At 43.4% G+C, this 1105339-nt stretch overlaps 11 protein-coding genes and 3 long non-coding RNA genes across 50 annotated transcripts; 9 read left to right on the forward strand and 5 right to left on the reverse strand.

Moving 5' to 3' along the window:
* The first annotated feature begins 4881 nt into the window (after positions 1–4881).
* SLC28A3 (solute carrier family 28 member 3) lies at positions 4882–106508 on the forward strand. The gene is made up of 18 exons (XM_053293077.1): positions 4882–4968; positions 36341–36433; positions 39356–39438; positions 45574–45665; positions 48287–48476; positions 52939–53083; positions 60647–60760; positions 69291–69368; positions 73642–73722; positions 74841–74921; positions 81373–81498; positions 82416–82546; positions 85235–85403; positions 92042–92239; positions 99019–99100; positions 101262–101360; positions 102875–102983; positions 106015–106508. Exons 1-18 carry the CDS (start codon positions 4882–4884, stop codon positions 106115–106117), a joined length of 2061 nt encoding a protein of 686 aa, XP_053149052.1. The 3' UTR covers positions 106118–106508.
* Positions 106509–208337: 101829 nt separating this feature from the next.
* On the reverse strand, positions 208338–213531 carry RMI1 (RecQ mediated genome instability 1). Of its 2 annotated transcripts, none has more exons than XM_053293947.1 (2): positions 213393–213531; positions 208338–210520 (listed from the first exon to the last, which is right to left on the reverse strand). In XM_053293947.1, the coding sequence occupies exon 2, from the start codon at positions 210480–210482 to the stop codon at positions 208755–208757; it is 1728 nt and encodes a 575-aa protein (XP_053149922.1). In that variant the 5' UTR covers positions 210483–210520; positions 213393–213531; the 3' UTR covers positions 208338–208754. The 2 variants fall into 2 exon arrangements, with proteins under 2 accessions (XP_053149922.1, XP_053149921.1); XM_053293946.1 differs by having other exon boundaries at positions 213328–213460.
* On the forward strand, positions 213501–233011 carry HNRNPK (heterogeneous nuclear ribonucleoprotein K). 4 transcript variants are annotated; one of them, XM_053293949.1, is made up of 16 exons: positions 213501–213638; positions 215934–215997; positions 216101–216173; positions 217042–217139; positions 217802–217858; positions 219217–219260; positions 220132–220204; positions 221267–221380; positions 225693–225821; positions 226092–226393; positions 226751–226805; positions 229746–229796; positions 231079–231100; positions 231180–231262; positions 231604–231773; positions 232489–233011. In XM_053293949.1, the coding sequence occupies exons 3-16, from the start codon at positions 216125–216127 to the stop codon at positions 232520–232522; spliced, it is 1281 nt and encodes a 426-aa protein (XP_053149924.1). In that variant the 5' UTR covers positions 213501–213638; positions 215934–215997; positions 216101–216124; the 3' UTR covers positions 232523–233011. The 4 variants fall into 4 exon arrangements, with proteins under 4 accessions (XP_053149924.1, XP_053149923.1, XP_053149926.1 ...); XM_053293948.1 differs by lacking the exon at positions 213501–213638 and adding an exon at positions 213852–213986; XM_053293951.1 differs by lacking the exon at positions 213501–213638 and adding an exon at positions 213852–213986 and having other exon boundaries at positions 232549–233011.
* Positions 233012–234655: 1644 nt separating this feature from the next.
* QNG1 (Q-nucleotide N-glycosylase 1) lies at positions 234656–252150 on the forward strand. 3 transcript variants are annotated; one of them, XM_053303809.1, is made up of 6 exons: positions 234707–234964; positions 237900–238059; positions 241577–241929; positions 245518–245777; positions 248544–248739; positions 251597–252150. In XM_053303809.1, exons 3-6 carry the CDS (start codon positions 241593–241595, stop codon positions 251827–251829), a joined length of 1026 nt encoding a protein of 341 aa, XP_053159784.1. In that variant the 5' UTR covers positions 234707–234964; positions 237900–238059; positions 241577–241592; the 3' UTR covers positions 251830–252150. The 3 variants fall into 3 exon arrangements, with proteins under 3 accessions (XP_053159785.1, XP_053159784.1, XP_053159783.1); XM_053303810.1 differs by lacking the exons at positions 237900–238059; positions 251597–252150 and adding an exon at positions 249104–249458 and having other exon boundaries at positions 234656–234964; XM_053303808.1 differs by lacking the exon at positions 237900–238059 and having other exon boundaries at positions 234721–234964.
* A 3333-nt stretch (positions 252151–255483) lies between these two features.
* KIF27 (kinesin family member 27) lies at positions 255484–326990 on the forward strand. 5 transcript variants are annotated; one of them, XM_053304038.1, is made up of 19 exons: positions 255484–255786; positions 262520–262935; positions 265373–265573; positions 266380–267359; positions 269697–269780; positions 270610–270753; positions 273255–273467; positions 289155–289330; positions 290570–290694; positions 294513–294668; positions 295799–296004; positions 298179–298376; positions 298811–298918; positions 302854–303030; positions 303810–304025; positions 321123–321329; positions 322269–322467; positions 323265–323429; positions 324443–326990. In XM_053304038.1, exons 2-19 carry the CDS (start codon positions 262626–262628, stop codon positions 324874–324876), a joined length of 4299 nt encoding a protein of 1432 aa, XP_053160013.1. In that variant the 5' UTR covers positions 255484–255786; positions 262520–262625; the 3' UTR covers positions 324877–326990. The 5 variants fall into 5 exon arrangements, with proteins under 5 accessions (XP_053160013.1, XP_053160015.1, XP_053160014.1 ...); XM_053304040.1 differs by having other exon boundaries at positions 323265–323423; XM_053304039.1 differs by having other exon boundaries at positions 270613–270753.
* Positions 326991–332851: 5861 nt separating this feature from the next.
* Positions 332852–403813, forward strand: GKAP1 (G kinase anchoring protein 1). Of its 5 annotated transcripts, none has more exons than XM_053304044.1 (12): positions 332852–333077; positions 339063–339321; positions 340020–340163; positions 341866–341943; positions 343366–343498; positions 353156–353178; positions 368700–368852; positions 369495–369596; positions 373728–373791; positions 374119–374189; positions 393825–393902; positions 403484–403813. In XM_053304044.1, exons 2-12 carry the CDS (start codon positions 339103–339105, stop codon positions 403529–403531), a joined length of 1113 nt encoding a protein of 370 aa, XP_053160019.1. In that variant the 5' UTR covers positions 332852–333077; positions 339063–339102; the 3' UTR covers positions 403532–403813. The 5 variants fall into 5 exon arrangements, with proteins under 5 accessions (XP_053160019.1, XP_053160022.1, XP_053160021.1 ...); XM_053304047.1 differs by lacking the exon at positions 332852–333077 and adding an exon at positions 333098–333244; XM_053304046.1 differs by lacking the exon at positions 332852–333077 and adding an exon at positions 333361–333514.
* On the reverse strand, positions 394306–402708 carry LOC128348259 (uncharacterized). Its single transcript, XR_008318039.1, has 3 exons — positions 402489–402708; positions 400923–401053; positions 394306–395969 (listed from the first exon to the last, which is right to left on the reverse strand). It is a non-coding gene; the product is annotated as an uncharacterized LOC128348259 (long non-coding RNA).
* Positions 403814–408432: 4619 nt separating the features above from the next.
* LOC128344815 (uncharacterized) lies at positions 408433–409987 on the reverse strand. Its single transcript, XR_008316069.1, has 3 exons — positions 409417–409987; positions 409113–409193; positions 408433–409006 (listed from the first exon to the last, which is right to left on the reverse strand). It is a non-coding gene; the product is annotated as an uncharacterized LOC128344815 (long non-coding RNA).
* Positions 409988–410133: 146 nt separating this feature from the next.
* On the forward strand, positions 410134–463274 carry UBQLN1 (ubiquilin 1). 2 transcript variants are annotated; one of them, XM_053295713.1, is made up of 11 exons: positions 410134–410463; positions 428223–428374; positions 432830–432942; positions 452548–452810; positions 455671–455829; positions 456769–457015; positions 457301–457443; positions 458663–458746; positions 459280–459395; positions 460075–460258; positions 462105–463274. In XM_053295713.1, exons 1-11 carry the CDS (start codon positions 410299–410301, stop codon positions 462258–462260), a joined length of 1782 nt encoding a protein of 593 aa, XP_053151688.1. In that variant the 5' UTR covers positions 410134–410298; the 3' UTR covers positions 462261–463274. The 2 variants fall into 2 exon arrangements, with proteins under 2 accessions (XP_053151688.1, XP_053151689.1); XM_053295714.1 differs by lacking the exon at positions 410134–410463 and adding an exon at positions 410853–410876.
* A 2642-nt stretch (positions 463275–465916) lies between these two features.
* IDNK (IDNK gluconokinase) lies at positions 465917–478282 on the reverse strand. 6 transcript variants are annotated; one of them, XM_053295718.1, is made up of 5 exons: positions 477899–478282; positions 473704–473734; positions 473000–473082; positions 470598–470641; positions 465917–466421 (listed from the first exon to the last, which is right to left on the reverse strand). In XM_053295718.1, exons 3-5 carry the CDS (start codon positions 473027–473029, stop codon positions 466067–466069), a joined length of 429 nt encoding a protein of 142 aa, XP_053151693.1. In that variant the 5' UTR covers positions 473030–473082; positions 473704–473734; positions 477899–478282; the 3' UTR covers positions 465917–466066. The 6 variants fall into 6 exon arrangements, with proteins under 6 accessions (XP_053151693.1, XP_053151690.1, XP_053151691.1 ...); XM_053295715.1 differs by having other exon boundaries at positions 473000–473086; positions 477811–478282; XM_053295716.1 differs by having other exon boundaries at positions 473000–473086; positions 477899–478247.
* Positions 478283–496605: 18323 nt separating this feature from the next.
* Positions 496606–722028, forward strand: FRMD3 (FERM domain containing 3). 10 transcript variants are annotated; one of them, XM_053292927.1, is made up of 16 exons: positions 497897–498026; positions 534934–535151; positions 594896–595000; positions 620738–620780; positions 646429–646507; positions 660986–661083; positions 661753–661876; positions 679389–679476; positions 681102–681190; positions 690915–690978; positions 694411–694499; positions 696068–696142; positions 696614–696682; positions 697950–698071; positions 699840–699977; positions 715931–722028. In XM_053292927.1, exons 2-16 carry the CDS (start codon positions 535149–535151, stop codon positions 716527–716529), a joined length of 1785 nt encoding a protein of 594 aa, XP_053148902.1. In that variant the 5' UTR covers positions 497897–498026; positions 534934–535148; the 3' UTR covers positions 716530–722028. The 10 variants fall into 10 exon arrangements, with proteins under 10 accessions (XP_053148906.1, XP_053148904.1, XP_053148907.1 ...); XM_053292928.1 differs by lacking the exon at positions 497897–498026 and adding an exon at positions 530647–530703; XM_053292929.1 differs by lacking the exons at positions 497897–498026; positions 534934–535151 and adding an exon at positions 496607–497156.
* Positions 722029–731394: 9366 nt separating this feature from the next.
* Positions 731395–826745, forward strand: LOC128347663 (uncharacterized). 6 transcript variants are annotated; one of them, XR_008317648.1, is made up of 14 exons: positions 731395–733518; positions 735365–735473; positions 741685–741764; positions 743986–744108; positions 747938–747996; positions 749899–750046; positions 772990–773159; positions 780936–781090; positions 781727–781804; positions 800614–800803; positions 807011–807138; positions 808657–808711; positions 815443–815553; positions 825816–825951. XR_008317648.1 is itself a non-coding variant. In XM_053302595.1 (14 exons), exons 1-14 carry the CDS (start codon positions 731418–731420, stop codon positions 825940–825942), a joined length of 3696 nt encoding a protein of 1231 aa, XP_053158570.1. In that variant the 5' UTR covers positions 731395–731417; the 3' UTR covers positions 825943–826745. The 6 variants fall into 6 exon arrangements, 4 of the variants coding, with proteins under 4 accessions (XP_053158570.1, XP_053158571.1, XP_053158573.1 ...); XM_053302595.1 differs by having other exon boundaries at positions 808657–808773; positions 825816–826745; XR_008317649.1 differs by lacking the exons at positions 807011–807138; positions 808657–808711.
* Positions 768545–773094, reverse strand: LOC128347665 (uncharacterized). The gene is made up of 2 exons (XR_008317650.1): positions 772972–773094; positions 768545–769100 (listed from the first exon to the last, which is right to left on the reverse strand). It is a non-coding gene; the product is annotated as an uncharacterized LOC128347665 (long non-coding RNA).
* Positions 826746–833733: 6988 nt separating the features above from the next.
* RASEF (RAS and EF-hand domain containing) lies at positions 833734–886747 on the forward strand. Of its 3 annotated transcripts, none has more exons than XM_053303582.1 (17): positions 833734–834522; positions 846554–846700; positions 849326–849416; positions 852547–852642; positions 854724–854801; positions 856883–856998; positions 857101–857169; positions 858906–858990; positions 860562–860647; positions 863209–863443; positions 865926–866063; positions 866242–866389; positions 867005–867086; positions 876728–876842; positions 877533–877652; positions 878480–878556; positions 882448–886747. In XM_053303582.1, exons 1-17 carry the CDS (start codon positions 834074–834076, stop codon positions 882554–882556), a joined length of 2241 nt encoding a protein of 746 aa, XP_053159557.1. In that variant the 5' UTR covers positions 833734–834073; the 3' UTR covers positions 882557–886747. The 3 variants fall into 3 exon arrangements, with proteins under 3 accessions (XP_053159557.1, XP_053159558.1, XP_053159559.1); XM_053303583.1 differs by lacking the exon at positions 833734–834522 and adding an exon at positions 837388–837420; XM_053303584.1 differs by lacking the exon at positions 833734–834522 and adding an exon at positions 841164–841198.
* The last annotated feature ends 218592 nt before the right edge of the window (positions 886748–1105339 follow it).

Consider the following 1105339-nt stretch of genomic DNA (forward strand, 5'->3'; position numbering starts at 1 on the left):
TGGGCCCAGCAACCGGCCCTGCTGCCCTTCGTCTGCCGCTGGACCGAGCAGGGCGCACCTGGGCCTCGGTTGCTGCTTGCCGCCGGGTGCACCTTAAGCACAGCACCCGGCGAGCACCTGTCCCCTTTCGCCGCAGTTCGGCCATTCGGGGCCTCGGCTAGGCCAATTGGGCCTCCTGGGGCCCCAGGTGAAAGCCGCATTGGCTACAGCGCCTTTTTGGCACTAGGCGGACGGGCTCCTGGGCCCCGGCTGACCGGGCCTTACTGCCGTGCTGGACTGGCGGCTTGGCTGCCTGTCTGAGCAGGCCCAGTGACCTGCAGCCTCCGTTCCCCCTAATTTGGCCATTGGGAGGCCCAAGCCGTGACTCTGGGCTGTTGGTAGCAAACACACACACACACACACACACACTCGTTTTCTTCTTCCTCGCTTGTTTGTGCTTGCCCACACTCAGTCGCTGGGCCCCCGTGGGCTTCATAAGGGGCCTCCGAGTGCCCCAGCCACCCTGCGAGCTCCGTGGGATCAACAGGCTGTGTTGGCCCGGCCTGAGGTTTGGAGGATGTTTGGGGGTTGTGGGGCTGGAATTGCCGCATGGGAGCGGTAGTGCTGAGCATCACATGAAGGGGTTCAGACGGGTGTTAGGGTAAAGCATAGGCTTGGCCCTGACCCAAAGGTCTAACGGGTACCCCAGGAGCATTAGGGGGCTATCCCGATGCGTAAGGGCTATCACGACATCCTCGTCTGTGTGTGGGGTGATATCTTTTTAGCATGGGCCCAAAGAAGGCCTCAGTCAAGAAGGGCAGTAGGCCCGTACAGCCTGTTAAGAGGCCGCGCAGACCATTAGATTCTTTGTCTGATGACGAGGGGGATCCTGAGCTGGGGGCTATCAGGGCGCTTATCGCACGCCTCCAAGCTTTAGAGAAGCAACGCGTAGCTCCTGCAGGGGATGGGGACGGGGATGGCCCATCTAGGGCCCTGGCACACCATCACAGAACATCCAGGGCAGCCAAGAAAGCAAAATTAATGCAAGGTTTCGCTGAACGTTTGGCAGTACTTGAGGCGGCTGGGCCACGTGCATCTGGCCCAGGAGGAAATGGGACACCCCAACCTGAGCATGTGCTGGGCGGTGGCACAGAAAGAACTGGGACCCCCCCCCAATCTGAGCCCATGCCGGGCAGCAGTGGCGAGGACCTCAGTGGCGATGGGTCTGGCACAGGTGAGTCTGGCACAGGTGAGTCAGTGGGCCTTATGGGTGGTATCCTGGCCCCATGAACTGAGCATTGCCACATGCCACCTGCAACCAAGTATGGCAAGGTGGGGCTAGCTGCGGGTCGACCCTGGAGGGCGCCACTGCTGCCCCCTGTGGGGTGTTTTCTCAGGGATGTAACAGTAGTCACGCAGGTGATGTTCCAGTGCCGTTTGGCGATCACTTGCTGCCATTGATCAAGGAGCGCATTTGGAAGGGTGAATGCATGGATATATTCCAGCTGCTTTTCAAAGAGCCTGACCCAATAGACAAAGACGGGGCACAGGGGAAGGACAAGGAGCATACTAAAAGAAAACCCATTGAGCATAATTGGGCCAATCAGGGTTCACAGTTTATACAGGGGTAGTCACGCAGAAGTATCCTGAGAAGGGCCCTGCTCTCATCATATATTTTGACATAATACATAGAGCCTTCATGGACTTCACGGGCAATGCTTGGGAGCACTATGACCAGGCGTTTAGGGAGCATGCTTCTAATAATGCAGCTATATCTTGGGGAAAACAGCACCCTGAGCTCTGGCTCCAGATCATGACTCCTGCCAGGCCTTTGGCCGGGGAACGCGCAGACAGTGGGCATTTGATTTCCAGGACCCCAGCAGTGTCAGAGGCCCCTGCCGCAGGCGCCCAGGTGGTTCAAAGTCCCCTGGTCGGCTGGGAGTTCAATAGAATTGGGAAGTGCACACGTTTCTCGTGCAAATACAGACATGATTGTGCCTTCTGTGGAGGCCGTCATGCGGGCCTCAACTGCCCGCGAACGAAGACCTTCAGGGCAAGGGGGAGCTACCAACACCCAGGGGGTGGGAAAGGACCTGCAACCACCCATTGGGGCGTGCAGGAAAAGGGCCCCAGCCCAATTAGGATTCCTGTACTACGGCTATTGTTGCGCGACTACCCGGACAGGTGTTGTGAACTATACCTGGTTTCGCACTCTGTACATGCTCAGAGGGAAAGAGGCAAAGTCACATCATACACAAACTGAATTGGTTCTTGGAGATGGTGACCATATATGATCTGGGTGCGCAAACAGAGATAGAGAGAGACACACTCAGAAAGTTCAATGGGCTTTATTATAAAGAGTTGCTCATTAGGATAAAATAATCCACATTGAAAAACATATTTCCGATTCAAGGTGTAGTGTAATGTGCCTAACTAACATATGTGTGTGCAATCAGTAATTACAAATATCTAATAATCTAAAACATTTAGAGAGAAGCAGAGAAAGAAGAAGGAGGGGGGGTTAGGAAGGGGGGGAAGCAATGATTAGTAAGGGGGAGGAAAATAGGGATCCAAGGCTCGTGAAGGCAGCATAGTACCAGGATCAGAGGCTTTAAGAGCGGTGGATCTTTTCAGCTGAAGGAGCGAGACTGTAGCTGGGAGCAGCAACAGAGCGATGGTCTGGTTTCTGGTGGTCAAGCAGACAGTTTGTTCAGAGCGAGGCAGAGAGTGAAGGTGCCATGTGAGCAGATCTTGTTGTAGGCACAAGATAGCTAAACTGCCATGTCCAGAAACTCCTTCTTATAGTGGTTCCATCCTTTGATGTCCACTTGAGTCTTCTGGCTCACAAAAGGCATTTATTCCTGCTATCCTCTGAATATTGTCTTTTAATTACCAAAATTTAGCTCAGGATATTTGGTCAGTCCAGAGAGATCTTAATCCCATCTTCTGTTAGCTGCTATCTTGAGGAGGGGACATAGCCCAAAGCAAATCAGTCCAGAGAGACCTTAATCCCATCTTCTGCAAAATGTGCACTTGGAAGGGAGCGGGAGGGGGAGCAAGTGTTAGTAGAAAGACTAAATCTACAGGTGTTCTCCCAGGATGGAATTTCTATAGACAGCAACTGAGCAATCCCCCTTGGGGCATGGCAGAGCCAATCATTGAAAACAATTAACATAGATTTCTTCCACAGACATTATCTGATAGTGAGTTACATTTTAGCATATTGATTAGCTCGGGCCCGGCCCTTTGTGTTTTGTGTTTTCTTAAGTATCCAGTTCACAAGGCCAGGCTGGAATGCCTCTTCACCCAGAGGCCGAGCAGGCACTTCACCCAGAGTTCAGGTGTGATTTCATCTCTTAATATAAAAATGAAATCAGACACAGGCCTATATTCCACAAACTTCTGAGTGGTGCATTACATAGGGAACACTCACGTTACTTAGAGGCTGGCTTCACGAAGGGCTTCCGGATACCATGTCAATTCACACGCACTCACAGTACTGCTCGTAACTTAAAATTGGTAGAGGGCTTGGAACACATAGTGGCTAGGGAAATTACTAAAGAAGTGGCACTGGGAAGGGTATTAGGCCTTTTACACGGCTCCCGCTTGCAAATCTGAGGGTATCCCCATTGGGTGTGGTACCCAAGAAGGCTCCCGGGGAATTCAGGCTCATTCACCACCTGTCCTACCCCAAGGGCAGCTCAGTCAACGATGGTATACCAACTGAGCTCTGCTTGGTCCGGTATACTTCCTTTGACGAAGCAGTGGCAATGGTCCGTGCGTGTGGACCTAGGGCCCTACATCGAGTCAGCCTTTTGCCTGCTCCCTGTACACCCTGATGACTTCGATTTATTAGGCTTCACGTTCAATGGTGGGTATTACAGCGATAGGGCCTTATCCATGGGGTGTTCTATTTCCTGTGCAGTCTTTGAGGCTTTCAGCACAATGCTGGAATGGGTGCTTCGCCGCCGGGCCGAGCTCAGCTCATCAGCTCCTTTTCTACATGATTTTCCTTTTGGAGGAAGGGTGGGGACCATCCAATGCACACACTTGCTGCACACTTTTATGGCCCTCTGTAGCGATCTGGGGGTGCCCCTGGCAAAAGACAAAACCGAGGGGCCGGCCACCAGGTTAACCTTTTTGGGCATTGAGTTAGACACCGTAGGCCAGCTTTCACGACTCCCCGTCAGCAAGCTCAATGCACTAAAGGAGCTATTGAGTCTTTGCACTCGGGCCAAGAAGGTCTCCCTACGCCAGCTGCAGTCGCTGATTGGCCACCTCTACTTTGCCTGCTGCACGGTGGCCCCTGGCTGTCCCTTCCTGCGGCGTCTCTGCGACGCCGTTGTCGGGTGCAGGCAGCCGCACTTCTTAATCAGGGTGACCACCGCTATGAGGGATGACATGAAGCTGTGGCAGACATTTCTTGGCTCATTCAACAGGGTATCGTTTTGGCGGGCACAGCAGCTCTTGGAAGCTGACTTTCAGGTCCAGTCGGACGCGGCCGGCAGTTTAGGCTTTGGCCTGTACCTGAGAGGGCGTTGGTGTGCTGAGTGCTGGCCAGACAGGTGGGCCAAGGAGGGAATCACGAGGGATCTCACGTTTCTGGAGCTTTTCCCTATAGTTGTGGCCGCACACATTTGGGCGGAGTCTTTCAGTAACTCAGTGGTCTGCTTCTGGTGCAATAATCTGGCAGTTGTTCAGATTGTCAACAGTCAGATCTCCAGGTCACAGCGAGTTATGCGGCTTGTTAGTATTAACCTGCTTGCACCATGACATACTCTTCACTGCCCAGCACGTGCCAGGGGTACAGAACGATGTGGCGGATGCCCTGTCTCGTTTTCAGATGTAGCGCTTCCGGCAACTGGCACCCGAAGCTGCCAATCTGCCAGAACGGTTGCCCGAATGGCTGTGGAGCCTTGGAGTGTAAAGGCTTTCAGGGCCATTGAGGCTTCAATAGCGCCCCAGACACGGTTAGCCTACGACAAAAGGGTTAGGGCCTTTCTCCACTTTAGGTCACAGGTAGGAATTGAGCACGTGTGGCCTGTCCCACCTGAGCAGCTCATGCGATACCTGGTCCATCTTCGTGCGAGGGGCTTAGCGGTAAGCACCTTGGTCAGCCATTTGGCAGCGCTGGCTTTCTTTGCGAAGGCCAGGGGGCTCCCTGACCACTCTGGCGATTTTAGGGTGAGGCACATGCTGGAGGGCTGGGCAAGGGAGGGGCCAGCCCAGCCCGATCGGAGTCGGCCAATCACACATGAAGTGCTGCAGCGCGCCCTCCAGGAACTGAGACAGGTTTGCTCATCTCCCTAAGAGGAGGCCCTGTTTCGGGCGGCGGCCTTAGTGGCCTTTTGGGGGGCCTTCAGGGTCGGCGAGATGTTCCCCAGGGGTGCCCATGGGGCAGTGGACAGGGCTTTGCAGTTTGGTGATCTCACCCTGCAGCCTTCCTCCGCCGTGCTTCACCTCCGCTTTTCAAAGACCGACCAGAGGGGCCAAGGCCAGAAGGTTACCTTGCATGGGGCAGGTGACCAGGGCACATGCCCAGTGCGGGCACTCGGGTCCTACCTGTCTGACCGGGGTGAGGGCGGGGGGTGCCTCTTCATCCATGCTGATGGGCAGCACCTGACTCAGTTTCAATTTTGGTCTGTAATGAGAAAGGCCTTTGCCGTGGTGGGTGTGCCCACGCATCATCTGTCCTCCCATTCATTCCGCATTGGCGCAGCCTCGGCGGCCACACTCATAGGCTACTCTAGCGCCGCTATTCAACATCTTGGTAGGTGGTGGTCTGGAGTTTGTGCGGTAGTTGAGGGGTTGTGCGGGAGTATGTGCGGTAGTTGAGGGGTTGGGATGGGTGGCTGTTGGGGTGAGCCCCCACTCCTAAGGCCACATCCCCCCCTTATTTCTCTCTACATCACCCCCCCACACACACACACACACTCACCATGTTTCTTCTCTTGTGCAGGGGCACAGTTGACGGCAGGACGCGCCAAAGTCCTCGTACTGGGCCACTCTTACGTTTTTAGGGTGCTCAAGTGGGCGCAGGGCGCAGAGCTGGGTCTAGGAGGTTGGGCCTCAGTGGATTGGAATGGACGGCGGGGCATGAAGAGGGCCCAGCTATTGCCAATGCTACGTGAATTCCTGGAGGAGAATCCGGCACCAGATATCCTACTGCTGCATTTTGGGGGGAACGATCTAGTCAGTCAATTTGGGATTTCACTCTCCCAACAGATAATACAGGATATGGAGGTTATACAGGGCTGGTGCCCTGGTCTGATATTAATTTGGTCCAATATCACCCAGCGCAGAGTTTGGCGGGGAGCCAGAAAACAGAACAAGGTGGATAGGGCCAGACGGGGGGTTAACGCGGCAATCGCGTGCTTCTTGGCCACTAAGGGCAGCGGCTGCATACTGCACGATGACATCAGGTTCTCACTACCCCTCTTGTATCGGGGCGACGGGGTTCACCTGTCGCCTATGGGCATGAGGCTGTTTGTGGACGACCTGCAGCTGATATTGGCTCTGGTATTGGAAGGCTTGTGCAGCGTGCAGGGCGTTAAGCTAGGCTAACACCCACTGTGGCAGGTGCAGTGCGGCAGTGAACAGTGGAAAAAAGAGGTGCAGCACCTTAGGTATGTGTTTGGCTTTAAGGAGGAGGAGCTGATCCCTTGAGGCTTGGCAGATCAGGGATGCTGCTTGACTCCTACCTCTCTGCAAACCACATCCTTTTGTATGACTGGACAGCATCGGAGGGGTGGCGTTAAGAACAGAGACCTGACATTAGGTCGCCGAAGAAGGGCGCCCCCTGCTTGTGAGCTGTGGGCCACCTGGAGCCAAGGTGCTCGCGCCATGGGTTTTTTAGGCCAGGGCGGCCTTTGGCGTGGCTGACCCAATAGGTACCGCACGGTTGCCTGGGGGCAGCACCAATCCCAGCTCTAGTGAGCTCTAGTGCCTTACGGGTGCTATTTCATCTGTAACCCAATAAAGTGGCCAATTTCACCAAAGTTAAACATGTACGTGTCTCCTTGGGTCTGGGTGCAAACAGGTATGTTTTTAGGTTTCTTAAAAACATTCAGAGAAGGGCAAACTCTAATTTCATTAGGAAGGGCATTTCCAGATTCAAGGGGCAAATCTGGAAAAGGCCCAGTTTTGAGTCGCCACTAACTGAGCTGTTGGCAACCACAACTGGACCTCCTCAGATGATCTTAATGGGCGGCGGGGTTAATGAAGAAGAAGGCGATCTCTTAAATACCTTTGACCAAGCCATTTAGGGCTTTATCGGTAATGACCTGGACTTTGTTTTTCACCTGAAAACTTATTGGCAGCCAGTGTATTTCTTTTAAAATGGATGTAATATGATATTTTCAGGCAGCCCCAGAGACCAACCTGTCTGCTGCATTCTGTACTAACTACAGTTTCTGAACTACGTACAAAGGCAGCCCTATATAGAGCGCATTACAGTAGTCAAGTCTGGATGTTACCAGCATATGCACCACTGTTTTAAGATTATCTTCAGAAATGGACGTAGCTGGTGAATCAGCCAAAGCTGATAAAAAGCACTTGTGGCCACTGCCTCAACCTGAGATATCAGCGAGAGGTTTGGGTCCAGAAGTACTCCCAGACTCTGTAGCTGCAACCCCATGCAGAACAGGCAGTTCTAAACCACTTCCTAAGTCTCAACCTCCCACAATGAGTACTTCCATCTTGCTTGGATTCAGCCTATGTTTGTTCTCCCTCATCCAGCCCATTACTGCCTCCATGCAGGCATTAGGGAAGTTAAGCTACTTCCTGATAGAGTTGACATGGAGAAATAGATTTGGGTGTCATCAGCATATTGATAATACCCTGCACGAAATCCTCAATGATCTCTCCCAGAGGATTCATAGCAATAGCAATAGCACTTACATTTATATACCGCTCTAGAGCTGGAAGCTCTCTAAGCGGTTTACAATGATATAGCATATTGCCCCCCAACATTCTGGGTTTTGCTCAAATATGAGATATTCTATCTGCAAAAAAAAAACCTCATTTAAAATGTCACAACAGGGAACTGTTGGATCTAGTACTCATTCAGGCAAGGAGGGCATGTATTAGCCATCTCACAACCCTAGACAACTCTGCTGGACATGAACTTGCAGAAGCAATGCAGGCAGAAAAGAACTGTTTCTTTGCTGCACACATTGCCAGAGTATAGATCTTAAAATGTGCTCTGTTTTGTAATCTGTCGGATTTGAGCTGAGTCTTTCTCAACTTGCACTCAAACCATCTACCTTGCCACTTCAGCCCCTGTAGTTCTTCCATTTACCAAAGGAAAATGGGTCAGAGAAGGCACTTAGGAGCAATCATGTCTACTGCCCTAATAAGTTCATTATTCCAAGTCTGAACCAGGACATCAATAGGATCACTGGCAGAACCAACCTTATATTTGACAAATAAAATAAATAAAAATAAAGCCTTCTAAGGCTTCTTGGAATCTTCTGGGATCCAATAGTCTTTTGGGGCAGATCATCCTAATAGGCCCTTCATCCCTGCGAGTCCAACTTTAAACAGATGGTGGTCTGTTCATGACAATGGGGGAATCACAAGAGTCCCCACCCATAGAATACCTTCCTGATCAGAGTAAAAAACCTAATCAAGAATGTGACCAGCAACATGTGTTGGTCCTGAGACCACTTGGGATAGGCCCATAGTTGTCATGACCGCTATGAACTCCTGAGCTGATCCAAACAAATTGGTTCCAAAGTGAACATTAAGGTCTCCCAGAATTACCAGTCTAGGAGACTCCAACGCCAACCCTGCAACCAAGTCAGTCAGCTACGTTAGGGACTCTGTTGGGCAGGGGGGTGAACAGTACACCAACAGAAGTCCATCAGTCTATCCTTGGTCTCCAGACGTAGGTACACACATTCAATACAGGACAATTCCCTGACAGGAAACCAGGTAAGGGAGATATTATTCTTATAGACGCCAGCAACTCCTCCTCCCCACCCACGTCCTCTCACCATCTGTACAAGAGAGTATCTTTCCAGGAGAAGCTGGGCCCAAACTGGACCACTAGCCTCCCCCATCCAGGTCTCTGTAATACATACCAGGTCAGCGATAACACCAAGCAGGCCCTTCAAGTGAGAGTGGAGATACAAACCTGGGCAGAACTAAAGCTTCCCTGTATAAATAAGTAGCCACCCTTCTAGCACAGGGGTCCCAGGGCATGGTCTGAAGGCACTTGAAACAGAGACACCTTGCTGAAGCTAAGTAGGCCTTGGTTTTGGCAGTTCCTAGATGGGTGACTGCCTGGGAACCCTGTGTGCTCTGCTTTCAGTTCCATCATGGGAGAAAAGGCAGGCTATAATTAAAAAATAAGTCAATTTGGTAAAATGTGTATTGTCAGGTAGCCATGCTACCCGAAAGCCTTTAAGTGTAGGTGCTGAAGGGCTTTATACATCAGCCTGGTTTTTTACCTGTAGAGAGAAAGATTCAGGGAAAGGCTTCGGGTTAGAAAAATGTGGCGAAAAGAATTGTGGAACTCTGTGCAAGTTGTCATTTTAGCCCAAGTCTAGGACAGCATTATGCAGCCTATTCATTACTAACACTGTTAAGTTAAGCTACCACCTCGCTTTGACTTAAAAGGACACCTGCTTGGTGGCTAATGTTCCATGTCCCTCATCAAGTTGCTTTGTGACATATTTTCTACAGAGTTGAGCAGTCGCCATAAGCATAATCACACAATGTAATACAGTTGGATAACAGCATACTGCGCATTCTGAACCACTCCTACTGCTGTGGGTTGCCGTTTCTAAAAATAACCAACGTCCTGTGTCTTATGTGGTTGCCTTTTGCTTCTTGAATACCACATTTTCACAATTTTTGACCAGAATTGTGACCTTGGCAAGACACTGGAGTTATCTCCCATCAAAAATATGTATCTGACCATACCGTACAGCATCTATTATCTGTAACCATTGTTATCTCCCAGGAAATGGACGCTTAAGCCCAAACCAGCAACAGGAAAGGAGCAGAGCCCTTGTAAGCCTCCATGAAATTGACAATACTTTATTACTATTGCTGTGTTTCAAAGGCATTACTTCTTTTTGCTTGTGAATAGTTGTTAGCAGTGGAAGCATTAAGCATTAATATCTACTGAGGAGACCCAGCTCAAAGCCCCACTCATAAAAGTAAGAACAGCTTCAAGGCAGAGCAGGGTCTTCTAGGCAGTGACCCCAGAGGTCTCGAATATGCTCGTTCCTGGTAAAATCTGTAAATGCCCATTATTGCTGACCTTCAGAAACTGTATGGTAAAGCTCTGTTTTTTCGTTTCAGTTATCTTTCCAGACATTTTGAGAGTTAATTTACTTCAGCTGCCACTGGAGTATTGCCAGAATTTTGATGATGAAATGATGTCTTAGTGTGCTATGTACATTTACTGGCTTTAGTGTTGCGTAAGCTCCCTTGAAATTTTTAAGGAGACAGAGAGGCTATTCACATGATTGTAGAAAATCAGGCTAGCCTCGGGATGTGCTCAGAACCGTCTGGCCTGGTTTGGTTCGAGGCCGGACCGGCCTCGAACAGAACCTGGCCAGTTCGGTCTGGCATCCCTTGAACCACCCCTGGTCTGGTCCGGTCCGGGGGGGGGGGGTTCGTGAATTTTAAGTACTTTAAAAAAATTATACGTTTAAAATGATTGTTGAGGTGGCAGGGGGGTGCACGGAGGTTCCCCCTCCCCCCGCCGGCCTTCAAAGTGCTCCCCTCAGGCCTTTTAGGCCCATTTTTTGTCCCTTTTCAGCCCTTTTTCAGCATGCGCTGTGGACATTTTTTTTTAAAATGGCCACCAAAACAAAAAGGGCCACCACACATGCGCAAACAGCCTCTGTGAGGCCGTGGGTCATGCCAGGCCTCACAGAGGCCTTTTGCGCATGCGCAACAGCCACCATTTTGGCCACCGTGCTGTTTTCAGCAAGGCCCAAACGGGCCGAAAAATGGGCTGAAAAGGCCCGAGGGGTGCACTCTGAAGGCCCGGCAGGGGGAGGTAGAACCTCCGCGCACACACACCCCGCCACTTCGACAATCATTTTAAAGGTAATTTTAATTTTTTTAAAGTACTTTTGATTTGCGAACCCCCCCCAAACCATCGGGGTGGTTTTAGTTCTGGGGGCTATCGAGCCGGATGGTGTTTGGTCCGGGGGTCGAACCATCGAACCCATGAACCAAAACCACGAACCTCGAACTCCCAAACCTGACTGCACATCTGTAGCTATATTCAGCTAGCCTGATTTTCTACAATCGTGAGAACCACCAGGCTCAGATGCAATCCGCTCAAGTAGCCCACCCCTTAAACTGGGTTTGCGAAGCGAGTGCTCCGCAAACCCGGTTTTGGGGATTGTGAGTAGCCATGCCACGGCTCCGTGCTGTGGCTACTCATGAGTAGACCCCTGGCGGGAGGCAGAAAAGCAGCCTCCCGGCTCAGGGGTCTCCCCAGTATGCCCTGCGCGCTCGCACAGGGCATACTGGAGCTTCTGGGGGCTGCACAGCCCCCAAATTCCCCAGCCCCCGCCGGCTCCATCATGGAGCCGGCAGTTGTGTGGGTGGCCGATCCAGCCGCTCAGGGATCCCGCCCGGCTCATCTGATCGTGAAACCCGGCTCAGAGTATTTTACATTGTAAAATAAAATATCTTGCATCTTTAAGTTCCATGGATATCAGCTGTGACGTAAATGCACAAGCTGAAGTCCTGTGCATACATATTTGAGAGTAAGCTCAACTGAAACTGTGAACTTTCTTCTGATTAAACATGCATAGGATTGCACTGCAAGGCCTTAGTTCAAGGAGACTTAAGTATGCTTTAATGGCACTTTAAGTATGCTTTCTCTGTGTTGCCCTCAGTAGCAGCTGTGAGCCACAGTCTGCCAGTGTCCTTTATGCAGATTGTGTTTAAGTGTCAATGAATATTTCACATGCACAGACACATTGTATGTAGTACAGAGCATTCATCGGCATTGAAGTGTACAGAAAAGCCTATGTTTTTAATGGGACTACAAGAGCTTGTAGGTCAGAGTCCCACATATTGCAAACACATTTGCCCCACTCCAGTAACTCTGGAACCCATCTATAGTAAGTGCTGATACAGAACATGCTGAAGGCACACTGTCCTAAATGACTGCCAAATAGAAACCCAACTATTTGATCTGGGTCCCTGGTCTTCTATACATCACACATTGTGAAGCTATTCTCACAACTGGCCAAAAGCGGGCTAAGGGAGCCTAGCTCGCTTTTGGGTGAGCGTGAGAACCACCAGGCTCGCAGGCGAGCCAGGTTTCCTCAAAGCGGGTAACCCGCTGAAGTAGCCCTCACCTAAAACGAGGTTAACGGAGCGAGTGCTCCATTAACCATGGTTGTTTAATCATGTATTGCCGCAGCGCGACTCCGCGCCATGGCAACACATGAGGGGACCCCCCCAAGGAGGCTGCAAGTAGCCTCCTGGGCTCAAGGGTCTCTCCAGCATGCCCCACGCGCTCATGCGGAGCATCCTGGAACTTCTGGGGGCCACGCAGCCCCCGATCCCCACAGCCCCCGCCGGCTCCATGATGACCAATCCGGCCACCCAGGGCTGCTACCTTGATCGTCTGCGCGGAGAGTGGCCTAAGCCCACTCTCCCCACAAACCCCCTTATGGCATGTCTCACTGATCGTGAGACTCGCCTCAATGTGTCAGCCCTATAATCACTATTGTTGCTTCCAACTCACATGTAGAAACCAACTTAAATGCAAGTGATGTTGATTCTCAAAACTCAGGAATGAGAAGATTCCACAGGTCTCTGTGTGCTTGGCTTTAGGAGAGGTGACAATTTAACAGCAGCTGTGAAACAAAACGTGATATATTCTGGATGGCTCAAAGCCTTGTGTTAATCATTCCCTTTTTTAGAATTTCACAAGCTTGAGGTTTTACTCTGGCCTGTGTGAGGAAAGCGACTTCCAGGAGACAAGGAGGCGGGGCAATGAATAATGTTAGAACTTTGGGAGTGGTTTCAGCAGTCAGGTAAATTTCAAGTACAGTAGAAGGAAGAGCTGCTGTACACACAGTTGAACTGAATGTTGTTGCCGGTTGCATAGGGTCACTGCCCTAGTGCTGAAAAGAAGCTAAAGCAAAAAATTGCTTGTTCTAGCTAAGCAAATGGCTCTTCAGGAAGCAAATGGCACTTTCCCCAATAGCTACAGAAACCCTGCATTTGAGGTAAGCCTAAATAGTTATTGTTCTATGGAGGGCTAAATTGCCATGAAAAGGTTTTGGGGAGAGATTATAAAGGCACAGATTTCATAATCATTGATAAACCTACAGCGATGGCCTGCCAGGGCAAAGTGCTCTTGGCCAAAGAACGGAACACAACTGGGTGACTTAGAGCAGAGACTCCACTTTTTGCTTCCCTCTGTCAGTGCTTGTATTGGTATAGCAGACCAATCCTTTGTTTGTGTTTTGACTCTGGGGCAGTATCACTTGCACTCTTAGGTTTTACTCTATCCTCACCGTTGCCTTTTTAATTGCTCAGCATCTCAGACTAGAATTACGTTTAACAGATTTATCTTGCTGTACATTTGGTGGTTTTGTGCCTGATTTGGTTGTAACAAAGATTGCTTTTGTCTCAATGCAAATATCCTGCTCCAACATACCCATTAGAAACATAACAGAAAAATGCCATCCTCTAAAATGCACATGCATTGTCAAAGCCATTGAGTGAAACCATTCCCATGTCTTTATGTGCATGTAAGGTGTAAGCCTGGAATCTTAAGCCAACCACATGAAACCCAGCTCTCTGGGATAGTTTACACATTCACCCCAGCTGAGGATCCTTTTCTTTGTGGAGTCCAGTGCATACCATGAAAAGAAAAACTATATTCTTATTTATACATACATACATTTCTATCTTGCTCTTCCTCCATGGGGTCCATAGTGGTATACATGGTTATGTTTATCCTCACCATAATCCTGTGAGGTAGGTTAGCCTGAGAGATAAGTGACTAACCCAGAGTCACCCATGATTGTTCCCCCTGGAAAAACAGAGTAAGCATTTGAACAAACCAAGGGTACTGTTAATGGAACACAATACAACTTAGAAATGGTGAACAACTTGCCTAACTGAACTTCTTTAACTTTAAAACTTCGTCTCAACAAAAAGACCCCTTTCACGATGCACACAAAAATAAACCAAAAGTTGGCAAACACAAAAACACAAGACATGTGACACACCATCCTCAGTTAAGTAAAACAAATGAGCACAGATGAAGACCTTGCTTCCCCAGGTGTTGAATTCCTTTAACAGAAAGAAGGTACATTTTGAAAGTTTTGATGTTGAGGCACTGTATATCAATGCAGGCAATGAAGGGGCGAGACAGAGAGGCGGGTCTCATGATCAATGAGACCCGCCTCCAGAGGGTTTGCGGGGAGAGCAGGTTAAGCCCGCTCGCCCCACAGACGAGCAGCAAGCCCTGCCTGGGCGGCCGCTGCGGCTACCCACACAACTGCCGGCTCCATCACGGAGCTGGTGGGAGCTTGGGAGTTTGGGGGCTGCACAGCCCCCAGTAGTTCCAGCATGCCCTGTGCGAGCGCGCAGGGCATGCTGGAGGACCATCGAGCCAGGAGGCTACTTTTTAGCCTCCCGGTTGGGGGTCTACTCATGAGTTGCTGCGGCGTGAAGCCATGCCACAGCAACACATGATCCAAAAGCCGTGGTTAGCAGAGCGCTTGCTCCGCTAACCTCAGCTAAGGGGAGGGGGAACTAGTGGAGTTTCCTGCCAGGCGCCACATGGCTCCCATGGCAGCACACAATCCACTAAAAGTGGGCTAGGCTCCCTAGTGGATCATGAGAATCTCCTCAATGTCTTATATGGTTATTGGAAGAGAATAGTGATGTCATTGGCAAATGTGGTTTTTCAGTTAATGACATTAATGCAGTGATGACTGTATGACTGCAATGTAACACCTTTAAATTTGATGGAAAGTATTATGTGCAAAGACAGGGGCTAGCAAGGGGAAATAAACTAGCACTTTTACTGGCTCATTCATATATGAATACCATCAAGAGAATGACTGGCCCAGTCATTTGAGCATCAGTTCTGATGTAATTTTGTATTAAAAGTACATAGATGATTCGATTATTATTACTTCTACTGAAAAGCAGGCAGATGAAATATTTGAGAACCTGAATATGGGAGGGAGTGTAAGATTCATGAGGCGGAAACCAAATGAGGAGGGCTGGCTTTATTTCCGAGATATGGAAATTAAATTAAGAAATAATCATTTAGAGCCCAAATGGTATAGAAATACAGCCAAAAAGGACATTTTATTAAAGAATCAATCAACACACCCCAAAATAGTGAAAATAAAAAACTATGAAAAATGTGATGAAGAGGGCAGAGGATGTTTCCATAGCTGAAAATCAAAAGGAATCTAGAGAGAAAGCTGAAATCCTAATTAGGAAGAATGGGAATGAACTGCCTGTTGGAAAAAAAAGAGTTGGAGAAAAAGTTAGATTCATTAAGAGTTTGCAGGTACATAAACTACTATTTATTACTGATAGATTTACATGGCAAATCCAGATAATCTTGGAAAGACAGGGAATTAAGGTGAAAGTGGTTTGCACAGCACCAATGACACTTAATTGTTAGTTAACTCTAGATTGTATAATGGGAGATGTGATGTACAAGACTGTGAAATTAGTGAACAAGGAGGAGGAAACTGTGGAAAGAAACGTACAATATATAAAATTCAATGCTTAGGTTGTACTTCATTCTATATTGGGGAATCTGGCAGGTCATTGAAAGATAGATATAAAGAACATCTAGCCGATATGAGGCATTGTACAAAGAGAACAAAACCCTGGTCATTACATATGAGGATTAAGCATGAAGGCCAAATGGTGCCCACTAAAATATCTATTTGGGGATTGAAAGGAAACTACGAAGTAGGAAAATCGAGGAAGCATTATTTATAGAGAAATTGTGACCTGACATTAATGCTCGGGAGGCACTGGCTGATGCTATGAAGTTTATTAAACTCTGAGAAGAATCAGGTGCTTCTCTCTTCTCTCCCATCCCCCTCACTCATTATCTCTCCGCCAGTCAGGGAACTGTGTGTTATCACATCTAAGGAATTTAACAGCTGGGGAACTGAGGTTTTCATCTGTGTTCATTTGTTTTACTTAACTGAGGATGGTGTGTCACACCAAAACATCTTGTGTTTTCATCTGCCAACTTTTGATTTTCTTTGCACAGTGAAGGGGACTTTTGTTGAGAGTTTGGAGTTAATATGCGCATTGAATCACCAACATATCAACTTATTTAGAACATAGATTAAAATACTAGTCTAACTTTCTAACAGTTTCTGCTCTACCAAACATGTGTTGGACGGTTGTAGTGCATTAAGAGGAAACAGAAATAAAGCAAGAAAAAATCCAAGATTTCTTGTGCCAAACTTTGCACGACCAAATTTTAGGGTTCTTTGGCTTAGCCCATTTTAGGGGTCCAAGTTTACTGCCTGCATTCTCTACCAAAAACTGTTAATGGTACTGGCCCTGGGGTGTTTTGTCAGCACCCCAATGTTCAGGCTTTGTGGGGGAATTAACACTTTAAGGGAGACAGCTCCACCAGTTTTAATTTGTGCAAACATTTTGACTCAAGAAATCACTAGATTGAGACAAAGTTATAGTTTCAAAATATAAAAGAACTTATTTTGAAGGAGGGGGATACAGGGAGAGAATTGTGTGATTAGAGCAATTATAATACGGTTCTAGATAAATCTACAACTATGAGGTCTTTTTGTTTAAAGTTTAATTTGTATGAGATCCCAGGTGGGCAAGATAATAGAGGCTTGAGAGATAAATGTAGAGGGAATTTGATTTAAGAAAGGGGACTAAAGATAGTTTAGGCACCCAAGGAGGAGTGAAGGCTCATACTCACCTGATCTGGACAACGAGAACCAGGGATTCCTGGAGGAATTGCAGAGTCTTGCTTCTCAGCATGATGGGAAGCAGGAAGGGTGTAGAGGTTAAAAGAGGGAGAGGTGCCCACAAGAAAGCTCTCTCTGTGGGTCCAGCTTCCTGTGGGTGCAAGACAAGCTGGCACAAGGACTGATTCAGATAGTGATTTCAAGCTCTTTGTAGGTTGCAAGAGAGCATATGGAATGCTCAGTGGAGTCCCAAGTATAGCAAATGAAGGAGCACAAAGGTGGTTGGATGGAATCCAGAGTGGAGCACAAGAGAGTGCTTGTTGAAATGGAGTCCTAGACCATTGGCAAGACCAAAGGAGCACACTAGATCATGGAACTGGGGATACGTATATCCGAAAATATGCCTTGGGGGCACATTCCCACTGTCATGCTTTGCTTTCTAGAATTGTCTGAGAGGACCTGCATGGAATGTATTGTTGTTACTAATGGTCCTTCCTGGGTGTGACAATGTGGGGTTTGCCTTCTGTATGCAAGGCTGATTGTGATGAAAATCAGAGTATGCAGGTGTGTGAAAGAATATCCATGCTGGGAAGGGCTCTCCAGAAATCCTATCAATCATTTCAATGGTTATACCTCTAGGTCCATGTCACTGACTCATCTCCTTTGTGATGGGGAGAACATTACTTCACCACCTTATCTACTTTCCCCCTGCTTGACATAATTGGCTCATTAGCGTGCTGCTATCTCCTGTGAAAGGAGGGAGGGGGATGAAGTGGTTCACTCTAAGTTTAGAGTGGGCTTAGATGCCAGTTAACTTGCTATAGTTAACTCTCAACTTTACTTAGCTAGGGACCCCAGTGTAGGGAAGGGGCGTGCATCTTGATCCCCATTCCAATTTGCTTTGTTTGTAGCCAAATCTAGGAGTGACTAGCCCATTGCAAACTAAGTGACCTGTCCCCATGTGTACCATAAACTGAGAGCTCGCATTGTGGTGCAGCTACTAAGCATAAGCAAAATGCAATCTCCAAGCCTGGAGATGTAACTGCAAACAGGGAGGCTCCTGGGGGCTGGGTAGAATAAGCATAGCTGGTAACAGCACATACATACAGCCCTATGCTTGGAGTGCTCATGTTACCCTATGAATGAAATGTGAAGGGGGTATGCATTCATACTGTACTTCCCCCCACCCAGTCAGAGGATTCACCCTTGCTTAAAGTAGTGAGGAATAAAGTAGTGAGGAATAAAGTAGTGAGGAATAAAGCAGCCTTTGATTGCCAAAAATAAGTGGCAGATGATTATTTGTAATGTTTAAAAGTTCCTATTCTGTTTGTTAAAATATCCATAGTAACTGTGAGAACTGTAATTACATTTTGAGTGTCTTCACACATAAAAGTGGCAAGCAAGACGATGATGATGACAATGTTGATATGATGATGAATATTTATATACCACTTTTCAACAAAGGTTCCCCAAACGGTTTACATAAAGAAATAAAAATAAATGAATAAAGATGGCTCCCTGTCCCCAAAGGGATCACAATCTAAAAAGAAACATGATAGACACCAGCAACAGCCACCGGAGGGGTGTTGTGCTGGGGATTGATCGAGCCAGTTGCTTTCCCTCTGCTAAATAAAGAGAATCACCACTTTTTAAAGGTGCTTCTTCGCTCAGTTAGCAAGTGCTGCCAACTGCCAATTCCTAGTGAGCACTTGCCCCCATGTTGTCTGAACATGGGGGCAATGTTGAGCAGTGAAGCAGCACTTCCTTCCACCACCCAACAACTTCCACCCATCCGTAATCTTGGTTACAGGTTGGGCACTGGAGGAAGTGGAGATGTTGGACAGTGGAGGCTGCTTGGTCACTTGACAGTGGTGGGTTTGGATAACACAAATGGTGGGGAACTAGCAGCTCATGCCAGGGCCACACGCTTGGGTTGGCAGCATCTTACTTGCCATTATTACATGCAAAGCCATCCTTTGAGAATGTAAACATTCAGGACAAGCCACAACATTGGTGGTTGCGGCTGACTCCTCATGCACGCAAGCTCTCTCTTTGATATTATGGTCATGTTAGATGGCCTCAAAACTGGAGACCTGGATCTGACTGGAGCCCAGTCCACCAGTTGCCAGTCTTGGGACTACCACCACTTATTTTGCTTAATTTTCACGTTTACAAGTTTTCTTCAAGCCAGTGAAAAATAAATTAAAATTTGCATAACAGACAATGATAAAAAGATGAACTAATGTTCAAGAAGTCTGAAAGAAAACATATTGCTAAAACAAAATATCACTAGCATGGATATAGCAGGGTCGGTGTGGGCCTTGGGACAAAAAGTGAAGATGGGTCCCTGGTCCACCCCCTGCCAAAGAGGTACCTCTCCCCCACCCCCAATATCTTTACTGCAGAAGAGCTGTAAGGACAACAAAAACAAAACGTTCTCAGTATGTTTTTCTCAGTATGTTTATAAAACATGCAAGGACAATGGAAAACAAAACATTCTCAGTATGCCCTTTCTATCACTCTATACAAATAATATACATGCAGACTCTCTCTCTCTCTCTCTCTCTCTCTCTCTCTCTCTCACACACACACACACACACACACCCCAAGACACAGACACACACACTTGCATGTGCATTTCCCTGGCTCAGAAACATTTTTTAACTTCTATACCTCAGCTTAAAGCTGAGATGAGTCCTCCAGTCAGGAACCAGCAGTAGATTGCCAGTGAGTCAGGGAGAGGGAAAGCAAAGAGTGAGCTGTTGCCCAGCAGGTACCCCTGCCCCCCAACCTCCGCCCTCCACCAGGGACATCCCAGGGGCATCCCCCCCTATTCAATTACAGATGCATCCCTGATAACTAGATACACCCCCATAAGATGGGATAAAGTTAAAGTCATGCCATTGAGTCGGTGTTGACTCCTGGCACCCACAGAGCCCTGTAGTTGTTTTGGTAGCATTCAGGAGGGTTTTACTGTTGCCTCCTCCCACGCAATATAAGATGATGCCTTTCAGCATCTTCCTATATCTCTGCTGCCCAATATAGGTGTTTAAGCTGACTCCATAATGAAAGTGGAACAGATTTGCTTTAGCACTAACTGTACTTCTGAGAACTTGTGTGTGTGACTTGGGAAGGAACTATGTGGGAAGGGGAGATGTTTAAGCCTTTTCTACAACACTATTTTTGCAATCTGAATACCCTCTGAAACTGCAATGAGACCCACAGCAGAAAAGATGCAAGTATCTGTATAGGATATAAGAGGCCCTTGCAGCTGGGATTTTTATTTTATTTTTTAAAAAAAAATTAAGGGTGGGGAAGAATCCTATTGCAGATCTCCCATATCCTGTGTGGTTTGGCCTCAAGTTGTACACATAAGTTCTCAGAGGTGCACAAATAGCTTAATAATTAAACCTCAACAAAGAGCATCAGCCAATGCTAAAGGAAATCTGTTTTGAGTAATTAATCATAGAAAGTAAATAAGAGAATTTTTTTTTAGCATATCTCAGCGTCCCAGTGATTGTAAGCTACTGCCTAGTGATCAAAAGAAAGAAGGCTTTACATACAATCTGTGTGTAGAGCCAACAGGGGTTCCGCGGGGAGAGCTGGCATGACCCGCTCTCCCAGCAGACAATCCCTGGGTGGAGAGGAGCTCCAGGGGTTGGGCAAAGGGAAGCACCGCCATGGGGTAAACCCCCCCCCGAGCCCCAGTAATGCACCACACAAGTGCACAGTGCATTGGGTCCCCCCCCCTCCTCTCCCCTCTCCCTCTGCAAACAGCCATGGCAGACACACAACCAAAAAAAATGGTGTTCACTCCATTAATCTCATTTAAGAGGGAGGGCATTTAGGCAGACTTGCCGCCAGGAGCTGCATGGCTCCCATTGCTGCACACGAGCAGTAGAAACAGGGCTGAGCTCCCTTAACCCAGTTTCTGCTGCTCGTGAGAATTGCCTCAAAGTCATTTTTCTGGCACTAGTTCAAGCTATCTGATAAAGTTAATATATTGCTCCCTCAACTCTCTTTTTTTCTCTAATCTATACCAACCCAGTGGCTTCAGTCTCTTTGATATGCCCTCTAGACTTTATGCCCATCCTCACAGTCAACATTTTTTCACATTTTTTAATCATCATCATCATTAATTCAATTTCTATACCACCCTTCCAAAAATGGCTCAGGGTGGTTTACACAGAGAAATAATAAAGAAATAAGATGAATCCCTGTCCCCAAAGGGCTCACAATCTAAAAAGAAACATAAGATAGACACCAGCAACAGCCACTGGAGGTACTGTGCTGGGGGTGGATAGGGCCAGTTACTCTCCCCTTGCTAAATAAAGAGAATCACCACATTAAAAGGTGCTTCTTTGCCAAGATAGCAGGGGACTAACTAGATCTTTATTTAGATCCATAAAGTTGCCAGCATTTGAACTGACCCCTTTAGTTGTCACTTTAACAGCAGTTTAAGCTGCAGCAATTAGCAAGTGATATTGGGTGGGTTTTGGAAATGTATATTCTGCCTTTCCATAATAGACATAATGCCCAAGGCATCTATGAATGTAAAAACCAGTATAACTACAATATTCATCAAAATAATGAAACAGCAGTGAAAAACACATCAGTTGACAGCCCCACTATCTCACCCTTCCTTCAAGGAGTTCAAGGCAGAACACACAGACGTCTCGCATAACTGGAAACAGACAATAGTTGCTAACAGCTGGAAGAGGCATGAGAGGCTCAGCATCTCAAATGACACACATCTTGCATAATTTTATATTTCTGTTGCTGCCTGAGTTATTACTTATTAGTGAAATGGATTAGCACTGAAATAATGCATGTAATGCGGATATAGCATGTTCTTACATTTATGAAATGAACTGTAATTGTTCTATTTTGATATGCTGAAGTTGTATTTTGCTCTGTATCCTTGACTTATTATTGGCCTTCTATTAAGCTGTTTTGGACACTACCTTGTGGAAATCAGGAAACAAACGAATGGCAATTGGTTGCACCTGGCTTCTCCCTTTCTGCCCTGAGAAAGCAAAAAGACCGGCCACTGCAGGCAGAAACATGAAGCCCAGAAATGGGAACAATCACCCTGTGGGGAGGAGCCACAGCTCTGTGGCTGAGCAAACACTTTGCATGTGGTTTACATTGAAAAAGAGGGAAATTGCTCCCTATCCCCAAAGGGGCTCACAGTCTAGAAAGAAATATGAGTTACAGCAATAGCCTCTAGAGCAGTGGTTCCCAAACTGGGAATCTCCAGATGTTGATGAACTACAACTCCCATCTGCTCCAGCTACAATTTATTGTGGCTGGGGATTATGGGAGCTGTAGTTCAGCAACATTTGGAGGCTCCCAGTTTGGGAACCACTGTACTAGAGGGATACTGTGCTACAGTTGAATAGGGACAGTTGCTCTCCATCTGCTTGAAGGTGCCTCTTTGTCCAGTTAGCAGGACAAGTGAGCAGGATGCTTTGTCCAGTGCGTAGGACGCTCACGGCCAAGGACACAACAGATTTAAGGACCATAGGAACATAGGACACTGCCATATACTGAGTAAGACCATTGGTCTATCTAGCTCAGTATTATCTACACAGACTGGCAGCAGCTTCTCTAAGGTTGCAGGCAGGAGCCTCTCTCGGCACTATCTTTGAGATGTCAGGGAGGGAACCTGTAACCATCTGCTCTTCTCAGAGTGGCTCCATCCCCTGAGGGGAATATCTTACAGTGCTCACACTTCTAGTCTCCCATTTAAATGCAACCAGGGTAGACCCTGCTTAGCTAGGGGGACAAGTCATGCTTGCTACCACAAGACCAGCTCTCTGTCCTGGACACAGTTAGACCTCCGTTAGCTGGTTAGACCAACTAACCGATCCTTGGCAGGAGATTTCTGTTGAGCCTTCTCTTTATCTCAGTGGAAGATCCAAAAGGTCATGAAAACAAAGGCTTGAAAGATAGCTATTACAACTTTTGCTTCATGGGTTAGGAAGTGAGGTGCCAGAACCACAATGCTTCTTTTTCTCCAAGCTTTGGCTGGTCCCCAAAGAGCTAAAAGTCCCTTTGAGTAGCATATTCATTTTCTATGGTAGGCACTTGAGATTTTTTTTTTTAATGAATGTGGAAAATATTCTTAATAATAACACTAAATAAGAATCTGTTTAGCTCTGTGGAAGCACTAATTGGTGCTTATTGGGACTTGGGCCAAAACGGATGGCATTTAAAACCAAATTACTATAGTGCAACTTACATTATGAGACATTAGAGATTTAGGGGGGCTATAATTGGCTGACATCCTGACTAAATTTACTGGAGGAAGTCCTGTTGAAATTTAGTAGTCCTTTCAAGTAACTCCTGAGGAGCACTATTGATCAATTCAGGATGTCAGCCACTGAGTTTTTTCCCAAGAGTTCTCTAAATCATTGGTGACCTACTTTTGAATCAAGCTGAGGTAAGTTCACCAGAGACACAGTCCAAGATGGTATTGACTTTTGATCTAAACAGGGTTATGACATCCAAGAGACTTGGGAACTTGTGATATTGTTCAGCATTTGGTTAGACTCTGCTTGCATTACTCAGTTAGGCTTCATTAGTGCTTAGATTCAAAAAGGGTATCAGAGTGCTGCACAAGATCATACATGGGTAAGGATAAAGCATGTCTAGCAGTATACACAGTCCATACTCCACATTTTCAAGCGGTCTGGGACTGCTATTTACTTTGAAAATGAACACACATGCATATGTATAAACAACACTGTCTAAACATGTCCAACTTAATATGTTGAAGAGCGCTACTGTTCAACTAGAAAGGATTTTAAGGAGAACGATAAGAAAGTACAGAAAGTACTAAAGCTTAATCTAACCAGAAACCCACTATTTCTGTTTCAGAACACCTCTGCATATTTCACCATATTTTGAAATACTCTTGGAGTACATTCCACTTAGAAGGTCTCCTGTTCTGCACATGTGGCTACTAGTTTGGTGGCTATAGGCCACCTCCAGCCTCAGAGGCAAGATGCTGCTATATATCAGTTGCAGGGGAGCAACAGCAGAAGAGAGGGTGTGCCCTAACCTCTTCCCTGTGGGCTTCTCAGGGGCATCTGGTGGGCCACTGTGTGAAACAGGGTGATGAGCATTCGGCCTGATCGAGCAGGGCTGTTCATATGTTCACATTATTTCAGTATTAAGCCCTGTGAGGCAGGCCAATGTTATTATCCCCATAACGATGAAGGAAGAGGACTGAAAATGATAGAAAACTGGCTTGCCTAAGGCCATGTAGGAGTTCATAACATTCATTACATTTGAACTGGGGATTTTCCAACTGATTCATGCTTAGTCACTACACTGTACTCTGAAGAAATGTGGCCTCTTTCACCTATGAGTTTCCCATCAGCATTTGTGCAACTAAAATCTGTTGAGGAAATTAAGTGTTAAAAGTTCAAGTTCCTATCCCCAAACAGGATTACTCACATAGGAAGTCCTGAAAGATAAAACCTGGTATTCAAGAACACGGCAACATCCAGACTAGATAGTAATGCCTAAGCTCTGTTGAAATCAATGAGACATGTAAGGCTTGACTAATTTAACTTGCATTAATTTCAGTGGGATTTAGTCATGACTAGCTTAGTCTGGATGTTGCTCAAGTGTTCAGAAAGCTGAGAGCAGCAGTTAACATCACAGCTGAACAGTGTCAAAGAGAGTACCAATGTTGCCAGATTCTAGGCAGCATTAGCAGATCTAATCCCATTGAATCAAAGGAGCTAGGTATACCAAACACAACACAGGATCAGCATATGCCAATTTATGCTAAACATTTAGTGGCAGGTTACACAGTGCACTTTTAAATCCAGGTCTTACCCAGTCACTGTGTGATGTTTGATTTAAAGCACAGTGAGAACTTGGAGAAGGGAGGAGAGAAGGGTGAGGCTGGGTGAACCTGATTGCAGAGAGAGGGAAAGAATGAATTAATCATTGTCTCTGCCTGCATATCCCTTTTGTGCACAATTACATACCACCTATGTAATTGTGACAGGCAGGCATCTTTCATCATTACATGTAGTTTGACCTTCATTGGCATTACTCAAACATCATCAACAAAGGAAGTGCTTAACAGTAAAGCTACTGAGGCAAAGAGAAACTGTTTTAAACACTGACCATGTGATGTTTTCCTGTTGTTTTATATTCCACTTAGAAGGTCTCCTGTTCTTCTGCACATGGGGCTACTAGCTTGGTGGCTATAGGCCACCTCCAGCCTCAGAGGCAAGATGCCTCTAAATAAATTTTAAAACTATTATTTGGAACCATGAAAGCTAAACATTTAACTACACTTTTTTACAAGTATGAAGCATCTTCCTATATCACTTTCAGCATCTTCCTATATCGCTGCTGCCCAATATAGTACCAGCGGGGATTCAAACCAGCAACCTTCTGCTTGTTAGTCAAGCATCTCCCCACTGCACCACTTAAGGTGACTCACTGGATTATAAACCAAAAGCTGCCCCAACTATAACCTGAAAAGGAACATAGACTTTGCATATGATCACCAACTTTGGAACCAACCACTGCAATTGTGCCTTTAACGATAATTTAATCAGCTGCAATTAGTGGACTACATCCAAACTAAGAGTTGCATGCAGGGGATGCTTCTACATGTGTAAGTAACAGAGGGGCAATTTTCAGCAATCCCCTCTTCTCTCTGCAGCCATCTATGCCTTCTGAAAATATGTCCCAGCTGGTTCTGCAACTTTCAGAGACATATTTTCAAAAGGCACAAGTGGCTGCAGAAAGAAAGAGAAATTTCTCACCAGAAATCACTCACCTCCCCATGCATGCATGCATGGAAGCATTCTCTGCATTCAACTCTTAGTTTTGGATGTAGGTCATTAGGTGATCATATTAGCTTTATGGCAAGAAAGGCTTCACCTGGGCCCTTCCCAGGAATGGAAGAGATTATTATTTTACTTTGCTTCACCCAGATGAGTCAGTGTGCATTCATACAATAGGAGATTTACATTGAAGTCTGTGCAGGACATCGAGAAGATGCCGTGCCTTCCATACATGATTCAGATTTTCCCCTGTGCATTGGAGCTTAGCCTGCATTATCTCCATGCTAAATTTCTTTTTAATTTTTAAAAATAGATTTACTCAGTGATCTTGTGGAAGATTGACTGCCTGAAGGGGGAGCAATTTCACCCATTTATCTCTTCAAACTTCCACAAGATTGACTGCCTGAAGGGGGAGCAAAAGAAAAGAAAAGAAATCCACATACAAGTGAACCCCAGAATCCATGGGAATCCCATTCTCCACTACTACAGCAGATAATGAAACCACAGATACCAAGTCATTGAGTCAATGGGACTTGAGGGTAAGTTAGGTTCCTGGAGACGCCGAAAAGTGAGACAGACAGTGACAAAGGGTCCCAACAACTATTTTTAAAAAGTGCTTTACTGTGCTCTGCAGGTCTCCTGGTGTCCAGCAATGCCCTCCGAGGTCCCAAATCCAGCATTTTTGTGCTAAATATTGCGGTGGGGTTTTTTAGGGGAGAAATGAGCCACAAAATGGCTCTGCTCCTCAAAGCGGTGGCTGGAAATGAACTCAGCTATCATTTTTGGCCACCCCTGACCCACAGATATGTAAACACAGATATGTGTTTATGGGAAGAGAGCTGGTCTATGGGAAGAGAGCTGGTCTTGTGGTAGCAAGCATGACTTGTCCCATTAAGCTAAGCAGGATCAGCCCTGATTGCATACAAAAGGGAGACCAGAAGTGTGAGCACTGTAAGAGATTCCCCTTAGGGGATGGAGCCGCTCTGGGAAGAGCATCTAGGCTCCAAGTTCTTTCCCTGGCATCTCCAAGATAGGGCTGAGAGAGATCCCTGCCTGCAACCTTGGAGAAGCTACAGCCAGTCTGTGTAGACAATACTGAGCTAGATGGACCTATGGTCTGACTCAGTATATGGTAGCTTCCTACGTTCCTATGTTCCTATGAAATTAACCCTTTATGCACCATTTCCCCCTGCCTATGCCAAGGTTGGGTATCAATTTCCCCCTGCATATGCCAAGGTTGGGCATCAATTACCCAGCCACAGATAGGCGAAACCGCGGATGTCGGATCTGCAAATGGCAAAATTCACCTGTAAATCAAACGCAAAACCCAGCAGAAGACAGAATTGCTGGCAATAGACAGAATTTTTGCTGCAGGCTTTACAACAGGGGGAAATGTGTCAATGTGGTTGGTCTGGCAAGTTTTTAGTCTTGTGGAAATCTCCCCCAAAATAAGTTCTTTTTAAAACAAAATTGAAATAAATTTTCATGGGCCCAATGGAAAATTTTCAAAGAAACAAACCACAAATGTGCAGGTAGGAAAGAGGAGGAGCAGCATCCCAGCTCCTCTAGAAAGCCATTGGCCAGAAGGGCACGAAGAAAGACTGGGGAGCAAACGGTATTTATTTGTTTGTTTTTCATATTTTTATACCACCTGATATATGCTTCTCTTGGTGGTGTACAAAGTTAGAAAACACAACAAATGTAAAAACAGTGAAAAACCTGTTAAAATTTACACAGATAATAAAAACAATATCTTAAGCTAAAAACACACTAAATAGTCTCTCTCTGGTTTATTAGACTGAGGAGTGATTTTTATCTGCTTCGGCTGATATGTCAGCTGTGTCCATTTCTGGAGGTAAATGACCTTAAAACAGTGGTACATATTCTGGTAACCTCCAAGCTTGACTACTGTAATGCACTCTATCTGGGAGAAGTCTGGTTATGGTTGCCACCGGCTCAATTGGTGGTGACCCAGGACTGGACTTTCTCCGTGGCTGCCCCAGGGCTTAGGAATATGCTCCTTGCTGAAATAAGAGCATCTCCTTCTCTGTTTGTTTACAGGAAGGCCCTCAAGAGTCACCTGTTCGCACAGGCTTTTAATTAGAATTAATTTTAATAATTTGTTTTAATAATTGTTTTATGCTACTGTTTTAATTGTATTTCTGTTTTATGCTACCGTTTTTAATTGTTTCATGTATTTTAATCTTAGTTGGTATTTAAATATTGTTAAATTTTGTACACCATCTAGAGATATATATAGCAGGTGGTATAAAAATGTGATAGATAGATAGATAGATAGATAGATAGATAGATAGATAGATAGATAGATATGCTCCTATTTCCACAGAGAACATATTTCAAAGCCCCGGGGCAGCCACAGAGAAGGCCTTGTCCTGAGTCACCACCAAACAAGCTGGTGGCAGCTGTAACCAGACCTCTCCAGATGATCTTAATAGGCAACAGGGTTAATGCATACATACATGTATATCACAGTTATCTATTATCCTAATCCAGAGCAGCCCCTGAAGTTTCTTAAGCATGGTTTTAAACAATGCATTGAATATAACATGTATTTGCCCTAAGACATATTTGTTAAATGTTTTTTGTGGAAATTTGTGTATGGTTAAAGACTCCCATTTAAGATTTATGTCCCTTAAGTTATGTTGTTGAGCTGAACAACACTCTCTGAAAAACTTGATGACATTAATGAAACTGGCAGAGAGTTCCACAATCTGATTCCAGATAATTCAATTTAAAATTGAAATATATGCTTTAAAGTAATAAATAAAAATGATCTTCTTTAGGAGAGAGAGCCAAATTTCTTATTAATCATGCTAATTCATAAGGTGCTTAAAATAGGATATAATATGATGTTTTAAAGTTTATTTATGGTAATTTTAATCTGTTTAATATGATGTTTAGGTTTCAGTTGCTATTTGTAAACCACCCTGAGATTTTATATAGGGTGGTATATAAATGTGACAAATAAATAAATAGTACTTCCAGTTGCCAAATGGCAAATTCCTGTTGAAGTTTAAGTAATGTTTGAGCCCATTGTTGCTGCTTAACAAGAGGTTTGATCTGCAGAAATCAGCAGGGTCTTTCCCAAATGGCAGGCTGGGGTAAAGTAGAGTGGGGTAAAGTAGAGTGAGTTATGAGGTCATATATTAGCCATGTATAAGCGTAGTAAAGGTAATTCAGAGAAACCTGGGGACCATTCACATCGGTGTTGTTTTAATAGGGTTCTCAATTCCTTGCCATTTTTTCCCATGCACCATTCATACCATGCCACACACCAGGCAGTTTTGGATGACACAGATTATCTAGACCCATTTCAAACTGGCTTTCGGGCAGGCTATGGGGTGGAGACTGCCTTGGTCAGCCTGATGGATGATCTCCAATTGGCTACCGAAAGAGGGAGTGTGACTCTGCTGATCCTTTTGGATCTCTCGGTGGCTTTCAGTACCATCAAACATGGTAAACTTCTGGGTTACTTGAGGGAGGTGGGAATGGGTAGCCCTGTTTTACAGTGGTTCTGCTCCTACCTCTCTGGCAGATTTCAGATGGTGTCGCTTGAAGACTGTTGCTCTGCAAAGTGAGAGCTAAGGTCTGGAGTTCCACATGGCACCATACCGTCTCCAATGCTTTTTGCATCTACATGAAACTGCTGGGAGAGATCATCAGGAGGTTTGGTGCAGGGTGTTATCAATAGGGTGATGACACCCAGATCTATTTCTCCATATCAGTTTCATCAGGAAAAAACATAACTTCTCTAAATGCCTGCCTGGAGGCAGTAATGGACTGGAAGAAGGATAACAAACGTAAGTTTAATCAAAATAAGACAGAAGAACTGACAGGGCGGGGTTGGGATCTGTGAGATGATTTAGATCTGCCTGTTCTGGATGGGGTTACACTCCCCCTGAAAGATCAGGTATGTAGCTTGGGAGTTCTCCTGGATTTCCAACTCACTCTGGTTTCTCAGGTTGAAGCAGTGGCCAAGAGCACTTTTTCTCAGCTTTGGCTGATACATCAGCTATGTCCATTTCTGGAGGTAAATGACCTTAAAACAGTGATGCATATACTGGTAGCCTCTAGACTTGACTACTGTAATGTACTCTATCTGGGACTGCCTTTGTACATAATCCGTAAACTACAATTGGTACAGAATGAGGCAGCCAAACTGGTCTCTGGGACAACCTGAAAGGACCATAGATTTTGAAAGAATTGCACTGGCTGCCGATACATTTCCAAGCAAAATACAAAGTGCTGATTATTATGTATAAAGCCCTCACTGGCTTGGGTCCAGGATACTTAAGAGAGTGCCTTCTTTATAGGATCAGGGATAACTTCAGGAAATACCAGCTTCAAGATGATTTTTGCCAGGAAAAGGTCATAGAGGGAAATGCGAACCTGCTCCCTGCACACCATGGTCTTTATCTGGATCAGGCCCTTGTGGTTCGTTTTATTAAAGAAGAGAAGTTGCCACTCTTCTACTTAAGAAACAAGTGGGCGGGAGTGCTAAGTCTATGACAGTCTAGTTCCACCAGTGATTGGAGAGAAGGATAAACAAAAGAAATCCTTGCACCCAATTCAGAGGGTTAACAAACACTATATTTCTATTCTATTCTTCTAAAAATATATTGGACCGGGTCTCACAATCAGTGAGACCCAGTTTTAACCTGTGAGCGGTAAGGGAGCCCTGGGCGGCCAGATCGGCCGCCCACATGATGACAGGCTCAGAGATGGAGATGGCGGGGGTGGGGGGAGTGGGGGCCGCGCGCCCCCCACAAGCCCCAGTATGCCCTGCGCAAGTGCGCAGGGCATACTGGGGAGACCCCCGAGCCGGGAGGCGGCTTTTTGCCTCCCGGCCGGGGGTCTACTCATGAGTAGGCACTGTGCGAAGCTGCGCCGCAGCTCCTCACGATGGTAAAAAGCAGGTTTGCTGGAGCGCTCACTCCGCAAACGTGCTTTTTACCAGGGGTTCTCAAGCGGGTTTGCCGCTCAAGAACCACCAGGCTCGGCTGCGAGCCCGGTAGTTCTTGCGGTCACCAAAAATTGGGCTAGCCTGTGCTAGCCCAATTTTTGCTGATCGTGAGAAGCACCCCATTATCTTTTTATTTCCAACACACATGTATGTATCTATATATGCAAGTACCAGAGTTTGTTAGCAACAATAGTGACCAGTTCCAAATGCAAATTCACAACAGAGCAGGTATAAAAATCTTGCATAAAGTAGTATCACGTAGCCAAAATCCTTCTTCTATGATCATAGAAGAAGGAGGTGCCTTGACAATGCAAACAAAAGAAAAGCAAACAAAACAAAAAACCCAGCCATTTTTCTTTAGCAGTGTCCCAAAACTACCCAGTTATAATCCATACCACACCCATAAGAAATCTTGAGAGCATGCAGAACCAGAAGAACAGTCATGAGACAAACTCCTCAGGCTTGTCCAGGGCTTTGAGTTGAGTTGGTGCACAAATTTGATTGCAGTGTGAGAAATAAGCTGCAATGATATAAGCAAATGAATAAAGCAGAAAAGGTCCCCTTTTCCCTCTTCAGATCAGGAGCAGCTTTGCCTCCTTTTTCTGCAACAGGTTCCAGAAGACTCTCTGGAGCCTCTGAGCATGCTCCAAATTCCCTTCATAAGAGAAGGGAATTTCAGTACACCTTTTAACTGCCAACTGTTGGCCCTCTATTACTAACACTCTCCAGTAATAATATGGATAATAATAGTGGATGTTACATGTGCACAGTGGCTGACATTCAGATTAAATTGTTCCTAAGTAGTCCTATCGAAATTAAGTAGTCCTTCTGAATAATTCCTGAGTAGTACTATTGAATAACTTAGTCTGGTTGTCAGCCAGTTTCCTTTGGTTGAGGCACTGAACAGTGTCCGTTTTAATTTTTTTCATCTGTGTGCGGAATTAGTTTAGTTCTGGGTGGCAATATCAAGGCAGTGTATGTGCAAATATATTCAGAGTGGGACCTTCCTTATTCAATCTGTGTGGAATCTAAAATTAACTGAGCGGACATCAAAGAACTTGTGTGTTCACACACATGTGCATGCCTTAAGAGGAAGACTGGCACTGAAATTAAACTAATATCTACCACTATTTCAGGAGAGTTAAATTTCTCTCAGATCATTTTGGTAAAAATATTTGTTATTTTGATATAAATAACAAATTGTCCTCACAATCTAAAAGCATATCTACACCCAACTTAAACTAATTTAGCAATAGCAATTCATTTCCCTAGAGATTCCTGGGAAATGTAGTTCTTTGATGCAGAGATCTCTAAGGGATACTTTTTAAAACCCTCACCAAACTTTAGTTTCCACAATTTCTTGGGGAAATGGAAAACTATAACAATTAAATGAGTATGACACCAATAAAAGTTCTCAGTTAGGTCTGACTCATTAGTCTTAATGTTGTTAATTGTGAACCAGAGGTGCACCTAGGTAATTTTGGAGCCTAGACCTAAAGGACTTTGGAGCCCCCCCACCCTCCCTTTCAAATTAAGCATCATCATGCTCTGCTGGGTGACCACACCACCCAGGACAGACTAAAGAGGATTGGGGGGGGGGCAAGGGCTGGGGAGGCCCTGGACTTCAGATCCGATGCCACAGCAAAGCCATGGGTAGAGGGCAAGGAGGGCAGATGCACACTACCCATTGCTCATCCAGTACCCACCCTCCTGCTTGCGTCTGCTGTGGCCAGGAGGGCAGGCGATGGGGTGGGTGCACCCAGTAGGCTTCACCTGGGGTGTCCCGACCCTTAGGCCAGCCTTGTGTAGAGAGCCACATCATATATGCAGAAGTACATGCACGGGGCCCTTCACCAATGTTCTTACTAACACATGTAGGCCAGGGTGAAGCCAGCTTCCACAATAACACTCCCCTATATGTGATCATTCTGTCCTGAATGAACATCTATGAAGGACTCTGGTTATGCCGAATGAAGTGACTACTTTGCTTCCTTCTATTCTCTCCTCCAGCAGAATGATGGCCGCACCATTCAGGCACCAATTCTGCAAACCAGTCACCTCTGCAGAACAAAGAATCTGATGTACCTGTGAATGTTCTGTTTCTATAACCCCTGGGTGACCCACAGCTTTTATTTCAGTATCATTCTGACAACAGGATTACTAGCAATAATCCTCTTGTAACATGCAATGTGCATGTTGCTCATGCATGAGCAATCAGTTGCTCTGATGTGAGCAACTTCTTTAAATGGGTGGGATCTGTTTTGCATGATTTATAAAGCTCAGGATAGCAGACGACTCAGAAACCACCACTACTAGTTAGTCCAGTTCTGGGATGTGTATTAAATGCAAGTAAAGGGATCCCTGTATAGCACAGAGCTGATGTCATGTAGAATTCTGCTTTTCTTATGCAAAGAGTGGAGAGTAAAAACAGAGAAAATCCAGTTAAAATTACATCTTTGACAGAGCCTCAACTCTGTCAAAACCCTACCAACTCCTGGTGTGAAGCGAGGGTCCAAAGAAGTAGTGAATAAGCCAGACATCTCCCTGCCACCTAATAACTACAGGAGGGGGACCCAACTTTGCTGAGTAGTGGGTTCAAATGCTGAGGAGAACAAGATTCCTGTAACTTGAACAGCTCTGTAGAACTGGAAATTTCGGCAGTTGCAACTCGCCACAGAGAAGTGCTAAAAGCAGCCCCTTCTGAAATTGCCTCTTTTACATGACTAATAAAGGTAAAGGTTATCATCTTTCTTTGCCTTTTTTTTTTTTTTTTGCCCTGGTCACCTTGTTGCAAAAGAAGTATTCTAAGTTTACATCATTACACTACTTCTCCAAGTTCTAGGCAAAGTTACAAAACATACATATAGGGTACAGTGGAGGCCACAGTTTTCAGTTTCTATAAAGCAATAGCACAGCTATCAATAGTTTGAAAGCATCCCGAATACAATCAAGTTCCTGTCATTTAATCTCATTGCTGATGCTCTAGTACTTTCATAACTGAATCCTACATGACTTAACAAGAAAGAAGAAAACTAACAGGTGCTGCTGGAGGTGTAAATCCTAACATATACAGGCTCATTCAAAGGAGTTGTAGTCATAAAGAGATGGTTGAAATACAGCACAATCTTATGCATATTTACTTGGAAATAAATACAACTGAGCTCAGAAAGATCACAGCTGAGAGTCAGAATCCCATTTGTTGTTTCCTTAATGGGCTGGTTCAGACATCATGCAGAACCTTGTGTAAAACTGGAGTCCTCGCAACATCTCTAGAACTTGAGTGAACATTCTCCTCCTTCTCATCCTCATATAAGTGTCTACTTCCTATCTAGGTAAAAAATAACCAAGATTGGTTGCGATGTCTGAACCTACCAATCTTGGTTTATTCCATACTTGCTTCAAATATGCTGAGATCTTTCTTAAAGTTACAGATTTTGGCATATTTGAAGCAAATAGGTTAGAATAAGCTATGATTGGTCATAGGCATGGAGTCAGCCGGATGGTGGCCTGTGTCTGTCCCTGCCTGGCGGCCCCTCTAGTGAAACAGAAATAAAGGCTGTTGGGCAGTAAATACTGTATGAAATGGACGGGGGAGAGCTTGCTTGGGGCTCTGCAGAGCCCAGGCCTGGGCAGGGGAGAGTTTGTTTGGGGCTCTTCTGGAGCCTGAGCCATGCTCCCCCTGTGGGCTTCGGCGGGCTTTTTCATTGGTGGCCTGGGTTCTTTTGAACCTGATGGCACAATGATGGCTCTGCCCCTGATTGGTCAGTTCGGACATCATGACCAATCTTGGTTTGTTTTAAACCTCAGTAGGAAGTGGACACGTGCATGGGGGTAGAGAAGGGGAGCAAGTGCATCCAAGTGAAGCTCAGAGGCATCACATGGAGTTCAGTTTTAACTGAGGTTCAGCATGACATCTGAACTGGCTCAATGATTTAAAATGAGTTCAATGAAATCTACAGAAAATTTCAACAGCCAGGGCAGTTTCTCAGACTGGCAAAGTTGTGCCGTCGAGTCGGTGTTGACTCCTGGTGCCCACAGAGCCCTGTGGTTTTCTTTGGAGGGGTTTACCATTGGCATCTTCCACGCAGTATGAGGATGCCTTTCAGCATCTTCCTATATCGCTGCTGCCTGATAGAGGTGTTTCCCATAGTCTGGGAAACATACCAGCGAGGATTCAAACCAGCAACTTCTTGCTCCCTAGGCAAGTTACTTCCCTGCTGCGCCATCTATCAGCCAAAACCACATGTTCCTCAGGACTGCTTGAGCTCACCATTCCGGTTTGAACTTCAAGCAGTTGCCAGATCCAACATGACAGAGGATTTTAATGGGATTGTATTAAGGGGAAACTTATAAGCTTTTACCATGAGTGAAGAACTAGGGCTTGTGAAATTGTACCTTTCAGAATTTGTTTCAGACAAAACTATTATATACATATTAGCTCATTCCTAGATAGAATCTGGTAGGGCTGACAACTTTTGAACCCATTATAGAAGTCCTTGAGCAGCAGTCTGATGTGCACAATCAGCATGTGAAGCTTTTCATGGCATTGAGAAATAAAGAGAGCTGTTTGGCATCCAGACATTAGTGGGCAATAAAGGCACAAAAGTAGCCCAGGCTGGAGTGTGGGTTTTGTTTTTTGTTTTTTGGGCATTTGACAATGCCAGAATCTAGCAAACCTCATTCAAAACCTTGCTTGATAGATCCATTGATTGAGGTAGACATTTTGTCATTGGTAAATTGTATTAGATAAGGCTTGGATAATGTGGATCCTTTCTGCAACTGTCTCTTTATTCAGAAAGCTCCTCTTGAGTTTCCTATGATGCAGGCTTACTGAATTTACAACAGTCCTTTTCAGTTTCACAACAGGTCCTGTCAGACCAGATGTGGAAGCTTCTAGCCAAGCTCCCCCAAACAAGCAGAGAATTCCCTCTCCAACAGCAGCATGGTTTGTTTTGCAGTTGGTAGTTTCTTTGGCCCAGCCCTCTACCGTTCTTGCCAATCGGCATCTGTTTCTTGGCTACTCTGTGCCAAGCCTCTTGCATCAAACCGGGAGTGGGGGGGGCTGGGGGCCGGTTTAGATGCACCATGATGGCAAATTCATCCATGCTTAAAACAAACAAGCCAACCTGAAAGTTGGTTTCAAAGCTCAGTTTGTTTGGCCAAACTGAACCTTGGGTGAATCAGAGAGGTGCATTCAAACAGAAAAGCACAGAGGGGATTCTCAAATTCAACTCAGGATCCACATTGCATCTATGCAGATTCAGTGTGTATTGCTGGGAGAGTAGGATCACTGGTGCTGATGCTTTCCTATGGGAGTTCATTGGAAGGCTGGAATAAAGAGTCCATATCCAACCTTCAAATGAATGTCAGGATTGCAGCATAATTATTCTGTATTCCAATTTTCAAACTAACAAGTGGGATTGCAGCAGAATATCAGGAGCAAGGTCTTCTGAAGCAATCCTGGCCGCCCCTGCCCCCCGCCAGCCTCCACCCCACTCCATTCTGTCTGGAAAAGTTTGTTGTCTGATGATGCCTTCTTCTTAAAATGTTACAGTGTGGTCAATGTGCAGAGGAAGGTCTGTTATAATCTCCACATTGAACCCATCATTATTTTCAATTGTTGTATCTTCTAGGATGATATGGAAAATGGCATCACAAGCCCCAAAAATGATCTCACAGTTAGAAACAGGAACTTAGAAAAAGACAATTCCCTACATCCTAAGCAGGTAAGAGCTTTTGTTTTCTAGATTACACAAACAGCTCTGAATCTGAACCACACTAAGGTTGAAAACTAATGCAGAGTAGGGATGTGCACGGAACCGGCCAGGCCAGTTCACAGACTGGTTCAGGGCTCTACTCATAAAGGAGAAGCCAGTGAGGATTCCTTTTATGAGTAAAGGGGCAGGGCAGCTTCCTAGAACTAGAGGATGCAGGAGGGGAGCCAGGACTACTTACCTGAATGGTCAGCAGTGGTGGCAAAAGCAGCAGCAGTTCCCCCCACCCCAGCCTCCTCCAGAGCCATTTTTGTGACCTCATTTAGGTCATGTGCAGAGTCCTGAACTGGTCCGCATCTGGCCCAGGCTTCTCTGGAGGAGGCCAGTGGGGATGGTGAGGAGCCGACGCTACCCACGATCCCAATACCAACCATTCAAGTAAGGAGCCCTGACTTCCCTCCTGCATCCTCTTGTTCTAGGAAGCCCCCCAGCCCCTTTACTCATAAAGGGGAATCCTCACCGGATTCCCCTTTATGAGTAGACCCCATGAACTGGCCCAAACCAGTCCGGTTCAGGCCGTATCTGGGCTGGGCTGGTTAAAACTCAGACCAGTGTAAGATGTTTTTAATATCAAACTTCCCTGCTCCCCAAAGGTGAAAAGAACATTCAGAAGTATAGGTTCTTTTATCTTTGTCTGGCTGATTTCTATCCACCTGAGATTCAAGAAGCCACAGAGAGAGATAATAAAAATCAAGAATGTTTATTCTCACCCAGTTCTTTGATAATCTTAGAAGACAGCAATGCAATGTAGCACTCAGGGCACAGGTAACGCATCCTGATCATAAGTTCTAGATGGAGATATTTCAGGGACCTCGCTGTTCTAGCCGGAAGCTGCTTGTCCATTTTTTTCCTTGCTTCTTTTCTCTCTACCTCTGTCTTGCTATCACACCCTTATATCCTGTAGAAGACCTCACCCCCTCAAACTTGTTCCCTTGCTTGCTTTAACATTGATCAGCCAGATGAATTAAGATTACTCTTGACCTATACAATAATTTGTCAATTAGTCTTGGACCATAGTTTACATAGAATTTACACAACTGCTACCGGTATATTTGCATTTAGGTGTTTTTATCAAAACTCTACGTCAAAGGATGTATCATAAGAAAACCAGACAGGGACTTCTATGGTTTATGCCCATCCTGTCAATATATGTCATATCATCTCAATTTCTTTGATGTAGGACCTCAACTACGGCAGAAAAGCTACTAAGTAGGGGTGTGCACGGAACTGGTTAGTCTGGTTCAGTTCAAGTCTGAACTGGCCCTGAACCTGTCCGGGCCAGTTCAGTCCGGCACACCCTTGAAAACCCCCGCCCCTCATTCAGTCTGGGGGGTTTCACATTTTTTTATTACACTTACCCCCTCTGGGGGATTTGTTTTTGGCAGTGGGGGGTCTGCAGTTCCCCCTCCCCCCACTGGGATCTCTTGTGCTCTTCGGCTGCTCGTTGGCCTTTCTTTCTCAGCATGCTGGCCATTTGGGAGGCTGCCACGCCTGCGCAATGGGCCTGCCATGCAGAGGCCCATTGTGCAGGCATGGTGGCCTCCAAAAATGGCCACTGCACTGAGGGGGAAAGGCCAACGAGCAGCTAAAGAGCATGAGGGCGGCCAGCAGGGAGAGAGGAAATCTCTGCGGACACCCACCCCCCGCCACCTCAAACAACTCCCCCGGAGGGGATAAGTGTAATTTTAAAAAAAAAATTAAACTCACTTACCCCCAGGGAGTTCAGTCCGGAATCAGACCAAACGTGGTGGTTCAGTTTGATCCTGAACAGTCAAACCAAACATCGAACCTGTTTGCACATCCCTACTACTAAGGTGTGCCTTCTGAAAGGATGCACCTTCTGACATTTGGAAACTGTCTGAAAAACAATTTATATCTGAAATAGACTGACAATTTTGACTTCACGGGCCCCAAAGTCTGGATTTTCCTGAAACCTTAGTCAAGTCGCCCGGTCATTTTGGCCATAGAAAATACTCTTCCTCTATTCTTACACCAGCACCCACTTTACGTAGGGGGTGGGAGTTCAGTTCAAACCCAGATCACTCGAACTGCCCCAGTTTGAGTCAAACACCGGGGTTCAGTTCGTGTGCGGGATTCATATACCAAACCAGTTCGCATACCCCTAATGCAGAATTGGCAAGCTTGAGGCCAATGAGCATTGCTGTACATAACTTTGCATAGGTTTAGAGCAAGAATGGAGCTTGCACAGAGAAATGTGGTGTATGAATTGGCAGATTAGAATTATAATTAGTGGGAATACCAACAAAAATTACCACAATGTTTGCAGCTGCTGAAAACATGCTTACAACAACTTTCAGCCTCAAAGGCAAGAAGCCTCTAAATACCATTTGCAGGGGAGCAACAGCAAGAGAGAGGCCATGCCCTCACCTCTTGCTTGTGAGCTTCTCAGAGGCATCCGGTGGGCCACTGTGAGAAACAGGATGCTGGACTAAATAGGCCTTGGGTCTGATCCAGCAGGGCTGTTCTTATTTTCTTATAGTGAAGACCCCCTAAACCCTACAAGGATGTGAATGGTAGTTACCAGGTCTAATCACAATGGCATATATTGTTTTATGCTTTTTATGAATAAAATGGCTGAAGAGTTTTTAAAAAGAAAATTGGTATTATTTTGTGTTTGTATGAACCACAAATGTGAAGACACAAATTTGAACAAAATGTTGGCTGATTAGGTTAGGCTAGCTAGTCATTTTATTGCATCTTCTTGCATATTAGTCCTTGGTTGAGTAACATCTTTGTGTGAGATGTATGTTTGTTTTGAGATATATGTGTGTGACATATGTTTTGAATTGTCTTTCATTTTTTGTAAGTTAATTTTTTAAAATATATAATTAGAAAAAGTTTTCTTCTTTCCAGAATGATGCAAACTTCAGTATAGAGAGCAATCAATATGTGAACAAAGATGAATCAGAAGAAAATGAGAAAACTGGTTGCAAAGGGTACGAATTTCATTTTGGATTCTCCACCTACATCTTTTCTGTTGCCAAAATAGCCCTGTTTTTGGGGTAGCCCAGTTTCCCACCACACCATTCAGATTTTCACAGCTCCCATTTTCAGCAGAAGCCTTTTTCGAAGATCTGCTGAACCATGCACTAGTAGTTTATCATATTTGTACCTTGCCCTTCCTCTAAGTTACCCAGAGGAATGCATATGAGATTGTCCCTTTTTATTCTCACAAAATTGCATAAAGTAGGCCATGTTGAGATCCTGAACACACAAAGGGAATTTCACGACAGAACAGGAATCTGGAAATGGAACTCTGCATTCAATATCCAATATCCCAGATGCTATGCCACATTATCTGTTATTATGGATGGACACTATGCAAATATTGTTAGAATTAATCCCTAGAATAATAAATTTTAACCATAGAAGCTATTCAGACGAGCAGAAAATAGGGTTACTTCCTGAAAGCAGATAGAACCCTATTTTTACCTCATAGCAAACAGACGGGTACATGCTGCAGACCCAACAGGGAGTGTGAGCAACACACGATTAACATTTTAAGGTTCGCCAGCCCCAGGTAGCATTGTTGGTCCTCCAGCCCCGCCCATGGCAACAGCAGTTCCCTGAGTGGACGGGGCAAGCACGTGACCCAAGGAGACCACTCAGAGGGCTCCAAGCTGCAGTCCCTCTTTGCTGCTCCCTGATTGGTAGCCTCAGTTAAACCTTTCCTGGCAACTGCAGCACTGTCAAAGGCATTGAACTCTGTCCCCATGCCCAAAACTCCCTGCTCACAACAAGGCAGGAGAGAGAAGAGAGCAGCTGCAGCTGCAGCTGCCAGCAAAGGAAAAGCCAACATGAACACACACAAACCCCAACACACACCCCAGATCCAGGAGGGACACAGCAGATGCCCCCTGGAGCAGTTGCCAGATGCTGGTGAGAGCAGCTGCCAGATGCCCCACAACTAGCCCAGGCACTAAGCTGGTGGCAAGGGCGATGAGATGTGTCTCCTACCACCCCTGTCCAGTTGGCCCCCTGATCACAGTGGATGGGTAGACAAGCAGGCAATGGGGAGTGTGCACCTGCCCTCCTTGCCACATGTGCCACCACCCACTTCAATCTTGCTGTGGCAGCCCCCATCATCCCATCCTACCATACAACAGCATGGTTTGGGAAGGCAGAAGGGGGAACCTGCCCCGCCCCCTCACCCTCCTCGCAGCTGTGGCCTCCGTGCCACCACCCCCATCCCACTATATAGTGTGTGGAGACGGTAAGAACCCCCTTGCCCCCCACTGCCGCCATAGCCAAGTGGCAACTCTGCCTCCCCATCAATCTGCCACTGCCACTCCCTGACAGCCTCCCAAATAACAGGGAAGTCAATCTGCAACCCTTTTTGGTCCTCTGCACGTGCACAGAGGCCACTCACATTACCAGGCGAGTGGGTGTAGGAGCTGCTCTGCCCACTGCTGAGCCCCCTGCAGCCACCGCAAGCCCGCCGCCACTGCCATTGCCACCATGAGGCCGAAACACTTTGCAAGTATCCCAGTCACCATGTGTGCACCGCTCCCCGCCGCCCCCCCCCCCCCGGGCAGTGGCGGGCAGAGCTGGAGCGGCTGCTGGGCTGACCATCCACCTCCGTGACCCTTGCATGGACAGTCTGTCAATCCAGTGCTCACGGTCACTCCTGTTCTACCCCCTGCCACCACAGGAGCCGGCTCCAGCCCCCCCACCCCACCCCGCCATCCCTCTTGGTGTGCAGGACTCATGTCACACCGGAGCAAGCACACGTACTCTACACATGCAAGCACATACATATTGGAGTTGCCAACATTTCAGTGCCAGAATGAAAGACACATGTTTGGGGCTGGGGCCTTGGGGAGAGGGCTGAGAGGGGGCAAGAGAGTGAACAAGTGGGTGGGGAGGGGCGCGCAATCATGCAAGTGGTGGAGAGGGGGCGAACGAGCGGACGGGCAAGTGAGTGAGCAGGCAAATGAGCAAGGAGTTCCTCCACACTCGCATCACCCTATCAGTGGTGCCCCTTTGCCACCCATCCTTCTGCACTCCACCCATCTATGGGTGGGGATTATCTTTCTTCCCAGGGATCTTGCACCGGGCCTGCACCGTCTCCCTTGAGAAGAAGCAGCCTTATCTCTCCACAAAGCTCACCCTGTCATGCCATCCTGCAACACCCTGCGGTCATGCCTATCCCCCTACCAAAGGACCTGAGGTTTCACTGTCCATACACCTCTCTCCTCTCAGGCACGGGTGCCCATTGGGCAGGCTAACACAAATAAAGGGGGCTATGTTCCAAGAAGTTGGACCCAGCATCTTTCCTCAAAGGGGAAATTCACATGGATTACAGTGTTTCAGAGTGTGTGCAGACAGCAGTGCCTGAAGCCAAACATCTGCATGGCTGCTGTCTTGAGCTCCTGCACCTTTTGTGCCTAAATGTCACCCACAGGCAAGGAACACTCTTTGCTGTGTGCACTGGTCCTGCTACCTCTGGGAGGGGAGCACCGGTGGGACCCCGCTAATCGAAGCCGTTCTCCCCAAGGCAGCTGCTCTCTCCTTTGATGCTGCTGCCCTGCTGCAGGCTTCTTCTTACCATATAGTAGACAAGCGTGCACTCCCCCCCCCCCAGGCACCAGGACAGGAAGGGGAGAGCAGCAGCCCCATCACCTGTGCAGTTTAGGAACCAGCGGAGCCCAGAGCAATGTACTACACACTCAAGTTCCTCCACACAACAACCCTGTGAAGTAGGTCAGGCTGTGAAAGAAGTGACTGGCCCAGAGTCACCCAGCAAGTCTCATGGCTGAATGGGAATTTGAACTCAGGTCTCCCCAGTCCTAGTCCAGCACCCTAACCACTACACCACACTGCAGGCAAGGGCAGCTGCTGCAAGGGCAGGGACACTCCTGCTCTTGTCCAGTGACTTGCAGGGAACAGGGAGGAGCCCAAAAGTCCCCATTCAGCCATAAGACTTGCTGGGTGACTCTGAGCCAGTCACTTCACTCTCAGACTGACCTACTACAAAGGATTGTTGTGAGGAGGAACTTGAGTATGTAGTACACTGCTCTGGGCTCCTTGGAGGAAGAGCGGGATATTCTATATTATTAATTCTTCAAGACGGGCCATGCATCCTGCGGGGCGGCTGGAAATCAGTTTGACAGTTGGATCAGGGGCGCCATGAAGCATCAGGGAGCTCAGAGGCTGGGGGCGGCTTTGGAAGCTGGGCAGTTGGCTCTGGGGGAAGCAGGCGGTTGGCTGAGCTGCACCGTGAAGCAGCAGGGAGCTCGGAGGCTGTCAGGCAAGCAGGTGACAGTACCTGGCAGTGGCAGGGGGAAGCAAGGACTGCAAGACAGAGATAGAAAGACGGAGGACAGAGAGCATGAGTGAGAGAGTTGTGGGGCGGGATAGCAGGCGAGAGAGTTGCGGGGGCAGCGAGAGAGAGAGAGTTGCGGGGGCAGCGAGAGCAGATGAGAGAGTTGTGGGGGTGGCAGAGAGAGTGAGAACATTGTGGGGGGTGGTGAGAGCAAGTGAGAGAGTTGTCGGGGGTGGTGATAGCAAGCGAGAGAGTTGTGGGGGTGGGATGCCACAGGCTCAGTGCAAGACTGCACAGATGCTCTGTGCAGGGTCAGCTAAGCTGGATGGACCAATGGTCTGACTCAGTGGAAGGCAGCTTCCTATGTTCATATTTTCCCTTGGGCTCATTAGGAAGGTGCCTGCCACTTTAAGGAAGCTCAGTGCTGTTTGCTGGACAGGCTTTCCCCAAGCAAACTTCTGCTTGCTTTGCAGCCCACTCTGGTATGCAGGCTCTATGGTAGCTCCGAATAGGCAGCCTTCCGCAGCGTTCCGTGGCTTCACACAAGTACTGGGAGAGGGTAGGCAACTTCCCCTGCTTGCTAAACCTGGTTTTAGTGGAGGGGCTGGGAACTGGGTGACCCTTTTTTGACAGAGCCCTGTTTGAGAGCTTGCCAAGGTTTCACACAGGAGTGCTAACCCCGCCTTCAGACCTCAAGCCCTGTTTTTGCTGGTTGTGAGAATAGCTTCATAGTCTATTCTTAGATTCTGAATGATATCAAGACAACGGGGCTATTCTCACGATTAACAAAAATCGGGCTAGGAGAGCCTAGCCCAATTTTTGTTAATCGTCAGAACCACCGGGCTCAGCTGCGAGCCCGGTGGTTCTAGAGTGGATAACCCGCTCTGGAACCCCTGGTAAAAAGCAGGTTTGCGGAGCAAGTGCTCCGCAAACCTGCTTTTTACAATTGTGAGTAGCCACGCCGCACCTTCATGCCATGCCTACTCATGAGTAGACCCCCATCCTGGAGGCAAAAAGCCGCATCCCAGCTCGGGGGTCTCCCCAGTATGGCCTGCGCACTTGCGCAGGGCATGCTGGGGCTTGCGGGGGCCGCATGGCCCCCAAGCTCCCCTGCCCCTGCCGGCTCCGTCTCAGAGTCGGCAATCATGTGGGCGGCTGATCCGGCCGCCCAGGGCTCCCTCCCCGCTCACCCGAAGAAACTGGGTCTCACGGATCATGAGACCCGGCTCAGTGTCTTCAGTATAAGATCCAGAATCTATAACTTTTAAAATACATTGAAGTACTTTATTTTCTATAATGATAGGTGTAAATTGGAGGGTATCCAATGAAATCCTCAAAAACAATGTCTCACCCATCCCAGCAAGGTGGTAGACACGGTCTTAACAAAGTACCTTTCCCCCCAGGCATTTTTCCCCAGTTTCTGCAGACATTTTGTACCAATTTATAACAGGGAGCAAAAAAACCAACAAAACCTTATCTGCACTTGGAAGTTATTGTAATTTTTAACGGATATGTGATAATGATGTGTTAGTTTCAGTTAATTGTTTTATGTTGTATTGTTCACTGCTCAGAAGACTCTGTGGAGCCACACTGGCAAGATATACATCTCAAATAAATAAGCAGCTGTAAGATACTGAAGCACACTTAAAAGAGATTCTGAGAAAACCAGTTCAGTTTAAAATCCTCAAAGAGTTCCAGGGCACTTTCCAGATTAGACACTGCAACGGGGTCATGGACTATCTCTGAAGTGTGCTTCCACACTTTCTGTGTTGTGACACCACAGTCCATATGCAGACAACAGGGTGCCGTTCACCCTGCTGTCATTTCCGATGCCTTGTTTTGGATTTAAGCACTGTGATTTTAAATGAGAGGAGAATTGGTATTGTGGTAGCAAGCTTGACTTGTCCCCCTAGCTAAGCAGGGTCCACCCTGGTTGCATTTGAATGGGAGACTTGATGTGTGAGGACTGTAAGATATTCCCCTTAGGGGATGGAGCCTCTCTGGGAAGAGCAGAAGGTTTCAAGTTCCCTCCCTGGCTTCTCCAAGATAGGGCTGAGAGAGATTCCTGCCTGCAACCTTGGAGAAGTCACTGCCAGTCTGTTTAGACAATACTGAGCTAGATAGACCAAAGTTCTGACACAGTATACAGCAGCTTCCTATGTTCCTATTTATTGATAAAATGTTGTATGTCCAGCGTAAAAAGGTTGCTGTTTGGGGGGGGGGGTGTTAGTTTTCGTGAGACTGCTCCCCATGCTGGGAACTTTGCGATTTATATTTTGAATGCAATTTGCCTGAACAGAAGCATTTTGCCGCTATCGAGCAACTAATCTGGAAAGTGCCCTGGCTACAGATTCTAATGTGGATGTATGGAAAACGTTTCATGCTGAAAGCGCTTCACATACATCAGCTTACTTACCCCTATAACAATTTTGCAAGATACTCCTGATAGTATCCAGATAGAGAGAAAGATTGAAATGTGTTTGCTTGCCAAAGACTATCCAGGGAGTTTGTGGCTGAGCTGAAACTTGAAGTCTCACATGTTAGGCATGGTTCAAATGTAGGTGCTTCAAACACATTGCTTTTAATGGGAGAAGGTGAATTGGCATGCTTAACTTTCCCACTGAGATTGAGGTGTCAAAGTGCTTTAACTTTGGCTGGATGATAACCATTATGCTAGAATCAGACCTTAAATGCTTCAGCAGGTATGGATGACTGAGAACAAATTGTTGTTGTTGTTGCTCTTTTTCATTATTTGTTGGAATTCACTGTTTATCTTCCCCTATCTCCTTTGCTTTTGTTCTTCCAGGTTTCTGGGAAAGCATTACAACATAGCCTTTCACTTTTTCAGGAATAATAAAACCACAATTCAATATGTGATTTATGGAATACTGATAGCAGGTATTTATTGGGCATTAAGAAAAATGGGGGGGAATTTGTAGGCAAAGTTTGGATGTATTCTCAAAAGCTTTTAATTAGAATTAATTTTAATAATTTTAATAATTTGTTTTAATAACTGTTTTATACTATTTTTCATTGTGTCTCATGCATTGTAATGTGTGTTGACTTTTAAATATTATTTTAAATTTTGTACACTGCCTAGAGTTGTACATATCAGGCAGTATAGAAATATGATCAATCAATCAATCATAAATAAATATATATTGAATGCTTGAAATTCAAAACTATCTATACAAAATGGAATCAAGTTATTAGACAAGAATAGAAAGTAATTCAATAATTACATTAGCAAAACTATTTCAAATATTTTTGAAAGGCAGGCTTGTAAAATAAAAAAGTGAGTGTTACTTACTAGTTGACCCTGCAGAGTGAATATTATTACAGTATATATACTGTATCAATAAAACTATACTAAAACTATACATTTATATTTTTAAAACCTCAAGACATTGCTCCCCTTCCTAAACTGACTTGTGACATCCAAATGAAATGTTCTTTGTTTAGGAAAGGGCTTGGCAGTCTTGGATCCTCAGATGTGGTTGAGACTGCAGCTCCCATCAGTGGCCTTGACGGGAGCCTAGACCATACTGCGATATCAATCAATACAATTTTGTAATACTGCTATTGAAGGAAATGCAATGTTACATCACACATTAGCACTGCAACTTGTACAATGAAGTTCTAATGAAGTGGACAGTTCCACCCTTTGTCAGGTAGATCCTCCCACCTCAGACCTTAATGAAAACACACAGAGGAGAGGTTTCCAAGAATATATCAGCACTTGATGTATGAGTCTCATATTATCTCACATGTAGGCACTTGTCTTACAATGTAAAGGAAAGCATACGTTATTTTTAAATGAATGTTTTGCAACTTACATATTATGTTGCCCTAGGCAACAGGAAGGCTACCTTGCATCAAGTTATTAGCTTGATAACTCCATAAATCAGACCTTAGTATATAGTTCAATTTATAGAAGAAAATCTTTGCAAATGTCTCCCCAAATAAATAGTTCCCTTTTGGAAGCAATTTTTTTTTTTTTTTTGGGAAGGACTTGAAGACTTCTATACTACTTCAACAACAAAAACCATATGGATCTTCTTTTATTACAGCGATCAAAGCAATTTCCTCCATTTAATACACCATGGAAATCAGGGAGCCAACATGTACCCATAAGTGGAAGCCAATGCTGTTCAGACTGTCAAACCAGACAAACAAAATGAAGTTTGGTTTTAATTTTCATTCATTCGATTCTTTGTTTCTTTCAGTGGTTTTCCAGATGTTGGACTACAACTCTCTTCATCCCCAGCCACAATGGCTGGGGCCATTGTGGCTTGGATGATGGGAGTTGTAGTCAACATATGAGGACCTGGTCTACAGATAGCGGGACCTAAACTGGGCAGGTATCATTGAAATGCTTCCAGTGCTTCAATTTCCACCATAACCATTATTTTTCCCCTTTAAAAAGAGTTATTACTTGCTGCTGCATGCACTTGTGCAAAACAATATCTTGTCCTTTGAGCATCCCATCTCCCAATATCTTTACCTACTTGCATTTTAAAAACACACGTAAGGAAGAAGTGAAAGATCAGAGAGAATGATCAAAGATGACAATATCTGTAATGTCAGAAATGTTCAGATGTACATCTTACAAAATGCCATAGAATATGATTGAATTTAACATTTGTTACATATGTATGAAAAAAGGCATTTTATTAAGAAAAACTATTGGTTTCTATAGTAATGAGTTCTTAAATGTTTTGTAGCTTTCTGAGAGTCATTATATGACTTGAAATTCATTGGATTGAGTCAATAATCTTTTGTTTGAGTTGTACTGACTGGTGCAGCCTTTTCTTGTCTGAACTCTGACTATCTAGAAATGTGTGCTTTTGGCTAGCTATGGTGGTGACCCTACACATATTTTTGAGGTGCAAGTAGGGGAATGAAATGCTTGAAACAATCCAGATTCAACAAGTCTCTAACAAGGTTAAGAAATCAACTTTAATAATTTTCTTTTATATGCTTCGCTCTCAACTTTTAAAAATCCTAGATCTGTCCTGACCCTCATGCAAAATTAACTTTGAGCCTATTTGACTTGGATACAATATTATAGTGTATGTGCATAGAACCATCACACTGAAGATCCTCTTGTTATGCCTGATACTGGACAAGATTGTCCTTGATGCTTGGCCAATCAAAATCTCTGTTTTTTCTAGCTCCCCCTCTTGGATAAGTGATAGGAAATTTAAAAATATGCATACATATTAAACATAAGTTAACATTTTATTTTTTTGGTCAGAGGAATTTGACAATTTTGCTCTGTAGATCAGTTTTGGCTTAATGAAACTTGGGCATTATAGTGCTGCCACTACTATCTGCTTTACAAAAACAGGATTCTTCTAGAGTGAGGATGCTCTCCCAACTAGATGAAGACCATCTAGTTAAGATCACAGAGTGATCATTGTAGCAAAGATATTTGTGGGTCATTTTGGGGATTCTGTAGAGATAAATATTGTACATGATGAATGTATCTGATGTGATTATGCTTGTTTCCATGACAGCTTACCTGGCAATGGTAACTGCGGCCTGTATCTTGAATTTTCACAGAGCCTTGGCCCTTTTTGTGCTCACTGTCCTTGGCATCTTTTTTATCTTCTGGGACTTACTGATGGCCAGATATGAGGACAAAATCTCAGAATCTCTCAGTCCTTGCCGAAGGTTTCTGAAAGTACAGTGGTTTTGGCTGAAATGGTAAATATTATGATTTATTCATTTTTAACTTTTCAGTCTCTGAAACAAGGTCATTCATTTGTTCAAGATCTTTATCACTGTGCTTTATTCACTGAAATCACACTCTGAAATAAAGTTCTTTCAGTGGAAGTAAGTACTGTATAACGCAACACTAAGGACCTTGAGTTGTTGGATACTGATACATTTCAGGGTTCCCTTTGCCCTGTAGCCAAATTTATAATGTTTTTATAAGAGAACTACAACCACAAGAGGTGTACTATAACATATGCAGGGCTGTTCTTGTCGCTGATTCCTGTAGCAGTTTGATCTGCAACAATTAGCATTTAGCTCCATGCCATGAAAAGCAAAGCACAGGAAGAGTAGCAGGTCCAGTCAGTTTTTTCCTGGTCATTTGACAACATGTCCTATTTGTTAAGGAAATGTGGGTAAATTTCAGAAAGTAAAGTGTGTGAGAGAGATATTTTTTTCATTTGTGGTATGAGATTGATACTTTCAGATATTTTTACACATTTCTGTAGGGTACATCATATATTAGTTAGGACAGCATGACACTTAATAGTCATATACTGTTAAAAAGTAAAAGCCATATGCAAGGTGTGGGGGGATCAAATGCTCTAAGAGAATGTCTGCTATGCATGTTTACTTGAAAATTTAAGTCCTTTTAAGTCCAATAGGCCTTTCTTCCAAGTATTATGCAAAGTAGGACTGCTATCTCTGACAGAAGCTATTCCTGGGGATTTCCCCTCCCTTTTTCACAATAACAAGTCTTTAAAATCTCCAGCAGCTTTCAAATTCGACTTTTATTTTGAATACCCGCCAGAAGGGAGTGAGTGCATTCACACATCAACCAGATTTATCCCAAAGTCCATATGAGATCTTTGGAAGCACTCCCCACACAAATCCAGCTTTTCCTTCTGAATTTCACCTCATCCTGATTTATGTCTGAGTTTTAAAAATCCTGTATTTTACTCAAGTTTCCTGGAAAATCTGCAGCAAGTCACTGTTATCAGTTTTTGTATTTATGTGAGCAAGTCACGCCTGTGGAATGCATGCACATACAAAAAAAAAAAAACACAACAGCCTAGCCTTTGACCCTGAGGCAGAGTGGAAAAACCATTTTTCAGGCTTTTTGGTCTTTGAAAGTTTTTGGAGGGGGAAGATCCAGAAGGAGAGTTTGCAGTCTTTTGCAGAAAATGAGCATTTCCTTGCAGAAAAAGAACATATAGCTGACACATATTGGGGACGCACGCACACACACGTTTTGGGGTCGTGGCAGGGGGAGAATAGAAAGCCAAGGCTGATGGCTAACAGGCAGTCCAATCCACAAACCAATTAAGCAGGTGTGTGTGTGTGTGTGTGTGTGTGTGTGTGTCTACTTCACAGAGGGTGCTTTAATTACTGAACTCTTGGGGGGAAAGGGAAGCTCCTCTAGGAAGCCATTGGCCACAAGGAAAACAGTGGCCAAGGCATTGAGACTGTGAATCACATCCTTTTATATTGTTCACTTCATAGAGATATTCGTATTTCCCTTATCTCCCCCCTCTTATTAAATATCCCTGTTAGAACAGATGATGGATATACTGTACATCCTTTTTACTAATTGATCGTTGTGTACCCATAATGCCGTGTGTGGCCAAATTCTGTGCGGCTGCATGTAAGATTAGGGCTGAGCTGGTTTGGGTTATTGGTATTATGAAGGCGCTGTCATATTTTGTATTACTTGTATTATCATTATTGTGATTTGTACTGTTTTTAGCCAATACGCTTATGAGATCACCCGGCATTCTCTGTGTGTGTCCGTGTGTCCCTCGCTATCAACTTCGCAACACCTGGACCAAAATGAACAAAATTGGGTACAATTGTAGGGACACATAGGGATACCTCAACAGTGTAGTTTGTGATGATGTCATCTACCCCAGTTCAAGATGGAGGATGAGTACACTTTTGAGGCACAAGTGGGCTAACTTGTGAACCACCTAAACGATTTGAACCAAATTTGCTACAGCTGAAGGGACACATCGGGATGCCCTAATGACATGGTGTGAGATGATGTCATCTACTCCAATTCAAGAGGGCGGTCATGTGAACATCTGAGGCACAAGCAGGCTAATTGTGGACTGTCTAACCAATTTGAACCAAGTTTGGTACAGTTGCAGTGAGTGACACACATGGAAACCTCAATGGTATAGTTTGTGATGATGTAATCTACCCCAAACCAAAATGGCAAGCGCATGAATGTTTGAGGCGTAAGTGGGCTAACTTGTGGACTGTCAAACCAATTTAAACCAAATTAGGTACAGTTGTAGTGAGTGACACATAGGGACATCTCAATCGCATAGTTTGTGATGATGTCATCCACCCTGATTCAAGATGGTGGACATGTAAACCTTTGAGGCGCAAGTGGGCTAACTTATGAACCACTTAACCAATTTGAACCAAATTTGCTACAGCTCTAGAAACACATAGGGATACCTCAGCTACATAGTTTATGATGATGTTATCCACCCTGATTCTAGATGGCAGACGCGTAAACCTTTGAGGCACGAGTGAGCTAATTTGTGCCTCAAAAGTTTGTCTCAAACCTAACCAATTTGAACCAAATTTTCTCCAGCTGTAGGGGCACATAGGGATGCCCAAATGGTGTGGTGTGTGATTCTGTCATCTTCTCCAATTCAATATGGCGGCCGCATGAACATCTGAGGTGCAAGAGGGCTGATTTGTGGACTATCTAACCAATTTGAACTAAATTAGGTACAGTTGCAGTGAGTGACACACAGGGACACCTCAATGGCATATCCTGTGATGATGTTGTACATCCTGATTCAAGTTGGCGAGCACGTAAACCTTTGAGGCACAAATGGGTTTATCTGTGAACTGCCTAACCAATTTGAACCAACTTTGCCACAGCTGTACCTGTTGTTGGGTCAATGACTATAATAAAGTATATCTACACAAAATAAACTCTCAGTAGAGAGGGGAGGGGCTGCTTCCTCAATGTTGCGAATTTCATTCAAAGTGGCTTTACTCATCAGATAATCTGAGAGCTGGAAGCCCTGTGTGGGAAAGCAATCCCAAGCCAATTGTGGGAAAGCAATCCCAATTGTGGAAAAGCAAACCACAATTGCTTTCAATAGTCTCCTGGAGATTGATGCTGATTCCTGAAAACTGCAGACCAATCCTGAACAACTGACAATGCTAAATGGTAAACAACTCCAGATTTAAATGAGTTGATGACTTCAATGAAATATGAGCCACTTAAGCTGTGCACAGAATTGGAGCTTAGAAAAAAATGGTTCCTCAACTTCCTGGACCAATATTTTTTTAAAAAAAACTTCCTGAAAACAGCTTTAGTTCACCCCTATATAAGCAAGAGCAGATTAGGCTGTTCAGTTACAAATGTTGAATATATCAGCTGACATCCTGACTAATGAAGCACTGATACAATGGAAGAATCACCAGTATAGCACTAGTGCTTCTGAAGAGTTCCAGATGAACCCTGCACTGGTGCTACTGTGTATGTCTGGAAATTTCAACGACCTCCTCTTCCCCTGGAAACCTTCTGTGTCACCCAAAAATATGTTCTTGAGGGCTGCTGAGCCCTCAGGGACATATTTTCAGGTGGCACAAAGTGCTTCCTGGAGAAAAATAAGGTCTTTAAAAATTTGTCCCTACTGCTGAGACAGCAGTGTAGCTGGGTTAGTTGGACTTTTCAGAAGCCCTGGTGCTTCTCCTGTTGCATCAGTGCTTCACTGGTCATGATGTCAAGCCACCTTTAGTTGTGTTTTCATCTTTTCTGACAGAAAGAATCTCTGTGCTATTAACTACTGAGTAACAGAGAGAATTCTAGAGGAGAAATTGCTTTTCATTACTGCACTTTTTGAATAACTGCCTGCTTTAACAGATACATAAAAGGTATAAATGCAACAGGGGCAATTCAACAGGTGCAAGATACCTGTCTCTACCCCCCAAAAAGTAATAGTATCTATAAACACACACACTTCAATATCTGCATTTTCTCTCATTTACATACATATAAGGCATGTCATGTATTTAGGGCTGCCAAATAGCAAGGAAAGAACAGGCGCATACTCTACCATGAAAACATTACTTCTTAAAAAATCTTAACCTGTAAACGTGCTAAACCTCTATTTATTTATTCATTGCTTGAAACCCTTTCTAAATGATGCATGGCAGGTCTGTGCAACGTCTGACTCAGCAGCCATCTATAATGGCTTGCCAGGTGCTTGAAAGTCCTTCCCCCCACCCTGTTTTTGCAGTCTTAGGCAAGGGGCAGAAATGAGATATTTGCTGTATGCCTGGTGGGTAGCCGTACATGGATGGTGGGCTGTATTATGGCTTGTCTGAGTGAGGCTGACTCCATAGGGAAATAAATGAGATTGTCAGGTGTGGTTTTTTTCTGTGTTTTTCTCTCCACCGCATTATTTGATATCCTTTTAACTAGGGTGGTGTGGATAGCTCTAGCAGCTGCCCTTGTATGCTGGCTTGTCTTTGACACCGCCAAGCAAGGAACCAACCAGCTTATTTCCTTTGGTGGGCTTGCAATGTTCGTGTTCCTGATGCTGATATTTTCCAAATACCCAACTAAAGTGAGTATTCACAATTTCTTTCTTTTTTCTTCCTCTGTCTTTTCAGTTTAATGTATCATTGTTGCGTGTTAACTGTAAAAAGAAATATTTGGCTCCCTGATAAAACAACTTACGTACTGTTTCTGATACATATTTACTGCTAGAAGTAGATAAGGATCACTTTAAAAACAAAACTAAATAATTATGGAAACAAATATATTCATCATACCCTCCAACAAGTCACCAATAAAAATAGGGACAAGCACATGAATGTGTAGGGGGCATACTGAAGCAATCTATGAGGTATGGTGTGCCATGTGTAGGGGGCATAGCCAACCAGATTAGGGGGTATAGCATACAATTCTGACTGCAAGCAAGCCACAAATGAAGAGCAGGTAATAAAGTGCAGGCACTGCCTGTTATTCCAGACTGGCAAAGCAAATGAGTCAAGCCTATATCCTCCAACATTTTGCAAATGAAAACAGAGATACACTTGTAACAACCAGTTCACACACCCCAAGGATTTCTGCCCAAGTCCCCACCCACTATTACACATTGTTGAAGACTGGATGCCCCCTTCTTTGTGCTGTGCACTGCATAATGCCTTGGTGTTTTGCACCCACTGACATGCAGCCGGACTAGAGACATTGTGCAGCCACCCTCTCACTTGGAGATTTAATTCCCAGAGACTCTGAGAAGGCAGCTAAATTTGACACTTCTAGCAACTAATATGAAAAGCAAAGGAAAATAGGGAGAATGATTTACCAGGGACAGGTTCCAGAAAATAGGGTTGTTGGAGCCTATGACTCATTCATAATCAATATATTCTGCTAACCGAGCAACAACAACAAAAACACCTTATAAAGTTTTATGTTTATCTTTTATATTTTATATCTCCCCTTTAGGGGGAGAGTAACTGGCCTATTTCGTCCCCAGCACAGCATCCCTCCAGTGGCTGTGGCTGGTATCTGCCTAATGTTTCTTTTTGGATTTTTGGATTTTGAGCCCTTTGGGGGAAAGGGACCATCTTATTTATGTATTTCCCCCCCTATGTAAACCACTTTGGGAACTTTGGTTGAAGTATATAAATATTTGTAGTCGTATTCACAAGGAAAGGAAAGGAAAGGAAAGGAAAGGAAAGGAAAGGGTTGTGTTTAATTTTGACACGTCTCAGCAGTCGCCCTGTTCAGATGTTATCCAAACATGGGGGTGGGGAGCTGTATCATATGTTCATAAGCCCACACACAACATCCAACAGCACTCCTGGAGGATTCCCTCCATGCAATCGAGACCTGGCCTTCCTGATGACACAGTGAAAGTTCACCATGCATATATGCGGAGGTATTGTCCAAACAAGCAGGGGCGTAACTACTATTAGGCAAGGGGAGTCAGCTGCCTGGGGCCCCCCAAGCCTCGAGGGGCCCCCCAGAGGCAAGTCACATGACTCCCCAAAACCCACAGAGCTTCCTTCATTATGATCCTTCCTTCGTATTTCTTCCTTCGACCTGGCTAGTATCTCTCTCTTTGTCCCTCAACCCTCCCTCCCTGCCTCCCTCCTTGCCTCCCTTCTTGTGTGTGTGTATCAGCGAGGGGCCCATTTTAAAATTTTGTCTCTGGGCCCACTCCAGCCTTGTTATGCCCCTGCAAACAAGGCTATGATATATTGTTGTGCTTCTTGAATCATTAGAGTGCAACTAGATATTTGGCAGTAAAGACAGGATTTCAAATCCCATGTTTGTTCTTAACAGACAAACGAGGGGAGGGGGCATTTCCAGGGGAGAAAGTGGGAGCAGATGCTTAACTCTCCCCTCCTGCTGCTTCAACCCTCCCACAAAGCTGAGTTCTTCTACTTATCTAGATTTCTAGTTCCAGACACATTTTGGGGGGCAACAGCATCTTCCACTCCTCACATTTACTGCATAACTTGGGCTGCAACATATCCAATATGTAGTGTTTCCTTAAAACTGTGTTGTTGTTTCTCCTAAAGAATGACTCCCAAAAATATACTGGTCTATGTCCATAATAAATATTTGATTGACTCTCAAAATGTAAAGAGGGCCATGTGAGAAAACAAAAAAATGGTTTATTAGGGGAGGTGAAAGTTCTTCTTGCAGTTTGGGATCAACCTAAGGCAGGGGTCTAATGTGGGTAGTGTAACTACCACTAAACCCTTTCCAGGTAGATTATCTTTGACCCAGGTCACCCAGAAAAAGATTAGGCTGCTCCAGATTGCTGAACATGAGGACTAAAAAAAAATATAAGGGCTCCTGAAACAAAGAGAAAGAAATGTCAGAATGCAGGCTGTCACATAAGGTTTACCAGCATACAGAAACGCCAAAGTACATCTGCAATAAAACCAATTTCCCTCTTCATCTTCTTTTTGGCTTTGTTTTCTGTAGAAATGCAGTGCCTGTTACAGTCATAGGTGCCACAATGACATTAGAAAAAGGTTGTCCTTTGATCACCAAAAAAAAGCCCAGTTTACTTTTGTACTGTGGCTATTATGCCCAGTACCAGTGCTTTCATCTGAGTAAAGTATTAATTCATGTCCTGGTTCATCAGATTTCACAGAGCTACTTTCTAAGGCTTTCACGTTTCTTTCTACCTAAGGAAATAAGTAATACAGCAATGAACTCCATTCTGGGAATAACGCTTTCTTTTTCAGAACGATGACTAGATTGATTTTTAACCAGTAATCTTGCACGCCACATTCTTAAAAGCATCAAAAGTTAAGATTAATGTGCCAATCATAAGACGTTCTCCCACAGGCTTCATTGCTCCTAATGGGCCAATTTTATTATATTTAAGGTGGGCAACAATCAACAGAGCTTCACCCAACCCCATTTTTTAAAACCTCTTTAGAATTATAAACTGGGAGATAAAACCAGTGTAGTGGGGTGGGAATCTGTTCAGAGTGGACTACTTCAGATTCTTAAATAAAGGGGTCTAGGCCAGTTTCCACTACTACTACTACAGGTAATCATACATAGGGATGCATAGTTCAGTGGCAAAGCACATACTTTGCATGCAGAAGGTTCCAGGTTCAATCCCTGGTGTCTCCAGGTAGGGCTGGGAAAGAAACCCTGAACAGCTGCTGCCGTCAGTGCAGACAATACTAGTCTAAATGGACCAATGAGCTGACTCACTAGCCGGATTCAGACATTATGCTGTACAAGTGTAGAAATGTCTATACACTCATATAGGTGTTTGGGTGAATGACTGTACCTGTGTTCATTTTAAAAATGAACCCAGATACAAACCCTTCAATGATACAGATAGGAAGTATACTTCTGTACTGTACCTGCATTCAGCATAACAAGTGAATGTTATGATCTGAACCTGAGCTCACTGCACACTCGTACAAGTGTTGAACATAATGTGTGAATGGGCCTTGTATTAGGCATGTATTTGGGCTGGGCTTGACAAATTCCAGGTGCCAGGGAACCATGGTGCATGGACATTTAACTGTGGCACCTAGTCTAGGATATTCAAAAGTAGTTCATTTACAAAATCTTTATCTGTCCCAGGCAGCCTCATTTCTGTTCTAAGTAGGTTACTTATGAAGAGAAGCCCATTTACCCTCCTCCTTCCATAATGCCTCTTATTAAGAGGTCATTCACACAGTCAAAAACTGTGTTCAGCGTGGGTTTGGCAGCTGTGTGTACTCCCAATTTTCAGTTGTGTGGAAGCAAGGTAGGAGGAAAACCTGGGTAAAAGTGATTGTGTGGAAGCAAGCTAGGAAGAAAACCTGGGTAGAAGTGATAGTGTGGAAGCAAGGTAGGAGGAAAACCTGGGTAGAAGTGATTGTGTGGAAGCAAGGTAGGAGGAAAACCTGGGTAGCGTCCCCTCCTACCTTGCTTTCACACAATGAAGCTCTTCTCACGATTGTGTCATGCAGATGATCAAACATGTAGCCTTGGGTGGCCGGATCGGCTGCCCACACACTGCTGGCTCCATCACAGAGCTGGTGGGGTCTGTGGGGATTGGGGGCTGTGCAGCCCGGCCCCTCAGAAGTCCCAGGATGCCCCACGCAAGCATGCAGGGCATTCTGGGGGGACCCCCAATACTGGGAGCCTGCTTGTAGCCTCCTGGTCAGGGGTCTACTCGTGTGTCACCGTGCATGGCAGTGGCATATGTGCAGGGAAACAAGGTTAACTGAGCTCCCGCTCCGGTAACCTGTTTAAGCGGAGGGTGTTTTAGGCGGACATGCCCGCAAGCCCGGTGGTTCCCACGATCACTGGAAAGTGGGCTAAGCTCCCTTAGCATGCTTTCTAGTGATTGTGGGCAGGGGCGTAACTACAATTAGGCAAGGGGAGGCGGCTGCCTGGGGGCCCCCACACCTCGAGGGCCCCCCCCCGAGGCAAGTCACACGACTCCCCAACACCCACAGAGCTTCGGTGCCGTGGAAAAGCCAACCCCAAGTTCGGAGCAAAGGCGGCATGCATGCAGCAAAGTCCTTGTCTGCAGAAGCAACTCTGAGCCGGGAGCGCTCTTTCCCATGGGAGGGTGGAAGGATGGGGTTAAAGCGAGGGAGTGGAGTTTTCTAGAGAAGCTGGCATAATGTGGATGTGAGTGTGAGTGCACTATCTATTGTGAAGTGTGTGTGTGTGTGTGTGTGTGTGTGTGTGTGTGTGTATCAGCGAGGGGCCCATTTTAAAATTTTGTCTCTGGGCCTACTCCAGCCTTGTTACACCCCTGATTGTGGGAATAGCCTCACTCACTTCTACCCAGGTTTTTAGCCTACCTTGCTTCCACACCACTGAAAACTGGGAGCACACACAGCTCCCAAACCCAAGTTGAACACAATTTTTGAATGATTCTGTGAATGACCTCTAAATCTGGTAATTTTGTCAAGTGTCCATTGCGCGGCTGTTAAATTCTGGGGCTGGCTCCTAGATTCAGAGAAAAATTGTCAAGGCCTGTATTTGTGTTCCAATTGGTGTGCATATATGTAAACAAACAAACAGAAAGAGACCAGTTTGGCTCGCTCGTATGCCTTTAAGAGCTGCTGCATGTGCAAGCATTTGTCAGTGAAGCTTATCATGGAGTAAAGGAGTGGAGGGGATGATGGGAAGCGCTGCCCACTGGGGATTATGAAGGATGCAAAATAGGACAGAACCACGTCTTCAGATGAAAGCCTGCAAATTCCATCTGGTACAGAGGATGTGTACGATCCAATTCCACATAGTGCAGAGGATATGTAAAATCCAATGAAGATAAACCTAAAGTACAGCCTTTAGGCTTAACCCCCATAGTAATCTACTGGAGTTTCAAATTATGATTCTCTGTTCTCATTCTCATGTAATGCAGAACTACAGGTCCAATGGACCCACAGTTACACACTTACACATTCTCCCGTCCGCATTTGGACATTCAGGAGAGCATCCTTTCTGCAGAGAGGTGAGATGAGCTGGCTGTGTGAGCTGCTAGAAGGACAACTGGCACAGCCAATCAGGGAGAGGGGAGAGTTTCTTCCCTCAAATCCAGTCCGGCTGAATGCAGCCTCCATTGCAGCATTTGGATAAAAAGGAGGCTACGGAGCAGTGAAAATCACTACAAACTGAGGATTCAAACTGAGGATTCAAATTGATTCCAATTCAAACTGAGGATTCAAACTCATCAGTGTGACTTCAGGTTGTGCTACAGATGGGACCAAAGTTGGCTGGGTTCAGACGTAACAGTAAGGAAACTGTGGGTCCCTCCAACTCTGGTCCCCCATTATGTGCAAATGCTGCCACTATAGCTGAGACTTTAGCTTTATCTGCAGCAAATATCAGGTGATTATAGTTCTATGCAGATTGTCAAATGATGTAGAAATGAATGCATTGAGGGGTGGGAATGGGATTGTACTTCCTGATCTCACCAGAACCTCCACGCATTGATTGGGACTATGCAAATACATTCTAAGACTCTAAATATGTAGTCTACACTTTTCATTTTGCAGGGCAGTTAAATGAACAGAAAGTGCATTTAAAACATAGTGTATTTGGGTGTATGCACCCAAAGTTCTGTGGGGGCGGGGTGAGGCCCACAAGTGTGATCTCATCTTTCTCCCTCCCATCCATGCATTCATGTCTCTCTTGTCTGAGCACCTGCACATGGCTCATTTTTATCTCCTGCGAAAAGATTCACCTGCCAATTCTTACATACCCAGTGGCTATTAATGGCACAACAGGAGACTAGGCCAGGAGTTCCCAGCTTTTAAAAACAAGTGTGCCACTTCTGCTGCAGACCTTCAGCTTAGGTACCCCCTTGGAGATTTTGTGTGTGCTTATGCATGCAAATTTAAATGTAAGTTAGGATGACAGACGCTCCCCACCTTCCACCCAAATAAAAGGACACAGCCACAATCAATATAATTATCTGCTTGTAACACAGGAGTTACTAAAGGCTCCCCCAACCAAGATTGCCCTCCATCTACCTACAACCAAAGACTACTAATCTATGAATATTTACATACCACTTTTCAACAAAAGTGGAGGGAGAGGAGACAAGGAGGAAGTGGGCAGAGAAGGGCACAGAGAGGATGCAAAAATGAGACAGCCTTGAAGGGGCAAGGAGCTTTGAAAAGGAGTGGTGGTGGCAAGCAGGCAGGCAGGCGGGGAGGTAGAAGGTTGGCAGAGGATGACCCAGGGACAAGGGAGAGCAAAGGGCCTTGGTGAAGACAAGGAGCCTTGAAGAAAAGCAGTGGCGACAAACATGCACACAAGCAGTATGCTTCAGGGCACTCAGCCTCTGAGTTAGCCAGCCCACTGGCTGACCAACCAGTAGCAAGCTGGCTACACACACCAGTGACAGAGCTAGCAATTGGCCGAGCTCATTCAGAAAGATTCAGGACCAAATGTGGAGGCGGAGGAGGACTCCACTGGAGACGTGGAGCAGCAGAGAAGTTTGGAGGAGACATGGGGACAGTGGACAGGAGCAGGGAGTTCAATCCAGCATATAGTTGAGCCCCTGCTGAGTATCACCTGGGACTCTTCAAAGTACCACCAGCGGTACCCATACTACTGGTTGGGAACCCCTGGACTAGGCTGGGGTATTTTTCTGGTCAGTTAGTAAGCCTACCTTGATGCAACAAACTGCAGTTTAATTTCTTCTTTATTCCCATAAACATGCGAACAAAAGCAAGAGTACCTCAGGTAAAGTGTTTACCCATACATAACAGTATAGGAGAAAAGAAGCCCTGAGTGACAATGATAATAACAATTCAAAGATAATATAATAGCCTCAGAGGGGATGAACACAGAGAATAACTGAACATATACATTTTTTTTTCTACATTTAAGAAAAACCACAGACCAGTAGTCTTGGTTTAACAACATACAATTATAAATTATTCCTGATTTCTACAACTGCCCAAAGGAGCTATAGCTTGCCCATTTAATTATACTTTTTCTGGACATTTCCTTCAAAACTAGAGATAGAATTTGTAATTTCCCATCTAAGAAAACAATTTATTTGTAAGGAACTTGTAGGAACTTGCTAAATGAAACACAAGGGAATTATCTCAAATGTAGTAATGTTTGTGTTGTTTCTATATCCAGTAGTTTTCATTTGTTTGCTTGTTTATAATTTCATTGCTAGGTTGTGTGGAGACCCGTAATTTGGGGGATTGCAATGCAATTTGTTCTTGGTCTAATTACCTTGAGGACAAAAGCTGGATTTGATGCGTTCAATTGGCTTGGTGTGCAAGTACAGGTAAGCCCCTGGATGAAAGATGTTTTCTAAACATACAGTTTTATTCTATATGGTGGAGAAGTAGCCCAGTCATACTTCAGGGGCTGACAGAATGAAGAGAAAGAGACAATAAGATAGAAAGGATCTAATACTGGCAGAAATTGTCTGTTGGCACTGCCAGTCCTAAAGAATGCCTCCTTTCCCTCTCTAAAATCAACACTTCAAAGCATTTTATTTATTTTCAGTGTAAGATGCATTGTTTATATGATTATAGTGCATTTTATGTTTTGTGGTTTTGGAATTAAACCAGCAAAGAAAGATTCTTGTCTGAAATCGTAGAAGGTTTCTGCCAGTTAGGTAGCTGGGTTAGAAAGATAACTGGTCTGACTTGGTAAAAGAAAGCAACAGTCTTGCACTAACATAAGTGCAGCCTAGTCCTATGTATATTCACTCAAAATAAAATCCTGAGTTCTGTTTTCAGTTGGACTTACTCTCAAGTAAATATTTATGGAAGGGCTGTCATCCAAACGAAGAAATCTCAATTGATTAATCACATAAGATTTAGCTCATTCATCCATTGATCCAGTTTGCCTATGGGTTCTGAAATAATAAGCAGACTTGGAAAAGCCACTGCCAGTCTGTGAAGACAATACTGAGCTAGATAGACCAATGGTCTGACTCAGTATACAACAGCTTCCTATGTTCGGTTTTTAGAAGACATATGCAGGTTCCATATCCGGGATCCTCCTGGAAGAGGCATTCCCTCCTGTGTGAGCGAAGAAGGAACATCTCTATATATAATTCTCTAAGGCGTATTTGTGGCTAATCCCATGTGTGGCAGCTCTTGCAAGATTTCCTTGCAGGGCAGAACAGAGCAGAGCACAACGGGGAGCCTCTCTCCGAGCCAGCCTGCCGAGGAGGGAGGGAGGTCGAGGAGGAGGAGGCGGTAGCACATGTTGGCTCCAACTGCTCACCTCCTCATGAGGAGGATGGCCAAGCAGGCAGCGGCATAGGTGGCGAAAATGGGGCTGAAGGGATGGGGGAGAGAATGAACTGACGCAGCCTCTGCACCAGGTCAGCTAGTCTTTTTTGAACTGATTAAAAATTATTTATTTATTTATTTAATATATTTTTATACAGCCCAAAACTTACGTCTCTGGGCGGTTTACAACAAGTTAAAAACATTAAAACATTAATTAAAAACAAAAACAAGAAATTTAAAACACAACAATTAAAATTTTATTTTAAAACAATATTCTAAAACAACATTAAAAGCAATCAAAACAGTATCAGTTAAAAGCTTGGGTGAAGAGAAGTGTCTTTAAAGACTTTTTAAAAATTGTCAGAGATGGGGAGGCTCTTATTTCACTAGGGAGCTCATTCCAAAGCCTCAGGGCAGCAACGGAGAAGGCCCATCCCTGAGTAGCCACCAGACGAGCCGGTGGCAAATGCAGACGGACCTCTCCTGATGATCTCATTGGGCGGTGGGGTTCATAACGAAGAAGACATTCTCTTAAATACCCAGGGCCCAAGATGTTTAGGGCTTTATAGGTTATAACTAACACCTTGTGTTTTGCCAGAAAACATATCGGCAGCCAGTGTAACTCCTTCAATACAGGAGTAATATGGTTCCATCTGGAACCTGCCCAAGAGGTAGGAGCGGAACCACTGCAGAGCAATGCCTCTCACTCCCAACCCCCTCAGACACTCCAGAAGGATACTATGGTCAAAAGTATTGAAAGCTGCCGAGAGGGCCAAAAGGACCAACAGAGTCACACTTCCTCTGTCCATTCCCAGTTAGAGATCATCCATCAGGCCGACCAAGGCAATCTCCACCCCATAGCCAGCCCGGAAGCCAGTTTGAAATGGGTCTAGATAATCAGTTTCCTCCAAGACTGTCTGGAGCTCGGAGGCCACCACCTTCTCAATTACCTTGCCCAACTACAGAAGGTTGGAGACAGGCCTGTAGTTACTCAGCTCTGAGGGATCCGAGGTAGGCTTCTTCAGAAGTAGTCTAATAATTGCCTCCTTAAGACTAGGAGGCATCCTACCTTCCTTAAGAGACGCATTTATAATCTCTACCAGGCCTTCTACAACAACCGCCCTGCTAGACAGTATAAGCCATGTTGGGCAAGGGTCAAGAGAACAGGTGGTAGGCCACACCATTCCAATCAGCTAGTCCACATCCTCAGGAGTCACAAACTGGAACTGATCCAACCTAACCACACAAGAGGAGTCGCTGGACACCTCCACGTCAGACACTGAAGTAATTGTGGAGACGGAATCTAAGTCGGCCCGAATACGAGAGATTTTTTCCACAAATTCATTTTTTCCACAAATTCATTAAACACATCACAGCGGGTAATCGATGGTTCCACATTCTGATTCAAGGGAGGAGGGGCACATATTAGCCCTCTCACAACCCTGGACATCTCCGCTGAACGTGAACTTGCGGATGCAATACAGGCAGAAAAGAATCGCTTCTTTGCCGCATGTATCGCCTGAGCATAGGTCTTCAAATGAGCTCTATGTTGCAATCTGTCAGATTCAAGCCGAGTCTTTCTCCACTTGTGCTCCAGCCGTCTACCTCACCCCTTCAGCCCCCGTAGTTCTTCCGTTTACCAAGGGGCCAGTTTTGAAGCAGGTCAGAGAGGACGCTTAGGAGCAATCATGGCTACTGCCCCAGTGAGTTTGCTGTTCCAATTCTCCACCAGGGCATCAACAGGATCACCAGCAGAGCCAACACTAAACCCTTCCAAGGCTTCTTGAAATCCTAATGGATCCAATAACCTTCTCGGGTGGACCATCCTAATAGGTACCTCACCCCTGCAAAGGTGGGAAGTGATTGTGAGTCCAAGCTTAACCAGATGGTGGTCCATCCATGACAATGGGGAAATCACAGGATGCCCCACCCACGGAACACCACCCTGATCAGAGTGAAAGACCAGATCAAATTTGATTTTCTTGTACCTGAAAGTTTTCTCTCAAAGTTGTTTCTTTCTCATACCTTTCACTATGTAAACTACTTTGAGAAGTGTTTTTTTTGAAAAGCAGAATATTTTGTTAATAATAATAATTTATTAATCTAACACATTAATTGCAGTCTTCATTATCAGAACAGATTTTATGGACTAGGACTGCAAAGTAAGTAGGCACAAAAATATTTATTTATTAAAATGCATATGCTGCTTTTTAAAAAAAATTCTCAAAATGGTTTAAATAGGAAAAGAAATCAGATAGTTCTTATTTCTGTCCCCCAAAGGCCCACAGTCTAATGAAAAACATAATTAGACTGTTTTATGCCCCAACCACTGAAGCAGTGCTGTGCTGCAGTTCATTAGGGACGGTTGCTCTCCCCTTGCTAAATATAAAAGAATTGCTGTTTTAAAAGGTGCCCCATTGCTCAGTTAGCAGGGGGTTGTTTGACTTTTTGTCTTTGTCTGTCTGTCTTGTCTGTCTGTCTGTTTGTTTATAAAATTTTTACCCCCATACCTTTACTATAATCTTAGGGCCACTGAGACAAAAAGGAGCAATGCCTATTTCAGTTGGTGCATGCCATCTGCAGTTTAATAAGTACTTGGATTAAAAATCACTTTTTCTTAATCTGCTGCCTGCCTGATTAATCAAGGACATGTTTTTAATTTATTAAAAATCTGATCAGTCAACTAAACTTTGCAACTTTAGTTTATAGTATTGCAGCCTTAGGCATTCAGATAAAATAAACATTCAGAAATGTTTCCCCTCATCTAAGAATAAGTTAAATAAGGAAAATGGGAGTGGAATATGCAGTGCACCTTGTTTTCGTGGGGAAATGAAGGCACGGAGTCCCTTGTTATCCACAGACCTATACAGCTGATTAAGTGGTGTGTCTTAGTAGCTGCTTACAGTGATTGAGATCCATTCACTTCAAAGCACTAGAGCTGCAACTATGTTGCATAAAAAGTTTTTAATGTTTTCAGTCTCCTGTTCAGAACAAGTACATTCTGTCTCATCTCTCTAAAAGCAGTAAGCTAGCCAGGGCGACATTTAATCGGTGTTTTCACAGTGCCTGCATTTATTAGTTTTCTTCTTTTCATACTTCCAGCTCCTTGTTAGGGAAAAGAATCTATTGTGCTGCAGAACAGCAGAAACAATCTGAAACACTCCTGAGCTTACCTATGAATTGTTTGTTTATTATAATTTCCCCTTGGTGACTGCCACTAGGCTATGGAGCTCACTCGAAGTTGAGATCTGCATGACTCCCTCTTTTGCAATCTTTCAAAGGAAATTGAAGACTGCCCTTTTTATCCAGGCTTTGACCAACGAGTGGCCCTATGCTCTTTTTTTAGGACATAGCTGTGTTTGTTTTATTTTGAGGTTGTTTTTATTAAACGTTTAGGGTTGTATTAATCTTGTTGTTAACAGCCCTCAGGGCTTAGGATGAAGGGTGGTATAAAAACTATAAATAATAAAGAAACAATAAATATAAAGCTCTCTAGAAGATCCAGGGATAAGGAAAGGGGCAGGTGGAGGCAACTGCTGCTGCCCGCCCCCACCACCACCATGGACACCGCCCCATTGGCCTCCTAGCAGCCATTGACCTTCCTTACCCTACTAGGGCATGCTGTTTGCTTTCCCCACCTCACCCCACCAGGGCATGCTTCTTCTTTCCTCTCTTGTCCCCACAGTGTGAGCGAGGAATGTCCCTGCCACCACTGCCTGTTTTGGTGGCACAGTCTGAGAATGTTTATGTGCCTCCACCACTGCCTTGGCAGCACAGCCTGAAAATGCCCACAGCTTTTGCTGTTGCTGCCGCTGCCACAGACTGGCCTTGTTTACATGGCCAAACTGGGGGGCAGGAAACTAGAGGGAAGGCAGGATCCTATCTTCCTGCTCCCAGATGACCAGAGCCTGTTCATGGCTCTGCCACCCACATGCCCACACAAATGGTGTGAGCAATCTCTATAGTTGAGATTGGGGGTGGTGAGTGACCAAGCCAAGTCCTCCAGTATCCCACAATGCACCATGCAAGCAATAGAAAGGTAGCTCCTCTCCCTGGCCTCGCAAGCCTCAAAACATTATGTAAACATGGCCACCAGCCACACAGGAGCAGTTTAAAAGTGGCTGTGGCACAGATGACCTGAACAAGAGGCAAGACAGGCTGTTTGTAGCTTGAGTAGCATATCCGGGCCACCCAAGTTCAGAGCTGCTGGGTCGAGAGGACTCCCAATGCCCCAGATGACCAGAGATTCCAGGGTTAACCCTCTCCTACCCAGGAATCTCTGGTCATGAGAACAACCTAACTCTCTGGGCAAAGAGATTATCCAAGCACCTCATTTATTTTACATTCTGTTTTTATATTGTTGCTACTGATTTTCAAATTTCATAAATCCCCCTCTTTTCTGATCCAGTAAAAACAGCCTCCTCTTTTGGACTGACATATGAGGTTAAATCACACCTAATTCGCCTACAAACAGAAGCAATCTGTTAACTCTAGAACGTTCCACTCCAAGAATCTCACTGACCTACATCACTTACAGGAATATCTTCCCACTAAATATCTGGAAATGATAGAAGTAATAGGTCACTATCAACACTACTCAAGCACAACCACTATCAGACTGGTATCCTCTCTTCCTATCTTTATTAGCTTTGGCTTTTAAAGTTCACTGGGAGTTTAGCATTTTAATACAGAAATATGATGGCCTTTATATTACCCCACTTTGAGGTACAAGGGGTAAGTGTGTGTTTATATATTAAAATGCAGCACTGTTTCTCAGAAAACGTACAAAAAATCCAGTTTGCCTATCCCCTAAATTGTGGGATGACTAGCTATTAGTGAGAAACACGAGTCATGTGTTTCAGTAATATATTGCTCAATTCTGATCATTCTGTGCTGAGCCTTGCCTATGGAAAGTGTTACAGTCCAGCAATGAACTAAAACTGCCTTTAGTGTTCAAAGCACAAAGCACAATGGTGGCAACCCTATGCAGTGAGAAGGAAAGGAAAGAGCATCCGCTGAGAACCAGAAAGAAGTGATGCTCTGGTAATTCCACAGTCTAATCCTCTGTTTATCTGTGGTTTCAGAATATTTGTCTTTCACCCCAGCAATATCTGGGTAGCTTCCTACTACTGTGGGGAAGTCTCAGTTCAGAAAGAGGGGTATAATACTATATTCTAACCCACTTGATGCCCATTTAAAAACACTAACACCTCTACTCACATTATTATTGTAGTATGGGAGCCACACAGTGAAGCTCTTCTCATATCATGGAGGTAACATCAGAAGTCACAGATCACAAGGAAGGAAAACCCATGCCATTTCTCCTCCCCTCTCCACCAGCATGGCATCTCCCAGAAACTGGTATCACCTGAGCATTGTGCCAGTACCTTTGGTAGGGATGTGCACGGAATCGCAGCAGGGAGGCTCGAAGGTGGCGGGGGTGCCGCTTTAAGAGGGGGAGGGTGCACTTATCCCTCCTGCCGCTTACCCCCCCCCCCCACCGCCGGCGCCAGTCTTTTAGAAAGCCTATCGGGACAGCAGCATACCTCCCTGCCGCCCCATTGCCCCCGTATTCCAGATATAACCGGAAATCACCAACACACCTGCACACCCTCCCTCACTCTTAAAGCGGCACCCCCACTGCCGTCAAACCAGTGGAACCACCGGTTCTTCACACCAGTTCGGAGGCCCATAAAGGGCCTCTGAACCGGTTCCGTGCACATCCCTAACCTTTGGATACTCCCATCCCATAACACTAATGTAATATGAGCAGAAGCCTTTGGTATGTTTATATGGGCAACAGAGAATTAGGATACATAGTATTCAAAAATTATTCATAGCCACTTCCTGTACTGCACCTCGGCTAAGGAACAAGGAAATAATCTAGATACTGCTATGATGAAATCAAATATGCCAACTCTGCAGGGGAGGTAAAGATGAAACTTAGTTCCTGCTCTTGTATGAGACACCAAAGGAAGGAGAGAGGCCTACGGGTGTTGTCCTCACATTTTTATTAGTTGCAATATTTTTCTTCATGAACTCACATTATGTTACCCGGAACCACTGGTTACACACAATTACTGCCAAGTTCTTTGCTCTTAGAAAAAGGATAGAAATAAAGTCCTGCCTCTTTAGTGCAACATATTTATTAGGGATGTACAGTCAAACCAGTTCAGTCTGAAGGCTCGGGGTTGAGGTGAACCACCCCCAGTTGGGCTCGACCCCAGACCAACTCCCTTCCCCTGTTCCTTTTGGGGGAGTTGCAAACAAAAAAATGTAGTATTTTTATTATTATTATTATTATTCATAATAATAATAATAAACTTACCCCTCCAGGGGGGTTCTCCAAGGTGGAGGAGGGTCTGCAGTGGTGTGTCCCCCCACCAGCCTTCCTACCTTAAAAAATGGCCCCTTTTGGGTTTGGGTCTTTCCCCTGGCATGGTGGTCATTTTGGAGGCTGCCACACCTGCGCAATAGGCCTCTGCATGGCCTGGGCATGACCAAAGAACAGCTGAACAGGGCCATTTTTGAAGGCAGGAAGGCCAGTGGGGGAAGGGAGAACTTCCACAAACTAACACACATACCCTGCTGCCTTGGAGAACCCTCCTGGAGGTGGTAAGTTTAAAAAAAAAAGTTCGTGAACCACCCCCCCCCCCCCCGCTCAGACCGAACTGGGGGAGGTGGGGTGCTGGATCAAACTGGTCCAGTCTGGTTCAGGTCTGGTTTAGACTCGAACCAAAACAGACCAGCCAGTTCCATGCACACCCCTAATATTTCTAAAAGGCTGTTATTTTCTGGATAACAGAGAAAAACCAAGTTGTGAAAACCTCCTTTCCTTCCATGGTGCAAAAAGTGCAAACCATTAACTTCCCTCTGACAGACTGCAGGATGCAGTAAGCTGCTGCCCAACATTCCTACTAAGGATGTGCACAGAACCATGGCGGGGAGGCTCAAAGGTGGCGGGGTACTGCTTTAAGAGTAGGGTGCAGGCGCATCAGATACTTCCAGTCATATCCAGAAAACAGGGACAATGAGGCGGCAAAAAACAGGCGCTGGCAGGAGGAAAGCGGCAGGAGGGGTAAGTGTACCCTCCCCCACTCTTACAGCTGGACACCCCCCGCCATCAAACCGGTTCCATGCACATGCCTATTCCCTACAGCAGGTTGGAAATGGTGCTTAGATCTCTCACACTCCACTTCCAGTCCTGTCTGGCCTGCTTCCCAGCACAGGATAAGAGGGCATTGGCCTGTGGCATTACAGATGGCTGTGAGGTGGGTGGATACCCTCTTATTTTGTGCACAACTGTTTCATTATCCAAATGACTAAAATGTTTAAATCATCAGCCTACTTCTAATCACATACTGTACTGTTCATGATCTCTGGCAATGTCTCTGGCTCTACCAGTTAGTCCTACCTACTAAACAACAGACCTACCTACTAAAGTATACCTACTGCAACACAGGCCCAATGAGTTGAAGATAACTGTGCAGAGTAATCACTTCTAGCATGCTATTGCTTAGGAAAGACTGTCATTTATTCTTTTTAATTTTTTTTTCTTTTTCTTTTAAGACTTTCTTGGGGTACACTGATGCTGGAGCTGAGTTTGTCTTTGGTAAAAAATATACCGATCACTTCTTTGCCTTCAAGGTAAAATTCCAACCATGACTTACAATGTTTACACTGTTATCAACAGAAATATCCTGACATGTTTCAGTGGCTCTTTAGTTTCACTATGGAGATTAACTGTTTAATAACATAACAAAGTTGGGTTCTCTACTTTCTACCCGCTAAACAACATTTCAAAACAGCAGGAAATCAAATATAGATTTCATTTTCCCAGTAAAGTATTTTTCATGCAAGGTGTAACTGAAATATGAGGGAAGGATGCCAACGCATGTTACCTTGTTTTGAGGCTGCCATCCTTTTTAAATGACAGAAGCTGTGGCTCTCATCACATGCATCTACAGCAACGGAGTGCAAATGCCATTTGACTCTTGGGTGCATGTCACTTGCGCTTTCCCCACTCATTTGTTGTGTGGCTATAAGGGAGAGAGAAGATCAGGTAGGAAAGGCCTAATCAATTGGCCCTACCCATGCAGTTGTGTCTTTCACACAGTGCTTGGGAATGTGTGGGATTGCACCATGGGGAAGTCGTTCCCATACTGCTATGGGAGAATATCGATCAGCCCTCAGCGTCTCCAGCTGCATTTAATATGTCGTTTTTCAGCATAGTATGATTGGGAAATGGCCACATCTCTTGACCTACCATATTGCTGTTAAAGGCACAGGGAGAAAACGGTGACAAGCCTGTTTTACTGATTATGTTGCTTTGATTAGAATGCTACTCTTTGTGTGCATGAACTGCACATTAACTGTGAGCTACCCAGAGAATGATTTATTCTGGGACAGCCATATAAAGTTATTATTGTTATGCATTATTACATGTCATAGCAGCATAAGAATGATTGAGGAGAAGACGGAACAAAGAAAGATAGGTTGCCACACCTTCTCTGAGAAAGAAATCTACCCTAAACTGTCTTTCAAAATATCCAGTATGAAAATATATTAAATGCACCTTCATTATGCATGTACAAATGTTACCCTGGCATTACATCACTACTACAGTATTTCCTTAAAGCAGAAGGTGGCATACTCTTTCTCTATTGTGGCAAAAAAGTTGATTGCATAATTATATTGACAGAAATAAGAAAAACTTTTTTAAAGATTAGTTAATATTCTCTTAATTTGGTCTGTCATCCAAATTACACACAACTGTTACACTGTGTCAACTATATTCATAAGTTTAAAGGGAGAAAATCTGCCTTAGGGACTAAATATATCCTCTGTGTTCAGTTCTGAAAACTTGGAATTGTTTATTTAGAAGTTCAGAATATCAGTAGGAGCCACCCATTTGTAAAATTCCATTTCATAATTATCAGGAAAAGCTCCACAGGTGTCCACCAGTAACAAAGAACATACAGTTCCTTTGCATGCTGATCAAAGGCCCACTCAGCCTGCTGCTCTCTATGCCGTGTGAGATAACAACAAAGATTTATCCCTACATTCCTCACAGCATATTCTGTAAAGTTTAAAACCCATTAACGGAGAGCATATTCTTTATAATCCTGAAAGCAGCTTTCATGTTCCAGCATGCAAATGCCAGGCTGCTGCCCAGTAAACTGAGGGTACTTTCTAGTGCTGCTGAAGAAGTTTCTGGAAAACATTTTACTGTATAATAGCAGCAGGTTGATTTAAAACAGTTTAACTCCTTAAATGTTCACATCCATCTGGGGATACAAAAGTTCACACTTGGATAACTGATAGCACAATCTCTAGACCCAAAATAAATGATTTCTAAATGCTTGTCTCTAAATTTATCTGCACTTTTAAAAAAGCGATGAGGTCTCTAAGATCACACTGCAAATAGTTTTGCTCTGTTATCACCTGAAACAGGGGCATAGCTAGGGGAGAGGGGGCATGTATCCACTCCTCTTTCCAGTGGTGGGCGGCCCCTTGGAGTGAGGAAGATAATGAAGAAAATAGGGAGGAGTAGAGTTGGGGGGACCACAGGAGCTGGGTGGGCCAGGTTATTTGAACCCATTTGCTTCATTATAGCAACACCCCTAACCTGAAATCAACTTCAGGCAATTTGTCCCCCCCACCCACAGCAAACCCTCACTGCTTCACCCTCATCCCTAGGATCTGTGTTCTTTCCCTCTCACAGAGAAACCTGGCTGAAAGCTCTTACCTCTTCCTGCTCCTTTCTGTGCTTAGCTCCTCTCCCCGCCTATACCAGGGCCTCGGTCTCTCTCAGCTCCGCAAACCTGCTTTTTACAATTGTGAGTAGCCATGGCGTGCCTACTCATGAGTAGACCCCCAGCCAGGGGTCTTCCCCCAGTATGCCCTGCACGCTCGAGCAGGGCATACTGGGGCATATGGGGGCCGCATGGCCCCCGAGCTCCCCAGCCCCCACCAGCTCCGTCACAGAGCTGGCAACCATGTGGGTGGCCGATCCGGCTGCCCAGGGCTCCCAGCCACCTAAGGCTTCCAGGCTTAGCCCGCTCTCCCCGCAGTTTCTAAAAAAACGGGTCTCAAGGATCATGAGACCCGCCTCCCTGTATATTTACCCTAAGACATGAAATAAGAAAGCTAACCGCATGTTGAAACCATTGCTATAAATGATCCTCCCTTGCTCCACATTGTGCACTAAACTTAAAAATCTATTTGCTACATACATTTTCTATGTCAATAAGAGAAGTTGGATTGTGATTAATAGAAGGTATAAGCATGTGTGACCTTTTGGCAGAACAAGTTGTGGCAAGGGGCCATTATTGTAATTTGAAATCTGGTCTATTTCTCACTGAGGCCATAAACCCATCTTTGGTTTGTATCATGGGTTTACTTCAGCTTGCTGGTGGGGGCTCATATACCTGGATCTCTTCACACACACATTTCCTATACAGAGAAAAACTGGCATATCAGGGAGAAGAGAGCTAGCCTAGCTTCAGCCTTATGTGCTAGTTTTTCTATGTGCTGGACTTTTTTCCTGTGGTTTTGTATTGCGGCATATTCCATGATGTGTGAGTTCCCATCTACAGTTTGAAGTTATACAATCCAGAACAGGCTTACCACTTCAGCAAGACAGGCCAGAGATGTGACCATCTAAGTAAGGTAGAAGGTATACTGTGATCAGCATTGGCTTCAAAACCAACTTAATTTACCATCAATATTGTAGGAACCAGGTGTTCCATGTGCTGTACCCATTATTTTTTCTATTTTTGCTATGTTTATCAATAAAGAGTACATCTTTCCATTAGGAATACATGTCCCCAAATCTGCTGCTTTCGAGAAGTACCAATTTGAAATCTCCTCCTAAGATCCCCCGCCCCGCCGGATTCCTGCTGCATAGGAGATGGTGAATTCCTGTGCTCTCAAAGTGCAGTTCTGCTAAACATTCCACATGTAATTTAAAGAGAAGGGAGAATGGCACACCTAATCATCTGCCAGGCTCAGTCAGGGTCATAAACCTGTTCCTCCACTTTATTTTAAACCAAAGTGCTTTTCATTCTGTGCCACCAAACAAGAATGGAGATGAAATATATTTTAAGGAAATTGTTTTGAAAAACACTCCATGTTCCTGCTCATTCTTGCTCAGTCTCAGAATACCATGCTTTGATACAATAATTAAAAGCATTCTTGAGGAGGACTGCTGGCTCTAAATGATAAAGGACTGGACCTTTGTTCATGTGCTTTATTAATAGGCCAACATCTTGGATGGGGAGATAGGATACAAGTATCCTTGATTTTATTATCAGCAGTAAATACCCTACATCCAAATCTATGGCCACATTTGCATGTAACGTGAAACCACAGTTAAATGGGGCAGAGGTTGGCATTTGTGGGATTTGTCTTCTTCCCATTCTGTCCCTTGTTCCTCCCTCCTGGCAGTCAGGAGCGAAAGGGGATGGGATGGTAAAATGGGCACTATGTGCTTAGCTCTCCGAAAATGAAGCAATCAAAATATATGTTCACAAGCACATGCAGTTGTTGTGGTGGTAACATAAACATGGCAGCCCCATTAGATTGCTGGGATGGCAACATCTGGCAGAGTAGTGATACCCAGAGCCATGTTTAAAAGGCAGCCCCACCCAGGAATTCTTGAATGGCTGAGGTCTATTTTTTGCACAGTGATGCCTCTGCTAGCCCGATTTTGCCCCATCGTGTGAATAGCCTCACAATCCCCCACGTGAATACATAATACAGAACTGTGGTTGACTTCAAAATGAAAGCAAAAGCTTTGACTCTTCTCTTCTGTGCTGTAAATGTGTCCTTAGTAGTACCAACCCTTTCTTTGTACTTGCAAACGAGAGAAAGGAACATTCTTGACAATAAATGTTGTTACGTTTTGTCTCCAATTTAGGTGCTCCCTATCGTCATTTTCTTCAGCACAGTGATGTCTATGCTTTACCACATTGGATTTATGCAATGGCTTATTAAAAAGGTAACAAAGTCCTGGGCACTGTCCCAAATCCCACTGAAGTGAATTACAAAATTTCTTATGCTCTTTATTGTATTCAATCTTGTTTCAAATATTTATACACTCTTTTCTTTCCACCACTCATGTTTCTAGAAAGACTGAGGGGGGTGGGCATGGAATCCCTAGAGATCTCCCAGGAAGTCAGACTATTCAATATTTATAAGTTTGACCTTACCCTGAAATTCTTATTCTTCAAGCTGTGTTATCTGAATTCACGAGTGTGCCTTATGCAGCTCCTGTGACAATGTAACCCTACCTAGACTTATTCGTTTGTTTTAAGAGCTCAAGCCAGATAAACAACTTCTAAAGTACAATTTAGATCACTTTGGCTCAATCTAAGATACTTGCTGGGACTCCTAGGTAGCTGACCTATGTTTTATGAATTGCTGCATTGTCATAAAATGGTACATGCATGGTATGCCAAAATGAATTCCCTTGTTTAGCCTTGAACGTTGGATCACTTAGGGAAGAGATATAATTATTATTCAAGACACAGAAATGGTACTCTAAGCACTTTATGAGATGAGTCTCACAATCAGTGAGACCCGCCTTAAGGGGGTTGCGGGGAGAGTGGACTTAGCCCGCTCTCCCTGCGGATGATCACTACTGCAGCCCTGGACGGCTGAATCAGCCGCCCACATGACTGCCAGCTCCATCACAGAGCCGTTGGGGGCTGCGGGGATCAGGGGCCATGTGGCCCCCAGAAGTTCCAGGATGCCCACGCAACTGCGCAGGGCATCCTGGAGAGACCCCCCTAGAGCCAGGAGGCTTGTTTCAGCCTTCCAGCGGGGGTCTCCTCATGTGTTGCCATGGCACGGAGCCGTGCCGCGGCAATACACATTCAGAAAGATGAGGTTAACGGAGCACTCGCTCCGTTAACCTCGGCTAAGGGAAGGGGTACTTCGGAAGGTTTGCTGCTGGTGGCTGCGTGGCTCCCGCGGCAGCAGACGATCAGCAAAAAGCAGGCTAGGATCCCTTAGCCCACTTTTTGCCGATTGTGAGAATCTCCTCAATGAGTGTGGACTAGCTAGAATACACACAAAAAATAATTATCTGTATTATTACTCTCTCTTTTCTCTTAGGTTGGATGGGTAATGCAAATAACTTTAGGAACAAGTCCAGTTGAATCTCTAGTTGCAGCCGGCAACATATTTGTGGGACAGGTGAGCTGTGAAATAGAAAAATAAGCTAATAGTTTTCGGGTAGATGCATTAAAAATAAGCCATGTGTAAGTAAAGTACCATTACACAAAATCATTCCCTTCCCCTAGGAGGCACAGAATAATTTTAAAAAATTAATGTTCCCTTTGGAAATATAAAAATCCAGTAGTTCCAGCAAGAACTTTTACAGACTTAAGACAGGGGCTGAATGTTCATTTGAAGTCCAGCCTCCTCCTCCTCTCCTCGCCTCCTCTTGATCGAGCTGTACTCTTTGTCAGTGGTGATGTGCTCTCTCCGTTTGTGAGGCCCAAGGCAATTGCCCCATTGTCCTCCCCCAAAGGTCCTGAATTCCAGTACTAAGGCAAAAATATTCTCTTTAATTGCTTAAAGGTGTAATCAGATATACAAAACTGTCTGAAGAGCAGAAGACACACTCTATTTTGAGTGTGTCTCAAAACAGATAAATATAAAATAAATATATATAAAATATTAAATATTAAATAAATAAATAAATAAATAAATAAATAAAATTTTGAGGATCCTCCCAAAGACGTAGCAAAGTTGAAGTGGGCCTTGGTAACATTAGTGAAGATGGGGCCCTGCCCCCGCCCCCCTCTTTTTCTCATTCTCTCTCCCACGTCCTTGACTGATGTATCAGTATTGTCCAGGTTAGCACAGACAAGGATAAAAAAAGGAGAGGCAATCATAAACCTGTTCCTTGGTTTGATATCTGCTAGTGTGACCAAAAAGGCCATCTAATGGCGCAGTGGGGAAATGCTTGACTAAAAAGCAAAAGGTTGCTGGTTCGAATTCCCGCTGCTACTATATCTCAGCAGCTATATAGGAAGATGCTGAAAGGCATCATCATCATACTGCGCTGGAGGAAGCAATGGTAACCCCCTCCTATGTTGTACCAAAGAAAACCACAGGGCTCTGTGGGCTCCAGAAGTCAAAATTGACTTGATGGCACACTTTACCTTTAGTGTGACCAAGAGCATGAACCTACTCAGAGGGAGACAATGCAGATAAAATGTAATTGCTTCCCAGTGATTCTTGTTAAGCTCTAGATTAGAAGACAGAATAACCAAGTGCTAAATATGTGCTTAACGTAACATGTAGTTTGACTCTCATGTTTCTTGGTGTGGAGAAGAAGGTTTTGCCCATCCCCTAACACAACCTGTTTGTTTGACAAACACAGCTGACGTGCTTGTTTTTTTCTTAGCTACATAGGAAGGAGCCAGATCCAGCCCTTTAGGAACTGTAACTACAGCATGGGGAAAAGAGGGCTTTGTTTTGTTCTGCTGTGACCCCAATTGCTCCTCCATGACTATTTGCCTTGGAAATGGAACTATTTGCTATTTGCCTTGGAAGATAAAATTCCTTTATTTTTATTAGTTTTCTGTATACCAATGTGATTTCCAGTTCATCTTTCAACATAGTTGTACTAAAAATCCAATTTGCTCTCATGTAAATATTTTCTTCATATTTATATATCTAGTTGTTATGTCCTAGTCCTTATTTTCATCACCATAGTAATCCTCTAGTTTCATTACTATAGCAAATTCCCCAACTGTTATTTTTACATTTCAAGCCCCATTAATAAATCCATCCAAATTCACATTGTTTTTCATATGCCGCAGAAAGGGTTTCCAATTTTCTAGAAAACTTTCTATATGACTTTCTCTTACTAAATACAGTAAGTTTTGCCATTTCTGCATATTCATATCCCTTCATCAACCATTCTTCTCTTGCTGGAATTTCCGCTGATCTCCATTTCTGAGCAAGAACCATTTTAGCCGCCGTTGTAAGATATAAAAAGTTTCTATTTTCTTTTGGGATTTCTTCATTAATTATGCTCAACAGGAAGGATTCAGGTCTCTTGTGAAATACACATTTAAGAATCTTTTTGAATTCATCATAAATCATATCCCAAAACCTCTTTACCTCCCTGCAGGACCACCACATGTGGTAAAAGGACCCCTCGCTTTCTTTACGTCTCCAATGCTTATTAGATACATTTTTATACATTAAAGCTAGTTTCTTAGGTGTTAAGTAGCACCTGTACATCATTTTTATAAAATTTTCTTTTAAATGATAGAACGCTGTAAATTTGAGGTCTTTCTTCCATAGCTTCTCCCAGGCCTCTAGATTAATATTATGACCTACATCTTGTGCCCACTTTACCATTGTTGATTTTACCACTTCATCTCTTGTTTCTTCACATAATAACAGATTGTACATTTTGGAAATTAGTTTTACATCACTTTCACATAACTCTATTTCAAATTTTGATCTCTGCTCTTCAAAACCTATTTTCAACGCAAGATAAGATTGGCGCCAATGAGAGCTTCCCTTCCAAGGCAAGTAACAGTCGTGGAGGCGGAGTGATCCAGACTGGCGCTGTGGCAGGCACAAGGGTTAAAGCCCTCCATACTGCAGTCCTGCTCCAAGAAAGCATAATCTAGCTGCTATCTAGATAAGGGAGACGGGGGAAGCATATCACAGTTACGCACATGCTTAATGTAATGTGAAGACTGACACTCAGTTCATTGTGGGCAGGTTCTAGGCCCTACCTCAGAGTACACACCTTTACTTTCTTCCATAAGCTAGTATGCACTCTTTCATGAAGTGTCACTGGAATTAAGGAAACCACTCACAAAACTCCCTCCTTTTTGCCATGGTCTTTAATGTCCCCCCCCCCTCAACTTACTCTTCTGAGCTGTCCCGTTCCAGAGTTCCTCACACTGCAACCAGTAAACATTTTTAGTCCTTCTCAAAGGGTAAAGTATCAGACCAATCTTGAAGCGCTCCCCTTGCTCTGGGTCCCCTGAACTCCCCCCAACCCTTACCCCACTCCTTTGCAACCAGTAAGGCTGTTAAACAGTTAATCAAGTAGGGTATTAGAATGTGAAGATTCAGCAGTTTGGAAAGCTTGAGCAGGAAAGTATTGTTATTGATTTCACACACAGAAACAGAAAAACATAACAGGAATCTGTACAAAATGGAGCTAACTTGTTGATATAGAGGCGAGGCACACGAGCAGTGTGAGGCTCCGAAAGGAGGTCTGCGGGGAGAGCGGGCTTAGGCCACTCTCCTCACAGATGATCAAGAAGCAGCCGTGGGTGGTTGGATCGGCTGCCCACACAACTGCTGGCTCCATCACAGAGCTGGCGGGGGCTGCAGGGATCGGGAGCCACGCAGCCCTCGGAAGTTCCAGGATGCCCCGCGCGAGCACATGGGGCATCCTGGAGAGACCCTTGAACCCGGGAGGCTGCTTGCAGCCTCCCAGTCGGAGGTCTACTCATGTGTCGCCGTGCACCGCAGTGACACATGATCAAAAATATGAGGTTAACGGAGCACTCACTCCGCTAACCTCGTCTAAGGGGATGGGTACTTTGGGAGGTTTGCTGCCGGGAGCCGGGCAGCTCCCGTTGCAACACACAATCAGCCAAAAGCGGGCTAGGCTCCCTTAGCCTGCTTTTGGCCGATCGTGAGAATAGCCTCATGGACTTGCAGGGAAAGTATTGCAAGCAGGTCCTGTAAACTTAGCCAGCTACTCTGCAACATACACCTTCAGCTGAGACTTTTACGCACAGCAGGTTTTACCACGAGTTTACGGGGAGGCTTTACTGCAAACTCGAAGTTGTCCCAAAAAACCACTGCAAATAGAGGATTGTTTACCCTGGATATAAATCGGGCTACACTCTTAACGTGTAGTGAAAAACCCAAATTATGTGTGAACTGCTGAGTCTAGCTGACAGAGCTTATCACTTCAAAGCAATGGATGAGCTATAAAGATTAAGAAGGAAAGAGGTATTTGTTCATTTATTTTATTATCTAGTTTCTATATTGCTTTTCATAAAACAGCCCAAGGTGGTTTACAAAAATTAAAATACAATAAAATTCCATAAAAATCACGTTAAAACATTAAAATCCATTAAAACAAAAACCATAAAACACCAGAAAACAAACATAAAAAGAGACAGAATAGCAAAAAAGTTAAAAAGGCCCTAAGGGGTAAACGCCTGAACAAATAAAAGGTCTTTAGTTGTTTTTTTAAAAAACAGTCACAGATGTCACGGAGCAGACACCTACTGGGAGAGCATTAAAGAGCCTGGGGTCAACACAGAGAAGGCCCTGTCCCATGTACATGACAATCTGGCCTCTCTCAGTGTTGGCATGAGGAGCAAAAACCCCTCTGATCAGGGGTGTAACTAGGGGAGAGAGTGTTTGCCCCTTTCCCCGGTGGTCCCTCAGAGTGAGGGAAATAATGAAGAAAATAGGGAGAGTGGAGAAGGGGCCCTCAGGAGGTGGGGACCCAGGATCTTTGAACCCTTCCACTCAATTATAGGTAAACCCCTGCCTCTGATGACCATGTTGGATGGGCAGAAACCCTTGGGAGCAGGCAGTCCTTCAGATATTCAGGGCCCAAACTGTTAAGGGCTTTAAAGGTAATAACCAGCACATTGAATTTGATCCAGAAACAAATCGGCAGCCATTGCAGCTCTTTCAAAATAGCAGTAATATGCTCTGAGCAAGCAGTTCCAAAGAAAACTTTGGCAGCTGTATTTTGCACCAATTGAAGTTTCTGAATAGTCTTCAAGGGCAGCCCCACATAAAGAGCATTGCAGTAATCCAGTCATGACATGACTAAAGCATATGTAACCATGGCCAGATCTGCCTTATCAAGAAAGGGATGCATCTGGAGCACTAGCAGAAGCTGTGAAAAGGCACCCCTGGTCACCTTTTTCACCTGAGCATCCAAAAGTAGAGCCAGATCCAGCAACACTCCCAAGCTACACACTTGCTCATTCAAGTGTGGAATACAACCTCATCCAAAGGCCACCTAATGGTGCAGCGGGAAAATGACCTGATTAGCAAGCCAGAGGTTACTGGTTCGAATCCTCGCTGGTATGTTTCCCAGACTATGGGAAACACCTATATCGCACAGCAGCGATATATGAAGATGCTGGAAGGCATCATCTCATACTGCATGGGAGGAGGCAATGGTAAACCCCTCCTGTATTCTACCAAAGACAACCACAGAGCTCTGTGGTCGCCAGGAGTCGACACTGACTTGATGGCACACTTTACTTCACTCTACAACCACATCCAGAGCTGGTTGAATCACTCTATCTTGATTGGCTTTTCTACTGATCAGCAGCACCTCCATCTTGTCTGGATTTAACCTCAGTTTACTAGCCCACATTCAGACCATCACCACCTCCAGGCCCCCAGTTCAGTACATCCACTGCTTCCTTAGGATCTGATGTCAGAGAAAAGTAGAGCTGCATCTCATCTGCATCCTCTTTGTCATGAGCCTATTAAGATCATCTGGGGAGATCCGGTTACAGTTTCCACCAGCCCATCTGGAAGCAACTCGAGTCCAGGTCTTCTCTGTGGCTGCCCCAGTGCTTTGGGATGCATTTCCTGTCAAAATAAGTGCTTCTCCATCTCTGATTTCTTTTTTTAAAAAACCTTAAGACATACCTGTTTTCTCAGGCTTTTAATTAAAATTAATTTTAAACTGTTTAATTGTTTTTATGCTGTGAAATTATTTTGTTTCACTCCGTGAATTACTTTTAGTTGTTTTTATTCTGTGAAAGTGCACCTACACAGAGAACAGAAGATGGTCAAAACTGTTGTGAGCGGCCCTGAGCAGTAGGGTACTGGAGGGGTATAAACATAAACATAAACATAAACATAAACATAAACATAAACATAAATATAAATAAATAAATAAATAAATGAAAACCACCACTCTCCTGTTGCACAATAGAAAATGCTGGCATGTCGATGCAGCAGCATTAGTCTGAATGGCAGCCGCTATTTTCTAAGTGCTTAACAAACGTTTTTGGACAGCCAGCCACTTAGTCAGCATCTTGTGGGTCTAGATTCATTTCTGGCTCCAGATACTGCTTGGCATGCATTCTTCAGGTTCTTCAGGTTGGTTGTCCTCCATTTAATACTCTGGGAAGTGATGAAACCCGGCTGCTTCTTCAAGAAATAAAGGTTTATGCATGACCTGAACAAAGAAGCCTTTCAGTGAAAAGAAGCTTTAACTCTCGTCTGGTGTGTGACAATATGGCCTAGATGGCACTGTGCTATAAAATCTCTGCTCAACATACTTAACTGTCACAGCAAAGGAAAGGGAAGACTGGTTGTATAAAAAGGGGCAAAAAGTCAATTGTGCAAGAGCATTTCCGCTTCTGAAGCTACACGGGCAAGTTACTGAAAGAGAAGCTAGCAAGAAGCTCATTAGGAACAACTGCATCAGAGCAACCAAGAAATTGAATACATAGTTCTGAAAAGGCCTTCTACAAATGCAAGTCTTTCCAGCTTACAAAAAGAGAAAGTGGAGTTGAAAATTGAAAGTGTGGATCCTATTTCAGCAAAACTTTGAGGTGTACTGTACATAGAATTCATTTTATTTGCTTTCTTTTCTTTTGTTCAGACAGAATCTCCTCTCTTGGTGAAACCTTATTTGGTATATGTCACAAAGTCTGAACTGCATGCCATTATGACAGCAGGGTTTGCCACCATTGCTGGAAGTGTCTTAGGAGCATATATTTCTTTTGGGGTAAGAACTGAAACACACTAACACCTACTAATGTTTTCCAGGTTATTCCAGACTCCCATTGCCTTCTTTCCCACCCCCACCCATGGTTAGTAGGAAGAAATGTTAAACTGAACTTCATCAAAAGGGGAACAAATAGTTTAGCATCATTCCCTGCAGCATATATGAACTGAGGAAGAGGTTTCACAGCAAGTGTACTACCATTTTTGCAAGCACACTCTGTTACATCAAGGAAACACTACTCTGGAACACAAACCCTTGACTTAGCAGAACTAGCTAGTGTGACATCCTTGCATCAGTGCAACGTGTTTGCACTAGTCTGGATGTCAGTCAATGGGCCTCACTTCTAAGCAAACATGCATAGGACTGTATAGTGCATTAATGTGGTTTTCAAACTTTCATGCTGACTGGTGTTGAGTTCTAGTCATGGGGAAGAAAATCATTTGTACGATGGTGATAAAGGTAAGATGGTCTTAGTTAACTTCCTCCAGATCATGGGATTCGCTCTCTGTCCTTGGAGAGGAATTTGGAAGCAGTTTCTGAATCCTCTCAGGCCTTCATTTAGCCTTTCTACTTTCCACTCACAAAGCCCCTGTCTACAGCCCTTCTACCAGGGGCATAGCTAGGGGAGAGGGGACCCATGTGACGGCCCCTCAGTGAGGGAGATAATGAAGAAAATAGAGAAGGGTGGAGCTGGGGGTCCCTCAGGAGGCAAGAGGGCCCGAGTTCCTTGAACCATCCACTCAATTATAGCTACACCCCTGCCTTCTCCAATATTATACCACTCCCCTCTTTTCACTGAGCTGTACTGGAAAAGGTGGCCACATGAGAGTACTAATTCATACTTCTCAACTTTTACTAAGGGTCACACGAGTGCTCATTTTCAAAATGAATGCAGTGATATCTTTTTTAAATTACAGGTTTCAGCTTCCCACTTATTAACTGCTTCTGTGATGTCAGCACCAGCAGCTTTGGCCATCTCTAAACTCTTTTGGCCCGAGACTGAAATTCCCCAGATAACTGCACAACAGGGTACAAAAATTGAGAAAGGGTAAGTAGGAATATACCTGCATGACAACAAAGCATAGCCATAGAAAAAGGTGATCTATACAGATGCTCAGTTGTTATTCTGGTCAGTGGTAAGGAAACAGCTGTAAACAATTCAGTTTTAATGGGTATTAAAATAATCCTAAATCAATAGGTTTGTTTCTGAGGATAGTTTCACAAGCATCCTAAGAAAGCTATACCAATTCACATTAAGTTAATCTGGGTGGCATCATTTGTTGCAGAGAAATTAGTTATCCTCTATAAGTAATTGTACAGGAAGCAACTTTAACTGAGCATCTGTATATCTATTTCAGTTAGTTATTTATTACAAACTAAAACATAGGCTAAGAGGTTAGTTATTTAATACTAACTAAAATACAGGCTAAGAAAACAATAAACAGACTCACATTCTCTCATGCAGAGAGAGAGAGAACCTCTCAGTTTGAATTTAAGTCAGCAAGTAAGGAAGAGACAAACACAGTTACTTCACCCCCAAGCCAGTACATAGACACGTTCAAATATATACAAACATTCTGCATATAAAGAACTGAGACAATATGCAGGGCAAAATGCCAACATTATTCATGTGAACAGTGATGTATGCAAGTCTCCTTAATTGTGTCATCCCTACAGTCACAGGTGACCAGCTAGATTTCCCAGTTCAGTACAACTGCCATGTCTTTTCCTAACAGAGGATCAGTGTCCACATTACTCACAATGACAGGGAAAAGAGCACCAACTGAAGTTCTGCCTGTCACTGCTTATCTGTGCTAGAACAAGTTGCACCTGTGGATTTCTGAGTTCCAAACAGCTGTTAAAAATACAGAACATTGGTAAAAAATATTTTTAAAGCTTCATAACTCTGGTGTCACAATAATCAAACACCAAAAAAAACTAAGGGTAGATGTAGGGTAGTAGCTACACTTCCTCAGCCATGAATTCATAAGATGGCTTCAGATCCATGATTATTCCCTCAGCTTACCATACCACATTTGTAACATAAAGATAACCATCTTGGTCTGCCTTACAGGGCTATTGTAAATACTGCCAAAGGCCAAACTAAATGGCTGGTAGGAGATCTGTGATCGTAGTTCCCAGGGGTGTAGCTATAATTGGGCAGATGGGTTCAAAGAACCCATAACTCCTGAGGGCCCCCAGCTCCACCCCTCCCTATTTTCTTTATTGTCTCCCTCACGCTGAGGGGCCGCCATGGAGAAGGGTGAACACGGGCCCCCTCTCCCCTAACTACACCCCTTGTAGTTCCTGAAATCTCTAGTTTTATTTTACAGCAGCTGCAGGTGGGAGTTAGCTGTTCCTGCCCTGATTTTCCTGATCCCTCTCTCCCTCACATACACATACATGCACACCTGAAGCTGCTATATGCCCCACTAGGGAAAGCATACAGCAGAACAACAACATGGAAGAACATTTGGATCAGAAAAACATCATGAGGTAGAAGGATTTACACACACCCCTAGACTGCTGTTCCAATCAGATATGGAGCCCCACATCAACAATTGTTGAAGAGTAAAAATAGAAATGTTGGGACATCCAATCACTGATCTCACATATCTCATGTAATTTCACTGTGAAATAGTATCAGCTCTACAGGAATCTAGAGATTCCTGTGGCACACATGCTCCTGTACATTGATTGTCTAAGCCCAGGTGTTTCCCCTGATCTCTGGTTGGCAACATACCAACCTGCCATGAAGCTGATACCCATCATCTTATATTTGAACTCAATTTGACAATGTCAGTTTCATGTTGAGTTGGCATGTTGCCAACCGGAGACTGGGAAACATTTCTGGAGCACACACACTGTAAGAATTTCTAGGTTCTTGCAGAACCAACATTAGATATGTCAACTCTGATTATACAGATTGTGTGAACTGACCCATAGTGTATGACGTCTTTAATATTTACAAAGAGCTATAACCACCTAATGGCATGGTGGGGAAATGACTTGACTAGCAAGCCAGAGGTTGCCAGTTCGAATCCCCACTGGCATGTTTCCCCACCATGCCATTAGGTGGTTATAGCTCTTTGTAAATATTAAAGACGTCATACACTATTCCCAGACTATGGGAAACTCCTATACCAGGCAGCAGCAATATAGGAAGATGCTGAAAGGCATCATCTCATACTGCGCGGGAGGAGGCAATGGTAAAACCCTCCTGTATTCTACCAAAGATAACTACAGGGCTCTGTGGTTGCCAGGAGTTGACACTGACTTGATGGCACACTTTACCTTTATCTATATACATGCTAAGTATTTTATAAGTATTAATTCTAAAAGGTTAAAGGTTAATTTTTTAAAAATGTAAAGTGATTTTTGTCATGGCAGAAAAATATTATTTTATTTTTTGCTATTTTTGTCCTTTTACATGAGGAGATGCCACATTAACATGCACATTAACATTAACATTATCATGCCAGCGTGGTGTAGTGGTTAGAGTGCTGGACTAGGACCAGGGAGATCTGAGTTCAAATCCCCATTCAGCCATAAAACTAGCTGGGTGACTCTGGGCCAGTCACTTCTCTCTCAGCCTAACCTACTTCACAGGGTTGTTGTGAAAGAGAAACTCAAGTATGTAGTACACCGCTCTGGGCTCCTTGGAGGAAGAGCAGGATATAAATGTAAAAAAATAATAATAAATAATAATAATGTTCTTCTTGTTTTCCTGGCAAAGAGACTCAAAGAACCTGTTGGAAGCTGCAAGCCAAGGTGCTTCTGCCTCCATCTCACTGGTGGCAAACATCGCTGCGAATCTGATTGCCTTCCTTGCCTTGCTGTCTTTCTTCAATGCAGTCCTGTCATGGCTAGGAAACATGTTTGACTACCCACAGTTGAGCTTTGAGGTACTGTGCTAGAAACCTTTAGCTGAGCTGTGATAATTTCTCCAGGGGTGGATCTACAGTTGAGCACCTGTGTGCTCTGCACATGAGCTGCCATGGAGGGGGAGCTGCCACACACCACCTCCCATCACCTCTGCAGTGGCTCCCTGCTCACCGCTGGCATCACCACTCGCTGGTTGCCTCCAGTTATACCACTGCAAGGCGGTATAACTATGCCCCTGCCCCGGCACCTGTTATTGTTGGGATGAGCTCATGCTGGGGTGGGGGTGGCACTGCAGAGGCCGGCAGCAGGTGAGCAGGGGCAGGGGGCGGTGAGCCACCAAGGAGGGTAGCAGGGCACTGAGGCGGGTAAGCAATGGTGGCAGTCTGCCAAAAAAACCCCTAGATATAAGCTGCCACTGACTTTTCTACTCTAGTGATTTTCTCCCTTGCTTAAAGAAAAATAATTATATTTTGATATTAAGATGGTTAGCAGGACCAAGCAAAATTGGAGATGCAACTTATGAGAAATCAATCCCCCCCGCCCATGACCTGCAGCTGACTGACGCAATGGCTTTCTCAAAAGAGTTGCCCCCTTCCTTTATCACTTTATGCTGGTCATAGATCAAAATAAAGACTTGGCTTGACTTTATCACTTGTGCCCAGTCCTTAGCCTGTGCAGTTTCCACCTTCCAGGGGCAGAGCCACCATTGCATGAGGGGGTTCAAAGAACCCAGGCGGCTGTGTTCAGGGGCCATGCCTGGTGCTCCAGCCACACACCCTGCTTCTGATGTCAGATGCAGGGGGCGTGGTTTTGCTCACAAAAGGAGCCATGTGCTCCATTTGCTAGCAAATTCCAGCCAGTGCCACATTTGCAGGTCGGCCAGAAGTGGCTCTCCTTTAAAAGGCTTTAAAAGGTTAAGAGATTTAAAAGGCTAAGAGATTTAAAAGGCTTTAAAAGGCTAAGAGATGCGTAATTGTGATTATCCACTAAAAATGGTGGAGTTGTGCCTTTTGAGAAGTACCACTGGACATCTGGGGACCTGCAGAGCACATTACAGCACTTTGTTTCTACTAATTTGACCTTTTTGGCCATTTTTAGCCTTCCCCCCACCCTGCTCCAGGAACCTAACTCCCTGAGTCCAGATACTGGAGTTCACCTGTATATACTTGCCAAAATCTTTCAGTTCAACAGACATGAGAAAGAACATAATCATCCCCTCCCCTTCTTTGTATCCCAACCATTCAATTCACCTGAGACAAGCTCTTCAAAGTTTACAACAAACACACATGCACACACCCAATGCACACATCACTCCAAACCAGGCTGTACTTTATAGCAACAAATACTAGTGAATGGAAACTCCCCAAACAAAGAAAACCTTACTGAGCATGTGCAGCTCTGAGCACATGCTGCTTAAAAGTGTTGCTTCTTCCTATGCTTAAGGGACCACACACATAGCAGGATTGCACTTACACTCGTTTGTGTCTGCTCCTAGATCCAGCACAAACTCCTCACCTTTAGAGGCACCTTTTACCATGGTGATTCTCTTTATTTAGCAGGGGGAGAGTAACTGGCCCTATCCACCCCCAGCACAGTACTTCCAGTGACTGTTGCTGATGTGTGTCTTATGTTTCTTTTTAGAATGTGAGCCCTTTGGGGACAGGGAGCCATCTTATTTGTTATTTCTCTTTGTAAACCACCCTGAGCCATTTTTGGAAGGGCGATATAGAAATCGAATTATTTATTATTATTATTATTATTATTATTATTATTATTATTATTATTAATCTTCAAAGTCCTCCAGGGAGCCTTTGTCCAACCTCTCTACACTCCTGTTCCTGCTCCTCAAGGTCCACAATTTTCAGCTGACCAATGTTATCTGCCCTTTCTTAAGGCCTGGAACTCACTTCCAGAGCATCTACATTATGTCATCCCTCCCTCATCCTTCTAATTTCTCTCCAAACCCATTTCTTCTCTAAAGCATTAGGCTTAGCCCATTTAGTCCTAATCCCCTGCTGAAACTAAGGCTGCATTCACATGTAACATGGAACCCTCTTCCCCTGTGCTCCCGTCTGAATTTGAGAGGGAGAGCTCCCTCTCTGCAGTCAGTGAGACTGCAGAGAGGAGGGGGAACTGGCTGCCTGGACTTCTTTCTTGACTGAAGGACAGCACCGGCAGCCAATCGCAGCTGGAAGGAGGGAGGAGCTTCCTCCCTCAACTCTGGTTGCCGACAAGAACCAGAGTTGAAGGTAGCGAAACCCTCTACAGACGAAAAGTACAAATCGGAGTCTGGGAAGGGAAACCAGGGTTCCATTTTTCATCCAAACTGTGGGTGCATGCATTCGGACGTACACAAATTTCAATCATAGGTCCCTTTACCTCTGATTTCATGTTACATACGAATGCAACCTAAGTATGTGTAATGAACTTAAACCCATATTCTTCTCCTGTTACTCTTGCCTCCATCTTCCTTTGTTGCTTTTCCCTGTGCCAGTGTTTAGATTAGGAACATAGGAACATAGGAAACTGCCATATACTGAGTCAGACCATTGGTCTATCTAGCTCAGTATTCTCTTCACAGACTGGCAGCGGCTTCTCCAAGGTTGCAGGCAGGAATCACTCTCAGCCCTATCTTGGAGAAGCCAGGGAGGGAACCTGAAACCTTCTGCTCTTCCCAGAGCGGCTTCATCCCCTGAGGGGAATATCTTGCAGTGCTCACACATCAAGTCTCCCATTCATATGCAACCAGGGCAGACCCTGCTTAGCTATGGGGACAAGTCATGCTTGCCATTACAAGACCAGCTCTCCTCTTCATGATTGTAGGTTACCACCCCAAGAACTTACCTTATTTTGACCTAACTGAGATGTTAACAGCATAATTGGACTGTACTACAGGTGAGGGTCACATGATGAAATGCCCCATCATGAGAAAAATTTTACCTGCACACAGAAAACAAGGTTGTCAAAGAAAGGTTGGGCTATAACCCTTCTCCATGAAATGCTAGTTTTCTCTGTGCAGTGGTTTGTTTTTTAATAAAGAGGATCATTCAATCATGTGAGCTTCCCTGCCATGTAGTTTAAAGTAGTACAGTTCAGACATTGCTTTACTGCTTTAGTGGGAACTAGGCCTTTGTTTGTTACTCTGTAGTGTGCCGTTCATATTGAAGGTATGTATATAAATGCAACAACGGACAGGGAGCCATCACATACAGGGAGGGGAGCAGTCTCCATGAACTAGGCACTGGTCCTTATAGTATACAATAAACCGAGGGGCCTACAGAACAAAAAACAGCTTCAGTGAAATGATTCAAGCGCTTCAAAAATAAAAGGGCCAAGAATTTAATATGTACAGCTCCAGCCAATTACTTTGTGTATCATTTAGTTGTGTATGTGCCTAAGGTGGACATTTCTCCAAAGTGGAGCTTTATTCTCAGTGTATCAATGCTATCACTCAATGCTGCATATTGTGGAAAGGGTAAATCACTGAGAAAACATCATGCATACTTAAAACAGAGCAATAACAAGAGAATAGCTTCCATTCATACTCAGAATGAAAAGAGAGTCACTTTAAGCATGGAAGAAAATGATGACAATCTGTGCAGATATGTACTTTGGAAATGGCAACCTTGATGCATATCAGGAAAACAAAATTAATGGATTCCTTAACAACCTACTGATGCCTTGCCTATCCAAATACAAAGGGATAAATTATTAAAAAGCATTGGATGAGGAGTCTATTAATAAATTAAACAATGGGGAGGCAGCTGGCCTGGATAGTTTCTCAAGAAAATTCAGTGAGTTTTTTAATAAAGTGTGAGGGCTTCATTTTACATGCCATACTAAAAGTGACCCAAATGTCTGTTCTAAGAATTTGTGACTAGTGAAGACATCCTTTTGCCATGTTTAGCCTACTTTCCTTAAGGTTAAGTAGGTACGCTTGTGAGATGCAAGCCGCTCACCGCCCTTCTAGGAGGAGCACGTGACACCGGGAGTCAGCTTCCACTGGTTGCCGCGTGCATCCTGGGCCGGCAGTTCAATCCGTCTCTCAATCATGCAGAGAATGGACATGCCGGAGGCGAGCTCCGAGGCCGGTCACGAGCACATGGCCAGTCCTCTTGGAGCGGGTGGCACCAAGGGCTGTATTGGCGGGATCTGGGCTCTTAAGCCCACCCGCCAAAGAGGCCTCCGAGCCGGGCGAGCGGCAGGCGGGTGAGCTTTTAAGCTTGGCCCGCAGCACACACACCCCTTTTGTTGCATCCGCAGCCACCATTTTAGGCCGCTGTGGCTGTGCGGTGATAGGCCCGTGGCCAGGCCTCTGGACAGCAGGCTGCGCCAGGGGCTGTATTGGTGGGCTCTGGGCTCTTAAGCCCACCTGCCAGAGAGGCTTTGAGTCAGGCGAGCTTTTGTATGTGTGTGTGTGTCCCTCTATCAACTTCGCAATGCCTGGACCTATATTAACCACATTGGGTACAGTTGTAGGGACACATAAGGACACCTCAGCAGCATTGTTTGTGATTATGTCATCCACTCCAATTCAAGATGTGTGAACTTTTGAAGCACAAGTGGGCTAACTTTGAACTGCCTAACCGATCTGGACCAAATTTAGTACCATTGTAGGGATAAATAATGGTGTAGTTTAATTGTGTAGTTTGATGGCAGATACATGAATGTTTGAGGCACAAGTGTGCAAACTTGTGAACTACCTGATTTGGACCAAATTTGGTAGAGGCGTAGTAACACATAGGGACACTTCAACAGCATAGTTTGTGATGATGTCATCCATCTCAATTCAAGATGGCGGACATGTGAATGTTTGAAGCACAAGTGGGAACTGATTTTGACAAAATTTAGTACAGTTCTAGCAGCACATAGGGGCACTTCAACAGTGTAGTTTGTGATGATGTCATCCATCCAATTCAAGATGGTGGATGCATGAATATTTGAGGTGGAAGTGGGCTAACTTGTGAAGATGGTAATTATCAATTAAGATTAAAGTGAAAGGAAAGTAGGCAGATTAGTTCTTACCAGAACTTCTTGTTATAAGATTATTGCCAGAAGACTGGATTAGGTTTTTCCAAAGCACTGAATATCAGAATTCAGCTTTGATTAAAATACAATATGGACATAAATATACTTTATAGTGACCTTAAATAAGTCACCTTAAGTGGCGCGGTGGGGAAATGCTTGACTAACAAGCAGAAGGTTGCCAGTTCAAATCCCCACTGCTACTATATTGGGCAGCAGCAATATAGGAAGATGCTGAAAGGCATCATCTCATACTGTACAGGAGGAGGCAATGGTAAACCCCTCCTGTGTTCTACCAAAACAAAACCACAGGGCTCTGTGGGCACCAGGAGTTGAAATCGACTTGACAGTACACTTTACCTTTCGTGACCTTAAATATGAATTTCATATTTCCAAACATATAAGACATGTAAAAGATGGTCATGGAAAATAAGGTAGGATTTAGCCATGAGGAAGAGTAATTAATAGGTGGGGTTTTTCATACTTACAACACTACTTTAATTATAGCCACTGTTTCATGCTCTCCATTACCTGAGAAAAAGCAAGTTCAAGGCAGCCTTTACAATGTTTTATTGAAGGAGAAAGTGCTGAAGGACTTATTTACTGATGTGCAGTTTGAGGTGGTATTCCAGGGTTGCAGTGCAGAAATAACGGCACATGCATAAAGTGTTAGCCATAACATTCCAACAAACACCACATAATTCCATAAATGGATTGTGCAATATGTAGAGAAGCACTTCCTTTAGTCTGTACTGGAGGGCCCAACTAGATGCTTGAGGGTAAACCTGGGGTCAAGAACTCCACTCAGCATCTAAAAAAAAAGTGAGGAAGGGCACACTTTGGAGAGGAAAAGGAATAGGCAGAGGAGGAATGCTTAACTCTCACAGGACCCCCAACCCATCACTTCTCCCAGGTACTCTCCTCCCCTAGCTATTTTTTAGCCAGGATTCTAGGGGCATCCTTGTTGCAGCTGAAATAAAAACATCTGTGGGATGGGAGTGCATGGGAGAAATAGTTGTTAAGGGAGGGGTCAAGCATCCTTCCTCCATCCCATCTCTCTCTAAGTTGTGCTACCACTGCTTTTTTGATGTTCAGTGGAAACTTAGGTACCAAGGCTTAGGTTTCTGCTCAATATCTCGTTCAGCCCTCAAGTCATTCAACTTTATTGGATGCTCCTGCCTTTAGTGTTTTGAGAGAGAACATGTTTTCTTCCTTATTCAGGCTCTTCATGCCATTTATAATTTCATAAACCAATATCACCTATCTCCCCTTAGGCAGTGTTCAGCTTCCCTTGGTGTCTCTCGGTTTTGCAGTGACCCTGAGGGTCAAGGTTGTATTAGTTGGCAGGAAAGCATTTTTACCAACTGCTCAAAAAGCAACAGTCTTTTCTGTCTCTTGAAGACTCAGTGACCATGATGCAGGCTTGTATAACTTGAGGTTAGATTGCTGGATGTAAGCCTTCCTTCAGTCATCCTCAGAGCTTTAGCTACTAGTACAAGACACATACAAACACACTTTTGCTCCTGTATACTGGCACAGTTTCAAAGAAACTGTTTTCAGAACAAGGAGATGTGTGATTGACAAGATATTTTAGTTTTAAGTCTCACCTCCACTTTTCTTGTGTTTTCTGTAGATCATTTGTGCCTATGTTTTCATGCCATTTTCCTTCATGATGGGAGTAGACTGGGAAGACAGCTTTATTGTTGGTAAACTCCTAGGCTACAAGACTTTCTTCAACGAATTTGTCGCTTATGAACACCTTTCTAAACTGATCCACCTGAGGAAGGAAGGAGGACAATTATACATCGATGGTGTGAAACAATACTTGAGTGTGAGTATTCTTGTACTATTTTTGGATTTATTAGACCCAGCTCCTTTCATAGATTGCAGCAGAGTCATACCAGATAAAGCTGATCTGTAATTCAGAAGCTACTTTTGTTAGACATGTGTTATTACAGTAGTGGAGACTGAATTATTAAAGAGAATCTTTTCTAAACACCCATTTAATCCTGTTACCTCACTGCACTCAGTCTGGGCTATGTGACATAATCGCCCACTTAGCAACAGGGGGCAGAGTAAGTAGGAAGGTGAGAAAAATGAAAGATAAGTACAACATGTTGATTAATTTTGCTGTCCTGCTCTTCAGAAATCATTTTACCAAAGGATGGGATGGAACAAAATTGCCATTGACCTTATTTCCTGTAGTTATTTGAAAGGAACTTGAAGGGCTAGGTGAAAAATCACTGGGCTGACAGCTTCAACACAAAAGATGTTGTCGTTTGTGCTTTTATTTTAATGCTGCCATGAGAGGCGGGCTCTGAATTTGATAGCAGCTGTGTAGAGGGGAAATGGTGCTTTTCTAATGGACTGGTTTTTTCCTGATCAAAATCAACTTCCTCCCTATGATGTAGGGTATATCCTACATCATATCCCTGTAGGGATATCTCTTCCCTTACAGGTGGTGGGGATTTTGCAGGAAAATAAATTTTGACTGTGAAAACAGAGGAAAGAGGAAAGCACCATTCCCTCTTTCCCTCCTCTGCTGCTCTGATAAAAACTGAAACACTCTGCAGATTCATTCAACTAAAAAGTCCACATTCCCCCACATCACAACTACTGTAGTTTAATGCTAAGAAAAATCATGGCTGGACAGCATTGATCAAACCATTTTTTGCTGGGCTGGAGGTTATGAGGATCATGCTTTAAGCTTCCTCAGGAAGCGATACTACAGAAGAGAACAGATAGTTGCCATGCTGTTCCCCTGCACAGTCAGATCAAGTATAACAGCACAGTGCATATGGCTTTCCTTACTGCTCTGTTAGTGGCCACACCACGCAGCAGAATGAGGAAGAATCTGCACCACTTCAGGTTGTAGGGGAGGGATGCCATTTTGAGTATTCTCTAATGCAAAGGCGGGGGGGGGGACAAACTAGTCCATCAGGAAAGACAAAAGTCCTAATCCATTCCACTCCTTAGTTCCTTCTGAGCTAGTTTTCTATTTGCAGGGAATCTGTAATACTATTAATTATACTGTCTCATTCCCACTTCATTCTGTTGCATGTGCAAGCAGTAACACATGGAAAGTGCAGCATGACAATCCTCCTTTGAGTTTTCTCCTTTCCTAGCAACCCTTTCTAGGATGTTTAAAGCAGAGCCCTGCAGGTCTTCATGGTCCTGATCTCTTCTAGCACAAATAAGGAGCCTGGCATATATGCAAGTGTGTAGGGTATCTGGTTCAAGGTGAGCAAAGACTGGCTTAAGCAAACCACATATTCCTTTCCTGTAGCATGCTGAAAGTATATTCATGGCTCATATAAAATAAAAATATAAAGATGTAGGAGGAGAAGGGATGGGGAGGCCTAAGATATTTGGGCGCCTAAGGTAAGGCACAAAATGTCACCTCTCCTCAGCACCCACTCCCCACTGGGGCCAGCCCTGGCTCCTGGGTTGGAGTGGGCTGCTGCCACTTCTCTTGCTGTCTCTTTCTCTCCTCACCCTCCCAAGATACACTCTGCTCACCACTACTGCTCCTGCCGCAGAAACAAACTTTCCTATCATTATTTCCTCCAAGAAGAAGAAGTGGAGGAGACAAGTGCAACACTCACCACTCTGTGCACCCTTGCTTCTTGAGGTAACAATCTCATCCTGCCTTGGCCATCCAAGGAAAGAGAGGGAGACAGAAAGAGTGAGCAGTTGAGTCTCAGTGGCAAGGCATTGCAGGAAGTGGTAGCATCCATTGAAGAAACAGGGAGCTATGAAAAGGTCTGAATCAGGGGTGTATCTAGGGTAGGGCAGGCAGGGCACGTGCCCTGGGCGCCACTTGAAGGGGGGCGCAAATTCTTAAAATTAATTTTTTAAAAAAAATGGCCACCAAAAACAAAATGGCCACTGCATGTGCTCAAATGGCCTCTGTGAGGCCCTAGGCCATGCCAGGCCTCACAGAGGCCATTTGAGCATGCGCGGTGGCCATTTTGTTTTCAGCAGCCATTTTTAAAAAACCAATTATTTTTTAAAAATGGCCACAGCACATGCTCAAATGGTCCCTGCAAGGCCCTAGAGGCCAGCAGTGGGAGGGGTAACCTTTGCAGATGCCCCCCCTCCCACGGCCTATAGGTAGCGCCCCAAAGCGGCTACAGGTTTAAAAAAAATTAATATACTATAAGTCACTGTACACATATTCAGATTGGCACTATGTACAGAGAATCAGGGCTTGTGAATACTGAGCTGAAGCTTATGAGCTAGGATGGTATTCATTTGCTCTTACTTTGCTTCTTATGATAAGTGAGTTAGATGTGGTGTCTTAATAATATGGCTATTAATGGTGACTTCTTTGAATCAGTGTGAAATCCTTAGTATTAAGGCCCACTGGGAGTTTCTTGCTCTCTTTCTCTCATTTTAACTGTCTTTCTGAAATACTAGAATATATTCCAAGCAGTGACACAGTTTACTCTGCGTAGCCTTTAATTATTTTCAGAGTATCTGGGAAAAGCCAAATTCTCCATTTATTTTTAAAACTTATGTAATAGTGATGCTATAATGCATAGTAGAGAATTAGATAGGCACTTCTGTTAAGTTTTCCAAGTACACCTCCACATAGTATTTGGGTATTTCATGAGCCCCAGCATACTGAAATTTGTAGTTTCCCAGCATTTTTTGGTCTGGCTATGTCCACTGCTATATAGTTTTTGAAATTTTAAAAGATTAACGAGCTTGACATATTTTTCAGCTGATCTTATAGTAAAGTTATCTGAAAGATGGGTGTCAGATGTTTGGACAGGGGGTGCAATTTCAGTGCTTGCCCTAGGCGCTATTTTCCCTAGATACGCCTCTGGTGTGAATTTATGAGGGTGGGTTTACCTATAACTTCTTGGCCCTTTACAATTTATCTACCATTATTAACTGTTTCTGTCCAGGGAGCTTTTCACAGTGGAGCTAAGTTTTCCTAACTAAAAATATTGTCTGATATACTAACAGTATGTGCATGCTTCAGACAACAGCACACACATTATCACCAACCTCTGTGCTAGTCTCCACACATCTAAAGTGCAGGTGCTTTTGTACAAGTGTGCATCTATTTCTGAGCTCTCCTCCGTGCTCCAGAAGCACTCTGTTATCGCAGAAAGACTTCCCTGACCTCAAGGATGTGTTTCTGCTGTCACAGATTGCTTTGGGGTCATTGGGACAGCTCTTGAGCAACAGAGCCAGCACTTTACAAGTGTGGAGTCTACAGCTGTGTGTACGCTTTTGTGTGAAGCACTCATGCAACATTAGTTAGCGTGTCAGCCATTATATTTCAGGTTTAGCTGGAAGCTGCAATTAATCATTTCATACTGAATCTGAACTGGAGGTCAATTTACATGAATCTCTTGGAGTGTTGGAAATAGACTGCAAGATTTGGGCTGTGATTTGTCCATGTTGGATTGCTTCACCACAAGGAATCTGAAAGTATGCTGTGTGCTTGTGACAACAAAGCACCTGGACAACACCAAGCCCCAACAACTTGGACTTTTTTAGCCCATTTCTTGGCAAAGGGGCTTGAATTAGCACTAGAAGTCACAATTTGGAAACCTTGGAGATCATTACGGAGTGCATTGGGGAAACCCTTCTCTTTCCCTGCAGTGTTTGTACTTATGCCTAAACCTGTGTCTGCTGGTGCTATAGTTTGGCAATTCCAGTGCCAAAATGATGGCATGGTGATAAGAGAGTTTGGAATGTTCAATTTTTTAAATTTTGTCTTCAGAGCCCTTTGATAAAACTAGGTATGTCACTGAAAGAGAGAGTACCCTGCACCATGTCCACCCCCGCAACCTGCAACAATGAGGCTTCCTGCCTTTCATCATTTCCAGGAAAAAGTAGGCTGTGTGAGGCCTTGAAATGCATTGTTCTGTATATGCATGGAGCTAAAAGAAATATCTACAAATTGCTCCTTAAAAACATGAGGGGGAACAAATGAGCATCTAATCAACTGAAGCACTAAGATGATTTCATTGTGAGCAGGGAACAGCAGGCAGGAGAAGCAAAGATATACTCATATTATATTGCTTTCGCTCACCTTGAACTAAGATGATCCCTTTTAAAACCAGATTCACTGTGGAGAAGGCAGCATTTGCTAGCTACTGGCATTACAAAGTCCGCAGTAGAGACAGCTGCATAAAGTTTTGAATATGGAAAGTAATGTGGTTATATGATTTTGTGTGTTGCCTCGGGCTACTATATTTTCAACTTTAAAAATTAGGACAACTTTCTCATTATCTTTTTTTTAAAAAGTTGGGAGGCCAGGTCTACCAATTAATGTGAATGAGACAGCCACAGTGGTGGCAGTAAACCTGGCTGCTGGAATGCTAAAGGCCAGGTCTACCCATCTATTTGAGTGGTCTGGCTCCAGCAGCAGTGGTAGACCCAGTATCAAGTGCTGGGCTGCCAGGTCCGCTCATTGGCTTGAGTGGGGAGGCATCCTGCCCCACCTGTGCCCCACCTGTGCAGAAGACCAGGGTACAAAAGAGACCAAGTCTATCCAGAGCCTTTGGCACAAGGCAGGTAGGCCTGGCCTCCTATGCTGCAGTAGACCTGGCTGCTGGCACAAAAGTAACCAGGTCTGCTTGGGGGCTTTCTTGCTTGAACTGATAGCTCTGGCCTCCAGGAACCAGCAGACCTGGTCACTGGCTTAAAGGGGGCATGTTTGCCAGGCAGGTTCACATGGGGCTTGCAAATACCAGATAACTTGCCTTTTCTCAGGAACAAAGACATATGCTAACCGGGCAAAGAGGCACCTTTTACCGTGGTGATTCTCTTTATTTAGCAGGGGGAGAGAAACTGGCCCTATCCACCCCCAGCACAGTACTTCCAGTGACTCTTGCTGGTGTCTGTCTTATGTTTCTTTTTAGAATGTGAGCCCTTTGGGGACAGGGAGCCGTCTTATTTGTTATTTCTCTTTGTAAACCACCCTGAGCCATTTTTGGAAGGGCGGTATAGAAATTGAATTATTATTATTATTATTATTATTATTATTATTATTATTATTATTATTATTATTAGGTAGCCCTAGTGGTACTGGCCTGCTTTCTTTAAGCATTTTTAATAAAATGGCTGACTACTTGAGTCATCTGGCCAAATTTTATATTGGTTGTGCAACAACTGCAAAATTAGATATCTGTGTCTAAAGCTGAAGATAGCCTTAGACAGTTTTCTGAGAGCTGGAGGTGAGAGAGATTGGTGCTTGTGCTATGTATAGTCATATAAAAGCTCAGGAAAATAGATAGATAGATAGATAGATAGATAGATAGATAGATAGATAGATAGATAGATGGGTGGATGTTTGGTTTTGTTGTTGTTTTTTTTAATGGTACTTGATAGAAATACTTAAGAATTAACAAGGACTTTTTAAAAAAAACCTGTAGTATATAAGAAATCCTTTAAAATATGCTGGTTAATTCATTGATTCTTGTCTAAGAAAAACTCCTCAGGCATATGCTGACTGAATCATATAATCTTGTGGTTCCTGGTGAATTCAAGTCCTTGTAATTATTTAATACATAAGGTGTTTTTTTAAGTCCTTGTTAATGTCTAAGTATTTCTATCAAGTACCATCAACTTCTAATATTTATTTTATTTATTTGATCTATATTCCACACCTCCAAAAATGGCTCAGGGCAACAAACAAAAATTAAAATCAGTTAACAGTTAAAATCAAAACTAAATCAAACAATTTAAATCATTTAAACATTAAAAACATTAACATTAAAATGATTTAAAACTAGCATCAAAAATTTAATTCATTTCACCATGAATCTAATTAAAAGTCTGGGTGAATAAATGTGTCTTCAGCACCTTTTAAAAAGTTGCCAGAGATGGGGAGGCTCTTATTTCAACAGGGAGCTCATTCCAAGGGCAGCAATGGAGAAGGCCCATTCCCGAGTAGCCACCAAACGAGTTGGCAGCAACTGCAGACAAACCTCTCCAGATGATCTTGACAGGCAGTGGAATTTAAAATATATTAAAATATCCTTTTATATTGTGTGTGTGTGTGTGTGTGTGTGTGTACACACACACATACACACTAACTATATATCTATATCTATATCTAGGCAAGACCAAAACAAAGAAAAGAATGTTCACCATGGGAAGAAGTGCATTTCAAACCACTTTAATCTCTTTTAAAAGTCTGTCTGCAACCTAAGGGTTATTCAGACATGGCAAATCTCTTAACAGCCAGATGGCGATGGTCACATCTGATCTTACATATTTTGTATACATGGGATTGAATTCACACATGGCTTTCATACTATTTCTTCTGAGAATGTTTTCTGTACAGGACTTCTATCACATCTTCTGCCCCTTAATTTTAGAGTCTTACAAATGTCTGTGAATGAATCCAGGCATGTCAAGTATGAAAGCAGCTGTCTTTTGAAAAATCCCAGCTATGAGAAAGAAATTACTTTGCTAAGCAAGGAAGTTGTTTTCATCACTTTCCCATCATATGCATATAAGTATGCGTGTACATTGTACATTGGATAAAGAACCAGGATGAATCCAGTTCTAACTGATTGTACTGTTTCAAATGGTTAGGTAATTTAACTGAATACAATTTGTTTTTATTTGCTTGGTTTTTAGATTCGGTCTGAAACTATTGCTACCTATGCCCTCTGTGGATTTGCAAACTTTGGCTCTTTGGGATTGGTAATTGGAGGACTGAGTAAGAACAGTGTTCTTGTTTGGACATATTTATTGTTTGGAGACAAATATAATCCATTGAATTTTAAAAAAACACACACACACCCAAAGCTATAAAACATAGAAGTCAACAAATGCATTCTCTGTGGCAAGTGTCCCTTCCTGCCTGCTTGATGAGCCCTTGCCCTTCTCCCAAGCTTGGAGCTGTGTCCCAAAATGCAGCAAGAGATGGCTGAGCCTCAATATGTGCTCCTCTTGAACTTGGAGCTGGTGGTCAGAGTCTTGGAACCTGGGCTGCACTTTGACAGCACTGCAAGCATCTCTGAAGCTCAGTGTGATGTCGGATACAAGACCCCCACCTCTCCCCTAAATTGGGGTGATCAAGGTTGTGGAAACCACAACTTTTTAATTGATTTATACTTCTCAAGGCAACATAATATGAATATGACCAAGATTTCTATCTCACTTTTCAACAAAAGTTCCCAAAGCAGTTTAGATAGATAGATAGATAGATAGATAGATAGATAGATAGATAGATAGATAGATAGATAGATAGATAATGGCTCCCTAACCCCAAAGGGCTCATAATCTAAAAAAGAAACAGAAGACAGAAAACAGCCACTGGAGGGATGCTGTGCCGAGGTTGGATAGGGCCAGTTGCTCTCCCCCTGCTCAATAAAGAGAATCACCACTTTAAAAAGTGCCTCTTTGCTCAGTTAGCAAGAGACATAACAGCCGCCCCACCATTTAATCCTCATAACAAACCTGTGAGGTAGATTAGACTGTTCAGAAGATATGTATCTAGATGCAAGGCTAGTGTGAGTGTGCCAGCAGCATGCTCCATAGCCACACACACACACACACCCCTGCTCTCCTGCAACTACAGCACTGGTCTGCAGAAGCAGGAACTGTATGAAAGTTCTTTCCCATGATCTGGAATGCTGGGCACCCAGCATTCCAAATTACAGGGAAAAACTCCTCTCCAGGTACAGCATTTTCCTTTGCAAGCAAACTCTGTACTGAGGTACAGATAGGAGTGTAGCTACGGAGCATGCTACCATAGTGGCAGAGCTAGCCAGAACACTCACTGACTTCTGAACAGGGTTCTTGTGACTGGCCCAAGGTCACCCAGTGAGCTTTAAAGCTAAGAGAGGATTTAAACTCCATTCACTACTCCTAGGCTGACACTTTTAACTACTATATTAACTTGTGGACCCTTTATAATACATGTATGAATAAAAATGCATCAACCTGGCCTTAGTACCTAAGGTAGCAGTTATACCAGGAAGGCAAGCCATTATCTTTCTGTCTTAGTCCCCACCAGCTGCAATCTTGGAAAGTCAGTGTTATTTAGGTATATGAAGTATTAGAATGATCAAAAAAGCAATATAGAAATACAAAGTATTTCTATCAGTGTCATGTCATACTGCATTTTTGAGGTGCTCAGAGTGAAGCCATCAAGTATAATGGTAGAGAAATGACTCCTAGTTTACACTCCAGGGAATGCCAGAGGATATTATGAGGAGTAAAAAAGAATGTAGTTAGGATACAGTACAGCATTTCCTAATCACACTCACCTTAGCAGCCTGTGCTTTCATATCTAGTTATTGGTTCAGAAAGGTGACTCCTAAGACATCATGTTTTGCTCTCATGTTAAAGCAGAGCAAGAACCGCTTTTGTAAGCAAATGTGAGGTTGAAATGACAGTGGGTTGGTTCAAATGAACACAATCCTACATACATGTTAATGCCTGGACCACACTGAGAACGTGCCTGCCCCAGTGTCATTGGCAGATATGCCAATGTGCTCTCAGCATGTCCTTTAATTGCATGAGGAATGTTCATCTGAGTCGCCCCTCTACATGCATTCCAAAACCCTGGGATGATATCAGGGCGGACATGTTCTCAGCACGGCCCTAATGTTATTGCTTATAAAGAGCTATGTTCGTCTGAACTGGTCCTTAAAGAACTCTGAGCTGAGGAAAAGTGACTGTATAAACCCTGAGCAAGTTCTGGGAACCAACAAAGGCAACAACAAAAGTGTGTTAAATCATCAGTGAAGCGGATACTGAATGCTTTTAGGAGCTTGAATGGAGTAAAATGATTTGTATTTAGGCAAGTTAGGCGGGTGACATGTTGACAAATTGGCTATGCTCTTCATTATTGTCCTTGCATGTTTCCTCAGCATCCATGGCTCCCACCAGGAAGAGAGACATTGCAGGAGGTGCCTTAAGGGCCATGATTGCTGGCACTGTGGCCTGCTTCATGACCGCTTGCATTGCAGGTAATATATCTCTAGGTGCCACAAGGTGGCAGTGTTTTGGTTTGTCCATTTGTGTTCTCTCGGGCTACTAGTGCTGTACTAGAACAGTTTTGAAGTGCACTCCGTATGATTGCAAAACTCTGCTCAAGACATAGTGATTTGTGTTTGGGGTTTTTTAAGAACAGCATTCCTGCCTTTACATTCTGGGCAAAGAGGGGGAGATTTTTAAAGTAGTGATTCTCTTTATTTAGAAGGGGGAGAGCAACTGACCCTATCCAACCCCAGCACAGTACCCCACAAGTGACTATGGCTGGTGTCTATCTTGTTTCTTTTTAGATTGTGAGCTCTTTGGGGACAGGGAGCCATCTTATTCATTCATTCATTCATTCATTCTCTACATAAATCGCTTTGGAAACTTTTGTTGAAAAGTGATATATAAATATTTGTGGTGGTGGTGGTGGTAGTAGTAGTAGTTTTATACAAATTAAAGATGAAACATGTGTGACTCTTTTACGTTACACATGTGGATGGTTGTCTCTCCCATTGAAATCAGTGGAACATTTAAAAAGTGCCTAATTTTGAGAAGATAATGCCCTATTGTCAGCAGTCAATTGATTCTGACTAGGGGGAAATCAGGAATCACTGGGTGACAGCCAGGCTAGTTATGACTAGACACCATTACCATATTCAGTGCAATTGTACTTTTCTCTCCCTAAGACTGAACTCCTGGAAAAGCTGCAGTTCTCTTTGTAGCAAACACCAACTGTGGGCAGGATTGATTGGCTAGTACCCACCCATCATCCAGATATCTTCAGCTCCTGGAACAATTTTGTAAAAATGGTCTGTGTGTGTGTGTGTGTGTGTGTGTGTGTGTGTGTGTGTGTGTGTGTGTGTGAGAGAGAGAGAGAGAGAGAGAGAGAGAGAGAGAGAGAGAGAGAGAGAGAGAGAGAGAGAGAGAGGATGAGCATATACAGGTAAACAAATAAATGGTCATGTAGCACTTTTTAAAACATATAAAAGAATAGTTGAGATAGATGTAGAATCAATTTCTAACTGCTATGTGCATAGTAAAACCTCAAGCTTACAGCATGGGTAAAGGTCCTATTGTAACATCTATTCAAATGTTATATTTGTCTTCACCCTTTGTGTAGTTTCCAGTACTGTAATAATCGGAAACATTACATACTTTCTGATGGGCTAAGCCCCTTCCCTTTCCATACAAAGTTTAACGTTCAGGGTAAAATTCAATGTGACTGAGCATGAATAGTTCAAAAGAGGCAACTGGGAGCATAGGGGACAAGAGCTTTTCTTTTGCACTATCCACAAAATGGATTCTCATGTGTACCTTTCACACATGCTATCTCCAGTTCATATTATTCCTCTTTTTTCGTCCATCTCTTATTGCGGTAAATCCAGTGGTGATGTGGAAAAACTGTGAGAGGAGAAGTTCTGCAAGCTATTTTCAATGAATTTGACACCCAGTCCAAAAACATTAGTATTTCTTAATACAAGTAGCTTTTCTGCTCTGTTTTCAGGAATATTATCTATCACGGAAGATCCATGCAATGCTGTATTAGAAAACAACTTCAACACTACTAGTAATAGCTCAGAAATTGTTCAGTGCTGCTTAAACCTCTTGAACAGGTAATTATACAAGAATGGTCTTTTGATTTACAGAGATGAAGTCAAATCATTGCTCTTACAGATTATAGGAATACTGTATGTGATACTGAGAAACAAATACACTACTTTATGAAAATACTACAAGGTAAGGCCCATCACTGACCAGGCAAAATTGTTGACCGGGCATAGATTACATAGGAAAGTTCAAGAAATTAAATATATGTAATAGAATTTTTCACTAATGTGCTTGCAAAAGGGAAGTAAAGGGACAGTTTGAAATTTTTAGGACTTCAACTTCAAACATAATAATGTTTAATTATTCATTTTATTGAATAATTACCATATGAGGTAAATTTGAATCATAATAAAGTTGTATCTGAGAAAGCTATTTTGCGTCTCTTTGACACAATGTCATTTTGGAATTATTGATCAGATTATTGATGTTAAAAATCTGTTCAGAACTATAACAGTTAAAATATGATACTTATATTATCAATTTCTTCTAAAAATGCCTCCCAAAATGTTTAAACCTTTCCTCAAGCATATTCCAATGTAGAAAGTAGTGCATTCAGCTTAAAGCAGTGCATTCAACAAATTCTTCAAAATATAGAATAGAGCTCATGAAGACTGCCTGATCATTTTTCAAAAAAGCAAAAAACTATTGACTGGAATTCTGAAGTATTTGAGTTTGTTTCCATCCACACTAGGATGGAACAACTAGGGTTGTTTCCTAGTACTATACATATCCAGCATTAAAAATTTGATATATATTTTTCTTTTTACTTTTGATATATATCAAAAATATTTGATATATATTTTTCTTTTCCTATTTATTTATCATATCATTTATTTATCATATTAGCAATGCTTTATAGATCCTTCCCTTTGAAATACAATATAGTGACTTCTGCTTAATGTCTACACCCAGAAAAGCCTTAAGCATTTGTTTGTTTTTAAGTACAGAGATGTTATGATATTGTACAATTACATTGCCCATTCAACCAGTTCTGCTCAATGTACACCTTCAGTTCAGTTTTATAGCCCTTTCAGCCTAGAGTGTGGAATAGTAGCTGATATCCAGACTAACACTACACCAGTGCTTCCATAGGGAAGGGGGTACAAATTTGATGACCTCCCCCATAAGCACTCTATACCTCCCAAAAAGATGTCCCTGAGGACTGTATAATCCTCAAGGACATACTTTGAGGTGGCACAGAGAGGGAGTTTGTCGAAATTTGCCTCCCCCACCACTGCATGAACAGTGGAGCTGAGTTAGTTGAACTATTCAGAAGCACTGGTGCTTCTTTCATAACACTGATACTTCATTAGTCTGGATGTTAGTCAATTACCCCATTCAGAGAGGAGCTCCTGCATGCACAAAGGCTTTCCTGTTGGGTCAGTTTCCTGTGAACATCCTATTAGCTACCTGGCTGACAACTCATTTTCTATCTATCTCTCTGTTCTGTTTCTGTCTGTCATTATGTTCTGCCCATCGCCCAGCCTGAAGCAGTCATCGGGATGCACCGTCAAGGGCAAACACCTTGGTGGATTGAGCAGTGACATATTAAATTGCATATTAACTTTACAATAGAAGAGCTCAGACAACCACTTTCCCTCAAGCACTCCATATGTGTCATCACATACTCTGGTATTCTAGTGTATCATGAATATTTATCAAACAAACAAACAAACAAAGTGGGCTCCCATCATGCACACAAATGGTGATTCAGACTGCTGGATGTAAAATAAGCGGCTAGCCATGCGCTCAATAGTTATGTGACCTGATCTTTATTTAATACATGTATATATATCTCTCCCCCCAAAAAATTACCTTTAGATGGCTCATCAGCCTAAATGCTACTTTCAGGTTACTAGGCTAACAAAGCCCAAATTATTTATATTTAGTTATTTATTCAATTTCTATACCGCCCTTCTAAAAATGGCTCAGGGCAGTTTACATAGAAAAATGATAAATAAATAAGATGGATCCCTGTCCCCCAAAGGGCTCACAATCTAAAAACAAACACAAGATAGACACCAGCAACACTGTCTGGAGGTACTGTGCTGGGGATGGATAGGGCCAGTTACTCCCCCTGCTAACTAAAGAGAATCACCACATTGAAAGGTGCCTCTTTGCCAGATTAGCAGGGGTAATTACATTCTGCTCTCTAATGTTATAGAGTGATGCTATGTTTTTGTGTCTGGGGGTGGGGTGGGGGGACAGAGAGAGGGAGAGGGGGAGAGAGAGAGATTAGTAAGCTTTAAAAGCCAGCTTGTTGCCTGCTCTTCTGTTTCCCCACTGCATCAACTAGTGGTTGTCATGGAATGCTCTGAAACAGTCTAACCACTTGGGATGAATGCTTTAGCAGCAGAACATTGGTATACTGTATAGTGAAGCTTCTGCAAAGTAGTAAAAAATTTTACTACTTAGAGAAAAATGACATTGAGGGCCAAGTCTTATATTTTTACATTGTAACTTGGATTGTATACACCACCTAGGGATGTACTGTATATATCAGGCAGGCAGTCAATAAATTTGGTGCTATTAGAATGACAGAGGTTGGAGGAGACAAATCTGGCCACAGAAGTTAAAAGGTCGGGAACTGACTAAAGTGGGGGAGACCCAGAAAATAAGGGCATGTCCTACAGCGGTTGCTGCAGTTTTTCTGCTGTTGGGCAAGCTGTACCTCTCCCTACTATTACGCATTTAAAATCATTCAGATTTGGCTCCATATCCCATGCCAATATTTACTCCTCTACTCATGCGTAGAGCAAGTTTTGATCTTCTTCTCTCTTTTTTTAAATTAAATGACTGGCATGTTTATCTGCTAAAACATCTTTTCTACTTTTTAAAAAACCAATTGCTTGTGTGTCTTTTTTATTTTTAACTTCAACCACTGCTTTGAACAGGGGCAGGGTTCAGGGAATCAAAGAGCTGAGGCTATATAAGCTGGGCAAACCATAGATTCTATGCAAAAGTATCCTAATTGTTATAAAATGTTCTAACTTATCTTTGATTATATTCTTAAAACTTCTTTCCCTTCTCCATCAGTGCCACTGCAAACAATTCAACAGGAAACTACAATGTGACCACCTTGTCTGGATGTTGTACACTTCTGAACTGGCCTACATTTAACTGCAGTTGGACTGCTTAAGATGAAGCACTTTTATATAAGAAATAAGTGTAGGAGTTTGCCTCATTTCTGGACTAATGAGAAGATCGGATGGCAGTGGAGTCATCTTGTTGTTACAAACAGGACAAACCTAGTTTTCAATTTAAATTAGCTTGGCAGCTATGTAAATCTTTCAGCCACACTGAAGTTATTGGGTAAGTATCTGTGTTCCATTTAACATAGGAACATAGGAAGCTGCCATATACTCAGTCAGACCATTGGTCTATCTAGCTCAGTATTGTCTACCCAGACTGGCAGTGGCTTCTCCAAGGTTGCAGGCAGGAATCTCTCTCAGCCCTATCTTGGAGATGCTGCCAGGGAGGGAACTTGGAACCTAGCTCTTAGGTCCTAATAGCAAGAACTAATTGTAATGAAGGAGATATTGAAATATGAAAAGCTGCTCCAAATATTTATTTTAATGTTGTTTTTTCTGGGGGGGGGGGAGTGAGAGTGAGGAAAATATCACTATAAATGGTGGCAAATCTATCCGCTGCCAGTACCCAGAATGGTCTGCAGGATGAGGGCACCTGACTCAGCATCCCACGTGGAGACTGCTCCATCCCCGCTGCTTCATTGACCTGTGCACATGCAGAGGTCAACTGAACAGATGGGGTGGGGCAGCCTCCCTGTGAGATGCTGGGTCGGGCACCCCTGCCCTGCAAAGCATTCCGGATACCAGCTGCGGGTACATTTGCCACCATTTAAATTGCTATTTCCCCACTTTCCCCCCTCCCTGGAGTGGCAGAAGGCCTGACTTGAATGTGAGTTTCAGCCTGTTTTAGACAGGGTTGTGATCTCTCTGTAGGAGAAAGTTAACAGCTTTGGGGTCCTCCTGGATTCAGTGCTTCTCCAAGAGAAACACAGGTGGCAGTGGTGACTAGGAGTGTCTTTGCATAGCTTCATTTGGTGTACCAGCTGCACCCATTAGAGGAGACTCATCTGGTCTCTGTTACCCATGCCTTAGTCATGTTACGTGTGGGTTATTGCAATACACTCTGTGAGGCTGCCCTTAAAAAGTATTTGGAAACTATAGGTGGTGCAAAATGCAGCAGCCAGATGGACATCTGAAGCTGTCCACAGTGCACACATTGGTACAGTTAAGGTGCTGGTGATTAGCTTTAAAGCCTTAAATTACTTCGGCTCTGGGTACCTTAAGGACCACCTGCTCCAAGAGGAGGTCATCCAGGAGGACTCTGCTCCATTCTCTGACACCTGTTGAAAATCACTTGTCAAACATGCAGTTCTTGGTGATTACCCTCGGTCTGTGGAACTAGTTCTTGGATGAAGTCTCCCTTACTCCAAGGCTTTTGACAGAAGCTGAAGACTGCCCTTTTTATTCAGGACTTTGGCCAATGAGTAGCCCTCCAGATTTCCTTTTAGTTGGTCACAGCTGTCATCGTTTATTTTGAGTGTATTTTTAATTTTAAAATTATGATTGTTTTATTAGTTTATTGTTTTTTATTTGTTGTTCATTGCCCTGGGGTTCCACAACAAAGGTGTTATATAAATGTAAATAATAAATACACAATTTAATCTGGTCCCTGCTCACTGTGATCCTATGTATGTCTACTCAGAAATGTCTCATTTACTTCTGTGGAACCTACTTGCAAGTAAGTTTCTTAATGATTGCTCTCAGCTTTCTTACAGATCACTGTAGTTTCATGATTACATGAATTAAGAGATCTATTCTTGAATTGGCTTTGGATGGTATCAAAATCTCGCCAAAAGTCTATCCAGACATGACTTAATTTATACACAGAACTGGAGTGCACAGAGCACTTTTTAAAATTCTACCTTATAGTGTCAAACCATTATCGGAGTGGAATCTGTTGAAAACGTGTTGTGGGTTTTTTCTCAGTGCAGAACATTGATAGAGCCTGCGAGCCTTTGTTTTCAGGTGGCAGTCCAAGAAAACAGTCCAAAACAGTTTTTGTTGGAATTCAGCAAATGGAGCAAGATTTTATTAATTCTGGGGCAGATTGAATAAAAATGCAGATCGATTGTTGGAGATTAATAGAAGGCCAGTAATGGATTAGGTGCCAGAAATCTTTACTGAATCAACTATAAGAGCTGCTGCTAGCAATATAAATATCTGCTGTTATATTATGTGTACAAGAAAAGCCTCCTAGGATATACCCGCGTAGGTACAGGAATACCTATGAGATCTCTCAGTAACAGTTTCCATGACCAGTGTTTTGTTGTACAGGCATTTTTACCCCATTTTTTTTACCCCAGAAGAATTAGAAATTACCCATTGCAGGAATATAGAAATGGTCCTTTATGTTTGGAAACATTTTCACAGCGAATACTTCAGATCATTCTTACAGTGAGAGAACATGTCAATGGCAAAGATCATCATGACCGACCATGTTTTTAAAACTTTTTTTGTTGTCATTTTATTTCTTTTTCCTTTTCTTTTTTCTTCATTTTTAGTTCTTTCAACAGCATGCACAAATTTATTGGTCACATCCTTGGTAAAGATATAATTTTAGAGGTGAAGCCTGACATGAGGAGGGAAATTATTCAAAGTACTTTACAACTAAAAGTACATTGCATCTAAAAGGACAAGTTAGGCATTGCTTAACTTGTCCTTTTAATTTAAATGGGACTACAGTACTTTGAGTAATTTGCCACATGTCAGCTGGACGTGTGGTTTTAAAGGCCAAACTAGGGAGCATCAAACTAAGCTGTGCCTCTAAAAAACAAGATTTTAGTGCTGCTGTTCTAAAAGAAAACATGTCAGTGACTAAGAGCTGAAGGAAGTTTCTCAGTCAACCCCTATCTTATAACCCATGTTTGCAAATCCTCAAGCAGATGTGCCAGAAGATGCTACAGTGAACAGGTGAAGAAATGCAGACTAGCAAAATGACAGAATATGAGGTCATGCACACAACCTCTTTTCTTGGAGCTGGGGAGGGACAGGGTGAAGCCAGGATCGCTCCTGCCTACCCCCACACAGTCTGTGCCAGCACCCTGCTTGCTGTGCTGTGCTTGCAGATGGGCACTGCTGCCACAAGCTGTGCGGCAGCAGGGAGGCTGGGAGAAGGATGTTCGGCCTCCTGATATCCCACAATGCACCGCACGACAAGCACGGTGCCTTGGGGGATTCCTCCCTGAGTCAGGCACTCTAGGCACCCACTCTGGGTGCACTCAGGCTGCATGCAGCCCAAGCACACAGGCAACCCTGGCACTGTGTTAAGGGCACTCTCACGCCCTTAACCCTGGCTAAAGGCCGGGGTTAAAAGTCAGGCTATCTGCGAGGGCAGTGCCGGGATCGGGCTTGATCCTGGCACTCCACACAAGCAGCAAACCCAGGCTAGGCAGCCCTAGCCTGGTTGGGCTCCTCATGAGAACAGCTTTAAAATGTTGAGCAGGGGGATGGCCTACAGTGGAAATAAATAAATTAAAGTTTTTGTACAGTACGTTTTCAAATAGAGACATAAATGTTCCAGAAATATTGAAGTCATGAGAAAAGCGTGGAATAGTTCCTTGAGATGAGAGCATATCTCCAGAACGAACAGTGGCCAAAAAAAGTGCATAATATATCCACCACTCTCCAGATCAGAGAGGAAAGCAGGCCAGAGGAAAACAGGCAACAATTCAAAAGCAAAGGAGGGCCCTAGAAAGGGTCTAGGCCTCTGTGTTCCCCTAGTAAGGATGATTGTGCATCCAGTGAGGGGCAAAAGCCAAAATGCATCTGGGATTTGAAAGTTATCTGTAACTCTAGATTATACAGAATTAGAATGATAATTATTTAATCTTTTTCAGTCATGGTCATACATGGCACATCTTCATATTACATAGACAACATTCTGAAAAAGCAATAGGCCTTGACATCTCTAGTTCAAAATATGTTTTCACCTGTGTTTAATGGTGGCATTGCCACATTTGTAAGCCACCTTGTGAGACTTGTGTACCTAACAGATGGGATATATTTCCCTCAAATAAAGAAATAACCTTTGCTGTACTCTCACCCATGTGTGCATTGGTGTAGTGGAGGTACATCACTCCTTGGCATTTTGCATTGCTTCTGAAAAGCCCTAGGTCATGCATAAAAAGTTTTAAAAATCACAGCTCTGCAGCATTTTCTATAGCATAGTGGTTAGAGTGTTGGACTAGGTCTGGGAAGAGCCAAGTTCAAATCCCTATTCAACCATGAAACTCACTGGGTAACTCTGGATGAGTCATATATCTCTCAGCCTAACCTACCTCACAGGGCTGCTGTAAGGATAAAAAATAATCATGTGCACCACTCTGAGCTCGTCAGAGAAAGAGCGGGATGTAAATGTAAAAATCAATCAATCAACAAACAAACAAATATTGCAAGACAGGCCCGTCTCCACAAAGACTGCAATGTCTGCATTTGCATCAGGTCCAAAATGTCCTCTATTTACATTATAATGTCTGGTGTTATGCCAATTGCTGAAATGAATTGAGCCAAACTATTATTTTACTGAGGGTGCAGTGGTAAGGGGAGGAGTAGTTAATCCTTCTGCTTATGCTGTTTCCCTAAATTAAATTTCTACCCTTGAAGCTATTATCCCTGCTGGGAGAAACACAAACCCTATTCACAAGTTATGTTCAACGCATGTGCAATCCCTCTACAGTGAGTGCATGCATGTACAGACCTTAATTCATGTACAGTTATTCACACATTATATTCAAAGCATGTACCGTAGTACACTTCCTATATGTACCCTGCATTTGAGGGGCCCCGTACACAGGTTCACTTTTAAAATGAATGCATGTATAAATGCATTCATACAAACACATGTCCATGTACACAGACACCTATGTGCACATACAGTGTAATGTCTGAATGGAGCTATAAAGCTACCCGTATGCTGCTTGTATTTCCCCCCTCCCCCACTAGTACTGATGGCCATTTCAAAACATCATTTAGCGTGTGGGGATCAGCATGGAGGAAAGAATTAAGCAAAATTCTCCCACACCCAGGGGTGTAGCAAGGCTGGAGTAGGCCCTAGGACAAGAAGTGAAGCTGGGCCCCTGCTCCCGCACTGCCTGCTCCTCCCCCTCCCCACCATGTAGTAGCGGCAAAAGAACAGTAGGGACATTATGGAAAATTAAACATTCTCAGCATGCCCTTTTTCTTGTTTCTATGCAGAAAAAGAACATACACTCCCCAGACATGTTTACATGTAGACACTTTTACACACAGTGGCATATCTTTAATTGAGCTGATGTGTCCCATTAACATGAGCCACCTGAGAAGAGGGGCTGTCCAACACCACTCGCTTACTGCCTCTCCTCCTCAGATCCCTGCTCACCTCACCTCAGATCCCTGTTGCCTCTTCCTGTTGCCTCTCAGATCCCTGCTCACCTCAGATCCCTGCTCACCCTGTTGCCTCTCAGATCCCTGCTCACCTCACCTCAGATCCCTGTTGCCTCTTCTTCCCCCACCCCAGGTTGTCAGGCTGTGATGTCATTGTTTCCGAGCAAATACAAAATGCCGGTTGTTACCTATAAGGCCTTCAGCAGCTTGGGTCCAGGATAGTTAAGTGAGCGCCTCCTTTGTCATGAACCCACCCGCCTATTAAGATAATCTGAGGTGGTCTGGTTATGGTTGCCACTGGCTCGTTTGGTAGTTACTCAAAAGCAGGCCTTCTCTGTGGCTGCCCTGGGCTCTGAAATGCACACCCTGTCAAAATAAGAGCTTCTCCCTCTCTAGATGTTTTTAAAAGACTCTAAAGAGACACCAATTTTCTCAGGCTTTTAATTAATTTTAAATTGCTTGTTTTATATCATAACATTTTTAATTGTTTTATCCTGTTCTGTAATTGCTGTGTTTTAAATTATGTATAATTTAGGGATACACATATCAGGTGATATATAAATATGATAAATAAAGTATAGCACACTGCAGCTGGCAAACTTTAGCAATCTGGCCATGGCTACTGTGGGCTTAATGGAACTGCTGTGGAGGTGGCATGTGAGTGGGGAGAGGGTCAGGGGAAGAAGTGGGGGGAGGTGACAAGTGAGCAAGCGGAGTGGCTGCGGTGACAATACTTGAATACAGGCCACCACCAACACTGCTATGCCACTGCACATTTATGCACAGTTATGCACATGCATTCCCTTGGCTGAAAAACATCAAGTAACATATATACCTGCTACAGTCACCTTATGTATTCATACAATATTTCTATCTTATTCATCTGTTAACTCTCTCTGTCTGTATCTTTCACAAACACCCACACACACCAGTCAAAGTTTTCCATGGGAAACCAAATTCCAGATTTTGTCCAAGAATTTAGGGGTAAACTGAACCCAGTTGCTAAGGAATGTTTTTGGGAGGTGGAAATAGAGAAAAGGAGTATTATGGTTTTACCCTGTTCTTTTTAATGAGGGCAGTATTCCAAAAAAGACTCGAAGCTCCATTAATTGAAGGTTTTTTTCATTTTCATCCCAGCTTCAGGAAGGAAGGGAGAAGAGAGAGGAGAGGAGTGTCAGGCAGCATCCCTCTCTATACCTCTCCTTGTGACAGGCTGGTTGATGCTTAGTGAGATTCCCTTCACTTTGGGGCCTGTTAGTCAGGGTGAGGTAGAGTGGGCTGAACCTGAGCACTACCCAGCCAGCTGGGAGGAGAGAAGGAAGGAAGGATCCTCTCTGACATTCTGAACAGGAGTAAGCAGGATGCCAGTGAGTCAGCTCACATTTTTATTTAATGCCCGTAGAGAAGGAGGCTAGTAGTTGTCAAAATTCTCATAATATAAACAAATTATTTGAGTCACTGAGGTGCAAGACTAAATAGAAGGGTTTGTGAAAGAGTCTTCTAATGAGAGCAGAGACAAATTGCCAATGTGGTGATAAGGGGAAATTGCTATAGTATATGTTTTCTAGAATTACAAAACGTGACTCTCTAAACATGGTTTTCCCATTCAAGAAAGAGATTTGGGTTCTGCTATAGGCAGATTGAAGGAAACTGGTACCAGCCTTGACATACTTATATGTCATAAAGAGGTTATCATATTCCATTACTGCTTGGTGGTCTTATACTTTCTCTGGCTGCACTGTGTATGGATTTAGGAAAGAAGCAGGCACTAGGTGGCAGAATTTCCTCAGGGAAATTTAAAAAAAAACTGTTTCTGCAACAAGTGCAGCTTACTCATTTTGAAAATGTAATTGTGTGTTGTTGAATCCAAGATAAAACCTTTGAAACTGTCAGTCCAAAGAGGGGATGCTACTTGCTGCTCAAATGCAAAGGAAATGCCCTGGCAACAGCATCCAAATGACCAAGCAGCATCTGAATGCTCAGTAACATCCCCCAACACAGTTTGTTGCCAAGCAGAGGATGGCACTTGATCTCATGTCTTATTAATACCCTGCCGTGGACCAAGAGTCTTGGTGTTCTTCTAGGAATCTGTGGGAATAAGCCCTGTGGTGGGATTGCTGGTAACATTTATCTTTTTGTGTACTGGGATTTTTGGTGATGCAGGGATGCCAGGGGCATAGCTAGGGGAGAGAAGGCCCATGTTCACCCCTCTCTCTGGCAGCCCCTTGGAGTGAGGAGATAATGAAGAAAATAGGGAGGGGAGAAGCTGGGGGGCCCTCGAGAGCTGGAGGGCCTGGGTTCTTTGAGCCCCTTCGCTCAATTATAGCTATGCCCCTGAAGGATGCCCTGATTCAGTATCTCCAGGCCACATAAGCCATACAACTGGCTGATTTCGATTAGTCTACATGGTAGACCATGGGAACTGTATAAAGGGAAGGAGGCACAATCCACATGGAGGAATGTTGCTTTTAAAGAACCCCATAAACCGCTTAGAGAGCTTCGGCTATAGAGCGGTATATAAATGTAAGTGCTATTGCTATTGCTATTGCTATAATATGGTATCTCCTTTATGCTAGTGATGTTTCACATACTTTGTATTTAGCACTGAAATGCCAAGCTGGTAGGGTAAGAAATCCCCACTGGGGAGGAAAACTATCCAACACATGGTCTGGGATAAATATGCTATACATGGCATGCAGCCCACTTGCTGAAGCTAAGGAGATCTAAGTCTGGTCTGTGCCTGGACAGGTGACTGTCAAAGAACCCCATGGGTGTCCCCTTGAGTTCCATGCAGGAAGAAAAGTGGGATATAAATGTATTAAATAATGAATAAAACCTTAAATTTGTAGGCAAGGTCTAAAGAACGGAGGAATGAAAACAAAGTGGCTCAGATTTTTGCACTTCCATTCTTCATATCACTTTTTTGCTTCCATTCTCCAGATCACCACATTGAACAAAGTATTCCCCTCACATGGCATCCGTACACAGGTCTGGAAAACCATGATACATAGAGTCAGTGTGGCATAATGAAGGAGGAGCTAGAAGATCAGGTGGAAGTCAAAACTACACATAGAGTAAAATCCTATTTCACATGACAATGTTTCTCCTGTTTCATTTTCTTCATGCATTGTGAGCACAAGACTAAAGAAAAGAAGAAAGCCTTATCCTCTACAGATGCTGAAAACCCTATTGAGGAGATTACCTACTTACCGGGGCTAAATGTGGTATTGTAATCCACTCCATGGATGAGTAACCTTTGTGTGATAAGATTCAGAGCCAGAACTGCACAGACAGAGAAGTATCATTCTTCACTAACCCTCTTACAGGACTAGGGTATTTCCATGCTAAAATATAATGGCAGAAAATCATCACTTTGTGATTGGATATTCTGTCATGGATATAGCAATGTAAATTGTAATTTTCTTGCCTCAAGAAGAAAAACCAACTTGAGAGAGAAGGTTGACTTCAAATGGAGCAGTACTTGCTAGCTGATGGAAACACTTTACAAAAAAATCTTAAAGAAACGTCACTACAGAGTTTCAAACATGACATTTGTCCTATGTGAAGGTAGTCTCCTATAGGTAAAAGATACAATGCCATGCCTTGCAGTGATTATACCTGCACATAGTTTTTCACAAACAGCATTTTATCTCCTAAGTGTCCAAATTCACTGTAACCTATCCTTTCTCTGCACTCCCTTGTAAACTTGTGTTAGTTGAACTATTTTTCTATATTGCCAATTATCTGACAATTTTGGCTGTCATAGGTGATTCAACAAAAAATGCGAGGTGGAGTTTTACTATATACCGCATTATGCATCAGCCACAATTGGGTAACATAAAGAACAGCCTTTCTGGATCAGGCCCAAAGCCCACCCAGTCAGAAGTGCACCTAGGTAATTTTGAAGTCTGGACCTAGAGGCCTTTGGAGATCCCACTCCCCTGCAAATTAAGCATCATCATGCTCAGCTGAATGACCACACCATCCAGAAGACCAAATAGGATTGGGCGGGGCTGGGGCTGAAGAGGCCCTGTACTTCAGCCTGGACATCCAGGGGTAAGAGCACCTCTGCATCCAGTCCAGCATCTTGTTTCACACAGTGGCCCACCAGACACCCCTGAGAAGCCCACGGGCAAGAGGTGAGGACATGTCCTCTCTCCTGCTGTTGGTCCCCTGCAACTGGTATTTAGATGCATCTTGCCTCTGAGGCTGGAGGTGGCCTATAGCCAGCAGACCAATAGCCATTGATAGACCTGTCCTCCATGAATTTGTCTAAGCCCCTTTTAAAGCCATCCAAGCTAGTGGCCATCACTACATCCCATGGCAGTGAATTCCATAGGTTAATTATGTGCTGTGTGAAAAAGAACTTCCTTTTGTTGGTCCAAAATTTGCCAGCCTTCATTTCATAGGATGACCCCTGGTTCTAGTGTTGTGTGTGTGAGAGAGAGAAATTTCTCCCTATCCACTCTCTCTACTCCATGAATAATTTTATACACCTCTAACATGTCTCTTCATCCTGAAGAGAATCTATCTATGTAGTCACTAAGAGTCAACACCGACTTGACGGCACTTAATCAATCAAGTCTCTCCCTGTAGTCACCTTGTTTCCAACCTAAAAAGCCCCAGATGCTGTAGCCTTGCCTTATAAGGAAGGTGCTCCAGGCCCCTGATCATCTTGGTTGCCCTCTTCTGCACCTTTTCCAGCTCTACAGTGCTGTAATGTCCTTCTTAAGACATGGTGTAGTGATGCAGTAATCCAATGTGGCTTCACCATAGATTTGTATAAGGGCATTATAACATTAGCATTTTTATTTTCAGTCCCCTTCCTAATGATTCCTAGCATGGAACTTGCCTTTTTCACAGCTGCTGCACATTGAGTCAACCCTTTATAGACAAAGTGGGGAGTGGGGAAAGAAATATGTGGGATGGAAATAAGTTAAGTTGTGTGTTGAAATGTTTCTACTAAAGCATATTTGCAGATATATACCTGTTTTATATTCTTACATTCTTGTGAGTTCAGTTGCTGTTTGTGCCCTCAAGAACCCACATGTTAAAAAATACAGTGGAGCTATTCCCACGATCAAGCAAAATTGGGCTAGGGGAGCCTAGCCCAATTTTGCCTGATTGTGAGAGCCACCGGGATTGCCGGCAAGCCCGGTGGCTCCCAGGCGATTAACCCGCCTAAGTACCCCTCCCCTAAAACCAGGTTTGCAGAGAGAGCGCTCCGCAAACCTGGGTTTTTTAATTGTGAGTAGCCGCAGAACGGCTTTGCGCCGTGGCTACTCAGGAGGAGACCCCCAGAGGGGAGGCAAAAAGCCGCCTCACGGCTCTGGGGGTCTCACCAGCATGCCCTGCACACCTGCGCAGGGCATGCTGGAGCTTCCGGGGGCCAATTGGCCCCCACTCCCCCCAGCCCCCGCCGGCTCCGTCACAGAGCCAGCAATCATGTGGGCGGCTGATCTGGCCGCACAGGGCTCCCTCCCTGATAGTCTGCGGGGAGAGCGGGCTTAGCCTGCTCTCCCCGCTCCGCTGCACAAACCAGATCTCACTGATTGTGAGACCTGGCTCTGTGTGTGTCACAGTGTTATGTGTAGGGGGATGATGCTTAACTTGCAATGTGTGTGGTTGGGTGGGATGGGTTATCTTATTTTCTTTTTCAGATTGTCAACCCTTTGGGGTTAGGGAGCCATTTTATGTATATAAATTAACTGCAAATCTATGTAAACTGATTTGGGAGCTTTTGTTGAAAAGTGGTATATAAATATTTGTTGTATTCGTATTCAGGATGGATGTTAAACAAAGCAACAGTGGCAGTGGAGACATAAAGCTGGTCATGAGTGAAAGTCTATAGTTTGTAACAAATAGTCTGCCTTTTGTAAGAGACTTGCGTGCAGAAGGTGTAATGCAGACTTAATTAAATTAGGCCATGCTAGCTGCAAAATAGATTTTATGCTGTGCCATGGGCTACCTATTATTATTATTATTATTATTATTATTATTAGCAAATAATAATATAATAGGCATTTACTTAGGCAAAGAAACAACATTATCCATGCTTCACATTATTAATTATAAACAGCAGGTGTGGTCAAAAGTGCCTGAACTCAATAGCCACAAACCAAGATATTGTTACAAGATTAAACACTGGATATTATGAGCGGCCTCTCACTATGCCTGGTTAGTGTGTCTGGGTCTGAAGAAAGAATGCTAATATTTCTTATTGGCTGGGAGGAAGACCCGTTCATGTTGCTTGATATGAGCCTTTGGTTGAAAGTTTTACAGAGGCCTCTCTGAATGGGGGAAGCTATCAAAGGTGACTCATCTCCTCCAACCCCAGCTAAGGGTGTGTGTGTGTGTGCACGCAAGTATTCAGTTTGGTATTTCAATTTAGTATTTGAATGTACTATTTTATCAGTATATGGATTGCCCCTCCTTATTTTGTATTCAGATATGCGGATCCAAATATTCAGTTGTCCACATAGTCATCCATAGGATATAATGGGTGAAAACACTAACATGCCCTATCCATGCCAGGGAGAGCAACTGGCCCTATCCAGCCACAGCACAGCATCCCTTCAATGGCTGTTGTTGGTATCTACTTTGTAGTAGCAACAGCAACAGCATCTTTCAACTCTTGGATTCTCTCAAGCGACTGTTCACTCCCTCCAATACATACCTGAGTCTGAGAGAGAGTGGGGTGGGAAGGAGGGAGGATTCTTAGGGAAGGGAGGGAGGATCTTTGGGAGGGAGGATTCTTCTTCTCGTGGGAGGGAGGGGGGATTCTCTGACCCCTTGTGTGACTTGGAGAGGAAAAAAATTGGGTGTAGATAAATCTCTGTTGTGTTCCTACCTAGCAGCCCTAAATACTAGGAATCATTACATCCTCATTCTATGAACTTCCTTAAACTGCCCCAGGGCATCCACAGCTGGCATAAGCCAGAGTTGTGTCCCTTCTCATTTATCATATTGGATATTGCATTTTTATTTGTGATATTTCCATTTTCTTCCTTCCTTCCTGAGACAGGTTTATTGCTATGGTAACTGAAGACCAAGCTTCCTTAATTTCACATTTCGTAAAGCCTACTGCTTCATGAAGGCTGTTTTTACAGGCAGACCTTCCATAGAAACAGTTTCATACTACCTTGTAAGTGAATGGCATCACCATTTATTTAATGCTATACTCTAAGGAGGCTTTGGAGTGCTACAGTTCAGAACTGCTGATTTACAATACTGAAGCTGCCAAGTAATTTTTTTTTAATTGCAGTATAAGATGAGGTCGAGGGTAGAGCACTCCAGTTCAGTACAGAACTCTCTTTCCTATACACGTACATTCTAGAGCAGGGATAGGCAACCTATGGCATGCATGCCAGAAGTGGCACGCAGAATTATTTTGAGTGGCACTCACATTGCTAGATTATATATATATATATATATATATATATATATATATATATATATATATATATACACACACACACACACACACACACACACACATATATATACATACATATATATATATATATATATGAATGAATTTTTAATATACTAGCTGAACCCGCACAGAGCATCTGTGCACTATTTGGGGCTGGCGGTCCCCCCTCCCCCCTTCTGCCCCAGTCTCTCCTGCCCTCCCCCTGCCTTCTGCCCTAGTCTTCTCAGCTTTTCGGCCCCGGCCACTGGCCCCGTCGCCGCCGCCTCCATTTCTGCCACCGCTACCTCCCCCACTGCCGCCACCTCCCCACCACGGTCATTGCCGGGCTGCTCTCTTTCGTACCTGGCCGCCGGAAGCGCTTTCCTTCCCGGCCTGGCATGGCTCCACCTCCCACCTAGCCGGGCTGCTCTCAGCTGTGCGGCTCTACTACCGCCCACCCCTTCCTCCTCTTCCTGGTGGCCCAGTCGCCTCCCCAGGCCACTGCCTCAATTTCCGCCACAGCCACCTTCCCCGCTGCTGCCACCTCCCAACCACATCCATTGCCAGGCTGCTCCTGGCGGCCCAGCTGCCTCCCCAGGCTAGGCTGGGCCACCACCGCCATTACTGTGGTTGGAACTCTCACGCGACCTTCCGAGAGTTCCGCCACAATAACACGAATCCCCACAGTGGGCGGCCAAGAGAAACACACACACACACACAAAAACATATATATATATACACACAACTCTGTGTGTGTGTATATATGTATATGTGTGTGTATATGTATGTATGCGTGCACACACACACACAGTGTGTGTGTATGCAAACTTATCCTGCGAGGTATTTCTCTCTGAATCAGCTCAGAATCAGCTGACTCACCCTGAATCCAAGGTTGGTTTTCAGGGGTGTCATGCTGGGAATTGGGGGCAGCAGGAAGAATGGCAACCCCTTGTTATGGTCCCTCTGACCCTTCGGGACCCCAGTGCAGGGTTGCCCCCAATTTCCAGTATGAAGCCCCTCTAAACCACCCCTGGAGCTGAGTCAGAGTGAATTGACTTGGCTCCAGGGATTAAAATGTACTAGCTGACCCGTGCAGCCGCCGCCGCCCTGCGGGGGCCGAGTGCAGCCACCGCCGCCTCGCCTCCGCGGCCGGGCCCGGCCAGTCCCGCTGCCTCGCCTCCACGGCCCGGCCAGTCCCGCCGCCTCGCTTCCGCGGCCGGGCCCGGCCAGGCCAGGCTACCTCTCTCTCTCCTCCCGCCCCCCGTCTCCGGTGTGGCAGAGTGCGGCCGCCGCCGCCAGCGGGCCTGGCCGGCCCCAGAGTGCCGCCGCCGATGCCGCGGCCGGCCCCAGAGTGCCGCCATCAGGCCCGCCGCCTTGCCTCCGCGGCCGGGCCCAGCCCGGCCAGTCCCGCCGCCTCGCTTCCGCGGCCGGGCCCGGCCCCGCCACCTCGCTGGGCCCCGCCGCCAGGCCCCGCCGCCTTGCCCCGCCTCGCTGGGCCCGCCGCTCGCTGGGCCCCGCCACCACGGCCTGGCCCGCCGCCATCGCTCTGGGCCCACCGCCTCACTGGGCTCCGCCGCCGCGGCCCTGGGCCCGCCGCCTTGCCTCCGCAGCCACCCAGCAAGCGAATTCTCCTGGGTGTGCTGCCAGCCAATCAGGCGCCCCCTGCAGCCCAGCCAATCAGCTGGGCTGCCGGGACGCATTTCTCCTGGGCACACCCAGGAGAATTATATATATAGATTGTCAGCACATGAAACCTTAACTTAGAATGAATAAGTGAAGATTTGGCACATCACTTCTGAAAGTCTGCTGACTTCTGTTCTAGAGGGAGATTATATTGAGAATGCTTGTTACCTTTGTTGTTCACAAAGTCTTTTTTTTTTACTGTGTTCTTAGATATAAACACCCATTGGACATATTATGGCAGTATATGCTGATCTATAGATCAATGAATTTGTTCAATATCTATGTACAATTGCTCCATTCAATATTTTTATCTCATGAACACACTTCACTGAAAAAGGAATCCAAAGTAAACTGTGGCTGCATTCTGGGGAAGTTCATGATGGGTAGCATATCTCGTGAATGTATTGTTGTCCTCTTTACAAAGTAACCAGACTGAGTTCTCTTTCATATTCTGCTCCTTTAGGAAAGTTTTGGACAGTATACATAAGTAGGAGGAGAAGACAGAGAAGAAGGGAGGGAGGGGACGGGAGGGAAGAGAAGGGAAAGGAAGGGATAACCTTGCTTGGTGTACAATTAACTTGAAAGCCAGTGTGACGCAGTGAAGAGACTACATCACACTTAGACTAGATTGTAAGGTCATTCACTTAGCTGCTGGGGCTGGGGAAGATTGGGGAGGGGGCTTACCTGCCTTCCCCCACACAATCCGCGCTGCTCCCGGATCTGCTGATAGGCATGTGAGTACTCCTGGAGTGGTAAGGAGGACAGCGGGAACCCAGCTGTATCCTCTGGGATCCCACAATGAACCACACAAGGAGCGTGGTGCACTGAGGGATTCCCCACTGCCAGGTCGCTCCTTCTGCCCAACTCTGTGGAAGCTCAGGCTGCTGGCAGCCCAAGCTTTCACACGACTGGGCAGTGAGGTAGGAAGGCACGTGCACATGCTCTTCTACCTCACTTTTAGCTCAGGTACAAAACCTGGGTTACCCCAACAAAGGAGTGCAGGGATTGGTCCCAATCCCAGTGGTTCTACCAGCCCTACCTGGGCTAGTGCTGCACTACCTGGTAGGGCTGGTCATGAGAATGACCTCCTTGACTAGGAAGGCCTGGGTTCAAATCTCCTATTCCCCACGCTCACTGAGTGAGCTTGGCCCAGTCGAACCTACTTCATAGAGATGTTGTGAGGATTAAAGTGGGGAACCATGTCCATCATCCTGCATAGGATGAAACGGGGAAACCATGTATATTGCAGGAAGGGCAGAATATTAATGAAGAAATAATCATATATAGAATGCACTTGCACAAAATAATAGTTTTTAAAATGTGGTGATGGCTTTTCCTACTCCATATGTGTACATGTGCTTGGAATGTGGGGGACAGCTGCCCACATACTATGGAATATACACACTGCCATGCTGTGAGCACATAGATGCGCAACTGTGCTCTTACACAATCAAAAGAATGCATTTGCACAAGAGTAATGGGATTACCATTGTGTAAATGCATTCTTGTGGTTCTGGAAGAGCATGCTCACAACACTGCAGTGTGGACATTGCATTGTGCGGTATGTGGGCCAGTGTATTGTGTATGTGTAGCGAACTGTATATTGTATTAGTGTGTTGTGTGCTAGTTGTTGACTTGACTATGGTGGTTGTGTACTGACTAGCAGTATGTTTTAGGTTAATCTTTATGCTTCCTGTGCCTAGCATTGCAGTAGCAGCACATAAGGATAGGAGCACATAAGTAGCAGCACATAAGGATGACATCACAATCCATCCTTATATGTCACACACAGCTGTGTTGATCCTGTCCCTGCACCAGTGCAGCATCTGGAGCTGCTGGTTGTACAATGTGACAATTGGCCTAAGGTAGAATCTGTCCTTGTCAGCAGATAGTATTAGTCTGTGGGATGTGTTGCTGGAACAGTTCAGCTGGTGGAGGCAACACTACTTCCCACCAGGTAAAGTAATTGATTAGACTACCGCTTTTGTTTCTGGGAAGCAAATAGCTCATTCCAAAACTACTTAATTCTCGTGCAGTGCTCCTTGTGATATCTGTGTTCAGACATCAAAGGAGCAACAGATTGCCTCCAGCAAGCATGTCACTTCAAGTGGCAGGCTAGAGTAAGTACTTTTGAGAAGATCTGTTCATGGGTAGGTGTCTCAATCTGCTGTTTCAAGCAGTAGACTGGCTAGTGTCTGGGAATTCTCAGCATGGAAATAAACCGTAAGGAGAATTGGAAACAAGAAGAGGAACAATATTTCAGAAGTATTACTTATTTCACAATGCAGAGAAAGTGGCCCCCCAAATTTTACAAACTGAATTTGTGCACTCTATAGGCATGCATATTTTATTTAATACGCTAACCCATGGTAGTTCATTATAGATAGAAATAGAGATCATACCCTCAAACTGGTTTGGTTTCTGCACTTTGTGGAGGTGGGAGAGGGAGGAGTGTAAATATCCCACTTCAAAGCACTTGCTTCTTACATAGCTCTATTTATTTCAATGGAACTAACATATAAAATGCCTGAAAAGAGCTTTAACTGGCAATGTCCTTGAGCTGATGTCGGATCTAATTTCAGAACCATGCAGAAAATATTACAGAACTTCCATACACATGAAATGTGAATTTTTTTTAAAAAAAAGATATAGAAGCAAAAAAAGACTCTTGTTCTTTCATCTCAATCAATATATAAAGGTAAAGTGTGCCATCGAGGTGATGTCGACTCCTGGTGGCCACAGAGCCCTGTGATTTTCTTTTTGTAGAATAAAGAAGGGGTTTACCATTGCCTCCTCCCATGCAGTATGAGATGATCCCTTTCAGCATCTTCCTATATCGCTGCTGCCCAATATAGGTGTTTCCACCAGCAGGGATTCGAACCAGTGACCCCTGGCTTGCTAATCACGTCATTTCCCTGCTGTACCATTAGGTGGCTCAATCAACCTATAGTTGTTCATTAAAAACACCATGTTCTCACCACCTACTTTTGGGAGTTAATAAATCAGAACAACTGCTCCTAACGGACTCTGCTCCTTTTCCCACGTAATCTGTGCTATCAGCTACTTTTTAGCCTACTTTCCAATAGGCTTATGAGATCACCCAGCATTCTGTGTGTGTCTGTGTGTCTGTGTGTACATATGTCCCCCACCCCCCTCAACTTTGCAACACCTGGACCAATATGAACCAAATCAGGTACAGTTGTAGGGACACATAGGGACACCTCAACGACGTAGTTTGTGATTGCCATCCACCCCAATCCAAGATGGCAGACACCTAAACTTTTGAGGCGCAAGTGTACTAACTTGTGAACCGCCTAACCAATTTGAACCTAATTTGCTACAGATGTAGGGACACATAGGGATGTCCAAAGGTTGTGGTGTGTGATGATGTCATCCACTCCAATTCAAGATGGCAGCCACATGAACATCTGAGGCACAAGCAAGCTAATTTGTGGGCTGTCTAACCAATTTAAACCAAATTAGGTACAGTTGCAGTGAGTGACACATAGGGACACCTCAATGGCATAGTTTGCGATGATGTCATCCACCTCAATCCAAGATGGCGAATATGTAAACTTTTGAGGCGCAAGTGGGCTAACTTGTGAACCACCTAACCGATTTGAACCAAATTTGCTACAGATGTAGGGATGCATAGGGATGCCCAAATGGCATGGTGTGTGATAATGTCATTCACTCCAGTTCAAGATGGTGGCCACATTAATATCTGAGGCTCAAGCGGGCTAATTTGTGGACTGCCTAACCTATTTGAACCAGATTGGGTACTTTTGCAGTGAATGACACACATGGACACCACAATGGCATAGCTTGTGATGATGTCATACACATCGATTCAAGATGGCTGACAAAAACTTTTGAGGCACAAGTGGGCTAACTTGTGAACCACTTAACCAATTTGAACCACATTTGCTGCAGCTGTAGGGACACCTCAACAGCGAAGATTGTGATGATGTCATCCTCCTCAGTTCAAGATGGTGGACACGTAAACTTTGGAGGCGCAAGTGCACTGACTTGTGGACAGTCTAACTGATTAGAATCAAATTTGCTACAGCTGAATGGACATGTAGGGATGCCCCAATGATGTAGTTTGTGATGATGTCACCCACCCCAATCCAAGATGGTGGATGCATAAACTTTTGAGGCGCAAGTGCACTAACTTGTGGACAGTCTAACTGATTAGAATCAAATTTGCTACAGCTGAATGGACATGTAGGGATGCCCCAATGATGTAGTTTGTGATGATGTCACCCACCCCAATCCAAGATGGTGGATGCATAAACTTTTGAGGCACAAGTGCACTAACTTGAGGACTGTCTAACTGATTTGAAGCAAATTTGGAACAGCTGTAGTGAATGACACACAGTGACACCTCAATGATGCAGTTTGTAATCCACCCCGATCCAAGATGGCCGACACATGAACATTTGAGGCACAAGAGATCTTACTTGTGGACCACGATTTGCACCAAATTTAGTCCAGATATAGAGACAGTGAAAGGAAAGTAGGCTGATTAGTTCTTACTAAAACAACCTGTTTCAGAACCAAGTGTGTCTTTGCCAACATTTTAAGGGGAAAGGTTCCTGCTTTTCTACTTCAAGAAACTTACAGAAGATACACTTCAGAGAGGATTGAATACAGAGTCCTCAAAATGAAATATAATTATCAGGGAGGCCATCATGCTACTTTTATTATTTAGTTGTTATTTAGGTGATTTATAGTCAGCTGTTCAAGCAAAAAGATCAAATTAAATTTTAAAAATCAGTACAGTTTTTTTAAAATGTACAAATAACATCATAATCTACAATGCAATTGGAGGATGACAGGATAAAACAAAAAGCTGACACTAGAACAATTACACGGAAACAGAACTAGTTATAAAATGGCTATCTAAAAAGGGAGTTCTTAGCCACCTGTTTGCACAGTAGAGATGTGCCCAAATCATTTTGGTACCTCCTTGGAGAGGTGCCAAAACTATTCAGGACCCTGCAGCCAAAATGTTTCGGCATGGGGTGAGAGGTACCTTTAAAAGGAGGCAGGCAGGTCCTACCTGCTCCTCCCACGAACTGCCACTGGCCCCTGCCACCCCATTGTGGTGCTGTCATGCTTCAAAGTTAACTTTAAAGCAGCAGCCATGCTGGGTCCTCTTTGAAATGCTGCACCACGCCAATGGGATGCTGCTCCCAGCGGCCCTCATGTGGCGTCAGCATGCAAATAGTGTCAACACATGCACTGACACCATTTGCATAGACAGCAACACCATGCTGACCATGCAAATAGCATTGATGCATGCACCAACATCATTTGCATGTCGACGCCACATGAGGGCTGCTGGGAGCAGCATACCATTGGTGCAGCACAGCATTTTAAAGAGGACAGCAGCATGGCTGCTGCTCTTAAGTTAACTTTGAAGCATGACAGCGCTGCAGTGGGGCAGTGGGGGGTGGCAGCAGCTCATGGGAGGAGCAAGTAGGACCTGCCTCCCTCTTTTTAAAGGAACTGCTCCCCGCAATGTGCAGAAAGCATTTCGTGCACATCCTTGTGAACAGTATTAGGAAGCTGGTTCCAGAGCTTAGGGGCCACCACCCAAAAGGATTGTTCAGCAGTGGCCATCAATCTAACAGATTGCAGCAAAGAAGTAAGGGACAGGAGAAGTCAGGCAGGCAGCACTGATATGAAAAGGGACCAAAGGTATGCTTCCCAGCTCTAGCCAAAGAGGATAATGGGAGGAGTTTGAGTTTGGATTTTTGGGATCCCTTCGGAAATCAGAAGGAAAGCACACAACACTATATTCTACTCTCAGGACTATTCTGCTTATGCAGGGCTGATGCAAACACTTAACCTTAGACCCAAAATAAAGCTGCGGGGGAGGAATAAATATAGGTGGAATTCAAAATACTTGAAGAAACAGCAAAATATAATTCTTCACAAAATGTTCATCTGAGAAATGCTTTCTAAAAAAAGGAGTCCTTTGCTGTACTGAATTGACTGAGGCATCAAATTCATTAGTATTATAAATTTGACTTTTATTATTGTCCTGGAATATTGAGCACTAAGTAATATGGTGGTTACCCAAAGTCTGAATAAAATGTTTTTTCCTAGAAAATTAGAGAATTTTTCCTAGAAAATTTTAAAATTAAAATTAAATTTGTTCCTGTTTATGAGTACAGAGTGCTGAATGTTTAAAGTATAGCTTGCTAAAGATAATATGCTGACAGTAAATATGTGACAAGGAATAGTATGTTGGGCTTGGAATCAAATTTCATTTTAGTAATAAACTCAGAAAGCTGGCCTTGAGAAATGTCTCAATGTCTCAGATGTCCATCTGTGAAATGGAAATAAAAGTAACCAGAGCCACTTCCCAGGGAGGGGAAAGTACTATGTAAGTTATTCCTAAACAATCTGGAGTTGGGAGTAAATAGTGACATAGCCAATGTTGCAGATGATCCTAAATTACTCAAACTAATATGATAAAATCCCAAACTGAATGTGAAAAGCTCCAAAAGGATCTCTCTCAATTAAGTCTCAGCTCATCACAGAAAGGATATTTATTGTAGAGCTGAAGAAGGTACAGAAAAAAGAAATTAAAATAATTGGGGGTGCCAACAAATGTTTGATGCATCTTCCCAAGGGGGTGTGTCTTTATGAAGAAAGGCCTAGGGCAAAGTTGGTGACATTTAGTTTAGAAAATGACAGCAAAAGGGAAACATATTGCACGTACCATTATAACATGATGAATGATACAGAACTGGTGAGAATGAATACAGAGAAAATTATTCTCTCTGGAAACACTAGTAACCAAATTCATCCAAGGAAATCAATTGACAGGAGGTTCAGGGCAAACAAAAGGAAGTCCTTCTTCAGGCAGCACACAATTAAATTATGAAATTCATTGCCCCAGGATGTTGTGATGGCTGCAAGCATGCTCGGCTTTTAAAAAGGATTACACAAAGGCAGGAAGGATAGGTCTATCCGTGGCTATTAGCCATAATAGCTCCAAATGGAAGCTTCATGTTCAGATGTAATAGACATCTGATTAGCAGGCTCTGCGGACAAACAGCAGAGTCTGTGAGCTCCCAAGCAGTCCCTGGCTGGTCAGTGCTGGAAAAGGAGTTCTGGATTACACACCCTTCCCTCCATCTTCAGGAAGCTGATAGTTTTCAGGTCCGAAAAAAAGTGCAACTACTAATGGAGAATATGACTGAGGTTTATCAAATGTGGGTCTGATCAAGCAAAACAAAATAAAAATAAAAATTACATATTTCATATTTTAAAATTACATATTTCTCTGAATTCATTTGTGTCCAGGTAAGTGCAATGTGGAGTATCTTTAAGGAAAATGATTAGCACGTTTGTTTGTTGTAGCATATCCAAAATAAATAGATTAACAATCAAGAGAAAGTATTGTTTACATCTTGCTGTGCCCAGATATTCATATTAGCTTCTTTTCCACCTCCAGCATGTAAGAGGCAAAAGAGAGAAATAGTTCTCCATTTTATGATGTTGGATGATCTCCTAATTCTAAGTGGTTATATATGGTATTACAAACTGCATGGTGTTATGCAACTGTGTAGCTCCTTCTAGACATCGGATTAGTAGCCTATAATTCAAAGGTACAAAGAGCAATTAATAGGCCACCAGTATGGCAGATAGCCTCGATCTATTTGTATGGTCTCTCACCTCAAATGTATTTTCACAGCCACTTGCAGCCTGAAATTTATTTCCCCATGATCAACAGCAAGGACAACTGTAAATAAGCACTTTTTTAAAAATGGCAAGGGAAAAGTTTGTTTTGGATTGCAAGCACTTGACTTGAACTGGACTAGAATGAGCACTGTTTGTTTGTGCTGTTGCTTCTGTATACCTGTAATATTTATTCAGCCTGTATAGTATATCTATTTACGGCTTGGATTCAAAGATTCTGCTGCATAAGTGTAAAGAATTTTCACCCACACAGGAAGGCTGCCAATTCCCCCTTTTTGTAAAGGTAAAGTGTGCCGTCAAGTCGGTGTCAACTCCTGGCAACCAGAGTCTTTGGTAGAATACAGGAGGGGTTTACCACTGCCATCTCCATGTAGTATGAGATGATGCCTTTCAGCATCTTTCAGCTGCCCAATATAGGTGTTTCCCGTAGACTGAGAAACATACCAGCTGGGATTCGAACCAGCAACCTCTGCCTTGCTAGTCAAGTCATTTCCCTGCTGTGCCATTAGGTGGCCTCCCCCTTTTCATAGTCCCCTGAAAACTGGCACCAGAAGGGTTGGGGGATTTGGGGCAAGCCTGCAACAAGAAATGTTGGGGTGAGAAGACCTGGAGGGGAAGGAAAACATTGTAGAACAGCCAAAACATATACACATGTAGTCCAATATGTTTAAAATCATTTAATTGCATATGCATAGCATCCTATTGAACAACGGGATAAAACACTGCCTGCACACTTTCCCTTCTGTCTCCACAAGTGGCTAGATAAATGACTAACTTGTCCTATTTATTTCAATGGGACTTCTGTTGAGTAATTTAGTTAGGAAGTCAGCATTTGGGCTTTGCTGAACATTCAAAGAGAGGCCTGAAGTGTTTCTGTGTGGACTAGTCCTGCCCTGTGGCTATGGCCCTGAGTGAGGTGTGGGGCACAGATGGCAGAAATCGTAACACTCCCCTCCATGAAAGTTGAAGTATCTCCTGCTAATTCAGTGGGAACTTTGAAGTTAACAGCAAGTTAACAATAGCACAGAGAGTGAGTGAAAAACCCACTCATTGATTATTGTTCCCCAGACCTGCAACCTACTTTACTTCACTCCACTTACTTCTTAGAAGTATATCAGACTCTTTTGTATGGGTAGGCATATGGAGCTCACATTTTATAGTTTACATACCTGCCAACATGTCCCTATTTTCTCATTCACCTGAATGGAATGGGGAAATAGGGACATGTTGGCAGGTATGAGTTTAAAGTTGGAAAGTTGTGCTGTCGAGTCATTGTCAACTCTTGGCAACCATAAAGCCCTGTGGTTGTCTTTGGAAGAATACAGGAGGGGTTTACCATTGCCATCCCCCATGCAGTATGAGATGATGCCTTTCAGCATCTTCCTATATCGCTGGTGCCCGATATAGATGTTTCCCAAAGTCTAGGAAACATAGCAGCGGGGATTCGAACCGGCAACCTCTTGCTCCCTAAGCAAATTACTTCCCCGCTGGCCATTAGGTATGAGTTTATTCACCACCAAAAGCCCTTTTAATCAAATTTGAACAAGTGGTACAGTTGCTAAATTATTCCAGTCTTCTGGTAATGTTGACACCTGGTTCAAATGATACCTTACTGGTTCATAGAGCAGACCTATTGTGACATCCTCCATAGACATCCCAACACCATTGGTATAGTTGAGCAGGGACAGGGGGTTGCCAGGACCCAGGACTTATCCAGCTCATGGGACGGGACCCCCGGGACAAGTTTAGCATAAGAACATAAGAATAGCCCTGCTGGGTTATCTAGCCCTGCAAGGCCTATTTAGTACAGCATCATGTTTCACACAGTGGCCCCTCAGATGCCATTGGGAAGCCCACAGGCAAGAAGTGAGGGCATGCCCTCTCTCTTGCTGTTGTTCCCCTGCAACTCATATTTAGAGGCATCGTCCCTCTGAGGCTGGAGGTGGCCCACAGCCACCAGACTAGAAGCCATTGATACACCTGTCCTCTGTGAATTTATCTAAGGCTCTTTTAAAGCCATCCAAGCTAGTGGCCATTGCCACATCTCATAGGAACATAGGAAGCTGCCATATACTGAGTCAGACCATTGGTCTATCTAGCTCAGTATTGTCTTCACAGACTAGCAGCAGCTTCTCCAAAGTTGCAGGCAGGAATCTCTCTCAGCCCTATCTTGGGGAAGCCAGAGAGGGAACTTGAAACCTTCTGCTCTTCCCAGAGCAGCTCCATCCCCTGAGGGCAATCTCTTACAGTGCTCACACTTCTAGTCTCCCATTCATATGCAACCAGGGTGGACCCTGCTTAGCTAAGGGGACTTCATGCTTGCTACCACAAGACCAGCTCTCCTCTCCTAACTCACAATGGCATCTCCCCCACCGCGGCCCCTGCCCTTTGGCTCTGCTGCTGCCACCCCCAAGGGAGTAGCTATAATAGGGCACATGGGTTCAAAGAACCCAGGCCCCCCCAGCTCCTGAGGGGCCCCCAGGTCCACCCCTCCCTATTTTCTTCATCTTCCTCACCAAGGGGCCGCAGGGGAGAGAGATTAACAAGCCCCCCCTCTCCCCTAGCCATGGGCGAAGTGTTCATTGGACAAGGGGAGACATTTGTCCAAAGGCCCAGAGGGTCAGGGAGCTCACAAGCCTCAGGGTGAGCCCTGCCACCACCACCCTTTCTGCGCCAGGCTCTGGTGCCCTGCAGCTTTGTGGTGCACACACACAATGGGAAGAAGTGCTTCTTTTCCTCCCCCCATCCATGCTTCCTCCTCCCAGGATGGCCACAGCAGACTGCCCCTTGCCGCCCTTGACACTGCTCCACCCCCTGGCCACTGCAGTCATGAAGGAGCCACCGGAGGAAGGGCTGCCCAGCTCCAATCTGCACCATCAGGCCAGCGCAGCTGTGACTCGGAGCCTTGGCAGGCTCCCCCAGCAACAGCTCAGTGGCGGGCAGTAGCCGCCACCACAGCGGCGGCTGCAAGAACGGGACCACCCCCAAGAAGCAAACTGGTGGGAAACAGGGAGGTGAAGGCTTAGATGGGTTATGTTGCCCTGCCCCCTTGTGTCTGACATCAGATGCAGGGGGCATGACTTGGGGCACGCATGCACTTTGTGCACATGATGGACCCCCTGGCTGAAATGTGTTCCCCAGCCACAGGGAACCTCGCTATGCCCCTGCCCCTAGCTATGCCCCTGGTCACCCCCACCGGCAAGGAAATAGTGCACGGAGAGCTATCTTGGAGAGCAGCTCTAATCGGCTGCCTCCACAGTAGAAAGCAGCAGCAGCTTGCCCTCTTTGCAGCAGGAATCAGCTAGAGAGACCAAAGCAGCAACAGTGGGGAGGTAGAAGCCGGCGGGACTGTGCAGCAGCAATCCCTATAATAGGCTCTGGCTGCCTCCTACTTGCCAAAGCCTGGCGTGGCTCTGGTGCCTCCTGAGCAGAGCCTCCTCTGATTCTATTACCAAGCAGGCTGCACCAGGAAGTTTTTCACATGGGGCTTTTGAAGCCCTTGAACTTGCATCTTGTTACGGGCACTTAAAGGTACCAACTCAGAAGTATGTGGAATTCAGGCCTGTGTCTGATTTCATTTTATATTAAGAAATGAAATAATACCTGAACTCAGGGTGAACTGACACCCCAGATCTCAACTGGTCTGTGAGGGAAGAGGCAATCCAGCATTGTATTGTGAAGTGGGTACTCAAGGAAGCACAAAAGCCAGGCCGAACTATCCAAATGCTAAAATGTGACTCACTATCAGATAATGTCTATGGAAGAGGCCGGAGGCTGATCTCCCTTCTCCTGTTGCAAGAAGTCAGCGTTAATCCTTGTCTATGATTAACTCAATTGCTCTCTATAGAAATTCAACATAGGTAGATGCATACAAAGAAAACACCTATAGACTGTATTTCTTACTTTACTAATGCTTTAATACCTTTTGGGATGAGGCAAGCAAAGAGAAGATGCCCATTTTCAGCTCAGAGATGCAGATTTTCTTTGGGCAATGTCCCCCCCCCTTCCTAAGCGCACAGTTTACAGAAAATGAGATTCAGATCTCTCTGGACTGGCCAATATCCTGAATAATTAAAAGACATTATCCAGAAGGTAGCAGTAAGTTGTCACCTTTTGGGATCCAGGAAAAGATGAGATTTGAACAGATCAAAGGAAAATACAACTATAAAGAATGAGGCTACTGGACAGAGAGCTAGCAGTCTTGTGCCTACAGGCAATCTTGTGCCTACATGCAAGACCTGCTCACAAGCAATCCCAGAGTTTGCTGCTAAGCCACGGGGCAACAAGCAGGAACTCTGTCCATGGACAGGAGCTGTCTGTGACTTCTACTGTGCAGTGAGAAGTCAAGACTTCCCCAGCCATGGTGCTCTGACTCTCAGCCGTGCTCTGAGCAAACTGCATGCTTGATCCAAAGCTCCTGTCTCCAACCAAAGGCCTTGCTCCTTCAGCTGAAGAGATCCACCGCTCTCAAGTCTCTCTGATCCTGGTAATATGCTGCCCTTACAAGCCTTGGATCCCTCCATCTTTTCCCCTCCTTCTCCTCCCCCCCCCTTTTCCTCTACTAATTCCTGATCTCCCCAAACCATGCCAGCCCTCAGCCTTCCTTACCCCCCCCCCTTTTTCTGTCTATATCTGAATTATATTAGGCTTTAGGAAGATTTAATACACACACATATGTTAGTTAGGAACACGGGTTGAACATTGGTGCTGACTAGGATGTTCTGTTTAAATACTGTTAGTAATATTGATAGAGTGTTCTGCTTTCTGCTCAGCTAGAATTGATGTTGTTATTCTTTTATACTCAATAAAGCCCATTGAATCCTTTTAGGAGTGGTTTGATCTCCTTTCTTCCTTGCGCCCAGATCCTACATGGTCACTATATAAAAGAACTTGGTCACTTGGTGACACTATGGGACAGGCCTAATTTTGTATGCTAGCTAATGAGCATATTTGGTATATAAATCAGGCCTGGACAGTAACAATCTCCTCCGGAATGGAGGGGGTGCATTCACATCTCAGCCAGATTTACCCCGAAGTCCCTGCAAGTTATTGGGGAGCATTTCACACACAATTCGGGTTTTTCACTGCATGTTAAAGTGAAGCCTGATTTATATCCAAGGTAAAATAATCTACTATTTGCGTCGGGTTTTTAGGACAACTTCAAGTTCACAGTAAACCCGCAGTAAAGCCTGCTATGTGTAAACATCTCAGGCCACTTCGGAGCCCCACACCAGCGGATTGAGCTTCTGCAGCCTGGAGAAGGAAGAGACAGCAGTGGCTGCTGTTGCTAGTATTAGCTGCTTTCCTTAAAGCAAGGCTCCGGATTGTGCCCTAGAGCAGCGCCTCGGGGAAAAGCGCAAGGAGGGGACAGAGCTGGCCTAGCCAACGCATGGCAGTAATGGGGCAGACTCCTCTTCTCATGGGCAATCCAGCCAACTTGGGGAGCCTGGTGACAGGAGTGGCAGATCAACCACCCACCGCCTGCCAGATACCCTCCTCTTTAAAGGGACAGCACCACCTGTCCTGACACCGAATGGGGGCAATGGCTGCAGCTAGGATGGATCCCACAGGCAGAATGTGTGTTGTTTTTTTGTTGTTGTTTACAGGCCAGTTTTACAACCAATCAAGTGATCAACCTATAGCATTTCAGGCTGAAGGTGTACATGTTCGAATAATCTCCTACAAAGCAATTTCCTTGCCATGTGGGAACATAGCTAGCCAAAGGCTTAGTTAGGTCAGGCTTCTCAAACATGGGTTCCTAGATCTTGGACTACAATTCTCAAACATGTGTTCCCTGATATTGCACTATAATTCCCATCATTCCCAGCCTCATTGTGGCTAGGTATGATGGGAACTGTAGTCCAACAACATCTGGGGACCCAAACTTGAGAATCCATAGCTTAGATGAATCCTTCTCCCTAACATGGCCTGGGTACCAAAATGTGCTTCCACCATATGAATGTCGAGAGCTTTCTGCCCAGCGATTCTGGATTTCTATCATAGGGTACAAAAAAGAAGAGTACTAATTTAAGAACAGCACTGCTGGATCTAGTCCAGCATTCTGTTTCCCATAATGGCCCACCAGATGCCTCAGGAAAGCTCACAAACAAGGGATAAAGGCACATCTTCTCTCTTGCTCTCGCTCCCCTGCAACTGGTATTCAGAGGCATCTTGCCTCTGAGCCTGGAGGTAACCTATACTCATCAGACTAGCAGCAGCCATGGATAGACCTGTCCTCCATGAATTTGTCTAAGCCGCTTTTAAGGCCATCCAAGCTGATGGCCATCACCACATCCCATGGCAGAGAGTTGCATAGATTAATTATGCTGTCTGTGAAAAAGTACTTCCTTTTGGCAGTCCAAAATTTCCTGGCAATCCGTTTCATGGGATGACCCCTGGTTCTATTGTGATAAAATGAGAAAAATTTCTCTCTATCCAGTCTCTCTACACCACACAAAATTTTATAGATCTCTATCATTTCTTCCCTTAATCTTTGAAGATTAAGGGGCAATTTTGGGCAGGTTTATTTTTAGAAGGGTTTAACAGCCTGCAGAACAATAAAAATGCATTTAAAAGGCAAATAAAAGGTATTGTGTATTGGGATGGGGCCATTTGGGGGTGTGGCTATTGAGGTGGGCGTGGCTGTGGGGGCTATCATGGAGAGCGCCTGCACTTCTGAATTTGTGACTACACTACTGCCCAACACCCTCCCAGCTCATCCCTTTATCACATGAGGGGGCTGTTTATTTGAATGGCCTGTCTGCATGCACTCCAAATACTTGTTTAAACAAGTTAAACTCCAAGTACTCATTTAAACAAGTCACAAACGTGCTTTCAGTGCATCCCCTTCCAAATCATAGGGGGCAGTAAGGTATCCCCTGAACCAGCCCAATAATAAGCTAAAGGGTTCGCTTTAGTAAACTGGAATTTCCCAGAATGGCTCAGGCAATTGGCCACCGTAAAAAACTAAACTGCACACAACACGGGGGCTTTAATTTATTTTCTTTAAAGAGATCACAGAATTTTCTCGGGAGTTGGGAACCATCCAGGCCAGCTGTTTGTTCATTATTTCATTCACCAATGGCCTCCTCATCCAGTGCTTTTTCTAAATTATCCCTTTGTGGGCCATTGGTGGCTTGTTTTATATTCATCAAGGATGCCATTTACCAAGGTTGCCTCTTTACAGACTAGCCTACAGGCTTTATTGCTTTAAGGTTACTTCCTTTCTATTTTGAGTCTGAATAGAAGCTATTCTATTGCTGCTACTCTGTCTTTAGGCACACATAACATTTTCCCCGTTAATGTACTAGCTGTAAACATCAATAGTGCTCTTCCCTTGCTCAAACCAGAAAGGAAGCCTGATCCAGAAGCCCTTAGGGGCTGGGGGTATCAGATGATCTGTTCTGGCCTATTGGTGCAAAGAAACTTCCTTGGCGGTGTGGTTAGTGTCTCCCTCTCTTTGGCCAGAATGCTTACTTTGGCACAAGCTAAATCCGCATTTGCCATCCCTCAGGTCATCTCCTCAAAACCCATTTGATTTTGGTTCCTGAAGTGCATGGTAGAATGATACATAGCAAATTTCTTTAGATGTAGAAGAATGTACTGAAATCATTGCCAACACATTTTGAGCTAATGGCTTTTCTCCAGGGGTAATAGCTCATAAAAGCTTGTCTTTAAAAAGAGTTAACAGATCATAAAAACCACTAGAAAAAAATAATTTGCTTGCAAGCCCATTTCTCTTTAGACAAATAGGGTATTACATTCTTGGTGCTGAGCAGCATAAAATAAAGCCACACTGTTAGGAAGTTTCTTCCTAAAATACATACGTGGCCAAATGACCTGCACAGTGCTTAAACATCCTCTGATGATAGGATCAGACTGTGAGGTATTCATGCCCTTTCATCTGCTCTAGCTGTAGCAAGGGATAGGTTTGGTGCTTCCCTAAAGAGGCACCAAACTGGTTCATGCACATCCCTAGTGTGATTCTACTTTTTTGAGGAACCCTGACTGGACATGGCTCTTGCTAGTGGTAATAATGGCAAAATCTGCCACAAGTCAATCCTGTCTGTGGAAGCTACAACAAACCTGCAACAGTCATATCTTATCCTCTTCCCAGTCCTTATAGTTGTGTGGCAAAGCCAAGCTAGATGGCTCTGGTCTGCTTATGTGGGAAATGATGCCTGTTGGGTTTTCAGGTCCAAAGATGATGTCATACTTTGTATTTGTTTAGAATAGGGTCTGTATTCTTCAGCTGGAGGTGTGGTTTTATCGTCCCCTGCTAGCCCATCTGAGTCTGGAGACTCTGGTGGAAGTCTGATGCACTGTCATAATCTGTTTTGGAACCTTTATGTGGACTATGTGCCTTGGGTTCAGTATGTCGACCATGTGCCTTGGGTTTAATAGTGGTAGAGGTAGAGACTGATTTTGTAGCCACCTGGGCATCCTGTGTGTTAGGCTTTGGTTTGGATGTGGGATTCTTGGTTGGCTTTTTCTCTCTAGATGCTTCTGTCTTAGTCTTTTGGGTTCTTGGAGGTGATCTGGATTGTGATCTGTATCTCTGCCATTCCTTTGGTCTCCAATATGTACAGCCTCTGTGGGGGTACCTCTCCATCCTGGGTTCCACTAGCATATATTCAACCTTGGGTCTATGGAATCCCAGGTCACTCCTGTCAGGGGAGACACTGTATGCATAGTCAGAGGAGTAACGATATTGCCTTCTGTCCCAATAATATAGGGGGTGCCTATCCTCATAATTCATGCTCATGTGCCGGTCTCTGTCTGGGGATTCCAGTCCCCTGTATATGGAATTCCAGGTCGCTGTCTGGATCTCAATCAGGGGGAATCTCAAGTTCTTCTTCACCCTCCGTATTGGGTTCTCGGCCCTGGTCTGAGTCACATTCAGAATCTGACTCAATTTGGAGGGGTGAGGTGGCCACCGAAACTACTGCCGTCTTATGTATAGGTCCATCTGGTTTCTTCTTTTTCTTTTTGTGATCTGTCTCAGTGTGCTTGGTCTTTTTGACAGCTTTCCCCTCCCATCCCAACGTGTGAGCACAGCCCTCAGGTTTGTGGCAGACTGTGTGAGAACTTTTGCTGGTGGGAGGAAGGAGCCTGGTTTTGTTATTGCGAGTGCCGTTAATGAGGCATCTGGGGTTAAAGCTTCCAATTCCTCCCTGGTCTGAATTTTAAAGGAGTCGGTATTGTGTTCCTTAAACTCAGCATCAGCAGGGTTTCCATGCAGGCTTGTATTGGCCTTCAGTGCTCACTCCCACAAGAGGGCATACAAACAGGATGTGTGATTCCTCCTAGCCTGCCTTGGCACTTTCCAGATTAGCTGCTCAACAGCAGCAAAATGCTTCCATTCAGGCAAATCGCATTCAAAATGTAAACAACAGAGGAAGCAGTCTCGCGAAAACTAACAACCCCCCAAAACAGCAAATTATTTACGCCGGATATACAATGTCTATATGTCATAGCACGATATAGCAGTGATTAAATTCGAAACAAGGCATTGGATATATGAACAGCACCCTGCTGTCAGTGTAGGGACTATGGTGTCACAACACAAGACATGTGGAAGCATACTTCAGAGATATGTCCTGACTGCGGTGCAGGATCTAATCTGGAAAGCACTCTCGTGAAGGCAAGGCAAATCTTACAGAGTTCGACCATATGTGCTTCCCCAAGGCACGCCAGGCAGTCAGTGTGTCCATCTGAGGCAGGGAGTTTACTGGAGCAAGTGTGGCAGTATTTCTTGCCATTAGTCCAGAAGCAGTGAGGCAGGAAAAATAGGAGGGGGTCAGGGGCAGGGCCAACAGAAATAAAAAATGCTAATTTATAGATTGGAAGAACAAGATGACAGAAAGGAGGAATAAATGAACTGATAAAGTGAAGGAGACTATCTATCTATCTATCTATCTATCTATCTATCTATCTATCTATCTATCTATATCTCATGAACACAAGCGACAAGGAAAGCTCTCTAGCTGTTGCTTGTAAGGCAGTCAGAAATAGACTGTGGGAGTGGCCGGGTGAGTGCCTCTGAAGGGATAGGCAGCAGGGCTACCACCAAAAGACATTCTATCTCTGGAAGGTTCTGAGGTGTTGCCTGTGCAGGCGCAGACATCCTAGTGCGATTGGACAAGTTGACCACCTCCTAGAAACAGCTTTGTCCACTGTGTACATGGATGTGACAAACACTTGCTTCCTGAAAGGCCAATAAAATCTATTTGGTGGGAAGGATGTTTAATCCTTTCTCCATCTGCTCCTATTCTGTTCCAAATGATCCTCCCCGCAAAGCTGTTCCCCAGTTCCATGGGAATTCACATTTGCCTTTCCTCAGTGTAGAAACAGATATACCAATCTATGCCAGCACCATATCCCAAAATAGGCTGTTACAGTCACAGAGGCCAGCACAAATGTTTAGAATAAGAAGGTCAAATCACAAAATGCAAAGAGGATATAAGAGTTAGGTATGTGCAGGACATTCTGCAGCTGGAACATTCCAAATCAAAACAGGCCATTTCAAGTGTTCTTAGCTCAGAACAGAATGCCCTTCAAATGAAGGGCCTGTTCCGAGCCCAGAATAGAATGAGCTCACCCCATCCTGAGAAAATTCTGACTGTTCTGAGCACCTCTGCAAATGCCTCTGCAAATGCATGGCGGCCATTTGCATGGTCAGCACCACCAGGTAAATGGCTGCTGTGTGTGCACAGAGGTCAGAAGAGCACCATTTTGGGTTCCAAAATGGTGCTTAGAACAGCTTGGAACATTTCAAGTGTTCTAGGATCATTCCATCAAAACAACCAATTTGACCAGTTGTTCCAGCGGAATATTCCACTCATTTTGCATTCCGTTCCGGGCTTGGAACAGATCACAAAATGCATTTCATGCATATCCCTAGTAAGAGTGAACACCTCATGATTTACAGATGAAACCTGATTTTATCCAAGGAACATCTCATAAGGCCCCTTGGGTGTGTGCTCTTTGCCTTCATGTGCAACCTATAGCAAGCTCACCCATTGCTTCCCAAATAATTTGAGAGAGATGGAATGGGACAGAGATCTAATGGGAATGAGCCTGCCTCCCTGTTAGCCCTCCGCCCCACCAGGGATTGTGGTCATGTGCACGACCTTAGTGTGGATTCTGAAGAATGAAAAATGCAAGATTCTGAGCTTATTAATTGTACACTGAGACATGAACCAACTGGAACCCTTTTGATTAAGAGCAGTGCACATGGCAACACTACTGAGGCCTACAAAAATATTCGGATTAAGCAAAAATAATGTTGTACAGGTGAAACTCGGAAAATTAGAATATCATGCAAAAGTCCATTAATTTCAGTAATGCAAATTAAAAGGTGAAACTGATATATGAGACAGACGCATTACATGCAAAGTGAGATAAGTCAAGCCTTAATTTGTTATAATTGTGATGATCATGGTGTACAGCTCATGAGAACCCCAAATCCACAATCTCAGAAAATTGGAATATTACATGGAACCAAGAAGACAAGGATTGAAGAATAGAACAATATCGGACCTCTGAAAAGTATAAGCATGCATATGTATTCAGTACTTGGTTTGGGCCCCTTTTGCAGCAATTACTGCCTCAATGCGGCGTGGCATGGATGCTATCAGCCTGTGGCACTGATGAGGTATTATGGAAGACCAGGATGCTTCATTAGCGGCCTTCAGCAATTCTGCATTTTTTTGTCTCATGTCTCTCATCCTTCTCTTGGCAATGCCCCATAGATTCTCTATGGGCTCAGGTCAGGTGAGTTTGCTGGCCAATCAAGCACAGTACACTGTATACTTTTCAGAGGTCCGATATTGTTCTATTCTTCAATCCTTGTCTTCTTGGTTCCATGTAATATTCCAATTTTCTGAGATTGTGGATTTGGGGTTCTCATGAGCTGTACACCATGATCATCACAATTATAACAAATTAAGGCTTGACTTATCTCGCTTTGCATGTAATGCGTCTGTCTCATATATCAGTTTCACCTTTTAATTTGCATTACTGAAATTAATGGACTTTTGCACGATATTCTAATTTTCCGAGTTTCACCTGTAAGTTCATTGCTCCTCTCTTAAAGAATCATCCTGGCCATACCGATCAATTTTACTTGGATTTTTTGCTGTCAGGTTTTAAATCTGTTATCTCTATTAATGTGGCCAAGTTTTGTTTTGTTGCATCAAAACTTTGTAGAGCTTGTATTAGCAACATGAATATTTTGTAAATTATAAATGCATTATTTTAAATATTAAGCTGGTCTAAGGACCGTAATAAACTTACTACTTCCATAAATGTAAGTGCTATTGCTATAGGGGGCAGCAACACACAGGACCTCAGGACCAGCAGAGCACAACAGGCCATGAATTCCTGACCTTGGGTCCCCAGATATTGTTGAACTACAACTCCCATACAAAGCTCCAATGCCCTTGGCCACAATGGGATCCAAGGTTAAGTACCCCTGGTCTAGATTATTCTGGCAGCCATTTAGAGCTTGTTTTGGTTACCATGTTTGTTTTCAGGTGCCAAATGAAAACCTATGCATCTTCCCAAGTGCTGTATGAGTGGAGCCTTTTGTACTTTTCCCATCAAAAGTGTGATGCAGATTCAGCCACACATAAGAACATTAAACCCAAATGCTTTCCGAGTAATTTTGATTTTACAATGCAAAACAAAATATCCACGGTCTAACATTGGCATCAATATCTACAGTAAACATCCTATATATGTTTACAGAAGTAAGTCATCCTGTGGTGTTCAGTGGGGCTTACTTCAAGTAAGTGGACATAGGACTGCAGCCCCAGTCTTCTCTTCATAGTGGTAGTGGGTGGGTGTGATCAGTGCAACCAAATGATTAGGAGCACAGAAGTGTGCTCCTAAGTGGTAGAGACCAGATACTGGTTTGTATAAACATTGTGGTAAAGCCTGCAGTCTGCGAAAGCTCCAGCTCTGCTTTCCATCCTTCATAAAGCTATCATTTAAATCAGGGATTCCCAACATTTGGCCATTATGGCTGGGAAGCCATAACAACATCTGGGGACCCAAGGTTGAGATCCCTTGGTTTAAGCAATTACTTGTGACATTCCCAAGGTTCCTTTCATGCAGTAAAACAAGTTCTCTAGCTGGAGCTTTCCAGACAGCAGGCTTTACCACAGGTTTATTGCAAGGCTTTACTATGAGTTCAAATTTGCCCCCCAAAACCAACACAAAAAGTGGATTTTTTTTACCCTAGACATAAATCGGGCTATGCTCTAATGCACAATGAAAAACCCAAATCATGTATGGAGTGCTCCCTGATAGCTCTCAGGGATTCCGGGGTAAATCTGACCAATATGTGAATGCACATCCTCCATTCCGGAGAAGCGAGCTAAAAGCTACGTCTCGAAATGCTCCTGGGTGTTTATTATTTTCCCTTTCAACATTTTGCACGTCATTTTAGCCAACCACCCCACCCCTCATTAAGATGCTTAAAATCAGCAAGATATTACTGTCTAACCTCATGCCTCTCTCCAGTTAGCTTTTCTTGTTTATACTAATAAGAAAAACACTAATAATAGATTGCTTTAAATTATTATGTTCCTGGGAGCCAGAGTAGAGACTTCTGCTTCAGCCTTCTGACCAGGTTCCTCACTGCTTGAGAACACACGTACATGATGCTTAATTATGAAGTAAGGCTCCTGGTGGCAGGGGGAGTGGCGGGGGTGGGGGGAGAGTCTGCAGCCAAACAACTGACAGACATAGAAATGGTTTATAAGCTCTGTTTAGGCCAAATTATCAGTGTGGACAACAATACAGCTCTGTGTTTTCTTCACTGGTGCATATATTAACAGCTATACATGGAAAACAAATGAGGCTTTGTGGCAAATGAATTATGTAAATGCAATTTATAGCATTAATTTAGACTTGTAAATTTAATCCACTCAAACATAAAAAGGAGTTTCGTGCAATGAATATTTCCAAGGCAGTTTAATACATTTAAAATAAATATTGAGCAGCTGACAGGGAAAAAACATGCCCTCCACATCACAAAAGCCACTTTAAAACAATCATTTAAGTGCCTAATGAATATTTACTACCTAGAGACCTTAACTCCTAAGTAAATGCAGCTTCTAAAATACTCATTGTGCAGCCTATCCAGGTAGTAGATATTGATGGCTCCAAGTGCTCAAGCGTGCACACTAGAAATGTATTAGGGAAATAAGTCCGACGACATTTAAAAGGTAGTTTTAGCAGAGCATTATTAAATAGAAAGCAACAAAACATTCCAAATACATTTAGATTTCAGCAGCAGAGCACAGACAATTGCTCTTCAGACAATCTTAAAATTCAAAAGGTTTTTATGTTTATACATTATGTAATATCAGGTTTATAATCAGTTTACCTGTCAGCCCCCCCCCCCCCCCCGCCGCCCTTTGGTAGGTCATACTCTTATGCTGTGAGTGTGTACCCTACTCTAACCTAAATAAAATAATCTGGCCACACTTGACTGTTTTGGAAGCCCTTCATTCCCAGCAGGATGTGCCCCAATACATCTAGGACTTTCCCTTAAGGAAACTCTTCATAAGAAAGTTAGATAGTGTTTGAATTCAATAGTTCAGTAATAGATTAACAATGTTTTGTAGTTTATTTCCATTGTGCTGGTATGACCGCATTTGTTTTGGGTGACATTGACTACCCATTACATAGGCAAAATCAATGTAACCAGGGGCGTAGCAATGTTGGAGTGGGCCCAGAGGCAAGATTTTAAAATGGGCCCCTCGCTGATATACACACACAAACACACTTCACAATATATAGTGCACTCACACTCACATCCCCATTATGAATACGGTGAATATCTAGTTCACAGGGGCAGATCCAGCAGGAAATTACAGGGGGTGTAATTCTCCCTGATAAAAGATTCCCCCCGCCATATAAATATTGAGGCTTGGATTTTCTCTCTCTTGCAAATGCACTATGCCAGGGGGTGTCAAACTAAAATTTGGTGTTGGGCCAGATTAGATTCTGATGCACCTCTGGTGAGCCACACATAGCCTTGCGTCCACCTTTTCCTCCACCGATCTTCCTCCTCCTCCCTGCTCTTTCTCTCATTCCTTTTCTCCCCCTCCCCCCAAATTAGCTGAATTCACTACTTTTTACACTAAAATACACTCAGGGAAAGATTGCTTTTTTTATTTTTAGAAGAAATTTGGAACATACCTGCTAATACCAGCTTTTTGCATGGAAAATCCTATCACTCTTCCTTGTGTCATGTGATGCGCCTCTGGGGGGCCCCTTGAGGCAGTGGGCCCCAAGACAACGGTCTCCCCTTGCCTAATAGTAGTTACGCCCCTGAATGTAATATATACTAGTTTGCCTCCATATGGACGGCCATCATATTTACCTTTTCCATTTTTGACCTTGCATCTTCTGGCCAGTCCTCCGCATTCTCATTCCACTTCTGACATTTCCTCTTGGATACCACACTGCACTCTCATGACAAATGCTTTATTACACATAAAAGGCCACACTTGCTGCACCTCTGCAAAGACATGATAGCTTCTCCAATCTGCAGTGTTTGGGTAGGTAATTTTATAAAATGGAAGCTTTAACCAGGAAGCTGAGCAGCTACTCTATGAGTCTGTTTGGATGTTATGCCAACTTTTACACTTACTTCTCCTGGCCAGTGCCTTAGACTTTATAGTAAATGTCGTCTATGTCCAGGATTGACCCACCAATCACTCTCCCAGACAAGGAAATTAGTCCCATCACTTCTAGCACTACAGTACCTCCCACCCAATATGATCTGCCTGTTGGTTATGGTATTTTTGGTTAATCAATTTTTTGATCCAGGCCAGCTTTTGAATGGGGCTTTAGTTATTTGTATTCTAGTCCTGGAGTAGGGGTGGGCCTAACAAACAGCCAGTAGCAAGAGCAAGAGCAAGTGCAGACTGCTTTTCCTCTCTGTGCATAATATATATTTCATTAAACTATTAATATTCCTGATTCCACTCCGCTGCCTTGTCCTTTCGTATCATAACTCTTTCTCTTGGATTCTACAGTGGTCACATACAGAGTATCTGCAAACGAGCAGATCTTTCTCAAGCACCATTTTAGAGTCTGTCTTAAAAGAGCCAGCCAAGTTCAGGAACTTGAGCTACCCTCTCCCTTGTTCTGTTCTCTCAGTAAAGAAGAGAAATGAATAATAACCCTTTACTTACACTTGTGTGTGCGCATGCACATACACACACATAGAGCTATGGGAGGCATATTGCTATAGATTATGAATTAACTGTACGGGAAGGACCAATTACATAGGTACTTCCCTATTGGCACTTTCTTTCTGAGCTAGGTGCTAATCAGGTGGAAAAGACTGAGTGATTTGTCCTGCCCACATGCATGTTTAATTCCTAGGCTACACACACAGCCAGTGATGTGATAGCTACTTTGGCCTGGTGATGTCCCATGTAGGGGTGTGTGTATGTAAAGATAGCAGCTATGCAAGCAGGGACAATCACATAGTTCTTTCCCACCCAATTGGTGACCTACTGGCACAGAAGATGTCAATTGGTAGATGTCAACTTTTGTCAGTACAGAATATATTTCACTAGGAGGAAAACTCAGCTCAAACTGGGGGATTTCACATTCTTGATAAGAATCCAGTTTATTAAAATAAATTATATGATCTATGATACACTGTTGACAATTGCCACAAATCCACCAGTAGCAGTGCATTATCCAACCCCCATGGAATGGACAGGAAAGACCCTTGTTTCAGATAGACTATAAGCTTGATGTCGGGATAACAGCACTTTGCATTTTCTGTTTTAAAAGAGAAAGTGGGAAATATGCATGAAGTATTACAGGAAGGGGTACAAAGTATTCAGAGTCATGAACAATATATTTAAAATAAATTAAAAATAAACCAAAACAATCAAAATGAAACAGGATACTATTGTGTGAGAAGGAAGACATCTTGCTAGTGTTTATTACTTTTTGTTTGTTAAAGGAATAAATGACCATGGGTAGAATCCTGACTGAGGTACTCATGACTCATTTATTTCAATGATGTTTAGCTATAACTAACTCCATCTGGATCCTGCCCCATGTTTGAATTTGTATAGTAAAATGTTCAGCCTCTTTGGGGCTTTTTAAAAAATCAAGATACATTTGAAGCTAGTATCAGGGAAGAGGAGTTGCATTACTCAGCACCATTAATGCCACAAGCCACAAGCCCATGACACATGCCATATAGCACTCACAATGCAATGGACATTCTGCCAGGGAGGGAGGGGAATCCCATTTTTCCAGAAACAAAATACTTGCGTTTGAGTATTGGAGGGTGGGTGGGATCTAAATTTCCTCCAGTTTAAGTATTATGGAAGTATTACCTTGACTGAAGAACTTATGAAGCTACAATACATGGAGTCAGATCATAGGAACATAGGAAGCTGCCATATACTGAGTCAGACCATTGGTCTATCTAGCTCAGTATTGTCTTCACAGACTGGCAGCGGCTTCTCCAAGGTTGCAGGCAGGAATCTCTCTCAGCCCTATCTTGGAGAAGCCAGGGAGGGAACTTGAAACCTTCTGCTCTTCCCAGAGCGGCTTCATCCCCTGAGGGGAAGATCTTACAGTGCTCACACATCAAGTCTCCCATTCATATGCAACCAGGGCAGACCCTGCTTAGCTATGGGGACAAGTCATGCTTGCTACCACAAGACCAGCTCTCTTCTCCATCATCAGTCCGTCTAGCTCAGAATTGTCTACTGGCAGCAGCTTTTCAGGATTTCAGGCAGGAATCTTTCCCAACCCAACCTGGAGGATTGACAACCTGAGGATTGTCAGGGATTGAACCTGGGACCTTGTACATCCAAAGCAGCCTACCACTGAGCTGTGGCCTCTCCTCCAAGTAACAATTGTACGGCTATTGCATATGCACACACACACATATTTCCACATTGCTTGAAATAATCTACTGTATTCTCCATTAAAACAAATCATACCAAATTTTAATTGGAAAGTGTTGTAACAGTCAGAATGAATGGAATATATTGTTGCTACTTTATCTTCTACAATTAAAATGTATGTTGCCTCTTTTACCATTCTCCCAGCATAATTTGTGATGGCAACATAATAAGAATTCCACTTTCCTGGGAAAAACACAGAATCCAAATAAGCCAGTCTCTCCTAAATTACCAAAATATATGTTATACTCAAAGGAGATGCAGAAAGGTAACATGCAACACAATGCTCTAAGAGAAACCATAATAATTAGAAATGAATTAGATGGAAACACTCTATTTCCAGCTGACAGTGGAGTAGGTTATTCATTCCTCTTCAAAGATGAATACAGAAAACCGCCTATGCAACTTCAACCTTTTGAAATGCAGAAGAAAAATATCAGATTCCCCCCTTCTTTTAAATATAACTTTTAGGGTGTTTCCAGACTTGTATAGTGTCTTAAAAGGCTCTCAGACACATTGTTTCAGAATTTTAAGGAAAAGAGTTTTGTTTATCTAAGTGCATTTGGGCACCAGGAAGTAATGACTGTCATTACTGATCCTTTTCTTGGTATTCACAAGTAATTTCCACATTACTCCTGAAACCTGATGGTGAACATATCTTAAATACAAAAACCACTGTTCTTCATCAGCATATGAGCCCTCTGCTTTGCATCAAGGCAGCATCATCAGTCCATTAAACACGGACTGGAGGTTTCTGGAATGCACTCATTACAATATTTATCTATGGTACAACCCCTCCATTGGCACCACCACTCCATTGGGCTATTCAGTAATAATTTTATGACATTTGACCGTACAATAAGCGAGTAATAACAAATAGAAGCTACTCAAATTTTGAACAGAAACGCACACACACAAAATCTTGTTTTTAATGCACGAATAAGTGAACTCTCTGCATACAAAGAAATGTCCATTTATTGAGTAAAGGCACATTGGCTGACATCCTGAGTAGGACAGTGTAGATGCATCAGGAAGATGTGTCCACACTGTGGAAAGCTTCCCCTTGTCACTGTGCCCATGCATGCGGAGGACGTGTGATTTTCATCTATCTTCTCTGCCTCCAGAAGTGTTCCTTGCCTTTCAAAAATATGTTCCTGAGCTTTGCACAGTTGTCAGGAAGACACAGAGCACTTCCAGAGGCAGAGAAGATTGCCAAAAATACACACACACTTCTTGGGGGCACAGCGGCAGTAGGGAAACCTTCAGATGCATTAAGAGCAGTCTCCTACTGCAAGGACGCATCTCCCCTTATGCCCTTGCTGCATTAGTCAGGATGTCAGCCACTCTTTTAGATTTCTACACACAAGTCCATTATAGGCCATTATTTCCAGTTATAGTTATGTCTAACTTAAGGCCTTTCATACATTTGGCACAAAGATTTGTTCATGGTCAATAACAGGAACATTCATCCCCAATAAGAAGTAATGGCCTTTCAGGATGAGGAAAAAAGTACATACAAACACTTGAGTAACCACACAACACCTTAAGTGGCGCAGAGGGGAAATGCTTGACTAACAAGCAGAAGGTTGCCAGTTTGAATCCCCGCTGGTACTATATTGGGCAGCAGTGATATAGGAAGATTCTGAAAGGTATCATCTCATACTGCATGGAAGGAGGCAATGGTAAATCCCTCCTGTATTCTACCAAAGAAAACCACAGGGCTCTGTGGGCTCCAGGAGTCGAAAGAGACTTGATGGCACACTTTAACACACAAAGATTAAGGACAAGACTGCTGATGAATAGATTTGGAAAGTGTAATGTTTTTGTTACATATTTGCAATAAATTCTGTTTCCTAATAGCTGCATGTTATAGAACTGTGTCCCTAAATAATTTCTACATGATCCTCCGAACTAGATTTCCCACTATGCCAGTGGCAGCTGGTGAGGTTTGAAGTTGGTGGGGACAAATTGGGTGTGTGTGCGCACACCAATTTTGGGGTTTTTTTGTGTCACTTTGAAGATGTGGCTATGCAGCAACCTCCCCTCACAGCCACACATAAACCTCACAGCAGGCTAATCTTTATTTATTCATCGTTGTTGTTATAAATGCCTGGCATTTTTTATGATGGATAAACCTGATATAGCATTTTATTAAAATTATCCATGCACTGTATCAATTCTTTTTCCAGGGTATTAAGTCTGTCCTGGCTCATTGTGCTTCTTGGAAAGATTTTTATCTTACTAGGCCTACCTTGAATTCCATTCACTTGGCGTCTATGACAGGAGCTAGGCCCTTCCACTGTGAAAAAATATTGGAGTAGGGGGAATCCTCCCGGAATAGCTTCATTAGGGAAGTGGCAAGCCTAACTGCAATATAAATTTGAACATAAAGGCCCAAGTTTACTAGGCTTACCTTAAATTCCACCCACTGGGATTCCTGTTACAGGAGCCAAGCCATTCCATTGTGACTGGGAAGAGCGAAGCAAGTGGGGAGGGGATAACCCACTTTTTAGACTTAGACTCCGTCTCCACAATTACTTCAGTGTCTGATGTGGAGGTGTCCAGCGACTCCTCCTCTTGTGTGGTTATGTTGGATCAGTTCCAGTTTGTGACTCCTGAGGATATGGACAAGCTGATTGGAACGGTGTGGCCTACCACCTGTTCTCTTGACTCTTGCCCAACATGGCTTATACTATCTGGCAGGGGGGTTGTTGTAGAAGGCCTGGTAGAGATTATAAATGCATCTCTGTGGGAAGGCAGGATGCCTCCTAGTCTTAAGGAGGCAATTATTAGACCGCTTCTGAAGAAGCCTACCTTGGATCCCTCAGAGCTGAGTAACTACAGGCCTGTCTCCAACCTTCCGTGGTTGGGCAAGGTAATTGAGAGGGTGGTGGCCTCCCAGCTCCATACAGTCTTGGAGGAAACTGATTATCTTAACCCATTTCAAACTGGCTTCCGGGCTGGCTATGGGGTGGAGATTGCCTTGGTTGGCCTGATGGATGATCTCCAACTGGGAATTGACAGAGGAAGTGTGACTCTGTTGGTCCTTCTGGACCTTTTGGCAGCTTTCGATACTATTGACCATAGTATCCTTCTAGAGCGTCTGAGGGGGTTGTGAGAGGCACTGCTCTGCAGTGGTTCCGCTCCTACCCCTCAGGCAGGTTCCAGATGGTGTCCCTTGGAGACTGTTGTTCTTCAAAATCTCAACTTTTGTATGGTGTCTCTCAGGGCTCTGCAGTGTCTCTGATGTTGTTTTACATCTACATGCAACCACTGGGAGAGATCATCAGGATATTTGGTGCAGGGTGTTATCAGTATGCTAATGACACCCAAATCTATTTCTCCATGTCAGCATCATCAGGAGAGGGCATAACCTCCCTAAATGCCTGTCTGGAGTCAGTAATGGGCTGGATGAGGGATAACAAACTGAGACTGAATCCAGATAAGATGGAGGCACTCATTGTGTGGGGTCAAAACTCGGGAAACGATTTTGATCTTCCTGTTCTGGATGGGGTCACACTTCCCTAGAAGGAACAGGTACGCAGTCTGGGTGTGCTTCTGGTCTGGTGTCCCAGGTTGAGGCAGTGGCCAGAGGTGCCTTCTACCAGCTTTGGCTGATACGCCAGCTGCGTCCGTTTCTTGAGATGGTAGAAACAGTGGTACATCTGCTGGTAACCTCCAGGCTGGATTACTGTAATGCGCTCTATGTGGGGCTGCCCTTGTATGTAGTCCGGAAACTACAGTTGGTTCAGAATGCGGCAGCCAGGCTGGTCTCTGGGTCATCTAGGAGAGACCATATTACTCCTGTATTGAAGGAGCTACACTAGCTGCCGATAAGTTTCCGGGCAAAATACAAGGTGTTAGTTATAACCTATAAAGCCCTAAACAGCTTGGGCCCTGGGTATTTAAGATAATGTCTTCTTCGTTATGAACCCCACCGCCCATTGAGATCATCAGGAGAGATCCGTCTGCATTTGCCACCGGCTCTTCTGGTGGCTACTCAGGGATGGGCCTTCTCCGTTGCTGCCCCAAGTCTTTGGAATGTGCTCCCTAGTGAAACAAGAGCCTCCCCATCTCTGACAATTTTTGAAAAGTATTTAAATATGCATCTGTTCACCCAGGCTTTTAACTGATACTGTTTTGATTGATTTTAATGTTTTAGAATATTGGGGGTTTTTTAAGATTAAATTGTTGTGTTTTAAATTTCTTGTTTTTGTTTTTAACTAATGTTTTAATGTTGTTTTTATCTTGCTGTAAACTGCCCAGAGATGTAAGTTTTGGGCGGTATAAAAATATGTAAAATAAATAATAAATTATTAAAAAAATTAAAATGTGCCTTTTCTTCCCAATTTGGCAATTGGTTTCTGTGTGCATGGTCAACCCTCACAGTGCAAATCTAACCAATCAGAGAGGGTATCCAAGGGGTATCCTACTACCCAACATTACCTTATGCCAATGTGATTGAGGCTGGCTTTATAAAATTAGCTGAAAATTCCTGTTTACTGAAAATTCCTATTGGCTGATCATTTGCCAGCTCAGCAGTTTCCGTGGCACCTTTCCTGCCAAGAGGGACCTAAGTCAAGAGAAGCCAGTTTGGCCCTCCCTGTATTGAAAAGACTAGGACAAGGAAATCTTGTCAGATGATTCTGTAATCTATAGATTTCATCCCCTTGCTCTACCAGCAAGAGTGAAGCCAGAATGAAAAACCAGCAAAAGGCTAGATTCAGACATGAGAAAAGCAATGGAAAAGCCAAAAGAAAACCAGGATTAAATAGTCAATGAAACTCTTCTCATAATCAAGTGGGAAGGGCTACCCTGTTATGTGGGGAGGAAGCCCGAAAGTGCTTACCTCCCCACAGACAATCACATGGAACTCCCTGGGCAGGTGGATCACCCGCCCAGGCAAGCGGCAGCTTCAGTCCAGCAGCTCCAGGGGTCAGGAGAATGGAAGCACCGCCATGCAGTGCCCCACCCTCCATATCCCCAGTTCACCCTCTGGATCCCCATTCCTGGAGTCCCCCTCCCCTCTCCCTCCCTCCCCGAGTGTATCCGTTGCAGCTGCAAGCAGCCACGGCAGACACACGACCAAAAAAACAGGGTTAATGGAGAGCTCGCTCCATTTATCTAAGAGGGAGGGCATTTAGGCGGGCTTGGCACTGGGAGCAGCACGACTCCCATTGCTGCTCAGGAGCAGCAGAAACCAGGCTGGCTCCCTTAGCCCAGTTTCTGCTGCTCGTGGCAATCGACTCAGTGACTAAGGTCACACAGAAGTCTTTGATTGATTTAATGCAATTCAGTATTTCACTTCATTTCTTTCTTTTTTCTTTGGGAGGGCCTGGCCCCATTTGTCCCTAAAGAGGAGCTTCCCCTGCACTATGCTCAGGAACAAAGGAGAGGGAAAAGGCATGGGGAAAGATGGAGAAAGGAGAAGGAAAGGAAGACTGAAGAAAAAAAGACATAATGGAATTGGAGAGCTGGGGAGTGTTCCTAAATTCTACCAAGAGCATACTTGCTAGTAGGAATAAGCTACAAAAGAAATTCATATAAGAACAGAGCATTACAGGGACTAAAAATGTGTGTTGGATGGTGTCTGAACTGGAGAGACAAAATGTAGCAAGAGATGAAGGGGAAACTGAAAAAGGATTTAAAAAATAAAACTGGTTTCCCACAATCAGTTCATATGCTGGCCTTGGGCCGAAATAAACCAATACATACATACATACATACATACATACATACATACAATCAGTTCACTAGCTGGGAGATGGCATTTGGAACACGCTCCCTCCCCCCGCTCAACTACTGTGTATAACCCCTCTCCAATAACATACCTGTCCTAAAAGGCCTCAGGGTCGCTCTGTACATTCAGAACGAACATAAGAGCCCCAAAACCTATCCAGCAGTCTTTATGTTAAATTTGTCACTTAGCTATTTTGGATGTTTGTTTTGAAGTTAACTAGCAGCCACGCAGGTGTGTGTGGTTAGAATCAGCACCATATAGCACATGAGGAAAGGGGTGCATTTTCCACTGGGGTTCCAATGGAAGTTTCAGTCTAAGTTGGAACTAATAGCAGCTTTGGGAAGATACAATTTTCATCAGGACTGTGGCATGAGAGGAGATGCTTAAACACACACACACACACACACAAACCCCTTTCTGTGTGCCATAGCCTCTATCCTGCTTTGTGCCATCCCCAGGGCAGTGGCATACCTAGGCAATCTGGGCACCCGGACTGCCCTGAAGCAAAACTACACACACACACACACACACACAGCCCGCTGCTGTGAGACACACCTCTGAGAACTGCGAGGTGCGCCTGCGCAGTTAGAATAGAGTTTTGCAAGCCCATGTGGACAGTGCTCTCCACAGGGAGGGCAGTACTTCATAACAGCAACTGTGTCAAATTCCTTCCCCTTCAGAAATATAATAGGGTTACCTGACTGGTGAGGGAGCTACAGAATTTCAGTTTTTTTCTCCTGTAGAGACTGTTAGACCGCTTTTCTTCCCCAAACCCGCTAAACACGTGGTGGGGTCGGTGGCCAGACAGTTCCTCAGTTACCGCCACCCCCACAATGGCACCACACGGCCTTTGTTCAAGCTGGGAAATTTCCCGCTCTTTTTGTTTTTCTCCCCCCTTCCCCACTCTGCCCACCTGCGTAACTGTCTGAGCTCATGAACATTCTGCTATCCTGTTGACTAACATGGGGCAGTCTGAGGTGGGGTGTTTTGTTTTTTTGCCCCCTTAGGTTTTTCCCCTTCAGTTATTTTGTGAAACTGAGGTATCTGCAGGTCACCCCAAGTCCATCACTCCCCGGCATGCACTCCAAATATCCATCCATAAGGACTGTACTGTTTCCAGCTCTTTTGGAAATATTATATAGATTTGTCTTTGCTTCTTTCCAGTTAAGCACACTAGTAATCACATCTTCCATTCAAACAAAGAAGTACAAAACAAATATGATCCAGTGTTTCTAAAAAAGGGAAGGACTTATTTAGTTATGTGTAACAAATCATACTACAAAGTTCACAAATGATTGAACTGATAAGTGTAGTATTTTAGTAGTAGTAGTAGTAGTACCCTGTTTCCCCGAAAGTAAGACCTAGCAGTAATTTCTGATGTACCACTAATTGCCCTAGTGCATTTTTGGGGGCTAAAATTAATATAAGACACTGTCTTATTTTCGGGGAAACACGGTAGTAATTCGATTTCTATACCGCCCTTCCCAAAATGGCTCAGGGTGGTTTACAAGAGAAATAATAAACAAATAAGATGGATCCCTGTCCCCAAAGGGCTCACATTCTAAAAAAAACACAAGATAGACACCAGCAACAGTCACTGGAGGTACTGTGCTGGGGGTGGATAGGGCCAGTTACTCTCCTCCTGCTAAATAAAGAGAATCACCACATTAAAAGGTGCCACTTTGCCAAGTTAGCAGGGGTTTCCAAGTTAGCAGGGGTAGTAAATAGGGCACTATGAAAAAAGCAACATTGGCAGAGGTTATGTTCATATAGCAGCTGTCTGACAATGAAACCAAAGGAAGAAGAACATATGCAAATGGACAAAAGAAACAGGACCATGAAACTCAGAAATATGCATGGACATAATCTTATATGCTGTAAGTGACAGACTCTGAAATGATACATAGCATACTGAGAATTCTGTTTGTTCTCCTGTCTGAAAGAGCAAGTGTCTAGTTCTCATGATAATTTAAAATGTTTGAAATGGGGAACTGGAAAAGGAATAAGGAGAGACTGTGTAGATGTTTTTGGTTCTATTTTTGACTTGGTGAACAAGAAACAGAAACTACTCCATATATTGCAGATCTCTTTATTTTTCCCCAAAGCTGTAACAGGAATAACTTAATAATGCCTCATGCATTTGTTTCATCTTGCCATCAAATTTGCTCCCACAACATAATTGTTGTTGTTTTTTTAAAAATCTCAGACTTAAAAACTTTAATGAATAAGAATGGAACAGGTTTATGCTTGTTAATTACATTTAATTATTCTGATCACAAAGCATTATAGTTGTAAACTCTATTCATTTTTCTAGGGCAGAAATCTAGTAAGCCAAAACCTTAACCATTCCTTTCATTTATGTATTAAATTATGCATTATTAACAATAGTTATAATTTCCTTTCAGCATAGCTTTTCAACGTGATATACAATAACTCAGAAAACCAATTAAAACAATAGAACCAACTATGCAAGCAGGTAAAAGAAACAGTAACACTGACCTCAGCTCATCTGAAAATGGATGGTAGGATAAATACTGTATGTCTTAACCACTTCTAAAAAGGAGGCTGGTAGGCATTCTTACCGTTTTTCTACTTGCACACAATTCTGCAGCACCATTGGCTAGGCATTTGCTGCCAATCTGTGAATAAAGGTTTTAGAGACTACTTTTAAGGTACTCTCAAAAAGCTTGATTCTTATCACGAATTAGCAGTAAATGGACAGCAGATGATGCTGCAAATTGCAAAATGGCAAACTTCTGTTTTAAAATGAAGTATTTCTCCATTCAGATATACCATCTAAAGCAGAAGTGTTCGAGGAAGCACTTTCCTAACCCCTGGAACCATGATAGAAAACCTCCGTTCCTTGAAGATGTCGTTCTTTCCTCACAACCAGAGGTGCACCTAGGTAATTTTGGAGCCTGGACCTAAAGGCCTCTGGAGGGCCCCCCTCCCTTGCAAATTAAATATCATCATGCTCAGCCGAGTGTTACGATCACACCACCCGAGACAGACTAAAGAGAATTTGGGGCTGTGGAGGTCCTGGACTTTGGCCCCAAAGCCCTGGGGTAAGAGCGCCTCTGCTCACAACAGGATGGGATCCAAAGCAGGACTTTATTAGCACATCTCAGGGCCAAACCACATGTTGCATTTAATGCATCCTTAGCCCTGATAATTTCAGTTTTGCTTTAGGGCTGAGCCCTTTCTCCCTGCCATGGTCCTTGTCTGGATCATTCCCCACTGCTGCTTTTTGCCACAGGAAGGAAACTCTCATTGGCATCAATAAGTGAGTGATGGCAAGTCCACTACCCTCATTGACTTAGTCTTGTGAGTTTCACTTATGTTTATTCACTCTCATTCAAACCACCATAGCTGTCATTCAGGGGGAAAAATCACCTCAATGGTTCCATCAAAACAGAGAACCAGAACTGGATGTCATCAACAAACTGACAGCCCCTAACTTCATTAGCCTATATAACCTCACCCAGCAACTTCATGAAAGCATTTGGGACAATATTGAATCCTGAGGAACTCCACAGTGTAACTCACATGAGGATTTCCAACAGTCTCTCTCTCCTCATAGCACTCCTACAATTTGTTCCTTAGGAAGGAATGGAGCAGGAGAAGTACAGTTTTGTTGCCACTGTCAGGGCATGGCATACACCTTCACAAGGGTCCCAAGCCACATTTTTCTGCCATTTACACTCTATCCACCATTTTCAATAGTTCCCTAGAAATCTATGGAGCTGCTGTGATTCTAGTCACAGGAACATAGGAAGCTGCCTTATACTGAGTCAGACTACTGGTCCATTTGGGCTACTGATTTGCAGCAGCACCCCAAGGTTTCAGGCAGGAGTCTCTCCTGGAGGTGCCAAGGATTGAACTTGGGACCTTCAGCATGCAAAGCACTTCCTCTGCTCCTGAGTCTTGGAGCAATCAGGTCAACCACTAAGTCAATTCAGTATTACTCAAAAGTCAAGTCTGTCATCACTTCCTGTCACTCCAACCTCCCCACCCCTCTGCCTTTTCAACAAGCAGAAGGCAGGATGCAGCATGGAGGGAGAGAGGGAGAGTGGTGGTGATGATGGTAGTTGGCACAGATATGTGCTGCATAAATGTTTTAGGTAGTGGCAACTCTGGGCTGGAGGTGGTGGCTGCAGATGCCAAATCAGCGGAGACAGCCAAACCATACCTGCACAACTCCTTTGCCTGAGGTGACCAGCTCACTGCAACTCATGAGTGGACTGGTTCTTTATCAGAGATTGCTCTGATGCAGAGGAATGCTGCTCTTGTGTTTCCTTCTGCCAGTAGTTTGTAAAGATGGTTTTATTTTTTCCTGAGATTCAGTCTGAGCAATACAGAATTAATGTTCTCTCTTCAATAACTTTTGTTGTCATTATTCTTGTAAAATTGAATGCACTCAGGATTCTGGATCATTTTATTTTTTTTTAATAGAAACTATATTAGAACACTAAGAGTGGTGCAGCGGGGAAATGCTTGACTAACAAGCAGAACATTGCCTTCAAATTCCTGCTGGTACTGTATCAGGCAGCAGCGATATAGGAAGATGCTGAAAGGCATCATCTCATACGGCACAGGAGATGGCAGTGGTAAACCCCTCCTGTATTCTACCAAAGGCAACCAAAGACAACTTTACCTTTACCTTAGAAACTATATTAAAATAGATTTGAATGTTTCATAAGAACAATTCTGTCTTGGAAAAATAATATAAAGAGGATGAAAACCAGCAGCTTGCCTAAGGCCACCCAGCAGGTTTGTGGCTATGGGCAAGATTTGTACTGCAGATTTCCAGTGTATACAGTACCTCATATTCTTAACTATTCTTTTATGTCCTCTTTTCTAAAGCCTTTTCAAACTTGAAATGTGATGCTTAGATCAGAACATAATACTCCCAAAGGCTGGTCTATGGTACTATGCTACTTCCAGGCTCAGTGGCAGTCTATCTTTGAGTACCAGTTGTTGGGAACAACAGCAGGAGAAGCCTCTTTGCCTCTATATTATGCTTCTGGAGCCCCCAGCAAAATCTGGTTGGCCACTGTAGGACAGGGGTTCCCAATCTTGGGAGAAGATGGACTTTTGGTCTGATACAGTAGGGCTCGCTTCTTATGTTAAATGATCTCTTACTAGTCCTGATCAGAATAATACTATTACTTCCTCAAAACAATCCAGTGGGAAGTTTTCTTTCACAAACCCCATTGCAATTAATAGGAACTGTGTCAAGGTACAACTTTTTCATTTCAATGGGCTGTGCTGGATAACTTCTTGCCGGATTGTGCTCTAAAACTGAAAATGCTTCTCCTGTTGACAGAAGGCCTTTTAAAAAAACTTCATCACCCTGATTCATATTTCGTTTGTCATCCACTCTAACCCCTACACTTTGCTTTCCAATACTACTGTCTTGTCAGATGTCTCCCATTCATTATAACATGTACATTTACAGCACTCTGACATGCAACATGTTATGGCCATTCTCATGACGAGCAGCCTAACCCGAGCTTCACAGCATTGCTGCTTGTGTGGGTGCGCAGCACAGAGTGGTTTCCAGATTACACACTGCAACAGTTTCATAACGTGTCCACTAAGTGTGCTTCTGTACTGCCTGCGTTCCAACATTACTGTCAGTAAGGTGACATCCATATTTCTGATGCCCTATTTCAGGTTTTATTGCTGCGCTGCAGAGGTACAATGTTGCATCTGCGTTGCACGAAGGTATCAGTATTTTTTTCTTTATAGAAGGGTTGCAACGATGTTTCTGTGGTGTAAGTGATGTGTTGTGGACGGCTCATTCAGCAAGGGGAAGTGATCTGTCCATATTGCCCCTTCCCGCTTCAATTTTATTTTTATCTTTTTATTCTGTCTTTTATTTCTTAATTTTTCTTATTTTTCATTGTGCAAAGGGAGAGCAGCAGGCGAGCGGGAGGTCACCCCTCCTTGCTGCCCTCTGGAGCCCTCCTCAGTCCTGCCTCCCCAGGGCTCAGGGCAGCTCTTCTGAGCTTGCTGCAAGCAGAGGTGGTGGTGGCAGCTTGTTGCAAAGGGGCTCTGAGAGGCTGTGCCTGGACTTGTTTTGCTCATTGCTTTTTGGGAGCAAAGCAAAGTGGACAGCTGCCTTGACTTCCCCGCTGCCACCCCTCTCTACTATTTTTGTTTGTTTGTTTGTTTGTTTTGCTGGAGTGCTTATGCAAGGGTGCAATGCTGCAATTAAATTTTTGTTTTGGAGCAGTGCTTTCCCCTCCTGATGGCTTTGCGCAAGGCAGCCAAGATGTTTTTTTTAAAAGGTCATCACATCATCCCTCCCCCATCCCCTCCCCCATCCCATTGACCCAAAATGGAGCAGGAGGAGGGGGCAGATAATGAAGATAATGAAGAAAATGGTCGACAACCCCCCGCCGCCTAGAAACTACATTGCAGTTGACAGCAGTATCAAGGCCACCAGCCTCCCACGAAGCATTGAGCAACCCTTTACTTTGAAACCATTGCACCATTCCGTCGCACCTTGCAACACTTTTACCGGCACAAAGCTCGTAAACTGGAAAATGCCCAGCAGAGGGAAGCATGGCCACCACTTGTCTGCCAGGGAAAGCAGGCAAGCTTCTGTCTTCCCCACAGCCCTTGGAAGCATAGGCCAACAATCACGTGTATCACTCTGTGTGTCTCTGTGTGTGTTTCATTTTGTTTAGAGGTTTTAACTGGGTCTGCTCAATTCCTCAGCATCACTGCTGATAACATGTGTAAGATTGTCTTGCTCTGTTGAGGAAACAACTCTGCTTTTAGGAGCAGCAAAGAAAAGTGATCAAAACACAAAAACATAGGAGAAATGTAAAATTTAACTGGGTAGGGAGACCCTAAGGAAAATAATTGCTAGATGCAAAATCCTAACATTATCAACTAGGCCAAAAGCTATCAAGGATCTGAATTTACCTACCATACTAGGGTAGTGTTAATACATCAGGATAGAGTACATAGTTACTCCTAAGGTTCATACTGAGGCTGTTGGAAGAGAATATGAAATATTCTCAGGTGTGTTTGGAGTCTTAAAAAGATCTCCTGATTATATTGTTTTCATTACATGTTTTTAAACAAATCTATATGATGCCGAGGGCTGGATTCATTCTTATCACAGTGATATAGCCTGGCCATTTTTTGTTCAATCCTTCAAATGTTAAAAACAATACAAGCAGTTATGTGATGACAGATTCATCATAGTATCTGAGAGTCAATGAGGAAGTCACATAGAAGTCACACGGAAGAAAACCACATCATCTGTCCTACCCATGTGGTTCCTATATCCAGACAATTCTGCTGTGGCATAGGATCCTGACAGCATGGCACTAGCAAGCATACTGCAGAGACAAATATAAAACAGGCCTTGGGTAATTATACAAAACTATGAATATGGAAGCATTATTAAGATAAGGAAACCATAACTAGGGGAAAAATATTATACTGCATTCAATGCTGAATTTTCCCATGTTGCTTTTAAAACAATGTATTTATCTATTCCTCATTTTTAAGCATTTTCTCCTGCTGTGCAGTTATAATTTAAGAGTATTATGTACTGTCACTTCTCCATTTGTAAACACCCAAGGCCTGCTGAGAAATTACTGAATAACCTTCTAATGAAATGCAGTAGAGGGTTCTAATTAAGTTGTAAAGTTGCTTAACAACTATACCACTTAAACTGAGACTTTGCCAAGCATGAGTTCTAATGAGTTCTCGGAATACATTACTAACATGTATAAATGCAAGGTCAACACAGAATATTGCCTCCTGGGTGTTTGAGAAGAGGTTTTGTAAACAAAATAAGTATAATACACAAAAATTAGGATGATATTATAGTTCTGGGAAGAGAAATGATGTGAATTTCTGTAATATTTGTCAAATATGTTTACTTAACTAACGTGTATGCTAGTTACTATCAGAGTTCTAGAAGCAATACATAATAATAATACATTTGGTTCAAAATGACATTTTAATATAAAAACAAACTGTATGGCAAACTCCCTTTTCCTCATTAACAACCAAAACAAAACTAGTGATCTATCAATTATTATTAGCTTAGTTACTATTTCTACCGATTGGCCATTTTCCACACAATGCATTCTCCACTAACATTATAGAGTGAATTTGACATTATATAGTGAATTGTTCTGTTGTTATGAATTTATTATTATTATTAATTATTATTATTACATTGTATATCCCGGTCTTCCTCCAAGGAGCCCAGAGTGGTGTACTACATACTTAAGTTTGTCCTCACAACAACCCTGTGAAGTAGGTTAGGCTGAGAGAGAAGTGACTGGCCCAGAGTCACCCAGCAAGTATCATGGCTCTGAATGGGGATTTGAACTCAGGTCTCCCCGATCCTAGTCCAGCATTCTAACCACTACACCACTCTGGCTCTCTTATAATCTCTCTAATAGTGGATTAATTATAATCTCTTATAATTCTCTCTAATAGTGACCACAATTCACAGAACTGTTCTCTGTCCAAAGGGGTATCCAAAAGAGCATAGCTGGTCTTGTGGTAGCAAGCATTAATTGTCCTCTTTGCTAAGCAGGGCCCACCCTGGTTTGCATTTGAATGGGAGACCACATGTGAGTACTGTAAGATATTTATTTATTTATTTGGTTTATATACCGCCCTTCCAAAATGGCTCAGGGCGGTTTACAACAGAATAAAAACAAGTAAAACCAGTTAACAATTAAAATCAAAACTATAAAAACAGAATAAAACCAATTAAATATTCAAACAGCTAAAAACCCTGAAGAACCAGGGCAAACATTAAAACAATTAAAACAAATTAAAAACCCTGAAAGGCCAGGCCAAACAGATGGGTTTTAAGGGCTCTCTTGAAGGTCAGTAAGGAAATCAGATTACGAATTTATGCTGGAAGTGCATTCCACAGCCCGGGAGCAGCTACAGAGAAGGCCCACCTCTGAGTCGCCACCAAACGAACTGGTGGTAACTGGAGATGGATCTCCTCAGATGACCTTAATGTGTGGTGGGGATCATGTAAAAGATTATAAGATATTCTGCTTAGGGGCCGCTCTGGGAAAAGCATCTACATGCTTGCATGCACAAGGTCCCAGGTTCCCTCCCTGGCATCTCCAAGATAGGGCTGAGAGACTCTTGCCTGTAACCTTGGAGAAACCAGTCTGTATAGACAATACTGAGCTAGATGGACCAATAGTCTGACACGGTAGAAGACAGCTTCCTATGTTTCTAAGGCTTGTGTATTCCCAGTAGGACTATTGACTTTTTTCCAGGAAGCAAAAATCTGCTCCCCATATCATTTCATGAAATAATTTTCCAGACTCCAGTCTTAGTATTGGTGTGCCATATGATGGAGCTCAGGTGATTGTGGCTGAAAACAGAAGCCCAAAGCCCCATTGGGTCCATGGAGCTAGTCTTTCTGTTCTCTGGGTCCTGGATTTCATTATTTATTATTACTTATTGCAATGCACTCAACATGGGGCTGCTTTTGAAGATTCTTTGGAAGCTTCAATTGGTGCAGAATGCTGCAGCAAGGATGCTTGTAGGAGCTACCATTACACAGGAGTTACACCTATCTTGTAGTAGTCTGTTTCCAGACCAAATTCAATATGTTGGTTTTGAAGCACTGCCTGGCTTGGAACTAGGGCATATTTTCTTTTTTCTTCAAGCCCTACATGGCTTGGGACTGCATTCACCCATATGTTAGCTGCCCAGAGACGTATGTTTGGGCTGGGTATAAATGTGATAAATAAAAAACATAAATATGAATCTGCCAGGGCCCTCAGATCTCACTATACACCCTGTTCTCAACCCACCACTGGTGCAGATTTGATTGGCAGAGACCAGGGACAGGGCCTTCTCAGGGTGGCTCCCCATCTTTGGAATGCCCTCCCAGAGGCACTTCATCAGTCTTCTTCCTAGATGAGTTTTTATTCTGAAAAGAACTTGAAAACTCTCATTTTGCAAGAAGCATTTTAAAGCTGGCTTAATTTGGTTTCCAGTTCTAATTGCTTTTAGTCCTACCTGATACTGCCCTGCTTTGTTGCCTGTCTGTTTTTATGTTTGTTTTATTATCATTTTTTGGTTTACATGTTGTGCAGGCTTCAGAGGATGGAGCAAGAGGTCTGCCCTTGCAAGAATCTAACGAACAGCACACAAGGCTTGTGGCACAGCTGCAACACACAAGTATGGGGTGACTGGAGTGATTTTTGCTTCGCTCCCCTCCCCAGTCAGTCCCCACAGACATCTTCCTGGATGCAAAAAAGGACTTTTGTGGGGTGGGGAGAAAAGGGGAAAATCACCTGCCCTCTGCCTAGTGTGCTGTTTGTTAGATTCTTGCGAGAATGGAGCTTTTGCTCTGCCCTCCTAAAGCTGCACAGCATGTGAGCCATTGTTGTTTTATTGCTGCTGTTTGTATTATAAGCTGCCCCAAGCAGCAGTGTGTTGGAGGAGCAGGATAGAAATATTTTAAATATTATAAAAGAAATAAATATTAAGTTGGTTCACACGACCATAAGAGTTAGGGCTGGGGAGGACTGGGGGAGAAGGCAGGATTGTTTCTACCTCCCCCCATACGATGGTAGTGATCCTCTAGCCGCACCACTCACCCGCACACACAATTGCTGCTGCAGCGAGTGGTGCGGCATTCTGAATGCCGGGGGCGGGGAGCCTGGGCTCCAAGAACCTCATAATGCACTATGCAAGCAGTGTGGTACATTGTGGAAATGCTAGAGGCTGGGTCGCTCCTTCTCCTGGCCTCCATCATTTACATGGCTGCCAGCAGCCTGAAAGGAGCTGCCCACATGACTGGACAGTGAGAGAGGAGGGTTCACATGCTCCTTCTTGTTGGGGGTTGTAATTTTTATCCCACAGTTAATCAGCAGAGCACTAAAGAAGCTACCCACTCCAGTTACAGAGTAGAATGCAGAGTTTAGTTGTTGCAGCTATTTAGAGAAGACACATGGAGATCCTTCTAGAATAAGATACTATGTAGATTTATTGGTGAAGTACACTTTGGATAGGAAAGACTAAATCCCAGTCTATAGAACTACATAATGAATAGGTAGGTAGGGGAAGGGGGAGGGAGAGAGAGAGAGAGAGAGATGTTTCCATCTGCTCTCTAAGAGGAAAGGAAGGGATTCTGACTCTCAAAAAGAAATACTTGAAGAGTCACAACAGGGGTCATAGAGTAGAGACAGGCAAAACAGCTAGGGAGACCCTTACTCACTCTCTCTACTCCCAATGCCCCAAGTGGTCATTAGGATAGTCGGTGAAAAAGGTCAATTCACTGGAACTCCAACACCCCTTCTCATTGCCTGTCACACTGGCTCACGACTCCCATCTTCTCACGGAGCATCTGGAATCTGTCTCTGGACAATGGCTTGGTTAATCCATCTGCCAGCATCTCTTCTGTTGGGCAGTTCTCCAACTGGACCACCCCTTTCTCTTGCAAGTCTCAAACATAGTGATACTTTATAGAAATGTGCTTGGTTCGAGACTTCATCTTCTCCATTTGGGATACAACTTTGGTTATTCGCAAACATCACTGTGTGCAGGGGCATAACTATAATAGGGCAAGGGAAGACAGTTATCTGGGGGCCCATTGCCTTGGGCCCCCCCAGAGGCAAGTCACATGACTGACTCCCCCAGCCACGCACCCGCCTGGGCTTCCTTTAGTTGTATTCATCCTCCGGAACTGATGTGAGTGTTAAGACCTGGAATTGATGTGAGTGTTAAGACCTGAAGTTACCAGAACAGCATGTCTTTCTCTAGTACCTTTAAATGACTTGCATCGTCCACAATTTACAAAACCTTTTAAAAAAATAATTTAGGATGATGTTCTATTGTGGCACATAGGGGTGTGTGTGTGTGTGTGTATGTGTATGTATGTGTGTGTGTGTGTGTGTGTGTGTGTGTATACACACACACACACACACACACACACACATATACATACACACACACACATACATTTTACTATGCTTTTTGTTACCACTATTCAGCCTCATTTCAGATTTCTTTACTTCATGAGCTGAGCTTCAGTGAAGGGGGGCCCATTTTAAAATCTTGTCCATGGGCCCACTCCAACCTTGCTACGCCCCTGACTGGGGGCTTTGGTTCCTCAATCCCAAAGTCCGATAGTAGTTGATATATCCACATTACTTCTTTGCACGCTTCGCTTGCAGAAACATATTCTGCTTCTGTGGTTGATTATGCAACAAGTGCCTGCTTGAGGCTACTCCAATTTATGGTTCAGTTATATATCCATATAAGAACAGGTGTCCACTTGTGGATTTGTGGTCTACTCTGTTTTTGCCCCAGTCTGCATCCATATATCCCACTAGTTTGGGATTGCTTTTTGCTGGAATCTCCAATACATAGTGTATAGTACTTTTTAGGTATCTTCCTAGTCTTTTGACTGCTATCCAATCCTTGTTGGTTGGTGCACTTACTTTTCTGCTCAGGATTCCTACTACTGAGGCACTATCTGGCCTTGTCATTGTGGCAATATACAGAAGCTTTCCAATTGCCTTTCTGTATTGATTGTTGGCTAGTAAAGACTCGCTGTCTCCATCTTGCTTCCAGAAATTTGCATCCATTGGTGTACTGACTTCATTGGCATCTGTCAGTCCCAGGCATTCTAGAAGGTCCTTTATCTTCTGCTTCTAGTTGAGAAGGAATGTCCCATTCTCTTCTCTATTTGGATGCCAAGGTAATAGGAGATGCTTCTGAGTTCCTTCGCCTCTATTTCCTTGTTCAGGTGCTGTACAATCTCAAAACTACCTTGCTTTTCCTCATGTGCAGGAATCAAGTCATCAACATAAGTCAGGATGCAAGTCCATCTATTGTCTTGAATACAGGCAGGGGTCAGCTTTTTCTTGTGTGAACCCCTCCTTATGTAGCAATTGGTTCAGTTTCTCATCCCATGCTCTGGCTGCTTGCTTTAAGCCATAGATGCTCTTTTGTAATTTGCACACTAGCCCCTTCTTTCCAGGTTCCTCAAAGCCTGGTGTCTGTTGCAGGTAGATGTCTTCCTTGATTTCCCCATGTAGAAATGCAGTCTTTACATCCAAGTGTTCAGCTTGCATCTTTCTGAGTGCTGCCACACTGAGCAATGTTCTAATTGAAGTGTGTTTCACAACTGGTACAAAAGTCTTGTCATAGTCCTGACCATAGATTTTAGAGTATCCTTTGGCTGCTAGTCTAGGTTTGTAGTGCTGTACATCCCCTTCTGCATCCTGCTTGACTTTGAAGACCCACTTGCATCCCACAGTCTTTTTTCCAGCGGGTAGTTTCACAAGTCTCCAAGTCTCATTTTTGTGCAAGGAATCAATTTCTTCCATTGCTGCTTTTCTCCACTTTTCCGCTTCATCAGTTGGCAACTTTTCTATTTCTTGCCATGTAGTGGGTTCTTGTATCTCTCCTCCTTTGACCATGAATGAGAGTCTTTTGGGTGGAACCCCTTTGTTGGGCCTGTAAGCACCTCAGTTCTGGTTCAGGTTGGGAAACCCCTTCTGAATCTGGTACTGGTTCTGCCACCAATTCTCTGGTTTCACTGTCTGGTTCAAGTTTAATTAGAGTCCAATCATGTGGTTTCTCATTCATCTGGATTTCTGGTACAAGTCCTGGCATATCATCTCTAGTTGGCCTTTGTCTTTCATTAAAGTACCCAACATTGCAAATTCTGACCTCTCTATTTGTTGCGTCAAGAATTCTGTATCCTCTATGGTTAGGTGCATATCCAACTAGAATTCCCAGTTCACATCTGCAATTGAGTTTGGTCCTCTTGGCCTTTGATACATACGCATAAGCCTTTGAGCCAAACACTCTGATGTGATTTAGGGAAGGTTTTCTCCCATGCCATAATTCAAATGGGGTTTTATCTACTGCCTTGGTTGGCAGTCTGTTTTGCAAGTAGTTTGCAGTCATCACTGCTTCTCCCCAGAATTTGTCTGCCAAGCCAGAATCATACAGCATACATCTAGTCATTTCTAGCAGAGAGCAATTTTTCCTTTCTGCTATCCCATTAAGTTGGGGCAAATATGCGGGAATATTTTCATGAAAAAATCCATTTTCCTTCATAAATTCTCTCATATCATGTGACATATATTCCCCACCATTATCTGATCTCAGTCTCTGAGGTATTTTTCCAAATTTGTTATTCACCACTGCAACATACTCTTAAGTTCTTAAACACTTGCCTTTTCTCTCTCAGAGCATATACATAGCAAAATCTTGAAAAATCATCAATAAAAGTCAGTATGTATCAATTTTCAGCCATGCTTGGTTGCCATGGACCACAGAGATCCAAATGCACTAGTTCCCAAATTTGCTTTGACTGAACATGTATCCTAGCAGGAAAACCCAGTCTTACTCCTTTATTAAGTACACAACGCTGACATCTGCTGGCCGTTTCTTTACATTTAAGTATCTTATCAATCCTCTCATTTGAAGATCAGCTTTAATATTTAGTTTTCGATGAGCTAATCTTCAAAGAGATGACAGTTTTTGTGTTGGCATGTGCCTGCCACATTTGTTTGTGCAGTAACAAAGTCTAATTGAAAAAGTCCATCATCACGCATTTGAGCAGTCATAATCAATTCATCATCTTTGTAAATATAACATGCTGCATTCTCAAAAATCACTTTGCATCCTTTCTTAAGTTGATGTCCAATTGAAATTAAATTAGTTTCCATTTCTGGTACTAGGAGTACATCACATATTAAAACCTCTTGAATTTTATTATCTGCTCCCTTGCAGGGGATTTTAGCAATTCCTCTTCCTTCCATGATTAACACTTTGCCATTGACAATACTGACTGCTGATTTGTAACTTCTGTCCAATTCAATAAACCAATCAATAGTACTGAGGATATTTTTGGTAGTGCTGGAATCCACAATAAAAACACACTTTTTGTCTATAATCAATCCTACATTATAGCTTTTGACTTCAGGTAAAGAAGCATTGAGGTTATTCCTACAATCAGCCGAAATAGGGCTAGGGGAGCCTAGCCCGATTTCAGCTGATCGTGGGAGCCACCGGGCTTGCAGGCGAGCCTGGTTGCCTCCTGGCGGTTAACCCACCAAACAACCCCTCCCCTTAAATCAGGTTTGCGGAGCGAGCACTCCACAAACCCAGTTTTTAAAATCGTGAGTAGCCGCACCGTGGCTACTCACGAGTAGACCTCCAGAGGGAAGGCAAAAAGCCATCTCCTGGCTCCGGGGGTCTCTCCAGTATGCCCTGCGCACTCACGCAGGGCATACTGGAGCTTCCATGGGCCGTGCGGCCCCCAAACTCCCCAGCCCCTGCTGGCTCCATCATGGAGCCAGCAGTCGTGTGGGTGGCCGATCCGGCTGCCCAGGGCTCCCACCCTGCTCGTGTGGGGAGCTTAGCCCGCTCTCCCCACTTAGCTTCACAAACCGGGTCTCACTGATCGTGAGACCCAGCTCATTGCCTTTCCTCTGTGTCTCCAAAGGGCTATCTTTGTTTTGCTTTCCAAGCAACATTTGTCACATTACTGAGCTCTGTGTTTACTCTATAGTTATGGTAACTGGGCTTGCAGCTTCCAGATTTCATGCTTCCTTTATTTGCAAATGAATGGCTTTGTGTGCTTGAGAAAGCTGCAGCCTTTTGTCTTTCGCTTTGGGAATTTTCTTGCTCTCTCTTTAAAATAAAATTCCTCAGGTTTGCTACTACATTTTTTCAATGTAAGCCTGATACCTCCAAAGCCACAATTAAAGAGTCAAAACTTTTAGGCAATGATTACAAAATTAGTCCAAAGAGCATAGTATCATTCAATTCACATTTATGTTGTCTTGAAATTCAATTTATCTCTAAGAGACTTGCCATTTGGTCTGAGAAATCGCCTCCTTCCTGTAGCTGCATCTGGCATAGGCTGGCATAGTCAAAAGGACAGCAGCGTTTGGAGAGGTTTACCCACATTGCTCTTTTAATATTGTCCATGCTTCTGAGGCTATCCTAGTATCACATATGTGGATTAATAAATCATCACTCACATTCAAAATCAGGAGTCCAAAAGCGTGCTGGTTTATCTTGCCCCACGAAGCTTGGGCAGCTGCATCTTGATCTGGATGTTGTTCCTTGAGGACTTCTATAATCCCTTTTGTCATGAAAACACCTTCCATCTTCAAAGCCCAAATTTCACAGTTGCTTCCATCCAACTTGGGAATAGGAGAAGCTGTTCCTGGTAGCAGGGAATGAACTCAGCTGCACTTTCAAAGGAAAATAAACTCTGCTGTAGGCATTTTAGGATGCTGACGCCCATAAACCCTGTTGGGGGTTGTAATGTTTATTCCCCAATTAATTAGCAGAGCACTAAAGAAGCTACCCATTCCAGTTACAGAGTAAAATGTAGAGTTTAGTTGTTGCAGCTATTTAGAGAAGACACATGGAGATTCTTGTAGAATAAAATACTATTTATTGGTGAAGTACACTTTGGATAGGAAAGACCTAATCCTAATCTATAGAACTACAAAATGAATAAGGAGGAAGGGAGATGCTTCCAACTGCTCTCTAAGAGGAAAGGAAGGGATTCTGACTCTCAACAGGAAATACCTGAAGACTCATATCAGGAGTCATAGAGTGGAGACAGATAGAACAGCTAGGGGGACTCTTACTCACTGTCTCTACTCCCAATGCCCCTAGTGGTCATTAGGATAGTTGGGGCAAAAGGTCAATGCACTCCAACACTTCTTACCTTGCTACTAGCCTGAGTAAAAACCCTGGACTACACAGCTGTGGAGTGCTGGGATTGTGAGATCCTGTGATTTTCTCATAAGGAAGGGTTTCTCCAGCCAGGGGCATATCTATAGGGGGGCAGGGGGGGCAAGTGCCCCGGGCACCACTTGAAGGGGGGGCGCAATTTCTTAAAATTAATTTTTTTTTAAATGGCCACAAAAAACAAAATGGCCACTGGGCATGCTCAAATGGCCTCTGTGAGGCCCTAGGGCATGCCACGCCTCGCAGAGGCCATTTGAGCATGCACAGTGGCCATTTTGTTTTCAGCAGCCATTTTTTTTAAAAAAAATATTTTTTTAATGTCCACCACGCATGCTCAAATGGTGCCTGTGACGCCCTAGAGGCCAGTGGGAGGAGGGGGAAACTTTGCCTTAAACTTTGCCCCACAGCCTTTAAGATGTCCCCCGAAGGGGCTACAGGTAATTTTTTAAAAAAAAAATTAATAATATGTCACTGTACACATATTCAGATTGGCACTATGTACAGAGAATAAGGGCTTGTGAATACTGAGCTGAAGTTTATGAGCTAAGATTGTATCCATTTGCTCTTACTTTGCTTCTTGTGATAAGTGAGTTAAATGTGATGTCTTAATAATATGGCTATTAATGGTCAGTTTGTCTTTGAATCAATGTGAAATCTTTAGTATTAAGGCCCACTGGGAGTTTCTTGCTCTCTTTCTCTCATTTTAACTGTCTTTCTGAAATACTAGAATATATTCCAAGCAGTGACACAGTTTACTCTGCATATCGTTTAATTATTTTCAGAGTATCTGGGAAAAGTCAAATTCTCCATTTATTTTTAAAACTTATGTAATAGTGATGCTACAATGCATAGCAGAGAATTAGACAGGCACTTCTTATAGTTTTTCCAAGTACAACTCCACATAATATTTGGGGATTTCATGAGCCCCAGCATACTGAAATTTGTCGTTTTCCAGCATTTTAACCTGAGCTATCCAAACAAATTAATGATAGCCCCACAATTTGGATAGTTTTAAAAAATAAATCTGAAGTGGTAGATAGGAGCTTGACCACATGTATGATATTGGTAATTTTTGTAATTTTTTAAATTTTTAAAATAAAAGTTTTCTGAAACATGTGTGTCAGTCAGATGTATGTTGGGGGGGGCGGTGGGGGGGGGCGCAATTTCAGTGCTTGCCCTGGGCGCCGTTTTCCCTAGTTACGCCACTGTCTCCAGCCCAGGTAGAGTTGGTCATAAGAATAATCTCATTATTTACTTTCATTCAGTGGAGTTTTCAAAGCACTGCCATCATGAACCTCCCTAAGAGGCAAACTATGTGTGATGTCAGTAACGTAATGCCAAGTATGCCAGGACTATTTCCTTTTGTAAATAGAGCACACAGGGAATGGATCTGGACAATGGGTGGAGTAGGGGGCCCCTGTGTAGGTATTGTTTTACAAAGAAAAGGAAACTTCCAGTGGCCAATTTTCCAAGTCAAGATGGAAACCTGTTAATTAGGGTTGTGTGTTTTGTTTTGTTTTCCTGATTTGCTTTTGGCCCGAATCTGAAACACCCCCATTTTGTTCTTTGTTCGAAACCAGCCAATCCGAAACACCCCAATTTTGTTCTTTGTTCAAAATTGCAAAATCCGAATCCGAAACGTTTTGGATTTTTTAAAATGGCCCCAGGAAAAAACTAGTGGGTGGGGGTGGTAGCGCCCAATGGGTGGAAACTACCACCCAGATTTCAGAGGAATTGGGCAAAGGGCTGGTTTTGGTAAATTTTTGAAGTATAGGATTTTTCCCATAGGGAAGAATGGAGGTTTTAGCAAAAGTATAGCTTCATGTTGGGGGAATAGGGGTGGCCCAGAGCAGAGTAGGGTGGGTGGTAGTGCCCAGTGGGAGCAAGGACGCTGCCAGAATTATTTCAAAGGAATTGGGCAGAAGGCTGAGTTTTAAAGATGTAATGGAGTTTGTGTGTCTGTAAAGTTCTTCCCCATAGGGAATGATGGACCTCCATAATTCCTGCCCCATAACTGAACTTGGGGGGTACCAGGGTGGCCCAGAGCAAGTGGTTGTGTAGAGCACATAGTGTGCCAACCACCCCCATGGGTTGCTAACTCTTGGGGTACTGGGTTCAGTTGTTTCTGAGATGTTTTGAGTGTAGATTCAGATTCTCTGGTAGCATATGAGAGTGGATTCATGGTTTGTCATTGAAAATCTCATATGCTACCAGAGAATCTACACTCAGAACACCTCAGAAACAACATAACCCAGCACCCCATGGGTTAGCAACCCATGGGGGTGGTTGGCACCCTATGTGCACTACACCAACACTCACTCCTGGCCACCCCAGTGCCCCCAGGAGGAGTTATGGGTCTGCTGAAACCTCCATTATTCCCTGGGGGGGGGACATTAAAGAAGCGTAAACTTCCAACAATTCCTAAGAAATCAGCCCTTTGCCCCATTCCTTTGGAATCCCTTGGGGCACTGCCACCCAACCCACTGTTTTGCCCCTCAGGCCCCCTTTCTGCCCCGAATCTGCCCCAAAGACATGTCAACTTCAGAAATTTTTAAAAAACAGCCCTTTTCCCAATTCCTTTGGAATCCGGGTGGCAGCAGGCACCCATTGGGGAACCACTACCTGAACCACTCTTCTGCCCCCAAAGCCCCCTTTCTGCCCCCAATCCACCCCAAATAACATCAACATCACACATCAACAACAGCAGAGCTTTGGAAAAAATCAGGCAGATTTCCAAAGGTCATGCACATCCAGATCCCCACACCCGAAATGCAATTGAGCTACACACAACAGTGTGAAACAACAACAATGAAATGCACACTGCCCCACTGGCCAATGAGGGTAAAATTTACCCTTAAATGTGCTTTAAAGTATTCCTTTTAAGGCAATTGCCAGCAGATCAGCCCATGCTTTCACTGGCCAATCTGCAGGCTGGAAGGGCTGGAAATTCAAACAGATGTCAAAACTCAAAATGGAGACTGAAGGAGAAAGACTTTTCGCGATTGCAAAATGGAGTTCCAAAACAGCCGAAAGAACAAAACGTTTTGTATCCGAAACAGGGACGTTTTGTTTTGGCTACAAAATTTTCTGTTTTGAGCATTGGGTGTTTTGTTTTGGCTACAAAATAGCCAAAATGGCCTGATTTGTGCACAAAACGTTTTGTATCCGAAACGAAACGCACATCCCTACTGTTAACCCTCCCTACCTATGAATTATGGCCAAGTCAAAATGGAGAAGAAAATGCCCCAACCATCTTCTACATATGGAGAAACATGCAACCCACTCCAGTGCATGAGTCCTCAAATATAAGTCCTTCTGTAGTCAGTAGGTCTTGCTCCCTCATTAGTGTGCATGGTATTGTAGCCCTAGACAAGCAAACCAAAGGGGAAGGAGCAGTGTAGTAAGTTCCAGTCAAAGAGGCAGACACACATAAATACTAGATAGACACATAAATACAGGAGGGCAGTGATCTTGTATAGTTAATCATTTTGTACAAAAAGGAATTTCAGCGTGTGCAAATTTTGTCAACCTTACGTAACACAGCTTCTTCAATTCCTTAGTGAACCCTGTTATTAAAAGTATAGGACTTCAGTTCTGCTTTGGCTTAGGTTGCCCTAAATTTTGAAGCAATGGGTGCATTCAGACATAACATGGAACTACAGCTGTCAGGGATTTTGCTGTCATGGAGAATGAGGGTCTCAGGGAAGGAGGACATTGGTCTGAGTAAGAGGGAAATACTCCCTTAGCAGGGACCCCTTCCTTGGGTGATGCACCCATATCCTCTTCCACAGAGGAAGCTCCTCCAGGGGGTGGGGGCCTTTTAGTAGTGAGTGATTTGATCATTAGGGACATAGAGAGATGGGTCTGTGACCAATGTGTAGACCGCATGGTTACTTGCCTGCCTGGTGCAAAGGTTGCAGACGTCTCACTGCATCTAGGTAGGCTGTTGGGCAGTGCTGGAGAGGAGTCAGCTGTCATGGTGCATGTTGGCATTAGTGGTGTGCATGGTTTGGTTCGGGGCCATTGGGAAAGCCGCCAGACCGGTCCGGAAGGGCGGGGGGTGTCTCTTTAGGGGGGGTAGTAGTACTTCCTCCCCCACCGCTCTTGCCCCCACCTGCCGCTCTTCCCCCTCTGGCGCTGGTGCTTTTAAAAATCTTCTTGGGGTGGCAGAGTTCCTCCCTGCCGCCCCTGCCCCCGTCGTTGTCCGTCTATGCCTTAAACGAAGAAGAGCTGGCGGAGCGCATGCGCCCTTCGCGGCGCGCGCTCATCTCCGCCGCGGGCGCGTGCACACCGCATACGTCACACTGCACACGCGTGTGGCACAGATGAGCATGCGCGCTGCGAAGGGCACATGCCCTCCGCCAGCTCTTCTTCATTTAAGGCATAGACGGACAACGACAGGGGCAGGGGCGGCAGGGAGGAACTCTGCCGTCCCAAGATTTTTAAAAGCACCAGTGCTGGAGGGGGAAGAGTGGCGGGGGGTAAGTACTACTACCCCCCCTTAAAGAGACACTCCCCCAAGTGCCGGATCACGCTTCTACCGAACCATGCACACCACTAGTTGGCACCAATGATGTTGGGAAATGGAGTCAGGAGGTCCTAGAAGCCAAATTTAGGCTGCGAGGTAGTAGGGATGTGCATGGTACCATAGAGGTGAGGTCCGGCGCCAGCGGGGGTGGTTCTTTAAGGGCGGGGGAGCTGCACTTACCCCCCCCCCCCCCCGCGCCAATTTTCCCCTGCCAGCGCTCCACTTTTTGTAAACAATTTTGGGGCGGCAGTGTTCCTCCCTGCCACCCCTGCCCCCACCATTTGCAGGAAATATCGGAAGTAACAAGTGCGTGTGCACATGCCGCTGCGCATGTGCCACACACATCGCACATTGCATGTGTATGTCACACACGCAACGTGCGCACACAATGTGTGCACACAGTGTGCGACGTGTGCGGCAGGCACGCGCACTTGTTACTTCCAGTATTTCCTGCAAATGACAGCGGCAGGGGCAGCAGGAATGAACACTGCCACCCCAAAATTGTTTACAAAAAATGGAGCACCAGAGGAGGAAAAGTGGAGGGAGGGGTAAGTGCAAACCTCTCCCCCACCCTTAAAGAACCACCACCACCCCGCCGGTGCCGGACCGCCAGACCAGGCCACGTTCAAACTGGTTCAGAGGCCTTTATCATGGCCTCCAGACCGGTTCGTGCACATCCCTACTAGGTAGCATACTGAAGAGGAGAGGAGAGCTGGTCTTGTGGTAGCAAGCATGATTTGTCCCCTTAGCTAAGCAGGGTCTGCCCTGGTTGTATATGAATGGGAGAGTAGAAGTGGATGGAACGGTTCTGGGATGGAACGGTTCTGGGAAGGGCAGAAGGTTTCAAGTTCCCTCCCTGGCTTCTCCAAGATAGGGCTGAGAGAGATTCCTGCCAGCAACCTTGGAGAAGCCGCTGCCTGTCTGTGAAGACAATACTGAGCTAGATAGACCAATGGTCTGACTCAGTATATGGCAGTTTCCTATGTGAAGTCCAGGACCTCCAGGGCAGCGTTCTCTGAAGTACTACCTGTTCCACGCACAGGGACAGAGAGGCAGGTGGAGCTGACAGGTCTCAATGCATGGATGAGACAGTGGTAACGAGCAAGCTCGGACTGGCCCACAGGGCAACAGGGCATATTCCCGGTGCACCCCACCCATGCAGCGCCCCTGCGCCCCAACTCCCACCCTTAATTACCTATTCTGCTCAAAACTTGGCGCCCTCCCCACATACATTCCACCACCCTCTCAGTTTCCCCAGTCTGGCCCTGGTGCTGAGAGGAGGGGTTTAGATTTGTTAGGCACTGGGATTCATTTTGTGGGGAGCGCAGCCTGTACAAAAGGGACGGGCTCCACTTTAACCAAAATGGAACCAGACTGCTGGGACTAAAAATCAAGAAAGTCGCAGAGCAGCTTTTAAAATGACACCAGGGGGATTGCCGGTGGGAACAGGGTAGTATCAGCTTCAGCTGGCAAAATCCTCTAAGGTGTGAAGTGAACATGTTTCAGATAAACCAGAAGGGGACAGAGTAGTGCCAGGAGTTGAGCAGAAGGAAACACAGGACAGCTTGCCAAATAGGTCAAATGATGGTAAGAGGGATAGCACACGCCAACACCAGGTGAGGGACTTGGTGTATAGGTGTCTGTATACCAATGCCAGAAGCCTCCAAGCCAAGATGGGTGAGCTGGAATACTTTGTTACTAATGAAAGCATAGATATAGTGAGTGTAACAGAAACCTGGTGAAATGGTGAGAACCAGTGGGACACGATTATTCCTGGATATAAACTCTATAGAAGGATCAGGGAGGGTAGGGTTGGGGGAGGAGTGGCACTGTATATCAAAGAAGGGATCGATTCCAATAAGCTAGAAAACCTAGGTAGACCAGAGTCCTCCATACAATCATTATGGTTAAGATTACGAGGACTGAATGGAAATGAGTTACAAGGACGTGCTGTCGCCCTCCAGATCAGTGCTGAGAGTGACCTGGAGTTGGAGAAACAAACAAGAGAGGTGGCAAAGAGGGACAGGGCAGTAATGATGGATGACTTCAACTACCCACACATAGACTGGGTAAATTCACATTCAGGTAATGACAGAGAGTCCAAATTTCTAGATGTGCTAAATGACTGTGCCTTAGAACAGTTAGTCATTGAACCAACCAGAGAGAGATGGCAACTTTGGATTTAATCCTGTGTGGTGCCCAGGACCTGGTGCAAGATGTCAGAGTTGCAGAACCATTGGGTGGCAGTGACCATAGTGTGAGCCAATTTAGCATATACAGGTGAAACTCGGAAAATTAGAATATCGTGCAAAAGTACATTAATTTCAGTAATGCAAATTAAAAGGTGAAACTGATATATAAGACAGATGCATTACATACAAAGCGAGATAAGTCAAGCCTTAATTTGTTATAATTGTGATGATCATGGCGTACAGCTCATGAAAACCCCAAATCCACAATCTCAGAAAATTAGAATATTACATGGAACCAAGAAGACAAGGATTGAAGAACAGAACAATATCAGACCTCTGAAAAAGTATACAGTGTATTGTGCTTGATTGGCCAGCAAACTCGCCTAACCTGACCCCATAGAGAATCTATGGGGCATTGCCAAGAGAAGGATGAGAGACATGAGACCAAACAATGCAGAATTGCTGAAGGCCGCTAATGAAGCATCCTGGTCTTCCATAATACCTCATCAGTGCCACAGGCTGATAGCATCCATGCCACGCCGCATTGAGGCAGTAATTGCTGCAAAAGGGGCCCAAACCAAGTACTGAATACATATGCATGCTTATACTTTTCAGAGGTCCAATATTGTTCTATTCTTCAATCCTTGTCTTCTTGGTTCCATGTAATATTCTAATTTTCTGAGATTGTGGATTTGGGGTTTTCATGAGCTGTACGCCATGATCATCACAATTATAACAAATTAAGGCTTGACTTATCTCGCTTTGCATGTGATGCGTCTGTCTCATATATCAGTTTCACCTTTTAATTTGCATTACTGAAATTAATGGGCTTTTGCACGATATTCTAATTTTCCGAGTTTCACCTGTATGCAAGTGGAGAATTGTCAAGGAAGTCCAACACAGATGCGTTGGACTTCAGAAGAGGAAACATCTCAAAAATGAGGGAACTGGTAAGAAGGAAGTCGAAAGGGAAAGTCAGGAGGGTCAAATAACTCCAGAAAGCATGGAACTTATTTAAAGCCACAGTACTAGAAGCACAGTTGGAATGTATACCAAGAAGGAGGAAAGGTACCACCAAGTTCAGGAGGATGCCAGCATGGCTAACAAGTAGAGTCAGGGAAGCTATAAAAGAGAAGAAGACTTCCTTAAGAAAATGGAAGTCCTGCCCAAATGAAGAGAACAGGAAGGAACATAAACTCTGACAAAAGAAACGCAAGGACACAATAAGGGATGCAAAGAGAGAGTCTGAGGAGCATATAGCTAGAAGTGTCAAGGGGAATAACAAAAACTTCTTTAAATATATCAGAAGTAGAAAACCTGCCAGGGAGGCAGTTGGACCTTTAGATGATGAGGGTGTGAAAGGGATTATTAAGGAGGATAAAGAAATTACCGAGAAGCTGAATGAGTTCTTTGCATCTGTCTTCACGGCGGAGGATACTGACCATATACCCTCTCCAGAATTGAGTTTTTCAGGTTTAGTGGCTGAGGAACTGGGTGAATTTGAGGTGACAAGGGAAGATGTTCTAAACTGTCTCGAGAAGCTAAAAATTAACAAATCACCAGGGCCAGATGGCATCCACCCAAGAGTTTTGAAGGAACTCAGATGTGAAATAGCTGATCTCCTAGCAAAAATATATAACTGTCCCTACAATCAGACTCTGTACAAGAGGACTGGAAAGTAGCCAATGCGAGTCCAGTTTTCAAGAAGGGATCCGGGGGTGGGGGGATCCAGGAAAGTACAGGAGGGTGTTAGAGGTTGTTGATTTTTACCCACAATAGGTAAAACAGCAGAGCACTAAGAAATGAGCACACTCTCCAGTTACAGAGTAGGTAGCAGAGGATGGTTTGGATATTGCAGCTATTTAAAGAAAACACATGGAGATCCTTGTATGACTAAACACTAAATATTTATTGGTTAAATACACTTAGATAGGAAAGACCTATCTCTAATCTAAAGGACTACATAGTGGATAGGTAAGGAGAGAGAGAGATGTTTCCATCTGCTCTCTAGGAGGAAAGGAAGGATTGTGACTCACCACTGGAAGTGCTGCAGAGTCAGTTCAGGGGTCATAGAGTAGGGACAGAGAGGGAAACCCTGACTCACTGTCTCTACTCCCAATGCCCCTAGTGGTCATTAGGACAGTTGGTGCAAAAGGTCGATGCACTGGAAGTTCATCTCCAACAGAGGGTCATCTTAACTTTGGTGCCGGGTAAATTTATGGAAAGCATACTTAAGGACAAAATTGTTAAGCATATAGAAGAACAGATCTTGCTGAAGGAGAACCAGCATAGCTTCTGCAATGGAAAGTCTTGCCTCACTAACCTTTTGGAGTTCTTTGAGAGTGTCAACAGGCATGTGGATAAAGGTGATCCACTTGACATAGTATATTTGGACTTCCAAAAAGCTTTTGATAAAGTTCCCCACCAAAGGCTCTTGAGTAAACTTAGCAGTCATGGAATAAGGGGACAGGTTCATGTGTGGATCGATAACTGAATGAAGGTCAGGAAACAGAGAGTAGGAATAAATGGACAGTTTTCACAATGGAGGTAGGTAGGAAGTGGTGTCCCCCAGGGATTGGTACTTGGACTTGTTAACTTGTTCATAAATGTTCTAGAAGTTGGGGTGAGCAGCAAAGTGGCCAAATTTGTAGATGACACTAAACTATTTAGGGTAGTGAAATCCTCAACGGATTGTGAGGAACTTCAAAAAGATCTCTCCAAACTGGAGGACCGGGTGACAAAATGGCAAATGTGTTTCAATGCAAGCGTGTAAAGTGATGCACATTGGGGCAAAAAACACCAACTTCACATATACGCTGATGGTATCTGAGCTGTTGGTGACAGACCAGGAGAGAGATCTTGGGGTTGTGGTGGACAGCTCATTGAAAGTGTCATCTTAGTGCATGGCAGCTGTGAAAAAAGCTAATTCCATGCTAGGAATCATTAGAAGGGGGATTGAAAATAAAAATGCTAATATTATAATGCCCTTATACAAATCTATGGGCGGCCGCATCTGGGGTACTGCATACAGCTTTGGTCACTGTATCTTAAGAAGGATATTGCAGAACTGGGAAGGTGCAGAAGAGGGCAACCAAAATGATCAGGGGCCTGGAGCACCTTCCTTATGAGGCTAGGCTACAGCATCTGGGGCTCTTTACCTTGGAAAAGAGGTGACTAAGGGGAGACATGATCAAAGTGAATAATGTATGCATGAAGTGGAGAGGGTAGACAGAGACATTTCCCCCCCTCTCTCACCACACTAGAACCAGGGGTCAACCCATGAAACTGAAGGCTGGGAAATTTAGGACCGACAAGTGGAAGTACTTTTTCACACAGAGCATAATTAATCTATGGAATTCCTTGCCATGCGATGTGGTGATGGCCACCAACTTGGATGGCTTTAAAAGGGGCTTAGACAGATTAATGGAGGAGAGGTCTATCAATGGCTACTAGCCTGATGGCTGTGAGCCATCTCCAGCCTCAGAGGAAAAATACCTCTCAGTACCAGTTGCAGGGGAGCAACAGCAGGCGAGAGGGCATGCACATACCTCTTTCCTGTGGGCTCCCCAGAGGCATCTGGTGAGCCACTGTGTGAAGCAGGATGCTGGACTGGATGGGCCTTGTGCCTGATCCAGCAGGGCTGTTCTTATGTTCTTATGTTCTTTTTTAATGTGAGCATTACATGAGAATGCAGGCAATTGGAGGTAGGTACAGCAACGAAACCAAGGGTTCAGATTTTGAACTCCAGTCTGAACCCTTGAGTTGTAGTGAATTTCATCACAGTAACCTGAGGTTGGATGCATAAGTCCAAATGTGTAACCTCAGGCTGCGTCCCCTGGAACCAGAGTGGAGGGAAGAAGCATGATTGGCTGTGCGGGCTGTACTTCAGTAAAGAAGGAAGCCCGCACAGCCAGTTCCCCTTCCTCTCTGCAGTCTCCCTGACTGTAAAGAGGACACTCTCTGTTATGGCCAAAATTGGACGGGAGAGCAGGGGGCAGGGCGTGGAACTGCAGGGCCATTTGGCCTGCGGTTACGCATTACATGCGAATGCAGCCAATGACTTCCACTAGGGTTCCCAACCATTTTAATGGTGGTGGTCCTATGGCTTTAACAGCTTTAACAAACTCAAATCCGGCTTCCTCTTCACTGCATCTTCATGCCAGGATAAGCATCACCTCTGGAATTTCTAATAGTCAAACTTTGTTTGACAAACAACTGTCAGAAACAGAGAGGCCCTGCCAGGGGGAAAAGGGGAAAAAAGCTGACAACTCTAGCTGCCACTCTGAAACTGGAGGCCAAGAAGGAGCTCCTGCTTTTGTCAACTATTGAATCTGCCTCTTTAGGGACATTTGTACCCTATATTTGGAGTAATGTCTTGTTAGCCAATACAATCAGGAGACGGAAGGACAGGGCTCCTGTATCTTTAAAACTCTGTAGAAGAGGAAATTTCCCCCTTCATAATTAAGAGCCTAGTAGCCTTCTTGTCTGTTGTATCTGATCACCCAAACCTGGTTGAATAAAAATTGAATTTTAGAAGTGTCCAAAAATTATGCCTTTAAACTGTATCCTTCCTGCTGCGTTACTCTATGGTCATTCAAGAAGTAGCCTTGTGGACAAATTAAGACTTGCTCTGTTTTAAACTAGGAAGACCATTTGGGCAAACTGATATCTCTCTGCCTTCTAAAGGTAAAGTTGTGCTGTCGAGTTGGTGTTGACTCCTGGTGCCCAATGAGCCCTGTGGTTTTCTTTGGTAGAATACAGGAGGGGGTTACCTTTGCCATCTCCAGCACAGTTTGAGATGATGCCTTTCAGCATCTTCCTATATCACTGCTGCCCTATAGAGGTGTTTCCCATAGTCTGGGAAACATACCAGCAGGGATTCGAACCAGCAATCTCTTGCTCCCAAGGCAAGTTATTTCCCTGCTGTGCCATTAGGTGTGTAATCAGTGGAACAAACACTGGGCTATTCTTATGAAATGCTTTGTACTTAGGTACAAATGTCCTAGTGCAAAACATATGCATATTATGCTTGCTGTATGTTTGTATAAAGTATGGCTTTCCCCTTTAAAATACATGTAAGTGTGGGGAAAATATATGTAAGCATTTGCTTGCCTGGAAAAAAATGTAGTTAGACTGATGCAGCCTATTCACATTATCTGTATTAGTATTTATTGGGTAGCATCCAGTTTTAGTACTTCTCTGAACAAAGGTTCTGCTTGCACAAGGACAGGGGTGATATTTGCAAATCCTCCTTCCCGCTCCAGCCCACTGTGTCTCTCAAAAATATGGCCCTGAGCACTGGGAAACTGTTGTATTCTATCTAGCAGTCCTTTATCTTTTGTTGATTAGAAGTTTGCCCTAGTGGGGATCCTGTAGAGAGTGTGGAGCATGCAGTCAAAGAAAAGGGAGGGAAAGGAAAATGAGAAACTTGAGTTATTTCTAGAATAACGTCTTAGTTAAACAAACATAAGATTGCTTTGGATTTATGAGGGAAGCAGCTATACAACAGAAACCCTCAGGGGCAGATTTTTGGTGGGTTCAGAGGGCAGCAGAAGGAAGGGGGATCAACAAAACTTTCCTCTTCCTCCTTCCATGAGCTGAACTCCTTCTATTTGTGAAAGTATGAGTCTGGATGCTACTTATTGTTTTCAGTAAGCAGCTCTAATGGCCTTTTCAAAATAAATTAAGTGGTATACCATGGACAGTGAGTCAATCATTAAAAACAAGAGTTGGTTCTTTGTCCTTCTCAACCCATTTTCTATGTAGTTCTTCCATGTTGCACAGATTTTGCGCTTACTCCTCTGCCTTGGAATAGTTTTGTACATCCTCATTTCAGTCTCATTTCAATGGTTACATGCTGCTGGGTTCAAAGAAGGAGGAAGTGGAAATAAATAAATAAATGCCTGGCAACTTTCCCCCCAACAAAACAACACGTGTTTCTGTTGGGGGCAGTGTGCCCCAATTCTTTTAACGTATATGTTCCTTGGATGAAAAAGAAGGGGGACACTGCTCTAGATTAGTAACTGGGGAGCTGGCCCCAGAAGGCCAGGATGACCCAGGTGCCTCTGGTTGCTGAATCATATTATAGACTTGAGTGGGTCCTACTTTTAAAATGTTAGTGATCTTTGCTTTCTGTTCTGTTTCTACACAAAAGTAATATTAAATACCCATCTTCCAGCCTAGTCCTAAACATATTTATTTCTAAGTCATACTGAGCTGAACCTTTTCCCTAGTCATCATGCTTAGGATTGCAACTGGCTCCAATTATGATCCCCCACCTCACTCAAGCGTTCACTAACAGACTTTGCTCTGTAGATAAATGTTCCAGGGCAGATGCAACACAAATGTCAAATGGTAGTCAGATGTGGGTTGTCACTATGCTCTTGTAATAGAGGAAATGCTATTTTCTGCTCCTGAAGATGTGGATTTATTAGACCTTTTATCAAACAATTGGGTTTGACAATACATTACCAGGAATTAGTGAGATTGGTTAGGACTCTAATTATTTTTTTCTCTCTAAAAAAAATGTTCTTGGTCTGCTCTGAAAAATTTTAAAGTGGGCCGTTATTATAGTTACAAAATTGTATAAAAGAGCACTGCCCTCATAAAATGAGGGTCACAGGTGGAGTGTAGCAGGGCTAATAGGGAGGGTAAATAGAAAAATCCACTACTTGTGCACCCTACTTAAATGACATGGTTGGGTAAATGGATTTCTCTACTTCCTAGGAGTGTGCTTCTACATTAGTCTAGCAGCAATTAGAGGAAAAAGGTTGCTCTGCAAATTGGCTCCACGAACCCGAGTAGCTCATCTTTTTATTGTGCAAAACATAAAAATTGCTCCTAATCAATCCACTTCAAGTTTGAGTCTAAAAATTATTTATCATCCCTTTCATCCTAGGGTACTTTGGCAATGTTTTCCTTAAATTAACTAAAGGGAAGGAGGTATTTGTATCAATAAGTAGATTATGGTCATGCAGCATAAATCTTACTGGGAGAGGAGTAAAAAGATCTGCAAATTATTACTCAAGAGTTCTTAACAAATTGATTAATGCTTTTTGAGTAATTAGCCCACATTTCAAGTGTAATAGCATTTAATTAATTAAGGCAGGGATGCAGTACTTGAGGGCCACAATGCTAAAATAATTCATGTTATTCTGAAAAATAGGAAGTGAATTGTGTTGAACTTTCCTTAGGCAGCCAATGGTTAATGAGAAATTTGTTAACATCTGTCTCATTTGGGGGCTTAACTGGGCAATAATATTTACACTCGATGCAAGTTAACAAATTTTATAGTAGTGGCAATGCAGAATGCATATGTTTTGCAGTTTCTGTATGACATCCTGTATTATGGGACTGGGAAAACATTCATGTCACCTCTGCCGCAAGCCACTTCTCTAAACTGTGGACAAGTTGTTTATCTCAAGGGTTGGATAAGGTGAGTACATAAAGGAGGGTGGCAGGAAGGAAAAGCTAAACAAAATAAAAGCTATTTATAATGGAAGGATGTACAAAATGGTGCATGTAAGCCGGGATATGCTTCACAATGTTCTTAATAACCAACGGGTGTCACTGCTATCAGCATAGACATCTTCAAGACAATAAGATACAGTCATGTTTTGCTAGGAAAAGAATCCCAGTTTACTAGCAGCCTGGGTTAGCATTTTGAGTGCTAGTAAACAGAGATTCCTCCACAATGGGCACATTTGTTGAACGTGAAGTTGTCTGCTGGTAGGGATGTGTGAAACGTTTTAGTTACAGAACGATCTGTACCCAAATCTGCCTGTTTGGGGTGATTTATGCACAAAACAAATCACCCATCTGCAAATCCTGAAAGATTCGGCTCCAAAACAAATCACCAAAATTTCAGAGCCAAAGGTTTTGTTGTTTCGAACCTCCATTTTGTGCCGATCTCTGTGTGTAGTCTCCATTTTGTGTTTGACGTCGATTTGAATTTCCCACCGTTCCAGGCTTCCGATTGGTAAACGAAAGCATGGGCTGATCTGCTGACAATTGTCTCCTTGTTCCAGATTGGCTCTTTTGGCTCAAGTGCTAAATGACCCCGCATTGGCCAGGGGAAGGTTGAAGAAGGGGCAAGGGTGGGGGGGAGTTCAAGGAGGGATTTTCAAAAAGAAAAAGGCAGCAGCCACCATAATGCCTTTCTGCCTCGTGGGAAGAGAGAGACAGAGCTTTGCTTTGCTTTGCTTTGCCTTGCTGCCTATTGTTCTGCCCTGCCAGCCTGCCTTGCTTGCCAGTGCCACCCAGCCTACCAGTGCCTGTGCCAGCCTGGGGTGGATTCTCTGCTGCATTTATTGCTTATTTTCTAGAGAAGAAAAGAGAATTATATCTGATTCTTTTTTCACCCCCTTCCTGCTGCTGAGAGAATAACTGCCTGCCTGTGACAGCCACCAGCCCTAGAGCGCCTGCGGCCACTGGCCACCTGGTCGGCCAGCCATCCCCTTCTCCCACCCAGATTTTCAGGCTATTGCCCAAGCCGCCACCCAGCTCCCAATCTGAAGACTGAAGAAGATTGAAGAAGAAACTCTCAGAGACCAGGCCACAGAAGTGGAATACTGGACGCAACGTGGGTGAAGCCTTAGAGTGAGTGAGTAGTACCCACAAACACCATACACACACGTCTCTGGAACTGTGTATTCTTGGAGGGGTTTTTCCTGTTTGGAGGGAGGTTTTGGTTTGCAAATTATTTTAAAAGTTGTGTGTTGTTTAGTTTAGAAGAAATTTAACTAGGGGTTCTGACTGTGGGAGGGATCTCCATTAGCTATTACTAGTAGGTCATTAGAAAGGTAGTGTAGCCTCATGGTTTTAAAAAACAATTCTGTCTTTTTTTCCCATTCCAAAGATTTTTTTGATTTATTTATTTATTTATGCATTTTTAAAAAACAGAAGCCTGTCCTCCAGCCCTTTGTGCCCATAATATATATTGGTATTCATACTCTCTGCCCAGCAGCCTACAGGCTCTGAGTGGGCACACACTCCAGCCTCCTCATTGCGCCCATTTACCCCCCCCCCCACTTTGCTTTAAACAAGCAAAGCCTTCAGCCATCACCCCAGGCCAGTAGTCCAGCAACAGCAGCCTATTGTTTCTGTCCCCTCTCTAATGCCCAGCACAGCAGCCTACAGGCTCTGAGTGGGCACAGACTCTAGCCTTCTCCCTTACCACCCGCCCCCACCCCAAACTGCAGGGGGCACACTCTGCTGAAGTCAGCCCAACCCCAGTCTTGGCCCTTCTCCCAACTGAGTGTCCCATTCCCTGAAACACTCACCCCACTTCTGTCCTTTCCCCCCCCAGTTCTTTCCAAAAAAAGTGTTTTTTTAAGTCAGGGTTTTAAAAAGAAGCCCCAAAAGAGATGGCTGGGAGGGGAGGAAGAGTGCCAGGTAGGGGGATTTTTTTTTTTTCTGGTCGTGGTGGGGGGTGGCAACAGGGGCCTATTCCTCAAGTTACCCCCACCCCTGCTTTGGTGTGCAGGCTGGACTTCTCTTGTCTGCCTGGCCCTATGCCAGTGCCTGCAGCCAGGCAGCAGTTAGGGGGGAGGGCCTCTCCTGCCAGAGAAGAAGTTCTTCCCATGGCAGATGTAGAGGTGGTGCAGGTGGAGCCAGCTGCCAGTCCAGCCGGATCCACCTTGCTGCCCTCCCCACTGGTCCATGTGGGGGGGGGGCAAGGTTGTGTCTGAGGAGGCCCAGGAGGAAGCCTCTGTGTTTACTGTCCCTGGGACTTCCCAGGCCAGCTCTGAGGACAGTGGTGGTGGTGTACCTCTGAAGGAACCAGCAGAAGTGCCACCACCCAAGCGGCCCCATGTCGTAGGAGAGTCCAGCAGTGGGATCACTTTGAGCTTTGCCCTGGTGCTCCTATTTATGCTGCCTGCACCCACTGCAGGACCTTGTTAGCAGAGGCAAGGACCCTAAGCACTTCAGCACATCAGGTCTGCTGTTGCACCTGTGGTGGCAGCACCCGGGGATCCAAACCTCTGCTGGCAGTGGCGCTAGGCCAAGTGCTGCTAGGCTCTAGAACTAGCAGCAAGCAGTCAGTGGCTCCTGCTCCAAGGGAGGAAAAGCTGACTGAGAGGTAGGTGCAACCTCTGGGGAAGCGGTCTGATTGCCCAAAACCATATATGATTACCCTGGCCATTGGGGAGATGATGGCTTTGGACGATCAGCCTTTTAATATCGTGGAGAATGTTGGCTTCCGCCATCTGCTCAAGCTGCTTGCCCCAAAGTACATAATGTCCCCACGCACCACCTTCAGTAGAAGGGTGGTGCCCTCCCTGTACCGTGCGTGCAGGGAGGCTGTGTTGGCCTGTTGCGTGCAGCCGGGCCCAGGACCAGTGTGCACTTCACTGCAGATCTCTGGACGAGCCACAGCGGGCTGCACATTGCCTTCATGTCCCTGACAGCCCAATGGTGGGGCATGAGAGTGAGGGGACATCTGGCTCCACTGGAGCTGTAACCATCTCCTCCCATGCAGGCAAGCCTTCTTGGGCAGTGTTGCATGTGGAGGCAATGGACACAGACCACAAGTCAGATGAGTTGTCAGTGATCATAGACCGACAGGTGGGGACTTGGCTAGCCGGGGATCCAAACCTCTGCCGAGGCTTCATGGTCACTGACAATGCAGCCAACATTAGTAAGGCGGCCAGGCAGGTTCAATTTGTGCACATTGCTTGTGTTGCACACACTTTGAACCTGTTGGTGCAGGATGTGCTTGGGCTTAAGGAGGCGAAGTCCAAGCACCAGCAGAGGTTAGGTATATTTTCCACCCCAGGACCTGCTGCTTCCGTGACCGCTCTTGTGGACCAGTGCTGCAAGATTTCTGGCCACTTCCACCTGAGTGAAAAGGCAAGGCGTCTGCTTAAGGCAAAGCAGATTGAGCTGGGCCTGCCTGAACACTTGATTGCCCAGGATGATCCTACCCGGTGGAACTCCACCTTTCTCTTGCTCCAGCACCTGCAAGAGCAAGAGGGAGCCATCCACAGCCTGGAAAGGCATAGTGGCTTGGATGTGTGCGACCTTCCACTGCGGACTGGCAGCTCATTTCTGAGCTGGTCTTAATACTCAAGCTGTTCTATGCTGCCACGAACAGCTTGTGTACTGAGGCAGCTATGCTGAGCCAGGCTTTGCCCACCGGTCTTCTCCTCAAGAAGACCATGGGTGATCTCTAGGCCACTCTGACCACTGGGGACACAGTTGCCCTGGCAGGTCAGCTGAAGACTGGCGTAGTGGAATGGCTCACGACACCCTTGGGTGCATCTGCATGGCATGTCCTGGTGTGCATCTGCAACCCAAGGATGAAGGCCAGAGCTGTCACCCCTGACTAGCTGCCCAGGTGGAGGGACCTCCTGATCGAGCATGTCAGGCATGCATAGGAGAAGAGGCTAGGTGCAGACGATGACCAGGAGGAGAGGGCTGGTACGTAGCCTAGCAGTGTGCATTCCACCCCAAGCAGAACTGCCACCACCACTTCTTCCCAGTGTAGCAGCACGGTTTCTCTGGCAGTGGCACCACTGGAGCAGCCAGTGCCACCTCTGCATTCTGCCACCCGGTGGTTCACAGAGGGCTTCTTTGGTGCCTGGCTAGGGGGACAGGAGGAGCCTGCTGCTCCCTGCAGCCATGCTGAGCAGTCTCTTCTGCTCTACCTGCAGGAGCTGGTGGAAGGCTGGGAGACAGAGCCGTGCCAGTTTTGGGCAACGCGTCACCATGTCTGGCCAGACATGGCAACCATTGCTGGCCAGTTCCTCTCATGCCCGCCAACCAGTGAGAGTGTCTCAAGTGAGAGGTTGTTCTCCATGTCCGGGGACGTGGTGACCCCTCTACGCTCACGTCTGGATGCTGAGTTGGTTGAGCAGCTGGTCTTCTTGAAGGCCAACCTCCCCCTGCTGGGCTACCCTGAGCTGGCCGTGGAGAAGATTGAGTGACTTGCATCTCCCCTCTATGCAGCGCCTCCCATGCCACGGCAGCTCATCCCGACCAAGATGTGTCACAGTCTCTGCCCCTTGCTGCTGCTGACACACCCAGACACGCACACAGGCAACGTGGCACTACCAGCCCAAGAATGGTGAGATGGGCCACTGCTGCTGTGCTGGCACTCAGGGCTAGTAAGTGAGTGCTCCCTGCATCAGGGAGGGGTTCTCCCAGATGTTGCTGAGAGAGACTACAACTCCCATTACCCACTGTTGCAATGGCTGGCCACCACTGAGACTAGGGACAATGGGAGTTGTAGTCACTCTCAGCAGCATACATCTGTGGATCCCTCCCTCTTGCAGGAGCATCTGCTTGCCCAGTCCTGAGGGCCAGAAGGCACACCATCCATCACAGAGGCAGGCTGCTGTGTGTGCAAGCACAGGAAAGTTTCTGGGATGCTATGTCTCATACATGCTTACATCGAACTACACACACACACATGAAGGGAACACACTGTCACAGATGGTTTGCTTTGTTGTTTCCCTTTAATGTTGAATAGTGTTTGTTTGATTTGTTTCAACCATGCATGACACCACAAGGTCCATGACAGAGGTGGGTGGCGCATCCTGGCCTGGCACCACTATGGCCCAGCACCACCACCACTCATCCACAGAGGCTGTGGTTGTGGACGGGAGGCAGGAGGGAGGGTTTTGGAAGATGCATGCATGATGCTGATATGAAATAATTGCTTTCATTGACTATTTTGAATTGATGCCGAAATGAAAACGATGAGTGTCAATGTGATAAAAATATGATGCTTGCTGATACTGATGATGTGATGATGATGAGTTGTTGTTCATGCATTTCTGATTTGTCATGTGGCTTTCACTTGTCTATTTAATGTTTGTTGTCTGAGTCTTTGCTTTGCTTTTTTCCACCCATGGAAGGACTGTGACTGAAGCCGCAGCACATACACACATGCACCCACCTACCCCAGCCGTGGCCAAGGATGAGCTTGCTGCTGGTGCCCTCACAAATGTCTATCATGCAGACTTAGAGAGCACATAGCATTCTGAGACCATGGCCAAATTTTTAACCCTAAACCCACTAACCCTTTTGCAGACTACACACAGGGGCATAACGATAGGGGGGGCAGGCAGGGCATGTGCCCTGGGCACCACCCCTGCGGGTCACGTGGGGGGCGCCAAAACGTGGCTTCCCCCCACCCCACCCTGGATCGCCCGCCGAGTGTGGCGGCGTGCGTGCGGCGATGATTTGGCGGTGGCAGGTGGCGGCGGGTCACCCACGGCCTGTTGAGTGCAGCGCTGGCTGGTGGCTGGCGGCAATGGGCCGTAGCGCGGCCCGAGCAGCGGCGGATCGCCCGCCGAGGAGTGCAGGCAGAGCGATGCCGAGGCTCGGCGTCACTCTGCCTGCACTCCTCGGCAGGCGATCCGCCGCTCGGGCCGCGCTACAGCCCATCACCACCAGCCACCGCTGCACTCGGCGGGCTGCGGGCGACCCACCGCCGCCCACCACCGCCAAATCGCCGCCGCCGCCGGCGATCTGCCACCTGGGGGGCGCCGCCGTGCCCTCACAGGTATGTGGGGGTGGGGGGCACCATTTCAGGACCAGAGCTTGCCCTGGGCGCCGTTTCCCCCCGATACGCCACTGACTACACACGCACAGTTATACTATGTTCCCCGCCCCCGCACATAATCTGAAGTCTAACAGTATATATATTATGCAGTTCAGATAACTTGGTTTGGCTTGTTGTTGTGCCTGTGTGTGGGGGACTTCATTGATGGGCACAGGACAGATTCTCTTCTCTGTGTGTGTGTGTGTGTGTGGACTTCTTTGCCATGCATATTGGGTCAGATTGTGACTTGTAGCATCATAAGCATTTTTATTCAAAGATTGCTTGCATCTACAATCAGTTGTGCTGGTGCCACAGGCTCCGATCCATTGCAGAAATGTTTTTTTTTTTAAGCGCTAAAAAAATTGTGTGCCATTGTTGTCATCATCACTCTTCTACTTGAGTAGGTGGGAGGGGGCCAAACCTCACTGTTCCACTGGCAAAATGTTGTTTTGCATACTTGCTTAACCCGCTATTATGGCCGGGTGCCATAGATGTAGTTGTGTGTTGCTTGTTGACGAAATGCTTGGGGGAGGGCAGGCAGGGTACATTTGATGCTGTTGTTGGCCCTAGTCTACTGCCCTAGTCTGCTGCATCTGTGATATGCTTGCTTGCTTGCTTGCTCGCTCGCTCGCTCATTGCTGGCTGCTGCTGTTACCCTACATTGGGAGGGAGCGCGTGGAGCAGTGCATTTCATTGTTGTTGTTTCACACTGTTGTGTGTAGATCAATTGCATTTGTGTGAGGAGGGATGGCGGGACACAGTGGATGTGGTGAGTGACACAGTGGATACTTGGAAACCTTGTTCTTTGCAAAGCTCTGCTGTTGTTGGTGCATGCTGCATGCACCCTATGGGACAATGGGGAGAGACAGTGCCCATTTCTGCCTGTGGGTGCCTCCTAGGAGTGCCACAGTGGGTCGGGTGGTAGTGCCCCAATGGGTGCCTGCTATCACCCAGATACCAAAGGAATTGGGCAAAGGGGTGATTTTAAAAGAATTTCTGAAGTTTGTGCATCTTTGGGGCAGAAAAGGGGCTTTGGGGGCAGAAGTTATCTTAGAGAGTACCTTTTTCTACATGATCCCCACCACACGTTAAGGTCATCTGAGGAGGTCCATCTCCAGTTGCCACCGGTTCGTCTGGTGGTGACTCAAAGGCAGGCCTTTTCTGTAGCTGCTCCTGGGCTGTGGAATGCACTCCCGGCAGAAATCTGTAATTTGAGATCATTACTGTCCTTTAGGAGAGCCCTTAAAACCTATCTGTTTGGCCTGGCCTTCCAGGGTTTTTAAATGATTGACAAACTGTTTTGAATTGTTTTAAATTGCTGCCCCAATTTTCCAGGGTTTTTTAGCTGTTTGAATTGTTTAATTGGTTTTATTCTGTTTTTATAGTTTGCTTTTAACTGTTAACTTGTTTTAATTGTTTTTATCATGTTGTAAACCGCCCTGAGCCATTTTGGAGGGTGGTATATAAATCTAATAAATAAATACATAAAATAAATAAATAAGATGTTGGGTCTGGTGGTAGTGCCCCAATGGGTGCCTGCTACCACCCAGATTCCAAAGGAATTGGGCAAAGGGCTGGGTTTTTAAAAAGAATTTCTGAAGTTTGTGAGTCTTTGGGGCAGATTCGGGGCAGAAAAGGGACTTCGGGGGCAGAAGATTGGGTCAGGTGGTAGTGCCCCAATGTATGTGCCAATGGTATGTGCCCAATGGTATGTGCCCAATGTGGTCTATGCATGGGCTGCCTTTTAAACCCAACCCCGTGAATCACCGCCTGCCATTTGTTGCCATTCCAGCAATCTAAAGGGATTGCCCTATTTATGTCGGCACCACGATTGCACATGCTTGTGAACATACAACTTGATCACTTCATTTTTGGAGAGCTAAGTACATAGTGCCTATCTTAGATTCCCGTTCCCTTTCTTTCCTGACTGCCAGGAGGGGGGAACAGGTATCAGAGTGGGAAGAGGGCATGCCCCATGTGACTTCCCCATTTGGCAGGCTTGGAAGCTTGGGATGGGATGAGGCAAAATCCCTGTTGCCAGGCAACTGCTTTATTAGATCAGAGATGGGGCAGGGCAAGTGCTTGGAAAGGTGGCCAGTGAGAAGCGCTGCAGGCTTGGAGCGGGCACAATCCCGGGTAGGTCTGGGCCCCTCTCTCTATGATTAAGGTTCTAGAAAATGCATGAAACTGCAGTTATGGCAGTGTCCATGTTTGGATGTAATGCTGCTGCCGAAAAACCTCAGGCTGGGGCAGTGAAATTCACTACAAACCCAAGGTTCAAATTGGAGTTTGGTAAGGCAAACCACAGATTGCTTTTGTTGTGAAACTGTGGTTGCATGCATTCAGACATTCACAAATTCCAACCTCTGCTCCATTTAACTCCGGTTTTGCATTACGTGCAAATGTGGCCAAAAACTGTGAGAAGTGTAACCCACAGTGCAAATATTCCCCTTTCGTGACATTCACAGCAGAAAATGTTACATTCAGACATGAATGTTTCTTTCACAAGCAGAGAATTGAACAGGTCCTGACTTTCCTTAAGAATTTAATTTTTCAATTGATATTGATATTGGAGCTGGATGTTACCAGTACGCTGATGACACCCAGATCTACTTCTCCATGTCAACCTCTTCAGGAGCTGGCATATCCTCCCTAAATGCCTGCCTGGAAGCAGTAATGGGCTGGATGAGGGAGAATAAACTGAAGCTGAATCCAGATAAGACGGAGGTACTTATTGTGAGGGTCAGAACTCTAGAGACAATTTTGATCTCCCTGTTCTAGATGGGGTCACACTTCCCCAAAAGGAACAGGTTCGCAGTCTGGGAGTACTGCTGGATCCACACCTCTCTCTGGTTTCTCAGGTTGAGGTGGTGGCCAGGGGTGCTTTTTACCAGCTTCAGCTGATACACCAGCTGCGCCCATTTCTTGAGATCAATGACCTCAAAACAGTGGTACATTTGTTGGTAACCTCCAGACTGGACTTTTGTAATGTGCTCTATGTGGGGCTGCCTTTGTACGTAGTCCGGAAACTTCAGTTGGTTCAGAATGCGGCAGCCAGGTTGGTCTCTGGGTCATCTTGGAGAGACCACGTTACTCCTCTGTTGATGGAGCTACACTGGCTGCCAACAGGTTTCCGGGCAAATTACAAAGTGCTAGTTATAACTTACAAAGCCCTAAATGGCTTAGGCCCTTAGTATTTAAGATAACGTCTTCTTTGCTATGTGCCCCACCGCCCATTGAGGTCACTTGAGGAGGTCCGTCTCCAGTTGCCGCCAACTCATTTGGTGGCTACACAGAGACGGGCCTTCTCAGCTGCTGCCCCAAGATTGTGGAATGCGCTCCCTACTAAGATACAAGCCTCCCCACCTCTGACAATTTTTAAGAAACTTTTGAAAAGACATCTCTTCAACCAAGCTTTCTTAGCTTTTTAAAACTTGTTTTAAATTGTTTTGGCTATTTAATTGGTGTTTTATGATATTTTAATTGTTAATTATTATTTTATGCAGTTTATAATTTTTGTTTTAATTGTCAATTGATTTTAATGGTGTTTTAATGTAAACCGCCCTGAGCCTTTTGGAAGGGCGGTATAAATTTGTTAATAATAAATAAATAGATAAATAGATAAATATTGAGGAATCTTTTCTTAAAAGAATCAGCAACTGATGTTTGCTCTCTCTATCCTTGCATTCCGGGAAAAGGGAAGTGTTCTTTTAATGACTGCAGAATGTCTGTGAACAGTTTGTGTGTAGTCAGAGGACTCAGGTGGTCATTAAATTTTGTTTGCTTTTCAAGGGCTTATTACATATAAGAAAGGGAGCAAATCAGAAAGCTATTTCTCTGAAGAAGACCCAGTGAAGTCAAGTTTCTGCTGCTTTGCTACTGAACAAATGGTTTTATAATTGCTGATAAAACGTACTGTATGTAGTATACTCTATTGAATGACCATTTCATTGAAGCTTTGGGCAGTCACAACAAATATGTTTCATATTTTAGAAATTCACTCATCTTCTGTTAAAAATATAGGCAATGTGTGATCATATTTATGAGAAAACATTTTACACTTTGTGATTTAAAATATAGAGAGACACATTTAAAGTATTAAAGTATGAATTTGTGCTAAACATCTGCACAATTAAAGCTACTCAAAAATATTTTTATTTATGACATTAAAAAATCACTGAACATTAAAATAAGCATATGAGTTTAGGGACAAAGATTACTTTACTCCCTAGGACCACACTAAGACCCTTTAGTGCTGCTAGGAGTTGTTCTTCCGATCAGCTGGATGCAGAATTTAAACTATGGTTCCACATGGCATTTAATATAGTGCTATATTCCCCATTGCAGTCCTGCAATACACATCTTCATGGCAAAGGCAAAAGTGGTTTTTAAAGTGGGCATTACAGATCTGGGAGTATGGCTTCTGACTAAGAGCCCAAGTACTCAGAAGTGAGTCCCATTAGGCAATAGGGGTACAAATTTACTCCCTGAAAAGTGGTGTTTGAGATTGCAGTCTTCTCCTAGCCACCAGTGTTCTTGTAATCAGCTCTGTAATTACTCTTGACTGATGCTTATTTTATTTTTTTTATTTCTACAGTTGCATATTGCACACCAATAGGAATGGGATGTTTATATTTCTTAATTAATTAATTAATTATTATTATTATTATTATTATTATTTAATTATTAGAATTTTAAAAGTAATGGAGATCGGTGACAGTGTTGCTCTATCAGTCATTGCCTCCCATCCCAACAGGAACTCTGCTCTTGGAGCTTGATAGGCTGGCAGTCAGATGTTGTGGAGGGAGAAGAAGTTCTGCTTCCCTCCCTTTTTTTAAAACCACAACAACAGAGGCTAGAGTGTGGGGCAGGAACTTTGCTTCATCAGCTTTGCTACCCCCACCAACTGCTGACTGTAGGATCTGGTGTAGCCCTCCCTTCTTTGTGAGTTTAGGCGGGGGAAGTCTGGAGTAAAAGGAGAAAGGAACCTCACTGGCCGTGCAGCCAGGAAATGGGGTGTCACCAGCCAGATCACCATTTGTAAAACAATCTGCATCAGTGAAAAAAAGGTAAGTAGCGGGGCAGCTTCACCCCCCTTTTATTACACTCCCCCCCACAAAAAAAAAAACACAAGCAGGAAGTTCTCAACCTAGAACTTTTGTCTCAGCCTTACAATTTAGTGCATTGTTATCTCTACACTGGACACTAGAGGTCAAGAAAATGGTTACAAACTAGGTCTGAAACAGACAAGAGATCAACAGGAGAAACTGTGGCATCCGCTCCTCAGCTCCCACCACAGTTTTTTTTAAAAGTAAAGACATGGCTCTTCACCCAAGCTTTTAACTGAGATTAGTTTTTACTGCTGCTGCTCTGTGTTTTATGTATTATTGTTTTATAGAGGTTTTTATAATTTTTAAATAGAGATTTTTGTATTTATATTAATAGCTCTACTTTTTGAATTTTAATTGTGTATTGTTTTAACTATATTGTAAATCACTTTGAGATTATTTTAATGAAAAGCAGTATATAAATCAAATAAAGAAACATTGAAATATAATGGTTGGGCAGTGGCATCATCTGGATTGTCTGCAATAACAGAATGAATGAGAGATGTCACGTTGGAACAAGCAGTTTGTGGAGAAGCAGGCTTAAGACCATTCTGCTGAGTGAAGGCAGTCTCCTCCATGCACCAGCCCACACCTTGTTTACAAATCCCTGTTGTCCAAACATAGGCCATAATTCAAAGGAGATATATGTGTGCAAGAGTGGAAAACACATGTAAAAGGTTTTTGTTACACCAAGCTTTGCTACTGAAGTATGAAGGTAGTGTTCAGTTTTAAAAAACAGTTTGCCTTTTTGGCTGTCTGAAACACTGAAGAAAATATGCTAAAGTTCCATCTGTGTGTTGTTCTCATGCATGCATATAGCATCTTTGATTTGGGACCCCTGTATGCTCAAAGCAGATGGTACTTCCTTTGCTACTAGATGTGTTGTTAAAATATGACATATACAGTATGCTCATAAACAGACTGTTGGGTTAGAAGTCTCTTCTGGCAAGTAATTTCCTAGTTGCCATTGATACTTCTTCGTTAGCTAATGGCTGTTATACTTAGCATGCTTGAGATGAAGCTACAGATAGGGACAAGTTGTGAAAAGAGATACTGACTGACATCATGTTCTTACTCCCTCCCTGCCACGTTTCCCCTATTGGTGCTGTCCATCAAACCCAGAGGCGTAGCAAGGTTGGAGTGGGCCCAGAGACAAGATTTTAAAATGGGCCCCTTGCTGATATACACACACAAACACACTTCACAATATATAGTGCACTCACATCCCCATTATGAATACGGTGAATATCTAGTTCACATTGAATCTGGTTTTTTTACTCTCTGCTATGGCCGATCTCCAAGAAACTCAACATAATTCATAGGGGGTGCAACACGGGTGGGTGGGGAGTCATGTGACATGCCTCTAGGGGGGCCCTTGAGGCAGTGGGGCCCCAAGACGACTGTCTCCCCTTGCCTAATGGTAGTTATGCCCCTGATCAAACCAGTTCTGCAGGGCAACAGCATACCTCCTTGCTATCCTGGTATGTCGCAGACAGGAAGTGTCGAACCGGCAGAACCACTGGACATTAGAACTGGTTCAAAGATCTGTAAAATGGCCTCCGAACCGGTTCCATGCACATCCCTACTGCAAGGCCCTTGGGGAACTCCCCTGCATGTGCAGTGTTTCACAAGAGTCCTTAGAGTCCAGGGAGTGCACTAGATCCTAAGGGCTTTTGTGCAACACTGCACATGCAGGGGAATTAGGGAAGCTGTATGAGGACTCATGTTGTACCCCTGTAGTCTCTTGAAGTGTGCATGCTTCATTACTCAGGATGTCCGCCATGGTCTCATGAATCACAACTATTTGCAGTGCAAAAGGATTGACAAATAATTCAAAAACTTTGAGCATTATTGTAGGGGGAAAATGGCAGTTCAATCCCAAATAGCAAAGCAAAACCAGTTTGGTGAGAAAGCAGCAAAGCGAGAGGTCTTGAGACAGTTCTTTAGTACTGAAGAACTACAAGGATTTATTTACAGAAAAAGTTACAAACAAATGTGGAAAAGGCTTCAGCTTAATTTCAGCTGTAGCTCATGGCTGAAGAGAGGGACCAAAACAAACATCCATCTCTGGAGAGACAAAATGGAGACTAACACTGGAAGAACAAAGAGGGAAGGAATCCAGCACTTTTATCCATTACCCTAACCCCACTCCCTGGTCACTATGAGACATTGCAGGTGAGAGCTGATGCTGCCAGGGTCCTAGCTCCAACAATCATGACCAGCTATAACGGAGCACAGATGAAAGCTTGGGAATCAGGAGTCTAATGGTTGGACTTTTATCAAAGGGAGATACTTTAGGTTCCCCAAAGTGCATTAACAACAATGATTCTAAGACCACGATCCTCAAACAGTGGATGTTTTCTTTGAATGAGACAATTCATCTGCCAACCCATTCCCAGCTTGTATTTTTCTTGATTTAGCTAAGGAATAAAGTACCTACATATCCACCCCATCTCTTTATCAATGTAGGAGAGGCGATGTTGTAAATTTCCTGCTTCCTGTGAGGATAGATAGGCCTCCCGATCAACTACTAGTCCTAACTTTGCTTTTGTGAAGACTCCCCTTAAGGGATATCACAGGCAATTCTTTTTCATCCAGTCTGCCTATTTGATCCAAGACAATTGTGACAGCTACCAACAAAATAGTCCAGCTTTGTATAGTTTGTGCTGGTGAAGGCTCAAGCCGTTTCTTCTAGACTTTATAATATAAATTATAACATTTCTAGTATTCAATTTCATTTTGCAGACCCAAAACTAGGCTTGAGCTGACCATTAGCTTGTGGTGTGAATTCTCAATCCACTGGTCTAGTTTTCACTGAAGTGTAAAGCTGTATTTGAGTGGAATCACTTCAGACTGCTGCTGGAGGCTCACATGATTGAGTGGTTCTCTGTGCAAGTATTCCTTCCAAACACAAAACACTGGGCTGGTTCTCCCAACCAAAAACCCCTAACTTCACATATACACTAATGGGGTCTGAGCTGTCAGTGACTGGCCAGGACATCTTTGGGTCATGTGGGCAGCTCATTGAAAGTATCAACAGTGCATGACAGCTGTGAAAAAGGCAACTTCCATGCTAAGGAACATTAGGAAGGGGATTGAAAATAAAAATATTATTTTTATAATAATTCTAATGCCCTTCTATAGATTATATATATATGCTAATATTATAATGCCCTTCTATAAATCTATGGTGCAGCCACATTTCGAGTACTGTGTGCAGTTCTGGTCACCATATCTTTAAAAGGTCATTGCAGAACTAGAAAAGTTGCAGCATCTGGGGCTTTTCCATTTGGAAAAGAGGTGACTATGGAGAGACATGATAGAGGTGTATAAAATTATGCATGGGTAGAGAAAGTGAACAGAGATGGTTTTTTCTCCCTCTCTCACACCATTAGAAACAGGGGTCATCCCATGAAACTGAAGGCCAGGAATTTTTGGACCAATGAAAGGAAGTACTTTTTCACACACCACGTAATTAATCTATAGAATTCTCTGCCACGGGATATGGCGATGGCCACTAGCTTGGATGGCTTTAAAAGGGGCTCAGACAAATTCATGGAGAAGAGGTCTATCAGTGGCTACTAGTCTGGTGGCTATGGGCCACCTCCAGCCTCAGAGGCATGATGCCTTTCAATACCAGTTGCAGGGGAGCAACAGCAGGAGAGAGGGCATGAACATACCTCTTGCCTGTGGGCTTCTCAGGGATATCTGATGGGTCACTGTGTGAAAAAGGATGCTGGACTAGATGGGCCTTGGGCATGATCCAGCAGGGTAGTTCTTATGACCAGCATCTGGGTAGAAAGAACATCAAGCTAAGCCCCATGTGCACTCCTGAGAAATGGTCATGTGTTGACAAAAATCAAGGTAGGAGCAGGGGGAAGTGATTGTGTGCTAGCCACAAGCTGGATAGGACAGTAGTGGCCAAACACATCATGCACCCAGCATTGTATCAACAGCAGATGAAAAGCACATCCTGTGCCATTTTACCCAGATTGTAGCCCACACACATCACTTCCTGCCTCCTCCTATCTCAATTTTTACCAACACACAACCATTTCTAAAGGGGTGGGGCTTGGAGCCTGGCTGGACACTCCTCCTACCCAGATGTCAGTTGTGTGAACCAGCCCAAGTTATTGGGGAGAAGGGGCCAGGCCTGGCCTGGCCTACAGGGGCGTAACTATAATAGGGCAAGGGGAGACAGTTGTCTGGGGGCCCACTGTCTTGGGGGGCACCCCCAGAGGCAAGTCACATGACTGACTCCTCCAGCTGCGCACCTGCCCGGGCTTCCTTCAGTTGTATTGATCCTCCGAAACTGATGTGAATGTTAAAACCTGGAGCTACCAGAAACAGCATGTCTTTCTCTAGTACCATTAAATGACTTGCATCATCCACAATTTACAAAACCTTTTAAAAAATAATTTAGGATGATGTTGTATTGTGGCACATAGGATAGATGTGTGTGTGTGTATGCCTTTTGTTACCACTATTCAGCCTCATTTAAGATTTCTTTACTTCATGAGCTGAGTTGGGGGGGGCGCATTTTAAAATCTTGTCTCTGGGTCCACTCCAACCTTGCTACGCCCCTGCTGGCCTAGCCTCATGACCATGCTAGTTTTCTATGTGCCGGGATTTTTTTGTATGGAGGCCCATTCAGTCATGTATTTCTCCACTTGCATCCAGGGATGAATTAATCTTTTTGCCACCTATAGCCGCGCTTGAGTGAAGACCTCTTTGCTGCCATCCTCCAGTGCCCAACCTCATCTCTGCTCCTGTGATGGTTTAGGAGGCGGGCAGAGCCTCCGGTGCTACACAGCAGCATTTTTAAAGGTTTTAAAAAACAGAATTAAGTTGTCCTCCAAGATGCCACTCCCCAGGATTTGCTGCCATAGGCAACTGCCTATACTGCCTCTGTGGTAATCCGCCATTGCTTGCATCTGAAGTAATAGGCCAGACACAGGTTTACTTCCTCAGTGAGAGCTAGGCACATGGTAAACAGGTTCTGCAGGGCTTTCTTGGGCTTTACTAAATAGCAAAACCTGGGTGACAAAGACATGTGTGTATAAGACATGGGCAATGATGCTTTGGCCATATCTAGAATCTCTTCTGTCATGCTTTTAATTGGAAGAAGATATTGAGAAATCTGTTGTGCTGTACAAGTTGAGGCAGAACTAACACTGAGAAGACGCATCCCAGGAACATGCACCACCCTGCTTCAGGCGCCTCCTCACTTGCCTTCTTTTGCCTCCCCTCCCCCACTGTTCAGCTCGCCAGCCACTCCTGCTATGGCCTGTCCCTGTGCTGCTCCCTTCGGTGCAATGCAGTGCTCTTCCCCGTGGTGTGGCACGCTGCTCATCCCCAGCAGAGTGCCATGCTCCTGCAGCCTGCTGCTGCTTCCCAGCCACTCGGGGTTCTGATCCCAAGGTGGCTGGAAATGAGGGCATGCACCCACTCTTCACACCCAGCTGCTTTGGGGGGTCAGAGCTGGCTGGAGTGTGGGCAGGAAGAACATGCCTGTGCTGGGGAGTAGGGAGGCTGCCATCACCGGGGTAGGGGTGTGTGTGCCACCACTGTGGGAGAGCTGCCCGTGACAACACAGGCCACTTGCATTCTTCCTACACCACTGGTACAAGCTAATATCCTTTGTTCATTTTTTTTTCTTCCGTTCTTTGTTGGAAGGAGGATACAAACATTTTTGAGAAAGCATTTTATGATTTTTCTCATTTTGTTTAAGAAAACATGAGAGGGGAAACACAGCTGCTTGTGTCGTACATAAACAGCTACACAGGTATTCTTGCACATATGAGATCAAGTTTGGGTTAAGTAGTGAACTTATCAAAGAATACTAAGAAAGTTTAATGAAAACCACAAAAATGAATACAAAATGCAAATCCTAGGCCTTCACCAAAGAACAAATTTTGCAGAGTAGGTACAATAAATGAAATGTTTATGCCCATGATAACAGGGTATTTACCTATATAGGAGTGTGCTGTTTGTATAATCAAAATGAGATGTACTTCTCAGCAATTTACGTGCTACTTGAAAGAAAACTGTTTCCATGGCAACTGTGTAACAAACAAGAATGAATTACGTGTGGATGAATCACAACATTACATGCAAGACAAAGAATCAAATGTAGTTTTTTCCCCAAATGGGACTGGTTTTAAAATTATAAGAAATATCTTTAATTAGGCTTTTCTTAACTGCTTTTTACTGTATGATAAACAAAGGAAGTTACGAAGAGTTCAGATAAGCAAAGGGCAGCTTTAGGGTGGTAATGATGAGCTGTCCTGTGCAAAAACCTATTCATATTGGGATTCAGGAGCTGAGCTCTACCTCTGCAGAGCAGATGTGATCCTCCTGGCTTAATTTCCATTTGGCAACCATATTTGCAAGGATGGATTTCTCAGATTCAGTTAACATGTTCATTATTGCCTGGTAGATTTATAATGGGAGATCCCCTTACATATCAGAAGGTGTTTTAAAATCTATTTATTATATTATTAAATTATATTATTTTTATTAAAACAATTATTAAATGAAAGGACAAGAAGGTTGCTCTTTCATGAGTGGAAATATGTTTTCTGTATGGTTACATTATATTGATGATAGATGGGTACTCTGGATTATTGAGTGTATCGGTCTTGGATTATTTAAAGGTTCTATATCTTGCCAAATCCTCTCAAAAAGCAGCTCAAGGCAGCTAACAACTAACATACACAATAAAATCAACAACATTAAATAACTCCCACAAAAAAAACCCAGTATTAGGAGCAGCAGGTCAAAAGAATTGAGAGATTTTGACAGAGTGGATCTAAAAGGTCTGAGTAAACCAGATGGTCTTCAGGTTCCTTTTAAATACAAATATTAACTGACATATTGTGCAGCCTTACGAAGATGGAGCAAAAGCTCTGTACTTGCAAAAAGCCTAGCTGTGTGAGACACTTATCTTGCAGTGCAGGGGGAAGTGATTTTCACTTGTCTCCCCTCCCTGCAAAAGCCTTTTTCTGCCAGGAATATGTTCCTGAGGGTTGCACAGCCCTTGGGGCATATTCCTAAAAGGGCTTTCGAAGGGAGAGGAGAGAAGCAAACATTGCTTTCTCTTCCCCCTCTGCCCACACTGGGCTGCAAGGTAAGCCTCTCACACAGCTAATTTACTGGCTCCTTGCAAGTACAGAGCACTTGCTCTGCCTCAAGCACAGATAGTTTACTGGCTTCTTGGAAGTAAAGCGTTCTTGCTCTACCCTTGTAAGGCTGCACTGTATGTCGACCGGTGATGGGGCCAAGTGTACTTCCCAGGGGAAAGATTCTACATTGGCAGTCTAATAGGTTGGGTAGATTCATATGTGAGAAGACCTCAGGTACCTTGGCTCTAAACTGTACAAGGCAGACACATGATCACAGCATTTCAGTGCCTTAGTGCTCTCTGCCCAGGCTGCTGTGGACTCATAAGGCAGCCTCAGTGCTGCTCAGAGTAAGCAGTTGTGCAAGTGGTGAAACTTGTTATTCTCGTTTCAATGAATGGGAATAGCTGTGGTGATGCTGCTTGAGCAACCGCTCATTCTGCACAGTGTTGGGGCTGTCTTACGAGTTTGCGGCAACCCCAGCATGGAGAGTTATGGCACTATTATGTTGTGCATCATGTCGGCTCTTGAATTGTCACCTGAAACCTACTGGTAACCAATACAACCAATGGAGCACATGGGTGTTGTGTGCTCCGAGTGCCTAACACTCTGCAGCACTCTCACGGTTGCATTCTGTACAGGTGTGGTTTCCAAAGAGCAATGCCATGAAGAGCATGTTACAGTAGTCCAAGGCAACAGGGGCAGGGATCACTGAGACCAAGCCCAAAAGGTCACTCTGTGGGAGCACCAGTCAAAAATGGACATATGTGCCCCCTTCCCTGCAAAAGCCTCCAGCTTATCGTCTAGCAACAAGGCTGGGTCCAGTACTCCCAAACCATGTGCCTGATCTTTCAAGAGGAGTGCACCCCTATCCAGAAAAGGCAAGTAAGCTGTAATTGGGTCAGTCCCTCCCCTGACCAACCTAACCTTTGATTATATTTCAGTTTGTTTACCCGCATCCGACTCCAGACACTTCAGGCCAGCCACTACCTCTCCAGCTGAGGCTTGTAGTGAGATGTATAACTAGGTATCATCAGCATATTGATCACCCCAAACCAACCCCCTTGATGACCTCTCCCAGCAGTTTTATATAGGTAATGAACATAAGGATGGACAGAAGAGAACCCTGGCCTGCAGGGTCTTCAGGGACACTGTAAGCACATGGCCACAATATCAAACAGGAATTCCTCAATACTACCTTCAAAAAGCTATGCGTCAGGAAGGAGCAAGCCACTGTAAAATGGTGCCTTACAACCCCATCCCCACAGGCCAGTCAGGAGGATAGCATGGTTGATGGTATCAAAAACCACCAAAAGGTCCAGGTGTAGATCAGGGCAATTTCTATCCTCAAATCAGAAAAAAAGTTGGAGTGAAATGGGCCCAGATAATCAGTTTCCTTCAAGAATTTCTGGAATTGAGCTATCACTAACCACTTGAACATGTTGCCCAAAAAAGATGATTGGAGCTGGTAAAAAAATATCCAATATGGTGGGATCAAGAGAGGCGCTTTTAAGCAAAGAGCAGACATCTGTCATATTTAAACTTGATGGTTTCACATCCTCTGATAAAGATAATTTATTACCGCCCGAACTCACCTGGTCCCCTTTGCCAACTTCAATTAGCCATAAAGTTCAAGGGTCAAGTGGGCACAAAGACAAATGTACACTTCTAAGAATTATGTCTACATCCTTAAGGTTCCACAGGCTGAAATGAATTCATCAGCACAGGGCTAGTAGGAGCTGATAGTACCTCATTAACCACTGACAACATGGAAGGCAACATGGGATTAAGCACCACTCCCCAGGTTTTCTTCGCAGAAAACATTGCTCTGGCTTCTACATGACACAGACCAGGGGTATAGAAAGAAGGAAAGCTTGAGCAGCAACTCCTCAATTTTTTTGTGTATGGGAGAAAAATATCAGTAAATTCTTATATACAACTATTCTACTTTTAATTTCTTCAGCCATTCATTCCCTCCCTCACCCCAGCACCATTCCAAGACTGCAATCCTGCACACAGAGGTATGCCACATTGCTTTCAATATATACACTCATGCAGCATTGTAGCCAAATGGATTGCATCAAATAAAGAAAAACATCGATTTTTCTTTGAGGCTAGTAATTCCCAATATTAAAACACCCGACAGACATTTATATCTATGTGCCTTACATCAGTTTGAAACACACAACATTCCATACCTGATATTAATCTATTTTTGATCCATCAATATATCCAAGGAAAGGATTCTTTAAACATCTGGTCTAGCACCTGTAGCCCATATTCTGTACAAAGTTAACATTCAAATTCACACTTTCTAAATATTAAGTTGCTTATTATGATGATGATGATTTTTACTTTCCTAATTTCCCCCCACTAACAAGGGGAAATTGGTGTGCTCTGTGGGGCAATCAATTCAGAATGGAAGCAAACAGCCATCTCACTTTCCTCATGCCAGGTGTTCACTAATTGTAGAACTGAATAATGAATAATAGCACATCCTAATGTATTTATCAATCCACATATCTTTTTACAATGCAAAAGAGGTCATTTGAGACTGTACGATTCTGTCCCCCCACCCCCACCCCAAACATTTTTATTCATTAACAAAGAGCTATCTGTAAAGGCTGTTGCATGAAAAAAAAGAGGCCACATTACCTGGAAACAATAATGGAGTGCAATACTGCATGAAATTGTAATTAGGTTTAACCAGGGCCAGAGTATAGTTGCTATAATCAGTATCACTCAAAATTCATTTCACACTTATGAAAGGATGTGAGGCGAGATTGATTTAATGGTGACCAAAGCTCCCGTTTCCTATAAACCCACCACCTTTTGAAACGGGAGACAAAAAACATTGAGAAATGATCATTGTATTATTAGCCCCATAGTCTGCATCCTGCCCCTTTCAAGAAACAATGTGCTGCCATTTTAATGAGCTCTGTGGGAATAATAATGGGATGATTATCATCTGAACTTTCAGACTTTTATATTACCTCTTAGGTTTCTAAGAAACTAGTATCCAAAGCAAATGCTAGAACTGTATTTTTACCTTTGAGAGAATTCCATATTTAATAAACAATGTTATGTGTTCTGAAAGCAGTATTTAAAATCCAGCGTGCAGATGACACAGCCAATGCTAAGCATATGCATCTGTCTGGAGAAAATGTGATCAAGTATCAAGTTGTACATCTTTGTTTTTCTGTGCGCAAATAATTCCCTGCATAAATGGTGGGGGTGGGGGGGAGTGTGTGTGCACACACAAAAGATATCAATGTTTGACAGCTTGTATGACATGGGGCTTAAGAGCCTGAGCTGAATTTTCAGTCTTGCCCAGGAGCCACCCTAAACTAGTCTGCAGCATCGAATGCACTTCTCACTTTTCAGCCATTTATGGCTGCTGAATCTTGCCTTTGAATCTAGTCACCAGATATAAGGAAGAACAGGGCCTCCTACACCTTAACTAATTGTGTAGAAAAGAGCATTTTAGCAAGTGTTGCTTATCCTTCGGGGTGAAACAGCTGACATTCTGTTTTCTACATATTCAAGGCACAGGAGATCTTGCCTCTGGTCATTTTTTATATATCCAAAAAAAAAAAAAAAAAGGAAACTGGTAATGCCCCTTCTATTATTTATTTATTATTACATTTATAAACTGCCCCATCCACATTTATAAACTGCCCCATCCAACAACTTTTAAAAGACATAAAACACACAATTGAAAACATAGTGCTAAAAACAATATTAAAAAATTCAAAAACAATTTAAACCATTTAAAACCAATTAAAATACTTTTAGAAAACAACAACACTTTACAAGCCTTGGAAGGCCAGGCCAAATGAATAAGGTTTTTAAGGCTCTCTTAAAGGCCGACAGTGAGTGCATTCCATAGACCAGGAGCAGCTACAGAAAAAGCCCGGTTCCGAGTCGCCACCACACGTACCGGTGGTAACTGGAGACGGACCTCTCCAGATGACCTCAACGAGCGATGGGGATCATACTGAAGAAGGTGCTCTCTAAGGTAACCTGGACCCAAGCCGTTCAGAGTTTTAAAGGCCATAACTAGCACTTTGTATTTCACCCGGAAACAGATCGGCAGCCAGTGCAGCTGTTTTAAGACAGGCATATGGTCTCTCCGGGTTACGCCAGAGACCAATCTGGCTGCCACATTTTGAACTAACTGAAGTTTCTGAACTACGTACAAAGGCAGCCCCACGTAGAGCACATTTCAAAAGTCAAGCCTGGAGGTTACCAGCTGATGCACCACTGTTTTGAGATCATTCTCTTCAAGGAATGGATGCAGCTGTCGAATGAGCTAAAGCTGATAGAAAGTGCTCCTGGGTATAGCCTCCACCTGAGGTATCAGGGTGAGGCCTGGGTCCAGGAGTACTCCCAAGGTGCGAACCTGCTCCTTCTGGGGGAGTGTAACCCTATCCAGCACAAGAAGAGCTAACTCATCCCCTAAATTCCAATTCTATGACCCACCTTAGGTCAGGGCGTGTCCCATTTGTAGGTCACAAGCCACCAGTTGAAGATTAGTGTTCTAAAGTAGTAAGATATGTAAATGGATCTTTTAAACATTTACAAAATGGTGTGTGCAGGCATGGACTGAAAGTTACATGGATCATCACTAATGGTGCCACACACACTACCCAAAATATGCCCATTATGCACATTCCACACAACTTTCACAATCAAAATGAATATGCTGTGTGTATGGGTGGTCTCATTTTGCCAGTGACAAGGTATTTAAACTGATGATGCAAAATACTTAATGATATCTTCAAGATATCTTCATCTCTCATCAGGTTGTCGAATCAAACCAAACAGTGAACAGCCTAAATATATTTTTCTCAGTTTTGGCACTATTATGTTGTGCATCATGTAAATTGTATAAGGTAACTATTGAATTAATAGTTTAAGTTTTCTTTGGGGGAGATGAAGTAGCCATGGTTTCTCATTTGCTCACTTCTTGCCACATGAGGTAGCAAGTCGGATTCTAGTGTTCCCTATTGTATATTGGGAAGATGAACAAGAGAGGAAACGGTCGGAAAAGGCATAGCTACTTCATCGGGGCTTAAAAGTCCACTCACGTTACCTGGATTGTTGGGAAATGTGCCATCTCTTCTACATGTCAAAATTTCTGGAGCCATTATCTGTGTATCATGGGGGGGGGGAGACAGACCCCTAAGCTTTCTAGATTGCTCAGGCAATCTAGAAATGTGCTACTAGTGTCGCCTCACCCTTTGTAATCAAATATAAAAACAAAATTTTCCCCTCCATTTATTCTGCTATTTTCAGATCAGAGGAGCCTCTTAGAGTTTCTAACAGAATTTGTGTGTTGTTACTAACAAAGCCTGAGTAAAGCAAGTATTGTATTATCTTTGGCTCTGGTTTCTGATCTCTTAGTATGCATGTTCTTTAAAGACTTGTAATGCCCACCTTCCATCCCTATTTGTTGTGGACAATATACTTTTTTCCAGTTTTGAAATAAAGAGATCAAGATGTTTGTCCACAATTCAACATCCATTTTAAAGAGCTGACTACTTTGTAACTGCACATGTCAAAGTACTTATTGAATTAGAAAGTCAAACAGGTGTAACATTAGCTTGTCATAATTATTGCTATTATATAGTTTCTTTTATATGTATTTTCTTTTAAATGGTACAAATTATGATTGCTTTCTCAGTGGAGATCTTCTACCGGTACATACATTCCCATGTAACCTCTAAAGAATCTGTTATTCAAATTTAAGATTATCTGTTCAATAATCACAAATATGAATATGGAATTCTTAACACTCCATGTGAACACAGCAATTTTGTCCTTAGTTAATGTTTTTTTTCTTATCCATGAAAGGACAAAGAATGTCCATTCAAATACAAAGCAGGGCAGACCCTGCTTAGCAAAGGAGACAATTAATGCTTGCTGCCACTAGACTAGCTCTCCTCCCATTCACATGCACGAATGGGTACTGCATGGCAAAAACCAAACATCCAGTCGTCTGGCCAGCTTTCATGGCAATCCTTGTGAATTTGATCCACAACCATCTTCCAACATGGCATAAAAGCTTTGATAGTACCAATTACTTGTTTTGGGGAAATGATTGGTGTTGCTGGAATCCATCTTTCTGATGTACACATTCAGAGAGATCCTTGATGCAGAGGCATATACATAGCTCACTGTTAGGTGGTAGGACTTGTGGACCTTTGGCTTAAAAAAAACAACAGAAATAGACACAATACTCTGCTGAATAGTCTACAAACAGCTCCAGTCAGTCAGCAAATTATTATTATTATTATTACATTTATATCCCTCTCTTCCCCCAAAGAGCCCAGAGCAGTATACTACATACTTGAGTTTCTCTTTCACAACAACCCTGTGAAGTAGGTTAGGCTGAGAGAGAAGTGACTGGCCCAGTCACCCAGCTAGTTTCATAGCTGAATGGAGATTTGAACTCAGGTCTCCCCGGTCTAGTCCAGCACTCTAAACAAGAAATTAACAAACACTAAAGACTGCCACAAATATTTCTGTGGCTATATGATCTGTAGACAAAATTTTAAAATGTTGTCCACACTTACTGATATCCAGACTAACCTTCGATGGAAGTGTTAGGGTTTTTTTCAACTTGCAAGGAGGGGAGAGGGCAATTTCTGGAGCTCACCCCTTTCTTCTGCAGCTGTTTGTACCTCCTGAAACTATGTCCCCAAGAACTGAAGTCCCTCAGGAGATCATTATGGGAAGCACAAAAAGATGCAAAGGGGATGGAGGCATTGCCGAGGACCATCCATTCCCCTTTTACAATGGAAAAACTGTGTGTGTGTGTGTGTGTAATTAGTTTGGACATTGGGCTTTATCTATAACTGAGTGTACTAAATTTTTTTAAATTGAATTTCTCAAATCTAGATATGAATTTTTCAGAATGTGTACCATAAACACTGTAGTAATTAATAGAAAATGACAAGATGTTGTTGGCTTTTATAACTAATCTACACTGTCAGTAATATATAAGACACAGACACACTCACTCTCTTAGGCTACAACTAGCATAGGCACTCTATTTTAACAGAAACTGAAGAAAAACCTCACTTTCTGAGAAGACCTTAGTTTGGTTACTTTTTGTATTTCTGAGTTGAGAAATTAATCTAAAGGTTTATGAACAATTTTATTTATTTCATTTCACAATGAATAGGTTACAAATGCACAAATATCTTAAAAATGGAAGAAAAATATACCACAGATTGAATAACTCTGACTTGTTCATTTCAACTGTCCACACATTCCTTTACTTTCAATAATTCTATAAAGGATGGAAAGTTTTCATACTGAGATCCTTCAAGCTGGATTTTCACATTTCTGAAACCTTGTATTCCCAATATTTGATGAAGTTTTTTTTTTGTTTGGCTAAAATAGACAAGTATCCTATGTATAGGAAAACTGATGGAGAAAAATGTTCCAATATCAAAAGAAAGTTTTTCCTTTCCCCTTCAATGTTTTCTGAATTCAAACAGCAGCAAAAAGGCACCTGGCCTCATGACCAGACACCAATTCTGAAGTTTTCACTTAAATGCTACAAGTATTTAGGCGCCTTTTTAAAGTATTCAAATCATTGACATTAATGTCTTGTAAAACTATTACTATTGCTTTTGTCTGATAGGGGTTGAATTCAATCGTCATTAAACAACAGAGATCTATCAGTTCTCTCTGGCAATTCTGTAAACCCTCCCTAAGCTTTGAGTGTAGGGCAGGATCTTTCTTCATTTGTTTCATTTCAGGCACCGAAAACCCAATCAAACTTGTTAGAATTTCATCAGCAAAATCAACTTCTAAATAAGCCGTGCCATCAGATATTTTTGCTGTTATATTCCAGAAGCCATTGCTGTTTGTGAGATTTCCTATAAGAGTTACTATAAATGCTTTAACTTTCACAACAGAAATAATACTGGGTTTGTTATTTAATAAAACAGAGAGATACGTAAAAGGAAGGGTTTCTAAACCAACTTTGTGACACTTATTCTTTATCTTACAGGTTTGACTGTGGTCAGAACATTGGCTAAGTTCTGCATTAAAGATATTAGAAGACTTTTCATTGCTTCTATCTATTTTACTACTTCTCTCTTGTGAAAGTTTATTTCCTAAATGGTCAAAGTCCTGGGTATTCTGCACATTACGTTTTGCAAAGAAATCTCCTGTGCTATGTTCAGATGTACTGCACACCTGTCTTTTAACAGAGTTTTCTTCTCCGATAAGATGATTATTTATGGCAGCACTTCTGATCGGAATCTGTGTCTGTTCTTGTTGGATCTCTACTTCTAAAAGTAAATCATCATCCAATGGAAATTCATCGAAATCTCCTTCTGTGTATTCCAAAACTGGAATATATAGTTCTTCATTTCCTGCAACGGAGATTGCAGAGCTTTGTTGCAAGCAGCTTCCATTACTGGGAGGAAGAGGTGTGGTAGAATGTATGCGTGTACTTCTGCTGCAATATCCATTTTCAAGAGGGAACTCATTTATTATTATTTCATGGTTTTCCTCAAGACTTGCCAGAAGTTCTTCATCAGAAGGTCCTAGAACTTCGCCTATTGTATCAAGAGGTCTTGAAATCTCAGTCTCATTAATATTTAACCTGACAGGGTTAGGATTGTCCTCTTCTCCAATTAGTCTGGCAAGAACTCTTTCCTCAGCATTCTCTTCTACAAGGCTATCCACTTCTCCCCCTAATAATCTCACATTTTCTGGTTTAAGCAAAAGAACTCCCAAACGATATGCAACTTTCCCTTGTATCATAACTTTGGTACCCGGAGGGAGACTGCTATGGAGAACAGGAACAGGGTGGTACTCCATACCTTGAATGTGATGTATGCCATCTGTCAGCTGCAGCATCAGCATTCGAGTTGGTTTGGCTTCCCAAGACTTCTGGGTTCCCTGTGTATTGGCTGTTATTTCCTCATTTAAAGTATTTTTCCCTCTTATCTTTTGCAACTGGGAATAGGCAGGCTGACTAACATCAACAAATGAATCAATCTGTATGGAATAAAATCCATGTAACTCTCCTTTTGGAGCATTTAAAATGCAGTCAGGCAGAAGAGGATATTCAAGATCTCGGAGATCTGTAAGAAGCCATTGCTCAAAAACCTGTTTGTTAATATGAGCCTGTGTCAAACTGCTACTGCCATTTTCTTGCTGAATCCAGGCAATGCAAGCTTCTAGCCATGGTGCTGGAACTTTTACATGCCATGTTGATGAAAGCCAAGTTTCCACTTTAACTGCAAGACTTGATGTAGTCATTTTCTTTGAGGTAACAGCGAGGGGAAATCATGAATGCCCTAGAATGAAACACAATACCTTATTTGACTAAGCGTACACATTTACTACACATCTGATTAAGGAAACTGTTGCATATGAAAACTCAGGCAGAAAATCAATTGCTCTCCGGGCTCTTACATGGTTACATTTTGGTTTAAAATAACCACAATCCAAGAAGTAAACCAGCCATGTTATGTGCCAATTGCTTGCTTACCTGAGCAAAGTAGCCTCTAGATGAGCAGATGTCTAGGAAACTTAGTTTTTCTAACCTTCCACAACTGCCCTATAGTTATGCTAATTTTTTGCTACTTAGTTATGGTGTGGTTATATCCTTCTACTGTGATTTTACTGTTTTATTAGCTGCTCTAGGAGGACTTGTCCTAAAGGGTGGGGTAATAACATTAAAAAAACAAAATTCAGTACTATGATAGCTAAAATGCCTCCCTTCTCTGAAGACATTGGGGCTATTCTGACGATCTGCAAAAATCGGGCTAGGAGAGCCTAGCCCGATTTTTGCAGGTTGTCAGAACCACCGGGCTCGGCTGCAAGCCCGGTGGTTCTAGAGCGGGTAACCCGCTCAAGAACCCCTGCCCCCAAACCAGGTTTGTGGAGTGAGCGCTCCACAAACCTGGTTTCCAAAATCGTGAGTAGCCATGGTGTGGCTTTGCGCCACGCTTACTCACGAGTAGACCACTGGAGGGGAGGTGAAAAGCCGACTCCGGGGGTCTCCCCCATATGCCCTGCACACTCACACAAGGCATACTGGGGCTTCTGGGGGCTGCGCAGCCCCTGAGCTCCCCAGCCCCCACTGGCTCCGTTTTGGAACCAGCAATCGTGTGGGCAGCCGATCCGGCCAGCCAGGGCTCCCTTTCCGCTCGTGAGTGGGCTTAGCCCACTCCCCGCTCAGCCGAAGAAACCGGGTCTCACGGATCGTGAGACCCGGCTCAGAGACAGAGAGAGAAATTGGCAAGTCCCTTACAGCTGAATCCTATGCATGTTTACATCAAAAGTACCATCATTGTGGAATCTATTCCCAATTGGAAATATAATACTGTACTAAAAGCCTGTGTACCATCTTCTAATTTTAATGCCAAAGTAAGTTGGACCAGGGGCGTAGCAAGGTTGGAGGGGGCCCAGAGACAAAATTTTAAAATGGACCCCTCACTGATACACACACACTTCACAATATATAGTCATGTGACTTGCCTCTGGGGGGCCCCTCGAGGTGAGGGGGCCCCCAGGCAGCTGCCTCCCCTTGCCTAATGGTAGTTACGCACCTGAGTTGGACACTGCTGAGAAGAAAATGGCAATTCTCTTATATTTATCAGAGGAAGAGCAAGCGTCCCCATTCAACCCCAACACGGCATCCCTCCAATGTCTGTTGGTGATGACTGCCTTATGCTTCTTTTTAGATTGTGGGGCCTTTTGTGACAGAGGACTTTTGTGTAAATTGGAACAGTTAAGTCTGCAAGCAGGCAAATTAGCAGTTTATATAGATTACTTGCTTTTATGAACTGGACTGGGCTAAATGCTGAAGGATGAGAACATTGCATCAAGTCACTGAAATCTTATTGCTGAAGTAGAAGATGGTGTTCTCCAAGAGCAAAAGCTCAGCCCCCAAAAGAAAGTCCTCGTAAGAGGTCTAAGTTTGAAATTCCAAACACCATTATCAGGGACACATGACAAAAGAGTTCTGAAGAACCTGAACTCTTGCTGTTCACAACTTTGTTAGTCTGGTTGAGCCTAAAAAAGATATTTTATTTATTTATTTGTTTGTTTGTTAGTTGGAAGATTTAATATACTACCCAATCCACAGACTCAGGGTGGTGTACAAAACAAGAATAGCATCCGGGATTTTAAAATCAAAATATATACATATTTTAAAAGACAAATGCCAGTAGGAAAAGAAATGTCTTCAATAAGGTTTTAAAGGCTGAAAGGGAGAAGGCAGATCGAATTGGGGGGTGGGAGAGAGTTATGAAATGACTCTGATTATGTTTCTCCGTCCTCTTAAGCATATGATTTGAGCATGCTTTGAAGAATTCAACATTGAACCATCCTGGAGAGAAACTCCAAAGTGTTCTATAGAGAACATCAGTACTGTTTCTTTGCCGCTATTGCCCTACATGCAAAATCATTGAATAGCGCCTTGTAAGGATGATCAACTTTAACCTGTGCAATTCCTTCTACACTCTAATTTAAAACTGATGGACTGCAGACTTCTGGGCTTTGTTCCATCCTCACTCTCCCTCCCTCCACATTTTCGCTTTACCATCCAGCCTGATGAAGAGTTTTGGAGAACTCAGGAGCTTGATGCCCACAACTTTGTTATTTTGGTTTGTCTTATTCTACTATGTAGGAATAAACCCCGTTGAACATAGTGTTTACATCCGAGTAAACAGGCAAAGGATTTGTGCGGTAAGGCTACAACCCTAAACATTTACGAGGAATTAGCGGCACAATCCAGTTCGTTTCCCCATCTCCCCTCTCGTTAAGTTCAATGGGGTTACACCCAAATGAAGGGGGTGTACGATATAGAACTGCAGCCTTAACCAAATCAAATGTATTTGCGAATCAGGGTTACACTACTCAGTTGTTTGAAGATGAAGAAGAGTACAACACAATGAAAATTGTGTTTACATAACAATTTGGGCTTGGGGGTTAATCGTCTATGGTTAGCAGCCCGCCATCCCAACCCCACTTTCCCCTTCCTTTATTGCTGAATACGGAGGGTCATGAGAAGACAGGAATGAAGAGCACCCCTTCTCACAGCACGCCCGTGCGGCCACGCCGCGCCGCGCCCTCTTTTAGCCCCTTCCCCACATACGTGAAGCGCGCTCGGCTCCTATTCCGCCACAGGCATCCGGGGCCCATTCCCTCTCCCTCACTTGCCCTTTTGTTTTAAGCGCCAAAGCGAGCTAGCGGCCAAACTTCCCGGGCTCGCGAGAAGTCAGCCCCATCAACGACTCTAGCTCGCGAGGAGGAGGAGGCGGAGCTTTCGGCGGCGCCATTTTCTTTCTCTCTCACACACGACCTCAGGTCACTAACGCTCTCCTTGAAGCACTTCACGCGGCTCCTAGAATAATAACCATAGCGATTAGATCGATACAGTTAAACACACACACACAGAAAACTGAGGTAAGTACCACGCGGTATTCGAACAGGGCGGGAGAGAAGTGAAATAAAGAAGGAAGCGGTGGGGTGGGGGCGAGGAACGAGGAAAATACGGGCCAGGCTACTGGCTTTACCGGCCCAGAGCTGACTTCGTAGCGCTGGCACGCCGGCGGCCGCCACGGAGGGCGGGACTCGAGAGCAAAACGTCCCCGGACGGAGGAGGACAGCTCCAGCAGCCAATGGGCAGGCGGCGGCGTGGCCAGCGAGCCAATAAGGGGGCAGCTGTGGTGCGTGTGCGTGCCGCTGCTGCTTTCTGCTCTCCTTTCTCTCGCACTCCCAGAGGCGGATTCGGAGGAGTTAGTGCGCTGCGTGGTAAGGAGTAGCGAGCGCCCGGCCTTCTGGGCTTCTACTCTCTGCCCTTCCCCGCCTGTCAGTGGGGCAACCGATCCCGTTATAGTCCGTCTCCCTATCGGGCCTAGCAAATTTTGAAAGAGCTTGAGGTGTCAGGCGGGAGTAAGTTCGTCGCGGGCGGGAAGGAGGGCGACGGCGCTTTAGTGTCGCGAAGGGGGAGCCATTTCCTCCCATTGCTTGTCTTCACTCTCCTTCCCCACCCCCATTATGCGCCTTTGTGGATGGCTCGGTGCCGAGTTCCGCGTCGGGAGAGGAGAAAGAAAGGCGGTGCAAGGAGGTGGGGAGCAAAAACCCAGCCCGGAGGTGCCTCGTTACTGGCGGCGGCTACTGCTGCAGCAATCATGGCGGCGAGTTTAGGGGGAGAGGCGTTTCCTTTTCCTCTCTCCTCCTCTTTCTTAGCCTGTCGTGTCGGACGGAGCCGAGCCGTCCTGGCCACCGCCGAACCCCGCTTTCCTGGGAGGGAGGGAGGATCCAGACACCTTTTGTGTCTCCCGGGCGACGGGCCCTGCTCTGGGAGCCGCCGCCGCGTGGCGGTGCTCCTTCCACGCCCGGCTCCTCCTAGCAGCTCGTGGTCGCCATTACAGCCGAGCTTGCTGCTTGAGGAGCCGCCATTTTTACTCCCGGTGCTCCCCAGCCAAAGCCAGTTAGGATTGTGCAGCGCAACACGCTGCTCGCCGTTATTTTCTTTCCCCGCCCGACCACGGGTTGCAATGTGTCCCGTTAGACTGGACCCACGAGGACCTCAGAGGTCCGTGATGGCCGCATTTGGTGCTTTCGCGGACAGACTGCATTGTCCGCAGCGTGGAGGAGGAGAGAACGAGAGATCCTTTTTGTTCCTGAGGGGAAAGAAATTTCAGCGGAGGGCTTGGAGTGTGTGACACCCCTCTCATCCGACCAGAGCTAGTATTGTGTGGTAGTATCCTTGTTTGGTGTTGACAACCTGCTAGACCTGTGCCTTCCATGTTGCTAACAACACTGTAAGCAGTGGTTTCCTCCAAGAGTCTCTTCCTTTGGCAGATTGTGGTATCCGTTTGAGCTTCGCGACGACAACCCACCCCCGTCTAAACCAATACTTGCTCCAAGCACAAATAACTTATGTTCAGGAAAGACTAGGTCAGGAATAATTGGAAATAAAACAATTTCTGCACCAAAGGTTCTTTTGCTACTGCTTCTGTCACTGAACACTGATGGGTTGTAATCCTACTTGTATTGCAAAACCATGAAAATTGTTCAATTCTCTGTGAGTTCATCCTTGCTTTGTTTCAAGTAGCAAAAAGAGTGCTCATTCTTTAATCAAAAACAGGCTACGGGCAGCTTACATCCATTCAGAAACATTCAAAATTTGCTAAGTTGGAACTCCAGAATGTTTTCTCTGAGACAATAAATGTTTTTAGAGTGGAAATTACAAATGACGTTTTTAGTTGCAGAACAAGATGTAGCAATTCTTGGCACTTTCCAAAAGAGTGAAAATGTATTTGCCTTAAGTAAAAAGAATGAAGTAACTGAATTCAGCTTTCTTTCCTATTAAAATAAATACTGAAGATTTTTTAATGCAACTTACTATTCAGGACTGTGAATAAAAACCTGCAATGTTGACTTAAATATATAGGCTGACATCCATATTAAATTACTCATGAAAAGTACTATTGAAATTAATGGGACTTGTTAGTAATGACTAACTTGTTCCATTAATTTCAGTGAGACTACTAGTGAGTAATGTAGTCTGGATGTCAGCTAAGAAGTTATGAAACTGTTCATACATGTTTTAGAGAGAAGATAGGTAATATTGGATAGTAATAAACAGGTAGATAAACACTGTGTCTGTGATTTTATGCTTCTTGTGTTTAATTCTGGAAACCCAATCTATAAAGGAATAAGACCAAAATTGCTGTGTGTTGATTTTCATAGGCTGTCTGATCTTTGATCCCACCCAGAACACTTAAGATTTGCTTGGCAAGGCTATATAATATTGGTAAGTGCCAGAACCAACTGTCCCCGCCCCCTTTCATTTCTTTAGTAAGATGCAGACTTCACTGTCTTCTGTTAAGTGCTTCAGTATATTTATTATTTGACAGATTGTATCTGCAAATCTAAACATAATGGAGACTGAGCAGCAAGAGGAAACCTTTACTAATACAGAAACTAATGGTGAGTTTTCTTAAATGCAATCTAAATAATAGCTTTTATCATCTACAATAGTGACTGTATGGTACTTATTTCGAGAGAGTAGAATTCATTAGTGCCATGAATTGTGGCCATTGGATAAATAAATATTTACCAGATGTCTGTGCTATATAGGTGGACATTCTGGCATGATTACCACATATAACTACGGTAATGACTTGCTTGCCTTTTTGTTACAGTGATTGTATTTATCCTAAAATAAATTTTTTTTTTGTTATTTTAAGAAGACATTTTAATAATTCAGGAAAGTTCATGTTTAAAAAGTATATGAGCTGGATGTAATGTTGAATGCTTAAAATTAATAATATATGAAAGGTTTTGATAGAGCTGTGGCTGTAACCATGTGACAGCTCTAAGTGTAAATAGAACGTGGAGATTACTCTAAAATAACCTTTTTGAGGAATGTGGCATTTCATACAGAACTCTGTTGTTGCCATTAATGTAAATAAAAAGCATATGTTTCCAGGTGTGATGAAGTAGCTTTGATGGGATGTGTAGTTTCTCATAGCTTTCTGAAGAAATAGACAATGAAATTTCCAATAAGTTAAATTGCAACTGTCTCTTGAGCTTTGTTATAATTTTTTAAAACTTAATGCTGTACTAGAAATGAAAAACTGCAAGCTTTTACTTTCTTAATGATCTTTGGATGGTGATCCATATTTGTACTGGAATTTAGTTTTGATTTAGGGTTTAAATGTAGGAATTTCAAATTTATAAGTCAAGTTGGTCTTAAAGGCCTTAAAGGGCCCTTAATGCATGTAATAAATATATGCTCTGCTTCTTGGAAAAAAGGGGAAAATATGTTTGCATTGCTTATCCTCTTAAATACCAGGCAAACGTCCAGCTGAAGATATTGAAGAGGAACAGGCTTTCAAAAGGTCTAGAAACACTGATGAGATGGTCGAACTACGCATTCTGCTTCAGAGCAAAGTATGTTTTCAGTTTATCCAAGGAATGTTCTGTTAATTGTATACACAGTTTAAATGAAATGCTCTCTAGTTGTCCTCTTTGGAGAATGACTAATGTTCTGATTTTGGAGGGGGGGGGAAGAACATGTGTTTAAATATACCAGAAAGAATGACAAATGCAGGAACAAATTTCCATCTTGGAGAAACAATAAAAAGTGTTCCTGTTATGTGAGCCGAGAAAATTGACTTTAAGGATCAGCAAGCAGTTAATGCCTGAAGATGAGTAGCAAATTTGTCTGTTCCAAAATGAGAAGTGTGTCCTGAGCTCATTTGTAGGGTTAAAAAACTGCAATCTTGATCAAATAGATCCAGTCAGCAATTGTAGATACCACCCATGTTCTACCATTCTCTTCTATGTTACAATACCATGCCACAATATGATTTTAACTTCAGACAACAACATTAACAATTCTTGGCTTGCAAAGTTGTGACATATGTTTTAACTTATAGCCCTATATTTATTTTATATTCTGGTATATCCACTTGAACCTCTTAATTGTAAGAAATTGGGCTTATGAAACAAAGGTAATGCCAACTGTCCACTTTCATCTTCCCTGCCCCTATACTTTTTTGTTCTCTACTTACTGCATTTTGAAAAACCTTAACTTACAACTTTTTTTTTAGAATGCTGGAGCAGTGATTGGCAAAGGTGGCAAAAACATTAAGGCGCTTCGTACAGACGTGAGTATTTACAAGTTAAAACACTGATTATTTTGCAGAACACAGCATTTAAGGCTGATTGTGTGCATTTTTTGTAGTGAAAATTGTATGTAGACTTAGGTCTCTAGTAGAAGCCATTCGTAATTATTTTTAGCTTAGGTGTCAGGCTTTTCCGTTCATATCACAATTAAAGCATGGAATAAATCATGTAGAAAGAGTCCTGTCCCCTATTTTACAAAAGCATTACAATGCCTTAATCAGTACTATTGAAGAGAGCTTAAATATTCCACAATTTCTTACAGAAATAATTTACTTGTTTGTGGAAAACATTATAGATAACTATTTTCTATTTGAGCTATAGAATTATCTTTTTAAAACAATCCATTTTTTCCTCTCTCTCTTTTTTTTTTAGAGATAAATGTTTTAAAATTGGCATGATTTTATGTATGGGAGCAGATCAATGTAGATGCATTCTTATTTTGAAGGATTTTTCAGTGATCATGATTTGATATATTTACATTTTTATAGTGGGTTGACTCTTGTGAATAGACACGCTCAGTATAAGCCTCATAGTTAAGCATTTATGCTTTGTAAAAAGCAATTACTTTATTCTTGTGCATAGTTTCTTTCAGTAATTTAAACTAGTAATATTGGTGTTAAATGAAATATTTGGCACTATATCATTTCACATTGTGTTTGATACTTTCATTGTAAAATAAACTTCTGCAGAATGTTATAACTGTTGACTTTAGTTATTAGATCTGAGGTATAATCAAGAACTGGGTAGTAATCACTTGTGCATTAACTGACCTTTTTGAAGCTAGTGTACTTAAAATTCACCTACCTAAATCCAGATCTCATACATATAATTCCTGGATTAGTGGCTTTCCCAATTTTCCCAGGATTTCAGTAATCTGAATCTCTATAGGTTTTGTGTCTACCCTCATGAGCCAGCCTGCTACTGAAACTTTTAATGTTAAAAGTAGTTTAGGCCAAGTAACTCATTTTTACGGTCCATAACTGTTAAGCCACAGTCAATGTAGCTATCCGTTATTGTGTTAGTCTTCAGAACAACTTAAGCTTGTTTCATTGAGAGTAATGAGTATAGTTTGTATTAAATTAAAATTTATTGCTTTTCCCCCTCTTCCCTCTCCTTGTTTTTTTGGCCATATATCTCTCCGTTGCCCATGTACTGGATCGACTTGCCCCTGCGTTGCCCACCATGACGTTGGCCCATCCGCCCCTGAACGCCCATGTGAAAACCCTGGTTGGCTATGCCCAAAAATGTGCTCGTTGCCAAACGGGTGCCTTACTTGACAACTTCTGATTGAATGCCCATGCCCAATGCCAACATCCACGAACGCCAATGACCAATGCAGTACAATGCCAGTGTTTCAGTCCCAGACAGCAGTGGCCCCGAGCGGTATGTCCCAACAGTTTATGCCTCACTGCCTGATTAGAAAGAGAGAAATGTATATTATTACCTGCCTTTTATATAATTAAATAGTATCCCCGTAGACGGTGTATTGTTTTTTAAGTTTTCTGTCTTATTTTCCCCATTAAGTCTTTTTTGTCACTGAACTTTTACGTGAGTTGCCCACCCAACAATCCACTAATTTTATTTCAATGGAAGGAGCACAGCTTCAATTGTTTTATATTTGCTGCGTTGTAAATCAAATTGTTTCAAAATAGTCTCTCGCTCTGCTCTGTCTTTGTGGCCCACCTTGCTCCCCCCCAGCATTGCCTGTTCATAATTTTTCTGATGAAATGCTAACTCCTGGTTCACTCTCCTTCACTTCTCATTTGTGTTGTCGTTTTTTTGTCTTGCATTTGTATTCGTTTTCCTTGCGGAGCCCATTAGTAATCTAATTTCTAACTGGTCTCATAACCCGATTCCAAATATAATGTTCACCACTTGCATATTCCCATGTCTCCTATGCGAAGGTGTGCCAGTTTAACAATGTAATAGCGAGGGTGTCCTAAATTAATGGTGGCGGGGAACATAAGTATCCACTTCTACTTTCAGTTCTTCATCAGTTTCTTGACCACTTTATCTGACTCCTTCCAAGAAGCCCGATCTCTATCTCCAAGACCTTATTTTAAACTTGTACCATTTATAATCTTGGGCATAAACAAAGGTGCATGTGCTGTAACTTCATTAAACTGTCTTACTTAAGTGGGGAGTATTAACTGTAAATTCTAAATTTGACTTAGAATCCAAATAATTATGAATACACAACTTACTTTTCTTTTTCCCCATCTTGTTTGTGACACCTGAACTTAATATTTGACAGCATACTGAGTATAAGTGCAGATATTGAAACAATTGGGGAAATTTTGAAGAAAATTATTCCTACTTTGGAAGAGGTAAGTGTTCAACATATTCGAGAATGTACATCTGAGTGCCTAGCTTCTGATGAGTTTATTTTCTGCAATTAACTTCCTCAGCCATTAAAATCACAGAAGTTTGTCCCAGTTTGATGTACAGTGAGTGGGATATAGGCAGTGTGTTCTCTAATTTTTTTTCATCTGTGTGTGGAATGAGTTTTGTTTTGGGCGGCAGTACCAAGGCAGTATGCTCACACATGCATTCAGAGTTGGGTGTTCCTGATTCAACCTGAGCGGATCTAAAATTAAGTGAGCTGACATTAAAAAAGTTTGAGCATGTGTGCATGCCTTAGAGGGAACACTTCATGTAAGCAAGAGTTTAGTGTCATGCACCAAATTAAGTTTTAAATAAGGCCTTGATGGTAGGGATTATTGGCTCCTCCAGTATACTGGTTAACCTTAAAAGTATACAGATTTAAGGGACAGTGTGTGGCTGGGAAGCAAATAGCTACATTAGGGTAGCCTAAGGTGTCAAACTTCAATGGGATTTTTTTTTTTTTTTTTTGGCCTCATCCCCATATCCTGTCAAAACTGCTTGTAACTGTTCTTTGTTTCAAAAGCAGTTTGTTGTGTAGCATGGGGGCCAGTTCTAGGGGAAAAAACTGGTCTAAAACTCTCTTGGTCTTATGCCATCATTTCCAGAATAGCTGTGCACACAAACTTATTTTTAGATAACTGAGTGTTGGTTTAGTGGGTTTTAAGTGTTGAACACTGGAATTTTTAAAATTTATTTTCTGTCTTGGAGGCCTTCGGGAGAGCTTTAAAGGCCCATCTTTTTAGCCTGACTTTTAATATCCTTTAGATTTAATTTTAATCTGGTTTAAATGGTGTGTTTTATTTTAATTGTTTTGATGTGTGTGAGATTTTAATGTAAAACAGTCTGAGCCACTTTAGGAAGGGTGGTATGTAAATTGAATGAATAAATTAAGGCACCCTATAGGTATGTAGGGTAACTGTGCTTGAAATGTGTAAGAATTCAAGGAAAGATCTTTGTGACTGTACTCCTCATTCTCTCTCTCCCACCCCCACATCTGTCTACAGTATCAGCATTACAAAGGAAGTGACTTTGACTGTGAGTTAAGACTGTTGATTCATCAGAGTTTGGCAGGAGGAATTATTGGTGTCAAGGGCGCTAAAATCAAGGAACTCCGAGAGGTATCATAATTTGTCCTTCAAATTAAGCATAACTATTGTGAAAGTATGTTCTCAATATCGTGGATGTTAGTATGGACATTAGTAGTTCTTAATTATGCACTAGGTAATAAGAACATGAATGCCTCACTGTATTAGAATTTATTGTATTAATGCAGCAATAGCATTTTAGGTTTAGAGAAATTCAAATACTTCAGTTGGAAACAGCACCAAAGAGAGAAATTAGATTTCTGGTTTTTTGCAGCTTCTTATTAAAATCAAATCCTCTTTATTATGGTCTTTGACCAGCATAAAGGTCACAATGGCATAAATGGCATGAAAGTAGCATAACAAGACTTGAGCCTTGCTGACGGTCAGGACCCAATGGATTTTGCATGCTATCGTACAGAACTTGGCAGCATTGTGCATGATAGCTGGTTTGGAGTCAGCAAAAGAGAGATGTTAAATTGGCTTGTGCGACCTGGGAACTTGAGTAATAGCGGGAAGTTAAGGGTGCTGCTAATGTCTCTGTAGAATAGGCAGTGGAGGAGGACATGTGCTTGCCCAGAATTGCAGGGGCACAGGCAGGCATGGGGCAGGACGGTGTCTCTGTATCAGCCTTCTATCACAGCTGAGGGAAGGGCACTGCATCGGGCCAGGGTAAAGGCCCTTCTATGATTTGGAGCTTGCAACTGCATTAGGTATGCGGCAAGGCATGCAGTGTGTCTTAGTCTCTCCTTAGTTCTTAGTAAAATCAGCAAGAGTGTCTGTTCTGTAGTTTTCTGGTTTAACGAATGCCAGTACCACTAAAGGTATTTAGATCATTCATCTTCTGGCGGAACTTGCAGCGCAAAGATTGAAGCCAAATAGTCTCTTAACAATACTTCTGAGATTATTGTTGGTGGCTGCCATACAACTAGCATTTATTTATTTTTTTGGAGTTGCCCCTAAGCCTGTCACAGTGAATACAGAATCTATAACATAGGGCCAAAATTGGCAACTGTGTTAAATAAATAGCCCTCTAAACCATTTCCTAGTGAAGTTCTGTCAAGCTAGTTGAATTTGGGATTATGGAGCTGAAGGCCTGTTTGTTTGTTGTTACATTTCTATACCACCCCATCCAATAGCTCTTGGCAGTTTACAAAACCAAAACACAATATAATCATTTAAAGATCAAACTTATATAACCATAAAATCTAAACAATTCAAACAGAGTTTAAAATAGTTAAAACAATTTAAGTTGTTGACACAATAGCTCCTTTGTGTCTGCTCCCAATTTCCAGAGCTTGTAGGCAGCAAGGTCGCTTTTGGTTTAAGTACGAGTGGAGGAAAAGTCATAATGAACTTTGCTAAACACGATGGAGCCTATTTGAAGGCCTAAACACTGGTAGTGATGGCAGTGAAGAGGTCTGCAGCAATTGTATCTGTAATACTTCCTTTTTAAGAAAGTCATTCAATTTTTAAAGCTCTGTCAGCCCAGAAGAGAACAGGCAGAACTTCCAAACTATAGAAATTACGCAAACTATGAGAAAGCCTGTTGAAAAAACGGTTTTTACTCTAAACAGGTTTTTACTCTAAACAGCAGGATGGGCACCAAAAGGATCTCTTGAGGTAGTAAGTTCCCCTGGAAAGGCCACTAAGAAGTGATCCTCTCATTGAAACTTATGGAGGTGAGACGTGCAAGAGGGGGTGTCTTGAGGATCAGGTAGAACAAGTAGGTTTGTGTGGGAGGAGGTCCCTCAGGTACCCTGAACCTAAACCGTTCAGGGTTTTAAAGCAATAACCCGCTTGAATTGTGCCAGGAAGCAAATTTGTGACCAGCGCAGCTGGAAGAACATTGGTGAAATATGCTCCAATACCACTGTCTGTTAGTACAGTAAGCGCTTCATTGCACCAGTTGAAATTTCCTGAAGGTTTTGAAGGGCAACCCCACATAGAGTATATTACAGTAATCTGAGATGTAACAAGAGCATGAATAAACCATAACTAGGCTTGATAGAGACTGAAATGAACACAGATGACACATCAGCCACTACTGGGGAAAAGCTGTTGGGCCAAGTCAGATACCTGAATATTCACTTCTTAGCTAACTGAGGATGTTATAGATATAGATCAGGTGGATTATCTATAACTATTTTAATCTTCAAGTTGAGATTTGGGTCTGAAAAACTGAGAGAAGAAGGGGGTCTACTGGTATTTAGGAACATAGGAAACTGCCATATACTGAGTCAGACCATTGGTCGATCTAGCTCAGTATTGTCTTCACAGGCTGGCAGCGGCTTCCTCAAGGTTGCAGGCAGGAATCTCTCTCAGCCCTATCTTGGAAAAGCCAGGGAGGGAACTTGAAACCTTTGTTTGTGATAGGAATGGGGGCATTATTGCAGGAGTTGTCTCTTAATTTGTTGGGAGATTATTCTCATGTGGAGTTGGACAGGTGTCTATTCTATCTCCCATTCTCTGAAAGGCCTGTGCTGTCTGGGAGGTTGCACTTCCCCTTAAAAAACAAACGAACAAAAAACCCCAAAGCTGGAGCTTCTGCCTGACAATACAGTAAAGGTAAAGTTGAGTCAGTTTCAACTCCTCGTGCCCACAGAGCCCTGTGTTTTTCTTTGGTAGAATACAGGAGGGGTTTACCATTGCTCCTCCCGCGCAGTATGGGATTGTGCCTTTCAACATCTTTGTATATTGCTGCTGCTTGACAATAGTGCAGTCTCTTAGCTTTGGCTATATATTAGTTATACTACTTTCTGGAAAAGCAGGAGCTTGCCTTTGTTGTGCTCAAGTAATCAGTTGATTGGACTTCTGCACTATTCATGGAGCTCCCTTGAAGATAGCATGGAAACTTTAGTCAATCCAGCATACAGTCAGATTAGTTTGAGGTGTTAGATGACCCGGTACATAGAACACCAATTTTGTCAAACTTTGTGCCCTCATTACTGCTTTGTTTCTGGGCCAAGTTCAAGATACTGGCTGTTATTTCTTAAAGTCCTATACAACCTGGATCTAGGATATTTGAGGGAACATCCGTCTATGTCCCTGCGTGTGGAAGTCTCAACAATTAGACTGTATTATAGATATAGATACCACTCTATAATGTCAGCAAGAGTTTGAACTTACAGAATTCCCTGCCATCTGAGATTTGCCAAATAGGAGACCTAGGTACATTCAGTTAACTTGTTCCTTAAGGAGGATTTTAATCTTCAAGCTTGCTAGGATGTCTGTAGTGTTGTGGTGATATGAAGTTAGCATCCAGACCTTTAGTGGAGCAGTGCTTTCTTCTCTCTTCTCCCATGAACAGGAGAGTTCTGCTTTCACAAATGCCCTTTGTGTGGGAGTGTAATTGTCCTTCCATTCACAGAAGGAGCTAACTGAGTGCCATTCCACCCAGTAAAGTGAAGTGTGTCGTTGAGTCGGTGTTGACTCCTGGCGACCCACAGAGCAATGTGGTTTTCTTTGGTAGAATACAGGAGGGGTTTACCATTGCCATCTCCCGCGCAGTATGAGATGATGCCTTTCAGCATCTTCCTATATCGCTGCTGCTGATATAAGTGTTTCCCATATTCTGGGAAACACACCAGCAGGGATTCAAACCAGCAACCTCTGACGGGTTCTTAAATATTTTTTCTCAACCTAAAATATTTTCAAAGTAAAAACTCATCATAACTCTTAGCGAACGGCTGAAACATTTGGTTGGATCCGTAGGAATAATGTTGTGGCGGGGGAGGGGAAACTGTTGGACCACTCACTTGTACTGAATGATTAATTTAGATTGTGCTATATACAACATCCAATCTGCAAATGTAGGGGGGGAGATTGCAAAATTCCTGCGGGGCATAGGGAGGGGTGTGTGTTCTGGTTGAGCTTTGAATTCAATGAAATGAGTGGCTATTCATTTTATCTAAACTGGGTAAAACTGCGAGAGCAGGAGTTCCTTTGAGCCAAGCATAATATCTCTTTTTAAATTGATTTCTACTTCTAAACTGTTATAAATCCATCTCTTGAATTTTGAGTGAGTGACAGACCACTTTTCAGTTTTGATAAAATGGGAATGGGACAATGAATCATCCCTATATACCTTAATTAGTGTGAAAGGAGGAGAGTAGGTGAACTGATGTAATTGCATAATGTTTATATATACAAGTCACAAGAGTGTCCCATTAACAGATCTCTCCTAAAACCTCTTCCCAGTGAACTACCAATGTATCTTTTGTCTTCACAGTTTAGTCTCAACATATTTGATATATAAATGTTAACACAGTTGTAATTAATTACTCTTACACATTTTTTCTGGTTAAAGCTTGTTTTAAAATATTTCTGCTTGTATTTTTCTTGGCAGAACACTCAGACCACCATTAAGCTTTTCCAAGAATGTTGTCCTCATTCTTCTGACAGAGTGGTGCTAATTGGTGGAAAGCCTGATAGAGTTGTGGAATGCATCAAAATAATATTGGATCTTATATCAGAGGTAATTTAATCTAGAGAAAACATAACTTATATAAAATGGCACTTGGACAACTAATAGTGCACAAAAGGACCAGTAGCAGCTCTAGAAGATTAATCAAGTTATATAGGAAAGCTTGCTTGCTTGTTGCCTATATTACATTTTTTTTCAAGAAGCTAAATGCATACATTACTTGTGAAATTGGTAGTGTTTTCATTGGTACTGCTTATATTTTAAAATAGGATGACTGGGAATATTTAAAATGTTAAATTACTTTCCCTTTTTTCATATTAGTCACCAATCAAGGGACGTGCACAGCCTTATGATCCAAACTTTTACGATGAAACATATGATTATGGTGGATTTACAATGATGTTTGATGACAGAAGAGGGCGTCCTGTAGGCTTTCCGATGCGTGGCCGAGGAGGCTTTGATCGAATGCCTCCTGGTCGTGGTCGTCCCATGCCTCCACGAAGAGATTATGATGATATGAGCCCTCGCAGAGGACCACCTCCCCCTCCTCCAGGCCGTGGTGGTAGAGGTGGCAGCAGAGCACGCAATCTTCCTTTGCCGCCGCCACCTCCTCCCAGAGGCGGGTAAGTTAACTTTGTAAATGGTTCGGAATGTTTCTGTACAGTAGTATTCCGTTTCAGATAGAAAGTGGGGAGGAGAGAATGTTGTAGTTGTTGAATATATTGGTTTCATCTGTTTAAGTGAGAGTGAGAGGGAATTTTGAATGTTGTGCATTTGAAAAATGGGATTCTTGTGCAGTAGTGTGAATTGCTGAATACTGCCTTCTCCATATTGGCAAATCAGCTTGCTTAGGCATCTGACACTTGTTTAAAGTGCATTTGTCTTAAAATGTGGATTTGGCACCAGACATAAGTGAAAAAATCTGAGCATTATGCAGTTAGACTGTAAATATAATTGTGTGTGGGTTTTTTTTTTTTAAGTGACCTGATGTCTTATGATCGAAGAGGCAGACCTGGTGATCGCTACGATGGAATGGTATGGATTACGTTTTGTTCAGTGGGAGAAACTTTTGACATGAGCACAGGGGTACCCCTTTGCATGTCTTGAAAGTGTTGATATCTGGGACATAAATGTCTTTTGCAATTCACTTCCTTACTAGGAAGATTCAATAAATCTTCCACTTCTAAGTGTGGTGGTGATATTGACGGTGCTGTAGTTGCACTCCTATGCAGTATGGCACTTCCTTTGTATATAGGAGCATTATAACTGATATATGTATTTTTCAATTGTGAACCCTTTGGGGACAGGGATCCATCTTATTTACTTATTATTTCTCTGTGTAAACTGCCCTGAGCCATTTTTGGAAGGGCAGTATAGAAATTGAATTAATGAATGAATGTATTTAACTTTTAGTTGAATCTTGATTTAAATTATCAATTCAGAAATGTTTCTTGTGGAACAATTGTGTATGATCTGGTTAATTTGGAAATCATGCCCATTCCTTCCAAGATGCATACAAACAAGGTTTAGGTAGCTAGTAGCTTCAGTTTTGTTGGAATTCTGGGAAGGTATATGAAGGATAAATATTGGTGATATTACACTCAAACATTGTGGCCAATTAATAGTCATGTCTGTGAAGATTTAAATGTGAAAGAACTTCAGCTATTACCAAGTCTCTTCAAATATTTCTGAGTCATTAAGCCTCATTGTGTACTTCTGCCACTCATTTGTAACATTAATTATTTGAAGACCTATGCAGCGTTCCCCAGCTCTGAAGCTGGAATAAGAGTATGTTAGTTATATGCTCAAACAAGTCTGTTTTTATCTAGGGGAGAGAAACTTGCAGGCAACTTCTAAGATACAGAAGGGAAAACTTGTGGCCTAGCAATGTTGCCCAGCTTCTTGGAAAGCAAGCCTGAATTAATGCTTACTGTCATTAAAGTAACTGTGTTGGAAAACATCCCATTAGTGGTCTTGCCCATAAAATAAGATGGAGGCAATGTATCTTGGGCAGGTTGTACCTCAAAACCTGTGGGAAAAGCACTAGGGCAAACTATTTTCAAATACCTTAACACTAACTTAAGCCACCTTTAAAATTTCACTTGATTAGCTAAGGCTATACGATTAAAACTATTCCTGCATAAAATAAGTGCAATGATGGGTGGCTTGTTAGTTTAGCTGTAATTAGTGGGAACTGGTAAAGGGGATTCACATGCACAGCCTAACCCAGGCTATAGCAACCAAGCCTGGGTTAGTCTATGTGTGTGAAGCACCAGGATCCGTGAAAATCCTGTGCTGACTGCCTGACCTAGCTTTTTATCCTGGGGTTGTGTGTGCCTTTGGACTGCTTGGAACCCAAGTGGACACAGAGAATGGCACATTCCCCCAATGCACAGTGGTTGTCGTTTGGTGCATTATGGGATATGTAGAGGCCAGGATGCATCATCCTGGTCAGAGATCGCTGTGTAATGTGGCCAGCACAGCATAGTGGTTAGAATGTTGGACTAAGACTGAGAAGACCTGACTTCAAATCCCCATTCAGCCATGAAACCCACAAGGTGACTCTGGACTAGTCATTTATCTCTAGGCCTAACATACCTCACTTGGTTGTTGTGAGGATAAAACAAAACCATGTGCACTACTCTGAGCTCCTTGGAGGAAGAACGGGATATAAATGTGTTTTTAAAAAAAATAAAAAAATCATGGAGCGCGGCCTGTACTTCCCACCACTGTGGCAAGTTCATCGGCGGGTGTGTATGTGTGTAATTCTTGTGCAGCCTTCCCCTCACCTGCCCACCTTCCGTGCCTCCTGGTCTTGTAATGTTTTATGACAGCCTTTGTAATGCATGATGTAGTGCTTGCTGCGTTGATTTGGACAAGTACTCTTCCTTCAATTTGCTATGGCCACTCAGGATCAATAACTGGATATTGTGGGAATGTGGCCCCATTACGCTGTACATCATTTTGTTGGCAGTTTGAAGGGAGTGCACAGTGAGAGCAATCTTTTTTCTTTAAAGAAGTGTTTTGCATTCTACAGGAGGGCCTCAGTATCCACGGATTCATGTATCTGCAGTTGGGTAAAAGACACCCAACCTTGGCATACTTGAAAAAAAACCTATCAGTCTCACGTATCTGCGAGTCAGGGGTGGCCAGAAATAACCGTGGAGGCCATTTTCGGCTGCCATTTTGTGTTTTGAAGCCTCAAAAGGCTCCGTTGAAAAAAGGAAATAAATAAATAGTGATTTTTGGCCAATTGGGGGGGGAATGGGGGCACAGCATGACTTGGGGAGCAGCAAAGCATGTTTTGGAGCTCCCCCCACCCCCACCCCCCAAAAAATTTGGCTGATTTTTGGTAATTTTCTGTGATTTTCCCAACAACCGGGAACTTAGCCCCCGCAATTCCATAGCCCCTAATGACTCAATATTCGCAGTTTCTATACCCATGGTTGCAGCTGGGGATATCGAGCTCCTCCTGTACTCTGTTTAGGACACTCTCCCAGAGAAAATTTAAGTTGTACTGATTTTAAATGAGGCTAAGCTTAATGAAGCCGAGGTATGTGTTCGTTTGCATCTTTGTCTACAGCTAAAAGTGGTAACTGTTAATAGACATTCTGAGATAATTGATGTAGGTTGTAAAGAGTCCAACGCTGCTGCTTATGGCATTTTGTACTCAAAGCTATACAGGATTACAAAATAAGCATCTGCATTGGGTATGAACTATGTGTGTACATTGAATTACCATTTCAAAATATGGTGTAACTTTGTTTGCATACATTTTTATTTGAAAATTCTGATTTGTGCAGTCTATCAGATATGAAGGGCAAAGAGTTCTTGCAGTTGTCTTTCACAGGATGACATTTCTGATGTGTGAGTGCATATACCTTGTTTTGGAGCAGTTATAGGAGTCTGCTTGAAGTCAGTGGCCAATGTTAAACATATTTTCTCTTCTCTTTGTGTTGTGTCCTGTCTGATAAGATGATGCAGTGTCATGTCAATGCTTGTGATGACATAGAAACACCTGAAATGGTGAGTCCATTCTCCCATTCTTTGAGTTTGCCCTAATTTGTTGCTTCTTTATTCCCTTTTGCCATTTAAGCATATTTTTGATGGAAGGAGAAGGGTAATATAAAGCTTCACTGGTACACTGCACTTTTGGGCTTGGTGCTGTTCCAAGTGCAACGCTAAACCCAGAAGCCAGCTTTTAGCTTTTGTTTGCTTTGCAACAATTTTCTCCTGCTGCATTTTTTGTAGGAGGTTGTATTTGTATAATTTACCGTCTCTAGATGAGAGACAGAATGAAGTCTAAATATTGAGGCAGATGGAAAGTTTTAAACTAGTTACTCTTGTATTATATATACATGTGTAAACAGTTGTCTATAGAGACAACTCAGAGTGCAGACCATCACTGGTTTTAAGGGAGTTGGATTATACCAGTCTTTTGGTTATACAAGGTTGTCAGAATGTGAAATGCCTCCTTTTCAGTTAAAATAGCAGTCTCAATGTTGTGGGATGGATGGTAGATATAGTGGCATATATAATGTTGTGGGAGACACACACACAGGATGGCATTGAAACTTGCAGCATTGCAAGCTTTGCTTTTACTGAAGTCATGCTATTTCTACCATGGCATAAGCTGCTTGCTACTAAAATCTCTTGCTAAGAGGGCCCCACCATGTGAATAGGAGTGTGTGTGTGTGTGTGTGTGTGTGTGTGTGTGTGACCACACATGACACACGTTTTACTTACTTGAATTTTAAGTTGAAAAGTCTTGAAAAGTATTTTGAAGTCATGAGATTGGTCCTTAATCTCTGGGGCCCTTTCATGGATTGAAGCTTTACTTGGGAACTAGCTGGCCTGGGCACAGAGCAATCTGCGCCTCTAGTTCTCCCCTCTCCTTCTCACTCTCCCTTGTTCTTGGCACACTTGCCACCGCTTTCCCCAGCACCAGGCAGTCCATTAGCCTGCCTGTCCCTCCCCCTGGCAGCTCGCTCGTGAACTCTCGTGAGAGCTGCCATGCATGGGATTAGCGACAGGTATGTTTAAGAGAATTAGATAGATAGATAGAGTTGCCGAGCATTGGAGCTTTAAACTATGGAAGCCCAAGCTCTGTGACCTAACATCTTGTAGTTTTGTCAGGTAGATGGTATGTGGAACAAAGTGGCCTCTTGAATTTCTGAGGGACATACTGGCACATAATCTTACAGTGTTATGGCAGAGAACATTTTTCAGGTATCAGGAATATATTGGTTACATATATTTGCCAAAATGAAAATTGCTTAGACTTTTCTCCCTTTTTTCTTTTTGGTAGTTCGAGGGTGGATCAGGATATGGTAAGCTTTCATTCATACGTATTATTCACACTTTACTGTTCAGTAATTAAAAGGATTAGATGCATACGTTTTAAATCAGACTATTCTTATGCAGGGGGCCGTGGCTCTTATGGTGATCTTGGTGGACCCATCATTACAACACAAGTAACAATACCAAAAGATGTAAGTGTATATTTTATTAACTTCCCCATAGCCAAAATGTGTTTTAGTGAAATTTGAAACATGAAACCTTCTATCTTGGCGCTTTGTGCAGCCTTTTAAACTTCTTATTGCATTCAGGTGTTTGTTCAGCTTGTGTTTTGTTTTGAATATGGGGAATAGGTGAAAATGTTGGGGAGGGTGTGTGTGCCCCTCCCTCCAGCTAGTTACTGAGAATATTAGACAGCAAGTTTCGCTAATAACTTGTCATAGTGGTTTTTGGCTGAGAGAATAACTTGGTGTTTTGCATACTGATTTTACTAACTGCACCTAAAAAACTAATACTCTTTTTTCCCCCATTCTAGCTGGCTGGTTCTATTATTGGAAAAGGAGGTCAGAGGATCAAACAGATACGCCATGAGTCTGGAGCATCAATCAAAATTGATGAACCCTTAGAGGGCTCAGAAGATCGGATAATAACTATTACAGGCACACAGGACCAGATTCAAAATGCACAGTATTTACTGCAAAACAGGCAAGTTGTTACCTTGTTACATCTGTTAACTTTTATGTAGATTTTTTGCTCAATTGTCTTTTTATGGTACACCTCTTAAAGATACTATAAAATAACATTATAGTAGTTAATACTAACTTCTGTGCTTGATAGTATGCCTTCCTCTTCTGTATTCCATTCTTACTCAGTGAAGACACCCTCAAAACTAATCTTGCTGGAAGTGACCTTAACCAAGCAGTCCTCATTTCTCTGGTGAAAACTGCTGCAAAAAATCTTCTTGTAATCTATTACATAGAGCCTGTAGAAAATATAGAAGATTTCAGTGGATGTTGGCCTAGTTCTGTGTGGAAGACTAGTGATTTTGTTGTTTTTAGATAACTAAATCGACAACAAATTGCAGTCTACCATATGGCACAGGCCATGCCTCTACAGGACAAGTTGAAAACTATTGGTGCTGTTAATGCAGCATTTCACACCTCACTGGCATTGCATCCTTTTTCTGCCATGTATAACAGCTTTAGATTTTATTTGCTTTGTTTCCTTTAATATCAACTGTCTAGTGAGCATCTTGCTATGTATAACTTGGATTTTTGACTGCAGATAGCTACTAATTATAAATGTTAAATTTTAAACAATATGTATTGTCAAATAATGTTCTAAATGTATTTGTAAATATTGATTCAAGTTGTTTGTTCAACCATTCTAATACATGCCTTTTTTTCTTTTTCCTTTATAGTGTGAAGCAGTATGCAGATGTTGAAGGATTCTAACGCAAGATATTTTTTCTTTTTTATAGTGTGAAGCAGTATTCTGGAAAGTTTTTCTAAGACTAGTGAAGAACTGAAGGAGTCCTGCATCTTTTTTTTTTCTTAAATCTGCTTCTGTTTAAAAAGCCAACATTCCTCTGCTTCATAGGTGTTCTGCATTTGAGGTGTAGTGAAATTTTTGCTGTCACCAGATGTAATGTTTTAGTTCTTTACATATAGGTTGGGGGGGGGGCGGGTGGCTTGCAAAACTAACCTTGGTATTTTGAAACAGCAGCAGAGAGAATGGATTTTATTTTTGTTCAATGTTGGTTGTAAACTGTAATGTTTTTCTGTCACTTGTAAACCACCTGCTCTATACCTTTTTTTGTTTTGAAGCGATGGGGGATAGAGTACTGGTAGTCTGCCTATCGCTGGCATCCATACAGAGTGTGCAGAATGTAATGCTCTTTTGTAAGATGTTCTATGATTTTAAAAATAAATTTAGTGAACCAATTCTTGCAGTCATTTCTTTATGCATACTTAATAGCTAAAATACACCCTTCACACCATTCATTGAGCTTGGCTTTTTTCTATACCAGAGAAGCAGAATACCCAGTGTTTTGGAATATTAGGAGTTGTTGATAGTGCATTGACTCCACCTTTTGGTATGTGAAGAAACTGAAAAATACTAAACAGTTTTATCTTTGTTGTTCCAGATGTGTGCCCCTAATTATTGTATTGCAACATGTTGGTTTGACTGAATAAAATCTTGCAACTTTTTGGTTTTATCTCTGAATAAAAAGTAAATGGTAGAGAATATCTGAAGTCTAGTAATTTCTAGCCTTGGCAGTTCTGCCCCTATTCAACTGTAACTTGTTAAATATGTTTCTATTGTATAAAGACTTGAATGAAACAATTGTATCTTCCTGTTTTGATTTTTATAGGAAATGCTTGTGCAAAACCAAAAGAATCTTGATGTTTTCATGTAAAACCTCAGCATTTGTTTTAGTAGTTTACAAGTTTATTTCTTTTCTTGAATAAACATTGTAACAACACAGGTGGATGTGACAAATCCAGTTTTCAATACTTGCTCTAATTCATGTTCTAATTCTCAAGAGTTTTAAATATTTGCTTTTCTTCAAAATAAATGACATTATATGGAAGTCCCCATCTTTCTTATCCCTAATTATGGAATACAACCACAAAGCTACATAAGGCAGAGTCTTGCTTACACACTGGTTTTGTTTTCACTTCTATCACCCTTCACTTCCACTAGAAATCAAAGCTGGGGGAACTGGGCTCAACATAGAATGAGGGATGTTGATCTAGTTGTCCAGGGTTCTTTTGGCTGTATTGTTCAGGGGGTTAGGTGTGGATGTTGCCTGCTTAAGCACAGGCTGACATTTTGTGCATCTTTTTGTTTAGTTGCTTAACTTAAAAGTATTTTTGTGAATTCCAGAATTGTTTTCAATGGGTTTGGAAGGATGGTATAGAAATCAAACAAGTACCACTACTGTAAAGCCCCCCCCTCCCCCTAAATAATCGTTTTCCCTACTATTCATGTCTACACTTCTGCTTTCTGGGTATTTTCGTGTAAAAAGCATTGGGAAAGTGCAAATAGCCTCAAATTCAGTAACTACTAATGTTAAGTACTAGGCATCCTTTTTTTTTGGTTTGGAATTTGTTACTAATATTTGCAACAGGATACAAGAACTCTAGGTTGGTGCTAGATGAGCTCACAAGTAATCGTTTTAGAATCTTGAGTACATCTGTCATTTATCTCTTAAAGTATGGGGGATAAGAGCATTGAGTCGCGTGTGCAAATAATATAGCGGCTGTTACAGACCTGCGACACGAACGAGGCTGGTTAGCTTAAACCGGAGCTTTCTAACTTGTAACCGTTAATTAAAGTGGTTTAGCTGTGGCGTCCATAATATACACTGCTCAGCGATTGACTTTCAATGCCACTCCCACAATTTAGGAAATGACTTCTGAAAGGCGGTGTCTCAGCTCAAGTGACAGGTTTTTTAAAAAGCAATCTAGGGAATCACTGTCATGTTGCAAAAACGCGTGGCTTTTTCGCTAGTAACAAAACAGAACTACAGACGCTGCTGCTTTTAAGCACTAGAAGGAAATATATGCTTGGCCACCGGTTATTTATATGTAGCTAACCAAGACATTACTAACTTTGCTCAGAGTGACGAAGGTTATTTTGCTTCTCCTGCTGTAGAAGAGGAAGAAGCGTGGAAAACGTTGACCTCCGTGTGTCCTCCGCAGCCTCCAAGTCCTGTTTGTCTTCCGAGTCATGTAGCTTCCTATGCAAATATGGCTAATTTTGATTGGCGAGAGAAGGCGGGATGGATAGACGAAAGCGGGAAGAGAAGAGGCTTGCTTCCGTCTTTTGTCGTCTTGTAACCGGGTGCCTATTGAGAGATCGCATTAATATACTATCGGAGACCAGCGCAGGTAAGAGGGCTTTGGCCATGCAGAAACTAAAGATTATGCTTTCTTAGAAAAACTAAGGTGTGGGCTGATAGACTACTTGCTAGAAATGCACATGCGTACACATTTTTCATAGGCCCAGAAAGAACTGGCAAGCAGGCCTTGGCGGGCCACGTGGATGGAGAAACGCGAGAAGGAAGCGCTGTCCGCCATTTCCCTGCAGCCCTTCGCACGAAAGACGACCCAGACATATAGATATGAGTATGAATCATGGAAGAAACATAATTATAGAGTGGGCTGGGCTCCCCGCCTCAGCATTTTTTCTCGGTCTCCTAATTTTTTTTGCAAAGAAATAACTCGAATGTTACTTGCACTTAGGACTGATGGGAGCCAGATAAGCGCCATCTCCACCAAAAAAAACCTCATACTTTTAGGCTGGCTGCCGGGCTATTATAGTCTTGATACACACTCTAGATAGCTATGTGCTGCTTGGTGTAATTTAGTCCCATCTAAATTGCTTGGATTTGTCAAGCCTCTAGAAGCTGGCAGGCGCATGATGGGTTTGGCAGACAAAAGCACCTACTGCTGATATTCTGCTCCTGGTTGCTGTTTGCATACATACAAGGCTGTTAGAGCAACACTTTAAACATCTGAAAGGGATAGAATAAGGACAATCAATGCAGGAAGTTTGCATTAAATGCTGGGGATAGCCTGTTGTGTGGAAGAACACTTGGCAACAGGGCATAACTATAATAGGGCAAGGGGAGACAGTTGTCTGGGGGCCCACTGCCTTGGGGGGACCCCAGAGGCAAATCACATGACTGACTCCTCCAGTTGTGCATCCGCCCGGGCTTCATTCAGTTGTATTCATCCTCCGAAATTGATGTGAGTGTTAAGACCTGAAGCTACCAGAACAGCATGTCTTTCTCTAGTACCATTAAATGACTTGCATTGTCCACAATTTACAAAAACTTTTGTAAATAATTTAGGATGATGTTCTATTGTGGTGCATAGGAGATATATATTACTATGCTGCTTGTTAACACTATTCAGCCTCATTTAAGATTTCTTTACTTCATGAGCTGAGCTTCAGTGAGGGGGACATTTTAAAATCTTCTCTCTGGGCTCACTCCAACCTCGCTACGCCCCTGCTTGGCAAAGTGGTATCTTGCCCTGCTGCAGGATCTCTATGTTTTTCTATTCTATGAGTGACACCCCCATCCTAAAGCAGTGGCTCTAAATGTGTGACTGGAAGTGGAGATGGTTACCAGGGAGTTTAGAGCTGCTTTCTCATCTCCCAGAGCTATTAAACGGATTAGGAATTGGGAGTACCTTATATGAGATTTGTTGAATCAATCCTACTATAGCAAGACCCTTACAAGACTAAAGCAAGGCAGACAGTTTTCCCAGGCATAGCTAAGACATCAGCCAGTTCACTTGTTGTTCTGTCATTTACTATTCTGTCACAAACAAAACCTGGGGACCACTGTGAATAGATGTTAATGCAGAAAAGCAGAACATAGATTATATAAATACATAAGGTAAGCTGTTTGATAGGCAGTGTTCATTCTCATTCAAGGCAGATGAGTGGGAATAGGAGGAATCTCTAAACCTCGTAAAGGTTTGGGTGGGCCTATTAGGATGGTCCACCTAAAAAGGCTGCTGGACTCAGTCGGATTCCAAAAAGCCTTGGAGGGTTTTGAAGTTAGTGTGGCCAGTGATTCTGTCAATGCCGTGGTGGAAACCTGGAATATGGAACTCACCAGGGCAGTAGACATGATCGCTCTCTTCCGGCCTGCTTCGGCCCCTTGGTATACTGAGGAGTTGCAGGGGCTGAAGCGGCTGGGTAGGTGACTGGAACTCAAGTGGAGAAGAACTCGGCTCGAATCTGATAGGACACAGCATACAACCCATTTGAAGGCTTATGTGGTAGCGGTGCGTGCAGCAAAAAAAGATTTTGGTCTGCACACATTGCATCCGCAGGTTTGTGTTCAGCAGAGCAATCCCGGATTGCGAGGAGTTTAATTTCAGCTCCTTCTGGTTTAAATCAGTCCCTGGAGACATTCTGCTGTGACGGTTATAGTGTGAATTCTTTGCAAACAAAGTCTCCTGTGTCTGGCTGACTTGGACTCCACTATTTCTGCAGGGTCAATGAAGGGGGTGTCTAGCAATCCCTCTTGCAGTATTAGATTGGATCAGTTTCAGTCTGTGATTCCTGAGGATGTGGACAAGCTGCTCGGGGAGGTGCAGCCTACCACTTGTTCTCTGGATTCTTGCCTGACTTTGCTGCTTCTGTCCAGCAGGGAGACTGTTGGAGGTGGTCTAGTTAATATCATAAATGCATTGCTGAGGGAGTTTAGGGTGCCTCCTTGTCTGAAGGAGGCAATGGTTAGACATCTTAAGGAGCCTTCCCTGGACCCTTTAGTGATGGATAGTTATAGGCCAGTCTCCAATCTCCCTTGGTTGGGCAAGGTGATTGACAGGGTGTTGGCCAACCAGCTCCAGGCAGTTATGGAGGAAACTGGTTATCTAGACCCATTTCAAACTGGCTTTAGAGCTGGTTATGGGGTTGAGACAGCCTTGGTCGGCCTGATGGATGACCTTTACCGTGGAATCGACAGTGGGGGTGTGACTGTGCTGGTTCTTCTGGATCTTTCGGCGGTGTTCGATACCATCAACCATGGTATCCTTCTGGATCGCATGGGGGCGTTAGGGGGCACTGCATTGCTGTGGTTCCGCTCCTATCTCCTGGGTAGCTTCCAGATGGTGGAGCTTGGTGACAGTTGCTCCTCAAAATGGGAGCTGTTATATGGAGTCCCTCAGGGCTCCATTTTGTCACCAGTTCTTTTTAATGTCTACATGAAACTGCTGGGTGAAGTCATCAGAAGATTTGGTGCAGGGTGTTATCAGTATGCTGATGACACCCAAATCTACTTCTCCTTTTCGTCTTCATCATCAGGTAATGCCATTCATTTCCTAAATGCCTGCTTACAGCAGTAGTGTATGAAAGAGAACAAATTGAAACTGAATACAAGCAAGAAGGAGGTACTCATGGTAGGACCCAGAATTTGAGGGATGAGTTAGATCTTCCTGGAGTTACATCCCCGCAGAAGGAGCAGGTATGGAGCTTGGGAATACTGGACCCAGACCTCACCCTGGTATCTCAGGTGGAGGATACGGCCAGGAGTGCTTTCTATCGGCTTCGGCCGATTCGACAGCTGCGTCCATTCCTTGAAGAAAACGGCCTCAAAACAGTGGTGCATCAGCTGGTAATCTCCAGGCTTGACTTTTGAAATGCGCTCTACGTGGGGCTGCCTTTGTACGTAGTTCAGAAACTTCAGTTAGTTCAAAATGTGGCAGCCAGATTGGTCTCTGGGGCAACCCGGAGAGACCATATTATGCCTGTCTTAAAATAGCTGCACTGGTTGCCGATATGTTTCCGGGCAAAATACAAAGTGCTGGTTATTACTTTTAAAGCCCTGAACGGTTTAGGTATGAATTATCTTAGAGAGCACCTTCTTCTGCATGATCCACACCACACGTTAAGGTCATCTGAGGAAATCTGTCTCCAGTTACCACCGGTACGTCTGGTGGCCCATCTAGTTCAACATCCTGTTTCACACAGGGGCCCACCAGATCCTGCTGGAAGCCACAGGCAGGAGTTGAGGGCATGCCCTCTCTCCTGCTGTTACTCCCCTGCAACTGGTACTCAGAGGCATCCTGCCTTTGAGGCCTGAGGTGGCCTATAGCCCTCCAACTAGTAGCTGATGATAGACCTCTCCTCCATGAAGTTATCCAAACCCCTCTGAAAGCCATCCAGGTTGTGGGCTGTCACCACATCTTGTGGCAGAGAATTCCACAAGTTGATTATGCATTGTGTGAAAAAGTACTTCCATTTGTTGGTCCTAGATTTCCTGGCAATCAACTTCATGGAATGACCCCTGGTTCTAGTGTTATGTGAGAGGGAGAAGAATTTCTCTCTATCCACTTTCTCTACACCATGCATGATTTTATAGACCTCTATCACATCTCCCTGCAGTCGTCTTTTTTCTAAACTAAATAGCCCCAGGTGTTGTAGCCTAGCCTCATAAGAAAGGTGCTCTAGGCCCCTGATCATCTTGGTTGCCCTCTTCTGCACCTTTTCCAGTTCTACAATGTCCTTTCTTAGATGTGGTCACCAGAATTGTAGGCAGTACTCCAAGTGTGGCCTCACCATAGTTTTGTATAAGGGCATTATAATATTAGCAGTTTTATTTTCAATCCCCTTCCTAATTATCCCTAGCATGGAATTGGCCTTTTTTACAGCTGCTGCACATTGAGTCAACACTTCCAATGAGCTGTCCACCACAACCCCAAGATCCCTCTCCTGGTCAGTCACCAACAGCTCAGATCCCATGCAGGGTGGATTTGATTTAAATCAAACTGATTTAAATCACGATTTAAATCACTAGCAGGGTGGATAAAAATAAAAAAAATCTGATTTAAATCAAAAAAATCTGATTTAAATCAAAAATCAGATTTTTTTAATTTAAATCGGATTTTTTTGATTTAAATCGGATTTTTTTTATTTTTATCCACCCTGCTAGTGATTTAAATCGTGATTTAAATCAAATCCACCCTGCATCAGTGTATACTTGAAGTTGGGGTTCTTCATCCCAATGTGCATCACTTCACACTTGCCAACATTGAACCGCATTTTCCACTTTGTTGCCCTCTTACTCAGTTTGGAGAGATCCTTTCGGAGCTCCTCACAATCCATTTTGGATTTCTCTAGCCGAAAGTGTTTGGTAAATTGGTATCATCTGCAAATTTGGCCACCTCGCTGCTTACCCCTACTTACCATTTATGAATAAATTAAAAAGCACCAGTCCCAGTACAGATCCCTGGGGGACCCCACTTCTTACTTCCCTCCATTGTGAAAACTCTCCATTTATCCCTACCCTCTGTTTCCTGTCTTTCAACCAGTTAGCAATCCACACATGTACTTGTCCCTTATCCCATGACTGCTAAAATAGTTTTTATAGTTTTTTTAATTTTAACTGTTAATTTACTTTATTTTATTTTTATTTTTATGTAAACTGCCCTGAGCCATTTTTGGAAGTGCAGCATAGAAATTAACCAATCAATCAAATAAATAAATAAGAAAGGTAGGAATACTGATCACCAACACGACTGATCAACGCATACAACCATTGGGGAGAAGCCAACATCCTTCCAAGCAATTGCTTGTACTTCTATTGAAAACCCTGGCATGTAAGGGTCAGTCTGTTTTCCCATCTATCCTTTCCTCAACGCTCTTACTCTGGCCCTTAAAAACTAGGGTTGCCCTTTGAATGATGCACCCTGAAAACCACATACTATAACAGGTTGAACCCTTTACTTGTTGTGCCTATGGACAATTATTTGCTTGACTTGAAGCAAGTTACCATGTCTGGATTTGAAGAATCTCAGTTCCTTATTCACTATCCAATCTATAGCTGGATAAATCAGGGCCGATTCACACACAGATCACTCAATGATCTATCACTTAAAGACCCATATGTGCAAAATGTCTCTATTGAAAAGCATTGGGTTTGAGGTGATACAAAAGCACTGTCTGCTCTGTGATGGCTATTCAATCATGAGAAACCTCACAGGTGAAATAATGAAATAATAATTCCTTTTGTCCACTGTACTAATAGTCCCCAGGTAATGTCTGACCTCACCCCCACCCTTCTTCCCCTGGTACGGCCATCTCTTTCTCTGGTTAGGTGTGATCAAGAGCTGCTGCTTCTCCTCCCTCCCCTCAGATAATGTCATATTCCACAGATAGTCCAGATTGGAGCTGTCTGTGATGTTCAATATATAGGTGCCAAAGACAAGAGCAAAAAGGTTGCCACTTTTTAAAAGCTCTGCTGCCAAGATCCAATAAGGCTGTGATTCTATGAAAGAGAGAAAAGAAGTGGAGACCACCTCAAAGGTGACAGAAGACAATTTATTCCTTAGTATATATTGTCTTCCATGGAATATTTTTGAGATGGTATGGAAGACAAGACAGTTTTGACTTCTCCTTGAAAGTACTGATTCAGAGTCTCCTGAGGAAGCAATCGTAAAAACACATTTGGCAATGCATTGTCTATTGAGGTGATCTCCCCTTTTCATACTTCTGTAGTGCTGTGCATATTTACTTGTGGCTAAGTACCCTTGAACTCCCTGGAGCTTTCTTCAGGCGTAAGATTGGCTGTGAGATTTGGAGTGACTGGATAGAGTAGCCTGATTGTCACAGAATGAATGACTGTATCTTTCGGATATGGTGTCAGTTCTACCATGTGTTGAATGGTGTTGTACTTGCAGTCAGGGTGGATTTGATTTAAATCAAACTGATTTAAATCACAATTTAAATCACTAGCAGGGTGGATAAAAATAAAAAAAATCTGATTTAAATCAAAAAAATCCGATTTTTTTGATTTAAATCGGATTTTTGATTTAAATCGGATTTTTTGATTTAAATCGGATTTTTTGATTTTTATCCACCCTGCTAGTGATTTAAATCGTGATTTAAATTGTGATTTAAATCAGTTTGATTTAAATCAAATCCACCCTGCTTGCAGTTCTTCTTGTTATACAGGAGTAACAGACAAAATTTTCTTTATTCAGAAACCTAAGGAAGAACATGGAAGCACTGCTGAACCCTAGACACTCTGCCAAGTTTATAGCAGAAAACAGCAAAGATGTGTTCATTGAAGAAGATGGAGTACGAAAAGTTTCAGAGATGTTGTTTGATAAAGTCTTGGAGAAAGAGTTTAGTGTGGCTGGTTGGAAGTCTTCTCATGAACTAAACCCTCAAGCAGTGAGTGAAGATGCAGTGAATTGGGTGTTTCTCGCTGATGCACTCAATTTTTCCTTTTGGTCCGAACGCGAAGACCAGAAATGTTTGGTGAAGTATAAAGGCAAAACATACAGCGGTTACTGGACTCTTTGTGCTGCCATCAACAGAGCACTTGATGAAGGTTAGTTTCTAATTTTTCAAATGGAAGGAAAGCCTGTAGCTGAAATAATCCTTATTTAGGAGCGAATTGTAAAGCTCAGTCCTGATTTCAAGGCAACATTTTGCTAACTTTGCATCAGTCCACTTCAGATTTAGAATTGGATGCTGTAGTCACTTGGACAAGTAATAAGAATTCTATATGTGTGTTGTCCAAAACAGATTGATTACCTGGGTAGAAGGGGAGGGGGAGCATGGCGCTATGGCTCTTGTGAGGCAAGCCCTGAACTTGAGGAGAGCAGGGGCTGAAGCTAGCTGGCATGCTCCTTTTCTCCACCCAGGTACATTGTACCCATTTTGATGACGCAAAGCTAAAGCTAACATATAAGCAGCATTGTTACCTGAAACAAGCATGCCTCCTTATGCTTAACACGCAGTGTGCTAAACCAGGGGTCCCTAAACTTTTTGAAGTGTACCACTTCTGCTGCAGACATTCAGCTCAGGTACTCCCTTAGAGATCTTGCACACACACACACACAAATTTGAATGTTACATTTATTTATTTATTATATTTTTATACCACCTGATATGTACATCTCTAGGTGGAGTACACAGTCTAAAACAATATAAAAAGTAACTGATTAAAATCCACGGAACACAATTAAACAATCACATAAAACAGTTATTAAAACAAATTATTAAAATTAATTCTAATTAAAAGCCTGCGAGAACAAGTGAGTCTTGAGAGTCTTTCTGAAACAGAGAAGAAGATCCTCTTATTTCAGCAGGGAGCATGTTCCAAAGCCCCAGGGCAGCCACAGAAAAAGCACAGTTCTGGGTCATCATCAGATGAGCCAGTGGCAACTGTAACCAGATCTCTCCAGAAAATCGTAACAGGAGACTGGCAGTGTTCCCTCTAACAGGGATTCTCAGATCCCTGTTGACTACAACTCCCAGAATCCCCAAGCAAAAGCCATTGCAGCTGGGGATTCTGGGAGTTGTAGTCAACAACATCTGAGAATGCTTGTTAGAGGGAACACTGGCGGCAATGTTCATGACAAAGAAGGCGCTCTCTTAAAAACCCTGGGCCCAAGTCATTAAGGGCTTTTTAGGTAATAACCAGTACTTTGTATTTTGCCTGGCAGCCAGTGCAGTTCTTTTAAAATTGGTGTTATGTGGTCCCTTGGTGTTGTCCTGGAGACTAATCTGGCTGCCGTATTCTGTACCAATGGTAGTTTCCGGACTACGTAAAAGTCAGCCCCACGTAGAGTGCATTACAGTAGTCAAGCCTGGAGGTTACCAGCATATGTACCACTGTTTTAAGGTCACTTACCTCCAGAAATGGGTGTTGCTGATATATCAGCTGAGGCTGATAAAAAGCACTCCTAGCCACTCCCTCAATTTGAGAAACCAGGGAGAGCTTTGGGTCCAGGAGCACTCACAAGCTACATTCCTGATCTTTCAGGGGGAGTGTAACCCCATCTAGAACAGGCAGATCTAAACCATCTCTCGGATCCCAACTCCTGACCATCAGTACCTCCATCTTATTTGGATTCAACTTCAGTTTGTTATCCCTCATCCAGCCCCTTACTGCCTCCAGGCAGGCATTTAGGGAAGATACGCCATTTCCTAATGAGGTCAATATGGAGAAGTAGATCTGGGTGTCATCAGCATATTGATAACATCCTGCACCAAACCTCCTGATGATCTGTCCCAGTGGTTTTATGTAGCTGTTAAAGAGCATTGTAGACAGTAGGGAGCCTTGTGGAACTTCACACTTTAGTTCTCACTTTGCAGAACAACAGTCTCCAAGTGATACCATCTGGAATCTACCAGAGAGGTAGGAATGGAACCACAGTATAACAGTACCACCCGATCTCACTCCCTCAGGCGGTCCAGGAGGATACCATGGTCAATGGTATCAAAAGCCACAGAGAGATCCAAAAGGATCAGCAGGGTCGTACTCCCTCTGTGGATAGCCAGTTGGGGATCATCTGTCAGGCCAACCAAGGTGGTCTCAACCCCATAGCCCACACAAAAACCAGTTTGAAATGGGTCTAGATAATCTGCATCATCCAAAACTGCCTAGATGACAGGATGACAGCCACTCCCCACTTTCCACCCAAATAATTTGTGTGTGCACACAAATTTAAATGCTACAGTTGAGGTGACAGCCACTCCCCGCCCCCCACCTCATCCAAATAAGAGGACACAGCCACAATCAATATAATGATCTGCTTAGAGATAAGTCAAGCCTTAATTTGTTATAATTATGATGATCATGGCGTACAGCTCATGAAAACCCCAAATCCACAATCTCAGAAAATTAGAATATTACATGGAACCAAGAAGACAAGGATTGAAGAATAGAACAATATCGGACCTCTGAAAAGTATACAGTGTACTGTGTTTGATTGGCCAGCAAACTCGCCTGACCTGACCCCATAGAGAATCTATGGGACATTGCCAAGAGAAGGATGAGAGACATGAGACCAAACAATGCAGAATTGCTGAAGGCAGCTAATGAAGCATCCTGGTCTTCCATAATACCTCATCAGTGCCACAGGCTGATAGCATCCATGCCACGCCGTATTGAGGCAGTAATTGCTGCAAAAGGGGCCCAAACCAAGTACTGAATACATATGCATGCTTATACTTTTCAGAGGTCCGATATTGTTCTATTCTTCAATCCTTGTCTTCTTGGTTCCATGTAATATTCCAATTTTCTGAGATTGTGGATTTGGGGTTCTCATGAGCTGTACGCCATGAATACATATGCATGCTTATACTTTTCAGAGGTCCGATATTGTTCTATTCTTCAATCCTTGTCTTCTTGGTTCCATGTAATATTCCAATTTTCTGAGATTGTGGATTTGGGGTTCTCATGAGCTGTACGCCATGATCATCACAATTATAACAAATTAAGGCTTGACTTATCTCGCTTTGCATGTAATGCGTCTGTCTCATATATCAGTTTCACCTTTTAATTTGCATTACTGAAATTAATGGACTTTTGCACGATATTCTAATTTTCCGAGTTTCACCTGTACATAAAAAATCAGAACATACGCTACTATCATAAGTACAGAATGCTCAGACAAATCATTAGGGAAATAGAAGTGGAACAGATGGGTGGACTATAGCACCCATACCTTCTGGAGGCAGTAGCTGCCCTTGGGAACAAGGGCAAATCTAAGCGAAATCTAAGTAATAATTGTGTGAGTAGGACTGAGGCCTGTTTAGTAACTATAAAATGACACATTGGGTAGTCATGAGGATATGCAGGGAGTGGCGAGGGCAGTGCTCAGCTTCCTGTCTGTTAGGGGCTTCACATCACTTCATAGTGTTGGGAGCTGCCTATTCTACACAAGTGCTGGATTTATAAATCCATTGGTGGCAACTCAGCAGCACTCTTTTGTGCGCACGCGCGCACACACACACACTCGCAATTCCTTCTAGCAGGGGGTGTGCCAACGCGTTTTTATGCATTGGTCAACTGACCTGGGAACAAGCTGTTGCCTTAATAATTGGTGAAAGTGAACTTTGTTCCTTTCTAGCGAGGCTCTAAATAAACAGACGACTTCTCTCTCTTATTGTTCTCGACTTTCTGAAGGAATACCCATTACGAGTGCTGCTTACTATGCCACCATGACCCTGGACCAGGTGAAGCATGCATTTCGCTCAGATACTGAAGTTCCTATGCCTTTGATTGAAGAGCGGCATCGGGTGCTGAATGAGACGGGGACAGTCCTCCTGGAGAAATTTGGAGGCTCTTTTCTCACATGCGTAAAGAAAAGTGGAAAAAGTGCCCAGAAATTGCTACAGATAATAGTGGAGAACTTCCCATCATTCAGAGATGAAGCTATATTTCAGGTAAGTTTCTTGTGCTTGGCAATGTTCAGTGTTGCCAACTAGAGTACCTCATCAGAGATTGTGGTTAGTATTCACCTTTAGTGAAGTGGTGCACCATTTGCAAAAGCTCGTTCTGTGAATGGGAAGAGAATTCTGGTCATGCAAAGACCTCTTGTGTACCTACAAGTCTCCTTTTGTGAATGGAAGGCACTTCTGCTGATGGAGGCTGCTTTGGTAAAGAACTGGATGCTTAATGATTCTTGACTGTGGTGGTGGCAGCAGCAGTGACTTTGGCTCATTTGGGAAGGGAGCACTCCTAATTTGCTTGGATTCAAAAGTGTTTAGATGTTAATTGTTTCTAACTACTAGCACGCACGCACACAACACCCACAAGTATTCTGTTAAAAATTCAGTTTAAACATTCCTAACTATTATGCAGTGATATTTTATTGCCTGAACAGAACAGTCTGGACATCATGCCAAACCATGGTTGGCACTAATCCCAGTTTAGAATGCAGGGCCAGCCTTAGGGTGGGCGAGCTGGACGATCACCCAGGGGGCACCTACCCGAAGGGGGCACCGAACTGAACTTGGTGGCTGGCTGTTTGTTGAGTGTATTGTCTGCAGTGAGCTATGGAGTGGGGGGGAGCAGTGTCTAGTCTTTTATTCAAAGTTCCACAGGTTGTTTGGTATCTCACACACACACACACCCCAAGTATCACACCCACCCACCCCTCAAGTTTCCAGTGTAATGTATTTTGTGGTAGATAAAAATCAGTGGAATACTTTGTGGGAGCAACTTGAGAGCCAACAAGCTAAGCATGGCAGGTCAGGTGGGTGGAGACACTGCTCATCCAGGTGCTGCAGTTGCCTGGCAGGTGGAGCAATACTATGATTTGTCAGGAAACCATAGTTTCTGATTTGGGTTTGCTAGATAATAGCAAACCACAATTTATCAGTTTGGACAGAACCCTAAGCCATAATGAACCATAGATTGGCACAAAGCCTGAACTGAGCCAGCATGGTCATTGATCTTTTTAAAGTTCATGCCTTATATTTTAAAAATGTTTATTACATTCTCTTTTCTGATTAAAATAAACTCTTCAATAAATATGCTTTGTATTTCCAGGACTAATAAAATGCTTTGGTGTAGCATGCTTTCAGAAAAAGCGGAGTGCTTTCAAAATCCAAGGCTAATGAAAAGAAACAGTAAAAAAGAACCAACTGTAGAATAAAAATCGGGTCATGCACCTTCATGCATTTGGATTGTCACCTTAAGACAGAATCTTCTGTTTTTTCTCTGACCAAGTTGTGTGTTCTGAAGGCAGACCAAATTTTCACCACTGTTATAACAAAATGGATCCTAGTGTCTGATCACATTGTCAACCCAGTTTCCGTAGCAACAGGCTGAGATCTTGCAAAACAGAGCTTTGCAGGAGGGAGTGTGAGATGGGATTAAAGTGGTGAAGATAAATTAGATTTCACAAACAAAACATAAAGTAAAATTGTAACAAATGAAATCTATGTCCAGGTTCCAAATGTATCATTTTGAAGTGAAGCCCCATTGATTTCAATGTGATTTCCATGTAACTCTCAAAATATAGTCTTAATATTTTCTGCTTTTATTACAAGGGTCTTTGGGATCTTGGTCAATGTGTCTTAGACATATTTTTTCCCCTCCAGAGCATGAGTGGCAGAAGCTAAAAGCCATATTATTCAGCTGAGGGCTATATTAGAAATAAAGTAAAGTTGTTCCATCAAGTTGGTGTCGACTCCTGGTGACCACAGAGCCCTGTGGTTTTCTTTGGTGGAATACAGGAGGGGTTTATCATTGCCTCCTCCTGCGCAGTATGAGATGATGCCTTCCAGCACCTTCCTATATCACTGCTGGGTGTTTCCCATATTCTGGGAAACATACCAGCAGGGATTCAATCCAGCAACCTCTTGCTTGCTAGGCAAGTCATTTCCCCACCACTGCACCATTAGGTGGCTATATTAGAAATACTAAGACTCGGTCTGCCTTCAGAACACACAACTTGGTCAGAGAAAAAACAGAAGATTCTGTCTTAAGGTAACAATCCAAATGCATAAAGGTGCAATCAAGTGTTTATAGTTTGCACAGTCTGGTAATACGTAGTCAACATAAACTGCATACAGCATTACTTTAAGGAAGTTGTTGGATATAAAGCTGTGAACATTTTGCAATCTGCTCAGCAATATAGTGAATCATTTGACATCATGGTTTGGTTTCTCGGTAATAACGATATTGGGTTGTATTGAAACTAGTGCAAGCAGGAGAAAGATTGTGGAAGGGAACTTTTCCATCCCCCAGTACCCCCAGAACTTCAGCTGCAACCTGTGGCATATCAGAACTGAAGAAAGAACTGTCACTAGGAAGGTTTAAATGCATTTTTTCTGAAAACCACTTCAGAAACTTTGTTCCAAAATAAGACCTGTTTAATTTTGTAGTTTTATTTTTTCTCTCCCCATTATATGTGGCAGGGTTGCAAATATTACTAAGAAATTAAACACATACACAAGACATGCCAGAAATGTAACTTTAGCTTATTTTTCTGCCTTAACCAGTGTGTGAAGGATGCACAATGATATTCAAAATGTGTGGCCCAACTACCTGTTGCACAAAGGGGAGACTAACATCTGCTGCCAGCATATTGAGGGTTTGTTTTGTTTTCCCTGTTGGAAACAAGTATCCACACCTCTGTATAAAGCTTGTTGAAACCAACCTTCAAGCATTATAATGTCTTTTATTTTTCCTTTGCCTGTCAGGGTAAAAAGGTGGCTTTTTACAAACGCGCACAGATCCTTATAGCTGATACCTGGAGTGTATTAGAGGGAAAAGGAGATGGCCAGTTCAGTGACATTTCCAGTGTGACTATATTTGCCGATTATAGAATACCGCAGGTCCTTGTTCACTTGGGAGCAATGAAATATTCTGATGAACTAATGAAAACTCTTAAGGAAGGTATGTAACTTTATGGAATATTGTCTAGAATTTATTTTATTACTGGAAAGCTTTTATAAATTTTATGTGTTCACATAACAAAAGCCTACACTTTTTAGTGGCAGTGATAAACACATTATAGGCCTAGACCTATTACAGGCACCTTTTCCATCCCATGGAAGTTTAGTGCTAAATGGAATCTGTAATTAAAGTACAGTAACTTAATCCTCCCTCATACAAGACTCTGATAATTACTCTCTGCCAAATCTCCTGTAGTCTCAGTATTTCATTCATGGAACATACTCTCCACTTTAGTAGCAAGGAATTGAAAGTTTCCTTTGTAATGGATGGAAATATAAGAGGATTTATTTTTAATTACTTCCAGCAAACCATGAGCACAGGATTTTGTACTGAACCAAGAGTATACTTGCATCTTTACAGGTTGGTTGTTGACTGCTCAGACCCTGTTACTTACAGTTCACTCTGTCGCAGTCTTGGTCTTCCTTCTCATTTTTCTTAAATAAAATTGGCAGGGAGTGGATAAAGTACTTCAGTCACATAGCTTGTACACTGCCCAGAGCCTTCAGATGGGGCGGTTTATAAAGGAAATAAATAAATAAATAGCTAATTTAACAGTTGATTTGTATGGGGATTGAAAATTTGCCTTTGATAGACCTGTAAAATTTTATAGTCCCTGCAGCAATTCCTGTTGCAGTACTTTAAAGCCCCTGCTGTAACAGGAATTCCATGACATTGTGTGTGCTTTTTAAAAATAAAGCTAATTCATTACAGATAGTTGCCAGTGCTGAGCCTTGCAGGCAGATGTTTTCTCTCCCAAAGATATGTTTTCTCTCAAAATTCAAGGTAAAATTATGTATTAATTGATGGCAATATGTACCTTGTTCACTTACATCTCTCTGTCGCCTATTTTTCTAGGTGATTTCATTACTCTTACAGGCCTTAATTTATCATACATTCATGTTCTTGGTTTGCCTGCTGCAACATCTAACTGTTGCTAGAGATATGTTAGAGGCCATTTATTCCCCTTCTTGCATTACTCAAAACCAACAGAGTAAGCAAGATATGGAGAAATAGCCACAGTTGAAAAGGATAGTTGCAGTGGCCTAGTGGGAACGGCTCAGTCAGGTTCTCACTTCCTTAAGCTACACATAGTTACTTTGTCTCCTGATGCAACCTCACAAATCCCACTCAGAGTATCCCCTTTTTTTATACAGAGGACATGATTGTTAAGAACATAGGAAGCTGCCTTATACTGAGTCAGACCATTTGGTCTATCTAGCTCAGTATTGTCTTCACAGACTGGCAGGAAATGTTGCATGTCTTTATCTCTCAGAAGCTCCATGAAGCAGGCAACCTTAAGTGTTGGTTAAGACCTTCTCATAATGTCCTCCCAAATTCACTCAAAGACCCTCATTTCTCCATAAAGCATGGCTTCATTTTTGTGTGCATACTCAGCTTGAGGGTCCTTGTGTTCCTTATTTCAGAGGGTTAAAATCCAAAGAGTCCCCATGCATGTGCCCAAGCACTTTTTTGTATGCAGTGGCTTTTATTACTGCAGCTCCTTGTCCTGCATCTGATTCTTGTGGGTTCCTTAACTTCGGGAGGCCAGTGCATGAGGCAATGCAGTAAGAAGCGGGGACTTGGCAGTATTACCCACAGTTCTTTGAGTCCTTCCCAAATAATGTTGTCCCTTCCTTAAGGGGCTTTAGTGTCTCATTCCCAGTTGTAAAGAGTGATGTACATCTCCTATTTCCCCCCCTTCAATTTCTTTTACTTATTTCCTAGGGAAAAAGATCTGGACTGAAACAGGCTAAGTTTGATTCATATCAGCAGAGTCACATGAAGCTTAAGGGGCACTGACAGTTCTTGGGACCCAGTGCCAAAGAAAGAAAGAATCTCTGGGGATGGGGCTGTAGCTCAATGGCAGAGCATCTGCTTTTCATGCAGAAGTTTCCAGGTTTAATCCTTGGTATCTTCAGGTAGGGCTGGGAAGCATACCTGCCTGAAAACTGGAGAGCTCCTGTCAGTCAGAGTAGACAGTACTGAGCTGAATGGACCAACGTTCTGACTCAGATAGCAGTTTCCCATGTCAATCTTTACAGCCCTCATTGACATGCTCACAGATGTTAAGTACATCTTTTGGGTTCTTCAGCTTTGGGAGGCCAGTGCATGAGGCGTGAGTTAATGAGAGGAGAGCTGGTCTTCTGGTAGCAAGCATGAGTTGTCCCCTTAGCTAAGCAGGGTCCACCCTGGTTGCATCTGAATGGGAGACTTGATGTGTGAGCACTGTAAGATATTCCCCTCAGGGGATGGAGGCGCACTGGGAAAAGCATCAAGGTTCCAAGTTCCCTCCCTGGCTTCTTCAAGATAGGGCTGAGAGAGATTCCTGCCTACAGCCTTGGAGAAGCCGCTGCCAGTCTGTGAAGACAATACTGAGCTAGATAGACCAATGGTCTGACTCAGTATATGGCAGCTTCCTATATTTGTACTGTAACAGGAATTATATAATAGCACATATTACCAAAAATATCATAAGATCCTTTTGTCTATATTGTAATTACAATGAACAAAATAAAACAGGAGGAAGACTGAGTGAGACTTGGGGGTCTGAATCCTGTTTTAAACCTCTTCACTCTCAAATATATCACTTCTTACCACATCAGTTTAACAGTGTAGCCCCTGCTTTACAAATTAATCACTTGAAAATGTGAATGATCCTGAGTAAAATCCAATGGGTTATGTATAAGTAGAACAAAACAGTATACAGCAATAGGAAGGTGTGGTATCCTGTAAGTTCTCTCTCTCTCCAGCTTTTCAAATGCATATAAATCTCTTTGATGACTTCTATATCCTTCAGGGCACATGCTCCAGTCTGGAGACAAGCAGGAGGTAGAGATCCGAGGCTGCTCTATTTGGTGCTGTGAGCTCATTTGCAATCACTTGCTAGACCTTTATAAAAAGAAAGAGGAAAACATGAGTGAGAAGATCAATGCAGTTCTTCTTGATTATTATCTCTGGGACTACGCTCGGGATCATCGGGAAGACATGAAAGGAATTCCCTTTCACCGTGTACGTTGCATTTACTATTAGTATCATTTTGTGAATGATACTTGTCACATATCAGTAATATAAATACTGTTTTTTTTCTGTATACAAATTTGAAACTTGCAAACAATAATTTGCGAGCCTTCTAATTTTTCTTTCAGATACTGTTCTTTTAATAGCTCTTATATCTCCTTTATATCACAGAAAAGGCATTTTCCTGTAATGTTATAGTTTTGAATACTGATCTTTGTTTGTATGATTAGTTTATTTCAAGCTGTACTGTTTCTCTAATTAGTAAACTCAAGTTGATGTTTGCTTTCAGGCAAATTGTTTTTTGTATTCAATTAAAAAAATTCAGATTTCTCAGTTATATCTCCTCATAAGTTATTTTACAAGTGAGCCGAATCTGGTGCCCTGACTGCCCTCCTCAGACTACTTTAAACATTTGCTGAAGCTGGCTGTGGTCTACCAAGGCTTACTGCATGCAGACTATGACACATGCCACAACACTCTGTGTTTGGGCTGCTGCAGAGGAACTCTTAACATTATATCCCACGTATGTTGGCTGTTTAAAAAAAAAAAAAATGCTTCCAGGAGGCAAATCCAGGGAGGAGCTAACTACTTGTGAATGACCTTGATTGCATGGAGAATTTCTGAACAAATGACTGCCAGAAATACACACTGCTGCCATGGAGACTTTTCATATTTGTATGATCAAGGACTGACATTCTGACTAAGGCAGTGGCAGTGCGCTGCAGTATGGAGCATGCAGGGTGGAGGGGATGATTTTCACTGTTCTCTGTTTCCCCAGAAAATACTGGTCTTGTGGTAGCAAAGAGGAGAGCATAACATTGGCCACCACAGAGACCGGCTGGCCTGTAAGGACTGTTGGGGCAGCCCCTCCCCCAGCTTTCCAGGAGTACGGAAAGACCAGTGTTCCCTGAGAGGAAGGCAAGAAAGGAGGCGCCCAGGCCAGGAAGCTCTTGTCCTCAGCTCCTGTAAAGACCAACAGCCTGAAACAACTTTTTTAATTCTTCTGAAATTTGCTTCTTTTAATATTGTAAACCGTTTTGGGTGCCTTTGTCAAGGCAGAAAGGCGGTATAAAAATGTAGGAAGTAAATAAATAAATAAATAAATAAATAAATAAGTCATGCCTGCTAAGCAGGGTCTGCCCTGGTTGCATATGAATGGGAGACAACACGTGAGCACTGTAAGAAATTCCCCTTAGGGGATGGAGCCACACTGGGAAGAGCACTTGCATGCTTGCACGCAGAAGATTCCAAGTTTCCTCCCTGGCATCTCCAAAATAGGGCTGAGAGAGACTCCAGCCTGCAACCTTAGAGAAGCTGCTGGCTGGCTGTAGACAATACTGATCTAGGTGGACCAATGATCTGACTCAGTATATGGCAGCTTCCTATGTTGTTCCTATGCCTTGAGTCTGAAAATATGTCCTTGAGGGTCATGCAGCCCTCAGTCAAATATTTTTGGAGGGTATAGGGCATTTATGGGGGAAGGAGAGAGTGGCAAATATCATCCCTTCATCCTGCACCCACTGGGCTGCAGATCTGTGGAAGCCTCCTGTAGTACAGGCAGGGGCGGAGCCACCATTGCACTAACGGGTTCAAAGAACCCAGGCTGCCACGCTCAGGGGCAGTGACTCATGCCCCAGCCACTCCCCCTGTGTCTGACATCACACGCAGGAGCGTGGTTTCGCTCACAAATGGGTCATGCCCCATTTGTGAGCAAATTCTGGCCAATGCAATTTGCAGTGCAGCCGGGAGTGGCTCTCCCTGCTTTAAAAGGCGACTCTGTTTGAGATGATCAGCCAGCGCTGGCTTCCCAGTCTGGCTGGGAACATGTCTCCCTGTCTTTTAAAGCAGGGAGAGCCGCTCCCAGCCGCACTGCGAACGCGGCGCTGGTCAGAATTTGCTCGCAAATGGGGCAACCCCCTCTCTACGCGTTTGAGCAAAACCATCTGATGTCAGATGCTGGGGGGTGCTGGCGCCGGGCTGAATCAGGGCCACCGCTGGCCTCCCTACACCACTGAGTACAGGTGACTCTTCCTAGAACCTTGCCACTATCTTAGGATGTCGACTATAGTAAGCAGCTTTAAAATTGTTATTTTCTGGAACACAGAAGCGTTTGGGTTTTGTTGCCTCCTTGTGGCACTGTAAAAATTGCATTGGCCCCAAAATGGTCACTCTCAACTTCCTTCAATTTATATCAGTTTACAATGCCTCATTAACAGAGTGTTGGACTAGGACCGGGAAGACCCGAGTTCGAATCCCCATTCAACCATGGAACTCACTGGGTGACATTGGGCCAGTCATGTATCTCTCAGCCTAACCTACCTCACAGGGCTGTTGTGAGGATAAAAATAACCATGTACACCGCTTTGAACTCTTTGGAGGAAGAACAGGCTATAAATCAAATAAATAAATAAGCAGTGTTCCCTCGAAGGTGTGTGTGTGCGCTGACAAGGTGTCTTTTAAATGTTTGCTCAGTTAATTTTAGATCCCACTCAGGTTTGATCAGGAAAGTCCCACTCTGAGTGCATGTGCGTGCATACTGCCTTGATACTGTTGCCCAGAACAAATCTCATTCCACACACAGTTGAAAAAAATTAGAGAGAACACTGCTTGTAAGTGGTTGTAAAACACCTATAATGGCACTGAGCTCACTGGATGATGGTGGGCAAATAGAAGGCCTGTATCATGATGTGTGGGGAAAGCACAAAGCAATTGCAGCCCCATGTCTAGGAGGTGCAATGTTAGCGTACTGGAAGAACTTGTGCCCTGTACTTTCCCCATGTGAGCAATGGGACTTTCTGATTTTGTGAGGGCAAAATAAACAGCACTGCCACAAAAAGACAGAGGCAGTTCTGAAACATGAGATTCTGCAAGAATGTGAATATATCAAAATACTTTATGACTGACCCCGTTTAAATGATGCTGAGTTGGAGGACCCTGAACGAATGAGGGGTTATTGGGCTTGGCTCACACGTGCATATCCATCATAGGGAGACCTGACTTCAAATCCCCATTCAGCCATGATACTTGCTACGTAGGTGACTCTGGACCAGTCACTTCTCTCTCAACCTAACCTACTTCACAGGGTTGTTGTGAGGACAGACAAACTTAAGTATATAGTACACCGCTCTGGGCTCCTTGGAGGAAGAGTGGGATATAAAATGTTAATTAATAATAATAATAATAATAATAATAATAATAATAATAAATTATTGATAGTATTAATTAATTAATTATGGCTGCAGCATTCAGTTGCTGCTTGCACGTGCAAATGAGCGATACAATATCACAGATAGACTGTTTATGTCACCGTAGGCACAGATAGGCTATGGCGCTAATCAGCGGTGTCCTTATACACACATTCATCTGCCAGCCTCAAGCGCATAATAGCCACCCATGCAGTGAAAATATATATGCGATGTAATCCTTACACGCCGGTCGCCATGTTTAAAGCACAGAGTGGGAGTGAAAAGTCCTGTTATGATTTGCTCCTCTTCCCACTCACTTTTGATCTTTTTTTTGTGTGTGCGTTTTTGTTTTGCTTTTTAAACAAGGAAAACGAATTCGGCGGGAAGCGCGGCGCCAGTTCTCCGGGTGGCTGCAGAGGGCGCTGCGGTCGGAGGACCTCACCGAGAAAGCGAAGACGCCGCCGCTCTTGGGGAAGACGTCGGCTCGCTGTCAGCTGCAGGGAAGGGTGCGGGAGGTTCCGTAGTTGCCTGGTGAACGGGTGTAAACAAAACAGGGAGCGAGTGGTCCGCTGGGAGGTGGCCGGTGGTCTGCCTAGGCCGCGGCTGCTAGTGGGCTGTGCGGCAGGAGCAGCACCAGAGCAGCCGCCGCCTCCTCCTACGAGCAGGGCTAGTCTCACCGCGAATGGTTAAGTCTCCTAAACCCAAATGTTAACGTGCATAACGCAGGCTACGTGGAGGCACCTGAGAGAAGGAGACACAGAGAGTCGTGCTCTGCGTAAAAATCGTAGGTAGCCGTATGGATCCATCAGGGTGGGGGGAAAGCATCCCAAAGTCACACTAGTGTAATACTTTTATTACAACCCGTCCGAATGACACAAAGTTGTGAGCAGCAACTTGACATAAAGTTGCTGCTGCTCGCAACTTTTGTTCACGTTGGTTGGTTACCCTAATAAAGGTTACCCGGCTGCTGCTATACGCAGAGATCTCGAGAGCAAGAAAGGGCAACAAAAAATCACTACGTAATACAAAGACTAAGGGTTAAGCTCGTGCAAGTTTTAAAACCTTTGTTTAAATTGGTCTGCGCTTATACTGATTTAGGCTGGAAACTTGGAATCGTCTAGCAGAGATTAGTTAGCCCTTAATTAAGCTCGGAGCCGGGTGGTTTTCTTTCAGTACTTGTTTGGAGAGCTGATATGGGGATTTTGACGTGAAAGTAAGCCCAGTGGGATTTAATTCTGAATAAATATCTGAGTAAAGGCCCATCATTTTAGAACAGCTTTTTAATGTTTTGACTGCAGTTTCTATGTGATGAGTTTTTTACATTCATCTTTTAAAATTGGTTTTAACTGGGTCCTGTTAATATATATATATTTAAAAATAAAAATGAAAAATTAATATTCTATCTATTATTAATTTCGTGAGCTGCTCCAAGAAATATTGCACTGGAGAGGTATAAATACAGTATTTTAAATAAATTAACAAATAAACATGTATAGGATTGGCTGTAAGGATATATCAATTGGTGATTGTTTCAGCTAGTTAAAAAAAGTGTACCATTTTTTAAAAAATCCTTATGAGTGATGCTCTTGCAAGCCTCAGTTCATCACCATTGGTAACAACATCCCATCTAGCTTTGTTACATTCCCCCGCTCCCCCAGGCAGGAATTCTTTTATATATTAGATGCATGGATGTAAATCGGGTAGGAATTCAACAGGTACAGGTCTTGGTTGGCAGGCTGGAGAAGTAAAGTAAAGTGTGCCTTCTAGTTGGTTCTCCTGGCGACCACAGAGCCATGTGGTTGTCTTTGGTAGAATACAGGAGGGGTTTACCATTGCCTCCTCCCGTACAGTATGAGATGATGCCTTTCAGCATCTTTCTATATCACTGCTGCCCGATATAGGTGTTTCCCAGTCTGGGAAACATACCAGTGGGAATTTGAACCGGCAACCTCTGGCTTGATAATCAAGTCATTTCCCTCACCTACTGAATTTTTGCCAGAAAAGGTGATAGCTTTAATTATGCTTTTATATAATGGATTTAAGAGAAGTAGAAATATCCTTGCTGCAACAGGGAAGAGTGGTATGACTATTCTGTCTTGCTCTGTGTGTTGCAAGCCACCTAATTGTACGGTGGGGAAAGGACTTGACTAGCAAGCCAGAGGTTGCCGGTTCGAATCCCTGCTGGTATGTTTCCCAGACTATGGAAAACATCTATATTGGGCAGCAGCGATATAGGAAGATGCTGACATGCATAATCTCAAATTGCGTGGGGGATAGCAATGGTAAACCCCTCCTGTATTCTACCAAAAACAACCACAGGGCTCTGTGGTCGCCAGGAGTCGACATTGACTCGACAACACATTACCTTTAGCTATGTGTTGCAGTACAGAAGTGGAGGAGGAGTACATCTTTCAGAACACTTTAAAGAACAGGAGAAAACTACACATTCATGAAATAATAATGGATTAGTTGTAAACAGAGGAGAAGGGTAACTTTGTTGCTCTAGTCGTGTAAAAAGAAACTGGATTAGTGCTCCAGGATGGGTCATGAGCAGTGTAGCCCTTCCACAGTTGTGGTGGAAAGGATTTTTTTAATATAAACTTTACAAAAACAGTTGCAGTTTTTGGTACAGCGTTGTGCTGCTTGCCACTATTGACCTTACAAATTGTATCTAAATGGCATCTTTGATTCTCATGAAATCATATCTGGCAATATAACAATGCTGTTGTGATTCCTGTTGAGCCTGGTTGCCTCATTTTGAAGCCTACTCCAGGAAGAGGTGAAGCAGACCTGAGGAAATAGCAAACTCTTCTTTAAAAACAACTTAAAAAATAAATAGGAGGAGGGGGAAATTTTGAGGGGCTGGTATCTCTTTAGGGGAGAAGTCCCAGCTTGTGTGTCTGATTTTTGCCTGGGTTTGTTTTGGTGGTTGTGTAGCTTTCAGTTTTAGTTTCTCTTTTGCCTGGAGAAAGACAGTGGGAGGAGCCAGCTAGGGCTGAGGTGAGAGTCACACCTGGTGGGAGGGGCCACATGCTTGATTGATTTGATTTGATTTGATTTCTATACCACCCTTCCAAAAATGGCTCAGGGCGGTTTGTTGAGCCTGGTTGTCTCAGTTTGAATTAATATAAAAGACCAGGAGTAGCTAGAATATATTTAATAATATGTATATACAAAAGACAAAAATATAAATATATATTTTATTAATTAATAAAAGTTGATGGTACTTAATAGAAATATTTAAAAGTTAAAAAGTCATAGTACATAAGATATCCCCAAGCATATGCTGGTTAGTTCATTAATTCTTATATCATAAAAAGTCCTTGGGCATATGCTGACCAAATCCTATATTCTTGTGGTTCCTGGTGAATTCAAGTCCTGATAATTCCTTATATGGTCAGACAAGTTTCGACTTTCTCAGTCTTTTTCCGTTTTTCCTCAGTATTTTTTTCATACAATATTCTCATGAGCACAATGCACCTTCACCCTCCTTCTAGTCCAAATAAGTTCTCACCATTTTCCCAAGATCGCCCTCTTAGTAATCATCTTGCGTGTCTTCTATAGGATATTAATCCCTTATTGTAAAAGTTAAGAAATTACACAGCCTCTTGTCCATATATAGTAAACTTATGCATCAGAAGTTTAAAGTTCAAGCTTCTTGCAAAGGGTCTGTAGGGCAATGAAGTCAACCACATCTATCTTCTGACAGATAAAATTTGTCAGAATTTTTGTCTCTGTAATTTCTTAACTTTGGTGGCCAAATCTGCAGGTGACACTAAACTATTTAGGGTAGTGAAATCCAGAACAGATTGTGAGGAGCTCCAAAAGGATCTCTTCACACTGGGAGAGTGGGCAACAAAATGGCAAATGCGAGTGTAAAGTGATGAATACTAGGGCCAAAAACCCCAACTTCATATGTATGCTGATGGGGTCTGAGCTGTCAGTGACTGACAAAAGAGGGATCTTGGAGCTGTGGTGGACAGCTTGTTGAAAGTTTCGACACAATGTGCGGCAGCTGTGAAAAAGACCAATTCCATTCTTAGAATCATTAGGAAGGGGACTGAAAATAAAACTACTAATATCATAATTCCCTTATACAAATCTCTGTGCGGCCACGTTTATAGTAGTGTGTACAGTTCTGGTCACCATACCTCAAAAGGGATATTATAGAACTGGAGAAGGTGCAGAAGAGGGCAACCACAATGATCAGGGGCCTAGAGCACCTTCCTTATGAGGTAAGGCTACAGCACCTGGGGCTATTTAGTTTAGAAAAAAGACAACTGAGGGGCGACATGGCAGAAGTCTATAAAACTATACGTGGAGTAGAGAGAAATTTTTCTCCTGCTTGCCTAACACTAGAACCAAGGGTCATTCCATGAAACTGATTGCCAAGATATTTAGGACCAACAAAAGGAAGTAGTTTTTCGCACAATTCATAATTAACCTATGGAATTATCTGACACAATATGTGATGACAGCCTCCAGCCTGAATGGCTTTAAGAAGGGCTTTGATAAATTCAGAGAAGACAGGTCTCTCAGTGGCTACTAGTCTGGTGACTAGGGACGTGCATGGAACTGGTTTGGAGGCCCTTTATGGGCCTCTGAACCAGTTTGAAAGACTGGCAGTTTGAAGCTGGGGGGGGATTACTTTAAGGTCTGGGAAAGGTGCTCTCCCCTCCCCACCCCACCCCACCCCACCCCGCCTGTGTTTCCCCCACCTGCGCTGTTCTAAAAAATGGCCGGTAAGGAGGTACGCTGCCACCCCAGCGGGACCATTTTTTAGAACAGCTTCAGTGGGGGAAACATGGGGGTGGAGAAGAGCACCCTCCCCTTAAAGTTACCCCACCATCACCACCTTCGAAACGGCAGTTGCCAGTCCCATGCACATTCCTACTGGTGACTATAGGCCACAGTCAGTCAGTCTTTATTGTTACTGTCACCGACCAGAACACTATAGGCCACATTCAGCCTCAAAGGCTAGATGCCTCTAAAGACCAGTTGTAGGGGAGCCACAGCAGGAGAGAGGGCATGCCCTCACCTCTTTCTGTGGTTTTTCAGAGGCATCTGGTGGGCCACTGTGTGAACTAGATGCTGGACTAGATGGGCCTTGGGTCTGATCAGCAGGGCTGCTCTTATTTTCATATTTTTACAGATATGTATATGTAAATGACAGACAGATTATATATTTTCAAGGAAACTGCTTTTCAAGTGAAAGGAAGGTATATTTTTAGTAGAGATAAAATACATTATGCTATCAGTTGAGATTACAGAACCTAGTCCATAAACGTCATGATCTGTGTCTGTGTCTTTCTCTAGTTTGTATTACATCAGTGCTGACACTTGGGTCCTAGAAAATACTGTGCCAAATAGCAAAATTTAGTAGACCATAACTACTACATAACTTTGTGAAACTCTTCTGCTGTGCCAATATTGACATAAACCAGAAGTTTGTAAACTGTGCGTTAGGCTCCCCTTGGAGTTATCAGGCTTCTAGAGAGATGGGCAACATTTCAGAAAGGGTTAGGATTCTGAAGCATATGACAGTATAATCCTGCACCAGTCAAGATTTGGGTGGATGGAAGAAGACCCTCACTAATGTACGTTAAGGGGATAACTGCACCTTAGCTGCTCAGTCATTCCAATGTGGTTTAGAAATGAAGGAAACTGGAAAGAAGGGAGTCTTCATGATATTTCCCTGGGATTATTGAGATTAATACCCCAGTTCAATCAGCTGTGGTGGTGCAGTGAGGAAGCAGCTTGCCTAGGGAGCAAGAGGCTGTTAGTTCAAATATCCGCCGGTGTGCTTCCCAGATTGTGCCTAGTAAATATATATTTGTAGTCACCTATATCAGGCAGCAGCAATACAGGAAGCTGCTGGAGGCGGATGCTCACTTCAGTGACAACAGCAAAGGCATCATCTCATACTACATGGGAGGAAGGCAATGGTAAACCCCTCCTGTATTCTACCAAGAAAACCACGTGGCTCTGGGGTCACCAGGAGTCAACACTGACTTGACGGCACAGTTTTTCCTTTTTCCATAGCTTCCATTACACAGCATCAGGAAGCATGGGCATACAGGTGAAACTCGGAAAATTAGAATATCGTGCAAAAGTCCATTAATTTCAGTAATGCAAATTAAAAGGTGAAACTGATATATGAGACAGATGCATCACATGCAAAGCGAGATAAGTCAAGCCTTAATTTGTTATAATTGTGATGATCATGGCGTACAGCTCATGAAAACCCCAAATCCACAATCCCAGAAAATTAGAATATTACATGGAACCAAGAAGACAAGGATTGAAGAATAGAACAATATCGGACCTCTGAAAAGTATACAGTGTACTGTGTTTGATTGGCCAGCAAACTCGCCTGACCTGACCCCATAGAGAATCTATGGGGCATTGCCAAGAGAAGGATGAGAGACATGAGACCAAACAATGCAGAATTGCTGAAGGCTGCTAATGAAGCATCCTGGTCTTCCATAATACCTCATCAGTGCCACAGGCTGATAGCATCCATGCCATGCCGCATTGAGGCAGTAATTGCTGCAAAAGGGGCCCCAACCAAGTACTGAATACATATGCATGCTTATACTTTTCAGAGGTCTGATATTGTTCTATTCTTCAATCCTTGTCTTCTTGGTTCCATGTAATATTCTAATTTTCTGAGATTGTGGATTTGGGGTTTTCATGAGCTGTACGCCATGATCATCACAATTATAACAAATTAAGGCTTGACTTATCTCGCTTTGCATGTAATGCGTCTGTCTCATATATCAGTTTCACCTTTTAATTTGCATTACTGAAATTAATGGGCTTTTGCACGATATTCTAATTTTCTGAGTTTCACCTGTATGAGCAATGTCTGCATGCTCAGTTATGGTGAGCATATGATTGGTGCTAGGTTGGGAAGCACGGTAGGTTTGGAAAGGAATCCAGAGTTTTAAAAGTTGGAGAAACACTGACTTAAAGCTCCCCCCCCAACACCAAATCATTTTGTTGGCAAGCTGAAGATACTTTAATGCTAATTAATAACAAGTTACTTAATGAAATTGGTTGTTGCCTATGTAAGGCTGTAAAATGAAATTGCCGTCTTCACCTTATTTTTTGTTCTTGATCTGTCTAGACATGCTTAACATGCTTTAACTGTCTCGTTAACACAGCCAAGCTCATGAAAAATGTGTAGATTGGAGTTGCCCTCCACTCCTTCCAATTTAAGTGTTAGAGTGCTAATTTGTACATACAAGGAATAAGAGGACAAAAACATCATGATAGCTACTGGGTTAATACATTTTAAAAGTGAGGCATTCAGGATGACAGTTTAATTGTAGTGTTGGCCAGGAGTTGCTTTATTGATCTTGACAGAACTTTAGGAGATATTTTGGTATATACAATGAAATAATATGACTCTCATTCTATTCCTATGTCAGCTTTTCAGGTCAGTTCATTCTACTCCCCATTGCCTCAGTTAAGTAAAATGCAGCATCTAAGGTGTTGCTCTTTTTCCCCTGTAGAATACATTTAATTTTTTAAATGCTGAAGACTGTGGATATTATGAAGACAGAAATGCAAAGGAATCTCTCCAGTAAAGCTTTAAGTATTAAATAAGAATTGAAGCTCATGCAAGCTGCAATGGAAGAGATTCCAGTCAAAGTAGCTGTAAGAATAAGACCTCTACTTTCCAAAGAAGTACTTCACAACCACCAAGTATGTATGAGATTAATTCCAAATACTCAGCAGGTTATCACTGGAAAGGACCGTGTGTTCACTTTTGATTTTGTTTTTGGCAAACATTCAACGCAAGAAGAAGTGTATACAACATGTATTAAACCATTGGTGTCATCTTTGATTGAAGGATATAATGCTACAGTTTTTGCCTATGGACAGACAGGCTCCGGAAAGACGTATACTATTGGAGGAGGTCATATTGGTATGTTTTAGAAAGCTTCTATTCTACTGTGGTTTACTTATATTTTGTGTTGCAAAATTAAATAAGCAATGTTCTGTCAGGCTGCTGTTCAAAGAAGAGTAAAGATAATTTCTGTTTTAACTGGAAATCTATAAGGTAACTGTAATTTCTGCCTCTTATTCCCATTGGAACAGTATGAGGTTGTAGTTTCCCCCACTAAAACTGTATACTGTTTCCATTATTAAATATGTTCAATAACACAATACTGCATGAAGATTATAATGGCCTGCCCAATAGCATTTCTACAGTCATTGCCAAAGTTTTGAAGTACAGATTTCATTCTTAATTATGAAAATGAAAATTCTTCCTGAAGTACTAAAAGCTTAAATATGATTTAAAAGTCTCATTACTTTAATCCTAGTTTTCTGACAAAATAAGAACTATCTAGACCAGAGGGTTACTGACCAGAGGGATACCCAACTTGAGGTACTCCAGATGTTGCTGAACTACAATTTCCATCATCCAACTTCCAGCTACAATTTATTGTGGCTGGGGATGATAGGAATTGTAGTTCAGCACCATCTGGAGTACTACAGGTTGGGAACCCCTGTTCCAGATTCCTCTTAAAGTAAGGGTGGGGGTGGGTATCCATTAAGTGTTCTTTTAAAATGAGACTTTAATTTGACATAATTCCAGCCATTAAATAAATAAATTTCTCTCAACTGTCATTTTCATTTGTCTAGACTTATGGAAGGCACAACTTCTTTTGAGTTTGATGTGCTTCCATTCTTTACCTTTTGTCTTCTATATCTGGATTTTTACACAGGCTGGGTAGTGATGTAAAACCATGCCATGGGATATGGTGGCTCTTCTAGCTTTGCTGTGGGATCAAAAGTAGGCATAGATGCAATGGTATTCCTTTCCATTCTTGCTGCATGGGTGTACCAGAGGTTAATACAGATTCTAAGCAGGTTATAAATTGCCATCATTTAGTCCCCCTCCCCCTCAATATTGGTTGGTTTGATAAGACAAGTAAAAGTGCCAAGAAGGTATTGGTACAACTCACCACAAGGGTCAAAACCACATTCAAGCCATCATTTATTTATTTGTGAATGGATGTGAAAAAGCTATATAACATGCCAGATTAAATTCTGTAAAACTAAGCATGAATTTTGTCCACAGTTTTCCAGCTACAAGTCTGACATAACTCATATAGTATCAATTTCATCATGAATGAAACTTTCTCTGTCAATTTCATGTCATATTTGTATTAGAAGTTATGTCTACAATCAAAATCTTAGCCTTTTAATATCAGACATTTTGATCTGCAAAGAGGTTGTTTCCTCTAATACAGAAATTGTTCATCTTTATTTCCTCAATTTTCAGACTTCCTTCTGGAATTCAGTACCTTTCAGAGCATTGCTCTACTGTGTTGTTTTAACACCAGAATATTGTATTGCTTGCAGTGTACTTGCTGCATAATGCTGAGATGAGATCAGACTCCTGTTATTCAAATATTGATGAAGTCATTGAGTAATGGGGGCATTCCACCATATAGGAAGGGGCCTCCTTTATGTTTCCAGTAACTGTCCTATCTAGTTTCAACAATATAATGAATTCAGTGAAGATCGAATTTCTGCTCTTGAATCATGTTCATTGGCTTTAGGTATTGTTAATATGGTATTCTATAAAAAAAACACCAATTCCAACAAAGGAGTGTTGCTTAAAATACCTTACTGTGTGAAACCAAGTGTGTTGACATTTTTATTTTTATTTTATTTTTGTATTTTCAAGAGTATCAAGGTTTTGTCTTATAAATTTGGTTAACTTTATTTAATTACTCTATGCTATTTAGAGCCTTTCAGTGTTGTGTGTTAGATGTAAGGCGGTTTTGATGTTTAGAGATTTAGATAGGCTTATGTGGTGTTTTAACAGGGGCAAATATTGTTTTGTTCTAAACAATGACTTTTGTTTCTGGATTGCAGTTCCATGGTCTGAATGGTATTTGGTATTTTGCTCCTGGGATACACAGGGCTAAATTTAAGGGTGTTAAAACAAATAATAGCTATACATTTGGTACTGTGGTTGTATGAGTGGCTGCTGTATGCTGAAAGAAAAGGAGGGGCCACCAATATAGATGTGACATGTCTTCATAGACATCTTTTCCCAAATCTGTAGGAGTAAGTGGTGGATCAATGGAGAAAAACAGAAGTGTTTATTTGAAACTCAACCCAGGTTGTTTTAGTGAGTACATTACTCTTGTGAGGACATACATAAGAGCAGGTTGTTTGACCACCAACTTACTATGTTGCTTACTTTGGATTCTTTAGTATGAATCCTTTTACCAAGTTATAACCAGCTATTTGTCTCTCCAGAGAGATTGATTTATGACCTTGGCTGAATTGAATGACTTGGGTTCATAATGCATTGAACTAAAAAACTTTTGTTTATATTTTAGCATCAGTTGCAGAAGAAGAGAGAGGTATAATTCCACGTGCTATCCAGGAAATATTTCAGATTATTTCTGAAAACCATAATATTGACTTCACTGTGAAAGTGTCTTATATAGAGGTCTACAAAGAAGAACTTAGAGATCTCCTAGAATTGGAGACTTCAATGAAAGATCTACACATTAGAGAAGATGAAAAGGGCAATACAGGTAAAATATGCACATTTGAACTTAAACTGTGTGTTTGGTTCTTGGTTTGTAACCAAGAATAATCTTTCTAAACAAATGTATTTTTAAGCTACTACTCTTCTATAGTTGCACAATATTATTGCTGCTTTCTGAGGACTACAAGTTGAGATAATCCTTATTGTGAAAGTACAGGGTTGCATTTGAAGTTCGCAGAAAGCAATTGCTCTTGTTCGTATGAATGTGATTTCTGTTCTAATTCAGATGAACACATCTGTTATCTTTATTCATGTGGTGCATCACAGAAATATTGACCTATTTTTTATTATTGCTAACATTTTTACTGGGTTTGGTAGATGTTTGAGATGAAGACAGTCTTCAGAACAACTGTAATTACTTCTATTTAAGTTAACATCTCTAGTATAACAGGATTAGAAGTATCCATAAATATCCTTGGTTTAATTATGGTAATTTCCCCCCACTTAATAAACACCTCATACTTCAGGGATAAAATATTTCACTTTATCCATCTAGATGTAACTATACAACTAAATTGTCAGCTTTTGTCTTCCTTTGAATCCATTATTAATGCTTATATACTGTATGTATATATAGCACCTTATACAAATAACAACCTCCTCAGACATGTGTGGTAATATTGTTTATAATAAAATAACCAGTAGTTGCATACAGTGTAATGTCCATTTTATCTGAATGTTTTTGTTTGAAAAATGTCTCCATATTTTCACTCTATTTTAATCTACTAAATTTTACTGGCAGCTTTATGCTTGTTCATTACTATTATTATTTATTATTCTTGATTCTTGAAGTAATTGTTGGTGCCAAAGATTGCCAAGTTGAAAATGTGGATGAAGTGATGAGCCTGTTGCAAATGGGGAATGCTGCTCGTCATACAGGCACAACCCAAATGAATGAGCATTCCAGCCGATCTCATGCAGTTTTTACAATCAGTATTTGTCAGCAACAACAATCTGTGCAGACTCAGAAGGACGTGAACAGTGCACAAGATTCATCTCAGAATTCAGGCCAGCTCATAGCTTCCAAGTTCCATTTTGTGGACCTTGCTGGATCAGAAAGAGTAACAAAAACTGGGAATACTGGAGAAAGATTCAAAGAATCAATTCAGATTAACAGTGGCCTGTTGGCTCTAGGAAATGTGATCAGTGCTCTTGGAGACCCAAAGAGGAAAAGTGCTCACGTTCCATACAGGGATGCTAAAATTACACGTATTCTTAAGGATTCTTTAGGAGGCAATGCCAAGACTGTCATGATAACTTGCATTAGTCCATCATCTTCTGATTTTGATGAATCGCTAAATTCTATCAAATATGCCAACAGAGCCAAAAATATTAGAAACAAACCTGTTGTCAACTACAACCCAAATTGGGACCGTATTGATGAAATGGAGTTTGAGATCAAACTGCTTCGGGAAGCTTTGCAAAATCAGCAAGTTAGCGGACAGACTCCTGGCAGTCAAGGGTCACAGGATATGTCTCAGGACAGAAACAGAATCCGTTCTCTTGAAGAACAGCTTGCCCAGCTTCAAGTAGAAAGTTTCAACTACCGAAACTGCATGGAGGAAGCCTGTGTAGTCCTTGTTGACTTAAAAAATTCTGCCAGCTTAACAAAAAGCCAACAAGAAAGACTGCAAGATTGGCTCATCATAGCTCAGGAGCTAAGGAGAGAAGCTTCAACTATTCCCAAAGTAAACAATGGAAATGGAAGTGAGCAAGATGGACCATATCATATCACAATTCTTCAGCTGAAGAGGGAGCTCAAGAAATACCAGGTATCTTACTGTAACTTTAATCCAAGCTATCACTTGCATATTTGTAAAAAGGAAACCCACATAACATGCAAGTTTACAAATTTCTAGTAATCCCATCTGTGATTCTTCATAAGTAACCTGTACATTTCTTGCTCATCTCAGTGGCAAGTCACATTTTCTATTAAATGTGCTCAAGATGGCTTACCAGAAAAACCTGGTCTAAAATTAAGCATAAAACCAATAAGATTGTATGATTTGTGGTAAGTAAAATATATTCTACTATTTTACATGGCTGATTTAGAGAAATACATAAGTATTGGTGCTCTAGTGATCAGGTCTATTGTAAATAGACTTAATGTTTTACACCCTAGCCACAATTAAATTACTTGAAGGTAAAATAGGCATGGATTGGATCCCACATTTTCACTCTGCTCACAGAACTCCTGCAAACATCACTTCCTTTTGTTCATGGAGTGAAAACTTTGGGTCCACCCTGTTGTTTTCTGGGAAACCCTGATTTTATAGTTACATTGACTTCTATAGGGTTACTTGTTTGTATAAATTAGAAAATGTCTTGCTCTACCCCTGTTTAGCACTTACTTCACACAGAAGTGCAGCTAGGTAATTTTGGACCCTGGATCTGATAGGCTAAAGGAGACACCCTGCCCCTTGCAACATAAGCACCCTCTCCACAAATGTGCTGTGCATGAATCGAGATTTGAAGCACAAATTAGACACCTTTTAAAAATGAGGAGAGAAACAGGTTGCTTACCTCTTCCGCCACTGCTCCACACAGCTTCCTGCTGCAGTGGTGCATCCCCCAGCAGCCCACATGTATGCTGGCGGCACTCCCCCCCCCCAGTAGCTCTCGCACAGCGGCACGCACATAGTCTCCGTGCATGCGTGGTGGCTGCTGGGGCAAGTGCCACCACATCAGGAAGCATTTTGGGGGGAATATTTTTAGAAGGAATCCTGAATTGGACACTTCCCACTGACCCTGCAGATATCAAATTGTGTATGGACAGGTCAGCCACTCTGTTCTCTGTCTGGAGCCTGGGAGTGGGAAGGAACTAGTCCTAGCAAAGGCAGTGGGGTGGGGAGAAACACAGCACAGGCAGGAATAAACTCTTCAGCGAGCAGGGTGGAGGGAAGGAACACGGTGGTGGCGGGAAACAGTCCCAGTGAGTGGGAGGAATGCTCCCGCTGCAGCAAGCGGGGAGGGAAGACATGCAGCAGCAGATCTCCTCCCATTCCTGTCCCCCAGGAACAGTGCACAGCCTTTCTCCTGCCATTCACAGAAGTAGCAGCATTCCTCCCCACTTGCTGGGGCTAGTTCTCACCACGGCCACTGTGTTCCTTCCCTCAGCCTACTGCCCGTTTCTGCCAAACTTGTGGCATTCCTCTCCACTTGTTGGGCCTGGAAGGAACCAGCCCCAGCAAGTGTGAGGGGGATGGGGAGGCACACAACAGCAGCAGGAATTGGCCCCAGAGTAGGGAGGAACCCTGCCACCCTGGTGGCTGCAGGTAGCAGGGGTGGGGCAACACCGCAGTGATGGTGTTGGCAAGGCATGGATGCGCAGAGGCACATGCAGGCACGCTGGGTCTGCAGCCTGCCATGTTGCCTCTGAAAAGAGTCACAATTGTCCTCCTAGCAGGACTGAAAAAGATTCCTATCAGTCAGGTGGCAGTGGGAGATGGAGAGTTTGCGGGCCCCAGAGACAGCGAGCACCCGTACTTGTGCCCAGGGGTCTGTTCATAACGGCACCTCTGACTTCACAATATTGAAATTAGGGCAACATCCGGACTAAGCACTGCTGAAATTAATTTGACAGGTTATTCAAGACTAGGAATGAGCACGAACCGCGGTTCAACCCGCAGTTTGAGCACAGTTTGGAACTGCAGTTTGGGAGCTTTAAGAAAGAGGACAGCAGGTCCTTACCTGCTCTCCACTGCCTGTGCAGCTTCCAGCTGGGGTGGTGTATGTCCCAAAAAGCCCCACACTGCGCCAGCAAGCATGTCAGCATGCACATCAGGTCAGATCACAGTTTGTGCCCATCTCTAGTCAAGATCAACAGATCTCATTACTTTTAATGGAACTTAGTCATGACTAACTTAGTCTGGATGGTGCCCATTGTGCTAAAACTCCATCACCTCTTTTCTTAGCAATACTGATTTAGCTCATTATTAATGTTATGCAATCTCAGATTTAGCTGAGTGAACTGTAATACTCATGGTTCCTCACTAATCAAACAGTTACTTAGCTCTGCAAGGTATCTTTTGCATTTTTCAGTTCTGCTTTTTAAGTCTTCCCACCATTAAGTGGTAAATTGTTGATTCTGTGTTATTTTGCAATGGCAGAAGGAAGAAAGCATATATCTGTTCTCAGTACTGCTGCTGGATGAGAAATGGGAAATTCTCAGCAGGAGTATTAAACAGGAGAAGGTGAAAGAGGAACTTTCATGCTGGTAGTTTTGAATAGCAATAGCTGTTTCTGCTAGGACACACAGCTTGTCAGTCTTTACCTCCTAATAGAAGTACACACATCAGGTGGTATATAAATATGATGAATAAATAATAGTGTTCTGCTTTATAGGTTATATGTCTAGCACATTTTCCATTTCAGTTTTGACTTCTTATTCATACTTCTAGCCCCTCTGATAAAAACATCATACAAAAAGCACACATAGCTTTTCTGAGACATTTTTGATTGATTATGGAGATGGGGCTGTAATGGGGGGATAGGGTCGTAGCTCAGTGATAGAGCATCTGCATTGCATGCAGAAGATCCCAGGTTAAATCTCTGTCATCACCATGTATGGCTGAGAGAGACTCTTGCCTGAAACCCTGGAGAACTGCTGCCAGTCAGTGTAGAGAATACTGAGCTAGATGGACCAATGGTCTGACTCAGTATAAGGCAGCTTCCTATGTTCCTTGATTACTCTGCAGGAACAATTTTTATACAAGAACACTTTATATATATTTGTGACACATATATAGCATGATCTTTCTTGTACAATGGGCTAAGCAATAATACAAACCCTTTTAAACTCACTGCTATCTTAGACTCAAGTAAATATATTACTTGATCCCCCTATATTAGTCTTCTAACAAACTACCATATTTACTGTTGTAGCTCTTTTGCTGGCATTTTTTCTTTGAAAAGTAGAATATAATATGTTTGATGGAATAATTTGCTCAAATGCAGTGAAGTTTGTGTGGAGGACCCTTCGTTTTACATTTGGTCCTTTCCCTCTCTCCCTTTACTATCTAGCAGGCTCTTGCTACAGATGCAGAAGTGTTTAGTGAGAAGGAGTTTGAGATAAAAGTATTGCAAGATCAAATGCAGAAACTGATAAAGGAAAATGAAGACTATCTGGAATCACTCAAAGAGGCACAAGAAACAAATAGATTGCAGGTAACTTCCCCCCGCCCTATATGCAGTTCATCTCATAAATCTATATAAAACAATACTCAAGTTTTATCTACTAGTTTAAAACATAGAGAAAATAATCTGAAATATTAAAATTTTAGTTAAGGCTGTGGCAGAACTGCATTGTGTCCCTGGGCAATTCATTTCATTTATTTGAGATAATATGTATTACTAGGCAAAGTCTGTTTTGATTTCTAAACTGTTTGTTGTACAAATTTTTAAATAGTACATTCCAGGTGTGTAGCTATAATTGAGCAGATGGGTTCAAAGAACCCAGGCCCCCCAGCTCTACCTCTTCCTATTTTCCTCATTATCCCCCTCACTCTGAGGGGCCACCGGGGAGAGGGATGAACACAGGCCCCCTCTCCCCTAGCTATGCCCCTGATACATTTCCAGCCATTGCATCATTAACACTTAGACCTCACGAAAGGAATCCTAGCATCACAATACCCTAACCAGTAGATTCTTAGCATGAGTTAGTTAACTCAAATGTTTTTGGTCCAAATAGGGTTCCCTCCCCACTTAACGTGGACAAACTCGCAAAGCTCTCTTTACTCATAGGCAAAAAACTATGGTGCATAATTGAAATGTGTGTTTAGTCAATCACAAATTCCACTGATTCTAATCTCTTATATATTTTCAATAATTTGTTTTGTGGAATAAGCCATACTGTACTTCTTGATGACCTACAGATACCAGATGTTGCACTGGCACTGAAATTAGTTGAATGCACTACTTTTTACACTGGAATAAGTTAAGGGAAAAGCTAATTTTTATTTTTAGTAGAAATCCAGAATTAATCATATTTTAGGTGTTATTGTTCACAACAGATATTTAACACTCAATAACCAGATCAATACTTCCAAAATGACATTATGCCAAAGAAAAGCATATCTTTCTCAGATTCAAATTTACTATGATTTAACTTTACCATACATGTTAATTATACCAAAAAAGGTATAATGTTTGAAGTTCAAAACCTACATATTTCAGTCTGTTCTTTTACTTCCTTTTTGAAAGCACATTAATAAAAAATTCTATTACATCTATTTAATTTCTTGGACTTGCCTATAAAAGTAATCTATACAAAATGACTTCACCCATCAATGACAGGCCTCACTTTCTAGTCATTACTGTATATATTTTGAAGAATTAGGTTGTTTGTGCAATATAAAGTAATACTTCCTGATGACCTAGAGATACTAAATTGTGCATGAACAATCCTGCCACTTAAATTAGCTGAATGCACTACTTTTTACATTGGAATATGCTGGGGGGAGGGGGAGTTTAAATATTTTAAAGAAGAAATTCTAAATATAATCATCATATTTTAACTGCTGTTCTCAACACATTTTTAACACTCCATAATCAGGTAAATAATTCCAAAATGGTGACATGCCCAAGAAAAGCAGAAGATCTTTCTCAAATTCAGATTTACTATGATTCAAATTTACCATAAATGGTAATTATTCAATAAAATGACTAATATTTGAAATGGAAATCCTACAAATTTCAAATGATTATTTTACTTATTAAATTTGTAGGATTTCCATTTCAAACATTAGTCATTTTATTGAATAATTACCATTTATGGTAAATTTGAATTTGAGAAAGATCTTCCCTTTGCTTCCCTTTTGCAAGCACATTAATACAAAAATTCTATGATATACATGGCCCTCAAATAGCAGTTTCCCCCATTTTGTGGGCCACTTCTCTGTATACTAATTTAGTGATTGCAGGGGCAGTTTTGGTTATTCACGGTTTTCTACCACCCTAACTAAATTGGTATACTGTTTAAATAGCCACTCTGCTTCTCAGTTGGAAATTTAGAAGAAGCAGCATGAGAGGCTCAGGCTGTTCCATCTACTCTCCCCTCCTGTGCCACTTCTTTTAACCTCCCTGCACATCAGCTGAGATACAAAAATTCTATGATTCAATGGGGATAGTGGGGATAGTGCCTACTTAAACTTTACAGCTCCCTGCACTTCTCAGCTGATGCACAGGGAGGCTTACGATTTAAGTAACCATTCTCCCTATGCAGACTGCTACATCCACTCTCGCCGCAGGACTGGATTGTTTAGCTAAGGAACCAAATTCCATTTTTGGATAAGGTCAAGCACTCCAATATAGCAGTTTCTGCAAAAGCTGCCCCCATGTTAGAGGGTCTCCTGCTTTTCATTTCTTGAACTTTCCTAGCAGTATAATCTATGCAAAATGACTTTGCCCAGTCAACAGGCCAGATCTACTACTTCTGAATATTTGTCACTTCAGTTCTAAAGATGAATTGTATTCCTTGGACACTTTGACTATTGTGTGTACATATACCAATAGTATCTGACACATCAAAAATACACAGAAATTCAGTGACAAAAATGTAGAGTTAAGCTCCTGTACTAATCACTGTGGGCAAGAATTACTCCAATTTGTAATTTTTCCAGATGTCTGACCAATATATTCTCTTTCTTCCCCTCCCCCCCACCCCCCAGAATGAGAAAATGGTGGAGCAACAGCTTATAATTGATGGGCTAAGTGACAACTTAGAGAAAATGGCCAAAGCCTCTGCCTCCAGAGATGATTGTGGAGATGGACCAGCTGCTGTAATATCTGCTAAAAGGCCCTACACTAGGGCCTACAGTGTTCCACTAACTAAAAGTTTGATACAATCTGTTAATGCACCAATGGGGTTGGAGTCTCGAAAGGTAGAAATGAAAATTTTACTTCCTTTTCTAATTATTTTAAGTATGTACATGAGTGGTAGATTTCTACTGTGATAAGTAGGTCATTGAACTCTTTTCATGCCACTGCTCCAGCTCTATTTTCTAAGGAATATGGTGGAGTGAAAATTTGCTGTGTCTTTTTACTGAATGCATTATCGAAAGGGTAACTCCTCCCACTGGACTAGGAAGGTGGGGCAAGAGAGGACAGATTTCCTGTCTCATTGGGGGGCAGGGAAGGCAGTTACCTCTTAAGTTTTTATCACTGGGACAGCAGTTCAACACCTACCTTTTAGACAACCACTCTTTATTCTATCTCTGCTCTCTCCTGCCTTCCCTAAACTAGTTGGATCTGGATCGTGATCCGTTGCACTCCTAAGAGTGGATTCTGTGCCTGCGCAAGACCTTTGGTGCAGAATTGACTAGGTACTTGAATAGCTTAGCCCCACTTCCTGCATGTGGTTGGTTTGGGTGGGCTAGCATTTCCTTTCTGACCGCCATTGTGTTAGCACCTCGGACAGTTCCTTGGTTAGGAACAGTTCCTTCTATGGGAAAAAGCAAACAGATTGATTTATTACTCCTCTGACTCAGATTATGCCTCCGCCTGAACAACCTTTACTAGTTTCTATGGCTACTCAAATCACGCTGTCTAGAGTAGACATTGCAACAGCGCCTGTGCACATGGTGCAACTCTCCTGCATGTCTGTGCAGACCATGAAGGTCCCCAAGACCTGGCCTCCAAAGAATCTGCCCACCCAGATGGTGATCCTGGATATGACCTCTTCCACTGTGCAAACCTTCCCCCAAAAGAAGGGCCTCCCTTCTGGACCTAGGACTGTCAGATTGACAGATGAGTATGATTCTGACACTTCTATGACCAGCACAGGTTCGTCTGAGCACCCAGATGAGCCGCTGAATAAGGTGGTACCCAGTGACAATGTTTCTCCTAATGAGAAGATGTGTTCCTGTCACCGTCAAATTACAGAGATGGCTTCTGCCTTTTATCTGGATAGTGGTTCCAGACATTCATAATGACTGGGTTCTGCGCCTGCACAGACCATGCTTCAGATAGAATTCTCTAGCTCTTCGCGATGCCAACCGCCCAAAGCACGTGACTGCAGTATTCTTAAGTGGCGGTTAGGTGTCCCTTTCCCCAGTTTCTTGTTGACTGCCAAAGCACTAACATCTTCGGAAACATCTGCTCCTCAGAAAATTACTTTCTAACCTTCTTTAATGCTAACGACTGGCCTGGACTTGGACAAACCTTTCAGACAATCCCTTGAATACAATGACATGGATATCTTAAAAGAAAAGAAAAAAGACTCGGAACGGACATCGTTTTCTCTTTCAGTTTACTTCCCGCACTCATCCCGAACGGACAACGGACTTCTCTCGGACAACGGATTTCTCTCTTACAACGGACTTCTCACAAACAGAACACTTGCCAAAACTTCCTACAGTAATATCCCTTTAATTTCATATGAGTGCCAACAAGGGTAAGACAAGGGAGAAGACTGCCTTTAAAAGGTGCCGCGATTGCTGTGGGAAAATCCCTTCTGCTGATGGGTATGAACTCTGCCTATTTTGTTTAGGAGAGGCCCATAATACTTTGAATTGCTCAGTCTACCCTACTTTTAATAAGCAGACACTGAAGAATCGAGCGGCTCACCTTAAAGTGGCATTGTTGGAGCAGGCGCTGCAACCTAAGCGCTGGGACACCTCAGAGTCGAGACCTGTAATAATGCAGTCTAAAGTCTCGGAGGCAAAGTCATCAAAAGCCACCTTGGCTTCGAAAGCCTCGACTTCGACCATTACAAAGGCCTCCTCTACATTGACCGCCTCAACATTGACGGCTTCAACTTCAAAAGCGACCCAGGTTTTTGAAAAGCCGGAAGGGATGTTGCCGCCCCCTAAAAGGAAGGGCTTGGCACCGACATCGGAGCCCCAAGCAAAGAAGGCTAAACAGCACAAGGAAAGAGGGGCGAGCACCTATTCTGAGCGCACACCATCCTCAACGGGCCTTCAAATCTATCAGAGCCCACGGCGTTGAGCGGCCTCTCTTTCTCCAGCACCCACTCCATGACAATCTCCATCAATGTCGACGGCAGAAATAACAAGAAAGAGTACAAAAAAGAGCTTGACGTTGGCGGGGAGGCATGTCCATTCACTGAAATAAAAAAACCTTCGACTTCGGCATCGATAAATCCCTTGGCATCAAACTTGACATCAGCAGCACCATCAACATCAAGAACAGTTTCCGTACCACTCAATGCAGTCAGATCGGGCACAGGAGTTGGGGCCGACATACCACACATGGACACTGTAGCAATAATTTGTGACACTGAACTCGACGCCGAGATCAAACTCGGTGTCATACAAGAAGAGGTTGGAATCCCCTGTGGTATCGTGGACCACTACAACCTTGAGCATGCAGATGCTGACAATGACAGTCCAGGTGACACCCTCCACCGCATGTTACTATCTGAGGGGAACACCCCTTCTTCAAATACATTTCAAGGATTCCAAGACACAACTCAAATCCCAAAGACTTCATCCGCCACAGGGCCTAACTACTCCTATCACAGGTCTCCTTCCCCAAGGGGGATGGCACAATACTTGTACTGTCTCTCCAGAAGGTTACTCTCTCTTCAAGTTGTGGCTTACTGAAAGAGAGCACCTCCACAAAAGAGACAGCTGAAGGAATCAGTGGTTCAAACTGCTACTGCCACAACATTTCAGAGAACAGTCTCTCTACAGGCAAGTTGGCCGACAGAACCCATGCATCCCACTATCTCAATGAGATCTGTCTCTCTGCAAACTACTCTACCACTGCTCCCAGTGCAACAAACAAAGAGAACGGTTTCCCTACAGATGAATCTGATGGTGCAACCAGCTGTGACTCCAAGGCTTACAGGGACTCAAACAGGGGGCGCTCCACTACGACCAGGGAACGACCCTCATGCTTCGCCCTTGCCTTCCTCTTCAGGGGATGGTGATGATAGTGATGGCTTTTCTTCAGGCACAACTGAACGAGATGAACCGGAAGAACCTACATTACCTGATCCTAGCGATGATGTCGCTGCCATCCTTTCCATTTCTCCTAATGAGAAAATGAAGGGGTACCACCAGCACGTCATGGAGATGGCTCACGTTCTTGGCCTCAATGTAAAGCAAAAGTCACTGGACTAGGATGACCCAGTGTATAATATGATGACAAGGCATCGGGACTACAACTAGTATATCTACCTATGTTACTTCACATTTCCAGGGCAGCGAAATCCGCGTGGGACGTGCTGCAAACATCTACTCCTACCTCCAAACGTTTTGAAGTCTTGTACCGTATCCAGGAGGAAGACAACGAGTATGTGATAAGACACCCAACACCAAACTCTTTGGTGATATAAACATCACTCTACTCCAGCAGACAAGGAAGGGCGCAAATTGGATGTACTGGGAAGGCATACTTACTTTACCGTGTGCCTATGAATTAAGATTGCGAACTATATTGCGTGCCAGGCGAGATATATCCACTCACTGTGGGAGACTCTGTATGACCAGTGGTCTACTCTGGATCATGCCAACTTTATGAAGAAGTTTGAGGCTACCTTCCTGCGAACAACCACCACAACCAGACAGCAACTAGCAAACGCAAAGCACCTGGCTGAGTCTGAGTCACACACTCTTACTTCGTCAATTATCCTTCAGTGTCATGCCTGGTTGAGAGCTACTCACCTTCAGCAGGACATGAAAGATCACATAGAAACATTGCCCATTGGAGGAAAGGGCCTCTTCTCAGATGACACGGATTCCACCATGGAGCAGTGGAAAAAATCCAAATTGTTGGCACGCTCCTTTATCAATCAGAGATTCAGTACTTCTAGAATCCAAACTTATCAACGTTATCAGCTCTACCAGAAGAGGCAGAGTTATTATCGACAGACTGACAGAAGAGACTACAGGCACCAGTACCAATGCTACAACCGGCGCCAATTCCAAACCCGGAACAAGTCCAACCAACAAGGCCACAACAAAGCGGCACAGCAGCTAAAGCAACAGCTTTGATCTTTCTGCTAGCCCACTAGCCAATAACAACTTGGACTCATTTCCCCGCAACGACGACAACTCGAGCGCAAGTAACTACATCAACTTGACGCCTGCCGGAAATACCATCAAACTGGCAAGCCATGCTCCAGCATGGCACCATATAACATTGGACCAGTTGGTCCTGCGAATCATCACGACAGGCTATGATTTAGAGTTCAAGGAGATTCCTCTGTTTATGGGGATAAAGTGCACCCTGGACACTCCAATTTTGTGGGAGAAGGTGCAGCAATTGCTCCTGAAAGGGGCGGTATCACCAGTGCAGTGGGCTCAGAGCAGAACAGGATTTTATTCCCGGTACTTTCTAATACCCTAGAGGGACAGGGGATACATCCCATAATGGACTTGCTCTGGCTCAACCAATACACCGAAGTACAGAAATTCAGACTGACAACATTGCAAGCCATCCTGCCATTACTTCACGAGGAGAAATGGATTGCAACGCTCGACCTCAAAGATGCTTACTTCCATGTTGTCATACAGCGGAGTCATCGGAAGTATCTCTGATTCACCTTGGGTGCACAGATTTATCAATACAATGTACTATCCTTTGGGCTGGTGACAGCGCCAAGAGTATTCACAAAGTGCATGGCCATAATTGTCGCCCACCTCAGAGTACAGGGACTTTCAGTTTACCCGTTCCTCGACGACTGGTTCCTCACAGCCAGGACCAAGTACCAGCTACTCGCCGACATGGAGATGGTGAAGATGTTGCTGATCAATTTAGGGATCCAAATCAATTGAAAAAAGCTGCATCTAACACCAGTGAGAAGCTTACAGTATATCAGTGCACGACTCAATATGCTACAGCAAATGGCGTATCTACCATACGAGAGGTTCCAGTGCATAAGCGCCTTGGTAAACAGCTTCCAAACAGCACCGCAACAGTCTGCAAGAACAAGTCAGGTGCTTCTGGGCTTGATGGCCTCCTGTACCACCACACTTCCATATTCGAAGTTGCTGTGCCTCTGAGCCCGCACTAGCAGGCGAATCCTCCCGTTCCTCCTCTGACTCTTCTGAGACAGAAGTCTGAGCCATGACACTTCCTGCACATCAACAGTGCGATATGCAAAAGTACAGATGTGGAAGCTTCAGTTATCACTATCACTATACCTATCAGCATTTTGCCCCAATATGGATAGCCAAAATCTACTTCCTGTAATTCCAGACTCAGTTCTGAACTCATTGAATTGGTGAACAATCAAGGCAAATCTCCTAGGAGGAATTCCCTTCAAAGTACCAGTGCTGATGGCATGGATAACTATGGACACCTTGTAGGCTGGGGAGCACATATGAATGATCTCAAAGTGCAAGGACTGTGGACTACACAACAGAAAGCCTTACATATCAGTTTATTGGAGCTACTGGCTGTCTTTCAAGCACTCAAATCATTCAAACTACATTTGACAGGTCAAGTGGTCCAGGTTCAGTTGGATAATACAACTACCATAGTGTACATCAACAAACAAGGAGGAACAGTGTCTTGTTCCTTATGCAACCTGAATCTACAAATATGGAACTGATGCGTTGTGCACCAGATCCCTCTGATTGCAATAAACATAAGAGGTGTAGACAACACATTGGCAGATGCATTGAGCAGAACTCAAGTGGGAGATAAACCTTCCTCAGTTGCAGTCTGTCTGTGAGTAACACCAACAGTGGATCTATTTGCAACACAGGAGAACAAGAAGTGCAGTCACTATTGCTCAAGGGCAGGACTGGGAAAGTACTCCAAGGGAGATGCCTTCCAATGCCAATGGACTCAAAGTAATTTCTACTTGTTCCTACCATATCCACTACTCAACAGAGTAGTAGCAAAGATATTGCAAGACAAAACACACTGTTTTCTCATAACTCCACGATAGCCAAGACAATCATGTTTTCCACAGCTGTCTGGAGAAAATCACAGACGCCTGCCAGAGCATGCAGACGTGCTGAGTCAAGACCAAGGCTTCATCCAGATCTCAGTAATCTATGTTTAACAGCATGGAAAATAGACTACTAGATGACATTTTGCTAAATGATAAGAGAGCCTCCACCAGAAAGAATTATAATTCCAAGTGTAAAAGGTTCCAACAACATGCAAAAACGCATGATTTCAATGCCAATATGGCAACATAGGAAAGTTCTACTTTATCTGACAGCTCTAATAGCCAAAAGGTTGGCAAATGTCTCCATAAAAGTTCATCTGGTTGCAGACTCATCCTATTACAAGGGTTGGGATGGAAAAATTGTATGTAGCCATCCAGATTGCAAGTGGTTTTTGAAAGGTGTGAATAATCTGTACCCATCAGTTCAAAAACCCATGGAGTTCATCTCTAGTGCTATCAGCACGGACTAAGAGACCATTTGAACCTATTGCAACAGCACCCCTTAAAATGGTGTCTTTGAAAACAGTCTTGATAGCAATTACAACTGCTAAAATGATTAGTGAGCTCATGGCTTTACACACTGATTAGCCATAGATTTAAGTTCCACCCAGACAAAGTGGTAATGCACTTAGATCCAGAATTCTAAACTAAAATAGAGACAGAATTCCATTTGAACCAGGATATTGTGCTTCCAACCTTTTTCTGGAACCCTACAACACAATTGGAAAACACTCTACATTGCCTAGATGTACATTGATTGTGCTGTCGAGTCAGGACTCCTGGCAACCACAGAGCCATGTGGTTTTCTTGGTAGAATACAGGAGTAGTTTACCATTGCCTTCTCCTGCGCAGTATGAGATCATGCCTTTCAGCACCTTCCTGTTTCACTGCTGCCCGATATAGGAGTTCCGCATATTCTGGGAAACACACCAGCAGGGATTTGAACCAACACCTCCTGCTCTCTAGGCAGGTTGCTTCCCCACTGAGCCATGACGTGGCTAGCACTCCTGTTTTATTTGAAAATAACTCACGACTTTCATAAAAAGAAAATTTACATAGCTTTCAAGAACAAAAACCAAGAGCCTACCTATATCTAAGCAGAGGCTCTCTCACTGGTTAGTAGAGCTGATATACCTAGCCTATAGAATACAAAAGTGGAACTACCAAAATCAGTCAAGGCCCACTCTACAAGAGCAAATGCAGTTTCTGTGGCCTATTAGGAATAGGATTCAGAGTTATTTGCATGGCTGTGACTTGGGCCTCTGATCAAACCTTTGTAAGACACTATCCATTTGACCTCCATTCTGTAGTAGTGGCCAATTTTGGAAGGGATATATTTACTTACTTATTTATTTAAAATATTTATACCCTGCTCCTCCATTACTCTACTGCTCGGAGCAGCTCACAACAATAAAATAGACAGAATATACAATATAAGTAATAACATTAACCAAATTGAGTAATCAAGTTAAAAGTCAGGTTTAAAACTTCAATCAGTATCAAGTTCAAATTAAAAGTTATTTTAAAAACTAAAAACTGAAAATTATAAAAACAAAAGAATCTCTCAGATATAACCAAAGATGGAGCATTTAAAAAGCCTCCTTAAAAAGGTGTGTCTTTAGTTTTTTAAAAACACTGAGGGCGGGAGCATGGCGAAGCTCTTCAGGGAGGGTGTTCCAAAGCCGAGGGGCCACAACCAAGAAGGTCCTGTCTCTAGTCCCCGCAAACCAGATCTCTGTTAGTGGCGGGGCCATGAGCAGGGCCTGAGATGATGAATGGAGAGACCTGGCAGATTCATATGGGTAAATGACGTCCAACAGGTACCCCGGCCCCAAGCCATGTAGAGCTTTAAAGGTTAAGACCAGCACCTTGAATCTAGCCCAGAAGTGGACCAGTAACCAATGAAGCTGCCACAGGATGGGTGTGATACTCATGGAACAACTTGCACCTATGAGCATCCTTGCAGAAGCATTTTGGACCAGCTGAAGCTTCCAAACAGTCTTCAAGGGCAGCCCCACGTAGAGTGCATTGCAATAGTCCACTCTGGATGTTATCAACACATGTTTGTCTGAGATAAGGTCCAACTTCTCCAAGTATGGTTGCAGATGGTGTAGCTTGCTGCTCCCACCTCCAGCATGAGGAAAGCTAGTGAGTCACCCATATTTATGATTGTCACTGGATCATGATCCAGATAAAAAGGTTCCTTACCTGTAACAGATGATCTGGTAGTGATCTGTTGACATTCATAAAACCCACCCATCCATCCCCACTGTAGACCACTACTGGAATGATAAATTCATAAACTTGTGTTATGTGAAACTCACCTCAGGGAATACTTACCACTAGCCGACCCCGCACAGAGCATCTATGCGCTCTTTGGGGCCGGCGGTTACCTCCCCCACTTCTGCCTCAGTCTCTGCTTCCGGGCCCAGCCACCTCTCCTCCCCACTGCCACTTCTGCCCCACCCCCATTTCTTTCCCCTCTCCTGGGCCTTGCCTCTGCGGCTGGGCCAGCCACCTCTGGACTCCACGGCCGGGCTGCCACCTCAGCAACCAATTCTCCTGGGTGCGGCTCAGCCAATCAGGTGTGTCTGCCACCCAGCCAATCAGCTGGGCTCTGGGACGCACATTCCAAGGCACACTCAGGAGAATTAATATAATAGATAATGGGTATTGAGACTGTCAGTCAGACTGTCACTTCATTGGCGGCCATCAAGGAACAAAGGGAAATCAGCGCCGAACTGCCAGTACCAACGGATGTGGAGCATAGGCAGATGGTAGTTATTGGCACCACAAGGAGCAAATATATTTTGCCCGAATTGGTCTGCGCAAGTGCAGAACCCATATTTATGAACAAACCTGTTTTTTTCATTAACCTGGCATCACAGATTCCAAGCAATCAATTAAAAAAAATTAACTTCCCTAATATGATTAACTGACTTGGTCCTAACTTATTACTTACAGGCTGTGGCCTTCCCACATCCCCATCAACTCTCAGCCTGCTGCTTCCTCAGGGCCCGCCTCCTCGGGTAGACTAACTAACAGACTAAAGCTTCTGCTGGTGGCTGAGCCAGAAATCCCCACCCAGTGCTCTGGATTGGTCCGTTTGATTTGAACTTCTTGGGCTTTTCTTGGGCTTTTCCCCTCTTTCAGAACGGCCCACCCTCCCACCAGTTGCTCTAAGTGAGGCCTAGTCCTCCTCAAAGCCTTCCCGTCACTACAGCTACTAACAGAACTGTGTTTCATACAAGAGATTCTTCCTTCTCCATGAAGCAAGCATTAAGAAAAACACTTGCGTATACTAATCACCATCAGTTATCTACTGCAAATTCAGGTGGTCAGAAGTGCCATTGCAAGGGGTCCTCGGGTATCTGCTTTATCTTCTTCATCATGCTTAAGAAGAATAGCAATCGGAGAGCCATATTAAACTTTAAGTACCTACACAGGTATTCCTAAATGCACTGCATGGGAACAATCTCCATGTTCCCATTATTCTGGGCTTTCCATGTTCCCATCCAGTACTGGGCTTTCCCTCTTCAGTGTTGCTGCGGTCCTGAGGTTATTTACTAAACTTACATTGTCAGCAGTAGCCCACTTCTAAGCTTGGTTTTCATGTCTACCCGGAACTGAGTGCCTATAGTACGACCATTTTCTTATCAACATGGTAATCAGCTCACTCTGTCCAGTACAGTTTCTCCTTCTCTTCTACTGGGAGTTGCACCAAAACATCATACAAGTCACTCAGAAAATGCAATAATCTCACTCCATGGACATGTTTTTCTTTTCCTGGCCTTTAATATTTAATTATTGTCAGAGACTGTTCTTTGAGCCAAGTTTTGATCCAGATCCTTTCAGTTGTTCCTGCTGCTTTGACCAATTCTAGACTTTCTGACCATGTACAGGTATCTCATCTAGTAGATCAATGACCATTATCTAGCTGAGGGAACTCTTTCCAAGAACCCATATCTATCCAGATAATCACAGTTGCCAGTATGGGGCTCATTGTCAGGAACAATCAGTACAGTGTCAATGGCCTCCAGAGGAAACTCTGCACAACATCAGTTGGCTTGAATTCAAGGCCAACTGCCTGTCATCCTCCTCTCAGATTGAGGAGCTCCCACATTCTGACAGAGAATATTGTAGTCAAAGCCCATGTGAACAAGAAGAGAGGAGGGAGTGTATACTCTTGAGGGCTCCATTCTAGGGAGTGATATTGTTACAACCGTAAGAGACTAATCTTCAGTCAATTCTCACAGAACATATAAAGGGAACACTGAACACAAAGACAGATTGGCTCAGCAGGTATATACAGTCTTCAGGAAACCACAAGCAGGTTTGGAGCACCACTGATAGACATTTTTGCCTTTCTGGTAAACCACACAGAGCTTCTTCACCAGGTTCCATTGTGAAAGTGGACAAGCTGGATGTGCTCACTTGGACAGCTCATGAGGGCTGTTCTACACTTTCTCACTCACCACTCATTGCCAAGGTGGTCCAGAAGGTAAGACAAGCAAAAGCATGGGTTGCTTACATGACTCACCATTATAGTTAAGGCTATAAGTCAAGCCTGCTCAACTGTGGCCCTCCTGCAGATGTTGGCCTACTGCTCCCATAATCCCTGGCTATGGGTCACTGTGGCTGCTGTGGGTTTATGAGAGTTATAGTCTAAAAACGGCTGGGGGGCCTAAGCTGAGCAGGCCTGCTATAATTAATATTAGTTGAGGAGACTATGGGTATCCTATCTGGTGAGAATGTCCATAGCTTCCTCTATAGACTACTGTCAGTACCAGACCTGCTAACTTAAGATTGCATTTGTCACTCTGACCTGGAATGGCTCCATATCACCACCTGGAGATTGTGTGGTAGTAGAAACACTGTTGGCACCTAGACGTTATTCCACAAACAAGAACTGCTTCACGTCCTGCTGCCATTGGAAGTAAGGTTGGTGGGACCAAGCCTTCTTGGTGATTTCACCCAGCTCTGAAACTCCCTGCCCTGGGACATGTGCATGGCCACATGTCTTCCTGTCTTCAAGATGCTATTAGGAATATACATTGGGAAATTTTCAGGCATTTAGAATAATCAGACATTGTGTTTCAGTTCTCCATTTAGGAGGTCTCTAAAGAGTCTATCTTCAGCTGATAGATTTGGGATTTCATTGGTCTAGCTTACCAGTAATAAAAGCAGCTTGTTCTGGGGGAATTAAAGCTGCCATCCCCAATACAGGGAGCTGCCACTTTCAGCAGGATTCATCACCATTGTGTCATTAGAAGACATTTGCAAGGAAGCCAGTTTGGCCACAGTGTCCATATTTGTCCAGTAAGCTTCACTTGAACAGATGCTGCTTTTTCAGCATAGGGTCCTTAAATGGACCATAGGGTCCATTGTGTTCCTATCTGCAGTAGACAGAATAATCTGGGAAGAAAAGCATTGCGACTCATCATCCCTTTCCAGGATGTCCTCCTCCACTGAAGAAGGGCATTTCTCCACTGAACTCGTTCTTCAGTAGAAAGGAGGACATATTGCTTCACGTTTTTTGTGAGTCTGTTGCTGTGTGGATAGGTTGGCTAGTTTGGATTCAGGAAAGCTTTAGTCAGGACTAGTCCTGAGTCTAAGGGATGTCCTTTTGTCATATTCCCAACGTTCTTATCACATTGGTTCATCTTGCTTGAGGACCAATCACTGTTTTTCCATGGACACTGTATATAATTTTTATTTTTACAGAAATTTCTTCCATGTCTTGAGCTGGGAGAGGAACTCCTCGCTCAACAAGACAGTAAATCTTCTGTCTTTGCCTAGCTTACTTCCGGAGCCTAATTGAGAGTTATCCTTTCAAGAATATGGTTCTTCCTATGGAAGAGAAGGGACACTCATGTTCAGTTCTGTGGCTGCCATCCTAACAAAGTGCTAACCAAGCAAATTTGCACTAGTGCAAGAAGATTGTATAGTTGAAATAAAAAAATAGAGGTTTGCAGAACTACGTCCTTGCACTATAACAGTTTTGTGCAAAAATTCTCTTTAAAACAAGTGAGGTGTGCTGCAGATTGCACAACTGTTGTGCAAGCATGCTTGTGGTAGCACAACACTAGTTTGGAATGCAAGCCCCAGACTTAGCACAAGCAGCTAGTGCAACAGCTTTGCACTAGTGCACCATCCTTCCATAAGCCTTATCAGTTAGGATAAGAACATAGGCAGCTGCCATGTACTGAGACCGTTGGTCCATCTAGTTCAGTATTGTCTATACAGATTGGCAGCAGCTTCTCCAAGGTTATTTTATTTATTTATTTATGTATTTATTTATTAAATTTATATACCGCCCCTCCAAAAATGGCTCAGGGCGGTTCACAACATGATAAAAACAATTAAAACAAATTAACAACTAAAATCAAACTATTAAAACACAGTAAAACCAACAAAACAGCTAAAAGCCCTAAAACAGTATAAAATTAAAACTACACATTTAAAAAGCTTAAAAAGCTTGGGTGAAGAGGTGGGTCTTCAGATGTTTTTTAAAAATAGTCATGGATGGGGAGGATCGCATCTCAGCAGGGAGTGCATTCCACAATCTCGGGGCAGAAATCGAGAAGGCCCGTCTCCGTGCGGCCACCAGACGAGCTGGCGGTAACTGAAGACGGACCTCCTCAAGTGACCTCAGTGGACGGTGGGGCACATAACGAAGAAGGCATTCTCTTAAATACCCAGGGCCCAAGCCGTTTAGGGCTTTATAAGTTATAACTAGGAGCCCCTGGTGGCGCAGTGGTAAAACTGCCGCCCTGTAACCAGAAGGTTACAAGTTTGATCCTGACCAGGGGCTCAAGGTTGACTCAGCCTTCCATCCTTCCGAGGTCGGTAAAATGAGTACCCAGAATGTTGGGGGCAATATGCTAAATCATTGTAAACCGCTTAGAGAGCTCCGGCTATAGAGTGGTATATAAATGTAAGTGCTATAAGTGCTATAATGTAAGTGCTATAACTAGCACTTTGTATTCTGCCCAGAAACCAGTTGGCAACCAGTGTAGCTCCCTCAGCAAGGGAGTAATGTGGTCTCTCCGAGATGACCCGGAGACCAACCTGGCTGCCGCATTCTGAACCAACTGAAGTTCCTGGACTACGTACAAAGGCAGCCCCACGTAGAGCACATTACAGAAGTCCAGTCTGGAGGTTACCAACAAATGTACCACTGTTTTGAGGTCATTGATCTCGAGAAACGGACGCAGCTGACGTATCAGCCGAAGCTGATAGAAAGCACCCCTGGCCACCACCTCAACCTGAGAAACCAGGGAGAGGTGTGAATTCAGAAGTACTCCCAGACTGCGGACCTGTTCCTTTTGGGGAAGTGTGACCCCATCTAGAACAGGTAGATCAAAATTGTCTCTGGAGTTCCGACCCCGCACAACAAGTACCTCTGTATTATCCGGATTCAGCTTCAGTTTATTCTCCCTCATCCAGCCCTTTACTGCCTCCAGGCAGGCATTCAGGGAAGATATGCCATCTCCTGAAGAAGTTGACATGGAGAAATAGATCTGGGTGTCATCAGCATACTGATAACATCCCGCTCCAAATCCCCTGATGATCTCTCCCAGCGGTTTCATGTAGATGTTGAAAAGCATTGGAGAGTGTACGGAGCCTTGAGGGACACCATACTTAAGCTCAGATTTTGAGGAGCAACAGTCTCCAATAGACACCATTTGGAATCTATCCAAGAGGTAGGAGCAAAACCACTGTAAAACAGTGCCTCCCACCCTCAACCCCCTCAGACGTTCCAGAAGAATACTATGGTCGATAGTATCGAAAGCCGCCGAGAGATCCAAGAGGACCAACAGAGTCATACTTCCTCTGTCAATTCCTAACTGAAGATCATCCATCAGGCTGACCAAGGCAGTCTCTACCCCATAGCCCACCCGGAAGCCAGTTTGAAATGGGTCTAGATAATCAGTTTCCTCCAAGACTTCCTGGAGCTGAGAGGCCACCACCCTCTCAATTACCTTACCCAGCCACGGGAGGTTGGAGACAGGCCTATAGTTGCTCAACTCTGAGGGATCTGATGTAGGCTTCTTTAGAAGAGGTCTAATGATTGCTTCCTTGAGACAAGGAGGCATCCTGCCTTCCCTCAGAGAAGCATTTATGATTTCCACCAGGCCTCCTACAATAGCCTCCCTGCTAGATAGAACAAGCCATGTTGGACAAGGATCAAGAGAAGAAGTGGTAGGTCTCACCGCTCCAAGCAGCTTGTCCACAGGAGTCACAAACTGAAACCGATCCAGTCGAACCACATAAGAGGAGTTGTCGGACACCTCCAATTCAGACATCAAATTAATTGTGGAATCTCTGTCTAAGTCGGCCCGGATCCGAGAGATTTTATCTGCAAAAATTTCTTTAAACACGTCACAGTGAATAACTGATGGCTCCAAATTTTGGTTCATGGGAGGGGGGGCAGATACAAGTCCCCTCACAACCCTGAACAGCTCCGCTGGACGCGAGTTTGCAGAAGCAATACGGGCAGAAAAGAACCGCTTCTTTGCTGCACGTATCGCCTGAGCATAGATCTTTAAGTGTGCTCTATGACATAATCTGTCGGATTCAAGTCGTCCTTCTCCACTTACATTACCGCTTCAGCCCCCATAGATCTTCCGTGTACCAAGGGGCCAGTTTTGAAGCAGGTCGGAGGGGACGCTTAGGAGCAATCATGTCTACTGCCCTGGTGAGCAAGTTGTTCCAATTCTCAACCAGGCCATCAACAGGATCACCGGCAGAGCCAACATTAAATCCCTCCAAGGCTTCTTGGAATCCTACCGGATCCAATAACCTCTTCGGGTGGACCATTCTAATAGGCCCCTCGCCCCTGCAGAGGTGGAAAGTGGCTGTAAGTCCAACCTTAACCAGATGGTGGTCCGTCCATGACAACAGGGAGATCGTAGGAATCCCCACCCATGGAACACCACCCTGATCAGAATAAAAGACCAAATCAAGCGTGTGACCTGCAATATGCGTTGGTCCAGAGACCACTTGGGATAGGCCCATAGTTGTCATGGCCGCTATGAACTTATAGGCAGGAGTCTCTCTCAGCTCTATCTTGGAGATGCCAGGGAGGGAACTTGGAACCTTCTGCATTCATGTCAGCCAGTGTTTCGTTCTGTCAATGGTGAATGGATCACAATCTATTAAAATGAAGCAAACCTTGCCTTGGTTAAGCAAATGAAAATTCTGCATTGAATAATAGATTTATTTATTTAATTATTATATTTATATCCCACTTTTCCTCCGAGGAGCTCAGAGCAGTATACATGGTTATGTTTATCCTCACAACAACCCTGTGAGCCTGAGGAAGGTTAGGCTGAGAGATACATGAATGGCCCAGAGCCAGCCAGTGAGTTTCTTGGTTGAATGGAGATTCGAATTCGGGTCTTCCCGGTACTAGTCCAACACTCTAACCACCACACTATGCTGGCTTTCCTATGCTATGCTGGCATATGTGGGAAGTAACTCTCAAACTGGACTTTACATGCGGAGCTTTAATGGTAGCAACAGAATATGTGGAGCAACTTATGCTGTCTTAACTCCAACCACCAAATGTTAACACAGGCAAGAAAGTCTTATGTTGCTTCTCAGAAAATCCTGTGAAGCAGACATTAAAAATAAAAAAAACACTTGATAATGCTAAATTTGTACAAGTCGTCTCTTTGTTTTAATTTCTTTAAAGGTACACACAAGTCCTCCAACATATTCCCTAAACAGGGTAATGGCTGGATTTCGAACTCGCAGCCAGATAATATTGGATCACATAGAAGAACAAGATGAAGTTCTTCATTGTTGCTTTTCTGATCACAGTGATGATGATGAAAAACAAGCGGAGAACAAAAAGAGACACCCATTTAGGTACATCTTTGTGATATTTAGTGTATGTATATGAAGTAGGAAATACTGGCCTATAACAGATATGCTTGCATTTAAAGTCCCCATATATGTCACTTCTACCCTAGGCATTAATAAGAACCCACATACAATTATAATGAAAATTTACTTCTAGGATTTCCTCTTTTTCTATTTATATATATTTTTAAAAGGCTTGACATGCTGCACAGAGTAATGTGGGCAGTTTTCAACCGCCCACACTGCTGTCTGCCTAAAACAACAGTGTTGTGCAAGATCACTCTTGTGCCAATATGTAAACTTGCATAATTGCACTTCCATGATTCTACAGCCATTTTTTCAAATGGCTGTAGTGCCTTGGAAGTGCAATGTGAGCAGCAGTATGTGCAGTTAAGAACCACTCTGTGTGGAATGTCAGTCACTCAAGGTGACGTACAAAAATGAAACATTTTAGTTTTTATTTCTAAGTAGCAAATTGGTAATCGAAAAAGAGGGCAACTTTCAAAAAGCATTAACAGCAATCAACATTCATTATTAGGAGCAATATTCTGGGAATGCTTAGCAAAACAAGTCACTGCTCATTTAAAAGTAAGCAGGAATGGGGCCAAGAGGATTTATTCTGGAAAGCTATCCAGATTCTGGGTACTGCAAGCAAAAAGACCCTCCAACAGGGGAGGGACCTAGAGAAGGGTCTCCTAGTAGAATGAAATTGTCAGGGTAGTTCATATGTGGGGAGGCAATACTTGAAATAACCTGGTGCTAGACCGGGCCTGCTCAATTTAGGACCTTCAGCTGTTTTTGGATTACAGCTCCCATAATCCCTGGGTTATCCCTGGCTGGCCACAGTGGTCAATAGCCAGGGATTATGGGAGTTGTAGGTCAACATTTGCCAGGGGGCCAAAGTTGAGCAGGCCTGTGCTAGACTATTCAGAAGTAGCTCCAAATTGTTACAAAGGTGTCCTTGAACAACCAAGGCTGGCCTTTTAGAGCTGTGTCTTTCAGCACATAATATTAGGTTGGGTGATTGTCGGACAGGAGCAGTGCAACACTAGAAGCATCTGAGCAGCTTTGTTAGCCCCATTGTTAACAATGTAGGAGTGTTTGTGGGTTTTTGTTTGATGTCTGGCAGACTTGTAAAACATTCTGAGAAAAGAAGTCTAATTTGGATACTTGTGGTCTCGGCTCCTATTCATTTTTCATCCCTAGTGATACAATGTGTGATGTTTGGTTTTAATTTTTCTATAGACGTTCCTTACACCGTACATGGACTCGAAAACAGATTCCTTTTAGCAGTACACTTGAACAAAAAGAGGTGCAGCACGATTCCAGTTCACAAAATGAAAACATTTCACAGATGAGAACCGTTACAGGTAAGAAAGGTATACTCGTGTTATGATGGATTAAAGCATAGCTTTGTCTTATAAATGTGATAATTGGAGAGTTGCTGTGCTTCAAGAAGTAACATCAGGCTTTTACGATAGGGACATGTACGAGGATCCAAAAACCATTAAACTAATTCTTTGAGCCCCAGGAGGGTTTAGACTTTTTCATTTCTTTTTGGTAACAACAATCTCCATGCCACATGACAATGGAAAGTTTCAAAATTCAGACAGCAAAGTCAAGGATTCCATTGGGCTAGTGCAAGCCTATTGAATGACCCAAACTAGCTCTTTGAATCCTCACCATTTCCCTCAGATGCTAACTCTGTTGAACTTTCTTTGATTATGAGGCAGTGTGCAGTGCAGAGCTCCTGGTCTGTGCAGTGCAGAGCTCCTGGTCTCCTTTCTTCATCACCTTAGGAACATAGGAAGCTGCCATATACTGAGTCAGACCATTGGTCCTTCTAGTTCAGTATTGTCTACACAGACTGGCAGCGGCTTCTCCAAGGTTGCAGGTAGGAATCTCTCTCAGACCTATCTTGGAGATGCTGCCAGGGAGGGAACTTGGAACCTAGATGCTCTTCCCAGAATGGCTCCATCCCCTAAGGGGAAGATCTTACAGTGCTTACGAGTGGTCTCCCATTCATATGCAACCAGAGTGGACCCTGCTTAGCTAAGGGGGCAAGTCATGCTTGCTACCACAAGACCAGCTCTCTTCTCACCTTCTGTTGCTTTCTTCCACCACCCTAGATCCTTATATAATATTCACTCCTATGCACACACGCGCACACACCCAGACTTCTGTACCTGAAATGTCTTAAGAAGATTGAAGGGTGTTAAAATTATCAGACTGCAATTTTTATTTGTGTGCTAACATAGTTTAATCTTCACATAAGAGAGAGAGAAATGTATAGAAAATGACATGAGGATGCCTGCAATGTAGATTATTCATATTGGACAGCTAATTAACTGTCTATGTATGGCATTGGGCAAACTAACTACCATCTTATGACACAATAGGTTGCTACAAACATGTTAACCAAGGTCCTGCTTGTCTTCTGTGCAGAGAAACTTCTCTTAGAGCCAATAATTATTTCCAGTAAATTTAATTTATTTATTTAATGCATTTTATACCACCCTAACTCAAGGTCTCAGGGTGGTTCACAACAAATAAAAACAGTAAAACATTAATTAAAAACAAAAACAGAAAATATAAAAGCAAAAAATTTAAAACACAGTTTAAAATTTTAAAACAATATTCTAAAAACACCAATTAAAAAAACCAATATCAGTTAAAAGCCTGGGTGAACAGATGTGTCTTTAAAGACATTTTAAAAGTTGTCAGAGATGGGGAGGCTCTTATTTCACTAGGGAGCACATTCCAAAGCCTTGGGGCAGCAACGGAGAAGGCCCGTCCCTGAGTAGCCACCAGACGAGCCGGTGCCAAATGCAGATGGACCTCTCCTGATGATCTCAATGGGCAGTGGGGTTCATAATGAAGAAGACTTTCTCGTAAATACCCAGGGCCCAAGCTGTTTAGGGCTTTGTAGGTTATGACCAACGCCTTGTATTTTGCTCGGAAACATATCGGCAGCCAGTGTAACTCCTTCAATACGGGAGTAATATGGTCTCTCCTAGATGACCCAGAGACCAGCCTGGCTGCCGCATTCTGGACCAACTGTAGTTTCCGGACTGCGTACAAGGGTAGTCCCACATAGAGCGCATTGCAGTAATCCAGTCTGGAGGTTACCAGCAGATATACCACTGTTTTGAGGTCGTCTATCTCAAGAAACGGACGCAGCTGGAGTATCAGCCGAAGCTGATAGAAGGCACTTCTGGCTACTGCCTCGACCTGGGACACCAAGGAGAGGCTTGGATCCAGAAGCACCCCTAGACTGCGTACCTGTTCCTTCTGGGGAAGTGTGACCCCATCCAGAACAGGAAGATAAAAATTGTCTCTCGAGTTCTGACCCCGCACAATGAGTACCTCCGTCTTATCTGGATTCAGTCTCAGGTTGTTATCCCTCATCCAGCCCATTACCGCCTCCAGGCAGGCATTTAGGGAGGTTATGCCCTCTTCTGATGATGCTGACATGGTGAAATAGATTTAGGTGTCATCAGCATACTGATAGCACCCTGCACCAAATCTCCTGATGATCTCTCCCAGCGGTTTCATGTAGATGTTAAACAACATCGGAGACAATACGGAGTCCTGAGGGACACCATACAAAAGTTCAGATTTTGAAGAACAACAGTCTCCACCATCTGGAACCTGCCCGAGAGGTAGGAGCGGAACCACTGCAAAGCAGTGCCTCCCACCCCCAACCCCCTCAGAGGCTCCAGAAGGATGCTATGGTTGATAGTATCGAAAGCCGCCGAGAGGTCCCAAAGGATGAACAGTCACACTTCCTTTGTCAATTCCCAATTGGAGATCATACATCAGGCCGACCAAGGCAGTCTCCACCCCATAGCCAGCCCGGAAGCCAGTTTGAAATGGGTCTAGATAATCAGTTTCCTCCAAGACTGTCCGGAGCTGGGAAGCCACCACCCTCTCAATTAGCTTGCCCAACCACAGAAGGTTGGAGACAGGCCTTTAGTTACTCAGCTCTGAGAGATCCAAGGTAAGCTTCTTTAGAAGTGGTCTAATAATTGCCTCCTTAAGACTAGGAGGCATCCTACCTTCCCTCAGAGGCGCATTTATGATCTCTACCAGGCATTCTACAATAACCCCCCTGCTAGATAGTATAAGCCATGTTGGGCAAGGGTCAAGAGGACAGGTGGTGGACCGCACCATTCCAATCTGCTTGTCCAATGGGAATGGACAAATGCAATGGGAGTTCTCCTGCTGATTTTATTGGATAGAAATTACACCTGATGGCTGCAGTCTTGCACTATTTGTTTCAATTATGTTCTATTAAATTAAGTGGAACTTGAGTAAAGGCTATGGTTAATGTGAATTGACTATTGAAGTGTGTGTAAACATTGGTTGTATATGTGCACAAATTAACATCATCAACTGTGGACTTGATATGTTCAGTCAATACGGATAATTTTTGCTTAAGAACAATTGACATATGAGACATTTTGTATATCAACCACATATTGTCCATAACCTCAGTGTCAATGTTGTTCATTGTCTGGAGATACATAATCCCTAAGTAGAATTCGCATAAGCCACCTAATGGCACAACAGGGAAGTAACTTGCCTAGGGAGCAAGAGGTTCCCAGTTCAAATCCCCACTGGTATGTTTCCCAGACTATGGGGAACACCTATATTGGGCAGCAGCAATATAGAAAGATGCTGAAAGGCATCATCTCATATTGCACGGGAGATGCCAATGGTAAACTCCTCCTGTATTTTACCAAAGAAAACCACATGGCTCTGTGGTCACCAGAAGTTGACGCCAACTTGACTGATTCGAACTGACCTGGCCCTGGTCTGGCCGAACGGGTTCACAGACCAGTTCGAGGGTCTACTGGTAAAGGAGAATATGATGAGGATTCCCCTTTATCATAATGGGGGCTTCCCTAGGGTGAGAAGGGGCGGGAGGGGAGTCAGGGGTACTTACAAAAAGGATCGGCGGCCATCACAGTGGGGGTGGTGGCTGGGGAAGCTCCACCCCAACAAGTAGCCAGGCCCGTGGTGTCCTGGGTCAGGCCTTCTTCAGGCTGGTTCTGGCCTCCATGTATGAGGAAGCGAAAACCGGAACTCTGCCATTACCAGTCTCCGCCAGAGGCTTTTCCCCTCTTAGTTATGGAATATTAACATGGGCTGCATATATTTTATAAGCATTACCCTTTCTTTCAAGGTGCTGATATTGAGTGTATCCAGAAGAGCCAGATACTAAACATGCAGAAATTAAAGAATTCAGAACTAAAACTTGTTGCTGCAAAGCAAAAGATGAGTGAACTTGCACTTAATATCAGAATGAAAGAAGAACTTATTAAAGAACTGGTTAAAACAGGTAACCAAATTTTTTTTAAACTGTATTTTAGTTACAAATATACATATGGGAATAACACCAAATATAAGATAAATGAAAACTTAATTTAATCATCTGCTTTTTAATTGGGGCTAATTAATTTAATTTTTATACAGCTCCACAAAAATTAGGAGAGTGTAACTGCTCATAGACTGCCAGTTGTATGTTCAGCCATCACAGTGGGGTGGTGGCTGGGGCAGCTCCACCCCCACAAGTAGCCAGGCCAGTGGCATGGGCTTTCTTCAGTTTTAGAATTGGACCTGGTCAACAACATGCTTAAATAATGGACAAGCTAAGCCCTGACTGATTTTTGTCTGAAGTCTGATGCTGAGGGCAGTGCTTCTAGATAATTTTCTATTATTAGAAATAACTTCTTTTGCTTTTATAGCAAGATTATATAGTTTAAGTGAACTCACATTTCTTTCTTCTTCTTCTTCTTCTACTACTACTACTACTTCTACTTCTTTTTTGGGGACGGTGTATTTCTGAAGAATTTTTTACATATATCTTTGTTCCATTGTAGGTATTCATCCATAGCTATGATTTTTCTCATTCAGATTCATTGGTTAAATTGTTTTGGGGCCAATTTAAACATTATAAGCTGCTGAAAATGCGCCCTGAGAGTCCTCTGGCATTGGCATGGTGATGCTGCATGTTTGCACTAGTACATGGGGTAACATGTATTTTAAATATATAAAATGCTGTCACTGGAAATTACTTTTTGGTAGGCCCCTACACATGACTGGTAATGTTTAACTTAACCCTGACTCTTAATGCTTTGCCTTTCTTTTTTTAATGTCTTTTCTCTTTTTAATTTTTGATTGAGAGTTGTATTTGGTTGACCTGCTTGAACTTTGTGTCGTATAAGGAATAGGCCAGGGAAATGATGGATGTAGGGAGGCACTGGATATAATACAAGCAATAATCTGTATATGTCGTGTTGAAGCTTACTTTCTCACTTACTAAAAAAAAAAAAGTAGTAATAATCTTAAACAAGTTTTAGTCAAGGAAAGAGGCTATCTTTTTGCAGCATGCTACTACAGTCTCAAAAGTCACAAATGATGTTTGTTCTTCTTCTTCTACCTCTCTCACTCATTGTGGGTCTTTTTAAGGGAATGATGCCCAATCTGTAAGCAAGCAGTATTCTCTGAAAATAACACAACTGGAGCATGAAGCAGAGCAGGCTAAGATGGAGTTGGCAGAAACGCAAAAGCAGTTGCAGGAGGTAGAAAACAAGGAGCTAAGGGACATTGCTGAGAAAGCCAGGTTACAAAAAGAATTTAGGAAGAAGATGGATGCAGCAAAGCTAAAAGTACAGGTACTTGTAATTTGGGAATGATAGCAATTTCCTTTTGTAACTTGGTAAAATAATATTTCTTATCCATACCAGTGTTATGATGATAATGATAATGATGATGGTCTATCAAAATAAATCAAATCTGCTGGTGTGATGGGGAAGTCTGTAAAAACAGAAAGCTGGTGTAACACAGTGGCTAAGGAGAATGAGCTATGGATCAGAGAGTCCCTGGTTCGAATTTCACCTTTGCCATGAACTTACTAGATGACATTACGACTACGACTAGGACTACGACTACTACTACCGTCATCCCTTGCCAACCGTGGGGGTTCCCCTTCACTCCTCCTGCTGACTCGTGGCAATAGCGGGGGGCGGTTTGGAGGGATTTCCCCTCTATTTTTAACTGTATTTTGCGGTCTTTTCACGACTGCGATTCCCCTAACCCTCTGTTTGCCATTGATTTCAATGACTTGCTAACCATGAGGTTTTCCCGGAACCGAACCCTCGCAGTTGGCGAGGGATGACTAAAAATTATTTGTATACCATGTACTACAAATTATTTATATACCACTTTTCAACCAAAGTTCTCAAAGCAGTTTACATAGAAAAATAAATCATACATAAATTAGATGGTCCCCTGTCCCCTAAGGGTTCCCAATTTGCTCAGTTGGCAGGGGTTACTGCAGGCCAACAATATCTCCACTGCAGTTCCCCATCTGTGGGTCATAAAACTGACCTACCTTATAGGGTGGTTATGTTTTTTACAGCGAGGTAATGCATGTGAAATGCTTTGAAGTCTAAAGTGCTATGTAAATTTGAAGTATTATTAATGCATGTGAAGTGCTTGGCAAATCACATATGAGCAATGCACATGTTTAAGATTTTATTCAGAAGAGGTAAAGAGTAATATCTATGTGCACAACCATAACTTTGAAAATGTTTTAGGAGCTTTGCGATCCTTTGTATTATATGAATCCCAACACATATTCCTTTTAGTATCTGGGCTTTCTTTCTTTCTTTTCTTTTCTTTTCTTTCTTTCTTTCTTTCTTTCTTTCTTTCTTTCTTTCTTTCTTTCTTTCTTAATCTGAAAGAAGCTTTTCCCCATGGACACAGCTTTCATCCATCTGTCATGTACATTATGGGCAGGTGATTCTCTCCATATAGATCTACTAGTATAGCAAAGCTGTGGGCATTAAATATAATTAATATTCAAATCAAATCAATCTTTATTACAGTCATAGATCAGCATAAACATTAAAATCTTTTGCATTTGTTCATAAACCATTCTTCAACCCCAGCTAACTGAGCAAAGAGACACCTTTTAAAGTTGTGATTCTCTTATATTTAGCAGGGGGAGAACAACTGACCCTATCCATTCCCAGCACAGCATCCCTCCAGTGGATGTTGCTGGTATCTGTCTTATGTTTCTTTTTAGATTGCAATCCCCTTGGGGAGAGGGGACCAACTTATTTATGTATTAGTTATTTTTCTTTGTAAACTGCTTTGGGAACTTTGGTTGAAGAGCAGTATATAAATATTCATAGTAGTAGTCGACATAATAAATTCTACATCTGTGCCAAGTGTCTGCAGTGTTTCATTGGATGACCCCAGGTTCTAGTTTCCTGTATGAAGACATCCAGTACTCTTTGATCAATGACTTGTTTGCCTTGTTTACATTCTGTTTGCCTTCTAGTGAAAATTGTACTATTTATTTATTTATTTACTTATTTATTTTTAAATTTATATACCGCCTTTCATTAAAAAGAATCACAAGGTGGTTCACATAGAAAAAATTAAAACAGGACTATAAAGATTACACAATTAAAATATAAAAACAGAGCTAATTAAATTTTTTTAAAATACATACATAAAAATAACTATACAATATACAAAGAAGCAGCAATGGAGACAATCCATTATAAACTATAAATCCTATAAACAAAAAAAGTAGTAAAACAAACCATAATTGTGAAGCTGACTCACAACATCAAAATAATCATGCAGCAAAGTAGGCAACCAGTTGCGGAGGGCAACCGCAGGAGAGAGGGCATGCCTCTTACCTGTGTGGGCTCCCCAGAGGCATCTGGTGGGCCACTGTGTGAAACAGGATGCTGGACTAGATGGGCCTTGTGCCTGATCCAGCAGGGCTGTTCTTATGTTCTTAATATCACTAAAGCATGCTATGTGACCTCAGGTCTTACAGAAGAAACAGCAGGACACGAAGAAGTTGGCGTCGTTATCCACTCAGAATGAGAAACGTGTAACAGAAGTTGAACAGAATGTCAGTCACATGAAAAATCAACAAGCCCAACTACAGAAAAGATTGGAAGAGGAGAGTGAAAAAAAGAAACACTTGGAAGGAGAAATTAAGCTGGGTCAACAGCAAATCAAGGCAAGAGACTTTATTTTATATCTACCGAATAAATATGTAATAGCAATTTTGTATTCTGCCTGGTATGGAACATAATTTTTGAGATTCTTCCTTTTTGATACATATATGTACTGTCATGCAAGATCAAAGGCAGCAAAGAGCTGATGTAATGTTGTAGGCTAAGCATGTCACTTTCCCCCCTCAAACATTGTAGCCTTTCCTTGAAGGGAAGATGCTCCCGTCTCCTGATAATTGTGGTTGCTTTGTTAGGAAAAGCAGTGTGTATATGAGCATACTGTATAAAATTATTTGTGATGATGCTACTTTCATTGTAGAAATCCAACATTTATTGTCATTAAAGTTCAGTTTTCCTTTTAAGAACTGAAAATCTTCATTTTGTAGTGCATATAACCTCTCTAGGAACATATATTAGTAAAATGGTTCTTTACTTACAGGAGCTTCAACAAAAGACAGAACAGCAAGAAAAGATTCTAAAAATGAAAGATGAAGAAATTGCTGCATTTAAGAGGCGAAATTCACCTGAAACGCCACAGCAACTGCAGGTAACTAATATTTTGTGAGACTGGTGAGTTGGAATATTATTGCTGATTTTGTAGGAGAAGTTTCTCCTCTACTAGAAAATTTTAGATGGCTTGAGAGCATCAGTTTTTTAACTGTAAAAGGTAAAGTGTGCCATCAAGTTGGTTTTGACTCCTGGCAACCTCAGAGCCCTGTGGTTGTCTTTGCTGGAATACAGGAGGGGTTTGCCATTGCCTCCTCCCGTGCATTATGAGATGATGCCTTTCAGCATCTTCCAATATTGCTGCTGCCTGATATAGGTGTTTCCCATAGTCTAGGAAACATACCAACGGGCATTTGAACCATCAACCTCGGGCTTAATAATCAAGTCATTTCCCCACTGCACCATTAGGTGGCTGTCATTTAACTGTAGTAATTAGTAATTTTTATTTAGGTCACTGACTAGCAAATAGAGAAGAGCAAAAGTAAAAAGAAAAATAATAAAATAAAATAAAAAGATGAAAGTACATAAAATTCCTAAAGGTTCCTAGAAATATTTAAACATTTGAGGGGGGAACACCAACACTGTTTATGGGGAAGCAAGAAAAAAGGAGGGGAAACTAACTCAATATATAACAGCTGTCCTCAGCAGATAATAATACTTAGTTGTTCAAATACACAACATGGTCTTAAGAATTCTACTGGCAATTAGGCAGAACCTGGCAACTGTTTTAAGAAATTTTATCATCATGATCTGATAAAAGATAACATATGCAGACATTATCAGAACAGCCCGGTAAATTTAATAAATGTGGAGTATTCTAACCACCTAATGGCGCAGCGGGGAAGTAAGTTGCCTAGGGAGCAAGAGGTTGCTGGTTAGAATCCCCGCTGCTATGTTTCCCAGACTATGGGAAACACCTATATTGGGCAGCAGTGATATAGGAAGATGCTGAAAGGCATCATCTCATACTGCGCGGGATGAGGCAATGGTAAACCCCTCCTGTATTCTACCAAAGAAAACCACATGGCTCTGTGGTCACCAAGAGTCAACAACGACTTGACGGCACAACTTTAATATGCATATTTCGAATGTCCCTATAAAAATTACAGTATAATAGAACATGCGTTGTTGATTCTATAGCTCTTGAATCGCCGGGGCAAAAGCGCTCTGCAAATGAGATTTTGTTAAATCTGCCCTCAAGCACTGCAATGTGCAGGACATTAAATCATGCTTGGGTAAATGTCCTGCAATACTTGGTCACTGTAATCTGGTTAAGATATCTGGCAGGACGTGTGTTCAGAATTTTATTTCCCAGCACTACTCCCCTTGAAATGAAACTTTGGTCTGTCTGCCGCTCTGCATCTAAGATAAATTCATCCACAAGCATCAACTGAGTTAGCCTCAAAAGACAGAAATTTAGCTTGAGCCAGAACTTAAAAATAGAAAGCCACATCTTAGATTCTACCTTGAGAAGACTGGCCTCCAGGCAAAAAACAGCACTGGAGGACACCATGAGCTGTTTGAAATAACTTCCTGAGGAATTTGGATTGTACCGCTTCTAATGCTGCAAAGTTGGGATATGGGCCAAGTTGGGCACTATATAACAGTTGTGCTAGGGCTTTGGATTCAAAGAACCTGATTGCAGCAGCAATGAAACAGGCCCCTCTTGAGTAGAAGAACGCCAAAATGGGTGAACTAGATGTACGTGCGTTTTGATGCACATACTCAGAATGAGCCTTACAAATGGCAGAATAATGAAAAACTATGCTCAAAGTCTTATAACAACTGACTTGCTCAATCCTACAACCATTGATAGATCATGTCAGTGTTCTAGGGTGCTTTGTGAACCTCTTAATTTTAGTTTTGGTATGGTTAATCTGAAAGGCATGCTCCTTACAGTAAAGAGCAAGAGAATTAAGTGCCCTTCTTATGCCAATTGGTGTTTGAGATAGTATTACAGCATCGTCAACATAAAGTAATAGCGGAACTGATTTAGAAGCCAATGGGGTGGGGTGGGGCTGAAAATCAGAATTAGTTAAAAAAGCGACAATAGAATTTATATAAAAATTAAACAAAAGTAGTGCTAAAATACAGCCTTGTTTAATATCTCTTTACGTTGGAATTGTCTTGGAAAATGGCCTGCTACTGTGCACCCAACTTTAAGATGGGTATTCTAGTACAAATTGTGTATGAGCAGAAGTAGAAGGTGGTCAACTGAGGAAGCTTTCAATTTGCGCTATAGCTTGTCTCTCAGTATAAGGTCAAAAGCAAAGTTAAAATTTACAAACGCTGCATAAAGTGCCATCTCTTGAGGTGTATTTTTCTGTCAAGTGTTGTAAGATCAAAGTCTGAGCTAAGGGAGAATAACCAGCTCTGAAACCTGCCTGTTCCAGAGCAAGAATATCTTCTGAATCAAGCCAGTTTAACAACTTTCCATATAGGTGTCTTCAGAGGTGTATCTAGGGAAAATAGCGCCTAGGGCAAGCACTGAAATTGCGCCCCCTGTCCAAACATCTGACACACATCTTTCAGATAACTTTACCATAATATCAGCTGAAAAATACAAGTCAAGCTCGCTAATCTTTTAATATTTCAAAAACTATTTAGCAGTAGATGTAGCCAGACCAAAAAATGCTGGGAAACTACAAATTTCAGTATGCTGGAGCTCATGAAATACCCAAATACTATTTGGAGGTGTACTTGGGAAACTAAACAGAAGTGCCTGTCTAATTCCCTACTATGTAGCATCACTATTACATGAGTTTTAAAAATAAATGGAGAATTTGACTTTCCCCAGATACTCTGGAAATAAAGGATATGCAGAGTAAACTGTGTCTCTGCTTGGAATATATTCTAGTATTTCAGAAAGACAGTTAAAATGAGAGAAAGAGAGCAAGAAACTCCCAGTGGGCCTTCATACTAAGGATTTCACACCGATTCAAAGGCAAACTCACCATTAATAGCCATATTATTAAGACATCACATTTAACTCACTTATCACTAGACGCAAAGTAAGAGCAAATGAATACAATTCTAGTACATAAGCTTCAGCTCATTATTCACAAGCCCTGACTCTCTGTACATAGTGCCAAACTGAATATGTGTACAATGACATATTATGTTAATTTTTTAAAAAAATTACTTGTAGCCCTTTCTGGGGGCTTCCTAAAGGCCGTGAGGGGGGCATGCAAAGGTTCCCCCTCCCCCTGTTGGCCTCTAGGGCCTCACAGGGACCATTTGAGCTTGTGCGATGGCCATTTTTAAATATATATATTTAAATGGCCACTGAAAACAAAATGGCTTCCGTGCATGCTCAAATGGCCTCTGCATGGCCTGGCATGGCCTAGGGCCTCACAGAGGCCATTTGAGCATGCACAGTGACCATTTTGTTTTCAGCAGCCATTTTTTAAAAAAAATTGATTTTAGAAAAATGGCGCCCCCTTCAAGTGGCGCCCGGGGCACGTGCCCTGCCTTCCCCACCCTAGATACGCCCCTGGGTGTCTTGCATAGATCTTGCTTATAATACTCAGAAGGCTTATGGGGCAATAATTTTCAGGTAAATCTCTTTTACTCTTGTTATAGATAGGGATTATGAGGCTGTGCCCCAGTCTTCAGGGATAACAGTGTAAACAGTGAAGCTAGAACTGGGGCCCACCAGTCAAGTTTGTTCTTCATAAGCTCTGGGGGTACAAATTTGATTTGTAGATGTAATTAAATCAATTGACAATTATGTGCCTAAAAGTCTGTTAGTTGAATATTTTGTCAGCTGACATCTAGCAACTCTTTGGTCCTATGGTTTAGTATTTGTGTCTCACATATTTCTGTGTGTCAATTTTGGCTTATATCCAAGAAATCTTTGATTCGTAAACAAGTGCTGTTCTTCATTTAGGGAAAACAACTTTGTTCAGGACCATATAGCTGAAGATACTCTTTAATCTAGACTAACTTTGCATACCTTTTTCTTTCTTAATCCAGAAATTAGAAGAGAAAAAGAAATGGTTGGATGAAGAGCTAGAGAAAGTTTTGTATCAACGTCAAGAGTTAGCTAATCTGGAGGAAGATTTGAAAAGAAGAGAGGCTATTATTTCCAAGAAGGAGGCACTGATTCATGAGAAGAGCCATTTGGAAATTAAAAAACTGAGATCCAGCCAGGTGCTTTGTTCTAATAATTTTGCAGTGCAGCTATTCAAGAGTTGAGATTAGAAATTTCGAGGAAATAATTAGTTCTCTGTCTCTGTAGCCACAGTCAGAGGCTGAAACTCAGGCAGCCTACAGAAGCTTGTAGGCTTGTCTCTCTCCTTCTTTTAATTTACAATTGGGATATATTATTTTATTATTTATTACATTTGCATACCGCCTCATCCAAATGGCTCTGGGAGGTGCACAGAAAAGATGAGTGAAATCTAAACTCTCACATGCACAAGCAAACATCGCTTCTACTCATGCATGTGGGAGGAAGCAAAAGTTTTTTTCCTTTTGAGAACAGACCCCTGTTTCTTATGGGATGTCACTCTGCCTTATCTTGGAAAGACTCTTTTCTGGGTACATAAGGGACTGCCATGTGAAGTGGGGAGCTTTAAAGTTCCTGTTTGTGGGTAGACCAGCTTCTTGCACCAATCAAGATCCCAGCCAATATTCCTTAAAAAAATTATAGATTGAAGATGAAGTGCAAAATATTAATTTACCTGAACACTGATTACTTTGTGAATTATACAAATTCACAAAATAATCAAAAATTGAATGTTTTATGTTTTAACTTATTGGCTACTTCATCTTTGAGTAAAAATAAAATAAAATAGTGGATGACCTTACAGTGATGATTATTACTCTTTATTCAGTAAACTTTGTGAATTGCATGTTGCTGTGTTTTCTGTTTTGGGGACTACTGTCAACTTGCATGGAATTTTATTTCCATTTGTGGCTTTTTTTAGGCTCTCAATAAAGACAGTTTTAAATTATCTAGTCGTCTGAGTATGCTGGATCAGGAACTGTGTGACAAAAATATACAGCTTCAAAGTAGCACCAGTGATGAGCAAGAAAAGATTTTGGAAGAGGTTCAGGCTCTGCAGAAGGAAAGGAACCATCTGTTAAAAAGAAGGAACAGTGTGGATGAAAAACTGAAGAATGGCAGAGTGTTATCACCTGAAGTAAGTAATTTCAGTATTAGATACAGTAAGCACAAGTATTAGCTGCCAGTAATAGAAAAAAGCATTCATTTGGCAGCTAATATTTGAAGATGCTAAACTAGAAATTGAATTATTTTATTAAACAAATTCAAAGGATATTATTTTGAAGCACAGCATTTGGCGCCTGTTTAGTTTGGTATTGCTTCAGAGTCAGTATTATTTGGAAATAGTTCGGGTCAGGGACAGCTTTGTATGCAAGGACGTCCTGTTCTCCTATGTGAAGCAGATGCTATGCTGGATTCCCAGCTGAGAGCAGAGAAGTTTCCCATGCTGATAAAAGGTAACTGGGAAACTAGGGATGTGCAGAACATTTTGTAGTCAGAACGTTCTGATTTGAAACAGGCCATTTCAAGTGTTTTGAGCTTGAAACAGATCGCCCTTCAAATAAAGGGCCTGTTTCGAGCTGAGAACATAACAACCCCATTTCGACCAGAATGCTTTGACGTTCTGAGCACTGTTTTGGAAGGCTGCTTTTCCCTTGCTGATTGGTTTTCTGGCACTGGCTTCCGATTGCCTTGCAATCTCCTTGCTTCTTTTTTGTCTTCTTATTGTACAAAATAAGTGTTGTCATGGGCAAGTGTGCCCCCATTGGTGGTGGTGGTGGTGGAGACACAAAAGGAGGGAATTTCAAAATGTATTCAAAGGGACTGGGAGGCAGAGAGAGCCCTGTATAGTTTCTTGAAGAGGATACATCAGGAGAGGAGGAAGGAATCAAGCAAGGTTTTGATTTGTGGCTCTCCTTTCTCAGCACTGAGTATAATATGCACTACTGTTGCAGCTATAACTATCTAGTCTTGCTGGATCTCAGATTGACAAAAGCAGAACTTGGGTGCCTGCCTTCCTAGAGTTGTGGTTTAGATTGTTTGTGAAATAGTGTTGTGGTGAGAAATGGACAGTGGCAGGTAGGGGTGTGTGTGTGTGTGTGTGTTATATTTCTTGGCAATCGCTGCTGTAATGAGCTCCATGCCTAGCCTTGAGCTGAGACTAACATACTTCACTCACTGTTCTGGTCAGCTCTGCAATCTTGCAAGGTATACTCAGTCAAAATGTGGCTGAAGTTGCTCTAGTTGAGCTTATGGCTATGCCTGCTACTAAGGGTGCTGCTGTGGCAGCTGTTGCAACTCTAGGAAGTAAGGAGTCTTAATTGTGTGTGCAAGAGCAACTTGTGCCAATGATATTACTGCACACTGGCTGGCAGTGGATTCTGGGTCAGTGATTCTTTTTTTGGCTGTTTTTGGACTGTGTTTGAAATATGTGTTCTGTGGAGCAACGTTCTCTCTAATTTTTTTCCATCTGTGTGTGGAATAAGTTTTGTTCTGGGTGACAGTATTGAGGCAGTATGTGCATATGTGTATTCAGTGTAGGGCGTTCCTGATTCAACCTGAGTGGGATTTAAAACTAACTGAGCAGACATCAGAAAACGTGTGTGTGTGTGTGTGTGCGCGCGCGCATACCTTAGAGGGAACACTGGTTGGGAGGGACAGATTCCTTTTTACTGTCTGCTTCTGCAATATTTTTCAAGGCAGGGTTGCAAAATGCATTGCAGATTGCAATGCAAAACTGTTCCGGCCGTAGGGAACAATGGGAAACTCAAAACATCCCATTGTTCCCCATGGATATCTCCTAGGGACACCAAAGTGGATTTGGGTTGGGTGGTAGGGCATGATGGGTGCTACCTACCAACCAACCCACAAAAGAAATGGGCAAGCAGGTGATTTTTAACAATTTTTTAACCCTTCCCGCAAACCCCCATTGGATTCTGGGGTGGGGGTAGGGAAATGGTTGAAAAATAGTTAAAAATAACTCGCTTGTCCATTTCTTTTGTGGGCTGGGTAGTAGGTTGCCCATCATACCCTACCACCCAACCCACTTTGGTGTCCCTAGGAGCTATCCATGGGGAACAATGGGGTGTTTCAAGTTCCCCATTGTTTCCTATGGTCTGGAACACTCAAAACATTTCAGGTTTGTTCCATCAAAGCCGGCTGTTTTGACGGAACAAACTCAAAATGTTTTGGACATCTACGTTTTGTTTCTAGCTAGAAACAAAAAGGAAATCCATTTCATGCACATCCCTTTGGGAAACCTCTGTGTGGGCCCTGAAACCATTTCATCACAGTCTGGGAGTGCTCCTGGATCCCAATCTCTCCCTGGTTTCTCAGGTTGAGGCTGTGGCCAGGAGTGCTTTTTATCAACTTCGGCTGATACGCCAGATATGTCTGTTCTTGGAGAGTAGTGACAATAAAATGGTGGTACATATGCTGGTAACCTCTAGGCTTGACTACTGTAATGCACTCTATATGGGGCTGCCTTTGTATGTAGTTCGGAAACTACAATTGGTACAGAATGTGGCAGCCACATTGGTCTCTGGGTTTACCCAAAGGGACCATATAACACCAATTCTAAAAGAACTACACTGGCTGCTGATAGGCTTCCGAATGAAATACAAAGTGCTAGTTAGAGCCAGCGTGGTGTAGTGGTTAGAGTGCTGGAGTAGGACCGGGGAGACCCGAGTTCAAATCCCCATTCAGCCATGATACTAGCTGGGTGACTCTGGGCCAGTCACTTCTCTCTCAGCCTAACCTACATCACAGAGTTGTTGTGAGGAGAAACCTAAGTACGTAGTACACCGCTCTGGGCTCCTTGGAGGAAGAGCGGAATATAAAATGTAAAATAATAAAAAATAATAAATAATTACCTATAAGGCCCTTAATGGCTTAGGTCCAGGGTATTTACGAGAGCGCCTTCTCTGTTGTCAACCCTGTCACCTATTAAGATAATCTGGAAAGGTCCAACTATGGGTGCCACAAACTCATTTGGTGGCAACTCAGGACTGGGCCTTTTCTGTGGCTGCCCCAGGGCTTTGGAACGTGCTCCATGCTGAAATAAGAGCATTTCCTTCTCTGTTTGCTTTTAGGAGGACCCTGAAGACATACTTGTTTTCCCAGGCCTTCAAATGAGATTCGATTTTTAAATTTTAATGTGTTTTTAACATATTTTTATCTAATTTTTATCTTATGGATTTTAAATCTGTTATATTTTATGTTTTAATTCTGTACACCGCCTCGAGATTTTTATACTAGGTGGTATATAAATCCAATCAATCAATCAATGGACAAATAAATAAATAAATAAATGGACAAATAAATAAATGGACAAATAAATAAATAAATAAAATCTGGATAGAAAGCCATAAAATTAATTAAATATATTTTCCCCCCGTAACCCATTCTTATTTCTCTTTCCCTATATATTTATCATTACTAATTGATCTGGATAGTGATTCCAGTGACACTCATAAATATGGGATCTGGATAGTGAGTGCCTCAACACTCATAAAAATGGGTTCTGCGCCTGCGCAGGACTGCTCCGGGTAGTATTCATTAGCTCTTCGTGACGCCTTTTAACTGCCCCTGCACGAGCTGTGCAGTATCTATTGAGGCGGTTAGGCATCCGTTACTTAGTTTCTTCCTGACTGCCGAAGCGTTTGGACCTCGGGAACTTCGCAGCTCCTCAGTAGAAACAATTACAATTTGATTTACTGTTAAAACACACCATATGAACATACGACCATTCTTTGCTTCCCCCTCAACTTTAAGAATAAAAACGGACTTTAACTAAATAGTGGATAAACCTCGGAACGGCATGCACAAACGGCAACTCTAATGATTTCACATAGTTCCTACTTCTCCCTTTCACCTTGACCCAGGCTTGGTTTTGACATACAGTAGTGGATGAGACATGCAAATTTACAAGCAGGGATCCCATTCCAAATACAAATACCCACCCGGATGCTAACCACGGATGCTTCCATGAGCGGATGGGGAGCCCATTTCGAGAACCAGAGAGCACAAGGCTTGTGGACGCCCCGGGAGGTGGGACACCATATCAACTTCCTGGAGCTCCTTACGGTGTTCAGGGCACTGCAGGCCTTTCAACACAATCTGAACAACTGTGTAATACAACTACAGATGGACAACACCACCGCCATAGCCTGTATAAACAATCAGGGCGGCACAGTGTCAAAGGCTTTGTGCCATCTGGCCCTTCAGATCTGGAATTGGTGCATCATGAGAAGCATACACCTGAGAGCGATCCACATAAAGGGCCAAGACAATGTCCTAGCAGACGCTAAGCAGAGTGAATGTCCTGCCTACATCAACACGAGTGGGAGCTCAACCCCAAGTTATTAGGGAAACTATTCAATGCCTGGCGCACTACAACTGTGGACTTGTTCGCCACAACAGAGAACAAGAAATGCAGTCAGTACTGCTGTTACAGGTAAGACCTGCTTTGGGTAGACATCGCAGACCTGCTTTGGGTAGACATCGTTAGCTCCTTGCGACACCTCTGACCACCCCTGCACGAGCCTGCAGTACCCTCCCGTGGCAGTTAGGCGTCTCACTATTCAGTTTTTTTCTGACCACCTATGCGTTCAGACACTTCGGAAAGCTCTCAGCTCCTCAGCAAACTGATTTATTTCTTCTGGACTTATGACTAGTTTTGGACTGACTGACAATTGTTTACAGACACCCTTAAACAAAAGAATAGAACTGAGTATACAAAAAAAAAAAAGGTTGATACATTGACAAATTACAGAACAGTAAACGACAATGGCTTGCTTGGCATTTTTCTGTTTTACCCTCCTATATCCCCAACCCCATGAGCGAACAGACTGTGACTAAAGCCACCTTGGCTAGAGGTGCAGGCTCCAAGGGGGGCACTTGTGAAAAGACCACCTTTAAAAGGTGCCAAGGCTGCTGCAGCAAGTTCCCATCGACAAACGGCCACAATTTCTGTCTCCTTTGCCTGGGGAAGGGGCATACTGCCACAGCCTGCAATATTCGTGCGGGTTTCTCAAAACAAACCCTTAAAAATAGGTTGGCACGCCTTAAAGTAGCCCTGATGGAGGATGCCCTACAGCCTTCTACTTTGGGCTCTTCAGTTGCCCTGGGAACTTCTCCAATCGCGCAGTCTAAACTCCCGGGGAACAGAAAAATGCTCAAAGACAACTGCTAGATCCTTCATGACACAAACAGAGAGGTATAGTCCATGCCACTTTGCCGTTTAAGCCTTCAGGTTTGGAATTGGTGCATTGCCGAAAATATCCATCTTCAAGCCATCCACATAAGGGGCCAAGACAACATTCTGGCGGATGCATTGAGCAGAGACAGGACATTGTACCAACACGAATGGGAGCTGCACCCTCAGCTGGTGGACGAGTTGTTCCTTGCGTGGACCACCCCGTTGGTGGATCTTTCTGCAACTGCCGACAACAAGAAATGTGTACAGTTCTGTTCAAGAATGGGACTAGGAAAAGGCTCCAAGGAAGATGCCTTCCAGTTCTGATGGACTCACGGTGTCTTCTATTTGTACCTGCTGTACCCACTCCTGAACAGGGTGGTGGCCAAATTACTTCAGGACAAGTCCAAGGCGATAGTCATTGCTCCTTGGTGGCCCCGGCAGCCATGGTTTCCGAGGCTACGCAGCCTGACAAGCCACAACTACAGGAGGCTTCCGCAGCAACCAGACCAGATAATTCAGGCCGGAGGGGAACTCCTTCACTCAAACCTAGCAACCCTCAATCTGATGGCTTGGAGGGTAGGCTTCTAAGACACATCCTTATTAACAACAAAAATGAACCCACGAGAAAGAATTATGAAGCTAAATGGAGGAGATTCACTGCTTATGAGAGGTGCAAGGGGTTTCAACAAAGGGATGCCACGTTAAGGGAAGTCCTGCTGTACCTCACGTTAGGGATGTGCACGGAACCACGGAGGCGTGGTCCGGCACTGGGGGGAGTGTGTCTTTAAGGGCGGGTGGAGTACTTATACACACACCCCGCCGCTCTTCCCCCTCCTGCGCTGGACTTTTCTAAAATGTTCTTGGGGCGGCAGAGTTCCTCCCTGCCACCCCTGCCCCCATCATTGTCTTCCAAGTTAACAAGCAGAAAAAGCTGGCGCCATGCATGTGCCCATCGCCGGTGCACGCACCGCATACATCACAATGACGTATGCGCCGCGCACCACGACAAGTACATGTGTGGCACCAGCTTTTTCTGCTTGTTAACTTGGAAGATAAAGATGGGGGCAGGGACGGCAGGGAGGAACTCTGCTGCCCCAAGAACGTTTTAGGAAAGTCCAGCGCCGGAGGGAGAAGAGCGGTGTGGGGGGGTAAGTACTACCCACCCCCCGCCCTTAAAGACACACTCCCCCGCACCGCTGAACCGCCGGACCAACCAAATTCCAGACTGGTCTGGAGGCCTTTTGCATGGCCCCAGACCGGTCCGTTCACACCCGTACCTCACGTCCCTGAAGATGCAGATTTTGGCTAATGTTTCTATTAAGGTTCACATGGCAGCCATTTCGTCCTGCCACCATGGTTGGGATGGTAAAACTGTATTCACGCATCCACGATCTAAGGACTTCATGAATGGCATTAATAACTTGTATCCCCCTATCAGAGCACCAGTGGAAAAATGGAGCCTGTCTGGTGCTTTCTGCGTTGACACAAAGGCCATTTGAACCTATGTCTACTGCATCCTTGAAGCTAGTGACGTTAAAGCACTTTTTCTGGTTGCCATCACCTCTGCGAAGCGAGTGAGTGAACTTCTTGCTCTTCGTATAGATGAACCATGCATGAGGATACATCCAGAGAAGGTGGTGATGCATTTGGACCTGGACTTTCGACCAAAGATTGTGTCTGACTTCCATGTCAACTGTGATATCGTCCTGCCAACTTTCTTCAGAAATCTATCGATGCCATTGGAGAAAACGATGCACACCTTAGATGTCAGAAGAGCTCTCCTCTTCTACTTGAAGAGGACACAGCCCTTTAGGAAGACTAGCCACCTGTTTCTTGCGATCAAGGGGTGCCACAAGGGTCAACAACCATCATGCCAGAGGATGTCCGCCTGGTTGGTGGAGGCCATTAAGTGTGCGTATGATTGTCAAGGGAAGACTGCCCCGGGGTCTTACAGAAGACAGTGACAGGACATGTAAGTCACAGTCCAGGTGCCTGGCAACAGTTTACATGCTTACATACATACAAATTTTTATATACTGCTTTTTGACTAAAGTTCCCAAAGCGGTTTACAAAGAGAAAACAATAACAATTAACTAATTAACTAAATCTCCAGACCAAGCAACTTATATAAACACAAGCAATTCTCAACTCAACCTTCCCCCCGCTTTTTCTTTTTACTATAAGTCAATTCCTCACACTGGCCAAACCTGTTTGCACAGCACAGTTGCTGCAATCTAATGCTGTTTACATGGGAGTAATCCCCATTGAGCTAAATGGGTCTTCAGATGGGGTCTTCAGATAGTGCAGTCAGGCTGCACTAGTATGTATTGTACTTCTTAGATAAACTAAGTAAGAAACGTATACGATTTTAAATTTAAGTTCTATGACAAATCTTCTACACAGATTTGTACGTAACATTTAGTGAATAGGGTCATGTGCTCCTCATCTGTTATACATTTGAATATAAACACCTTCTAACAAATATAGAAAATATTTTAAAATGTATCCTCTTTAGTAATGATGAACATCCCACAGCCTTTATTTGGATCAGGGCTGGCAATTACAACTGATCTTGAAGAATACATGGGAGAGAAAGAATGAGTTAGTTTCCTTTCCTCCAGGAGCTCCAAATCTGCTCATACGGTAATTGCAGACTCTCGCCCTCCTACCCTATAAACCCCCAAACTCCTTTACCTGGTGGTGGCTGCAGTAGAGGGAGGTTGTTCTTTCAGCCCCACCTCTTACTCCTCCCCAGTACCAGAAATGAATGTCACAACATCAGCATCTCAGACACCAGGGAGGCAGCTGACATCTCTAATGACTTTGGGTGGATGCCCTGGGGAAATTACATGTCCTGCCCTGTGCTCTCTCTAATTTTTTTCATCTGTGTGAGGAATGAGTTTTGTTCTGGGTGGCAGTATCATGGCAATGTGTGTGCACATATATTCAGAGTGGAGCCTTCCTGATTCAACTTGAGCGGGATCTAAAATTGATTGAGCAGACATCAAAAAACACATGAGCACATGCTTAGAGGGAACACTGGTTCTGGGGATCTTGGTAACTGGGATGCTATCATAGAATTGCTTTCCTCCTTTCTGCCATAGCTGAGTGAGTGAGTGTTGGGGATAGGGGTATGTATTGAACCAGAATGGGTGGTTTGGTTCAGGTTCAAACTGAACTCAAACCAAGCTGCCTGATCTGTCAGCTGGTTCAATTTGAGTTGTCAGCCGAGTTTGATTGCCCTGCTTGTAAAGACCAGAGAAGACTGGAGGAGGGTGAGTGAGAGGCCTTGACTTTTACCAACAAGTCTCCTCTGCCAGATGGCTGGGAGATTTACAGCTGTCTCTCCCCATCCCACTAGGGATGTGCGAACTGGTTCGGGGGTTCAATGGTTTGGGGTTAAACCAAACCCCCCCCCGGTTCCGTCTGGACCAGGACTGAAAGGCCCCCCCCCCTCCGTTCGCAATTTATTTTTTTAATTTTATTTTTAATTACCTCTAGTCCCTTTGGGGGGTTTCCTGAAGGCTGGGGGGGGGGGTGCGACTAGTTACCTCTAGTCTCTTTGGGGGGGGGGGTTGCCTCCCCCCACCAGCCTCTGTAATCACTACCACCGTCTGTTTTACTGTACTTTCTGGCCCGTTTGAGCCTCCGTAAGTAGGCATGGTGGCCATTTTGCCTGCTGCTGTGCACGCGCAAATGGCCTCTGTGAGGCCTGGCGTGGCCCAGGGCCTCGCAGAGGCCATTTTCGCATGTGTGGCGGTCAATTTTTTAAAAAATGGCTGCCGTGCATGCGTGACAGCAGGCAAAATGGCCACTGTGTCTACTTATAGAGGCCCAAATGGGCCAGAAAGTAAAGCAAAACTGGCCATGGCAGTGATTACTGAGGCCAGCTGGGTGAGGGGGAACCTTCACAGACTGCCGCCCCCTCCGCGACCTTTAGGAAGCCCCTTGAAGGGGCTAGAGGTAATTTTTTTAAAAACAAATTAATTTAAAAAAAATCAAGAACTTGCAAACGCCCCTCCCCCGGACCGGGGGGAAGTTCAAAGCGGGGCTGGACTGAACTGGTCTGGTCAGGTTCAAGTGCAGTTTGCACTTGAACTGAACTGGGCCAGCCGGTTCCGTGCACACCCCTACATCCCACCCTTCGTTTGCTATCCAGGACAGCTTAGGGCTATACAGCTCTGCTGCCTTGACTGGGCGCCTTCTTAAGTGCCTGACTTCAGGCGCAGATTACACCAGCCCTGCCCAGAGTCCTTCGTGAGAGGAGGGATTCTGGGGGCTTTTAAAGAAGGGAGCTGTGGCAGGTGGCACAGGCAGCAGTGTGGCTAGCCTGCAGGCAGCCACCGAAGCCGGCCATCAAAGGGGGCTGGCCTTTGGGGCCGGGCCTTCAGGGTTGGGACTGAGGGCTGGGGGGTTGGATTGTGCCAGGCCTTTTTGCAGGTATGTGGGCTCTCTTGAGTGGGATAGTGACGGGTGTGCATCTGGCATTTCTGGTGTTGCTATTACTGTAGTGGTAGGGAACAGAAGAATTGCCTCTGGCAGAGCAGCTGGCCATTACAGTGGAAGGGAAATCAGTAATCTTGTAAGTGTTTCCACTTCCGACTGCCTTGTCAATTCTCAGGCCTTGGGGAGAAGCTCCAACTACCCACAGAGTCTGGCGTTGCTCCTCTGCAATGCCAGGTCCGTTCAGAATAAGAAATTGTCCATGATGTGATCATGGATGGGGGAGCTGACCTGGCATGTATAACTGAGACCTCGTTGGGGGAGGCAAGCGGACCAGTATGGGCTCAGTTTCTCCCACCAGGCTACTCTGTTGTGGAGCAGGCTAGGAGAAGTGGGCAGAGGGGTGGAGTGGCTGTGGTCCAAAAAAATACTATCTCCCTTACCAGGACCCCTGTGAGACATTTGACTTATATTGAATGTATATTTTTGAGGCTGGGAAATAGGGATAGATTGGGGATTCTCATGGTGTATCATCCGCTCAACTGACTCCCTAACTGAGTTGATGGAGCTAGTGTTAGTGTTAGTGTTGGAGTCTCCCAGACTTTTGGTGCTGGGGCACTTCAGCATCCACTTTGGGGCTGACTTTCTGGTGCAGCTCAGGAGTTCATAGTGGCCATGGCAACTATGGGCCTATACCATTTAGTTTCTGAACCAACTCATATTGCTGGCCATGCACTCAATTTGGTCTTCTGCTCAGATCAGGGGGATGTTCTGTGGGTGGGGGATCCGATGGTTTCCCCATTGTCATGGACAGACCACTACCTGCTTAAGGTTGATTTCACAGACACAACCCAGCCCTGCAGGGTTGGTGGACCTATTAGAATGATCTGTCCAAAAAGGCTGCTGGACCCAGCAGGATTCCAAAAAGCCTTGGAGGATTTTGATGTTGGTGAGCCAGTGATTCTGTCACTGCCCTGGTGGGAACCTGGAATAGGGAACTCAGTGGGGCAGTAGACATGATTGCTCCTAAGCGTCCCTTCCGACCTGCTTCAAAAATGGTCCCTTGGTATACTGAGGAGTTGTGGAGGCTGGAGCAGTTGGGTAGGCAACTAGAATACAAGTGGAGGAGAACTTTGTTCAGATTTGACAGGACGCAGCATAAGACCCATTTGCAGCCTTATGCGGTAGCGGTGCATGCAGCGAAATCTTTTTTTTTGTCTACACGTATTGTGTCTGCAGGTTTGCATTCAGCAGAGTTATATTGGGTTGTGTGAAGTTTAATTTCTGCTCCTTCTGCTTTAAATCCGTCCCCATAAATGTTCTGCTGTGACGCTTTTAGTGGGTTCTTTGCAGACAAAATCTCCTGTATTCGGACCAGCTTGGACTGCACTACTTCTGCAATGTCTATGAAGGAGGTGTCCAGCAATCCCCCTTGCAGTATTAGGTAGGCTCAGTTTCAATCTGTGACTCCTGAGGATGTGGACAAGCTGCTTGAGGTGGTGCAGCCTACCACTTGTTCTCTGGATCCTTGCCCGACTTTGCTGCTTCTATCTAGCAGGGAGATTGTTGGAGGTGGTCTAGTTAATAACTTAAGTGCATAGCTGAGGGTGGGTAGGGTGCCTCCTTGTCTGAAGGAGGCAGTGGTTAGACATCTTCTTAAGAAGCCTTCCTTGAACCCTTAGAGATGGATAATTACTTCTCCCCTTAGCAATGGAGAAGCCCAGCAGAGAAGGAGAGTCTATCCACTTCCCACCCAGTGCTGCCTGGAGTGAGAGACCAGGTGGGTGCTGGGGTTCCTTCTGCTGATGCCTGCCTGCTTCTGCTTCCCCTGTGGGACTGCAGCCTCAGGTTAACATCTGTGGGAAGTGTGGGCAGGATTGGGACCAGATCCTGTGTGACTCAGCAGTTCCTCAGGTCACCTGCTCAGCTCTGGGCTTTATAGGAAGGCTGTTTGTAGTGGTGGGCCCACCACCAAAAGGGGTCACCCCTTTGGGGAGCCACTTTAGGGGAGAATGAGGGTGAGGGCTAGAGGGCTTCTGTTTAGTCAGTTTTAAACTGTTTTGGACTTGGGTTGAAGTTGCTGTAATGTGTTGGGTTTGTCTGGAGATGGGGGGACGGGGGCGCCTTCGTTGACTGTGGAGCAGCTATCCCGGTGGTGGTGGGGATAGAAGAAGTAACATTGGCAGGTCAGCAGGCCGTTCCAGGGGAAGGGTAGTTAGAAATTTAATAGCTGTCACCCCTTCTGGCTGTCCTGCCAGCTCTTTGACCTCGAGGAGCACTGCCAACAACCCACATAGCCTTACCCTGCTCCTCTATAATGCTAGGTCGGTCCAAAATAAACCTGAACTCATCTAGGATTTGATCATGGATGAAGGGGCCGACCTGGTATGTATTACCGAGACTTAGTTGGGGGAGTCTAGTGGTCCAGTTTAGTCTGAGCTTCTTCCTCCAGGATATTCTGTAGAGAAGCAGGTGAGGGGATGTGGGCGAGGAGGTTGAGTGGCTGTGGTCTATAAGGATAACATCTCCCTTACCAGGGTCCCTGTTAGGGTATCAGACCATATTGAATGTGTGTACTTGAGTTTGGGGACCAGGGATAGATTGGGAGTTCTGTTGGTGTACCGATGGCCCCGCTGCCCAGCAGAATCCCTTACTAAGCTCACGGACTTGATCGCGGAACTCGCTTTGGAATCTCCCAGACGCTTGGTGCTGGGGGACTTCAATGTTCATTTCGGGACCAATCTGTCCGGGGTAGCTCAGGAGTTCATAGCGGCCATGACAACTATGGGCCTATCCCAAGTGGTCTCTGGACCGACACATATTGCAGGTCACACACTTGATTTGATATTTTACTCTGATCAGGGTGGTGTTCCGTGGGTGGGGACTCCTGTGATTTCCCCATTGTCATGGACGGACCACCATCTGATTAAGGTTGGACTTACAACCACTTCCCAACTCTGCAGGAGGGAGGGGCCTATTAGATTGGTCCACCCGAAGAGGTTTTTGAATCCAGTAAGATTCCAAGAAGCCTTGGAGGGATTCACTGTTGGCTTTGCCGGTGATCCTGTTGATGCCCAGGTTGAAATTGGAACATCTTGCTCACCAGGGCAGGAGACACAATTGCTCCTAAGTGTCCCCTCCGACCCGCTTCAAAACTGACCCCTTGGTATACGGAAGATCTTCAGGGGCTGAAGTGGCAAGGTAGGCGGCTAGAGCGCAAGTGGAGAAAGACTTGACTCAAATCTGACAGACTGAGACATAGAGCACATTTAAAGATCTATGCTCAGGCAATACATGCAGCAAAGAGGCTGTTCTTTTCTGCCCGTATTGCCTCTGCGAGTTCATGTCCAGCGGAGTTGTTCAGGGTTGTGGGGGGACTAGTATCGGCCCCCGCTTCCTTGAACCAGAATTTGGAGTCATCAGTTAGCCGCTGCAATGTGTTTAAAGAGTTTTTCGCAGATAGAATCTCTCGGATTCGGGCCGACCTAGATGGAGAATCCACAATTAATTTGATATCTGAACTAGAGGTGCCCAACAACTCCTCTTATGTGATTCAATTGGATCAGTTGCAGTTTGTGACTCCTAAGAATGTGGACAAGTTGCTTGAAGCGGTGAGGCCTACCACTTGTTCTCTTGACCCTTGTCCAAGATGGCTTGTTCGATCTAGCGGGGAGGCTGTTGTAGGTGGTCTGATGGAAATCATAAATGCTTCTCTGAGGGAGGGCAGGATGCCTCCTTGTCTTAAGGAGGCAGTTATTAGACCTCTTCTAAAGAAGCCTGCATTAGATCCCTCAGAGTTGAGCAATTATAGGCCTGTTTCCAACCTCCCATGGCTGGGCAAGGTAATTGAGAGGGTGGTGGCCTCTCAGCTCCAGGAGGTCTTGGAGGAAACTGATTATCTAGATCCATTTCAAACTGGTTTTCGGGCAGGCTACGGGGTGGAGACTGCCTTGGTCAGACTAATGGATGATCTCCAATTGGGAATTGACAGAGGAAGTGTGACTCTGTTGGTCCTTTTGGCAGCTTTTGATACTATTGACCATAGTATCCTTCTGGAACATCTTAGGGTATTGCGGGTGGGAGGCACTGTTTTACAGTGGTTCGGCTCCTACCTCTTGGACAGATTCCAGATGGTGTGGATTGGAGATTGTTGCTCTTCTAGATTTGAGCTTAAGTATGGTGTTCCTCAAGGCTCCATACTTTCTGCAATGCTTTTTAACATTTACATGAAACCGCTGGGAGAGATCATCAGGGGATTTGGAGCTGGGTGTTACCAGTAAGCTGATGACACCCAGATCTACTTCTCCATGTCAACTTCTTCAGGAGCTGGCATATCCTCCCTAAATGCTTGCCTGGAAGCAGTAATGGGCTGGATGAGGGAGAATAAACTGAAGATGAATCCAGATAAAACAGAGGTACTTATTGTGTGGGGTTAGAACGCAAGAGATGATTTTGATTTACCTGTTCTAGATGGGGTCACACTTCCCCAAAAGGAAAAGGTTCGAAGTCTGGGAGTACTTCTGGATTCACACCTCTCAGTGGTTTCTCAGGTTGAGGCGGTGGCCAGGGGTGCTTTCTATCAGCTCTGGCTGATATGCCAGATGTGCCCGTTTCTCGAGATCAATGACCTCAAAACAGTGGTACATCTGTTGGTAACTTCCAGACTTGACTTCTGTAATGTGCTCTACGTGGGGCTGCCTTTGTACATAGTCCAGAAACTTCTGTTGGTTCAGAATGCGGCAGCCAGGTTGGTCTTTGGCTCATCTTGGAGAGACCACATTACTTCTTTACTGATGGAGCTCCACTGGCTGCCAATAGGTTTCTGGACAAAATACAAAGTGCTAGTTATAAAGCCCTAAATGGCTAAAGCCTTGGGTATTTAAGAGAGTGTCTTCTTTACTACGAGCCTCACTGCCCATTGAGGTCATCTCAGGAGGTCTGTCTCCAGTTACCTCCAACTCATTTGGTGGCTGCACAGAGATGGGCCTCCTCGGTCGCTGCCCCGAGATTGTGGAATGCGCTCCTTGCTGAGATACGATCCTCCCCATCTCTGGCAATTTTCAAAAAACACCTGAAAACCCATCTTTTCGCCCAAGCTTTCTCAGCTTCCTAAATTGGTTTTAATCTCTGGTTTATTTTTAAATTGTTAAATTGTTTTAAGTTTTTGTATATGTTTTTAACTTGTTTTTTGCTATTGTTAACTGCCCAGAGATGAAAATTTGGGGCGGTGTACAAATTTGATAGATAGATAGATATACAGGCCAATATCCAATCTCCCTTGTTTGGGCAAGGTGATCGAGAGCGTGGTGGCCAACCAGCTCCAGGTGGTTTTGGAGGAACCTGATTATCTAGACCCATTTCAAACTGGCTTTAGAGCTGGCTATGGGGTTGAGACAGACTTGGTTGGCCTGATGGATGACCTTTACCGGGGAATCGACAGAGGGAGAGTGACTCTGCTGGTTCTTCTGGATCTCTTGGTGGTGTTCTATACCATCAACCATGGCATCCTTCTGGATCGCCTGGGAGAGTTGGGGATAGGGGGCACTGCTTTGCAGTGGGTCCACTCCTATCTCTCAAGCAGATTCCAGATGGTGGAGCTTGGTGACAGTTGCTCCTCAAAACAGGAGCTGTTATATGGAGTCCTCAGGGCTCCATTCTGTCACCAATGCTTTTTAATATCTACATGAAACCTCTGGGTGAGGTCATTAGGAGGTTTGGTGCAGGTTGTTATCAGTATTATGATGACACCCAAATCTACTTCTCTTTTTTATCTTCATCATCACAAAATCGCACTCATTCTCTAAATGCCTGCCTACAGGCAGTAATGGCCTGGATAAGGGATAACAAATTGAAACTGAATCCAAGCAAGACAGAGTTGCTCATTGTAGGGGCTCAGAATTTGAGGGCTGAGTTAGATCTTCCTGTCATGGATGGGGTTACACTCCCTCAGAAGGAGCAGGTTCGCACTTAGGGAGTACTCCTGGACCCAGGTCTCACCCTGGTATCTCAGGTGGAGGCCATGGCCAGGAGTGCTTTCTATCAGCTTTGGCTGATTCTGAGCCCATTCCTTGACTAGGATGACCTCAAAACAGTGATGCATCTGCTGGTTACCTCCAGGCTTGACTTTTGAAATGCGCTCTACATGGGGCTTCCTTTGTACGTTGTTCAGAAATTCAGTTAGTTCAAAATGTGGCAGCCAGATTGGTCTCTGGGGCAACCCAGAGAGACCATATTATGCCTGTTTTGAAACAGTTACACTGGCTGCCGATATGTTTCCAGGCAAAATACAAAGTGCTGGTTATTACCTTTTAAAGCCCTGAATGGCTTAGGTCCGAGTTATCTTAGAGAGCATCGTCTTCTGCATGATTCCCACCGCATGTTAAGGTCATCTGAGAAGGTCCGTCTCCAGTTACCACCGGTACATCTGGTGGGGACTCAAAGGCGGGCCTTCTCTGTAGCTGCTCCTGGGCTGTGGAATGCACTTCTAGCAGAAATCTGTAATCTGAGCTCATTATTGGTCTTCAGTAGAGCCCTTAAGACCTATCTGTTTGGCCTGGCCTTTCAGGGTTTTTAAACTGATGTAAATGTTCTGCCTGGTTCTCCAGGGTTTTTAACTGTTTAAATGTTTTAACAGTTAATTGGTTTTATGCTGTTTTTATAGTTTTTGATTTTAATTGTGAATTGATTTTAATTGTTTTTATTTTGATGTAAACTATGAATTAATTGTGAATTGATTTTAATTGTTTTTATTTTGATGTAAACTGAGCCATTTTTGGAAGGGCGGTATATAGAATGAATGAATGAATGAATGAATAATAAAGGGGAATCTGGTAAGCGGGGTTACCAGTAAGGGCTAAAACAGGCTGGGGGAGATGCCTTGTTTAAAAATGGGTTCAGGGGCTGGTGAGAGGGCACCTTACCGGCTCTTGTGGTGGCAGGGGTAGCTCAGCAGCAGCAACCTCGCTGGCCCAGTTGACCTCTGTGCATGAGCATGGTGACATAAATGGTCTCTGCGCATGCACAGAGGTCATGCAGATGGCCTCCTTGCATATGTGGAAGCCGGAACTGAGCCACCCGCCAGCTTGTGACGTGGGAGGGGGTCTACTGGTGAGGCCGCCTCCACTGCCTCCATCAATGATTTGCCACCACTGCTAGAGCCGGTAAGGTGCCCTCTCACCTGCCCCCCAACCCATTTTTAGATAGGGAATTCCACCCATCCCCCTTTGCTTGTAAAGGGGAATCATTACCATAAAGGGATTTCCCTTTACAAGCAGGGCATTCAAACTGGGATGAACCGGTTTGATCCAAACTGGGCCTTTTGTGGAGGGCCAATCTAGTTCGAGCTCTAACTAGTTGAACTGGGCCAGTTCAAATCGAACCTGGTTCAATTTGAACCAGTTTGCACACTCCTAGTTGGGGATGTATTATTTTCTGGCTTGAGAGTCAAAATGCTTGCTTTGTACTGAAAGTGAGTGTTAAGTCTCCAAAGTTCATAATTCCTTGGTTTGAATTGTGATCTTTGATGATATCACTAATCTTTTTAGCAGCCTTTAACTGAAGCATAATTAATTTCACAATCTGATTTCTTTTCAGGAGGAACATGTTCTGTTCCAGCTTGAAGAAGGAATTGAAACCTTGGAGGCTGCCATTGCCTACAAGAATGAAAGTATCCAAAATCACCAGAACTCTCTCAGAGCCTCCTCTCAAATACTCATACAGAATGAGGCCAATATGATGGGAAAGTTAGTTTCCTTATCCGCTACTGAGCTGCGAGCAATTCTTCTAAAATACTTTAACAAGGTTTGTCATAAGAATAATAGAGAATGCAGCAAATTCTGTACTTTCTTTTTGTTGGCTGCCTGATATTTCTGTGCTGGAAAGAATGAGTTGTGCAGGTGTGTACTTCTGTTTTGCGTGGTTTCTTTCAAACTTCTTGCAGTGTGTTAAATCAAATTAAAATTGCCCTTCCCCATTTCTACTTAGGTGGCTTCCTTGACTTTCCTTTTCTCTTTCAGAGGTAGCATGTTGTAGCTTCTTTGAAAGGAAAGCATGCTATAGTCAATAATAGTTAGTTCCCAATGAAGGACCTAAAATTACTTTATTTTTACAGTTGAAAATAATAGTAAATGTCTGTAACAGTAAGTCAAGGTCTGGGTTGATCTCTTCAGTTACCACTGAGTATTATGGGAATGATTGTGAAAAAATGAATATCATAGCCGGCTGCCCACATTTATCAATGTGCATGCTAGGGTTACCACCATCTTATCTTCTGCCATTGTAACCTGGTTAACTTGGAACAGCTTTGGTGTAAATGCTTCAAACACAGTGAACATATGTTACATGTTTGTTATGTAATGGTTCATCAGTGCATTGTATGTAGTATGTCTTGTAGGCTGAACTGTTTGTGAAAGCTCCATAAGTCAAACTGATTAACTTTACAATAAAAATAAAAAGATACCCATCCTTACTATATAATAGACCATGCAGAGTAGATACCTAGAAAGAAATCGCATCAAATGTTCATTATTTGTTGTAACTTTGAAAGTTGTGAGATCTGTGGTAATGAACTGATATTGTACTTTTCCTACTGCATTTAGATTAGATTATTACATTGACATTCAACTTGAATGTGTGACATGGGTTGACTTCTCAATGAGTCTTTGAGTTGTGAAGGATGTAAGATACTAGCTTTCCATGCTGATCGCTCAGTAAAAGATTTAGACTATATTTCTTTATTAGGTTGTCAGCCTCCGTGAAACTCAACGTAAATTGCAGCTCCAAAATGAAGAACTAGAAATGAGGGTAATAGAACAAGAAAATATAGTAAGAGAACTTCAGTTGGCACTTGAACATCTTATGCTTCAGTGTGACAGGCGTCTAACTGCTCAACAGAAAGAAAATGAACAAAAAATGCAATTAATACTGCGGCATTGCAAAGGTATTTGAGTTTGGGGATTTGTGGTAGTGAATCTTGAAATAATAAATGATCACTAGAAATTGTTTAATTCCATTTGAAAATTTCACCTGGAATAGAAGTCTTTGATATTCATATAAAATACAAAAGTTTTCCTAGTTATTCCATCCAGAGTCACTGCCTGCCCATCCTCCTCACCCAATGGTAAGCAATGCTAGGGGCTCATCCCTACCACTACATAGTACTGTTTAGATTCAGGCAGTTTGAGAAGATCCTAGATTTAACTGCTGGTTTCTTCTAAGTTGAAATAATCATTAAGTAGCGTTATGAGCAGAGAACAGGACAACTTCCTCTCCTAAAATCAAAAGGTAATTAGTTTATCTTATCTTCACAGTTTCAGTTAACATGAAGAGAGGGACGGGCTGCAGCTTAGTGGTAGAGTACCTGATTTGCATGCAGAAGGTGCCACGTTCAATCCACAGCACCTCCAGATAGGGCTGGGAAAGACCACTGTCTGAAATCCCGGAGAGTCACTTCCAGTGAGTGTAGACAATATTTATCTAGATGGAACAATGGTCTCTCTCAGAAATAAGGGCAGCTTTATATGTTCATATGACATTTTCCTCCCACAAAATTATCCAGGGATGATGTCCATCTCTTTGCTGAGGTTTCACCAGAGCATGATTCTTTTATCATATATTTAAATATATCACTTAAAACCTTTGAAATTGCAAGTGAGATATTTGCAGCTGCATATCTTGTTCATCTTATAGCATGAAACAAAAACAAGACTGAATCTAAAATTAGGTTTCTCTTTTTAGAAAAAGATGGTGAAAGTATTACAGAAACCCTTAAAACATATGAAGCTAAAGTTCAGCAACTGGAAAGAGATTTGTTTTTCTATAAGAAAACCAGCAGAGAATTGAAGAAGAAATTAAAGGAACTGGTTGGAGAATCAACACACCATCCTCTGACACAAAGTAAATGTATGAATATTAGAATTCATGCCATTCAGATTGGTATCCAAACTCCTAATTAGCTTATGGAGTTGGGGGTGAAGGTTTTGCATGACACTTTACAAAGTTCAAGGGCACAGGACCCTGACCTGAGGAGTTTACAGTCTAAAATTTGCCATGGATTTGAAGAAAATAGAGAAGGGGAAGTGGAGGCAGGGGTGGAGGAATAGTATGCATTTATTTGTTACACAAACTTGGGTTTAGTTACAATAGGATGGTAGGATTGTACTTGATGTTTTCCGACATGATCAGTACAGGGGAATTTGGATCTTAGTTTATTTACACTACAAAGTCTTTGAATAAAATATTTCTTTATTGAAGAGTTGGCTGATCTTATCCAGCTTTCACATGTATAAAGCAGTGTTATCACCCTTTAACTCTGGCAGTGCAGCCACATTTTACTAGGGATGTGCATGAAGTACTGAACCAGCTCAGGCGCCTGCAGCCGAGCTGGTTCAGCGGGGCAGGGAGCAGTTCCGTTAAAAAGCAGTTAAGCCAGTCCTTACTTCCTCTGCTGCTGCTCCACTGCTTTTCTGGGTGCAGCACTTGCTCTCCAAAAGCCATGCGCAGCTGCTGTGCTGTTCCCTGCAGCCTGCATGTGGTGTTGGCATGCACATGGCTGCATGTTCGCGTCAACGCCACATGTAGGCTGCAGGGAACAGTACCACAGTTGCATGTGGCCTTTGGTAGAGCGAGCGCAATGCCTGGAAAAGCAGCAGTGGAGCAGGATCTGCTATTTAAGGGAACTGCTCCCTGCCTCACCCGCTCCTGCAAGAGCCCTTCATGCACATCCCTACATTTTACCACTTTTGTATTTAACAGTGCTTTTATACATGTTGTACTCATTTTTGCCAATGCACTGGAAACTTTACCAAAAAAAAAAGTTGAACCAAGTCAAATTCCTAGCAACATAAAACATAAAAACGATTATAGCTATTGCAAAACATTTAAGCCAACTGTTGCTTTTGAATATTTATCTTCAGGTGGTAGTTCTGCTGATGTGATCCTGAACCAAGATCAAGCAAATGTGTCTTCAGAAGAGCTCAAGTGGACATCCAAGTTATCAGGGAAATTAAAAGAAACTGACCACCCACTATGTGGTTTTGGAATACAGCAAAATCCACACAAATGTGAAGCGGAAGCTACAGAAGCGGTTCCCAGCATATTGTGTTTATCCAATAGTCATGAGGAACAAGCAGGAATAATACGGCAGCCTGCAAAATCTTACCCACAAGTATTATGTCATTCTCAGCCCAGAGACACTGCGACACAGCTGCAAGGAGTAACTCCAGTAAAACTTTCTCGCAAAGAATTACGTCATATCCCTGCTTCTGAGCTTTCATCACGGCGCTCAGGTCTTGCAGCTGGTGTAAACTCTATTCCGGCAGATTCCATTGAAATATCTAGAAAGTTGTAAGGACTATAATATATAGTCATCCCTATAAAATTTTGAAAGTAATTACTTGTTCTAAAAATTCCATTTTATGGAATTGTGTTCATATGAGTTATTCTAGTTGCTGTACTTTACACTGCAGCACACTACTTGTGTTATGTAGACATCTATCATGCCTTATTGACATAGTGATGATTATAAAAGGCTGCAACTGAAGAAATTTTGCCCTTAAGTAATGTGATTAAAAGTTTTGTACTTGTAATTCTCTAGAATTGACATGGATTTTTATTTCATGTCTTCTTAAATGCATCCTTATTTCCAGTGCTGCAAGGAAGTGCTCACAGCCAGTCCAGATTTTTTCCACATAAGCAATCCCAACCATTTCTTAGGGCCTGTTTAGGAGGACAAAGATGATACAATAAACTGAGCAATCACAGTTAGTCAGAAGTACTTCAACCGATTACGAAGCTGGGGAGATTACTACCACCTTTATAGGAAGTGCTGCTGTGACTATATCCGATTAGTTAGTTTTATACATTACAGTTGACTATAGGAAGTGCTGCTGTGACTATATCTGTGATTAGTTAGTTTTATACATTACAGTTGACCATGATCTGGAGTGTTTGCCTGCACAAACAATTTTATACGAACTAGACCATCATGGGATCATCAGCAGTAACTGGTTTTCTCCATCACATTTATACTGAAGTTTATGACAAAACACTTTGGTGCTGACCAAGACCTTAAAGTTGAATGTCCTTCCTTAAAAAAACAACCAGCATGACTATAACTTTTTTTCTGGTCAAAAAATCAATGTTATGTTGGCAAGGAAGCTAGTTTCATAAACTATTTTATTTAAAATTAATAGCCTCTTAAATCCTAAATCATACTTAATAACTAACTCAAAGTTAAACTTTATTTAAAGTTCCTTGGAAACTGTGCCTAGAAATGTCAGTGGGGCATTTGTATGAAAAACATGTTCCGCAAGTATATTCTGAAATAGTTGTCAGAGCAAGCATGATTTTAGATAAATTACTAGAACAAATGTATTGATCACTTACATTGATGTAGGTGCACTTAAGTCACTGAGCTGCCTCCTTAAGCACAATAAAAATGTTACATTGGTATGTAGGGAATGTCTGTATTTCAGACAGAACCACATTATTATAGATTACAACACTAAGTTGGTAAATGAAACTTGGTGCATAAGTAACATTTGCCCTGGGATCAAGGGATCAATGTCTACCAAGCAGCAAGCTTTGGGACCCTTTATTTCCTTCCCCTTCCCCCTATGTCATCATACAATTCTCTCCACATTGCATTCTGTTACCCAAGATTGTTTTGTGTGACCATTTTCGACCCAGAAATACTCAAACTCTTTCACAATGTTATCTTAATTTTATATATTTGGCTGTGGTTTTGCAGCCAAAAATCACAGTTAAGTACTTTTGCAATACATCTTATTTAGAAGCATTAGATATTATTTAAAGCTTGAGTTATCTGTAGAAGGGATGGTTCCATTCCATTTTTCTAGTGATCTTTGATAAGGAGAATTTGAGAGAAAGTAGTTGATTTCAAATATTTGTATTTTAAGAATGTGATAGGCATACACAGAGTAACAGAGTGGTGTTCAGGTGTATTGTACTTAGTTATTGGACATTTTTAAGAAAGTTGCCACTTTGGAGTATCAGATCTTGCACTTAAAATGTTGCTTTATTATTTATTCCTCTTAGCTGCATTTGGGGTCAGTAGCGGGGGGCGGTAAATCTGGATTATATATTCTCTTATACAGTTACCATCCATTGATGGACAACATCAATTTCCACTGGTGTGATTCTTAAAAGGAAAGCTTTCTCATTAGAATATCATGTTACAAGATTGCTTGTGAACATACTAAAGCATAGTTTATCCTGGGTCCAAACTGCTTTATTCTTAAACCGCTAAAATATTTTGCAACATGTTGAAACTGAAATAATTGTTCTCTTAATTACAACTGTTTGTTGTACTGTTGAATCGTGATGTGAAAGTTTTTGCAAATGGCTGTGGACTGAAGTTGAAATATATTTTACTTCGTGTTACATTTTATATTTTAGATACTTAATACTTGTACAACCTAAATACAATTATCGTAAAACACACTATTGAAGTACAGTCAATCCGCTGCTTAATTTGTACTTTTAAAAAAGCAAAAAACCTAAGATTAAAATGGGAATTGTTATAAATATGAACTAATTCCAAAAAGCAGGCAATTTGCATATTTACATCATTGCTCCATTGTGTCATAGCATGGGGACAGCCACACAAAGTGTCTTCCAGATGCTTCAGCCTACAGTAAGCAGTGTGCAGGATTTGGCTTTTGCATCCCAACTACTGAATAATTGAAGATTTGGTGGTTTTCAAATGGATCTGAGCCATCGGTCAATGAACAGCAGCAACACAAACACTAGAGCAGTGGTATTGCTGGCTACTTAACTCAACAGAAGGTCTGGATCAGTTCAACAAAGCCTAGTGGAACTGCTAAGTTCTAAGCTCTTTCAGTAGTACCCAAAAAATCTAGCTCCATGATCGGTAAAATGTCGCAGGGGTTCTGAAGGAGACTATCAGCATTGCCTGTGATATTAGGCTAACTCTCTAGTCTTGTTTTCTATGACATCTTATGAGCAGATGAGAAGGGTGTTACAAGAACATTAAGGGGTAAAAAACAAGCCCTGGAGAGTTAGAGGCTCTACCAACTTAAGCTGGTAGATGCAGAAAACTACTCAGTATTCAGATACATACACCATTTAAGTTCTCTTTTACCCCTGAACATTACAATAAGATGGTTTCCATATTAGCTGTTTCTCTGGAATGGATATTCCTTCCTATAATATTTACAGCAACTCCAACATTCCATTGTTTTCAGTTTTGTCCTTCCATCTTTTTTCTGCACCAGATTTTTGGGTGCAACAACAATAATCAGTGTGAACAGGCAAAACTTTTTGATATACAGACTCAAGACCCTCACACCTCACAGATTAAACTTGGATAATACATAATCTGCAATACATAATAATAATACATAATCTGTCCATCATTCTTTTCTTGTCACCTGCCCTGAAACTCTAATGCTGCAGGCTTAACTCTCACCTTGTGAGCCACATGTGCTCACACAAACTTTTCTTTTAAAAACCCATCTGTTGCTGATGGTGTAAGTAGAAACAAACTAAAATTTGATTTCATCAAACTGTCTCTGTTGTTACTGACTGACTCACTGACATGAAACTCCCAGACCGAACTACAAAAGATAGGGAAATGCTGTGTCTGCAGGTAGGTTCAGGATGCCCAGCCTACCAATAAAATTCCAAACCCCAGAAAAAAATAATTACATCCTCAGAAAAACTCTCCCATTGGACAGCATGGGGAATGAGACCTCAGACTAGGAAAAGACTAGAATCAAAGGAAGATATGACATTAATATGTTTGTAAGCTATAACACACACACCCAAGTCCTGCTATGCTGCCTCATCATGGAGGGAGTGGTGTTGGTGTTCCTGGGAGGGATGAGCGAAGTATGCCGGGAGCTATACTCCCAGTAGGGTCACCTAAAGCATGAAGGTCATCCCAGCTGCCCAGCTAAAGCAAGCAGGCACCTATATTGGGCAGAAGCAATATAGGAAGTTGTAAGAGGCGGACGATCACTTCAGTGACAATGACAAAGGCATCATTTCATACTGCACGGGAGAAGGCAATGGTAAGCCACTCCTGTATTTTATCAAGAAAACCAAATGGATAGACAAAATAGAATATTTGTTGATGTAGTGCCAGATAATGGGCCCCCTCGGGTTGGATGGCACAGATGGCACCCAGTTATTGTTAACCGCCCAGACGAAAGTTTGGGGTGGTGTACAAATTTGATTAAATAAATAAATAAATAAATAATCAAACATGCTACTGAGGAAGAGCTGAGGATCTCTCAGAGTACCAATGGTGTTTATGATGCAGTTAGATTAAAGCCTTTTGGATGTCTAGCAGCTGATGTTGCCATGCAGAAAAAGAAAACCCAAAGCTGCAAAGACAGAATTACAATGGGAACACGGAACATAAGAAGCATGAATATGGGAAAGCTTGACACAGTGAAAGATGAAATTAATCGACTACAGATTGACATATTGGGCATCAGTGAATTAAAGTGGACTGAAATAGGACACACTCAGTCAGAAAATCATACCGTTTACTATTCAGGACACAAGAAACAAAGAAGAAATGGTGTTGCTTTCATAGTCAGGAAGGATAAAGAAATGACAGTACTTGGGTACAATGTGGTCAGTGACTGACTACTATTGATAAGATTTCGTGGACAACCCTTTTAACATGACCGTTCTTCAAGTCTATGCCCCAACGACTGATGCAGAAGAAGAGGAAGTTGATGAGTTTTATGCTCAAGTTCAGTCTGAAACTGAGAGAACATGCAAGAAGATGTGCTGGTGGTGGTTGGAGACTGGAATGCCAAAGTTGGAAATGGTAAGGAAGAAAACACAGACTGTATGGCTTAGGAAACAGAAATGAAGCAGGAGAACAACTTATTAGTTTTTGCCAAGCCCAATGATCTCTTCATTGCTAACACATTCTTCATACAACCAAAGTGGCGCCTATACACATGGTCTTCACCAGATGAAGTACACAGAAATCAAATTGATTACATTATTGGTGCAACGAGGTGGAAAAGTTCAGTTACAACAGCAAAAACATGGATGGGAGCCGACTGTGAAACAGATCATAAACTGCTCATGTGCAAATTCCAGGTCAAGCTAAAGTGGAAAAACAAAGCTATCCAGCTTCCATGGTATGATCTTGAGAATGTACCCACCATGGGGAATTTCAGAAAGCTGTTAGGAGCAATACTACAATGTCATCTGTAAAGACCTTGAGGATGGAAATAGACATAGGGGTGGGGGTAGGAAATTTTCCAAAAGATCTCTGAACTCAGAAGAAGGTTCCAACCTCGAATTGGTATGTTAAGGGATGCCAAAGGTCCAGTAGTCCCTCTTAATTTTTCCCCATCTCTGTGCAGAATGAGTTTTGTTCTGAGCAGCAGTTTCAAGGCAGTGTGTGTGGATATGCATTCATAATGGGGCCTTCTTGATTCAACCTGAGGGGGATCTAAAATGAACTGAGCTGACATCCAAAAACTTATGAGCATGCACACACCTTAGAGGGAACAGTGCAAAGGACAGATAGTAACGGATTCAGCGAATATTAAACAGATGGAAGGAGTATACTGAAAATCTGTACAGCAGGGTCATCAACATCTAAGATACTCTAGAAGATATCCCCTACCTGCAAGAACCTCTAGTATGGGAAGATGAAGCTAGATCAGCACTCCTGTCATTAACAAGTCAAAATGCTATAGGAATTGATGGAATAGCTACAGAAATATGGCAGAAGAAGAATCAGTCAAGCTCTAACCAAACTATGCCAGCAAATTTGGAGAACAACACAGTGGCCAACAGATCAGAAGAGGTCAGTCTACATACCCATACCAAAGAAAGGAGACCTAACAGATTACGCATATCATTGCACAATATCCTTAACTTCACATGCTAGCAAAATAATGCTCAGGATCATCCAACGCAGATTAGAGCTCTATGTGGAAAGAGAAATAAGCATGGTTTTAAAGTTTGAGGAAGAAACAGGGGCAGAGCCACCATTGGGCAAATGGGTTCAAAGAACCCGGGCTGCCGCCAATCGGGCCATGCCTCGTGGCCCTGACCCCCCCCATCTGATGTCAGATGCGGGTGGTGGTGGTGGTTTAGTTCCACAGGGGCCCTGTGGCCCCGTTTGGGAGTTAAATGGCTGGTGCTGCGTTCGCAGCACAGCCAGGAGTGGCTCTTCCCTGCCTTTAAGGGAACGTAGCGTCAGCCAGGCTCTAACTGCTGAATGGAGCCATGCGGTACGGGAGCCAGACCACGCCCCCTGCATCTGATTCCGGGGGTTTGGCTAGCCCCCACGTCTAACGTCAGATGCGGGGGTGGGGTGATAGGTGCTGCCGCGCCACAGCTGGGCACGGGCAGCTCGTATCGTGGCTCCATGCCTGGGAAGAAACATCAATAACTTGCGCTATGCTGATGACACCATTCTGATAGCTGAGAACGTGGATGATCTGCAAGCTCTAGTAATGAAAGTCAAGGAGTACAGTAAAAAAAATGGGAGTACTACTTAAGAAGACTAAACTAATGACAACGAGTATAGTAACCAGCCTCAGAATTAATAATGAAGTAGTGGTGGATAACTTCTGCCTTTTAGGATCGACCATCAATAGTAAAGGATCCAGCAGTCAAGAAATACATCGCAGACTAGCACTTGGTAGGGTTGCAATCAATGTTCTAATTTTTCATCTATGTGCAGAATGATTTTTTTCTGGGCAGCAGTATCAAGGCAGTGTGTGCACATGTGCATTCAGAATGGGGCCTTCCTGATTCAACCTGAGCAGAACCTAAAATTAACTCAGCAGACATAAAAAAAACTTGTGTATGCTTGCATATGCGCACAACTTAGAGGGAACACCGGTTGCAATGAAGACCTTGGAAAGTATATTTAGATGCCACGATGTGGCAACTACAAAGATTAGAATCGTTCGAACAATGGTTTTCCCCATGATGCTCTATGGATGCGAAAGCTGGACTTTGAAGCAAGATCAAAAAAGTATTGACACTTTTGAACTTTGGTGCTGGAGAAGACTTTTCAGGATCCATGGACAGCCAGGAAAACAAACAGATGGGTCATAGAACAAATCCATCCAGAATTTTCACTAGAGGCACAAATGACCAGGCTCAAATGATCATACTTCAGACACATTATGCGAAAACCCAGGACTCTCTCGAGAAGTCCATAATGCTGGGAAAAGTGGAAGGAAAGATAAGAGGACAACCAGCAGCAAGGTGAATGGACTCGATCATGAAAGCAATCAATGCACCCCTGAGAGACCTTAAAGGCCAAGTTGATCATCCTGGAGAGAATCTATGTGATCACTAAGAGTTGACAATGACTTGATATCAAATCAAAGATATTTTACTAGCAAGTACATACATACATACTGGAGGGCCCTGTCTTTGTGTATATAGATACACACAGGGTCTTCCAGTTGCTGGCTTACATAAATACTCACACTGAAATTAATAGGACAAATATATTTGACCCTTAATTTCAGACTGCTTTAAAACTAGTACACTCATGCCCAATTCAGCAGCCACATCCAATCCATCTGATCTAGTATATCATAGCTTATGCAAAAGGCACAAAACTTTTCCTTATTTCTACAAAAACAAAATCAATATACAGTTATTCAATTATCGTACAACAGCACTATTGGCACCAGTAGCGGGTATTTTAAAACTACGGTTAGCTACTACAGCACACAAGCGGCATCACTGATGCATACTTAAAAAGCAGACACGCAGGTGCCAGAAAGAGGAGTCTTGGGGACTCAGCAGGTACAGCAGCAGCCAAGTCGAGCGAGGACACACAAGAAAGGTGAGAGGCGGAGCTACCTGGGACACCTGGTTCTCAGCCGTTGTAAGGCTTCAAGACCATCAGACTGTTTCAGTGCTATATAGTGGAGTCTTTAATTATTAATGGAGACATCGAAATAAGTACCATAAGAAGAACGCGAACAGTTGCATGCCATTTCTTCCTCTGCATTTTTACTTCGCCACGCTTTAATCCAAGTTTGCCAACCCTCAGGATTGGCTCGGCGTCTCCAGGAATTAGAACCAGTCTGCAGACTACAGAAAGCAATGCGGCTTGATATTGTCAAAAATAATGTCCATGGCTTCAGTAGCTTCTGTCAGCGTAGGCTAAGGCAACCCTGGCTAATACTGCCACCCACTCGCCGTCGCGCTGCCTGTTGAATGGTTCTTCTCTGTAGCGGGCTGGTTGACTTGGGCCGCGGACCAAAGTACGTGCGTGTGCGCGGAGGACAGTTGTGGTCCTGCCTACGTCACAAACCACCTCTGTTGCGCATGCGTCAGCTGACCTGCCTTTACTGAACAGCAAACCGACCCGAGAGATAAACAAACTCCGCGAGGGAGGGAAGGAGCGAGCGCTCGAGCTGGACACGGACACGCGCTCTCGTCTCAGAAGCCCTTTCACCCCGCCTCCGCCAGCTGCGTCGCCGCAAGCTTTCGTACGTCCACAGCGTCCCGAACCATTCTCTGGACGTCGACAACTGCTTATTAGGTGCCTGTGAGGTAAACCGTCCTTCCTCTTAGTCCCCCGAGAGCGGCATTTGGGCTCAGCAGGGCAGCGAGGGCCTTTCCCCCCAGCAACTGGCTTTTCCTCTCCTGTCTCCAAAGAGTGGAGGAGGGATACCCTGCTGCCTCTGGCCCTGCTTCCTCCCGACTTTCCCGGGGGAGGGGTGAGCAGAAAAAGAGCGCCTGGACTGCGTCGGGGGTGGGGGTGGGAGAGAGGTTGATGAACTGCGCGCGCGCGGGGGGGGGGCAGTTGGCTTGGCCGCGCGCCTGGAAGTGTCCTGGAGCCAACTGGACGGCCCGTTAGCTGAGCTCGCGGGTTGCTGCGTGGCAGCAGGTGCCGCATCCTCTACTTGGTTCAAAGCCCGTTTCCCCCAACTTCTCAAGCAAATCTGATGCTCAGCGAGGAGAGGCAGCAATGCATGAGCTACTTTGTGGTAGTAGGCGAAATATTTGCCTTTCTGTTTGTCTTAAATGATGCTGGGGCTCAAGCCTGCCTAGCAGCCAAGCCATCTGCTCTGGGAGCTGCTGAAATGGGTGTGGGGGCGGGGAAGGTCCTAATACTTTAGTGCATTGCAAGTGTAGGTAACTGACATGTTAGATTTCGGCAGTACAATGAAATCCATAATTATGTAGCCAATGCATCGTTAAGCATTTCTGAACCTCGCATGTCAGTGAGTAAGTTAAGCCCTGTGTTCAGCTCTTTTCCACATAAGATCAATAGTACTTCAAAGCATTTAATGTTGGTGGGATTGGCTATTGTTTTTATACGTAGTACACTTCTACAGAGTTATTGGTGTCAGCAGATATGTTGATGTCTTGTTAATAGTTGACAAAATGACATGTCATGATGGACTACTTTCTTCTAGTAAGAATGCTCAGTCTTCTGAAGTTTGCAGAAATGCTTGTTTTTGTTTTGTTTTTACATTTATATTCTGCTCTTCTTCCAAGGAGCCCAGTTATGTTTATTCTCACAGTCCTGTGAGGTATGTTAGGTTGAGAGATCAGAGGCTGGCCCAGAGTCACCCAGTGAGTTTTATGACTGAATGGGGATTTGAAGTTGGGTCTCCCCAGTCCAGTTTTTCAGTGGCTTATTGAAATAATAGGAAAAGCTTATCCGCCTTCTTTAAAACTATTTAAGGAGGGTTTTATCTCTTTAGCAGGGGGAGAGTAACTGGCCCTGTCCACCCCCACCACAGTACTTCCAGTGTCTGTTGCTGGTGTCTATCTTATGTTTCTTTTTAGATTGTGAGCCCTTTGGGGACATGGAGCCATCTTATTTATTTATTATTTCTCTGTATAAACCGCCCTGAACGGGCGGTATAGAAATCAAATAAATAAATAACTTTATTTAATATAGACTACTAAAACTTTCTAAATGAGAATTGCCAACACTTTGTGTATGTGTGCTTTAGAAAGTATGAATACTTGTCTGTTTGCTCATTTTAGACATTTGAAATGAATATAGCATCAATGTTCATATTGAACTAAACACCGTGTTTTTCCTGAAGAGAAATCGTCGCAGAAGATGAAAACTTCTTAATTTCTTGTTCAACTAGATTCTTTTTTTTTTAAATGAAGCAAAATGAAAGATTGTTGGAGTCTGAAATTTACTACACTTGCATATACTTAGGGAGAGTCATATAAAGGAAGATAATGTAAATGAAGAATATACTTTTTTTTAATGAAAAACTAATACCTCATTCAGAAAACATGCTGGTGACATTTTTTGCTTTTTACTTTGTTCAGCACTAGTCTCCTAGGTAATTGAAATTTCTTTTTTGGAAAGTGAGGGGGCTTGTTTCATTTTTATGCCATGCTGTGTAAGGGTATCTCTTACACTATTTGTCACAGCTAGGAAAACTTTAGGGAGTGTGATGAAATTCAGGTTCCCATTTTAGCTCAAGAATGTCTTCACTTCCACTCCACTCTGAATGAGGGACATTCCTCCCTTTTGATACTGAATGAGGACAGACCTTGCTTTTTGTCATTTAAGGGACAGAGACATCAAGCTATAGTCTTAAACCCTTTTTCACAATAGGTGCCAGCTCAAAACAGACCTACCTTTAGACATACAGTGGTCCCTCGACTTACAAACTTAATCCGTTCCGAATGCATATTCGTAGGTCGAAAAGTTCGTAAGTCGAAAAGTGGTTTCCCATACGAATGCATTAGAAACGGATTAATTCGTTCCGGAGAGAAAAGGGAGGGGTCTTTACTCACCCCTTCCATGAAAGTAAGGCACTGTACTGTACTTTATTCCTTGTAGTAATCGGGCGGCAGGGTGCCGCCCGCTTCAATCTCCTTCGGCGCTTCTCGTAGCCATAATCGGGGCGGCAGGATCGCTCCCAGTCCCTGCCGCCCCCTTCAAGCTCAGTCCCCCTTGGCTGGCGGCCGCCCCCTGAAGCTCCCCAGAGGTCCCCTGCCGCCCCCTTCTTTCCGAATCTAACCCCATTTAAGAGGACGGCAGGAGAACTCCCTGCCGCCCCCTTCCCCCTTGCCGGCTGGGCTGCAACTGGCTTCTAGGAAGCCTTTCGCGTGCCTGCGCAAAAGGCTTCCTAGAAGCCAGTTGCAGCCCAGCCGGCAAGGCAAGCGGATGGCAGGGAGTTCTCCCGCCGCTGTGCGCTAAAGTTCCTTAACTTTTAGGGAACTTTAGCGAGCGGGCGGCGGGAGAACTCCCTGCCGTCCGCTTGCCTTGCCGGCTGGGCTGCAACTGGCTTCTAGGAAGCCTTTTGCGCAGGCGCGCGAAAGGCTTCCTAGAAGCCAGTTGCAGCCCAGCCGGCAAGGGGGAAGGGGGCGGCAGGGAGTTCTCCTGCCGTCCTCTTAAATGGGGTTAGATTCGGAAAGAAGGGGGCGGCAGGGGACCTCTGGGGAGCTTCAGGGGGCGGCCGCCAGCCAAGGGGGACTGAGCTTGAAGGGGGCGGCAGGGACTGGGAGCGATCCTGCCGCCCCGATTATGGCTACGAGAAGCGCCGAAGGAGATTGAAGCGGGCGGCACCCTGCCGCCCGATTACTACAAGGAATAAAGTACAGTACAGTGCCTTACTTTCATGGAAGGGGTGAGTAAAGCCCCCCCTTTTTAAGTGGAACCCCCCACCCCAGTGCCGTTCGGATATCGAAAAATTCGTAAGAGTGCAGCATTTTTTTCCGTTTGTAACTCGAAAATTTCGGTTGTCGAGTAATTCGTAAGTCGAGGGACCACTGTACAAGTTCAGACCCATTGAGGAGGAACCTTGAATGTGGAGGGAAAACCTCAACCCTGGATCGTCTTAAAACCAGATATATCCTGTCTCTTTTAATCGGATCCCAGAGCTGTCTGTCTCTGGTAGAGTGGGAAAGCCTTCCCCCTCTTTAACAACTATAAAATAGGAGCCCAGTCCCCCCACCATTTTGTCACCAGTCCAATCATGAGTAATCCAAGTTAACATGTCACCAGGTCCTTCTGGTGTCCAGAAAGGGAGAAGCTGTAGAGATTAATGCTCTCTCACCCAAAGACTTGCCTACAGCTAGACTAAGGTGTTAGCTAGTTAGTTAATGTTTTGTATTTTCTTCTGAATTACTGTGTGCCTTTCTTTACTTCCCATTTCACCTGTTTCCCCCCAATTCCTTCTATGTGCAGCCCTTATTTACTTAATACATTTCATATAATTAGAAGTAGCTTCAATCCGGTTTTAAAGGTTCTGGAGGGTTCCTTGCAAAACACTTTCTCCATTTGCCTTGTAAGATCATGCACTCCTGATGAGTTGTTCTTAAAATATTTTATATATATATAATTCTCTAAGGCATACCCATGGCTAACCCTGTCCGTGGCAGCACTCATGAGAGTTCGCGAGCAGAAGCACCATGGTGATTGGGCAGTGGAGATTCCATATGCAGATAGGGAAGAGAAACCTGTGAGAGCAGAAGCACCATGGTGATTGGGCAGTGGGGATTCCATATGCAGATAGGGAGGAGGAGCCTGTGATGGTTAAGGACAGTTGGAATGCAAATGTTAGTAGTCGGAAGATATTTTTGATTGTAGAGGAGAGGAATCTATATATGTATATATAAAAGGATAGTGGGAAGTGGTCTGCAAAGAGAGGGGTCGTGAGAAGGGAAAGAGCCCCTTCAGGAGAAGGAGGCTGCTGTTGTGAGTTAGATGAGGAAACAAGATGAACAAGATCTGTTAACTCAGGAAGGGAGAGAGAGAGAAAAAGGGAGGAGAAGAAAAATGGGGAAGAGCAAGTAGAGGAGAGAGAAAAAAGATGGGATGGGAAGAGAGAAAGAAGGGAGGGCAAGGGACAGGCCCGAGCCTGTCAGTGGCCCGAGGGGAATGAGTGGTTATGGTGGCGGCGGCAGCAAGGAAGGGCCCAGTCAACCACCTCTGCTGTTTGGAGCTACCAGGGCCATTGGTGGAGGGAGGCAGGCAAGGCAAGGGAAGGGAAGGGCCCGAGGGGAACGAGCAGCTATGGCGGTGGAGGCAGTGAGGAAGGGCCTGGTCAGCTGCTGCTGCTCCTGTGGGGAGGAGCAGAAGTGGGGCGCAGGTGAGGGTGGAGAGGTCTCTGGGGATAGGGGGCTGCAGCTTGGCCAGTAGGCACCTGCAGCACTGCAGGTGCGGCCAAGAAGGGTGAGGGGGAATTGAGTAAAGGGATGGAGGAGTGACCAAGAGAGGTGAGGGGGGTGGAAGCAACGGGATGGAGGAGGAGACGCAGGAGTGCAGCTCAGGTGAGAGTGGAGAGATCTCTGAGGTGAGGGGGGCTGTGGCAGGGAGTGAGGGGAGCAATCAAGTACTAGCATGCAGATGCTCTGCGTGGGTTAAGCTAGTAATAATTGTTTATCTAGACTTGGATTGTGTGGCCCTGGCTGCAGTCCCAGCAAGTCCCAAACTGGACAGTTCTAGGGTGTTGAAGCCATGTCTGAGCCTGGTTAGTGGCTTTAGATAGTCTTCAACTGGTGGCAGCCTACCTTGAAGGAGTGGCATGCTCCTAAATTGGGATTCAAGCAATCCCTCTTTTGAGGGTAAGTCTCTAGGAAAATTTAGGGTAGTATTAGGGATTAATACTTCTCATTGGATCCTCGGGGGAGGTGAACAGAGGATGTCTGGTGCTCATCTACAACTTCCTGGAAAAGACCTGTAGGGTCTTCTCTATCAGTTTTATAACATTGCTATTCAGTGTTCCCCTTTAACAGGAATTCCCAGATGTTGACTACAACTCCCATTATCCCCAAGCAAAAGTCATTGCAGCTGGAGATTCTGGGAGTTGTAGTCAACAACATCTGGGAATCCCTGTTAGAGAGGACACTGCTGCCATCTTCTCTTTTAGTGGTGCAGCATAATGCAGTATAAACATTCTACTTGAGATTCTTTATTCTCTTAATTGTACAGTAATGAAATAATGAAGACTTTCTAAAACATGTTCCATTGATGGCTACAGTACTTCCCCAGAGACCTAAAGTTAATCCTTAAAAGCTAATGAAGCTACTTATCAAAACCTTGTTAATCTCACTCTGAAGACTGTGTGTTTATAAAGTGCAAACATTTGGAAAAGATCAATGAGTTTGCTTTTACATTCTTTCCTAAGAACAAAATGATAGCTACTTTCCCAATAATTGATGATTTCCCCATCCGCTTTGGAATCTGGTGCATACAGGTTCAGAAAGGAAGCACTGCAGAGTTGCTAGTTCTTTTTTCAGTTCTTCATTTTGGGAATACGAACATTTGCCCCAGTGATTAACGCGCCTAGAACTTTATGGTCTCTGGCTATATAACTTCAATTACTGAAAACCTATCATACTTGATATCTGTGAACTCTTTGTGAGCAGCTACTCATTTTTACAGTATTCTTGCTCATAGGTCTGTGGTTCAAAGTAAAATTAAAATATTGTGGTAGTTTAATGGTTTTGATCAAATTTTAGAAAGCTGCTGAAACTGATGTGTACAAATGCTCTTTTGTAGTGATCTCTTCCCCTACCCCATTTCCTTTTATTTTACTGCTATTTTTCCAGGAAAAACCTTGAATTAAGAGATCTTCCAGACACCTCTAAAATGGCCTCTACAGTAATTAGCTCAGTTCCTACTACTGCATCTCGATTTGCTCTTTTACAAGTGGATAGTGGCAGTGGATCCGATTCAGAATCTGGAAAGGGAAGAAGTGGTCGGAGTGCTGGGAAGGCCCAAGGTTCAGGCAGCAAGACAACCACAAATGAAAAGAAAAAGGAAAAAAGGAGAAAAAAGAAGGAACAGCAACAGAGTGAAGCAAATGAGGTGTGTTTCTGTAATGAATTTTCTAAAATAATCACAGTCAGACAAGGGAAACTCAAATGTAGTATTTTTGAGCTATACGTAAGATATGGTGAAGATTCCTGTAAGGGCTGAAATTTATATCAGCTGCCTTTGGGATCCGTTGTAATCCTTGCCCTCAAAACCACTTGAGTTGTAACCAAGTCCTAAGCATGCTTGCTTGGAGTTGGTAGCTCTGGGTTCAGTATAGCTTTCTTCAGTATAGGTGTCCTGGGATCATAGTCTTGCTGTCCATGAGTGACCGTATTCCTAAATTAAACAAATTATTGTTCCTATTTCTGGTATGACAGTTTCAAGTATAAATGTTATTGAGTGGTAATAAGAGTTATCCAGTATTTAAACACATGATAAATCAACAGTGCTTCTAAAGCATTATTGGTTTTGTGGTTTTTTTATCTCTTTGATTTGGCAATTTCTTTAAAGTTGATTTCCTGACTTAATATTTTATAGCTGCCTATGATAATTGTAGTGCATCACTTCCTGTGGAATTCACATAAAACAATGTGAGTTTACTATTGAAGTGAGTTCAGTTCATTACTATCAATTGTTTAGTAAATTTAATCACTTGAATAAATATGCTTTATAAAGAGAACCTTTGTTTTACTGTTGGTGTTTTATATTTTATAAAGTTATTCATTCATATTTGCTGTCTTCCTGTGTAGCTCAGAAATCTCGCTTTTAAAAAAATCCCTCAGAAGTCTTCTCAAGGAGCCTGCTTGTCTCAGCATGAGCAAACACTACACAATTCAGCACAGAAGGACTCTCAAGAAGAGAACTGGCAAGAGTGGAGACAGAGAGATGAGCAGGTAGTTAAAGTAAAATATTTATTGTAGCAAGTTTAAGCACTAAGTCTACAAAAAGCATGCTTAGGCACTGTCACAGCTGCAGTCTTATTTTCATTCCTCAAAAATCCCTCCTCCAGATTTGCATCTGGTGGGAAGCTGCCATTGACATCAGTGGCAACTTCCCTTTTGACCAAGTTAGCAGCTGGCAGTCGTTAGAACCACATCCTGGGAGTAAAAGGTTAAAAACCTATCATCATGGTGTCTGTCTAATTGATGACCTGCATGGCTGCTTGTTAAAGTTTAAAAAAAAAAAAAAGTGTAAGGGCAAATATGAAATTTTCCCATCTAGTTTGGTCCAGAGATATGCAGGAAATCAGGCCTGCTTAGCACAGCTAAAGTTGCAAGTCCTATGTACACTTACCTGAGAGTCAGCTCCATTGAATGTAGTACTTCCTTCTAACTAAGCGTGCATAGGATCAGGCCATAACTGATAGCACAGACCTGAAAATGTTTGTTCAGAATAATGTTCTGTTTGATGAGACTTGCTCCCTAGTCTATGTGCTTAGGACAGTAGCTTTGGAAGCAACTCCCCTTCAAGAAGAAAGAACAAATCTGGCTCCCATTTCTTTCATGATTTAAGGGGAAACTGGCTTTTCAAGTTATCTCCCTTTCTAGTTATCTTCTTTTTCTGTTCTCCTGATTCCCCCCCCCCCTTCTCTCTGCTCTCTACTTCTTGCTTTATATCTAAAAAACTCTGTACAGATTATGTACTTCCGAGCAGAAGTAGGCATGAAAAGGGACAGGAAGGGTTAGTTTGGAAAATGGGATTTAACTGAAGATGTGTATAATCTCCTTTCACTCCTTCAGTAAGTTAGACAGGAAAAGTGGCATCGCATTGTATATTTGTAGACATTTTTATTAAACCAATAAATAATAGCAATGGTTTCAACAATTATTTTACTTAATTTTGACAAAGATTTGCTCATACTTCAATACCAAAACTAAAATAAAGTGTCATCTGTTTGTTTTTACATGTATGTCCTTCTCTTCCTCTGAAGAACCTGAGTAATGTACATGGTTATGTTTACCTCACAAAACAATCCTATGAGGTAGCTTAGGCTGAGAGATAAGTATCTGACCCATGGTCACCTAGTGAGCTTTATAGCTGAATGGGGATTTGAACTCAAGTCTCCTAGTTCATTATTCTAACCACTACACCACACTGGCTATCAAAAAGAAGATGCCAGAGATTAGCCCTGGAATCTTCTGCATGAAAAGCAGATACTTTACCACTGAGCTACAGCACATCTTCACACTATCAATAATTGTGTAGGCTGCTACTGAACTCCATAATTATGTTGTGTTTTAAGGCAGAATATTTGCTAAACATCTCTGCAAAATCTGAAGCTTAAACAATATGTGCTATTGATGGCGAGACTATTTACACCAGATGTATGGTATACACATAAGATGACTGTTGTGTAGATTTTTCAGCTCTGAGCCCAGTTTGTTTCAACCACTCCCTCACCAGATGCTGTTGAGGTCTTGCTTTCTTTTACTACCTCACTTTACATACAGAGTATAGGAATTGGAAAATAGTTGAAAACACCTGTTCCAAAACACGCCTCAAAATAAGTTGGTGATGAGCAGCATTAAGCTGGTTCTGTGTGTTTGTTCGTTCTGTGTTTTCCCCACCTTGGTTATTTTCCCCCATCTTGTTTAGTTAACTTCTGAAATGTTTGAAGCAGACCTTGAAAAGGCATTACTTCTAAGCAAACTGGAATATGAAGAGAACAGAAAGGTATTTCCAACTTTTACTTTGATTTGATCACAGTAGCAGAGGTATAGGCTTCTGGATTGGCTTCAGGATTGTATATTTTGCTAATCTATGGGATTTAGAAATTGTATGTCTTCATATGGAAGCTGTCTGCAGCTAGTTTCTAGAGTCTCTCCCAAGGATCATATCTCAAGCTGTTTCTGAGAGTTCCCCCAACCCTCAGGAGTGGGTGTTGTTGTTGTTTTGAGAAATTGCATTAGAGATGAGGGATAAATTGTATTAGGGACAAGGAGATGAGAAAGATGGTTTGTACAAGCATCACTGCAATAATACTTCTTAAGATGCAACAAATTATATTCACTATAAGTATTGTGTTCTTCAGTATCATTGTGTAATTGGAGTAACAAGTACAACTTTATTAAGTCTTGTCTAGTTTCAGACCACAGTTGGATATAGCATAGCATTTTTTTTTTGTTCTTTATTAGATTATTTATTTATTTATTACATTTATATCCCGCTGTTCCTCCAAGGAGCCCAGAGTGGTGTACTACATACTTAAGTTTCTCTTTCACAACAACCCTGTGAAGTAGGTTAGGCTGAGAGAGAAGTGACTGGCCCAGAGTCACCCAGCTAGTTTCATGGCTGAATGGAACTCGGGTCTCCCCGGTCCTAGTCCAGCACTCTAGCCCCTACACCACGCTGGCTCTCTTGACCAACTTACTGAAAATAAATGAGTGTAATGCAAGACTTTGGATTTTCAAGCAGACTTTATAATAAGAATACTCTTGTAGAATTAATTCCTATAACACCAGTAGATTTACTGAGAAATAATCCCTGAAATCATCACTACATCCATGTACAGCAAAGGCCTTTGGGCCATTTGTGCCAGATGGAGTCAAGTTAACAGCAGATTGAGAAAAGGAAATTCACTTTCACATATTGCCTAACATTCTACCGCATAATGCAGGCAGTGCAGACCCACCCGTACTGCTGTGGGGGCTGCTGTGCAAGAGGGCTATTCTGGTACAGTTTACCTTGTGCGATCACAGGTTGTACTTCTTGCATTGGGAATAATGTAAACAGCATGTGACTTGATCGCACAAAGATGCAACAGAGTTCTCTGTGTGTGTTAGTCCCACAATAGTATGGTTAGTCTGTACTACCTGCATGTCTGCAACTATTTTCTGTAATGATGGTGAGCACAGGAGCAATTGCTACTATGAGAGCAAGTCTGTAGTAACTTTTATGTAGTTCATGGTACAAAACTGGAAGTGCATATTCTTCATTGGAGAGGAAGTTTCCATGGAGTTCAGATACTAAGCATGAGACTGAAATACTGCAAAACACTTCATTTGCATAACGTTTCCTTTTGGAATATGTGAAATAATGCCAAATGATTTGTTCTTTTGAAGTTAAACAGAATTGTGAACTTTTATTCCTTTACAGGACCATGATCATACTGAAAATGCTTCTCCTCCATCAAAGGCTGCACACAAGAAAGAGAAAAGGAAAAATCAGCAGGGGAAAGACAAACCTCTCACAGTGTCTTTAAAAGATTTTCAATCTGATACTAACATAGGTATGTTTGTACCAGTATCTGAATGTCACACAGCTCTATATTTCCATTCTCCAGCAAGGAAAGAGTGCATCAGATGGGTTGTTCTTCATTACTCAGTCCTAGTCAGGGTCAATCGTAAATCTTAAATGCTGCACACACACCCCAAATAGGAGGAGTCTCCCCTGGAATCGTAGTTCCACCCTGTCTATCTCCAAGATGGCAGGGTAGTTGTGGTGCGCTTCACTCTTTCCATGTGTTTCCACCAATTCTGCCTCTCCTATCCTCTATATAATCTATACTTCTGAGGAGAATGACCATCAGGTAAGTGCCAGTGATTCATTTTCAAGCTGGCAAAATAAGGAAAAAAGCAAACGCTTCTGGTGCTTATAGCCAGCCAGAGCATAACCAGGGAGTTCATCCCTGATGCAGACAGCTTGCTTTCTAGCACTGCTTCGCCCCTGTTCCATGCAAGACCTGCTGAGTGGAGCCGTCAAAGAAGAAAATGGCAACCAGTTCAAGCTCCCTTCCACATGCTGGGACATTAGCAGCACAAGAGTCTGGTTGCTCAGGCAGGGGATGGAGGCCCGCGTCCGGCAGAAGCTTCTGCAACCTCAATCAATCCTCAGTGTCTCCCATTCCCAGATGTGCTCTTGGGCGTCCAGAGAGTCTGGTTGAGGTTGGAGATACAGCCTGTCTCAGTTCTGTTCCTGGGGAGGATGAAGCACTTATGGATCCTTTCGTTGGGGAGACATCGCTCTCTAATAATGCCAGGGAATGTCTTGGGGTGTTTGTTTTGAAGGAGATAAAAAATGGGATTCTCTGATCAGTGCTGGTCCTCTCACAAAAGGGGGCATAGTTCAACTCTATGGGATTCCTTATCTCCCAGCTCAGCCATCTAATTTTGGCGCCAACAGCCCCATTTTGAGTTTGAAATAAAATCTTCCTAACCATTCACCCCTCCCCAATCTCATTCTAGTACTCGTTTGGTATTTGCCTAATCCATGAGATTGCATTTGGCAACGTAGACGGGATTCTCAGCCCGACAGACAGTCCCCAGTGATTCCTAACCTCCCATCCCAGGATGATGCGAATTCAACTATTAACATTGACTCTACGCCGCCACCTGATCTTGAGAGAGCCATCGACAGGCTTCAAGCTCAGAGGCGGCGACAAATGGGAGGCGGTGGGGAGCTTTCAAAGGAAGAATTGGAGTCCACTCCCTCCCACAGACTCTTTTAAGCAGGAGGATTTTGTGATCCTGCTTTGGAAGGCACACAGTTTTAAAACTCAGTTCTCCTGATTCTCAGACTCAGGACTACCTTGGACCTACAACAAGAAGGTGAAAAGGAGGTTTTCCCTTCTAAAGGATCTGATCTTCACATTCCTTGCTCAAAATTCTTTTTAAAAGCTTTCCTAGAGTAGTGGAAATCCCCAGATGTGAGCAGGGCCCCTCCCATCTGTGTCAAATGCTTGTATGGTGTTCCTCATGACATCATGGAACTCCTTAAAATTCCTCTTACCCACTGTCCAGTGGCACTCTAATCAGTGAGGCTGTGTTATCCAAAGCTGGAGATGATTTTCTCAAGGACTTTGAGGATAAATCTGCTCTAGCTATGCACTCTTCTATGTCTATTTTGATTTTTGCCAGAGGATCTGCCACCTTCGTAAAATAATGATGATGGTGAAGCTGGTCCCTCGGGGCAATCCACAGCTTTGTCAAGTTTTAAATAAGCTATTGAAAGCTGTTGCATTTATGGCAGGTGCTAGCTTAGACACTTGAGTTTTCAGCAAGGGCCCTGTCAGTGGATGTCTCAGTCAGGAGACACTTGTGGCTAAAAAACTGGAAGGTGGGTCAGAAATCTAGGTCTAATTTTCATCCTCTTTGTTTTTGAGGGTTTTTTTCCTGAGATTCTCTGGAACTGGTGCTGGGTGAAACCAAACTGTAAAAGTTTTAATTGTAAACCGCCCTGAGCCATTTTGGAAGGGCGGTAAATAAATCAAACAAATAAAAAATAAAAGGCCATGTCTTCTCAAGGGAAGGAGAATGAGATAAATTTTTGCCAGATCAACTTTGTTTCGTCCCTCCTGTTCTTCTTTCAAGTATAAATAACCCAGACAGGACTGTTTTCATTGGTGCCTTTCCAAGGCTCCCCCCTCCCCCAAATAAGGCCCACCCAAGACGCAGCAGCCTTCCAAAGGCTTCATGTGCACCCACCAGTCACAAGGACTGTCTTCCTCTCCCCCTGCCCCGGTTGAGGGTCATCTGCATCTCTTCTCATGCATTTGGGAACAGACATCAGATTGGGGGGTTCTGGACACCACTGGAGAAGGATGAAAGTTGGAGCTCACAATCCGGTCTTTCAGCCATTTCCTACCTTCCCCAAGGTCCCACATAGCAGAGAAACACCAGCTAGTCTTAGACACGATCAAACATCTCCTGGACATCAGTGCCATTGAGGAAGTCCCTCAGACCCAAAGATGCTTAGGCATTTACTCCATTTTCTTTCTAGTACCTAAAAGAATGACAGTTGGAGAGTGATTCTAGACCTGAAACACTTGAACCACTCTTTGAGGAAGTTGAAGTTCTGAATGGAGACTGCGTTCTATTCTGGAAGCCATTGAAAAAGGGATCACTTGTCCTCAGTGGATTTCACTTAAGCTTACCTGCATGTCTCCATCCATTGAGACTTCAGAAAGTATTTGGAAGGAAGTCCACCAACTGCGGACATTTTCAATTCCGGCTTCTGCTCTTTGGTTTATCTTCTGTGCCTCAGGTCTTTATCAAGGTTATGGTGGCACTTGTGGCACACTTGAGGATCAAGGGCATCCATATTTATCTGTATCTGGATGACGTTTTGATACAGTCTTGTTCTCTGTGTTGAGGTTGTTCAGACATCAAGGTCACAGTTCAAGCCTTTCAAGAACACAGGTTTGTAGTCCACTCTGACAAGAGTGCCTTGAATCCATCTTGCCACATGGTTCATCTAGGGGCCTTTATAGATACATGCCAGGGAGCAGTGTTCTCTCTCTTTTAAATCTGTGTGCAGAATAAGTTTTTCTTTAATTTTCTGGGCAGCAGTATCAAGGCAGCGTGTGTGCACGTGCATTCAGAGTGGGGCCTTCCTGATTCAACCTGAGTGGGATCTAAAATTAATTGAGCGGACATCAAAAAACTTGTGTGCATGCCACATGTACATGCTTTAGAGGGAACACTGTCAGGGAGTTGTCTCACTTCCACAGGTCAGGAGGAAGTCAATAGCAGCCACTTGCCACAAAGTGAGAGGTCACAAGAATCCCTATCTTTTCATCCCCACTCACTTCTTGGGCAACATGGGTTCTTGCTTCAATCTGGTCCCATGGGTGAGGTTCCATTCAAATCCCCTTCAGTGAACTCTTACCATAGCAGGACAGGATATCCTCCAAAATGTGGGGTCCTATACCCTTCTTGTTCAAGTCAAGACCTCCCTTGAAGTCAAGAACCCCCCCTGGTGGGGGTTCTCAATCTCTGGGCTGCAGGGTATATCTTTTCTCCTGGCTGACAAAATCCAGGTTATGCTTTTTGCTTATGTGGGGAAATTAACTCAAATCAGGTGCAGTTCTGTCACAGTAGCAATTTGAGCAAGTCTGCTGTATTGGAAAGGATGAGGAGATGTAATTAAAGTTTCAAGGCTTTATTTGGGGTAAAGATGGGGAAATACAGAAGGTGAAAGAGTTTGGTCAGCAAATTCTATAACTTTAGCTAGCATTTCTAAGAAAGAGTTCAGTCCCCTGCTAACTGAGCAAAGAGGCACTATTTAAAAGTGGTGATTATCTTTATTTAGCAGTGGGGGGGGGGGCAACTGGCCATATCCATCCCCACCATAGCATCCCTTCGGTGGCTGTTGCTGGTGTCTGTCTATCTTATGTTTTTAAGATTGTGAGCCATTTGGGGTCAGGGAGCCATTTTGTTTGTTTATATCTATATAAACTGCTTTGGGAACTTTTGTTGAAAAGTGTATATTTGTACACATGTATATAAATATACATTGTACTTGTAGAGTCTAATTCAAGGGTTTTTAATAAAAAGTGCCTGGAGAGCGGGGAGGGAGGCAAAGAAGGAGGCAAGGAAGCTCAGAGGGGGAGAGAGAGAGATAGCTATAGATATTAGTGTTGCCTATCCTTCCATGCGTGTTTGGTGCATTTAGGTTGGGCAGGGTGCATTCTTGGAGGTAGAGAGTGGAATGCAGCAGGGAAGAGGGCGAGGGGCAGCAGCCATAGCTTGCAGCATGAGAGAGTCTGTTGGATGGTAGGATCTGAGCAGAGTTTGAATGGCTTCTGAATCCATGTGGTTCTTTTGGAGTAGTTATAATGTGAAACATGCCCTGAGGCAATCATTGATTCAATCAAGTGGTTATCCCACCCTGTGGGGCAGGGAGATTATTAATTAATTAATTACTTGAAAGATTATTGCAAGACAAAAGTTTTCAGTGCTGGGATGGATTTAGTCATCACAGGGGTGTCCTCTTGGACAAAGGCAAGGGCAGGCTGTGAGAGGGACTCGGTCTATGCTTGCTTACTATCTCAAAGCTAAAGCATCTTATGTGCAAAATGCAGATCTGTTGGTTTGCTCAGAGCATCTCCTTATCTTCATTAGCCACTTCATTATACTAACAAGGAGGTGAAATGGCGAGGTATGGGCTCATCCTGCTGAGCATGCCACCAGTTATTTTTGGATGGGGAGTATCTCTCCCATGACAACTTGCTTTAGATGAGTTTGTTCAGCTGGCTGCCTCCATGAGGTGAGGGGCTGGCAGCATCCTTTTGTTGTTAATTGGCTTTCTAAACAGGAGGCATGCTGCCAAACTTTGCTTGCACCAATGACCCACCCATGCCAAGCTACTTGAGTCTGCACTAGGTGAAAAGTTCACTGAGGCTTTTAGCCTGTGAGTTAAATCATAGAGAGGGGTACTTTTCTGCGTGACTCCAAAATATGGCTTTTGGCAACAGCCCTTTAATCTGTTTTAAGACTCAACTATCTTTCATTCTTAATATCTTCATGTTAAGAGATTTCCAAGGGGAAATCTTAACCCTCCCATTGTCCACAGATTCCTCACATGGGACTTGAACTTAGTCTTTCTGGCTGTCACAGAGCCTCCATTCAAGCCCCTTACGTCAGAGGACTGCAGGTGCCTCGCATCCTCAAAAAGAAAGTTTTTCTTTTTGGTTGCAATTACTTCAGCCAGAGAGATTCTGAATTAGGCACACTCTCAGGAAAGAATGGTCTAAGCTTCAGGATTCCGTTTTACTCCGTTTTACTCAGGACTGACCCCTCTTTCATTCCCAAAATAAATTCAGCTTTTCATAGGACTTGGGAATTGTTTCTACCTTCCTCTTGTCCCAATTCTACTAGCGCCAAAGAGAAATCTTGGCACACCCTTCATCTCAGATGGGCTATTAAAATTTGCTTCATGTGAACCAAAGGTGTATGACAACTGGATATCTTTTTGTCTCCCGTACATACCTACTCCTTGGGTAATAAGGTTTCCTTCTCAACACTTTCCAGGTGAACTACAACATGCCTACTCAACTTCTGGTATTTCTCCATAATCAGGGGTTTTACCTCATTCCACATGTAGTACTTCCATATCGGCTGCCTTTTCCACACATTTTCTGTTGATTGATATTTGCTGGGCAGCTTTGTGAGTTTCACCTTCTTCCTTTGTGCACCACTGTTAGGAGAAGGGTATTGCATTAAGCAATCAGGATGTAATTGACAGTCTGAGTGGGACTGAAGCTCATGTAAGTCGTGCTGAAGGATGCACTCCTTCCCTGCTGGAGAATGGAATATTGTGACTTACTTGAAGAGTTCATTCTCAAGCAGGAAAATGGAACAAGCCCTTTATTTGAAGGCCATTCTATTCCAAGCTCTGAACACTTGGAACGGCCTGGTTTGTGGTCGGAGCATTCTTTACTTAGTGCATTCCCCTTCATCAAGGGTTTGTCTAATTTCGTTTTCCTGTTTAGGTTAGATATACTGTTTTTTCTTGTCTGTTTCTGTTTTGTGTCTGTTGACTATGGTTACCTTTTATTCTGTGTATGCACTGTTGGCTTAATCAGTTAGACCTAGGGTTCCAGGAGATGCTCTTCCTATTTGAGGGAAGGGGGGTGGAATTCAGTGTTTCTGATTGGCCCTGTCTAGGAGCAAATCATGAGGAGCAACTCGCCGTTGGATGTGCTCCATTTCTCTGCTGAGAATGAACTCTTCGGGTAAGTTGCAATACTCCATTCTGTCCCAGACTTGGAAGGCTGTGGAGGTTCTGAAATGGTGTTTGAAGTTGGTAATGGGTTGCATGTGGGCAGCAAGCAGAAATTTAATACAGACTAGACAGAAGTGCTCTTGGTCAGGAAGCCTGATGAATGTGTGTCGGCGTGTTCTGAAAGGCTTTGAAGGACCACATTTGCAGTTTGGGGCTGATCTTGGGGGTGTAGGTCACGGTGATGCCTGGTGGGGCCTTTGCCCTTCTTTGGCCAATGCACCAGCTATACCCGTTTCTAGCGAATTCAGATCTGACTACAGTCATGTATGCCTTTTATATCCAGATTGAATTCTTGCAGTGCATTCTATGAGGGGTTCCAAAAACCATTTTAAAACTGTATCTAGTGCAAATTCTATCATAGTGACTGGTGCCAGATCCAAGATTTGATTTGATTTTTAAAATTTGTATGTGGCTTTTCCAACAAAAAATTGAACTCAAAGCAGCTCACAATAAGACTTTATTTATTTTATTTTATTTATTTATTACATTTGTACACTGCCCCAAACTTTCATCTCTGGGTGGTTAAAAAAACCCCCAAACATTTCAGTTAGCACAACATATTTATAAAGTATCAGTAGTGAAAAAACAATTTAACAGATACCTAATACAGCAACATTCAAAAATGATTTAACCAAAAAATCAAATATAAATTTCAGTTAAGGCCCAAGAGCAGTAATTCAGCAGCATAATACCACAAATAGTCTACATGCAAAGATCCAAATTATTAAGTGCAAATGCATATAGATTCATAGAAAGATATTCTAAGGTCATGCTCATAGAGCATACAAAGAATTGTTTCATAAACTACACAGAGCCTCTGCTCTCACCAGATAAGTCCCCCACTCTCACCTGGGCCACATACCTGTACTCAATCTTTCTCATAGGAGAGTACTGATAATACAAATATATGTTTCTGGAGGCTAAGACAAGGAAATGGTGTCCTTGCTCTTCTCTGAAGCAGGGATGCCCCTCCAGGATTGCTTTATCAGGGATGACCCTGGGGAAATAACCAGTCTAGAAATGGCTATTGATCAATTTCTGGGCACAATGTAAAGTGCCGGTCATTGCCTTTAAAACCCTAAATGGATTAGGACCAAGGTGTCTGAAGGACTGTATCCCTTTCATGTTGCTACCCAGCTCTAAGGTCAGCTGGTGAGGCCATTTTGTGTGTCCTGCTGATGTTGGAGGTTTGATTGGTAGTTACGTGTGAAAGAGTGCCATTTTTCCCATAATAATTTTGATTATTAAGTCAATTGATCATTCACTCAATTTACAGGTATAGGCTTTAAAACCTTAAGATGTTCTCTAGATTATATGTGTATATGTTGACGCCTGTACACACACACAGTCATTCTAATCTAAAGGTAAAGCTGTTAGCCGGCATTGGCATAATTGTGTGCCTGTGAACCCCTGCTAAGGTGGAAATCTCTGATTCAATTTGGGATGCAAACGGACTTCAGTAATCTTGGCATACATTCACACAATCATGGTAATGTCAGTTACCAATCTTAAATCTAGAGCTGAATGATTTTGTGAACCAGGTCCTAGTCCATATAACTTGAGGGCATTTAATTTAAGGCTGTGCCGAAACGAATCCTAAGCTCCTATTTTGGTATCTGAATGTGAGCAAGTACTAAAGGTGGGATCCAAAGTGGCCTGTGTGAGCAAAAAAAACTTCTGTATGTTGTGGGGAAGGGGGCAGTTCGCATCCTTTGCACTTGATAGATTGTGGCACTGGAAGGTCACTGTGTGATGCTTCACCATGAGGTTTTGATATGTTTATGTGGTATAATCAGCTGCTGCCACCACATGAGAAAACTTTCAACACTTACGCTGATCTCTCAAGAATATCTGGTTGGTTGTATTACTGCTTAACAATCTCACTGTCTTCATGTGGGAATCGACAGTAGAAGATGCCATTCAGGATAAACAGCCAAAGATTTATTCTTATTCAGAATAAAGGTGGTAATACTTCTCACAGAGCTACAAAAACTTCTTCCAACCAGTAACAGAATCTAACCAACCTTATTTAACCCCCAGACTCCTCCGTCAGCATATAGAATAGCCACAGTGCTTTTTTTGCTTCTACTACGTTCAGTACAAAGCTTCCAGTATACCTTTATACCTTACTACAAACGTAGAAATATTTCTAATTGAAATGCTAGCATAAGAGAAGCCCCCATTTCATCACACCCTGAACCTCAGAAGCAGTTCTTTTAAGCACAGGGTGGTACAACAGGAATTGAAATAGGTAAACCTTGCCACACATATGCACACAGCCTTTTGAACCCCTGTTTCTCAAGAGAAGCTTTCTGTTGAAAGAAACTAGATGCTACTTTATTAGATTTTAAAATCTGCCAAATAAAAACAGTCACTTGTAAAAAAAGAAAAAAGAAAGAAAAAAAGCACTCGGACTACCTGAAAGGATTCTAAGATGATTTAATATAGCATGAGCTTTTGTGAGTGATAGCCCATTTCATCAGTTGCTGTTACTAGAGAAACACAGGAAAACAGGCAGTTGAAATCGCAGGATGAAAATATTCAAAGATTCTTAAAGAGACAAGCGTTAAAATAAATCAAGGTTAATCCTTATAATACGGCAGGAAACCATAGTGTCTTATCTGTGTCCAATACAACCAAATGTCTTGATAAATTCCTGCTCTGCTATTTCCTGGTCCATAAGACTACCAGAATCTTAGTACAGACATTCAGGTCCATGACACTGTGACCACACATGTTAAAAAGCTCACTGACCAGGTTTCTTGGTCATCTTATTTCTGATGTCATATTTATGTCCATTCAGTCTTTATCTAAAGGACAAACCTATTTGCCCAATATAAATAGCTGATGGGCATTTGGTACAAAATATTACATATATATTGCATATACCACGTGTCGATGCATGATGCCTTGTACTGTGTATGATAAATGGTGCCATTGGGTCAATGTACAGAATTCTTTGTATTGATGAAAGTGCATCTGGGTTTGTTGCATGGTTTGGTGCCATATAATGTATCTGATAGAACAGGTTTGTTGTTGGTTAGCATAAACATTGGATTAAGAGGCTGTCTTTACGATACTAATGGCATGCCCCCTATGGATTCTTTGAGATGGGGTTCATTCTCAATGGCTTGTAGCTCTTTTATGATATTTTAAAGTATATAGGATTGAGAGCTATAAGTTAGAACAAAAAGAGTCCTGTCTTTCTCCCCCTGTTGTCTGTTGTGTGTATCCAAGTAACTTTGCCCTAGGCAACATTCTGGCTTTATGAAGTTGGTTGTCAACATTAATTCCAAGAGAACATGGTATTTGTTAGCTACTTGAGCACCTAAATGCAAGCTACTTAAGTTTTACCAATTATATTTTTTCCACTTTGTTTCAGATCACCTTCCTAAAAAGCAGGAGGTAGGTATCTGATTAAATAACTATCTTAGCCTAAGGATATTTAATTAGAGGCATAATTAGTTGTTTTCAGTTTGTCTGCATCCTACTCTAAAATGGTGAAATAGCTATTGAGTAGATAGAGGCTTGAGGTACATGTAGGAAGTGTATCTGGATTGTGATCTGTTGCAGCCATGAGAAAGGGTTCTGCGCCTGCGCGGGAACATTCGGGCAGAATGGACTAACTCCTCGAAGTGCTTAGCCCCACCCCTTGCACGTGGTGTGTTTCCTCAGTTTGGGCGGGCTAGCATTTTCTCCTCAGTTCCTTTCTGACCGCCATTGTGTTCGCACCTTGGACTGGAACAGTTTTCTGTTAGGAAAAAGGTATAGAAAATTAGTTTTCAACTTGTAACAATTTGGGACAGGACCAGACAATTCTCATTCTACATCCCTTAACTTTGACGAAACAAAAGGAAGCTTTATTCGGTTACGATTTTGGCCTGGACTCGAATTTTGAACATACACTTGAGTATTTTTAAATCCTTTATTCCCCAATCCCATTATGGATAAGAAAAAGACGTTCAAACATTATGTTTGCTGAACCCCTAAACTCCCATGAGTGGATGATCATGACTTGTGTTTACTTTGCTTGGAGTTAGAACACAACACCTCCCCCTGTAAAATTTGTTTAACTTTATCTCACCAAACGAGAAAGAATAGAGTGCTACAGCTGAGGGCAGCTCCTTACAATGAGGCACTCTTGCTTGGCACCCCAATGCCTAAATCTCCAGTTGATGCTCCCATGCCCTTGACATCAGGTACAGTGTTGAAGTCGATGTTGAGCATGGTACCGAAGCTACACAGTCTAAATCCTCGACCTGAACTTCCGCTTCAGCACCTACCGGTACGTTTAAAGCACTGAAGCCACCTTCAGAGTTTTCCCATCGGAAAAAGCATGAGTCCCAGCATCGAGATTCCGATGCCGAAGGAGCACCGCTGCACAAGAAGCAGCAGCAGAAGAGTTGAAAGACTGCTACCGAGGCTACGTCCCGTGCTACTCCTTCTTTGATGGTGCTCCAGTCAGCGCCCATGGTGCCTCGGTCTTGTCCGGCTACCCGTAATGTTGTGATCCTGGATTGTCTATCCTCCATGGATCAACACCAAGCTTCGACATCAGTTGAGAGCATTCCCTTTCACTGGACACAATGCCGAAGCAGTCACCACCTCCAGCGGCTCACCCAACTCCACAAGTTTCCTGTCCTTTACTGGATTCCTTTAGCATCGATGTCAAGGATGACAACATGGAAGCCAATTTGGGGCTGGGTGATGCCCAGCAATGGTTGAACTTGCTTGACTCTAGCAGAAGCACAACTTCGAGCTCCACCTTCTATTGCTTTTTGAGGCACGGCTCGATGCCAAAAACGATGGCATGGCTTTGTTGATGCCAAAAATGCCAGGTGCTTCGCTTTCATCAGCTTTCAGCCTTTCCATCCAACAGCGAGCCAACTTTTGACACTGCAACCTGCAAGCCCGCACATCTGGAGGGCAGCCAGAGAATATGTAACCATGCAAGGCTTATTTTGTGAGAGGCGCAGCGGAGATGCAGCGTACCTGCATTCCCCGGAACTTTCCTCAGACTACCAGGACTACAAACTTTGGAAAACTCAACACCAACTCCTGACGTAGATGGTCCCTGCGGGCACTCAAGTTATTTGTCCTCCGGAGCTGCCTGCTCTGATCATATCACTGGTTTTGACGTCGATTCAAGTCATACCATTGCCGGCTCTGGTTCTGACTTCATTATTGATGCAGGTTATCCCTCCAATTTTAGACATGAGACTGGCGCTTCCTATCTTGCTGTTTTGCGCCAATACGCATACAGAGATGCCTTAACCACAAAAGAGTTGACCAACCCAGACAACTGAACATGACACAACCTCTTCCTCCTTCCAAATGGTGTTTAAGAAAAAGGTCCCTGCCCTTTCTGGTCCTTGGACCAGAATCTGATTCTATAAATCTGATTTTCACTTCTTCAACTGCAAGTTTGTTTGATTGTCCTGATGAACCATCTATCAAGGTGGTACCCAATGATAATGTTTTTTCGAATGATGAGATGCGTTTTTACCACCCACAAATCTCTTGAGATGGCATTGGCACTTGGCCTGGAATTAAAAATCAAACTCTGGACACAGAGGATCCAGTTTACAAGTTAATCAATTCCGCTGCTTCGACCCAGTCAGTTCATTTGCCCATGCTGCCAGTTATATCTATGGCAGCCAAATCTGCATGGCAAACCCTACAAACTTCTGCTCCAACCTCTGAGCATCTGGAGAATCTATATAGGATTCAGGAGGATGAGGAGGATTTCCTCCTTAACCATCCCTCCCCCAATTCAATTGTGGTGGATTGCGTGTTGTCCTCCAGATCTGGGAGGTGACACACTACCCCAGGGGACAAAGAGAGATGCAAGTTGGATGTCTTGGGATGAAAAATTCCACATCATGTCAGGCAATAAAAATTGCTGATTATATGGCCTGCTTTGCCAAATATATGCATTCCAAGAATAAGCTGACCTTTCGCCAGCAGAGTTCTCGGCAAAGTTTAATGACATCCATACTAAAGTGACACTTCTCATTCATCAACAGTTGGCAAACCCTAGCTGGTGTTATTGCACTGAGGAGGCATGCCTGACTATGCTCTACTGCACTGCAGCCTGACATGAAGGACAGAGTAGAAAATTTGCCCTTCGAAAGGAAGGTTCTTTTCTGTGAGACAACAGATGCCATGATGGAATCAATTAAAAAGTCAACGGCAAAAATGTTCTCGGCACTTGCTCAATCATTCACACCTAAGTATTACCAGTTTGGCCAGCAGCCGTATTTATATAAACAAACAGACAAGAGTCACTTCTGCAGACCTTACCAATGTTTCGGAAGGAAGCCTTTCAACCAGAAGTCCAGGGCTTGGCAAGCTCAATGTCCTATACCTGCTGATGCCAACAAAGAGCATCTTTGATCAGGGGGTCAGTGCACTGATTGACCTCACCCAAGAGTCTCTACCATTGACTCTTCTCCAAATTACCATTTTAACTGCCTCCAACATCAGGCTGGCAAGTCATGTCTTCACGTTGAGCAACGTAACGTAAGACTGCTGGGTCCTTTGCGTAGTCCAGACGGGCTATGCCATAGAGTCTGAGACCTTACTGGGATTCAGTGGGATCAAGTACAAGCCTGCAACCCCATTACTGATGGAGGAAGTTCAGACTCTCTTGGGCAAGGGGATAATATTGCCTATTCAGTGAACAGATCAGAGGCGAGGGTTCTACTCCCATTACTTCCAGGTTCCCAAGCGAGATGGGGGCCTGAGACCAATCATGGACCTACGGTGGCTGAAACATCATGTGGACGTGTGCAAGTTTTGCATGGTGATGTTGCAGAGCATCCTTCCTCTTCTCCATGGGAAGGAATGGTTTGTGATGTTGGATCTCCAGGACACGTACTTCCATATCAGGATCGAACCCAACCACAGACAATACCTATGGTTTACAAAGTGCATGGCCGTCATAGTGGCTCACCTTCGGTTGCAAGGCATAACCATTTTTCCATCTGTGGGTGACTGGCTTTTGACAGGAAGGCAAAGAACCAAATTAGTTTTGCAGGTCTCGACAGTCTTGAGTTTACTTGAAGATCTGGGCATTTAGGTCAACTGGTCGAAGTCCAGACTGGAGCCAGCCAAGTGCATGGACTACATAGGCGCGGTCCTCTATGCATGGCTGCAACGTGCATTTCTGCCCAAGGAACGCTTCCTCTGCATCAAGGCACTGGTGATTTCATTCATGGGGCAGCCCAGACAAAAAGTCCACAAAGTACAAAAACTACTAGGACTCATGGCATCATGCAACTCCACTGTGCACTTCACCAAACTACATCTCTGTCTCCAACTTTGGTTTCTCTCCATTTTTTGTCCAAATGTGGACAATGAGCAGATACAACCAACAATTCTGCTGCTGATCCTGGTGTCCCTACAGTGGTGGACAAAATGGACCAACCTGCTGTCTGGAGCCCCCTTCTGGGTACCCCAACCTTGTGTATGGCTGGTGAAAGACGTGTCCTTACAGGGATATTCGAGCTCAAGGCCTGTGGTCTCCAAGCCAATGCCAGATGCACATCAATTTCTTGGAGCTGCTGTTGTTGTTTCAGGCTCTCAAATCCTTTCAGCCATCCCTGACAGGCAAGCACGTCCAATTCAGCCTGGACAATACCACAGTGATTGCCTGCTTAAACCATCAAGGATGGACAGTCTCCTGCTCCCTTTGCATGCTCAGTCTTCAGATTTGGAACTGGGCCATTCCACGTCAGATAGGCCTGGTTGTGATTCACACCAAAGGAGTAGAAAACACCATGGCAGATTATCTCAGCAGGTCCTCACTTTATCTGCAGCAACACAGATGGGAAATTAACCTTCAGTACCTCCATCCATTGTTCCGTGCCTGGGGTACACCAGCAATTGATCTGTTTGCTTTGCTTGAGAACAAAAAGTGCCCCCAGTACTGCTCAGGGGCAGGCATTAGCCGCAGCTCCAGAAAGGATGCTTTCCAGTTCTACTCGGATCAATGGTTTCTATACATCTTTCCGCTCTGCCCCCTGCTAAACAGGGTACTAGTGAATATCCTTCAGGAGTCTGCTGACTGCATCTTGATTGCACCATGGTGGCCCCGACTGCCATGGTTTTAACAGGCACTGAGTCTGTCAAAGGGTCTCAACAGGCGTCTGCCCCAACATGAGGATCTTCTACAAGAAAGTGGAAGGCTACGCTATTCCAAACTAAAAACTCTGAACTCGACTGCTTGGAGGATAAGCTGACATCCTCCTTAGTGAAATCTGACATCCTCTTTAATGAAATCTACTTGTGTAAACTACAATAGCAAGAAGAAGCGGTTCAGACTTTATGCTCAGAAACATGGTTTCCTGCCTCGTGCCTTCCCGAGAAGTCTTGCTCTACCTCACATCTCTGAAGCACAGTAACCTGGCCATCTCTGTTCGCCATCCCAGATGGGACAGAAAAACCATCTTCTCTCATCCGGACTCAAAGCGATTCCTTAAGGTGTTAAATGACCTTTACCCGCCTATTCAGCAACCCACTGATCAGTGGAGCCTATCCCTTGTCCTTTCAGCCCTGACAGAACCCCCATTTGAGCCCATGGCTAATGCACCTTCGGAATTGATGACTCTCAGGATGGCCTTTTTGTTAGCCATAATATCAGCTTGCCATGTCAGCGATTTCAGTGTGCTACATATAGATGTCCCTTATGCAAAATTTCATGAGGACAAAGTGGTGCTTTGCATGGATGCCGAATTCAGGCCCAAAGTGGTCACTGACTTCCACATTAATAGTGACATCACCTTACCTACTTTTTTCTGGAATCCCACAACACCTCTCGAACACTCGCTGCATTCCCTGGATGTGAGACGTGTTCTCCTCTTCTGCTTGAAACTGATCAAGCCCTATAGAAAGACAAAACTGCTTTTTGTGAGTTACAGGGTGTAATGGATTGCTATTGTTATAATGGAATTACCCAGCCTTTGTCTTAGAGCAAACTTACATGAGGGAAAGAAAAATGCTGAATCATTCTCTGTGTGTGTTCAGAACAAAGGCTTTCCCCAAACTTTCCTGTATTTGGTAGTTTATTCACTGCCACCACACCCTATTATTAACAGAGTTTAACCCTCCTTGGCTTGGGTGAAATTCCAGGGAACTCTCCTTCTCCTTACTATTAGAAAAATACAAAAACCTTCCACGTGCAAGCTTACACGTGGTGAGAAAACTTGGTAGCTGATGAACAATCAAATTGAGACGTGTTCTGCACCAGAGTCAAAATTCCCTTTCCAGACCCCATTTCCTGAGTTAAAAATCCTCTCAAGAGGCTTATTAAAATGGCAAAGAACAAAAAGAAAAATAAACCTTATTCAAAATACTACAGGCAGTTTCCGTCTGAGGCCATCTCAGCTTTTAAGTTACAGGTAGAAGAAACACACAGTAGTTGCAACAATACTTCAAAAGCACCCCAGATGATATCTGGGCTGGCACACTTTGAAAACGGCGGTTACCCAGTTGCAAAGAACTGGGATGAAGGAAAACACAAAATTACCTTTAAAAGCTTATAGAGTCTTTGTGCACGCCCTGGAAGGATGGGTGCAGACTATTGTTTCTTAGCTTAGTTACATTACAGATACACAATCCCAGACCAGTTGCAAGGATATACAGAGCACACGAAAGGAAAATAAAAGTTTAATGCAAACTGATTCACAAACTGTTCCCTAGGCTAAACTTCTAGAAGCCAAAAAGCCCTGGCTTCCTTCTCCCTTGAACTCACTCACTCATCTCATGAGAATCAAGCTTCCTTCAGTCCTGTGTCTCAAGGATCTGCAGTTGTTTCTGCAGCCAATCTCCGTGGCCACACATCTTGCTGCAACCCCAGCCTAGCTTCAACTGAACAAAGAAACGCTTCTATCTGGATCGTGATCCGTTGATTCCATAAGTAGATGGGTTCTGCGCCTGCGCAGGCACCTCTCGGGCCGACTAGGTAGCTCCTCGCGACGCCCAACCGCCCTTCTGCACGTGCTACTGATCACTACTTATACTGGGCGGTGGGCGTCTTCCGTTAGTTTCTGTTTGACCGCCATAGCGTTCAGACCTCGTTTGGGCTCCTCGGTAGCAAAAAGTAATTTATTTTCTTGACGGATATTATCGGCTATTTGGACTTTGGACTGTGTTTTTGGACTGGAATAAGGCTTTACGGACTAGTTTTGGAGAAAGATCGGACGGATTTTTTGGATTGACCTGGACTGTTAACGACAAACGCTTGAGAAATGGAGACAAAAACGACCTTCAAGCGATGTGTGAGGTGTCGGGCTAAGTTGCCCTCCACCGACCACCACGATTCCTGTCTGCTATGCCTAGGAGAGGAGCACAACACAGGGGCTTGCAAGATCTGTTGTGCCTTCTCTAAGCAGACGAGGACAAACCGAGCTCTGCGTCTGAGAGCGGCCCTGTATGAAGACGCGCTGCGCCCTCCCACCCCTCGACCTGAAACACTGTCGACATCGGCATCGGGGAGGGAGGTACACGGAGCTGTAGATTCACAGTCTAAAACCGTGTCCACCGCTACACCTTTTAAGAGACCCTTGCAGATCTCTTCTAAGGAACAAAAGCGGCGAGAAAAGAGGCTTCGTCAGGAGGCTGCGGAAGCTGCCGGTACGGGGCACTCTAATCGGAGTGAACATAGGCGTGAGACCCCTTCACCATCATCGGTGCAAGCTTCTAGTCCAGTAGCGGATGCTACGGCTTCGCAGAGCACGCGCACCCCGTCAGCATCGACATCGAAGCCTCCTCCGGCATCGACATCGAAGAAGCCTTCGACATCGACACCTTCGACATCGACGCCTTCGACATCGAAGCCTTCGACATCGAAGGGAGAGCAAAGAGGAAAGGATCGCTCGGCTGCGACACCCTCGACATCGAAGGCGAGCAAGACTAAAGCCTCCTCGACATCGAGGCCGAGTGAGGACTCTCATCTGAGAAGGCGCCACTCACTGTCGCCAGCTCATACACCACAGCAATCTCCATCAACCCCAAGGCAACAAGGTAGCCAACGCTCTGATGGGAGCGCAACTTCGGCTCTCAGGAAGTTGATGGACTCTGGCCCTAACACTCCAGCTGAGTCCACTTTTCAGGGTTTCCTGAGTGCCGGATTGGACGATGAAGAGGATGATGAGGAAGCGGTAGAGAGTCCTCCACCTCCTAAGACTCCATCACTTTCCCCAAGGGCTGCGGCTGAGAGCTTACTTCAATCACCCATGGCTGTAGTGCAACCATTGGCAGGCGTCGCGGATGGGAGTATACGCCACCCCACTTCACAGCCTGAGCACACTTGTGGTTTCAGACATTCTTTGCCGCATGACTATGCTGAGTACCTAAGGTGGAAGGCCATGCAACCTGCCCTACAACAACCGGTGGTGAGAGGTGATGTGTCACCTGCACCTGGGAATGGAGAAGGTGTACAAGACACCCCCCGGGAGGAGCAGGCTGTGCCTGTGAGGGCGCCACAGGACAAGCCTAGTGGAAAGCGAAAGAGAAAGAGCACCCCGCCTCCTCCAAGTCCTTCATCCAAGGAATCGTCTCCAACTTCGACGCAACGGGATTTTGAGTCTGACTATTCAGATTCAGATCACGCCAGTCGGCAGGTGGAGCCTTCATCTGAGGTTCCACCGCGTTTATCAAGATCCCCAACAGAAGAACTCAAGGCCTACCATTCCCTAATCAGAGAAATGGCAGAGGCATTGGGTTTGGACTTGCAACTACCTGAAACGGAGTCTGCTGACCCTGTGTACAACATGATGTTTCAGTCGAAATCTTCCCACCCTGTTTCTCTACCAATGATCCCTGCCATTGCCAAGGCGGCTAAATCAGCATGGGACAGCATACAATCGGCTAATCCGACATCAAAGCGCATAGAAAACTTATACAGGATCCTTGATGAAGAGAATACGTACCTGTTACGCCACCCGGATCCTAACTCCATGGTGGTGGATTGCGCGTCAACATCAAAAGGCAGCCGCCGGCATACAACTCCTGCAGACAAGGAGGGGAGGAAGATAGATGTTTTGGGTCGTAGATTATACGCCACATCGAGCCTAGCTATACGAATAGCAAATTATGCAGCTTGTATGGCTCGGTACACCCATCTGCTGTGGGACAACTTGCTGCATGATTCAACATCAATGTCCCCAGGAGAGCTACAAGTGAAACTTCATGAGGTGTTTGACAAGACAACGTCGGTGACAAAACAGCAACTGAGCACGTTCAAGCACTTGGCAGAGACAGAGTCAAGGGCCATGGTGACCGCAGTCACAATGCGGCGCCATGCTTGGCTGCGCGCAACATCGCTCCAGGGGGACATGAAAGACCGGGTGGAGAACCTGGCTTTCGATGGAAAGGGACTTTTCCATGAGACCACAGATGCCACTATGGAGACTCTAAAAAAATCTAAATTCACTGCAAAAACGTTTATGGCACCTACCTCAGCACCTAGTACTCGCACGTACAGTTATAATAAACAGCGTGCATACCGTTATCAGGATAGGAGAGATTATAGGAGGCAGAATAGGCCCTATCAGCGACCAAGGGGCTTCAACAACAACATCAAGAGCAAAAACCAAAGCGCTAGGAACAGCAAAGAAAGTACTAAGCAATCTTTTTGATTACTCTGTCAGCCCACTGCATTTAAGATCAATTGCCAGGACCACTGTCATCGGCCCTGTAGTTGCCAGCCCATCCATCAGACTGGCAAGCCATGCTATAGCGTGGCACAACATAACATCGGACAAGTGGGTTTTGAGAATAGTGGAAACGGGTTATGCAATAGAGTTCACAACCCAGCCCCCGTTCTCAGGCCTGCGTTTCACGAAGTCAACACCAGTGCTGGAAGAGGAGGTGAAGGTGTTATTGGAAAAAGGGGCGATTGCTCCAGTGCAGTGGGCAGAGAGGTTGACCGGATTCTACTCCCGCTATTTTCAAATACCCAAGCGGGATGGAGGGATTCGGGCAATCATGGACTTGAGGGACCTCAACGATTTTGTCTGGACCCGGAAGTTCAGAATGACAACGTTGCAGGAAATTCTACCCTTCCTGGAACAGGAGGAGTGGGCGGCAACGTTAGATTTGAAGGACGCCTACTTCCATGTGGGCATCCAAGAGAATTACCGGAAGTATCTTCGTTTTACAGTGGGGGAGGCGATATATCAGTATGCAGTCCTCCCTTTCGGATTGTCAACGGCCCCAAGGGTTTTTACCAAGGTGGTGGCAGTAATAGTTGCTTACCTTCGAACTCAAGGCCTGGTGGTTTACCCGTATCTGGACGACTGGCTCCTGGTGAGCAAGGACAGGAGGTTACTGGAAGCACAGATACAGATGCTCCTGCATCTTTTGGAGGACCTCGGGGTCACTGTGAACTGGAAAAAAACAAATTTGGTACCAAGGAAACAACTGAGCTTCATAGGGGCTACCCTGGATATGGAACAGCAGAGAGCGTTCTTGCCAAGGGAGAGATGCAGTCAGATCACTTCATTGGCAAGTCACTTCTTCTCCAATCCTGCACAAAGGGCGAGAAGCGTGCAAAGGCTGTTAGGCCTGATGGCCTCGTGCAACACGACCGTACGTTACACAAGGCTTCGAATGAGACCCCTGCAACGGTGGTACTTGGACCACTTTCGGCCCAATGTAGACAGCCAAAACATGCTACTGCGACTCCCCAAGAAGGTGCTTGCTTCACTGCAGTGGTGGAGGACAGAGGCAAATCTCTTAAAGGGAGTACCATTCCGGCCTCGTCTTCCGACGGCGTGGGTCACAACAGATGCTTCCCTTCAGGGATGGGGAGCACACTGCGGCCAGGATTGCACCCAGGGGCAGTGGACGCCTCAACAGGCTCTACTACATATCAACTACCTAGAACTGTTAGCCGCGTTCTTAGCACTGAGGGCTTTCGAACCCCAGCTGAGGGGTGTTGTGGTGCAAATCCACTTGGACAATACTACAGCAATAGCTTATCTGAACAGGCAGGGGGGTACGGTCTCACCAACACTTTGCACCTTGTCAATGAAATTGTGGAACTGGTGCATCATGCATGCCATTTATCCAGTGGCAATTCACATCCGGGGTGTGGACAATCACATAGCAGATGCTCTGAGTCGGAGCACGCAGATCAACCAGAAACACGAGTGGGAACTCAAACTGGAGTGTGTCAGAGATCTCTTCAGTCTCTGGGGTACCCCCGCGGTGGATGTATTTGCCACGGAGGGAAACAAGAAGTGCAAGAGATATTGTTCTCGTGCGGGGATAGGTGTGGGGTCTCTAGGAGACGCATTTCAATATGTGTGGAACAGGGGACTCCTTTACCTATTTCCGCCCATACCACTTCTCAATCGGGTGTTGGCACAGATTCTGAGGGACAGGGCCAATTGCATACTGATCGCCCCGTGGTGGCCACGTCAAGCGTGGTTTGCCCTGCTGCTTCGCCTGTGCAGAGGAGACTTTTACCATCTACCAGCAGTGTCGGATCTCCTACAGCGGGCGGAGGGAAGGATACTACACCCAGAAATCCAAACACTGAAATTAACAGCGTGGAGAATAAACTTCTGAGAACTATTCTGTTGAATAGTAGACGGAAGTCAACTAGGCGTAGTTATTTATGTAAATGGAGAAGGTTTAGGGCATTTGCAAAATTAAATAAGTTCAATGCAAAGCGGGCATCAGTGCGCCAGGTTTTGCTGTATTTGACAAGTCTAAAATTAAGGGGCTTAGCAAATGTTTCTTTGAAGGTACATTTGGCAGCTTTATCTTCTAAACTCCCAGGATGGGATGGAAAGACTGTATTTACACATCCCGAATGTAGAAGGTTTATGAAGGGGCTGAATAATATGTACCCACCGCTTAAGGAACCTTTAGAGCAATGGAGTTTGTCATTGGTTCTTTCGGCATTGACAGAACAACCGTTTGAACCACTGCATGAGGCTAGCCTGAGGTTGCTAACACTTAAGACTGCATTCCTCATAGCAATAACCACAGCGAAAAGAGTGGGTGAATTGTCTGCGTTGAGAGCAGATAAGCCTTACACCCTGTTCTACCCACATAAAGTAGTTATGAGGCTTGATCCTAGTTTCCGCCCTAAGGTAGTCACAGAGTTCCATCTGAATCAGGAGGTGGTCTTGCCGACCTTTTTTAAGGACCCACAGACAACATTGGAGATAGCGCTTCACTCGTTGGATGTACGCAGGTGTTTGTTGTACTATTTGAAAGGGACAAAAGAATTCAGAAAGACAAATAAGCTGTTTGTGGCTTACAAGGGCAAGTGTAAGGGAAAACCAGTGTCTAGACAGCGTATTGCACATTGGTTGGTGGAGCTGATCCTATTAACTTATAGGCTGCAGGGGGTTACCCCACCTAAGACAGTAAGAGCTCACTCTACCAGGGCTTACTCGACATCAGCAGCTCATCTTTCCGGCATTAAGATGGATGACATCTGTGTGGCTGCAACCTGGTCTTCACAGCAGCCGTTTGTAAAACATTATGCAGTGGACCTCCGCATGGCGCGCCAGGCGGAATATGGGCGAAGTGTTTTGAAAAGGGTGTTGCCATAGAAGGCATCCTTCTGCACCCGCCACCAAAGGGGAGCAGCTAACTAATCACCCATCTACTTATGGAATCAACGGATCACGATCCAGATAAACAGGTTGCTTACCTGTAACAGGTGATCTGGTAGTGATCCGTTGAATCCATAAGACCCGCCCAGAAACCAACCCCACTGCAGAAGTATGAGGCTCAGATAGAACATTGGGAAGCAGATTGCAAAGCGGTCTGCACAGAAAACTAACGGAAGACGCCCACCGCCCAGTATAAGTAGTGATCAGTAGCACGTGCAGAAGGGCGGTTGGGCGTCGCGAGGAGCTACCTAGTCGGCCCGAGAGGTGCCTGCGCAGGCGCAGAACCCATCTACTTATGGATTCAACGGATCACTACCAGATCACCTGTTACAGGTAAGCAACCTGTTTTTTCCTGCCTCATGGCCTTCTAGGTCCCACCCACCTGGTAGCTGATTGGTTGAGCACTAGCCTGTCAGGACAGGATACACTTCCGGTCACACTTTAAGGGGAAAGGAAAGGCTGTTACTGGCTGATACTTACACAACGGTAAAATAAAAGGTTGCCAAATATCAAGACAGAGACTCTCGCACTGGATCAGGGAGTTGATTTTTTATTTTTTATTTTTTTGCTTAAAAGCACCAAAAGGTCTTATGTTACCTCTGCTGCCCACATGGCAGGAATCGGGCTCAGGGACATCTGCACTGCAGCTACCTGGGGTGTGTTGAAAAGAGCCTTACCTTAGCATACCTCTGCCCACCTCAACTGTCAGCTCATTAGTCATCTATTCTTATGGCTGCAGCAGATCATGATACAGATAAACAGGTTGCTCACCTGTAACCAATGATCTGGTAGTGATCTGTTGCAGTCATAAGACCCTCCTGCTGGCCCCACTGCAGTATGCAAAGTGTTGACATGTATGTTTGCAGAGCAAAAAAGAAAAGACAATACTTGCCTTGTGGAAATGTACACTGCTGCCATGCAACGTTTGGATTCCAATGTCGGCCCTCTAGGAACTGAGGAGAAAAGGCTAGCCCTCCCAAACTGAGGAAACGCACTACATGCAAGGGGCGGGGCTAAGTGCTTCGAGAAGCTAGTCAATTCTTCCCGAATTGTCCCATGCAGGCACAGAACCCATATTTATGACTGCAACAGATCGCTACCAGATCAATGGTTGCAGGTGAGCAACCTGTTTTTCTGCATCTGCAGAATAGCTGCAGCTGAACATAATCCTATCCAAAATATTGATAAAATTTGGAGGCTTGTTTTCGATATACCTACATAAATGTTGTATTCGGAAGAATGTTTATCCAATCAAACATTATGATGTGCTAATATAAATAGAATAATAATTAATAATAATAACAGCAGCAGCCGCCACCACCACAACCACCAAATTTTATTTAACTGCCCCGTAACAAATTGTTCTGTGGGCATCTTACAACACAACATTAAAACATGAGATAAAAACACACATTAAATCAACATACCAAAAGGGGGGGGGCAGGGGGAGAAAATACAAAATAAAATACAAAAACAATTTTTAAAATATTTTTAAAAATCAGTTACAATCAAGTCACAATTTTTAAAAATTCAAAATTTTAAAAGCCTAATTTTTTTTTTAAAGAAAAAGGTCTTTACCTGGCATCTGAAAGCCTAGTGAACCTCACTGGGGAGGCTATTCCATAAATGGGGTGCAACCACTGAAAAGGCCCACTCCATAGTAGCCACCCACCTCACCTCATTTAGTAGGGGTACCCAGAGAAGGGCCTCTGAAGAAGATCTTAAGGACTGGGTTGGGACATATCGGGCAAGGCGCTACATGAAATATTTTAATGTAGTATAGTGCAAACAAACTCAGTGTTGTGTAATTATAGATGGTAGTATTGATCAAAAGGGGAAAAAACATGTTGGGAAAAGCTATAACTGGGATCAAAATGAAGTACTGTTCTTGGTCTGGGACCTGGTTATCTGAAGGACTGCCTTGTCCCACATGAACCTGCCCATCCATTAAGAGCTTCTTCTGAGGCCCTTTCCTGGGTGGTCCCTACCCCCACGCCTTCAGAGTTTAGGCAGGTGGCCATAAGCAAGAGAATCTCTTCTGTAGTGGTGCCCTAAACTCTGTCGCCCATCAACTTCATCTGAACATAGAAAGCTGCCGTATACTGAGTCAGACCATAGGTCCATCTAGCTCAGTATTGTCTACCCAATCTGGCAGCGGCTTCTCCAAGATTGCAGGCAGGAATCTCTCAGCCCTATCTTGGAGAAGCCAAGGAGGGAGCTTGAAACCTTCTGCTCTTCCCAGAGCAGCTACATTCCCTCAGGGGAATATCTTTCAGTGCTCACACAGCAAGTCTCCCATTCATATGCAACCAGGGCAGACCCTGCTTAGCTAAGGGGACAAGTCATGCTTTCTGCCACTAAACCAGGTCTCCTCCCTGATATCTTCTCAGTTATACTTTACATGCTAGGCAATCTACATCCTGCTCTCTTAGGCCTTCAGTGAAACTTGTAAATATTTGACAATATATTATATTGTCAGAAACAATATATTGTATAAACAAGTTTGAGCTTCTTTCTGGAAAACTACAGGTGATTCTAGCTAATCAGGGATAATGTATTTACCATGATGATGTCATTGCTACTCTGGAGGAAAGAAGAGGGAATGTGTGTGTCTAGTGTTGCCCATCTTGCCACAGTGGTTCACTGCCTGTTCTCTCAGCCATAGATCTTCAGCAGGAGCCTCCACAAGGACAGGCAGTGAAACTTAATCACACCTAAGAATTATGAAAATGATTAACAATAACTTTCTGTCGCATATATTTACCATGACCTAGATTGTGTATTGGGTGGGGCAGGGGAGAGATTCTAGTGAACCTGTGTGAAGTTCATCATTTTATTTGGTCAGGGAGGGGACTAGGGATGTGCAGGGTCTGGCGGGTGGATGATTCGGCTGTGGGTTTTTAAAACCTTCTTAAGGAGCAAGGAGGGTGCCATTCCCCTGATGCGTTTCCCCCACTGGTGTTGTGCCCAAAACCACTGTGCAGGGCGGCAGCATACCTTCTTGCTGCCCTGGTCAGCCTCAGACTTGGAAGTGGCAGGTGTGCGTGTGACGTGCATACACGCACCGGCCATTTCTGAAATGACACTGACCTGGGTGGCAAGAAGGTACATTGCCGCCCTGCGAAGCGATTCTGGTCACAGTGCCGGTGGGGGAAATGTTGCGGGGCGAGGAAGAGCATCCTCCCTGTTCCTTAAAGGTAACTCTCCCTGCCGCTGAACTGGTTCATGCACATCCCTAGAGGGGACCTCGTTATGAAGAAATGGCAAATAAAGTCTGTTTCTTGACAGGAATTGAGCTCCTCACATACTTGCTTGCACGATGGTGGATTCTTCAATAGACTGGAAGATGATGTGCATAAAATACTTATTAGAGAGAAAAGAAGAGAGCAGACCACAGACCATAATGGAATGGATAACAGTGCATCTCGTGATTACACTCAGGCATGTTAAATTGAAGTTCTTAACCGCACATTTCCTGATTATTTTGAAGAATACACCTGTATTAGTGGAGGCAGAAACAGGGTATCTCCTGAAGAAAGGGCCACTAAATTTCTTGGTCTGAGAAGTATCTAAAAAAGGGAAGGTAATGAGTAGCTTGTCACTTCATACAAGTTAAAAAAAAAAAAGAGGCTAGTGCTGTGGTATGTGTAGGTTTCTCTAAAACATTTGTTTGATCTTAAACTCTTTAGGTATGACTAAAAAAATCTTTTTTAGGTGTTCAGAAGAGTTTGTATATACTGTATATCCTTACTTGTCCCTGCCCACTTCCTCTCACCTTGACAGTGGTTCTACATGGTGTATCAGAGATTGCTTTGAAGCTCCTCTGAGTTTCAGGTGCAGCTTATTACAAAGCTTTTGGAATCAGGACCTACATTTCTGTATCTTATCAGTGGTGTACTCAGTTTCCACAAAGCCTGCCATTATAGCACTTGTTCTTGTGTTTCTGAAATACAAAATACGTAAGGACCAGCAATAGATACATTTTGTAATATGTGAAAATATTTTGCGCTATTAAAGGAATGTGCACCATTGTTTACCTCTGCATAAAATATTTTTGTTTACATGGGTTTTTTTAATCTGAAGGATTTTTTCCTAAAAGATGGAAGAACGGAGAGACTAAAACTGGAACTTGAAAAGAAAGATGTAGAAATTCAGCAACTAAAGAGCATAATCACACAGTGGGAGGTATGTAACTGGTTCCCTGAATAGCAAGCACATTGATGAACTTGAACTAACATTTAAAGGATTCTCTGGGTTGACCTTTCCATAGTAGCAATAGCACTTACATTTATATACCGCTCTATAGCTGGAAGCTCTCTAAGTGGTTTACAATGATTTAGCATATTGCCCCCCAACATTCTGGGTACTCATTTTACCGACCTCGGAAGGATGGAAGGCTGAGTCAACCTTGAGCCCCTGGTCAGGATCGAACTTGCAACCTTCTGGTTACAGGGCGGCAGTTTTTACCACTGCGCCACCAGGGGCTCATAGTACAGCTTCCCAAAATTATTCCACTAGTAAGCACTAGGACTGTGCACCAGAAAAATACTGGATCTGATACAATCCAACATAAAAAATGGTCAGAATCTGAATTTGCACGTCTTTATTTCTGTGTAGTCAGATCGTTTTGGAATTTCAGTTGTCTGAAATTCTGACATAAATCGGATATCCACCCCACCCACCCCCCGCCACCAATAGAGATCAATGGGGGAAACTCAAAAAATATTAATAACGTCAGAATGGCTGGGCAGAAAGCTCTAAAAAAAACTCTCATGGTGGTAGTACAGGACAGTATTATGTGTGCTGAGTTTGAAGGTAACTGGTCCTTAAAAAAACCTGTTGATTTTTAATGAATTTGAAAAAGTTTCCAAGTACTATAAACTGCTTATTTCATGGTATAAAGTTTTGGAATGTCTCCACTCTGACCAACATTCAATCCTTATTTGGAGAAACTGCTCCTTGTCTTCATAGATAAAGAGTAGTAGCTCCTTTTTTTTTTTTTTTTGCACCTCATGTTGTAACTCTGAAATAGCTGGGAAGAAAGTCCTCAAATTTCATTATGTGTGTGGACTTTCAAGGAGGTCAGTCCATCTGTTGATTTTTAATGAATTTTAAAAACTTTCATTGCAGAAAAATCTACAAAAAGTGCAGTAAGAGAATTCACTCTGGCAATTCTAACAATTCTGATAATTCCAGTATAAATCCAACACAAAGAATTCCAACACAGTAGTGCTCAATGAAAACTGTGTTGAAATTAATTCTGATGGTAGCATTGTTTGATCTGATAATACTGTCAGAACTATCCCACTGCACAACTCTAGTAAGTGCATTTGACCTATATTGGTAAATCAGGCTGGAACATATAAAAGTTAAATTAGACTGGGATTCCAAAAGTAAAATAGTTTAACGTAAGTTGTATCTCGTAACTGTTGTGTTTACTTCTGTAGAAATTTCTGTGTTTGAATGCTTACCTCTAAAAGCTGAGTTATGCAAGAGTTCATGGAAGAGCATTAAGTCATTTCTTCCTTCTGCTCAGTGTTGTGTGGATCTAACGTTTGTTCTGTTTCACTTATGAATGTTGCTGAGATTAATTGCATGTAATGCATTGTGCACTTCATTTGTTGAATTGTGATCAGGGAGAAAATTGATTGGTCTTTCAAATCTACAAATAAACTTTAAAATGAAGCTATTAATAAAACTTCCAACTTAAAAACATACTATCTTTTCTCTTTCCTGTTGACCCTATCCTCGATTTTTAGAAGCTCACCCTTCAACTTGATTCTTTTTCACAATCAGGTTTTTTAATATGCCAGAATATGATTGTTCTTTCTCTCCTATACCCTGTAAGTGTTTCAACACAATTGGTTAAATACAGTGCTGTGAAAAAGTTTGTGAACCCCCTAGGATAGTCTGTATGTTAACCCAATTCTTAATCAAAACATGATTAGATTCTAAGCTAAAGCCTGATAAAAGAGAAAGGCAACTCCACTGAATAAGTAACTCAGGCAAAAAGGATATATTTTTGAATATTCACCCCACAGAAAGGTCCAACAACAAATATCCTTGTTTGAAAAAGTATGTGAACCCTTCATTCAGTAACTGATGGCTCCTCCTTGAGCAGCAATAACTGCGAGTAAACATTTTCTGTAACTGGTGATTAGTCTTGCAGATTGGCTTGGAGGAAGCTTGGCCTATTCTTCCATACAAAACTCTGTCAGCTCTGTGACATTTAAGGACTTCCTTGCGTGAGCAGCTTGCTTCAGGTATTGCCACAACATTTCAATAGGATTTAGGTTTGGACTTTGACTTGGCCGCTCTAAAACACACAATTGCTGCTGCTTAAGCCATTTTGTGGTAGACTTGCTTGAACATTTAGGGTCATCTTGTTGCATGTACCACTTTTGGCTCAACTTTAACTCTCAGACAGATGGCCTGACATTGTCCTCTAGGATTTTCCACTATGGCAAGCCATCTAGGTCCTGATGCAGCAAAGCAGCCCCAAACTGTGATGTCTCCACCTCCATGCTTGGCAGGCTGAGGTTCTTACTTTGGAAGGTGATGTTTGGTTTTCGCCAAACTAAACATTTGCGTTTGTGTCCAAAATGTTCAATTTTTTATTCATCTGTCCAGAGAACATTATTCCAGAATCCTTGTGCATCATCTAGATGCTCTTCGGTGAGCCTGAGCCAGGCAACAATGCTCTTTTTACAGTACAGTGGTTTCTTCGTAGCTATGCTTGCATGAACACCATCCCCATTCAGTTTTCTTCTGATGGTTGACACATGAACCATCACATTAGATGCAGTAAGAGAAGCCTGCAGATCTTTAGGTGTTAGTCTGGGATTCTTTCTGAGTTCATGGATGATTTCCCAGGTTGCTCTTGGGGTGATCTTGGCAGGACAGCCACTTCTGGGTAGAGTCACCTTGTTAGACTCAATCAATCATCTTTATTACGGTCAAAGACCAGCACAGGATAAAGCACCCATACAATATAATAAAACTCATGCTAAATGAAATATTATTCTGGAAGCTAAATATGATTATAATAGTAAAATACTACTCTAAAAACTGTATGGTAATTAGTAAAGTAAAATGCTACTGGCTAAGCCTAAAAACTGTGGGAAAATAAAGTAAATGTATACTCTCTAAAAGTATGGCAACTAAAAGTATAAAATGGATTAAAAAAATATACAAGCTACATAAAAGCAATATAAAAGCTGTGAAATAAACCTTGTTAGCAGGGCCGGATTAAGCTAGTGCAGGGCCTGTAGCATATGTTATAAAGGGGCCCTAAATTTTTTTAAAATGCACATAAATATTAAAGCATAAATTATTTACTTGCATAGTAAAGTGATTCATTTTTTTCATTTGCTATATTTTGGAGTACGGGAGACCAAGCCACAAACTCACACTTACTATAACAGTGAACATGTATATACAGTTTTTCAATTCAAAATTCTCAAAGTGGTTTACATAGAAAAATGAAGAGTGGATAGATGATTCTCTGTCTCCAAAGGGCTCACTCTCTAAAAATACAAATGTGGAAGGCACCAGCAACAGCCGCTGGACAAATGCTGTGCTGGGCCTTCTCTTAAAAGGGACATTTAGCAGAAAAGGGATATTTTATCTAACATGGACCAAATAAAACAGGTAAAGTTTTAACTTTAATTCCCAGTTGGAAGCTGGATGTGTGGGGCCCTCAAAAACGTGGGGCCCGTAGCAAATGCTACATTTGCTACTATGTTAATCCGCCTCTGCTTGTTAGACTATCTCTCTGACAATGGCTGGATAGAGACCCAAATGCTCAGAAATCGCCTTGTAACCCTGTCCAGATAGGTGAGCATCAGCTACTCTTCTTCGTAGCTCCTCTAGAATTTGTTTTGATTATGGCATAAATGAATTTCCACTGACTGTCATGATGCAGACCTAACTTAAGACCTTTTTATATAGGAAAAGATGCCCAAATGCAGTCATGTAGCTTCCCTCTGCAGGGTAGTTTACTTGTTAGCCAATTACTTAGTCACCTGATTGTGATTAGCCCACTGATTATGCTAAGGAGACTGGGGATTCACTTACTATCTCACACACTGATCCTGAATTAGTCTCACTGTTCACACTTTGTACATTGTGTCTCCAGGAACACATCATGTTTAATTCATGCCCTTTTATTGCATTAGGAAAGATTGGTTTCATTTAGGCAGAAGTATCATGGTAAGACCTTGCAGCGTGATTCTCATTCTTTTTGAGATTCACAAACTTTTTCTCAGCACTGTAAATGCACCATTTATATTAACTGTATTTTTTTCAACTATTCAGGCAAAGTATAAGGAAGTAAAAGCACGAAATGCACAGCTGTTGAAAATGCTACAAGAAGGTGAAAGTAAGTAGTAGTGTGTGTGTGTGTGTGTGTGCGCGCGCGCTCTTAAGAGTTAAGGCTGCAATCCTGTGTACAGTTACCTTGGGGCAAGTCCCATTGACTCAAGTTGGACTTATTTCTGAGTAACCATGCATAGAACTAGACTGCATGATTATTTTAAAAACATCTTAGATTAATTAAATCTACTTAGAGTTTTGGAAATATTAAGACAGACCATTTATTCAACCCACCAAACTTGTATTGTGGATGGCCAGGTGTTTCACAAACACACACTCTCTTGAAGATGATGCGGATGGCAAATCTAATATTTTCCTTGTTCTAACTTTCTAGTGAAAGATAAAGCTGAAATACTGCTCCAGGTTGATGAATCTCAGAGTATTAAGAATGAGCTGACCTTGCAGGTAAAAACTTGTCTCTTTCTTTAATAAAATAAAATAAAACCAGTTGAACATTGAGAATCAATTGAACTGGTGCCCAAGAACTATTGGTGGGTTTCCGTTAGTGAAGAAGTCGCTCTGCAGGTCAGATGACGCTTGGGAATAGTGTAGGATGTGTTATGGGGAACTTGCAGTAGCAGGGAGGAGCCCATGGAAATTTTGCTGATCAAATGTGGCTTTAAATCATGTAAACAGGCTTTAGGATGCAATCCATTGCCTGTAAACAAGTATAAATGTTTTTGTTAGAATATTTTTACCCTACCTTTCCATCCATTTGCCCCTCAATATGGCTAATAATTGACCATAAGAAACATAGACAAATGGTTTTTTTAAATGATGTTAAACTAACAAGCAAATTGAAAAAGAGAAGTAGCAAAATTAGTAACTAATTCTAAAAAGAGGACCAAACAAGCATTTCCTCCCCTGGCAAAAATTATACTGAAATCATGTTGTCACGAGAAGGAGGGAAGAAGCTGGCTGGATTTTTGAGGGAACAATTCCACAAAGTGAAAGCTACCACTAAGAAGGTGATGCCCTGCGTGCTTACCTTCCATAGCTCAGCTGTTAATGAAATACAGGAGAAACTCCTTATCCATGGTTCCATTACTCACAGTTCCATATACTCACTGTTTTAAAATAGAGGACAAGCTTCCTTAACTGTGGGTAAGGGGTTCACATACCCACGATGTTTGCTAGTGAGCAAGAGGGGAGAAGGAAATGCATGCTGGCCTTCCCCGCTCACCAAGGCGAAATCCAGGCCTTTCTCCCTGCCAGAGCGCACTAAGGAAACATCCCTGTAGAGTGGGGGTTGCTGGAGGCCTGATCACCGGCCACACCGCTACCCTGCATGCCCCTTGAGTGCTGGTCTCTTTCCTTGTGACGCCGCTCACATGCTTCTCAAGCGTTTCCCTCTCTCTACCTCCCTGCAGCAGGGGTCAAAACAGCTGCTTTGCGCTCCTCTACCACTGGGCACTTTATCTGTGCCGCCGCTCACGCATTCCTCAAGTGCTGCCCTCTTTCCTCTCTCCCCACAGCGAGGGTCTAATGAGACATCCCAGCAGATGCGGGAGGGGGGGAGTGCAGGGGAAGGGCAGAGCTGGCACAAGGAAAGTCTTCCTCTAAGAACTAGCCCTCATCACCGACTACCCAGGGCTTCCTGGTTGCCTGCTGGTCTGGGAGCAAGAGAAAGCAACAAGCTTGTATTTTTCTCCTAAAGAAGATATCAAGCAAGGGAACACGGCAAATAAATAAATAAATAAATCACCAGGAAAGCAAGAGGGGAAGGAGAAACTCAGTTTGCTAGGGCTGGTGTTTTTCTAGGGTTTGATTTCTGGCTGGTTTGAAGTTTGTGTCTTTGACAGAAGAGTGGGAGGGGTCACATTCCTGAGCAGAGTCAGTTAGTCTGCTGGTCTTGAATACAAGGGTGAGGCCCGAGACCTTAGCAAATAGAGATTAGCGAAAAGGATAGCAAACAGGGCATTGGGATTTTGCAACAGTTTAGCAGGAAGTGTGTGAGGAGCCTGAAATGAGTCCCCTTGATCACAAGGAGTCCAGCGGGAAGAGAAGGTAATTACTTCTCCCTCCTTCATATTCTTGATAAAGGAAATTTGAACAGTTAAATAGAACCAATACAATGAGCTGTTGCTTCCCTCATTGGGTCCTGGTGAACTTAGTGCATAGAACAGCAGCAGCTCCTTCTTCAGTGCTGCTGCTGCCTGGGGTGGCACCATTTTAGAATTCCCAGATACTCTGCCTAGCTGGTGGGCGGTCAGGGCATGTGGAAACTTTAAAATGATGTCACTGCTCTACCTATGGATGGCAGTTCTGAAGGTAAACTGCTGTTGTCTGGTAATCCTGCCAAGGTCCAGTAGTGAGAATATTACCAGGCAGTGAATGGCAGCCGTGGATGCTCCATTTTTAGTGTAGCTGCTCGTAACTGAAACAGCAACAGTAGAGAGTCATTCCAATCACCAGCCACTATGAATGGATTTCCTTCGGGGCCTCTGGAGGAAGTCCATTTGCTGATGATAGTGGTAGCAGCAGCAGCAGAGTAACTCGCTCAACCAAGAGTGTTGTGTTTAATTGAAGGTGTGGGCACTGGGCAAGTAGGCCTCAGGAGTTGTCTGCAAACCTTTGGCCAGTATCCCAGTTGGCCCACACCTAGTAGCAGGCAAGCATGTGTGTCTTGCATATACAGACAGCGCTATTGATTTGTAAGCAGGGAGGTAACATAAAACCAAAAATACATAATAATCCAGACCAAAAATCAAGTTATGAATCAGTTTGAAACAGGATTTGTTTTTTAGTTGATTTGCACAGCCAAAGCTAACATACTCCATCTCGGACTGCAAGTGAAAACAAAACTGAAAGTGTGATTAGTTCTGGTTTTGTTTTCAGCAAACTGAAAAGAGTAGTATCTTATTTTTTCTGTTGAACTGGGAAGATTCAAAGTGTCTGCATAATACACTATTGTGTATTCAAAATACACTTTTACAACTATTGCAATAAAAATAATTGAATAAGTTAAATTCAGCAACATTAAATGTTCTTTGTTGATTCCCCCCCCCCGCCCATTAGGGAGAAAATTGAGATACTTATACAGTATACACAATTAATATAGGTACTTGTTTAGTGATGGTTACATTAACATATCAAATTGGATCACAATCTAGTTAGAGCATTGGAAAATCTGCCAATTCGTATTGTGCTGGAAATGCATATTGCTGCTTGAAACAATTCTTCTGGCCAGCACTGTGCAGAGACCATGGTGGTGAAAAAGTACACTCTTTATCAACATCTCTGTCATTAAGTAGAACCTAAAACATGCTGTAGCTTATGTTCAGTTGGAATTGTCATAAGCGTTTCTCCATTGATGCTTTTGCTGGTGTCACTGATATATGTCCTCCCTTTGCAGTTCCACAGAAGATTAAGGAATCAAACTCTTGCAAATGGGAGAGATAGCTTAGGACCACCAGGAAATTCTCCCTGAGCCATTGAGAATCTATTTGCATCCATCGGTATTTGAGTCTTAATAAGTTCCTACCCTTGCAGGGGTTTGAGGGCCTAAAGAGCATAGGCTTTTTATCCATGGCAAATTATATCAAGGTCTCTAATTGCAGGTCACCTCCTGCCTGTCAGAAACACCACATTGGGAATATAACTTGAATGTTGAACCAGATATCACAACAGTGGGTGTCTCAAGTGCTAACAGCCACAAAGCCCAGAACTTCACCAGTTGGGGCCTCTGTATGAATGTCAAACTTCTTCATAGTCTATACTATTCACACTAGAGGGAATTTCTACACCTGAAACAGCAAAACCACTCTGCTTGCTATGTTGCTGACTGTGGTTCTAGGTATCTGGGTGCTGTTTCTCTCTTTACAGCAGGGAGTAGCATAGCTAATGCAGAAGTGACCTGTGGCTCTCCTCCATGCACCCCCCCCCCCTTACTTCTGCCATCTGCCACCTCTGCTTGACAGCGCTTGCTGCTTTTGGCTCCAATGCATTACAGCTTGGGAGGGTACAGCATCTCCGCTGCTATTGTTAGCATGGAGAAGAGGGTGTGGAGCAGCTAGGAGAGCCAGCCAGTAGTAAGCACTCAAAGCTTGTTTGGAACAAGGATTTGGAGAGGGAGAAACTGGTGTGGTGCTTTTTTTTTTGTTTCAAAGGCAGCTGATGAGCTGTTGTTTCTCTGGTATTTTTCTTTTCAGTAGCATTTTGAGTCAATCTTCATTAGACTAAGTATAAAGCTTCTCACCATAACCTTACAAACTAGGCTTCAAATACAAATGTGGTAAGCAGGTGAAAGTAGTGCAAGCAACTGTGAGCAGGTGCAGGTAGAACACAAGCATGCAGGTGTACAAGGTGGGAGATGGGAACACAAAGTGGCAGGATCTCCAGCTGTAGGCAAGGGAGGTGGCCCCAAGGAAAGGGTAGTTCTGCCTCTGCTTTAGACATGCTTGGTTGAGATTTTCTGGGCTCAGTCCCCAAGCTTGCTCTAGTACTGAACTTACCATTTGACAAAAGAGGCGCCCTTCAGTAAAACCACTGATGATGTGATGGGAATGTACTACCAAGTCCACAAACCTCTTGTATCCTACACCCAGACTTTCTAAGCTGACCCATTGGTTGAAGACTTTGGGATGAGACAGCAGATGCAGCATTTTACAAACTAGTCTTACTTTCATTAACTCAAATACCAGTACTACTGGAAACAGTCCTCCTCCATCCTCTGTTGTCCAAGCTGAAATCCATAGGTATGACTTTTTGACCAGCTGCTTAATGTCCCATCTTTGTCCATACTTCAGTCCCCGGGAAGCTATCACAACTGACACTTACATCCTAACCATAATTCACGTCAATCATGCAATCTATTTCACTTCTCCACTTTTTAATTTAATTTATTTGTTTAACATATTTTGATACCGTCCAAAACTTGCGCGTCTGGGCGGTTTAAAATTAAAATAAATGATAGCAGAAAAAGTTAAAACATTACAGTTTAAAATTTTAAAATGCTAAAACAGTATTAAATTAAAAGAACAGATGCATCTTTAAAAACTTTTAAAAAGTTATTATTATTATTAAAAGTTGTCAGAGATGGGGAGGCTTTTATTTCAGCAGGGAGTACATTCCAAAGTTTTGGGGCAACAGCGAGATGGCCTATCCTCGAGTAGCCACCAGATGAGCCGGTGGCAACTGCAGATGGACCTCTCTGGATGATCTCAATGGGCGGTGAGGGTTCATGACAAAGAAAACATTCTCTTGAATACCCAGGGCCCAAGCCGTTTAGGGCTTTATATAACCAGCACTTTGTATGTTTCCTGGAAACTTAACAGCAGCCAGTGTAGCTCTTTCAATAAGGGAGTAATATGGTCTCTCCATGATGACCCAGAGGCCAACCTGGCTGCGGCATTTTGGACCAGCTGTAGTTTCTGGACTGCATACAAAGGCAGCCCCACATAGAGCACATTGCAGTAATCCATTCTGGAAGTTACCAGCATATGTACCACTGTTCTGAAGTAGCTCATCTCAAACGAACGCAGCTGGCGTATCAGCTGAAGCTGATAGAAGGCACTTTTGGCCACTGCTACAACCTGGGACACCAGGGAGAAGCTTGGATCCAGAAGCACCTCCAGACTGCATGCCTGTTTCTTCTGTGGAAGTGTGACCCCATCCACAACAGGCAGATCAAACTCCTCTCCCAAGTTCTAATGGCACACAATGAGTACCTCCATCTTATCTGGATTCAGTCTCAGTTTCTTATACCTCATCCAGCCCATCACCACCTCCAGGCAGACATTTAGGGAGATTGTGCCTTTGCACAATTATGTTGACATGGTGAAATAGATTTGAGTATCATCAGCACCAAATCTCCTGATGATTTTTCCCAGCAGCTTCATGTAGATGTCAAACAACATCGGAGACAATATGGAGTCTGAGGGACACCATACAAAAGTTCAGATTTTGAAGAATGGTCTCCAAGGTACACTATCTGAAACCTGCCCGAAAGGTAGGAGCAGAACCACTGCAAAGCAGTGCCTTGCGCTCCCAACCCCTCAGACCCTCTAGAAGGATACTATGGTTGATAGTATTGAAAGCCGCCGAGAGGTCCACTGCAGTGTCTGATGTGGAGGTTTCCAGCGACTCCTCGTGTAGTTAGGTTGGATCAGTTCCAGTTTGTGACTCCTGAGGATGTGGATGAGCTGCTTGAAACAGTGTGGCAAAGAGGCAATTCCCCCCCCCCCCCCGTATTGGCAAGCAGCTCATCCACATCCTCAGGAGTCACAAACTGGAACTGATTCAACCTAACCACACGAGGAGTCGCTGGACACCTCCACATCTGACACCGCAGTAATCGTGGAGAGCGAGTCTATGTTGGCCAGAATATGAGATTTTTTCCATAAAGAATTCATTAAGCAGGTCACAGCACATATGAGCCCTCCACCGAACATGAACCTGCAGATGCAGTGCGGGGGGGAAAGAATTGCCTCTTTGCCACTTGTATTGCCTGAGCATAGATCTTCAAATACACTCCATGCTGCAATCTATCAGATTTGAGTTGAGTCTTTGTTGAGTACTTGTGCTACAGTCATCTACCTTGCTGCTTCAGCCCCCATAGTTCTTCCATAAACCAAGCGGCCAGTTTTAAAGCAGGTCGGAGAGGATGCTTAGGAGCAATCATGTCTGCTGCCCTGGTGAGTTTGCTGTTCCAGCTCTCCACGAGGGCATCAACAGGATTGCTGGCAGAGCCAACACTAAATTTCTCCAAGCCAGTAACCTCCTTGGGCAGACCATCCTAATAGGCCCCTCACCCCTGCGAAGGTGGGAAGTGATTGTGAGTCCAACCTTAACCAAATGGTAGTCCATCTATGACAATGGGGAAATCACAGAAGTCCCCACCCATGGAACACCACCCTGATCAGAATGAAAGACCAAATCAAGCATGTGACCTCAATGTGCATCGGTCCCAAAGTCACTTGGGATAGGCCCATAGTTGTCATGGCCACTATGAACTCCAGAGCTGCACCAGACAACCTGGCCTCGAAGTGGATATTGAAGTCCACCACCACCACAACCTGGGGAACTCATAACACCAAGCCCGAGACCAAGTCCATCAGCTCAGTTAGGGACTCCATTGAGCAGCAGGGCAATCAGTACACCAACAGAAGTCCAAATCTATCCCTGATCCCCAAACTCAAGTACATACTCGATATGGTCTGAGACTTCAGGGATCCTGGTAAGGAAGATGTTTATATAACCAACCACTATCACACCCAAGGTTCCTGGGCCAGGAGGCCTGGCCCTCATCCTCATTAACCCCCCAGAGTGGCTCCCCCCCAAAAGGGTGACCCCCTTCGATAGAGACCCTGCTATTGGGCCTTTATAGGCCTAGAGATGACCACTCTGGGCAGAAGGTATGCAAGGACTTCTGAGTCACTTCTAGGTCCCAATCCTGCACAGACGCCCCACAGAGTAGCCACAGCCAGAGGCCACAGTTCCACAGGTCAAGCAGGGACTGGCAGGTGGTTTTTCCCTCTCTTGCAGGCAGGCTCTCAGTAGCAGCAACAGACTGCCAGCACTAGTCTCTCACCCTGGAGGCTGTCTGGGAAGCAGGTTGTCTCTCAGGTGGGCTGCAGAATTTTTTTCTGAGTTCAGAAATATCACTCTTACTCAGTTTCTCCACGAAGTCCAGTTGCTTCTTTCTAAAGGCATGATAGTTTGGGGAAATCCCAGCAATAGATGTTTCTCATAAGTATTTTGCAGTTCTAAAGAAGGATCGAGGACTTCATCCCATTGTGAGCCTGTACCACCTCAGCAAATTTATCACAATTTGTGGATGTTCACTGTACAAATCATGCTTGCACTTCTCACTGAAGACCTTTAGTTTGCATCCATTGTTCTGAAGGATGCATATTTCCGCATCCCCATCTGTTGTCCACATTGAAAATACCTTCATTTTTTTATTGGTCTCCACACCTATCAATACAACGTCCTTTTCTTCTGCCTTGCTTCAGCTCCTCACATGTTTACAAAACGTACGGCAGTAGTGGTGGCCTGTCTCCAACACTGAAGCATCCAACTGCTTTCCTCTTTGAACAATTGACTTCTGGTGGCTGTATCCTAGCCACAACTACTGAATTGCATCAAAACAGCCCTAAAGTGGCTGTCTGACCTTGAGCTTCAGGTCAATTCCAAGAAATCACACCTGGTTCCCATGCAGTCCATTCCATTTGTAGGGACTGTCTTCAATTCCATTCACACTGTAGGATTTCAGCCCAAAAGCTGCATCTACAGTATTACCACTCTTGCAAAACATGTTGCTCAGTAGTCTTTTCCTCATGAGACTTTTGAGTCTCATGGCATTCACCATGGTTGTAGTTCCAGCAAAAGTGGTTTCTTGATTCCTTCTATCACTCCCAATCCATTCTGTTCAAACTCTATGGATTTCTTCAAGACAACCTGATTTTGTAAGCCAGCAATGCTTCACAATTGGAGCAAAGGGATCTCTTTCAGTCCTCCTTGCCATACCACTGACACCTTTCTAACAGACTAGGGTAGTTCATTGTGAGTGCAGCCTTGTAGAGGATCAATGATCCAAGCTTAATGCTTTCATCATATCAGCTAGCTAGAACTCCTGGCAATTTTTCAAAGCATTTTCCCCACTTCTCTGCAAAGTGGTCATTTTCAGTCTGAGTAAAAATACTATGGCAAAATCTTATATACATTGTCAAGGTGGTAATGCTTCCGCCTTCCTGTCAGGATTATTGTATTTGAGGTATCATTTTAATTGCCCTTCAGATGTAAGGAACAAAATATATTGCCAGATGCCATTAACTGGCATGCTGGATCCTCCCACAAGTGGAGAGTAAAACTGCCACCATTGAGGAAGATATTTGGACTAAGGGGTACCCCATGGATCAATGTATTTGCCACAAGAGACAATATGTAATGCAGAATTTTCTGCTTTCGGGGACCTCACCTCAATAGGAAATGTGTTCCTTCATTTTCAGGGGCCAGGGTCTTGCATAGCTTCTTTGTATGTCTCCCACCCGGTCTCCAGAAAGTCAGACAAGACAAGGTGAACTGCATTCTCCCGTCATTATGTACCTATCAGCCCTGGCTTCCCCTGCTTCTCTGACTTTTGCAAAATACTTATGCAAGCCACAGGGCAGTCCCTGTTTTTTGACTCTTTCTGAATCTATAATTGAATGTTTCTTTAAAGGACTAATATGAACTATTATATTTGCCTAAAAACCTACCTCTGTGGGATTTTCTGCTAGTGCTTTCCCAACTGATGTACAAACCTTTTGCATTTCTAACAATTAGCATCACTAAAGACTGCATTTCTAGTTGCCATAAGTTCACTGGGATGGAGATACTCTGACCCAATTTATTTTTCATGCTGACAAGGTGTCTCTCTGCCCTGATCTCAATTTTCTACCTAAGGTAGTCTCTGTTTCTCAAGTAATCTGTTTGCCTGTATATTTCTCTAGCAGAAAGGGCTTTACATGCTCTAGATATTAAGAGAAAATTATCTTCTTACTTACATAGGACCAGCTGCATTTTTTTTTAACTCCTTTTCACTTTGTTATGGTGACCAAGCTTCACCCAGTGAATAGCATTGACTATTAAAGAGTTATGATGTCACCAGGAGGCCCATCTTGATGGGGCTTAAGGTTATTCCAGTTGTGCAGATTCTGCATTAAGATCATTTGACTGAGGCGTTGCCATTCTGTCCATCTGCAGAGCGACAACCTAGTCTCAGCCTTCTTGCTTTGTGAAAAGCTCTACACCTTAGACCTTCAGGCTCAATCCAGTGATGCTTTTGGGCGCTGTTCTTAACTTGACTTTTTCTTCTGCTGCATCCTCCATCCAGGTACCTGATGGAGCTTGCTACTTTTCCATCACTGTATATAGCACAGAAACCATAAAAAGCAATGACAGGTTGCTTATCTGTATGATTATTTGAGTGGTCTTCTATACCAGTGTTTCTCAACCACCGGTCCCTGGACCGCTGCCGGTCCCCGAAGGGTTGAGTGCCGGTCCCTGACTGGGAGTCAACCCCCCCCCCAACTGAAATCAAGGCACTCACTTCCTCAATTTTGCACATGGCACGGAAGAGGAAGAGTATCACGGAGGCATGGGACCCTTCTTGTGCCTTGCCTCCACGTGCTGCTGAGATCTTCCTACAGCTATCTTATTCCCTATCTTTACAGCTTCAAACTGTATGCGATGCGGGGGCATGGAGGAAAAAGTATGGCAGGAGGCGCCACTTGAAGGGCTGCTGGTTCTTGCATGCTCATTGTTTGCAGCCAAAGGTTGGTTGATTGAAACCCAGCTGCCTGTTGTGATCGAGGCGCCTTGAGCGGGAACGCTGTTTCCCTCTTGCATCAGTGGGGCTTGCTTGTATGTTGTTTTCATTGGCCCCATGTAGCTTTTGAATTTTTCTAATGGCCCAACATCCCCTCTCCACTGAGTAATCACAAGCACCTCCACTCCAGACATACTGGAGACAAATTTGTTCACCCAGGCTTTTAGATTCAGGGGTTCTCAACCTTGGGTACCCAGACGTTGGTGGACTTCTACTCCCATAATCCCCAGCCATAATGGCCAAATGCCATTGTTGCTGGGGGTTATGGGAGTTTAACTGAGGGACCCAAGGTTAAGAACCCCTAATATTCCATGTTTGCAAAAGATTCCAAATTTAATTATTTTAATGCTTATATTATTTTCATTCTAAACTGCCCAGAGATGCAAGTTTTGGGCAGTATAGAAGTCTGATAGATAGATAGACAGACAGACAGACAGACAGATAGACAGACTTGAAACCCCTTTACTAACTGCTGGTCCGGGAAACTGCACATGAAGAATGTAGCGGTCCTTGAAACTCTGCACGAAGAATTTAGCGGTCCTTGACTCCAAAAAGTTTGAGAAACACTGTTCTATACATTCACACACTCGTCCTTCTCTGGTACAGCTCATTGTCCTTGATTGGTAGCTGCAGTGGGCAATGCTAAGTAGTAGTGGCTGGTGGGCATTGGACTGGGGTGGGGGGCAGGGTAGAACCTGATCAATGAGGCAGAAGCTTACCCACCCCCCTTTTCCTCCATGCCAGTGGTCATGGGTATTTACGCAAGTCTGCCAGCATTGAGGAAAACAGAGGAAGAAAGGCAGGGGCAAAAGTAGAAAACAAAAATTTGGGGGGGGGGGCGGGGGGAGAAGGCAGAAAGCAAAAAAGCTAGGACAAAAAGCAGGGAGAACAGAAAGGAAGGGCAAAAACCAGAAAGAGAAACAGAAGAGAGAAAGCAGGTATTGAATCCTTCCTCCCACCAAACAACCTAGTAAAAGATCAGCTAGGGAATTCTCCATAGCAGGGAGCCTCAACCAGCCCCTCCTCCCCACCTCCAACTTCCTCTTTTTTGGTCTTATTGGCTGGAAAAGCTGTTACTCAAGCTGTTTCAACTAATTTGATTCCTGGGGGCTCCTCCTGGGACTGCCCCAAGGAAGGGGGGGACCTTATTAAAACTATCCTCCATTAAGCAACCAGGAAGTGCATTTTTAACCCATTATTTTAGTTCTTCCTGGGGGCAGTGCCAGGAGCAGCCCCCTAGGAATAAGACCAAAACAAGAAGATCTGGGTCGAGATCTGTCGAGATCCATAAGAAGTGGGTACTGCGCCTATGCAGGGACCATGTGGTAGCTATGCCGAAGCTTGTCGAGGCGTCCTGACTACGCCCCCACGCTCTGCGCGTGCTATTTAAGGGCGGTCAGGACGCACGTTCCTCAGTTCTTTTCCGACCGCCGTTGCAATAAGACCTCGGTCTGCCGCTAGTAGGGAAGTTCCTCATATTTTTCTTCAAGAGTTTGTGATCTCTTTTTCTCTCCAACGGACTGTTTCTTCGGTTTTTCTTTTTACTCGGACCGGCTGACGTACTCTCTCCCTCGTTCTGAACTTGGACCGGCTGACGTACTCTCTCCCTCGTTCTTGGACTTGGACTGGTTGATGGACTCTTCTGGCTCTCCTAACTTATTGACTGGCTGACGATCCTTCGACTCTCTTACGGTGCGATGGCTGACGAAAAGAAATCCTTTAAGAGGTGTGAGCGCTGTAAAGCAAAACTTCCCTCTAAGGATTTGCATGACTTATGCCTCATCTGCTTGGGTGAACAGCATAACGTTGCCACATGTAAAATATGCCTCTCTTTTTCCAAGCAAACCCGGAAAAATCGTGCGCTTTGTCTTCACGCCGCTATTTATGACGACATGCTGAGCCCCTCGACGCTGGGGACGCCTCGCCCTTCGACATCGGGAAAACGGGCTCCCCCTAAGTCCTCCTCGGCTCCTCCGTCGACTTCACACAAACTTAAATCGCGCTCTCGACGAGCCTCGACTCCGAGTCCTGACCGTCCTCCCAAAGTTGTTTTGAGTAAACCTGGCAAACAAAACTCGATGCCGACCACTCATCCAACGCCGCCCTCGACGTCGACAGCAAAACCCCCATCGACATCTAATGGGAAATCCACATCGACGCGCAAAGAGGATCGCCATTCGACATCGACCTCGGCTTCGAAGGCGGCTCTCCCCTCGATACTGACATCACCAAAGCGCAAGAACACCGATCGCCCCTCAACGCCGAATGGAAAGCATCAAAGGCTTATCGACCTGACAGAAGAGCATACCCCGTTGCCTTCAAGTGTGCAAACTCGCTCCCCTCTACCAGGGCCTACCTGCACCACCAGCGTGCCGCAGCCTTCGATCGACACCGAGGCTTTGACCCCGCTGCAACATGCGACGCACACAACTCTGCTGCCGAGTGTTGCCGTTTCGAGAGCCCTTTCCCTTTCACCGGCTCTGACGCCGATTGCCTCTTCTCCTCCACCCACACCGAGGACGACGGCCCTTCCTCTCTCGACGCTTCATACACCAGTGGTCTCGGTATCCAGACAAGTCTCCCCTCGATACTGACCACCGACCTTCGACATCGAGGCTGGCGAAACTGTCGATTCTGCAGCCCCTCTCATTCCGACAGAGTCGAATGCTTTCCTTACCTTGCTGGACTCGACGCCGAACACTCCATCGACGTTGACGTTTTTGGGGTTTCTTCCAGAGACAGAGAATCCGGAATCTGCACCCTCGCTGCCTCGTCCAACATCTACGCTGACAGTAGCCCACCTGCAAAACTCCCTGTCATGGCACACATGCGGTTTCTCCCATACAGGGTCTGTCCAGGGTCTTGGTTCTTCTTCATGGGCGGCTGCCTACGTAGGTGATACGGTCGGGCCATGGAGACCTGTCTCTCAACTTGCCCTGCCTACAACGTTGCCTGTGGTTGCACGTCCAGAGCACACCACGACCTCCACGCAGACTACTGCTGTTGCTCTGACGCACCGAGCCTCGCAAACTAGGTCTGTTGGGACACGCTCGATGTCCACCCAGGCAGATCTCCCTCTTTTTCAAAAGACTGCTGCGGAAACCCAGACCCCAATGCCGGCATCACCGTCTACCTCACACTCTGACCACTGTGGTTCCTCCAATTTTGTATCAGACCAGCAGGACGAGGAAGTTGTTGTAGAGCCGCCGACAGAGGTGGCCCCTGCCACCTATGTATCACTGAATGAAGAACTCAAAACGTATCATAAACACGTGCGGGCTATGGCTGAAGCATTAGGACTGGACCTTCGCTCAGAACTAGCCACCATAGATGACCCGGTCTATAATTTCATGCTCAAGACCCAGTCAACAGCACCCGTTGCTTTGCCAATGCTTCCTGTTATAACGCGGGCCGCCAAATGTGCCTGGGAGGTACTTCACACCTCCACCCCGACGTCCAAACGCCTAGAAAGCTTGTATCGCACCCAGGACAAGGATAATGCCTACCTCCACAAGCATCCTGCACCAAATAGTTTGGTGATTGATTGCGCATCTACATCTAAAACTGGGAAGCGCTATACAGTACCACCTGACAAGGAAAGTAGAAAATTTGATCTCCTGGGCAGGAAAGTTTACTCAACCTCCTGCCTTTCCATTAAGGTGGCTAACTACTCCGCTTGTACGGCTAAATATAGCCACAGCATCTGGGAGAACTTACTTATGGACTTCGACACGTTACCCCCAGATGAGTTTCAAAAGAAATTCTGCCTCACTTTGGAGTGCTCCGGTGACCTGACCAGACAGCTCCTTAGCATCGCAAAGCACTTGGCAGAGAGTGAGTCCCGGGCGATGACTGCTGCAATCACCCTCTGCAGACATGCCTGGCTGTGCTCCACCAATTTGCAGCCCGATATGAGAGAGACGATAGAAGGGCTGGCCTTTTCAGCGAGGCAACCGACTCAACGATGGAACAACTTAAAAAATCAAAGTTTACAGCAAAAACTTTTACAAATCAGGCTTCCACTTCAACCTCCTACCAGTCACGGTTCCACTCCTCTTTCCAGCGACAAAGGCCTTCATACCATCGCCAAGACCGCCAAGATTACCGCAGGCCTTACACCCAGTTCCAAAGAAGGAACTATCAAGCCAAATCAAAATCTGGCCAAGCTCAGTGCAAATCCACCAATGCCCAAAAGCATCCCTGAACCATCTGTCCGCTCACTGACACCTCCTCTTTCCCCGTCCCTGCCTGCGGGGGTTCAACCATCATCTGTGCCGCCACATTACATCAGACTGGCGAGCCATGCCCCCGCATGGCACCGTATAACATCGGACCGTTGGGTCCTGAAGATCGTATTCTCGGGATATGCCATCGAATTCAGAACGATACCACGGTTCATGGTAATGAGGTTCACCCCTCCAACGTGTGCCTTACAGGAAGAGGTAAACGAGCTACTGCAAAAAGGAGCAATAGCCCCGGTGTCATGGGCGGACAGGCAGGAAGGCTTCTATTCCCGCTACTTTCAAATCCCCAAACGGGATGGGGGGATTTGTCCCATTATGGACCTCCGCCATTTGAACAAGTTTGTACGTGTCCGGAAGTTTCGCATGATGGCATTGCAACAAATTCTCCCTCTCCTACAAGGAGAAAGGTGGCTTGCAACGCTGGATCTCAAAGACGCCTACTTCCACATCAGCATCAGACCTCAACACCGGAAGTTCCTGAGGTTCACCGTAGGAACGCAAGTGTTCCAATACAATGTCTTACCCTTCGGACTGTCTACAGCCCCAAGGGTCTTTACGAAGTGCATGGCCCCAGTGATTGCCCATCTAAGGATGCTGGGAATCTCGATTTATCCGTACTTGGATGATTGGTTCTTGACCTCAAAGAGCAAAGACGAGTTACTTTCGCATATCCGCTGTGTGTTGGACCTACTTTGTGACCTGAGCATTCAGGTGAACTGGAAGAAGTCTCACTTGGACCCAGTCCCAGTGACCACATACATTGGAGCTGTCTTGGACACAAACAACCAAAGGGCATACTTGCCAGAAGAGCGATATGTACGCATTCGGGACCTAGTGCATCTATGCCAACAATTCCCTTTTCAAACAGCTCGCACAATACAACGCTTTCTGGGCTTAATGACTTCTTGCAACACCGTCATCCGCTTTGCGTGCTTGAAAATGAGGAAACTACAGTTGTGGTTCCTGTCTGTCTTCCACCCGACCAGGCACAGCCAACAAAGACATTTAGAAATCCCGCCCCAGGTCCTGGACTCACTCACCTGGTGGACAGAGGAACGGAATCTCCTCGAAGGCGTACCCTTCCAAACCCCGATCCCATCAGTCTGGCTGACGACAGACGCCTCTCTTCAGGGATGGGGAGCACATTGTGGCCGCCACCGGACTCAGGGCAGGTGGACACCGACACAGGCCAAACTGCATATCAATTTTCTCGAATTGCTGGAAGTTTTTCTTGCACTGCAAGCTTTCCAGCCACTTCTCCAGGGCTCATCTGTGCAAATTCAACTGGACAACACAACAGCTCTGGCTTACATAAACCGCCAGGATGGAACAGTATCTCGCAGCCTCTGTGCCCTCGCTGTTCAAATATGGAATTGGTGCCTCCGCCACCAAGTCTCACCCGTAGCTGTCCACATCAAGGGGATGGACAATGTTCTAGCGGACGACCTCAGCCGGGTTTGCCCTCAGAACAAGCCCCACGAATGGGCACTCAAACCAGAGTATATCACCCCCATTTTCAACCACTGGCTTCAACCGATGGTGGACTTATTTGCGACAGCCTTGAATACGAAGTGTGCCCGCTTTTGTTCCAGGGCGGGACACGACCCAATGTCTTTGGGAGATGCCTTCCAGTTGGACTGGATGAAGGAATTACCATACATGTTCCCCCCCAATCGATAATTGCCAGGGTGGTGGCCCATCTTCTAGCAACTCCCGTCCCTTGTATCCTAGTAATGCCATGGTGGCCAAGGCAATCTTGGTTTCCACAGCTACGCAGACTGTCCCAGAACAGGTACCGACGTCTTCCACAAGTACCGGACCTGCTCTCTCAGGACGACGGCCTCATCCTTCACCCGGACGTGCACACCCTGAGACTGACCGTGTGGCACATAGGATTTTGAAAGAAATTCTCTTGAATTGCAGAAAGAAGTCGACAAGGCAAAATTATGCTAGCAAATGGCTCCGTTTCCGAAACTACACAAGAGCCAGGGGGTTTTTGCCCCAGCATGCGTCGGTAAAGCAGGTACTGCTTTATCTCTCCTCCTTAAAGGCCCAAGGCCTAGCTAATGTTTCTCTGAAGGTACACCTGGCTGTCCTGTCCTCGTGTCACCCTGGTGCGGATGGCACGACCCTCTTTTCTCACCCGGAAAGTAAGGCCTTCTTAAAGGGCTTGAATAACGTCTATCCTCCGGTCAAGCCACCTGTGGAGCCTTGGAGTCTCTCCTTGGTTCTTTCCACGCTCACTGAATCGCCATTCAAACCCATGGCAACAGCAACTATGAAGCTAGTCTCCTGGAAGACCGCTTTCTTAATCGCCGTCACGACGGCCAGACGTGTTAGTGAGCTCGTGGCTCTGAGGAGTGACCCCCCATACACTCGATTCTACCAAGATAAGGTCCTGATGCGCATGGACCCCACCTTTCGACCTAAGGTAGTCTCCAGTTTCCACCTGAACCAGGACATTGTCCTCCCGACGTTCTTTAGGAACCCGTCTTCAGCTCTGGAAAGGTCCATGCACTCTCTCGATGTACGCAGGGCGCTCCTTTTCTACCTGTCGCGTACAAAGTCGTTTTGCAACACAGTTCGGTTGTTTGTGGCCTATGCAGGCTCCTCCACGGGGACCTGCATCTCCCGCCAACGTTTATCCAGATGGCCGGTGGACCTGATACTGTTTACATATAAACTTCAGAACCGAATTCCTCCGGAAGCCATCAAAGCCCATTCTACCAGGGCTCACGCTTCCTTGGCTGCACACCTCTCCAGAGTGACCTTCATGGACATCTGCAAAGCTGCAACCTGGTCCTCTGAGACTGCCTTTGTGAAACATTACGCTATAGACGTTCGCTCTGCTGCAGAGGCTAACTTTGGGAGGAGTGTTTTAAAAAGGGTGTTACCTTGATTACTACTGCACCCTCCTCCTTATTGGAGCTTGCCAAACACCCACTTCTTATGGATCTTGACCCAGATAAATAGGTTGCTCACCTGTAACTGATGATCTGGTAGAGATCCGTCGACATCCATAAGACCCTCCCTTCCTACCCCTCTGCAGTAGTGTGCCAAGTGTGCAGCGTTTGTTTCCATAAGGATCATATATGTGTATGGGGGGGGGGGGAGAGGGAAACTATAGAATGGGATACCTTCACAAACTCACCTGGATGGTCATCACCTTGGCGGCGGTCGTCCAAGAACTGAGGAACGTGCGTCCTGACCGCCCTTAAATAGCATGCGCAGAGCGTGGGGGCGTGGTCAGGACGCCTCAACAAGCTTCGGCATAGCTACCGCATGGTCCCTGCGCAGGCGCAGTACCCACTTCTTATGGATGTCGACGGATCTCTACCAGATCATCAGTTACAGCTGAGCAACCTGTTTTTACAGGCAGGGGAGGAAGGGCTGGAAGCTCCCTGCTCTGAAGGTTTCCCTGGCTGCTGTTAAGTCTGATCCTTTATTAACTTGGGTTTTTTTCGGGGGGGCACCCCCCTCTGACCAGCCACCACTGATGCTAACTGAGGGGAAAGGTGTGAACTGTGTCTAGTGGGGAGTGTCATGGGGGCAGGGTTTGCACAAAACAAAGTAACTCAGGTAAATCTTGAAGGTAGCTGATGTTATTGCATTGTTCCTATTAGTGTGAATGCATAGAAGACCAATTACAGGTAGGTAACTTGTCAGTCTGTCAAGACCCACAATCTGAGATTGTCTAACAAACCTTAAACCACTTCCATCAGTTTAGGCAGAGACTGTTGGGCAGGGTGGATGAGTGGGTGGAGTGCTTGAGAATCCCTCTTCTGTTAGCCCCCTGCTAACTGAGCAAAGAGGCACCTTTTTAAAGTGGTGACTCTTTAATATTTAGCAGGGGGAGAGTAATTGGCCCTCTCCAGCCCCAGCACAGCATCTCTAGTGGCTGCTGCTGGTGTCTACCTTATGTTTATTTTTAGACTTTGAGCCCTTTGAGGTCAGGGGTCCATCTTATTAATTTATTATTTTCTCTATGTAAACTGCTTTGGGAACTTGTGTCGAAAAGTGGTATATACATATTTGTTTTGTATTGTTTGTTCTGTCAGCAGTTCACTTAGCTATGTACACGCAACATTAGGTGATTTCTAAATAAGGTACATGGAAAGGGAGATGCAATCATTTTTACTGTTATGCAAATAAATCATTGCATTCTCTTTCAACAAATCAAGGTTGCTGCTTTATTGAGAAACATGGTGGAGGAACTTGGGTCAAATTAATCCCATCAGCCTTGTTCAGCCAGGTCTCATTACTACACATTGGGTTGGCTCATGTGTTCACCCATATTACAAAACAAGACTGAAACAGTCTCTTAATATGCCTGGGGAAGATTGCTGCTTCCAATACATAATAATTCTCATTGTACTTTTTATGGATAAATGCTCAGATCTTTCTTTCCTCAAAGGTTAAACTAGATGTTTGAAGCAGCTGCATATTTGTTAAACCAGCAGGATGTCTATTTTTTGTTTTAACAAAAGGAACATGTGAGGAAGGGAATGGAAACCCACCTGTCTTACCTCATCACATTCTGCTGCTTTTAAGCAGTTAATTTCCCCCCAGCCCTGCTTGGGGAAAAGTGAACTAAGCAAGGCGAAACTGCTTAAAGCAGCTAAATGCAGGCAAGATAAGGGGTGTGTGTGGTGGGAAGAAGTGGTTCTCCGTTCTGCATGCTTCTTGTGGTATAAAAAGTAGACTTACCTTCACTTTAGAGGTGAATGTGACAATTGTGTGCTTAAACATATTTGTTCTTCTCATCTAAGCCTTATGTAAAGTGTCTTTATTTCAGATATTTTTAGGGCTACTGTTACACATATTCCGTGTGTATAATGCAAAATTTGTATCTGCAATTAACAAGACTATCTGGAAAGCATGGAAAGTTCTTCCATGTGGTCATTGTGAGTCACATAATGGGCTCTCATACGTGCATGGAGGATTCGTCATAAACTTTCCACAACTTTCTCTGCTCTTCTCTTTTGTTGGGAAACGCTTCCCCACCCACTAGAGGGCTGGCATAATCATCCTTCCCTCAGTTCTTCATCCTCTGCATGAATCTAAGTCTGCAGGACCCAGTTTTAAAAAAATATTTCGATATCCATTTACAGAAACAGCTTCTGTTTTGAGAATATCCTTTCACCATGTGAAATGGTGAAAGGATTGCATCCTTTAAGGAAAAAATATAACGAAAACCTAACTTTCCCATTTATGTGGCTACTTTATATAGTTTCTGATAACTATCAAAATATTATACATGGTACAGATTACCATATCACTTTCAAGAACAGTTATCCCATTAGCAAGGGGTTTTGAGACTAAAACTATATGCAAAATGACACATGTAGATTATATTCTTCAGGATATCCTGATAGTGAATTATTAGAGAACATTATCTTTAAAATATCACTTTAAAGATATTTAAAGATTTACAACCTGTATCAAAGCAATGTAACTAGTGAGCATTGTTATATATATTTTTAGGTAACCAATCTTCATGCTGCATTGGAACAAGAACGATCTAAAGTGAAATTACTGCAAGCAGAGTTAACTAAATATCAGGTAATGTAACCATGTATGAACTAGAATGCATATACATCTTGATCATGAGGAATATGGAGTCTGTGTTTGCTGTGAAGATATGTTTTGAAGCCTATTTTAGATTGATTTAATTCTCCCTCAGTGGAGGAGTGTATCCATAGGTTGGGTTGTGAAGGAAACAGCAATAGAGAGGCTTCATTTTTGGATGAGTCTGCTTCCTTCCCACACCATGAGCCATTCAAACCTCAGGCAGACTCAGAGTTCCAGCTGAAGAAGCAGAGGGACTCTTAAGGGGCAGTGCATGGCCCTCAGTTTGAGAGGATCCTGCTTGCCCTTTCAACTCAGCAATTCAGCTGCCCTTTCAATTCAATTCAGCTGCTGCTGTATCCCAGTAACCACGCCCCCCCCCCCCCCCCGTTGAGAATTTGGCTGCATACACAGCAGGCAGTGCTGGGAGTTCAGTTTATGCTGCAATCATTCCTGAAGACTTGGAGGAGGGCGATAAAATTCCCAGCAGCCAGCATAAGCTGCCCAGATGGATGTGGTGAGTCTTGGTAGCCCCAAATGGCCCCAGTGTTCAAGGAGCTCAGAGCCAGTGGGGAAATGAGGAAATGCCTGAATATACTCTAGTCTGGCTCAAGGAGCTGGTCTTTGAGAAGCTTCAGAAGGGAGTAAATGACCTTTTCCTTTCCAACCCAGGAGCATATTCCAAAAGGTGAGAAAACTCTATTACAGAAGCGTCAGAGCTCTGACTCTGCTGTACCAACCTCTGCAGATAGAGGGGCCACTAAAGAGAGTAGCTTCTGTTCACTCCTCTGAGGGCCCTGATCAGGGATCACCCAAACCATCTAGACTGCCCAGAGGCACCCATTCTCTTTCCTCAACCTTTTTCCTCAACCCCCAGGGGCCCATTCCTATCTTCTAAGGATTACCCAGCCCCTAGGGTGGAATTCCAGCCAGATCTTATTGATCTCTCCCATCCCAAGGAGGACTTGGAATCTCTCCTCTTCAGACAAGGAAGAGGATGAACTATGAGAGGAGGAGGCAGCCAAGCACATTCTGCTTCTCACAGGCTTCCCCTCCCCAAGGAGATTTTGCTAGGTTACTCTGCAAGGCCTGCAGGATCCTGAATCTAGAATGGCAAGGGCACTCTCTACCCAGAGAACTAGAGGGTAATGAGGTTTTTCCACCTTCCCAACCTATTACTAATCTTTCCAAGGGCAGGGTCTTGTCAGCTACCAAGAAGTATTTTTAACTGTTACCTAAGGAGATCATGGACATGCTGAGTGTTCCTTCAGTTGAAATGCCCATGGCTGCCTTGGTTAAAGGCCAGGTACTGCTCTAGGATGGGGACAGGTGACAAAAGGTGTGATGCCATTTTGAAGAAGTCACTTGAGACCTTGGCCCTGTGAGCCTCCATGGCCTCATATCTACTCTGACATTCGTGTCATAGGTTAAGGAATTTTTACAAGGGTTCCTCCAGATAACTCCAAACTTAGGCAAGGGTTGAACAAACTGGATAAAAGCTATTGCCTTCACAGCAAACACAGCTGAATTCCATGCAGTCTTCTGCCAGAGCCCCGGCATCATATGTGATTAGCAGGAGACACTTATGCTTCAAGAGTTGGAAAATCTACCAGAAGTCTCATCCCAACTTGACTGCCACACCCTTCAAAGGTGATAAATTATTTGGTGCAAGTTTGGACCCGGTTCTGCTTGAGACTAAAGACAAAAAGGCCATGCCATCTTCTTCCAAGGGAGAATGAGTGCCAACAAACAGTCCAGTTCTTCCTTTCAGACACTCAGATCCCCCTTTCACAACTGTCCCAGTCAGGCAAAGTTGAAGGAAAAGGCCCAGCCATCCTTTAGGAATAATGCCTCCTTCAGGGGTATCCAGAAATCTTAGCCCAAGCAACACAACTCCCAATGACAATGGGATTGACATTCCAGTGGGAGGCAGGCTTCAAAGGTTTACCAACCATTGGAACTGACCATCATCCAACCAATGGATGCAGCAGACGGGGGTGGGGGGTTCTCCCAAGAACTCAGTCTCCAACCTCCAAACAAATTTCTTCCCTCCCCCAGATCCTGCAGGGAGAAGAAAAGCAGACTTAAGTTGTAGGCAAGTCATCATCTGCTGCTGATAAAGGCAATTTAAACTGTTCCCCCTACAAAGCAGCATTAGGCAGTGTACTCCATCCTGTTTATTGTCTCAAAGGAAAACTGATATTGGGGAGGGCAAACCCCTGGAAGAATATGCCAGGCTTATACACTGATGAATCCAATGGCCTGAATATTTTTTGAGACCTTGCAACCAATTAATGGTCTTGAAAGGAAACAAAGAACAAGTAAGGGAACAAAGAAAACATTCTACTAGGAGCACTGCCACATCTGCAGCATTCTCTACTCAGTCCTCACTTTTGGAGGGCTTATCCTTGTCTTTTGTTCAGCACTACAAGCTGCCATCCTTAATTTCCTCTGATCCCTTCTTTGGGTCTTGCAGCAGGTGGTACCTCAGTGAGCTGAACTCCTTCCTGTTAATTGGGAAAGGCTTTTTTATATCCTGATCTATGGATACACTCCTCCACTGAGGGAAAATGAATTGTTGGTACTTACCTGAAAGGTCATTCTCCTCAGTGGCCGGGAGTGTATCCAGCCCACCCAGTTCATTGTCAGGTCTGTCTGTGTCTTTGCTTTCTGCTGTTGTCCGTTTCCTTTCTGGGGAGAACCCATCGTCTCGGGGATATTGTGCTAGTTCATTCTTCGTGGGACCTCCCTTCTCTTGGTTGTGCTGTTACTGTTTGGTTTGTCCACTGTTTGTTATAGTTTTTGGCTGTTGACACCAAAGCAATTCAGTAGCTTGGAACCTGGAAGACAGTGGATGTGCCTCTGCTATATGGGTTATCAGCTGCTTTTCTATTGGCCCTGTCTTGGGAACAGGGGGGAGGAGCAACCCAACCTATGGATACATTCCCAACCACTGAGAAGACTGGCCTTTCAGGTAAGTTCCAACGACTGATTTACACTCATGCCATAAAAGTTGTTCACGCATTTGGATAAACTTTGGAATTGTGTTTCAGAACTATATAGACGTAGCTGTTTCCAAATGAGTCTTAATTTTTCTGTGACTTCAAAAGATGCAAATAATTACTGCTCTCCCAATATTTCAGTTTTTTGGCCTGCTCTGTATAGTGATCTGCACAATTCCTCCATCACCATATCTATTTATTCCCTACTTTGGTGTTTATAATTGGTAGGCAGATCAGTTTTTAAAAAGAAAAACTGACTTAATGTGAAGAGTTCTTTCTACACAGTTTATGGAAGTCATCATTAACAAAGGGTTGCAATCCCAATTTGCTCCATTTAGACAGGACTTTTTTCAGGTAGAAAAATCAGGTGTGCTGCCGGGCAGTCTCACCTCCAAGCCCAGTAGATGGCAGTAGCAAGATATCCCTAGATCTGGAATTGTCATAGGCTCCAGAAGGTTTCAAATTTGAAAGAGGTAAAGAGAATAGAAATAAATAAGGGAACAAGAAATAATGAGACATTAGGTAGTCAGGCATGCCTTGGCTCACCAATAGACCTGCAGCTTTGTTTGATCCACAGGAAGGCTGGATGATCTCCATATACTGTAGAAAGAACCCTTCATGGTAAATCTAGTGTTTTTCTCACACAGTGTAAGAGGTCATCTTCAACAATGGTACATGCCAGTTGTATGGGAGGGAGTAGATTAGACTGTGACTACCTGCTGGAGCACCATGCACCCGAAGGCAGCCTGTGCAGAGTGGAAGGCATTTATCTTGTTGATTTTGATGAAGCGGGAGACAGAAGACCAAGTGGCTGTTCTGCAGATCTTGGCCAGGGGGATATGTAGTAGCCTAACCTACTTCACAAGGTTGTTGTGAAGAGAAACTTAAGTATGTAGTACACCGTTCTGGGCTCCTTGGAGGAAGAGCAGGATATAAAATGTAGTAGTTGTAGTAGTAGTAGTAGTAGTAGTAGTGATGATGATGATGATGATGATGTGCAGTTCCAAAAGACCTTGAAGAGCACCTCAACACCATAGGGGTCACAGAAATCACCATCAGCCAATTATAAAAAGCAGCTTTACTGGGAACAGCCTATATTCTGCAACGATATCTATAACAATTGACAATAAAATTCAGCCATCCCAGGTCCTTGGGAAGGACTCGATGTCTGGATAAAACAAACCAGTCAATGGAACCTGTCTGACTGTGTAAACAAGAAATAATAATAATAATAATAATTATTATTATTATTATTAAATAAGAAGCACCAAGAAGTCTGCTGAAGTGGATACGCTGCATGTAAGAGTGTGCTATGATGGTGTATGGGACTGAGAGGCTTAAGGCTTCATATGCTGTGGTGATGCATGCTCAAATCCAGTGTGCAAGAGTGGTCTTTGATGCCCTGGAGTCCAGGGAGGTAGGTTGAAAGGAGACAAAAAGAGAGTCCATCTTCCAGATCTCCTTGGATCTGGATCATATTATCCATTGCATTCATAACGAAATGGGTTTAGCGCCTGCGCAGGGACCTGATAGGTAGACTAACCAGCTCCTCAAGATGCTCACTCTGCCCTGCACGTGCTTCGTGCTTTTGTTGTAAATGGCAGTTGGGGGCATTAGATCCTCAGTTTCTGTTGGACCACCAAAGCATCTATACTTCGGTATTGGCTCCTCTGTTTAACTGAAATAAGAAAAAGAGAATTTAGAACTGAACTATCAGACTGTTGACCTCAGGACTTCTTTTGACTATCCTTGCTTTACGATTTAACGAGAATAAAAACGGACTTTGAGAGAACTGGTGAAGAGTTTTGGACGGATGCAGTGGGTGTTTGCCCCATCCGTGCCTAAATATGGAGACACAAACAACATTTAGGAGATGTGTGGGATGCTGCGCTAAGTTGCCATCTATGGACCACCACGACTCGTGTTTGCTGTGTCTTGGTGAGCAATACAGTATAGCAACTTCTAAAATTTGTTGCTCATTCCCTAAACAAACATTGAAAAATAGAGCACTCTGCCTATGAGCGGTGCTATATGACGAGGCGCTGCGGCCACCGACACCAAGTCACTCTTCAATGTCGGGAATTACCTCGTTACCGAGCTCGATGTTGGGTACCCACAGAGCTGCAACAGAGCAGTCTAAAACCGTGGTGTCAGATCCTGTCTTCAAGAAGCCAAAAGAAGTATCGATGAAGACTCACAGGCATAAGGAAAAAAAGCGGAGACACGACTCAGAGGAGGAGAGTGCTTCGCCGCCCCCAAAGAGGCACTGCAGTAAAGCGGCTAACGGAACGCTGTCTCCAACACTGGTGCAAGATTGTAGCTCGGCATGGGAGTCGGAGAAGTCCTTATCGACATTGAGTTGTGCGTCGAAGGATTCGATACTGAAGATGTCGATGTCGATATCCATGCTGAAGGGCTAAACATCGATATCCTCTCCGAAAGGCTCGATACTGAAGACGTTGATGTCGACACCTGATGACTCAACATGGACAACAGCATTGACATCGGCATTGAATGTGCCAGCGAAGCCTGCTTTGGCATCAAAAAGGCATCTCCTTCTCTCTCCAGTGCAAACCCCAGTGCAGTCTCCTTCTACTCCCCAGAGCAGCACCACAGCAGGTAGAGAGAGATATAAGGGACATATGGTGACGGATTATGGCCAGGATGAGGGATTCTCACTGGATCAAGATAAGGCAAATTCACTGTTGGAACTATTAGACTCCACATTTAGCACACCATAGGGGTCGACGTTCCAAGGCCTTCTTAGTACTGGCCTTGACATGGATCAGGAAGTGGACAATGCTCCAGGATCACCTCCAAGAACCCCATCGGTATCTCCTCTGAAGGGAACGAGACTACACACGTTTGAACAAGCACCAATACAAAACATACCTGGTTTAACAAGGCCAAAAGCAACTCCTGTGCCAGTAACGGTTTCTAGTGCATCTTCAGCCTTTGTGCCTCTGACATGGAAGTCCCCTAATCAATATGCTCTTTCACAGGGACTCCATTTGCAACCAACTTAGCCAATTCACACAGAGCTGACACACTCTTGCGGGTTTAGACACACATTACTGGAGGATTATGCTGATAAGATAATCCAGAGGATGCTCGGCCTCATGGCCTCCACCACATTGGTGCTGCCAAACACAAAACTAAAAATGTGTATCCTCCAATGGTGTTTCATAGACTATTTCAATCTGCAGTCAAAACCCCTCGTCTTGCCCAAGTCTGTCGAAAGGTCCCTCAGTTGGTTGACTTTTTGCAAATACCTAGGGAGAGTGACTTTCTTTGAATCTTGCTTCCTGCTCGGGACTGTAACCACAGATGCTTCAGAAGCCAGGTGGAGAGCTCACTTCTCATCACTTTGGATAAGCGGCCTTTGGTCCCGTTCTGAAGATTGCCTATCACATCAGTTAACTGGAATGCCTAGCAATCTTGAAGGCCCTCAAAGAACTTCTGCTTTACTTTTGTTACTGCCAGGCCCAGATCCAGACATACAACACTACTTCAAAGGCCTATGTGAATCAACAGGAAAGGACAGGATCTAGGTCCCTGTTGGCCCTTAGCCTACATTGGTGGATCTGGCCCCTCTACCACCAAATGGATCTTTGAGCAATTCACATTCAGGGGTGAACAAATGTGTTGGTGGACACCCTCAGCAGGAGTGCTGTGGACTATCACGAGTGGCAACTGGACAGGGCCTGTGTCGAGGATCTCTTCCACTAATGCGGCACCCCAACAGTGGACTCCTCACTTCACAGAGCAACCACCATTGTCCTTGCTTCTGCACCCGAGAGCGCAAAGGAAGGGACTCAACGGGGGACACATTTTACCCTCAGCTGAAGTTCCCATCTCCTTTACATGTTCCCACATATCCCTCTTCTCCCCAGGGTGATACAGAAAATAAAACTCGACCGTGCCTCAGCCCTCCTGATAGCATCTTAGTGGCCAAGAAGACCATGGTTCCCTCACTTTCACCATCTAGTGACAGGAGGATGGTGCCACTCACCACACATTCCCCACTTGCTCACGCAGGAGCAAGGAAGAGTACTCCATCCAGATGTTTGTCTTTGCCTAACCACATGGCGGCTTCAGTGATCAATCCACAATTTTTGGAAATCCTGGAAGCTTCCTGTAAGCCTGCAACCAGAAAAATATACAGAAATAAGTGAAAACGCGACAATCTCATTAAGGATGTGCATGAACTGTGGGTCGACCTGCGGTTTGAGCACAGTTCAATATTGCAGTTTGGGATCTTTAAAAAATGACATTTGCCTTCCAGCTTCCTGCTGGGGCGACGCTCATCCCCCAAAGCTCAATTCGGCACCATCACAGACATGCCATCTGTGCATGTGCGGGTGCCATTTTCATGGTTAGCAACATCATGCTGACCACTCAAATGGTACCTGTGCATGCACAGATGCCATGTGTGTGCTGGTGCCACGCAGGGCTTTGGGGGATGTGCGCTGCCCCAGCAGGAAGCTGGGACAGTGGAGCCACCTCCAGCCTCAGAGGGAAGAGGCCTCTAAATACTAGTTGCAGGGGAACAACAGCAAGAGGGAGCTCTAAAACCAGACTGGCTGTTTTGGCCCCACCGGCAATGGACAGCAGTGCAAAAAGAGTGGTTATCTTTGAATCTAGTTGAGGCTTTGGTCAAACGAAAGGAAGACTAATTTGGGCAGAAGGACCTGCCTTGTCCTTGTACACATGACTTTTTTCTTATCATATGTTTCAACCAGGACAGGCTCTAAGGAATCGAAGAACAACTTGCCACCTTTGAAAGGGGTGGAAGCCAGATTGGTTTTTGATTGGATCTACATGCCAATATTTTAGCTGGAGGGTCCTGCAGACCTCCACATTGGCAGCTAGGGCTGAAGCGCCCTCCAGGCTTGCATCTGCCACGAAGGCTGTAGCCTTGGTGAGTTTAAGGTCTTGGTGAAGTTTTGTCTATCCTGGAGGCATATGAGGGAGATGCTTAGCCCAAAGGACTGAAGCTCTGACAAAAAAATGGAAATAGAGTCTGCAGCCCTGAATGTGGTGGCTGAAGCTTCATGAGACATAACGCAAGTTCGAGGGGGGTGGGGAATAGGTGTGAGACGGGATGGGTAGGCTTAGCCAGGCCCCTTTCTTCAGACAATTCCCTTTTTCCCAGTCCTGGTCCAAATGGTGAACTGGAATTTCCTGTTCTGGTTCTGAATTGGAGTTTTAGATGACAGAGAGGGTGGACACAGCAGGCCGGAATGGTCTCTTGGGGTCTGGGGAGCCTGTATCAGTCAGAAAATGAATAGAATTGTCTCTTTCTCCTTTGCACTGGGACCCAGGGCTCGGACAGGGAGTTTTGACTTCACAGGGCTGCTGTTAGGAGGAGAGGAACCCTGATGGCAGGGCACAAGTGGCCCCAGTGCATTAGAGGTGCAGAAAATATTCTCGGGAGTTGAGACCCCAGTGGAGTTGCAGTACTGAACTGGGGGTGGGATGGATGACTTCTAGAGTGCCCTGAACTCCTTTGACACGAAATCCCTGACCCAGTCGGAGAGGTCCTGGGGAAGGGTTTGAAGGAGCCCTGTGTACTCACAATTTGGTGGTTCCAGGGCTGCTCCAGAAGGGGTGCTGTAGCCTGCAGGTTTGAGGCTGTGATGCCCAGTGGTCAAGCCAGTGGTGTGTTTGCTCAGATTGGTGTTGGGGCTAGCATAGCAGCTTGAGAAGCCTGAATCAGAGTGGCCGGCAGCACGGAAATGTGGAGAGGCAGGAGAAGTAGGAGCACGACAGGAAAGGAACTGGGGATATCTTGCTGCTGTCTGCTGGGAAAAGAGGCGGGACTGTTCAGCAGCTCACCTGATCTTTCTTCCTGAGAATTGTCCTGTCCAAATGGAGCAAAGTTGGGACTGCAACCCATTTTTTATGATGATCTCCTACACTGTATGAGAAATCACCAGTCTTGCAGTACAATCTTGAAAATATTTACTTGGAAGTAAGACTCACTGAGTTTAATTAGGCTTATTTCCTAGTAAGTATGCCTAGGATTGAATTCTTAAAACGACTTTACTTCCCATCCTTGTGCAGAAAAATTTTCATTTTCTTACATTCTTGGGTGTCCGCACACTTCCACCACAGTAAGGAAGGGGGATCTAGTATTAAGCCCAGGATCCCATAAATTCACTCACCTGCCTGCTAGCAGTTGGTACCCCTCTCTCATTTGGCAAATGCCCCTGGGCTTCCTTTCCTCCTGTTTTGGCCATTGGCCGTAAATAAAGTATCTATCTATCTTCCTTTCCCCCATTTAAGAACTTGGTAAGGGATGGGGTAGTTTCCTCTCCCTTTCCTGCAAAAGCTAACCTTGCTGCTTTTTCTGTAGAAGTCATACTGGAAGAGAGAGGAATTATTTTTCCTTTCTTTCCCAACAGGAGTGGTTTCTCTCCTTTCCTGCAACCTTGCAGGAGGCAGTGAAAGCAAAGCAGGGCTGCTGGTACATATTTGCAAAAGCCCTACTAATGAGAAGAACCAGGTGGGATTTACTTTGTGTGGATATGTAAATTTGACATAACTTTTCCCCTTGTTGCTTTTTTACAGGGTGGAAGAAAAGGCAAAAGAAATTCAGAGTCTGACCAGTACAGGTGATCACATTTTGAATTCAAAGCCAAAAAAAAAAAAAAAGGAATCTTGATCTTCAGGGGTTTTGCAAAAATGTATATTTGTACTACTACTGCTTAACTATGCAGTTTTGGGGGGTTGGGCAGTGGGAATTTAATTGACTAAGAATCTGAATACTCAGTCTGTTGCACTTTTAGTGTAAAGAACAGAAGCTGGAAACTAATATTAATAGTGATGCTCAAACCTTGTTCGTGCTAATTCTACATTTAGTTTTTCATCAGTCAATAAACTTTTTGTCATTTGTACAAACCTGATGTGTCTTATTTCAGTAAGGATAAAAACATTAATCGGATGAGACTGTTAATGGCTGGATCATGCCATGCTTCCATGACTGCTTTAATCCTTTTTAAGCCTTTTTATATTTTGTCATGTTACTAAATGGTGAGTGTTTGACTTGTCCAGGCTAGCATTGAAGTAGGGAACATGTAAAACCAAAGAAATCTACTCCTGTAACCAACTCTTCTCCTAAGCAGCAGAATGTTGTCATAAACTTAAGTATACCAGAACAGTTGAATTATTTTTACCAACAGCATATTGGAGGTATAGATAAAGTGTGACCTTACACAGTGCAGTATCTTTCGTATCAACAGATGCGATCTGCCACGTCATTTGTCATCACATTAAAAAGTTTAATTCCACCAAGATCTTTACATACTTTTCAGCATTACTTAATTGGTGATAAGGCTTTTCCTAGAGGTGGTCATGGTAGCTGCAACAATTTCTGTGGAGGATGAGGTTTGAAGGGCTCCGTTTACTGTATAAGTGATACATTGCCTTCTATAGCCTTATTCAGACATTGTTTTATGTGGGCAGTTATCTTTACACATGTACATCTATGTGTGAGTGACTATACATGTATTCGTTTTTTAACTGAAGCTGGGTACAGACCCCCTGAAATGAAGAGGGAAGAGGGAACATCTTGGGCAAGGCAGTGACTGTGTTTGGGCTTCTGCCCCACCTTTTCTCCAGGTGTGTGCCATCTACCCTCAGCCTCTGCTGCTTTAAAGCTGGGGCTGGGCCAGGGACTGAGGAAGGGAAGAGGGAACATCTTGGGCAAGGCAGTGACTGTGTTTGGGCTTCTGCCCCACCTTTTCTCCAGGTGTGTGCCATCTACCCTCAGCCTCTGCTGCTTTAAAGCTGGGGCTGGGCCAGGGGTGTGAGCCTCTTGGCATGAGCCGAAGGGCGAGGGCACAAGGGCTCTCGTCCTTGTGGCTCTCAGCCGTGGGGCGAGCTGCCTGGGGCCCTGAAGACCTTTTCCTCCTGCCTTGAGGATCCGTCTTCCTCCAAGTAAGAAGTCAGCAGAGACTGTATAAGTCTGGTCTTGGTTTTAAATTAAGCCAAGAAGCTGTGGTGGGTTAGTCTGGGGGTATGTGTGTGGGAGAGCGAAAAAGTGGGTCTGGAGTGGGGGCAGCAATATCACGGGTAGCGGGCAGAGGGAGATATGGCGGTGGGAGTTGGGCAGGCCGTTACAGGGGAAAACGGTCCAGGTAATTGGGGCCTGTTCCTTTTTCCGGACCTTCTCCCAACCCTCTGACCCTAGGGAGCTCTGTGAACACTCCTTCGAGGATTAGGGTGCTGCTGCTGAATGCCAGGTCAGTTAACGCAAAAACATTTCTCATCCACGATTTGATTGTGGATGAGCGTGCTGACCTGGTATGCGTGACAGAGACCTGGTTGGATGCGCTGGGCGGGGTTGGTCTCTCTCAGCTTTGTCCTCCAGGTTTCCAGATCGTGCAGCAGCCCCGCCTCGAGGGTCGGGGAGGAGGCGTTGCGGTCATCTTTCGAGAGACCCTCCCCGTTTCCAGGTGCCCGGTCAGGCAATCTCAGAATTTTGAGTGTTTGTCCTTGAGGGTGGGCCTCCGAGATAGGCTGGGGATTCTGCTGGTGTACTGACCACCCCGCTGCACTTCAGTCTCCCTACCTGAGCTGGCGGGGGTGGTCTCGGAGGTGGCCTTGGGTTCCCCCAGGCTTATTGTCTTGGGGGATTTCAATGTCCACGCTGAGGCCCCCCTAGTGGGTGCGGCTCAGGATTTCATGGCCTCCATGGCAACCCTAGGCCTGTCTCAATTGGTATCCGGCCCTACCCATGTGGCGGGACACACTGGATCTGGTTTTTGCCGACCGGGAAATAAATGATCTGGAGGTGGGGGAATTTGAGACCACTCCCTTGTCATGGACAGATCATCACCTGGTGGGGTTTAGTTTGACTGCTCCGTCTGCCCTCTGCAGGGGTGGTGGGCCGATTAAGATGGTCCGCCCCCGGAGGCTTATGGATCCGCTTGGATTTCAGACGGCCCTCGGGGAGTTTCCAGTGTCCAGAGCTGGTGACCCTGTCGAGGCCTTGGTTGATCTCTGCAATGGAGAGATGGCCCGGGCTGTTGACACAGTTGCCCCCAAGCACCCTCTCCGGCTTGGTGGAGTCGGTTCTGCTCCTTGGTTTTCCTCGGAGCTTAGGGCAATGAAGCAACTCGGACGACGGCTGGAGCGACGCTGGAGGAAGAGTAGTCACGAATCCGACCGAACACGGGCTAGAGCCCATTTTAGGGACTACTCTGTGGCGGTGGGGGCGGCGAAGAAATGCTTTTTCTCCGCCTCCATTGCGTCTGCTCAGTGCAGACAAACAGAGCTGTTTCGTGTGGTGAAAACCTTGCTCCACACATCCCCCCAGACAATGGGGGAGGAGCCATCTACAGCTCTTTGTGATCGGTTTGCCTGTCGCTTTGCAGATAAAGTCGCTTGCATGCATGCTGACCTGGACTCCAGAGTTTTGGCAGTTCCGGCAGACGTGCCTCTGGTACCATCTGGTCCCGTTGTGTTGGATTCTTTTCGGTTGGTGCGGCCTGAGGATGTGGACAAGATCCTGGGCAGTGTGCGGGCGACTTCGTGCGCTCTTGACCCTTGCCCTTCATGGCTAATAAAAGCTGCCAGGGAGGGGACAGGTCGATGGCTGGAGGTGATCGTTAATGCTTCATTAAGGGAGGGCAGGATGCCATCGTGCCTTATGGTGGCGGTGGTAAGACCTCTATTAAAAAAGCCCTCCCTTGATCCCTCCAACCTGGACAACTATAGACCTGTGTCTAACCTCCCCTTTTTGGGCAAGGTGATGGAGCATATGGTGGCGTCCCAGCTGCAGAGGGTCTTGGATGATACGGATTTTCTGGACCCTTTTCAAGCTGGCTTCCGCCCCGGGTAGGGGACTGAGACTGCCTTGGTCGCTCTAGTGGATGACCTACGCCGGGAACTAGACAGGGGGAGTGCGTCCCTGTTGGTTCTGCTGGACCTCTCGGCGGCGTTCGATACCATCGACCATGGTATCCTTCTGGGCCGCCTCTCGAGTATGGGAATCGGAGGCACTGCGTTGCAGTGGTTTCGGTCCTTTCTTGAGGGGAGGGTTCAGAAGGTGGTGCTGGGGGACTACTGCTCGGCCCCATGGCTGTTGGCCTGTGGGGTCCCGCAGGGATCGGTCTTGTTCCCCATGCTGTTTAACATCTACATGAAGCCGCTGGGAGAGGTCATCCGGAGATTTGGACTGAGTTGTCAGCAATATGCAGATGACACTCAGCTCTATCTCTCCTTGTCATCTGATCCTAGGGAGGCGGTGGATGTCCTGAATCGGGGGCTGGAGGCCGTGATGGGTTGGATGTGGGCTAACAAACTGAAATTGAATCCGGATAAGACGGAGGTACTGTTGGTCAGTAGGAGAGCCAATCGGGATGAGGAGATTTTACCGGTTCTGGATGGGGTTGCACTCCCCTTGAAGGAGCAAGTATGCAGCTTGGGGGTACTACTAGACCCGGCTCTGCTTTTGGAAGCTCAGGTGGAGGTGGTGGCCAGGGGTGCCTTTGCACGGCTTCGGCTGGTGCGCCAGCTGCGTCCCTTTCTCGAGAAGGCAGATCTGGCCACGGTTACCCACGCCTTAGTCACGTCGCGGCTAGATTACTGTAACGCGCTCTACGTGGGGCTGCCCTTGAAGAATATCCAGAAACTGCAACTAGTGCAAAACGCGGCAGCCAGGGTTTTATCCGGAGCTGCCCGTTGGGAACATATCACCCCCATTTTGAAAGAGCTGCACTGGCTGCCGGTTTGTTTCCGGGTCCAATTCAAGGTGCTGGTTTTGACCTTTAAAGTCCTAAACGGTTTGGGCCCGGGGTATTTGAGGGACCGCCTGCTCCCAAGGGTTGCTGCCCGCTTGACAAGGACATCTGAGGGGGCCCTGCTCCGGGTGCCGACAATGAGGGAGGCCCGGCTGTCGTGCACTCGGGACAGGGCCTTCTCTGTTGCTGCCCCCAGACTCTGGAATGCTCTCCCAGTGGCCATTCGTTCCTCGGACTCCATCACGGCTTTTAGAAAGCTTTTAAAGACTTGGCTTTTTACCCAGGCTTTTACATGATCGTTTTCTACTGCGGCTTCTCTGTGTTTTTGTTTGTTGTATTCGTTGTATTGTTTTTATGCCTATTTTTATATGTTTTTATACTTTTAACATGATGTTTTTATTGTCTTTTTATTGCATGTTTTTAACTTTTGTAAACCACCTTGGGGTTATCTTTTTAATGAAAGGCGGTATATAAATGCAAAAATAAAATAAATAAATAAAGAGTGCAGCAGGGAAATGTACATGTACTGGACATATATGAGTAGTTATACACGTGTACATATCTATACATGCATATACTGTACATGTGTTGTTCATAACGTGAATATGACTCATGTCTCTTCAGCTTTTGGTTCCAAGTATAAGAGATTCCGTTTTTAGGAGTATGGAAATAACCTCTTCGCCACCACCAGTCACCCATCCCCGTGGCTGCACCAAAGTTTTTATTTTTGTGTTTTTAATTGATACAGCACAAGTTAATCCAAAACAAAACAAATAAGGCAAAGATTTTGTTTTACTCACACAATTTACTCATATTTTTAAAATATACATAACTAGCACCCTGATTCTAGTAACAATTGTAAAGGCTGCATAGGATTACTATCGAACCATCTACGATTGATGCCTAAAATATCAGGTGCAGAGACTCAACATAGGACAGTCACTTGGACAGACTGCCTGGAAACTATTTCCAGTTTATGGAAAAGAAGCCTATAACTGTGCTAAAAAATCCAACTCCTACTACTTGCTAATTACTTGCTAAGGATATTCCCCCTCAGCCATGTATGGAACACAGCAACATGAATGCTAAGATGACTTCACTTGGCATATTCCTTTTATTACTCTCCTACACAATGGACAAGCAGGCTTCTTGAAAGACATGAACTCTCACCTCTAATAACTTGGTGGTTAGGAAGACTATATGAAACTTGGATGTCAGTCTGTTCCCTTAGACAGAGGTTTGAATTAATCCCATCTCAGAGCCTGAGGTTCCAATATCTCAGCCAAGTGCTATAGCAGTGGATATCCACAGGGCAGAAATAACCTTTTCAGCTTAAAGATGAAGAAACCTATAAGTTACAGCAGCAAAAGCAGAGTATAAGCTAGGATCTTTGGCTTTCCTGTAATAGCTTACTGAGTAAGAGGGTTGCAAGGGGAAGCTGGAAAGGCACTTACTCCTCTTGTCATGTAGTGCTGCCTTGCCTGTTGCATTTCATGGGAATCACCCATAAGGAACCTTTATGAGCATCATCCAAGCTGTTAGTTATGAGAGCAAAAGGATAGGAGTTGTGACACATGGGTTCAGGTCACTGCTCCAGAGAACAACTTCTTGACCACAGGCAACAAAGTCTGTACAAGACCTTTTGCCTGAAAGGGAGAGAGTGACCTCTTCCCTTAGCACAATAGTAGGAACCTTCTTGTGCTGACACCTTGATTCTAAAGAATCACAAGTAGACTATATTATTTCAATGGCACTTACTTTCAAAGAAGTGTGGATAAAGATTCAGCACGCAACCCGTCTAATTGCCATCATTACAGCGGTTTATAGGCAGATACAAAAGCTAGTTCGGCCCTAGGAAAGCACAGGATAAAATATAGTTGGGTTGTTTGCACTCGAGCTTTGGTTTGTGATCTTTTGGGGATCGTGCTATAATTGCTAAAGTCTAAATTGCTCCAGAAAAGCAGGAGGTTGGACCTTCGTGAAACAGAGCACATACATATTTTGGATTTATTCACAAATCAGTATACATACGATTAATTGCAACCTTAGAATTTAAGAAAGCCCAGAGCTACTGCTTCGGCAATAGTTTCTCCCATGAAACCACCAGGATGTTGTACCCTTTTTGTTTGTTTGTTTGTTTAAACCAGAAAACTTGCAAAAAGCAGCGTATAACGCGCACGTGCGCACTGAGAAACTGCGTCACCGTCGCGAGCTGTCTGCCAGTGATGTTTGCGCACGCGCAGATCCCTCACAGTATGAAAGTAAGTGCTGGCCTCACAATGCCAGGCAGGGCCCCTTTTCAGAACTGCACATGCGCACCGAGAGCGAGCTTGTGACGCGCACGCGCCCTGAGCTGCTGCTTCACCTTTAACACATGCGCGTCTTTCCGAGTGCCATTTATCTGACGCCGGGAAAGACGGTTCCCTTTTTCTAGTAACTTCCCCGATGTCTCACGTCATCAGTGCGCGCCGCACCTGAGCCAGGCTGCTCCGTAGAACTCTCCGAGAGTGCGGGGTGCGCGAGAGACGCTGCGAGGGGGGAGGGTCGACATTACCCAGCGTTCTCTGCGCGCCTAGGTTCAGCGAAGGAGGCCTCTCAGTCGTCGGTCCGTCCGTCCGTTCCTCCCTCCCCGCGCCCGCCATGTCTGAAAGCGGCGAGAGCCCGCCTGGGCCCCAGAGCCCGAACGAGACACCCGCTCCGTCTGCCTCTGCTTCCGACTCGGAGCCACGTATCATCAAAGTCACCGTCAAGACCCCCAAAGAGAAGGAGGAGTTCGCGGTGCCGGAGACGAGCAGTATCCGGCAGGTGAGAGACGAGGAGTGGGGGCGGGGTGTGGCCGGAGACGGGGGGCGGGGGTGAATCCGGGGGAAGCGGCTCCCACCCGCGCCTGCCTTCCCCCGATGCCCGTCCCATTCGAGGAGAAAGGAAGAATTGGCGCGGCCCTCGGTGTAGACGGCCACCGAACTGCTGACGCGGGCAGAGCTCCTGCCTCGTCGTCGAAGGCCGCGAAAAGATCTCTTGTGTGTGACTAAGCTGCGAGCGGGACTCGTGGCTTTCTTGATGCTTTCAGGAGGGTTTCTTAATAGGGGAAGAAGTCTTGCTGCTCGATCCTGTACGTGTTTATTTGCAAGAAAGTCTCGTGGAGTTCAGTGGGATTTATTCCAAAATATGCCCATAAGACTGAACCCTTGGAAAACGATGGAGTTGATATGCAAGTGGTAAGGCAGAGAAATGGTACCGAAATGCTGATGTTTTAACTCTGAGAGCACAAAGGCTCACCTTTCCCTCGTGAAGGGGGCAAACAACTAACCAATTTCAAAGCAGTAGGATGAGAGACAAAAGTACAATTGAAAGCTGTTGTAAATGCGTCAACTTTCTACCACTAGAGCGCTTTTACATAGAAAACAAAGTACAGCCTGTGTCTAGGGTGCCGCATGTGGTGATGGGACAATCCCTTTTGTATGTACATACACAGAGAAGTCTGACTGTCTTCTACTTATACAGTATTTTAATTTGAAAATCTCGTGAGTCTTTACATCTTAAATCTTAACATGCCATCTGCAGAGACATAAGTACACCTATCTTTGCACCTTATGTTCTTCTAACACACTATCTGTTGGAAGCCTGAGCAGAAAGTTGTTATGATCTTAAGGTTCTAAACATAATGATTAGTGCAGAAACAAACTTGAAAAGTACTAGTACAGGATGAAAAAAGAGATCATATTTGGCTGAAAGATCCAGCACTTTGATAGTACTGGTGATGGGATTGCTAATCTCATGATTTCTTGGATATACTGAAGACATCATGGCATAAGTTTCTGAGATCTTAAGATTGCTTTTTAAACTTGGTTCTAATAGTTGAGTAGGTATTTCACTCACTTTATGTAGGATTCCATCTTCTCTAATACCAGTCAGCTTTGAATATTCAGTTCTTTAAACACTGTAGTGTAATAGCTTCTAGGAATAGGCTCTTGAGCACTATGTGGATAGCTCTGTTCATTTTAGAATTGGTATCTGCTGTATCTAACCCACCTTAAGTGGTGCAGCGGGGAAATGCTTGACTAACAAGCAGAAGGTTGCTGGTTCAAATCCCTGCTGGTACTATATCGGGCAGCAGTGATATAGGAAGATGCTGAAAGGGCATCATCTCATACTGAGTGGGAGGAGGCAATGATAAAACTCTCCTGAATTCTACCAAAGAAAACCACATGGTTCTGTGGGTGCCGGGAGTCAAAATTGACTTGACGGTACACTTTACCTTTATCTGCTGTATCTACATCTGAAACTGTATAAGAAATTATAACCAATATCATTTTATATTCTGTAAAAACCTAGGGAGCCTTTAAAAGAGAGCTTAAAGGGTTTCAACTTTCTACCATTACTATTAGCACTTTGTAACAGGTGCAAAATAGTAAATGAAAGATATTTTGTCCATATCCTTAACCTAGATGGAATTTTATTAACTGCTGTTCACAAGAGTGCTTTGCTTCTATAAAGCACTTAGGTTTCCCACTCAAAACTTTCAGGATATATTTCTTTCAAGTACTTCTTTTAATTAAGTTGAAACTAGTTCAGCCTGAAAAACAAGGCTTGTTATCAAAAACATTACATCCAGTTTAATAACCCCTTTACTATTACGAATACACTTGTTCTTATAAGGATAAACCTTACAGATCTGAATTGATGTTGCTGGAAGCCAGCTTGTATTAAACTTTTTCCCAGAATCCTGGCATATGCACCAGCTCTTGTATTTTCTTGGGAATAACTTGCTTCATTCCTGCTTTTGCAAGTGACTGACTTCCAGCCACAATGTACAGTTGGTGTCATAATCACTTGTGGGATATGCACTGATGATCAGCAATAGAATGAGGGAAAAGGACACAGAATGAAATGCCAAGAACAGGTAACTGCGACAAATGATAAGAGTTGTGCAATAAGTCTTTAGGTAAAATCTTGAGGAATATTTTACAGTTGTAATCCTACTATTCCAGCTTTTTAATTCATGTTTACTTTTTGTACACTTTTATGCCTGTTGGAGCTTTTAAAATGATGGTTGCTACACAGGCTCAGTAGTAGAATTTGCTCCAAACATGAAGTAGAGCACAGCATTCTAGGCCCTGCTGGACTTTAACAACAGCAACAACAAAGCACATGTAAACCAGAAATGTTAACATAAATCATTTACTATAAGATGAAAAAACCTGTTTATATATTTTATTTGAGCTTTGACCTGGTAAACCAAAACATTTTTAAGTGGTTTCGCTATGAGTGGGCTCTGGGTCCATGTAAAGTTGTCGGTGTTTTAAATATAGTTGCTGATCACAGTCACATTTTTGTGATTAGTTTATTTCAAAAATAGATACGTTGATTATCCAAAGACATAAAGAAATCCAGTTGTTTACATGTCTCACCCCACTCATGTAGAAAAGAAGTCGTTAATCTCATAATGAGCAAACAGTTCATTGAAATACTCTAGAGCTGAACTTATATTCATCACCTATTTAGGCTTTGGACTGATACTGGCAATATTTAGATTGCCCAACTAGCTTATATAACTATTAGCTCAAAACAACAACAACCTGGGTTTGCAGTACAGCCCTTTCCTCAGGGATTGAAGCATTTCTTCTTGTCTGTCTCTGAAACATTATAGAATGCTAGAAGGCCAGATGGTTATGGGGTCTGATATCCATTGTTTCAAAATCACAGTCTTGCTTGAATCCAAACATACTGATGTATGGTGCAATAGGATTGTGCAGTGTTCTGATTGCATGGTGAAATTGCATCTCATGCTAGTGAGGGTGGAGTTTGCTGCTGTGGCTTTGTGTGTGACATAACGTAGATAGGGCTACTGCTATTGATGTAGCCATGCTCTCAGTTGAAATCTGATTCATGTTCTTGACACAATTGGATCGTATGCTGCTGTGGGAAAGGCTACGGTCCAGGTTAGATTCAGTTTGCTTGTTAATTCTCATTAAAGAGGTGTAATCATGCTTTGACCGTGGAGAGTTGTCAACTTTTTGGAGCTAGCTAAGGAAAGCTGTAGTAACAAACAGGTGATTTCAGCCCTGATTTAGTCATCCCATTGTGACAAAACAAAGCTTCCGGTGTGGCTGATCTTGTGTTTTGAGTGGCAATATTAAGTGTCCTAGGCCATGTTAGTAAAATTACAGGCATCTTAAAAATGGATACAAGTGCCTAGGAAACTAAAATGTTTTCCCTTCCCTGGTCCAAAAACTTCAGATATTCTTAGATAGGCAATGATTATGGATGGTTAGTGTAGTTAAAACAAGTTTCAGATGTGGGGTTGCAAGGCGTTATTTCTGGTTATGGAATTTGTGTAGTCTTTCCTCACACGTGGATCTCTCTTTAGCATGTTAATAAAGTATTGTTTTTGTGTTAAACCACACATGCAAGTTATTTACTGGACATTTTACTTGAAAAACCAACATTTGCAGTTCAGTATTATGCTTTTATTGTATAATTGCAAACTAATTGCTTATTAGGCCCAGTAGATATAACAACCACCATTTATATACCGCTTTTCAACTAAAGTTCCCAAAGCAGTTTACACAGAAAAATAACAAACAAACAAATAAGATGGATAATAAAATAATAATAAAGATATATGGATTTATGAAAAAGGTGAATTGGTTTTGTAATTGTTTTATATTTGTATATGTCCGGCAGCCACGTAACTCTGTATAGGATTGTGCTGAAATTCCTTTGAAATTGGTTGGTCTTACAGCAGTGAGAGATTGTCTTCTTTGTTTTTTCCCCTCTGACCTGACTTTGAAGACCTACCATACTGGTATTTCTGTCCAAATATTACCACCTTAAGTGGCATAGTGGGGAAATGCTTGACTAACAAGCAGACGGTTGCTAGTTCAAATCCCCGCTGGTACTATATCGGGCAGCAGCGATATAGGAAGGTGCTGAAAGACATCATCTCATACTGTGCAGGAGGAGGCAATGGTAAACCTCTCCTGTATTCTATCAAAGAAAACCACAGGGTTCTATGGGAGCCAGTAGTCAAAACCAACTCGACGACACACTTTACTTTACCTTAAATATACTGTAGTTCTGCCATTGCCCTTTCAGAACCGTACTCCCTGCTCACATTCTTTAAGATCAAGCCTGGGCTTAACAATTCCAAGGCGTCGGCTCACCAGGCACCTGGAAATTTAAGTATGATGCCTGAGCTAGGCAATGAACCAATGCTACCAGGAGAAGGATCGAGTGAGCAGACAAAGCTAGGGGCTGGTAGCTCTCTCCTCTTCCTGGTCTCATCTATCCATTGTCTGCCTGAGCCAGATGGATGCAACCAGGAGGAGGAGAGAGCAACCCACTCTTGCCTTCCTTGCTCACTCCTCCTGATTGCATCTTTCTGGTTTAGGCAGGTGATGGACCCACACAGCCAGAAGGAAGAATGAGCAAGTGAAGCGGAAGTGGATTGCTTCTTTCTCCTGGTCATGTTGCTCCATCATCTACCTGATGAATCATCATCAAGCACACACACACCCCAATGGAGCAGAGGGTGTTACTAGGGGCAAATAGCAAGTTCACACCCCAGAGTGGAGGATAGTCTGGCTCTTAAAATTTTGGGGCTGGCTCCTAGAGCTAAAGAAAACTTGTCAAGGTCTGGATTTGGTATTTAATAGATTTTATTTCAGTTCAAGATTGGTTTTTGAGATCAGAATTGGCCTCTTGTTAATGAAATAACAGATTAAATGTGTTACCTTGGCTTTATTTTGTCTGTTATCTTAGTATGATTGCATGTTTCTTAACACTATAGCTGAAGCTTTCCTTATGTTGGGAAGCACTATAAAGTCAGTGAAATGTTAAGTTATTACAAGTTCACTAATTATGGCTTCTAATGCTTATAGTTAAGAATGCTACACGTGCATAATATCACAACCTTTTTTAAAAACGGGAGTGCTAGTGCTTCACTTCAGCCTTGCCAGTAAGTTTCCAACATTTAGTACCCCACATGTCAAACATATGTGGCACATTGATTGCCTTTAAAGAAATAAAAAGGGCAACTCTTGAGTTTAAAAAAGCTTTCCTGCCTAGTCATTTGGGAGTGATTATTACTCTCTCCAGATATGATTTTAGTCAATGACTGAGACCAGATTCATTGAGAAAATAAATGCACTCTATTCAATTTTCTCAAGATAAGACTGTTTTTCACCTGAAGTGTTCAGTTTATCACAAACCTGTTTATAAGTTCAAAACCTAAGGATTAGAAACATGATTCACAAGATGTAGCTTACCTTACTAGCCAATAATTTGTGGTTATCTCTGCCCCTCCCAAGACCTTGTGGCAGGTGCAGAGGGCTTAGGAGAGGGAAGGGTAGTCAGCTGCTTACTATGCTGGACATTGGACACTTGTCCAGTGCAGTCAGAGATTCTCATTGCTGTGTGTTTAAGTCCTAGTGTGATATTAGAGAGTGAACCCAAGTTGCTAAAGAGATTAGTAGAGAGGGGCAGAGTCTCTCCTGCCCAGTGCAAGTGAGAGACTGCTCTCCCTCTGAGCTTCCTAAATGTACAGATGGCACTAGTGAAATAATGGATGACTCGGGAAAAGAGAAATGAATCTTGTTTTGTCCTAGCAACGGGGAGATAGGGAAAAGAAACCTTAGTTGTTCCAGCTGGCCACTTGATGACTTTTGTAGCCCCCAGATAGAAGTGAGCCTTGGCTCATATATATGACTTGGCTTGTTCAGTATTCAATGACGCTCATCTGAATGTGTCACTATTGAAAAGTATTGTTTGAGTTAGTGATTATTCTGAGAGCTCATTCACACAGTGCAAGTCATTACTTGGTACTGCAATCGAGTGATGAACATGTGTGAAGCAAGCTAAAGGCTTCGGTTCTGTGAACTCTTGGAAGTATGCTCCAACCAACTTGGCTGGACTAATCTCAAGTTAATGTGCACCTCAGCTGCAGTAAAATTATAGGAAAGCTTTTACATTGGCTTTTAAGAAAATTAAGTTAGCAGTCCAACTTTGTCTATAAATAATACATTGGAAAAAGAAAAGAGAATATTCAGTAGTTGGAGTACTTAGTAGCCTGATTTAATTTTCTTTCCCCACTATATCTTATTTATTTGTTTGGATTTTTGTACTGCTTTTCTGCATTTACCGAAACACCCAAAGTGATTTATAATATTATAATAAAAATAAACAAAAAAGTTACATAACACAAAGCAGCATTGTATCAGGCCATTGATTATCTTTTCATGAGCTGAGGACATGAGCTCCCTAGCCTGGGTGCCTTCTCTCTTGCTTTCCTCTCAGGGCACACTGGTCTTAAAGCAAAACTTTCAAGGCAGATGCAAAATAGAAAAGTAATTGTTTTCTACCTCTTTGTGATTTTTGTTTAATTTCCCCTGAAAAGGGGAAGGTGGATTCCTGCAAAAACCTGTTTTGTCATGCACTGTTACTTTAATTTGATAAGCAGCTGTATGTGCATAAATTTTTAGGATTTGATCATGGTCAAAGCTGTTTTTAAAAAATCAAAATTCTTCATTAGGAACATACTGCTGGAACTATAGATGATATGTAAATTAAGCAAGTTTTTGTGTGTGTAAAATTCATGTGGTTGGGAACAAGCAAAGCACATTGAAGTGCTGCCTTCAGCCATTGGAAAGTGTGCTTAGTCACCTCTTCTCTTTCCCACCCTCCCAGGCTCCAAAAAGATAAAAGCAAAAGCTGTGATTGTCAGGAGGCTGAATTCATATTACTCTACTACTTACTACTTGAGTTTGCTCACCTTAAAAGCCTAATAGGATCAGGTGGGGGGCTTCAGTTGGCCCCCCACCAAGTGATCAAAATAAGATAGAGTAAAACACAACAGAACAAGCTGCTAATTTAGCCTAATCACCATAACTGGGAAAGCAGAATGATGATTTTTATAATCCCATCAGCCTGAAGGAAGGAGTGCATTTTCAGTCTCGCTCCAAGAATGTGGTTTCCCACTAACTTTTAAAAGAAAACTAGCAGCTAGAGCAATCATTTTCTCCCAACAGGTATTTCATGAGTAACAGTTGACAATAGACTGAATTCTGAAATTTAGGAAAGATCTACTTTGTACTACATGGTATTTTGAATGTTCAGAATAATTCTGGATTAATTCTGGGATATGATTGAGTTTTTACTGTCTAAGTAGATAGCTGTATAGTTCAGCCAGCAGAACGCAAGTCAAGACTACTACATGCCCTGTATCCTTGGAGCTACCTTAGTATGGGTGCTGAACAATGCTTACATGCTTCAGGAAAGAGAATCCAGTACTGGGGGTTCCAGTGCACATACTGCTTTTAGAATGCCGCATAGGTCTCCTGTCAAGTGAAACACAGACAAGTTTGGATGTAGAGATGAGTTCATTGTGGCATGGGGAAGCTTGTCAAAATACCTGCTGCAGTCGGTGAATATGTGCTAATGGGGGAGAGCTGGGGAAAGGATAAGACTGGGAGCAAGGTTTCCTCTTTCGCTTACTTCCATGTTGATATAGCGTTACAAAATCCTATTGTGTTTGGTTATTGTATGATGTGATGATGAAACAAACACTTCATAGAAAGATGCACTTGAAATGTTAATCTAATTGAATGATTGGAGTATTTTTTGTACGTACTTGGCTCTGCAAAATTAGACTTGCTGGCTGACCCTCATTTGTACTTGTTATACTTTGCTTAACAGGTAAAATAGTTGGTAGTCTTGGCATTGACTATTAACTACAGTGGCACATGGAATCTGTCCTTAAGGCTATTTCACACACTTTGATATAAGCATTGTGCGAGTGTAAACACTTAATTGGCCCACCACTTCTCCAACAATAATGGGCACAACCCAGACTTTATTTATTTTAGTATATTTGTACACCACTCCAAACTCACATCTTTGGGCAGTTCACTACAATCATAAAACAATTTAAACAAACATTAAAACAGTTTAAAATCACAACTTAAAAGCTGTCAGAGATGGGGAGGCTCTTATTTCAACAGGGAACGCCTTCCAAAGCCTCAGGGTGCCAAAAAAGAAATCCCATCTCTTGAGTATTCACTAGATAAATTGGTGGCAACTGCAGATGAACCATTCCAGATGATCTCATTGGGTGATGCGGCTCATAACAAAGAAGACGTTCCCCCTCAGAGTAGGAGGTCATTAGCAACAAAGAGTTAATTTCACCACTTGTTCCTAGCAGACAGGAAGATTTCAGGTAGAGTTTCAGTTAACAGGAAGTCCAGCCTTCCTCCCAGCAGGTAGTGGGAGCAGGATCCCCAGTTGCTTTTCTGTCTTGCTCCTGGTCAGACACATCAGCTGGGGCTCCTGCTCCCATTGCCATCCAGCCTTCAGTCGTCGTCTTCAGTTCCTCTGTGTGTGGTGGTGAGCTGAACTCTACCTATCTTTCCCCCCTTGGAAATAATTTAGAAAAACTTTATTTTTCTTTCTGTCTTCTCTTCCTTTTCCTTACCCTCTCTGGATCTGTCCCAAGTGGGGTAAACTTTGACCGGTTCCCTCTCTGAGGATCCTGGTACTGCAGAGCAAGGTAGGGCCCATGCCAAGGCCTCCAGGAAGCGCTGCTATCTTTTGGCCTCCCCTCAGTGTGGGTTACCGGGGTGCAAAAGTGGGAAATCAGCTGCTGCCATATTGAGGTGTGAATGTGTGGTACGGGCCAAACCAAAACCAAAAAGGGGGCAGTCCAAGGAGAGCACATTCTGCTGCAAGTAGCCTGCAGCCACTGGCTTGCTGCTCACACACAAATGGGGGACCCAGTACAGGCGTCACTTCACTGTGGGCCTTGCTAGCTGCTCCAGCTGTCCAGCCTGCCTCTTCCTCCCCCTCCCCCCGCCCACGTAGCCCACTCACCCACACTGCTGGAGCCCTCAGTTGGTCTCTGGCATTGATGACACTAGGCCTGATGCTCGAGCTACTAGCCAGGCCGCTCTGCTGATAGTCTCCTTGCAGGCCACACCACTCATCCAGTCAGTAGTGCCCCTTCGAACACGCAGCTTGGGTGAAGCCCCAGAGCCTCTCACCTAGCCGGCTGACAGTTCTACTCCCCTCTGACACTTGCGTGTGCAGCTCTGCTGAGGCTACTTATGCTACTGCCCAGCCTTTATTGGCCCATTCACTCTGGGCCAGACACGTTTCTCTCAGCCTAACTTACTTCACAGGGTTGTTGTGAGGAGAAACTTAAGTATGTAGTACACCACTCTGGGCTCCTTGGAGGAAGAGCGGGATATAAATGTAAAATAATAATCATAATTCCTGCTCCTTGCCTTCCTCTGGCTCCTGAGTCCTCCATGAGGCTCATTTTCCTCCACTTGGAAGCTCCCGAGCTGCTCAGCTGCTGTTGGGCCGGGAGCTTCCTGGAAATGAGGGTGCACATGCACCCAAAAGGAAATACAGAATACATGCATGCTCTGAATGAGGACACACATGCACCCTGTATTTCCTTCAGGGCACATGTGTGCCTTCATTTCCAGGAAACTGCCAGCCTCGACATGCTGCCTGTTGAGGGAGTTTACCGGTGACTTCGGGCCTGCTGGACTGTATTGGTGCCAAGTACGGTGCATTGGGGGTTTGTGCCACCTTAATGGGGCTTCCCCCCTGTGTTCTAGGGCAATTCATTGTGTTGTGGGGCCTGGGCAGTGGTTCACGGGGGCCTTAGGAGGCACTGCAGTGGGGCTCCTCCCCAGTATTGTTCTCAGCCCAGCAGGGCCTCGTCTGCACTGAGCATGGCACATGGGGGTTGGTGATGCTGCGGTTGGCCTTGCCTCCTGGTGTTTCTCAGTCCCACTGGTGCCTTGTTGGCACCTTGTGATTTGCTCTCCAGCCCCCACCCCCCATGCTGCCCCTTACGTGCCATTAGCGGCATTCTCGGCTGGCTGAAGGGTGGGGGACCATTGGGCCAGGCAGCTCCCCTCACATCCCATTGGGATGTGGGCCTGCCCAGGGCTTCAGATGAGGTGTGTCCTCGGCTTTGCCGCCATGGTTCTTGCCTCTCCCCAACCCGGCCCCTTAAACACTGAGGCTGGTTGCTGCTGAAGAGAGCAATAGTGTATGTAGTGGAAGTTACTGCTGGATTTGGTAGGGCAGATTTGGCTTTTGCACGGAGGTGGGATGGTGGTATTTGCAAGGAGACTGTGGCTGAAACTAGTTGCCTGTGCTTTTTTGAGGACCCTGCCCCACAGTTTTCCGCACCTTCGTCAAGCCTGCCCTATTCTTTCTTTCTCCCTCTTGTAAAATCTGCACCATTCCTCTCTCGCCAAGCCTGCTCCTTCCTTTATTTCTTTCCCTCTCGTAAAATCCTGCACCATCCCCAGCCCCCTCTTCTTTCTCTCGCCAAGCCTGCCCCATCTTCGTCCTCTTCCTCTCTCTTTCCACCCCTCTCCCTCCCTCTTGTAAAGCTTGCACTCCCCCCCCCCAAAGCCTGCCCCATCCTCTTTCTTTCTCTTGTCAGCGCGGCTTCCACATCTCTTTCTTTCTCTTGTCAGCGCGGCTTCCACATGCGAACCATTGAAAGTTCAGGCAGTGTTGCCAATGGTTCTCCTTCCCTCTCTCTTCTCAAACCTGCCACATTCCTTTTCCCTCTTTTTCTTTCACTTTTTCTTTCTTCCTCTCCCTTGTCAAGCCTCCCCCATCCCCTTTCTTGTCTTCCACACTGGTGGGGTTTGTGAAGAATCAAAAAGTGTGTGGTGAAGGATCAAAGTGTAATTTTAATCAAAAATTAAGCAACTTCTCTTTTTGTCCTTACAAATGCTCCATGTTAAGTGGGATGATTCGGCAGAGGTGGAAAGGAAGAGCAATTCATTTTATCATTATGTATTTTGTACAAATTGTATTGTATTTATGTATTTTATTAGAATGAATTTTAATTTAATTTAGTCTTGCCCTGCCAGAACTTCAAAAGTTAAATTTTAATTAAATTCATCGTTTTAAAGTTACTTTAATTTGATTTAATTAATTGGTTTATATTAAGTGTTACTATAATAATCAGCGCCCTAAAAATTGACCTTGACCCTCATGACTCAAGTCACAGTTGGTTTCAGCCCACCAGGGCATTTGAGTTGTCACGCCTGGAATAGAGAGTTAAGGATGCAGCCCTATGATCTCTCTGTCTGTCCAGGAGCTGGTAGCTAAAGAACTGAGGGATGCTTAACCATGTGGGTGTGTGCCCAACACTCCCTTTAGCCCCCACATTAGGCTCGCAAGACCCTGTTCAGAGAGAGATCAAGGGCATTCGTGCCCACAGCCTGACACAAGGGGCATCTTCTTCAGTTAGCATTCCTGATTGACTGGGTAGACTTCAGGGCGCAGAAGGTGCTGCTACTCATTTTCAGGTTTGGGGGGAGGATTTCCCAGAAGCCCGCATTGCACTGCCCAGTGAGAATCCTCCTCGCCCTATCACTGCGACTGCTACAGTCATCCCTTGTCAACTGCAGTTTCCCCAATCATGGTTTGAATATCCACGACTGGGAAATTGTGACCGATCTCGCCAATCACAACCTGAGTACCTGCGGTTTGGCAAGATTTTTTTAGTGACTTGGGGTGGGTGGGTTCTGCAGTGTTGAAGAGTTTAGAGGTTCAATCCATTCATTCCTCTTGCTGACCCTGCCAAATCCTCGTGATTTAAAGTGACATTGAGTAAGTTTTGAACAATTGATTTCAGTTGTTCAGAAGTGCCTTTTGAGCAATTTTTGGGGATTCACAATTTTCCAGAGGTTTAATTTGCTCACTCCTCTTGCTTATTATTGGTTATTTAAAGGGATTCCGAGTGATTTTTGTCAGGAGGGGGGGTATTTGTTTGATTTTTGGCCTTTTCACAACTGCAGGTCCCCTGACCCCCTGTTCCCCATTGTTGTTCGCCATATACGAATGTGGTGATAATTCTAGTCTCTGAATCAAAGCCTGAGGATATGGTTAACTGCACTACTGCGGATAAGGAGGAGGGTGAGCTATCTGAGGATTCCTCTTCTCAGCTGGCTAATCCTATTTCACATTTGTTTTCTTAGGATGCCTATGAGGTTATCTTGGCTAAGGCTAAGTGAGTTAGCTGCTTCGGCCCCTACAGAGTCATTGGACAATCTGTCCCAGTCGTCCTTGATCACAGGATGTTTTCTCGGCTGCTAGTCACCAACCACCTGTTGTTTCCTCCCACCCCTACTTTCGCAATACCATGCTTGCAGAGTGGGCTATCCCAACTACTACTAAGCAGGTTGGTTCCTTTACAAAAATAAACTCTGTCCTGCCTGGTGAAGCAATGGCAGGACTCTCCATCCCTGCCACTGATGCACCCATCACGGCCCTTGTATCTGGGCAGTCATAAATAAAGGCGAACAGCTTAAAGTGCATGAGGAAAGGAGGAATGACACCCTGCTCCGTAAGTCTCATGAGGTGTTGGCTGCAGCTGTCAGAGCAACAACTTCAACATCCATTTTCACAAGGGCCTCTGTGCTCTGGGTAAAGGACCTGCTCTTACAGGTAGTACCAGGTCAAACCAAGCTATGCCAAGGGTTGAACAAGCTGGCAAAAGCTGCCGCCTTTATGGCAAACACTTGGACTCCATCCATGCAATCTCCAGAACAATGGTTGTGAATGTAGCTATTTGCAGAGCCTTATAGCTTAACAAGGCTAAATCCAAGTTTAACTTGGCCTCCACACCACAGTTGCCTCACACCCCACTCCAGCCGCCTTGGTTTGCCTATCTGCTGGCCCTCTTCCACTGTTTTCCCATAGCACCTGCTTCAATGGCCAGACCTGCTGTTTCAGGGACCCCTGCTACTCCCAGACTGAACTCCTTACAACTCCACGCATGGAGGCTGAGCACATGACCTTAGAGGGGTATTCCAGGACAGGACAGTACATAATGTTGGTGGTGTTTTGCCCTTCTGCTAATTGTCTTTATCAGGCTACATAGCCACTTTCCTTGGCTGGGCAGGGAGGAAGGAGGTAGACTACCTTTTGGCATCTATTCCACACGTGTTTGGCCTGGATCAAGGACTGCAGCCCAGCACCTGGAGCATCAGGCTTCTGCCCTGTCCTCAGTTCTTAAACTCAGAGGAACAAAGTTGTCCTTTGCACCTTTGCATTTCCCATTTTTGGGGGGGCAGGGTGGGGCACAAACATAGCCCAATCTCCAGTCCACTGGTTCACCTCCTGGAAGCTTTACAGTCTTAATGCACTAACACAGGCCGCTTTTGAGCCACTGGCATCCATTCTGCTCAAGCTGCTCTCTTGTAAGGTCCTTTTCTTGGTGGCCGTTAGAACATAAGAACAGCCCTGCTGGATCAGGCACAAGGCCCATCTAGTCCAGCATCCTGTTTCACAACAGTGGCCCACCAGATTCCTCTGGGGAGCTCACAGGCAAGAGGAATGTACATGCCCTCTCTCCTGCTGTCGCTCCCCTGCAACTGGCATTGAGAGGCATCGTGCCTCTGAGGCTGGAGGTGGCCGACAGCCACCAGACTAGTAGCCATTGATAGACCTGTTCTCCATGAATCTGTCTAAGCCCCTTTTAAAGCCATCTAAGCTGAGGGCCATCACCACATCCCATGGCAAAGAATTCTACATATTAGTTATGCACTGTGTGAAAAAGTACTTCCTCTTGTCGGTCCTAAATTTCCCAACCTTCAGTTTCACGGGGTGACCCCTGGTTCTAGTGTTGTGAGAGAGGGAGAAAAATTTCTCTGTCCACCCTCTCCACTCCATGCATAATTTTATACACTTCGATCCTATCTCCCTTTAGTTGCCACTTTTCCAAGGTAAAGAGCCCCAGATGCTGTAGCCTAATAAGAACAAGCACAGTGTTTGGATCAGGCATAGTAATTGCATCTGCTTACAGATTTTCAGAACTGGGGGCACTCTTGGTTTGGAAGGAACCAAATATTTTCCAACCAGGTGCTGTGGTTTTGAAAATCAACCCTACCTTCATTCCTAAGAACAACTCATTTTACTTCATGCAGGAGGTAGTTTTGCCCTCCTTCTGCCCTCGACCAAAGCACCCTAAGGAGCATCTCTGGCATAAGCTTGATGTGTACAGGGCTCTGTGCATTGATATTAACAGAACCAAGGAATCCTGTAGGTCAGAGGCACTCTGTTTCCTTCCACAGTGCCTCCCTGGGGTCCAAAGTCTTGCATGCTGGATAAGGGTGTGCATTGCCATAGCATACCAGATTGTGTTCCAGTTCTGCAGGCTCATCAGTTCTGACCCTGCACAATAAGTATCTCCGCCTGATTTAGATTCAGTCTGTTTATTCCTCATCCAGTCCATCATTGCCTCTAGGCTGGCATTTAGGGAGATTATGCCTCTATGATGCTGACATGGAGAAATAGATGTGGGTGTCTTCAGCATACTGATAACACCCTGCACCAAAATCTCCTATTGTTTTCATGTAGATGTTAAAAAGCATTGGAGAGACAGTATGGAGCGCTGCAGGAATCCATACAAAAGTTCTTATTATGAAAAACAGTCTCCAAGTTATACCGTCTGGAATCTATGTGAGAGGTAGGAGCGTAGCTCTTGCAAAACAGTGCCTCCCATTCCTACCCCTCTCAGACAGTCCAGAAGGATACTGTGGTCGATAGTATTGAAAGCCGCCTAGAGATCCAGAAGTTCCAACAGACTCGCATTCCCTCTGTCAATTTCCAGTTGGAGATAATCCAACCAAGGCAATCTTCACCTCATAGTCCGTCCAAAAACCAGTTGGAAATCGGTCTAGATGGTCAGTTCCTTACAAGACTGGGAGGAATCAAGATGGCTCTCTGGTAACAGCTTAGGCCGAGAGCACCATGACGGTTTGATTTTTATTCTCCTCCCTCCAAGACTGTCTGGAGCTGGGAGGCTGCCACCCTCTCAATTACCTTGCCCAACCATGGAAGGTTAAAGTCAGGCCTGTAGTTGCTTAACTCTGAAGGATCCAGTGCAGACTTCTTCAGAAGAGGTCTAATAATTGTCTCCTTAAGTCAGGAAGGTATCCTGTCCTCCCTCAGAGAAGCATTTATAATATCTACCAGGTCCTCTACAACAACCCCTTTGCCAGATAGTATAAGTCATGTTGGACAAGGGTCAAAAGTACAGGTTGTAGGCCACACTGTTTCAAGCAGCTTGTCTACATACTTAGTCACAAACTGAAACTGATCCAGTCTAACCACACAAGAGTTACATCTCCACATTAAACTGCAGTAATTGTGGAGTCTATGTCTTGAGTCGGCCCGAATACGGGAGATTTTATTCACAAAAACACTCATTGAAAACATTACAACGGGTAACTGATGGTTGCAAATTCAGGAGGGAGGGGCATGTACTAGCCCTCTCACAACTTTAGACAGCTTCACTGGACATGAGCTTGCAGATGAAATGAAAGCAGAAAAAACACTGCTGCTTTGCTACATGCATTGCCAGAACATGTGTCTTCAAATGTGCTCTTGTGTTGTAATCTGTTGGATTTGAATAATCTTTCTTCACTTGCTCTCCAGTTGCAAACTGGAGGAGACCTGGTCTTGTGAAGGCAAGCATGAATTGTCTCCTTTGCTAATCAGGATCCCATTTGAATGGGAGACTACACGTGAGCACTGTAAGATATGAGGCCACACTGGGTAGCGTATTCCAAGTTCCCTTACTGGCATTTCCAGATAGGGCTGAGAAAGACTCCTGCCTGTGAGCTTGGAGAAGCCATTGCCAGTCTGGGTAGACAATACTGAGCTAGATGGACCAGTGGTCTGACTCGGTAGAAGGTAGCTTCCTATGTTCCTACCTTGCTACCCATGTAATTCCTATATATACCATGTAATTCCGTTCCTACCCATGTAATTCTTCCATATATCATGGGGCCAGTTTTGAAGCGGGTCAGAGAGAACACTTAGGACCAGTTATGCCTATTGTCCTGATGAGTTTACTGTTTCAGCTTTCCATCAAGGCATCAACAGAATCACTGACCAGTTAGTCATGACTAAGTTGCATTGAAATGAATGGAACATAAGCTAGTCATGACTGACTTCAGTAGTGTGTAGTTATACAACAGCTGATACGACATATTTATATATCATTTTTCAACGAAAGTTCCCAAAGCAGTTTACATAGAGAAATAAAAAAGAAGATAGATCCCTGTCCCCAACAGGCTCACAGTCTGAAAAAGAAACACAATGCAGACACCAGCAACAGCCACTGGAAGAATGCTGTGCTGGGGATGGATAGGGCCAGTTGCTCTCCCCCTGATCAATAAAGAGAATCACCACTTTTAAAGGGTGCCCTCTTTGCTCATTAAGCAGAGGACTAGTCGTGACTAACAAGTCTGAATTCTGGCTCGTATATTCATGGCTAACTTATGTGATCCTTCTTTTCCCCATCCCTGTGTTTAAGGGGAAATATTATGCAAATAATGTGTACATAGGGCTGCATATACAGTATGCTGAAAGAATGTTGGTACTCAACCTTTTGTGGTTTCCTACCACATGTACGTGGGCTCTGTTCTGGTATGTGAATCATTCCTTAAGTCTAGGGACTTGACCATTCCTTCCATAGGGATGTATTCATTCCTCTGAAAGGAATTATGTCATTTTATTTGTACATAGTATTTGTGTTCAGTTTTGTTGAGCACTGTACAACACCAAATGCCAGTTGTACAAAGAGATTCTTACCAAATTGTAGCATTCTCACTAAGGACACCCTACATCTGTGTATTGCATACAGTTTACAGTATATTGCTTATGGGTGATGGTTGTGTTTATACATAGGTGGTTGGGGAATAACTTTCAGTTGTGATGAAAAGCCTGGCTGCCTGCTGTTTAGTGAAGTCATAGTCTCTCTTGCACTAATCTAAGTATATTAGTGGGGCATTTTAGAAATGATTTTGCATTCTTGTCAAAGTGATGCTAGTTAAGGTTGGGCAAGGTGTTTTGGTGGCTGAATCAAATGTATGGAAAAACCTTAAGTGTTAAAGAATTTTATGTAGCTTTATTTCTGCCTTGAGATTGTTTTAATGAAAGGCGGCATACAAATTTAACAATAAATAAATCTCTCGCTGTATAGTGTGTGAAAAAAGTGTAATAGAGTATGTCAGTCCTAAAGAAGAATGAGAGGGCATATATGTTTGTATATACTACTATATCTGTTGTTGCATACTCCTTTTGAAATGGATTTGATATTGAATAGAAGATTCCTTAGTACCTTTAAATATATGGCACATAGGGCACAATCAAATCAAAATTAAGCATGGATCAATTCCATTGGGCAGCATAACAAATGGGAGGTGGCTTATAAGTATCAGTAATATTGATTTCAGTGGGATAAAGGCATGTAAACTCTCCAGTTAAATACTCTCCCATTGAAATTAGTGGGATTGAAAGATACTTAATTCTGGCTAGATTGCATGTGCTTGCATAAAGTATTTGAAGATTTTGGTCTGTGCATAATTCTGAGTTTTGTATTCTCTCTCGGTCATTGTCCTCAAGTTTTCAAGGGTGAGATATGAATTTGATGCTTTGATACATGAACAGGCAATGTTAAAAAGAAAATGTGTTGAATTAGTTATTTGTTTAAACATGCCTATTATCTTCTTTTGTAGTTTAAGGAAGCAATCTCCAAGCATTTTAAAGCTCACATTGACCAACTTGTGTTGATATTTGCTGGAAAAATTTTAAAAGATCAAGATACGTTGACCCAACATGGAATTCATGATGGACTTACTGTACACCTTGTCATCAAAACACAAAACAGGTAGGCTGACTGGTGGGATCTCTTATTTAATTATGCACAATTATTTCTATGTGTAACCGGTGTTGGTAAAATCTTGTTCCTAAGATTTTGAAAGTGTTTCCATCTTAAATTGATGATATAGACTAGGACATAAAAACTTCTGAAATAGCAAACAGAACAAGCTATGTACCAATGCATGCTTCCTGTGGTGGTTCTGTGTGGCCGCCTTACTAATTTACATACAGTATTGAGATATTATTTATATAGTATTTGACTCTTCCTGCGGGAGGGCTGTCTTTGACACTGCTAATTTCTAATCACAAAACTTTCGGATTGTCTCGTTTAGTCCCTCTGTCAAATTTTGCCATTTCATTAATGCTTAGATTTGCATTGGCAAGTACTAGAATCTGCTTCAATATTCTAAGTGAGGGCAATTCTTCACACATAAACCCAGTACTAATGTCTTGGGGGAAGCTTTTACCTTGGAAGGGGTAAAGACTTAAGGAGTGACGCTTACAGGTCAGGTGTTTTGTAGCAGGTAACCACTGTGCCTATTAGTGCACGTTATTGGACCAAGAAAGAGTCACAGCTTGTCACTCATGTAATGTTCACATTACAAGTAAGTTTTTCCCCCAGAACAAACATTTATATTTCTGTGGGCAAATGTGATGTGAGCCTAAGAGAACATCACTGGCAACAATTTACTGCGTTGTTTTAAGATAGTGGGTTTTCTTTGTCTTTTCTGTCAATGTTTGACAGCATAGATGCTTCCGCAGCTCAGTCTTGTTTTTGGAATATACATATTTGGTATATAGTGTGCTCTACTTTCACATTTATTAGACTGCCACTTGCATCTGAAGCAAATTTTATAGCATCATATTAAAATCAATGGGGCATGTAATTAAATATTTAGAACAGGGGTGCCAGGCTCAAAATATGAGTCACCCTTGCCCATAATGATTTATTGGACTATTATGTGAATTTCTTTAAAAGATCACCTGTCCAAGACTGGCTGCAAGACAGCTTAACTTTGAAATTCTTTGAAGTCTAGGAAACAGTTGCAAGCAGCACAAGCCATTTCTTGTTGGACATAATTATTGAAGCCTCATTAATGCCACTATCAAAAGGCGAATCTGATCTTTGTGGAATTTTCATCTCTAATAAAACCAAATGGGAATCAGGAGTTTGGGATATCCAGGAAGAACTTGTATCCGCAGATTTGTGAATCTGTGGACAGGTAATAAGACACGTGACCTTGGAATACACAGGGGGAAAGGGGGGGGGACACATTGACCTCGCATATCCACGGGTCGGGGTGGCTGGAAATGACCATGGAGGTAATTTCCAGTCTCCATGTTGTGTTTCAGAGCCTCAAAATGGCTGTTTTATTTTTAAAAAGGGGAAACCCAAGCAATTTTTGGCCGATTGTGGGGCATTCCGGGGCACAGTGCAACTCAGGGGGAGCACCTAAGTACGATATGCAGCTTCCCCCTGCATTCCCCACCCCCCGCGAAATTCAGTGTGTCGTTGATGTTTTCCCCAAACTGGGAACCTAACACCCAATTCCCCATTGCCACAATGATTCTATATTCACTGTTTCCATATCTGTGGTTGTACCATGGAACGAAACCCATGCAAATATTGAGGTCCTCCTGTATTCCATTCTGTATTCACTGACTTTCAAGAGCATTGAGGTTTGCTTTTTCTTCATTAGAAAGCAGAATTGCAGGAGCAAGAATCCCTCTGGAATATTTTTCTGAGCAGACTGACAAGGCAGCAGACTTCTCATGTTGTTGCATCATAATGTAGTAGTTCTAACAGTTGTAATATTTATAAAGCAATAGAGGACATCCTTACAGTAATTAACTTAAAAACAATCAAATCTTTGGATAACAGAACAGAATTCTCCCCAGACAATAAATTCAATAGCATGAATTGTGGGTTCAAACTTACACTCTGATTTGTAATTTTGCTTGTTTCTTTAAATACTTCAGGCCAAAAAGAGGAGATGGAGGGGCAGTTCCATCATAAATGAAAACAAGTTCCCCTTGACCCATAACAATTCCAACAGAGGGGAATCCTTTCTTAATATGAGCTAATTTTGATGGTCAGGTACCATTTATGATACACCTTGAGGAAGTTCTCCTTAATTTGAGCTAAAGATGAAGTAATTGGCTTAATTTCCATATACTATTCCAATCTGTCATTAATTTCCTTTTGAAAATTACTCTCCCAGCTCAGCTTAAGGCCAGTTAGGTGATTAGTTACTTTATCAATAACATTGTACAATTTAGAAATCAGATTTAAGAATGACTCTGAGGCTTCTAAGACTAGTCCTTCAATTTTTTGCCCACTGGCTTGTGCTGCAATTCTTGGATTGGAAATAAAAGACATGAAATGAAAAAGATAAAACTAGGAGCATTTTATATCAGTAGGCCTTTCTCTTAAGTCTAAACTAATTGGCTTGCCTGAGTTGTAGAAATCCTTCAATCTAATTGTCTCGTCTTCTGAATCTTGAAACGTGAATGAGTGTAAATATCTCAGGTAAATTTGGATGACTGAAGAATAGAATAAGAGGAGAGAATGGTGTAGCTAAAATCTTATACCAAATAGCTAATTTTTTCCCCAAATTTTAAACATGGCAGTCAAGAATGAGTTACCAGATACTCTTGAATTCTGGTAGAAAGGGCAGGCTTTTTATATTATGTAGATACTTTTCAGGGATTTTAATTTTAGCTCAAAGTTTAACTTCCAAGTAAGCCAACAACCATAAAATATTCCGGAGATGTGTGGCTTCAAAATAAGCAAGCAAGTTTGGAATTCCCAAACCACCCTGAGATGTCTTTGTGCTGTGACAGAATCTCGCTTTTTTGCCAGCATGTATGAAAGAAAAAAACGTGTTTTCCATCTCTACAGTTTGTGCAAGGGCAAATAAATAGGCAAAACCTGAAATAAGAACAGTAATCTGGGGAGCAAAAACATTTTTGTGGCTGCTATCTAACCTAACTAACCAGGAAAGATTAACTGCTTCCCATTTTTTATTTTTATAAATTTTATTAGCTGTGATATGTTTCTGGAGATGTGAACACCTAAATACCTTATCTTAAAAAATTTGGGAACTTCAGAAAGTTTTAGTATTCTATTTTGAGAGTTGGGACCAATTCCAGAGCAAATAAATTTTGATTTAAAATAGACCTGCCACTTTTTCAAATTTGATAAGCTTACCTTGTACAGACAGACTGGCCCACAAAGGATCTGATGGAATTAAAGCAATGTCATCTGTTTATAAGCTAATTTTCTGTTGTATATTGTTAATATTGAGACCTTTAATACATTGGATACATCTAATGGCTTGAGCAGTCAGTTTTATAGAGAGAATAAATAAACACAGGGAGTGCAGGCATCCCTGTTTTGTACACTTCATAACGTTAAATGAATTGGAATCCCAATAATTTATTCGAATTGTTGAAGTGGATTTTACTATAAAGTGGTTGAATAATACTGATGAAACCTGAACCTTTCTGGAGATGCTCCACAAGCTTAATCCCATTAGGACCATTGTAGCTGATCAAAGGCCTTACATACATATAAAGTAATTATGACAAGTAGAACATTTCTTTTCTTTTCTTTACAGTGCTTCAAGCAATTTAGTATTTGGTGGATTGGGTCAGTAATCTGCCTTATCTTAATAAAGCCTGTTTGGTCAGAATTTACATATAAGATTATAAAGATATTCAGCTTTTTCACCTAACAGGCTGTGAAGTTTTTAAAGATCTGGTTAAGTAGGGCAAAGAACAAGCTAGTTTTTGCTGTGATATCTGAATGCAATAACACCTGACTCGTTCTAAATGGAGTTCTCAAATAATTCAGGATCTGAAACTGGGATACAATTTTCAGATTCTAGTTTGTTTGTTTTTGCACACTCTGATTAGAACAAGCTAGGATTATTTGTGTTCAGCCGTCACAGCAACTGCTGGCTTCTTCTAAGCCAGAAGTAAAATTCTTCTTCCTTGTGCATGTGGAGTGCAGGGTGGCACAGGACTGCATGCCCCAGACTTAGGGTCATTGCAAGGAACCAGGATTTTAAAATGGTTCTGCATGTCTCAACCAGGATACTAGAACTTCAGTGATGATTAATTTGGTGTAAAGAGAGATGTTCATCTTTGGGGCATATCTACATGTTCTACAGTTCCATTAATATTTGCCAACTTGACAGGGAAAAATTCCTTTTGCACATTTTTAAAGTACTGTGGGAAAGCCAAACCATCTTATGAACAAGCGTGTCAGTCAAAACATAGTTCTTGTTTTGGAAGAAGAAATATTTAACATACTGATAAATGGATAATTTAATTGCCTCTGAAATTCTGTATTCAAGATCTAGACGTGTCCAGTGACATTTGAGATAATTTCTGTTTTTTCTTCTGCATTTCTGTGCTAAACTTCTTCATACTTCATGTCCGTGTTTTTATTACTTAGATCACATGATAATTCAGCTCAACAGACAAATACTACAGGGAATACTGCTACCACATCAGCATCCACTAGTAATACCTCTACAAATTCAACAAACAGCAGCCCTTTTGGTCTGGGTAAGGCTCTTCTATCTTGTTGTCAGAAGACTTTTCTGGTAGGAAAAGAATGCTTTTTCTATAGTTCAGATATTTGACTTATGACTTGTCTATGGGACTATCTATCTATCTATATATCTTGCTGTGACTTTTAAAAAATTATTTTTGATTTGTTTCAAAATGTTCCCTTTTAGCAGGTAGCCTCTTTTCATCTCAACTTAAGCAATAATGAGCTTTAGACTATTGTGGTGTACTAATCATTGACTTGGAGAATGGTAGGTGTTTGTTTCCTAATAGAACTCTGATATGAATCTGTCATCTGGATTTCTGGATACACTAAAATTGTGTTCTAGCCAAATATGACAACTGAAAAATGAGAGCTCTAAAAATGCTAGAATTATTACTGATTAATCCCAATTAGATATATGGGCATACAGGCAAAACTTTAAATTCACAGATCCAGCATCCACAATTAGGTAAATGATACCCAACCTCATCATATGTGGGTGGACAAGGTTCACAAAGGGTCAATTTTGTATATACGTGGGTTTGGGGTGGCCAGAAACAACCTCCGAGATCATTTCCAGCCACCATTTTGAGGAAAGGAGCAATTTTGTGACCCACTGGTTTTAAAAAAACATGGTTTTCCGCTAAAAACCGCCGGTTTGGGGCATTGCTTGATAGCTAGAGATACATGGAGCACAGTAGGACAATTGTTTGTAGTTTTTTGGGCTATTCTTTGCCTTTTTGAGCCTCCAGGTACCTAATCCCCCCTGAATCCCATTGACTCTGTATCTGCAGTTCAGTCGTCCATGGCTGTAGCAGATAACGGAACCCCCGTGGATACTGGGGTTCACCTGTATTCATTCAAAGTGATTTGGGGCAACTAAGTGAGTTAAATCACAAAATGTTACTAAATGAAACTGTGGAAAAGTTGGAACAACATCAGTATACTTCCATGGCTGGGACGTAGAACTCTAATTAAGATGATTATTGATAGTAATAATTTTGGTGAAATCGCAAAATATTTTATTGAAGGAAAGTCCCCTAGAGCAGCCAAAGTGGAGTTGAGTAGACATAAATGGGATGGAGGGTTGGGCCTTCCAAATTTGGAATGCTGTGTTAAGGTTTCCAGCTAGCTGCAATATCCCAGTGGAACTTGCTGAATAAGCTAATTTTAGCAGGTGTAATTGAATTGTATCCTAATCTCAAAGAGCATTTTATAGTAGTTTTAATCCATTAAGCGGCTAACAGTATATGAAGTAATTTGTTTAAAAACAAAGATTCACATTTCCCTCCCCCATTGGCTGAGGCAATTTCTGATGAGTTATGTGGGAGTAATCACTGACAAGTTATGTGGACTTCTTCTGTACTGATTGCTGAAAATGACTAAAAAGGGATTTGTAAAAGGATTAAAGGTAAGGTGTGCCGTCAAGTTGATTTCGACTCCTGGCGCCCATAGAGCCCTGTGGTTTTCTTTGGTAGAATATAGGAGGGGTTTATCATTGCCTCCTCCCATGCAGTATGAGATGATGGCCTTTCAGCATCTTCCTATATCTCTTCTGCCTGATATAGTACTAGCAGGGATTCGAACCAGCAACCTTCTGCTTTTTAGTCAAGCATTTCCCCACTTCGCCACTTATGGTCTTAGACCAGAATAAACATAAGATATCAGTACAATCAATCATAGTAAGACATATACTAACAGTAGAATGCTAACACTAAAAACTATAAATGTATTTGTAAAAGACTTTCCAACACCAGTACAGTCAAGGAGGAGCTACAGGAAGACCTCAGTATTTGTGCGGGTTCTGTTCCACACTACAACCTTGGATATGGAAACTACAAATATTGAGGCATTAGGGCAGTGGGGAATTGGGGGATAGGTAGCCTGTTTGAGGAAACTCTTAAAAAACATCACATTTTCATGGGGGAGGTGTACAGGGGAAGCTGCTCTCCAAGTTGTGCTGTGCCCCCGAATGCCTCCAAATTAGCAAAAAATTGCAGGGTTTGGGGGGTTGTTTTTTTAAACCCACTGCCATTTGGAGGCTCTGAAACACAAAATAGTGGCTGGAAATAACCGCATACATGAGGTCTACGGGTCCCCGGTTTTCCCCGCATATGCCGAGGTCAGGTGTCTATTACCCAAGTGCGAATACACTGATATAGAGTCGCGGATATTGAGGTCTTACTGTACCAAGGGTCGTCGCTCTTGTGACTGGAAAGAAAGAATTTGGCTACTTGGTATGTAACGTTAAAATCTTTATCAAATAAGATATATAATAATTCATCCAAATAGCCTGGCAATTTTTTAGTAAGGGTAGATTAACCTAGTCCAAAGATCTAGGTAGACTACACATCATAAGAGAACATTGGCTTGTTTCCTCAGTACCACCAGAATCACATGATTATAACCATTGGGAGACTGGAATATTGTGGTATCTGCCCTCTAATAGTTTCAAAGGGAGGGCATTAAAGTGGGTTCTAGTAAATGCCCATCAGAAGTTGGCAACAGTAAATGTAGATAAGAAAGCTGCTGGAGAAGGTCTCATGGACTCTCTAAGAGGTCGGTATGTTCTTGAAGTTCAACTTAAGTCATTCTGTAGTTCTAGATCCCAAACCCATTGTTTGATTATATCCTTGGCCTTTTCAAGACCTAAGGATGATACAAATTACAGTGATAGGCCACACAAAAACAGTTTACTTTCAATACACTTCTACTGGTTAGAACAATAATTATTGATTTGTAATAAGGAAATCAAGCCAATTGGAATTAAATTTATCCTTAACCAAACCTTGGCTTCAGTTCTAATTAACCTGGCCTCTAATTGCAAGGCCACATATGGGACACATCTTGGGGTCAAAAAGAGGGTTCTTGTTAGTGGTCCTGTTTTCCTCCATACTATAAAAGGTTGTAGATATGACCCTTTTAGGGCTGTCAGAGCTTTTTGGCAGTAGCCCTGTCCCCTCTGGTGACATATTAGCCCTCTCAGATGTTACCTTCCTCAGTCTTCTCCCTACCAGCGTGATAGCAGCTTTGGGTGACCTTCTGCTGCAGTTTCTTCTATGAACTGAGCGGTTTAAAAACAAACAAACAAACCCTTATTTAGTTCAATTTCTGTTTATTCTTACTGCCTGGCTCCTTGTATCTACCATCCACTTTGTTTTTTATTTCTGCCAGTACCCGTCCCCCACCTCAACTTGCACACACACCATTTCTCTTTGGGAGCCGGGAGCAGCCTATAGCTGCATGGCCTCGATTTAAATTTTGTGTGATGTTCTCTGCAAAGCTTCCTTCATTAGACGGGCGCATCAACTGCCTCACTTGTCTCAGTGAAACTCACCAGACAGATCTGTGCCCTGTTTGTAAGAGCTTCATTAAACAGGCCAGACAGAATTGTACTTTCTGCCTGTGCACTTTACTGTGGGATATTCCCTTGCTTACAGAGGGAGGTTCAGCCCTCTGAACTTCAGTCATCCCAGCAGCGCTGTACAAGCTCTGGAATGCCGTGTTCTGAGGGGTTAGAACTCATGATGCAGGACATGTCACAGGGACCATCCGTACCGAAACAAGGGCTGGCACTCGTAGTGCCTAAGGAGCAGTTCTCTGTACCGAAGCCTTCAGCCTCCGCAATGAAGTACAACAAAAATTCCAAGCCCTCAGATGATACAGCTGCAAAGAAGCAGTGAAAAAAAGAAATAAGCTGCTTTACTCAAGATGGCCACAGTCTCTGATTACTTCTCCAATGCTGGTCAGTACTGGTGTGCATGGAACCAGCACCTGCTGGCTCGAAGGTGGAGGGGGGTCTGTTTAAGGATGGGGGAGGGTGCTCTTATTCCTCCTGCCGCATTTCGCCTGCAGGCGCTGCCTTTTAAAATAGTCCGGTGGGGTGGCAGCATACCTCATGTGTCTCCTCAGACTGGAAGTGACCAGAAGTTGCTGCTGCTGCGCGTGCACATGTCATGACGTGCACATGCAGTGGCAACTTCCAGTCCGAGGAGGCACCAGGGCGGCAAGGAGGCTGCTGCCTCACCAAACCATTTAAAAAGGCAGCGCCTGCAGGGGAAATGCAGCAGGAGGGGTAAGAGCACCCTCCCGCATTCTTAAACAGACCCCTCCTCTTGGAACCAGTTCTGTGCACATCCCTACTGGTCAGTGAAACAGATTCAGAGGAGGGGCTGTCCTGACGGCGTGCAAGGAAGGTAACCTGGACTGGGATCGTGCATCTGAGTACTCTCAGCTCTCTGATACCAAGCTTAATTATTATGGGGACTGAGACTGGGGAAGGCATTATAACAGGCACCCTATAGGACATAGAGGCAGAGTTGGACCTGATTATTCCCCTGAATGGAACTATAGTCAGTCCCCAGATTGCTCAGCTTATGAGGGCTATGGACTCACATGGAATACTTTTGGATTGAACCCTGGGCACCAATAACTCACCCTAGGTAACCCTACTGAGACCATAAGGGCAAGATAGGGTTCATAGCTATTCATATATGTCTGACTCAAGGTCATGTTAGCCCTCTACCAGCAGGCGGACCAAGTGACCCATTTCTGAAAAGAGGAAAAAAGGCCACAGCCGCTGTTACTAAAGGTGACTAGAGCCAACAGCCATCATGCCTCTGCAAGAGAGCAACATTGATGCCCCCACGGGCCCAATAGCACTGGGCTTTGACTCAGACCTGGACACTGTTTCCTTAGTACACAACAACTCGGATACGCCACCAGATTCTCCTGGTGCAGATGATCCTCTAGATGGAGATAAGGGATAGTCTACCTCAGAGGACAATAGTCCCTATTCTGAACAAGTGCAACGTATGGCTTCTTCATTTGGACGGGATACGCAACATTTGAAACATAAGACTGATGAATCTGTTTGGTTTAATTAAGTCAGTTTCTACTGCCTCAATCTCTACTACTTTTATCTATCTAATTATTATTTATTACATTTCTAGACCACCCCATCCAAAGGTTGTGGGTGGTGCACAACAAGTTTAAAAAACAAACACCATTTAAAACACACGACTTAAAACAATGTTAAAACAATTTTAAAACCTTGGAAGGCCAGGCCAAACAAGTTTGTTTTTGTTTTTGTTTTGTTTTTGCTCTCTTAAAGGCCAACCATGAGCCTAAATTACCGATATTTGCCGGGAGTGCATTCCATAGGCCAGGAGCAGCTACAGAGAAGGCCAGCTCCAAGTTGCCACCAGATGCACTGGTGGCAGCTGAAGAACAACCTCTTCAGAAGACCTCAACCATGCAATGGGGATCATGCAGAAGAAGGTGCTCTCTAAGGTAGCTTGGACCCAAGCCGTTCAGGGCTTTAAAGGTAATAACCAGCACTTCGTATTTTGCCCAGAAACATATTGTCACAGAGGTGGTGAAAGCAGTTTGGACCAAACCAGCATCCATTCAACCAACCTCTAAAACAATAGAGAACCTCTATAGTGTGCATCAGGATGACATTCCATACCTTTTCTTGCATCCCAAGCCTTTGTACATAATCCAGAAACTGCAGCTGGTCCAGAATGTGGCGGCCAGGTTGGTCTCTGGGTCATCTAGGAGAGACCATATTACTCCTGTGTTGAAAGAACCACACTGGATGCCAATACATTTCCAGGCAAAATACAAGGTGCTGGTTATTACCTATAACACCCTAAACATCTTAGGCCCTGGGTATTTAAGAGAACATCTACTTCACCATGAGCCCCACCACCTGTTAAGATCATCTGGAGAGGTTCGTCTGCGGTTGCTGCCAACTCGTTTGGCAGCTACTCATGGACAGGCCTTCTCCGTTGCTGCCCCTGGACTCTGGAATGCACTCCCTGTTGAAATAAGAGCCCTGCCATCTCTGGCAACTTTTTAAAAGGCATTGAGACACTTATTCACCCAGGCTTTTAATTAGATTTATGGATCTGGATAGTGATTCCATCGACACTCATAAAAATAGGTTCTGCGCCTGCGCAGACCTGCTTCGGGTAGCCATCGTTAGCTCCTCGCAATGTCTTTAACCGCCCCTGCGCGAGCCTGCAGTACCTCATATTGGTGGTTAGGGGTCCCTCTATTCAGTTTCTTTCTGACCACCTACGGGTTCAGATGCTTTGGAAAGCTATCAGCTCCTCAGCAAATGGATTGATTTAGTTGGATTTATTTGGACTGACTGACAACTCTTACGGATAACCCTTTAACAAAAGAATAAAACAGATCCTTTAAAAAAAAGTGAAAGATTGCTTTGTTAACAGACTACGGAATGGTAAACAACGATGGCTTGCTTGGTGTTTTTCCCCTTATCCTCTGAAAACCCCAACCCCATGAGAGCACAAACTGCTAATATTGCCTCTACAGTAAGAGGTGCAGGCTCCAAGGGTGGCACTCGTGAAAAAACCACTTTTAAGAGGTGCCAAAGCTGCCGTGGCAAGCTCCCATTGACTGATGACCATAATTTCTGTCTCCTTTGCCTGGGAGAGGGGCATACTGCCACATCCTGTGATATTTGCGTGGGTTTCTCAAAGCAGACCTTTAAGAATAGGCTGGCACGCCTTAAGGTTGCTCTGATGGGGGATGCCCTACACCCTACTGCTGCTACGAGCTCGACTGTGGCCCCAGGAACTGCCTCAATCGCGCAGTCTAAACTCCTGGGGAAGGGAAAGGCACCCTTGACGTCGAAGACAAGTGCTGCCTTTAAGCAGCAGTCAACTTCGGCATCGGCCAGCGAGCCACCAAAGAAAAAGAAAAAGTCACACCATGAGAAACCAAAGGAGACCACTCCGTCTCCATCTGGTTTACAGCAAACTCGCCTTTGACATTGGGTGGTTTCATTGTCTCCTGCCCCGACACCGCAACTGTCTCCTTCACTTTCCTCAGCTCATAGAATGCAAGACGTGAGGAGGGACTCTTCAGTATCGAGGGAGCGCACCCAGAAGAAACTTCCTTCTTCATCGAGGGAACATCTAAGAAGCAAACCTCAACATCGAAACACCCAGTGTTGGCATTGAAGATCCAGGCGTCGACATCGAAGGGCGTTGAATCAACGTTAACTGAGCATGCCTCTACTTCGAACAGGCTCTTGAGGTCGAGCTGGTTCCTTTAGACGTCAAACTACCTTCATTGGGCAAAGCTTTTGAGGCTGTGGAAACTCTCATTACCATTCCGGAAGACCATTCAATGGCACACCTTCTATGCTTAGAAGAGACTACTCCCTCCACCTCAGCATTCCAGGGGTTTCTGCACCCTGGATTAGATGTTGAAGAAGAGGATCCAATAGAGGTTGGCCAGTATCTACCAGTCATCCCCAAGACAACGGATACTTCGGGGTTACTACCCCGGGGTGGATGGGTGCCAACCACAACCAATGTTACGCTGTCACCAGAAGAATATTCTCTGTTCAAAAAATGGCAGTCACAGAGGCAAGAGCGCAGTGATACCGGGACCCAGGTCACACCAGTACGGGAACCTTTAATGCATACCCGCGACTCTCAGACACAACCCCAACAGGGAAAGACTGGCACTGCAGGCGGCCATGCATCTGGTAGCTAGAACAGTATCTGTACAAACATCCCTCCCCGTCCCACCCTGGGAAATGCAGGAACTCCTGCGGGGGGATCAGATACTCAAAGTAACTCCACCTTTGCCTCTCATCCACAAAAAAACCTACTCACCAGCTTCTGACTCCTCTGATGATGAAAGTTATGAGTCAGATTCCACTAGTGGGGACTCAGAACCCTTCTTACTAGACTCATCTTTACCAGATTTACTGCTGGAGGTCCCTCCGCCCCTATCGGTTTCACCAAATGAGCAATTAAAGACATAGCATCAACAAGTGGCTGAAATGTCAGAACTGCTAGGGCTAGAGCTGCGCCAAAAGACCACGGACTTGGACAACCCCGTCTATAACTTTATGAAGAAGACGCCAGGTCTAGAACTGTTTATCTTCCAATGCTGCCAGTCATTACGAATGCAGCACAGTCTGCATGGGACATTTTGCAAACCTACATCCAAAAAACTAGAAACTTTATATCAAATCTAGGAAGCCGACAATGTCTATTTACATAAACATCCAGCCCCAAACTCCTTAGTTATAGACTGCACATCCACTTATAAATCAGGGAGGCGCCATACCACTCCAGCAGACAAGGAAGGACAGAAGCTAGACGTCCTTGGAGGGCGCACATACTCTACTGCTTGCCTCTCAATTAAAATCACCAATTACGTGGCATGCTTGGCCAAATTCACACATTGCTTGTGGGAGAGGCTATATGACGAAAGAGCAAACCTCTCTCCAGAGGAATTTAGGCAGAAGTTTGAGGCCACCTTCCTACAAACTACAACGCGCCAGCAATTAGCCAATGCAAAACACTTGGCAGAGTCAGAATCAAGAACACTGACCTCAGCAATAATGCTGAGAAGTCATGCTTGGCTCCACTTGACGTCCCTACATGCGCAATCGAATTGAGTCACTAGCATTTGATGGAAAAGGCCTTTTCACAGAAGCCACGGATGAGACAATGGAACAGTGGAGGAAATAAAAAACAACTGTGAGAACCTTACAGTACAATTCAAATAGATTCCAGCCTTATCACAAACACTTATGATCCCAGCTGACACTTACAACTGTGGCTCCCTCAGGTAGCCTTCAGAATTCACAGACCCAGACATTGGTCGTTGCAGGGCCCAACATCGCCTTGCACACAGCCAGTACTACCATCCATCTGGCAAGTCATGCCGTTGCAGGGCCCAACATAACATCTGACCGATGGGTCTTGTGCATAGTCCATACAGGTTATGTTATTGAGTTCGTTACTCTGCCAGACTTCACGGGGATTAAATATACCCCAGAGACTGATCCTCTCAGAGAAAAGGTCAACTGCTTGTTGGAAAAGCAAGCAATTTCACCTGTGCCATGGTCAAAGTGCCACAGTGACTTTTACTCTAGATATTTCCAAATTCCCAAAAAGGATGTTGGCATACGCCCTATCATGGACCCCAGGGATTTGAACCAGTATGTCGATGTGAAGAAATTCCATATGATTACGTTGCAAGCAGTCCTCCCTCTACTTCAGAGAGAGGGCTGGATTTCAACGTTGGATTTAAAGGATGCCTACTTCCACATCGGCATACAAGCAAACCACAGGAGGTTTTTACGTTTTACACTGGGCTCACAGGTCTATGAATACAATGTGCTGCCTTTTGGGCTAGTGACTGCTCTTAGAGTATTTACTAAATGTATGGCGGTGGTTATTGCTTACCTCAGGATTCAAGGAATTTCTATTTTTCCCTATTTAGTTGACTGGCTTCTGACAACAAAGAGAAAGGAGGAACTACTGTCACATGTAACGGTGACGTCACTTCTAGAACAACTGGGAATATGCATCAACCTGAAAAAATCTCGCCTTACGCCAGCCAAGAGACTAACTTACATTGGCTCAATATTGGACATGACGATGCAGAGGGCATTTCTGCCAATGGACCGGTTCCAACGCAGCCACGATATATTTCATCAGTTCCATTTAACGCCGCTACAAAGGGCCAGATCCATCCAAGTACTGCTAGGCTTGATGGTTTTGTGCACTACAACGGTCCAGTATGTGAAGCTTCGCATGTGGAAACTACAGGCGTGGTTTCTGCAGGTGTTCAGCCCGAATTCAAACCCACAGAACAAGCGGTTACTGATCCCGCGAAAGGTGTTAGCATCTCTTCTGTGGTGGACAAAAACCACGAACCTGTTGGAAGGGAGGCCTTTCCGTACACCAGTTCCAACACTGGCACTAACTACGGATGCATCTCAACTCGGATGGGGTGCTCACTTGTGCGGACGGCGAATGTCAAGACACTGGAATCACTGAGAACGACCCCTTCATATAAACTTCCTAGAACTTCTGGCAGCATTCAAAGCGCTACAAGATTTCCAGGAAATGTTACACAGCAAGACAATTCTATTACAAATGGACAACACTACAGCGGTGGCATACGTGAACAACCAGGGTGGCACGGTGTCAATGCCACTTTGCCAGTTAAGCCTACAGATTTGGAATTGGTGCATTGCCAGAAGGATGCACCTTCAAGCCATCCAAGCCAAGACAACATTCTGGCAGATGCATTGAGCAGGGACAAGACGTTGTATCAGCACGAGTGGGAACTACACCCTCAACTAGTGGATGAGTTGTTCCGAGCGTGGACCACACCATCGGTGGATCTTTTTGCAACTGCCGACAATAAGAAATGTGTACAGTTCTGTTCAAGAATGGGTCTCAGAAAAGGCTCCAAGGGAGATGCGTTCCAGTACCAGTGGAGTCACTCTGTCTTCTATTTATACCCGCCATACCCACTCCTGAACAGTGTGGTGGCCAAATTACTCCAGGACAGGTCAAAAGCGATAGTCATTGCTCCTTGGTGGCCTTGACAGCCATGGTTCCCAAGGCTACGGAATATGTCAGGCCTCAATTACAGAAGACTCCCACAGAGGCTAGATCAGATAATTCAGGCCGGGGGGGGGGGACTCCATCACTCAAACATATCAACTCTCAAGCTGACTGTGTCCAGGGTAGGCATCTAAGACACATTCTTATTAACAACAGAAACGTGTCCACGCGAAAGAATTATGAGGCTAAGTGGAGGAGGTTTACTACCTACGCGAAGTCCAAAGACATTCAACCTAGAAATGCCACATTAAGGGAGGTTCTGCTGTACCTCACATCCCTGAAGTCACAGGGCTTGGCAAATGTTTTGATTAAGGTGCACATGGCGGCCCTTTCGTCCTGACACCAGGGTTGGGATGGGAAGACTGTATTTACGCATTCATGTTCAAAAGACTTCTTAAAAGGTATTAATAATTTGTATCCCTCTGTCAAATCTCCAGTTGAGAAGTGGAGCCTGTCGCTAGTACTTTCTGCAATGACACAAGATCCATTTCAACCAGTGGCGACAACTACCTTGAGACTTGTGACTTTGAAAACACTGTTTTTAGTGGCCATCACCTCAGCAAAACAAGTGAGTGAACTATGGGCTCTTCGTATAGATGAGCCTTATACGAGAATACATCCAGAAAAAGTGGTAATGTGCTTCAATCCGGAATTCCGCCCTAAGATTGTGTCTAACTTCCATGTCAACTGTGATATCGTCCTACCGACTTTCTTCAGGAATCCATCGACACCATTGGAAAGGTTGATGCATACCTTAGATATCAGAAGGACTCTTCTGTTCTACTTACGAAGGACGCAACCCTTCAGGAAAACTTGCCGCCTATTCATAACGATGAGCAACCTTTCCTCCAGAAGATGTCCGCCTGGCTGGTGGAAGCCATTCGGTGCGCATATGATTGCCAGGGGAAGACTGCCCTGGAGTCTATAAAGGCGCATTCGACAAGGGCCTATTCAACTTCGGCGGCTCATTTGGCAGGCCTTAGGATGTCAGACATCTGCTCGGCTACATCTTGGGTGACGGATCACACATTTGTGAAACATTATGCCTTGGACCTTAGGTCTGCAGCGGAGGCAAAGTTTGGCAGAGAGGTGTTGAAAAGGGTGTTACAGTAGCATGCAGTGCCCACCTCCAGGGTTGGCAGCTCGTTACTCACCCATTTTTATGAGTGTCGATGGAATCACTATCCAGATAAACAGGTTGCTTACCTGTAACAGATGATCTGGTCGTAATTCCACGACATTCATAAAACCCGCCCGTCCGGCCCCGCTGCAGTCTGCATACTACTGTTGGGCACTTTTAGGACACACTAGTGGACACTAGCCTTCGTCACTAGGCTTCGTCGGTCAGCCAGAAACTGAATAGAGGGATGCCCAACTGCCAATATGAGGTACTACAGGCTCACGCAGGGGCGGTTAAAGGCATCGTGAGGAGCTAATGATGGCTACCCGAAGCAGGTCTGCACAGGCGCAGAACCCATTTTTATGAATGTCATGGAATCACTACCAGATCATCTGTTACAGGTAAACAATCTGTTTTTTTAAATATTTTATGTTGGTTTTAAATTATTTTACTGTTAGATTTTAATTGTTTAATTGATTTAATGTTCTAAATGATTTTAATTGTAACTTGCCTAGAGATGCAAGTTTTGGGTGGTATAAAAATGTTAAATAAATAAATAAATAACTTGACAGTGTTAGAGTCCTCTCAGCAGGATGTAAAACAGAAACTATTGTCTGTCCCTTCTGACTGACCCTGATAGGAAGAAACTGGACTCCTTTAGGAAGCATATCTATGTTACTGCAAGTCTCCAAGTGTGTATATCAAACTATCAGGGATGCATGGCACGCTACACCCATTTTCTTTTTGGAAAGCTAGAACCATTTATTCAGCAGCTTCATCCAGATCAGAAGGATGCAGCCACCTTTCTTTCCAAAGGCCTGCAGACTACCAAACAGCCTCGCTCAGTGTGCAATGAGGCAGACTGTGGGCCTAGAACAGTGGCCACAGCTGTAACATGGGGAAGGCATTCATGGCTTAAATCTATCTCTCCTGCTCTTGAAGCTAAGCTGCGGATTGAGGACCTCCCGTTCGATAGGGATAATATTTTCGAGAAGGAAACAGAAGATATTTTGGAAGCATCCACAAGATGAAAACCACTGCAAGATATATGGGGGCCCATTCTTTCCAGCAGAAGCCCATTCAGCAATGCCCCTCGGCCCAACAGCCACAGAGGTCCTCGTACCAGATGTACTGCCACCAGGATACCAGCCATATAGTTACTTTTGCAAGTCATTCACTCCATCTCAGAAGGCTGCTCCCAAATCCAAACCAGCCTGCAGTAAAAGGGCTTGGCACACTTTCCAGCTCCAGACTCCTCCCTTATGCAAATGCATGGCAGGATATCAGTTTGGGCCAATGGGTGCTGACCATTGGGATACACAGTAGAGTATCCCATTGGGATACACAAGGGATACACAGTAGAGTTCCACATGCTGCCATCCTTTTTGGGAACCTGGTGTACACAATCTAACCAAACCCTTGGTCAAGAAGTACTATCACTTCTCCGGAAGGGTGCCATCCAAGCAGTACACACCAACACCGCCACAGGGTTTTATTCATGTTAACTTGCAATCCCAAAGAGAGGTGGAGATCTGAGGCCCATTATGGATCTTTGAGAGCTCAACAGTTCCATTCATTCCAAGCAGTTCCATATGACTACTCTGAACCACATCTTAGAATTCTTATTCCACAATGATTGGTTCATAGCGATAGACTTGAAAGACGCCTACTTTCATATCAGTCAGGCCATGCCACATAAAATACCTTCGTTTCTGCATTTGTAGGAAGGCTTACCAATACAATATTCTGCCCTTTGTTCTGTCCACAGCACCAAGAGTCTTTACCAAGTTCATGGGCATTGTTGTAGCACGTCTCTGACAACAGGCCATCCATCTATTTCCATAATTGGATGACTGGCTCTTGGTGGCACGATCCACAGAGAAGTTACATCAGCACATTCAAGCTACACTGACACTCCGGGACCATCTGGGTCCAAGTGTGAATTGGGGGAAGTTGGTTAATATCCACAAGAACTATAGAATTCTTGGGCAAAATTCTTGATTCTCAGGATATGCTGGCTTTGCTGCCATCATGAAGAGTCAGGGCCATGGCCCACAGGATCCTGGCTCGAACAGACATCCAGCAAAGTTCCTACAAAAGATGTTGGGTTTTATGGCATCCACTACCAGCAACCTGTGCCTGACATGTCTCTGTAGGTGTCCCTTGTAATAGTGGTTCCTGTCTGGTTTTCACCCACAGGAAGACCATCCATGCTCCAGACTCGTGCTACCAGACATGACTCACCAATCCGATTGGTGATCCAGATTCTCCAGTCTGCTGGAAGGTTGGCCATTTGTACAGCCACCATCCATAATGTCTATTGCAACAGATGCCTTCAACTATGGATGGGACACACACTGCACCAGTCACTGGAGCGACCAGGAGAGCAAGTTCCACATCAGCTGGCTAGAACATCTGGAAGGCTGTGAAGGCTTTCCGCCCACTGTGGAGGGGCACCTCCGTGTTGGTTATGATGGACAATGTGACCACTGTGTTTTACTTAAATCATAAAGGTGGAATTTACTCACCTACTTTGTGCCACTTAGCCATGGACATCTGGACCTGGTGCCTCAGTCATCACATCTGGTCCTCTGACATGCACATTGTCAGAAAGAGAATGTGTGGGTGGACTCTTGGAGCCATGCACGACACAGTCCCACAAGTGGACATTAGACCGGGCAACAACTCAATCTCTGTTCGAAGAGTGGGGATTCCCCTGCATAGACCTGTTTTCCTCAGAAGAGAACAGTGTGAATAGTTCTGCAGCAGGGTGTACCCAACCACTAGTCCCTAGAGATGTGTCTCTGCTCCTGTGGGACAGCGATCTGCCATGTATGTTTCTCCCACTGCCACTTATACCAGCAGTCCTATGGAAAATCAAGGAAGAATGTGTGGATTACATACTCCTCTTCTTCTGGTGTTCAACAAGCCTGGTTCTCCATGCTACTGGCTCTGTCTGATGGCCAGTACCTGCCCCTACTAGACCATCCAGACCTACTCACCATGGAGCAAGTGTTGGTCCTACATCCAGAAGTTTAGAGTCTTCACCTGATGGCATGGAGGATCTCCAGCCAGCAGTGTTCTCTCATTTTTTCCCTCTGTGTGCAGAATGAATTTTGTTCTGGGCGGCTGTATCAACTACATTGTGTGCGCACATGCATTCAAGTGGGGCATTTCTGATTCAACCTGAGTGGGATCTAAAATTAACTGAGCAGACATTTAAAAAAAAAACTTGTGAGCGTGCACACACCTTAGAGGGAACACTGTTGGCCGGTGATATGAGACCAAGCAGTCCTGGATGTCATCTCGGCTGCCAGGAAGCCTTCAGCACAACACTCATATAGAGCAAAATGGACACGTTTTACTACATTTGCAGCCTCCAAGGGGATCGATACCAAGGAGGCTTCATTGGACAATCTCTCTGTTCCTTTGTTAAAAGTTAATCTTGCTGCCATTGCAGCCTATACTTCGCATGTTCACATCTTTTCGGACTCTGTTAAAAGGTCATTTAAAGGTCTACTTTGTATCCCCGGCTCCACGATTGGCCCCTCCATGGGATCTATAATTGATGCAGTCTTTCCTCTTGTATAGGCCATTTAAACCTATAGCCACCTGCTCATTTAAATTCTTAACCATTAAAATGGCATTCCTATTGGCAATTACTTCAGCCCTGTGTGCTTCGGAGCAAGAGCACTATGGGCAGCCTCCCCTTCATCTCCTTCTAACAGGACAAAGTCCTCCTGAGACTGGACATTCAACACTAACCCAAAGTTGTGTCCCAGTCTCACATCTCAAGAAATCTGCCTTGCAGTATTCTTTCTTTTACCCCTTTCAGATGAACTATTGTGGCATACCTTGGATGTGAAATGAGCGCTGTCTCTTTACCTCCATCGCACTCAATATGCTAGACAGAACAAGGGGAAGCAAGTCTCCTGCCAGAGGTTGTCCACCTGGATTACATGAGTCATCAAACAGGCATACAGCCTTGCTCAGAAGCCTCTGCCATTTTCCATTAGAACTTATTCTACTTGGGCGATGGCTATTTCCACAGCCTACCTTCATGGTTTTCACAATAGAGGGAAGTAAGAAGTGGGGTCCCCCAGGGATCTGTACTGGGACCGGTGATTTTTAATTTTTTCATAAATGATCTAGAAGCAGGGGTAAGCAGTGAGGTGGCCAGATTTGCAGATGATACCAAACTCTTTTGGGTAGTGAAATCCAAAACAGATTGTGAGGAGCTCCAAAAGGATCTCTCCAAACTAGGTGTGAATGGGCAACAGAGTGGCAAATGAGGTTCAGAGTTGGCAAGTGTAAAATGCTGCACATTGGGACGAAAAACCCCAACTTCAGGCATACACTGATGGGATCTGAGCTGTCAGTGACTGACCAGGAGAGGGATCTTGGGATCACATCTAAAAAAGGACATTGTAGAACTGGAAAAGGTGCAGAAGAGGGCAACCAAGATGATCAGGGGCCTAGAGCAGGGATTCTCAACGTTGGGTCCCCAGATGTTATTGGACTTCAACTCCCACAATCCCTAGCCCCAGTGGCCATGGTAGGAGATTCTGGGAGTTGGAGTCCAGTAACATCTGCGGACCTAATGTTGAGAATCCCTGGCCTGGAGCACCTTTCTTATGAGGCAAGGCTACAACACCTGTGGATTTTTAGTTTAGAAAGAAGACTGCAGGGAGACATGATAGAGGTCTATAAAATCATACATGGTGTAGAGAAAGTGGATAGAGAGAAATTCTTCTCCCTCTCACATAACACTAGAACCAGGGGTCATCCCATGAAATTGATTGTCAGGAAATCTAGGACAAACAAACGGAGGTACTTTTTCACACAACGCATAATCAACTTGTAGAATTCTCTGCCACAAGATGTGGTGACAGCCCACAACCTGGATAGCTTTAAGAGAGATTTGGATAACTTCATGGAGGAGAGGTCTATCATCAGCTACTAGTTGGAGGGCTAAAAGTCATCTCCAGCCTCAAAGGCAGGATGCCTCTGAGCACCAGTTGCATGGGAGTAACAGCGGGAGAGAAGGCATGCCCTCAACTCCTGCCTGTGGCTTCCAGTGGCATTTGGTGGGCCACTGTGCGAAACAGGATGCTGGACTAGATGGGCCTTGGGCCTGATCCAGCAGGACCGTTCTTGGATACCAGATCAAAAATCCATTCACAGTTTGGTGCAGCAATTCTCAACCCAGTCCTTCTGTAGATGCCCACTTCTCCTGCCTTCCTGGTGTGTTGCTTGCTAATCTCCATGGTGTGGAGGACAATAGGACCACTAACAAAGTCAGTTCGCTTACTGTAACAGTAGTTCTTGTAGTGGTCCGTTGTCCTATACATTATCCTCTCTCCTCCCCACTGTAGCAATCACTTACCTGATTATGTTGACCATGGTGGTCATGGACTGAGGGAGGTGATGTCTGAGGGGCTAATATGTCACCAAAGGGTTTGGGGATACAACCAAAAAGCTCTGACAGCTCTAGAAGATTCCCAGGTCCTGTCTATGCAGGAGCAGATATCCACAGTGTGAAGGACAATAGACCACTACAAGAGCTACTGTTACAGGTAAGCAGGATGGAAAAGAACTCTTTTCTTTCCGGGAGAGTTTGTATAAATTACAGTTTAGATGGTACCCTTACTCTATCATGCCTTAAACATATTTATCATCTACTGGATGACAGTTGCTGGAGATGTGGAGCAATAGGGGCTGATGTGTTTCATATTTTTGGTCTTGTACAGCTATTGATACTTTTTGGAAAGAAATAATCTTAGAAATTAAAAATGTAGCGTGGTGTGAGTTGTCATATGATCCTAAAACAATTCTTTTTTTATGTGTATAGGAAGATGTATTATAGGATTATTTAGAACTTGTTTCTCACTTTATGGTGTAGCTAAGCTTTGCGTTGCACAAGCATGGGAAAAAATCACCTGTACCAATTAAAATGAGCTGGTTCTATCAGATTTTGAAATTTGTATTTTTGATTGTTACCTTATTAGAAAAATTCTAAAGATGATACAATAAATTTGTAAATAAGTGAGTTCTGTTTGTTAATTATTAGAATAATAATGTTAGAGATCAGATTCACCCTTACATGCTGTTTCCCATGATTTAAAGTATTTTTTTTTCACTTTTGTCTGAAGATGTATGAGATTGGTTTCCTTATTTTTTGATATAAAATGCTTTTTAAAAAAAAATAAAGGCAAAAGAGAGAGATTACTCATTGTTCCACTGTAAGCTTGATGTCACAGAATAAAAGGAAACAAACTAAAAGATTATCACTTCTCACAAACAAGGAGAGAGAAAGTAGAAATATTCCACCACTGATATTTTAAAATGTTGCGAAGGACACTTTAGACTCAAACTAGTTGTGATCAAGTTATTTCAAATATCAATGTATGAATGCCAAAATGTCCAAATTCTGAATCAAAGAACAAAATCCCACGCTCAGAATAATCTAATTTTATTGAATTCATTCATCTAGTCTTCATTGTGTATTTGGTACTACACTAAGCCTGAGTGCAGGGCAAAACTGAGTTCAAAAGAACATTAGACTTGACTTAGTTAAAAACATTTTGATACAATCTGGAGCAGTAAGGAGAAAGAAAAGGTGCTAAGCAAGAAAAAGGCAGTAGTATTTAAAGTACTCCTAAAGGTGGGGGAAGGAGGCACACTTCAAGATTTACGAGAAATAGTCCATTTTTAAACCTCACCACTTATCAATCCAAAGGTTTTAGAATTTATTTGAATGATGAACAAATATGTACCTGTTGAAACATTTATATTGGGAATGGGATAAATTCTGGTTCTCCAGAATATCCTACACTATACAATGGTCTCCTGCAATTAGCAGCAGCCCAGGGTATATAGCCTTCTGTGGGGAGATCTTGGAAACTGATAGAGTTGCTAGCACTGTAGAATATCATGTAACTTTAAGATGGTAGAATCAGATTGCATTGAAGCCTTTATTCATATAGATGACACACTCTTAAAAGTAGCTTCTACTTTCTTAGAGTGCTGTCCAACTATTAAAATAATTTCACCAAAAGACACTTTTCCATCACTGAATGAAAAGGCAACTGGGGGTCTAATGCAATATGAAATTTGGGATGTATGCATAGTACAAAAATAAATGCAAATTGTTGAACAGTGTCATAAATTGATAGTCAATTTCAGTGTGTGTAGAGCAGGGAGATCTCTGCTATTTATTGTATTTACATACTGTCTTCTGCAACACTTGATGTAGTGCACCTATTTTATTTTTTAAGTAAATAAATATCTGGTCCTTCATAAACATGTGCAAGATGTACCAGAAATAGAAAAACTTAAATTACAGATCTAAAAATCACATTAAAATTAAAGCATATCAGCAGCAGAAAAGAAGAGATGGGATACTAATAAAAAATAAAGACTAAAACAGCAGCAATAGCAATATGTGTTTACTAAATTTAAAGGCCTGGGTAAGGAAAAATATCTGGTATTGAAGGCATAAATGAAGGCACCAGGTATACAGAACTAGGGAACAATTGCACAAATAGGGTGCCGCTACAAAAAAGGTCAGTTCTCCTATTGGCTGGCTCTCTGTAAGTGGGAAGGGTCCAGAAAAAGTCTTGCAACAAGATTTAAAAAAGAATGTACAGGGTAGGTATATAGGGTTCCATAGCCAGATTTGCTTAGCTTCAGCAAGGTTGCTTCATGTGCCTTCAGATGAAGTATCCTACAGTAAACTTGGAATGCTAAAAATGTTCTCTACTTCCAGTCTTCTAACTATTTCTGGTCAAAATGTTCTTATAGTATAGAGTGTATAGTAAAATATTCAGATACTGAAAATCCTAATCCCTGCTAAAATCCTAAACCCTAATCTCTATTTAAAGCACATCTACTAATAGTGAACGTATTTGGAAAGAGTAAAAATGGCACAACAGAGTATTGGCCTAGTGAGGACAGCATTCCAACCACTTACTGACCTCAGATTTGGACACATAACAGTATTCAACTAGAAAATCTTGCCCAAATGGAATTAGGAACATACCTGAAACAGTAATTGATCTTATTTTGTTTTTGTTCCCCCAAAGGTAGTCTGGGAGGACTTGCAAGTCTGAGTAGCCTAGGTCTGAATACCTCAAACTTCTCAGAACTACAGAGTCAAATGCAGCGACAGCTCATGTCCAATCCAGAGATGATGGTCCAGATCATGGAGAATCCCTTTGTGCAAAGCATGCTTTCAAACCCAGACCTAATGAGACAGTTAATTATGGCTAATCCTCAAATGCAGCAGTTGATACAACGAAATCCAGAGATCAGTCACATGCTTAATAATCCAGATATAATGAGACAGGTATGTTAACAGCTTGGTCTGTAACTTGTGTATTAGCTACCTTGAGTACATTGAATGCCTGTATCTTAACGTAATTCATGAATGTTCACAAAAAGTGTTTCACTTGGTATGTAAAACAGAATTGGCAGTTATTTGTCTTGTTTGCTGCCTTTCTACCATGCACATTAATTTACTTATCTATTTGTACACTGTCCCAAGCTTCCATCTCAGGATGGTTTACAGCAACATAAAATAAATTAAAACAAAAATTAAGTTTTTAAAGCAATTTATAACCACAAGTCTGCTTTAAAATCTTGGGTGAATAAATGTGTCTTTAAAGACTTTTTAAAAGTTGTCAGAGATGGGGAGGCTCTTATTTCAGCAGCGAGCACATTCCAGAGTCTCGGGGTAGCAACAGAGAAGGCCCATCCCTGTGTAGCCATCAGATGAGCTAGTGGCAACTGCAGATGAATCGCTCCAGATAATCTCAAAGAGCGAAGCGTTTAAAATATCTACTAGGCCCTCTACAATAACCTCTTTGCCAGATTATATAAGCCATGTTACACAAGGGTTAAGAGAACGGGTAGGCTGCACACTCCAAGCAGCTTATCCACATTATCAGGAGTCACAAAAGTCACAAAATGAAACTGATCCAGCATAACCACATAAGAGAAGTTTCTTGACACCTCCGCATTAGACTCTGCAATAATTGTGGGGTCTGAATCTAAATTGGCCTGAATATGAGAGATTTTATTCACACACAAAAAGTCACGATGGTTTAATTGATGGTTTCAAATTCTGATTCAAGGGAGGAGGAGCATGAACTACCCTTCTCACAACCCTAAACATCTCCACTGGGCATGAGCTTGCGTATGCCATATGGACAGAAAAGAATCACTTTTTGCCACACATTGCCTGAGTATAGGTCTTCAAATGAGCTCTATGTTGTAATCTGTTGGATTTGAATAGAGTCTTTCTCCACTTGTCCAATCGTCTACCTTGCCACTTTTGCTCCCATATACCATGGGGCCAATTTTGAAGTGGGATGGAGAGGATGCATAAGAGCAATCATGTCTACTGCCCTGGTGAATTTGCTGTTCCAGTTCTCCACCAGGGTGTCAACGGAACCACTGGCAGTCTCAACACTTAAGTCTTTCCAAGGCTTCTTGGAATAAACTTCTTGGGCAGACCATCCCAACAAGCCCTTCATCCCTGCAGAGTTGGGGTGTGATTGTGAGTCCAACCTTAACCAGACAGTGTTCCATCCATGACAGTGTCACAGGAGTCTCCACCCATGGAACACCAGAGTAAAAGACCAGATCAAGGATGTGACCAGCAACATGTGTTGGTCCCGAGACTGCTTGGGATAGTTGTCATGGCCATTATGAACTCGTGAGCTGTCCCGGACAAACTGGTCTCAAAGTGAACATTGACGTCCCCCATGACCATAAGCCTGGGAGACTCCAGCGTCAAGCCCAAGACGGTCCTTCAGCTCAGTTAGGGACTCTGTTGGGCAGTAGGGTGATCAATATACCAAACAAGTCCCAGCCTGTCCCTGGTCCCTAAGTACACACAGGTCAGACACTTCAACAGGGTCCGGGTAAGGGAGATGTTGTTCTTATAGACCACAACCACTCCACCTCCCACTGATGTCCTCTCGCCTGCTTCTCAAAAGAGTACCCTGGAGGGAGACGCTGGGCCCAGACTGGGCCACCAGCCTCCCCCAACCAAGTCTCTGTGATACATACCAAGTTGGCCCCTTCAACCATAATCAGATTATGGATGGTTTCTGATTTATTCTGGACCAACCTGGCATTAAAAAGGAGCTAGGTGAGGCTCTGTGGGTAATTGGCACTGCTTCCAGATTTGCTGGCAGGGCAGCCGGAAGAGGAAACAGCTACTAAATTTCTGATTTCCCTCTCCCCGCAACAGCCTGCTGACCTGCCAATGTTGCTTCTTCTGTTCCTCAACCACCACCAAAGTAGCTGCCCCACAGTCAATGAACCCCGTCTCCCCATCTCCAGACAAGCCTATTTAAATTTAATTTAATTAATTAATTAAAACTTTTTTCCTGCCCTTTCAAAAGGCTCAGGGTGGTTTACATTAAAACACCATTAAAATCAATTAATAATTAAAACAAAAATTATAAAGCATAAAAAAATTAGCAATTAAAAACATTGTAAAACAACAATTAAATAATCAGAAGAATTTAAAAACAAGTTTTAAAAAGCTGAGCCTAGACACATGGTAGACTAACTATCATGTGTCTGATATATGAAATTGCTTATACTGTTATCAGACCATTGGTCCATCCAGCTCAGTATTGTCTGCGCTTACTAGTAACAGCTTTTCAAGATTTCAGCTAGGGTTCTTCTCCATTCCTACTGTTTGAGGTCCTTCAAATGGGGATCCCAGGATTTAATCTGGAATCTTCTGCATGCAAGTATTTGCTTTTTATTACTGAGGTATGCCACACATTTGTACTCATTAAGGTCTAACACAGTTTATGTTGGTCATATTTAGGCATCAAGACAAATTCTGACTTGTTGAATGTAACACCATAAGCCTGGGGCTCATGCACTTCCCTGTCCCTTTATATGAATTGAAGAGATTAAGAGCATCCTCTTGTGACTTTGAATAAACCTTAATTTCCCATTATGACCAAATATAGTTAACAAAATCCAGATATCAAACCATGATGTTGATCCCTGGGCAAACTGCTCACAGACTTAAAAATTCAAAAACAGATTGATACCATCAAGGTTCAATCCCCTACCACCATCTACTTTGCATTTAAAAGTACACACAAAGGTAGCTCTTTAGATCTCAGTCTTCGCTGTTTTAGAACCATATTTATAATGTGAATTATTTTACTGCTTAGACTTTAGAACTGGCTAGAAATCCTGCAATGATGCAAGAAATGATGAGAAACCAGGATCGTGCACTGAGCAACCTTGAAAGTATACCTGGTGGTTATAATGCATTGCGACGCATGTATACTGATATACAGGAGCCAATGCTGAATGCAGCACAAGAGCAGGTGAGAACTTGATTGTGAGCACTCCTAGGAGGAAATTAAAGTCAAGAAAAGCTGTTGTAAAGGAATGGATTTGATGCTTAATGTTTAATATGTTGTTTTGCCAAGGGGAGAACTGATTTTTCTTCATGGAGCTGCTGCCCAAAACAGCACCCTATTTGAATTCACTTCTCTTTCATTTTCTGATTCAGACACACTTGCCTGTGTCCTTTTCCTGCCAGTGATACGGAGTGGGGGAGGGGGAAAGCATGATATAATGGTATCATGACATTGGTGATTGTGTCTCAGTGTTATGCTGTGATTTAGAAAATCTTGTTATGGTGCTGCTCTGCGTTAGCAGCACACCCATATCAAGTATACATCTAGTTCTGAGTTAAGATGAAGTAATGCTTCAGAACTTAGAAAAGTTCAGCTTAAAGGTAGCTGTTTTTTAATTCATACCATGTGACAGTTTTTTAAATATAGCATGTTCCTTAAATTGTGTGTTCTGAAATGGCCAGAATGCTGCAGCATATTTTAGCTATAAGTGTGTGTGTGGCTGCTTACAAGTTTGTTCACACAGCTCAAAGAGATGGTGCAGTGAACTCCACTCAAACCATGGCCAGTGAGCAAAAATCCCTTAGAAGAGTCTCACAGCAGCGGTCTGAGCAAAAAAAAAAACTCTTTGCAGGCTGCTTTGGCCATTTGTGGTGCCTGTAGGATACCTCTGTAAGTTCTTTTGGATTCTAATCCTGATCATGGCCACTGCAGAATTCATCATGGTAGTCTTGGGCAAGTTGGTAGAAACCCTTCTAAGGGCCAGAATCATTTGACAGACAGCTGTGCTATTAAACCATTGTGGTAGAATAAAGTGTCTGTTAGCTGACTGCTTCAAAACCAGCACTCTTGAATAAGAACAGTGCCACTTAGACCTGTTTGTTTATAAACACTTTTCTTTTGTAGTTTGGAGGCAACCCATTTGCTTCCTTAGTAAGCAATCCGTCTACAGCCGGGGACAACCAGCCATCTCGCACAGAAAATAGAGACCCTTTACCAAATCCTTGGGCTCCTCAGTCCAGCACACAGAGTTCTCCAAGCAGTGGTGTCAGCAACAGTGGAGACACAGGGGGAGGCAGCAATGTTGGAAGTAGCACCACTGGAAGCACAGGACAAAGCTCAACAATGCCAAATTTGGGACCTGGTCTAGGAGGTATGGTCATTATGTAGCAGTTCCGTTGGCTTCCTTGAAATAGATTATTGAGGCCAAGCTTGTTAGTACAAATCCAAACTGAAGTTAGGAGGCGGCTAATTTGGGCTATGGGTTAAACCTGACTTTGCAGGAAGTATGGTTGCTGTCTACTATAGAGCAGCATGGTATGTGTGCTTTGCCTCTCTTGCTGTTTGCATATCTTTTTGATTGCTTATGATGAAATGCTTCTAATTGAGAAGTGGTTCCACATCTCTGAGTTGCTGAAAGTTGCCCCTCTCTTTAAAGCTGGCATGTTCAACACACCTGGAATGCAGAGCTTGTTACAACAAATAACAGAAAACCCACAACTGATGCAGAACATGTTGTCTGCTCCCTACATGAGAAGCATGATGCAGTCATTGAGCCAGAACCCTGATCTTGCAGCACAGGTAAGTCTTGGAATACTTAAATTGGGATGTAGTTCTGCTGCTTCCGACAGCTGGCCATCCTAGCCATCTGATCTACTATACAAAGTCCCAGTTGAGGTGCTTAATTGCAGCTGAAGGTTATGCCTGGGCACCTCTCTGAATCGATCTGTAAAGAACAGCATTGTAAATAGGATAAACTTCTACTTAGTCAATTCTCTCTCTCTCTCTCTCTCTCTCTCTCTCTCTCTCTCTCTCTCTCTCACACACATACACACTCACACACATACACACTCACACACACACACACACACACACACACACACACACTCTCTCTGTCATACTTCCCAGATACCATGAAAATGTTCTTATTAAATGTTCACATTGCACTAGTCGGTCCCTAAAAGCTATGTAAGGCATGTCTGAACACTTATTTAATTGTTCCCAGCTCCTATCTTTTCATAGCCCTGCTTCTGCTTGTTGACTTTTCCAACAGTTCTAGACAGCTACTTGCACCTTGGACAGCATAGGGACCCTTTCTCCTGCACGTCAGATTGCTTCCTTTATCTATGGTTGTTGGGTATACCTGTTGCTATAGAAGCAGCCTGTAACATGCTGCTATAGCATGTTTGTTTCACAAGTGCAGCTGAAGTGGTGTTACATACCCATGTTGTCAGGATTTTGAAAGCATCAATCATTAAGGTGTTGATGATTGATTCCCTGGATTAAATTGCTCATGGCAAACCTAATGATGGGTGCTGACAGATTCTTTAACCACAGGGATCAGAATTGTATACAGAACTTAAAGCACCAGTCAGATTGCTAGGAACTAGGTCGGGAGAAGTGGAGAGTAGGAAGTTGATAGCCAGCAGGCCAAGATGGACAGTAGCCCTAGCTACCAGAACACTGCTCACTATGCCCAGGTTTTTTTTTTTACATGCCAGCAATGGATGGAATGTGTAACGTTGCCTCTTAACATTTTATTCCTTTCAGTTTTTTGGCTAAGAACAGATGCTTTGTATGTGAGGGTAATATCTGGGGAGCAGAGTGTTTTAAGACTGGAGTAAAATCTAATTGTAGCCAGTTTTAGATTTATAACTAGGTTCTTGTGCTTTCCACAAATTGGTCAGTACATGGAGTTGGCATGGCCCCAAGACATTTTCCAGCAAAAATACTTGGTCTCATCTAAGTGGAGCCTCAGTACCATTTCCACACTTAATAAATGAATACTTTGTCCCTACAGATGATGCTGAATAACCCTTTATTTGCTGGTAATCCTCAGCTTCAAGAACAAATGAGACAACAAATTCCAACTTTCCTTCAACAAGTAAGTTGGAAGAGAGGCCCCTCTGAACAGGTTACATACAGTTACATTGGAAAGCTTATGTCACAGTAGCAAAAAGCTCTTTGGATAGACTTTTCTTCTGAAAACATGTTGCTGACTAAGAAAAGTGGTGCTTGGGTCTTTCCTGTGCATTAACCCTTCCCCTTTCTAGCAGTAACACAATTTTTGGTCTACTGCCATGAATGTATACTTACTATAGAAACTAAAACACTAGAATAGACTTACAGAATACATTGCTCTTCACCTCCCCCATGACTTGAATACCAAAAACGTATGTCAAGATGTGAACATAAAGTCAAGTAGCATATGCTCAAAGAAATCCTGACCTGGGTGAGCCACAGCAATTGTAAAATTGGGGTATTTTTCGGCCTCCCACCCCACCCCCATAAAGACAATGGATTTAGCATTGAAAGGGAGAATAGTACACAACAATGGAAAGGTGGTCTGGTGCTTGTTTTTCAAAAAATGTCAATATGTTTGCATATATTTGACATGTCACATGTTTCTCTTAACAGATGCAGAACCCAGATACATTATCTGCAATGTCAAACCCTAGAGCTATGCAGGCTTTGCTACAGATTCAGCAGGGCTTACAGACTCTAGCAACAGAAGCACCAGGACTCATACCTGGGTAAGAGTTGGTTGGATATATTTTTATTTTTATAGTTTGTGGTTTGACTGCAAGTTTAATACACCTCATTAATCTGTACTAAGCCAGTAGTATTATTGGAGTTTGAATTTTAAATCTGTTGGTATTCTTTAATAAATGTATGTCTTAAAATGTTAATTTTATAAAGAATGTGCTTTTTTGATGCCTCCTTTACAGGTTTCCATTTGTGTCTTTTGATTTGAATTACAAATAACATTTCTAACTAGCTGATCCGGCACAGACCGTCTGTGCCCCTCGTTCTCTCTGTCATTTCCCCCCTCCCTTCAGCCCCAGTCGGTTCTCCATCCTCCCCCGCCCCCCTACAGCCCCAGTCCGTTCTGCGCTTGGCTTTCCTTTCCCTGCCTGCCCGCTGGTGGCAGTTTCCCTTGCTGGCCAGCACTTTCCTTCCCTGCTGGCTGGGCTGGGCTGCAGGAGCTTTCCCTTCCCACCAGCCGGTCGGTGCTGCCATTTTCTCCCCATCGCTGTCCCCCAAGCAGCTGCTCGCAAACTCTCGCAAGAGCTGCCACACATGGGATTAGCAATTGATATGTTTAGGAGTATGTATGTATGTATGTATGTTTTTATTTATTTATTTGGGTTGTGATTCTTAGTTGGTGCTCACTGATATAAACAAGTTGAATGTGTGTGCTCTTCCATGCAGATTTAATACTGGTATTGCTGGATTAGGAAGTGCTGGTTTAGGAAGCACTGGCATTCCTACTGGAACAACAGTGCCCACTTCTGTCCCAAATGAAAATACAAGTCCAACATCAGGAAGTGGTGAAACTGGGCATCAGCAGTTTGTTCAGCAAATGTTGCAGGCACTTGCTGGAGCGAATGCTCAGGTAAAGTAGTGGATGACTACACTTTATTTGCTTAGTGTTGTTTTACTTGCATTGTTGGACTAAAATAAGCTGGAAATTTATGGTGGGGAGAGGGAGGAGAGAAGAGGGAGAAGCAGTGTTGACTCAGTATGCGGCAGCTGTGAAAAAGGCAAATTCCATGCTAGGAATCATTAAGAAGAGGATTGAACATAAAATGTTAATATTATAATAATCTTTTACAAATCTATGGTGTGGCCACATTTGGAGTACTATGTTCAGTTCTGGTCACCGTATCTTAAGAACGATATTGTAGAACTGGGAAAGGTGCAGAAGAGGGCAACCAAGATGGTCGGGGGCCTGTAGCACCTTCCTTATATGCGGCAAGGCTACAGTATCTGGGGCTCTTTAGTTTGGAAAAGAGGCAACTATAGGGAGACATGATCGAGGTGTATAAAATAATGCATGAAGAAGAGAGAATAGACAGAGAAATTCTTCTCCTTCTCTTACAACACTAGAACCGGGGTCAGGAAATTGCCTGTGGGCTTCATCCTGTACGAAACAGGATGCAGCTCCCATGTTCCAGCTGAGTTGCTCCCCCCCCCCCCCCCCATGCCACCACAAGAGTGACCAGGAACCATCTTGCTCTGAGGGGAGGAGAGAAGAAATAAGGGATCCTAAAAAGTTCAACATGTAAAGTTCTATACGTGTTGCTTGATGCATGAGTCTTCATTGATGCTTTTATGTAAACCGCTTTGGGAGGTTTGCCTGAAAAGCCGTATATACTTTTTTAAAAAAAACCCTACACACACAACTTCACCTCTGAATAATTGGATGATGCCACTATAAAGCTGTAATTTCACAGCTGAGATGGTGAACCAATATTACTTCTCGCTAAACTGTTGTCCTGTGTAGAGAGACCCTTGCTTAAGAGTTGGCTTAAGCTTTCTTAGGGCCATCTTGCACTCTGGCCCATTGACTCTTTGTATGAAGGATAAGGGTCACCATTTCCCATAGGTGGGATGACTTGTGTTTTCTTCTTGGTGTTGAAGCCAAGGAGCCTTGTGATTCTAAGAACTCGAAGCTAAAGGGAAGAGATGTATCTGAGGTCTGATAGCTGAGGTGTCCTCTTTAGGAAATAGTGTCAATCCCTGGTGGAAGTAAGAACATAAGAACAGCCCTGCTGGATCAGGCCCAAGGAGGCCTATCTAATCCAGCATCCTGTTTTGCACAGTGGCTCACCGGATGCCGCCGGAAGCCACAGGCAGGAGTTGAGGGCATGCCCTCTCTCCTGCTGCTACTCCCCCGCAACTGGTACTCAGAGGCATCCTGCCTTTGAGGTTGGAGGTGGCCCAGAGCCCTCCAACTAGTAACTGTTGATAGATCTCTGCTCCATGAAGTTATCCAAACCCTTCTTAAAGCCATCCAGGTTGTTGGCCGTCACCACATCTTGTTGTTGCTGGTGCAACATATTTCCCACAGTGTAACATGGGTGGTGCAGATCCACCTGCACCACTGTGGGGCTTTTAATCATCTGATGATGATGCTGTTCAGGAGGGCAGTGCTGGTATTGCTGACTCTTGTGCAGTTGCATGTAGTGCACTGTTTCCATTATTCCCAGGATGCAGTGGAACATGTCAGCCACTGTTTCTGTGTCCTCCAAATAAGGAGGGTACCTTTTGAATGTCAGTGTTTTTATAATATTTTTGTCAAACAACTGCTTCAACACTTCTCACTTCATCTTCTTAAACAGTTGGAAATGTTGTTTGCAGGGGGAAGGAAGAATTCTGATTTTGGCTCTGTCTGATTTTGCATACAGTATTAAGTGTGTGAGTGTACAGAATAACATGAAATATGCATTTCTCTGTAGCAACTACAAAACCCGGAAGTCAGATTTCAGCAACAACTGGAGCAGCTCAGTGCAATGGGCTTTTTGAACCGTGAAGCAAATCTACAAGCTCTAATAGCCACAGGAGGTGATATCAATGCAGCCATTGAAAGGCTACTGGGTTCCCAACCATCATAGCAACATTTCTGAAACTTGAAAAATGTAATTTATTTTTGATAACAGCTCTTAAATCTTTAAAATACCAGCTTTATTTCATTCTGACTCTTGGGAATTGTCTTGTTCTAACTAAACCCAGTCTGATGCATTAAGGTGGAGTGCAGTAGTTTTCTTCGAACAGTGGGAATCAATGCTTTTTCACTTGGTTGTTGCATGCATCAATCACTTCTTCATTATGCATTTATTGTGATTATTTTTTAAAAAGGAAATCTGCTTCCATAGTTGGGTGACCAGGTTATATCTGACCTTCAACTGTCCAATTTAGTTGCTTCTTAAACATTAGCCTTTGATAGTAATTTATGTAGAATACAAATTAAAGAGGAAACTAATTGAAGCTATGATTTGTGGGTACATATTGCTTATTGTGACTTGGCATGTCTCTCTTGCTAGCAAAATGCTGTAAGATTTATACCACTTGATTTAGCTACTATTCTTGCTTTTATCTCTACAAAGTATATACACATGGAAACAGATTTTTCCCAAGTAGCTTTTACAGTTCAATAGTATGAAACATCTCAAAGCCAGAATAAATGAAATACACAAAATGCCTCCAGTGTAGTAGAATCTTACAGCATCTTTAGCAAGCATCTCTTAGCAGAAGTGCTTTGGCAAATTCTTTTAAAATACTAGGATTACTGATCGGATCTTGACAACTTAACTGTACAGAAACCTGCGTTGTAACATTGTCTCTATTCGCAAGGATTGATTGTAAATTACTTTCATCTTTGTGCGGATTGAAGGAGCACATCCGTTTGCTCTGAAACTGCTTTTGCCTAAAGCTCTTTGGCTTTATCCCCTTGAGATTCTAACTTGCATTATGATTTGTAATTGGAAGCATACTTTCACTGACACTGTCATGTGATATTCTAATTACTTTTAACCACCATGTAAAAATACTGTATATCTTTTGGGTTTTTATTGGTAGTTATTTCTCTTGTGCACAGGTAATAAATAATTAAACTTCTTTGTGAGCAATTAGTTTCAAAGTCATTTTATCTTGATGTCTAAAATTCAAATCATACTTGAGATGGTTACTATTTGGATTATAGAAAAAGAGTCCTAAATACATGCTACCGTTAGGGGGAAACTAATTAAAATTAAAACACAGATTGTGAGGCTAGCCTCAAAGTGAGGTACTGAGGAGCCATGTGTGAACTCCTCAGCTTCTCTCAAATCTATTTGTGTCAACTATTACTGGGAGACACCAGTGTAGACATGCCCTGCTGCTTATAGGAGCATTTTTGTTTCTGAACTTCTTCCTTGGATGCTCTGAAGTCCACTCTTGACTCTAATAGTTCTACTTTCTCCCTTATTTGTTTGGCCTTGCTTTGTCCAGGAAAGGAGGGGGCAGGCAACATTGCAATAGTGTGAAAACCTTAAACTAAAGAACTGGTTTCACCTGCAGCTGTTTCGCACACCCAGCTGCGTTGACTGCTAAGCTTGTGATCAGAGTACCTGATTGTCCCAGTATTTATTTTTTAGAAGGTTTCTCTTAGCAGCCCCCAAGCTGCTCTTTGGATCCCCTGAATGCAAAAGGGATATTGGGGTTTTGTGGTAGGAGCTTTTCCAAGAGAGTAAAATCCCATTGGCTGGAAACACCGTACATACTGACAGCATTTCTCCTTTGAATATATACGCCTATATTTATTTTCCACACCTCTTAGTGCACTCCTGCCTCAGTACATCAGGTTGGCCTAGAATACTAGCACATCATTTCCTATCCTATAACTTAAATTGTTCTGTTATAAAGTATGTGAGTGGCACCTGAACGCAAATCATAACTCTGTTCTAGGATAAACCATATGGTATCTTATTTATAGTATGAACCTTAACACTGTTCAGGTATGAAGTAGCCTTGTTTGTTGAACATCATGAATCGCCTCATTGACTTGTTCCCAACCATCTTAAGGATGTTAAATGTGCTCTAAACATACCTACATCCAGATACTTCTCATGGGAAATGTGTGCAATGTGTAAGGCTTGCCTAGTAACAGTGCCACAAGAGGGCACTGCTTATTTGAATTTCAGCCTCTACTGACATCATTTTATAAAGAGTATGACTTGAATTGAATATGGATATTATACTTCAGCTTCCATGAGGGAGGCTAAACTGAAGCAAATAAATACTATAATAATTCTCACCTTGGAAAACAATTTGCATCAACTAGGAGAAGGTCCATGGCTAGTCCATTGAGGGTATTCATGTGGTTCAGACACCATGCCAGACCAGGATTTATTATATTACTGCAGAAATGCTGGGGGTCTCCCCTCGATATCAAAGAGGAAGAAGGTTAAAACTTCCAGTTGTGGTTTGTAACAACCTGCAATTACAATTTTTGTCCAAACTTACCAGGATATCAAACCAAGGACCTTATCCTAGTTTAACTAGCTATATGGGTTTTACAAACCAGTTTCCTGCATTGGAGCAAAATGGGAAAATGTAGTTTTCCCTAGACTACAGCTAGAAACTTAATGCTTTTCACCTGTATAATGAGAATTAAAAGCAGGGGAAATTGCTGGCATCATACTCACTGTAGATTTTGACACAGTGATGGTGTTAAAATTTAAACAAACAAACAAAAAATCACCCGAATGTGTGGTTTGACCATTAGCAAATGTTTTGAAGTTAGTTGGACTATGGCAGATGAACAGTGCTCTGTAGACAGACTCATTGCTGTTGAAAGAGTATAACTTCCTGTCTGTCTTCAGAAGCTGTAGCTTATCGGTTGGGAATACTATTCTTGCTTTATTAGTAGAGTTGCCATATGAGAGGTTTTGCCATTGTGATACTCTTATATAGTTGCTACAAATAGAGCTATATATTGGAATGTATATACTTAATGACGGTAAATGCCAAAAATATCTATGACATACCCATTAGTATAATGTTGGAATTAAATGTTTAGATTGTTGCGTCCTATCTCAGCTGAGTAACTTTCTCTTGGATGATTTATTGTGTGTTTATAGCACATGCCTGTACTACAGTAGTTTTCAAAACACTTCCATAGGCAGGAGGCCTTCATGTTAGTTTGTTAATACAATTGCTGCTGGTCATCAAACTCCTGCCATGGGTGGTTTCATAGCAGGTAATGGCTTAACAACTGGAGTTGGTGACTGGACTTACTGTCACTTAAATGCAGAGTCTTCACTGTTCAGATGAGAGGTATGCAATTTGTACCAGACTGAGAAACTTAGTCACTGGGGCAGTGTATGGCAGGGCCAATCCCTGACTAGACCTGTTTCCGCTAAGCTCTGTGGCTCTCTAAAGATAGAGAGCCACATAGACCCACAGTTGTGCCTTATCTCCCCCACCCCTGCACTGGCATCCTGGCAGCATAACTGTTACAATGACAGTCACACAAGGGCATCACTATGTTGGTATCAAGGGGTGGGGTGGGGGGGAGCAAAATATCATGCTCAACTGTTGCAAGAGGAGTGATCCTGTCCTTAAACCACACAGGTCATAATTTAGGAATCAGATTGCACTGTAAGCCTTCTGACTTAAATAGTTCCATCTTCAGTTAAGGTTTTCAAAGTTCTTACAACATTATTAAGTGCTTAAAAACCCACACCTACATCCTACCTTGTGTAATGAAGAAGTTAAAAATAAACAACCAAATAATTAAGCATCTTTACTGTTGTGTTCATCGCATGGGTACCATACATTTTATAAATAAAAATGTATTTTTTAATCAAAAGAAGGTTTACTAAAAACAAATCTTGTGTGAGATGATTATGGTTCAGAAACCAACTGGGGGGGTGGAATCTCAACATATGCTTCTAACATATTCTTCAATTTCAGATATTATTTCTGAAACAGGCTTTTCCAGGCTGATAGAGAGAAAGTTTTCTGGTGCCGATGGAGGTTCAAGAGTATCAAACTGAGACTGTAGGAGATCAGGTGGCATAAAATGTCCTTTCCTTTTCCCTAGACGCCTAGCAATTAGGTCCATAGGTCCAGCTAAGTGGACAAAAAGGATCTTTGGTGGTGTGGGCACTTCTTGTTCCAGTGACTGACCACTTGCACTCTTTATACCAGTCTCTCCATTTTCTAAAATCCATCTATACCTTTTTTTCAGAGCTGAGCAGGCAACAATTGCATTTTGTCCAGATGCATGTTCCCTGTGAAAAGAAGGAATTGTCAATACCTATACAAATTAGTAGAATGGCATATGCATATAGCTATAACTTAGAACTTGGCTTACGTGTTCAGACTTTCTGGGCTATACTGCTTTAGAATACATACAGGTTGGATTTTTAAATGCTCCCTCACATACAAAATATCCATGTGCATGGGAAAATGGCAAGGAGGCTACACTACAGCTCTTCTTCCTGACAGGCTAGCTTTCCACAGCAAGAAGTTTTGATGTGGAAGGGTATTTAATCGTGTATTCTCCATCTGAATTTTAAAGTGGTACCTTCCCAATGGGGAGGAGGGCATTGCTGTGTGACTTTTTATTTATTTTTATTTAACATATTTTTATTGAGCCCAAAACGTACGTCTCTCGGCGGTTTACAAGATAAAAACAAAAATAAAACATTAATTAAAAACAAAAACAATAAATTTAAGACAATTTAAAAATTTAAAACAATATTCTAAAAACATTAAAACAATCAAAACAATATCAGTTAAAAGCCTGGGTGAACAGATGTGTCTTTAAAGACTTTTAAAAAGTTGTCAGAGATGGGGAGGCTCTTATTTTACTAGGGAGCGCATTCCAAAGCTTCGGGACAGCAACGGAGAAGGCCTGTCCCTGAGTAGCCACCAGACGAGCTGGTGGCAAATGCAGATCGACCTCTCCTGATGATCTCAATGGGCGGTGGGGTTCATGACGAAGAAGACGTTCTCTTAAATACCTGGGGCCCAAGATGTTTAGGGATTTATAGGTTATAACTTACACCTTGTATTTTGCCTGGAAACATATCGGCAGCCAGAGTAACTCATTCAATACGGGAGTAATATGGTCTCTCCTAGACGACCCAGAGACCAGCCTGGCTGCCGCATTCTGGACCAACTGTAGTTTCCAGACTCCGTACAAGGGCAGCCCCACATAGAGTGCATTGCAGTAATCCAGTCTGGAGGTTACCAGCAGATGACTGTTTTGAAGTCGTCTATCTCAAAAAACGGACGCAGCTGGCTGATAGAAGATACTTCTAGCCACTGCCTCAACCTGGGACACCAAGGAGAGATTTGGATCCAGAAGCACCCCTAGACTGTGTACCTGTTCCTTCTGGGGAAGTGTCACCCCATCCAGAAAAGGCATATCAAAATCGTCTCTCAAGTTCCGACCCCGCACAATGAGTACCTCCATCTTATCTGGATTCAGTCTCAGTTTGTTATCCCTCATCCAGCCCATTACCGCCTCCAGGCAGGCATTTAAGGAGGTTATGTCCTCTCCCAATGTTGCTGACATGGAAAAATAGATTTGTGTGTCATCAGCATACTGATCGCACCCTGCACCAAAACTCCTGATGATCTCTCCCAGTGGTTTCATGTAGATGTTAAACAACATTGGAGACAATATGGAGCCCTGAGGGACACCATACAAAAGTTCAGATTTTGAAGAACAACAGTCTCCACCATCTGGAACCTGCCTGAAGGGTAGGAGCAGAACCACTGCAGAGCAGTGCCTCCCACCCCCAGACCCCTCAGACACTCCAGAAGGATACTATGGTCAATAGTATCGAAAGCCGCCTAGCGTTACAAAAGAACTAACAGAGTCACACTTCCTCTGTCAATTCCCAGTTGGAGATCATCCATCAGGCCGACCAAGGCAGTCTCCACCCCATAGCCAGCCTGAAAGCTAGTCTGAAATGGGTCTAGATAATCAGTTTCCTCCAAGACTGTCTGGAGCTGGGAGGCCACCACTCTCTCAATTACCTTGCCCAACAACGGAGGGTGGAGACAGGCCTGTAGTTACTCAGCTCTGAGGGATCCAAGGTAGGCTTCTTTAGAAGCGGTTTAATAATTGCCTCCTTAAGACTAGGAGGCATCCTACCTTCCCTCAGAGACACATTTATGATCTCTACCAGGCCTTCTACAACAACCTCCCTGCCAGATAGTATAAGCCATGTCAGTCAAGAGGACAGGTGGTGGGCTGCACTGTTCCAATCAGCTTGTCCACATCCTCAGGAGTCACAAACTGGAACTTATCCAACCTAACCACATAAGAGGAGTCGTTGGATACTTCCACATCAGATACGTACTGAAGAAATTGTGGAGACAAAATCTAAGTCGGCCCGAATACGAGAGATTTCCCCCCACAAAGAATTCATTAAACACATCACAGCGTGTAATCAATGGTTCCAGATTCTGATTCAAGGGAGGAGGGGCACATACTAGCCCTCTCACAACTCTGAACAACTCCGCCGGACGTGAACTTGCGCATGCAATACATGTAGAAAAGAATCGCTTCTTTGCCGCACGTATCGCCTGAGCATAGGTTTTCAAATGAGCGCTATGCTGCAATCTGTTGGATTCAAGCTGAGTCTTTCTCCACCTGCGCTCCAGTCATCTTCCTCACCGCTTTAGCCCCCGTAATTCTTCCGTATACCAAGGGGCCAGTTTTGAAGCGGATTGGAGAGGATGCTTGGGAGCGATCACATCTGCTGCCCCGGAGAGTTTGCTATTACAATTCTCCACCCGGACATCAACAGGATTGCCAGCAGAGCCAACACTGTGTCCCTCCAAGGCTTCTTGAAATTCTATGGGATCCAATAACCTTCTCGGGCGGACCATCCTAATAGGTCCCTCGCCCCTGTGAAGGTGGGGTGTGACTGCGAGTCCAATCTTAACCAGATGGTGGTCCGTCCATGATAATGGGGAAATCACAGTAGTCCCCACCCACAGACCACCCTGATCAGAGTGAAAGACCAAATCAAGCGTGTGACCTGCAATGTGTGTCAGTCCCGAGACCACCTGAGATAGGCCTATAGTCGTCATGGCCGCTATGAACTCCTGAGCTGCCCCGGACAAATTGGTCCCGAAATGAACATTGAAGTCGCCCAGCACCATACGCCTGGGAGACAACAACACCAAACCCGAGACCAAGTCCACCAGCTCAGTTAGGGACTCTGTTGAGCAGCGGGGCGATCGATACACCAACAGAAGCCCCAGTCTATCCCTGGTCCCCAAACTTGAGTTGTTGGCCATTAGGTATTAGGCCAGGAGTTTCCCAACTGGTGGTACTCCAGATGTTGCTGAACTACAACTTCCATTATCCCCAACAACAAAATGTAGCTGGGGCTTTTAGGAGTTGTAGTTTAGTAACATCTGGAGTACCACCAGTTGGGAACCCCTGTTAGGCCATCCAGCAAGTTGTGGCAGAGCTGAGATGTGATTCTGGATCTCTTTACACTCCTATGTACTGATTTTCTACTAGTGTGCTGTCATTACAAGCAGAAATGTGTGGTGGTGTTAGGCTTTTTAAAAGTTTTTTTTTTAATTAGAACAGTATTCACATAGTAACAATGCATTTAACAATCATATTTTCTATATATCACAAGAGACTCCAGAATCAAATCTAGTACTATTAATATGATAATCTGCCCAAATATGGTAGAACTGTGATTCTACTCTCACAGCCTTCATTAATCTAATCTTATCAGTGATCTTTTCTAGCATCGCAATTGACCACACCTCATACTACTTCTCATTAGTCAGAAATGTGTGTTGTTAAAATCAAAAGTATCCAGTCTGCATATATTTTGCTTTTACTAGTCATGAGGACAGAGTCAGTTATGCCAGGCACTAAAGACCTGCTTGCTGGAAATCCTACCCTGCCTCGGGCTCTCAACCATCTGCTGCTGCTGCAGTTTCACCAGGCTTTTGCCTTTACACACTTTGACTCCCATCTTTGCATCCTTTTGAGGCCAGAAAATTGCTTTTTTTTCCTTGTTAAAACAAAGTTGAAATTCTAAAGACAGTGGTCCACATGATGTGCAGTGTTACAGCTCTGTAATGCTGCACCTCCGAGCTACTGCAGACTCGGAACATAGCCTCTAGGATGGTCAGAATGGGCAGTTGTACTAGTAGAGCTGTTGCAGTTTCCCCCATAATCATATAAAGGGGAAAACTGCCAAAGGGCTAGTAACACAGTTGCTCATTCTGAACAGGATTCAGGCTGTGTTCCAAATCCCCAGTGGACCTGGGGAGCAGATACCTGCGTTATGGAGGTGTAACTGTGCACATCATGCCAGTGACTGAATTCAATATTCCTCATTGGGTTTTGTGCATGTGATGGCAGAAGCCACAAAACCTTGAGTACAAATCATGATATGGACCAAACATTCTCTTACCTCATTAGTATATCATGCAAGTGGCAAAGCCATGGAATCCTGTCCTAAAAAAAGAAGACACACTGGTTTAAGTGCACTGTGCAATTTCAATAGAAGGAATACCTTGTAATATTGGTGGAGCATTTCAAACACCCTCAAGTTTTCTACTCCAAGTGCATCATAGCCTCTTGATGCAAATAGCTATCTTATATCTTCATCACTGCTGTATTTGCCTTGATTCCTCTGTCTGGTGAGGGAATACCTTTGTGTGTTTGCTCGTTCACTGGGCTCAAATGTAATCCAATTTAAGCTTTACACTGTTTGCATTTTTTTTTTTGTCATTAGCATTAAGTGGATACTCAAAGCTTCACCTTTCCATCTTTCATCAGGTTAGACAAGTTTTATACATGACAGTTGGAAGATTTCCAGATTGGGAAGGGGAGGGGTAGGAAATTATTCATTTACTGCAAAGCACTCTCCTGTCCTCACCTCTTTCAAGCAGATTTTCATATCAGTTTAAGCTGGAAGCCATTACATGCCTTCTAGACCAGCATGGACCTCTATTGTGGTGTTGACAAACTTTATATTTACTGACAAAGATCAGAATACAGGCAACTAAGGAAAAAAATATTCATAGGCCTTCACCTATGGAAAAGCTTTAAAAACAAAAACTTCAGGCTATCTTAACATAGCTTCTCAGTTCTGGCAAATACAACTAACACACAACTGTGCTCCTCTTCTGTTGAACATATTGGCATCAGAGACAGCCAGTGGAAGCAGCAACCATAGCCATTACCATGGTAAATGATTGCAGGGTTTTATCAGCAATAAGCAAGTCTGCAAAAGTATACATGATGTGAGTGCAGTCAGATTTTGTCTACATGCAAACACAAAGACTTATTAGTAAATTTAATTTCCTTTAAAAGAAACCGGAGGTATAATTTTCTGTTCTAATTCCACAGGCTTTGCCTATCAACCAAAAATCTTCACCTTAGGCTTATGTTGTCATCAGAGTGGGTCTTGTCAGCTTGCCTATATGGAGCAATAAAAAGCATGAGCACTGATTACACCTAGATCCAATATAGTGTAATAGGTCTGAGGTTATGGTCTCTATTTCTGATCTCTTTATTTAGTGGGGGGAGAGCAACTGGCCCTATCCATCCCTGGCAGAGCATCCCTCCAGTGGCTGTTGCTGGTGTCTGTCTTATGTTTTGTTTTGTTTTTAAGATTGTGAGCCCTTTAGGGACTAGGAGCCATTTTATTTATTTATATCTATGTAAACTGCTTTGGCAACATTTTGTTGAAAAGCAGTATATAAATATTCGTCGTATTCGTATTATGGCTACTGAAAGTTAGCTGGCTGGCTCCTTTGATAGGGAAATAGCCAGTAGCTCCAGGAGCCATTGAATCTCCAGAATGGTCCTCAAGATACTGCAGAGTTACAAAGAACCTGGCAAGTGGCCACATTCACCTGCTGGAAGGGCAAATACAAGAGTGTAAGGTGACTCTTTCCCCCCTTCCTTCCTACCCCTCAGCCAAAGGTGTCTGTATAGTGTGTGAAAGAAATATAGCTGATCGCCTAGGTATCTGACAGAAAGGAAGACACATGGAGATTCTTGAGAGCTTGGAATGAGAGCTGAAGCACCTTGGGCTGCAAGAGTTGGCCATGGAGACGTGTGGCCTTTGCTGCTTGGAGGAATTATTATTATTATTATTACTACTACATTTATATCCCGCTCTTCCTCCAAGGAGCCTGGAGCGGTGTACTACATACTTAAGTTTCTCTTTCACAACAACCCTGTGAAGTAGGCTAGGCTGAGAGAGAAGTGACTGGCCCAGAGTCACCCAGCTAGTATCATGGCTGAATGGGGATTGGAACTCGAGTCTCCCCGGTCCTAGTCCAGCACTCTAAGCACTACACGCTCACTCAGGTTGTATACTTCTACATAAACCAAACATTACAAAGTCGCCATAAGCCTCCAGTCAGCTCTCCTCCAAGGAAGCCGGAACCTGAGTAGTGTTGTGCCCCTAGAATTGCTTTCTTCTCGGGGAACTGGGGAATGAGAGTGCATAACAGTGCAATGGAGAATCATGGGGATAAGGGTGGTGCACACATGCATTCAGAAAGCTGCTTCTCATAGGAGTGCACTTTAAATGCTTCCAAAGGTTGAAGGGGGAAGTATATAGACATTTTCATTAATAAAGAAAATGTAAGCAATAAATGGCTGACGTGCAACACAATGTAACTACGCAGTTGCACAGAGTACTATTACACTGCACATAAGAATGGTACAACTGCATGTGTGGCTTTCTTACATGTAGCGCAACTGCATGAATGTTATGTTAGAACAAGCACGTACCATTGTGTAATATGTCAGCCACTGTGTTTAATATTTCAACAAGCTCTTTGGTGCATGTAATACCTGGTCATTCAGAGGTTTCCCTTCTGCCATTTTCTTTCTGTTCTCTTCTGGATGATAGTCATCACCATCATAGAAGTTCCATCCTAACTAAATAGGAATGATAATAATGATGGATTATTTTAGCCTAACAGTAGTTGGGCAGCAACAAAACTTAGCAAAAAAATATACTTATTGGATTCTTACATCATAAAATGAATCACTATTTACATGATCACATGTCCCATAAATTTAAGCTATGTAATTACTGGGGCGGGGTGGGGCAGCAGTTAATGCACTGTATCTATCAAAACTACATTTCACGATAGTATTATTTACCCTTTCTTGATGCAGGTTTGAGACAGATGAAAGTCATCTGTAAATTGAAAATTTTCACACATAATGGGGGGGGAAATGGGTGCTGTCTGCAGTTTTTTGGCTGCTGCTCTAGTTAGCAGGAGTGGCATCAAGGTCAAATACAGTTCTGAAAGCAGAATAGTGTGTTGGATGGACTGGAATTGCCACCTCAACAAATCCCATGCAAATGCTGGTTCAGCTATTACACTGGTGATTTCTTCTAACACCTAGATCCCATGGTGCAATAGGTGTTGTCCTCAATAGAAGCATGCAAGAAGCGACAGGAAAATTATGGTTGGGGAGAGGGGATGGGCGGCGGGGGCGGGGGGGGGAGACAGCAAACACATATACACAGAATGTATAAACCATACCTTATCTGCCAGATGTGAGCCCACAGTCGATCTGCAAAACAATACAGAGGAATGTAATCTTTTGGTCAGCAAGTTGACAGTAAGAAGCAAGATGAAGGTGGGGAACTTCTAAAAATAAAATAGTTATCACACTGGATAAGAAGGTACAGTCAAACTTACCATTTATCCTGTCTATAATTGCCAGCACAAATTAAAGAACTAGTAGTGTTCATGTACAATGCCCATTTATTTGAACAGGGCGTATGCAGACTCAATGGCTGGTGGACAGTAATGTGGGTAGGATGGGTTGGTAAAGACATCGGCCAACACGCATCTCAACTTCCTTTCCATGGCTGACATGTTCCACAGTGTTAGGCGGGCAGAGCAAGAGCTGTGCCCTTGCAGAAAGGCTGCTGCTGAGTTCAGCCAAAGGTTTGTCCCACAGCCAAGAACACATGAAGAGAGAGTGATTTCTGCTGCTCCCTTCAAAAGTGTTTTTTCTTGGCTTCTAGAAATATAATCCTGAAGGCTGTGTGACCCTCAGGAGCATATTTCTGGAAGCCAAAAAGTGAGGGGGTTAAAACGGCTTTCTCACCTCCTCTGTGCATGTGAGGCTACTTAGCTTTTGCCTGAGCCCCGCAGCTGCCTTAGGCCTAAACCCTAAATATGCCCTTGGTGTGGTCTCCCCTGTGGCTATTATTAATTACATTTACATCCCACTCCTTCCTTCAAGGTCAGGCAACATACATGGTTTGCCCTCCCATTTTTCCTCATAACAACCCTGTGAGGTAGGATACTGAGAGAGGAGGACTGACTCAAGGTAATAAGTAGGCTTCATGGGTGAGGTCTTCTGATCTTAGTCCAGTACATGAAACACTAGACCACACTACAAATGTTTAGGTCTTTATTCTTCCTCAATCTAATTTGAAGCAACATTTTCTAACATTATCATTTTACAGTCATAATACTAGAGAGTTAGTATAGTTCACAGCTTGAGCTGTGAACCAGGAAGTCATGGTACAGATCTTACTCCCATCACAAGATCTCCAGATAGGCTTAAGCAAGCCACCTTCTTTCAGCGCACATCTGCAGTGTACTAATGCTCACCCATCTTACAAGTCATCCTGAGATAATTTACATGAAACGTTTTGAACAGTAAAAATGGGCTGTATAAATGCTGAGTATTAACATTAAAATTGGTATCACACTATTTCTGATTTTTCAGAAATTATTACAAATTGTAGAACTTCTAGTATAGCTCAGGTTCATGGCCACACTTTTGTTTCTCTCAAAAGTAGCAGCCTGTCTTTCTAGTTCACATCACTTCAGACACAGCTCCTAGCAATGTTTCAACCGTGACAAACTGATTTCAACTTTCCTAGTGCTGTAGCATGAAAAGGAATAATCTACATTGTCATGGTCCCAGCTGCAGAGTCAACATGCTTCACTCCTCAGGACTCTAGCCCTTTGTGGGGAGAATTTTAACACTTAAGACTCTCAGGCTAGAATTCCAGTATAGGGACTAAAACCCACTGAATTAAACGGGACTAATTTCCAAGAAAACATATACAAGATTGGGTAGCAAGAGAGCCAGTTTTCAGTCTGATGTTCAATGCTGGACTAAAATAAGCAGCAACTGGAGTTACTGGGACAGAGAAAACCCAACTTCAAATCGTGCTTAGCTGTGAAGTTCACTAGGTAGCTGTGGACAAGTTGCTCTCTGTTAGCCTAACCTACTACATTATGCTAGAACTCTGTAATATACAGATATGGATACTGAAGAACCCTTCTCCACCGGCCCTGAGAAGGCTGTTTTGGCAGTATCCTCATCAAGTGCATGCAATGTGTGCTGTGGAGATGAGTAATCATGAGAAAAGCTGGCCCATATACTGTAACTGTTAAAGGTATATGATAGTAGTAGGTAAGTAAAAATTAGAATAAAGCAGTCCTAGGTGAAGAATGGATGGAGAAGTCTGTGTTGGACACACACAAAGATTGGGTGCAAATGTGCAATTCTTGTATAGGTATAAACATGTGGGAAATGCCTATAATGAGTATGCAAGAGAGGAGAGCTGGTCTTGTGGTAGCAAGCATGACTTGTCCCCATAGCTAAGCAGGGTCTGCCCTGGTTGCATCTGAATGGGAGACTTGATGTATGAGCACTGCAAGATATTCCCCATAGGGAATGAAGCCGCTCTGGGAAGAGCATAAGGTTTCAAGTTCCCTCCCTGACTTCTCCAAGACAGGGCTGAGAGAGATTCCTGCCTGCAACCTTGGAGAAGCCGCTGCCAGTCTGTGAAGACAATACTGAGCTAGATAGACCAATGGTCTGACTCAATATATGGCACCTTCCTATGTTCCTAAGCTATGGTATGCTTGTACACAGATACATAGGACTCAGTGGTGAAGTACTGTACATGCCAACTGTTTTGGGGAGGGGAGGGAGTTGAAGCTCCTGGCATGGCTGATCAGTCGCTAGCAGAAGTGTGAGCAGGAACAAGACAGTTGTAGTGGTTAAACGATAGACTTACAAGATCCAGGTTCAAATCCCAGCTTGATAATAAAGCTCACAGGGTGACCTTAGGTCACTGTCTCTCAGTCTAACCTACCTTGCATGGTAATTTAGTAGTAAGTGAGTTGTTGTTATAAGGATAAGATCTGGGCCGTGCCCACTGCCCAAGGTACAAAGGTGGAATAGAAATGTGAGGAATAAGTAAATAAGGAGGGGTTCTTTCTCAGTTTGGCTAGGTGGGTTGTGGGCTGCTTCCCTCTGGCAGGGCTGCTGGGGAAGAGGAAAGACGGCGGGTTTTCCAGGAAAACCCGAGAAGACGGAATGCTCCTTTAAACAAAGATAGGGCTGAGCAGCAGGAGATGTGTCTGGAGTCACTACTGCCAGAGGGGAGACATTGCTGAGGAAGGTGGCAGCTGTCCTTCTCCAAGGTACTTTCTTGGAGGAGGAGGAGCTCTCAAACTTCAGTCCCCAGCCAAAATTTTGTCCGACTACAACTCCCATCATCCTCAGCCACAATGACCAAAGGATGTAGTTTAAGTTTGAGACCCCCTGCAGTGTTAATGCGAGACGTAGGGGTGCCCAGGATGCGGCCACCAGTGCCGTTTTCTCTTGCTCACGCCCCACCCCCGCCGGCGTGAGATCAAAAGCAAGGAATTTGGAGGCTGTGCAACAAGGGTTCCCGATCTGGCCACACTGTCGAACTGAAATGTAATGGAGACTCTTTCTCGCAACTCACACTTTTGTGAACCATACTTGCTTTGAAACTTTTTTTTCCCCCTCGGGGGCGGGAGCGTTAATTAAAAAAACACACAAAACTATTTAAAATCGGGCGTTGACTTCCAGTTAGAGATAATTGATCACTTCTGTTCTTTCCTTTTACTTTAGATTTTAAACGCCCCCATCGATGCTACCCCAGAGCGAGAGAGCGCGCAAGCTGGACTTTGGTTAGCTTGCAAGCGGATGGTGCCACCGTAGACTCGTTACCTAACTCGTTGCTTTTTTGCTTATCGTAACACATTCCTTACAGAGGTGTACTCTGATCTGATCTTACAGAGGTGTTGTCCTGTGTGTGTGGGTGGATCCCCCATACAGGCCCAGGTGCGCCGCCATATGTGAAAAATTACACAGGGTGTCTGCGCGTTGCTGTCTCCATTCTTACCAGCTCGGTCGCTTCCTAACGAGCTGGGAACCCAGACGCGTGTGATCTTTGGCCCGAGTTCCCATTTCTTTCCTCCCCGCTCCAGCATCTCGCATCCACATAAAGAAGACCTCGTGTGTGAAGCGCCTCAACTTCCTGAACCACTCGAGCTATGCCACGAAAAGAGCAAGCGCCTTTCGAGACCCGGATGAGGCGGCGGAGGCGGCAGCAGCAGCAGCCGCCATTGAAAACAAACCACCTCCTGCTGCCGCCGCCGCCGCCGCTTCCCCTTCTTCAGAGCAGCAAAGGGATGCCGCATGGCTACAGTTTCAGGCGCTGCTGCCTCGTGCAGAGACGACGGACGGGAGAGTGCCTCCGGCCGCACCACAACCTCTCTTCCGTCTCTTTCCCTGGGGTCTCCGCTAAGCCCGTGTCCGCTCCATTTCCCCACAGACCCAGAGGAGGAGGTGGTACCTACTTCCCCGAGCCGCTCACTCCCATGATCACCAACAGCACCATCCCGAGGAGAAGCGCAGCAAGCCACAGCGCGCAGCCTTCCTACGCACCTCTTGCCTCGCTTTTCCAAGCTTTCCCTTCACTCTCCTCCACCTGGGCCGGCCCCTCGCGGCTGCCTTTCTGCTCCTCCTTCTTCTCCTGCTGCCCGGAGGCGGCAAGACGGCAGCGCGGCTGAATTTCACCCTGCTTGACAAGTGCTGTTTCTTCAGAGCTACTTTAGACCAGGCTAGATCTCCTCTTATATGATCGGGGTGCTGCTGCTGCTTTTGCTTTGAATATTATTGATTTCAGAGTATCGTGTAACTTATTACTTATTTTAAAACTTATATCCCGCCTTTCAAGCAAATATTGCAAGTCAGTTTACATAATCCAGAATAAGAGTAAACAAGGTTCATCTTAAGATAACACTAAAACAATTTCCAATAAAATGCCACCCAGAGAAAGTTAAAACCACTTAGAGACAAATTTTCAAACAATGGTAGGAGGAAATGGCTCCTGGAAAACAGGAGAAAGTAATCAAGTAAGGGGTAACCCAGATCTGGCGATGAAGGAAGCAAAAAGAGAGCTACCACAGAGAAAGCACTGCTCTGCAAGACAGCCAGAGCAATTTACAATTTTACTATCTATATTATTGATTCTCCAAGAGGGCCATGGGTGGGGACCATAGAAAGGAGGCGATTGGCTAACAGAGTTTGCAAGCAAAAGCACCTGATTGGGCAGTGGGGATTCCATATGCAGATAGAGAGAAGGAGCCTATGAGAGCAGAAGCACCATGGTGATTGGGCAGTGGGGATTCCGTATGCAGATAGGGAGGAGGATCCTGTGGCACTGTGGTGATTGGGCAGTGGGGATTCCCTATGCAGATAAGGAGGAGGAGCCTTAGCCTATGATGGTTAAGGTCAGTTGGAATGCAACTGTTACTGGTTGGAAGATGTTCTTGTTTATAGAGGAGAGGGATCTATATAAATAAAAGGATAGCAGGCAGGGGTCTGCAAAAAGACGGGTTGTGAGGGATGAAGGAGCCCCCTCAGGAGAAGGAGGATGCCGTTGTGTGAATTAAATGAGGAAACAAGATGAACAAAATCTGTTAGGGAGGGAGAGAAAACATGAAGGGAGGGGGAAGAAAGAGTGGGGAAGAGTGAGTGGAGGAGAGAGAAAGAGAAAAAGAAGGGAGGGGGAAGAGAGACAGAAGGAAGGGCAAGGCACAGGCCTGAGCCCATCAGCAGCCTGAGGGGATTGAGTGGCCAAGGCAGCACTAGCAGCAAGGAGGGGCCTAGTCAACCACTGCTACTGTTTAGGGCTAATGAGGTCATTGTTAGAGGGAGGGAGGCAGGCAAGGGATGGGCCCGGGCCGGTCAGCGGCCTGAGGGGAACGAGCAGCCATGGTGGTGGCAGCAGCGAGGAGCAGCCAGTTCAACCACTACTGCTGCTCCTGGAAGGAGGAGCCGGAGCAGGGTTCAGGTGAGCGTGGGGAGGTCTCTGGGGATAGGGGCTACAGCTTGGCCAATAGGAGGCAGCAATGCTGCAGCCACAACCAAGAAGGGTGAGGGGGATGGAAGCAACGGGACAGAGGAGGAGCAGGAGTGCAGCTCAGGTGAGGTTGGGAAGATCTCTGAGGTGAGGGGAGCAATCAAGTACTAACACGCAGATGCTCCAGAGCATACAAGAGTTCGATCACTGAAGCGGAGAGAAATAATGGCGGTGGTCAGGATGCAGAGGTGGAGGGTCGGCAGACAAAGCTCCTCTGGCCAGAAGAGGTGGGTGGACAGCAGGTGAAGCCCCGCCGGCTAGGGAGAGGAGGTGGTGGAGGGAGAAATAATGGCAGCGGCTAGGAGGTGGGCAGATGGCAGGCAAAGCCCTACCAGCTGGGAAGAGGAGGTGGGAGGCGGCAGCAGGATAGCCTGGCCCTGGCTCACCCAATGGGGAGACCTGTGGGGGGGGGGAGCAAGTGAGCTGCAGGGGAGAGCGAGTGAGCTGCAGGGGAGAGCGAGCAAGCTGTGGGGGAGAGAGCTGGGGGGAGAGAGACAGCGAGCGAGCTGCTGGGGGGAGAGAGAGAGCTGCGTGGGGGAGAGAGAGAGAGCTGCGGGGGGCGAGCAAGCGAGCTGCGGGGAGGAGAGAGCGAGCGAGCCGTGGGGGGAGAGAGCAAGCAAGAGAGCCGCTGGGGGATAGAGAGAGAGCCACAGGGGGAGAGAGCAAGCAAGCCGCGGGGGGAGAGAGCAAGCAAGCCGCGGGGGGAGAGAGCGAGCGAGCCGCGGGGAGGGAGGGAGAGAGAGAGAGCTGCGGGGGGGAGAGAGAGAGCTGCAGGGGAGAGCGGGAGAGAGAGCTGGGGAGAGCGGGAGAGAGAGCTGGGGAGAGCGAGCCAGCGAGCTGGGGGCGAGACCGAGTGAGCGAGCGAGCTGCGGGGAAGAGTGAGCTGTGTGGGGGCGAGCGAGAGAGCTGCGGGGGGGCGAGGGAGCTGCGGGGAGAGCGAGCGATCAATCTGTGGAGGGGAGAGCTGCGGGGGGGAGCAAGCGAGCAAGCTGCAGGGGAGATCGAGCCAGCTAACTGCAGGGGGAGAGCGAGCGAGTGAGCTGCTGGGGGAGTGCAAGCGAGCTGTGGGGGGAGAGTGAGAGCGCTGCAGGGGGAGTGAGCAAGCGAGAGCGCTGCAAGAGGATGCCACAGGCTCAGTGCACAACTGCACAGATGCTCTGTGAGAGGTCAGCTAGTTTATTATAACTGGCTAATATTCTTCACGGGTCACCTTAAGTGGCGCAGCAGGGAAATGACTTGATGAACAAGCAGAAGGTTGCTGTTTTTAATCTCCACTGGTATGTTTCCCAGACTATGGGAAACACCTATGTTTCCCAGACTATGGGAAACACCTATATCAGGCAGCAGCGATATAGGAAGATGCTGAGTGGCATCAGCTCATACTGTGTGGGAGGAGGCAATGGTAAACCCCTTCTGTATTCTACCAAAAAAAAACCACAGGGCTCTGTGGACCCCAGGAGTCAAAATCAACTTGACGGCACACTTTACCTTTACTTTAATATTCTTCACAGTTTAACACAGGCAGTTCTGAGCTACCTGTGCCATTGGGAGCATCTAACAACCCCCATGGTGTTGCAGAATAGCTTTCCAATCTGCTGGCAGTGCAGAGCATGCTGGGAATCATGCAAGACCTTGGAGGCATGCAGCTCTCAATTTCAATAATGGATATCATGCCTAACTTAATTGTGTGTTTCCTGGGTTTGCTGACCCAAACAGAGGTTCTGGTCATGTGCTGCTAGTGGGGTAGGAGGTTTCCAACCTTCCAATCCACCCCCAAATGTCAGCCTTAATGTTTTATTGTGCCTTCCCACTCAGGGCAGATCTGTAATTGTGCACATGAGTTTCAAGAACCTGTGTACACAGGTGGAGCCGTACACTGGACAAACGGGTTCAAAGAACCTGGGCCGCTGCCAATCAGGAGCCGCATGTGGCCCCAGACACGGCCCCCGCATCTGACGTCAGACGTGGGGTGTGCTGGTTTAGCTCCCAAGTGGGGCCGCAAAGTCCTATTTGGGAGTTAAATGGCTGGCACTGCATTCGCGGCATGGCCAAGAACCACTCCTGGCTGCGCCGCGAACGTAGTGCCGGCCTGGCTCTAACTCCCGAACAGAGCTGTGCGGATCTGTTTGGGAGTTGGAGGCCAACACTGCATTCACGGTGTAGCCAGAAGCGGCTCTCCCCTGCCTTTAAGGCCTCCCCTGGCCTGGCCCTAACTCCCAAACAGAGCCGGGCAGCTCAGTTCGGGAGCCAGACCACGCCCCCTGCATCTGATGTCAGACACGGGGACGGGGTGAGCGGGGCCACCGCCACGGCTGAACATGGGCTGCTGGCAGACTGGCTCCAGTGCTGTGTGTACACCTGCCGTCAGGTCTGCTGCGTTTGCCACAATGGACACCCAGCGGCAACACCCAGCATCCCTTTTCTGTCTGTTGCGTGTGGTGCACCTTTTCTCCCTGCTGTGTGGGTGGTGCGGCAGCAGCCTCCCTGAGGGAGCAGCCCGCCGCTCAGCCACCACCATGAGTAGTGGAGAGAGAAGGGGCGCCCCCTGCACATGCTATAAAGAGAAGAGGTGCCACTGTGTTGAGGGGGCAGGTGGTCTGAACACCAGCTGCCTGTGCCCTCCCTATTGAACATGTTTATTACAAGTGGAATTCTACATTAATTTGCTGAAGTGTGTGTGTGTGTGTGTATTCTCTGTTCACTTTCTCAGCCACAACTACTCACACCACTTGCACATAATAGTAATGACCACATGCCCTTCACATACCAGCCCATCACACAATACTGGCATACAATTTACTAGTTGACCAACACTGTGGTCATGCTACCTATTCCCTTCTCTGCTGAACCTTTTCCTACCAACAGCACCTAGTTTGTCCTTAGGTGTCTGTCGGTTGCTGATAGTTTTTGATCAACTGAAATATTCAGATATATTCCCAAATACCACAGCAGTTGCGCGAACCATCAGCTAAGGAGGCCTCATTTCAATATACTTAAGCCAGAGTTCTTGCAGCTAATAGCAAGATTGGTTACAAGAACTGAAGCCTACATTACCTCTAAGGTTCCCCTGCCCTCCACCTCCAATTTTTAGTCTGCCTGATTTGAAGGATAACCACCTATGGGGTTGCCAAACCGGGCTGGTGCAGTACTATGTTAAATTGTGTGGCCGCACAACATTGTGTGTATATGATGGGAGTGGTATGTGAAGGGTTTGTGATCATTACTATTATGCGCAAGTAGTGTGAGTAGTTGTTTGTGTCTGAGAAAGTGAACAGACAATACACACACACTTCAGCAAATTTATGTAGAATTCTACTTGTATTAAATGTGTTCAATGCACTTCTTTTGAAAATCTACAACCCGTCCTATGTGATAGGGTTTGGCATCTCTTCCCAGCATGTTTTGCACTGCTGTTGGGGCACATGTACGGGCACATGTACCCCAACCTTAGACTTAAAGCTACCAACCCAGAACTATATGGAATTCAGGCCTGTGTCTAGTTCCATTTTATTACAGGAATTAATGCCTGGGCTCAGGGTGAATGGACACCCAGATCTGCCTGGGTAACGCCTAGTAAATGAATTATAGAGGCAGGGGTAATCTAGCATTGTTTATCAGTGTTTGTGGGACTCACAAGAGACACAATGGGTCAGGCTTAATTACCAGTCTCACACTGCTGAAATTAACCTGCTGTCCAGTAATCCCCTTACCTCACTGACAGGATGCTTCTGCCTTAGTCAAATGTATTGATTAACTCGTCTCACACATGTACCCCTTTTTATGTTACTTTAAATATTCTCTTGTTATAATTACACACTAGATAGAGGTACACAAGAAATAATGTAATTGCTGTCTCACACAAATAGAACTAATTCTCTCACTAACTCCTGACTTTTAACACCTTTTGGGACCAAGCTAGCAAATCTGGGACAAGAGAAGGGGCCCATTTGCAACTCAGAGATGCAGATTTGCTTTGGGCAATGTCCCCTCCTCAAGATAGAAGCTAACAGAAGATGAGATTGAGATCTCTCTGGACTGACCAAATATCCTGAGCTAATTTTGGTAATTAAAAGACAATATTCAGAGGATAGCAGGAATAGACGCCTTATGTGATCCAGAAGACTCAAATGGACATCAAAGGATGGAACCACTATAAGAAGGAGTCTCTGGACATGGCAGATTAGGAGTCTTGTGCCTACGGGAAGTGTTGTGCCTACAAGTAATCTTGTGCCTACAAGCAAGATCTGCTCATGAGCAATCCAAGGGTTTGCTGCCCAAGCCGCGGGGCTAGAGACAGGAACTCTTTCCATGGGAGAAGGGACTGTTTGTGACTTCTGCTGCGCAGTGAGAAGTCAAGACTTCCCCAACCATGGTGCTCTGGCTCTCAGCCTTGCTTTGAGCAAACTGCATGCTTGATGATCGCTCTAAAGACTCCTGTCCCCAGCTAAAGCCTCGCTCCTTCAGCTGAAAGATCCACTGCTCTCAAGCCTCTGATCCTGGTAATATGCTGCCTCTACAAGCCTTGGATCCCTCCATCCTTTCCCTTTCTTCTCCTTTCTCCCTCTACTAATTCCTGATCTCCCCAAACCATGCCAGCCCTCAGCCTTCCTTACCTCCCCCCCCCCCTTTTTCCATCTGTATCTGAATTGTATTAGGCTCTAGGAAGTTTTAATACACACACATATGTTAGTTAGGAACACCGGGTGAATATTGGTGCTGGCTAGGGTTGAAATACTGTTAGTAATATTGATAGAGTGTTCTGCTTTCTGCTCAGCTAGATTGACGTTGTTATTCTTTTATACTCAATAAAGCCCATTGAATCATTTAGGATTGGTTTGATCTCCTTTCTTCCTTGCGCCCAGATCCTACATGGTCACTATAGAAAAGAACTTGGTCACTTGGTGACACTATGAGACAGGCCTAATTTTGTATGCTAGCTAATGAGCATATTTAGTATATAAATCAGGCCTGGACCACAACACTGCCAACAGACTGGAAAGCTTCATGACTGCCCTCTGATTGGCCATGAAGGAGCAGGAGGCAGACCTAACCCTTCTGAAGTGCCTCCATGATCATAGAATATGGTTGGCAGACTGACACATCCATGGATGGCAGTATCTGTAGTCACAGCTCTCTATGGTTTCCACAGGTCTCTGTTGTTTCGAGGGAAGGCCTGCTGGGTCCCAGTGGGTAGAAAAGGCAAGTGGGCTCACACAGCCAGAGAATTAAGGAAGTAGAGCTCTCCTCCCCTTCTACCTTGGATAAGAACAGAGTAGGGAAGTTGGGTCACCCTGCTTTGAGTAATCTGGGCTGGAGAGATTTTTGTGAGTTGACTATCATGCAAATGTAAGCAGCCCAGCTTCTACCTGGTTTTGATGGTTATGTGAACCTAGGGGCCTCAATGAAGAGTTAGATCTGACACCTTCATTGTAATTTTTGGTATCCATTTTTTAATTTAGGATTTGCAGTCTCCAGTTTAAAACATATACACAGTATAAGTAAAGGTGTTTTCACCATTGGTGTTTAGTACATGCTTTCGCTTTTGGCTCTTGGGTAACTTTTTATTTTCAATTGATTGATTGATTGTTCAGTTTTTATACCACCTTTCATAATGCATCTTAAGAGCTAAGGGCTACCCTTTCTTCTTTGTTTTGGGTGGTTCTCTTAACTGATCATTTGGTATAGATGTACTTTTCTCAATCTGTGTAACAGAGGGCTGAGTCACTCACAGTATAGTGACTGTAACAAGATAAGTTGTGTATTTTGCAGGATTTTGGCCCACTAGTTTGTATTTAATGCTGGAGTCACTAGCATCTTGCATTTTAAGAGTTAAGGGCCATCTTTGTTCTGTTTTCCCCTCATGTATTTCCTTTAATTGATAATTTGTGACATTTGTTTTTTCTTAGCAATCTAATAGGAGTGCTGATCTTTTATTAGACAGTAATTGTGAAAAGATAAGTTCTTTGCAGAAAAATAATAGTGAATATTTATATACTTTTTATGCTTTTAACATCCTCATTTTTATATCACCATTGTTTTTACAGTAGGTATGTTCTTTACTTCATGATTCGTTTTTCTAATCTTCCCTATATAGTATTCTAATTTGAAAAGTTTAATATTCTTGTTGTATTGGTAAGTGTCCATTTGTTTTGTAATGTCATTATATGTTGATTTCTTATAAAAACTAGTTTATTTTAGTATCCTTTGTCCTAATGTTTCTTTTGTAATTTATACTTAGTTGTGTGCTTTGTCTCTGCAGATCTGTAGATCTCTGAAGAAGAGGTTTGGTCCTCAGAATGTGCAAGGACTTGCTCATCTACTGTACAATAAATAGCTTTGCACCAACTGTCTTTTGGTTCATCTGTATTGGTGGGTTGCCTTCCCTTCTTGTGTAATGAGTACCTGTATTCAGGGCTTATAGCCAAGCCGGGGCAAGACCCTTGTAACATTATTTAGAGGAACCTTTTCCTTCTCCTGAAACTTCCACCATCTATTCCTATATAGCCCTCAAAAGGATCCCATTATTGTTTCTGATGTTTTAATTCTAAAGAGGAATAAGCCCAATACTTACTTTGAAAAGGTGGCCATGTTATTATGTACTGTTTTGTTTATTAATAATAAAGCACAGAGACATATGTTTTAATTGTAGAGTGTGGCAGTATAATTAAAGCAAAGCTACAATGTTGCCAGGTAATCAAGGATGAAGCTCAACACCTCACATCTGCCTATTGAATCTTTCTATGTTAAGGGTGTGTAGTGATAGTGCAAAGATGTGTTTTTCAATGAGATGAAAAAAATGTATGTGGGTGCAAATTATGCCCTTGGTTTCAGTTCCATATGCTAAACTCTGCAGGCACATGCTTTGTGATCAATCACCTTTGGTCACCTGTTTGCCCTGCATACACTTTGTAATAAACAAATAATCCTTGTGTAGTGATCAGCCTCCCCTCCCTCTAAAGAGTTAACCGGAAGTGAACCCTATTCACATCCAGCAGTTAATTGACAGGCTGGTGAACTCCAGGGCTCGGCCAATCAGCACACCAGGTGGGTGGGACCAAGAGAGCTGTTGCCAGGAAGAAGAGAGTTCTTTGTTAGAGAAGAAGGTAGGTTGGAGGTGCGCAGGAAGACATGTGGCCGTGGAGGTTGGCTGCAGCTCTTGGGAGACAGAACTGCAGGGGCTTGATTCTCAACCAGAGTTTGTTGAGTTCAAGAAAATAGGAAGCCAAGTCTAGTGGCTTCGGAAGTTTAGGGCAGAAAAAGTGGTATAGTGGGAGTTTGCATTCAAATTTTTATTTCTCTGGTTTGTGTGCTTTTGCATATTCCTGATAAGGTAAAGGTAAAGTGTGCTATCAAGTCGATTTTGACTCCTGGTGCCCACAGAGCCCTGTGGTTTTCTTTGGGTAGAATACAGGAGGGGTTTACCATTGCCTCCTCCCACGCAGTGTGAGATTATGCCTTTCAGCATCTTCCTATATCGCTGCTGCCTAATATAGTACCAGTGGGGATTCGAACCGGCACTGATATTGTTTTATTATTGTTTACCTGTAATGTAATTGTAATAAGAAACACTAGCCTATGCCCAGTCTACCTAGGGCATTGCAAAAGACTCTATAAACATTTAAGCGTGCATTAAGACAACCTATTTTTGTAACCTATTAAGTATTTTTAACTGTATTTAAAAACTGAGAAAGCCTCAGATGGAAGCAGTCTGTAGTAATTGAATAAAACTGGCATTTTAAAAGTCCTTTCTTTTTACAAACTTCTCCGAATTGGTTTCTAACTCAGAAAAGGAGGAGAGGCAAAGGGGGTTTCTCTGGTGCAAACATGTCGTCAAACGGTCAGCAGCTATCAATTTTCTCCCCATGTGTAGGCGTGCACATTTTTGTACTTATCCAATAGTAAAATGAAGAGAGTTTTCCCAGGGATTCCACCCCAAGCCGAGGGAGGTTCAAGCTCTGTTGATAAGATGGGTGGTGGTGGCAGCATTATGAACCTATCAATAATACAGAAGAGTTTTAGGAGAAGCCTAGCCAGACCTCCTCAGGGATGACTCAGCATTTCTTTCCTTCACGTGAGCTTGAGACAAAGGCTATAATCTGCTACATCTTGTCATTACATATCTCGCAAAGCTCCAAGTACTTAAAAATTCTTCATCAAGGTAATCCAGTTTGCATCAAGAAAAGGTTCCTTTGATGTTTACAAATTATGCAAATCTCTAGCTGTGCCAGGTTTACACCCTTTCTCAATGGTTGGAAATAAAGTTTTGTTTTTCCTCTGGTTTCTAGGACTTCACTAGGCATTGTCCACATCAAGCCTACTTTTATGTTCAAACCTGCTTAAAAATTTAAAAGTGGTGTTCTCTGTATGTTAAATTCTTCACTAAATAGTCTTTCCTGGAAGAGAGGCATTATAATGCAGAATTCCAGGGAACACAAGCCCTATTCACATGTTATGTTCAATACTCATGTAATAAGCTTACAGAGTACACTGGTACAGTTTTTCACACATGCTGTTGAACACAGGTACATTGGTATCTATACCATGCATTTGAGGGACTTGCACTTTAAAAATGAACACATGTACAATCCCCACTTAGATGTTCATTTTAGAAGGCTGTGTGTAAGCACAGCTGTCTAGAAGTGCACTGGAAATCCCAGCACAGTGGTGCATTATTCACCCTCTCACAGATGCTGCTTATAGTTCCAGCAGCTTCATTTGAAGAGGCGAATGCTGTAACCATTATGGCTGGTATCCCTAGCTTCCCAATCACAGAAACGCCTGCCATCATAGTTACAGCGTTTGCCTCTTCAGATGAATGCTGCTGGAACTGTGAGCAGTGCCTGCAAAGGGATGAGTGATGTGCCTGGTGAGATTTCCGATGTGGTTCTGGACAGCTGTGTTTACATACGGTCTTTCCAAAACTAACATCTGAGTAGGGCTACAGTCATTCATACAAAACATGTATGAGTGTGCAGACATCTGTACACTTGCTCAACATAATGTCTGAATAAGGCTTTTCATCTCAGTTGGCTGCCAAAGATGTTGGCAAGGAGAAGGAGTAAAGGAGAAATAGATATTAACAGTTAAAATGAGAAAATACAAATACTAACCAGGCAAATAGTTGATTATGAAATAAACTTGTGTTGCACAGCAATAAGTTATAAAAGAATAGGGGTGTGCACAGAACCGCAGAGCTGCGGTCCGGCACTGTGGGGTGGGTTCCTTTAAGGGCGGGGAGGGTTTACTTACCCCTCCCGCCGCTTTCCCCCCTCCAGCACTCGTATTTATTGTAATAATTGGGGCAGCAGGATACCTCCCTGCCGCCCCTTGTCCCTCTGCAATGGGGTGGGAGTGCGCGGCGCAGTGGACGGGGTGGGAGTGCGCGGACGGGGTGGGAGTGCGCGGGGATGGGGTGGGACGCAGGATGGGGGTGGGAGTGCGCGGGGATGGGGTGGGACGCAGGATGGGGGTGGGAGTGTGCGGCGCGGCTCTGCGAAGGTGGCGAATGAAAAGCCGGCACAGCACCGAGCCGGCCTCCGGCGCCTCTCCACCCAGCGGCTCCCCCATCCTGAGCCGCCGCCAGCAGCCACTGAGAGGAGCTCTGCCAGGGAGGATGCGCCGCCGAGCACAGCCAGCCAGCCGAGCGCCTCCTCCTCCGCGCCCTCTGCGCGGAGGAGGCGGCGCTTGGCTGGCTGGCTGTGCTCGGCGGCACGTTCTCCCTGGCAGAGCTCCTCTCAGTGGCTGCTGGCAGCAGCCTCTCAGCAGCAGCCGCTGCGCCCAGCCCACCCTCACTTCCGGCTCCCAGGCGACTTCCCCCCACATACAGCGTGGCCCGATGGGAGGAGGAGAAGGAAGGCAGCCACACTGTATGTGGGGGGAAGTCGCCTGGGAGCCGGAAGTGAGGGTGGGCTGGGCACGGCGGCTTCTGCTGCTGCCTCTGTGCGGAGGAGGCGGCGCTCAGCTGGCTGGCTGTGCTCGGCGGTGCATCCTCCCTGGCGGAGCTCCTCTCAGTGGCTGCTGGTGGCGGCTCAGGATGGGGGGAGGCGGCATTGCAGAGGGACAAGGGGTGGCAGGGAGGTATCCTGCCGCCCCAATTATTACAATAAATACGAGCGCTGGAGGGGGGAAAGCGGCGGGAGGGGTAAGTAAACCCTCCCCGCCCTTAAAACTACCCCCTCCACCCAAACCGAACCGGCCAGGTCTGGATCGGTCCGGACGATCCGGAGGCCTTTACAATGGCCTCCGGACCGGTCCGGACCCATCCCTAAAAGGAAGTGGTGGCACATTTTTGTCTGACAATTTGTCTAAGGCACCACAGACCCTTAGGCCAGCCTAAGATACATAGGCTGATACCCTTTACTAAATTACTCAATCCTACTACTCAAGAATTACTCTAAAGGTCAATAAAATTTCAATAGGACTTTATCTACTAAACTTAGGATGTCAGCCACAGAGTCCTTTGTGCTAGATAGAACCATCTACATGGGAATGAAAGCAATATCTCATGCAGCTGGGACCTCCGTTGCTTGAAGTGTGGCGGTGGTGTGTGTGTGTGTGTTTGGGGGGCAACACCAGAACAAGCACATTCTGGAATAGATTTTAGAGGTATTTTCAGTCAGGAATGTTACTTACTAAGCTGATTGTCTCATTTCACACTCATAGAAACACCTGAATGGCTTCAAACTGACATCTCATATAGAGTAAAATTATTCCACAGCATTTGCTCTGAGAATTGTTTTTAAAAGAAATGTGGAAAACAAAGAGGCTGCATGCTGAGATACTGAAAGACTACTTTGGCTAACTTATTCTGAAAAGTCCTCATAATAATTGGGGACATGAAGGAAGGGTCTGATGATGTCTGTTAATGATGACACCTACTCATCTGGCAGGGCTGTTTCCCCAAATAACTTCTTCTCCAGTCCCTGCATACTCGCCACTTCATTAATATGCTCTGCCTCAATCCTTTCAAGAGTCCTTGAAAAGTAAAATCTCCGAAGGATTCGAAGAGCCTGTGGCATATTGTGGTAGGGAGCCCACAGATTTCTTTCTGTCTCTGCTACTCTTGGGACCAGCTTGCTGCTCATTACTGAGTTGGTTCCCAGCAATGTTAAAGCTGGTCTAAATTGTATGTGTTTGTAATTCCAGGAGCTGTACTAAGAATCAGATACTGCTGAGATATATTGATGTTTTGGCCATGGTGCTTCTCTCTCAACTGATTTTTGTGACCTGGGCATTACTTAATAATATTGAAAGTTGACACAACTATTCAGTATCACTACAGGTTGTTGATGTATATACTTACTATATTTATAGACATTCTAACTAATGAAGCGTGTGTGCTTTTTGCCCCTGTGGACACGCAGTACTAGCCACCGCACCATTCCCCACGTGCTTTTGCAGGAAAAGGCTTAGCATTCAGAGTGCTCTCTGCTGGGAATTCTCTCTGGTAAGAGAAACCCTTTTTTTTATTATAGCAGAGTGCACAGAGGCACAACACAGAGGAATTTAGTTAAGGCATGTGTGTATGCTGAGAGTAAAGTAACTTGAAGCCAGTTCATAGTTTCAAATCAATATAAATTGTATTTATTAGAGAACTCCATTCTAGATAGGAAAGTGAGGAGTTAGGATCTCTAATCTAGCTAGCTAGCTGGATGCAGATGGATCCTGCATCTCTGCACACATGGTGCAGGAGAGAGGAGCTTGTATGTTGCAAGGTAGAAGGAAGGAACACAGGGAAATAGCTAGGGGAGAGGGGTCCCGTGTTCATCCCTCTCTCTGGTGGCCCCCCAGAGTGAGGGAGACAATGAAGAAGATAGGGAGGGATGGAGCTGGAGGGCCCTCAGGAGCTGGGGGCCTATGTTCTTTGAACCCTTTCGCTCAATTATAGCTACGCCCCTGAAGGAACAGGAAGAGAAGGGGAGAGAGGAAGGACAAAGGCAGGAAGGAAGGAAGTGTCCCTGAGAGTAGCAATCTACATCCCAAAGGGATAGTGTCAGAGCAGTAGAGAAGGGATGACCAGTGTCTTGACCCTCTAGCCCTCTGACTCACTAGTCTGTCCTCCACTGTCATTGAGACAAGAGACAGCACAAAGTCCTTCACTTCCAACACTCTTCACATTCAGAACTGCTCTGTAAGATTGGAAACATGTTGCTCGGTGACTTGTTTTCAGTCTTACAGAGCAGTTCCAGAGTGAGGGGGGGATGCTTCATAAATCTAAGCCCTCTTCTGCAACAGCACCATGCTAGAGGACCAGGGGGTAGTGTGGGGGCTATTGCTGCATTCCTACAGAGACGTGAAGCAAGCACGCCTCATTAGTCAGGATGTCAGCCTATATAGTCTTTATATTTTCAATCATAACTGCTCCCAAAGTAGTTTACCATAAAAAACAAATTAAAACAATTTAAGATCAATACTATTTTTAATATTTTCTAACAATTCAAAAAAGCAATAGGCAAACATCCTAAGCAAATAGCAGCAACAGCAGAAATCAAAGCAGACCATCGTAACAAAACACAAAGCCAAAACAAGAATAACAAGAATAATCAAAGCAGAGCATCATAACAAAACACAAAGCCAAAACAAGAATAATGTGCAATCCTAAACACACTGGGGACAAGCCCCCTTGAACACACTAGGGATTACTTCTTAATAAACAATGCATAGGATTTTTCTGTATATTGTTAAATCCAATCTCTAAAAGCACAGTGAAAAAAGGTAAGTTTCCATTCTCCTCTGTAAACAGATAACAGACTATTCCTCCCAAATCTTCAGAGAGAGGGAATTCTAAAGGGCAGAGGTCAGTAGAGAAAAAGCTATGTTTCTGTTTGGTTTTTTAAATCATATTTATAATATTTATATACCACTTGATTGATATATATATATATATATATGATGTACATAATCCAAATATATCAAATATAAAACAGAATAAAAATAAAACAATTCCACAGAATAAAAACAAACAGTTAAAATTAATTTTAATTAATAGACTGAGAAAACAAGTGTGTCTTGAGGGTCTTTTAAAAGCAATCAGAGATGGAAAAACTCTGATTTTGACAGGGAGTGTATTCCAAAGCACCAGAGCAGCCACAGAGAAGACCCGGTCCCGAGTTGAAACCAGATGAGCCAGTGGCAACCATAACTGGACCTCCCCAGATGATCTCATTACCTGGTAGAGCGCCTTCTTCTGCATGATCCACCCCCAGCACAGTACTTCCAGTGACTGTTGCTGGTGTCTATCTTATGTTTCTTTTTAGATTGTGAGCCCTTTGGGGACACAATCCCTCTTAATTATTTATTATTTCTCTGTGTAAACCGCCCTGAGCCATTTTTGGAAGGGCAGTATAGAAATCGAATTCATCATCATCATCATCATCATCATCATCATCATCTAGTCAAGATGTCAGCCACTGTGATCAGTGGAACTTACTCCTAGGTAAGCACACAGAGGACTGCAGTCTTAGGAAGTGTTGGTAATTATTGTAGTGGTTACTAAGATGTGCCAAAAGTGCCTAATTACTTTATAATTTGCATGTATGGTGCATTTATATACTGCCAAGTCTATATCTCTGCCCTTACCATATCTCTAGTTTATATCAGAACACCCTGAAAACATTTTCTCCAACCTTATAACAGCCAGATGCCACTGATGCAATACTTTGGGATTGGGGGAGTAGTTTATCTGAGAGCAGTGTTTAATGAGGATGTCATTCCCTTAGCACCAACGCGGTGCCATCACTGTTAATTAATCTTTAATATGTAAAGTATAAGAACAGAAGCCAGAATGTGGGTCCAGTAGAGTTTACACCAGAGCAAAACATTTATGTGAGATCAAAGTTTTGCCATAAAGAATTAATGTATGAAGCATTCCAGCTTCATCTATAATACAGGCTGTGCAACAGGTTTACTTTATCTTTTCATCTTCTGTTTTAGCAGCCAAGACTTAGAAGAAACTTATGTACGAATCTATTTCAACATTACTTTGAATAATAATCACTTTTAAAAATAATGTACAGTGCTGAGAAAAAGTCTGTAAGTAGAATAATGAGAATCATGCTGCAGGGTTTTACCATGATATTCTTGCTTAACTGAAACCAGTCTTTCCTAATAAAATAAAAGGGCATGAATTAAACAATGCTGTTTTTTGTTTGTTTTTTTTGAGACACAATAATGTACATGGTGGGAACAATTAGACTAATTCAGGATCTGTAAGTTAAGGTAGGGATAAAAGCACCCCCACCACTTCTGCCAAGGGATTCGATTTGCCTTGGAATCCCTGCTCTTTAATTCTGGGTGTTATGGAGGGAGGGCACTCTGCAGTTAACTGTTAGGTAAAAAAACACACTCTGCAGTTAATGGTGGTAGAAAGAAAAAGGCACTCTGCATATGTGTTAGCAACACTGTTGTTTTTCTTGGGCTCCACTTAACAGCAAGTTCTGGGGCAGATCACACATGCAAGTCTAGTCTTCAACCACAATTCTGCTCTCAAAGCAGACTATCCTTTCTGGGGGTGGGGCAAGGAAATACTTTCTAGAGGGGTATATAGATATCCTGGCTTCTTTTTGCCTTTAAAAATATTGCTGTATTTTTAGTTACTTTTTGTTACTCATTTCACCAGTATCTGCAGGAACCACAAGCACTGCTGTGTTGTGTACTTCTTAGTTTAAGAAAGTCATCAGTACCCAGTTCAAAATGTGATTTTCAGATGGTTATGAACCCGTGCTTTCAAAGTGCCCTCCCTCCATACACCCAGGATTAAAGAGCAGGGATTCCACGGCAGATTGAATCTTTATTGGCAGGGGTGATGGGTGGTGGAAGAGGTGCTTTTATCCCTACCTTAATTTAAGTGATGCCACAGATCTGCCTGATATCTCTGGAACGGAAGTACCATAAGATCAGGGTTCCTCCCCCCACAAACAAGTAAAAGGCACTTTATTCTCCGCAAACTTGTTAGCCAGATCCCTCCTGCTCTGCTCCTATCTTCATCTTCTTGGCCCTCCATATTTCATGCACATTGTCTTTTCTTTGTCCCCCCACCCCCACTCTCAACTTAAGCAACACATGCAATTATACCAAAGTAACTAGGTTGTCCCTTACACACTTCTTGGTCCCTCTCCAAGATTTGCTTTTGTATTTTAAAAAGAGTTTATTATGTTGTCAGAATTGCACCATTGTGCACTTGTATGATACTGGAATAATGTGATCAGAGGTGCACCTAGGTAATTTTGGAGCCTGGGCCTAAAGGCATTTGGAGCTCCCCCCCAACCCCCGCCGCTGCAAGTTAAGCATCATTTTTTAACATGTAGGTTCTTGAGGGCAAAAACCACACCACCCAGGACAGACTAAAGACGATTTGGCCCCCAGGGTGTGTGGAGGCCCTAGACTTCGGCCCCGATGTCCAGGGGTAAGAGCACCTTTGAATGTGATTGTGACAGGTCTCAAATTACCACATTTAGCATCTTGATTGTCAAAGTAATTAGCCACATGGATGTGGTTTTTGGAATTCTACAGTTCAGTGACTTATGACAAATTTACTCTGGCTGGTTGGTTGGTTGTCTTGCCCAGGCATAAGCAAAGAACAGTGGGGAAAAACCTACAGTACATACCATGAAAGCCACCTAATGGCGCAGTGGGGAAGCAACCTGCCTAGAGAGCAGGAGGCTGTTGGTTTGAATCCCTGCTGGTGTGTTTCCCAGAATATGGGAAACTCCTATATCGGGCAGCAGTGATATAGGAAGGTGCTGAAAGGCATCATCTCATATTGCATCGGAGAAGGCAATGATAAACCATTCTTGTATTCTACCAAGAAAACCACAGGGCTCTGTGGTCACCAGGACACTGACTCTACGGCACAACATTTCCTCCTGCCTCTGCCACATACCATGAAACTAATTATACGTGATCTGGGTATGCTTTTTGAATCAGTGAGAGGGAATACAGTTGGAAAGCCAAGTGAGTGAGCAAGGGAATACATATAGGATCATAATTAACCCAGAACGACAGGGGCAGAGGCCCCAGCTGCAATATGACAATAATTGTGATGGGGGAAAACCCCAAACAATATAAAATGCTCTGCTGCTATTGTTAGCAGGAACACTTAACCTATCTTCAGTCCAGCAAAGCTTTGAGTGAGGTAACTGATTCCTGGCTCTGTGTCATGCAGATTCTGGTGAGATATGCATTAAATAATCATGACTGTGTAGTAAAGTATCAATGGAGACAAGGCCTTTAAAACTGCCCTTGTCAGTAGCATAAACCTCATCAGTCTGCTGGTGTGTCTCAGACTCTCTGTTCTATCTGTATAGCTAATGCAGGAGCAAGTATAAGGCCTGTAATCCATATCTGGCCCACTGGAACATTTTCCCCAAGTCTGCACATAGGTACTGCTGAGTGTTCAGAAGGAAGGCCTTGGTGGCCTAGAGTCCTTAAAATTTTCTCCCAGAGACAATGCAATTAGAAAAATATTACATGAGTGGAATAATGTGCATCAGAACCAACCAACACTGCATTAAATATTTACACAGGAAGAAGTAATTAGCATTTTATCCCTTCCACTCTGCTCACAGCCTTTTATTTGGTATTCATAAGGATATGTCTAGGCCTTGATTAATTTACAATGTCTGTATTTAATGCTTGCAGTGCAAAGGGGTTTAATTGTAAATTCCTCTGCCCTTCCTTTTTTTTTTTTTTTAACTATAATCCTCTGTATATACTGTAACTCCAAGGGATAAGTACACTAAACTTAGCACTTCTTTTCACTCTCATGTTATTTTCTGAACTGTTCACACAGGTTGGTAAGGTAACAGCTGAGTTTTCACAATATGAAGCCATGACCCCATTTTCAGAGGCCTGACTTGGGTGCCAAAGAAGGCGCCAAGGAGCTAATATTATCAAGATTTACATCCTCCACTTGGCAGAACAAGACATTTTTAGGAACTAGGAAAATGCCAGCCTCTAAAAGCTGCCAAACCCATTCTGCATGATTTCTGTCCAGCTGTTACTCGAGTGCACTGAGCAGCTGGATAAGAGCAAGTACTGGTGAGGAGGGGAAAAGATGGCATGAAGATAAATTACTAAGAAAAGGAAGAATAGAGGGAGTGAAAAGGGCTGAGAAAAGAAAGAAGGGGAAAAGAAGTATGTGGGGGGAGAAATGATGTGGGAGAAAAGGGGGGTGAAAAATAACTGGTGGAGAAGGGGAAGAATAGAGATGAGTGGAGGAGAGAGAGAAAAGGCTCTTGGAAGAGAGAGGTACAAAGGGGTAAAAAAGTTGAGGAGTGGAAGAAAAAAGAGAAGTAGAGAACAGAGGCTGAAGAAGAGTGACTGGAGAAGGGCATAGGAAAGGGGTGTGTGAAAAATACTTGAGGGGGGAGAGCTTAGGGGGTTAAGTCAAAGGACTGGTGAAGTGGGAGAAAAGCAGGTGAAAAGGGCTGTGGAGAGAAGAGGCGAAAAAGTGGTAAAGAAAATGAGTGTAAAAATGTATGATTGGTAGAAAATGGGAATGGGAAAATATGTGAAGAAAGAAGAAACGAGGTGAAGCATGAGAAGGCAGGGCTGTGGTGAATGAAATGATGAAAAAAGAAGAAAACGTGAGAGGCAAGCAGAGGAGAAAACAAAGGAGGGAGTGGGGGAAAGAGAAAAAGACTGAAGAAGAAGAACGGAATCTGAGGGGGAGGACTGGAAGTGGAGTGCGAGAGAAATGGTCCAAAGGAATAGGGAAGGAGGTGCAAAGTGGAGAAAGCTGAAGAAAATCCGAGAAATGGAAAGGAATTGAATTTGAAGGTGAGAGAAAAGAAGAGCAGAAGGGGACAATCAAGAAGGGAAATGACAGAGATTGTGGGAGGGAATCAAGAAAAAAAAAAGGCTGAAGGAAAATGAGGGTGCAAAAGGAAACGAATGAGAGAAGGGAAAAATCAAGAGAGAGGAGGAAAAGGCGCGAGGGGCAAACGCGAGAGAAGCGGAGGAGAGGCGAGTGAGGGAGGGGCAACGGTCGGAGGGAGGCGGGGGGGCGAGCTGCTCAGGCGGGAGCTGGAAGAGCGCGGCTTGACGCAGCAGCAGCAGCAGCAAATTGAGCAGGAGCAAGACAGAGCCATCCCTATCTCGTCCCTCTTAGTGCACCAAAGGCGCGTGTAGTGCGCGCCAGGCCGCGCGCGCCAGGCTCGAGCCTTGCGGACGGCCCCCTTGAGGCAGCGGCGGGCGCAGCCTTTGGTGTGGACGGCGAGGCGAAAGAAGGCGCTCCGGCAGCGAGGAGGGGAGCAGGAGCAGCAGCAGCAGCAGCCACCGCCTCCTGCTCCGTCGCTTCCCCCCCGCCTTCCCTCCAGCATGATGTTCGCCCAGCAACAGCAGCAGGAGCCGCCGCCCGCTCGGGGCTGAGTCGCCTGCCGCCTGGTGAGGCAGGCGCTAGGTCACTCCTTCCTCCTCCTCCCCCTCTTGCCCCCCTTCCCCGGCGAGGCGGGCCGAGGCAGCTGGGCTGGCCGTCGGCCCCCCTTAGTTCTGCGGTGCATGTTCTCTCCCTGCGAGTGCGTGAGGCGAGGCGGCAGGAGGACCATGAAAATGATCCGGTTCCGGAGCTCGAGCATCAGGTCCCTGAGCCAGGAGATGAAATGCACCATCCGGCTGCTGGACGACTCCGAGATCTCCTGCCACATTCAGGTGCTTCTACCCGGCCGGGAGGGAAACCATTGGCTCCTTAGACAGCAGGGGCCCTTTAACTCTCTCTCTCCCCAACGCCGCCCATTAGTTGCTAAAGGGATGCCGACTGGCAGGCGCCCTCTCCCTTTGCACATGTGCTGCCCATGCATACGCATCCCTGCTGCGTTTGTGCCACCCTCTTCCCTTGCTGTTGTGTCCATCTGCTCTGCCCATCACTCACACACACGCATTTTGCTCAGTGCGCTCACTGTTGTGTGAAGTTGTTTACGGGCAAAGAGGGGATCTAGGCAAGGCAGGGGAAAAGGCAAGCTGGATACCACAAGGTGTGTGGGAGAGCTGATGCAGAACTTGCATGAATAAAACAGAGTGTGTTCCTGGACTGTGCAGGGAAGCCAGAAAGTTCACTAGAAGAAGGGGCCTTCTCAAGCAACCAGTTACAGTGCAGCAAATGCACTGCTGCTGCACATTAGTTCTGTGAGAGCGGGATGGCTTTCCCCAAGGAAGCCCTTCTGTTGTGCATGTACTATCTTTCCTCAGATCTCAAGCCATTAACAGTGCTGCTGGAAGAAGTGATTCTATCCTAGCTTGGAAGGCTATTGTGCTTTGGAAAGCTGTCGGAATGTGGTTGTGTGAATATCATGGGCCCCTACTGGATAGCACCTGTGACACCACTGATGACAGGAGGCACAACTTTCTCTGCATGCCTACAATTTATGTTGTGACTGTTATTAGTGGTATTATTTTTTATAGTATCAGAAAATAAGAAGCTGCTTTATACTGAATTGAATAGTTGGTCCATAACCAGTACTGCTTATGTGGACTGGGAGAGCACCCAAGGGCAGAACACACATATTTTCTTTAAGGAAGCTCTCCCTAAGTGTAAGGTCATTAATGTAGTCCTTTAAAAGGAAAAATTAAAATAAACACCAACAAGGGAAGTATTCCAGCTAACACCAGAATAGAATCAAATAAAGCTAACACTTCATGCTAATAAAAAACTTACTACAGGGTATTTTTTGGATAGTGTTAGACTCCAGAACAGTGCGTGATTCCTCCAGTGCCGGCTGCTGGTGTCTAACATATATATATATATATATATATATATATATATATATATATATATATATATATTAGGCTGTGAACTCTTTTGGGACAGGGAACTGTATCATTTATTTATTATTTATTTTCCTATGTAAACCACGTTGAGCTCTTTTGTTGAAAAGTGGTATACTGTATAAACATTCGTAGTAGCAGTAGTAGTATATTATTATGGAAGTAGAATTCAAGGGCCTGGTAGAGGTGGTTGAAGCAGAGAGGGCTGCTGTATTTGGAAGACAATTGACAAGTGGCAATTGACCTCTCCCTACTCTGTGGAAGGGCTGGATGGCTGGCCTGTTGCACATGAAGTTTTGGAGGAACAAGGCTCTTAGTAACTACCGATGGTATAATTAGGCAACACCAACATTCTTCCCATCCTTCTTAAGCTTGCTTGTATTTATACTTTGCATCTTTATATCCAAGCACTTGGCAGTTTGTATATAGCAGCTTTTCCACCTGCCTGCTGTTTTTGCTATCTAGGACTGATACACTGTCCAGAATCTGAATGAGGAGTTAGAACACCCTCTGTCAGCATCACTGCAGCCCCTACCATGTTCAGTCGTGGAAAAATATTTATGTTGTTTCTGTGGTTTAAACAAAAGAAAGAATTAGGGATGTTGACCTGTCAAAGAAAATATAGTTGATTAATAATCTTCCTCTTAACAAACTAATTGATTAGTTGATGGATTAAATTGAAATAAATTTGTGTATCATCTAAAATTGAAAACAAGTCCATTTTTGAGATATTGAAGAAAGTATAGGATAACATATGATTCAATAAACAAAAGTGATCACTCATTGTTAGGACAAGACATCTTTAAGAGTTTCTTTCTCATTACCTCTTACAATAATACCCCCAAACCAAAATAGCCTGAAAAAACCCAAATAGCTCAATTGTTTAAAACTGGTCCTTGCCTATTAATTTTCAAATTTTTTGTTGATTAATCTATCAGTTAAACAAATGGAAGCATTTAGCTCATGAAATAGTGAAGATGAAATTTGGTAGAATGCATCATTTTTAAATGTGTCATGTGAAAATGAGCAGTAAAATTAAGAATCCATGAAGCCCCCCCCCCCCCCCCCCCCCGGTCCCTCCGTCTCTTTAGAAATAAATTGCCAGGGATTTTCCTCCAATGTATTGTGCTGTTAACAAACACCAATGATTTTTTTTTATCCTGTGGGTTTGTAGAAGTCTTCATGAAATATAGGAATGGCTGAAATCTATTGAATATGAAATCTTGTATCCGGTTCCCCAAGGGGAAAAATGATTTGTGCTTCAGTTAAACAGAATGTGAAACAGTGAAACAGGAGAGGAGAGCTGGTCTTGTGGTAGCAAGCATGACTTGTCCCCATAGCTAAGCAGGGTCTTCCCTGGTTGCATATGAATGGGAGACTTGATGTGTGAGCACTGCAAGATATTCCCCTCAGGGGATGAAGCTGCTCTGGGAAGAGCATAAGGTTTCAAGTTCCCTCCCTGGCTACTCCAAGATAGGGCTGAGAGAGATTCCTGCCTGCAACCTTGGAGAAGCCGCTGCCAGTCTGTGTAGACAATACTGAGCTAGATAGACCAATGGTCTGACTCAGTATATGGCAGTTTCCTATGTTCCTAATGCACTACACAGAAGTGTTTGTTTATGTAGTCCTTTTTACACTGTGGCACAGAGGAAGTGCTCTGAACTAGGAAAACTTTCATTTAATAGATGCATATTAAAGAAATGTTAATTGGGTAGATTGCTGAATGAACTGTACCAGAAAGGAGGTGGATTTATTGATATATTGCCCATAGATTATGTTAAATCAATAAATGATGATGATGATGATCCCATCTTTCTATGGATACAAGGTGGCTGTAAATGTATTCATTGCGTTTATGATTATATTTAAGGCTGCTAGCACCATTGGGTTTTTGAAACAATGCTGAAAGGTCTTATTTGTTTCTGACAATTACTCTGAGATAGACTATTCTATGTTGAAACACAATTGTTTCTCTATCTCAGAAGGTGGGAGATATTCATATCTATTTATACAAGTAAAGCAAAATATTTTAATGCTCTAACTTTGTTAGACTAAATAGATAACACTTCCGAGTTATCTATCTATCTATCTATCTATCTATCTATCTATCTATCTATCTATTTCATTTATAGACTGCCCCATCCAAAGGCTTTGGGCGGTATACAGAATTTTTCTTTGGGCAGCATGAAAAGAAACTGCAGTTACAGAAAGTGGGACAGGATCCGGACTTAGAAGCTCTTCTCACGATCCGCGAGAAGAGCTTCTGTCGGGTATGAGGGGAGAGCAAGACGATCAAAGTGCAGCCCTGGGTGGCCAAATATGACTGCCGGCTGCAAGGATTGGGGGCTGCGCGGCCCCTGGAAGTCTCAGGATGCTCTGTGCAAGTGCACGAGGCCTCCTGGAGAGACCCCTGAGCCCAGGAGGCTGGCTGCAGCCTTCCGGTCAGGGGTCTATTCATGTGTCGCCACCACACAAGAGGAAGAAAATGAGGTTAACGGAGCACTCACTCCGTTAACCTCATTTAAGGGGAGGGGGGATTAGGTGGGCTAGCCACCTTGGGAACACCAGGCTCACCTGCGAGCCCAGTGGTTCCCACGATCACTGGGAAGCGGGCTAAGCTCCCTTTGCCCTCTTTCCAGTGATCGTGGGAATAGCCTCGAAGTTACTCTTAAGTTGCTAAAATAAATGAGGCAAGTTAGTCATGACTAACTTAAGTCCCATTAATTTCAATGGAATACAGTCATGACTAATTTAGTCTGGATTCTGCCTACAACATTACTTACTTATAACATTACACACAGCTAATGATTTTTCTTTTTTCTATTATTTTCTTATTCAAACAATACACAATTTAGTACACTAGTCAGGAGGGAACCAGAGATTATTGTATGGACCCTAGAAACTTATGCAAAAGCATAGGGCTTCATCCTGCTTTTTGCACACCAAGCAAGGCATGCAAGGATAGGAAAGGGGACTTTGCTAGGCCTCCTCATCACTGCTGGGTAAGCCTTGATGGGAGGCCAAGGAGACCTTGCTCATTCATTACATTAGATTAGCAAGATGATGGAGAAGAGGATGGGTAAGTTGGTCTGCAAAGTCTAAAGAGGCAGGTCACTTCATCTCCACCACCAAATGCTTTTTTGTTAAGTGAATGAGGCCTCCCTGTCTTTGTCATCCACTCGTCAGCTATGTAAGTTTGACAGGGCCCCTATCCTACATGAACAAAGCGCCTAACTTTGAGACTCTTGCTGTGTGGATGCACTTTAGGCAGGAGCATGCTTAGTTGCTGGATAACCAGGTGGGGGGGAATGTGAGGTCCTTGCTATGCCAGGACAGACCAGGCATTGTGTACATATGGTATGGTAGCAAATGAGATTCCATGAGCCCTTTCTCACGACCAGTGAGAAAGGGCCACCTGGTTCGTGGGGAGGAAGCCCCAAAGCACTTACCTCCTCACAGACTATTGTTTTGCCGTCCCTGGGCAGGCAGATCGCCCACTCAGACAAGCACCGGCTGCTGCCTGCAGCTCCGAGGGTCGGGCTACCAGGATGTGCCCCACCCCTGGAGCTCCAATAGTGCACTGAGCAAGTGCACTATTCGATGCAACGCAGGATCCCCTTCCCCTTCCCAAGTCTGCTATTTGTGGCTGCTTGCAGCTGCAGCTGACACATGAGCAGAAAAACAAGCTTAAGGGAGCACTCGCTCCCTTAACCTCTGTTTTAAAGAGTGGCTCCGTAGGTGGGTTTGCTGCCGTGGTGCCACCGGGATTGGCCCGTTCCTAGCGGTTCACATGTGCTCCCTTAGCCCAGTTTTGCACGCCCATGTGAATAGCCTCCATGTGTGCACTACCCCGAATGGATTAAGGCAAACATATGTTACTTCTCATGTCCGGTGGGCATCTATACCATGTCCTCTGTTCATAGTGCATATGGTCTGGAACATGCTTACAGTATTGCAAACTCTGTGTTGCATCCAATAGAAGAGAGTATTAAGTGCAATTTTTGAATAAATTAAGCCAATTTTGCGCTGGTAAACCAGTGTAGTTTCATGCTTGAAGCCAGAGCAGCTTAAATTTAAATATGCTGGTTTCTAAGAGGTTTGTGCATGACAGTCCCATAACTGCTTCACATGTTGCTTATTTCTGTGTGCATGAGAAACATTTGGCAGTTTCCCAGAGAATGTGTCCGGACAGAAACAAACACACAGGCTCAGGCACAGGCACAAACACCAATGTGTTTTTAAAACATATTTTCTGGGATGAGTTATTTATACTTATAATATTGCAGCACTATAGTAGAGCATCCGAGTTTGGGTTCTCTTATTTAGGAATTCTTGCATCTCACCCAGTCCCTCAGGGCTGGATAAATAAAATTTACTACACTTTTATGTGCTGCTAAGAAACAGAGGGTTATTTAGGCATCTGAGGCTATTTATGTTTCATGTATAAATCCACTGACCTTAGTAGGTCATTTCAGGATAATTTCTGGCATTTTGTGATAGAGGAAGAAAACACATGTGCTTTAGGAGTTCCTTGTTCTCGTAATTCCATCTGTCTCTATTCCATTTGGACCAAATTCTCTGCTGATTGTGCTGTGCAGCATTATGGCCTGGCATGTGTTCACTAACAGACTGCCAGGAGAGTCAGTTAAAATAGAATTTGCCTCAGGTTTTCTGTAATGCCAGGAAATAGTAGGGAGTTTCTCTGAGACAATGTATGTATATCAATAATGCTTTCATAATGGAATGTTATAGTGATGATCTCATGGCTTAAATGAGTGAGTGAGCATGAATGTCCTTCATAATGCAGTTTAATGCAGAGTGATTGGAAAAATAAAATTGTCTCTAAATATAGGATTTGAAACCAGGTTTTCAGTTGTGTGGTATCAAAATAGACTGTGGGAAAATTCATGTTGATTCACATGAACAGACACCTGTAAAATCATATATATTATGTGGTGCTCTTAAGACCAAAGTATCTTGAAATACCTAGGCTGCTTTCAGATGTCTTTAAAAGATATGCACAGCTTGGGACTAGCTACCCACAGCTCCAGACTATTTTTTCCCTTTCAAAATGTTGATTTGCCAGTTCCAACTAGAAGAACCACAAGAAGGACTAGCTTCCAAAGCATCCTGCTGCCTGTTAATTAGCATTTTATACCAATAATTTTCAACAACATTGCCTTACTGACCATCATCATAGCGTATGTGAAGAAGCAAGTAAACATTGCTTCCCCTCCCCTCTCTCTCATAATTATAGACAGTGTTTTACCAGCATTTTAGATCAAAATAGCAAAACATACCAAAAAGGTGGTTCCTGGTTACATGAGATTTATTTATTTTTCTTTTTTGTTTTTAAAGCCTTGCATTTGTTCTGTGCAAATGTTATAATGTTCCTGTGAAAGTAACACTAGCACTGGAATATTAATGTTCTTTGAAAATTGGACTTCAGTCACCCAGGAAGAAAACAGTTCCCAGTACTGATGATGAGGATTCCCTTTGTAGAATATGAAGTCACAGTTATTGAGTGGGCTGAAGAATGTCTCAATCGAATCATGCAATTACAAATTCTAAACAGCTGATTAACAGACAGCAGCACTGTCATATAGGTCAGCCACTGGCTTAGGGCTAGCCCAAAGGTCAAAATTCAATATGTTGCTTTTTCATCCATGAGACTTGATTGTTCAAAATTAGGTGAGCTGGGTGAGTGACAGTGGAAAGGGTCAGGACTCAGAGGCAAGACTTAACTAATCTTTATGATGATATGTATTGCACAGTTTTTGATTTATTTCTTAAGCTTCCCCGGGACTCAGCTTCTTTGCAGCATCATTGAATAAAACTTCAGTGGCACAGCAGCAAGATAGACAAGTAGAATGAAAAATATCCTGAAATCATAATAGGCACAGTCTGTAACATGCAGACTCTTTGTAAAAGATGGTTGACCTGCCTGACCGAACACAGATCTGAAAGATTTTAAGTAAAGGTTCAATAGTCAGTAGTAGGGTGATATCATAATTTAGTAGAGGATTGTGGATCCTTTTCTTTAAATCCAGTTGGCAGAGAGATGGTGTGCGCATGCTTGCAAATACAGGAATTGTGTAAAAACAGAGTAAATAAACTAGACATTCTAGTTTTCAAAATGCAAAAACGATACATTCCTTCACTAGGTACTAACAGTATTGTAAAAATTCATGAAAACTGGAGAACAATGTGATTATTAATTTCACCTTGTTTAGATCCCACCCTTCGTCCAAAGAAGTCAGAGTGGCATATATAGGAATGTAGTTCCTTGCAGTTATTTGCCATTTGGTGTGGTTGCATTGTGTTTTGATAATTCAAAATATGCAAACATCTTGTTATATTTCAGAATTATATTTGTCTCTATTCATAAATGAAAAGTATATTTACTTTTATCTTGAACTAGGACTGTCATCTTCAGTGTCAAATCCGTACCTCACAGCTACTTTAAAAATAGAATTATTTACTATTATTTATAGAACATATTGGTCTATAATATGGATATTGATCTGGCACCTGAAAGTAAGCCTAGTAGCTGTTAAAACACAAGGTTATTTTTCTTTTGCTCTACTCACTGCACTGATTGATTGATTGATTAAGTGTTGTCAAGTCGGTGTCGACTCTTAGCGACCACATAGATAGATTCTCTCCAGGATGATCTGTCTTCAGCTTGGCCTTTAAGGTCTCTCAGTGGTGCATTCATTGCTGTTGTAATTGAATCCATCCACCTTGCTTCTGGTTGTCCTGTTCTTCTCTTTCCTCCAACTTTTCCCAGCATTGGGGACTTCTCAGGGAAGCTGGGTCTTTGCATAACGGGCCCGAAGTATGATAGTTTGAGCCTGGTTATTTGTGCCTCATTCATTTGTGCCTCATTCTGAACAATGAACACAGCTGACAGCTTTGAGTCCCTTCTCTAGGGGAGGGAGGGAGGGAGAGAGAGGAGAGCTTGTACAGGAAACTCTGGAACTTAGTTTAGTAGGCATGATATGAAACAACATTCTTTGAGATGCTGCATGGATCACACTGTCCCATAACTTGGTAGAGAGAACAGCTTTCTGTGTTGTTGCATAAAAAGTTGTGATGTCCTTGAACATACACCTCAGAACTGCAACACAATTCATTTACTCAGAAGATTAATTGGAGTTTCTGTGAATACTTTTAGAGGGGTAGTTGTAATTAGTCTGTAGTAGCAAAAACAACCACAAAGATTCTTGTGGTGGTAACTTAAAAGCAAACACATTTATTGTAGTATAAGCTTTTGTGAATCCAGGTGTAAGTGTTTCCATGCTCAGAATCTGGTAATGATTATGTGCAAATTTGTTACACAACAAACGTGTTGGAGATTGTGTTCTCTGCTTGCTACTGCATATACAGTTTAACTTAAAATTAAAATAAATCATTTGATGGCTGATCAAAGTTCTCACATTTTTGGAGGGGTGTAGTGGAAGTGCACTTTAACGGTAAAAACAAGGCTGTGTGGATTCTGTGTGTACAAACACAGCCGCATAGCTGCAGAGTCAAAATAACCCAAACTCTGCATCAAGAACAGCTTAATTTTGTGATCTGTACTGAATGTACACATTAAGCAAATGCGACAATATTTGCTTTTTCTGAATAATTCTTAGAGAAAGACCGTTCAACTCTGGCCAACACGATTAAAGTCTGTCATCTTCTTAAGAACTGGAAGCTTGTTTATTTTTAAATGAAAACTGAGATTCTCAGGTTGCTGACTTATGCCAAGACCAATTTTTGAGCTTATGGAGTGATTCTAGAATTGTAAAATGCATGCAGACTTACTTATAATTTAACCAGAGTAATACAGGATTTTGTATTGTGGGAGTTATTTTCTCTGCGTTGACCTTTTTGACTTCATAAGTTTATTTCTACATGCTATACTATTTCCCATGCCTGGGATAAAGAAGGGTGGGGTTTTGGGGGTGGTTTTTTTTTGGGGGGGGGAATGCACAGTTTAACTCGCATAACCATTTAAAAAAACAAAAACACCACCACATTTTATTAAAGTGGGCGAGATCACCTTATTAGGTTTCTGTACAATCCTAAGCACTCCTATCTATGGGTAAGCCTCCCAAACACAATGGGATTTACTTCCGAGTAAACATGCATAGAATTGCACTGTAAACCTGGAAGTGGGGGATTTCTTCACACTCGTTCAAAACTTTCCTCAGAATATCTGGAAGTAGGGAAATCCCATCACAGATGGTAGAATGATCCATTCTGCCCACATGCTTTCCAGTGAAAGGGACTTAATGTCTTTTTGATTATGTGCTGTCTGGCAGGTGTTATATACCAGGGGCTTAGCAGCTTGTACTGGTAATTCTTTATATGATCATCAGCTTGGCATTCACTATCCAGATCTTGTTCCATATTTCCTGCTATGGTTCTCATCTAGATCTGCTTCCTCTGTCAATATTAAATAAAAATAAATAAATAATATGAACTTAGATTTTTTAATGGAAACATCCAATGAGAGTAATATTTGATATATTTTGGTCACAAGACTTCTCAGGGCAAATCGACATAAATTTAGAAATCCTACAAATGAATTTATAGAACAGAACATTTTAGTAAGAATAAAACTTGTTAGCAAAAAATCAGATTTTCTGATTGATTTACTTACCTTTGTCATAATTCAAACTTGCAATGTTTACATGGAAGCTGGAAGTATAGACAACTAACAGCTGCTTGATTATTTGCAGCAATATTCTATGATGTAGATTTCCTGATCTATTTCTGTTAACTTAGCTGTAGGGTGGGCTTAAAAAATATATCCAGAATCTCCTTCATAACAGATGTTGCATCATAGTTGTGATTTCATATATAAAATAATATTTAATGATCTTATAGCAGCATAACTTCTGTTTGAATGATTGCGTGTTTACATTTCCCCCGGATGAGAGTGTCTTCCTGAGCTGTCAAAGTGAGGCAAGAAAATGTTGAATCCATTACATAGGCAAAATTGAAACAATTCCTCTGCAAATAGCTTTTCAAAAAGAATGTTGTGACTACTAATGTGGGAACTATGGTTCTTGTAGTAGTATGCATCTCTGGTTTCTGTGGACTGGATCTTTTGGACACACACTGTTTCTACTCTATCCCCAAATTCACAGACAGAGATTAGGAGGGAGAGAAAGAGAGATTTTTTTTAATGTTAAGGTATGAGAGTGTATCGCTCTGCAACTATTTCCTCTAAGGGCATCTCTTCAGTACATCTGCTTTCTGCCTGTGGTAATGGCACACTGTTCTCTAGTCTGGAATACACATAGCATGATCCCTGGTGGATGGGTGCTAGGTATCTTGCTGGGCAGGAAGCATTTTCTGAGTGGGTGTGGGGGGGATTAGATTACCTTTAATAACTTTTTTTTTTTACACTGTTGTGCCTTTCAAGACCCATATTTTTCCAAAGTAAGGATTGGCTGCAAAATAAAAGTGGTGGCACCCCATTTATGGAATAGGCTCCCCAATGAGGCTTGCCTGATACCATCACTTTGTTCTTTTAGACACCAGGTGAAGACCTTTCTGTTCACTCATGCTTTTAAAAATTGATTTTTGAAATGGATCTTTAAAAAGTTTTAAAAATGTATTGTATTTTGTATTTTTTGTTTGTTTTGTGTTGTGACTTGTTGTGTTATGTGTTTTTATAGGATTTTTAAAAGTTGTGTTGTGAGCTACCCAGAGCGCAATTTGTTATTGGGCAGCTAATAAAGTGTATTATTATTACTATCTCTCTACATAATTTTCTAAGGCATACCCGTGGCTAATCCCGTGTGTGGCAGCTCTTGCGAGAGTTCGTGAGCAGAAGCGCCATGGTGATTGGGCAGTGGGGATTCCATATGCAGATAGAGAGAAAGAGCCTGAGAGAGCAGAAGCACCATGTTGATTGGGCAGTGAGGATTCCATATGCACATAGGGAGGAGGAATCTGTGGCACCGTGGTGAATGGGCAGTGGGGATTTCATATGCAGATAGAAAGGAGGAGCCTGTGCTGGTTAAAGCCAGTTGGAATGCAATTGTTACTGGTTGGAAGATGTTCTTGAATGTAGAGAAGAGGAATCTCTCTCTCTGTATATAAAAGGATAGTGGGCAAGGGTCTCCGAAGTGAGGGGTCGTGAGGGAGGAAAGAGCCCCTTCAGGAGAAGGAGGTTGCCGTTGTGTGAATTAAATGAGGAAACAAGATAAACAAGATCTGTTAACTCAGGAAGGGATTGGGGGAGGGAGGGAGAGAGAAAGAGAAAGAGAAAGAAGGAAAAGAAAAAAGGGAGGAGAAGAAAGACTGAGGGGAAGAGCGAGTGGAGGAGAGAGACGGGCCCAAGCCTATCAGCGGCCTGAGGGGAATGAGATGCCATGGCAGTGGCAGCAGCAAGGAAGGGCCCGGTCAACCGCTGCTGCTTCTCTTGTGGGGAGGAGCAGGAGCAGGGCTCGGGTGGGGGTGCGGAGGTCTCTGGGGATAGGGGGCTGCAGCTTGGCCAATAGGCTCCAGAACACTGCAGCCGCGACCAAGAAGGGGGAGGGGGATGGAAGCAACGGGAGGAGGAGGAGCAGGAGCGCGGCTCAGGTGAGGGTGGAAAGATCTTTGAGGTGAGGGGGGCTGTGGCAGGGGTGAGGGGAGCAATCAAGTACTAGCATGCAGATGCTCTGCACAGGTTAAACTAGTTATTACTACTACTACTACTACTACTACTAATGATAATATTACAATGAAACATCTAACTGAAAGACTGAGCAGGTGTTTAGTGTACATGTCGAATCTATAATAGGTTTTTTTCTTGAGCCTTAGCTGCAAGGGTTAAGGTGCAGACAGTGACACTGTAAATTTATATCATTGCTGTCAGGTGCACACAGGGAGTTGAACCATTTAAAATTTCTGGTTCAGGTTCAACAGTATTTGAACTTTCCATTTCACACAGTACTAGCCCCACACTGGTACACTCACTTTCTGAAGTTTGGGCACTTCTGCGTTCTTGTGCAAGAGTGCAAATGCTTTTTGGAGCTTGCCCATGCTCCACAAGTGCTCTGTGAACAGGAACATGTTGCTTAATCCTCAGTGAGGTGTTCCCTCTCTAGCAGAGCACTTTCAGAGCAAGGGATGAACTCTGAAAAAGTATGTGCACCATTGCATAAAAGGGGCCATACTGGAGAGTGGCCATTACAGCACAGGGTCTAGTACTGTGTGGCAGTGGATATTAGGAGCGCCTCAACCACTGCGCTAGAAGTTGGTCACTGACTTTTAAAAAAGTAGTTCAGTAACCAGTTCAGACACTCTGAACCAGTTTTGACTGGTTTAGAATACATTTCTTGTAGAATAATATCAAATTCTTTTGCTTGCAATGTAAATCTACAAAATAAGTTCAATAATACTACTAACTTAACAATCGGTCTTTCTGTGTCTGCTTGCCTGCCTCTCTGTCTATCTCTGTCTCAAGCTGCTCATTGTTGAATTTCTAAGTTTTTTTAAATTAATTAATTAATTTAAACATAAAATAACAGGATAAAAAAACCAGGAATAGCATTAACCATCACTTGAAAGTGAAAGGGAATGAGAGGGAAAGTACATATTTTTAAAAACCTGTTATATGTTTTCATTAATACTACAGAATTTTATCATAGTTGATCACTTTGTTGACAGAATGAATTGGAGCTCAGAAAAGGCTCCTTCTGCACTTACTTGAGTAGCAAGAACTGCAAACACTACTTTTGCTGGTAGAGTTCAGACCTTGATGTTCCTGCTGGAGCACTAGACTACCAGTCCTGAGCCCTGCCTACTAGTCTCTACTGCTGCTTCTCCTCCTTTTTAGATGACTCCCTGGGAATTATAAATTCTTGCATATATAACTAGAGTAGTGGGGAGCCCTCACGACTCCTTGGAAAAGAACCTCTTAGTGCCCCAGTATTGATCCACTTACTCTGAACTGGTTAGCACTTTTTTGTTGTTTAGATGTTTAATTCTGGATCTGATTCAAGTCAGCTTTGAGATTATAGATCCAAATTTAGTTATGGTTCCTTGAAAAAAACCCTCTCTGAACTATTTTTTTTTTAGGGGTTGATTTGGTACAGCATCCTGGTGTACATTTATTATTTTAATTACATACTAGATTGATCAATAATTGATTCACTTCTTAACTTCCAGCCTTCTCCCCTTGAAGCACTGCTAAAGCCCTAGTAAAATATTTTAAAAATTCATTTTGCTGTGTGTGGAAGGCTTCATATTATTAGTTACCTAAAAACTAGATAACAAATTTTTAAGGAACTGTTTCTCAAAGGCTCCTTTTTATAGCCGTGTATACTGAAAGCAACTATTGAGGGAAAGGACCAATATTTGTTCAGAGATGAATTTCATTGTTCAGTTGACTATTTGAAAAATAAACAAGAATGGGAGGATAGTGAAAAAAACAAGAGGACAGTGGGGCCATGCTATGTATGAGGAAAGTGTCATGGATGTGGAAAACGAAAGGCTAAGGGATTAAGCTGACAGCACAGCAGGCAGGAGATTTAGTGAATTTATATTTATCCTGCAAGTGATGTCAGAACCACAACAAGCAAAAGCTGTGAGCTGTTGTGACAGTTTAGCTCCTAGAAAATGGGTAAAAACATGGATGGACATTTAAAAATCTAATGCATGTTTTTCTAGATTCTGTACTTTCGTTTGCTAGGTTTTATATATTCATAGCCCACCCTATCCCTAAGGCTCAGTCTTGGGTACAGTACACTCTCTGTGTGTGTTTGTGTGTGCTTGTATTTACTAATTAGTATGCTTGACAAAAGTCTGCATTTCAAGACAGATTGATCAAAATGAAATTATATCTCCCTGAGAGAGAGAAACTTGGGCTTTGGAGGGAAAGTGCTCATGGGTTCCTTCAGCTTTTCCCCACATGAATCCCTGCCCTCATCACACAATGATTTGTCAGTGTTTTCTCCTTACATTGCAGTATTTAATATGAAGAATGTATGCCCCTGAGTGGGGGGATTGAAACACAGAGCATCACTCACTGCCTTTTCAAGGAGAACTGAGGATGAACCTCATCTTATGTAACTGAATACTAACTTCTGAAACCTTGAGAGTCAAATTGTATGTGAATGGAAGCATTATTTGTGCTTCCATTTTTGTTATTTTTAATTAAAACAGTGGTTGTGGGGGTAAGATTGTGGCATCTAGGATGAGGGCATTTAACTCACTTCCCCTTGTGCTGCAGCAGGGCCATTTTCAGCAGGGTGCAGCACTTAGGACAATGGGGGAGGGGTGTGGAGCCTCAGAGAGAAATGGCAGAGGTGTGGAGATGCGGCACCCAGCAGTGCAGAGCTTCCTGCCTGGAATTTCCATTTTTTCCTCACTGCTGGCCCCAGAGAATGGCTCCCGCTCACCACAGCAGTCTAGCAATTGCCCTCCGACCCAGCTGTGCCCCGGCCCGCGGTGTGCTAGGTTGCACACAGTGGCGACTCTTCTTGGGCTGCGCTCTCCTCTGGGCAAACCAGAGAGGGGTGCAGCCCAGCTGGAGCTCCCACTGTGTGTAGTCAAGCATGACCTGGGGCCTAGCTGGGTTGAGGGGCAGCTGCTGGCCTTCTGTAGCCTGTGGGAGCCATGTTCCGGGGCCAGCCGTAGTGAAAAAAGGGAATCCCAGGCAGGAATCTCTGCACTGCCACTGGTGCGGGGCAAGGGAAGGGCACGGGGCTTGAGTGCTTGCCCCAATAGCATAATAAACTAGAAAAATATCTGTAGTGAGTAGGCTGATTAACACAATTGCAAAAATTCAGTATTTTTTAAAAAAGACTCTCTAATGAGGAAGAAAGGCAGTGAATGGACACTTCTTTCTAGGCCAATTGTGGGAAGACTTGTGCCTGTTCAATGAAATATAAGGTTTTGTATTCTAAAACACTAACAGTAGGTCACAGGTTGTGTTTCAGACTATGCTGTGAATATCTGATAACAAATAACTTGCAACAGTGTTAGTCTGGACATATACCCTGTGTCTTTCCTTGGAAGATGTAGGAGGTTGTCCTGTGTGTTAGGACTGAGAGTTCTTTCTCTACAGAGAACTGTTTCTCTTGCATTTGTTGAGACTTGATAATATGCAAAACTGGTTACTCTTTCATTTCTCCTCTCTCTTTTGTTTCTACTAATACAATGAAATTGTTATGCTTCTGTAGCAGTATTGCAGTTCTATAGATGTCTCAAATTATTACATTAAGTACAACTATGTCATGTCTTCATTGACTTCCTCCTTTTATCACTGCTCCAAACTATGTTACTGTTATCTCAGTTTGCTAGGCAAGGAGAAGATCTTCAGAGTATTTTTGACTCTTATCTTCTTACAGTGAAGTTATCAAATGATTCATAATTCGACTCCTTTCAGTTTATTTGAAAATGCATACTTTTGCTTGAGTCCCAAAACCCAGAGCTAGTTACCTGTGTAATAACTTCTTGGTTGTTCAGATATGACACCTTTTCAGACCTCTCTTTCCCCCATTGCTTTTCATTTGAGGCTGAATCAATGGAATGAGAAAATAATTGCAGTAAAATATTCAGGTGTACAATCAAAACCTTTGGAATGTGCACATTAATTATTATTTTATGTTGAAGACAAAGTAGAATAAATATCTAATCTATTTTCAGATTTTCTCGATGGTACTCGGTGTGCTTTTCTACATTTCCCTTTTCATCCTTGCAACAATCCTGTGAGTTAGGTTGGGATTAGAGATAGCTACTGGCCTAAGTGGTGCAGTGGGGAAATGCTTGACTAACAAGCAGAGGTTGCCGGTTCGAATCCCCGCTGGTACTATGTCAGGTAGCAGCTATATAGGAAGACCTAAAAGGCAGCATCTCACACTGAGGAGGAGGCAATGGTTAACCCCTCCTGTATTCTACCAAAGAAAACCACAAGTTTCTGTGGGTGCCAGGAGTCAAAATCGACTTGACGGTACACTTTACCTTTACTGGCCTAAGGCCACTCCATGAACTTGCTTTTAAAGGAGAATTTGTTTCTGTTACAGTATTGTTGTATATCACTATTTTAATTGCTCTTCAGAGTTTGCTTTATTTGTTGTTGTTCAAAGTGCATGCATTTGTTAAAACTCAGAGACTAAAAGGAGGCACAATAAAAAAAATAAACAATTTTGAAGAGAGAAAAATCAAGACAGTAACTTCAGGGGAGATGCAATTAAAGAAAAAGACCATGTCCCATTGCTAACTTCTTTAGACTTTCTTTAGATTTGATAATGCTAAAAGAAGGTGAAAACAAATACCTTAAAATATTTTAAAACCTTGTCACATTTTGTGAATGTACCTACAGTTTTGGAACTAGTAACAGAAATAGATTTGTTCAGCTTTTACTTTATGGCAGGTTTGCTCAAGTTGTGATCCACCAAGCCAGACATAGATCAGTAGCTGGTGGTCCACCAGGGACTTTATTAGCCTCCAGTGCTTCCTTCCTTCCTGAAGCTGCACACCCAGTGAGTAGCTTCTAGAGCAGTGCTGTCCCAAGAGCACAAGCACAAGCCATTTCCCTTCTCCTTTCTTCTCACTGCAGCCCCCTGAGCCCCTAAGGGACTCTTGGCAACTGTGTGGGTCGCAGCAGGTGGGAGGAATCCCTGGAAACTGGGTAGGCCCCGAAGTCCAGGTGTAAGAGCGCCTCTGGAGACACCTTCCGCAAGTGGAATTTCTTTGACACTCAGGAAGATGTTTTGGAGGGCTCAGGGGGCTGCAACAAAGAGAAGGAGGCGGAAAAATGCCTTCTGCAAGCGCTGTTTCATCAGTGCCGCTCTGGATACTATTCTTTGAGGGAAAGGCGTTGCCAAATACTTAGCGCTCTATATAGCGTGACTGGTAGACTGCCTTTGGCTTATTGGGTCATAAATTCAAATCTCAAATCTTTATTGTTATGGTCATTTGACCAGCAAAACACAAAGTACAAAAGCTTCACATAAAAACGAGCTTTACATAAAAGCGAACTTGGTCAAATAAAATAATAAGCTGTTGAAACATAAAACAGAACCATAACACCCGAGTTCATCCATTACATAAAACAGAGGGCTCCATGCATTATAAGATACTACATCCCAACGGTCTGTCAAAAGTAATTCCAGATAGAACTGCTCAGAACAACTGAGGTGTGCTGTTAAAAAAGGACTTATATATCTCTCCTGCAAAGTTCGATAAAACTGACAATTCAAGATAACATGGGCTTTTGACTCCACTTCCCCAGAACCACAAGGGCAGACACGCTCTTTATAGGGGATCTTACAGTATCTCTCCTCCCGGACAGCCATTTCTAAGGCATTACACCGGGCCAGCATCAGAGCAAGAAACGAGGTAGGGTCAAATTGTGCAGGCTGACTTAGGATAACTGACAGTCTGTACTGAAAATGGCTTTGGCAATGACAAATTTGTTGGGAAGTAAGCACAAGCTGCGAAAAGAACATGGGTATCTCCCCTATGTAAGAGGAGTGAGCACTACACACACAGTATCTGTAACTTGCACATCTCACAATGGGAGATATGCCCAACTTCCCACTTTGCACCTGCAACTTGCACAGAAAGTAGAAAAAGAAAAAATGCAAGCAGCTTGTGCTTACTTCCCAACAAATTTGTCATTGCCAAAGCCATTTTCAGTACAGACTGTCAGTTACCCTAAGTCAGCCTGCACAATTTGACCCTACCTTGTTTCTTGCTCTGATGCTGGCCCGGTGTAATGCCTTAGAAATGGCTGTCCGGGAGGAGAGATACTGTAAGATCCCCTATAAAGAGCGTGTCTGCCCTTGTGGTTCTGGGGAAGTGGAGTCAAAAGCCCATGTTATCTTGAATTGTCAGTTTTATCGAACTTTGCAGGAGAGATATATAAGTCCTTTTTTAACAGCACACCTCAGTTGTTCTGAGCAGTTCTATCTGGAATTACTTTTGACAGATGTTACAGAAGCAGAAAAAGAGGAAGCACAAGTCACTTGCAACACCTGTGCACTATTAAATGTGGCGCTTTAACATGGAAAGCCCTTACCTGTGTAGACACTTCATTTGGCCAACAACGTGTTTAAAATGCACTTACTGCATGTGCAAGCCTATATGTATGCAGTGTTGCCCATGTAGTTTGCACTGTTAGCATCTGCTGGTGGCCTGCAGATATGGTAAGCCATGTAAAGATGGCTAAGTTGAACAACTACACAGGCTAGTATTATTTGATCAGCCATGTCACATTTAAATAAGTGCTGACGTTATCCTGTTGTACCTAAGAATCTAAGAATATGTATTCTTTGCAGATAGATTTTTTTGCTTAATATATTTATCAGACTTTTTTGTTGGAGGCACAGACTAATTACTACCTGATCTTTCTTTTCGCAAAGATTTCTTTTTTGTTTAGAATGAGACACGCAAACTTGCTATGCATCAACATCTGAACTTCCATTCTGAATCTGAGAGCCTTTGGGACTTTTCCTGAGAAAGAAAGCTGTCTATTTCACTATAAGTTTTATTGCTTGTTTTATTTTTATTGTTATTTGCTTTGATTCAAACATGATAAAAGTGATACATAAGTAAAATAAAAAATAAATATGTCATCCGTATTTGATCATTGTCAACAACACTGCTTTCTAGCTCATACTTGTAGATATTCATTCTAGAATATTGGGTAAAAATAAGGAAAACCTTTTGCTTTAATGAGTTGCTTAAATTCCTTTTTTATGCATCATCACATAAATCTAGTTACACACTCAACCAGCATTCGACTGGTCCCTGTGAGTGAAAATTATTTTCTGTTTTAACTTGAGAACTTAATTACTTCACTAGAATCTCTGAATTAATTTTCATACTTGGCTTGACTATTTGTATCTTGGAGATATAACTCTGGAGACTGCTGAGGTTTGAAGGATAAGAGTAATCAGTTCAAATTTAGAAAAATTCTTTCCAGCTGAGCATAACAAAATCCCCAAAGAATAAGAGACAGAATAGTTAAGTGAAATGTGAATTGTAAATTACAGAGTTGCAGGGCATTCAGTTTCAAGCAGTTTAAAAAAGAAACCTTCTCACTAGCTTAATTTATATTAGAAGCAACAGAAGAATCAGAGCTGTGGGGGCAAAAACTCCCCCCCCCCTTGTAGTTCATCATATTGTAAATGCAAGATAGGCCTCCAGGATATATTCTCCATCATTTCTGGTGACTTTCCTGGCATCACCATAGCTATTCTTTTGTAAGTTCAGAGTACATCAATTCTTGATATAACGGGAGTTATGTTGTTATAACTGTGAGGATATAAGGAAGTGTAGTCATTTAGTCAGACCAATGGTCTCTTTAGCTCATTAGTGTGAACTAGAATGACACTCCAAGGTTGCTTAAAAACATAAGAGCCTTGCTAGATCAGGCCAAAACCCATCTAGCCCAGCATTCTGTTTCCCACAATAGTCAGTCAGATGCCCCTGGAAGCTCATAATCAGGCGATGGAAGACATGATACCACCCCCTCTCCTGACATAGCTCCCTTGCAACTGGTATTCAGAGGTGTACTGTCCTGGATCCTAGAGTAACATATAGCCATCAAGACTAGAAGGCTTTGATAGGCTTGTGCCAGTCATCTTTAAACTCAAGTGTTTTCTACAACTGACCTATTGCCTTTTCTTGAGCTACTGACTTGAAGACCTTAAGTTTGAAGCAAGCCTTTTCTGTGAGTAGCCGAGCCCAATTGTGTGACAAAGTATAGATGTGCAATCTGTTCACATTTCTGTGGATGTATATCCTCATCTGGACACAGCTATTTATATTCAGAAAGGGCAATTCTTCATGTGTGATAAAGCATTGAGGGGGTATACAAAAAGGACCCCATTAAATTAGATAAGCTATCCCTTTCTAAGTCATTGATTGACTTACTCCTATTGGGGAGGGGGGAAGGTCATAATTCTAAAAGCATTTCATCTGAGCATCCACTGTTTATTTGAGTGGAGCATATGTAGGAATTCTGTTCACGTCTGACATGGAACCCCAGGGTAAAAAAGTTTTCCCAGACTCCTCATCAGGGGCGTAGTTAGGGGAGAGGGGGCCTGTATTTCCTTCTCTCCCCAGCGCCTCCTAGGAGATAATGAAGAAAATAGGGAAGGGTGGCATTGGGGGCCCCCAGGAGCTCGGTGGCCCGGGTTCTTTGAACTTATCCACTCAATTATAGTTATGCCCATGCTCCTCACCAGTCAATTTTGCAAGGATATTTAAAAAAAAAAAGACTTCATAAAAGTCTGGAAGTTGATTGTTTCCCACCACACTGACTGTTAGATGCCTTGGTTCTCTCATAAAACCCTCCAGATTATCTGGTTATTAGGAAGGTAAACATAGCAAAGTGATAACATGAGCAGGCTTCAGAGAGTACAAATATAAAAAGTCCCATAATATTGTTGGCAAAAAGTAAAATGTGTGTGTGTGTGTTTTAAAGCAAATTGGAGATCACATGGCATTTAAACGGAAAGGGAAGAAATTGTTTCTAAAACTCACACACTTACACACACACACTTACACACACACATACACACACTTCCTTAGGTAAATGCCTTCCTGTACTGCCTGGCAAGATAGGATACCCAGCAGGATCCCACAGACTTATATTGTTCTACTGGTTCAAGCTATTGAAGAGCATTGCAAAATGGAATTTGCAAAATGGGATTTGTCATGTGTTATTTGGGCAGCTCCAGGCAAACCATGTGCTTTACCTAGGCATAAGAAAGAGAGTATGTGGGGGGGGGGGAGATAACTGAATTTGTTGAGACCCTTCCTTCATTCCTTTTCACTGAGAAAACAGTTACTATAGGAAGTCCTCTTACAATTTATTTCTGAGAACTTACATCAAAAGGTCTTAACTCAGACCTACTTTTAAATTAAACACAAACTCTTTCTTGTAGGCAAGCTGTTTACAAGTGGGCTTTGGGGACCTTGGAAAAAATGGAGGTGATCAGGTTAAGTTAGCCAGGCCTGAAAAATGTTGGTTAATATAGGCTGTTTTCTTCACAAAGTCTCACCGACATGAAGTGGATTTGCAGCAGTGTCTGTCGGATTGCTCTTTTTGTCTTTGATATACTGAGGGCCAACATGGCTTACACAGTAGATGCATTTTTCTGTGCATATGTTGGAATTTGCCATAATTACTGTAGAGCATGAAGGGAATACATTTTTCAATAAACATGTAGTGAACCTCTGCCAGGGATCCGCAGGCAATCACATCTCTTTGGCACTCACCCACCACATGTCTCGGGTGATACGTCTTTTCTCGTGAATGTGTTCACTGGGAGATGTGTATATACTATTCAGTGAACAAGTCTGCTATGTAAAAAATGAATTGACCTTTCATGATGGCATGTTTGTTTGTTTGTTTGTTTATTTATTTATTTATTTATTTATTTATTTATTTATTTATTTATTTAATATATCTCTATACCCTCCAAAACTTGCATCTCTGGGCGGTTTACAATTCAAATCATTTAAACATTAAACTCCTTAACATTAAAAAAATTAAAAACCTAACATTTAAAATATTAAAACTATAAATAATTAAAAGCCAGAAATCTAATTAAAAGCCTGGGTGAATAAATATGTTTTCAGTTCCTTTTTAAAAGTTGCCAGAGATGGGGAGGCTCTTATTTCAAGAGGGAGCTCATTACAAAGTCCAGGGACAGCAACGGAGAAGGCCCGTTCCCGAGTAGCCACCAGACATGTTGACTGGTGAATTTACAGTATTCACCAGAGAAAGATATGTACAGTAAAAGAAATGGAGATTCATCTTACACATCTTTCAACTAGGCAGGAGTTTGTAACAAACTCTGGAACTGCATAAATGAGCAAAAAAACAGTTAATGATGTTGCATGCAATCCTGAATACACTTGCTGGTGCTGTGATCTTCACCATTTTTCAAGTTGGGGCCGTGTTGGCAAAAAAAACCTCCTTTAGTGTGACAGATATTTCCTGCTGGACTGACCTCCACACAGTGCTGAGCTTAGCAATGAGGGATCTTTAAGAGAAATAGAGTCCCACCTTTGATAATTAATCTCAGTCTTACCCTCCAAGAATAAACATGTATGTTTTTAAAAGTCTCTAATATTATAACATGTATGAAGGTAGAAGCCATGGAGAGCTAGGTGAAGCTAGGAGCTCTCTCCCATGCTCTATGCCGATACCTTCATTGCTGCACTTTCTTTCTGGAAGAGATCATGGAGGAGGAAGGTAGCTGATGAGGCTCGAGCCCTGAGCAATTCATTGGGGGGCTGTGCCCCATGGGCCACCCCTAATCATACCACTGGAGTTTGAGAGGGTTCAGTTTCCCTTAAAGGAGCCCCACTGACACTGGGCAAAGCGCAACATTGTGCAGCGGGAATGGTCGCCTCTGCACAGTGCTAGGGGAGCTGTGTGGAGTACATGGCATTGGCCCAAGCTTTGCAAAGGCCTATTAAACAATTAGTCAGGGAGTTGCATTTAGGGTTGAAGGTAGCCACCACTGGCTCCTGGGCCTTGCACTGTGCTAGGGAGTAAGCCTCGTTGAGTACAATGAGATTTAGTTCATACATAGATTGTTGCGTTAGCTGAGTAGTTATGCTATAATCAGCAGCAGATTTCTTAAAATGTTGATATACTTAATTAATGAAAACAGTTTAATTCATTCGAAGACACAAGAGAATGCAAAGCAATGGGCATTACTTATAAGTGTGAACTGAGGCTCTACTAATTAATATGTGGCATATTTTGCAGTGAAGTGATACAAATATTTTTTCCCCATCTGGCTTCTCTGCTGAGGGACTCCCACAGCTTAGTCAGCTTGATGGTGGAATATCAGCTTGTGAAATGCCTTCCAGTGGATGGGAACATTACAGACTGTTGCAATTCTGATGCAGAAAGTTGCAGTATGTCTTATTTTGATGAGTAAGTTGCAGGCTGTGACAGTCTTATGGAATATGAGAAATAGTTGCCAGAGGTTCCATCTCATTGTTGCCAGTAATTCCATCTCATTGTCTGGATACATGTAGACCTGAGGCTCTCATGAAAGGTTTATCATTTGATAATGCTAATTATCATCATATTCTCCTTACTGTTGGTATGAGACAAATTTTTTTTATTTAAAAAAATTAGAACACTGAGAACTGCCAAAGTTCTAATTGTTTTCCCTTCTTGGTTGTGTCTTTCCAAAGGAATGGTCCATGGCTTTTGCTAGGGGCTGCAGGCATGCTTCAGAGCACAGCTGTGATATTTTAGCCTAATGCAAAGTAAGGTAGAATGCTGCTTCTTAGTGGCAGAGTGGGGAGGGTCATAAGATATGCAGGCATAACAGCATATGACTGAAAGGGACCAGAAAGTTCATGAGTCCAGTTCTTTGTCCCCAAGTCTGGACCTCACCCCACACAGCAGCTCTTAAAAGATTGACGCAGGACATACTTGTCCCAGGCAAAGAGCAGATGTGAACACAATGCACCAGAATTGATGATGCAGTGTTGGGGACCAGCCAGTGATGCTTCCCACCACCACCTAGTCATTTGGATGAAGAAGAACCCTTATTGTCACAAGAGGAGAGAGGAGATAATATTGATGAAAAAGATGCTTCCTTCTTTGCCTGGGGCACAGGACAGGACAGAGCCACTGTCAAGCCTGCTTCACAATTGGGAAACTTCTATATATTGACACAGTAACAAGACTAGACATTGCTGGAGCTGTGAGGATTTTAATCAGGAAAGTGAGTACACCCACCAAAAATGACTGGATTGCCGTTAAAAGACCAGGTAGGTACCTTAAAGGTACAGCTCATCTAAAACTTAAATTGTCATCTAGTAGTAATCCTAGAATAGAGGGTTTTGTGGATGCAGACTGGGCAGAAGACAGAACAGATCGCTTCTTTTATGGAGGTGGAGTGATTAGTTGGTGCAGTCAAAAGCAGGACGCTATTGCTCTTCACAGGAATATGTGGCAGCCACTCAGGCTTGCCAGGAAATGGCATGGATACACAAATTGTTTTAAGACTTTGGAGCTGATGAACTAAAACCAACTGAATTGTTTGAGAACAATCAAAGTTGTATTTTGCTTTCACAAACGGAGAGGACAAAATCCGGAACAAAGCATATTGACACAAAATATCTTTATGTACGTGATGTACAAGGAAAGGGGTATAATACTTGGTATAAAGGTGGTTTTTTGGAAGGTTGATAATGGAGGGCTGTTGAATTCCCGATTGATGTATGTAATTATGAGATATTCAAGAGATGTTAACTGCATAGTTACTTTTATCTTTCTTCTTTTTCTATGTTCTTTTTCTATTTCCGTTGTCTTGTTGGACAAATAATAAAAATATCTTAAAAGAAAAAAAGGAAAAGGGTCTTGTGGAGTTCAAATACTGCCCAATGGAGAAGATGTTAGCAGATGTATTCACAAAGCCATTGCCAAGAGAACTTTTTCTTGCATTGTGAGAGATGATGGGAGTTGTTGATTGGTGTTCGAGCAATGAGAAGGAGAGTTAGAAGTGAGAATTCTAAAGCATTGCTCTTAGCACCCTGGTAACCTCTTCTGGCCACTGGAGGCATGATGAGATGTTAATAGGGCTGTCTTGGTCAGTTAGAATTGTCCAGTTGTTGAAGGCTAGTGCCTGTTTGGGTATGTTGGTCAATGGCTCTCATTCAGAATGTGATATTTTAGTTTCTTAATACATCTTTCTTTGTTTTTTTTTTAACTCAACCTACTGTCTCCAGGTAATATCTTGGGCTAAAGTTATTTTCTACCAGAGCATAATTTGCTGTGAAGATTTTAATATTTCTCTTCATACCCCCTCAACAATTGGAACAGTTTAGAGTGCACCATTATTGATGGACTGACTTCCTAGAATGCTCATCATCACGTTATTATTATATATTATTTTACACAGTCAGACAGGTGTTATTGACTGGTTTGTTTTATCCAGACATCGAGTCCTTCCCAAGGACCTGCAAAGCCAGAATTTTATTGTCAATGTTGTTGCTGTTGTTATAGATATCATCGCAGAATATAGGCTGTTCTGAGTAAAGCTGCTTTTTGTAATTGGCTGCTGGTGATTTCTGTGGCCCCTATGGTGTTGAGGTGCTCTTCAAGTTGTTTTGGAACTGCACCCAGGGAGCCAATTACCACTGGGATTATTTTGGCCTTTTTCTGCCACAGCCTTTCAATTTCAATTTGTAGATCTTTGGATTTTGTGATTTTTTCTATTTCTTTTTCTTCTATTCTGCTGTCTCCAGGTATTGCTATGCCGATTATTTTAACTTGTTTTTCTTTCTTCTCGACTACAGTTATATCTGGTGTATTGTGTGGCAGATGTTTGTCTGTTTGTAGTCGGAAGTCCCATAATATTTTTGCATCTTCATTTTCTACAACTTTTTCACTTTTATGGTCCCACCAATTTTTGGCTACAGGTAGCTTGTATTTTTTGCAGATGTTCCAGTGTATCATCCCTGCTACCTTGTCATGTCTTTATTTGTAGTCAGTCTGTGCAATCTTTTTACAACAGCTGATAAAGTGGTCCACGGTTTCATCTGCTTCTTTACAAAGGTGGCACTTGCTGTTTGTTGTTGACTTTTCTACTTTTGCTCTTATTGCATTTGTTCTTAGTGCCTGTTCTTGTGCAGCCAGTATTAAACCCTCTGTTTCTTTCTTCAAGTTGCCATTCTTAAGCCATTGCCAGGTCTTGGTGATGTCTGATTTTCCACTTATATTGTGCAAATATTGACCATGCAGTGGCTTATTTTTCTGCTCGGTTCTTGACTTGTTCTTTCTTGTATGCCTGCTTTGTTTCATTGGTGTTGAATAGTTTCTCGTTATTGACCATTTTCAGTGCATCTTCTTCACTGTCCTTGATATATCCTATATAGCCTATCTACATCACTGCGGGGGTGCAGAGCATGATTGATGGTCATTATTTTCCAGGTCTTACAATCTAGCGTCTCTAGCTCTGCCTGGGTCCAGTCTATTATTCCTGCAGTGTATCTGATAATAGGTATAGCCCAGGTGTTTATGGCTTGTATGGCGTTCCCGCCATTGAGTTTGGACTTGAGGATTTTTCTAACTCTCCTGATGTATTCACTCCCAATTTTTCTTTTAACTTCAGTGTGTGCGATGTTATCAGCCTGGAGAATGCCCAAATATTTGTAATGTTCTTTCTCTTCCAGGTTCTTGATCTTGCTTCTATTGGGCAGTTCTATTCCTTCTGTTTTTCTTATTTTTCCTCTGTTCCTTATTAATGCAGCACACTTGTCTAGTCCAAACTCCATTGCTATATCGCTACTGAATATACGGACAGTGTTTAGCAGTGATTCGATTTCTGACTGGGACTTTCCATACAACTTCAGATCGTCCATGTACAGCAGATGGTTGATTTGACTTGATGTTTTAGATGTTTGGTATCCGAGGCCTGTTCTGTTTAGTATTTGTGAAAGTGGGGTCATGGCGATTATAAACAACAGAGGAGATAGTGAGTCCCCTTGGAAAATGCCTCTTCTAATGCTAACCTGTCCAAGTGTCTCGCCATTGATTGTTAACTGTGTACTCCACATGCTCATTGCTTTTTTAAAATAAATATCTGAATGTTTTTGCTGACACCAGTTGTTTCTAAACATTTTAGTCTCCATGTGTGAGGCAATGAGTCGAAGGCCTTCTTGTAGTCAATCCATGAAACACTTAGATTTGTTTTTCTTCTCTTGCAGTATTCTAAAATCATTTGTCAATCAGCAGCTGGTCTTTTGTGCCTCTGGGTTCGGGCAATTTCCTTTCTGTTCAATTGGAAGCTGCTTATTAGTTAATAAGTGTTGCATCACTTCATCTGCTATTATTCCAGTAAATAATTTGAACATGGTTGGCAGGCAGGTTATCGGTGTATAATTACTTGGAACTGCTCCTTTTGCTGGGTCTTTCATTATGAGATGAGTTTTCCCAGTTGTTAGCCATTGTTCAATATCACCTCCTTGCAAAATGTGATTGAACTGTTTTGATAGTTGTTTATGGAGTCTTGTTAGGTGTTCATCATCACCTTTTTAATTTTTAATTCTGTTTGCTCTTTCACTTATTAATTCTGGTGTTATTATTAGATCTTGCATTTGTTGGTTACATTTTTCGACCTCTTTCACCCAGCCTGCTTTTTTATTATAATCTATTGGATTGTCCCTTAGTTTCCCCCAGAATTGCACTGTTTCTTCTTTATTTGGTGTTTCTATGTTTCTTGCAGTTTCTCCTTCTATGCTTTGGTAGAAACATCTCTGATTCGACTGGAATTGGAGATTCTGCCTGTGTTGTGTAATTCTGGCTTCATATCTGCTAATCTTCTTTGACACTGCTGTTATTTGCTGCTTTATTATTTCCAGGACTTCTCTAATTCTCCTTGAATCTAGGTGGTATTTTTGGATCAGATACTGTTAGGTGTTTTTATTCTTCAGCTTCTTGTCTTTCATATCTTTCAATTTACTAGCAGCCGATCTAAGCCTGGAGATTTTATTTTCTAATCTAATCTTCCATTTAGGTGATGTACTACTTTCTTTTCTTACAGGTCCACTGATCTTATATCCGAGCTCTTGTGTTGTTATTGTTGCTGCACTGTACATTAGTTGGTTTGTTTCTTGCAAATTATTGGTTGTTATTTCTGCAAGTGCAGCATTTATATCTTTTAATGCCTGAGCAAGTTGTTTTTGACAACTGTTTTTAGAGCTGGAAGTCGAACCCTGGTGGTTGTTTGGTTCATGTGCTCAGTTATTTTTTGCTTTAGTTCTTGTTGCTTTTCTGTTAAACGGCGTTCAGGTTTTTGAGCTGAAGGCAAAGGGGAAGTTGCCTGGTTTTGATTTTGAAACATTTCAGCAACAGTGGTATCCTCTATTTCCAACTTCTTCCATATCTTGTGTTGCTCAGTTCTTCCAGCTCAACTTCTGTGAATACTTTATTTCTTATTATGAATCTTCTCTGCTCTGCCAGTCTTTGTTCTGTTATTTCTCTATCTGGGTGCTTCTCTTTCCAAATTTGGTACATTCTTTTAAAATAACCTCTTCTAGTTGTGCTAGATTTGTAATAGCAGATCATTATTTCTTTGTTGGCATTTTTTGGTATATTTTTTCCGGTTAAGCGATTTTTCTTCCAGTAACCTTGCAGTCTCCAGCCCTGGTTGTTCAACTGAAGATCCTGAGTCCTGTAGCCCACTTGCCACCAGATGTCCAGGGACTCCAGCACCTGGCGCGGTCCTTGTTGACTCGGGCGACGGCCGATCCGGTATAGATTTATTAAAGTTACGTCTCACAATATTGTTGATGGGAGAGGCACTCTTCATCTGGCTCCTCTGGTGAGACCTGTCCAGTATGGTTGGACCTCTAGCATAGCTCTGATCTTCCTCAGATCACGCAAGCCCCACAACCATGCCAAGGTAGTGCCTCACTGGGGGATTATTATTATTATTTATTGTTCTAACAACACTATATTCACATTTAAGGGAAGGCACTTATATAAGGTCTGGCAGTTAGCTTAATGTGCAGACATTACTGTCTCTTCTGTTCTGAACAAATGGAGAGAATGTGCTTTGCACGGTAAGGTTTTAAAATGCTTTTCAAATGAATGTTATAGAGTGGTATAGCTCATCTTTGAGAGTCTGATAGAACAGAATAGAGTCACGTTCACAAAGTTTTACATTAAACATACATTAAACATAATGGGTGATGGGAAGGCAGGATCAGTCCTATCTCCCCCCACCCCTGAGACAATCATGGCTTTCCCCAGCTGCATCACTTGCCTACACGATCTGCCCTGCAGTGAGCAGTGTGGCCATCTGGCGGCTTGAAAAATGAAGCCCAGCTTCCAGAAATCCCACAATGCACTTTGTGAGGAGCGTGGTGTGTTGAGAGATTTCCCTGCTGATGGGTGCTCTTGCTGTCCGACTCTATGAACGCTTGGGTTGCCCAAGGATTCATATGACTGGTGAGTTCTACCTCACTATAAGCTCGGGTGGGTGGAGGGGGAACCAGGCTACTCCAGTGAAGAGCACTGGGATCAGAACTGATCTTGGCGCACCACACAAGCAGCCCTACCCAAGTAGGGCTGTATGAGCCAAGGTAGGGCTGCTCATGTGAATAACCTCTATGTACATCTCATTTTTGAAAATGTAGTTTTAGGGGTCTTCCTTTTGAAATAATTTCCAAATGTCCATCATCTATATCTATATATCTCTATCATATAGACATATTAATACTATATAAATGATGGATATATATCTGTATGATGGACATTTTGAAGCTATTTCAAAACAAAGAACTTTAAAACAACATTTTCAGAATTGAGACATATAAGCTTATTTTCTTGCATTTGGCATCTGAATAAACCATTTGAGTTAGGCAGTATAAACCCCGCATTTCATATGGTGGCCAATAAAGCTTTTCCAGCAACAAATCATCTAGACCTATTTAGATTATCATCTAGACCCATTTCAAACTGGCTTCCGGGCTGGCTATGGGGTGGAGACTGCCTTGGTTGGCCTCAGGGATGATCTTTAATTGGGAATTGACAGAGGGGGTGTGACTCTGTTGGTCCTTTTAGATCTCTCAGCAGCTTTCAATACTATTGACCATAATATCCTTCTGGAATGCCTGATGGGACTGGGGGTGGGAGGCACTGCTTTGCCATTGTTCCGCTCCTCACGGGCAGGTTCCAGCTGGTTATTCTTCAAAATCTTGGAGACTGTTGTTCTTTTGTATGATGTCCCTCAGGGCTCCATATTGTCTCTGATGTTGTTTAACATCTACATGAAACCTCTGGGAGAGATCATCAGGAGATTTGGTGCAGGGTTTTATCAGTATGCTGATGACACCCAAATCTATTTCTCTATGTCAACATCATCGGGAGAAGGCATAACCTCCCTAAACGCCTGCCTGGAGGCAGTAATGGGCTGGATGAGGGATAACAAACTGAGGCTTAATTAAGATAAGACGGAGGTACTTATTGTGTGGGGTCGGAACTCGGGAAATTATTTTGATCTGCCTGTTGTGGATGGGGTCACGCTCCCCTGGAAGGAACAGGTACGCAGTCTAGGGGTGTTTCTGGATCAGAACCTCTCCCTGGTATCCCAGGTTGAGATGATGGCCAGAGGTGCTTTTTATTGGCTTCGGCTGATACACCAGCTGCTTCCATTTCTTGAGATGAACGACCTCAAAATGGTAGTACGTATGCTGATAACCTCTAGGCTGGATTACTGTAATGCACTCTGTGTGGGGCTGTCTTTGTATGTAGTCTGGAAACTACAGTTGGTTCAGAATGCGGCGGCCAGGTTGTATTACTCCTATGTTGAAAGAACTACACTGGCTGGCGATACGTTTCCGGGCAAAATACAAGGTGCTGGTTTTTACCGATAAAGACCTAAACAGCTTAGGCTCTGGGTATTTAAGAGAATGTCTTCTTCACCATGAGCCCTTCCGCTTGTTAAGATCATCTGGAGAGGTTTGTCTGTGGGTGCCGCCAACACGCCTGGAAGCTACTGGGGAACAGGCCTTCTCCATTGTAGCCCCTGAACTTTGGAATGCACTCCCTGTTGAGATAAGAACCTCCCCATCTCTGGCAACTTTTAAAAAGGCACTGAAGATGCATTTATTCACCCTGGCTTTTAATTAGACCTATGGTTCTAAAAAGAAAAAAGAAAAGTTTTTTTTTTTAATACTAGATTTTAAATGTTTTAAAATTGTTAATGTTTTTAATTGTTAAGTGATTTGATGTTTTAAATTTTAATTGTAAACTGCCCAGAGACGCAAGCTTTGGGTGGCACATACATATATACATACATACATACATACATAAATCTCCTCTGCTGTAATGACCAGCTTTCAAGTAAATTGCCACAAAGCATTAGCATGGGCTGGTTCAGACTGGAGGGAAGCCTTGGTTACTGGAGGGATGTTAGCCTACAGATGTTAAGTTGGCTACCCATGCATTAGAATCAGTTATGCCAAATTCTTGTAAGTATGTTATTTTTAGCTTCATTGGTTGACATTTTGAAAAAAACTACTCAAAGAAGACCCATTGAAATTAAAAGGACAAGTTAGGCATTGAGGCTGTTCACACAATGGGAGGACCACCGGGCTTGGCTGCAAGCCCGGTGGTTCTTCAGTGGGTAACCCACTAAAATACCCCTCCCCTTAAACCAGGTTTGTGGAGTGAGCGCTCTGCAAACCTGGTTTGTTTTAATTGTGTGTTGCCACGGCAACTCACTAGTAGACCCCTGACTGGGAGGCTTAAAAGCAGCCTCCTGGCTCAGGGGTCTCTCCAGCAGGCCCTGCGCTCTTGTGCAGGGCATGCTGGAGCTTCTGGGGGCCGCGCGGCCTCCAATCCCCCCAGCCCCCGCCTGCTCCATAACGGAGCCCAAAGTGTGGGCGGCCGGTTCAGCCGCCTGGAGAAGACTGCTAGGGCGTCTGTGGGGAGAGCTGACTCAGCTACACTAGCCCAGACTGAACTGCTTGTGTAACTACTGGCACATGTACTAAATCAGAATGGATCAGATTTTGGCACTCAGATGCAGCTGTTGAAAAGCTGTGATTGGGTACAAAAATCCAAAATACTCAGTCATCTGACTGGCTTGGTCCCTGGCAGTATATCTAAAACTCAGTATATAAGTTCACTCAGTCTCAGAGGGTAATAGCTCAGTGGCATAGCACAAATTTTGCAAGTAGAGGGACCCCAATTTCTCCAGTTACAGTATTTTAGATATCAGGACTGGGGGAATATTCAACCTGATATCTTGGAGATTTGCTGCTAGCCAGACAAATTGTCCAGGGGTAGATGGACCAATGGTGTGAATCAGTGCAAGGCGGATTCGTATGAATAGGCCTTAGAGGGATCTGAAAAATTCAGATATATACAATTAGTGAAGGCAGTTGCTTTGAATTATTTCAGCTCGCCAATGAATTGCTTTAAAATTACTGGTAGTAATAACAGCTTTATGTCCAGACTTTACTATTTAAAGCATAATAAACAGTTGCATGTTTAACAAGTGATTTGAAGATCTGCTTGTCCAGGACAAAATAATGTAAGTTTAATTCTGGAATCCCTTCCCTTTCTTTTATTCCATAACAAGCTCTGATTAAAAAGTAAAGAGGTAAGAGCTGTGGCGACCACAGGGAAAAAAAATGAGGGGGGCGGGCACAGAAGGGGCAAAGTGCATTTATGGGTGTGTCCCACATATTAGATTTCTGAAACAGAAATGGGGTGGGGGTAAGCTATTTGTTGGGGAGGGGGATTGCCCACCCATGCCCCCCACTCTGGAGCTGCCTGTGAGTGAGTGCCTTGATTGAAAAATTATGTGGTTTTCAGTGCTATGGATAGATAGATGTTACTGCTTCGTCTGTTGAAAGATTTCTAGGGGAGAAAAATGTTTTGTAAGGATAGTTTCTAGGAGTAAAAATTTAGAACGATTGGCAACTACAGAACTTGTTTAAGTTTTTTGAAATTGTTTGTTTATAACTAGACTGTAGGGCAAATGCAGCAGACTGACAGTTGGGTGAATATCTCTTTTCACATTTGAACACAAAGAGCCTCCAGTTACTCCCTCCCTGTGTTGAAAAGGTAGGTGGCTCTGAATAGCAAGGGAAACAAAATATGTTATTTTAAAGATGTATTTTATAGCAGCCATTTCCAAAATTAGACAAGTTCACAAAGGAAGAAAACAGATACCATCTTGAACCCGAAAGAGAAACAGATGATTTCTGGGTAATTTAATAAATATCTCATCTTAGACATTTAATGAGGAAGAATGTAAATGCTTTTTAATGAAACTTTCATAGTTGACTTTTACAAGGATGTTTTAATGTGATTAAGGACAAAAATGCTGCCAGACGGAATACCCATGATCAAAAATTTAAGGGACCGTTGTCTGCTTGTTCCATTATTCATATACAACTCTGGGATATTATGCATTACATTTAATGTGGTGTTCATGAATCATTAAAGCAATTTGCTTATTTGCAATAGATTCTCCCATAGCTTTACTGACTGATCCGTAGTGCCAGACATGAACATGAAAGTGTATGCTAGTATTCTTTGCTAAGTGAAAATATTCAGGGTATTCGGGATGGGGAAATATGTGAAATCACTTTGTTTTAAGATGTCTTAGGAGAGGAGAGCTGGTCTTGTGGTAGCAAGTATGACTTGTCCCCTTAGCTAAGCAGGGTCTGCATATGAATGGGTTGCATATGAATGGGAGACTAGAAGTGTGAGCACTGTAAGATATTCCCCTCAGGGGATGGAGCCACTCTGGGAAGAACAGAAGATTTCAAGTTCCCTCCCTGGCTTGAGAGTCCTGAGATGACTGAGAGAGAGTCCTGCCTGCAACCTTGGAGACACTGTTGCCAGTCTGTAAAGACAATACTGAGCTAGATAGACCAATGGTCCAACTCAGTATATGACAGCTTCCTATGTTCCTATGCAGTGGACCCAGGGCTTACTCTTTCATGACCCTTGCCTCAGGCGGCAAGCTCAGGGGGACATGGCAGGTGTCACTGCCAAACCTGAAGCAGTTGCCACCCTGCCTGCTAGTGCCCCTCTATTCTTCCTTCATCCCTCCAGCCCTTTTCCCCACCAGCCATCATTGCTACTACCACAGTGGCTCCTTCTCTCTTTCTCTTTCTGTAAGAAGCAAGGGCGGCTCTGGGCGGGGGGCGGAATGGCTGGGCGAATGCCTTCCCAGACACAGAAATCTGATATCTGACATAGCTTGCCCAGCTATAAATGTACTTTGCCTCTTCTGTCTCCCCCCCACCATTTCCCCTGCTGCTGCCACTAGGAAGGAGGGAGAGTAAAGCTGGCCACTCTGGTGCCAAAGTAATGGCCTGAAGGGGTTGGATCCAATCCTTGCAGGCCTTGAAAGGGGTAAAGATCAAGAAGAAGCTGCTGACAAGCTACTCTCCTTGCCTGTGTCCCTCTCAAAGCCTGGTCAGATCCAACTTTTGCAGGCTTCAAAGGGTCGGGATGAAAACAACCAAAGCATAAAATCAGTTCATGGTAGTATGTGAAACATTCTGAAACAGAAAAGTCTTAACCATCCATCTGATGGCAGAAAGAGAGGGAACTCACTTGACGGATCCTCACGTGGGTGACAAAAGGAGGTTGCTGGCAACTCTTGCAGGCGTGGATCAGAGGCTCTCAGTCTGTCCTTTGCAGGCTCTGAAAGGGTTGTGAGGCAAGGGGAGGTTGCCTGTGTCCCCCTTAAAGCCCCAAAGGATTGGATATGACCATTGTAAGTATCTGAAAGTGCTAAGTGGGGAGCAAAGAGGGTTGCCAGCTGCTGCATTCTCTTCACCCTCTGCCCCCTTTACAGCCTAAAGGGGGCGGAACAAAGAGGCATTTGGTGCCTCACTCCAGGCTGTCAGTGAGCAAATCAAATTTTCTAGTATAAATATTCTTTTTTCTTAAGTAATGATGATAGTGCAACTGAGTAAATGGAAATGCTTCCTAGAGAAAATACCATATCTTGTTTAGCCTGGCTGTGTGAACTGAATTGGTTTAATGGTTAATTATTTTGTCGGGTTCCTAATCCCTAAAGGTTCTGTTTGAATCAAGAACAAAGTACAGTGCCATGAATCTGTTCTTTGTTTCCCAACAGCTGTGGGAAATGGATTATACTGTTGCTCATCCTCAGGGTCAGGCAGGCTCATGCACATGGATAGCAGAAATGGAGCTATTATGCTGTTATGCAGCTCCGACTTCAATGTGGAATTATTTAATGCATTTAATATAAAATTATTGTGATTTAATATACTTCATGCTTATGCTGCTTTGGCCCCCACTTCATCCGCTCCCCTTTTCTGACTGATTTCTCCACTACTGCAGACTCCGGGCTTACAAGAAGAGGAACTTGGTTTGTTCCCTTTCCCTGAGGCACCAAGAAGAAGTCCTCAGAAAGAACAGTTCTTTTCAGAAATGCAAACACATTCACAACTCATTCTTCTGGTGGCATGAAGCAGCATCCTGCTCATATGTAGTCGACATGAACATAATAACATAATAACAGCCCTGCTGGATCAGGCCCAGGCCCATCTAGACCAGCATCCTGTTTCACACAGTGGCCCACCAGATGCTGCTGGAAGCCACAGGCAGGAGTTGAGGGCATGCCCTCTCTCCTGCTGTTACTCCCCTGCAACTGGTACTCAGAGGCATCCTGCCTTTGAGGCTGGAGGTGGCCTATAGTCCTCAGCTAGTAGCCATTGATAGACCTCTCCTCCATGAAGTTATCCAAACCCCTCTTAAAGCCATCCAGGTAGTTGGCTGTCACATCTTGTGGCAAAGAATTCCACACATTCATTATGCGTTGTGTGAAAAAGTACTTCTGTTTGTTGGTCCTAGATTTTCTGGCAATCAATTTCATGGGATGACCTTTGGTTCTAGTGTTATGTGAGAGGGAGAAGAATTTCTCTCTATCAACTTTCTCCATACCATGCATGATTTTATAGACCTCTTATCATGTCTCCCCGCAGTCGTAATTTTTCTAAACTAAAAAGCCCCAGATGTTGTAGTCTTGCCTCATAAGAAAGGTGCTCTAGGCCCCTGATCATCTTGGTTGCCCTCTTCTGCATCTTTTCCAGTTATACAATGTCCTTTTAAAAATGTGGTGACCAGAATTGTACGCAGTACTCCAGGTGTGTCCGCACCATAGTTTTGTATAAGGGCATTGTAATATTAGCCATTTTATTTCCATCCCCTTCCTAATGATCCCTAGCATGGAATTGGCCTTTTTCACAGCTGCTGCACATTGAGTCAACACTTTCAACAAGTTGTCCACAACCCCAAGATCCCTCTCTTGATCAGTCCCCGACAGCTTAGATCCCATCAGTGTATACCTGAAGTTGGGGTTTTTCATCCCAATGTGCATCACTTTACATTTGCCAACACTGAACCGCATTTGCCACTTTGTCACCCACTCTTCCAGTCTGAGAGATCCTTTTGGAGCTCTTCACAATCAGTTTTGGATTTCGCTACCCGAAAGAGTTTGATATCATCTGCAAATTTGGCTACCTTGCTGATTACCCCAACTTCTAGATCACTTATGAATAAATTAAAAAGCACCGGTCCCAGTATAGATCCCTGGGGGACCCCACTTCTTACTTCCCTCCATTGTGAAAACTCTCCATTTATACCTACCCTCTGTCTCCAAAGTGTGGAACAGTCAGGATTAACGAGACTGTTGGCTAGAGAAGTGCTGCTGTGGTGCCTGTCCCCAGCTTTGTGAGTGGTAGAGGAGGCTGGGTGGCTGTTGGCTCCTATCTCCCTGTTTGCCTCCCATTGGCCTGATCATCCCTGTGCCTCTGAGGCATCGGGTAAGACCCTTCCTTCCTGAGAGCTCTATCCTGACTCGCAATATGGGCTCCTCCTGCAAGTGCACAAAAAATGGCAGCTGAGGCACTCTGAACTTGTAGTTCTGAATGTATCATGCACTCAGTAGTGGACAGGCACACTATTCTCTGTCCTCAAACAACAAATCCTAGAGATTTTACTGCACAAATGTTCTTTTGCTCTAACTCAAAGAAATAAACGTCTTTATTCCTACCCTAACTCACAGGCATAACCTTATGTCCCCTCAGCTCTGAATGTGGGTCTACAAACACTTTTGGACAGGCCAAGCAGAATGAAAAGGGCACCTTACTGGGGGAACTTTGAGTGCACTGGGAGAGGAATGCCCTGTCTGGTACAGGGAATGAGCCAAAAAGCTGGACTCCAGTCACCCTGAACTGTCAGCATTTATTTTCCCTGATCCTACTACTACTGCTACTACTGCTTTTTGTCCTCCTTTTCTCATTCAAGAATCCTAGGTTCCAGTGGCTGCAAAGAAGAGACTGGAATGGCAGCAACCAAATAGACAGGGTCATTGCCGGGCAGGAAGTGTAAGGTGCAAATCAAGATGGCTTCAGCGGTTGCATCCAGTGTGGCTCTTGGCCCTTGTCAGGACTTTGGACATTCTCCCTCTATCAGTGGCTCATTTGGACCCAATATCTCTTTTGGGGTGGAAAGAAAGAAAGATGGTATATAAATTTAAAAATAAAATAATAATAAACAATCTCCTTTGGATTACTTTACTGTCTCTTTTGTTCTCCTGTAATTGTATGTGTGTGTTTTCCTTTCTTTAAAAGAGCATTTATCTGTATGTGCTGGTGTGCACAGTAATATGTATTTTAAATATAAATGAAATTGTCCTGTTACCTCTGCAGTGAGTAGAGAAGCTCTTCCTTTATAGAAGGGAAATTGACAAGAGTCCTGATCAGGTGTTCAAAGAGAATGCCACTGAATACTCTTACAGGGTTGGGAGTGAACCAGAGGTTCATCACTCACTCTCCTACCCCACACTTAGAGCAGCGGTTGTCTGAATTGATGAGCACTGTAAGCATGTCTGCCTCCATTTCCATGATCAGGTGACTAACTTCTAAGCCAAGTCTTCGATAATTCCATTATTAGAGGAGAGCAGGAAGTGGGGGATGGCGAAGATGAGGGCAGAGGGGTAGTTGATAACAGAGAGTCATTTTGGTGGAAGTTACACCACTGTCACCAGCACTGATCATGGTGGGGCAGTATGGGCCAGCATCCAGGATAAGCAAGAGGGGGACTGCCTTCTTTCATATTAGCTGAAGGGGTGTATAGCATTTAAAATGGAAAAAGCTTAACTTGTGAATGGTGGTAATGTGCATTAATGGAAACAGGGCAAGTTTCCTGATTGATAATTAAAGCACTTTAAATTACATGTATAATTTACTCCTAGATTTGAAAGAGAATACAAGATCTGCTGATTCTAACCCTGCAACCTAAAATAGAAAAGGCTATAATATATCATGGCACTATATAGTATATATAGTATATACCATATACACGTATGTGACTATTTTCTGTAAAATAAGAGAACTGAGGAAAAAATCTCTGCATGTGGAGACCACTTGAAAATTTCCGTGGTTTGTTCTACTTACAATAAAACCAACAGATATTTGTCCAGTGATTTATTTTTAGCAAGGATCAAAGATTTCCTTTACTTGAAAGGAATATTGCCTGCCATGCAATGCCCATATGAAATATGAAAAGAGCAAGACATAAATGGCATTTAGTTCTTCTGGCTCACCAAGTTGTTCACTGATGTTAAGGAATATAAAGCACTTGCATCTGTTCTAGGCAATATCAGTAAATAATTAAGCAGAGCGTGTCTGGAATAATGTACTAAGTGGATCCCTTTTCTATCATGTTGTGGATATTAAGATTCCATTTGATGGTAATTCAGAAATACAACCTAAAAGTATTACCACAGAAAACCTCTTTGCGTATAGCAGGTACTTTATAGAGAAAAGTAACACATTTGTTTTGAGAACCTGTTTGGAAATATTATCTTTTGGATTGACATTAAAGCAATGTATAGGTGATACATTTGAAATGAATGGATTCAACATCATGTGGAGACCTGTCAAGAGAAGATTTTAATACTCTGGTGTGTTTTGTCCTGAAATGAATCTTGTTCACTATGAGAAATGCTGTGGTGGACGTAGTTGCTGTGGACATTAAAGTTGTAAATATGGTTGTTCATTGCACACTGACATTTTTATCCAGGGCTGATGCCAAGTTTTGATGGGCCCCTTGGCAAAGGGGCCCATCATGGTCCCCTCATGGTCCTGAGCCAGCCCAGGCCAGCCTGCCTGCCCACTGCTGTCTGATAGAATTTACCCAAAAATTTACCCAGTGAGAGGAGCCAATTCATCACTGCCACCAATGCGGGCACCATTTAAAAGTTCACAGTGTCATTGAAGAAGGAGCCACTGCCACCTATAGGCTCCCCCACATTGGGCTCTGGCAAGCTTGCAGGGCAGCAGTGATGGCAGTGGCAGCTGGCAACCTTCTTCAGCTGTTTTGGACTTCTTCAGTGCCCCAGCCCCTTGGCATACCTGTGTGTAGGGGTGAGAATTCTAAAATGGTGCTGTTGCTCCAGCTACATGTTGTGGTGCTGCTGCTGCTGCCGCCGCCACCCAGTACGTTTGCCAAGGCCTGGGGGACAAGGGAAGAGAGCTCACTGGGCAGCAGCAGATGCTGCTTGCATCTAGAGTAGGGGCACAGGTACTGAGAGGGCCCACAACTGTCACTAGGCCCACCTGCTCTGAGGGACAGGGATACCTGTGAGCCCAGGGACAGCTGTGGGCCCTCTTATGCACTAGAAAAGAGCTATATTCAGTTGGTTGAAGTTTGTTGGAATGCTTGCATTGCCTTTTCCACTTCTAAATATGTCTAATAATCCATACCTTGCCTATATCTGACAATAGTGGCATCTGAACTGAATATTTTATAAAGCATACATCACATAGTTGGTACAGATCTCTGAAAAGGAGAGGAGGCATTTAGCTCAAATCAAGTATTGTGTTTTAGGGGAAAATAAAGTTATTGATAGAATGAATGCTAGTATTTACTTGAAAAAAATCTTGGTTTCTTTAATTTTAAGACATAAACGTTTGATTCATCCTGCCTGAAGCAACACACAAGAGCTTGCTGTTCAAGTGGTACTTCAGATACTCTGTTTTTGACTAAAGAAAGGGGACACATAAATGCAAATCTGTCCTTAAAATTTATCTTATAACAGAATTCATTACACAGACTTTTGTGATACATTATTGCTGCTAGCTAGATCACAGAATATTAAATTAATGTGCCAAGGGCTGAAAGATACTGAATTACTAATCAAATAATGTTCTTTCAAAATAACTGGGTCAATTTCCTCCCAGTTAAATTGGCCTCAGTATTCGATGAAAGCATTTTAAACAAAAATGCATGACCAATCTCTCCCTCCTGAATATTTCTTTCTTTCTTTCTTTCTTTCTTTCTTTCTTTCTTTCTTTCTTTCTTTCTTAGTCGGGAAGAGAGTATCATGACTTCTTAGCATAATGGAAAAAATTACCTTTTACAGTATTTATTCCACTGGTGGAAAGTACCGTATTTACCTGAATCCAATATTAGTTTTTTTCATTTTACAGTTCTTTGATTTTAGAAATTGAACGGTTGTCTTAAATTCAGAGTCCTCTGCCTTTCGGGTAAATACAAGTATAACTTGTATTGAATATGTATTTTTAAGGGGATCGTCTTAAATTCAGAGTAGTCTTCTAATTGGGAAAATACAGTAGTATACATAGACAAGTATAATCTTGCAGACAATTATGGAACAGATTTTTTCATTTTACATGTTAGGTTTGGTGGGTGAAGCTGGTAAGAAAGGGGAGGTCTGGAAAACTAGGATTCTCTAACAAGATTTTGTTAGCTAATGGGTACTAATTTGGATTATTGATCAGAACATTTGCAGGATTTTTATGCTTCCTTAAAGCAATAGAAGTCTTTGTTCCTTTTTTTGGGAGCAGGGGAGGGGAGATTCAAAGAAAGACACTCCCCAGCAAAAATAGTGTGAGAAAACCATGAGGGCCAGAATCCTGACATAAGGTTTCCCTGCCTACAGTTGTCATGTGTACATGAGCCTTGAAAGAGCTGGCAAGTGAACAAAGAAAGCAGTCTTTGGAGTACATGCACATTCTTGTATTTTGTTCCTCTTGTTTTAGTAAACACAGCATCCAAGCACATATTCCAGATAGGAATTTATCCTAGTTACGGCCTGTAGAAGATACAAAGTGTGTCCTGATGTCTTCTAGCTTTTTATGAGATCCAGAATAGAGATTTACTTTCAATTTCTTCCTCCTTATTATAGTAAGAGCAACAGTTTATAGGTTCTTTAATTTGATTGTCATGTTCAGTTCTTAGAACTTGCAGCCATTTATTTGTACATCTCCCCTCCATTTCAGATCTGCATACTGCTGTTGAATAGGTAATCTTTGACTGTCTCAGTTAAGATCAGAGTGCCTTGCTGCAGTAGACCACTCGTCCAGCACTCTGTCTCCAATGATGGACAAGCCAGATGCCTCTTGTTAAACTCATAATAATGGTACAATAGAGATAACCATCCCCTGTGTTTTGTCCTGAGCACCAGTAAGCAAAAATATGTTTTCTCGGAAAATGAAAGTTCCATGTTTTGTTTTCATAGCTAATGCCCATATTAGTGAAACTGTCTCTATTAATTTCTCTAATATTTTTAAAAAGCCAGTGAATGATATCAAGTAATTATGTGCAGTCTGAAGAAGCCCCCTTTTTTGTTTGTCCTAAAATTATGTATGAATGAGAACAAACTGCCTTGGACTTCTTTCAACATTTACATAAGCAACAGTGTTGGATACTTCTTAAGGGGTTCCTCAGAAGATATGCTACTTTTGTACTATTATTCATCTTCTAAAGGAGGCCACAGTTCCTATTTTATTTCCTGTAATGGTCATGTGCTGCTTTAATGGGATGCTTTCCCTTTGTGATAGATAACAATGTGTATATTTTTAAATTTGTTTTAGCTCTTTACTGTTTTAGTGGTGTGTTTTAATTGTAAACTGCCCTGAGCCATTTTGGAAGGGCGGTATACAAATAAAATAAATAAATACAATTTAAAAAGTATATAATATAGTGATGAATGAGGAAGTTTTATATGTTACCATTGAATTCTAGAGATAACAGAATTTCCTGTGGATGTGAGAAGACTTATTGAAATGTGCTGCATGTCCAGAAAGGTACCCGTGCACCAGGTCTTTCTAGGATTCTACCAAGGCCTGGTGTGCTTGTACAGGTCAATGACACGAGCAACTTCATTGGCATGCCAGGACTGAACCTTGACCTAGCAAAGCATGGCATGTTGTCATTGCCACCAGTCCCATAGAGAAGCCCTTTCTTGATTTCATTAGTAGCAGCAACAGCAGGTGAACTACACTAATGAAGGTCAATGAGGTAATTGACCTACATTGGTGAGTAAGAATTGCATCTGGTGACTAGCAAGGAGGGATGAAAGTGGTCCTTAGCTGGAAATATAGATCTAGACATACATCAAATTCCCAGAAAAATAAGCAAGTAGATACACATTATTTTCAGACCACATCTGATAGCATTCATCCATCACTGTTTTGCCTTTTCACAAAATACAAGCACGAACTATGACTGCACATATAACCACACATGAATATGATTCAATAAGCTAACTGTGTGTTTGAAAATAATAAAATATGGCTCCAGGGCTATTTTATTTGCACCACAATATGGCATTAGTGTAAACAGGTGATATTTTCTGAAATCACCAAAACTCTTAAGCCTGTAGCTTATAATATGAAATAGTGGGGCAGACTTTTAAAATAAGTGATTTATTAATAAATAAGGCCAACTGACTTCCATGAATCAGCATTAGATTGCTGAATACATGTTAGGAGCAGGGCTCAGGAAATCCACTAGTCTACTTGTCTGTGACAAGTGAAAAATAATGCCTGATGAACAAAGAATAAAAATCATGATGAGTAATGTACCAACATAGCTCGATGAACTTTTGTGTGTTTTGTCTGGCTGGTGAATAGAGCCAACATTTCTTGACCCTTAATTGGGAGGATCATTTCTTCTCTCTGTGTCACTCTGCTTTTTATTATGTAAACATATGCAGGAAGCCAATTTTGTTTACTTCCACTTGGAGACTTAACAACTTGTTCTGAATAGCATGTCCCCTGCAGCCTTAAAACTTTTTCAGGTGAAATCATTGGCACAGTTACGTATGGTGCCCAATTGGGTCCTTACCCAGATCTGTCCCTCTTAGAAGTGGTGCAGTCTAAGTTCTTGAGAGCAATATTTCAGACACCCAAGTGTACCTCTAATGCGAGACTCAGATTGGAGGCGGGTCTCATTAGAGTTGAGGCCAGATGTTGGCAAATGGCGCTGTTTTATTGGCTAAGAGTTTTTTCCTTGGACACAGGGCTGAGCCGCTTAGTATTAGACGATTCTTATCAGTCGACCTGGAAGTGTGCTCTGAACCAAAAGATGACCACTTTGGGCCTCGATCAGTCTGCCCTGCTTACACAAAGTTTGGAGACAGCTAGGAAGCTTATCAAACAGAGAATTGAGGATATTGAGAGACAAACAGATATAGCAAGGGTACCTGACTATCAGAGCCAGGAATCAGTCAGGTATAGTTTGTCCCCAGCATCCTACCTCACTGTCTTGGAGGTGCCCCCACTTAGAAGAGTTTTTACCCTGGCAAGATGCAATGCCCTGCCTTCAGCCCTCTTAGAGGGCCGATATAGAGGGATTCCCTATGGGGAGAGGCTCTGCCCATGTGGTGAGGGTCAAGTGGAAAAGTCACCCATGTGCTATTGGAATGTTTGTTCTATAGAGACCTGCGTCAGGATCTCATTTACCCTTTGATAGCTAAATGACCAGGTCTTGATTCTCCTCAGATGACTGACAGGCTGTTGGAAGGAAGTAATTCTTGCGCCACCAGACAGGTAGCTAAATTTTGTAGTGCAGCCCTCCGTTTGCGGAAGAGCTTAATATAGGGAAAATAGGCGATGGATTTAAGGCCAGAGGAACTTGTAGCTATAATGTGGCTAGCTGCAGGTGGGCACGCAGGTACTGGTATCACCTGTATATCAGCAGTATATCTAATGACAATATTTTCCCAAGCTCCTGAATTGTTTAACTCCTCTCAGATTTAGGAGTCGAGAAGGCAACTGGTTGAGTTTTGATTTGTGTGTAATAGCCTCATAAGTAGGAAATACTGCTGCCTCCTTTATCCCTAATTATTTTAGTAGTATTTTCAGTACCTTGATCTATGCTGAGGAGGACTTTTTAAAATTTATTTGGTGTTATCGTTTGTAATAGAAGTTTGATTGTCTTCTCTTTTACATTTGTTTTAACCTCATGCTGGTCGCTGACCAAAATAAAGAGATTGATTGAATAGCATGTCTATTTAGAATTAAGTCTGAGTTCAATAGGACTTAACTCCCAAGAAAGCATGGATTGCACATAGACTGATACTTGATGTATAGATTTATAGCTTATCCTGTATAAATCTTTGATCATATATTACTGGTTATATTTAGGATACTGTATTAAATGATTGGTATTTCGTTCCTTATATACAGTTCTTCTATTTCTTATAAACTAGGGGTTGTGTATTGTCTTAGGATATGCTTTCTAAATGATCACAATCCTAAAAAATATATGACATCTTTAAGATGCCTTTAATGTGTGCCTTGGTGAACAGACTGATAATAATTGCTAAGCAGGCATGGGCACAGTTTGATTTGTTCTGGAATAAAGATTCTTACTTCTGAGTAAGGCTCCTTGTTCCAGAATGAGGAAAACTATGTGTGTCACCCATCATAAATACTTAATTGAACCAAGAGAGCAAGATTACCTTGAATGCAGTAATCATTCTGCCGGACCGTTTCAACTGCCGTTTTGGATTCCAAGATGGTGGTCTTTCTGGCCTCTGTGCATGCGATTGGAATGTTCCAGCCGAAACTGATTTTTCCATTCTGAGTTTAGAACAGGACTCCTTTTTTACATTGCAAAACATCTTGTATATCACTACTGCTGGGCTTTGACTCTTTTATATGCATGTTTTTGAAATGTTTTAATATGCATGGGATTAATATGTAATTATGCATTCATTGGCCGCCTGTTCACAGCAGCCTATGTGTTTTGTGCAAGTTGGGTCCAAGGAAAGATGACCTTTTCATTTGTCCTTTTACATTGAGGTGATGGTCTTTAAAGGAAAGGAAAGATTGTGCTGTTGAGTTGGTGTTGACTCCTGGTGACCATAGAGCCATGTGGTTTTCTTGGTAGGATACAGAAGTGGTTTACCGTTGTCTTCCTCCCACACAGTATGAGATGCCTTTGCCATTGTCACTGAAGTGAGCATCCGCCTCCAGCACCTTCCTCTATCACTGCTGCCCAGTATAGGTGACTACAAATATATATTTACTAAGCACAGTCTGGAAAGCACACTGGCAGGGATTTGAACTAACAGCCTCTTGCTCCCTAGGCAAGCTGTTTCCCTGTTGTGCTGGTTTTTAGGTATGTGTAAAAATTATGATCATAACTATTCTCTTTGAAGATCTGTAGTCCACAGAGAGATAAGTGCCACAACGTGAACAGAAGCATAAGACTTGCAGCAGATAATCTATTTTTCATAAATTCTTTAAGGATATTAGAGTGGTTTTTTTTTTTTAATGTGCAGTCTAATTGCTTAATGTCAGGAAGTGCTGATGTTTGGCTGTGTCACTACCCTGTCCCAATAAGTGCCTCATCTCACTTTCTGTCACTAAGACCTTTAACACTCTGTGCTTCTTTTTCCTTTGTTACTGTCTCTAGCAATGTTGCTCCTGTAGGGGCTCTTCTTACCTGCTTTAAATTCCACGTGCCTCTCCATAGTGCCTGTCTATAGTTGTCTCATGAGGTATCGTGTTATCTGGCTCAGGTTAACAATTTGACAAGGGACATGGCTCAGTTTCAGCAGCTGATCTGAACCTAGTCAAGTATAGCAAATGCCTCTTCCCATTTATTTCTGCTTACTCAGTTTGCTATTGTCAGTTTGCTTTTCATGGATCTACTTACTGTATAATCCACTACCAGTCAGTTTTCATTTGTCAGTAAGCAATTGCTGATGTCCTGCATCTCTCTCTTGCTCCTCACTCTCATCCCTTGATATACACAAATAAAAAGACAAATTGTATTCCTCAATTAGTTGTCAGAAGATGCATTATCTTTAATTTGTTTTATTTTCTTCAAGATTGCCATTCTTCACTTCTGAACAGAATGTAAGGACCATATAGACTGGGAAAAAACAGTAGCAGTCTTTTCTCTATCAGTGATGCAACTGACTGTTTAGATATTGGACTATGTTATTTTCAGATATTGCATTTATTTATAAGAATATTTCTGTCCCATAATTATATCCCATGTGTGTTCATTAGGGAGGATAACAAATAACAGTAAAATAACAAAACATATTTTAAACTGCTTTAATTATTTTTGTTCTGTTTTATTTTTGCTATATTTCAGACAGTTGTACACTGCCTTGAGCTTTATATGTTAGGCTGTTTAGAAATGAAATGAAATGAAACAAACACATAGAGTTAAACAAGATGTTCTAAGTAGAACTAATGCATCTTACTTTTTCCATATGAAAGAGACTTTCAGCAGATTTAAGTTTCATGATAAAGGAGTCTGTTAGAAAAGTTGCTGTAAACACATGAGTTCTAAAGAGTAGTGTTAAAAATTAATGACTCCATCTTGTTTCAAAATAGCAGTGTCTGAAATAGAAGTACCTCTATCCTGTAGAACCCCCCTCCCATGTACTGTAAATTTTGTTTGTATCGGGCTGTAAAAACTGTACTGTACATTTGGCTTGTATTGAACTTATTGGATAAGTTCTAAATTGGTGGTGCTAATTAAATTTTATTTGTATTTGACTTTAAACACAAAATTATTAGGGGACACACACACACACACACACTCACACTCACACTCACACTTACATACATATGATGACCTCATAAGCCTTTCTTTTCTAAAGCAGGCTGAAAACAAGCAACTAATTAAGACCAGTGTTTTATATCTACTTCCCTTGTAAACACAAAGCAATCTTATGTTTGTTTAACTAAGCTTTATTCAGAAACAACTCCATTTTTAGCCTACTTTCCAGTAGGCTTATGAGATCACCTGATATTCCATTTGTTTGTCCATCTGTGTGTACCCCACTATCAACTTCACAATGCCTGGACCAATATGAACTGAATCGGGTACAGTTGTAGGGATACATAGGGACACCTCAATGGCATAGTTTGTGATGATGCCATCCGCCCCGATTCAAGATGGTGGACACATAAACTTTTGAGGTGCAAGTGGGCTAACTTGTGGACTGTTTGATTTGAACCAAATTTGGCACAGTTGTAGTGAGTGACACATAGAGACACCTCAATGGCATAGTATGCATGCTTGAAAGTCTCAAACTGTTCCAATTCTTTCCATTGTGCAATATGACAGAATCTCCTTGGATTTCAATAATTTATTTTGGTCCAGAATTAAATATCAGGAGCATCCCTTTCTCACTTTATAAGTCAACCATATCCAAACAAAGTGTCCCTCCTGAAATGTTCACTGTTTCACATCCTGTTTCCGATTCACAAACAATTTATATTTTTGTTGCTTCTCCCTTCCCCAATCACAAATCTCTACATCCCCAGGTGAGGAGTCTTGGAAAGCCCTATCAGCTGTTGCCATTGTGTAAGATTTTCCTGTAGTGGAATGTGGAGTAGTTCGATAAGCAAATAGTGTTTCATAGATTGCCTCTTTCCAGGGTTGTTGTTGCATAGTAGCCAGTTTTAAACTTTCTTTCACTAATCCATTCATTCTTTTCACTAAGCCACTTCTTCGAGGATGGTACAAAGAAATAATCTTGTGTATTATCCCATGCTATTCAAGTATTGCTCCAGTCAAATGAGGTAAACTGTGTCTCATTGTCAGTCATCAGTTCTTTAGGAAGACCTTCCCTTGAAAAACTGCAGCCATTAACTAGATTGCCTTGTTTGTAGCAATGTTGTCAGCAAATGAAACGTATGGCCACCTGGAATAGTAATCCACCGTCACTATAACAAATCTTTGTTTTGTGGTTTGGCTATCAAAAGGCCCCATTATATCCAGAGCAAGTTTCTCCCAGTGACCATTGGGATACTCTACTGGAGCCAAGTGCATGGTAACAGTCTGCTGTGATTTTTCACATACAGTACAAGACCTGTATGTGCCTGATTACAGTTTCAATGTGTTTGTCCATACCTGGCCACCGGAAGTGTTTTCTGATCTGCCTTTTAATTAAACTCATGCCCAGATGACCTTCATGGGCAGTTTTGATCACTTTTGCTTGTAAGGAGGTTGGCACCACCAAACGAGCAATCCTCAGCACCAGCTCATTGAGAAGAGACAGTTCACTCTCTGTGTGCATGTATGGTTGAAGATGTTCAGGTAGCTTGTTTTTGCATGGCCATCCATTACTTATGTAAGGTTTAAGTTCACTAAGCACTGGATCAGCACTGAGGCCCATTTTCCATTCAGAAGACATGATCACTCCATGAGTGGATGAAGCTGTTTGCGAAGAAGAGGATGAAGGAGTGGTGGAATTACTACTACTTCATCCTCTTCTTCTGGGATCTCCTCTTGGCTTGGAAGTGGAAGTTGAGATAAACAATCTACAGGTGTATTCCTAATACCTGGCAAATATTTCATCTGGAACTCAAAAGTCCATAAGTCTGGTGATCCATTGGCATTCTTGGAGTTGCTCGACTTGATCTTCAAGTAATAAATCAAGCAGATAAGGGTTTATGGTCTGACTGTAAAGTGAATTTTCTGCCCCACAAGTAATCCTGCAGTACATCACCACCCAGAAACATGCTAGAGCTTATTTTCCAATGAGAGAATACATCTTCTCTGATGCAGTAATCACTTTGGAAGCAAAGGCAACTGTAACTTCTCTGTCCCCTTTTTGCTGGTTCAAGACAGCACGCAAACCATATTCGGAAGCATCAGTGGTTACAATAGTGTGCCTATTGGCGTCAAAAGAAGTGAGAGCAGGGCTTTGAGCAATGGCCAGTCTGATAGTCTGAAACTGAGCCTTGCAGGAGGCTCAGGATGTTAAATACTACATTCTTTTTAAAAAGAAGATGCAGTGGAGCAACTTTTGAGGCAAATTGTCTAACAAATTTAGAGTAATACTCACAGAGTTGTATAAAAATGAGCAAAGTGCATCCTTGTGTGGCTCTGGTGCTTCATGAATAGCTTTCACCAAGACTGTTCTGGGATGTATGCCAAAGGGCAGTCTTTTGTATTGAATAAGACCCTCTGGGGTAATGAAGGCTGTGTATTTGTGAGAAATTTTGAGTAGAGGAATTTGATGATAGGCTGAAGACAAGTCCAAAGTTGTGAACATGGAGGCCTCTTTCAGAGTAAGCAGCATTTCATTGATATTGGGTAATGGATGACAATCCACTAACATGTTGGCGTTCTCATTTCTTAAATCTACACACATTCAAAATATACTGTTTGATTTCCATAAAAGAACAATGGTAGAGACCCATTCTGAAGAATCAGTGAGCTCTATGATGTCAGCATGCTGTGGTCTTGAAAGCTAATCTTGTGGTTGGTGCAGTGTTGGGAATAGGGGATCCTCTATATCCCCATGAGTGTCTGTCCGAAGGCTGCAGATGCAGATCAGATGTAGTAAGGAGTTTCTTGTAAAGTAGATGGAAAATGATAGTGTATGGAGAGCCAGAATCAGCCATCATCCGCACTTCATCATGGCCATTAAGTTTAACTTGACAATGTGGAGAAGTAGGCTCTGATTTTGTCACACTCAAAATGCTATCAGGAAGTGGTTCATCTGGCTCATCCTTATCATATAGTATGGTGTATCTCAATAGCTGGTTCGCGTACTGGTGCCGGTTCGTGAGGAGTTGAGCACCGGTCCATGCTGGTCCATGAGGAATTAACCCCCCCACCAAAAAAAATCCAAGCCGGTGGGAGCTTCCACTGCTGGGAGCTCTCTGGAGCTCATTGCTAGGCAGACAGCCTTGCTACTGGGATAACGTTCATTTTGCTGTGTGTTGGAAAGGGGTGGGGAGGGGTATCCCAGAGACTGCTTTCCTGATCCCAGGGATGGCAGCCAAGCTGACACAGAAACTAGCCTCCAGCCTGGCCTTCAGCACCTGTACACAGGTACACCATTGCTTGAAGCCCTTGCAGTTGCCCCTGCTGCCCTGGGGTTGGGAGAGAAGAGGAAAGTGCCCTCTCCAGCGATTCCCTACACCTACTCATCTGCATACAGTGCACAGATGGAGCAGAACCAGGAGTTTTGGATTTGTGTAAATGTATGTCCTATTGGCCCTCTCCATGGCCGTGCACATGACCAGGCTATGACACATGGAGTGTCAGAATCTCCTCTGGGATGCATGCAAGGCTTCAGAGGGATTTGGGTGGGGGAGAGGTAGTGGAGAATCTTTTCTATTTTTTACCATAGAGAGTTGGGGGCCCCACTAAAGTGGGGGCCCCTTGGGTTCATTGGTGGTTAAGTGGGTGGCTCAACTCATAAACTCACAGTCCACAGGTGGGGATCACCTTTTAATGGGTGGGCACAGCCCAGCCATATCCCCAGTAGACTGTCCCTCTCATGAGCGTGTGAGCTCACTGGGCAGCAAGCTTCTAGATAGCAGATTTGTGATGGGTCTGGATGGACTGCTTTTCCAGGGTCACCCCTTATGACATCTTACCTGGTTATGGTGGGACAAACCCTCTAGCATCCTTTGCCCACTCCCATCTGCATATTCTAGCAAATGCTGATTTTCCCCACCCCTCCTGTAATGAAAGCGGAGTTCCATCCCCACTCCCACCTCTGGCCTCAAAAGCACCAGAGAATTCGTGCTTGTGTGGTGCTTTCAGGGTGTGTGGCTACTTGGGGCGGGGGTGGTGGTGCCATAGCTGGCAGAAGAAGCGCTGGCATTGCAGAGCATTTAAAGGGCTTTTATTGCCCTTTCCCTGCCAAGGGCGGGCAGAGTGCTAAAAAAATGCATGGATATGCTCGCCATGCCCTTCAAGATGGTAGCCAATCGCGGCCACCCCACCGACATGGCCAGTCTGGCCATGGAGCTGGCTGGGATCGGCCTCAGAGGCTGAGCAGCAGGGTGGGTCTCCCCTCTCCTGCAACTGGAGTTTGGCTGGCCACGGTTGGGTGAATGTTTGTGGCACCATTTGGAGTTAATAATGGGAACCTCAGTCAACTTTAACTGTGGTTAGCTGTTATGTCTGACCCAGTCCAGTTTTTGTAATGAAGTATAATGTCCTCAGGACTGCAAGTAATGTTTCTCCAGCAAGTCATATTTCTACATGATCTTCAGTTGTTTTAGTCAGAACCTGCACTACATTAGGCCACTTGGAATTTATTTTTTCAGGAGAAAGGTTTGGTAAATTGCACCTACGTTTTGTAGAATATAGAGTAAGACGGGGTTCTAAAGCTGAGCCTGCCTAAGTAACAGACCCAGCTGCCTGCCTTTCCTTAAATATAACTAAGTCCTAGTTCTCACTGAAGTGGTAAGCACAATAACAAACTGTGTTCTATCCAGGTTTGGGAGCTGTGTGTGCTCCCAATTTCCGGTTACGTGGAAGCAAGGTAGGAGGAAAATCTGGGTAACTTTTCCTCCTATCCTGATTCCACACAATTACTTCTACCGAGGTTTTTCTCTTATTTTGCTTCTACATAACCAAAAATAGAGAGTACACACTGTTCCTAAACCCAGGTAGAACATAGTTTTTAATTGTGTGAATGACATCTGTGGGGTACATAAGGGTGTTTCTCTACTGATACCACTCTGAGCACACCACCCTTAGCATCTGCGCTGATCGATTATCCGGTTTCTCCGGTTACTCTTGGTGAATGAATTAAGTGTACATTTTGGAGTACAGTAGTCCTAGTGTGACAGTTTGACAGCTCTTGTTAGAGGACTCATTTGTGCCCCAGGGCTTGTATACACATAGGCTTCATTTCAGTGTTTGCAAAAAATAAATATTCATTGCATCCCAACATACACAGGGCTTGACACGCTGATCCTCTCTTGGGATCCCCTCTGTGAATATAAATGAAAACAGAAAGATGCCTCTTTGATCTGATCAGTTGTGTTTCTGATTTGATGTATTTTTAATTTTGCCATCAATGATCTAGACTATTAGTTCTGACACTCCCATGGTGCTTCCACAGATTTACTAAAATTGGACAGCTTATTTATATTCTCTTCTTTCCTGCCTAGGGGTAGGCAGGCATATGTAAAGAATACTTCATATTATAGCAATGTGGAAATATTTACAGATGGATTAGAATAAGCAAGTACATACACACATGCACACACACAAAATACAAGGTATAGTACTAACTTGTAAAACATAATATTGGTATTTTAATAACTAGTAATGGGGTGTTCTGTAGGGTTGTGCAAGCCAGCTAGGTTTGAGCTGGGCTCAGTGGGTTCAGGGTCAAACTGGACCAGCCTCAGCCAGTCTGAGTTTGAATCCAACTGGGTCTGGTTCGAACTGAGCCAGCTTGGAGTTACTGGTAAAGGGGAATCTGGTGAGGATTCCCCTTTACCAGTACAGGCTGAGTCAGGGGGCTGTAAAAAAATACAGAGGGGTGGGAGGGGAGTAAATCTGTACTTGTAAGAAGAAGCCGTGACTGCAACAGCCATGAGGGAGGGTGGCAGGGGTTCCTCCGCCACCCCTGCCAGCCTCCTGTGAGAAGCCCGGGCTGGTGGCAGCCCAGTTTGGGCCTCCTCGCTAGGGATGTGCACAGAACTGGTTGGCCCGGTTTGGTTCGAGTGCAAACTGCTCTCGAACCCTACCAGGCCAATTTGGTCCAGCACCCTGGTGAACCCCCTCGAGTTTGGTTCAATTCGAGGGGGTTTGTGAACGTTTAAAAGTCTTAATTTTTTTTTAACCTTTGCAGCCCGCCGCGGGGTTCCTGGAGGTGGCAGGGTGGGTGAGTCCGGGGGAGTCCTCCCTCCCCCCCGCCAGCCTTCTATTTGCCCCCAAGAGCCAGTTCAGCTGGCTCTGCGCCTGTTCAGGTGGTATTCAGCTGGTTTTCGGCCTTCTCCTGGTGGGGCGGTGGCCATGTTGGGGGCTGGGTGCCTGCACAATAGGCCTCTGCGTGGATGCAAAGGTTAAAACAATTTTTAAAAAGACCTTTAATGGGCGCAGAGCCGGTCGAACGAGCTCTTGGGGGGCATATAGAAGGCTGGCGGGGAGAAGGGGAACCCCCTGGACCCCCTCCGCCGCCTCCAGGAACCCTGCAGAGGGCTGCAAAGGTGATTATTTTAAAAAGACTTTTAAAGTTCCGCAACCCCTCCGAACTGTCGGTGAGAGTTCGGTCTGAGGTCAGACCAAATGTGGGGGTTCGATTCGACCCCAAATGGTCAAACCGAACCAGTTTGACCTCGAACAGGTTCGGGCTCGAACCTGTTTGCACACCCCTACTCCTCGCATGTGTGGGGGGCATTTTAGTGACCTCTGCGCATGCGCAAAGGCCATTTATGTGACCACACAAAGGTCACTAAATGGACACACAGAAGTCATTAAATGCCCCCTGCACGTGCACAGAGGCCCAAACCAAGCAAGAGAGGTCCCGAATTGGGCCACCACCAACCTGGGCTGGAAACCACTGCTTCCTCATTTGATTCCCCTTTATCAATATAGCTCTGAGCTGGTTGAACTGGCTCTGTTCGAACTTGAACCGGGCCTGGTTCGACTGGGCCAAAACAGGGCCGAGTCGGCTCGAATCTGTCCAGATTCATGCTGAACTGGCAAATCCACTTTTGTGAACATCCTTAGTGTTTTGTTCTTTGATTTTAAGTAGACCATTTAGAAATATTTTTAGCCTTCCCTGTCCCTGTCAAATGAAAGAAATTGGGCAGCATCCATACTCTGAAGGTTGGTGCTCCATCTGCAGGAGTTCCTTCCATGAACGGAAGAAGTGTTGCACTCACTTGTGTGGGTCCCTGCACAAACTGAAGGACCACTTGCATGAACATAGTGCTCCTTGCATTAATGGAAGGCATGGTCTGTAGTCAGAACACTGCCACACAAAAGGTATTGATGCCACTCTTTGCTGTTTATATTATTATAAACAATAATAATAATTTCAATTAATTATTTCAATTTCTGATTGAAATTATTTCTGATTGGATTATTTCAGTTTCTTTAGAAATAATGCATTAGAAACAAAATACTATCCCATTGATCTATATTTGAACTGTTGTTTTCTGTTTCAGATGTTACATTCTGTACTTGGGACCAAAGGTTTTATGAATGATATCACTTATGTGATGTGAAGCCAATAGGTGCATAGATTTTGAAGGCGGTGGTGCACACCCGCATGTGGGCATATGCGGGTGTCAGAGCGCAAGGTTTGACAGCGGCTTGGAGGCAGTCGCTGAGACCAGGACAGCACTTGCCCAAGTGCCTGTCTACTCAGCTTTCCTTAATAGAGCATCCTCCCTTGCTCCCCTTAGTCTGCCACTCTCATGAGAGAGTGGTCCATGGGACAATGGGCTACTCTGCAGTGTACAGCGCGAGTACCACCTTGTGCAACTAGTTTACCATCTGGTAAATTTTGCATTAATTCTCACAGATGGTTCTTCTCATGAGCAAGACTTAAGGAGCAAATATCCCCTCCTCAGGAAGGGGCGGGCTCGCCTCCCCACGCTTTTTGTGTAAAAAATAGCACTTGGCTGCTCCAGCTTCCCTGCTTGGGCCTGGCTTTTATACTCCCCCCACACCACCATTTGTTCCCCTCCTGACACCATGATGGGGTGCCCTGCTTTTACTACTACTTGGAGTGCTTGTGCTTTTGAAAATACATGATTGTTGCTCCCTTTTGGGGGGAGCAAAGCACTGAGTGCCCTTCCTGTCATCCTGTGCCCTTGCCCTACTACTTACCAGGTGGGGGGAGCAAGGGACAGAGTGGGAATCGGGGGTGTCCCCGAGTGGCTATGTGGCTTGACAGGCTGGCCAGTCCGGGATGGGGCATGGTGGTGTTCCTGTAGCTTAGCAACTCCATAGCTGCACAGCTGACAGGAGGAGTGTGGCCAGTTTTCTGAGAGGCTGCCTGCGAGAAGTGCTGAAAGCATGGAGCAGCCACATCCTTGGGTGGGTCTGCTCTGCCGCCTCCATGATTGGGGTGTGGAAATGGGTGCAAAACCGCACTTATAGCTGAGTCAACAGTTGGCCGTAACACTTCCGCAACAAAACCGCAGTTGGCAGTGAAGCTTAGAGAAAACCGAAGGTTGGCTTTTGTCCTGTCACTGCGGTTTCCTGCATTCAGGTGTACTGCAGTTACAACCTCAACCAGCTATAATTGTGGTTATCCTGGATGTCTGAACCTGGCCATTGCTTATCCTTTTTTTCTTTTTTTTCTTTTGCAGGGCTGTAATGGCATTTTATCCAGCCCCACTGTGATTTGTAAAATTAACAAGACACAACATTTAAAAAAATATTAACAATTAACAAATCTTCACTTGGAAGTTGATGACATTGAATAATTCTGTGCTTTTTTCAGGAAGCCAAAATGTTGATTTGTGAAGAGTTTCATTTTTTGTGAAGAGTTTCACATGGTCAGTTGTCACCATGGTAGTTCAACCAAGGTGGTCACCTCCGGTGGTGGACAGCAGGTGCTCTGTGCTCTCCCCGCATCCACCAATCTCTACTTCTGGCTGCCCCACCTCCAGTGCCCCTCCTTACCTAGCAATATGCCAGTAGCAAATAATTGCTACACCTTTTCCTCTTCCTCCTGCTTCTATTTCAAAAAACTGGGAAGGGAAGAGGTAGTATGGAGGAGTAGAGAGTGATAGACAAGAGTCTCTAGCCTATCATTCTCTTCTCCTCCCCACTTCCTCATCTGTTCCTCTTTTAAAATACTACAAGCAGTGGTGATGCTGGTGTACCATTGCGTAAGAGGATGGAGGAGCAGGAGTAATAGTAGCACTGACACACTGCCAGGTAAGTGGAAGAGTAAGAAAGAGAGGGAAGGAGAAGCAGTGGATAGGAGGGCCTATTTGGTGCAGCAGGGTACTGCAAGTATGCAGCTTGAGGGTACTACTGGACCTGGCTCTGCTTTTGGAAGCTCAGGTGGAGGCAGTGGCCGGGGTGCCTTTGAACGGCTTCAGCTAGTGCACCAGTTGCGTCCCTTTCTCAAGAAGGCAGATCTGGCCACAGTTACCCATGACTTGGTCACGTCATGGCTGAATTACTGTAACGCGCTCTATGTGGGGCTGCCCTTGAAGAGTATCCAGAAACTGCAGCTAGTGCAAAACATGGCAGCTAGGGTTTTATCTGGAGCTGCCCTGTGGGAGCACATCACACCCATTCTGAAAGAGTTGCACTGGCTGCCAGTTCATTTCCAGGTCCAATTCAAAGGTGCTAGTTTTGACCTTTAAAGCCCTTAACAGTTTGGGCCCAGGGTACTTGAGGGACCACCTGCTCCCAAGGGTTGCTGTGCCCACTTGACGAGATCATCTGAGGGGGCTCTGCTCCGGTTGCTGACAATGAGGGAGGCTCGGCTGTCGTGCACTTGGGACAGGGCCTTCTCTGTTGCTGCCCCCAGACTTTAGAATGCTCTCCCAGTGGCCATTCGCTCCTCTGACTCCATCACAGTTTTTAGAAAGTTTGTTAAATCTTGGCTTTTTATCCAGGCCTTTACATGATTGTTTTTATCACTGCTTCTATGTGTTTTACTCGCATATAGTTTTTATGTTTGTATTTTATAGATTTTAAATTAGATTGGTTTTATATTTTTAGCTTAATATTTTAATTGTCTTTTTTTGGTATGTTTTTAAACTTTTGTAAACCTCCTTGGGATTGTTTTTAATGAAAGGCGGTATATAAATTTGAAAATAAATAAATAAATAAATACATACATACATACATACATACATAATAAGCCTCAGGCATTGGGAAGCTTGGGCTTACCCTGCTTCTCAGTAATGTTGCATCAAATTCAGATGTGTTCCCACACAGCAATGCTTCTGTTGTGTACATGTAACATTTTCTGAGCATTCATGCTATAGTAAGTTGTTACTTGGAAAATCCGATTATTTCTCCAACAGTAGCAGCTGATAAGGCTATTAGGAGGTGTATGCGGAATCTGTTTGCATGGATCCTGTGAGCATCTATTGGTGATGCCATTAGTAACAGTGACATAACTCTTCTCATTCTGCATTTTGTGTTTAAATGCCATTTAATTGCCTTCAAAATGTATATATGTTTTTAATACATTAACATTCATTTATTTATATATATTTATGTCAAGGCAGGCAGCAGACAAGTCCCTCCCTGGGGAGAGCTTTCCATAAATGGAGTACTGCAACTGAAGAGGCCCTCTCCCAAATTGCCATCTCCCTTACCTGGTGGTGGGGACACAGGTTGATTTGATTATTCCTTCAAGTACCTGAGTATTTTATTTACCACTGAGCTGAAGGCCAGCTGTGCTTTAGAATAGTGTGACTAATAGCATTAGTCCTTTACTATAGTGTTTTTTGGTATTGGTTGAACATGCTGGTATTGCTTGCTGTTATTGTTATACAAGTGCTTGGCTTGCATCCTTAATTTTCCATATGTTTGGTTCACAAGCATTAGGGATTTGAGAAAGCATCCTAGTTTTCCTTAGCCTAAATGTTAGGGATCCAAATAAGAATTTCTTCACCTCCCCATTTCCCATCAGCAAAGACTATGGCCAAATGATGTGCAACACAACACTAGCATTGCCCATCAGTCAGTGCTGCTGTGCACACAACAGCAGCCATGGTGGTGTAATGCAAGTGGTAAGTCACACAACTACTTAAGGCTGCATGCCTGCAGTTCCACAGTGCCATGGTTTCCAGTTGAAGTAGTGCTGTGCAGGTGGGCAGTTTTAAGTAGTTACACAACTGCCCACTTGCGCAACATTGTCAGGGCTGCCTATCACATGTGTCAGCTGATGGGCAATGCCCGTGTGGTGTTGTGCACCATGTCAGCCTCTATGGTGCAGGCCTGGGCTGTCTGTCTGCCTTGAAGCCAAATCACAGGGAATATCTAAATTTGGCTTACAAGTTCTCCTTCAGAAGGGATACATTTGTCCGTGTACTGTTTTTCTCATTATTTTCCATTTTGTAAAGGAAGACCATATGTTTTCTAGCCTGTAACAGGTTTGTTTTTTGTCTAGAAGTGATGTGTGTTCAGAGTTGTTTGTCACAGCTGTTGACCCCAATTCTTGTGTTATGTATCTCTCTGCTGTGATCCAAAACAGCACAGGGCTTTTTATTTTATTTTATTTTTTAATCTTCCAAGATAGCTTTATGCATTTGTGCAGCTCAGCTTGAAGGTATCACACTTGAGCTACAATCCAATGCACAGTAAAGCCTGCTTAAGCCCATTGAACCCAATGACATTATCCTAAATAAAACTCTTGTCAGCAGTGTTGAAATGTGTGTGAGTCCAGTGGGACCTTCTCCTGTGTGATCCCTAGCTGTACTTTTTAAATATGTCTCAATGGGAGTTGTGAGGGCCAGCTCAACTGCACTAGCAATCCAGGCAGTTTCTTGGGAAGGCAAAATGCTGGGGTGCCAGTGAAACAGGATTTGATCCAAAAGGACTGATGTCATATAGATGGGGATGTGTGACTGCCCCCTTGAAATCTCACTAATTTTATAAAATTTTGGTGCCCCTTAAAATTCCTCATGTGAGGATGAAACCACACGTAGAATCTGAACTTTGCTTTAGGCAAGATTTGAGTGGCAAGTCTAGTCATAGAGGATGCTAGGGTAAATTTCTAAAATTATGCATGGCTGTAATTTTGCTCCCTGTCATCTGCAACTGTCATGTGCAACATCATTGATGGCGGCTCTCCCTGGTGGCAGCAGCTCCCCCCAGTGGTGGCTCCCACACGGAGGTGGCTCCCTTGCGCTGATGGCACCCCCTTCCCCAGTGGCATGCTTCACATGGCCCACTGCTGGGGATGGGCAGCTTGTAGAGTAAATAGGGAGCTGAGCAAGGCGGCCTTGGAGGCAGGAGACCACTGGTTCCTGGAACCCATGTGCTCAATTATAGTTCTGCCATTGGCTGCTTGCATGCTGCTCTTAGGAACATGCATGTAGCATTAGTCAGTCACTCTATTTAGCCACTAAAATGGCATATTGGGCTACTTTTTGTGATACATTTATCTGTCATTTAACAGATATATTAACACTCAACAATGGCCTGTCTACTTTTTTAGCTAATAAAAGACTCAATTCTTCTCTAGGATCTCAATTACCCCTGCTATGACTGTCCCTATATAACTCTTCTTAGCATCCCTCCCAGTGGTTGCTGCTGGTGTCTCCCTTGTGTTTCTTTTTAGACTTTGAGCCCCTTTGGGACAGGGAACCATCTTCTCATTCTTTTTGCTATTTAAACCACTTTGATAACTTTTGGGGGGTTGAAAAGCATTATATAAATACAGGTGGCACTTGTTTTTGGTGTGGGTTCTATTCCCGCCAATTAGCGTGAATACGGAAACCGCAAATAACAAATTCTTAACTTGATGGGGATTGTGGGGTTAAGTTCCAAGTGGGGGGAAAACTTCAAATACCTAAAAGGTGGGAAGGGAGGGGAGAAATAAGGGTAGAACTGCATAGCACCTTGCTCTCCAGGGCTCTAAGGCTCTAGGAATGCCCCTGAAAACCCGCAAATCAGCCAAATGTTTCATGATTTATTTATTATTTTTTTTAAAGGAAGAGCCTCAAAATGGCTCCAGTCTCTAAAATGGTAGCTGGAAGTGACATTGGAAGTCATTTCCGGCCACCCCACAACTGCAGATAGGCAAATTTCAGTCTATTTTTGCACCATGGATAAACTAACTGGGTCTCTATGACCATCTGTGGATCTGCGAAACCACGGTTGCTGGAACCGTGGATGATGAGGGCCACCTATACTTTAAATAAATAATTAGAAGAAAAGAACACAAAATGCAGAACACATTCTAGATCTGGCTTTTTGTGCAGGACATGGATTAAATGATATGAATGTGGGGAGATTAATATGACTCCTTTGCCATGGACACATGATCTAGTGGATTTGGACAAATGTGGTAAGGTTTAGACAGAGTTTGAAATTATAGAGTATTTGCTTTTGCTACAATTGACTAACGTGGCCATCCTTCTGAAATTTGTCTTTTTTTAAAATAAGTATGCTTAGGATTGCTGAATTAATATTAAATGCCTGATAAAAAGATTATCTTGATAAAAGCAATAAGAAGCTAGGGCTGTAACTATATATACTGGAAATATAATGGACTGTTGGAAGACAAGGTAGAAACTTAACTGAAGGTCATTTTAAAAATTGCTTTTGGGAAAGAAATCAAAGTGGATTCTCTTTACAACAGAGACATTGTGATTCATATACAAAACTTGGAATGCAAGTGGGATGTTCAGTAATATGTGAGCCCCGCACAGATGCTTGGCAGAGCTTATAACTGTATACAGGCTTTTGGCTACTCTGTCCCTCTCCCTCTGGCCTTGGATCTAGAGGCAATATATGCCATTGAGGATGGACCAGGATGCAGTACTAGATTAAGCAGACAAGGATCAGAGGGCCAAAGGCAGAAGACATAGTCAAAGATGTGTCGCGTTTGGTGACCAGGTCAGGAGAACACAGCAATGGACCAGAGACAGCAGATGTGATCACAATTGAGCTGGTGTTGAGTTTGCATACGTACTTATTATAGCTGCTTCACTCATAAATACAAAGCAATCTTATGTTTGTTTAACTAAGACTTTAGTTAAATACAATTAATACAACACTACTCAATACATCAAGTTTAGACTGAAGGGAGGGCACTTTATAGGGCTTGATCATGTATTCTTACTGGGATGTCAACTGATGATATTTAGGCTAGAAATCAGGCAACAGTACTCAGCCCAACATTGCAGCTTAGTAGAGATGTTCAATTTGATTCGAGATTGAATCAATTTGAGCTTGAATTGGGCCGTTTTGAGTGATTTGAACTTGAAATAAAACATTCTTAGCAAAAAGAGTTCGAATCAAAATGACCCTGATTTGAGCTTGAATCAATTTGAGTGATTCGAGCACCATTCTGGTGGGCTTTCCCTGCTTGCTGATTGATTTTCTGGCACTGGCTTCCGATTGGCTTGAAGAATCCTTACTTCTTGGTTGGCTTGTTATCTACAAATCAAGTATTGTCATAGCTAACTGTGCCCTCATTGGCTGGGGGGAGGGAGGAGAGAAAGGGAACAAAAAAAGAGAGGGAATTTCAAAATGTTTTCAAAGGGCATGGGGTGGGGAGACAGAGAGAGAGAGCCCTTAGTTTGCCATGAAAAGGATTCATCAGGAGAGGGGAAGGAAGAAACCAAGGAAGGTTTGATTTTGTGGTTTACTTTTCTCAGCACTGAGTATAATATGCTGTGCTATTGCTGCTATATTGTTAATGATCTGGTTTTGCTGGATCTCAATGGCAGAACTTAAGATCCTGCCTTCCTTGAGTTGTGGTTTGGTGTGTTTGTGACTAACAATGATTGGCATCTATTTAAAATCAAGAAATCTTGGATCAGCTTCATAAGCTAAATACATACATGAATGGCGTGTAGAACACTGCTACATGTACACATACTGGCGCACATCCTGACTAATGCTGCATGCATGCTTCTAACAACAGCACACAGGATTAATCCCTGCAGTTCCAAAGTGAGGGCTCACTCAAGAAAGTGACTATTTTCAGCGCTCCCCTCGCACTCCAGAAATGCTCTCTTCCAGAGAAAACATGCCCCCTTCAGAAGTGCTATAGTTAGAATCATGCGTGCAACATCAGTCAGGATGTCAGCCACTGATTTTAGAAAAGCCAATATCAAAATGTATATTTTTGTGCTACGTGCATGTTTTGTGACTGAAAATATAGAGAGGCTATTCTCATGATGGAAGGAAACCGGGGAGCCCAGCCTGGCGAGCCCAGTGGTTCAAGGGTGGCTAGCCCACCTTAGAACCCCTCCGCTTAAATGAGGTTAGCGGAGTGAGTGCTCCGTTAACCCCGTTTTACTGATCATGAGTCGGTGTGGCTCTGTGCTGACTCACAAGTAGACTCCTGACTGAGAGACAACAGCAAGCCTCCTGGCCTCGGAGGTAGGGTTGCCCTGTCACCTGAAATTCTGAGTAGCCCCCGAATTTTGTCTCCTTCACCCGGCTGCTGAATTCACCCATATTTTACCCTGATTTCAAATGTGCCGCTGGGTTTGCCTGGATTTTACTGGAGATGACTGATCTTCTCTGCAAGCTGAGAAAGCAGCCTGCTCTTGTCAGCTGCTTCTGTGTGCGGTACTCCAGAGTGCATGCTTTCCATGCCTTTCTTTTAGATGACAGACAGTGCGTAGAAATGTGGACTAGAGTCATGCATGATGGCACTTCTTTGTAGGCTCCCACCCCCAACATTTCCCCAATATTGCAATGTATGGCTCAAGGATTGTGTTCTTGCTGCCGCTGGCCAAGCTCGCTTAGCCCTCGACCCCATTCCCAAACCTCGCTTTCCTCCCTCCCCAGGATGCTGTTTGTGGGGCATCATCTCTAACCAAAGCCGCCACCGCAGGCTGCTAAGTACAGCCAGCCTGCCTGCCTGCCTACGAAGGAGAGAAGATAGAAGCAGGGGAGCTCCATGTGACCTGGCTGCAAACCAACCTGCACAAACGGCAGCAGAAGCAGCAGCGGCAGTGCTTGTGTATCCGACCAGCTGCCTCTGGCAGGCACCTTGGGCTTGCCTTGCTTCTTTTGCCAGCGCTTCCCGCCCACCGCTCTGGCTGGGCTGTACATGTGCTGCCCTTCTTTCAGCCACGCCGCCACCCCCAACTGCTCAGTCCCATCGAGCCTCAGGTACTGAAAAGGTTGGCAGGAGGGGAAAGCGAGACTCATGCTGCGGAAGAGACCACCAGAGGTGGCAGGACAGTGAGGAGAGGGGAGGAGGTGTGCATGCACTTTCTTTCCTCACTGCAAAGCCCCCTCTGTCCGCTGAGTACAGTCATCCCTGAGGAATGTTGCCTTTATTTTTTTTATCAGCAGGGGATCTCTATCAGGCAGTTGAGAGGATAGCTTGCTTTTTATGTAAATCACAGCTTACCTACTAGGATGCGTGCCTTGTCATGTTTAAGGGCTGGCTTTACATTCTATGCAGGCCTACTTAGAAGCAAGCACTGTTGATTTCAATTAGATCTTCTTTCAAATAAGTGTGTGCAGAATTGAAGCCTTAATTAAAAACCTGTGCATTATTTATTTATTTTTTGTTCTATTGCTGCTGTTAATATGTCAAGGAGAATAGTCAGGCAAAGATATTTCCCCCAACTATTGTTGGTAGATATCCAGAGCAAATACAAGTCAACTGGAAAATGCATCTGTTAATTTGCATAATATACAAATTAGGGTACCCAGATCTGGAGAGCCAGAATATGGCATCCTACTCAGGGGTCTCCCCAGAATGTCTCATGCACTCGCGTGGGGCATCCTGGGACTTCCGAGGGACAGAGACCCCCGATCCCTGCCGCCTCTACCAGCTCTGTGACTGAGCCGGAAGATGTGTGGGTGCCCGATCCGGCTAACCGATCCGGTGGCCCAGGGCGAGCTCCCTGCTTGTCTGCAGGGAGATCGGGCTAAGCCTACTCTCCCTGCGAGCCCGGTTAGGCTCTCCACACTGCTTGTGTGGAGAATCTCACAGAAGTCATGTATTTGTAGAAATACCAGGGTATCAAATCAGGATTCAATCTGGTTTGACAACCTGGCTTCAAAAACTGTGATAAAAATAAGTTGGCGTTTAGAACAAACTGTGATTAGTACAAGTTGGAAGCAAGACAAATCCTGGTTTAACAGGAAGTTGCAGATTTCCTCCCCTTGTGTTTAAAAGGGAAGGGGCAGGATGCAAGCCTGAGGCTTATAAGAGTAATGCTAAATCTTGGTTTAATCATAGTTTAGTGTGACATTTGAACCTGGCTTTTGTCTTTTACCTGGGGATTTATCGATTTTGTTGTTAATGTCTTTCCAGAACTCATTCTCCTTCAACATGAACCCCTTCAACATATTTTTTAATTTTTTTGATTTAAACTTGTGCATAACATCACGTGCATACTATCATAGGTTCTTGTTTCATCTTAACTAGTACATATCTTCCATTTTCATCATAAAGGGAATCTCTTATCCTCTCTCGTCGATTGTAAGCTGAACTGTTTTCATTTCCTAATTTGCATTGCTGTTATAGTGCCTTTTATAATGTTTTCATGTGTTCATTGTAATGTATTTTTTAAATTATTGTGAGCCATCATGAAGTTTGTGACAGAAAGACAGACATTCTTTCATATAAATAAATACATAGTATTTATGCTCTTTATATAATACAAATAGTAGTTGTTACAGATGGCCCTCATTATTCACAGGGGTTCCATTCCCATGAATAACAAAACCTTACTCTATGGAGTTTGGGGGAGTAAGGTTCCAAGAAAAAGAAGAAGTCCAAAATTGCCTTAAAAGTGGGAAATGGGAAGCGGAAGAAATGAGAATAGAACTGCACAGAACTTCACTCTCCAGGACTGCAGGGTTCCAGAAATGCCCCCGCCCGCCAACCCTCAAACTTTTAGTGAAAGAACGTGTTGTTTTTTTAAAAAGAAAGAGTCTCAAAATGGCTCCAGTCTCTAAAATGGTGGCCAGAAGTGACACTGGAGCTCATTTCCGGCTATCCCACAACCACAGATAGGCAAATTTTAGCCTGTTTTTGCACTGCAGATAAAGAAATCAGGTCCTGTCTGTGGATATGTAAAATGGTGGTTGCCAGAACTATGGGTGATGAGGGCCACCTGTATTACGTATTTCCTGAATAAAAATAATCTAGTTTTGATTAGATTTAGTTAGATCTTGGGGTGGGGGGAATCATTACATTGAATTTTTATTTTTTATTCTTTTCACATTAATTAATAAAAACACTAGTGTGTAGTTAATAAATATAAGTCATATATTATATAAATGCATTGACAGATGTAACTGCCTTGGGACAATCAGGTGAAAATGGTGTACACATTAGAAATAAAAAAATATATCAGATCTGTAGTGCACAGTATAGAGGGCCAGTTTCAGATTTCAGGGGGCCTTCCATGGTCTCCTCCCTGGATGGCCTGCCTCCAAGCCTGAGTGGTCTGGTTGAGTTCATTGCCTCTGAGATAAACAAAATGAGCATGAGAATAATCTCACAATATTTTTCTCCTACTCTTTTCCCACTTGAAACAGACACCATGGACACTGAAAAAGCAAGAAAGGATCTTAAAAGTGGATGCAAGGGGAAAATATGTTGGAGATATTTTCTATCTAAGCTTCAGTCCACTCCATCCTCTGGTGCATTAACGTGTGTGCCAGCGTTTCAGATAAAAGACTTAATCCAAATCCAAAATCCTTCTCCTGAAACAGCCTCTGTGATAAGGTGCGAGAGATGAATTTGCATAAACTGCACATAATAATCAGTAGCATAACTGTGGTCTCATGGGCCCCATGGCAAGGAATACATAATGCATTTATATAAGCTTGTTTCTATGGAAGGGATTTGCTGCAAAGAGGCCCTGAATCTAGTGTAGTAAATATCACCAACAATTTACTAAGCATACAGAATTTGAATAGTCCCTTGTTAAAATTAACACTGTGTTCTGTCCAAAACAAGTATTTTTTTTAAGTCTCCAAAAGACACCATAGGATAGGAAGCTCACAGATAATCCTTCAGTACTTACATCACAAACTTTTTAGAGAAACCCATACACTGTTTTATAGCAGGGCATGCCATAGGATTCGGTGACAATATTTTTACAATACTGTATTCTAAAATCTAGTATATATTTTTGAAGAGTTCATTTGTTTTTTTGTGGGTTTGTTTGTGCAAAATAAAGTTAATACCTTTGGAGCAACCAGAAATAATGAAATGAAGCCAACCAGTGGGAGGAGCTGAAACTACTGTGTAAACAGGAGGGTGGAGCATGCTGAAGTTGAGGCCAGCGTAAGGGGGAATGGGTAGCATCTCAGCTTGTTGAAGCTTAGGGTGGGCTGGTGAAGGTGGTAGGGTGACATCAGTGCCACTTCTGGGGGGAAAACATCTGGAGGTTGGCAAGGAGACTGGGGCAATGGCGGTGGCAGGTAGATGGGTGACACCCACAGTGTGGGTCACCCCTTGGTGCAATCACCACCTGAAGCTGTCACCTCACTTTGCCTCATGGAGAAGCTGCCTCTGCCTGGGACAGGAGCCTTTTTCGAATTCATTGTTGGGGTCTTCCCTCATAGTATATAGCAATAATATGCACAAGTTCAGGGCTAGCAGCCAACTCTGAATTGGAGCTTTTTTTAATTGGAGCTATAGAGCACAGTGGGGGAGAAATTTTGGAGAGGGAAGGAGAAAGAGTGCCCTCTTTCCTTGTTTCTAAAACCTCACTGTATAGTGCAGGGAAGAGAGGTGGCAGTAACAAACACTTCATGGCACTAGTCATGACACTTGGCTCTAATCCACCCTCCAGGATTCTAATAAGCTGCTAGGCACTCGAGTCCCCTCCTCCCTTTCACTTCACAGTTACCCTCAATGTTCTGTGGCTCAGCTGCTCCCAACTTTCTGGTGTAGGTCTCGGAAACTCGCAAGTTCTTCTGGGGCCTGTGTGTGTGTAAAGTAAAACAACAACAACAGACAAATATACAGATGGCCCTTATTATCCGTGGTTTCAGCAGCCATGGTTTCCTATATCTGCAGATGGGTTGTAGAGACCCAGTTTCATTATAAGCAGTACTAAAAATAGGCTGTTTTTGCCCATCTGCGGTTCCTGGGCTACCAGAAGTGACTTCCAGTGTCATTTCTGATCCAGAGGCAGTGCAGAGCCATTTTGTGGTTTATGTTTGCATTTTAAATTTTTACTGGCTTATACAATAGCTTTACATTCAAATTACATTCATTTCTACACATAAGTAAATATTGACGTCCCACTTACCTATCTGCGCGGGTCACAATTTTGTGGCTCACGTTTGTTAGTTTTTAAAAGCCCATGAAAATCGGCAAAAAATCGGCCGATATGGGGTTTTTGGAGAGCATTGCTGGAAAGCTGGAAAGTAAGGTACTGTGCTGTACTCCTTTTTTTTTCTGCTACCTTCCTGGTTTTTTTTTGTGATTGTTGGCAAATTTTTGTGTGCAGGAGCCTAATCTCTGCATTCCCATAGAATTAAGGTTTCATTATTTACAATTTCTGTATTTGCAATTGTATGCGAGAACAGAACCCTCACAAATAATGAGGGCCTCTTGTATGTCTGTGCAACTAGGGATTCCTCCAATTGTGCAGAAAACCACTACCTTATTTTACTTCAAATTTGTACAAATTTGATATTTGAGAGAATGATTGTTCTGAAACTTCTATAAATTTTAATAGGCATTTATATAGTTTATTTTAAGGCCCTTGAAAACTCTAGTGAAGACAACAGGTCAAAAGGGGGCTACAGGGAAACTGAATATGTAACTTTATAATGGCTTGATATTCATAAAAATAAGCATGCCACTGGGATAATATATGAATCCAAAGATTATGAAGAGCATCTGACTATGTGTTTATGAATTATGAATATGAAAGAGAGGATAGCTGGTCTTGTGGTAGCAAGCATGACTTGTTCCCTTAGCTAAGCAGTTGCATATGGATGGGAGACTAGAAGTGTGAGTGCTGGAAGATCTTCCCCTCAGGGGATGGAGCCGCTCTGGGAAGAGCAGAAAGTTTCACATTCCCTCCCTGGCATCTCCAAGATAGGACAAGATTATTATTATTTTTTATTTTTATAGGACAAGATTTTTTTTTATTGAACCAACAAACTACCAAAGCATACAGTACGTTGCCAAAGCACAATTATATATAAAGTGGTTGTTTGTACATCATATATCTACAAAGATTTACACACAAGGATTTGGAAACCCACAAGGTTATGAAGTATATGCAGGTAGTACTGTAACTCGGGGATGGGGGATTACAAGGCACATCAGGTAATCGGGAGGTTATGTCCAACGTCTATTTCCATAATTTGTCCCATTGCTGTTTAGAAGAGATACACTTGTCTTTTAGCACATAACCATACAAACTTTTCCAGAAGAGATTTACTGTCTCATCCGCGTGAACCTCTTGGTCGCGTCTTCCCTCCCTATTCCTATGCAGGAGCATTGCATAAATGACATACAGGTTTACTAACCTGATTACGAGAAGGGGAACGTTCCAATTCCCTAGTATGAGGGCACCCGTCCCGTCCCGTATCCTTGAAGGTTTCTTTCTGGGACCTCGAAAAGAGGTTCTATCGCTCAAACCCGAGGTTAGTTCTTCCCAAGTCTGTTTTTCCAAATCAGGCCACTCTAACAACTTGCTTACTCCCTGCCACACTCTTTTGGCTACCACACACTCTTTTAAGAAATGTGAATGGTTTTCCCTGAATGTTTTGCCTAGCTCGCTAGCTTTCTGTTTGCAGGTGATTTTAGGACACTCTTGCTGGTCCTCTGGGAGCTATGCTGAGAGAGATTCCTGCCTGCAACCTTGGAGAAGCCACTGCCAGTCTGTGAAGACAATGCTGAGCTAGATAGACCAATGGTCTGACTCAGTATATGGCAGCTTCCTATGTTCCTATGTAATTGTTCTGTTTAGTGTGAAAGTGTGGTCATTAATATTACAGGGTCAATATAAAATGAAAGTAAGAAGCAAACGGGATCACTGTAAAAGGAAAAAAAGCCCCTCTCTCTGTCAAAAGAAGCCTTTGAAGAGTTGAAAACATTCCCATGAGGAAGATAATGCAAAACTATTCATAGCAAAAGGCTTGTCCCCTCTCTCTAATATGATTCACTGCAGTCATGGGAATTTATTTCAGAGTGTTAAATTTAAGATAAGAACTGGGACCAGCTGAATAAGAGCAGAACATCTCTTCAAGGCAAACCTCCTTATTAATATGAATTAATTACGTACTGAGACAGAAACCCTTGGTCTCAGCTGTTAATGTTCCTTTCATCTAAACTGTTCTTCTACTATCTGTATATTAATTTCATGAAGTATGTTTATATAAATTCCAAATTAAAAAAGTTTGCCACTGATGGTAAAAAGGATTTCATTGGCTTTCTTCCCTATTTTTCACACTTCAGTTGAAAAGAAAACTGTCCAATTAATTATAAGCCATTTAAATCTTAAATACTTGAAGTGTAACAGGATTCAGAATTTTCTTTTAAATTAATCATGAAGTTGGGCAAAAAACCCTCAAATCTTTAATCAAATGTAGGTCTTGTATTTTTGTTTGGTCAGTTTGCAAAACAGCTTCCCTCTCTTTGCACGTTGCCCCTTAAAATATCCGTCATCAATTTTATTACAGCCATTGGCCAGCAGAAATAGAAATAACAAACATATCCAATACAACAATACTAAAACACAATAAAACAAAATACAGTCATTCATAAAAAATTAGTTTAAAAAGCATAAACAGCTCCCACAGTTAAGCACTTAATTGAGACCTTAACCTAATGGCAATATAAAAAATTTTTGCTACAATTTTTGTAATCTCAGAGCTTACATCCGCGAGACAGTAATATATATATAAACGCTCCCCTTAAAATATTAATAACTGATGTTATTTTGTACAACAGAGACCAACTTATAAGATATCCCTAGTTATAAAATCTCTAGCCATTTATACTATACTAAGTAAAGTAAAACTTTTCAAGTGCTACTAACTGTATTTAAGGAGAAATTTGCATGAACATATTTGCTACCGTGTCATATAATATTTATTTATTTGGCAGTTCCTGTATAGTTGGAGCTACGTAGAATTTCTTTTTGTTAAGGGACACCCACCACCAGGCATTGAATATACATTCCGCAAACAGCAAATGCTTTGGTTAAAATATGAAGGTTGGGGAGGTGAATATATACTGTATTGCGAAGTGATGTAATGGACAGCGTCACAAGACAAAACTCCATATCAGATCTTGCCCATCTTCCATTCTGAATGGGAGACTACCATTTTTATCATAATCCTTTGCCTTGAATGTTTGTCTCCTTTCTTGTCCTGCTTTCAGTTCTTATCTTTTCCTTTTCCTTATCTTCTGTTCTCTGGTATCATTGCATAGGTGGCTTAATAATTCTGTTTCCCACAGACCCTGCAGTGCTAGATCGCATGGTTCTCTCAGTTACCTGCTTCAATCATAACTTTTTACAAACATGACCCAGGTATGTCTGGCGACCTTTGTATATTGCACAGGTTCCTGCTGGGTTAAATGAATCACATTCCCGAACAACCCTTCTATTTTCCTTAAATAACCTTGTGTATATATTCACCAAGTAAGCAAATGTTGGCTTTCAGTCTTGCATCTTGATGCCAAACAAACATAATTGGTTGTGTGAGTCCTACGCATTTACACGGTTGCTTACAGTGTTGAGAACTGCATCTGTGTGTAATGGTGAGTTTTGCTGCTTTTTGCCTTGTCTGTGTTTTTCTTCTAAAAATAACACCAATTGACAGTAAAATTGTGTGTGTGTGTGTGTGTGTGTGTGAGAGAGAGAGAGAGAGAGAGAGAGAGAGCGGATATTATGGACCTTTCCTTTCCTTAGTGCAAACATAGAAGGCTGCAATATGCTAGGCTTGAAATATATACAATTAAAAAAGAAGATTCAAGGAGAGGTGCCTTTTATAAATCAAGAATATAGCATTGAAAAGATGAAGTCAGAACCATTGAAGCAAAGATGCCCAGAGTCTTTCACTGACAGATTTAAATCTGCCAAGGAGGACATGTTTTACTGTGTGTCAGCACAACCTCATCTGTAGCTTTAATGAGATTTTTGGACATGTGCTGTGGATTAAGATGAGGAGAAAGAAAGAAAAACCTAACCACAATCTCCCATGTTACCAGAAGATAAGCACAATGCTGCCTCACAGCTCTTAAGGAAAAGGAGGTAATTCTTTCCCCCTCAAGATTAATGAATGCAGGCAGTTTAAATCTATTTTGTCAATATCTTTCTGTCCTTATATCACATAAATAAATAAAAGTGCTAAGGAGGAAGAGGGGAGGCCCCATACTTTGCAGCAGATAACCACTTCAGAGGCAAATAGCAGCTTTGGTGGGGCAATTTATGACATAGGGGAAAGGATTAAACCCCTTCCTGTGCTGCAGTACGAATCCATTCCAGATCAGGACCCCTGCAGTTGTTTTCTGGTTGAAAAGCTGATGTTGCCAGATGGGCTCGGGAATCCTACTTGCTTGTTAAGCCAGTGTTTTAGTAATACTGGCCTAACATCAGCCTAGCATAGTTGGGATCATATACTGGTCCAGCACAAGGTGGAAGCAGGAAATAAGGAATTTTTCAAGTGTTGGGAAAAAACACTATAAAGATGCAAACCTACCAGCCACTTCCCCAGCATCCATGACAACACCACTAGCATGTATCAGTCATGGGGCAGCATGCTGATGAGGCTCCCACATGGGTCAAGCATGGAAGGAACCAATCCATATATGATGATGATAATGTACTTTAATGACATGACACACACAAAACACATAACCCGCCTGACACAAGGATGGCGCAGGGAAATCTTCTGCTGCATGAGCTGCACTATGGCTCAGGCAGGAAGGGGCCAGAAAAAGAGAGCTGCCAAGAACTCCAGCACACACACAATTTGTGTCCCCTTGTGACACACACTGATAATAATTTCCTTTCTGACTGCATCAAAGGGAAGAGACACAACTCTTTTGGGGAAGGTATGTAGAGCAAACACTGAGACCCTGCCAGGGCATGGGTACAAGTCCCCCTGAGATAGCAGTGTCCACATGCAAGAAATCACCGTTTTGCCTGGTGAGGAACTGGGCCAAGCCACAAAGGGAGTCCCAACTGCACTCATGCAAAAGAAGGTCCTGAGACCTCACTGCACAGAGACCTAGAATGGGAGGTTTGAGCCTAGTCGGGGTGAACTGCAGAACAAAGGCCAAGCTTCCCTTTGCATGGGGTTGTACAACCAAGGCCAAGCTCACCTGGCCAGCAATGCTCATGTCAGACATGGAAGAGAAAAGCAGGCAGGCCTTGAACCCATATTGTTTGATCTATAGGGCAGCTTTCTAACTACACAGCAGCAAAGGATGCATCATGAGACATTTGTCACTCCGCAGCTGCCTCCATAACCCAGCCGTGTATAGCAGGAGCATATGGAACAACACAGGCACCAAACACAAAATATTATAGAATAGGTTCAGACCCACCAGAAAGGGCTCAGGAGAACTACAAATGGGCACATCTGAGAGACTGTAGCACATGAGCCAATCAGAGAGAGCACTGCATAAACCAATCATGTGGCTCTCACGTGACGCAGGCTGCCTTTTGCATCAGCTGTCCCATCTAGCCAAACACACTCCATATTTCATTGGCTGTGCATGCTACTGGTTAGGGTTAGGGCACAGCCCTTATAATCTCTCCCCCCTTCCCCAACTGGCTGTCTCATTCATCATGACAATAGTCAGTGGGCTGCCTATGAGCTCTGGGGAGGTAGGCCCTTGCACCCTTGCCAGCAGTCAAGGGGTCAGAGAGTGGAGACATTGCACACACCGAGCCCTAGTAGCAGAAAGGTCCCTTGCCCTAGTCCACTCTGAAGGGATTCCTTTCTGCCAGCCCCCAGTAACAACAGCCCTGACAAAGATAAAGCTTTGATTGAGCAGCATCGCTGATAGAGTGGCAGCTGAAACCAAGGCATGTGACTAGAGTTGCAAAAGCTTTTTGCAAAAGCTCCTGCAAAAGCTTTTGCAAGCTGCATGCTAGCAGAATAGCCGGCAGGTCAGGCTTCACTTGCCTGCTATTCCTTACTTCACCTGCCTGCTAGTCACCTGTGACATAACTGTCTGCCTGCCATAGAGCTTGCAAGCCTTCAGGAGCCTGTCTGGAACAAGTTGGTTAGTATTGGAAGTTGCAAAGTTGTGCTCTGTGTCCAGTGACTGTTCTGGTCCATGTGGCCAGGCTGTGATCCTAAGAAAGTGAAGGGCTCATGAGTGTTTGGCCAGTAGTAGTAATGGTTGGAGTGTGTTGCCTGGCATAAGCAGAAAACATGCTCGTCTTGTGTGGGAGACACTGCTATTAGCTGTTGTGGGAAGAAGGAATGGTTAGCCAGTATAGTATATCCAAGACACTACTGACAATGCTGAAGAGTGAGGGGGAGAGACATGAGACATTTGGGGCATCCATTCATTGAGGCATGGAATTCCCCACCCCTTGCTTATTTGTGTGGGGTGCATTGTCCTTGTGTTCCCTGTTGGGGTAAATCAAAGTTTTTATTGGGTGTCCTGAGGCGGACTACCTGTAATCCAAACGTAAGTGCTAGCAAAGTGCTCTATTTTTTTTTTTTTTTAAGGTAGCAGGCTGTTTGTGCAAAGTGCTTCCTTTTTGTCCAAGTGCCATTTCTTACAGTCATCAGTTCCTCCGTGTGTGTTAAGTATGCATAACATGAGCCAGAATGCTATAGCCTTATGCCACACATCCTATCATCTGAGTTAATGCCGCCCTGTCAGGGCGGTTATATATTGAGGTAGGTGTGCTGTGATTGGCTGCATGGTTAGTGTGACTCCTATACTCAATCAATTAATCTTTATTATTATGGTCATAGGCCAGCATAAATTATAAGAGGTGATTACATATGGTAAAGGTGCATATGGATAATGGAGATTAAAGTACACAAAAAATATACAAGAAGCATACGGGCATAAAAAGCCTAAAAAGTCACAAAAGTCACATGAAGGCACAAAAGGCATACAATGACATAAAAAGATGGGGTCATAAAAAGAAATGTAGAAAGGTTAGAAGACATTAAAAGACAAAAATGCATAAATGTAAGTAATAAAACTAGATAATGGTCAGGCTATAAGGCTATAGGGGGCAGTAAGAGAAGAGTCTAGGGCATGCAGTATTGAAGTGTAGAACCCACTCTGAGTCACCGGTGGTCAGCTTAAGGCGGATAGGAGCCACTGCCTGCCATCTGCCGGTGCATGCTGGTCACTGCCACACAGAACCTGGCAATGCTGTATGTGTTACTTAAAATCAGAAAGCAGGAAAGAAACATAGAATTGGCTCCAGCGACCCTGATACTTGCAGGCAATGGAAGGATGAGGGAGGCGTGAATGTCTGTAAAATGAACAGTGAAGAGGAGATGCTCAGTAGTTTCACTCTGCCCTGAGCCACAGATGGGGTCCTTCTATAATGGCCTTCTAGCACTGCTGAGGGGAGGGTGGGACAGCAAGCCAGAGTGAACACCTTTCTGTGCTTTGGAACCTCCAATTGAGTAAGGTATGCCACTGGAGAGGCAGAATATCTAAACCCATCACTAATATGAAAGATCGGGACCCTGCTGAGATCAGTTTGGCGCTCAGTGTCCGTGATACGCTGCTTGATGTTGGCTTTTGCCTGGGCATGGCTCATGCTAAATAAGGTCGAATGAGAGAGGCCCAGGGTGGCTATTTTTGTCTCAGTTGACTGAATCCAACTAGATTGGTTATCATCATGTAGGGTTAGGGGGGCAAGACCAACTGGGCAAAAAGATAGCCTAAGCCAGTAGCAAAGCATGCCCCCCACCCCCCAGCCTCCACCTTGATCAGGCCTGTCTCCAGGTGCAAGATGTCATTGGAGCCACATCTTGGTACTTGGAGTGCCCAGTTGGTCGCCATAAAGGAGCTGAACTAGTGATTTGGCTATGAACATTTGAGAGCCGCGGGTATATAATGGTCTCCTCTCGTCTGTAAGAATTTGAGAATGGTGAAGGATCTCCGCTGAACATTTAAAGCCACATGTTCCCCATGAACTTTCCTAGAGCTGCTGGAACAAAAAATTACCCCCAAGTATTTGAAATGTGAAACCTCAATCGTATGCCCATCAGTCTGCCAAGAGTGGATTTTGGGCCTCCTGCAAAGACCATAATTTTAGTTTTATGACAGCTGATGTCTAGGCAGTCATCCTTACAGTACAGTGTCAGGGCCCTCAATAGTCTTCTAAGGCCGAAAGGGGTCCTTGAGAGGATTGCTGCATCATCTGCATATAGCAGGATGGAAATGTGTCTCCCAGCAAGCTTTGGAGGATGGAAATCTGGGTTGCTGAACTGGAACCCTATACTCAGTTGTGATGGAATGTGCAGGGTGAGTGAGGCAGGGGCAGTTATTATTTATTTATTTATTTATTTATTTCTAAATTTATATCCTGCTCTTCCTCCAAGGAGCCCAGAGCGGTGTACTACATACTTGAGTTTCTCCTCACAACAACCCTGTGAAGTAGGTTAGGCTGAGAGAGAAGTGAGGCCCAGAGTCACCCAGCTAGTATCATGGCTGAATGGGCATTTGAACCCGGGTCTCCTCAGTCCTAGTCCAGCACTCTAAACACTACACCACACTCACTGTTGATTTCAGTAAGAGCTTTTTGACTTATGCCACTTTTGTAGTAGACATACAGTTACATCAAAGGTTTGGATGGGTTATAGGATTTGGTGCAAGGCAGCTGTTCTCTGTTCTGCCCATGATATTTCTGTGTCTTCACCCCATTTGGGGGCCTCTGCTCCATTTTGGGGAGTTATACCTGTGGCACAGTTACGTTGGTGTAGTGTTCCACTGGTATATCAGTGCAGTTCTGGTGGTGCTACAGAAATGGCAGAGGTTTATCTCCAGATCTGTGGGCAGAAAGGGGCATATGCCAGATCCTTTTCACTCAACATTTTTTTTTAAGTATAGGATTTAACTCTTAAGCATGTGCATTAAGGACACTTTGGGGCCATTCACATGACCTACTGAGCGGGCAAGGGGTGGGGAAGGCTTCGCAAACCTTGCCTTCCCCCCAGACAATCACGCTGTGCTTGGTGGGAGCGCGAAGTGCACTCCCACACGATCAGCACTGCTCTGTGCAGGGCAGATCGCTCTGAGGCCAGGACTCATTCGGGATTCCCCAGGAGATGGGTGCTCTAGGCCCCTCTCTCTGGGTTAGCACAAGCTGCAAGCAGCCTGCACTGATACACCTGGCAGCCAGGTTAACCTGGACTAAGAGCTGGGCTTCAGCATTGGGTTTGGTGCAGTGGCACCTCTTAGGCAAGCTTGGCTGCCTAGGCCTGGGCTTGGCTGCTCATGAGAACAGCCTCATTTAGCATAATCTGTGGTTTGGCCCTTAGAGTGAGTTTTTGGCTCAGGCAGAAAGAGCCCCCAGTAAACATGAGGAGGATGTCCTGGGACCATAAAGAATGCTGAAGCCCTTTGCCCTCAGCTAAACAACCCCAGCTCATCCAGTGAAAAATGTACTACTACTATTATTATTATTATTTCTAAATTTATATCCTGCTCTTCCTCCAAGGAGCCCAGAGCGGTGTACTACATACTTGAGTTTCTCTTTCACAACAACCCTGTGAAGTAGGTTAGGCTGAGAAAGAAGTGACTGGTCCAGAGTCACCCAGCTAGTATCATGGCTGAATGGGGATTTGAACTCGGGTCTCCCCGGTCCTAGTCCAGCACTCTAACACTACACCATGCTGGCTCTCACTATGGAAAAAGGTGAAGAAGCACTGTTGTTACCAGAAAGAGCTATTTCTATTGCAGACTCAAGTTACTTGAGCTTATGATGTGTTATGGCTTATTGATTGTACTGAGTATAATAGAAAAAGCTAGTTTTATTCAATAGTCCTTCATCCACTGCTAGAAGAAAAGACAAACAATTCTGACAGTTGTGTGGCTTTTCACTTCTCAAATTTATTCTATCTAAATTCTTTAGAGGTTTAGAGCTCTTCAGCTTTCCTCTATTGACTTGTGTCAGCTAAGTTGTATATGGAATATGCTCTCACATACCCTTTTCATGGCTTCTTTCCCAGTAGTTCTTCCAAGAATAGAACGTTTATAAGCTACTGACCTCAAGTGGCCATGGTTAATTGTTTTTCTCTTGTACACTTTTAATAGTTCATGATTAGGAAAGGAAATGCCTGACAGAGCTCTCTCTTTGAAGAGATCTCTGTGTTATATCTAAATGTTATTGCTTTCTCAGGTGCAATGGACAAATGTAATTAAGGGATAGTGTGTTTTGATGTGCCTTAAGCCTGGTAGCACATTGTGTGTACAGAAATTTATTCTGTTCTGTAGGTTCTAGGGATGTGTGAGTAGGTCCAGAACTGAACTGATTCGAAGCCAAACCAGTTTGGTTAGAAGGTTCAGGGTCGAGCTGAACCACCCCTGGTTTGGCTTGACCCTGACCATTCAGGAGGTTTGTGGACCTTTATGAAAAAAATGTGTTTTTTTTTTAAACTTGCCTCCTCCAGGGGGCTTTTCCAAGGTGGTGGTGAGGGGTCCGTGGAGGTTCCTTCTCCCCCACTGGCCTCCCTCCCTTAAAAAATGGCCCCATTTGGCCATTATTTGGCCCTTTCAGGCCTTTCCCCTGGTGCAGCAGCCATTTTGGAGGCCACCGTGCCTGCGCAATGGGACCCAGGCCATACAGAGGCCCATTGTGCAGCATGGCAGCCTCCAAAATGGCCTCCTCACTGGGGGAAAGGCCTGTGTGGGCCCAAGAGTGGCCAAACAGGGCAGTTTTTGAAGGAAGGAAGGCCAGCCGGAAGAGGGGGAACCTTCACGGACCACCTGCTGCAGCCCCCCAGAGGGCGTAAGTTTAATTTTTTAAAATTGTTTTTGTCAAAGGTCTGCGAACCCCCCTGGACCGAACCAAACGGGTGTGTGTATGTGTGTGTTTTGAGGGGGTGCTGGACTGAATTGGCCCCGTCCAGTTTGGGTCCAGTTTGGACTCAAACCGAACCAGACCAGCCGGTTCAGTGCACACCCCTAATCAGTTCCAAGTGTGTGTGTACAGGATTCTATTTTTTAATGTTTATAAATTATAAAATAGATGTAAAAGAAAATCTTACAAATTTTAGAGAAAAAAATTAACTCCACTATTTAGAGCTGTTGCATTGAGCGCTTTCTTGATGGGAATGTTTTATTATCTATCTATCTATCTATCTATCTATCTATCTATCTATCTATCTATCTATCTATCTATCTATTTATTTATTTGACATTTTTATATCCCACTCTTCCTCCAAGGAGCCCAAAGCGGTGTACTACATACTTAAGTTTCTCCTCACAATAACCCTGTGAAGTAGGTTAGGCTGAGAGAGAAATGACTGGTCCAGAGTCACCCAGCAAGTATTTGGCTGAATGGGGATTTGAATTCAGCTCTCCCCGGTCCTAGTCCATCACTCTAACCACTACACCACACTGGTATTATATTATAAATTTCTTAATGATATTGATAAATGATAATATTGATAATGTTATTGATAAATGATAATGATAAATTTCTTAATGATATTGTTCCACAGATAACTTCTTATCCTCTAACTATATGTTTTCACGCTTTGCATGTTAGAAGAAGGTATTTTGGAACACATAAATGTACAATGAGGCTATTTTTTTAATGGCTTGTGTGTGCATTTGATAGATAGATAGATAGAGAGAGAGATTAATTGCTGTCAAGTTGCTGTTGACTCTTAGTGACCACATAGATAGATTCTCTCCAGGATGATCTGTCTTCAACTTGGCCTTTAAGGTCTCCCTGTGGTGCATTCATTGCTGTCGTAATCAAGTGCATCTACCTTGCTGCTGGTTGTCCTCTTCCTCTCTTTCCTTCAACTTTCCCCAGCATTATGGACTTCTCAAGGGAGCTGGATCTTCGCTTCATGTGTCCGAAGTATGATAGTTTGAGTCTGGTCATTTGTGCCTCAAGTGAAAATTCTGGATTGATTTGTTCTATTATCCTTTTGTGTGCTCATAACTCATAGTATTTCACCCCTCTTAATCCTGCTGTAAAGCCTGCTGTCTGAGAAAGGCACTGGTGTCAGAGGCGCTCTTCCCCCTGGACTTCCGGGCCAAAGTCCAGGGCCTCTAGACCCACTGGGGGCACCCAAATCCTCTTTAGTCTGTTCCAGCTGGTGTGGTCACTGTGCTGTACCACCAACCCATACTGCGACAGGCAGCTGAGCATGGCTGTGACCTGCGCCAGGTGGCCAAGTGTGACTTTGGCATTAGAGACAGAGGGGGAGTGGGGAAAGAAATATTAATATTTCTTTTTATTATTATTTATTTACACAGTCAGACAGGTGTTATTGACTGGTTTGTTTTATCCAGACACTAAGTCCTTTCCAAGGACCTGGGATGGCTGGATTTTATTATCAATGTTGTTGCTGTTATTATTATAGATATCGTCGCAGAATATAGGTGTTCCCAGTAAAGTTGCTTTTTTTAATTGGCTGATGTGGCCCCTATGGTGCTGAGGTGCTCTTCAAGTTGTTTTGGAATTGCACCTAGGGCGCCAATTACTACTACTACTACTTCTTCTTCTTCTTCTTCTTCTTCTTCTGTACACTTATATACTACCCCATACAAAAAAGTCCCTGGGCAGTTCACAATATAAAACCACTAACATAATTAACACAATTTAAAATACAATTAAAACTCCAAAACTGAAGCTTTAAAACTATAAACTAAAAACTAAATAAGTGAGATGGGAAAATGTTAGGTTGTGTATTGAAATATTTCTGCGAATACATGTTTGCCTAAATATACCTGTTTTACATTTCTGTGAGCTCATGTGCTGTTTGCACCCTCAAGAACTCATGTGTGAAAAATACTTTGTGTGTCATAGTGTGTGTGTTTGTGTGTGTGTGTGGGGGGTGATGCTTAACTTGCAGCGACCAGGGAAGGGGAAGCTCCAAAATTACCTATGTGCACCACTGTCTTGTATGCATTTGTTGCTTGAACCTGTGGTTGACCATGATGAAAAAAGAAAAGTTAATAACAAAGACAGAAGTCCCTACTCTAACTTGGGTCTTCATATGCAAATTGTTTGGTTTTCTGGGGGATTTTTTTGTGGGAGAGGGAGGCTTAGTGTCAAGTCCCAGCTCCCTTTATCCAGCCCTAAAATTTAAAGATTTAATGGCTGGTGAGGAGTCAGTTTAATGTTTTCATCAATATTTGCTGAGGTTGTAAAGGGATCTTAGACTGTCATATCTAAGGGTGAATGTTGTTAGGTGTGTGTGTTTGTGTGTGTGTATGTGTGCTTATATACAGTGATCAGCAGATTAATAATTTTATTATTATTTTTGTTTACACAGTCAGACAGGTGTTATTGACTGGCCTGCTTCATCTAGACATCAAGTCCTTCCCAAGGACCTGGGATGGCGTGTATTTTTTGCAGATGTTCCAGTGTATCATCACTGCTACCTTGTCATGCCTTTGTTTGTAGTCAGTCTGTGCGATCTTTTTACAACAGCTGATTAGGTGGTCCACTGTTTCATCTGCTTCTTTACAAAAGCGGCACTTGCTGTTTGTTGTTGATTTTTCGACTTTTGCTCTTATTGAATTTGTTCTTAGTGCCTGTTCTTGTGTAGCCAATATTAAACCCTCTGTTTCTTTCTTCAAGTAGCCATTCTTAAGCCATTGCCAGGTCTTGGTGATGTCTGATTTTCCAGTTATATTGTGCAAATAACTGGCTTATTTTTCCATTTTTTTTTGCTCAGTTCTTTACTTGTTCTTTCTTGTAGGCCTGCTTTGTTTCATTGGTGTTGAATAATTTCTCATTATTGACCATTTTCAGTGCATCTTCTTCACTGTCCTTGATATATTCTTCAAGGCCTCTTTTCTCCTCCTCTACCGTTTGATGGACTTGCAGCATTCCTCTTCCACCTGAGCTGCGAGGGAGGTATAGCCTATCTACATCACTGCGGGGGTGCAGAGCATGATTGATGGTCATGATTGTCCTGGTCTTACGATCTAGCGTCTCTAGCTCTGCCTGGGTCCAGTCTATTATTCCTGCAGTGTATCTGATAACAGGTATAGCCCAGGTGTTTATGGCTTGTATGGTGTTCCCACCATTGAGTTTGGACTTGAGGATTTTTCTAACTCTCCTGATGTATTCACTTCCAATTTTTCTTTTAACTTCAGTGTGTGCGATGTTATCAGCCTGGAGAATGCCCAAGTATTTGTAATTTCCCCCCTCTTCCAGGTTCTTGATGTTGCTTCCATTGGGCAGTTCTATTCCTTCTGTTTTTGTTATTTTTCCTCTGTTCCTTATTAATGCAGCACACTTGTCTAGTCCCAAACTCCATTGCTATATCACTACTGAATACACGGACGGTGTTTAGTAGTGATTCGATTTCTGACTGGGACTTTCCATACAACTTCAGATCATCCATGTACAGCAGATGGTTGATTTTACTGGATGTTTTAGATGTTTGGTATCTGAGGCCTGTTTTGTTTAGTATTTGTGAAAGTGGGGTCATGGCGATTACAAACAATAGAGGGGATAGTGAGTCCCCTTGGAAAATACCTCTTCTAATGCTAACCTGTCCAAGTGTCTCGCCATTGATTGTTAACTGTGTACTCCACATGCTCCTTGCTTCTTTAATAAATATCTGAATGTTTTTGCTGACACCAGTTGTTTCTAAACATTTTAGTCTCCATGTGTGAGGCAATGAGTCAAAGGCCTTCTTGTAGTCAATCCATGCAACACTTAGATTTGTTTTTCTTCTCTTGCAATTTTCTAAAATCATTTTGTCAATCAGCAGCTGGTCTTTTGTGTCTCTGGTGTACAGGCAATTTCCTTTCTGTTCACCAGGAAACTGCTCATTAGTTAATAAGTGTTGCATCACTTCATCTGCTATTATTCCAGTAAATAATTTGAACATGGTTGGCAGGCAGGTTATCGGTGTATAATTACTTGGAACTGCACCTTTTGCTGGGTCTTTCATTATGTTTTCCTAGTTGTTAACCATGACTGAACTGTTTTGATAGTTGTTTATGAAGGCTTGTTAGGTGTTTAAGCCAAAAACCATGCAGTTCATTGTCTCTTGCTGTAGTCCAATTTTAAATTTTCTTTGCTCTTTCACTTATTAATTCTGGTGTTATTAATTATTATTAGATCTTGCATTTGTTGGTTACATTTTTCAACCTCTTTTACCCAGCCTGCTTTTTAATTATAATCTATTGGATTGTCCAATACTTTCCCCCAGAATTGCATTGTTTCTTCTTTATTTGGCGTTTCTATGTTTCTTGCCGTTTCTCCTTCTATGCTTTGATAGAAACGTTTCTGATTCGACTGGAATTGGAGGTTCTGCCTGTGTTGTGTAGTTTTGGCTTCATATCTGCTAATCTTCTTTGACACTGCTGTTATTTGCTGCTTTATTATTTCCAGGACTTCTCTAATTTTCCTTGAATCTGGGCGGTATTTTTGGATCAGATACTGTTTGGTGTTTTCTTTCTTCAGCTTCTTGTCTTTCATATCTTTCAATTTACTAGCATCTGATCTAAGCCTGGAGATTTTATTTTCTAATCTAATCTTCCATTTAGGTGATGTACTACTTTCTTTTTTTACAGGTCCACTGATCTTATATCCGAGCTCTTGTGTTGTAATTGTTGCTGCACTGTACATTAGTTGGTTTGTTTCTTGCAAATTCTTGGTTGTTATTTCTGCAAGTGCAGCATTGACATCTTTTAATGCCTGAGCAAGTTCTTTTTTGTCAACTGTTTTTAGAGCTGGAAGTCGAACCCTGGTGGTTGTTTGGTTCATGTGCTCAGTTATTTTTTGCTTTAGTTCTTGTTGCTTTTCTGTTAAACGGCATTTGGGTTTTTGAGGTGAAGGCAAAGGGGAGGTTGCCTGGTTTTGATTTTGGAACAGTTCAGCAACAGTGGCATCTTCTATTTCCAACACCTCCTCCACCTGCGCCTGAGCAACTGCTTCAGTTGGTGATAATTCTTCTTCCATGTCTTGAGCCTGTGTTGCTCTTTGCAGTTCTTCCAGCTCAACTCCTGTGAATACCTTATTTCTTATTATGAATCTTCTCTGGTCTGCTAGCCTTTGTTCTGTTATTTCTGTATCTGGATGCTTCTCTTTCCAAATTTGGTACATTCTTTTTAAATAACCTCTTCTAGTTGGACTAGACTTGTATACCGCCCTTCCAAAAATGGCTCAGGGCAGTTTACACAGAGAAACATCAAATAAATAAGATGGATCTCTGTCCCCAAAGGGCTCACAATCTAAAAAGAAACATAAGATAGACACCAGCAACAGTCACTGGAGGTACTGTGCTGGAGGCGGATAGGGCCAGTTACTCTCCCCTTGCTAAATAAAGAGAATCACCATGTTAAAAGGTGCCTCTTTGCCAAGTTAGCAGGGGTTAGTGAGCAACTTCCCCCTCCGTTCCTCAAGAGATTTCACATGCATGCAGTTTTTATCTTATTAGGGAGGGGGTTAACCCTCCAGACACCAAGGGTATGATGCTCTCCACACAAGCAGTGTGGAGAGTCTGAGGGGGGTTGTGGGGAGAGTGGACTTGACGCACTCTTCCCGCACATGAGCAGGCAGCTTGCCCGGATTGATTACCAGCTCAGTCACAGAGCTGGTTGGGGCGGCAGGGATTGAGGGCCTTCTGGCTCCCAGAAGTCCCAGAATGCCCCATGTGAGTGTGCGAGGCATTCTCGGGAGCCCCCCCCCCCGACACCAGGAGGCTTGTTGTAGCCTCCCCTGCAGGGGTCTACTCGTGAGTCGCTGCACCCCACTCTGCTAACCTCGTTTAATGGGGGCATTTAAGAGGGCTGGCTGCTAGGAGCCGCGTGGCTCCCCTTGCAGCACACGAGCAGTGGGAACAAGGCTGGGCTCCCTTAGCCCGGTTTCTGCTGCTCGTGAGAATAGCCTCAGACCTCTTTTCCCCTCAGAAACATATAAGTGTGATATGATTGGTGAGAAAACTAGAGTTTTAGACACCTTTCCCCCTCAGAAGTAGAAGGGGTTCTTGTAGGAGAAGAATGGCTCCCATTAGCAGAGCAAAGCCAGTTTGGGGATAAAGCAGCCAAGCAAAGGTCTGGAGACAGTTCTTTAAGTTTGAAGAACAACAAGAATGTATTTAGAAGTTACAAAAGGATAGGAAAGCTGAGCTTAAGGCTGTAAGGGGAGAGAGACTAAACAAATCGCCATCTCTGGAGAGACAAAATGGAGACTAACACTGGAAGAACAAAGAGGGGAGGAGTCCAGGACTTCAATCCATAACCCTAACCGCCCCCCCCAAGTTGTGACTATGAGACATTGCAGCTGAGAGCTGATGCTGCCAGTGTCACGCCCTCGATCTCGGACAGCAAGGAGGAAGGGGAAGCTGTCAACTTTCCAGGCGATGCAGGAGTGTCTGAGGGGCAGAGCCCAGCTGTCAGTGTTCATGAAACAGCTGTGGTTAATGATTCAGAACAGGCACAACAACCTGAGGCAGCAGAAATTGTGAAAGACCAATCTGAAGAAGAGCTATACAAACAGCCGCCGCTGACTCCGCAACAGCGGCATGTCACGAGACGCTGGGATCAATTGAAGACTATTAGGAGAAGCAAACGCCTATTGCAGAGGGTTGATAAGCCTTGAATGCCTGCCAGCTGGGAGCTCTCGGCTTGTACTATAAATCACGTCACCAGTCTTCTACTCACTGCTGAAAAACAACATTCGTCATCCCTTGTGCCGACAGCGTGCAGCCAAGTCCGGTCGAGATGAACTTCCCGAGCCGTATCCAGTTTCAGCAGCTTCGCTTTGTCTCGTGATCTTCCCTGGCAGTCGGCCAGACCTTGACAGCCAGGGCCCTAGCTCCAACAGTTGTGACTGTCTTGAGGGATCGATCTTCAAGCTAAGATGTTTCCCACTCTTTTTGTTCAAGCCCTCCACCCCACCCCTCTGCGCCATTGAGTTCAATTAGCTCTGCCCACCTGCTTGTCTGTTAACTGCACTCTAAGCCCATGAACATTCAGTCCCATTGACTTACATGGGGGTATTACATGGGGACGACTTTAGTTTTTTCTTCAGCTTTTTTGAATACCACTGTATCTGTATGTCACCCCAAGTTTGCCTGCTTGCCTGCAGGTGCTCCAGTTATCCATCCATAAGTATCATAACATAGGAAGCTGCCATATGCTGAGTCAGACCATAGGTCCAACTAGCCCTGTATTGTCTAGACAGACTGGCAGCGGCTTCTCCAAGGTTGCAGGCAGGAATCTCTCTCAGCCCTATCTTGGAGATGCCGGGGAGGGAACTTGGAACCTTCTGCTCTTTCAAGATTTCCAGCTCTTTCAGAAATAGTATATAGAAGTCAAGCTAACAAGTAAACATGTTTGTGTGATATTTTTTGTGGATTTTGAGGAAGGGCGGTATACTATACTGTTTACTTCCTCTTTGTTACGTGTATAAAAAAGCTTTCCCTTCCCTTCTCATCTAAAATAGCTTTGGTTTTTGCTTCCATATCTTAAAATAGCCACCATGTTGAGTTTATATAATTTGGATTAAATGTCACGGATGGGAAGAAATATAATCTGGTGCTTTCAAGGTCAGCAGCTTTTTTTTTTTTTAACATGTGTGCAATTAATTTAAAGAGGATTTTTACCTTATGAATTATGACGTGGACTAATGTCAGCTGTATTCTTTTAGGTACGGAATGGCCTAGAAAGATCAACAGAGTACACTTTCACCAACTGATCTCCAAGAGTAGAACACTGAATAGGGCTACAAGCAACATCTCCCTTTGCAGGAAGAAAGATTGTAGACAAGATGTATTAGTTGGCTTGGGCACGTACAAAGCTGCCTTATACCAAGTCAGACCATTGGCCCATCTAATTCAGTACCATCTACACTGAGTAGCAGTAGCTTTTCAAGGCTTCAGGCAGGAGTAATTCCAGGCTATACTTGGAGATGCCAGGGACTGAATTCTCCTGCAAGGAGCTGTAGCCCCATATCTAGCCATTTAAGGGCCATTCAGTCTCCTCAGAGAACTCTGGGGACTGTAGTGCTGTGCAGAGGACTAGGGATCTCTGACAGGGAGTTCTCCGCACCCGCATCAACTGTCTCAGGATTCTTTGGGAAAGCCATGTCAGTTATTAATTCTCTGTATTAGCAATGTCCGTAGACTGTGTAGATTCATTGGGTAGCAAAATGGAGGGGCAAGGACAGCACAGGAGTGTAGGTGGCAGGGACCCCCTAGATGTGTTAAAAAATACAGGGTGGGATTGAAACAACCCCTTGCTTTGCACCAGCCCCCTACAAAGGTTAAGGGCTGCACATATGCTCTATCTCATGCTGTTAGTGAACAGGGGCAGCCGAGCTGGTGTACAGGCATGAGCCCTCAGGGAGCTAGGGCTGGGATTTAGGCTGAAGGGAAGCAAGTGGCCTGCAGCTTGCTTCCCTTCAGCCTGGGGTATGAAGGGGAATAGGAGGGGATTTTCCTTGAAGGAAGCACCTTGTGAGCCCATTTCCCCCTGAAATTATTCTTGAGGTTGCCAGGGGGATTGCCCCTTTCCAGCTTAAGGGACTTCAGGGGAGGTGGAATTGCCTTGGAGGCTGCATGTTCTGAGGTATATCTCCTATGAGATGAATTCCTCTCCCCTGAAGTTTCTTTTAAAGTGAAAGGGGACAACTGTCCCACAACCAGTGTTAAGAGTCCTTGTATGGATGTGTGTGTAAAATTGGTCTCAGGCGAGGGGCTTTCTCAGAGGCTAATTCTCCCTTTCACTGGTGGTTTTTTTCACAAGTATCCCCTTGGCGGGTATAAAACATGCAACTCTGTAGTATATACAGAGGATATTAGTGTAAAGAGAAAAAAGGTTGTAATGTGAAATATATTTGTTGTTATTATTATATCGTCACAAAATATAGGTATAATTATTAGTTCTTGTTTAGACAGTCAGACAGGTGTTATTGACTGATTTGTTTTATCCCGACATCGAGTCCTTCCCAAGGACCAGGGATAGCTGAATTTTATTATCAATGTTGTTGCTGTTATTATTATAGATATTGTCACAGAATATAGGCTGTTCCCAGTAATGTTGCTTTTTGTAATTGGCTGATGGTGATTTCTGTGGCCCCTATGTTGTTGTTGTTGTTGTTATTGTTTATTTATATATATAGCTGCTCCATAACAATTGTTCCCTGGGTGGCTCACAAAGTAAAACAATGAATGAAAATTGTGAGACTGAAACCTTTGTTTACAGTGGTTTTGCTAACTTGCTGCACTTCTTCAACATATTCACCACAGTATTTTTATAGGTAATGCTTAGGTATTATAACAGGCAGATACATCAATTGCACAGGAAACTCTCTAGTACTCTCTTCTTTTTACTGCTATCTTATTCCATGTGTCAGTTAGTTTGATTCTCATTTTTGGTTAGTGTTGTGGTTAAACTGCTAACCAGATCTTTAAATGGGGGGATCAAAAACAGCTGTAGAAAGACACAAAAGCATAGAAAGAACATAGCTGCAAAAACTAGTCTTCCCAATTTGTTTCTAGATTGTATGTTTATCAAGGGAAATTACTTTCCTTGAAGTTATTTTAGCATGCAGCTTTTTTGAGCAGTTTTTGAAAGAGCTATATGTATTGTTCCCTTGATAAAAGATACCATTGAAATATATTTCGAACACCCATGGTTTGTAATGTTTCTTCTCCCTATGTGTGATACTGGATTTGGCCCCAATCATATCGAAGGGGTCTGCAGAGCTGGTGTAGGTCACTGTTGCAAATTTGCTGTCTGTTACCTAATTTCAGGATCAAATCAGCTATAATTAGTGATGAGTCCAGTACCTGTTGTGCAAAGTGATAAGATAGTATTTCCTATTGGTGGTGCACTAGTGAAGAATATTAGGACCAATCTAAACATGTCATGAAATGTGTCATTGTCTAGTTACTTACTGTCACTTAAAAGCAGTAGCCACTTAAGGTCCCAATTCAGACAGGAATGCAGCAAAGGCAGGTTTTTTTAACCCTTTGCTTTGAGGCTGTTTCCCCACTACAGTAATCTAACTCTGAACCGGTTATTTAACCCTGAAGCTGTTTGCAGCAAATGGCACCTGTAGGGTTAAGTAGTGTTGCTAGCAATGCTTTTCTGCCAGCTCCCAGGAGCCCCCTCGTTTTTTTTTGAGTCTTTAGTCTTGAAGATCTTACTCTTGATATGTTCAGGAACCTCACAGCATTGTGAGCGCTCTGCTTACAGCATATGGGGACAGGTCACTTAGTTGACAGTGGGCCAGTTGCCCCTAGATTTGGCTCCTAACAAGCAAATTGGAAAGGGGATCAGATGCACGCCCTCCATATCTGGGATGCCCTAAGTAGACCCCAGAAGTACTAATAGCAGGTTAACTTCCAGCCAAAGTCTCTGCACACAGAGTGAATGGTTTCACCATCCCCTCCTTTAGCAAAGGATAGCAGCAAGCTAATGCACCAGTTAACTCAGCAGAAAGAACCCAGATAAGGCTCATGGAGGTGCTTTCTCCTCTTCAAACCCCTTCAAAAAAGAGGTTGAGTCATCGATAAGAACCTAGAAATGCACCCATTAAAAGTACTGATTTGATTATTGGACTCTCCGGCCAGACAGATTTCTTCTTCTCATGTCTATGCACTCTGTTTTCATGACAAAAGCCTTGGCATGCCTCGGCAATTCCCACCTTGTTACACTCAGGAAGAGCGATCAGCAACAATGGAATCCTTGCCAGTTCCACCCTATTCAACAAAAAAGGTCAATTGGAATGTGCCACCAGGATATGTTTTGGGGTATAAGGGTAAAGGTAAAGTGTGCCGTCGGGTTGGGGTCGATTCCTAGCGACCACAGAGCCCTGTGATTGTCTGGTAGAATACAGGAGGGGTTTACCATTGCCTCCTCCTGCACAGTAGGAGATGATGGCTTTCAGCATCTTCCTATATCGCTGCTGCCCAATATAGGTGTTTCCCATAGTCTGGGAGAGATAGTACCGGGGATTTGAACTGGCAGCCTCTGGCTTGCTAGTCAAGCCATCTCCCCGCTGTGCCATTAGGTGGCTTAGCAAGCCCCAATTTCATGATCCAATGTGCTCTCTGTGCACCAGCTACCTTGGAGTCACCAGCTGCTTGGGTGATTTGCTGTCCACAGGCTACCACGCAAGGCTGTGTTCAGTTCTTCCTGCCACCCTTCAGATTGGCTTTCTTGCCCAGCCTGATCTGCCCAGTCTTCCTCGCCAACCTAGGAGGCTGGTTCCACAGAGGGAGCACCCTCATGGATTCACCTCTGTCAACTAAGCCCTCCAACCATCTCGCCCCTGATTGAGCTGTCCTTGAGGAACGAGCTCCCTTAGTGGTTCCAGGAGCCTTGAGATCCCTTTGTCTAGATTAGGTGATATGAACGTTTGCCCTTTGCTGGGCCCAACTATTCCTCTTTCTTAAATCCAACCACCACCTTCTCTAAAAAACCTCTTTCTTCCTGCGCATTCATACAATTAGGATTTTAAGCTAAAGCACCTCATTGCAGTGAAACATATTTTTAGTAGTAATATTGCTTAAACTACACATTTATTTTTCGTTGTAAGCCTCCCTACAATAAATACTTTCTTTTGATTTTGAAACTTAAATTTCTTCTCGGTCCAGTCATTTCCTGGGTCCACAACTTTGCGGAAATTTAAATCTGACGTGAAACTCTCCTTTCTGAGCTAATTTTCCCCATGCAAGTCAGAACACAGATTTAGCCACTTCAAGGGGTGGATTTTTGGTGGGAAGATGTTATTGAAGCAGAGGAATTTATTTTTACATTTTATATCCCGCTCTTCCTCCAAGGAGCCCAGAGCGGTGTACTACATACTTAGGTTTCTCCTCACAACAACCCTGTGAAGTAGGTTAGGCTGAGAGAGAAGTGACTGGCCCAGAATCACCCAGCTAGTATCATGGCTGAATGGAGGTTTGAACTTGGGGTCTCCCCGGTCCTAGTCCAGCACTCTAGCCACTACACCATGCTGCATATCTATATATCTATATTTATCCATATCCATATCCATAAATGGCTGACATCTTTACCAATGCTACATGCATGCTTCTAACAAGAATGTACCCACAACACTAGCCCCCATCCTAGTCCTGGCATTTGAGAAGTGCAGGCACTTTTGTGCAGGACTGCAACTGTTTTGGTATTTTTTCTGTGCTTCAGAAATGCTCCCTTGCAGCAGAAACATATCCCAGCTGTCAGGGATGTGTTTCCACTGTAACAGAGGGCTTCTGGAGCACATGGAGAGCACTGAACATAGTTGCACTCTTGCTCAAAAATGTCTGCACTTTGGAAATGTGAGGATTAGTGTAGTGGCTGGCACTGTATGTTCATTGTTGTGAGAAGCATGCACACAGTACCAGCCAACATTTATAACTCAGCGTACAAAAAACTGCTGTTTGTTCTTGGTCTTCATATATTATGCATTTTAAATGGACTGAATTTTTACTTCACTGCATCGTTTCACCACAGCTTCATTCTGATTTGAATTAGAACTCTGGAAGCTGGAGATTGATTGATTGATTGATTGATTTGATTTGATTTGATTTCCTGCTTTCAGTGTTTAATGAGGGATTGCCTTTACTCTCATGCTCCACCTTTTTTCTGGCATTTTAATCTTTCTTACCTACATGGTTTTGTATATTTATCCGTTCGGCCAGACCACGCCCCCACGTCTGACGTCAGACGCGGGGGCGTGGCTAGCCCCAGCGTCTGACGTCAGATGCGGCTGCGTGGTGGCGGCCGTACACAGGCCGCCAGTGGTCCCGCTACGCTCCTGGGCCGCAGTCCCACAGGGGAAGCAATGAGCAGGCAGGTAGTAGCAGAAGGAGAGCATTGAACAGCAAGGCATTGGCAAGAAAGAGTAGTAAAAGCATGGGGCTCATAGAGGCATAGAATGCTGCTTATCATAAGTACCATTCTGTAGGCATCTATAGGTTAATGTATGTCCCTTATGCTTCTGGGGGTACAGTTCCAGCTTTTCTGGGACACATTTTGAAAACCTGCACAGCTGGTTTGACCAGAGACCATAACAGGGCACCAAAAGAAAAAGAAAAAGAAAAAGAAAAAGAAAAAGATGAGTACTGTGGGCAATAATGGCTCTACCGTACCATCTCCAATTCTATGAAAAGCTACCTCCCATACACAGCTCTGGAGCAGTAACATCTCTGGTGCTTGACACTGCAGTTAAGATCACCAAGCAGCGTCTGGGAAACTGTAAGAACAGTATAGATGGGATTTCAAGATATATATGCTTTGCTGGTGAGTGACTGAGAATAAAATACTATTACTAAAAGCAAGTGCTGCAAGTTGAAGCTCAGATTTTCAAGGAGGATTTACTCAGTGACCGGGTGACCATAAAATCTGTGCAGTGCCAATACATTGGTTTTATGGGATTATTCTCTTAGGGATAGCTTCACTCAACTGGCTCAGTGAGATTATTCAACAGTGTAATTAACCTGCATGCCTCTACTACTCCCATGTGTAAAATTGTACGTCACAGGAAAATAATGAGGAGCAGATGTTAGGAGCTATCTATTGGCATTACTGCAAACTGGTGATGTATAACAGAACTGAGTTATGCACTGATGCTGCTGGAAATTTTGCAAGAAAAGTTTACAGCTGAAGATTAAACATTTTTACTTGGGATTCACTTCCAAGAAGTTGGTTTAGGTTTGTAGGCTTATGGTACAAATACTGAAGAAATAATTTTATGTTCTGACATGAACACAGCTCTGAATAACTGCAGTGGCGTATCCGGGAGCAACGGCGCCCAGGGCAAGCTCTGGCCCTGAAATGGCGCCCCCCCACCCCGGCCGCCACATACCTGTGCCGGCGCGGCGGCGCCCCAGGTGGCAGAGCGGTGGCGGCGATTCGGCGGTGGCGGGCGGCAGCGGGTCGCCCGCCGAGTGCGGCGGCAGTGGCGGTGATTTGGCGGTGGCGGTGATTCAGCGGTGGCGGCGGGTCGCCCGCCGAGTGCAGCGGTGGCTGGCAGCGATTTTCTGTAGCGGCCCGAGCGGTGGCGGATCGCCCGCCGAGGAGTGCAGGCAGAGCGATGCCGAGGCCTGCCGTCTGGCCCGGCGTCGCTCTGCCTGCACTCCTCGGCGGGCGATCCGCCGCCGCTCGGGCTGCTACAGCCAATCGCCGCCAGCCACCAGCCAGACGGCAGGCCTCAGCATCGCTCTGCCTGCACTCCTCGGCGTCGCTCTGCCTGCACTCCTCGGCGGGCGATCCGCCGCCGCTCGGGCCGCTACAGTCAATCGCCGCCAGCCACTGCCCGTCGCCGCCGCCCGCCCGCCACCACACTCGGTGGGTGATCCGGGGGTGCGGGGGTGCCACTTTTTAGTGCCCCCCCACGTGACCTGCCGGGGTGGCGCCCAGGGCACGTGCCCTGCCTGCCCCCCTATCATTACGCCCCTGAATTACTGCTTTCAGCAAGCAATGTTTAGACCAAGCCTGCTCAAGTTCAGCCCTCCTGCAGATAACCCCTGCTGGCTATTAGTTACTGTGGCTAGGGATTATGGGAGTTGTAGTCCAAAAACAGCTGGGGGGGGCAAAGTTGAGCAGGCCTGGTTTAAACACTTCTCAAAACATCCCCCCACCCCAGATACCCAGGGAAAGGGTACAGCTTAGGCACTAACACAGATAAGGTTCTGTCACTGCTAGTTGCACTTTGGATGGCGCTGGAACATGAGACAGGGACTTCATAGTGTTCAGCCAGGCTCAAACTGGGTTCCTCTGGATTTCCAGGGCTAGGTAAAATATTCCCTTGTAAAGGGTTCCTTCCCAGTGTTTTTTGTACATGTTTAATATAGAACTTGATGTAGAAAAAAAAGAAAAAAATGTAGAAAAAAGAAAAAAATACTGTTGGCTTAAAACAATGATTGCTGCACGCAATCTGATCGTGTACTAATTAACTCAAGTTCTTTGTGTATGGGGATCATGAAGATTGATAATCCAATAAAATGAATGGATTAGAGAGCAAATCCTTGAATGCTATGGACTCATTGACTATTTTTCTTGCTTTCATTGTTAGCCCACTTTCCAGTAAGCTTATGAAATCACCCGGCATTCTGTCTGTGTCTGTGTCTGTGTCTGTGTGTCCCCCCACTATCAACTTTGCAACGCCTGGACAAGTATGAACCAAATGGGGTACAATTGCAGGGACACCTCAATGGTGTAGTTTTTGATGATATCATACACCCTGATCCAAGATGGTGGACTTGTAAATTTTTGAGGTGCAAGTGGGCTAACTTGTGAACCACTTAACTGATTTGAACTAAATCTGTTACAGCTGTAGGGATACATAGGGATGCCCTAATGGCATGGTGTGTGAAGATGCCATCTACCCCAATCCAAGATGGCAGATGCATGAATGTTGAGGTCCAAGTAGGCTAATTTGTGGACTGCCTAACCCATTTGAACCAAATTGGGTACAGTTGCAGTTACTGACACACAGGGACATCCCAGTGGTGTAGTTTGTGATGATGTCATCCACACTGATTCAAGATGGCGGAATCATAAACTTTTGAGGCGGAAGTGAGCTAACTTGTGAACCACTTAACCAATTTGAATCAAATTTGCTACAGCTGTAGGGACACCTTGGGACACCTCAATGGCGAAGATTGTGATGATGTCATCCACCTGAATTAAAAATGGTGGGCCCATAAACCTTTGAGGCACAAGTCAAAAAACTTGTGGGCAGTCTAAGCGAATTGAACCAAATTTGCTACAAATGGACTCATAGGGATGCCCCAATGGTATAGTTTGTGATGTCATCCACTGCAATCCAAGATGGTGGATGCATAAACTTTTGAGGCACAAGTGCACTAACTTGAGGACTGTCTAACCAATTTGAACCAAATTTGGAACAGCTATAGTGAGTGACACATAGGAATACCTCAATAGTGCAGTTTGTAATGATAACATCCACCCTGATCCAAGGTGGTGGACACATGAACAGTTGAGGCAGAAGCGATCTAACTTGTTGACCTCTATTTGCACCAAATTTAGTCCAGATGTAGGCACAGTGAAAGGCAAGTAGGCTGATTAGTTCTTACTAGAAAAACTTGTTTTGTAATGAAAGCTCCATTTTCTAATGTAAAAACTGGTTAAACCGTTTTTCTTCAGCAGCAATAGTCTTGGTTGTAGTATCTGTATTTTAGGTGAGTAATCCTGATGGATTTTATTTTGTTTAGTAAAATAATGGCATGTTTTACCAAAAGTTTTATATAATGCCATTAATGGGGGCAGGGATCATGTTTTCCCTGCAAAGGATGTGTAAGATAAGTGTTTCTAGCTTGTTCCTTCTCTTTTTAATGCCTGGCAGAATTTGTCCATGTCCTGATATCATGATATTTTGTGTTGTCTTGTCTCCCCTCTACTCTATTGATGACTACTAATGTGATGACAGACCATGCTTAAGTCTTCTGCATATTGTAGTGGTGGTGGCAACAAAACATTGCTGCCATTTTTGATGGCAGCTGCACATTTAGGACAACATGTAATGTTACCCTTGCAGTAGTTCAGTACAAATGCTACCTTGTTCTCTTCTCTCAAGGATCCTTTCTAGCTGTAAGGAGTTTTGCAGTTTGGGCAGAGGCTGCACCGATCGTAAAAAGAACATGCTGATACATACAATCAACTAGACCTTCAGCAGAAGAGAGATGAATTTTATGGCTGTTACCAGAACTGCTCTGAAGTGCTAGCTAGACACTTCAGCTTTGCTTTTGTTTTGAATTGGGGAAATTAGCTTGACTTGGCTTGGTGAGCATTTCGGTTCCAATATCAATTTGAGTACATTTTGGTGTACTGAAAAATGAGGAAACAGGAATACAGTTCAAAGGCTTTATTAAAGGTAAAATGGAGATACCGAAGACAAAAGGTATGGTTAGGCAATGCAATCAATCTGGGCTGATATTCTTAATGGAAATAATTTAGTTAAAGTCTCAATTGAGATTAATTTAGTTAAAACCCCAATTAATCAGGTTGGCCAAGGTTCTTAGACCAGATCCTGGCTTAAGGCTTGCTGTGAAAAGTGCTCAGGGAGGGAGACAGGCAAAGGAGGGAGAGAAGCAGTGAGGAGACTTTGGAAGGGTGGGAGGTTCATTTACTTATCCTTCCAAGGTAAGTTGGTGCATTGGTTGCACGTTGGCAGGGAGGTTTCCTCTCAAGGAACAGGCAGGAAAGCAAAGAAGAAGAGCGAGGAGCGAAGGGCTACAACTTGTATGTATGAGAGTCCATTGGATAATGATCCAAGCAGATTCCGAGGCCATGTGTTTTGAGTAGAGGTGGATATACTTTGAAATGTGCCCTGAGCCCGTTTCCAAGCCATTCTGCTTACCCAGAGGATGGCAGATTTCATGAAAAACAAAGAAATCTATTGCCACTCAAACTTAATCACTCTGTGGGTAGCTTCTCCAACAAAGGCAGAGGGAAGCTATGTAAATGTGATGTACATGGTGTATAGGATTGTATTTGGTTTTCCAGGTGTGGAAAATTTACAATCTATAGTTTTTATGAGCCTCTCCACTGAGTCCTTGCCAGTTAATTTGTTGATTCAGAATGGGCTTGGGAAATGTGCACTTTGTCTGTGTTACTCCCAAGAGTGCTTCACTGTTATTTCTCTTGGCCAAGTAAAGTGGGTACTAGGATCATGAGCCCATGATCCAGTGCAATTGAGATTTGGGTAGAGGAGTGCTTTCTGTGTTACCCCAAAATATGGCTGGCTCACAACACTGTCTTTTGAAAGGCAAAAATGCAAGGCCTTTCATTCAAGCAATTTCCATCCTTTATTGTTCCTCTAAAAAGTCTAAATATTGCACATGGACATTTCAGACTGTCTGTGGGTAGTGTCCCTATGTTTCTAACATTTCTTTTGAATTGTACCTGTATGTGGAGCTTTCCACATACAGGTACAATTTCTGTATGTATGTACCTGTACGTGAAAGTGGAGCTTTCATGGTGAACCGCTTATTGAAAGGGTCAGCTCAATGTGCAGCAGCTGTGAAAAAGGCAAATTCATGCTTGGGATCATTAGGAAGGGGTTTGAAAATAAAACTGTCCCTCAAAACAAATTTCTTGGACTTATTAAAAAAAAAATGACATCCCTTCAGGCAATAGCCATTTAAAGGCTATATTCTTCTTCCTCAAAGCATCCACCATATACTTATAATCCTTCTGTTTCTTTAAGATTCTTGGTGGAATCTCTTTCAGGAGCCTTATAACATGACCCCCAATAGTGAGAGTGTGTTAGCAAAATGTGCACCCAAAGTCCTCTTTAATAGATTTGGTAGTGAACTGTACTTGACAATCTCTAGGTAACTTATTCACAGAAGCATAAGTAGAATTCACACGGAAGATCAAGTCCACGTGACTCTCAAGCACTCGATAATCCATTTGCATAAGCGCTGCTATCTCCGTAATAAACAGTTGTCTCAGATCTTGGTCCTTATTTTCAGGTACACCCCAGAGTCTTAATATTTTATCTCTCTGCCTAATTTCCAACATCACCATCTGGTCTTGCAATTGATCAGAACAATTTTTTAATTGTATTGTGTCTTGTTCTACAAAGTTCATTTTCTTTCCTATTTGATTAACATCATCCACCATCTTTTTAATTTTTAATCTGGTGGGCTACTGTGTGAACTAGGATGCTGGACTAGGTGGGCCTTGTTATGGCTTTTGTTACAGGCAAAGCAAAATCAGATGTGGAGGGAGTTTGAAGTATGTTTAGATGTATATCGCTTCTTGGCCTTTTGGCTAAGATAAAGTGTGTGGTATAGATGTGTAACATTGTGGTGTTGATTAAAAGAGAGAGGAGACACTTCTAATTCTTTTTTATAAGCAACTTAATTAACAAAAATGTGTCTTTGGTATCCTTAAAGATTAATTACATTACTATAGACCGACAGAACTGTAAAGGAGGAGAACTGTTCTACCTCCTCCTATGTAGAGGGTTCCAGACAGCCTCAGAATTATGGCCACTGGGGGAGCGCTATTCCACTGTCTGGCAGTCTGTTCCTTTCACAGACTGCCCTAAGGAACTGCTGCCTCCAGCTCTCCAAGGGAATCACAGAACTCCTTCTCCTGGCAGCTCTCCCCACTGGACTGGCCCCTCATCACTGGTCAGCTCTGGTTTATATAACCCTTGGCAGGTGGGGCAAGTCTCATGAGAACACAGGCCAAGATCCTATGTGAGTTGCCCATGATCCTGCAATGACTTGCCTTCTTCAAGTGACGGTGTGCTGCTACTCTGTGGGGGCCAGGCAGATGCTCCCTGGCTGGGGCAAGTAGCCATCTCCAAGGCTGCATGGCCAGGAGGGACTAACACTGGCCACACTGGGAGGGTAGGTTCCCGAGTGCCATCCCGATCTCTTGTGGTGGCCTGTGGCCCATTGGGAGATCCTTGACAAGAACATTTGCAAAAATATAGGATTACTATACATGTGTCCTTCTTTTTCTTTTCAGAGGGAGACCAAAGGTCAGTTTCTCATAGATCATGTTTGCAATCACTACAGTTTGCTAGAAAAAGACTACTTTGGCATTCGTTATGTGGATCCTGAAAAGCAACGGGTATGTATAATAACACAGTTTATTTTTAATTAATGTCAAGTCTTAGACCTGTTATTAAGCATGTAAAATGCTAACTATTTCTCTCCCCTCCCCCGCCAGCTTTTCATTGTTCTAGTATAGTTGTTCAAATGGTGGAGTCCTAAAGGTCAAGGCTACATGTTCATTTTCCCACTAATAGTATGGATGAGCAATAATCAGTTTACTGGGAGAAGTAGAAGATTTGTCTTGAGTGGGATGGTTAGGCCCCTGCCAGTCTCTGAGCTTGGCTACAAATTATGGTTGCCATGGGGATCAGCATCCCTGTGGTGGCTATAATGTGTAGTCTAGCTTTGTCTCTCCCCTGCTGTTCAGCCAAGCCTTTTTATATCAGGACCAGTGGAGCAGCATCTGCAGATACTGAAGTACTGCAGATAAACTTCCAAAATGTTAGGTAGATCTGTAATGCTATCATGATTGTGGAGACACACGGTAAGTTGGAAAAGATCTTCTAAGAGTCTAGCTCTATTTGTTGTTAGCGTAGTTCTAAACTTGAGGATCTAATCTGTGTTTGTATTGTAAGTAAAAAGTAATCATTTCCTGTTTTAAATATCAAGAATTAACAAAAGCATTGAATTAACAAGTTATGCATCATCGTTCCACATTTCTAATCTATGTTTTTCTTAAATAATAAAATCAGGGTAGGAGGAGCCTTGTAGGCCTTCTTGTTCAATCCATTGCTAGATGCAGGAAATCCAGAACTCTAAAGCAGGGATTCTCAACGTTGGGTCTCCAGATGTTATTGGACTTCAACTCCCATAATCCCCAGCCCCAGTGGCCTTTGGTTGGGGATTATGGGAGTTGAAGTCCAATAACATCTGGGGACCCAACGTTGAGAATCCCTGCTCTAGAGCATTCCCAGCCTCTAGTTGAAGGAGCAGCCTCTATCGAGCAAGCATTCACCACTTCCCTTTGTAAAGGGTTCCATCATTGATCTGCTTTTAACAATAAAAAGTGTCTCCTAATATTTAACCAAAATCTACTCTCCTGCAACTTAAACACACTAGGAGGCAATTTTTACTATCGCCAAAAAGCGGGCTAAGGGAGCCTAGCCCGCTTTTTGGTGAGCGTGAGAACCACCGGGCTCTCAGGTGAGTCCGGTTCCTCAAAGCAATTAACTCGCTTAACTAGTCCTGCCCTTAGATGAGGTTAGCGAAGCGAGTGCTCCGCTAACCCCATCCTTTTGATCGTGTGTTGCCGGGGCACGGCTTCACGCCATGGCAACACACGAGGAGACCCCCACCAGAAGGCTGAAACAAGCCTCCCTGCCCTGAGCACCCTGGAACTTCTGGCAGCCATGCAGCCCCAATTCCCACAGCCCAGGGCTGCAGCCTGGATCATCCAAGCCCGCTCTCCCCACAGAACCCCCTCTGGCGAATCTCACCACTCGTAAGACTTGCCTCTAGAGCTAGTCCTGCCCTGCTCAGGCCACAGATAACAAGTCTTGGCCCTCTTTTGCATAGCAATCCTTCAGGTATTTGAAAAGTGCTATCATTTCCCTCCTTAGTCTTCTATTCTACATGCTAAATAATATGGCCAGTTTTCCAGCCTTTCTTCACAGGGTTTGTTTTCTAGGCCCCTGACCATCTTTGTTGATCTCTTTATCTTTGTTGATCTCCTCAGAACCTGTTCTAATTTGTTTACATCTTTTCTAAAGTATGTCAGTCAGAACTGAAGTCAGTAATCCAGATGAAATGTGACTAGTATGGAATAAAGTGAAATGATTACTCCGTGACTTGGAAACTGTGGTTCCATTAGTGTCGCCTAGAACTGCATTTAGTTGTTGTTTTTTTAACAGTTCCACCACACTGCTTAATCATGTTCAACTTGTGAACTGCAGTGAGTCCCAAATATCCCTCATCATATACCTGTGGATTTGATTTTGTTTGCCTGTGCAGAACTTTGCATTTGTTTCTACTGAATTTCACTTTGTTAGTTTCAACCTAGTTTTCCATTTCATCAAGGTCATTTTGAACTTTGTAATGGTTCTGAGTTGTTAGCTGTCCCTTCCAGGTTTGTGTCATCTTCAGATCTCATGGGTATTTCCTTCACCCATTCATTTAAATCACTGATTAGAAAGCTGAATAGTATTGGGACCAGGGAACAACCTCCCTTGACCCCAGATCCACAACTCACCCCCAGTTGGGAGGTGAGGCAGAAAGTCCCCTATCAGCAGCACCAGCACATCTTATGTGGCACCAGTGTTTCATATAGAACACCCCCTCTCCTTCTCCCCCTCCCTGAAAGTTAAGTCAGACAAAAAAACCCAACATTAATTTCAGATAAGAAAATAAAATATCAGGTCAGTTGAATTTTTAGTGATTTTTGGTCACTTCAAAAATCCCATGCCTATTTTTGTGTTATGTGTGAGTTGGAACACTCACTGTGACACACTTAAGCTCTAAATATGCAATGCTCTTAGAAGCTCATCTTAAGAAATTTCCCAGTGTTGTTTGTATGGATTTGTTGCTCACTTGTGTGTATTGTGTGCAGAAATTCCCATTATATTGAATAATATCTTAACTACTTAATGGAATTAGGCATGTGTTCTCCCATTATTAAAGAAGAATTTCTTTCCTTTCTAAAGCTATTCATGCTTGCTGAAAAACAAATTAAAATCTTGAGTTATCGAAGAGAAGACCATTGTTATGCATACCTTGTTCAAAACCATATGCTTGTCAAGATGCTTCTGGTCCCACATGCCAACAACAATGATAAATAATAAATGAAGATTTACTTGCATGTTTTATATGGCAGAGTTTCAAAATCTGTTTGTGTTTTTGTTTCTGTACTAATTGATTAGTGATGTTCTAGAGAGAGGTGTAGCCAAGAAATAAAAACTTTGAGTTATTTTGGCTACACAGGGAAAATCTCCTGAGACTGGTGAAATCCTTGCTGCTGCAGAACTCAGTTGCCTCTCCAAATGCCAGCCACAGCCTCACCTCTGTTTTCCAGATTACACGCTGCAATATACTCACAATGTAACCGCTAAGTGCCCTTCTGTATTGCCAGTATTTCCACATCGGTGTCACTGCGTTGTTAGCAGGGTGCCGTTTATATTTTCCCATGCCTTGATTTGAATTTTAATTATGTGTTTTTGCCCTACAATGTTGTAAATGCGCTGCAGGAAGGTAGCTGTATTTTTCGGTTGTAGGGAGCCTTGCCTTGCATTTTATCCGTTGTAGCGTGTGGCAGTACAGACAGTTCTCTCCCCCCCCGCCATGCTTGCTTCCTCCACCTCCTCGCAGAGAGAAAAACAGGCAGGGAGAAATCTCAGCTTTCCCCTCCTTTCCTCCCCACAGATCCCAAACCACACACACCTCCCTCCTCCTCCACTTGCTTCCAATATAACTTGGGCTTGTCAACACAGAAGGGGAGGGGAGAGCAGCTGAGCAGGTTTCTGAATTCAACCCTTTCTTGTGTACTTTTTATTGAAGAGGAAGCCCATTGAACTAAATCATTTACTTCTGTGCAATCTCACTTGCTTACTACAAGGCAAAGGACATGGAGAGAGAACAGTCACTTACTTAAAAGGAAGCCCATTGAAGTGAATCATGATTCATTTACTTCTGTGCAATCCCACAGCCTTCATTGGAGGAGCGCTCCCCCTCCTAGTTATTTATTTATTTCCCTGAGGCGTGCCAATTCCTGTCTTTCTCCCCTCCTGGCTCGCTACAGGATTCCCTTTCCCTCCCCACCCCTCAATAAGCAGCTCCCTTATTTTGTCACTCCAAAGGATCTCCTCCCCACTCCCCCTCTTTTTTTAAAAAAAGTTTTCCCTGTTATTGCTTGCGCAAGACTGGAATGATGCAAGACAGTTAGATTTTTGTTTTGGAATAGCACTTTCCCCTGCTTGCGGATTAGTACAAGGCAGCTGAGAAGTTACCCCCCCAAAAAAAATCCACGTCATCCCCCACCCGCCACTCCATTGTCCCAAATGGAGCAGGAGGAGGGGCAGATAAATGCATTTCAAAGAGAATATGGACAGTGATGCTTCACATTGCAATGAAAATATGACTGGCCACCAGCCTACAATGAAGCATTGAATAACGCTTTACTCTCGGTTTTAAACCTTTGCACTATTCTGTCACATTTGACAACAGTTTACCCATTGCAAATCTTGTAGTCTGGAAAATGCCCTCTACTGCTGAATTCTGCTGCTTGAGTTTTGCATACAACCCTGTTGCTTAATTGCAGTCTATGCACGTGTTTATGCTTTCAGAGGTATGTGGCTCAAACTGAGATTTATTGACCACATTAACAAACTCATCTTTATGAGTACACTAGTTCCTTGTCAAACTGTACAAAAGTCAGGCAGCTTCACATGGAATGACTAGCATGCACAGCTGTGCATAGGATGATCTCTCAAAAAGACCATTCTTTTGAATTGCCCTCTGTCACAGCTTGATTTCTTTGTGTCTATATTTTGGTTTGTATATCATAGTTTAAACCAGAGCTCCCAAGTCTGGATAACCTGCAGAGTCATGGTTTAACAAATCAAGATTATCAAGTGTGTGAGGCAAGGAGAGATAGCATGGGCGAGGGGTAGCATGAGGTTTCAGCAGCCATTAGTTCCAGTTGCATTCACAACTCCACCAACTGTTTTGATTGGTTAGTTGGTCTGAAGTGGGGAGCAGCAGGTTCTGAGCCAAAAACTATTTGTTGAGTCATCAGAACTATTTGTTGGGTCATCACCCAATTTTTAGGGGTTTATCAAAAGGAATATAGGAGTTCAACGAACCCTGTGCCCTGTTACTATTCAGCTGCTAATAAGATTGACCTCAGTGTCCTACCAAGGCAAGGGTAGGACTTATGCCACTTATGGTTCCATATCCTGAACCAAAGATCATCATTTACTGGTGCTATTACTGCTTTAGTGCATGCAGAAGACCTTATTTGGTGCATGAGTGCTGCATAGAGGTCTCTTTCATGACAGAGAGGAAGAAAAGAGTGGGGCCCAGGATGCTTGCTTATACACCGCCCCAAAGTTCCATCTCTGGGTGGTTAACAATAACATAAAACAAGTTAAAAACTTAAAACAATTTAGACAATTTAAAAATCAAAAACAGATTAAAACCTAAAAATTTAAAAAGCTGAAAAAGCTTGGGTGAAGAGGTGGTTTTTCAAATGCTTTTTAAAAATTGTCCCCAGAGATGGGGAGGATCATATTTCAGTAGGGAACGCATTCCACAGTCTCGGGGCAGCAACTGAGAAGGCCTGTCCCCATGTGGCCACCAGCCGAGCTGGTAGCAACTGGAGACGGACCTATCCAGATGACCTCAGTGGGTGGTGGGGATCATAATTGTTGGGAATTCTCTCTGGTAAGAGAAACCCTTTTTCATTATAGCAGAGTGCACAGAGGCACAACACAGCGGAATTGGGTTAGGCATGTGTCTAGGCTGAGAGTAAAGTAACTTGGAGCCAGTTCATAGTTTCAAATCAATATAAATGATATTTATTAGAGAACTCCATTCTAGATAGGAAAGTGAGGAGTTAGGATCTCTATTCTATCTATCTAGCTGGATGCAGATGGATTCTGCATTTCTGCATACATGGTGCAGAGAGAGAAGCTTGCATGTTGCAAGGTAGAAGGAGCAGGAAGACAAAAAAGAGAGGAAGGAAGTGGCTGGAAGGAAGGAAGTCCCTAAGATTAGCAATCTACATATCAAAGGGATAGTGTCAGAGCAGTAGAGAAGGGATGACCAAAGTCTTGACCCTCTAGCCCTCTGACTCACTAGTCTGTCCTCCCATGTCATTGAGACAAGAGACAGCATATAGTCCTTCACATCGAACAATATGAAGACATTCTCTTAAATACCCAGGGCCCAAGCCGTTTAGGGCTTTATAGGTTATAACCAGCACTTTGTATTTTGCCCGGAAACCTATTGGCAGCCAGTGTAACTCTATCAGCAAAGGAGTAATTTGATCTCTGAGCAGTACTCCCAGACTGTGGACATGTTCCTTTTGGGGAAGTGTGACCCCATCTAGAACAGGTAGATCAAAATCATCTCTGGAGTTCTGACTCTGCACAATAAATACCTCCTTCTTATCTGGATTCAGTCTCATTTTGCTATGGGCCTCTTGCACCTCATCATTAGGTCTGTGGAAGATGTTCACATTGGCTTAGCCTTGGTACCATTAGGTGATGTGCAAAGGGAATGTATCTGTTTAGTGGCCAGTTCTTTCGTGCTTGTCCAACACAGGAAGCGTTATATACTAGTTACAATCTTAACTGGATGGAGATAGCTCAGCTACAGTTACTCATGCTCTGGTAACCTCCTGCTTGGATTACTGCAGTATGGGGCTGCCTTTGAAGATGGTCTAAAGTAGGGCCACACAATTATTAACTGGGGCTGAGTATCATGCCTATGCTTTGTCAGCTACACTGGCTCTCAGTCCATTTCCAGTCCAATTCAAAGTGCTGATTTGAACCTGGTCCAAGTGCCCCACCAAATTAGATGAGGTGGGTGGCTACTACGGAGAGGGCCTTTTTGGTGGTGGCACCACATCTATGGAAAATGCCTCCCCAGTGAGGCTTGCCTGGCATTGTCATTTACATGAGCCCCACCGCACGTTAAGGTCATCTGAGGAGGTCCGTTTCCAGTTGCCACCAGTTCGTTTGGTGGTGACGCAGAGGCGGGCCTTCCCTGTAGCTGCTCCTGGGCTATGGAATGCACTCCTGGAAGAAATTCATAATTTGAGATCATTGCTGTCCTTCAAGAGAGCCCTTAAAACGTACTTATTTGGCCTGGCCTTCCAGAGTTTAAAATGATTAATAGTTTTTAAACTGTTTTAAACTTTTACCCTGATTTTCAGGGCTTTTAGCTGTTTTATTGGTTTTATTGTGTTTTAATAGTTTGATTTTAATTGTTAATTTGTTTTAATTGTTTTTATCATGTTGTGAACCGCCCTGAGCCATTTAGGAAGGGTGCTATATAAATCTAAATAATAATAATAATAATAATAATAATAATAATAATAATAATAATAAAAAATAATTTTGCTTTTAGACACCAGGTGAAGACCACTTAGGCCTTTTAAACTTAAAATGGATTTTCTGATAATAAAAAAATATTAAAAGCCCAGAGAACAATTTGTTATGAGGGACCTAACAAAGCTTAAAATCATCTATCATCATGTCATTGTAGCAGTTGTGATGCAAAGCTCTGGGACAAGACCAAACTATAAATCCTCTTCTGCATAGAGGATTTTTTTTTAAAAAAAATAGTGTTTGGTATTCTCATCCACCAGCCCTGACCAATCAAAAACATTACTGGCAGCAATAGAAAAATAATTGAGGGTACAGAAGGGGCAAAGTGCATTTCTGGGTGGGTGAGCTGTGTCCCACATGTTGGATTTCTGAAAAAGAAAGGGAACAGGTTGGGTGGCAAACTACGTGTCTGAGTGAGCACTTGTCCACCCTAGAGCCACCATGTGCCACAGCATGCTTTGTTTTGGGCCACAAAAATATTTTAAGTGCTACAGACTATGCACTAAAATTGTACGACAGAAGAACCCCATTACCTGGGCGGGGGGAGGATAGTGAAACTGCAGATAATGAGGCATTAGGGCAGTGGGAATAGGGGGGATATTGGGTTCCTGAGGAAGCAAAAAATGGGACAAAAAGGACTGAAAGTGGTGGAAAGTGCCCTACCATGCTCTGTGTCCCCCCAGCTGCCCAGCAATACCCCCCAAAGTCCAAAATCATGTTAAAAATTTGTTTCACAAACAGTGATGCACAAAATGGCTCCTGTCCTCAAAATGGCAGGTGGAAGTGACCTCGGAGGTCATTTCTGCCCATCCCCAGCCTTCAGATACATGTGTTAACTGTTTAATTACCATATTTTAATTGCGTAAATCAAGGTCGGGTGGCAATAACCTGACAGAGGATGCTGAGTCTGCAATTAGCAAGGTTTGCCTGTATTGGAGTTCCTTGAAGTTTAGAACCAGTAGCTGAAATCCAGCAGCTCTGACATCAGTATTACTCTTGAGCTAAATCTCTAAATAAAAGCTAATTTTATTTGTTACTTCAGATTGTTGATTGATATGAGACTGTACTTAATTCATTTTTAGGGTCTAGAATTCTGGAAATGGTTCAATATGGGCCATTTTGGGGGGTATTGGAGATAATCTGACTCTGAAATAGGGAAGCCTATTCCAGAGTTCCAAAAGGCAATGGGAGTCTGTTTTTCCCCCTCCTGATTGCAATTGGTGAGGGAGAAAAGCCATCTTCTAACAGCTTTCTGCCTGCCCATTTTTCTTATTTTTAAAAAACATAGAAATATATTATTGGATGTTATATCACTTCCTCTGAGATTCTCTGATGTTACATCATTTCCCCTGAGATTCTCAGATGTTACACCACTTTTCTTCTGCGATTCTCAGTGAATACAATTTTTAGGTGACTTAAAAAATTAATTTAAAACCAGTGAATGATTTTAAATTTCACTTTTAGTTAAATGTGCGGAGTCCAGCCATCCCTACCTACTTGTGTGCTAACTTTAAGAACTCCCTTTCTAGCCGTTCCCCCCACCCCCCCAGCAATTTTTTTTTACTTTCCCCATATACCTCTATGGGGAGTTAAGCTGAAAAAACAAACAAAGAAAAAAAACCAGAGTTCCAAATCTGATTCTGGGACTCCGCCATCAGGCACATTGGTGTTAGAGGACATGGCCAGTGGATGCAATCCTGCTCCCCCTGAACATGGGGATAATTTCATAACAGGACTTTTGTTGATTCTCAGCAGTGCTCTGTACTAATTTTCATCTAATATTAATCCAGTGGAATGATATGTTCTGGATTTGATATGTTCTGGATTTATGTAGACAATGACTTTAATTTTATAAAGGAGTATAGTTCTAACAACATTTTTATTTTTACTTTTAAAAATATTTATATACTACTTTTCAAGAATTCGCATTCACAGTGCTAGCCTTTGTTTAGCTCCTGAAGGGGCTGCACGGAGAAGGGGCACTTCCTAGTGTATTGCACAGAGTGCCACATGTGTATGACTATTTGCTCCATGGGCAGAAGTCATGGGTGTGTGCTCTGTGCAAGGAGCTGCTGGCCCACAGGGAACAAATTCATTCCTTTTAGACCAAGGTGGCAGATCTGGAGAAGTTCAGAGAGACAGAGAGGAATGTGGACGAGACCTTCAGGGATGTGACAGAGGCATCCCACTTCAGGGCTGGTAGCTCCTTTGCTGTCAGGAAGAATGAAGGTCTTGGGCAAGGAGAACATCGGTCGGAGGAAGAGAGAAATGCTCCTTTAGCAGGGACCCCTTCCATGGATGATGAGCCCATATCCTCTTGCACAGGGGATAGTCCTCTGGGGGGTGGGGGCCTTTTGTAGTGGGTGATTTTATCATTAGAGGTATAGAGAGATGGGTTTGTGACCCGCGTGTTGACCTCACAGTGACTTGCCTGCCTGGTGCGAAGGTTGCAGACATCACACAGCGTCTAGACAGGCAGTTCTGGGGAGGACACATCTGTCGTGGTGCACGTCGGCACCAACGATGTGGGGAAATCTAGTCGGGAGATCCTGGAAGCCAAATTTAGGCTGATGGGTAGTGTATTGACATCCAGGACCCCCAGGACCCCCAAGGTAGCATTCTCAGAAATGCTACCTGTTCCACACACAGGTACAGTGAGACAGGCAGAGCTGAGGGGTTTCAATGCGTGGATGAGACGTTGGTGCCAGGAGGAGGGGTTTAGATTTGTTAGGCACTGGGATACATTTTAGGGAAAGCAAGGCCTGTACAAAAGGGACGGGCTGCACTTGAACCAAGATAGAACCAGACTGCTGGTGCTTAAAATCAAAAAGGTTGAAGAGCAGCTTTTAAAATGACTCCTGGGGAACAGCCAATGGGAGCTGGGCAGTATCCCGTGTGGCAAAAGCCATCCTTTAAAGTGTGAGGGTGCAAAGAATTCAGATAAAACAGAAGGGGAAAGAGCAGAACCGCATAAAGAGCAGACGGGAGCCTGTGCCAGCAGGTCAAAGAGTCAAAAGAATAGCATACATCAGGGGAGAGACTCAACGTATAGGTACTTATATGCCAATGCCAGAAGCCTCCGAGCCAAGATGGGTGAGCTGGAGTGCTTGGTTGGGTCTTCCGGGAGAAAGGAGGAACAGGAGGAAGCAACACGCAAGTTCTGAGCTCCTGTTTTTATCTTATTTTCTGTTTTTCTTTTTTAATTGAGACTTTTGCCTTTGGCTTATAGCCTGACTGAGCTGTTTGGCTTGTATTCTGAAGCTGTGTTAATTTTGGGGAATGTTTTCACTATTAGAAGACTGAGTTTATTTTACTGCAAGATTTGTCTCTTCTGACTCAGCGGAAGCATCTGCAAGGAGTGTCTGCAGCTAAGTAAGAAATGAGGAGGAGGCAGGCTAAGAAACATACTAACAAAGTTACTAACAAAGTTAAGCTTTTTGAGAAAACCGCTCTGAGCTCTGTCTGTGTCTCTAAGCCTTTCTATGCAGTAGACACAGCTGCTCAAGAGAAGAGTGACTCCTCTTTTTTGCAACTTCAGTCTGCAGGCTCTTTGCATGTTGAAAACTCTGGGAATGACTTTATCGTTGAGAGCCTGAGGACTAGCCCAGTGGGGGTCTGCCGTGAGCAGAGTCAAGTATGTAATAAATTACCTGGCTTTCATCACAATTTGAGCGGGAGGAGTGAGCCCTCCTCACACTCTATGGATGACTCAGCTAATTTATCTCTGAGCAATTTAAGGAAATCTCCCACTCCTGCTATCAGTGAGGAAATCAGTGAGGAAATATCTTTTAAAATGTCCAAACTTATAATGGAGACTTTGATTTACTTATTTCAGCGTCTCTCTAAAATCACAGGCCAGATGGACTCTTTAGCCATGGATTTGAAAAAGTTATCTAACTCAGCTCCATTGGGTAGATCTGGAGACAGTAAATCATTGCAACTAAAGGAAGGCAAACAGCTTGCTGATGCTTATTCTCAAACAAGTGTGCAGATTCCAGTTTCTGACCATGTGTCTTTAACTGAGTATTCTATTTTATCCAAGGGGGAGGTTTGTTTGCCCCCCCTCTGGATATCTCCCCTCACGTGCCAAACATGGCAATTCTCAGTCAACTTATCACCCAAACCATATTATTTTGGACATTTGTCATAATTCTACTAATCATCAGCGCTGGAATACAAAAGGAAAAATTAGAGCTTCATTAGCTCAGATTTTGTGCTTTCCTCTTCAAGCAATTGATCTGATTTCCTTCTCTAAACTCAAATATTTTAAATCTTACATGTTCAAACTGCTGCTTAGATTTGAGTATGCTCTAATTCCTCAATCTTTGCTCAGAATGCGTGACTGTCTAGCTAACTGGGAGATATTCCCCAGGAGAGTTATTGGGGAGCTCTCAAACACTCCCGAGGACCCCGTCGAACTATATCTGGGGTCCATGAGGAAAGGTATGATCACACGAGCAAATCTGACTACTGGCAATCCACAGAAGAGAAAATCCTCACGCAGTTCCCCTATAGTTAAGAAAGATCATCAAACTCAGACTTGGTGCACAGATCCCATATTGAACACTATTGCTGTACCCAGTTCAACCTTGTTAGGCTCAAGTGAATCAAACGATTCTTTGTTTGTCACTGTTTCGGAAGTGGGCGAACTATCCGATGGATTGAAACCCCAATACTTTTTGGAGGAGAGTGATATAGTTCAACTACATTGGAATTTATCTTTGGCGACGCAGGAAGACATCCAGTCTAGTCTGGTTCCTAATTCGCAAGAATTGAAGTCTCTGGATTCTGATATTCTGCAACCTTTTGAAGCGCTGAATGATTCTATTTCTAAGAACTCTCTGTTAGCTCCCAACGCTACCAGCTCAATAGAGCTGTCGGGCGAAATGGCTAAGATTGAACTAATAGCGGGATCACTCCTGAAGGATGGTTTACGGTCTAACATCTCTAAGTTAAAATCTCTCGAGGCTATTTTAATTGACAACAGGAATCAAAGGAAGAAGATCTCTCCAGAAGAAAGCGCAAGTAATATTATCTCATCTATTTATCTACAGGAGACTGATAAGCCTAATCTCTCCCGCTCGAAGGATCACCTGAGCAACTTGGCTTCTGATGACCTACATCTTATGAGACAGACTAAAATCACAAATTTTCTTCTCCCTTTGGAAAAGACTGCAGGAAGTTTTGTAAATGTATCCAATCTTCTTTTGTAGCAATGACAGTCTCAGTTGGTCTTGGCCAAGTCGAAGTATCCGAACTTTACATCCGCGAATGCACTGCTAGAAGGGAGTGTGGGAGGTTCCTCAGAGTTGGAAACCCTGGTGGCAAAGTCCACGACGGGATATGGTGTGGGTCCCTCATTTTTGGAGTTTTCAACCAAACAGCTCTTCCCCGCCCGCTCAGTGACTTGTTATGCAAGCGGTGAACAGTCGACCTGGAAAATTCTTGGCTGGAATATTGCCGGGTGGAACGGGAAGAGAAATGACATAGAGTTTATTACTTTTATCCAACAGTGGGATATTCTAGTGTTTCAGGAGACATGGACGAAAGATGAGATCAATATCAGTGGCTATATCATCTACTCACTGAAAGCCCACTCAGATACCAATAGGGGAAGGCTGAAGGCTGGCTTAGCATGTTGTATATCGCTAGCCTTAAATGTAGAATCTATCCGATTAGCTGACCTGCCCCCCTATGCTATGGCAATTTTGATCAAGGCTAGGAGTGGAGACTTGTTATTGATCAATGTTTATCTGCCTCCCAGTCAGTCACTTAATTCCACTACTACAGTTTGGGAACAGTTGGATATCTATATAACCGAAGCATTATTGAATTTTCCCCATGCTTCTGTAATTCTTATGGGGGATTTTAACTCCAGATGTGGTACCGATGATAAAATGTTGATGGCCTCACGTTTTTGGAAATGGGGAGATTGCATAGATGGTGCTTCTCTCATTAACCGTTATTCTAAAGATAAATGTATCAACTCATCAGGAGCCCAATTGCTCTATTTAACTAAGATACATGAGTTGACCATTTTAAACGGTACTTATACCCTCAGATATTCCTGGGGATATACGTTTCTTTCCTCCCGGGGAAATAGTGTAGTGGACTATGTTATGGTTTCCAAATCGATCCTTCCCTATGTATCTTCCTTTGAAGTGGGTGAGCAAATTTTTAGTGATCACTTACCCATGAATATCTATTTAGATCTTCCTCAAGAAAGGAGGGGTAATTTGTTCCCCTGTGCTTTTGAGGAAAGCTCTGCCAATCTTAGCTGCAAAATAAAATGGTCCAAGGAGGTAGAAAATGAGATCTCCAGGTTCTATGATTCTCCCGAAGGTAGAGATTTATTTGATTCCATTGTGCAAGCTCACCTGGGACCTAAAACAATTGTTGCATACGGAAAATTAGAAACTGCTTTTATGCAAAAGTTCCTACATTGTAGTAAGCTACATTCCACACAGACCTATAGTAAAAGAGCAGCTAATAACTGGTTTGATCTGCGTTGCAGGGCTTTACGTAAACAACTGCTGAGTATCTATAGAGAATACAGATCGGGTACAGAACAAACAGTCCCATCAATCTACTATCAGATTAAAAAGGCATACAAAAGTAGTCTTAAATATGCTAAACAGCAAGCATTGCAAAATGTCTGGAACAAGTTTATCATGGCCACTACTAATAAAGATAGCCACACTTTTTGGAGATTGGTTTCGGCAACCGGCCGGGTTAATATCCCTTGTAAAATTCCGGCTAGATCGTGGGAATCTCATTTTTTTGCTGTCTATAATGATGCCCAGCCTAGCCAGATCTTTGTTCCCCCTCTGATTGGGGAGTTGCCCCGTTGGCCTCCTGTTACGCCCGCTGAAATAACGGATCTAATAGGTCACCTTAAAAATGGAAAAGCTCCTGGTCCTGATCTTATTCTTCCTGAACTATTAAAATCTAATATAGAATGGTGGGCTTTAGTTCTAGCTAATTTATTTACATCGATCAATAGTTCAGGTGTTGTTCCAGAGCAATGGAAATCAACAATAGTGGTTCCCATATTCAAAAATGGTTCCCATTCAGACCCATCCAATTATCGACCCATTAGTTTGCTGTCAGTGGTTGGCAAATTATATGCTCTGTACCTTTTGGATAAGCTTGAGGCATGGATCTCAGAAAATCAAATTCTCGGGATTGAACAAGCAGGCTTTAGAGCAGGCATCTCTACTCTTGATCATTGTATGATCTTGCACCATCTAGCAAAGAAATACTCTAGCGGCCCCAAATGTAAATTTTTTGTTGCCTTTATTGACTTAAAATCCACGTTTGATTCTATCTCCAGACTTGAAAAAACAACAATAGATAAGAGATTGCTATTTTTTATGATGCAGCTTTATTCCAATTCCTCATTATGGGTTAGATATGCTATCAATGGGGCCCTAACTGATTCTTTCCCCTCTACTCGAGGGGTTAGACAGGGCTGCCTCTTGGCCACGACACTGTTCAATCTCTTTATCAATGATTTGGCTCCATTTCTGGAGAGTGTGGACTCTCATGCCCCGAAGCTGGCTAACAAACGAGTGCCCATTTTACTCTATGCCGATGACACAGCCGTGTTATCTCAGTCCAGATTAGGTTTACAAAGACTGTTGCGTGCTTTTGCCGGCTACTGCAGTGATAACAAACTAACAGTTAACTACAAAAAAACAAAGGTCCTGTTTTTCTCTAAATCCAGGAAACTATATAAATGGGTAATAAATCAGAACCACATTGAGCAGGTTTACAACTATAAATATTTAGGCATATCATTTCAATATAATCTAAATTGGAAAACCCAAAGGCTGTCTTCAATTCACAAAGCCCGCAATACCCTCAGTGCCTTTTTGCGATTTTACTACTCTAAAGGGGGCCAGTTTGTTCCCATGGCACTCCAGGTATTTTGTGCTAAGATCGTGGCCCAACTACTTTCTGGAGTCCCGCTATGGATCCAGGGTGTAACAGCTGAACTGGAGAGAGTACAGTCTATTTTTCTGAGAGCAATTTTTGCAGTGCCTAGATGTGTGCCTTATTCTGCTCTATGTTTGGAATCTGGGTCCTTCTCTATTGTCTGTAAAGCCTGGGAGCTTACTTTCGCTAGATGGAGTAAACTCTGTTCTGAGATTCAGGAATTTTCTTTTTTCCAACATCTATGGGTGGATTCTTATCCTAACCCTTGGCTAACATTTGTAAATAATAAAATTATTCAACTGGGCCTTTCTCCTTCAGAACTCCTCACTTGGGAATATAATAAGGTGAAGGAAATATTATTTCTCCGGTAGCACGATATTGAACGGCAGGAACTTATGTCTTCGGCCAATAGGACTTGCTCCCCTTTACATTTTGGGATTTTGCCAGCCTGGGGAGATAGAGGTGCTAGTTATTTGACAACGCTACATTTTTCCAAATTCCAGGCTGCATTTGCCCAGGCCCGGTTCAATGTGTTGCCCTCTTCTCTTTTGGATTGGAGGTTTGCAAAAGATAATCCTGTTGCGGTTTTCTGCCCTTGTGGCGTTGGCCTTCTGGAAACTGTCACCCATGTGTTGTTGTACTGCTCGTTGTATCGGGACGCTAGAGAAAAGCTCATCTCCTCTTTGTTACATAAATTTCCTGGAAGGTGTGATCTCTTTTATACTTATTACTGCCTCGTGGATTCGAGCCCTGGGACTACAGCAGTTGTGGCTAAATTTTTCTATATTGCCATTAGGTTGAGGTCCCTATTAAGTGCCTAACTGCAAGAGCTGTCTGTTGTTTTTAAATAATTTATTATTATTGATTGTAATCTGTCATATTGTGTTTTAGCATTGTTTTATTGACGTATTGTGTATATTTGTTACTACCATTTCTGCTGGCCAATGGCCATAATAAAACTGGTGATGATGATGATAATGAGTGCTTGGTTGCTAACACAGATATAGATATAATGGGCAAAACAGAAACATGGTGGAAAATTGAGAACCAGTGGGACACTGATATCCCTGGGTATAAACTCTATAGAAAGGACAGGGAGGGGTGCCTTGGAGGAGGGATAGCAATGTATGTTAAAGAAGGGATAGAATGTAACAAGGTAGAATACCTAGGTGGACTGGAGTCCTCCACAGAAAGCCTGTGGGTGACAATACAAGGCCTGAAAGGAAGCGTGCTACTGGGGACGTGCTATCGCCCTCCGGATCAAAATGCCGACAGTGACTGGGAGTTGCAGGAGGAAATCAGGGAGGCGTCAAGGAGAGGCAGGGCTGTAATTATGGGTGAATTCAATTACCCACACATAGACTGGGTCAATTCACAGTCAGGTAATGACAAAGAGGTCAAATTTCTAGATATGCTAAATGACTGTGCCCTAGAACAGTTGGTCTTGGAACCAACCAGAGAGAAGGCGACCTTGGACCTAATTCTGAGTGGCATCCAGGACCTGGTGCGTGATGTCACTGTCATCGACCATCTAGGGAACAGTGACCATAGTGCCATCAAATTCAGCATACACGTGGGGACAGAATCACCAAGGATATCTAACATGGACATTTTGAATTTCAGAAGAGGAAACTTTTCCAAAATGAGGAGTATGGTGAAAAGAAAGCTGAAAGGGAAAATCAGGAGAGTCACAACGCTCTAGAATGCATGGAGTTTACTCAAAACCACAATACTAGAAGCCCAGTTAGATTGTATACCCAAAAGGAGGAAAGGTACCACTAAGTCCTGGAGGATGCCAGCATGGCTAACAGGTAACGTCAAGGAAGCCATAAAACGGAAGAAGACTTCCTTCTGAAATTGGAAGGCCTGTCCAAATGAAGAGAACAGAAAGGAACACAAACTCTGGCAAAAGAAATGCAAGGTGACAATAAGGGAGGCGAAAAAAGAGTTTGAGGAACATTTAGCCAAAAGTATCAAGGGGAATAACAAAAATTTCTTTAAATACATCAGAAGCAGGAAACCTGCCAGGGAGGTGGTTGGACCATTAGACAATGACAGAGTGAAAGGGATTATTAAGGAGGATGTGGAGGCTGCAGAGAAGCTGAATGAGTTCTTTGCATCCGTCTTCATGGCAGAGGATACTGAGTATATACCTGTTCCAGAACCAGGCTTTTTAGGGATGGAGGCTAGAGAGGTGAGTCAGATAGAAGTGACAAGAGATGATGTTGTAAATTGTCTGGAAAAACTGAAAGCTAACAAATCACCAGGGCCAGATGGCATCCATCCAAGAGTCCTTAAAGAACTGAAATGTCAAATTGCCGATCTCCTTGCTAAAATATATAACTTACTAGTATTTTTAAGCCCGTTAAAATAACAGGCGCTAGTTGGGGATGGCGGTGATGGCCAGGCGCCCAGAGCAGAAGCAGCAACCACAGCTCGCCCTGCTGAGCTGCTTCCTGCACCTCCCTCCCTGGGCTGGGCGTGAGGAGGAGCTGCAGCTGCTGCTGCTGCCTGGGGTGGGCAGGCGGAGGTCTTCTCCTCCGGGAGCCGCCGGTCCCCGCTTCTGCCTGCTGGCTCTCGGCAGGCTGCCGGCGGCTCTTCCCGGGGGGACGACGACGCCGTCCTGGGAACCACCCGAGGGCCGGCTGCTGCCGAGCAGGAGGAGGAGGCGGCGGCTCAGCGCAAGACCCCCCCCCCCGCCCGTCCAGCTGCCGCTGCCGCTCCCCCGGAGCCGCCCCCCCGCCAACATGGCTTTGCAGCCTCCAGCCAGCCGGACCGCCCAAGGGACAGTCGCCACCCCTGTTCTTTTCAGCGGGCGGGCCAGATCCGCCTCCACCTCTCCTATCCCTGCGGCCGGGCTGGACCTGCCGCCACCTCTGCCCTCCCATTGGCCGCCTCTGGCCTTTCTGTGGCTGGGCGAACAACCGGCCAGCATGGCCGCCTGGTGCAGGCGGCCGTGTCTCTCTCGGCCGTTCTGGGCATGCGCGGAGCGCATGCCCAGAACAGCCGAGGGAGACATGGGCGCAGACACCGGAAGACACGGGCGCACACCCAGGGACTTTATTATAGAGGATCCCTGAAATCGGGCTCTGTACCAGAGGACCGGAGAGTAGCAAATATAACACCGATTTTCAAAAAGGGATCCAGGGGCGATCCGGGAAATTACAGGCTGGTTAGCCTAACGTCCATTCCAGGCAAATTGATGGAAAGCATCCTCAAGGATAAAATTGTAAAGCACGTAGAAGAACAGGCCCTGCTGGGAGTGAACCAGCATGGCTTCTGCAAAGGGAAATCTTGCCTCACCAACCTTTTGGAGTTCTTTGAGAGTGTCAACAAGTGTGTGGATCAAGGTGATCCGGTTGACATAGTCTACCTGGACTTCCAAAAAGCTTTTGACAAAGTTCCTCATCAAAGACTCCTGAGGAAACTTAGCAGTCATGGGATAAGGGGACAAAATAGGGCTGAGAGAGATTCCTGCCTGCAACCTTGAAGAAGCTGCTGCCAGTCTGTGAAGACAATACTGAGCTAGATAGCCCAATGGTCTGACTCAGTATATGGCAGCTTCCTATGTTCCTAAGTACATGTGTGGATTGCTAACTGGTTGAAAGACAGGAAACAGAGGGTAGGTATAAATGGAGAGTTTTCACAATGGAGGGAAGTAAGAAGTGGGGTCCCCCAGGGATCTGTACTGGGGCGGGTGCTTTTTAATTTATTCATAAATGATCTAGAAGCAGGGGTAAGCAGCGAGGTGGCCAGATTTGCAGATGATACCAAACTCTTCTGGGTAGTGAAATCCAAAACTGATTGTGAGGAGCTCCAAAAGGATCTCTCCAAACTGGGGGAGTGGGCGCCAAAGTGGCAAATGCGGTTCAGTGTTAACAAGTGTAAGGTGATGCACATTGGGATGAAAACCCCCAACTTCAAATATATGCTGATGGGATCTGAGCTGTCTGTGACTGCCCAGGAGAGAGATCTTGGGGTCATGGTGGAAAGCTCGTTGAAAGTGTTGACTCAATGTGCAGCAGCTGTGAAAAAGATCAGTTCCATGCTAAGTAAGGATCATTAGGAAGGGGATGGAAATAAAACGGCTAGTATTATAATGCCCTTATACAAAACTATGGTGCAACCACATTTGGAGTACTGCGTACAATTCTGGTCACCACATCTTAAAAAGGACATTGTAGAACTGGAAAGCGTACAGAAGGGGGCAACCAAGATGATCAGGGGCCTAGAGCACCTTTCTTATGAGGCAAGACTACAACACCTGGGGCTTTTTAGTTTAGAAAAAAGATGACTGCGGGGAGACATGATAGAGGTCTATAAAATCATGCATGGTGTGGAGAAAGTGGAGAGAGAGAAATTCTTTTCCCTCTCACACAACACTAGAACCAGGGGTCACTCCATGAAATTGATTGCCAGGAGGTCTAGGACCAACAAACGGAAGTACTTTTTCACACAACGCGTGATCCACTTGTGGAACTCTCTGCCACAGGATGTGGTGACAGTCAACAGCCTGGATGGCTTTAAAGGGGTTTGGATGACTTCATGGAGGAGAGGTCTATCTATGGCTACCAGTCGGTGGGCTGTGGGCCACCTCCAGCCTGCAAGGCAGGATGCCTCTGAGTACCAGTTGCAACGGAGTAATGGCAGGAGAGAGGGCACGCCCTCAACTCCTTCCTGTGGCTTCCAGCGGCATCTGGTGGGCCACTGTGTGAAACAGGATGCTTTACTAGATGGGCCTTGGGCTTGATCCAGCAGGGCTGTTCTTATGTCTAAGCCTGGGCAGTGGCTTAGATCAGTCTTCAACTGGTGGCAGCCTACCTTGAAGAAGCGATGTGCTCCTAGATTTGGGATCAGAGCAATCTCTCTACTGAGGGTATATCTCAGGAAAGCATAGAGTCACCCCTGTTTCGTCACACTTGGCTGGCAGTGGGTGGGATCGAAATTGAATTGTTTTGCAAAAACCTTGCTAGAAGTTGACTGAGAGACAGAACCAGGTTGCACAGAAAAGGTGGAAAGGAGTAAATAAATACAGATGAAGGTGATTTCTGTTTGGTTTTAGTCTGGGTATTAGGAGTCAGTTTGGAGGATTCAGTAAGATGCAGATCCCTGCTGGGGCCCTTCCTGAGCAAGCCACCCCATAGGCCAGCCCGGCCCTAGAAGCTGCCCCGACCTCAAATGAATTGAACAACCCCTAACAAGACTTCCTTGTGGATGTTCGCATCATAGATTCAAATGCCATTCCTGCCAGTCTTCAGGAAAGCATAATTATAAATGGGAAGCTGACATTACCTCTGTGCATGAAATCCTTGTGAGACCAGAGATTATTGTGCCTGAAGGGGACTGGGTTGGCTGTTGTAATAGCAGCAGCAGCAATGGCAGAGGGTTAATGCCTGGCTTTTCTGGAGCATAGCGCTTGGCCAGTGGTTCCCAACCTCCTCCCTCCCTCCCTCCCTCCCTCCCTCTCTCTCTCTCTCTCTCTCTCTCTCTCTCTCTCTCTCTCTCTCTCTCTATATATATAGTATGTACGATGAATATTTATATACCACTTTTCAATAAAAGTTCCCAAAGAGAAACCGCTTTGGAAACTTTTGTTGAAAAGTGGTATATAAATATTCATAATATTTGTATGTAGTGCACAGACTGGTTCTGCTGCAGGAGTGGCAGCGACATCATCAGGGGGGTCTGGCTTGGTCACATCAGATACAGGGATATGGCTTGGGGGCACCAGGTACTATTTTGGCCAAGGGCACCAAAACCCCTTGAGCCGGCCCTATCCATGAGCAAATAATTGTGCTTCTAGGACCAATTACACAAGAAGAATGAAAACCTAACAACATAGCCACACAGCTTTTTTATAAGTGTCAGTTTGAATTGTGGGCTCCAACTATGGCACCCATTTGGGAGACTTTGAACCTAATATTCCCATGTAGGTGTCTACTAGTTTGTTTGAGCCACTCAGTTGATTAATTGGGAATCAAAGAATTCTAAATAAACCAATTCCAGCAGGGTAGTTGCGTTAATCTTTTAAAGCAGAGTCAGGTAACACCTTAAATTCTAAAATGTGGTATACATTTTAATTCAGAGCCCATGTTCAGAGCAGTTCATGAAAGCTTATGCCATAAAGTATGTTAGTCTTTACGGTGCCACGATGTGTGTTCGTGCGCGCTTGCGCTTAAATAAATCAAGAAATTTTACCTGTCCCTACAGATTTGTACTTTCAAAGGATTGAGAATCTATCATTGCTCTGAATTCTTGAAGCCAATGCTTTTCCCATTCGAAAGGCTCAGTACAAGACTGATTGTAACTGATTGTCTCTAACTAATGCTGGCAATGTTTCAAGTCATTCTGGCAGTTAGAAACAAAGGCTTTTAAATATTTAGCTCCCAACAAGTGGCAAGTCTATTATGGTTGTAAGTTGGTATGCTGGGATCTCCCTGCTTCTATAATGCATCATCTCATGGTAGCTTAGGGGATGTTTTACTTTTGAAAAGGAGGCACAGTGACAGTGCTAGTGTTTTTTCATAGTTCTGCCATTCCCACATCTATAGAGCAGGCTGAACTTTGATTATTTTTATGTTTGCTGATTTACACAGAGGGGCTCTTAGATGTTTAGATTCCTAACTATATAGTAATATTTAGCACTTTATAAACAAAGCAGGCAATCCTGCTGAGTGCAATATTCTTTTGAAATGTTTTTAAATGCTATTCTGTTTAATCCAAGCAAATAAAAGACTTGTTATAACAAAGCCTTTTTGGACATGAGATTGCCATTCAGTTAAGTAAAACAGGTTACGTTGTTTGGTCTGAAGATGTGGTAAGTGAGGGGAGAGCTACCTCTAAAGAAAGTATCTCTTTTTATTAAATTGAAGTTCAAAGTGTTGGTTTTAACCTTTAAAGCTCCAAATATCTTGGGATCATTGAGATATCTAAAGGACTGCCTGCTCCCATATGAACCTGCCCAACTATTTATATTTGCTCATCTTCCAGCCTTCAAAGTAGAGATGGGTAGTGACCCATGATAGGGTCTTCATGGTTATGATACCCAGTTTCAGAATGCACCTCCCAGGGAAGCTCAGCTGGTATAGACTCCGATGTCTTTCTAGCAGATGTGTTGGGATAGTGGAGTGGGTGGTGGGGATGGCGGGAGCGGGGGAGAAATTCGATGACTTTGCCTTCTCCTGGAAGCATTGACTCTGTGCCTCCTGAAAATATGTCCCTGACCTCCTGAAAATATGACCTGATTTCTGATTGTCAGAATTACCCCCTCCCCCAACTTCAGATGTACTGGTTCTTCTCCCATAGCACAGATGCTTTATTTATCTGTATCAGTTACTCTTGGTGTGGGGGAGGGGGGACCCTGATGGTTAATCAATTCAGTTTATAGTTTGTTTTATTTATTTGATTGTTGCAATGGAGAGCAAATGTACAGCACTTTCTGCTTCACAATTTAGCCTATTTGTTGCGTAGTGATACATGCAGATAAAGGCATATAATCACAGAGATACTTCATTATCATTTGAAAGCTGTAATACCCCATTATACTGGCTGACATCCTGAGCAGTACAACATGGATAAACCAGAAAGACGTATCCACACTACAGAAAGCTTTCCTAGGTGCACCATGTTGGGTGTTCAGAGAGGTTGACTAGCATTTTAATGATTTGCACTACCTCTGGAAGTGCTCTGTGCTACTTGAGAATATGTTCGAGAGCTATGCAACCATTAGGGACATATTCTTAGGTAGCATGTGTCAAAATTCCCATCCCTCACTGCATGAATTGTGGAGCTGAGTTAGTAGAACTTTTCAGAAGCATCGGAGCTTCTCCTGTAGAACCACTATTTTATTAGTCTGAAGCTGGCTTTCAGTAAACGTAAACCCCCATCCCAATACATTGAACCAACAACAGTTATTAGCTTGATGCAATCCTGATCACCCTGTGCATCATTAGCACAATGTGAGAATGTTATTGCAGTTGGCCCAATAATATGACCTGTGCACAGCCCTAGAAATAATGTTGACAATGTCGGGAAATAAGTAGAGGATTTGTAATGGGACTCGTGTGTATTTGCAAATGCCTTGGAGTCATGGATAATTAGCAAAGGTAGCTTGAAGATAATTTTCAGAATGGTAGATTTTACCAAAACTTGCTGATTGAAAAGCAAAATAGCAGGTGGATTTCAACATCCAGTTCACAGTGTTGCACATCCGGGGACCTAAGTCTCAACTTAGACACTTGCAGATGTGGCCTAAATTGCCTTTAACAACCCAGGAAATCTATTTTCCCTTGTATATACATTTTTAGTATAAATTCTGGATTTGTTTTTTAACTGGAATGATGCTGATTTTCTGAACTGACCTGAATCAGTTTGAACAGTTAGCAACCCTATGAGGATTTGAGGGAGGATCATTGAAGAGCCAGCACAACCAATTCCTATCACTCTGCATATATACAAGACAGGAACAGCCTCAAAGTATAGTTAATTTAGATGTCAGAATAGCATCTGTAGCCTAATGTGCATGTATGGAGGAATGTGAATGTCAGCACTGTTAAATATGCATTTTTAAAGTGTTCTCTTCAGCTGTATGAAATGACCTTTCCAACCCTGAGGTTTTCTGCTGCAGAGGCATGCATAACAAATAGGCCTGCTCAGCACTGAATAATCACGAGGGCACCTGGCCTGGTAAATGGCTACTCAGGGGCATTAAAATGCTGATCAGGGAGTAATGCTTAGGAAAGTGAAGACCATCACAGTTCAGAACACAGCATGCAATGGGATACAGTACTGCAGGTGCAATTGCATCCTAGTAAAGATGAAAGGCAAAGAGGTCACATTGCCTGAACAATAAGACATACTGCAATATCTGTGCAGATATTGAAAATAACTGATAAACGCATGTAAGCTGTTCAATTTCCTCCATTCCGAAATGAAACTGTGTTTAACTGAGCTGTGATGTAAGCCTACTGTCATTTATAAGGCAGTCACAGAAATATCTACATATTTCTGCATGTTTTGATTCATGGTTGATTTTGACTTGTTAGAATTTTTTTGCTGTTTTGGAATGGAATTGAATAGTTGTCATTTAATTTGCCTATTCACACAATTTTTTTTTGTAAATTTGTATTAGTCCAAGTATTTACAGAAAATCTGACCCCGACTGAATGCAGACTGACTGTGACATTACGAGAAACTAAATAAGAAATAAATTATTATGCATTTTATATGTAATAACACAGAAAAATATTTCCAGTTCCAGCTTATATCAAAATTCTAAGCATTTCAGGGCAGGAGTGTAAAAAGGAGAGTGAAATCGATGTAAGTTCTTCTTGCTAGAAGCAAGAGATGGTGTGTAGATCATGGCAAAATTGCCTTGTGTTTACATTCATTTGGGACTTACTCTTGACAAATACAGCATATTGAGTTGTTGACCATGTGGCAGTTTATATCAAGGGCATCTCCAGAGGGGCAGTTGCCCCTCAGACAAGTAGTTTGCCCCCCCTCCCAATTTTTGTTTCAGAATGGAGCATGTGGGACACAGCTTGTGCACCCAGAATACACTTTGCCCCTTCTGTGCCCCCCTTATTTTTCTGGTGCCACCACTGGTTGTTTAAAATATTTATACTCCACCCCTCCGGTTCACTACTGCTTGGGCCGGCTCCAGTACGCTACTGCTTGGGGTGTTATGCTATCTGCATAGAAAGCAGACTTCTTCAGATATTGCTTTGGGAGGTCTTCAGTTATCCACGCTGCTGCCATTAATAAGGACCATTTAATCCTTTACTTAATATATAAAAACCTTCTAACATTCAGAAATGCACAGCTGGTGAGAAATGCAATATATAAATATAGCAAACAAATATAAAAATTACATTTTATGTATGAAATATAAATATAGCACAATTTACCTTTTACATCACAGTTACCCGGTATTCATATTTTTAAAATACTGGCATACATCAGACTTGATTGCAGCCTTCACAGGTGAGGCTCTAAATGTCCCATTAAACTGGGTGGGTGGGTGCTTTTATGCATTTTCCTACTAATGTTTCCCTGTTCCTATATTCTATTACTTTTCAATAGCATTTGGTTTAGCATTGAATGAGTTAATGTGGCTATTACTGAGGTCTGCAGAAAAAAAGCGAAATCATGTGCTTAGGAAGGCTGGATGGCGCTGTTTCTGATGGGTGCTTCTTCGGCAAAGACAGAATAGTAGAGATGCTTTGCTTACGGAAAAAGAATCTGAATCCAAATTCCACTGACCATAAGGAAAAGTGTACTTTTGGGGGGGGGCAGTGCATCATTTCCCCAATTATCTCTCTTTGCTCTCAAAACACATTATTAAATAAAAGTTTGAGAGATACATCCTAGCATATCTAGAGGCAGGATTGTACTCCAAGGTCTTTTCCCTAAGAAGCTTTATCCATCTTACTGTATTACGAAGCTGTAAATATCTTTCCCACCAGAGAAACCGTGGATTGCTTCAAAGAAGAATAAATCCTGCCCATTCCTTTCCCAGGCTTGGATCAGTTTTAAATGCAGCTATGGTGTATTCTGGGATCACTTTAACTACACCCTTTGTGTTCAAGTGTTGTTCCCTTTCCACTGTCTTTACCCAAGGAAGACTACCCTTTTGAAGTTGTTGACACAAAATGCAATAAAAATCATAGCTGGTATAAAAAATACTTGTTACTTCATCACAGCCTTGTGATTATAAATAAGTGACATCCTTTGCAATGCTTTAACCACTGCTCTCTGCCTTTCCTTTTCAGCACTGGCTTGAGCCCAACAAATCTATCTGCAAGCAAATGAAATGTAAGTGTTAGCCAGCCCACTTCATCTTCTGGTGTGCTATTTTAAGAGGCCATGGGTTTGTCTATGGTAGAATGTTCCCATCCCCTTCCCCACTTTAAAAGATGAGTGTGTGATAGCTCAGCTCATTCTGTTACATTTGCCTGATTTGGGCCACTTTTCAGGTCTCAGGCCATTTCTCACAACTTGAATGTAAGATTCACATCTAGTTCCAGATGCCAAGCTCAACCGGTGAAGTGATTCACTTTATTCATAAAGAACCAAGAAGGTTTTTTCTGAAGAGGAGCCAAAATTTATTCCTACATTTTCATGTTAATTTTCACAATCCCTATGTAATTCCTAAAAGGACAAACTGGAAGATACTACCTAGCTTTTCAAGAGGGTGCTGTGGACTCCTTCGCTTGTCTCAAGGAAGCTTCCCAGTCATGGCTGGGTCAGAGCTGAGTTTTATCACACAGCATTACCACAGCCATATCAGAAACCTTATCTGGGAACTCCACAGCTCTGGATCTGGAAAGCCACTCCCCTTGAAATTGCTTTGAAAATATTCCCTTTTTTCCTTTTTGCACATTTGATGTTAAGTGTGTCACTGACCTTGACATGCTTCATTTTTCTTTGGTAAATGGTAACTTAATTGACCCCCCCCCCAAGTTTGGGACATGAAAGACACATTAGTAAATTTATATAACATCTTATCCAATATACATAATGTTGAATATGCATGGAGTATTTAACAATATACACATGTCCTGGCACATTGGCAAAGCCTTCACACAGCCAGGAGCACTCACAGTTTACTGGGGCAGGGCAGGGGCAGGGCCGGGGCAGGGCCAGTGAGGTCACAATGTTGAGGCTGTCAGGTCAGGGCAGAGTGAAGGTTCAAGCAGGACTACTGATGAAGGCAGATACTGGGCAGCAGCAGGGTCTGGAGACTGGTAGTGAGTGGAGACTGGAGCAAGACTCCAGGAGACAACAGGGAACATGAGCTGAGACTTGAAGGTCTCCACTACTGACTGGGCTCAGAAACAAGGGGGACTAGAGACAAGGCTAATAAGAGTTGTTCCAGCAGTGAACAAGCTAGACTGAGCAGCTTATAAAGCTGAGGCTTGGCGAACAGAGCCTAATGAGTCATTGGTTGCAGCTGGGGCTGCCTGCCTGCTGGCTTCCACAAAGAGACCGTTTTCCTTGCTCACAAGTAGCCCTCGACTCAAGTTCCTTTCTAGCAGCTAGGTGGGCACTTTGCCTGTGTTTGCAGAGGGCTTCATGGGCCTTCCTCTGGAACGGTTTGATCAGATGGGAAGGCTCCTCCTGATCAGAGTCCACAGAGGTTCTTGACGGGACCCCCCTGATTTGGCTCCGGATGGGTCCCCATTCCCTGGTTTGGTGGTGTCCGCCCTAGCTGGGGCTTCAGTGGGCATGTCTGGGATCTCTGGGTTGTTGGCCCTAACCCGCTCCTGATCCTATTCAGGCTCGCTGCTGAGGCCCCCATCACGATCTGGTTCCCTGACTATCTCCTAATCAGACTCCTCCGAGTCTGACTCTGGTGGGCCGGGGCAATCCCTGACAATATAGTAGTAATGTAGCAGAGATGATGATGGTGATGATGATCTTTATTTATTTAATTTATATACTGCCTGACTCCGAGGCTCTAGGTGGTTCACAAAAGTGAAAAAAGAGATGCTTACTAAGGGTCAAATATTATTATTATTATTTCTTGTTTACACAGTCAGACAGGTGTTATTGAATGGTTTGTTTTATCCAGACATCGAGTCCTATTAATTATTATTATTATTATATTTCTATACCGCCCCTCCAAAAATGGCTCCAGGCAGTTTACACAGAGAAATAATTAATAAATAAGATGGATCCCTGTCCCCAAAGGGCTCACAATCTAAATATGCATATGCATATTTAAAATATGCATATGTTTCAAGACCTTAGGAAGGATATTGTCTTTTAATTTGTCATGTCAGATGTTATTATACCAATATTAAAGCCATTATAGTGATCAAAACTCAACTAATGTATCTTTGCTTACATCTCTGGGCCCAATGAATAGGATGAGAAAACCTAAGGCTATAGTTTTATGGAATTAAGTGCTGTAGGTATAGACTTGATCAGTGCCTAGAACATGTATGTTGCTCTGAGTGCTTAAAAGGAGAAGTGGGATAGTAGTGAAATACATAAGTGGATAAATGTCACTGTAGTGAAATGAATTATAGAACCCTATGAAATTTGAGAAAGGATACTCTTCCAAGCATTGAGAAGCCACATTCAGGGGAGGAGAGCCAGTCTTACAATAGTGAGCATAAGAACAACATAGGAACATAGGAAACTTCCATATACTGAGTCAGACCATTGGTCTATCTAGCTCAGTATTGTCTTCACAGACTGGCAGCGGCTTTTCCAAGGTTGCAGGCAGGAATCTCTCTCAGCCCTATCTTGGAGAAGCCAGGGAGGGAACTTGAAACCTTCTGCTCTTCCCAGAGCAGCTTCATCCCGAGGGGAAGATCTTTCAGTGCTCACACATCAAGTCTCCCATTCAGATGCAACCAGGGCAGACCCTGCTTATCTATGGGGACAAGTCATGCTTGCTACCACAAGACCAGCTCTCCTTTGCTAAACAGGCCTGGTTTCCATTTGAATGGGTGACTACATGTGAGCATTATCTGCTAAGATATTTCCATTAGGGAATGGGGCCATAGCTCAGGGGTAGAGCTTCTGCTTGCATGTAGAAGGTCCCACGTTCACTCCTTGGAGGCTGGGAGAGACTCCTGCCTGAAACCTTGAAAAGCTGCTGCCAGTCAGTTTAGTTAATACTGAGTTAGGTGAAACAATGGTCTGACTTGGTATAAGGCAGCTTCCTATGCTCCAACATTGGTTCACTGGGGAGATATATCAAAATAGATCCCTTTGAAACCATTTCTTCCCCGTCTGCCTGCAGTAGCAGACATATGAAGCCCAGAAAAACCCATCAAATTAGGCTTTCCCCCTTTCTTTCCCCTAAGGCCTGAAAGAGAAAAATGGAAATCTGAGAGGGAAAATGGGCAGTGGGATGACTTTTTATGAATTATTTTCCTTCAGAATGATGAGTGAAGGGGTTTTTTAAAGCAGTATTTTCAAAGAATATTGTTACAGCCAATTTCTTCTGCTGCAAATCTCTTATATCCAAAATTTAGAAGTAGTAATGCTGAGTGATGACAATGCTACTGCTTTATTTTAAAATGTTGCATAATGCAGAACATTTTATTATTTGGCCTAATCTGGGGGTCTAACCTAGACGTCTGTGCAACATGGTACCAAGCCCTTTGTACCACATTATATTTGACTCCTTGCTTCTTACTTGCCTTAGATTTTTCCATCTTTTTTACCAAAAAATCTTTATCATTGGCTGACATACTGAGGTGATTCTCACGATCGCCAAGGTGCGCGGTTGGGCAGGGGTGGGAAAGGCAGGGTAAACCTTCCCTTCCCACAGATGATCGGGATGGAGGGGAGGTAGTGGGAGCACACTCTGCACTCCCACATGGGCAGCTCTGCTCTGTGAAGCTCTGTAAAGCACAGAGCAGGGTGGAGGGATCCAGGGCCAGGATTGTTGTTCTGGCCTTCGGGCATCCCACAATGCAATGCGTGGTACACATATTGCATTGGGGGATTCCCCTGTCAGACAGGCATTCTGTGTACCCGTCTCTGTGTCTTCTTGGGTTGAACTCAGCCTGAGGAGACACATGATACCTGGCAGCCAGGTTAAGGGTACACCTTTAACATCAGCTAGCAGCCGGGTTTGTTTAGAGGGTTAGGTGGGCAGGGACTGGAGGGATCTGCGAGGACCCCACCGCTTCTCACAGCCAGCCTAACCCAGGCTGCCCTGCCCCAGGTTGGGATAGACTGGTCCTGAGAACAGCCTCACTAAATGAAAAAACGCATATGCCTTTAGGGGCTGCAGTAGCACATTGGGGATCCTTGTGCAACTCCCCTATCCACCAGCATTGAGTGCAGCTGCACAAGAGCCTTTGTTGTGCAAGGACTTTTAGACTCTGGAGTACTCCTTGTGCTCTGGAAGGGCTCTGCAAGAGTGGAAGCAGTGACATTTTCCCACTCTTACTAAGGCTTTCTGGAGCACGGAGAACACTGCAGAGTCTAAAGGCCCTTGCACAACTGTGTTTCCATATGGGAGTAGCAAGAAGGCTCCCATTGTGCCCCCGCAGCCCCTAGAAGCACGAGTGGTTTGTTAGAATGTTAGCCTTCATGCTTAGTTTGAGCCCTTTTGGCCACACTACATTTCTGACATCGTACCCAAGTATAACCTGGCAAACATGCTGTTAGTTAGCTAGCAAAAGAAGTAAGTAAGCAAGCAAGAAAATTGTAAGGACATAAAATTGGTAATCTAGTCCAGGGTTGGCCAATCTGCGGCCTCCCAGCTATTGTTGGAGAGCCAGTGTGATGTAGTGGTTTGGGTGTTGGATTAGGATGAGGGAGATCGAAGTTCAAATCCCCATTCAGCCATAAAACTCATTAGGTGACTGGGCGAGTCACTTGTCTTCCAGCCTAACCTAACTCACAGGGTTGTTGAGTTTTATCATCACAACAATGCTCTGCGCTCCTTTGAGGAAGAGCAGGATATGTGTTGTGTTGTGTGTGGGTGGGTGTACACACACACACACACACACACACACACACAATAACTACCATAATATCTGGCTATTGGCCATTGTGGTTGAGGATAGTGGGAGTTGTCATCCAACAACAGCTATAGAGCCTCCACCCCTGATCTAGTCCAACATGCATAAACAAAAGAAAACCTCTGATGCTTGCTCAAGGATGAATATTCTACTCATCTGTAGAGGATATATTCTAGCAGTGAACTGTATTGTTAGCTTTCTTGGACAAATATTAGAGGAATGATTCTTCTCTGTGTGAGGATTCAGCGCCTGCTGTAAGTGGAAGGACCTCCATAGGACTCAACAGAGACTTGTTTCTCCTCTCACTTGGTGCATGGACTCAGTGGTAGCACAATGGACCATAACTGTAGTGCAGGTCACACTGCTTTTCACCATGGGACTTGGTCACAACCAGCTTTCCTTGAATTGGGAATCTGTAGTTTAAAGCTTCTGAATACCAATTCTAAATACAGTTTTATCTATATTTACTATTGGTAACAAGAGCAACCAGTCCAGAAACAGTGAACTACCATATTTGTTGAATAATCTTAAATTAGTTGTAGAAGCAAAAACTCAAAAAAGCTTTCAGTATTCTCTGTAGTGTGATAGGAAATAATGTAAGCTGGATATTCAGTGCGGAATTTATTATAAAGGGCTTTAAGAACTGTATCAAGAGTAAATAGGCTACAAACTAGGGATGTGCAGAATGTTCTTGTAATGACCTGCCGACTGCCCAGCAGCTGTGAAAGCCACTCTTAGAGAGGAGAAGGGAGACACAGGGACGGAGAGTCGTAGCCAAAAGTCAACACGGGAGAATGGATGAACGGAGAGTCATAAACGTTGCCAGAAGTCTACATGGGAATTCCACAAGATCAGGGGTAAACACGGAATGGGGTCAGACACTAACAAACAGGTCAAGATTTCTAGGTCAAGGTTGCTCACGGTAGGGCTGGTCACCATGGACGTTGTTTCCAGCACAGATCCAACTTTCAGGCTGCTCTAAATAGAGTGCCGAGCTCTCCACCCATCACTGCAGCTGGGCCTTGTCAGAGAGATGCAGCCTGGCCAGAGCTCGGACACTTGTTCGTTCTGGTCAGCCTCTCCGACCTACGGCATTCCTCCCTCTGAGCCTGTACTCTGGTCAAGCGTCACTGTCAAGGATCTGGGGCAGGAACTTCGACTTATTTATTTTATTTATTTATTTTATTTATATACTGCCCTTCCAAAATGGCTCAGGACTGACTTCAGTGGCCTTGGAGGCTTCATCAGGAGGGAGGGAAGAAGGCAGAGGGGCCTGCAAGTCTGTCAGCTCTGGCTCTTGAGTCGACTGGAGTTTCAGCCTGCTCCCCCTGCTCTGGGTCTTCATCTGAGGAATCCTCCTCCATGACCCCCATGGCAGTCATCACATCTCCACCCTTGGAATGTTCTGCCTCGAAATAGGCCGTTTCAAGCATTCCGAGCTTGGAAAAGAATGCCTTCCAAATGAAAGGCCTGTTCTGAGCTTGAAATGTAAAGGGCCATTTTGAGGCGGAATGTTCTGAGCATTCTGAGCGCCATTTTGGATGTTCTGAGCATTTTGGATGTTTTGTTTTGGATGTTTTGTTTTGGATGTTTTGTAATGTTTTGTTTTGGATTTTGTTTTGGATGTTCTGAGCATTCTGAGCACCATTTTGGATTCCAAAATGGCATTCTTCTGGCCTCTGTGCACACATGGTAGCCATTTGTGTGGTCAGCAGCACTACACAAATGGCTGTCGCACGTGCACAGAGACCATTTTGGATTCCAAAATGGCACTCGGAACGTTCTGAGACAAAATGGGGTCGTTCTGTCAGAATAACCAGCTTGACCAATTGTTCTGATGGAATGTTATGGGGGGTTTAGCTTTCTGTTCCAGGCTTGGAACAGAACTCTAAATCCGTTTCATGCATATCCCTATTACAAACAATTCAGAAGATAGTGACATCCAGTATATAGTGTTACATACATAACATCAGAAAGTTCATTTCTTCTTCTTAGGTTCAGGAATGAACTGTAGTTCCGGCCACTATTCTAACATTCCAAATTTGGCTGGCTGTTACTGGGCTTTTGATAGGATTAGAAATGTTCAGATATATAAAATAAAAATAGAGAAATGGCTTGGTTAAAGAAATCATCTTATTACTAGACTGTTCATTTAATCTCCATTGGCACTGGCATGAGACCAGTCCACCAGCATAGCATTTGGTCTTTTTTCCTGTATTTCTATAGAAGATTTCTAAACATCCAGGCTTGGCAGAAATAACTGAGAACAGAGGTCCTACATATGTTTTGGCAGGAGGCTAGATCTTGTAATCATAAATAATTTATAAGAATTCATCTACACCGTCATGCACCCGGACCTGTTGGCTACCATCACCTGAGGCAACAACATTGAAGAGATTCTGAAATACCAAATGCTTCTCCTATACTGCCTACCAGAAGTGACTGTATTTTGTTTGTTTCAGATGGTTTTCTTTCCCCCCATTTTAGTTGACTATATATATTCACCAAGTAATACGATTGGTGATCAAAGCTTCCTTAGGCACAGCATCTCCTTGAAGTTGTCTAGTCAATGTTCTGTTCCTTATTTGAGAAGCACAGATGTAAAAATGGATTGACGTCTGACTGCTTATGGAGGTCTGAGACGGACATCGGATGTTTGCTAAAGAATTGTTTATTATTTTAGAAAGCCTCTTTGAAAGTTTTGCTTTGCTGTTAACCATCATTTTAAAGTGTAATTTATCTTTAAAAGGTGGAATGAAATTGGTTTTGTATGAAAACTAGTGGTGGGTGAACCCTGCTGTGTTCAATTCAGGACTAAGTTCAGTAAGCAGATTTCCCACAAAAATCATAAAAATCCCTCAGTTTTTCTACCTCCCGTTATCTATAGTTAAATTTTTATACCGCCTTTCATTAAAACCATCTCAAGGCAGTTTACAAAACATTTAAAGCAATATAAGACTATGAAACAGTTACACAATAACAATATTAAATTGGAATATAAAAATGCAAATCTAATTAAAAGTTTTAAAAACATACACAATAGGACCATAAAATACAGAGCGGCAGCAACAAAAACAGCACTCATATAAAAGCCTGGGTAAAACACCAAGATTTCATTTGCTTTCTAAGAATTGTGATGGAGACTGAGGAGCGGTCTGAATCCAGTTCCAAATGTGAAAACTATATTGTAGGCTTGATGACGTCATCAGGAGACAGAACAGGTTTTCTGAATTCCTGTTATGATGCCCAGCTCCTTGTGAGCCTCTTCCCCCTTCACTTACTTGATGTGGCCTGCCAGTGGCTGCAACAATAAACACAGCAAAGAAGAGGAAGATCTGGGGACCTGAAAGGCTTTCCTTTTGCCTGGAGCATTATGCATTATGCATAATCTCTTGCATAAGGGATACTGGAAGATATAGTTTCCTCTATATAGCAAGCTGTGTTTCCCGTGGTCCCTGGCACCTGGGAAACAAATGTGCCAGGCACACAGACGCAGAGAAGAAGGATGGATGAATGGGGTGAGGAGGCCTCTCAGGCCTTCAGAGTGAGATTGCTGCAGTTCTCACTGCTGGGGCTCGGCCAAGAAAGATAAATGAGAAGGAAGTGATGGGGCAGGGCTAAGAAGTTCTTCTTTGATTCAAGCTGGAGAAGAATTCAGTGGGTGAGTTAGTGTTTTCTTCAGAATGCAGCCGAACCTTATGAGCAGGACAGGTTGTCCTTAGGGTAGGGCAAGCAGGGTGACCGCCCTAGGCCCCGCTCTTTTACCACCACCATCCCCCAATTAAAATTAACTGGAATGGGCCCCTGGCTGATTTGCCCCAGGCCCGGCATACCACCAGAGCTATCTAAGGACAGCCCGGGCAATTTTTTGTTTTAAAGGGTTTTAAAAAAAATTAGAACAGTAGTAACATAATATAACAACAAGCCTTGGAAGGCCAGGCCGTTTCAAGCATTCTGAGCTCGGAAAAGAATGCCTGGTCTTCCAAGGCTTGTAAAATGGTGTTGTTGTTTTAAAAGTATTTTAATTGGTTTTAAATGGGTTTAATTGTTTTTGAATTGTTTTTATATTGTTTTTAGCATTGTGTTTGAATTGTGGGTTTTATGTCTTTTTGAGAGGGCCTCTGGATGGGCCTCTGGATGGGGTGGTTTATAGCAATAGCAATAGCACTTACATTTATATACCGCTCTATAGCTGGAAGCTCTCTAAGTGGTTTACAATGATTTAGCATATTGCCCCCCAACATTCTGGGTACATTTATATACCGCTCTATAGCTGGAAGCTCTCTAAGTGGTTTACAGTGATTTAGCATATTGCCCCCCAACATTCTGGGTACATTCTGGGTTTATGAATGTAATGAATGAATGAATGAATGAATGAATGAATAACAGTATCTCATAGTAATACAATAGATTTAACAATCATATTTTCCATATATCACAAGACAATCCAGAATCAGATCTAGTACTGTTAATATGATAAATATAATCTGCCCAAATATGGTAGAATTGTGAATCTATTCTCTCAGCCTTCATTAATTTAATCTTGTCAGTGATCTTTTCTAGCAATGCAATTGACCACACCTTATTATACCACTTCTCATTGGTTAACTGATTCTAGCCTGGGCAAATTTATATTCCCTTCTCTCCCCACTGAATTCAGCCACACCTCTACTGAACAATCTAGAGAAATGGGCCCTCTAGTATATGGTATCCTTGTGCATGGGATTCTCTGCGGTTGACAGCTTGTGTATGGCATCTTATGGGGAGCTTTTATCTTTGCCTGTCCTTTGTCTCGTGAATACACTTGGTACATAAGGCAGTGAGTTATTAGCATCACTTTAAAGATGCTGCACCCAGTGCAATCCTTGGTGTACAAAATCTTTTAAAACGATTATGATTATGAATCCATCTCAGCAAAAGGGTTGTGCCTCAGCCGGCTGGAAAGCCTGACAAAGCCTTGGACCCTTTGGTATACCAGCTGGGCCTTATCTGACAGATAAAAGACCATTCTGAAAAGAAGGCCTAACAGCTACAATAACTTGATTATTTATGCTTCTTTTTGTGTGTGAATATTCTTACGAAAATGACATCTTACTTTTTTTCCGCTCTGGTTTTCACTTTCAATTGTCTGAATGACTGCTTGACAGTAGGTCAGTTGCACAATACGTATGCATGTGATTATCTGGCCTAGTGCGGTTTTTCCAGATTGGTCTTGCCACCAGACACAAGATAGTAGATGGTTGCCATATCCTTTTTGCTGAGATCAGCTAGGAGTAACCTAGTGTGTTTCCTTGCTAGGATTGATGTGACTTCTAGTTATTTATAATTATAAAAATTACTGGGATGCAAGGTGGGGAAGAGAAAGAGCTTAGGTTATGTGTATACTTATGTTCTAATGGCAAATGTTGCACTGCCTAACATGGATGGTTCAGAACTGGCCACACCACCTGTGCTATTGCGTAACAGCCCTGTTCTGTGACTACTTAAGATTGCACAATTGCAATTGTGTGATTCTATGTCTATTTTTTCCAGTGGATGTAGTGTAGCACAACTGCGATTGTGCAGTTTTAAGTAGTTGTAGAGCAGGGCTGTATTAGACACCCACAGCAGTGTGAGTGGTTCTGAACCACCTGCCTTATGCTGCACAACATGCCAGCCATTTTTAATGTGTTGCACAACTTTTCTAGAATATTCTAACTTTTCTATATAAATTAGAAACATTGGCTGACATCCAGACTAACCTTGTGCCTGTGCACCAAGGTTTTCCATCCTGTGATTGGTCGGGGCAGAGTTTTCAATGAAGCACTCTTCCCTCTGCAGCTGCTTGTGGTTCTTGAAACTATCTCTCTCTCCCAACCCTCTGGGACATAGTTATGAAGGCATAGGCAGCTGCAAAGGGAAGAAGGGATTGCCAAAAATCATACTCATACCCACCCTCACAGAACAGAAAACCTTCCCATATCTGTGCTGGTTAGTGTGGACGTTGGCCACTGCTTTAAGTTACAAATGTATCAGGTAAAGCTGAAGTACTCTTCACACGACTGATAACAGCATTCATACAGTTGCTGATGAATTGTTGCCAGAAGCAGGCATTATATGCTTCAAATGTGAATCAGTAATTCTGAACAGATCTTTTGAAGGATTTTGGAGATTTAAAAATGATGTAATAAAAACTTATTTGAGTATTGCAACTAAAATATCAGAATTGAAAACTCAGAATAGAATTTTCGCTTTTTTCAGTTCAGTGACAACATTCTTATAGGCCTGGCTAAGCTGTGACTATAGTTGTGACTATTCTCTCAGTTTGCTCTCATGTTACCATTGGGAAAAGTATAACTTGAATGCCTTGTTTCTTTCCTCAGATGTAGTGTGTGAATTTCTGGTTCAAGTAAATTCACTCTGAATATTGACAATTAAAGGTAAAGTGTGCTGTTGAGTCCCTGCCAACTTGGCAAAGAGGCACCTTTTAATGTGGTGATTCTCTTTATTTAGCAGGGAGAGATTAACTGGCCCTATCCACCCCCAGCACAGTAGCTCCAGTGACTGTTGCTGGTGTGTATCTCATGTTTCTTTTTAGATTGTGAGCCCTTTGGGGACAGGGTTCCATCTTATTTGTTTGTTATTTCTTTGTGTAAACCGCCCTGAGCCATTTTTGGAAGGGCGGTATAGAAATCGAATGAATGGATGGATGAGTGAGTCAGTGTTGACTCCTGGTGACCACAGAGCCCTGTGGTTATATTTGGTAGAATACAGGAGGGGTTTACTCATTGCCTCCTCTCAGTATGAGATGATGCCTGTCATCATCTTCCTATATCACTGCTGCCAGATATAGGTGTTTCCCATAGTATGGAAACATACCAGCAGGGATTCGAACCAGCAACCTCTTGCTTGGTAAATTAGGACTTAATTTTTGCCTCTCTTATTATCATGCTGTGAAAAGATAGTAACCTGGATAAAAGTACTACTCTAAATTTTGCTTTGAAGCTTGAGCTGTATTTAGTAGTGGCACCCAACAGAAATCTGACTCCAAGAGAGTCTGGGCTGTAATGATTGTAGCCTTTCAAAAGGAATATATGGGTTCTGGATGTGTCATTAGATAGTGGTGAGATATCCTTTGTCAGACTAGGTGTAGAACAAACCATGAAAAATATGAAAATGTATAAGTAGGTTTAGAATGTTTACCTATTTTTCCTAACCTAGATTCTGTACATATTGTCATAATAATGCTCATAAAAATTTCTGCCCTTTAAGCCCAGTAGCATATAAGGCCTATTATCTCTATATTTAATTTTCTAAGGCGTACCCGTGGCTAATCCTGTATGTGGCAGCTCTCGTGAGAGTTCACAAGCAGAAGCATCTGAATGGGCAGTGGGGATTCCATATGCAGATAGGGAGGAGGAGCTAGTGAGAGCAGAAGTACCATGGTGACTGGGCAGTGGGGAGTCCATATGCATATAGGGAGGAGGAGCCTGTGGCACTGTGGTGATTAGGCAGTGGGGATTCCATATGCAGATAGCGGAGAGGAGCCTGTGATGGTTAAGGTCAGTTGGAATGCAACTGTTACTGGTCAGAAGATGTTCTTGATTGTAGAGGAGATGAATATATATATGGATAGTGGGCAGGGGTCTGCGAAGAGAGGGGTCGTGAGGGAGGAAAGAGCCCCTTCAGGATAAGGAGGCTGCCATTGTGTGAATTAGATGAGAATACAAGATGAACAAGATCTGTTAACTCAGGAAAGGGAAAGGGAAAAGAAAGACAGAGAAGAAGAGCGAGTGGAGGAGAGAGAAAGAGAGAAAAAGAAGGGGGAGAGAAAGAAGGAAGGGCGAGGGATGGCCCCAAGCCCGTCAGCGACCTGAGGGGAATGAGCATCCATGGTGGTGTTTATTGGTAGCAAGGAATGGCCCTGTCAACCACTGCTGCTGTTTGGGGCTACTGAGGCCATTGGCAGAAGGAGGCAGGCAGGCAAGGGGCGGGCCCGGGCCTGTCAGCGGCCTGAGGGAAATGAGCAGCCACGGCACTGGTGACAGCGAGGAAAGGCCTGGTCAACTGCTGCTGCTGCTCCTGTGGGGAGGAGCAGGAGCGGGGTTCTGGTGAGGGTGGGGAGGTCTCTGGGGATAGGGGGCTGCAGCTTGGCCAATAGGCGCCAGCCATGCTGCAGCCATGACCAAGAGGGGTGAGGGGGATGGAGTAAAGGGATGGAGGAGTGACTAAAAGGGGTGAGGGGGATGGAAGCAACGGGATGGAGGAGGAGGAGCAGGAATGCTGCTCAGGTGAGGGTGGAGACCTCTCTGAGGTGAGGGGGTCTGTGGCAGGGAGTGAGGGGAGCAATCAAGTACTAGTACGCAGATGCTCTGCACGGGTTAAGCTAGTTTATTGTTAAATTGCAATATTATTATTAATTACAGTCAAGTTTGCTAACATTTCTAGTTTTATCACTTTCTTAAATATATAACAAAAATATATACATTTGCAGTATCCGGACTAAGTTAGTTGTGACTAAGCACCATTAAAATAAATGAGGCATGACAAACTGAAGTCCTGTTAATTTCAGTGGCTGACATGATGCACCGTGCAGCACTGGTGTTGGTCATAACGCTGTGCGTTGTACATAATGCTGTGCAGCTGTAAGTAGTTGCACAGCTACCTGCTTTTGCAACACTGCTGCCTGTCTTGTGTGAAGCAACACTGACTACTTCTCCTACTGACCAACGGCCAATGCCAACATTGCACTACACATCATGTTGGCCCATGGGATTTTGTCATGACTGAGACTGGCTATTGCTCATTAGGTCTATTCTTGTTGCCACATTTTAAGTCCCAAATGCTACAATTTTACCTTAGTCTAGAATTAAATTCACAGCAGTTGACTGATGTGTACACTTTTAGACAGTGAAGGAACTGGGTACTTGCACTTGATGCTTCATGTCAGACTCTCAGCAATAACAATTTATTTGTGGGGAGCAAGAGGGAAGGAGCAGGGAGGGCAGAATCAAGTCATCTGCCTCCCATGCCTTCTTTTCAGATGGTAACCATTATTTCCAAGAGACTGACTAGAGCTCTTCATGTGCACCCAGGGAATAGTGCCCACAGTACTTGTTTATATGCATATTTATGCATTCAACTAGGGATGTGGATGGGGATGTCTTCTTCCACACACCGATATATAACTCTAGTCAGATTGGAGCACTGCCAAGAATCGGACCAGTGGTTTTGTTATCTCAGTATTATATGCTCTGGCAGTAGCCATTCACCTGCCCAAGGGAAATTTTGAAGTCACAAGGAAGGTAAGAAGATGATATTTGTCCCTAGCACCTGGCTATCAAGAGATTTTTCTCTAATCATGCATGTTAGGCTAGGCAAATTGACACAGACATATATGCCTTCCATGACTTGATCCAGTATTTTTTTAAAAACAATAATGACCATCACAGTATCTTGCTACAATAAATACCATAGATTAATTATTCATTATACTGATTTATATCATTTTCATTATATTATTTGGAGTTCTTGTATTTTTAGAAAGATTGAATAATTTATCCCTCACTCTCTTCACACCCTGAAAATTTTATAAACTGCAGTCATGATCACCATAATGACTGGTTCACGCATTAGAGGAAGGATGTATCTCTCTGTTTCCAGATCAGATCAGCTGAATCTTTTCTGTAATGTTTGAAGGGCATTCTTTTGACTGAAAACAAATGGTAAACATTCCCTGGGAGTTGTAATTGGCCAAGACTACCAAACCAGGGACACATATATCTTGCAAGTGCACTTCAGATATTACAGAAAAGATGCCACAACCCACAGGGGAAATGCCAAACTCTTTTGGCGTAGTGTGCGAAATGCCTTCTATCCTAAAAAAACTCATCACAACTTCATAAAGAAGATGATCACCCCCCACAAACTTTAAGATACGCCCTTCTGTAAGATGCCTCTTTCTTTCCCATCTCTCCCATGTTCAGCTGTTTTCCATTACAAGTATGAAGAGGTATCCTTTCCAGGCGTTGGAAGTCAGGGATTTTCCCTACGTTCGTCCCTTGGTTGAGTAAGGTGCAAGTGTCGAAGGGTCCAAGATGCCCTTACTAGACAGGACATGCTGGGCTATCTGCCAATAGCGTTTATGGGAGGGACACAGACCTTGGATAGTGCTAAGGGGAAAACAATTAGGACCTCAGGTAGCTTGGGGCAGAAACATCTCTTGAGCTGGATGTAACAACATAAGAAGGTTTGACTTCAGCAGAGGCTTGCAGCTGACTGCCAGTTTTTATCGCTGCTGCCCAAGAAGAGTGGGATTTGGCCCTTCCTCTTCCCTGGAGAAGACTCTGTTGTTTAAAGGGAGGGGAAACTGCCCAGTTTTGGTTTTTTTTGTTACTAATACTTTATTGAGCATATATTTCCATAACATATTATGCAAAGAAAACAACAATCTCCCATTTCCCCAATTTCCTAAAATTTCCCAATTTTCTAAGCACTGGTTCTAATGGTGCTGAGGGACCTCTACTTGGGCTGGTAGGTCCTTGAGGGACTCCTCTCAGTCAGAAGGTGAAGGCAAGGCTATGTCCTTGGGTTGTGGTGGGGTGTGGGGATTGTGGTAACACTGGGTCATCTGGGATCTGGATTCTAGGGCCTTCCCACCTTGTCTCATTCTGTTACTTGTCTGCCTCATCTCCCAATTTGGGGGTCATGACAAGAGATGAGCTTTTAAAAAATGTATAGCTATTCAGCACTCAGTCATTTCTGATAACATTGTTCCATAAACACCGAATGAACAAAATCCTTTGTATCATGTTAAATAAAATTGCGGACAACAAAAACAAATTTGAAAGTGAGATAAAATTAGAAAGCAGTTCAAATATTGGTAGCTCTCGGGTCTGCATAGTGTAAGGCACAGGTGGGCAGACTTGAGCCTTCCAGGAACTACTTTTGTTTTGGCGGAACCGTGTGTACTAACAGCATGTAATGGCTATACTCCACTCAGCCAGCGAAATCAGATTTGAAGGGAAGAGAGGGAGAAGCAAGCCCACCGTCCCAAAAAGCTACTTCCGATGTGGCCAAGATAGCTCCCGAGCATCCTCATGCCTGCCCCTGGTGTAAGAGGAAGAGAGAGATGAAAATGAAGCAAGGCAGGTGTTAAAGGTCCTCACCTTTTGTAAGGGCAGGTGACTCTTTTCTTGGAACTTGACCCCCCATGGCCAGCTACTGGAGGGTGCTGTAGATGTCCTGCCTAGCTTTGTTAATGTCTTCTGTCCTTAGGGAGTCTTGGCAGGGTGTGGAAACTGGGGCAAATCAGCCAGTGCAGGGGCCCCTTCCAGTTGATTTTAATGGGGATTATAAGAGCAGGTCCCGGGACAGTTGCCCTGCTTGTCCTGCCCTAAGGACAGACCTCTTAGGTCCATTCAATGTAGCTCTTGAAATGAATTTCTTTGTATCACCATGGCCTGCTGGTTGCTTTTAATACATAGAGAATAAAAGAAGCAACAAGTGTGCATTGGATTTATACAAAAGACTATGACGAATACTACTACTATGAATATTTATATACTACTTTTCAACAAAAGTTCCCAAAGTGATTTATATAGAGAAATAAAAAACAAATAAAGATGGCTCCCTGTCTCCAAAGGGCTCACAATCTAAAAATAAACATGAGACAGCAGCCACAGCCACAGGAGGGATGCTGTGCTGGGGATGGATAGAGCCAGTTGCCCTCCCCCTGCTCAGTAAAGAGAATTATTCCTTTTAAAAGGTGCCTCTTTCTGTGCTCAGTTAGCAGGGGAAGACCAAAAATATAAGGAGACTGTGAATCTTTTAGGAGGTGGAGCCACTGCAGAGAAAGGTCTATGTTACATTTAGATGTTGCATTCAGAAAGGTAATAAAATCTAGAGTTTTACACTAGGGAGAAATATGACATCTGGCTACAGCTTCAGGCTGCAGCAACTTTGCAAGCCTGTAGGTGTCCCAGCCCTGGTTAGCGTCTGTGCCATTATCATTTATGAGCACCTTCCTGAGGCTCTTGTGAGCTGTTCTTTCGCAGAAAATGCTTCAGGCACTATCTCTTTGCCAAACATGAGATTATTTCTTCTCAAATGCCATTCTTATATATATTGCTAGGTCTTTTTCACTGCTATTTTAAATACTGGTGTTTTTTTATCTGAACTAGCAGCAATAGGCAGGGGAGTTGCCACTCTTTATTTATGGCCTGAGAGTATTTTGTGCACTGATTCAGTTTACCCGACACTTGGAAATGCTCTGTGCAAAATCATTCTAAATTTGCACAGTGATCGCCTCAAGGCAGACATTAAGCCAAATTAAAAAATTTAGAAAAAAATGAGCAAATTAAAGAATGGCATAATGAAGGAGTAAGGGAGCAAAAATAAAAAGACAAGATGAAAAGTAGGAAGAGTGGAGAAGGGAAATATTGTTATGCATAATCATTGCAAAGGAATATGGAACAACAATAGCAAAAATGTGGGTAGGTCCAGTAGTTGTTTCTGTTGGGGTTTTATGATTATTTACCCTTCCCTTTGAGGAAAGTGCAAAGTATTCTAGTAGAGTGCTAGGGAAAGCTTGTACTCCAGTTACAGAATGTAGATTCTAGTTGTTGCAGCTATTTAAAGAACACACATGGAGATCACCGTAGAATCTAAATTACTTACTAGTTTATTGGTGAAATATATTAGGACAGGAAAGACCTAATCCTATCTAATAACTACATAATGAATAGGTAGGGAGAGAGAGAGATGTTTCCTTATTCTCTCTAGGAGGAAAGAAAGAGGACCAACTAACTCAAGAAATACCTGAGGAGTTAAAACAGGAGTCATAGAATAGAGGCAAGCAGCGACAGGTAAGGAGATCCTCCTTAACTACTTCTACTTCCAGTGCCCCTAGTGGTCAGGATATTTGGTGCCAAAGGTCGATGTCACTGGAACTCTATCTCCAACTGTTTCAGAAAACGTGTGTGTATATGTGTGCCAAAGTTGATACCATGCCATTTATTACTGGAGCAAAATCTGGCATAATTAGATGGGGCAGGGAGAAAGAAATATTACATATTAAAGCTCATTTTTCATATTATAGAGAAGTCAGTGGGGCAGTTAAGTGTATTTGAAATCCTGGATGTTTATATAGTTATAGACCACTATAAAATATATTTATTTTTGTTCTGTGGTTTTTAAATGCAAATGGCAATACTTTCTGACGCTTAAAGAAATGTAGCTTCTTTAAGTTGAGGCTAGGGGTGTGTGTGGGGGGGGGTGGGATGTGCATGAAACTCACTTTGAATTTCAGAAGAGGAAACTTCTCCAAAATGAGGAGCATAGTGAAAAGGAAACGGAGAGGGAAAATCAGGAGAGTAACATTGCTCCAGAATGCATGGAGTTTGTTCAAAACCAAAATACCAGAAGCCCAGTTAGATTGTATACCCAAAGGAGGAAAGGTACCACTAAGTCCAGGAGGATGCCAGCATGGCTAACAGGTAACGTCAAGGAAGCCATAAAAAGGAAGAAGACTTCCTTCCGAAATTGGAAGGCCGGCCCAAATGAAGAGAACAGAAAGGAACACAAACTCTGGCAAAAGAAATGCAAGGTGACAATAAGGAAGGCAAAAAGAGAGTTTGAGGAAAATTTAGCCAAAAGGATCAAGGGGAATAACAAAAATTTCTTTAAATACATCAGAAGCAGGAAACCTGCCACGGAGGCGGTTGGACCGTTAGACAATGAGGGAATGAAAGGGATTAGGAGGATATGGAGGCTGCAGAGAAGCTAAATGAGTTCTTTGCATCCATCTTCACGGCAGAGGATACTGAGCATATACCTATTCCTGAACCAGGCTTTTTGGGGATGGAGGCTAAAGAACTAAATCAGATAGAAGTGACAAGAGACGATGTTCTAAACTGTCTGGAAAAACTAGAAACTAGCAAATCACCAGGGCCGGATGGCATCCATCCAAGAGTCCTCAAAGAACTCAAATGTGAAATTGCTGACCTCCTTGCTAAAATATATAACTTATCCCTGCAATCGGGCTCTGTACTGGAGGACTGGAAAGTAGCAAATGTAACACCGATTTTCAAAAAGGGATCCAGGGGCGATCCGGGAAATTACAGGCTGGTTAGCTTAACGTCCATTCCAGGCAAATTGATGGAAAACATCCTCAAGGATCTATATAATAAATTATCTTAGCCAGTGCGTGCCCTGAGTTTGGCAGCGGAACTCTCGCAACACATTGCAAGCATTCCTGGGCCCAGCGAAAGTTAAGGGGGAAGAAAAAATGGCGGTGTGATCGGGCCGCAAAACGGCCAGAGGATGTGGCGGCGGGATGGAAGAGGCGGCGGCGGCGGCAACCCGACCTGGCAGGAGGTATGAGACGTGGCAGGAGGTATGAGACGCGGCGGCCCGACCAAGAGGGAGGCGGAGGCGGCGGGACGGTCTGGCCTGGCCGTCCAAGATATGGAAGAGGCGGCAGCCCAGCTGGGCCTGGCCGCTGAAGGCAGGAGGCATCAGAGGCCGCGATGGAAGGGAAACTTTTCGGCCTGCCACCGTGGTAATAAGAGAGTGGGGGAGGGGCCAGAGGGAGGGGAGGGGAGCAAAGAGAGTGGGGCAGGAGGGAGGGAGAGGGGGCAAAGAGAGGGGGTAGGAGGGAGAGAAGAGGGCAAGAGAGAGTGGGGCAGGAGGGAGGGGGAGGGGGCAAGAGTGAGGGAGGGAGGGGGCAAGAGAGTGGGGTAGGAGGAGGGGAACAGCATGCCCCCAAAGAGCACAAAGCTGCTCTGTGCAGGTTGGCTAGTAAAATTGTAGAGCGCATAGAAGAACAGGCCCTGCTGGAAGAGAACCAGCATGGCTTCTGCAAAGGTAAATCTTGCCTCACAAACCTTGTGGAGTTCTTTGAGAGTGTCAACAAGTGTGTGGATCAAGGTGATCCAGTCTCTTCTCTTGCATCTGTCTTCACGGCAGAGGATACTGAGCATATACCTGTTCCTGAACCAGGCTTTTTAGGGATGGAGGCTAGAGAGCTGAGTCAGATCGAAGTGACAAGGGATGATGTTCTAAACCAGTGTTTCTCAACCACCGGTCCCTGGACCGCTGCCGGTCCCCGAAGGGTTGAGTGCCGGTCCCTGACTGGGAGTCAACCCCGCCCCAACTGAAATCAAGGCACTCACTTCCTCAATTTTGCACATGGCACGGAAGAGGAAGAGTATCACGGAGGCGTGGGACCCTTCTTGTGCCTTGCCTCCACGTGCTGCTGAGATCTTCCTACAGCTATCTTATTCCCTATCTTTACAGCTTCAAACTGTATGTGATGCGGGGGCATGGAGGAAAAAGTATGGCAGTGGGCGCCACTTGAAGGGCTGCTGGTTCTTGCATGGTCATTGTTTGCAGCCAAAGGCTGGTTGATTGAAACCCAGCTGCCTGTTGTGGTCGAGGCGCCTTGAGAGGGAACGCTGTTGCAAGCATCAGTGGGGCTTGCTTGTATGTTGTTTTCATTGGCCCCATGTAACTTTTGAATTTTTCTAATGGCCCAACATCCCCTCTCCATTGAATAATCACAAGCACCTCCACTCCAGACATACTGGAGACAAATTTGTTCACCCAGGCTTTTAGATTCAGGGGTTCTCAACCTTGGGTACCCAGACGTTGGTGGACTTCTACTCCCATAATCCCCAGCCATAATGGCCAAATGCCATTGTTGTTGGGGGTTATGGGAGTTTAACTGAGGGACCCAAGGTTAAGAACCCCTAATATTCCATGTTTGCAAAAGATTCCAAATTTAATTATTTTAATGCTTATATTATTTTCATTCTAAACTGCCCAGAGATGCAAGTTTGGGGCAGTATAGAAGTCTGATAGATAGATAGATAGACAGACTTGAAACCCCTTTACTAACTGCTGGTCCGGGAAACTGCGCATGAAGAATGTAGCGGTCCTTGAAACTCTGCACGAAGAATTTAGCGGTCCTTGACTCCAAAAAGTTTGAGAAACACTGTTCTAAACTGTCTGGAAAAACTGAAAACTAACAAATCACCAGGGCCGGATGGCATCCATCCAAGAGTCCTCAAAGAACTCAAATGTTAAATTGCCAAACTCCTTGCTAAAATATTTAACTTATCCCTGAAATTGGGCTCTGTACCAGAGGACTGGAGAGTAGCAAATGTAACACTGATTTTCAAGAAGGGATCCAGGGGCGATCTGGGAAATTAGAGGCCAGTTAGCCTAACGTCCGTTCCAGGCAAATTGATGGAAAGCACCCTCAAGGATAAAATTGTAAAGCACCTAGAAGAACAGGCCCTGCTGGGAGTGAGCCAGCATGGCTTCTGCAAAGGTAAATCTTGCCTCACCATCCTTTTGGACTTCTTTGAGAGTGTCAACAAGTATGTGGATCAAGGTGATCCGGTTGACATAGTCTTCCTGGACTTCCAAAAAGCTTTTGACAAAGTTCCTCATCAAAGACTCCTGAGGAAACTTAGCTGTCATGGAATAAAGGGACAAGTACATGTGTGGATTGCTAACTGGCTGAAAGACAGGAAACAGAGAATAGGTATAAATGGAGAGTTTTCACAATGGAGGGAAGTAAGAAGTGGAGTCCCTGAGGGCTCTGTACTGGGACCGGTGCTTTTTAATTTATTCATAAATGATCTAGAAGCAGGGGTAAGCAGCGAGGTGGCCAAATTTGCAGATTATGCCAAACTCTTCCGGGTAGTGAAATCCAAAACGGATTGTGAGGAGCTCCAGAAGGATCTCTCCAAACTGGGGGAGTGGGCGACAAAGTGGCAAATGCGGTTCAATATTGTCAAGTGTAAAGTGATGCACATTGGGACAAAGAACCCCAACTTAAAGTATACGCTAATGGGATCTGAGCTGTCGGTTACTGACCAGGAAAAGGATCTTGGGGTCATGGTGGATAGCTCGTTGAAAGTGTTGACTCAGTGTGCGGCAGCTGTGAAAAAGGTCAATTCCATGCTGGGGATCATTAGGAAGGGGATTGAAAATAAAATGGCTAATATTTATAATGCCCTTATACAAAACTTTGGTGCAGCCACACCTGGAGTACTGCGTACAATTCTAGTCACCACATCTAAAAAAGGACATTGTAGAACTGGAAAAGGTGCAGAAGAGGGCAACCAAGATGATCAGGGGCCTAGAGTACCTTTCTTATGAGGCAAGGTTACAACACATGGGGCTTTTTAGTTTAGAAAAAAGACAACTGTGGGGAGACATGATAGAGGTCTATAAAATGATGCATGGTGTGAAGAAAGTGGGTAGAGAGAAATTCTTCTCCCTCTCACATAACACTAGAACCAGGGATCATCCCATGAAATTGATTGCCAGGAAATCTAGACCAACAAATGGAAGTACTTTTTCATACAATGCACAATCAACTCGTGGAATTCTCTGCCACCAGATGTGGTGACAGCCAACAACCTGGATGGCTTTAAGAGGGGTTTGGATAACTTCATGGAGGAGAGGGCTATCATCGGCTACTAGTTGGAGGGCTATAGGCCACCTCCAGCCTCAAAGGCAGGATGCCTCTGAGTACCAGTTGCATGAGAGTAACAGCAGGAGAGAGGACATGCCCTTAACTCCTGCTTGTGGCTTCCAGCAGCATCTGATGGACCACTGTGTGAAACAGGATGCTGGACTAGATGGGCCTTGGGCCTGATCCAGCAGGGCTGTTCTTATATTCTTATGTAACCATAGTTCGAACCTCAGTTCGAGCACTTTTAGGGGAAATTTGTTTGGGATCTTTAAGAAAAAGGAGCTCTCTTATTTGCTCTCTGCTGCCCCATTCAGCTTCTTGCTGGGGTGGCATGCATTCCAATAAGACCTCACATGGTGCCAGCATGCACATGGTGTCTGTGCATGCGTGGGCACCATTTCCATGGTCAGCAATATTCTCAAAACTGTAGAATGGGAGGCAAAAATAATGGAATCAAAGCTGGTTATACTTACAGTTTCACTACTATATAACTACTACTACTACTACTATTATTTACATTTTATATCCCACTCTTCCTCCAAGGAGCCCAGAGCGGTGTACTACATACTTAAGTTTCTCCCCACAACAACCCTGTGAAGTAGGTTAGGCTGAGAGAGAAGTGACTGGCCCAGAGTCACCCAGTTAGTATCATGGCTGAATGGGGATTTGAACTCGGGTCTCCTCGGTCCTAGTCCAGCACTCTAACCACTATACTACGCTGGCTCCAACTGTCCCTTTTACCATGGATAGTCTCTATTCTTTGTATCTGTTCCTCATAAAACTTTGTTCCTATTTTGACCCTGTCTTTTAGGGATATTATATTAATTTATTTGTATTATAAAATTTCTGTGCCACCTTTCTACTTGAATATACTCAAGGTAGAGTTCATGACTCTAATGTGAATGGACTCTAATGTGAATTGAATGCTGACATACATCTCTTCCATTCCATTCCATGCTTCCTGGATAGTAAATATTGGTTAATGTGTCTGAGTAACTATTCTAAAATAACTGATTGACATGCACACTATGGAAAAGGGGTGATTTTCATCAATCTCATTTTCTCTCTGAAGCCCACTGTGCCTCCTGAAATATGTCCTTGAGGGTTGTGAGATCCTTAGGGATATTAGTGGGGTGGGGGGGGAGAGGCAAAGAGGACTTTGAAGGGAAGGGGAGATTGGTATAAATCACTCTTCCTTTGTAGATCAGCGTTAATCTGAATGTTATCCAATGAGACTAGACATTCTAATGTGAATTAGAATGCTAATTTTTTAATTTGTAAAAAAAAACAACTTTTAAGGAACTGGTTCAGATGAAGAGCTCGCTGAAGAGCCCTGTTTAAACAGAGTTTTGGAATGCATGCAGAGGGGTGATTTGGATGAACATAGTAGAGGAGATTGTGCTGAGATTGCATTGGCACATTCTTTAGAGTTTGGGGAGTGGGTATGTTTTTGCTGCAGCTCCATCCTCATGTGTAGAGGAGGTTGTTCATCTGAACTGGATCATAGTCTGTTTAAACAAACAGGGAGAAAATGGTCTTCTGCAATGTGAAAGGAATGAGGGGAGTTAAGGCAGTGATCCTTACTAGTTCACAAGAGCAATTTTATTTTCAACTTTGAGGTGTTGGAGGGTATGCCATATTTGTACACTCCTCTGTATATCTTGGATAGCATATCTTGGTGGGGATAGGGAGGCAGAGAGAGGATTGTTGTACTTAAGATGCTGATAGCACTAATCCTTCCACTTTTCCTCCTCACATTATGTGTGCACTAGAGTATAACGTTTCAAGAATACAGTGACTCGTGTCTAACAGCTCAACTGTAATCACTGTTGGCATACTCTGATTTTTCATTGACAGTCCGGAGCTGTTTCTTAAACCAATTTCAGTTCATAAGAACCTTTCCATATACTTTAATAGACTTAGCAGCTGGTTTAAAGATCGATTAACATGAATATTCAAACACTGAGGTATCCTTAGCCAAAGTCAAGGCAATCCATGATCTGAAACGTTCTTAGTTTCCTGTGCAAATTGAACTGGATTTAGAAAGGTAAATTAAAATCCACAGAATAGGGCTAGTAGTTTAAATGGTTCTTTCTTGCCTTAACCATATGCACCCCTTATTCCATTTCCTTGTTTATTATTTGCTTTCACTCCCATTTCTTCCTTTGGATTTTCCTTCAGTGTCTCTTTATTCCTGTCAGATGTTCTTTTTTATTAGAGATGTGCATGAACCACGGTTTGAACTTCAGTTCAAGCACTTTGGGGGGAATTTATTTGGGAACTTTAAGAAAAAACAAAGCAGGTCATTACCTGCTCTCTGCAGCTTCATTCAGCTTCCTGCTGGGACGGCGCACATCCCAGTAACCCCCCACTCATTGCCAGCATGCACAAGGCACCCACGCATGTGCCATTTGCATGGTCAGCAACACCTTGTGCGTGCTGGCGTCATGCAGGGGCTTATTGAGATGCGTGCCACTTCAGCAGGAAGCTGAACGGGGCAGCATAGAGCAGGTAAGGACCTGCTCTCCTTTTTCTTAAAGTTCCCAAAATATTTCCCCAAAAGTGCTTGAACTGCGGTTCAAACCGCGGTTCATGCACATCCCTAATGAAAAAATTTAGTTTTCCAAATTCATAGTTTGTGCTAAAAGCGTTCTCTCTCCTCTCATACCTGGGAAAGCAACCATAATGTTACAAAGTTTGTTCTTTCATATTTGATAATTCGGCTTACAAGTGCAAAGCAAAGGGAAAAGGAGCTTCCTTTCAGTGATTCCATCAACTGCTGCCAGGAGAAATGAAACTCTGCCGGGGCTGTGACAGCCCCATACTTGGCACTGCCCCCCCTTCATCTGACAGCAGATGCAGGGGGCGTGACTGGGGGCATGGCTTGCAGTTCACACAGGGTTCATGCGTGCAAAGCAACACCTAGAGGGTCAGACTTTGTTCCCTGGTCCCCGCCAAGCTCCCTACGCCCCTGGTACCAAGTATCTGTTAACAGCGCTGAAAATTATTTGTGGCTTGTGAATCGGCAAGATCAGATATAAGTAGCAGAAGTCTGGTATTCTGTCCTTGTCCATCTGCTACATTCTTGGCTTCAGCTCCTGATTGCAGGATCCTGGGTAGAAAACGCAGAGTCCAAGTCTTATTCCTCCAAGACACCCATGACCTTGGCCCGGCACAGATATCCGAAGAATCCTCAAAGATCTTGAAAAGAAACTCCTAAGAAGGTTCTTTCACTTTGTAGTGAGATTTTGCTTCTTCAAAAAGAAGAAGATAATGTGATGGCAGAGTTTGAGAACTTCTGATTTAGACTCATTGTATCCTGCTTATGCTTTGAGCTTTCCTATCATACATTATATCTGCATTTGCTTTTTTTGCTTTTTTTTAATTTGGTGCACTGCATTTCACAAGCTATTCTGAAAAACTGTTGGGAATCTTTCCTGCAGTGCAGAAGAAGCCATGTTTTATACAGCTGTTCTCATGCTTTTTCTTTATAATGTTACAGCTCATCCACCATATACCATGTGCTTTAGAGTGAAATTCTACCCACATGAACCTTTGAAGATTAAAGAAGAGCTCACCAGGTATTTCTCTCTCTCCTGTCTGTGCATTTAGTTGATGTCTTGGGAGCATGGCTAACTGTATCATCATATATCCTATACTAAACATTTGCAGTTCTGCTAATTTTTCATTTTAAATGCATCTTCTAAGAATTTTACAAGCAGTTTCTGGAAGCCTAAAGAAAGCCCATCAGTAGACAGTTGTAGAGTAGAAATGTTTACATAAAAAAACTGCATGGTGAAGCACAAGTTGAAAAGAGAACCTGTTTATATGGATGCAAAGTGTTTGTGAGGCTTCCCCCCTCCTTCCCCCTTGTGAGAAGCTGCTTTAGAAAATTGAATTCTAGGCATGTTTACTTGCATGTAAGTCCCACTGTGTTCATGGGAACATAGGAAGCTGCCATATACTGAGTCAGACCATTGGTCTATCTAGCTCAGTATTGTCTAAACAGACTGGCAGCAGCTTCTCCAAGGTTACAGGCAGGAAACTCAGCCCTATCTTAGAGAAACCAGAGAGGGAACTTGAAACCATCTGCTCTTCTCAGAGCAGCTCAATTCCCTGAGGGGAATATCTTACAGTGTTCACATATGGTCTCCCATTCAAATGCAACCAGAGTGAACCCTGCTTAGCTATGGAAACAAGTCATGCTAGCTTCCACAAGACCAGCTCTCCTCAATGGACCTTATGCTGAGGTAAGCATAGGGTTTAATCTTAAGGCCTTGGGACTTGCTTCTAGGTGAACATGGTTAGGATTATGCCATAAATATCAAAATATTATATATTGGATTGATTGGGACTGTGCTCAAAAATAAAGTATACAGCTCCATGCAAATCATGGCTCCAGATTCTGTTAGTAGACCTGCCAATGACTACTATGTCACCTCCCTACTTTGTGTGTTAGAATAATGATCTGATATTATCATATAAATAAAAGACTGAATCCACTGAAATTTATGAAAGTATTCAGAAGCCATAGGACACCCACCCACCCATCCACCTACCCGCCATTCTAAACTATATGAATCTTATAGATAAGTGAGCAGCTTTCTATAAGCCATCTCTACAGGAATATAATTGAATGAATGAATGAATGAATGTGTAGATGCGTGAACAGGATCATTCCCACTGTCCCCACTCTCAATCTCCACACGTTCTCTAAGTAATTTCACATGATCCAAAATAGGGTAGGACAAGTGCCCTACCCATGTTCAGGAGCTGTATGCACTCCTGATTTTTGATCGCCTATGAGGGAAAAGCAAGGTAGGAGGCAGAGGAAGTGATCATCTGAGAGAGAGGAGCTGGGTCAGATAGCATTTCCTCCTACCTCAATAAAGTGTTGGGTACAAGAGCTGGGTAGGACAGTGCTGTCTGACCTAGCTCCTCTCTCCCAGACCTACCTTGCTTTTCTCCCCCTCCTACCTTGCTTTTTCCTCACAGACTATCAAAAATCAGGAACGTACACAGGTCCTGAACTTGGGTAGGACACTTGTCCTACTCTAATAATACTAGTGTGAATGTGCCTATTGCTGCTTTGTGAATGGAGCCTATACCAGTACAAGTTGAATGCACATACAAGGAAACCTTGTTATATGCGGATTCGATATCCGTGGATTCGCATATCCAAAGTCGGGGGAAAGCCACCTGACCTCTGCGTACGCGGCGGGGGGACAGACGGACATTGACCTCATGTATCCACGGGTTGGAGGTGGCTGGAAATGACCGCGGAGATCATTTCTGGTCACCAGTTTGTTCCTTGGAGCCACAAAATGGCTCCCTTAAAAAAAAAACCCAAATGGTGATTTTTGGCTGATTTTCGGGCATTCTGAGGGCACAGCGTGACACAGAGAGAGGTAGCAAAGCATGATAAATGTCTCCCCTCCCCCCAATTTGGCCAAAAATCAGCATTTTTTTCTTCATTTTACTGGTGACTGGGAACTTAACCTACAATTCCCCATTCACTCAATTCCTCAATTGTAGTTATTATTATTATTATTTAACATTTTATATCCCACTCTTCCTTCAAGGAGCCCAGACTGGTGTACTACATACTTAGGTTTCTCCTCACAATTTTGTAGGGTCCCAAACTATACGCTCAGAGCCTGTGCACATAGTAACTTGTATGTGCATAGACTCTTTTTATAAAGAACAATACATACATGGAGATTGGGAGAAGGGACAGTGGGTGTGATCCTGCTTTTCTCCCACATAGTAATTCTATGCTCTTCCCAAATGTGTGATAAGGACTACTAATCCTTCATGAATGGAATTAATCTATCTATCTGTCTGTCTGTCTGTCTATCATATTTTTATACTGCCTGATAAGTACATCTCTAGGCAGTCTACAAAATTAAAAGATGCACCTCCCATGGTTCTGCTGCCACGAGAACATAAAGTAATTATTAGAAAACAGTCAGGGTGGTAAATGACCTCTTTGCTTTTTTCACCAAATTGTGCTTTCCAGAAGTAGTTGCCTTACAGCTGGAAGTGTGGGGTCTTGGCAAGAAACATTATGAATTATTTTTGTCATTTGTTATTTCAAATCACATCTGTCTGGGGAGGGGAAATTACCTCGACATCCCCAGGGAGAGATTCTGTCAAATGCATGTTTGTTTATTGACAGAACAGTGTGTGTAGTAATTTGCTCTGTTTGCTGACTGGACCAATTAAGTATTTTCCTTTATGAGTTGTAAAGATCTTTCACAGAACAAAGAGTAATATTGTTAAATATCTGGAGAAAAATGATTGTGAAGTCACCAAATTTAGCAAAAGCAAGCATGTCACCTTAAAATTTAATTCCTTTTTATAAAATTATATGCAGCTTTGACAGTGAGACTTGGGCCAAATTCGGAAGTAAAATAAAACTGGAGTTAAATGGGGCAGAGATTGGAACTCCATTACATCCATATTCATGCAACTGCTTTTTCGAGCCAAAAGCGACCTGCGGTTTAGCTCGCCAGACCCCAGTGTGAACCTTCGGTTTGCAGTAAATTTTACCACTGAGACCTGAGGTTTGGCCACCAAAGCATTATGTCCAAATGGGATGCCACCATCACTGTGGTTTCATGTGAATTTTGGAACCACAATTATAGGGCAGCACAGACCCGCCTGGGGACGTGGTAACTCTATGCAATTTTCCTCCTCTCACCACGGAGGTTCCTAGCTTCACCTGGATCCAGGAGCGACAGCATGCTGGTCCTTCTTTTAGGACTGCATCCTTCTCTGCCCAGCCTGGTGGTTTACTACCAACAACCACAGTACCCTGCCAGCCCCCCATGAACTCCACACTCTCCAAGGCAATTGACGTGTCTGCAAGCTCTGACTGCCATGGTCCCTCACATGCACCTGCTGCCCCCCAACAGCAGGCAGGAGAAGACTCGGGGAAACCTAGGGATGCCAGGGGCCATGGAGAACCCCTCCTGGCCCAGTTTGTGGATCCTGCTGGACATCCCCTACAATCTGGCCTCTATGCCATTAACGCTGACAGTGAGACTCAGATACTGGACCTGCATCCACTGTCTCCAAGCCACCTCTTCGAGGAAGACAACCAGGCCTTCCTGCTGTACCATGAGATCGTGCAGCGGGTGGAACTTGGAATTGGCAGCCTGCAGGACCAAGGCAATGGTGAGAACCTTTCTGAGGAGCTGTTTGCCTACACTCCACCTGATGTGGTGTCTGGTGCTGGGGCCACCACTGGTGCCTGGGAACCACCAGCCTGTGAGGTGGTGGCTGAAAGTGCCGGGTCCTGCCAACACACCAGCGGAGATCAAGGTTGCGCACTTCCAGATTGACCAGATGAGTGAATGGGTGTCCTGCAATAGGTTGTGTGTTTGGGGGTGGGGGGAACGGTGTGGTGTGGTGCCCATGCATGGTACAGGAGTGCAAGTGGTAGTTGGTGTTCTGGGTGGGTGGGGCAGTGTGGAGTGGGGTTGTGTACTACCCATTGATGTTAGTGGGATGGGTTTGCTAGTCCCATGTTTCTGGGGGTAGAGAGGGGCTGCGGTGCAGTACCAGAGTGAGGTGGAGGGGTGCATGTGCAGGGTGCATTTTCTGCCCTCCACGAAAGCATTTTCCAATCTTGGATGTTTGGCAGCTGGGGGTAGTAGGTGCAGAAGCTGCATGGAAGGCAGTGGGAGGCCGGAGACACATGCTGTCAAGCAGTGGTAGATTGCGGGGGGCAACACAGGCTCCCACCTCTCCCAGCAATGCAAGCCTGCCCGCCCAATGAGTATGACCCCGAGCTCCCATGACCATCTGCTAATGCAGACGCAGAGAGTGACACCCCCTCCCATTCTAAATTCTAGGGGGGAGGAGGTTGTCATGTGGCAATGGGGCACACCCCATAGGGGAAGGAGGGGGTTGTTATGTGGCGAGGTGGGGGAAGGGGACTACTCCCTGACCCAACAGCGCACCTAGGAAGGTAATACTACAGGATTTATTTTAACTAAATCTGTATGTTCTCCCTTTTCATGCCCCCTCCCTGTTGCATCACCAGAGAGAGAGGATACTGGCCAGCCACAACCTGTCCCTCAAGAACCAGTGATGCCAGCTGCACGCACTGCACGTGGACCAGCAAAATCCCACCCCATGAAGGCCAATGACCAACACTGAGCACATGCCCCAGCTGCGCAACAGGAGGCATGTTGACTGCCTCCAGCTTGCCAAGGACCTGATCATGCAGCACACTGAGAGCCTTAGTTTAGTTCTGCTCCGAAGGGGCTGCTTGGCCCCCGCTCAAGAGCTATATCAGCACCCCCATGTCTGACTTTAGACATGGGGGATGTGTCAGGGTCGCAAGGCGTGGCCCCTGATTGGGTGCGGCTATGGTTCTTTGAACCCGTTGGCCCAATGGTGGCTCCGTCCCTGACCTCCACCCACTCCTCCCTTCAGAATAAGAAGGCCACTGTGCAAGGGAGCCCAGCACACCCACACTCATGCTTGGACTGCTCTGAGGCAAAGGGGAAGATAGCGGGGAGAGGATCTGATAGCCATGCACCAGCCACTGTTCCCAAAGAACAGGGCAGAGAGGAATCTCCACCCACTCACATAGGCTCACCAGTCCATCTCTGAGTGTATGCCCTAGAACAGGTGGTTGCCACACAATGGGCATGGCTGCACCCCGCCTTGCATTGCCCTTTGTTTAGAAGGCACTAAAAAATAATTCTAGACTCTGCTAACTGGGCAAAGAGGCACCTTTTACCGTGGCGATTCTCTTTATTTATTATTATTGTTGTTGTTTAGACAGTCAGACAGGTGTTATTGACTGGTTTGTTTTATTCAGACATCGAGTCCTTCCCAAGGACCTGGGATGGCTGAATTTTATTGTCAGTTGTTATAGATATTGTCGCAGAATATAGGCTGTTCCCAGTAAAGCTGCTTTTTGTAATTGGCTGATGGTGATTTCTGTGGCCCCTATGGTGTTGAGGTGCTCTTCAAGGTCTTTTGGAACTGCACCCAGGGTGCCAATTACCACTGGGATTATTTTGGTCTTTTTCTGCTACGGCCTTTCAATTTCAATTTGTAGATCTTTGTATTTGGTGATTTTTTCTATTTCTTTTTCTTCTATTCTGCTATCCCCTGGTATTGCTATGTCGATTATTTTCACTGGTTTTTCTTTCTTCTCGACTACAGTTATATCTGGTGTATTGTGTGGCAGATGTTTGTCTGTTTGTAGTTGGAAGTCCCATAATATTTTTACATCTTCATTTTCAACAACTTTTTCAATTTTATGGTCCCACCAATGTTTGGCTACAGGTAGCTTGTATTTTTTGCAGATGTTCCAGTGTATCATCCCTGCTACTTTGTCATGCCTTTGTTTGTAGTCAGTCTGTGCGATCTTTTTACAACAGCTGATAAGGTGGTCCACGGTTTCATCTGCTTCTTTACAAAGGCGGCACTTGCTGTTTGTTGTTGATTTTTCTACTTTTGCTCTTATTGCATTTGTTCTTAGTGCCTGTTCTTGTGCAGCCAGTATTAAACCCTCTGTTTCTTTCTTCAAGTTGCCATTCTTAAGCCATTGCCAGGTCTTGGTGATGTCTGATTTTCTTTCTTTTTTGACAGGTCCACTGATCTTATATCCGAGCTCTTGTGTTGTTATTGTTGCTGCACGGTACATTAGTTGGTTTGTTTCTTGCAAATTATTGGTTGTTATTTCTGCAAGTGCAGCATTGACATCTTTTAATGCCTGAGCAAGTTGTTTTTTGGCCACTGTTTTTAGAGCTGGAAGTCGAACCCTGGTGGTTGTTTGGTTCATGTGCTCAATTATTTTTTGCTTTAGTTCTTGTTGCTTTTCTGTTAAATGGCATTCAGGTTTTTGAGGTGAAGGCAAAGGGGAGGTTGCCTGGTTTTGATTTTGAAACAGTTCAGCAACAGTGGCATCCTCGATTTCCAACACCCCCTCCACCTGCGCCTGAGCAACTTCTTCAATTGGTGATAATTCTTCTTCCATGTCTTGAGCCTGTGTTGCTCTTTGCAGTTCTTCCAGCTCAACTCCTGTGAATACTTTATTTCTTATTATGAATCTTCTCTGGTCTGCTAGCCTTTGTTCTGTTATTTCTGTGTCTGGATGCTTCTCTTTCCAAATTTGGTACATTATTTTAAAATAACCTCTTCTATTTGGACTAGACTTGTAATAGCAGATCATTATTTCCTTGTTGGCATTTTTCGTATTTTTTTTCGGTTAAGCGACGTTTCTTCTAGTAACTTTGATGTCTCCAGCCCTGGTTGCTCAACTGAAGATCCTAAGTCCTGTTGCCCACTTGCCACCAGATATCCAGGGACTATAGCATCTGGCGCGGTCCTTGTTGACCCGGGTGACGACCGATCCGGTATAGATTTATTAAAGTTACGTCTCACCATATTGTTGATGGGAGAGGCACTCTTTGTCTGGCTCCTCTGGTGAGACCTGTCCAGTATGGTTGGACCTCTGGCATAGCTCTCACCTTCATCAGAGCACACAAGCCCCACAACCACGCCAAGGTAGTGCCTCACTGGGGGTTGTTGTTGTTGTTGTTATTATTATTATTATTTTACATTTATATCCCGCTCTTCCTCCAAGGAACCCAGAGCAGTGTGCTACATACTTGAGTTTCTCTTTCACAACAACCGTGTGAAGTAGGTTAGGCTGAGAGAGAAGTGACTGGCCCAGAGTCACAGCTAGTTTTATAGCTGAATGGGGATTTGAACTCGGGTCTCCCCGGTCCTAGTCCAGCACTCTAACCACTACACCACGCTGGCTTTATTTACACCACGCTTTATTTAGCAGGGGGAGGTAACTGGCCCTATTTACCCCCAGCACAGTACTTCCAGTGACTGTTTCTGGTGTGTGTCTTAAGTTTCTTTTTAGAATTTGAGCCCTTTGGGGACAGGGAGCCATCTTATTTGTTTGTTATTTCTCTTTGTAAACCGCCCTGAGCCATTTTTGGAAGGGCGGTATAGAAATCGAATTATTATTATTTCTTGTTTACACAATCAGACAGGTGTTATTGACTGGTTTGTTTTATCCAGACATCGAGTCCTTCCCAAGGACCTGGGATGGCTGAATTTTATTGTCAGTTGTTATAGATATCGTCACAGAATATTATTATTATTATTATTATTATTATTATTATTATTATTATTATTATTCTGCCCCCCGCACAAGTTTGCAAACCCTGAAACCGCAAGCTTTCATGCCCACACACACAACTTATAGAGCACACACCCACTAGTTCAAAATTCCAAAGAATGCTTTTCTCTCTCTCAGAAGTTAACAAAGAGAATTGTGTTTGTCTGTTCATTTGAATAAAACTTCATTCTTTGCTCTTAAAATAGTCTGTTTTTATCATTCAGTCTCTGCATCCATTGCCAGTGGTCAAAGGGAAACTGGTTTCCTGTCCATGCTGGAAGGTGGGGAGCAGCATTAATATGGGGAAGGGGCCTGCATGCCCATGGCAGTGTCCAAGGTCTCTCAGAGCACCCCTGAAGGTATCAAAGAAGAAGCATTTATGTCCAATGTCCAGAAGGGTATTTGGAGGAAAACAGAAAAGGGAGGCAAGCTTGCACCTTCCATCTGTCTAGGTTGTGGAGGATCACTTGCCAAGGAGGGGATCAAAGGTCCATGTATTGGACAGGTGAGGTGGGGGAGAGGGGCCCCATACAAAGACAGAAAGAAAAGGGTTACAGGTCTCCAACAACCAAGTAGAGCATGTTGCAAGGGCCCCCAAAACTTGTCATGCCCACACGTCTTATGGGCATGAAGCAGAAAGGAGACTGTGGCGGCCTCAGAAGCAGCTGGCCAAAACCATACCTCAGGCAGGGCAAAAAGAAAGGAAGTCCCCTCCCTCTCTTGAACCCATGAAGATGTGCCCCTTTGTTCCCGTGAATGTGCAAGTGAGGTGGATGGGCACTACCAATCACCCCCACCCCCTGATGCCCCAAGTGGGTGGCATGCACAATTCAATCCTCCCAGCAAGAGAGAAAAAGCTTTGCCATGGTCGGCACACCACTTAGCATCACAGTCCATGCCGTGATGCAGATGGTCCTCAGCACTACAGAGGAGGAAGCAAGACCCGTGGCCTGCACAGCTGCCCATGGGGAGGCTGCAAAGTTCTTCACAGTCTCCATGAGATTCGAGGGGCTGATTGTGTACTCTAGGGCAGGTGTTCAAACAGCCCGGAGACTTACGCTGGCTCTCTCCTCTGCTTCCCATGTCCTGCAGGAAGAAAGAAAATGGAATCTGCCAAGGTAACACAGCATATGGAGGTCAATGGAGAATGCATATGAATGGGATGACGAGTGCTTTGGGGGCAGCTTTAAGATGTCTCAGGTAACCTTCAACTTCCTGGCAAGTGAGCTGGAGCCCCTGCTCCACCAGCAGGACACTGTGCTGTGCCGTGTGGTCCCAGCATGCAAGCTGCTCACCATGATTTACAAGCTGATCTCCAATGAACTACCTCTCCCTGAACAACCTGTTTACAGTTGGAAGATCCACCATCTATGAGATAGTCAAGGAATTGGTGGACCTCCTGTTGGAAATATTCCTGGAGGTTGTGATCTGTGTGGGTGACCCACATGAGGCAAAGTTGGGGTTTCAGGAGAAGGGGTTCCCGGTTGTTTTCAGCTGTATAGATGGCACACACGTAGAGATTTTAGTGCCCCTCCATGCCACGATGAGTACTTCGGGTGGAAACACTACTACACCATGACCCTGTAAGGTGTGGTACACTTGACAGGGCGGTTCAAGGATGTCTATGCTGGGATGTCAGGCATTTTCTGGACCTCTCCACTTGCTTTGAAGCTGCACTTCAGTACCTGGGTGAACGTTGCACCCGTGGAGGTGGGTGGGCAACCGGTGAAGCCAGTGATATTCAGGGAATGGAGATACAGCCTGCAGGAGCAGATGGTTACCCCCTATCCCAGATATTCCTGGGAGAGGAACTTCAACTTCAGGCACAGCAGCGTGAGGATTGTGGTGAAGCAGGCATCTGACAGCTTGATGGCACACCCCTTTTACCTTGTTGAATGTCGAGGAGGATCTTGTTCCAAAGGTGACCGTGACCTGCTGTATCCTGCACAACAGATGTGAGTAAAGGGGAGATGTCTTGCTGGAGGAGCCCATCGACCCACCCGCCCATACAGAGAGCAAGGATGGTGGTGGAGGGGCACCTGGCAGAGACGTGGGCCCTGCATCTGAGTTGGCAGGTTTTGCTGGCGTGCCCCGCGGCCCCAGTCCAGAGGGTTGCAAGACATTCTGGGGAGCATCCCCTCCGACCCATCGCCAAGGCAGGCAGGTGCATGGAGTTGGAAGGGCGTGCCACCCTTTTAAGCCATAATGCTCGCACAAGGTCATCACCCGCACCTACGGCAGCAGCAGGATCAGAGTTTGCAAACACCGCTAATGAAAGGGCTGCCAGCATATTACTGTCAAATAAAGTGAAAGCTGTCTTTCTTAAACCAGTGTGTTTCTTTTTAAATGCAAGTGCAAAGTTCCCCCTCACACCTGGCCAGTGGCAGGGAGGGTGGTGAGCATTTTGGGGGGTGGCAAGGGGAGTGGCAGAGGGGTGGGGCAGGGAAAGACATGTGATCCCCCTTGCCAGTGTCAGGGAGGGTGACAAGTAGGTTGGGGGTTTGGATGGGGCAGGGGAGTACATGGGACTCCCCACACCACCCCAAGACTTGTAGTGTACAGCACTGACAGTGCTTGGGGTACATGATGTGTGGAGGGTCCCTAGGTTCAGAAAGCAGAGGGTGCGGAGGAAGGGAAAACAGAGTACTTTGCCAGCCATGGAGAGGGGAATTCAAACAGCCCTCCTCCAGGCCCCCCACCCCAATGCCCACATCCAGCAAAATGCACAGAGGTTCAAACAATACAGCCCCCAATTGGATGAGTGCCCATCCCACATCCTCCCCACCATGAGGATGTGCACCTCTGCTGGCGAGTAATTAGGTGCAATCACATATTTTGTTGCAGTTTTATTGAGTTGACATAGCTGGGAGTACAATTAGGAAGGGGTTAAACTATCATCAGACTGAGGAAGCCGGCTGGCAAAGCCAGAGCAAGCCGAGCACAATTGTCATGCCCCTTTTGGAATTGTGGCCACCCAGACGACACGCTGACCCCCTGCCCTCAGTCTGGTGACATGAGCGGCACACAGTTGCCTGGGATACAGCCTCGGTGGCTGAGAGCAGGGAGGGGCCACACTTACCTGAAACCAGAGGCTGCCAAACTGTGGTTGGATGAACATCTGTGATGTGATCCACGGTTTCAAATTGAGACCACAGGTTTGTCAACCTCTGGTTTTGCGTTACGTGTGAATGCAATCTAGAAGAGTGCCACATATTTCATAGGAAATATTTCATATTTCCAGAGACACAAGTTTGGGGCAGTATAGAAATATGTTAAATAAAAAATAAATAAAAATAGACATACAGTGGTTTCCTGAAACTATTTTCAGTAGTGTTCTTTTTATATGGATAGATGTTCAAGAATCTTTTGTTAATTGATTTCTAGTTATTCCTAAAGCAATGACAAGCAGATTTATATAATGAGCATAGCAAGTTTTGAAACAGGTAACTGCACAATACAAACCTACAAGCAAGATAAACAAGCCACTATAAATTGTAATTTATTTTCATATAAAGCTAAGATGCTTTAGAAATGGGGTGTTGAAAGAATTGAGGGAAGACATGGATTTAGGGAACTGGTTGTCACTCAAGTGCTGCTTCACATACCACATTTTGTATTTGGAAGCTAATACCAGAGTACATGATATACATGTCTAGTTCTATTCTTTGCACAGAAAGGCTGGGGAAGCGGTATCCAGCCCCTTCCCCTTTTGGGGATTTGTCCCCCTGCAGTCTTAATTATGATCAAGGCCGGCCACGAGAGTCAGTCTTGGGTCAACTGAAATCCTTCAAGGATAAAGCCATCTGACCCAAGGCTTACTGGCCAGGCATGAGAGTGAAAGGCCATGGGGATACTCCCAGACAACTCATGAGAAGGACCATCAGAGGGGAGGGAGAGAATTGCCCGGGCAAATCTGAAATGAATACAGATGGCAAAACATCACCTTCTCCCAATAATGCCTCTCTCACGAGAGTATCAGACCATGGGTGCTTGAAATACAGCAAGGATGTTTTCTGGATGGTAGTCCCAGGTAGTGGTACCCTGGAGACCACTTTCTTTGTCTTGGGGACTACAGAGAAGCTGCTGTGAAACTGTGCCCCCCTACATGTATATACGTGCACCCTTGCCATTGTCCCAGAACGGCCACCCCACTGTCCAGGGGTGGCCAAAGAATGGGGGCTTTCCTCTCCTGGGAATCTCCAAACCAGGAGATCTTCATGTGGCACAACGATGGACGAGGACATGGTAATTTTGAATGGGTTTAATGTCCGTCCTAGTGTCTACCCCTCCCTCCCCTCTACACATGCGCCCTGGCAAGGACAAAGGCATGGGATATGAGAAATTGTGATGTGATTTTTGAATATTAGTATGCCCATATGTTCTTAGTGAAGAAAAATTACAGAGTATCTGACATCCAGATTAACGAAGCATCAGTGCTACAGGACCAGTGCTTCTGAAGAGTTCCAGCTCAATGCTTACTGGTGCATGGTGGAGGGGGGGGGATTTAGAAACCTCCCCTTTCCCTGGAGCACTCTGTGCCTCTCAGTAATATGTCCCTGGTGGCTGCACAACCTCCAGGGACATATTTTTGGGTGATACAGAGTGTTTCCAGGGGGACGGGAGGCTCTCAAAATTTGCTTCCCCTGCTGCATGAGCAGTCAAACTGAGATAGTTGAACTCTTTATAAGCACCAGTGCTTTATTAGACTGGATAGGTGTTGAGACCCAGAACATTGTCTAACATAGAGCCTTCATGCACTTTAGTCCAAAATTAGATGCTAGGTTACATATACACCTGCACAATCATTTGAAAGCAATATTTTTTGTTTGAAACCTATTATATATCCCTAGTAGAAAACAGGCAGCATTAAATGATGTCACCTTTACTGATTCCTTCTTAAAACTCTTTTTCTGTATTATCTTACACTTTGGTCATTTCCTTCAACCCTTGAAAACACCCATTTATAATGCTGGGAGATCTAACATTTCTTGCTGATAACACAGTGTAACAGCTATTGAGATGAAACCATTATATGTCTCTTCATGGTACTTCTATCAGTTCTCACTAGAAAGCAAACACAGTTTCTCAGGTTTGCTCTTGGGTTTGCTGTCATTCCCAGTGTACTGCAAACTGATTTACACAACTTGAAAGTGTTATTAAAAGTTGCTGGATTTAGAGGATAGTGGTATGCCTCAAGGCGATAATATTGGAGACTCTTCTAGCACATTGTCACTGTGGATTAAGGATTTTGTATCAGTTCCCTACAATGGAACAAATTTTCTCTCTTGAGAACCACCTACACTCAAGTGATGTGAATTTTTCAAAGGGGCTTAATGAGCTGTGACTGGCCAAAGATTACATTAGGGAGATGCCACCAAAAAAAAAAAGGCAATTACAAAAGAAACAATAATGCATCGTACAGTGCTCTTCAGCATTTGACCACACCCCAAATACTTTCTGAGTTATGAAAAATTGCTATTTTCAAGACCAGGGTTGTTATTCAAAGTGCTATTTTTAGTGTGTTGGCTTGTTTAGGCCAAGTGGTATTGTTTACTTCCTTCCAGCAGCAGGTCACCTCTGTTATAATTGCCCTCAGTTTCAAAGGTGATTTGCCATATAGCACGGAGGACTGCTGTTTGAGAAACAGGTCCAAAGTTCCCTTGAGTGCATGAAACTAGTTGCACAGTTCTTTGAATCTTAGCCTAAGGTAGTAATTTTCCATTAATTTATGCTGAAGCTGCATATGACATGCAATTGCATAGATATAATATATATATTTATCCAAATATATTTATTTACCCTTAACAACTTGGGCCTAGGATATGCAAGAAGATGCCTTTTCCGTTATAAATCCCTTTGCCTATTAAGATTGACAAAGGAGGTTCATCTGAGGGTGCCGCCAGTTTGCCTGGTGGTGACTCAAAGCTGAACGTTCTCTGAAGTTGCCCCCGGGGATGTGGAATGCGCTCCCTGTTTTGAGTAGAGCTGCTCCATTCCAGATGGCTTTTAGAAAACAACTGATGAGTCAGTCAGGCTTTTGGCTGAATTTTACTGATTTGTTGTTTTAATTTGAATTTTATATATATGTTGTGTTTTTTAATGTTTGGTTGTTTTTATCTTTTTGTAAACCGCCTTGAGACGTCTGTAGTAGGTGGTATATAAATGCATCAAATGAATCAATGAATGGATGTTTGGGTGTTTATAAACCAAACACAGCTGCAGGAGGCTGCAGTCTTGAGCAGAAGACAAAAAGTAGAAGAGCCTGCTTAACCCTTTCTCCTCCAGCCACTCTTCTTATCAAAATAATTTCCAAACATTTTTTCCACCTGTGGGGAAAAGATATAGATGTCTTTTTCCATTGAGAAGAGGAAATCAGCTGGGGGAGCTGCTCAAACAGCAGCTTTTGGTTTTAGGTTAAGAGTGTGTCACCTTTCAGCCTTAATCTTAAATCTCCCCTTGCCTGGTTTTTAATGTTTTAGCTAGAATTCCATAACAGACTTCTGCTTAACACATAGGCAAGATGGGGGTCTTCTGCTAGTGTCCATTAATGTGTTTGAAACTTTTATTGCATTACAGTTATAAAAGTAATTAAAGTTGGACATTGCAATTCATCTTTGTGTAAAACTAATACAGTTAGTATTATTATATTCTTTATTGCTTTTTATCTTTTGAATTATTGGGAGATGTAGTAAGTGGAGAGGAGAGATAATATATACATATGATCTTGTCAGAAATCTGATATAAGACTAAACTTTCTTTTCTGCTCTGCATCTCTGGAGGATTTGCATTATCTCATGTTATCTATGATGATTAAATGAGACAACAACATAAATATGGAAACAACATTCTCATAAAATATGTCCATCTGATAAAAGTTTGGTTTTTCTACACAATACAGGTACCTTTTATATCTACAAATCAAAAGAGATATTTTCCATGGCCGTTTGCTGTGCGCTTTTTCTGATGCTGCCTACCTGGGTGCATGCATTGTCCAAGGTAAGTGAAATCAACAGCCCTTTGGGAATTTATTTTAGAATCTTGCTCTGGATGTATGAATTGTGATGTCAAAGGCCTTACAAACATCTTATAAAGTCAATTGTAATTAGTTGTGTAGTTGAAGCAGTAGACTGTGGCTTTCTGCTCCAGCTAGCACTCACCTGATATCTGGACATACAGTGAGCTTGGGAAGGTGGGAGGGGATTGCATCATCTGGTTTTGCCCCAACCTTCATGTGTTTGTTAAAATGTGCAGTCTGTGTTCACAGATTCTGGTGTGGAGATTGTGGGTAGATCTATTGGGCAGCAGCCCCCCTGCTTCATGTGCTCACTTGATAAATGAATTGCATGTACCAGACTTCTGGAGTGAGTCAGGGGGCAGAACTAGTGCTGCTGGCCCTAGCTCCAAATAACAGGAAAAAATAAAAATAAAATAAAATAGGGTCCCTGTTAGTGTTCTATTCATGTAACTATGATCAGAATAAGATTGCTTTCTGCACTTCTATCACATCAGGCAAACCTTATGCTTTAAACCCATTATATGTGAAAATTCCATAATTCACTGCATATTGTTGTTCAATACATAAAATCTAAACAAAATTAACTGCTTATTTAAGTAATATTTATTTGGTGCTTCCTCCTGCTTTTTGTTCTGTTTCTACCTGAACAGCTGAGCTTGGTGACTGTGATCCTGATGAGCACTTGGACAATTACGTTAGTGATTTTAAGATTTTCCCCAAACAATCCCAAAAGCTGGAAAGAAAAATAGCTGAAATACATAGCAGTGAATTCAGGTAATTTTAAACTGTTGCTTAGAACATTATTAACTATTATTGGTCTTTTCCTGTAGGAGATTTTTTCTCTTTTTTCTTCTGGGTGATTGATTGATTGATATATATATATATATATATATATATATATATATATATATATATATTTGTTGTGTTCTGTCTGTGTGTTTAAAAGGATGGTTTTAAGGCAGTGGCAAGTGTGAGGAAGTATAGTGAACAGTATCCCCAGCTGGCAGTCCCTTCCCTTTCCATGGTTAGCATGTGCATTTTGCAGGAGAGAAGACTTAATGAAGTGATTTGCATACTTACAGGCACTGCTTTTTAAGATCAGTGTGTGTAAAATTGTGCAAATAGACAAAAGTGTCTTTTTAAAAAGGGGCTTACATTCTGCATAGCGTTAAAGTAAAGTGTGCCGTCATGTAGCTGTTAGTGGGGCACAAAACAGCAGTGTGTGTGCCAAAACACTGTATTGGAGCTCTGCCCAGTGTGTTGCTGAGCTTCTCTTTTCTCCCTCCAAAATGACTTTTGACTTCAGAAATGTGTCCTTGAGGGCTGTGTAAACTGCAAGTTAAGGTACCCATCTTGACTTCCAGGCCATATACTGTAAGCTGTAAAGACTTTGTACAGTCTGGTATATTATGCTGGCTTTAGAAATGAGGCTTCATGCACTCATACTTTGCGTTGGTCTTGCAGCTGCACATTGGACTGGGGAGGGCTGCCTCCAGGCAGAAATTAAATAGGTGCAGCTTTCCCAATCACTTGCTAGAGAATGCACTAGCAATTATCCTCCCATTTTAAAGGTTAATGCCATCCTTTAAAGTGCGAGGGTGCAAAGAATTCAGATAAAACTGAAGGGGACAGAGCAGAATCACATAAAGAGCAGACAGAAGGCTGTGCCACTGCCAGCTGGTCAAAGTGTCAAAAGAAAGATAGCATACAACAGGTGAGAGATTCCGCATATAGGTGCTTATATGCCAATGCCAGAAGCCTCTGACCCAAGATGGGTGAGCTGGAGTGCTTGGTTGCTAACACAAATATAGATATAGTGGGCAAAACAGAAACATGGTGGAACAGTGAGAACCAGTGGGACACTGTTATCCCTGGATATAGACTCTATATAAAGGACAGGGAGGGGTGCCTTGGAGGTGGAGCAGCACTTAAAGAAGGGATAGAATCTAACAAGGTAGAATACCTAGGTGGACTGGAGTCTTCTACAGGAACCCTGTGGGTGACAATACAAGGCCTGAAAAGAAATGTGCTACTGGGGACATGCTATCGCCCTCCGGATCAAAATGCTGACAGTGACTGGGAGTTGCAGCAGGAAATCAGGGAGGCGTCAAGGAGAGGCAGGGCTGTAATAATGGGTGACTTCAATTACCCACACATAGACAGGGTCAATTCACAGTCAGGTAATGACAAAGAGGTCACATTTCTAGATATGCTGAATGACTGTGACCTAGAACAGTTGGTCTTGGAACCAACCAGAGAGAAAGTGACCTTGGACTTAATCCTGAGTGGCACCCAGGACCTCAATGTCATCAACCCTTTAGGGAACAGTGACCATAGTGTGATCAAATTCAGCATACATGTGGGGAGAGAATAACCAAGGAAGTATAACACAGTCACTTTGAGTTTCAGAAGAGGAAACTTCTCCAAAATGAGGAGTATGGTGAAAAGAAAGCTGAAAGGGAAAATCGGGAGAGTCACTTCACTCCAGAATGCATGGAGTTTACTAAAAACCACAATACCATAAGCCCAGTTAGATTGTATTCCCAAAGGAGAAAAGGTACCACTAAGTCCAGGAGGATGCCAGCATGGCTAACAGGTAATGTAAAGGAATCCATAAAATGGAAGAAGACTTCCTTCCGAAATTGGAAGGCCTGTCCAAATGAAGAGAACAGAAAGGAACACAAACTCTGGCAAAAGAAATGCAAGGTGACAATAAGGGAGGCGAAAAAAGAGTTTGAGGAACATTTAGCTAAAAGCATCAAGGGGAATAACAAAAAGTTCTTTAAATAAATCAGAAGCAGGAAACCTGCCAGGGAGGTGGTTGGACCATTAGACAATGAGGGAGTGAAAGGGATTATTAAGGAGGATATGGAGGCTGCAGAGAAGCTGAATGAGTTCTTTGCGTCCGTCTTCATGGCAGAGCATACTGAGCATATACCGATTCCTGAACCAGGCTTTTCGGGTATGGAGGCTAAAGAACTGAGTCAGATATAAATGACAAGAGATGATGTTCTAAACTGTCTGGAAAAACTGAAAACTAGCAAATCGCCAGGGCCGGATGGCGTCAATCCAAGAGTCCTCAAAGAACTCAAATGTGAAATTGCCAACCTCCTTGCTAAAATATATAACTTATCCCTGCAATCAGGACTGGAAAGTAGCCAATGTAACACTGATTTTCAAGAAGGGATCCAGGGGTGATCTGGGAAATTACAGGCTGGTTAGCTTAACGTCCGTTCCAGGCAAATTGATGGAAAGCATCCTCAAGGATAAAATTATAAAGCACATAGAAGAACAGGCCCTGCTGGGAGAGAACCAGCATGGCTTCTGCAAAGGTAAATCTTGCCTCACAAACCTTGTGGAGTTCTTTGAGAGTGTCAACAAGTGTGTGGATCAAGGTGTTCCAGTTGACATAGTATACTTGGACTTCCAAAAAGCTTTCGACAAAATTCCTCATCAAAGATTCCTGAGGAAACTTAGCAGTCATGGGATAAGGGGAAAAGTACATGTGTGGATTGCTAACTGGTTGAAAGACAGGAAACAGAGGGTAGGTATAAATGGAGAGTTTTCACAATGGAGCGAAGTATGAAGTGGGGTCCACCAGGGATCTGTACTGGGACCGGTGCTTTTAAATTTATTTATAAATGATCTAGAAGTAGGGGTAAGCAGCGAGTTGGCCAAATTTGCAAATCATACCAAACTCTTTAGTGGTAGTGAAATCCAAAACGGATTGTGAGGAGCTCCAAAAGGATCTCTCTAAACTGGGTGAGTGGGCAACAAAGTGGCAAATGCAGTTCAGTGTTGTCAAGTGTAAAGTGATGCACATTGGGACGGAAAACCTATACGTTGATGGTATCTGAGTTGTTGGTGACTGACCAGGAGAGGGATCTTGGGGTCATGGTGGACAGCTCCTTGAAAGTATCGACTCAATGTTTAGCAGCCGTGAAAAAGGCCAATTCCATGCTAGGGATCATCAGGAAGGGGATTGAAAATAGAACTGCTATTATTATAATGCCCTTATACAAAACTATGGTGCGGCCACACCTGGAGTACTGCATACAATTCTGGTCACTACATCTAAAAAAGGACATTGTAGAACTGGAAAAGGTGCAGAAGAGGGCAACCAAGATGATCAGGTGCCTAGAGCACCTTTCTTATGAGGCAAGGCTACAACATGTGGGACTATTTAGTTTAGAAAAAATATGACTGTGGGGAGACATGATAGAGGTCTATAAAATCATGCATAATGTGGAGAAAGTGGATAGAGAGAAATTCTTCTCCCTCACGTAACATTAGAACCAGGGGTCATCCCATGAAATTGATTGCCAGGAAATTTAGGACCAGCAAACGGAGGTACTTTTTCACACAACACATAATTAACTTGTGAAATTCTCTGCCACAAGATGTGGTGACAGCCCACAATCTGGATGGCTTTAAAAGGGGTTTGGATAACTTCATGGAGGAGAGGTCTATCATCAGCTACTAGTTGGAGGGCTGTAGGCCACCTCAGGCCTCAAAGGCAGGATGCCTCTGAGTACTAATTGCAGGGGAGTAACAGCAGGAGAGAGGGCATGCCTCAACCTCTGCCTGTAGGCTTCCAGTGGCATCTGGTGGGCCATTGTGTGAAACAGGATGCTGGACTAGATGGGCCTTGGGCCTGATCCAGCATTTCTGTTCTTATGTTCTTATGCCCTGATTAATATCTGCCTGATGTATCTCTAGAAGGCACACTCCTTCCTCAAAATGTCACCTATGTCACAACCACTCATGTTTTCATACATATATTATTTATTGCCAATAAATATTATATTAGCAAGGGTTTCACATTGAACTAATATCTGAAAGATTCTGGAACGTGTTCCTGTCTCTTTCTATGCTGATTTTTGAGTTTCCAAATATGTTTTAAAGAAAAAGCTGTCAAAGCTTATTGGTATGGATTGTCTTTGTTAAGGGCCAACATAGCTTGGGGCTTGATTTTTGTTATTTCTATATCTAGCCTTTCTTATTGACCAAGAATAAATTGTTCCTATACATTGTACTGTATAGAATATTATCAAGGCACAATACTTTTAGTCCTATAGATGGTATGTTTTATTTACTAAGAGCCATCTTGTCAATTATTCTTATGTACCATTCTTAACGTTGGACAATTTGTATTGCAGCATGACATTGCCTGTATTTTGACAAGATATGGAGAACAATGGAGCCAGATTTCTAGGATGTAGCCTATAGCATATAGTGAGAGTTCAGATGGTCTGCTGGACACACTTTGCCTCATTGGAAAAGCTTGTTCTTATTAATTAGAGCAAATGAGTGGTCTGGTCTCCCTGCCCCTTGCTCCCTTTATGGTGTAGTGAAAACACTGTTAAATGTTTATGGACATGTGACTTTCCTATACAACAATTCTGTGAGCCTGACTGTGCAAACTGAATCTCCTAAGGTGGTGGTGACAGAAGACACATGACAAATTTAGAAGGCTGTGATTAATGATGTCTTGCAAGTTTTTCATTAGTGGTTGTCCATTGTAGTAAACAACAAAGGCAAGCTCCCCTAATTGAATTGGATCATTTTGTGAGATTAGTGATGGTCTAGCAGATATTCAGCTTCTAGATTTTTATGTCATTGTGAGGTCTCTTTTTTAAAAAGTAGACATCTCATTACAAATGCATGTGCTTTTAGAAAGATGACAGATACATGTGTTTTCTGAATAAATTCTCATTCCTTCAACACTGTGCCTAGGGTTTAAAAAAACAGCACAGTGGTGACTCATTGCTTCTGCTAGTGTATTTTGGCTCATAGAAATGAACTCTCAAATATTAATTTTTAATTACATTTTTATCCTTAACCCTTTAAGGAGCTCATCACAATGGTCTTGTGAGGCAGGATAGGCCAAGAGTGACTGACTGAAGTAGGTTTCATGGTTGACAAAGATTTCAACCTAGGCCTTCCTAGAATAATAATTTTTGAAGGACTGATATGCATATCCATATGTTTGATATAATTTGAATCCCCCAAAATATGTCTCTTAGGGTTGTGCAGAGCTCAGGGACAAATTTTCTCAAGAGTCACAGTGGACTTCAGAGAGAAGAGATCAATGAAAATCGCCTCTCCCCTCCCCCCACCTCCGGTCCCCGGCCAGACCACATCAGCATTAACAGCATGACTGCTGCATTAGTATGGATGTTGGCCTCTAGAAAAACAAACAAACTGTTATGACTTTCCCAATCTACAGTCTAGTCATTTGTAAGATAATAAATACCATGCTCTCCTTCCAGCTGAGGCAATGTATGAAGATGTTAGTATTTTAAAATTACAATAGGAGTCTGAGAAGCAGCCAGTCCTAATATCTAAGCTGTTTTGAGTCCCAGTGTATTGATTGCATTGTCAGGAATTCCCAACCTTTTAAAAACAATTTTTTGTTTTCTCACAAATGTTCAGCTCATGTACCCCATAGAGATTTTTAATCTGTGTATGTGTGTCTCCTTGGCTCTTACACACACACACCTACACTTACTTAAATGTTACAGTTATGCAACAGGCTGCTCCAGCCACTGGCTTACCTTCAGACTATGTTACTCTTGAGTATTCCCATTGAAATCTCTCTCTCTCTCTATCCGTTCAGTTGCATCCGACTCTCGGTTACTCTATGGATCATTGCACTCCATGCCGTCCTATCTCAGACAGCTTCCTTTAAGTCTGCCATGGTTATTCCAGTGTCATTTTTTATAATATCCAGCCACCGAGTACAAGGCCGTCCCCGTCTCCTTCTCCTGCTGATCGCTATTAATTTCAATAAGGCTGTTTATGAGTCAATCTGGATGTAAGCCAGTGACTAGAGTAGCCCATCTCATAACTGTAACATTAAAATGTGCGTGTGTGTACACATATATACATAAAAATGCAAATTAACACAAATTAAAGTGTTACAGTTAGGGAGACAGACTATTTCAGTCATTGGCTCACATCCACACTAAGCAGTCTTATTGAAATTAATGGAGTCAGTTTTCTTTTTCCATTAATTTCAAAGGGCGTACTCAGTGCTAATATTATGACACTTGTCAGTCAGGCTTAGGGGAGGGGTATACTGAGCTTCAGCACATAGCCAGCCAATCAGAAGAAGAGAAGAAGGGGTCTTCACCCTCCCTCCCTTTCTGCAATGGACATACCTCTGAGGATGTGTCGGTTTCAAGGTGGTCATCTTTAGATGGAGAACAGATAGCATGGCTGCACTGTGGGGAGGCAGGAGGTCCCTGTGGGAAGGCAAGGGCTCCCAGGAGGTCCCTAGGAGCCCTTCAAGTACCCCCGTTGGGAATCCCCACCTCAGATTATGTTTAATTTACAAACATCTTGGTGGGGGGGGGGAGCTGTATTCAATTCTGCTGTATCTCTTTCTGATTGTACAGCTTCCCATTTTGTAAGTAACTTGGGGCTATGAGAAATTAAGCCTTTAATCTCTTTTGGAGTGGCTGTGCTGTGCAGATTGTAAGGTGATACTTTTTAAATTGAACAATTTGAGCCACTGTAATTTTAGCTTGTTGAAACACTGCCTATTCCTCTTGAAAAAAAGATCTCTGTAAAGTTCATATCCCAAGCAAGAGACGTTTAACTGAAGTATACTGTTTTGGTCTGCAGGCTATTTGAATACTCCAGATTTGTTGCTGCCACTCCTCTAAATTCCAGTTGGCCAGTTTTCATTCCAGTTCTTCTGCTTTGATCCTTGCAGCTTCTACATTTGTTTATAATGCATGTGTGAGACCAGCAGCTGTCCCAGATTCCAAGCATCGCGTGTCAGCAGAGACTGTTGAGAATTTCCTCTCGCACACTAATATGACACACTTAAGACTCTTGCTCAGCTGCTGACCCCTCAGTGGAGCTATAAGCAAGCATGATATATTAAACTTAACTTTTGCAGTAAATTCTGTAGGCATTCCTGTATGCCCAGGAGAAAGTCTTTTTATTGGATAAGAGTTGAAATATTTTGAATCCAGGTTAAACTACTGCCCGATTTAACAATAATCTGTGCTGAGAAGTAATCAAAGATCTGCCCTTTTTCGCATTACATGAATGGATTTCTAGTGACTGAAAGATAATTCTCATTGGTATTTGTGATTGCCTCTGCATTGTGACTCCTCCTTGTAGCAAATATTTATGAACCGCCCAGAGACACGAGTGTGGGGTGCTATAAAAGTGTAATAAGTAAGTAAGTAAGTAAATGTTAGCCTTCACTGCATGGATTATCTCAACAACAACAACCAAATATGCCTAATGTCAGTTTACAGCAAACTTCTAAATGGGAGATGAGTTGGTTTTTGCTTCCACAGTGCAAACAGCAGTTTACATTGCAGTAACTGAATCTGTGTCCTAACACTTGCATGTGGGGCAAAGATATTTTTCCTTGCCTATAAATCCTTTTACTACCAGAAAACAGGAGTGCAAGACTGGACATCTATTTTCATTTCTAGAGTTTAAAAACAACCTTTAGATGCTTTTCAGAGCTATCTTAAGGGATCTGCCCACCCTGTCGTCAAAATGTCCACTGTAGCAGGGGTGTAGCAAGGCTGGAGTGGGCCCAGAGACAAGATTTTAAAATGCCCCCCTCCCTGAAGCTCAGTTCATGAAGTAAAGAAATCTTAAATGAGGCTGAATAGTGGTAACAAAAAGCATACACACACACAAACACACAAAACACCTATGTGCCACAATAGAACATTTTAAAAAGGTTTTGTAAATTGTGGACGATGCAAGTCATTTAATGGTACTAGAGAAAGACATGCTGTTCTGCTAGCTCCAGGTCTTAAACACTCACATCAATTTCAGAGGATGAATACAACGGAAGGAATCCCAGGCGGATGCACAGCTGGGGGAGTCAGTCATGTGATTTGCCTCTGGGGGCCCCCCAAGGCAGTGGGCTCCCAGACAACTGTCTCCCCTTGCTCTATCATAGTTACGCTCCTGCACTGTAGTATGGTAGCATGGCATATCTGTGCTGCAGATAAAATAGTGCTGTTTTGCTGCAAGCTCCATGGCTTCTGCTGAATGAATTATTGATCTGGGTTTAGCTCCTTGTGCCAGCACAAGAGGACACATTAACCCCATTCAGACATTTTTTTTAAATGCCATGCTTGTGGTTACAGTGCGAAAAGTGGGTATGATGTCTCATCCTGGCACTGTCACTCACCCCCTCTTTCTAGCTGCTCACAGTTCCAATAGTGTTTTTGTGAAAAAGGAAGCAGTGTAATCATGATGGCTGGCATTTCCATGATCAGCAGCCTGGAGCAATCGAGTTTGCTGATCTCAGTAGTGCCGGCTATCACACTCACAGCGCTTCCATTTTCACACAAACACCACTGGAACTGTGAGTGGCTAGAGGGAGGGTGACTGACAGCACTGGGGAGGGGCTTCCTACCTTTTTTGGTGCTGTAACCGTGAGTGTAGCATTTTAAAAAAAATGTCTGAATGGCGCTATTAACTTAAAATTCCTTGGAATAAAGAAGAACTGTAATTCCATGCTCCTTCCATTGCGAATAAGGGAAGTGATCATGCGAGAGTCCACAGTACCAGTACTGCCATCTTGTGCAGCAGAATTGCCGCATGTGTTAGATTCTCACAGTGGCACAGGGTGGGTCTGACACCATCCACGTTACACTGCGGGACATGTAGGTTTTCTCACACTGGGAGTGGGACCTGCATAGCTAATCCTATAAATCAGAGTCTCTGCAATACAGCTCCTAGAACTACTGGGCTATGACAAAAAACTATTAGATCACTACAATTATTATCATTTTTACCTAGCATGACAAAACTGCAGTCTTGCTACTATCCAGATTCACCCCCCTGCCCCCATTCTGCTGCCTCTTTAACTGCATTTGAAAGTCTATTCTCTCTTGAATTGGATTTCATACTTCTTTAGATACCTAGCTCAGTGGTATTTGCAGATTTGCTTCTTGACTGTTTTCTCTGCATTGTGAGTCTCCCTTGCTCAAAGGTTGATTTGTATTTTGTTCAAGAAAAGATACTATCCTTTAAAAGCTGGAGAGAGAAAAATCCTGTTAAAAAAGAAATTAAATTAGTCTTGCTTTATTACCTCCTAGCTCCTTTTTCTTCTTTATGAGATGAACATTTGACATGATTTTTGAAGTACTAACTATATATTGATAATTATTTTATATTGATTTTCTTGGCTTTTTAGCTCATTCCATTTCCAGAGGTGGAACACTTTACAGTTTTTTAAAAAATACAATTTCATAGCACCAATTCCATTCATCTGCCATTATCTCACCTTTTCAAAATGTAGTATTTAAAATGTACATAAGAACATAGGAAGGTGCCTCATATGGATTCAGACCATCAGTCCATCTAGCTCAGGACTGGCAGTGGCTAGCCCGACTATTCAAGATTTTTTTAAAGAACTGGAGATTCTTATGAGGCAAGGCTACGGCATCTGGGGCTTTTTAGTTTGGAAAAGAAGCGACTGTGGGGAGACATAATCGTGGTGTATAAAATCATGCATGGAGCAGAGAGAGTGGACAGAGAGAAAATTTTCTCCCTCCACCCACAACACTAGAACCAGGGCTCTTCCCATGAAACTGAAGGCCAGGAAATTTGCAACCTGCAAAAGGAGGAATTTTTTCACACAGCACATAATTAATCTATGGAATTCTCTGCCATGGGATGTGGTGAGGCCCTAGCTTGGATGGCTTGAAGAAGGGCTGAGATAAATTCATGGAGGACAGGTCTATCAATGGCTACTAGTCTGAGGGATATAGGCCAGCCTCAGAGGCAAGATTTACATATCAGGTGGTATAAAATATGATAAATAATTAAATAAGATGCCTCTCAATACCAGTTGCAGAGGAGCAACAGCAAGAGAGAGGGCATGCCCTCACCTCTTGCCTGTGGGCTTCCCAGAAGCATCTGGTGGGCCACTGTGTGAAATAGGATACTGGACTAGATAGGCATAGGACCTGATCCAGCAGGGCTGTTCTTATGAGGTTGAACCTTGAGCCTTCTGTATGCAAAGGAGGTGCTCTACCACTGAGCTATTGGCCAGTGGCGACTGCTCCCGTCTGGAACTGGGGGAGCAAGGATGCTAGTTGCAAAAGCCATGCAGTGAATGTTGCACATGAGTAAGCCCATTATTTCCAATGGATCTACTAATGGGTAACAGCCACTGAGTGATTTGAGCCAGTCAAATCCAGCAGCAGCCAGCACCCCTCCCACACCTCCCCAAAAGGAAAGGCAACAGCTCATGGCTGGTAAAAGCAAACTTACAGTGTCCAGCCTGCCCGGGGAGAAAAGGGATGGCCAATCCGCTCTGACGCTGGGAATTTCCTACTTCTTTGCTTTGAGCGCCCCGCATCACCACCTCCCCAGATTCGACATAAAAGGGGGAAAGAGACAAGAGGCACACGCGTCTCTTTTACCCTTTTATCTCTAATCTGGGGAGGCAGTGATGCAGGGCACTCAAAGCAATGAGGTGAGAGAATAGCCTTGATTAGCAGAGTATTTCCTCCAGTAGCAGAGAGAGGGAAGAAGCTGCAGCAACTGGGAGGAGGAAGTAGGAAGTTCCCTGTGTCACAGCAGATCGGCTGCCTCTTTTCTCCCCTAGTTGTCTGGACACTTTTAAAAAAACTCACAGGGTGTTTCCTTTTCCTTTTCTTTTTTTGGTGGAGGAGGGGCTCAGCCCCTCCTGACCTTATTGATGGGCCACCACTGCTATGGGTCCTTCCCAAACAATTGAATAGTTGTGCAAGGCAATGTAAATCAATCAATCTCTTTATTTCGGTCAGCGACCAGCATGAGGTTAAAACAAATGTAAAAGAGAAGACAATCAAACTTCTCTTGCAAACATTAACACCAAATAAATTTTAAAAAGTCCTCCTCAGCATAGATCAAGGTACTGAAAATACTACTAATATAAATGGAGATAAAGGAGGCCGCAGAATTTCCTACTTGTGAGGCTATTACACACAAATCAAAACTCAACCAGTTGCCTTCTTGACTCCTAAATCTGAGGGGGGTTAAACAAATCAGGAACTCTGGAAAATATTGTCATTAGATTTACAGCTGATATACAGGTGATACCAGTACCTGCATGCCCACCTGCAGCTAGCCACATTATGGCTACAAGTTGCTCTGGCCTTAAATCCATCGCCTATTTTCCCATTATTAAGTTCTTCCGCAAACGGAGGGCTGCACTGCAAAATTTAGCTACCTGTCTGGTGGCACTAGGCAATGTAACTCAGGAAGTTCATTGAAGAATGAGTTTCAAAGACAGAAATGTCTCTGGTGCATCTTTTGAAGAAACTACTTCCAATCTGACACAATCAAGCTAAGCTATAGTTACTGTTTCTGAATGTGACTTCTGACATGAGTACTGACATCACCCCATGGAAAAATAGTCATTGACAGGGGCATTGGGAGCTTGGCAGGGGCTGGGGGACAAAGTCTCCCACTCCCCACACCGGGTGTTCCTTAATGTGCACGAAGCAAATACACACCCCACGTCACATCCCTGCATCTGATATCAGATGCAAGGGGTGGGGCCAGTGCCAAGAAAGGGACTTTCACAGCCCCAGCAGAGTTTCATTTCCTCTTTCAGTAGTTGGTGGAATTGCTGAAAAGGAGCTCCTTTCCTTTCCAGCTCCCTTTCAGCGATTCCACCAACTGCTGGCAGGGGAAATGAAACTCTGTCAGGGCTGCGACAGCCCTGTTCTTGGCACTGGCCCTGCCTCTTGCATCTGATGTCAGATGCAGAGGAGGGGCCAATGCATGGGTGCGATGGAGGGGGGGGGAAGAGTCCATCCCTTACCAGCCAGCATGGGGGCATCCTGGCTGAGGGTGAGGGGGAGCCTTGGGAGGCCCCAGACCCTTGGGGCATGGGGACAATTGTCCCCCTTTGCTCAGTGGTTGCTACATCTCTGGTGATTGGCCTCTTTGGAAAGCCTCTTTGGATGTCCCACTGTACGTGGTGGGGTGCACGATGCACAGAAAACACCAGCTACCCTGTCATGATCTAATCCTATTAGCACTGTTCAATTCTGAAAAAAGAAAAGGATGTGCTTAGCTCATTGCCTCCTGGAGACAGAGGGATATCACTGCAGCATGTGTTTGGGAGGACTTCTGCAATCCTTGATAACCCTACAGCAATTTGTGCCAGAGTATTGCTTCAGGAAAGGAAAACAAACATTTAACTTGTTTTCTAGAAAAGACTCTGAGCCTAGGATTAATGGAATGTACACTAGGCCACAGAACCTCAGGACTCCATCTGTTGCTGGACTACAACTCCCATCATCCCCAGCCACAATGACAAATAGGGATAATGAGAGTTGTAGTCCAACAGCTGCAGGAAGGCAGAAATTGTGCAGCCCTAATTTACACCATGTGTCCAGTTGTGTGATAATACATTATAGAACTATAATATTTCTGGAAAAGGCCAGATATTTCACCAAGGCTTGATTCCATTGGCTGCCATTCTGATGAAAAAATGGAGATGCTGTAGGAGGCTGCTCTTAACACAGCTGGATGCTTTCCCACTGTTGCAGCATGCACAGATGAGGAGGGTGGGAGTGATGATGATGATTACATTTATATCCCGCTCTTCCTCCAAGGAGCCCAGAGCGGTGTACTACACACTTGACTTTCTCTTTCACAACAACCCTGTGAAGTAGGTCAGGCTGAGAGAGAAGTGACTGGCCCAGAGTCACCCAGCTAGTTTTATGGCTGAATGGAGATTTGAACTCGGGTCTCCCTGCTCCTAGACTAGCACTCTAACCACTACACCATGCTGGCTTGTTTCCAGAAGTGTTCTGTGCTTTCCAAAAATATGTCTCTGATTACTGCAATCTTCAGGGACATATTTCTGGGAAACTCAGGACACTTCAGGAGGCAGGAAAGATCAGTTAAAATCCCTCCCTACCATGTGTCTGTAGGCTGTCGGTAATGGAAAAGCCTCTGGATGGAAGGCTGCAGCCTCCCACTGTCTCTTCACCTCATTAGTCAAGATGCCAGTCATTGTCTTTGCATAACTATAACAATGCTAGTTATTCTTTGCATTTAGTTGTGAAATATTTTGTTAGATGAATATGTCTTTATTTGAAGATATGCAAGATATTCTTGAAAAATGAAACAAGTTGTCCTAGTAAGAATTAATCAGCCTACTTTCCTTTTTAAACTATCTCTACATCTGAACTAAATTTGGTGCAAATTGAGGTCCACAAGTTAGATCTCTTGTGCCTCAAATGTTCAAGTGTCTGCCATCTTGGATTGGGGTGGATGCCATCATTACAAACTGCACCATTGAGGTGTCCCTGTGTGTCACTCACTACAGCTGTTCCAAATTTGATTCAGATCGGTTAAGCGGTTCACAAGTTAGCCCACTTGCGCCTCAAATGTTTATGCATCCGCCATCACAAACTACACCATTGGGGCATGTCTATGTGTCCATTCAGCTGTAGCAAATTTGGTTCAAACTGGTTAGACTGTCCACAAGTTAGTACACTTGCACCTCAGATGTTTACGTGCCCACCATCTTGAACTGGGGTGGATGACATCATTACAATCATTGTCATTGAGATGTCCCTATGTGTCCCTACGGCTACAGCAAATTTGGTTCAAATCGGTAAAGCGGTTCACAAGTTAGTCCACTTGTGCCTCAAAAGTTTATGCATTCACCATCTTGAATCAATTTGGATGGCATCATCACAAACTATGCCACTGAGGTGTCCCTGTGTGTCTCTACAGCTGTAGCAAATTTGTTTCAAATCAGGTAGTTCACAAGTTAGCCCACTGGCGCCTCAAAAGTTTACGTGTCCGCCATCTTGGATCAGGGTGGATGACATCAACACAAGCTATGCTGTTGAGGTGTCCCTATGTGTCACTCACTGCAACTGTACCTAATTTGGTTAGACAGTTCACAAATTAGCTTAAGTATGCCTCAGATGTTCATGCGGCCACCATCTTGAATTGGAGTGGATGACATCATCACACACCACACCATTTGGTATCCCTATGTATTGCTACAGCTGTAGCAAATTTGGTTCAAATAGGTTAGGCGATTCACAAGTTAGCCCACTTGCGCCTCAAAAGTGTATGCGTCCGCCATCTTGGATCAGAGTGGATGACATTATCACACAAACTACGCCATTGAGGTATCCCTATGTATCCCTATAACTGTGCCTGATTTGGTTCATATTGGTCCAGACATTGCTAAGTTGATCGGGGGGGGGGCACACGGATGGACACACGGACACACACACAGAATGCCAGATGACCTCATAAGCCTACTGGAAAGTAGGCTAAAAAAGAAAAACAGTACATAGGAAGCTGCCATATACTGAGTCAGACCATTGGTCTATCTAACCTCTCCAAGGTTGCAGGCAGGAATCTCTCTCAGCCCTGTCTTGGAGAAGCCAGGGAGGGAGCTTGAAACCTTCTGCTTTTCCCAGAACAGCTCCTTCGCCTGAGGGGAATATCTTACAGTGCTCACATGTGGTCTCCCATTCAAATGCAACCAGGGCAGACCCTGCTTAGCTAATGGGATAAGTCATGCTTGCTACTGCAAGACCAGCTCTCCTAAGATTTTTACCAAGACAAGCCAAGATTTTTACCAAGGATTGTCAGCTTGTGATAATTTAAACACACACACTCTCTCCCCCCCTTTCTCTTTCTCTTTCTCCCTCCAAAGCTATGAATTTCAGTAGAAGAACAGTGGGAAAGGACTTCTCAGCACTTTAAGTTGCTTTTTGCTCTTCCAAAAACTATACTGGGAGTGGTATCTTTTCCCCTGTAGAGCAAAATCCAGTTTCCAGGTTCCTAGCTTCTGAAGGGCTATATGACAGGGAGAAATGTTAACTTAAAAAAAAAAAGTAATATTTCTATTTCTAGCACCCTTGACTACAATAACCACAAGTGTATATACCACCTCCCCTGTTCTTCAGATATGAAGCATTATCTTTCTGAAAGGAAATGCTATTATTGCTACTGTTCTTTCTTTCTTTTTACCATTTCTTCTTTGCCCCTTTACTATGCCACAAGCATTACATCAATTATTTGATTCCACCTTCCATTAGTTCTGTGAGGAAGGTGATTATTATTTCCAGGAGTACCAACTAAGATTAACTCTTCTTTCAGTTAGCTTTGATGGTATGTGCCCTTTCACCCTATGGCTGCTGTCCAGTGAGCTATTCTATGCAAGGGGCTGTGAACATTCAAGAGGCTTTCCTCTTTTGCATATACTCCTTCTCCATGCACCACTGCAGGTTGTATTTACATCCAGGGGAGTGTTAAAAACCATTTTTAAAACACCTCATGGTGGAAGGCTGTATGTGCTGTTCAGGGAAAAGTACAAAAACAGTGTGATTGCAGCCTTTGTTGTTGCAGAAAAATGGTTTTGAACAGTGTTCTTATTTAGATACTCCACTATGTTATATTTATAGTTCATAGAATTTGATAAATGCATTGGAATTGGAAGTACTCCATGTCTACAAGGCCTATATTATAATATTTTAAGAACTATTGGTCCTTGTTGGCTTAAATAATTATTCGCTTTCCCAATGCATCTGTAGAAGAATCTGCACAGGAATGGACTTCCTTCGCCCTTGCCCCCCTTTTCCACTGACTGTATACTAGTGTATGTAGTGCTGAGTCTCAGCACTACACATTGCCACTATACTGCCACATTGTCTCAGGCAGTATTTCTAAGTGGAAGAGTGCCAGCACCTCCTGTGTAGACTTTATGGGACGCTAAGGGGTACTTATACAAGAGATGGAGAAATCTATTAAAATGGTCTTCCATAAGAGGCTTGGATATGGATGAATTCCTAAGTTCTCTGGTGGATTTTCCTGATGCCATGGTACATAGTCATGCTGACGCTCCAGTGACCTCTAAAATGGAGAAATGATGTGGCGCATTGACACAATTGCTCCTACATTTCCACTATATTGTGATGAAGTGATTGGGCTGAAGTGATTAATACAACTGAGCAAAGGCTAGAACCCTTTTTAGGGCCTATTCCATGCAGATGATGGAAGCAAAATAAGTGTAGTTTCCCACCACACTGTGTTTGCATAGAGGTAGCCAGGAGAGCTTTTCTGTGATCAGGGGCCTTTTAGATTAGGGCCTACAAAAAGGGTTGAAGGATATATTACTCTGACTTCTGTGACCAAATTGAGAGGCACTTTGCAGATATAGTTGCTTATATCCATTCCAACTTGGACTTCACATTGAACCAATTGATGGTTCAAAGTGACACCTGCTTGTCCTGCTTGTTATATATTATTTTCAGCTTGTGTTGTCTGGTGATATCAACAGGATTCTTGGAAGTATGAAGCTGTCCACCTATTTGTTTGACTCTTGCCCATCTTGGCTGGTTAAGGAAGTTAGAAGAGGACAGGACGAGTGGATGGAGCGAGGATGAATGCCTCCCTAAATGAGGGAGTTTTACTGTCCAGTGTAAAAATGGAAGTAGTTAGAACTCTGCTAAAAAGTCCTCTCTGGATCTCAGCATGCTGGATAATTGCTGACCAGTGTCCAATATTCAGCTGGGCAAGCTGCTCAAGTGTCTGGTAGCAGCCCAACTTCAAGATTTCCCGAATGACTAATTATCTTGACCCATTTATGTTTGGCTTCTGTTCCAGTTTTGTAACTGAAAGCCTTGGTTGCCCTGATAGATTATCTGTGCCAGGAACTGTACAGGAGTTGTTATCTGCTGGACTGCTCCGTGGCTTTTGATACCATTGACAATGAGATCCTTTTGGATAGCAAGTCAGATCAGAAGATTTGCATGTCATGGCCTACTATCTGTTGAATGTTCATGAGTTCCTAATATATACATGTGGAGTGCATCATAATAAGAATGCTGATAGATTCCAATCTGTTTTTGGAGAGGCAGTAGCAACAACTAAAAGTTCCTTGTTGATTTCCTTAGTTATTTCTAGAGCTGAAAGGAATGTGTCTTAATCTTGGCAGTTCTTTTAAATTAATTTAGGAAGTAGACCATGGGAAACAAACACTGCAGCTTATTTCTTATTAAGCCCTAACTGCTCTGAGTCCACCAAAAGATAGCAAATATTTGAAGGATACTTAATAGCCCCTGATTAACTGCACAGCTCACTGGAGTCCTAAGAATATGTCAAAAGCATCCAGGCTTAATCCAAAAGGATTAGGCGCTATGGCAGAGTAGCAACAGAATCATATGAAAGCTCTCCTATTTCCCCCTCTCATGACAAATATTATTGACATAAACTGTTCATATTTTTCTCACACTGTTTTTCTTTGTGTGACATTTAGGGGTCAGAGTCCAGCTGTAGCTGAATTTAATTTATTATTGAAAGCACATTCTTTAGAAACCTATGGTGTTGATCCTCATCCTTGCAAGGTAAATAATAATAATAATATTTTTAAAAACAATGAACAGCAAGTTGTATTCTCTATATTTAAGATGTGATCCAGTCCCCTATACATCTCCTTTGCCACCCACAGGCCTCCCATGGGTGCAACTCTGTGCATGCAGGACTGTCAGTTGGGGTAGGGGCAATTGCAGAAAATTTCTGGATGCAGAACTGCACATGCGGGGAAAGGGAGAAGGGAAGTATACATCAGAGAGCTAGATCATTCCAATAGTAAATAGCCACATATTCTGCATGTCAAACATGCTCTTTTCCCATTATGCAGTGTTTGTATTTGTATGTGTATCAAGGTTTATACATGACAATTAAGCATCTGCGTAATTTTATATATTTTATTATGACTATAAGTTGCTTTATAGTGGGCAGAAATGTGGATGTATATTTAATAAATAAAATAAAACCTTTGTGAGAAAATCTATATATTAGGCAACTCCTGATTAGGCAATAAAAGATTTATAATTGGTCCTAGGCAACAAAAAGATTGTAATAAACTGAGATTGACATCAGAAATGGACACACTTAAACTTAATCCCATTTGATTCTATCAGTTCCAGTGGTATTAAGTCAGTTCAAGTACTAGGATGCTAGTTTAAGTGGGCTGCGGATGCCACAATAATTAAATAGCGCCAGACGGAATTTCCTTTGTTAATGCTGTTTATATTTCTGTCAGTTGTTTGGCATTCCAAGTTGCATCCTAAGAGTCAAAATAGAAGTCTTCCTCGTAATGCCAATTCAGGGGCTATGAGGGACATTTACAAAGGGAATCAGGAGGAGGCAGGTGTGCTTGCCCCCTTCAGTTCCTGCAAATGCCCTCTTGATTATTTGAAAAGTTTGTTTTCCCAGCTAGGCTTTCCAGCCAGAAGGAAGCTGGTTTAAGAACCCTCAGGGATGAAAACAGACTCAAGGGTTCAAGGGCGCTTTATCTGTGGCCTATTACATTTAATAGGCCTAAGTGAAAAGACCTGGTTTTCATCTAGAAGCTGGAAATCCATATCAACATTGTGCGCTAAGATTAGGCACAAATTATCTCAGCCCAAAGCAACTCAGGTCACATGTGGATGCATAACAGAAAAGCAGCTCGCTGATGGCTGAGAGTTTCATGGGAGTATCTCAGTTTGGACCAAAGTTCAGGGAAATACATGGGAAATATGAAGAAATTGCTCTAAAACAGGTTCCTAAGCAGATCATGGATGGAACAGATGGTGCTGATTAGTGTTATTAGTGCTGCATCTCATTTGAAGGGAGGAGAACAATTACTCCATTATTTTTGCAAAACAGTATAACCCCACTGTTAAGAGTATTCAGTATCTCACAATTGTCACCCCGCCATGATAAAAGGATATATCTTTGCTCTGATTTCAACAAAAAACCTAAATGTCCCAAGCAAAAAGGTCATGTGATAATACTTCAAAACATTAAGGGACCTTTTAGCTATTATTTTATTGAACACCTGAAATAGCAACGTAACCACAAATTCACACAATGTGCCTTAAATAGGAGATATATGTTGTTAAATAAGGAACTTTCTGTATACAGTATTTCAGTTTTTTTCTCCAAATGTATCTAATTTATTCTCTTTTTTTTTCCTTTCAAGGATTCAACAGGGACCACAACATTTTTAGGATTTACAGCCACAGGTTTTGTAGTTTTCCAGGGAAATAAAAGGATACATTTGCTAAAATGGTGAGTTGAGATCCTGAAAATGATTAATATTAAGAATATAATTTGATTTTTTTTCCCTTCCAGAAACTTCCACTTGGAAAGTCTGATTTGTTTCTCTATCTTTTCATCATAAATGGCTCTAAATGAAGCAATAAACTGATTATAGTTTCCAGTGGAAATTTCCCTGGAAATTTGATCGCCCCCTCTCCTCCCTTCCATGCACATACCGTGGTGGTACATGGCCAACAAAGTCACCTTTAAGAGATTCTTTTAATACTTTTAAAACAAAGTATTTGGCCATTACACTTTAGCTTAGCTGAATATGGGGCCCAAGAATTATATAGCAGGGAAACAGCTAGTGAGGAATTATTTATCTATATAGTTCTATTTTTATAAATAGATATATAAAGAGATGCTGAAACTTGATCTCTCTAACAGTCATACCTCCTATCCTGTTCCTCAACCAAATGTTTGTGGGATTGTGACTTAGAAATGGGCTTCTTCTTCTAGTGGTCACTTGTATCTTCACACAGATAGGCTCCGTGCATGCGTGGAGGCCCATTCAGGAACTTTCCATGCTCTTTTCACTCTCAATTTAGGTGGGAAAGGGCCCCTCCCCCATAGGACTATATATAGCAAAGCGCCTCTCCCACTCCTGTCCTTAGTTCTTTGTTGTCTGCTGCACTCTTTGACTCGTTGCCATTCAAAGAACTGGCTCTGTGAGATATTACTCACTTTCTTGCTCTCAAATCTCTCTTACTGCCTCTCTATCCTTGTTTATTCTGCCTCCTATTTAAATTAATTTATCTGTTCCATTTGGCATTTTATTTTGATCGCCCTCTCTCCTCCCTTCCATGCACATACCGTGGCGGTACATGGCCAACAGTCACCTTTAAGAGATGTGGCAAGTGCCATGCTAGAATTCTTTGCCTGAGAGAAACCCATGTTACAGACTCTTGCCAAAAGCTTGCCCTCAAGGCACACTGCAATAGAAAAAACAAATTGAGAGCCCTTTTGTGGGAAAAGGCAGTCCTCCTGCCTAAAAAAATGGAGTCTCTGCTTCTTCTCCCATCCCAGGAAGATGCCACCCCCACTGGGCTGGCCTGGGAATCGTAGTGTGCTCAGTACCTACCATCGCTATGGAATTAACGGCTTCCATGCAGTCTGTTCATGCTCCTTGAGGACCGACGGGGTCCTCAGTACCCACTGCACTACCGCGTGCCCCTTCGGCACTGACAGGATCTTTTGTACCTACTGTATTGCCGATCTTGTTATTGAACACAGAACTGTCAGCACCAGCCAAAAAACTTAAGAAGAGAAAGAATATTCAGTTGGATGTGGACTCTCCAAAAATGAAATTAACTACTTTGGTCCCAACCACAGGAATCCCAATGGAATGGCCCTTGGAGCAGCCTTTGGGGTACAACCTTCCAAGGATCCCAAAGAAACCTTTGGTGACAATGAGCTTAATCCTCATACAGACTATCAGGGTCCGTCCCTGATGCCCCCCTCAATTCCAGGAAGGTGGTTTGTTTTTATTGTTCTATGACAGTTTAGTCTCCAGGTTCTGGGAATTCATTAAGTTTTTACTTTCCCTCACTACCACCATATGAATTCTTGTTACCCTGCTCTCGGTAATCAACACCTTTGGCTGCATAGCCTCACAAGCGCACTATAGGCATATATGTTCAGGATATAAAATGAAACAAAAACTTGAGGTATAAAATGAAAACAAGAATAAGTTTATTATTTACTGATTAGAATAAAGATATCTGCAAAGCAGGGCACACAAGCTTCTCTACCAAGTTACTAGGTACATCAGCTGTTCAGCTTTCTGAGTGATTCTTTTCATCTGGATAAAATGTAACATATAGGATGAGATAATTGGGACAGAGGTAATTAAAACTGGGTTTGTAAATGTAGTGAATTCTTCCAGACCTCCTTGTCTGTCACTAGGAGCTACCCAGAACACTGCTGGTTCTCCAGCCTCCACACTTTCACCCTTCAAATTCCACACAACCCCCCTGAACAATATATCCTTTTCATAACACGCAAACCAATCTCTCAACCCTCAGCCCAAAACACTTCCTACTCCCACGCAACTAAATCCAATTCTCTCACTTCTCTCTCAGTCTCAACTGCCTTTATTTTAAATCCCTCCCCCTCTTAACCTTCTGTGCCAGGTTACTACGGTAACTCCTCCACACTCACTCACCAGCTCCTATATATGTCCCATCACACAGACCTATCTAGTGAACAGGGAACCCACGACGCTACTGACTCTGAGGTCTCAACCAACCCCGCAAGATCCAGCATGGTCATGATCCAACAGCCCCTCGGACCACAGACTGCAAAGGCTCAGAACTTGGGGACCAGCTAAAATACTCCCCAGAAAAAGCCTCTGGCCATGCATAATCGCTGGGATCCTACGATCAATACTGAACACAACAGACCCTACTCTCCCCTTCGTACTCCAGAGAAAATTATGGTTTCTTCTATGGTGACTGCTATAGTATTGACGACAGGGATCAACATGATAGATGCAGATATGACCTCCAAGGGGAACACTATTCAAACTGCTACAGGGATTATGCTTATGGTTCATGCTACCGCACATCTAGGAGCAGCTCCTGGTCTAGAACACCTCGATGCTGATCACTGGATTACAGAAAATTGCCCTCTCCGTTGAAGTGTGTTCCTTCTCCTCGATCCTGTGACTACCGAGACTACCTGGGGGAGATTGCACATGCAAATATAGGGTCACATACAACAAGCCCCAAGGCCACTGTGGCGGTACCAACCACCAGCACACAGCCCACCAGCTCATGGACTGATCAACTGTCCCAGCTGAGAACCCACCTTAAAGGGTACCTCTGGCAGCGTCATTAGGACTACGAGGCTCCCTCTCAACCAGACATGGATATAGGTGCACAGTCATCCCATTACTCAACAAATGACTTAGAGTCAGAGGAGGACCCAGCATCTCCAGATGTTGTTTCGGGGTCTAAGAATCAGAGTCTATTGTAAACCACCCATAGACGTGAGTTTGGGGAGGTATAGAAAGTTGTTACATACATACATACATACATACATACATACATACATACATACATACATTCATACCCCATCAGAATACGTTGAAGACCCCAAACCACCATTACCATCTGAGGACTTGAAGGTGTTCTCAGAACAGATACATAAGATGGCAACATCTCTGGGCTTACAAGTGAAAGAGCCCCCCAAAAGCAACCCAGAACCGCTTTTTGATCTGATTGACTCTGATGCGCCACAGGTGGTTGCCCTTCCAATGAACCCCACATTACTAGACATCACAAAAGACTGCTGGGAGAAACCTTCAGCTCTACCACCCACCTCCAAGAAAATACAAAATTTCTATAGGATTCAGACTGAAGGGTGTGAATTTCTTCAGAAACATCCTATGCCAAATTCCATAGTAGTGGAAGCCACCTAATCAGGAATGCGGAACAGGACAATCTCTATCCCAGTTGACAAAGAAGGCAGAAAATTGGATTCATTGGAGATTTATTCTGTGTCCACACTGCAGCTAAAAATAGCTAACTATCAGGCCTGTATGGCAGATATAACCATCTCCTATGGGAAAGAGTGGCACCATATATTGACCATCTGCCAGAGGATGGCAAGGAAGCACTCCTCACACTGCAAAAAGAGGCCTTTTGCTTCAATTTATTTTATTTTATTTATTCAATTTTTATACCGCCCTTCCAGAATGACACAGGGCGGTTTACAATTAAAATTTAAAATTATCAACTACTCCATACTTCAAGACACTCAGCAGACTGTGCAGCACGCAACATGGAGAGTTTTGTCATGCTTTGATGACATGCCTGGCTATGCTCATATGGACTCACATCTGAGCATGTATGAGGATAGAAAATATACCCTTTGATGGACAAGCGCTTTTCAGTGAGAAAGCATATGAAACCATTGAGAGGGTACAGAAATTGGGCAAAATGGAAAAGGTTGTGAGCCTTAAATTGTCTTCCTATAATAAACCTTACAAAGGCCCACAAACTCCATGGGCCACAACTTCTAGGCCCTCAAATTATTCCTTTCAGGTCCAGTCCTTTTGCCACTCTAGGTACCTCAGTTCAAGAAACAACCACACCGACCAGCAAAACCTCCAGCAAAACCTAATGCCTCTTCTTCTTACCCTAGGAGACCCTGACTACCATCATCATTTTTTAAAAAAATCTGTTTTAATATTCTAACCCGATTTTGGGACTTTTAATCATTGTAATTGTTTATTAGTTGTTTTACAATGTTTTCAAATTGTTAATTGTTATATTGTTTTTAATTTGTTTTAGCTCTTTATTGTTTTAGTGGTTTGTTTTAATTGTAAACCGCCCTGAGCCATTTTGGAAGGGCAGTATACAAATCAATCAATCAATCAATCAATCAATCAAATAAATAAAGGAACTTGATTGCACCCCCACCTGGAAGCATGGGAGAACATAGACCAGTGGGTGTTGACAATTATCCATATTGGCTATGCAATAAAATTCAAACTGCTTCCTCCAGATTCTGGGATGTGCACCACCTGCCCAAACATCGCCTTGTGGGAAGAGGTCCAATCTTTACTAGCCATGGGTGCCATAGAGCCGGTCAAGGGCAACATCCAGACAGGATTTTATATTATATATATAAATTATAAATATATAAATTATATATAAATATATAAATATATATAAATATATATTATATATAAATATATATTATATTTCCCTATATTTTACTATCCCCAAAAGGGATGGTAACCTCCGAGCCATTATGGACCTCCATGACCTCAACACTCAACAAAGAGAGCCAGCGTAGTGTAGTGGTTAGAGTGCTGGACTAGGACCGGGGAGACCCGAGTTCAAATCCCCATTCAGCCATGAAACTAGCTGGGTGACTCTGGACCAGTCACTTCTCTCTCAGCCTAACCTACTTCACAGGGTTGTTGTGAAAGAGAAACTCAAATATGTAGTACACTGCTCTGGGCTCCTTAGAGGAAGAGCGGGATATAAATGTAATAAATAATAAACACTTTTGTTGCCTACAAGAGATTCCGCATGTTGACTGTTTCCTCAGTCTTGCCACTACTTCACAAAGGCATGTGGCTCGCATCCATAGATCTGGAAGATGCATACTTCCTCATTAAGATTTGGCCACAGCACCGCAAATACTTGCATTTCCAAATCAGCAACCAAGTCTTCCAGTTTACTGTCATGCCATTCAGCCTCTTTGCAGCCCCACATGTACACATGCCAAATGCATGTCAGTTGTCATGGCACACCTGCAAGAAGCTGGGGTGCATGTTTTTCCTTACCTCAGTGACTGGAAACTGACTGTTAAGACCAGACAGGAGCTCCTGGACTACATACGTTCCACTCTACAGCTTCTATGGAGATTGGGTGAACAGGACGAAATCCAACTCATACCATCTCAAGTGATAAAATTCTTGGACACTATCTTCAGTACAAAGAGAGGGGCTGTTTGTCTTCCCTCAGAACAGATCGAAAGCATCATGTTTATAGTTCAGAAAGTGAGCCATCATCTCTTTCACATGGCTCACACAATACAACGCATGGCATCCACTACAGCAGTACTTCCTCTAGCCCCTAAGAATGAGGCCATTGCAACACTGGTTCCTGAACAATTTTGATCCTTGAACTCAGCCCTGATTTCACAGACTCCACACCTCTGGCTTGATTCAGAAACAGGTTATGTAGGGGGCCCACATCATAAACCTAATCACTTATACAAGTTACTAACACCCACACCTCGCACAACCATCACCACCAACACTTCAGAGTTTGGGAGCCCACTATGGTCCCCACCAGATAAATGGAGCACGAAGCATCACACCATTTAAACTGTCTTGAGCTCCTAGCGATATACAAGGTACTGTGAGCATTCCTCCTGGTACTTTGGGGTCCCAGGATCCAAATCCTCATGGACTACACCACAACAAAGGCATATATAAACTGCCAGGGTAGGACTGGGTCTCATACCCTTTTACAGCTATCCCTGAGGTTTTGAGACTGAGCTATATGCCAAAACCTCTTCCTCTTCACCCTCCATATTCACGGAAAGCACAGTACACCTGAGCAGAACTCACAACCTCTCCCACTAGTGGCAGCTGGACCTCAACCTCTGTGATGTTTTCTTTGACTGGATCACATCCAAAATGGAAATCTTCGCCACCGCAGAAGATGCTCACTGTCCTCTATACTGCTTGAGAGCAGTCATAGGTCATAATTCTGTAGGAGATGCCTTTGCTCTTTCTTGGAGCAAAGGCCTCCTATACATGTTTCCAGCAATACCATTGCTACCTCAGGTCCTACAGAAAATACAGAGGGACAGGACCTGTTGCATTCTCACAACCACATGGTGGCAATGCATTCATTGGTTTTCAAACCTTATACATTTCTCACACAACACTTACCTTCACCTGCTGCTCCACAACTCAATGTTATTTCAGAACTAAGCGACCATTCTACATCTGGACGTTCACATACTATGCTCATGGCGTGGAAGATCCAGCCACATGGCCAACAGACATCCAAGCCATGACTGCTGCACATGAAGAACATGTGTAACAGTGCACATGACTGCACTCTTAAATCATACAGAGTGAAATGGTAATGTTTTACCACCTGCTTAACCGGACAAGGGGTATCCCCAGAAAGGGCCCCCATGCATCTCATTCTTTCACACCTTCTCCTCCTCAAACAATTGGGACTCTCAATGTCATGTTCACCTCACGGCAATATCAGCCTTCAGGCCCCTACAACATGGAACCTCACTTTTGTGTTTCCCGAAGTTTTCTGAAGGGATTGAACAATCTCCCTGTTTAAAGTTCAAAACACTCGAAACAACCTGTTTCAAGCTCAGAACATATTGAGCTCAAAGCGTTTTGCACATCTCTACAGACTTTACTTTTTCCTGAGAGAAGTTAAGTGGAAGCATATGTGTATGCCCCAGGCTCTTACCAAAAATTGTATTTGCTTTTGAAGTGATTCCAATTTCCTGCACTGAAAAATCCAGTCTCAAGTTAAGCACAGAAGCTGCTTAGTTTTCATTTCTGCCTGTGGAAATGACCTTGCTGCATAAATGTAGCTACCCTGGTGTAAGGTTCCCTCGTTGGGACCTGTCTGCAGGGTCAGGGGCTCCATGTGGCCTCAGAGAGGGGAGGTTGCATCACCTTTGTCCCCTGCTCCTCGTTCCCCTTTGACCCTGTGCCTCCAACTACCCGGGCAATCCTCACTCTTCAGCCTCCTCGGAGGTCTGGGCCGCATCATCAGCCAGAGCTCCCTTATATAGCTGGCCACAGTCTTGTGAAATCTCGTGAGACCTAGTACTTATTCCAAATCCCGTTCTCAGGCTTCGCGAGAGCAATGAGGCCCAATGCTCTTCCTCCACCTCAGTCAGGTGCGGTATCTGCAATCCCTCCAGCTGCCAGGTTGCTGTCCCTCGTCAAATCTCCACATGGGGGTCAGGGATGACACCCAAAGTGCATGTGGGTTGCAGTGAGCCTGGCTGCCACCTGGGGATCCCACTGCCGCCAGCCCCACACTCATGCCCTGAAACCTAGACGAAAATATATGGAAACTATACAGGATAACCCCGTTATTCACAGGAATTCCATTCCGTGGGGTGGTGCGTATACCGAATCTGCAAATAACAGGGCATTAAAGTGAATGTAAACTGGGTTAGGTTCCCACACCACCCAAAATCACCCCCCAAATGATAAAACAAGCCAAATAAAGTCCCTCCACTGGCTTGAAGGAGTCCAAGGATGCCCCCTAAGAGTAGATAATTGATCAAAAATCATGCCCCCCTTGTTTTTTCAAAGAATGAGCCATAAAATGGCTCCTGAACTCAAAATGAAGGCTGGAAATGACCTCCGAGATCATTTCTGGCCATCCTCAGCCAGAAGGGTTGATCATTTCTGGACACCCCGGCTCTACTCCTTTTTCTGCCCCCCCCCGCATATACCGAGGTCGGGTGCTGATTACTCGACCACAGATTTGCGAAAACCACAGGTGCTAGACCTGCAATTAACGAGGCTATCCTGTATACTCAATAATATTCTGGGCAGACCACCAGTCTTATTCACTTGAATTGCGTCCTGCAGAAGTCCCATTAACAAATAGGATTTAAGCATATGAAAAACTGAAGGACTGCATCAGTACTTAATAACACCACTTTGTTTGAAATATTTCTTATTTCCTATTGCAGTTTAGTTAAGTTTAAAATGTATTAATTGCCAGAAAGTTTATTTTTTAGTGCTTCCTTCCATGCATTCGTTCCTTCTTTTATGCATCTGCTGCTATATTGGCATCTGCTGCTATATTGGCACCATGCAAAAATGGAAAAGATATGGCCCTGCTCACAGGTTTTTAATCCAGGTTTGAAAGTTCTGGAATGCACAGGATTTGAAATATATTGAAGAGCCTGACCATTTGCTACTAATATTGTAGCAATGCTAATAAAAAACCATAGTTCGAGTATGTCTATAAATTATATATACGAGTGTGTGTGTAACATTTGAGTGAATATCCATAAACAAAAGAGATAAGGTAACATTATATAAATTGAATGCAAATTGTGTATAACCACCTTTTATCCCTGGATAATATGATTCTGATTTTGATTTTATTATACAGCAATGCAAAGATATCTAATTAATTTGCTAGGACTGCATTAGATAAATTGGGCAAAATCTGGATGAAGGATTAGTCATGACTAAACTTCTCTGAAATAAATGAGATAACTTAGTCATGACTAACTAAAGTCCCATTAATTTCAGGAGGACAGTTGTGACTAACGGCTTCTGGAGTCCCAGTGAACTCAGTGGATCAGATTGCCAGTCTAGGCATCCTTTACAGAAAGTCCACTGAGTTCCTTGTGACTTACTGCTGAGTAGACTTGTTTAGATTTGGGCTGAAAATAGAATAAGAGATTAACACAGTTCAGCATGTTCTTGTACCTTTTCCTAAGCAGTAAGATGCAGATTTAACAAGTTGTATATATGCAAAAGATGCATAAAGCTATGACATGAATTTTTAGGGTATAATAGTTTTCTATTCATCATCTGCTTCTGAACAATATAGCTCTCTTTTTTCCTAAGCACCTACATATCAAGAATTAAAAATATCTTGAGGTGTAAATAGCACTTCTCGCTAATTTATTTCTGCTTGATCTCCAATTAGCTGTTTTAAAATCCCCCCCTATCTTCGCAGTGATATAGGAAGATGCTGAAAGGCATCATCTCATACTGCGCAGGAGGAGGCAATGGTAAACCCCTCCTGTATTCTACCAAAGACAACCACAGGGCTCTGTGGTCACCAAGAGTCGAAATGGACTCGACAGCACAACTTTACTTTTACCATCTTCTATTATTTATACTGCATCTGTTGCTATATATGGCACCATACAAAAATGAAAAAGATATGGCCCTGCTCACAGACCTATAATTCTGTTTTGAAAGATCTGGAATGCACAGCATTTGAAATATATTGAAGTATTCTGCTCAGTTTATGCTATAGAGTTTAATAAATTACATTCTTATTTTTCACAGTGAAGAATTCATTCCAAAGTGTCTTTTCTTGAGTGTTAAAATATTTTTTTTAAGTATGCATTGGCTGTGTTTGCATGAAACGGAAAACATTTTAAAATTGTAGTTTATTTTCCTCATTTAAAATACTTTTTCTTATAGGTCTGATGTCTGCAAATTAAAGTTTGAAGGCAAGACATTCTATGTGATTGGAACTCAAAAAGAGGTTGGATCTATCTATCTATCTATCTATCTATCTATCTATCTATCTATCTATCTATCTATTTGATTTTTATACTGCCCAGATGGCGATAGGTAGTCCACAGATATAAAAACAGATAAAAACAAATAAATAACTCATCAATACAAAACTAAAACCAATTTAAAATCATTTCAATAATCACTAAAGGCAAGGCTAAAAAGATATGTTTTTAGGGCTCTTTTAAAGGCTGCTAAAACTCTTAGACCTCCAATATCCAATTCCAGAACCCAGGAACAGCTACAGAGAAGGCCTGATCCCGAGTCGCTGCCAGGTGAGCTGGCGGCAACCGGAGATGGACCTCTCCTAATGAACTTAATGTGTGGTGGGGTTCATAATGAAGAAGACACTCTCCCAGGTGACCTGGTCATAAGCCGTTTAGGGCTTTAAAGGTAATTGCCAGCTCTTTGTATTTTTCCCGGAAACATATCATCAGCCAGTGCAGCTATTTGGTCTCTCTGAGAAACCAATCTGGCTGCTGCATTTTGAACTAACTGAAGTTTTCCGATGACATACAAAGCAGCCCCACATTGAATGCACCAGAGTTTTGAGATCATTATCTTCAAGGAACAGACGCAGCTAAAGTTGATAGAAAGTGGTCCTGGCCATAGCCTCCACCTGAGACACCAGGGTGAGGCCTGGGTCATGCACTCCCAAACTATGTATGCACTCCTAAAAGGAGGAGTTCAACTTCATCCAGAACAGAAAGTTTTATCACGTCCCTCAAATTATGGCTCCTCACCATTACTACCTCCATCTTGTTTGGATTCAACTTCAATTTATTTTCCTTTATCCATCCCATTACTGCCCGAAGGCAGGCATTTAGGGCAGCAATGCCCATTTCCTGATGATGATGTCTTGGATTTGGGAGTCACGAGCATATTAATAACACCCTGCTCCAAATCCCCTAATGATCTCACCCAGCAGTTTCATATAGATGTTAAAAGCATCGGGGATAGGATGGATCCCTGAGGGACACCGTACAAAATCTCTCATTTCACAAGGCAACTATCCCCAAGTGACACCCTGAAATCTGCCCCAGAAATAGGAACAGAATCATTGTAAAGCAGTACCCCCTATTCCCAAATCCCGAAGATGATTCAGGATACAATGGTCAATGGCATAGAAAGAAATTTTTTCCCCTGTATTCTAAAGATGCAGCCCTGCATGTTGCACAGCAAACCTCAGGTACAGGCAAACCTTAGTATTCGCAGGGTTTTCGTTCCTCAGAGGGGTCAACAGAAGCTGAAACTGCAGATACACTATGGGATTGAGGGTGTGTGCAGAGGCGTAACTAGGGAAAACGGCGCCCGGGGCAAGCACTGAAATGGCGCCCCCCCCGCGCCCCCAACATACTACATTATACTTAGGTTTTTCCTCACAAGCGCCCGCCGCCGCCGCCATGCCAGGCCACTGACTGGCCGCCAGGCGCCAGCAAAGCAATGGGGGGGCACGGGCGGCGCGGAAGGGACCGCTCGTGGGGGAGGGGGCGCTGACGTGCTCCCTTGACTGCTGCAGCACTGCTGCACTGAGCAGGAAACATTTGTATTAACAAAATTTTTTAAAAAAATTAAAAAAAAAAATTTTGTCATGGCGGCGCCCCCCATGTGACCAGAAAAGATGGCACCTGGGGCACGTGCCCCCCTGCCCCCCTATAGTTACGCCTCTGGGTGTGTGTGTGTTAGGTTCCTGGAAGCTGGAAAATGGACAAAAAAGGGGCATGTAAAACATGGCAAAAGTCCCCAACCATGCTCCGTGGGTGTCCAGCTGTCCAGGAATGTACCCCCCAGGCCCAAATTCCTTGTTTCTCCCCACAAAAAAATGGGTGTTTTAAAAATGTTTTAAAAAAGAAATTAGCCATAAAATGGCTCCTCCTGACAAAATGGCGGCTGGAAATGACCTCCACAGTCACTTCTGGCCCTCTAGTCCCCTACTAATTGGGCAAAGAGGCACCTTTTACCGTGATGATTCTCTTTATTTAGCAGGGGGAGAGTAACTGGCCCTATCCAGCCCCAGCACAGTACCTCCAGTGACTGTTGCTGGTGTCTATCTTGTGGTGTGTTTTTTAGAATGTGAGCCCGTTGGGGACAGGGAGCCATCTTATTTATTTATTATTTCTCTGCGTAAACTGCCCTGAGCCATTTTTGGAAGGGCGGTATAGAAATCGAATTAATAACAACAACAACAACAACAACAACAACAACAAGAGATAATAGGAATCACGGATATGTGTATTTTAACCCTATTGTATCCTCAGATAATAAAATTGCATGTCAATTAGACACCTGTGAACATGCATAACCGTGGTTATAGAGACCACGTAAAACAAGGTAATGCCAATACACTGCCCCAGAAATAGGAACAGAATTATTGCAAAGCAGTACCCCCTGTTCTCAAATCCCTCAGATTATTCAGGATACCAATGGTATTGAAATAAATTTTGATACAAGAAATGAGTCTGCATATAATGAGGCTTGCCAATACACCAGCAGTGCTGAAGGGCTGCCAGCGGTCTTGCACTTTTGCACAAGCATACAAATGCTTCAAGTAGCACATCCATACTCTGGAAACGCTATTGTGCCTGCTTTGCTGCACAACATATGGGTCAGTAATTGTAAATTGTGTATTTCTAATATACAGTATGCATGCTTATTTGTTTATTCTTGTCCTTATAAAATAAGTTGTTCTCATCCATATTCATTCAACTTAAGCGTCTAAATATAGAATTTGCTTTAAAGTAGTCCTTTGCACTGAGAAAAATGCATTTGGAAAATACCTTTGAAACTTATATATACATAGTCCCTTACTGAGCTACAGGAATGGTTCTCTGTAATCTAATTTTGTGTGTTTTCATAATTTGATGTACACTTTAAAAATGGTTTAATTGGAGGTGTTTAATGTAAGAAGAATTAGGCCTTGTTTTTATAGGAACAAATCTTTCAAAAAGAAATTGTGTTGGAATTATTAACCATTAACTGTGGCTTATTCAAGGTATTGCTCTTTGGACTTTTAAGTGACTGCTCTTCAATCCTCCAAACAGGGAGACCTATATAGAGTTGTAGCAAAGGGGGCAGAAGATCAAGGTCTCACCATAATATTTCATACCCCTTCCTGGAGGTTGAGGAGGTGGAAGGGGTCTAGAAAAAGAAAGGCAATGAGATGATGTTGGAGGAACATGGAGGGAAATTTAAAGACCACCACTAATGAGTGTGCAGAAATATGAAACCCAATATCTTGGAAGAGACCTAGTGAAACTTTCAGCATTCTCTAAGGTACAGGCCCATTCCCACCCAGAAGAAGTCTCTCACAGCTTCAAGAAAAATCATGTCCTTAGACCAGCAAAGTCTCAGAGAAGCTAACTTTTATCTACTTTTGTTCCATTTTCCTCCCAACATTTAGAAAAAGGCTATGCTGTCATTCCATACCTCTACACCAGCAGCCTGCAAACATCTTTGGAAGTGTGGAGTGGAGAACCAGGCTTTTTACAAGTAAGAATATTTAATTCCATTATAAAATAAACATATCTAGATAAGCATAAAACAATAAGAGTCAATAAGAGGCTGCACTTGATCTTCTGCAGATGAGCTTACTGAAAGCCCACCTGATCATTGATTAGGGTAGCAGAAGGTTATGTGGAAAGAATCAAGGGAGTCAAACTGTGCAGACTAGTAACAGCCAGGCAGTAAGTGAACTAAACTATCCCATGGGCTGTTGGTTTTATGAACATTCAGAAAACATTGACTCATTATACAGAATGTACTGATGTGAGTTATGGTGTTGTGATAAGCATAAGGAGATATGATTTTCTAGTAAGCATGGACATGCCTGGTATGGCATGGAGGACCAATAGATTCTACTGGTTGTTAGCTAATCCAAGAATTGTAACAAAAGTAACTCCTAGAGACTTACCTAAACCATACATTTCCTACCTACACAGAGCCATAGAAGTCATCATGTGACATACATATATATTGTTTCATGTGTTGAAGCTGGGAGTGACTGTTGGCCATGACATAAGCTTCAGGCTATTCCTGTGTGGAAGCATTTTTCAGCTATGAAATGTATAATGTGTGAAGTGACCCTGAAGCTGTGTGTCTGTGTCTGTGCACGTGCAGGGGATTTGGTTTGCAGGGGGCTATACTGCATTTTGGAATATACTGCTTGCATATGTGTTTGCTTATGTTTGCCATCCACTCCTTATTACTTGACCACTCATAATTAAATATCTGTGAATGAGTATGAGTCTATGAATATTGGACATACATCACATTCTCCATTGCTCTCTCCTTCAAAGGAAACTTACCTTGTAAAGATTGTGTTGAACTTCTTACCATTCAGGCAAGAGGGAACACAGAAACAGTGTAGTGAAAGAGAGACAAAAAGGTCTCTCTCACGACTTGTGAGCGGGGCAGGGAGGGTGTGGGGAGGGGGGAGGCAGGATCGGCCCTACCTTCCCCTCAGATGATCTTTGTTCTTCTGTGGGATACGCAGCTCGCGCGCCTGCGTGAGCTGCAATACTCTTGACAGTGCGGTGTTCTGGAGGCCAGGTGAATGCAGCCTGGTCTCCAGATATCCCTCAATGCACCACGCAAGGAGTGTGCTGCATTGAGGGATTCCCATGTAAGCTGGGCACTCTAGGCACCCGGCTCTGTGTCTCCTCAGGCTGTCTGCAGCCTGAGCAGACACACAACCAGGAACCCAGGTAGGGCGGTGCACTCGCACCCTTTTACCTGGGCAAAAGCCTAGGTAAAAACCCTGGGCTACCCAGGTTGCACAAGCCCGGGTAGGTCTGCTCGTGTAAACAGCCTTAAAGTGTCAGTGCTATGAACATATAAAGCTCCCATTTGCTGAGTCAGACCATTGGTCCATCTATAGCAGTGATTTTGACAGTGACTGGCAGCAGCTCTCCAAGGTTTCAGGTGGCCTTTCCCAGCTGTATCTGGAGATGCCAGGGATGTTCTACATGCAAAGCTTGTGCACTACCTCTGAACTACAACCTCTTGTATATTAATACATCATATTTTTTCTTTCTTAAAAATGTAATTGTCTTATGAAGGTATGCAAAATCCAGCCAAATCAAGACTATGTCCAGCAACAAAATATTTTTTAAAGGCAGCAGGTTCCGATACAGGTAATTGTTTTCTTATACTAGTAGCAATATGGTCTGTTAGCTAAGTTCTATGAACTATGCAGGTCGTATCAATAAAAATTCAGATTCCCCATCTGTAATCTTACAAACATTGGTTGTTGTCCATCCTAACAATCTTAAATGAACAGAGAAGTTTTTAATAGAATGGAGACCGAATTATTCATATGAAATCCCTACAAAGAGATGAAGGCACAGTGCATTTGGCAGGCAGTTGGGTGGAGGCCACAGACCAGGGATAGAATTTCTACTGCATTTAAAAGGCCTGCTCTCCTGTGGGATTTTTACCCACAGAATATCTTGAGAGTTGAATTCATTTTTAAAGACAGAACACATTTATATAATCTGATATCTTTCAAATATATGTACTAGCTTTAAGTATTTAGTTACTCCGTTGCAAAATGAAATCTTCAGCTTACGAATACCTTACATGGTCAATTTTGTGTTTCGTTACAGTGGAAAAGTTGCCAAAGAGGTTGTTGAAGCAAGTTGTAAAATCCAGAGAGAGCCACCTGAAGTGCACAGGTACCTCTGATCTAAATCATGCCAGAATAAGCTGCTGCTAATGTTCAAAGGACTCCTTAAGAGACTGTAACTTGGCTGCCAAACTGGCCATTGTCCTGCTTCAGTGGCAGCAGGGCTGCCTTTCCCACCTTATCTTCTAGATCAAAGAACTGCAGTTTTGTTGATGCATCTTCCTAAACTAAGAAGTCACACACGTATATACAGCACCCTGTTGGAAGCTGTGAAATCCTCTTGGCCCTAAATATTCAAGAAAAGTCAGAAGGCTTAGTCATAACGCATCCCAAAATCCATTACTTATTTATGGTAGGAGTTTCCCCCCTTTTCTGGCTGAAGTGGTCTGGAAGCCAAAGCCACTGGCTTGAAAGCCTAAGTTGTTATGCTAGGGCAATCAAAATGCCGGGGGGGGGGGGACGGACACCCCCAAAACATGGAAATAATAACCAAGTTCCACAGTGACCAGCACTGTACATTGGCTACAAAAGTAGTGAATCAATTTGTATTGTTTTTGTTGTACACTGCCCAGGGACACAGGTTTTGGGCAGTATATAAATATGTATGTATGTATAGATAAATAATAAGAGTGGGAAGCGCTCCAAACTAGTCACACTCCTGCACAAGAATGCCCCCACTTTGGAAGTGTGGGAGCTAGCACGGGAGTTAACGCTGCATGCATTGTGCTGCATTAACCTGTCAGCCAATTCAAGGGATGCAGCATATTTGATTCCAGTAAACTCTAAGCAATTGTAATGTTGACTGTGTGTGTGTTGAATCCTTTTTAGTACCATTATTTTATGTAATCATTTTTGACCTTTAAATATGGTGTCCAGTTAACAGTTAGTTAATGGGGCTGACTACAAAAGATCTATTCCTTTTTTACTCCCTAGAATCACAGCAGAGGCTGGGTTGGCCATTGAAGACAGTGGTTTCTCATGTTTGTTTTTCCTTTCTTTCCTTTCCTTTCCTTTCCTTTATCCTTTACAAGGTTTATCCTTTATAAGCTGTCTAAATTTTTCTCCTAATTGATTTTTCTCCTATTAATATCACATGAGGAAATTCTAGGGGCCAAAGTGGCATGCTGTCATTATGTGCAAAATAAGGGAAGGTGATCTTTTGCAAACTGTTCTGTATTATGTGTGCAAAGAAGCATTTTTAAGAAAAGTAAGTTTGTCCTGCCATACCTTTTGTGAATTACTGTTGTATTTGTTGGCAAGTATTTTGAGGAGAAATAAATGTTGATTCCTCCCCTCCCTCCCCCACTCTTTTTTAGAACCAGCATTACGCAGAGTCGCAGCTCTCATTCTTTGAACAAACAACTGATTATTAATATGGAGCCTTTACAACCTCTTCTTCCATCCTCAGATGACCAGGAAGACGTTCTTTCTGATGAAGGCAAGTCTGTTTCTGATGTGGCCTCTCTTATATACACATACACAGAGAACCAACAAACAAAGCAGAAATTGTACATAGACTTTTGGGGAGATTTGCAGCAATACTGGAAGTCATTATTTTAATTGTCAGTAACCAGAGAAATACCTGGACCATTGCACTATTAATATTCTAAACATGGAAATGTGCTATAAATGCCAGTATGGTATAGTAGTTGGAGAAGGACTCCATAACATTGCCCCCCTACCCCGCCAGCCATTGTTAGACTGTGCAAATCTCATTATCCCTGACTATTGACCACTATGGCTGGGGATGATGAGAGTTGTAGTTCAACAGCAGCTAGAGGGCCAAAGTTGTGCAGCCCTGGGTTAGTGTTAGACTAGGACCAGGGAGACCCTAGTTCAAATTCTTGTTCAGCTATGAAGCCAATTGGTTACACTGGGCCAGTCACTGTCTCTCAGCTTAACCTATCTTAAAGGGTTGTCGTGAGGATAAATGAGAGGGAGGAGTATGTACCTTCCTCTGTCCTCTTTAAATGAAGGGTGTGATATAAATGTAAGAAATCTTTTTTTTTTTTGCAAGTAGGAAAGCAACACCTAATTTAGCCTGTAGTCTGCTATATCTCTGCTATAAAGAGCCAGAATCAATGGTCTCATACTTATCATAATCCTGTGAAATAGTATTCCCATTTTAGAGATGGAGAATTAAAGCTGAGCAATAACTATTTGTACAAAGCATCCCACTGAGTTGTGTGGCTGCACTGGAACTGGACCAAAAACACAGTAGTTGACATGTTCCACAGTGCAATGTGGGCAGTTCTGAGCTGCCCACGTTGCTGCAGGCACTAAGGAACAACCAGCAAGAATGCAGATACTTAAAGCAGTGCATCCACACTCTGAGAGCACTATTTAGATAATTTCCAATAGAAGAGAATTTGTGCTCTTGTGCAAAAGTGCAAGACTGCTGGCAGTTGCTTAGGAGCTCACAGCAGTGCAAGCAGAACCACCTTATGCTGCGGAACATGTCAGCCATTGACTCTTTTATTGTTGAAAACTTCATGGAGAGAATGTAATATAACAGCATACATACATACATACATACATACATACATACATACATACATACATACCGTACATACATACCCAATACATAACATTTTTTATCCTGCTTTTCCTTCAAAGAGCCCAGAGTGGTGTGCATGGTTATGTTTATTCTTCAACCCTGTGAAGTAGCTTCGGCTGAGAGAGAAGTGACTGGCCCAGAGTCTCCCAAAGAGTATCATGGCTCAATGGGGATTTGAACTCTGGTCTCCGCAGTCCTAGTCCAACACTTTAACCACTTCACCACACTGGCTCTTTGTCTTCATTTGCTTAAATGGACACAACCAGATATTCTTCTGTTACTCCTGGGTAGGAGTCAGACAACATACCAATAAAGTAGTTCTAGGAGGCACTTACATGGATGCATGAGACTGATTCTCCCCGCTCTGTTCCTACTTTCTGTCTAGTTTATGCATTTTATGCTTTGCCTGCATAAAATGCAGTTTACTGAGAGCTTAGATATCCTTTCCAGTATGTTCCCTCAGTGTATGTGGCTGGAATTACTCTTATCCTGCAGCCTCCTTGGCTATTGTCTCTTGCTGGTTCCTTAGACTGGAACTGGGTTCTTTCCTAAACTTGACATATCTTCAGCTTCTTTAGCGGGCTGGCTGAGAAGTTCCTGCTGCTGGGTCATTGCTCTCACTGGTGCTGCTGCTTTTATACTCTGGCAGGGGAAGACCCTGCCATCAGCTCCCACCTGGTCCAGCATGACCCCATCCCTGTGTTCCTTCCTGGAAGCCTGGCAGCTTGGGAATCCTTCTCCATGCCGCGTGAAACTCCCTCCCGTGTTCGTAACCCCAAGTGTCTCGGTGAGTGTCAGTGTGGGTAGACTGGGCATGGGGTGGCTTCTGATGGGTTGACCTCATCACAGCATACAGTATGTACATGACATATTTATGTATATGTTAGAGTGGTGGGGGCTTTGCAAGTCTGTTTGGAGCAGAGGATGCACTTGTGTATGTGTGATAGAAGCAGAAGCAAAAAGATTGTCCAATGATAGAAAAGAATGGTGTCGCTACAGGATATCTGCCTTGCAGGAGCATGACCATAATTTAGGTTTAAATGTTCTCAATGGTGGAGCTGAAAATGATGCTCACTGGAGCCATCAGCCTTTATCCTGAAGTTTTGCCTCTGGGCTCACTACCATCAAATTTCACTGTGTTTGCACAGTGGGTCTGTGAGACTTAAGAACAAGAACAGCCCTGCTGTATCAGGCCCAAGGCCTATCTAGTCCAGCATCCTGTTTCACACAGTGGCCCACTAGATTTCATGTAAATATCGAAAGGGCCCTGGTATCCCCTTTTTCCAATTTTGTCCTGTTTAATTGTATGTGATTTTATTTCTGTAGATTGCCATGAATTCCTTGCCAATGTGTTTTCCCTTAGTCATTAGATTCATGCAAGGCATGATGCTTTTGAAACCTCCATCCAAGAGAAATTCCATGAGTCATGAACTATTAATATAGTCCTCATCAGGCTGCTGGAATCACCTTGGATTTCTCTGATCTCATGTTCCTTAAGAAAGGTTGCTTCCTGATGACAGGGCTGTTAGCTCTCGGAGTCCTTAGAAATGGTACAGGCAAAAACTTTTTTTTTTAGCAACTTCTCCCTTCACTCTATGGTGGCCCCAGTCCTGTAGTAGTAGTATGATAACTACAAATGTGCAGTGTGGTGTACCTTGCTACAAAAGAGATGGCCTTTGCTTCTTTTTAAAAAGAGAATATGTATACTAATGCTGGAGAGTGGGTGTATAGCACATGCTTCTAAGGGGAAAAAACAAAATAAGAAAATATCCGTGAAACAGTGGATATTGCTGAAGGTTCATGGAAATGTAGCCTTGTTTTAGAGCTGCTCTTAAGGAGCCAGATGACATTCGCATAAACAGAGCTTGCATTGTGGAGAGCTGAAAACATGTTAAGCAAAGCTAGCACTTTCACTGTAGGGAAGCCACATTTTCCCAGCAAGAGATTTCCCCAGCTGAAATAGATCTATCAATAGCTGACATAATTTCCATGTTCAGAGTCATTATGCCTCTGAATATCAATGGAAGAAGGAAAGGAGATAAATACAAATTTAAGGATTATTGTTAATAGATTTTCATCAAACTTCTCATGTATGTATCGCTTTCAGTGGCTGACATCCAGACTAAATTATTCTTGAGTAGTTCTATTGAAATTAAGTAGTCCTTTAGAGTAACTCCAGAGTAGTAATGTTGAGTTACTTAACTGTAGTACAGCCAGTGAGTACAATTCTGGGAAATGGTGCATTTCCAAAAAAAAAAAAGAGATGTATGCTCCCAAATGATGGTGAAATTGTTAGCAGCATTAAAACACACTTCTAACAATTGCAAAGCAATAGGCTGACATCACAAATTTATCCACTGTTGTCTCTGAGTAAAGGTTATAGTTTATTTTAGCTATATGACTTTGGCAAGGATTGTTTCTGTCTCCTTGGTGTCATTGAAATAAAACAACCAGGGCAGACCAGAGATGAATGTTGGGAATTCCCTCCCCAGAAATGTCTTTTTGGCACCTCACTGCAGTCATAATTTCCAGCATTAGGAGGAAATGTCCTGTCTAATCTTTGTTGAGCGAGAGAATCTGTCTTTCTGTTTCCCTGCTTGCCAAATTTAATGGGTATGTATTGTGTGCGGCTGACTCAGCGATATACTTTTAGTCTATATGTTTCAGCACAAACTCTTCTGCAGTTCTCCATATGTGCTTTCCCCAAGCAACTTGATATGATTCATTTTGTTGCACAAGTATATTTGTTGACCTTGAACATAATTCGCCACCTTCCATGAGCCATTTGCTCACCTCGGGAGGCTTGTCTGTGAATTAGGGAACATGTTAATGACTTGGTTGAGGCCCTTATGATTTTATACATTTATAAATAGCACATCAGCATTTCTTGTTGGCAGTCACTGGCAGAAGCTTCTCCAAAGGGTATATTTTGCATCAAGAGGATTACACAGAAGCTTTATGTCTGAAAATAGAGCAGATGAGGCCAGATCAGGAACGGGTTAGTTATTTTGCATGTCTCCAAAAGAGACCATAGCAGGAAAGGATTGGTTAATTTACATGTCTCCAGAAAGAGGCTGCTCGTGGACACTGCACAGGAAGACACAGAAGCAACTATTGCCTGGGCAGGGCCCTTCCCATTGCAAATTGCAAATGAAATAAACAGAATTATTTGTACTGGCCACCCATATGGGTTTCAGGATCTGTCTTTGCCTCCCTTTTATATGTTTTTCATAGGTAAAAATTAGTATAAATTGATGAGATTTTAACTAATTGTTAATTATGAAAAACATGTAAATGAGATTCCCCCCCCCCCCGCAACATCTATGAGATTTTTACTGGTAAAAATCAAGAGCATTTTTTCAAGTTCTGTTGTAACATGATATACATAGTAAGCACACCCAGATCATGCCTTTTGTATCAACATATCTTTTGCTGACTACATAGCATTGATTCTTGAATAAAGCTACTTCTATCAATATAGCTGATGTCTAATAGATTTGGTGGTGTAACTTCATGGGCCCTGCAGTAACTTTGAATAAACCATAATATTTCCAGTGCTGCTGCTCTGTAATGTCAGTTTACCATGACATTATGAAAGACTATAGCTACGTTACACCAACAGGCTGTTACCAGAAGGGTACAATGGGGAGAAACATAATCACTGAACAAATGATGATGTTTCCAAAGGAATACACCTCTCGCATATACCTTGCTGCTTTTTATGACCATTGCTTTGGTCGGACATCAAGAACTGAATCAAAGTTTTTTGCCCTTTCAAATGATCCCCCTCCTCCTTGCCCAATGTTGAGTGGTATTTTGCCCTAGGCAATGTGGCTGGTGTTTATTAGCCATCCCTAATAGTGAGTGCTTTTATATATTATCACTTCACACTTCTTGCTGGAAGAATTGGATTCTGGCTGTTGCATCAGTGATGTGGGTTTTTAACATCTTAATTTTATGTTCATTATTTCTACATGTAAGAACTTAAAAAAACTTGTAAGAACTTACAAAACTACATGTAAGAACTTTAAAAAACTTTTTTAAAAAATTAAATAAAAATAAGTGTCTAGAGCTTAGGACCACTCTGCATGGGCGCCAAGCAGCACCGACCTCTGTCCCTTACTGCCAGCACTGCATTCACACCAGTGATGGGCTCATGCTCTCCATGTTGGAAGTGAGACGGTGAGCCAGTTATTGGTGCGAGAGCAGCACTGACAGCGAGGGACAGGGGCTGGTGCTGTGGTCACCATTTTGAAAGTGCTTGAACTCCTGCCTTGCTTTGACTGGACTGCCAGTGCTCAAAAGGAGGGTCAGGAGCTGCCTAACCGATACAGCAAGCCCCAGGACAGGACATATGAAGTGCCTGGAAGGTGGAGGAAAGATGGATGACATCAGCACCGACCTCTGACCTGGAGAAGCCGGGCCAATGAGGACAGGGTGAGGCTGGGAGGGGAATACTGGGAGGGTGAGATGGTATAAAAATCAATCAAACAAACACATTGAAAACAACAGGGATGGCAGCATAGGTCAGGTTAGAGCAGCAGCAGCAGGCATTAGGGGGCAAGGTGGGGTGCCTGCGCTCACTGCTCTATGGCGCATTCATTGCCTGAATCCATTGCCTAACAATGTCTCAAGAGGGAGCGCTCACCCCCTCCAGTGAGCAATGGCATGTAACAGTGGTGCACCTAGATTGCTCCCACAAATAATATTCTTTCAATACATGGGTGCAAACTTAAAGAACAGAAAGAGATGGGTCATAATTTATTTTTACTTCGATATTTTACACTTTTACTGTCATTTCATTACTATGCATTTTAGCGCAGCAAACATTTTTAAAGGTTTAGATTGGCATGTGTAATGCAGCTGTTTATTAGCAACTGCTGAGGAAATAGCTGGTATTTGAAGTTAATTGTATTGTGTATTATGAGACCACTGGAAAGGTTTAAAAATAGCCTTCCATTCTGTTCTCTGGCAGGCTATATCTATTGGTCATGTTAGAAGCCTGTTATTTGATTCATTCAGCAGGACTTTCCCAAGCTGAACACAGTGGAAACTTAGCAAAGGTCACAGCCAGTATGGGTGACTAGTTGATAAGGGTGCAGTAGAAAGTACAGCAAGAAGTCAATATGGTAAAATGCCTAGTAAAAATCCAAACCAGGAAGAGTATTCATTTGCGAATGGTTAACCATTGTAGCAAAGATGTGTGCATTCGCTTGCTGAGACATGGGTCTAGGATCACAGCTAAAAGTGGTGGTAAGTTGAAGATGATTTAGTTATTTGAACATTTTAGTCTATGGAAAAGTCTGGTTTTCTTTTCTGTTCCGTTTATCATGCTAATAAATGTCCTCACTTTCAGTGTAGTAAGCTATAGTATTAATACCTGTACAGTGGGGGAGGTTTCCCTCCAAAAGATAATAGAGAAGAACAGCAGAATGAAGCTGGGTTAGGAGGGAGATCAAAGCAAAAGATCCACTTACGAGGCTCAAAAATACATTAAATTGTCATTTAGTTGATTAGTTGAGTTGACAAGCGGGGGGGAGGGTCTCTCTCTCTCCTGAAATAATCATGTCTGTCAGGTACAGAGGGATATAAATCCAAGGTACTGAATTGCTTGCATACAACCTTTCAACAAATAGTGAATGACAGAAGTTGTAGTCTTATGGCTTTTAATGTTCAGCTTTTGAGTCTTGTACAACTAGTCCTTTTGACTCCTGTACAACCTTTTAATTTCATGTTAAAAATGAAACTCACTGAAAGGCTTGTTTAGGCTTTCTAGAACTAAAATTAGCTGTCTCTAAACCACATAAAGTTGAAAACAAAGTTGGATGATCATTAAATGGATTAATAAGCATAAAAGTACTCCATAAAAATAAATCCATAGATACGACTGTAATTCATGAATCTTGGAAGGTTCCTGTCACATTAAGGGATAAAGATTAAAAGGAACTGAAGATGATATTCAAGGAAGAAGAAACTATAGAGTGGGTCAATCCAATAGTTACCAGAAAGCAGATATCTGTTTGGACTCCAGAGCTGTAAGAAAGCAATTCTCGGATAATATTTTCAATTACCTACTGTAGAACAAAGTTTGGGTAAGTTAGCAGCAGCAGAGCTGTTCATCAACTGAATTTTGGCAAACACAGATGGAGAGCAAAACTGGACTTTGGCACACACACAGGGATGGCTAAAATTCCAGGCTGTGTGCATTTGCCTTTGTACATTTGCCTTTGGACAGGTACAAATTTAAAGATTATTATTTGGTATCTTCAGTTCCAGAGGTGTACCAAAGAGTGATCCAATAAGCATTTGATGGCCTTGATGGTGCTGCTTATTTTATAGATGGTATTTTGGGGAAAGACCAGTAAGTATATAATGGGAGGTTGAAGTGAGTTCTTAGGACAAAAACACTAGTCACTTCATTAGAGATGATGTGCTTGCTTTTCTGTTCTGCTTATAAACCGCACATAAGGGGAATGATCTGCATTGGGACCATGGTGGGAGTTAGGGGGATTAATTCTATCATGACACAGTCCTGATTTGGATGGAGACTAGCTGAGCATGCTATTTCCAGAGGGGAAAGCGCCATTGGCTCCAATGAAATATCTTTTTTCCCTTGTGTAAATAGCATTTGGGGGGCATTCTGGATCAGGAAAATGGTGGTCCTACCCTTGGCCATGGTCCAATTGCCTGGGCTAATAATGTAAATAAAGCCACATCTAGTTTGGCCCTTGGACAGGGGTCAAGAGTAGGGATGTGCACGGAACTGGTTTGTGCACTCCTGGGAGGGTGGGCTGTCACTTTAAGGGACAGGGAAGGTGCTTCCTACCTGTCCATTCCTACCCTGCTGCTCCCCCCCCCGCCAGCGCTCTCCTAAACAGCATGGGCACGGGGCTGCAGCGTTCCTCCTTGCAGCCCCATTCACCATCGCCACGCTCATAGCCAACATGCACACATGGCACACATGCACACTCACGTCTGCCATGAGCATGGCGATGCTGAATGGGGCTGCAATCAGGAACACTGCAGCCCCGCACCCATGCTGTTTAGAAGAGCGCCAGTGGGGGGAAGTGGGGGGGGCAGGGATGGGCAGGTAGGAAGCACCTTCTCTGTCCCTTAAAATGATCCCCCGCCCTCCGAACCGGCTCGAAGTCAGGACCTTCAAACCAGTTCGGTGCTCCAGAAAAGGAGCGCCAAACCAGTTCTGTGCACATCCGTTGTCAAGAGGAACCTGAAACACAATAAAGGAAAATGTCTCCTGCTAACTGAGCAAAGAGGTACCTTTTTAAAATGATGATTCTCTTTAATTAGGCGGGGGGCGGGGAGCAACTGGCCCTATTCATCCCCAGCACAGCATCCCTGGCTGTTGCTGGTGCCTATCTCATGTTTCTTTTTAAAATTGTTAGCCTTTTGGGGACAGGGAAGCATTTTATTTATTTACTTACATCTGTGTAAACCACTTTGGGAACTTTTGTTGAAAAGTGGCATATAAATATCTGTTGTCTTATTCGTAATGTAATTTTTGCCATGTCTGAAGAATATCTAGGATGTACAGGAGAACCTCAGTATTTGCGGGGATTCCGTTCTTTTCTTTTCCATTCTTTTCAATTGCCGTGGATAAGGAAACCATGAATACTGGGTAATTGAAGCAATGGGATTGGAGGGGTTAGGTTCCTGGAGGTCAAAAAAGGTACCAAAAAAGGTACAAAAAATGAGCAAAATTGCCCCAAAATTATGGGAGAAAGTGCCCTGCTGTGCCCAGTCTGTCCCTAGCTGTCCAGCAGGGGCTTTGCTGGAAAAAATCACAGAGTTTTTGTTTTGTATAAAAATCTCAAAATGGGCAGAATTGGCCAAAATTCACAGGGGAAACTGCCCTACCGTGTTCAGTATGTCCCTAGCTGTCCAGCAATGCCCCCCAAATACTTCAATTTGCTGGTTTTTTAATCCAAAAATTGCAGGGGTTTCCTTTTAAAAAATTAGCCAGAAAATGGCTCTCTTACACAAAATGGTGGGCGAAAATGACTTCAGAGGTCATTTCCACCCACCCCTGACCTGTGGATACGTGAGTCTTAAACCTTTTTCTGCTGTTGGAGTTTTTTGTTTGTTTTGCATATATCGAGGTCAGGTGCCAATTATCCGACCGCGGGCACATGAAACCACGTATGTTGAGTCCGCGATTAACGAGGTTCTCCTGTATTTTCACCCATGAAGAGTCAAACCTGATCAACTAAAGTAGTTGCCATAGCTGAAACCAGTTCAAAGAACATGGATGATCCAGAGATTTCTAGGAATGGTAATTTATCAAGCAAAGTTTGTTCCAAACCTGGCAACAGAAATAACATCATGAAAATAGTAAATTGGTACGAGATGCTGGCTTTTACTGGATGCTAGTCAATAAATCAGCATTCAGTTAGTTCAAGTAGCTACTAACAAAGGGTCTTGTGTTAAAGAATTAGAGTGTGAAAGACTCAGTAACTGTGTCAGTAGATGCCAGTTCTATAGGACAGGTGCTGCATGCTTGCAGAAAGAGCCACCTGTTGAATATTCTTCCAAAGCACTGACAATTACTCAGCAGTGCTATGATCAAATTGAAAAAGGAATGTTGGCATTAATATTTTGATGAGCAATGTTCCACCAATTTTATCTATGGAAAAGTAGTAACTTAAAAACAGATGACAGACCAATTGGGTTTTCTGAAAAACCTTTTGTATAATATCCCTTCAAGAATCCAAAGGTGGCAATTAAAACTATAAAAATAACAGCCAAAAGTGGTATATAGATCCAGGAAAAAATTAACAATTGTTGATGCTCTCTCCAGGGCATATATTGAACAAATGAGAATGTAGATGTACCAATATCAGATAGATAGGCTGGAATCACAAGGCATGAATTATTTCAGCACAAAGTGCCAAACTTCAGATAATGTTTTGGACAGCTGCTTGTGATGGCATGAAGAGGAAGACTGACTAGAAAACCTATTGGGTATAGACAATTACATTTTATTTTAAGAGGGCAGATGTAATAGTAAGAACCAAAATGTTCTATCAGTGCCAGCAGATAATTTAAAGCTAGGTCTTCAGACATATTGAGATCAGTTGCAGTAAAATTGATTCCACTCATGGAATTTAAAGCGCTTTTGAGACTTTCTTCCACTGTTGAGCTGTACTTGCTAAAAAGAATGCGGTTTATATTGATTAAATTTATTGATAAAAAATCATTTTTTAGATTGTCAATGCAAGAAGGTGGATTTATGATCACATTGCAATTTTCCTATAATATTTTGTTTCATTTATGAATAGATAACATTCTATCTGAAGTACATTTTGAGTCATCCAACCATTTTTTCTACAGACCTGTACACATTTGGGAATGTCTTTTTTTCACAGTTTCCCACATTTTAGACTCCCATGGGTACACCTCTTTGGCCATTATTAACAGATGTACTCATTTAATGACATGAGTTTTTTAAAGTGAGAAAAGCAAAATTTTTGAATTTTGGTAAAGTTTGTTAGGAGGAGGGAGGGACAATTCTCAAATCATTAAAGCACATTAATCATTAAAGCACATTAATCATTAAAGCACATTACAATGCATACATGGATTTTGGCCTAAGAGTTAAAGAAGGAGGCATAGTTTGTTCCTCAGTTCAGCCTCCTGTTGCATCACTTCATATAGTTTGCAGCAGCAAATGCAGATATAAATGACATTATGTGGGACAAAAATAACAAAATATAAGGACATTGTATTGAAAAATAAGAAAGCCCCCAATTTTGACTGTGCAAACTGGACCCTTTTATTGACAGAATAATAATCAATCATGTCTGGGGTGCGGGAGGGGGTCATATTTGTAACCTTAATGTCAAATTAATTGTACAGGAATGGCAACTGCTGAAAGGCTTTAGGAATCCTGCCAAATCTACATATGTTACTCTTCTTGTAGGTGATTCTCTTCAGGTTCAACCTTAAAAACTGGATCTTCTCCACTGTTGGAGGCTACATACTTCTTTTGGGGGAAGCTGAGATTAAATTGCAATTTTTTCAGTACAGTGATAATATAGATAATGTGGGTTGTCATCCTGATTGGTTTTCCCCCATGAGTGCTTCTTTGATTTTCATATTTTTCTCATATACTTAATTCAAATAGAAACACAATGCTGTGTGGTTTGATTCTGAAATTTGAATTATCATTGTATTTTTAATTTCTTAAACTATAGCTTTAAGTTTTCTACTTTCTTTCTCTTATATGTTAGCACAATATGCAAAAGACACATGAGGTAAAAACAGTTTTAATGGTGCTAATCTAATATGCCATATATGCTGTCTTCATGGGAAATGTGTAGGAAGAGAGAGAAGACTGCTGCTGCTCTTTTTGTTATGGGGCAGGGGGGAGAATAAGTGATATAGTTCAATGTTGCTGATATAAAAATATGAGGGGGGAATATAGTAGGAGAGTAGAAGAGCAGAAGGAGATGGATCAGTTTGGTGTTGAGCCTGTAAAGGAAGGCACAGAGACTGCTGCTCCTTCACTCAGTTCCCTCTTCCCTCTTTCAGCAATAGGCTAGAATGGGAAATCACTACTTAGAACTTGTTTATTTCTTGTCAGAATGGAATGAAAATGTTATGCATGATAGACCCTTGTGAGGCCATTATATTGTCCACATTTCATGTAGATATGTGTTGCTGTTTATGCACATTCACACTTTAGATTTGAGGCTTGACTTGTCATTTAAATCTCCTGCACAGTCAGAGCAGACAGACCAGGTCAATGTTTTCATTGTCCTTTTGATGTGCTTTAAAGTGGTTTCTTGTTCCCTGCAACACTGAATCAAGAGCAGCAACAATCACTTGAAGGCAGGGGGAGGAGGAGAGAGAGAGGAGGCTGATAAGGAGGAGAGGAAGAAGGTTTCTTTCCATAAAGGCTAGACAGTATCATGAAATTGCAATAAAATGTCAATAAAAATAAAAAGGGGGCCTAAAGATTGTAATGTCGAATAAATTTGCCGTAGTTAAAAACAAAACATAAGGCAAGAACTGGAAGAAAAGGTCGCTTTAAATAAACAGTTGCTGGAGTGAGGGGGGGGTGCACAGCTTGCCCTTGTATGTTACCCCCATGCAGATACTAGGATGGGTAAAATAATTATCTGAAATATTCTCTCCTATGCTAAATGCAGGCAGAATATTCTTTTGCAAGTCGTCTATACCTTTTCTTCCTCACAACAGATTCTCCCTTCTGTGATCAGCTTAGAATTAATGTAGTATGAAAATTCACATTGTCAAGAAGATTGCATCATGAATATGTGCAATGCGCAAAATGTTGCTGGACCCCAACAAAATCATTTGTAAGCATCAGTGGTCAGATTGGAATAAACTACCACCTTGAAAGACCAAGACAGGGTGCAGATAGATTGATATGGAGCTTAGCAGACAATTGTGTGCACCATCCCCTTTTGCATACAGAGCTATCTGAATCAGTTGTTGGTTTTGCCCCGACTCTTCTATCCCAGACTTTAAAACAAATTAAATACCATATTAACTTTTAATCACACAGAAAAATAGTGTATAAACATGTTTTAAAAATTCAGATACAAATAACCATATCTCTAATAATCCTTTATTTCCTTACAGTTCCAATAGATATGTCTAACATCAGCTCAACTATAACACCAACAAATTACATTTACACATTTATCATTCTATGCCTCTTATTCAGATGTATAAGCATAAGGTACCAAAGAAAAATGAATTTTTAAAAAATTATTTGGCTGTAACATTTAACAAAATTGAAGATCACCCTGACATATCAGCCTCCACTGAAATTCAGATATAGTTACATGAACATTCCCCACCCCCATGCAACACTTCTTAATTTGGTTGCAGTTCTCTTTATTCTGGATTAGAATTTTATACATTTTTGTATAAACCTTTTTGTGAACGGGAGGCTGTCAGTAATTTTTCAAACTCAATCAGACATTTAAAAATATCTGAAGAATGGGCCATTCCCTGAATAAAATTTCTAATTTGTAAATAGTAGACAAAAGGGACAAGGGATGTGCTCATCTCTTATTTACTGACATTAAATGATAGCCCCATTATCAATAACGTTTCTGGCAAACAATATTTTATTATTTATTTATTTATTTATTTAACATATTTTTATACCGCTCAAAACTTACGTTTCTTGGCGGTTTACAACAAGATTAAAAAGTAAAACATTAAAGACAAAAACAAAAAAATTTAAAAGCAAAAAATTTAAAACACAATTTAAAAATTTAAAACAATATTCTAAAAACAACATTAAAGCAATCAAAACAATATCAGTTAAAATCCTGGGTGAACAGGTGCATCTTTAAAGACTTTTAAAAAGTTGTCAGATATGAGGAGGCTCTTATTTCACTAAGGAGCGCATTCCAAAGCCTCGGGGCAGCAAAGGAGAAGGCACGTCCCTGAGTAGCCACCAGACAAGCCGGTGGCAAATGCAGATGGACCTCTCCTGATTATCTCAATGGGCAGTGGGGTTCATAACGAAGAAGATGTTCTCTTAAATACCTAGGGCCCAAGCTGTTTAGGGCTTTATAGGTTATGACCAATACCATGTATTTTGCACGGAAACATATCGGCAGCCGGTGTAACTCCTTCAATACAGGAGTAATATGGTCTCTCCTAGATGACCCAGAGACCAGACTGGCTGCCGCATTCGGGACCAACTGTAGTTTCCGGACTATGTATAAGGGCAGCCTCACATAAAGCGCACTGCAGTAATCCAGTCTGGAGGTTACCAGCAGATGTACCACTGTTTTGAGGTCGTCTATCTCAAGAAACGAGTGCATCTGGCGTATCAGACGAAGCTGATAGAAGGCACTTCTGGCCGCTGTCTCAACCTGGGACACCAAGGAGAGACTTGGATCGAGCACCCCTAGACTGTGTATCTGTTCCTTCTGGGGAAGTGTGACCCCATCCAGAACAGGCAGATCAAAATCATCTCTCGAGTTCCTCCGTCTTATCTGGATTCAATCTCAGTTTGTTATCCCTCATCCAGCCCGTTACCGTCTCCAGGCAGGCATTTAGGGAGGTTATGCCCTTTCCCGATGATGCTGATATGGAGAAATAGATTTGGGTGTCATCAGCATCCTGATAGCACCCTGCACCAAATCTCCTGATGATCTCTCCCAACGGTTTCATGTTGATGTTAAACAACATCTGAGACAATACGGAGCCCTGAGGGACACCATACAAAAGTTCAGATTTTGAAGAACAACAGTCTCCAAGGGACATCATCTGGAACCTGCCTGAGAGGCAGGAGCGGAACCACTGCAGAGCAGCGTCTCCCACCCCCAACCCCCTCAGACGCTCCAGAAGGATACTATGGTTGATAGTATCGAAAGCTGCCGAGAGGTCCAAAAGGACCAACAGAGTCACACTTCCTCTGTCAATTCCCAGTTGGAGAGGAGAGCTGGTCTTGTGGTAGCAAGCATGACTTGTCCCCATAACTAAGCAGGTCTGCCCTGGTTGCATATGAATAGGAGACTTGATGTGTGAGCACTGTAAGATATTCCCCTTAGGGGATGAAGCCGCTCTGGGAAGAGCAGAAGGTTTCAAGTTCCCTCCCTGGCTTCTCCAAGATAGGGCTGAGAGTGACTCCTGCCTGCAACCTTGGAGAAGCCGCTGCTAGTCTGTGAAGATAATACTGAGCTAAATAGACCAATGGTCTGACTCAGTATATGGCAGTTTCCTATGAGATCATCCATCAGGCCGACCAAGGCAGTCTCCACCCCATAGCCAGCCCGGAAGCCAGTTTGAAATGGGTCTAGATAATCCGTTTCCTCCAAGACTGTCCGGAGCTGGGAGGCCACAACCCTCTCAATTACCTTGCCCAGCCATGGAAGGTTGGAGACAGGCCTATAGTTACTCAGCTCTGAGGAATCTAAGGTAGGCTTCTTTAGAAGCTGTGTAATAATTGCCTCCTTAAGACTAAGAGGCATCCTATCTTGCGTCTGAGACGCATATATGATCCTACCAGGCCTTCTACAACAACTCCCCTGCCAGATAGTATAAGCCATGTTGGGCAAGGTTCAAGAAGATAGGTGGTGGGCTGCACCATTCCAATCTCCTTGTCCACATCCTCAGGAGTCACAAACTGGAACTGATCCAACCTAACCACATAAGAGGAGTTGCTGGATACCTCCACATCAGAGTGGAGACGAAATCCAAGTCGGCCCGAATACAAGAGATTTTCCCCACAAATAATTCATTAAACACATCACAGTGGGTAATCGATGGTTCCAAATTCTGATTCAAGGGAGGAGGGGCACATACTAGCCCTCTCACAACCCTGAACAACTCCGCCGGACGTGAACTTGCGGATGCAATACGGGCAGAAAAGAATCGCTTCTTTGCCTCACGTATTGCCTGAGCATAGGTCTTCAAATGAGCTCTATGTTCTAATCTGTCGGATTCAAGCCAAGTCTTTCTCCACCTGTGCTCCAGTCATCTACCTCACCGCTTCAGCCCCCGTAGTTCTTCCATATACCAAGGGGCCAGTTTTGAAGCAGGTCGGAGAGGATGCTTAGGAGTGATCATGTCTACCACCCGGTGAGTTTGCTGTTCCAATTCTTCACCAGGACATCAACAGGATCACCGGCAGAGCCAACACTGAATCCCTCCAAGACTTCTTAAAATCCTATTGGATCCAATAACCTTCTTGGGCGGACCATCCTAATAGGTCCCTTACCCCTGCGAAGGTGGGGTGTGACTGTGAGTCCAACCTTAACCAGATGGTGGTCCGTCCATGACAATGGGGAGATCACAGGAGTCCCCACCCACGGAACACCACCCTGATCAGAGTGAAAGACCAAATCAAGCGTGTGACCTGCAATGTGCGTCGGTCCCGAGACCACCTGAGATATGCCCATAGTCGTCATGGCCGCTATGAACTCCTGAGCCCGCCCTGGACAAATTGGTCCCGAAATGAACATTGAAGTCGCCCAGCACCACAAGCCTGGGCCACTCCAACACCAAGTCCGTCAGCTCAGTTAGGGACTCTGTTGAGCAGCGGGGCGATCGATATACCAACAGAAGTCCCAGTCTATCCCTGGTCCCCAAACTTAAGTACACACATTCGATATGGTCTGACACTCTAACAGGGATCCTGGTAAGGGGGATATTATTCTTGTAGACCACAACCATTCCACCTCCCCGCCCCCGGTCCCTCACCCACTCCTCAACAGAGTACCCTGGAAGAAGAAGCTGGGACCACACTGGGCCCCCAGCCTCCCCCAACCAGGTCTCTGTAATACGTACTAGGTTGGCAGCTTCATCCAGAATCAAATCATGGATGGTTTCTGATTTGTTCTGGACTGACCTGGCATTACAGAGGAGCAAGGTGAGGTTCCTTGGGTGGTTGGCACTGCTTCCCAAGGTCTAAGAGCTGGCAGGACAGCCGGAAGGGGAAACAGCTAGTAAATTTCTGTGTTCCCTTCCCCTGTAACGGCCTGCTGACCTGCCAACATTACTTCTTCTGTTCCCCACCACCACCGGAATGGCTGCCCCACAGTCAGTGGACACGCCCCCTGTCTCCCCATCTCCAGGTAAGCCCAGACACATTCTAAAAGATCCTCACCCAGGACTAGTTAAAACAGAAGCCCCTTTATTAAATCTCGCCCACATGCAAATACCTTGGCCAAGAGGCCTGGCCCTCACCCTCGCTGTCCCCCGAAGTGGCTCCCGCAAAGGCCCTTTGGTGTCACCCCTTCAGTGGCATGCCCGCCACCACAGGCAGCGTTCCTATATAGGGCCAGAGACAGCCCCTCTGGTCAGCGGGTAGCAAGAACTGCTGACTTACCCCTGGCCCTGATCCTGCGAAGCAGCCACTGCCAAAGGCCACAGTTCTGCAGGTCAGGCAGGGGTCTGGCAGGTGGACTTGCCTTCTCCCCCCACTCCTGCAGGCAGATGTTCAACACAGCAACAGGCAGACAGCCCACACCAGTCTCTCACCCTGGGGGCTGTCTAGGAAGCAGGTGGTCTCTCCCAATGCTGCAGGGCTTCTGCAGTAATCAATTTTAAGAGTGTATAGAGTGTATTTCCTAAATACATTGAGTGTATTTTCTAAAGCTCATTCTTGCCTCAACTGCTCTTAACAAATAAATGAAGTTAAGGGAGATATACCAGGGGTTGTTTGGGTTTATCTCACACATTCATAATACTATGCCATATCAGGTTGGAATACGTCTGTTTCTTTCTTTCTTTCTTTCTTTCTTTCTTTCTTTCTTTCTTTCTTTCTTTCTTTCTTTCTTTCTTTCTTTCTTTCTTTGTTTTTGTTGTTGTTTTTTTGCAACCGACACCATTTATTCAAGGGAAAATTCAACTTGTAATGTATATCTAGCCCATCAATGTTGTCTTTCCACAACTGACCTATAGCTGTTAAAATTTCTGCATGATTCTTCTGTCCAATATTTGGTAAGGCTAAACTGCTTTCTGGTGCATAAACCTAAATGTCACTCTAGGTGATTATATAATTGGATATAAAACTATTACTATTAAAGTGAAAAATTGTCATTATACCATAAGATGGTCATAATACCATAAGATTTTGAAAAGTGAGAAACTTTTTTATTCCTATTTTGAAATGAACCCATTTCAGTAAATGTTTGGATTATGTCTCTGGAAACTTCCTTGCATGGTTTTGCGTACAGCTTTAAAACAAGATCTTCTTGAAATGATTGCTTAGCATATATTTTACTTTTATAGGTATCCAGCTGCCGAAGGAAGATGATATTTCAATACCTATGATATCTAACTCTCCCTCTAAGGAAGGAGATGATAGTTCAGATCTTTCCATTGAGGAGGATGAGAAAATCAAGGAGGAACCTTTGACAATCTCTGAATTGGTATACAATCCAAGCACCAGCTTGCTCCCCACTCCCATTAATGATGAGGAGATCGACCTACTCTTTCAAACTTCTCCAAGGTCAGACAATGAGAAAGAAGATACAGATTCATTTGAGGAACTTGAGGCAGATGAAAATGCATTTTTGGTTGCAGAAGAAGAGGAGCTGAAAGAAGCTCGGAAAGCACTTAGGTGGAGCTATGACTTTTTGATGGGCAACATAAAGGTAAATGCTGTCATTAAGAGTTGTTCCAGACTTCTTCTCGTTGGGCTTGGAATATTGCTGGTTGTTTTCCCTCTTCTGCTTGTGCTCTTGGAATCGGACCTTGATATCTCCTTCCTCCATGAAATCCGCCAGACACCAGAGTTTCAGCAGTTTCACATTGAATATTACTGTCCTCTTAGACAGTGGGTGACTTGCAAAATAAACTTTGTTAGTCACTTGTTTGGCAGCTCTTAAAGGTTAAGAATATGCGACATGACTAAGGGCTACATTCAAAACTAGTGAATTTCAGTCAGAACTAGGTGCTTGCAATATTCTTGAGGCCATCAGACATCATTTTGATCTATAGTGGACTTCAACATTCTTAAGTTTCCTTTCCATAACTAAATAGTTGATTTAGCTACATGGTGGCCTTTCAATAACCAAAAAGCAATTTGATTTTTATTTGCTCTTGTCTGTTTTTATCAATGATTGAGCAGAACTGAAATTTATCATCTGCACCATTACAAGCCATGATGTATTACATTTAAGCATTAGCAACAGAGAGAAGATGATACTTTTGAATATACTCCTTAGTAAAACAATCTCTACTAACCAATGCCTATACAAGCAATGTTGATTGCTGGGGTTTCTTTCTTGGTTTGATTTTTTCATTTTTAAAAATATTTTTATGTGTTTACAAGATTTTGGTAAATTTTTAGCAAAGACAACTTCTGAAGTTATTTAAATGTACAGATTGGTAAAATAAATGTACAAGGGCATGTCATGAATTTTAAAAATGTTTTAGCAATGCTTTTAAAAAAATCCAAGAATGACGTTCTTAGAGATCTGCACATGGTGGGTAACTGGGGTAGGATAAGTAGGATGTTCACTTAAGTGCAGGTAGGGTCTGTTGGATAGAGATGAAATGACACAAAATGATTAAAAGCCTGAGGATAGCACTACACATTATGAAGTAAATCTGGGGTAAGTAAACACTTTCCCAGTGTTTGTCTTGTGATGCTAATATGGGGGCCATTTGCTGGGCAGAACTGGCTGGAAGGAAAAAATGCTTAATCCTTCTTCCATCCACTGATTCTTCTCTGCAACTCCTTCATTCCCAGGATCATTTTTCTATTCTTTGCCCCCTAACTGGGTGCCAAGACTAGAAGAAGCCCAGCCTAAGGGAAAATCAGCCGATTTGTAGGGGGAAACCAGTGCATGCAGGAATGAGGTGACCACCTGTTCTTCCTCTGGACCTCCCATGCAAAGACCCCCCACCAACTTACATTTATATTGACAGGTGCACACATCTTAACCAGGATATATTGTTTCATTCTGGTGGTTCTAAAGCTGAAGAGGAGTCTGTGGTTTTGACAAGAAGGCAATTCAGCTTTTTCCTGTGGTTCGCCACCTGACACTTAGTCAGTGGTAATGAGAAGTCTTTGCAAGGCAGTGCAAGTACAGTTTTGTAAGAGGTTTAGGGATCTTTGGATTAATTGTAAATTATTGTACATAATATAGAGAGGTGGCTTTAAAATGTCTAGATAGACCTACTTAAATAGGTAAGTTAAAAATAAACCAGTCTTTGGGATTTGAGGGTAAGGAATAATTTTGCAGAGTCTGTCTCTAAAGACAAAGACTTCTCAAAATCAGTTCCCCCATCAGAATCCAAGACATTTGGAAACAACTTTCTTAGTCCCTGATTCCATTAATTACTGTTTCATAACAACTCCCAGAGTCACCATTTCATGTTATTATTTCCTGTGCATACTGTCTGTCCTACCCAATATAAGTGAGAATGGATGCACATGATTTATTCATAAATATGTCCCTATGGCAGTGGTGTGTGGTTATCTATGTTGTCTTGATGTGCTGAGGATTGTAGCTCCTGTGTAGCTCTAAATTCAGAAGAATAAATCTATAAATGCATAAACATCATGTGTGTGTAGAAAGCTCAATAGATCCTAGTACCCAGCTTTGAAAGAAAACACATTTTCATTTTTTATTCTTCGTTGTTGATTGCTCAGTACAGTACTTTCCCCTTCTCTTTAACTATACCAACAAAAGACTCTCAGTCCTGACTCAGGTAAACCTCCCATTGAAGAAGTAGCAGCTGGTGAAGGTGGCAGCGGCGGAGGGCAGGAAGAGGCACTTTAAAAAATACATTCGCAGGTGTTTACCAGCGTTACCACAGCACCTTCAAACTGTCCCAAGCAGTGGTGCTCTGCCCTGTATCCCGTGCGGAGTGGCGATGCTCTGCCCAGCATTCCACATGCGGAGGCAGTGCAGCCCTGGCCTCTGTGCATGCACAGAGGCCAGGACCACACTGCTGCCCCACACAGGATGCCGAGTGGAGCGCCACTGCTTGGTGCTGTAGTGACGCTGGTAAGCACGTGCTAATTTTTTTTAAAGGTGTCTCCCACTGCTCCTGTCACTACCGCCACCTCCACCCTCACCGGCTGCTACTGCGTTGAAGTCAGTGGATGTTTCCTGTTTGAAAAATACATTCACTCTTCAAAATAGTTGCTATTTATTTGTTCTAGAGAATGTATCCATGTATAAGTACTTTCCCCTGCAATCCTATGTGTATTTACTTGGGAATAATTCTTATTAATTTCAGTGAGATGATAACCCTATTCACATGTTATGTTCAGTACTCCTACAATGAGTGTATAGTGTACACAGGTACAGATTTGTACACAGGGACAATTATTCACATGTTACGCTGAACACAGGTGCAGCAATAAACTTCATAAGAACATAAGAACAGCACTGCTGGATCAGGCCCAAGGCCCATCTAGTCCAGCATCCTGTTTCACACAGTCACCCTCCAGATACATCTGGAAAGCCCACTGGCAAGAGCTGAGGGCACGCCCTCTCTCCTGCTGTTACTCCCCTGCAACTGATACTTAGAGGCAGCTTGCCTCTGAAGCTGGAGGTGGCCTGTACAGCCCTCAGACTAGTAGCCGTTAGACCTGTCCTCCATGAACTTATCATGGAGGACAGGTCTATCTGTCCTCACCTTTAAAGGTTCACCTTTAAAATCAATGCAGCTACAGTCATTCTCACATGTGTGTACAGACATCACCACACACATACAACATAATGTTTGAATGGGGCTCTACTCTCCCTAGTATGTATGCATAAAATATCTCTGTCATTCATCTTGACAGCAACCATGTTTCATAGTTTTATTATGAACAGTCTAACCTGTTGGCTGTATAATATTTCTTAGAAATCATCTTTAACTTGTAAAAATAAATGCATGGCACAATTTAGGTCACAATTCAGTGTGGTTAAGTCCTAGTGATTCTCATGCAGTTAAGTGTGCTTAACTGCACATCAGATTGTCTTTAATTTTTACAGTGAATGTTCTGTTCTTCTGTATAGAGGAAACTTTGAGGCCGTTCACACAACCTACCGGGCATGCATGCAGTGGAAAGACTTCCCAAATCTTGCCTCCCACCCCCCAGACAATCCTTCATGGCTCAGTGGGAGTGCGCTCCACGCTCCCACACAGTCAGCCCTGCTCCGCACGGAGATTGGAGGACAGGACTCATTGTCCCAGCCTCTGTGAAGCCCACAATGCAGCGCTGCATTGTGGGATACTCCCAAGAGTGCCCAGCTCTGTTTGCAGCCAGGTGGGAAGCAGGTAGCTGGGGTAAGGGAGTGCTCACTCCCTTAACCCCGGCTAACAGCTGGGCTTAAAAGCCAGGCTAGGCAGTGCTGGCCCGCTGGAATTGGGTCAAATTCTGGCAGTTCTCAGGCACAGCTTAAACTAGGCTGTGCATCCCTAGCCTGGGTTAGGCTGAGTGTGAGAACAGCCTCACTGAGTTCCTGGTCCAGGTCTCTGTGGGCAATCTGTGTGTGCTTCAGAACTCCCTCAAGTTAGTTGCTGGATCAGGGTGCAAGTCTCAGATTTGTTACCTCTTCTGTCCATTTGACTAGATTGGAAACTTTCCCCATATGATTTGCCTTTGCTTGTCCTCCATCTCCTGAAAAACAATGGTAAAACCCTAGTTCATTTTTAGAAAAACATTTTTTCAGCAGTATCTTTTAGTGTACGTAACTGCCTCCCTTCAAGCCAATGGTGGGGCAGGGGTGGCTTTAAGGATGGGGGAGGGTGCACTTATCACCCCCCCTGCACTTACCCCCCATGCTTTGCCCTCCAGCACTCTGTGTATAACTAGTCCAGCGGAACAGCAGCGTACCTCCTTGTTGCCCTGTTGTTTCACTGTCCGGAAGTGCCTTGTGTGGTGACTGGAAGTGCCGTGCATGCATTGTGGGTGAACACACGTTGCACGCACACACAACATGTGCACACGTGCATGGCACTTCCAGTCAGTGAAACAATGGGGCGGCAAGGAGGTACAGTGCCACCCCGCCGGACTATTTATACACAGAGCACCGGAGGGGGAAGTGCACCCTCCCACATCCTTAAAGCCACCTTCGTGTTCAAACCAGTTCAAATGTGGGGGTTCTAAAAATAGAATGCCGAACAGGTTCATGTATATCCCTAGTATCTTTATTAATTGTTCCTGTGTGTCTCAACTGTTGAAGACTTTCTTTGTTTTACCTTAAAGTCCTGACTGTCCTAACTTACACATTCTCATTGTGAATAATTCCCAATCAGTTATTTGATGCTTATTTAATCAGTTTGTACCTTCTAAATGAATCCTCTCCTTTGAAACAAGAATCTATTAAGGAAAGTCTGTCTCTAGTTTCCAAAACAAATACAACAGTCATCCACATTTTAGGCGCTTATGGTTATAGAAGTAGGCAACATAGAGCTTGCATATAGTGTGCAAAAAATATAACCAAGCTCTATATCCTGGGCCATATATACATATACAAATAAATATTTATATTTACTGTGGCTACAATCCTATTAAAACTTACCTGGAAGTAAGCCCATTGGATATAGTGGGAATCACTTTTGAGCAAGGCTGAATAAGCACATAAGGATTTTGGAGTAAGCCCCTTAATTATGAACAGTTCGGTCCTGAGTTGTAAAATGTAATTTTGTCCATGTCATAGAGCAGCAGAAGCTATTTGGAGAATTTGTTTATTATATGATTTCATTTGATCAGGGAAGGTTTGAGCTGCATGAGGAACAGATTACCTCAGAGAATGAACTGTGCAATAAGGATATATGTAGGGTTAAACTCAAGTGCATGTACATGGAATGTATAGATGTATATACACATCCTTGACCCTTTATAGTTTTCTTACGGTGAATTCCATCAAATAATGAGTGCTTGTATGATACATCTTTTCTAGAGATCAGATAAAAATTAAAAGAGGTTGGGGAGGGGGGGTGTATATAATCTACAGCATGTACTGCATAGAGTGAAACTAAGTCTTGTATCCAGAGTTGGAAATGACAGCACTTGCATATGAAGAGTTCATAGGTACAGTATTGTGTATTTCTGTCTGTGCTTGGAATATATTGTAAAATGTTATGTACTTGAAATCTATTTTGTGATTTGTCTGATATTTATAAACAACTCTGGGAAGAATAAAATAGAGTTTATTTCATTGAAATGCAAACACACACAAAACCTAGGGGAAGATGTACCTGTAAACTTGAGCCTTATCTTTGTAAAGTGAATTTCACATTTCTATGTCAACATCTTGATTGTTTTATATGTTCGTATAATGATAGGACTCCCTAATAAAAAAAAATACACTGAAAAAAGCCACCCTGCCATGATATACTCTTTATTGTATAATAAAGTTATTTGCTAAAGGACAGCAGCTTGGGTTATTACTTCTTGAATCACAGGCATGGATTTTGGAAGAAGTGATTAATGATCCATTCCTAAGACTTGATGTGCCAGAAATACAGTGTACAAGACTGGGTATATTTACAGCTACACCAGCACATCATCATCATGAAACAGTTATTCTACCAAGGTTATACTGAAAATATTTAGAATCTGAATGTGAGAAGTCTACACATATTTAAACTAAAACAAACTTAAGCCGTATTATTCAAAAACACATCAAGTCCTCAGACTTACGACACCATTGGTGCCTGAAAACTGTGTCAAGTCATAACATCTCAATTTGGAAACTATTTTGCTAAACATTGTGTAGCAAACGGCCCCACTATTCGCTATACAATGTTATAAATGGGAGGTTGGTTCCTGAACCAAGACCGGATCCCTTTTTTGAGTTTTGTGTGTGTGTGTCAAAGCTAGTGGTACGTCACTCACAGACGTGCAGACATAGAACATATACATTGATAGTGGAGAATCAGAAGCTGCTTATCCTTGCCACCCACTCCCTTTCCAGTCCCTTCCTGGCCCTGACTCAGTTTTCCATGGAAGGAGGGAGGCAACTGGGTAGCTCACCTCTATATTCTCCTGGGCAACAGTTAGACAGGAAAGTTAAAAGGGTGAGCAGGAAATGGCATGTGGAGCATGCCAGGCTATCTACATCTCACTTTCACAGTATATCAGCTAAGAGTGGAAGCTGCAGTTGTGGTGGTGGGGCCTCTTGGATGGGCGAGTCGGCCAATCCCTCTGCAACCTCAGATGCAGCTGCTGCTGCCAGGACTGCCATTTTCAGTGACAATGTGAGCTTGAACCACGCTTGTCACCTCCTCCTCCTCTCTAGCCCATTCACTAGCAGCCATCTAGTAGCACCTTTTCCTACAGCAAGTGTTGTAAAGTTGAAATACAGTTGTAAAATTGAAACAAGGTGGCAATTTACAAATATTAAGTGCTGCTCTTCTTAACTCAGAGCATTTTAAGTCAAGGTCTACATGTATTGGCCTGGTTCAAAGATCATGCAAAACATGTTCTTATGTTCTTATAGACAAATTTATGGAGGACAGGTCTATCAGTAGCTACTAGTTCTGACGGCTATAGACTATCTCCAGATTCAGATGCAGAATGCCTCTGAATACCAGTTGCAGAGGAGCAACAGCAGGAGAGGGGGCATGCTTTCATCTCTTGACTGTGGGCTTCCCAGAGGCATCTGGTGGGCCATTTTGGGAAACAGGATGCTGGACTAGATAGCAGGCCTGTGGACGATAGACAATATCCGATCCAATCCAATAGATAGTATTAATATAGTGTTTGCCCTTTAATAATAATAATAATAATAATAATAATTATTATTATTATTATTATTTTAATTAATTGTAATTGGTATTGTTGTTCACCACCTAGAGTCTTTGGCGGAGGCAGTATATAAGAAAGAATGAATAAATAATAAATAAATAATATTGGATCTTTTGACACTTCAGAATATTAGTATTGTTATTGGATTTCCACTTGGCAGGGATCCAGGAGTGACACATCTCCAAAGACAAAGGAATAGGAACCTTTGCTAGCCTTGAGCAGGGACATGAGCTGTGCATGGCTTCATAAAATGTTGCTTCAGCAGCTTCTTGGAGCAGAATTCCAGTTTTTATTGCTGTTGCCGACAGAGTGAATTGGCTCTGCCCCCTCCCTAAGAAATTCTGTTTCTTAAAGGGGCCTTGCTCAAGTGCTATCTCTGGCAGCTGTGGGGGGCCTATTCTAGAGCTGACAGATCCTCAGGGAACTCCCCAAGTCAGAGGAAAATGTAGAGCTGTGTCCTGGAGTTGTGATTTAGGTGCTAGCTCAGATTCCCCTGATGTCTGGGGTCCTGGTGGCTTGGGTCTGGATCATAGGGTCTTCCCACTCCATCACATTCCCTGAACTGTCCACTTTATCCCCCAGTTGGAGCAGTCCTATATCTGGGGTCATGACACAATGGGCTCATAATGGTTTAGTGTGTTGATTGCAAGCTTCAGGCTTGTGCACTGTACACACACACAAACACACCACACATAAGATGACTTTTCCAACTTCCATTCATGATTTAGACCAAGACAGGATTTGTTGTGAAGTCTGAAATCAGCAAATTATGGCTCGCTCTAACTTCAGTTTACAAACAAGTAACGATATGAAACTCAGATTGAATCTGAAGGTGGGATTTCCGAGTTCTGGACATAGTGATAAATCCTAACTTGTTCTATCGCACAGATGAAAACAACTTCTCCTCACATGTTCAGGAGAGTACAAGCCTGAGGCTCATAACTGTCATGTTAAATGCTTAAACCATGGCTTTATGCAGGAGCATGGCAAGCTTGGAGTGGAGCCTGGCAGAAAAAGTGAAAAGGGCCACTCCCCACAGGCATGAGGATGAGAGCAGAGAGCAAGTTGTTACCCAAGTGGTGGGCCCCCTTCCTCATGGACCCAAGGACAGTTGTCCCCACACCCTTGCTCATTTATAGCTATGCTCCTGGTTTCGTGTGATTTCTGAACCAGGCTATTGTTTGTTATGCTTCATAAACCATAAGGGTAAATCATAATTTGGGTTGTACTGTATCAGACCAGCTTAGTTCCTCATACAAACTGACACAATACAACCCAAATAATGATTTACTCATTATCAGTAAAGTATAAATCTCTTAATGTTCTTCGATGTTCTCTGCAACTGAGGAGAAAATAGGATATAATATTTCTCAGGAACTGGGAATCTTGTACATAATAATAGGGATCCTGACAATGAGCCATTTAAGACATTACACTGGGACATATGCAGTTCAATATGCCAGACCTCTTAAGCTAAAAATGGTTCTGAATTAAAGCTCAGCAATTTAAAAGTCCCTTAATGACAGTGAAGAATTTGGAAATCTTTTTTATCACTTATCACAACTCTCTCTTCAAATTCTAGTCTGAAAATGTAGTAAAAAGTAAGCCATCGGCCATTGTACCTCATATCAGTATGTGAAATGTCACGTGCAGTGAAGGAGTGCGACCAGTGCCATTTTCATTCATTCACTTAACATATTTCTTTCATTTTCTCCCATGTGGAAACACTTCCTGAAGTGAAAATATGCTCAGCTACACTTATTCAGCGGATTTGTTGACAACAGAGATTTAGAAGAAGAAACTGTAGAAACTTTATTTACAATCAATGATCAGATGCACAAAGCCCAAACCCCAAACATCCCCTGGTAGCATTATACAATACAATGAATACAATAGGCCAAATTAAATATGATGATCAAATAGAAGATCATAGAAGATCAAATTAGATCTCATCGGAAGTGCTTTGTTGCCTAGTTTTAATGGCTGCCAAGCAAACATGAGCTGCCTTTTGGGTAGTGTCTACATAATTATCAGAGTGGAGAAGCAGTGTATGGTAAGATTCATCCCTACCTGGCCTAGTCAATAACAATGGTGTAATCAACCTGGCACATAAATCTTTATAAGAGGAGCAGTATAAAAAGAATGTGGTGTATTGTCTCAGGCAATCCTTCACCACAGGGATAGGTCCTGTTTGCTTGTGGCATTTTATTATACCTGCCATAATGCAGATTATAACAGCAAAATAGTGTGTATTGTGTATCATGGTGCTTCTGAATTGCACCCCTTTAACATCTGTTGCTGTAATCAAAGAAGCTGGGTGATCATATGATAAGAATGGTATCCCTATTGTTTCGTTATTTCTCTCCCACTTGTCACAATTTTCTTACCCTGCAAAAACTTATATTTACATTTTTAACAAATTTCATTATATTTACATTGTATAAATGATTTTTAAACTTACAGGTAAACTCACTGTTTCCTATTTCTTCCATGCTGAAGTTACAGTAGTACATTCACATGTCACAGTAAGATTTTGGGAACTATGCAAGAAAAACTAATCCCATTTCTTACAAACCAGTTGTAAAATAAGCACATTAGGGTGTTTGTTCACCTGTTCTGAGTGTCTAGGCAGGAGGGACCAAAGCAGCAGCTGACGGAAAGGTAAGAGATGGCAAGGGAAGGAACAATGACAGACTTGCTTAACCCACACAAGATAACAAACCACATTAGCTAAGAACATGGTTAATTTAGGATTTTGGCCCACACACATTTTGTCATTTTAAACTCATAGTATTTTTGTTGTTTCATATTTTAGTTTACACAGTACATTTTCTCTCCATTTGATCAGTCCTGAACTATATCTGGAAATGCATTAGCCTAGACAAGCATAATGTATGAACTAGGCAACGGCAGGTGTGGCAAGCAGGAATTCTCAGGATCAAGACAGCTACAACATACATTAGAAACTTTTGCCCACCACATCTGTGGCCACCCAGTTCAAACATGATAGTTGTCTCCATGAGCACTTAGCCAAGGAAACTTCAGACTGCTGACATGGAACAACCATTTGTGTGGACTGCATCTTAGTGGAAGCATTCTCTCCTTTCCAAGATGGTGCAACTGGAACGGTGAAATCAACTTTTACAGCAGGTTGCGGCAAAGATCCCAAAAAAATTCAGTGCAGATGCTGAAGGTCAGCTGAAAACAAAGTAAAAGTCAAATGAGTGCTGAGGTATCCAATACAGTTCCTCTCCCATTTTCTTCCTCAGTATGCACTGGCAGAACTGAACAAATGAAACTTTTATAGGCAGTCTCTGTCTAGTCCAATTCTGCTTTCTCTGGCAGGTGTGGCTTCCCAAGGCCTCAAGCAGAGGTCTATCTAGCTCTGCTGGATTGTGATCCTTTCCTGTGCACACAGCTCACCACTAAACAATGACATGGGAACATACGTTGCCTTATACTGAATCAGACTGTTGGTTCATTGAGCTCAGTATGGTCTGCACTGGCTGACAGCAGCTTTCCAAGGTTTCAAAGGCAGAAGCCTTTCCAGCCAGGGATGGAACCTGTGGTGCTCTTTGGACTGGACTTCCTGGCAGAGGTCCAGTCTCCTGCAAGTTTGGGGGGGCTTCCAAATGCTGAGTGGTCTACTAATTTAAGTGGCAGGATTGTCCATGCAAAATGTGGTATCTCTCTGCAAGACAGTGGGAAGCATCTTATTCGGAATATCTTCCTCTTTAAAAAAAAGTTTCCAGCTTTCCCTGAACATGTTCTGGTGTAAAAAAAAAAAATGCATTGCAACTTATCTATTGGCAGGGGCAAGAGCAGTAGGGGGCCCCCCAAAGGCTTTCAGGTCCAGGCTCCAAAATTACCTAGGTGCACCTCTGGAAGGAACCTGGGACCTTCTGCACGACAAGCAGATGCTTTACCTCTGAGCTTTGGCCCCATCCTTTCCCCATTGGCTCTGCACTGAGGAGGATGAGATAAAGCGAAGTTGTTTTGAAAGGGAAATGCCCGGGAGCAGAGCGAGCGCAGGAGGGAATCTTGCTCTCTTTGCCAGTGCCGCAGTGCCTCCTCGTGGGCTCAAGATGCCTGCGTGTGTGCGCGCGGGCGCGCGCGCTGCGCTTAGTTTCTTTGGAGCTCTGGAGTCAAGTATCTGTATTCGGAAGAAAGTCCCGATTAGTTCAGATTACTTCTGTGGCGCCCTGGGACGGAAGGGAGACGAGGGAAGAAAAGAAAGGACACCAGGCAGTAGCAGGCAGATGCATCGAAAAAACAAGACGTTTTCGTTTCGACGCGGACTGCGCCACAGGGAGCAACCACCTCGAAGGGGAAAGAGGGCAGTGGGCTGTGAAGAGGCGGGAGCCGGAGGGAGGGACGGAGGAGGAGGAGGGAGGAAGGGAACCTCTCGCTCGCTCGCTCTCGGTAAAGACAAGAAGGTCTGCCCTCGCTCTGCCTGTTTGAGCGGGGCCGCGCCTCTCGGCAGCGTCCTAGCTGACTCCACCCTCGGCGGTTTCCAGGGGGACAGCAAGATACACATTTGCTTAGGCTGGAGGCGGAGGGCGGCTGACTGCTGGAGGCGGTGCGCTTTCCTTCGTCTCCTTCCTGCTCTTGCGGGCTGCTGGCTGTTGAGGGTCACCGAGCCGGCATCCTGATCTGGGTGGGCCCGTCTGCCTCCATTGCAGACGCGGGAGTCATTCCTTTTACCAGCCGGCTCTGGCGGCCGATTGCTAGTGCCACTAAGTGTTCAAGCAAGAGCCACGCGGCGCTGCGACCGAGACAGAAGCGGGCGGCTGGCTGCACGGTGAGGCGGGCGAGCCGGTCCCAGAGGCACCGCCAGCTGGCAGAGCTCTCCCCTCCTCTCCCCCTCCCCGGCAAGGCCGGGCTTCCTTCGAGAGGGGCATGATGACTGGGAGCCTGGACTCTGCCACTTGTTGAGGTGGGTTTCCAGCAGTTGGTCAAACTGTGGCTTTCGAGAACCTCGTCTAGTTGCCTGTTGTGATTAGCCGGTCCAGACTCGTGAGTAGGGTTGCCAGATACCCACAGAGATCCTGCCTGTCTTTTAAAAGAGCGGCAGCAAAGGATGCAACGTTCCGACCTCGTCTCTCTGCAGGTTTCTTCAGCCAGGTTTTGACCCACAGAGCTTTAGCATGATGAAGCATTCCGGGAAGAAGAGCGTTGCCGAGTCTGACGTGTCTTCTCTGCCCCGATACACTATACTGCAGAGTTTATTTGCAAATCACGGGTTGAAACAAGCATATGTACATTGAGAACATTCAGAATGTGGTGGGAGGTGCGGCATGTATACACATCAAACTTGTGGGCCCTCCTCTAGAGCCACCCTTGTTGGCCTGCAAGAAATCTCTGAATTGGGACAACATTGTGTGTATAAGAAATATAGGCAGAGCATATTTCTGTCATATTTATTTATGACAACATGTAATACCATGTTGACATATGCAGTGGGATTAAACAGAGCAAAATGGCCTTATTACTAGAAAATCCTGGTAACAGCAATATAGCGCCCCCCCCCTTTTAATAAGCCACATCATTGCCTTCAGTTATTAATTAGCATGAAGCAAGGATAGTTTATCTAACAATTTTTCAAAATGTCACCTGTCTCGTTGGGGAAATGAAGAGTGGAATTGCATTCATTATTTCTTGTCGTGTCTTTGTTGTCTGTCTTTATCACACCATCCCTGGTTGCCTTTCTTCCACCCTTTTCACTTCTCCTTCCAGACTAACATTTATTTCCCTTATGGGCTGCCCTTCTTATATGAGCAATATTGAAAATGAACTGAATTAATAACCTGCCTCCTGTATCATTCTGTTAAAACAGGAGTACAATCGAGCTATTCCTCTAGATGGCAACTTGAGACTATGTCAAATGAATAAGTATTTATTGCTGGTCTGTAACTACTTTGACATACAAGTCTTGTGATCTAGTATTTGATTTGCTATATCTTATCCTTTCTTTAAGGAACTGAATTATTTTGGCTTATAACAACTCTATGGGGTAAGTTAGGTTGAGAGAGAATGTGTTTGGTTGGTTGGTTGATTAATAGTGATTTAACCAAGTGCACATAGTTTGTTTTATAGAACTGTCTTTTTCACTGTCAAAACTACAGTCTTTATTTTCTTGATGAGTATTCAAAGGTGTTTAAACACTTTTTGATCTTGGTCTAAAAAGACTAGATATTTCCAAATATATGAGTTCCATATTGCAGATAGTCTGTGTGGTATATGTGTATATCTGCATTTCCATCATTTTTGTGGATGAGAACAAAGTTTGGAGGATGTCAGAGCTTTCATTTCAGTTGCTGAACCTGAGTTGCCCTGAATGCACAGTGCTGCTGGCAGGTGCAGCTCTTTCCACTCCTTTCTGTTTAATATTAAAACAGACACACACAGCTCCCATGTAGAATACTAATCAGATTTATGCTTGCTTTATTTCAGCAACAGTACAGCATCTTGTTTACTCAGAAAGTTCTTTTGCATTGTTGTTGAACTGACAGGATAAGTAGAGCTCATGAAAAAGTTCCTTCTATTAAAATCTTAATGGGACATGAACTCTAGAGTATGGAGTTCTGGCAATTCTTCCCTGCCTCAGCAGAAACTGCAGAATATTCTTTAAAAATGGAAAAGGGAAAAGTGTCAGGGAAGAGAAAAGTTTAAAAAAAGAAAGAAGAAAAAACCAAAGCAAACAGCAACATCATTCAGTATGTCCTAGGTTGCCATTTCTCCTGTTCACACATGGTTTCTGCTATTACAGTTTTAGTATATATGATTTGTTGGGCACAGAAGAGCTGAATCGGTACTGTGAAAAGTTCTGCTTGCTCATTACTAAATTGTCTGCACCAGGATAATGCTAGGTAAATGTTTGATGGCAGCCATAACACTTCTGGTTGCAGTTTTTTCTGGCAGTAGTACCCAGTGCTGCTGTAGCTAGGAGAACAGAGGGCAGAGCAGGCAGGCACAGGCCTCATCCACTCTTTCTGCTGCACCCCATCTGCCTTTCTCTCTCCTTGCCCCATGAGCCTCAATGACCAGAGGCTCAATCACCAGCCTGCGTGGCTCAATTTAAAGCTGGGGTGGGGTGAGCAGAAAGCAAGTGAGACATCTGAGACGAAAAGAGTGGAAGAAAGACATATCTTCGGCCCGTTCTGCACCCACCTACCCTGCCCTCCACGTCCCCAGCCACAGCTGCATTGGCTGCCATTGCTTTATGGTTCATCCTTGTGGCCTTCACTCTTCTAGTTCCACCACACCCAGGCTTCTAAAGGTCTCTTGTTCCCTCAGTGACCTCACCCTTTTTTTCTTGTTGCCTCTCATGTCCGGAATTGTCTCGTGGAATACTTCTCTTACTTTCTTAAAAACTAATTTTCCCATTAAGCTTTTGACACAACCCTCGTATCCTCCTGCCCAAGTTTTGCCAAAACTTGCATATTCTTCCTGTTTACTACTTCCTTCAGTTTCCTTTCCCTTCCTTTGTCATCTGCCTTGTGATAAATTTTAAACTGTAAGCACTCAGATTCAGCCCCATCTTCTTATACTTTGTAAAACACCATGCACATTGATGATGCTATATAAATAACAACAATTGGGTAGATGCTTGTAATAGACCCAGCCTTTTAGCACATTTAAAACCAGCCTTAAAAAAAATAAGGAAACTAGAGGCAATGAAAGAAGACATTTGGAGATAATCTGTGCCAGTTAAGATGGTGGACTTGACTGTGAGATTCATGGAATGTACCCTGTGTAACAAAGAAATGTTGCACATGTGGCCTGTGCATTAATTGAAGTAGAATATATTTATAAGGAACTTGGCATTTCCAATAATAATACCCAATTTACAGTAGCTTTCATTTATGTTTTGTTTTGTTTCTACAGATGGAGCATTTATCTCATAAGGCATTAGAACCACTCTTTGCTGAGACCATTAATGAAATTGATGCACGGCGCACTCAGAACCTGAAGTTCTTACGCTGTAAGCATTTAGCTTTCTGTGGAAGGACAATGGTTGGCTCATTTGATAATAATAGCCCCAATTTGGCCAACCCCAGAGGTTCCCCATTACATTCAGTATCTAATATTAAAATTGACCTTCAGCAGCCCAGTGATACAATAAATGGGGGGGAAAGACTCTCTGGAATAAAGCATCCAAGAGTGCAGCAAAAACCAAGAACTACAGATGAGCACACATGTAGAAAATATTTGAGCAATGCTTATGTTTCAAAATTAGATAATAAACTACTTGAGGGTGTTGGTGTTCCTGAGACACAGAAACTCAAACATGTTGTAAGCTGGGCAGAATTGTTTCTTAATAAATCTTCTGTTAGAGATGGCATGCAAGAAAGTTCACAGTCAGCTGGAGACATCATGCAAGGAAGTTCAAAGTCAGTTCACATCCTAGATCAGGACACTGAAAAGGAGATAATCCAAACCAGCGAAGATCTTCAGCTTTTACAGGCAAATGTTTTCACTGGATCAATCCCTTTTGTGCCCTTTGAAAATAGCTCAGAGCATGCTGCAAGATGGTCCCCTCCTACTTCTTTGATTAGTAATATATTATCTTCTACAAGCAAGAGTTTATGCCTTACTCAGATAACCAAACATGAGAGGGAAGAAAAGGATATTGTGGTCTCCACCAACATTTCAGGAGAATGTGAAGCAGATGACCACATGCACCACAGCACAAGAAATGTCAGTTTTCAGAAATCTCAAATTGCATGCCAGGCAAATGATTCATGTACAACTGCAATAGGCTTGAATGAAAGTGAAAATTATTTCTGGGCTCCTCTCAATGACAGTTCAGATGAAGAATTGCCAGATGTGAAGGCAATGAATACATCATCACCATATACAAAGGAACACAAAGGTTCTCTTGACAGTAGTAGCTTTTTTCAGCCAGAAAACATGAAATGTTTCAGTTTATCAGAGCTGGGAGGCAGACTTCCCTCTGTAAGAAAGACTGACAGCTGTGAAAAGTGGAATCCAGGAACAGAAAATATCTTGGAGATCAAAGAACATAAGTGCAAAGATTTCATATGGACTGTAAAACCTGACAGGTCCAGTGGGACCAACAATACTGCAGAAAGCACCACTGAACAGACTACAAACAGAGACATCTCTTTGGATCCTGTGACAGAGGTAAGGAAAGATGCATCGAGGGACAGGCTGTTAGATGCTGAGCCTCTAAAGGAAGATGATGAACCTAAGAAAGAAAGAAATGAACCTAAATCAGAACATATGCTAGGGAGGGGTAAGATTTTTGAAGAGTGGAAATGTGCTGAAGAAGAACAAGTAGATGGTGTGTCTAATGGAGCCAACTGTGATGCAGATCAAAGGGGAATAGAATTAAAATCCATGATGAAAGAACCAACTGTACAGACTAGCAGTTTCTGTAATAATTCATTACTGAAACCTTCAGAAAATAGTACTTTTAAAGTGAGTCCAGATTGTTTTAATCTCAGTTACAAAAGTACTAACTTGTGCATTAATTGTAACTCTATTCTAGTAGACATGTTGCCACAATTTGATGATGACAGTATACCACATAAGTCTGATATAGTCCAAAGATATGTGCAAGAAGATGTAAGTGAAAATATCTCTGATGATGTTATCAAACTGATAATGGGTCCCAAAAGTATTTCAGAAGAGTTCCTTGTCCCAAAAGTAAATGTTGATGATCACAAGAAGCTATTATGGAATGACAAATTCATGTCTTTTTCCAACCATGACAATAGTGTTTTGGCTAAATATTACTTTTACTTAAACTGTCTCAGTGAGACCAAAAGGCTTCAACGTGAAGATAAAAAGCATTTGTTCTCTTGTAAAGTATTCAGAGGATTTTCTGAAGATGTAAAATTTTCTTCATGCTGTCATTGTAAGAGTAGTAATAGCTATGAGTCTGAGGATACTGAAAATATGAATAAGGATTTTGAAGCTTCAGAAGTGAGCTGCCATAACGATGAAAGAACTGAGGCTACAAAGCAACAGGGAAGTCATCCTGAAGAACAGGAGTCAAAGCCTTTGTTTACAAATAGTTGCCCCAACCCTTCGACTGATCTTGAATTGACTAACAAGAGACAATCAAGAAACTCACACACTTCAAAAGGTAAAACTTGACTGACATTTTCTAGAAGATTGCTATGTATATCAATGACTTATTTTTAAAATTAAATAGTTTGGAGTAGCTACATGATCACAAACATGGAATACAAATCAAGATATTTTGTGGGAAGGCTTAATTAGACAACACTCACTCTGTTCTCTCTCAATGTGCCAGAGAGTACTCAGCCCATTTTTAGACATATAAATCCATACAAATATGATGTATTGCTATTAGTTTTAATATTTCTAGCCTGCACTACCACAAAGTATTATGTTGTAATAATTTCAAGCATCTGTGCATGTTAAATGTCAGAAACTTGGCAAATGTTAACATTTTACTGGTAGGTCTTAAGAATTTAGAAGCCCACTGAGGAATGACAGAGAATCCTGATATTTACATCTTAAGGACCCCCAAGTACTTGTAGTAATAAATGATTTACTTTCATTCTTATTTCTATTATTTACCAGTAAATGTCAGCATTTCTCAGGACAAGCTTGGAAGTGCCCAGAACTGGGAATAAATGAATAGCTTTTCCAGCTTTTTCTCACAGTTGTGATTTTCATTAACAGCCTTAAAATAATTCTCAGTGATTTGTTCCCATGGTACTCTGGTAACTTGTACATTCAGAAATCATGTGGGTTGGGTGAATGATATGGTGCTGTCCCAAGCTATTGTTGGTTTCCTTTGAAGAGCCAGTGTGGTGTAGTGGTTAGCGTGCTGGACTAGGACCGGGGTGACCTAAGTTCAAATCCTCATTCAGCCATGAAACTTGCTGGATAGCAATAGCAATAGCAATAGCACTTACATTTATATACCGCTCTATAGCCGGAGCTCTCTAAGTGGTTTACAATGATTTAGCATATTGCCCCCAACATTCTGGGTACTGGATGACTCTGGACCAGTCACTTCTCTCTCAGCCTAACCTACTTCACAGGCTTGTTGTGAGGAGGAACTTAAGTATGTAGTACACCGCTCTGGGGCTCCTTGGGTTCTTGGAGGAAGAGCAGGATATAACATGTAATAAATAAATAAGTAAGTAAGTTGTGGCACATCTAAATGGCTCCTATGTAATGTATGGATCAGGAAATTTGTCCACTGCAAGCAAGACAATACAACTAGGAGTGCAATGGTGAAACAACTGTTGATCAGCTTGCTAATTACTATTGTTAATATTGTAATATTAATTGTTAATATTAACATTTAATACCACCTTCTGCCCACCCGCCTGTCTGGCGCCGCCACTTTCCTCGTCTCCTGCCAGCAGCTAACTTGCGAACTCTCGTGAGAGCTGACACGCATGGGGTTAGCGACAGGTACGCCTAAGAGAAATATATATATAGAAGATAGCTCTTTTAACATAAGATTTAGAGAGGCTGGGACCTAGCAAGACAGGATATGAGTATAATTGCTGGGTAGAATAGCTACAGCAATCCTTGTGGCATAGATTTAACAAAGCAGAGTTTGTTTGTGGGATTCATATTCCACCTTATCAAAATTTATATCAAGCTGGCTTGGTTGTCCCTGGCATGAATTTATAATGTTTGAACGTGTGTATTATAACATGGACGTAGATTGTAACATAAACAGGACTATTTATTTATTTATTTGATATATTTTTATACCGCCCAAAACTTGTGTCTCTGGATGGTTTACAATTAAAATAATTTAAAACATCAAATCAATTAAACAATTAAAATCATTGTTGTGGAGTTAATACCCCTTGCCTGTGAGCTTCTCAGAGGCATCTAGTGGGCCACTGGGTGAAACAGGATGTTGGACAAGATAGGCCATGGACCTGATCCAGCAGGGCTGTTCTTAATTAATTGTAACTATGGCACATCTTTTGCAGAAAAGAAGGTATCTGAGACAAGGAGAATTGGCACAGATGTGGCCAGGAGGCACTGGGAGAAAGCCAGCATTGCATGGTCATCTTATGCACATGGAGAACTGAAGCCAAGGTTTGTTTGTTTGTTTCCCACCCAATATTTGGCATGCATTGGCATTTTGCATTTTATTGAATTTATTATGATGACTTTCACATGAGAAAGGCAATTTTATAGTAGTTCTCTGCAGATTGCACAAGTGGTCCCTCTTCTTTCTGTTCCTGCAAAGCTGGGGGTTGTGGAGTGGACTGATGGGGAGGTTATTTTTTTAGTTGATTGGCCACTGTTTCCAGCTTTCTGCAAGAGTTGAGAAGGATGAGAGATGAAGAGCTGACCAATAGCAGCCCATTTTGTCTGCAAGGTGGATGAGAGAGTTGAGCCTGTGTTTACTGGTCTGGGAATTATGGTGGATGGGGTTCAGGGCTCTGAGGCAGTTGGTGTGGATGGTAACCACGCTTAAAAGCTCTGGGGGTGATCTTGCAAGGAGAAATCTCTGAAGACAGGACAGAATCAAAGAAACGAGCAGCTGTTTGGCCCTGAGTTTCACCCCTGGCCTGATTAGTTGCCCTGGTGCTTTGCGGTTGCTTAACCCAATGAGGAATGGGTGATGGTTGTGGCCGGATTTTTCTGAACAGTCCACTACAGAGCTTGTAGTGAGGCCTAGCATGTCACCCTAAGCTCTACACAAAGTTGTGTTAACTGATATTGAGGTCATTCTCATGACCAACCATACCTGGGTAGGGGAGCTGTAGGACTGGTTGTGAGAACAACAAACTCCATAGCCTGGGTTTTAAACTTGGGCTAAAAGTGAGATAGGAGTATGTGTGTGTGCACCTCCTACCTCACTGTCTAGTCATGTGGAAGCTTGGGCTGCCATCAGCCTGAGCTTCCATAGAGCCAGTGGGGGGGGGCAGGTGGGGAGGAGCAGCGGCTCCTCAGTGTACCATGCTCCTCATGCAGTGCATTGTGGGAATACAAGAGGATTCAGCCTGCTTTCTCCACGCTGTTCCAGAATAGCTTGCATGCTGGTTGTGTGGCCGCGCAGCGAAGTCCAGGAGTGGCAAGGATTGTGTGGGGGAAGGTAGGTAGACTCCTGCCTTCCCCTCAGCCTTCCCCAGCGCCTGCACAAATGCCCGTGTGAATGACCTTATTATGTCATCTGTTAAATAAAGTTGTGGCCATAAATCCCTCACAGAGTGTTTGTCTCTTAATTGTTTTAATTTAAAATAAATGCTAACTTCACATGACATCAATATTAATGATCTACAAAGACACCCATGTAGACAAGCCTTTTTAAGTCTCACTGACAATTTAAAGAGAACTCTGATTTACATCGCTTTTCTTTGCATAGCTTTCCCCGTTTAATTAAAAAAGTTAATTGGAAATCAGGACTGATTCAATTATATATGATTCAAAATACATTAGGCAGATTCAAGAGCTCTTAACAGCAGTTGCAGTAATACCCCACATCCATATGTACATTTTCTCAGTAATATAATAATGAGTGTAAATAATAAGACTTCTCTTGAAACAGAGCTTGTATAATCAGAATTTACAGGTTTAATCAGAGTAGTGAATATGTTCTATTATCTTTTCTGCTCCCTTAGATTTGTGAGCTGATTATTATTACTATTATTTGGATCAGCTTCTTGGAAGTGTTAGGTAGTCACACAAAGTAAGAATTTCTTAATTGATGAATTTTATTTCTTTATTTACCGTATTTTATGGACTATAAGACTCACTTTTTTCCTCGAAAAATATCCGCCAAAATTCAGGTGCGTCTTATATGTTTTAACAGTTTAATATGTTAAAACTCTAAAAAACTGGATTAAAATTAAGGTGCGTCTTATAGTCCGTAGCGTCTTATAGTCCGTAAAATACGGTATTTAACATATTTGTATACCGCCCCAAACCAAAGTCTCAGGGCGGTTCACAACAAAACACTAAACAAAACATTAAAATCAATTAAATGCTAAAACAGTTTAAAACAAATCAATAACAATCTAAAATTTAAAAAGTTAAAAAGCCTGGATAAAAAGGTAAGTCTTCAGACACTTTTTTAAAGCCGCTAGAGATGGGGAGACTCTTATTCCCACGGGAAGCGCGTTCCAAAGTCTCGGGGTTACAACAGAGAAGGCCCGTCCCTGGGTGGCCACCAGACGACATGAAGGTAGCCACAGACGAGCCTCCCCTGATGCACGCAGTGGACGATGGGGATCGTGCAGAAGAAGATGCTCTCTTAAGTACCATGGACCTAAGCTGTTTAGGGCTTTATAGGTTATAACCAGCACTTTGTATTTTGCCTGGAAACTTATTGGCAGCCAGTGCAACTCCTGTAATATAGGAGTAATATGGTCTCTTCGAGATGACCCGGAGACCAACCTGGCTGCTGCATTTTGTACTAATTGTAGTTTCAAGACTACATACAAAAGCAGCTCCACATAGAGTGCATTGCAGTAATCAAGTCTGGAGGTTACCAGCAGGTGTACTACTGTTCTGAGATCATGAACCTTAAGAAACGGATGCAGCTGGCGTATCAACTGAAGCTGATAGCACTTCTGGCCACTGCCTCAACCTGGGGAACCAGGGAAAGGTGTGGATCCAGAAGCACTCCTAGACTGCGTACCTGCTCCTTCTGAGGAAGTGTGACCCCATCTAGAACAGGTATATCAATATCGCTTCCTGAGTGACAACCCCGCACAATAAGTGCCCCTGTCTTGTCTGGATTCAGTCTCAGTTTGTTATCTCTCATCCAGCCCATTACTGCTTCCAAACAGGCATTCAGGGAGGATATGCCTTCTCCTGATGATGTTGACATGGAGAAATAGATTTGGGTGTCATCAGCATACTGATAGCACCCAGCACCAACTCTTCAGATGATCTCTCCCAATGGTTTCATGTAGATATTAAAAAGCATTGGAGACAGTATGGAGCCCTGAGGGACCCCATATAAAAGCTCAGATTTTGCAGAGCAGCTGCCTCTATAGCGACACCATCTGGAATCTGCCAGAAAGGTAGGAGCAGAACCACTGCAAAGCAGTGCCTCCCACCCCCAACTCCCTCAGACGTTCCAGAAGGATACTATGGTCTATAGTATCGAAAGCTGCCGAGAGATCCAAAAGGCCCAACAGAGTCACACTTTCTCTGTCCATTCCCAATTGGAGATTATCCATCAGGCCGACCAAGGCAGTCTCCACCCCATAGCCCGTCTGAAAATAAATTTGAAATGGGTCTAGATAGTCAGTTTCCTCCAAGACTGCCTGGAGCTGGGAGGCCACCACCCTCTCAGTCATTTGCCCAACCATGGAAGGTTGGAGACAGGCCTATAGCTATTAAATTCTGAGGGGTCCAAGGCAGGCTTTTAAATAATAGGTCTAATAATTGCCTCTATTATTATTATTATTAATAATTCAATTTCTATACCGCTTTCCCAAAAATGGCTCAGGGCGGTTTACAAAGAGAGATAACAAACAAATAAGATGGCTCCCTGTCCCCAAAGGGCTCACATTCTAAAAAGAAACATAAGACACACACCAGCAACAGTCACTGGAGGTACTGTGCTGGGGGTGGATAGGGCCAGTTACTTCCCCATGCTAAATAAAGAGAATCACCATGGTAAAAGGTGCCTCTTTGCCCAGTTAGCAGGGGATAAAACAAGGAAGCATCCTGCCCTCCCTCAGAGAAGTATTTATAATTGCCACTAGGCTCGCCACAACAACTCCCTTGCCAGATAATATAAGCCACGTTGGGCAAGGATCAAGCAGACAGGTGGTAGGATGTGCACCATTCCAAGCAGCTTGTCCACATCCTCAGGAGTCACAAATAAATTGATCCAGTCTAACCACACAAGAGGAATTTTGCATTTGACACTGCAATAACTGTGGAGTCTAAGTCTAGATCGACCCAAATATGAGAAATTTTGTCCACAAAAAACTCATTAAAAGCATCACAGCGGGCAACTGATGGTTCCAAATTCTGATTCAAGGGAGTAGTGGGCTCTACTAGCCCCCTCACAACCCTGAATAGCTCCGCTGGATGAGAGTTTGCGGAAGCAATACGGGCAGAAAAGAAACATTTCTTTGCTGCACGTATAGCCAGAGCATAGATCTTTAAATGCGCTCTATGTCGCAATCTGTTGGATTCAAGTCAAGTCTTCCTCCACTTGCGCTCCTGTCATCTACCTTGCCACTACAGCTCCCACAGATCTTCCGTTTAACAAGGAGCCATTTTTGAAGTGGGTCGGAGAGGATGCTTAGGAGCGATCATGTCTACTGCCCTGGTGAGCTGACAATTCCAATTCTCCATCAGGGCATCAACCAGATCGCTGGCAGGGCCAACATTAAATCTTTCCAAGATTTCTTGGAATCCTATTGGATCCAATAAGCTTTTTGGACGGGCCATTCTAATAGGTCCCTCTCCCCTGAAGAGGTGGGGAGCAACTGTGAGTCCAACCTTAAGCAGATGGCGGTCTGTCCATGACAATAGGGAAATCACAGGAGTCCCCACCCACGGAACATCAACCTAATCAGAATGAAAGATCAGATCAAGCGTGTGACCAGCAACATGTGTCGGTCCAGAGACCACTTGAGATAGGCCCATAGTTGTCATGGCCGCTATGAACTCCTGAACTTCACCAGACAACCTGGCCTCAAAGTGGATATTGAAGTCCCCCAGCACCATAAGCCTGGGGGACTCCAACACCAAAACCGAGACCAAGTCCGCGAGCTCAGTAAGGGACTCTGTTGGGCAGCGGGGTGATCGGTACACCAACAGAAGTCCCAATCCATCGCTGGTCCCCAAACATAAGTACACACATTCAATATGATCATAAGTAACGTAAGTACACACATTCAATATGAACACATAAGTGCACACATTCAGTATGAACATAAGTACACACATTCACTCTGACAGGGATCCTGGTAAGGGAGATATTATCCTTAAAGACCACAGCTCCCCGCCCACGCTCCCTTACCTGCTCCTCTACAGAGTACCCTGTAGGGAGAAGCTGGGCCCAAGTTGGGCCCCCAGCCTCCCCCAACCAAGTCTCTGTGATACATACCAGGTCAGCCCCTTCATCTCAGATCAGATCATGGATTACTTCAGATTTGTTTTGGACTGACCTGGCATTACAAAGGAGCAAGGCAAGGTTCTGTGGGTAGTTGGCACTGCTCCCCAAGATCAAAGAGCTGGCAGGGCAGCTGGAAGGGGAAACGGCTATTACGTTTCTGGTTTCCCTCCCCCTGTAATGGCCTGCTGACCTGCCAACGTAACTTCTTCTATTCCCCACCACCACTGGAATAGCCGCCCTGAGACCAGTGGACACGCTCTCCCATCTCCCCATCTCCAGACAGACTCCAAAACATTCAAAACAAATCTTACCCAAGCCTTATCTCACCTTCCCCCGCAATCCTAAAAATGCTGAACCGGGGTGGTGGTTTACCCTTTGCCCTCATTGTTCCCCAAAGGGGTGACCCCCTTTGGTGTTGCCCCTTTGGTGGCAGCCCCGCCGCCACTGGCAGTCTCCTATGTAGCCCAGGGGCAGGCAGATGGGAGCCCAGGACCTCAATCCTGCCAACACTCAACTGCAACAGAGGTGGCAGGCAGAAGTCCCATAGGCAGGCAGCAGATGAAGAAAACAGCAGAGGAGTAACACCCAGCACAGGCTCTCACCCTGTGCCTCTTGATGGTGGATGGTGTCCCTCCTCTGCTGGGCACGGGGAGCAGGCAGGATTATATGCCTTTTAACGAATCAATTGATTTTATTTTAAATGTTTGTGTATTATCAAAGCTATGATATAGGTATCTTGTGGTATTGAAGAAAGTATATTTGTTACAGTTTTTAACAAAAGGTACCTTTTAATTTTTTCAAGAGAAGGCAATGTTTACCAGTTTCTTTGTCATTCTACTATGGCCTGAAAATGTGCTCTTAATTCAGTCTCGCCAACTAAAATTCTTCTTTACAAGAAGAGACGGGATTTGAGGGATAGCATCTTTCCCAAAGCTACCCAGGATTCCATGAATTAGATGAGATTTGAAGCCATACATCTTGGACATCAGTGTCCTTGTCCAACCTACTGGTCATTGGTCCATACTGTACTACAGGGCTGCTCAAATTCGGCCCTCCTACAGGTGCTGGCCTATAATTCCCAATCCCTGGCTATTAGCCACTGTGGCTGGGGATTATGGGAATTGTTGTCCAAAAACCGCTGGAGGGCCTAGGTTAAGCAGGCCTGCTGTACTACCTACAACTTTAAAAATCTAATTTTTGTTTTTCTTGCAATAGATCACGGTGTTTTCAAAGACCCGCATCAGCCAATGAAACCAAAGGGAAGAACTATAAGGCTTGGAACCTTCCATCTTCAGGTATGTGAAACCCATAGTTGCATCCTTGGTGTTCATAGTGTCAGGGACTATAATGAGATGTTTAGTTTATTTTGGGATATTTATAATCTGCTTTATCACAAGTGATCAAGGTAGTTTACAAGAGTTCAGATTGTACACGAGCAATTTTGCCAAAAACCAAATAAAAGTACACCAGTAAAATATAAAATAACTAGCTGGGCCGGGCGCAGAGCATCTGCGCCTTCAGCCCGCCCAGCCACCGCCGCTGTCCCCTGCCCATGCCTGGCTTTCTGGCTGTCCGCTCCCCCTGCCGCCTGCTTCTTGCCCCCCTCCTTGTGCTTTCTGACAGACTGGCTGTCCAGCCTGCTTTCTCTTCCCCCACCCCATGCTTTATGGCTTGTGGGCCGGATGGAAAGCCGTCCCGCCACCTCCTCCCACCCCCTCCTCCCGGCAGGCGAACCAGGGCCAGGCTGGCCTGCCGTCAGCTCTGGCCTCCTCCTTCTCCTGGCTCACCGCCGCCTCTTCCAGCCACCACCGCCGGCACCATTGTCTCCTGTCTCCGTCACTGTCTCCCAGGCAGCTGCTCTCGCAAGAGCTGCCACACATGGGATTAACGACGGGTACGTTTAGGAGAACTAAATATATAGATTTTAAACCAACTGGCTATCCAAGGATTAATTCTTACTAGCAACATATGAGGTGGTGTGCCTGTATCTGGGGCAGGGTGCAAGTGGATGCTCATATGACTGAATACCCTTCTGTACAAAAAAGTTTTTTTTTCCACATAGAAAACCAGAAGTCAAGGGAAGGGGTTCTAGCTTAGTCTTCTCTCTGATATGTTCCTTCTATGAGTAGGAATTTTCCTTGCAGTTGTGAAGAAACATAAAATAGTGATAGCTTTGCTCAGATAAAGATCTGGTGCAGACATGATGCTGGCTCATGACTCACAGTTTTAGAGGTATATTTGTAATGTGCCTTCTGAATTCATTTGTCTGCAAATTCCCCCTTTCTTTTTCCTTGTTGAACTTAAGCATGGTTTCCTAATCAGAGTTGCAAACCCATTTCAAATCCTGATTAAGAAGGTAACCCTGCCTTATCTATTTATTAAAATATGGTTAACATTAACCATGGTTAATATTGGTGCAGATATAATACTAAACTATGGTTAGGACAATCAAAGGAAGGGAGCAGCAAAGGAGTTAGAATGAGAGGAGGCATCATGCATTCCCATGGCAGGGTAAACCTAGGTGGCAGGGAACCAGGGTTGCCACACTATTTCCACACACTGGCAGACATTCTGACTAATGAAGCACCAGTGCAGTGGGAGAAGCACGATCAACTAACTTGGCTCCACTGCAGCCTCCATGGTTGAGACAAATTTTGACGTCCTCCCCTTCCCTAGGATGTGCTCCATGCCACCTGAAAATATGTTCCTGTGGATTGTGCAGCACTCAGGGACATATTTTTGGGTGATACAGAGGGCTTCAGGGGGAAGGAGAGGGCACTGAAATTCCCCTACACAGACAAGCACCAGTGCAGTGTTAGTCCAGATGTCAGCCATTTTGCATTGTGGAAGATTCAGGCATTGAGAGGCAGAGTAAGAGGTATGTGTGTGTCCAGGCGCGGAGTGGGACAGCTGGCGGCCCATGTGCGGCTGCAGCGGCTGCCCCGCTAACCCCACCCCCTGTGTCTGACGTCAGACATGGGAGGCATGATCTGGCTCCGTTCGGGAGTTGGAGTTCAACTCCCGAAGGGGCCATGCGGCCCCTTCGGGAGTTAAACTAAGGCTGGCGCTGCTTTCGCAGTGTAGCCAGGAGTGGCTCTTCCCTGCAGGGAAGAGCTGCTCTTGGCTGTGCTGTGAACGCAACGCCCACCTTTTAACTCCTGAAGGGGCCGCGCAGCCCCCCACTCAGGAGCTAAACTAGCACCCCCGTGACTGACGTCAGATGTGGGGAGCGTGCCGGGTCCGCGAGATGCTGCCCCTGATTGGGTGCGGCCCGGGTTCTTTGAACCCATTGGTCCAATGATGGCTCCGCCCCTGTGTGTGTCTGCTATAACTGTGTTTGAGTGTTGGCTGTTCAGCCGTCGGAGATAGTTTGGCCACAGGATATATTTCTTGAGACTTCAGGACCAGCACTCCCCTTTCTGAGGAATGTCTGCAGAATAGTTTATACTCCTCCTAGTAAGCATGATTTTTTTTTAAACCCACTTCATATATTTAAAACTTTCTTCTTTAATACAGGCTGTGTCCCTTTCAAACAGCCCAAAGCAAATTCCACCTCTGATGTAACTGTGTCAAATAAAAATCAGGAAAAGACATCTAATTATCAGGAAAAAAGAAGTTTTCTTAAAACCACAAATGCATGTAAGTTAATACCTGTACATATTTTGTGAAATAAGATGTTTATTAAAATTTTGTTAAGGTTTATGCATAGCTAATCTTCTTTCTAACTGTATTTTTCCCTGAAGTACAATTGTATACATAAAAAAATTAAAAGCTGCACAAGACGTGCCTAAGTCCTTGGGTTCACTTTAAATAGTTAAAAAATTGTGTTCCTAATCTGTTTAGTGTGCTCTTCTAAGGAATCAGTTCCATACTTATTGAGCATGTTTGTTACCTCCTTCTGTTTGTTTTTTTTTGTTTTTTAATTTTTATCTAGGATATCTTTCTTTGAATGTTCTGTGCAGTTTAATTGAAATTGGTCTCAACTGAACAAATATAGACAGACATCTTGACTAAATTACTCAGCAGAAGTCCTGTTGAAATCCACTAGTCTTTTAAAATAACTCCTGAGTAACTTTAATCTGGATTTCAGCCACTGTTTGTTTTGAAACATCGTAGGTACTGTATGTATCCCCAAATTCCTTTGAAGGAGAACCACGTTCAGAAAACCTATTAAGGTGTCTAGCAGAGTCCCATTTATATTCTGATGCTCACACAGCTGTCTTGCATGTTCAAGCTGCCCTGTTTGTTTCAATTTAGAAATTCACATTCTTCTGTCGAATTAGGCAGTGCAATTCTGTTATGTATATCACAACTCCAGCGCCCATATCACATCTCTGAATTGCAGCATTATTTGGTGCTTATTGGGGGTTAAATGTTGCTCTGGAAGCTTGAATAGGCATCATAACCTTGCTCTCCCATGCAGTGCCAAGGGAGCTTGAATGGATTTTGTTCTGTAGAGCTCAGAGGCAAGTTCCTGCTTATTCATCATATGTATACATGAAGCAAGTTTCTGGAGTTGAAACAGTGCAAATTGGTAACAACTTCCAGTGAGGTCACCATGTTAGTAGCAGCAGAAAATGAAAATGATTTTGTGGCACCATAAAGACTAGCAAATTTATGGTGGCATAAGCATTGTGTGAATAGCTGAGCATTTAATGCTATGTATTAGTAATGACTATTTGGTAACTGCATGTTAGGTGTATTTATCCATAGAAGATTCTGTAGGACAACATTTCCCACATGCTGATTTAATCTGTTCAAGGAATGGCATTAGCATGCCTCTGTGGATAGCTCAGCATGCCAACCATTTTCACTTTCCCTCAGGACATGACTGAGTATATACGAATGATGAGTGGCATTTCAGGGTCTGTGAGGTGTTCTGGAAAAAATGTGTTTTATATATGCAGAAACACTATTTTATTTGGCATCCTGTATTTCAACTAAAGCAAATGCATTAGTCATTCATGCACTAGGAAAAAGCACTCTTGGACCCTGGAAAAGGTTGATATGAGTAGAAGCTACAGGTGAGCCTGATGAGCTGCAACCTAATAATCCTGTTGTCCATTAAATGTTTTGTGAAGATGGATGGGGTAATTGCAGGCTGCAGAATATTATGACATTCTCCAATTCCCTTTGACACTAAATTAAATGGAGACAAATGTGGAGCATGGATATGTTTCCCTGTTCGTCATATTCATTGGCGGTATTTAGCTGCTTCCCCTCACCTGCCAAAAGAGGAGTATTTGCCATAAGCTCCTGAAGCACACAATAAGATGGCAGGCACAAAAAAACTGTCCTTGGCAGAAGGGCTGCCAGCTTTTACTTTAAGGTTTTGTAAGGTAATAGTTGCTGGATGTTGTCATGATGGCAAAATGGACATGATCCAGTCAGACTCAAATATTGGTCATCTGGATCTTTTGAGAGATTAATAGTAGAAAAAATTTGCCAAGCTGTCAAATTCAGGACAGTCTTTTACAGTACACTAAGGTTGTTCTCACGTCTTCACGCCACCACTGGGGAGGTCTGTGGGGAAGGCAGGAGCTTGCCGGGCAGATGAGTGTCATTGACTTTGCTGCATTGCGCACCTACATGTATAGTAATAGCAAAAGCTGGGAGTGGGAGGACTTCCTCCCTCCTGTATTCCAGAGTGTCCGATGCCATGAGTGTGGCGGCTGCTCTCATTAAAGCAGCTGCCACGTTGGGCGCGGCCACTCTTTCGCCCCAGCTTGCTGCAGGAAATGGTGGCAGGCCGGGCGGAAGCCTTTTCACCCAGGTTCACACAATTGCTTATAAAGGTAAAACTAACCACAGGTTTGTTTTACCTCCTGTAAAACACTGGGTTAAAAAGTGTTTTACTTTTTACAACTGCCTTCTTCTGGAACAGCCGGGAGCCCTCCACTCGTGGCATTCCCAAAGACCAGAGCTGCCTGGGGTAACCCAGGCTGTTCGTGCTGTGAGAACAGCCTCACTATCTGGTAGCCCTGTGCAAATCTTCAGCTCCAAATTCCCAAAGCCAAATAATCTGCATAGCTTCCTCAGCACTGCAGGGCGGTGACAGCTGGCACTGCTCACATCCCCGCACTGTGGTGTTTTTCCCAGCACGAGAAAAATGTTTCCCCCTTAAAGAGAAATGGAACCTTGTTGAGTCCCAGCAACACATGGGAAGCTGTATAGGAAGCACTTGAAAGTGGAGTTCTTTCTCGCACTTTTGCCATGGAGCCACCATAGATTGGTGGGGATGGTTGCCTTCATGCAGGACTAGGGGAGCTGTATGAATTATTTGAGTTTGGGTATTTGGAGCCCAAGATTTGCACAGGCCTACTATCTGGTATTTGGTACAAATTAGGTATGGTATAAACTCTTTAATCTGAAGTGCTTGTGGGGGACAGTCAAAATCTTTACATTTAATTATTATTATTATTACATTTATATCCTGCTGTTCCTCCAAGGAGCCCTGAGTGGTGTACTACATACTTAAGTTTCTCTTTCACAAGAACCCTGTGAAGTAGGCTAGGCTGAGAGAGAAGTGACTGGCCCAGAGTCACCCAGCTAGTATCATGGCTGAATGGGGATTTGAACTCGGGTCTCCCTGGTCCTAGTCCAGCACTCTAACCACTACACCACGCTAATTGTGGACAATATGGGAATTTCTATACTTATCTTTATTGTAGATTTCACCAGAATTGTTGTGTCAGTGCTTCCTTCCATTGTTGGATGTGTTCACAATGTACCAGCACAAAAAGAGAATCTATCTTGAAAAATCTGTACATGAGATTTGGATGCTCAAGATACATAGGAAGCTGCCTTATACCGAGTCAGACCATTGGTCCATCCACCTCATTATTGCCTACACAGGCTGGCAGGGAGGAAACTTGGAATCTTCTGATTCTCTTCCCAGAGCAGCCCCATCCCATAAGGGGAATATGTTAAAGTGCACATACATGTAGCCTTCCATTTAAATGTAAACTAGGGCAGATTCTGCCTAGCAATCACGCTCGCTCCTACAAGACCAGCTCTCTTCCATAGAGGAAAGACTATTTGCTTATTTTTCTATTTAGCAGCCATTGAGGAAACCCTTTGCAGTAAGAAGATAGATGTGATTGAATACCTTCCTTAATGTCCCTAATTATTTTAACACCTAGCTCATAAGTAGAATTACTTGGAAAGGAGTCCTATTATTTGCAGATGCAGTGAACCCTATAAACATAAATGTTGCCTGTTACAGGCTGGCATTCAAAACCTTCAGGCACTAATACAGGGATACATTCGAAGCATTTATTTATTTATTTATTTAATTTATATGCCGCCCCAAACCAAAGTCTTTTGAATGAGATAGCATTCAGGTAATTTATCTAATGTTTAGATTAAAATTATTCTGTGCATTTGCTCCTAGTTTTCTGAGATATGGGTTGTACAATCCCAAATAAGGACGACTTTGGGAATCCAAAGTATAATCTTTCTCTTTCAGGGACACAATCCAGACAGCAGCATGAAAGTGCCTTTCAAGGTTGTAATGAAATAAATTCAGTAAGCATATTTTATTTTCCAAGTTGCATATTAGAACTTGATAGCACCAGATGCAGTTTATATTATATATGAAATTGATAACAATCATATAGAGCCAAAGTTTGCAAATAGAGGATCTTGACTATACACAAGATTCCAGTTGCTGAAGTGCAGCTTTAATAAGAATAATTCTCAGTTGGTTTTGTGTATGTATTTATACATATGCATAGTTTTCTGAGCCTAGTAAATAGAATTATGCAATTGCTCTTGTTTTTAATTACCAAGTATTACCCCAGGTGCAAGGTGGTCAATGGGATATTTTCAGCACTGCCTATGCATCTTTCAAAATGCCTTAGTTCTTGTCTTAATCAGCGTGAGATTAGGAGCTCATAGCAGCTTTGGCAAGGAGATGGTTTTCCTTGAGACCATGGCACAAATGTTAAATATCCCCTCATGTGCCAGAGTCCCAATCCTGATCTCCCCATTCACTGCCATGTAATGTTTCTTTTAAAAAAGAGATGAAGACTGTAATTACACTTCTACCATAAAGAGCAGTTTGACCCTGGGATACCAGTTATGGAGAAAGTTTCATCTCTAGTCATATAAACAACAGCCAGTCCAGTAATGATATACAGGCTCTCTTTTCTCCATCTGAACTGTACTTAATGCAAATTTCATTGAATTCAAAGCAATTCCTTCCAGGTGAGGAGCTGACCAAATATATTCCTTAGCCCCCTTCAAATTACATCTCCATGTAAAAGAGGAAGAGGAGGTGGTATTGGCTTATCCTTTCGAACAGAATATATGACCCATGCTATATCTTCATGATATATCTGCAATTTGAGAAACACAAAGGCGAAACAGACTTTGCTTCAGAGGATTATTCTGCACAAATACTCTTATATCAAAATTTTCAAGTCAAATCCAGGGGTTAGAAGTTCTTTTGCGGGGGAAATCAGATCTTTAAAGGGAAGAAATTGACTTGTTTCTAGGGGTGTAGTAAGGTTGATGTGGGCTACCTGGACAGAAACAGCTAAGGGCACAGCTATAATGAGCAGTGGTGGTGGGTGGGGTAGTCAAGCATTACTGAGCCCATGAGGAAACACCCTGTTCTTTACTCTTTCCTCCCATCTCCCTGACTCAGTGACAAGCTGCTGGCTTCCGATCAGAGTGTGATATTATTTGCACAGGAGCAAGAGAAAGGGTATGCTGAAAATGTTTTGTTTTTTCACCATATTATATAGTTCTTCTGCAGCAAAAACTTTGGGGGTAGAGAGAATAAGAAAGCAGGGGCCCCATATTAACTTGTTGTCCAATTAAAGCTGTGCCCCTACCTGTTTCTGTCCCTTTAGGAATAGGCTCCACACTTACTAGTGAGACAAAAGCCTGATTCAGATGCTCGTTTAAGGAGGTTGTACGCATGTACAATTGTCCAGAAGTGCACCAGAAGTTCCACCCGAAGTGTCACTCACACTCACCCCATCTAAGGTGCTGTTCACACTTCTAGTAGTGTTCATCTGAAGAGGTGAATGCTGTAACTGTGATGGCAGGTGTTTCCCTGACCTATCCTCACAGTTATAGAGTCTGTCTCTTTAGACGAATGCTGCTGGAACCATGAAAATTGCCTGTGAGGGGGTGAGTGACCTACTGGGTGGGATTCCTGCTGTGCTTCTGGGCAGCTGTTCTCACGTACAGCTTTTTAAAACTAACATCTGAATAGGTCTCAAGAAGCTACAATTGTGTAGCTGAATTAGATGAACTAATTGTGCTAGGTGTTTATTACATTTATTAAGACCATTTATACCCTGCATTTCCACCTCAGTTTAGAGTCACCCAAATGGTGTCTGTCTTGCTCAGGTACATGTGTGTGTGTATGTGCAGTTATTACTTTTTGGCATAACACTGGGATCCTTCTGATTTTAGAAAAGTAACAGTGACAATCTCTTGCCATGGCTGCTTCTTCCTGATGAATTATGGCTCTGTATCTTCTCCCTGCTGACTCATAAAGATATTTCACGCATTTCCCAAGTCTGTCACCGCTTTTATCAGCTTGGAAGGGATGACTCGTTCTGTAAGTATATTAAAATAGATAAACCGTAAGTGGCCAGAGAAATATAACAGAAAGAATATCATTTTAAATATAATCAAAACACTGTGTTTCAAGGTGAAATTTTGCCAGGTAAAATGAAAAGCTGATTCTGATCTATATAGAAAGCAGTCTTGCTGATGGATGCAAATATTTATAGTTTAAACCAAAGCTAAATATTAGTATTCTGTCCCATTTGAACAACAGCAGCAGCAGAGTTTCTTCCTAGTCCTATTCCTTATATAAAAAAAGGGAACAAACTATTTAATAGCAATCTGCATGAAGACAATTTTCATAGAATCTTAGAACCAACATATTGTCCACCAGGACCCTAGGTCTCTTTCATATGTACTGCTGTCAAGCCAGGTCTCCCACATGCTGTACTTGTGCATTTGATTTTTTTTTAAAACCCAAATTTGGGACTTTACATTTGTCTCTGTTGAACTTCATCTTGTCCGTTTTGGCCCACTATTCAAGCCTGTCCAGATCAGATTGAATATTGTTTGTCTTCTGAAGTGTTCACTGTCTCCCCACCACCAGCTTGGTGTCATCTGTATTTGATAATCGTCCCCTCTGCTCCTGCCTACAAGTTACTTATAAGAACGTTGAACACTACAGGGCCCAGGACAGAGACCTTTGGCACTCCACTTGATAACTTAAAAAGCCAGTGTGGTGTAGTGGTCAGAGTGCTGGACTAGGACCAGGGAGACCCGAGTTCAAATCTCCATTCAGCCATGATACTTGCTGGGTGACTCTGGGCCAGTCACTTCTCTCTCAGCCTAACCTACTTCATAGGCTTGTTGTGAGGAGAAACTTAAGTATGTAGTACACTGCTCTGGACTTCTTCGAGGAAAAGTGGGATAGAAATGTATACTACTACTACTACTACTACTACTAATAATAATAATACTTAAAATGGTCAATAACAAGAAACTATTCAACACCAATGAAACAAAGCAGGCCTACAAGAAAGAACAAGTCAAGAACCGAGCAGAAAAATGGAAAAATAAGCCACTGCATGGTCAATATTGGCACAATATAAGTGGAAAATCAAACATCACCAAGGCCTGGCGATGGCTTAAGAATGGCAACTTGAAGAAAGAAACAGAGGGTTTAATTCTGGCTGCACAAGAACAGGCACTAAGAACAAATGCAATAAGAGCAAAAGTTGAAAAATCAACAGCAAACAGCAAGTGCCGCCTTTGTAAAGAAGCAGATGAAACAGTGGACCACCTAATCAGCTCTTGTAAAAAGATCACACAGACTGACTACAAAGAAAGGCATGACAAGGTAGCAGGAATGATACACTGGAACATTTGCAAAAAATACAAGCTACCTGTAGCCAAAAATTGCTCCTCCCAGCTATGCCCATGCATTGGCGGGGCATCTAATAGCTGCTCCTGTACGGCACTGGCATGCACATGGCCTCTGCGTGTGGGCATAGCTGGGGGGAGTGCTGGGATGGTGGCGAGTAGGGGAGGAGCAGGTATGGACCTACCCTCCTCTGCCTTAAAGGGCCTATGTAAGGCCTCGAATTTAAAGAGAGGTGTCAGCGATTCAGACAGCTGAATCACATTTTGGCATATTCCTACTAAGAAGTCTCTTGCTCAGTGAATATATGTGGTGGGGAATGATGCATAGCTATCCACTATATTTGTTGTGCAAATGTAGCATTTGCACAAGTGAGACTGAGCAACTTTGAACATCCGCTCAGCTATGTGACCTTCTTACATGTGGGTATCTTTCTTGCATTAGTGCAACATCAGTCTGGATGTCAGCCAGTGTTTTTGAGATCTCATCTACAATTTCCTTCAGTACCCAGGTGTGTAATTCATTTGGACCTGGAGACTCTTTTAAGGTAGCTAGGTGTTCTTTTAATCTCTCTATGTATCTTGAAGCACATTTCATTCCTTTCTTCATTTGTGCATCTGCTGTCCTGCTGGGCCACGTTTCACTAATTCAAAGAGCAGACCTACCACATCCTTTACTCACCTTGAAACATCCTTGTTTCAGAGATATCTGAAAAACCTCTCTTTGTTTTGACGTCCATCACAAACCTCAGTTCGTTCTTTACATTGTTTTTTCTGACATCCCTACATGTTCAGGCCCTTCTTCTGTGCTCTTCCTTCGTTAAATACCCCTCTTGCCATTTTCTGTGTGTAGTGACCAGCCTCACCACCCTCTAAAGAGTTAACAGGAAGTGAACCCTTGTCTTGAAGGACAGGCTGGTGAACTCAAGGGCTCAACCAATCAGTCAACCAGGTGGGTGGGACATGAGAGCTGCATAGGAAATTCTGGGAACAAGAAAGGAAGTCTGTGCAAAGAGTGTGGACTAGCAAGAGGTCAGATGCCTCATGGCAGAGTTGCAGGATAATCTCATAGAGTGAGAGATCTGCAGGAGGCTTGATTCTCATCAGGAGTTTGGTGAGTTCAAGGACAGGAAGCCAGGACTTTGGCTTTGGGAATTTAGCATAGGGAAAGAATGTTTAGTCAAACTATGCATCAGGAATTTATTTTGCTTTTGTGTGTGTGCTTTGCATGGTCCTAAATATCTTTTGTTTGCAACTGAGTAACTAGGATTTCTAAGCGTGCCGTCTTAGAGTCAGCAAGGCATATTGAGCATTCCTGTAACCAAGTTAAACATTTTTAAGTATATCAAAAAAGCGAAAAGCCTCGGGTGGAACTAGTCTGTAGTAACTTTAATAAACTGTTTTCTTGTGTGTGTTCTTCTTCTAAAGCCTCACAGAGTGTTTGGTTAACTCTGGGAGGGAGGGGTTCTCCTTTGGTGCAAAACCAGTCTCCACAGACTGCTTGCCAGCTATGCACGTTCCCCGTATTTTACTTGCTAGCATAGTTAATAGAGTTTTCCCTGGGATAGTCCACCCCAAGCCCAGGGGGGTTCAGGCTCTGCCAATAAGGAGGTGGTGGCGGCCGCATTTTAATCTACTGGAGATTTTGCTTTTCAGAATTTTTCTTCCCCCAACTTTTTTTCACCTCTAGGATTTCTAGCCATTGGATCCTATGTAGTTTTTCTGTGAGATCATTAATGCCAACTTTCCTGAAATCCAGGGTACATGTCTGCCTTACCTGATATCATGAATTCCAAGATGACATGGGCACTTTCCCCCAGGATTCTTGGCATTTTCATTTCATCAAGGACCAAGTCCAGGGTAGCTGATCCCTATTGTTCTTTTTTCATTTTCTGAAAGATGAAGTAGTCAGCAAGGGAGGTCAAAAACATAATTTGACCTCCCACTCTTAGCAGAGTTAGACTTCCAGCCAATGTCAGAATAGTTTAATTCCTCCATACTAATGCCTGCCTCTTCAAAGATTTGGTAACTTGTAAGGAAAGTATTGTGTGTGACTTCTGCTTGTCCATGTGGACTTATCAACGCAGATAAACAACTGGCAAAATAAGAGGAGAGGTGTTTTCCTTCCTTCTCGGTTTGGACCTGGGTAACAAAGTCAGGTTACCCAAGTCTGAATGGGGCGAGTGTGAAGGTTCCCCATGTGCCCAGACAACTATCAAGAGCGCAGCTTTTCTGGTTGTGAGAACAACCTCATTGTCTGGTTTAAAAAGAAAAGGCAAGCCAGGATTTGAAAGCTGAAGCTGTGCTTGTTAATAATTGGCACGGGCTCCTTCCCCCTCCCCACCCCAGCTGGCCCAAAAGATTTAAAAAGCTCAGCTCCCAGAATTCGAAGTCAAGCAGCTTTTCGACAAAATAACACAAAACTTGTCACAAGTTCTCACTCTCATTTCAGATGGCAAATGGATTAAAAGAAGATATGTCATTGATATTTTAAATGACAGCATAACCATATCACTTAATGAGAATACTAAAAATTATATATTTTGCATACTTTTGTAAGATTCTTTTGCTTCTTTGGTATACCAGTAGAAAAGTTTAAAGACATTTTGTGCTATCAATTGTTCTCTTGTATTTCAGTATTTGTTTATGTGTATTGCAGTGTTTATAATAAATACTTGAGCATTCATTTTGTGAATACATGATAGATGTGTTTTGGTTCTCTTTTTAAAATGAATGCAGTACTAAATAATAGTATGCTAACATGTTAACACTAAATAGAGGGGTTTTTTTTCATGTTTGAATAAACAAAATGCTTTTGACAGATGCAAAATAGTGAGTTGGAAGAGGCTGTTTTGTTCAGGCATAATGGAATGATATATAATATGGCACCAAATACAAAGCAAGCTTACCCATGAATGCAAATTCTGTCATAGTCCAATCCTCAACTCCAGCTGGAGTTGAGCCTCAAGGTCTGAATAGAATGAGGCATTGCAACTCCACTCCAGCTGATAAGCCTGTGAAGCTGCCTTATACTGTTGGACCATTGATCCACGCAATATTGTCAACATGGATGCTTCAGAAACAGGTCTTTCCTAACCCTACCTGGAGATGCTAGAAATGGAAATTGAGACTCCCTGTTTGGAAATCATGTGCTTGTCACTGAGTAATGGCCTCATTGCTACTGCTCTAGCACTGCTTCCACTTCTTCCTGCCTTGCACAGCTATGCTGCATAAGAGCCTCTGGCATCATAGGAGAGCTTTTTCAGGAGCTGAAAAGAGCAGTATTTTCCTTTATGGCACCTAGGATGAACAGGTGATGGACATCTTAGGAAATACAGATTTAAAAACAAGCCAGGAAACATGTAGTTCTGGCCTGAGTCTTTCTGCCTTGCTCTTTAAAGAGCTGAGAATTGCATTAAAAAGTGAGTACACCTGTGTCTCTTGGGACCGTTTGGCAGCAACTTATTTGCAAAACTCTTTCTGGTGTACTTTTTGTTTGTATGCTTGAAATTAAGATGGAGCAAATTCATTTTTATTTATTTATCTTGGATATGTATAAATGGCTTCCCCCAGAGTGGGTAACATCATGTATCATATTTAATGATTCTCCACATGCTGAGGAGAATCTTGCTTTCTGAACTAATTCCCCAACAACTGACGTATTGTGTAATATTCTCCCATTTTACAAAATAACGGCTAACATGATAGACAGCACACTGGAGGTGCTTTTTGTACTGCTCGTGTTGTTGAGGGTGTCTAAAACAATGCCAGCATGTTGCACAAGAGCACTCTGTGCAAACATGTAAATTGCACAGTTGTGCTTGTGTGATGCTAGAGCCATGGGAAATAAAGGGCTTAGCCTCATGCAAGCATGATTGAGCAATTTAACATTCATGCAACAGCACTCATGCACTGATGTTGTGTTAGTCACATGCCGCAATGGGGGTGGTCTAGAACCACTTGCAATATGCTGTGCATCCTGTCAGTCAATAAATTCACATTCATTGCTTGGATCCAACCTCCCCTTTTGCTCATGTAAGATCTGTTTTTGACTTAGCAGAAGAGAAGATTGATCCCCAAACCAGAGAAGTCCCTCTGTTTGCACATGTTCATTCACAAGACTGTGTGCAAGCTCTTTTCAAAACCTTTTAATGGTCAACTAGAATTCATATGCTTCAGCCTGTATCTTCCTTATTCACCATGGCTGACTAAATTACTCAGTTAAAGCCTTATTGAAATTAAGTAGTCCTCTGAGTAACTCCTGAGTAGTACTATTGAATAACTTGGTCTGGATGTCTGCCCATGTTTCTCATGGAGTAATATAACTTCCAATACATTATGGCTCTGCACTACAAGAAATCTCCAGAATTCTGCACTGTTCAGGAATTCATGAATCACTAAGTTATTGTATCTGTCCACTGACTGTTCTTTGGATCCAAGTCTCTGTGTGTGCATTTTAATAAAAATTGTCTTAAAACAAATGCATGTATTATATCTTTTAAATACAATGCTTTTAAAAGGGCAAAGGCCTTCCCAGTTAATTATGGCTAATGTTCTTTATGAATAATAAATTCTGTTCTAATTCTCCTGATACAAAAAGGGCAGTTTTTGTAAATAGGGGACACAAATATATGTGTAATAGCAGAGCTTGGATAGTTTCAGTAAAACTTGGGAGAAATATTTCTATGCTTTTTTGACAGATTTTGTCCTATTTCCAGTGTCTTATTTAAAATATAATTCACCTTCATGCCTTTCCTAATACCTATTGTTACAATGATTCTGAAAGTCCATTCACTAAGGAAGTTTTATTTTACATTCACCCATTTCTAGGTAGGCAAGGCTATTAACACAGCACTGAATATTGAAAATGGGTAAGGAAGCCTATCTGAACTGGTGATCATTCATTTTTACTCTAGTTCCTTTACTTATTCAGTTCAATCAACTATGCTACATTTTTTATTTCTTAAAATTATTTGAATAACTTAATTTACTTGTAGTACTCCCACATGGAGGTGGCTTTTTTCAGAGTTCCACTGGCCTAAGAGTGCTGGCTGCTGTAGGCGATGTCCTAGTGGACTGCTAAACCAGTCTGTAAACTTCACAGATGGGCCTCCTGTTATGCTGCCTTTTTAGCCTGGTGGGGACTCACTGGACTATTGCTTCCTGTAGCCCTTGTCCTGGACTAGCCCCTCATCATGGTCCAGGTCTGTTTTTATATAGCACCCACTCCGTGGAGCACATCTTGCAAGACTGCCACATATCACAAGACTTTGGACCAAAGTCTTGCAAGAGTTGCCCAAATTCTGCAAGACTATATTGTTTCGCTGTGATGGAGTCTCTTGATTATTGGAGGGCCAGGTGTAGTTCTTTCCCATCATGGAGGGAGCTGGGTCGCCTCCCGCGGGGCTTGTGAGGGGCAGTGTTACCTAGTCAGGCAGGGCAGTTTTGCCCGTGCCGCCACCAATCCCCTGACACACATGCCTTTCAGAATGACGGAGGGGGTGGGTTCCTGGGCGTCCTCCAATGGACGGGACATAAAGTCAGCATTGGTGTTCTCTGAACTGTGCTGGTGCTGTATTGTAAATCAATAGGGCAAGAGGGAAAAGTACCACCGCATGATCCGTGGGTTATGTTCCTTCATGTGATGGATCCATTGTAACGGCGCGTGATCCATCACCAGTATGAATGGGTTGTTGTCCAGGTAATAGTGAAGCGATAGGATGGCCTATTGCATGACCAGTGCCTCCATCGAATACTAGTTCCACCATCGAATATTTCTGTTTGAGTGGCTGCAGCTTGTAACTTAGATAGAGTATGGGATGCTCCTCTCCCTGCCATTCTTGTGATGCCCTGATCCTTGTGGAAGACATGCTTGCCTGCCAAATAAAAGGTTTATCAAAGTCTGGACACCTAAGAACTGGCCAATGACAGAGGGCTTCTTTTAGAGTCTGGAAGTCCCGGTCGACTTTCTTGTCCCAGGGCTACTGAAAAGGGGTCTGTTTTTGTAACAAATTAGTTGGGGTGGTGGTGGTCTTTGTAGCGAAGTTGCATATAAACCGTTAGTAATAACCTACCATCCCTAAGAAATGGCAGAGCTGACATTTTATTTACAGTCAGTCCAACTATTATATGACTGCCACCTTGGGGTCTTGAGGCCGTATTGTGTGTCCCCTCCCCATGATGACATAGCCCAAATACTTTAGTTTCCAGGTGGCTAAAACCATATTTTGGGGGTTGGCGGTAAGGCCTGTATGTGTTAATGCTTGGAAGACCATCCAGAGGTGATGCAACTGGCCCTCCCACATGGGGCTAAAGACAATATCATCGAGCTATGCAAGGGTAAAGTCCCGACACTTTCCCAAGATCTGATCAACTAGACTCTGGAAGGTTGCAGTGACAGAATGGCATCATGATGAATTGGAAAAGGCCTTGAGAGCTGGAGAAGGCTGTTTTTTTCTTTGTTCCTATCCTGCAAAGGTATTTGCCAATAGCCTTTTGTGAGGTCAATCAAGGAAAGATAGGCCAATGTTTCCAAGCAATTGATCATCAGGTCTGCCCTGGGCATTGGATATGCACTGAAAGCCGCAGCCTTGTTGATCTCTCTAAAATCTATGCAAAACCGAGTGGAGCCATCTGGTTTGGGGATGAGCACCACCGGGCTATGCCAGGGGATGTGGGAAGGTTCAATAACGCTCAACTGTAGCATATTCTGGACTCCATCGGCCCCACTTATTGGCATTGTCAGGGCATTGGTCGCCAGGCGGCACACACAACCACATTGGGCGGCATAATGATCTGATATTTGGTAATTCTCATCCACCTGGGAAGGTGAGAGAACAAGCCAGGGAACTCCTCTAGTACCTCTTGGAGTTGCCTCTGCTGAACAGCGGTGAGACTCGGGTCAACTCGGGGTTCTTCATTATCTAGTTCGGTAGTGGTAGCCTGCCCACAATAGGAAGTCCCCATGGTTTCTCTCTCCACCCATGGTTAGAGATGGTTTCTGTGAAGCCTCTCCATGGTGCTCCACCACATGCCACAGAGGACTTTGTAATTAACTGGCTCTAGCTGGTGTGACACCTCAAAGGGGCCAACCCACCTACTGGCATGGGTGCCTGCAAGGATGCCTGCTCAGACCAACACTCCTGCACTGGGAGGAATTATTCACTCTTTGGTGGTCCGATTGTAGTACGCCCATTGTTTTTCCTGTACTAGGAGTAAGTTCCTCCAGGCGGCCTCATGTGTCTGTCGGTGGTGCTCCTGTAGTTGCTCCACATATTCTCCTACAGGTTTGTGGGGGTTGTACTGTTGGAGCCACCCAGGTGTATCGTAGCACTTCAATGATGCCCCTGCGTTTATGGCCAAACAGCAGCTCGAAAGGTGCATAGCCAAGGGAGACCTGTGGTGTTTCCCACTGGCCAAAAAGGATAGGGTCCAGGTATAAGCATCACAAATTGGGTTTGGCAGGCATTACCTTGCTTAGCATCAATTTCAGGGTCTGGTTCAAGCACTCCACAAGGCTGTCAGTCTGCAGGGGTGATAAATGGAGGTAAATACCTGTTTCACCCCAGAACCTGTGATAGGCCTTTGAGGACAGCAGAGTGGAAGGACGAGCCCTGATTTGATAAAAGTTCCTGGGGTAATCCTGCCAGTGTGTGTGTGTTGGTGGGGGGGAGATAAGGCCTTAGCTACCGTTGGTGCAGCTATGTTCTTCATAGGAATGGCCTTGGGATACTACGTCGTGTAGTCCATCAGCACCAACACAAAGTGGTATCCCTGCGGGGTCTTGGGCAGCAGACCTATAAAATCAATGGCAACTCGGGTGAATGGAGTGGATTCCATTGGTAGGGGATGGAGCGAAACTCTCAGAGGAGGCCGATTGGATTCTCACTGACAAATTAGACATGACTTGCAGTATCTCCTAACCCCATCACAGACGGTTGGCCAAAAACCCCTGTTTAGCACTCTAGCTAACATGCCCCGGTGGCTCTGATGTCCTGCCCATGGTGAATCGTGTGCATACTCCAGTACTTGCTTCTGGTAGGTCTCTGGGACTAGCAATTGTCTTACCTGGGGGCCTTCTCCTGGGGTGCAGGTCACTCTCAACCAAACCCCGTCCCAGCACTCGATTTGGGGTAACTGATTGGCTAATCTTTGATCTCAGGGCACCCTTCGTCTATGGCCAGATGCTTCCTGCGGTCATGTAAGGAAGGATCTTCCTCTTGTGCACATCAAAATACTGGACATGTTGCGAATGATTCAGATTTCTCTTCTTGGGACGGGGAGCCCTCAGGGGTGGCCACGGCTCCTCTTTCTACCAGAACCAGAGCTTGTGGATTGTCCTCTGCTGCCAAGGTGATGGGTCTCCAGGGTCGTGTCGCCTAATGTAATATCTCCCGGAACCCTGAAGTGTTGCACTCCAACAGAAGTTAACAGGGCAAACCCAGCATGATCACCAAGGCCATGGTCTGCAGGACCCCTCTCAAGATTACCGGGATCCGAACCATGTTTAATTGTTGGCAGTGCAGATGGATACATGCGGCCCACCCATGTCCTTTTCGCAGCACTTTGGTGGCACTAAAGCCTCCTGTATCATGGATACGGAGCTGCCTGAGTCTTACAGCGCTTGCATGGGCATATACTGTGGCAGCCATCCACAGAGGTTCTCTTTCGTCGATGTCAGCTTCTTGCCCCCAGGCTGTCCAGTCCTGCCAATCGCACTCCATCTGGAGACATCTCACTGCAGATGGCCCATTTGTCTGCAGGAACAGCATGGACTACATGTCTTAAAAGGCATCACATCCCTTCCATCCTCTGGTCTGTCAGACGTGCCTTGCTCCAGGCATGTCCCCGCAACAGCTGGTGGGTGGTGCCCCTTCTTGTGTCTCTCCTAGATGCCACCAGGGGCTGGCCCTCCCTCTTGGCTTGGCCGAGTGTGGCCCGAAGGGGGTACTGTGGCATAGGGTGTGCATTTTGTATTTTTTCTTTTTTGATTTGTACCATATCCAAATCAACCCCATTTTGTATTTTGTCCAAAATTAAGCCTTCTGAATCACCCCAGTTTTGTTTTGTATCTGGATTAATCCAAATTAATCCAAATCCGAATTAATTCAGATTTAAAAATGGGTCACATGGCCAAAAGAGTGGGTGGAGGTTGTACTGCCCAATGAGTGGAAGCTACCACAAAAATTTCAAAGGAATTGGGCAAACGGCTGATTTTTGGTGAATTTTTGAAGTTTGCACGTCTTTCAGATTTTCTTCAAAAGGTATAATGGCGGTTTCAGGAAAAGTATAGCTTCACGCGGGGCAGGGAGGGGTGGCCCATTGTGGAATGTGGTTGGTGGTAATGCCCAGTTGGTGCAAGGAAGCTACCACAACTTTTTCAGAGGAATTTGGCAAAGGGCTGATTTTTAAAGAATTAATGAAGTTATGCATCTTTCAGATTTTCCTCATAGGGTATAATGGAGGTTTCAGCAGTCCCATTAACTCTACTTGGGGGGCACTGGAGTGGCCCAGAGCAAGTGGTGGTGTAGTGCACATAGGGTGCCAACCACCCCCATGGGTTGCTAACCCATGAAGTACAGGGTTTTGTTGTTATGAGTATAGATTCTCTGGTAGCATATGAGAGTGGATTCATGATTTTTCATTAAAAATCTCATTTGCTACCAGAGAATCTAAACTCAACACTTCAGAAACAACAAAGCCCAGTACCCCAATGGGTTAGCAATCCAGGGGGGTGACTGGCACTCTCTGTGCACTACACCACCACTCGCTCAGCACCACACCAGTGCTCCCCAAGTGCAGTTATGAGGCTGCTGAAACCACCATTATTCCCTCTGGGGGGAAAGCTTAAAGACACTCAAACTTACCCAAATCACAAAAAATCAGCCCTTTGCCCTATTCCTTTGGAATCTGGGTTGTGGCAGGCACCCCTTGGGGCACTTCCACCCAACCCACTGTTCTGCCCCAGCAGGCCCCTTTCTGCCCCAAATCTGCCCCAAAGACACTCCCAACTTTCACAATTCCTAAGAAAGCAGCCAATTCGGTGGGAGTCTGGGTTGTAGTAGGCACCCTTTGGGGCACTTCCACCCAACCCACTGTTCTGCCCCAACCCCTTTCTGCCCCAATTCTGCCATGAAGAACATCACCAGGCAGCACACACATCAATGATGACAACAGCAGAGCTTTGCAAAGAGCCGGGTTTCCGAAGCAGGCATCATATGCACAGCAGACTAGTAGCCAACAGCAGCATCAAGTGTGCCCTGCCCTCCCTTACCCGCCCAAGCATTTGTCATCTAGAGACAGAGACTGAGACCTCCAGAACATGTGATGCCGGTGAAGCAGGGAATGGCAAGGATACAAAACAACATACTCCCACATAAACATGTTGAAAGAGTGAAGACTGATGAACAACGGCACTCAATTTTTTGGCGCCGTTATTTGGGCATTTTGCGGCAGTGTGGAGCCTGTGGCACCCCAGCACAGCAGCACCACCCATCTGTGGATTCAAGCAATATTTCAATAAAAACCTTGATGATGCAACAACTCACTATATGACCCAATCCTCATTATTGGGGACCAGGGAGACCCGAGTTCAAATCCCCATTCAGCCATGAAACTAGCTAGGTGACTCTGGGCCAGTCACTTTTCTCTCAGCCTAACCTACTTCACAGGGTTGTTGTGAAAGAGAAACTCAAGAATGTAGTACACCACTCAGGGCTCCTTGGAGGAAGTGCATCAGGACATCCTTCAGTGATGTGGGGGTATGTGTGTGTTCTAGGTGTATAATCACCTTCTTCATGTGTTTGGGCCAGTGCTTGTGAGAACTGACCCTTTGTTAAACTCGTAAACAAAGATATGGAGAAGAATTGTGAAGGAAACAAATAGTTAAATGGGCCACTGTGTGAAACAGGATGCTGGACTAGATGGGCCTTGGGCCATCTGATGTTCTTAAATTACTGAGGTAAACGTTTTGGTATTTAGCCTTCGGACAAGATTTGAAAACACAGTAGAAATTTTGTGGCCGTCTGTTGGCAGCTCGTGTAGTGTTACTGTAGCCAAATGTTTCACTGAAGGGTTTTTTGTTTCATTTTTTGTAGAGGTGCCGATTACATAGGCCTTTGAGATTTATGCAGTTTTTTTATAGTTTATGTGGCGATTTTGTGGCGATTTTGGGCAATATTTCATCCAACTGGCTCACCCAGCATGATGATGTGCCATGAGTACATAGTCTTCCCCTACCTAGTGCATCTTTCCTTCATTGTGTGAGAGCATTGTTTATCAGATTATCCCTCTTCACATGTTACAAATTCTACTGTAGAGTACAACTGCTTAATTCCCCCCACATGACTAAGGAATAGGGCATGGTGTGTGAGAGATGTATTCACTCACAGTGTGCTCAAGTCTTTATGGTGTGGGAGCAGGCTGGTCAAGCAAAGTATCATAAAGCATATCAAAAGGGAACAAAAAAAGACCAGCCAATGATAGCCAGTGATACACCCGTAACTATCAGTTCTTAGTTACAGGCTAATAACCTGATATACGTTGAGTTAGATCAGGCACAGCCTCACCAAAGCAGAGTGGGAGTCGGGCAGGACACTGGAGAAAATCCTTTCACAGAAGCTTGTCCAGCACCTGAAAGAAGACTGAAGAAAGGTAAACTAAAGTGCTCAAATCCTGAAGGAAGAAACTGAAGAAGGAGCTGTGGGCAGGGGTGCACCCCAGATAGCTGCACTCTTTAATATATCTTGGTGGTGCTGACTTGCGTTGCATCATTCTGTCAAGGAACTGAAATGGCCTTTATTTGGACTACTTTTTGCAGCATTTCCCATGATGATTTCACTTTTGTCAGTAACAAAAAGCAAGCACTGGTTGCCTGCCCTGTGGGATAGCCCTTAGAGAGCTTCAAGCTTTGACAACCAATAAGGAAGAACCTTGGAGAGGTTGGACTCTAGAGGAAGAAATGGTCAGGATCCAGACTAAATTAGACATGACTAAGTCCCATCAAAATTAATTGGATTTAAGTTAGTCATAGCTAACTTATTTCATTTGTTTTAGTGGTGGTGTAGTCATGACTAATTTAGTCTGGATGCTGCCCAGGGTCTTCAAGAAGCAGAGATTCAACTCCCTCTTGTATGTATGGCTTTGGCATGTGGGCCTTACCAGAAAGAAGGAGTTTAGAGTAAGCAAAATATTGCTTTAAGGAACTCACTCCCATAACTACTGAAATAATGTATTTGTGGACCAGCTGCTGCAGGTGAAATGCTAAAAAAAGAAACAAGCCAGGGAGAAAAACAAACTGAAGGTCACCTGCTATAAGCAAGTAAATCTACACTTGTGTCACATTCCCTCAGTGAATTCCAAAGCAAATACTTAACACCTTGAGCAAACAAAGGTGGGCAATTAGATGCATCCAAGTGCTGCATTTCAGTAATGCTGAGTAAATATGAGAGAGAGAGGGAGGGAGGCAGGGAGGCATGGTCTTTGTAGCATTAGAGAAAAGCTCTCATCTTTTTGTTACTGCAGGGTGTGAAAAGCATGATTATTTCAGAAACTGAAATATAGATGGGATGGGAAGTCTCATCTTACTCAAGTAAATTAACAAAACGATTACTTATCAATTTGGTTTTCCAGAATTCTCTGCCACAGCATGTGGTGATAGTCACTAGCTTGGATGGCTTTAAAAGGGGCTTAGACAAATTCATGGAGGACAAGTCTATCAATGGCTCCTAGTCTGGTGGCTATAGGCCACCTCTGGCATCAGAGGCAAGATGCCTCTAAATACCAGTTGCAGGGGAGCAACAGTAAGAGAGAGGGTGTGCCCTCACCTCTTGCCTGTGGGCTTCTCAGAAGCATCTGGTGGGTCACTGTGTGAAATGGCATGCTGGACTAGATAGGCCTTGGGCCTGATCCAGCAGGGCGGGTGTTATGTTCTAAGACAATTAATGCAGAGTAAACTGACCTTTGTGGCTAACTTCTCATTCACTTGACCAGTCAGGGAGGATTGCACTACCAGGGTGTTCCTTTCTTTTTTCTTCTCAACATCTTTTTTGTTTCTTTTAAGAGGAAAGTTTTCTGCACAGATGATGATGAAAATAGGTTCTAGACTTTATGGGAAGAACATTGAAGGATGACTGAGAAACAGCAGACAAGGAAGTACTTTGCAAATGAAACAATTGCAAGGATCCAAATATGCTGGAATACAAAAACAACTTTTGAATATATATCTGTCTTCAACGTGTGTGTGTGTGTGTGTGTGTGTGTGTGAGACACCATCACTTCTTGCTTTACATTGGTGTTTGCTGCTACAGTTCCTCAAGTTTTTTCAGGAGTGGCTTGTCAGATGGTAGAGAAGACTGGTTTAAAAAGGAGGTAATGAGGCTGTTGTCATGCACATCCTAACCCAGGCTAGGGAAGCCCAGGATTGGGCCTGATCCGGGTGGGGCTGCGCCACTTAGCCCCATTTTTAAACCATGTCTCTTAGCCAGGGTTAAGGGCTTGAACAAGACCTTAACTTGGATACTGGGGTCGTGTGTTCGCTGTGAACATATTTAGTCCTAGTGGACACAGAGGTGGGCACCTAGAGTGCCCGTCTCCTGGGGGAATAACCAATGACACGTGGTGCATTGTGGGATCCCCAGAGGCTGGGATGCATTGTCGCAGCCTCCGTATCTCCTCACTGCAGGCATGCAGCACTGCTCATCTGAGAGCATGCTCTGCACTCCCAGAAACAAGCTCTCAATTCCCCCGCCCCACCTGCCTGGCTGTGTGAATTATCTCTGTACCTTGCACGTGTAGAAATGTGTGGCTGTTTGGATCCCAGTATTACATTTTGGCTGAAATTATTATAAAATGAATCTGTTCAGGATAACTAAAATATCTTTTGATGCTAACTAATTATAGTTCAGCCAGAACAAAATTATAATGGAGGAAAGATGGAGATGCATTATTAAAAATAATTAAAAAAACTATTTTGAAAGATGTGCCGATTCTGGATCCAATGTCACACCTTGGGTTAGCAGAGACTGAGATGGGATGAAATTGGTTGGCATTAAACAAAATCACCTGCATATAAGCACTTTTCAACAAGGAAATATCTTATTGAAGGCCATGGCAGTCTTACCACATTAGCATCCAATCCAAAAACAGTATGAGGCTGTTCTTGCGCACAGGCAAAACCAGGCTAGGGAAGCCCAGCTTGGTTTTGCCTGCACATGAGAACTGCTGGGAGCTGTGTGGCTCCTGGCGGTGGCATGACAGGAAACCCACAAGGGAGCCCCGGCTGTTAGCCAAACTATGGCTGCAACGTGTGTGGATTCTGAGTGTGGATTCTATGATAGCAAATTAGAGTGGATTCATGGCATCTCATTGAAAATCTCATTTGCTATCATAGAATCCACACTCAGAATACCTCAGAAACAACAGAACCCTGTACCCCATGGGTTAGATACCCATGGGGGTGATTGGCACCCTATGTGAACTACACCACCACTCGCTCTGGGCCACCCAGCACCCCCCAAGTGCACTTATGGGGCTGCTGAAAGCTCCATTATACCACCTTATGAGGAAAAACCTTAAAGACGCATAAACTTCAACAATTCACCAAAAATCAGCCCTGTGCCCAAATCCTTTGAAAAAATTCAGGTAGCTTCCTTGCCGCTACCCGGCACTACCACCAACCCCACACCGCTCTAGGCCACCCCTTTCCCTCCAACGTGAAGCGATACACCCTTCATTATACCTAATGGGGGAAAACCTTAAAAACGCGTAAACTTCAGAAATTCGCCAAAAATCAGCCCTCTGCCCAATCCCTCTGTAATTGGGGTGGTAGCCTCCAACCATTAGGCACTACCACACCACCCCACTCTTTTGGCCCAGATCCCACGTTATGCCCCAAATCCGCCCCAAAGACACTAAAACTTCAAAAATCCACCAAAAATCAGCCCTTTGGCCAATCCCTCTGCAATTGGGGTGGTAGCCTCCACCCATTGGGAACTACCAGCCCACCCCACTCTTTTGGCCCCAGGACCCTTTTTAAATCCAAATCGATTCGAATTCAGATTCGGATTAATTCAGATCCGAATCGAATCAGGGGTGATTCGGATGGGCAATATTCGGATACAAAACAGAACAGGGGTGTTTCGGTTCGGATCCGAATTGAAACACCAAAAATCCAAATTGCACACCCCTAACAATGCTGCCTGGTGTTTAATCAGTGCCAGTATTCTACCAAAGACAACCACAGACCTCTGTGGTCTCCAGGAGTCAAAACCAACTCGATGGCACACTTTACCTTTAGTCAACCTAAGAGACTGACTTTTAAAAGAGCATGGAAAGTAAAGATTTTCTTTGACCTTTTGTTAACACCCACTATTTTCTTGGAAGTTTACCCAACAGTCTACTGCTTATTCTGTTGCTATGTACACTAGTGAGTGGTGATAACTAGACACACATAAGGAAAGGCAAAGCCTTTGGAGAGAATCCTTTCTTTGCAAATACGTCTTGGTGACACATTTTGTTCTTGATACTTGTTAATGTGGTTCTGCTGACAGTGGCAATCTAATTATGTTTTTTGTGACATCCAAGCAACTTCATTAAAAAATAAAGTGCTTAGATTTCCCCACCCCACATAAGGATGCCAAGATCTGTGCTTTCCCCCCTTTCTTAGCTCTTTCCTTTGCTGCATCATATGTGGAAGCCACAAGTCAGTGGCCACCTATTTATTTTAACATATTCTGACTGAATCTGATAGAAACAGCATCCTTAAACACAAGGAAGATGTCTGGGAAATATAAAAGAGGTCTCAGCTGGGGTAAGCCACAGGGGATAAGATCCTTTTCAGTGAAGGATTAAAAGCAATTTTTTGCAGAGGGTAAAAAAACAGGTTTGGAGACCAAATCCTTGCATACTGTTAAGGATCATATTTGGAAGGACTCCTGTGCCTTTATATACATATAATTCTTTTACTCACAGACCATAATTATATTTTAAAAATATTAGTTCTAATAAAGTAGGTTTTGGTTGCGGAGTCAGGTGATGCAGAACTGACATCGGTGGCATTGCTTTGCTTACAGTGGGGAAATTCATAAGAGAGAGCTAAATTGCACAGTCTGATTCTAGGAATGAAGCAGGGCATGACTAATGGTGAGCTATTCCTTGCAAAGCCTAACTCAGATGATGTAATGGGACTAACATTCCTTAAGTATTGGGGAAGGAACCATAGTTTGTTAAATTGGAAACAAGGGAGCCATTTCACTTTTTGTACACTTTCCCCCACAATGGAGCTGCAGTATATCCCCCCAATCCTGCAATGGCCAATCGGAGGCAAGACAAGTGAAAGCAGTGATGGCATTGTGGGGACTCTTGGTACTTTTAGAGCAGAGAATTCCCTGACTCCTGGGTCTGAGACCAATAGCAATCTAAATATTTCACATTATCTTATGACATGGAGTTACCCACCTTTCATTTATGCATATTACTTCTTTAAACTTCAGTGGCTTCTTTCCAGAGAAAAGTATTTTTGTTTTCTAACTAAATTACATTGTTACACAGTTTTACATTAATATAAATTGTGTTTTCTATGTTAAACACTTGGAAGTTGGGACTTGTTTTCTCCCAGTTTCATTACTTTGATCTCTTTTGTGGAGGAAAGGTAACCCAAATATTATAATCAAACATTCATGCAGCATTTCTTTCACATCCTATGCTACTTGGATTCCCTCCCCGCCATGTGACTGTTATCTCATGAACAATCCAGGTTACCTATAAAACTGAGTATTCCTTCATTTTTTAAAAGACATTTCCTAGAGCTGTATGTATTTTGCATATTTATGTTAGTGTCCATAAAATCAGGTATCTGGCATGAACTTGGCACTGGGACAATCTCATATTTGAGTGGAAAAAAATGACAGCTTGCATCATTTTTTTTAAAATTATTATGCTGTTTACTCACAGACTACCAGAAGTTATTGACTAGATTTGGTGCTTTAATTTTGGGCCCTTTCCAAGGGTCTAGGATAGCTAAAGAAGAATTAAAGATATCATCATAGTATCCATGCTGTCCCGAGTAGTGTGGCCTTCTGTAGTTGATGTGTTGTAATTTTATTGATGCCCAAGATATTGAGATGGTGTTCAAGTTCTTTTGGTACTGAGGCATGTAAAATAAGGTGTCTGCAAACAGGTTTTTAAATTTTTACTTATGTTATTGTATTGTACTGTATGCTCTTTGCTGTAGTATTTATTTGGTCATTGACCGTAAATAAATCAGTTCAGTTCAGTTCTGTAGTTGATGTGTTGTAATTTTATTGATGTCCAAGGTGTCGAGATAGTGTTCAAGTTCTTTTGGTACTGCACCAAGGGCACCAACAACTATTGGCACCACTATTGTTTCCTTCTTCCAGAGCTGCTCAGTTTCAATCTGACGGTCCTTGTATTTAGTTATTTTCTCCAATTGTTTTTCGCCGACTCATCTGTCCCCTGGGATTGCAATATCAATAATCAGAACCCGATTCTTCTCGATGATTGTCAGATCAGACTTATTGTGCGCTAAATGCCTATCAGTTTGTATTCAAAAATCCCAAAATATTTTTGCCTCTTCATTTTCTGTGACCTTCTCAGTTGGATGATCCCACCAATACTTGCTTGCTGGCAATTTGTAATTCTTGCAAAAGTTCCAGTGGATCATTGCAGCAACTTTGTTGTGTTGTTGTTATACTGCTCTTTGTCTTAAGTCCCTAGGGCAGTTAACAAGATAAAAACAGTAGTACAGCTTCAGTAAAAACAAACTGCTAAAATCAAACAAAAACACTGCTATGGTAAAAAGAGAGCCAGGGGCCACTCAGGATTTAGAACTATCTCGAAACCATTTACTCCTGCAAAACTGAAGCCCTATGCATACACTATGTTCAGTACATGTACAATCTGTATACAGTGTACACAACCTGTACAGTTATTCACACATTATGTTAACAGTACTACATTTCCTATCTTTACTCTGCATTTGAGGGGCTTGTGCCCATGTGAGGCTCGTGCCCATGTTCATTTTTAAAGTTAACATACACATGTACATACAAAAACATGTACATCTATGCATACAACATAATGAGGCTATTCTTAGGACACGGCCGCCTGGGTTACCCCAGGAAGTTCATGTCATCTGGAGCACTGGGAACGGAGGGCTCCCAGCTGCTCCAAACCACATTAAGCATACCTACAGTTCACTTAACCTTGGCAGGTGATCGTCTGGGCTGTCGCCACCAGGAGAGGCCTCCCCCAGGCCCGCTGCTATTTATGGCGGGGTGTAGGAGCAGCTGTACCAAGCATGGCAGCTGTTCTAAGAAGAGCAGCCACCACATTCATAGCACGGGGCACCATGAGCTGTGGGAGGGGGGAAGCCCGCCTTCTCCCACCTCCTATTGTTGCCACACTGCCGTTTGTGTGGGCATGTGGTACAGTGGAGGGGACTGCCTCCCCCTCAGTCCTTCACAGACTCTGCCAGAGGATGTGTGTTCTTACAGTGTTGAAACCTGTAAGAAGCTACCAGCTCTTACTATTGGAAATCGGGAGCATGCATGGCTCACAACTCTCTCATTTCCCAATTCCCCAGCACTGCACAGGTTGTGAGAACCTGCCCAAAGTTTGCAGCCATATTAGTCCCCTAGAACAGAAAAGATCAAACATAGACTAGATAATACAATTATTAAGATGAATAACTAAAAAGTTAAAAAATAGCAATGTAGAATTTAATTTCAGCATTGAAATTTAAAATTTGGTTTCATAATGCATATTTCATGCATGTGTGCATGTAGGATAGTGTTATGTCGGAGGGGCCTGCCTGACAAGTTTGCATTGGGCTCAAAGAAATTGTGCTTGTGTCCTAGTTGTAGGCATATATTTCTTTTCTAGAAACTGTATGAACAGTAAGTGCTGTGGATAACATTTTATAAGAAACAATATTCTAAGTATAATCAACTCATCTGTAGTTATTTTTTCATTTCATAACATCTTCATTTCTTACTTTGAAGCTAAAGTTCTTGTCTCCCTCAATAATAATTTTGTGTGTGTGTGTTTATATTACTATTAGATACTAATTTTAGGCCTGTACTGTATTAACTCATTAATTCATATCCAGAAATAAACCTCTGATACTACAGGGGCCATGAAGGTGTTTTCACTTTTGTTCTTATTTCTTCTATTTTTTTTCGTGTATCTTGGCTGTGACTCATATAGTAATTTACAGGAATTCCCCACCCTGCGTTTACTGATTACGACTGTGTACCCTTTAAAGCATGCTAGTAAAATGAGCTTGCAGTTTGTATTGCAAGCATTCCTCCTGTGCCATGAAATGACTATGCACTTTTCCTTCATTCTTTGTTAGTTGATAACCAGAAGAGCTGCTTCATTTTAAAAATACAATAGTGTTGCTTTCAAGAACCCCTAAAAAGACACATTCTAGGAGACTGAATGAGAGACGAAGAGTTCCTAGTGCAAAATTGTTCACATTTTTAAAATGCCTTAAGCTAGTTTTGTGGGAAATCCAGTATGGATAAAAAATCCAGTGAATTGAAACAATATAGTTTGTTTCTTCATCATTCTGTGAAAGTCTGGATTTCCTGTCTCATAAATTACCTGACAAAACTGCCCATGTTTCTCAGAAGGCATCCTTTCTAATACTTTTCCAATGGGAGAGTTTCCCCACATATTCCAGGAAATTAATGGAGTTTTCAAGCCATATTAATAAGAGTTCAAAAATATGTTGACATTCATTCAATATGGTCAATGTTCCTTGCTTTTCTTGGAACATTTCAAAACAGTTCCTTGAAAGTTTGCACTATCTAATTCTACTGTGTTAAGGCTAAATTTCTAAGCACACTTACTAGATGAGGATAACCCTGTAAATATTACTTACATTGTCAGATGTGTAATATGTTTGGAAGACCTACTGTTGAATTTGCTTGCTTGTTTGTCTCCTAGTATTACCTGATATAAAATGCTGGGATCCAGCAAGCTACTTTAGGCTCTAGATGTTATGAGGCTTTAGCATATTAATTAGTCATCATCATCAAAGGCTGATTTTGGTAGATTAGTTCTTCAAAAGATACAATCCATGTAAAATCAACATAGAATAATGAACAATGTTATTGTTCTATATTGATTTTATATGGATTATGTGGCAGTTCACAGTGAGAAACATGCTGATGGTTCCCTGTTCTCTTGCAACTGTTCTGTTGTGCTGATATGTTTCCTAGACTAGTGTGGAAGCATGGAATTTCAGGTTTAAATTTAATTCTTCACACAGGGTGCATCATTTAGCTCTTCACTTTTACCTCTAAGATGTGTTCAGGATTCAGGTAATGGTAAGGACCTCCTAGCCCTGGTTCTTAATCATAAATTTGGTTGCTGCTGCTTTACTCCTCCTCACTCAGGTCATTCTAATGGCCAACCACAGCAGGATAAGAGCAAGAAAACCCAGGCAGAGAGGCTCTTGTGGAGCCTCGGGGCTTGCTCCTACTTTGCTGCTCCAGAGCAGGACTACCCTGTACTTTTACCTTAACTTTTAGCAAGCTATGAGGGGCAAAGGCATGCCTGCAACAGTTCCCGGCTAGGGATGTGCACAGAACTGGTTCGGAGGCCCTTTATGAGCCTCCAAATTGGTTCAAGGAACCGGCGATTCCGCCGGATTGAAGGCGGTGGGGGGGTCTCCCTTTAAGAGCAGGGGAGGGTGTACGTACCTCTCCCACCACTTTTCCTCTGCCGGCGTCCGTGTTTATTAATGCCCATCAGGGAAGCAGCGTACCTCCCTGCCACCCCATTGCCCTCATCTTCCAGATGTGACCGGAAGTTACTGACGCGCCTGCGTGTGTGACGTGCGTGTGCTTGTGCCAGTGTGCGCAGGCGTGTTGGAGACTTCCGGTCATATCCGGAAGATGAGGGAAACGGGGCGGCAGGGAGCTACACTGCCACTCCAATGGGCATTAATAAACACGGACAACGGAGGGGGGAAAGCGGTGTGAGTGATAAGTGCACTTTCCCCCGCTCTTAAAGGGAGACCCCCACCGCCTTCAAGCCTCCCTGCCGTGGTTCGGTGCACATCCCTACTTCCGGCAGCTCGGATCACTTCCAGAAATAGAATGCCGCTTATAGAGTGATCGGGAAGCTGGGAGCTGCTGCACTGACGTGGGCAGCCTCTCTGCTGACCATGCATTGCTTTGTGGGATACTGGAGGACTTCCTCGTCCAGATCCCTGAAGAGAGTTCTCTGCTGCATCAGTCGTGTGGATGAATGGCAGAGCTCTGGCAAGTCTGTAGTTGTGGGGGGGAAGGTAGGTATAATCCTGCCTTCCCCCCAGTCTTCCCCTAGCCCCAGGGATTTTGGTCATTTGAACAGTCTTATTGCGTGGCTCCCATATCTCTAAAGTAAAATGAAAATATCCTCTTCCAAAATAACCTCTCCCATGGGTGACCTATATCATGTGAGTCCTTCCCTCTGGAAGCATCAGTAGGCCCTATTGAGGGCTTAATAATCTAGTAACAATTGGCATGGTACTCTTCATTTTTTAATAGTAAGTTGGTGGTACATAAACATAAATCTTCTGATTACACATACCAGGTTCTTTTTATCCAGGGAAAGAGATCCAGCTTACAGACTGTCGCTGCTTAAATGATGATTGGTTGGCCAATTTAGGGAATCGTCATCCCCAGCATTTCACTCTTGATCATTGCCACGATGAAACCCAGAGAATTACTGATGTGGGATTAAAGCAGTTCTTTCAGCACTGCAAAAGTTCTCTTAAGGTAATAAAACATTTAAAATAAAGTTTATTTTGTTTTTGTAATTGTAGTAATTGGATTATAATAACTAACTAGCTTGACCCACACAGAGCATCTGCACACTAGTACTTGGTTGCTCCCCTCACCCCCTGCTACAACCCCTCTCACCCCAGAGATCTCTCCATCCTCACCTGAGCTGCACTCCTGCTGCTGCTGCTCCTCCTCCATCCCATTGCTTCTACCCCCCTCACCCCTCTTGGTTGCGGCTGCAGCATTGCAGCACCTATGAGCCGAGCTGCAGCTCCATATCCCCAGAGACCTCCCTACCCTCACCCGAGCCCCGATCCTGCTCCTCCGCACAGGAGGAGGAGCAGCAGCAGCAGCAGCAGTGGTTGGCCAGGCCCTTCCTCGCTGCCACCACTGTCATGTCCACTCATTCTCCTCAGGCTGCTGACAGGCCCAGGCCCGTCCCTTGCCTGCCTCCCTCCCTCCGCCAATGGCCTCAGTAGCCCCAAACAGCAGCAGTGGGCCCTTCCTTGCTGTCGCTGCCATGACCCCTTCAGACCACTGACAGGCTCGAGCCAGTCCCTTATTCTTCCTTCTTTCTCTCTTCCCCACTCTTCTCTCTCTCTATCTCCTCCACTCAATCTTACCCTGTCTTTCTTCCCCTCCCCCCTCTCCTTTCTTGAGTTAGCAGATCTTGTTCATCTTGTTTCCTCATCTAATTCACACAACAGCAGCCTCTTTCCTCTGAAGGGGCTCTTTCCTCCCTCATGACCCCTCTCTTCGCAGAACCCTGCCCACTGTCATTCATACATATATATATATGTGTATGTATGTGTGTGTGTATGTATATATATATATATATATATATATATATATTCTCCTCTTCTCTACAATCAAGAACATCTTCTGATCAGTAACAGTTGCATTCCAACTGACCTTAACCATTACAGGCTCCTCCTCCTTATCTGCATATGGAATCCCCACTGCCCAATCACCATGGTGCTTCTGTTCTCACAGGCTCCTCCTTCCTATCTGCAAATGGAATCTTCCACTGCCCAATCACCATGGTGCTTCTGCCATTTTTGGAGCTGCGAAGGTGCACATGATCAAAAAGTGAAGTAGGATGGACTCCTTTCCCCTCCTACCTCACTTGTTACCCGGGTAGTGGATCTGGGCTACCTGGGTCTGCAGCAGCTGTGTTGGGAGGCTTCCCAGTGGCCTAGATGACATGGGCTGCTTGGGTAAACTCCCTCCTACCCAAGCAGTCCATGTTGTGTGAACGGCCTCATAGTGTAATATAGCATGTTCAGAATTAGAGCTAACTTTCATAGTAGTGTGATACTAGGCATGAGTATAAATGACCTATCTGTAATTTAGCAGGTGAAGTGCTGCAGGGTACAAGCTGGGACCACAACACTGTGAAATGAGAGAAGAGAGAGATGGTGGTAACAGATTCCTATGTTTAATCTTGGGGTGGGATCTGGCCATTTATGGCAGGCATAGGCACACCTTCCTCTAGTATGTTGTGGTCATAGCTTCTTTTTCATGTCTGGTCATTCTAAACAGTAGGATACCAGACCACAACCTGCTTTCTGTGTTAAATCCCACTCAAACATTACTCCAAAGTGTTTTGGAGTCCAGTGTAGATACAAGCACTAATTAAAGAGAATATAATGCACACCACATTAAATATGAGATTGCTGCTCATTCAGAACACTCATATTTGTAAAAGCAAATAAAAGAGATGGGAGGGTCTCAGTGATAAGATTTTTAAGGGCAAAATTTTTAAGGATTTTTAAGTGTCCAACTTTGTAGCCCAGATAAACCAGAGAGTCTGGATTTAGAATTATTTTGTATGAAGAAATTTGTTTAGGGAGTTGAAAATTGTGCTGTAGGATATCATTCAACAATTCAATAATGCTGGAATAACCCCTCTGAAAGCCCTTTGAGTCTACAAGATGCAATGAGATTTGTTAATTACAATGAGGTTTGTTAATTACACTAAGCCATTTTGATTTTAATATTGAAGAGTAATTTCAGATCAAGAAAAGTACAATTCCACAGTTTCCATGTATTATGAAAAATAAGCACATGTACTTATGTAATGTACACAATATGAGTAGCATATATATCCTGTTTGTTGCAATAAATGGCATTCCCACAAGCAACACATTTTCCTTCTCCACTTTACACACTCTGTGGGATATTGACAAAAGAACAAAAGATGTTACTCCTAATATTTCACATATTCCAACTCAGAAATTATAGTGAAGCAGACAAAGTATACAGCACTACTGAAATTTGGCTATTTACCATTCAATATGAAAAACAAAACCACATTCTGGAACCTCACTTGGCAAAACAAATAATGAGTGAAGTCCTACTTCGTGCTGCATTATTTGTGGGTAAATGTCTTAAGTGAACTGTTCTCAAAGGATGTTTTAGTTTTCTGATGTCAGCTGCTAGCCGTTTGAATAACACAGCATTGTAATTTTCAGTGACCATGCTTTATAGTTTGTGACCACATAGAACAGGATAATTCTGTGAACAGAAATGTACTGTGCATTGAGGATAAGGTTCCCTACAAAGATATAAACCATCTTTTCAAAGGACATAATGCATAAAGTGCATCTAGCACATACACAGTTCACAGTAAGCTATCTTGAAAAGAAGGGGATTTATGTCCAATTAGTGTGCACTATGCTTTGAAGCCAATTTATTTTTTAAAGGGTTTTGGAAGTTGGGTTTGGGTGTTTGAGCATCCAAAATCCCAAACAGGACACTATCTTGGCTTAACCTATCTTAATTCTGAGAGAAGAGACAAAGAACTAGTAATATTATAATGACCTTATACAAATCTATGGTGTGGCCACACTTGGAGTACTGTGTACAGTTCTGGTCATTGTACCTCAAAAGGGACATTATAGAACTGAAAAAGATGCAGAAGAGGGTAACCAAGATGATCAGGGGCCTAGAGCATCTTCCTTATGAGGCAAGGCTACAACACCTGGGGCTTTTTAGCTTAGAAAAAAAAAGACAAGTAAAGGGAGACATGATAAAGGTCTATAAAATGATACATGGTGTGGATGGACCGAGAGAGTGGATAGAAAGAAAAATGTGTTCCTCTCTTACAACACTAGAAATGATCATCCTATGAAACTGATTGCCAGGAAGTTTAGGACCAACAAAAGTAAGTACTTTTTCACACAGCACATAATTAATCGGTGGATTTTTTTGCCATGGCATGTGGTGATGGCCACTAGCTTGGATGTCTTTAAAAGAAGTTTAGACAAATTCATAGAGAACAGATCAGTGGCTACTAGTCTCAATGGTTATAGGCTGCCATCAGGCTCAGAGGCAGGATGCCTCTGAATACCAGTTGCAAGAGAGCAAGAGAGAGAGGACACACCTTCATATCTTGTCTGTGGGCTTCCCAGAGGCATCTGATGGGTCACTGTGAAACAGGATGCTGTTACTGGATGAGCCTTGGGCCTGATCCAGCAGGGCTGCTCTTATGTAAGAATTGCATATTCTTTTCAATAACTGAAAAGAGATTTCTGTAGCAACCTGCCTGTCAATAAAAATTGGCCACCAGCTGTTGATGGCTGCTTTAGTGTGTTCCTGAATATTGCTGGTTTGCTGTCCAGGAATGTTCACAAAAACATTCCAACTCAGATTTGGCTGAGCAAAGCTTTGCACAATGTCTAGTAACCGGATAGGCTGGATTATATTGATGGGACAGAACTCGGATGCAGGCGCACCCGGCAGGTGAGCAGGCTTAGATTGGAGGATAAGATGAAGCAGCTGAAGGAAGGAAGAACAGTTAACAGTGAACTAAGAAGTAGGATTGCCCAGGGTTCAAATCTAACAGAACATGAGCAACAACACAGCACCACATCTGTAATGACTCCCCAAGATTCTCTGTGCTCTACATGGATGCTTTTGCCTGTATGGAATTATTTACTCCTACATATTAAAGAGCAATTGAAGTATTGCTTAATTTTGGTGAATCAAGAAGATTTGTTTTTTTACTGAGCAAATGTAATTATCTTTGGAGAAAAGTGGAGACAGATAATTGAAAAGGACCACAAGGGGGAGCTCATAATGCCACATAAAATATTAGGTAAACTTTGTCATACATTTTGTATTCTGTGTCTAAAACAAATTGAGTTTCTATTGCTTGAAAAGAGATGTTGAAACACCTAGTTGAGTTAGTCATCTATGTTTCAAAATCAGATTGATTTGTTAAAAGATTCCTATTGGCCGAGCCTTCATATGGCCCATTGGTGTGGGAGGGGGAAGTGGCAAATTCTCAATTTCTTTACTTTTCATTTACATTTGATTAAAAAAAAAACCAAAACCAACCCTTTAGCATGGAATTTATCACTTCACTTCCAACTGTGTGCTTTTTATCTGCAATGTGGGGAGTGTGAAGTAGAGAAAGATTTGGAGAAGGAGAACAATGAAGTACTTGCCTCATGGATTATAAATTCACCTGATCTTTAATAATGAATTATTTCCTTGGAAATACAGGGGAAATTTTGTTTTATGCAAAATTACATAAAACATCAAGAGCCCCTCCACTTCCAGACACACTTTAAAAATCAAGGAGTTTGTTCTCAAAACAACCTGGGCAGGGCAGAGCTAGCCCAGGTCGGACAGGTCATGAAAACCACCTCTCAATCCCAGTGCTCCGCTGCTAGGTAGCCCGGGTTTGGAGGATGCATGCACACCTCCTACTTCACCGCCCAGTCATGTGGGCAATTGAGCTGCCCGCAGCCAACTTGACCATAAACCAGGGGGAAAGAGTGTCCTAACAGCAAGAATTTCCCCAGTGCACAATGCTGCTCATGAAGTGCATTCTGGGATTCCTGGTGGCTCGGCTTTGCTCTCTTTGCCTCCAGATTGCCATGCTGCTCATTACAGCAGTAATCATTGGTGCACAGGGAGACTGGAAATAGCAGCAGTCATGTGTGGCAAGTTAGCTACAATCCTGCCTTTCCCCCCACCCCAGGCCTCCCCAGCCCCAGCAAGAATGGTTGTGTGAACAACCTTTATATGTAATATAGAAACATAAATAAGTCCTACAGATGCATAAAAGGACAATTAAAAATAGCAGAAGTATGAAAATGCACTGGAACTCACTCCCCATGAAGAATGGATTGCTATAGTTTTGCCGAAATGACAAAACTGATTATTTATTCCCTTTAGAATATGTAAATACCTGTTTTCAACAAAAATGTCTGCAAAGTGGTTTATATAGTAAAACCTATGTTACATAGTAAATGGGATGTCCCAAATCTGAGGGATCTCACAGTCTAAAAATAAATATAAGGAGACACCAGCAGGAAGAATTTATTTTAATAATAAATATAAGAAGACAAAAGCCACCAAGAAAGATGCTATACTGGACTAAATAGGGATTGATGCTTTCTTTTGGCTAAATGTAAAACAGCCACTACTTTAAAAGGCAGAGGCGTATCTAGGGAAAATAGCTCCTAGGGCAAGCACTGAAATTGCGCCCCCTATCCAAACATCTGATACCCATCTTTCAGATAACTTTACCATAATATCATTTGAAAAATACATGTCAAGCTCCTTAATCTTTTAATATTTCAGAAAATATTTAGCAGTGGATGTAGCCAGACCAAAAAATGCTGGAAAACTACAAATTTCAGTATGCTGGGGCTCATGAAATACTCAAATACTATGTGGAGGTGTACTTGGAAAACTAAACAGAAGTGCCTGTCTAATTCTCTACTATGCATTGTAGTATAAGTTTTAAAAATAAATGGAGAATTTGACTTTCCCCAGATACTCTGAAAATAATTAAAGCATATGCAGAGTAAACTGTCACTGCTTGGAATATATTCTAGTATTTCAGAAAGTTAAAATGAGAGAAAGAGAGCAAGAAACTCCCAGTGGTCCTTAATACTAAGGATTTCACACTGATTCAAAGACAAACTCACCATTAATAGCCATATTATGAAGACATCACATTTAACTCACTTATCACAAGAAGCAAAGTATAGCAAATGAATACAATCCTAGCTCATAAGCTTCAGCTCAGTATTCACAAACCCTGATTCTCTGTACATCATGCCAAACTAAATATGTGTACAGTGACTTATATTTTTTTTTTTTAAATTTACCTGTGGCCCCTTCAGGGGGCTTCCTAAAGGCTGTGGGGGGAGGGGGATCTGCAAAAGTTCCCTCTCCCCCTGCTGGCCTCTAGAGCCTCACAGGGACCATTTGAGCATGTGTGGTGGCCATTTTTAAAAATATTTTTTTAAATGGCCACTGAAAACAAATTGGCCACCGTGCATGCTCAAATGGCCTCTGTGAGGCCTGGCATGGCCTAGGGCCTCACAGAGGCCATTTGATCATGTGTGGTGGCCATTTTGTTTTCGGTGGCCATATATTATTATTATTTTTAATTTTTTAAAATGGCGGCCCCCTTCACGTGGCACCCAGGGCACGTGCCCTGCCTGCCCCACCCTAGATACACCCCTGTTAAAAGGTGCCTTTTTGCCCAAATAGCAGGGGTTGTGGCACCTGAGTTGGTAAAAAACCCACTGATCAAAGACAATTCATAAATCAATTATTGATTCAATTATTGATTTATGGATACAAAATACACACCTTAAGGATTAGCACAAGTGATCATAGACCAGTTTGTGTAGACAATACTGAGCTTTTGGACCAATGATCTGACTCGGTATATGGCAGCTTCCTATGTCAGATGCTTGAATTGTAATCTTCATTAGGCAGGTGTGTTTGTGTGTGTGTGTGTGTTGTTGTTGTTGTTGTTGTTGTTAACAATAACAATAATAACAACAACAACAATAATAATTCAATTTCTATACCAGTCTTCCAAAAATGGCTCAGGGCAATTTACACAGAGAAATAATACATAAATAAGATGGCTCCCTGTCCCCAAAGGGCTCACAATATAAAAAGAAACATCAGATAGACAGACACCAGCAACAGTCACTGGAGGTACTGTGCTGGAGTGGATAGGGCCAGTTACTCTCCCCCTGCTAAATAAAGAGAATCACCATGTTAAAAGGTGCCTCTTTGCTAAGTTAGCAGGGGCATTAGCAGAACATTAGCAGGTAACAAAGTAACTGCAGCAGCATTCTATCAATGCAGCTCCAGCAATTGTACAGATTTTCTTCCTCTTTTCTTAGAAGCCCTCTGTGACACATGAAAATATGTCCCTGAGGGCTAAATGATTAATTATTGTTAGCACAAAGGGCTTTTGTATGTTTCTCCAGAGGAAACATCTTCAAGAAGCACAACAGAAGTGGAATACGATTAGAATGGATATTTATATATCGCTTTTCAACAAAGGTTCCCAAAGTAACAAAGTTCCCAAAGCAGTTTACACAGATATGAAAACAAACAAACAAACAAACAAACAAACAAACAAACAAACAAACAAACAAACAAACAATCAATCAAATAAAATGGCTCCCTGTCCCCAAAGGGCTCACAATCTAAAATGGGACTGGAGAGAACAATATGTTAGCTATACAAAGAAGGTTACATTTTTTTCTTCATTTTATATCTGAAAAGCATTGAGCATCTGCTGTGCGATGTTTGCTCTAATTTGAGACTGAAGCTATTGTAGGAGAAGTCTAGGAAAATCTTCTTGAATTCTCCAAACCTATAATTCTTTGAGTCTGTTGTTATAGAAGCATTCCTTTGTTAGAAGGAAAATGTGCTGTAGAGAACTTATTGTCTATTATGGTCAGCTCACAACTGCAATTTCTTTTCTTCTTTTGCACTCAGGAATTGAACATAAAAAGCTGCAGTGGTCCTGGACTTAGAGGGGACACAGTTTTACTTCATGCAAGTGCCTTTTGCAATCACCTGACAACTGTAGATGTAAGCTGGACAGGAGCTACTGATTCAGGACTAATTGCTCTAATAAAAGCTTCTTTACGGTATGCTCACACACACACACACCCCACCCCCCAAACACTTGTATCTTTCTTATACCACAGAGTACTCACACCAACATTGTATACAAACATGTACTCTTTTGCCAATATTAGATGACCCAATAAAAGGCATCTCCTTTACCTCCTAAAGATGCTAGTTCACATTACAGTAGTCTATTGTTTTGCCAGTTCAATTTCATGGAACTTGATTAATACTTTTGAGTCTTAAGATCAATATTTTATCAAGAGCGAATGAGATTAATACATATCTCTGTATTTAAGGCTGTATCATAAATTTCTTTCCCCACTAAACAGATACTATCTGTGTAAGAAAAGGTTGCATTGTACAAGAAAATACTGTTTTGTATGAAGAGGGTGCAAGGATTCCACCCACTTCGCTAATCATTCTGCATTAATTGTTGTGTATATTGACTGCCCAACCAGTGTAGTCACTTAAAAAACCCCACACCTATACCACCCTTTAACCTTCATACTTTATAATGTGCCCCCCTTTTCCTATACAGAGGTAATCTCAATATAGCGAAAGCAGAACATATGAAGCAGATTCAAGTCAACTGAGCTATATATTGGCTAACTGTTTAAAGAGATGAAGATAATTACTGTCCCTCTATGTTTTAGCCTAAAGTGCCTTTCTGCAAATGGATGCCAGATTACAGATGATGCAGTCGCTACCTTGGTTGAAAAGCATGGGAAGAGGTAATTCAAACTCCAACTTTAACTGAACCAAAATATGAATATTTGGTGCTTGTTGCACTACTATAATTTGCGGTTATGCTTGTTGTATCACTCACACAGTGTGCAGACACGTCTGCACCGCTACGTCCATTGGAAACAATGGAAGAAGCACAAGAAGCACAAAGGAAGAAGCACAAGCCTGTGCACTGTTTTAGGCCATTATGCAACTTCCCGTCTCCACAATACCACTGGCACAGCATTTCATATTGTGTAGCAGCCCTGGTAGGTCTCTAGTTCCAACATACCACTCCATGGCATTTCAGCCACAATTTATAGCATTCCATCGGTGGTGGAATGCCATTGGTGGCATTCCTCTCTGTAAGTTTTCCTGATTCTGGGATTGGATGTTGCCACAGTTCTCGAGACAGTAATAAAAATTAGCAATCATACTCTGTGGGCTGGTTCAGATGTGACCCAGAACCTTGGCTAAAGTTGGCTCTGGAAGAGGTCTCTGAGCTTTGGGAGCATGCGATCTCCTCTCACATGGGTGTTCGCTACCACATGAGTGTTCACTACCACTCTAAGTTAAAGTAAACTTAGATCAGTCATGGCACACGACTGCACCAATCTCTGTTTATTCTAGCCTACTTATTTCAAATAAACAGAGATCTGTACTCAAGGTTTGAAGTAAGTTACAGATCTTGCTTATTTGAAGTAAACAGGCTAGAATAAACTGAGGTTTGTGCATGACTGGCCTTGGTTTACTTTAACCTTGAGTAGAACTGGATGCTCATGTGAGGTTGGGAGCGGGTAGTGCATGCTCCTGTTGCTCAGACACTAGCAATGTCCCAACTCAGCATTTAACTAACATCAACAACTGGAGTTCAAATTCTAAATTAATGAAGTTGATTAAATATCGGGTTGGCACACTGCTAACTAGACATCACCAATAATTTGTAGGTTCTCATGACTGGAAATCAGGAGTGTGCACACCTCCTAATATGTAGATTACAGGTAATATGTAGATGTAGCGGATTAAAGCCTTTGTCTCAGAGCAAGCTCACATGAGGGAAAGAAGTGCTGAATCATCCCTGCTGAGCTGCGTGACTAGGCTTCTCCTAAGACATTTCTGTATTTTTGATAGGTTCAAAAATGGCTGCCACCTCCCCCCCCCCCCCCCGCATTACAGAGCTTGAACCTCCCTGGGCCTGGGGTGGAATCCCAGGGAAAACTATCTTTATTTTGCTATTAGAGAAGTACAAAAATCTTCCATGTGCAAGCCTGCACGTGGTGCGAAAACTGATAGCTGCTGAACACTTGAGGAGACCTATTTGCACCAGAGAAATCTCCCTTTAGTCCCTCCTGTTCCAGAGTTAAAAACCAACTTGGAGAGGCTTGTAAAAGAAAAGGAAAAAAAGTTTTATTCATGTACTACAGACTGCTTCCATCTGAGGCTTACTCAGCTTTTAGTTACAGATAAAAATACTCAGTAGGTTACAAGAACACTTCAAAAGCACCCCGAATAATGTTGGGGCAGCACACTTTAAGAATCTTGGTTACCCAGTTGCAAAGAACAATTAGGTAGGAAAATGCAAAGCACACTTAAAAGCGTACAGTCTTTTGCTACACCCTAGGTCTGTGGAGCGTAGGCTAGTGTTTTTTAATTCAATTACATTGTAGGTAAACTATAATAGATCAGGAATATGTAAAACACACACACACAAAAGGAATATAACTTCTAACTCAAAGTCTGTCTAAACAAACTTTTTCCTAGACTAAACCTCCCAAAGGCAAAGCCCAGGCTTCCTTTTCTTGAACTCACCAAATGCCAGAGGAGAATTCAAGCTTCCTGCCTTCCTATTTTTTAAGGATCCACAGAGTCATTTTCCAGCCTGTCTAAACAAACTTTTTCCTAGACTAAACTTCCCAAAGGCAAAGCCCAGGCTTCCTTTTCTTGAACTCACCAAATGCCAGAGGAGAATTCAAGCTTCCTGCCCTCCTATTTTTCAAGGATCCACAGAGTCATTTTCCAGCAGCCATTATTCCTGACCACATGTCCTTCTCTAACAAAGAACTGCCTTCTTCCTCCTCACAGCTCTCTAGGTCCCACCCACCTGGTGTGCTGATTGACTGAGCCCTGGAGTTCACCAGTCTGTCAATCAAGACAGAGTTCACTTCCTGTTAACTCTTTAGGGGGAGGGGTGGCTGATTACTACAGTAGATTACAGTCTAACTGACATCATTTTGATCATGAGAATCGGCCATTAGTGGTGAGACTTTCTCTGTCTGTTTTAATTTCACATATCTCATGACTGAGCCCTGGCATTGGGAAAAGGCTCCAACTCCCATTAAATCCAGACTATTTTACAAGAATATGTATATGATGGATTAAAATAATGCTGCTTCTCTGAAAATATATAACATTAAAAAAATTCAAACTACTTGAGCCTTATGAAACCTTTGAAAACCACCCAACTGAAGTTATTTGTCCCCAAAGTGTCAACTGCTTCAGAGGCAAAGAGGAGCTTCAGAGGGAACACAGTGCAGGGGGAAGTATTAATCCCTTCTTTCTGCATGCTGTACACCCAGTCTGAATCTTCCCCACATGGCTACTATTTTGGACTTTTTTTAAAATGCCCATCTGTTAATGATGAATTTATCATTTTGTGTAGTTTGGCCTTTGGTGGTTCATCCTGAAGACAAAGCAGCAGGCCAAACACAGACTGGGTGTTTTCACTCTGTCCCTGAACTGCCAAGTCAGCTGTATCACATATTGCTACTTTCCTGCATCAAGATAATAACCATATATGAAATTATGAGCTTACTATAATGTGTAAAGTGAGCTTGAGGTTTCTTTATTTTGTGACCCCTGGTGCATATATTGGTTGCACCACTGATGTATTCACAGCTCAGAGTCCACTCATGGTATATATCACATACTATGTTAAACATGTGTTTTCCTATGTGAAGATTATTTCCTATGTGAAGACTGACATTACCTAGTGTGCAAGATTCTAGGCTCATGCATGGACTTTAAAAGACTGGTAGGAATTTGCATGTTGGAAGCCTTCTTTTATGTTAATAATGTTGTCATCAATCAAGTACTTTTCTTCAATTTACAACAGTTTGAATCTGTCTGTTAATTGGTTGTTTGGGAATACAGCCTACAGCTTACTTATTGGCAAAGAGAGCGTGATTGAAGCACAATGCTGAAATAATTCTATGTGGGATAATACCAGCCGTTGGAGAAAATTTGTGCAACAATAATCATGCAGCATAATTCACTTATTTACTAAATGATTTGATTTGAATATAGTGGACTCTGTCTGCCTCCCTGGCTTCAAAAGGAAATCTTCTAAATCCCTTGCAAAATATGTGTGCATGAAGTATTTATTTATTACTTTGGGTTTGAATCATATCCTCTGCCAAGTGTTCCATATGTTTAAACAACATAATTAAATCAAGAAGAAATGACATAAAAATGAACAAATACCAACCTCATCCCCCTTTAACCACAGGCATTATAAACCTGCTGAAGAAAGTCTGTCTGGCCGTATTTGTGGGAAATGGTCCCATGGCATGGCATGGCCTGAGCATCTAGGATACAGCTTTTTTGTTCAGTGCATGGTTGAGACCACCGGGGGATTCTAAGCCTGCTGCCTTGAATTCCATAATGGAAGAAAAAAAGCACATACATGTATTCAAGTACAATAAATGATTACTTTGGTGAGTCCCCAAAAGAAGGGAATTTTATCATTGTGGGGCACTTAACAAGTGCACCTCTCAATAGGGCTATGCACATGAGCAGCCCTACCCAGGTTAGGGAAGCCCTATTTGGGTAGGGCTGTTGGTGTACTACACTGGGATTGGGCCCAATCATGGTGCTGCCTCCCCCGCAAGTCTGGGTTTTGTACCTGGGCTTTTATGTGGGTTAAAGGGCGTGAGCGCACCCTTACAGTTGTGTGTATGTCGGGCTCTCAGTCCGAACATACACAGAGTCAGGCGCCTAGAGTGCCCAGCTCCCAGGGGACTCCCTCAATGCACTGAGATCGTCACACATTGCATTGTGGGATGCCTGGGACAATGAGTCCCGGCATTCAGAGGTCCATGTTGCTACATACAGCATGGATCGTGTGGGCACACAATAGTGCACCAAAGAGGACATTGGGGATTGTCTGGGGGGGGGGAGGTAGGTTACACCCTACCTTCTCCCCACCCACCACAATGTGAGAATAGCCTCAATCTCTTTGTAAATTGTTTCAAGTAGGTTTCATTGAAGAGCAGTTAATACAGTTTAAAAATAAATGATATGCACTCATCATGTAGACGAGTGATCTCTAGGGGTGTGCACGGAACCGGCTGGCCCAGTTAGGTTCAAGTCTGGACTGGACTAAAACCGGACTGCCAAGTTTGGTCCGGCCCCCATCAACCCCTCCCCAGTCTGGTCCGGGGGGGTGGGTGTTCTGCATTTTTAAATTTTTTAAAAATATATATTTTAAATACCTGTAGCCCCTTCGGGGGGCTTCCTGTAGGCCGCCGGGGGTGTGTGTGTGTCCGCAAAGGTCCCCTCTCCCCCCGCCAGCCTCTCAAATCACCACCACGGCTGGGTAAGTTGAGTATTTTCTGCCCTTTTGGGCCTCCGTAAAGGCGTGCAGCGGCTATTTTTGCCGCTGCTGCACATGTGTACATGGCCTCTGCAAGGCCTGGCATGGCCGCCGTGCATGTGCAAATGACCTCTGTGAGGCCGGAGGCCATGCCAGCCCTCACAGAGGCCATGTACACATTCACGGCAGTGGCCAAAATGGCCGCCGCTTACCTTTACGGAGGCCCGAAAGGGCCAAAAATACTCAACTTAACCGGCCACGGCAGTGATTTGAGAGGCCAGCAGGGGGAGGGGGAACCTTCACGGACCCCCCACGGCCTACATGAAGCCACCTGAAGAGGCTACAGGTATTTAAAATATTTTTAATTTTTTTAAAAAAAATTCACGGACCTGTCCAGAGGTTCGATTCTGGCTCAAGTGGGCTCCGTTTCTTGAAAGAGCCCCACTGGTCCTGGGCAATGTACTACCTCCACATGGTGTCCAGGGTACTGTGCAGAGAATTCAGTTTTGATTGAAGCTTCACACAGGCTTAATAAACAATTAGTCAGGGGGATGCACTTAAGGCTGATGAGGACCACCATTGGCCCCTGGGCCTTACAAAGAAGAATAGTGATGTTGATTTACTGCCCATAAAGAGCTAGTTCACACCATGTTGGTTTGATGGGAATGTTGGTTTCATGGGAATCAGTGATCTCTGCCCCCCTGTGTGCTCCTGTGGAGCATTTCATGTGAACTGGTCTTTGCTGATCTCTGGATGACAATGCTGCAGCCTGACATGAACCCGACATGAAGCCAAGATCCATAATCAGGAGCTGAAGCAAGCTTAACCATGGCACATTGCCAACTAATAAAAAAAAACCAAAAAAAACAAACAAACCCCAGTTTACATGCCTTGTTCCATGGCAGCATTATTTCTGTCAAACTAACATTTGATTCATCATGTGAACTGGCCCATAGTACATTTAAAGGTTGTGTCTTAGTTGATTTTAGAGGTTATATCTCCTATAGGAAATGCTGGTTTAGTTATCATAAATTGGATTTAACCATTTACCATTAAAGGAAGTTAAGTAAAATTCATGACAAATTCTAATCCAACAACTGGTAGAGATAAGAACAGAAAGGTGGTCATTGCTAGGTTAGAACTGTGGCTCATCTGACTTGAAATCCTTTGGCCATAGGAGTCACCAGATGCCTCAGAGAGATTCATAGGCAGGACATAGTGGTGATAACTATACCCTGTATTTAATGCTGCAGAGCTGGAGATATTCTTAATCTGAAAATGATCATTTTGGCTAGCCATAAAATAACTCACTTCTTTTTTAAAGATACTTTGGCAGTTGCCTTCATAATCTCTTGTAGTGTTAAATTAACACACATACATTATGTTCCAATAATAAATTTGACTTACTTCTTGGAAATAACCTTTGAACCAACTTCAGGCCAATTCTGAATATATAATCAGTCACTCAAACGAAAGTGACAGGATTTTTTTAAATTTTTTTTTTAGCAAGAATGAGCTCAGGAGTCATAGGACAAACATTACTGTACAGTTTATGCATAGTTTACATTGTTTACCTAGATAATTCTGGTTAAATACCTGAAACTGGCTAGCTGTCCCTTGCTCAATGAGCAGGTGGCTGCCCAGGCAACAAAATGTTATATGGTTTAACATTAATTTAAACCATATAACACAATGTTTCTAAAACGTACAAATAACCAAAGAAGGGAGACAGATAACACACATAGCATTACATGAAAATTAATACAATGTGAAACTGCTATATAATATTTTGTTATATATCATCAAGGCCATATATAAATGGCAAATAAATGGTAACCAATTTCTCAGAGTGTTTTCTTCTTGTTCTTGTTCTTCTTGTTCCTTCTCCCTTCCTGCAGTCAAGCAAAACCTCTGTTACTTTTGCCAGTTATAAGCCAGACAGGATCTATATCCTGCAATTAAAATTGTATTTAATTGAAATTGTGATGATTCTCTTTATTTAGCAGGAGGAGAGTAACTGGCCCTATCCACCCCCAGCACAGTACCTCCAGTGACTGTTGCTGGTGTCTATCTTATGTTTCTTTTTAGACTGTGATCCCTTTGGGACAGGGAGCCATCTTATTTGTTTGTTGTTTCTCTGTGAAAACCGCCCTGAGTCATTTTTGGAAGGGTAGTAAAGAAATTGAATTAATAATAATAATAACCAGTGAGGCACTACCTTGGCGTGGTTGTGGGGCTTGCGTGCTCTGAGGAAGGTGAGAACTATGCCAGAGGTCCAACCATACTGGACAGGTCTCACCAGAGGAGCCGGACGAAGAGTGCCTCTCCCAACAACAATATGGTAAGATGTAACTTTAATAAATCTATACCGGATCGGTTGTTGCCAGGGTCAACAAGGACCGTGCCAGGTGCTGGAGTCCCTGGAAATCTGGTAGTAAGTGGGCTACAGGACTCAGAATCTTCAGCTGAGCAACCACGGCTGGAGACTTCAGGGTTACTGGAAGAAACGTTGCTTAACCGGAAAAAATATATGAAAAATGCCAACAAGGAAATAATGATCTGCTACTACAGGTCTAGTCCAACTAGAAGAGGCTATTTAAAAAGAATGTACCAAATTTGGAAAGAGAAGCATCCAGATACAGAATTCAAAGAACAAAGGCTAACAGACCATAGACGATTCATAATAAGAAATAAAGTATTCACAGAAGTTGAGCTGGAAGAACTGCAAAGAGCAACACAGGCTCAAGATATGGAAGAAGAAGTACCATCAATTGAAAAAGTTGCTCAGGCGCAGGTGGAGGAGGTGTTGGAAATAGAGGATGCCACTGTTGCTGAACTGTTTCAAAATCAAAGCCAGGCAACCTCCCCTTTGCCTTCACCTCAAAAACCTGAATGCCATTTAACAGAAAAGCAACAAGAACTAAAGCAAAAAATAATTGAGCACATGAACCAAACAACCACCAGGATTCGACTTCCGGCTCTAAAAACAGTTGCCAAAAAACATCTTGCTCAGGCATTAAAAGATGTAAATGCTGCACTTGTAGAAATAACAACCAATAATTTGCAAGAAACAAACCAACTAATGTACAGTGCAGCAACAATAACAACACAAGAGCTCGGATATAAGATCAGTGGACCTGTAAGAAAAGAAAGTAGCACATCACCTAAAAGGAAGATTAGATTAGGAAATAAAATCACCAGACTTAGATTGGATGCAGGAAATTGATTGATTGATTGATTGATTGATTGCACTTTTATACTGCGCCACACACGTGTCTCTGGGCGGTTCACAATGATAAATAATAAATTAGAGAAGTCCTGGAAAGCAGCAAATAACAGCAGTGTCAAAGAAGATTAGCAGATACGAAGCCAGAATTACACAACACAGGCAGAATCTCCAATTCCAGTCGAATCAGAGACGTATCTACCAAAGCATAGAAGGAGAAACTGCAAGAAACATAGAAATACCAAATAAAGAAGAAACAGTGCAATTCTGGGGGAAACTAAGGGACAATCCAATAGATTGTAATAAAAATAGCAGGCTGGGTGAAAGAGGTCAAAAAATGTAACCAACAAATGCAAGATCTAATAATAACATCAGAATTAATAAGTGAAAGAGCAAAGAAAATTAAAAAGGCGACGATGAACTGCATGGGTTTTGGCTTGAACACCTTACAAGCCTTCATAAACAACTATCAAAACAGTTCAATCACATTTTGCAAGGAGGTGATATTGAACAATGGCTAACAACTGGGAAAACTCATCTCATAATCAAAGACCCAGCAAAAGGTGCCATTCCAAGTAATTATAGACTGATAACCTGCCTGCCAACCATGTTCAAATTATTTACTGGAATCATAGCAGATGAAGTAATCAAACACTTATTAACTAATAAGCAGCTTCCAACTGAACAGAAAGGAAATTGCCTGAAAACCAGAGGCACAAAAGACCAGCTGCTGATTGACAAAATGATTTTAGAAAATTGCAAGAAAAACAAATCTAAGTGTTGCATAGATTGACTACAAGAAGGCCTTCGACTCATTGCCTCAAACATGGAGACTAAAATGTTTAGAAACAACTGGTGTCAGCAAAAACATTCAGATATTTATTTTAAAAGCAATGAGCATGTGGAGTACACAATTAACAATCAATGGCGAGACACTTGGACAGGTTAGCATTAGAAGAGGTATTTTCCAAGGGGACTCACTATCCCCTCTGTTGTTTGTAATCGCCATGACTCCACTTTCACAAAGACTAAACAAAACAGGCCTCGGATACCAAACACCTAAAATATCAAGTAAAACCAACCATCTGCTGTACATGGACGACCTGAAGTTGTATGGAAAGTCCCAGTCAGAAATCGAATCACTGCTAAACACTGTCCGTATATTCAGTAGCGATATAGCAATGGAGTTTGGACTAGACAAGTGTGCTGCATTAATAATGAACAGAGGAAAAATAAGAAAAACAGAAGGAATAGAATTGCCCAATGGAAGCAAGATCAAGAACCTGGAAGAGAAAGAACCTTACAAATACTTGGGCATTCTCTCTGATAACATTGCACACACTGAAGTTAAAAGAAAAATTGGAAGTGAATACATCAGGAGAGTTAGAAAAATCCTCAAGTACAAACTCAATGGCGGAAACACCATACAAGCCATAAACACCTGGGCTATACCTATTATCAGATACACTTCAGGAATAATAGACTGGACCGAGGCAGAGCTAAAGATGCTAGATCATAAGACCAGTAAAATCATGACCATCAATCATGCTCTGCACCCCTGCAGTGATGTCGATAGGCTATACCTCCCTCGCAGCTCAGGTGGAAGAGGAATGCTGCAACTCCTTCAAACAGTAGAGGAGGAAAAAAGAGGCCTTGAAGAATATACAAAGGACAGTGAAGAAGATGCACTTCAAATGGTCAATAATGAGAAACTATTCAACACCAATGAAACAAAGCAGGCCTACAAGAAAGAACAAGTCAAGAACCAAGCAGAAAAATGGGAAAAGAAGCCACTGCATGGTCAATATTTGCACAATATAAGTGGAAAATCAGACATCACCAAGACCTGGCAATGGCTTAAGAATGGCAACCTGAAGAAAGAAACAAGAGGGTCTAATATTGGCTGCACAAGAACAGGCACTAAGAACAAATGCAAAAAGAGCCAAGGCTGAAAAATCAACAACAAACAGCAAGTGCTGCCTTTGTAAAGAAGCAGATGAAACTGTGGACCACCTAATCAGCTGTTGTCAAAAGATCTCGCAGACTGACTACAAACAAAGGCATGACAAGGTAGCAGGGACGATACACTGGAACATCTGCAAAAAATACACGCTACCTGTAGCCAAAAATTGGTGGGACCATAAAATTGAAAAAGTTGAAGAAAATGAAGATGTAAAAATATTATGGGACTTCCGACTACAAACAGACAAACATCTGCCACACAATACACCAGATATAACTGTAGTGGAGAAGAAAGAAAAACAAGTCAAAATAATCGACATAGCTATATCAGGGGATAGCAGAATAGAAGAAAAAGAAATAGAAAAAAATCACAAAATACAAAGATCTACAAATTGAAATTGAAAGGCTGTGGCAGAAAAAGACCCAAATAATCCCAGTGGTAATTGGCGCCTGAGGTGCAATTCCAAAACAACTTGAAGAGCACCTCAACACCATAGGGGCCACCAAAATCGCCATCAGCCAATTACAAAAAGCAGCTTTACTGGGAACTGCCTATATTCTGCGACGATGTCTATAACAACAGCAACAACATTGACAATAAAATTCTGGCATCCCAGGTCCTTGGGAAGGACTCGATGTCTGGATAAAACAAACCAGTCAATAACACCTGTCTTACTGTGTAAAATAAAATAATAATAATAATAATATTACAGTCCTATTACTTTGTGCTTACCCACTGCTAAAGTGCAGCTTTTAAGAGAATGTACAATAAATCTCTCCTTCAGTGTTAATTCTTGGCCTCCAGATTACATCTAAGCATATGTCATTTCAAGGATCTTTTACTTTGACAACACTTATAGGTTTTTTCTTTACTTACCTTTATGATATAGGGGAGATCTTGCTCCCATGTCTGAAAATGGGTTCCCCATGAGCCATGTCAAGTATACCACCATGTACATGTTATTTTTAATATTTAACAGGTAGGCTTAATATAAGGGTCTCTTTTTTGTTAAATGGTAATTGCAGTGGGGCCCAATATATCTGAAGACTGTGGTGTGTGATGAGGGAGATTAACACTTTCCTCCATCTGAAAATCATTTCCCTGGAGCAGCAATTAGCCTCCTAAGGCATGGGTTGGAAACTGGTGCAGGGGAAGGTGTTAACCTCCCCTTCATACCACAGCCTTGAGTCATTGCACATGCTATTTTTATTATTTTTGAGAAAGGGACTCTTCTCCATTTATGGTGTTAAACCCATCTGTTCATGATGGCCTTACAGAGGTCGGCAGTCTTTCAGAAGTGGTGTGCCAAGACTGCTGTTATTCTCAATCTTGTGTGCCAGTAATACATAATAGATTCTAAATGTTAACATGTATTGATTGATTGATTAAGTGTTGTCAAGTTGGTGTTGACTCTTAGCGACCACGTAGATAGATTCTCTCCAGGATGATCTGTCTTCAACTTGGCCTTTAACGTCTCTCAGTGGTGCATTCACTGCTGTTGTAATCGAGTCCATCCACCTTGCTGGTGGTGATCTTCTTCTTATCTTTCCTTCAACTTTCCCCAGCATTATAGATGTCTCAAGGGAGTTGGATCTTTGCATAATGGGCCTGAAGTATGATCGTTTGAGCCTGGTCATTTGTGCCTTGAGTGAGAATTCTGGATCTATTTGTTCTATGATCCATTTGTTTGTTTTCCTGGCTATCCATGGTGTCCTCAAAAGTCCTCTCCAGCACCAATTCTTTTTCTATCTTGCTTCTTCAAAGTCCAGCTTTCTCATCCATAGAATGTCACGGGGAAAACCATTGTCCAAACAACTCTAATCCTTGTAGGTGTAGACATGTCACGGCATCTAAATATCCTTTCCAAAGCTTTCATTGCAACCCTACCAAGTGCTAGTCTGCAGCGTATTTCTTGACTGCTGGATCCTTTACTGTTGATGGTTGATCCTAAAAGGCAGAAGCTATCCACCACTTCAATGTCTTCATCAATTCTGAGGCTGGTTGCTGTACCCGTTGTCATTAGTTTCGTCTTCTTTACATTTAATTGTAGTCCCATTTTTTCACTGTGCTCCTTGACTTTCATTACTAGAGTTTGCAGATCATCCACATTCTCAGCTATCAGAGTGGTGTCATCAGCATAGCGCAGGTTATTGATGTTTCTTCCTCCGACTTTAAAACTACTCTCTTCTTCCAATCCAGTTTCTCTCAGTATGGTCGACACAATCGAAGGCTTTTCTGCAACTTAATATGGTTGACACAATTGAAGGCTTTTCTGTAGTCAATAAAGCACATATTGATTTCTTTCTGGTATTCTTTGGCTTGCTCAATTATCCAGCATGCATCAGCAATGATGTCTCATGTTCCTCAACCTTTTCAGAAACCAGCTTGAACATCCGGCATTTCCCTTTCCACATAGGGCTCTAATCTGCGTTGGATGATCCTGAGCATTATTTTGCTAGCATGTGAAATTAAGGATATTGTGCGATGGTTTGCACAATCTGTTAAGTCTCCTTTCTTTGGTATGGGTATGTAGACTGACCTCTTCCAATCTGTTGGCCACTGTGTTGTTCTCCAAATTTGCTGGCATAGTTTGGTTAGAGCCTTGACTGATACTACTTCTGTTGCCTGACATATTTCTGTAGCTATTATATCAATTGGTAATGACCGGAATGCTGATCTAACTTCATCTTCTTGTACTAGAGGTTCTTGAAAGTAGGGAATATCTTCTAGAGTATCTTTGATGTTGATGTCCCTGCTGCACAGATTTTCAGTATACTCCTTCCATCTCTGTTTGATCTTCTCTGAATCAGTTACTATCTGTCCTTTGGCATCCCTCAACATACCAATTCTAGGTTGGAAGCTTCCTCTGAGTTCAGAGATCTTTTGGAAAACTTTTCTTGTTTTTCCAAGTCTCTTTCCATCCTCAAAGTCTTTACAGATGTCATTGTAGTATTGCTCCTTGGCTCTTTTAACAATTTTCTGAAATTCCTTATTAAGTTCCTTCCTGAGGTCTTTATCTTTCTTGACTTTGGCTTCTCTCCACTTCTTGGCCATTTCCACCCTTTGTTCTGACATCCATTTTGCTTTGTTCTGTTTCTTGGTCTTTGGAAGTCTCTTTTCACATTCGTCCTTAACAACTTCTTTGATTTTATTCCACAGTTCCTCTGGTTCCCTATCAATGAGGTTCAGAACTTCAAAGTGGTTCCTGATGTTCTCCTTGAAAATGGTGGGAACATTCTCAAGTTTATATCGTGGAAGCTGGATAGCTTTGTTTTTCTGCTTTAGCTTGACTTGGAACTTGCACATGAGCAGTTCGTGATTGGTTCCACAGTCAGCCCCCGGCCATGTCTTTGCTGTTATAACTGAACTCTTCCACCTTTTTGCACCAATAATGTAATCAATTTGATTTCTGTGTACTCCATCTGGTGATGTCAATGTGTATAGGCACCGCTTTGGTTGTTTGAAGAATGTGTTCGCAATGAAGAGATCATTGGCTTGGCAGAAACTAATAAGTTGTTCTCCTGCTTCATTTCTGTTTCCTAGGCCATATAAGTTGACTGTGTTTTCCTCCTTTCCTTTTCCAACTTTGGCATTCCAGTCTCTAGCCACCCGGATCACATCTTGCTTGCATGTTTTGTCAATTTCAGACTGAACTTGACTCTTCTTCTGCATCAGTTGTTTGGGCATAGACTTGAAGAACTGTCATGTTAAAGGGTTGTTCACAAAATCCAATTGATATTAGTTGGTCACTGACCGCATTGTACCCAAGTACTGTCATTGCTATAACCTTCCCGACTATGAAAGCAACACCGTTCCTCCTTTGGTTTTCGTGTCCTGAGTAGTAAACGGTATGATTTTCTGACTGAAAATGTCCCATTCCAGTCCATTTTAATTAACTGATGCCCAAGATGTCAACCTGTAGTCGATTCATTTCACCTTTTACTGTGTCAAGCTTTCCCATATTCATGCTTCTTACGTTCCACGTTCCCATTGTAATTCTGTCTTTGCAGCTTCAGATTTTCTTTTCCCGCATGGCAACTTCAGCCACTAGACATCCAAAAGGCTTTAATCTAACCGCGTCATAAGCACCATTGGTACTCTGAGAGATCCTCAGCTCTTCCTCAGTAGCATGTTGAGTAGCATCTGACCTGAGGGGCCCTTCATCCAGCACTACATAAACAACCATTACATTTTGAGTATCTATGTGATTTTCTTGGTAAAATACAGGAGTGGTTTACCCTCTCATGCAGTATGAAATGATGCCTTTGTCTCCCACGCAGTAGAAATGATGCCTTTGTTGTTGTCACTGAAGTGATCATCTGCCTCCAGCACCTTCCTATATTGCTTCTGCCCAATATAGGTGCCTGCTTGCTTTAGCTGGGCAGCTGGGATGATCTTCATGCTTTGGATGACTCTACTGGGAGTATACCTCCCGGCGTACTTCACTCATCCCTTCCAGGAGCACCCACCACCACCATGATGAGGAAGCATAGCAGGACTTGGGGCGGGGGGTAACGTGTATTACAGGAACACAAAACTATAGGTTTGGTTCGCAATGCTAAGGGCCTCAGAGCCAGAGGCGTATCTAGGGAAAATAGCGCCTAGGGCAAGGACTGAAATTGTGCCCCCTGTCCAAACATCTGACACCCATCTTTCAGTTAAATTTACCATAATATCAGCTGAAAAATACAAGTCAAGCTCCTTAATCTTTTAATATTTCAAAAAATATTTAGCAGTGGATGTAGCCAGACCAAAAAATGCTGGAAAACTACAAATTTCAGTATTCTGGGGCTCATGAAATACCCAAATACTATGTGGAGGTGTACTTGGAAAACTAAACAGAAGTGCCTGTCTAATTCTCTACTATGTATTGTAGCATCAATATTACATAACTTTTAAAAATAAATGGAGAATTTGACTTTTCCCAGATACTCTGAAAATAATGAAGGCATATGCAGAGTAAACTGTGTCACTGCTTGGAATATATTCTAGTATTTCAGAAAGACAGTTAAAATGAGAGAAAGAGAGCAAGAAACTCCCAGTGGGCCTTAATACTAAGGATTTCACACTGATTCAAAGACAAACTCACCATTAATAGCCATATTATGAAGACATCACATTTAATTCACTTATCACAAGAAGCAAAGTAAGAGCAAATGAATACAATCCTAGCTCATAAACTTCAGCTCAGTAGTCACAAGCCCTGATTCTCTGTACATAGTGCCAATCTGAATATGTGTACAGTGATTTATATTCTATTTTTTTAAAAAAATTACCTGTAGCCCCTTCGAGGGGCTTCCTAAAGGCCGTGGGGGGTGGTCTGCAAAGGTTCCCCCTCCCCCTGCTGGCCTCTAGGGCCTCACAGGGACCATTTGAGCATGTGATGCTACTACGCATGCTCAAATGGCCTCTGCGAGGCCTGGCCTAGGGCGTCACAGAGGCCATCTGAGCATGCGCAGTGGCCATTTTGTTTTCGACAGCCATTTTTAAAGTTTTAATTTTTAAAAATGGCGCCCCCCTTCAAGTGGCACCCGGGGCACGTGCCCTGCCTGCCCTACCCTCGATACACCCCTGCTCAGAGCTGCAAGGAAGGGAATTATTTCACTCCATTCCTCCTTCTGCCAGATGTCTCTTCAGTTGGCCTGGCCTCTTTCTGGAGGACCAGACTCCTGTTCTGTCTGTCCTCTCATCCCCAGCTCCCATCGGGTTAAATAAAATGTAGCAATCCCCACACTTCTTCAAGCCATTTTCTACTTTGTTTCCTTTCCCCTTCTCATCCTTCAACCTCTCTGTTGCTGTCCACCATGCCCCTTCTATGCCTGTGCTTGGTGCTGGCACTCCCTTTCCCTCAGTTTGGGGCAATAAACCAACACCTCCACTTCCAGCTGCAATTGGGGCCACCACAGGGGTGCAGCTCCTGGAGGGATGATGTGCTGGCCCAGCACCCACTTTTTTGGCAGCAAGCCATGAGCAAGCCACTCAAAATAATTTCAAGTGCCATAGGCTGCTGACCCTTCCCTTAATGTAATGTGTAACACGTAAAGTGTGCTGTCAAGTCGATTTCGACTCCTGGCGCCCACAGAGCCCTGTGGTTTTCTTTTGGTAGAATACAAGAGGGGTTTTTCCATTGCCTCCTCCCGCGCAGTATGAGATGATGCATTTCAGCATCTTCCTATATCTCTGCTGCCCGATATAGTACTAGCGGGGATTTGAACTGGCAACTTTCTACTTGTTAGTCAAGCATTTCCCCACTGCGCCATTAGGTGTAGTTTGGCCTTATTATTATCCCATGGGAGGGAGGGATTAAGGCTCAGAGGCGTGTCTAAGGCCGCCCAATGAGTCTGAGATGAAAATTTCACCTGGAGCTTTCAGCTTATAACTCAGGCTATCATTGATTAGGCTATGTAATACTGTGATACGCCTCTTTCATAGAGGTAAATGGGAAAAGAGGCACCTTTTAAATGTGGTGATTCTCTTTATTTAGCAGGGGGAGAGTAACTGGCCTTATCCACTCCCAGCACAGTACTTCCAGTGACTGTTGCTGGTGTCGATCTTAAGTTTATTTTTAGATTGTGAGCCCTTTGGGGACAGGAGTCAATTTTATTTATTTATTTATTTATTTATTTATTTATTATTTCTCTATGTAAACCGCTTTGGAAACCTTTGTTGAAAAGCGGTATATAAATATTGTTGGTGTGTGTGTGTTTGTGTGTATATGTGTGTAAGCACATGTGAATGGGTGAATAAGAAAAAGAAGTGTTGTGGATATTGACTTGTTGAACTGGCTTTCACATGAGCTTTCAGATGAGTTGAGACTGCCTTGGTCGGCCTGATGGATGATCTCCAATTAGGTATTGACACAGAGAGTGTGAATTTGTTAGGTGTTAGGCAGTTAATAAATAAATATTGTATGAATATATGAGGTGATTATAGTAGGTATATACATATATGTTAAAATGTTTCTGAGTCCGGAGAATGCGTGTGCACAAGTGTGGGTGTGAAAGTGTCTCTGTGTGTGATGAGTGTGTGATATTTTCTGTATAGGGTTGACAGAAGGGCATTCTGAGACTGTTTTGTTTTCCCCATATCCTTACACTTCTTCTGAAACAGAGATATAGGGATGTGGAGGAAACAAAAGGCAGGGGCCGGGAAAGGCCCCTCAAGGGCCCATCTTTACTTTTTGTCCTAGGATCCACTCCAGCCTTGCTGCGCCTGTGAACATATACTGAAGTTACACTACATGGCTACTATATGTATATGTAAATATAGGCTGCTTTGTGTTTTCATAGTTCTAACCCATTGTTTGTATATCGTTATATCTTAGATTAGGTATACAGAACTTGTTTCCCCACCAAAAGGGATTAAAAGAAAGAAAAAACTCTCCAGTGCAGACAGTTTGTACTATATTAATCTACTCCAATTACATAGTGTGATACCCACACGTGCATTACAGAATCTCCTATATCTTGTCCATTAACAGGCTTATTGATCTAAGTGTTTCATCCTAGTCACCACATAGGAAGCATTTGGATGCAAGAGACCCTTTGTTGTTTGAGTAGTAGGACTCTGTGCTCAGTGCAATTTATTTGAGACTTCGCATAGGACTGTCTGGAAATTGCTTTTTGCACTTCTCCTCTAATCTGTATTGATTTACTCTAACTCCATGGTTCATCAATACCTTCAGCACACTTTCTCTTGTTCCTTGTGGATAATTTATGCTGAAAGAAGTATATTTTTGTTATTTCTTATTTCATGTTTTGAAATCTTCTTCATTGCATATTGTAGCACAATGACACACACAAAAAGCTAGATAAATTGTCTTTATAAATAAATAGTAAGCTTGATTGATTTCTTTCTGGCTCAATTAAAGAAAAAAATCCCTTCACATAATGGGTTCAAAACTGCTGAGTGATAAATTGATAAGGAGGCAGTTCTACCCTAATTTATCTTTCTCAGTGCGGCAGTAGCTTTCAGGATCCGGAAACTGAATCCCATGGCCTGTGAAAGGGAGACAGTGGCTGACATGCTGCACAACTTCAGGTGCCCAAGGCTGCCGATCATGGAAATGCCTGCCATCACACTTAGGGAGCTTGCCTTTTCGGATGAAGGTCTTAAGCTTGAACAGCAGGGTGAGAAGCTGTAAGAGATGTGTTGGGGGCGGGACATCCAGGCACACTCGGATGATGTATACAAGCATGTGTCTCAGGTTTTAAATGTCTGAATAGGGCTTATGTGTGCTATTTATCTTGGGGAAAAGCTTCCATTGGCATGAAGGATCCTTTTATCCAGGATAAATGGCATGTGCAGGGACCCCTATCTAGGACCATGGTGGTGGAAAGTGTTAAAGCGCTCTACCTTCCTGCCATGGTCATGATCCAGGTTGCCCTTGTGCATGCTATTTGCACAAAAATACCAACACATGCGGTGTCAGACTGCTCATTAAATGTAACTTGCAATTTGACTCTCAGTAATGTCTACTGAATTCAATTTTGGACTTGCTTCTAGGTAAGAATGCATGGGATCTTTTAAACCATGGAGTATCAGTGTTATATCTGCTCTAGGTTTTAGTATCATGTGTGAAAGTAACCCAGGCCTTTCATTTTTTTCCAAAGTACCCAGAGTGTTGATTCCAGATCTTGTACTCCAGGCATCACATATAATGTAAACTGAATATAAAATATATTTAATTGCACAGATTACCCTGCATTTTTAAGGCAAGAGAAAAAGTCATGGCTAATGTTTCAGAGTGTGAAAACTAGGTTATCATGGACTCTTCCAGACTCTGGTTCAACTGATGATCTATATGTTTAGAGTATCCGCTCCCCTGCCCCCCCTGTGGTTTCATTAAATCAGTAATTTCATCTACCACTTTCGTATGCATTTTCACATGGGAATTCAGTTCATACAGTTATGATACCAAAATGCAGCCTGATAACCCCCCTCCCCTTTTAATTTTAAGTAGAAGTGGTTTCAATGAATGAGGAACTTTTGATGTTAGTAGACCACTTTATTTATAGTACCATGTTTGCTTCCACAGCCTTGAGAAACTTGAAATATTTGGCTGTCATGCTGTTACTGCCAAGTGCCTGAGATCTGTTGCTGTGAAGTGTTCAAATCTAAAGGTACTGAATATTGGCAGAGTCCACAAGGTTACTGAGGACTGCTTGGCAAAGGTGGTGAACTCTATGAGAAAGCTAACTAGTCTCAATGTTACCGGGCTTAATATGGTAAGACCATATTGTCAATCTTTCCTATTCTCATGTCTTTATTTGTGTAGAAATGTTTGTATTGTATATGTCTGGCTGGGCAACATAAGGATGTGAAGCAACAGATGTACTCAAGGCTCATTTGTGCAAGCCAGAGGCTTTTACTGGAGTTCTGAAAACCAAATTCACACCACATTCAACATGAAGTTTGACCATGCGTGGTTTCTTCCCACTAGTAGTTGCTGAGCAGACTTAGGACCATAGCATGTGGGGAGGGGGTGTTTATTTCTTTCCCACTGTGCTTGGTCCCAGTAAAAAATGCACCCACCCCTTGAAAGCAGCTATTAGACCTGGGAGGAAGCTTCCATTGGCACTAACTGAAGCTTCTCTCTTGGTCTTAATAGGAGTTGAGGGGATACAGTTTTCATTGGGACTGCAATGCAGTGGGGAAGTGTTAAATGCTGCTGCTGATATACCACACTCAACAAAACAGTTCTCAAAGCAGTTTACATAGAAAAAGAATCATAAGATGGTTCCCAGTCCCCAAAATGCTCAGTCAGAATACAAATACAAGGTAGACATTGGTTGAATGAGGCATTGCTCTCCCCCTGCTTAATATAAAGAGAATCACCACTTTTGAATAAGTGGCAAATACCCCTAGACGGCATGTCATGGTCCCAATCCTAATCAGCCTTTGCCCTCTGCTGTTATTTAACTGTGTGTTGGCGGGGGGGGGGGACACACAAACGGCCCAACTGTACATGTTATGACTACGATGACTATGACAATGGTGAACATTTATATACTGCTTTTCAACAAAGTTCCCAAAGTGGTTTACATAGAGAAATAAATAAGATGGATCCCTGGCCCTAAAGGGCTCACAGTCTAAAAAACTTGACTAATGTGTAATATGCATATCAGGCGGTATAAAACCTATATAGATAGATAGATAGATAGATAGATAGAGTAACTAATGTTTTGACTGATGTGTAGTTTGGTCCTAAAATGCCAGCTTGAATTTTTTTCACCCAAGAGTTAAGTTTAGTCCTATAGTGTGGTGGAAATAAGTTTGAAAATGGAGGCCTGGCCCTGGGAAGAATGGAGGCCTAGCCGTGAGAAGGCAAATTAAAAGTTTGATACAAATTACATGTAAATGGGATTTAACTTTTGTCACTGGAAATGACAGCTTTTACAATGGCTAAAATAAGCTTGTGCTATCATTTCAGCAATCTAGATCCAAATAAGGAAATAATTCCCAAACAATGTTGTTTTTCCCCCAAATACAAGATATTATCCAACTGTGCTTTGACATCCACAGTGTTCAGGTATATGGGGTGCAAATTAGTTTAATGGCATTAACTAAAACGCAGACTGGCTTTGGTCTTCTGGCTAATAACATATTTCTAGTGTGAATCTCACCTAATGGTGCAGTGGGGAAATGACTTGATTAGTAAGCTAGAGGTTGCTGGTTCGAATCCTCACTGGTATGTTTCCCAGACTATGGGAAACACCTATATTGGGCAGCAGCGATATAGGATAGATGCTGGAAGGCATCATCTCATACTGCACGGGAGATGGCAATGATAACCCTCTCCTGTACCAAAGACAATCTCCTGTACCAAAGACAGCCATAGGGCTCTGTGGTCGCCAGGAGTTGATACCGACTCAACGGCACCCTTTACCTTTAGTGTGAATCTCAGAGGTCATGCACACAACCTTAATGGGGAGAGAGGGCAAGCTGTGGGGAAGGCAGGAGCTTGCCTGCCTTTCCTGACAGCCGAGCAGTGACTGTCCTCCCCTCTGCCACACCATGCGCCCACATGAGCCGTAGTGTAGCAGAGGCAGATGCTGGGAACAGGAGGACTTCTCGCTTCTCATATCCCAAGGTGCCCTGGGGCATGAGTGGTGGCTGCTCTCATTACCTGCCGCACTCACCAAGACTGTTCCTCCCCCAGGCCCCAGCTCACTGCTGGAAATGCTGGCGGGTTGGGTGGGAGCCATTTAACCCGGCGGCGATCACCCAGATGGTCACCGGCAGAGATTAAGTGAACTACTGGTTTGCTTAACCTTGGCTAAAAGCTGGGTTAAATACTCAGGCTTGGTGTGGGGGGCAGAGCTGGGATTGGGCTTGATCCTAGTGCTTCACACGTGCAGCCTAACCCAGGCTGGACTGCTCTCTCCTGGCTTAGGCTGTGTGTGTGTGAATACTCTTTCAGTGTTTTATCACTTGCACTCTCTTGGTATGTATAGTGTCTTTATCAGTATAAGCTTAAATGGCAAGCAGTGGGGGAGGCATTTTTTAAAATGACTCGGAAGAAAATTGAGCAGAGAAAACAAAACTCGAATGTCACCAGCCACCTTCCTCCTCCATGACCTCTTCCGAAAAGGAAGACACCTGCACAGAGCATAGGAGAGAGCTCCTAACTTCGCCCAGCTCTCTGCTGCTTCCACCTTCCTTGGCGCAGTATTATAATATTAGATACTTTTAAAACATACATAATTATTCTTGAGGGATATGATTTGAGTTTAATTATCAAAAGGGGGGCTGTGGGCCCAAGGCCCACCATCTTTTAAGTATCTAGTAATGCCCCATACAACTTGGCTAGTGATTGAGGAGTACAGTGAGAGCAGAGTGTTGCATCTTTTCTCATACACCTTGTTCATTAGTTGTTCTTAACGAATACTGGAAATCTGGTGGGGAGATACAGTTCTACCATAAAGCAGGGTGATGTAGGCCGCTTCAGGTGTCAGATTGTGGGCCAGTTTCCAGGGTGGCAAGGCAAGGCACATAGCACTCACCTGCTCCCTTCCACAGGATGGCCTGCCAAAGAAGGAAGGGAAAATGGCACCACACTGCTTTTCCTCCTCTGTTTCTAACAGAAAAGAAGGAAAGGGGAGATATTTGAAAGAAGGTAGGAACTGAAGTGATTTTAATAGGAATAAAAAAGAAAGGGGAGGGGGCACCTTTTCGTGCTTCAGAACAGCAAAATGTCATGGTGTCACAGACTTAAAGGAAGGGTCAGTAGTAGCTGCAGACTAGCCCTCAGATCCTTCCCACAAAATGTTTTGGAGATACCTAACACTCTCCTCTCTTGCTGCTGCATATCTGGAAACACTTGGCCTTGTAAAGTGCTGATAAAAGTGCTCGTTTACATGCAGAAGACAAGAAAGAAGTAAGGTAGGTATTAGTGATAAGTGTGGGTGAGCAAGAGAGAACAAACAGAATGTAATTGAAGGACCTGTTAGTATAAAACAAAACTGCCTTTGTGTATAGATGTGATAATCATGGGATTCCACAGAACAATGTTTTTGTTTACTTGTGTCTTGTGCAAATTCATAAGAAAATACATAATGAATTCTTTTGATTAAACCAATTCTGATTTAGAGATTATCAAAGTCCTTTTTAGTTGATCACTATATCTAGAATTTTCTTTCCCCTACAGACATTGCTGAAGTTTAGTTTGCTCTCTTATTTTTTCATGTACTGATTATTGGAATCTATTCTTTTTGAGTAAAAGCAGGAAGTTCATTTGATATTTTCTGCTTGTTCAGATCATTTTACTCCTTTGTACCATTCCTTTCACTGGCTTTCTCTTTCTTGTCATCCTCACTTGAAGCTACTTTTAAATGTTTCCATGGCCTTTTAGAAATCCCTTCCTTAAGTGATTGGTTTTTTAAAGTGTGGGATTACGCTTCAATTTCAAAAGTCTTGGTTTATGTACATGGTATATCTACTGAATCATTCATGTCTGTCTGGGAACCCTTTATAAATTATAATATCCATTATGGTCAAACTCTGCTCCCATTTTCTGGGTTTGATTTATAGTGTTTTTGATATGTTATTTACAAGAAGCTGATTAGATTTTATAACTTTCTAAGACTCTGAATTTCTTTTGCTTTGTCCTGTTCTAGATATTTTTTCTTTACTTTATTAATTAGAAAAATGAGGGTTTTTATTAAGAAAAATGATTGGTTTTATACTGTCTTTATGGTGATTTGTCTCTGTCTCCTTTGGTTTACTTCTCAATAAAAATTCTTATTTTTTTTTTTTTTAAAAAAACACTAGTTGACCCTGCACAGAGCATCTGTGCAGTTGTGCACTGAGCCTGTGGCATCCCCCCTCAGCTCTCTCACTCGCTTGCTCCCCCCGCAGTGCTCTCACTCGCTCGCTCCCCCCACTGCTCTCTCTCGCTCCCCCTGCAGCTCGCTCGCTCGCTCTCCCACCTGCAGCTCTCTCTCTCCCCCCACAGCTCTCCCCATTGGGCGGGCCATGGCCAGGCCATCCTGTCACTGCCTCCCTCCTCCTCCTCCCGGCTGGTAGGGCTTTGCTTGCCATCTGCCCACCTCCTCGCCACTGCCATTATTTCTCCCGGCCACCGCCTCCTCTTCCTGGCCAGAGGGGCTTCGCCCGCCGTCCACCCACCTCTTCTGGCCCGAGGGGCTTCGCCTGCTGTCCCTCCACCTTTGCATCCTGGCTGACGCTATTATTTCTCTCTGCTTCAATGCTGGAACTCTTGCAGACTCTAGAGCATCTGCACGTTAGTACTGGATTGCTCCCTTCACCACAGAGATCTCTCCACCCTCACCTTAGCTGCACTCCTGCTCCTCCTCCATCCCGTTGCTTCCATCCCCCTCACCCTTCTTGTTCATAATGGCATCCTCCTTCTCCTGAAGGGGCTCTTTCCTCCTTCATGACCCATCTTTTTGCAGACCCCTGCTTCCTATCCTTTTATATAGAGAGATTCCTCTCCTCTACAATCAAGAACATCTTCTGACCAGTAACAGTTGCATTACAACTGACCTTAACCATCCCAGGCTCCTCCTCCTTATCTGCATATGGAATCCCCACTGCCCAATCACCATGGTGCTTCTGCTCTCACAGGCTCCTTCTCCCTATCTGCATATGGAATCCCCACTGCCCAATCAAGTGCTTCTGCTTGCAAACTCTGTCAGCCAATCGCCTCCTTTCTACCATGTCCCCACGCATGGCCTGTCTTGGAGAATTAATAATATAGATAGATGTTTCCATGATCTTGGTCCCCTAAATTTCTACCTTCTTTTCTTTCTCTATATGCTTCTCCTTCAGAATATTTATTCTATAGATACCAGTCTTCTATGTATGCCTCCTTATTCTTTGCTTGCATAGCTTTTTCTCATGCAACTCACTGTCATTGGAATGCCTTCTTCCACCTGACATCTAAGAGACGAATAACATGCAGGGACCCCCAATCAGGATCCAGATCACAGAATGGAGGGGTGGAGTGTCTAACCTCCCACAATCTTGATGAAAACTGCCCAAGCTACTGGTTGCCCTGGGAGGGAAACTGCTACTTCAATGTCTTGGGGCAAAATGTAGCTTAGATGGTAATATTTATTGGCACCACAATGCAGGGGAAAGGGTTAACCACCCACTTGCCACAGTTCCAATCCTGATCAGGACCCCCGAGGCTACTTTTTAAAATGAAAACCAGAAGATGGAAGAGCAAACAAAAGAAGACAATCCTTGGTTGAATTAGACAACTGGTACCTATAGAACAAACGCCCTAGGATTTTGCTACTAGAATGATGAAATGACATGTATTTATGACAATATATGGGGCTTTGTATATTTTAGTAGAATTTATTAGTTTGCACGATTTGATTTTGTTAGCCTAGAATTGTATAATTACATATGGGACTGGGTAGGAGGAGTGTCCAGCCAGGCTCCCAGTCCTGTGTGCACTCCCTCCAAATGGCCATGTGTTAGCAAAATTTGAGGTAGGAGTGATCATGTGCTGGCTGCGAACTGAGTAGGACTAGGTGGGAAATGCTTTCCCTCCACCTTCGATCCAGTGCTGTGTTCTCAGCTTGCAGCTAGCACACATTCACTTTCCCCTCCCCCTGCTCAGTTTTTGCAACATGCACAACATTCTTGGAAGCATGCACTTGGCTGGGAGCTTGCCTAGATGCTCCCCCTGCCCAGCCATCGGTCTGAGAACTAGCCCAGTAGCTTAAGAGCAACATCAAGTATACTCTTTGGCTCCTCTTTTTAGAATATGAATGCCTTCCAAGCATATGTTGGACATTAGCACACTCATGATTTGTTTTTTTGTATTAGGGCTAGTTCCTTACTTGGCAGGTTGATAACATGGCATTTCTTTGGCCATTCATAAATAGCTCTGTCATTTCTTTTGAAAGACAGCCACCCAAATCTTTGTATTTCCCTTGTTCTTTTCTACTGAGCTACAGGTGAGGGATTGTGTTGTTCACTTAATTGTGAAGAAATGTCCTGACCTGGAATGTCTGGTCCTCAATTCCTGCTCTCAAGTAACTGATATCAGTTTAATGGAAATTAGCACTTACCTACCAACCATCAGGTATGTTTGAAGACATATGCCAGACAAGACTTCTAAAAGCAAGGTGTTTTTGGTGTTTTTGGTTTTTGTTTTGGCTAGGTAATGGGGAAAAATTGGTTGAGAACACATTTCTTTGTTTTTTAAAAAACTGTAAATCAAGGTAGCTGTCTCAGAGGAATGTTTTATAATATGTGTTTGAACTCAAGGATGAGCTTTACCTGTACTTAACCCAGGAAAACCATGCCAATGCTTACATGTTTAGTGGCAGTGATTTCATAATGAAGTTGGCATATTTAAGTGGAGTATTTGAGAAGCTGAACTCACTGCAAGTTAGAGACAATATGCCTTAAGCAATGTGCTTACACAGCATTACTTCCATTGAAGACAATTATTTATTAATTATTATTTATGTATTATTTATGTATTATTATTATTTCTATTATATACTTGTTACACAATTATTATGATACAATTATTTGTGTATTTTTTGTGACTGACATACTGTTTTATTGTTTTAATTATTATTTTTATTATTGGCTGGGAGAGGGAGGGGAGTTCCATCATCCCTCATCCTCTTCTACTTTCTTACTGGGCACCCAAGCTCAATATCCAACTTCTCTAGCTCCTCTGCTGTGCACAAAGCTGAGGGCAGTCACAGCAATGACACTTCAATGGCTGATGGGCTGGAAGAAAGGTCCAGGGCATCTCTTTAGGGGGAACTCTCTTTTGGTCTATTTCTTTAGGGGGAACTCTATTGTGGTCCATTGGCCAATGAAGTGCCATTGCTGTGCCTGCCCTCAGCTTTGTGTGCAGTGGAAATGGGTGGTTGTCAGCACCTATCTCCCTGCCATCACCCTTGACCATCACTGTGCTTCAGAGAGATTGGGTAAGGCTCCTGCCTCCCAATAGCTCCCTCCTGGCTTCCACACCCCGCCACCCACTTTAAGTTGCTTCCAACTCCCTGAGGGGTGTCACAACCCACACTTTGAGAACCTCTAGGTTAATCAGAGCATTTGGAAAAACTCCAAGAAACTGTGTGGTCTATCTAGAATGACTTTGTCAGGGCCATTGGTCTTATGATTCATCCTCCAAAATTGATCTGAGTGTTAAGACCCGGAGCTACCAGAACAGCATGTCTTTCTCTAGTACCATTAAATGACTTGCATCGTCCACAATTTACAAAACCTTTTAAAAAATAATTTAGGATGATGTTCTATTGTGGCACATAGGTATCTGTCTCTCTGTTTCTCTGTCTCTCTGTCAATAAAAATTTTGCTATGCTTTTTTGTTACTTCATTTAAGATTTCTTTACTTCATGAGCTGAGATTTGTGGGGGGGATTTTAAAATCTTGTCTCTGGGCCCACTCCAACCTTACTACGACCCCGAGCCACTTGTTTTTAATGTCAAAAATTGCTATGGGATTGCAACATAGATATTTATCTCCCCTCCTTCCTCTCTCTCTCTCTCACTCACTCACACACCACAATTTGAAACTGCTTTCCCTGATTTGCACAGTCAGCTGATCTTTATTCCCACAGATATCTTGATGTCAGCAGCTGTAAAGAGGTTACCGACGTTGGAATTCAAGCTTTGGTAGGGAGCTGCTCAAAGCTTGTTTACCTTGATTTGAGTTTGACAACAACAAGCAGAAGAGGGTAGGATATTGTAAGAAAGTTTTGTATGCAATGCTTTTGAGGAAATATGCAAACACCACAAAATCTGGCCAAGCTATATTTCATATTAACGATGTTGTCTTTGAAAACAGTAGTATGGTTATGCTCGCTGTCAAGTATAGAATATGGCAATTTAGTTTTCACAGTATTAATGGATGTTTGCACTACAGTATGTAAAAACAGTGCTTAGAACTGGGCTACCTGAGCTGCTACTCAGAAAGATTCAGGATGCAACCCATAGGAAAGCTCTCTATAGAAAGATATGGCACCTGCCCAAGAGCAGCAGCTCCCATTCATTTTAGTGGGATGTTTTCAGGATGGACTTTCTCATGATCGCATCTTAAGTACCCTTAGTTTTGTTGACAATCTGCTCCTCTAATTTATTACACATGCAGAGCTGGAGATTATTCTTTCCTAATGCAATGGTAAACCCCTCCTGTATTCTACCAAAGAAAACCACAGGGCTCTGTGGGCTCCAGGAGTCGAAATCGACTTGATGACACACTTTACCTTTAATAAGACATGTGAAAACGTTTTCAAGTGTTGCCTTCTCTTCCTAATCATGTGAAGAGATGGTAATCTGACATGTTTGTTAATATATAGCTCTAGAGAATAGGGAGTGGCCAAAAATTGCAGTTGGGAAACTTTGTGTTAAAACAAATGAACGAACACACACACACACACACACAACACAGTGTACTGTATATGATGTTAATCTTATCTTTTTAAATCAAATGTAAAACCTTCCATTGTGTAATTTGTAGTAATTTTATTGTTCCCACTTTTAAAAATTGAAATATATATTGAAACCTGAAACATAAGCAGTTTAGAAACAACTACGTGAGCCTTTTCAAAATATCCTGTTTCCCACTCAAACAAGGCCAGTCTGCATTGATGGGTGGGAAAACTGCTACCACTTTCCTTTCTCAGAGAGCAAGAAGGCTTAGCTGTTTGGGAGAAGGGCAAATCGGTAGCAACACATAAGAACTGCAAAGAGGGAAGAAATCAGTATTATTCTCAGATTAATGCGGGAAAGATAAGGCTGTAGAAAGTCAGAGAATGCTCGTAATGAAAGTATAGTTTTGAAGGAGGACTGGCTAATGGCTCAGTAAACACAGAGAAGGAGGCTGATCCAGATACATCTGTGATGTATTTGAAGAACATCACCTCAGATGTGGTATAATCTGGACAGAAAAAAGTACCTGGCCATGACTGAATAAGGCTGTTTTGTCCAGTTAATCTAACAAAAATGATAACCAGTATAACTGTATGGGTCCTTGTAAATGCCATATTTCTGGTTATGCCGATGGGTAAATAAACTGCAAATGCTTGGGGTCTAAGAAGGCAAGCCTTGGTTTTGTCAGTTGATTTGGAGCAAAATCTGGAGTAGCAAAGCTTTCTTTAAGGCTGTTTCCCCCTGTGTAATGGACACAGTCTTTCATACAGTTATACTGTAGCCCATCAATGATGTTTTTAATTAATGAGTTATCTACATTGAAAAAGATGGCGGCTTTTTCAGCAAGAGCCAGCCAAAGTGCGTCAGCAGCTACAAAGCTCCGGTTGCCAGTCGATGTAATGAGTGAGCTCTCTTTTCATCACTGCTGGATCTTTTCTGAAGCTAAGGGTCTGCTAATTAAGATACGGAATAGACAAAATAACCTAAGAGCTTTTTCCAGTACATTTTCAGTTCCCCATCCTGAATTGTAGAGCATTAAGATTGTGTTTCCTAGGTAGCTATGGTAACATCTCCATAATTGTGGGCTTTTATGTTCCCTTAATACAATCCAGTGCTGCTAGACTATCTTGGCAGCATCTGACTGGTCTGATCCACTTACCTTGACTCCATTATTTTAAGTGACATTTTCAACTGATTCTCATTTGGGCATTTTCTCTTATGAACTAAATGAATTTAGATGCTACTGTTCTGGAACATGTACTCATTGCAGCATATCAATTGTCATGGACTTTCTTGCTTCTTGTTGCCCTCTCTCTGGCTACAGGGAGATCTGTATCACACTGCAATGAGCTTGGGCCTATCCCAAAAGAAACAATAGTATGCATGGTATGGAATTAATAGGGTTTCACATTTGCTACCAATACTTACTCCAGGTTATCCTGGAGAGAATCTGTGTGGTCAGTAAGAGTCGACACCAACTTGACAGCACTCAATCAAATCAATCAAACCAATAGGTTCCATAATACTTCACATCTGTATATCTAACCTCAAAACACAATGAAGCTCTTCTCATGATCCGTGAGAAGAGCTTCTGTTGGGTTTGCGGGGAGAGCAGGCTTGGCCCTGGGCAGCAGGATCGGCTGCCCACATGACTGCCAGCTCCGTCATGGAGCTGGTGGGGGCTGCGGGGATCAGGGGCCGTGTGGCCTCCAGAAGTCCCAGGATGCCCCAAGCAAGTGTGCAGGGCATCCTGGAGAGACCCCCGAGCCTGGGAGGCTAACTGCAGCCTCCCAGTCGGGGTTCTACTCATGTGTCACCGCGCGCCGCAGTGACACATGAGCAAAAAAATGAGGTTAACAGAGGACTCGTTCCATTAACCTTATTTAAGGGGAGGGGGAATTAGGCTGGCTAGCTGCCTTGGGAGCACCGGGCTTGCCTGCAAGCCTGGTGGTTCCCACAATCCCTGGAAAGCGGGCTAAGCTCCCTTAGCCCGCTTTCCAGTGATCGTGGGAATAGCCTCAATGAGGCTCTACACACGATCTGTGTGTAGAGCCTGTAGGGCTGCTGTGAGGAGAATGGGCTTAGCCTGCTCTCCCCGCAGGTGATCAAACCTTGAACCCTGGGCAGCCAGATCGGCCACCCACACAATGACACAGAGCCTGTCACAGAGCCGGTAGGGGCTGTGGGGATCAGGGGCTGCTTGGCCCCTGGAAGTCCCAGAATGCCCTGTGCGAGTGCCCCTGGGGCCAGGAGGCAGGGATCTACTCATGTGCCACCATGCACCATGGCGGCACACAAGCAAAAAAAGGTTAATGGAGTGCTCACTCCGTTAACCTTGTTTAAGGGGAGGGGGAATTAGGTGGGCTAGCCACCTTGGAAACACCGGGCTCGCTTGCCAGCCCGGTGGCTTCAACAATCACTAGGAAGCAGGCTAGGCTCCCTTAGCCTGCTTTCTAGTGGTCATGGGAGTAGCTTCAATGGCTGCCTAAATTTACTAGAGGAAGTCCTGTTGAAATATGTTGGTTCTTTAGACTACTTCCTGAGTAATACTATTGAGAAATTTTGTCAGAATGTCAGCCGCTATCTGTAACTTGTACTTTACAAACTTCTTCAGAAATAAATACAATAAAAGGTTCAGGTTCAAGTTCTGGTATCTCCCAGTGGGGTTGGGAAAGATTCCTGTCTAACTCATTGGAGAGATACTGCCTGTCACCACAAACAATACAATACTGAACTAGATGAACCAGTGATTTGACTTTAGTAGAAGGAAGCTTCCCATATATGATTGCCCTAATTCCAATATATTAGAGTCCAACTGCACATTGCAGGAAGCATGTGCTTAGTGCTTATGTGCTCTTTTCCTGTGCTCTGGAAATGCTTGATTAACAAGCAGAAAGTTGCCGGTTCAAATCCCTAATGGTACTATATCGGGCAGTAGCGGTATAGGAAGATGCTGAAAGGCATCAGCTCATACTGCATGGGAGGAGGCAATGGTAAACCCCTCCTACCAAAGAAAACCACAGGGTTCGGTGGGCACCAGGAGGAGTCGAAATCGACTTGACAACACACTTTACCTTTTTAAATAGAAGCTGTATTGGATCCCCATGGATGAGGACTGAAGCAGTGGGAGGGCTTAATCCTTCTTGCATGGTCTTAGTCTTGTTCATGCCTCCCTGTGGCTATTTCTCAATGAAAAAACTCCTCACTGGTGTAAGGAGCTCTCCTTCTAATTACAACCAGAACTATCACAGTGTGGACCATTGCTTTCCAAAAGCTGATTTCTTTCTGTCCATGGAAATACATGTATACACAGATAGATTACACATACAACTTGATGTGTGACATTTGTTTGTCATATGATTTAATAAGTTAGCAAGTAATTTGAAATTTCTACCCTAGATTACTTACTAGAAAAGATGCTTTTCTTTTCTTACAGTAAAATGCATGTAATACAGACATTATAAATAGTTGTCCCATTTTGCCTACAGCTAGCATGAAAGGCGTCATGAAGCTGAAAAGCTGGTTCACTGTGTGTGCCCTAGTAATAATAACTAACCACTTCATTGTGGCTTAGCCTCATTGTTTTTGTTGGTCATGCATAATTGCCAGGCTCAGAAGCTGGATGTGCAAAAACAACTAAAAGGGCAAGTCAGCTAAAACTGTCTCAGGAGTTTATATTCTCTGGTCTTATTTATGTCACTCGGTTGCCTTCCTGGTTTTCTTTCCTTTTAAAACAACCCAAACCTTTGTGAAAGTTTTAATTACAACTGTCCACCCCGTTAAATCAAACTGGACAAAAAGTAGAGTTGGACAACCACTTACTTTAGACTTCTTCAGACTTTCCAAAAACACACACTAACAAGCCTCAGGCTGTTGTGCTGTCTACACTTATGGTGTTTATCTGAAGAGGTTAGCACCAGGAGCATGGTGGAGCTTGTTTCTCTGATCTGAAGGCAGGGGCATCCCAGTCTTCTGATCACCAAAACAGGCACCAGCACACTCATGGCATTTGTCTCTTCAGAGCAGCTCCATAAATAGAGGTATGGGGCTTCTCAGTGTGTCAGTGCTGGGTGGGACTGTTGGCTACTAATTACTGGCTCTCAAGTGTCCACCACACAAGCCCTCTTCAGACATTCTGAAAAAAGGGATGCTGTACATAAACGGTTTGCTGGTCAATGACCGAATAAACTTCTCTCTCTCTAAACATGCTTGGAGGTCCCACCCCAGCACTGACACGCTAAGAAGCTCCATACCTCTATTTATGGAGCTGCTCGGCTTGGATGTAGCCTCCAGCTGAACAGTGTGTGCTGCATTACTTCACATCTCACTTCCCACCCACTGGGAAATCTAGGAAGTGAGACGTGAAGTAATGAAACATACACTGTTCAGCTGGAGGCTACAAGCAACCAGCTCTCTGCTGGTTACACAGCTAGGGTTGCCACCTTTAAAAACAGACTCTGCTGCTGTGCCTTTAACAGCAGTCTGATACACAGAAATGAAGTGGTCCTTTTCTTGGCATGGAGATAAAGTGATGGTGGGGGTGGGGGTGGAAATCATCTGCTTTATTTGTATGTGTATTGTTAAAGACAGGAGAGCAGAAGAGAAGGAGGCAACCCTACTTCCATTGTTTCCGCCCTGTTCTCATTACTTGGCATCCCTACATTCAACCTAGCAATCATTATTTGATTCCTGTTGCAGCTATTTTGAGTGTGTGTGCCTGGCTTAAGCAAAAGGCAGACTCCTTTAGTCCCATTGGTTGAAAAATTTCCATGATAGCAGAGTTACCTTACAGGCTAAGTGGGAAAGTTGTACAGAAGGTGATAGACGTGGCAACAAACTAAATACTACTGGAGCATGAAACAGCTAAAAGAAATACTATGAAGATATTGTCCATGCTACAGCAATGTCATTTGTTTTGAATTAAGGAGCACAAGCTCATCCTATCATACAATGCATGAATCCAAAACATGGCCAACTCCTATTATAGACAGAGTAGGGATGTGCTTGAACCGGTTCAGAAGTCTGGAGTTTGGGCCAGTTCGGTGGTGGTGGGTTATCTTTGAAGAGCAAGGAGGGTACTCATCCCCCCCACCGCCACATTTCCCCTGCCAGTGCTGTCTGCAAAACTGCTGGTGTAGGGTGGCAGCATACTTCCTTGCCACCCCGGTCAGCGTCGGACCAGAAGTGGAGGTGCATGTGTAAGGAGGTACACTGCCTCCCTGCACTGGCAGTTTTGCAGAAAGCGCCGGTGAGGGAAATGAGGCACCCTCACTATTCTTTAAAAGGTAACCCCCCCACTGCCAAACCGGCCAAGCCTGCAGGGCTTGTGTGGGGAGAGTGGGCTTGATCCACTCTCCCCACACATGAGCATTCTGCCCCACCCCCCGGGTGGCCAGAATGGTCGCCCACACAGTTACCGGCTCTGTCACAGATCTGGTAGGGACAGCAGGGATCAGGGGCTACCTGGCCCCCAGAAGTTCCAGCATGCTCCATGTGAGTGTGCGGGGCATTCTGGGGGGGACCCCAACATCAGGAGGCTTGCCAGAGCCTCTGATTGGGCGTCTAGTCACAAGTTACCACGGTGCGGAGCCGCAGTGTGGCATTTCATGATCGAAAAACTCATTTTAGAGGGGGGCTACTTTTGCAGGCTAGCTGCTGTTGAACCACCTGGCTTGCCCACAAGCCCAGTGGTTCTCACAAGTGGGGGAAACTGGGCTGGGCTCCCTTTGCCCAGTTTTCCCCCATTGTGAGACTACCCTCAGTTTTTGATTGTGTGAATGACCTCTCAGCATGCTGATCTTTAAAATCTGTCATATGAGTTTCACCTGGGTCTTGATTCAATACTATGCCAAAAGATTGCCTGTGATAGTTCAAATGTACTATGTACTCAAATGGAAAGGAAAAAACAAACTTTTTTAAAAAAAGTTCTGTTGGCAAAAGTAGGATTTAACTTGTATCTTCTTCTTGGGCTTCAGGGTTTGTTTGCTGGCAAGTTTCTGCTTCAGAACCCTGGAATGTGTGAAGCTTAGTTTCTGCAAATATATCACTCTGGATGCTATTCTAAAACTATGTAAAAACTGCAAAAGGTGAGTATGGCAAGCAAGGATACAAAATTGGTAATACTAATATCTATATAAAATTTGTTTCATTGATGTAACAGTACAAAGATCATACAATGAACCCCAGTTGTACTAATCTTTGAGGAAAGGCTAAAGTATTTGAGCCTTTTGAATATAGGGGAGGGGAAAAAAGATTAAATCTAATACTAGAATTCATATAATGAAAATTATTGGCAGGAGATTCAGGACAGGCATACAGAAGTACTTTGACATACAGCATATAATTAATGTGTGGGATTAATTGTCTCAAAAGGGGTGATGGGAGCTTTAACAGGGGGTGCATGGTGGATAGGTGTATCAGCAGCTAATAGCTGTGCTGCCCCAACACCACAGGTTTGGTATGCATGCAAGTAGCAAGCCAGGTTAATATTGTTAGACTTTATGTTGGTATATGTAACTCTAGGATTTAGTCTATGTTGTTAGGTGAACCAGAAACATGATCATATAAGCAGAGAAAGCTAGTGTAGCCTATTTAGAATCAATGTATTGGGAATAGCTTAGTAGGGCAGTCTGACAGCTGATAAAGCACTGGCTCCTCCTTTGCTTGGGCTTTTCACCTTTTCCCTGTCAGACCTACCAGTAGCAGAAAAGGTACCTCTCTGGGAAGGAGGATTTCAGACCTCACCTGAACCTGACTGAAGACAATGTTCTTTTTACCTAATGAGTTTAATGTCCAAGTATCACCAATCTGAATGAACAAATTCTGAGGAAACAGCATCTATATGTAAATTATTCTATGCATTTTAGGCAATAAAAATCATTTAACCTTCTTGGTTTGAGTAAACTGCATTAAATCATCTGATGTTCAGAACAGTAAAAAGACCACTGTCTTCAGCCGGGTTTGGGTGAGGATTGAAGACCTCTTTTCCTTCTTCCTGGAGAGGGCCTGTAGCGAATAGCAGATTTAAGCCCAGCCTTTGTCTCAGAGCAAGCCCATGTGACTGAAAGAAAAATGCTGCATCATTCCCTCCATGTTTGCTCAACAAAGGCTGTTCCTTTAAAACTTAAATTGTTCTTTTGGCAGTCCAATCGCTGCCACAACACCCACTTTTTAACAGAGTTTATTCCCTCCCCCTGGTGTGGATGAAATTCCAGGGCAACTCTCCTTTACCAATGGAAAAATACAGAAAACCTTCCATGTGCAGCCTATGCATGAAAAGAAAACTTGGTAGTGTGAGTCACTGAGCAATCAACATTGAGGAAAGTTTGCACCAGAGTAAAAACCCTTTTTTCTGAATTAAAAATCCACTCAGAGGCAGGTAAAAATACAAAGAACGAAAAGAGAAAAACTTTATTCAAAATACAACAGACTGCTTCAATCTGAGGCACTCTCAGCTTTGAGTTACAGGTAAAAAGAAATGCTCAGTACTTTACAAGATTACTTCTGAAGATCACTCCAGCTGGTGTTTGGAGTGGCACACTTTTAAATCGTGGTTACCCAGTTGCAAGGCTAATTCAAAAAGCACTCCCAGGTGCAAGAAACTTTTAAAAGCACCTACAGTAGAAGTCTACAGACACTTCTACAGAGCCCTGGTTGGGTAAAAGGGCTCAGGCTCAGTTATTCTTTGTTACGTTACAGATAAAAACACAATAAACCAATTGTAAGGATTTGCAAAAGCACAAAATCAAAAGAAATCTAACGCAGGCTACCTAACACACGGTTCCCTGGCTAATCCTTTCCCCAAGACCAAAGCCCTGGCTTCCTTCCTGAATTCACCCAATTCATGGTAGAGACTTCAGGCCCCCGTAGAACTCCTGGTTGCCGCCATTGCCAGGCCAGACAACCTGTTGTTCACCCTGCCTGGCACCAACTGAGAACAAAGACCCCCTTCACTTTCTGTTGCCAGGTCCTCCAGGGGCCACCCACTGTGTGCTGAGTGGCTGATTCCTAGAGGTCACTGCCTGACAGACAAGACAGGGTTCACTTCCAGTTCACTCTTGAGGGGAGGGGAGGGGAGGGGAGGGCTGATCATCACAGGGGCCTTTTCTGCTACTGATAGGAGTAGCAGGGGAAAGGCAAAAGGCCCAAGCAAAGGAGGAACCAGTGCTTTACTGACTCTCAGACTGAGACAGCCCTACTAAGCTATTCTAAATAGGCTGTACTAGCAGCTCTTTGCTTACAGGTGCTGGACAATCTCATTGCTGTCTTGTTCTTCTTCATATGCTATAATCAAGTGGCATAAGTCAGGATGTAAGTCCATCTGTTGTCTCTGAATCTTGAATATAGGCAGTGGTCAGCTTTTCCTTGCGTGAAGCCCTCCTTAAGTAGCAGTTTGTTTCAGTTTCTCATTCCATGTTCTGGCTGCTTGCTTTAAGCCGTAGATGTTCTTTTGTCATTTGCATACTAGCCCCTTCTTTCCAGGTACCTCAAAATCTGGTGGCTGTTGCATGTAGATGTCTTTCTCAATTTCCCCATGAAAGAAGGCAGTCTTTACATCCAAGTGTTCAACTTGCATCTTTTTGGCTGCTGCTACGCTGAGCATTGTTCTAATTGAAGTGTGTTTCACAACTGGTGCAAAAGTCTCATCATAGTCCTGACCATAGTTTTGGGAGTATTCTTTGGCTACTAGTCTGGCTTTGTAGCACTATACATCCCCTTCTGCATCCTGCTTGACTCTCAAGACCCACTTGCAACCACAGTGTTTCTTCCAGCGGGTAGTTCCAAAAGTATCCAAGTTTCATTTTTGTACAGGGAATCAATTTCTTCTAATACTGCTTTTCTCCATTTCTCAGCTTCATCAGCTGGCCTCTTTTCTATATCTCGCCATGTGGTGGATTCTTGTATCTCTCCTCCTTTGATCATGAGTGAGAGCCTTTTGGGTGGAACCCCTTTGTTGGGCCTCTGTGAGCACCTCAGCCCCTTCTGAATCTGGCATAGATTCTTTGAGTTCACTGTCTGGCTCTAGCTTCATGAGGGTCCACTCACATGGTTCTTCTTTCACCTGGATCTCTAGCACAAGTTCTGGTACATCACCTCTAGCTGGCCCTTGTCTCTCATCAAAATACACTACATTGTGAATTCTGACCTCTCCACTTACAGGATCAAATATTCTGTATCCCTTTTGGCCACGCACATATCCAACCAATACTCCCAGTTCACATCTGCAATTGAGTTTGGTTATCTTGGGCTTTGGGACGTATGCATAAACCTTTGGTCCAAATACTCTGATATGGTTTAGAGAGGGTTTGCGCCCATGTCATGTTTCAAATGGTGTCTTGTCTATTGCTTTGGTTGGCAATCTGTTTTGCAAGTAATTTGTAGTCATCACTGCTTCTCTGTAGAATTTATTTGCCAAGCCAGCATCATGTGACATGCATCTGGTCATTTCTAGTAGAGAGTGATTTTTCCTCTCCAACACACTGTCCAGTTCTGATATGAATGCGGGGGTAGGTTCATGTCAAATCCCATATTACTCTTTATATAGAGAGTATATATATAAATATAAAATATTTATATTTTATATAAATATTATATAGATATTGATAGATATATCACCCCTCCAAAAATAGCTCAGGGTGGTTTACAACAAATAAAAACAATTAAAATCAATTAACAGTTAAAATCAAAACTTTAAACAATTAAAATCATTTAAACATTAAAAATATTAACATTAAAATAATTTAATACCAACATTAAAAATTTAAACCATAAATCTAATTAAAAGCTTGGGTGAATAAATGCATCTTCAGTGCCTTTTTAAAAATTGCCAGAGATGGGGAAGCTCTTATTTCAACAGGGAGTGCATTCCAAAGTCCAGGGGCAGCAACGGAGAAGACCCATGCCTGAGTAGCCGCCAAATGAGTTGGTGGCAACTGCAGGCGAACATCTCTAGCTGATCTCAACAGACAGTGGGGCTCAGGGTGAAGACGTTCTCTTAAATACCCAGGGCCTAAGCTGTAGGAATCTTTTCATGTCATTTGACATGTATTCACCTCCATTGTCTGACCTTAATCTCTGAGGCTTTCTTCCAAATTTGTTATTGATCAGTGCAACAAACTCTTTAAATTTTTCAAACACTTGACTCTTCTCTCTCAGAGGATATACATAAGTAAATCTTGAAAAATCATGAATAGATGTAAGTATGTAGTGGTCCACCCATACTGTGTTCAAGTGGACCACAGACATCAGAATGTATAAGTTCCAGAGGATGTTGTGACTCCCTCTGTGTCTGTCCAGAAAAGCTGGGTCTCACCCCTTTATTAAGTAAGCAACATTGACATTTTGTGGCAGCTTCTTTGCATGATTCCACTTTAAATTCCTTAATTAGTCTATTTTTCTCAAGCTCATTTATCACATTTATTTGCCTATGCACTAGTCTTTTATGCCATACGGTAGAACAATTCTGGTGTTTGCACGAGCCTGCGAGGCTTGCCTGTTCAGTTACACAGTCCAATTGGAAAAGCCCATCTTCATGCATATAGGCTGTCCTAATCATCATCTTTGGTGATGTAGCAAATTTTGTCCTCAAAAGTCACTTTGCAACCTTTATTGACTCCATGTCCCACAGAGATTAAATTGCTCTCCATATCAGGGACTAAGAGAGCAATCTGGATCAAAATCCTCTTGATCTGTCCAACAGACTGCTTGCAGTGCAGCTCAACGGTTCCTTTCCTCACCTAAAAAATCGTATTCCCATTCCCAACAAAAACAGGAACATTGTAATTTTGTTCTAAATGAAAAAATAGTTCAGGGGAATTCAGAATATTTTGGTTAGCGCCTGAATCAATAATAAAATCATTCCTTTCATTCCTGCTTGCTACATTGTAAGTCCTGATCTTTTGACGCTCTCTCTCTCTCTCTCTCTCCTGTTCTTCAAAACCAGCTTGTTGTTTGCTTCTCTGTCTGTGAGAAAAGCTTGCTCTCTTTCCCGTTGTATTCACAGACTGTGATTCATCTCTGTAGCTATGGTAACCAGGTTTTCCTCCTGTAAAATTATTTCTGCATTTCCTGCCTTTAGGCTCTGGGCAATTAGCATGTGAATGCCCTGCTTTGTTACAGTTAAAGCAATGCCTTTGTTTGCTGAAAAAGGCTGTGGTACTCTCCCCTTAAGTGGTGCAGTGGGGAAATGCTTGACTAACAAGCAGAAGGTTGCTGGTTCGAATCCCCACTGGTACTATATCAGGCAGCAGCGATATAGGAAGATGCTGAAAGGCATCAGCTCATACTGCATGGGAGGAGGCAATGGTAAACTCCTCCTCTATTCTACCAAAGAGAGCCACAGGGATCTGTTGGTGCCAGGTGTTGAAATCGACTTGACAGCATACTTTACCTTTACTGTCCCTATGCTTTGTCCCTATGCTTTCTGTTTCTCCTTGTTTAAGGCTGAAATCTTGCAATTACAGATCCTCTTTCAAGTTTATCATGTGAAAATCCCAATGCCATCTTCATATGGTTATAACTCTGTGGCAAAGATCTCAGAATCAAGCCAATTAACACTTGATCATCCAAAGTAGATCCATGTTGTTTAAGTCATCTGTGAGTGCCCTGCATTCCACTTACATGATTGAAAGATCCCCTCCTTCCAGCTGCATTTTGCAAATCCTTTAAATTAAAAGGACAGCAGAGTTGGGGGAGACACTGCCATATGGTGTTTTGAGCTTTTTTCAACACTCTGAGGCAATTTTAGTCTGTTTGAAATGCATTAGTAAGTCATCACTTACTGAGCCTTTTTTTGAAGGGTGGCATATAAATCAAATAAGTAAGTAAGTAAATAAATAAATAAATTTAGGAGAATCAAGCCATATGCTCTGTCATTCTGTGAATTCCACTCATTTTGGGCAGCCACTCCATCTGTTGGTCGTGGTTCTGTGAGAGCTCCATTAAGTCCTTTTGCCATCAGGAGGGCTTCCATTTTCATAACCCATTGATCGTAATTCCTTCCATTCATTTGGAGAGGGCAGTGCTGCTCACCTCTGGATCCATGCTGTCTTACTAACTCACTCAGCAGCACTGCTGCAGACTCTTGGGCTGCTGGGCCCATAACCCTGTTGGGGTTTGTGATTATTTAGCAAAGCACCAAGGAAGCTACCACTCCAGTTACAGAGTGCAGAGTTTAGTCCTTGCAGCTATTTAAGTAACACACATGCGGATCACTGTAGAGTCTAAACCAAATTGATTTATTGGTGAAGTGCATTTGAGACGGGAAAGACCTTTTCTATCTATCAGCTACATAATGAAGAGGGAGGGAGGGAGTGATGTTTCCATCTTCTGTCTAGGAGGAAAGGAAGAGGACTGACTCTCTACAGGAAATACCTGAGGAGTCAAAACAGGGGTCATAGAACAGAGGCAATCTGGGACAGGTAAGGAGACCCTCATTAGCTACATCTGCTCCCAATGCCCCTAGTGGTCATTAGGATAGTTGGTGCAAAAGGTTGATGCACTGGGACTCCATCTCCAACATGTATTGGATCAGATTAGATTGTAGGTGTTAAGGCCCTTTCCTGGCATTATGTAGCATTATCTCTGTCTTCAAAAGTGGACCTTAAGCCTTGGAGAGGGTGGCAGTTATCACACACATTGAGGTCAGACACATCGATTATCACACACATTGGTGCTCTTAAAAATAAGTATGAAAAAGTGTTGTGTTATATGGAACCAGTACAGAAAACAAACATCTGTTTTTGTTGTTGGCCTGGGGCAACTCAGGTGTCATGATGTTGTTTCCGTCCCCAAAGCATTATGGGAAGGCTGCTAGGATGGAAGGCGGAGAAACTGCCTTCCAGGCTGTAAAAAGGCAGCAGCATTTTCATAGCAGAAAAAAGGAGATACCACTGAACTGTCACCTGGTAAGGCCACTAAAACATCAGCTCAAGTTGACAGTGCACTGTGCACCCCTCCCAGTGCACTGGCAAACTGATGTATTCAATTGGAACTGGATCGGATCCAACTCTGATATTTTGAGAAATGCATAGTCCTAATAAAGAGTATAGTTACCACAAGGAAAGATCTGCCGCAACTGACAGTTTTTTAAAAATTGCATTGAGAATCTGTGCTCATGTTTTATTGTATTACAGTCAAGGTAAGAGCAGTAAAAATATGGAGTTTTATATTACATTCCACAGCAATTGACATTCCACACCTTTATTGTTTGGGTTTAAAAAAAAACCTACAAAAAACTTCTGAGTCAAATAACCTGATGTAAATGAATGATTCAGCCTCCATTAAACACTTCCTCATTGAACAAATTCTTTGGAGATGCTGTAATGCCACCCTGGCTTTTTATCTTTCACTCCATGCTTCTTCTTCTTCTGCTGCTTGGCTGTTGTGAATATTTGTACCTGAAGGTTGCCAGCACTGTTTGGCCTTTTCAGCCTGCCTCCCTCACAGAAGCCAAACTCCTTCCAACAGATTGTCTGTCTTAATTCTTATTGTCAGATCTCCTATTGTACTCGCAGCCACTCTTATGCTGACTTCACTGAAGTACTACAAAGGGGGAAAGGGCAGAGATCTGGCATGTTTCTACAACTGAATACTACGTAGTGTTCTAAAATTTGCCTGTATTCACACAACAGCAGCTGCTGCCTGGGGCAGCAGGAAGTGTAGCTGGGCTTGGGCGGGGGGGTTGTAGGGATGTGCATGGAACCAGGTGGGGGAAGTTCAGGGTGGGGGAGGGTGCACTTACCCCTCCCTTTGCTCCCCCACCCCCGCTGGCACTCCATGATCAAAGGCTCCTTTGGGATGGCAGCATACTTCCCTGATGCCTCATCTCCTCTTTGCCCGGAAGTACCAGGCACACATGCGCCTGGAGTGTGCATGCGCACATCGTGCTCATGCGTGCCCACATCAGGCAGGCACAACGTGTGCATGCCCAGCGTGCACCGGCGCACCAGGTACTTCCTAGTACTTCAAGGCAAAGAGGAGACAAGGTGGCACGGAGGTATGCTGCCGCCCTGAAGGAACCTTTGATAATAGAGCGCCAGTGGGGGGAAAGCAGAGGAAGGGGTAAGTGCACCCTCCCCCAAAGTCAGCCCGCCCCCCACCTTTGAACCAGCCGAACCATTTGGACTGGTTCCAAAAGGGTTTGTGCACATCCCTAGCAGGTTGGCAGGCACAGGTGAGGGGGCAGCTGGGATGCCATACCTCGGCAGCAAGTAAGTGTCAAAAATTACTTGCTGAATAGGAACCAGTTCCTATTCAGGGAGTTGTGATGGTATTGACCCAGGCCTTGTGGTAAGCATTGCAGCCATTCTTGAGTGGGCACTGATGACCATGATGCCCAGCTTGTGCCTGTGGCATATTGTCTTCCAGTGTGTGCATCAGAACGAGCTTCCGAGCCCTAGAGTCTAAACTGAGGCAGGGCAGGGGCAGAGCTGCCTGCTATCTTGACATGGTACAGTCACAGCAGCGGCCCCTGCAACTTGACTGGTGTGCTGATGCAGCTCCTTCTATTCATTCCAAAAGAGTTTTCTCTAGGCAGTTGATAGCATTAAGCACTTCTCATGTCTCTGAGCAATGAGAAGTTCAAGGGGGAATGTTACAAGGTTTTGTTTCCTTTTGATGAGGAAGAGCACTAGAGATTTAGAGCCTCTTCTGGGGTGGGGGAGGGAGGGAGGACGGGAGCTGGCAGTGACTCCCTTCGGTGGCTCTCCCTGGCAGGGTAAACAAAAATTGTGTGCAGTGCTTTGTGCGGCGCAATAATCATTAACTGGTGTTTGTGTTTTTGTATGTGAGTTTGTGTAAGAGAGAGTGTTATGTGTGCACACTGCCTCAATGATGCCAGCCAGGGAAAAACTCTTTCCACTCACTAATTATAAAAATTAGAGGGAACACTATTCCCCGCAGCCTGCTCTGGAGCCCTTGTCACCGGTCGTGAGAAAGGGCTCGGAGTCTGTGCTATGAGTGTAGCAAGGTTGAAGGTAGGCCCTGGGTCAAGAAGTGAAGATGGACCCCCTGCCACCATTTTCTCTCCTCCCCAGATGTCTTTGCTGAAGAAGAACGATCTAGAAACGATCTAGAAACGAACTGGGAAAGGTGCAGAAGAGGGCAACCAAGATGATCAGGGGCCTAGAGCACCTTTCTTATGAGGCAAGACTACAACACCTGGGGCTTTTTAGTTTAGAAAAAAAGACGACTGTGGGGAGACATGATAGAGGTCTATAAAATCATGCACGGTTGGGAGAAAGTGGAGAGAGAAAAATTCTTTTCCCTTTCACACAACACTAGAACCAGGGGTCACTCCATGAAATTGATTGCCAGGAGGTCTAGGACCAACAAACGGAAGTACTTTTTCACACAACGCGTGATCCACTTGTGGAACTCTCTGTCACAGGACGTGGTGACAGCCAACAACCTGGATGGCTTTAAGAGGGGTTTGGATAACTTCATGGAGGAGAGGTGCATCAATGGCTACTAGTCAGAGGGCTGTGGGCCACTTCCGGTCTCAAAGGCAGGATGGCTCTGAGAACCAGTTGCAGGGGAGTTATGGCAGGAGAGAAGGCATGCCCTCTACTCCTGCCTGTGGCTTCCAGCAGCATCTGGTGGGCCACTGTGCGAAACAGGATGCTGGACTAGATGGGCCTTGAGCCTGATCCAGCAGGGCTGTTCTTATGTTAGACATGCAAAAACAAAACATTCGCAGCATGCCCTTCATCTCGCTCTTATGCAGATAATATTACACTCTCCTATGAGGAACCAGCAGCTTGGCAATGACTCAGGGAGGTGGAAGGAAAGAGCAAAGAGTGTCCTGTTTCCCAGCCAGTGGGTCCCCCTCCCTCATGGGCCCTGGGGCATTTGACCCTCTTGTTCCATTGTAGCTATGCCACTGATCTGTGCATCGCATTATACTTCACCTTCAGCCATTCAGAGCCTTCTGTCTCTCTGTCTTTTCAAATTCTGAACTGCAAAACTGGCTCTGAACTGCCCCTTCCTCATTCTGCAGGAAGCTACTATTGGTTCCAACCCATTAGGAAAATATTCTTAACCATTAAAGACCATTAAGGTTATTTTGTTAAAGTCCCTTGCCACTCATTCACAGTGATCAAGATAGCCTCAAATCCCTAAATAGTTTTTTTTTCCCCAGACAGCTGAAAAACTGATAGTGGTATTATTGGCGCATGGTGTGAGCATTATTGCATCTGTTCAGGAGCTCTGTAGGATTTTATAGTGAAGGCCCTTCAGCATTTTTTTAAAAAATAAGCAATAGAGTTTAGGGACTTGTTCTGCTGTTGCCAGGCCATTTTAACACAGTGTATTTATTTATTTTACTAATGTTCTATTTTCTTTCCAACAGACTGAAGATACTTCATTTATATGGTTGCCGATTCATGCCTGATTTAAAGTCCATTAAAAAAATCAATAAAACTGTTGAAGTGTTTCATGACTTCTCCGTACCAGCTGCTAAACTGTCATCTGAATGAGGAACTCCACCAAAATAAAACATGGCTGCAGCGAAGAGATGCTAGATCAGTTTGTCTGGTACATATATATATAGTTTTATTAAGTAGGTACATACAAATTTGTCTTTGGCAAGATATAGGAACCTATGTTTGCTGAACCTTAACTTAGCTATTTATGGCCAAACTAGATGAGACAAGACGTGCATCTAGTTTTCACGAACTTTTTTTAAGCAGCTGTGGAGACTGCTTGATATGAATTAGGACTGCAGCACTGGAGGGTATATGTTTTTCTTCCAAGGGGAAATAACAGCTTGATGGTGCATGATGGTGGATTCTGTTAGGAAAACTGCTTGGGCAGGGAAAGGTTTATCCCACTTCCACACCACACTCCTGATCTGATCAGTCCCCCTCCCCACAGCTATATTTTTTTAAAAAGTTTAAGAAGACAGAAAGGCAATGAAGCATTTATTCCAGCATTTAAACTAATTTTAAAAGCATTTAAACTAATTTTAAAATGTGTTTAAGCTGCTTTGCATTGTGTTTTCTTTGTACTTTTTGGTCTGTTATGATTTAATGTGTTATGTGTTTTTATTGTATGTTTTAATCCTCTGTTGTGAGCCGCCCAGAGAACAATTTGTTATGGGGTGGCTAACAAATAAAGTTTATTATTAATTCTCCTCCTCCTCCTCCTCCTCCTCTCTATTTAAGCTCTTCATTGCCATATTCAACATCTGTAGAATGGGGAGGGAAAATACCTTCCTAGGTTGCAAGAGAGACAGTTTAGCATAATCTGAAAATAGGTACAATAAAGTTGTTAAACATCACTTGAAGTATTCTCTTTACTTTGTAATAATATAACATGAATCAAATCAAGATGAAATATGAAGCTGTATCGGCAAAAATGCAGTTATATTGGGCTGATTGCTATATTTTTTTTTCCTGTGGTCAAGACACAAGTCTTTGCATTGTGAAAAAACAGTAAGGCTGTGATACCCAACTGGCAGACTGCTTCTGAGTCTCATTGATTTATTTCAGTGGGAGAGAAGCATGCACCCACTGAAATCTAAAGTAGCAATCTGATAGTGGGGTCATGCTTAAAAATTTCAAAGGAAAAAAACCTAGAATATTTGTCATATGGCCTCAGCTTTTTAACATATACACATCACAAAAGAGGTGAGCATCCTAAGTGTGTTCACCCCCATTTCTGTCATCAGTAGGCTGGGGTGCCCCAACCTCTTGATCTCAGAAATAAGGGTGAACATGTTTAGGGCGCTCACCTCTTCAACTGAATGACCTAAGCATGAAGAGCTGGGTGGAAGGATGGTTAGCAGTGCTGGGGGTGAGATTTCCAGACCTGTTTGGCGCTCTCTATTCACATTCACCCACTCTACTTCTGAATGTCTGAACAGTTGGTGCCATATCTGCCCATATACAATTATATTGTTATTTTTGAAAGCCTTCTGTAGTCAGTGCCATAATTTTAGGTTCTACAGTCGGTTGCATCCTCAAACTGGGATTTTCTTTTATTTTGAAATAAAGTAAGAAAACAGTAATTTGTTGATTATCTCAAGGACTGCTCCATTTGATATCAAACTACCTAATTTACTTTGTTACTGAATCTAAATAGTGCACAATGTACACTTAGAAGGAGCTAAACTCTAAATGTTAAAAATGTTTTAACGTTTAAATTGAAGCTGCATTCAAATTGATATGTCTCTCCTTCGGGGGGAAAAACCAGTAAGTGCGTAAGACATTTCAGAACAAAGCCCTATTTTGCTATTTTCTGCTGGGAGCTCTGCCTTCAACGCCCACTCTTCTGGCTCATAAAAATAAATCATCTTTTGTTGGATGGTTTTTGTGCCAGTTGCTTGAATAACATGGGTGGCACCTGTGGCTGTCACAGAGGTGCCAACCCTGCATTGGTAGAAATTGGCTGCCCGAACAATACAGCTGGTGTTATCCATTTTGTGGGCTACCTACCTCCTCTGTGACAGCACTAAATGACGCCATATTTGATCTTCAGAATGGAGCCAAAGGCTTTGAAATCATGGCTGGGTCAAGATATATAAGCTCCTGTTTGGGGTTGGAACGTACTGCTCATGTCAGTGTAACATTTCACAATGCAGCATTATGCCAGCCTTGCAGTAACGTCAATGACGGTGCCCTCCATGGAGAACCTTGACTGATCGTCAAGCTACTAGGCACATCTCTTGAAATCTCTCAAGTTCCAATCTGAACCTTAGATTCCACTTTGAAGAGCATATGCAGCTGATTCCTGGGCTTCAGCTAACTGGCCTGACTTAGACTCAGTCTATAAGATGCATCAAAATGAAGTGGTGGTAGAGTTCTGAGGTAGTAGCACACATTGTACCACTTCACACTGCAGGTGGGAGGGACCATCTTTGGGGAAAAAAATTGCAAGCAACTCCCCTTACCCCTAGCATATAGTGAAAGGGGATTCTAGCCTAGCCCTTTGCTTGCTTAGGTTTTCTAGCTGTAGGGAGTTTCTTTTTAAACTTATGAGCATTTGGGATTTTGATGCTCTTGCATTTTAAAAATGTAAGACATTTAAAAATGTGGTCCCTACCCTACAGTCTGATCCATTCTGTCACCTCATTCTCTTACATGCATAGACTTATTCCAAAGCACCCTCTGCCCTGAGCATCAAAGCCATCTCAGCTCATGAAGGCAAGCTAAGCTCCTCCCTGGGCATGCTTATCTATCTCTTTGCAACTCCAGCCTTCTCAAACTGTCTTGGAATGCTCATATTCTCACCTGAATTTCTGGTCTATAGTATGAGGTGACAAAACACTAAGGTGATAACAGGGATTGCATCACTGCAGTCCATGGGATCACATTTTTGAATTCTCTCCTGTGTTGACAATTCCATGATAGAAAACCAGTTCAGCTGGGAAAGGGTTGGGCTAGAAACCTTATCCCTGATGTGATAGTTCTTGATTTGTGGAGAAGAGGAAGATTTTTCCCTCAGGGAGGCAGTCAAACATGGTAACCTTCCCCTGTAATTTGAAATGGTGCAGCTCATTCCACCATCTTATTCCCACCTCATTCTGCTGCATATGTAGATCAGGCCTCAATCGGCTCATGATGATCAGGATTTCAGTGAAATGGAACAGCAAACAGAACTTTGTTTTCTGTATGCATCTTTAAGTAACCATATGAAAATGCCAATGTTAAAAAAATGTATTTAACATCAAGGGCATACCAGGTTGGAGCGGGTCTTGGGACAAAAAAGTGAGGATGGCCCCCTGGCCCCCACCAGTGTTCCCTCTAACAGAGATTCCCAGATGTTGTGGACTGCAACTCCCATAATCCCCAAGCAAAAGCCATTGCGGCTGGGGATTCTGGGAGTTGCAGTCAACAACATCTGGGAATCGCTGTTAGAGGGAACACTGCTCGCCACATTCTTTCTCCCCAAAGGTAGGAGGTGAGTAAAGAGCAAGCTGTTGCTCAGCTGGAGAGTCCCCTCTTGATCAAGAATCCAGGGATATTTGTTCCCCCTTGTCCCGTTATAGCTATGCTCCTATTTAAACCATGCCTTAGCCCCGGTTCTTGGTGTGACAAGGGCTGAATATGCTGTTGCTGTTATGGTCAGGGCACACAGATGATCCACACAATCTGTGTTCTACCCGGGTTTGGGAGCTGTATGTGGAAGCAAGGTAGAAAGAAAGCCTGGGTAGGTGTGATTCTGTGGAAACAAGGTAGGAGGGAAACCTCAGTAGCTTTTCCTCCTACCTTGCTTCCACACAATCACACCTACACAGGCCTTCCTCCTACCTTGCTTCCACATACAGCTCCCAAACCTGGGTAGAACACAGTTTTTGATGGTGTGGATTACCTCACTGCCTTGTCTTGAGCACAGATAAACTGATCCTGAGCTGAAATGACCATATGGCTCTTTGCCTCATCTATGGGATAGGGATGTGTATGAAAGTGGTGGGGGCCAGTTTGAAGGTGGGGTGAGGTAACTTTAAGGGCAGGGGAGGGTGCACTTACTCTCCCTGCCAGGTTTCCCCCACCGACTCTCGCTTAGAAACCAGCCCAGTGGGGCAGCAGCGTACCTCCTTGCTATCCCATCCTCTCCTCGGACTGGAAGTAGCCCGTGCATGTTACACTAATGCATAGGTCGCACGGTGCGCACACGCTGACGTACGCACACCAACGTGCGCAGGCACATGGGCTACTTCCAGTCTGAGGAGAGCATGGGGTGGCAGGGAGGTACGCTGCTGCCCTCTGGACTGGTTTTTAAGTGAACGCCGGCGGGGGAAACGCGGGGGGTAAGCGCACCCCCCCACCTTTCGAACCACCTGGTGTTCAGACTTGTTTGGAGGCCCGTAAAAGGGCCTCGGAACAGGTTCGTGCTCATCCCTACTGTAGGATTGGGATCCTTAAGCTAATAGGGTTGCCAGCCCTCCAGGACTGGCCTGGAGTCTTCATCAGTGGGCATCAATCTCCAGGAGACTCTTACTAAAAGCAAGCCTGCATACTTTAATGGCTTGGTTTTGTGAAAAACACTGGAAACAACCATTGTGGGGGGGAAGTCTCCAGGAATAATTTCAGTTAGAGTTGGCAACCCTAGCCTTATTCTCACCAAAGCAGCAATCATCAGCATTATGCTTGTCGGCAGGTTTTTAACTGCACTTTTGCCCATTTCTATAAGCAAAAACTAATGTTTATCTATTGTAAAGCTCAAAATTTACCAAAATTACAGCATGTAGCATTATTGCAAAAACAATAACCAATTGTGATAACACTTTAATCTAGGATTACATCCCAGTGTCCACATTTCAATAGAATATATTCCTCAGTTCAGTTTAGATGGTGAATGATACAGGAATCATATTTGAACTTGTTTATTGCTGGATTCATATGTGCGTGTAGTGAGTTTTTATTGTTTCAGCGTCCGAATCGCATAGTGGATAGATGCTGAATTTGTACCTGAAAAGTGTGGATTCAAATTTCACTCAGATATGGTAGCACAGATTAACTTTCATAGAATCAGCCTCAGTTCTCTTCCTGAATGTACAATGAGAATCAACAAATTGTTATAAGAAATTCTAAGCATTAGCACAGATTTTAAATGGATGTAGCATCAAGGTATTACAATCTTAACACTGCAAATGTGCGCTCTCTCTCTCTCTCTCTCTCTCTCTCTCTCTCTCTCTCTCTCTCTCTCACACACACACACACACACACACACACACACACACACACACACAGACTGTATTTTGTAAAAGAAAACAGATAGTTCCATTATGGTAATGTGGATCTTATGCTTGCAGGCGGTACTATCTAACATTTGTCAAAGATTGATTAGAGCAGGATTATGTTCAGAAACCTGTTTTGCAAGAGAGCATTTTCTGCAGTTACTATTAGTGAATCTCAGTCTCACAAAACCAGTGTTACAACTATTGTACTTCCTTTTCTGGATTCCCTGAAGTACTTGAGTACACTATTCCGCAAGCTAAAAGGTCAGCCTGTTCAATTTTTAGACGTCACCCACTTTACTAGAGCTTTTTAAACATCAAAATTTCAAAACATTTTAAACAGTAATAATAGTCAGCAAAATAGCTCCTTGAATTAAATGAAGTCTTTCTGTATAAATGTCCTTTCAGAGTTTGCCTAAATGTAGACCATAAGCAACATGAGCCCCTGGTGGCGCAGTGGTAAAACTGCTGCCCTGTAACCAGAAGTTTGCAAGTTCGATCCTGACCAGGGGCTCAAGGTTGACTCAGCCTTCCATCCTTCCGAGGTCGGTAAAATGAGTACCCAGAATGTTGGGGGGCAATATGCTAAATCATTGTAAACCGCTTAGAGAGCTTCCAGCTATAGAGCAGTATATAAATGTAAGTGCTATTGCTATTGCTAATGTATAGTGTAGTGCTGCAGCTCACATAAAGTTCCCAAGTTCTGTTCCTGTCATATCTGCTTAAAGGATTTCAGGCCACAGCACCTCAGGAAGAGAACTCTGTCTGAAATTTTTTACAGCTGTTGCCAGTTATGGGCTGGATGAACTAACAGTCTGACTCAAAGTCATTTCTTGAACATTTCAAGAGTCACTTAAAAGTGAATGCACAATTTAGCCTATAGGCTTTCCCCACACCCTTTAAGTGCTAACCATAGGGAAGACAAAAGCCAGATTTGTGTCAACTGTGAAAACTTCCAAAGTGGTTTAAATACTTGGATACTGAAACTTACATAACAACTAATGAGGGTTTAGAAACATTTTGGTCAACTGTATTTAACCCTCTTCTGGGTACAGTATTGGGGTAGATTTCTATCCCCAGCTACATAAATGTGTGTAAACAAGCAAACCACTGCACTCCTGGTTATGCCCTTGTTGTTATGCCCTCTTACCTGCACAAGTATGGCCTCTGACCAGTTATGATATATATGTGATTAATTAAAAAAAAATATGACACAGGGTAGGAAACCATCCCAAAATGGACTCCCTTTGGGGAGTTGGGATGTGCACAAACCTGTTCGGAGGCCCTTTTACGGTTCGGACACCAGCGGATCGAGGGGTTCGAAGGCGGGGGCTGGACAACTTTAAGGGAAGGGGAGGGTGCATTTATCCCTCCCTCTGCTCCCCCCCCCGCTGGTGTATCTCCCTGCTGCCCCATCTGCTCTTTGGATGTGCACAAGCTACTAAGTAAACTGTTTTGCTTTATTTTAACAAAGATTAAATACTGAAATGGGTAGTAGAGGGACGGCATCTCCAAGCACTGGTTGATAAGATCTGCAATCCTTTTGTGTGTGTGTGTGTGGGGGGTGGTATTAGAGAGTAACCCCCACTGAATTATGTAGGGATTACTCTCAAACACACACACACGGCCTAGGTCTGAGGGCTATAGACCATCTCTGGCCACAGGGGCAAGATGCCTTTTATTCTTATGACTTACTTTTGAGTAAGCATAAAAACTTCACACCTAAGAGCTGCATTTGCTCACATTCGTCTCTGGTGTTCCCACCATTTATTTTCCTTCTGTCAACATTTAGACTGTAAGATTCTTGGGGCAAGGACCTCTTTTTTGCTTGTCACCATGTACAAGGAAGTACCATCATACAAATAATCTTAACGAATCCTCTGTGCCTGTCCACTAATCTCAAAAAGGTAATCCCAGATTTTGCTTGACCACAAAAACACAAATCATGACATGAAACCGTGTGCTTCATGCAATATAGATTTCCTAATGTGACTCAAACATATTTTCTCTAGGTTACCAACCCTTTCAACGGAAAACGATCTTTTTCTCCCAGCAAAAGATAAGAAGAACATTGGAAAGACTCTCTAGCTAGGCAACAGAAATATCTTTAGCTCTTCCAGTGCAGCCTTACACTCTCAAAACTAAGCCACGCTGTCTTCAACAGAAATGACTTTCAAATTCCAGCTAAGCGCCCACACAACTACAGCAGCAGGTAAGCGAGCGACATAACATTCGCTGTTTGCGCCAGTGAAGGGATTTTTCATGGATGACTTTACAGGAAGCACTAGACAAGTAGCTATGTTTGTCCAAGATAAACAAAAAGAGTTATGATTTCCAGAGAAACCTCTTTTACTCTTGGGAAGAAGCTGTCTGGGAAAGAAAGTCACACCTGTTTATAAGTGTCCTGGACTGGGATCCTTAAAAGTAAGGATCCTTAAAACCTTATAACGGGTTGTAAACGGATTTGTTCGCAACAAACCTAAATTCGACGGCGTGGAAATAATTTACACTCCTGAGCCCTCTTTTGCCACTTTCGGACCCAGAGCTATTGAGCTGACTGCAAAGAAACATGCGCGCCGTGGGGCGGGATTCGCCGCTGCCGAACAAAACCGCCCGACCGACGTAATAGCCAAGGTTGCGTCTTTTTGCTGGGTTGATCTTGGGACTGGGAGGTGTTTGTTTACCATGGGGCGATATCCAGCTCCCAGTCGCAAAGTGGCTTCATCAGGCTGGGTGCTGGAAAACCCCGCAGCGGAGGCCATCAACTCTTGGAAGAACTTTCTGAGCCCAGGGGGGTGGAGCAGGGGAGGGGCGGCCCTTGAGGGCAACGCACCAAGTCGGTGACTGTGCGCGGACAGCGGCGCCTGTTCTCCACCGTTTCGCATTCCCGGAGCCGGATCCTGCTGCTGCCGGTTCCTCTTGCGGTGATGGGGTCCGGTAAGGGAGGGCAGGTGGAGCTGGACGAGGTGTCGCGGCTGCGCTCGATCTTCTTGGCCTGCGATGCGAACGGCTCCGGCCGGCTCGAGCGCGACGAATTCGGTTCGCTGTGCGCCGAGCTGCGGGTCCGGCCGGCGGAAGCCGAGGCGATCTTCCAGCGGCTGGACACCGACCGCGACGGGGCCATCACTTTCCACGAGTTCGCGCGCGCATTCCGCGGCGCCACTCAGCGGCAGAGACGGCCGCAGCAGCACCAACGGCGGCGAGGCACCCGAGGGGAGCGGTCGGAGGAGGAGGAGGAGGAGGGGGCTGAGCTGGATGTGGATGATGATGCCCTCGAGGCTTTGGCTGGGGCGGCGGCAGCCAGTGCCATGGAGCCGAGTCAGGCTTGGCGGGAATTCGAGCTTCGGCTCGGGGAAGAGGCAGGCTACATCCCCAGGTAAGCCCCCCGCCCTTCTTCTCACCCAGGGAGAGAGAGAAAACACGCTCCGCAGAAGGCAACATTCCGGGCTTGGCCTCAGCACCTGTTTTCGGTTTCAGCCGAGGTGCGAGATGGGTAACAATGCTTCTGAACGCATGCAGAGTAGGGTTGCCACCTTTTCCTGTCAGTGGCCATGTGCCTTTAAAACCCAAATAACAGGGACGCAAAACCCTTGCGGAACTTGGAGATGCAGCTGCAGTGATGGGGAAGGCGGCAGCACCTGTGGATTGTGCATTTGTCAAGGATTGGATGCTTTAAAGGGCCAGAGCTCCTGCCACGAACAAGGTGGTGATCTGAACCCTGTGGGCATTCCCTTTACTGCTGCTTGTAATCTTAGAAAATGAGGCAGGGCTTCTGGGGCAAAAAGGCTTGATTTCTAAGCTCCTGCAACTTGGCAAATATGGAGAACACATTCCAGATTATATGTTGTCTAGCTCCATATAACCAGGGGTGTAGCAAGGTTGGAGGGGGCCCAGAGACAAGATTTTAAAATGGGCCCCTCGCTGATATACACACACAAACACACTTCACAATATATAGTGCACTCACACTCACATCCCCATTATGAATACGGTGAATATCCAGTTCACATTGAATCTAGTTTTTTTACTCTCTGCTCCTGCCGATCTCCAAGAGACTCAACATAATTCATAGGGGGTGCAACATGGGCGGGTGGGGAGTCATGTGATATGCCTCTGGGGGGCCCCCTCGAGGCAGTGGGGCCCCAAGACGACTGCCTCCCCTTGCCTAATGGTAGTTACGCCCCTGCATATAACACAGGTGGCACAACACTGGTTCTCATGCCTATTTTTCAGAACACCAGCCTCTCCTCTGACCCCAGTGTCTCTGTGATAATTGCCACACTCCAGTTAAGGTCCACTTTTGAAGATGGAGTAAGGTAATGCTGCAACTCTTTCAGTTAGGCTGCAACAGATTTCTAGGGGAAAGATAATCATGGCAGGGGCATCTTAAAGGCTCTTTTGTATTATCCATGCCTTTTGAAATCTCTCATGCTCTGAAGCCTATAAGGTGCCACGTTGCTAAACAGGGCTGCTCATCTCGGATTTCAGGGCATCTCCCATTACTTTAAAAGAATACCTCTTCTTTTGGAAGAGAATAACTGGCTATTTAAAACCATCCCAGCTCTATAAAAGCTTGCAGAACCAATTCCAAAGTGGTGTTCCTTGCCCACACCCCTCCTCTCCATCCACTGGACAGTAAACAAATTGAAGAAATACATGAGATGATATCATGAATCCGTTCCTTTTATGCTGGACTCTTGGGATATACTCTCTTTGCAGGTGAAATGGCAAGAGTAGCTGTTGCTTAAGGCAGGTCTGAAAGTCCATGCCTATGTTGTTCTGGCTGCTGTGAAAATATGCCATGGAATCTGTACTGCGTTGTGGCTCTGGGCTATAGTAGGAATATCCAAACTGCAGTCTTCTGTCTTGGAACTGGAATAGGATTAGTGTAGACCAGGGTTTCTTAACCTTGGGTCCCCAGATGTTGTTGGACTACAACTCCCATCATCCTCAGCCACAAAGGCCATGTCTGGGGATGATGGGAGTTGTAGTCCAACAACATCTTGGGGCCCAAGGTTAAGAAACCCTGGTGTAGACTCTTTACATGCCACACTCTTCCTGTGTGTGTGTGCTTTTTCTTTTTTCGAGGTACAATAAAATTGCTTCCTGTGTCATCAAAGCAGAAACAGCTCAAAAGCAAAACTGGTTACATATGCAAATATTGTGGTCCTTTCAGAGAGCCATGTAACTGCTTGACAAACAGAAAAAAAAACCATTGACCACAGTAACTTTCAGATGTAAATGTTAACACATCAAAGATTGCAGTTCGACCTATAGTTCTTTGTATCCAACAAGGTTATGAACATCAGTTCTCATTCAACACTATTAGAAGCACAAAATAGAGCTCCTTTCAGAATGAGGTCTTATGTGTGTGATTATTATTTTTTAAAATATTTGTGTCCTGCCCCTCCAGTCAATACCGGACAGGCAGGATATAAATATGAGGTGGTAAATATAAAATGATCAAGTGATGAGTGTTGTGTTTGCCTTCATGGCTAAGTACTCTTCATGCAATAAGAAGACTCTGATAGCGGATCTGCGATAGCCATTTCACACACCCAAGCTGTGATGTGCAGGCTCAGAAGCAGTGAGTGCACACATCTCTTGCTTGAATTGGCAGCTTGCTGTGCAGTATGGGAGCTTTACCACAGTTACAGCAGAGCAAATGTGTGTGAGAAGAGCAAGCCATTAAAGAATACCTTGAGACAGCTTCAGGTTCAAAAGCTAGCAAAGTTTATTAGGGAAGTTATATACTTTGATAGAAAGCCTGTGTCCCTGAGCTTTCTGTCTTTATAGTGCAGAGCAGAGAGGGAGAGAAAGAAGCCACATGGCTAATGGAGAATGCAGGCACAGCAGGGAACAAGAAGGAGGAAGTGAGAGGCCCCTGAGAGTAACAGTGTGCCAATCGGAGAAAGCCAGAGCAGAGAGAGAGACAGACAGACAAAAAGAGACAGGATAAAGAGGAAGGCCCCTCCTCACTGTCTCTGCTCCTAATGCTCCTAATGGTCTCTGTAGAAGGTGCAAACAGATGATGCAACTGGAGCAGGCCTGCTCAATGTTGCCCCGCCCCACTGTTTTTGGACTTCAACTCCCATAATCCCTAGCTACAGTGGCCAATAGCCAGGGATTATGGGAATTGTAGGCCAACATCTGCAGGAGGGCCGGATTTGAGCAGGCCTGAACTGGAGCTTCCAACAATATTGTGGGCAGGAAAGAGCTTCCTTAGGGCCAAACTACAGGTTATGTAGTGATGACTGCTTGTTTTAGGAAGGAGGTATTTTTTGGCAAGATGGGAGATGGTGTTGGTGTTGAATTGTTCTCCTCACTGGCTGCTTTTCTACTGCTGCTCCTTCACCAAGCTGCTTCTCTCCGTTCAGAGTTCCATTTACCCTTGCAAACTCAGAACCATACCAGTGGCAGATTCTGGGGTTGTTGCTGGTCTGGTGCGTGTTGGTTGGGTGTAGTCAGCCCATGCACAGTCCCATATCGATCCTTCATCTGTTCCATGACCAGAACAGAGGTCCTGCTGCTTAGGGTTTCTGTACTCACAATCTCTGTGTTACTTGTACTATAACATGGAGGTGCAAGAGCTATGTAATGTAGATTTCTCCTGCTCTTGTTATCCAATCAGAAGCTTGTAAATTGTTCAAACTTATAGATTTCACTTAACCCTTTGATGCATTTTGTTTATATAGATGGCTGGTTCAGATGAAACAGCACCCAACACGTGATTAGGAAGGGAATGAGCTGAGTATGCCCATTGAGACATCCTCCCGATACCCTAACTCGGCATATCTCTTTATCACGTGGGGGGACTGTTCATAGGAACATAGGAAGCTGCCATATACTGAGTCAGACCATTGGTCTATCTAGCTCAGTATTGTCTTCACAGACAGGCAGCAGCTTCTCCAAGGTTGCAAGCAGGGATCTCTCTCAGCCCTATCTTGGAGAAGCCAGGGAGTGAACTTGGAAGCTTCTGCTCTTCCCAGAGCGGCTCCATTCCCTAAGGGGAATATCTTACAGTGCTCACACATCAAGTCTCCTTTTCATATGCAACCAGGGTGGTCCCTGCTTAGCTAAGGGGACAAGTCATGCTTGCTACCACAAGACCAGCTCTTGAATGACTGCTCATTCAAACAGGCACCCATACGCATGTTCCAAATATTTCTTTAAGCCACTTCTGAGAAGGCACGTCTTCTTCATAACGATGTGTGGTGGGAACTGTATAATCTGAACCAGCCCAGAATTATCTATCTGTCTGTCTGTCTATCTATCTATCTATCTATCTATCTATCTATCTATCTATCTATCTATCTAATACCCCTGCTAACTTGGCAAAGAGACACCTTTAAATGTGGTGATTCTCTTTATTTAGCGGGGGAGAATAACTGGCCCTATCCACTCCTACCACAGTGCCTCCAGTGACTGTTGCTGGTGTCTGTCTTGTTTCTTTTAGATTGTGAGCCCTTTGGTGACAGGGAGCCCTCTTATTTATTTATTATTTATCTGTGTAAACTGTCCTGAGCCATTTTTGGAAGGGCGGTATAGAAATCAAATTAATAATAATAATAATGAATGTGGATGCCGCCACTACCAAAGTCTCTAGGTGGTTTACAGCATAAAACAAACCAAGAATAAAACAGAATCTAACAGTTAAAACATACAAATCAGATTAAACTATCCATACATGTAATCAATGTTATTCAAGTGACTACCAGCCTTTTAAGACTGTTGTGCAATGATTGATTGATTAAGTGCTGTCAAGTCAGTGTCTGCTCTTAGTGACCACATAGATAGATTCTCTCCAGGATGATCTGTCTTCAGTTTGGCCTTTAAGGTCTCTCAGAGGTGTATTCATTGTTGTCGTAATCGAGTCCATTCACCTTGCTGCTGGTCATCCTTTTCTTCTCTTTCCTTCAACTTTCCCCAGCATTATGGACTTCTCAAAGGAGCTAGGTTTTCGCATAATGTGTCCGAAGTATGATAGTTTGAGCCTGGTCATTTGTGCCTTGAGTGAAAATTCTGGATTGATTTCTTCTATGATCCATTTGTTTGTTTTCCTGGCTGTCCATGGTATCCTCAAAAGTCTTCTCCAGCACCAAAGTTCAAAAGTGTCAATACTTTTTCTATCTTGCTTCTTCAAAGTCCAGCTTTTGCATCCATAGAGTGTCACAGGAAAAAACCATTGTCTGAACAATTCTAATCTTTGTAGGTGTAGACACATCACGGCATCAAAATATCCTTTCCAAGGCCTTCATTGCAACCCTACCAAATGCTAGTCTGCAGTATATTTCTTGACTGCTGGATACTTTACTGTTGGTGGTCGATCCTAAAAGGCAGAAGCTATTCACCAATATCTTAAGCTATTCACCAATAATTAAGAATTGTGATATTTTATAGTGATGGGTCATGGATGCAAGGATGCTCAGATGCAGTTGGGGTCTAGCACATCGCTCTAGGACTGCTGAGTAGGCAGGTGGTGGAATGAGCCATGCGTGATGGGAGTCTCTGTGTAAGAGTCGATCTCCTTCTAGTGGGTGGCCTTATCTCAGTACCATGGTTACAGTGTCTGTCATAGTACTTTGAATGTGATCTGGCTACTTTGTCTTAATAGGGTGGTAGAGGGAATTGCAGTAGCTTTGTTTGGCACAAGTGTACAGACATGTGGTTTGCTTCTACTGAAAGGCAATTCTCATGCATTGCATCATCTGGAATAATGACATGAAACTGCTCTAGTGTCTAGAGCAGGGATGTCAAACTGTGGCCCTCCAGCTGTTTTTGGACTACAACTCCCATAATCCCCAGCCACAGTGGCCAATAGCCAGGGATGATGGGAGTTGTAGGCCAACATCTGCAGAAGGGCCACAGCTACTTGACATCCCTGGTCTAGAGACACAGGAATTAGCTACTTGATACCAGCCAATTCAGTCTAGTATCTGAAGATACCGAGATAAAGATATCTTTAAATCTTGGTCTTTGAGTAAATGCAAGTTTAGAAATAATATCTTTCTCCTTTAAATTCAGAAGTGCTGCTGTAATTTTCTGCCTTGGGCCAAAATATTTGTACAATTTCACATCAGGTGCAATTTTCTGCTAAAATGGGGTTGTTTGTTTAAAAAAATGTATAGCTTGTCCTCCAGTAAACTATGAGGGTGGCATACAATAAAACAATGTAATGTGTACAATTGCACGTAGAACAAGACAGCAGTAAAGCTACAGTAGAGTGGATAAAACCACAGACCCGTTTATATACCGCCTTTCATTAAAAACAATCCCAAGGTAGTTTACAAAAGTTAAAAAATAATAATAAAATGACAGTTAAAAGTATTAAGCTAAAAATATGGCAACAAATCTGATTTAAAATATATAAAATACAAACATAAAAACTGTACACAGATAAAACCACACAGAAGCAGCAATAAAACAATCATGTAAAGGCCTGAATAGGCGGGGGGAACTAATCTTTGCTTGATATCAAAGCAACATCATACTCGTAGTTAGATGAGCCTCACTGGTGAGGGATTCCATAATCAGGGTGCCAGAGCTGAGAATACTCTATTCCTGGTGACCAGCCACTTGATTTCAGATGGTGGGGCAACCTAGGCGCAGTCTTTGATGATGAACACAGTGGCTGATGAGTTCATATGGTAGGAGGTGCCCCTCTAGGTATTCTGGTCCAAACCTTTTAGGGGTTTTTAGGCCAGGGCCAGAACTCTGAATTGTGCTCAGAAATGGGCTGATAGCTAGTGTAGCTGTTTAAGAACATTCTGTATAACCAGTCCCAGCTACTACAAAATCCAGTGGCAAGGTTATCCCATATGGTTCTATGGGGAAAGTGTGGGAAGGGCTATACTTCCCAGCATCCCTTGCATACTTTCCCATGTGGCTTCCATGACATCACTGGGCAGGGATCCACAAATTGAGCTCGCTAGCCAGCCTTTATTTGTGGTTGCCATGAATTCTTCCTCTTCCTTAGATCCTTTTCTGGCACATGGGCAGGAATCTTAAGAGAGAAGCAAGTCTTTGGTCATTTGCACTGGGATATGGGGATGGTAAGAATCAGTGGGAGCCCTCCCCTTCTGCTCAGAAAGGATACTTACTGTTTTTTATCTTCTGGAATAGGTGCAAATGAGATTTGTGGTGAGGTATCCTGCTCACTAGAGGGCTTGTCAAGGTTACTAACTGAAGTTTCCAATAAGTCTTCAGAGGTCATTCCAAATGTGATGCATTGCAGTAGTGGCAACCACAAATAATGGTTGGCTAGTGAGCTAAATTTGTGAATTTGTGGATCCTGCCCAGTGATGTCATGGAAGCCTCATAGGAAGGTATGCAAGGAATGCTGGGAAATTGGTGCATGGATATTTATCCTTGCTTCCTTTGGACTTTTGAATACACAAACAGCATGATGAACAAAAATATCTTTGTGACTATTTCAGTGCATGAAAATGTTGGAGCAGGGATTTGTGTTAGCACTCATTCAACCGAAAGAAAATGTGATGCTCTTACATAAAGTACATCAAGTAAGATACTAGGAACAGGTAATGAAATTATTGCTGTTGTTCTTGATCACTTTGAAACATGTAAGTGTAAGGAGGCTAGTTAAAGGTTACTGGATCTAGGTTCTGCCAGTAATCTTCATACAACAGTTCTTCATGGTGAACGAAGCATCCATGGTTTTGTTAAACACTGGCATGTCACAAATCTGAGTTGAGGATAGGCCTTGACAAGGGCGGGGGGTGGTGGATTCTAGATCTGGGCCATTAATCCCTCCTGCATGCCATGGGGGAAAATAGCATGGGTCGGGAGAGGGGAGGATTAATGGTCCAAATCTTGATTGAACCCCTTTCTGGCTGTCATTTTAAAAAAGGGGTGGGGTGGAAAAGCAATAATGCATCTTATGTCATGCCTATCATACTTGATTCTAGGTAGCTTTAGTAAATTACTCCATATACTTCTGTAAAACTGCACTGTCTGTTTTCTCAGCAGAGCAGGGTTTAAACCACTGTGTGTGGAGAGGGTATACAGAATCCACCTCTCATTGGCATGATCCAGAACAGTGCTAGTCAGAGCTGAACCCAATCACAATTGCACCAGTATTGTTGGCAATCCCATGCCTCTGCAGTCATGATCTGAGTGGGGAAGCTTGTGTTTGTCCATCTGAGACTGTGTCCCTTCTAGCCTTTTGGCCAGCGTGCTAAGGCCACCTCTGCTCCGCCTGATAGTGGGTAATAGGCCTGTGAGAAGCCTCTGCTAAGTCCAAGTACTCCTTGCAGCTCCCACAGCAGCATAGAGATGGCCATTCCCGTCATGCTCACCAGCACCAGTGAGCCTCCTTTAAGAGAAAGGGAACCCTCTCAAGCCCATCTGGTCCTGGCTTGGCACTCTGGTTAAGCCAGGTTTTAGAATGGCTTATGACCTTCAGAACTCTTGAGACTCCTAGGTCCCAGCACAGCATCCCTCCAGCGGCTGTTGCTAGTATCTGTCTTATGTTCCTTCTTCGATTGTGAGCCCTTTGGGGACAGGGAGCCATCTTTATTTATTTACATTTACACCAACTGCTTTGGGAACTTTTGTTGAAAGGTGGTGTATAGATATCCGTCAGTGTCCCTGTCTTAATGATCTTTTACTTCCCATCTAGCCATTAGGTTTTGTTGGAAGGTGCTTCAGGCACAGCTGAGTTTACTGTATATGGTGAGACTTTAACCTGGAAAGCCATCTGAGTTTATGTGAATCAGAATGTTCTGGAGGTTTGGGGTATTGGATTTGAGGGCTTGGTTCTGACTCACCTCTGGCTCAGAATTTACAGGCTTGGAACTCAAACAAAAGAGCAGAACCTAGGTCAACAACAATGAATAATTTGCTCCTTCAGAAATTAATGTTAACAAAGAGCCACAATATGGTAGGAACATGGAAGAAGCAGGTTGCAAAGGTTTCTTCCTGAACATTTATTGCAATTTTTGAGTAACTTGATGTCTATGAAAAGCAGATATAGGTGCTCCTAATCGCAGCTGGTCTGAAACATAGGGTGGAGGCAACTCTTTCCTTAAATGACACACCTGATAACTTACTAGATAGTACACCAGCTAAAGATGTTTGCTTTTTGAAATTCTGTACAGTTATAAAAGTCCAGTGAGGTCACTACTGATGGATCACAGGATGCCCCTAGCCTCCAGTTTTGTGCAAATTAGTCTAATTAGCGAACATTTCCATATTACAGTTTGCACAAGTCCATATGTGCTGTTGCCTTGCAGATGTATTGTAGTTTCTAAAATGTCTGTGTGTCGTCGTCCCCGCCCGGTTCCTGTGGATTGCTGACTTGTTCTTTTTAAAATTTAAATCTTGCTGTGCAGATTCATCATATAAGTATGCAGGTGAGTGCCCCTGTGCCGCCTTTAATTTAGAAAGAATCCATCTGCTCCCTGCGGCGTTCCTCTAGGGGTGTGTGTGCTCTGTTTGCCTGTGGCTTGATTTCTCACAACTTGCTCCTGACTACTGTTGTGTAAATGTGTAAGCCACCAGAGTCTGCTGAATCCTAGCTCTTGACAGTTGTAATTGGGCCAGTGAGGAACAATGAAACCATGTTGTGGTTTGGGGAACAAATAACCCAAGTAAACTCCCACAATTACCACCATATGTTTCTGACAGCAGCAGCTCTTCCAAGAGGAGCACAGCAAGCACAGGCTGCAAAGCGAGGGGAAGGGAAGCCGAGTTTTCCACTCGCCTTCTTTCAGGTCTCTTGTTTGTTTTGATCTTTGAAGCTGAAAAATCTCAAAGAGCAGCAGCTGTGACGTACTTGAGAGCAGAACAAAAGGCAGTTCTGTCAGAAGCAATGCAAAGCTCCTTCCAGGCTCCTGAGAATAAAAAGTGTACTGACAGAAGTGGGGAGGGGAGAAAGGTGTTTATGAGCTAGCTCAAGGTTGGCCAACCTGAGGCTCCCCAGGTAGACGACAACTCCCATCATTCCCAGCTACAATGGTTGGGAGTTGTAGTCCAACAAGAGCTGGAGATCCTCAGTTTGGCCACCCCGATCAAGTCTTGTAACAAGCATGAATTGTCCCCTTTTGCTAAGCAGGGTCTGCCTGGTTTACATTGAATGGGAGACTACATGTGTGAGCACTGTAAGATATTCCCCTTAGGGGATGGGGCCACTCTGGGAAGAGCACCTGCATGCTTGCATGCAGAAGGTTCCAAGTTCCCTCCTTGGCATTTCCAAGATAGGGCTGAGAGACACTCCTGCCGGCGACCTTGGAAGAGCTGCTGCCAGTCTGTGTAGACAGTACTGAGCTAGATGGACCAGTGGTTTGATGGTATAGTCAGCTTCCTATGTTTCTAAGGGGTGTGAAGCTGAGTGTGGTGGAAGTGTAGTATACAGGGTAGGTAACAAATGGACTGCAGATTGCATTTCAGCTCCCTGAAGGGAAACCCTTGAAAAGTGTCCGGCAAAGTGGTTGAAAGTGTTGGAAAGCAGATCTGGAGAAGCCGACTTGTTTTGAATACACATGTCCTCCTTCATCTAAAGCAGGGCTGCATATCTCCAACTGTTTTTGAACTACAACTCCCATAATCTCCAGCCACAATGGCCAATAGAGATTATGGGAGCTGTAGGCCAACATCTGCAGGAGGGCCGAAGTTGATCAGCCCTGATCTAAAGTCACTTCAGAGGAATGATCTGAAAGTTCTGCTTCAAACCGCAGCTGAGCATTGAACCCACTAGGTGGCTTTAGGCAACCCATATTACCATTTAAATGTATCATATTCATTACATAACTTAGTGCCTGTGCGTGGGCATGAGCCCTGAGGATGCACATGTCTCTCCGTGTGTAAAGGAAGTTACATAAATAACTTACTTTGGTGGATGCAGATATTTAGAAAAAAATATCATCTTGTAGAAGGTGTGTTAAAGCTGGCTTACCTTTTCTAATAATAGAATAGGCTTGGATCCAGAGCTGCTGTTATGCCTACTTAAAGCCTTTTCTGCCTACTTAAAGCCTTTTCTGTTCCCAGTCTTTGGAAAAACATTGCATGAAAAAAGTGATGTTCATTCTTGCACAGGTTTGTGTGCAAAATAGAGCACAAGCTCTCCTCAAAACCTCTTAATGGCCTCAGCTTGCATCTTCTTTATTCACCATATTTCTTGTACTGTAACGCAACACCAAATATGTTGTGGCTTCACATTGTGAGGAGCCTTCTAGTGCATGGATCAGAACGCATGGCACAGCTTGGATACATTTTATCTTCTGCTCATTGGTCTTAGGATCTAAGCCACAAGCTTTTTCTTGCTTTGCAAGCTAAGCGCTATAACCTACTGAATTTGCCATAACTCTTCTTTTTTCCTAGCTCTCTCTCTGTAATGCTGATTTTGGCAGTCGTTCAACATGGATTGTCCATACATACCCCTCCCTCTCTTGTCTCTCTCTCTCTCTCCTTCCTGTATGTTGGTCAGCATTCGAGCCAGTGCTGCCCTTGTCTAAGAACGTTTTGCTCATGCAGTGATTTTTTCCAACCTACCCCTCTCCTGATTTTCTCAGTGTTTGCCCCTGATAGTTCCCCAGCACTCACAGACATCTTATGGGGAGGCACTGGGGGCAACAGAGGAAATGGGGGAGCAAGTTGATTACATAAGGGCAGCATTATCTTGGATGCTTTAACTATCTTTAGCTTTGCCAACAAGGTTATTAGGGGCTCAAACTTTCATAGTTTGTAATTTACTGAATAGATTTTTTTAAATTATAACATTCCAGAAAAGTTCTTATAATGTTGTATTTCTTCTCTATGTGTTTAAAGACTGCTGGTTTCTGTCCACATTTCTAACAATTCTCCTGTACTGCAATTGAATCCTTGTTGTCTAGTATATATATTTTCTATGAGGTTTTCATAGGTAGTACATGCTCTCACTAATCATTATGCAGTTCTCTTCATATCTAACTTACCCATTTCCTTTTGGGTATTTCTGCCCTTGATGTTAAAAATTATTTCTACTTATGAGTTGTGACAATTTCCTAAGATGATCTTATAATATTGGTTTTGGAGCAAGAGGGAAACTAATTTGTTAAAATGGAATAGGAGGGCTTCCCTCTTGCATTGGGCCAGCGTGGTATAGTGGTTAGAGTGCTGCACTAGAACTGGGGAGACCCGAGTTCAAATCCCCATTCAGCCATAAAACTAGCTGGGTGACTCTGGACCAGTCACTTCTTTCTCAGCCTAACCTACTTCACAGGGTTGTTGTGAAGAGAAACTTAAGTATGTAGTACACCGCTCTGGGCTCCTTGGAGGAAGATCGGAATATAAAATGTAAAAAATAAATAAAATAAAATAAAATTGTGTTGATCATCTCTTCATAAGTAAGAGTCTGGTTATCCAAATAAATCTGCAATATCTTTAATTATATCTCTTTTGTTTTTCCCCAGGCAAGAACAGGTCAGCGTTTTGTATCAGAACATTAATATAGTGGAACCTCGATTAGTTCAACCTTATGAACACATTATTAAGAACTTTATTCGTGAGATCAAGCTTCAGAGTACAGAGATGGAAAACTTAGCCATAGCTGTAAAAAGGTAGAGTCAATTCTTCTACACTTTGTGGTTAAACAGTTACCTGTTTTGCCTTCAGTACATGGTGTGTGTTGCTAATAGCAACATGTGTTAAATGTGTGCTTCCAATACTGCCCTGGGCTGGATGAGTGTAGTGGCTACTGGATGCCGAAAGCTGACAGCCTGTTGCCTTGTGACTTGTATGCAGGCACAAGCCCATATTCTTTTTGACCTTAGTCTTTCCCAAGTGAAACAGAGAAAAATGCTTATGACCCAGTGATAGGTTATACAGGAGGGACTCTTTATTCGTGGGGTTTCCATTCTGTTCCTGCCAATAAGTGTGAATATGGAAACTGTGAATAAAGAAACCTTACCCTATGGGAATCCAGGGGTTAGATTCCTTACTCTGAAAAAAAATCCAAAAATGCAGGAGCAAAAATAAGGGCAGTAAAGCTTAGTACCTTGCTCTCCATGTCTCCAGGAATGCCCCCCAAATCCTCTTATGTTTCACTTTTTAAAAATGAAATGTCTAAAAACAAAAAAGAGCCACAAAATGGCCCTGTGCTTTAAAATGTCCAGAAATGATATCAGAAGTCATTTCTAGCCACTCAGGAACTTCAGATAAGTGAAATTTGCCTATATTTCCTGCCGTGGAGAAAGAAACTGGGTCTCTAAGACCCATCCACAGAAACAGGAAACCTCATTCTGTGAAACCATGGATGACGAGGATCTCCTGTACACAAGAATCGTATCCCTATACTATGATTATCTTTAAGTTACTTTTGTTTCTTCACTAGGGGCATTCTGACATATGTGATCCCCCCGCCCCCCGGTTCCTCAGAAGTGCCAATTTGCAATTCAGAGTTGTAACATTTTAAAGAGAAATTCACAGACAGAAAGGAACTATTTTATAGATATGACCTCCAAGCCCAGTGAGTAACAGAATGTATTTGAAGCTTTTATCATTGGCTTGCGGTTGTATCTATCCAACATCCTTATCTGTGAAGTAACAGCTTGAGTTCTGGGCTGTTTGATGCACACCATGGGAGATGGGGGAGAAATGAAATTCTATAGTTCATTGAGAAATCTGATTTCCACCAGGTGATTATGGACACTCAGTAATGATGGGTTATACTACCGTTGATGAATTGCTAGTGGAGTCATTTCTGTGAGAAAGACTAATACATTTATTACAGCCTAGACTTTTGTGAGATACAGTCCATCAAGTGCATAAAGAGTTGGTGTGTATGTGTATTATGTATGTGTGCATATTGGTGGGGTGTGTGTATTGTGTTTTTATTATATAAAGAAAATTAAAAGAATATTATATAGTGAAAAGGGGGAGGGGGTGTAAATAGTGGGAGCCAAATGGCCATGAAATGCAACATATATATATTTTGCATTGTTACAATGCATCTGATGAAATAAACTGTAGACCATGAAAACTTATGCTACAATAAATGCTTAGCTTTTAAGTTGCCACAAGACACTTTATTACTGTGTACTAACATGCCTGCCCCTCTGGAAGTGATTTCTGTGACCTGTATAGCTTTCAACAGATATAGCAATAGCAATAGCAATAGCACTTACATTTATATACCGCTCTATAGCCGAAGCTCTCTAAGCGGTTTACAATGATTTAGCATATTGAGAGACATATGAGAGACATGAACTTTTGATGCTTTGCACAACTGCTATGTATACTAGGGATGTGCATGAACTGGTTTGGTGTTCCTTTTGCAGACTGCCGGGCTAGTTCAGCACTGGGGGAGTTACCTTTTAAGGATCAGAGAATGTGCTTTTACCCCCCGCCGGCTGCGTTTCCCCCACTAGTGCTGTCTTTTAAATTGCTGGTGCCGGGCGGCAGCATACCTCCTCACCGCTGCATGCACACTTCCCAATCCTTAAAGGTAACCTCCCCCGCACCGAACCAGCCATCTGTCGGTTTGTGCACATCCCTAACCTATACAGGTCATTTCCACATAATGAGCTGAAAAAGCAACTGCTGATTGCACAACCAGAACTCTGAAAAGACTGGCTTTCTTCATGCTGCCCTGAAGAATAGAAGAAGCCTGTTCATGATTATGTCCTAAAGACCAGTACGCATGAGCCCTACCTGCTCATTATGTTCAACACACATACCGCCTGTATGGCATACTTAAATATAGATCTCTAAATATGTGGTTGTTCACATGTGTTGAATGTATGTACAGCAGTACACTTCTTATCTGTACCTGAATTTGAGAGGGTCTGTACCCAGGTTCACTTTTAAAATGAACTCCTGTATAGTCATTCACACATGTTCATGTGTACAGACACCTGAACATATAACGTCATGTCTGAATAGGGCAACCTTGTTCTGCATGTGTGATTGACAGGCAGACAACAGTCTCAGTGCATGGTATCAGTGGATATACACAGTGGTTACCATGCTTGAACTTCTCATGTTATTTGTTTTAATTTGGTGGTTTGAATACTGAAAACCAGGTGACTGTAGTTTGAAGATGTAAATACTAAGCTCATTTTACTTCGGATATCCAACTTAGAACATCTTGTTATGGATCAGGTGGTACAAACAATGCATTTTCCCCCACTTGTCTTTGAAGCTGAAGAGTGTTTTCTGTGAACTGATTCACTTCTGTGTTTTAGGGCACAGGATAAAGCAGCAATACAGCTCAGTGAACTAGAAGAGGAGATGGACCAGCGAATACAGGCTGCAGAGCATAAAATCAAGAAGGAGGTGAATAGTTAATGCTCACACTTAATGCTTAAGGGGCTGCTTCTCCTCACAACAAAATTAGTGACAGAATTCTGACTTATACACCTCAGGCCTTGTGTGGAAATATTTATCTGCATTATTTCCCCTCCAATTTGCTACTGATGTGAAAGGTATGAAGGTCAGAGCTTTCTCTACCTTTTTCTGGGTGGGGAGTATTTAAAAGGAAGGCAAGCTCAAGGTGGAACTAACTTACTGCGTTCTTGAACTAAAATAATTTGACAGGAAGGGAGCAGCTTTATGTTGGGACCAAAGGTTTTTATTTTGGATGCTGAACCCTCATAGGCATTCAGCTTAAGACTTTCTATAAAAAGCTCCCAAACTTGCACTCATTTGTCTATCTTGGGTTTTGCCTAACTTGTTTTTGGATTACAACTTCCATTATCCCTGGCTACAGTGGCTGGAGGCTTGGGAGTTGTGGTCCAAAAGCCAGAACCTCCTGAAGATTGTGTTTTAAGATGGAATTTATTAAGGAAAAAGCACAAAAGCTAAAAGTATTTTAGAAAGCAAACTTAAGGATTTCAAGCATTGCTTAATAAATGACATATAATAAGGCCCTCCTAGGTGTTATAAGCTTACAATACGAATTTAAAGCAGGTCTGTACAACTCCAGCCCTCTGACAGATGTTGGGCTACAACTCCCATCATGCCTGACTATAGGCCCTTGTGGTTGGGGATGATGGGAATTGTAGTCCGAGAGCAGCTGGAGGGCTGAAGTTGTGCAGCCCTGCTTTAAAGGCTCTTGGGTATGACCTGTTTTAGCGTGTAGGCCTCACACAGATGTTCAAAAGTTTACAGTGGTTGACTTAGAGACTAGGCCATTATGTGCACCATTGCGGCAGATCTTGTTTTCTGTCATCTGGTTTATAATAGCATCCATTTTGAAAATTGTGTTTGTTTTTTTGTGTAAACATGCTGGCTGACACCCAGAATACCTGCTGGTTGTGCGGCAGGAATATGTACTTGCATGACAGAAAGCTTTTCTAGCTGCACTCTGGCTGCCCAGCCTAAGGTGCACAACAGGGAGAGTGCACATGGATGACTGAAGCGGTTTCATTTCCATGTAGATGTCCAGTTTGTCCGGCTACACGTTCCTGTCCCATTTACCCAGCCTGGCTGGGCTTACCGGGTCCGGCCTCAGAGCAGGGACAGGGAGGAGGTTGAGTGTCACCCTTTGCCGCCTCCATCCCAGGCTGCTTGCTCCTTGTGCCTGGCACTCTCTGGGGGGCCCTGACATTTGCCATCAGCCAGCCTCTCATCCCCGGCCGGCAACTGATGTCCCTCCTCACAGGCTATGCATCGCCCACCCCCAATTATGGGGCCAACACCCCTCTTTATTCCTTGTAATTGTCTACCCTTTACAGGTGTTGCCAATGTCTCTCCCCCTTCTCTCTCCTCCTGCTCAGACCCCCTCCCTTCGGGAGGCGTGCTGCTGATGTTATCCTCATGTGCCTCCCCTTCAGCCCTTTCAAGGCTCTGCTTCTCCTCTGCTGGAGCTGAATCCCTGCCCATTGGCAGTCTTGCCTCCTCTTTTCCCTGGCTGCCACCCATTTCTGCCTCCTTGGGCCCCCTCACCACTCCGTCCTCGGAGGAAAGGACAGCCGGCCTTGCCAGACACAGTTATATCACAAAACAAACATTTTAACAAAGCATTTGCTCTTTAAATTGCAAGCAAGTGACTTTATTCCCCCTAAAAATTCCTTAGGTACACATTAATAGACCTTTGGCATCTCATTTTTGTTAGCCACTGACTTAATCTGAAGCCTCAGCAGTGTGGCCACAATTGAGATGGCTGCTTCTGGTTTATGTGTGTCAAGCCTGTGTTATTTGTGACCCCAGCAAGCAAGCATAACCCTCCAACCATGTGTGGAGACCTACCTGTAGCTTAATGAAGCTCCCCCCTCCCCCCCCAGCCCCGTTTTTGCAGCAAAAACTGAAAGCTTATCAACATCCAGAAGGCAGACCACAATGCTTGGCTTGTGCCTGGCCTGAGGACTTGCATATGGTATTTCTCATTACCTGGTCATACGCTAAAGAGCCATAGCTCAGTGGTTGACCCCTTGCTTTGCCTGAATTAGACCTCAAGCTCAGTCCCTGGCATCTCCAGTTAAAAGGTGGATGGAAAAGACCTCTCCCTGTGACCCTGGAGAGCTGCTGCCAGTCAGAGTAGACCAATACTACATCAGAATTAACATTGTTCTGACTTAGTATAAGGCAACTGCATATGTTCATATCACCTCCCTTAGCTTCAAAAGCATTTTGCTCTCCCATGAAGCCAAGGTGGGGGCTGCTCTTTAAAAAGGAGAGCCCCAAAGCCCTGTTAGCCATGCGGAGTCAGTCTCTAGATTAGGGCTGCTCAACTTTGGCCCTCCATCAGATGTTGGCCCACAGCTCCTATAATCCCTGGCTGTGGGCCACTGTGGCTGGGGATTATGGGAGTTGTAGTCCAAAAACAGCTGGAGGGACAAAGTTGAACAGTCCTACTCTAGATAAGTGAGCACTAGCTGAATGCTTTTAATCCTCCTATGAGCATGTAGGTCTTTTGAATATCTAGGACAATAAGTATCTGCTAGGGATCGTTTAATTCACTATCTAGATGCAGATATCAAGGGTGGTCCATAAATTATTTCTCTTATCATTCTTTTAAGTAGCTATATCTTGCTCCATTCCTCATTCACAGGTGTATGCATTTTCAGAAAGTGCAACACCCCAAATGTAAATGCAAGCCTGCTGTGATATTTACTTTGTGGGATAGTACGGAATTATAAATGTTAATGGTAACCAAGGGCACTGTTATCACTGACACGAGGCTGACTTTTGACATGGTGAGAGTTGTACTTCATGTGCTCATCAGTATTACGGAATTGCCCTTCTTTTGGATTCTTCCGGAGTTGCAGTGATCTTGGAACATGTACTGCAGCATTCCAGTACAGCTGTCGTATGCACACCCCCACCCATGCAAGCACTTGATGGTTTGCCAAAAATAGCTTTATTGCATTATGATTTGATGATATCTCTTCCTGATACACAATGTTGTTGGGTAAATTGTTTAAATCCACCAATTATCTCTTTTAAAAAGTGTTAAATGTTGTAGGAGAAACGGAAAGCAGAGGAGGCTCTGAATGCTCTTAAGCGTCAGTATGAAGCTGAAGTTGGTGACCTTCAAGTGACGATTAAAAAACTTAAAATGGTATGTAGCACTGATATTCTATCCAGATATAGGGGAATTACATTAGGATCTGGTGTAGAGGAACATACATTGGGGTCTGTTCCTCTGATATTACCTTTGCTGAAGTAATTTAAGAGTATATAACACTTCGGAATATGAAGATTGACCTTCATCTGGTTGAAAAATTGTCCATGAGACTGAGGTCCATAGTCCTGTTCAGACATTATGTTGTATGAGTGCACAGATATCTGTACACTCCTACATGTGTTTGTGTGAATGGCTGCACCTGCGTTCATCTTAAAAAATAACCTGGGTAGAGGTCCCTCAGATGCATGGTACAGATAGGAGGTGTACCTGTACTCAGCATAATGTGTGAATATCTGTAACCTGTGCACTAGGGATGTGTCAATCACCTCGAGGTTGGGCCATTGCACCATCGAACTGGGCCAGCTTGAGGGTTCGGCCAGTTTGGCTTGACCAGCTCGGAGCCGGTTTGGGGGTTCTAAGTTGATTAAAAAAAAACTTGTAACACTCACCGCTGGGTCTGGGTCAGTGGCCGGGAGAGGGGGGCGGCCGTTCTAAAAGGGCTGGTTTGGCCTGTTTTCAGGCCCTTCCGGCCCTTCCTCTGGTGGCAGCAGCCATTTTGGAGGCTGCTGCACATGCCCAATGCACCTCTGCATGGCCTGGGATGACCTGGGTCAGCGACCAGATCGGAAGGAAGGGCCGCATCATCCCCAAAATGGACTGAACCAGCCCTTTTGAGAATGGGAGAAGGCCGGCGAGGGAGGGAGAGATGGCAGAGACACACACACACACGTCGACGACCCAGACCCGGTGTTGATAAAAGGTTGGGGTTTTTTACAACTTAGAACCCCCAAACCAGCTTGAATTCAAGCTGAGCTGGGGAGGGGGGTGTTTGGGGGGCACAAAACTGAACATGTTTGGTTTGAGTCCAACCTGGACTTGAACCGAACTGGGCAAACTGGTTTTGTGCACACCCCTACTGTGTACAGATCTGTACCTGTGTACACTGTACACTCATTGTAAGAGAGTTGATCATAATGTAGGAATGGGGCTCATGAGATGCTGTTGGGGAAGGGGGTCCTGCTATAGTGCTTTCTGATTATAGTTTGTTCTAGAAAATAAAAAAGGCACCAATAACATTTTTGCTTTCATAAGCACTGGATTTAGGAGGGTATCTTTGATACTCAGTCTCATTGGATTGTTACTTTCCTCCAAAAGTAGGGAAAGGTCCCTTGAGAGTTAATACAAAATAGATTATAATAATACTGAATTTGTTTAATTTTATTTAAAATATGTATACAAGGAAACCTTACTATTCGTGGACTCACCATCTGCATTTTCATGTATCTGCGGGTGTCAAATTGACACCTGATTTCATTATCTGCAGTTACTAAAAGGTTAAAATCCATGAATCTGCAGTTCCTAGAGGGCTGGAAGTGGCTGCAAGGTCACTTCCTGCCATCATTTTGTAAGCATTTCTAAGCAACAAGTAAGCAGGAGCCATTTTGTGGGTCATTTCTTTTCTTTCCTTCTTTCTTTTTTTTAAAGGCTCCCCCCATGATTTTTTGTGGGTTTAGGGGGGTATTTGCTGCTTGGGGTATTGCTGGGCACAAGGAGGACTCAAGGAGACACCCAGAGCACACTACAGTGTTTCTTGCCTAGTAAACAGTGTTGAATAAGAATCCCCTTCCACCGACCAGATACGGCAACTTTTTATAAACTGGGAAGCAGTTAGTTCTTCGCCTTTCAGGTTGTGGGCATGCCACAAATGGCTGAAGTTGGTATGGGATAGCAAGTAGGTTAGTGAAAATTCTTCTGGAGTAGTATTTTTTTTGTAGACCATTTCACAGTAGGGGAGTATTCAAAAATGTGATGACCCACCTGCAGTCCAGAATGGTACAGCCTGGTCTATCACTTCAGCACTTTACCATTTCACAGGCTGCACTTGAGCTTCATTAAAAGAAATCCCCACTGTATGTTCATACATGGCTTGAATCCTTTGTACTTATCTCCATACACTGTAATGGATCAGTACAAGAGACAGGGTTATAGCAAATGCATTTTCTTTACTGTTTCAGCTTGAAGAACGATCTAGAAACGTTAATCACAAAGAAGACTTGGCTGCATTAAAGAACAGGATACATGAATTGAACTTGGTATGCGTTGCTTATAACTTCCCTGCTCAGGGTGGTAATTCAGCTTGTCTGTTTCAACGTAATTGAGTATTTTTCATCACCTATTATATTTAAGTATTTTGCTGGTGGCTGTGTTCCTTGAAAATTGTCAAGTTTGTGGGAAAGGATTACTAGCATTTTGGAGAAAGAAGAAATTCATATGGTTTCAGTTGAATGTGTGGGCACATTCCAGGCACATTTATATCCAGGCACATTTATACGTGCCTGGATATTTTTTTCTACGTATAGGCAATGGAGAGAACCTGAGATTAAATTGAGTATATAAATGTAGGACTATGGCTCCACAAGATAGGATATGGCTCTTATTCCCTCACTGGAAGTACTCCTTAAGCAATTCTTCTGTAAAAATCTAATTCCTTAGAAGTGACCTTTTGACTGCTAAGGCTTAATCTATATATGCAAAAGAATGAAATGATAGAGATCTGAAGGGGTAAAATGGACGGTAGCACTTCAGACTGTGAATGGTTGATTCCAGTGTTGAATGTTCCACCCTGTTTAAAAAACAAACAAACAAAACCCCATCTGTAGGTGAAAAGGTTCTAGCATAAATCTTGGCATGTAGGGGAGTATTCAAAAATGTGATGACCCACCTGCAGTCTGGAATGGTACAGTCTGGTCTATCACTTCAGCACTTTACCATTTCATCCTACTGACCAGGGCTAAGGTACAACTTACAGTAGTCACATGGAGGCTGCTTAGAATAATTTTTGTATCTACACATTATACTCTCAATGTGAAGAGGTGATGCAGTGTGGTCAATATGGTCAGCAAAGAAGAGTCTCCATGCCACTCTCAGACACAAGTAGCTCTAGCAATCCTCAAAGCTATTAATATACAAGTGGTGTTATAAATTGTGAATGTTTTTTTAAATGAGGAGCATCCAGACTAATGCAACGGTTTTTGCTGATTTCCCACACTTTCCTCTGCTGCTCCATTTTCTGTCCTTGTGAGCCCCTCAGGGACAACTATCAGGGGGGCAAGGGAGGATAGCACAGGGAAGGAGGGGATTGGGAAAAATAATTGTGTGCTGCATTGATTGATAAAATAATAAAATCACCCTTTCCTTCAATCATTTGATTCAACTCTCGCCTAAAAATGACAATCTTCTTACCTGAAACCAATATTTTTCAAGATGTTTTCATGAATCAGATATAGTAGTTGTTCTCTGTTTCTCAGTTATAAGGATTAGTAAAGGAATTTATATCTACAGGAAAGGGTCTGATTGTATATTGGGGATGTCCATGGGACACTATTTGTGTTCTGTTCCAAACTCGGAATGGAATGCAGATGGCCTGGATCATTCAGTGGGAACAACCATCAAGCCAGTTGTTCTGACAGAACAACCCCATTCCGAACAAGAACGTTTCGAGCACCATTTTGGAGTCCAAAATGGCACTCTTCTGGCTTCTACGGACGTGCAGCAGCCATTTCCTTGGTGGTGCTGACCATGCACATGGCTGCTGCATGTGCACAGAGGCCAGAAGAGCACAATTTTGGAGTCTGAAATGGCGCTTGGAACATTCCAACTTGGAATGGGGCTGTTCTGTTCTGAGCTTGGAACATTCAGCTTGTAAGTATAGTTGTGACAATATTCTGAATTTGAATTTAAAGTTAAGCTCCTCAAAATTCTTTTTGTATAAAGCCCTATGTAATCAATTCTGTTTGTTTCATGCTTTGTCTATGTTCTGTGTTTTACAATACTAGAAGGCATATAAGTAAAGTAGAATCTTAACAGAAGCTTTGTCTCATGAGTTGTGTTTTTTTAGAATTGTTAATGCAATGCCCTGTGTGAAATCAGAGACTATATCTATGTTAGTCTAAATTGGACGTTTTCTCACTCCTTGGCTACATGTATAAGGTTGCTAAATGTTTGGGGTGTGAAAAACTCCTAATAGAATCAATTCACAATGGAATATGAAATATTTTAACAGCAGGGCAGCTTTTGGTTTGATGCTGCATAATGTCTTTTGAATACTGTGCTGTGTGTCTATTTATTTAAAAAAGCAATTCAGATGAGTAATTTAAATGTTCTCTGATTTTAGGAAAACCAGAAACTTAAGAAAGATCTTATGGAAGCACAGACAAATATAGCTTTCCTTCAGAGTGAATTGGATACTTTGAAAAGTGATATTGCAGATCAGAGTTTGAATTCAGAGAGGTAAGAGTCTTTAATAGTTGTATCTGTAGAAAATGGGTTGTTTGGTGAAATGTATGCATTTTGGTCTATAAAGAAAATAATTCTGTTAATTTTGCTTTGTAGAGACCTGGAAATGATCAGGGAGTACACTGAAGACAGAGATAGTCTGGAAAGGCAGATAGAAATATTACAGTAAGCTGCTAATAATTCACTTTTTACTTGTGAACTTTAATATTGCTCAAGTTCTAGAACAGCTCAGGCAGAAAAAGAGAGCGGATATTTTTGTTTAACTCAGGGACTGTAGAAGTATTCTGAAGGCAGGAATGCTCAGGGAGGTTAGGATGTAATAAATCTTGCCTACTTTTCAGGTGCATTTTTACATATACTTATTTAATGGACAAGTAAAGTTATAATCTGTTACAATGGGTTTTACTATTGTACATACAGTTGAATAAAGAAGGAAAATCAAATAATTAGTAATTGACCAAAGTAAAAATTATAGAACACGTATGGAATTAAATTATGGAACTCTCTTTGTATGCTAAGCCAATCCATATAACTCACTTTGCAAAGGAAAGTAAAATCTTTTGTAGAAGACTAGAAGATTTTTCACTTATTACCGGAACATCAAGTGGTGTGTGTGGGTGTGTGGGTGGTGGTAGTGGTGGTGTGCGTGGGGGGCGGGAGCTGCTGCATTGCTTCCCTTCAGTCTTTACATAACAGGATTTATGTTATGTAGTTCACCCAGCAGTGAACTTGGTAACTTCTGAGTAAATATGCATTGGATTTGGCAGTTAGATTGTGTACTTGTATGATTGAAAAGAAGAGGTAGGGCTGTAAATGGGGCCAGTATTAATATTAAATTTTAAAAGGGATTCTAGCTGTACTGGAAAGATGCAGCTCATGAATAATGTAGAATGTAATGGACTAGGAGCTTAGCTAACTCTCTGGCAACATGACTATTGAAAATTAATTCACCACATTTTGTTTGATATTAAATTTTTGTTTACAAAAATTTAGAAAAGATAGAAGCATGGGAAGTTGCCTGATACTGAGTCAGACCATTGGTCCATCTAGCTCAGGGCAGCAGCTTCTCCATGGTTACAGGCAGGAGTCTCTCCCAGTCCTATCTGGAGATACCAGGGAGGGAACTGGGAACCCTCTGCATGCAAGCATGCAGATGCTTTTCCCAGGGCCAAAGCAGATCCATCCCCTAAGGGGAATATCTTACAGTGCTTGTATGTAGTCCTTCATTCAAATGCAAACTAGGGTGGACCTTGCTTAGCAAAGAGAACAATTCATTCTTGCTACTATAGCAGAGTGTAAAAGAGCGGAAACTAAGACCTGTTAAATTTATTGAACATATTTGCTAAATTTTTTATTACTTAACGATTATCAAATCATAAACAATAATCCTACTGTGAGTGAAAGATTATCCTAACAGAAAAATAATGGTCTCAAGTGTCCAGTAAGAAATTCAGACTGACCAGTCGGTCTACAGAACTGATGATTGACACAAATGTTCTAAAACTCTACCACAAGCCTATACACAGATATACATACAATACATCAGTGGCAAGAACAAAGACAATGTATATACACAAATCCCAACAACTACCATAAGACCAGCTCTCCTCCCTAGATCAGCTCTTTAGGTGTAAATGTGTAAGGGGTTAAATGGGATGGGGCACTTTCAACACTATTCCTTACTGTTCCTGATAAATAGATTATTATGGTGGAACTATAATGCCACTTTCACTAGGGTTCATTGAAAGCTGGAGGTGGGAATCCCATTAAATTCCTCTCCCCAAACCCCAGATTGTCCTCCTTTCTACTGAATGTCACAATGCTAGCTTATTAAAACTGGAAGTGCTGTTCTTGAAGTGTTTTGCATGGGAATAATCTTATTTTCTTGGCTTGCTTTTTAGGTCGGCAAACAGGAAACTTCATGACAGCAATGATGGCTTAAGGAGTGCATTAGAGAACAGCTGGAGCATATACAACAAATCGTTGGTAGGTGCACTGCATATAGCATAACCAATCTGGTTAAATAAATGAGCAATATATAAATATTTGCTTTGGGTTATCCCAACATAAGCCATACATTAGGGTCACTGAAATAATATCGTCCTTCTGGTTTCATGCCAATGTAACTAAGAACAAATTTTGATTCCTGTGTGCAAATGCTATACAGTTGTCCCTCTCCTACTGCGAGGGTTCTGTTCCTGGAAACCTTTGCAGTTGGCGAGGCATAGGATTACATTGTAAACGAGGTTAGGAGAATCGTGAGTGCCTAAAATCCACAAAAAAGGTTAAAAAAAATCCCCCTGGAAAAGGTCCCCTGACCCCTGGAAATGACCGCACCGAACCCCCCAAAATCATGCTAACCCGCCCGCCCGAATTGCCTCCTGACCCCCATAAATAACCCTGCCTCTCCTAAATCTTAACTTTAAAAGATGAATTTTAATTTCTGAAAAATATGAATTTTAATTTCATCCGAATGTACAATAAAATATATAGGCAGTGATTCAAACAGTGGTGCAACTACTAGCTCCTTGCTCTCAAGGTGTCTCTGACCTGGGGTTCTCTAAACAGCACCTCACCCCAAAAGCACAAATGCCATATGAGAAACCACTTTTTGAGCAGAGCGGATTTTAAAAAGCAGAATGTCAGATGGCCTGAAAGTCTGAAAATCAAAGTAAAACGAATATTTAAAAAGCCCACTGGGCATGCCCAAACATTTAGGTGTTCTTAAAGTAGCTCTTCAGCCACACCAATATACAACAAAAAGAACCACCTAGTCTTAGAATGTTTTTCTATAACATGACCTTATGTAACTGAAGAACAATTACCTGTATATAGAGAAAAGTATAAATACAGTTGTCTCTCGCCAAATCGCGTATTTGAGTATCTACGACTGGCAAACTGTCACTTCCAGTGTTCTCTCTAATTTTTTCCATCTGTGTGCGGTATGAATTTTGTTCTGAGCGGCAGTATCAAGACAGTATGTGTGTACATTCAGAATGGGGCATTCCTGATTCATCCTGAGTGGGATCTAAAATTAACTGAGCAGACATCAAAAAAATTGTGAGCGTGTGCACATGCACATGCCTTCGAGGGAACACTGGTCACCCCCCTCGCCAACCGCGACTTGAGTATTTGCTGTTGGCACCATTAAAAAAATATTTTTTGGCCATTTTTTCGGCGGATTTCCGGGGTCACGGAAAATCCAAGGGGCAGGAGATCCTCACTGGATATCTGGGAACTGGGGTGGTATAAAGCATCAACATGACTAAATTGCCATTTCTTGCTTCTTCTCCCCCCCCCCCGCCCCCCTGTTGTGGTTATCTAATGTGATCTGTTGACAGAACAATCTGTACCATATCACTATATCAAAGGGGTTTATGTCATAGAATAAGTGTCCATGCTGCACAGAGGCAATGTAGCACTCAGTTTGGCTTTAAGTGTTTCAAAATGCTGAATGGATATTTAGAATCAGTATTTGTTTGTAAATAAAGGAGATGTTATAAACCAGCTTGTGCTATGGGATACCAAAATGCTTTCTTCACATCTGGTTATTTCAGCGTCTAACAAACATTTCCCCGGGGAACACCCTCTCTAGAAGCAGTCCCAAGTGTGGCCAGTCTCCCCAAAATCCACGCTATGACAGGTACGTCTGATCTTCTTGTCACTTAAATGGTAAGATTTTAAACATAAGAAATACAATCCAGGAGTATACATTTCTTGTAAACAATTCTGCTAAAATTGTTGGGAATAGTTCCAAGCAATATTATTTTTTCCCCCTTGTCTATCCATGTGGTTTTTTGACTTGCCTTATTTTAAATCCAGGAGAGATGCTTATTGCTTTTCTGGGACATGTAAAGCGCATACATTCACATCACCCACCTTTCATTAACTGATTAAAGTTTCTAGAAGATATAGATGCATGCTTTTCTGGGACACGTGTGTTTGTCCTCCATGATCAATGGACAGAATAAAAGAAACACATATCCTACACAAACTGGTTTGGTAATGGCTACAGTTGGCTACATTTCAGCCTCTCAGAAATAATTTTGTAAACTTGGATTTGTTGTAGCTTGGATCTGTGACACTGTAAAAATATTTTCCCCAAATTGTGGGAGGAATACTTGAAAGAATATGCATTTTTGATGAGCCTTTGAAGGGTTCTTTTGACATTTTGTTCTTGAAGCACCTTTTTTGCTAAAACATATGTGCATCATTTGGTAGGGAATCTGAACAATGATTTTGTATTTGTGAATAGACTGAGCATTTATTAAGTCTCCAATGATTTACTGTTATGCTCCCTTTAATGTTTCTGTATTAGAATACTTTGGGGAACTTGGTAATAATCATTCTAAGTTTTATAAGATGATTAACTTTGTGCATTAGGCCTTGAATTCGTATGGCCTATTTATAATAATAAATTAAGGTCAACAGACCTATATGTGCCCTAATCACCCCAAATGTAAGTTATGAGGCCCATTTTATCAGATTTTCCCCTTGGAGGAGACAATGCTTAAAGTACAGTGAAACCTACTTTGTATATTTCTGTTTTGTGGAAGAGAATAGGTCTGTGCATTGCTGTAAAGATTGGAATCTGATCCAATCTAGATCAAGTGCATCAATTCACTGATGCGCTGGGGGTTCTTCTCTTTGAATCAATCCGATAACATGGGGTGCATTGGATTGATTCGATATATTAGGGATGGGGGGCGGTCTTACCTGGCAGTAGGTAGTTTGATTTCCTCCTTTCTTTTATTGGTAGAAAGCATCTGCTTTTGTGGACAGCAGCATCACCACTTTAAATTGCCATTTTTCTTTCGGAAACCACCTGATAGTGTCATGGGGAAGGAAAGAAGGAATGTCAGGACTGCATGGGGGTGGAGCAGTCATTGAGACAGGACACAACATCTTGACATTGCTTCCTTCCCTAGGGCATTATGGGGTGACTTCCAGGAAGAAAATTGGCACTTTGAAATGCAACTGCTGCTGCCCACAAAGCAGCAGCTTTTCCTCTGGTAAAAGAAAGAGGGGTCCACTGCTCTGTTGCCAGGTAGGACCTTCTCCCACTGACCCAAGCCGATGCACCCTGCATTAGGCATCCTTGTGTCGGATCTGATTGGACCCCTTATAGCATTTTTTTAATTTGACCTGATCCAATATAACTCGCAGTGAATTGGTTTTGATTATTAGCCTTATTTGATGGACAGACCTGAAAGGGGGGGTGACCAACCTTTTAAGAATTGCTTGGCTTCAGTTCCAGTGGACTTTCTAAGTATCTGGGAAAGAGAGAACTTAAGTGGGAAATCCCTAGTGGGCCTGTGCACACCATCAACTTTCTCCTGCATTCTCCCGTCCCCTCTTCTGTCCATGGATTAAGGGAAGTGGGCAGGAAAAGGAGATGTTGACAGCAGTATAATCTGCAAGCTGATAATAACTAAGATAATCAGGGGTCTGGAGCACCTTCCTTAAGAGGCAAGGCTACATCATCTGGGGCTTTTTAGTTTGGAAAAGAGGCAACTACAGGGAGATGTGATAGAGGTTTATAAAATCATGCATGGACTGTAGTAGAGCAAGTGGACAGAGATTTCTCTCTCTCTCACACAACACTAGAACTCAGTCACCCCATGAAATTGATTGCCAATAAATTTAGTACCAACAAAAGGAAGAACGTTTTCACACAGCACATAATTAATCTATGGAATCCTCTGCTATGAAATGTGGTGATGGCCACTAGCTTGGATGGCTTTAAAAGGGACAAACACATTCATGGAAGACAGGTTTATCAGTGGCTACTAGTCTGATGGCTATAGGCCACCCTCAGCCTCAGAGGCAATATGCCTCTAAATACCAGTTGCAGGGCAGCAACAGCAGGAGAGAGGGAAGGCCCATTCCCGTGTAGCCACCAGATGAGGGAAATAAAGGGAAAATAGGAACTGCAAATTCTGGAATGGAAGAAAAGGTGGTGTAGAGCAGGGATTCTCAAACTTGGGTCCTCAGGTGTTATTGGACTTCAACTCCCATAATCCCCAACCAAAGGCCACTGAGGCTGGGGATTATGGGAGTTGAAGTCCAATAACACCTGAGGACCCAAGTTTGAGAATCCCTGATGTAGAGTATGTGTCTTGTGGCTCTCAGGCATGTAATGTGGATTAGGAACTTTGGTGGCCCATCTTTTGGAATGTTATTTTTCCCATCTGTTCCTCTCAGATCATCTCGATGTTCTTATGTGGATGAAGACTATGATTCCCTGGCACTTTGTGATCCTATGCAGAGGATAAGCTGTGAGGTTGACAGCCTGCCTGAAAGCTGCTTTGACAGTGGCTTGTCTACCTTGAGAGACTCAAACGAATATGACTCAGAAGTGGAATCCAAGCATCAAAGGATTTCTCAAAGATTGCAATGTCCGCAGGAAAGCTCTGTTGGCGATGCTTCTGATACAGACGTGAGCTCCCAACTTGCTGAATTTTTGAAAGTGTTCAGAGGCAAAATTTACTTGCTGTCTGCAGAGTGAAATTAATTTTTTAAATATAAGTGAAATACAGTCAAGTCGTGGTTGTAACAGAATTATAAATATTAAGACAAAAAGAAATAAGGGAAGCAAATGCAGTGTGTATAAGGAAAATGCATGTTTTTAGTGGATTGTATGAGCACACTTCTGTTCAGAAGTTTTTCAGAGGGAAACCTTTAAAAACCTGCAGTGAATAAAGTATATGCTAGTCCACAGGGATGAGGCCTGATGGAACTACCTGCCTTTGCCTTCTCCACGAGCAATCTGTAAAGCCATCCTAGAAACAAGAGAGAAATTATCATTGTGTATGACATTTGGGGTACACTATAAAGCTAAGAAAGCTGTTGGGTTTCACAGTTGTAAAGAAAAATTGAATTCTCTCAGAGGTTTAGTGCATGTAGCAGAGTATCCCTTACTCAGGCTGAACATCATATTTGGTCAGGATTTAGATTGACTCACTTAATTACTTGGACAGTGGCAAGAGTGGTGGTATCCCACTTCAGACTATGAGTGTGCAGAACATTCTGAGGTAAGAACGCTCCACCTTGAAATGGGCCATTTTGAGGGTTCCAAGCTTGGAACAGAACATCCCTAAAAAGAGAGGCCTGTTCCGAGCTCAGAATGGAAAGATCTGCTCTGTGGTGGAATGTTGCAGCCCTATTCTGAGTGCCATTTTGGAATCCAAATCCGAATTTAACATGACAGACTGGGGTCTAGGGATGTGCAAACTGGCTCAAGGTTGAACTGGTTCGTCATTGAACTGGGCTGACTTGAGGACTTGTCCTCAAGCCAGATAGGGCCCAGTTAGGCTCAAGGTTGAGCCAAGCTCCCCGGGCCAGCTTGGGGCCGGTTCGTGGTTCTAAGAGTGAGTGAATGTGTGCATGCACACACACGTGCGTGCTCTCTCTCTCTCTCTCTCTCACTCACACACACACACACACACTACCGCCATGTCCAGCGGCCTCTAGGGGGCGGGTCTCTGGAGGCTTCCCCTCCCCCCGCCAGCCTCCCCTGGTCTTCTGTGGGCCAGTTCAGCCTGTTTTCAGGCTGTTTCAGCCCTTTCTGAGGTGGTGGCCATTTTGGAGGGGTTCTAGTTCAGGGGCACAAACAAGCTGGGACTTGAACTGAACTGGGCAAACCAGTTTTGTGCACAGCCCTACTGGGGTTGTTCTGTCAGAACAAGTGGCTTGTTCCAACAACGTTTTGCGCATTTTGCATTCCATTCCGAGCTCAGAATGGATCTCAAAATGTAGATCTAGTTTTGTGCACACGCCTACTGGGGTTGTTCTGTCAGAACAACTGGCTCGTTCCAACAAACATTTCACACATTATACATTTCATTCCAAGCTCAAAATGGATTTCAAAATGTAGATCTATTGCCAAAGAGTTGTAATTCATTGGCTTGTTAAGAAGCCACAGGCATATTAATTTTTTCAAACAAATTGCATAATTGTAAAATCAACCCATGGAAAACATCTTGTACAAATTGCACTACACATTTATGGTTACACCATATCTCAGTAGGTTTCCATTACTCTGAGAACTTGATTTAAAAATACATCATTTGCGCTAAAGAAAAATAAATGCTGTACTATGACTCACATTGGGTGCTGTTACTGTTTTTGATCAGCCTGCTTTTGTTTGAGTTTATGAGGATTGCTTCCATTCCAGTAGGCAACTAGCAATAACTGTATGGCATGGATGGGGGAGGGGAGGTTTCTAAGGGCACTTATTGTATGTATGTATGTATTTATTTATTTTCTTTATTTGATTTTTATATTGCCCTTCCAAAATGATTCAGGGTGGTTTACAATTAAAACAAAACCATTAAAATCAGTTAACAATTAAAACAGAAATTATAAAACAGTATAAAACAACAACAATAAAAACATCATAAAACAGCAATTAGACAATAACAACAATTAAAAAACTCTGAAAACCAGATTAAAACATTAAAACCAATTACAACTATTTAAAAACCCTGGAAGGCTAAGCCAAACAGATAGGTTTTAAGAGTTCTCCTGAAGGCCAGTAAAGAATTCAGATTGTGGATCTCTGCTGGGAGTGCATTCCACAGCCCAGGAGCAGCTACAGAGAAGGCCCGCCTCTGAGTTGCCACCAGACGAAGTGGTGGTAACTGGAGACAGACCTCCTCAGATGACCTTAATGTGCAGTGGGGATCATGCAGAAGAAGAAGCTCTCTAAGACTGTAGTAGCACCCAGACACAAACCTGTCATTTCTTTGAAAAATTTCCTTGTAGCCCTTCCTGTTCTGCTCATGTTTCATCACTCTGCTTTATCCCTTGGCCCCTCCCCTTCCTTTCCTCAAGCTGAAATACTCTCTTGGGATTATTATGGAAACTATTGGTTTCTATAACAATCTCCTCCATAATAAACCAATTGCTGATTTGTGCAGGTCCCAGACATTAGAGATGAAGAGGTCTACAGTCCTGATGAAGGCAGCACAGTGTTAGATTGGAAACCCACCCAGCCAGTCAGCCGAAGCAGTTCCGGAGCATCAACAAGGAAATGTATCCCTGTCATCTCTCCACAGGTAATGAGTCCAGAGTATTTTGGCACTGAAAGCCATATTGACCTGGATTTATTTTCTTATTTATTTATTTTTGGCCTGGTGTTTCAAATCTACCTTGGCAGCCATGATGGCTAAAAACATGGCTTAGCAATGACATTGTTGATTACACCTTGCTAATAATGTTAATGTGGTGTTTTAGTCAGACTCCATTGACTGCAACTCCAGATACCCAAGCTCGGAGAAGGCTTACAAGATAGTTCTTGCCGGAGATGCAGCAGTTGGAAAATCTAGCTTCCTTATGAGGCTTTGCAAAAATGAATTTCGAGGGAACACCAGTGCAACGCTAGGTATGTTTTTTCTTCTTTCATTTCTGGCGCATCACAAGTTTAGGGCTGTTCCTTAGGAGGTATTTTCTATTCCGGTATGGATTCTAGCAAGCAGAGGGTATACATTTGTATAAATTACAGCTGCCCCCTTTAAAATATAAGCAATAGACTTCTATTGATCAATCCATCCATCATCACATTTGCACCTTACCCTTCCACCAAGCAGCTTAGAGCAGCATGCATGTGTTTATCCCATTGTTTTCCCACAACAATTCTGTGGGGTAGGTGAGGATGACAGATAGTGACTTCCCCAGGCCACCCACTGAGCATGGGTGAACCCAGACTTCACTCTGTGGCCGCCAAAATTAGGAAGGGGAAAGCCACAGTTTATATACTCTGATGCTATAGGCTTTGTACCTGAGCATCTGTATTCGGTACACTTGCTTTTAAAGAAGATATAGTGGATTTACAGCATATTAACGAAGCATCTCATTTGAGTCGGGCTGTTAAACTTCTGGGAATGCAGAAGTAACGTCGTTGTGTTCCCTTCTATAATAGTATTAGCAGTGCAATTTTAAAAATTCATACTACTTGAAAATGTGAACGGCTTCTGTAAATTTGGTTTTTCTTTTAAAGGGGTTGACTTTCAAATGAAGAGGCTTATTGTTGATGGGGAACCTACAGTGCTGCAGCTGTGGGACACAGCAGGACAAGAGAGGTTAGTGTGGTTCAGCTGCTTTTCTTTTGAAGCTTTGTAGCCAGCAGCTTCTGTATTGTGAAGAGCAGTGTTTAGAACTTTGGCCATATTTAAATCCAAACCTCGCCAGCTGTAGCTCAGTGAGTATGCCTGGTTCAATCCCTGGCCTCTCCAGGTGAGGCTGGGAAAGGGCCCTGCCTGAAACCCTGGAGAGTTGCCAGTCAGTATAGAAAATGCTGACCAGATGGACTATGGTCTGACACTGAACAAGGCAGTTTCACGTGTTTCATTTGCTCAAAATGTTTATAGCTTATTCTACTTGCTGAATTCTGGATTTCCCCCCACAAAATTGCAGGACTCTTATTTTCACAATTTGGGGGGGGGGATAGGGAGGAGCAGCTTTTTGCCAGGGAAACAATACACCCAACTGGTGCAGCAAGGCACTGCTATCCAATGGAACTAGCTGCTGTGTCAGCGTGAATATTTCGCAGCAGGGATATTCTCCTTGCAGAGTATATACATAGGCCAGCTATATGGAAAAGAGGGCAGCTCTCCTCTACCTTTAAGAGATGCACAAAAGATGGAATTTCAGCAGGTGCAACTTGTTATGTGGGGAGCAGAGTGGCGGGGAAAGGTGGCACTTGCTGAAATCCCCTCGTCTGTGCATTTCTTAAAGGTACAGGAGACCTTCCCTCTGATCCATATGGTAGCCCTATAAACACAGGGACAAGACAGTTGCTGAGAATCTCTTAACTGACCCTTCCATTAAAAGCTGCCTGATTTTTCTGGGACCTTGATGCTATTAGAAGAAATTGATCTCTGTAGGGATCCATTATCCCATTATACAACTGGGTCTTCTGCACCTGCACAGTAAGCCACGGAAGAATCTTTAGCTCTGTTTAGGTGCTCACTGTCCTTTCAAGGCATAGTGATTTTGGAGCCGTGAAAGTGAGCCTGTAGTACCAGCAGTAGAGCGCCTCCCTCTTCAGTTCCTTCTCATCCGCTGCTCGCGCTGCCTCGGGAAGGATCTACTCCCGTTTCCCTTTGTTCTTGTAAGAGATTTAGAAACTTTTAAAAACTTGATATCTGGTTTGACTTGGACTGTTTTCTGACTACTCTTCTCTTATCATTCTGGACTGTTTGTAACTTTGGTATTTTGACTTGGACTGTCACTGGACTCAGCTTGCTACTCCCTTCTGTTGTGGCAATTTCTTTCTGATCTTTGGCTGACCCGGACTGTATTGTATTAAGATATGTCTGCTCCTAAGAGTTTCAAGCATTGTTCAACTTGTAAAGGCATTATGCCTTCCTCAGGTGGACATACTGATTACCTAATTTGTTTGGGGGACTCTCACAACACTAGCTCATGTAAAGTCTCTCTCTTTTTAAAAAGAAGACACAACTGAGCCATGAACTTCGATTAAAGGCGTCCCTGTATGAGAATATGCTTCGTCTAGGGACACTGAGCCCGAGCCCGCCTTTGCCACCAAAAACCTTGGCATCTAGTAGGTCGGTGCCTTCGGCATTGATGTCTGTGCCCTCGGCATCAACGGGCACCTTTTAAGAAGCCCATGGAAAGAGGGTATGAAAGGCATAAACATAAATATGATCGTGACTGCTCGGTGTCTACTGAACCTCACAAGAAGGAGAAGCCTCACAACCGGCTCCAACTGAGTCTTCCTCGGCGTCAGGATCAGTGCCAAAGGTTTTGACCTCTACGCCAGTGAGAATGCCTTCATGATGCTGAATGCCAGCATCAGCATGGCTTGTGACGTCTTTTTCTCTTCAACCTGCTGTACCAACCTGATCGGCGAAACTCTCGAGTTCAGCTCCCTCAGCATTGATAGGACCTCGACCCCTGGTGCCAGTGTGCTCGACACCAACTACACCGGCATCGAATGAGACATCCTTGACTCCGAGATGTTTAGCGTCAGTGTTGGTAACACACACTTCATCAACGCCAACTCATATTTTGTCCCCAGCGCCGTCGATGTCTATACAGGCTCAGAAGCATATTATGTCTACAGACTCTCATTGCCTTTTTCTAATTCATTCTACTCCATAGTCACCAGTAGTGATCCACCATTCAACAACGCCAGTCCAATCACCATCACATTGTTCGCCTGAATTTCCAGTGATATCCTCCTTAGATTTACTGGCTCTCAAAAATTTGCTTCGCCAGGAACTGGAGCGTCTCTTGGGTTCTGTGAACTTAACCCCTTTGGGCTTGAGTTCACCCTATCACAGGGTCTTGATGTTGAAGAACCTGATCCTCCTATGCCAGTTCCAAGGACACCAACAGGTGGTTTGTCCACACTTACACCGCAGTGTCCTTCAGTATTACCTTTTAGAAAGCATTTTTATTTTTCAGCTTCGTGCACTCTCTGTGATCCTCTGGATTATTATAGCTCTCCAGGGACTTTTGATTCACCTTACCTAGGCTTAGGGAATGCTTTTGTCCATGCTCCCATTACAGCTCTCCAGCTCTTCCTTATGATTTTGAAGAATATAAACTTTGGAAGACTATGCAACTTAGGAGAGCTTTGCTCCCAGATCCACTGAATGTTCCTCTTGTGGAATCTTTCAAGAAACCTGCTGTTCCACCGTTGCCTTCGAGACCTCCCACTCCAATGCCAAGGGCTGTACCGCCCACTATGATATTGCCGGTCTTGCCTACTCCTGAGCCTCCACACATCCCAGTAACTCCTACTCCAGTAACTCCTACTCCACCAATACTTCGTGAGCCAGTATGTCCTCCGTCTGTACTAGTGTTGCCGTCTCTTCCCTTACTTCCAGCTCCTACAGATCCTCTCCCCCTGGATCCTGACTTGGATGGGAAATCTTCGTACGCCTCTGATGGCTAAGGCCTTAGACCTTGAAATTCCTCCACTGGAAGCTACAGTCACGGATCCAGTGTATAGTTATTTGTCAACCTTCTCTGTGACACACCCCATGACTCTCCCAATGCTACCATCCCTGGTGGCAGCTACTAAGACCGCTTAGTCAGCTCCAGTGACTGCTATTAGAGAACCTATATTGGTAAATTAAAGAACCTATATTGGGTCCAGGAGGCCTCCTGCCACTTCTTGTTTAAACACCCAGCACCAAACTAACTAGTAGTTGATTGTGCACTACATTCAAAATCCACGCTAAAACACTCGGCCCCAGTGGATAAGGAAGGTCATAAGATGGACCCTCTAGCTTGGAAGTTTTACTCCTCGGGCTACCTTTTGGATAGCGAACTACCTGGCCTGCATGGCCAAATACCAGCAGTCCTTATGGAATAACATGAAGGAAGAAGCAGCCTCTCTACCTGAGCCCTTCAAGGGCAGGTTCCTTTTGACCCTCTCAAAGTCGGCAGACCTCAGAAGACAATGGCTGACCACCATCAAACTTCTTACTGAAACTGAATCAAAAGTGTTGGCTGGGTTTATTGCACTTTGCCGTCATACTTGACTCCATTCTACTCCGCTGGAGCCAGGAATGAAATGAAAAAAAAAAAAAAAAGAGAGAGAATCTTCCTTTTGATAAGGAAGGATTGTTCTCTAAAGACACAGATGATACCATGGAAAAGTTTTTAAAAATCGCACTTTACTGCCAAGACCTTCACTCAGTCTTAGTTGTCTTCCTCTTACCATCAAAGGTATCAACCTTCCTTTTAAGCAGAGGTACCAACCTTGACCCTCCCAAGGTTAGAGGTTCTTACTGTAGTGGATCTAGGCAGTATTCCAGACACCCCTTCCACCAGTGCCAAAGGGCCAACAAAAAGCAAAATCACAAGAGCAACCGAAGCAGTCTTTTTAATGCTTCGGGCCTGGAAGTGTCTCTGCCCCTTCCCCCTGCTGACACCCGTCTCACCCCTTACCTATCTTCTTGGTGCTACATAATAACAGGCACCTGGGTGTTATGCATAGTGCACGATGGCTATGCTATTGAATTTGATTCTCTACCCGCCCCCGCGGGCATAAAATACACCCATGCAACTCCTATCCTTGAAGAGGAGGTAACTTCACTACTCCAAAAGGATGCCATAGAACCAGTTCCAACTTCCTCCATGCACACTGGGTTCTGTTCAAGATACTTCTAGGTCCCCAAGCATGATGGTGGGCTACGCCCCATCCTGGACTTGAGAAAACTGAACAAATTTGTCTGACCTCCAAATTTTATATGATTTCTCTACAGTCAATCTTGCCATTGCTGTGGGAGGAGGGATGGTCTGCCTCTTTAGACCTAAAGGCTGCTTATTTTCATATATCTATACGTCCGCGGCACTGCCAGTTCTTGCGCTTCTGCTTGGTTGCCCAAGCCTACCAATACAGGGTGCGTCCATTTGGACTCTGTACTACCTAGGGATGTGCAGACAGATTCAGGGGTTTGAGGTTTGTGGTTTTGGTTCGGGGGTTCGATGGTTCAACCCCCGGACCAAACACCATCTGGTTTGATAGCCCCCAGAACCAAAACCACCCTGATGGTTCGGGGGGGGTGTGTGGTTTCGCTAATTTTAAACATTTTGAAAATTACCCTTAAAATGATGGTCAAGGCGGTGAGGGGGGAGGTGCGCGGAGGTTCCCCCTCCCCCTGCCGGCCTTCAAAATGCACTCCTCGGGCCTTTTCAGCAAAAACAGCATGGCAGCCAAAATGGCGGCTGCTGCGCATATGCAAAAGGCCTCTGTGAGGCCTGGCACCCGGTGGCCTTTTTTTTTTTTAAATGGCCACCAAAACAAAAATGGCCACGGTGCATGCGCAAATGGCCTCTGTGAGGCCGTGGGTCATGCCAGGCCTCACAGATGCATGCACAGCGGCCGCCATTTTGGCCTCTGCACCATTTTTAGCAAGGCCTGAACGTGCCGAAAAATGGGCTGAAAAGGCCCAAGGGGTGCGTTTTGAAGTCCAGCGAGGGGAGGGGGAACCTCCGTGCACCCCCCGCCACCTCGATGATCATTTTAAAAGTAATTAATTTTTTTTTAAGTGTTTAAAATTCGGTCTGGACCAGACCGGGGGGGGGCGGGTTGAGGGGTGATGGACAGAACTGGCCCGGTTCCATGCACATCCCTAGCACCGCCCCAAGGGTTTTCATGAAGTGCATGGCAGCTGTTATTGCCTACTTTTGTGTCCAAGGTGTGTCAGTCTTCCCGTGTCTGGATGACTGGCTTTTTATAGCAAAAGAGAAATCAGCTTTACTGTTCAACTTGCAACTTACTCTCTCTTCTGGAAGATCTGGGGCTTGATAGTGATATCAATATGATTGATAGTGATATCAATATGAAAAAATTGGTTCTGACCCCTCAGCATACCTCCAGTACATTGGGGCAGTCCTGGATGCAGCTGAGAAACGTGCATACTTACCTGCAGAACACATACAGGCTATTTCCTCCATGGTGGTCACCTTCCTGTCTTCCTGCTGACTCTGGACAGCCAAAGCAAGTGGTTAGTTGTCCCAGGTAATATCCTACAAGACTTACCGTGGTGGTTTCAGCTGGACTCCCTAACACAAGGAACTCCCTTTCAGATATTGAACCCTACAATATTGGACACTACCGACGCGTCCATGGCCACTGTGGGACTCTGAAATCACAAGGCCCATGGAACCCCCAGCAACAGGAGCTCCACATTAATTTTTTAGAGCTCCTGCCTGTTTTCCTAGCCTTTTAAGACATCTTTACCCATCATCCAGGGCCAAGTGGTTCAGGTGTACACTGATAACACTACGGCTATTGTCTGCCTGAACCACCAAGGGCTACTGTATCTAGGTCCCTGAACAACCTTGCCCTACAACTGTGGGACTGGTGCTTGCATTATATCACACCTATGGCCATCCATATCAAGGGAGAAGATAACATTTAAGGTCCTGGTTCTGACCTTCAAAGCCTTGCGGGGCTTGGCGCCTGTCTACCTACAGACCCGCCTCTCCCATCCAGTTACATCCCGTCCGGTTAGATCATCTCAGATGGCCCTCTTGTCGGTCCCTAATTTCCGAGATGTTCGGTGCTCTCGGACCCGCGAAAGGGCCTTTTCGGTTGCTGCCCCACTTCTTTGGAACTCTCTTCCCTTCCAGATTCGTTTAGCCCCTTCCTTACTGATCTTCAAATCTTTACTGAAGACTTCTGGTTTTTGCCAGGCTTTTGCCCTGTAGTTTACCTATTTGTTTTCTGTTAGTTACTTTAGTTTTTAATTTAGAATGTAATTTTTAACGTTGCCTTGTTTGAATGTTTTTGTGCACCGCCCGGAGTCTTTGGAGTGGGTGGTATATTAAATGTTTTAAATAAATAAATAAAATCAATCAATCAATCAATCTGGCTGACTCCCTTAGTCGAGACGTTTCCTTCTCTATCTTCCATGAGTGGGAGCTTAATGACACTGTTTTGCCAGATCTTTTTGATTCATGGGCTGCATCCACTGTGGACTTATTTGCCATGGTGGATAATACTAAGTACTCTACGTTCTGCTCTAGGGTGGGCCTTGGCAAAGGATCACTAGGAGACGCTTTTCAACTGTGTTGGCAGAACAGGCTATATTATCTTTTCCCTCCTTTCCTGTTGTTATCCAAGATAATAGAAAAGATCCTCCAAGAGCACACTCAGCGCATTCTGGTGTGCCCCTGTTGACCCCAGCAACCATGGTTCCCGGCTCTTCTTCAGCTGTGCAGAGACTCTTACAGTTGCCTTCCTCCTTGTCAAGATCTCCTCACGAGAGAAGGCGGTCAGGTCTTCCACCACACTCTGAGGTTCCTCTCGCTGACAGTGTGGAGGCTGAACTTCTATACAACATCCTGCTGAAGGAAAGAAAGGCCTCTAGGAGAAGGTCCTACAAGTGCAAATGGAAGCATTTCACATCCTATGCTTCCTCTAAAGGCTTCGACCCTCTGAAGGCCTTAATACGGCAGATATTCCTCTACCTCACCTATCTCAAAGGACTGGGACTTTCTAACACCTCCATTAAAGTTCACCTAGCTGCCGTTTCAGCACACTACCAGGGATGGGATGGCAAATCCGTCTTTGTCCATCCTGACTCTAAACGCTTTCTAAAAGGGAACCTATATCCTCCAATGCGGGCACCCATTGAGCCCTGGAGATGAGTCAGTGATCTCACTGTGCTATGGGCAGATTCCCCTTATACCGAATTCTATCCGGACAAGGTTATCCTTCCATCTTAACGTTGTATCAGACTTTCTTATCAACCAGGACATTGTGTTGCCTACGTTCTTCTGTGACCCTTCTGTCCCCCTTGAATGTTCGATGCATGCCCTGGATGTCAGGAGGTGTCTCCTTTGCTTTTTGGACCGCACAAAGGCATTCAGGCAGTCAAACAAACTATTCATCTCCTATATGGGGACTAGTAAAGGTCTCGCCATTTCAAGACAAAGATTGTCCTACTGGCTAGTTCAGTTGATCTTCTTTTGTTATAAGAAGCAAGGCGTTCAGCCACCCTCCAAGATAAGGGTACCTTCCACTAGATCCATGGCTACCTCAGCTGCCCACATGTTGGACATCAGCATGAAGGACATTTTCAGGGCTGCTACCTGGTCCACCTTAAGTGGTGCAGCGGGGAAATGCTTGACTAACAAGCAGAAGGTTGCCGGTTTGAATCTCCACTGGTACCATATTGGGCAGCAGTGATATAGGAAGATGCTGAAAGGCATAATCTCATGCTGTGCGGGAGGAGGCAATGGTAAATGCCTCCTGTATTCTACCAAAGAAAACTGCAGGGTTCTGTGGGCACCAGGAGTCGAAATCAACTTGATGGCACGTTTTACTTTACCTGGTGCTTGGACCTGCCTTTTGTCCAACATTATGCTATGGACTTGTGATTTGCTTCAGAGGCCAATTTTGGTCAGACAGTCTTAAAGAAAGTACTGTAACCGCTAGCACCCACCTCCTTTTCATGGGAGCTAGTCACTCACCCAATTTTGAGGGACGATGGATCTCTACAGAGATAAACAGGTTGCTTACCTGTAACTTATGATCTCTGTGGGGATCCATGGTCACTCACAATATCTGCCCGGCTTTCTCCTCTACTAGCTTCTTTTTGACGAATACTGTTTACATACCTGTGCTGCTGTCTTCTCCTACCTTTGGATGTTGTCAGTCTCTTCGCAGCAGCTGTTTCAGGAACTGAAGAGGGAGGTGCTCTACTGCTGGTACTATAGGCTCTGTTTCAAGTATCCGATATCACTGTGCCTTAAAGGGATAATGAGCTCCTAAACAGAGCTAAATATTCTTCCATGGCTTACTGCTTAGGTGCAGAAGACCCAGTTGTGGGTGACCATGGATCCCCACAGAGATAATAAGTTACAGGTAAGCAATCTGTTTTTTTTACATGCTGAATGGAAGTTGGCAACCTAATCTAGCATATGGTAAATTATGATCTTAGATGCTGTTGTACTATTAACAAGTTGTTCTAGTAAGCCTACATTCAACCTACATTCCTTGCACTGTCTCTACAACTGGACTAAATTTGGTTCAAATCGAGGTTCACAAGTTAGATCTTTTGCACCTCAAATGTTCATGCATCCACCATCTTGGATCAGGGTGGATGACATTATTACAAACTATACCATTGATGTGTCCCTGTGTGTCACTCACTACAACTGTATCAAATTTGGTTCAAATGGGTCAGACAGTCCTCAGGTTAGTGCACTTGCACCTCAAAAGTTCACACGTCCACCATCTTGGATCAAGGTGAACAACATCATCACAAACTACACCATTGGGACATCTCTATGTGTCCATACAGCTGTAGCAAATTTGGTTCAAATCAATTATACTGTCCACAAGTTAGTGCACTTGCGCCTCAATTGTTTACGTGTCCATCATCTTGACTTGGGTTGGATGACATTGTCACAATCTACACTGTTGAGGTGTCCCTATGTGTCCCTACAGCTGTAGCAAATTTGGTTGAAATCGGTTAAGCGGTTTACAAGTTAGCCCACTTGCGCCTCCACAGTTTACATGTCCGCCATTTTGAATTTGGATGACATCATCACAAACTATGCCATTGAGGTGTCCCTATGTGTCCCTACAACTGTACCCGATTAGGTTCATATTGGTCTAGGCGTTGCGAAGTTGATGGTGGTGGTGGGGGGAACACACGGACACACACACAGAATGCCAGGTGATCTCATAGGCCTACTAGAAAGTAGGCTAAAAATAGTGCCTGCCATAATGAGCAGAGTAACACAGGTGGTTCTGAACGATCTGTGCTGCTGCAGGTGTCTAAAACAACGTCTGTGGTGGTGTTAAGAACATGCTTACGCTAATACTTAAAATTTCACAATCACACTTGTGTAATGATATTTTCATTGAAAATAATAGAAGCATGGCTGTGCAAGTGCAATTGCATAATTTTAAATAATAGTCCAAGGGTGCTGGTATACAACATCGCAGGCATTATTTTAGACACCCGCAGCAGAGTGGTTGGTTCAGGCTACCCAAAGTTCTGGGCTGCCAGGAATGAACACAAACCTTGGACTATTATCTTAACTTCTAATACGTAATTACCACAGTCGACTTAAAGAAATGTAAATCTTCTATCTCATTAAGTAGAAAGTCAAATGACCCTCACAGATGTTTGTACAACTTGCAATAGGCCAGTAATGAATTTAGTGATCATTTAAATTCTGTATTTAAAGTGTTTTTTTAAAAAATGGGCTTTTTTCTAAAAAGGTTCCGAAGTATTGCTAAATCCTACTTCAGAAGAGCTGATGGTGTGCTGCTACTGTACGATGTAACCTGTGAGAAAAGTTTTCTTAATGTACGAGAATGGGTGGACATGATTGAGGTACACATTTTTAACCATACAAAACTTGTAGTTCAACATGCTTATGGTGCATACTACCCAATGTGCTAAGGTGAAGAGCAGCTCTTATAAGTCAGGAAGCTCAATCCTGTGCTGGTGCCCTCTTAGTCTCTTATGCTGAAGCAGCAATGATGGGGGTATTGCTCCTTAGCGGAAGGGGGTAGATTTGATAAATGAGTCATTGGGGGTGAGAAAGAGAGATTGGCTTGGATCCAAAGGTGCCCTTCTGCTATTAGACGGCCCCTTCTGCTCATGGAAGGACTGTTTCTGAGTAGCAGAAGGGTGTTATATGAGAAAAATGACCCCCAATCCAGAGGAATTCCTCTGTTTGCGTAATTTCTTGCACAGACCTTTGCACAAGCTCTCCTCAGAACAGATGGGGAAACATTTTTATATCTTACAATTGGGCAACATGACTCAATTTCAATGCCTTGTATATCTTTCTACATTTTATTTAACTTGATCATATCAGGATAGCCACAGAAGTGTTTTTTGGTAGCAGAAATGCTCATTTTATTTTATTTTTTTAATAGATTTCTATACCGCCCTTTGAAAAATGGCTCAGGGTGGTTTACATCATTTTAAATATTGGTTTCCCATCTGAGTAACCTAAGCCCTAATATTACCTGTTGTTCTGGTTATCAGAAAGTAATGGAACTATATTCATTGCAGGATGCAACACATGAAAACATCCCAATCATGATGGTGGGAAACAAAGCAGATCTTCGCCAGGTTGTTTCTGAGCAAGGACAGAAATGTGTGCCAATAAACTTTGGAGAAAAACTGGCCATGGTAAGCACTATTCAGCCTGTCACTGACAAACAAGAAAGACTTGATAATATGAAGTAGAGGGCTGGATGAGCTTATTAAAACCACAGTGTCATATAGAGATTAAGTTTTATAGAATCTCATAAAGGATTGTGATTGTAAGTCACTTCAGAATCATTGGCTGGACTTGGCACTGGATGGTGCTCCATGAGTGCTTAGTTTAAAATTGCTGCTGACTCGTGATTTCTTGTTCGCAACCTTTATAGGTATAGGGAAGCATTCAGGAAAAGAAATCCTGTGTAACGAACTAAATTCCCTGTGGGTTAGGCTAGAGTATTGTAGTGAATTCTGTATGTAGTGCTGAAACTGCAGTTTGTCCAAAACATGGCTGCTAAATTACTGAGTGGAACCCAATTTGCTGGTTCTTAAGCCAGTACACAGGTTGCCAGTCCAGTTCCAAGACACTTCAAAGTGCTTGTGTTGTGGGGGAGAGGGTCTTTTTTTTCTTTTCTTTTTCTTTTTGCTGCTAGTGCACCACCTTTGGAATACTACTCTCCTGGATCCAACTCTTACATGAATTTCACAACTGGGGAGAGGCCACTTTTTATTCTCTCAAACTCTCCCCCACCCCCGTCCCCACCTGCCATTTTTATAATCTCATTGCTTATTGGTTGCTGTGCTTCTTTTGTTTAAATTGCTTTTCTAATCTGCTGGCTGCTGTGGGAGTAGTGATGTTGAAGGTGTAGAGTATACATTTCTTGAACTCTCAGTTGTTCTTACATCTTGCACATTTATTTTGAAGGCAGTCTTCCACAAATGCATCTCTAAGCCTTTGTTTGTTTTTCTCCTAGACTTATGGTGCCTTATTCTGTGAAACAAGTGCTAAAGATGGGTCAAATATTGTGGAGGCAGTTCTTCATCTTGCTCGGTATGTTGAAAAGCCTGGATCACTTTCCATAAACCCTTTTAAGACCTTTCACAAATGGTCAGGTCCACTAATGGCCCTTCACAATTCCTGCACTGAAGGCATTTAGGTATAACATTAACGTGAAATGTACATGTAGGTTGCTAGTTGCTACAAGCTCTATGCAAACATCATGCCCCCTGTGGACTGCAAGCGTATGGGGGAGGGCAGCAGGACTTCCCTTGTCTGTGTTGACATGTTGGATGCTTGTTTGCAGAGGGCCACGCTGAATGTGTGGAGGGTTTCTCCTCTCATTCAGTGCTGCCTTCTGTAGATGAGCAATGTACGTGTGGAGGCCCAGGGAATATGGCCAGTGAATGTGTTGGCTCAGATTGTGGCTAAGTGGTATGCTCCTGTTGCCCCCGCATGCACTGAATGTATGCAGCAGGCATAATGCTTATGTAGGACTGCAGCCTTTCTTGAGTGGGATTGCTTCATGTACTAGTTTCATAGGATTACTCCATGAAACTAGTTTCAGCTTTCCAAAGCCTGTCTACTGCAAGTGCATAAAGCAAGGCTCCTCAACTTTGGCCCTCCTGCAGATGTTGGCCTGCAACTCCCATCATCCCTGGCTATTGGCCACTGTGACTGGGGATTATGGGAGTTGTAGTCCAAAAACAGCTGCGGGGTCTAAATTGAAAAGGTCTGGCATGGTATGAAAAGTAGAAGTGCACAACATGAGTGCATGTGAGGGTTTGTATGAATTTTAACATGGAATTGCTTGCTGTGCAAGAAGCTTGTAAACACGTGAAGCAGCCATTTTTAAAAAAAATGCTAATGGCTCTGGGACTGAAGGTTCAGTAAGTCTTTTAAATTATTTATACATTTTCAGCCTCTTAGCACATGCTGTTGCTTGTTTTTTTTAATACCACAAACCATGTGAATTATTTGTCCCTCTGTTGCTTTTAATGTATGGGGCTTCAAATGACACTTATATAATGTCTAAAATGAGTTTGGTATTATTATGGCAAGAATAGCAATAGTACTATGGTGCTCTTTTGTGTTCAAGTGCAACTGCTGAAATAATAGAAATAAACGTTCAGTTCCTGGAAAGAGGCAAAGCTGCTTGTTCATTCAGAGCATTGAGAAATCCCTTATCTTCCAGTGGCAACAGGTGCAGCAGAGGTGTTACCATCCACTTACCTGGAAATGTCAATTCAAAGTTAATTGTTGCCTTCTGTTATGATTCATTTCCAGGAATTTCAAGAGCTACCTTTTCAATAGTGCAATGTATTGGAGATTTCCAGGGAGCAAGTATAGTACAATTATGTATCCTAAATAGTGGGTAGAAAACAGGGCTTTTAACTTTAATTTTAGGGTGATTAAATAATGTATTTGAGAGTTAAACTATTCTTCTCTTTATTACACCCAGTCTTTTACTATTTTGTTAATTCCTGGAAGAGTAACATGTTTTCTGGGGGATATATTCAAGAGCAATTGTTATTGAACATACCTGAAAAGAAATTGCTTTCGTTGACGATATTTCCTGGCAGCTTCCAAAGGAGAAGAGTGATTTCCTTGCTAAATTAACATTTTGAACCTGTGGATTATGACATTTTGAATTTTATTCTATTACCATTCCTCTTGACAAATAGCACCTCATTTGTGACCAGGTGCAATGAGTTCGAAGACTGAATACTGTGAATAACTCATATGGGAAGAGAAACTTCAATGCCCTGGTTGCTATTCATTGCCAGGCATATTTTAAAGGGGGGAAATATGGAAGTTAATTGAAAATGTCAAGCACAGACAACACAGTTACAACCATCATCTTAACACTATGATAAATGAAGAATAGAATGGCTTCACAGTTGTTCGTTACTTGATTGAAAATTTGTTGATAAATTAGCTTTTGGAGACTATAATCCATTGGAGTTCTGCAAGTGATTTTAACAGGATGTAATTTGTGTACTTTATCCATATAGTACCTCGTGTTTTGAAGTAAGGTCCCTTTCTGGCCTTTCTTGAGAGATGCATATAACTAGCAACACACAGAAGGGGCATGTCCATCAACAGTGGGTAGTGCTGATAAAGATTCAGAGCATCTGGGCACACATCTGATTTCTCATCTCCATCTGCTGATCACTGCACATGCACTTCCTGATCCTTCTGTGGGAAGCATGCACTTACAGGATTCACATGCATAGCTCCCCCTGCCTTATATCTGTACATCCTAATCTATCAAGAGGATCCTATCACAGAAATCAGCTTCCATGGGCTTGGAGACTGATCAGTCAGACACTTGTGAAGTCCTTCTTCCCAGTAATTGTCCTGCATTACTCTCGTTGTCAGAGACATAAAAAAAACTCAGAGAAAAAAACAACATGGCAGAGTAGAATATGGACAGATATGGATCTTACTGTGCAAAATTCTGGAGTGGTCATCTACCTTTTTCTATGATGAAATTGTTATCTTGTGGTTTGTCATACAACTAGCAACGAGGCAATTCCAAGGACATCAGAATAAACCATGTTACAGTTGGTTAATGACTGTAGCCATAAACAGATTTTCAAGTTGATATTATATATGTACATCCACTGGCAAGAGAACATCTCCTACTGTAAGGCCATATTTTAAAGAAACGCTTAAATATTATGTCTTAAATGTGCAAAATATGTCAGAAATGGAATCATAATTTTGGTCACCGCTTCTGATTCCATTACCAATGTGTATTGCATCCATAATATTTTGGGGTTTTTTGCAAAAAATATGGCCTTATAGTGGGTGATTTTCTCTTGGCAGTGAGTGTATATAACATAAACTTGAAATTTTGCTTATGGCTGCAGTTATTGACAAAGTGCTAAAATGCCTGATTCCATGACATTTGGAATTGCCCACCTGTAGACATAAGATTAATACCAGAAGTCAGTCCAGGATTTAAAAAAAAGAAAATGGCTATGGTAGACAGTACGGATGTGCCCAAACCGGTTCGGCACCTCTTTAGGGAAGCACTGGTTTGGGTTCCCATATTCACACCAATTCAGCGGGGCGGGGATTGGTTCCTTTAATAAGCAGGCCTTTACCTGCTCCTTCGCTTCCCCACCACTTTTCCGGGTGTAGTGCCCGCTTTCCAAAAGGCCATGCACATGCTGCTGGGAGCAGCACTGCAGCCACATGTGACTTTCTGGAAAGTGGGCACCGCACCCAGAAAAGTGGTGGGGCAGCAGAGGAGCAGGTAAGAATCTGCTTTTAAAAAGAACTGATCCCCGTGGCTGCCTGAGCCAGTTCAGGCACATCCCTAGTAGATCGTAAGGCTGTTCTCATGAGCACCCTAACCCAGGCTAGGGTAGGAACATAGGAAGCTGCCATTTACTGAGTCAGACCATTGGTCCATCTAGCTCAGTATTGTCTTCACAGACTGGCAGTGGCTTCTCCAAGGCTGCAGGCAGGAATCTCTCTCAGCCCTATCTTGGTAGCCCAGTCAGGGTTAGGCTGCTCATGTTCAGCACCAGGATCCATGTGGATCCCAACACTGCCTCGCATAACCCCACGTTTAAGCCTGGCCTTTAGCTGAGGTTAAGGGTGTCAGTGTGCCCTTCACCCCGACGCTAGGATCATGTGTGTGCTCAGGCTGCGCTCATCACAAGGTGTATTGTGGGATACATGGAGGTTGGGATGCATCGTCCTGGCCTCCGGAGATCTGCACAGTGTGAGATCTCAGTGCAGATCGCGTGGGAGTGCTGTCTGCACTCCTGCCAACGTTGCTGAATTGTCTGGCGGGGCTGGGAGAAGGTAAGTTTCACGCAGCCTTCCCCCCGCCCCCACCCTCTCCGCCTCCTAGTCGTGTGAATAGCCTTAGTGTATTCCTCCTTTTGAAAGTGCTCTCTTTAACCATGGTTAATCACTGTTTTGCAGGGAAGCACGGAAAATAAGTGATAAGAAAGATGATGATGGTTCGGTAACTAACCTGGCTGGTACAACACTAAAAAAGTCTGTACTTTCCAAAAACTGTTGCAGCAGTTAGAAATCAAGACCCCTTTCACCTCAAAGAAACTTTTATGGCACTTCTAAAAACAAAACAAATGAAGCATTCAGGCATAAGCTGGACAGGATGATTAGTAGAAGGGAAGAGGGGAGCCATCAGTCTTCCTGAGCCAGGCCCATAAAGATGTTCATCTGCTTCATACTCTTCGGAACAACGCTGAGCAAAAACAAGTTGGAGAGTTTCAATTTTCAGTCCAGTGGCAGGGTCAGACACTGCTGCCACTGGTCCTTAAAGACGGCAATTCCATGTCAGATCACCTGTGCCTTTTTAAGCCTACCTGCCCGATAACGACTTTAAGAGATCATCTACTGTGACTTCATATGTAAATATTAAGCTAACGTGGAAAGTCAACTTTCTGCTTTCTGACTTGCATTCGAGAAGACATTTGCTGATCTTTATAAAATGTCATTGCCAGCATAAAACACTCAACATGTTTGTTTTGAAAGTTCATGCTGTGTTCTGCATCAAGATCACAAGAAAAATGGTGGCAGCTGATACACAGAAATGGAGTTTGAGTTGTCCAACTCTGAACAAAATTTTCACCCCTGCAAAGAGCAACTGTTTGGTACAGAATCACTGGCATCATTGAGGAACTTTAGAATGAACTGATAAGACTAGATAAGTCTAAATAATTCTTATTTAGATAACTAAGTCTTTATTCTCAGTGAAGATTATGTATTGTCTGGGCTGTACTACTTCAGACTGTAGGGGACTCAAAAGATGGAATGCTCCCTAATTTCTTTTTAATCCTGCATATTAAAAACTAGCATATTAGGGGAAAGCCTAGGTTAGAATCTCTTTTTCAGACATCTTTTCCCCACCCGCCTCTGATTGGGGGGGAAACCCACCATACATTCATGTGATGCCCCACATGAATACAGTATGAAGTTATATAGTTCACCCATAGCTTTACCACTGCATTAAGATCTAGGCCTTAAACAAGTTCTAGGCCTTAAACAAGCCGTGCCATCTTTTGGAAGATCATTTTTATGGCAGAGTTTGCATCATTCAGTGGAGTTGAGCATAAAATATAAGACACCATCTCCTTGCCCTGCAAACAAGTTGTAGTTCTAACTGCAGGGATCAAGGATTCTCATCCTGTGCCGTAGTGAGTCTGGGGCAAGTACAGGCAGGGAGAAGGAAGTGCCACCTACTGGCTGGTCATATTACAACACACTTCCACACAGGCCTAGTTTAGAAACAGTTGATGAAGCCTTCTGAAATGTAACTAAAATCAGTGGACAGTTCACACCCGGAAATGCTCACCCTTGTGCTGGGCTTGAGTTTCAATAAACCAAAGGAAAAAGACAGTGTGCAAGGCCTCCAGAGGTAATAATGGGCAGCAAAGCCTCTGCAAACTAGGTTTATAAAAACCAGGGGCTTGGCCCTGACCCTCAGCCAATTAATACACGGAGAATTTACTAGCCTTTTGTATTGTTCCAATGAAGCAAGAACAACCTGTCACTTCCCCTCCTGAAGACCTATTGGGAGAGACGGATTGAAAAGACCGCCTTTATGGAGGCGCCTCTCTCTCTTTGAAACAGAGTGCTTTGAAGCATTCTTCAGTGTTGCAAATATGAATCCTGTTCAACTCCATTTTATGACAGAAATCTTGTAGTAACAAAAATGTAAGACTGAAATCCCTGTGGTATCTAGGTACTATGGCGTGCAGTGTGCACTTTAAGAATTGCATTCTATTTTATATCGTTTGACGCTGAAGGAGGAATCCAAGTTGTTTGTTCTGAAAAGCTCTTGGCGATCACTAAGAAAAAGTCTCAGCCGTATTGAGTGACTTGAGCTTTTTTAATAATACATTTCAAATGTTTTATTGTATTCATTGTCATATTCCCCCCCCCATAACTAACTTATAAAACTAGCCTAATTTTATAGATTTTACTTGCTTTTCTGGGACCAGGTTCTCAGTTTTGAAATAGAAGGAAACTAGCATCTGTGCGGCAGTATGTTCCCCCCACCTTCTGCCCACCTCCCCCCTTCTGCCCCAGTCTCCTTGGCCCCCCGCCCCCTTCTGCCCCAGTCTCCTCTACGTCGTCACCACCATTATGTTTCTCCTGCCTGCCCACTCGACCGCCATTATTTCTCGCTTTCCTCCCCTCTCCGTTTCCCCTTATTTCTTCTCCCCACCAACTGCCTGCTGTCTTTCCTCTTTCTGCCTTTCTCCTTGACTTCTTTCTTTCTTGACCTCTTTCCTCTTACTGCCTTTCCTCTTGACTGCGGCCGGGTGGGCTGGGGCCACCTCCGCTGCCACCATCCTCGTCGGCTTGCCCCCTTCTGCCCCAGTCTCCTCTGCTTTCTCACCGCCACCATTATTTTTCATCCGCCCACCATTATTTCTCCCCTGCCTGCTCAGCTGGGGCCGCCTCCAATCAAGATGGTGCTTGCAACTCTCACTCAATCTCGTGAAAGCATGCGAGACCATCTGCATGCATCCCCAGGCATTCTGTCGTTCTAGCTAAGTGAATTAAATATATAGATGTCTGTGAATGAAAACAACAATTGTTAGTTGTTCACATTTGTGCATGTCTATTCAACTTGGAACAATTTAGAAAAGAAAATTAAAAATAATCTGTAGACAGGTCTCCAAGTGGCCTTGCCCTCTTACTCCAGGTTGTTAGAGGAGGTGTACAATTTTGCTTAATGGTTGATGCAGTGTGAGAAATCCTCCTTGTAGCTATGACACTCAAACACTTCTTGAGATCTTTGTGATCTGCCAGTGACAGGACTGGGGCATGGAGATGATCTTGTTGACCAAAATTGTGTGTTTGGGATATAATGCATGCACTACATTAAGACAGCATACTAAAACAGGCTATTGTCCTGCTGCTTAAACTTGCTGCGTCAACAAATATAGAATGGGATGCTGCTGATGTAGCAATGCTGAGCTTAATTCTGGGGGTGCTACAAAGCAGATAAACCAGCTCCCCCCCAAAAAAGTTGAAATTGGGGTGAATGGGAAATGGGAGTTTGTATAATTGAGCCAATATAAATGCAAAATTATGGAAGTAAGCCGGCACCGATCTTTATAGAATGTCCTCTATTTTTATTGATATGCATGCTAAACCAGAGCAACTCAAGCCTCAAACCCAGAGTTGTTAGGTTTCATGGCTTGTTTTCTTACTATTTTGAAATACCATTAGCTGAAATCTTGAGGTGTTCATAACTTTAGGATACAGGTCCTGGATGTGAACAAAAATTTTTTTAAAAGTTTTTTTTAATGAGTTAAAATTAGTTTAAAACATTACAACCATAGGATTTTATGTACTGTATACCAAAGTTTTGAATATTTGATACTAGCAGCCTTGCTGATATATTTATGGACAAGCTTTCCTTTTAAGCCACATGGCATCAGAGCTAATCTGGAGTTTTCTTGTACTGCTTTGAAATGTTTTTTTCAGTACCAAAGCACATAAAAGTATGACAGCAAAAGCAATATGTGTACAGATTTGATTACCTCCTCCATCAACCAACATAATTGGACTTTTTGTGATTTATTCTCTTTTTGAAGTCTCTAATGCGGAGTAAGTTACCTTTTTGTGAGCATACACCTTGTTCATTTCAGTGGAAGGTGAAGCTCCATGCAATGGGACCTGCTGCATGGAGCACTCCATCAATTTAATTGAATCAAGAAATCTGCTTATACAAGAGTCCATATGTCCACTGGAGTACAGGTGGAACTCTGGGTTGGAACAACTGAGCTAAATAGGCCCCCAAGTGTATGCAAGTATAAGTAGTTAATGGAATTCAGGCTATTTGTAAAAAAACACACACCCCTTCTCTGCTGGTTTGTTAATACCTAACTTGTAGTCCTAACCACAATACTGGTATTTTTATTTATCTAGTGGCTATATTACCTTGTGTATTTATTTAAAAAGAAAAATCTTGATATGTTTTTGCTCCTGGTAAATTCTGTACATACGATTATTTTTATGCATTTAACACAGAACTATTATTTTTGTCTCTTATTGTGTATTTTAAAAAAATGTTAGCATGTTTTTGTTTTTGTTTTTGAGGGAAAGAGCTTTATGCTTTTGTACTCTTAAAGATTTGATCTACTTGTGCTTTGGTAGCCAGATATTTAACACATGCTAGTAGTTTGTGTGCCAAAAATATACTACACTGAAATTTCTTAGAATTAAAATTATGTATAATACATGAATGAGCACTGTGTTTATTGACAGCATCATATTTTGTAGTCTTTCTAATACAGTATTTGTTTGCTAAGAAATACTCAAACAATTGCAATGTACCATCTTTTTTGGTTTCAGAAACCTTTAGGTTTCATAATCACCTTGAGAAGATGCTTTCTTCATTTCCTAACTTTACCTAACAGGAAATTCCTATGTTAAATATTCTATATCCTATATAATAAAAGCCCTGTGTGTGATCCCGTGTGCCCGTGTCTTTTTCGGCCGTTCTGAGCATGCGCGGAGTGCATGCTCAGAACTGCCGAAAAAGATACGGCCGCCCAGACACGGGCGGCCATCTTTTCCAAAGTTTAAGGACAGACCGTGTTGTGTTTAGGGACAGACCAAAACGGCCCGCTTAAATGGCCCCGCGGCCACCGCCGCTGACCAGCCACCCACCCACCCTCCAAGCTGATATTTGCACAAAAAACCCCACCCTCACGTTTAAGGGCCAAAACGGCCCATGAAAATGCCCCCGTGGCTATCGCCGCCAAACGCCCGCCTGCCCTCCCAGCGGCCGAGACCTCCTTACCCATACCCGATCTCTTCTGCCCGAAGCCACGTCCTTTAATCGATTGCATTAGCAACGCAGAGAAGGAGAGAGGAGCTCGCATGCAGAGCTCCTCACTCCTTAAAGCCTCTTCCCGTACTGGCGCTTTGGCCGCAAAGGACGCAATAGGCGTCCTTTGTGGCCAAAGCGCCAGTACGGGAAGAGGCTTTAAGGAGTGAGGAGCTCTGCATGTGAGCTCCTCTCTCCTTCTCTGCGTTGCTAATGCAATCGATTAAAGGACGTGGCCCCGGGCAGAAGAGGTCTTGGCAGCTGGGAGGGCGGGCGGTTGGTCGGCGGCGACAGCAGCCATGGGGGCATGTTCATGGGCCGTTTTGGCCCTTAAATGTGGGGGTGGTGGGTTTTTTGTGCAAATATCAGCTTGGAGGGCGGGCGGCCGGATGGCTGCGGGGGCATTTGAATGGGCCATTTTAGCCCTTAAACGTGAGGTGGGGGGGAGAGGAGGACTCAGCCAGCTGGGAGGGCGGGCTGCCAGAACACACACATTTGCACAAGCACAAAAAAACAAAGAGCAAAAGAGAAAGAGACACAGAGAGAGAAACAGACAGACAGGGGAAAAAAAACAACAACCAAACAAAAACAAACAATAAATAAGAAACACTTAAAAGCAAAAATAAAAGGCTAGCGCCCATTATTATAACGGGCTTAAAAATACTAGTTGTTTTATTAAAATATACGTATTTTATATTATCCTCCAGTTTCTTGCCTTGGTCTACCTCAAGGCCTGGTACCAATGGAGGGTCCACAGATACAGTTGCCATAGCAACTGGCCTTCCCATCTGACAATTATTCCTTCCGTTGTCTCTGCATGCTGCACAATCAGAACTTCCTTCTGAACCACAGTGTGATGTCAAAGTTGCCACCCTGTTCCTCATCTTTTCCTGGAACTCTGCATGCAGGGGGGTTTGGGAGCATCGGGATCTCATTTCTGCCTTCACATGGTGCTTTGTGGATCTTTGGAATGTTGATGTGTTATGCAAAGTCAAGACAAAATCTCCCTTGGGTTCAAAGCTTGGGGAGAGTCAAGGTTGACCTCTGACTTTATGTTCAACTTCAGAGATGTTGGAGTGCCTCCAAAGCATACACACAATCGGTTGGACATACAATCCTATCTCTCTCCCAAGTACTCAGTGCATGCGAGAGAGGCCTTGGGAGGAAGGGTCTGCGTCAGTGGTGGCCTCAAATAATGCCTGGCTACCAAGATCAGCCAGATTTTGTGGACCAATTTGTGGTACCATTTACTTCATGTGGTACCGTCCTCTTCAGTTTCTAAAATCTTCCTTCCTTGCTTTCTTTCATTTGACTTATGACTTGTACTGCCCATTCAATTTTCCTAGCTTTTTAAGATTTCAAGGTTTTTTTCAAGGTTTTTAGGTACAACCGAAATAACATTAATAAAGTGAACAGCCAGTCATGAGAGTGATGAATAGAGCAGTAATAAGCATACACCGCAGATAAATCATAAGCAAAATATAATGGATTATCAAGGTAAGGCAAGACAGCTTTGTTCATTTAGCACTAGGCATATTAGGTTTCTTGCTGACTATGACAAAAGTCTAGGTGGACATTAGCAAAGGGATTTCATGCACTTTTAATATGCTCAGAATATTGGGGTTTTTTTTGGGGGGGCACATTAGTGCACATTAGTGTATTGGGAAGCCATGATTAGTCACAGTTTCTGAGTGCATGTATACTGAAAGTATTACAACAAAGTAGATCACTTTAAACCTTTAAAAATCCAGTACGACATAGGAGGCAGCAAACAATAGAGAACAGCCACATACATGAGATCATTTTTATCTGAGTTGACAGAAACCAAGGGCATAAGAGTGTCAATGACGCGCACTCCACCAAGATGAGAATCTAAAATACAAGAGATTCCATCCTAGTCTCTGTATGGTCCAAACAGTTTGGAAAAGGCATTGCCTTCTTTCTTTCTGAAACAGCTTGATTGTGACTTTAAAAAAACCCAAACTATTTAAATGAAAACACCCATGTGTATATTGCTTCATACTTTTATTTAAGAGCAGAAATTACAGCTTTTTTATTTCAACAATGCATTTTCTTGCCCCCTTATCTTCCCCTACCCTTTCACATTATATTGTAAATATAATGTAGTTACATCATATATAATATATTGTAAATTTATTATATTGTAAATTTCTCAGCCTACTGATTCCCAAAAGGGGCTAGTAGAAGGAAGAGTGACAGCTTGGGCGGGGCACTGACTGCTGTGTTTGCCTGTGCCCCACCTCCTCCAGCTGTGTCCATTACTGGGGTTGCTGCTGCTGCTGCTATAAAGAGAAGACTGGGCCAGGGGTGCGAGCTGAAGGGCGAGAGCACAAGGGCTCTTGTCCTTGTGGCTCTCAGCCTTGGAGTGAGCAGTCTGGTGCCTTGGAAGACCTTTCTTTTTTCCATCATGAAGCCAGTAAGAGAGCATGTCCTGGACCTGGCTTTCATCAAACAAAGGAGCTGTGTTTGGTTGGGCTGAGGAGCTCTGTCCTCCAGGTTTCCTGATCATGCAGCAACCCTGCCTGGAGGGTTGGGGAGGGGGTGTTGCGGTCATCTATTGAGAGACCTTTCCCATTTCCAGGTGTCCTGTCAGGCAATCTCAGAATTTTGAGTGTTTGTCTTTGAGGGTGGGCCTCCGAGAGAGGCTGGGGATTCTGCTGGTGTACCGACCACCCTGCTGCAGTCTCCCTATCTGAGCTGGCAGGGATGGCCTCGGAGATGGCTTTGGGTTCCCCCAAACTTAGTCTCTTGGGGGATTTCAATGTCCATGCTGAGGGCCCCCTAGGCAACCATGGGCCTATCTCAGCTGGTATCTGCCCCCCCTGCCCACAATTTTGATTGTTCTTAATGTGGTTTTAGAATATTGTTTTAAAAATTTTAAATTGTTATTTTTTAAATTTCTTGATTTTGTTTTTAACTAATGTTTTAATGTTGTGTTTAGCTTGTTGTAAACTGCCCAGAGACGTAAGTTTTGGGTGGTATAAAAATATGTTAAATAAGTAAATAATAAATGAACAACCCGGGCTGGCTCTCTGTTCCAATCCAGAGATTCACTAGGGCCTCAACAGAGTCACCAGCTCTGGACACTGAAAACTCCCCAAGGGCTGTCTGGAAACCAAGCAGATCCATAAGCCTCCAGGGGCGGCCCATTCTAATTGGTCCGCCACCTCTGCAGAGGGCAGACAGAGCAGTTAAATGAAACCCCACCAGATGGTGATCTGTCCATGACAAGGGAGTTATCTCAAACTCCCCCACCTCTGGATCTGGTTTTTGCCAACCAGGGAATAAATGATCTGGCGGTGAGAGAGTTTGAGATAACTCCCTTGAACTCTCCCCACCCTTGCCCCTTCTTCGACCCTTCCCCTGGCCAATGTGGATTGGCAAGAGTGGCAAGAGCCAAAAGAGCCGAATCTGGAACCAGGAGGGAATAAAAAAAAAATACATAGTACTAGTATAGCATTAAGAGGTAACAAACTCCTCTCAAAATACAGGCACACCTTGATTGTCAGTTGAGCTGTAGAATAAATTGTGGTATGCAGCAACAAAGCATGTAGCTAAAGCATTCATTAACATATTATGCATATTATGCATATTATGGTAGCTTGTTTTAACTCTGATGGTAAAACACTTTATACTCTGCTCTTTTGCCTCTTTGATTGCCAAATTAAATACAATGGGAACTTGCACTCTATTTACAAAATGTTCTCTCACCCATTTGCTAAATAACGTCTTCTGGCACAGATGCTCAGCAGGTCTGTAGTTACAGTTTCTTCTGTAGTTTGTGGTCTCACTCTCTCTTTCCCCCCTTCTTCTCACAATCAAATCAAAGCTCAGGCCTTATAGAGTAATTCAGCCTATCAGAGCAATCAATTCCAAATGATTTTCTGTCATTGCAATTCAGGCAGCACATCAAACCTTCCAAATCTCACCTTGCAGGATTTGTAATGAAAATAACCATGCAGAGAGAGAATGATGTTTACGGCTCCTGTGAGGAACCCCTGGTATCACTTTGTGTAATACAGAGCAGCGTGTGGTTTAGCGCTCTTAACTGCCAAGCACTGTAGTCACACGATGCTATAATCGCTTTGGACAGATTTGCATATTTTGCTTTATTTAACATTTATATGAACCAAAGCGCCCATCAACTTTTGAGAGAGAATTGGCCCATCAACTTTTGAGAATCCCACAGAATAAAGCTGTGGATTTTAAAAATGTGATCACAAGAGGGCAGCATTGCCCAACGCAATCCCATTCTCTTCCAACAATCATAATACAGTTCCTTAGGACAGAGCGTCATAAAAGAAAATCATATTAAAATATATGTAATAAAAAGTAGGTTTATTTTCAGAGGCACCTTTTAAGCTTAATCTAGTTAAGAGTCTGTCTGGCATTTCCTTGATTTTTTGAGGGATTCTTACAGTATTACTTTGCTATAATAATAATAAATTAAAAAAAAAATTAATAGTTTTAAGCAAAACCAGGCACACAAAATCTTAATTAGAATTTCACCATGTTTTACCAAGCTGGTTGATAATCACAGCCAACAATGTAAAAAACCAACAAACGCTAGCCATATTTGATATTGTAAATGCTGGATGGTTTTCAGAAATGGAGGGGGGTGACTTTGTTACGAAAGTGAACTGTTATGGGCCAATTGTCTTATCATGAAAAGCAGCTCATTAAATGGGGTTGTGGACTACGGTAGGAATCTGGCTTATCTGTCCCCATACAAGCATATTGCATGTCTTTCTGGCAAAAGCTTGTTTGCTAAGTCACTCCTCTTAAATTATTCCTCACTTGGGCAGTGCTGATAGGTTATTTTAATTAAATTGGGTCACTTGGAGAGCAACCAACCAATCCCTGCTGTTGTGCAGCCTTTCATTTTAATTGCATGTGGAACAGTGCAAACTAGATGGAGCACAATTGTTCTTAAGGGCAGTTTCATTGAACTGATTGATTGATTGATTAAGTGCCGTCAAGTTGGTGTTGATTCTTCGCGACCACATAGATAGATTCTCTTCAGGATGATCTGTCAGGTACAAGGTTCTTTATTTGCGACCCAAGGTCAGCATAACATAACGTAAACAAAACATCTCATAACATAGAAAGATACAATTGGAAAAAAGAGATATGTAAATATAGTTAAATATCCACGAATAAATAATCAGTAAAAATTTAAAATTAATCAAAGACAAGCTCGCTGCCGTAACAATACTGCAATAGAACAGAATTTGGCCACCTTAAAGGTGACATCTAAAGTTCTATCCGCAAGAAGATAGGAAACATAAAAATCTCCTGAGCAAACTGGGAAGGGTGTCAGAAGAGGAGTTAATAAGGAACATCTTAAACTCTATATAATGGACAGCACAACAAAACATGTTGGATGGATTCAACTTCCTCCATACCACATGGGCATAATCTAGCCAGGATGATCTGTCTTCAACTTGGCCTTTAAGGTCTCTCAGTGGTGCATTTATTGTTGTCATAATCGAGTCCATCCACCTTGCTGCTCGCCGTTGTCTTCTTCTCTTTCCTCCATCTTTTCCCAGCATTATAGATGTCTCAAGGGAGCTGGGTTTTCACATAATGTGTCCAAAGTATGATAGTTTGAGCCGAGTCATTTGTGCCTTGAGTGAAAATTCTGGATTGATTTGTTCTATGAGCCATTTGTTTGTTTTCTTGGCTGTCCGTGGTATCCTCAAAAGTCTTCTCCAGCACCCAAGTTCAAAAGTGTCAATGCTTTTTCTATCTCGCTTCTTCAAAGTCCAGCTTTCACATCCATAGAGTGTCATGGAGAAAATCATTGTTTGAACGATTCTAATCTTTGTAGGTGTAGATAGTATGTCACGGCATTTAAATATCCTTTCCAAGGTCTTCACCCTACCAAGTGCTAGTCTGCGGCGTATTTCTTGACTGCTGGATCCTTTACCATTGATGGCCGATCATAAAATGCAGAAGCTATCCACCACTTCAATGTCTTCATTGTCAATTGGAGGCTGGTTGCTGTACCTGCTGGGATTAGTTTAGTCTTCTTTACATTTAATTGTAGTCCCATTTTTTCACTGTGCTCCTTGACCTTCATTACTAGAACTTGCAGATCATCCGCATTCTCAGCTATCAGAGTTGTGTCATCAGCGTAGCGCAGGTTATTGATGTTTCTTCCTCCAACTTTAAAACCATGCTCATCTTCTTCCAATCCAGCTTCTCTCATTTAATTACATACAGGTAATTTGTTTCACCATTTCTCTACTTCTGTTGTGACAATGTCAGCACCACACTCACTGATGTGCATTGTGTCGCTTCCTATAGAACACATGCCCCACTGGAAAGATCACCAGACCCATTCAGAGCTGTTTTCTGCCCTCCCACAAAGCAAAACTATGCCATTCAGTCAGGGCTCCAAGTTTCAGAGGGCCCTCAAACTTTCCTCCATAAGCTTCCATCTATCTAGAATATGATGTGGCACATAATTCACTGGCCCAATACCACCTCCCACATTTTCACTCCTGTTTTCACTGGTGGTGAAAATGGAAGAGTGGTGGTTTTTCAGTAGTCTTGTGGGAGGGCTCACATAACTGCTTTGCATTTTTTAACAGGGATGGGAAAGGGGCTGGGGGGGCTTCCCTTATTTTCTTTACAGAAAATTCAGGCCTCTGAGAGAAGTGGTGACTTCTATTTTGTTTCTGAAAATAATTTGGGTCACCACTAATTCGGATGATAGGGCCTTCTAACTGGGCCTTAAAAATAAGGAAAATTCATATGGACGGAGGCATTTCTGACCTTGCCGAGCTTTCAGCAGAACATATGCGCCATGATTTAACACATTATGGACACGAGGCTAAAAACCTTTTTATAATTCGTGAAAATATCTTAATTTACTGGCAAGGAGGGTTGTGCATGACTTAAAATCTGCAATTTGATTAGAGATCAAATCATGGACCCCCCAAATTGATTCATTAGCACACATCTGTGCTGATTTGGACTCCAGAGTTTTGGCAGTTCCGACAGACGTGCCTCTGGTATCAACTGGTCCTATTGTGTTGGATTATTTTCAGTAGGTGCAGCCTGAGGATGTGGACAAGATCCTGGGCAGTGTGTGGGTGACATCGTGTGCTCTTGACCCTTGCCCTTCATGGCTAATAAAAGCTGCCAGGGAGGGTACAGGCAGATGGTTGGAGGTGATTATTAATACTTCATTAAGGGAGGGCAGGATGCCATTGTGCTTCAAGGAGGCGGTGGTAAGACCATTATTTAAAAAGCCATCGATTCCTCCATCCTGGACAACTATAGACCTGTATCTAACCTGCCGCTTTTGGGCAAGGTGATAGAGCATGTGGTGGCCTCCCAGCTGCAGAGGGTCTTGGATGATGTAGATTATCTGGACCCTTCTCAATCTGGCTTCTGCCGCGGATATGGGACTGAAACTGGCTTGGTTGCTCTAGTGGATGACCTACGCCGGGAACTAGGCAGGGGGAGTGCATCCCTGTTGGTTCTGCTGGACCTCTTGGCGGTGTTCGATACCATTGACCATGGTATTCTTCTGGGCTGCCTCTTGAGTAGGGGAATTGGAGGTAAGAACATAAGCCCTGCTGGATCAGGCCCAAGGCCCATCTAGTCCAGCATCCTGTTTCACACAGTGGCCCACCAGATGCCACTGGAAGCCTACAGCAGGAGTTGAGGGCATGCTCTCTCTCCTGCTGTTACTCCCCTGCAACTGGTACTCAGAGGCATCCTGCCTTTGAGGTTGGAGGAGGCCTATAGCCCTCCAACTAGTAGCTGTTGATAGACCTCTCCTCCATGAAGTTATCCAAGCCCCTCTTAAAGCCCTCCAGGTTGTTGGCTGTCACCACATCTTGTGGCAGAGAATTCCACAAGTACTGTGTTGGAGTGGCTCCGGTCCTTTCTTGGGGGGAGGGTCCAGAAGGTGGTGCTGGGTGACTATTGCTCTGCTCCATGGCCATTGGTCTGTGGGGTCCCGCAGGGTTCAGTTTTGTCCCCCATGCTGTTTAACATCTACATGAAACCACATGGGAGAGGTAATCTGGGGACTTGGACTGAGTTGTCAGCAATATGCAGATGACACTCAGCTCTATCTCTCCTTGTCACCTGATCCTAGGGAGGCAGTGCATGTCCTGAATTGCGGGATGGAGGCCGTGATGGGTTGGATGTGGGCTAATAAACTGAGACTGAATCTGGACAAGACGGAGGTAATGTTGGTCAGTAGGAGAGCCAATCAGGTTGAGGAGATTTTAGCACTTGTGGATGGGTTTGCACTCCCCTTGAAGGAGCAAGTATGCAGCTTGGTGGTATTACTGGACCCAGCTCTGCTTTGAGAAGCTCAGGTGGAGGTGGTGGCCAGGGGTGCCTTTGCACGACTTCGGCTAGTGTGCTAGCTGTGTCCCTTTCTCAAGAAGGCACAGTTACCCATGCCTTAGTCACGTCATGGCTGAATTACTGTAATGCGCTCTACATGAGGCTTCCCTTGAAGAATATCTGGAAACTGCAGCTAGTGCAAAATGTGGCAGCTAGGGTTTTATGTGGAGCTGCCTGTTGGGATCACATCACACCCATTTTGAAAGAGCTGCACTGGCTACCAGTTTGTTTCCGGGTCCAATTCAAGGTGCTGGTTTTGACCTTTAAAGCTCTTAATGCCCCTGCTAACTGGGCAAAGAGGCACCTTTTACTGTGGTGATTCTCTTTACTTAGCAGGGGGAGAGTAACTGGCCCTATCCAGCCCCAGCACAGTACTTCCAGTGACTGTTGCTGGTGTGTGTCTTATGTTTCTTTTTAGAATGTGAGCCCTTTGGGGACAGGGAGCCATCTTATTTGTTATTTCTCTTTGTAAACCGCCCTGAGCCATTTTTGGAAGGGCGGTATAGAAATCAAATTATTATTATTAATGGTTTGGGCCCGGGATACCTGAGGGACCACCTGTTCCCAAGGGTTGCTGCCCACTTGACAAGGTCATCTGAGGGGCTTCTCCTCTGGGTGCCGACAGTGAGGGAGGCTTAGTTGTCGTGCACGCAGGACAGGGCCAGAGTTGCTGCCCCCAGACTCTGGAAGGCTCTCCCGGTGGCTATTTGCTCCTTGGTCTATCACAGTTTTTAGAAAGTGTGTTAAATCTTGGCTTTTTACCCAGGCTTTTAAATGATTGTCTCTACTGCTGCTTCTTTGTATTTTGTACAGTTTTTATGCTTGTATTTTAAATCATATTTGTTTTATATTTTAGCTTAATATTTTAATTGTGTCATTTTTATAGTCTTGTTTTTAATTTTTGTGTAAACTGCCTTGGGATTGTTTTAATGAAAGGCAGTATACAAATTTAACAATAAATAAAATAAATTGGAAGCAGCTGCCTCAACGAATTGGCACCAAATCACCCAAATTGATGCAGGTTATTCACATGCTATTTTGAGGCCTATTTTGCTGGAAAAACGGGCATCAAAAAGGTGCTTTCCCCCGGGAGAGCTGGTCTACCAATTGAGATCGGAGGGTAGATCAGCTCTCTGCTCTGCACTAAGCATGTCAGCCTGCCTTGGAGGACAGTTCTACCAAGTCTGGAATGGAGGGCTGGGCTACCCACTGATCCTAATTGTTAGACCAGCTTTCCTCGGGGGGAAAGCACCATTTTGAGGCCCGTTTTTTGGGCCTCAAAATGGTATTCAAATTGCCCACATTGATTTGGGTCAAATTGGGGGTGATTCTCCTCGACCCTGAAACAGGCCCTACATTTGGAGGGCAATTCAATTCAGGGTTGAATTTGTGAAACGCCCCCTATTCGTTCTGAATTAATTCAACGGCAAATCAAATTGCACACCCCTACCAGCAAAGGGAACTTTTCTGAAAATAGTGATTTCTCCTTCGGTTTTATTTGCATGCCTTGTGTATTTAACTTGCTTTTCAATACAGTGTCTTAGTTTGGTTTATATATAAATGCCAAGAACAATTGGTCTGGACCAAAGAAAAATTGCACTGCTTCTTTGGCTTCTAATTGTCTTCATACTACTTGATTTTAAAAAGGGAAATTGGTTTTCATTTTAGCAGTGTGGGCAGTTGAAGGCCTCTGGGTCCTGAATGGCTTTTTCCTGTTTCTCTATTCTTTAAAATGAGTTGCATTGGAGACCTCCGAAAGCCATGTTCTGTGATTGTTTTTGTATTGCTTCAGTAACTCTGGAGCATTTATCCATGTAATAGCATGGTCTTCTGCTTCACTGCTTGCATAGGCCTCATGCTTCAGTAACTTTGCTTGATAGGATTCAGATGGAACACTGCTTAGTGTATTTTATGTATCTGAATGAATATTATAGCAAAGAAGAGATAATCAGTTTGACTTGAAAGGCTAATTAGGCTTTTACTTTAATATATAAAACTGTATGACTCTGAACAATCTTGTTTACATGTAAATGTTGCTATTTGTTGTACTGCATTTGCAACATGAATTATTGGCAAATAAATACAGAGAGAACACAATAATGTTGGTTGTTTTTGTGTTTTCTGCAAGTATTTGCAAAGGTATTCCACTTAGTTCAGTTTCAAGACTTGATCCTCCATGTTGGCTGTTCTGTACAAAACTCTGATGGCACTTTGAACAGAGACAACTTTATAGAACTGGATGTTCTGGATCAAAATATTTGGGGCCTCTAGAATAATTCTGCATTTATTCAGCTTGTATAAGTGAAGTCTGAACATGGTAGATCTAGTCAGATTTTCCACTGCTACCTTTTTGGGGGCAGTCTTCTACTCTCTGCAAGAGCTAATCTAGCTTCCTGACACTTTTGAAAGGGTTGTCCCATCTATCATATTAGACATGAGCAGTTCAGAGGTAAAAGCTTCACTTGTCTGAAGGCTGAGCTGTTTGAAATGTCACTGGAAATTAAATTACTTCTTCTTTGCTTTGCCCCCATGATGGGAATCAAGAAGCTAGTTATCCAACATTTCCTTGCACTGAATGATATGGAAGATGCTTCTTTAAGATGCATTTTCTACCCCACTATTTCTGCTTAGGAAGATAATACTCTTGAATAATAACATCCCTGCTTGATCAGACCCAAGGCCTATCTAGTCCACCATTCCATTTCACACAGTGGCCACCAGATGCCTTTGCGAAACCAACAGGCAAGAGATAAAGGCATGCCCTCTCTCCTGCTGTTGCTTCCCTGCATCTGGTATATAGAAGCATCCTGCCTCTGAGCCTGGACAGCCTATAGCCATCAAGACTAGTAGCCACTGACAGACCCATCCTCCTTGATCTCCATGCATTTGTCTAAGCCTCTTTCAAAGCCGTCCAAACGGGTGGCCATCACCACATCCTGTGGCAGAGAATTCCATAGATCAATTATTTATTATTTACTTATTAAATTTGTAAAGGTAAAAGGTAAAGTGTGCCATCGAGTCGATTTTGACTTCTGGCACCCACAGAGCCCTGTGGTTTTCTTTGGTAGGATACAGGAGGGGTTTGCCATTGCCTCCTCCTGTGCAGTATGAGATGCTGTTGTGGGAGGCTCACAACAACATAAAAACAAACCAAAACACAAAGTAAAAAACCGTAGACCAATTTAAAACCACAATTAAATAAAAAGCTTGGGTGAAAAGGTAAGTCTTTTAAAAGGTTGTCAGAGATGGGGAGGCTCTCTTAGCAGGGAGCGCATTTCATAGTATTGGGGTAGCAACTGAGAAGGCCCACCTCTGCGTAGCCACCAGACAAGCTGGTGGCTGCTGCAGGTGGACCTCTCCGGATGATATCAATGGGTGATGGGGCTCATGGAGAAGAAGACATTCTCTTAAATATACCCAGGGCCTAAGTGGTTAAGGGCTTTATAGGTTATAACCAGCACCTTGTACTTTGCCTGGAAACTTATCGGCAGCCAGTGTAACTTTTTTTTACTATAGAAGTAATATGGTATCTTCGAGATAATCCAGAGACTAACCTGGCTGCCACATTCTGTATCAATTGCAGTTTCCAAACTACGTACAAAGGAAGCCCCACATAGAGCACATTATAGTTGTCGGGTCTGGAGCTACCAGCATATGTACCACTGTTTTGAGGTTGTTCATCTCAAGAAATGGATGCAGTTGGCGTATAAGCTGAAGCTTATGCGCTATGTGAAAAAGTACTTCCTTTTGTTGGTCCTAAATTTCCTGGCAATTAGTTTCATGGGATGACCCCTGGCTCTAATGTTGTAATAGAGGGAGAAATTTCTCCCTCCCTCCCTCCCTCCACCATATATAATTTTATAGACCATGATAATGTCTCCCCTTAGTCATCTCCCCACCGCCCCAAACAAACAAGCTCCAGATGTTGTAGCCTTGCTTCCATAAGGAAGGTGCTCTAGGGCCCTGATCATCTTGCTTGCCCTTTTCTACACCTTTTCCAGTTCTACAATGTCTCTTTTGAGATATGGTGAACAGAACTGTACGCAGTATTCCAAATGTGGCCACATCATAGATTTGTATAAGGACATTATAATATTTTCAATTTTATTTTCACACACACCCCTTGCTAATGATCCTGAACATGGAATTTGCTTTTTTCGCCACTGCCACACATTGAGTCATCACTTTCAATGTTGTCCACCACAACCCCAAGACCCCTCTCCTGGCCAGTCACTGACAGCTCAGAGTAAAAAGAGTATATGTGAAGTTGGGCTTTTTTGCCCAAATGTGCATCACCTTACACTTTGATTGAACTGTAGAATCATCCATGCAGCCTAGGAAAAGCATCAATAAGTTACATGTGTAACTCCTTGCAGTTATTTCCTAGCAGACCAATGAAGGTCAAGTGTATTTCTGTAGGGTACAAGTTGGCCTTACAGTAATGTGGCTGCATGCAGCAGTAATGTTCTGCTCCAGTTATGTCTGACACCCACGGAGCATTAGAAGACTTGAGACTGCTTCTCTAGGATGGGTGATCTGACAAATAAGGTGGAGATAGCCAGAAAATGACACAAAAGGACTGATATAAAGAGGCCGTGGATGAGATGAGTTTGGCAACAAGGCAAATGAGTTAGTAACAGACACCTAAAATGAAACATGAAGGCTTGCTATCTCAGTTAAGTTACACAGTAACCTAACACTAGCTCAAATGTTAATACTAGTCATGATATCTAGGTTTGGAACCTCCATATTTGGTCACTGTATTTCCATAAATCAGGTGCTGGGGAGAAACAAGCAGAATGACCATCACCATCTTACCCTATCTGCATACTTCTCAAGGCGATCTGGCCAGCCACAGTTGAAAACAGAGCACTGGAACAGATGGGTCTTTGGTCTGGTCCAGTATTACAGTTCTAACCTGAATGAGGTGCTGCTTTTGTACTTATGCTAGCTATGGAAGCAATGAATGCAATAGTGACAGACAAGAAGTCTCAGAAATGTACTAAATATTGCAACTTCACTTCCTCTCTTATGGAAGTCAAGAAGGTGAAGAGATTTTGAATACTGGATGAGTATCAAAATATTGTTGACATTGTAGGGAGATCATGACACAGATTCATAATGACACTTAGCATTTATATAATACTTTTCATGTTCAGAACACTTCAAGGTAATTAACTAATTAATCCTCAATACACCACAATCTCCAGTCTCTAACTTGACAACGTGTTCCTGCCATTGGCCCCACTGGCCTTATTTAGTTTTAATTCTCTCCATTTTCTCCCTGTTTGTTCCACCCTCTTCATCCACTGATTATTTATAGACGTCACATGGCTCCCACTTCCTCCTCCCAAAGATCACCATTCTAAAATTCATGTATCACAGAGTGCAAGTCATAAACCTAGTTTAGAATATAACATTAAATTTACTGCATTTGACAGTGCATCAGATTCTAACAAATTAACCATAAATTTATATGAAACAATTTACAGTGGGTTACTGGTGTTAGTACTGCCGATTTATTGAGAGTTTACTGTGCATAAATATTCATGGTAAATAAACAAATACATTAAATAGATAATGCTTGCTTCAGCACTGTTAAAAGACAACTCCAAAATTTATAATTGGGGAGTATGCAGTCAAGTATTAATAAACTGCTATCATAAAGTTTACAGCATGCATCGTAAATGGAGTTTTTAATTATTGACATAACTGAATAAGGATAGAATTAACTCAATTTAAGAGCCCCTCAAAGGTGATCTGTTGGAAAGCATATGTGAATTCAAATATTGGTTCTAGGTTTGTGTAGTTGTAGTGACTGGTGTCCCCAAAGAAAAACTCAAATGGATCTGTAACAAGCTAAAACGTCGATATGATAAATGTTAAGATTTGTGGTGATTTATGGTGTATTGGAGCCATATGCTACAGTTGTCCTAGTTGCATCCAAATAATCATGCAGAGACTTTCACGGTGTACACATGGCTTCTAAGGCCATTTTTTGACAGCAGTTCCTGACAAAGCCAACACAAGATCCCTTGGAAATATAACCACTGCAGGTGTGAGGCATTGCGGTTGAGAGGGGGAACAGAGATGCTCTGGTGTATGCATAAGTGCTTAAAGGGTCAATTGGGTTCTAATGTTGGAAGTTCCTCCTCAGCAATAGCTCCTCTCCTGAAGTTTTACCAGGGAAGAAATGTTATAGCCCTGAACAGGTACCAGGCCTCCTAATATTCCATTGGTTTTCCTAGTTTGTATGTGTGTTGCTGGTGAAATAGTGGAAACAACCATATCTTTGGCATATAGCAAATAATACCTGTTGTGTTTCTCCCTTTGGGTGTTTTGAAAACTGTCACAAAACCTTACAGCTGACTGAAAGCTTTTATAGTATCCTCCGAAGTCACTAGTGCATATGTAGTGGAAAAAACAATAAACTGATCACTAACTTTATTTTGATAGTGTCTTTATAGCTTTTGGAAGTAGTGCAATAGGCTAGTTCATTGGCCATCACTGCTTCTTGCAATTATAGAGGTGTATGAAGGGAAGTGGCAACTTTTCATGGCTCTATAAATGCAATGCAATGTTTTATGTGATAGACTACCATTTCTTTCCCCAATATTTCACCTGCATGTCCATCTCCTAGACAGAAACCCGGAGGATCGTAACCTTTAATCATGCTCCAAGTGCTAAAAACACACACCTCTCTAGATCAGTGGTTCCTAACCTGGCTTCTTCCAGATCAGGGATTCTCAGCGTTGGGTCCCCAGATGTTATTGGACTTCAGCTCCCATAATCCCCAGCCCCAGTGACCTTTGGTTGGGGATTATGGCAGCTGAAGTCCAATAACATCTGAGCACCCAACACTGAGAATCCCTGTTCCAGATGTTGCTGATGTTGTTGATTTTTACCCACAACAGGTAAAACAGCAGAGCACTAAGGAATGAGCACACACTCCAGTTACAGAGTAGGTAGCAGAGGGTGGTTCAGATATTGCAGCTATTTAAAGAAAACACATGGAGATCCTTGTACGACTAAACACTAAATATACATAGTGGATAGGTAAGGAGAGAGAGAGATGTTTCCATCTGCTCTCTAGGAGGAAAGGAAGGATTGTGGCTTAGCACAGGAAGTGCTGCAGTCAGTTCAGGGGTCATAGAGTAGGGACAGATAGGGAGACCCTGACTCACTGTCTCTACTCCCAATGCCCCTAGTGGTCATTAGGACAGTTGGTGCAAAAGGTCGATGCACTGGAAGTTCATCTCCAACAGCTGAACCTACAACTCCCAGCATCCCTAGCTACAATTTATTATAGCTGGAAATGCTGGGAGTTGCAGTTCAGTAACATCTGGGGGAACCCAGGCAGGGCTGTCCTTAGAGAGCTCTGGTGGGGGGCGGGGCCCGGGATGGTTGCCCTGCTTGCCATGCCCTAAGGACAGCCCCCCTGAACCCAGGTCGAGAACCACTGCTCTGGATGATGGGATGATATTCTCAGACTATGTAAATGATTTTCTAGCCCCGATTGTGCCTTAGTTTGGTATAAATGAGTTCCACTGTGACTAACCCGTCAGTAGACTTCTCTCTAAGACAATACAACAAAGAGTCAGTGACCGGAACTTTCAGTCTTGCCTATTGACAGGACAATGAAAAACTTGCAAAGTGCTTGATTTATGTTCCTAGCTTATGATTAAAATAAACAGTATGGAAAGCAACTGTTGGTGGCTGCATACAGAAGCGACCTAACTCAGCATAACCATTCAGAAACAAATTATGTTGGATCATTGCAAATAATTAAGCAGTGTCATTCTTGATTATCTTGGTAATGAAGAGGAAAGCCAAGTGCTACTTATTACACCTCCAGGGCCTGGCAATGCTGTCTTGTGTTAAAGTCCTAATTGATTTTTGATTGTCCTACCTGAAGAAAATATCTCATTTTCTTAGAGCGGATCCTTCTAGCTATTTGTAATTATGATCCTGATTCCAGTGAGAGCCCTTTCCTCCATTCTGATAACAGTACAAGGATTATTGGAGTGAATAATGTAAGTTCTAGACTTTAACCCTGGCAAATAGAAGAAGAATGATACAACAGTTTTAGACATGTGAACAGTAGGTTGTGGTAGCTATTTCCCTGGAGTAAAGTAGTTAGTCTACATAGGAAAATCGTGTGAAAGCCATTGCACAGATACTATGTTTCGGAGACTGAGGGCCAAACTGCATATTATGAAGATCCGTGGACAGATTGGATGGTAAAGTGTGCAGTCAAGTCGGTGTGGACTCCTGGAGACCACAGAGCCCTGTGGTTGTCTTTGATAGAATACAGGAGGTGTTTACCATTGCCATCTCCCGCACAGTATGAGATCATGCCTTTCAGCATCTTCCTATATCACTGCTGCCCGATATAGGTGTTTCCCATAGCGTGGGAAACATACCAGCGAGGCTTTGAACCAGCAACCTCTGGCTTGCTGGTCAAGTCATTTTATCTATTTGTTATGTTCTAAATATAAATGAATAAATAAAATTATTTTAAAGCAGTTGCAACAGTTCCAAATTTGAGTGGGGAAGCAGTGCTGGAGGAGGGCTTCTGGTTTTCTCTTGCCCCCCTATCTGTATTTCCCCCCTCATGGGGCACTGGGGTTGCAGTGTAGCTCAGAAAAACAATGCACTCTCTCCCCCAGGAAGATATTTCATTTCCCCCAATTGAATCAAAGTAACTCCTCCTGCTACTGGCAGTCCCTGGTTCTTCCTCCTTTTTCAAGACAGTCTTCAATCTTGCTACTGCAATAACATTCAAAACCTGGTTATTTGTTTTGTACTCTTTCACTAAAACTAAGTCCTCACTTTCTGGCTCTGTTTTCCCCTGGGGTACTCTGTGATGATGCTGCACTGTCTAGACCTCATCTGCAGTTATTCACACTAGCTAGTTTGATGCTCACCCATTCTTCCTCCCTGGCATCCTGCATAACCCATAAAGCATCAATGTCAACCATGCCGTTGCACATCCTTGAGCCTGAACAATTAAGACTGAAATGGAATCCTTCTAGACATGGCCCAGGTCAGTGATCTCCACTGAGTGGTGCCTGCACCTTCTGCCACATCTTCTGAGCAGGGCAGTAGGCGGTAAAGATAGGAAGGTGTCTGGAGCACTTTCAGTGCATTAATTCCCCCCTTGCCAATGGGGTGTGCATTGGGGTGTACGCAGCACGCTGGTGGAGGCTGCTAGGCCAAACACAGGCCCATAGCAGAAGGCGTGGGAGGCATGCTGGTGGTGAGGGGATGAGCACTGCCACTGAGGGTGTGCACATGCTGGCAGTGTGTGTGTGGGGGGGGGGGGGGGTTGGGGCACGTGCCAGCACTCCCCGCCATGTAAACCAGTGAAGATCACTGGTCTTGGTAGCATATATCCTGCCCACTACTGCCATGATGGGAGCCCTAGAGGAATGCTATGTATAGTCTCCTTACATGCTTTTGGAATTAGTTGGTGGCACATGCAATGCAATGGCCTTGCCTTGGAGTGAGTCTGGTGTCTGTCCAGCATGCAACTGACTTAGACTCTTGGTCCAAGTGGCTAGTCAAGCAGACTCAAATAAACTTGCCCATGTAGTGAAGGCCTTACTGTGGTGTGGAACCCCTGGATGCCTGTGAAAAACCCAGCACACTTTGTTGCTCTCAGATCAGCAGACCAAGGCGAACCCCTTGTGATGCTTCTTCCCCTTCTACCTTAGCACATGTGATTTACTCTAGCAGCCCCAGAATGGGAAAATGGGCAGTGGGGAGGTTCCTTCTTCTCCTGTTACCCCTGTGAGCTTCTGCATCAGCTTCCTGAAGTTGTTCAAAGGCTAGTGCTGGTCTGCACCTCTTGGGATGCCTCTGGTGTCAGCACTGGCCTCCTCACTTTTCAATTAGGCTTTGCATTTACTGCAGTCTCATTGGGAAGAGGAACTCTTGTTTCACTAGTGTTTCTTCTCTCATGATCACTGCCGCCTGAGAATCCCATGGGAGTGGCTTCATCACCTTGATGATGGAGACTCTAGTGACCCTGCTCAACACCTGCTTTTCCATAGCACAGCCAGTTCTACATACAGCTGGTTTGTCTGTAGATTTGTTGGGGAAGACCTACACAGCAGGAGGATATGGCTGACCATGACCACCCACTGTGGTGGAGTCACAGTCACTAACACCACTTTCCCTTTCATTCCCTCCTCCTCCCCCCACCCTCTCTGCAGCTTGGTTACATCGGCCCTCAATCCCTCCTATCCTCAGAACAGCCTACAAGAATAGCGCTCTGGAGTATTCTACAGTGATGTTTTGTTGTCTAGACCTGATCCAAGAGTTGCTCATGCTTGCTAGTTTAGTACTAGTTATTCACTCCAACAGATGAATTACCTCCTGCTTCTCAGGCTAGCAGAGCTGGATGCAGAAGGGAAAGGGTTCCCCTACCCCTATCATCTGAGTAATTCTTCCGGTTTCAAGGTGTGCTGGCAAAGGACATGTAGCTATGTGCATGGATGTTTAAGGACAGGGGCAAACAAGGTAAACAAACAATACAGGAGGCCTCTTTATTCGTGAGGGTTCTGTTCCCACCAATAAGCATGAATATAGAAACCGTGAATAAAGAAAACTTACCCCTATGGGAATCCAGGGGATAGGTTCCTTACTCTGAAAAAAATGGCAGAAAATGCAATAAAGAAGCAGATATAAGGGCAGTAAAGCATAGTACCTTGCTCCCCACATCCCCAACCTTCCAGGAATGCCTCCCAAATTCTCTGCTTTTTGCTTAAAAACATCTATGCTCCTGTCTGTCTATGTTATCTCTCTCTCTCTCTCTTTTTTTTAAAGAGCCACAAAATGGCTCGGTGTTTCAAAATGGTGTCTGGAAATGACATCAGAAGTCATGTCTGGCCACTCAGGAACTGCAGATAGGCAAAATTTGCCTATATTTCCTGCCATGGATAAAGAAACTGGTTCTCTAAGACCAATCCATGGATACAGGAAATCACAATCCATGAATCCGTGTATAAAGAGGGTCTCCTGTACACTAAAAGTGAAAAATAAAGCATTAGAATTCAATGAATAATAGTTTCATGGCCTATTGAAATAAAGAAAACTAGCTGACCCTGCACAGAGCATCTGTGTGGTCATGCACTGAACCTGTGGCACCTCCCACAACTCTCTCGCCACACCCCACAACTCTCGCCATACCCCACAATGCTCTCCCTCCCACAACTCTCTCGCTCACTCTCGCCACCCCCCACAACTCTCTCCCTCGCTCTTGCTGCCCCCACAACTCTCTCCCTCGCTCTTGCCGCCCCCACAACTCTCTCCCTTGCTTTCGCCGCCCCCACAACTCTCTCCCTTGCTTTCGCCGCCCCCACAACTCTCTCCCTTGCTTTCGCCGCCCCCACAACTCTCTCCCTCGCTTTCGCCGCCCCCACAACTCTCTCCCTCGCTCTCGCCGCCCCCACAACTCTCTTGCTCAATCTCACCCCACACAACTCTCTCGCTTGCTCTCGCTTGCTCTCGCCGCCCCCGCAACGCTCTCGCCCCTGCAACCCTCTCGCTCGCTCTCGCCCCCGCAACCCTCTCGCTTGCTCTCGCCCCCTGCAACCCTCTCGCTCGCTCTTGCCCCCCGCAACCCTCTCGCTCGCTCTCCCCACAGACCCCTCTCTCTGTCCTCACAGTCCCTGCCACTGCCAGGGACTGTTGCCCGCTCGCCTGACAGACTCTGAACTCCCTGCTTCCTTCCACTTCATGGCTCAGCTCAGCCAACCGTCTACCGCCGCAGCCCCAGAGCCAACTGTCCAGCTCCCGAAGCCATCCCCAGCCTCCAAGCTCGCTGCTGCTTCATGGCGCCCCTGAGTCATCTGTCAAACTGTTTTCCAGCCGCCTCGCAACACTCCCTGCTGCTCTCTCCCCCTCTGTCAGCCAATCACCTCCTCCTCCTCTGTCAGCCAGTCGCATCCTTTCTGCCACATCCCCACATATGGCCCGTCCTGGAGAATTAATAATATAGATATTCAGTATTTTCCATAGAATTACACTTTTAATGGAAAATTGCTAATGTCCTTTAGGTATTGCTTAACTTGCCCTTTTAATTTCAATGGCAACTACTCTGGATCATTTCCCCCATCATGTCAGCCACTATCTCCTTGAAAATATAATTAGAAAAAGGGGCATAAGAAAGGTTAAACTAACAAAACTGTGCACAAAACCCTTTTCTTTGGGTAGAATCACGAGTAGATTCCAATGACTTATCCATAGCTCATCATTTGTGCTCTTCTTCACTGGCAGAAGAGTGTTATTTTTATGGCTTTCCATAGCATATCAATTAGTATAGCTTTATCAATTACATGCTGAATGCTTTATCAGTCCTCTCTACTGCGCTTTGAGGAGATAGAAGACTGTGAGCTTATTTTTATGTGACGGTCAGGTTCTAGGTAGAATTATAAATGTGGCTTTCAAGGTTTTGTAGACACAGCATGGACAGAGAAAACTGGGGTTTTTAAAGTCCTGGGTGGGGCAGAGTTCCATAGGAAGATGGCTGTATTGGAGACACAGCTGGCACCAAACCCCAAAATGCCCAAATGCCATCTTGTGCCTCATGAACATCATTAAAGGTTTAATAAAGCATTTATAAATGAATGCACAAGAGCATGATTGGATGTTATATCCTTTGGAAAGGGAGAAGTGCTTGCCCCCATGAATCTCTCTTGGCTAGTAAAAATGACTCTGGCTCTGAGGCTACAGTGTCAGTGATGTAAAGCTGTAATCAGTAGAAACTTGGTATGTTTTGAGCAATATATATTGCACTGCAGGGTTCATGGGTAATAATCTCTAAATGCTCTCCAGCAAAAGATAGTTTCCTGAATAAATGAGGCACAACTGGGCATTGTTCCAATGAAAACGTTGGCTAGATGCGGCTCTGGCTAAAGACACTGTGAATGGAATGGAATAGCTTCAGGCAACTGCTGCAAAAGAGAACTGTACACGCTCTTCCAAAGGCACGAGGAAATGGTAAAAGTGGAATTGCTCATAAATTTGAACATGACAAAAAGCCTAAAGAAACGGCGAGCTGCATCTTGCAACATGCGGTGGCTAATCAAGCAGGAATGCTGGACATAGTTGTGCATGTCTTGGAATTCCAGCCAATGGTTGTTTTTAATTTAATACCTGCAATGGAACATCTGCAGAAAGGGCTTTTCAATTCCTTGTTGGCAGTGGAACAGAAGAAGTATGTGTAGATGAGATTAGAAAGGCATGGCTGAAAACCAGGTGGACTAAAAATGCTGCAGACCGTTAGTCTAAAAAATCACGCCCCCACACACACTTACTTTAGATTTGAGATGAGCAGCAACTCAAATGACCAGCACCTCTTCCCATTCTGTCTTGCATTTTTCATTTCCCAGTATGTAGTCTTATACTGAATCAGGGCATTAGGCCATCAGGCCCTGCATTGTTCACTTGGACAGGCAGCAGACCCCAGGGTGTCAAACAGAGGTCCCTTCCAGCCCTGTAGCCAAAAGTCCTTTTAACAGGTTGGCTGTGTGAGCATAGGATATTTTGTATGCAGCCGAGCATCACTGAAATGTAGGCCCAACTAGAATTTTTAAAGGTATACCCTCCTTTGCCCGCTGGGCAGAGGTTGCAACAGAATATAAATTGGTGACCACAACAACAGAAAGCAGCAGATGACTTCTTGAATTACCACCAAGGTTGCAGTTATCTTATCTTATCTCAAGTTCATCAGCCTGTTTCCCAGTGCAACTAGCCACAAATTTCCTGGAAGCCCAGTGGCAGTACTTGCAAACCAAAGCCTGGTGCCCACCCTACTGTTGCTTTCCAGCTACAAGTATTCAGTGGCCTCTTGCCTCTGAACCTGGAGACTCCATCAAGCCATCCTGACTAGTAGTCATTGACAGACGTCTCAATGAATCTGGGCCAAATGACACAACAGGGTCATTGTGCTGCCATTTTCCTTTCCTTTCCTTTCCTTAAACAATTGCAGCAGTGGAAGGATGCAATCTGAATTGGGACTATGACTGGGTCCCCCCACCACACTGTGGTCCCAATGAAAACTGACCCCCCCCCCCAGCTGCTGAACATGCTCTTTGTCCTGAGAGGGAAGCTACCATTGGTGCTGCAGTGTACCAAAGATCCCACATAAGGTGCTCTTTGTCCTGAGAGGGAAGCTACCATTGGTGCTGCAGTGTACCAAAGATCCCACATAAGGCTGGCCCTGATATATCAATTAGCAAATCACATTGACTGACATCCTGACTAAGACTGTATGTGTGCTAGGTGAGGTGGTCCCATGCAGCAGAAGGACTATATTAACAGTGCTACAGTGATTGCATGGGAAAGTGCCCTGTGTCACCTGAAAAATATGTCCCTAAGGATCACACAGCCCTCTGAGACATCTTTTCAGGTGGCTCAGGGCACCTCGAGGGGAAGGGGAGATTGGAGATATTTTCCCCATGTGAATGCTGGTGTTGTGGTAGTTCAGAAGCCTTCGGCAGCATGGGTGCTTCTTCTCAGTGTGTGCGCACAGTCCCAGGATGTCAACCATTAGCCCTACTTGGTACCAGGTCTAGGCTTACCAAAACCTATCTCAAATATGTAGCTGCCCCTCATCATGGGCACCATGGCACAGGGGAAAGGGTTAACCGCTTCTCCCCATACTGTGGTACTGATCTGGATTGGGCTCTCCACTGATATTCTTTTAACCAAAGGATGACAGAAGTACAGTGATGCTTTTAGTGTCATGTGTGGTATGGCCGTTTGTCTAACACCCCCTTTTTTAACCAGTTAGCAATTCATCAGAGGACCTAACCTCTTATCCCATGGCAACTAAGTTTACCCAGGAATCTTTGGTGACGGGCATTGTCAACAGCTTTTTGAAAGTTCAGGTAAATAATGAGTTGCAGCCTAAATGTTCACAGCACAACTGGAAGTTCTGCTTCTGCAAACGGAAAGGGCATCCACCCCGCCCCATTTCACTGATCCTACCTACCTGCTTCAGCCCCTACTCCCCCGTGCTACTTGGCATCTTACTCTGAAAGGGCTCCCAACTCTCAGGAGCAGATTTTCAAGGGGAGGGGAGGGGTTATGGATGGGAGATTGGTAACAATCTCTGTTCATGCTATGAACAATTAGGATACAACCCAATGCTTGCTAGATCATGCCATCCATATGCTTGTTGACACTATCAAAGAACCCTAAAAAGTTCTAATAGGTTAGTGAGGCAGGATTTTCTTTGCAGAAACCTACTTTAGCTTGCCCCTGATCCTTCTTCAGCAAGATCTGCTCTTCTAGATTTTTGATCATTTTTATCTTAAATAATGCTGTTTACTAATTCACCCAAATTAATTGACCTAATTTAGTTTTTTTTAAAAGGTCAACAAACAGACGTAAGTTAGTCAAAACAACATTGTAGCGCTGAAGGAGGAGTGCTTTGTCATGGGAGAAAAAAATAAGTTTGTAAAAACATTAAAGTAAATGTACTGTACATTTTTTTTTACAATGCCTACTGGTAACATATTGAGTAACATAACACGCAACGGTATCTAAGCCTAGTTATAGTGTACAACTGTGCAAGCTTCACAGATGCCAAAATGTTATTATGCAAGAGGAAGCCCATTAGGAATAATAGATTTCCTCTTGTGTAACTCCATTTGTGCAATTTCAGCATTTGTGCAAGTTGTGCGCACACAGTATTACCGCTGATCTACCATTGCACAGTATATCAGCCATTGTTACGATTAAATTTCCAAAGCATAGTGGTGATTATATTATTATTATTAAGATGCTGGCAGCAACATTCTTTTTCCCTGTTAGGTGCCTTGTGAGACCTAAAAGTCAAGTTAACCTAGCGAATAAATAAATGACAAAAATGTTGAACACTGTAGCCTAGTCCGCACATTATACTGTACAAGTGTACAGATGTCTGAACGCTCATACACCTATTTGTGTGAATGACTGTACCTGTGTTCATTTTAAACATGAACCTGGTGACAGGCCCTTCAAATGCATAGTACGGAGAGGAAGTATACTTCTGTATCTGCGTTCAACATAACATGAGAATGACTGTACCTATGCACACTGTACACTCATCGTTCAAGCATTGAACATAACATGTGAATGGGCCTTGTGTAGACCTCAGTCATGTAACCAAACCAAGAATCTGGATTCCCTCCCCCAGAATCCAGCACAAGTTGTGCAAATTTATGTAGCTTTGGGAGACAGTCAGTGTTCAATTTATGTGGCTGTGTTCAGTATATGTGGGTGCAGACCCAAATTTTCTTGCTGACAACTTCATCCCAAAGTTGGAAACAACTCATGTTGATATGCTGTAACATTCCACGCTGCACCATGATCTCCTCAATGGCAAGGACCAAGGATGCCTCAGACCCAAGAAAGCTCCATGGGCAGCTTCCTGGCCAGCCAGTCAGAACCATGGTCAGAGCCAACCAGAAACTGTAGGCGCTGAGCAAAGAACATATTGCAGTGTTCTGACAAGATAAACATTCAGTTTCTTCCTCTGTACTGTCCACCCCATACCCTAATTGGGGCTGGTGAGGGTTCCAGAGTCTGAGATCATGATGACTGATCCTCCGGTCATGTGGCTAAGAGGGTAGCAGAGGGATGAGTGCAGGCTGATGATGTACCCTTCAAAAGTACCTGCTGTGACAACTACATGGGCTTTTGAAGCATGCAGTCTTTGAAATAAAAACTGTACAATTATGTCCTTATGCAGAAATTGTGTGTGGGGAGGACACACAGATTTAACAAGAATACATGAAGGTGCCTTTCTTTTGCAAATAGACTCAGTGGGTTAATAGCTCTCGGCCACACACTGACACTCCCATTAGTGCAGAAGAGAAAGAAATACGCAAGTGATGAAAAATGCTTGGCTGAAAATGTTAAGAAATTAAGTCTAGCAATGCATGTAATAGCAGAAGGTGGTCACAGGTTTATGGGGTGTATCATTGAATTAATAGCAATGAAAGGCAAAGATCACGATGTTGAAGCAGACAGAGTTGGATGTCTGAGTCAGACGATGATCCATAGCTGATGTGCAGGATCCTGAGAAGACTCAGATTGTAGAACTGAGTCTATAGGAGGAAGAAAGCCCTCATTGGCTGCCACTAATTTGTGTCTTGACTCTCTAAGAGAAAAAGTCTCTCAAGAAAATGGTGACAGAAATAAGATTGATTTTCTTCTTTGGGCTAAAGTAGCAGTAGCACGGATCCAGCACCAATAGTTCCCTTATCCCCCACCCCACCCCACTACCACCACCACCACCACACCCCAGCATCCTGCCCTCAATGTAGTCTGGCTTCTGAGATTCTTAGTATATCAGACTCATGAGTAGATTGGGGTGTGAGAAAAGTGGCTTATGGATGCACTTCCACAAATGAATATTTTGGCATAAAAGTGCCCGTTGGTAGTTCCCAGAATATTTTGTTTACCCGCACAGCCTGTGAAACCACAAAGACACGAAATACAGGGCACTGTGGATTTACTGAAGTGAATCTTACCTGTCATGAGGGTGTGTGTGTGTGTGTGTGTGTGTGTGTATAAATATATATATATATATATATATATATATATATATATATATATATATATATATATATCCAGACTTCATTTTACAAATCTGAGATACATGCTTTTCTTAGGTTTAGGAAACCTAATTCAAATGCTGCCTTGACAGAGAATCTTTAATCCCACTTAATGTGTCAGCTGCGCTAGCAGAAAACCAGACCACCCATGTTTGTATACTCGAAGAGAAAACCAATCCTGTCTTCATTATTCAAACCATCAGCCCATAGACAAAAGGGAGAAGCAAGAAACAAATCACTACAGTGACACCCAGATCTTTCCTATTTTATCTTGACAGGGTTTTGTTTCTGCTGTGCTGCTTCTCCCCCCACCTCCCCTCCCCACCACCGCCAGCGATTGCCTCCTGTTTCTCTTTATGGTAATTGAAGCTGGGCCCAAAAGACCTTAGAGGCTTGTATCTTCTCTTCACATGAGTGACGCTTCAGTGATAAACTTGAACTTAAACTTACTGAGGCGTAACAGAGGGTTCATTTGATAGCTAGTGGTTTTCAGCAGCACTGCAGGGCTTTTGGGGCTCAACGTGAGTGAGATTGTTAATGTCCTGTGAGGGAAAACAATAACACATTTCATTAATGCGTTCATGTGTGAAGCATCCATTAGTGCACTGGAGGTATTAATGACGTTATGCTTTAAAATGACATGTGGGGCATGACAGGAATTGCAAGGTCTGATGAGAACAGATGACAAGATAAGCAAATATTTGAATGGCTTCATTTGCCTGCCGGTCAAACGATGGGTGTAGGGGAAGTGAGCAAGTGAAAACCTGGAAAAGATGTGTTCTGTCTGTGCATGGATTGAACTGCAGCAAGTCTGAAGGAAAACAGACAGTGCTGACAGAATAAAGGCGTTACACCAAGTGGCAAAACTGGCATATAGTCATTTACCATAAATGGTAAAGAGCCATTTTTTATGCTGACAGCCAAAATCATGTGAGGATACATAGTGTGGTGGTCACAAGTTCATGCTGCATTGTAAGGGATTAAATCATTGAAATAAATGTTACCCCTTCGTGTGTGTGTGTGTGTGCGTGCGCGCGCGCGCGCACACACACACACGTATATATAAATTTATATACTGCCTGATATATATATTTCTGGGCAGTGTACATAATCCAAATTATGACGTTTGTCACTTTGCATGTTTGCAATAAGTGATGTCAGAACCTCTTTTCATCTCCACAATGTCATTTTTAGAGGTTATTAATGTGATATAGAAAATAGAAAATGGATACATATTTAAATCAAGGATATGATCTGTTTTCACATTCATTGCACCAATACAGGAAATTCAAGTGCCAAAATTTCTTTCATTTATGAACATGTTTGGCACTTGAATTTGTATTTTATATACAAGCACAGTGGTTATTGATTGGCATTTAAAAAAATCTTTTTGGGATAAGAATGTGTTCTAACCCCAAAAAAGTTTTCTAAAATGCCAATCAATAACCACTTTGCTTGTATACAAAATGAAAATGTACCAAAAGTATGTTAAGAGCAACAAACCTGGTCCAAATAGACAGTGGATGTGTAGGATGCTGCCCTGAGTAACAGAGTAGTTAGCAGGAGGCAGGATAGCCGACAGTGATGGAGAGGCCTGATGCTGAGAACTTGAGATGGCTCTTTGGCATTGCTCCCAAAATCTTGATGCAGGCCTGAGGACTGTCTAAACATTACACTTTAGCTGGAAGGTTCTTCAAGAAGAACTTGGAGGCTTCTGCCAAATCAAGCAGAGGTTTACAGGGCAATTAAAGGCCCTACATTGTGGTACATTGAGACAGAAAGGAGCTGGGATTTTCTGCTACAAGAAGGTCAGCTCAGTGCACTCAGGGTCATAGGTCATAGGTGAAACAGTCCTATTACTTAGGGAAGTCTGCAGGCTGCTCTGCTCTAGGTTTACCAGTTTGCCAAAATGACCCTAATTCTTCAGCTTTTTTCCTCTTTTCTCAAGTGGCTGGGTAGCAGAACTGTTAATTTTAGGCCATTCTGGGGTTACTACTGGGCCCTACCCCAATATCAGATTTGTTCCCAATTTTTCAAGGGCTAGCAGCCCTTACCTTGTGCTACCACCAGACTCCAGCTCAGAAATCTCAGGTTTAGGGGGTGCATTCAACCTGTCAGCACTATCCCCTCAGATTGTGGTTTGGATGAACTAGGGGAGTCTAGCCTTCCAAAGCAGCCTCCTCTTAAGATACAACAGTATACGCTGCCCAGCACTGCTAGAGGCCAGGATTGGGACGTTAATATGCATGAAATAAAGGAGACTGAACCAAGGAGTCGTGGCTGTCAAAAGGGTGACCTGAAGTGGGGCAAATTATTTTAGTTGAAATGTTCACCAATAGGTCACTAAACAGCATTAAACATTTGTTGATGGCAAGCTTGGATTAATACTATTCCCTCTCCAAGCCTTGATTTGTACCCTTTTTGTTTTGCTTTGTCAGGCCTGTCTATTTGGTTTTTCATGATAAATTAGCGGATAGGTCTGCTTGGACTATGGATGGATTCTTGCACAAGACTCAGGAAGAAAAAGGATGTGACAGCTGCACAAGCCAGTCTTTGGATGACAGTACTGCACATCTCAATGCCATCAAGAATAATTTAACATGAATGATCTGACATGCTTGGCAGAGTCCCTGAGAAGGAGGGGAGGGCGGGAAGGGATGGAGGATGTCTACTGTGTTGCTAACTCTGAACAAGAAGTCCTGCCACATCTACAATTTTTCTGTTTAGGACCAGAATAGAATTCTCTGGTTGACTAACAGTCTCTGTGTGGTGGCTGCTGACTTGAAAAAACAAAGGGAATACTTTTTCCCCTCTTCATGTTAGTCCTTGAAGATTCTGGAATGAATACGTGAATCACGCTCTTGAAATATTCACAAACCACCCACATGCCCCAGTGAAGTCTGGCAGTATCTGAGTTCACCCACACTTCTCTGTGCAAAAGCAAAGTCAAAAACATTTGTTATCCAAATCAAACCTCAATTCTGCACAGCTAGTGGCATTTCACACTGTGGACAGCTATTTTTTAAAGTAAAGAAAGCACCTTTCTGGAGGGATCTTACCTACAGATTTAATAGTAAAATGCCTTTTACTTGAAATCAGCAATGTGCATTTTTATTAGCAAACTTCTAAAAAGGTAAGCTAACCTAACCCCTGCTAACTAGGCAAAGAGGCACCTTTTAACGTGGTGATTCTCTTTATTGAGCAAGGGGAGAGTAACTGGCCCTATCCACCCCCAGCACAGTACCTCCAGTGACTGTTGCTGGTGTCTATCTTAAGTTTATTTTTAGATTGTGAGCCCTTTGGGAACAGGGAGCCATCTTATCTTCTTCTTATTTATTTATTATTTGTCTGTGTAAACCGCCCTGAGCCATTTTTGGAAGGGCGGTATAGAAATAGAATAAGATAGATAAATAAATAAACAAACAAACTATATCGGCATTATGGTTTTCTTCTTCACTGTCCTTGTTATCCTTATTGAGATAAGGATAACATCTTATCTCTTATTGAGATAACAGCTCTTCTAACTGGTTATCCTTATTGAGAAAACAAGGACATTGTTGTCATATGCTAAAATTGTCCATTCATTACTTTCCTCTACCAATGTGATGGAAAAATATATGAAGGAGTTATATAATAAAATTAAGACCTCCCTAAAGTTTAGGATCCCCCCCCCCCGCTCTCGAAATGGTGTGAGCATGTATGTAAACCCCTGCATTAGCATCCCTTAGTGTCTCATTAACTTGGAATTAATACCTACCTATTAAAGATTACCCACAACTGTAAAATAGCTGATAGTGTTAAGCTTTGTGGCAAATTGTTTTTATGTTAAGCCCATGCATGATAGGAAGAGCAGCAAACAACAGCCTATCATTTTCGATAACTGAGCGGGTCAAAAGAAATTCAGATGTTAAACTTTACTTTTCCATATTGGCATAAATATTGATGGGAATTAAAAATATAATCATTGTACCACTCACATGAGCCCCATAGTTAGAGGATGGCCTGATTTGTTTATATCTCCAAATTCCCTCATTCTCATAGCATGTTCTAGATCACTTGGTTTTGCTTCAACTGATATTGAATAACTGGTGGAGATCACTAGATCACCTACCAAATGTTGGAGATGTGAGGGACATTTGAAGTAGAGGTAGAGAGTATAGGACTGCCCCTTGTTCTCACTTGTTCCTAATCTCCGCTCTATAACTCTTCTAACTGGTAGACTGATACTCTTGGGACATTCCCTTCTTCTGTGCTTTTTCTATTCCTTCTCCCTTCCACCATGAGGTAGCTAGTACTGGGTGCAGGCTTTCTATCGAAGTTGGAGCTTCTTAAAATAAACCTTTACCTCTTTTAGACCTTGAGCAATTGTCTCCAGATCTCCTCTATGAGCTTTGTTCTCATCAAACTGGATTGGCTAAGGGGTTAATTCAAATTCCCCCCTACACCAAATTTATTGTAAAGAGTTCTTTGTTGAGCAGCTTTCTCTGCCTAGATCCAACTGAGTAAGCAACACAGTGAAAAGGAATCTCAGCTGTCGTTAAAAATATGACTGCTGTGCCTGTAAGGACCACATGATTGAACTCTTAGTCAAACCATGGTTGACATCTTAACAAAGTGTGCAGGGATGCAATGGGGCCTGTGTGCAACTCCCATAGTCCTTCTACATTGCCACCTTTCCTCTTTCAAAGATAGCTTCCAGCGCACAGATTGAGCAGGGATGTTTTGCTCTAGTGTGCAATAGTGCACACATAGAGAGATTGGGGGAGTTGCATGCGGGCCCCCAACAAAACCCCGCAGTTCCTCCTTAAGTGCATTCTTTGTTAGTTATGATGTCTAACTAACAAAGAGAACTGAGTTACAACAAACTAACTAACTAACCAACAAACAAACTACTGCCTGTCCTCAAATAGCTGCTCTTATCTTTCAAAAGGAATACCCCTGCTAACTTGGCAAAGAGGCACCTTTTAATGTAGTGATTCTCATTATTTAGCAGGGGGAGAGTAACTGGCCCTCCCCACCCCCAGCACAGTACTTCCAGTGACTGTTGCTGGTGTCTATCCTATGTTTCTTTTTAGATTGTGAGCCCTTTGGGGACAGGGATCCATTTTATTCATTCATTCATTCATTCATTCATTCATTCATTCTCTGTGTAAACTGCCCTGAGCCATTTTTGGAAGGGTGGTATAGAAATTGAATAATAATAATAATAATAATAAATAAATTAATTAAAAAATAATAAAGATGCACTGAAAGTGGTCAATAATGCAAAACTATTCAACACCAATGAAAGAAAGCAGGCCTACAAGAAAGAACAAGTCAAGAACCGAGCAGAAAAATGGAAAAATAAGCCCCTGCATGGTCAATATTTGCACACAATATAAGTGGAAAATCAGACATCACCAAGACCTGGCAATGGCTTAAGAATGGCAACTTGAAGAAAGAAACAGAGGGTTTAATACTGGCTGCACAAGAACAGGCACTAAGAACAAATGCAATAAGAGCAAAAGTCAAAAAATCAACCACAAACAGCAAGTGCTGCCTTTGTAAAGAAGCAGATGAAACCGTGGACCACCTAATCAGCTGCTGTAAAAAGATCGCACTGACTGACTACAAACAAAGGTATGACAAAGTAGCAGGGATGATACACTGGAACATCTGCAAAAAATACAAGCTACCTGTAGCCAAAAATTGGTGGGACCATCAAATTGAAAAAGTTGTTGAAAATGAAGATGTAAAAATATTATGGGACTTCCGACTACAAACAGACAAACATCTGCCACACAATACACCAGATATCACTGTAGTTGAGAAGAAAGAAAAACAAGTCAAAATAATTGACATAGCAATACTGGGGGGATAGCAGAATAGAAGAAAAAGAAATAGAAAAAATCACCAAATACAAAGATCTACAAATTGAAATTGAAAGGCTATGGCAGAAAATGACCAAAATAATCCCAGTGGTAATTGGCGTCCTGGGTGCAGTTCCAAAGGACCTTGAAGAGCACCTCAACACCATAGGGGCCACAGAAATCACCGTCAGCCAATTAAAAAAAGCAGCTTTACTGGGAACAGCCTATATTCTGCGATGATATCTATAACAGCAACAACATTGACAATAAAATTCTGGCATCCCAGGTCCTTGGGAAGGACTCGATGTCTGGATTAGGGATGTGTGCTTCGTTTCGGACACAAAACGTTTTGTGCACAAAACAGGCCATTTCGGCTGCTTTGTAGCCAAAACAAAACACCCAATGCTCAAAACAAAAAATATTGTAGCCAAAACAAAACATCCCTGTTTCGGATACAAAACGTTTTGTTGTTTCGGCTGTTTTGGAACTCCATTTTGCAATTGCAAAAAGTCTTTCTCCTCCAGTCTCCATTTTGAGTTTTGACATCTGTTTGAATTTCCAGCCCTTCCAGCCCACAGATTGGCCAGTGAAAGCATGGGCTGATCTGCTGGCAATTGCCTCCTTATTCCTTTTAAGTAAATTTAAGGGTAAATTTTACCCTCATTCGCTAGTGGGGCAGTGTGCATTTACCCTCACTGGCCAGTGGGGCAGTGTGTATTTCATTGTTGTTGTTTCACACTGTTGTGTGTAGATCAATTGCACTTTGGGCGGGGGGGGGGGATATGGATGTGCATGACCTTTGGAAATCTGCCTGATTTTTTCCAAAGCTCTGCTGTTATTGATGTGTGATGTTGATGTTATTTGGGGTGGACTGGGGGCAGAAAGGGGGCTTTGGGGGCAGAAGAGTGGTTCAGGTAGTTATAGGTATAGGCTGTTAGCAGCTTTACTGGGAACAGCCTATATTCTGCGACGATATCTATAACAATTGACAATAAAATTCAGCCATCCCAGGTCCTTGGGAAGGACTCGACATCTGAATAAAACAAACCAGTCAATAACACCTGTCTGACTGTGTAAACAAGAAATAATAATAATAATAATAATGAAAAAATCACAAAATACAAAGATCTACAAATTGAAATTGAAAGGCTGTGGCAGAAAAAGACCAAAATAATCCCAGTGGTAATTGGTGCCCTGGGTGCAGTTCCAAAAGACCTTGAAGAGCACCTCAACACCATAGGGGCCACAGAAATCACCATCAGCCAATTACAAAAAACAGCTTTACTGGGAACAGCCTATATTCTGCGACGATATCTATAACAACAACATTGACAATAAATTCTGGCATCCTAGGTCCTTGGGAAGGACTTGATGTCTGGATAAAACAAACCAGTCAATAACACCTGTCTGACTGTGTAAACAAGAAAATAATAATTAATAATAATACATACATACTTTCCCACCAGGACTATGACACCTCATTCTATCCTTTCCTTTTTAGGGAGTTTTAGAGATATGAGAATACACTTGTTTCTTTGAATAGTCATTCCTACTTACATAGCATCTCAGTGGACTAGATACCCTAAGGGTACAATCTACATCCCTTTGAAGCCAGTTAGTAGGTATAGCAGATTAAAGCCTTTGTCTCAGAGCAAGCTCACATGAGGGAAAGAAATCTTTGCTGAACTGCCTGGCTAGGCTTCTCCTAAAACTATTCTGTATTATCAGCATTCAAAAATGCTGCCACCACCACCCATCTTATCAACAGAGCTTGAACCTCTCTGGGCTTGGGGTGGAATCCCAGGGAAAACTCTCTTTATTTTGCTATTGGATAAGTTCAAAAATCTTCCATGTGCAAGCCTTCATGTGGTGAGAAAACTGATAGTTTCTGACTGATTGAGGACGTGTTTTCACCAGAGGAATCCCCTCCCTCGCCTTTCCTGAGTTAAAAACCAACTCAGAGAGGCTTGTAAATAGAAAAGAACTAAACCCCACCCCCAGTTTTATTCAATTACTACAGACTGCTTCTGTATGAGGCTTTCTCGGCTTTAAATACAGTTAATAATACTTACTAGGGTCACAAAAACAGGTTGTCTTAATGCACGCTTAAATGTTTATAGTCTTTTGCAATGCCCTAGGTAGGGAAGGCATAGGCTAGTGTTTCTTATTTTAATTACCTTACAGGTAAACAATAATAGAACAGTATCAGGAATATGCAAAAGCACACACATACAAAAAAAATAAAAAATAAGTTCTTAACGCACAGTCTGACTAAAAAAACTATTCCTTATGCTGAATTCCCTTGTCCTTGAACTCATCCAATTCCTGCTGAGAATCAAGCTTCCTGCAATCCTTTCTTTTAAGGATCCACGGAGTTATTCCATGAGAGAAACCTCCATGCTGGCTTTGACCATGAGGGAGCAAAACATGAACCTTTTTGCACACCCTTCTCTCCAACACACATTGGAAACAAAAATGATTTTGATTAACAGCTGAACTTTTGAGATGTCTAACTGAACAGAATTCCAAACCATCACAACTTTTGATATAGGTTTCTAATATTGACAGTGATGGAGGCCATAGTATGAGGTTGATGTTAAATATAAATTTTGAAGATCAAAGACTAAGCATAAAAACAGCCTCTGAGTAAGAATTATCCCTTGGCCACAACATAGCACCTGAGATATTTTGACCTTTCTGTATAGGAAATCACCAAATATAAATGGCAAAATGCCATAGGCAAGACATGACATTCATGTGCAAAATGACTGACTAGTCTTTCATCATATTGATTTGCTTTTATAGAGCAATGAAGGGTATTTTTTGAGTGACATCTTCATTGCATTTCAACCCAAATATTATAAATATCTAGTTTTTATATTTGGGACCCAATACAGATAAAGTTAGGTGTACTGAAGTCCCATTAAAATCAATGGGACATTAGTCATGACTGAAGTCCCATGAAGTCCCATGGGACATTAGTCATGACTTAAGTCCTAACAGATTCCATGGATACGGATTTAGAATCAGATCTTTAGATCAGATTGTGGCAGTTGTCAACTGTAGGAGTCAGTAACCCTTTAGAGGATGAGTGGCAATTCTGCAGGATAGGGACTCAAAGCATGCCCCCTTTTGAAGCCTGCACACACAAGACTGGACAGAGTGGTCATGGCTGCTGCTGCTGCTGCTCCCACTATGGGAGTAAGAGGAAGAGGAAGAGTTCTGGTCCTTTGCCACTACTTCCTGCACTGCTGCTCTTCCTCCTCTGCCTTCTTTCCTTCCACCATCGAAGTGCCCGGCAGCAGGAAGGGAGGATTTGCAGAGCAGAGCAGGGGCTCAATGCTGTAACTTTTGCTGCTATCGGAGAGTTAGAGCACATCAGTAGTGGAGGCAAGTGACTTTGTCTGGCACTCATGCTGCTAGTCCACTTGAAATCATTTTGCATGCCAGTTGGGCATATATGCCATAAGTTGCTGATTCCTGGTCTAATGGATGTTTTGAGTGAAAGCTGAAATAAATGTACTACAAAATTCTATTCTATAAATTTTAAAGCTGAATAACCTAATGCTGACCGCATACTCACTATCTGACATCAATATCTACCAAACTTTTAGATTTGATGTATGCTTTCAGTACTCGATATTGGTAGAGCTGTCAACTATTTAAAGACTATTTACTTAATTCATGATCTGCCATTGATTTATCAATGAAATTCAAATAAATTACTCATTACCAAAACCTCAATATCAGTGCCTTTTTTTGATATTTAAGCAATAGTGCTATTTTGAATGAGTCATAGATGTCCTGCACTTTTACATTTTAGCACTGATGTGAAGTTTATCTGAGATTATCACATTCTTAGTCAGCTTTACCTATTTTTCTGGAAGGATGCACAATGGAGGCCAGAGTTAATTAAGTGTGGCCATTGATCCATAAGACTCTGGCCCTAAAATGAGCTAATTGGGCTCACCTGCTACACTTCTACCACCATCTGCTACCACCATTTGCTACCACATTACTTGTAGATGTAGTCTGAGTGGGCATTCTTCCGCAAATCTCCTCTTCAGATTTTGTGTCTGGTGTGGGGAAAGGCACAGAACCCAGTGAGCACAGAGAAATTCTTAAAGAGCTTGTTTACCAAAACCCTTATACCTTTGAAGGGTGAAGATAGCCATTTATGATGATCTGTTCCTTAACCCTTAAGTAATCCACACATCCTTAACCAGGCAGATTAAGCCCCTCCATCCTCACCCAAGCTTGCTAAAGACTTGAGAATCTGAACATCTGCATTTAGTGGCCAGGTTCTAGAGAGCCATGCATCTAGTTCCATGTGTCCAAGGCTGCTTTGGGGTTGTGCTTTGCAAACCTTAGAGCTCACATGGCAAACCTCTTTGGAAAGAGAAGGTGTGTGGGCAGGAGTTTCAGAAGTTGGTTAGGAAGTGGCATGATGCTCAAGAAGAAAAAAGTCAGAATTCCCACTGGACCTTGGCTAAAAGTAGCTCTTTGGATCTTGGCCCATAGACTTTGGGCCAGAAGAGCATGTGCTTTATTATCTCTCATTGAAATCAATGACTGGCATGATACATAGTTGAAATGGGCTGGAAGGCATTGTTGCCACCACTGTTATGAAAACAGAAGCAGTGGCTCTGCTTTCCTAATTGCTCCTATTTGCTACAGGGAGAGATTATAGTTATTTGCACAACTAGCAGTTGGGACAGTGGAGTCACTGCTTCTGTGCCCAGTGGTGGTGCCGTGCCAATGTCTTCCAGCCTCATTTTAAGTGTGTATAATAGGGATGTGAACGAGCTGGTTCAGCACCTCCTTTGGGAACCACTGAACTGGCTTGGGTGCCTGCCACCAAACTGATTTGATGGGGGCAGGGAGTTCCCTTAAGGAGCAAGTAAACAGGTCTTTACCTGCTCCGCTGCGACCCTACCGCTTTTCCGGGTGCGGCGCTTGCTTGAGCTCGCTCGAGCATGTGCATGCTGACGTCGTGCACAGCCTGCAGGAGACAGCGCCACAGCTGTGCACAGCCTTTGAGTGAGCGCTGCACCTGGAAAAGCTGCAGGGCAGCAGTGGAGAGGGTAAGGACCTGCTTACTTGCTCCTTAGGGGAACCACTCCCTGCCCTACCTGCGCATGCATGAACAGCTCGTGCACATCCCTAGTGCATAATATCAGCCAATGTGATCACACGGCATTCCTTCTCTACTGGACGTGTACAGGGTGAATTTTGTTCTGAAAGCTGAATGCAATGAAGAGCATACCACTTCCCCTTTGTTATCTTTGGTACAAAATTTGTGCCTTTCTTCCATTTTGACTTTTCCCTCCTGTAGCTATAATTTCCAGCTAAATGGATGCATGAGTCAGTCCTCCCTGGCAGAGAGTCTGTTTGAGGAAATGTGATTACAGAAACCATCTGAAATTCATGTCAAGGACTGAGTACAACCAGCCCTTGAAAATAATGGCAAGTAGTTGAGATTTGATTAGATGTGCAAAGAGGAGCCATTGGGAGGCTTTCAATGAAAAGAGTGGAAGGGTCAGATCAGCAGCAAGAAAATAATTACTCACTAATTGACAACACTCAAGAACTGGTAATATGTCTCCAAACATGAATATGAGTTAGCACAGCCTTGCTTCTATGTTTGTGAAAGTTTTGCTTCATATTCTTAATTCCGTAATAAAATGATAGCCCTTACACATATTTCTCTTGGTTCCTATTTAGAATGAAGGCAGCACAGTGATCTTGTCTACTGTGCCACGGTATATTTGTCCTGACAAACATTCTAATAAATCAAGTGAGGCATGGCATATTTCATTTAGATCCTAATTGCCGTTCTCTCTCATTATTGATATTAATGACCCAGTGGTTCTAACAGTTAAGTGAGGAGCTGATCAGAAAGCATGGGCCATAAGCAATGCTGCTTTTTAAAAAATAGATTCAAATGTGAATTAGAATATGCATGCAAATTGGAGCCTAAAAGAAATGGTTGTCTTTCAGCACTATTGAGTTAGCTCATTTTATTGGAAATCAAAGTAACATTAACAAGACAGTGTGTCTCAGCGACAGCATTTAATGATGCCTCATCTTCACCGACTGCACTAGGTGTCACTGAAGGAGCTATTAGCATGCTCTGTAACAAGAAAAGCATTTTCAAATCTCTTAGGTTTCTGTAATTAACAGTTTCCCCATTATTAATTTAGTGGAAGAAAAGCACATGGCTGAATGCAATCCTCACCTGAATACACAAAAATAAATTTCCTTGGGATATTTTGGAATGCATCCCCACCCAAATATTTTGGTTTTGCTACCTTTTTAACAATTCCAGGCAATTCCTAATCTAAACTGTACATTACTTACATGGCTAAGCAGGAACCTGGAGGTGATATGAATAAGCAATGTCCTAGTTTACTTGCAGCTGTGCAGCTTCATTTCTGCTTTTTAAAGCTTTATGTAGTGCTCCAGAGCATGCAGAGATGTTCACAAACAAAGCCTATTACCATATGTTGCTCTAAGTGAGAGATCCAGTGTGGTGTGGTGTTGGACTTAGTATTGGGCTTAGACTGGGAAGAGTTGGCTTCACATCCTCAGCTACAAAACCTAGTAGGTGACCTTCGACCAATTACTTGGTCTTTCAGCCTGATCTACCTCACAGGTTTTCTTGAGGATAAAGGGGGAGACTATGTACACTGCTCTGAGCTCTTTGGAGAAAAAGTGGGATAAAAATCATAGTAAGCGGTTCTCATCATCACAGGAATCATGGTTGAATGCTGTTACCCACAGTGGTGTGATTGTGTGAACCATCCCTGGGTGAAAATGAGCATTGGAAATCTAGGGCGCTCCAACACATGATCCACTGTTTGTGTGAACCCTCTCACCTAACTTGGTTACCTGCAGTTGACTTGCCTGCATCTGTTCATGCACCATGAACTGTGCCGTCGAGTAAGGTGTTGGCTCCTGGCGACCACAGAGTCCTGTGGTTGTCTTTGGTAGAACAAAGGAGGGGTTTACCATTACCATTTCCCAGACAGTAGGAGATGATGCCTCTCAGAATCTTCCTATATCACTGCTGCCTGATATAGGTGTTTCCCATAGTCTGGGAAATATACCAGCGGGGATTCGAACCAGCAACCTCTGGCTTGCTAGGCAAGTCATTTCCCTGCTGCACCATTAGGTGGCTACCGTGCATCCATCATAGAGATCCTCAAATAGAGGAGAGGCCACACACAGGTGTACTCGCATCCCTACTCTACACCATGACTCTCAAGCCCCAATATCATCGGCTACACCAGGGCTGTACAGCTTTGGTTCTCTGGCAGATGCTGGACTACAATTCCAATATCTATTTTGGTTAAATGCAGAATATATCACAAGGATCTGATCCTGGTTATCTATTCTGGTTAAATGCAGTTTAAGCACAGTGGTTTGACCAGGATTGCCCAGGAAATCTGTGTTCTCACAACCATCTTCATGGGGCTCAGCAATCCTGCTTAACTCTTTAACCAGGATTACTGTGACTGTGAGTATGCAGCCTAATAACAATAGATAAACTGTTGGGAATTCTCTCTGGTAAGAGAATCCCCTTTTCATTATAGCAGAGTACACAGAGGCACAACACAGCAGAATTTGGTTAGGCATGCATGTATGCTGAGAGTAAAGTAACCTGGAGCCAGTTCATAGTTTCAAATCAATATAAATGGTATTTATTAGAGAACTCCATTCTAGATAGGAAAGTGAGGAGTTAGGATCTCTAATCTATCTAGCTAGCTGGATGCAGATGCATTCTGCATCTCTGCACACATGGTGCAGGGAGAAGAGCTTGCATGTTGCAAGGTAGAAGGAACAGGAAGAGAAGGGAGAGAGGAAGGAAGTGTCCCTGAGAGTAGCAATCTACATTCTAAGGGGATAGTGTCAGATCAGTAGAGAAGGGATGACCAATGTCTTGACCCTCTAGCCCTCTGACTCACTAGTCTGTCCTCCATTGTCACTGAGACAAGAGACAGCGCAAAGTCCTTCACTTCCAACATAAACTACATTATTATTATTTCTGGCTCACATACTGCATGAGCTGCCGCTCTAATGACAGGCACACTCACTGCTTCTGAGCCCCTTTTAACCCTGTTGGCATGACTTGTGAAGGTGGGGAGGCTCCATTGGGAAGGAAGGGAGTAACAGCAGAAGTGTGAGTATGCACTCCTTAGGGGTCATGCAGTTTCCCTGCCTTCACAAACTGCCCCAAACTGGTTTAAAGGGGCTTGAAAGCAGCAAACATTCCTGCCATTTAGATTAGTGGCTTGCTGTACAGTGTATGTGCTGGTCAATGTATACAATATAGAGCTAGATCATGGCTGCTCAGCTTCAGGCTCCAGCTGTTTGTGGACTACAATTCCCATAATTCCCAGCCACAGCGGCCAATAGCCAGGGATGCTGGGAGTTGTAGGCCAACATCTGCAAGAGGGCCAAAGATGAGCAGCCCTGAGCTAGATGGACCAATGGTCTGATTCAGCACAGGGCAGCTTCAGATGTTCATATTATATACTTCGAACAAGAACTATTCTTTTTGATTAGCTGGTGCAAAGTCCCTGTGCACAAAGGACAAAACCAAGGGAGCACTTCTAGTTCGTCTGGCCACTGCTGACAGTGAAGCACAAGAGGCCTGTGGCTGGGAGTTATTCCAGGCCAGGACTGTTGTGTATGCAAATCCCCTATCTCCACATGTGATAAAAAGCAAAGGGATGACACCTGCCAGATCTCTCCCCTTGCTCCTTCAGGCAGTCCCACTCAATCCCCTGCAACCATCTGAATATCTTGTTTCACATATGCAACTTCCCATTTCCATGAGCAGTAAAGTCCCAGGGGCAGCCACTGCACAGTCCACTTCCTTGTGAAGAAACGGATTGCTGGAGGCCTGTTCCAAGTTTCGGAATAACTATTTATTCATAAATAAATATACCGATTGAGTCTCCCCCCACTCTTCTTGCCTCCTTGCAAAACACCAGCAAAACTTCTGTCTGCTGTGCTGGCGGCACTGCATTAATTCAGAATAGCAGCCTGGCTCCATACTCACAATTGACTCCAGTTGGCTCAGTGGATTGAAAGTAGTTTAAAATCCCATCCTTTGTCCCTCTAATTTCAAGTACAACAAGGAGATCAATAGCAAGTCTAATGAGACTAAAGGGAAAGCGCAAACCACATGCTGCCCTTGCCCTCACTTGAGAGAGAAGGGTGTGTCTTAAACACATACCATCAATGCTCATTTATGAAACAGCTTCTAGTCTGGGGATAGGCAACCTTTGCTCTCCAGCTGTTGTTGACCTACAGCTCTCATTATCCCCAGCCACAATAAATTGTGCTGGGGATGATGGGAGTTGTATTTCAATAACAGCTGAAGAGCAAAGGTTGCCTAACTCTGTTCTAGCCTAAGAGTTCTCAAACACCTGGCCTTTGGCTTGGGATGATGGGAGCTGTAGTCCAACAACATCCCCCAACAAACTTGGGGACCCAAGAGAACCCTCATTCTAGCCAATAAATACCATTGTGCAACCATTTTCATTAAGCACCGACTGATTCTTGCTGTACCTTTTCATTCAGCGTCACACAACTCCATTCCTATTATCATATTCTCCACCAGAACAAGGGTTGGTTCCCAAGCTCCATGGGTGTCAGTTTGGCCACATTCACATGTAATGCCAAACCAGAGGTAAACATGACTGAGGTTTTCAATTCGCATTCTAAATCGCACCTCAGACATTTGCCACACTGCAGCCTGCCAGACTCCAGTTGCAGGAGAGAGGAGCCCCTCCCTTCTGCTCTGCCTCTGAGACAGATCCCAGCAAGCTACATAGCCAGACTGTGGGCAAAGCATCACCATGTCATCGGGGCAGCCACAATTGGCCACAGTCTTGAAGGGGGTGTGCTGAACACGATTGTGCATTTTAGGAACACTCTGCCCGCCTTCAGCATAGAAAGAGTATTTTAAATTTTTAACCCATTTAAATGCCCTGCCATGCCATGGCAGTGCTTCTTCTGCCCATTATGGTGCTGGCACCCACCAATAGTCCCACACAAACACAAATTCTCATGGTAAGTGGGGTCAGGGGAGGGGTGGGAGGAGAGCATGGAGACTTCTTAGGAGGGGATATGTAGATGAGGGAGGGCAAAGGATGCTGGGGGATGCTGTGGGCTGGGCCCTCCCTTCCCCAACCTTTGTGTGAGAAGAATAGAACATGGCTGCTTGGGAATCCCTGCTGGGGGCTGCCTTTTAAACCATTCCCAGGGCACCCCCCCCAACCCTAACCATTTACATGGATGGGGGAGACAGTGGGCTCAGGCACACACTTTTAAACTCGTTCAAAGTTCCCAGGTCTGGTCCGGTGTAGCACGACATGCAGATCTCTGGCAATTCCTGGGAGAGGGGAGCCCCAGTTTCCAGCTGCCCCAGGGAGGCAGAGGCACTCCTGGGGGTGGGCATGGGCAGGGCTGCACAACTCCACATAGCCGGCCTGGCTGGCTGGCAGGGGGCATGGATTTTCAGAAACCTGGCTGCAGTCCCCAAGACAACAAAAGCAGTATCTGGGTACCCTTCCCCATGGCTTCCTTCCACACAGCAACCTGGCCCTATGCAGCCCCAATGGCCTGGCACTCTCTTGAGCGGGCGCTGTCTGCCCTGGGTCTGTACCCATAGTTATCACACAGGAAGAATCTCTTCTTTCACTGGAGCAGTGCTGATCCTGCTGCCTGGCCCTGCACAAGAGGAAGCCTAGGGAGCAAACACCCTCTCTGGGGAAGAGGCTGGTCCCCCCTTCCTCAACCTTTCTGTGAAGAAGAAGGGGCGGGGGGGGAAAGAACGTTGCAGCTCCAGAATCCCTGCTTATGGCAGCCTCTTAAAACAGGACCGGAGCACACCCCCTCAAACCCCACGTGCATGGATGGTGTAGACACAAGGGTCAGGCACAGACCTTTAAACCTGTTCAAAGTTAGCGGGCTTGGTCCAGTATTGTGCTGTACACAGGGGATTCCTGGGTGATGAGAGGCCCGGTTTCCTGTGGCCCTGGGACAGTAGGCTCGCTTTCCAGGGCCACAGGCAAGGGTACACGTCTCCATATGGGCAGGAGGACTGGCAGGGTACAGGATTTGACAGCAGATTGGTGGCAGTTGCTGAGACTGTCATAGCACTCGCCTAAATACCCGTCCCCGCAGCTTTGCCACATGGAGCATCCTGGCTCGATATCGAGTCCCCATAGGCTGCTGTGGGATAATGAGCTAACTTTGCAGCATGCAATGGAAATACCACCTGGTATAATGAGAATACCACCTTGTAAATTTGCAATTACTCCTCCAAGATGTCTCTTCTCATGATCAAGCCTAGGGACTGATTACCCTCCAGGGGAAGGGGTTGGGCCTTTCTTCCCCAACCTGCATGTCAAAACAATAGCATTTTTCTGCTCCAGGTCCCCTGCTTAGGTCTGCCATTTATACCTGACTCCAGTCCCCCCTCCCTCCAGCCATATGTTCCCCTCCCGGCGCTGTAATGGGGTGCCCTGCCTATGTTGCCACTTGGAGTGTTTGTGCTTGTGAACAGACATCACTGTTGCCCCCTTTTCAAGGAGCAAAGCACTTAGTGCCCATCCTGTCATCCCGTGCCCTTTCCCTATTGCTTGCCAGGTGGTGGGAGCCATGGAGAGAGTGGGAAGAGGGATGCCCCTGAGCGACTGTGCAGCTTGACAGGCTGACAGGTCCTGGGTGAGCCGTGGCAGTGTCCCTGTAGCCTGGCAACTCCATAGCTGCATAGCTGAGAGGAGGGGCAGGGATGGTTCTCTGAGAGGCTGCCAGCGAGAAGTGCTGAAGGCTTGGAGCAGCCATGTTCTCCGGCAGGTCTGTGTCGCTGCCTCTATGATTGTGGTTTGAAAATCAGCACAAAATTGCAGTGATAGCTGTGCCAGGAGTCGAATGTAACGCTTTGGTGGCCAAAGCTCAGGTCTTGGTGGCAAACCTTTGAGGTAACTGAAAGTTCAATTTGGAGTTTGCCAAGCAAAACAGAGGTTGCTTTTGGCCTGTAACTGTGGTTTCACATGTTTGGACATACTAGAGTTCCAACCTCAGCCACGTTTAACTCCAATTTGGTATTACTTGTGAATGCAGCCTTTGTGTTACTCTGACAAACCTGAGGAATACGGGCTCTGCCATCATATGGTAGCAAGCATGACTTGTCCCCTTTGCTAAGCAGGGTCCACCCTGGTTGCATATGAATGGGAGACTACAGGTGATCACTGAAAGATATTCCCCTTAGGGGATGGAGCCTCTCTATGAAGAGCATCTGAAGTTCCAAGTTCCCTCCCTGGCATCTCCAAGATAGGGTTGAGAGAACATCCTGCCTGCAACCTTGGAGAAACTGCGGCCAGTCTGTGTAGACAATACTGAGCTAGATGGACCAATGGTCTGATTTGGTATAAGGCAGCTTCCTTTGTTCCTATATTCCTATAAGCAAGTGGTGATTGTGCTGAGAATGAGAAACTGAGTGAGCCTTTTCTCATGACTGGTGAGAAGGGCTCCAGAGCAGGCTGTGGGGAAGGCAGATTAGATTTACTTTACCTGCAGACGACCGGGCCTCCTGTGCTGGGTACTCTGCCTGCCCGGACAATTCCCAGAGCACCCAGGCAGCAGGGAGGGTCAGGGGTCAGGATGTGTCATCCCAGCCCCCGGAAATACCATGATGCACCACACAAGGATGGGGATGCCCCCTCCCCTCTCCAGGCTCCCCTCAAGCAGCCATGCCTGCCAGATGATCCAAACAATGGGGTTAAGGGAGCACTCGCTCCTTTAACCTCATTTTAAAGGGTGGATAGTTAGGCGGGGTTTGCTGCTGCCGTGCTGCTGGGATTGGCCCCATCCTGGTGGTTCATGCACATGTGCAAAACCAGGCTGGCCTCCCTTAATCCGGTTTTGCATGCACATATGAATAGCCTCAGTAGGTTTTCAAATATAAGGCTTGTGTTGTCCAAAGCAGACCTTGTTTATAGGTGCAGTAATTAAGAAGCCATCTAATGGCGCAGAGTGGAAATGTTTGACTAACAAGCAGAAGGTTGCCGGTTCATATCCCTGCTGCTACTATATTGGGCAGGAGCGATATAGGAAGATGCTGAAAGGCATCAGCTCACACTGTGTGGGAGGAGGCAATGGTAAACCTCTCATGTATCCTACCAAAAGAAAACCACAGGGCTCTGTGGGTGCCATGAGTCAAAATCGACTTGATGGCCCACTTTACTTTTAATTAAGAGTACTACAAAAGCACAAGTACTTATGCCACAGTTTTGTGGATCTAGGCATGAGATCTTGTTGAATATTTAGACAAAAATTAATACCAATTTGGATTTAAGACACTGTATTGATATAGATCAATTTTTAAGAACTCTACTAACATTCATTTTTCATGATATTTTGTTAATGTATCTTTGCTATGGGGACAACAAAAAAGCCAACGCATATAATGCTAAAACTCTGTGCTATGTACTTGTGTTAACTGCAAGACTTATTTCTTCTTGTTTCTAGGCCAGCCACATGATGTCATCCCAAATCCTAGACTGTTAATTTTCCCTTAAAATACATGCTCATTTTTGATAGGCTGAGAAGAACCTGTTCTTAGTGCTTCTCCCACAGTTGAGTAATGGGACTTTCATCTTTAGTGCTTTGTCTTGCACATTTTTTCCTTTTAATTTATAGATCTAGTTACTGCAAAGTGCAAGAAATGTTAAATCCATATTGGATCTACCTATTTTTCTGTTCTCTTGGGCTGCACAATAAAACACCCACTGCCAGTTGAAGTATGAACAGGGAGCATGCATTTGTGTCTTCTTCATTTTATGGCTCCCTAAATGGTAGACATTTCTAGCAAAATTTTGCTTTTATTGGATAAAACCCTCAAGAGATGCTTCAGGTGAATGTGAATGACAAATATTTATTTCAAGAGCAACTAAGCTCCTGTTCTCAACAGATGGGGGTTAGGAACTTGCTTCAACTTGTTTTTTGTATTAGGAGATCATATAACTGAGTTGCCTCTGATTTCATGTGGGGTCAGGTTAGATGTTCAATGACTCTACATTGGCATCCAGAGTAATAAGAAATCTAATTATTGCTGCTTCCTACATTACTTTACAAAATAATTTTGTTTGCATTGTTAATACAGTTGCATACAGATGGTATACAATGAAATAACATATAAAGGAATTTTATCTAAACTAACACTAACATCATGTGGAAGAATGTATTACGGTATTACATGCAATTTTATTTTTAATTATGTCACTTTGAAGATAAAGCAGATATAGGATGAGTGTGCTAAGCCCATTTCATTTGTATCTGAGTTCCTCGCCTTATGGGAAACATAATAAAGGCATACAGTTCTCCAAATACTATTCAAAAGCAGCCTTATTAAAATGATATTTGAATCAGAAGAATATTCGTAAGAACATAGGAAGTTCTACCAAACAGATCACTGGCCCATCTAGCTCAGTATTGTCTATACTGGCTGGCAGTGGCACTCCAAGGTTCCCAGCCTGCCTGGAGATGTGAAGGATCGAACCTGGGACTTTCTACATGCAAAGGCTCTACTACTGCCTCATCTCCGGTCATGGGCAATACCTGTGTAAGAAATTAAAAGTTTACATTTAAAAGATTACTGATACTTTCCTGGGTGTGGTCACAACCACAACAGAGTCTCAGCAAACCATACACAGGAGTCCTCCAATATTATTAGGGATGTGCAAACAGGTTCGATGTTGAACTGGTTCAACATTGAACTGGTTCAGTTCGACAGTTCAGGGTCGAACTGAACCACCCCCTGTTTGGTCCAAACCTGGTCCTACCCCCCCCCCCCGGTTTGGGGGGTTCGCAAGTTGTTATTTTTTAAAAATTAAACTTTTTTTAAAACCTACCCCCTCTGGGGGTGTTCTCCAAGGTGGTGGTGGTATCCACGGAGGTTCCCTTTCCCGGCCACCAGCCTCCCTGCTGTTCAAAACCAGCCCACTGCAGGGTGGAGGCTGGTAGGTAGGCAGCACCTCCCCTCAACGAACACCACCCCTCCTGGGAGTGCACGGAACCAGTTCCATGCATATCCCTAATGTGCACCACCCTCTACAATGATCCTGCAAATTTCCTATCTATGGTGCAGGCAGGTGGGAAAGGAGCATGGAATGAGTTCTGGACCATAAAGGATAGAAGCAAATACACACTCAGTCCTGAGAAACAGTCTGAGAATATGTCCTAAGCATTCACTATATCCTTATCTGAGCTGGAATTGAGATATCAGGTGTAGAACTTAGTGATAAGGGGCAAAATTGTGCAATAGCATTAAGTATTGATAAGAAATTAGCTTGGCTTGGCAAAGTTTCAGGCTGCAAAAGGGAATTATAGGTCCAGCTCAGCCCTTTCTCTCATAGAGATGAGAGAAAGGGCTCACTTTGTAGAGATGTGGGACGCTGCCACTTTTTACGAGAGTGCCGGTTGGGAAAAGTGGCGGGGCAGGGGCTGGCAGGTAGGCAGTACCTCCCTTGCCCCTTAAAGAACCCCCCCACCCTCCAAACCGACTCGAATGCCGGTCCACAGAACTGGTTTGGCACTCCTAGAATGGAGCACCGAATGGTTCCATGCACATCCATCCCTACTGCACATGGACCTCATGGAATAGATTCTGCTACTTTAAAAAATCTGCATCACAACCAGTCCTCTGATTTTGTATTAATTTACTTGATTTTCATGCTTATTTCTTGATGAAGAACCACTCAGCACTGCTGATAGTGGAAAGTCCCATGGTATAAGAGGAATAGAAGCCTACGATGGTAGTCCTTTAATGTAATAGTCAAACTCTGCAGATAGGATCTTGTGCCAAATTCCAAAACGTATTGGTTGCTTTTTCCTCCTGCTGTAGAAACAGTGGATATATGAAAGGGAACTTTAAGGATTCCTCATTTATCTTGTTTTTCTATTTAAGTTTAGAGTTCTTGCAGAGTTCAGGTGTAATCACAGCCTTCTGTTGCAACAGGAACCACCATCTGCTGAGGCATTCTGTAAGCAATCTAACATCTCCCTAGAGATAGTTTAGCATTCAATTCACAAAGAAGGATGGCAGGGACGTGTAAACAAAAGGAGACAACTGAAACAGTGAAGAATGGGCTGTGCTCTAAAGATTCAATATGTTTCTTTGTGGCGGAAAAAGCCTGTAATGCTATAAAAGCCTGGCAAAGATTTCTGATGAATTAATTGTTTTTCTCATGCCTCCTCCTCTCTGTGGCTCCATCAAAGAGTCAGAAGAAAGAACCTCAGGATCTTTTGGGGTGTCTTTCCTGCTGAAATCCATAGAAAGCTTTCGTTCATGTTCTCTGATTAGGTAAGATCAACTCTCTGGTTCAAAGATACAGTAAGGAGAACAATCAAAGTTTTGTAATCCCAAGTGTTTCCACCTCTAGAAGGCAATAATATGGGGCAGATATTAGGCCTGTCAGTCACTGTAAGTGGTGCAGCAGGGAAATGCTTGACTAACAAGTTTGCTGGTTCAAATCCTCGCTGGTACTATATCAGGCAGCAGCAATATAGGAAGATGCTGAAAGGCATCATCTCATACTGCATGGGAGGAGGCAATGGTAAACCCCTCCTGTTTTCTACCAAAGACAACCACAGGGTTCTGTGAGAGCCAAGAGTACAAATCGACTTGATGGCACACTTTACCTTTACGTTATTATCTCTGGCGAGGAAGGAAGTCTGAAGAAACTGGACCAAATCTCCAAACAAAGGCAGAAGCGTCATATTTGCTTCCCCAATATCTTTAACTAGGCTTGCTGATAAGCTTTTTGTTGTACCTTCAACTGGAGGGACAAATGGGAAGATTGCTTTATCACACTTTCAGTACATACCTATGAGTGAACTGGGGATGCCCATTAGTAATTGTGAATGAATAGTAATAAGAGGGGCCAACATACTGTGCAATGTTACAGGTGCGTTGCAACACAATTCTTGTTCAGTTGCACAAAAGCACTCTTGCAGAAGTGCAAGAATTGTGCCAGTGAAGTTGTGCAACAGTATGGCTGTCGGAAACAATGGCCATACTGTCGCACAGCTGCATTTGCACATTTTTGGTGCTTGTGCCAGAGTGCTCTTGTGCTACTCTACAAACAATACGTTACAACACACAGGTAACATTGCACAGTTGGTCAACCAGGTGTTTAGTCTGAATAAATGCAAAATATAAACATGTGTTCTTGAGTAGGTAACCCAAGAGAGTTGTGATCAGTGAGTTCCTGGGCTGTGCATTTATTTATATATTTAGGATTCTATATCCTGCTCTTCAGTCTTACGACTCCCAGGACTGCAGACAGTCCTGGGAGCCGTAATGCTGAAGAGCAGGATATAGAATCCTAAATGCAGAGAATCCTGGGAGTCCTTGCCTGCCTCGCTCCCCTCTGGAGCTGCCTATAGCAGCAGTGCTCCACCATTTTGTCCACTGTTTTCTTGTAGTCTTTCCCCCAAGGCTGGACCTTTCCCATCTTTCATTTTTTTTAAAGGAGTAAACAGGCCATGACCTTGCACATTAATTGAATATTGTACCGGCACGGACACAGGAGTGCAACTTTGGCCTAACTTTCTGTAAGGAGAGCCATTTTGGACACTGTTATCCTTTTTATGTATTGAGTAAGTATTTGTGAAAAATGCATAAAGAAAATGTTACTGTGGAGGATTGAAAATTGCCCAATATTTCCTTAGTGAATTTTAAGATGACACTTACAGAGCTTTGCCAGACCCTTTGGGAAAATCCTCTGCACCGTCTCTGAGGCCTGAAACATTAAGTGGCCTTTCATTTCTTCTGCTAATGACAGAAAAGTGTTTTGTGTGGATTTATTGGACAAGAGGCAGAGTGATACCTTGTATAACAGGCTGATGTTAAAATATAGCTTTTACAGCATATGACTGAAAGCAAAAGATATAGCTTTCTTTTGGAGGTGAACTCAAAAGCTTAGCTTTCTGGGGTCACTAGAGAGCTAGGCCATAAGTCAGAGAATGCAGCAACGTCTGCTTCAAAATATAGCCTGCACCATTTTATTTTGCTGTGCTGTGAGAGCCAGATTCAGCACAGTATTACATGATGGCTGCTTGTAATCTCACTGAGTGCAGCTTCATCCCTGTGAAGTTTTGGAGCTCTGAGCTTGCCATTCATCTCTCCACATGGTGGCGATATCTGCATGGAAACTTGTATAAAGTGACTCCCAAGTGGCTAAGAAATGTAATGACCCCAAACAGTTTCTTGACCACAGTCTTAATTAGATACTACTTGGATCTGATCTAGTCTGAAGATTAATCAGCAAAAGCTGAGAGTTCCGGTGGATGTGCCTATGCATGGAGAAATCAGGATACAACAAAACTTGGTTTGACCCCTTTTTAGGTCTCTTTGTCACACAGTCTGGACACATATTGGACCATCCATAGGAGTGGCTAAGCATGCCCATCTGCTGACAAAGGATTGATTCAGATGATACTTCTGTGACTGGCCTAGTGACATATGATAAGGACATTTGTGCACCATTAGTATGTATGTCTTTGTACCCTCCTTGTTCACATGGTGCTGGTGGTGGTTCTACAGGGACTACACAGGGTGGTGGTCTTCCTTCCTTCCTTCCTTCCTTCCTTCCTTCCTTCCTTTCTTTTTTTGCCAAATTTTGATGGGAAGCCATAGAACGACATGCTGGAGAAGGGAACAATCGGAGCCATCATGAGAGCTAGGCTGATAATATTCTAAATGACACTCATGAAAGTGCCCTATCATTCTGCAGGTGTTCTACATTTTGTGGATGGGCCTATACCTCAGTGGCATAGCATCTGCTTAGCATGCAAAAGGTCCCAGTTTCAATCCCTGGCATCTCTAGGTAGGACTGGGATTGACTTCTGCTGGAAACCTTGGAGAGCTGCTGCTAGTCAGTGCAGGCAATAATGAGCTAGGTGGACCAATGGTCTGACTTTTTTAAATAAGGCAGCTTCATATGTGTGATCCAAGAAGTATCAAAGCAACACCTACCAGGAAAGATCTGCATAAGCCACCCATTTCTTCCCCTGGCCTTGGAAACCTCTTCAGTCTGATGTGCAACTTCTACTGTAGTCCAAACTGAGCCTTATTTTCATTGGCTGTGCTATTGAACAATGGCAATGACTAACTTGTTAACTGTTTTCAACCATGAAACCAGCATGCTAACATTGCGGCTGGCAACCAGACTTCCAAAATATCCAAACAGAAGGTGTTAGCGAAATTCTTTCTCTCTTGATCGATGCTGTCACATGATGCAAATTTATTCCCACAAATGCATGGGGGTGACATTAATTTTATTATGTTTATGTACTCTTGCCATAAGGTTAAAGCAACTCCTACTATTAATGAAATTGCATTACTGTAATGAAATGCACTTTACTTATAAAGAAGAATGTCACTTTCACAAGTGGAAGCACTGTTAGCAAATTTTTACGAGAGAATTCCCAAAATCATATCTTAATTGCTTGGACAGCTGTGTAGTTTACATAACGAGCAAACAATGCCAAGGTTTTTTATTTCCTTTGTCAGCTGTACTGGATGTTAGTATGCATGGTGGACCTTTTTTAGGCCTTTTATTACTTGATTGCAAATCATTCTTCATTGCTGCCCAGATTTATGGAAGGACATTGCTCCCTGAGGTGCTGTATCCTTTCAGGTCTGTAACTGAACATGACTGATGGCTCCAGTGTAACAGTTGCTTATTACGACGCTCACTGAGCTATGATTGCTCCAATACTTTATGTTGGCAGATGTGTTTCCCTTGGAACAGCATCTCGGAGACAGAGGTCATTGATCAAACCCCCCTCTGGCTGTTCCATTATGTGCAAATTATTGCTAAAAGCAGAGAGCCCAAGATGGTGTGTGTGTGTGTGTGTGTGTGCACACGTGCAGTGCACTCGTTGCAGAACTGGAGGAGGCGAAAGCAAAACATAATGAAGCAAAAAACAAAAACAAAAACAAAGGCTGTGATCTTAAGTATGCTTACTTGGAAGTAAGTTACACTGCTATAGTCAGATATATACAGGTGCTTAATAGTGCAGTGTACAGTGACACTTTAAAAATGATTTGAATAAACAGTTAAAAATGAAATTAAGAAGGCTTTGATGGTGTTAATGCATCTCTCCTGTCAGGAACGATGTAATATTACTAGCTGTGCACTGAGAACAGTAAGTACTACAAAAGGAAGGTCAATCCACACAGGTTATGCCTATTAATAGCTATGCAGGAAATGCTGGTAAGCATTGTAAGAAATATAAAAATATCCTTTTTGGAAATGCAGCCGCTAATATGGGTGTTGCAGGAGGAGTATGATTACAAGATGTACTGACTTTCAATCTCATTTTGTTTCATATAAGAACCATACAAAATATCAAAATATGAAACATTTTTACATGAAATCAGGAAAATAACATAACTTCACATTTATCCTTGAGATCAAACGACTACTTAAAAAACAACAACAACAGATTAAATGACTTCTGGGAGACTGCCAGGTTTGTTCTTTGACAGATTTCTAGGAAAAGGGAGTTCCAGTGCTGGAAACTGTATCAAAATTACATCTTTATTCAGGCAATTTCCTTTTGACATGTGAAGGTATGTGAAGGACCATCTCTTTCCACATGGCCATCTTCTGAAGTCTCACTCCAGGTGCCTCCTTAGAGGTTCGGTGGGTTTTTCTAGTTTATTGGGGGCAGGTTTTTTTCCCCTTGGTGGCCCCACTTCTGTGGAATGCCCTCCCCAGGGATTTGTTAAGTTAGTTTGCAGATTTTCCTTATGCACCAGATAAAAATGATTCTCTTTCACACGGCCTTTGATGGACTGCAATGATGGATAGTTTTTTTTTAAAAGTATATCCTGTAAACTGCTACAGAACCTGTGAAACCTGCCTTGAACCTTGATTTAAATGGAAATGTGGGTATAAATCTTCTAAATGGTTTTTCTTCCTTCTTCCCTTTGTATTCTGGGTGGTTGAGGCGGAGCAGCATTGTACATGGCTGTTGGGGATGGTAGAGGTGAAGAGAAAAATTGTGGCTTTGTTATATTGCCTGCCTCATGCAGACCATCCATTGGGGTAGAACAGAAGAGCAGCCCTGCTGGATCAGGACCAAGGCCTATCTAGTCCATCACCCCTCTAGCTAGCTGTTAAGGATGACTGCTGAACTGCTAAAAAGCAGTCATGCGATAAGGGGACAGGTTCAGTTGTAGATAGGTAACTGGTTGAAGGACAGGAAACAGCAGGGTAGGAATACATGGACAGTTTTCACAATGGAGGGAAGTACGAAGAAGGTGATGGCCACTAGCTTGGCTGGCTTTAAAGAGGGCTTAGACAAATCAATGGAAGACAGATCTATCAATTGCTACTAGTCTGATGGCTATAGGCCACCTCAGTCTCAGAGGCAAGATGCCGCTAAATACCATTTGCAGGGGAGCAACAGAAGGAGAGGAGGCATGCCTTCATTTCTTGGCTGTTGGTTTCCCAGGTGCATCTGGTGGGTCTGGTGTGAAAGAGGATGTTGGACTAGATAGGCCTTAGGCTTGATCCAGCAGAGCTGTTCTTATCTTCTAAGTCACTCCTACCTGGGAAGTTCTTTGCTTGTCTGGCACCCTCCCACCCTTTTCAGGTGTTGCAGTATGGAATCATCTGGAAGCTTTGTGTGCCCCTACCCCCTACGTCGGGGTGGGCAAAGTTGGCCCTCCAGCTGTTGGTGAACTATAACCCCCATCATCCCTAGTCACAATAAAATGTGGCTAGCAATGATGGGAGTTGTAGTTCAAAAACATCTGGAGGACCACATTTGCCCACCCTTGCCCTAAATGCTAAGCCCTCCATTCCCCCTGCCCGTGAATAGGCCCGGTTTGGATTGCACTAGTGCCATTCAAAGGCAGCCTTTGGGGAGTAAGAAATTTCTCTGGGGAAATATGATTGCTGTCAGTGGGATGGGAATCCCCCTCCCCCAGATTTCTTATGCTGCCCTGAAAAATTGGCAACATTGATCTCTTGTATTTGCCATTGGATAATTTGGTGTGGGAACTGGGAGGGCATTTCAGATAAGCTCCAGCCACATATGAGACAAAGGTTTGATGCCTTTGAACCAGAGGGAGTTACTGAAAAGCACTCCTAGCCACCCATCATAGATAGATCCAGATGACTCTCAAGGCTGTTAACTGAATAGGATCATAGGAGGCAAGACTCCATCAATGATCAATATTCCCTTTCTGTTACCTGCTATTAATAAATCCTGTCAGAATTCAACTTAAATCTGCTTGCCCCTTTCCAGTCCCTAACTGACTACAATCCTTGATGATCTGGGATAGAAGAGTGTGCAGGGAGGAGGAGGAGGAGCGGGGGGGGGGGGGGGAGAGAGCGCGAGAGAGAGAATGCTAGATATCATCACTGTATTGGCACTTCACTTCAACTGTTCATGTATCCTTGCTTAGCAGAATAGGAAATGGGCAAAATGGAATCCTGAAAGATGCCATATGGCCAATTTGAACAAGATAAAAAAGTAATAACTCTGCTTTCAAGAAATAAGCATAGTTAAAAAGAAACCCCCCACAAATGCTTACCAGATTCTGCAGTTGCATCACCACATTTTGAACAGTATTAAAAGCTTTTTGAAAGGATAAATGAAGTACAATCTCCTCTGCAGATCTCTAAAAACAGAACATGATTAAGGCTACAAATGTTCTATCAATAACATACCCAGGTTATACATCAGATTGGAATGGGTCTACTCTGTAGTAAAGGGTGAGTTTCAAAGCCAATGCCAGTTCATGTTTGTAACTAAAGTGATCTATAAATCTATACCAGTAGTTGTGAACATGAAAGATGGGGATGATTTTCACCAATCTCCTTCCCCTCAAAGTGTCCTATGCCACCCAAAAATACGTCCCTAAGGGTTACATGACTGTCAGGGACATATTTTTGGGTGGCACATAATGTTTCTAGGGGAAGGAAAAATGGGCACAAATTGCACAAAAGGTGCTGTGGAGACCAGGAAGCTCTTCACAATGGAGATGCTCCTTCCCACAGTGCAATTGCATGTGTGGTCAGGATGTTGGTGGGTGTATGTGTCAAATTAGGATCTTTTGTCAATGTGCATAATTTTACCCTTACTTATGTTTAATCGCATTTGCCATTCTGTTCTCCATTCACCTAGTTTGGAGAGTTCCGTTTAGAGCTCTTCACAATCCTCTTGTGTTTTTTTACCACTCTGCATAATTTGGTATCATCTGCGAATGTGGTCATTTCACTGCTTATCCCTGCCTCTGGATCATCTATGAACTAGTTGAAATATAACAGTCCCCAAACAGATCCTTGGGGTACCCCACTTCTTTCTTTACTCCACTGCTTACTTCTGCTTCCTATTATTCAACCAGTTTCTAATCCCTAAGAGCCTTATCCAGAAAGCTGATTTGTGATTTGATCCTATCGCTGCTAGATCTGTTTTTTTTAAAGCTACCCATGGGATCACATCAGCTGCCAAATGAACCCATGATAGGCCACATTTGCATTTTGTCCACTTGTCTCTGCCTTAGACATTGGTCTGTTTTCAAAATATTGTCACCAGCAGTGGTTTATGATGTGTTAGGGGAGTTGGAGCTGAATTCTCTTGTTGAAACAAAATAATGTTTAGCAAATCCAACTTGTGAAAAGACTTTAAAAATCTTTTTGCCAGGCTGAAATAGCAATTTTTCCAGGTCACTGAATATCAAGTCCCATTGAGCCTTCCTAGATTAGGAAAAGTATATCCATAATCTTTCCAGGTCAATAAGAGCTTTTAGTCTCTGGAAATCTCCATAGGATATTGGAAAAAGAGTTAAGGGCAGTTTTAACTGTAGACCAATCATTTCTTTTAAACAATTCTCTCTCAGTGAGTCAATTGTGCATCAGTTTCCCCCCAAATATCAGTTTTGGAAGGTACCAGCTGAAATAATTAATCTTAAATGATAGATCTTCTGAGTATAGTATCTCTGGTTGAATTTAGTATGTAAATATGTGCAGCCAAAAGGATCTGCAAGGCAAAATATATTCTGTAAATGTAAAAATAATTCATTTGGATGAGCTCATGTTTTAGAATTGATTACTAAAATTGTTCTATAGTCAAGATACTAGTTTTAAGAGGGTCTCATCTTGTGAAAATGAGAGGAAACCATTTTAATTAGCATTCCTTAACTATGCAATCAAGCAATGATGACCTTATATACTCAGACTAAAAAGTCTTTTTCTCCTTCTCAGCACTTCTTCTCTGATTAGATAGTTTGTTAATACTAAAATTGCAAGCTACATACTACAGAGCCTGGGATTGCCTCATACAGGCTCTAAGATGTCACCTTTTCATTTAAGCGTTGAACAGAAGAGATTATTTCTTCAGTTCTTCTCATCACTGTGCTGCAGCGATGAGAGAAGCCTCCCAGCCCATGGTGAATTTCTATTCTGTGCAGCTGTCAGGGTGCAGGGAGCATTCTTAGGGTCTGAATGTGGCAACTGCTATAGATTCCATGTCTTCTCCTCTTTACTTGCCACTGGACTGTGGAAGCGTACTGTTGTACAGTGAATTGGTTCACAAGTAGAGATGGGTGAGCTTTCTCCACTGATGTCTGATTGGTTCAGAAATGAGCTGAGCTACATCCCCCCAAACTGGGAAATAGCCTGAGCCAAGCCAATTCACTAGCACCCCACCCCACCCCATGAACCCCTCCCTTCCACCCATCACCCCGGCCACCTTCTATTATTGTTTTCGATAGTGACGTCACTGAAGTTCATAATTACTTGAGCAAGGATGTGAATTTGTCAGCTTGTAATGCTTGGCTGTATTACAAACAGAGTGTCATTTCCCCTCAAAGTCCTTTCTCCAGCTAGAAATGTAAAATGAGCTTTTGTGAGATTCTGCAAGTGTGCTTTTAGAGTTCAGCAGATCGGGTGCATACAGAAACATTATTTAATGTTGAACCTCTTACTCTTCCTGAAACTCTTGGTCATGATTGTGCAGCTATGTGAACTGTAAAACCAGCTAATTTGAAGAAAACCCAAGTTATTCAGAATTAAACCTTTATTCTTGCCAAAACTCTTCCTGACTGCTGTGAACTACTTAACCAGACCTAAGTAGACTTTTGTTTGGTGAGTATCTTTCTCTCTGTGGGTCAATTCTTTCCATCATTACTTACAAACATTTTATGTGGTTGCTGTTGGAAATTCTCTGTGGTGAGAGAATCCCTTTCTCATTATAGCAGAGTACACAGAGGCACAACACACAGCGGATTTAGTTAGGCATGCGTATGTGCTGAGAGTAAAGTAACTTGGAGCCAATTCATAGTTTCAAATCAATATAAAAGGCATTTATTAAGGAACTCCATTCTAGATAGGAAAGTGAGGATTTAGGATCTCTAATCTATCTATCTAACCGGATGCAGATGGATTCTGCATCCTCTCTGCACATATGGTGCAGGGAGAGAGGCTTGCCATGTTGCAAAGTAGACGGGCAGGTAGCAAGAGAGAGAAGGAAGGAAGTTGAATCCCCTAAGATTAGCAATCTATATTTCAAAGGGATAGCATCAGAGCAGTGGAGAAGGGATGACAAATATCTTGACCCTGTAGCCCTCTGACTTACTAGTCTGTCCTCCACTGTCTGAGGCAAAGAGACAGCGCAAAGTCCTTTAACTTTCCAACAGTTGCTACCTCATGCTTGCCATCCGGAACTCAACCCTTATTCTTGGACATGTTTATTTTGGGAGGAGGTGGAGTTGAATGTCCAAGCAGCACAAACCCTTCATGATTGCCAAGCCAGTACTGAATCAAGCCAAAGGAAGTTTGTCCATCATAAGGTTTTGGATGTTTATATATGTTAACCTTGTTTCCCCCCCCTCTTCCTTGAATTTGTGCACTTGCTTGAATATTCTCTAATAACATAGTTTATATTTTCTTGTGATCCAAGTGTTCTATATTCAGGTCTGGTTTTTAAATATCTCTTAGCAAAGCTGTCTTAGGGCCAAACCACACATGTTGTAGGAGAAACACCGGGTGCCTCCTAATGTTTTAAAACTTAATTTAGCTTCAAGAGGGTTCAGATTTGATTGGAGTAGTGGCCTGGAGAAGGGGTGCTTAACCCTTTCCCAAGGGGTTGTTTCCCCAACCAAAATCTTTTCTCCCATGCTGCTTTTCTTCCTGCAGGGGTAAATATACTGTCTCTGCTTATATTTTCACCGATGAAGCCAAAAGCAGCTGGGGAACATTTCTGATCAGAAAAATGGCCAACATGGGTAAGCACCCCTCCTTTCCATGCTGCTGCTTTGATACAACTGAACAACTTGTTAAATTCTTACTCTCTGATGAAAATGTTTTTAATTTTAACTCTGTAGCCAAATTTTGTTATATTGCTTTTAAGATGTATAATGAGAACTTATAGAGTTTTTTTTATAAATTGTTCTGCTATTTGTATGCATGGATTGTTTGGTCTAGGACCGTAAATAAAACTTGACTTGACTTGACTTGATACAAAATGGAAAACCCCCACAGCTGCTGTAAAGTTTAAAAAAACAAACACTCACCATTGATCTGCAGTCCATCTGTATTACATATCACATTTAGTTTGACCCTTAAAAGTTACGTGTAAGTTTGGGCTGCATGAGCTTCTGTTTCCTTCTTTATGCAAACCTCTGGATCCTGATTAGATTCCCTCTGCCCTGGATTGACTTGCTCCAGGGCTGACTTTGTGACATGTGCAAGTATCTGTTTCAGAGCAATGAAGGAAGTCTAAATGCTGAGTCCAGAGGTTAGTGCTACAAGGAGGATAAAGAATCCTAATACATGTTGAATATAAATAAATTTTACCACAGGGGATTTAATGGAAGCATAAAAGCATTACAGATGTATCTAAAACAAATACATCTACTTTCAGCAAAATCATGATGGCAAAGACTAAGGGGAAAAAATGAAAGTAACGGAGAACAAATAAACCTAGTTCTTCTCCAAGAAAGAGCTTTTTGCTTGAGATGATAGATGTTTTGAGTGGCCCACAGGTCAGAGATGAAGGTGCAAGAACATCAGAGTCACCTTAGAAGCAATTAGCATCATCTCTCCTGGGGCAAAGTAAGAAGACTAGGTGACTTAGTTTTCATTCAAAGTCCATGTTGAAGGAGTCAGATGTGTTGTGTTGAAGAACAATTGTACTGAGCATTGTAGTAAATACAGAAATTGACCAAGGAATTAGAACAGAAATGAATTCAGGTCATATAGTCTCACTCAGAGACTAATTTTATTAGAGAGTAATTTTATTACTGGCTGACATGCTGCACAGCCTTGCAAAGACAGAGCAAGAGCTTCATCTTTGCAAGGAGCAACTTAAATAACATTGCATGAGGTTTGCCTAACAGCTGCATCATGCAAGGAAAGGGAAGGAAAACAATTTTTGGTTCTCCTCCCTCTGGAAAAACCCTTATTACATTCAGGAATATGTCCATGAGGACTGCACAGCCCTCCTAGATCTATTCCTGTACGCAAAAAGGGCTTTTTGGGAAAGGGGAAAGAAATAAAAATTGTTCCCCACCCCTTCTGCCTCTCCAGCATTGCAAAGCAGACCTCATGCACTGTTATTTAAGTTGCTCCATGCAAAGATGAAGCTCTTGCTCTGTCTTTCCAAGGCTGCACAGCTTGTCAGCCATTATTATTATGATTGGTTGGCATGCAGCATGCCACTCCCCCTCCTTATATTTATATACCGCCTTTTTATATATGAGATCCCCTTTTAGCTCACATCTCCTCTGGAATGGAGGGAGTGCATTCACTTATTCGCCAAATTTACCCCGAAGTCCCTGCAAGCTATCGGAGAGCACTTCACACACAATTTGGGTTTTTCACTGCGTTCGAGTGTAGCCCGATTTATATAACTGACACAAAAATATCCCCTTTTTGTGTCATTTTTAGGCAACTTTGAACTCGCAGTAAAGCCTTGCAGAAAACCTGCGGTAAAGCGGCTGTCTGGGAAAGCTGCAGGCGGTGTACTTGTTGAAGAGGGGTGCACGTGCAGGGCTCATGAGCCAGCCAAACACTCGCCTTCTCTGGCAGCAGAAGTGTGTGTGAGAGAGACTCTGTTCACACTCAGCTGTGTATAATCACTGCTGCATTGCTACTGCCATTATTCCCAATGGCAGCCGAGGTGCAGCAGCAATTATGCACAGCTGCATAATTGAGCCACTCCCACCTCTGCAGCCAGTGTGTTCCTTTTGATGGGCAGCACACTGTGCAATATGTCGGTCACCGATACTATTATTGTTGCTGCTGTTATAATCTTCTTCATCATCGTTGTTGTAGTTCAAAGGTTCTCTGGGGGGAAAGGATGGTCATTAAACCAGGAGAAGATGGATATAAATACACCTAAGAGTATTTCTGCCTGATCTTTTCAGAGTATTATTCCTACTACAATGCTGTGTAGAAGGGGTCATAGGGTAAGTTTTACAAATGGTACCTTTCAGGTAGATCAGATAAAGGGAATCTGAATCCTCTATAATAAAAGCCCTGTGTGTGATCCCGTGCCGCCCGTGTCTTTTTCGGCAGTTCTGGGCATGCGCGGAGCGCATGCTCAGAACCGCTGAAAAAGATATGGCCGCCCAGACATGGGCGGCCATGTTGGCCAAAGTAGTTGAAGTGCCCCAAACGACGGTTGATGTCCTCATCATCGTAGCAACAAATTGCTCCCGCGGCCACCGCCGCCAACCACCTGCCCGCCCTCCCAGATCCCCGAGTCCTCCTTTTTAAACCAACCCCCCCCCATGATTAAAGGCCAAATCGGCCCATGTAATTGCTCCCGCGGCTGTGGCCGCCGCACGCCCACCCGCCCTCCCAGCTGCTGAGACCTCCTTACCCACACAAGACCTCCACAGCCCCGGCCCATGTCCTTCGGCCGATAACAGTTCCTATTTAGAGAAGGAGAGAGGAGCTCGCAAGCAGAGCTCCTCTCTGTGCAAAGTCACTGCCCGAAATGGCGCTATGGACGCAAAGGATGCAATAGGCGTCCTTTGCGCCCAAAGTGCCAGTTCGGGAAGAGGCTTTAAAGAGAGAAGAGATCTGCTTGCGAGCTCCTCTCTTCTTCTCAAAATTTGGACTTTTATCACCTGAATGACATGGGCTGGGCCTGAGGAGGACTCGGCAGTTGGGAGGGCGGGCCGGCAGTCGGCGGCGTGGCCGCGGCAGGTAAGGGGGGGGGGGACCGCTAGCGCCCGTTATTGTAATGGGCTAAAAAACACTAGTACAAAATAAAAACTTCAGTTATGGCCACTTCATACATGACATTTTTCCTAGCTGGAGATTATTATTTTTTTAAAGCAGGTACCTTGTCATATTTGAACAATCACACATGTATCTATGTTATGTGATTAGATACTTTTTGAAGCCACCATTGCTTTCGAAAACACATAATGGTGGCAAAATAGACTCTTGACTTGCATATTTCCCACACAACGGTGTACAGGTATTTTCCCCAGACACATATTTTACGTCAATCCAGAAGAAATATTATGGTATGGAACACATAGCACCCTGCAGAAGCAGAAAAGCACTTTTACTTGCATAAGGGGAATCAGTGGGTGCAGCCCTCTGGTGATGGAAGGAGGTCTGTAGATCTCTGCAAGTAGCCCACAGTGTCTCTGCACTGAAGGCTTCTTTCCACAATAGACCAGGCATAGAGGGAGAGGAAGGAATGATTTTTGTATCTCTCCCCTCCCTCAAAAAACCCCTTTCCATGTACTCTTTCATGTACTCTTGAGGGCTATGCAATCCTCAGGAACATATTACTGCAAGCGGAAAGAGCTTTGGGAGGGAGGGGAGACACACATACATCACTCCCTCTCCCCCTCTGTGTCCAGTCTGATGTGGAAAGAAGCCTTCAGCATAGGGATGCTGAAGGTTTCTTGAAGAACCATAGCTGTCCTTCCCTCACTGGAGGGCTGTGCATCAAGTTTCCCACTGAACTCCACAGCTGCAGTCCTGCCCTGCATCAAATGCTGTAAGTAGGGTTGTACAGACCCTGATAAATTTCACTTGACTTAGAGAAACTAACTTTGCTTCCTTTGAATTTCACTTTTTTGAAATGTCAATGCCAACCCTACATTGCAGCAGGCTTTTTGACCCCCAGGAGCAATTTAGTAGGATTGCAGAGTATTAACTACTGTGAGAGGAAGGAGGCAAGAAAGCCCCACTCTATGAGATTTCCTAGGGTTCAACCCCACACATGAACACCCCTTAGATATTCTTCAGATGGTTAAAAATAAATGAAATCTTCATTGTAGGAGAGCTGGGAAGAATTTTTGAGCTTCAGGTATATTCAGCCAAAAGCCTATTAAACCTTTTTAATATGCCAAAATGTCTGGAAAATTAGTCTCAAAGAAATATGGGTATTTATGTGTGTGCATGTAAGGTTCCAAAGACCTGACGTTGTTGTATGAAAGTATTTCAGGATTAGAAGCTGCATCTTTACTTACTGGGAATATCACTTGGACCCAACAGTTTTGCTGATCTCAGAGCAATTAACTGAACAGCAGTGTGATTATGTTTAATTCAAACAAAAACCATATGAGCTATTAGTAAAAGATTATGGGTTATGAATAGAAGTACTTGGAAGGAAAACAGGGAACCTCATCAACAAAGGGAACCCAGTGGAATCAACTAAGGTTTTTACTGTAGGAAATAATTTATGCCGTAGATCGTCTGGAAATACAAATTTGACCTTGGCTACAGTCCAAATGCTGATTATTGTTGCCATGGTAAGGAGGTAATGGAAGCACTACATTTTGAAACCTGAATATGGTGGCAAACTCTAGCTCTATTCAGGCATTTTGTAACCATGTACAGTGTACACAGTTACAATACCACCTGAAAGCTTCACCCCCTGCACTGATGCAGGGGTATGATACCTAGTCACATCCCCTGTACTGACCATGAGTACAGCATTTGTTTGCAGACAATGGCCCACATACAATGCAGCATTAGATGGGCAGTAGGACACCCACTGTACTACTGTGTGGGCTGGAAACACAAAGTGGATGCAGTTGTGCAAGAGGGTGTGGTGTTTTTGGTTAATCCATTCCTTGATCCAGGCCAGGTTTTGAATGGTGCTTTAGTTACTTTTAGTCCAGTCCTTGTGTAGAGGCGGGGCTAACAAACAGCCTGAGCCAGCTGAAGGCAAACTACACTTGCCTCTCTCTGTAGATAATATCGGTCTCATTAAACTGTTAATATTCCTGAGTCAACTCCACTGTCTTGTCCTTGCATACCACAACTCTTTCTTCTGGATTCTACAGAGGGCTCTTGTAGAGCTTCTGAAAAATTTCATGAACACAGTTGTGCAACTCGATGGTCATTGGAAATCATGGCTGCACAGTCACAGGCAAATGGTCTAATGTGAGTTCAGCATTAGACAAACTGAAAGCTGCCCATATTTTGGAAGGATGCAGTATCACCAGGCATGACTTCTGGGGGTGTCTGCATGTCACATAGAAAGCCTTTTTGGTCTAGTTTATAAAGCACTAAATTCTGTGTCAGTTCTGAAGCAAATATATCGCACTGTAAACTGGCATGTAGCTAATATCTCATTATTATTATTATTATTTTACACAGTCAGACAGGTGTTATTGACTGGTTTGTTTTATCCAGACATCAAGTCCTTCCCAAGGACCTGGGATGCCAGAATTTTATTGTCAATGTTGTTGCTGTTGTTATAGATTTCATCGCAGAATATAGGCTATTCCCAGTAAAGCTGCTTTTTGTAATTGGCTGATGGTGATTTCTGTGGCCCCTATGGTGTTGAGGTGCTCTTCAAGGTCTTTTGGAACTGCACCCAGGGCGCCAATTACCACTGGGATTATATTGGTCTTTTTCTGCCACAGCCTTTCAATTTCAATTTGTAGATATTTGTATTTGGTGATTTTTTCTATTTCTTTTTCTTCTATTCTGCTAACCCCTGGTATTGCTATGTCAATTATTTTGACTTGTTTTTCTTTCTTCTCGACTACAGTGATATCTGGTGTATTGTGTGGCAGATGTTTGTCTGTTTGTAGTCGGAAGTCCCATAATATTTTTACATCTTCATTTTCTTCAACTTTTTCAATTTTATGGTCCCACCAATGTTTGGCTACAGGTAGCTTGTATTTTTTGCAGATGTTCCAGTGTATCATCCCTGCTACTTTGTCATGCCTTTGTTTGTAGTCAGTCTGTGCGATCTTCTTACAACAGCTGATCAGGTGGTCCACTGTTTCATCTGCTTCTTTACAAAGGCGGCACTTGCTGTTTGTTGTGGATTTATTATTATTATTATTATTATTATTATTATTATTATTAATTCGATTTCTATACCTCCCTTCCAAAAATGGCTCAGGGCAGTTTACACAGAGAAATAATAAATACATAAGATGGATCCCTGTCCCCAAAGGGCTCACAATCTAAAAGAAACATAAGACAGACACCAGCAGCAGTCACTGGAGGTGAATAGGACCAGTTACTCTCCCCCTGCTAAATAAAGTGAATCATCACGTTAAAATGTGCCTCTTTACCAAGTTAGCAGGGGTTTAACAGTAGGCATGACTAATTTTCCACACACTATGCTGAAATATATTCTCTATTTCCTTAGGAGGCAGAGAGGTTATTGCAGTAGTGGGTCTCTGTACATTTTCTGTTCCGTTCTTTTCATCCTCCACCTACCATTAGTGATGTTGCCAAAATCCATAATTACCTGGTTTGTAAAATGAAATTGTGCAGCTTATAATGATAGGCTGTATTACAAATGGACTGACATTTCCCCCAAATCTTTTTCTTAGCTTTGAATGTATAATGAGTTTCTGTGCATGTGGTGTCAGCATTCAGCAGGACAACTGCCCAAAGCCAGCTGCTTCATAAGAACATATGCAGAATGTCTGTAATATTGTCCTCACTTTCACTGAAACTTTCACTGAGGGCTGTGCAACCCCCAAGGACATATTTTCAGATGGCAGAAAGGAAGAGGAGGTCATAAAAAATCATGCATTCCCCACTGCATCGGTGCATTTAGTTGGGAGTGCCTTTAGCCCACTCCTCTCACAGCACTAATGTTTCCTTGCTTTGTATGGGCTGGTTCACACAATTGTTTGTATCTAGGTTTATGTGGGTTACCGGCATTAGTGTGGCGATGTGAAACCATGCTAAAGTGGTTTATGGCCCAAGATTAATCTGAGATTCCAGCCTTGGTGTGGGTTCACACAATCACACTAATGTTGGTAATCCAAATTAAACCTAGATTTGAATGTGTGAACTAGGCCTATGAAAAAACCAGCCACTGAAAAAATGAATGTGAAATCCTTGAAAATTTTGGAAAAACATTATAAGGTTTGAAATATATTTACACTGGCTACCCCAGTGCCTTGTATTCATTATGATTACTGTAGGCTAAGGGAATCTATCATTTCTTCATCACCCTAGGTTGCTTCCTCATTTTTACAGTTAAGCTGTAATTAAAATAGCAATTGTTGCCTAAGAGTTCATAGACCTATTATTGGAAAGCAAGTATTAATATTCTTAGAACTAGGGAGTTGGAAGAGAGCCCATGGCTAGATAGAAGATCCCCCTAGCTTGCCTTAGGGACATTCTGTACCTTGTAGACAGTGGTGGCTAATACCCACTAAGGCTGGAGCGGGGGCAGGGGAGCAGAGGTGAATACACAGGGCACAATAAAAGTGATTACACAGGGCACAAGATCAGCATTGATAGACTGGTCTGGAGAGCTTTTTGTAGCGTGGAAGTATTCATGAACCAGTCAGAGTTCTGTGGTTTACATAGGAAAAAACCATTAGAAGATGGTTTCCCAAAGGGCTCACAATCTAAAGACCTCAGCAACAGCCACTGAAGAGATGCTGTGGTTCAATAGGGTCCCCCCCGCCCCTGCTTAATAAGTATAAAGAGAAGCAACACTTTGAAAGGTGTCTCTTTGCCCAGTTCCCATTGGCTATGAGACTAAATTGAGGACGTTTATGGAAGAATCAGCAAATCTGATAGTGCTATTCTGTTTTCTTGGAGGGTGGGCAGGTTTTGGATGGATCAAGTTGTCAAACCAAATAATCATTCACTACATATAGATTTAGAATCTGTTCTACACCCATCAGAAAGGTGGGGATTGAAGAACCCAAAACCAAACCTCTTATCACCCAGATTGCCAGCAGGTCGAGGGAGTAAAAAGATGGTAAGGTTTTGGCTATTCTGAGGCTGAATTCATTTAAGGATGCTTCTAAGTGCCATATGGAACCTGGAATGTGGTCACATAAGTGACATGAAAGGCACTTATACATGTTCAAGAATGGTCTCTGCTTTATGTTACTTCTCTTAAACTCCTGGAGTTCACCACCCCCTTGCCCTTGGAACAGGATGACAAGCTGATCCCAGGGCTCAAATCATATCCTGATCTAGTAGTAACATAATCTTAGGTCCTCTTTTGTATGATAAGAGAATGGCATCCATATATTCTAAGTTGTGTGGGACATTTTTAAAATGCTCAGCACAGAAATGATTGGCTCAACTTCAACCAGGAACACTTCAGACACCCCTTCTAGCAGAGCTTAATTTTCACAGTATCCACAATCATGTTAGTTCAATTTTGCTAAAATGGAAAAAAAAATACAAGAACTGTATGAGCAGAAACAGGAACTATATTTTGTTTAATTCTTCACAATCCTCTTTGAGGGTGTTAAAATGTATCTTCCCACATGAGGGCATCAGAGGTGTTCAAACAAGCAAAAGGACTGAATCTTAGGTATTTACTGTAGTGTGTTACAGAAATCATGAGAAATTTGAGTACATGAGGTGCATATGCTATTACAAGCATCCTCTAGTTTAGACTTTAGGTGGATCTATCCATTTTCCATTTAGGAAGAAAACCTTCATAAAATCAATTTATATCCTCTCTTTGCTAGCTGTGAAAACCGAATATGGATCTATATATACTGATTGTACAAAAATGGCTGGAAACTGTCCTGGGCGACCAGTAACCTGCCATTCATTCATAGCAAATAGGTACAAATGAACTCTTATTTAAAACAGTGTGATTTTGTCTTTGGCATAGTAAATAAAAACAATTGAACTCAATTATGTATTTATTATGTATTTATTGCATTTCTAGACTGCCCCATCCGACGGTAGGGGTGTGCATGGAACCAGCTGGCCCGGTATGGTTCGAGTCAGAACTGGACTTGAACTTGACTGGCCCAGTTTGTTTCTTCACCCCCTTGAACCCACCGGTTCAATTTGGTCTGGGGGGCCTCGCAATTTTTTTTTAACCTTTAGCCCCTTTAGGGGGCTTCATCTAGGCCATGGGGGCCATGGAAGTTTCCCCTCCCTCCGCTGGCCTCCATCATCACCGCTGCGGCCTGTCTAGCTGCTTTTTCTGGCCCATTTGGGCCTCCTTTTCTTGGTGTGGTGGACATTTTGGATGCTGCTGTGCATGCGCAAATGGCCTCTGCGAGGCCCTGATTCTGATCTGGATAGAACCGGGAGGAGTTTAGTTTGACCTCAACCCTCGAAACATCGAACCAAACCCCTGAACCCCAGAACCGCCAGACCGGTTTGCACATCCCTATCCAATGGCTCTGGGTGTTGCACAACAAATTTTTAAAAACATAAAAATACAATTTTAAAAACACTGCTTAAAACAATATAAAAACAAATTTAAAACAATTCAGAGCCATTTAAAACCAATTAAAATACTTAAAAACAATTTAAAAACCTTGGAAAGCCAGGCCAAACAAATAAGTTGTTAAGGCTCTCTTAAAGGCCAATAAGGAGTCTAAATCACGGATATCTACTGGGAGTGCATTCCATAGGCCAGGAGCAGCTACATAGAAGGCCCGGCTCAGAGTTGCGACCAGACAGACCATTAGTAACTGGAGACAGACCTCTCCAGATGACCTCAACATGCGATGGAGATCATATAGAAGAAGGCACTTTCTAAGATAGCCCAGACCCAAACTGTTCAGGTCTTTAAAGGTAATAACCAGCACTTTGTATTTTGCCCAGAAACATATTGGCAGTCAGTGTAACTGTTTTAAAACAGGGATAATATGGTCTCTCTGTGTTAACCCAGAGACCAGTCTGGCTGCCGCATTTTGAACTAACTGAATTTTCTGAACTATGTACAAAGGCAGTCCTATGTAGAGCGCATTGCAATAATCAAGTCTGGAGGTTACCAGCTGATGCACCACTGTTGAGAGCTCGTTCTCTTCAAGGAATGGGCGAAGCTGTTGAATCAGCCGAAGTTGATAGAAAGTGCACCTGGACATAGCCTCCACCTGGGATATCAGGGTGAGGCCTGGATCCAAGAGCATTCCCAAGCTGTGAACCTGTTCCTTGCAGGGGAATGTAACCCTGTCCAGCACAGGAAGATCTAACCCAAATCAAATTCTGATCAAATTCTGATCTCCAAATCAAATTCTGATCTCCCACAATGAGCACCTCTGTCTTGCTTGGATTCAGCTTCAATCTGTTATTCACTATCTAGCCCATTACTGCCTGTAGGCAGGCATTTAGGGAGTAAATACCATTTCATGATGATGATGATGATGATGATGATGATGATGATGATGATGATGATGATAAAGAGAAATAGATTTGGGTGTCTTCAGCATGCTGATAACACCCTGCACCAAATCTCCTGATGACCTCACCCAGAGGTTTCATGTAGATGTTAAAAAGCATTGGTGACAGAATAGAGCCCTGTGGGACTTCATATAATAGCTCCTATTTCGAAGAGCAACTGTTGCCAAACTCCACCATCTGGAATCTGTCTGAGAGATAGGAGCGGAACCACTGCAAAGAAGTGCATCCTATCCTCAACTCCCCCAGGCGATCCAGAAGGATAACATGGTTGGTGGTATTGAACGCCACCAAGAGATCCAAAAGAACCAACAGAGTCATACTCCCCCTGTCGATTCCCTGGTAAAAGTCATCCATCAGGCCAACCAAGGCTGTCTCAACTCCATAGCCTCCTCTGAAACCAATTTGAAATGGGTCTAGAGAATTGGTTTCCTCCAAAACTGTCTGGAGCTGGTTAGCCACCACTCTCTCAATCACCTTGCCCAACCATGGGAGATTGGAGACTGGCCTATAACTATCCATTATTGAGGGGTCTAGGGAAAATAAATGACATTTATTTTAACTTTACGCTTACTGCATGGTCCCAACTGAGAAAATTTCCATATAGAGGAAAGTGATATTTACAGAGATGCAAAAACAACAACTGATATCTTATGCAGAGTAGAATTGTTATTAGTTTGCCTTGAACCATAAGAAAAATAGCATTAAATGACAGCAGACTATAGGTATGGGGATTGAGTGAGCAAATTATCCCCAGTTTACTCTGGTGAACGTTACCTTGTTTGACTCACAAAGCTATTGGGTTCTTGCGAGCATTCCCGCCTAGTACTACCAAAAAATAAGGGCTTTTGTGAGTACTTGAAAGGAATGCTGGCAAAAACCAGAGTTGTCCACAGATCAGATTATCAGATCTGATCTAATTATGATCCAATGCAAGTGAATATTGTATTGTTCATCTGATATTAATACCAACCCAAATCATCATCATTATTATTATTTATTCGATTTCTATACTGCCCTTCCAAAAATAATAAATAAATAAGATGGATCCCTGTCCCCAAAGGGCTCACAATCTAAAAAAACAACAGTCACTGGAGGTCACAACAGTCACAAATCAAATTAACTGATGCATCATTATCAGGTTGATGCATTGTCCCCTACAATAGAATGGTTCATAGGAATTTATTTATTTATTTATTTATTTATTTATTTAACATATTTGTATACTGCCCAAAACTTACGTCTCTGGGTGGTTTACAAGAAGATAAAAACAAAGGTAAAATGTTAGTTAAAAACAAAAACAGGAAATTTAAAACACAATTTAATTTTTTTTATTTAAAAAAACCAATATTCTAAAAACAACATTAAAACAATCAAAACGAATAATGGTAAATCACCAAATGTCTATAAATATATTATTGTAAACCAAAATGGGATGAAGCTTCCATGCAGACCTTTGTGGTCCAGGCATTACCCTCCACATGATCCTCATATATGTAGTATATGTGGGGTGGTTTGTGTGTATGCCACTGATGACTGTGGCTTACTCTGTAGTTTATTTAATTATTAAATTACTTAATTATTAAATTAAATAATTATATTTAATATAATTATTAAAATAATTATATGTACACTAGCTGACCCCACACAGAGCATCTGTGCAGTCGTGCACTTGCCTTTTGGTCTGTTGTGTGGTGTGCTATAGTTTTGTCTTCTTTACTGCATTGTTGAGTCCTGTTTTCCCTGTAGTGGGGGCATGGCTCGTTCATGGTTTTCTTGTCAGGTAGATTGTGTTAGTGTCTGTCCATTGACCATGGTCCAGGGTCCACGGGTCTCTTGTCATTCCTGTTTGCTGGTCGAAGTGAGTGTTGAAGGTGTTTTGTCCCTTCCAGTGGCCAAAGTGAGTATTGGGGATATTGTTTTTGGTTTGTCTTGTTTTGATGGGGCTGGTTTTGGGGTTTTTTGTTTTGTTTTGTTGTGCCACAAATTTGTGCCACAAATGTGCCAGAGTGAGCCTGTGTGCAAGTTGGCTATCTGCCCTTAAAGGCATGTGGCTTCTCCCCATCCTAAACATCCAGCACATCCCTACTCTCCATATCCCTGGGAGGTTATTGCAAGCAAAGAAGCAGTGGAGTGATAGGTTGCCTTGGAACTCTGTGGAGGAAAATCAGGTTATATCTTGGATGAATTTCTGTGTCACTGCCCCTTGTGTTGCTCACTGCAGCAGATTGAGAACAGTTTAGTGTATGATCCTGGTGATCATTACCTAGTGATGCCTAAGAACACCAGCCTGCAAAGGGTGGGGTAGCAGCAGGGGGTGGGGGGGGGGAGAGCAGACCTCCTACCAGGCATTTAGTGGTTCCAGTCTCCTGAGTGACACTCTGGCTATTCCGCAGCTTTTGACACTCTCCCTCAGTCTCCATCAACACCAGTGTCAACCTGTCACCGTCCAGCTGTCCTTCAGTCTCCATTTCAAGCAAAGAAGCAGTGGAGTGATAAGTTGCCAACTGCTGCCAACTGCCACCTGGAGTGAGCTCCTCTCTCGTGCGGTCAAACTGCTTCCCACCCTTCCTTGCTTCCAGCCTGTAAAGGGTGGGGAGGGGAAGAGAGCAGACTCGTTGCCGTGTTCTGAGGCGGCCAACCACCAGCTGCCCCCTTCTGTTGGAACTCGCTGGCTCCCACCCACACTCCTCTCTGGCTGCTGCCCTCAAACTCCTTCCTGTCTGCCAACCCCAGCCAGCACTCCCTCCCAACGGGTATGGCAGGCCTGAGCCCCTCAGCGCCCGCCCGCATTCCTCTTCAGCTGCTGCCCTCAAACTCCCTCCTCTCCTCTCCGACCCCAGTCAGGACAGCAGGGCTGCTGCCTTCAAATTCCCTCCTCTCAGCTGACCCCAGCCAGCAAAATCCTTCCCACCAGTGAGGCTGCTGCTTTCAAACTCTCTCCTCTCAGCCGACTCCAGCCAGCAAACTCCTTCCTGATGGTGGGGCTGCTGTCTTCAAACTCCCTCCTCTCAGTCGACCCCAGCCAGGACGGCAGGGCTGCTGCTTTCAAACTCTCTCCTCTCAGCTGACCCCAGCCGGCAAACTCCTTTCCAACGGTGGGGTTTCTGCCCTCAAACTCCCTCCTCAGTTGACCCCAGCTGGCAAACTCCTTCCTGATGGGCTGCTGCCTTCAAACTCCCTCCTCCCAGCTGACGGCAAACTCCTTCCCATTGGTGGGTGTGGCAGGCAGGCACACTCCTCTCCAGCTGCTGCCTTCTCAGCCAATCGCCTCCTTTCTACCACATCCCCACGCATGGCCCATCTACAAGAAATAAGTATAAGGATTATATTGTAATGGTTTATTTAATTATTTGATCATTTTATTCATAATATTAATATACCACCACCCCATATATAATCTCCGTGAGGTTTACAATTTAAATCCAACAACAATTAAAACATGAAATTATATAAAACAGATCCAAATAACCATCAATACCCTGGGCCTAAGCGGTTCTGGAATGTGTTGTTGCTCCGTCCCTAGACACTTACTAGATCTGTTGCTATGGTGTGATTTGTTTAGGGAAGCACAAGACTGGATTAAGTCATAAGGGGGGCCTCAGCAAACTGCCGTGCATGGGCCCTCTCTTATTTGGATGCGCCCCAAGAGAATCACTCTGTCATCACTACGCAAAGATTATGGGCATAAGAAATGGTTTCAGGCATCACCAGTAGGCCCTTCTGAAGGGCCTGAACACTCACCACTTACCCAACACCGCCAACTACTGATGCCAACTCTGGGGAAGTAGATGGTTAATCTGTTTTCAGAGGCATAAGCATTTATTCAAACTGTTAATGGTAATAAGTTAGCATTTAAATTGTGAATGGACAGGCAGTTCAGATGAGCCACTCCCCCACATGATTAAGCAATGACACCCTGGCATGATGGGGGATGGGCAGGATGCACGCACTCACATCCCTAGTCGCGTGGCAGGGCCAGTCAAAATTATGGTCCATTTCCCAATTTTCAGAACATGGAACAATATTTACGAACGAACGTACAAGGAAATTTTCTGCTATGGGAATTCTCATTGGACTTAATACTAGGCACTATATTATTTCTAATATCTTTGCTAGGAGAACATGCAGGTCTTATCCTGTTGTATCCTTGAAGGATTATTCACATGGGACCAACAGATAAGGTGTGACGTTCTCTCGATTAAACAAAGGAAGGTTGTGATAGCATCTTAGGTGCCAAAACAAATTCAGCTGACACACATAGAAAATCCCCTCCAGTCTTCAATAAGGCATGTACCTATTGATTTCTTTGCAGAGATTTCCCTGTCTCTGTAGCAAGAATATAGTAGAACTAATTATATGCTTAATTTGAAAATTCAAAAAGGGCAAGAAGTAGCAAGAAGTGTTTGCAGGCTGTTATCTTCCGATATTCATGCTGACACATCATTCTGTCCTCACAAATTCCTGGCTCCATCTGTCCATGACTGCCTGGTGTTTCAAGGGGTTGGAGGGGAAAGCCATTAAGGCTACATCTTATGTCAGGAATGGATCTGTAATCACGTGAAACACAAGGAAGACATGAGGATGAGATCAAGTACTCTGTGATCATTCTGTGCAACCCTGCCCTAGCCTTACTGCACAGGGTATCAGTGCCCTTGGCTTGGTTGTTGCCTTGCCTCTGGTAAGTACAGGCCTCTCCTTTGGTCATTGTTCACCAGTGGGGGTTCTTATCACTTCTTGCCCCACAGTGGGTGTGTTGGTTGAAATGTATGTCAGCGAAGAATTCTCCCAACTCGAGGTTGCTTGCAGAAATCTGAATGTCATATTCCTCAGATGACATTTTCATCAACAATCCCAACCAAGGCCATCAATGGATTTAGGGAATTTAGAATGACCCCAGTCTAACAATGCATGTGAAGAAATATCTTCTAGCTCTGCTGCTGCCTGAACTGAGCCCTGCTGCCTTAAACTAGGGATACAAAGAATGACTGGGAGCTTCCACACGCAAAGCATATCTTCTATGCACTACGGCCCTCTCTTGATGATGTGTATAACTATAGGGCACAGCCATTTTCCCCCAGTAGGGTGGGGGATGCATTCTCATGATGTTGCTTCCTGCCCTGGTGCATTCTAGGCTGAGATAATGTAAGGAAAGGTGGCAATTTGAATTACTGCAGCTGCAGCTGACTACCAGGCAGTTGATTTCTTAAGGTATAGACAGATCTCCAATAAAGGTAAGCCCCCAACCCACACCCCGATGCATCAAACTGATTGCAATGTATCAGCTTGATGTGATTCAGGGCACCCTGGTATCTGATGTGTGATTCTACAATTACTAGGATCAGGTCAATCCTGATCCTGCTAATGATAGCTGTGCTATCATTTAAGTCCTATTGAGTAGTAGTGTCAGGATCTGGGATGAATCCAAGAGCCATAGACCCTTTATTGCCCCGTGTGGCAGACAGCTGAATTGCAACAGCCACACCAGAACACAGAGCTCTCAGACTCTATTCTAGTCTTGCCTATCTGGGCCAACTCCTGGAGCCTGTTTGGACTAAGGCTATGTTTCAGCATGGCCTTCCTCATTCTGTGTGTGGTGTTCTGTATTCCTTGTTTGTCGGCTCCACCTAAACCCCTGGCTTTGGGTGTTTTTTGGAGTGGGGGGACTTGTTTCCTAATTCTGGTAGTCTGCTTGACCCTGTCAGTCCTGACTTCAGACTCTGCACTATCCATCAGTGGCTGTCCATTGCCCGCCTCTGATATGCTGCTCCTGTTCACCTTTTCTCTGCCTTGCACCCTGTGCCAGATCAGGTGTCATTGACAATGATGATGGTACCTGGGTAACTCTGCTGGCTTTTACCTCAAGCGATGATAATGTTTTCTCTGTTTTATTACAGACTCTCGAGATGGTGACTGATTTGCATATTCTCTAACACTTAATTAACGATGTCACCTTCCTGGTGCCTTGAAAACAGTTTTCATTTTTTCCCTCGGCAGACCTCCAACAATTACCTCCCACATTTTCTGCTGAAGTCCTTTTTATTACTTTAATGACAAATAATTGGACAGATTCTGAGTAATGAGGGTGAGAGCCAAAGGACTGTTGCATAGGAGACGGCTGCTTGTTACAAGACACTTTTAGTGGTCTCTAAATCAGAGAGACAAGTAGAGTAATGATCATCTTGCTGTAATGAGACACAATTAAGAATCGCTGCAGCAAATGACAGAGCAGTTCATTGAACAATAACCTCCCACTTCTCTCTCTCTCCCCCGCCCCTCCAAAAGCGATCGAAGCTTAATTATAGCATCACCATTCACAATGCTATAGTTAAGGTTGTGTCAGCATTTCAATTTGAAACCTGGTATTTTTCAAAGGTTTATAACTTGGATATAAATTATTTGCTTGGAGCTGAAACTTTATTAGGATGGAATGTCAGTTTCTTTGGATGTTTCTTCCACCCACAGTTATAATTTCAGTGTTTTAAAGATGACAAGAGGACAGATTTAATAGAGGCATTATTTATTTATTTATTTATTTATTCGTTCATTAATTCAATTTTTATATTGCCCTTTCTAAAATGATTCAGGCAGTTTACACTAAAATAAAAATGCATACCAATTAAATTAAAAAACCTACACTAAAATAAAAATACACACCAATTAAATTTAAAAAAAACATTTAAAAGCAGATTAAAATTAATGTTAAAACTAAGTATCATTAAAAGCCAGGGTAAAAAGATAAGAATATAAGAAAATAAGAACAGCCCTGCTGGATCAGTCCCAAGGCTCATCTAGTCCAGCATCCGGTTTCACACATTGGCCAACCAGATGCTGCTGGAAGCCTAAAGGCAGAGGTTGAGGGCATGCTCTCTCCTAACCTCCAATTGCTGTTACTCCCCAGCAACTGGTATTCAGAGGCATCCTGTCTCTGAGGCTGGAGCTGGCCTATAGCCCTCTGACTAGTAGCCATTGATAGACCTTCCATGAAGTTATCCAAACCCCTCTTAAAGCCATCCAGGTTGTTGGCTGTCACTACATCTTGTGGCAGAGAATTCCACAAGTTGATTATACGTTATATAAAAAAGTATCCCTGTTTGTTGGTCCTAGATTTCCTGGCAATCAATTTCATGGGATGACCCCTGGTTCTAGTGTTATGTGTGAGGAAGAAGAATTTCTCTCTATCCACTTTCTCCACACCATGCATGATTTTATAGACTTCTATCATATCTGTCCACAATTATCTTTTTTCTAAACTCAAAAGGCCCAGGTGTTGTGGCCTTTCCTCATAAGGAAGGTGCTCTAGGCCCCTGATCATCTTGGTTGCCCTCTTTTGCACCTTTTCCAGGTCTACAATGTCCTTCATTAGATGTGGTGAACAGAATTGTACGTATTACTCCAAGTGTGGCTGCACTACAGTTTTGTATAAGGGCATTATAATCTTAGCAGTTTTATTTTCAATCCCCTTCTTAATGACCTCTAGTATGGAATTAGCCTCTTTCATAGTTGCCGCACATTGAGTTGACACTTTTAACGAGCTGTCCATCACAACTCCAAGATCCCTCTCCTGGTCAGTTACTGACAGCTCAGATCCCATCAGCATATATGTGAAGTTGGGGTTTTTCATCCCAATGTGTATCACTTTATACTTGCTGACATTGAACGCATTTGCCATTTTGTCTCCCATTCCCCCAGTTTGGAGAGTTCCTTTTGGAGATCCTTACAATCTGTTTTGGATTTCACTACTCAAAAGAGTTTGGTATCATCTGCAAATTTGACCACCTCACTGCTTACCCCTACTTCTAGGTCATTTATGAAAAAATTAAAAAGCACCGGTCCCAGTAGAGATCCCTGCGGGATCCCACTTCTTACTTCCCTCCATTGTGAAAACTCTCCATTTATCCCTACCTTCTGTTTCCTGTCTTTCAACCAGTTAGCAATCCACACATGTACCTGTCCCCTTATCCCATGACTGCTAAGTTTTCTCAGGAGTCTTTGATGAGGAACTTTGTTGAAAGCTTTTTGGAAGTCTAAGTATAATATGTCAACTGGATCACCTTTATCCACACACCTGTTGTTACTCTCAAAGAACTCCAAACGGTTTGTGAGGCAAGATTTCCCTTTGCAGAAGCCATGCTTGTTCTCTTCCAGCAAGGCCTGATCTTTGTGCTTTACAATTTTATCCTTGAGAATGCTTTCCATCAATTTGCTTGGAACAGACATTAAGCTAACTGGCCTGTAATTTCCTAGATCACCCCCTGGATCCCTTTTTGAAAATTGGTGTTACATTGGGTACTTTCCAGTCCTCTGGTACAGAGCCTGATTGCTATATATTTTTGAAAGAAGGTCGGCAATTTCACATTTGAGTTCTTTGAGGACTCTTGGATGGATGCCATCTGGCCTTGGTGATTTGCTAGTTTTTAATTTTTCCAGACCATTTAGAACAGGGATGTCAAACTGTGGCCCTTCTGCAGATGTTGTCCTACAACTCCGATCATCCCTGGCTATCGGCCACTTTGGCTGGGGATTATGGGAGTTGTAGTCCAAAAACAGCTGGAGGGCCACAGTTTGACATCCCTGGTTTAGAACATCAACTCTTGTCACTTCTATCTGTCTCAGTTCTTTAGCTTCCATCCCCAAAAAGCTTGGTTCAGGAACAGGTACAGTATATGCTCAGTATCCTCTGCCATGAAGACAGATGCAAATAACTTATTTAGCGTCTCTGCAACCTCCATATCCTCCTTAATAATCCTTTTCATTCCCTCATTGTCTAATGGTCCAACCACCTCCCTGGCAGGTTTCCTGCTTTTGATATATTTAAAGAAGTTTTTGTTATCCTCCTTGATGCTTTTACCTAAATTTCCCTCAAACTCTCTTTTTTGTTTCCTTTCTTGTTACCTTGCATTTCTTTTGCCAGAGTTTGTGTTCATTTCTGTTCTCTTCATTTGGACAGGCCTTCCAAATGAAGGTCTGCCCAAATGGGTCTCTAAGGCTCTCCTGAAGGCCTCCAAGGAAGATAATCCTTTCATATCCATGGGGTGCATATTTCACAGCCTAGGGGCAACAACTGAGAAGATCCGATCCCAGCTCGCCACCAAATGAACTGGTGGCACCCAAAGATGGACCTCATCTGATTATCTCAATGAGCAGTAGGAATCTTGTAGAGAAAGGCGCTCTATCAGGTAACTCGGTTTCCAAACTACGTACAAAGGCAGCCCTGCATAGAACACATTGCAGTAGTCCAGCCTGGAGGTTACCAGCTGGTGTACCCCTGTTTTCAGGACATTCTCCTCAAGGAATCGATGGAGTTGTCAAATCAATCACAGTTGGTAGAAAGTGCTCCTGGCCACAGCCTGAACCTGAGGCACTAGGGAGAGACCTGGGTCCAAGAGTACTCCCAGGATACAAACTTGTTCTTTTGGGGGGAGTGTAACCTTGTCCAGAACAGGAAATTCTATCCCATCTTGTAGATTACGGCCCCCAACAATGAGTTCCTCTATCTTATTTGTTTTTAGCCTCAGTTTATTATCTAGCTCATTACTGCCTGTAGGCGGGCATTTAAGGAGCTAATGCCATTTCCTGATGTTGATGACATGGAGAAATAGATTTGGGTATCAACAGCATATTGAAAACACTCAGCACCAAATCCCCTAATGTCCTCACCCAGTAGTTTCAGGTAGATGTTAAAACTATTGTTGACAGAATGGAGCCCTGAGGGACTCCATATAGCAGCTCCTGTTTTGAAGATCAACTGTCACCAAGCTCCACCATCTGAAATCTACCCAAGACATAGGAGTGGAACCACTGTAAAACAGTGCCCCCCTTCCCCAAATCCCTCAGGAGATCCAGAAGGATATCATGGTCGATGGTATCAAAAGTCATCAGACATCTTTGCAGGAGCCCCATTAGCAAGATAATTCCAGAATATGTGATTTGAGGACTCCAGCATTTAGAACTGTGGTGCATATCTTATGAAAACCAGTCTACTGTTTCAATCCACCTAGAACCAGGTTTGCTCCTAAGTTGCTTTTCCTGACATGGACATTAATGTTGTGTGTAGACAAAACATTCACAAATAGTAATGTAGGAATAGTGATGATTTGGGTACTTGCTGCACATATTGACTTCCCCATAGGATAAGCACACACACACACACACACACACACACACACACACACACACACACACACACACTGCATCAGGAAATGAGAGGTAGACCAATAAAGTGACTCTTTGTTTCAACAGTAAATAAGCTTTTAATAACTGGACAACTTAATCTACACAGATATCTACATGCAAACAAGCTTTATGCCAGATAAGTCACTAAAGAGTCCTATTGTTGGACTAGAGCTGCAACCTCAACAGACACATAATTTTCAGAAGAAAATGTCTTAAATTTCATTTGGGATGAGAATAGCAGGAAACTGGCAGCCTTTTTTGAGGGCATTATGCCTACAACATGTCATACAAAGAGATGGAGGGGTTTTAAGACTAACAATAAGGTAAGCTAAAACACACAGGTAAGCTAAAACACACAGTCTAATGAAGTGCTGGTGCAGTGAATGGCAGCATGCGCTAAAGGGGAGGAGTTATTTCTTTCCTCTCTGAATTCTGCTGTAGCCCCTCCCCCCGAGTGTGTCCCTGAGGGTTGAGCAGTCCTCAGGGACATTTTTGAGAGTCACATTTGGCTTCAGAGGGAAGGGGAGATTGATGGAAATTGCCCCTCACGAGTGTCATTTGCTGCACCAGTGTTCTCTCTCTCTCTCTCTCTCTCTCTCTCTCTCTCTCTCTCTCTCTGTCATCTTCTAATCACTGCTGGCTCTGTTTAGAGATACAGGAGAGGCATTTGGGCTTTTATCTATTAGAGATACAGAAGGCACTTTGGCTGAGCAAACACAGCTTGAGATAATCTTTCTACATCTTTCCCCCAAATCACTGTGATTGGAAGGAAACAGAAAAGCTAGGCAAAATTATTGTTCAGCTTGAGATGTTGATTTCAAAGGACTCTTCTTCCCCCTAAGCATTTTTCATATATGGTGGATCTTGCATTCTCTAGGTGTTCATGGACTGCATGCTGCAAAACTGGTTCGGTCGAACTGACCATCCTGTCCTGTCTGTTTGACTGAACTGGTTCAGTGGCTAATCCTTGTAAAGGGGAATCCAGTGAGGATTCTTCTTTACAAGTATGGGGGCGGGGGAAACCTTAGCTCCTGAAGGGATGGCAGGGTGGGGGGCAGCAAGAGAGGTAGTGAAGGGATCAGCTTACCCACCAAGTGCGTTGCCTGCACTACTACTCACCCCCGATGCAGCCCATAGAAGAAGCTTGAACGCTTCTCCCTCCTTTACCGAGCTGACCACTTGGTGACTCGGTTCTGGCCTCTGAACTGCCCCCGGTTGAAATTGAGCCTCCAAACCGGCCCGGTTCAAGGCAAACTGGTTCGACACGGAACCATTCATGCACACCCTTACCTCATTTCCTCCCTTTTGTCAAATTCAACAAGTTATAATGTTTGCAATTGAAATAGATATTTCAAAAAGAATCCAAAACCACGTCATCACCCAAAAGCATTTTTCTAACACAGATACCTAAAAGAGATACTTGAACCTCTATATGCTACAAGACCTGTAGACAGTATAGTAACAAAATTTAATATAATAGCTAAAATAGCAATATAAAACAGTATACATAGAAAACAATAAATAATCATAATTAATATACATATCAATCAAAACCAGAGTACAAGTGATTCCTATGTGATATAAACCCAAAATGTCTTTCTTGACTTGGGTCTTCATAGTAAGTTGCAATGGAAAAGAAGCCCCCACACTTGTAATCTAATATCTCACAAGACTCCTTCTAAAGTACTAAATATCCAAATTTCCAAATAGGTAATCTAATAAACCCTTTTTGTAGAACCAAAATTCATCCACGAATAATGCAAGGATATAGGTCTTCTGATACTTTTCTTATAACGCCAGACATGTTTCGGCCTTAACAAGGTCTTCTTCAGTGGCATTCAGCCAATGAATCATTGTGATTTTTAAAATGATAATAATTAATTAATTAATTAATTAATTAATATACTGCCTGATTCCAAAGTCTCTAGGTGCTTCACAAAAATAAACACAAGAAAAACAAAACAAAGCAAACTCTTAAAAATAGCAATTTAAAATTAAAAACATCCAGAGGTTACTAAAATCCTAGCTGAAAAAATGTGTCTTAAGAGATCTTTTAAAGGCCGGCAAAGGTGTTAAACCATGAACGTCTATAGGGAGCGCATTCCACAGCCTAGGAATGACTACAGAGAATGCCCGCTGCTGAGTCACCACCAAACAAGTGGCAACATATGGAGGTGGACCTCTCTCAATGATCTCAATGTGCAGTGGAGATCATGCAGAAGAAGGCACTCTCCCAGGTAACCTGGTCCTAAGCTGTTTAGGGCTTTAAAGGTAATCACGAGCATTTGAGACCAATCTAGCCACTGCATTTTGAACCAACTGACGTTTCCAAACTACATACAAAGGCAGCCCCATGTAGAGTGCATTGCAGTAGTCAAGCCTAGAGGTTACCATTGAGTGCAACATCTTTAGAGACAGAGATCACTAGCTTTAAGGAATGGACACAGCTGTTGTATCAACCATAGTTGATAGAAAACACTCTATCAACGTGAAGTGCTCTATCAAAGCGAAATTGATAGAAAACAAGACAGCAATACTAAGCGAGGTACTTATTCCTGATATGCATAATCTCCAACGTCTCTGTGTAAGAAATAACAAGCAGTCTATTCAGACATCCATACACTAAACATTCCCCTATTACAAAGAAATTCCCATCGCAGTATAAATGTGCTACCAATATTAACCCTTTGCTTGGAGTTTTAGAAAACATATAACATAGTCTCTACATAACAGTATAATTTTTATAAAATTCAATACAACCTCATTCAAATATGATCAGAAAACTCCTTTCTACAGGCTCATATTGTATAATACTGATATAAGGGGAACAGTATCCACCCAACTACCTTTACATATATTGTATTGTTAGACTTATAAGAAACACAATATATTTCTAAGTATTTACTTTTCCATAAATTCCAAGATACAATAATCACCCCAGAGATAAATCTCTCAAAAATGTACATCTTTTAGGTATCAGTGTTATTCTATCAGATGATAACATTGTTTTATGTTCTTTTTGAAACATCTGTTGTATTTTTGGAACCCATTTAGGTCCTTTTAATTATTGTGCCATTGAAAAAGAGTAGATTAAAAATCTCAAAATGGCCTAATCTATTCAAATTTCTCTGAACAGATTCAGACACTGCTGATTTTATATTTTATTTTATTTTATTTTATTTTATTTTATTTTATTTTATGTCTGTCTATGTAAACTGCTTTGGGAACTTTTGTTGAAAAGTGGTATATAAATATTCATCATATTCGTATTCATATTCATATTTAGCTATTTGATGCACTATTTGGCTCGAATCACAGCCAGATCAAATAGGAATCTGAAGCTTTGCACAGCCCTAGTGCCACAGTAGGGAGGTCTCTGGGAGTGATACAACCCAGGATGATCTGGGCTTACATTTTGGGAAGGGATTGGGCTCAACTTGCAAATTCCAGATTGGGAGAATTTATTTCCAAATATCTCCCAATTCCATAATTATTTATAATTCATTCTTATGGACCATTAAAAATAAGGCACACATCAATAAAGAGGTAAATATAAATAGATAAATAGATAAATTACAATTTATTCTATTTTGGGGTGGAAACATATTGTTTTACTCAATTTTATCTTCTTGTCAATGTGATTGTCAGTTGAGGTGAATCGCCAGAAGAGCTGAGTTTAGCTTTGTGGATAGAGCAAAACAAAAAACAACCCCCCCACCACAACCCCACCAAACAACCAAACACACTGCTCAGTTCCCCAGCAAGTCCTGAAAGCATTGTGCTTCGTTTCAATGTTAATAAAGATGATTTTATTACGTATGGGGCATTAGTAAATAGCTTAGATATAGGGTCTTGCAAGCAGATATAGTAAATACTAGATGCACCTCTTTAGCTCTTTGGATTTAGCAAAGTATCCTAATTAGTTCATTATTTACTTCCTAATCCTCAATTCTCTCTTTTTTCCAGCAGTCTAAGCAGGAAGTGCTTCTATTAGAATCTACAAACAGAATAATAATGTTTCAAGTTATCTACTTCTCAGTTTTAGAGCATGGTAATTTGAACTATTTGTTCTTAAATGTATTTGTTTTTCGTTTGCATTTAGGAATATGATCTGAAGAATACAAATAGTATGTGTTTTTAGTTGCTTTAATTATGGATAATTTTAATTATGGATAAAATAACTGGAACAAGGGATTGAGTTTTTAAGATCAGAGAGGAGCTAAACTCTGTTTCTTGGGTTTTAAAAATGTTTTATAACACTCAGCAATCTTGGGAAGGAAGTGTTGGAAGTCATGGCTGATCAGCAAAAACTGGCAAGTATTAGTAGTAAACAAAGCATTCAATGAACTCAAAACAAGGTCGGCCACAGATAACAGTGAGCTTCACAGTCATTATATGGGAACTGAGGGAATTGGCGAATGGTGCAAAAGCCAGAACAACCCTTTAAAAATAAAACCGGGTCCTGAAAACAATGAGATGTGTTAGAGACACTTGAGAATATTATTTTTGTGGGCTCCTCAGAAGTATCTGGTTGGCCCCTGCGGAAAACAGGATGTTGGAATTGATGGAACTTTTCCTTTAACCAGAAGAGCTCTGATTATATCCTTAAACATTTCCGATCTCTGAATTAACTTACTTAGCACTACAAGCCTTCCCCCACCGAGACCTCAGTGAGGGATAGAAGGGTCCTGGATCTTCTTCTCCATCAGGCTGCTTTGTTTGGCTGGCTCATCCTGTGGAGTTAAGGATGTGCACAAACCTGGTTTTGCTGGTTCGGTTCGAATCCAAACCGGATTTGAACCGACCCAGGGTAGTTCGGCATGTGTGACCTCTACACATGCACAGTGGCCATTTGCATGACCACACAATTTCTGAATAAACCTGGTCATACACATGGCATCTGTGTATGCATGGAGGTCATGAAAATGTCCTCCATGCATGCGTGGAGGCCTGAACTGGGCTGCTGCCAGCCCTGGCTACTCTGGAGAAGGCAAGTGGGGTGGGGGATCGCCACCACACCTATAACCACCCCCCCATGATTGCTGCTGCCAATAGTACTTGCAAGTACTAACTGATTCCCCTCCTGCCCCCTCTAGGCTTAGGGAAGCCCCGCTGCCACTTTACTGGTAAAGGGGAATCCTCACTGGTTCATGAACCAGTCTGGCAGTCATAGGAACATAGGAACATAGGAAGCTGCCATATACTGAGTCAGACCATTGGTCTATCTAGCTCAGTATTGTCTTCACAGACTGGCAGCGGCTTCTCCAAGTTTGCAGACAGTAATCTCTCTCAGCCCTATCTTGGAGATGCTGCCAGGGAGGGAACTTGGAACCTAGATTCTCTCCCTAGAGTGGCTCCATCTCCTAAGGGGAATATCTTACAGTGCTCACACATCAAGTCTCCCATTCATATGCAACCAGGGCAGACCCTGCTTAGTTATGGGAACAAGTCATGCTTGCTACCACAAGACCAGCTCTCCTCTCAAGTCGAACCAGACCAGGTCCAGACAGGAATTGAACCGAACCAGCAAAATTGGTTTTGTGCACATCACTCATTTCTACTAATGCTGATGCTGATAATTTCTCCACCTTCTTGACCAGAACAATCCCTGGAGGCATGTTGTGATTTAATGTGTTATGTGTTTTACTTGATGTCTTAATGCTGTGATGTGAACCGCCAGAGAACAATTTGTTATGTGATGGTTAACAAATAAAGATATTGTTGTTGTTGTTGTATTATTTATTGTTTACACAGTCAGACAGGTGTTATTGACTGGTTTGTTTTATACAGACATAGAGTCTTTCCCAAGGACCTGGGATGGCTGAATTTTATTGTCAATGTTGTTGCTGTTATAGATATCGTCACAGAATATAGGCTGTTCCCAGTAAAGCTGCTTTTTGTAATTGGCTGGTGGTGATTTTTGTGGCCCCTATGCTGTTGAGATGCTCTTCAAGGTCTTTCGGAACTGCACCAAGGGAGCCAATTACCACTGGGATTATTTTGGTCTTTTTCTGCCACAGCCTTTCAATGTCAATTTTTAGATCTTTGCATTTTGTGATTTTTTCTATTGCTTTTTCTTCTATTCTACTATCCCCTGGTATTGCTATGTCTATTATTTTGACTTGTTTTTCTTTCTTCTCGACTACAGTTATATCTGGTGTATTGTGTGGCAGATGTCTGTCTGTTTGTAGTCGGAAGTCCCATAATATTTTTGCATCTTCATTTTCTACATTTTCTTCATTTTCGAATTTATGGTTCCACCAATTTTTGGCTACAGGTAGCTTGTATTTTTTGCAGATGTTCCAGTGTATCATCCCTGCTACCATGCTATGCCTTTGCTTGTAGTCAGTCTGTGCGATCTTTTTACAACAGCTGATTAGGTGGTCCACGGTTTCATCTGCTTGTTTACAAAGGTGGCACTTGCTGTTTGTTGTTGACTTTTCTACTTTTGCTCTTATTGCATTTGTTCTTAGTGCCTGTTCTTGTGCAGCCAGTATTAAACCCTCTGTTTCTTTCTTGAAGTAACCATTCTTAAGCCATTGCCAGGTCTTGGTGATGTCTGATTTTCCACTTATATTGTGCAAATATTGACCATGCAGTGGCTTCTTTTTCCATTTTTCTGCTCAGTTCTTGACTTGTTCTCTCTTGTAGGCCCGCTTTCTCTCATTGGTGTTGAATAGTTTCGCGTAATTGACCATTTCAAGTGCATCTTCTTCACTGTCTTTTATATATTCTTCAAGGCCTCTTTTCTCCTCCTCTACTGTTTGATGGACTTGCAGCATTCTTCTTCCACCTGAGCTGCGAGGGAAGTATAGCTTATCTACATCACTGCGAGGGTGAAGAGCATGATTGATGGTCATGATTTTCCAGGTCTTACGATCTAGCGTCTCTAGCTCTGCCTGGGTCCAGTCTATTATTCCTGCACTGTATCTGATAATAGTTACAATTATTCTTTTAACTTCAGTGTGTGCGATGTTATCAGCCTGGGGAATGCCCAAGTATTTGTAATGTTCTTTCTCTTCCAGGTTCTTGAAGTTGCTTCCATTGGGCAGTTCTGTTCCTTCTGTTTTTGTTATTTTTCCTCTGTTCATTATTAATGCAGCACACTTGTCTAGTCCAAACTCCATTGCTATATCACTACTGAATATACGGACAGTGTTTAGCAGTGATTCGATTTCTGACTGGGACTTTCCATATAGCTTCAGATCGTCCATGTACAGCAGATGGTTTATTTTACTTGATGTTTTAGATGTTTGGTATCCGAGGCCTGTTTTGTTTAGTATTTGTGAAAGTGGGGTCATGGCGATTACAAACAACAGAGGGGATAGTGAGTCCCCTTGGAAAATACCTCTTCTAATGCTAACCTGTCCAACTGTCTCGCCATTGATTGTTAACTGCATACTCCACATGCTCATTGCTTTTTAAATAAATATCTGAATGTTTTTGCTGACACCAGTTGTTTCTAAACATTTTAGTATCCATGTGTGAGGTAATGAGTCGAAGGCCTTCTTGTAGTCAATCCATGCAACACTTAGATTTGTTTTTCTTCTCTTACAATTTCCTAAAATCATTTTGTCAGTCAGCAGCTGGACTTTTGTGCCTCTGGTGTTCGGGCAGTTTCCTTTCTGTTCAGTTGGAAGCTGCTTATTAGTTAATAAGAGTTGGATTACTTCATCTGCTATTATTCCAGTTAATAATTTGAACATGGTTGGCAGGCAGGTTATCGGTCTATAATTACTTGGAACTGCACCTTTTGCTGAGTCTTTCATGATGAGATGAGTTTTCCCAGTTGTTAGCCATTGTTCAATATCACCTCCTAGCAAAATGTGATTGAACTGTTTTGATAGTTGTTTATGAAGGCTTGTTATGTGTTTAAGCCAAAAGCCATGCAGTTCATCGTTGCCTGGCGCAGTCCAATTTTTAATTTTCTTTGCTCTTTCACTTATTAATTCTGGTGTTATTATTAGATCTTGCATTTGTTGGTTACATTTTTTGACCTCTTTCATCCAGCCTGCTTTTTTATTATAATCTATTGGATTGTCCCATAATTTCCGCCAGAATTGCACTGTTTCTTCTTTATTTGGTGTTTCTACGTTTCTTGCAGTTTCTCCTTCTATGCTTTGGTAGAAATGTCTCTGATTCGACTGGAATTGGAGATTCTTCCTGTGCTGTGTAATTCTGGTTTAGTATCTGCTAATCTTCTTTGACACTGCTGTTATTTGCTGCTTTATTATTTCCAGATCTTTAATTTTTCTTGAATCTAGATGGTATTTTTGGATCAGATACTGTTTGGTGTTTTCATTCTTCAGCTTCTTGTCTTTCATATCTTTCAATTTACTAGCATCTGATCTCAGCCTGTAGATTTTATTTTCTAATCTAATCTTCCATTTAGGTGATGTACTGCTTTCTTTTTTTACAGGTCCATTGATCTTATATCCAAGCTCTTGTATTGTTATTGTTGCTGCACTGTACATTAGTTGGTTTGTTTCTTGCAAACTATTGGTTGTTATTTCTGCAAGTGCAGCATTGACATCTTTTAATGCCTGAGCAAGTTGTTTTTTGGCAACTGTTTTTAGAGCTGGAAGTCGAACCCTGGTGGTTGTATGGTTCATGTGCTCAGTTATTTTTTGCTTTAGTTCTTGTTGCTTTTGGTGTTTCTATGTTTCTTACAGTTTCTCCTTCTATGCTTTGGTAGAAATGTCTCTGATTTGACTGGAATTGGAGATTCTGCCTGTGTCATGTAATTCTGGCTTCGTATCTGCTAATCTTCTTTGACACTGCTGTTATTTACTGCTTTATTATTTCCAGGACTTCTCTAATTTATTATTTATTATTGTGAACCACCCAGAGACATGTGTGTGGGGTGGTATAAAAGTGTAATAAATAAATAAATAAATAAATAAATAAATAAATAATTTCCCTTGAATCTAGATGGTATTTTTGGATCAGATATTGTTTGGTGTTTTCATTCTTAAGAACATAAGAACAGCCCTGCTGGATCAGGCCCAAGGCCCATCTAGTCCAGCATCCTGTTTCGCACAGTGGCCCACCAGATGCCGCTGGAAGCCACAGACAGGAGTTGAGGGCGTGCCCTCTCACCTGCCATTACTCCCTTGCAACTGGTACTCAGAGGCATCCTGCCTTTGAGGCTGGAGGTGGCCCACAGCCCTCCGACTAGTAGCCATTGATAGACCTCTCCTCCATGAAGTCATCCAAACCCCTTTTAAAGCCATCCAGGTTGTTGGCTGTCACCACATCCTGTGGCAGAGAGTTCCACAAGTGGATCATGCATTGTGTGAAAAAGTACTTCCATTTGTTGGTCCTAGACCTCCTGGCAATCAATTTCATGGAGTGACCCCTGGTTCTAGTGTTGTGTGAGAGGGAAAAGAATCTCTCTCTCTCCACTTTCTCCAAACCATGCATGATTTTATAGACCTCTCTCATGTCTCCCTGCAGTCGACTTTTTTCTAAACTCAAAAGCCACAGGTGTTGTAGTCTTGCCCCATAAGAAAGGTGCTCTAGGCCACTGATCATCTTGGTTGCCCTCTTCTGTACCTTCTCCAGTTCAACAATGTCCTTTTTAAGATGTGGTGACCAGAATTGTACGCAGTACTCCAAGTGTGGTTGCACCATAGTTTTGTATAAGGGCATTATAATGTCAGCCGTTTTATTTTCAATCCCCTTTCTAATGATCCCTAGCATTGAATTTGCCTTTTTCACAGCTGCTGCACATTGAGTCGACACTTTCAACGAGCTGTCAACCACAACCCCAAGATCCCTCTCCTGGTCGGTCACCGACAGCTCAGATCCCATCAGCATATACTTGAAGTTGGGGTTTTTTGTCCCAATGTGCATCACTTTACACTTGCTAAAATTGAACCGCATTTGCCATTTTGTCTCCCACTCCCCCAGTTTGGAGAGATCCTTTTGGAGCTGTTCACAATCCGTTTTGGATTTCACTACCCGGAAGAGTTTGGTATCATCTGCAAATTTGACCACCTCGCTGCTTACCCCTGCTTCTAGATCATTTATGAATAAATTAAAAAGCACCGGTCCCAGTACAGTTCCCTGGGGGACCCCACTTCTTACTTCCCTCCATTGTGAAAACTCTCCATTTATACCTACCCTCTGTTTCTTGTCTTTCAACCAGTTAGCAATCCACACCTGTACTTGTCCCCTTATCCCATGACCGCTAAGTTTCCTCAGGAGTTGTTGATGAGGAACTTTGTCAAAAGCTTTTTGGAAATCCAGGTAGACTATGTCAACTGGATCACCTTGATCCACACACTCGTTGACACTCTCAAAGAAGTCCAAAAGGTTGGTGAGGCAAGATTTACCTTTGCAGAAGCCATGCTGGCTCACTCCCAGCAGGGCCGTTATTCTATGTGCTTTATAATTTTATCCTTGAGGATGCTTTCCATCAATTTGCCTGGAATGGACGTTAGGCTAACCGGCCTGTAATTTCCCGGATCGCCCCTAGATCCCTTCTTGAAAATCAGTGTTACATTTGCTACTCTCCAGTCCTCTGCTACAGAGCCTGATTTCAGGGATAAGTTAAATATTTTAGCAAGGAGTTTGGCAATTTAACATTTGAGTTCTTTGAGGACTCTTGGATGGATGCCATCCGGCCCTGGTGATTTGTTAGCTTTCAGTTTTTGCAGAGAGTTTAGGACATCATCCCTTGTCACTTCTATCTGACTCAGCTCTCTAGCCTCCATCCCTAAAAGCCTGGTTCAGGAACAGGTATATGCTCAGTATCCTCTGCCGTGAAGACAGATGCAAAGAACTCTGCAACTTCTCTGCAACCTCCATATCCTCCTTAATAATCCCTTTCACTCCCTCATTGTCTAATGGTCCAACTGCCTCCCTGGCAGGTTTCCTGCTTCTGATGTACTTAAAGAAGTTTTTGTTATTCCCCTTGATACTTTTGGCTTAATGTTCCTCAAACTCTCTTTTTGCCTCCCTTATTGTCACCTTGCATTTCTTTTGCCAGAGTTTGTGTTCCTTTCTGTTCTCTTTGTTTGGACAGGCCTTCCAGTTTCTGAAGGAAGTCTTCTTCCCTTTTATGGCTTCCTTGAAGTTACCTGTTAACCATGCTGGCATCCTCCTGGACGTAGTGGTACCTTTCCTCCTTTTGGGTATACAATCTAACTGCGCTTTTAGTATTGTGGTTTTGAGTAAACTCCATGCACTCTGGAGCGAAGTGACTCTCCTGATTTTCCCCCTCAGGTTACTTTTCACCATACTCCTCATCTAGAGAAGTTTCCTCTTCTGAAATTCAAAATGTCTGTGTTAGACATCCTTGGTGATTCAGCTTCTTGTCTTTCATATCTTTCTATTTACTAGCATCTGATCTAAGCCTGGAGATTTTATTTACTAATCTAATCTTCCATTTAGGTGATGTACTATTTTCTTTTTTGACATGTCCACTGATCTTATATCCGAGCTCTTGTGTTGTTATTGTTGCTGCACTGTACATTAGTTGGTTTGTTTCTTGCAAATTATTGGTTGCTATTTCTGCAATTGCAGCATTTACATCTTTTAATGCCTGAGCAAGTTGTTTTTTTCGCAACTGTTTTTAGAGCTGGAAGTCGAACCTGGTGGTTGATTGGTTCATGTGCTCAGTTATTTTTTTGCTTTAGTTCTTGTTGCTTTTCTGTTAAATGGCATTCAGTCTTTTGAGGTGAAAGCAAAGGGGAGGTTGCCTGGCTTTGATTTTGAAACAGTTTAGCAACAATGGCATCCTCGATTTCCAACACCTCCTCCACCTGTGCCTTAGCAACTTCTTCAGTTGGTGGTAATTCTTCTTCCATATCTTGAGCCTGTGTTGCTCTTTGCAGTTCTTCCAGCTCAACTCCTGTGAATACTTGATTTCTTATTATGAATCTTCTCTGGTCTGCTAGCCTTTGTTCTGTGATTTCTGTATCTGGATGCTTCTCTTTCCAAATTTGGTACATTATTTTTAAATAACCTCTTCTAGTTGGACTAGACTTGTAATAGCAGATCATTATTTCTTTGCTGGCATTTTCCGTATATTTTTTTCCGGTTAAGTGAAGTTTCTTCCTGTAACCCTGCAGTCTCCAGCCCTGGTTACTCAGCTGAAGATCCTGAGTCCTGTAGCCCACTTGCCACCAGATTTCCAGGGACTCCAGCACCTGGCGCGGTCCTTGTTGACCTGGGCAATGACCGATCCAGTATAGATTTATTAAAGTTACGTCTCACCATATTGTTGATGGGAGAGGCACTAGTCTTCGTCTAGCTCATCTGGTGAGACCTGTCCAGTATGGTTGGACCTCTGGCATAGCTCTCACCTTCCTCAGAGCACGCAAGCCCCACAACCACGCCAAGGTAGTGCCTCACTTATTATTCTTATTCTTATTAACATAAGAACAGCCCTGCTGGATCAGGCCCAAGGCCCATCTAGTCCAGCATCCTGTTTCACACAGTGACCCACCAGATGCCTCTTGAAACCTAGAGGCAGGCGTTGAGAGCATGCCCTCTCTCCTGCTGTTACGCCCCTGCAACTGGTACTCAGAGGCATCCTGCCTTTGAGGCTGGAGGTGGCCTATAGCTCTCTGACTAGTAGCCAGTGATAGACCTCTCCTCCATAAAATTATCCAAACACCTCTTAAAGCCATCCAGGTTGTTGGCTGGCACCACATATTGTGGCAGAGAATTCCACAAGTTGATTATGTGTTCTGTGAAAAAGTACTTCCGTTTGTCGGTCCTAAATCATCATCATCATCATCATCATCATCATCATCATCATCATCATCCTTTTAAATCCTAGACTCTGTTGTTCACTGGATGCCGACTGCAGCATGGCTCAGATCCCACCACCACGTTTTTTCTTGTTCATCCCAGGAGGACTTGCTCTTCCCTGGAAACAATGGATGTCCTATTTCTGCAATGACCGCCTCACCACATAGACCTCCAGCAAAGCATAAGGGTATATTGCTTTACTGCTTGCGCCCTGAAGGCCAAATAATATATAATCATTTGCTCTTTCCTGCCAACTTGGAAGGGGATGCCAATTGAGGAACATGATGCTTAACTGACAGAGGCACACACTCAGTGACGTACTTGGGACACACAATGAGGCTCTCCACACAAGCAGTGTGGAGAGCCTTACTGGGCTCTGCAGGGAGAGCAGGGAGCCGTCCCTGGGTGGCCGGATCAGCCGCCCACACAACTACCGGCTCCATCACGGAGCCGGTAGAGGTGGAGGAGGATTGGGGGCCACCCAGTCCCCAGAGGTCCCAGGATGCCCTGGGTGAGTGCGTGGGGGTATTCTGGGGAGACCCCTGAGGCCAGGAGGCTGTTTGTAGCCTTCCGGTCAGTAGTCTATTTGTGTGTCTCTGTGGTACGGTGTGGTGCCACCGCCGCAGCAGCACATAATCAGTAAAACGGGGTTAGCAGAGCGCTCGCTCTGCTAACCTCGTTTAAGGGGGGGGGGAATAAGTGGGCTAACCACAAGTGGTTCCCACAACTGCAAGAAAGCGGGCTGGGCTCCCTTAGCCTGCTTTCCTGCATGAGAATAGCCTCAATATCTTAGAGTGGCATACACCGCAAAACAGACTAGGTGAAAACAGACTTGGGAAGCACCAGAGCCACACGACAAAGACACACTTTGTTCATTTTTAGGATTCTGTGAGGGCATTCACACAATCAAAAACTGTTCTCCCCAGGTTTGGGCGCTGTGTGTGCTCCCAATTTTCAGTTGTGTGGAAGCAAGGTAGAAGGAAACCTGGGTAGAAGTGATTGTGTGGAAGCAAGGTAGGAGGAAAACTTGGGTCGCAGAGGGAAGATCTATTCATGTTTTGTAATATGGATGCACAGATGTTGCCATATCGTGCCAACATTTCTGTGGCTGAAATGATCAGCAGCCTGGATACCTGATAAATGTGATGAAGCAGGAGTTGGGGAGTGTTGAAATTCAGGGGAAGGCCCTTCTGCTAAGCCTTGTGCAGTGACATCTCATTCTCTCTGTACTTGTTGTCCACAAAGCCATAGGCAGCAGCAGGCTGGATCTGTGTTCACTTACAAAGGTTATGTGGCTGCTTCACTCACTGGACATCTGAACAATGTGAAATTAGAGAAGTGAATTAAATCAATAGTAGGTCCAGGAGGTAACAGCACGCTCTTTCTTTGGAGCTGTTAGTAGGTATGCTGAGTGCATACAGATAAACTGATAAGTGGACGATTCAATAGACTGGTAGCAAACACATGCTTTGCTAGAGATGACTTTTAAAGTCTCCATACATCAAACAGACAGTGTCAGCCTTTGAGGATAAACCTGTGAAGGCTTGTTGCGTTCTTTGAACTGCCTCTGAGGCCCAGAGTGCCTGAATGTTCCTCCGAATCCACTGGGAGGATTGAAAGCTTCAAAGAGGAACACTATCACATCCAAGGGGAAATGCATTGATTGAAGGAACCAGTGTGAAATAGTCTTTAATAATTACCAGAAAGCTGGAATCGACTGGTGTTTTGCTGAGCTATATTTTATCTTTATTGGATTAACTGTGACACAGTAGGTTATGTCAAAGGGAATCTGCATGAATATTAAAAGTAAATGTGGTGTGAATAATAGATAACTTACATTAGATGCACCAGCATGCAGTGATTTTTAATCACCTATGTAATTAGATTAAAACAAATCTGCTGAATAAAATACATTGTCTTATAATCTGAGCACAAAACACCCCAAAAGTTATTCTCATGGCAATATTGTCCAGTCATTAACACATGTATTGATATCTAAATACCTATCAATATATGTTTTACCTGTAAAATTATCTGGATACCTATCAATATTTAGATACCTTTCAATATGGATTTCTTACATGTATTTTACTAAAGATTCCTGGAAAATGGGTAAGAAAACAACAACAACAACAACAAGGCTCTCTTATCTAATTTAGTCAAATGTCAATAATAAATAAATAGTCCTAAGAATCACTTTGAAATATGTAATCATGGTATTTAAAAAACTAATAAAAACACTGAGAAATGGCTGATAAAAGAAAAACACCAGAGAGAAAATTAATGTATTGCTAAATTAACTCCTACAAGACCCAGGACATATTACAGTGGATATTCTGCAAAACAATAGGGAATTGAGATTTCTTTCTGTTGGGTTTTATATAAGCTTGAAAAGAAACATGTAGTTTGATCCTACAAGTAAGGCACTGGAAAAATAATAACACAGCATGCTTGATATAATTGGTAAGCAGACAAATTCCCAAGTGATAATGGCCAATATAACATGAAGTACAAGCACTAAAACATTGACAAATAGAAGCCAGATCTCTGACTGGTTGCATGTCTCTGGTGAACTGCAAAACCACAAGTGCATTCAGTCCAGTATAGCTTCACAAGATGTGCGAATGATTATTGCATGAGGTGGCACACTAGGTTAGGAACACAGTTAGAGGTCTCTGGGCCAAATCTGGACTATTGAGGAGTGGTGCTTGGCCTCTCAGTATAGAGGTGAAAGAAGGTTGTGGAAGGAGTAGAAACCAGTGCAATGAGATTTGCTGGTTGTTGGGGAGAAGAAACTTGGCCATTCTTACCCACTTCTCAAAATGGCCATCTGGCAAAACTAGTTGCTGACCAGGGTTCTGTACTAAATCTGGTGATACATCTGTTGCACCTGTGTATGCATCATGTCACGTCTGTATTTTTCCTAATAAAGCTGCCACCTCACAACCCAAACAAAGGAGTAGTTCTTCAAAGCTCCTGCTAAAGCTGGAGTCAAGGTAGCTAAGGCTTCTTCCATCCATTCTCTTGTCCTGTCACCACACCTGGAAACATACTCACCAGGACAGATAAGGTAAAGCAATGGATGAGGGGATAGGATGCCCATTGGCACAAACTTCTCAACAACAAAACATAAAAGATTACTAGATACAATACATTATGATAACCATAACTGAATTAATTTAAACTTCATCCCCTGCTAACTGGGCAAAGAGGCACCTTTTACCGTGGTGATCCTCTTTATTTAGCAGGGGGAGAATAACTGGCCCTATCCACCTCCAGCACAGTACCTCCATCTTTTTTTTCTTTTTTTTTAAAGAATGTGAACCCTTTGGGGACAGGGAGCCATTTTATTTATTATTTCTCTGTGTAAACCGCCCTGAGCCATTTTTGGAAGGGCGGTATAGAAACTGAATTATTAATAATAATAATAATAATAATAATAATAATGGCAATGGCTTAAGAATGGCAACTTGAAGAAAGAAACAGAGGGTTTAATACTGGCTGCACAAGAACAGGCACTAAGAACAAATGCAATAAGAGCAAAAGTCAAAAAATCAACCACAAACAGCAAGTGCCGCCTTTGTAAAGAAGCAGATGAAACCGTGGACCACCTAATCAGCTGTTGTAAAAAGATTGCACAGACTGACTACAAACAAAGGCATGACAAAGTAGCAGGGATGATACACTGGAACATCTGCAAAAAATACATCTACCTGTAGCCAAGAATTGGTGGGACCATAAAATTGAAAAAGTTGAAGAAAATGAAGATGTAAAAATATTATGGGACTACCGACTACAAACAGACAAACATCTGCCACACAATACACCAGATATAACTGTAGTTGAGAAGAAAGAAAAACAAGTCAAAATAATCGACATAGCAATACCAGGGGATAGCAGAATAGAAGAAAAAGAAAAAGGAAAAAATCACAAAATACAAAGATCTACACATTGAAATTGAAAGGCTGTGGCAGAAAAAGACCAAAATAATCCCAGTGGTAATTGGCTCCCTGGGTGCATTTCCAAAAGACCTTGAAGAGCACCTCAACACCATAGGGGCCAAAGAAATCACCACCAGTCAATTACAAAAAGCAGCATTACTGGGAACAGCCTATATTCTGTGACGATATCTATAACAACAGCAACAACATTGACAATAAAATTCTGGCATCCCAGGTCTTTGGGAAGGACTCTATGTCTGGATAAAACAAACCAGTCAATAACACCTGTCTGACTGTGTAAAATAAAAATATTCAGTAACCAAGACTTGAAGTCTTTTAAATGGTCTCCTGTCATGCACACTACTCCTAAGTCTTGAGTTATCTGGCACAGGAGCTTTTAGTGGGTTTTTTGTTTGTTTGTTTTGGTACAGAAGATTGTCCGTCACTTTCATCAGCCTCCTCTCTAAGGTCAAAAATTGGGGATATGATCAAATTCCTCTCCAGTTCCTTTCTTGAGATCAGACTCCTTTCACTCTTTTCTCATAAGTCCCTTTGGACATCATGCCAAACCGGAGGCAAACATGCCAGAAGCTTGGGTCGGTGGTCATCCAAAGGCAGGAACTCTTGGTTATGTGACAACAGTGACCCAAGCTTTCTGGACACACACCTGAATTAGAACCCTTAGTTCCTCCTCAGTTTTGCTGCTGAAACCACTGGTCAGACAGCAGCGCATGTTGTCTGAATTCTGCCACTGTTTGTAACTGGAATTGAGGGAAGGAATCTCCTCTCTCTCTCTCCATCTCCAATTGGCTACCACAGCTGTCCATCATTAGAAGGAAGAAGCCCACACAGCCAGTTTCTCCCCCTATTCAGGCTCCCAGACACCAGATCTGGACCATCTGGGAGTGCAGCAGGGGGAATGGGGGAAACCCACGGGTTCAATGGGTCCCCGTCATGTGTGAAAGCAGACATTGTATGTATATTGGAAAGTCTCAAACTGTTCCATTCCTTTCCATCATCCAATATGGCAGAATCTGCTTGGATTTTGATTATTTGTTTTGGTCCAGAATATCAGGATCATCCCTTTCTCACTTTATAAGGCAGCTGTACTCTAACAAAGTGCCCCACCTGAAATGTGTGCTGTTTCTGATCAATTTGTTTTTTGTTGTTGCTTCTTACCTGATCACAAATCTCTGCATTCTCAGGGTGAGATGGCATGGAAAGCCCTATCAGTTGTCACCATTGGGTAAGTTTGGTGACATCCTCTCAGCAAATAAAAAGGTGATTTTCCTGTAGTAGGCTGTTTATGAGAAGCAGTGGGATCCTTGAAAATCCCCCTGCTCCCCACATGCCTAACTCTCTTAAGGAACCCAGTTGTTAGCTGAGGCTAAGGGTGTGCTTGCACCATTACCCCAGTTACTGGGTGTTGTGTGTCTTCTTGGACTGAATTCAGCTTGAGGAGACACAGAGACAGGTGAATAGAGCACCCTTCTGACAGGGGAATCTCCAAAGCAATGCACATGTTGTATGCTGCATTGTGGGATATCTGGAGGCTGGAACTACAAGTTCCAGCCCCAGATCCCTGCACCCTGCTCCATGCCAATGGACAGTTTGGTTGTCTGGGAGGAAGATAGGTTAAAAGCAGCCTCCCCCCGAGCCCTCCCACCCCACCCCTGGAGATCGTGAGAATTGCCTCTGAGTTTCATGAACTGTGTCTTTACAGGGTGCATAGTAGCAAGTTGTAAACTTTATTTCACTAATCTGTTCATTCTTTCCACTAAGCCATTCCTGGAGGATGGTACAAGGAAAGAGTCTTGTGTTTTATCCCATGGCTATGCAAGTATTGCTCAATTCCAAATGAGGTTAACTGTGTTCCATTGTCACTCATTAGTACTTCAGGAAGACCTTCTCTCACAAAAACTGCATCCATGAACTGGATCCCCGTGTTTGTAGCAATGTTGCCATCAAATGAAACTTCTGGCCTGCTGGAATAGTAATCCACCATCACTAGAACAAATCTTTGTATTGCGGGTTGGCTATCAAAAAGACCCATTATATCCAGAACATGTTTTCCCCAGGGACTATTGGGATACTCTACTGGAGTCAAGGGAGGTGGCAAAAGTCTTATGCAATTTGTCACATACAGCACAAGTGATACCGTGCCTGTCTGATTACATTTTCAATGTGTTTTCCATACCTGGCCACCAGAAATTTTCTCTGATTCACCTTTTAGTTAAGCTTATGCCTGGATGACCTTCATGAGCAATTTTGATTCACTTTTGTTCGTAAGGAGGTTGACACAGTCAACAATTAGTCCTCAGCACCAGCTCATTGAAAAGGGACAGCTCACACACTACATGCATGTATGGTTGAAGATGTTCAATTTGTTTTTGCATGGCCAGCCATTAGTTATGTAAGGTTTAAATTCAGTAAGCACTTGATCAGCACACCCATGAAAGCTACTGTAGGTATGATCTAGAAGTTGAGGTAAACAGTGTGGTGGCCAGATTTGTATGAGGTAGTGAAATCCAAATCAGATTGTGAAGAGCTCCAAGAGGATCTCTCAAAATTCAGGTGTGGAGAAAGCTGACAGAGAGAAACTTCTCTTTCTTTTGCATAACACTAGAACTAGGGGTCATCCTATGAAATTGATTGCCAAGCAATTTAAGACCAACTAAGGGAAGTACTTTTTCACACAATGCAAATTTGTGGAATTCTCTGCCACAAGATGTGGTGACAGCCAACAACCTGGATAGCTTTAAGAGGGGTTTGGATAACTTCATGGCATAGAGGTCTATCAGCGACTACTAGTCGGAGGGCTATATGCCACCTCCAGCCTCAGAGGCAGGATGCCTCTGAATACCAGTTGCAGGGGAGTAACAGCAGGAGAGAGGGCATACCCTCAACTCCTGCCTGTAGGCTTCCAGTGGCATCTGGTTGGTCACTATGAGAAACAGGATACTGCATTAGATTGGCCTTGGGCCTGATCTAGCAAAGCTGCTCTTATGTTCTTATACGTGTATTTACCCAAAAGGAACAGCATTCTGAATTTGAGATGACATACAATTTAAGTGGCACAGTGGGCAAATGCTTGACTAAAAAGCAGAAGGTTGCCGGTTCAAATCCTCGCTGCTACTATATTGGGCAGCAGCAATATAGGAAGATGCTGAAATGCATAATCTCATACTACATGGGAGGAGGGAATAGTAAACCCCTCCTGTATTCTACCAAAGAAAACCACAGGGCTCTGTGGGAGCCAGGAGTTGAAATCATCTTGATGGCACACTTTACCTTCACCAATTCCTAAGTTCTTTTTCAAAGAACTTTGAAAAAACTTGGTCTTGGATTCAGGTCAATACAGTACTTTTATTTCTCCCCTCCAACCACTAAGTCTCCTTGCATAGTGCCACCTAATGGCCCTTATATATGTACAGCTAGTACCACTGGATTACTGATCATACAACTATACACTCATTTTCTTATTTATTTTGCTAAATAAAATGCTTTCTGACCTCTGCTGAAAAGTGGTTTAAAATATTTGGAATAATAACAGAATAAAAATATAAGCCCCTCTCCCACCTTTGAACTTGTAGGGGTTGTGAGCAGGGCAGGCCCAGCAGGAATGTCCCTACCCCCAGCTCTAAATTCTGTGAATGTGGATATGAAGGTGTGAAACGGGCTTATAGATGTTTATTAACAGAAATGCTAGTTGTTTCAAGTTAGGGCTTGATAGATTCCCCTGAAATTTAAAAAAAGCTGCCTTGACTGCCTTTGATTTATAGGGCAAATGTGATTTTTAAAAAATCATCATCATGTTGGCATTGCTGTTCTCTGAACATTTGGGTTCAACATTTATACTCCCTTGCCAACTATTTGTTACTTCATTTATTTCAGTAATTTGATCTGATTCATTAATTTGCTTCTTCTTCCACTAGAAGTAAAGTATGTTTTATCACCAGAGTAGGTTAAGTGGGCAGCATAAAATGTTCCAAGAAAGCATGTGTCATCAGATTTATTCAGGCAAGTAAATCTAGTTTTTAAGAAGCCAAATGTGCTTTCAATTATCACTCTGGAGAACTTTATGCTTCATTATAATTTATTTTTGAAAGAGGGTTTAGGTGATGTCATAACCAAGCCTTAAATTGGCTCAAAGTACATCCATTCTCAACAACACATTTTAAATGAAGACTAACTGAAGAACCACTAACATATATCAGTGCTTCCAAATAAATTCTGCAAAACTTGATGATCTAAGCTACCTTCACCAACTACACAGTAAATTGTTCCAACAAGTCAAAGCATACATTGTGGGAGTAAAACTTAATTTTGTAAAACACAGCAACTCCTGTTGCTTTTAAAAAATCATGATAATTGCCAGAGGTACATTAAAAAGCTGTCAAAACAAAATCCAAGATGCAATATTAGAAACCATTCTCAGCTGCAAGTTAAGCCTCCATAATCACAATTAGCAAATTAGATTAATTTTACACATGTATGTAATGTGTTCCTTTGTGCTTGTTATTCTGATAGCTTCAACTGGTGTAATGTAGTTTTTCTTATTCTCCACCCCATTCATTGTTTATATAACTGATATTTGATTGGTCCTGCTGGTTTCGTGTCTTGATAAGATAACTCCAATAGTGATGGCCAACCTCACCACAACTTGTCTTTCAATGAATTTTTGAGCTTTTTTTAGAGAATACTTGAAGAAAATGCAGATCTTTCTGAGTTCCCTCTCCCCAAGAATACTTAGAAGAACCAAGTTGTGAGGGAGCCTGTTCCCTGCTTTCCCAGACTGTTCCCCTTCCCCAAGCAAATATTCCCTTGCAATGGAGTTTGCTTGCTGGAGAGAGAAGTGACTTCTTAAGGACTGGATGTTTCTGAACATGTTTAGAGCATAACTTCTTGCCATGGTGCATGGGACTTCCCATCTCCCATGTATCCCAGCCCATAACATTTAATTGGCAACCATAATAAATGACAAGTCCCATAAACATGGTCAGTACTGTTCATTCCTGAGCATGCCCAGGAGCATTCAGGCCTTAAGGATGGAGCCTATAAGGAGTTCACTGCCACCAGAGAGCTTTTTCTACTGTTGACTCGGCTCCTTCGCAGAGGGTGGAAAAGGAACTGGCAGGAGTGGCTGGCTGGCAACAATGAACCAAGCATGAACTCTGAAGGGGTGTGGGTTCAACTTGTAATGTGCCTGAATTTTCAAGCTGTACTCCAGAGATGCCTTTCCCAAAATTTGCTACCATCACTTCCAAAATGCCTTCATTTATTTTTAAAAAAACCATTTATGGCAGTTAGCGCAGAGGAATATAAAATCATTGCACATTCCCCCTTTATTTAGCCCTAATTGTAGTTTCCTCCCTTTCTTTTCTTGTCTTTCTCTGTTGAATTATATAGATTGTAAGCCCCTTGGGGCAGGGACCTGTCTGGTACCTTTGCGGTACATTAAGGGGTTATTCACACGTGCAGGCAAAACCGGGCTAAGGAAGACCAGCCCAGTTTTGCCGGCACATGTGAACCGCCAGGAACCTGCTTAGGGGGGCCCACTGCTTAGCCTGGGTTTTAGGTGCACACCCTTAAACCTGGCTTAGTGCTTGTGTGTCAGTGCCACACAGCTCTGTGTGGCACCTACATGTGAGTAGCCTCCTGGCCAGTCCCAGGAGGATCCCTATAATGCACCGTGCTCTGGCACCGAGTTCTGGGAAGATGCATTAAAAAACAAACAAACAAAAAACCCTAAACGCTGCTGGCAGTAGCTGGCAATTGTGTGGGTGGCAATCCCCCTGCCCAGGAAGGAGCCCTCGTTCATCTGCTGGGGAGGCAAACATTTTAATAATTATAATAAATGAAGCTCTCATTAATTCTGGCAGGAGAACTTACCTAGTCCTGTTGCTGGCATTTAATCTGGCAATGCTGGGGGTTACACTGTTTCCCCATGCTAAAATACTTGACTGAAGTCAGGGAAGTCCTAGATGCACAGTGCCAAAAAGCCTGATCTCTCAGACAACTGATGAGCTATCGGTGCCTCAATATGGCAAAGACAGCAGAAAGGTGTCACTAAAAGTCAATATTAGGAGCTCCCATGATTCAGATAATACTGAAACATATGAAATGAACAAAATCCACCATATAACCAAATTGATGGCAATCCTAATTAACAAAGTGCCAGTGCTCTGTGAGATGGACTGGAGCTGTGGATGAGTTCAAGGCTAAAACAGCACGGCACATGCAGGGTGGAAGGAATTGCAACAACCTCCTCTCTCCCTGGAAGTTCTCAGTTTCACCCCAAAACATGTCCTCGAGGATTGCTCCTCAGGAAAAGGGCTCTAAAACAGGGTTTTGAAGCATGTGTTTAGGGGCTGTTTTGGTAAACAGCACACGACAGAATGTTGGGGTGTCCTTCAGTGATGTTGAGGCCTGAGCTCTCTCAGTGCGTCCCTGACTCCCTCTTCGCATCTTGGGGCTGTGTTCATGTGAACCGTCCCATAAAAACCAACATGATGGTGGGGGGCACGTGACCCACATACTACAGAACAGTAAGGTATGCCAGCCTAGTAATTCATTGATTTATTTTTATTTAATGTTAAATTTATATACTGCCTTTTGTTAAAAACAATCCCAAGGCGGTTTACAAAAGTTAAAAAACATACAACAAAAATAACAATTAAAAGTATTGAGCTAAAACTATGAAACAAATCTGATTTAAAATCTATAAAATGCAAAGATAAAAACTATACATGTAATGTTGCATTTCCACAATTTCTGTAAGTTGTCTAATTGTGTAAGTTTTATACAATTTGTATAAAATTTGTGTACAACTGTGTGTGATATGCACAATTTGCACATATACAACATTTACTCAAATTGCCTTACTCGAGAGTAAGCTCATTATTTTTAAAGTGTGCATTTGCACACAATTTGCACAAATGCAGGCTGATATTCTGTTGCAGAGTATGTGAAAACTGCCAATCACCTAGGAAGATAAAAATGCCTTCTTGACCTCCAGTAGAATGATTAGAAACAGTCCATCTTCCACAGGGAGGGATGGTGCTTCAATGATGGATGAAGCACACGGTGAGCACATGTGATGTCTAACAACTCCACAAGCTCTGCCTCTTGAGCTTCTCCAATCAATTTCACCCACCAGTCTCATGCCCTTATCAAAGTTGGGTTGGGCAAAGCTGCCCCTCCTGAGACAAGCTTGGAATATAGTGGAATATATATATACATACATAAAATTCCAGAATATTATGGATTTTTTTTTTACATTTTTGGGGTCCAGTTGCAATCAAGACTAAAGAAAAAGGTATATGGTATATGATGCAATACATCAGTCACCTTAAGTGGCACAGTGGGGAAATGCTTGACTAACAAGCAGAAGGTTGCTGGTTAAAATCCCCGCTGGTACTATATCTGGCAGCAGTGATATAGGAAGATGCTGAAAGGCATCATCTCATACTGCATGGGAGGGGGCAATGGTAAACCCCTTCTGTATTCTACCAAAGAACACCACAGGGCTTTGTGGGTGCCAGGAGTTGAAACTGATGTTTTGAGTTTTGTATAACATGGGAGGAACAGTTTCAGATCAATGGCTAGTTATTGGTATAGTGGTATCTTACTTGTGCAGAGATCATTTAGGGCTTGTACCCACATTTTCTACCAAAAACCCCCACAGAGCTCTGTGGGCGGCAGGAGTCAAAATTGACTTGATGGCACACTTTACTTTACTTTAGTTGCAATACATGTTGGCTAAAAACTTCACATCAGCTTCCATCATACATTGTATCTTGTAACCTAAAGCGGGTAGATCTAATATATGACCCCTTCTACCAAAGACAACCACAGGGCTCTGTGGTCTCCAGGAGTTGACACAGCACACTTTACTTACTCCCCCCCGCCCTGGGCAAACATCAGATTGAATTTACATTTAAGAAATTTCATTTCTCATTACAGATGTCAGACTTAATTGAAAACCTAAGCATTTTTTTCCTAAACCACATGGTCTCTGTGCTCATATCACTGTTCTGAATACAATTCCAACAATAAGAATTATGCCATATTTGTGTTCAGTAGCTTCTGTATCCTCTATCCTGTGATATTTGTTTAAGCCAATATATAATTAACAAAAACAACACGCTGCTCAATTTAACATTTTCTAATTGCTACAGTGAACATTATAGCAATACTTACTTAATGACAATCTATTTATCAATGATTAGTCAATATAAATATGACCATATTCATCAAGAAATAATCAAGATAAATATTTAAACTACTAGAGTAACTGGAATAATCTGTTACCCATTAAGGCTCCAATCCAACAGAGCGTGTGCAAAGAAGCTGGGTCTGCACATGCAGTTTTCATGAGCATTTTCATTAGAGGGCTGGTTCTTGTGACCTTTTAAATGCCAGCCGGAGCAGAATTTAGGGCTTCCAGAGTCCCTCCCACTCCCACTTTGTGGACAAGAGAACTCAGAAAAGATTGCTGCTGCCTGGTTGGCATTGCACCAGCCTGAGCTCCTCATCCTGACATCAGATTGAAGATTATTAATACTGGGAGGAGTTGCAGTGCCAACACAGCTGCAGTGATCTTTTGTGAATTCTCACAATCACTAAACGGGAAAGCGTACAGCTCCACAAGCTCTAGCTTCCACTTCTTCTGACATTTAAAATATTGTGAGAACTAGACCAGTGCATAAAGGTGCTTTACTTTCAGCCATTCCCCCCTCCCCGCCCAGCAAAGGGGGAATGAAAGTGTTTGCCTGATCAAGAAGCATTGCCCTGGAAAGCCTTTGCCTTTAGTGACATCATCATATTTCTCATTGGCTAAGATCACTCTTGAAACCTAGTCCAGAAGGTGTTATCCTCACTCTAAATCAGCTTAATTTATGCCCAGTGCTGTCAGCATTTAGACAAATCTGATATCATTGTATAGACAAATCTGTGATGTCATCACATTCCACAATTGATCCCTAATTGGTTGGGATCACTTTATGAATGAGGAAGTAGCCCTACCCAAGGGGAAACAAGTTATAAGTAAGAACTGATCTGCCTACTTTCTTTTCACTATCTCGACAACTGGACTAAATTAGGTTCAAATTGATTAAGCAAGTTCACAGGTTAGCCCACTTGCACCTCAAATATTCACATGTCTGCCATATTGAATTGGGGTGGATGACATCATCACAAACTATGCATTTGAGGTGTCCCTACGACTGTATCCAATTTGGACCAAATCAGTTCCCATTTCCACCTCAAATGTTCACGTCCCTGCGTGTTACTCACTACAATTGTACCAAATTAGGTTCAAATCATTAGGCAGTCCACAAGTTATTATTTTTTATTATTATTCATTTACACAGTCAGACAGGTGTTATTGACTGGTTTGTTTTATCCAGACATTGAGTCCATCCAAAGGGCCTGGGATGGCTGAATTTTATTGTCAATGTTGTTGCTGTTGTTATAGATATCGTCGCAGAATATAGGCTGTTCCCAGTAAAGCTGCTTTTTGTAATTGACTGATGGAGATTTTTGTGGCCCCTATGGTGTTGAGGTGCTCTTCAAGGTCTTTTGGAACTGCACCCAGGGAGCCAATTACCACTGGGATTATTTTGGTCTTTTTCTGCCACAGCCTTTCAATTTCAATTTGTAGATCTTTGTATTTTGTGATTTTTTCTATTTCTTTTTCTTCTATTCTGCTATTCCCTGGTATTGCTATGTTGATTATTTTAACTTGTTTTTCTTTCTTCTCGACTACAGTTATATCTGGTGTATTGTGTGGCAGATGTTTGTCTGTTTGTAGTCGGAAGTCCCATAATATTTTTGCATCTTCATTTTCTACATTTTCTTCAACTTTTTCAATTTTATGGTCCCACCAATTTTTGGCTACAGGTAGCTTGTATATTTTGCAGATGTTCCAGTGTATCATCCCTGCTACCTTGTCATGCCTTTGTTTGTAGTCAGTCTGTGCGATCTTTTTACAACAGCTGATTAGGTGGTCCACGGTTTCATCTGCTTCTTTACAAAGGCAGCACTTGCTGTTTGTGGTTGATTTTTTGACTTTTGCTCTTATTGCATTTGTTCTTAGTGCCTGTTCTTGTGCAGCCAGTATTAAACCCTCTGTTTCTTTCTTCAGGTTGCCATTCTTAAGCCATTGCCAGGTCTTGGTGATGTCTGATTGTCCACTTATATTGTGCAAATATTGACCATGCAGGGTCTTATTTCTCCATTTCCCTGCTCAGTTCTTGACTTGTTCTTTCTTGTAGGCCTGCTTTGTTTCATTGGTGTTGAATAGTTTTGCGTAATTGACCATTTCAAGTGCATCTTCTTCACAGTCCTTTATATATTCCTCAAGGCCTCTTTTCTCCTCCTCTACTGTTTGATGGACGTGCAGCATTCCTCTTCCACCTGAGCTGGGAGGGAGTTATAGCCTATCTACATCACTGCAGGGGTGCTGAGCATGATTGATGGTCATTAGTTTCCTGGTCTTACGATCCAGTGTCTCTAGCTCTGCCTGAGTCCAGTCTATTATTCCTGCACTGTATCTGATAATAGGTATAGCCCAGGTGTTTATGGCTTGTATGGTGTTCCCGCCATTGAGTTTGGACTTGAGGATTTTTCTAACTCTCCTGATGTATTCACTTCCAATTTTTCTTTCAACTTCAGTGTGTGCAATGTTATCAGCCTGGAGAATGCCCAAGTATTTGTAATGTTCTTTCTCTTCCAGGTTCTTGATGTTGCCTCCATTGGGTAGTTCTATTCCTTCTTTTTGTTATTTTTCCTCTGTTCATTATTAATGCAGCACACTTGTCTAGTTCATACTCCATTGCTATATCGCTACTGAATATACAGACAGTGTTTAGCAGTGATTCGATTTCTGACTGGGACTTTCCATACAGCTTCAGATCGTCCATGTACAGCAGATGGTTGATTTTACTGGATGTTTTAGATGTTTGGTATCCGAGGCCTGTTTTGTTTAGTATTTGTGAAAGTGGGATCATGGCGATTACAAACAACAGAGGGGATAGTGAGTCCCCTTGGAAAATGCCTCTTCTAATGCTAACCTGTCCAAGTGTCTCGCCATTGATTGTTAACTGTGTACTCCACATGCTCATTGCTTTTTAAAATAAATATCTGAATGTTTTTGCTGACACCAGTTGTTTCTAAAAATGTTAGTATCCATGTGTGAGGCAATGAATCGAAGGCTTTCTTGTAGTCAATCCATGCAACACTTTGATTTGTTTTTCTTCTCTTGCAATTTTCTAAAATCATTTTGTCAATCAGCAGCTGGTCTTTTGTGCCTCTGGTGTTCGGGCAATTTCCTTTCTGTTCAACTGGAAGCTGCTTATTAGTTAATAAGAGTTGCATCACTTCATCTGCTATTATTCCAGTTAATAATTTGAACATGGTTGGCAGGCAGGTTATTGGTCTATAATTACTTGGAACGGCACCTTTTGCTGGGTCTTTGATTATGAGATGAGTTTTCCCAGTTGTTAGCCATTGTTCAATATCATCTCCTTGCAAAATGTGATTGAACTGTTTTGATGAAGGCTTGTTAGGTCTTTAAGCCAAAAGCCATGCAGTTCATCATCGCTTGGCGCAGTCCAATTTTTAATTTTCTTTGCTCTTTCACTTATTAATTCTGGTGTTGTTATTAGATCTTGCATTTGTTGCTTACATTTTTGACCTCTTTCATCCAGCCTGCTTTTTTATTATACTCTATTGGATTGTCCCATAATTTTCCCCAGAATTGCACTGTTTCTTCTTTATTTGGTGTTTCTACGTTTCTCGCACTTTCTCCTTCTATGCTTTGGTGGAAACGTCTCTGATTTGACTGGAATTGGAGATTCTGCCTGTGTTGTGTAATTCTGGCTTCGTATCTGCTAATCTTCTTTGACACTGCTGTTATTTGCTGCTGTATTATTTCCAGGACTTCTCTAATTTTCCTTGAATCTAGGTGGTATTTTTGGATCAGATGCTGTTTGGTGTTTTCATTCTTCAGCTTCTTGTCTTTCATATCTTTCAATTTACTAGCATCTGATCTAAGCCTGGAGATTTTATTTTCTAATTTAATCTTCCATTTAGGTGATGTACTGCTTTATTTTTACAGGTCCATTGATCTTATATCCGAGCTCTTGTGTTGTTATTGTTGCTGCACTGTACATTAGTTGGTCTGTTTCTTGCAAATTATTGGTTGTTATTTCTGCAAGTGCAGCATTGACATCTTTTAATGTCTGAGCAAGTTGTTTTTTGGCAACTGTTTTTAGAGCTGGAAGTCGAACCCTGGTGGTTGTTTGGTTCATGTGCTCAGTTATTTTTTGCTTTAGTTCTTGTTGCTTTTCTGTTAAACGGCATTCGGGTTTTTGAGGTTAAGACAAAGGGGAGGTTGCCTGGTTTTGATTTTGAAATGGTTCAGCAACAGTGGTATCCTCTATTTCCAACACCTCCTCCACCTGTGCCTGAGCAACTGCTTCAATTGGTAGTAATTCTTCTTCCATATCTTGAGCCTGTGTTGCTCTTTGCAGTTCTTCCAGCTCAACTCCTGTGAATACTTTATTTCTTATTATGAATCTTCTCTGGTCTGCTAGCCTTTGTTCTGTGATTTCTGTATCTGGATGCTTCTCTTTCCAAATTTGGTACATTCTTTTAAAATAACCTCTTCTAGTTGGACTAGACTTGTAATAGCAGATCATTATTTCCTTGTTGGCATTTTTCATATATTTTTTCTGGTTAAGCAACGTTTCTTCCTGTAACCTTGCAGTCTCCAGCCCTGGTTGCTCAACTGAAGATCCTGAGTCCTGTTGCCCACTTGCCACCAGATGTCCAGGGACTCCAGTACCTGGCGCGGTCCTTGTTAACCCGGCTGACGACCGATCCGGTATAGATTTATTAAAGTTACGTCTCACCATATTGTTGATGGGAGAGGCACTCTTTGTTTGGCTCCTCTGGTGAGACATGTCCAGTATGGTTGGACCTCTGGCATAGCTCTCACCTTCCTCAGAGCACACAAGCCCCACAACCATGCCAAGGTAGTGCCTCACTGGGTGTTGTTGTTGTTATTATTATTATTTCAATTTCTATCCCACCCTTCCAAAAATGTCTCAGGGTGGTTTACACAGAGAAATAATAAATAAATATGATAGATCCCCGTCCCCAAAGGGCTAACAATCTAAAAAAGAAACATAAGATATACACCAGCAACAGTCACTGGAGGTACTGTGCTGGGGGAGGATAGGGCCAGTTGCTCTCCCCCTGCTAAATAAAGAGAATCACCATCTTAAAAGGTGCCTCTTTGCCAAGTTAGCAGGGGTCAAGTTAGCCTTCTTGCACCTCAAAACATTCGCGTATCCGCCATTTTGTATTGGGTAGGATGATATCATCACAAACTATGCCATTAAGGTGTCCCTATATGCCCCTACAGCTGTAGCAAATTTGGTTCAAATTGGTTAGGTAGTTCACAAGTTAGCCTTCTTGTGCCTCAAAACGTGTACACCATTTTGGACTGGAGTGGGTGACATGATTACAGACTACAACACTAAGTTGTCCTTATGTGTCACTCACTAAAACTATATCAAATTTGGTTCAAATTGGTTACACAATCCACAAGTTAGCCCACTTGCACCTCAAACATTTACATGTTCACCATCTTGAATCAGGGTGGATGACATCAACACAAATGATGCTGTTGAGGTGTCCCTATGTGTCCCTACAACTGTACCTGATATGGTTCATATTGGTCCAGGCCAGTGTATCCTATAACAGGATTCCCAGATATTGTTGACTATAATGCCCATAATCCCCAAGCAAAAGCCATTGCAGCTGGGGATTCTGGGAATTGTAGTCAACAACATCTGGGAATCCCTGTTAGAGGGAACACTGGTCCAGGCATTGCAAAGTTGATGGGGTAAGGGGGGACAGACACACATGGAATGCTGTGTGATTTCATAAGCCTACTAGAAAGTAGGCTAAAAATGGCACAGAAGTAGCAGTAGATAGGGGAAACAATGGCAGCGAACAGGCTAAAAAATGGTGAATATTCTCAGTAATTAAGTATTTGGGGAGAATATTTTATCCTCTCAATTGTTTGCTTTAGACTGAAAATCAAAATGGGTTAATATTCAGCACTGCCGATGTCATAGCTTCAGCTAACCTGTAAGAAGCTCATGCTACTCACAGAATTGAGAGCATATTCAGCTCTGACCTCTTTTATTCAGCAGCTATGTCTTTGCTATACAGAAAATCAAATGCAAATTACCTTATCACAGGCAATAGAATTCAAAACAGAAGATGACCAAGGGCTCTCAAAAGCATGTTGATTTATTTGCATTTGGTTTCTGGAAACCTGTGCTTTCAACAGCTCTTCCCCCCCCCCTAATGTATCTTAGCTAAAAGAAAATGCACACACTATACGTCATCTACGTCCTATTTATGCACCACAGGAACAACTTGCATTTCTACCAAAGGTTGAAATGACACATATTTCTGTTTGAAAGGCATTCATGTATCTGAAACATGTCTCAAGTACACATGGAATCTGTTCAGACATTGTCTTGTGGTCTGTGATGAAGTTGCAAATTCAGAAGGGCAGGAGCTCTCCATGACAACCCCCATGCCCATTCCCAACAGCCAGAGAAGTTGAGAAGTACTGGTGCTCCATCCCTGTGCGTCCCCCTCCAATACACCCCTGCTTGTGGTGGAAATGCAGGATCCCATTTTTTGCCAAAATGTGTTAAGCAATATTTAGAAAGTAGGAAGGACATCTGCTTAACATCATGCTCACTATACTCTCCAATGTAATTATATTAGTTAGTGATATATATATATGTGTGTGTGTGTGTGTGTGTATATATATACATACAGTATAGATAGATAGATAGATAGATAGATATAGATATAGATATAGATATAGCTATAGATATAGTGTGTGTGTGTGTGTGTATGTATATATATATATATATATATATATATATATATATATATATATATTCACACTTCTTGTAATGAGTCGAACAATAAATCTAACAGTAACAATGCATCTAACAGTAATTAGATTACTGTTATGCCCCATCGCCCATTGAGTTCATCTGGAGAGGTCCGTCTACAGCTGCCACCAGCCCATCTAGTGGCTATGCAGAAACGGGCCTTCTCTGTTGTTGCCCCAACACTCTAGAATGCACTTCCTGCTGAGATGAGAGGCTCCCCCTCTCTGACAACTTTAAAAATGTCATTAAAAACTTCACCCAAGCTTCTTAATTTAATTTTGGTTTTAAATTAATGTCTTTTACTTTGTGTTTTGGTTTGTTTTTATGTTGTTGTAAGCCACCCAGAGACAGAAGTTTGATAGCTAGCTGGCTAGATATATTGATATATTGATAATTGCATGTCATTATTTTGTAGGACAGCTGAAGAATTTTAAGGGAAGCTGAAACAATTTCAATAAGACTAGTGACATGTCTCAGAAGACTATTTCACATTACTAAGATTGGCACAAAATGATGATACAAGGTTCTTCTTCTATGTACTGTGCCTTTAAGAGTGTTTCCCAAAAGCCCTTGAAACTGTCTTCCTTTTAGGAAAGTGGTCATATACCGCACAGCAAGCAACTTGACTAACGTGTCTATTGCAAGTAGGATTTGCCATGAGGTGACCTCTATTCCTATGTGATAGTGGGTTTGAAGTTAATATCAGTGGGGTAGCATCAGACAATAATGATAATTAACCCAACCAGTCAGCACTAAAATCAATGGGTTAGCCTAGTGTGTTCAGATAGATGTGCAACTCAACAGATTCATGTGATTGGATGTACACGGGTAATTTGTAAGCTGTTACTTATCTTCAAACTGTAACACCAACTGTAAGACCAAAATGGAGCACAATTTTTTGGTTAAATTTCCAATTAAGTTTCAACTGTGTTGGCATATTTTTTGATATGCATGGAATTTGTTGTATTATAGTAACTATTATATAGTTATAATAAAGCATGATAATGATGAGTATAGTTGGAAGTGAGTTGCCAGGAGACAAAAGGTCTACTCATGTATGTAAGCGTCAGATTTTTTTGGAGGCTTTCAGGGCTGGATCTTGTAAAATTCTTGATTGATAAGTCAAGTGGTTATTGTGCTAAGAAACTCTTGAGTTAAGTTTATTAGATACTTCGGTTCGAGAAACTGTTCTTACAACATTACAGTTAGCTTCATTACAGGAAGAGTGCCCCTTGTTTCATGAACAGATGTATAACATATACAGAACTGCCTTATTCTGAGTCACACTAGTGACCAGTGTTCCATCTAAGGTGTGCATATGTGCATGGGCACAAAGGTTTTTTAAATGTCTGCTCAGTTAATTTTAGATCCCCCTCAGGTTGAATTAAGCAGGCCTCATTGTGAATGCACATGCGCACACACTGCCTTGATACTGCCACCCAGAACAAAACTCATTCTGCACACAGATGAAAAAAATTAGAAGGAACACTGCTAGTGACCCATCTAACTCAGTGCTGTGTATTTTGGTGTCAGATGTCCAGGATTTTCTCATTCTTTTTGTCATTTTTTATTCCTTTGTGATGTGCACCACTTCATGAAATTTTTGTTGAAAAGTGTTATATAAATATTCTTAATACTAACAACAAACGTTAGTACTGGCTGACATCCTGACTACATTTACTAAGGAAGCCCTATTGAAATTAAAAGGACACATTATGCATGTTTAACTTGTCCTTTTAATTTAAACGGGAATTCCTTGAGTAATTTAGTCCAGGTGTCAGCCATTATTATTTGAGGCAAAGAGGTACTTTCCCAGTCCTTCACCTGGAGATGCTCGTGACTGAACCCAGGCCCTTCTACATGAAATAGATGCACTCTTTGAATGTGCTATGACCTTTTTAAGGCAAGATGTCCCCTGCCTGCCTATTGGTTTTTCAGAGAACAATTCTTGTCCTGCAGAACTCACTTCTCACTGACTTTTCCCAAGTATTGGAAACACCAATGTATTCCAAGTATTGGAAACGCCAATGATTTAAATCACCAGTGATTTGATACATAAACATGCAGGGTTGGCAGGGCCCTGAGTAAGTTATTCTCTGCAGGGGCCTGGGGTGGAGTCCCCTCTACCTTACTTGGGTAGAGTTTCTTTCATGCTTGATGGACCAATAGCAATAACAGTATTCTAAGCAGCGATGGCCACCCACAAAATCCCCCCACATTTCTTAATGCTACATGGCGCATTGTAGGGGAAAATATTCATAGCAGCAGCAGTAGTATGAAAATATTCATGGTGGTAGGAGTAGTAGTAGTAGTAGAAGAAGAAAAAAATTGGACAGGCAGCCATTGCTGGCTAGAATATTGCTGTTGTTGTTGTTGGTGGCTTATTGAGAAAGAAATAAACCCATGTCCACTGCCACAATAAGGGGGTGGGGTGGGCAACCAGCTGATAGTTGTTAGCTGGGCCCAATCCACAGCATTAGCAGGCAGCCCCCTGGATGCTGGGCCCTTTCCAGCTGCTCAAGGGCATGGAGGCCAACCCTGTAGAGGTCATTTCTCTGCTACATACTGAATAGAGTGTCACAGACAGCCCTCAGGAGCATTCTGACACTGACAAAGTATCAGTTGTCTTTTATGATACTGATTTTGCGAACCAAAATTCAATGCTTTGATGGGGAAGACAGGAAAGGAGGCATCAGGGGCTGAACACAAATATTGACTTCAGCCACTATAGAGACCGAGAGCATCACCTAGAAAGAAGAGACCTGAATCAAGTTTATTCACTTAATAGACTTGGAGTGCCTCAGGACACAGTACAAACTTGTATCCCATTATCAGAAAGGCCTTCTCATAGCATCAGTGTCTGCTGAGGCTCATGAATATGTAAATACTATATGTATCTCGGAAACATGCTTGACAAGAGAATAGCTAAAATGAACTGATTCTAGTTAGAAGACCCATCAGCATGCCATTCTTTATGTTTGAACAGGCAGCCTATTGCTAAGTGACAGATCATTAAGACTATCTACTCAGTCAGCGGAAATGAAGAAATAATTTGTTCATAATAACCTTCAGATGACTTCCCAGGCAAAAAAGGGAATCTTTTAAAGTGCTACGTCTACTGATACATGTCATGCCTGTGTGAGGGGCTGTCTTCTGGCCCTGCAATAATGGCAGAGCTGCCGGTGAAACAGAGTGATAAACACCTACTGACAGGGCCATAGTGTGAAAAGATCTCATCACCTGCCATTAGCACAGTGATGAATAATTCAGGCCTCTCCATCATGGAAGCAGATTTCATTCTGCCCTGTGCTGTCTGCATTAACAGAGAGGGGGGAGAAAAAACAAGGGAGTTGATTTTTAGTACATTACAAAGAGGAGCTTGCTCAGCTCAGATGTCACTTGTGGTCGAAGACTTGCAAACAAAAATAATGCAGGATAGTAAATTAGTATTACACTGTGGTAGTCACCATCTGTCCCTATATTCTGCCAGAGGTAGGCAGCAGTTACCTACTGGTGTCTAGAAGTAAACAGATGCATTTCTGCAGCCCAGTCTTTGTATGTTTATTCAGAATTAAACTCAAGAAAACATGGATAGGATTTCAGTCATAGGCCCATCATGTGAAACAACACTTGATTAGCCAGTTGTACAAATGGCTTCCCACACAGTTTGAGCAAATTTGAATGAACCAACACAACTTCTTATTTTCAAGAAATTGCACAGGGATGGTGAAAATTCACCCGGACCATTTGGGATTACTATGTAGAACTCAGCTCCTCTCAAATGGTGCCTTGTGGGTGATCATTATATGAAGCAGCTTAAGTTTAGTAGCCAAGAGGTAGAATAGAATGTGTCATGTGGATTTGTCTCATATATCATTCACAACTTCTCACCTTCTTTGAAGATTCTAATAATACTATCCTTCATTTTGAGTACTTGGATGTGAGTATGTATGATTATATTAGAGTGGTTCTGGAATCATCATCATCATTATCATCATCATCATCATCATCAAACATCACCAAGACCTGGCAATGGCTTAAGAATGGCAACTTGAAGAAAGAAACAGAGGGTTTTAATACTGGCTGCACAAGAACAAGCACTAAGAACAAATGCAATAAGAGCAAAAGTCGAAAAATCAACAACAAACAGCAAGTGCCGCCTTTGTAAAGAAACAGATGAAACAGTGGACCACCTAATCAGCTGTGGTCAAAAGATTGCACACACTGACTACAAACAAAGGCATGACAAGGTAGCAGGGATGATACACTGGAACATCTGCAAAAAATACAAGCTACCTGTAGCCAAAGATTAGTGGGACCATAAAATTGAAAAAGTTGTAGAAAATGAAGATGCAAAAATATTATGGGACTTCCGACTACAAACAGACAAACATCTGCCACACAATACACCAGATATAATGGTAGTTGAGGAGAAAGAAAAACAAGTGAATATAATCGACATAGCAAGAGCAGAATAGAAGAAAAAGAAATAGAAAATATCACCAAATACAAAGATCTACAAATTGAAATTGAAAGGCTGTGGCAGAAAAAGACCAAAATAATCCCAGTGGTAATTGGCACCCTAGGTGCAATTCCAAAACAACTTGAAGAGCACCTCAATACCATAGGGGCCACAGAAATCACCATCAGCCAATTACAAAAAGCAACTTTACTAGGAACCGCCTATATTCTGCGATGATATCTATAATAATAACAGCAACAATATTGATAATAAAATTCAGCCATCCCAGATCCTTGGGAAGGACTTGATGTCTGGATAAAACAAACCAGTCAATAACACCTCTCTCACTGTGTAAACAACCACAACAATAATAATAGGCATTTAGCGCACAATACACCAGATCTAACATTCATTGAGAAGAATCGGGTTCTGATCATTGACATTGCAATCCCAGGGGACAGACAAGTCGGCGAAAAACAATTGGAGAAAATAACTAAATACAAGGACCTTCAGATTGAAACTGAGCGGCTCTGGATAAAGTGGTGCCAATAGTTGTTGGTGCCCTTGCTGCAGTACCAAAAGAACTTGAACACCATTTTGACACCTTGGGGATGGATAAAATTGCAACACATCAGCTACAGAAGGTCACACTACTTGGGACAGCATTAATACTACAACACTATCTTTAATTTTTCTTTAGTTATCCTAGACCCTTGTAAACGGCCCGATAATTAAAGTACCAAATCCAGTCAATAACATCTGGTAGACTGTGTGTAAATAGATGATGATGATAACAACAACAACAATAATAATAATATTCCAGAAATATTTCCTAATATTTTCCATTTTGATTTTTTTTAAAAAAAAAATACAATCATTTACTAAACATGCACATTGATGGCAGTTGTTATATATGATAACTGTCTATCCAATGAATAATTACATTCTTTTCTTGGATAAATAAATGAGTCAAGTTATTGTCATGGTTCTAGATAGCCCTCTAATGGATCTTGGAAGGTTTCACTCTCTCTTCTGCCAGTACTTCTACAAGTAAGAGAAGACAGTTCAGTGAAGGAAAAGGTAGGTTTACCTCAGGGAAGAGTGTCTTTATGACACCGATCTGCTCTGATGGATCCACTAATGTGAAATTTCTGACCCACTAGGCAGTGATTGCACATTGCTGAGACTTCTCTCATTATTCATGAAATGTGTGTTGTACAGTGTCAGCTCTCTCCCTGAAAACTTGCTGCAAAGCAATTATTCATTTCCATCACTTAAGCTTCCCACCCTCTTTTAAAAATTAAGGTTATGATTATTATTTTTGGGGTGTGTGTGTATGTGTGTGTGTGCATGTATTCATTCCAGCATGTCTAGTGAATCAAAGCTCAGCACCAGAATGGATGAAAAGTGTTGTCTTGTTTGACAGAGAGTGCTTCAAGGCCTTTAAAAATTGGTGCTGCTTCAGATTTTAGAACAAGCTATAGGGTATAGCTATATGCTCTTGGCTGATGATTAACACAGAATGAATAAAAACACAGATTGAAAAATCAAAATTTCTAATTAAAAACACAGATTGTGGGGCGGGGCGTGTGTGTGTGTGTGTGGAGAGACAACCAGGCACCATTTACTTGTAGTTAGAAGGAACAGGCACCATATGCAGAACCAGGCCTGAGAGCATCAGATCACTGGACTGTTAGAAAGTACACATTTCCTGCACTGTTAATAACCAGAACCAGCTGCAATTCAGGCCACTGTTAGGGCTAACATTGGGTCAGCATTGATAGACAGCTTCTGAGGGCCCAGGGCTCTCAGAAGGGCCCACTCAGGGCTGGAGCCACCATTGGGCAAATGAGGTTCAAAGAACCTGGGCTGTGCCCAATAAGGGGCCTCCAGCATGGCCCCAGACATGCCCCCTGCATCTGCTGTCAGATGCAGGGGCATTATTTTGGTCCCAAATGGGGCTGTGCAGCCCTGTTTGGAGCCCAAATTGGCCCACACATCACGCAGCGTCTAGATAGGCTCTTAGGCAGTGCTGGGGAGGAGACAGCTGTCGTGGTGCACGTTGGCACCAATGATGTGGGGAAATGTAGTCGGGAGGTCCTGGAAGCCAAATTTAGGCTGATGGGTAGTGTATTGAAGTCCAGGACCCCCAAGGTAGCATTCTCAGAAATGCTACCTGTTCCACGCACAGGTACAGTGAGACAGGCAGAGCTGAAGGGTTTCAATGCGTGGATGAGACGTTGGTGCCGGGAAGAGGGGTTTAGATTTTTTAGGCACTGGGATACATTTTGGGATAAGCAAGGCCTGTACAAAAGTGACGGGCTGCATTTGAACCAAGATGGAACCAGACTGCTGGTGCTTAAAATCAAAAAGGTTGCAGATCAGCTTTTAAAATGACGCCTGGGGAACAGCCGATGGGAGCTGGGCAGTATCCCGTTCGGCAAAAGCCATCCTTTAAAGTGTGAGGGTGCAAAGGATTCAGATAAAACAGAAGGGGACAGAGCAGTACTGCATAAAGAGCAGATGGGAGACTGTGCCAGCTGGTCAAAGAGTCAAAAGAAAGATAGCGTACATCAGGTGAGAGATTCAGCGTATAAGTGCTTATATGCCAATGCCAGAAGCCTCCAAGCCAAAATGGGTGAGCTGGAGTGCTTGGTGGCTAACACAGAAATAGATATAGTGGGCATAACAGTGAGAACCAGTGGGACACTGTTATCCCTGGATATAAACTCTATAGAAAGGACAGGGAGGGGAGCCTTGGAGGTGGAGTAGCACTGTATGTTAAAGAAGGGATAGAATCTAACAAGCTAGAAAACGTAGGTGGACTGGAGTCCTCCACAGAAACCCTGTGGGTGACAATACAAGGCCTGAAAGGGAACATGCTACTGGTGACGTGCTATCGCCCTCCTGATCAAAACTCTGACAGTGACTGGGAGTTGCAGCAGGAAATCAGGGAGGCGTCAAGGAGAGGCAGGGCTGTAATAATGGGTGACTTCAATTACCCACACATAGACTGGGTAAATTCACAGTCAGGTCATGACAAAGAGGTCAAATTTCTAGATACGCTAAATGACTGTGCCCTAGAACAGTTGGTCTTGGAACTGACCAGAGAGAAGGCAAACTTGGACTTAATTCTGAGTGACACCCAGGATCTGGTGCAGGATGTCAGTGGCATTGACCCTTTAGGGAACAGTGACCATAGTGCCATCAAATTCAGCATACATGTGGGGAGAGAATCACCAAAGAAGTCTAACACAGACATTTTGAATTTCAGAAGAGGAAACTTCTCTAAAATGAGGAGTATGGTGACAAGGAAGCTGAAAGGGAAAATCAGGAGAGTCACTTCGCTCCAGAGTGCATGGAGTTTACTCAAAACCACAGTACTAGAAGCCCAGTTAGATTGTCTACCCCCAAAGGGGAAAGGTCCACTAAGTCCAGGAAGATGCCAGCATGGCTAACGGGTACTGTCAAGGAAGCCATAAAAGGGAAGAAGACTTCCTTCAGAAATTGGAAGGCCTGTCCAAATGAAGAGAACAGAAAGGAACACAAACTCTGGCAAAAGAAATGCAAGGCGACAATAAGGGAGGTGAAAAGAGAGTTTGAGGAACATTTAGCTAAAAGCATCAAGGGGAATAACAAAAACTTCTTTAAGTACATCAGAAGCAGGAAACCTGCCAGGGAGGCAGTTGGACCATTAGACAATGAGGGAGTGAAAGGGATTATTAAGGAGGATATGGAGGTTACAGAGAAGCTAAATGAGTTCTTTGCATCCGTCTTGATGGCAGAGGATACTGAGCATATACCTGTTCCAGAACCAGGCTTTTCAGGGATGGTGGCTAAAGAACTGAGTCAGATAGAAGTGACGAGAGATGATGTTCTAAACTGTCTGGAAAAACTGAAACTAACAAATCACCCGGGCCGGATGGCATCCATCCAAGACTCCTCAAAAAACTCAAATGTGAAATTGTTGACCTCCTTGCTAAAATATATAACTTATCCCTGAAATCAGGTTCTGTACCAGAGGACTGGAGAGTAGCAAATGTAACACCGATTACAAGAAGGGATCCCGGGGTGATCCGGGAAATTTCAGGCCGGTTAGCTTAACATCCATTCCAAGCAAATTGATGGAAAGCATCCTCAAGGATAAAATTGTAAAGCACCTAGAAGAACAGGCCCTGCTGGGAGTGAGCCAGCATGGCTTCAGCAAAGGTAAATCTTGCCTCACCAACCTTTTGGACTTCTTTGAGAGTGTCAACAAGTGTGTGGATCAAGGTGATCTAGTTGACATAGTATACCTGGACTTCCAAAAGGCTTTTGACAAAGTTCCTCATCAATGACTCCTGAGGAAACTTAGCGATCATGGGATAAGGGGACAAGTACATGTGTGGATTGCTAACTGGTTGAAAGACAGGAAACAGAGGGTAGGTATAAATGGAGAGTTTTCACAATGGAGGGAAGTAAGAAGTGGGGTTCCCCAGGGATTTTTACTGGGACCGGTGCTTTTTAATTTATTCATAAATGATCTAGAAGCAGGGGTAAGCAGCGAGGTGGCCAGATTTGCAGATGATACCAAACTCTTTCAGGTAGTGAAATCCAAAACGGATTGTGAAGAGCTCCAAAAGTATCTCTCCAAACTGGGTGAGTGGGCGACAAAGTGGCAAATGCGGTTCAATGTTGGCAGTGTAAAGTGATGCACATTGGGACAAAGAACCCCAACGTCAAGGATATGTTGATGGGATCTGAGCTGTCTATGACTGACCAGGAGAGGGATCTTGGGGTTGTGGTGGACAGCTCGTTGAAAGAGTCAGCTCAATGTGCGGCAGCTGTAAAAAAGGCCAGTTCCATGCTAGAGATCATTAGGAAGGGGATTGAAAATAAAACGGCTAATATTATAATGCCAATATACAAATCTATGGTGCGACCACACCTGGAATACTGCGTACAATTTTGGTCACCACATCTAAAAAAGGACATTGTAGAACTTGAAAAGGTGCAGAAGAGAGTAACCAAGATGATTAAGGGCCTAGAGCACCTTTCTTATGAGGCAAGGCTACAACACCTGGGACTATTTAGTTTAGAAAAAAGACGACTGTGGAGAGACATGATAGAGGTCTATAAAATCATGCATGGTGTGGAGAAAAGTGGACAGAGAGAAATTCTTCTCCCTCTCCCATAACACTAGAACCAGGGATCATCCCATGAAATTGGGAAATCTAGGACCAGCAAACGGAAGTACTTTTTCACACAACGCATAATCAACTTGTGGAATTCTCTGCCACGAGATGTGGTGACAGCCAACAACCTGGATGACTTTAAGAGGGGTTTGGATAACTTCATGGAGGAGAGGTCTATTGACGGCTACTAGTTGGATAGCTGTAGGCCACCTCCAGCCTTGGGGACGGGGCGCCTCTGAGTACCAGTTGCATGGGAGTAACAGCAGGAGAGAGGGCATGCCCTCAACTCCTGTCTGTGGCTTCCAGCAGCATCTGGTGGGCCACTGTGTGAAACGGGATGCTGGACTAGATGGGCCTTGGGCCTGATCCAGCAGGGCTGTTCTTAAGGAGCAGGGCCTGGCTCTGATTCAGACAAACACTTCAAAAGCCCAGTTACCTTTCCCTCAGTAAGCAGAAAGAAGATGTGCTTTGCTATAATTGTTTATATTCCCAATTCTCATTTTCCATTTGAGGCTTTTTGTGCTTTCTGCATGTGTGGACAGAATATGGTCGAGAGATCTACCCAGATATGCTTTGCTATTCTTTGTGTGAATACAGCTATTGAAGTTTGTGTATTTATTTATTTATCAAATTTTATTTATTTATTTATTCATCACATTTGTACACCGCCCCAAACTTTCATCTCTGGGTGGTTAACAATAGCATAAAACCAGTTAAAAACATATACAAAAAACTTTTTAAAAATGTAACAATTTAAAAATAAACCAGAGATTAAAACCCCCTAAATTTAGGCTGCTTCTAGTCTGCTTCTGCAACTTTGAATTGCAGCGGTTGAAGAAATAGATAGAGGCTATTCACACAGACGTGAACTGCTGGGGTCAGGCCGGATCCTGGTGGCACCATGGCGGCAAACCTGCCTATGAGGCCTCCATTTAAAATGAGGTGAAGCGAACAAGTGCTCCCTTCACCTCGTTTTTCGGATCATCTGTCAGCTGTGGCTGCAAGCACCCGCAGCTGGGTGGGGAGGGGGAGGGGGCTTGGGGAGGGGGATCCTCACAATGCACCATGCACTCACACCATACATCATTGGAGCTCTGGGGTGTGTGTGTGGAGCAATGCAGAGCGACGCCCTGTTGGAGCCCTTTCTCTGCTCATGAGAAAGGGCTCATAGAATCACAGCTATCTGTGTGCCTACAGAAGCCTCAGCATGCTCAAGTCCCATTGAAATCCATAGAATAGTTGCATAGTTAATGCATAACTGCGATCATGTCCCTATTTTGCCATTCAGGGGAAGACATGTTGGCAAGTATGGTTCATATTTCTGTCCTGATTTCAACATAATTTTAAGCAAATTTATCTAGATTAAGTCCATTGTGCTTTTCATGTATATTACAACCGCCCAATTCTTTCCCCTGGCATATCCATTATTTGAGGGCAGTAGTTCATAGATTAACAGGAACATAGGTTAACAGGTCCTACCCAGCTACTTCCATTCCAGCCTAAAATCTTTGGTGTCTCTTCCACAACGTGTGACCTGCTCTATTCACAGTGGCTTAACACACACTGCCCTTTCTCATGATGGAGTGAGAGGGCTTGAGGGCCGGTGGTGGGGAAGGACCTCCCCACAGATGAGCAACATAGAGTTGCTGAGTGCACGAATTGCGCACCCAGACAATCTGTGGCTGCCATTGGCAGTGCAGAAGTGTGGGGGTTGGGACGCATTGTCCCGGCCCCCAGAAATCCCACAATGCACTGCACAAGTGTACAAAGCATTGTGGGGACGCCCCCAGCGATGGGCAGGTGCCTGTCAGTGTTTCAGCACTGGCTCAAAGCAGCGCACAGTAACTTAAATGGGGTTAAGGGCTCAACCTTGTTTAAGAGCCCGGCTTCTGAGCCGGGTTTGCTGCTGAGGTGCTGCTGGAATCCACGTGGCTCCTGGCGGTTCCCACAGGCAGCCAAGTCGAGGCGTAGCTGCCCTAGCCCAGTCTTGACTGCTCGTGAGAACAGCCTCAGCTTCTAGCAAAGGAGTGAGGAAGGAGGACAGACCTTCCTCCCATGTGGGCCCTTTGTGCTGTTTATTGGTTTTATTATTTATTTATCATATTTATATGGTGCCTGATATGTGTATCCCTAGGCGGTCTACATAATTTAAAAGACAACAGAAGTAAAAACAGAATAAAAACAATTAAAATAATTTAACAGAATAAAAACAGTTAAACACTTTAAAATTAATTGTAATCAAAAGTCTGAGAAAACAGGTGGGTTTTGTGGGTCTTTAAAAACCCCCAAAACAATCAGAGGTGGAGAAGCTCTTATTTTGACAGGGAGCATATTCCAAAGCCCCAGGGCAGTCACAGAGAAGGCTTGATCTTGAGTCACCACAAAATGAGCTGGTGGCAACCATAGCTTGACCTCCTCAGATGACTTTAATAGGCCGCAGGGTTCATGGCAAAGGAGATGCTCTCTTAAATACCCTACTCAAGCCATTACGGGAGTTATTGGTAATAACTAGCACTTTGTATTTTGCTCAGAAACACATTGGTAGCCAGTGCAGTTCTTTTAGAATAGGTGTTAAATGGTCTCTTTGAGTTGTCCCAGAGACCAGTCTGGCTGCTGCAGTCTGCACCAATTGTAGTATCTGGCAACCCCATGCAGAGTGCATTACAGTAGTCAAGCTGGAGGTTAACAGCGTATGTATCACTCTTTTAAGGTCATTTACTTCCAGAAATGAGTGTAGTTGATATATCAGCAAAATCTGATACAAATCACTCCTGGCCATTGTGTCAGCCTGAGAAATCAGAGAGTTTTTGATCCAGGAGCACTGCCAAGCTACATACTTGTTCTTTTGCGGGGAGTGTAACCCCATCCAGAACAGGCAGATCTAAACCATTTCTTGAGTCTTGACCCCCTCCCGCCCTAGACAGTACCTCCATCTTATTTGGATTCAACTTTAGTTTCTTATCCGTGATCCACCCCATTACCATCTCCAGGCAGAGATTTAGGGAAGTTATGCCATTTCTTGAGGAAGTTGATATGGAGAAATAGATTTGCATGTTATCAGCATATTGATAACACCCTGCACCAAATCTCCTGATGATCTCTCCCAGTGGTTTCATCTAGATGTTGAAGAACATTGGAGACAGTTCTTTGTGAAACTCCATATATTAACTCTTGCTTTGCAGAACAACAACCAAATCTGGAATCTGCCAGAGAGGTAGGAACGGAACCACTGTAAAACAGTGCCGCCCAATCCCAACTCCCTCAGGTGACCCAGAAGGATACCATGGCTGATGGTATAGAAAGTCACTGAGAGATCCAAAAGGATCAGCAGTGTCATATTCTCTCTCTCAATACCTAGTTAGAGCTTATCCATCAGGCTGACCAAGGCAGTCTGGTTCTTGCCAGAACCATCATGACATTGCTCTTTCAGAATACTTAGAGTCACTAGTGAAACATCCTCTGGTCCTCTTCACCCATCAACTACCGTTTTATAACAATTTCATAGATCACCAGCTTTGAGCTACTGGGTGCCATTCTAATCTCATCTCTAATAGGCCCAATGCTGAATTTATTTATCCAGTTCATTAGAATGGAAAGAAGTGATCCATGCTAATGTCCATTTCTTCTTTTAATCTGTACAAATTAAATATATATATATCCTTGATAAAAAGATGGACTGTTTGCCTGACAGCCAGAGATCTTTACAACCTAAAAAGTCTATTCTTATCTAAAAACACTGGAGATTTACACTTGAAGCACCTATTAGTTGTAATGGGAGTGAAATGTATATCTACCTCATTTAGTCAGAGGAGAACGGCCCACTGTATTGCTTAGAAAAACTGATTTATTTCCTAAATGACTTGGGAAGTCTCTCCACTGACACTGTATGGATTTATCACAATCTAACATGGTATAAATTAACATTGTTTCAGATGTATATCATACTAATAGATACTTTCTCAGCTAGATATGACTCCAAAGAATTGATTGTGCGAGGACTAAAAGAGAGAGAGAGAGTAAAGAGAGTGTTGTGTAAAAACATACACAGAAGATTCTATAGTTAATAGTAATGTGGAAAACAGCCTTTTTGTCAATAGTAATGTGGAAAACACCCAAGTGAACCTGGGTAAAGGCCTATAACCACCTCTAGGCAGACATTTAGGGAGATAATAAGGTCATTCACACAAACTTCTGCTGGGCTGGGGAGGGGGGAAGGCAGGAGAGCACCTACCTTTCCCCCAGATGATCCAGTGGAGATCATAACTGCACAGCTCATGGGCCCACATGACAAGCACTGCTGTGACGTCGCAGAGTTTTGGAGACCGGGAAAATGCATCCTGGCCTCCAGATATCTCACAATGCACTGCGCGATGTGCATGGTGCATTGAGGGCTTCCCCCATGAGTCCATTGAGGGCTTCCCCCATGGTGCATTCAGGGCTTCCCCCATGAGTCAGGCACTCTAGGCTCCTGGCTCTGTGTATGCTCAAGCTGTGTGCAAAGCTCCAACTGCAGGGTCAATTCCCAGGCTACCTGGAGAGGCAGAACCGGGATCGGCCTTGATCCTGACACTTCATATGAGCAGCCCTACCTAGGTAGGGCTGCCCAAGCCTGGATATGGCTGCTCGTGTGAACAGCCTTTATGACTTTTCCTGATGACAGATAGAAAGCTTACTGTTACATACAGAAATTCCCACTATTGTATGTGTATGTGAATACTTGTACACGTGTCTAGATCTGTCTGTGTGTGCATATACACATATTGTCCATGTGTTGAGCATAATATGTGAATAGGACTTTTGTGGGAAAGACAAGATTCAAGCAGCAACGCGGAAGTGTACACACACAAAGGTCTTGCCTCCGAATGTTGTTATGGTGAATACACTGTCACTCTCAGGATAGGCTCTGACTTGATGTCTGTGTACTCTGCTTTGCTGCTCTGGATTTGCCTTGACATGCTGGTATTGTTCAGAGTAAATTTCAGGATGCTTTTTTTTAGGGCAGTTGAAATGAAGTGTGCTAATATAAAACAATAGCTTTCAGTCTGCTTGGCTGAGCAGGAAGATCTCGGAACGGCTCTCAGGTTTCAGGGCTGCTTTGATTGCTACAGCTGGCACACCTGGTTTTCACAAGGGCTAGAGGAGGTGATTTCATTGCCAAGACTCACATTCAACCAAGTATTTTCCAAATTATTTTCGGTTGTAGCCAAGTCTGCAATTTTAGAACCATTTGCTCCGGACCCATCCTTTTTATTTCAAAAGGCACTACATCAAAGAAAGTGCTTAAACAAAACAAAACAAAACCAGAAGCCTGGCAACCTTGTCTTGAGCATCTGTGCTACTACCAACTACTATTTATCACCTGCTAATGATAAGAGGAGAAAAACCAGTCCTGAGACAGAGTAGGCTGAAAATTAACAGAGCAGGGATTAGAAATGTTGAAGCTACAGGCAGGCCTCGCTGAAGAAGTGGGTTAGTGATCTGAAAGCCCAGAGGGGGTGACTTGCTGACGAGAGGGTGTGGCTGTCCCAGGCCCAAGACAGCATAACAGGAGGTGCCAAAGAGGTGTGGGAAGAAGAGCAGAAACATGTGGGCAGTTGGAGAACCTTAAGTGTGAGTTGGAAGTTGCTATAGAATGTGAGAAGGAATCTTTGCCGACTCGAACGGAAGGATGGCATGTTTTGAACTGGTGGGAGCATGAAAAAGAGAGACAGAGGGGTTATTTTACTAGAATCCTGTTTTGATTGGACCCTGACAAGATTCAGATAGCAAGTTATTTAAAAATAAGAGAGTCAGTAAGTGGTGGTGGTGAACGTTTTAGGAACAAAGAAGGAAGAGAGACAGGAGACCTTTAGAGCCATGGGAGTCAATGAGGAATGGAGTTTCTTAGCAAGGAAGAATTCAAGGAAAAAGAGACAACAACAACAACAACAAAAATATTTATATGCCGCTTTTCAACAAAAAGGTTTCCAAAGCGGTTTACACAGACAAACAAACAAACAAACAAACAAACAAACAAACAAACAAGATGAATCCCTGTCCCCAAAGAACATAAGAACATAAGAACAGCCCTGCTGGATCAGGCCCAAGGCCCATCTAGTCCAGCATCCTGTTTCGCACAGTGGTCCACCAGATGCCGCTGGAAGCCACAGACAGGAGTTGAGGGCATGCCCTCTCTCCTGCCATTACTTCCCTGCAACTGGTACTCAGAGGCACCCTGCCCTTGATGCTGGAGGTGGCCCACAGCCCTCCAACTAGTAGCCATTGATAGACCTCTCCTCCATGAACTCATCCAAACCCCTCTTAAAGCCATCCAGGTTGTTGGCTGTCACCACGTCCTGTGGCAGAGAGTTCCACAATTGGATCACGCGTTGTGTGAAAAAGTACTTCCGTTTGTTCATCCTAGACCTCCTGGCAATCAATTTCATGGAGTGACCCCTGGTTCTAGTGTTGTGTGAGAGGGAAAAGAATCTCTCTCTCTCCACTTTCTCCACACCATGCATGATTTTATAGACCTCTATCATGTCTCCCCGCAGTCGTCTTTTTTCTAAACTCAAAAGCCCCAGGTGTTGTAGTCTTGCCTCATAAGAAAGGTGCTCTAGGCCCCTGATCATCTTGGTTGCCCTCTTCTGTACCTTCTCCAGTTCAACAATGTCCTTTTTAAGATGTGGTGACCAGAATTGTATGCAGTACTCCAAGTGTGGTTAACAATCTAAAGAGTACAAGTGTGGTTAACAATCTAAAGAGCCCTTGGAGTATGCAGTACTCCAAGGCCTAACAATCTAAAAAGAAATATAAGGTAGACACCAGCAACAGTCACTGGAGGTACTGTGCTGGGGGTGGATAGTGCCTGTTACTCTCCCCCTGATAGTGAGAGCCAGCATAGCATAGTGGTTAGAGTGTTGGACTAGGACCCCGAAGACCTGAGTTCAAATCCCCAATCAACCATGAAACTCACTGCGTGACTCTGGGCCAATCATGTATCTCTCAGCCTAACCTACCTCACAGGGTTGTTGTGAGGATAAAAATAAGCATGTACACTGCTCCGAGCTCCTTAGAGGAAGAGCGGGATATAAATGTATTATAATAATAATAATAATAATAATAATAATAATAATAATAAAAAAAGCAACATTACTGGGAACAGCCTATATTCTGCGATGATATCTATAACAACAGCAACAACATTGACAATAAAATTCTGGCATCCCAGGTCCTTGGGAAGGACTCAATGTCTGGATAAAACAAACCAGTCAATAACACCTATCTGACTGTGTAAACAACAACAATAACCAATAGATAAATAGATAAATAAATAAATAAATAAATAAATAAATAAATAAAGAGAATCACCACATTAAAAAGGTCCCTCTTTGCCCAGTTAGCATGGGTTACATAATTTTCTGGCCAGAAAATGTCCCAAAGAAATAGCATGCTTGTTATTTTGTACTTGTGTAGGGTTGGGTACATGGCACTCATTGGTTGCATGTGCATATAAAGTGGAACTGCAGTTGAATAGGCCTGCAGTTCCATGGCCATTATCTCTGAATGCGGGCAACTCAGGTTACACGCAGTAATGAAACCAAGGGTTCAGATTTGGAACTCCAATCTGAACTCCCAGGTTGTAGTGAGTTTAATCACTGCAACCCAAGGTTCCAGGCAGCCTGTGGTACATCCGAATTCAGAACTGCAGACTGCTTCCCCGGAACTGGAGTTAAGGGAGGAAGCTCCTCCCTCAATTTTTGTGTGATTTGCTGTGTGGGCTGTCCTTCAGTAAAGAAGGAAGCTTGCACAGCCAGCTCCTCTGCATCTCGCTGACTGCAGAGAGACTGCTCTCCAGTATGTTCAAATTTGGACGAGATAGCGGGGTGTATGTGTGTGGAACCATGGGCCCATTGGACTTGCAGTTCTGCATTACATGTGAATGCAGCCTCTGTGTTAACTACCTGGCAGTACAAGTCATAGTGCTTGGCTTTTAAAATACAGGTGCATAGGAACAGAAAAGTGCTGATTTTCTCCCTTCAATTTCAAATCGCAGTCCTGCTAAGAAATGGTTAATAGCATTTAAAAAAATAACCATTACTCACAATAATCCCAAGTGCCATTTGTGGGCATCTGGTAGTCATTAACAGGATTACGTTTATCAGACAAGTCATTTTGCTTAATTAGGTGGCTAACTGGCAAGGCCACCATACTGAACAACATTAAAATAATGGGCAATGGTATCAAAAATACAATCTATATACAGGATGGAATGTTTTAGCTCTCTTTGAGTTTAGTATCACAAAATAACCAATTCTGTGTTCCCCATACATATTTGTTCCAGGAAAGATGCAATCTATTGTTCAAAGTGCTTTGAACAAAGACAAGGCCAATTTGCAACATAAAATTATAATTGTATATTGCTAGACATGACTATGTGTTTTTAGAGGACAAAGACTTCAAGATACTGATTTTTCATGGTATGTATTAGTTTTTATTTCTTTAACTAGTCACCTTATCACATAAGGTTACAATACAGACATTGGGATTTTGGCATAAATATTAGTTCAGAGGTTATCACTTACATGTAGCAGCCGCAATTGAAGTATTTATTTATCAAGAAATTCCAGAATGGATGGATATATTTTAATGGTCCTTTTGAAAATGTAACAGATAGGCAAGCCAGTAAGCAAGCAAATGAATGAAACTATAGTCAACACAGAATTGCATGAAATTGTTTAAGATTCATGACTCCCGAAGACAGTTTTCAAGCAGCCATGACTTGCAAACAAGTAGTGTAAGTAGAATAAATTGCAAGTACTTCTGGTTTAGGCCTCTTTTTTTAGGTCCATTTTTCCTTAGCACCACTGCCTCCCATCATTGCTTTAAAGCAGGGGTTCTCAATATTTGGTGCCCAGATGTTGTTTGACTACCACTCCCATCACCCCAGCCATAATGCCACTGTGAGTAGGAATGATGGGTGTTGTAGTCCAACATCATTTGGGGACCCAAAGTTGGGAAATCCTGCTATAAAGGAAAGTTAAACAATAAAAGACAGTTGAGTAAGTGCAGGGTTGACTTTTGGGCTTTTGGTGCCCTAGGCAAAGTATAACATTTGCACACACACACACGTTGTACTGTGGGGGCACCAAAGTCATACTTGGCAGCTGGCACTGGCTGGAGCGGTGTGGGGGGCAGTAAGAATAATTTTATACCTTTAAAAATGTGTAAGATGTCCTGATGTTACTGCTCCATGCCACTGCCCAGCTCTGCATGGAATCCACCCCTGCAGCACACCCCCACTGTGTGCATGTCCAGCAATTCTTTTTATGGGGCTTGTCCCTCAAATGGCCACTGTACATAGGAACATAGGAAGCTGCCATATACTGAGTCAGACCATTGGCCCATCTAGCTCCGTATTGTCTAAACATACTGGCAGCGGCTTCTCCAAGGTTGCAGGCAGGTTTCTTTCAGCCCTATCTTGGAGATGCCAGGGGAGGGAACTTGGAATCTAGATGTTGTTCCCAGAGCAGCTCCATCCCCTAAGGGGAATATCTTACAGTGCTCAGACATGTAGTCTCCCATTCAAATGCAACCGGGGTGGACCCTGCTTCAGGAGACACATCATGCTTGCTACCACAAGACACCTCTGTGTGCTTGGTCAGCTAGGAGGACGGTGGGAGGCAGATTTGCTGACTGGGGCAGTGTTCCCTCTAACAGGGATCCCCAGATGCCGTTGACCAGAATCTCCAAGCAAAAGCCATTGCAGCTCATTGGCTAGCTGAGTGGCACGGCCAAGGCACATGGTGGGGCACACTCCATGTGGAGTGGGGCAGTGGCGTGTGGGGTGGTGGCAGTGGGACATTTAATGAATTTTTAAAAGTACAATCTGCTTCCTCACCTCCTCCCTGCCCCAACTGCCACTGGGAGTTGTGGCAGCTTTTCACTGTGGGGGGCAGGATGTAATCAGCCCCCTCACAAGATTTGGTGACCTAGGCAGTTGCCTAGTGCCCTAGGCAGGTGACCTAGTTGCATGGGCCAGTCTAAGCAAGTGCAGAACTTGGTGTTAGTTGAATTTTTTAAAGTTCCACTTCTTTTAAGGACTTTATCCATGTGCACAATCTTGTTCTCTACTTCTGATCCTGAGAAGTGGAGGGTTTTGATGATCAGCAACTATATTTTGTTACCTGTTATGGGGAAGGAGATAGGTCAAGTACGATAATGGTATATTCTACTGAGCAGTGGCTTTGGGTTGGGCTGGGCACTGAAGTGCATGCTGAAACAGCATTGACCTGAAGCAAAAACTCACAATGACCCTTATATTGAAACACACATCTCTCTCTCTCTCCTCTCTCTCTCTCTCTCTCTCTCTCTCTCTCTCTCTCTCTCTCTCTCTCTCTCCCTCACACACACACACACACACACACACACACACACACACACACACACACACTCTCTCTCTCTCACACATGCACACACGATTGGGGGAAGAAGAAGGTGGTCATTCCAGATTCTGCTAGTACCTGAAGTGATTGCTTCAAGCCATTTCATGGTTATGGCCAGCTCTGAATCACGAAGCCAAATATTGTTCAATCAAATCACAATGCAATAGCGAAGTCCATATTCTTTGTCAAGGAAATTAACGAGATCAGGTGTTTGCTACATGTTCATCAGAAGGTATGATGGGTAAGTCAAAGGAAAAAGGCAAGAGAAGGATGTTGAATTCAGAAGTGAGGCAAGGAGTGAGGCAATGAGGGGAACCTGAGGTGTCCAGAGAAAACCACAAAAGGGTAATGTGGGAAGACTACGGTACGGGCAAGGCCACATGTGACGGAGGTACTTATTGTGTGGGGTCGGAACTCGGGAGATGATTTTGATCTGCCCATTTTAGATGGGGTCACACTTCCCCAGAAGGAACAGGTATGCAGTCTGGGGGTGCTTCTGGACACAAAACTTTCCCTGGTGTCCCAGGTTGAGGCACTGGCCAGAAGTGCCTTTTATCAGCTTCGGCTGATACACCAGCTGCGTCCATTTCTTGAGCTAAATGACCTCAGAACAGTAGTACATCTGCTGGTCACCTCCAGACTTGACTACTGCAATGTGCTCTATGTGGGGCTGCCTTTGTATGTAATCCGGAAATTGCAGTTAGTTTCTATGCGGCAGCCAGATTGGTTTTTGGGTCATCTCGGAGAGACCATATCACTCCCATCTTAAAAGATCTACACTGGCTGCTGATAAGTTTCTGGGCAAAGTTTTGGTTATAACCTATAAAGCCCTAAACAGCTTGGGCCATGGGTATTTAAGAGAACATCTTCTGTGCTATGAACCACACCGCCCACTGAGATCATCTGGAGAGGTTCGTCTGCAGTTTCCACCAGCTCGTCTGGTGGCTACTCAAGGACGGGCCTTCTCCATTGCTGCCCTGAGGCTCTGGAACATACTTCCTGCTGAAATAAGAGCATCTCCTACAACTTTTAAAAGGGCAGTCAAGATGCATTTGTTCACCCAGGCTTTTAATTAGACATTGTTTTAATTGTGTTTTAATAGTTTTGACATTTTAAATTTTAATGTGTTAATCTTTTTATTGGTTTTTATTGTCTTGTAAACTGTCCAGAGAGCTCATGTTTTGGGTAGTATAAAAATGTGATAAATAAATAATAAATAAAATAAAATGTGACCAAAGAGGTAAATAGCAGAAAACGACCTTGAGCAAAGATTTTCATGTTTAGTTATCAGGGCGGGTGTAACAGGGTAGCACCTTAAGGAAGATGCTGAGGGCCCAGTGCCCATGGGAAGCATTGCTGATGCCTGCCCCAACCTCCCCTGAGGTAGATTGGGACTAGCCACTGCAGTCAGCTCCCCATGGCTGGATGCCAGGCCATTTCCTAAGTGGGGAAGCAAAGCAGGGGGGACCCTTGTAAGGGCAAAGGGGAAGCAGAGGCTTCCTGCTGAGGTCCCTGCAAACATGGAGCCAGACCTGGGATGCAGGATACACTGGCCAGTTTGAGACTGTTTTTGGGCTAGTCACTTTTGAACCTGTAATGTCAACAGATGCCTAACATGGGGTGGTGGCAGTGTAAGCACAGTGGCAGTCAACTCCAAAGGCTGTGCTTTTATCCTTTATGACCAGCAACTCCTCAGGCACTGTTAACACCGCATTCTTCAGGGGCCATCTAGCAAGAATGACACAATCTCCTCCATAACCATCTTTAGAGCTTTCTCACTGATCAAACTTTTTCCAGGCCAAGTTTACCTTGTGCTGGTTGATTAAGCAGGTGGTGCCCAATTTAACACTTATTACTGAGATGCTGGAAAATAAGGTTATCAGTCCCAGTGTTCGTAAGCCCCAAATTAGCACATGGTTCATTACAAATGACTGCATTTGGAGTGGATTCATTCTGACAATATTATTATTATTATTATTATTATTATTACATTTATATGCCGCTCTTCCTCCAAGGAGCCCAGAGCGGTGTACTACATACTTGAGTTTCTCTTTCACAACAACCCTGTGAAGTAGGTTAGGCTGAGAGAGAAGTGACTGGCCCAGAGTCACCCAGCTAGTTTCATGCCTGAATGGGGATTTGAACCCGGGTCTCCCCGGTCCTAGTCCAGCACTCTAACCACTACACCACGCTGGCTCTCTATATCTCTCAATATCTCATCAGCATTTGGTTATACCAGGTAAAGTACCAACCAAATCTGACTTATGGAGCTAGAAATGATCAGTTCTTTATTTTTCTTCTAAAGAGCCTGTGGGGTTTTTTTAATTCATATTGTGACTGACAGAACTATTGACCAAGGTTGAAATATTACAGGATTACTGCTCAGTTTGCTTTACTTTCATCTTAGTGTGTCTGTATGAACTCATGACACAACACAGCAAATGAAAGAGTGCTAAAAATATTGGCAGTACCAAGTATTACTAATGAAACATCTGTGGAAAAACATAGATATGGCACTGTTGGGAACTACTGATGGAATGCAGAAAGAAAGAAAGAAAGAAAGAAAGAAAGAAAGAAAGAAAGAAAGAAAGAAAGAAAGAAAGAAAGAAAGAAAGGAAAGACCTTTGAGAACCTTTTTGAGATAGCATCATTCCTAGAGTGTGTGGTTTGTAACCCAAAACAGCTACCCAGGAGCATTTGGCTTTTTCAATCTTTTCCCAGGCTCCACTTACACATTGAGTCAATTTCCATGATTCCTTTTCCTGTGTTTCTTCTTTTTCTAACCTCAAGGCAGGATGAGCAGGATGTGGATCTGAGTAGAGAAAGGGCACATAGCATATCAATTTAGAGCTGTCACACGGAAAAGAGGACAGGTGAAAGATACACAGAAGAGGTAATTTCAGCAGGTGCAGCTTTTCTTTACCCTGCATGACAAGCTATAGCTGCTGAAAGTTCCTCTTCTGCGCATCTTTTAAAGGTACTGGAGGAAAAGGCACAGGAGGAAAGGTACTTCTTTTCCATATGGCAACACAATGGGGCGATTCTCATGACCAACAAAAATTGGGCTAGGAGAGCCTAGCCCGATTTTTGTTGGTTGTAAGAACCACCAGGCTCACAGCCGAGCCTGGTGGTTCTCGAGTGGGCAACCCACTCGAGAACCCCTGCTAAAATGCAGGTTTGCGGAGCGAGCGCTCCAGCAAACCTGCTTTTTAGGCTCGTGAGTAGCTGTGGCACGGCTTCGCACCACGCCTACTCATGAGCAGACTGCCGGCTGGGAGGCGAAAAGCCACCTCCCGGCTCGGGGGTCCCCCCAGTATGCCCTGCGCGCTTGCGCAGGGCATACTGGGGCTTGCAGGGGCCATGCAGCCTCCACTCTCCCCACCCCCTTCCGGCTCCATCACAGAGCCGGACATCGTGTGGGCAGCCAATCTGGCCGCCCAGGGCTCCCTGCCTGCTCGTGAGTGGGGAGAGTGCGCTTAGCCCGCTCTTCCCGCTCACCAGGAAAAACCGGGTCTCACTGATCGTGAGATCCGGTCCTATATCTGTTTGTACTCTGGTCCTTTTTTCCAGCTCAAAATCACCCTCCAAAAATCAACAAGTTGTTCTGGCAAGAACTAATCTGCATACTTTCCTTTCACTATAATCTTAACTGATAATTATCATCCTCACAAGTTAGCCCACTTTAGCCTTAAATGTTAATGCATCTACTATCTTGAATCAGGGTGGATGACATCATTACAAACCATGCCCTTGAGCCAGAGCCAGTGTGGTGTAGTGGTTAGAGTGCTGGACTAGGACCAGGGAGACCTGATTCCAAATCCCCATTCAGCCGTGATACTAGCTGGGTGACTCTGGTCCAGTCACTTCTCTTTCAGCCCAACCTACTTCACAGGGTTGTTGTAAGGGGGAACCGAAGTATGTAGTACACCGCTCTGGGCTTCTTGGAGGAAAAGCGGGATATAAATGTAATAATAATAACTAGCCAACCCCGCACAGAGCATCTGTGCGCACTTTGGGGCTGGCGGTTATCTCTCCCCCCCACCTTCTGCCCCAGTCTCCGCTTCCTGACCACAGCTGACCCATGCCGGGCCCATCTGCCTCTCATCCCCACTGTCACTTCTGCCCCCACACTTTCTTTCCCCCCTCCTGGGCCTGGCATGCCACCGCCTCTGGCCTCTGCGTCCGGGCCTGCTGCTGTGGCGGCGACCAATCCTCCTTGGTGCGCCTCACCCAATCAGGCGCCAGGACGCACATTCCAATGTGCACCCAGGAGAATTAAATATATAGATAATAATAATCCCTATGCGTCCCTCCCTACACCTGTAGTAAATTTGGTTCAAATTGGTTAGGCAGTTCACAAATTAGACCATTTGCAACTCAAATGTTCATGCATCTGCCATCTTGAATCAGCTTCAACCAACGTTCCCAAAGTGGTTTACAGACAGAAAATAATTAATTAATTAAATTACTCCCTGTCCCCAAAGGGCTCACAGTCTAAAAAAAGAAACACAAGAAAGACACCAGCAACAGCCACTGGAGGGATGCTGTGCTGGAGGTGGATAGGGCCAGTTGCTCTCCCCACTGCTAAATAAAAAGAATCACCACTTTAAAAGGTGCCTCTTTGCTCAGTTAGCAGGGGACTCATTGTACTAAGAGAGCTAAGAGGAGAGCTGGTATTGTGGTAGCAAGCATGACTTGTCCCCTTAGCTAAGCAGGGTCTGCCCTGGTTGCATATGAATAGGAGGCTTGATGTGTGAGCCCTGTAAGATATTCCCCTTAGGGGATGGAGCCACTCTGGGAAGAGCAGAAAGTTCCAAGTTCCCTCCCTGGCATCTCCAAGATAGGGCTGAGAGCAATTCCTGCCTGCAACCTTGGAGAAGCCACTGCCAGTCTGGGTAGACAATACTGAGCTAGATGGACCTATGGTCTGACTATGACAGCTTCCTATGTTCCTATGTACCTAATTTGGTTCATATTGGTCCAGGCATTGCGAAGTTGATAGGTTGACACACAGACACACACACAGACACTGCTGGGTGAACTCATAAGCTTACTTTCCTTAAGGAAAGTAGGCTAAAAAACATGGCGGAAAGGATCATGGAATTCTTAATATATTAATATATTAAGGCCATTCACACGACCACAAGAATGTGGGCAGTCGGGGAGGCATGAGCCTACCTGCCTTCCCCCAGATGGCCAGATCTTGATCAGGGCTCTGCTGCCCATGGGCTCACACGAGTGGTGCTGTGGCAAGTTGGGCGAATATATATATTTTTTTCAAGTAAACACTTTTGTGTCCAATTACTTTCAGTGGAAGAGATTTAAACGGATGTTTAATTATCCTTTTGAAATTAACAGGTCTTAGTGTGTTGAAATTTGGCTAAATCCCACCCCTTTTCTCCAAAGAAAGTTATTGCTACAATAAAATAGAATAGACTAATAATTATAACATCTTTATTCTGCAATATGGGTAGAGCTACATTAAAACCAGCATCATTTACTTTGATATTCATTCAGAGTTGTTGATGTTTTGTTTTGATTGTTAAATGCCTGCTCAGAACTGAAATGTCAAATCTGAGCTCAGGCTCATTTGGTTTATAAGCCATTAGAAATAGGAAATGACAGTAAAAGCTCTGACTGGCCCTTAAGTACAATACTGTGATTCTACCAGGAACTGCTGAGATAAACATCTGACATTTTCATTTGCAAGTGTGCCCATGTTTCACTCCAGATCATGTTTGCCCTATTTACTTCTTCAGTGACAATGCATCAAATATCCTACAATGTAATCCTTCCCTCAGCACTTATCAATGAACTATGAAATAGTATTAAACAGAATTAATTAGAAGTTTTAATGAATCATGTCTGTTCTCATTTATTATACAATGTAATTTTCAACAAGTGATTAATTATGAGCTACAGATGAGTGAATGGTTAATGTAGTTTGTTAACCTTATGAAAGAAGCCACAGTACACGGTGCAGGAAAGTTCTCCTCTATTATTAGAACACACTTGTTTGCCACCACGCCTCCCGTTTCCTCGGCTTTTCATTTTAAGTACTTGAAGGTTTTTGTGACTTTGCCATTAAATGCAGAATCAGCCAATTATTATTTCTGGGTCCCCCCCCCGCCCCCCAATTAGCATGGTGTTACAATTTATCCAGCCACTTTCAAAGCACCACCCTGGAAATGAGCTGTCTGCTCTGCACTGGTGTTAGTGATGCATTTGTATGACTAACAATTCCCTTATATATTGCTAGCCCAGAGGATTCATCAGCAGGGCTTGCAACCTTCACAGACAAGATGACTATAAAGAAGAACAAAAATCTTTGTCCTAGAACACAGGATGCCATACCTTAATTAGCGATGCTGTACTCTAAAGTGAAGTGGTACGTCTTCAGGAAGGGTGGCCAATGGTGGTTGAGTGGTTGAGTCTCTGGCCCTAAAAAACAAGCCACCATCAGCATTCCCTGTAACAGGGATTCTTCTTAGATGTTGTTGACTACTACCCTCAGCATCCCCAGCCAAAGGCACTTGCAGCTGGGGATGACAGGAGTTGTAGTCAACATCTGGGAATCTCTGTTACAGGGAACACTGGCCACCATATTGGTCTTTCCTTTCCTTTCCCTAATATATCACGCTTCCTCTGATTAAGCCATGACTTGTAATAGCACCCCATAGTCACTCATGCCATTCCATTGCATATACAACATAAGGAGCAAGCATGCCTGCCACAGCATGCCATCTGTTGCTATGGCCAAAAGCTATTTTGTGTGGGAAGCAGTAGTGTCAGGGCCTTCAGAAATATAACGAGCAAGGTCATTAGCCACACCATTTATGCCAGCACCAATGGGTAATGTTGAAGATGGAGGCCTACAATGTTTATAATATAATATTTTAGCTAAATGAAGCATAAACATTGGTATTTGTTCTATCTTTTATATGTATTGGATCTATTTTTGCTCTTTCCAGTCACCATTGAGGTCAGGAGAAGCAGAGGTCATTGTAAAGGCGTAAATGTGTATTAGTCCACGCAGTGCCGAGTGACTTCTGCCTCCCTCTTTTACCTCTGAAGATGTACCTGGATTTCTGGGCTGGCACAATCCATTTCCCCTTCTTTGCTGAGACATGTGGCTGGCTGCTCAGGCATGAGGCCTGCACCAAAAGCTCTCTTACTCAGTATAGGCTGTGTCCTACACAATGCCACAATGTTCCTTCAGTGCAGGATATATAGCAGGAATGCCTTATCAGGCCCCTTTGACTGATACAAGGGAAAGAGACTACTGGCCTGTCCAGGCAGAAGAAGAGTTCTACCAAGCGGAAGTCTAGGTGGAGGCAATCTCGCCCAGAGCTACCTGGAGAGAGGGAACAGTTATAGCTCTGAAGTCAAGGTCCCATGTTACACCGTTCCTTAAATTTTCCTACTACGTTCAGAGCTAGGATGCTTCTCAAAGTCCTAGGTAGGGGCTAGGAATATGAAGGAGTGTGGTAAGGAACATGGTTGATTGTGCCACACATTACATTAAGTAACATTGCACCCCATTAGCTGGCATTCCAGGAGAAACTGCAAGGGCCAAACCACAAATGGGTCTGATCTCATTTGTCTTACTTCTGTTCCCTGCGAAGCAGCACAGGAAAAGCTGCAGTTCAGGACAGGAAAGGAATAGCTGGCTCCTGCCTGCTGCATCACCCTCTAGTGGCAAGTAGAGTTGCACTTGGATGATAAATATCAATATGTAGGGGACCTCCTTCCTTCTCATTTGTCTAGCTCATCCCCCACATACCCATCAATGATTTAAAATATTTAAATATTTAGATTTTAATATAATTTAAAATAATATAATTTAATAGAATATAAAATATTAAAATTTACCCTTTAATGATTAATGTTTAGCTAGCAAACTGCCCCATCTTAGTTGAGAGTGATCCTCATGGGGAAGGGGGAAAGATAGTATTTTTTCTACCCCCTGCTTTTGTTTCTTTTTACTGCTATTTCTTCCTGTTCTCTTCTCTCCTTTAGCTTAAACCTCCCAATGGCTCCTGTCTGTGCTTGGGACAGAGGAGACTCAGGACAGCTAAAAGAGAAATTAGTGAGTGAGTTAAAAAGGATGAGAATCCAGAGTGTCTGTGAGGGCCAAACTACCCACATATCATCTAAACCAAGATGAGGCTTTCCCCCACTTCTTTCCTGTTAAAGGTGTGTGTGTGTGTGTGTGTGTGTGTGTGTGTGTGTGTGTGTGTGTGAAGGGGGAGTGCCATCTTGAATTCAGAGTCCTCTTTCCTTTGGGTAAATACAGGTATAGCCTGTATTTAATGTTTGTCTTTCAAGGCATCATTAAATTCAGAGTCACCTTCCCATGGGTAAATATGGTACATACTGGCTGCATTCACATGTAACACAGAACCACAGGTCCAATGGACCCACAGTTCTGCGTGCCCTCCCCCGCTCTCCCGTACACATTTGAAAGTTCAGGAGGGTGTCTTCTCTGCAGTCAGTGAGACTGCAGAGATGCGGGGACCAATCAGGGAGTAAGAGAGGGAGAAGCTTCCTCCCTCAACTCCAGTTTGGCAGCCTCCAGTGCTGTATTGGACGAAAAGGAGGATCCCTTTACCCTCGGTTTGGAACAGCTAAACCTCACTCCAAACAGGATTCAAACTGGAGTCTTGTCAGCATGATCTCAGGTTGTGCTGCTGATGGGACTGGAGTTGGCTGGGTTCAGACGTAATGGTAAGGAAACTGTAAGTCCCTCCAACTCTGGTCCCATTACGTGTGAATGTTTAAAGCCTAATTAACCTTGATGAGCTTAGTTTTTCTTTAGTGAATAGCAGTCAGATCTGGTTCCCCCGTGGCTCTGGACTGAAGTGGAAGGAAATGAGGGGCTTTAACCCTGCCATGGTTATGATCTGTGGGAATCCAAACTAGGGATGTGCAAAAAATTTCGGGCACAGAACGATCTGTGCCCAAAACGAGCAATTTCGGGTGATTCGGGGCCGAACTGAATCACCCCCAATGTCCCCCAATATTTTTCGGGCCCGAGCCAAATCACCCGAATTTTGGGCATGAAAAATTCGGGTGATTTGGTTCATGGTTGATTTGGGGGGATTTTTTGAAGTTTTAGGGACTTTGGGGCAGTTTGGGGGCATAGCATGGGATGTGGGCAAAAAGAGTGGGGTGGGGTGGTAGTGCCTAATGGGTGCAGGCTACCACCCCAATTTCAGGGGGATTGGGCAACGGGCTGATTTTTGGTGAATTTCTGAAGTTTTCATGTCTTTGGGGCAGATTGGGGCAGATTGGGGCAGAAAGTGGTTCTGCCCCAAAAGAGTGGGGTGGGGTGGTAGTGCCTAATGGGTGGAGGCTACCACCCCAATTTCAGGGGGATTGGGCAGAGGCCTGATTTTTTGGGAATATTTGAAGTTTTGGTGTCTTTGGGGCAGATTGGGGGCAGAAAGTGGATCTGCCCCAAAGGAGTGGGGTGGGCTGGTAGATAGTGCCTAATGGGTGGAGACTACCACCCGTCCCCAATTTCAGAGTGATTGGGCAGAGGGGTGAATTTTGGTGAATTCTGAGGTTTGTCTTCATAAGGTGAAGTGTGCTAAATTGATTACTTCCTCATATTCATAGTAATTGAGAGTGTGAAAAAGTGAAAGTGGGGTCATGAGAGTTGTCTAATTGAAAAAAATCTCATTTGCTATGATAGAATGAGAATTCACACCTCAGAAAAAACTCCACCCATTAGGCACTACCACCCCACCCCACTATTCTGCCCCAGTCCCCACTTTCTGCCCCAATCTGCCCCAATCTGCCCCAAAGACATGAAAACTTCAGAACTTCACCAAAAATCAGCCCTTTGCCCAATCCCCCTGAAATTGGGGTGGTAGCCTGCACCCATTAGGTACTACCACCCCACCCCACTCCTTTTGCCCAGATCCCATGCTATGCCCCCGAACTGCCCCAAAGTCACTACAATTTCAAAAATTCCCCAAAAATCAGCCCTTTGCCCAATTCCCCTGAAATTGGGGTGGTAGACTCCACCCATTGGGCACTACCACCCCACCCCAAAATTTTGCCCCTGGGCCCCTTTTTTACCCCCCGAATCGATTCAGATTCAGATTCGGATTAAATCCAAACCCGAACCGAATCAAGGGTGATTCGGGTGGCCCATATTCGGGCACAAAACAGAACAGGGGTGATTCAGTTCATGTCCCGAACCGAATCACAGAATTCCCAAATTGCACACCCCTAATACAAACTGTTATTATTTATCCTGGGGGAAAAGCTCCCATTATCATCAATTAAAGTTCTCTACCCCCACCCTACATTGTGTGTGTGTGTGTGTGTGTGTGTGTGTGTGTGTGTGTGTGTGTGTGTGTGTGTGTAAATCCAGCTACTATTCACTAAAGAAAAACTAAGTCCACCAGGGCTAATAATACTTTAAACATCATCTGTAGCTGAGTGAGGGATGGAGAGAATACGTTTTTTTCTTTGGATTTTTAAGGCAATTTCCCCAGTACATTTTAGGAAAATATGTAATGTACTTGGAAGTCCCATAATTATTTGAATACGTGGTATCTCCTACCCCTACCCTAGGAGATTCCAATAAATGGGATCTCCCAAATGAGTTGTTCATGTCTATCTAGATAAAGTGGGAAGTGGCAGCAATGCAGGAAGCAGCATGTTAGACCACAAATGCTACTCATCTCTCCCAGGACAGTCTTCTGGGGTGTGAAAACAGTGTCTGCATAAGCCCAATGGAAATATTTAAGTTTTTTTCAGGCACTACATTTTCCTAAGGGCAAATTGTGGTAAATCCAGTCATTCATTGTCTGGTGAGAGTTTATATTTTGTGTTTATTATTTCCAGTTCCAGAGTGGAAACTGATGACATTCCTACTCTTTATCTCACTTCAGAACAAAATAATTAAGGCTGAAGACTTTTGCACAGGTCAGAAAATACTCTCCATTGTGCAGTGCTGAAAGGAACCAATATAAACCATCTCAGAGGCAATGGGTTATTAGTAACGATAATCTTCACTGATTGTGTAGACTGGAGACTAATAGCAATACAAAGTACAGATCATTTATTTATAACTTCCCATCCAAATACTTCAAAGGCACCTTAATGATGACGCACATTGGAAACTGAAATCTCCTGTACAGAACAGACATTAACAGCAGCCTGATGTCAGATAAAATAAAATTAATTATTTTGATAATGAAAATGTATTGAAAGCAGCTGCTTTATATTTCTTCATTTCTGTGTTTTTTCCACTGACATAATATATTAGGAAGGAAAAAGAATTTTTAAAAAAGGAATATCACAAGGAAAATGGTTTTATGAACGGATCTTCAACTTATATTTCTCAGTCCTTTATTTTGCTCTTAGTTACTCTGATGCACTAGACTTAAAGTACTTAAATGTGTTTTATTCATGCTCCATCCACACTTCTCTCTCTCTCCTCTTTGATTTCCTTGATGCTCAAGGAAAAAAAAAATCACTTAAAAGTATTCTTTTGATGCTCACTCAACTCTCCCTGCATCTCTTCTCTAAGTCTCTTTGACACTCTGTTCTTGGCTCCCATACAAATGAGAGAGATGTACACACAAATCCTATTCAGAACAAGATTATGACGCATCGATTGCATTCTGAAAGCTACATTGTCCTTTTTGCTCACTCAACTTGCTCCAGTGCTTGAGGCAGTCAGGAGTTGTGGCCCTTCACGCAGCATGACTTTCAAAAGATGTGTGTGTGTGTGTATTTATCAACAGTCTCTCAAGTAAACCTGCCCCAAGTATTAGTGAACAGCAAGTCTGTGAGGTGAACTTCAACACACTTGTAAGATAGGAGGGGGTGGGGAGTCCCGTTTGCTACAGTCTCTCCATTGTGTGAGTAATCTTTCTATTATCCTCCTCACTGCAGAGTGTGTACTTGCTATTAACCTTCTCTTAAGTAACTGAGAAGTGGAGCTTCTATTAATTTTTTTTGTTAAACTCTAATCCTTCTGTAAACTCAAGGAACAAGCCAGGAAATGGCCTTAGTGTAAGAAATGGTAACATTGGGGTTTCCTAAACAGGTGAGCGCATTTGTTAAAGGGTATGGGTACAAATATATGCAGAACTATAATGTGAATGGTTGTAACCTTGAAACATTTCTTATGAGCCAACACTCAGCCAAGAAATGCAAGAGCGGACTGAAGAGTGTCAGACTCTGGCGGAATTCTATAGCTGTGGGTCAGCTACTGAGAAAACTTCTCTGCATGCTCTTCGTTATTCACACCTATTGAATTAACACATTCTACATTTGTATCCCATCATTCTTTCATGGTAGAACTCCAGATGAAGTGCAAAAGGCTCCCAGGCGGTTTCCCATCCAGCCAGTGATCTGACCCAGCTCAATTTAACCCTGCTAACTGGGCAAGAGGCACCTTTTACCGTGGTGATTCTCTTTATTTAGCAGGGAGAGAGTAACTGGCCCTATCCACCCCCAGCACAGGACCTCCAGTGACTGTTGCTGGTGTGTGTCTTATGTTTCTTTTTAGAATGTGAGCCCTTTGGGGACAGGGACCACCCTGAGCCATTTTTGGAAGGGCGGTATAGAAATCGAATTAATAACAACAACAACAACTTAGCTTCAGCAAGGTGGCTTCATCATCTGCTCACACCTAGGTGGCTTCATCATAAGCTTGTACACCCTCTCCTATCTCATAGAGCTGGACCATTCAAAAACTGGGCTTGAGGAGGCTGACAGCAGGAGCGCAAATGACTGTAAACTGAGACCAAATCTGACTGAATACGGGTAAGCCATCTTGGGGCCTATTCTGTGGTGATGATGGCAGCAAAGAAACAGTACTTAACTTCCATCATCACATCTCCTCCGTGTTGACCAGCAGAGCCTTCCTAGATAATCAAAGATTTATTACATTCTGGCCTAGGTGAGAATGTATCCGATTTCTCAGAGGCCCACTATGACCAATTTTCAAGGTATTTTGCAGATAAAATCACTTTCATCTGCTCTGACTTGGATACTGTTATTTCAGTGCAAGTCCTGATGGGCACTGGGGACTATCTAGTCCATGTTTAATGGATACTTTTCAGTTTGTGCAGCCTAAGTATATGGACAAGATCCTTGGAGATATGATACCCACTATGTTTGGTTTTGATCTGTAGAAATACTAGCTTGTTAAATCTTCCAAGTCAGAGCTAAGGGTTTAGGTTTTAGAAACAATAAATGCATTGTTGTGGGAGAATGAGGTTCTTATTGGGGGAGAGGCCATTGTGAGATCCTTCCTGTGTGTGGGGTGGTGGTGGTGGATTACTTGACCCATCCCAATCCATCCCACCCCATTTCAAATTCACCCCCTTTTTTTGGCTAAGGTACTGGAGTGTGTGGTGGAAAATCAACTCCAGCTTCTCAGGAGAAACTGATTTTTAGTCTGGCTTTTGGCCTGATTTGAGGGCTGAAACTGCCTTGGTTGCCCTGCTGTTCAACAGGCAGTAGGGAATGGACAGAGAGAGTGCAATTCTACTTCTTTTTCCTGTGAGAAGTCCCGGAAAAAGAAGCAGGGTTGCACTCTCTCTGTCCATTTCCTACCACCTCTGCTTTGAAGAACATTGACAATGGTATCCTTCTGTATCACCTAGCTGGAAGGTATTATTTTATGGTGGCTGCCGTCCTTTCCCATGCATATGTCTTACTGCTGGGTGAGGCCGTCTGGAGATTCGAGCTTGGGCGTCAATAATATGCAGATGACACTTAGATCCTATTTTGTTCAAGCAAGCTTCCAAGTGAATAATTGCCTGCCTTATAGAGTATTTAACTGCTGCTATTTTTAACTTCATTTGGTTATAGCTGCTACTTATTGTTTTAGTCCAGGGCTGCACAACTTCGACCCTCCTGCAGATGTGGGACAACAACGCCCATAATTCCTGACTATTGGCCACTGTTGCTAGGAATGATGGAAGTTTTGGAGTGTGCATGAATCAAAATCTGCAATTTGTTTTGAAGTCAAATCGAATTGCAGACCCCCCAAATTGATACATTGAAAGCAGCTGGCTTGGCTGGCTGCCTCAACGAATCACCCCTGAATAGATTCAGGTGATTTGTATGCCATTTGAGGCTCATTTTGCTGGAAAAACAGGTCTCAAAAATGGCAGGTTTTTTCTAGGGAGAGCTCGTCTACCAATTGGGATTGGTGGGTAGGCCAGCCCTCTGCTCCAGACTTGGCACATCAGACTGCCTTGGAAGACAGGTCTACCTGGGTAGACCTATCTTCTGAGGTGAGCTGACATGCTAAGTTCAGAGTGGAGGTTGGTCTACCCGCCAATCCAGATTGGTAGACCAGCTTTGCTGTTTTTCTGGGGAGAGCTGGTCTACCAATTGGGATCGGAAGATAGACCAGCACTCTACTCCAGACTTGGCATGTCCCATTTTAACAGAGTGCTTCTGGAGCATGAGCATTTGCAAAATGATTTGCACTCTTGTGCAAGAGCTCCTGTACTCTGAAAGTGTGGGGTCTAGCATTGCCTTCACACTGATGTTAGACACACAAGAGTTAGTTAGAATATCAGATAATATATTTTGGATGATCTCAATATATATACAGAACACTGAACACAAGCAAAACGTGGATCTTGGACTAAAAACTCCCAGTCTAGTATTTCTTTCTATATCCCTGACTTCCAATGAACAAAGTATCCCTTTAAAGATGTGAAAAGGGCATTTATATGCCTAAAGCTTCTTTGAGCACTTGAATACAGGAATTGCACATTATCTATTGGTGCTCATGTCTGAAAATTAGTCTCTCAATCACTTTTTCATTCATTACATGACTCAAGCTTGTTTCCCTCCCCCAACAAAGGAGAGATGGATGAATGCAGGTGGAGTATCTATCACCTCTAGAGGATTATAATTCTGGGACTGATATTACAGCATCAGCAAGTCAGGTTTAGTTTATTATCATGCTGAGATATCAGTCCCAAAAGTGCAGCTTTTGAGGAGCTGCTAAGTCTGTCTTGTGACATAATTTAGCTCTGGAGCACATGGCCATTCACAGAAAGAACAGAGATTAAAAATAGTTATCCTACTCGAGAGCCTCTCACCTCACCAGAAACTGAGGGAGGAGGAAGGCACAAATTGTGCTGGGTCTTTACAAAAGCTGGCAATTGGACAAAACTGCAAGGCTTATAAGGGCACCTTATGCACTTATAAATATTCTTGGGTTTAAAATGGCAGTGCTACAGGTTGCATAGGAGAGGGATAGTGAGGAATTGTGTAAAGAAATAAGGCTTATTTCCAATAAAACTGAATGATGCCATGCAGAACTGTGTCTCCTGCTTTTGCTGTTCAATATATACTTTAAATGGTCTCATATGTTATGGGTGGAAATTTCCAAGCTACGCTATCAATCTATACTGGCCCCCCAGATTCCCCCCCCCCGCCTGAGACATGATAGAAATGGTGCACAGCACTCATCACAGAACACCAAACGCTCTAGAAGGTAACATAAGAGCACAAGAACTGCTGCACTATATCAGATCAAAAATCCATCTAATCCAGCATTCTGTTTCTAACGGTAGCTGCCCAAGTATTTCTGGAAAGCATGGAAACATGGCATGCAGGTAACACACTTTCTATTAGGTTTTCCAACTGAAAATAGTGTGGGATTTTTAAAGCGTCCGCACAAGTTCTAGACGCAGTCTGTTACTTGATCTACATGTTCCCATGGGCTTCCATGCTCCTTCCTTCCTTCTTCCTTCCTAGCACAATTTCACTCTCTGGCCACACAATGAACATAGACCTCATTTACACAGCGCCACCTGCTGGCCAGGGCTTAAATTCTGAGAAGAACCCATCCCTTTTCATTATTACTTTAAAGCAGGGATTCTCAAACTTGGGTCCTCAGGTGTTATTGGACTTCAACTCCCATAATCCCCAGCCTCAGTGGCCTTTGGTTGGGGATTATGGGAGTTGAAGTCCAATAACACCTGAGGACCCAAGTTTGAGAATCACTGCTTTAAAGTAAGAATAAAAAGGGACAGGTTTGCAAGCACTGATTGGCAGGTGGCACTGTGAAAATTGTGTGAGGTCCATGCTCAGCATGTAACCAGAGAGTTAAACTGAGCTGGGAAGGCGCATGGAAACCTACAGAAGCGTATGGACTGTGAGTATAATGGTGTTAGAAATTTGTGCAGAAGGTTTAAAAATCCTACATTTTACTGCTGCCTTCAAAGCCTCGGTGTCATCTGTCCCTACATCTAGTAGTCATAGATTATTCTGGAGAGCCAGTGTAGTGTAGTGGTTAGAGCTTTGGACCTCAGAGAGACCTGAGTCATGGACTGTCTTTCCTTTTAGGCTGGTGGTTTTATGAGTTAAAAAAAAATCTGGGTTATGGTATTACATTTTCTAAGTGACTGATATTTAATGCGTCTTTTATGAATTACAGTTTCATATATCTAACAGTAGCTGACAGAGCTTTGATGTTCCAACGGCCTCATCATGAAATTGTACCTTGCTGCTTCTTCCACTTCCAGTTTATGTTTATGACATGAGAGGAACAGGAAGCTCCTGACTGAGTACACCTTTATTCTAGCACAGGGCTACTCTGTGTAGCACAGGGCTCCTCTTGGTCCTTCTGCAGCTGTTGGCCTATAACTCCCATCATCCCTGACTATCAACCACTGACTATTGACTGGGGATTCTGGGAGCTGTAGTCCAAAAACAGCTGGAGGGATAAGTTGAATAACTCTATTCTAGCTTATACAGCGAACTAAGTTTATGTATAGTAGTGCAGGATAAGTTATTTGACAATTTTATTTTATTTATTATTTGTTATTTATTATTTTATTTATTTATTTATTTATTTATAAAATAAAATAAAATAATAAAATAAAAATAAAAATAAATTTAAAAAATAAAAATAAAAAAATAATTTATTTATTATTTTTCTTTGTAAACTGCCCTGAGTCATTTTTGGACGGGTGGTATATAAATCGAATCAACAACAACAACAATAGAATGAATTGTTCAAAGATGGGTAATATGGTGCTGATACCATCTTAGCATGGTAACTCTGTCCATCTGCAATGTAGACTACATAGTTGGGTAGTGACTGAATGTGCAACTGGCCAGTGGCCAAGACTACAGGATTTATCTGTGCATCTAGTTCCTGAATTTACCGTAGTGGAGTGTGTGATCTCCATTCCCTCTATAAGAACAAATTTTAAGAAGCACCTGTGCCACAGAAACAGGGAACTCGCAAGCAAGATTTCAGGAAAAAAATTACTGCATCTACTGAATTGTGTCATATCAATGAAGCATGCTAAATAAAGAAAGATGCTAGGCAGTAAGAGTTAGGGGTGGGGAAAATAGCTATTGTAAATCTTAAGCAACCATGGGCAGTGTGGAGATTAATCCAGCTACTCTAAATCGTCAACTGCTTTTGTCAACAAAGCAAACAACAGAGTACAATCCTGAACAGTATTAAAGAAAACCCCAAATTAATAGCATTACATTGGGTGGAAAAGATATGGTTTTTCTTGGTAGTAAATGCCAGAAGTAATTTTTATGTTATGCTATGGCGGGATTGCTCTTGCATAAATAGTTTCAAAATTGGGAGCATAGATTCGTATATTATAATTTCCAACATACACAAAGCACTCATTAATATTTAATAGACTCTGGAGACTCTGGATTCTACTGACTGTTTAACAAAGACTTATACAGTGAATGATCAATGTGCAACACATGTGTAGCCTCCACCAGGACCACAGATCACTAGCATGCAAGTGCTGTAGCCATAAGGGCACAATGCAATACAGTCGGTTAAAGTGCTTAGGGCATGCCTGTATACACTTATTTTACTTGATCTCTCATGAAAAACAGAGGGATAAGCCGGTGCACTCTGCATCTCATCTCCCTTTCTGTCAAGGATCATCAGCACTACACTTCCTCATTGTATTGTGCAAAACACAGAGTCTCCTCTCATGATCTGTAAGAAGAGCTAGAGGGTGGTCTGTAGGGAGAGCGGGTTAAACTTATCCTCCCTGCAGATGATCATGGCGCTGTTGCCGGGCATGCTCCCTGTGCACCCAGACAATTCCCCACGTGCCAATGGAGCGAGGAGGGTTGGGGGGCTGGGATGTGTCATCCAGAACTACCAGGATGCAACACACAAGTGTACAGTGCATCATGGGGATCCCCCCTCCCATCCCCAGGCTCCCTGCAGATAAATAAGGTTAAGGGAGTGCTTGCCACCTTAACCTAGGTGGCTAATTAGGCAGGTTTGGTGACGTGGAGCCGCCAGGATCAGGCCCGATGCTGGCGGTTCACACGCATGTGCAAAACCAGGCTGGGCACCCTTTGCCCGGTTTTGTACGTGTGTGTGAATAGCTTCATAATATGATAGCAGAGGTGCAAATCTTGTTAGCTGACATCTAGGAGGTATAGGATTTTTGCTAATCTTTCCTTTCCTCCAGAAGTGCTCTGAGCAGTGTATGATTATATCCTTGAGGACTCCTTCCGCACAAGTATTTGCGCTTCAGAGGTGGGGATGCTACAGCCGAGCTGTGCATCCTTTTGCTGCACTCACACAGCTTTAGTTAGGATATTGACTAAATATTGTCATGATTAATCTGGACAAATGTCTCCCAGTGTCCCACTTCCTTTCCATTGTTCAGTTTGGTATCTTTCATAATCATAGTCATTTCCTTTAGGAAAACCATTAAATTATAAGAATCAATTACTAAATTATATTAAATAATTTATCAATATCAATTTTTATTTGATATTGGCAAAAACTTCAACCGTACACTATGTTATGCCCCCCCCCCAGTTGCAGGGGAGCAAGAGAGAGGGCATGGTTCCACTTCTTGCCTGTGGGCTTCCCAGAGGCATCTGGTGGGCCACTGTGTGAAACAGGTTGCTGGACTAGATAGGCCTTGGGCCTGATCCAGCAGGGCTGTCCTTATGTCATAGCTAACTAAAATGTCTTCTTCTTCTTCTGGGTTGTACCATCCTAGCTAATTATGGTCATCTCAAGGTTTGCCCCCTTATCAGAAAACATTTTACTTAACATTTCAAAGTTAGTATTGTGTGGACACATGTCAATACTATTAGTGTAAACATGTAACTGTGACAGTTCAGGGATAGTTAGGAAAAGCAAAACACAAGAGGCCCTTGAAAATCACAGGTTTCACATTTGCAATTCTATTCATGACTAGGTTTTGATTATCGTGGGGATAGAGTTTCGATCATTTGAGGTATGCGCAGGGGTTTCATAATTCCAGTGGGCAGCATAGACATTTCTTCAGCATGGAGTCGGTGCTTGTAGAGAGTTCTGGAGGCAGTGTGGAGCCACTTTGGGAGGAGGCAGAACATGTACTAGAGTCATGTTTGAGAGTTTGTCCCCTGCTAGATTGTGAGCCCTTTGGGGACTGGGAGCCATTCTGTTTATTTATTATTATCTATGTAAACTGCTTTAGGAACTTTTGATGAAAAGCAGTATATAAATACAGGTGAAACTCAGAAAATTAGAATATCATGCAAAAGTCCATTAATTTCAGTAATGCAAATTAAAAGGTGAAACTGATATATGAGACAGACGCATTACATGCAAAGCGAGATAAGTCAAGCCTTAATTTGTTATAATTGTGATGATCATGGCGTACAGCTCATGAAAACCCCAAATCCACAATCTCAGAAAATTAGAATATTACATGGAACCAAGAAGACAAGGATTGAAGAATAGAACAATATCGGACCTCTGAAAAGTATAAGCATGCATATGTATTCAGTTTGGGCCCCTTTTGCAGCAATTATTGCCTCAATGCAGCGTGGCATGGATGCTATCAGCCTGTGGCACTGATGAGGTATTATGGAAGACCAGGATGCTTCATTAGCGGCCTTCAGCAATTCTGCATTGTTTGGTCTCATGTCTCTCATCCTTCTCTTGGCAATACCCCATAGATTCTCTATGGGGTCAGGTCAGGCGAGTTTGCTGGCCAATCAAGCACAGTACACTGTATACTTTTCAGAGGTCCGATATTGTTCTATTCTTCAATCCTTGTCTTCTTGGTTCCATGTAATATTCTAATTTTCTGAGATTGTGGATTTGGGGTTTTCATGAGCTGTACGCCATGATCATCACAATTATAACAAATTACGGCTTGACTTATCTTGCTTTGCATGTAATGCGTCTGTCTCATATATCAGTTTCACCTTTTAATTTGCATTACTGAAATTAATGGACTTTTGCATGATATTCTAATTTTCCGAGTTTCACCTGTATTTTTCTTCATTGTCATTGAGTGGCCAAGGGACAGTGCTGTAGTCTCTCTCTGTATGTGCTGTTCTGTTGTTTTTTTGGGTTTTTTGGCATAATATACTATAGTGTGATTTTTTTTAAAATGTAGTGTATTGTTGCTGTGGTCTTTCTCTCTTATTTCAGGAATTTTTGGAGGGTTACTGTATCTGCTGTTCATCTGTAAGCTCAAGATTTCAAATATCACAATTTTGGCATTCACTGCTGTATCATCCTATATAATAAAATGCTTGGGTCCCTGCGTCCGTGTCTTGGTACCTGCGACCGTGTCTCTGGCAGGTGAATTGTGCAGGCGCGGCGGCACCCAAAATGGCTGCCACACCGAAGTTTGAAAGCCTGAACGGGCCACTAGCACTGAAAATGAAGGCCGCCGCGCACCCCCCCGTGCACCTCCCCCGCCGCCCCAAGGAACCTCCGCGCACCCCCCCGCCGCCCCAAGGAACACCCCCCGTAGGGGAGAAGGTACCTGCGTCCATGTCTGACACGCCCCTAAGCGCTGCCTCAACCTGCTGCCCAAGAAGAAGGGAGAGAGAAGGCCGCGGGCCCGGGAGGCGGTGGGCCCGGCCGGAGCTGCGGGCTCGGCCAGAAGAGGCGGTGGGCCCGGCCAGGAGGAGGCGGAGGGAGAGACCGGAGAAGGCGGCCCGGCCCGGGGGAAGCGGGCCTGGGGGGAAGGCGGAGGAGGCTGGAGCTGCGGGCTCGGCCAGAAGAGGCGATGGACCCGGCCGGGTGGAGTCGGGGGGGAGAGGCCGGGGAAGGCAGCCCGGCCCGGGGGAAGGTGGGGAAAGGCGGCCCGGCCCGGGGGAAGCGGGCCCGGGGGGAAGCTGGAGGAGGCAGCGGGCCCAGCTGAAGGAGGCAGTGGAGGAAGCCGGGCAGTGGGCCTGGCCGGAGCCGTGGGCGGCAGTGCAGAGCAGAGCCCAACTAGAGCGCCCGTTATTGTAACGGGCCTAATGTGAATAGTAAAACATAACCTCCATGATATTTGAGAGCTGCAATGTTTGAGAGTAGTACAAATTTCATAATTATATAAAATAATAAAAATAAAAATAATATAAACTGACAAACCGACAAATCCAAGAGGAGAAAGCAGCAGACAGCCTGCAAAAGGTATCCAGCCCAATTCAGTGAGTTGAATTGCAGCAAGTCCTGGCTGATTACACCACCTGAGTTCATAGGGTGGCCCATTCAAAAATCTCCCCATCTCCTACTTGTGGATTTCGCCTTTGGGAGTGGTCCCCCAATGAGCTGGGGAGGAGGACGTAGGCTAAATCACTACTTGTCCTATCTGCATGGAGAATCTGCTAACAACTTAATTCTGTATCTTCTGTGATCGGTCAGGTATACATAATTCCATTTGGCAGTGCAGATGGTCCGGCAACGTGGCTAGGGAGCTTTGCCAGGAAAATACAACATGAAGTCTGCCTTCTGCATCCTACCAGTACACCTGTCAGATTCCACTATCCTGCACTTTTGCTTTGAAGGGCACTTCTTTATTGACAAGATCTTGCTCAAGGGGTGCTTGATTTCCTGAATGCTTTAGTTCTATTATGAGCGTGATGGGAAGGAAACCATTGGCACTGGTGTCCACAGTATAATACTTGGGCAACTTTATCTTCACTGGGTCAGGGGCGGGGATGGGTGGGTCAGCAATGCAAACTGCTCATATAGGAATGTCCCAGTTCAGCTGGGGATTTCCTTAGCAGTCAAAAAGATAAATGGCCCGGCCCTTACATTCTTAGAGGTTAAAGAGGACATAGCGGCTGCATTCACATGCAACACAAAACTGGAGGTCCCTTCACTTCCCTTTTTGGAAACTGCATGTCCAAATGTGGGCAACTGCAGTTTTGGCAAAAAATGGGCCTGCATTTTCCCTCCCCGGATAGAGAATTGTACCTTCAGTTTGTAGTGAGATCTGCCGCCTGGACTTCTAGTCCCATGGCACCGCAGTCTGCCTATTTCCCAACTGGAGTTGAAGGAGGAAGCTCCTCCCTCATTCCAACTGCTATTGACTGTGTGGGCTGTCCTTCATGAAAGAAGAAAGCCCGCATAGCCAGTTCCCCTCATCTCTACAGTCAGTGAGACTGCAGAGAAGAAGATCTCTGTTTCGTCCGAATGCAGACGAAGAGCAAGGGCGGCGGGTCACGGAACCATAGGTCCATTGGACCCACAGTTCCACATTACTTCTGAAGGTGGCCAGTGTTTCAGCTGTGTAGACTGCTGGAAGAAAAGCCGAAGGCTGTCATATATAAGGCTCAGGTGATTAAGGTAATGAGCAAGACACAGGCTCCAACTGTTCCTATTTTCTAGAATCTGTCACTGGAAAATCACTGTCTCTATTTTTTGCCTCTTGGAGATGCCTTGTTCAAAAATTCTTATGTGAGTTGTCATTCTTTAGAATTCAGCTCCCTCCCCAGTTTCTATAGATATTAAATCTCCAAGTGAGTAGATGTATGTATTGTGTCACTAATGCACCTCACCTTCATGTAAATAGCTGCCCAGCACCAAGGCACTATGTAGTGCATAGCACATTGCAGCTGGAATTCAGTCTTCAGCAACGTGCAATTGTCGCTGGGGAGCTTGGGCAGTACTCCATGGAATTGGTTGTTGCAAGTATATTCCTATTTTGTCTGCCAAATGTTGGAGGGTATGGGTTTGCCTTCTCTGCTTTGAGAAAATGGAATAATGTATTCTGCATGGACTACATGGACACATATCGCAGGTTATTTGGCCATACCCTGTACCTATTCATAGACAAGTTCCTATTTTCATCCCTAGTGAAATATTGTCCCTAGTGAAATATTGGAGGACATGGAAAGATCACACTGAAGGAGCTACAAAAGCTAGTAGGCTACCTCAGTTTTGTCTTTCTGTGGCACCTGTATGATACCATGAAAGAGATTAGCAGATAAGTAGTCTATGGAATTTGCTGTCACAAGAGGTGGTAATGGCCAACATCCTAGATGACTTTCAAAAAGGGTTTAGACATATTCATGGAGGAAACGTGTGACAATGGTTACTAGTTTTGATAATGATATGCTATCTGCCAGCATTGCTTCTGCAAATTCACATGCAGCTGAGTTGTCTAGGGTTTTGAGGGTGCTAGTATGTACCCCCTCTCCCTTGAACTTAAACTTGGAACTATCAGTCACTCACTGTGATTTTGTAATGACTTTTTTGCGGATAAAATTTCTCATATTTGGGCCAAGCTGGATTCCACAGCTATTGCAGAGTCTACTGTGGAGATGTCAAGCAACTCCTCTTATGGGATTAGATTGGATCATTTTGTGACTTCTGAGGAAGTGGACAAACTGCTTCGAACTGTGCATCCTACAGCCTGTTCTCTTGACACTTGCCCAACTTGGCTTATCTCATTTGGTAATCATATTATCAGAGAGGGTCTGGTAAATATTTTATTAGATATAGCTTCTCTGAGGCAAGGCAGGTTGCTATTATTTGACCACTTTTGAAGTGGTCAAATTGGATCCCTTGGAGTTAGCTAATTACAGACTTGGCAGGGTGACTGAGTGGGTGGTGGCCTCTCAGCTCCAGGCAGTTTTGGATGATGCAGATAATCTAGACCCATTTCAAACTGGCTTCCGTGTGGACTATGGGGTTGAGACTGCCTTGGTGGGCCTGATGGATGATCTCCAACTGGCTATTGACAGAGGTTGATACATCAGCTACGTCCATTTCTAGAGGCGAATGACCTTAAAACAGTGGTACATATGCTGGTAACCTCCAGGCTTGTCTACTGTAATGCACTCTATGTGGGGGCTCCTCTCCTGATCCTTTTAGATCTCTCTGCGGCTTCTGATACCATCAGCCATGGTATCCTTCTGGACCGCCTGAGGGAGGTGGGATTGGGTGGCACTGTTTTAGAGTGGTTCCTTTCCTACCTCTCTGGTAGATTCCAGATAGTTGTTCTGCAAAGTGAGAATTAAAGTGTGGAGTTCCACAAGGCTCCATACTGTCTCCAGTGCTTTTAAACATCTACATGAAATTGCTTGGAGAAATTATCAGGAGGTTTGGTGCTGGGTATTATCTATATGCTGATGACACCCAGATCTATATCACCATGTCAACCTCATCAGGAAATAGAAGATCTTCTCTAAATGCCCATCTGGAGGTGGTAATGGGCTGGATGAGGGATAAAAAACTGATGTTGAATCCAAATAAGATGGAGATATTGACTGTGGGGGGTCGGGACCCGAGAGATGGTTTAGATTTGCCTGTTGTGGATGGGGTTACAGTCCACCTGAAAGATCAGGTATGCAGCTTGGGAGTAGTCCTGGACTCAAAGCTCTCCCTGGTTTCTCAGGTTGAGGCAGTGGCCAGGAGTGCTTTTTATCAGCTGCGGCTGATACGTCAGCTACGTCCATTTCTAGAGGCGAATGACCTTAAAACAGTGGTACATATGTTGGTAACCTCCAGGCTTGTCTACTGTAATGCACTCTATGTGGGGCTGTCTTTGTACGTAGCCTGGAAATTACAATTGGTATAGAATGCGGCAGCCAGATTGGTCTCTGGGACAACACGAAGGGAACATATAACACTGGTTTTAAAAGACCTGTACTGGCTGCCAAAATGTTTCTGGGTGAAATACAAAGTGCTGGTTATTACCAGCTTTTTGGAATATTACAACAAGGCTTCCTTCTTGTGGAGACTAAGCAACAGATCCAGTTAGATGCAACCATCTCCCTAGATTTCAGAAAGTATTATGAGGCATTGATGCAGCCAACTCAACAACCAGGTGCAAAAGGGATTCACAAGGAACTTGACATTCTTGGACTGGTTTTCTTATAGTAGTGGTGGGATATGTCTTTGTAGAGGACCTCAGGAACCATTTCCTATGTGCAGCTTAGCAGCTGCACAAGTTATTAATTCCCTCATATCCAAATGGCCCCACATGCTGGTGAGCAGGGGCATATCTAGAGTAGTGCAGGCAGGGCACATGCCCCGGGAGCCACTTGAAGGGGGGTGCCATTTTTAAAAATAAAAATGGCTGCCGATAACAAAATGGCCACCGTGCATGCTCAAATGGCCTCTGTGAGGCCCTAAGTCATGCCAGGCCTTGCAGAGCCCAATTGACCATCAATGGTGGCCATTTTGTTTTCAGCGGCCTTTAAAAAATAAAATAAAAATGGCCACCGCACATCCTCAAATGGTCCCTGAAAGGCCCTCAGCCTGGGACGGGCTGCAGCGGTGAATTAAGAGGCCAGCGGGGGGAGGGGGAACCTTTGCAGAACCCCCCCATGGCTTTTAGGAAGCCTCCTGAAGGGGCTACAGGTAATTTTTTTAAAAAATTAATATAAGTCATTGTACACATATTCAGTTTGGCACTATGTACAGAGAATCAGGGCTTGTGAATACTGAGCTGAAGCTTATGAGCTAGGATTATATTCATTTGCTCTTATTTTGCTTCTTGTAATAAGTCAGTTAAATGTGATGTCTTAATATTATGGCTATTAATGGTGAATTTGTCTTTGAATCAGTGTGAAATCCTTAGTATTAAGGCCACTGGGAGTTTCTTGCTCTCTTTCTCTTATTTTAACTGTTTTTCTGAAATACTAGAATATATTCCAAGCAGTGATACAGTTTACTCTGCATATCCTTTAATTATTTTCAGAGTATCTGGGAAAAATCAAATTCTCCATTTATTTTTAAAACTTATATAATAGTGATGCTACAATGCATAGTAGGGAATTAGACAGGCACTTCTGTTTAGTTTTCCAAGTACACCTCCACATAGTATTTGGGTATTTCATGAGCCCCAGCATACTGAAATGTGTAGTTTTCAGCATTTTTTTGTCTAGCTATGTCCACTGCTAAATAGTTTTTGAAATATTAAAAGATTAACGAGCTTGACTTGTATTTTTGAGCTGATATTATGGTAAAATTATCTGAAAGATGGGTGTCAGATGTTTGGAGAGGGGGCACAATTTCAATGCTTGCCCTAGGCACTATTTTCCCTAGATACACCTCTGCTGGTGAGGGCTTTTGTATTGCACTGCCTGTAGAGTAACATAGGATTTTTTGGTCAAGCATACACCAGGCCTGAATAATAATAATATCGCAGATATTATCTTCTGTTTTTAGATGGCTGCAGGCCCTGTGAAGGCTTGAAGGGCTGAGACCCAGTGCACCATGCAAAGGTCATCAGCAGGTAGCAGCATCTGGGCAAATTAATTTCAGGAATTTAGGGCAGGTACTAATCTGTAGGAAAATTGACCAGTATCAATAGAACACATTATGCAATTTGTGTCACTGAGCATTGGAGAGGGTTGGTCAGTTCATTCCAGTGTTTGTTTGTTTTTGTCCTGACTGATGCTCTTGGCAAGGGGAAATAACTTCTTAGACTCCTGAAATGACATTAGGGTCTGATAGAGCAGGGAAGCCCTGAGTGAAAAGGATAAAAGGGGACAAATAACTCCAGATACACTAAATAAACTACAGCAGGGCTACTTAGCTTTGGCCCTCCTGCAGATGTTCACCTATAACTCACATAATCCCTGGCTATTGGCCACTGTGACTGGGGTGTATGGGAGTTGTACTCCAAAAACATCTGGGAGCGGGGGATGAGCTGAGCAGGCCTGCACTGCAGCAGTGATGTGAGGATCTGTTCCAGGTTTGTATAAGTTTCCCTAGAAAGACCTACTTTCACAGAGCCCCTGGTGGCGCAGTGGTAAAACTGCCGCCCTGTAACCAGAAGGTTACAAGTTCGATCCTGACCAGGGGCTCAAGGTTGACTCAGCCTTCCATCCTTCCGAGGTCGGTAAAATGAGTACCCAGAATGTTGGGGGCAATATGCTAAATCATTGTAAACCGCTTAGAGAGCTTCCAGCTATAGAGCGGTATATAAATGTAAGTGCTATTGCTATTGCTATTGCTATTTACAGAGCTGCTATCTGGTTGGCATATTTCATGAGCTAGGTGGACCATCAAGCTAGCCCTCAGTATGACTAGAGGAGAATAAGTCTTTGTTGGACCAAAGTAGACAAACGGATTCAATTGAGGAATTGGCAAGTGCCAGACGTATACCCTGTAACTGATATGCAGAACTTCGTGGCTAGGCAAGATGAGAGCCAGGTCCTTTGTTTAGGTACGAGGACAGCTCCCCCACTAATTCATGTTCAGTTTGGGTATATAATCATGCAGGCCTTGGGTTACATGGGCCTGTCCCCAAGACCCATTCTTTTATTATATGTATTTTAGTGACCACTACTGCTCAAGCTAGGTTTGGATGCCTAGGGAATTCAAGCTGTAGGCTGCTGGAAATATAATATGGTTAGGAGACACACTCAAGACACATGCAGTGTGCAAAGGTGAGGGCACTGGCTTCATAGTTAGCTTGTTGTGAATGGCTTCATTCATGTTTTGTTCTACGTTTGAGATGGAGGGGTGTGCCCAAGCAGGTTTTCGGGCACAAGATTTTTTTTGGTGCAGTCTGAAGGTTTTGCCTTTGAGTTTTGGAACACAGCTTGCAGCAGATAGCTGATGGGCTTATCATGGTATGTTGTGGAATGGGGTGGGCTGGTTCACATGCTCAGGACCATAGGGCTTGAGTAATGATTGGGTTTGGAATCTCTTGAGGCACCTGCAGAGGTGTGACTGGGAATCAGTTTTAGGTGAGATACCGATCACAGGCCATGGAGCCAGGGTGGACTTACCCTAAAAGTGTTGGGACGCAGATAGTCAGAAATAGACCTTTGCCACTGCAAAGTAGGTAGTTATCCACACTGGCTTGGAGTATATTAAATAATTAATTAACCTTATCAGAGTTTTTATCTGAGTCAATAAAACTGTGTCCTATGTTTCAAACAATAACAGAGTCTCAATGGCTCAGTATCACTTACAGGGGCAATTTCCTGAAGTCGGTTACCTTGTTGAAAGATTTGGAAAGAGCTGAGCTAAAACACAAAATGTGAGCATCCTCAGATTTCTCTTTGTCACAGCAGCTTTAACTGTGCTCATAGCAGAAATCTAACAAGCCCTGGTTATTTTCATAACTGTGCATGGATCATTTATTAGGTCAGGACTCTTTGATGGTTCAGTGGTGTAGGAAAGGGCACATAGATTTTCAAGGACAGATCTTAAATCACAGTTACGTTGTTAAAGCTTCAAGATAAGAAAAAAGCCCAACAATGCACAGCCTCTAAATTTACACCTTTCTTTGACCCAAGTAATGAATCATGTGGCGTATATCAAGATTTTCTGATGAAGTGATACACACATGGTCTGTTCGATACTCTGCCTAGCTATTTATTTTGGATGCTGTCACCTAATGCATTCTTGACTGGAAAATCTGACGGAATAAGTCCTTTGTGGAAGACACCAAATGCAATGTGATCTTTTGCTTTCATCAGTTTCAGCAGAACTTCCTTTTTGTCCAAAACTGTGCTGAGTTTTACGTTCTCCTTTTCCAAGGAAAAGCAACAATTATGAAACAAAAAATTGGTGTTGTTTTATGACCAAAGGAGTTAATCATCAACTAACAGATTTTCTTCCCACTGTAGGAATCAGTATGGCTAAAAGGTAGAAGCTTATTCTAGTATGTTAGGCCATGGATCTTGAGATAGCAAGGGATATAAGGAATAGGAGTTTGCAGAAGATAAGGACTGCTTCAGACATTATGACCTTCCTTCCTTCCTTCCTACACTCCTCCCAAGTCACTTGAAAAAAATGTTAGTGAAAGTTGTAGTACACCATCACTCATGACATTGGCTTCCCAACATGTGTTACTGTCACATTGCACTTCAGAAGTTATGGGACAGACTTCTCCTCTTCACATAAATGATTAGGCAAAGGAGCAAAAGTGCAGTTCTTTGAAGAAGTTTTGATGGAGTAGAAACATTGAAAATTTGCTTCATATGATGCCTCGAAGAAATAATAAAGAGCTATGAATTCACTGAGCTGTTGCCACCTGCTGGACATCTGAGGACATTTAGAGCTATGGACCTCAGGAGCTTCTATAGGGGGCCAGGGACATCAGCACTGCTGCCACTTAATGGGGATACTAAGTCAGAATGGTTCCCCCCTGCCTCAGTGACCTATCTTGAATGGTAAGCTTTGTACTGTGTAGTCTCCCTAACCCAATGGCTGGAATCTCTCTTGCTGTGGTTGTTGCAACAGCCCTACCTTGGTTTCTGGACTCCAAAGGCAAAACAGACTTCTCTAACGAACCCTTTCTCTGCATGTACATTGTAAGCTACTGACTTGCACTGTGGCCACCAATAATGAGTGAAAAACAGATAGTCTGGGATGATGGAGGCCCCTAGGAGTCTGTCAAAGTAACTAGCAAATTTATAATTTGAATTATGCGCATGTGAATGTGTAATCTGCTTGGAAAGCTTTCTAAACTCTAAATGTCCTCCTCGCTTATCTTACTGAAAAACAAACACCCAGCTCTTCAAAGCTGTCTGTTTATGTGTTGTAATATGTTTCACAATGGAAGTGGGGAAGGACTGAAGGTGTATGCCACGTGAAGAAGCTGGACTTTGCTGCTACCACAGCCATTGGCAGAAGGGTTATATACTCACAAGCCAACCGATGGCCTAATCTAACATCTGCTGACCTCCTCCTTGTGTATCTCAACTTCATGATTATCATTTATTTGGAGAACACCACAGTAAGTGGGTAAGGAATGAAATAGGAAACTATAAAATACCCAGCAGCTATCCCCATAACTATTTCCCAAATCCACTAAAACAAATAGAGATGAATACAGGTGAATCTTTTCTATCTCAGCCTTGGCCCTGGCAATCTATGATTACTTCTCAACAATATAAGGCACATAAGTGCCTTTTCATCGTCTGAAGAAAGCATGCCCACTGGCAAATGAATCATATTATAAAAATTGATTGCATCCCAAAAGGGAAAAATGTTATTGAAGATCCAATGGCCTGGGATGATACACCATTGATCATTGTAAGAAATACTTCCAGAAACTGTTTTTAATCTTTCCGCCAGAGCATTAGCAATTATTCTTTAGCCCATGGTGAGTAATGACTCGAGTTTCCCAGTTTCTCAATCGATAAAACATTTACCCTACCGCTACAAATGTGCTCTTCGCTTAGACAAGCAGAATTTTTCTTCCAATTATTCTTTTTTTAGTGTTACCTCATAAAATATTTTTGAACATATTTCAAGGCTTTTTAAAAGAAAGGGAACAATACTTTCCCTCCACATACCTTTTCTCCTTTCCATTGCTCAGTTTTGAGTCCTTAAGATTTCACAGGGCAGCTTATGGCAGAAGCCACAAGTTTCTGTAGACAAGAAATAACCTCTTAAGTATGACTTTGTATACACAGATGTACACTGCACGTACTAAAACCAAGAGTGTGTGTGAACTCAGCTATCCTTAGTTCCTATTTTACTACATAATGGATGGATATGATGAACGCATAAAGCTGCCTTGTACCGAGTCAGACTCATGGTTTCGCTAGACCAGGTTTGTTTAGTCTGACTGGCATCTGCTCTGCAGGGTCTGAGGCAGAGGTATTTCCCATCAATCTTCTCCTTTTAACTGGAGATACTGGGAATTGTACCTGGGATCTTCTGCTTGCAAAATAGATGATCTACCGCTGACTTATAGCTTCTCCCTGCTTGTCACTTGGAAGAAACAAAGAAAGAATACCAATGACATTTTCAAATTTGACCAATGAAATATTCAACAAATATATGCAAGTTCTTTCCAGCCATTTTTTTTTTAAATTAAAGAAAAAACACACCCTGTAACATCTTATAAAAGCCATGGTTGGCTTCTTGGTACAGATTATAAAAGCTTTGAAGATTCATTTAAGAAAAACGTTGCTTTAGTTCTCATTAAAAAGCATCAAAGCAAAGGCACAAAGAGGTGAATAACATATCTGTGTATCAGATCTTCAAATGCTGGGAAATTGAGACAGATGCCCAGAAATGCCCTTTCAATATTGGAAATATTGCATTCAATCACTGCTTCTGTTCTGTAGAGAGTATGCATTATAACTTTCCATGAAGCATGTACATGTCTAATATAAAATGTTCAACTATCCTTTTACAATCCCCCTCCTCTCTGCCTAGAAAGAGCATATATAGTACCTTTATTTTACACAGGAACATTGGAAATCATGATTGTAAGAACAACAATATTTGCAGGCCTCTGCAAATTTGAAATCATAACAGTTACAGTGGAAGCTTTCATCAGCCTAGCTAAAGAGAATAGAGTGCTCTTCATCCATACAGAATTCTAAAAGTTGTTGACATCCAGTTGACACTGTGCTCTTCTGCTAATGCTGTACTGCTGTGTGAGTGTAGGGAGAGAATTTTCACTGATCCCCCCTTCACTTTGAAACCCACTGTGCCTGCCCCAAATCCATCCTCGAGCACTGCACAGTTAGAGCACCAGTGCTGCGTTAGTCTGGATGTCAGCCAGTATTTAGTCCCAGAAATACAAATCTTTGAAAAGAACTAATTGCAATGCAATTGGACAGATGACAGGAAAAGCCATCAAATCCAGTTTCTCAGACTCTTTTGCCATTTCATGCCTATGGCAAACAGTACCATGTGCATAGTATAATGTCTCCAGTTTCAAATGCACACACATTCGGATATATTTGCTTTAAAAATAACTATTAAGTGACAGTATGCTGTTCAGTGACTGTACTGTTCAGACAGTACAGAAAGTGCCTGTTGAAAGTCACCTATATTTAATCTTTTCATGTACTTGGCTTGGCCTTCCATTAGGGATGTGCACAAAACCAGGTTTCTTAACTCGGTTTGAATCCAGACCGGATTTGAAGTGGACTGTGAAGGCTCGGTTTTAGCCCCTCTGGACTGGCCCCAGTTTGGTTTGAGCTCAAATTGGTTTGGAACCAGCTCAAAGCTCTATTGGCAAAGGGGAAGCCGGTGAGGATTACCCTTTATCAGTAAAGGGGTGGGAGGGGCTTCCCTAAGTGTGGATGGCAGTAAGTATTCACAAGTCATGGTGGTGGCTGCGGTGGCTAGTGTGGGGTGGTGGTGAAGACTCCTCTGACCCCCGCCAGCCCACCAAAGAGTCTCCAGGCCCAGTTTGGGTCTGGTTTGGGCCTCTGCACATGCATATGGGCCATTTGTATCAACACACAATGAGTGGTGATGCAAATAGCCTATGTGCATGCACGGAGGTCAAAAAATGGCCTCCATGACTGTACAGAGGCCTGGTTTGGGTCTGAACAAGGCCCAAACTAGGCCAGGAGATGGTGGAGGCCGGTGCAAGTTGGGGAAGCCTCCACCACCCCCTGTGGCTGTTGCAGCAGCCACCAATGTGACTTGTGAGTACTTCTTTTTATTGCTGTCCACTTTGAGGGAAGCCCTGGCCCTTTACCTGTAAAGGGGAATCCTTGCCAGATTCTCCTTGGCCGATAGAGCTTTGAACCAGTTCAAAGGTGAGCTGGCTCGATTTTGAGCCGGTTCTCATATCCCTACCTTCCATTCAAAGCAGTGACTTGAATGGCTCCTCAGTAGAAATATAGCTGAAAATGCATGTCTAGCGCTTGCATCTCACTGTGGAACAGCTGTGCAACTTGCTACTTTACTGCTGCTAATGAGCAAAGAGACACCTTTTAAATTGATAATGCTCTTATATTTAGGAGGGGGACAGCAACTGTCTCTATCCAACTCCAGCACATCATTCCTCCAGTGGCTGTTGCTGGTATCTGCTGTATGTTTCTTTTTAGATTGTGAGTCCTTTGGGGACAGGAGGCCATCTTATTTATGTATAATTTATTTTTCTAAGTAAAGTGCTTTGAGAACTTTGGGGGTGAAGAGCAGTATATAAATATCCACAGTAGAAGTACTTTGTATAGAAAGAGGTTGTGCATTGAGTCCTCTCAGGACTAGCTCCATGTTCCAGGAGGAAACTGGAGTAAACTTCCCCTTATGAGCCTCCTCCTACTTGGATGGGACCCAAGAGAGTTGCTCTGCCACTACAACATGAAGGCGACAGGCACAGAGGTGGTTTCAAGGATCAGCAACGAGCCCTTCTGAGGGTCCTAGGTCCTCAGTAGCTTCCATCTGATGCTGTTCCTGTCTCCTCTAATGTCCAAAGCTATCTCCAGGATACAATTATCTCCCATTCAATCCACCTGGACAGCAAAACCAAAATCATATATTGATTGATATGGAGTGATCCAGGTACTGAAATGATTATGTGGACAGTATAATCATTGGTTCATTTGGTTGATTTGGACAGTGGTTGATTTCTAAAAAGAAATGTGTTCAGGCACAAAGCTATGGAAACTCACAAAGGCTGACTTGCAATATCTTCTTCCCTCATTCCAGATAGGCAAGTGTAGACTGAAATTGGATTGATTTTTTCCAGTGAAACATGAAATGTACATAAAGAGAGATATTCTCTTATTTATCACTTTCTGTGTTCCAGAGATGAGCTTTAGCACTGAAAATTCATTCTGAAGCTAAGAGATTCTTTGAGCCTTGGTCAGTCTTAGGCCCAATTAAACCCTAGCTGTGTGGAAAGCTGGATTGGTAGTATATTACCAAAAAACAGGCTTGTAATATATTAATGCTTCAGAGGATGTAAATTAAACCCATCACTGTTATTATCAGAATATAATATCAGAATATTCCTTAGAGCAGAAGTGAATGTTCCAGTATCCAGATTTCATTAGCTAAGAAGCAAGAATGCTGAAGGTGCATTTCCTGGTCTTGCTACTGAATAAGATCCATCAACTATACAGTGTGTACATATATAAGTAAATGTTTGGACTAACAGAAACCAGAATGATAAAGAGGGAGCCAGAGAGAAGCAGCAGACACTTTTGGTACCATAACCTTTCTAATAGATGAACTTGTTTGCTGAAAGAAGAAAATCAGGATTACATAAGCCTTTACACCACCTAGACAATCCAAAGGCAAGAGATAAATATGGAGATATTTTATTTGAGTGTATGTTTTGGTGAGCATGAAAGTGGGTGGGAGATAGCCCAGGCTTGTCATACAAATTAGGTTTCTGATGGAATCACTCAGGGATTCTTGGGAGACTGCAAGTTAATACTTTGAATTAAATACACATGGGAAATTTCAAATACCTGAATATGATTTTTGCTGATATTTATTTAGATCCAAATATTAGATGTAGATCCATAGGTATTTATGTACTTAACATCATTTATGTGAAGTTACAAGACTCAAAGAGTTATTTTGATTATTCAAGAGCACACATGTCCCACATTAGAAAAACAGAGATTTATCACTGTTGGTGAGATAAACTAGTTTTAGGGATCCATTGGAGCACAATAAAGTTTTATCATTCTTTAGCCTTAAGATTCAACTTTAGTGGTATCTGGTTTTAGTTTCTGCCTATAAAGAACTACAGCATCATATATACTAGGGCATTGTTGGATTAAATTTTTAAAAAGCTTTTGGTATGTGATATGCTGCTTTGTGCTTCAAATTATGGGATTCTGTGCCTTCCCCATAGAACATGATCCATGTTTGCTGCACCAATACTTCGTTAGTTTTGGTGTTGGCCCCATAATAAGGGGCCAGTATTCATATTTGATAACTGCAGCCCTCTTCAGATGTTATTGTAACTTTGTATATTGTACATGGTTATGACACCAACAGGAGTATGCCAGCAAGCTCCACCCCTTGCACCAAATGCAGTCTACAGCCCCACCTATCCTCCCCTTCATTGATTAGTCTGTATCCAGGATGAGATCCTCCCATGAGGATCAAGAACACTAAAATACTAACAATAGTTAAAATAACACAACAACAATATTAGGCACAGCAGATTAAAGCTGTATTAAAAAGAAATTATTTCTGAATAGCCTGGGAGAACAAAAAGATCTTTACTTGTCACCTGTAAGACAATAATGTAGGTACCAGGCAAGCCTCACTAGGGAGAGATTCCACAAGCAGGGAGCCACAACCAGGAAGGCTGAGTCACCACTCACTTCTTCTCTGAAGGCAGAGGCACCAACAGGCAGGTCATCAAAGAGAACCTCAGTGCATAGTTCCAGAGATTCCTTTAACTAGCAGGAAATAGGTGAAAAGAAACTCCATAGAGTGATGGGATGAAACCATTCTTTTTTAGTTTGATTAGAAAGAATCACAAATCATTCTACTACATAATGAAGAGTTATTGACCGCTATCCAGACTAAGAAAGTGCTGGTGCAGTGAACACACAGCATGCACTACAGTGAGAGGTGATTTTTCTTCTGATGCTCACAGTGCCCTACTACAATGTGTCTCTGAAGGTTATGCAGCACTCAGGGACATATTTCTTGGACATATTTCTGTGAGTGACAGTGGACTTCAGAAGCTCTCATGAGTGTGTCAGGCCATTGGGAGTGGTGCCCCAGAGACAGCTTTCCACTTCTTGGGTACTGTGACCCAGCTGCTACAACAACATGCCCCCTGTCAGCCCACCAGCCCATTTGGAGATGTGTGCCACTGCTCGGGCCCTCCATGGGCAATGTAGCTATCCTGGGGAAGCTGGAAACTGGAGCTCTCTACTCCTGGGAATCACCACGCCAGGAGAGCTACATATGGCACCACGTCGGAGCGGACCTGGGAATTTTGAATGGGTTTAAGCATCAATGCTGCAGGCTCTTGACCACACTGTTCATGCAAATGTTTTGGGTGGGGGTGCTATTGGCATAATTCGAAAGGCAGACCCCTGGCAGGGATTCCCTAGTAGGGATGTGCAAACAGGTTTGGAACCAAACTGGTTTGAAGTCAAACTAGTTTGCTTTGAAAGCTTGAACCATCCCTGGTTTGGCTCGACCCTGGACCGAACCTCTCCAGCCCATTCAGGGTGGTGGTGGTTTGTGAACCTTTTTATTGTAATTCTTTTTTAAAAAAAACATTTTTAAAAAACTTAGCCCCTCTGAAAGGCGGTTCTCTGAGGAGGCAGTGGGGGGGTGGGTCTGTGGAGGTTCCCCTTCCCCCTGCTGGCCTCCTCTCCTTCAAAAATAGCCCCATTTGGCTGTTCTTTGGCCCATTTTGGCCTTTCCCCTGGCACGGTGGCCACTTTGGAGGCTGCCATGCTTGTATAATGGGCCTCTGTGTGGCCTGGGCATGACACTGTTTACCCCGGAGGGGGTAAGTTTTTTTAAAAAATGTTTTTTTAAAATTTCCCCACAATAAAAAGGTTTGCGAACCCCAATGAACTGAAGGGGGGGGGGAGTTTTGAGGGGGTGCTGACCGAACTTGCCCAGTCTAGTTTAGACTCGAACTGAACCGGGCCAAACAATTCTGTACACACCCATATTCCCTAGAAGCCAAGTTATATCATTTTCACAGAGAGGCTGGGGAAGGAGCGGCCAGTTTCTTCCCTTTTGGGGGGGCTTCATGCCCCACCCCCGGCTTACTCATGATTGAGGCTAGTCATCAAGGTTATTCTTTGGTAAGCTGAAATCCTTTTTCAAGGTTCCAGTCACCCATCCCAGGACTCACTGGCCAGGCACAAGAGAGAAAGGCCATGGGGACACCCACAGACAACTCATGAGAAGGACCATTGCAGGACACGGGGGGGGGGGGAATTCTCAGACAAAGCATAACTGATTCAAGAGGGCAATAATCCCTTTCCCCCAAAAACACCTCCCTCATGAGAGTATCAGGCCATGGGGGCTCTGAAGAGAGCCAGGTTGCTATGTGCAGGAGATGCCATTCCGGGGATGGCAAACCAAGGTATTATTGAAACAAGCCCCCTGCCTGGCCATCTGCACCTGTGCACAGGTGTGCCATTGCCTGCAGCCCCTGCAGCCTACCCCACTGCCCCAGGGCTGAGGTAGAAGAAGAAAGTGCCCTCTCCCGTGATTCCCTGCTCCCACTTATCTGCATAGGATTTTTAAATTTGTGTAAATGCACAATCCTGTTGGCACACTCCATAGCTGCACACACGGCCAGGGGTGTCAGGCACAGGGGTGTCAGGATCTCCTCTGGGATGCGTGCAAACCTTCAGAGGGATTCAGAGTGATGGAGGTAATGGAGAATCATTTCTGCTTTTTAACAAAGAGAGTTGGGCCCCCCGCTAAAGCAGGGTCCCCTTGGATTCCCTGGTGGTTAAGTGGGCTGCCTATACTTGTGATCTTGCAGTACACGGGTGGGGATTTGCCCCTTTACAGGCAAGACCAGTCCATGTCCCCAGTAGACTGACCCTCTCATGAGATTGCCAGCCAAGGGGAATTCACTTGGGTCTGGATGGGCTGCTTTGCCAGGGCCACCCCTCACAACATCTTCCCAGGTTATGGTGGGACAGACCCCCCCCAGCATCCTTTGCCCTCCCCTATCTGCATATCCCATTCTAGCAAATGTGGATTTCCCCTCCCCCCCCCACAACAAAAGCGGAATTCTAACCTGCGAGTCCCCAAACCACTAGGGAATTTGTGCTTGTGTGGTGCTTTCAGCGTGTGGGGCTACTTGGGGTGGTGGTGGTGCCATGGCTGGCAGAAGAAGCACTGGCATTGCAGGGCATTTAAAGGCTCTCAATGCCCTTTCCCTGCTGTGGGCAGGTGGAGCGCTCCAGAAATGCACAATCATGCTCGGTGGCCAATCGTAGCCAAGCTGCTGATGCGGTGATGTTTTGCCCACAGTCAGGCTGTGGGATAACAACAAAGTTTTAAGAATCCTTCTCCAGAATACAAATGTCTACTGATGAATAAAATGCCATGCAAAAGGGCAAAACATGCAAGTGAAAAATGAGATTTTCTAAAACCCATGGCTGCAAAGCAACACGCAAGATTACTGAGTGAGAAGATGTGCGCCACAACAGCCATACGGTGTATTGCACATGCTATCTCAAAACGTTATTGAGAATACAGGTCTCAAGGAACTAAGATATGAATGAGCGTTAGCAATTTAAATTTCACTTCTGCCATGGACCTTCATGAAGCCTTAAGGAAACCCAGCGTGCCTCAGCTCCCAATCTGTAATATGGGGTTAAAAAAATGGAATCTAGTTTACAGGTTTGTTTTCAGAGTTAGTGAGATAATAAGGTTATTCTCTTCACATGACCAGGAGGCAGGGAGGGCAGGCGGGTGGGGTGGGGGGAAGGCTGCATAAAACTTATATTCTCCCCAGATTATCCTGCAGCGTTGGTGGGAGTGAGAACTGTAGTCCCACATGATCAGTGCTGCTGCACGCAGCATGGATCTTCAGAGGCTGGGATGTTGCATCCTGGCCTCCACGTATCCCACAATGCACCACGTGACAAGTGCAGTGCATTGGGGGATACCCCCATGAGACAGGCGCTCTAGGCACCTGTCTCTGCCTGTGCTCAGGCTGCAAGCATCCTGAGCACACAGATGATCTTAGTGCTAGCGCCCTAAACCACAGCAGAAAGCCAGGCTCCAAAGTGGGGTTAGGCAGGTGGGCGGAAAACGCTGGGATCCACACAGATCCTGGTGCTGCACATGAGCAGCTGGACCCAAGCTGGGCTGCCCTAGCCTTTGTTAGGCTGCTTGTGGGAACAGCCTTAATATATGTTGAATACTTTGAATACTCCAATGTGCTCTGTACATTTTGAGTATCAGGATTTTGCATGTTATATAGTAAATGGCAATAAAGCATCTCAAAACTGAATAGTAGTATGCAATTTTCTCTGCTGCACAGGCAACTTCTGTTTCTATCTAGGACCTTCTTACTAGAGTCAAGTAACTGATGAGTTAGAGCTGTTTTTAAATGGTCAAACAACAACAAACAACAAGTCCTTATTGAATACTTCACAATCACTTAATTCATTTTTGTTTTCGATGACGTCCGCAGAGCTGTCACTAAGAAAAAATATGGTTGTGTAGGAGTTTTCTGTCTGAATTTGTGTGAAGTAAAGGTAACATATGCTTCTTTATCAGACTGACTGAAATATTTATGATTCCTGCTGGATTTTCCACTCTGATAGTATGGTGAGGTTCAGTGGAGGTGATGAAAGCCTGGAGTACAACTTGGCCTTTAGATGGCAGTGTGTACCTGTTGAATTTGACTTTCTACCACTATAGGAGGAATTTCTGGAGCAGAAATATATTCTAATTTTTTTTTAAAATTGTGAAGTTATCCTATTGGGCTAAGGTAGTGATCTCATCAAGAGATCTTTTCCCCTAGGGTCTCCCTGTTGATATTAGGTGGTTTTAACAAAAACAGAGCGGACTTTAGAAACCAATGAACTGTAGTCCTTAACAAATTTGGCTTTGAACCTGAACCCACCAAAGCAAAGATTATGCCCCAAACATTTCTGAAAGCTCATCCCACCAAGTGAATGAATGAATAATAGTAAATAATATATCAGCTGCAGTAAAGAATCTATATGCATGTGACTCTGTCCTCAGATTCAGTTACCGGAACCTACATTATCTGCACATTACAGACTTTCTCAGGAAACTGTAGTCAGTGCAAGGCCCTCTCTAAACAGCATCTTAACAGTCATAGATACAGAAGATCTATATACCAACACCCACATGGAAGTAGACTGCAGGTCTTCAGGAACATAATCCCTGATGATGTCAAAGGCACACTATATTGAGCATTGAGCTTTCCCACTTTGACCTAGCATTTTTCCATATATGGGGACAGCTTACATTTTCAAGTCTTCAGCTCCCAGTCAATGCATCTCCAGTGTATCTGTAAAGACCACAGCTTTAATGATTCTTCTCTCATGCAGCCTTGGGTGGCCTGAAAAAGGCCTGACCTTTTTCACAGATAACCTCCCAATCCGAAATCCCTATTTACCACCAAATAGCATCACAGTCCCAGGAAACAAGTCCTACAACAAACCCCAGTGCCAAAACTACCCTCATATCTATTTGGGCATACTATTATGGAAGAAAAAATAAACCATACTATTGATTCATTAGCACTGCCTCTAACTTCAGGATTTTGGTTGGTTGGTGCAGACAAATGGAAGTTCTGTTTATCATGCTGCAGTGAATGAATATAAATGTGAGAGTTGTGATGATTAACAAGATGTTTAAATAACCAAGTAGATGTGATGATTAATAAGATGTTTAAATAACCAGGCTGTAGGGATGGTATTACATAAGCTTATCTACAAGAATATTTTATTTTGCTAGGTAGATGCAACATGTGAGTAAAATCAGTAGCCTTCTATCTTGACAGAAAACTCATCAATGACGTAACTCCATTTTAAAAGATTTTTTTATACTTCTTTCCTTGAGGTAAATTTTAAATTGGTGAGGACATGTTTCTTAGCTACTGGGCTTTAGAAGACCCATCTATAGTTCATTGGTAGATCACATAATAGGCATGCAGAAAGTACTACCAATGGCCTGAATCAATATGAGGTAGCTTCATATGTACATACACAGGGAAGATTAAAAAGCTCCCCCCCCACCAAAAATGCAATAAAATTAAAGCTAAGCAAACATACAGTAAAACCTCATTTCCAGCTACACACTTGCTTTCAGCCACCATACAAAAAGGCTGTACAATGTTCTTGGAAGAGTCTCTAGCCCATACTGTAGCAAGGACTCTCCAGGGGAAAGAATTGGGGGAATTCCCTTGTTCTTCCAGGCTTGAGGAAGGCATTTACTGATTAGAACTTTGTTTTCAAAGTTCAACTTTATTTTCAATGACATTCCATGACAAAACACTTAGTGAATGTGCCTCTTTGCTTTGTCAAAGGGAACATAAACCATTTGGTCATTAAACAGAATTGAGTCATCGGTTGAAACAGACAATCTTCAGAGATAGTCTAACAGAGGATTTCAAAAATCATGAAAAAATAGGAAAGGAAAGGCCAAGTGTGTGTGCATGAGTGTTTTTTTTTTAAAGGATTATCCCTATAAAAATGTGTGGGGCCCCCTCCCCAGTCGCCCAACCTTTTATGGTATTTACACAGAAACTATTCAGGTACATGACTTTTCAAAGAAGTTTCAATTTCCTGTCAGATATTTTTGCAAATCCGTTCAAACAGCCGTCAACCGAAATCCAGCTACTCCTGCAATGAATGACCTTCACTGTTTGGAACGTGGAGAGTAAACAAACATTTACTCTACCACGAAGCCATGCTGTGCATTACAGCCCTGTGATGGTTTATTAGAAACAAATCGCTTGCCTAAACAACAATGATGAGTTCTTGAAAGCTGAAGAATTTTTTAATTATGAAATCAATCCCTCGATGCCCTCAGAATAGAAATGCTAAACACTAGCAGGCTATGTCAACAATGTAGATTACATCAGGTTTAGTGTTAGGTAGACAAGACATGACTTGGTGCTTTTTTAGGTATGTTTGTATTACCTTTCAGGTCACTAGTTTCCATACATTCCTGATGTCTTAGAGGTGAAGAGAAGATTTTCCAAACACTGCTCCTAAATGAGAGTGTACATTAAATATTTGCTCAGCTGATTAAAACAGTTTTACATTTATTTTATGTTTGAAATGTAAACAGCTTATTGGGAATGGAAACCTCATTTTTTTGTAAACATCCACACTTGAGTCCTTACCAGAAGTGCCACTATAATAGGTTAGTTCTACTTGGGTTATCCACTGCTAGAGTCAGCTTTAGATAAACATAACTTTTTATAAGTGCTTGAGCATCAGTCTAGTGTAAATGAGCTTTATACTGCTAAAGGAAAGTGGGGCAGATTTTAGCAAGGGCCCAGAGAAGCAAGGATAGCAAAGAACTGCATTCCAAACTATTGCAAACATCATCCCCATAATATTTGCTTTTCTCAGTTCTCTCTGGCTGCACTTTATGCCTAGAACTTCCTCCAGCTACATGAACATAGTGACCTTTTCTCCTTCTCCTCACTTTCCCCATGAAGACTTTGATTTAACTCTTAATTCTTATCCTCAACTGTAACCAGCCTAAGTACAGACAACTTCATTTCCTCACACGCAGCGCTTGCTACCCATATACACCTCTCTAGAAGCAGCTGTTAAAGTGGTTCTCTGACACAGGAACCACCACTCATCACTGCTACAGCATGAGTGAGGGGAGAGAGAAAAGCCCTTCCATACTACCTGTAGAACTGTTGAGAAGTGGCAGTGTAGTCAGAGGAATCTCAGTTAACATCACTGTGCAAGTGCACAGGCAGCTGCTGACGGGATACAAGCTGACTGAGATACCCCACACCACATTGCTACCTGCTGTTTCTGGCATGGGCATGCTTTCTCCTCCATCTCGATTGCCCCACAGGAGGGGCTATTGTCTTCATTGTCAATATTTGGCTTGTAAACTCCTTGGGGGAAGAAACCTTCTTCTTTCTTCTTCTTTTGCTTCTGAAACTCTGTAAAGCACCATGTATACCAGCTGAATATCAATTCTGAATACCAGTTGTATGGAAGCAACAGCAGCAGGAGGGCATACCTTCATCTCTTGCCTGGGGGCTTCCCAGAGGCATCTGGTGGGCCGCTATGTGAAACAGGATGCTGGACTAGATAGGCCTTGGGTATGATCCAGCAGAGCTGTTCTTATGTTCTGTTCTTATGACATGCAGGATTAATAAATACTAGTAACAGTATTAACAGCAATTATTTCTACTGCTACTACTGGTTAGTAGACATAGTTCAGATTGGATTGGCTAATGGCTTAGATCCTGCACAGCCTCCCAATCTTCAATCAGTGGGGCCGGCTGGCTTCATGAGTGTGGGGACCCATTGATGCTCCTTGCAAATATACAGAGCCTCTGTGGCTCTTAAGAACTGCACTGTAGGATGCTCCCCAATTGGGAATTATGGGGGAAGAGTCTTACAATACAGACACAATTCTTAAGAGCCATGGAGGCTCTGCTCATTTGCAAGGAGCATCAACAGGCTCTCCTCATTCATTGAACCAGTGTGTGTGCCGTGCTGAAGGAAATGTGAAGAGCCGTGGACCTTTATGTAAGCAGGTGTCTTTAATGATGAAGTAAGAGAAGAGCTGAAAAATGTCCTCCTAAGGACTTGTTCTCAAAAACATTGAAGCCCCAAGAAGACATTGGGAGCGACATTCACAAGCCTGCTACCAACCCATACGAGCAACGTAACATCATTGTGCCCAGCATTTCACCACCCCAGTTGGTTGCATGCTGAGGGCAAATAAATGCTGGACACAATTATGTTACATCATGTCTTAGGATGCCTTCGGACATAGCATAAATCCCCGGTTAGATGAACCTGTGGTTAATCTGCGAAACTGGGAATCATCCTGCAGACTATAGTCTAACCATGGTTTTTCAAGCCCTGGCATCTGGGCAGAGGGACCCCTCCCTATTTCTAGGCTAACCCAGACTGCATCCCAGCAAGCTCCATTCTGCTTGTGTTGCCATGCTGTGTCCAAGGCATCAGCATGCTAATGAGGCTGCAGCCACTGGCCATGATGCTACATTGGGCATGCCTAATGCAAGTGTGCCTTTTTGGCATGGTTCCCCCACCTTTGGCAGCCTGAAGACACTTTTATCCTTTCCTTGCACCACTTTAAGCACCTCCTTGCAAGAACATTAAATTAGACGGTGATGCACAAACACAATACTTAATCCCGGGATGGTGATGGGCACGTTTTATAACTTATGGGGTCCTTGTGGAGGGATGTCCCTAGGGACTCATAAAGTTGGGGTGAGGGAACAGTTGTTGGTTGGCAGTTCTTGCTGGGTGCCAGAAGGAATGCAGCCCTGTGATAATGGATGTGTGGTGTGTCTGTGCAGGTGCTCAATGAGCCTGGGGCAGATCTGATGCAAATTTGTGGGTGTTGCTTCATCTGGGAACCACTACCTGCCCAGAAAGGCTGCATATGGCAAGGCCGTGTGACTGAAACCTTTGCCCAGGAGGAGTTACCTGGGTTTGTGTGCAACTGGGATTAAAGACAAGGGGGAAATTCTACATGTGATTTGAGATTACCACAATACAAAAGAATGCCACGTGGAATCCCTCTGGTAGCGATTTCTGTGCTCACACATACTCCACCATCTGATGGCAGCCTGCAACCAGCAAGTGGACTCTTCCTGACATTGAGGATCCCTGCATTCATCTTCCTCAGTTGGGGAGGAAGGGACTTGGGTTCCACTTCCCCCTGGAAAGAGAGGATTGGGCTCCTCTCCTCCAACTTTAACTGTGTGACAACAGACTACAAGAGCTTTCACCACACTTGCTGCCAGCTGTGCTCTTGATGAGTAGCGCTCTGGGCATCATGGATGCTAGTAAAAGGGCATTCCTCATGTGGGCCTGAAGCCACCCATTCCAAGCTGCCCACCTTCTTCCCTGAGACTCTCTACAAATCAGCCGACATCTTCCCCATAGCAAGTCAGGCTGCTCCCATCGAAGCCCTTGTTAAACTCTGCATTGAAATGACAGCAGAGGAGAAGCAGCCCTTGACACCTGGTGCCACTCCCTCCTCCAATTGCCTGAGCACATGGTTGGTAGTTAAAGGGCAGGTAAGGAGGAAAACACAGTCAGATTATATGGCCTAGGAAACAGAAATGAAGCAGGAGAACGATTTATTAGTTTCTGCCAAGCCAATGATCTTTTTCATTGCTAACACATTCTTCAAACAACCAAAGCGGTGCCTATACACATGGACATCTCCAGATGGAGTACACAGAAATCAAATTGATTACATTATTGGTGCAAGGAGGTAGAAGAGCTCAGTTATAAGATGCAAAGATGTGGCTGGGAGCCAATTGTGGAACAGATCATGAATTACTTATGGGCAAGTTCCAAGTCAAGCTAAAGCAGAAAAACAAAGCTATCCAGCTTCCATGATATGATCTTGAGAATCAAAGAAGTTGTTAAAGACAAATGTGAAAAGAGACTGTCAAAGACCAAGAAACAGAAGAAACCAAAATGGATGTCAGAATAGACGGTGGAAATTGCCAAGAAGAGAAGAGAAGCCAAAGTCAGAAAAGATATAGACTACAGGAAGGAACTTAATAGGGAATTTCAGAAAGCTGTTAGAAGAGACAAGGAACACTACTACAATGACATCTGTAAAGACCTTGAGGATGGAAATAGACATGGGAAAACAAGGAAAGTTTTCCAAAAGATCTCTGAACTCAGAAGGAAGTTCCAACCTTGAATTGGTATGTTGAGGGATGCCAAAGGACAGATAGTAACTGATTCAGAGAAGATACAACAGAGATGGAAGGAGTATACTGAAAATCTGTACAGCAGGGATGTCAGCATCCAAGATACTCTAGAAGTTATTCCCTACTTGCAAGAACTTCTAGTATGGGAAAAAGAAGCTAGATCAGCACTCTAGTTATTACCAAGTGGGAAGACTATAGGAATTGATGGAATAGCTACAGAAATATGGCAGGCAACAGAAGAAGAAGAAGTCAAACTATGCCAGCAAATTTGGAGAGCACAGTGGCCAACAGATTGGAAGAAGTCAGTCTACATACCCATACCAAAGAAAGGAGACCTAACTGATTGCACAATCCATCACACAATATCCTTAATTTCATTAGCTAGCAAAATGGCACAGTGAGCACCCGCTCCAACCCCCATGCATGGCCACTTCCCCTAAAAAAATGGGGAACTGCACAGCTGGGGCACTTAGGCAGTGGGCATCATTAGGGTGCAAGCAAAACTATACCAGGAGCTGGTTGATCAGCTTAAGCCCCCTTGACATTGCAGAGGCAGCCACACCCACAATCTGAGAAATAGACTGAGATAGGCCCATCATCACCATCATCCCTAAATAAACGGAGGAGACATATTAACGTTCACAAGTTGTGTTTATTAAGGTGCAAAGTATTTTGAGGACTTCTGAGCCCCTTCTTTGGAACTCACAGCAAGAGGGCTGCTTTGCAAGAAAAAGACGTGTGCAGTCCCTGCTGCCACATCTGGGGGAAATGTTTGCTAACAGTGGTGTGTGCAGCAGAGACACAGAGCAATGTCCCAGGGAAAGGAATTTCAACAGAGAGCCAAAATTTGGTCTTGGACAAGAGGCACAACTGCTCCTGGACTGGCCACAATCCAGAAATTCCTCCACCTACCATGACCCTCAATCCTCACCCAAGGGAAACAAACACTCAGGAGGATGCTCGCCGCCAACACCAGTACGATGCTTGCCACCACCAACAGCCCGACTCTTCTCCTTCCCACAACCCAGGCAGGAATGCAATTGTGTATCCTTGCCTTTCTGTGGACCTTTCTTCCCCCTGGGGAATATACGGGTGGTGACAGCATGCTTTGCGTTGTGCATGCATGCCTCTTTTGCCACAGTGCTTCTGGTATGGTGCGATGAGTGATGGAAAACCTTAAGCTTTCTTGTGGCCTGTCATGCTGGCTCCCAGTGATTGGCTGCAGAGGACCATTTTACCTTCTGTGGACCCATGAAGGGCGATTGCAGGGCACTGTCAGCACAGTGGGCTGATGGCCGCGTGAAGAGTGGTTGGATAGCTGCAGAGGCCAGGTTGGCTTGGGATGACCCTCACTGTAGACCCATGAAGGGTGACCTCAGGGGTGTTGTAGGCATAGAGGGCCCATATCCCTTCATGGATCCACAAAGGGTGCCTGCAGTGGTGCAGGGGGCAGGGTGGCTTGGGATGGCCCCAATGTACGGGCAGGTAGGGCACCTGCACCAGCAACTGTGGCTAGTACAGTTGCTGCTGCTGTGGAGGAAGATAAGCTGGTGCCTGGTTGGCCATTCTTGAGAATGATTCAGCCAAACTTTCCAGGTAGGCTGTGTAGCACTCAAATCTCCTCTTGGCTGTGGCATTTGAGTGCTTCATGGCCCCAACCACTTCCTGCCCTGCGTGCTCAGAGGCCCTGACCACCTCTTGCAATGAGTACTGGAAGACCCTCCTGTCTTCCACCTACTTCTGCTCTTCATTTTGGTATCAGGGAGCAGGTGACCTTGCAGCTCTCCACATTCTGGGAGACAAGGTCCCTTGCAAGTTGCAAGTGATCCACTTGCTTCCTGTTCCCCAGCTGTGCAGCACGCTCCATGTTGGAGAGTGGCATTCTGGGTGCAGGCTCTTCTTCCAGTGGTGCAGGACGAGCGGGCACATCCTCTGGTGGCAGTGGCTCCTCCGGCTGCTCATGACCTGATGAGCCTGTAGCGGGAGGGAGGTGATCCCAAGACATTAGTAGGAACCTGTGGCTGGCCATCACAAGCCATCATTGATCTGGAAGTGGTTTGCGAGCAGCACACCAGGCGTGTGTGAAGGGATCCCATGGTGGGGAGCACAGTTGTCAACTGTGGGGAGCAGCTGGAGCCAAATGGGGCCATTAAATTGCTTCCAGCGGCCACTTCTGTCTGCCCAGCAGTGCAAAGCTGTAATCTTCTGTGGTGACAGGTGGATTTCTGTGGATGTGGTTTTCTGCACAGAATGGCCACTATTGAGAGTCAGAAAACCCCACTGTATAGACTGTTCCCTCTATTTTAAAGGGAGGGGGGAACCACCCACAACGTTCCCCCGACTACAGCCCCAAGTCAGCCAAGTTTTTTAAAAACTGTGACAGAGGCCAGAGTGATATGAATTTGACCTGGCCGAGCAGGAGGAAGGGTTACTTTGTCCTGCCCCAAGTAACTCCACAGGTGAGGGATGCACAGATAGGGACGTCCCTCTGCGGAAAGTGACAAGAGCTTTGTTTGTGGCTGGGTGGGAAATTTTGCAGGCTTTGCATTGGATCACGTGTGCATCAAGAAAGGACATAGCTGTGCCCCAGGCCCCCAACCCCCCATTTGCCCAGTTTGGGGGAAAATGTACACTCACCAGGTATGTCCTCCTGCTGAAGATGGCCTTCCTCAGGCACGTTGCCAGGAGCAGAAGTTCCTTCATCTGGAACCCCCAGAAGGTTCTTCTGCTGCCTGCTCAGGAAAACATATCTTCAAGTATATGTGTGAACAGTTCCTCAGACTTTTGCACTGTCCACTGTCTTCCCCAGGGGGCTGCTTGTGCCAAGTGTGGCACTCTGCACATGCTCCTGCTTCAGCAGGGGACCCTGGCTGTCCTTGTCAAAGTAGTGGAAAGGCATAAGGTGCTGCAGGGATTTGATTTGTGTCTCGCTGACTTTCTCCCCAGAATCTGTGGAGTAGAGCCCAAACTGGAGAGGCAGTTCTGCGGCATCCACAAGCCGCTTGAGTATAGGAGCACCATGATCTCTGCCTTCCTTGGAAGCTTCGGCGGCAGCAGGCCCACCTGCGTGCTGCATGGTGGGCTGAGGCCTGCGTGATGGGCCTATCACCCCAGAGCAGTTTGGAACTTCTGTGGCCCTAGCCAGGAATGTGGGCATGGCTGTATGACATGTCATGGCTCTGGCTGCCGTTGAACTACCTGGACGGGCAGAAGAGGCAGTGGCTGCCTGGGTGGTGGCCAGGACAGCTCCCTGTGCAAGGGGCCTGCTGCTCCCCTGAACACTTGTCATTGCCGCTATGTGGCTTGCCCTTTGCCTCTTCTTTGGCATGGGGGGCTCACTCCCAGCCGTGCTCCTGGGTGTCACGTCCCTTCTATCCAGGAGGATCGATGCCAGCTGGCCAAATGTGACATAGTCCTTGGCTCCACTCCCAACATCCTGTTATGAGTAGTCTCCTCCTTGAAATCTTTTTCCAGGTGCTTTAGTCTCTCCTCGCACTCTGTCCTGGTACATTGGTATCCCCTCTGTGCCATCTGCTGGGATATTCAGTTGAACGTGGACTTGTTCTTGAACTGATTCTGTTGTTGTGACTAGACTCTTTCTGAGGTCCAGAAGTCAATGAACAACCCAGTCTCTGCATCTGTCCACAACTTGGCAGGGATCTTCTTGCCTCCATCCCCAGCCTGACTTCTCTCAGTGGTGGTACCGATGGCAGTGCCACTAGTGGATGGTGAGGTGTGGTCAGATGCTGGGACTGCATGGCTTAGTGCCACCTTCCAAAGCAGGTGGGGTTGAGGAGCAGGGCGTGGATCACTAAACTGATCTCTTCACATGAGTTAGAAGGGGGAGAGATGGGAGTTTCTGTCACGTGCACGCAAGGCACCACTATGCGGGAGGAGTGTGGTCATAAACCTCATGCACGAGTGGTATGGATACCAGCCCTCAAGGCCATTTAAGAAGTTACAGATGTGCTTTGCCACTGGAAGCACAGGCATAGTTTGCAAAAGCAGCTGCCAAGCAAGAGATTGCACCAAGGAGACTCAAAATGGTCAGTGCTGAAAGATTCATAGACAGGCTTTTGGAGGACAAGTCTGGCCATGCAAACTGTATAGGAAGATCAAGGAGCCCTGTGGGTGGGCCATATCTGTCATTTAGGGGGGACTAATTGCTGGTTCTGGTACTGCCCCAACTGCATCACCCCATACTATCCCCACTTTTACATGTTAATAAATAACCTTGTGGTCAGTGGGAGGATAATCTAAAGCAATTGTTCATTGAAGGCTGCCACTGAACAAATAGATTCCCCCCTCCACTGTTGCTTGACTATCCCCTCCTCCCAGCTCATCACACGGTAACAACTTGGGGCACTGGCACATTGGCAAGGTGACACATTTGTTAAGTCTGGTGGACCAGAGTCACATAGCACAAGCACCGTGGGAAGCAGGAGGGATGTGGGTGTGGGAGGAAGCAGCCTGCATTGAAATATACCAGTGTGGGTGCCCTCAATCCAGTGATGGGAGGACGGGGGTGGGGCGGGGATTATAGAGACATGAGTGCTGTGCAATGTGCTCCATGCTTTGTGCTACAAGGGCTGCATGTGTTTTACCATGAGGGACTGCAGTGATGGATTGCTGGAAATTCTCTCCTGTTGTCACCGTCTTGGTCTAACATACCTTTCCTGCCAGGGAACACTGGAATCCTGGAACACACAGTGGATAGTGGGCATCCGCCAATGAGTTCCTTTCTCTTTAAATGTGGGAGCTGGAGGGATGAGTCATCCCCTGTTGCCAAGCAGTGGTGGGATCAGAAGGAGATGGCAGGGGGTGGGGCGTTAGCTCCGAGAGGCGGCCACCATGGCCACCCTAGAACTGATGCATTTCTGGGCTGCTCTGATCCGGTCTCTTGATGGTAGTGGGAGGAGTTTGTGCACGAAACCCAGGTTACAGAGATGGCATAATTTGAATGACACGATGCCACCTTCAAACAGTGAAACTCACTACAAACCAAAGGTTCAAATTATGGTTTGGGGTCAAAAACCGACCTCTGCTTGGGTAACGAAACTGCAGTTTCACGCATTCAGATGACCACAAACTCAAACCTCTGGCATGTTTGGCTCCAGTTTGGTGTTGTGTATAGTAACAGAAGGTGGCCTTTCAGTTACTATAATCTACTAGTGAGATGCACAGAGGAGCCATGGGCTAGTGGCAACTTTGATGTATTGAACAGTTGGTGTAATAGGTTGCTGTAGCTTTAAGAAGCACTTCCTGGTTGTGGGGTTCTTTGTTAGAATGTAAGCTGTGAATCTGCAGTTTAGCAGAGAGCTGCTGGCCTGCTGGTTATAAGCCTTTGTTCCTGTTCTGTTTATGTTTGTTTGGTCTCCAAATGAAAGATGTTGAGATCTAATACAGCACTGATGTGCAGCCTATTTATAACAGCAACCACATATAGGCCTGGGTCATATGTAATGCGATTCTGCGTCCCATCCCCCTACTCTCCTGTCCACACTCATACTTTTGGGAGAGTAGTGTCTTTGCAGTCAGCAAGACTGCAGAGAGGATGGGGATCTGGCTGTGCGGGCTTCCTTCTTCACAGAAGGGTAGCCCTCACAGCGAATTGGGCCGAAGTGAGGGAGGGGCTTCCTCCCTCAACTCTTTGGGGCCCAAACTGTGGTGCCAGAACTTGTATGTAATGCTGGCACCACAGAAATGGAATTTGCGGTGGCATAACTGCACTGACTGGAGGTTAGGGAACATAGGAAGCTGCCATATACTGAGTCAGACCATAGGTCCATCTAACTCAGTATTGTCTACACAGACTGTCAGTGGCTTCTCCAAGGTTGTAGGCAGGAATCTCTCTCAGCCCTATCTTAGAGATGCCAGGAAGGGAACTTGGAACCCTCTGCTCTTCCCAGAGCGGCTCCATCCCCTAAGGGGAATATCTTATAGTGCTCACACATCAAGTCTCCCATTCATATGCAATCAGGGCAGATCCTGCTTAGCTAAGGGGACAAGTCATGCTTGCTACCACAAGACCAGCTCTTCTCTCCCCAGAGGTTCAGAGTGGACTTTGGTGAGGAAAACTGCGAGTTGCTTTCCCTCAGCAAACCCTATTTCCCCTGGTTCATACATTCAAGTTTGGGAACTGGAGATGAAGGGACTTCTGGTTTTCCATTATGTATGAACTGGGCCATATATTTAGATCCTCAGCCTGTGAAAGTCACAAGAAAATGCTATTCCTATGCATTTCAAGCTGTGTCAATGTACTGAGCAGCTCATGTGCATGCATTGGCTTTATGGCTTGGTACCTTACCCCTATAATATCTTTACCCTTCTTTCTTTCAGCCACCCCCTAGCAGGAGTTCTTCATCCATCCTCTCACTGAATGGCATGGAGCAGTAGGATTAACAGAGAGGTCTGGGCACCATATTGAAGTAAGTGTGAAAATAACTTTTATTTCCCCATCCCAACCTCTGTACTCCTTCAGTATTGCCACTCAAATCCCCCTTTCTGGGGAGGAAGGGTGACAACTAAACCCACAACTCAGCAAAGAAACCTATGAAACAATATACTTTCCCCATGCAGAATATTATAATCTACTGTGGAAGTCAGTGGAGAGTACCTGAGCCTTCTGCCCTGTTGACATATTCAGTTACTAATACTTTCCATCTTGTAAATCCCGAGATGCTATATAACCGCTCAGGAATGCTGGTGGTCATCTTTCCCTGTCTGGATACCTCCTTGTGGCACACCTCTCAAAGTAATCCCATGGGTTGTGTTATCAGTAGACTGTGTTGTTGTGCATGTTTCCAAGGATGTTGGAGATACCTTTTAACATCATTAAAAGTGATCACCATTCCCTGTTTAACTGTTTGCTGTGGTAGTTCGCAGTCCTTCTTGGAGTGGTACATTTGAAAACAGGAACTTCAAAGCAGTCCTTCTGTGGAAAATGTACAGTGACTTGGATGATAATTGATGAGTTGGATCCAAAATTGTTGTGGAGTAGCTGTCTGGAAAGTGTTATGAATTTGCACACATTGTGGCAATTGGTGGCATACAGAACATTCTGCAGAAGTCTTCAGCAAGATGACAATATTGTAATGAGGAAACTGCAAAACTCCCTCATATTAAAGATGCCAAATCCTGCTGAGTGCTCTCGCAGACACCCACAGAGATCTAACAGAACTCATTTGTTCTGTATTATACACTAGTTAGTTAACTTTAAAATACTTTTCAAGAACAATTATTCCAAAACCCAATGATTGGTTGCAAATATTCTAATAATGACATTAAATTATTAAATTTAATATCATTAAAAGCAGAACTGTGGTATCATTTTTTTTCCATGATGATGCACAAAAATTAATTCCAGGAAAAGAAAGGGGGTTGAGGCATCTGAAGGATAACCTGAAGGGACATCTTGTACTGATTAATGTCTTGATTTTCCTGGATCTGTTCAGCAATGATTTTTCTGAAGACAAGGGACAAATAATCCAAAAACATTCTGCATTCATGCATTTGTATGTAAAACAAATAAACAAATTTGGCACCAATGGGGTGTTCCTCCTGGGTCAAACAAATAGCAGCTGTAGGGGAAGAGATCCAGATCAACACCTTGATAGGAGAGAAGTGTTAAAGCTTTACTCCTCTCCCCACCTGCATCACGGTCTCAAACCCACAGCTGCTATTTACTAAAGAAAAAATGTGTGTCATTCTCAATGACACATTAATTTAATGTGAAGTTTGGCCCACTCATTTGATCCACTTATATACAATTTCCAGTCTTAATGAGCTCTCTCCCTCCCTCCCTTCCTTTTCCCCTCCCTCTTGCCTTCCCTCCCTCCTTCTCTCTCCAATACAAATGGGAATAATCGGATCTGTCACTGGCTATTGTTTGGTGGCTATGGACAGCACAGGTATTATTTTTAAATGAACAATTGAAGGGGGGGAAAACAGATGTAGCTATTGTGTGAGAAGCAAAGGCTGAAACTGGCACAGATTCATTTGACTGCAAAAAATAAAATATAATATATGACTCGTGACATTCTAATTAAGAAATCCTATGAATCCCAATGTAGTTTGAGCCTAAGTTCTTCTAAAGAACTTAGAACTGCACTCAAACTAGACACATGATTGGGTCTAGTGAGCTTGTTTTTTGTTCGTTAGCCTCCTAAATCATCTCCAGCATCACACTGAATGATCAGGTAAGTTTCAAGTAACAAAGAAGCAAGGAAGAAGCAAAGGCCACTCCATCCATGATGGCTACAGAGGCTGGAATATGAACAAGAAATAAGTAGATAGAGAAGTGGGGGCTCTGTGGAGGTGACCTGCATGTGTGCTATGTTTGTTTTCTTGCCTGGATGCATCATAGGCTACACCTACAGCCAGTGTAACTTGACTGCTTTGTTGGAAAGATAAGGTAAGGCAAGATAATTGGAGGAATGAGTTTCTACACTTCATCTCATTAGAGAAGCTAGAGGAGACTTTTTTGACAGGAGGACACAATGGACACTGCTGTAAGATCAACAGCAGGAAGAGACTGTGAACTTGTCTTTGGGGGCAAAATAGGAGTTGAGTAGTTCCACCTTCTCTTTGTCATCTGTTAATATTTAACTATCTTACTGAGCAGCATGCTTACCATTTCCTTTGTTTCGCTCTTATTTCAAACATATCCGAAAAAGCCCTTTTTGTTGCTCTTTGCATTTCTTGTCATCTTCAGCTCATTCTCACCACAAAACATTTTTTGTGCAACCACATTGGCTTTTAAAAGACGTCCCCCATTTCCCAAGGCTTTTTAAAAGAAATTTTCACTGGGTGTCCAGTGTTGTTGCACAATGTGGTGCTGCTGTTTTATGTGTTTCTCATAGAGCACATACAGTTGTAGCAGAATTCTTTCAAAGACAAGAATGAAAATTTAGAAAAGATGATATCTCAGTATATACAGAAATATATGTTGTTCAGAACAATGGTATAGAAGGTCTGAACAGGCCCATATTTCATAAGTGAACATATTTTCCTTTCTTTCTTGGTGCCATAGGCACCACCAAAATTTTTAGAAGAGAATCAGGGGGCCACAGGCTTTTTTGGCAGTTCCCACCATTCCCTCTGGTAAACAATGCTGAAATCTCAGCAGTGTTCCCTGTAAGAGGGATTCCCAGATGTTGTTGACTACAACTCCCAGAATCTCCAGCTACATTGGCCTTTGGGTGGGGGATTATGGGCGCTGTAGTCAAGAACTTCTGGGAATCCCTCTTACAGGGAACACTGATTGCAAGGTGTTGTACCCAGTCAAAATGTGGCTGAAGTTGCTCTAGTTGAGCTTATGGCTATGCTTGCTGCCAAGGGTGCATCTGTGGCAGCTGTTGCAGTGCTAGGAAGTAACGAAAGGAGTCATAATTGTGTGTGAGAGAGCAACTTATGCCAATGATGGTACTGCTGTGCAGGCACTGTGTCTAGCAGTGGATTCTGGGTCAGTGATTCTTTTTTTGGCCATGTTTAAAATAAATAAATAAAATTTTTGGATTGTGTTTGAAATGTGTGTTCCATGTTGGGATGGACAGATTCCCTTTTACTGTGTGCTTCTGCAGCATTTCACAAGGCAGGCTTGTAAAATGCATTGCAATTGCAATACAAAACTTGTATGCAGTGCACTCTGTGAGTGCAGCTTGTTCTGGCCATAGGGAATGATGGGGGAAACCGAAACACCCCACTGTTCCACATGGGTAGCTCCTAGGGTCTCTTTGAGTGTGCAAAGTGCTTGGTACAATCATTATCCTATAAGGCAGGTAGGTAAATATCATTATCCCATATTGCAACTGGGCTTGAGAGGGAGTTGGCTAAGGCCATCTGTTCAGTCCTGGCAGAGGAAAGTTGCAAACTGAGGCAGTCCTGATTTGCAACTCAATCTGTCATTACACCATACCAGCTTTTGTGCTGCTGCTCCCTGTGCTTGTTGGAATTTCTTCAGCTAGGGTACCCTTCCACCATTTTTTATTTAGGATTACTAGAATTGTTGGGGAAGCTGTCATCTGGACACAGCTGTATCTATCGATATTTTAAGCTAAAGCAGCACTACAAACTAAGCATACCTTCACTATGGGTTCCTTAACATTCTAAGGTAAGCACTTTCTAGGAGCTGAGATTGCCAGATCAAAACAAATCATTTTGCAAGACAGATTCTCTGCAAACTAATTAAAACAAGCCTTGAAATATCTGAGCTGCAAAAGCGAAGCAGAGCTCCTTGCCAAGTCCTCAAGCTCTTTGCAAATTAATTAACAGGGCTGGCTGCAGGGGCTGGAGAGGTCAAACATTTGACAGGGCTGCAAGAATATCAAAAGACTGCTGCCCTATCAGTGCTGTCATTCCTGTGTTGTACGGAGCAGCCGAGAGGAAATGTAAGAACAATGCTTTGTATGTCTCCCATCTTCCTCTTTAAGGAAAATAACTGAATATGCCTGGGTGACCACCACAAAAATCCCAGCACTTAATTAAAATAAAGTTTCCTACATCAAAGTTCTTGACAGCTGTCACCAGCTGACATCCAAACTAACAAAGCATCGATTCTATGGGAGAAACACCAGTGCTAGGCCTCAAAGCATATGGATTTTTGAAGAGTTCAGCTAACTCAGTTCAACCACTCCTGCAGGGGTGGTGGTTGTGGTGAATTTCAGCAACTTCCCCTCCCCCAAGAAGCACTCCATGCCACACAAACATATGTCCCTGAGGGTTGTGCAGCCAGTCCTCTGACACATATTTTCAGTGCTTCCAGGGGAAGGAGAAGGTGTCAAAATTTACAGACACCCCCCCACACACACTAGTACCACTGCAGCATTAGGTTGGAACTCTTCAGAAGCACTAGTGCTACACCAGTGCTTCATTAGTCTGGATTTCAGGCAGTAAGAATACATTCTGTATGTAGGAACCAAGTCCTTAGTACAAAACTTACACACTCTGGATGTATTCACACGTAACATGAAACTGGAGGTGAAGAAACCTCAGGTGTCAAAAACAGTATACCGAATGTGGGCAACCACAGTTTTGCCATAAAATGGACCCATGGTTGCCCTCCCTGGACACAGCTTGGTACTTTCGGTTTGTAGTGAGGTCTGCCACCTGGACCTCCGGTTCCACAGAGCCAGTATTATATCTGAATGCTGGCACCACAGTCTGGTTCCTTTGCAACTGGAATTGAGGGAAGAAGCTCCTCCCTTGCTCTGGGTCCTATTGGCTGCCGGGGCTATCCTTCATGAAAGGAGGAAGTCCAGGCAGCCAGTTTCCCCTCCTCTCTGCATTCAGCAAGACTGCAGAGAGGGAGCTCTCTTGAATGTCCAAATTTGGATGGGAGAGTGGGGGGAGGGTTGCGGAACTGTGGGTCCACTGGACCCATGGTTCTGCATTACACCAGAAGGCAGCCATTGTTTCAGATTTGAAGAGTGGATATACAGTATGTATAAGTTATACTTCTTTCCTTCATTGTTCCAGTGATCTTCACTTCTCACATACTCTCCCCCACCCGCCTGTGCATCTCTGTACAAAAAAACCCCAGGAACCAGTACTTTGTAATTAAAATGTTCACAGACTTTTCACTGGAGCACTGCTAGCAGCACTGCTATAATATAAAGGCAATTTCACACTAATTGGAGTGTTAGAAGAAAATTAATTCTTTTGAGTCCCCCCCCCCCAAAAAAAAGGTGGGGAGGAGAAGCCTTGGACACATTTGGCCTTCCGTTAAGACTCCAAAATGTTTAGACAGTTCATTAATGCAATTTAGTTCTTGAATAAACCTTTAAATGTTACATTCTACTAATGCATTTGTAATGCCACTTGTAAGGATGACTCTGTGACTACTGAATGAAATTGAAAAAGAGGGGGCAGGATATTCTAGCCCACTTGATATTTCAGCTTGGCAAAAACAGAAGACGACAATAGGATTCATACCTTGCCAGTGTCATGGCAGGCTTCCACCCTGCCTTTTCCCTGCCTAGGCCTCAAACAAGCCAATGTTTGCTGCAATTTCCTACTATAATAGCAAGAGAATTTAGCAGTAATGGATAACTAGGGAGAAAATTAAGCAGTTTGCTGAGATAGAGAATGAAGCCAGAAAATATTTGGCCTCATGTAAGGCTTCAAATTCATCGTCAATTCATTAGTATAATTTAGTCCTTGCATAAGCCTTTGAGTGATAAATTGTACTAATACATTTGAAATGCCAGCTGCAAGAATAACATACTCAGAGCGGTGAGTAAAATTTAAAAGATGAGAGTTGAATAAATCCTTCATTTTCATCTGGTACATGAAGATATATTAGGGCCTTTGCAAAGAAGAGTGCGTCTGCTTATTGTAAATTGACCATATTAAGGAAAAATGAAAGACTAATGCTGTATTTGTAAAATGAGTGTTTTCTTCAGTCAGAATATTAACCTGGCGTACAAGTTGGTGATTTTTTGGCTGACTGACACTACTTTATTGTCCAATAGGGTGGCATGTCACAAATAAGGCTGAATGAGGTATTAACATCTATCTATAATCTGCTCTATCCCTGGATCCGTTAGAATGTGTAACAGTTTATATGCCTAGTGCAGGCATGCAATAAATTGTAGCTTGGGATCATGGGAGTTGTAGTTCAGCAACAGCTGGAGTATAACAGGTTGTGAACACCTGGTCAAGTGAAATGCTTATGATGATGATGATGGGCTGTGAATATTTCCTTCCAAATCAGTGGGATATCCCTCAGTATTTCAAAAATGAACTAGGGACATGGTCATCACACCTCAATTATCATACTAAGGATTGCTTTGAAAATCCTGCCTCCTTACTATTATACGTGGTTAAAGGCTCTTCACTGCACACTATATGTGCTGTATTGGTTTGCTTACAATAGCCCTATGCTTCTTTTGGTTAAAGATATCTTACAAACCTGTGTATCGACCAGCCTCCCCACCCTCTAAGAATTAACTGGAAGTGAACCCTCTCTTGACTGACAGGCTGGTGAACTCCAGGTCTTAGCCAGTCAGCACACTAGGTGGGTGGAACCTAGAGAACTGTTGCCAGGAAGAAGGGAGTACTTTGTTAGAGAAGAAGCTAGGCTGGAGGTGCACAGAGTGACATGTGGCCATGGAGGTTGGCTGCAGGGGAATAACTCTACAGATCCTTGAAAGACAGGAGAATTCAAGCTTGAATTCTCATCAGGAGTTTGGTGAGTTCAAAGGAAGGATCCAGGGCTTATGGCTTTGGGGCATTTAGTCTAGGGAAAAGTTTGTTTAGTCAGACTTTGCATCAGAAACTTATATTTCTTTGTATGTGTGTGTGCTTTTGCATATTCCTGATATTGTTCTATTATTGTTTACCTGTAATATAATTGAAATAAGAAATGCTAGCCTACACCCATCCTACCTATGTTGTTGCAAAAGTCTCTATAAACATTTAAGCATGCAATAAGAAAACCTATTCTTGTAACCCTACTAAGTATTCTTAACTGTACCTAAAAGCTGAGAAAGCCTCAGATGAAAGCAGTCTGTAGTAATTGAATAAAACTGTTTTTTTTAAAAAAAGTTCTTTTCTTTTTACAAGCCTCTCTGAGGTTTTTTAAAAACTCAGAACAAGAAGGGTGGGGGCGAAGGGAAACTTCTTTGGTGCAACCACGTCCTCAAATGGTCAGCAACTATCAGTTTTCTCACCATGTGTAGGCTTGCACATGGAAGATTTTTGTACTTATCCAATAGCAAAATAAAGAGAGTTTCCCCTGGGATTCCACCCCAAACCCTGGGAGGTTCAAGCTCTGTCGATAAAAGGGGTGGCGGCGGCATTTTGAACCTACCAATAATACAGAATAGTTTTAGGGGTAGCTTAGCCAGGCAGCTCAGCAGGGATGATTCAGCATTTCTTTCCTCAGGCGAGCTTGCTCTGAGAAAAAGGCTTTAATCGGCTACAACATGTAATTGTCCTACACATGACTCAGCATCTGCAGTGTGTGAAACAGGCTGTGAGCTACATGAAGTCTTAGTGGTCATGCCCACACATTTGCCTACAGGTCCACTAGAGACAAGATGCATCCATCGACTCACCCACTCAGACATGGAACTTATAGAGACTCAGAGGAGGGAGCTGAACAAGGCTAGTTGATCACATTAGCACAGAGGTAAATAAGGGCTGCTGGTTTGGTTTACATTAAAGCAAATACCTTGTACAGGAGAACGTCAAGAGGATGCCAATGGGAATATAGCTGAAATGTGGGACAAAACATCACCTCAGATACTGAGGTTGTTCACATGACTAGCCCTACTTGGGCAGAACAGAGATGCTTCTGGTAGGGCTAGTCATGTGCAGTGCTGGGATCATTTGAAACCTGGACTAAAAGTGAGATAGGAGGATGTGCACACACCTCCTACCTCACACCCAGGTCGTGTGGGTGCTTTTGCTGCTAGTAACTATGCTTACCATAGAACCAGGGAGAAGAAACAGCCCAGTTGCTAGGAGATATCTGTTCGTGCAGTGCATTGTAGGATATCTGACAGCCAGGCTTCCTTCCCCTCACCTCTTGTTTAGAGTGCTGCTCACCACCCCACTGCTTGTGAGGGTGCATGGCCGGTGGAGTCCTGTTTAGGACCCAGATCATGTTGGATAACATAGGTAGGATCCTGCCTTTTCCCAGTCCTCCCGAGCCCCAGTTCCTAAAGTCATGTGAATGACCTTATTGACGACCATAGCATCAGAGGAAGGAGCAACAAGTCTTAGATGGAGCAATGTGTGTCTGAAGCACTAGAAAAAGCACTAGACATGGCATACCACGAAGTACCTCATTTCCCAATCTACAATCTTCTCAACCTGTCAAGTCATGCAAGGAGAGAGAGAAAATGTCTGATGAATGAGCACTATTGTCTGGGGTGGATTAGGTAGTGAAAAAATCCTTTGGCTGGCAATAGAAGGGTAGAAACAATCTGTGAATTTCATGCCAGAATTTTGGAGAACCAGTTGGAAACCTTCTGCAAGACACTGACACAAGCTGGATAAAGCAGGGCTAAGGTAGGGAGTAGCAGGGAACTGAGCCTCTCTCCTGTTCTTCCTATCCAAGAAGTAGGGGACAGGCTTTGTTACACAATTTGCTCTGGTCTACTGGTATTCAGGAGTCCATTGCTGCCCTTCTTGCAACTCCCTACTTTGCCCGGAGCTCAGTGGTTGTGCACCAGCAGGGTTAGTGTCTAACAACTCTTACATATTCAAGAGCTGCTGAAAATTTCTGTCATGACAGGAATAAGGAGCCAGGGTCAGTGTCAGAAGTTGGTATTCTTAGGCAGTTGCCAAGGACCCAGGACCCTTAGAAGGTTCCACTACTGGTCCTTGAGACCACCTCTGTGTCCATAGCCCTCATGTGATAATGGGGACTCTCTTGGGGCCTATCCATTTAAGAAGGGCCCATGGTGGGCATTTTAATAAAGGACCTCTGAAAGCTAGAGTTGGTCTTGCAGGGAAGGCAAGAAGCAGTTTGTTTGTTTGTTTGTTTGTTTATTATATTTCTAGTCCAGTTTTCATTTTTTTAAAATAAAAAACCAAAATGGCTTACAATAAAAACAGTGGCTGACATGAGCACAATGTATCATGGGCTACCATGGAGACCCACCCATGCTGCTTCAGGGCTCTCACACACATGGCAATGCTGCTGTGCAAGAGGGCTGTTCCAGTAGACCTCCATCTTGTGTGATTGCAGATTGCTTTCTACTTGCATCATTCCCAATTGTGCAGCAGCACCCCATGTGTGTGAGAGTCTTGCATCATTCCCAATTGTGCAGCAGCACCCCATGTGTGTGAGAGCCTTGCATCATTCCCAATTGTGCAGCAGCACCCCATGTGTGTGAGAGCCTTGCAGTGTCATGGGCAGGTCTGTACCACTTCCATTACACTGTGGGACATGTCAGCGACTAAAAACTATTCAAAGCACACATACCCAGAAAATAAAAAACCCAACAGCATAAAAGAAATAAAAAACAATTTAAAATCATTTCAGCATGTTTACAGAAAACCTTCAAAATGAAAAGAGAGGCAGCCTTTCTTTGAAAGTCAGTAGCTTTCCATACAGCCTACTTCCAGGCAACTGTGTACATTTAGCTGGAAGGATTACATATTTTTGGGATTGGTTGAATGTTTAATCAGAAATGCTTTGTAGGCGTATGTTAAGAAAACAATGACACGGTATTTCTTGACTGATTTATCCATCACTGGATCGTGTCATGAATCCAGAACATCTCATGATTAATTTTAAGATGTAGATGTGCCTCCCATTTTTCAGAGCTTGGATCCATATCATGTGTGCTCCGATGAACATCAGCTCCCACAATATGCACTGTGACCCATGCTTATCACAACTCTATTAGCACTGTATACAGGGGAGTTTGAAGCATCATTCTGTGGGGCTTAATCCAGACTTGGGCAAAAACAATGTAGGAGAATGTGGCCCTTTGCCAGAGGGGAGATTTATTTCATTTGAGTTGCATTGTTTACTGTTGCAGCATGAAAACTCTTCAATTGCCAATGGTACAGATATGCTCTTTTCAAACTTGAATAAATACAAGACTTCTGAGGTTATATTCAGTAGCTATGCAATTCCACATAAATTAAACATCTGAGTTTAAACTCAAATCTTCTGAATTGTTGTGGGTTCCTTAGATCAGGGATGGGAAAGACTCGAGTCTTTTGGGAGCTATTGGGGGGGGGCAGGGCTTTGGGAGTACCACCACAAAACAGCAGCTAGCCTGCCTAACAATCCCTCCCCTTAAACGAGGTTAATGGAGCGAGTGCTCCATTAACCTTGTTTTTGCAATCAGCCGCAGCTGAGACCATGCCGAACCCTATGAGGCTCTACACATTGATCATGTGTAGAGCCTCCTAGTCTACACAAATGTGGAACAAATATTATACTTATCTAATGCAGAACTCTTATCTCTATGACTGAAACCTAGGAAGGCAACCTAGGTTATCTTTAATTATGTAGTATTGATTCAAGGCCTTTGGATGTAAAATGCTGAGGTCCATGCAAATACTAGGGAGGGAAGAAAGCTAACTAGTGCCAATCTGCAGACATTTCCTTATTAATATACATACATTGAACCTAAAGGCATCATGGCCTTATCCAGGGTTGTGGATAAATAGTCTGGGAAAATTCTTAGACATTTCTTCTTGGGAGGAACCCTGAAATTCTTCTTCATATTTCTTGTAGGAGAAACTCTGAAATTCTCTTTGGATTTCCCTTTGGAGAAATTTAAGTTCCTACACCTAAAGTATAGGAAGTCCTCAACTTAAGATGCTCCAAGTTAAGATGAATGGCACCTACAGTATTTCTAAACTGCCACCTTTTTAGAACTTTACAACTGTGTTTCAAGTCTGCAACACTTGTTGTGGGAGGAGAGCCTCCACTATATGGCTATTGGTGTGTGAGCTAGAGGCGGAAGATGTGATAACAACAGCTGAGGCTCACATTCTCACTGATAGTGACAATCATGATGGCGCCTGCTGCTGCATCTAAGAGTGTGGAGGAATTGGCTGACTTTCCCATCTAAGATGCCCCCCCCCCGGCCACTTCTGTTCCTTCCTCCTCCTCCGATGCTGTGCTGTAATGGTCAGAGGGAAGAGCCCCGGCCTGTTTTCTGTCCACATGCCACTTCCTGCTTACTCTCAGTCCTTCCCTGTCTAACTATTGCTCAGAAGGATGAGCAGATGGAGGTAAGCTACCCAGTTGCCTCCCTTCCTTCCACAGAAAAGTAAGAAAGAGCCAGGAAGGGAGTGTGTGACTTAGGTCAGCAACTTCTGATTCTTTACCACCAACTTCTCTGATGCTTGTTTGCACTTCTATGAATAACACACTGCCAGCTTAGCCTTTGACAGCAGCAGAAAAGAATTGGGTATCTGGCCTTGGTTCAGGAACCAAACCCTCGTTTATAACATTCTTTCCTATGGGAAAATAGGTTCCAAGTTAAGACATTTTGATTTTAGATGCAGTTTTCAAGAACCAATTGTGTTGTAAGTCTTCCATTAACTGAACTGAAATAAATAAAGGGATGCAGATCAGCATAGTTCTGCCAAGTTTGTCCCACAGAAAAGATATGTAACAGATATTATGGCAATAATCCTTTAAAGATTAATGTCTGGCTCTTCCTGCTGGCTATTTCTTAACTGTTTGTTTGCCTTCTTATCACAAGTTCTCACTCTAGTATGTTCAGGACTGGGACTTGAAAAACTCTGTGCAGCTGAAGCTAACCCCTATAAGTTGTCATTTTTACTGCATTATCTCAAACTTCTGAATTTCATGATTTTGGGGAGGTCATTTACAGTTGTTAAAAGTAAAAATAAATCAGAGTACAGTAGGTTTGTAGGTCTGGGATTTGTCACCACCTCTTCTGCACAGTCCTCAAAATGGTTATTCCTTATCATGGAGTCATTTCTCCTTGTTGTTTGTTAGGGGTGTGCAGAACCTGTTTGAACTGAACCAGGTTCGAGTTGAACTGGGCCTGTTCAATCAGTTCAAACTCAAACAAAACTGGCCTAAAAAAAGGTGGCTGGTCTGAGTTTGAACCAGCCCAGCCCCTGCCCCATACGGGCTGGTTTGACCCAGTTCAAAGGGCTCTGCTTGTAAAGGGGAATCTGGTGAGGATTTCCCTTTAGAAACAAAGGGGAATCCTACCTCTAAAAGGGTTCTAAGGGTGGCTGGGGTGGTGGTGAGATGGCATCTTACTGCCTCCAGTGGTGGTGGCAGCGGTGCGGTGAATATATTGTTCCCTAATGTGAAGAAGATGTGGCAATTTGGTGATAGCAGGATATTGGAACTGATTCCTCATTGAACTGATTTAAGGATGGCAGGGAATCAATGATTTTCAGTTATTCCCCAGGGCTGGCTGAGTACTGGCTGACATACTATGCAAGGATAGTATGGCTTCATCCATTAAAAGAATTATGATGGCTACAATCCACTGCACCAGCCAGGGTAATAAAATCTTAAAGAAAACAACAACGTGCCTTTTAAAACAGAAACTGTGGCAAGGTGCTAGGGGCCAGGCAGGCAGCTGTTTCCAGCCTCCAGAAGAGGATATTGTGCTACTGTCGAGAGGTCCAGGTAAGGGAGGAAGCTGGGGAGAGGGCAGGGAAAGGATGGGGAAGGCAGCGAGATGGGAAAGGGTGTTGAGGGGCAGGGTTCAACAAAACTTTGGACAAATGTCAGGTCTGATCTGACTCCAACAGTTTTGTGGTGGGTATGTCAGCTCTCCTGATAATCTCTTTGTCAGGTTGGATCAGTTCTGACTTTTTTTTTTGCAGTGTACAAGCCCAGCAAGCAGCATTCACTAACGTGGCACAGATTGAATAGATTAATGTGAATCAAAAACCACCTTAAAAGGTGGGAAGCAGGAAATGAAATGTGCAAGACAAGCCTTCCAAAGACAAACTTCCATAACTGGGGCACTGCTATGGAGAAGGCCCTCTGTGCCTGACAAACATCCTGCTGACAAAAGCAGAACATATAAAAGGGTCCCTGTTAGGTGTGCGCACAAAACAGGACCAGACATGTTTGGTTTTGCACAACCCCAAACACATTACCCCCCCCCTCCCCGCCCCCGGCCTGGCTCAGCTCAAGTTCGAGCCGGTTCAGGGGTTCTCAATGTGAAAACAAACTTTTTTTTAAAAAAAAACTCAAGCCGAATTGAACCAGGCCCTGTTTGGCTCAAGGGCAAGCCATCAAACAGGCCTGGTTTGATGGTGAACTGTCTCAACCTTGAGCCAGTTCGCACATTCCTAGTCCCTCCAGATGACCATAAATTGCAGGCAAGCTCATATGGGGAAATACTGTCATTCAAGTACTTTAGAACCAAGTTGTTTAGGGCTTTAAAGATGATAACATTGCTTTTGGATCCAAACCTCTCTCTGGTGTCTCAGGTTGAGGTTGGCCAAAAGTGCTTTCTATCAGCTTCGGCTGTTACGTCAGCTGCATCTGTTTCTTGAGATAAACAACCTCAAATTGGTAGTACATATGCTGGTAACCTCCAGACTTGACTATTGTAATGCACTCTATGTGGGGCTTCCTTTGTATGTAGTCCAGAAACTGCAGCTCAGCAAAATATAAGGTGCTGGTTATAACCTATAAAGTTCTAATCAGCTTAAGCCTGGGCTATTTAAGAGAACCTCATCTTTACTATGAGCCCTATTACCCTTTGAGATGTCTGGAGTGGACCATATGCTGTTGCCACCAGTTGAACTGGTGGCCACTCAGGGATGGGCTTTCTCTTTTGCTGCCCTGAGACTTTGGAATGCACTCCCTGCTGAAATAAGAGCCTCCCCATCTCTGACAGCTTTGAAAATGTCTTTAAAGACAAGTTTATTCACCCAAGCATTTAACTAGAATTGTGGTTTAAACCATTTTAATGTTTTATTTCTTATTTTAATTTGTTTTATGTTTTTGTGAACTGCCCAGAGAGGTAAGTTGGGGTGTGTGTGTGTACAATTAAAATAAAATAAAATAAAATAAAATAACCAGGATGATAATGAATACTTTGAGTTGGGCCTAGAAACGAATTGGAAGCCAGTGCAACTGATTCAGAATTGGTGTAAAATCAGCTCTAAAAGACCAGCCCAAACAAGTAGCCAGGCTGCTTCATTCTGCACTATGTGCAGTTTCTGAACACTCTTCAAGAGTAGCCCCATGTAGAGTGCACTACAGTAGTCTATTATTTGGCTATTCATCTGCAGGAAATTTAAAATCGGAGAAAGAGTAAAAACACTATATGAAAGAGATTTCATCAAACAGGATCTTTCCAGGAACATTTGAAAAAAAACACCAGTCAAAATATTACCTTCTCTTCAAAGAATAACAAAGTTAGGCTTAGGGAAACATTGATTAAGAACAGATCTAGATCAGAAGAACAATTCTAGATCTAGAACACACTGCAGTAGAACGATACCTGGCCATTTTTATGTTATTTATTATTTAGAACATAGTTGTCCTACTTTTCTAAGAGGACTGTTTGAGGGCCCATTCAAGCTACCTCATGGTGAAATGACAGGGAAATGCCCCCACGTGGTGATACGTCTCTGTCAAAAGGGAATGCATAATACCACCTTTATAACTGAGACTTTGTACGTGCCTACATAAAAATGACTGTGCCTTTTCAACCAACCTTGGCAGCCAGCCATGAACATATTAAAGCAACATGGCCCTATAGTATTGCTGGCCTCCCTCCCATTGCTGTTCACCTATTTATTCCATGCCTCCCTCCAGCTGTATTCAAGGAAGATGTATGCTTGGCTGAGTTTCCCTCCCTGCCCTCAAGGCCCACATTGGCACACCTCTTCCCCATGGCGCAAAGCTGGCACTCAACCCCATCTCCTCCCTGAGCACTAGCAGAACTGCAAAATGAGTGCTATTTTGGGGTTTCCCTGTCCACCTGCCTCTGCTTGTTGCTAATACTTTTTTTTACCTCCTTCACCTGGGTTGCATTCCAAAACTGGTGGAAACTAAGTATAGGCTGTCTGGATTTATTGCTTGATAAAACTCTGCAGCCAAGAGGCACGGAAGATAAAGGTTCATAGTAGACAAGGGTCAAAAACATTAAAGGATCATATAAGCAAGACATTCTGCTTGTTGTTTGAACCTTGTCCAAAGTTTATGTCTGTAAGAACCCAGCTGGAAACTTTTCAGTATCTTTCCTTTTCGTGGTATTTTGGAACTCCTCTCCTTGTGCCAGATGATAAGAACTACAAAAATAAAAAGGGAGAAACTTACTTTATCACAAAGGAGAGTCCTAATTAGAGGTTGCTATCAGATATGGGAGACATATTGGCTGCAAATGATATTTTTTAGAATGGGGCTATCCCTCCACCCCACCATCGGCAGGTAATTTACTGCTGGTTTCTTTGACCACATTTCCCTATAAAACTGCAGTACTGCTCACTGGGAAAATTACTTGTGTGCTTTGGTTATTTCTCCATTTCCTTCTGCCTTTGCCTATTTGCTAGGCTGCAAAGGGGAAAAAGAGCAAACATGGGATATATTTTCTGTGAAACATACTTTGTACTGTATAAATCATTTGGAAAGGGCTGATTAGCCTTATAGATTATGTGTAAGAGATATATAGATGGTTAAAATGCTTATTGACTGATGAAATTCTAACAGTTTCTAAAACCAGCTCAATCATTTTTTAAAAGACCTTTATAACATGTATTTAATCTCTAAGGTATATTAGAAAGGCATTGCCTGAATATCAGTGTTTGAGCTTTCCTCTAGCAAAGTTGTTTAAAATAAGAAAGGAAGCATTAATGGAAGGGAGTTTAACTGTATTGAATGTCTAATGATTTTATGACTGAGATATCCACAGGAGCGCCACAGCTGAAGCAGAATTGTGTCATAATGAGACCTACCCAAGCTATCTTAAATTCCCTGTCTTTTGGATACCTACCACCACCAGTTTTCACTTGACATCACTGCAATGAGCTAAACCCACTTCTTTCTCTTAAACTGTTGAGGAAAAGGAGAGGGGAAGCCATGACAATGGAACCAAGGGGCAGTATGGGGGAAGGAAACTGACGTGGTACTATTAGCCATTGGAGATGAAGCCAACCAAGTTCACCACCATCTTCAGGTTCTCCCATAAATTCACTCATCTAAATTCATTCAGCTATTTCTTTATCCTAGCAGTACCCATTTCTCCTTTAGATTCCCAGGCAACTTTCACATCCAAATTGCAGAGTTAGGAAAGCTCTTATACTTCATGAATTCTGGCCTTACATCAGCTGTCAGTTTCATTTTCATTAAAGAGAGATGGTAGCCATATGGAGTGTAATGTAAGAAGTGCTGATCTGCAAAACTTACATGAGGCCTTTCATAGGGAGTGTTGTGTATTGATTAGGTTTTTGGACTAGGACTGGGGAGGCCTGGGTTCAAATCCCTGCTCAGCCATGCTCCTCACTGGGTGACCTTGGGTTAGTCATTTTCTCTCAGCCCAACCCACCTCACAAGGCTGGTGAACTTTATGTGCCACCCTTGGCTCCTTGAAGGCAGAATAAAATTATTAATATTACAACATGGTGACTGACATGCTGCACGGTGCTCCATCTACCCTGCAACAGTGCATTTGCACAGCTGTACAAGAATGTTCTTGTGTGAGGCTGGAAAATTGTGCAAACACAGTAGTGTGACTGAAGGCCATTGGAAATAATGACCCTCTGTTGCACAAGTGTGTTTACACAGTTCTGCAGCCTTGCACAAGAGTACTCTTGTGCAACTGCAGTAGGGATATGCACGAAGCATTTCAGCTCCTCTATTTCAAGGTGCCAAAACACTTTGAACTGCCCTAGATGAATCATTTTGCTGCGAGGCGAGCAGGCACTTATTTCAAGCAGAAGAATGGCTGTCCAAGACTAGTTTGGCACTTGCTTTTTTCACACCTGAGAATTGGCCTAAATTAGCCCTGTTTAATATAAGAAATTGTTGAAATGAGGATCTTAGGAAATATTCCATTCAACCAAGAATATGTTAAAACATGAACCTAGGGCACTAAGCTCCAGTGTCTGGTTCTTTAACCTGTGCCCCCTGGATAGTAAGGTGTTTAACATGGATAAAAATGTGGGACCATTCTAGTTTCCACTGTAAAATAGAAAGTTGTCAAATGCAGGCTAACAAGCACTTGTTTGCCTGATCCATAATTCTGTGGAGTGAAATATATTTTTCTACAAAACTGAGATCCCTTACATTACTGAAAGCAGGAGCAGCTTAATATTTTATATAAACAAGTCAGTAAAGGACATCTCATCTCTCTAATATCCTTTGCCTCTGTAAACTGAGAGGAAGGATGGCTTTTGCTCCATTCCAGTCAATGATCCTTCAGTCTTATCTTATGAAGGTAAATGTTGCAGGGGAATTCAACTATCACACATAACCAATATGTGTGTCCCCCCCTATGGTATTTTGGGTACAGGCTTAGAAAAGTGAAAGGGAGAGGGAAAATAAAACCTCTATAAAAGATTAGAAGATTAGATGGCTTAGATGTAATGACCAGAAGGTCATGGAGGTGGAATAGTTTGAAAGCCATTTAGTCAAATGCCCTGCTATAAGAGAGAGCCATTCATCCAGCAACACCCCCCTCATTCCCAATTTGCCTTTGCAATTTAATTTACAGTGTGCCAGAAGCAGAAAGCAACTACATTACAAGAATATACTTGCAGAGAAAATAGCTCAAAATGACTCAAGCAAATGAGCCAATTCACACACTGTTGGGAAGTCCAAGCATACTCCATGGTCACTAATGAATCTGACCTGGTCAGGGGTGGTGACCAGAGGTGGCCCTGAGCATGAATAAAACCTGTCATTGATACATCCACATGACATTTTTATCAGACACAACTTTACACCAACCAAACTGCCTTCTAACTGCACTTGAAGAAGTACGATTTCCCCACTTCCCTTTTCTAGGATCATACATATGGGACCAAAAACTACTTGCTGAGGTCTAAGTGAGGGCTGGAGGAAGGCAGGATCCTACTTTGCTTCCCCCAGATGAACGGAGCCTCCTCTGGGCCCCGATGCTCATGCACCCACACAACTGGCATGATGGCAGACTTCCGAAGTGGGATTGGGAGGAGGATCATTCTGTATCCCACAATGCACCACATGGGCAGTGAAGAGGCAGCCCGTGGCTGTGCAGCAGTACTCTTTTCCCTGGCCTTGCTTTCCACTTGATTCTATGGTTGCCACTTCTGGAAGCCGTTTTAACTGCTGCAGTACTTTAGACAACCACAAAGTGAGGTAGGACAAGCTGTGTTTCCTCCTACTTCACTTTGTACCTGGATAGTGCATCTGGGCTACCCAACTCTGGAGCAGCTGGGTCAGTAGCCTGGATGACACAAGCAGCCTGGGTTAACTCTCTCCTACCAGGTAGCTCCTGTCATGAGAATGGGCTCAGTTCTCAGCAGAGGCATAGTTATAACTGAACAAAAGAAGACAAGTGTCCCTGGAGGTGGGCAGCTGGTTTACAGTTCTCTCTTCATTCTTCACTGTTGATGTTGTATGACTATATGGATATATATGCCGTATGACTATGGCAGGTATTATATGTTATAGGAATGTTTCAGAGCCAGGAGAATGTGTGTGCACATGTCTGTGTGTGCATGTGTGTGTGCATGCGGAGTGTGTTATATTATTTGCATAGGAGCAAGAGAAAGCATGTGATAAGAAAGTTTTGTTTTTCACCATGTCCTCACAGCTCTTCTACAGCAATGAAATATGGGGTGTGGGGGAGCAGCTCCGGCAGTAGGGTGTGGTTCCAGCAGCAGGCCGGCTAGCACCATGGACAGAGCCAACAGCGGGCTGTGGCAGACTGAGCCCTGAAATATCCTTGAGCCCAGTCTGCTCTAGGCTTAGCCTCCCTACTGACAGAGTAACCGCCTTAAAGGGATAACCTTCTGGCTTGAAGCCTGCCCCCCCTCCTTCTTCTCCATAGTAGATTCTGCTTTGTCTGCTGCTGGAGCTGATGCACCAAAATAGAAGGGGGTGACAGAGCAGGAGGAACTGGTTTTCTTGGGGGGTTTGGGCTCTGAGGCTATCTCAGGTTGTCCAGGCTCTTTAGGTACTATTACAAGGGGCCCCATCTCTGGCTCCCCTCCCCCTCAACTCCAGTCTGGTGTCAGGATTGAGACTAGACTTAATTCTGATCCTGCTTCCTCAGGATTAACCTATGGGACTTCAGCAGGCTCTGGGCCATTGATGAGACCAGGGTCTGGGTCTTGGGCCCTGCCTCTTCTTTCTTTCTTTAGCACATTTATATACCACCAGACACAAGTATAGCATGGCAGTTTACAATTAGTTAAAAACAACTATAAACAATAAAATCAACAGATAAAAACAGATTATTAAAGTCAAATTTAAAATGCAGCTAAAAGCCTGACTGAACAGGAGGGTCCAATGCTCTTCTGAAGGCCATCAGAGATTGTGCCTCTAACTTTGATAGGGAGTGCATTTTCTGGGATTTCCAGATTTTCTGGATTACTATCGTGGTGGAAGTTGAGTTTGCTGGTGGCTCGGCCTCTTTCTGGTCAAACTTCGATTCACTGGTGAGGGTGGTGCTCATGACCATGGGGTGGGAGGAACACATAACTTAATGTGGACAAGCAGGTGATGCTTTTCACTTCTACAGTGCTGAATAAATCTTCTAATGAACAACCAGCATTCATCTAAAAGAGAAACATCATCACTATATTATATATGTGGAATGCGTTGTTCCCAGTCTGGAATGTTTGCATCTTGTTAAAGAAAACAAACAAAAGGAAACAGCATGCTCTTATGTCAAACATACATAATTGGTATGCTATGTATGATTCAGTCCATAGACCACTAGTTTTGGAGTAATCTTTGAGAACTCACATTCACTTCAAGGAGACTTCAAGTATTGAAGGATCACAACTAGCTAGAACAATGTGTTCCATTCTATTGAGACAGTTCAATACATCTACTTATCCTGCAGATTCAGGATTATTACTATGGCATTTCTGCTTCTCTGAGATACTATCAACTTTTTCAAATTGGCATGAACCATGTGAACTTGCATGAACTATTTACCATTTTAATCAGAACAATTCTACATTTGCTATGTAAAGAAGGGATTGTATGTACAATGTGGAATATGCTTTCCTTTACCATTAATCTAAAGCCCTCTTCTGGCACTCAAGCCAATGATGTAGGGAGGGCATAGGTGGCCCATGCTCGGGTTCCAGCCACCCCAACACAGTGGTGGCAGCCCTCCACAATGCCCTTCTCTCCCCACCATGCATGTAGGGCACCCCTTCTTTCTCTGCTGCTCAGCTGGCTGCCATATGCATGGTGGGGAGAACGGGGGGGGGGCCTCCTACACAGTGGAGAGAGAAGAGGTGCCCCACACATGCAGTGGGAAGAGAACAGCTGGGGCAGGTCAGCCTATTACTCCAGGCTGCTTCTTCAGGGCTGGGGAGAAAACAGGCACCCCCAAGAAGCATTGGCAAGAAGCATGGGGCAAGCAGCATTGGCAAGAAGCATTGGCAAGGAGCATAGGGGCCCACTGCTGAGTGCCCACTGGTGGCCTCAGTGGCAGCTGCATATGAGTTCTTGAACCTGTGTGCACATGTGCAGCTCCACCCAATTCAGGCAATTGTGGAATCTGTACAACATCCACAAGAGCACACCTGTAGCCCCTGCCTCTGTGCTGATGTGCTTTGAAACCTCACCTCTTGCTCACCATGCTTACAGCGCTTTTCTAAAGAGACAAACACTGTACTTGGAGAACAGGGCCAGCTAGACTTACTAGATGGGTGACCTAGGTGATTGCCTCACATGCCAATACTTGGGCATACGGCAGGCACTGCCACTCCCTGCAATGAATAGCCACCCTCTACATTGCAGTAGGGGTGTGCAATTCGGGTTTTCGGGTGATTCGGCCCAGACCCGAACCGAATCACCCCTGTTCTGTTTTGTGCCTGAATCTGGGTCACCCGAATCACCCTTGATTCGGTTCGGATTCGGATTTAATCCAAATCCGAATTGATTCGGGTGGATAAAAAGGGGCCCAGGGGCAAAATTTTGGGGTGGGGTGGTAGTGCCCAATGGGTGGAGTCTACCACCCCAATTTCAGGGGGATTGGGCAAAGGGCTGATTTTTGGTGAATTTTTTAGGTTTTAGTGACTTTGGGGCAGTTTGGGGGCATCGCATGGGATCTGGGCAAAAGGAGTGGGGTGGAGCGGTAGTGCCTAATGGGTGCAGGCTACCACCCCAATTTCAGGGGGATTGGGCAAAGGGCTGATTTTTGGGAAATTTCTGAAATTTTCATGTCTTTGGGGCAGATTGGGGCAGAAAGTGGGGCCTGGGGTAGAATAGTGGGGTGGGGTGGTAGTGCCTAATGGGTGGAGGCTACCACCCCAATTTCAGGGGGATTGGGCAGAGGGCTGATTTTTTGGGAATATTTGAAGTTTGGGTGTCTTTGGGGCAGATTGGGGGCAGTAAGTGGATCTGCCCCAAAGGAGTGGGGTGGGCTGGTAGATAGTGCCTAATGGGTGGAGACTACCACCCATCCCCAATTTCAGAGTGATTGGGCAGAGGGGTGAATTTTGGTGAATTTATGAGGTTTGTCTTCATAAGGTGAAGTGTGCTAAATTGATTACTTCCTCATATTATTCATAGTAATTGAGGTGTGAAAAAGTGAAAGTGGGGTCATGAGAGTTGTTTAATTGAAAAAAATCTCATTTGCTATGATAGAATGAGAATTCACACCTCAGAAAGAACTTCTGAGGTGTGAATTCTCATTCTATCATAGCAAATGAGATTTTTTTCAATTAAACAACTCTCATGACCCCACTTTCACTTTTTCACACTTACTATGAATATGAGGAAGTAATCAATTTAGCACACTTCACCTTATGAAGACAAACCTCATAAATTCACCAAAATTCACCCCTCTGCCCAATCACTCTGAAATTGGGGACGGGTGGTAGCCTCCACCCATTAGGCACTATCTACCAGCCCACCCCACTCCTTTGGGGCAGATCCACTTTCTGCCCCCAATCTGCCCCAAAGACACCCGAACTTCAAATATTCCCAAAATATCAGCCCTCTGCCCAATCCCCCTGAAATTGGGGTGGTAGCCTCCACCCATTAGGCACTACCACCCCACCCCACTCTTTTGGGGCAGATCCACTTTCTGCCCCCAAACTGCCCCAAAGTCACTAAAACTTCAAAAATTCTCAGAAAATCACCCCTTTGTCCAGTCCCCCTGAAAGTGGGGTGGTAGCCTCCACCCATTAGGCACTACCATCCCACTCCACTATTCTGCCCCAGGCCCCAATTTCTGCCCCAATCTGCCCCAAAGACATGAAAATTTCAGAAATTTCCCAAAAATCAGCCCTTTGCCCAATCCCCCTGAAATTGGGGTGGTAGCCTGCACCCATTAGGCACTACCACCCCACCCCACTCCTTTTGCCCAGATCCCATGCTATGCCCCCGAACTGCCCCAAAGTTACTAAAACTTTAAAAAATCACCAAAAATCAACCATGAACCAAATAACCCGAATTTTTCAGGTCCAAAATTTGGGTGATTCGGCTCGTGCCCGAAAAATATCAGGGGACATCGGGGGTGATTCGGTTCGGCCCCGAATCAGCCGAAATTGTTCATTTCGGGCACAGATTGTTCTGTGCCCGAAATTTTTTGCACATCCCTACATTGCAGCCCAATGTCCTCTCTCAAGCACTCCATTGCTCTGGATGACAGCCACTATGTCCAATTCTGGGCACAGAATTCAAAGAAGGACATTGATAAACTGGAATGGATTCAGAGGAGGGCAACGAAGATGGTATGGAGTCTGGAAACCACGTTATGTGTGGAACAGTTGAAAAAGCTGGGCAGTTGAAAAAGCTTTCTTTAGTGTAAGGAAGACAAAATTAGGGGAGGATATGATAGTCATCTTCAAATATCTGAAGAGCCATCACATAGAAGAATGAGTCAAATTACAAGGAAGAAGCTTTAGGCTAGACATGAGGAAGAATTTCCTATCTGTAAGAGCAGTTTAAAAGTGGAACAGTTTGCCTCATATAGTGGCAGGCTCGCTTTCACTGGAGGCTTTAAAACAGTGGGTGGAGAAGCACCCTTCAGGGATGCTGTAATAGTTTCCTGCACTGAGCAGCAGGTTGGGTTCGAAGACCTCCACATTCCTTTCCAGCTCTACAATTCTATGATTCTATAGATTTGCTGTGGAAAATATCTGCTTAGGGTTTAGAAAACTCAGAAATTCCTCCTCCAGGTTTTGCAAATGACTGAAATTATTGATTTCCTGTATATTATTAATTTTTCTTCACTGAAATCAATCCATACCCCTGCCCATCTAGCTATGTACAAAAGTAATCATTTTCTTTATGAATCACTCAGATAATCCATACCTCGAGCCATTTGTTAAAAGGAGAACCTGGACTTTTTTTTAAATATAAAGATGATTTTATATGAGCAGGGCCTTGGGATATTGCCTTGCTTGAAATCTAAAACCAAAGTGTATATACACACACAAAAAGCAATAACATTGGCAACCATGTACACTACCAGATTACTATAACATCACCTTGACTTTACTGTAGAATGAACTGCAGTTAGAACCTTAAGTGAATTGCCTTCTGCTTCTATCTTTTCTTTGTATATGGAGGTTTGCAACAGTCAATAGCTATCAAGCTTTCCCCAGATAACCATATGCTCTGAACGGCTAGACATTGCTGGTTGTTTTGCAGGCTTGACTGTGGTTGTTATGCTGGCATACAAGAAGATGTATTTGTTCAGGAGGTCCAGTCATCACCGCTAAATAAAATCGTTCACTTTGGTTGGCAAATATTGACTCAAGCTGTTACGCTTTTATGTATTTCAGAGACTCACAATGTTTGAGAGCTCAGCAAGCAAACAAGAACAGGTACAGGAAGTTATTGTGATGTTTTGAACTGATGTTTGTTTTTCTGCTGCTGATGTATGTTCTCCATTGTGTGGGGCTTGTTACTAATGACCTTGTTATATACTATGCTCCAGTTGATAAGGCCAAAGGCTTTGACAGAATACAAATACGGTTTACATTCCCACTTGAAGAGTTTATGTTAATTGTGTTGTGAAAGATACTGTACCCTACAGGCTGTCTCTTCCCTGTAACTATTGTCTTGAAATAAAATCCTTCAGAGAATGGACTGCCTAATGGGGTGAGAGGTAATGGAGTTCAATCTATTCCATCTGAACACCTTTAAACCATCCAGTGTTAGGGAAAGGAAATTCAATGGTGGGTGGAAATAGGATTAGTTCTAGGTTTCAAAGGACCCTTCACAAACTGCTTTCTGTGGGCCCTTCCTACCTTAATGGGCACTGAAAGAGTAGCTCTGTCACCCCCACACAAAAGCTATAGAGAGCTGTGGGCCCTTGACAGATGTTTAACAATGCCAACCCCTACTCCTGGCCTTGAATAGAAAGAACTGTGTTCTTAAATTGTCCTGCTTTCATCTTTCAGGAGGAAAAATCAGTTGTGGAGGTTTTTAGTTCCTTCCTAGGGCTAAGCCAAAGTATCATTCACAACCAAATTCAGGGTGAAATGAGAGTTGTAGGGTGCACAGCACCCCCAGGGGAAAAACACACACACAGGGAACTGCCATATACTGAATCAGACCATTGGTCCATCTAGCTCAGTCCATCTACACAGACTGGCAGTGGCTTTTCCAGGGTTACAGGCAGTAGTCTCTTCCAGCCCTGCAGCTTTTTCAGCCCTGCAGATGCTCCTCCCAGAGCAGTCCCATCCCCTATCTTCAATTGCTCACATACAGGGGCAATTCATATGACCACGTGGGTGGGCGGGCAGGCAGGGTCCAACCTACCTTCATCTAGACAATTGTTCTTTGTCCGCTCAGTGCACAAGCCGCGTGCCCACACAACCCGTGCTGCCAGGAGCAGCGCAGATCAACAGAGGCCAGGACTCATTTTCACAGCCTCCAGATATCCCAGAAGATGTCCCTTGAGGGATTCCCCCATCAGACAGGCACTCTAGGTGCCCATCTCTGTGTCTCCTTGGGCTGCATGGTGCCCAAGGAGACACACAAGCCCAGCAGCTGGGTTAAGGGAGCACTTGCTCCCTTAATCTTGGCTAAGAGCCAAGTTTAGGAGTGGGATTAGGCTGGGCAGGAGCACCAGGATCCACACCGATTCCAGCACTCCACATGAACAGCCTAGCCCAGGCTAGGCTGCTTATGAAAACAGCCTCATAGTCTCCTATTCAAATGCAAATCAAGGTGGACCTTGCTTAGCAAAGGGGACAATTCATGCTAGCTACCACAAGACCAAAGCTGGGCATGATGAAAAACTCACAGTCTGCTGTTTGTATCAAACTTGAGGATGGAACACATAAAGCTTTATGCAGGCCTGCAGTGCAGTCCTTAGTATGCTTATTAGATCCCATTGAGTTCAATTAGACTTCCTCCCTAAGCCAGTGTGTTTAGTTTTTCAGTCTCAATTAAGGTTAGAAATGTAAACTAGATTTCTGAATTCACCAAACACTCATCATAGATGTATTAGCTGTATATTTTATTGAGATATCTAGATTCTTCTCATACCATTGTGCATTATGAACTTGATTGTTATGGTGCATTTTTGCAAAAATAATCATATTTTAGTTTCAGGCAAAATGTAGTGCTTCATTTCCTCCTCCTATCTTTGGATACTCACATGTTTTATCCACATGGACGATAAAAAGAAGTTGAAAGTAATATCTCTAGTTCCTAAAAGAATTTTATTTATCTTGAGACTGAGGAGCTGGATTATCCCTCCCTCTTGTATACCAAAGCAAGATGCCCATCCAAGTACAATGAAAAATTATTGAAATGCTCATACCCTTCTGCATTACCAAGGTCTATAATCTAGCTTCATCAGTTCCTTGCTCATGTTAACGCATTTCAGGGCTGTTTTTGTTAAGCGTTTTCTCATCTGGCGCTTGAGATTTTGTGATGTAGAAATGCTTATTGTTTAATCAGGAACAAAGAGCTACTAAATGCCAAGAGTGCTTACTTGATTTGTTTACCTTGCTCATTTTTCTGGGAAATGTCAGCACCTTTAAAGTGCTGGATGTCCTATTAAACAAAGCTCTTAACAGTGTTCCCATCCTGTTTTCTGGTAGAGATTCTGCATCTTTATCAGCTGTGCAAGAAGCCAAAAACTTTTCACAGCATGGAATTCACACACACACACACACACACACACGTACGTTTGTGTTGTGTTGCCTTCCCATAAAGACTCATTCAAAGTGTGTTACAAGGAAAGCATCCCATGTGCAGGTATGTTAAGCCTCCTTGCTTTCCATCTCAGGAATCCATGTCATGGATTTGTTGATTATCATCTACTTCTACTACTACAAATATTTATATACCACTCTTCAACCAAGTTCCAAAGCGGTTTACATAGAAAAATAAATAATACATAAATACATATCTGAGTCTCCTTCAGATGTTATTGAGCACTCACTGTACAACTGGGAAAGAGGGAAGTACAGCCCCAGAGTTGTCACTCAGACCCTCCTGCTGGGTGCTCATGGTTATGGTCCCATTTGTGAGAAGGAGGAAATGCTATAGCTGTGATGACCAGTGATTCTGTGAGCAGTAGCCTGGATTGCCCAAGGCTGCAGATCATGGAAGCTCTGGCTCTTATGATTATGACGCTTCTCCCTTCATACAAACAGGAGGTGGTAAGTGACAGTTCCGGGATGGGACATTCTTCCCACTTTCCCAGCTGTAACTGTGAGTGCCACTATGCTCACTAATAAGTGAATAGGGCTCCGCTGTGTTCAGGTTTTCTAATAGCATTCTGATCACTTACACACCATAATCCTGTGGAATGCTGCTCAAAAGGCTAGCATTAGTTTGTCTGATCAGGTTCTGCAACTTTGTGTTGCTAATCTTGTGGAAGCTAAGCATTAATATCAGGCTCTGTACCAGAGGACTGGGAAGTAGCCAAGATGACTCCAGTTTTCAAGAAGGGATCCAGGGGGAATCTGGGAAATTATAGGCTGGTCAGCTTAACTTCAGTGCCGGATAAATTGATGTTAAGCATATAGAAGAACAGGCCTTGCTGAAGGAGAACTAGCATGGCTTCTGCAAGGGAAAGTCTTGCCTCACTAACCTTTCGGAGTTCTTTGAGAGTGTCAACTGGCATGTAGATAAAGGTGATCTGGTTGACATAGTATACTTGGACTTCCAAAAAGCTTTTGATAAAGTTCCACACCAAAGGCTCCTGAGTAAACTTAGCAGTCATGGAATAAGCGGACAGGTTCATGTGTGGATCGGTAACTGGTTGAAGGACAGGAAACAGAGAGCAGGAATAAATGGACAGTTTTCACAATGGAGGTAGGTAGGAAGTGGGGTCCCCCAGAGTTCGGTACTGGGACCAATGCTCTTTAACTTGTTCATAAATGATCTAGAAGTTGGGGTGAGCAGCAAAGTGGCCAGATTTGCAGATGACACTAAACTATTTAGGGTAGTGAAATCTACAACAGATTGTGAGGAGCACCAAGAAGATTTTTCCAAACTGGGGGACTGGACAACAAAATGGCAAATGTGCTTCAGTGTAAGCAAGTGTAAAGTGATGCACATTGGGGCAAAAACCACCAACTTAACATATACACTGATGGGATCTAAGCTGTCAATGACTGACCAGGAGACAGATCTTGGGGTCATGGTGGACAGCTCATTGAAAGTGTCATCTCAGTGCATGGCAGCTGTGAAAAATGCTAATTCCATGATAGGAATCATTAGGAGGGGGATTGAAAATAAGAATGCTATAATGCCCCTATACAAATCTATGGTGCGGCCACATCTGGAGTACTACATACAGCTTTGGTCAACGTATATTAAGAAGGATATTGTAGAACTGTAAAAGGTGCAGAAGAGGGCAACCAAAATGATCAGGGGCCTGGAGCACCTTCCTTATGAGGCAAGGCTACAGCACCTGGGGCTCTTTACCTTGGAAAAAAGGGGAGACATGATAGAAGTGTATAAAATTATGCATGGAGTGGAGAGGGTAGACAGAGAGACATTTTTCTCCCTCGCTCACAGCACTAGAACCAGGGGTCACCCCATGAAACTGAAGGTTGGGAAATCTAGGACCAACAAGCGGAAGTACTTTTTCACACAGCACATAATTAATCTATGGAGTTCCTTGCCATGGGATGTGGTGATGGCCACCAGCTTGGATGGCTTTAAAAAGGGTTTAGACAGATTAATGGAGGACAGGTCTATCAATGGCCACTAGTCTAATGGCTGTGGGCCATCTCCAGCCTCAGAGGCATGATGCCTCTCAATACCAGTTGCAGGGGATCAACAGCAGGAAGGAGGGCATGCACATACCTCCTGCCTGTGGGCTCCTCAGAGGCATCTGGTGGGCCACTGTGTCAAACAGGATGCTGGACTGGATGGGCCTTGTGCTTGATCCAGCAGGGCTGTTCTTATGTTCTAATGCCTATGGGAAATGACTTGACTAGCAAGCCAGTTGTTGCCAGTTCAAATCCCTGCTGGTGTGTTTCCCAGACTATGGGAAAGACCTATATTGGGCAGCAGCGACATAGGAGAATGCTGTAGGGCATCATATCATACTGTGCAGGAGATGGCAATTGCTGTTGTCAGCTTGCCAGCCTGTCTGCCCCTAGTGTCTGGGGCCATGGCTGCCCTGCAGGTGAGTCTGTGCAGGATCGGGGCAGAGGGGGTGATTCAGCAGTTCCTGAGGGTCAGCTGCTTAGAGTAACCATCTTTCTGGGCTTATATAAGGGCTGCTGCCCTGTGGTGGTGGGGTTGCCCCTTTGGGGGAGCCACTTCAGGGGGCAACGAGGGCAAGGGCCTGGTGATATTCTTTGGCTTCTGTTGATTTCAGAGCCTGGGTATTTCAGATGTGTCTGGGTTTGTCTGGGGATGGGGAGACAGGGGGATGTGTCCACTGACTGTGGGGTGGCTATTCCAGTGGTGGTGGGGAATAGAGGAAGTAAAGTTGGCAGGTCAGCATGTCATTACAGGGGAAGGGAAGTCAGAAATCTGTTAGCTGTTTCCCCTTCTGGCTGCCCTGCCAGCTCTTTGACCTTGGGAAGCAGTGCCAACCTCCCACAGACTCTCACCTTGCTCCTCTGTAATGCCAGGTCTATACAGAATAAGTCAGAAACCATCCATGATCTGATTCTGGATTAAGGGGCAGACCTGGTATGTATTACAGAGACTTGGTTGGGGGAGGCTGGTGGCCCAGTCTGGTCCCAACTTCTCCCTTTGGGGTACACTGTTGAGGAGCAAGTGCAGTGACGTGGGCAAGGAGGTGGAGTGGCTGTGGTCTATAAGAATAACCTCTCCCTGACCAGGATCCCTGTGGAAGACCATATTGCATGTGTGTGCCTAAGTTTGGGGACCAGGGAGAGAATGGGGCTTCTCTTGGTGTACCGATCGCCACGCTGCCCAATGGAGTCCCTAACTGAGCTGACGGACTTGATCTTGGGTTTGGCGTTGGAGTCTCCCAGGCTTGTGGTGCTGGGAGACTTCAATGTCCACTTGGGGACCGATTTGTCTGGGGTGGCTCAGGAATTCATAGCGGCCATGACGACTATGGGCCTATCCCAAAGAGTGTCGGGACCGATGGACATTGCAGGTCACAAGCTTGATCTGGTCTTTCACTGTGATCAGGGTGGTGTTCCATGGGTGGGGACTCCTGTGATTACCCCATTGTCATAGATGTACCACCATCTGGTTAAGGCTGGAACCCTTAGGAGAGCTGATCTTGTGGTAGCAAGCATGACTTGTCCCCTTAGCTAAGCAGGGTCTGCTCTGGCTGCATATGAATGGGAGACTAGAAGTGTGAGCACTGTAAGAAATTCCCCTCAGGGGATGAAGCCGCTCTGGGAAGAGCAGAAGGTTTCAAGTTCCCTCCCTGGCTTCTCCAAGATAGGGCTGAGAGAGATTCCTGCCTGCAACCTTGGAGAAGCCGCTGCCAGTCTGTGAAGACAATATTGAGCTAGATAGACCAATGGTCTGACTCAGTATATGGCAGCTTCCTATGTTCCTATGTTAAGGTTGGACTCACAGTCAAACCCCACAAGGGTGAGGGGCCCATTAGAATGGGCTGCCCTAGAAGGTTATTGGATCCAATAGGGTTCCAAGAAGACTTGGAGAGATTTAGTGTTGGCTCTGCCAGTGATCCTGTTGATGCCCTGGTGGAGAATTGGAACAGCCAACTCATCAGTCCAGTAGACATGATCACTCTTAAGCGTCTTCTCCAACCCGTTTCAAAACTGGCCCCTTGGTATACGGAAGAACTACAGGGGCTGAAACAGCAAGGTAGATGACCGGAGCGCAAGTGGAGGAAGACTCGACTCAAATCCGACGGATTACAACATAGAGCACATTTGAAGATCTATGCTCTGGCAATATGGAAGGCAAAGAAGCCATTCTTTTCGGCCCGTATTGCGTCCGCATGTTCACGTCCGGCGGAGTTGTCTAGGGTTGTGAGAGGGCTAGTGAGTGCTCCTCCCCTCTTGAATCAGAATTTGGAACCATCTATTACCTGCTGTGATGTGTTTAATAGTATTTTTGTGGATAAAATCTCTCATATTCGGGCTGACATGGATTTAGACCCCACAATTATGACAGTGTCTGAATCGCAGGTGTCCAGCGACTCCTCTTATGTGGTTAGGTTGGATCAGCTTCAGTTTGTGACTTGTGAGGATATGGACAAGCTGCTTGGAGCGATGCAGCCTACCACCTGTTCTCTTGACACTTGTCTAACATGGCTAATACTATCTGGCAGGGAGGTTGTTGTAGAAGGCCTGGTAGAGATCATAAATGCTTCTCTGAGGGAGGGCAGGGTGCCTCCTTGACTTAAGGAGGCCATTATTAGACCATTTCTTGAGAAGCGTGCTCTGGATTCCTCAGAGTTGAGCAACTATAGGCCTGTCTCCAACCTTCCGTGGCTGGGCAAGTAATTGAGAGGGTAGTGGCCTCCTAACTCCAGACAGTCTTGGAGGAAACTGATTATCTAGACACTTTTCAGACTGACTTTCAGGTAGGCTATGAGGTGGAGACTGCCTTGGTTGGCCTGATAGATTATCTCCTATTGGGAATTGACAGAGGAAGTGTGACTCTGTTGGTCCTTTTGGACCTCTCAGCGTCTTTCAATACTATCAATGATAGTATCTTTCTGGAGCGTCTGAGGGGGATGTGGGTGCGAGGCACTGATTTGCAGTGGTTCCACTCTTACTTCTCAGGCAGATTCCAGGTGGTGTCTCTTAGGGACTGTTGTTCTTCAAAAACTGAACTCCAGTATGGTGTCCCTCAGGGCTCTGTATTGTCTCCGATGTTGTTTAACATCTACATGAAACTGCTGGGAGAGATCATCAGGAGATTTGGTTCTCCATATCAACATCATCATGAGAAGGCATAACCTCCCTAAATGCCTGCCTGCAGGCAATGATGGGCTGGACGAGAGGTAACAAACTGAGACTGAATCCAGATAAGACAGAGGCACCTCTTGTGTAGGGTCGGAACTCGGGAGATGATTTTGATCTGCCTGTTCTGGATGGGGTCACACTTCCCCAGAAGGAACAGGTATGCAGTCTGGGGGTGCTTCTGGACACAAAATTCTCCCTGGTGTCTCAGGCTGAGGCAGTTTCCAGAGGTGCCTTTTATCAGTTGTTTTAATTTATTATTATTATTTTTAATCAGATTTGTTTTTATAGTTTTTAACACAATATTTTAATCTGTCTTTTTTTTATAATTGTGTTTTTAAAGTTTATTGTGAGCCACCTTGAGATTTTCTTAATGAAAGGCGGGGTATAAATTTAACAATAAATAAATAAATAAAAATCAGCTTTGGCTGATATGCCAGCTGCGTCCATTTCTTGAGATAAATGACCTCAGAACAGTAGTACATCTGCTGGTCACCTCCAGACTTGACTACTGCAATGCACTCTATGTGGGGTTGCCTTTGTACATAGTCCGGAAAATGTAGTTAGTCCAGAATGCAACAGCCAGGTTGTTCTCCAGGTCATCTTGGAGAGACCATATCACTCTTATCTTAAAAGATCCATACTGGCTGCTGATAAGTTTCCGGGCAAAGTACAAGTTTTTGGTTATAACCTATAAAGCCCTAAACAGCTTGGGCCCTGGATATTTAAGAGAACATCTTCTTTGCTATAAACCGCACTGCCCATTGAGATCATCTGGAGAGGTTCATCTGCATTTGCCACTGGCTCGTCTGGTGGCTACTCGGGGCCAGGCCTTCTCCATTGATGCCTCGAGGCTTTGGAACATACTTCCTGCTGAAATAAGAGCCTCCCCATCTCTTACAACTTTTAAAAGGGCAATCAAGATACATTTGTTCACCTAGGCTTTTAATTAGATATTGTTTTAATTGTGTTTTAATAGTTTTGACTTTTTAAATTTTAATTGTTGAAATATGTTAAACTTTTTATTGGTTTTTTTTTAGTTTTCCTGTAAACCACCCAGAGGACTTGTGTTTTGGGCGGTATAGAAATATGCTAAATAAATAAATGGTAAACCCCTCCTGTATTCTACCAAAGACAACCACAGGGCTCTGTGGTCATCAGGAGTTGACACCGACTCGATGGCACGCTTCACCTTTATGTTGCTTTTTTCTGCAGCTTGTCTGCTTAAGCACTGTATGCAATGATGCCACTTTGAAAAAGGGCAGAGACCACAGAAGAACCTGGAGAACTTTCCCCTTAACAAAAAAAAAAAGGCAATCCAAGTTTACTTAGTCACATCTTTACTTCAAATGACCAACTTCTATAGTTTGTATCACTCAGCATCTCTTACAGCTGGATGCATCTTTGTAGACCCGGAAGTAGCCATTTCTTGTTCATAAATTTCTTGTTGCCCATAACCCTGTGTAACAGAGTGGAAACTGAGGCTTGTTAAGTTTATTGAACAAATTTGCTAAGGTTTCTTAATCAACTATTACCAAATTATAAACAACAGCCCTACTCTTAGTGAAAGATCATCCTAGCAGGAAAAAAACAGTCTCAAATATCCAGTAAAGAATACAAACTGACCAATCAATCTACAGTACTGATGGTTGACACAGACATTCCTTTCCCCTCCTCGTTGTCTTGTTTCTTAATTTATAAGCCCAATTGCCATCCACAAATTTTGAAATTGTTCTCTGATTAATAGTTTTGTCAATATGTTTGCAACCATTTCTTTTGAAGCACAATATTTTATATCAATGATATTTTTCTCTTGTAATACTCTTACAAAATGAGATTTCACATCAATATGTTTACTTCTCTGTGTAATGTTTTCACTTTGTGACAGAATATTACAACTTTGATTTTCTTCATACATTAGTAGTATGACTTCAATGTAGTAGGCTTCATTGCAACTACTCCAAAATATTCTAGAAGTTTATGCAACCAAATAACTTCGTGACAAGCATATACCACAGATATATACTCAGCTTCATTTGAAGATAAAACTACAATAGATTGTTTCTTGTTTAACCATGAGATTGTTCCTCCTCCATAGACAAAATACGTTGTCTAATGTATTTAGACAAAATGCCCTAAAAATGGATATTTTTCTACTGCATCAGATTTCTCTTGCAATCAATATGTGCACAGTTGAGAACCAGTGTGGTGTGGTGTAGTGATTAGTGTTAAGACTAGGACTGGGGGACTTGCATTCCCGATTCAGTCATGAAACTCACTGAGGGACTTTAGCTGAGACACTCTCTCTCTCCCCTCCAAACCTGCCCCAAAGGATTAGAACAGAGAACATAGGAAGCTGCCATATACGAGTCAGACCATATGTCCATCTCGCTCAGTGTTGTCTACACAGACTGGCAGCGGCTTCTCCAAGGCTGCAGGCAGGAATCTCTCTCAGCCCTATCTTGGAGATGCCAGGGAAGGAACTTGGAGCCTTGATGCACTTCCCAGAGCGGCTCCATCCCCTAAGGGGAATATCTTACAGTGCTCACACTTCTAGTCTCCCTTTCGTATGCAACCAGAGCAGACCCTGCTTAGCTTAAGTCATGCTTGCTATCACAAGTCATGCTTGCTACCACAAAACCAGCTCTCTTCCATTGTTGTGAGGATAAAAATGGGGAGGAAGAACATGTACATGTACTCCACCATGACATGTTTGGGGGAAGAACAGTATGTGTGTCTATGGAAAAATTAGACTTTTAGCCACATGCACTCCAATCTTAAGCATGTAAACTCGGAAGCAAATTCAAATAGCTTGAATCACAATCACCAGTCACAGTAGCATGCAGTCCAGTTTGATCTCTCCTATTGACTACATTTCATTTAAGCAAAAAATCATATGCAACTATAGTGTATGTCTATATACTACAGTATATATACAATGTATAGTGTGTGTCTATACAATACAGAAAAAAAGCTACCATTTTGATTTCAAATAGGACAGCAGAATGTCATATATGGAGTTACCCCAATTTTGCAGAATTTAAAGACAACCAATCATTTCATGGGCAAGGGAGTTTTAAAAATGAGTTTCTTGTTAACTGATTTGCAAAGCCTTATTTTGAAGCAAGTGTACAAAAATAGACTTTTGGTGGGGAAGCATGTTACAAGTACATGGCGAAATAAAATAGTAATGTTTAAAAGGGGGAACATGTTAAGAGAACCATTTTCTCATATTTTGCTGTTTAAGCCATTTTGAGAGCTCTTGCTAAAAAGCAGCATATAAATATTTTTAATAGGGGGGGGGGAAGAAACCCACACAGAGAGATCAGATTAGAGCTATCAGCAGTGTATCTTCAGAAACAAAAACAAAAACAGATCCATTTTGTCAGAGCATTCTCCCCCTTCTTTTCAAAGCTTAATATTTTTGCACTGATTAATTTCCTCACAAGAAAGTATACTGTTGGGATGGGGAGGGGTTTTCTTACAAGTTTGCACTAGAACAGTTTTGGCATACTTTGAAAATGTTTTTTTAAAAAACAACAACAACAACAACATGGGGAGGAGGGGATGACTTTAAGCATAAATTAGAAGGTTCTTACTTCCACTACCGCTGCAGCTGAAAGCTGCTCTGAGCAGTGGTGTGTTGCCCAGCACCTCCTGAGATGGGGGATTGGCTCCGCCACTCACCTGGTCTCTGCACATGTGTAGAGGTCATTTGTTGGCCATGCAAATAGCATCTGTCAGGTGAGTGCTGGATCCAGTCCCCCATCACAGGAGGTGATGGTTGGAGCACCACTGCTTGGAGCAGCTTTCAGCTGTGGCGGTAGTGGAGGTAAGCACCTTCTAATTTATACTTAAAGGTGCCTCTTGCCCCCTGCACTGGCTGCTACTGTCACTTTAGACAGGCTTTAGAACGGGCTATGGGGTTGAGACAGCCTTGGTCGGCCTGATGGATGACCTTTACCGGGGAATTGACAGAGGGAGTGTGACTCTGTTGGTACTCTTGGATCTCTCGGCGGCGTTCGATACCATCGACCATAGTATCCTGGGTCACCTGGAGGAGTTGGGAATGGGGGCACTGCTTTGCAGTGGTTCCATTCCTATCTCTCGGGTAGATCCCAGATGGTGGAGCTTGGTGACAGTCGCTCCTCAAAGCAGGAGCTGTTATATGGAGTCCCCCAGGGCTCCATTCTGTCACCAATGCTTTTTAACATCTACATGAAACCACTGGGTGAGGTCATCAGGAGATTTGGTGCTGGGTGTTATCAGTATGCTGATGACACCC

This window comes from Hemicordylus capensis, chromosome 2, assembly GCF_027244095.1.
Source record: "Hemicordylus capensis ecotype Gifberg chromosome 2, rHemCap1.1.pri, whole genome shotgun sequence".
NCBI lineage: Eukaryota > Metazoa > Chordata > Lepidosauria > Squamata > Cordylidae > Hemicordylus > Hemicordylus capensis.

Coding starts and splice junctions, on each gene's coding strand:
- LOC128347663 (XM_053302595.1), top strand. CDS start 731,418: ATGGTTGGCTCATTTGATAATAATAGCCCCAATTTGGCCAACCCCAGA. Junction 781,091..781,726: donor CTAATAAAAGCTTCTTTACG/GTATGCTCACAC, acceptor TCTATGTTTTAG/CCTAAAGTGCCTTTCTGCAA. Junction 781,805..800,613: donor GTTGAAAAGCATGGGAAGAG/GTAATTCAAACT, acceptor TTGCTTCCACAG/CCTTGAGAAACTTGAAATAT.
- HNRNPK (XM_053293949.1), top strand. CDS start 216,125: ATGGAGACTGAGCAGCAAGAGGAAACCTTTACTAATACAGAAACTAAT. Junction 226,806..229,745: donor GTGATCGCTACGATGGAATG/GTATGGATTACG, acceptor CTGTCTGATAAG/ATGATGCAGTGTCATGTCAA. Junction 231,774..232,488: donor CAGTATTTACTGCAAAACAG/GCAAGTTGTTAC, acceptor TTTCCTTTATAG/TGTGAAGCAGTATGCAGATG.
- FRMD3 (XM_053292922.1), top strand. CDS start 497,877: ATGTTCTCTCCCTGCGAGTGCGTGAGGCGAGGCGGCAGGAGGACCATG. Junction 679,477..681,101: donor TTGATCCTCATCCTTGCAAG/GTAAATAATAAT, acceptor TTTCCTTTCAAG/GATTCAACAGGGACCACAAC. Junction 699,978..715,930: donor TCGTAACCCCAAGTGTCTCG/GTGAGTGTCAGT, acceptor TTACTTTTATAG/GTATCCAGCTGCCGAAGGAA.
- IDNK (XM_053295715.1), bottom strand. CDS start 477,851: ATGGTGCTGTTGGTGATCATGGGAGTGAGCGGCTCGGGGAA. Junction 473,735..477,810: donor GGAGTGAGCGGCTCGGGGAA/GTAGGTACCACC, acceptor ATTGTTTTGCAG/ATCGACTGTGGGCTCACATC. Junction 473,087..473,703: donor GCTCACATCTGGCAGATAAG/GTATGGTTTATA, acceptor ATTCCTATTTAG/TTAGGATGGAACTTCTATGA.
- RASEF (XM_053303582.1), top strand. CDS start 834,074: ATGGGGTCCGGTAAGGGAGGGCAGGTGGAGCTGGACGAGGTGTCGCGG. Junction 863,444..865,925: donor GCGATGCTTCTGATACAGAC/GTGAGCTCCCAA, acceptor TGATTTGTGCAG/GTCCCAGACATTAGAGATGA. Junction 877,653..878,479: donor TTGGAGAAAAACTGGCCATG/GTAAGCACTATT, acceptor TTTTTCTCCTAG/ACTTATGGTGCCTTATTCTG.
- KIF27 (XM_053304038.1), top strand. CDS start 262,626: ATGCAAGCTGCAATGGAAGAGATTCCAGTCAAAGTAGCTGTAAGAATA. Junction 296,005..298,178: donor CAGCAAAGCTAAAAGTACAG/GTACTTGTAATT, acceptor ATGTGACCTCAG/GTCTTACAGAAGAAACAGCA. Junction 304,026..321,122: donor GCAGAGTGTTATCACCTGAA/GTAAGTAATTTC, acceptor ATTTCTTTTCAG/GAGGAACATGTTCTGTTCCA.
- SLC28A3 (XM_053293077.1), top strand. CDS start 4,882: ATGGCTGTGGAGCCTTGGAGTGTAAAGGCTTTCAGGGCCATTGAGGCT. Junction 60,761..69,290: donor GGCTTGGTGTGCAAGTACAG/GTAAGCCCCTGG, acceptor TTTTCTTTTAAG/ACTTTCTTGGGGTACACTGA. Junction 99,101..101,261: donor ATTGGTAATTGGAGGACTGA/GTAAGAACAGTG, acceptor ATGTTTCCTCAG/CATCCATGGCTCCCACCAGG.
- UBQLN1 (XM_053295713.1), top strand. CDS start 410,299: ATGTCTGAAAGCGGCGAGAGCCCGCCTGGGCCCCAGAGCCCGAACGAG. Junction 455,830..456,768: donor TGAATGCAGCACAAGAGCAG/GTGAGAACTTGA, acceptor TTTCTTTTGTAG/TTTGGAGGCAACCCATTTGC. Junction 459,396..460,074: donor GCACCAGGACTCATACCTGG/GTAAGAGTTGGT, acceptor TCTTCCATGCAG/ATTTAATACTGGTATTGCTG.
- RMI1 (XM_053293947.1), bottom strand. CDS start 210,482: ATGACTACATCAAGTCTTGCAGTTAAAGTGGAAACTTGGCTTTCATCA.
- GKAP1 (XM_053304044.1), top strand. CDS start 339,103: ATGGCCTCTACAGTAATTAGCTCAGTTCCTACTACTGCATCTCGATTT. Junction 343,499..353,155: donor TCAATCTGATACTAACATAG/GTATGTTTGTAC, acceptor ACTTTGTTTCAG/ATCACCTTCCTAAAAAGCAG. Junction 374,190..393,824: donor AGAATGAGCTGACCTTGCAG/GTAAAAACTTGT, acceptor ATATATTTTTAG/GTAACCAATCTTCATGCTGC.
- QNG1 (XM_053303809.1), top strand. CDS start 241,593: ATGGAAGCACTGCTGAACCCTAGACACTCTGCCAAGTTTATAGCAGAA. Junction 241,930..245,517: donor CAACAGAGCACTTGATGAAG/GTTAGTTTCTAA, acceptor GACTTTCTGAAG/GAATACCCATTACGAGTGCT. Junction 245,778..248,543: donor GAGATGAAGCTATATTTCAG/GTAAGTTTCTTG, acceptor TTTGCCTGTCAG/GGTAAAAAGGTGGCTTTTTA.